Consider the following 1,010,590-nt stretch of genomic DNA (forward strand, 5'->3'; position numbering starts at 1 on the left):
GGACATCACATTATAGCTGCACAAGACATTGATAAGGCCACATATGGAATGTTGCGTACAGTTCTGGTCGCCCTGCTTTCAGAAGGATGTCAAAAAGAAGGGTGCTAATACAAATCACAAGGTTTTTGACTGGGTTCAGCAATAAGGAGAGGCTTGGTAGACTAAAACTTTTGTCCCTGGAGCTTAGAACAAAATCAGGAGCGGGCAGATAAGGTGTACAGCCACTGTCTTTATCACGGTGTAGGGTGTCAAAAACTGGAGGTTTACGCTGAGAGGGAGAGATTTTCAAGAGACCCGAGGGGGAACATTTTCACACAAATAATGGTGCGTACATGGAACAAGCATCCTGAGGAAGTGGTAGAAGCAACATTTAGAAGACATTTACATAGGTACACAGATAGGAAATATTTGAAAGGGTATGGGCCAGGTGTAGGTATCTGGGACTGGTTCAGATGAGCAACCTGATCAGCATGGCAAGTTGGACCGATGTGTCTGTCCCTGTGCTGTGTAGCCCTATCTTGCCCTCCGTGCCCATTGCCACCAGAGATGTGTTGTGTGGATAAACAGTCTAATCAAAGTGCAGAGCAGGTTGAAATGCATTAGTCCTCGGATAATACCCTCTTGTTCGGTTCTGAGGAACTCATACAGCCTTAAGAAATCCCCAGGATGTTTTATTTTGCATTATGTACATTTTGTATGTTCAGTCAGTGATCAATCAATCAATCACATTCTCTGGCTGCTTGGAAGCCTGGCAGCTACACACCAGCGAGTGAGCGAATGAAAATTAATCTATTCCCCTTTGGAGAAAACCATGTATATATACATGAAAATATAAATAGGATTGCATCTAGTCCTAATAATTAACAAATTAACTTCATCCCCAATATTTAAAACATTTTGTATTCGCCCCAGCCTACACATGCGTTACAGATCATAATGATTTAAATGTTACTTATATTTCAAAGATTGAAGTATATTAACAAAAATATCTGTCAGCTTTTGTGAAGGGGTTGTATAGTGTATAGTCAACCAGATGTGTAGTGTAAGGGTTAAACCTACCAATGTGAACATATATAATATCCATAACATTTAGCTGGCGGGGAAATAAAAACTCATCATTAATGTACAGTCAATTCCTGTTATTTGAATAGTCATTATATGTCAATATTGTATTTAGTTATCAGAGGATGACAGAAACAAACGAGTAAGACTATTCTCTTGGTCAAGTCCCATGCACATTTTAATCGCAATGAAATGTTTTCTGAAATCTGAATTGTTTTATATTCTTTGAAAATTACTGTAGTTTAAATAGTATCAAGCAATGTTTCATTAAAATTGAACTGTAAAATTACAGAATTGAAGTATTCGTATTCACTTAACAGGAATTTACAAGTTTCATTAATAAAAATGAAAATAGAAAAAAAAATCTGCTTTTTACTGACTTCACAAAAATGTTTACTTGGCAGATATTTACTTGATTGGAATTGGATATTTGCTAATAAATATCACCTGAATTAGTTGAGTTCAATAATATTTTGAACAGAATGCACTTAATGCAGTTTTGGACACAAAATCCATTTTAATTGGGGATGTACTTGTTCTACATATAGATATTTTATTTAGCCTTGATGTTTTCGACAAAGGCCATTGCTTACATCCAAAATCTCCTGAAGGTAGTGATCGTGAGGTATTCCTGGTGAAAGCTTAATGATTTTGATAATGTGATGATCAGAGTGGACGGTTTTGACAATTTACTGGATAACTGTAGAAACTATATTTGGAGGTGAGTGTAACTTAAAGTTACTAATAGTAGTCAATGGATAGAAAATGGCTGTATGCAACGTGCAAAAGTAATTAATAGTGGAAGGGTAACTTGTATTTTTTTGTGTGTAAGACCTAATAAAGTAGGATAAGTGAAAAACACATATGGTTTACTAGGCCTTCTAAATAAATTATTTTGTATCTAAAATAATTTATGATTAATGTAACCTCTTTTTTGATAATGTCTCCTAACTAAGGCTTGTTATATAGCCTGGCAAACTGTGGTACCAATACTTCAGAGGCTCTGTTTATTTAGTCGGATAAAGGTTTAATGTGTCCATCTGTATTAAAATAATGTGTGTAAAAAATTAGTGCAGCGCCCTTCAAGGTATATCCGGCATGATTTTCTGTTTAACATTGATAGATTTTCGAATGGTAGTGCTATCAGGGCTTGTGGTTAGTGCAAGGAAGTGGGTCCAAAGTTTAAAAACTCAGCCATGATCTTATGGAATGGTGGAGTGGGCAGGAGCATCCAAATGCCTGCCACAACTTTTACTTCACATTCACTAGGATGTTTCCACTAGTGGGAGAGTATAGGACTAGAGGTCATAACCTCAGAATTAAAGACGTTCGTTTAGGAAGGAGATGAGGAGAAATTTCTTTATTCAGGGGATGGTGAATCTGTACAATTCTTTGCCGCAGAAGGCTGCAGAGGCCAAGTCAGTGGATATTTTTAAGGCAGAGATAGATAGATTCTTGATTAGGACAGGTGTCAGAGGTTATGGGGAGAGGGTAGAAGAATGGCGTTAGGAGGGAGAGATAGATCAGCCATGATTGAATGGTGGAGTAGACTTGACGGGCCGAATGGCCTAATTTTACTCCTATCACATGACCTTTTGACCTTATATATTAATCATCCTCCTCGCTGGTCTCTCTGTGTGTACATCAAAATTGGGATGACCTTAATGAATGCTTATTTATAGGTGATCACTCACATTTTACTATCTTTAATTTACATTTTTCAACTTGAAGGCATAAAATAATGATATAATATGCTTAAATGAGTAAAACTAAATGCCTATTATAGGCTTCCTGTTAATTTTTGTTGATGTCTTGACCAAAAAAAGGCAGGAAATGTCTAACGTAATGAATAAATGCGAAATACCAAGTTAACGTTGAGGGAAATGGTACATGAGGTTTTGTTTTGAAAGTGTCAGAATGATAAATTGCGGTTAACTTTTTAACCATGCTGTCATCTGTTATTACAGTCAGGAGGTCTGTTTTAGATGAGTGTATTTGCTGTTTGTAATAATTCTGAAATGAATAGTGTGGTTGTCACTTTTTGTACAGTGTGTTTATATGTTTTCCAATAGAAATTATTACTGCCATTTGCTCTACAGTAATAATAATATTAATTGCAATATCCAAAGGTTTACAGCTATTTTCAGGGAGATACTCTTGTATTCTTTCCTCTCTGGTTTTAAGTGGTACAGTTTCTGCCTTTGACTGATCTTCATTCTTCATAACAAATCTAAATAAAAGCCCAGTACTGCTGTAATTATTATTTTTTTAATAACATTTTTACTAAAACAGGTTCATTGGATTGAAAGAAAGAAGTAATACATCTTTATTGCGTAAATGTGAAATGCTCTGACCAAATACAGTTTAAAAAACATTATTTTAGAATTTTCTGAACCTGATTTTGGGTAGAAATCTCTGTTTTATTTTGTTAAAGTATTTTAATATCCTCCAGTGTTTTCTTTTCGAGAAAAAAAAACAGTACTTTGATATTTGACGACTAAGAGTCAGCATTTAATAACTTAATGTCCTGTGGACCAGCAGAGCAGTTTGGATTGTCTGCTCAAGAATGTTGGAAGTTGAGGGTAGACCAGATAAGAGCGCATGGAATTATGAGGGGCATAAATTGGGTAATCAGAATCTATATTCCAGAGAGGAAATGTCAAAAACTCTAGTTTATATACTGGAATATATCTTTAATGTAGAAACAAGGCACTGCAGATGCTCGTTTACAAAAAAAGACACAAAATACTGGAGTAACTCAGTGGGTCAGGCAGCATCCCTGGAGAATCTTAGATAGGTGCCCTTTCGGGTCAGGGGCCTTCTTCAGACTGGCATTGCTTTCAGGTGAGATGGGCAAAGTTTGAAGGAGATTTGTGAGCAAACTTTTTTTGTACAGAAGATGGGTGGGTGTCTAGCACACGCTGCTAGGGATAGTGGTGGAGGCAGATACGATAGCGGCGTTTAGTAGGCTTTTGGATAGGCACATAGTTTGCAGGGAATGGAGGGATATGGATCACACGCTGACAGAGGAGATTCATTTATTTTGGCATCATGTTCAGTGCAGACATTACGGGCCGAAGGGCCTGTTCCCGTGCCGTACCTTTTTTAATGAAAAAAATGACGCAGTGCTGGAGTAACTGCGCTGGTCAGGCAGCATCTGTAGAAAACATTGATAGGTGATGTTTCAGGTCTTCAGACTGGATAGTCTGAGTTCCTTGTCTCAACGCTGCATTTCCTTGTTTCGACTGTACTTTTCTTTGTTCTATGATTAAATATATCCTTTGTACTAGCTGAATAGGTAATAGGGTTCTTATCTAGTTAGCTAGTGCAAAGGATATTTTGTTGTCGCTTATGTTGTCGACAAACAATTGTTGGCTTAAATATGCGAATGTTATAAGCTGCCAGGTTTTTTGTCATATGCACAGGCCAGAGGTACAGATGAAATGAAAGTCTTGTTTGCAGCAGCATCGCAGGCAAATAGACTCGGACAACACAAAACCATAATTTATACATAAATTGCTCAAATTCTGAAGGATAGTGGAAAAATAAATGACTGCAAAAAAACAAGACAATAGTGCAAAACACAATAGTGGTCGGCCCAGTGGCGTAGCAGTAGGGTTGCAGCCTTACAGCGCCAAACGCCCGTGTTTGATTTTGATTACGGCTGCTTGCCTGTACATTCTCCCCGTGACCTGTGCGAGTTTTCTCCGGGATCTCCGGTTTCCGCTCACACTCCAAAGACGTAGAGGTTTGTCGGTTAATTGGCTTCGGGGGGGAAAAAAAGGTAAAATGTCCCTAGTGTGTGTAGGATAGCGTTAGCATGCGGTGATCGCTGGTCGGCGCGGACTCGGTGGGGCGAAGAGTCTGTTTCCGCTAATCTAATCTAATCTAATCTAATCTTTAATTAAGCCACCAGTATTGGTTCTGCAGAATCCTCTACATTCTCTGGAAAGATAAGTGAACCTACATTAGTGTGCTCCTTTAGGATAACATCCCCAGCATTGAGCCCCTCCTGCCAACTACATTAGCCAAGCCATATCATTTGCATGCTCAGCATTGGGCTCCCAAAACAGGTTTGTGCAGGTATTCCAATTTCTGTCGTTCAAAGAGATAACCAGGCAGATAAACAAAAAGATTCATGAGTGGGGTCAAAGCCTGTGTGAAAAAGCACAACAGCGTTATTGATTGTTTAGAAGCCCTGAGTCTGGTCATTCGAATTGGAGAAGAGCCATTCAGGATGGGAATGAAAACATCCAGTACATGCATACGGAGAACACAGAAGCCTTGGATAAACAGCGGACGTAGTCACCACCTCAGAAATGACCTATTCATCCACCCTGTCAGGCACCTCCTGCCACATCTTTGGACGAACCTCTGGTTCCCATGTCAGCCTCATCAGCCACCACAGAACTCAAGGAAACAGTGTGGAAGTAAGTCATCCTCAATGCCAAGTGACGGCATTGGAAGAAAAGGTGGACAATGGTAAACCATGTGTGTATTAGTTAGACCATTTCCCAACTGAACAGCTAAGGTACTTAACTGAGACATTTGATCAAAGGCAGCGCCCCACTCATGCCCGATTAAATATGTCAACCTTTTAAAATATCACTGAGTCCCACAGTATTGAAAAGAGTGCTACAGACCCAGTCCGAGGTGGAATGCAAGAGTTAAATAATCGGGCACATGAAATGATCAATATCATCAATACAGATTGGTATGGAATAACTTCATACCAGCAGCATCCACATTCTTGTGCATTGGCTTTACTTAGAACTTAACATATCACCATTACCAAAACATTACCAATATTACCAACTTTTGTCACACAAATCACATTACTTCAAAGAACGGAGTAATACAGCATGGAAACAAGCCCTTTGGCCCAACTTTCCCACGCCAACCAACATGCCCCATCTACACTGGTCCCATCCGCCTGCTTTTGGCCCATATCCCTCTAAACCTACCCTATCCATGTACAGAGCCTAAATGTTTCTTAAACGTTGCGATATTACCTGCCTCAACTACCTCCTCCAGCAGCTTGTTCCACACACCCACCACACTGTGTTTAAAAAAAATTAGCCCTCAGATTCCCATTAAATCTTTCCCTCCTCACCTTAAACCTATGTCCTCTGGTTTTCGATTCCCCTACTCTGGGCAAGAGAATCTGTGTGTTCACCCAATCTATTCCTCATGCGTGATTGAAAATGTTTTAGACAATAGGTGCGGGAGGAGGCCACTCGGCCCTTCGACCCAGCACCGCCATTCACCGTGATCATGGCTGATCATCCACAATCAGTACCCCGTTTTAATTACATCTTTAGCATTTATCGCAAATGCTCGTATTTTTATGTTCCTTGGAGCACATTTTAATCTGCCAGGAGAAGAGTGGATTTAATATATGTGCTCAGTGGAGCGTAATAATGACATAATCAATATATCAGTAGATCTAACGCACACTTTGACACTGAAATTGTATGGAGATGCAACAATATTATATTAACAGCCAATGTGTTGGAAATATGAATGAAATAGTGCAAAATCAGCCCCTTTTATATTATGTAGTTTTGAAGGAACAAATATGAATAGATTCTTTGTTTTAATCTCATCATTGAATATGTACTAAAATATTGCTGGGTGTTTGCTCACACTTACTAAAATTGGGCAAACATTTTTTATTGAATGAAAAGGTATTGCAAAAGTTTGGTTTTTGCTGTTTTGCTAGGATGTATTTTTTTTAAAAGAATGAACAGCTGCCAGGCAGACAACTACATCTTAATTCAGGATTCCTCTTTGCTGAAAAATTTAGTTAATGAGCCTGGCTAGAATAAATCTGGCTAAAGGATTTCTGCTACTTCGAGTCAAACACCTTCTTGTATTCAGTTCAATAAAGATGGTCTGTGTGTCTCTTGTTACTGAAGTCCCCGCATGCATATTTATTGCAAGTTGATTGCATAAGAAATGTTTGAAGGCCATCAACTACAGTATAACTATACAACAATGAAGCCAAGCAAAGGTTAAATATTGTGAACATCCAGATTCACACAGAAGACTGACGATCTTTTGTATAAAATAAGTACAGGTCCAGCATCTGCATCTCATGTGTACTGAACATCCACAATGAGGAAGGGCAGACAATTGAGCTGCATACATTAAATAGAATTAGAGGTTTAGGAAATAGGAGAGTAAGCAAAAAATATTTGCATCTCAAATATTCTAAAACAATTTTTTTTAAATTAGGATTGCAAATGTTTTAGCATCATGTTCGACATGGGATGAAGAGTCTGTCCTAATCTAAACACGTGTCCTATACTGTTCTATGTTTTCACCAAGTACATCAACTTTCTGCATCAGCAACTGGATCATAAGAAGTAGGACCGGAGTAGACCATTTGGCCCATTAAGCCTGATATTCCAACACAATGCCATTTTCCTGGCCCATCCCCATATCCCTTAATTCCTTTTGTATCTAGAAGTCTACTGATCTGTTTTGAATTAACCCAATGAATGACACAGCCTTTTGTGCTAACAAATTCTGAAAAAAACACCATTTGAAGGAATTCCACTTCAATTCAGTCCTCGTGTCAAAGTAATTTTGTACAGAGGATATCCTGTTTCCCAAATCTGGTTGAGATTTTGATGAGGTAACTAAGAAAGTAAATGAAGGCAGGTGAGGTGCTTCACATGCACTTTAGCAAAGATTTTGTCAACGTTCCACATGGTAGGCTGGTCTAGAAAGTTGGGCTTCTGAGGTGCATTAGCAAACTGGATCCCAAATTAGTTTTGTATAGAGTTATACAGTGTGGAACCAGGCCTTCCGCCCAACACATCCATCTCAATTAGGTTGCCTAGCTTTCCTGGTCCCATTTGTCTGCAAATGGAATTGACCCAGACCCCTCTAAATCTTTCCTATCCACATACCTGTCTAAATCACTTTTAAACATTGTAAGTATTTCCACCTCTACCATGTGCACTGTGTGCAAAAATTGCTCCCCCAATCCCCTTTAAATATTTCCCCTGTCACCTTCTAGTTTTAGACATCCCTCCCCAGGGAAAAAGACAGTGAGCATTCACTTGATTCATGCCCTCATGATTTTATGCATCTTTTTGGAGTCACCCCTTGGCCCCCTAGAATCCAGGGAAAACAACCCCCACCCTATCCATTTCTCCTGAGAACTCAAGCCCTCTTGTCCCAGTAACATCCTTGAGAATTGTTTTGTGCACCCTTTCCAGCTTCATGGCATCCTTCCTATAGCTGGACAATCAGAACTGCCCAGAGTTGAGTGAACCTTTGCTATGCTCTATGACAGGGTTATAATTTTTTTTATTTAGGAGACCAAAACATTACCCAGTAATATTCTTAGTACTGTAAAAACATAGAATACAATAAAGTCTGAAGAAGGGTCTAAACATGAAATGTCACCTATTCCTTTTCTCCATAAATGCTGCCTGACCCGCAGAGTTACTCCAGCTTTTTGTGTCTATCAAAGTTGTATCACAACCTTCGAATGCCCAGGAACAAAGGGGTGTATTCCGCCTGGACCATCATGGGTACTGACCTCCCCATCATCGAAGGGACCTTATAGGAAGCGCTGCCCCCAAAAAAACAGCCATCATCATCAAGGACCCACAACACCCTGCCCACACTCTCAGTTCCCTTCTGTATTCGGGAACAAGGCAAAGGGGTCTGAAAACTGTGACCTCCAGGTTCAGGAACAGCTTCTTCCCAACAACCATCAGGCTCTTGAACATTAGAAAAATTAACTAAACTACAAACTCTCTTGGTTGCCAAAGGTATTATGGGCTTTTAAAGACTGATATTGTTTTGTTTTTTAAATTGTGTTATCTATGAATACTGTTTTCACAGATCTGATATACTGCTGCAAGTAAGAATTTCATTGTTACGTTTTCGGTAAAAGGCCTGGATAGAGTGTACGTGGAGAGGATGTTTTCATTGGTGGGAGAGTCTAGGAACAGAGGCCATCGCCTCAGAATAAAAGGACGTACCTTCGGAAAGGAGTTGAGGAATTTCTTTAGTCAGAGGGTGGTGAATCTGTGGTATTCTTTACCACAGAAGGCTGTGCAGTCCAAGTCAAGATATATTTAAGGTGGAGATTGACAGATTCTTGATTAGTACAGGTGTCAGGGGTTATGGGAAGACAGCAGGAGAAAGGGGTTGAGAGGGAAAGACAAATCAGCCATGTTTGAATGGCAGAGTGGACTTGATGGGTCGAATGGCCTAATTCTGCTCCTATAACCTATGAACATAACTTCCCTCTCCTAGGGTCGACACCTTTAACGTGACCAATATTACAGATCCTACAGTCTGTATCTTTAAAACAGCCTACAGAGCTATACGAGGACAAATAAGCAACATGATTTTAGTGTCAAATACTTCCACCTTTTCAAAAGGCTAATATTCAGAGCAAATCAGAAAAATATGTCCGGTATGTTGGGAGCTGTGTGTGCATAGGTCAAGAGATTGTCACATTCTTCTAACTTTACCAAAATACAATCACAATATATATCTCTGGGTAGCCAACCTGATTTGAAACACATGGTTCATTGGTTCATGTGTCAGAGATGATTTCATCTCTTCAATATTTCTGATGGAGTAAGTTCTAAAATGTGAGATTTACCATTTTTACAATTACAGTCGTGGTTTCTTGAAATCGTGTATCTGTATTCTGAGCTTCCCAGCTGTACTGCGGTGGAATGACAATGCAGTGCAACAGGTTGTAGAGCATTAAAACACATAGTTACAGAAGGACAGTAAGCTCACAGTGACATGAACATTTACATATATTTGATGGGATCCTGAAAGAAAATGTGCCCTTAGTTTGAATCAAAGCTGAGATAGAAACCTACCTGGTGAACATCTCAGAGACATCTTTTTACACGGTATACTTGGGGCCTCCGTCACAATATTTGTGAGGGAGGATTCAGAAGGTAATAACTCAGGGAAGCATGAGGGTGGTGGGCTGAGGGATTGTGGCCTTAGGGGTTGGGACAAAGACCCTCACAGCCATGACAGAGTGTGGGGGTTTGGAGAGAAATCACAAGTGAGACAGAGACCGGAACTGTCGTTTAAAGAAAGGACACCATAACGCAGCAGTAGAGTTGTGTAGGAAAGAACTGCAGATGCTGGTTTAAATCGAAGGTAGACTCAAAATTCTGGAATAACTCAGCAGGACAGGCAGCGCCTCTGGAGAGAAGGAATTAGTAGAGTTGCTGCCTCACAGCGCCAGAGACCCGTGTTCAATCCTGACCACGGGGGCTCTCTGTATGGAGTTTGTATGTTCTCCCTGTGACAATGTGGGTTTCCTCCAGGTGCTCCGATTTCCTCCCACATCCCAAAGACATGCAGGTTTGTAGGTTAATTGGCTTCTGTAAATTGTCCCTGCTCTGTAGGACAGTACTAGTGAACGGGTGATCGCTGGTCGACGTGGCCTCGGTAGGCCAAAGGGCTTGTTTCCACGCTGTATCTCTAAACTAAACTAACCTACAGGAGATATGCTGGAGGAGGTAGTTGATGCAGGTACTAACGCAACATTTAAGCAACATTCAGACAGGTACACGGCTAGGATAGGTTTAGAGGACTATGGGCCAAACGCAGGCAGGTGGGACTAGTGTAGATGGGACATGTTGGTCGGTGTGGGCATGTTGGGCTGAAGGGCCTGTTTCTGTGTTGCAGGAGTCTATAACTCCAAGAGTTGACGCTACTCTTCCAAACACAGCATAAAGAATACGGCCCATAATTTGTTTGCAAAGGCTGAAGAAGGGTCTCGACCCAAAACATCACCTATCCATATTCTCCAGAGATGCTGCCTTACTCGCTGGATTACTCCAGCACTTTGTGTCTCATTGCTGTAAACCAGCATCTGCAGTTCCTTGTTTCTACAGTTACTCCAGCACTTTTGTGTTCTTTTGGAGCTTCACCTTGCTCTGTATTAGACCTGCTGATTTCCTTGAATTATGCCTTTAAAAGGGTTTTAGCGCAAAAAAAACACTAATAAGCCATCTTTGAGAAAGGTGGCGTCTGATATGGCCATTTGATTAAATAGTTCTAATCACATCTCGTAGTTGTCCTCGCTAAGGGTAGAAGGAGAGTGCAAATTCAGCTTAATTACTTCTGCAGGATTCAGTAACACAGTCACATTAAAGTCTTTGGTGGTGCAAAGATAATTAACTGTGTCACCCAAACATATTAGTCTAATGTGGAAGAGTAAAACATGTTACAGAGTGGGTGTGTTACTTTCACCATTTTATTGCGTAATGGTATTTGTTATTTAAATTGCATAATAGTTTAGTCAAGGTCTACATTGCTCCAGTTTAACAATGGTACTGATGGCATTGCTGAGAAAGCAAATGAATGCATTCATTTTGAGAAAGCTGGCCTTACAGAAAAAAAACTGACTTTTCAGGTAAATAAAATAATCCCATTGGAGCTGGTGGTAATTTTACACCCCCTCAAACTGTGCAAGAAATCACAGCTGAATGCCAGGACCATTTTGCACAGTAATTGCTTCAATTTCCACGCATAAGTCTAAATGCAAGACAGTGCCAAGTAATTTACCCAAGTGGACTTAAAAACACAATTGAGCCCTGTTGTGAGACTGTTCCAAAGCACTGAAGTCATTATTCAGTGAAGACTGGGAGTGACAGCAATTGTAAATATGTTGCTGTGTGACAGAATTGGACAACATCTATATTCATGAGTCAAGTAACAAATGTTTGGTGAGTTAGTAAATTGAACAGATTAACAGATAGTGTACATTGATGTATACGTTCTGGATGGGTAGGGATGAGAAAACAAACTAGGCCATCTGACAAGCACGTCAGTCACAATGATTGCTCTTCGTTGAAAATTCAGGCAGTTTTCAGATGCCATGGAAACGCTCCACACTAATGCATAATTCCCAGTGATACCAAATACTATGCTTAACTGCCAAAGACTGTTGCAGAAAAGGTGCTTTAGCCACACCTTTTGACGTGGCTTCTGCCCTCAATGAAATGTCTAGAGTTAAAGTCAGGAGTCTTCCCCATAAGGATGAAGCAGCAGGCTCTTGTAATAAAGCAACCGCCATGAAGTCATAAGCAGGAGCGATAATAACTACACACCATTAACACACATTTTAATACTTTATTTGCTATTGTCTTCACTGGCCATGATAGTTCTTGCCAGAATACATTCTTTGACTAGAGCTGTAATTCTAACTAGCACAAAAGCATAACCTTCTGGCCTATGAGAGTCAATGCAGATGTTTGGCTAGTGGGCATGGTATGTATTAATCCCCAAGTGTCCACTCTGGGATTTGTCCTTGGGGTTACTTGGTCAGAATTATTAAACAATCTGCTATTTTGAAGGAATTCTTTATGTCTGTCAAAACATGGACATCTGTCAAAACACAAGATTTTACTGTTACTGCAGCAGTACATTGGCAACATAAGTGTTTATGATTGTCACTGGGCTGAGGGATTTGTTTCCCTGGTGTGTAGTGAGAGTGCAGGAGGATGGAGATGGTGAAGTGCGATAGTTTGCAGTTCTAACCTTCTCACAATGTAGAATAGATTATTTTGGTCTTTGTCATATTTTCTAATGGGTTCGTTTTTTAACTTCTTACAGTATCCTGCAAACTCTTTTTAGGGTACGATGAACAATCCCTGTTTCAGGCGTACGCTGGCCCTATTCCTGAACTCTATCTCCGTTACATTGGTGACTGCATCGGTGCTACCTCCTGCACCCATGCAGAACTCTTGAACTTCATCGACTTTACCGCTAATTTTCATCCTGCACTCAAATTTACTTGGACCATCCCCGACACCTCCCTCCCCTTTCTTGATCTTACAGTCCCCCTAGTCCTTACCTTCCACCCCATCAGCCGTCACATATAACACATTATCCTCCGAAATTTCTGCCATCTCCAACGGGATCCCACCACTTGCCACATTTTCCCATCTCCTCCCCTTTCTGCCTTCCGCAGAGACCGTTCCCTCCGCAACTCCCTGGTTAACTCAACTCTTCCCACCCAAACCACTGCTCCCCAGGTACCTTCCCTTCAACCGCAGAAGATGCAACACCTGTCTCTACACCTCCTCCCTCGACTCTGTCCATGGACCCCAACAGTCCGTTCAGGTTAGGCAGAGGTTCACTTGCACCTCCTCCAACCTCATCTACTGCATCCGTTGTTCAAGATGTGGACTCTTATACATTGGCAAGACCAAACGCAAACTGGGCGATTGTTTTGCAGAACACCCTCGCTCAGCCCACATGAACCAGCCTGATTTCCCGGTTGCTGGACACTTTAAGTCTCCTTCCCATTCCTACACAGACCTTTCTGTCTTAGGTCTCCTCCATTGTCAGAGTGAGGATAAATGCAAATTAGAGGAACAGTATCTCATATTTTGCTTGGGCATCTTGCGACCCACCGGTGTAAATATTGATTTCTCTCACTTCAGGTAGCCCCTCTCTCTCTATCCCTCCCCCACCCAAGTCGCACTAGCTTCTCATTTTCACCCTGCAAACAGCTTACAATGGCCTGTTTCCTTTAGCAACGTTACTTTTTTGCATATCTTTCATTCATTGTTCTTTATCTCTCCACATCACCGTCTATATCTCTCGTTTCCCATATCCCTAACCAGTCTGAAGAAGGGTTCGACCCAAAACGTCACCCATACCTTCTCTCCAGAGATGCTGCCTGTCCCACTGAGTTCCTCCAGCTTTTTGTGTCTATCTCCTGCAAACTAAAGTTGGCTTGGCAACCAAAAGCTTCAGATAATCACCACGACACCCTTGGCATAAAACATTATTTAACCCTGCTGTCATCAGTAGAAAGTGCCAACACTACATTTACAATTACCCTTCTCCTTTTCCTTGATCACATGTTATTATTAATGGTTCTTGTAGTGTATATAACGGAAACTGTGCCTTTAAGAACTGTACCAGATGGTGTGATTTGAGTTGTATATATTCATATCTTACCATGATCAGTCTCGTGAATATGAATGTGAATGTAATTGTAAAATAAAGACCCACACTGGCAACTGCTAGACTGACACCTGTGTTTGTTTCTGTCCACATACCACTACCACAATAAGGAGCTGGCAGTTGAATCTTACAGTGCATTCAGTATTGTTGCCAATAATGTGTCCTCCTGACCCATTCGACACAAAGCAGAGTTTTCTGTAAATTCGCTTCTCTCAGGTATCATCCATACTCTCATTCAGAACTTCTGTTATCTCAAATATTTGTCCACAATATTGTTGCAATCTACTGTGCTACCCTAGGCTCCCTCCCTCCTCTCTATAAAATCCTTGAATATGTTTTAGCTTTTCAAATGCATAGAGTCATAGAACACAGTCCCATTGGCTCACAACGCCCAGGCTGTCCATCAATTACCCATTTACAACACATGGTCCGTGGCTTTCTAAGTCTTAGCAATTCAAATGTTCATCTACATACTTCTTAAATACTGTGAGAGTGCCAGTTTTCACCATCCACTTGGGCAGTTTATTCCAGGTTCCAACCACCCACTAGGTGAAAAAAGTCTTCCTCAGATCCCATTACCTGTTACCCTCTACCTTAAACATCTCCTCCAGATTTTGACATCTTTGTTTATGGGGGAAATGTTTCCTACTGTACGCACTATCTATGGCCCTCATAATTTTGTATGCCTTCATAATATCCTCCCTCAGCCTCTGTCACTCCAAAGAAAACAAACCTGGCCTATTCAGTCTCTCCTCATAAGCGAAACACTCCATCCCAGGCAGTGCACTGGTAAATCTGCTCTGAACTCTCTCCTGTGTGTGACCAGAACTGCATACAGCACTCCAATCATGACCTAAGCAACAATTTTTTAAAGCTGTACCATAATTTCCTGCCTGCCACATTTTATACCCCAGTTGCTGAAGGTATGTTTCCCCAAAACCTTCTTTGCCAACCTTTGGTGCCTTCTTCAAGGATCCTGAATGTGCAGATCGAGGTCCCTCAATTCCATGCTACTCCCAAATGCCTTCCCATCCATTGGGTAAGTCTTGTCTGTTTTATTCCTCCCACATTGCACTAACTCATACTTATCAGGACTAGATTCAATCTGTCATTCCCCTGCCCATTTTACCAACTCATCAAGATCATCCTGAATGGTCCAGGTATGGACAGGTGGAACTAGTATAGATGAGGCATCTTGGTCAGCATGGGCAAATTGGGCTGAAGGGCCTGTTTCTACGTGGTATGGCTCTATGACTATAAATAACCCTTAAGATGGAGAGAAAAGGAGGAAGAGGGGAGAAACCAAAATCGAGGATCTATGCGTGATATAGTGAAAGGCCATAGGTTAAATGAGAAAGAGAATGATAAAGCTAGATCAAGAGTGGTAATGATGAGAAAGGAAACAATAAGTGGTGTAAGAAAATAACTGCAGATGCTGGTACAAATCGAAGGTATTTATCACAAAATGCTGGAGTAACTCAGCAGGTCAGGCAGCATCTCAGGAGGGAAGGAATGGGTGACGTTTCGGGTCGGGCAGAAACGTCACTCATTTTGTGATAAATACCTTCGAAGGGAACAATAAAGCATATTGGAAATGGGTGGTAATGATATAAGCAAAGAAAGAGAAGAAAGAGAAGATGTAAATCAAAATCAAAGGAAATGTGGATGCTGGATATCTAAAACAAAAATTCAGTTGGAGGAGAATGCTCTTTCTGCTTCTCTTTCCACTGATGCAGTTTGACCTGTAGAGTATTTCCAGTACTTTCCATTTTTGTGAAAGAATTGTGGATGGGAATCGTACCTTGAACTTGAGTAACTTTTGGTCTCAGTTTTGGTCTCCTAATCTGAGGAAAGACATTCTTGCCATAGAGGGAGTACAGAGAAGGTTCACCAGATTGATTCCTGGGATGGCAGGACTTTCATATGAAGAAAGACTGGATAGACTCGGCTTGTACTCGCTGGAATTTAGAAGATTGAGGGGGGATCTTATAGAAATTTACAAAATTCTTAAGGGGTTGGACAGGCTAGATGCAGGAAGATTGTTCCCAATGTTGGGGAAGTCCAGAACAAGGGGTCACAGTTTAAGGATAAGGGGGAAGTCTTTTAGGACCGAGATGAGAACGTTTTTTTTCACACAGAGTGGTGAATCTGTGGAATTCTCTGCCACAGAAGGTAGTTGAGGCCAGTTCATTGGCTATATTTAAGAGGGAGTTAGATGTGGCCCTTGTGGCTAAAGGGATCAGGGGGTTGGAGAGAAGGCAGGTACGGGATACTGAGTTGGATGATCAGCCATGATCATATTGAATGGCGGTGCAGGCTCGAAGGGCCGAATGGCCTACTCCTGCACCTATTTTCTATGTTTCTATGTTTCTAACTTCAATAATAATGTAAATACTTCAAGTCCAATAATAATGTAAATACTGGAAAATCAATGACTGCGGAATTACAGTTGCTTATATTCTTTGAAGTTAGCCAATTGAAAGTGTTAGGAGGAGACTCCTTATGGCTCTGACAGGTTTCTAAATAATAATCAAACACTTTTTGGACAGTCCACTCGTATTCGGGTGTGTGAGGTAATGCACAAATCTATTGTGGTGGGTTAACAAGAACTTCACATGCCAAGATCTTTAAGCAGATATTTTATATAATGGTGTAAAGTTGCATTTCATTCTGTCAAATTTGTGAATGGAAAATACATTTGAGGTATTTTTGCCTTGGCGTGACTCCATTTCATCAGAGAGAAGGCAGGTTGCTGTAAAATGCCATTAAAATAAAAAGTTCTAGCTTTCGTGGGGCGATGCAACCTTCGTTCAAAGTATCAGGGCGAATATTTGATCTTGTTTCCCTTGTTTTTTTTGAGGGGGTGGGGAGTGGGTGAGGTCCCGCTTGAAAGACATTTGACTGGAAGTGAAGGGTCAGATCACTTACCATGTGTCCATGTAGGTCACTTAGAATGAGGATAGGCACAAAATGCTGGAGTAACTCAGCGGGACCGGCAGCATCTCTGGAGAGAAGGAATGGTCTTGGTTTGATCGTGGGTGGAGAGGCCGCTGGGGAACTGATGGCAAGTGGTCGGAGGAAACTAGCTCAGCAGCATTGCCCACCTTTCTTCCCTGGCTGTTACCTGAAGCCTGGTGCTAACAAAGCATTGACTAACGCTCAGTACATTGACTGCATGAGCTGCCTGTGGAAACACAACACAAGGCAACAAGTCAGCACAGTATAGGCAAGAACTGCAGATGCTGGTTTAAATCGAAGGTAGACACAAAATGCTGGAGTAACGCAGCATCTCTGGAGAGACGGAATGGGTGACTTTTCGGGTCGAGACCCTTCTTCAGACAGAGTGGCATGGCGCCAGAGATCCATGTTCAATCCCGACCTTGAGCAGTGTCCCTGTGGATTTTCTCTGGATGCTCCAGTTTCCTCCCACGTTCCAGCGATGTGTAGAATGGTAGGACAATTGATCATTGCAAATTACCCCTCGTATCAGAATCAGAATCAGAATAACCTTTATTGTCGTCCAAAAAAACAAGTATTTTGGACGAAATTCTGCTACCCACAGTCCAACAATAAAAGCAATAAAAAGAAGCAATAACACACACAATCACAAACCAACACAAGACAAAAAAAAGAAACATCCATCACAGTGAGTCTCCTCCAGTCACCTCCTCACTGTGATGGAAGGCCAGAATGTCTTTTCTCTTCCCCTGCCATCTTCACCCACGGTCAGGCTGTTGCCACGTTCCAGGCCGCGCCGGACGGTGAAAGGTCCGCAGCGGGCCGACCCAAGCCTCGCGATCCGGGGCGGGCGAAGACGCTGCCGCTGCACGTCGGGGCAGTCTGGGCTCCCAACATTGAAGCCCCCGCCGGGCAGAGAAAAATCCCTCGGCCTATTTCAGGCCGCAGCGAACGGTGAAAGGTCTGCAGTGGGCCGACCCAAGCCCCGCGATTCAAGGCGGGCGAAGACGCTGCCGCTGCCGGACCTTATGTAGGTGAATGGCAAAATCTGGGGACAGTTCAGGAGATTGAGGGGAGAATAGAAAATGGGAAGAAGGGTCTCGACCCAAACCGTCACTTATCCATGTTCTCTAGAGATGCTGCCAGAGCCATTTAGTTATCTTGTGCTTTGTGTCCATTATCTAAATAAAGGTATACTTTCCATTAAGGGAGTGTGGTGAATATTCAGAGGTCTTGTTCCTGGATGGTGGGTTGGTTGTAAAATTGGGTGAAATTGAGTGTTCAGGCCTCTGTGGTCTTTAGAACAATGAGTGGAAATCTCATCGACACTTACAAAATCCTCCCAGGGTTCAACAGGGCGGAGGCAGGGATGACGCTTCACCTGGCTGAAGAGCTTAGAATTAGACAATAGACAATAGACAATAGACAATAGGTGCAGGAGGAGGCCATTCAGCCCTTCGAGCCAGCACCGCCATTCAATGCGATCATGGCTGATCACTCTCAATCAGTACCCCGTTCCTGCCTTCTCCCCATACCCCTCACTCCGCTATCCCTAAGAGCTCTATCCAGCTCTCTCTTGAAAGCATCCAACGAACTGGCCTCCACTGCCTTCTGAGGCAGAGAATTCCATACCTTCACCACTCTCTGACTGAAAAAGTTCTTCCTCATCTCCGTTCTAAATTAGGGGGAGAGAATCAGAATAACTGGTAGACCATTAAGATGAGAAATGTCCTCACTGAGGGGGCAGCGAGTCTTTGGAATTCTCTAACCCAAAGGGCCGTAGATGCTCAGTCGCTGAGCATTTAAAGCAGAGCTCCAGAGATTACTGGGTATTAAGGGGATAGAGGGGTAGTGCAGGACTGGGATAGAGATCCGCCATGAACTCCATGAATGGTGGGTTGGACTTGAAGGGCCAGGCAGTTTACCCCTCTCCTGCTCCTTCCCTTCTCACATTCTAACCGTCTCAGCACATTGCAGTCACTAACCATGACCCATTCTGCTAAAACAAACAGCTCGTGTAACCCAAGACATCGGAACTAAAATATATCTCCGAGCCTGTCTGCAATAGCCGTTCAGTCCCGTCTGACCTTTGTTACTCATTCGCTGCGCCTGTTCATAACGTTTCCCAGCCAAGCCGAATTTTCCCAGCAGGTTGTTTGTTAGCCTCTGTGCTTGGTTCCACTGTTCATCAAAGTCGCCCACGTTGAAGCTAAATGCTGCAGTCTGGCATTGACCTCTGCTACTATAAATCACTCGACTCCAGCTTGCTAATCAACTTTCCAACTATTGTTGAATCCAAACCAATTTGCACCCTGAGTCATATGGAGTCATTCATGGGCCATAGACAGATGCAGCGTGGAAACAGGCCTTTTGGTTCTTTGAGTCATTTACATTAATCCCACAAAAATCCTATTTTTTATTCTCTCCTCTTTCTCATCCAACCCCCCCCTTTCCAGCTTCTACCCACTCACCTACACACCAGGGTACACTACCTACAGTAGACAATTAACCTACCAATCCATATGTCTTTGGGATGTAGGAGACACACAATTCCAGACTTTCGGATCTAGACATTCAGTTCTAGACATTCAGTACAGTGGTGCAGCTGGCAGAGCCACTGCCCTGTCGAGCTGGAGATCTGTGTTCAATCCTGACCTCTGGTGCTGTGTGTGTGGAACTTGCAAATTCTCCCCACAGATCATTAACTAATCACTTTAATCCACCTTCCTCACTTTGTTTATTCAAAACAAGTTACCCAAACCATATTTTTAACATCGCTCGCAATTAGCATTTTATGAAAATGTTCTTTTAAAAATTACCATTTTATGAGTCACATTGAAAAACATATGCAGTTTCTTTCTGCGCTCATAATTTAGTTTAGTTGTTTAGGTTAGTTTTGTTTTGTTTACTTTGTTGCCATGTGTACCAAGGTACTGTGAAAGGCTTTTTTGTTGCAATAGACAATAGACAATAGACAATAGGTGCAGGAGTAGGCCATTCAGCCCTTCGAGCCAGCACCGCCATTCAATGCGATCATGGCTGATCACTCTCAATCAGTACCCCGTTCCTGCCTTCTCCCCATACCCCCTCATTCCGCTATCCTTAAGAGCTCTATCCAGCTCTCTCTTGAAAGCATCCAACGAACTGGCCTCCACTGCCTTCTGAGGCAGAGAATTCCACACCTTCACCACTCTGACTGAAAAAGTTCTTCCTCATCTCCGTTCTAAATGGCCTACCCCTTATTCTTAAACTGTGGCCCCTTGTTCTGGACTCCCCCAACATTGGGAACATGTTTGCTGCCTCTAATGTGTCCAATCCCCTAATTATCTTATATGTTTCAATAAGATCCCCCCTCATCCTTCTATATTCCAGTGTATACAAGCGTGCTATCCAGTCGGCGGAAAGACTATACATGATTACAATCAAACCGCCGACAGTACAGATACAGGGTAGAGGGTATAACATTTAATGCAAGATAAAGTCCATAAAGGACCAATTAAAGATAGTCCAAGGGTCTCCAATAAGGTAAATGGGAGGTCAGGACTGCTCTCTTGTTGGTGAGAGAATGGTTCAGTTGCCTGATGACAGCTGGGAAAAAACTGTTGCTGAATCTGGAGGTGTGTGTTTTCACACTTCTGTACCTCTAGCCTGATGGGAGAGGGGAGAAGAGGGAGTGACCGTGGTGAGGCTGGTCATTGATTATGATGGTGGCCTTGCCAAGGCAGCGTGAAGTGCAGATGGAGTCAATGGTTGGTTGGTTTGCATGATAATTTTCTGCAATTTTTTGTGCAGTCTTAAATGGAGCTGTTCCCAAACCATGCATCCCAATAAAAGGCATTCCACGGTGAATCTGTAGAAGTTGGCTAGAGTTGTTGAGGACATACCAAACTTCCTAAGCCTTCTAAGGAAGTAGAGGAGTCAGTGTGCTTTCTTGGCTATTGCCTCGATGTGGCTAGTCCAGGACAAGTTGCTGGTGATATTTACTCCTAGGAACTTGAAGATTTCAACCATCTCTACGGAGTGCCACGCTGCATGATCTTATTAAGGATCATCTTCTCCAAGCCTCTCCCTTGCTTCCACTTCAGCTCTTGGGAGTGTGGGAGTCTGATGTTAGGGATATTCCTAATGGGGACTGGAAGGATGTTGGGGATGCTGGGGATGTTGGCCTGGGGCAGAATGCTGACAATAATTCACTTGTACCGCCAATGGATTGGGAAAACCTTGCAGAGACGGAAACGTTTCTACCTTCCCTGTGCTTCAAGGTGCCTGTGGTGTGTAATTCATGTATCTGGTGTAAGGGAAGGGTGGCCATCAACATTGCTCATTGTACTTAGAGCAAGATGCTACATTTTAGGCCTTACTTTTCAAACCCATTTTTCATTGGGTTTCAAGGATATGTTGGTAGACAGGAGAAGGTGGTGAATTTCATTACTGCTGTCCTGCCTTCACTGAGAGGCATCGTCTACCTCTGGAAAGTGATTCATTGAATCATTGAAGCATCTCAGGCCAGAAAGGCAGGGCATTGCTCAGCTCCTCATCTTTATGACGAGGGGATTGACAGGCAACAGCCAGGGTGTGTCGCTTGGCAGGATCACAAATACTGACACACTGAGAAAAGATTGTACAGACTTTGTCAAAGTTTCAACGCCTCCAGACAGACCTACAATGGATGGACGTTCGCTGCCTTGATTAGAGACCAGCAATACTTTCGTTTCTGATACCAGGCTTTGAAATTCAGTTGGGTGAGCGTCTAAAATATCTGGAATCTAGGGAGAGCTCAGAGTACTGAAGACGCTCCCTCAGACTGTCAGAGTTGGTTACGGGTCTCCAGCATTCTGCTGAAGAAGTATTCTTTTTTTAAATCATGTTCTTTAACACTTGTTAAAGGTGACATGAATTCAAGGTGAGAGGGGCAAGATTTAATACAAACCTGAGGGGCAACCTTTCACCTGAAAACGTTGGTGGCTATAAGGAACGAGCTGCCAGAGGAGGTAGTTGATGCAGATAATATAACAGCACTTATAAGACACTTGGACAGGTACATAGATAAGCAAGGCTTAGAGCAGCGTTGCTCCCAGGAACACTAGGGTTCCGCTAGAGGTCGCTAGGGGTTCTGAGAGAAATAGTGATAAATAGGCTAATCATATGTAAATGCATTTTTGAGTCACTTTTGTGTTTAATTTCATATTCGTAATTTTATTATACACGTACGGCATATTCTTGGAAAATTCTTGGGTATTATAGTAAAGTCTGCAACCTGTTATTTTATTTTAAAGTATAATAATCATAGGGAATATATTTAGCAATATATAATAATTTTTATGTAGGGGTTCCCTGAGACATGAAAATTATTTCAAGGGTTCCGCAAGGGTAAAAAAGGTTGAGAAACGCAGGCGTAGAGGGATGTGGACCAAATGTGGGCAAATGGGAACAGCTTAGATGGGCCATCTTGGTTGGCATGGGTGAGTTAGGCTAAAGAGCCTGTTACCATGTTGTATGGCTCTATGACTCTATGGCTCCATTTAGGGGAATCATCGGTTCAAAGGTGCTCATTTGCTGGGCTGAGAGGCTTGGACGATTTGCACACTCCCTCATTTCAGTTTCAGAATGTTGAGATTAAATTCCTTCATTCTGCTTCTTCTTCTTGCGTTTGAGGCAGCAGAAGTTATGTAACGCCCTCCAGGCGCTGTAGCCAGTGCAATGTGCTGTTGTCGAGGGCCGTGAGGTCTACCCCTCCACCAGGGGGACGGAGGACAGTGCAGTCGAAAATGACGTGCTGCGCTGTTTGCTGGTCTGCTCCACACACGCAGGCTGCTGAAGGACACAACCCCCAACGATGCATGTTGGCGTTGAACCGGCCGACCCCTGTGCGGAGCCGGTTCAGGGCGACCCACTCTTTGCGGGGCATGTCCGAGCCGGGTGGGGCTGTGGTGTTCAGTGCGACAGTGAATTGAGGAGGTCTGTTCCCAGCTGGTTCCCCATGCTCCTAGTATGTTGAAACCGGAGCCACAGAGGGTCGCTGAGTGACGGGAGAAAGGGTGACGAGATGACAGGCATTGAGGTCCCAGTTGCTGTGAATCCTGGGCGAGGTGGTGCAAAGGATGTTTGGCATCCGATAGGGCCTTGCACACCAGTCTATGCAGGTATCGCACCCGCCAAGCTACGCAGAGAGTTCTTCACGCATAGGCTGGTGTGCAAGGTCCCATTGAGGCAGTTTGTCAGTTCCGCAGCCTTGGAGGCAGCCTCTTCTCCAGGTTCAGTGTACAGGAATGCATCGTAGCATGCGTCACACTCTTCGTCCCACGTGGGGATGTACCGACGATGATAGCCACGAGGAATGGAACTCTTTGCTGCCCTGATGAGGAGTTTGCAGAGGGCTGAGTAGGCATTGCCCAGGTTGGTGGGGGTGGGGGTGGGAAGGCTGTCGATCCAGAGGTCCACCAGACTTATGAACTGGTCCCACCTGGCCTTGCGGAAATTCCACCTCTTCGCAAGTTTGGTTGGGACCGGCTCGATGGGGTTGTCCGGAATAATCAGGGATGGACAATGTTGTGATTTCTTCAATAAGAAACACAATACTGTGTGTTTACTGCTAGCTTTGTCATTCTGTTAATTGGATGTGCTTTGATGGGATGATCCCAGATCATTAGTTCACGCTTAGCTTTAAGTTTAGTTTTAGGTTTATTATTGTCGTGTGTACCGAGGTAGAGTGAAAAGCTTTGTTTTGCATGCAATCCAAACAGATCAGATATACCATACCTGAATACAATCATGTCAAACACAAGCACAATAGATGGAGCAAAGGGGAAGGTCATAAGGTCAGGTGATAGGAGTGGAATTAGGCCATTCAGCCCATCAAATCGACTCCGCCATTCAATCGTGACTGATCTATCTCTCCCTCCTACCCCATTCTCCTGCCTTCTCCCCATAACCTCTGACACCTGTACTAATCAAAAATCTATCTATCTCTGCCTTTAAGGTACAGAGTGTGAGAATATAGGTCTCAGCATTGCAGTACTCTACTTACAGATAGAAAAGAGATTTAAAAGTGCAGAGGGATTGTATTGGGCGAGAGTAGATCCCTCTCTGGGAAGAACATGCAAAGAGTCGCCTCCTCCACCATCTTGTCTAAAACTTACTAAATGTAACCATGTTACACTATCCACTATTATGGAAGCTACACACAGAATTCATCCACTTGTTATGTAGCAATTATCCTATACTGTAATCACCCCTTTGGGTGTCACTATTTTGCAAAGATAATAGAGCAGAGCAAGATAGGCCACTTAACACTAAAAACCGTAGTATGTCATGGCGCCATTTTAGTAGGCAGAAACTTGCAGAAACATTTTAAAAGAAAAATAACAAAAATCTGTGAATTGATAGATGAGATATATTCTGCATTTTTATGGTATCATCACACATACTGTTCCCCCAAAACACATTACACTACGAGAGGCATAACGGACGGCGGGTTTTGCCTACTAAAATGGCAGACGTTACGCTCCTTTGCGTACTACACTTCAGTATAGGCGATTTCGATGGAGTGGTTCATCTTGCTCCTCTGGTATCTTTGCTATTTTGATATTCGTGCTTGCTGTTGCAAACATCCACCACCAGATGGGGTCTGATGAACCTCCAGCAACTGCTTCCACCATCATTCAATGAATGCATTTTCAACTTTAATTTCTATACTTCTGGCTACTGAAGGGCCAAATAGATTCTGAAAATGGAGGTTCTTTATCATTTTGATTGAAAGGCTGACTTTGCTATTTTATATGAACAGAATTATTACGCAATGAAAAAACAAAACTTCAGGACTGAGAAGATTACAATTAATTATATTTGTATATTATGTCGTGAAAGTCACTTGGTTGAGCAGAGGGTTCTGTGATGAGGGCTCAAAGTAGCATTCCACAAAGAGCGGCACAGTGACGTTGCTACCTCATGGGGCTTCAACCTGACCACAGGTGCAGTCTGTACAGGATTTGTACGTTCTCCCTGTGATCACATGCCTCTTCTCCGGGTGTTCCAGTTTCCTCCCACATTCCAAAGACGTGGAGGTTTGTAAGATAATTGGCTTCCATAAATTGCCAAATTGAAATAGTGTGCAGGATGCAAAAGTGAGATAACATTGAAATAGTGCGAAGGGGTAATCAATGGTCAGCATTGAATCAGTGGGCCGAAGGGCCTGTTTCCACACGGTATTTCTAAACTAAAACTAAACCACTTCTGCACCTCATTCACTCAGGAAGCAGTAACAATGCCATGAACATTTGTGCTTCAATTGGAAAATCTATTCCATAAATCAGAATGTCACTGAATGGTTTGAAATTCAATACTTATGGGATGAGAATGCTGCAGTTTATTGCCCTTCTCTAATTACCCCTGAACAGAATCATAGATTATTCCTGCAAATGTAAATAAGTATAATTATTTTTTAAGTATTTCAGAACCTGAGTGATGTTCAGTAACACAAATGTACAGAATATGTTATGTATTACATTTTGTAGTACAGAGTACTATGTTTACATATCTGCTACTGCAAGTAGGAATTTCATTGTTTTGGCACGGATGGCATTAAAACACTCTTGACCCTTGCCTCGGTGAACATTCCCTTCAGTGGTATGATTGCTCTAAAAGCAAAAAATCCCCATGCAAACAAAAATCTATCTTCCCCCCCAATTATCCATTAATTATCCCTTCTGGCAGGAAGTCACTGGGCAACCAGGGTGGTGTCACTGAACACCGCCTCAGAATGACACAGTGGCACAGCCGGTAGCCGGGTCCAATCCAGACCTCGGGTGCTGTCTGTGTGGAGTTTGCACATTCTCTCTATAACTGCGTGAGTTTCCTCCGGGTGCTCCGGTTTCTTCCTACATCCCGAAGACATGCAGGTTTGCAGGTTAGTGGCCTCAGTAAGTTGCCCCTAGTGTGCAGGGAGTTGATGAGAAAGTGAGATAACATAGACCTAGTGTGAATGGGTGATCGATTGTCAGTGTGAACTCGGTGGGCCGAAGGATTATTTCCATGCTGCATCTCTAAACTAAGCTAATCTAAACAGATGAGATATTATCACATAACATAAGACCCTCTTTGACATAGACTATGAATTACTTTTTAACCTCAGTCTTTAAATTCCCTGACTTAAAGTCTGAGATAGAAAATCATCTCTGCTAAAGGGTGATGGATCCTTGATATCCTGCAGTAACATCTGCCTCATACCAAGTTTCCACAATGGCAGTAACAAGTATTCCACCACTTATTTGGATAGCAGCAAAACAAAGCTTTTCACTGTACCTCGGTTCACATGACAATTATAAACCTAATCCTAAACATAAAGCTGAACCTAAGGCCAACGGTGAATTCCTATGAAATTTATTTCAGCTTTAGATAAATCCATCTGATATCATTTTTTGTAGTTGTTTAGTTTAGTTTAGTTTAGAGATACAGCACTGAAACAGACCCTTCGGTCCACTGAGTCCGCACCAACTAGTAATCCCCGCACATTAACATTATCCTACACACATTAGGGACAATTTTACATTTATACCAAGCTAATTAACCTACAGACCTGTACGTCTATGGAGTGTGGGAGGAAACCGAAGATCTCGGAGAAAACCTATGTGGTCACAGGGAGAACGTACAAACTCCATACAGACAACACCTGTAGTCGGGACCAAACCCAGGTCTCTGGCGCAGTAAGTGCTGTAAGACAGCAGCTCTACCATTGTCCACTGTGCTGCCCCAGTTGTATACCGTTTCCTCCAACGTCCTGATTAACATGATTCATAACAAAATAAAAGCTTTTAAAACGCATTAATCTAACAATCAGAAGCAGATAAGCATTGAAAATCACTTCATCAAAACGGAATCGGGTTATTCAGCACAATGATGAAGATCTTTTTGACTAGCTTCATAAGTAAACAAGTAAAATCAGAATAAAATCAAGAAAGTATCAATGAAGGATTCTTGCCCGGGTGCTGAGATGAGACAAATATTCTAATGATAATCCTCCAGTAAAGTCTCACCCATTTCCTCTCAGCAGATTTTGAATCTTTCAACTTAGTTTGGTTTTTATGCAATATCTTAGACCACATTACATACCGGAATGGTGTGCTGGTCTTCTCTGGGACACACTTGTACATGAAAACAAAGCATTTGACAAACAAAATGTTAATTTTGTCCACCAACGCTTCTGACATCCTAGGGCACATAGGAAGTGCAAATGTTAGACTGAGTAATGCATGTCCTTTGTGTGATTGCTCATCCCATTGGTCTGAAGGTGGCGTTCAATGTATAATGCAGCCCTGCTATCTCCTTCCATGCTTCAATAAACATCGTGGGATAAACCTCTTCCAGCCACCCTTATGCTTTCCAAAACATCTAACATCTCCACCTTAATGCTGGCATGTTCCAAGCTAACCAGTGCAGTACTGTTCTATATTCTATGTTTTATACTAACACTCTGCCCTATATAGTGTCTAGTGTGACAACGAATCTAGTGTGAACAGGTGATCGATGGTTGGCATTGACTCGGTGGGCCGAAGGTCTTGTTTTCATGCGGTATCGCTACCCCATCTCCATACCATCCTACCCTGAACTCATTATCTTCCAAGTTCTTCTCCGAGGCGAAAACATTTACGATCTCACCAAAATGCCCTAACCTTTCTCTCCTCCCTCCACCCCCCTCCTTCCTGCAACTCATACGCAGTGCCTCATTACCGAAGCCAGGGCCAGCTCAAGAACACAAGTGAAGTGCAGACTTTAGTTGTTGGTCACTGGTGATTGCAAGCAAAATCAGCAAGGTCCAATTCAAAGATAGACACAAAATGCTGGAGTAACTCAGCGGGACAGGCAGCATTTCTGGAGGGAAGATCCAATCCACCTTTGCTTCATGAGTTGTAGTCAATAAATGGCCTGGATCACACTTGTTCACAGATTGTCCAACCGATAGGAATCAAGTGGGTGAGGCAGCAGCTGGAGTGGAAGTGCTCAAATCCATTTTACAGCATGGTGATATGTTCCAACTAGTCCACCTTGTATTTAATCTCCATAGTGGTAAATTGTTCGAAACGCATGTGTACATAATATTCACATTTCCTATATTTTCACAGTTCCCTTTATAAAAGTGATTCCCCATTTCAAATTCTCAGTTTGTTGATTCCATTTTTATATGGTTAATTAATTAATCCAGCAGTTATTATAGGTCCTCTGGGAGGCTCTCATACGAACTGGTTAACACAAAACAGTTTGATGAGCATCATTATTTCCTGATGCATAAACAACAAGCCACAGAGAATTCCTAGTCGTGGTGTTCAGATTAAGGCAGAGTCTATTTTAGAAGGCAGTGAATTTGTCAGACTTGAAATGAGATGAGAGGAGAACGTAAATTATGCTGCTAAATAGCATCGTCAGAAATTATTTGACCATGAGGTACCAAAGGAAACAGTTCAGTAACTGCAGGCTCAAAATCTCACTGGATTGTGGTTAGACATGGGTAGCAAAAAGACTCCAGCGATTCAAGAGGGTAGGTTCACTGATAACTTCTCAAGAGAAATTATGGGAGGGCAATAAATATTGGCCAGGCAGCAACATAGATCCAAACAATGAATATTGTTTTAAAATACTTGAAAAGAGAACCTTTTACATTTGAGTCTTGATCTGCTACCTAACTCAAACCCAAATATTTATCTATATTTTACTAAAACTCTTATCTTGTATATTTGTGGGTTTGTGCTTATATTCGTTTTCCAAATACAGCCAAAAAGGCACACGATAGCACAACAATTTTAGGCTCAGACTACTCACCATTCCCCCACAGTCTCAATAAATCACGTTTTGTTATTTTTTAAAAACAATTAACTTAATAAACTTTAATAAAGGAATGTGGAGGAGTCACTGTGGCGGATGTTCATGTTAAAATGTATTTTGTGTGTCCTGTTGCTTTTTACTGTTATGACTGTATGGCAAATGAAGTTCCTCGTATGTTGCAAAACATACTTGGCAAATAAAGTTTTATTGTGATTGTGATTGTGATAAATGCGCTCTCCCCCCCCCCCCCCCCCCCCCCCACCGGAAGGACTGGTGCACGTCCCGGTGTGCCCCACGCCTGACCTTCCTCCCATGGTGCAGCGCGGCGGCAGAGGGTCAAACAAGATGGCCGTCACCGCCGTTCGCCGCCGAACTGCAGGAGAGGTTTCCACCCAACAGGTCCACGGTTTACTCTGGCCAACGCATTGGATGCCCAGGGCCGATTTCTCAGCATTATAGTGCATCAGTTCTATACACAAAGTCCAATGTCCTCAATTGGGTAAAGGGTAATCTGACAATACCCTGGTAATGGAAGGCCCGCCTAGAAGCCTGATAACAGAGGGGAAGAACTTGTTCCTGAGTCTGATGGTGCTCATTTTCAGGTTTCTGTATCTTCTGCAGGATGAGAGGAGGAAAAGGAATGCCTGGGGTGGAACAAATCTTTGATTATGTTGGCTACAGTTCTGAGGCAGCAGGAAGTGTAGATGGGATCAATGGTGTGAAGTCTGGCCTGTGGTATTAAAGACTGAGTTACGGTCGATAAATAGGGATCTAACGTAGGAGTCCTTGTGTCTCGGTGTTCCAGAGATGAGTTTAGGGACATGGAGATAGTATCTATGTGGACCATTTAAATGGCAAACAAACAGCTGTGGATCAAAAGCTGGCTGGGAGGCTGGAGTTCATGTAGCCGTTACAGTCTATGGAAGCACTTCATGATAGTGGATGTCAGAGCCACTGGACAGTGGTCATTAAGGCACGCTACCTTACTTTTCTTTGGCACCAGGATGATAGTGGTCTTTTTGAAGCAGGTGGGTACTTCAGAATGGAGTAGTGAGATTTTAAAGTTGTCCGTGAATAGTGTTATTACTATTGATATTATTTACAAAAAATATTATTACTTTGGATTTACCTTTGCTAGATATTTACAACAGTAAACTGGCATTGTTGAGTTGCAGGGGTATGCAACCAAAAGGCTGTCTTCCCCTTCGTCAGTCTTATTCAATTTGAAACTGCAAGGAAAAACCTACACATAGTGTTAAACCACAAACATTCCTTTCTGCTGTTAAAATAGTTCTCCTTTGTCAGATGTGTAGGTTTCTTGCACAACCAATAGCTATGCATTATGTTTTGTTTTAGTTCAATTGTAAAACCAAAACTGGCAAAAGCAAATTGTGCTTATGTGTACAGTTCAACAACTCTTTGGTGGTCTATGTCCCCCTCTCCCCTGACTCTGGGTCCCGACCCGAAACGTCACCCATTCCTTCTCTCCAGAGGTGCTGCCTGTCCCGCTGAGTTGCTCCAGCATTTTGTGTCTATCATTGGTGAGATTCTACCTTTAGTTGGAGGTTGGACAACAAGAGAAAGTCTTAGTGGATTGCAGGATGCAAGGGGGTAAGAATATTGTGCTCCACTACCATCCCAGGCAGCACATCTGCACCAGACTCTGAGATCTTTCAACCTAATGCAAAAAGATGGGCCAAGATAAGGACATTAGTGAACTGTGCCATCTCTTGGTACAAGACTTGGAAACAGCGGGCAGGTGGATAGAAGTGAAGAAAGCACTAAACGTTTTTAAATTCAATTTTGGGATTGAGCATCGTTAGCAAGACCATTTATTCCCTGCCCTAAATGTCCTTGAGAAGGTGACGATGAGCTGCTTTCTTGAAGAGTTGTAGTCCTTCTAAAGAAGAAACTCTCATATTGCTTTTATGGAGGAAGTTCCAAGATATAAGCACAATGGTGCAGCAGTAGAGTTGCTACCTTACAGCGCCAGAGACCCAGGTTCAATCCTGACTACGGGTGTTGTCTGTGTGGAGTTTGTACGTTCTCGCTGTGATCACTTGGGTTTTCTCCGTGTGCTCCGGTTTCTTCCACTACTCCAATCGCATACAGGTTTGTAGATTGATTGGCTTCTGTGAATTTTTTCATTGTCCCTAATGTGTAGGATAGTGCTCGTGTATGGGTTGATTGCTAGTCGGTGCTGACTCGATGGGCTGAAGGGCCTGTTTCCACGCTGGATCTCTAAAGTCTAAAGACAACGAAGTAGTGGTGATATATTTCTAGGTCAAGTTGGCGCCCACATTCTCAGGTAGATGCCAATAATACAACTGTACAGGAACAGTTTGCTTAGAAGTACACCAAGATCTTCAGTGCTACAAGTGAGATGTTGTCTGGTCCCCTGTCCTTTGCTGTGTCCAACTCTTGTCTCTTTCGTAAGATTAGGTGGTATGAATTAAATGAGCTTTTATTGATGATGGGGATCTCAGGAGGAAGTCGAGATGGATCGTCACGCGACACTTCTAGATCAATCTGCTTGCAAATTCTTCAGCGTGTCTTTACCACTAATGTAATGGATCCTGCGTCACTGGGGACGTGGATGCTCTTTGTAGATCCACAATCAAGCACAACCATACCTGTGAATTGCAAGGGTTAAACAGACAACTTCAGCTAAAATGTAAAATGGAATTATCAGCCAAATTAGTAGCACAGCATTCCGTATCCATTTGAAAACAAGATTCAAACACGCAGTTTTCCCGGACAGGTGGGAGATGTTTCCTGCACTTGTTCATGCCTGGGAACTTGCAATGCCTGGGAGCTTAGCTTTTAGAGATACTTATTTAGATTTAGAGATACAGATGCAGCGCGGAAACAGGCCCTTCGGCCCACCGGGTCCACGCCGCCCAGCGATCCTCGCACATTAACACTATCCTACACGCACTCGGGACATTTTGTTTCACATTTGCCCAGCCAATTAACCTACATACCTGTACGTCTTTGGAGTGTGGGAGGAAACCGAAGATCTCGGAGAAAACCCACGCAGGTCACGGGGAGAACATACAAACTCCGTGCAGACAGCGCCCATAGTCAGGATCGAACCTGAGTTTCCGGCGCTGCATTCGCTGTAAGGCAGCAACTATACCGCTGCGCCATCGTGCCGGTTCTCAGGCCATTCTATGGGAAAGCGAAGCGTTGGTGAGCAAAACGCAGCAGCAATAGTTGGGTCGACCACCAGCGCCCCCTGCCGCTAGTAGCACAGAAATGTTGCAGACAAGGGGGGCTTATGATTTGCTCGGGGAGGGGGCAGTGGCGCGCGGTCTGCTCTGATAACAAATGTCATAAAGGATGGTGTCGGGCGCCCTTTCAGGGAGAGAGCCCCAGCCTTGCACCGTCGCAAATGGTGCTCGATGATCAAGAACAGGAACATCCTGCGGCGTGCTCTGCTGTGTACTCGGAGTGTATATGGGGATACGTGAGGCTCTGTGCCTTATTAGCAGTGTAATAAAATATCTGGTGAATCAAACTCTGTTGTCTGAATCCAGTGATTTATCAAACGCAGCAATGTGTTAGGACATACACAACTTCAATCTGATCCATTGGTTGTGAGATCCTCTTGCTCCATCGCTTGCTGTCTTTACCGCCTAACATTCTTGAAATCCAGTGTTGCCACCTCACGTAAACTCAAGAAATGGATGACAGCTGAACACTAGCAACTGAAAGTTTAAAAACACAACCCAGGGTCGGGTGAGATGATTAACCACTGTTTAGTTGCTGTGAAAGAATTGTCGTGGTTTTGAATTTGGTGTATTTCTGGATCTTGCACTCTGAGATGCAATGTGTGTGGGCTAATGAATGGGCCAGACCAGTACAAGTTGTTCAACACTTGAGATATAAAACTTGAATGGGCTTACAAGATCTTTGGAAATGTCCTGCAAAAACGCAAAGTAATTTCAGCCAGTACACTGTTAGTGTGAACACAGTGTGCAGTCCATTAGCAGTATCAATGGTGTGGCTCCCACAAAGTCTGGAGTCACATGTGTATGAATAGAATACATGAGGAGGTAGCGGTACGGTTGCAATGGGAATCATTCAGCATGAGTGTGAGGGTTTAGAGTGTTTCAATGCAGGGTTAAACAAACAATGGCCAGCCTGAGCAGTGGCGGCAAAATAGTCTCCCAACAGATTGGATATGATTGCAGTAAAAAATGCACAGAAAGGGGAATTGCATCGCACTGAAGAGTATGTTTTAAACAGAATATTGCAGAGACCATTAGTGACGATGAAAGGGAAAGCAGCAATCCCAAGATGGAAGATTTATAACAAGGATATGAATATAAATATTGACACAGCTGCAGACCGCCGCAGAAAGTTAGGAAGGTGTCTGTAGGCATTTTGTGGCCTGAGTTGAGAATGTGTTCTGCGGAGACATTAGGAATATCTGGACACATGGAATGTTCAGTGCTTTATAATATAGAAATAACTCGTGATCATTGAAGGCTGCGTATTATGTCAGCAAACTGACTTCGCTAGGAAGAGAGTTATGAATGGATTAGTTGAGGGGGTTGCGAATGAATTGAGAAATGGCAACACTATGAAGAGATGTTAGTGGAGCCATCCAAGACCATCACAAAGTCACAAAGGCTCATAAACGTGGAACGCAAGCAGATCTACACTGAGCCCGTTCCTCAAGTGCTGGAAGTGCAGATGGAAGCAGACGGTGTTGAAGGATCAGAGTAGGGACCCAAGATGTTCATTAACTCTGCCAAAGATTTGAATGAGGGAACCGTGTGCATTCTATCCAAGTTTGTTTATAATACAGAGCTGGGTTGTTAGGAGGATACAAAGAGTTTTTAAGGAAATGTAAATACATAGACAAGCTATATGAATGTGGCAGGTGGGATGTGGCAGCTGGAAAATAATGTGAAATCATCCATTTTGGTAGCAAAAATAGGGAAGTAGATTTTTTTTAAATGCTCACTGTTTGAAAAGTGATGCTGTTCAAGGGATCTGTGTGCCCATTCTAGACATCATGGAAGATTAACATGTAAGCACAGTAAATAATTAAGAAGGGAAACCATGCATTTGATAAAGCTCATGGATGTGGAGGTAGTGAGTGAACATGGACTGAAGATTCGTTATCACGTAAGAGAGAGAGAGTTGGAATAATTGGGTCTTTTTCATGCTGGAAAGATGTAACTAGTGGAAGGAAAAATACAAAATGCATCAGTAACTCAGCAGGTCAGGCAGCATCCCTGGAGAACATGGATAGGTGATGTTCCAGGTCAGACTGAAGAGGGTCCCGATTCAAAGCGTCGCCTATCCATGTTCTCCAGGGATGCTGCCTGACCCACTGAGTTACTCCGGCATTTTGTGTCTTTCCTTGGGAAACCAGCAACTACAGTTCCTTGTTTATACATAACTAGTGGAAGGCATACTTCAGGAAACAAATCTAGTTGAAGTCTCTGGTGTTATGTAATGGCATGAAATATTTCTAAATTCTGAATTCAGTAAATCTGGATTGAAGTTTTTAAAAAGACTAAAGCTGTGGCATTGTATGGTCACAATTGGTGTCTTGTGACAATGGTGAAGGAACTTCAGTATTGACAGGGTTAATTTGGGTTTAGCATTCAGGCTCATATTATCTCAGTATTCCATAGAGCTTGTTATAGTTATAATCTCTTACCCTTACAGCTCTGGACAAAAATGCAACTTAACTACTCGTCAGCACATGTCGGCCAGCTACAAGAATGGTTTATTTTACAGATCATTCCTCAATGTGCAGCAACATGTTTAACAGGTATGTGGAAATCCCAAAGCACCAGCTTGTTTTTGAGGTTCTTGCACAAAACCTCTGCTGATAAAATTAACTATATTTACTAAATGATTTTTTTTTGTTTGGAAAATGGAGGTTATGTGTTTATTGCCTGAATTTGCGAAGATTACCCTCATCAGGTACATGTCAAACTCCGAAAAACAAATGAAGCATCTTCATTAAATTCATTCCTGAGCTACGAGAGTTTGGCATGGTCAATAGACACGGTCATGTTTAGTTCCCCTGGCAACGAGCCACCTCCCTAACTCATGTGGTGTAGGGGTTGGAGAGAACAGAATACTTCAGATGGCAACAAAGAATGAGGAAATAGAGTCACTTGGAGGCCAAACAAGCTAAGGGTAGCTGCAACCCTTCCTCAGCCAGAGAGCAATAAGTTTCTCAGAACTTGTTTGTTTTAGTTTATAGATACAATGAGGAAACAGAATGACAGAAGGTCAGCAGAAAGACATCACCGACCCCGACAGCCCATAGTCACTCTCAGATATCAGTTCAGCCATCCTGAGAGTGAACTCATCAAAAGTATTTGGCCCAGATGGAGCCCCTGAAAGTAGACAGATAAGTGGCGCAGCGGTAGAGTTGCTGCCTTACAACGCGAGAGTCCCGTGTTCCATCCTGACTACAGGTGCTGACTGTATGGAGTTTGTACGTTCTCCCTGTGACCGTGTGGGCTTTCTCCAGGTGCACCTGTTTCCTACCACATTCCAAAGATGTGCAAGTTTGTAAGTTAATTGCCTCTGAAAATTGTCCCCAATGTGTAGGATGTAGACAATAGACAATAGACAATAGGTGCAGGAGGAGGCCATTCGGCCCTTCGAGCCAGCACCGCCATTCAATGTGATCATGGCTGATCATTCTCAATCAGTACCCCGTTCCTGCCTTCTCCCCATACCCCCTGACTCCGCTATCCTTAAGAGCTCTATCTAGCTCTCTCTTGAATGTATTCAGAGAATTGGCCTCCACTGCCTTCTGAGGCAGAGAATTCCACAGATTCACAACTCTCTGACTGAAAACGTTTTTCCTCATCTCAGTTCTAAATGGCCTACCCCTTATTCTTAAACTGTGGCCCCTTGTCCTGGACTCCCCCAACATTGGGAACATGTTTCCTGCCTCTAACGTGTCCAACCCCTTAATAATCTTATACGTTTCGATAAGATCTCCTCTCATCCTTCTAAATTCCAGTGTATACAAGCCTAGTCGCTCCAGTCTTTCAACATATGATAGTCCCGCCATTCCGGGAATTAACCTAGTAAACCTACGCTGCACGCCCTCAATAGCAAGAATGGAAAACTGGGATAACATAGAACTAGGGTGATCATTGTTCGGCGCAGACACAGTGGACTGAAGGGCCTGTTTCCACGCTGCATCTCTCTAAACTATTAACAATTTCTACAGATGCTCTACAGAAAGTGTCCTATCTGAAGACATTGCAGCTTGGTATGGCAACTATTTGGCCCAAACCCGCAAGAAATTGCAGACTTGTGCATGCAGCACAGTCCATCAAGCAAATCCATCCCACACCAACTGCAACCACTCCACTTATACTTCACGCTGCCTCGGGAAAGCAGCCAACTTAATCGTGGACCATTCACACCCCAGTCATTCTCTCTTCTCCCCTCTCTTATCAGACAAAGAACATGCAAAAGCTTGAAAGCGCATTCCACCAGATAAAAGAAAAGCTCCTTATCATAATCTCGAATGGACCTCTTGAAAGGATGTATTCCCAATCATCCTATCTAACTCATTGAAGCCAGTCCACATTTTATTCCCTGCACTTTCTCTGTGGCTGCAACACCATCATCTGTACTGTTCACTTTTCTCTTTTGCACCCCCTGATGTACTCGTGAAAAGTATGATTTGGTTTGATAGTACGCAAAACAATGTTTTTCACTTTATATCCCTGCACATGACAATAATGAACTAACACCAATAATGGAGTAAGAATAGATTCTTCAGTCTGAAGAAGGGTCTCGACCCGAAACGTCACCCATTCCTTCTCTCCTGAGATGCTGCCTGACCTGCTGAGTTACTCCAGCATTTTGTGAGATAAATACTATAGATTTGATACATATGCATAAAATTATGAGATTTCCAGACAGTAAATAGGAACACTATTTCCTTGAGCACAAAGAACAATAACCAGGGAATATGGATTTAAGTGAGCAAGGCTTATAGAGTATAAGAAATATTTTCTACACTCAATGAGTAGTGGGAGTCTCAGAGTCACTGCCTATAAGTCTAATGGGAAGAAAACCCTCACTGCATGTAAAAGGTTCCTGTGTTATTACATAAAGCCTCATTACCTATAAGAAATGGCTTCCTCAACACCATAATTTTCTAAAAACATAGCACAAAAAGTAAGGAAATTTGTGTTTGGTAGATTATTTCTTTGTTGTAACAATGCTTCTTGGCAATAAATCTTATACCGTTGGAAAGCCTGTTTATTTCCCTTTTAAATGGTGCCACATTTGTAAGGAACATGCATTTGTGGGATGAGCAGCAGAGCTGAGTATATGGGTTGCGCCCATGAAAAATTTGCCAAATCTTCTCTGCCAATGCCAAACAGCTTATTCTGCTGTTGCTATTGACTCTTGTTTTGAGCTTCTGGTACCCCCAGGTGCTGACAATCAGGTGCCTGATTGGCAGCATCTGTGAGCATGGGCCCTGCTACAGTGGTCAGTAGGTGTCTGCTCCAAGAATCGGCATGCCACGTTTGACTGATCTGGATAGGGCCCGTGCGATAGGGCAACTTCAAGCTGGTGTTCCGCAAAACCAAGTTGCGGCATTATTTGGAGTGAGCCCTAGTACCATCTCCAAAGTGAAGGCCAAGTTCCATATAACGGGGGATGTCAGAGACAGGCCGCGAAGTGGGCGTCCCAAGAAGACGACACCCGAAGAAGACCGTTTCCTCACCCTGTCAGCACTTAGGAACCGTAGGCTGTCTTCTACAGATTTGCAGTCAAGGTTTGCAGGACGATATGGCCGACGGCTCTCTGCCCAGACAATTCGGAACAGACTGCACGCAGCCGATCTCCGGTCTCATAGGGCTGCCAGGAGGCCTGCCATGACTGCCCTTCACCGTCAGGCCCGTTTGCGCTGGTGTCGGCAACACGTGCACTGGAACCTGAACATGTGGAGGAACGTTATGTTCAGCGATGAGTCCAGATTCTGCCTACGGCAGTTGGATCATAGGGTCAAAGTGTGGAGAAGACGCGGAGAACGCTATGCTGATTGCTGCACCGATAGAGTAACATCTTTTGGTGGAGGCAGTGTGATGGTGTGGGGCGGCATCTCCCTCACTGGAAAAATGAGGCTTGTCATCATTGGAGGCAATCTCAATGCAGAGAGATATCGAGATGAGATTCTGCAACCAGTGGCAATCCCATATCTCCACAGTCTGGGACCGAACTCTATCCTCCAAGATGACAATGCTCGCCCCCACAGAGCAGGGTTTCTCAGTGACTACCTCCAGAATTTGGGAGTGGAGAGGATGGAATGGCCTGCCAGCAGTCCTGACCTCAACCCCATTGAACACTTGTGGGATCAGCTTGGGCGTGCTGTTCGTGCCAGAGTGACCAACACAACCACGTTGGCTGACTTGCGACAAATGCTGGTTGAAGAATGGGATGCCATCCCACAACAGTGTGTGACCAGGCTGGTGACCAGCATGAGGAGGAGGTGCCAGGCTGTTGTGGCTGTGTATGGTTCTTCCACACGCTACTGAGGCTCCTGTTTATTAAATGAATAAATTGTTAAATTGCCAATATGTCTTGTTTCTTCAGACTTCAATCATCCAATCCACCAAACAACACCGAACAAGAGTCAATGGCAGAATAAGCTGTTTGGCATTGGCAGAGATTTGGCATATTTTTCATGGGCGCAACCCACATACTCAGCTCTGCTGCTCATCCCACAAATGCATGTTCCTTACAAATGTGGCACCATTTAAAAGGGAAATAAACAGGCTTTCCAACGGTATAAGATTTATTGCCAAGAAGCATTATTACAACAAAGAAATAATCTACCAAACACAAATTTCCTTACTTTTTGTGCTATGTTTTATATTTTTATGAAAGATATAATGTTTTTTTAAAGATAACTGAATGCTTTTTTGTTAACAATCTCATTATATCGTGATTTATCTTGGAGTCCTATTGAAATAAAAAAATATCTTTCTGGGACAGCATGCCTCATTGAAATATATTTTTTAACTATCCTAATCCAATGTCCCATGAGCTACTTTAGCCTTAGCTCTATTTGCATGTGGGGATATTCAGTGTTTTAATCCACCTCGAAAAACAGAGCAGTAGTCATGTTTCAGAATGCCCGAGCAGGCCAAGATGAAGCCACATCATAGACTGATCTGGTGCAATAGGACATGAACATTGTACTTGACTGAGCATGAACCTCAAGCCATTTTAGTGCGGCAGGATATGAATGTACTTTTGGATTATGCTACCAAACCATGAGCTGTGTTTTAGCTTGTATCTGTGCATATCCCTCAACATCTGTAAATGAATACTTGCAAAACAGATTTCTTTAATAACCAGTACCAAAGATGTGGTGCTACATGGAATGCAGGTGAGTTCAAGAAGGTTAGAATAAAAGATTGTTTAAAATATCACTGTAAAAACAGGAACATTAACGATGGCCAATTTGATAGATATATCATTAAAGTGCTTGTAACATATGGATATTATTGGCTGAATATCCTTAAGATCCTCTGTATGACAATATATTTGGATTTGTGAAGAATAGTTTGCCCAAGTTTTGTCATCTTTCAATCACTATTAAAGTTTTTTTTGATCCTCTTCATCTTAATTTGTCACCTGTACGGTAGGAATTCATAAAATTATCTCAGAGCAGAACTAATAAATGTGTGCAAACAGACATGATTTATAGTGCCCTGGTAGTAAGAAATTGAAGGTAGCATGTAATGATAGTGTGTAATTCAGCCTTAATGAGACCAAATGGCTTTATAAGTGGTGGAGTGAATAGGAGAGTTGAAGTTGGACAAAAAGAATGATCCAGAATGTGGTCTTACATTTGTGTGTGTACAACAGGGAGTATCTGGTTTTGGTTTATTATTGTTATGTGAAAGCCTTTGTTTTGCTTTTTCATACTGAATTTTCATACTCCAATTTATCTTGCCCTCGAATCCAATGGGCTTTCAGTTTCCAATGGGCTTTCAGTTTGGTGATCATTTCATGGCACTGGGCCTATACTCGCTGGAGTTTAGAAGGATGAGGGGGGACCTCATTGAATAGTAAAGTTTCAATGAAGTCCCCCCTCATCCTTCTAAGGGGGATAGAGTGGATGTGGAGAGGATGTTTCCACCAGTGAGAGAGTCTAGTCTCAGAATTAAAGGACATTCCTTTAGGAAGGAGATGAGGAGAAATTTCTTCAGTCAGAGGGTAGTGAATCTGTGGAATTCTTTCCAAAGAAGGCTGTGGAGGCCAAGTCAATAGAACATTTTAAAACAGAGATAGATCCTTTATTAGTACGGGTGACAGGGGTTATGGGGAGAAGGCAGGAGAATGGGTTAAGAGGGAAAGATAGATCAACCATGATTGATGGTGGATAGACGATGGGCCGAATGGCCTAATTCTGCTCCTATCATTTATGAAACTATGACCACCAGGTGGCGCCAGCAATGGCTGCCTCACCAACAGTCTGTCTTGTCCATTCCTTCTTTGTTGTTTTATAGTTTGTGTTAAATGTATGTTTTAGTGTACTTTAGCTTGTTTTATGTGGGGATGAGGGGTTGGAGGAAACATTTTTTTAATCTCTTACCTCGACGGAGATGCGATTTGTTCCGTATTGTGGCCTAACATCGAGGAGTTGGCGGCCTCTGCTGGAGACTGACTTCGGGAGCTCCAACCCCAGGAACCTGCGGACTTAACATTGTGGAGTTTGCGATCTCTGTCGGGGATCGACTTTGGAGCTCCAACTATGGGAGCCTGCGGACTTTAACATCGTGGAGCTCATGGTCCCTGGTTAGAAACCGACTTCAGGAGCTCCAAGCCGACACGGGAGCTTCGATCGCCCTGAGGGATGGTTCGACTGCCCCAACCGCGGGAGAATAAAGAGGGACCCGAAATGTCACCCATTCCTTATCTCCCAAGATGCTGCCTGACCTGCTGAGTTACTCCAGCATTTTGTGTCTACCTTCAGAATCAATAGGCCCAACCATTAATGATGGACATTGAGGATTTCATGGCACCATTCATGAGATACAGGTGCCCTGTCTGGCAATAGTCCTTCAGAATTGTAGTTTTAATATGGTGTAGTGTTTGTATGTTTATGTTTGGGGGGGGGGCGAACGGGAACTGTAAAATTCTCTCTCCCGAACGGAGACGCGACCTTTGTTTCTGTGTCGTGTCTCCGTTCCCGCTGCGGCCTACCACCGGCCATGCACCTGGGACCACCTGGGGCTCTGGTTCACAGAGCCCGCGGCCCGGACTCACCACCTGCGGCGCTGGCTGCCTGCGGATGCTGCGGGAGCGGCTGCGACTCGTCTCCGGAGGCTCCGGCGCGGGCCGCGTGGACGTCGGAAGCCCGCAGGCTCCTGGATGGGGGCCGACATCGGGAGCACCGGCAGCGGCAGAGGCAGCGTGTTCGCACGCCCCGAATCGCGGGGCTTGGGTCGGCCCACCATGGACCTTTCACCGTCCGGCGCGGCCTGGAATAGGCCGCGGGATTTTCACCGCCCAGCGGGGGCTTCAATGTCGGGAGCCCCGACCGCCCCGACGTGGCAACTCCAACAGCCTGACCGCGGGACAAGACGGCAGGGGAAGAGAAAAGACATTCTGGCCTTCCATCACAGTGAGGAGGGACTGGAGGAGACTCACTGTGATGGATGTTTCTTTTTGTTTGGTGTTAGTTTGTGATTGTATGTGTTATTGCATTTTTATTGATTAATCTTATTGGTCTTATTGTTCAACTGCGGGTAATGTTTCATTTCACTACACATTTATGTGTATGTGACAAATAAACGACTATTGACTATTGACTATTGACTATTGACTATTGAGGTATGAACACTGAACTGGATTAATTGGTCAAAGGGAAACCCAAGTAAAAATTCATCTGCATTTGCTGTTCATGGGATCTTGTTGCATGGAAGATTATATATTTTTTAGCTTAGAGATACAGCATAGAAACAGGCCCTTCGTCCCACCAAGTCCCCGCCGACCAATGATCACCTGTACACTGGTTCTGTGTTATCTGAGTTCCGCATCCTACACACTAGGGACAATTAACAGAAGCCAATTAACCTACAAACCTGCACATGTGGAATGTGGGAGGAAACCGGTGCTCCCGGAGAAAACCCACACAGTCACAGGGAGAACGCACAAGCTTCATACGGACAGCACCCAGAATCATGATCGTGCCCGGGCTCTGGCGCTGTAAGGCAACAACTCTACTGCTGCGCCACTATGCAGATGACTGCTGTATTTGCCAAAACGAAATCACTATTGTATCTGAAAGTAATTAATTGCCTGTTAAGACATATGGAGGTTATATTATAAAAGCCTCTATAAACGCAAATCTTTTTTTAGCATTCGTTTGACTGCAGATAACCATACGTGAGAATATCCCTATAATATCACTTTACTTAATCAGGATTGTCATTCACTGTATAATCAGTTACAATTACTACATTTTACAACCAGATTGCACCGACCTAATTTACTTATTAATGAGCAGGGTTCATTGTTTCTTTTCATGGAGCAGTTGGCGAGCTGGCAACATTCCCAAAGTGTTGGTTTAAAATTCCCTACAAGCTGTGATGAATAAAATATTCAATTCTACCAAATGGGGGAAGAAATAAGAAAGAGCAAAATTGCTGTCTAAATTTTTTAACGATGTCCATTAATAATGTCTTGTGCATGAATCAGCAACGTCAGTAAAAATTAAAATTAGAACGTATTTCAGCAAAATAGTTTCATCTTCAGATGTAAGTTTAGCAGGACTGTGCAAGCACACACAGTGGGCACAAGTAGTCTATTCTGTTCAACGTCCCCAATGAAAGACAGACTGGCTTGGACTCAAAACCTCCTTCCACCGCTACATAGTTGGAAAGTTCTCCCCAGTGCTTGACAAAGACCCAAACAAGAATACTGAAAACAACAGTGTCTACAGACTTGTAGTTAAGAAGGGGAGATTTTAATCAATCATGTAAAGCCTTAACTGCGATGATTTACACTGAAGCAATTGGAGAAATATTTCAAATAACATAAAGATTTGTGAAGAATAAGACAAAAAGTATTAGGAACATCTCAGTATTTTGATAGGCACCTAGATTCTAAAGGTAAAAATAAATTATTTGGAAAGACACATGTTGGAGTAACTCAGTGGTCAGGAAGCATGCCTGGAGAATATGGATAGGTGACATTTTAACCCTTTATCAGACTACTTTGAAGAAATAATTTTCACTGTTAAAGATATCGCTCTAAACTATATTACTCTGCAGCCTAATCCTCTTGAACAATCTTGCAAAAGTCCACGGGGGTTATCTTCGATAATTTGTCAAGAAGCATAAAGATCTAGATGCACAATCAACCTATCCCACTGCAGGGAGCATGGTAGATTTTACCCTGCCTCCCATTTCATATGACTATTATGTGCAACCACTTAAAGCTAGAATCTACTTTTTAAGACAATCACTCTTCCTTTTTACTATTTAATCTTTTCGGATATTCAAGAATCTCAACACACAGATCTGTTGGAAACAAATGTAAGAAAAGAGAGACCGAGGAAACAGGGTGTAGAACATTTAGTGACACAAAGGGGTGCAAGTCGGTCTAATCAAAACCGATAAATAAATTGTTTGGAGGAACTGTGCAGGTCCGGCAACTTCTGCAAAGGACCCAAAGTGCTGGAGCAACTCAACAGATCAGTCTGGAGAACATGGGCAGGTGACGTTTCAAGTTGGGACACTTCCTATTGAATCGTCATCTGTCCATGTTCTCCAGAAATGCTGCCTAGCCTGCAGACTTGGCGCTTAGTGTCCTCTTGTATAAATTAACATCTGCGGTTCCTTGTAACTTCGGTGAACTGCACTCTAAAGATGTGCAGGTTTGTAGGTTAATTGGCCTTGGTAAAAATGTCCCTAGTGTGTAGGATAATGTTAATGTATGGGATGATTACTGGTTGGTGCAGACTCAGTGGGCTGAAGGGCCTGTTTCCGCGCTATATCTCTAAAGTCTAAAGTCTAAAGTCAGAAAGGGAAATTATTATCAAAGTTTTAGGCATCATGACTGAAATGGTAGAGGGGGGGAAAGACATTGTAAAGAGGTATGACAGAGTGGTGAGTATGGATCAACAGATGACAGGTGTAACATGTGATGATGGGCAGATGGAGCCAAAGACAGAGAGCAAAATGAAAAACAAATGGGAGATTGAGGCATTGAAAGTGACTGAGATAAAGGATCAGATAAATGATAAACTGAACGTTTGTCTCCAGCTTCAACCAAGGGCCTGCATATAAATGTTAATTATCACAGGGAGTATGACAGTCACTGGCAACGTAGTCCGTAACCTTCTCGAATGTGTGCTGGGGCTGAGAACATGGCAGATTTCAATGAGAGTATCCTTCCTGAAGGGGACACGTTTCATACACAAGTCCTGCTTCAGGATCTGTTGGGAAATTGTTTCCTGAATAGCTTGTGAATAGGGCCTCGTGCTGAGAGCTTTACCCTCTCTTCCCGGTCCCAGTGGACTATTCTCCATCTCAGGCTTTAGCCTTTCCTCAAGAGTGATCCCTAACAACGCAACCAGCATTCAGGGCAACTGGTTTGATCAGAAGCAGTTAAATAAAGTCAGAATTCTATGGCATCTTACACATCAGTCTCTGCAATTTATTTTTTATTTTTTAGAAATACAGCGCAGAAACAGGCCCTTCGGCCCATCGAGTCCGCACCAACGAGCGATCCCAGCACACTAACACTATCCTACACACACTGGGGACAATTTTACATTTTATATAATCTTCAGCAATGTAATACAAGTTTAGAATGTTTGATGAGATTCAGGACCACAAACTGTTATGTCTTGAATGGTGTTGAGTCTTTCTTGGTGTTGTTGAAATGTGCTAGCCCACTCATTGAGGAAAGTAATCGATCACTCCTCACTTACAGCTTGTAAATTGTGGAAAGACTTTGTGATGTGAGAAAATAAGTCACCCACTTCAGAGTAAAGAGTCTCTGACTCGCCTTAGCAGCTACAGCATGACTATGGTTAGACAAGATGCATTTCTAGTCGATGGTTAGTCCCAGGATGTGGGTGGCAGGGAACACAGAGAGTGATGCTGTTGAATGTTGGGGGTAAGTAACTGGATCTCTCATTGGAGATGACTAGTGTTATTCTTTTGACGGTTCACGCCAATATGGTATGCTGACACATCCAAAAAGTTAAATGTCAATGTTTTATTTTCTGGCCACGTGACATTAATTGTGCATGATGGCACCTTTTCGTCTACAAAAAGAAGCACTGGAGATGTATTAATAATATTTGCCCATGCTTAAATGTTGCCTAGCACTTGTTGCATGCAAACAAGCAATGCTTAACTTCATGTAAATTTGCAAATAGAATTAATCTTTTGAAACAAGCCAAACTTTGAAGGTTGGAGGGATCTTAATGAAGCAATGAAAAACTGGTTGAGTTTAGGACAAAATGAACTTCCAACAACCAAATCCGATCTTCCTTTGAGGTATAAAAGATTCCACACATGGATCCCTTTCCTCCAAATGCACACAGTTTCATCACAGTTCCTTGATGCAGCTATCTGCCACGTGCTACTTTCATGTAAAGGGCAGTCACTCTCACCTGGAATTCAGCTCTGCGGCCAGAATGAGTTTGGCAAAATTTAAACAGGGTGCTGGTGAGCAGGTCTCTTGATAATACTGACAACATCTTTCCTCCCTTTACTGATGATTGAGAGTGCTGTAATTGGCAGGCAAATAGCCACATTGGATTTGTCCTGTTTTTTTGCAGTCGAGGAAGATCTTAACAATTTTTTATATGACTGGATTGATGCCAGTGCTGTAACTGAATTGCCTAGAGATATGACAAATATTGAAACACACTTCTGCCATCTCCGATCATCACTTGCAGTATATCTAATTAGCTGATAATCTGTGATGAAGAAGGTCTCGAGGGGAAGCAAAGATGTCCACTCAGCACATCTGACTGAACACGGATGTGAAAGCTTCTGCCTTGCCTTTAACACTCATTCTCTGATCTCTGCCCTGGTAGATTATGGGGACTTTCTATGAGCCTTCTCCTCTGGTTGGTCACCACAAGATGTGGTAGATTTTGATTTGATGCTTTGGTTACGGCACTAGTTAACTCTGTCTATTGCTTTGCAAGGAAGTACTTATCACCACACTAATCCATAGTTTTATTACCTCACTAGACCAAGTGAACCCGTTGGGCCCAAACCTCTCCTGCATTGGTACAGCACCCTCTCCTCCCCCCTCCCCCTCCCCTTCTCCCCCTCCCCTTCTCCCCCTCCCTCCCTCCTCTCCTCTCCCTCTTCCCCTCCCCCTTTCCCCTCTCCCCCCCTTCCCCCTTCCCCTCCCCTTCCCCTCCCCCACTCCATCCCCCTCAACCCCCCTTATTCTCCCTCCTCCCCCTCCCTCCTTCCCTCCCTCCCTCCCTCCCTCCCCAAGGAGATAGATTTAAACTTTAAAACATGAATAACTTAAAAAATATAACACCGATTTCAATGAAACTTCTTCCATTAGCACCAAAGGGAAGACAGTAAGATGGGCTTAAAATTGTTGCGCTATCGTGGACCGTTTTGGCTGTAGTTCAGGAACAAATAAACAAATAAATGAGATTTGTAGTATATAGATTCAATGTGGCAAAGCAAGAAAGAAGACTGCAAAACTAAGGTGCCTACACTGCAGAACAGTGCAGTTCCTTTAAACCAAATAGATGACATATTGCATATCTGGACTATTAATATCTTCAAAATAGAATACATTTGGAAGTTTTCTTCCCAAGCATTTGTCATAAGGCACTTACATATATCAAAATGCAGCCAAAATCCACATCAGCAGGGCAACATTAAATTTAATACCGAAATATAACAAATACAGATACAAAATTAGTTAAAACAATTGGCAGATATTGATGTAAATACAGTATCAAAACACATGTACAATTTATCAAAAAAATATTTTTAAGGTACTCCTGAATTCAGTTTTTGCAAATCTTATGCTAATATCAAGCTAAATGCAAGAGTTGACACAAGCCTTTTATATACTGAACTATTCTCTGCACTAGAGTTACATTGTGGTTTGAAGCAGGCAAAATATATCATATATATCATAAAGTATATCTGTATATATAGTATACAGACATACTGGAACGATATCTGTGCAGTAGCATAATTAAGTTACCATCACATAGAATGCCAATTAATGCATGTAGGCGTATTGTTACACTTCTCCACACAGTGAATTTTTTAAATTTCAGCCAAGAATATCAAGTGCAAAAAGGCACTTCTTAATGGAGAAGGGGAAAAGAAAATCAATGGATGAAGGTATCAACCTGTGTACCACCCAACAGTTCATTAGAAAGTGACATTGATTGATGCCCATGAACACTTCACTACCTACTCTGGTTCTGGTTCTGGTTGATTACTGCACAAACACCTCTCTCAGTGGGGGATTGGTCATGAAGACCCATTTTGTAGAATAGATTTTCAGCTTTTTTATTAACTCTGTCCAACTCTGTCTAACTCTGAATGCAACATTAGCAAAAGTAGATTTCACCGTAATGACATCTAAAACAAATTAGTAACATATGCACATCTTAACCTCCATTTAATATTGGCAGTCGGATTTTCACAGAATGGGCTTTTATTCCATATATTCCTGTTTGTCTGCATCAATATCAAAGACAACTTTAATGTTAGATTTTACAGAGTGTGAAAAAATGTTTCCATTTCTGCCACATTCCATTTACCACATTCCATTTACCACATTCCATTTACCACACCATGGATCTGTCTTTCTGGAACGGTTAAATGTAAATCTGCTGCAATTGTTCTATTCGTCATAATTGGGGATTCTTGAAAGCTCTTCAAGGTAGCCATCTATGCCTCATCTCACAGTTGTGGATTTGTTACAGAAATAATTTCAAAGTATTCACTAGACAACACGAACAGTTTCTCTGCAGCTTGTGAATATTGAATGCCAAAACAAGGTACTCTGCACCCAGGTTCCGGCAGAGGCAAATATAACTAGTATTGAAGCAATGCCGACGACGATTTAAATCAGACTGAATTCACCATGTAATGTAAACATCTGAGGACAGTTCCCACGATAAATACTTCTACCTCCTTGCACTCACCAGAAAAGAACAAGATGAAATTAATAGTTCAGAGATAAGCTAAAGCAAATTGTGATAACTGGCATGTCAGTGAATGACATTACCACTGGTTGTTTAAGTTGACTTGCACAAAGGATTAACATTTTTAGAAGTGCTGTACTTGACAGCAATGCAGCAAAAAATCAACAATAAAGGCTCATGTGAAAACTTAACCTAACACTGATGATTATCAATGATGCAAGTGCAATGATTTTGCAAAGAACACTTGGCCTTGCGTAAATCATTATTGGAAAACGCAAGTGTAAATGGGACCTGAGAATGTAATTGTTTTTCCACTGAGACTAATGAAAAATGGCCATTGTATCAGTAGATAACTTTTTTTTTTTTCGGCATGTGATTTAAATATTCAAACTCATGATTATGAATTATTTTACTTCTGAAATAAGTGAAACAAGGGACTGCAGATGTTGGTTTACAAAAGAAGACGCAATGTGCCTGAGTAACTCAGAGGGTCTGGTAACATCTCTGGAGGACATGGATAGGCGACGTTTCGGGTCGGGACCCTTCTTCAGATTGATTGTAGTAGGGGGGGAGAAACAGCTCCACATCATTTCAATGGTTCTGCACTGAAGGAGGACATTGAGACCATGAAGCCATGTCATCGCCTCATACTCAATAGTGCTTTTGTTAGTTTTACTAGCATTTGCAAAGACTACTTCATTCAAGCATCAACATCAAAGGTAGATATAAAACGGGTGATGGAAACAGATCTCTCAAAACTTTCATCCAAATATAAAATGTTGTCATTGTTGAATGTATCTTTAGTTTATACATCAATTCACCTTGTTGCAGATTTGAAGATTTGAGTGCCCAGCATTCCTCATTTTTAGTAGCACACTACGGGGCAATAAAATATAGTGTTGCAGGGGCTTAATGAAGGCACAATCACGCACCACAAGCAGATGCAAATTTACAACCATATGACTTTTCATTGATCTTTGATGTAGCTACTGCTCTGAGAAAATCTTATTATTTATGAAACAACTTCAAATTGAAAATAGCCATGAGCAAAATACCTTGCAGTTGATCGAGTTCACTGGGTCACTGGTACACTTTATTTGCTTACAGATGACTGAATAAACCATTCTCTCTCTCCTGTTCTCATTCATGAGAATTATTAAAAATGTGGGAAAAAGTTGCAAAGTAACTATGTGAATGTGGACACCCAGGATTCACGTTAAATTGCTTGGTCTGTTTCTTCAGTGAAGTTTTAACATATTTCTCCAAGAAACTTCAGTTCTTCACAACATTGTCCTTCACAACAACTTGGTTTGACATGTCCGGATACTAAATATAATCTTTACATTGATTGAAGTGAAATATCGCCTGCACTCATTGGAAAGCTCAACTCTCACGTAAATCTTTCAATCATAAACCTACTCCAGTCCCATTGTTTTAAGGCTATGCTTTTTTTTATAGAAACTGAAAACAGCATACATCTTGTTATAACGCATACATATAACAGGTATTGTCATAAAGGTATGGCATGTTTCCATTTGAAGTGCTAAACATCATTAGACAGAAAGATACCAGTAGTGTTTGCATTTATATTTTACATCATGTGCTTGGCTGACAGTCTACTGTGCGGCCCATTGATGAAAACGAGCAAACTGCAAACAGTACAGTTGTGAAGTTCCACTTGTTCTTTGATAATTTTTAACAAAGCAATTCACAATTCAATATCATGTAGTGGACTAAAGCAATACTGAAACCATTGCCTTCATTTGTAAAACTCAAGCTTAAATGGATTACAGCAATAGATTAGAATAGCAGTGTAAGACAGGTGGCAATCATAACCTAGTAGCCAGCATATTAAAACCACAATAGTTCGATTTTGACTTCAGAGGGGTTGAGGGAAATATCTGCTCATCCATCCTGATGCTGAACTGTGAATGTCATTGTTAACCGCACCAGTTCTGCAGTTGACATGCATTCTGGCTAAGAATACTCAGCACCATCAAAAACAGAGCAAACACACCCTTTTCTTCAGCACAGTCATCTTTAAGCCAAATGGCCATCGTTACGATCCATTAGCAAATAAAGCAAAGAAAGCACACAGTTGCCATCAAGCTACTGATTTCCCGCTATCGATTATAGATCCTGGATGCCCTTTTTGGGACAGATTCGTCTGCCTCTGGAGAGTTCTTTTCTCTTTCTTCCCGCTGCTTAATTAGTTGGCATACATCAGATTTCAGAAAACGATTGTAGCTGTCATACTTCATGAGAATAAATATCTAAAGGATAAAACATACAGTCCATCAAACAATGTGATCACAAACAGGACATCTCTCTCTCACCTATGGAGTTTTTGTCTCACTAAATTGAAAGCTATATAAACTAGAAATTAATAATGTAATAAAAATGAGCTGTGGATGGGGTAACACAGCAGCTCAGGAATCATCTCTGGAGAAAATGGATGGATGATGTCTCTTACCCATTCTCTCCAGAGATGCTGCCTGACCGACTGAGTTAAATTAGAAATTATATTGTTAAGGACAGAGCTGTTTATAAACTAAATCTAAATTAGAAAGCAACAGTTGTTGCTTTGTAATCCTTCTGATAATAACACTTCAAACATTGGTTACTTCCAAATCAACTGCTAAAATTTCACATCATATGTGCTTCTAAGATCCTCAGCACTGGCGAATCAAAGGCGAAAATCTAGGATTAAAATATAATCATTTTCTTTTTAATGTAATGATACACAGTACAGGTGCTCCTCAACTTACGATGGGGTTATGATCCGAGAAACCCATCGGAAACCGAAAATATCGTAAGTCGAAAATACATTTAATACACCTGATCACGTGGCCGATTGCACCATCGCAAAGTCGAAATATCGTACGTCGAAGCATCGTAAGCCGGGAAGCATCTGTAATGGGCTTTTGTTCCACTTCCACTCATGGTGGTACTCTTACAGTTTTATTTCTCGCTTCACACCCACCAAACCACATTTATAGCAAAAGTCAGCGGCTAAACAGACATTTTCAAAATCATGTGCTGCATTCTAAATGCTAAATTTTGCACGGTTGCGAAGTTCTGTCAGAATTTAAATCGATACGTAAAAACTATTTTGCCAAGTAGGCCCTTGGGTTGTTTACTTGGTGTTCAGATTAATTTTAAAAAACCAAGGAACCCTAATAATTCCAGGGTCTGACCATCCTGCAGCAACGGTGAAGCTGACTGAAAATCATAATTCGGGTATTTGCAAAGTAACAATTAATATGTTTTAAGTTCCAAAACACATCTGCCCATGGCTTTGTCTCCAGTTACATTGCCATGTTATTATTCAGCAGTTTTGGATGCATAACATATAAAAATAGTGTATGGCGTAAAAAAGCAGCTTAGATATAATGTATATACTGTGTTTAATGAGTACCTCAAGGCTATCTCAAACTAACTTGTAGCAAAATAAGTTTTAATGTTTGTATTGAAACTGATAAATGCTCGGAATACAAGAATCGATTTATGTACAGTGGGGTCCTGCTGATAACAACGCAAGGGGGCCGGGTGATCTGTTGCCTCAAAAGGTTAAGAGAGGAATAAATATTAGCCAGCACATCAGGAGAACAATTCGGTTATGGTGGTAAAACTGTAATCCATCTGAGAGAGCAGAGGTTTCAGATTAATATCTCATCGAAAAGGCAGCACAACCAGTTTAGTGATCTCGGTTTAGTGATTGGGGATGAACTTAATATATGCTCACACCTCCAGTGGGAATGTGAACTTACAATCTTCTGACAGGGGTAAGAGTAATATTAACGACAAGCAATCAAGAAATTATTATTAATTAGGAAATTCAAAAAGATTCATGTAGAATGGACTCTGCTTCAGAAGGACATCAACCATGGGTTTGTGTTTACACAATGCTGTATAACTCCATTGAGTGCTATTGGCTTCACATGGACACGAGTTAATAGGAACAGGCAGAGGCCACCAGAATCCTAAAGTCTGCTCTGCCATTCTCAGCAGACCTAGGCTGGCCTCAGCTCTGTGTTGGTTCCACGACCCTTATTTCCGCAATCTTTAAACCAATTTATCAACTTTCTCTTTAAATACTTCGAATGATCTGGATTCCACTACTCTCTGATGTGGAGAATTCCAAAAATTCTCCACCCTTTGTAAAAATGAAATCTCTATATCTTTGATGCACTATCATAGTTATAATTGATGAGCCCCCTATCTTGTCACTATGACCCCTGGTTCGAGACTCTCCCACCAATGAAAACATTTCAATATCACCCTTACGAAGTCCCTTCAGGATCTTATGTGCATCAATAAGGTCTCCTCGCTCTCAAACCAGGAATTTGTGTGGTGAATTCAGTTTGGCTGCCTCCAATGTTATCAAGTTGTTTTCAACTCTCAAGAGAGAGTTAGAATTAGCTCTTCGGGCTAAAGGAATCAAGGGATATGGGGGAAAAGCAGGAACAGGGTACTGATTTTAGATGATCAGCCATGATCATATTGAATGGCGGTGCTGGCTTGAAGGGCTGAAAAACCTACTCCTACACCTATTTTTCTGTTTCCATGTTTCTACGTTTTATCAGTCAGGGAATCAAAACTAGCTTTGGAACTCAAAAATGACCATAGAACTCATCAGCACTCTGTAGCATTGCAACAAAGCATCCCTATTTTTAAACTCCAATCCACTTGCAATGGAAGACGTATTTTCAAAGAAGAATCTATGCAGTGAGTTTTCTATCTTTAATATCTTTTTATTTAAGTTTAATAATAATAATAATAATATATTCCTTTATTCGTCCCACACCGGAGAAATGTACAGTGTTACAGCAGCAAAGTGGATAGCAGGAGATCATTCATTATAAATGGCTGATGCAACCACCGTGTTGTAGAAGGTCCTTAGGATTGCCCCCTGCACTCCAAAGGACCTGAGTCTCCTCAGCACATAAAGTCTGCTCTGGCCCTTTTTGTATAGCGCAATGGTGTTTTCGGTCCAGTCCAATTTATTATTGAGGTAAACACCCAGGTACTTATAAGAGTCCACCCTCCCGATGTCCATTCCCTGGATGTTCACCGGTGTCGGGGGGGACCTGGCTGCGCCTGCGGAAATCTACCACCATCTCCCTGGTTTTTCCCGCGTTGATCCGGAGGCGGTTCCGCTGGCACCAGTCCACAAACTCCTTGCAAACTCTGTATGCCCTGTCATCGTCGCCTGTGATGAGGCCGATGATGGCAGAGTCATCAGAGAACTCCTGTAGATAGGAGTTTGCAGAGCTGTGCCTGAAGTTCGCAGTGTACAGGGTGAACAAGAATGGAGCTAGCACTGTTCCCTGTGGAAACCCTGTGCTGCAGACCACCATATCCGAGACATAGTCCTTTGTCCTCACATACTGTGGTCGGTTGGTGAGGTTTAAATTTATTTCAGAGGAGAGCCTTACCATCCAAAATACAACAATCTAAAACTGGCTCTGTTGTTCTCAATATGTTTTAATCTTTTAAAATAAGAAATTTCAATAATATTTCAACAGTTGTCTTATATCTGTGCTGATTGAAAAGATGGTGTTAAAAGGACGAAGAACCATTGAAAGAATTTATATACTGAATAAATGTATTTTAAGGAAGCTATAACTTGATTTTATGGTTTAAATTATTTCACTTCTGATGTCTAAATAATCTATATAGATTCTTCTTCAAAAAGACCATATTGTATAGAGAGAAACTTTCAACACTAAACACAGGATAATGAATTAAATAGAGGCTAGTTTACTTCCTCGAAAAAATAGCAATTAAAAAATAGGTTCCATGAATTTAAGACTAGACCTGATCTTGTGAATGCACGTGGAATATTGCAAGTCAATGAGTTCAATTTTATTGGTGCCCTCAGGACGCTATTTTGATTCATAATAACTTTGAGGGTTTTTTGCCATAGTTAAATAATGATTTTGTCTCATCACGATGGCTCCTCATGTGCTTTCATGAGCCGCCGCTGCTCATCCCCTGAAGACCCAGAGACTGGGAGGATGGAGCCGGCAACGATGATGGGCGCAACTGGAGAAGGGAGAGGCCAGTGGTAGAGGAGAGGGAACCGGGGTATGGCAGTCAAGGACAGCTGCAGGAGGCTCGCTTTGGGGAACAAAGGTGGACAGGCAAGGAGAGGACATCAGTTGACCAAAGGAAGGTGATAGTCGGAGGCACGCAGTAGTCTCGGGCTTTCCTGAATCTTTACAACTGGGGCATGGACTGGACTTAGAAAATGGCGCCAAACATGGCTATCTCTGTACAACTGCTACTCGGGGGTGGTATGGTGATACTCCACTGGACTGTTTGTAAGAAAATAATTTCACTGTGCGTTTGTACTTTGCACAAGTGACAATAAAGCACCATTGAACCACCGAATCATTGAACCATGACTGAAGAAACAGTCAAGTCTGTTCAGACTGCTACTAAGTGAACAGGTTGCCAATAAATGCACATTAATGTTCTTGATTGTTATCAGCAAAATTGAGATGGGACATCAATTGAATTTCCCACGTTGGTCTCTTAAACGGAATGTCCCTAAACCAGACTGTGAATGAAGGATGCCATCTCTTAGAGAGCTCAGGAGGAAAGCAGACAAACAAACCTGCATCCTACTGAAGTATTTGATGAGATCCAGTGGAGATTTGGAAACCTATTAAATAAGCACTTTAATAATGCTTTTAGTAGATTAATATATTTAGGAGATTAAAAAGCACAAAAAAATTGCAAATGCTGGAAATCAAATAAAAAACAGAAAAATGCAAGAAAATACTCAACCGGTCAATCAGCATCTGTGGGAAGAGGGGAAAAAACAAGAAATAGAGTGAATCGGTTGATCCCTATTGACCTAAAATGTTATTTCTGGTTTATTTTCTCTTTCTCTCTCTCTCTCTCTCTCTCTCTCTCTCTCTCTCTCTCTCTCTCTCTCTCTCTCTCTCTCTCTCTCTCTCACTCTCTCTCTCTCTCTCTCTCTCTCTCTCTCTCTCTCTCTCTCTCTCTCTCTCTCTCTCTCTCTCTCTCTCTCTCTCTCTCTCCTCTCTCTCTCTCTCTCTCTCTCCCTTTCTTCTTTGCTTGTTTTGTAGCCTCCTACAATCCCATAGCAAGGAAAATGTTTGCAGTCACAAAATCATAAAGTGAAATGGAATTACAAGAATATTTGTATCCATTTTTTACCTCAATTTGGAGCTGCTCACTGAGAAATATAAAACTTTACAGAATCAAAGCTACAAGAGCAAGCGTGGACATTCAACAATGTTATTGCACTGTTTGCATGGAAACAAGATATATGTATTTGTCAGCAGTACGCAAAGCAAAAGAGAAGTGAATGTAAAATGTGCATAATTCTACAAATCAACAAATCATAAATTTAGACGTATATTTATAAAGCATGGGAACAAAATTTAGACGCATATATAAAAATCACATCATATACTTGCTGTAAATTTAGATCTAAACTGCGAACATTGAAATCCATTTTATGTTTAAAAAGCTGACAAACAAAAATGATCAAAACCAATACAGACAGAACTACAGATAGCAAGGAAAATAAATTAGATTTCAGAAGAACAAATTTAAATCTTAAAATTTAAATTCACACAGAGAATGGTGCATATATGGAATCAGCTGCCAGAGGAAGTGATAGAGGCAGATAAAATTATGATTTTTCAAAGACCGTCCAGACAGGTATATGTATTGGACAAGTTTGGAGCGGGTATGGGCCAGGCAAGTTGTGACTATCTCTGAAAAGCAACTTGGTCAGTATGAATGAGTTGGGCCAAAAGGCCATTTCCATGTAATATAAACTCTATGACTCTATATGGATGTCAATCAGTCGTATGATGTAATGTAAAAAAAGATAAAAGTGCTGGAGTAACTCAGTGGGTCAGGCAACAAACCTGAGAACACGGATAGTTATAAATGGATAGATAACAGATAGATAATCTTCGGGGGCAGTTTCTTCCCAGCTATTATCAGGCAACTGAACCATCCTACCAACAACAATGGAGCAGTCCTGAACTACAATCCACCTCATTGGGGACCCTCGGACTATCTTTGATCGGACCTTGCTGCCGTTATCTTGCATAAACTTTATTCACATTATACCCTTTATCGTGTATCTGTAAACTGTGGATGGCTCGACTGTAATCATGTGTTGTCTTTCCGCTGACTGGTTGTCAGCACATGACAAAAGCTTTTCACTGTACACATGACAATAAAGTAAACTCAGGTGACTTTTTGGGTCAAGACCCTTTTTCAGACTGACCGATGTAATGTTGGACACTTAGATAAGTAATTGGCTTGCAGGATCTATTGATTTTCTTTCATTCCCACAATTCTTCCAAAGTTATTTTGGAAAAAGCTCAGACCATCTATTTGATATAACAGACCTGTGTCTAGATTAGTTTCCAAATCCCAAAGATAAACTTTAAAATGGGGCTCGCAAATAATTTGCTGAGAATCCAGCACATTCAAAAAGATTCACCACTGTACACCGAGTAAAGGGTTACTAGCAGGAACTAATGCAATCCCTAACATTTGCCGAATAGGAGCAACTGATTAAAATGGAACATTTGGATGAAACAGTTTGATGCCAAAGTGCTGTCCTTGTAACTAAACAAGATTTCTACTCTTTCAAAGTATCATTCGGCAGAGCCCACAAACAAGAGGAAATAAGATTTATTCGGAATTATTAGATCATGGGGCAATAAAAAAAGAATTCCACAAAAAACGCGATAAAACGAGGTTTGAGAATAAGACTTACTTGTGTGATGGAAAGCGTTATGGTTGGAATCGTGCATGACTTACAACTGACATTCAGTGAGACATGGAACTGACAAATTACCTTTGCGGTAATTCTAACCGCTAATTATTGGCATTTATCAAATTTACAAAGTGTTTACTTTGCTGCTTGAGTGATCCACTTCAAGTGACAAATTGACCTGAATGGCTCAATTCTGATCTGCAAATTATTTGCAAAATTAGATATCCAAGGGAGCAAGCATTCAAATCTTTATTTCTAACGCATCTCTGAAACGAAATGTTTGAGTACATTGCACTCCAAATATATATCTTTTATGCAACATAATGGGTTTACCTGCTCTTGCAATCTCTGAAACATGAAGGGATGGGGATGGGCAAGCATGCTCTCAGTCAGACGAGACTGCCCCTCCACATTCACCTGCGTTGCTGCCTTACTGCACAGAAAGGTCTTGTATATCTGCTGTGCCTTGCCATGAAGCTTCAATCAAAAGAAGAGAATTTGAACAATTCACTAATAAATATCACACATGAACTAAATTATAAATATTATATCAGGTTGGAATTAAATTAATTGTTTTAAATTTAAATTATATTGAAATCTAATCATTTTAAATATTAGCTGTGTTAATGCTTGTTAAGATTTTTATGACAATTGTAACATAGCACGCATCCTTTTGTTTTAATTGTGTATGTTTATCAAATAAATGTCAGTACATCAAACACATTAATCCAATCATAAACCATGAATTTTCTTAGAAAGTGCCAGAATAACTCAGCAGGTTAGGCAGCATCTCTGGAGAATATGGATAGGTGACGTTTTGGGTTGGGACACTTCTTCAGACTGACTGATGATAGCAAGCCTGCCATATGCTTTATGATCAGTCCAATGAAGGATCCCGACCTGAAAGGTCACCTATTCATGTTCTCCAGTGATGCTGCCTGACCTGTTGAGTTACTCCAGCACTTTGTGGCCTTATGAGATTCCCTAGTTCTTGAACCAATGGTACCCAAAAATTATTTTAGAATTACTAGGTGAATTTTGTGGAAGGAAACTCCCTGAGAAAAAAATTGTGTGAATATCTAGAAATATGAGCAGTTTTTAATCTGCTGATTGCACTTGAAAGACTTTGTCTTACATTAGCCAATGCTAATGATCGCTCCCTCGTTGATGAGTAACCATTGGGAAAGTGGGCTGGGTGCTTCTGGATAGGATTCCCTTAGCACACTAATATTTGCCCAGCCACAGCCGCAGAGCTGATGGTCCCACGGGAATCAGGGCAACATATCCTTCACTGTCAGCAGAAATTAGCGTTTTCATGGAAAGTTAACACGTTATATATTTTAAAAAACAAGAGTTTACAGTGCAGAATTTGAGAATGAAATAACAGTTAAAGTTCTGACACATCACATGAATGTCCCGCATCAAGCATGACCCAGTGACCAATTAATTCACTGGGGCTCTCTTCCCCAATTGCAGTACCTTTTTAACACTAAACCCGTGACTTGCATGGAGCATAATTCATAGTTACAGTGCTGATGGCATGAAAATTGGTGGCTTTGTGGATAGCAAGGATTTTTATCTAAGACCACAGTACGATGTAAATCAGATAAAAAGATGGGTGGAGGAGTTGCAAATGGAATTTAATCCAAAGAAGTGCAAAGTTATCCATTTTTGGAAGTCAAAAGGGGGTAGAACACATGCAGTAAATGGTAAGGCACAAAGGAATGCTGATGAACGGAGGGACCTTGAAGTTCATTTCCATAGTTGCCTGAAAGTGTCAGCACATTCAGATAATGTAATGAAGAAAGCACATGCCATGCTTGCCTTCACAGGTCAGGATGTAGAAATGTAAAGGTTGAGAGGTTACATTGCAACTTGGTTAGACCACACCTGGATTTTTGTGTGAAATTGTGGTCACCACACCGTTTGCAAGGTTGTGATTGTTCTGGAGAGAGTACAGAGGAAATTCACCAAGATGCTGCTTGGACAAGAGGATTTCAGTTGTGGTGAGAGCCTGGATAAACTGAGCTTGTTTTCTCTGGCGTGAAGGAGGCTAAGCAGTGATCTGATAGAGGTACATAAAATTATGAAAGGCGCGAACAGGGCAGATAGTCAAAAACGTTGGTTTGAGGTTAGAGGAAATAATTTGAAAGGAGATCTGGGGGACACAGAGAGTAGTTGACAACTAGAATGTGCTGTTAGATGGAATAAAATACAATCACTATGTTCAAGAGGCATTGCGGCAAGCACGAACAGGCACGGTATAGAAGGACATACACCTAATGCAGACAAATAGGATTAGTATAGATGAGCAAAAAGGTCTGCTTGGGCCAAAGGACCTGTTTCTGTGCTGTGACTATTCACAGCACACACAACGGGATGCAAAGGCCTGACACATTGAACATGTGTCCTCTCTCCTGCATCACTATGCTCTCTGTGACTGTTCAATTTCTTACCAGAAGATAATTTGTTAAGCACTTCCCAGTGTAGGAAAAGACTCAGAGACAGGCAGCATCTCTGGAGAGAAGGAATGGGTGATGTTTTGGGTCGAGACCCTTCTTGTCCTGCTGAGTTACTCCGGCATTTTGTGTCTATCTTTAAGTTGCAGACATGCAGGTTGATTCAGGAATAGCGCACAAGGATGAGAATAGGACCGGTAAAATGCAAATGAATGTCACAAAGTTTGTTATTATTAACTCTTAACCTGGGCTTCTGGGGGGGAGAGTAAAAGTGCATATTGGAATTATTTCAGAGATAATTTCAAATCGTGATGCCTACGTCCAGAAATAAATGGTACAATAAAACAAATCACCTTCCATTCCCAATCTTAACTTGTATTATTTGAAACAATAGAATCTTAGAACCATCTGTCTGGCCTTATAAAACCGTTTGATTTTGTAATTACATGTTCATTTTTGTACATATAAAGTGTAAGCTGTCAGTGTGAAGAAGTGGCTTGCTTCAACGTTTGTCAGCATCAACATTAAATATTCTCAAATTTGGCAATGTGTAGCCATACACACACTGAGGACCATTGTTATTCTCCTTCTATAATGGTTCTCAATCCTACCTTAAGCACAATATGGCCAAGAAGGGAACGTAAATTTTACGAGCTTTCATCCAAGCATTTCTGTGGAGTCAGTGATTGAATCAATAAATATTATATTATGTTACCAGTGTTGGATTCCCCAGCAGCTTTATATCATCAGTGTTGTCAAGCAGCTTTAAGTTACATCTACTGAAATTTAAAAATCAGCAACCTTTTATCCTTAATCAAGGCATGTCACATCTCATACAGATGATCGCAGGAAAGGTTCCTGGGATTAAATGGATATGCATTGCCTTGCAAACCATATTCAAGAGCAATTTTTGATGGAAAAGAGATTTATTGCATTACAATTCCTATTAACAGATTTTGTTAATGATCACTTTTATTCTGGAAATACAAATTACACAGGTCATGTCCATGTATTTGCCATTCACTTGTTCCATTTTCAATTTCATACTTCCCTTCAGTCAAAGGTGATGTTGAATAACATTGTTGTAACTGAACTATACTTCAGAAATTGTACTGAATTGCAGATCAATAAAACATCAAAAAATAATCTACTAATTTGAAAATAAAGTATTCAATTCAATTCAATTCAATTCAATTCAATACTACAACCAAGGACAAAATACCTACCAGCTTTTCATCTTGAATTTTCTTGAATTCTTCACATTCTAACCAGAACAAAACATTTTCTTCACTAAATTCACGTTTTAGGAAATCCTATAGAAAGAAGAAGAAAAATAACTCTCACGTTAATCACAGATAATTCAGTTTTAAGATTAAGAGCCTGCTCACTTAGGCTATTGCTGAATCTGTTTCCAACTCCCATCAGAAGGGTAATCCCAACCACATATTGCATAAAGAAAAGATAGTTCCTCATATCGTCTCTGTTTTTTTTAAGCTGTGCCCTCTGACATTGTCATCAGAAACATGTTTTACGAACTATATCTAAAGCTTTAATGTTTCTAAACATTGCTATCAATAAGATTATAAGATCATGAGATATAGGAGCAGAATTAGGCCATTTGGCCCATCGAGTCTGCCCCACTATTGATCATGGCTGATCTATTTTTCCCTCTCCTCCCCAGTCCCCTGCCTTCTCCCCCTAAATTTTGAGGCCCTTTGATGAGGTCAAACCTCTTCTCAGCCTTCGCTGCTAAAAGGAGAAAACACCATTTTCTACAAGAAGCTGTAATCTTTCATTCCTCAAACATTCTGTGTCTTTTCCAAAGCCTCTATGTCCTTTCTTAAGTGCAGTGTCTACAATTGGACAGTATGGGCCAGATTTCCTTGGTTTGTCCCCAGTTTCATGCTCGCCCCTGGGTGATCTCTCGAGTCTCATTATTTTTCCATCGCCTTGTGGGAAATATTATACAGGAGGCCTCCACCCCACAGCCTGTCCATGACGTGGCTGACGTTCCTTCATCAGTCACCTCAGAGCCTGTCGGATAGAGTGGAAGCAATCCCAAGGGGGTTTTCATTGGAAGAAGACTACATTTTCAAGTTATGTCTGAAGAAAGGGTCCCAATCCAAAATATTGCATGTCCATTCCATGCACAGATGCTGCTTAACTCACTGAGTTCCTCCAGTACTTTGTGGTTTTTTTCCAAGTTATGTGTAGCCTGTAAGTTTTAAAAAGTGCCCTTTAGCCCTCAAATCTAAGTACTTGATCAAATGTAAACCGAATCTTAGCTTGACTGAACATTCTCTAAAAAACAGAACTTTTGCAATGTTTTCTATCACTCAGCCTCTTTTATATTTATGTTCATGCTTCCCTTTTTATTCCACGGTCTCCAATTTTGCTAACATGGCAATAATGCAACACTGTTGCATAGAGACACTCAATATCCATGAACTGACATTAAACTGAGTCGTCTGGAATTAGCAGGTTTATCTTATTTGTACAAGCATACAATATTGAGAGCCCTCCGATCCTTTGGCACCACTTCTACCAAGCTGGATAATTGAAAGATTATGGCCAGAATTTCTACAATCTCCTGTTTTATAAGCCTCAGCAAATGAGGTCACATTGCATCTGTGCCAAGAAAATTATTCACTTTAACTACCACCAGCCTTTCTAGTACTTTTCTTTTTGAAATTTCATTCAGTATCCTGGCAAACTCCTTATTCACCTATGCAAAGTTCCATTCATCTGCAGTATAATTGTAATGTTTGTTCGATTGCTTTAAGATCATAAGATCATAAATGATAGGAGCAGGATTAGGCCCATCATGTCTACTCCACCATTCAATCATGGCTGATCCATCTCTCCCTGCTAACCTCATTCTCCTGCCTTCTCCCCATAACCTCTGACACCCGTACTAATCAAGAATCTATCTATCTCTGCCTTAAAAATATCCACTGACGGCCTCCACAGTCTTCTGTGGCAAAGAATTCCATTGATTCACCACCCCCTGACTAATGAAATTCCTCCTCATCTCCTTCCTAAAAGAACGACCTTTAATTCTGAGGCTATGACCTCTAGTCCTAGACTCTCCGACTAGTGGAAACATCCTCTTCACATCCATGAAGAAGGGTCTCGACCCAAAACGTCACCCATTCCTTCTCTCCTGAGATGCTGTCTGATCCGCTGAGTTACCCCAGCATTTTGTGTCTACTCTCCACATCCACGCTATCCAAGCATTTCACTATTCTGTACATTTCAATGAGGTCCCCCCTCATTCTTCTAAACTCTAGCGCGTACAGGCCCAGTGCTAAAAAGTGCTAAAAGAAACAATTTTCAAATGTGCCTTACTTCAATAATAATCTAAACTGGTTGTAATTTTGGTTTGGAAAGTTCTTTACAGAACCAAGTCTCATTTTGTCCTCTTCTTTCATTTCACCTTCACAGATAAAAATCAACCTATGATTGGAGCAATTGATTTCATCAGTTGTACTCTATCCATATTGAAAAAGAGGAATGATTTTAAGTATTTGCCTGATAAAGTCTAATTTCTCTGGGATTCTGTATGGAGCTTCAGCAATCTAGCTGAGAACTAATCAGAGAAACCAGAGAGAATGAGGGAAGTTTAGCTCTAATATGTATGGCAAGGATAAAATGGCTGAATGAACTTGCAGTCTACAGAACTTCATTTTTGGATTAATTTCCAATGCAGGTCGCAGAGCCTGTGGAATAAGGCCACAGCCCCAAGGTGGAAAAAGTCTGACCATGATTGATAGGGTGGATTCGAGACTGCAAATGTTTATGTGAAAAGTCTGAGTGAAAACGTTTACCCCTCCTGACTCACAGAGTGCTGAAAAAGGAATTGCCTTGTGGAGCTGTCAGCTCCAGCCAGGCTTTTCATTGTCGGGCTTCTTGCCTATTGTGATGAGAACTCACTGATCCTACATGAGTTTTACATTATGTTGCCAAGATATCGGACGCTATGAAAACCACAACAAGGACTTGTACAATAGGTTAGGATCTCACTTCATGCACTTTGTAATTTGATCTCCAAACCTCCCCAGCTCCAAATGGTAAATATCAAGACTCAACAGACTAAAGCTAACAGTCAGTCTGAATAAAGGTCCCAAACCAAAACATCACATATTTATGTTCTCCAATGATGCTGCCTGACCCGCTGAGTTACTCTAGCATTGAAAGCATAACTTTCAATGGCCTCTTATGATTTGTCAGTAAGAATTTCATTGTTCCATTTTGGGACATGTGACAGTAAAACACTATTGACTCACTTAAACCAAAGGCACAGATAACTACAAATGAAGAAAACCACACATCACACCCGCACAGAATTATATACCATTTTATAGCTAACAGAGGAACAAACAAGAGATGAAGTAAAATGGGTGCATTTACACCTTGGGAATTAAAAAAAAACATGAAAATATAACAATACCTCAAGAATTGATAACATCTAGTTGTTTTCTAAATAACTACAGAAAACGTGCAGTTACAGCTAGACCCAATGAAGAACTAAAAAGGCGAAGCTGCTTTTGGTACTGTCATTGTCCCATGGATTTAGTACATTCAGCTTCTGTTCTTATATTTGCTTCGCTGGAGCTGAGCGTGCGTTTTCCTTTGTATGACTTGCAGAGTTTATTTTTGTGCACTCGCTGTCTCATCAACAGGATATAAAAAGAAGTGAGTGTAGGGAGAGGTTGACTTGAGGAAAGTTTGGTCATGCCACCTCACTCACCACAAGCTTCCGTGGTGTTTCAAACTTGCCCAGTTCACAGTCAATGTGGAGGCTGCTGAATCCACGTGAAAAGAAATACTCCTTATAGAATTAAAATCCATTAATCAAAATCCCCATTTATCAGATCAACCCATAACAATTGAGAGGATTATCCATATATAACCAGACACTAATTAAATGTTCAACATTAATCCACAACGCTTTGAAGGCGGATATTTTAGAATCTGAGAAAATGTGTTTTCCACCAGCAGCTTTCAAAATCACTGCCCTCAGGATTTGCGCACTATTGTAAAGAACAGCCACAATAAGGGCTCTATTTATAGCATAGCTTGAAAAATAAAAGGAAATTACATGTTCTAGGGAAAATTCTGGACCTAATGTTAAAGAGAAATGCACCCGTATTGATTAACTGGGCAAGCAATTAATAAAGCAAAAAGATAATAATAAAAGACTTGCATGTGCATAATATCTCTGATACCTCAGGTCATTGAACCAAATTCGGTATTCTAGATATGTCGTCATGAATGCTATGTAGGAAATGCAACAGCCACTGCACCAGCCCAGCAAACTCTTGTGAACAACAATGTGATAATGATCAGTTACTTATGATCTTAAATGAAGGACAAATGTGAAGTAAAACACTGAATTCCTACTTGCTTCTTTGAAATGTGCAGGGAAGTAGAACATAGAATAGTGCAGCACAAGAACTCTACCCTTTAAAGTTTAACAAATACTTCGGGGCTAGAGGGGATTTTCAATAAAGGCTTGCTTAATCCACCTAAAAATAAAATTGTTTTTGTTTCTCAGTTCGGATATGTCAATTATGCATGTGACTACTAACATAATACCATTTGCAACTATGTTAGTGCTGTTATTTTGTACAGTTAAAAAAAAAACAGATCTCCATTAATAATGGATCACCAGAACATTCCATGTTCTTGTCATAAGTCCACTTGAAAGAACCGAAATGCGTCTATGGTCACATCAAGCTTAATCCTCCAGTGCAAGTGTTTGGTCCTTCAGAAATACCAGCAAACCATGAAATGAAAAGAAAGAAAGTAAAACAAGGGAAAGGAAGACACTGCAAAACAGGAGAATAAAGGAAAAAAGGTGAGACAGAAAGCATAAGAACATAAGAAAAATATTTTTTGTATTGAATTTAATCCTCTCAAGACTACTCGTCGGTTAAGATTCATCTAAAAAACTTCACTACAAATATTAAAAGTGCTAACAAATCAATTTAGTACATTTAAGACAGACCCTGAAAAGCTTTACTCCTTCTGGATCTTCAAGGAGATTTTCTAGTGAAATGGCCCACTTTGAGAATCCTGATATATTCGGCTGGCTAGAACTGGCACGCACATCATTATCATGTATTTCTGTAAAACAAAAAGACACAAAGCTTAACAAGGAATATAACCATGGCATAAATGCCTGGAAATTTGACTTCACCTTTTTTTTAGATATGCTAAACCTGTGCTGCATTTAGTGGCAACACCCGGTTAGATCCCCTGCAAAAAATTATGAAACGGGATGAAAATATATTGGAAACATAGTTGTAAGAGTAAACCATCCTAAAACGGTAGGTTGCACCCCAAATCTCCTGATGGATGCGGGCCCAATTAAATGCAGCTTATAACTTTTAACTGTGCAGTCTGAGAAGTACATCAGGCCTTAGAACCACAATCCACATCAGGAAGTGCGAAGGATGTTTTGTGTGTTGGTACAAAGGGTGGGGGGAGTGAGGGAGGGGGGGGAGGGGTGTAGTAGATGATCTGCTGGGGCATAGGACTTGGCAGGAGGTGATGCTAGCTTCCAGATCTGAGAATCCCCACCCGGGAAATCAGCAACATAATCACTCACTGTCCGACTGAAGGGAGAAGAATCTAAATGAGAGAAATAATAGAGAATGCAAACCAGTATATGGTAAGCAGTATCTGATCAATACAGTTGGAGCTCCCGGTGGGACAATTGTAACCAAGTTTATTGCGTTCAAGGCACTGACCGACAAACCAGCGAGATTTCATTTCAGTCACTCATCTGTATAGAGCTGACAGATCAGTGTGTGAAACTACAATTGGCCTTAACAATCCTGTGCTTGGCACTGTTCACTCTGGTAGTCTGAACAACTACTATTGCCAGAGTTGTGGCCTGTCCCCCTGAATTACTCCAGCATCTTCAGTGTAAGCCGGTATGTGCAGTTCCTTCCTAAACTACTATGCCTGTTCATTATCCAACCCACAACACCCTACTATCCAGTGGCAGTCCAATGACTAGAATCTTTACAAAAAAGTGAGTTTGGCAAATCATGTCTGCGACGTCATACAGTTCCTGAAAGATCACAAAGGCAGATCAGAATATCTTTCAACTGTTCAGAAGCATAGAATTGGAAGAGCAAATATATTTAATTGCGAATAATTGTGCCATGCCCGTAGAAAGGTCAAATTTAATTAAGTCCATTATATGTGGGTTGGGACAGATTTCCTACTTTAGAGTTGGCATTTATTTAACATTTTCAAGGCTATTTCACATAAAGAAAATATATGCAATTTGAACTTGTGGTTGCATGTCTCCAGCCTCCTCAGGATGTTGTAGAATGATTCACAGCCGCTGAAATACATTTAAGTGTTAGCAAATGTGGAAGCTAACACATGCACAACACTGTCCAACAATTATTGAAATAGTGAAATAGCTCTTGTTTTGGTGTTGGTAAAAGGATATGCTGGTCAGAACACAAATAGAAATCTCATGCCCTTTTTTCGAATAGCTCAGGGCTTCAATCTCACATGCTGCCAAAAGAACAGCAGTGAAGGGCACTCCGAATACAGCTTTTTCTCTCAAACACAAAAGCTTTGGCTGAAACTACGCACTGCCTTTCCCAATGAGCATATCAACACTTTGTCACTAAGAATTATACCTGGTTCAGCTGCCTCATTCATTTCCTTCTTCTTCACTAGTCCTAGGAAGGAACTGCAGATGCTGGTTTAGGGTCTCGACCAGAAACGTCACCCATTCCTTCTCTCCAGAGATACTATCTGTCTCGTTGAGCTACTCCAGCATTTTGTGTCTGTCTCCTTCGCTAGTCCATCAGGCCATACACCCCTCAAAGGTTCTTTCCCATACGCCCAGCACTGAGCTCACATCTTTTCATGTTCCTCTATCTAGCTTTGTCGCCTTTCTGAACCCATACTATTTATAAAATCCACTTCCTGTCCCTTTTGACCTTAGTCCGACCAAACTACTCTATTACCCTTCTTATCCCTGCTCAGCTACCTGCCCTCCTTCAAATGTGCATCCTTCCTCAAAAATGCAATCCTCTCAATTCTTATGAATAAAACCTACTTGTCAAAGTCCTTTCCTCCCCGATTTTTTTCCACATGTGGCCAATTGCAAATCGTTTATGAAAGTCAATGTTCAGAGGTCAGATTTCCAACTCTGCCTCAACATTGTCTCAACGTTGTAGTGGCTATTATTAAATTTACAGGAAACTCTTCTTCCCCAAACTTTTGAATCCATCTGTAGGCATCATCACTCTTCATCCTCTGTAATTATCCACCTGAGTGCCATTGTCTGGGTCTATTCACATCCATCCAGTCACAACCAGATCACCTGCTATCACTTCACTATCCCTGGCTCCTGGTTCAGTAACACTTGGAATTTAAAAGCTCACTTCCTTGCTTTCAAATATCTTTATGGTCTCACACTTCCTTATCAGTATTTCTCCTCCATCCCAATTATTGTCGTAGGTGTTTATACTGCTCCAATTCTGGTTTTGGCACATTTCTGAGTTTCATTTTCTAGCAATTCTACACATATCTACAGTTGCCTAGTTTCCAAGCTTCCTGCCTCCACCCAAAACCTCACGGCCTCTCCCTCCTCGTTTAAGGAACTCCTCAAAACCTATCTTCCTAATTAGATTTAGTTGTCTGTCCTAATATTTAATATTTGTTCTCAAATTTTGCTTAATGGCAGGTCTTCAAAGTGCCTTGGGTTGTCTTATGACAAAACATGTTATATAAATACAAACTGCATAAGTAAGGGACAATGCAAAAACACTAAGGCTTCAGATTTCTTTCCAACCGAGAATATGGCTTGATAGCACCTGATGTCTCGACGCAGCCTATCAATCTACACAACGAGTCAGCATTCTCAAAAGAGGGAGGCCACTTTTTAACCATAAAAAACAATCCACAAAACTGCCACCTTCTATCCGAGTGCAACCTCGCTAAACTATCCTTCCTCGTGCTTGTCAAAGCTAATGTACTGCCACTTCAAAGGAGGACTTTGTGAGCACAAAATCTTTGACGGCTCTTATATTTAACTGCTCATACTGCGGCCACCACTTTTATGTCATTTCTATTTAATCTGCAAATTGATTGGCATTTTCCTTTCCGCATCTTGGCTGTGTTGAAATCAAGGCTCAAAGCACCATCTCAAATCTAACACTGTTTTCTTTTTACCCTGGGCATTAACGCAACACCCCTTTTGCTTAAACATTTCCTAGTGACAATACATTGTGACTTCTTGATCTATTTTGACCCCATATCTTTGCAACTCCTTCCATATCAGTGCAAATAAAACAAAACTTATACATTGTGTCTTTTGCTGCTTCTTTTTGTTGTTCCTGGCTGAAAGTGCATGCCTCAGGGAAGAATAAAGCGGATGTGAGGGATAAACTTCAAAATAATATTAAAATCACATTTCAGAAAATTAATTTTAGAAAAAGATGGTCAAATGCTATCTATTTTCAGTTATAAACTGTAAACATATTAATAGTCACACGTAAATATGTCAAATATGTGGCGTTAAATTCACCCTGATTTTTTGGTTGCTTTTACATCAAGTGCAGACCAATGACAGGCATATTTCCTCATGGTACCTAGATCAACAAATGTATAATATAGTGTCTTGTCTGTTTTAACTTAATCTACCAATTGAGTTGTCTAAAAATTATCATTCTGTTTTGCTGAAATGATTTCAGAGTTCCATTATGCTCGCTTGAGAATTATAACTTTACCACCCCACATTCAAACACACAAACATAGTCATGGGTTTATACGAAGTAAATGAACCAATGGGCTGCTTAAGAAATGAACAGCTGATTATTACTGTCCGGCTCGTAGTAAACAGTTAATGGTGTACTAGACAATCACTCCTTGAATATTGACAGATGGAGAACTTCAGTGAATGTTCTGCCCTCAATCGATCAGCCAAATAATACATCAGCCAAATATTTATAAAGCAATTCTTATAAATTTCAGTCTGAAGTAGGGTCCCAACCAGAAATGTCAACTGTTCACGTTCTGCATGAGGGATCTCATGGAAATGTACTGTATTAAGAAAGGCTTGGATAGAGTGGATGTGGAAAGGATGTTTCTAATTGTGTGGGAGACTCTAGGACCATAGGCCATAACTGCAAAATAAAGGATGAACCTTTAGAAAGTTGAGGAGTAGTTTCAGAGGGTGGTGAATCGGTGGAATTCATTGCCACAGACGGCTGTGATGGCCAAGTCAATTAATATTTTTAAGGTGGAGATTGACAGATTCTTAATTATTAAGAATGTCAGGAGTTATGGGGAGAAGACAGGTGGGGTTGAGAGGGAAAGATAGTTCAGCCATAATTGAATGGCAGAGTAGACTTGAAGGGCTGAACAGCCTAATTCTGCTCCTATAACTTATGCAGAGATGGTGCCTGACCCGCTGAGTTAATTGGTGTCACTTGGTGTCTTGTGTAAAGCAGCATCTGCAGTTCCTTGCCTATACTTATACATTTTCCATCTGTCTTTGTTAAATATTCAGTATCGTTTCAAAATCTGGTACATTCAGGTGGGTTAAGTAAAAATTAAAAATCACTGCAGATTCTGGAAATCTAAAAATAAATCAGACAATGCTGGGGATACTGAGAAACAGAGTTAATGTTTCAGATCAGAGGCCAATCATCAGAGCCCGATCATCAGTCCTGATGAAGGGTCTTTGACCTTTAATTCTGTTTCTCATCCCACGGATGCTGCCTGAGCTGCTGAGTATCTCCAGCATTTCCTGTTTTTAGTAAGGCAAGCTATTTGCTTCAAAACTGAAACACCACCTGCATTCCAATAACTAACAGCACATTGAAAATTATCTGATAATACTGTATTATACAAGGATTCTTATTTTACAAAGTGCTTTCTTCAAGAAATCTCACCAGACAAAAGCTGATTCACATGAATATGTCAAAATATTTTCTGTAAATAATGTACATTAGAGTATGTGCAAGGTTTAAATAAGGCTCCAGCTAAACTGCAAGATTAATATTAAAAAACTGTGGTGTACTCAGGCAAAATTACAGAAAATGGATGATGATTTTCTGTTAATTGAAGCAATTTGTAGAAGGCAGTAGGCAGATGTGCTTCTTGGAGGTTAATCAGCTACATAAACATTTTATGCCTGCTAATACTTCTGACAACTAAATTTTTTTTTTGCTGAATGGTTGTTGGGTGCATAAGACTCTTTGTGAGGCAGGACAGGGTAACAACATTTTAGAAGGCCTCAATTGCATGGAATGTGTAACGGGGAGTCAAGCCAAGAGTGCATTGGAATACTCTAGTCCGGAAAAAACCCATTACGTGACTGAGGTATATTGGCAGCTCATGCATAAAGGCAAGGACTGAACTTGGTGATTTCATAGAGGTTAGAGAACTATACAGTTGTAGAAACAACACAGCTACAATGTCCAAGACGGAACCAGGGTCAAACGTGTCCACAAGTCTGTGAAGAGTCTGTTTAAGTTTCATACTGTGCCAGAGAGACGGATGACATCAGTCATTGGCAAATAGAGTGGGGAACTAAGATAACAGCCTCCGTCTTCCCAATATCTAACTGGAGGAAATTTCTGCTCATATAGTTCTGAATGTCAGACAAAGATTACCCCATTAAAAGATAGAACGAGATAGAATGAATGCACAGGGTATTTTCAAGTACCAGAGGTATAAATTGAGAGGGAAAAGATTTAATAGGAATAGTTTAATAACAACTTTGTCACACAGAGGGTGCTGGGTATATGGAATAAGCTGCCAGAGGAGGTAGTTGAGGCAACATTTAAAAGACAATTGGACAGGTAAATAGATAGGAAAGGTTTAGAGGAATAATGCCAAACACGGGCAAATGGAACTAGCTTAGATGGGGCATCTTGGTCAGCATTGGGGTGAAAAGAAGTGGTGGTAAGGTAGAACTAAATCCCATTGCTGCACATGCAAAAATGTTTTTGTATGGGACATGAAGGGCAGCATGTAGATTAGCAATAGGAAGGGATCAAATTTAGATCCCTGTGGAACACCAGGTGGAACACTGAGGATACTTGAAGTAGTGTCTGCTGACAATACTCTTGCTACAACAATAAGATTGAATACAATCATGTCAATGCAGTCCCATCCAGATGAACAATAAGTGCGAAATATTGGAGCACGATGGTGTGGTCAATCTTGTCAAAGGCTGCAAAGTAATTAAGAATGACAGGGAAGAACACATAACCTTTGTCACAATCACATTGGACATAATTTGTGATTTAGGTTTGCATTGCTTGTGTATTAAGACAGAATTCTTCCAAGTAAGAATGCAACTAAATTGGAGGATGGAACAACATTTAAGAACTTCGGAGAGAAAACACAGTCTGGAGACAGAAGGTAGCTTGGATGGAAGGAAGAGGCAAAAATTAATTATTTGAGCCAAGTTATGCAGCAGACGTAGAAAAAAGGAATCAGTGTCTGAGGAGAGATCTCTCTTCCCTTCTGCTGCTTCCTACTCCATTAGTTTCCTCTTACTTGCACCATCTCCACCATCTCTAGACATACTTAGAATAATCTAATAATGGCGATTATCTCAAGACGTACTGAGATCACAATCGTTAGCCACACCACCGCCACCCCTTGAGCCTGTCATTCTCTCCGTGTCTGCCTCCAATTTGCTCTGCCTCCTTCATTATCTCTCCACTTGCATGTACCCCTTTTTCTGCACTGCACAACCTGCTCTCCGTGGCATAATTGCTACCCCTGTGTACACAATTCTTAGATGTCATGTAGCTGTGCTTATTTGATAATTCAATACAAGGCCCTTAAAAAGTGAATAGATGTAACAAAAGGGCAGAAGAAACTGGAGCTCATCAACATATTGTCACGTTTTGCAATTGCATATGTGTAATACTCTCCCTAATTTCAGAATGTAAAAAACTTTATGCAGCCTTTTAAATACCTTTAATAAATAAACTTCAGGGATGCTGCCTGTCCCGCAGAGTTGCTCCAGCATTTTGTGCCTATCTTTGATATAAACCAACATCTGCAGTTCCTTGTTATTACATTTTGACTGTTCCACTGCAAAGTTTCTTCAAGGTACGCCTATTTTGAAGAAGTTCTCCTCTTTCTGAAGGGAGCTATTTGAGACCCTCCCTCACTGCTTCGCCTCTGTGAATCCTACTGCTCTCTGGCTCCGTGACATTTTAGGGATGCTGTCTGACTCACTGAGTTACTCCAGAATTTTGTGTCTATCTTTGAAATACTTTTAATATGTAGTCGCCATTGTAACATGCGAAATCCAACTACTAACTTGTACACATAAACTTCCAAAAACAGATTTATGATATACTTGAGTGATGTTGGTTAAGGGATAACTTGCTTTCAAAATATGTTACAGATTTGTTAGCATATGCACGAGAAAGCAAACAAGGCTTCAGTGTAATAACTGATGTGAAAGATAAAATACTGACAATGCAGCACTCCTTCAGAAACACATTGGATTGTTAATCTAGAATTTTATCCTAAAGTCGCCAGAGTTGGACCTGGACTTCATCTACTACATACTTGAGGCAGAAATAATTTAAAAAGTCCTGGGCTATTTAAAAAACTTGAAGAATATTTCAATTCGCAAGTAAGAGAATCAAGGATTCTACAGAATCAAGGGATATGGGGAGAAAGCAGGAACGAGGTACTGATTTTGGATGATCAGCCATGATCACATTGAATGGTGGTTCTGGCTCAAAGGGTCAAATGGTCTACGCCTGCATCTATTTTCTATGTTTCTAAGATTTTTTCAAATATGTTATTTTTATGTCAATTTTGTAAAACTGTAAACACACCATACACTGCGAGACATTTTGGCAGTAGAAACAATATACAGCAATTTTGCATCAGTTGAGTGAATGAATCTGTGGTCTATAGTGGTAACTGGGACATGAATCATAGGAACTAATAAATTATATCCTAACCAAGTTGTCTTTATTTAGGCCTAGCAGCAGAGTCTGTGCAACTTCACTGCAGTGCAAATGCAAGCAGCAACCTTATTATTTCCTTGTAACTCAATGAAAATGTATACTCATATTGGTAGTTTAAAGCACAAATAAAGAATGAATACCTGCCTCTGGTTGCTGGTGGATTTGTTTAAAGGATACTAATATATAACTTTTGTGTGCTTCTCAATTATGAAGCATCTCGATATGTTCTAATATGTTGCTAATACAAATTGACACTCCTAACCTGAACAATGGTTTGGGGTCGAAAAAGAATTGATGAGCTACAGGCTAAGGAATGGCATTGGTTTAAACTGGTCTTGCAGAGAACTGGCACTAGCTACAGAAGCCAAATATCCGGCTTCTGAGTTACACCGATACACTGAGTTATACTAATGGTTTATGCTGTATGACCATTTCACAACCAGATGCCCAAACCCCCACCAATTCAGCTAATCTACAAAAGCATAGGGGCATCACAGGTAAGTAATATCAAAGCTATATCGCCCCTCTACAATTCAACATCTCTGTGCAAAAGATAATGATCCAGATTAGAAAGAGACCGAACCTTCCGTTTGCTATATGAAAAATTTAAGCTGATTTTAGTATTCCAATTTCTATCAACTAATTTATAAAAATGGCAAAACACTACTGGTCAATGTAACACCTGCTGTCAGAGGTGCAGATCCCATGCAATGAGCGATGGTGATACCCTTTAAAATGACAATGCAATGAGAGACTTAAATCAAATGTTGCAAAATGGCACCACTTTTTAGCTGCTAGCTATCTCAACAATGAATCTTTTAATACATTCTAAGTTGTTATTCTATTTATAGCATTTTGATACAGATGTGGATTTTTTTTTGCTTTTGAAATGGTACCACAGAAGTCTAAAGTAATATTATGCTTTTCTTATTTTAATAGCCTTCTCTGTTTTGAATAGGCAATTAAATGTAAAGGCCTCATTTGTGTTGCTTAAATTAATTTAAAGGAAAGATGTTCTTAAGTATTTATTACTATTTCCCTCGATCGATACATCCAATTTACAGAAGGCCACTCCAAATGATTAATTACAATGGATAAAGATACATTTCCCCCGCTGTGAAATAGGAAAGAAAAAAAGCATCCTGATAATTAACATCTTAGAAACATAGAAACATAGAAAATAGGTGCAGGAGTAGGCCATTCGGCCCTTCGAGCCTGCACCGCCATTCAATATGATCATGGCTGATCATCCAACTCAGTATCCTGTACCTGCCTTCTCTCCATTCCCCCTGATCCCTTTAGCCACAAGGGCCACATCTAACTCCCTCTTAAATATAGCCAATGAACTGGCCTCAACTACCTTCTGTGGCAGAGAATTCCACAGATTCACCACTCTCTGTGTGAAAAAAAACTTTCTCATCTCGGTCCTAAAAGACTTCCCCCTTATCCTTAAACTGTGACCCCTTGTTCTGGACTTCCCCAACATCGGGAACAATCTTCCTGCATCTAGCCTGTCCAACCCCTTTAGAATTTTGTAAGTTTCTATAAGATCCCCCCTCAATCTTCTAAATTCCAGCGAGTACAAGCCGAGTCTATCCAGTCTTTCTTCATATGAAAGTCCTGCCATCCCAGGAATCAATCTGGTGAACCTTCTCTGTACTCCCTCTATGGCAAGAATGTCTTTCCTCAGATTAGGAGACCAAAACTGTACGCAATACTCCAGGTGTGGTCTCACCAATGCCCTGTACAACTGCAGCAGAACCTCCCTGCTCCTATCCTCAAATCCCCTCGCTATGAATGCCAACATACCATTCACTTTCTTCACTGCCTGCTGCTCAACATATCTTCTCAACATATAAGTGATTTGTTTGTATCTGGATCTGGATATCAATGGAAAGACCTGCATTTATACCCCATACCATCTTGCTCATAATAAGGTAATGATGTGTCATATTTTGAAATTGCTGCAGTCTTTCTGAAGAAGACACTCCCATACTGCTATTAAGTAAGGGATTCCAGGATTTAGAGCACTTTCAAACTGATTGCTTTGTCCTGGATATGCAGAACTTATCGAGAGTTGTTGGAGCTGCACTCACCACCTCTGTACAGCTGTTGATGCTTTTGTATTTACATAGCTGGTCCAGAGAAGCTTCATCTGTGATGACACCCAGGATGTTGATCTCACTGAATGTCAAGCCATTGAATGTCAGGGTAGGTACCTAAAAACTTTCCTGTTGGAACTAATCATTGCCTGGCACTTTTGTGGTATAAATGCATTCCCATATTTTTTAACAACATAACAACATTTATCCTAGTTAGTCTATGCCAGCTCTCACATTTCAAACAGTCCCAATTCCCCACTTATTTCTCCGGAATCTATTCCTCTTATCAATTCTCTTGGTACCCACCCACACTAGGGTTAATTTACAGTAGCCAATTAACCTTGTGGGACATTTTGGGGATTTGGAGAAAACCAGAGTACCCAAAGGAAACCTACACAGTGTAAGCTCTACACATACTGGACAACAGGTCACAGGAATGTGCAGCAGCTTCAGAAACCCCTGCATTGCCTTTGGTACTTGCCACTCATCACCCCATACTTCAATGTCGTCTAGGTCTTGCTGCGTGTAAAGATGGGCTGCTTTGTTCGCTGTTGGGAATGGAATTAAACATTCTGCAGCTGACAGCAAACATGCCACATCTGAACCTGTGATCTCAGTTTAGAGATATAGCATGGAAACAGGCCCTTTGGCCCACAGATTCCATGCCAACCATTGATCACCCAGTCACACTGTGTCACTATGTTATCCCACTTTCCATCCATTCCCTACACACTGGGGGCAATTTTCAGATGGCCAATTCACCTACATTCATCCGCCCATCTTTGGGAGGTGGGAGGAAACCGGAACACCTGGAGGAAACCCATGCGGTCACAGGGAGAACGTGCAAACTCCACATTGACAGCACCCAAGCTCAAGATTGAACACGGGTGAGGCAGCAACTCTACCAGCTGTGCCACTGTGTCATCCTACGTCACAATGGATGAAAGGTCATTACAAAAACAGGCAGAGATGGTCAGGCCCAGGACACTACCCTAAATAACTCCTGCAGTGGTATCCTGGAGCTGGAATAATTAACCTCCAATAACTTCTCTCTTTGTGCAAGGTATGACTCTAACCACTGGGGTCTTTTCTGATGCCTGATAACTTCATTTTAATTGTGCTCCTTGATGCAACTCTCAATCAATGACTGACTTGATGTCAAGAGCATTCACTGTCACTTCATCTTTGGAAACAGCTCTTTGGTTCAACACCAGGACTGTGATAAAATCTGGAGCCGAATAGATGTTGCTAAACTGGGTATGGCTGAACAAATTATCGATGGGTTCTGTGTAACAGCACTGTCAATTATACCTTCCATCGCTTGCTGATGACTGAGAATTGATTGATTGGGCAATAATTCATCGGCTGCCTGGCTATTTAATCTCTGATAAAGACCCTGATTAAATTGTGAACCCTACAATATCAAGCCTCTATAAGAATGGGTTAATTGTTAAATTCGAGTCAGGGTTGACCAAGAGAACTCTGAACGACCAGGAAGGTTCTAAATTTGGTCAAAAAGGAAATGTAAGATGAGGAAGATGAAATTCGACAGGCCTTTTGAGCAATATAAAGAACGCCCATGAAGGGTCAGTGGCAAGATGGATTTCTCAACTTCCTCATCAACACAACACAATTTGTACGAATTGGCAGCAACACTTCCTGCTCGGTAACCATCAGCACAGGAGCATCTCAAGGCTATGTGGTCAGCCCTCTGCTCCATCCACTATGCACAAGACTGGGTAGCACGACACAGTTCCAACTCAATCTTCAAATTCGCCGACAACATCACTTTTGTTGGACAAATTACGCATGATAACAAGTCAGAGTATTGGGGGGCGGGGGGGGGGGGTTCAATTGACTGACTGAATGGTGCCAGAGCAACAATGTTGCTCTCAACGTCAGTAAATCCAAGGAACTGATTGTTGACTTTAGAAGAGGAAGGCCGAAGATCCACCAAACTGCCTTCATCGATGGGACAGTGGTGGAGAGAGTCAAAAACTTCAAATTCATGCGTGTGCATATCTCTGAAGATCTGTCCTAGACCCAGAACATTGATGCAATCATAAAGAACGCCCATCAATGTCTCTACTTCCTTAGAAAATGGAGGAAATTTGCATGTCTTCAACTTCTACAGGTGTACAGGAGAGACCACATTGACTGATTGCATCACGGCCTGATTCGGCAACTCAAACGCCCAGGAATGGAGAAAATTCCAAAAAGTGGTGAACACTGCCTGGACAATCACGGGTACTGACCTCCCCACCATTGAAGGGATCTACAGGAGTTGCTGCCTCAAATGGGGAGCCAGCATGATCAGGGACCCACACCATCCTGCAATGCACTCATTTCACTCCTGCCAATGGGAAGAAGGTACAGGAACCTGAAAACTGTAACGCCTTCCTAACAACCATCGGGACTATTAAACAGTACAGGCGACAACTAAGCTACATAGACTTGGGGGGCATTGCTTTTGTCTTTGCACTATTTTTGTTTGTTAGCTTTTTATATACGGAACTTCTTTTTGTTGTTTATTATAGTGTTTACAGAGTATTATATTCACATATCTGTTGTGCTGCCACAAGGAAGAATTATATTGCTCTGTTTCAGTGCATACAACAATAAGGAGGGCCGAATGGCCTCCTCCTGCACCTATTGTCTATTGTCTAAAACACTCTTGATTAAAGAAAATCCCAAGGCTTTTGTTACGTAGTTTAAAAACAAGAGAGTAACGAGGAAGGAAGTTGAACCATTCAAGGATAAAGGAGGGAATCAATGCCTGGAGATAGAAGATGTACGCGAGGTACTAAATGAGTATTTGCATATGTATTCAACACGGAGAAGGACATAGAAGATAGTGAGATCAGTGTGTGGTACACTAATATATCATGGCAGTTTGACATCAAGGATGAGGTGGTGATGGGTCTCTTAAAGCATTAAGGTAGATAAATTCCTAGGATAAAATGGGATCGAACCCAGGTTACTGAGAAGTTTACCAGTATGCTGTCTGTCTTAGAGGATATAAGCTATAAGGAGGTTGAACAAACTTGGATTGTTTTCTCTGGAACGTCAGAAATTGTGGGAAGACCTGATAGAAGTATATGAAATTATGAGAGGCATTGATAGAGTTGACAGTCAGAACACCTTCACCAGTATGGAAATGTCGAAGACTAGTTTAAAGTTTAAAGGAACAAAGTTTAAAGGAAATGTGTAGGGCAACATTTTTTTCAGAGTGGAGGGCACCAGGAACGCGCTGTCAGGGGTGGAAGCACATTTGTCGTAGCATTTAAGAAGCTTTTAGATAAACATGTGGATATGCAAGGATCTTGGGATATGGATCACGTGCAGGCAGAGGAAATTTGTTAAACTTGGCATCCTGTTCAGCATAGACATTGTGGGTTGAAGGGCCTGTTTTGCACTCCACTGTTCTATGTTCTTCATCCACTAGTTCTCCCATTATTTTCTATTAGTAACATCCTCAAAAGAAAACTCCAATAGATTTTGCTAGGCATATTTAGAGGGTTAATAGAAAGGTCAAGAGCATTTCTTCTCCTGGGGTCTCTGGGCATTACTAAGCTCTGGCTTCACTTTCTATTGATTTAAGTAATCTAATACAATTATTAAAACAAAAACAAATATTACTTTACTGCAATTGTATCTGACTTGTTGGCAATTCAGCAATTTTTGGAGTGCATCCTGAAATTTAAGTAGGGCTTTAGCTTTAACAACAGAAGGCTAATGGTTTTGGATTTTCTCTTTTTATAGTTTGTGTTAATTTACAAAAAACAAATTGCATCAAAAGAGGGAACTTCAATTCATCTTTCCTGAATGTACAATGATGTAGTAATATGATGAAATAACACTATCCCAAAGAAACTTATAATTTAGTATTTGAAACAGAATTTAGGTTTCAATAAAACGTTCGATATTTTTCTTTTGCACTATCTTGAGTTCTAACATTTGATCTCAATCTCAACTGGTTTGTTGAATGGAGAGCAAAACGAAACAGCATGTTCTCGTTAATAAAGCTCTAACAAACAACCCACATCCCCTCCGCTGTGCCCCATCCAGACTTGCCCCTATTTCCCCCCCCCCCACTTCCACCCACATTCCTTCCCAATTAGTAACTCCAATCCTTTTGTCTAACACCTTCTGTCATTAAGCCCCTTCCTACAGCCTTTATCCACCATCTGCCTGTCAAAAATCCCCCTCGCCTGTATCAACCTTGGGACTTTCATATGAGGAAAGACTGGATAGACTGGGCTTGTACTCGTTGGAATTTAGAAGACTGAGGGGGGATCAGTTTGAAAAGTCCGGGAGCAGAGCAAGGACGCCCGTTGGCTGAGAAGAAAAGTAAGTGTTAATTACAGTGGAAAAGGCAGTTTAAAAAGAGCGCCAAGAGGACGCTAGTAGTCAGTTTGAAAAGTCCGGGAGCAGAGCAAGGACGCCCGTTGGCTGAGAAGAAAAGTAAGTGTTAATTTAAGTGAGAAGTCAGGTAAATTGGACAATCAGGCAATTTAATTTGTGATATAAGCAAGACTTGCAAAAGGGTGCAGCCCTGTTCGGGAGCAGCCCAGTGAGAAAAGTGCCCAGTGAGAAAAGTGCCCAGTGAGAAAAGTGCCCAGTGAGAAAAGTGCCCAGTGAGAAAAGTGCCCAGTGAGAAAAGTGCCCAGTGAGAAAAGTGCCCAGTGAGAAAAGTGCCCAGTGAGAAAAGTGCCCAGTGAGAAAAGTGCCCAGTGAGAAAAGTGCCCAGTGAGAAAAGTGCCCAGTGAGAAAAGTGCCCAGTGAGAAAAGTGCGAGTCTTTGGCTGCCAGTGAGAAAAGTGCGAGTCTTTGGCTGCGAGTCTTCGGCGAGGAAGCTGAGGTGAGGAGGTTACAATTGTTTTAAGCCAGAACTGTTTATAGGCACAAGGTAATGGCGGAAAAGTTGGTGCAGTGTGTTTCCTGCAGGATGTGGGAAGACAGGGACGTCGCTGGAGCTTCTGGGAGCTACACCTGCAAGAACTGTGTCCAGGTGCAGCTCCTGAAGGGACGTGTGGTGGAGTTGGAGAGGCAGTTGGATGACCTCAGGGCCATCCGGGAATGCGAGAGTTTCCTCGACAGGACCTATTGTGAGGCTGTCACGCCAAGGGTCCAGGTCGAGCGAAGGTGGGAGACTGTTTCAGGGGGGAGTGGACGAGGACTACAGGAGACCCCAGTGGCTGTGCCTATTGCAAATAGGTATACCCTCTTGGGAACTGTCGGGGCAGAAGACGTTTCCAGTCCGAGTGGCGGACCTGTTGGCAAGGATACTCGACAGGGGAGACCGAAGTCAGGAAGAGCCGTAGTGGTCGGTGACTCCATCGTCCGAGGGACAGACAGAAGATTCTGTGGGAGCAGGAGGGACTTGAGGATGGTCTGTTGCCTCCCTGGTGCCAGGGTTCAGCACATCATGGACCGGCTTCAGAAAATCCTAGTGAGGGAAGGCGATCAACCTGAAGTCGTTGTGCATGTGGGCACGAATGACGTCGGGCGGAAGAGGAAGGAGGTGCTACAGCGGGAGTTTAGAGAGTTGGGAAAAACACTGAGAAGTAGGACGTCGAAGGTGGTTATCTCTGGACTGCTACCGGTACCTCGTGCTGGTGAGGCCAGGAACAGAGAGATAGAGGGTATGAATTTATGGCTGAGGGCTGGTGCAGAGAGCAGGGATTTAGATTTCTGGACCACTGGGATCTCTTCTGGGCTAGGGGTGACTTGTACAAAAGGGACGGGTTACATCTTAACAGCAGGGGGACAAACATTCTGGCAGGCAGGTTTGCTAGTGTGACACCTGTGGCTTTAAACTAAGTAGTGGGGGGGAGGGGTTAACAAATTGTGAATATGAAGATGAGGTAAAAAAAGGGAATACAGGAGATATTGCAAAAGACTCTCGGAAGAATGGGAACAGAAGTTCTAGAGGGGAAAAGAAATTAAGGGCAGGGCCAATTGTGACCGATGTGAGAGGGGAGGTAAATACAGAAGTTAAAGTGTTGTACTTAAATGTGCGTAGTATAAAAAATAAAGTGGATGAGCTCGAGGCTCAGTTAGTCATGGGCAAGTATGATGTTGTAGGGATCACTGAGACATGGCTACAAGAGGACCAGGGCTGGGAACTGAATATTCAGGGGTACACAACGTATAGAAAAGACAGACAGGTGGGCAGAGGGGGTGGGGTTGCCCACCTGTCCCATTGCAAGGGGTGACATAGAATCAGGAGATGTTGAATCAGTATGGATAGAAATGAGACATTGTAAGGGTAAAAAGACCCTAATGGGAGTTATTTATAGGCCCCCAAACAGTAGCCTCGACATAGGGTGCAAGTTGAATCAGGAGATAAAATTGGCGTGTCAAAAATGTAATGCTACGGTGGTTATGGGAGATTTCAACATGCAGGTAGACTGGGAAAATCAGGTTGGAAATGGACCCCAGGAAAGAGAGTTTGTAGAGTGCCTTCGAGATGGATTCTTAGAACAGCTTGTACTGGAGCCTACCAGGGAGAAGGCAATTCTGGATTTAGTGTTGTGTAATGATCCTGATCTGATAAGGGGACTAGAGGTAAAATAGCCATTAGGAGGCAGTGATCACAACATGATAAGTTTTACTCTGCAAATGGAAAGGCAGAAGGGAAAATCGGAAGTGTCAGTATTACAGTATAGCAAAGGGGATTACATAGGCATGAGGCAGGAGCTGGCCAAAATTGACTGGAGGCCCTAGCAGGGAAGACGGTAGAACAGCAATGGCAGGTATTCCTGGGAATAATGCAGAGGTTGCAGGATCAATTTATTCCAAAGAGGTGGAAAGACTCTAAGGGGAGTAAGAGACACCTGTGGCTGACAAGGGAAGTCAGGGACAGCATAAAAATTAAGGAGAGGAAGTATAACATAGCAAAGAAGAGTGGGAAGACAGAGGATTGGGACTCTTTTAAAGAGCAACAAAAGTTAACTAAAAAGGCAATACGGGGAGAAAAGATGACGTATGAGGGTAAACTAGCCAATAATATAAAGGAGGATAGCAAAAGTTTTTTTAGGTATGTGAAGAGGAAAAAAATAGTCAAGGCAAATGTGGGTCCCTTGAAGACAGAAGCAGGGGAATTTATTATGGGGAACAAAGAAATGGCAGACGAGTTAAACCGTTACTTTGGATCTGTCTTTACTGAGGAAGATACACACAATCTCCCAAATGTTCTAGGGGCCGGAGAACCTAGGGTGATGGAGGAACTGAAGGAAATCCACATTAGGCAGGAAATGGTTTTGGGTAGACTGATGGGACTGAAGGCTGATAAATCCCCAGGGCCTGATGGTCTGCATCCCAGGGTACTTAAGGAGGTGGCTCTAGAAATAGTGGAAGCATTGGAGATCATTTTTCAATGTTCTATAGATTCAGGATCAGTTCCTGTGGATTGGAGGATAGCAAATGTTATCCCACTTTTTAAGAAAGGAAGGAGAGAGAAAACGGGTAATTATAGACCAGTTAGTCTGACATCAGTGGTGGGGAAGATGCTGGAGTCAATTATAAAAGACTAAATTGCTGAGCATTTGGATAGCAGTAACAGGATCATTCCGAGTCAGCATGGATTTACGAAGGGGAAATCATGCTTGACAAATCTACTGGAATTTTTTGAGGATGTAACTAGGAAAATTGACAGGGGAGAGTCAGTGGATGTGGTGTACCTCGACTTTCAGAAAGCCTTCGACAAGGTCCCACATAGGAGATTAGTGGGCAAAATTAGGGCACATGGTATTGGGGGTAGGGTACTGACATGGATAGAAAATTGGTTGACAGACAGAAAGCAAAGAGTGGGGATAAATGGGTCCCTTTCGGAATGGCAGGCAGTGACCAGTGGGGTACCGCAAGGTTCGGTGCTGGGACCCCAGCTATTTACGATATACATTAATGACTTAGACGAAAGGATTAAAAGTACCATTAGCAAATTTGCAGATGATACTAAGCTGGTGTGTAGTATGAATTGTGAGGAAGATGCAATAAGGCTGCAGGGTGACTTGGACAGGTTGTGTGAGTGGGCGGATACATGGCAGATGCAGTTTAATGTAGATAAGTGTGAGGTTATTCACTTTAGAAGTAAGAATAGAAAGGCAGATTATTATCTGAATGGTGTCAAGTTAGGAGGAGGGGGAGTTCAACGAGATCTGGGTGTCCTAGTGCATCAGTCAATGAAAGGAAGCATGCAGGTACAGCAGGCAGTGAAGAAAGCCAATGGAATGTTGGCCTTCATAACAAGAGGAGTTGAGTATAGGAGCAAAGAGGTCCTTCTACAGTTGTACCGGGCCCTGGTGAGACCGCACCTGGAGTACTGTGTGCAGTTTTGGTCTCCAAATTTGAGGAAGGATATTCTTGCTATGGAGGGCGTGCAGCGTAGGTTCACTAGGTTAATTCCCGGAATGGCGGGACTGTCGTATGTTGAAAGGCTGGAGCGATTGGGCTTGTATACACTGGAATTTAGAAGGATGAGGGGGGATCTTTTTGAAACATATAAGATAATTAGGGGATTGGACACATTAGAGGCAGGAAACATGTTCCCAATGTTGGGGGAGTCCAGAACAAGGGGCCACAGTTTAAGAATAAGGGGTAGGCCATTTAGAACGGAGATGAGGAAGAACTTTTTCAGTCAGAGAGTGGTGAAGGTGTGGAATTCTCTGCCTCAGAAGGCAGTGGAGGCCAGTTCGTTGGATGCTTTCAAGAGAGAGCTGGGTAGAGCTCTTAAGGATAGCGGAGTGAGGGGGTATGGGGAGAAGGCAGGAACGGGGTACTGATTGAGAGTGATCAGCCATGATCGCATTGAATGGCGGTGCTGGCTCAAAGGGCTGAATGGCCTACTCCTGCACCTATTGTCTATTGTCTATTGTCTATCTTATAGAAACATATAAAATTCTTAAGGGGTTGGAGAGGCTAGATGCGGGAAGATTGTTCCCGATGTTGGGGGAGTCCAGAACCAGGGGTCACAGCTTAAGGATAAGGGGGAAGTCTTTTAGGACCGAGATGAGAAAACATTTCTTAACACAGAGAGTGGTGAGTCTGTGGAATTCTCTGCCACAGAAGGTAGTTGAGGCCAGTTCATTGGCTATAGTTAAGAGGGATTTAGATGTGGCCCTTTTTGCTAAAGGGATCAGGGGGTATGGAGAGAAGGCAGGTACAGGCTACTGAGCTGGATGATCAGCCATGATCATATTGAATGGCGGTGCAGGCTCGAAGGGCCGAATGGCCTACTCCTGCACCTATTTTCTATGTTTCTAACCTCTTACCTTTGCAGATAGACACAAAATGCTGGAGTAACTCAGCGGGACGGGCAGCATCTCTGGGCAGAAGGGATGGTGACGTTTTGGGTCGAAACCCTTCTTCAAAAGAAGGTCTTCAGAAGAAGCATCTGAAGAAGGGTCTCGACCCAAAACGTCACCCATCCCTTCTCTCCAGAGATGCTGCCTGCCCCGCTGAGTTACTCCAGTATTTTCTGTCTATCTTCGGTGTAAACCAGCCTCTGCAGTTCCTTCCTACAGGCTTTGTCCTGCCCCTTCGCTCTTCCAAACTTCTCCCCCCCCACCTCCCCCTTCTTACAATCAATCTGAAGGGTTCCAACCGAAAACATCACCTGTCCACGTTCTCCAGAGATTCTACCAGACATGCTGAGTTACCCCAGCACTTTGTGTCTTTTTTTTGTAAACCAGCAACTGCAGTTCCTTGTATGTACGCTTTCTTTTGTCACATTTATTAATTGTATCATCACAGAGCTACATACAGGAGTGTCCTTATTGATTCCTCAAGCTTAAATGCTGAGCAACGTTACTTTATAATTTTACATAAACTGGATGCAAATGATCACACCCAACTAAATCTATATATTTTATTATTCAATAAAATGTAACACCCAAAAACCTATAAATTCGAGAGACATGTTTTATGCTATAACTGGTGAAAACAGGCATGAAATTTGGAAATACATGGTTACTCTTTCCATTCATGAGTGATGGCAGCACATTCACTCAATCCAGTCTATAGTGCTTAAGCAATTTGGGATGAAGCGATGTATTAATCAAATAATCTTCATCAGTAAAAAGTATAATTGTTGATGGCTGGTGGTTCGTGTACTCATTAAGGACCCTGCTAATGCAAAACAGACTGATTGCCTTTTTCACTCTACGTCTATGATGCGGCAGCTGCACATTTGGTTCCCAAAGAACGAGTTGCCCAGAGCCCAAGTTTTTTTTTGAAGCAACCACTTTCATCACAGTTGCTGTGCGTGAGTCAATCAGCCAAGTCAGCTTAAAATGGCTGTTCGCTCAGTGTGCCTGTCCACATGGTGAGACAGGTCTAGCTGTGATCTCACAAAAAAAAGCAACACAAAACTGCTGAAGAATAATGCATTTTGTCTCCCCAAACTGTATTGTTTTGGGGAAAAAAGTATTTGTTACAAAGATTACTTTTAAAGCAATTGGTAGCAAACTCTTCCCATGCTGACAGTTCATTTTTTTGAAAGCTGCCCCTCAATGTTTAAGTAAATCCTTTCCCTATCAGGAGTCAGTCAGTCAGCAAGCTAGCCCGCTCCGTGCACATGAGCAGGCGGGGGAGTCAGTACATAAAGTTAAACGGCTGGAGCCCGTTAAGTGTTGGGAGGGAGTTGGCAGCGGCTGCTCTGCAGACTGGAGCTGCTCCTCTCGCTGCTGGCGTGCTTTGGTGTCCAGTCCAGCTGCCCGGAGGGAGGAGAGACTCTGGCTGCAGGGCAGCCCCAGCCCGGGCTCTGCACCCCGGCTCAACTCAGCGAGCCCCGCGGGGAGAGGGAGGGGGTTGCAGGGAAGAGGTGAGGGAGCGCGCGTGTCCCGGAGTGGGGGGAGGGAGGAGGGGGTTGCAGGGAAGAGGTGAGGGAGCGCGCGTGTCCCGGGGATTGAGGGGGGGGAGGGAAGAGGTGAGGGAGCGCGCGTGTCCCGGGGTGTGAAGTTGCGCGCGTGTCCCGGGCAGGGGTGAGAGGAGCGCGCGTGTCCTGGGGAGTGGGGGAGGGAGGCGCGCTCCCGCGTGTGTCCCGGACAGGGGGAGACGCGCTCCCGCGTGTGTCCCGGGGATTGAGGGGGGAGGCGCGCTCCCGCGTGTGTCCCGGGCAGGGGGAGGGAGTGCGCGTGTGTCCCGGGCAGGGGTGAGAGGAGCGGGGGTGCATCAGCCGGCCGCCCGCTGACAGGAGCTCCGGAGCCGGCAGCAGAGGCGGTGCAGCAACAACAGCAGCAGAGGCGGCTGCAGCCCCCCGCCCGGAGCGGAGGCTGACACCTACCTGAAGGCGGCCGCTTGCGGCTGAGCCGGCTGACAGCCTTGGACATGAACATGATGCCGGCCCCGGGACTGTGTCTGTGCTCCTTCCCTCCGGCAAACCCTTCCCTCTCTTGATCTGCGACTCGAGTCACTGAAGCGCTAAAGTGTGCATCTTCCTCCTCCCCTCAGCCGGCAAGTGACAGGGGCTTCCTGTATTTGCACTTAACTCCCAACGCATCGCAGGTTCAGCCCTCGCAATTCATTGACACCCCGGCTGCTACTGAAAGAACAGGAAGAGAGAGAGAGAGAGGGGCAGATCAAAGAAAGGAAATGCGAAACTATGTGTCATGAGATCAAGTGCCTGAAAGCATGTCTATACTTCTTCCTCTTGCTGTGCACAAGACCTGGCATCTGGGAGGATACGCTTTCTCTTAAATAAAAACCACTTGAAATATACTCGGATGAGTGATCCTGAGGTAGGTTGTGCAAAGAAACCAGCCTCTGTCCAAGATGGGAGTTGGCAAAGTTTAATTGCAATAATTCATTCTTTGGTAGTTCCGCATAGATGCCCATTCGCCCCGAGTCCATCGATGAGCTGGTGTTTATGCTTTCCTCCGCATCTACCTTCACCAGATTGCAGTGGTTCCATGGGGCTTACTATCGAGGGCAATCAAATGCCAGCGAAGTCCAAGTCCTGAAAAGTGAAAAAAATACCAGCCTTAACTTTCTTTTCAAAGGAAAATACCAAGTGTTGGAGAAACTCAGCGGGTCAGACCGCATCTGGATAGGCGATGTTTTTGGTCAGGACGCTTTTTCAGACTTCTATTCAATTTTCCATTATTTATCTATCCATTTTCCCCTTAAATGTATCTCTGCTGATCCTGTTATAAATGCTTTCATTTCCTCACTACCCAGTGAGGAAGGAAGTTTCTCCTGAATTCCCTGTTAGCTTTGTAGAAACAAGGAACTGCAGATGCTGGTTAATACACAAAATGACGCAAAGGTCAGACAACATCTCTGGTGAACATGGATATGAAACCCTTCTTCAGACTGGGTCTGAATATAATGTTAACCTTTATTACCCAAAAGGTAGAATTCAAAAGTGGGGAATTTATCATATGATTCTTTCTGTGGCTGAGCTCAATTCCATGGTCACAGCCAGGATTCGGCATACAACATTTGTCCACTTATTTTACAGATCAATATATCTGTCTTGGAGCAGACAATTGTATGAAGGTGTTAGCTTTTGAGGAATATTTTAAATTAGCTATATTTTCTGGAGTTTAAAAAAAGAGATGATCTCATCGAAACAAAATCCTAGGAAGGGTTAACAGGGTAGATATCAAGAGGTTGTATCTTCTGATGAGGGTCTCAAAATAAAGGACAAACCATTTAAGGAATTTAATCTTTCAAAAGCTTATGAATCTTCATAATTTTCTACCATTGAAAGCTGTAAGTCGGTGAGGATGTTCAAAGATGAAATAAATTTTTATACTTTTAGTGAATTAACAGTAAAGGGAACTAGTCAGAAAAGTGGAAATGAAACCAGTGATCAGATCAGCCATGTTCTCATTGAATGGTGGAAGCTTAAGGTGCTGTAGAAGACTACTTCCACTGTACTCTGAGCCTAATCAAGTAAAACCCATCAAAATTCTAAAGATCTCCATTAAGTCACCCTCAATCTTCACTTTTTAAGGGAAAAGAGACAAAGCTTTGTTCACATTTTTCTGATAGGCAAGAAAATCTGGTATTATTTTTGTAAATTATATTTATAACATTCTCCACTGTCTCAATTTCCTTTTACAACGTAGCACTCAAAGTGAGCAAACTAAAGCTTAATAAAAGTTTACCATAACATTTTACTTTTCAATTTTCTCCCTGTAGGAATAAGCCCCATGCTTGATTACATACTGTGCATGTGGTGTGAGATGTTCCAGTGATAACCTCCTGGCCTACTGTTATAGCCTGCTTCCATTATAACACTAATTACATTTAAAAATAGATTTTTGATAGCTCAATGCAATTATCAGATGTTCCATTCCATTCTGAATTTGTCAGTCATTTGTTTGGTATCTGTGTGCTAAATATTAGTGGCTATTGTGGTAAAGGTCCTGTTTCTGATCTCTGTTTGCAGATAATACAACCCTTCCCAACATGTGTTAACAAGAAGAAAAAATAACTTGTTTCTATATGGTGGTTTTCATATCCTCTTTGGAATGTGTTTTACAGGCATTTAATAACTTACAAGCTACTCATGTCTCAGTAATGTTTAAGCACCATGAAGAAATAGATGCCAGAAAGGAACTTGTTTAGGTACAGACAGGGAATTAAGATTGCCCGTCTTATTGTGACAATACTCTGATCAATGGTAAAAAGTGGAATCAAGTGAGGAGTGTGGCCTCGTCGTAACTGTATGTTTCTTTTAAACAGTTATCACTTAGCATTGCCTGCTCATGGTAGAAGGAAACTAAGAATTGATGGCTGGCCACTTAATATCAAGGGCATTAATTGTCATCATAATAGAAGATTAAAAGTACTAAAACAGTTGTCAGGAGTTGAACATTTTGAGTTATTGGCACTAAGACTGATAATGAAAACAAAAACAAATGATTAGAGTAAACTAGAGTAAATCTTTTATGTTATTTTACATCTCGTACATGTTCTTTTAGGAGTTTCAAAATCTATTGGTAGTATCATTTAGATCATTATATCGATGAAAATTGCACTCATTGGTTACAGGTTACATAGTTAAACTATGTATAACATGGATGTTTACTAGAGACACTGCTTGACCTGCTGAGCTACTTCAGCACTCTGTGTCCTCCCATGGGTAACATAGTACCAATAATATGAGCTTCGTAGAAATCTTTAATCTGCTGTTCAACAAGATACGTGTGGGATGGAACCAAAGATGGACTCAAAATGCTAGTGTAACACAATGGGACAGGCAGCATCTCTGGAGAAAAGGAATGGGTGATGTTTCGGGTCAAAGCCCTTCTTCAGGCTGAGAGCCAGGGAAGAGGGAGTCTAGAGATTTGGAAGGGTAAGGTCTTGACCCTAAACGTCACCCATTCCTTCTGTCCAGAGATGCTGCCTGTCCCGCTGAGTTACTCCAGCTTTTTGTGTCCATCTGGCTTAAGAGAAAGAATATACATTTCCTTGGAGAGATGCAGATTGAGACTTAATCTCTTAAATCAATTATCTTGAACGTTCCATGTAGCACACACACTGACACCAAAACTTACCATATGTCCCTGAGCACTCAGACCAGTTCTGGAGAAGTCGGCTTTGATTATGGAGCATAGACGGAGAGGGAGAAAAGCAGAGCAAGAAATGGAAAGCAGAAAATTAGTGAGAGAATTTGGAAGGCAGAAAATATAACGGTTGCACAATTAAGTTATCTTGAGGTTTGGACCATTGCTCCAAAACATGAGTCTGAATCTTTCCACAGCATCTGCAATTTTTAAATTAAATATGAACTATTGAATCACTCTGTATCTTTTTTTTAAAGTCTCACCAATGGTAAGAATGTAAATCAAATCTAGTTTACCAGCGTTCTTCCAGGAAAGACGTCATTAATATGGTTGACCCCTAAAGTCATGAGAAATTAGGGATGGACTGCAAGAAATAGCAGAATAAGAATTTCTTGTTAGAGCAGATTTAAATTCTTTAATTTCAGTACTCACACGATTCTATGCTACATTTTTAAATTTTGATAATATTTAAAAGATCTAGAACAACGTAAAAGTCAAGTGAAACATTTTCTTCAGAACTGTCGTTTTGGTTCACCTGAGGAACACATCTTTCTTTCTGACTTGTGTCAGGACCCACTTTATATCCACTTTGTAGTTATCATGAAGCTAAACTTATAGCCCTAAAAATACCAGTCATAAAAAAAGAACATACTCAACTCAAAATGTTGACTGTCCATTTCCCTCCACATATGCTGTTTGACCCACCGAGTTCTTCCTGCTGCTCTTTTTTGCTTTGGTATAAATTCCAGCATCTACAGTTTCTTGTGCCTCCAACTTATCATTTAAGAATAAGGGGTAGGCCATTTAAAACGGAGATGAGGAAAAACTTTTTCACTCAGAGTTGTGAAGCTGTGGAAGTCTCTGCCTCAGAAGGCAATGGAGGCCAATTCCCTGGAAGCTTTCAAGAGAGAGTTAGATAGAGCTCTTAATGATAGCGGAGTCAAGGGATATGGGGAGAAGGCAGGAACGGGGTACTGATTGTGGATGATCAGCCATGATCACGGTGAATGGCGGTGCTGGCTCGAAGGGCCGAATGGCCTACTCCTGCACCTATTGTCTATTGTATCTCCTTTGGTCACATTTTAATAAACCTGCTGTAATCTTGCTTTATTTCTGGTTAAATGAAGAAATTTATTTAAATTTATAAATAAATTTAATACATTTATTAATTATATGAGATATTCAGATAATCAGATCTAATTTCTTTGAATTCCTGTGACAAGTAAATCGATTAACTTCATACATATTTTAGATTTTGTTTTGGCTATGTGCGACTTTGATTATTTTATCAACGGAAATTACCTTTAAACGCCATTTTTGTGATGAATATTTCTAAATCAAAGCAGAGTTCTGGAGTAACACAAAATTAGAAGAATGATTCATTTGCTGGAGTTCACTTCCTCTTTCAAGCAGAAACTTGCTTCAGAACTCAGAGCACTTGGTAGTTTCTGTAAAATTTCCTTTGTGGTTTCACAGTGCCATGGTTTAATATAGCTGTGTTGATTGCCTTGCAATTAAACAAATTTCAAGAGATGATATTTCCATCACCACACTGTGCAGTTAAAACAAACTACTCGTCCCCTAGATATATCTTGTAATGTTTAATTCAACTTGTCTTTTTAAATAGTTGTAAATGTGTCATTGTGCAAAATACTGATGATCTGGTGGCTTAAAACACTTCAAGGCATTTTGTACTTTTGATGGACTAGTTCAGGCTTGCTCAGCTCACGGAACAATGGTACAAGTCAGAACATTAAACAGCTGTTAAGTCATTTCAAAAATCTTTTTTCACGGGCCTTTTAAAGATCTATTCTTAGCTTATGTAACAACATATCAGCACGTTGCTAATAACATTATTTTCATTTTTCTTTAACACTAACTTTGCTTCCAAAATATCTATTCTCTCATAAATCATCCTGTGGTGAGAATAATTGATAATATTCAAAATCTGAAACTAGGGCAAATAATAAGCTTGTATCCTCTGTAAGTCATAAGATTCATAGTTCTTACATGTTTTTACAATTAAATATCAATGCACAGAAAATATGAATTGTATCACAATAGAGGCAGTCCACATTTTTATTCTATTCTATTAAAAGTTTAATTGGAGTTCTCAGACAATATTACCAAGAGAGATAGATTGAGGATCAACCAGCATCTTTCTGTTACTGATGGTTATTCGTAATAATTCATGGTGTAAACACATGCATTGACAATTATCTTAGACTAAAACACAACTCCCAAAAGAAAATAACAAACGTGACAGTTTTCTGAAAATCAACAAAAGTGGATTTAAACCAACATTTTCTTTCATACCAGATCAAAACAATTGAATAAAACCTACAACCGTTAAAAAATATGCTACAGATACCCCACAATCTTGATTAAAACAATATGATCATAGGTGCGTTATGTTTCCATGGTTGCAATATCACATATGGTCTCAAATAAAGGAAACTGGATTTTAAATGTAAATCAGGACAGTAAATAGAAACTGCTTTGTTGGTGTACTTGTGCACTCAATGTGTAGAAAATTTGCAGCACCATAATCATTCTAGTGTACAAAATTATAAAATCCAAATTATGCACGCAAAATTTCAAACATAAATTATTACAGTGGGATAAGTGACACATCGATAGAAACCTGACATGTGGCCACACATTTTCCATGGGTAGGGAGGTCTATACTCTTACTTCCCCTTGTTACCTTGTGCTGCTGCCATACACAAAACAGTTAATTGCAGAAATAATAAAGTTTCTATCAATAATTCTCAGTCCACCCCCAGGGTGCGCTATTTTACAGTCTTTTCCAGCATTTTGATGCATAATCAGTGTTCTAATATTTAATTTTGTTGCATGAGATGCATGCACATTTTTAATGCTGTGCTGTCCCTTAATTACAGTTTAATGAAGCTACTGATCTCTAAAAAGATAATTTTGTATATGTGAATTATAAAACCATCAGAAAAATATTTCAAAATACAAAGTATTTTAATATAGTTTAATGGTTTTGAAGATTTGTGGATATTTCTGTGTGCTTTAGTTTCATGTGCATGAATTATTTTTATATTCATCTTTAAAACATTTTTTAGCATTTGTTAACAATTTGTCCTTTTTACTTTGTGGTTTAGGTTAGTTTTGTTTAGTTTAGTGGTACTGCATGGAAACGGGCCCTTTGGTGCACCAAATTCATTCTGACCATCTATTCACACTAATTTCGATGTTATCTCACTTTCGCCTCTATTCCCTACACACCAGGAGTGATTTACAGAGGTCAATGAACCTACAAACCAGCATGTTGTTGGGCTGTGGGAGGAAACCGGAGCACCCGGATGAAACCCACGCAGTCACAGGGAAAACGTGCAAACTCCACACTGACAGCACCCAAAGTCAGGATCAAACCCAGGTCTCTAGCTCTGTGAGGCAGCAGCTCTACCAGCTGCGTCACTGTGCCGCCCTACCATTTTGCTGTCTGCGGGAATGTCCCTGTGTGATTGGCTTCTCAGTCAACTTGATGACATTTCTGTTGCCAGATGTCTGAAATTTCTTCGAGCAGCTGCCTGACAGGAATTAATGTTGTATGTCAGTAGGCTTTTATTGGCAGCTTTTTCCAGACAAGGGTGAAATAGATACTTTATTTTAACAATGTCATGAACAATCTTTCCTGGTGACCCAAACTTGGTACATTGGAATCCATTGCTTGTGCATTCACTCCCTCAGTGGATAGAACAATAACAGAAGCATGGACATCAAACATGCCTGCAATTAAGAAGTAATGGCCCTCTAAAAGAAAAAAGATTTTTTGGCTGCAGCATTTTCATTTTTAAGGTGAAAAAATGATATCCAGAGCGATTAGGATTGTAAGCACACAGAATCCATCTACTGTCCTGAGCAACTTTTCAAACAGGCACCAAACAGATTAACTAGTGTTATCTTATACATATGGGACCATGCTCTATGCAAATAAGTTGATCTACTTGTCTATGATTGTAGTAGCTACATTTCAAAACAGATTCACTGGCTATGGAGCAATCCTGGAGCTTGTGGTGATATAATCAGTGCAAAATAAAGATGTCAATTCTTTTCTTTCGCTGACCAGCAGCGAATATGAAGGAACCATATTCCTGATATGAAGCTGTGGAAAATCTATTGGGACTACAGCAAGGTAGAGAGCTGTAAATTAGGATGGCTAAGATTACTGATACATTTGAATTTTTTCTTGTATTTTAGGATTGATTTTTTGTTTATTATTGCACACTGGGTGAGCATTCCAATATAGATTAACAGTCCACAACTTCATTCAGCCTCAAAAAGAATGTTAGAATCTCGATTAGGTGCATGTTTAATGAAAATAATCTAAAGTAGAATGCAATTTTACTTAATTGACTCTGAACATTTAAGCATTGTTTATACATTTTTTCCCATTCACTGCATCTATAGTGACCCACGGCGGGTATGGCAAGGCATCCAGCACATCACCAACTACAAGACCAGCAACCGCACGACTGCCGACGGCGACGCCTCGCTGGCAGAGGAACTTAACTGTTTCTTTGCTCGTTTCGAGGTGAAAGCTACAGTGGCAGACATAACACCCTCTCCAGCACCTGACAGCAACACCTTCACTGTGCAGGAGTATGATGTTAAGCGCGTGCTCAGAGCAGTGAATCCCAGGAAAGCTGCAGGCCCCGATGGTGTGACGGGCAGAGTGCTGAGGGAATGTGCAGACCAATTATCTGAGGTCTTCACAAAAATCTTCAACCTGTCCCTTTTAAAATCCACCATCCCTCCCTGCCTGAAGTCCGCCACAATCATCCCACTGCCGAAAAAGTCTGTCATCAGCGGTCTTAACGACTACCGTCCGGTAGCACTCACACCGGTCATCACAAAGTGCTTCGAGAGACTGGTCCTGCAGCACATCAAAGCCAGCCTCCCACCCACCTTCGACCCACACCAGTTTGCCTACAGAGCAAATAGGTCTACAGGGGATGCCATCGACACTGCTCTTCACACTGCACTGACCCACCTTGAACACCAGGGGAGCTATGTGAGGATGCTCTTCCTCGACTTCAGCTCTGCCTTTAACACGGTCATCCCGAGCAGACTGGTCACCAAACTTTCCGACCTTGGATTTTCCCAAACCATCTGCCAATGGATCAAGGACTTCCTGACCAACCGCCCCCAGACCGTCAAAATAGGCCCTCACCTCTCCTCCACCATTACACTGAGCACCGGCTCACCACAGGGCTGTGTGTTGAGCCCCATCCTTTACTCCCTCTACACTCACGACTGCGCCCCCACCCATCCCACCAACACCATCATCAAGTTCGCGGATGACACGACTGTGGTTGGACTCATCTCAGAAGGAGATGAGACAGCCTATAGGGATGAAATCCAAAGGCTGGCAGCATGGTGTTCAGTGAACAATCTGGTCCTGAACTCCTCCAAAACAAAGGAACTTATAATTGACTTTAGAAAAACCAGTGGAGATTACGACCCACTCTACATCAATGGGGTCTGTGTGGAAAGGGTACCAGCTTTCAGGTTCCTGGGTACGCACATCGCAGAGGATCTTACCTGGTCTACCAACACCATCACCACAGTAAAGAAGGCACAGCAGAGACTCCACTTCCTGAGGATCCTCAGGAAAACCAACCTGCAGGAGAAGCTCATGTTGTCCTTCTATCGCTGCTCCATCGAGAGTGTGCTGGCATACTGTATAACCACATGGTATGCCAGCTGCTCAGAAAAGGACAGGAAGGCCCTTCAGAGGGTCATCACGACGGCCCAGAAGATCATCGGCTGCTCACTGCCCTCCCTGGAGCACCTGTTCAGACTACGCTGCCTCAGTAGAGCAGGCAAAATAATAAAAGATCCATCCCACCCCGGCCACCGTCTGTTTGTTCATCTGCCCTCTGGTCGACGTTTCAGGTCGATCAAATCCCGAACAAACAGACTTAAGAACAGTTTTTACCCCAGGGCCATACGAGAACTGAACACTACCTTTGCACTAGGCAACACCGTTAAAAAATCTTGTACTTAATATAATTGTATTTAATTGTATTTATTTGTTTTTGCATTTATTGCATATATGTTTGTACGCACCGTCAGGATTGGCTATTTTTTAATTTTGTTGTACTCGTTGCAATGACAATAAATGAATATAATTATCTATAGTGCTAACATATGGATATATGGATATATGGAAAGACGTACAGGGTAAATGGTAGGGAATTGAGGAATGCAGTAGAACAGAGGGATCTGGGAATAACTGTGCATTGCTCCCTGAAGGTGGAATCTCATGTGGATAGGGTGGTGAAGAAGGCGTTTGGTATGCTTGCCTTTATAAATCAGAGCATCGAGTATAGAAGTTGGGATGTAATGTTAAAATTGTACAGGGCATTGGTGAGGCCGAATCTGGAGTATGGTGTGCAGTTCTGGTCGCCAAATTATAGGAAGGATATCGACAAAATGGAGAGGGTACAGAGGAGATTTACTAGAATGTTGCCTGGGTTTCAGCACTTAAGCTACAGAGAGAGGTTGAACAGGTTGGGTCTTTATTCTTTGGAGCGTAGAAGGTTGAGGGGGGACTTGATAGAGGTTTTTAAAATTTTGAGAGGGACGGACAGAGTTGACGTGGGTAGGCTTTTCCCTTTGAGAGTGGGGAAGATTCCAACAAGGGGACATAGCTTCAGAATTGAGGGACAAAAGTTTAGGGGTAACATGAGAGGTAACTTCTTTACTCAGAGGGTGGTGGCTGTATGGAATGGGCTTCTGGTGGAAGTGGTGGAGGCAGGCTCGATTTTATTATTTAAGAGTAAATTGGATAGGTATATGGATAAGAGGGGATTAGAGGGTTATGGTCTGAGTGCAGGTAGATGGGACTAGGTCAGGGAGAGTGGTCGGCGTGGACTGGTAGGGCCGAACGGGCCTATTTCCGTGCTGTAGTTGTTATATGGTTATATCACAAAATATAGGTATAAAAAACAAAATTACAAAACACAATTTGTCATAAACTGAAGAAATTGCATTTTGTTCAATTTTGTTCCCTGGTAGTGCTTTTTATTCTTTCTGCCGTGGAATGAGGGGAATTGAGAAAAAAATTAGATCGATTAAAATATGCAGGTAGTGAAGTGATATATTTGTACTTTATAACTAATCTAAATGTGCTGGTTTCAGTGGTCGAAGACTGCACAGGCATCTTTTACTCTAGTTTCAATATGTTGCCTTTATTGTCGATGTTGCCTTGACAACATGAGCTGGTATTGTATCCCAGTAATCATATGCACGGATGTGTCCTTTTCTGCAACACAAGAACCAGGGAACTACTGTGTTGCAGAAATGCTAACCTAAAACTATTTCTGAAGGAATTCTCATCTAAAAACCGAGTTTCATTTCACATTTCCTTCTTTATGAGTTCAAATCAGGAGCCACCAAGATCTTAATTGAGTTTTGTTTTGTGGTATCTTGCTTAATTCTTTCCTCCAACATTGCTGCATATACTTCTGATGTTATGGATCACTTCCTTCTATTTATTATATTCAAACCCATTTGTACCAAGTAGTTTGCAGATTTGCTCGGAGCAAATAAAATTGGCAGTCTTAAAAAGAAAAACTTAAAAACGAAGAAGCATCTTCAATTCTTCAAACTTTGTGTTAATGCATAAATTCTTTTAAAAAAAGAGCAATTTAAGCCAGAAATATGTAAACTTAATAATAAATTAGGAAAACTACTTTACAAAAAGGCAGGGCAAAATGAGAGGAAGATGGCATTATTGTTTTGTTTTGGATGGCAACGATATATGAGAGACGCACAATGAAGGAAATACTACAAATCTAACATTTTGCATGAAACTATAATAATAATAATAATAATGCATTACATTTATATAGCGCTTTTCAAACACTCAAAGACGCTTTACAGGGATTACTAGAACATAGAGAAGAAAATAAATAGATAAATAAGTAAACGAACAGAAAAAGGAGACAGAAGGTGAGGTGACGGTCAGTGGTTGAAGGCAGTGCTGAACAGGTGAGACTTCAGTGATGTTTTGAATGTGGTGAGTGAGGAGGAGTCTCTGGCAGTTTGGGGTAGTGAGTTCCAGAGGGTGGGAGCAGCGATGGAGAAAGCCCTGTCCCCCCAGGATCTGAGTTTGGTCCGGATGGGGGGACAGGAGGTTGGCAGCAGCAGAGCGGAGGGTGCAGGTGGGAGTGTGTCTGTGGAGGAGGTCAGTCAGGTAGGATGGGGCCAGGTTATGGAGGGCTTTGTAGGTCATGAGGAGGTCATAATAGGATCACATAATAGATACTTGCATTCTGTACACATTTATATTTTCAGCAGATAATCTATTCCATCTCAATTGGTTGTTTGTTGAAGATTATATTGTGCAAATATCTGATGAGCTTCCTACTTTACAACCCAGTCTAATCAGAAATGACGAGCTCTGCTTGTAAAAGGAATTGTACAACTGAAAGTTTTATTAACAGCTATTTCTCTTCCCACCGATGTGGCCTAAACTACTGAATATTTCTGGCATTTCATATTTTTATTTCACTTCTATTCCAGTTCTGTGGGTTTCAAATTGCCTAATAAGTCTGAAGAAGCATCCTGACCCAAAACATCATTTGTCCATTACTGCTACAAATGCCACATGGCCCATCATCGTTCCTCCAGCAGTTTAGTATTTGCTCAAGATTCCAGCATCTGTAGTTTCCGGTGTTTTGTGATGGACGTGCCCCAACTGAAATATGGTCTGCCTTTTCCCTCCACAGATTCTGTCAGATACACACACTCTAGAAGGATGGACCAAGAAAATGGATCACATCACTCCAGTTCCGAGGTCTTTACACTGGCTTCCAGTCTTCCAAAGAATTGATTTCAAGATACTATTTATTGTTGGTTTATAAAGCACTGAATGGTTTAGGGCCAAAATACATTTCTGATCTTCTGCTACATTATGAACCATCCAGACCTTCAAGTTGTCTGGGACAAGTCTGCTATCGGTCCCCAGAGTTAGAACTAAACATGGAGAAGCAGCGTTTGGTTTTTATGCACCACATATATGGAACAAACTACCAGAAAACTGCAGGTCCGCTGCAACTCTGTTCCTTTGAATCGAGGCTGGACTTTTCTGTTTGATACTGCCTTTTATTAAATCAAATAACTATTCATTTCTTACACTGCACTGTAAATTTTATTCTTGTATTTTATACCTGCCTTATTCTATTTTAGCTTGTTTTTATTTTCTATTCTCATTAATGACTGTTTTTAATTGCTCTTTAATATTTTGTGTAAAGCACTTTGAATTGCCTTGTTGTTGAAACGTCCTATATAAATAAACTTGCCTTGCCTTTGGTAGATGTTGCACTCTTTCCAGTTTATTTAAGGCTTTTGTGTCCCTGATTGACTCTTGGTGGTCAATGCCATTGTGAATGGTCCTTCATTTTGAAGGCAAAGGCCAGGAATTCTCATGAGTTGATACATTTTTTTTTACCAATGAGCCATTAATTTGTCTCACCCATCAGGATTAAGGCCAGTGCATTAACCTGGGAGAGAACTTGGGAACAGTTGTTGACATATGCTGCTAGTGTATAGGATTTTGCTATTGTAGTGGCTTGACATATGGAAGGTTGTCATATTTTTCCAGTCGTCCTGTTGTTTTATTGGCAGGCGATTGGAAGTAGGGACCAATGGAGGAGCTTTGTTTTTCAGAAGTGAAAGGCTCATTCTCAATTCTGCAAATTAGAGCTGTGTTCCCAAACAAGCGTACTCCTTAGCAATATCTATAAACTGTCTCCCACACGGCCAAATTTAGGATGACTTTGGTTCTGGAGAAGAGGCATCACAGGTAATCACTCAATTAATTTTCATTACTCCATTATCCTTCTTTTACCCAAGCTCCTAAACCCGTTGCACAATTATTTAGAATTCTTTTGCCGCTGCTCTTCAATACATTCTTGTTTCTGTACTTTCTCCTCTAATACCACTTTGGAGTTTGGTTTATCACAACTTGCAGTGTAGTTAAACACCCATCATGATTGGAACAAAACATTATGTTCAATCCCTCTGTACTAGCTGGAGGAAAACCGCATGCTTATCTTAAACTTCAGACAACTACATACCAAGTCTATGTAGTGTCATTTTACAGATCATAGATTAGACTGAAATAATGCAATTAATCAGATTATCTTGCAGAATAACACTGGCTGAAAAATAAAATCGCGAACAGCAGTTTGCTGCATTTAGTCTTTGGACAGCATCAAGCACCACCTATGTCACTTTTCTTATAAGCAACTTGGCCCGCTTTCATCTGAACGTTGTGACGATAACTATTATCGTCTAAAAAGCAAACCAAAATGTTTGTGATTTTCATTCGGTTTTATTTTAAATATTAATCATCGTAACTGAAATTTGTATGGAAGTTGTGATTCATGAACCCAGACGGATCACTGGCATTTTCTCTGATTATCCCCACTTTAAAACGGTATACATTACCTTAAAGTAAATCCCCAATTCATCTGATCACCTAGGCTTATGAGCAATATTCCCCAAAATATTGGAAATTGAATAACTTAATCAAGATATTAGAAATGATATTCTGTTAGAGTATATTCGATGGAAAATTCAGAAAAGTTGTGCCAAATAATTAGTGGCAAACTATTCAACGGTAAAATTGGGAAACGTTTATCCTCAAAGAACAGCACAAATATTAAACTCTTCTATAATCCACCCCCAAAATACAAGGATGATGTAATTTTCATCTTCATTAGAGAAAACAGAACAATTTGACAGAAAGTAAATAGGTGAAATGTGCCTGTATATATACAAAAATAGGTTCAATAGCTTGAGTTTGTAAGCCACAGTTGTAACCACAAATCCAAGAAATAAACATTCCCACTGCACACAGATGTTGAGGTATTCATCATCCTACCATTAACTAGCCAAAGAGTAAATTAGAAATGTCCAAGCAAATGCATCTTTGAACAATGAATGATAAAAGAATGAATAATGAGACAAGATGAGTCATATTCCTTATAGGCAAAAGCTAACTGGGAAAAATAGGTGTGATTATGAAATCTAAAGCAGATAATATAGAAAGTTCTGCATAATTAGCACAGTCTCACAGATATAAAACTAGCTAAGTTATCCAGTTGTAAACAATAATAGCAATTGAACGATGCCTTTAACAATTGACAGCTATAAAGTTGTGCTTGTTACCTTACACAACAATTAATGTAGTATCTACAAGTATCATAGACTATCAGTGACATAGAAATTTTTATTGATATGAAAAATAAAAGATGAAGTGAAACCGCCACAATTAAGGTTGAGGACTACAGAATTGATACAAATCAGCACAATCTAATTGAAAGACTTTAGGGTTGAATATTACTATTTTTAGAAATGTTGTTTAAATTCCTAACTACTGCAAAACAATGGTTTTCTATAGAAAGGGAATACTTTCTACAGCAGTGCTAAAACTGCTATCCTTCTTGTGTCTTTGAAGGTATTCAAAGCAGGTATTAGACAAGAATTATGTTAAGTGTCTTAGGGTATTTTAAATTCTGTGTTAATACGCCAAAAAGCTAGACTTTGTGATTACTATCACCCCTTTTCCTTAAAAAACCCTGCAGTAATGCATTTGACAATACTTATGTACAATGTGCTTATGTACATTATGGGGGAACAGTATTAAAGGGAAAAAAATGAGTGCCTCTTTTAAATAAACGGAACTGCTGCAGTTTCAAATAGTTTAAAAAAGCCGTTTTTTAAATATTCTTTTTAATGTTTGATCTTGTATTTGTTTTATGACTGTTGGCAGACCAATTTCTCTCCTGGGGATAAATAAAGTTCTATTGTATTGTATGCACTGTAGTTCTTGATAAATCTCAACCATGTAGTTATAGTAGTAGAGCTGCTGCTTCCGAGCTCCAGTGACCCAGGTTCAATCCAGACCTCTGGCGCAGTCAGTATGGACTTTATATGCTCTCTGTAGTCTTATCGGTTTCACCCAGGTACGGTGCTTTCCTCCAACATCTTGATGACCGTTTGATTGGTTTCTACAAATAACCCCAAGTGCGTGGGTGAGTGGTAGATTTAGGATAGCAGTTGGGGGGGGGGGGGACACGACGACACATGAATTGGGCGGCAAGAACAGATGGGAATGTGGTGATAACAAAAACAGGACGAATGTAAATGTGCACTTGATGGTTGGTGTAGTTTCACTGAAGGGCTTATTTCTGTGCTGTACGTCTAAAAATCCAAACATAAATTACTCAACAAAATTAATAGTTCCTAAATCTGTATATTATACTAAATTTACCATTTCCATTCATTCATCTTGCCTTCTCCAGTATCAAAGAGTGTTTTAATATTTCGCAATGCAAAAGAAATTGACAACCAAACTGCCATAATACTGCAGCATCGCCATCAGCATGAATTGGGTGCTGTAATAGGTGGTCTCTTTTAAAGATACCTCAACCTAAGAGCACCAAGAATATGCATTTCTCATTTCTGATGCCAGATGATCCAATGTGCTTTGATGGGACAATTCCATGCTGACAGTCACTTTTTGAAAAAGGTGGCAACATCTATTCAAATGAAATAGTTTAATGATCAGATGAAATAGAAATTAAGCCCATAAAGTTTCCAATGATTTTTAAAGCAACTTTCATGATTAATGCAGGTTATACCATGCAATCATTAAAAGTGGCTAACCCCATATAAGCAAGACAATCTAACTGGACATGATAAAATTGTTTTAAAATCATTTTATTTTTAAATACAGAACAAAGTAATCTAGACACAACAATGTAATTTTCTGCATGTATTCATAATCCACCCATTCCACACCTAACACTCAAATGAACAAGCCTTTTTTACAAAGTGAATCGCACCAACATGCAACCACTCAAAAATATCCTTAAAATGAAGTTTTATAAATGGTACAGATTTTTACACTGCACCAGCAATTAACAAATGGCACATCTTACTGTTAAAATTAAACAGTTGGTTTTGACATGATTTTACATTTTACATTGTTAAGTTTAGACTTAAAACACTCCAGTGCAGACAGCCTGAAGAAAATATTCAACCTTGCGTTAATTTTATATGGTTCAAAAATCTTAAGCAACAGAATTAAAACTAAAAAAAGCACTGAAACTAATCTATATGTCACTAAGTTGCATGAAGAAATAAAATTTAAGGCTTCAGTTTGAAGTTTACTTTGTATAATTTTACATACCACGTTACGGTAGTAGGGAAGATATATTAACATACTCTTATGAAACAGCCATACACTGCATATTCAGGGGAACTGGCTACATGGGTTCTGTACAAATGAATTACTTTTATCTTTTAATCGCTAATCGAAACAAAGTAGTTAATTGTGAGATCTATACAGGACATGCTTTGAAAATTATCAGTATTAAATGTTCTTTATATAGATATTTACACATGTAACCTACACTCTAAACCCCTTTCCGCAGATGTATGCACGAATGTAGAGTACACATCTAATATAACCAAAACAGTGCAGTCCAAATATTGCTCGTGCTCCCTTTTATAGTTTCCTGATGATGTTTAGAGTGTAGTACAACCCACTATTTTTAAAATGTTGCTTCAACCAGTGGCTGCTTCTTCCTTCCGTTAGATGCTGAAGCTACAGAACCAATTCAAAGCTGAAAGGAGAAAGTTAAACTTGAGGCACCTTGATCTTTGTCAGTGCACTGGCTCTTCCGGATTTAGATCTTTTCCGATAAAACAACAGCTAGTCGGTCTGTGGCAATGAGAAATTCGCCTTTCTTGTGGTCACTGAATATTAAGCCAGGTTTAAGGATACAAGGCATTAAAAATCCCTTTATAACAGTATGTAATTAATATTGAGGAATGTTCAAATTAAAAAAGATTGTCAAAAGTCTGGTTGACATTTTCCCACTAACACTGCATTTATTTTTAAATTCAGACAGAAAAGCACTTCATTTTCAAAATAAATTCATCATTCTCGATTACCGCTCTTCAAAACCAATTAACAGATTATATATTCCCACCTCCCCAGGCCCTCCCCATCCCAGAGCAAAAAGGAACTGGGAAATACTTCACATCCTCCACCATGAGCTCAGCTGCGATATATTTTTTTTTAAATATTCAGCTCTAAAATAAATAGTCTATATTTTGTTCATGGTGTCAGTGAACTTTGATGTAATTAGAAAAATCTGGGCTCCTCTTTGCTTGAGGTAAACAGAATGAGTCCCTGCTCATTGTGTCTGGTAACCTGCCATTCCAAAGCCAGCCTGGTTAGGTATAACAGCAGTACCCTGTCCTTGGGGTGGCTGAGCACCAAATCCACCTACCCAGGCAGTTGTAGATTGAGGCTGGCTGCAAAAAAAGAAAATAAATGTAATTATATTTGCAACTTAAAATGAAAACATCTGAGAAAGTGCACCAATTGTAGAATGATTAAAATACCTCAAGATGATCGGGTAGGGTGTTGGATAAACATACCAAACTAATTTTCTCACAAAACCCACAAGATAACACATACAGCTCTTACTGAGAAGAGATCAGTTGGGCTGGCGACAAGAGCCTCTAGGTCGAGTCGGGCCATGGATGGGCCAGGACAGAGCCTCAAGGTCATCTTGGGCCGGGTCAGAGCCTCAAGTAGAGCAGGGCTGAGTACAGCGTCGAGCTAAGGTGGACAGGCTGCGCCGCCGAGTACGGGGAACCGGGGGACTAAGGGGGACCCAGAAGGGATGAGTACTTTTTCTAACTTTGTCGGCGCCTTTGTGCCGATTCTTGTGTACTTGTATGCAAAAAATAATAATTTCACGGTACCCAACGAGGTACACATGATCTAGTGTCATCATCATCTATTTTATATGCCCAGCTCGCCACAAATGCGAGAACGTTGATTGACCGTAAACGTTGTTCAGTACATTACTTACTCTACTCCAAATCCTTGTTGGTTCCATGTTTGGCCATACATTCCGTAAGGGGGCACCTGCCAACCATTGGCTACATACTGGCCATATTGCTGGGCATTGCCATACCACTGGCCCCACTGACCCCAGGGCTGAGCAAATTCCATCTGAATAAAAACAATAATTTTACTAGATATTAGAGCTTATGCTCACCATTAAAAGTCAGAGGTTCTCCTTGGTTGCAAAAGATATCCCACACATCACATTACCTGTTGATACTTGTTGGTAGTATCGGTTGTTTCTTTACCCCAATAGCATTTGACTACATGGCCTTCAATAGTAGTTCCATTGACCGACACAATAGCATGAGCAGCACTATCATGTGTGCCAAACCTACAATAACAAAAAATATTAGTTATATATGTGCCTGAATAAACATGTATATATGCACAAACCTCTGACAATCTAAGACTTACAAAATCGGCAAGATTTAGCTGGCAGGAATGTAGAACTCGTGTTGGAAAATGGCCATTTTGGCAGTTGCCTCAGGAGTTCTACATAAGCATAAAACTGTTAATTCAATGATATGTAAGGTAATGGGAATGTTCAACCAAACCAAACTTGATACATGGCTCCTACCAAGTCTCATGGCACATAAGCCTCAGGTGTTCAACGCCAAAAAGCTTGCACACCCCTAACATATACCAAAACACAAATTTTAATCTCACAAATTATTTCCTGGAAGATTACATTTTCTCGAGATGCATTGTTCAAGAAAACATTCTCCATCAGCGAGCCTAAAAAGGTGCAAGTAATGTTTCAACAGGCATACTTTTAACTGATAGCCATGACCATTATTGATCCGTTACTGGAGTGAATGGTCTGAAGGCGAAAATCCTAAAATTATGTGGTCTGAATTGGAAACTTTTTAAAAAAAAGCAAGATTGCAAACTAACATTTTTCCAAAATGGATAGTCAATCAAGATATAACTGGAGATAATGGTGTGACTTATTGACAAGAATTGAAAAGGAAAAAAATATTAACTAGCGGCAATGCAAAATTAACAACTTCTGCTTAAATGCATTAAACAATTTTTTAGCTTGTTGTACATTACAACTATAATTTAGATAAAACAAACAGCCTACCTGATAAAAGAATATCCTTTCTCAGGAAAAACTCTGATTTCCATAATTTGTCCAAATGGAGAAAAAGTCTGACGCATAAGTTGTTCTAAAAGTTGAAAGATTGTAAAAAGCAGAGCAATATTAATATCTACATATTTTAGAAGACTGGTCTGGTTGACAAATATTTATTCAACATTGCCCATACCTGTTGGACCTGATGATATACCTCCACAGTAAACCGTACAATTTGAAGGACTGGACTGACCAACTACTTCTTCAAATCTTAGTTGCTTAGAACCATCTAAAAAGAAACAAAAACATTAGTTGCCCGTATATTAGAAGCAAGAATATGGAATAATCAATGTGGCTCATTTACAAATTGTTCTGACCACAATCAGAAATTCAATTTAACTAGCTACACTAATACTGTGACCACAAGATCAAACCACAGGTTGAACATCTTGTATCAAGTGATTCTACATAATACCCAAAGCCCTCCCAACATCTACAATGAGTGTGCTGTGCAGTTTAACTATAAAACACCAGGCCAGAGCAAAGCCAATACACAATGAAAAGGAAAATTCAAATCATACAATAGTCTACAATATGCCCATCTGGTGCCCAAGTAATTGTGGTGATTCTTTCCACCAATGTGTTCAATGTGCTATCTCTCAGTCACTTAAAAGTGGCGATATTATCTTGACATCATTGAAAAATAGCCCTGCAACTTTCTCTTGCTTCGCTCCAAATTCTTGCAATCAATTTGTCTGTTGATGTCCAGAGGCTGTTTTCTTACACCCATGAGAAACCAACTTACAATAACAAGCACTGCTTTAATAATTTAAATAAACACCCAATCTGTTTGTTTCATGATAATAGACAGCATCGTTGCGAATCAGCATTGCATCTTCCTTAAATATGGAGCCAAAATTCCAAGTAATAGTCTGTGCATTCAAGGTTTGATATAGGTTCACCTAACTATAAAATCCACTGTTCCATCAAAATTAAACCTGGTAGTCTGCTTTTAAGCACCAGAATACTTTGACTGCCTTGAAAATCACACTAACCACATACTTTGTACTCTGACTACTTTGTTAGTCCACCCATATTTTAGATGAAATTCAAAACGTATGCAAGAATTTCACCTGACAACAGCTTTTGCCCCGATTTGCCACATCTCTCTATAAACCTGCTACCTAATTTATTAATGTAGTGTTTCAAAATGGTTGCAGATCCAGATGCCACATTTTTTGCTCATGAATATTAATTGTAAACTTATTTTTCCACTCTCACCACACATAACAGTTTGACCATGTCCTTAAAAAAATGCCAGCCTTCTCTGACCATTCCTTTACTGTCTTAAATCCACGCTGCTTGCTGCTCATCTCTTAACATTTTATAATTTCTTCTAAAGATTTTAAGATGTCCTTTACCTTCACACAGGACAGTAATGTGAAAGGTGATGAGTGAAAGGCCTGGATAGAGTGGATGTGGAGAGGACGTTTCCACTAGCGAGTCTAGGACCTGAGGTCATAGCCTCAGAATTAAAGGACATTCCTTGATGAGGAGGAATTTCTTTAGTCAGAGGGTGGTGAATCTGTGGAATTCATTGCCACAGAAGGCTGTGGAAACCGTCAATGGCTATTTTTATGGCAGAGATAAGTAGGTTCTTGATTAGTATGGGCGTCAGGGGTTACGGGGAGAAGGCAGGAGAATGGGGTTAAGAGGTAAAGATAGATCATCCATGATTGAATGGCAGAGTAGACTTGATAGGCTGAATGGCCTAATTCTGCTCCTATCACTTATGAATTTATGTATAATTATATAACCATTTCTCAGAAGATAGGTATTCAAATGACCACTCCATACATCAGGCATTCACTTAAAAGAATCTGAACTTCTGGATATTTCATAACTACACTAAATGTGAGAGTTTTGTGAAAATGTTTGCAAATAGTTCACAAATGGTAAAATAAAATAATTTACATTAATTGCCTGCAAATTCATTATATATACTGTTTTGAGAGTCTATTTTAAGGAAAAATACCCGTTTAATATTAAATTCTGCTTAATTTAAAAGCTATTCACATAATATAGATTGAGAAACCTACTCTCTGGTGCACTTTTTGGAGCTGGTGGTTTACGTGTTGCCCAGTTTGTTCGAATTTGCCGGCCTCCCAGCCACTGTCCTCCCATGTGCACAATTGCATTTTCTGCATCCTGTGAAGGTTAAAAAAATGTAATAAATTAAATAAAATAATTATTTAAGTCACTAAGCTCAATAATGTAGGAGATAATACATGTGTGCAAAATGTCGTCAAAATCTTAAAGTGATGGTGGCACGGGTGATTAGATTAACATGTGGCACTGCCCCAGTTGCTGAAGTCAGGTAGGACAGTTGCTGTCACTACCCTCAATCATATAAAGCCTTTCACAAACATCAGGGGATTAGTGACCAAATCACATATCAGTCCAAGCTTGTTCTGAATGACAGGTGCCACATTGGCTTTGCAGTGACCACAATTAAGCAAGTTAAGATGTGGGGTAACCAGTCATCTCCGACATTTCACTTTCTGGATTTTCATTTCAATGGCAGGTTATCAAGGCTACATTAAAAGTGTAAGAACTCCATATTGGCTATATTTGCTTCCACGCTATGCAATGCAAAAAATAGCCAGTTTCTCAGTTCTCCATCTCTTGTGCTACAAGATTTTTCACACATTTGCCTCTGATATCTTCTTTCTTGCCTCAGATATATTTTATCTTCCCAGATCCATTGCTTTCCATCTATTGACAGAGCCCCTGACCACATCTCCTATTCTGCCACACCTATCTACCATTTGGACAGATCTTCTCTGATCCTCACCATCCACCCCAACAGTCTCCACAGCCAATTTCACAATTTCCATATCTTTAACAGGAATCCACACCAGCTACATTTTCACCTTTGCTGTCAACCCTTTCAAGAAACCATTCCCTTTGCAGCTTCCAGGTCTGTTCTTCTGTGCCCAACACTTACTTTTGGCGGGCCCTTCTACATTCATCCCTGAATGTGGTTATTTTTCTGATTTGGTAGACTGAGCATTTGCCAGGCTGCATGGTTACAAATTCAGGCTGATATTTCTGCTGCTGTTCAATAATGTTCAATGTATGCCTTGTTCTGAAGTGCTATGTTAGTTTTTAGCTTGTTGCACTCATCACTACATTGGTGTAAAGGACCACAATTCGGCTCTTTGATTTCACATCACAATTAGTCAAGTATATTTTGTAACATATGAGGAACTCCATTTGCCATACAGTCATAACAATAAAAAGCAACAGGACACACAAAATACATTTTTACATGAACATCCGCCACAGTGACTCCTCCACATTCCTCACTGTGATGGAAGGCGAAACAAAGTTCAATCTCTCCGTTCTTTGTCCATTGACGGGACGATCTTGACTCCCGTAACTGGCGGCGGGCCTTCCTCGTCAGAGCGATCAAGCTCCTGCATGGGGGTGGGTAGAATCTCAGCTCTCCGCGCCAAGCGATCTACCACGGGTCGGGGCTAGTCGATCCTCGTGCAGCTTTGGAGCTCCCAACCCGAGACTGCGAGCTCATGATGTTAAAGTCCGCAGGCGGAGCGTCGACCCCATAGCAGAAGCGTCCACATCGCGGGACTGGAAACTGGAAGTGCCCTGAGCTAATTCTGCTACCACCATCTATTGTACAAGTGATGGCTCCCACTGATTGTCGCCGGAAGCTTATGTCCTTTTCAGGACGGACGAAGACAGTAATGTAACATTTGAAACATAGATGGTGGACACAAAAGAAGTTGGAGCGCCGATCCAGGCAAGGAATCGCATGCTCGGATGGTGAGTCCACTGCCGGCACGGGGTCTCAAAGTCAGTCCCAGGCAAGGCCCCCAACTCCATGATGTTAGGCTGCAGAGTGACCGGAGATACGACCCGGAAAACAATCGCATCACCAGCAAGGTAAGAGATTGAAAGAGAGTTTCCCCCTCCCCCTCATAAAACAAACCAGAGAACATTTAAACAAACTTTTAAAACTTACCAAAAACAAAAAAAGTTTGAAAGGGACAGTGTAGGCGAGGCAGCCGTCGTGCGGTGCCCCCTGGTGGAATTTACAAGGACAGTCTTTCCATCCTCATGGTTTGGCATGACAATCAAGCTAAAAACGAATATACCACTTCAGAACGAGGCATACATTAAGCATTGAACAGCTACAGAAATGCTAGCCTGAATTTGTAACCATGTAGCCTGGCATATGCTCAGTCTACCATACAATTAAATCAGAAAAATAACCACGTTCAGTGATGAGTGTCGAAGGGCCTGCCAGACGCAGCATTAAGCATACCGTGAAAGATGTGGTGCCAATATAGTGATGCTTCAACACAACTACATCATGCACTACAAGTCAACAATCCCACAACCAACAGATCTGATAAAAGCTTTGCAGTCCTGCCATTTTGTCATAAATCACTGCAGACAATAATGAAGAGGAAACATCTCCAACTTCAGCAATGCAAGCAACCATTATTTGAGTGCTAAAGAGTCTCTTACTTAACTAAACAGGGTTCTTGGGATCCTACAATCAAGACGACACCCTTGTGACAGTCTTGCAACTGGTGAGGATATTGATGCTGACTGCATAATGCTCAATTATATTTGCAATTTCCCACTACATAGAATCAAGTTAACAGGTTAGCATGGCCTAATCAGCAGCAATTAATATTTGCATAACAAAAATGCCAGTCAAAGACCATAACAAATACAAGAACTTAACCAGTTTTGCTCGATATTTAGTGGCATAATCATAAGGAGCATCAGCATGTACATCCTGGAGAGAATACCGGATCAGAATGGAACTCAATGAAAACAGCCACATAAATATTATGGCTCCTACAAGTAAATCACCAGCTGACCCAAAAACTCTTTCTACCATTACAGGTAGTTCTTACAGGCACAAATGCAATTCCGGCAGGTGCAACACAAGAAGGTTGACACCATTGAGGCCAAAATATTCCACTTGATCAGCATCCGATTCGTCACCCTAAACATTCATGCCCTTCATCACTTCAGCTGCAAAGTATAACATCTGTAAAATCCATTCTAGTTACTCATTGACTTGTTTGTCATTTACATTAATGATCTGGATGATGGTGTGGCAAATTGGATTAGTAAATATGCAGATGATACTAAGATAGGTGGTGTAGTTAATAATGAAGTAGAGTTTCAAAGTCTACAGAGAGACTTGGGCCTTTTGGAAGGGTGGGCTGAAAGATGGCAGATGGAGTTTAATGCTGATAAGTGTGAGGTGCTGCATTTTGGTAGGACAAATCAAAATAGGACGTACAGGGTAAATGGTAGGGAATTGAGGAATGCAGTGGAACAGAGGGATCTGGGAATAACTGCATTGTTCCCTGAAGGTGGAATCTCATGTGGATAGGGTGGTGAAGAAGGCGTTTGGTATGCTTGCTTTTATAAATCAGAGCATCGAATATAGAAGTTGGGATGTAATGTTAAAATTGTACAGGGCATTGGTGAGGCCGAATCTGGAGTATGGTGTGCAGTTCTGGTCGCCAAATTATAGGAAGGATGTCGACAAAATGGAGAGGGTACAGAGGAGATTTACTAGAATGTTGCCTGGGTTTCAGCACTTAAGCTACAGAGAGAGGTTGAACAGGTTGGGTCTTTATTCTTTAGAGCGTAGAAGGTTGAGGAGGGACTTGATAGAGGTTTTTAAAATTTTAAGAGGGACGGACAGAGTTGACGTGGGTAGGCTTTTCCCTTTGAGAGTGGGGAAGATTCCAACAAGGGGACATAGCTTCAGAATTGAGGGACAAAAGTTTTGGGGTAACATGAGGGGTAACTTCTTTACTCAGAGGGTGGTGGCTGTATGGAATGGGCTTCCGGTGGAAGTGGTGGAGGCAGGCTCGATTTTATTATTTAAGAGTAAATTGGATAGGTATATGGATAAGAGGGGATTAGAGGGTTATGGTCTGAGAGCAGGTAGATGAGACTAGGTCAGAGAGAGTGGTCGGCGTGGACTGGTAGGGCCGAACGGGCCTGTTTCCGTGCTGTAGTTGTTATATGGTTATATGGTCATGTATCCAAGTCCAATGAGACCACCTGTGATGCATTTGGATAGAAAGTATTCTAACCTGATGCATTACAACTTCATACAGTAATTGCTCTTTTCAAGACTGCAAGAAATTGCAGAGTTGTGAACAGCCGAGTTCATCACAAAATTACCCCCCCCCCACCCATTATACCACTGTAGCAGGAAAAGCAGTCAACATAAGGAACATCAACTCCATTCATCTCCTCCCCTATCCCATCAGGCAGAAGATATAAAAGCATTAAAGCACATAGCAGATTCAAGAACAACTTCTTTGCTCCTGTTATCAGGCTGCTGAGTGTGCCGCATAGGCCTGGGATTAATTCATGTTCTTTCAAGCTACTTTGTTGTGGCCCTTGCACATTTTTTTTATCGCGCTCTCTCTAGCTGTAAAACTATATTCTGCACTCTAATTATTTTCTCTTTTGCACTAATGTACTTGTGTGGTATGATTTGCATGGATAACACACAAATCATTTTTTCACTTTATCTCAATACACGTGATGAACCAAGATGTTCGACACTTGCAACCTTGAGCACTAGAGCTGCAGATACATGGAAATACCACCTGCATGCACCCCAAATAAAACATCAGACTGCTTTGGAAATATTGTTGTTACAAGTGCTGCATTAAACCCTGTATCCAATAACAGCGTGACAGTACCTTCAGCAGAGGGAGCAGACCATAGCGGTGGCCAACTACCATCTTAAAAGTTTGGAGTGGGTAATATAGGCCTTGTCAAAAGTGTCGCCATTTTGAAAAATAAAAAAATAAAAAATCGATGGATACAAGAGACTGCAGATACTGGAATCTGGAGGATAAACATTATTTTGGATAAACTCAGCAAATAGACAGCTTCTGTGGAGGGAAATGGCTGAGTCAAGTATCAAGCACCTTTATCTGGACTGGAAGAGAAGAGGGGAGGCAGCCAGTATTAAAAAGCTGAAGGGTGGGGCAAGAGCTGGCAAGTAATTGGTGGATCCAGGCAAGGAAGGATTGATTGAAAGATGGAGTCAGGTTGCAGTGGGAAGGATGGAAACAGCAAGAGGCTAGGAGGTGACAGATGGAATCAGATAGGAAAGCAAGATATAGCATGGATCCAAATAAATGAGGGCAAGGTGGGCAGATGGAACAATGGGAGTTGGGAACCCAGTAGGTGGATGTGTAATGGACAGATGGACTGGGTGGGGGAAAGAGGTCAAAAAGAAGAGCATCTTTGAAGGGCCTGGGACAGATGGGAGAGTAGACAATAGGTGCAGGAGGAGGCCATTCGGCCCGTCGAGCCAGCACCGCCATTCAATGTGATATCATCATCATATCATATATATACAGCCGGAAACAGGCCTTTTCGGCCCTCCAAGTCCGTGCCGCCCAGCGATCCCCGTACATTAACACTATCCTACACCCACTAGGGACAATTTTTACATTTACCCAGCCAATTAACCTACATACCTGTACGTCTTTGGAGTGTGGGAGGAAACCGAAGATCTCGGAGAAAACCCACGCAGGTCACGGGGAGAACGTACAAACTCCTTAGTGCAGCACCCGTAGTCAGGATCGAACCTGAGTCTCCGGCGCTGCATTCGCTGTAAAGCAGCAACTCTACCGCTGCGCTACCGTGCCGCCGTTCCTGCCTTCTCCCCATACCCCCTGAATCCGCTATCCTTAAGAGCTCTATCTAGCTCTCTCTTGAATGCATTCAGAGAATTGGCCTCCACTGCCTTCTGAGGCAGAGAATTCCACAGATTCACAACTCTCTGACTGAAAAAGTTTTTCCTCATCTCAGTTCTAAATGGCCTACCCCTTATTCTTAAACTGTGGCTCCTTGTTCTGGACTCCCCCAGCATTGGGAACATGTTTCCTGCCTCTAACGTGTCCAACCCCTTAATAATCTTATACGTTTCGTTACGATCCCCGCTCATCCTTCTAAATTCCAATGTATACAAGCCTAGTCGCTCCAGTCTTTCAACATATGGCAGTCCCGCCATTCCGGGAATTAACCTAGTAAACCTACGCTGCACGCCCTCAATAGCAAGAACATCCTTCCTCAAATTTGGAGACCAAAACTGCACACAGTACTCCAGGTGCGGTCTCACTAGGAACCTGTACAACTGCAGAAGGACCTCTTTGCTCCTATACTCAACTCCCCTTGTTATGAAGGCCAACATTCCATTGGCTTTCTTCACTGCCTGCTGTACCTGCATGCTTCCTTTCAGTGACTGATGCACTAGGACACACAGATCTCGTTGTACATCCCCTTTTCCTAACTTGACACCATTCAGATAATACTCTGCCTTCCTATTCTTACCACCAAAGTGGATAACCTCACACTTATCCACATTAAACTGTATCTGCCATGCATCCGCCCACTCACACAACCTGTCCAAGTCACCCTGCAACCTCATAGCATCTTCCTCACAGTTCACACTACCACCCAGCTTTGTATCATCTGCAAATTTGCTAATGGTACTTTTAATCCCTTTCATCCTAGTCATTAATGTAGGTTACTGAAATTGGGAGAATTCAATATTGATGCTGTCAGGCTGTAGACTACTGGGTGGAATACAAGGAACCATTCCTCTAGTTTGCTATTCACCTCACCCTGGCAGTGGAGAAGGCAGGATTGACAGCTCAATATGGGAATGGAAAATAAATAAAAATGGGTTGCAAAAGGGAGCTCCAAAAGCCCATGGCAAACAAAGTGCCAGTATCAGCAAAGTGGTCACTAAGTTTACACTTGGTCTCACCAGTCCATAGATAGCACTCCATGGAATAGCAAGGTTGGAGAAGGTATGAGTGAATATTTATCTCGCCAGCCAAAGGCTGTTTGGGCTCCTAGATGGTGGTGAGGGAGGCAATGTCGGGACTGGTTTTACACCTCCTATAATAAAAAAAATCATTCCATAAATTAAAATATTACAAACCAATGTATGAAGTAAGGATTGGCTGTGATGAATTACTCCATACAGTCAAATCTATGCTTTTTAGGATGGACATAAAATTCAATAGCTTGATTTCGTAATTATCTGCTTTGGATATGGAACCATTTTTCCCCTAAATGCTGCAACACAAAATATAATGATGGACAAGGAACCTTAAAGAGCAAGAAGGAATAGAAGTAATACTAAGTTAGCAAATTTGTAAAATAATTTTGTAAAATGAATCTAAACTTCATACGAGACAGGTTGTCAAAACCAGCTGCTGCAATCAAGAACGTCAATCTGTAAATGACTGTCAATCTATACAAGAGAAAGGCTTTGACTACACAAATGGTTTTGTTGGAAACAGTAAAGAAGGGACATTACTTTTAACAGGTTTCTTTGTACGTAGTCCAAACACACAAAGTTTTGTCTGATGTAACATAAAATTCCACAAAACCTTGAAGATTCTGCTTTCCCCCGGTTTGAATGCTGTGAAAGAATGTATTTGATACTCTACAATGAGTCAGGCCTATGAAATTAATGATTCAGACTAAATCCTATTTACTGCAAAGTAGTAAGGAGACATTCATTCAGAATACAAAGAAACATCAGAAAGGATAGCCAGCTATTAGCGGGTTATGAAGGGAAGGTGTAGAAACAAATAGGTTTACGGTGAAGGGGAAAAGATTTAATACACAAAGGGTGGTGGGTGTATGGAACAAGCTGTCACATGAGGTAGTTGGGGGCTGTGACTATCCCAACATTATAACAGTTAGGCAGGTACATGGATATGACAGGTTTAGAGGGATATGGACCAAACGCAGGCAGGTGGGACTAGTAGCTGGATATGTTAGCCGGGGTGCGCAAATTGGGCCAAAGGGCCTGTTTCCACACTGTATCACTATGACTCTGACTAAATAGCTTAGTCTAGACAATGCACCACCTTAAACTGGACAATTTCTGCTTGAAACAAAGGTTGGGACAGAATGGGTTTAATCCAGGTATGTGATGAAATCATTGAATGCATAACATAATTGCCTGTAATTTTGATCTATTGCCAGTGAATACTGCATGCTTAAAACTTGAGTGAACCTGTATCAAAATGTGGTTTGAATTGCATTCAAGTTATTTCTTGCAAGAACTTACCAGTTTACTGTAGAATGACACAAATCCATAGCCTTTGGATTTACCCGTTGCCAGATCTTTTACAACGCGAGCATCCCTGTGTGAATAGATACAAGTTAATGAGTAAGATAGGTAAAACACCCTTGAACAAAATAAAAAGGAACCACACACTGTATTGTCAGCACAAGTCATTTTTGAAACAAAAAGGGATTATTATAATCCCACCATAACATATTTAATTGTTCTATCCTTGTTATAACTTAACCTTCCATGTAGCAATAAATAGCAAACATGCAAACTCTGGTATCCTGAGCTTGGTTTCACTGATTATATTGAACTGGAAACCATGAACTCAATAGTTTTTAAAAACACAGACCTTCACTGCCACTAAACTGAGAAAGTCTTCAGTACAAATACAAATTTCCAATTCCAATTTTCCTTAACCATGCATTTCTACATAGACCCTTTAAAATGCGTGTTCTACCTAACCACACAGATAATTGAAATATAAAAATTCAGAAAAGAGAAAAAAAAATAGGAATTAAAAGGCATACATCGCCTGTTAACTGAATTCTTTATTTTTCGTGGTATGGTCAATTCTCTACCCTCTTTTTGGACTGTGGGCAGCTGTAAATTTTGAAAAATTGAGACTTTCAGAAATTTAGAAAATGAATATGAAACTAAAACAATACTAAGCACACCAGTACGAACAACATTTACATAGGATTCGTAAGCACGTCAATAGGATTGGGAATACGAAATTCGCACTATATAGAGCACATTAAAATGTTAACAATCAAGTCTAATAAATTTATAAAAAAGAGAATAAATAGAAATGAGAAAAAAACTACAACTGATTTAATGAACTTCCAGTGTGCACAGTTCCTTGCAGTTAGCCATGGGGATCCTGTCCATTCTTAACAGCAATTCTGTAAAATAACCAGAATGCTATTACTTTTAATTATGACTTGGAACTACAAAAAAGCTGCACATTACTCCAGTATTTTCTGTAGCCGGTGTACAAGCAGTCTTACAAGTGTTCTTCTGTTGAAATTTAAACAAACTTATTTACTAGTATTTAGATAAATGAGGTAGATGAGAAGTACAAAAGCAATACATGCTGGACCGAAGCCATTGCAATGCAAATAGCCAACAGTGACGTAAAGGGTACTCAGAAAGAGTGCAGGCTTAAGTGCAAACAAGCAGAGTATTTCAAGAAAAGTATTAATCGATGGCTTTAAATACATTTTACAATGTAACAGGTACTGAGCCTCATTTTAATAATTAAAGAGTCAGGAAACAGCAAGCATAAAAGGATGATGCAATGGCCCTGGCATGTGCTTGGAAATATTTCTGAAGTCTGCCAGCAGCATCTATTGGTAAGAAACTGACACTACATGCTAACATATTGCCCAATTACAAATGCCTGCTGATTTAGCTATTGGTGCATGATGGGAAAAATGGCGTTCACATCATAAACAGTCAGTTTTTTTTAATAGCCATTTGTTGTGAAGAAAAGATACAATTTGTTGCCAAATCAGCACAAATTGCTGGATAACCTACAACGTACAATTAGCATCAAAGGTGAGATCTCGCCGTCAACCTCCCCATGCATATAAAGTAAGTTGTTGGACTTGTTCCCTAGAAGTTAGGCTGCATTTTAAACAGCAAGGACTTCGTTAAAGGGGCAACTAGTGCTACTCAACTACAGAGGAATAGAAAGGGATCAAAACCAATGACCCATCTTATTAGTTTTCATTCTACAATCTTTTCCCTCTACCACTTTCATATCAAATCTAGTTCTTAAATTTGATCCCTTTTCTTCATTACCTATTCCCCAGATTTTCTGTTTTGATCTCTACTTGCCTGCTTTCACCAAGTTCCCATGTACTTCATTACCAACTAGCACTTTACCAATTTACACTGCATAAAAACTGTGGAGCTGAAACTAATCTATTTATGCACTTAAGACATGACTTGCAACAGCAAATTCTGGGCCACTTTCACTATCCCAGAATACAAGTTAAATTACACCATTCGTTTTAAAAAATGCAGAAATGAAAGATGACCCAATTAACCTGCTCACTGCCAAATGTTTTTTCCCCACTATCGACCATAACCCAAGTATACTCAAGGATGGTACTGAACAGGTTAAAGGAAATGTTGGAAGTTTAATTTGGTATTGAAAGGCAGAATTCATGTTAAAATGTTTTGAAAAATTAAATATTGAACCATATCATGAAAACCTCACTTAAGGCCGCTAGACTTTGCTGGACAGCAGTTTGGCTGCAAAACCAGATTTTATGACTAGTATGGAAACCATCAGCAAGGTATGGCAACCATGATCAGCAGTCAGAACGGATGAACAAACCTCGAGAAAATCCAAACTTACCAACACTGGCCAGTGAATAATGATTTCTAGTGAACTGGACAAGCTGTATTTTATCCCTAGCCAAATTTCTTCATTCATTATCAATTGAATCCAGATCATCCTTGCATAAATGTCAGCATAACCAAGACTGCTCTCTATCACCCGGTCCTTCTAAATGGTCAATTTTTCATATTTTAGGAGACAATGCATTTAACACAAGTAAATTGTTTTAAGGACAAGATTCTATCATTTTAAATTGCAAACATATTACAAAAGTGTCCAACAACTGAAAGCAAAGAATGTTATAGAAAATAGGAAATAAAATAACGCAAACTGTTCACAGTGAATAAAAGTCAGTTAATAAGGTACGAGTTAAAAAAATTAAAATAGCCGCCATCTTAGGCCTGAATATCGAGCCCTTTCAATTTGCTGCACCATGTATCATTGAACCAGTATCGTTTTGTGATACTGAGGTGTAAATTGTGGCTATTAGGGCAAATAATGGCTAACTGAACACCTTAGTCAGACACCTCAATTTCCACCCAGTCAATGAAAATGTATCCAAAACTATGTTCATCAACAATCAACCACTGAAATAACTACTAAAAGAGCCAATGTTACTTCCATTACAAAACAGGAACCACAAAAAAAAGCTTGGAATTTACAATTATTTTGCTTTCCAATATTCCAACACCAATTGCTGGTACTGTAAATTTGCATTCAGATCCCAGTACTGTGCCTTAAACCAAACATATTCTGTACACCAGCAGCTCACCAAAGTGAGATAAACTATAAACCAAAATTTGTAATCTTTAATTATTATTTGAGAACCTACAAAATGTCATTAGAAAATCTACACAGTATGTCAAATCAAATATTGTACAAATGATTTACTTACGACAATTGACACACTTGATTCAACAAAATTCAACAAAAAAATACACAGAAGCAAAACAAGCACTCTGCACTTTAGGACAGTCTTTATACTTATTAACTTATCCAATAAAATGTATAGAGCAATTTAACTGCATATCCTGAAATTATGCAGCAAACACCATTTCAAATCCTTGGCCATTACACACACATGCACACACTCACCAGAAACAATGTTATATGTAGGGTCTTGTACATAAGCCGAGACCCTGTTTTGGCTTCATGAATTCATCATGTAGTTATAACATTTTTGATTAGGAGTTCAGCTTGCACATACATATCTAAAACTGCAGCTGGGTGCAAAAATGTACCTTTCATGTATATTTCTAAAATGACCTGTAAATGAGTCAATCCTGAATGAGTCAACCCCTTTCTTTCTGGAATGGAAAGCCATCTTTTATGACAGAGGTGCACAATGCAAGTGATGGACATATGACATCAGATGAGGGATGAAAGAAAAAGTCCAAAGCGAATCTAATAGCTCCATCTAGTATTCTTATTCGTAAAATGACAAACACAATTCCGGAAACAGAAGGGCTTCGACCCGAAACGAGACCCATTCCTTCTCTCCAGAGATGCTGTCTGTTCCGCTGAGTTACTCCAGCTTTTTGTGTCTATCTCCGGAAACCATTATTCACAAATAACTAAATAGCTTCAAACTGATGGTCAAATAAAATGTTAAATTCAGTGATATGTTAATGCCTTCCTCACTAGGCAACTACATTTGATGTTATGTTATTCAGGATGACAGGGCCCCAAGTGGAAGCTGCAAGATAGGGAGAGGGAAGAAACCATGGGGAGCAGGTGAAGGGAAGGAGGCCACAGGGAGGGGGAAGGAAGGGAGCAAGGAAGTAGAACGGAGGGAGGAGGCTGCAGGGCGGGATTTAAACAACTTCTCAATAACCCTACCATCGCTCTCAGCCTGATTACTGTTTTAACTCTACTTCATGCTTTTGCTATATTCATTCTGAATTATTCCAAGCTCCATAGGCTGGACATCTTATGTCCTCCACGAATTTGATTCCAATAGATTATTCTGACTCGGTCTATGTCCTGTTGACTCAATACCCCCATTCTCACTGGTCTATCTACAGGCCTGTTTCAGCAAGTTTGCATATGCTGCAATTACTTGCTATACCTATAACTAATGCACCACAGATTTTCTTCACCTCATCAATGATCCTTCAACAGTCTTGACACTGCGAGGGAATCACGGGGAGCGAGATCTTATATTATATAATGATCCAATAATATTTTAATGGCCAAATTTTGCAATTAATTTCTCACCAACAATTCAAAATGGACACAGCCGTCACAAAAATAAAATTAATATCTACTGATTGTAACACAGTATTGTGAATTTATTGTCTAGTACACGACAGATCTTGTGCCTGTAAATCAGTTTAATTTTCTACTTTTGAGTAAAATGCATAAGCAATTAACAGGAAAACATTATTTTCCTTCAGCACAAGGTATATCCTCTTCAACTGTCTAGTGACAGAACATAAATCCAAGCATCCAACTTCGGTGTGGTTTGGAATACTTTTTTTTTTTTTTTACTTTGATGAGTGAAGGTGCTCAAAATACAATCTGTAAATTTTGAAGGAACTGGTAAAATACTTACGATATTCGACCAAAAGGGGCAAATGCAGATTTTAGATCCTCTGTGCTTATTTCTGGACTTAAGTCACCCACAAACACATGAAAATGATCTGAGAAGATAATTTTAAACAAAGAATTAATCTTTTATTAAATTTGACAATTTGTAATCTTACATCATGCATCTATTCAAATAAATCAGAATCTTTCTCCTTGGTATTTATTAGCTGTCCCTTAGAAGTTTGACTTTATGTTAATGATGCAATTGTTGGAGCAAGTTGCCACTTTAATAAAGCAATTATTACATACACCAAGAATTAGGACAAATATTACAACAAATCACCTTTAAAATACTTGTGCAGCCAGTTAACTCATTTCAGGGGCCTTTTTCTTTTCACTCTGCACAGTGCCAATAACATAGCAAGTGAGCCACAAGGCTTATTGAACACTTTCCAGACATTGTAAGCTGAAAGAACTGCTCCTATGCTGTTCTATGTTCTAAATCCACCAAACTACATTTATTTTTTTCCAGATGGATTTAGAACTAAAATGTTTACATAATACAACTCGAATTAAACATATGTGCAAGCATTCATAACTAATTTGAGCTTTCAGGAAACTGAACTCCAAAGAGCATTCAAATAAATAAGTTTTGGGTTACAGACATGTTGGCATCAAAATATCATACAACTTTAAAGGGAACAACAGCTTGTCTGCAAACATTTTCATCACCACTGCCTTCAGCTCCCAATTCCCAGAACAGAAAAGAAAATAATAGGAGTACATTTTAATTTGACCCAAAAAGTCAACTCAAATTGTGATAGCAAATTAACAACCAAGGAAAACAGACACACAAAATATATGGCCTTTAATGCATTTACCCAATTCTAGCCTTGTAGAAGTAATAACATATAGTGTCTCTCATTATCTCAATGTTACACAATTCTACAGGGACAATAATAACTTTTAATAATGTACTAGAGTGGACCAAATCAATACAATTATTCAAGTGGACAAATGGTTGAACGCCTTATTTCAAATGCAGAACTTCTACAGTCCAAGAGTGACAAGCTACTGACTGAAAGAGATTAACTATACCCATTAGTTTACAAAAAAACTTAAGAACTTACTAGTTGTGTCTTTCTTCTGGCTACTTGGTGTTGTTGCCCAATTTACTTTGACTTCCTAAAGTAATGTAAAAATTGTAATTCATTAAAATCAGCAATTTACACATTAAACAAATGTACAAGTGTTTGAAAACTTTTAACAATGTGTCTTTAATTCATGGTAAAAGATGGAACATTATAAAACATCTCATGTTAGTACATGGAGTTTACTCACAGGGGCTCTACAAAAGCAGCATATTTTTTATAGATTTATAGAATGTACTATTATGGAACAAATCAGTCCCCAAAACCCCCCATTTAGACTGTCCCTATATTCCTTTATGCACTTCATGTAGACATACACCTAGCCCCCCCCCCCCCCCCCCCCTTAAATGTTCTAATACTATTTAGTTCCAAGTTGAAAAAAATCTAATATTCCCTTCATCCTATCCATTCTTTCCTCACCTCAAACTTAAAACCAAGCTGTTTCCTCCCTTTGGTACCTCTAAACAAGGGCCTCTAAACAAGGGACATTTTAACTGTTTCTCTTTCCATAAGTTGCCTGCCCTGTTGAGTATTTCTAATATTTTTTTTAAAATTTAAGAATTAAGATTTACTGGATTTTTTCTTTAATTAGATTATTAGATATCATCAGGGAACTACTGACATCAGTGATGGGAAAGTTGTTTGAGGGGATTTTTAGGGACTGGATCTATCAGCAATAGGATAGGCACAGATTGATTTGGGATGATCAGCATGGCTTTGTGCATGGGAAACTGTATCTCGCAAATCTGATATCAATCCTCTTGGGAGGGGAGAGGCAGGGCATAGCAGTTGTTCTTTGCACTTCAGAAGACCTTTGACAAGACCTCGTATAGTAGGCTTGTCTGGAATGTTATATTATATGCAATCAAAGAAGGTGAGCTAGTGAAATGGAGTCAAAATTGGCTTGTAGCAAGGAGAGGGTAGTTGTGGAAGGTTATTAGAGGCCTCTGACCAGTGAAGTGCCCCAGGTATGATTGCTGGACCCGCTGTTGTTTGTTAAATATATGAACAATTTGGAGAACAATGTAGTTAACGTTAATGAATTTGCAGATGACACCGAAATAGATGGTATAGTGGACAGCGAGGGAGATTATCTTAGTTTACAACAAGATCCAGATAGTTGGGAAGGCAGGCCAAGGAATGGCAAATGGATTTGAACTCTAACAAGTGTGATGTGTTACATTTTGGTACATCTAACTGGGACATGACTTACACAGTCAATGGGCGAGGCTTCGAGAGTGTTACAGAAGAGAGAGATTTGAGTAGAGGTGCATGGTTCCTAAAATTGGCAACAAAGGTGGATAGTATGGTGAAGGCACACTTTTGCACACTTGCCTTAATTGGGGAATGTATTGAGTACAAAAGTTGGGACAGCATAATACATTCATTAGTGAGTCCACACTTAAAGTATGTAGAGTTCTAGTCACCGTGCGATAGGAAATATATCAGTATATCAGTAAGTTGGAAATGACACAGAAGAGATTCACCTGAAGTTGCAGGCTTACGTTATTGGGGAGGTTTGGATAGGCAGGGCCCTTTTTTTGGACAGTAGCAGGTCGAGGGGTGATCTAATTAAACTGTACGGGATCATGAGAGCAATGGATGACACGAATGCTCAATCTTTTTCCCCATGGCAGAAAATTCTGAAATAGAGGGCATAGGCTTAAGGTGAGAGAAGAGAGATTTAAGAGGGACTTCAGGAGAACGTGCCAGCTAGGTCGGCATGGACATGGTGGGCCAAACAGCCTGTTTCTGTGCTGTACAGCTCTATAACTCTGTTAATAGAACATTTCTGAAAGTGACATGCCAAATACAGCATCATATATTCCGTGTTGAATTAGAAGTTAAAAACTCAGCCAAAGAAAGTTAATCTTCTTAACCAACTAACCAAGGAAACCTATGTCAGGTACAGCATCATCAAGCTTTGAAAACTTTCACAGTGCATGGCTTTCACTCACCCGTTATGTATGATAGCTTACCTTACCCATTATTTTACGCCCATTCATTGCAGCCAATGCAGCTGCTGCATCTCTATGCTCAAAGAATTCCACAAAGCAATATGGATCATTGCTTGAATGCTGCAAAACAGAAAATCCAACAGAAGAGTTCACCCTTCTGCTTGCGGTTTGCTGAGAAGAAAAATTCATGAAAACTTAGTACAAAAGAAAACAAATGAAATACTTACAGATCTACATTAAAGCCGTTAACTTTTATAGCCAATCTGTCCATAAACAAAAACATTTTAAAATGAAATTACTAAACAACTTTTAAAAAATGTAACACTGGGCTTCCCCTAGCTTAAAGTATATGATTTTCCTTAAGCCCTCAAAATCTCTAAAATTTATTTTAATAACTAAACTCTAAAGCCTCTGCTACGTGCAGCAAACTAATGAGGATTTAACTTTTACAGATATCTGCTATAATTACTGAGGCACTGAACTCTTCTGCCTAAATCGGGAATAGCATGTCACCAATGACGGGTTTTTTTTCATTCTGGGGAAAAAGGATTTAAAAAAGGAAAAAATGTATTGAATTCTTAAGCAACAATCTTCATTATTGAATTTTCTCATCATTTATTAGTACATCGGGTTTAATTTAAATGAGTTGAAAGTGCCATTCATGTGGTTGTCATCATGACTAACGAATTCAAGAAATTAAGAATTCAAGAAATGTTTCTAAGCCCTTGCTAATAGAACTTAAAATTCATGACAGTAATGACTCCTGCCAAAGTGACCATTGATGATGAACCCCAAACTTTGATTTTAGTGTGTCTATTTATCAGTTTCAAAATAAAGTATGAAATTAAACTTTCTGTGTGCTATTTTTGAAAATTCTGTTACATTGACATAAGTGATGTAATTTTCAGAGATTTAAATGATTGGATACATTTTCCGTGATAATGTTGAATGCATCAACAAGATTCATTTGACTGGTTACTGGAAATTAGTTGGGCTCCAAGTTAAAAGACATGCATAAACTTGATCTTCAAATAATAAATCCTCTAACAGTCAATGGCAAATTTACAACAGAATGAAGGCAAAAGTCATGCATCAGCATTTGCCGAATTGGCCATATATAATCATATTTTTTTCACCTATTTGTAATCTCTACTCATTTTTCAAAATGGATGCTTATGAGGCACTTCAATATTTAAATTAAAAATACCCTGATATATTTATGGTGCACAACATTAAACTTGCAAATTCAAAATTGACTTCCGTGCCAATGGCCAATAGAAACACCACTGAAAGTGTCAATATCAGCAGAATATCACCAAAAAAATAAATTTTGGTTTACATGGTGCATAACATTATCTATTTAGTGCTTAAATTAATGACATTAATTGATGCCTGTGACTCTATCAGAGAATTATACTTTTTGGGGGGGGGGGGGGGGGGGGAATAGTAAACCTTATGTAAACTGTAACCACAGGAAATAAGAGAAGGTGGCAAGCTGCATCAGCAATTATCTCAGCAGCAGAGTTGATCCATATATCTTAACTTGACCAGGAGGGAGGGCACTCCATTTTTCCACCGAATCAAAAATATCAACTTGCATAGAATTTACAGAATAGCCTCAAACACTTTATGTAAAGTAGATGGGTGTTGAAAGAATTTATCAATAATTATTAATTTGGCCCAATACTCATTTTACAAGTTTTACATTTTTTTAGCTTCCAAACGAGTGTCCCTGGAGGTATTACAATACGCTAGCATATAATGTAACATTGCTTAAGTATCCGCTGTGCAGGAAGCAAAGATAGTGAACTACGATAGTTTCGCAAATCCTGTGAACTAAAAATTCTGGGGTATCACCAGAATAGATTTGAGAAATTACTTACTTTGGCAAATCACTTACATTTCCGACTTCATTCAGGCCATTTTTATTTGACAGTGCACTAAGTTGGTTCAGATAACGCAGGTCTTCACAAACCTTGCAACATTAATCTACGGTTGCTTTTTTAACAACACTTAAAATTATATGCTGACAAAGGGTATTTAGGATCTAAATCCGTATGGTAATAATCCTTTAACTCTTCTTTATTACTGTAGGCTGTGCAGTTCTCAATCTTTACTATGCCCCACTAGCAATTCTACACCAGTGAAGCAATTATAGAACAGTGAAAACAAAACAGGTTTGTGTCCCGGTTATGTCAGAGCAAGCCAGATAATCCTACTGCTTCTTCAACTTCAAATGCTGCCTTTGAAATACAAAGAAGCCTCTGGCTTAAATGTGGTCCATGACACAACAATGTGAACATGTAAAGAAATTTCTAACTTTTCCCTTAATGAAAATTTTAAAATTGATGAATTTTCATTGTCACTTCCTGACCAAAGGATACACTTCCCTATCAAGATGAATTAAAAATTGAAAAACTGCTGTTCAAGGTTCGTGCATTGATGGAAGCAATCCTAAAACCTCATCTCCCTTTATAATTCCCAGGGTTTTCATGAAAGCAAATTACAAAGTAAAATCCAGTGCCACTCGGGTTATATCCAGTGATAATTATTTCCCTGGGTTCTTGACTATTTTTTCAAAAGCATTAATTGGTGTAATCCTTCACAAATAACAACTGATTCTGCTCAACAAGTATATTGTCACACAAAGATTTTTAATACAGCAATGCATAAATGAATAACAAATAAATAAGCAAAAACAGTACAATTCTAAATCCTTTAATCAACATTGATTTAATGGAAAAACAGTAAAATCTTTAAAATTGTAGTCCAAGTCTGTTGTTTGTATGCTCATTGCCCAATCCAACAAATTGAGTATTTAACCCAGGCTGGTACTCATGTGATATTGTTCTACACTGGCTACAGTAATAATGGCATTACTCTGGCCAGGTTGACAATGTCCTCTCATAGGAACACACAAGATCCAATGTACTAATATAATTGCAGGAGAGCTCCCCATGGTACCTTGGGCATCTGTCCCTTAATAAACATCTGAAATAACTGATTTGATCATCTATCACATTTGGGATGTGTACAAGTCCCTTTGTTCTGTAACATATGGAAATAACTTAAGCAAAGAGTTATTTCTGTAAAATTGCACCATCTATTGCATAAAAAATGGATTGTGTCCAAAATTAAACAAATTCTATTTACACTACAAAAACACAACTCAACTCTGCAAGCATTCATCCCAAATTTCACCTCCAATCTCACAAAAGCTAAGCACTTTTGGGGGGAGCAGATGGGAATGCAGAAACAAAACTGTCACTAGATTGCCAATTTAAAGGGCCTAGAATAATCACCTAATTTGAAGACGATGAAGCAATTCTTGAACACTCGCGTCTGCCTTGGGTTCTCTTAGCTACATGCTTATATTATTACATTGAAGTTGATTAAAACACCAGGCAGACCTAATGGCTGCATAGCATTTATTTTTAAATGTACTGAAGTAGTATTGATTAAGTGCGCCATTCAAAAACTTCACTCTCACAAACATCTAACCTACAATGCAATTGAATATTAATGGTGGGTTCATGTCCGATTGCTACATGTACTTGGAGTAGTTTCACACATTATCCACATGCTCTGAACCATAGTGCTAGTGGTCTTTGGTACTGAAGTCTCTGTAAAAGCCAGATAACCAATTAAGGTTTTTTTGTGTTACTGATAGTAGTAATTAAGTGCCTGAGGTACTAACACTCTCATAGTCAAAATTGAGATAAGATCATATTCTATAAATTCATATTTTTTCCTTGTTGGAAGTGGCTCGCTATAATGGGTTAATGCATTCAGATTATTATTTGCAAACAAAAGTATCTAACTTTTGTATGTAAATTAAAGAGACGGTAACTCGTCTCTGACTCAAGGGCATTGTAATTATTGCTCTTAAACAGACAAATTAACTTGACTAGGTGTAGAAGGCAGAATGAAACTTACTACGTATTACAAAGTGCAATGGTGATAACTAGAGCAAAGTAAAAACAATCCAGCATGCTGCTGAAACAGACCCAAACTGTTGTGCTTCATTGAACAGCTACATTAACAAGAAAAAGCACAGGGAAATATTTATCCTTGAGGATCACAGGGAAAATATGCTCAGAGCTTGTATCCAGCCTTCCAACAAAAACTAAATAAAACAGATCATACTGGAAATGCTCAGTGGGTCAGGCAGCATCTGTGGAGAGAGAAGCAGAGTTAACATTCCAGACAATGACCTTTCATGAAATGTTCAGATGAAAGATCACTGACCTTAAGTAATGACAACTTCTTTACAGATGCTGCCTGACTCTCCTGAAATAGGGAAAATGCTGGAACTATTCATATTTCCAATATTTTTTTAGATCAGAGCACAAATTGATATGTTGTGTGTCCCAGAAGAGCAACATCACTTGTAAATATTATAGTATCAACTCCCCCCACCCCCAACTTTCTCAACCAGTGATGACACTTGTAACGTTACTACAATTATGCAGCTAACACGTTAAAATAATTCAATTTTGGCTGTGAGCTTCCCAAGAAATACAATTGTTCTTAATGCTATTATAAATCATGAAAATTTAAAATTGTGGCCAATTTAACACTATCTAATCTTCCATTAAGTTGGATTTGACAGTGATGTGTTTTTGACTTCGACATGGGAGAACCATGATTTCAGGATTGAAAATAAATATTTGCTGCAAAACAAATCATTGATGCCACAGGATTATATGGTACGTGAGTGGACGTGTAACAATGCTACGTTCTTACCTCTGTAATCATTTTGCAACTTTTGCATGGACCAATCTGGCTAAAAAGTTGAAGTATAAGGGCTTCTGTCACATCTCTAGAGAGGTTCCCCACATAGCTGGAAAACAATTCAATCTTAATGTTACCACAGCATGCAACTATCATGATCACATTTTTCTGCAGTTTCGGAACTCAATTAATCCGCAAGAATCATCCTGATAGGTTGTAAAGTTCCCAAACAAAACGTACAATTCTGTTGGTATACTTTCCTTCTGATGAGTGAATCATTCCCACATCATGTCAATGAATTTGCTGCATCTTAATGAAGTGCTATTTTTAAAAAACCTCTAAACAAAATGTAGAAATTTAGTGACTATTATAGAGCTTGCTATGGAGGTGGAGGTGGAGGGGGGGGGGGGGGGGGGAGAGAAGGAGGAAGAGAGAAGAGGTTGAAATATTTTGGTAGGGAAAAATGCACCCTGATGAATTTTCAAACAAAAGTAGTGTCACAAAGTTACAAAGGGAGACCAGATAGACAAGGACTTTTATTCCTGCAGCATGGGAGGTTAATGATTTTCCTTACAGAGGTATATAAAATAGTGAGGGGTGTAAAGTGGGTGGTCACAATCCTTCCCCCCACTCTCTCAATGTAGGGGTCTAGACTAGAGCACATGGATACAAGGCGAGAGGGGAAAGCTTTAATAGGGAATTTAGAGATACAGCATGAAAAAAGGCCTACCAAGTCCATACCAACAATCAACTTGAGGGGCAACATTTTCGACTGATTGTAGTGGTTACATTTCACCAGGTGAAGCTTTGGTACAAAATTCCAATGTTTATAAGGCTAGAAAAGGTTTATGTGCCAAAAGCAAACAGATTGACCAAGGCTCAAATAGATATATTGGTCAGCAGGAACAAGCTGGGCTGCAGGTCTCGTTTCCAAGCTACATAACTCCATAAATTATGTAACGTTTTACCAAATGTATTCTCACAATTAACGTGATAGAACATAAGTCAGCAGAATAAAACATGAGCAAAATCAACGTAACCTTTCCAAAATACTATGAAAACACACCCTCATATTTCCAGAGAAATCAAAGATTCATTATTAGTACATTTCTTTCACAATTTTCTTTTCCCTGAAAAGTATCTAGAGCTATACCCAATTACATTAGGTAAATATATATTTTTTTCTCTAAGCTAATCTAAAGGAAATGGAAACAAATTATCTTACACGGGGAGAAATAAATAAATATTTGTGCTCTGGAGCCACTTGTTTATTCGGCGTATCTTGGCATATAATAAAAAAGGTTAAAGGGGAACGTGGCAGTGTGCAACCATTGAGCGGGTAAATGGCCAACTTTGCCGAGGGTGACGACGTGCATGCAGCAACTTGTGACTGGTGTAAATTGTCACCGTTTGCTCTATTGTTCGCCTTTGGCAGAGAGGCCGCAAAGTTTTCCCTCCCCCCCCCCCCCCCCCCCCCGGGCCCGGCCTGGCCTCCGGGGAGCCGCCGCCACCGCTGTGATCCGGCGCCTTCCGCTCCCGGTCCGTCGGCCGCAGCCGCCGGTTCCCCGCACCAAACTAATCGCCAACCACTGTGTGAGTGAGGTGGTGGAAACCCGGCTCCCCAGGACTTTCCCTTCTCGGCGCTGAGCGGCCTCCTTCCCCGGAGGGGGGGGGGGGGGGGGGTCGGAGTCAGCGAGGAAACCCGACGCGACGCCTCGCCATCTTCGGCCTGCCGGCCGGCCGTCCGTGTCGACGAAGCCTCCACCAAATTTTATTATCCTTCCCCGATCAGACCCTCCCGCTCTCCCTTACACTCAGCACCCGGCGAAGGAGGCGAGTGCGGCCGCCGGGCTTTTCGTTTTAACTTACAGGGTCCGCGGGTACGAGTCGTCGTCCATGTCCCAGAGCGGGCGATCGCCGTTTCCCTCCGCGCCGATCGAGCGAGCGAGCTCAAAATGGCGGCGGGCGAGCAATGAGTCAGCCCAGGCCAGGCGCCGCGCATGCGCGCTCCTCGCCCCCGCCGCCTCCGCCACTGGCCAATGAGCCCAGTGGACCACAGCACAGCACTCATCTGCAGCCTGGTTCCCTCACTTCACCCAACACCAATCCACTACCCCCGCCTGGCCAATGAGCCCAGTGGACCACAGCACAGCTCTCATCTGCAGTCTGGTTCCCTCACTTCACCCAACACCAGCCCACTACCCCCGCCTGGCCAAGGACCCCACAGTGGACCACAGCACAGCTCTCATCTGTAGCCTGGTTCCCTCACTTCACCCAACACCAACCCACTACCCCCGCCAGGCCAATGAGCCCAGTGGACCACAGCACCACAGCACAGCATTCATCTGCAGCCTGGTTCCCTCACCAGAATAATCAAGGACCAGTCTCACTCTGGTCACTTCACAATAAATAGGAGCATCCTTGTGTTTTTGCCACATTTTGTAGTTGCATTTCTTTGCCTTTAATTTCAAAGAAACCATTATTGATCCGATAGATGTATCTGGTTAACATCCATTTTTACTATGCCAACCACAACTTCTTTAACAGTGAATAGCTGTCTTCTCATTTTGCACTCCCAGACAAATAACATAGGGCAAACTATGCCATGAGCACATTTTTATTGTGTCATTTATACAAATAGTATGAGGCTTCCTTTGCGAAAGACACGCTCAGCTCAAACCCATTGTCAGCAACATGACAAAATTAAGTTCATATGACTTCAAAATGAAGAATGTTTCCAGTTCTATCTTGTTCAATATAGAAATATCATCCCGTTCTCTCACGACAACTCTGATTGCCACAGCATTAAAACCAAAGTTGGGCAAATGGCAGGTTGAGAATTATACATGGCAAGCCTGTGCCAGAGTCATCAGCCACGGATGACACCCATTATCATACAAATGGATTGGAATGGCAGGATGTGACACCAGGCCCTGGTACATGCCTTCAAGCAGTTCATAGTGCTTCTGCAAGAGGCACACAATGCTTATGAGTCGCTGAGTAATTCTATCTATTGGCGAGATGCATCATAAAGTTGTTTTTATCCCGTTCCTGCTCAAATGATCCTTGCTGTCACCTGTGCCTGGCTATATTCAGTGTGATCATGTTATCACTGCTGTGTCTTTCTTTGGATATGCTTGTTACCCTTACAGCAATTTTCCTGCCTTGCCTTATCACTTCCCCCAATTAATTTTCCATGGCGCCATCCACTGCTTTTTCATTTTACCTCATCACTCCCAGCCGTATTCAGAAGCACTGTTGATGTATTGGTTTGATAGAATTGTAGCCATGGTACAACACGAGCAACTGAACATAAGTCAGGTTCTGAATTCCATGAAATGAAGATTTGAATTAGTCACAGATCATCATACAATTCAATAGTGTGTTCTCCAAAAGTTTGCATTCTGCATTAGGACTTTATAAAATACCTGACAGTCTAAAGGCATTCGGAATTTGTGCCTCATGCAGTGGCAGAATGCAGGTTCATTCACGATTTCCTAACAAGGTGCGTAGCTGATATTTGTTTGCTGATATACAGATACTTCTTGAACAGAGTGTCCATTGTCAATGCTGTGTCAACCATTCAGCTGGCCTGGTCTGGATACATATTGTACTGCTGAATAAGTTAATTTACTTAGAAACAAACCTATTTACAGGGCAGTGGAAACAAATAACAGCAATGTGTCCCAGGGTAATTCAGAATCATGCTGTGATAGAGAGATACAGCAAGGAAACAGTCCCATTGACCCACTGAGTATGTGCCAACCATCAACCATCTATTTACACTACTTCTACTTTAATCCCATTTTTTCCCCCCATGTTCTCGTCAACTCCCCTCCATCCCCCGATTCTATCAGTCACCTACACTCTCGAGACAATTTAGGAACAACCTGCACATCTCCACAGGCACACTCCCACCTGCACCCTCCGCTCTGCTGCTGCCAATCTCCTATCCCCCCCCATCCGGACCAAACTCAGATCCTGGGGGGACAGGGCTTTCTCCATCGCTGCTCCCACCCTATGGAACTCACTACCCCAAACCGTCAGAGACTCCTCCTCACTCACCACATTCAAAACATCACTGAAGTCTCACCTGTTCAGTACTGCCTTCAACCACTGAAGGTCACCTCACCCTCTGTCTCCTTTCTCTGTTCGTTTACTTATTTATCTATTTATTCACTTCCCTATGTTCTTTAAATCCCTGTAAAGCGTATTTGAGTGTATGAAAAGCGCTATATAAATGTAATGCATTATTATTATTATTATTATCTTTAGGATGTGGAAGTAAACAAGAAACCTATGCAGTCATAGAAAGATTGTACAAACTCAACAGACAGCACCCAAAGTCAGCATTGAACCCAGGTCTCGGGTGGTATGAGGCAGCAGTTCTATTTGTTGCACCACAGTGTTATAATTTTTTTTACAGATCGTTACTTTAAATTATGTGCATAGTTGTTAATGGATATGATACAGTAGGGATTACGGAGACATAGCTCCAGGGTGACCAAGGCTGCGAGCTCAATATGCAAGGGTATTCAATATTCAGGAAGGATAGACAGAAAGGAAGAGGACATGGGGCGATATTGCTGGTTAAAGAAGAGATTAACGCAATAGTAAGGAGAGACATTAGCCATAGAATCAGTATGGGTAGAACTGCGAAATAGCCAAGGGCAGAAAACGCTTGTTGGAGTTGTGTACAGACCATCAAACAGCAGTAGTGAGGTTGGGGATAACATCAAACAGGAAATTAGGGATGCGTGTAGCAAAGGTAAAGCAGTTATCATAGATTACTTTAATCTACATATAGATTGGGCTAACCACATTGGTAACAACACTGAGGACGAGGATTTTGTGGAGTATATATGGGATGATTTTCTAAGCCAATATGTAGAGGAACCAACTAGAGGGCAGGCCATCCTAGACTGGGTATCGTGTAATGAGGAAGGATTAGTTAGCAATCGTTGTGCAAAGCCCCTTGGGCAAGAGTGACCATAATATTGTGGAGAGTGACACAGTTAATTCAGAGACGAGGGTCCTGAACTTAAAGAAAGGTAATTTTAATGGTATGAGACGGGAATTAGCTGGGATAGACTGGCAAATGATACATAAAGGGTTGACGGTGGAGATGCAGTGGCAAAGATTTAAAGATCACATGGATGAATTACAACATTTGTTCATCCCTGTCTGGCGTAAAAATAAAATGGGGAAGTCGGCACAACCGTGGCTAACAAGGAAAATTCGGGTTATTAGTGTTAAATCCAAGGAAGAGGCATATAAATTGGCCAGAGGAAGCAGTGAACCGGAGGACTGGGAGAAATTTAGAATTCAACAGAGGATAAAGGGGTTAATTAAGAGAGGGGAAATAGAGCATGAAAGAAAGCTTGCGGAAATATAAAAACTGACTGTAAAAGCTTCTTTAGCAATCTGAAGAGGAAAAGATTAGTGAAGACAAATGTAGGTCCCTTACAGTCAGAAACAGGTGAATTTATAATTGGAAACAAGAAAATGACAGACCACTTAAACAAGTACCTTGGTTCTGTCTTCACGAACAATCTCCCAGAAATACTAGGGGATCGAGGATCTAGTGGGAGGGAAGAACTGAATGGAATCCACATTAGTCAGGAAATGATGTTCGGTAAACTGTTAGGACTGAAGGCAGATAAATCTCCAGGGCCTGATGGTCTGCATCGTAGAGTACTCAAGGAGGTGGCCCTAGAAATCGTGGATGCATTGGTGATCATTTTCCAATGTTCTATAGACTCTGGATCGGTTTCAGTGTAATGGAGGGTAGCTAATGTAACCCCACTTTTTAAGAAAGGAGGGAGAGAGAAAACGGGGAATTATAAACCAGTTAGCCTGACATCAGTAGTGGGGAAGATGCTTGTCCATTATTAAAGATGTAATAGTAGCGCATTTGGAAAGCAGTGACAGGATCGGTCAAAGTCATCATGGGTTTATGAAGGGGAAATCATGCTTGCCTAATCTTTTGGAATTTTTTGAGGATGTAACAAGTAGAATGGATAAGGGGGAGCCAGTAGATGTGGTGTATCTGGACTTCCAAAAGCCTTTGACAAGGTCCCACACAAGAGATTAGTGTGCAAAATTAGAGCACATGGTATTAAGGGTAGGGTATTGACATGGATCGAGAACTGGTTGGCAGACAAAATACAAAGAGTAGGAATTAACGGGTCCTTTTCAGAATGGCAGGCAGTGACTAGTGGGGTGCCACAAGGCTCAGTGCTGGGACCTCAATTATTTACAATATATATTAACGATTTAGAGGAAGGAATTAAATGTAACATCTCCAAGTTTGCGGATGAAACAAAGCTGGGTGGCAGTGTGAGCTGCGATAGGATGCAATGAGGTGACAGATAGGTTGGGTGAGTGGGCAGATGCATGGCAGATGTAGTATAATGTGAATAAATATGAGGATATCCACATTGGTGGCAAGAACAAGAAGGCAGATTAATATCTGAATGGTGTCAGATTAGGAAAAGGGGAAATGCAACGAGACCTGGGTGTCCTTGTACATCAGTCACTGAAAGTAAGCATGCAGGTACAGCAGGCAGTGAAGAAAGCAAATGGCATGTTGGCCTTCATAAGGAGAGGATTTGAGTATAGGAGCAATAAGGTCCTACTGTAGTTGTACAGGGCCCTGGTGAGACCGCACCTGGAGTATTGTGTGCAGTTTTGATCTCCTAATTTGAGGAAGGACATTCTTCTATTGAGGGAATGCAGCGTAGGTTCACCAGGTTAATTCCCGAGATGGCGGAACTGACATATGATGAAAGAATGGATCAACTGGACTGAAAATTCACTGGAATTTAGAAGGACGAGAGGGGAACTTATAGAAGCATATAAAATTCTTAAGGGATTGGACGGGCTAGATGCAGGAAAATTGTTCCCATTGTCGGAGGAGTCCAGAACCAGGGGCCACAGTTTAAGAATAAGGGGTAGGCCATTTAGGACTGATATGAGAAAAACCTTTTCACTCAAAGAGTTGTGAATCTGTGGAATTCTCTGCCACAGTAGGCAGTGGAGGCCAATTCCCTGGATGTTTTCAAGAGAGAGTTAGATATAGCTCTTAGGGTTAATGGAATCAAGGGATATGGGGAGAAAGCAGGGACGGGGTACTGATTTTGGATGATCAGCCATGATCATATTGAATAGCAGTGCTGGCTCGAAGGGCTGAATGGCGTACTCCTGCACTTATTTTCTATGTTTCTATAATGTCTGAAGAAGGGTCTCGACCCAAAACGTCACTCATTCCTTCTATACAGAGATGCTATCTGATCCGCTGAGTTACCCCAGCATTTTTTGTCTGTCTGAGGTTTGATGGGCAATGGAATTACCCAATCAATCTATCCGAAAATGGGGATTTCACTTTATGGAGGCAAGAAAAGAAGATTCACTTATAGGACAGCTGGGTCCTTCGCTCAACAGCACATGTGTAATGTATCAGATAGAGAAATTCTACCCAAGTGGGAGGGAAGCAACGGGGAATTCCTGTTTTCATTCTTTTCCATGGCATGCGATCTTTGCAGATATTGTAACTGCCAGGCAGAAATGATACAAAATCACATCACAAATCGAAATAATCCATGTCAACAAATCCATATTAAAAATATAGCAAAATAAAGTAATATTTTATCTTGGGACTGAAGATTTAGAGGAAGTAAATAAAATGAGTTACATTTTAACTATTTTTTTGTCGATTGATATTTAATTATAGAATGTAAAGAGCAATTATGGTGATTTAACCTTCCCCTGAAAAGACGGCATAAAGTGAATGCTCAAATTTTTCCCAGAGTAGGGGATTCTAAAACTAGATAGCATAGGCTTAAGGTGAGAGGGGAGAGATTTAACAGGGATCTCAGAGGCAACATTTTCACTCAGAGGGTGGTCCATATCTGGAACCAGTTGCCAAAGGAAGCTATAGAAGCAAATATAATTGAGACTTTCAAAAGATATCTGGGTAAATTTATGAATAGGAAAGGTTTAGAAGGACATTGCCAAATGCAGTCAGTGGGAATAACGCAGAATGCCAATAGCCCACAATGTCAGCAAGGACAAGTTGACCCAAAAATCCCTGTTTCTATGCTGCACAGCTCTATGACTAATATGTGGCTAGAAGGTTATACATTAATTCAGTAAATCTGATGCATGCTAACAAAGGCAAAACTAATGTCGCATCGAAGTACGATGCACACAAATCAGCATGAAATGCTTCATCTTGGTCTTCATCGTGAATAATGAAACCTATTGGTACTAAGAAATCATAATCATAATTGATTAATCGAATAATACAATGGAAACAGGCCCTTTTTGGCCCCTGCCAATCAAAATGCCTATCTATATTATTCCTATATGCCTACATTTGGTCCATATTCCCTTGAACCTTTCCAAACCATATGCCAGCCCAAATATATTCAAATGCTTTTCCTGCCTCTACCATCTCCTCTCATTCCATGTACTTCTGGAATTCTTTGAGGATGTAACTAGGAAATTTGACAGGGGAGAGCCGGTGGATGTGGTGTACTTTGATTTTCAGAAAGCCTTCGACAAGGTTCCACATAGGCGATTAGTGGGCAAAATTAGAGCACATGGTATTGGAGGTAGGGTACTGACATGGATAGAATATTGGTTGACAGACAGAAAGCAAAGAGTGGGGATAAATGGGTCCCTTTCAGAATGGCAGGCAGTAACTAGTGGGGTACTGCAAGGCTCGGTGCTGGGACCGCAGCTATTTACAATATACATTAATGACTTGGATGAAGGGATTAAAAGTACCATTAACAAATTTGCAGATAATACAAAGCTGGGTGGTAGTGTGAACTGTGAGGAAGATGCTATGAGGTTGCAGGGTGACTTGGACAGGTTGTGTGAGTGGGCGGATGCATGGCAGAGGCAGTTTAATGTGGATAAGTGTGATGTTATCCACTTTGGTGGTAAGAATAGGAAGGCAGAGTATTATCTGAACAGTGTCAAGTTAGGAAAAGGGGACTTACAACAAGATCTGTGTGTCCTAGTGCATCAGTCACTGAAAGGAAGCAAACAGGTGCAGCAGACAGTGAAGCAAGCCAATGGAATGTTGGCCTTCATACCAAGGGGAGTTGAGTATAGGAACAAAGAGATCCTTCTGCAGTTGTACAGGTCCCTAGTGAGACCGCACCTGGAGTACTGTGTGCAGTTTTGGTCTCCAAATTTGCGGAAGGATATTCTTGCTATTGAGGGCGTGCAGCGTAGGTTTACTAGGTTAATTCCCGGAATGGCGGGACTGTCATATGTTGAAAGACTGGAGCGACTAGGCTTGTATACACTGGAATTTAGAAGGAAGAGAGGGGATCTTATCGAAACGTATAAGATTATTAAGGGGTTGGACTTGTTAGAGGCAGGAAACATGTTCCCAATGTTGGGGGAGTCCAGAACAAGGGGCCACAGTTTAAGAATAAAGGGTAGGCCATTTAGAACTGGGATGAGGAAAAACTTTTTCAGTCAGAGAGTTGTGAATCTGTGGAATTCTCTGCATCAGAAGGCAGTGGAGGCCAATTCTCTGAATGCATTCAAGAGAGAGCTAGATCGAGCGGAGTCAGGGGGTATGGGGAGAAGGCAGGAACAGGGTACTGATTGAGAATGATCAGCCATGATCACATTGAATGGTGGTGCTGGCTCGAAGGGCCGAATGGCCTCCTTCTGTCTATTGTTTATTGTACCACCACTGCCAGTGTGAAAAACCTGCGCCTCACATCACCTTTAAATCTTTCCTCTCTCACAAACCCATGCCCTCTAATTTTAGATTATTCGAAAAGACGACAAATATCTATCCTATGGCGAGTCCGAAACTTGCTAATTGTAGACGAAGTTTATTGCAGCCGCAATACACGAATACAGAGTCAAAACAACAAGTTACAGGACAACCAATATAAACTTACTGTCTTCCTTGAAGACTTCGCCGAACTGACTAAAACGGGCGCCAAACGCGCACCTGACATCGCTGGCCAATCAGCGATGTCGTTTCCTGGACCAATCCCCATGGTCGCGTTCCCACGTGACCTCGCTGGCCAATCCGAGGGTTCGACGACCTGGACCATTCTCTATGGTCGCTACATGACCCCCCCCCAGAACCCGAGGTGCGGAACCTAGCAGGGAGCCGGATTTCGCGACCATAACGAGTACGGAGAGGGACAGCCTGAACCACAGGAGCCGGAGGTTCCGGACTTGGTGGGACAGCCGGGACGGGAGGTTCTGGAGGAACTACCGGAACGGGGGGTCCTGGAGGAACTGCCGGAACGGGGGGTCCTAGGGGGACTGCCGAAACTGGGGGTCCCGGAGGAACTGTCGGAATGGGGGTTTGTGGACTGGGCGGAACTAACGGAGGTCGGCCTCTTCTAGGGGTTTGACCGACCAGGACTGGTTGATCCGGGTCCAAATGGGCAGGTTTGAGCCGGGACACCGAGACGAGCTCACTCTTGCCGCCCATGTCTAAGGTGAAAGTAGCCGTTCCCTTACGTAAAACCCGAAACGGCCCTTGATAGACCCTCTGCAACGGGGCGCGATGGGCATCTTTACGCAAAAAAACGAACTCACAGTCCTTCAGGGAAGACGGTTCATGTACCATGGGACACCCATGACGTGAAGTCGGCACTGGAGCCAGGGAGCCCACCCGTTCCCGGAGAGCTGCTAACGCTGCTGGGACTGTAGGGAGCAGTGCTGAAGTGTCCGGAAACAGATCTCCAGGTACTCGAAGGGTCGAGCCATATACCAGCTCTGCGGACGACGCACCGAGATCTGGCTTTGGAGCCGTCCGGATGCCCAAAAGAACCCAAGGGAGTTGGTCTACCCAGTCCGGGCCTTCAAGCCTTGCACTGAGGGACGCCTTAAGTTGGCGGTGGAACCTCTCTACGAGACCATTTGCCTGGGGGTGATATGCAGTTGTGGGTTGTAATTTGGACCCGTACAGTTCCGCCAGCGCGGCCCAGAGGGACGAAGTGAACTGTGGTCCTCTGTCAGTTGTAATAACTGCCGGGACCCCGAAACGGGCTACCCAATGAAGGGCCAAAGTCCTAGCACAAGACGCTGACGAGATGTCAGACAATGGGAAAGCCTCTGGCCACCGGGTGAACCGATCCACCACCGTGAGGAGGTGGGTGTAGCCCTGGGAGGAAGGCAAAGGCCCGACCAAATCCACGTGGATGTGAAAAAAACGAAAAGCCGGGACTTCGAAATCCTGTACGGGGGGCTGGACATGGCGCTGGACTTTAGCGGTCTGACAGGGAACGCAGGAACGTGCCCAACCCGCTACCTGTTTCCGTAGGCCATGCCAGACAAACCGAGCTGCTACCAAAGCAGAGGTGGAGCGGATGGACGGGTGCGCCAGCCCATGAATGGCATCGAAAACCCGGCGCTGAAGGGAGGGCGGTACCACCGGCCTGGGGCGAGGAAGAGAAACATCGCACCAGACTTTCGTGCCCTCCGAACCACAAGCTACCTGGGCCAACTTCAATCCCGAAGTGGTGGACTGGTACGTCGAAACGGTATCCGCCAGGAGCTGTGCCTCCGCAAGCTCCTGGGGATCCACTTCGCAGTCCACCGCCGAAATAGGGGGAAAAGCAGGTCTAGACAGGGCGTCAGCAACGGCATTCAGCTTACCCGCGATATGACGGACATCTGTGGTAAATTCTGAGATAGCAGTGAGGTGCCGCTGCTGGCGGGCCGACCATGGGTCAGACAATTTCAAAAAAGCGAATGTTAATGGCTTGTGGTCCGTAAATGCCACAAATGGGCGGCCCTCGAGGAAATACCTGAAATGACGGACAGCTAAATGGAGAGCTAGAAGCTCTCGGTCAAATGCGCTATATTTCAGCTCGGCCGAATTTAGTTGCCGGCTGAAAAACGCTAAAGGCTGCCAACGGCCACCAACCTGCTGCTCCAGAACTCCACCCACCGCCACGTCAGAGGCGTCGACCGTCAGGGCCGTGGGGGCTGAGGGGCTCGGATGGACCAACATGGTGGCGTCTGCCAAGGCTGCCTTAGCTGCCGTAAAAGCCGACTCTGCGGCCGGGGACCACGACAATTCTACTGGATTACCTGCAAGGCATTGGAAAAGCGGGCGCAGGACTCGCGCCGCTGCCGGAACGAATCTATGGTAGAAATTAACCATGCCAACGAACTCCTGCAGCCCTTTTACTGTGGTGGGCCTGGGGAAAGCCCGAATAGCCTCCACCTTCTCTGGCAAAGGGGCAGCGCCGGCAGGGGTAATTCTGTGCCCTAGAAAATCGAGAGCAGGGAGGCCGAATTGACATTTGGAGGGTTGAATAATGAGCCCGTGGTCTTGGAGCCGCTGGAACACGGTCCGCAAATGGGCCTGGTGTTCTTGCACTGAGGGGCTAGCTACCAGGATGTCGTCTAAATAAATAAACACAAAGGGTAAACCCCTGCCCACGCGGTCCATCAGTCGCTGGAAAGCCTGTGCCGCGTTCTTTAAACCGAAAGGCATACGCAACCATTCAAACAACCCGAACGGAGTAATAGTTGCAGTTTTTTGTATGTCCTCCGGTCGCACCGGAATCTGGTGGTATCCTCGCACCAAATCGATTTTGGAAAACACTACCGCTCCTTCCAGTCCAGATGAAAAGTCCTGTAGGTGCGGTATGGGGTAGCGATCAGCCGTGGTGACAGCATTGAGACGCCGATAATCGCCACATGGCCTCCACCCCCCAGATGCCTTGGAGACCATGTGTAACGGCGAGGCCCACGGGCTGTCAGACTGACGAACAATTCCCATTTCCTCCATCTTCCTGAACTCCGCCCGTGCCACCACCAGTTTGTCTGGCGGTAGTCTCCTGGCCCGAGCGAAAACGGGAGGGCCTTCGGTGCGGATGTGATGGACCACACCGTGCTTAGCTGAAGGCGCGTCGAAACGTTGGACGAGCAGCTCTGGGAACTCTGCCAGAATCGCAGCATACGAGTCGGGGGCCGCGACGACGGCCTGGACAGTAGGGCTGGGCGAGGAGGCGATTGCCGGAGCGCCATGCTCGTCTTCAGCAGCGGGTCGGAGGTCGTTACCGCGGACATCAGGAACCAGTGAAAAAGCCCAGAGAAAATCTGCGCCCAGGATCGCTTGTTTGACGTCGGCTATGATGAATGGCCATTCGTACGTGCGTAGGCCTAACGCAAGGGACATCTTCCGTGTGCCGAAAGTGCGAATTGGGCTGCCATTAACCGCGATGAGGGTGGGACCTGTCTTACCCGATCTGGTTTCGAGGTCGGTCGGCGGCACTATGCTGACAATGGCTCCGGTGTCCACCAAAAATTCTGTGTCCGTGAATCGATCATGGACATAGAGGCGCCGGTTCTGGCCAATCGTAACTGCCCCTATGTACGATCGGCCGAGGCATTTCCCGCGAAGGTACAAGGCAAGCGGCAGTTGCGGGATTCGTTACCCCATCGTAGGTGATAATAGCACCAGCCGCGCTTGTGCGGATCTTTTTGGCGGGCTTTCGGAGAATTGGCGGGAGACCTGGCGCCATCTTGCCGTCGCTGTGGCGTGGTCACCGATGTCGAGACTTTGTTGATGGAATCCCCCGCCTTGTTTTTTTCCGCTATGAGCGCGTCCGCTTTCGCTGCATATGCTTCGGGGTCCTTAAAAGAACAATCCGTAAGCAGCAGTCGGACGTCCTCGGGGAGTTTCTCGCGGAATGCCTGTTCAAACATCGGGCAATCCGTGTGCTCACCGGCTAGCACCATCATTTCGGCCATGCGGACGGAAGGCAGTTGGTCTCCAAGCTCCGGTAGGTGCAGAAGTTTTGCCGCACCACCATGCTTATTTAACCCGAAGGTTCGCAGTAATGCCTTCTTCATGGTTTCATATTTGTCTTCCGCAGGTGAAGTTATGATAAACCGCATCATGCGCTTGGTTGTGTCCGGCGATAGAGCGCTGACGAGGTAGAAGTACTTCGTTGCATCGTCCGACACCTTCTTTATGTGGAATTGAGCCTCGGCGTGGATAAACCAAGCTTGCGGTGCGTAGGTCCAAAATAACGGGAGATGAACGCCTCCCGCGCTTGACTCCGGTGCGCCCTGCTCGGTCATCGTCAACGAGGCGTTGATTCCTGTTCAGTTGGTGATCTTCCAGATCACGTTCGGGGTCACCAATATGGCGAGTCCGAAACTTGCTAATTGTAGACGAAGTTTATTGCAGCCGCAATACACGAATACAGAGTCAAAACAACAAGTTACAGGACAACCAATATAAACTTACTGTCTTCCTTGAAGACTTCGCCGAACTGACTAAAACGGGCGCCAAACGCGCACCTGACATCGCTGGCCAATCAGTGATGTCGTTTCCTGGACCAATCCCCATGGTCGCGTTCCCACGTGACCTCGCTGGCCAATCCGAGGGTTCGACGACCTGGACCATTCTCTATGGTCGCTACAATCCAATCTATGTTCCTCATAATTTAACAAACCTCCATTTGGTCACCCCTCAGCATTCTTCACACCAAAGAAAACCGTCCTAGTCTATCCAGTCCCTCAAAACTTAAGTCTTTCAGTCCCAGCCACATCCCTGTGAATCTTTTCTGCACCCTCTTTGGCTTAATCACATCCTTCTGACATGAGAGCAAGCCGAACCGCGTCCAATATAATCTAATGCAGCCTAAACCAATGATTTGCTTAACCGTACCACACGTCGCATCTTTTAATATCTCATTGTTCAATAACACTCCCCAGGGACTCCATAATTCACTGTGTATGTCCTGGCCTGCTTTAACTTCCTGAAAATTGGTCACTTTGCACTTGTCCGAGTTACATTTTATGATCCATTCCTCTGCCCAATATCCCAGTTGATCATTATCCTGTTTTAACCTTCAACAGCCTTCTTCATTGTCCTGGAATGTATTTGTTATACCCAACAATTTCAATACCCTTTCTAAACTTTTCAATAGGTATTTTATTTCTGACCTTGTTTTTCAAAGACAAATTTATAAAAATAGACATTGACAGCTATGTTCTTGTGTGAGATTGTTATGAACGTCCTGGTGGCCTGAATAAATGGAATGATTCACCAAAAATGTTTTACAGTTCCCAACACCAATGATGAATCCATTGAATTTTGTATTCCTGTCACTAATAAACTCCCAAGCAACATCTGGCATGCAGGAGTCTATTGAATGAACTTATTAAGACCAATAGAAAAATAGTCAAATGGCATGGAAATAGACCCTTTGGCTCATTGAGTCAGCCCTGAACACCAAGTTCCCATTTACACTAAGCCTACCTTAATCTAATTGTTTTACCTCCCACATTCTTATCAATCTCCCCCAGATTCAACCATCATAGGGCGGCAAAGAAGGCTTTTGATACATTGTCATTCATCAGTCAGGGTACTGAGTATAGAAGTTGAAATGTTATGTTACAGTTGTGCAAGACGATGGCAAGGCCGCATTTTTAGTATTGTTCAATTTTGCTCATCCAGCTATATGAAGGATGTCATTAAAATGGAAAGAGTGCAGAGAAAATTAACGAGGATGATGCCAAGACTTGGCCTGAGCTATGAGGAGCGATTGGGCAAGCTAGGACTTTATTCCTTGGAGGGTAGGAAACTAAGGGGGTGACTTTTTAGAGGTATGTAACATCATATGGGGAATTGATAGGGTGGTTTTACCCAGGGTAGGGAAGTCAAGGACCAGAGGACATAGGTTTAAGATGAGAGACAAAAGATTTAATATGAAGCCAAGGGGCACCTTTATTACCCAGAAGGTGGTGGATATATGGATTGAGCAGCCTGGGGAGGTAATTGAGGCAGGTACAATTAACACCATTTAAAAGACAACTGGACTGATACATGGATATGAAATGTTGATAGGGATTTGAGCCAAATGCCATTAAATGGGACTAATTTATATGGGGCACCTGTTTCCATGTTGTACGACTGTGATTTATGATCTTAAAACCTACTGCCTGGCTGGTGGCTAATGTAAAGAATCACACTGCATTAATTTATTTGTCTTAGGATCATTTAAGTGTTTGCCAGACCTTGTAGTCACCGGCACACAAATATGTAAGGTGGGTAGCTGATGGCTTGGTTGGCCAAAGCACTGGGTTGATATCAATCCGAATGGGTGAGCCTGGGTTTATTTATTAAATTGGTTTCTGAATGTCATGAAAGGCATGCTTGTTGTGACCAAGGCTCTCTCAGATCACCAAGGATCTGAAGGTTAAATCCACAAGGGTGTCATTTCATCAACATGCAGAGGGTGAGCAAAATCAAAAGAAAAATCGTTATGCTTGAGTCTGCATGGTTTCCAAGCAGCAGATATCCCTTTAGTTATCTGCTTGGAAGTGAGGTATGGGAAAGACTTTAAAAAGATAGTTGATGATATCAGTGAGGAACTCAACTAAAGAGGCCTGGAAGCAGTAAAACCAAAGGCATCCAATAATTTAAAAAAAACTAACATACTGAGGATGTGCATGAAATGCCTTATCAAATGCTGAATGGCCTTTCAAGACTGACCAGCCAGCATACCAGGAAAGGTTCTTGGTGCCGCTCACTATCAAGCCTGCAAATCAGTGGCGTAGTAAATGGTTAAGGTTAAGGATACTCTTTATTCAAAGTTGTAATTCACAGTGTGTTGGACATTATCTGACTACGAGAAAGGAAAAATCCTTGCGGAAGGGCCCTATGATTCCTTGTGAACTTGTTTCAGTGATATGGGTCAACCTACAAGAAAAAAAGAGGGTCAGAAGCAGGATTGAGCCATTTGGCCCCTTATACTTGCTCTGCTCTTCAGTAATATCATGGTTGACTTTTTAACAGTGCCGCTTGCCCGCATGAGTTGCCCTCTTGATGTATCTATATGCATTTTATGCTGAGGATCTTTGAAGTGCCATAGCACAGAAAGAGGCTTTTGACACCTTGAGTTTATGATGGGTCACAAAATATAGGAAATAGTTAAAAAACATAAGATAAAAGGTCTTATGTGCAGGCATCAACCAACCATTTGGCTCCTCATGCCATTCAGTAAGATCACGGCTGATTTTTTAAATCTCAGTGCCACTTTCTGCACAAACCATATCTCCTGATTCCCTTTTTAACCAAAAATCTATCCATGTTTTGAATATTTTCAGTGACTAAGCCTCCTTAGCCCTGTTGGGTTAAGTATTCCTAGGATTCATCAACCTCTGGATCTCCTAGTGCTGGACTCTTCAACTAGGAGGAAACTTCATCCCTACATCTATCTTGTCACGCTCCATTTGTCCATTTCAATGAGATCATCCCTCATTCTTCTGAACCGATGGCAATTTTAACATGCTCACCAAATGGAAATAGAGGTGTGGGTGAGCAGTTACAGTCACATGGGAGTAAATTCCACCTATATCCAATCAGTTTAATTACACAACTTTTTTAAGTTCAGTGCGACAGAATAAAATACACGCTAATCTGCATGTGGTGATGTCCTTCAATGGTCCCATCCACATTTAATCCAATATCAAAGGTCTTGCCCAGTCCACCAAAAGGATTGTCCACCAAAGAGGATTGGCAGATTCAAACTTCCATATTCTAAACTTGTTTTTTTTCTTAATTACAGCCTCCTGCACCCAAACACACTGGTGTGATCTAACTGCTTTCAAATGGTATTTTTTACCAGTTTTGATGAATAGTCACTAGTTTCGTGTTCTAGTTCTATGCCTGTATGAAACTTTGCGAATCTTCAAGGTACAACAGAAGTCTTTATTACAGTAACTCAATGCTGGCAGCAAGACAACTAAAATGGCTGCCACCCCACAATCTGACTAGACACTCCACACTGTGTACAGCCAAGATGACTATGTACAAAACATCTCCCTTTGTCCTGTGCAGCACCACCTGCTGCACGGGAGGAGCAACGGGTCCTCCCACCCCACACAGTCCATCAAACATCACACTCCCCCTTTCCAGTTTGAATTGTGCGAATGAAGGCACTTGCCCACATGCATGTGTGATGGCCGAATATCGAGGCCGATATAGCCGACCACTGCAAGGACTGCACACCATGTGCCGAAACAGCACCGAATCCGCCGGAAAAGACCTCCCCATGGCCCGTCCCCAACCAACCATGGCAGCGAATCCACAAAGATTTTGCCGGACCGTTCCTGGAGGACATGTGGCTGGTCGTCATGGACGCCCATTCGAAATGGCCACATGTTATCCAAATGAATAAATATCCGACCACCGAAATAACCACTTCTGCGCTCGACGATTTGTTTGCCATTTGGGGATTGCCCTTAACAATCGTAAGCGACAATGGACCCCAATTTGCCTTGCAAATGTTCAGTGACTGGTGCAAACATCACTCAATCGTGCATCTGACATCAGCACCTTTTCATCCACCCACAAATGGTGAGGCGAAGCGGCTTGTCGGTGTTTTCAAGCAAGCCATGAAACGCGCTGTAGAAATTGAAACCAAATCAAAACAATTGCATGATTTCTTACAGCAGTATCGAACTGTTCCAAACTGCACTACCGGTCGAACGCCAGCAGAGATGATGCTTGGACGTCAAGTGCGCTCTCCCCTATCAGTTTTGAATCCGACCCGTAACTCTAACACGGCGCGCATTCAGCCAGCGAAGTCGAACAAGTCCAAATTCGACATTGGCGACTACGTATATTATCGCAATTATACGACCAAGCGAAACAAATGGTGCGCTGGCAGGATCATGGCTCACATTGGAACCAAAATGTACACCGTCCAAGGACAGGAAGGACATTGCCGACGGCACGATGACCAATTAAGAAGCTGCGTTTCTCCAGCGAAGACTGTGCAGACCCTGACCAGAACCAAGCAGTTGGACACCCCGGTGCTGAATCGTGTGGACACAGGAGTGCCTGATTTTCCCCTCCCCTGGCTTGACGAAGTTCCACCAGACGAACTCCCCGCCAATCTGCCTGTGGTACTCCCCCAAGGCCCTTGTGTGTCTTGTGCAACTTTTTCAGAATTGGCGATCGCAGTTCCGTCGGAATGATCACTCGACAGTCACGGAGCAGAATGCCATCCTTTGAGGAAATTTCCGTTTGCGCATTCTGGAATGAGCGGAATTCCTTGTCCAGCTTGGGATTGTCCATCCACCCCTGAGTGCCAAAATGTCGTACCTTCGACAAAATGGGGTCTGTGCTCGTATAGTTGGCGACCGTCCTTGCGGAGACGGGGAAATCAGCGATGCATCGCGTGTTGAGCAAGTTCATGTCCGGCTCAATTTCCATAATTGCCTCCCCTTTATCAAACGTCAGGTCAGGTCCAATCGGTAGACGAGATAGTGCATCGGCATTGGCATGCTCGGCAGACTGTCGGTAAATGATGCTGTAATCATATCCCATCATGACCAGGGCCCAACGTCATGACAGGCCTACTTTTCTCCGGACTGAAAATAGTCAGCAGTGGTTTGTGGTCGGTGATGAGCAGGAAATGTCGCTCACTCAAATATTGGTGGAACTTCCGGACACCAAACACGATGCCAGTGCTTCTTTCTCCACTTGGCTGCAGTTTTTCTCGGCGGTCGTCAGCGTTTTGGATGCGAACGCAATTGGTTCTTCCTTGCCGTTCTGCGCTGTTTGTGAGATTACAGCTCCAAGACCATTCGGCGATGCATCGGCGGCCAACGAGATCGGCTTCGATGGGTCATAGTGGACCAAATGCGTCTTCTGGGCGAGCATCTCCTTCAACCTGGTGAATGCATGGTCACACTCTTTGGACCAGTGCCATTCGACGTCCTGTTTTCGCAGGTTGTTCAATGGTGCGCACAAAGTCGAAAGTACCGGTATGAACTTGCCATAGTAGTTCACCTTTCCAATGAAGCTTTCAAGCTGCTTCACATTTTCGGGCCTCGGCAATTTCACAATGGCGTCCACTCTTTCTTCCGATGGCTTCAGACCACTTGCCGAGATCACATGTCCGAGATATGTGACCTGTTTTCGGAAGAATGCGCACTTGTCCATGCGCAACTTCATGCCATAGTTGTTCAGCGCCGTGAGGACCTGTTTTAGGTTCTGCAGGTGTTCTTCCTCTGTCCGGCCGGTGATAATTATGTCATCCAGTTAGGCGGCTACATACGGAATTCCGGCAACCAGATTGTCGACCAGTTTCTGGAAGATGGCCGGCGCTGGTGCCGGTCCAAATGACAACCGGTTGTATCTGAACAGTCCCTTGTGCGTTTTGATCACGAGCAGGTTTTTTGTCTCGTCGTCCTGTTCCACTTGGCGATATGCTTCGGACATGTCCAATTTCGAGAAGTACTGTCCTCCTTGCAGCTTGACGAACAGCTTGTCCACTCTTGGTATGGGGTGTTGATCAATGTGCAATTGAGGGTTTACAGTCACTTTGTAGTTGCCACAGATGCGCACCTTGCCGCAAGGTTTCTGAACGACAACTATGGGTGTGGCCCAATCTGAATGGTCCACATGGATGATAATTCCCATTTCGTCAAGACGGCTGAGTTCCTTGTCGACAGCGTCCGTCCGACTGAACGGAACTGGTCTTGGTTTGAAGAACTTAGGGACGGCATCGTCTTTGAGTATGAGCCGTGCCTTCATCTTTGTGCAGTGCCCGAGTCCAGGTGTGAAAATGGCCGGAAACTGCCTTCTGCAGGTTGTTCCCGCACTTGCTGACCATGTTACAGCCCGTGGTAGATGACAATGACATAGTTGATCCATCGTAGATCAAGGCGTTCATGTCAAGCTTGAAAGCACGGATCCAGTCGATGGCACACAGGGATGTACCTTCTTTGCCAATGACAATCAGCGGCAACATCTGTGTCAGACCATTACAGGAAACAGTGACAGTGCATTTGCCTTTCGTGGGAATGGCCTGTCATCCGTATCCGAAAAGGCGGATGTTGGCCGGTTTCAGTTTCAGCGATCCGATCCTCACCCAGATGTCCTGACCCACGAGCGAAAACAGCCGCACCAGTGTCCACCTGGAACTGTAAATCAACGTTCGAGACCCGCAGCGAAATCCTCGGCTTGTTGGTGATCGTGGACACACCGAGCACTTCAATAGAAATGGTCTCCGCAATTTGGTCGACTTTCTTGCTCTTTCTCCGCTTTCCTATGGATTGACACACTGCCTGGAGATGACCTTTTCGATTACAGGCGTAACAAACGGACTCGATATACAGGCACTCACGGTGATGATGAGCAGTCGAGCCGCACCGGTAGCAGGGTTTAGATCCTTCCTCCACAGGGGGGCAACATTCTTCAATGAGGCGTCCGATTCCTTGAGAATGGGCGTGCCTGCAGCCCATGACCAGTCTATCCCGCAATGCATTGTCTTGGCACTTTTTGCAGCATTGAGCTTTAAAATCACATGCCTTTGCCTTGGTGCGTGCGAACTTCGGCAAGAAATTCGGTGATAGATTGCCCTTCCTGTTGCACCGTCCGGTAGAAATCGAGGCGAGCTGCGAGGAAATTTCGACTTTCTTCGTAATGCAGCTGCAAAGCCGTTGTGATTTCAGCATATGAAACTTCAGTTACTTCTTCTGTAAGTAAATTTTGAAGTAGTGCAAAAGTTTCTGGAGACATTGATGAACACAAGAGAGCCTTCTTCCTCGTGATCAACACGCACAAGGTCAGTCGTAATTCCGATACTTTCAAAATAAAACAGCACACATTAAATACGACGATCACCTTTCTCGCTCGGGATCGAAATGACCGAATTGCCGAGACATGTTAAAAAAAAAATCGAAAAATAGGCTCTTATCTGGGTCTTTGGACACAATCCGTTGTATCCCGTTCCTGACACCACTTTCGTGTTCTTGTTCTATGCCTGTATGAAACTTTGCAAGTCTTCAAGGTACACAGAAGTCTTTATTACAGTAACTCAATGCTGGCAGCAAGACAACTAAAATGGCTGCAACCCCACACTCCACACTGTGTACAGCCAAGATAACTATGTTCAAAACATCTCCCTTTGTCCTGTGCAGCGCCACCTGCTGCATGGGAGGAGCAACGGGTCCTCCCACCCCACACAGTCCATCAAACATCACAACTAGCCTAAAATATTATCTCTGATTTTTCTCCCCAAAGAGTGTTTTGAGCATTTTTTCTTTTATTTCAGGTTTCCATTGAAAAGAGATACAAAACCAAAGTATTTTGATTTTGGATCATTGATAATAAGACCTACCAAGACTGTTTCTTCCCAGCTGTTATCAGACAATTGAATAGTCCTTTCATCAGCAGGAGTGCAGTCCTGACCTCCCATCTATCTCATTGGAGACCTTTAAACTATCTATCATCGGACTTTATCTTGCACTGAATGTTGTACCATTATCCTGTATCCGAACAGAGGATGGCTTCATTGTAATCATGTACAATCTTTTCTTTGTCTGGATGACATGCAAACAAAAGCTTCTCACTGTACCTCGGTACACGTGATAATAATAAACACCAATCATTTTCATCTCCCACAATGCCCAATAATGTCACCTTGTTTAAATTTTATACCAAGGCCTCATTCCATACTTCTCTTTTTTCCCCCCGTGTTTGCTTACTTCACACAATCCTCACTCACATTCTCTTTTCACATGCAAACACTCACTTTAAATTCCACAAACTTGGTTTCAAAATCTTTGTCCTGATTTCATCCCGTTTTTCTCTGCAGCAGTTGCACCATGTGGAGAAGTTTTACATACCTCTGCTTTCTTTTTCATTAGCCAGTCATTAATTCTCTCCTTTCTGCAATACAAGATAATTATAACTTGATAGATTGGTGGATTGGAAACAATAATAAATCAAAATGAAGGGAAATCCCTGGATATTGATAATCCAGCAAAGGTCCTGGACACTGCATGAGATGTGACTGGTGATTTATCAGAGCATGGCATCTGAATATTACTTGTCCCTCACCTCAAATTGACAGAGCAGAGGAGGCCAGGTCACCTAAGAAAGCGCCTTAACTCTGCAATGAACATTGTTCGGGATTAGGAATCTACTGAGAACACATGTCTCGCATTGCTGATGGTGAAGTGGTAGCGAAGAATCACGGCTCCTGAGCCTGATGTGTTAATCAAGGACTTTCAGTGGCCACACGACTGCAATGGTCAGATGATTATGGCATCAAATAGTGGCAAGTCTGAGGTGCGGGAACCCAGCACGAAGCGGGCAAACATAACCGAGTGGGGATAAAAATACACTGAACTCATTGTCAAAGTGGTAGACAACACAAATTGGCAATAGAAATAATAAAAACTGCAGATGATGGAAATCTGACATAAAACCAGAAAATACTGGAAATAGTCAACAGGTCAGGAAGCATCTGTGGAAAGAACATTTAATGGCCAAGAGTCTTTGTGAGAACTGGAAAGGAGAAATAAATGGGTAATTTAAGTTACAGGCTAGATAGGGGGATGAATCCAGCCCTGTCCACTCCTTGGGATGCTTGATCTGTCTAAGCCACAGCTCCAGGCATGGAATTGGCCATCAAAACCATTCAGAGAGTCCAGTGTGGAAACAGGCCCTTCGGCCCAACTCGTCCACACCGGCCAACAATGTCCCAGCTACCCTAGTCCCACTTGCCTGTGCTTGGTCCATAACCCTCCAAACCTGTCCTATTTACCTGTACCTGTGTACCTATGTATCTGTCCAACCGTTTTTTAAACGATGGGATAGTCCCAGCTTCAACTACCTCCTCTGGCAGCTTGTTCCATACACCCACCATCCTCTGTATGAAAAAGTTACCCCTCGGATTCCTATTAAATCTTTTCCCCTTCACCTTGAACCTATGTCCTCTGGTCCTCAATTCCTATTTGAGCTTCAATTGGGGAAGAGCTATAGAGTTTAATTTGCACAGCAGAGTTAATATACTGAGACCATCCAATAATCAGATGAGGAGTTATAATAATGGAAGTATATAGTTCTCGAAATTATCTTGTGAGCCACATGCTAAATACTGGAAAACTAAAAGCTAAAAAAGAGTTAACACAATTATTTCTGAAATGTGCAGAAATGGAATTCACCAGGTGCTGTTAGATGTCTTCCTTTTCTGGAAATTCTAGTTTAGTTTAGAGATTCAGCATGGAAACAGGTCCATTGGCCCACTGAATCCACACTGACCATCGATAACATAGTTCTAGTTATCCCATTTTCTCATCCACTCTCCAAAAACGAGGGCAATTTAAAGAAGCCAGTTAACCTATAAACCCAAAGATAGACACAAAATACTGGAGTAACTCAGCGGGTCAGGCAGCAAAGGTGAAGAAAAGAAGTAGCGAAGAAGGCGGGAGAATGGGGCTGAGAGGGAGAGATAGATCAGCCATGATGGGCCGAATTCTGCTCCTAGAACTCAAGGAATAGGTGACGTTTCGGGTCGAGACTCTTCTTCAGTCTGAAGAAGGGTCTCGACCCAAAACTTCACCTATTACTTTCCTCCAGAGATGCTGCCTGACCAACATTTTGTGTCTATCTTTGGTTTAAACCAGCATCTGCGGTTCCTTCCGACACAATCTACAAACCCGCATGTCTTTGGGATGTGGGTGGAAACCGGAGCACCCGGGTCAAACCCACAGGGAACCCGCTCGGCGAGGAAAGCTGCCAAGCTCATCCCCGGGGTCTGTAATACTGGAGAGGAGGGTGGATGGAGTCAGAGACGGTGGTGAATGCTAGAACAGTGGACTGGTAAAAGGAACCGGGGGGTGGGGGGGGGAGAGATTTACTGCAGGAGGGCGCCTCTGGTGCATGAAGGCTGAAGTTGTCCAGGCGAGGAGGGAGATGATGGTTCGCTGGCGATGGCTGCCGCTGGGACTATAAAATTGTGCCAAAACCTGGCGACTCTTTCATTTGGACTCATTGGGCTGTTTCTGAACATTCTGTACTCAAGCGGGGATTGTACTTATGTTTGATAATAATCTTTCTGATCTGTAGGCAAAAAAAACTTTTTCACTGTACCTTGGTACACGTGATCATAAAGAACCATTGAAGCATTGAGGTTAGGATCGACCCCGGGTCTCTGGCGCTGTGAGGCAGCAGCTCTTCCAGCATCACAGTACAATCACATATATATCACAATCCAAGTCCTTCAACACGTTGGAGTTATTCTGCTCAAAGATCAGTGTATAAACTGGTGACTTGATTAAACATATAAAATTTGCTAATGTCTTAAATCAGTTTTTGATTCTTTTAATGGGGAGATAATGTCTGCCATTTGGATTGTGATCGCTAACTTTTGCATGTGTTTAACGATTGTGCCAACAGACTACTCTCTGGGCTGCTTGTGAAGAACCCTTTCATAAATATTTTGCTTGAGCACTTTGTGTCTCCACTTGTGTAAGTCTGTACACTCTGCAATGGTCAGGTTTGGAGACAAATAATCTGCAATAAACACATGTTACAAAACCTGTAAAAAGTAGGGAGTGAATACAGGGAGCTGCATATGCTGGTTTACAAAAAAACAGATACAAAGTGCTGGAGGGTCAGGCAGCATCTCTGGAGAACATGGATTGGTGACGTTTTGGGCCAGGACCCTTCTTCAGGCAGATACATCAAACAGTTGTGCCTGAAATCCTGAACCAAAAACAAACTGCTGGAGGAAGTCTACGGTCAGGCAACATCTGTGGAAGGAAATGGACCGACGATGTTTTGAATTGGGACCCTTCTTCAGGACTGGAGTAGAGAAGAAATAGCTTGTATAAAGAGATAGGGGAAGGAATGGGGCAATACTTTGGATCCAAGTAAGAAGGGGTTGATTGACAGATGACTCAGGGTAGAGTGAAGGTTGAAAATAGCATCAAAGCCTCCTCACCTGCTCTTTCTGAAGTTTGTCGTTTGTTCAAGATTCCAGCATCTGCAGTCTCTAGCGTCCCAATGTTGGCCAGAAATCCTTCAAAATAAGTCCAGAGCTTTGACTGAAAATCTGGCTTTCCCTCTCATCTTCTGTGATGTTATCTCGAATTGCAGTCTACCTTGCAATCTGCCCTTGCAAATAGTTGATTTAAATTGATAAATGTACAAAACAGAACATTTCACCTCTCCTTACCAGGATTTTAAATAACACTGAATTATTTTGTGAACGTTTCAGACTATTCTCTACTTTTCCTGTCAGTCTGAAATGGAATATCTCAAACCTCACCAAAAGACATAGAGTCAGCGGCTGACTGACTCCTGGTGTATTTCCATATAAAATGTAAATAAGTCATAAGGTCATTAAAACAATGTCAATTTGTATGTTTACGATGTAAGCACTATATGTTGGAGTACACGTGCTGTACGATTAGAATAAAGTACACACCTTTGTACTGATGCTTCCCTTTTGTGAAGTTATTATCATTACCAGTATTACAACTTATCAGCACTCCCACTGTGGTGCACGGTCAACTGCTTTGCTGACCGTAAAAATGTCCACAAAAGTGTAGATTTCCCCTTTCCCAGCATCAGATAGTCCAACGCCTGCTAAATGAGATGTTAATGCCTCCAGCAACAGTGATGTCAGTAACTAAGCAGCCAATTCTGCCAAACAATTCTCACTGAAAGCAAACCAAATTTTAAAAAAAATCAGAAATAATCTTCCAAACATTCTAGATGAGGCCGAATAACTCTTTTTTTTGGTTTATCGCAGAAGTTGAAATATAGGAGATCAGAAGGGCAAAAAGGGGCCAGGAGATAGCTCTGCCATGTAACATTAAGGACAATCCCAAAAGATTTTATAAATATATAAGGGGGAAAAGGATAACTAGAGGCGGCACGGTAGCGCAGCGGTAGAGTTGCTGCTTTACAGCGAATGCAGCGCCGGAGACACAGGTTCGATCCTGACTACGGGTGCTGCACTGTAAGGAGTTTGTACGTTCTCCCCGTGACCTGCGTGGGTTTTCTCCGAGATCTTCGGTTTCCTCCCACACTCCAAAGACGTACAGGTATGTAGGTTAATTGGCTGGGTAAATGTGAAAATTGTCCCTAGTGGGTGTAGGATAGTGTTAATGTGCGGGGATCACTGGGCGGCACGGACTTGGAGGGCCGAAAAAGGCCTGTTTCCGGCTGTAGATATATGATATGATATGATAGAGAGAGAGTGGCACCTCAGAAATCAAAGCAGTCCCCTGTGGAGCCACAGGAGATGGGCAAGGTCCTCAATTAGTGTATTTACTGAGTAGAAAGACAGTAGGACAAAGGAACTTGGGGCAGTCAATGGAAGTGTCTTGAGGGCAGTAATTGTTACCGTCGAAGAAGTACTGAAGGTACTGTTGAGCATGAAGGTGGACAAATCTCCAGGGCCTGATCAGATATATCCGAGGACATTGCCGGAACCTAGAGAGGAAATTGCGGGAGCCTTGGCTGAAATTTACGAGTCATCGTTAAATACAGGAGAGGTGCTGGAAGACTGGAGGGTGGCAAATGTTCCTCTTTTCAAGAAAGGCTGCAGGGAAAATGCTGGAAACTATAGGCCGGTGAGCTTAACACCTGTAGTTGGAAAGTTACTAGAGAGTATTCTGAGGGATAGGTCTTCTTCTTTCGTGTCCATCATCCATGTTTCAAATGTTACATCACTGTCATTATCCGTCCTGAAAAAGACGCAAGTTTCCGACAACAATCAGTGGGAGCCATTACTTGTACAATAGATGGTGGTGGTAGCAAAATTAGCTCAGGCCACTTCCAGTTTCCAACTCCCGACGTGGACGCTTCTGCTATGGGGCCAGGGATAGGTTATACAGACATTTTGATGGGCAAAGTCTGATTAGGGATAGTCAGCATGGTTTTGTACGTGGGAAGTCGTGTCTCTTAAATCTGATTGATTTTTTTGAAGATGTGACCAAAAAGGTCGATGAGGGCAGAGCTGTAGATGTTGTGTACATGGATTTCAGTAAGGCATTCGACAAGGTTCCGCATGGTAGGCTGCTCTGGAAGGTTAGATCGCATGGGATCCAAGGAGAGATAGCTGAATGGATAGCAAATTGGCTCCATGGAAGGAAGCAGAGGGTGATGGTGGAAGGTTGCTTCTTGGACTGGAGGCCTGTGACTAGTGGTGTGCCTCAGGGTTCGGTGATGGCCCGGTTATTGTTTGTCATCTACATCAATGATGTAGGGCAAGATTAGCAAGTTTGCTGATGATACAAAAGTGAGTGGTTTTGCAGATAGTGAAGATGGTTGTGAAAGATTGCCGCAGGATCTGGATCGATTGGCCAGGTGGGCGGAGGAATGGTTGATGGTGAAGTGTGTGGTGTTGCATTTTGGGACATCGAACAAGGGCAGGACTGACACAATAAATGGTAGGCCTCTGGGCAGTGTTGTAGAGCAGAGGAATCTAGGAGTACAGGTGCATGGTTCCTTGAAGGTCGAGTCACAGGTGGATAAGGTGATCAAAAAGACTTTTGGCATTTTGGCCCTCATCAGTCAGAGTATTGGGCATAGAAGTTGGGAGGTCATGTTGCAGTTATATAAGACGCTGGCGAGACTGCGTTTAGAATACTGTGTTCAGTTCTGGGCACCATGTTATGGGAAAGATATTGTCAAGCTTGAAAGGGTTCAGAAAAGATTTACGAGGATGTTGCCAGGACTAGAGGATGTGAGCTATATTCAGTAGGCTGTATTCCATGGAGCGCAGGAGGATGAGGGGGAATCTTATCTCTATAAGATATTTAAAAATCTTGAGGGGAATAGATCTTGTCAATGCACAGAGTTTGCCCAGGGTAGGGGAATTGAGGACCAAAGGACCTTGGTTCAAGGTGAAGAGGAAAAGATTTAATATGAGTCCGAGGGGTAACTTCTTCACACCAAGGGTGGTGGGTGTATGGAACAAGCTGCCAGAGGAGGTTGATGAGGCTGGGACAATCCCATCGTTTAAGAGACAGTTAGACAGGTACATGGATAGTTCAGGTTTGGAGGGATATGGACCAAGCATAGGCAAGTGGGACCATTGCAGCTTGGACATTGTTGGCCCGTGTGGGCAAGTTGGGCCTAGGGCCTGTTTCCACACTATCACATAATGACTATCTCAAATAGACATCTTTTTAAACCCATGACATTTTCAATAATTATTTTTAATGAATTAGATCCACAGTAATCAATCTTTCAGGACCAGAAAGATTGTTGAATAGTTTAGAAGAACTTTAAAAACGCTCTTTTACGTATTCTGCATGGCCTAAATTGTTTCTTTTTTCAGTGAGTGTTGAAGACGGTGTTTAAAAAAACCAATTCCATGTTAATTACTTTAGCAAAGACTGGAACAGTAGCACCGAACAGAGGTAATACTGGGAGTAACTCTGAATCTCCATGGTTAACTATACTCCAGAAATTGCTATTGGACCCCTCTAGACTGTACCGGTGAATGCTGAGAATCACCAATCACAAATCTCATTGCAAATTCCAGATCATTGTTGTATCTTTTATGTTTCATTGCTCACCCGCTGGAATTTTAAATACACTTACAGCTCTGTTGTACTGTGAGTGTTACTACTGGCATTGGACCCAAGACGTGATTTTGGAAATCCACTTTATATGGATATACCATTAAAATAAAATGACACCGAGTCAAACCCTTTTATCATTGCCTGTCCTTATACCACTTGGTGAAACTTTTTACCATATTTGGCTAGAGTAGCATTTATAGATGCTTTCTTCACGATTATAATCAGAAATCCACTTCATAAATTTAAAGGGATGTACGATAATTGCTCAGGGCTGGGGGGGGGGGGGGGGGAAGACGCCCTCTGTCAACAGATTGTGACCGTAAAGCTCCTCCCTGTTTGTACCGAAAGCCAGTACAGTAAATACGATCCACTTTCTCAGCACCTATTCCAGGGTTACTGGCGGACGCACAGTAATAGTTTATATGTGTTGGTTAATCATCTAACCCAGTCATTTTCAGGAGAGCAGGGGAAACAGCCAGAATCTTCCAGCCCTTGAAGACTCTGATTGCTCACTGGTCTCAGATCGTGTTCCAGACACTTTCCAGTCCTGCCCCAGCCTCCCTCGTCAGTCTATATATTACACAAGAGGGGAGCGATGGCTCAGTTCACCGTCCCGAGCTTTGCGATGAAGGTTTCTCCCAACACCAAGGCCGACAGCGACTCTCTGCCGCCGGGCTGGGAGGTTAAGATTGACCCACAGACCGGCTGGCCTTTCTTTGTCGACCACAACAACAGGACGACAACGTGGAGCGACCCGAGGTTGGAGCCACAGAAGGTCAGTGCAATGCCCTAGTCCAGCTCAGCCGTCTGCACCTTGTCGGGCAGTCAAAGCCACCAAGAGTTTCTCCACGTCTGTAATCTGACCCAGTTCTATTTCCATATAAAATGCACAAAAGAGGTGCTTTGCTGGTTTTTGTAATTGCGCGTTCTGCTGCTCAGTATATATATATATATATATATATATATGAGTCAGATACAGCGGCCGTGCACCCAGTGCGCAGAGACTGCAGTGCGTGTGTCCTGTCCTCTCCCATTAACAGTAACCTCCCTCCCTCTGTGCTGCCTGCAAGCAGTGCATCGCAAAGGGGGAGGGAGGGAGGGAGGGAGGTTGGATGGGGTGTTGGTGCTGATATTTTACACATTTTTCCAGTCATTGTAACAATCATCCAGTTTCCACCCTTGAGTGGCGATTGCCAGTTACAAAATAACATATTTTTCTGACCGCCCTCCCCCCGAAGGTCCTGTAATTGTATGGAAATTAAATTTAAACACAATTAATAAGTCTTTTAAAGTTACCCAGAAACAAGATGGCATCGTTATAGTTTCAGAGATCAAGACTGTGCCTCGGATGACGCACTGCAGTCCAATCTGATGAAGTATCGGCCGGTTAACCTTTAACTTTCACCCTTTAGTAAGGTTTATTTAAAGCTATTACTGTTACGGTGTTAAATATGCAGCCTGCGTTTTGGGGAAAGTTGACCCCGTCAGTGTGTATAATGACAAAACAGAGAACCAATTGCAAGTGCAACCAACCAACTCCCCCGAATGAGATTGCGCTTGTACAATTTGAGATGAAGTCGAATTCGTAAAGAGTCTGATAGACTCAATGGAGTTGGGCAGCTGGCGCCTTGTTTAACTGACCGAGCCAGTTGTCAGGAGAAAGTTTGGAGACATTGGGGATCTGGTGGAGCTTCACAGCTGTCAGATGTTAAAAGTAGTGCTATGTCGGTCGTGACATCCAGCATAGCTCAGAGGCATGCAGTGAAGTGTCTACCATGTGAAGTAAGCGACCAAAAACTGATTGTTTTTTTCCAGCGATGCGCTCATAAATTTGAAGTGTCTTTCACACGTACAAGGCAAGCGCTCCAATCGTTGTACCAAACGTGGACAGTGGGAAAAAAAGTGTCCACAGAGTTGCAGTAGGAGATAAAGCTGAAATAATTAGAAAAATTAAAGGATCTACAGATTGTATATGGTTTCAAGGACGTGCTTTGTCATTCTTAAATAACCTGGTATTTGATCTTATTGCTTATTGACATTGTTATCTAAAAACAATTATATAACATTTATGTAACTTTTTTTTCGATTCTTATACTAAATTCTTAAAATAAAAACTGAATGGTTTCTAAATAAAGTTTATAGAAAAGTGGTTATTTATTTTATCTATAAACATTCATGACATTTAAAAATAACAAATTAGGAAAAAAACTTGTTATTAGCTGACTTTGCCTTGTATATTTTTTCTTGAAGACTTTACACTAAAACACAAGCCAGATTATAATGTTCTCTTGGCTTTTCAGAAAGCAGCCGTTGATCCCTAAAATGTGGAGGTTTGTGGGCAAACTGAAGAAACATGGACAGAGATAGACAATGATCGGCATAAAAAAGCTGGAGTGACTCAGTGAGGCAGGCAGCATTTCCGTCTGAACAAGATCTCGACCCGAAACGTCACCCATTCCTTCTCTCCAGAGACGCTGCCTGTCCTGCTGAGTTACTCCAGCATTTTGTGTCTATCTTCGGTTTAAACCAGCATCTGCAGTTCCTTTCAACACAGAGAAAGACAATGTCTGAAAAGAAATGGAAAAGAATAGGAGATTGGGAAGGACTGAAATTCCTTTGGGAAAAATTGGCAAAATCTTGATTCAAAGCTGAATGGCCCTCTCTTTTGCTGTATCATTCTACGATTCTCTACCCTGTGACCACTGGGAGAGTGGTCAATGATGGCCATAAATACTTTATTAAGTTCTACAAGCAGGAAATATAATTCATACACTTCTAGCCACCCAGCTATCCTCAAGGTGAAAGGGATTACTTCAAAGTAATATGCTGTTCAATGGCTCTGATGAGAGTGAACTGAACAACCAGATAAAGTGTACCTGAGATTTAAGCTTAGACATTCCTAGGAGTCATACACTAAGGCAATGAGGCTCTGGTTTGAGAAATTGGTCTGAAATTCTATGCTGGAAATTTTATATTGAACAAATTTCCTTTAACTTATTAGCGCTACTTTCAAACAATCAGCTTGAATCATACTTACTTTATAAGCCTACCTTAAATAATTGTGTTCAAAACTAGACCCACTTTAACACTTTAATTGACTTAGAAACATAGAAAAATAGGTGCAGGAGTAGGCCGTTCGGCCCTTTAAGCCAGCACCGCCATTCAATATGATCATGGCTGATCATCTAAAATCAGTACCCCGTTCTTGCTTTTTCCCCATATCCCTTGACTCATTTAACCCTAAGAGCTAAATCTAACTCTCTCGTGAAAACATCCAGTGAATTGGCCTCCACTGCTTTCTGTGGGAGAGAATTCCACAGATTCACAACTCTGGGTGAAAGTGTAACGTCTTCAAGAAAAAATATACACGGCAAAGTCACGACAAGTTTATTCCTAATCATGTTTATTCCTAATGCAATTGTCTCTTGTGGTAATGTCGGAAATTTGTACCCTGACAACCATTTGGGAGAAAAAAACAACTCATTTTTGTATGCTTCTAGTAAATGAATAGATTTGGAGATTCAAGGTTATAAAAACCTTTTAGGCAACTATGTGAACACCTGTGCAGGAACAGTAATCTGACTCTTTCAAAATGTTGGAGGAGGAAATCTCCCTATGTTCTAAAAGGTCTGAGCTGCTGTTCTTTATTCCAAGAGTAACTCAAAGTAAATCTTAATGAATCCATTAAAAATGCAAACCAAATCATCAGAGTTTGTTTCTTGGGGGAAATACATGATTTAAAACATAAAAGATTTCTGCTAAACTTGTTTTGAACAAAGTCAACCACCATGTGTAGGAAAGAACTGCAGATGCTGGTCTGAAGAAGGGTCTCTCCAAAGATGCTGCCTGTCCCACTGCGTTACTCCAGCATTTTATATCTACCTTCTAGGTCGACCACATTTGGTAGCTGCAATTCTGGATGCTATTATATAGAAAGGATATAGAGGTGCTGGAGGTTGTAAAAAGATTGGTAAGGATGATCCTGGAAATGAAAAGTCACATTATTTAGGAAATAATGAATAAAACAGGTCAGCCTTCTCTGGAAAAGAGAAGGCAATAATGTGACTTTATGGAGACATCTGAGATTGTAGGCACATGCCTTTGAGAAATAACAAAACTAGAGGCATCTGTAATATTTAGTCACCAAGTAAACGAAAAAGAGGAAATAGACACGAAATGCTGTAGTAATTCAGCGGGTCAGGCAACATCTCTGGAGAGAAGGAACAGGTGATGTTTTGGGTCGAAACCCTACATCTAATGGGTCTGAAATGTCACATTCCTTTTCTCCAGAGATGCTGACTGACCCGCTGAGTCAATCCAGCATTTTGGGTCTCTCTTTGGTGTAAACCAGCATCTGCAGTTCCTTCTCACACAAATGAAAATGGAAATACAGAAGAAACTATTTTACCGAGGAATTGGAATTTGCTAGAGAGGGGAGTGGTTCAGGTGCAAGATGCAGGCACATTTAAGGGCAGATTAGATACGCATATGAGGGAAGAGTGGGTGTGTATGCTACAACTAGGGCATAAATGTCACCAGAGACTGGTTGAGCTAAACGACTTGTGCTTGTGCTTTATGTTCCAATTAATTCTATGTGGCATTTCCTTAATGGAAATTAAATTGGAGCTGAGCACATTTGGACAGTCTAGTAAAATGAACAATGTTCAGATGTGAAACCTGGGAGCCAGTTTGCCCAGTTATTGTTTCAGTTGTGATTTGTACAGCAAGATATGACTCATAGGAATATGCAGATTTTAACAGCATTGAATCATATTTTAAACATAAAAATATTTCATAGAGTTTCTCAATTAAAGAGAATAAACATACAGTGAATTATGAAGCTCGGAGGGACGGAGCCAAAAACCTTTCCAGAAATAAGTTTTGAAGAAAGTTTTGGGACCGAGTGTATTGATGAAATATTTTGGAAAGGAAGATGGAGTAGCTAAGATCTACATCACTCTTTGTCATGTGGTGGTGATGACATCCAGGAGGTGTGTAGGTGGGGTATCGCATAGGTGATAAGGAGATGGTAGAAGCTGTAAAAAATAGATTGCATGAAGAGCACATGAATAGGAGGAAACCCCACCGACCGCTCAGTGTTGGCTAAACTGCATCTCATGTCTATTTACATGTTTTGTTTCTACCACTTGACTCTCTTCCATATTCCATCTGATATAAAAGTGAGCTTTCTTTGCTAGCACCAGTTCCAGATTTTCAATCCCCTTTGTGCCTACAGCCAGTGTGCTTCCTGATTCCTTTCCTAAACAATCTATACCATAACTTTTGGATTGTGTTTCTTGTTATGGGCTCTCCTATTAAAGAAATACCGTTCACATACATTATTGCGCTTGCAGATGAGATCATCCCTCATCCTTCGAAATTCAAGGAAATGTAGAACCAGTCTATCCTCATAACTTAATTCTCTAAACCCTGGTCTTTTAGTGGTGAGTCTGTGATCCATCCAAACAGGATGCACTACAAATGGGATCTAACCAAGATTTCTCCAGCTGTACTTCCCACCCATTGTGGAATTATTTGTACATTGGACCACACTTTGACATCCCTTCAGAGGAATGAGTGAATCTTAAAGAAAGAATTTCATTCAGGCCATCCGTGCTCTTGTCATTAATATTCAACATAGGAACAGCAGTGAAAATCCTTAGAGGCGCATGATGTGATGCTTCAGAAATGTTGACTTGTCTTGCCAGTTTCCAGCAGTATGCCTTCATGGTCCAGTGCAAAATCTTAGCTGATCTGTCTACCAGCATTTAGTTTGTTAATTTACAAGGAAAAGGCAATAAACTTCTTAATGGACATTACTTTTTTAATCTAATTAGTTTTGACAAGGAATTGTAACATTATTTATCTGTACATTTATAGTTTTGTTTTGCTAAATGATGAAAAGCTCATCATATTGAAAGATTATAAACCTAGAGATAAACTGTACAATTTGCCTGAAGAAGGGTCTCAACCTGAAAAGTCACCCATTCCTTCTCTCTTCAGATGCTACCTGTCCCGCTAAGTTACTCCAGCATTTTGGGTCTATCGTCTGTACAATTTAAAATACTGTTTCAACTCTTGAGAAATCATTAACTTTTCAAATAAATATCATGAACTGCAAAGCATCTCCTTAACCTGTTAATTTGGGACATGGTTATCACACAATTCCCACAATTAATTCTGACTTAGCTTCATTATTTCACTTAGAAACATAACCAGCTACGAGTATTCAGCAGGTCAAGCATTGTCTTTGGAGATACAGAATTAACATTTCACCAGCTATTCATTATGATGGAAGAATCAAGTATTTCCAGCATCTTCTGTTTTTATTTAAGATTTCTCGTATTTGAGCATTTTGCTATTTAAAATTATTATTAAATAGGCCTGTAGGTAAGGCATTAAAACAGGTAGGAATCATCAAATCATAATAATGGAAAATGAGAAGAATTTTTCAAAATGATTCTCAGATATTTTTGTTTCTATATTATTAAAATTTAAATGCTTAGACTATTCCAATTTTTGGGGTAGTTGGTTGTTTATTTGTACTTTCAAAATGTTAATGCTTTCATGTAAGCTCAACAAAATAATTAAATATTAATATTAATTCTGCTCTGTGCATTTTCTATTTTTAGGAAAGACAAAGTTTTTCCAATGGCCCTCATCCATCAGGTTATGTGCAACCATCGCAGGATCCCTCCAAATCGTGGCACGGCAAGGAATATGGGTCTTCTGGGGCTCAGCTTCGTCCAGGCTACATTCCCATCCCAGTGATTCACGAGGGAGTTCCCGAACATTATTTACAGAAAGTACATTACTCACCTCAGCAGCCTGACCTGCAGAGGCTTAAAAGTGAAGTGCGAGCACACTCCCCGTTGCGAGCACAGTCTCCATCCAGGCTGCCAGCGAGAGCTGACTCACCAGTTGGGTCTCCATTAGAAGCCACACAAGCAGATAAACAAAGTGGACAAGCATCAGCAGCTGCTGCTAATCAGCCTCAAGGGTCAGAGGTAATTTGTCTCTTTAGCTCAAGATTTTATTTTGTCGTCAGGATACTGTCAAATACTGGGCAAGGTCTATCAGAAACCCAAGATAAATTAAGTTGCCAGTCACTTCAAGCCACCGTTGGCAAAATGAACTTAAAACTGGCTAATCATTTACAGGAAGATTTATTTTAATTTAAACTCCTAGTGAAGATTCCCCTTAACAATATTACAAGGCAAATTATAAAGATGTCACCTGTTCCTTCCAGAAAGCTAATTGTGGATTTATTTTTAGACTGTCATGTTTGGGAGTCTAAAAATAGCCAACTCATGATAGGATATTCTTGTCCATCTTCTATTACTCTGGCACACTATTGCTCCATTAGAAGTTTTACATTTGCCTTTTGAACTTTGGAAATTGTATTCTGAGTTATAAGCATCAAAGTGTTTGTAATGAGATTGGTATGATTTTCCCAAATTCGCTTCTCAGTTGTATTTACATAATGACAATAATATGTAATGAACCAAAAAGTATCTTTAATAACATTGTCTATTATCTTTTCTTTCAGAATTCATTGTTCCAAACTAGCCCCCAAACATTTTCATCGCAGCCACACAGTCGATCAAAATTGGGAAATTCCCAAAGGTCTTCAGGTTATATTTCTATACCCGTAATTCATGAAGGGATTGGAGGAAAGCCAACTCAACAAGTGTATCCCCCTGCCCATCATGCACAGTACGCCAGCCAGCAAACCCAGCACCCAGTGCAACAGGCTCAGTACCCAACACAGCAAGCCCGTCACCCCATACACCAGGCAGACTACCCCCCTGTTCAGCAAGTGCATCACCCTGTGCACCAAGCGCAGTACCCAACCCAGCAGGTCTATCATCCTGCCCAGCAAGTGCAATATCCTTCCCAGCCAACAGAGTACACAGTCCAGCAGCAGCACCCGGCTGCCTACAGGGTTTCCCCTGATGACTGGGGAACAACCAGAGCTGGTGCACATTCACCACTAAGAAAGACTCAAAAGGAAGCATCAAGCCGTGAGAGTTCTCCAGCTCGGATGCCGACACAGGTCCGATCACAGTCACCCGTCTACACCAGCACAGGTGTGGACAGACCACAGGTATATCAGCTTGTTTCAGACACATTTCAAATTGTTTTTGACATAAGAAGCAATGATAACGTGTATCTTTTAAATGGGAAGATGTGCTAACTGGCTTGTACATGGTACTTGTACATCATAGACTTCAGAGCAAACTGGAAAGTGTCAGTTGACTGTGTTAAAGTTGTGGTCCAAAGCAGAAAGGGGTGACTATAGCTCACTGAGACATTAAAGGGAGCCAAAGATAGACACGCAATGCTGGAGTAACTCAGTGGGCCAGCATCTCTGAAGGAAATGGATAGGTGATGTTCCAGGTCAGGATCCTTCTTCAGACTGATTGTAGGGTGCGGGTAGGGGGACGAGGGGATGGGACTGAATGCAAGAAAAGACCAGGACAAACCAGGGTATGCAACAGATTACCTCATGTGTAGGAAAGAACTGCAGATGTTGGTTTAAATCGAAGATGGACACAATGCTGGAGTAACTCAGCGGGACAGGCAGCATCTCTGGAGAGAGGGAATGGGTGACGTTTCGGGTCGAGACTCTTCTTCAGTTTGAAGAAGCGTCTCGACCTGAAACGTCACCCATTCCTTCTCTCCAGAGATGCTGCCTGTTACTCCAGCATTTTGTGCCTAACAGATTACCCCAGGCAGGTAAGTTCCCTGATAGGCTGTCTGTTGGCTAGGGACAATGTGATCCCAGGAGGGATACATCGTCGCAAACTGTGGAGGAAGGGAGGAAATGGTGGGGGGTGGGGTGTTTGTAGAAGTTACCATTTTGTGTCAATCTTTGGTATAAACCAGTATTAGCAGTTCCTTTTAATTACATTAAATTGAGCCGTATTGAAGATGGTAACAGTATTTTAGACAATAGACAATAGGTGCAGGAATAGGCCATTCGGCCCTTCGAGCCAGCACCGCCATTCAATGTGATCATGGCTGATCATTCTCAATCAGTACCCCGTTCCTGCTTTCTCCCCATACCCCCGGACTCCGCTATCCTTAAGAGCTCTATCTAGCTCTCTCTTGAATGTATTCAGAGAATTGACCTCCACTGCCCTCTGAGGCAGAGAATTCCACATAAATTTTGGCTGCACCTTTATTCACACAGTCTCCAGCAGAGACTGCTGAATCTCAATAATATGGACTAGTGCAGATTTGAAATGATGCAAAGAAAACCAAGTTTACACCATTCTCCAAAAGCTGATATTTTATACCATTGACTGTAATTATTAAACTCGCATTGTAAAGTAAGAAGATTAATTTGTCCACTTACATATAAGTTCTAGGAGGAGAATTAGGCCATTCGGCTCATCAAATTTACTCCGCCATTCAATCAGGGCTGATCTATCTTTCTCTCTCAACCCCATTCTCCTGCCTTCGCCTCATAGTCCCTGACACCTACTAATCAAGAATCTGTCAATCTCTGCCTTAAAAATATCCATGAGTTGGTCTTCACAGCCGTCTGTGGCGATGAATTCCACAGATTCACCACCCTCTGACTGAATAAATTCGTTGACACATCATGGTGAAGCTTTTAAAGTATTTGGCACCTCAAATTTCTTTTAAAGCAAGATTGCAAATAAAGTCCTTATTTTCAAGTCGATCTATATTGCTTGGGGGCTCGTGTCAGAGATAGCTGTAAGTTAGAAACAAGAAAAAAAGAATAGTCCAAAATGCCTTAGGTCGGATGCAAAGGAATTGTAAAATTTAGCGGGATAGCCAATGAAGCAAATGGAAATTATTCCACAGGTAGACTGAGTCTGGATATTCAGCAGCCTTTTCTCATCTAGATGGTAAATGGGAAGGAGTGCACCAAAAGAACGAAAGATGTTGATGTATTTTGCCCACTGTATTTAAACAGTAATATTCTTGTAAATTTGAGGCACAGAAATTCAAAACTTAAGGTATAAATAATTAATTAATCGGTTGCATTCATTTGAGTCTAGCTCCACCTGAAGTAAAAACATAGAAATTGATGCATAAGAATGTAAAAGTGCTGCATGCGTTGAGCTAATTGCCTCTGTAATTTCTATTGCCCTCCTCCTGTCCTTACCCCCTCCATTATAGGTTGCTCAGCAACGGGTAGAGCATCAAGAGACACCCAAAATGCAACAGGAGAGCAAGGCTACTTCCTCAGCCCCCGAGCGTCCTGCAGCATATATCCCAATTCATGTCATCAGGCAACAACCCCATAAATCTCAGCCTAAGCCTGAGAAAGCTGAGAGGAGTACTCCATCACCCGCACCAGGCAGTGCCCAGCTGGAAGAGAGTGTGCCTGAAAAAAAGCCCGTAGCTCCCGATGCTGCTCAGAAACATCCTGGCCTGTTAAAGTTAGAGAAAATCCTTAAGAGAGTTCATAGGCTTGAGGAAGACATCAGTTTATTCGAAGGAAGAGGAACAGATAAACACTACTTGTTGTTGGAAGAAATGATGACTAAAGAGCTGCTGGCCCTTGACTCCGTGGATCCTGAGGGCCGGGTTGATGTGCGTCAAGCCAGAAGAGATGGTGTGAAGAAGGTTCAAAACCTTCTGGAAAGGTTGGAGCAAAAAGCCAGTATGGGCCCAGAAGACAAAAGCTTTTCTGAGCCTCAGCCAGCAAACACTGAAGGAACAACTCCGATGGATTCTATAGCAGAAAATAAAAGCCACACTACAACATCTACACAAGAAGCAGAAATGGAAACTGACCAAAGTAAAATCAGCCCAAGGAAACCAAGTGATACTTGCAACATTAAAGATATTTCTGATAAAAATGAACATTAATCCTTTAAGGTCAAAAGTGGACAGTGTTGTGATGCTTTAAGAATGCATGCCACCAGGAAACCTCATAGTTTGCTGCCCCAGTGTTATTTTCAGCCATCAATATGGGGAGGGAAAATATGATAACAGAACTTTATCTGTTGAGCCTTGAAGGGCATCACTTACTTGGAACTAACTTAAAAAAAATCATACATGGTTTGTTAACAAACTGTTAATCACATGTTAAGCACGCCTCTGATTTGCAATGTTTCCTATGTACTGTCTCCATTAAGATTAACATAGCCAAAATAACATATGTATGCCACATGGTGAGTGAGAAATCTTTATGAACTAGAGAGTACAACTAAGTTATATACATTATATTTGTGAAGTAAAGTGTCAGTTTGTCACTGTTGGACACTTTATGAAAAAATGTTTTAAGAGATTGATGAGAATTTGAGTAGAACAATACAGATAAAAGTTTCTATATTATGTAAAGGAAGCAATAAATTTGCATTGCATTTGTTTTGTGCAATAATTCTGTTTTATAAATAATCAGTAATCAATACCAGCTAATATATTTTGCTTCCAGAGAGTAATTTGCTTTCCAAATATAGTGGGTTTTAATCTACAAGAAATATGCTGCATTTCAATCTTTCCTTTGAACAGGTGATTAAACAAGCTCATTTGATAATCTATTTTGTTTTGAAATGCCATTGTGTGTCTGACATTTTTGGCACTGGCAGGGGTGCAGGTCAGGGAGATTTGTTTCATTAAAGACAAATATTGAGAGGACTTTAATGTCACTAACATGCTTGAAAGAGTTGTATGTTAAAAGGTTTTTTGGTAAGGGGACTTTAAAAGTGTTACTTGAAGCTCATAGGTTTCGGTAGTGGGAAGTAGGCCAATGATACAAGGAGAGAACACATATATTTTTAGATAATTGCACCATTTTAGTCATATTTAACGATAAAATATGTGACATTAATTCTTATACATTTATGCAGACTTAAAAGTAAGAACCGTTATAACATTGCATTCTATACCCAGTTTCATTATGCACATCTATACAGTTCACACTTAAGAAATATTTTATTGGCTAACAATTGCTGATTGGATTAATGTAACCAAAGATAGTGATCCAGAAATAAAATGTCTAATAAATTATGGTGATGATATTGAAGCCGAACGGTTTTGAAAGCATTTTGGTTAGCAGTTAAGATTGAGTCTGAGACAATTCTTCTCACATATCACTCCAGTGTTGTTGACTGTAATTTTAAATATGAGCCATGAAGAACTTCATTTGTCTGAAGAAGGGTCCCGATCAGAAACATTGCCTATGTGTGTCCTCCAGAGATACTGCCTGACCCGCTGAGTTCCTCCAGCACCTTTCTGATTCACCAAGCACACCAGTGAAAAGACTGTGGGGCCCTCTTCAAATGTTCAAACGAGGCTTTGATTATGTATTTGGGATCTAATCTGCAGTTTTAATTTGGGAATGCCAAGGGAACTGTGGTTGCTGGAGCTGAAGCCAAAGCCATTTCTTTGTGAGCTAGAACAGTATGAACAAAGTGAAAATGCTTCAAAAGAATTCAGAAGCTACAAGATGTAAAATTGAGGAAAATCGTGAACTGAAATAAAAAGTTTGGATTTCCACTACTCCTCACCAAACCTCCCCCCCCCCCCCCATCCATCCCCTTAGACGTTAGGTGGCTACCTCCGACAAGCATTATCTTAACAGGCGGGTAGCTATGTCCTGCTAAATTCCAGGCTGTTTTGTTCATACTGTTGGCAAGCAGCTAGCATGTGAGTTCCAGCCGTTAAAAATCACCTGATGATCAGCCAGCGGGAAGCTTTACTGCATTCTCAGTCAGAATGAGATGTCTTGTAGGTGGTAAGAACCCTTTTAATCTGGCCACTCCCAGCAGACCAGAGCAAATACATCTACTTGTTATAAGGAGGCGCTTAGTTCAGAAGTGTACAATCATTTAAAGTGTAGTATATATTATGTTGAATTAAAATGCTTTGGCAAGAATGGCTTATGTATACATTTTCAAACACATTTTATAAATCACATCAGCATACATGATCATGCTGTAAGCAGGTGACAACATTTTAATGCATTTGACACATGGCTTTTTCTCCCACTGCAGACAGAAATATCTTGCCAAAAAAGCTCTAAATGGAGACAAGGCCTATATTTTTTAAGAAAGCAGCTTTCTTGGAAAACACAGCACATTAATCTTCCTACTTACTCTTCGTACCCAATGACTGAACCTGTGCCAAGCGCATGACCATTTATACTGCACTGCAGAAAGTCCAAACCTTCCATATCTACTAGACTGACAAGACCATACTGGAAAAAGCTACTATTGGTCACAACGGATCTTTTCAGTCTGGTTTGATGCAATAGATACTAGTTTTCCTTAAGCACCAAAATAAACTGAACAGATAAATAGATGATCACATTTAAATCCACTCGTGAGTCATTTCACTTCTAAATAATGTATCACAACCTGAATGCTTTGAGATATTTGGCAGATGTGATAATGGATGGCATAAATGCATGTTTTTATGTAGATGAATGCCTGAAGGAAAAAGGAGCACAAGCCAACATTCAGCATGTTGCCCCATCTCCTAACTTTGGTTTCTTTTAACCACGATACATATTAATTATTATTTAATAAACTGATAATTAGGAAGATTGATTTTCATTCAAAGACAAAATCAAAGATCAATCAATGATGGCAAATACTTTGTAATTTTGAAGGATATCAGAACTAATAAAAATATATTTAGTTTATTATTGTCATGTGTACTGAGGTACAGTGAAAAGCTTTTGTTTGCATGCTATCAGTTAAAGAAATGACTGTACATAAATACATTCAAGCCATCCACAGTGCACAGATAAAGGATACAAGGTACAACATTTAATGCAAAATATATTAAAGTGCGATAACGATCAATTAAAGATAGTTCAAAGGTTTCCAATGAGGTAGATGGGAGGTTAGGATGCATTCTAGCTGATGAGAGGACCGTTCAGTTGCCTGATAACTGGGGAAAAAACTCCCTGAAACTGGAGGAACATAAGTCTTCAAACTTATGTACCTCTTGCCTGAAGGGTGAGGGGAGAAGAGGGAATGACCGGAGTGAGACTGGTTCTTGATTATGTTTACAGTTTACGTATTGTTGAACATGATGTGGCTCTTCAAGAAAAAATAAAATGATGCTTAATGTATGCCAAAAATATTTATACCTGCAATCCAAATCATTGAGAGTATGCTTATAATGTGAGCATTTTATTAGATCAAAAGAACAAATGATCAGACTTGCATTTAAACCGTACATTTCACATCATCAATATTATATGTTCCAAAATGTTCCTCAGTCAAAATGAAATACTTCTGAAGAGGAATCTCCCTTGTAACGAGCAAATTATCTTATTTTAGTTGTGTTGAAGAGTGAGTATTGGCAAGGACACAGGAAGAATTTCCTTGATTTGATCAAGATAACAGCATTCTTATGTCCACTTCTGGAGATAAGGCTGTGGTTTACAGCCTAAGCAGTAAGATGACAATTCCAAGCACACGGTACTCTTATTTGCCGGGGCTATTATTTACAAATATTTTTCAGTTGATTTAACATTTTGATGTTTGAATTTCCAGTATCTATGATGCTATTTATATTAGTTTAATAGTGTTGCAACCTCCAGGCCACATTCTGTTCTCAAAATCGAAGCGATTAAGTTGTTGCGGTAATATGAGATTGCAGATCTCACAGTTCCTCTTGCTGTAATGTTAAAAATAACCATGCACTAGCAAATCTTTTTTGTACTATGCTTGTCAAATGGTTTCACTCGCACATGACTATCTACTTTGCTGACTGAATGCAAAGATCAGCATGTTATTTCATTTCTGTGCAGAAACTGTCTCATTCGAAAATAAAGAATAATTCATAACACATTTATAAATGAGTGACCTGTTCTTTTGGAATGAGTTTCAAGTTACCCAAGCATAAATGCGCATTGGACAAGCTGACCTCAGTTTCCTATGTACAAGCAAAATGCAAAAATATAGCCATTGTCACCCAGTTGGAAGATTCATGCATAATTTGATTATTACTGTAAAGCTATGAAATGGGGAATTTGTCTATCTGCGAGGATGATCATGGTCATGACAACAGAACGTTGTGAGTGCAGTTCTGTGTTTTGAAAGATTAACATCTGAATGATGTGGATGGTATTATAAATAGGCTTACCCTTGGCGCTTGCCTTATTTATTTTCCATTAACATTGTTTACAGTAACTATAAGTTAGATGTGAAATTCATAAGTACTATGTTATTTTGGAACTGTGAGGCAAATTTATTCCCCAGTTTATAGGGATGTTCCCATCAGATATCTATGAGTGTGTATCATGTTTATCAAGGTTGATATTAATGCACTTTCTCTCAAATAACACCAAAGAATGGTTACCCCCCCCCCCCCTGTTGTGGTTTCCACGTGTAATACTGCAATATTACATGGTAACTGGTATGATGTACAAATGTAATAAAGCCATGTTGATTGGAATGCAGGGTGTGAGTTATTTTTGGACACACAGATCTAATGGAAAGTGCTGGAACATTCATGGAGTCTCTGTAACAAATGTCTCTCCTTCTCTAAATCAGTGCTTCACGAACTGGGAATGGTTTCTCAAATGGCGCGTAAATAATAAATGGTAAAATTAAATCTGGCGTATTCAAAACTTTAAACATTTATATGGCTTGCATTCTTGCAGTAGTAGTAGATGCAAAAATATAGCAGAAATTGTCTTATAGTACAATTATATAAAAGCTCAGGGGTTTCTATGGGTTATATCTAATGTTATTTGGCTTTAGGTTCAGGAATTATTGTCCTGTGATTTACAAAAAGTAATATGAGACAGAAATTAAAACAGCCGAGAAAAATATTATTTTGTAAAGATATTACTGTTCCATAAATAATTACAGGATTACAGTATTTTATAGATAGAATAATTTTGAGCAGATTTCACACACTGCCAGCTAGAAATTAATCAGTGGCCAGAAAAATGTTTCCCTGTCAGCATGGATTGACTCAGTGTCTCCTTTCATCCTTGGCAAACAGCAGCTTTGGTAAATGTCTGTCAGCAAGTCACTTACAGCCCTTAAAACTGGGGAATGGCACAAGATTGAAAAAAAAAGACCATAAGACATAAAAACAGAATTCAGACCATTCGATATTGGCTGATCCATTTTAGTTTAGTTTATTATTATTGTCACATGCACCATGAAAAGCTTTTTTGTTGCATGTTATTTAGTCAGCGAAAAGACTATACATGATTACAATCAAGCCGTCCACAACGTACAGATACAGGTTCAAGGGAATAACATTTAGTGCAAGATAAAGTCCAGTAAAAGTCCGATTAAACACAGACCGTGGGTTTCCAATGAAGTAGGTACTAGGTCAGGACCGCTGTTTTGTTGGGTCAGGGTCAGATCAGGGACCCTTCTCAGAACATGGAGAGAAAAAAACAAGTTAGTTTTAGGTAGTACAGGAAGTTGGAAAGGGGAAAACACAAAATACTAGAGGAACTCAATGGGTCAGACAGCATCTGAGGAGGGAACGGACAGGCAGCATTTCGGGTGGGGACCCTTCTTCAGACTGAGGTATGAAGTTGTGCTACTTGTCTTCTAGTTGCCCACTAAATACTTCAGAAAAAGTCAAAAAGTTCATTTGAAATGTGAGTTAGGTCTTGACCTTAAAAGTCGTCTGTCCATTCCCTGCACAGATGCTGCCTGACCTGCCGAGATTCTCCAACTCTTTGTGTTTTGCTCAAGATTACAGCTTTTAGTTTCCTGTGTCTCCAAATTGAGATGCATGATGGGTAGAACAAAGGGAATATCTCTGATCGGGTAAGACTGTGAGCGTAGAAAGGAACTGCAGATGCTGCCTGACCCGCTGAGTTAGTTACTCCAGCTCTGTGTCATTTTTATCTTAAATCTGTGCTGGAGGTGGTGGACACAAAGTGCTGGAGTAACTCAGTAGGTCAGGCACCATCACTGGTGAAAAAGGGATGCGTGACATTTCGGGTTGGGACCCTTCTTCAGACCCAGTCTGACGAAGGGTCCTGACCTGAAACGTCACCCATCCTTTTTCTCCTGGGTAAGACTGTGATGTGGTAGCTCAGCAGTTCAGGTCCAATAAGGCTTCTTCGTCTGCATAATGCATTGCTGATGGTCAGGCCGTGGGAACAAGCTGGTCGATACAAAAAAGAAAGAAGAGAAAGAGAAATAGAAAAAGAGAGCAAAAAATGATGATGACTGGCAGTAGTGGCCAGTTCTGATCCAAAAAGAAAGAGGGAGGACATGGATAGGCAATGCTTCAGGTCGGTGTCCTTCTTCGACCAGAAAGTGCCTGACCCGCTGAGTTACTAAAGCACTTTGACTTTTGTTTTGTAAATCAGCATCTGTAGTTCCTTGTGTCTGAGTTTTAAATAAGGTGTTGTTCCTCGTTTTGTGTTGGACCTTCTTGTGATAATGTAGGAGGCTACAAGCAGTTAGGTCAGAGTGGGAGTGGGATGGGAAATTCAAATGGCAGGTAGCTGGAAGCCAGGTGTTATTCCTGCAGAATGAGCACAGTTTCTCTGCAAAACAATCACCCAATGAACTGCAGAGTGTTTCCAGGATTTTCTGTTACCTGGAAAGAATTCTGGCCCGACGGTTTGTCCCTGAAGAGATAGCAGAGGGTTGAAAGCTGGAGGTGAGGGAGGTTTAAAATGGTCAAAGGATCAAATGGTCAAAGGATCAAAGTGCCAGAGTTGCTCAGCAGGTCAAGCAGATCTCTGGAGGACATTAATAGGTGACATTACAGGTTGGGACCCTTCAGAGCCTAAAGAAGAGTCCCAACCCAAAACATTTGCCAATCCTGTCCTCCAGTGATTCGGCCTGACCTGCTGAGTTACTCTTGTACTTTGTCTTTTACTCAAGATTCCTGCATTTGCAGTTCATTATGTCTTTAAGTGATCCAGTTCCATTGGTTTCTTGAGCGATTGGTTACATTACAATTGATCCTGGGTCATCTTTTGAATTTTTTTCCCAAAATAGTCTTGACTCAGTGGCGCCACACTCACTTTGAATTACAAGGCTGGGGGTTCAAATTGCACTCCAGGAACTCATGTACAAAATTGATCTATGTCTTCAGTACAAGCAGTGATGGACTGCTGCTTGACCAGTGGCACTGACATTCAGAGGAGGCAAATCAGTAAACAGAGGTCCAATCTGTTCTCTCCGGCTCTCTATGTGGAGTTTTGACCATATGAATTTTTTCCGGGTGCTCCTGTTTCCTACATTCCAAAGACGTGGAGGTTTGTAGGTTTATTGGGCTTTGAAAATTGGCACTTGTGTGGATGGAGGGGATGAGAAAGTGGGATAACATAGAACTAATGTGAACGGGTGAGTGAGTGATGGTTGGTGTGGGCTTGGCAGGGCCTGTTTCCATGCTTGTTTTCATTCTCTAAGGTAAAACGAATATTGGGAATGCGAGGGTATTATTTAAGAGCAAGGATTTCCCTGGGGTCTTTGTCAGCATTTATCACAGAATTAATAAAGATCATCTGGTCATCAACACATTGTTGTTAATAGGACCTTGATGTGTGACAATTGCCAGCTGTTTTCCCAACATTACAACAGCAACTATATTTCAAATGAGCTTCAATCGGCTTTGCAAAGTTTTTGGTATAAAAATGTATCTGTGCAACATAAATGCAGAACAATCCTCAATGACAGAGGCCCGTGGTTCAATGCTTTCTTCACCCCTTTATCCCAAACAAGAGGAAAGCATGAAGTGAGTAAAGAAGGGAATTAAATCAATTATAAATAAAAAGTAAATTAAATAGCTGTGCTAATATTAAAAATGGTTATGAATCTCTATGGCTTCAGCTATGTGCTTCACAAACATATTACAAAATGAAGAGTGCCCCCTGGCACTCTTTGAGGGTAGGTCCATTCCCATATTCACTAGGGCAATGACATTTTTATTTTATACCAGTAAAGAGTGCACCTGTTGGGCCCAAACCTCGTTGGGTTCCCATTATGATGTGGGAAAATTGTGTTTTTTCTTTGAAATAAATGGCATTTTTTTTAGAAATAAAATTAATCTAAATGAAAATCATTCTTTAAAATAAATGGTGTTTTTTTAAATAAAAGAAATCTCAATGAAAATTGTGATCTTTTAAAAAAAATAAAAGAAATCTTATCTTTAACGTTGTGGCTTTTTATCATGAAAATTCTCTCTTGCAAATCCTTGAGACTGTCCCCTCATTCAGCAGCAGCATCGGCAGCTCGACTGCGACGGCCGTTGCTTTGAGCGGGAAGAAGACCTGGCGGACAACCAGCACGCTTTGAGCGGGAAGTGGCAGCGACCAATCAGAGAGGCGGCTGCGCTCCTCCCACATGGGACCAGGACCAATTGGGCGTCAAGCGGGAGGTCGGAGCCAATCAATCGACCCCAAGTGGGAAAATCACATTTTAAAAAATAAATGGCGTTTTAAAAAAAAATCTCAATGAAAATTGCGTTTTTTCTTTAAAATAAATGGTGTTTTTTTTAAAGAAAATAAATCTCAATGAAAATCGTGTTTTTCCTTTAAAATAAATGGTGTTTTTTTTGCTTTGGTCTAGCACCCTCCCCTCCCCCACTCCTCCCTTCCCCTCCCCCCACTCACCCACTCCATCCCCCTTCAACCCCCCTACACCCCCCTCCCCTTCCCTACCTGCCCTGCCGTTTGCACCATCGCAAAGTCCAAATATCGTAAGTCGAAGCATCGTAAGCCAGGGAGCATCGGTATTAGATCACTTGGCCGGAAACGAGCTGCGGCTCGCTACAGGTCGCTGCCGTTTGCACCATCGCAAAATCGAAATATCGTAAGTCGAAGCATCATAAGTGGGGGAGCATTTGTATTAGATGAACAGGCCCCAACTGTGCAGGCACAGAGCCGTTGGGTTCCCATTGTAACGTCGAAAATGTGGACCCATTGGGTTCCCATTGTGACGTCGAACACGGCTGACAGGCAGAGCAGGTGGAAAAGGAATTTATTAAAGTCTAAAAAGGTGATTTTTAAAGTTTAAAACGTGAAAAACTTTTAAAATATAACAATCATTTGAACTGCAGGACGATGGTGAGTAAAGTTGTGCTAAAATTGTTGCGCTATCGTGTACCGTTTTGGCTGTATTTCGGGAACAGACAAATATGCAATGAATATATATACGTACAAACACACAAGATGAGACTTTTAGTAATATACTAGACCAAGTGGACCCATTGGGCCCAAACCTCTCCTGCATTGGTGCAGCACCCTCACCTCCCCCCCTCCCCCTCCCACCCACTCCATCCCCCTCAACCCCTCTTATCCTCCCCTCTCCCCCTCCCTCCCCCCCTCCCTCCACCCCACTCCCTCCATCCCTCCCCCTCCCTCCCTAGGAGATAGATTTAAACTTTAAAATGTGAATAACTTTAAAAATATAACACCGATTTCAGTGAAACTTCTTCCATTAGCACCAAAGGGACGACGGTGAGTAAGGTGGGCCTAAAACTATCGTGCGATCGTGTACCGTTTTGGCTGTAGTTCAGGAACAAACAAACAAATAAACAAGGGTTTTAGTATATAGATATATATAGATGTTCCTTGTTCTTTCATGGAATATGTATGCCCCTGGATTTAGTTGCCCCAGCACCAAGTGGCTTGGAGGGTACTCCACCATTTTGGAGGGTACTTCAGAGTCAACTACCATTAATGAATCCAGCTTTGAAATTCCAGATGTTTATTTAATTACTTAAATTGAAATCACTCAAATGCTTTGTTTGGATTAATTTTATACTTTCAAACCAGAAGAGCAGCCTCAGGGTATTGCTGCTGTAACTTAACCCCACAATACTCATCATTTCTCTGAGTGGGATTCTGAAAGACCTCTGTGAAAGATGGAGTGGTGCACCCATTTGTGTTTTTTTTCTACCAATTTAGTTTAGTTTAGAGATACAGCGTGCAAACATGCCCTTCGGCCACCGAGTCCACATCAATCACCCGTACACTAGTTCTTTGTCATTCCACTTTTGCATCGTGCGCACTTGGGGCAACTTAGAGAAGACAATTAACCTGGAAACCTGTACCTATTTGAAATGTGTGAGGAAACCGGAGCACCCGGAGAAAATCCATGCAGTCTCAGGAAGAATGTGCAAACTCTGTACAGACAGCACCTGCAGTCAGGATCAAACCTGGGTATCTGATGATGTGCGGCAGCAGCCCTACCACTACGCCATTGTGACGCCCCATTTTATTCACTTCATCCCTTTTTCTCAGGGAGAGAAGACTAAATTACTGACAACCTCCATGTTTTGGCCATTGGGGTAACAAAATTCAAAATTACTACCCAACAATTTGAGAAACAGATAAAATTCACATTCACAGAATTTACGTGAAATTAAAAGTAAATAAATCATACAAATTTTTAAACTCCTGGTTTCTCGTTGCATGTGCAGACAATATGGCTTTGTGTCGCAGAAAATTGTGGATGTAGAAGGTTTTCGAAGAATGCATTTCTTCCCCTCCCACACTTCCCCTAAACTGATAGTGGGAGATTCATGTTAATATCAACTTGCATTGAATGAAATTAAACCACATTCACCATTAGGTGAATTATTCCAGTCCTCCTTTTAGATGAACTGCAATAGTATTTCACTAATTACTACTACTATTATATATTTCCTTAGCAGATTATAACTGAATTAAGATCTCAGCAGGTCATCTATTAATCTTGTGCAGGATACAGAAGCAGCATTGCGGGTCTGATCAGGAATTGCCCAAAATTTTGAATGAATACTTTGCAAGAGTATTTAATAATAAACTAGAAAAGGGTGGACCCGTTGGGCCCAAACCTCTCCTGCATTGGTCTAGCACCCTCCCCTCCCCCACTACCCATCTCCCCCCCTTCCCCTCATATTGTCGCTTACAACCCAACGGTAAGAACAGTGAATTCTCCAATTTTAGGTAACCTCGTTTTCTCCCTCACATTTTTCTCCATCTTTCCCCCATCTTTCCCCCCCTGCGCCCCACCTGGACTCCCATCTTTTCTTCCTGACACACTCCCCCTCCTGCTACGTTCCTGCCCCTGGCTTCACAATCTGCAAATCTTCAAAATTGTCTCACACCTTCTGTTCTCATCTCAGGCCCTTGTTTTAACCATCTACCTGTTAAAAACCCTCTTTGCCTATGCTGACCTATTACCTGCCATGCAGGTTGATTTTAAGACCACCGCTGGGAATAAGTGGTGTTTACATCTTAATAACAAAAGTTCCCCTGTAAAACAAAATAGTCATTATATTTTAAATGACTTTTTCCTGTCACAGCACAGTGTAAGCTGACGGCTTTAAGGTAGACTGGCTTTGTACTATCAACTGTTTAGCCTATTAACTTAGGACCGTACCGATAGGATTTCTGCAGCAATCGTTAAATATCTGCTGTTACTATTTAAAGGAAGATTGCTTGGCGTTTAGACAAACAATAATGTATTGCTAATTTAATTGAGTTAAATAGAAAAACGGGAAAGAATGGTACTAATGGTGACATATAAATGGCAGTTGAACCCTTTGGGCTAAAGGCTCAAATTCACCACAGCATGCAGTTGCAATGGCCCAAGAAGAAAGTTCCATGTCTTTTGCAACTGTAAACAGATCGGCAAAAATTCACTTTCCTTTCCTATCAAATTCCTTCTTCCGCAGCCCTTTGTTGCCTCCACTGATCACCTTGTAGCTCTGTCGCTCTCCCCACCCCATCCCTCCCCCATCTTACACTTCCTGCCAATCAACCCCTCTTCACTTGGATTCACGTATTGCTTGCCGGATCTTACCCCCACATCATCCCCTCACCTCTTTAAACTGGCTGTCTCCCCTCTACTCCTTCAGTCCAAATCAAGAGTCCGATCCAAAATGTCGACTGTCCGTTTCCTTCCACAGATGCTGCCTGACCTGCTCAGTTCCTCCACCAGCTTGTTTGTTGGTTCAGATTCCAACATCTGCAGTCTCTTGTGTCTCCAGCTAAAAAATATTTGGTGCCTCTGTCTCAGGAAGACTTGCAATGAAAATCTATCCACAGTTGTTTTATAAATTATTTGTGTAATGTGCACTGAAAAGGATTCCATTCAACCTGACTCTACGCGCCGACTACTCTTTCTCAAACCTATTCTACATTATTGCAGAGCAATAGGACATATTCTGGTAAGTTGTGACCACATCGCAAACTTCCAGCTGAACATTTTCCACGATTCATGTTAATCAATTCAGGCACAAGTTGGAAAATAAATTGAGTGTCTGAGTGCCATGGCTCTCAGACTTCCAGCATCTGACTTATTTTTTAATCTGCTGGTTGGACAAGATGTCATAAAAGTTATATGATAGGAGTTTTGCTTATTTTAAGGCCCTTAAACAGATAATGTTCAGCGCAATGTGTAGGTCCAGATTCTCACACAGTTTCCAGCTGGATAACAGTACAATCGTACAAATACCATGTACCTTATTTGTAATGTGAACTCTGTTTAAATGATTTATTCACTTGACTTTCTTACATTATTGGCAGGCTTGGTAAAAGTGGCTTCTCAACACAGCCAATAGTCAGTCTGAAGAAGGGTCCCAACCCGAAACGTTGCCTGTCCATTCCCTCTACAGATGCTGCCTGGCCCACTGAGCTTGCCTAGCACGTGATGTTTTGCTCAAGATTCTAGTATCTGCAGTTCCTTGTGTGTGTTGCCAACATTATTGGTGGCACAAAACAAAAATGTACACACACTGTGCTGTTCTCACCAGCATTGGCTCTTGAGACAATATCATGGATTTGAGTACTGGAAGATAATTCCAGATGATTTTCAGTGTAGGGGTGAAGGGCGATGAGTGATAACGGCAAAGAAACACCCCGAAGCTGAACACCATCACAGAACGTTGGGGAGTGCCATTGATGCCAACGCTGCTATTCAGAGGAAAAGGAGATGTAACACTTGGCTGTGGAATCCAATCTATCAGCCTCTCATTGAGGTAGACAGGTGTTGGAATGGTCGTGGATTGCCTCAACTCTATTAAACTTGACTTCCTTATGGTTCAAAAATATGTACCAGCCTTGAATAGACTTAGTCACTCTGGGGGAGCCAAAGATTCACAACTCTCTGAGAGAAGAAATTTCTTCTCGTCTTAGTCTTAAATCTAAGTCATTAAGTCGTCACGTTAAATGCTTATCCCAAGTTTCAGACGGCCCCATGAGAGAGACCCTTCTCAGCATCTACATGGTCAAACTTCTTCAGAATCTTCCACTTTTCAATCTAATCACAGCACATTATTTTATATATCAGAGTGCAAAATGCATTGTTGCCCGTTTTCACTGAAGGCTTGTGTGGATCAATAAAAGGATTGCATGGATGTGATTATAGATCTGAATACCTGGACTTGTGCCCAAGTTCTCCGCCAAAGACTGTCATGTTGCCAGTCATGGCTTGGCAGGAAATATACCGATCCGTGCATTTCTTCAACTGCTTATTGCATTTCTGTGCATTAGAGATACATCATTTGCCCTGCTGTTGGAAATCAAATGTCTTGTGAGTCAATTTGTCACCATAAATATGCATCGTGAGGATGTTTTGAACACTCAGAATTCCTGTTTAAAGTGGGGAATTTCCATGCAGAGGATAATTGAAAACTTACTACACCTAGTTGCCTTTATAAACCCAGAACTAGCAGTAGTAAAATGGCATTTCTTGGTTTGTGAGTTACATTGCCAATCATCATACATTTTAGCGCCTCTGTGCAAATATGTTCTTGATTATCAGGAGTAAAGATAGACTCTGTGATATACTTCCTGCAATATTACATACATTTTCAATGAAAATATCATTCTTTTTGCATGACAGACAGGGGCTGAATTTGATTATCCCTGGTAAACGTTATGAGGGCTATAAATGGCAATTAACCTGCACCCATTGATTGCAGTTCAGGCAACATACTAGCATTATGCTACCTGTTCATTTCAACACTTGGCAGCAATTGGATTATTGGATGGACATGCTGGCAGAGAGCCCAGACCTGGACTATCTAACAGTGAAATGCCGTCCCAATTACTTGCCACAGGAATTCACTTCAGCTCTCCTGACAGCGGTAGACATCCCACCCCACGCTGATGCTAAGCTTGTGCTGGATGATCTCTACACTGCTACCAATAGCCTTCAAACAAAGTACCCCGAGGCCTTGTTTATAATAGCCAGGGACTTCTACTGGACCAACCTCAAGAGTCTACCAAAATACTATCATCACGTCTCCAGTCCCACCGGAGGCCCAAACATCCTAGACCATGAAAATAAATTTCCTCGATATGCCTTCTTCGAAAATGTTATCCACAAGAAATTGCAAGAGAGTTGTTGATGCAGCCCAGTCCATCAGCCACCCTTCCACTGAATCCATCTACAACCCGTGACCTTGGAAAAGCAGTAATCAAGGTCTACATACACTCCAATCATTCTCTCTTCTTCTCTCTCCAATCAGGCAGAAGATACAAAAGCTTAAAACCATCAACCAACTATTCCCCCCACTGGTGTCAGACTACTGAATGGACCTCTCATAAGCTATTGGCGTGGCCCCAATATCCTAATTCTACCTCATTGCGGCCCTTATGCTTTTTTAACTGCACTTTCTCTGGAGCTGTAACATAATAATGCTGTAGCAGTACGTTCTGCACTCTTGTTATTTTTCACTTTGCACGACCCGTTGTACTCGTTTATGGCTATATTGATTTCATGAACGTGTATTGATATGATTTGACTTAATAGCATGCAAAACAAAGTTTCTCACTGTATCTCAGTGCTGCACTGCCTCAACCCAAGTACAATGTAACTGGAAACTCAAGGTGAACACCATACTGAATGCAAGTTTGCGGTTGTACTGCAGGAGGATTTTAGAAAATGGGATAACTCCACTTGAGGTTCAGAGAGTCATGGATTTGCAGCATGGAAACAGACTCTTCAGCATACCAAGTCCATGTTGACCATCAACCACCTATCAACACTAATCCAACATTACTGGAATTGATAGGGTGAATGACGATTCAAATATTTTACCCAGAGTAGGGGAATCAAGCACAAGGGGACATAGGTTTAAGGTGAAAGGAGAAATATTTAATAGGAACCTGAGGGGAAACTATTTTACTTAAAGAGTGGTGGGTGTATGGAATGAGCTGCCAGAGGAGGTAGTTGAGGCAGGTACAATAAAAACATTTCAAAGATGCTTCGACAGGTACATGGATAGGAAAGGTTTAGAAGGATATGGACCAAATACGGACAAATGGGACTAGCTTAGGTGGGCATCTTGGTTGGCATGAACAGGTTGACTCAAAGGGCCTGTTTCTGTGGTATATGGCTCTATGACTCTAATTCAATTTTCTATTCTCCCCCCATCCCTCCCCTACGACCCCACCCCCCCTCCACCCATTTTCTCCCACTCACTTACACATTAGGATTAGTTTTAAATGGAAAATTAACCTACCAAACTGCAAATTGTTGGGACATGGAAGGACAACAAAGCACATGGAGGAAATTGCACACAGTTCTACGGAGAACATGCAAACTCCGCATAGACAGCACTGGAGGTCAGGATTGAACCTGGGTTTCGAGCATTGTGAGGCAGTGGTCATCAGTCACTCCTTCAAAGGGCAGTGAAAATGGACATTTCCAAAGGTCAATGCAAAGCGGCAAGTCCAGAGGACTTGGGTGCAGTCCTGATCGAGGTTCCATTGAAGATGGGATCAGTAACGTGACTCAGGCAGGCTTGGGCGGCTCATGTTCTGCTGTTGAGTTTAGTTTAGAGATACAGCGCGGAAACAGGGCCTTAGGCCTTACCGAGACTGCGCCGACCAACGGTCATCCCGTAGAGGAGCACTATCCTACAGACTAGGGAAATTTACAGTTTACAACAGCCAATTAACTGACAAACCTGTACATCCTTGGAATGTGGGAGGAAACCGGAGCTCTCGCAGTCACGGGGAGAACGTACAAACTCTGTGCAGACAGCACCCATAGTCAGGATCGAAACCGGTCACTCGTGCTGCAAGGCAGCAACTCTACCGCTATGCCACTGTATAACTGGAACTCAGCAAGTGCCTAAAATACAAAAAGCATCATCTTTGCTAACTTAGTCCTTCTTAGCCATGCTGAAACATAAGTGAATCACTCACATCATTGTAAGGGTATGTAGTCTTCTTTCTTTCGTATGTCAACTACAACAATCAAAAGTGGCAATTGGTGCTTCAGAGTACCGTAGTTGATGATTTGCTGCAAATTTTGCCAGTTCTGTAGAACTACCCAGGGTGGACGATGAGGACGTAAAGCAGCTCCCACCTCGGTATCATATCATATCATATCATATCATATATATACAGCCGGAAACAGGCCTTTTCGGCCCTCCAAGTCCGTGCCGCCCAGCGATCCCCGCACATTAACACTATCCTACACCCACTAGGGACAATTTTTACATTTACCCAGCCAATTAACCTACATACCTGTACGTCTTTGGAGTGTGGGAGGAAACCGAAGATCTCGGAGAAAACCCACGCAGGTCACGGGGAGAACGTACAAACTCCTTACAGTGCAGCACCCGTAGTCAGGATCGAACCTGAGTCTCCGGCGCTGCATTCGCTGTAAAGCAGCAACTCTACCGCTGCGCTACCGTGCGTATGTAGTGGGATCAAGTGCTTTGGTTGAAACAGGGAATATGGGAACATTCTGATGAAGGGCCATTGCCCTGAAATGTTTCTCACTCCACATATGCTGCCTGAGCTACTGAGTATTTCCAGTACTTTCTGTTTTTATCCCCTTCATAATGCATTGGTTTATATTGTTATATTAATTCTTACCATCAATATAATTCATTTGATATAGAAACAAGGAACTGCAGATGCTGAAATAGACACAAGGTGGTGGAGTCACTCAGCGGCGCAGGCAGCATCTCTGAAGAACATTGATCGGTGACATTTCTGGTCAGGAATCACTTCTTCACCTGTCTTTTTATTACACCACTTCATACTTCTTTTTATTAAGTTTCACCTGTCACGTGTTTACCTATTACGCCAGTTTGCCTAGAGTCTTCTGAATCTATGGTTAGCCTCGCAGTTTACTATAGTTTGAGGTTTTGTGTGATTTTCACATCTTGAAACTCTGCCCGTTTAGGTATGAATTTACACCAAAAACAAACAATGCCCCCAACAGTGACTCCTGGTGGAGATGACTGCACACTTCAGCCTGGCAATCGACCATTGCCATAACTGCTCCCTTTCTCTCCCTTGGCCATATCCTTATAGCTGTTGCCCCTTTGATCCCACAGGAATCAATTGTACTAATACATCTGTTAGGTGTTATTTTAATGTACACTTGTCCTTACACACGTACAGCAAATTACTTTCATCCATTACTTCAAGAATTCTAAGAAATTTGTCAAACACTTAATGGGTTTGACAATCTGCTATTTTTAACTCTTATTTTTCAAAGAGCTGCCGAGTTTAGTCGTAGATTATATTCCTAAAACTTCACCTGACACCAATCCTCAACTGCCTACTGTCGTCAAATATAATCCTTTCCTTGCTGGAGGAACACTGAGTTATCAGCTCTGCGAACAGTCAGATTCTGTCCAGAACGTCTGTACCATCTGCCTTTATTTTCTTCAGTAACTTAGGATGTATCCCATCTGAACTGTGTGACTTCCCCACTTTGATTGATAACCATCCTTAAAGTACTTCCCTGTTATCACTATCATATTCATTTCTGAACTCCTCCTGCCTTATTCAATGTCACAAAGGGCGCTGACCGATGGACGAGATGGACCATGTGGAGTGAGGACGCCGCTGCCGAGGGAAAGAACAATGGAGGACCTGATGTAGGGGACCGCCATGAGTGAGGGGGAAGAACAATGGACCCGGCGTGGGGGGTGGGGGCGGGGTGCGCCATGTGGGATGGGGGAGAACAAAGGGGGACCTTGCCCTTATGTGGCGACTAATTGCATACGGTTGGTTTGCAAGCAGAGAATTCCACTGTGCCTTGTCACGTGTGACAATAAAGTAGTCATTCAATTAGTGAAGACAGCTGGGAAATGCTCAATTGTTAGTTCCGATCTGTTTTCAGTCAAAATAGATTTTCTTTCATGGTCCCTGTTTGATTTCTCCTTTAAATTAACCATCCCTTACCTTCAGCCAGAAGGTGGCAAGTTTGTAGATTTCATTGCCACGGACGGCTGTGGGGGCCAAGACACTGGGTATTTTTAAAAGATTGATAGGTTCTTGATTAGTCAGGGTATCAAAGGCTATGGGGAGAAGGCAGAAGAATGGAGTTGAGAGGGAAAAATACATTGACCAAATGGCAGAGTAGACTCGATAGACCAAATGGCCTAATTCTGCTCCTATGTCTAATGATCTTATGATCTTTCCCTTATATGTTTAGTTTAGAGGCACAGGCCTACCAAGTCCATGTTGACCATCGATCACCCGTTCACACTAATTCTATGTTATCCCACTTTCTCATCCACTCCCGACACACTGGGGCTAATTTACAGAGGCCAATTAACCAACAAATCCGAATGTCTTTGGGATATGGGAGGAAACCAGAGCCCCTGGAAGAAACCAGTGGGGTCACAGGGAGAATGTGCAAATTCCACACAGACAGTACCCGAGGTCAGGATCGATGGTTATCCTCTGGCGCTGTGAGGCAGCAACTCTATCAATAGTGTCACCCTATGTACATGGAGATGTTTATTTACATCATTTTTTCTATTTTCTTTCATTCTTTTTAGCCTTTCATTTCATATAACATAGTGCGGTATTCTACAGGAACAGGCCCTTCAGCCCATAATGTCTGCCAAAGGGCTAATCAATATTCCCAGTAACTTCTGTATTTTATTGGATTATCCAGATTTATTAATTTAGAACATTTGTCTCTATCTATTTCACTGCTGAGGTACATGGGCAGGAAGGGGTTACTGAAATGGATAAGATTGTATAACCTGAGTTGGAGTGGGTAGAGTATGATCAGTCCAATCACTGCACATCTTGTATGTGTATGTGACAAATAAACTTGACTTGACAGCCATCAAAATCTGCATGCTATGTGGGATGTGTGTCTCGTTGCTGCCCCTGGCTTGGATGATGATATAATCCAACAAGTGTTGATCTCCGGACCATGGGCATTGCCCACCAGGGTCTTTAGAGCGTGCTCAGGGCCTATCAGGAAACCTCCTTGCCTGAGGTCATCTGTTGCTGGCCCCGATTTGTCCTGTTTTTTCTTTGCCTCCAGTTTCTTCCCCTATTCTCCCAACCACAATTAGTCTGAAGAAGGGTCCTAACCCCAAACGTCATCTTGCCATTTTCTCCAGAGATGCTGCCTGACCGTGTCAATCGTTGGTGGAAACAGATCACTGGCTCACTCTGAACTATAATTTATTCACTGTAGGTTACTCGCCAGTCGTTGTATTTTGTTGTTCAATAAATTACATTATTATTGTCTCCTTTATTCACCCCACCACACCTTTAATTTAAACACTTGTTCCACCCCACCCAGTCACAGTTTTCACCATTTATTTTCTACCTGCTACCAACTCCTGGCTCTGTTTTAACTGTGGCTCCATATCTAATCGTAGATACAAGAACTGTAGATACTGTTTGACAAAAAAATGACACAAAGTACTGGAGTAACTGAGGAAGTCAGGTAGCATCTCTGGAGAACATGGGTAGATGACATTTCGGGTCGGGATCCCTCTTCAGACTCTGAACATGGTCCCGATCCAAAACATCACCTAACCATGTCCTCTAGAGATGCTGCCTGACCCCGCTGAGTTACTCCTGTACTTTTTTGTCTTTTTCTTCCTTATTTCACTGTTTTTTCATATTTTGTCATGGAATGCAAGTAATGCTGGTAAGTCTGACATTTATTATCCATCCCTTTAATAGCCCTGAACGGAATGTTGGAATGTCATACACTCGTAGAACATAAAACACAGTGTATAAAGCAAAGTATCTACCTATTAATAAATACTATTCATACTACAGTAAAAACCTGCCAGTCTGCTATTCAATTATATGGAAATTGTGATAGATTGGCAGCAAGCTCAATATTTATGTTTCCCATGTTTCTTTTAAATAAACCATTGTTCTAGTTCCCATACTCATTTCAAACCCTCACTCACTTCCTTCACCATTATCCATTCGTGCTCATCAAAACTATTTTGAGACTCTGCATATCAAAGATACCAGAGGAGCAAGATGAACCACTCCATCAAAATCACCTATACTGAAGTGTAGTACACAAAGGAAGTACTAAGGATCTTCCTGATGACGCATTAAACTGATTGCTCTCTCGGGTGCATGTAAAATGTTGCATGTCAGTAATTTGAATTGGGGCAGTGGAACAACCCTGAGAGGCCTTGTCAATCACACAATTGGCATTACTGAAAATCTCATTATCTGGTCCTTATCACATTCCTGATTTTGGGGGAACTGACTATCACTTTTCCAATTAACAGCAGTAATGGCAAAACTTCAAAGGTATTTCATTGGGTGTAGAGTGTTTTGGAATGTCCTGAGGAAGGCATGAAAAACAATATGTAAAGTCCCAACAACAAAAGGTTTATTTATAAGTTGCCCCTGCACTCGATTACCATTTACTATTAGGGTTCCCACTCAGGCTTGGGAGGTATTCCGACAGACAAATCATTTTTTTTGTTTCTGTTTGGCTTAAGAACAATAAAAGACCCTGCACCTCAGGCACATACAGTAGAGTTCTACACTCTACAAGTAGAATGTACTTTCTACTACATTCAGAAAGTATTCAGACCCCTTCACTTTTTCCACATTATTTACGTTACAGCATTATTTTAAAATGGATTAAATTCTTTTTTTTTAATCATCAATCTACACACAATACCCCATAATAAAAAAGTGAAAAAGGCTGTTTAGAAATGTTTGCAAAGTAATTACAAAGAAATAACTTTAATATCATATTTACATAAGTATTCAAACCCTTTGCTATGATACACAAAATTGAGCTTTTGTTCATCCTGTTTCCATTGATTTTCTTTGAGATGTTTCTACAAATTGATTGGAGTCCACCAGTGGTAAATTAAATTGATTGGACATGATTTGGAAAGGCACACACCTGTCTATATAAGGTCCCACAGTTGACAGTGCATGTCAGAGCAAAAACCAAGCCATGAAGATGAATGAATTGTTCATAGACTGCCGAGACAGGATTGTGTCGAGACGCAGATCTGCGGAAGGGTATAAAACAATTTCTGCAGCATTGCAGGTCCCGAAGAGCACAGTGGCCTCCGTCATTCTTAAATGAAAGAACTTTGGAACCACCAGGACTCTTCATAGAGCTGGCTGCCTGGCCAAACTGAGCAATCTGGGGAGGGCATTGGTCAGGGAGGTGACCAAGAACCCAATGGTCACTCTGACAGAGTTCCAGAGTTCCTATGTGAAGATGGGAGAACCTTCCACAAAGGACAACTATATCTGCAGCACTTCACCAATCAGGCCTTTATGGTAGAGTGGCCAGACGGAAGCCACTCCTCAGTAAAAGGCACATGACAACCCACTTGGAGTTTGCCAAAAGGCGCCTAAAGGACTCTCAGCCCATGAGAAACAAGATTATCTGGTCTGATGAAACCAAGATTGAACTCTTTGGCCTGAATGCCAGGCGGCACCGCTCATCACCTGGCCAATACCATACCTACGGTGAAGCATGGTGGTGGCAGCATCATGCTGTGGGGATGTTTTTCAGCAGCAGGAACTGTGAGACAAGTCAGGATTGAAGGAATGATGAACAGAGCAAAGTACAGAGAGATCCTCGATGAAAACCTGCTCCAGAGCGTCCTGGACCTCAGACTTGCACGGAGGTTCACCTTCCAACAGGACAACGACCATAAACACACAGCCAACGCAGGAGTGGCTTCGTGACAAGTCTGTGAATGTCCTTGAGTGGCCCAGCCAGAGCCAGGAATTGAACCCGATTGAACATCTCTGGAGGGACCTGAAAATAGCTGTGCATCGACGCTCCCCATCCAACCCGACAGAGCTTGAGAGGATCTGCAGAGAAGAATGGGAGAAATTACCCAAATACAGGTGTGCCAAGCTTGTAGCGTCACACCCAAGAAGACTTGAGGCTGTAATCGCTGCCAAAGGCGCCTCAACAAAGTACTGAGTAAAGCTTCTGAATACTTATGTAAATGTGATATTTCAGTTATTTCTTTTTAATTACTTTGCAAAAATTTCTAAACACCTGTTTTCGCTTTTTTATTATGGGATATTGTGTGTAGATTGATGATAAAAAATGGATTTAATCCATTTTAAAATAAGGCTGTAACGTAGCAAAATGTGGACAAAGTGAAGGGGGTCTGAATACTTTCTGAATGCACTGTAGATCTTAATTTGATTTATGAATAAAAGTTTTGGGATTGCTAACATATGCCTGCAGAGATTTCCCCCGGTGTGGGACGAATAAAGGAATATATTATTATTAAGTAATATTAATATTAAGGAATATATTATTAAGTTAAACCATATTTCTGGTTATGAATATAGATATTGCTACATTCACAAAAATTCAGCTAAATGTTGCGACATTCAGGGTAGCACGGTGGCGCAGTGGTAGAGCCAGAGTCCCGTGTTCAATCCTGACTACAGGTTCTGTTTGGATGGAGTTTGTACATTCTCCCTGTAACCGTGTGGGGTTTCTCCAGGTACTCTGGTTTGCTCCCACACGCCAGGTTAGTAGGTTAATTGGCTTTGGCAAAAATTGTAAATTGTCCCTAGTGTGTAGGATAGTGCTACTGTATGGGAATCGCTGGTCGTCGTGAACTCGGTGGGCCGAAAGGACTGTTTCCGCGCTTCATCTCTAAACTGAACTAAATTTGAAAGACAGAAAAATATACATATTGACCTCTGCCTCTAATCTATATACTAAAACCTTGTTTGTTTGTTCGTTCCTGAACTACAGCCAAAATGGTACACGATAGCGCAACAATTTTAGGCCACCTTTACTCACCGTTGTCCCTTTGGTGCTAATGGAAGAAGTTTCATTGAAATCAGTTATATTTTTAAAGTTATTCACATTTTAACGTTTAAATCTATCTGGGAGGGAGGGGAGAGGGCGGGAGGTTAGGGGGGTTGGGAGGGAGGAGGGAGGAGTGGTCAAGGGGGAAAGTGGGAAGGGGAAGGGGGGAGAGGGAGGGAGGGAGGGCCCAACTGGTCCACTTGGTCTAGTTAACAATAAAAAAATACTTGAATTCGTAATACTACAGTGGAGGACATGAAAGTTTTTAACAGCCAAACTACAACCAACCCTTTTTCTCAGGTAGTCCCTTGTGATTGAGGGCGATTTCAGTTCTGTGGGTTGTGAGGTGACTGATGTGGTCAATGTGGGATTGGTAGATTTCTCTCTACCATCGATGGTCAGCATGAGCCGTAGAGTATATTTCCATGCTGCATCTGTGAACTGAACTAAGCACAGATGGAGCAGGAGATGCCCTGACAGGAAGGGTTAGGATTGCTTATGAGATGACCTCCCCACCATTGAAGGGATTTATTGGAGTTGTTGCCTCAAAAAGGCAGCCAGCATAATCAGAGACCCACACCACCCTGGCCACACAGTCATTTCACCCCTGCCACTGGGAAAAAGGTATAGGAGCCTGAAAACTGTAATGTCCAGGATTACAGCCATTTGGCTATTAAACACTACAACCTCAAACAAGCTCTGAACTACATAGACTATTATTGCACTATTATTGTTTGGGTTTTTTTGTGTACGTATGTGTGCGTGTGTATACAGTATATATTTATATATATGTGTGTGTATTTGTAAGTATGTGTATACCTACACACACTGAACTTTTTTTCTCATTTATTATATTGTTTACAGTGTACTATGTTTACATATTCTGTTGTGCTGCTGCAAGCAAGAATTTCATTGTTCTCTGACTCTTGACTCTCTCTTTTGACTCCTTCCACCTGTTATGCTGTTTCCATTTCTGGATGCATATTCAACAGTGGGTAGGCAGTACCAAAGATAATAGACCACTCGACCCTAAAAACCGTAGTATGTCATGGCGCCATTTTAGTAGGCAGAAACTTGCAGAAACATTTTAAAAGAAAAATGAACAAAAATCTGTGAGTTGATAGACGAGATATATTCTGCATTTTAATGGTATCATCACACATACTGTTCCCCCAAAACACTGATTACACTGCGAGAGGCATAGCGAAGGGCGGGTTTTGCCTACTAAAATGGCGGACGTTACACTCCTTTGCATACTACACTTCAGTATAGGCGATTTTGACAGAGTGGTTCATCTTGCTGCTATATTATCTTTGGGCAGTAATAAGTGGACAATATAATCCTTTGGGATACATACTTCATGAAATTTGCAACAAAATACAAGTTTATACTTCTGTAAAACTCGTCTGCAATAACAATCATGTATCTTTTGCTTTGCTTAAACACACCAAAATGCAGATACAGCACACAAAGTGCTGGAGGAGCTCAACGTGTCAAGCAGCATCTGTGGCAGGAATGGACAAGCAACATTTTGGGTCGGACGCTTCTTCAGAATTGCTGCCTAACACGCTGAGTTCCTCCAGCGTTTTGTGCCCTGCCCAGATGCAGCGTGACCCACTGAGTTTTTCCAACACTTTGTTTTCTGCTGAGGAAAGGGTTCTGACCTCGGTTTCCTCCCACACTCCAAAGACGTACAGGTATGTAGGTTAATTGGCTGGGTAAATGTAAAAATTGTCCCTAGTGGGTGTAGGATAGTGTTAATGTACGGGGATCGCTGGGCGGCACGGACTTGGAGGGCCGAAAAGGCCTGTTTCCGGCTGTATATATATGATATGATATATGATGATATATGACCTAAAACATTGCCTGTGCATTCCCTTCACAGGTGCTGCCTGACCCGCTAAGTTCCTCCAGCACTTTGTGATTTGCTCAACATTCCAGTGTCTGCAGTTCCTTGAATCTCTAAATTACTGATAGTTTTGTTATTTCACGTGTTTCCATAACATGAAGTAGATATAACAAGACTGGTGAATTAGGGAACAGTATTTGCATTATCTGGGTCGAATTGGCTATTTTGTTTCGGAACTAAAACACTAAACAAAGTATTACTAAACATAAACACATTTTAGATCCAGCAATCACCCCGTACACTAGCATTGTCCGACACACTAGGGAGAATTTACAATCTTTATTGAAGCCAATTAACCTACAAGCCTGTACGTCTTTGTAGTGTGGGAGGAAACCAGAGCACCTGCAGAAAACCCACACGATCACAGAGAGAACGTACAAACTGTTTGAAGACAGTACCCGTAGTCAGGATCAAATCCGCGTCTCTGGCGCTGTAAGGCAGCAACTCTACGGCTGCGCCACCGTGCCACCCCAGAAAAAAAGTTCAATAAATAAAAAATACAATATTGTATACGGCAAAAGTAAAATGTAGCCCAGAGTCCATAGTGCAATCAGGCAGTTAAGAGTTAAGTTGCAGACTGTGACTGAAAGTAGACTGGATGGTGAATGGCTGAATGTACAGTAAGTTTTTGGAGGTATTTATTCACAAAATGCTGGAGTAACTCAGCAGGTCAGGCAGCATCTCAGGAGAGAAGGAATGGGCGACGTTTCGGGTCGAGACCCTTCTTCAGACTGAAGTTTTTGGAAGGCATTGATGGATATACTTGTGCAGTTTTTCATGTTGCCTGGTAGATGGCAGTATTGCTGCTGTACTGAATCACTAGAGCAGCGTCTCTCAACCTTTTTACCTTGAAATAATTTTCATATCTCAGGGAACCCCTACATAAAAATTATTATATATCTTTATTAATCTCTTTCTTTCTCTTTCATAAACTTAAAGTTCATAAGCCAAACATAATATATTTTTCTTATAACTGGTTTAAGCAAAAAATACATTTCTGCAAATCAAAAAAGCAAAATATGTAAAAAAGAAGATAAATAATGATAAATAACTTAAACAAATAAAACTGAAGCAAATAAAGGCAAATAGAACACAGAGAGAGAGAGAGAGAGAGAGAGAGAGAGAGAGAGAGAGAGAGAGAGAGAGAGAGAGAGAGAGAGAGAGAGAGAGAGAGAGAGAGAGAGAGAGAGAGAGAGAGAGAGAAAGAAAACAACACACATAAACATTTCATAAACTAACAAAAACATACATAAACACGAACTTTTCATAAACTAACAAAAATTAACATAAACATACTTAAATTTTTAGAATTCATGTAACATCCCTTAATGATGGGCAAAAATGACTAAATAACGTGGGTGAATGAGGGACTGTACCTGCCCGACAGGAAGCACAGACAGGACTGATGGAAACCGTGCATGTGTCTGTACTCGAGTGAGTCACGTGTGATGATACACAAATCCGTCACGTACAGCTCCTGTCCATTGACCACTAAAGGCCGTTTCACACTGGCGCCGTATAGACGTCGCTAAATATATTCCCTATGATTATTATACTTTCAAATTAACAGGTTGAAGACTTTATTATAATACCCAAGAATTTTCCAAAAATATGCCGTATGTGTATAATAAAATTACGAATATGTAATTAAACACAAAAATGACTCCAAAATGCATTTACACATGATTAGCCTATTTATCACTATTTCTCTCTGAACCTATAGCGACCTCTAGCAGGACCCTAGGGTTCTGGGGAACCCCGGTTGAGAAAGAGAGAGAGAGAAAGAGAGAGAGAGAGTAAGAGAGAAAGAGAGAGAGAGAGAGAGTGTAATGGCATCTCACATTTATGTATCCTTGCTGTTGCCCTAACACATTTCACAATACACCAGCTGGTAGCCAGAGAGAGTCTGAAGAAAGGTCTCAACCCAAAACATCACCCGTCCCTTCTCTCCAGAGATGCTGCCTGTTCTGCTGAGTTACTCCAACATTTAGTGTCTCTCTTCGAGAATTATAAACCGTCATTCTGGGTTAGATTTGAACAAAACACCAAAGACATGAGCCCAAAAATCTAGGCTGATAATTTGGACCATACTGAGGGAATGTCTAGTGATGGTGCCATCTATCAGATGAAGAAGGGTCTCGACCCGAAACGTCACCCATTCCTTCTCTCCTGAGATGCTGCCTGACCTGCTGAATTACTCCAGCATTTTGTGAATAAATACCTTCGATTTGTACCAGCATCTGCAGTTATTTTCTTACACTAAGGGTTATATCAAGGCTCCATCAGCTTCTGGCCCATAAATGTAAGGGTACAGGAGAGACATTCCTTGCGGCTGAACCAATAATTATATGTTTGAATGACAGCACCTTGACATTGCTTCAAAAGGAGGAACATTAAAGGTACTTGACAAACAAAACCAATTCTTTAAAATCTCAATGTTTCCTTGACCGTAGCTAGTAGAGCTACCAGGTTTGCACATTCTCCCTGAGACTCTGTGGGTTTCCAGTTTCCTCCTATATTCCAAAGATGTCCAGGTTTGTAGGTTAATTACCTTCTGTAGATTGCTCCGAGTGTGTAGAGAGTGGATGAGAAAGTGGTACGACATAACTGTGTAGGAAGGAACTGCAGATGCTGGTTTACACCAAAGATAGACACAAAATGCTGGAGTAATTCAGTGGGACAGGCAGCACAGTTGACTATCCCCTGATTACATTGTATCTCTGTTTGCTTTGTTGTCACTTTCTCCTAGATAACAATGATCTATTCTACATTTTCCTTCATCTTTATGTCTTTTGATCTCTTACACTTCCTTATCCCTGTAACTCCCTCTCCCCTGAGGCTCAGTCTGAAGAAGGGTATCAACCCAAAACATCATCTATTCCCTTTCTCCAGAGATGTTGCCTGCCCCACTGATTTACTCCGGCATTTTGTGTCTATCTTTGGTATAACAGAATCAGTGTGAACAGGTGATCGATAGTCCAGGCTCAAAACCTACTTCTATTCCCTAGCGTTTGAGGCCCTCTGAGGGGGCGCTGTAAACTGTTTATGGATGTGTTGTTTGGTTTATGTGCTATTGTATGTTCTTTTTTAGTACCTGCACTGACGTTCAGCACTTTGGTCAATGTGATTTGTGTTTGAATGTGCTATACAAATAAAATTGACTTGACTTGACTTGACTTGATGTGGACTTGATGGACTGAAGGGCCTCTTTCCATGCTGTATCTCAAAATTAAGCTAAACTAAACTAAAGAGAAACAACTAGGCTGTGTCTCCAGTGAATCTCCCAAAATATTGCATTGAATTAAAACTCATTTTGTGCAATGTTGATTTAAAAATCCCAGCAAATAATAAAAAGCAGTCTCTCTGACTTTATTCTGCTGTGTGTTACAGGTTTCAGACTCCTCGTTGTTCATTTGCTTTGTTCATCCTGCAAATCTAACACAGGTGCAAGAAGGGTTGGAAAACCATTCATGAAAAAGAAAACTAAGATTTTGCGAGCACCAAGTATACTTAGTGAATTAAAACAGCAGGTGCTGGAGTACTTCAGTGAGTCAGGCTGCACTTCTGCAGGAAATGGATAGGTGACGTTTGCTGGCAGACCCATTGTTTCTGCCTCTGCCCACTGAAGAAGTCTCAAAATACCTCAATTTTATCTTGTCCTCCCTTGTGTTGCCCATAAGAACTAGAGTATGGACTTTGAACATGCCTCCTGAACGCAGCTCAGTAGATTATTCCTCTACACTTGCTAATCAAGTGATACTCTACTGGTCTGTTTGTAAGGAAAATAATTTAACTGTATTAATAATTAACACCTGACAATAAAAAGCACTATTGATTATTGAGTCTCTTCAAATCAACATCCAAGCCCAAAACGTTGCTTATTCTTTCCCTTCACAGATGCTGCCTGACCCACTGAGTACTTTCAGCACCTTGTATTTGCTCAAGATTCCAGTGTCTGAAGTTCCTAGTGTCTTCTACTTAACTGATTATTTCTTCTCCAATATTTATCATGTCCCCACCTCTCTCGTCTCATGTTGCTGTGTTCTGATAAAAACTTTAACATTGTCAAATGTCTGAAATTTGATACCAAGCAGTAAAAGAAAATATTAAGTGTGTAGGAAGGAACTGCAGGTGCTGGGTTACACTGAAAATAGGCACAAAATGCTGGAGTAACTCAGCGGGACATGCAGCATCTCTGGAGAGAAGGAATAGGTCGAGAAGGTCGAGACCCTTCTTAGACTAAGTGTCAGGGGAGAGGGAACCGAGAGATATGAAATGGTACATAGAATAGTACACAGCTATTGAATAAATGAAAATGTGAAACAAATGTTTCAAACATTTTGTTACAGTTTCATTTGGTTTTATATACAAATTCCCCTTTATTGATGAGGGAGGCTTGTCCAAAAATAACATTACCAAGAGCAACAAATAAAAGCAAACAGAAATCAAACTAAAAATGTCATCCTCCTTGTCCAGATGAACTTTTGTTATCTGAAAACGACGTCCTTTTACCTGCAGAGGCTGGTTCATACTGCAAAGACGCAAAATCCTCTTCGGATCGTTCACCTTGTCGTGGTGAAGAGGCTTGCATGCCCCCATGAATCTGAGAGCGATGCAATCGGAAGCACTAGCTTCTGGTAGGGCCACCCATGGCGGTAAGGTCGAGGATGAGGGTCCAGACCAAGAACGACCCAAACTACAAGACCTCAATGGCAGACCAGGCGGACGATATTAACTTGAACTCAATGGCTGTGAAGGCGGATGAAGGCTGCAACAGATCTATCAGCTCCAATCGTCTTGGTTCCCTTGCCATTGGAATTAATTGATTGATTTGTGAACGACCGTGTGCTTCTTGGAGTGCAACATCAAGTACACGTTAAACAAACACACGCACAGGGGTCTTCGTTCTGACATTGGAATGTAGACCATAATCCTGGACCTCGAGGGATAGCCAAGACGGCGAGATGCAAAATGCTGGAGTAACAGTGGGACAGGCAGCATCTCTGGAGAGATGGAATGGGTGACAATAGAGAATAGGTGCAGGAGGAGGCCATTCGGCCCTTTGAGCCAGCACTGCCATTCAATGTGATCATGGCTGATCATTCTCAATCAGTACCCCGTTCCTGCCTTCTCCCCATACCCCCTGACTCCGCTATCCTTAAGAGCTCTATCCAGCTCTCTCTTGAATGCATTCAGAGAATTGGCCTCCACTGCCTTCTGAGGCAGAGAATTCCACAGATTTACAACTCTCTGACTGAAAAAGTTTTTCCTCATCTCAGTTCTAAATGGCCTACCCCTTATTCTTAAACTGTGGCCCCTTGTTCTGGACTCCCCCAACATTGGGAACATGTTTCCTGCCTCTAACGTGTCCAACCCCTTAATAATCTTATACGTTTCGATAAGATTCCCTCTCATCCTTCTAAATTCCAGTGTATAGAAGCCTAGCCGCTCCAGTCTTTCAACATACGACAGTCCCGTTTCTGGTCGAGACCCTTCTTCAGACTTTTACCTTTAATTTGGCCAACAGAAAAACCCTTCCCCGGCAGGAGAGGCGGGGGCTGCAGCCTCTTTAAGGGTCGGGGGCGGGGCAGGGTGAGTGGTGACGCGAGGGGGTGGGGAGGGGCGGGGCAGGGCAGGGAGGGTGGGTGGTGACGCGGAAGGGGCGGGTGGTGAAGCGGAGGGGGCGGGGCGGCCGGGTGGGGGCGGGGCGGAGTGGGTGGGGACGTGGAGGGGGCGGGGCGGGATGGGTGGTGCCGTGAGGGGGCGGGGCGGGGCGGAGGGGGCGGGGCGGGGCGGAGGGGGCGGAGCGAGCGGTGACGTGAAGGGCGGGGCGAGTGGTGACGTAGAGGGGCGGGGCGGTGACGCGGGGGGCAGGGTCACGTGGGCCGTGGCTGCAGGAAGCCAGCGAGTGAGCGGCGGGAGGCGAGTGGGGCAGCGCCAACGGAACAGGGCGCTGCTGCTCCTCACTCCGTCCCAACATGTGCCACCACCGCTGATCGGCCATGGAGCTCTTCCAAGCCAAGGACCACTACATCGTGCAGAGCGGCGAGAAGGCGCTCTGGTGCAGCCGAAAGGATGGGTCGCTGCAAGTTCGCCCCGGTGAGATTCCACGCTCCTTCCTTGCACCCCCTCTCACCTTCCTTACCTCCTCTCACCTTCTGCCTTGCCTCCTCTCACCTTCCTTTCTTCCTCTCCTCACTCTCCTTTGTCTCCTCTCACCTTCCTTTCTTTGCTTCTCACCTTCCTTTGCTTCTTCTTACCTTCCTTTCTTCGTTGCCTCTCACCTTCCTTTCTTTCCTCACCTTTGCATTTCACCTTCCTTTCTTTGCTTCTCACCTTCCTTTCTTTGCTTCTCGCTTTCCTTTCTTCTTTGCTTCTCACCTTCCTTTCTTTCCTCACCCTTTGCACCTTTCTTCTTTGCCTCTCACCTTCCTTTCTTTGTTGCCTTTTCTCACCTTCCTTTCCCCGCTGCCTCTCCCCTCTCATCCACCTTTCTGTTGCTACACTGCATATGTGCTCCCTTCTCGTTGAGTGTTCTGGTCTGTTTCTCCACCTGTTCCAGGCTGTGACCAGCGTGAGATGTTAGTGTGCGGTGTAGGCATCTTGTTGACATTTATTTGCCAGTTTTCCATTTTTTTCCTCCTGTAATTATCGTGAAGGTAATTCATTCAGTCGTCCATCTGGAGCTGATGGATCGTGATGTGGTTACTGTATTGCTCTTATTGGTGTCTATTTTCTTAACGATATGATGTGAGTATGAACTCGTGTTACTGGCGAAACACTTGTTTATCCTTTTCCTGGGCGTTTGTTTGAACAAATGCAGTTCACGTTCTTAATACAATAATTCGATTCCCCGGAGTACACATTGTTTGCCAGTTTCAGCCTGTCTGCTTCATACATCTTGAATGGAGGGAAGTTTTTAAATAATGTTGAAACTTGATATTTCTTTACATTTTGGATATCTGAAGGGCATGCATAGATAGACTGGACATTCCAAATGCACTGGTAATTGAACAAAATCTGTCAATCTTTTGCTATGTTTGAGATAATTACATACAGTCCAAACTCACCTGAGCCATTTCCTTAGTATTGTTTAATAGATCAAAGCTGCTGTTCTTGTGATTATGTTGACGTAACTAGTTCTCAGTTTTACTTGCTGATCGGGTCAGCAGCGGATATTTCTCAGTTTGTTGTTTATGAAACTGGGTTGTGAAAGCAACAATTTCAGATCGCCTCAGTGTGGATGATAGAACATGTGAACAGGGCAATAACATGATTCGTGCTTAGTTGGTCAGCTGAGTGCTTAAATTCAAATGTTCAGATCGTTTTAAGGCTTAAAAGACATTGAAGACTTATTAAAGCTGATGTTTAGAAGTATGAACATTTTTGGAATGCAGTATGGGAGAAGTGGTTTTTTTTAATCCCAGAGGGAGCTCTAGGATCTTGGCAAAGGATTGATTCTTGGCTTGGCTGTTGGAAATAACTAGAATTGAACGTTTGTTTTCACGTGTTAACATTGTTTCATTAGCTGCGTGCGATTTAAAAAAAAAAAAAGTTGTTGCTTGAAGTTAGCTAAAAGAAAATTAGAACTTTTCCAGACTAACAATTTTATATGCTGATGTTTCTTTAAATTAAAAAATAAACTTGGTAGTACTGCGTTCCGCAGAGAAACGATTGCTAATGTAACTCCTGACTCGAATGGTGATTCCTCCACAGAGAGCACTGTAGTAAACACCGACGATGAAACCGCGCAGGGATTTGCAGTGGGGTGCTGAAGTCTTGGAAAGTGAGCGTGGGATCGGGTCGTTTCCCTTGCCTCCCCAAGGCATTGGGAGTGGTGAACAAGTCGCAGTCCGAATCTACTGTAACTTTAGAACTTTATCCGAAGTATTTATGGATAAATTTACTGATAATACTCAATCATTAAGAACGAAGAGTCCTTGATCTTTATTCCCAGAGACTCGAGGCTGCAGATAATGAAGGATCCTGACCCACAAAGCTGAATTTCCCTCAGCAAATGTTGCCTGACCTACTGAGCTCATTCAGCAGATGGTGTGTTGATCTTTATTCTCACGGTATTTTTTTTTACTGTCATTCTTTCCCCAACTATTCCTGTGGGTAATAATTCAGTGTTGAATGTTAAATTTTACTTGGGTTGGGAGGAAAGAATTTCCACTGTTTTTAATGGGGAGTAGTTTGTCATTTGTGAAACTTACCACTTTGAAACTAACTTCAAATATGACAAGATAGACATGAATTGCTGGAGTAACTCAGCGGGTCAGGCAGCATCTCTGGAGAGAAGGAATGTGTAACATTTTGGGTTGAGACCCTTCAGACGAGAGTTGGGGAGAGGGAGGCATAGAGATATGGAAGGGTAAGGTGTGAAAGCGACAGATCAAAGCAGATGATGATCAAGGAAATGTGGAATGGTTTATTGTTGGTTGAGGGGAAGGTGACAACGAGGCACACAAACAGTAAAATTAATCAGGACAGTGAAACTAGTAGGAGAGCTAGGGTGGGAGAGGTACAGCGAGAGAGGGAAAAAGAGAAAATGGCAGCTGTGTTACCCCTGATTTAAGTGGATGAAAGGTGACTCGGGAGTCGGGCAGTGGTTGGAGAATAGGGTGCATGGAAATATGTGAATGAATAGAAATGACAATGGTCTAGACTTGATGGTCCGAATGTCTTGTCTGTTGAAAGAAAATGAGATGTAAAATAGGTTTGGCAAGAGAGTGGTGGACATTTAGACTGCAAAAGATTATCTTTAAGAGATTGTATTCTTTGAACAAATAATTAAATAAACTGATGAATTAAACAAAAGCCAATCAATATCAACTTGCAACCGTCGCCATGACAGTTAATTCTCTTCACTGCCAATGCAAACAGGAATATAATTTACCTGTACTGTTTAAAATGCTTTACAAGTGTCCTTGGGTGATTGAGCATCCAATCTGAAATGCATGTTGACATGTATGGATTCTGCTCTGGACAACGCAGGCTGCATGCTCATCATGTAGTGCGACTGATGCCCTGAATGTAGTGCGGGCTGTGGCTTAACATCATTCTCAGCTGGATAATGAGTTCAAGGAATTGAGGTTATCCAATGAACTGTTCTTTATTTTAACTAGAGGAATACGTGGAGGAAAACTGTCTTACGTAATTTAGGTCGGTTGCATTTATTTAAAAGCAACAAAACTGCTATTGCACATAAATAATAACAATGCTTTTATTAACTTGCCAACTTGTGATGGATGTAAGATCATCCGGAGTGTGCAACGAGAGACGTGACTTTAGGATTGAAGGAGTGATGCGTTGTTGGAGGTGCAGTCGGGTGGGTGTAACATTGAGGCCCTGTTTGACCCCTGACAAGGTTTCATGTGGCCATTTTGTGGGGAACTATCTGTACAATTTAACATTTACTTCTCGCTTAACATTTACTAAATATACATTATTTGGATACGCTTTCCTTGACCTTGCCTTGTGCTAATTGCCACCCATATTTCTTGCATTACGCCAATGACTAAAATAATACTTTGTAGACCTCAGAGGCGCCGAAAGATGTGAAAGAAGCTGAATAACAACAAGGTAAAAGGTGACCAACCTTTCCTATTTGTGTGGGCACTGGATAGTACTATTGCAAGGTCATCCACTGTAATTTCAACTCTGACACGAGGAACTGCTGATGCTGGTTTACAAAAAAGACAGTGCTGGAGTAATTCAGTAGGTCAGGCAGCATCTCTGCAGAACATGAATAACTGACGTTTCGGGTCAACGCCGTTCCTAAGACTGGAGAAGAGTCTTGACCTGAAACGTTGCCTATCCATATTTTCCAGAGATTCTGCCTGGCCAGCTGAGTTACTCCAGCACTTTAACAGCTTTCTTTCAAGTTCACCTCAGTTATTTTCCTCCATGGATGCTACGAAATCTGTTGTATTTTTCCAGCATTTCTGCTTTCTGATCTCAGTTCTACATCTCAAAGTTCCAAGGTAGCTTATTTTCCCTCTCCTCTGCTCTCACTTACCCCCCCCCCCCTGTATTCTTGCAGACAGATCAGCTATACTTAAGCATTCATCTTGCATGGCATCAACTACATTCATGTCGCCTGGAGAACACTGGTTTGCACCCTATCAAGGACATTCCCTCTTCTCGCCACCCTTCCCCTCTTCTCGCCACCCTTCCCCTCTTCTCGCCACCCTTCCCCTCTTCTCGCCACCCTTCCCCTCTTCTCGCCATCCTTCCCCTCTTCTCGCCATCCTTCCCCTCACTGCAACCTAAAAAATGGTTGTTTTCTCACTTTACTGACGATCATCAACTTGAACTGTTATCTTTTTTTAAAATGCTGCTTGACCTGCTGGGTGTCTGCTCCACTTCATGGCTTTATTTGAAATCATGGCTCTGAACTGTGCAGATCAAAATTCCCCATTAGTTAATGATTTGAACCAGTGCCCAATGAACCAGCAAGTTCCATATTGTGGTTCTGGTGCATGGTGAGTTAAGCTTTGGTTGCAGTGTTGTGTTTTCTCTTGTTAGGTAGGAATATGGGAAGCTGCATGATGATGGGCTTTCCCTCTAGATTGAGCAGGTTTAGTTCCATTGTGGTTCTGAAGTGGCTGATGATGTAAATGTGGGAGCTGGAGGTTCTTCCCCAAGACGGGGCAAGGTGTGGGTGGTTGAGTAGATGAATTCCTGCCATTTATGCATGTCCTCAAGTTTCTCGAAACCATTCTGAATGCTGCTTTTCCACTCGGAGCAGTGATGGGCCAGATAGTCTCAGAATTCGGTGGGGTGTTGCATTTGTTCGAATAGGCTTTGAGTGCATCTTTATGTTTACACTTTGATTAGTGAATCCAGACCAGCAGAGGAACAGATCTTGGGGGAGAAGGGATCATAATGCAGCAGGTGAATAGGTGATACTTGCTGTCTGCAATTGCCTGTGTGAATATGCAGTGGGGGCTGCATTTGCCTGTGGAGAATATGAAGTGGGGGCTGCAATTGCCTGTGGAGAATATGCAGTGAGGGCGAGGTTACTGCCAGTTGCCACATTCTGTGGATCTGTAGGGCAGTGGAACGGAGAAAGAAAACATTTCTTTGCAGAACTCTTAGGGAAAATGCATCAGAGTAAGATTCGTAAACCAGCACAGCAAAGGCTTCAAGATTAAAAATAAATTTTGATTGATGCAATTAGCGTGCTGGGTTATAACAGAGACTTTGATAGTCTAATTGTGCCTAATAGTTGATTGTCTTTGAACCATAAGTTGGGCAGCCATAGTACTATGAGAGCCAGTACTGAGCTATGTACATTAATGGAGTTGTGAACTCTCCTCTTAATTGGGACTGAATTTAAATCCAAAATAAAATGATTTCACATTTTAGCTGAGCTTTTTCTTGATGTAAAATGTATCAAGATCTAACTATTGCTTCTGAGAGCTTTGGTCTGGTGTAAAAAATACATTTTGAACAGTAGTCTTGGGTTCTGCGGCAGAAGACTGAATAGCTCTTGTATTAGGACAGTAATTTTGTCTGATCTACTCTGACCACAGGTTTACCATGACCATTTCCTAATTCAGTCATAATGCACCTCCATGAATGTCATCTTGTCACATTTTCTAGTTTACCATGATTCTTAAAACGCTTCTTACTTGCAATGAGAATCCAAGCCTATCCAGGCACCAATAAGATGAGAATAAAGCATGATTGCTGAAGGAGAGAATAACTGCAAGATGGATGAGAATTATATAAGCCTGGAGGTTAGAGCTTCAGCTATTGATTTTCATGAGCAATAAGCTTGAAGCATGGAATATCTCTGGTTATGTGCACAACTGGTGACTTTGATGCCGAGACAAGTTGAAGCATTTCTCGGCTGCAATTCATTGTTTGAATATTGAGCCTAATGATTTTTGCTGTTACTTGTCTGTCTACATTGTGGCTGTGGCAGACGCATGTTGAACACGTGTTTACTGGTGCTGTCTTGGCCGTCCCGCCATGCTGTCTGCTTCCAAAAAATATGGCCTTGATAGATGTGTCTTGCCAGCGAAACAGATTGAGTGCTGCAAAGTTACTGAGCTTGTTCACCAGCCACTAACTAAACCTGCCACTGATCATATGTGATCTGTGTTATTTACTGCCAAATAGGCACTCTGCAATCGTCTCAACCCTTTAGGTTTTAATTTTAGCTTAAAAAATATATAAATGAAAAGAACTTGATAAAGATTCAAGTTGCTCCCCTGAATTTGTTTGCTTGCTGATCTTTCTATTATCTAATGTGAGTTGAAATCATCTGATCAAATTTGCACATCTGTGTTTGAATAGATTATTTGAGGAGATCTAAATTGCAGGTCCTGTTGGCATGGATCCGAGGTGCATTGTTTCCCTTCCGGCATTACCCGCTCTTATTTCACTTATCTGTGGTTGAAAGTACCATTCTGCTTAAAAAGAGAAGGACGAGTCCAAATTATTGTCATGTTCATTAAAAATGCAACCTATGTGTGTACAAGATACATCTTCTGGATGCGCTGGGACGCATCCTCAGTGATGTGACCTGGGGTCATGGGGTGTTTCGGGTTTCACAACATCAGACACCCTCGCCCAGGCGACCCAGCTGGGGTTGATCAGGCCCCGACTTGCATCCCAGCAGCAACCGCCCACAGATCAGCCCTCTTAATCTAAATATATGACGTGGTTAGACATAATGGAGTCATTTGTGGGAACGACTCATTAATAACCATGTGGAGCATTATGCTCTGCATCCCCACCCTACAATGAAAAGGCTTGCTTGACCTACTTTCCTATCTCACCCTATTAGGCCCTCAAGTTGTGGCAACATCCTCAAATCTTCACGCACTAGTTCAGTGGTTAAATGGCGAATCCTAATCAAGAACAGACATTGTGTATAGGCAATGATAGACTGGTGTCCTAGTACTGTAAAACACCAATAATCTGACACACCTCAGATTTTGGTGCCAGACCAGCAGGTATTTTGGGTTATGGGATATTATCTGTTACCTGGCACCTGAACCATCCTCTCATCCACTAGATTCAAGATTCAAGATAGCTTTATTTGTCATCCAATATTGGACGAAATTCAGTCACCCACAGTCCAACAATAAAAGCATTAAATAGGCATTAAAATTACACAACCCCAAAACCCCCAAAAACACAGTCCAACAATAAAAGCATTAAATAGGCATTAAAATTACACAACCCCAAAAACACACAAAAAAAGAAACATCCATCAAAGAAACATCCATCACAGTGAGTCTCCTCCAGTCCTCTCCTCACTGTGATGGAAGGCCACAATGTCTTTCCCTTCTCCTGCTGTCCTCGCCCGCAGTCAGGTTGTTGTGGTTGCAGGCCGCGCTGGACGGTCGGACGACTAGACTGCAGTCCTGACCTCTCTACCTCTTTAAAGATCTTTGAACTATCTTTAGTGTAGGAAGGAACTGCAGATGCTGATTTAAACCGAAGATAGGCACAGAAAGCTGGATTAACTGAGCGGGTCAGACAGCATCTCTGGAGAAAAGGAATAGGTGAAGCGTCTTGAACCGGAGATGCTACATTATCTTTATTTGAACTTTATTGGACTTCAATGTTAAATCTTGCACTAAATGTATCCTTTATCTGTGCACTGTGGACAGCCTAATTGTGTTTATGTATGTCGTCTTTGGATTGTATGTAAACAAATGCTTTACACTGTACCTCAGTACACGTGACAATAATAAACTAAACGGCTCCAATCTTTGCCCTAACATATTTATCATTCACCTTTTAAGGTAGTATATAATACTATGTTCCTGTGAATCTGGTATTTAAAAGGAGCATGGGAAACGGAACCAGATGTCAAACCATCTGGATTTCCGCGCAATCAGACACATTATTATTGGAGTTGTGCTATGTGCAGGGAAATGAATGAGGTGGAAGGGGAGAGGTACATGAACTGGGGATGGTTGATAGTTGGTCAGTTTTATTCTGTCATGAAAGTTCAATTTTGCTCCCACTTGGGTAGAGGCTAAGTTTCAAATGTATTTACCTGAGACCGTTTTGATGTGGAATCATCACAAGTTGTTGGAACATCTCAAGACATTTGGCTTTATTGTCAGAGTGACTGCAGCCTTGCATGCAGAAAATAAAGGGTTAGACCAACATGCCTTTTTTAAATAAAGATTTGCACCATTTGTGAATTGGGTGAACTAAAAGTGGGACTCCAGGAAGATGCCAGCTGTTTTCAAACTGGTCCATAAGTGCATGAATAGCTGCTTGAACCTCAAACCAGTTTATAAGAACTTGTGTAAATTTTTATGTGTAAAAATTCTAGTTGGGCAGCATCAATGTGTATGAAGAAACGGGGTTTGTATTGCAGGTCAATGACTTTCCATCAGACCCAAGTTCAATGTGTAGCCTCAACGCAAGTAATAAAATACAAAGGGATGATTCAATTTGGCCAAACTGATCTCCCGGTGGCCGAGCGCTTGAACTCCCCCTCCTATTCCCAGTCTGACCTTTCTGTCATGGGCCTCCTCCAGTGCCATAATGAGGCCCACCGGAAATTGTAGGAACAGCACCTCGTATTTCGCCTGGGCAGCTTGCAGCCCAGTGGTATGAACATCGACTTCTCCAACTTTAGATAGTTCCTCTGTCCCTCTCTTCCCCTCCCCCTTCCCAGATCTCCCTCTATCTTCCTGTCTCCACCTATATCCTTCCTTTGTCCCGCCCCCCTGACATCAGTCTGAAGAAGGGGCTCGACCCGAAACGTCACCCATTCCTTCTCTCCTGAGATGCTGCCTGACCTGAGTTACTCCAACATTTTGTGAATAAATACCTTCGATTTGTACCAGCATCTGCAGTTATTTTCTTATACTTCAATTTAAAGGGAGTCTGCGGACATTTTTATTTCCCCTGTTAAAATGTACTATTTTTGGTGTTAGCCATATGTTTAGTTTAGAGATGTAGCATAGAAACAGGCCCATCGACCCACTGAGTCTGCTGACCATCCATCAACCGTTCAAGCTAATTCTATGTTATCCCACTTTCGCATCTACTTCCTGCACACTCGGGGCAATTTACGGGGCCCAATTAACCAATGAACCTACATGTCTAGGGTGTTGGAAGAAGCCAGAGGAAACGGACAGCAGCCGAGATCAAGATCGAATCCTGATCTGTGGTGCTGTGAAACGGCAGGTCCACCACTTGCGCCACTGTGCCGACCTCTTGTTGAGACATTGTTAAACATTCTCTGGCAACACTGGTTGACTAATGCTAGTGTCCCACCATCACATGCCTCTGATCCTGTGCCCGTTCTTGTGTATAAACACCCTTGATAGTGGGCATCTCGGTTCTTAGTTGCTTTTGTTGGTTTTCACAGATCAATTTAAAAACCTTGTAAAAATCTTTTGATCAGCCAGTTAAGAATTATTTAAAACTGAATGGAAAACAGTACAGGAATTTTATTGCGTTAAAATTCATTAACAATTCTGACGTAAAACAATTGCAATTCCAGTTGCCTTGGTCTAGATTACCTTAATGGAGGAAAATAACAATTTGTCTCTGCCTGAATACTGACAGGTCACCTTGCCCTTGAATATATTCAGTATAATTTGACATTTTCTTCCAATAAGCAGGCAGCAACAAAACCTGATCAATCTAGTATTGTAGTGAACTTCTCTGGGGAGTTAGAAAACCATGTCGTATTTAAATGTTTTTCATGGCTGCTCTGTTAACATGGAGATGAAGTACAATTTATTTTGTCTTATCATTCTGCTAATTCACATCGCGGAATCGTAAAATGTACACTTTTAAAATTAAAGGTAGTATATCAGACAATTACTGGCAATGGTTAAAATTATGATCAAACTGAAAACAAACTTCAAAGTATTATTTAAAACAAAGGAAATTGGAGAATAGTGCTTCTGTCATTTGGCATGATTTTTTTATTTAATTAAAGTTGATTAATAGGTATGACTTTGGCAATTGCAGTTACAATTGCATTGGTCTGGGTTGACTTAATGGAAGACAGTCATATTGAGTAGTTACAGCCCAAAAGTCTGAACATAGAATTCTTCAATCTTAGATACGTCTCCCCCCCCCATCCCCACGTAATCCCCTCTCTTCCCTCAACCCCAACTATGTGCACACACACTTCTCTCCCCCCCCCCCCATATCCTTTCTCCTTCCACCTTTATCCTTTTCTCTGGCTTTGCATTTCACTTTCTTGTTATCTTGCAGCCCATTTGTCTCCTTTTCATCGCTGGCCTTTGCCCACACATCTGCCAATCCCCCTCCCGCCCCTCACTTGTGTAGGAACTGCAGATGCTGGTTTAAACCGAAGATAGGCACAAAATGCTGGAGTAACTCATCGGGACAGGCATCATCTTTGGAAAGAAGGAATGGGTGACGTTTCAGGTCGAGACGCTTCTTTAGACTGATGTCAGGGGAGAGGGAAATACATAGATAAGGAAGGGTTAGATGTGAAAATAGGACAAAGGGAATTTAGATCAAGGAAAATGTAAAATAGATCATTGTTAGCTCGGAGAAGATAACGAAAAAGCAAACAGATAAAATGTAGTTGGAGACAGTATGATTGGTCGGAGAACTGAGAAGAGGAGGGATGGAGAGAGAGGGAAAGCAAGAGTTACTTGAAGTTAGAGAAGTCAATGTTCATACCGTTGGGGTGTAAGCTACCCAAGCAAAATATGAGGTACTGTTCCTCCAATTTGCGCTGGGCCTCACTCTGACAATGGAGGAGGCCCAGGACAGAAAGGTCAGTGCAGGATGGGAGGGGGAGTTAGTGTTTAGCAACCGGGAGATTAGATAGGTTTAGGCGGACTGAGCGGAGGTGTTCAGCGAGATGATTGCCGAGCCTGCACTTGGTCTCGCCGATATATAGGAGTCCACCCCTGGAACAGTGGATATGGTAGATGAGGTTGGAGGAGGTGCAAGTGAACCTCTGCCTCACCTAAAAAGACTGTTGGGGTCCTTGGATGGAGTCGAGGGAGGAGGTATATGGACAGGTGTTGCATCTCCTGCATTTGCAGGGGAAAATACTGAGGGGGGTTTTGGATGGGAAGGGACGAGTTGACCAGGGAGTTGCGGAGGAAACGGTCTCTGCGGAAAGGGGTGGTGATGGGAAGATGTGGCTAGTTGTGGGATCCCGTTGGAGATGGTGAAAATGTTGGAGGATTATGTGCTGCAGATGACGGCTGATTGATGGGGTGGAAGGTGAGAACTAGGGGGATTCTGTCCCTGTTACAACTGGGGGTAGTGGGAGCAAGGGTAGAGCTGTGGTATATCTAACATTGTGCTCACCTATCACTTGCTAGGCTTTATCCCACCACCCAACTCTTTTATAGCTTTCCCTCTGCTACTACAATCATTCTGAAGAAGGGTCCTGACCTGAAATGTCCCCTGTGCATCCTCCAGAGATGCTGCCTGACCTGCTGTTTTTATTTTGTAAACCGCAACCTGCAGTTCCTTGTTTCTTCAAAATATTGTTGCTGAGTTGCGAACAAGGCAGACAAATTGGATTGAGTCGATTTTATGGTTAATCCTTTCTTGCTGGATATACTATTCTGGAGTTACATTTTTTGTAGTCCATGGCAGTCGAAATGTTCACTGACTCTTGAAATGTAATGTAGTGTAAAGTGTTGAAATGATTCTGGTGAGATTTCTTGATGTACTTGAACACTATTAATGCAACTAAACCAACCAAGTGTTCCTGATAACACTTCTTTGCAATGTACTCTAATTCAATATTACATGTCATCACTGAGTAAGGAATCACAAAGCCCTCCCAGGTCAAAAACAATAAAGGGTAAAGTGGGCAAACATTCTGATTTTGTTCATAAAGGAATTTGCTTTCAGAAGTAGTTTGCAGTGTGTGTATACAACTTTAAGAACAGTGTAGACACAAAGCTGGAGTAACTCAGCGGGACAGGCAGCATCTCTGGAGAGAAAGAATGGGTGACATTTTGGGTCGAGACCCTTCTTCAGACCAGTCAGGGGAAAGGGACAATGATGTAGAGAGATAATGAACAATGAATGAAAGATATGAAAAATGTAACGATGATCAAGGAAACAGGCCATTGTTAGGTGAAAATGAGAAGCTGGTGCGACTTGGGTGGGGGAGGGATGGAGAGAGAGAATGCAGTGGTTACTTGAAGTTCGAGAAATCAAAATTCATTTCACTGGTGTGTAAGCTGCCCAAGCAAAATGAGATGCTGTTCCTCCAATTTACATTTAGCCTCACTGTGACAATGGAGGAGACCTAGGACAGAAAGGTCAGTGTGGGAATGGTAAGGGGAATTAAAGTGTTTAGCAACTGGGAGATCAGGTTGGTTCAGGCAGACTGAGCGAAGGTGTTCAGCGAAACGATCATCCAGTCTCCATTTGCTCTCACCGATGTATAAGAACAGTGTGTTCAACTGGTGTGACCTTTTGATACATTGTTCCCGCTACTGCTGTTACAGGGTGAGTGCCTTCAATATAGGTGCACGTCCTCCCTGAGTCACAGAAACCCTGCATATACAAACAAACAGGCTTTCTGGAGACGTGGGATGAGTTTGCTGGTTGGTACATGGCTGCTGGCATCTTCGTTCAGGTGGGTAGGGGGAAATCTGAGGCCCTTCTCTCTCTTTCCTCCCTTTTCCTTCTCACCTTGGAGCCAGACTTGCTCGCTCATTCACTAAGTCAGTGTGGTTGATGGCAGCATTACATGCACCCTTCGCTCTCCTGTCACAGCTGTGCCTGCGATCCTCTGTCACGCACTGTCTATCTTCATCTCGTCTTGTGAACAGTGGGCTTACAAACGGTTCTCAGGAAGGGACCCCTGTGTTTGCAACCCTGTCATATCATATATATACAGCCGGAAACAGGCCTTTTCGGCCCACCAAGTCCATGCCGCCCAGCGATCCCCGTACATTAACACTATCCTACACCCACTAGGGACAATTTTTTTTACATTTACCCAGCCAATTAACCTACATACCTGTACGTCTTTGGAGTGTGGGAGGAAACCGAAGATCTCGGAGAAAACCCACGCAGGTCACGGGGAGAACGTACAAACTCCTTACAGTGCAGCACCCATAGTCAGGATCGAACCTGAGTCTCCGGCGCTGCATTCGCTGTAAAGCAGCAACTCTACCGCTGCGCTACCGTGCCGCCCACTGTCGTGGCAGCTTCACCTTTGTTACTTGAACATTAACTCTGAGAACCCACTGAGAACACAACCCAAAACCAAACTGAGCTCTACAAAGACATGCAGGTTGACGGATTGGCCAAGGTGATTCTCCCTGGTATGTAGGTGAATGGTTGAGTCTAGGATGGATGATGGCAATGGGGGAAAATAAAAGGTTGTGTAGAATTAGTGTAAATCAGTATTTGATGATCTGCATACATAGTAGGCTGAAATGCCTGCATCTTATTATGTCTTTAACACCTGGTGATGCCTTTTGGAAACTGCTTTTAAACACACTTTGCTGGCTTCGTTTTTTAATTAGTCTGGATAAAATGTCTGCCATATTTGTTGCCGACCAAATGCTCAACACAAACATACCGAAAGTGCAGAGAAAGTTGTAACTTCTGATACTTAGCAGATCTGATTACATGTTTATTTAGGTTTTATTTTTCTCCCATGAATGTAGAGAATGCAGAATGTCCTGATTTTTTTTATTTTTAGTTTTGTCACTCAAATTTGATACGGTTGGAATTAATGATTAGGATCCCCTCTCTTCCCCCCCCCCCCCCCCCCCCCCCCCACAGGTTTAATGTGTAAAGGGAAGTGACACCTTCCTCTCACTTGCCACTAGACATATGGTATACAGATGCTCCTCGACTTACGATGCTTCGACTTACGATATTTCAACTTTACGATGGTGCAAAAGCGATACACATTCATTAGAAACCGTATCTTTTCCCGGAAAAATTCTGACGGGACAGCACTGCCTGCCCCGACCCCCAGCTGTGAGGTCCGGTGCCGAACTCAGTCCGGGCAGCACCTTGACCACTTTAACAGACTTGACCAATCCCACTCTGTCAGTAGTATCGTCAGTGACCACAAACCTGGATGCGCACGAATCCGGGAGTCCTTCACAAACTACTAAGGTAGGTTCAGTAGCTATGATGCTTGGTAGGTTAGGTGGCTATGATGTTTTGTAGGTTAGGTGGCTATGATGTTTTGTAGGTTAGGTGGCTATGATGTTTTGTATGTTAGGTGGCTAAGATGTTTTGTAGGTTAGGTGGCTATGATGTTTTGTAGGTTAGGTGGCTATGATGTTTTGTAGGTTAGGTGTATTAAACACATTTTCGACACTATATTTTCGATTTACGATGGGTTTATCAGAATGTATCAGAGGAGCATCTGTCCTTGCCTTCATCGATACGGCATTGAGTACAAGAGTTGGGAACCTATGTTGCAGCTTTATAATACTTTGGTTTGGCACCATATGGAGTATAATGTGCAGTTCTGTTTGCCCCATTACAAGAAGGATGTGACAGGTGTGGAGAGGGTACAGAAGTTTAACAGAATCCTGCTTGGATTGGAGGACATTAGCTGCAAGGAGAGATGGGACAAACATGGATTGTTTTCTCTAGAACGTCGAAGGTGGAGGGGAGACCTTCTAAAATCTACAGCTTATAAAATGATGCGAGGCATATGGTTAGAACTACTTATCCAGGGTGGAAATATCAAATACTAGTGGACATACTTAGCTTTGAGGCTGAAGGTCAAAGTTTAAAGGAAACATGCAGGGCAAGTTTTTTTTTCTTCTCCCCACGGTGGTGTCATGGGGCCCATCGGCCCAACTTGCCCACACCGACCAACCTTTCCCATCTACACGAGTCCCACCTGCCTGCATTTGGCCCATATGCCTCTAAACCTATCCTCTCCGTGTCTCTGTCCGAATGTTTCTTAAACGCTGTGATAGGACCTGATAGTGGTGGTTGCCTGGGGTGGAAGCATATGCAATAATGGTATTTATGTGGCTTTGAAATCAGCACATGGGCATGCAGGAATATGGATCACATGCAAGTGGAAGAGATTAGTTTAACTTGGCATTATATACCAAAGGACATGTTACTGTTCTATATTTAAACTTTAGAGGCACAGAGTGGAAACGGGCCCTTCAGCCATCCGAGTCTGCACTGACCAGTGATCACCCCGCACACCAACATCATCCAACCTACCAGGGACAATTTACAATTTACAGAAGCCAATTAACCTACACTAGGGATCATTTTAATTAACCAACAAACCTGTATGTATTTGGAGTGTGGGAAGAAACTGGAACACCTGGAGAAAACCCATGTGATCAAAGAGAGAACGTACAAACCCCTTATGGCCAGCACCCGTAGTCGGGATCGAACTCTGGTCTCTGGCGCTGTAAGGCAGCAACCCTACTGCTGCGCCACCGTGCTGCCACTATCCTAGGGCCCGATCTGTTTCTATCCTAGAGACACAGACCATTCTGCAAGATCCACACCACAAACCTAGTGTGTTTTCTTCCCTTCCCTGTAGCGGAGTGATTTGTTGCCACTGGCACATCTTGGTTTTTGTGGCAAGCCTTTCCAGAAGGGCGGACCCATGACTTTAACTTTTGTGGTTTCAATAGTTTTAAGATCCTGTTGCTTTTTGGCAGCTCTTAATGTTTGTAGTAGCCACCCTTTTCAATACCACTCCTTATCTTTGTAATACAACAACTGGGCTCTCATATGGCACAGCAGGAATTGTCAATTGAGCGTGTTTGTCTTATTCTGCTTTGTCATTTGATCCATTTCGCTCTGTTCGAAGGCTTTGCAGATTTACTTTTCTTTTGTTTCCACTTATGCCCCACTTTCCTATCTGTTTAGGAAATGATGCAGAGTTCACTTGATCTATGTATGTTACTAATGTTTTGCACTTGGCAGAATCAGTACACTATAAATCAGAAGGGAGCACAACCCGAACACAAAGTTAGATCTTGAGTCGTCTGTGTTCTCCTTTCGGTAAAATATTTTTGACGGCTTTACATTCTTGTGCACTGCCAGACTCGTCAGCGGTGCCTTTTCTTGTTTAACTGGAAAATTAAAGGAGCTTTTTTTCTCCTTTTGTAAACTTGTTATTTTGGCTTAGCCAAACTTTATTTTTACCTAAAAGTTCTGAGGAAATTCAGCACTTAAAAGGGAAAGAAAGTGTGATCAGGTAACTGCCTAAATTTATAAAGAACAAAATGGATGGGAGCATAATCAAAATTTATTGTATCAGCTCGATACAAGTCTAAAAAATGTTATTTTGCTTGTGAAAATGAGGTTGTGTGCCCATTTTATTTTTAGACAGCATTTTGTTTTATTCCAACCACCCTCTCGTACCTTCATACCTTTTTAACTTTGACCTGCAGTAATCTGAAGGAAATTCTACACTTAATGCACTAACTGTAACTGTTGTTGCTGGGGGGAAGGGTGTGTGTGTGTGGCAAAGTGAATTATGTGAGCCTGCAGTAAATCTTGCATACAATTTTGAGGACAGTAGCAAACCCAAACAACTGGTTTGCCAATATAATATTTCCACTGGAAATGAATAAATGTACCCATGTTACCAGCTTCCACTATTCATTTGAATTGAAATGTCACAGAGCTTGATGAAGGTAGTGGAGCCGATGTTAATAATTTAACATTGCTCTCATTTCACTGTAATTCAGCAGCATGTGGCGCCCTTCATTTAATGCATGTAGAATAATGAACACCAAAGAGTGAATGATAGGGCTGGAACCTAATCCAGGGCTTTGGCTGCCTGTGCTTTCTCACACTTTACAAGTTCATTTGAACCTTGAGATTAGATTTAACATCTAATTTATTCCTTGGACTATCTGTTATCTGTGATAACCTTGGTGCAATAGGACCCTGACTGTGGTGAGTGTACAATTTTAACCGAAGCAGCAATGAGTTTTGTCGAAATGACAAGGAACTGTAGATGCTGATTTATACCAAAGATAAGACACAAAGTGCTGGAGTCACTCAGCGGGTCAGGCAGCATCTCCAGAGAACATGGATAGGTGATGTTTCGAGGTTGGGACCCTTCAGATCTTTTTTTGGTTGAATATTACATGCATCTTGCAATACAGGAGGATTTTTCATCCGTCAAGTTTGTGCTGGCTCTTGGGGCAATCCCATTCTGCAACTCATTTCCTGGTGTGTTGTTCTCTTTGATGCCCGATAAGTCCCCACTTGTTCTCCAACCTTCCACCTGTAAGTCCATACACGGGGAGCACCACAAAACCCAGCAATATCCGAATGAGTGCATGCCGTATAGTGGCCTCGAGTTCCATATTGACCACTTGGCACCACAAAACAAGAAGCCAAATATGTCATCTCTTTTTCCAAGGAACTGTCTAAAAAGGGACTGGTACTTCAGAGGTGGAATATGCGTGTGAAGAAAGGTGCTGTGATTATCTTGAGCTGAATAAGGGGTAGGCCATTTAGAACGGAGATGAGGAAGAACTTTTTCAGTCAGAGGGTGGTGAAGGTGTGGAATTCTCTGCCTCAGAAGGCAGTGGAGGCCAGTTCGTTGGATGCTTTCAAGAGAGAGCTGGATAGAGCTCTTAAGGATAGCGGAGTTAGGGGGTATGGGGAGAAGGCAGGAACGGGGTACTGATTGAGAGTGATCAGCCATGATCGCATTGAATGGCGGTGCTGGCTCGAAGGGCTGAATGGCCTACTCCTGCACCTATTGTCTATTGTCTATTGAATGGCTTTTTTTGTGACTACTTGGATACAAGGAACTGCAGATGCTGTTCTACAAAAAAATGCTGGACAGTTCAGCGGGTTGGGTGGCATCTCAGGCGACTCGGGGCCCGACCTGAAACGCCACCCATCCATGTTCTCCAGAGATGCTGCCTTACCCGCCGAGTTACTCCAGCACAGTTTTTTTTTTAGCTTGCTTGTGACATTTGTTTGGGTGTGGAGGGGGAAGGGTGAGGAAACTGCTTGTTGTTCAGTTTATTATTGTCACTGGTGCTTCAAGGTCTCCCCAGCGGAGCAGGTATTGAATACAATGGTGTGAGAAATGGAACACCTTGGAAGGTGTCTGTGCCCCAGCAAACAAGTTCAGAAGTCATTGGAACAGAAATTTGTCCCATCAAGTCAACTCTGCCATTGAATCATATCTGATCTATCTTTCCCTCTCAACCCCATTCTCCTGCCTTCCCCCCAGATCTCTCCACACCCTTACCAATCAAGAATGTGTCAATATCCACCTTAAAAACTAATGATTTGACCTCTTCGGCTGTCTGTGGCAATGAATTGCACAGATTTACCACCCTCTGACTAAAACAAATCCTCCATCTCGTTTCTATTGGTATGTTCTTTTATTTTAAGTTGAAACTGACCGATTAATTTAGAAAGGGATATTCTACGTTGGAGCTCTTGGATAACCAATAAAAACTGAAGTTTGGCTTTTTATTTGTAAGGGCAACTGCAATAATTTGAACTACTTCATGTTGAAAGAGGAAGTAAACAGTAATATCTGAGGGAAAATTAGTGTTTTTCACAGTTCAACACAATATGTTTTGAAGGACACTTCTAATTTTTATTTTCTCTTGTACTGCAGACTCCATTGTGTATTTTGGAACAGGTCGTGAAGGAAAAGGGGAAGGTGCGAAAGAAAACAATAAAATTGATTGACGTTTCGGGTCGAGACCCTTCTTCAGACTGATGACGGGGGCGGGACAAAGGAAGGATGTAGGTGGAGACAGGGAGATAGAGGGAGATCTGGGAAGGAGGAGGGGAAGAGGTCCAGATCTCCCTCTATCTTCCTGTCTCCACCTTTATCCTTCCTTTGTCCCGCTCCCCTGACATCAGTCTGAAGAAGGGTCTCGACCCGAAACGTCACCCATTCCTTCTCTCCTGAGATGCTGCCTGACCTGCCGAGTTACTCCAGCATTTTGTGAATAAATACCTTTGATTTGTACCAGCATCTGCAGTTATTTTGTTATAATAAAATTGGGTGGTCACTTAAACATTGCTTCGTTCCAGATTGTAAGGGATTTACAGATTTAAAACTAAATAAACACCAGTGCAGACTTTCCCCACTTGACGGCTGTAGCAAGTATGCCATTTTTCTGAAAAGCACTAATCTGCTGCTAAATTACAGCTTAAATCTAGTTTAAATTTTCGAGATGTCTAGCAAGCTGTATTCTTTCTCTCCCTTTGCTTTTGTTGTTTCACAGGAAGAAACAGGAAATGACAGATACAAAGTGCATCTGATGTTAATTGGGTCAGCTGGGAGGATACAGACCTGCAAGGAAATGCACAAAGCCTGCTTTCTCTCTGGAGCTTGTCATAGTTCAGTCCAGTAATTTGGCTGAGAGTTCAGTTCATAATATAGTCCCGTACTCATTTTGATCACTTGTAATTCAAGTAATAGTCATGCACAAATAAAGGCAGGTAGTGACATCAGTTCATTGGAATTAGCAGACACTTTCATTTGTTGTACTTGTGTAACCCGATTTTATTAAACGTTAAATCTGCCATTGCTGACTTGATGTGGATAAAATCATATGGTGCTCAGTTAATGGTGTATCTGAATGTTAATCCGTCCCAGATAGTTTTGTGGCATTTTGACTTTGTACAAATTCTCCCATATTTTTATTCTTAGTAATATTTCATATTCATCACTAGATACAGTATAAAGTTCACTAGATACAGTATGTAGTCTACTAGATTAATTATGGGAAATGTTAATGTGATTAGTTGACAAAATGAAAGGATTTTAGCAAGTGAAAGCAGACTGATGCAATTATGGGTTGCTTTCCGGGGAGCAATATGATGTGTTTCTGAATGAGCTTACAGGTCAGGAATCCTTGTGTAACCTAGGCACTGCCTGTAAATGGAGATGCAAAAGACTGCTGATGCGGGAATGTGGAGCAACAACAATCTGCTGGAGGAACTCTGTCGGCCTGGCAGTATCTGTGGAGGGAAATGGACAGTCGTCGTTTCAGGTCGAGACCCTTCATCAGGGCTGAAAGAATAGATGGGACATGGCTCCTCTCTCTTACTTGAAAGGACTATCCTGTCCATTGGTGCTGTCAACAAACTGACACCACTCGTTGGAACTGCAGGCTATAGTTTCAGGTATCCGTGATAAAGCAGTGTAGGTGAGATCCCAGCAGTCTGGAGTCGTAACACTGCAAGATGGAATGGCTCAGAAGGTGACTTCTGATAGAAGGGATGGGAAAGGACTTGGAATATAATTCATGGTCAAGAAATGTGAATTTCCAGCAAGTTGTTGGGAATGAGTTAATCCACTAATGCCAGTTGGCCTATGAAAAAGGCAAAGTAATTCTGCAGTAGTTGCAGGGGGATATCTGTTTTGGGAATGATGTGTCGCTGATCAAAGCTTTGCTGTGTTTGGACATTTTTTAAAGTGCTGCAGATTGTCGTGTGTAATAAAATAGGATTTCATTAAAATGTTTTTAGTACATTTAGCAATTTGCCTCACCATGCCTTGGACATCATTAAATGTTGACTGAACAAGTTGCTCGTTGCAATTATTTAAAGTCGTGCTGCTTTCTGAAGGCTAAGTTAACTGGGCTATGGATTTAAATAATTTTGTTTGTTCAGTAACTTTATTGCGAACGTTGATAGAGCAGTATTGGGCATTCAATACTGTAATTCTCTCTAAACTATGAACAGGTATCTGTTCATCCCAATGTAATTTGATCCTTGACTCCTTCATCAGCAGACCACAATACAGATTGGCAATATGTCCTTCTCAATCATCAACAAGGGTACTTCATGGTTGTGTGGTCAGTTTGCTGCTCTACTCAGCCTATCCTGTGACTGTGTGGCCAGAAGTGTCTCCAACACCATTCAATTTTCCCAACGCCACCACCATTGTTGGACGAATACCAGGTAACAATGAGTCGATGCGCAGGAGGGAAATTAAAATTCTGAATGGTGCTAGAACAACAATCTTTCTCTCAACGTTGGCAAGACCAATGAGCTGATTTTTGCCTTCAGTGGAAATGTTGAGGATTCATTAATCTATCTTCAATGAAGAGTGAGCTGTTTCAAATTCTTGGGCGTGCATATCCCTGAAGTTTTGTCCTGGGCCCAGCACGTTGACGCAATGAGAAAGAAAGTTCATCAATGCCTCTACTTAGAAGATTGAAGATTTCGATATGTCAATGAATACTCAACTGATCTTCTGCAGGTGTACGGTGGAGAGCAAACAGGGTTGGTCCGGTTCAACAACTTGAAAGTTCAGGAACAAAGGTGCTACCTCCAAAAGGCAACAATATCATCAAAGACCCACACCATGCTTGCCAAGCTCTCTTCTTGCTACCACCATCTAGAAGAATGGAATACGTTATAGTCACAAGTGGCAAGGCACAGTGAAATTCTTTGCTTGCATACCCAAGGTATGCAAATAGTCACCATATATGGCGCTGAAAAAGTTACAAAGTACCCCTACCAGCTCATCGTTTGTTCTCCCCTCCCCCACTCCGGGTCCATTGTTCTCCTCCTCCTTTATTCTTCCCCTCCCTCATGGTAGTCCCCCCCCCCCCCCCCCCCACACCGGGACCTCCATTGTTGGAGGAGACTGAAACCAGTCTCTGCCATGGTCATGAACAACTTCTTACCAGCAATCATCAGACTCTTGAACATTACAGGACACTAACCTCTGCAACTATAATCTCTGTGGACTATTGCCTTTGGTTGCACTATGGACTTTGTTTTGTTTTTTTTGCATTGCTGTAGCTACCTAGTGTTGTGGCTATTTATTATGCTTTGATCGTTATATAATCTGTTGTTGTATTTACAAACCTATTAAGCTGCAGCAAGTAAAAATTCCGCTGTCACTACATATGATAGTTAAACACTCATGGCTCTTGACTCTTTATTTTGGAATCTACGCTTATAACGGCAGTTAAGTTTAAAGGGTGCAAAGTTGTATCCTGTGCAAAATCTGGGAAGAAAAGCAGGAGGCTTGCCTTCCTTGCACTCAGTATTGCCATGTTTTGTGTAGGAATGCTTTGGGTTGGAGAGGAAATGTAAGGTTTTATCATTGAGACATCAGCACTGATTTGATCTGCGCATTTGTACAGGATTATGTTGCCCCCTAATGTGTGCCAACTTTCTGTCTTCTGCCGTGTCCTTTTACATCTTTTTGGAGAACTAAATACAGACTAGTGACTATGAAATAAAAAAAATGTTTTGGAATCTGGGTTTGTCAATCCTCAAGAACATTCAACAGCTTTGACTTGAATGTTGCTTTTAGCTTGACTACCGGTCTTGTGCATCAATCATTCCGTGCAACCAATGAACTCTCACCCATGTCAGGGTGTAGAACATTTCCTGTAATACTTTAGTGATACATGAATGGGATCTCTGGACCACTACTATTTGGGTAAGTATTTGCCGGCCATTTTCTTGTTGCTTGTCCACTTGACCTTCATTCATTTGCAGTGTATTGAGTGTTGATACAGTTTCTGCCTCAGTTAAAAATTTCCAATTGTATTATTTAAAGTTAGGTAGTGTCTTTTGCATTCATTTCAGAATGTCTCAACATTTTATATATATATATTTATTCATTTCCCTATGTTCTCTAAATCTCTGTAAAGCGTCTTTGAGTATATGAAAAGCGCTATATAAATAAAATGCATTATTATTATTATTATTATTATTATATATATATATATATACTATTTTATAGACAAACTATGACTGCAGCTAACTTTCAGTCAGCAAACAGAATAGAATAACAGAATAGAATTGTCCACTAATCAGACCAGTGGTACTGTTTTCTATGATTTTGAATAAGAGGTAGAGAGACACACAATGCTGGAATAACTCAGTAGGTCAGGCAGCATCTCTGGAGAACATGGATAGGTGACGTTTTGGTTCTGAGACAGACTTCAGTCTGAAGAATGGTCCTCACTGAAAACTTCACATATCCATGTTCTCCAGAGAAGCTGGCTTATCTGCTGAATTAATCCAGCATTTTGTCTTTGGTGTAAAGTGGCATCTGCAGTTCCTTGTTATTACAGTACAACTGAGGATGTTTGATATTCTTTGAAACAAATCATCCTACCACAACCAGAGAGCAGTGCTGAACTGTCTACCTCTTCGATGACCCTCGGACTATTCTTGATTGGACTTTGCTGGCTTTACCTTGCATTAAACGTTATTCCCTTTTCTTGTATCTATACACTGTAAATGGATTGATAGTAATCATGTATTGTCTTGCTGCTGACAGGTTAGCACGCAGCAAAAGCTTGTCATTGTACCTCGGTGCATGTGGCAATAAACTAAACTGAAACGTCATGGGATTTTTCTCCTCTTTCTAAGATCAAAAGGGATATTTGGATGAACATTTAGCTGATAGGCCACACCTCTAACCATGCGGCACGATCTCGTAACAATAATGGAGCATTAGTATGTGTCTGTACACACATCTGTGTTGGGAACTAAGCTATGGTTCACAAGCAAAAGGCTGATGTCCTTGGTCTCGGCAAATTCACTTTGCTGCTTCAAACCACGACATTCACGTACATGACAGCGTCTCTGTAACACTAGTAATGAGAAAACAATGGTATCGCATCAAATGTTTGACTTCAGCTATTGAAGGGCATTCTATACCACACAGGAGAGTTTAGTGGAATTTGATAAGCACTTGTTCCCTTGACCTTCTTTCCACCCTTTGGTAGCTTTTTACCCTGTCACTGTTGTTTTGTGTTTGCAAATTGCAGCAATGTTAGTTTCTGTTTTAACAAAAAAGGGCAACGTTGTATTTTAAACTTAATCATCCATCAGATTTGTAACTACCTCAGCTTCTGGAGGCAGAATTGAGTGAATTTTAGGGTAAGTCATGGACTTTGTTCTTGTTCCTCGCTGTGTGTCCTTGCTAAAATGCAAATCAAGGAAAATAGATAGAAACGTAGAAAATAGGTGCAGGAGTAGGCCATTCGGCCCTTCGAGCCAGCACCACCATTCAATAGATCATGGCTGATCATGCAAAATCAGTACCCTGTTCCTACTTTCTCCCCATATCCCTTGATTCCTTTAGCCCTAAGAGCTATATCTAACTCAAACATCCAAGGAATTGGCCTCCACTGCCTTCTGTGGCAGAGAATTCCACAGATTCACAACTCTCTGGGTAAAAAAGGTTTTCCTCATCTCAGTCCTAAATGGCCTTTTCATAAACTGTGACCCTTGGTTCTGGACTCTCGCAACATCTTTCCTGCATCTAGCCTGCCAATCCCTTAATGTTATGTTTCTATAAGAACCCCTCTCATCCTTCTAAATTCCAGGGAATATAAGCCTAGTTGATCCATTCTTTCATCATATGTCAGTCCTGCCATCCCAGGAATTAACCTGGTGAATCTACGCTGCAGTCTTTCAATAGCACGAATGTCCTTCCTCAAATTAGGAGACCAAAACTGTGCACAATACTTCAGGTGTCGTCTCACCAGGATCCTGTAAAACTGCAGCAGGACCTCCTTGCTCCAATACTCGTATCCTCTTGCTCTGAAGGCCAACATGCCATTTGCTTTCTTCACTGCCTGCTGTACCTGCATGCTTACTTTCAGTAACTGATGTACAAGCACGCCCAAGTCTCGTTACACCTCCCCTTTTCCCAATCCGACACCATTCGAATAATAATCTGCCTTGTCCTTGCCACCAAAGTGGATAACCTCACATTTATCCACATCTGCCATGCTTCTACCCACTCACCCAACCTATCCAAGTCACCCTGCAACCTCATAGCATCCTCCTCGCAGCTCACCCTGCCACCCAGCTTTGTGTCATCTGCAAACTTGGAGATGTTATATTTAATTCCTTTAACTAAATCGTTAATATGTATTGGAAATAGCTGGGGTCCTAGCACTGAGCCCACTAGTCACTGCCTACGATTCTGAAAAGGACCCGTTAATTCCTACTCTTGCTTCCTGTCTGCCAACCAGCTCTCTATCCATGTCAATACCCTATCCCCATTACAATGCACAATGTGCTCTAGTTTTGCACACAAATCTCTTGTGTGGGACCTTGTCAAAGGTTTTTGGAAAGTCGAGATACACCACATCCACTGGCTCTCCCTTATCCATTTTACTTGTTACATGCTCAACAAATACCTGAAGATTAGCCAAACGTGATTTCCCCTTCTTAAATCCATGCTGACTTTGTCCGATCCTGTCACTCCTTTCCAATTGTGCTGCTATTACATCTTTAATAATCGACTCCAGCATCTTCCCCACTAACTATGTCAGGCTAACTGATCTATAATTCCGTTTTCTCTCTCCCTCCTTTCTTAAAAAATGGGGTTACATTGGCTACCCTCCAGATCACAGGAACTGATCTAGAGTCTATAGAACTGTGGAAAATGATCACCAATGCATTCACGATTTCTAGGGCCACCACCATGAGTACTCTGGGATGCAGACCATCAGGCCCTGGGGATTCATCTGCCTTCAGTCCCAACTGTTTAGGCGGCACGGTGGGGCAGCGGTAGAGTTGCGGCCTTACAGTGAATGCAGGGCCGGAGACTCGGTTTTGATCCTGACTACGGGCGCCATCTGTACGGAGTTTGTATGTTCTCCCCGTGACCTGCGTGGGTTTTCTCTGAGCTCTTCAGTTTCCTCCCACACTCCAAAGACATACAGGTATGCAGGTTAATTGGCTGGGCAAATGTAAAAATTGTCCCTAGTGTGTGTAGGATAGTGTTAATGTGCGGGGATCGCTGGGCGGCACGAACCCAGTGGGCCGAACGGCCTGTTTCCGCGCTGTATCTCTAAAAAAAACAAAAAAACAAAAGAAAACACAATTTCCTGGCCAAAGTGGATTTTCTTCAGTTCCTCCATCCTCGGGGCCCCTAGTATTTCTGGGAGAGTGTGTCTTTCTTAGTGATGACAGAACCAAAGTACTTGTTTAATTGGTCTGCCAGATGATTTCAATAGAAAAAGATGCAAAGTGCTGGAGTAACTCAGTGGGTCAGACAGCATCTCTGGAGACAAAGGATAGGTGATGTTTCGGGTCTATGAAGAAGGGTCCTGATTTGAAACATCACCTATCCTTTTTCTTCAGAGATGCTGCCTGACCCGCTAAGTTACTCTAGCACTTTGTGTGTGTGTGTGTGTGTCTCTCTCTCTCAATTAAAATTTGATAATTTCCTTGTGTCCATCTTTGATATAACCCAGCACCTGCAGTTCCTTCTTTCTACAATTGAGATGTTCCTTTCAGTCGTTTGATGTGAGTGATGGAATAGTCTTGTTTTTGCCACGGGATGTGTCTTCGTTCTTGTGCACAGTAAATCCTGAGGTTTCTTTAATCACTTCAAAAAGACTGCTTTTCATGGGATTATTGGTGTTTGCTAATCTTTTTAAGACGCCACAAGATGTGAATGGGCAGGCAGAAGACAGTAAACTTTTAACGCCATATATGTTTCGTCAAAACTATTGAATGGGTAAGAACAGGTACCCTGGAGGAAGAAAGATAAAGGGTTTGATTGAAAATGGTTGGCTCCCCTAATTTCTTGGAACTAATAGCTGAAGGGCATCCCAGTAATCTGGGAATGCTGATATTTCCCACATTTATAGGTCTTCCTCTCGAAGGAGAATGGAAGTGTTTCAACTTAATTTTTTTCTTTTTGATAAGAGCTGAATGAACAACATAAAAACATATTATTCTTTATGTGCCTTGTTTGCTGTCTGATGGGAGGAGGTTTGGGAGATGTTAGCTTCTAGTTTGAAAACTGCTGCTCCTGAACTTTCTAAAGAAAGGAGCAGGGAATTTTAGTCCGGGTGCTGAGCTGGGCTCGGTGCTACAGGCTACAGCAGCGTGAAAGGGATGCACAACCAGGACACGCTGGCAAAATAATTACTTTAGTTGATACAGCAAAGGTAACACAAGCTAAAATGTGAAAGATGTCAGTGGGTAAAGGAAATGTCTTGCCCATTATCAGGAAGTGAGCAGAATTCTTGGTGCTAATTAGTTTGTGGAGTCCTATTGTTTTTAATTCAATGCAGTAATCCCAGTACTTTTTGTTTGTAATGGCATGCACGAGTACAGCGCACTGGCACCTTTAAACAGTTTAGTTTAGAGATACAGCGTGGAAGCAGGCCCTTCGGCCCAGAGTCCGCGTCGACCAGCGATCCCCGCATGCTGACACTATCCCACACACTCGAGGGACAATTTACACATACACCAAGCCAATTAACCTACATGCCTGTACGTCTAAACCTCTTCACTTCATTTTCTGGCCAAGGGACATGTATGTTTATTAATTGTGTGTCCTTTGTGTACTTTGCATTTTTTTTATACACAATGAGGAGTTCTTCAATAATCAGTCTGCCTTTGTAACGTCAGATTTTAGGAAAATCCACCTGATCTTTTGACTTTTACCTCAAGGTCTTTACAAAATGCTGTTGCTTTTTTTTTTAAAGAAAAAGCACTGGGATTTATATAGCAGCTTTTTTGCCCCTCTTAAGATATTATAAGCACTTGCATGATATTATAAGCACTAATGAGGAAAGGCAGTAGTCCATGTTCATTCAAGCTCCCAAAAACAGCAGTGTGATAATGGCCATAAATGGTCCCCTTGTACATGGAAGTGCCAGCAAGCAATATCTTTTATCCAGGTCAGTTTGTCTCTGATATCCATGCCTGCAAGTTGAAATGTGGAAGCTAGAATTGACCTGGACTAATTGTCTCCTCTCCCCCCTCCCCCCCCCCCCCCCCCTCCCCCTTTTCAGACCAGCCATTATAGTTAGGTATCCAGGCCAATTGGACCATAGGCCTACTAAAATTGTTGGGGAAAGTGTGGAGGGACAAGTTAGATCTGAGCTGGGGTATTAGACTGAATCCAGGACAATCCAGTCCATATGGTATTATTTATTCAGTGCTTTTTTAAATGAAAATGTTTGCATCACTGTGATAGTTTTTCTCCTGGTAATTATAATAATATTGTGGCATCTCTTGCATCCATGTGAGCAAGTGACATTTTTTGAATTTGTATCATTCACTTTGTACTGCACTAATTTACCAGTCAAGCATTTGGGCACTAGGTTATGGGCCGAGTCTTGCGCCGATTACAGAAATAAGAATGCTATTAACTGAAGCGCCAGTTACAATTATGCCTTCATAGCTGCTGTGTCTAGCCGCTGATTAAGAAGCTTCATGTGGTGAATGCAGATGGCTGAACAGAATGAAAACTCTACATTACCTCATTTTCCACAATTTTTTTTAACGTTCTGAAATCTAAGTGCAAAGATTCTGGATGAAAATGATTGAATGTATTGCCACTGTGATAGATACAAAATGCCGGAGTAACTGCGGGTCAGGCAGCATCTCTGGAGAGAAGGAATGGGTGAGGTTTCGGGTCGAGGCCCTTGGCTGTTATGCCTTGGTTTGAACGCCGACCTCCCTTCCCGCTTCACAGCTGTCCAACTCAAATAAGGAGTTGCAAACTAAATTTTAAGTCTGCAATTCGTCGAACCCACCCAGACTTGGCAATGTTACAATGCATTTTTGGAGGAAGAGAAGGGAGTCCTCGAAGGCCAGGTATGTTTTTGGAAAAAGTAGTTTCCTTAATGATTAGATGCACCTGATATTGCTCAAAAAAACATGAGCATTTTTTTTTAACCAAAGAGCAATAATGGCCATTGTCTCCTCTTGTGTATAGTCTGGCATTTAGTCATGGGCCTCTATGAATGCTGTTTTTGCTCTTCTGCTTTCCCAACCCCCTTGCGCTCACTCCTGGCGAACTCCAAGATAAAAGGTATACATTGAAAGTTCGTAAAGGAGGTGACTAAAACTGAGCAAACTGCATGTTTTACCGATTGCAAGGTCGACACTAATGTAGAAGTATGGACAAAAGCCAACCATGTATTGCTACCAGTTTTTATTCAAAATTCCATCCAGTTTTGTGTTCTGAGTGGATAAGATACTGGTGATCCTTGCATAAAATATAACATTAGATTTTGTTCATGCTTTAACTTGATTCCTTTTGCCTTCCAGTGTCACTGTTAATGTTTAACTATCATTTCACACTTGTATTTATTGATGAATTGTTTGGTAACTTTAAACATGGGATGGAAAGAAAGAGAACAAAAGATTAAGTGGAATGGAACCTCTATTTTCATCTTGGCTCCATCTTCTTTTGTCCTGCTGATTGATGCTGATCTCGGCCACAGGTTCCAATGCTCATTAATTTTAAGCTGTCTGTCAATCCAGTAGTCGTTTAAACCCACTCCCATCTGCCATTTCAATTTTAGTGGCAAACACTTCACTTTCACTATTCTTACTGAGCAAACAATTTTTTATATTTTGTTTGGATGACCTATCATTTCTCATCAAGCCAGAGATTTGGCCTTGACCTTAAGGCAAATTGCACGTCTCCTCGCAACAATAGATGCCACGATTTTAGCTGACATTCCTAACTGGCTTTCCTGAGCAATTAGTTGATGATGCTGCCTTTCTAACCCCAATTACATTTGTGGCTCTGGTCTCTGGAATCGGGCAGTAAGACTCTTTGTTTGTCAACGCCAACCCCATTGAGACTGTATCAGAGGAATCTTTCAATGTCAAAATGAACACTCGAGAAATGTCTTTTGGGTTTTTTAACATTGAGGAAATATCCCTTCTCTTTCCTCACCCACCTCTTTGCTTACAAGCATTACATTTGATGCATTCAAATCTTCTATATACTAAAACTCTCATTTGTTTGTTTGTTCCTGAACTACAGCCAAAACGGTACACAATAGCACAACAATTTTAGGCCCACCTTACTCACCGTCGTCCCTTTGGTGCTAATGGAAGATGTTTAATTGAAATCAGTGTTATATTTTTAAAGCTATTTACATTTTAAAGTTTAAATCTATCTCCTAGGTAGGAAGGGGGAGGGAGGGAGAATAAGGAGAGTTGAGGGGGATGAAGGGGAGGGTGGAGGGGGTGGGGGAGGGGGTGGTGGAGGGGGAGGGGAGGGGGGAGGGAGGGAGAAGAGGGTGCTGCACCAATGCAGGAGAGGTTTGGGCTCAATGGGTCCACTTGGTCTAGTTAGAACATAATTTTTTTTATTGCTTCAACCAGTGATAGTGATTGAAAGTCTTGGAATGTTTAAGCATCACTTCCCTTCCATGCTCCTTTTTTTTATCAGTTTCCAAATTAGAAAAAAAACCTGACTTGAATAAAAGCTTCAATATCCCACAGCACCACATCAAATGAAATACTTTTGATGTAATCACTTTTCTCACCGCAGTTAATTTGCACACAGCAAGAGTTCATGAACAGCCTTTGATCATATACTGTTTGTACAGTGAACTCAGTTGAGGCATTAAAAATGCTGCTTGCTCTTGCATAGGAAGTATGGGATCTTTACTCTCACCTGATCGTTCGAGACTCCATTTCAGAGGTTGTGCTGCAGTTGCCTAGGGAATGAAAAGGTGGTAGATTTATAATGGGTTGATTATTGTTGGAGGTTGACAGTAAGTTGGGTCTGATGTTAGATGTTAAAGATCTCTTCACTGTCTGGAGAGCACAGAGCAAAAGAGGTGAGGTCCTATTGACAGCTGGCTCTTGTGAGAGGAACCATTGGTTACCAGCCACTTGCCCTGATGGAAGTTTTAGGCTTTGGTTGATGCATGGTTGGGTTCATGTTATATCTGGCCCTCTGGTTTGCCTTGAGGGAAAGACTGGTGTAGGAATAAGCGTTTTCAATTTAAGGGGAAGGAGGAACTTGGGGAAAATGGTACTGAGCAAATTATTTGGAGCTGGTGGTTGAAAAATTACTGGGTCTTAATTGATTTTTGTCCCAGGATCTTAAAAAGAACTGGCTGTTGAGATGGTTAATTTTCCAAAATTGAATCTGTGGAATTCTCTGCCTCAGAAGGCAGTGGAGGCCAATTCTCTGAATGCATTCAAGAGAGAGCTAGATAGAGCTCTTAAGGATAGCGGAGTCAGTGGGTATGGGGAGAAGGCAGGAACGGGGTACTGATTGAGAATGATCAGCCATGATCACATTGAATGGCGGTGCTGGCTCGAAGGGCCGAATTGCCTACTCCTGCACCTATTGTCTATTGTCCAGATTCTGAAGGTTCCATTAAGTTGGAAATGGCACTTAAAACTTTGCTTTTCGAAGTGTGGGAAGAGACAAATAATAGAACCCTACAATCCAATGAACATCTGTCGTTAATAAAACTGGTAAAGTTGTTGTTAAAGACATCGTGGTAAGGCACTTAGAAAAACAATACAATTGGAAAAAGTTAACTTGGTTTTCTGATGGAGAAATGATATTTAGTCAAGTTAGATAGAGCTCTTGAGGATAGCGGAGTCAGGGGGTATGGGGAGAAGGCAGGAACGGGGTACTGATTGAGAATGATCAGCCATGATCACATTGAATGGCGGTGCTGGCTCGAAGGGCCGAATAGCCTCCTCCTGCACCTATTGTCTAAGTTATGTCATTCTTTGAAGAAATAATGTGCTGTGGTTGCAGGGGAATTTCCACATGGAATTTGAAGTGCTTCATCAAAGGTTTTTGCTAAAAATAAAAGTTTACTGGGGAGCTAGCATATTGCCAGTTTAGCACAGGCAATGTGCCTTTGTGGTTTCAGGTTAAGAGCTGATTGCTTGGTACTGGGATGAGAGATTTGAGAGATGACTAACTCTTTAGAATTCTCTGCTTGGTCACAGAATACATTCAAGGCAAAGTTTGGTGGCATTTCTGGATATCAAGTAAATCGATAGATATGAGGATTGCGCAGAAAGTAGAGTTGAGATTGGGGATCAGTATTACTGAATTGTGGGGCAGGCTTGGAATGGTTCTTGTGTATTTTATGTTCAATTATCTTTGTCAATACTCATCCCATTTATTAGGACATGGTCTATACTCTTATGCCTTGGCAATTCAAGTGCTCATCCAGATACTAACAAATATGAGATTAGCTGCCTGAGCCAAGCGTTCCAGATTGCCTTTCTCCACTGGGTGAAATTTCCTCCCTGCTGGTCCCCTCTCATCCTCTTTCTTCCCACCTTGAACCTATACCTTTTGGTGTTAGATATCTATTATGGGAAAGATCTCTCACTATCCATCCTAGCCACGCCTCGTAAATTTTATACCTCTGTCAGGGCTCCAGTTGTCACACTGTGCTCCAAGGAAAACAAATGCGACCTATCCTTGCTCCCCTCGTAAATGAAACATTCCATCCCAGGCAACATCTCCGTACATCTTCTCCACAATTTCTCTACTGCTTTTGCTTCCTTGTGTGGATTGTCAAGAAGGGAACTGACCCACTGTGGTTTGTTCATTTCCTGCCACAGAATCTGCCTGACCTGCTGTGTTCCCGCAGCAGATTAAATTATGCACTCATAGTTATGCGCCTCCAAGGTATATTGACCAATTAACTGATTTATGGATCTGTTGTCTTCTAGGATGGTGGGACAATGAAAGGGAAGCCACGTTCTGTGTAGTTGAATTCGAGGATAGAGCTTAAAATCTATCTTCTGGAAACTCAGTGGAATGATGAACTTGGTTTGGGAAGAGCTTGATAAACAGTTTACATCTTCATAATTTGGACTTTTGCTGAGCTGAAGGAGTTTTTTTGCACTGAGCCTGCATTAATTTCAATTTAAATTGCCTTATTAAGCTGTTATTTATTGATTTACGTGATTAAAGTGAAGGATAACCTAAAGTGCATCTCTAATGTGTGTTTGGCTGGGTAACAGCTGAAAGAAACCCACCAAATGTTGCTGTAAATTAAGAATCTCTCCAATCATTAGCTGTGATTTATGATGCACAAAATATTTAACGGTTCTAATCCTAATGGCAGTCAATGGCGTGAGGGGAAAGTTGTCCACGCCTAATCATCATTAGCATTGACCCAATCTTTCTTTTACTTGCCCACATTAAACAGGATCTGTTGGGAAAGCTGAAATTTGAGTTATAAAATGTTGTCTGGGAACGATTGTAGTGAATTGTGAATGTGCATACTCTGGGGAATGTCTGTGCATTTTGTTTTCAGATGATTTCAGCTCACTTAATGTCCAGCAGTGAAATTGCAACTCAGTTCTAAAATAAAACTAAGCACACAGATGAATCAAGCTAGGAGCAGCTGTGTGATGAGCTTGGCAGCATTTGGGCGCAATGCAGGGACACTAAAACTGCAGATTTCAACTGAGGAATGTTTGTTTTCTCCTCTTACAGACTGAGGATGTATCTGTGATGTATTTGCATCTGAGCTTTAAGTGTCTCTGATAGTTGGGTGTCAACCTGAAACCTCACCCATTCCTTCTATCCAGAGATGCTGCTTGTCCCGCTGAGTTACACCAGCATTTTGTGTCTCTCTTTGAGTGTCTCTGCACAAGTTTAAAAACACTCATCATACAACATGAAAGAGCCCTCCATGACTCTAGAGTGATACAGTGTGGAAATAAGCCCTTCGGCCCAACCTGCCCATACCGGCCAACAATGTTCCAGCTACACTAGTCCCACTGCCTGCGTTTGATCCATATCCCTCTAAACCTGTGCATCTACCCGATCTCTGTGCATCTACGCGATCTATTCTCATGATTTTGTATACCTCTATAAGATCACCACTCATCATCCTGCGCTCCATGGAATAGAGACCCAGCCTACTCAACCTCTCCCTATAGCTCACACCCTCTAGTCCTGGTAACATCCTCGTAAATCGTTTCTGAACCCTTTTTTCCTATAACGTGATGCCCAGAATTGAACACAATATTCTAAATACGGTTTCACCAACATCTTATACAACTGCAACATGACCTCCCAACTTCGATACTCAATACTCTGACTGATGAAGGCCAAAGTGCCAAAAGCCTTTTTGACCACCTTATCTACCTGCGACTCGACCTTCAAGGAACCCTGCACCTGTACTCCTAGATCCCTCTTCTCTACCATTTACTGTGTAGGTCCTGCCCTTGGTCGATGTCCCAAAATGCAACACATCACACTCCTCTGTATTTAATTCCAAGGTTTAAGGTTTGTTTATTGTACATGTACCAATTAAGGGACAGTGAAATTCAGATTGCCAAACAGTCATACCAATAAAGAGCCACAAGATGCCCAAATATTTTTTTTTTAACACAAACATCCACCACAGCGACTCCCACATTCCTTACTGTGATGGAAGGCAAAAAAAGTTAAAACTTCTTCCCTTCTTTGTTCTCCCGTGGTCGGGGCGCTCAAACTTTCCGTTGTCGGGACGAACTTGACTTCCGCAACCATCAACCATTCCTCTGCCCACCTGGCCAATCGATCCAGATCCTGCTGCAATCTTCACTCTCTGCAAAACCACTCACTTCAACCACTTTCTTCATTTACAGCAATATTTGGTGGGTGTCCTCACCAGTTACTCGGCTACCATTTCCGTGCCTGCCATCAATCACTGACTTTATTTTCCCCTCTTGCGTCCATGTCAACTTGCCTTGATTCCCCTGCCATCCATCTTCCACAGCAGCAATTTGCTGATTAACCGGCACATCTTTGGCATGCGCGAGAAAACTGGAGCACCCATGTGCTGCAGAGAAAAAATGCAAGCTCCGTGTGATCAGTATCCAAAGTCGGGGTCAAACATAGGTTTCAGGAGTTTAGAGAGCAATGCTAACCACTGTGCTGCCCTATGCTCTAACACAAGAACACAATTTGTTTTGACAAAAGTCACAAATTCCCTCCTGTGAAATCTAATTTCTTTTTGCTGAACACCTCCCTAGTATTAATTGTTACCTGCTTTTGAAAAGGAATGTCTAATTTTCATTTGTTCCTTCACTGAAGCATCTCTGGTGTTTTCTAATGTTTGTTTTGAGGCCTCGGAAACAAAGAAGTCATTGATGACATATAAAGGATGTGTACTTTCCCTTGTACCCTGGAGATTTGACCACATGATTGCCTTTGGGAGTGGTGGTATTTTACACTGGATTCTATGCATGGCATTTGAAAAGCTTGGCATGATCCTGAACACAGCAGTAGAAGTCGAAGCTGCCTATAGATTTTATACGGGAGGATGGGCAGGTAGACTAAAGGTGGGTAAGAAATGGCCGTTTTTATCTTTGCGAGTTTGTTATTTGAACCTTCTCGCCTTCAGCGATGTAAAGAGTAAAATAGGATGCAAAGAAAATGGCTCTTGATTTTGATTTAGAGATACAGCACGGAAACAGGCCCTTCGGCCCACCGAGTCCGCGCTGCCCAACGATCCCCGCACATTAACACTATCCTACACCCACTAGGGACAATTTTTACATTTACCCAGTCAATTAACCTACATACCTGTACGTCTTTGGAGTGTGGGAGGAAACCGAAGATCTCGGAGAAAACCCACGCAGGTCACGGGGAGAACGTACAAACTCCGTACAGACGGCGCCCGTAGTCAGGATCGAACCTGAATCTCCGGCGCTGCATTCGCTGTAAGGCAGCAACTCTACCGCTGCACCACCGTACCTCTTATAGAGCAAGGAAGAAAAAATCAAAATGGCCAACTATGAGCAATATGTTTGGTTGTGTGCAGTAAAGGTTTAGCAATGGGAAGAACCGAAATAGAAACTGTAAGGAGTAAAAATATAGTTGCACAATAAAAGCAAGTTGTACACACGTAAGAGGATTGATGCATATGGCAGATATAGCTTTAGTTTAAGACTCTCAGAGGTATAATGCAATGGGTGTTGAAATGACCAACGTTGTTGTGAATAGGTGATTCTGTCTATTTTGGGTTCCTCAGGTGGAGATTTTGCCTTTTCTATTCCTCGTAATGATTTGCCGGTTGTTTAATAGGGAGAAAATGATTCCCGCTTTCTAAAATGATGACTTAAATCCCGTCGGACTGTTTTCCCTGTTTAGGATGACCAAAGGGTTATTCGCATTCTTAGCAGGAATACTAAGCAAATATGTTTTGGAAGCAAGAGATTGATCTGAAACTTGACTGGCTTTATGCCCAATGTAACTTTTGTAAGAGGAGGCTTTACGGTTTTAATTTGGAAAGAAAAAATGTAAATGTGGACTTCTTCCTGTATCTTGGCACCACATATCAATGAAGGCTGACATTGATGATAATGCACTATTGCATCCATGTGTCCACATTTTCTTTGGCCATGTCAGGAAAAGTGATGGAAAGGTAGATTTCCTTCTGTTGTCACGCTCAAAACAACAAAAATATATTGATGCAGATATACTGCAAAAATCTTGTCCTTTATGTACACTTGACACATGGATCACTTGCGAAGGCATTTCAAAGTACCGGTGAGATGTTGTCCATGTTGAAGTTAAAATCCTCCAAGTCCACTGGCAGGACAAGCAAGCCAATATCTGTGTATCCTGAAGAAGAGCACTGACCCAAAATGTTGCTTGCAATTTTTTTTCCCCTCCACAGATGCTGCCTAACCCAGAGTACATCCAGCAGATTGGTTTTTGTTCATGATGACAGCATCTGCAGTCTTTGTTTCCAGAATTCTCACCGACTTCTACAGATGACCATAGAAAGCATTTTATCGGGATGCATCATAGCATGGTTTGGGGACAGCTCATTACAGCACTGCAAGAAATTGCAGAGAATTGTGGATGCAGCCCATGAATGTCACAAAACCAACCTCACTTCCAATGACTCCATCTACCCTTCACGCAAGGACGAGACGTACTCCAGACACTCCCTCTTCTCCCCTGTCCCATCAGGCAAGAGATACAGAAGTGTGAAAATGCATACTTCCAGATTCAGGGACAGTTTCTTCCCAGCTGTTATCAGAAAATGGAGTCATCTTATCAACTGGAACGAGCTCCCATCTACCTCTGGTGACTCTCTTAACTAAAGGTTATTCCCTTTATCCTGTACACTGTGGCTTCAATGTAATCGTGTATAGCCTTTCCGCTGACTGGTAGCACGCAACGGAAAAAAAATGTCACTGTATCTCGGTACACATGACAATAAATTAAAGTTGTTCCAAGAGGTTTCGTCAAAGTAAAGTTGGTGTTGAGTTGATTGGGTACAGAGCAGCCATCCACAGGCAGCCGCAACAACAACATTAACAATGATTAGGTTTAGCCTCGGGATAGGTTTAAGGGGAGATGAGTTGCAAAGAGAACAAGCACTAGAATTTGTCTCCCAGTTTAAAAAAGAACTCTTTTCTCTGAGAAACCTGCTTGTCGGTTGGTGTAAAAACAATCGAGTTTTCTGAAGTGTTAATAGCTTGGACAGTCTTGTTAATAGCTTGGACACTCTCATTGTAAAGTTGGTTACCATGTGGAAAAAACCGTTGCATGCTTCCCTATCTGAAAAGCCCCCATTTTGACTGCCTGTAAACTGGTGTACGGTTAGCCTATATTAAACGCTCAAAACAACAAAAATATATTGATGCAGATATACTGTTCAAACCCTTCAAGGTTAAACTTGGATTAAGGGATAGTAAAGTCAACAGTAAATCCTCCACTGCCTCCAGCTGTGTGGGTCGTTTGTTATTTAGCCAAAAGCTCGGCAATCTGCACGCAATATTATGGTGAGAGTGAAATAAAATTACAATGTCGCTGCTTTAATACAAGTTCCCGCAAACCTGAAGACCATTTTTGGTCGACTGTTGCTTTTAATAATTTAGAGCTGTTGTTTTGAAGCTCATGGAAAATTGCAAAGAATAAAATCAGTCAATGTGTGCCTTTAGCATTAAATGTAAAGATTAACCAGTATCAATGTACTGCTGGTACCGTTGGATTTACAGCTTAAATGCTTGTGTTGCGTTGCACCAATGCAAAAATAATTCAGGAATGCCTTAAACTGATGTTCCAGTAAGTAGATTTCTATTCTGATTACAACTAAATCTGAAAATCTGTTCTTTGCTTAACTTTAAAAGCCGTTATGGGGAGATTGCTTCAGGGCCAGTACTAGTAACTAATTAAAAAGCATGATGAATCCAGACACGTTTCATCTGGTAACATTTCATTGCTTCTCATCTTGCCATTCCAGGTAATATTTTTGGTTATTCCTAAATTTTTAATTTAGGGAAACAGCGTGGAAACGGGCACTTTGACCCTTGGAGTCCGCGCTGACCTGTGATCCCTGCAAACTAGTTCCATCCTACAGACAATGATGGACAATGTACAGAAGCCAATTAACCTAGAAACCGGCACGTCTTTGGAATATGGGAAGAAACCAGAGCAGAACCCTGTGCCAGTTATTTGTGGATTGGATTTAGATACCAATTAGCTATTCTATGGACGTGAATCGTAAGGTACATTTGTGTGCTAAAAGGGAATGCGAGGGTTCTCTGAATTGGCGTTTAAAGTTTATTTTAAAGTTATTTTCTGGCAATCGGTCCCTGTGTTAAATGTGATTTGCTGTGTGCAGCTTGTGCTTGGCACTCAAGCTGGTTTGGATTCCCGTTAAAAAAAATAACATTCCCAGTTTATCAGCAAAAATGTCCAGCCCTGGGTTTTGTGGCTGGTAATATTTAGTAGTATTCCACTCATGTATTTTGGAACAAGAATGATGGATTAAAAACCAAATATTTCAGTTTTAATTGTTTGCCAGAGGGGAAACCGAAGAGTTTACAGACCCATGTCTTTAAAGTTTGCAAGATAACTTGGAGCTGTCTTGTTTACGAGTAAGAACGGAATGGGTCCACAGCTTTATAAATGTAGACCACTTGATATAATGCTGAATCTTGATATATCACTGGTTAGTTCTCAGCTGCACTGTTTAATCTCATGTGTAGGAAAGAGCTGCAGATGCTGATGTATTTGAAGATAAACACAAAATGCTGGAGTAACTCAGCGGAACAGGCAGCATCTCTGGAGAGAAGGAATGGGTGATGTTTCGGGTCAAGACCCATCTTCAGACTGATGTCAGGGGAGTGGGCGGTGTGAGATAAAATGTAGTCGGAGACAGTAAGACTGGTAGGAGAATTGGGAAGGGGAGTGGATGGGGAGAGGGAAAGCAAGGGCTACTTGAAGTTAGAGAAGTCAATGTTCCTACCGCTGGGGTGTAAGCTGCCCAAGTGAAATATGAGGTGCTGTTCCTCCAATTTGCACTGGGCCTCAATCTGACAATGGAGGAAGCCCAGGCTAAAAAGGTCAGTGTGGGAATGGGAGGGGGAATTAAAGTGTTTTGAGCAACCGGGAAATCAGGTATATTTAGGCGGACTGAGCGGAGGTGTTCAGCGAAATGATCGCCGAGCCTGCCCTTGGTCTTGCCGATATACAAGAGTTCACACCTGGAACAGTGGATACAGTAGATGAAGTTGGAGGAGGTGCAAGTGACCTCTGCCTCACCTGAAAAGACTGTTGAGGTCCTTGGACGGAGTCAAGGGAGGAGGTAAAGGGACAGATGTTGCTTCTCTTGCGGTTGCAGGGGAAAGTACCTGGGGAGGGGGTGGTGTGTGTGGGGAGGAGTTGACCAAGGAGTTGCGGAGGGAACGGTCTCTGCGGAAAGTGGAAATACTGTCAGCATGTCTCCAATTGGCAATTTCTACAGATGTACCAAAGAAAGCATTCCATCCGGATGGCAATTACTTTGCCCAAGACAGTAAAGTTGTGAGCAGAGCCAAGTCTTGCCCAAACAGCCTCCTCCCACCACCACGTTCCTCATTGACTGCATCTACATTTCACACTGCCTTGGCAAAGCAGCCAAAATTATCCAGGACCTCTCATAAGCCTGGTCATTCTCTCTTCTCTCCATTTCCATCGGGCAGAAAATAAAAAAAGCTTAAAAGCACAAGTTACCATATTAAAGATCAGCTTCATTCCCTGCAATGATCAAACTCTTAGGATTTATTCACAAAATGCTGGAGTAACTCAGCAGGTCAGGCAGCATCTCAGGAGAAAAGGAATGGGTGATGTTTCGGGTCGAGACCCTTCTTCAGACTGATGTCAGGGGGGCGGGACAAAGTCAAGTCAAGTCAATTTATTTGTATAGCACATTTAAAAACAACCCACGTTGACCAAAGTGCTGCACATCTGACTAGGAAAAAAAGAAACATACAGTGGCAGGCAGCCAAACACAACGGCGCGGCCATCTTTAACAAAATGTTAATTCAATCACCCACAGTCCAACAATAAAAGCACTAAACAGGCACCCAAATTACCCAACCCCATGAAAGCTCTGAGCCACAGATTTCTCCCATCACTGCTGCCCTCGCATTCACTGGGTGTTTTTTGTGCTAACAATACGATTTAATTTTTAACATAGATCAGCTACAAACCTTAAATTTTCCAGGTGTTTAATTCCAGAGGAACCTTGCTAGCTAGAACCTTGCTAGCTGAGATGCTGAACGAGGGTTGAACACATTCAATTTGACCATTTGGAGAAATAAGAAGGGGGGGATGGAGGTACATAAATGTCCTTTTCAAGAAATAGGCACATGGGGACAACTCCATTTGGCGACAATATGTCGTCAAGATCACTCCTTGTATGGCATGCCAGTGGAATATTTCTTGAACGTGCGATTTCCTATGACATTGTTCATTGCATAGTATTGCTAGATCCAATTCTTGATATCTTCCCTTTCTTTCCGTGTCACATGGCATACTTTATTCCACTGTACCTTTTGCTTGTGCCTTTTCCCTACATTGATCCCTGTAATTTGCATTCGGTGCCCTTTGACCACTTGAGCACTACCATTTGAGCAAAAAATCACAAAATGTAGGAGTAACACAGTGGGTCAGTCAGCATTTCTGGAGAATGTGTATAGGCGAAGTTTTGGATTGAGATCCTTCACCCTTCAGCAGTCTCCTGTGTAAACCAGCATCTGTAGTTTCTCCGTACACGTTTCACAATTGTTGGGTGGTATTTGTAAAGGTGCAAAGATGCAGGGAAGCAGAGGATGGGACTTTGTCTTGCAATGAGCTTGTGGGCACAATGGATGAATGGCCTCCTTTTCTGTATGATTCTGATTCTATATATATTTATTGCATTCATGTGGGACGAGGCAAGGGTTTTTTGGGGATGTGATTAGGAAGTTTGGCTCAAATGAAGAGCAGCTATTGCTCTACTTGCTTCTTATCACTGAAAGGACTTCATTTGCACAACCATTGATTAAGTATATTACTGGGTTGACAGTCCAAATACTTCATTTTGTTGCAATTAACCTTGTCTCCTCCTGCCATGTTGAACCAGCAGAAACATTATTTTGTGAGCTGATAACAAATGGTTGGGCATAATGTTTGAGTTTCAATCCTAAAATTAGCAAGCAACACATCCTGTATCATTCTTAGTTGGTTCTTTTTTTAGTGTATTGATCTTTATTGGTGCTGCTTCATGCCCTTGAACAGAACTTTAGCCATCTTGCATCAGTGCATCAGATATGTGTATATTTTGCCCTCTGCCATAGTCGGTGGGGCTCACTGCCATGTCACTTCCATTTCCTTCATCTCTGCTTTCCCATTTTTTATCTCAGCCAGAACAAGGATAACATTCCCCCTTTGCTTTCTGTCCCAATAGCCTCTGCATGCAACAAAATCATCCTTTGTAATTTGTTGTAATAAATCCTCTCCCAGCTTCTTCCTCCCACAATTAGTCAGAAGGGTCCCGACCTGAAATGTCATCTATCCATGTTCTCCAGTGATGTTGCCTGACCAGCTGAGTTACTGCAGGACTTTATCCTTTTTTTGTAAACCAGTTTGCGGAAGCGGTTACGGACGTCATTGCAACAATAGCCAATAACATTGTCCCCACGGTAAGGGTTAGTAATTTTCCTAATCAAAAACCCTGGGTGGACAGGTCCATTCGCGCTGCTTTGAATGCTTGCACCGCTGCTTACAACTCCGGCCTGGCATCCGGCAATATCATATCATATCATATCATATCATATATATACAGCCGGAAACAGGCCTTTTCGGCCCACCAAGTCCGTGCCGCCCAGCGATCCCCGTACATTAACACTATCCTACACCCACTAGGGACAAATTTTTTTTTTACATTTACCCAGCCAATTAACCTACATACCTACATAATATGGTAACCTACATAATATGACCTACATAATATGGACGACTCTAAGGTAGAGTCTTAGGGTGCGAAGGGTGGTGAAGGGCGCAAAAAGGAGGTACAGGGACAGGATGGAGTCGCAGATGGAGCAGCAGGACACCAGGCGCCTCTGGCAGGGGCTACGGACTATAACTAACTACCGGTGCAGCCCTCCCTCAACCGGAAGTGCCGGCACCTCCCTAGCTGATGACCTGAACTCTTTTTATGCACGGTTCGAGACGGGTAACATCACCCCTAGCTCTCTGTCTAAAAACAACACCGACGGGGCGCTGGCTAGCGAGGCTGGAGGGGGATCCACCGCCGGGGATGTGCACACATTCTTGGTGTCCGGGCACGACGTGAGGAGGGCTCTGATGCGTGTGAACACGAGGAAAGCTGTAGGCCCAGATTGCATATCTGGGCGAGTACTAAAGTCTTGTGCTACTCAGCTTGCTCCAGTACTCACCACAATATTTAACCTCTCCTTGGCCAAGTCCGTGGTCCCTGCATGCTTCAAAAAATCCATTATTGTACCGGTGCCAAAGAATGCCTCTCCAGCTTGTTTGAATAACTACCGACCGGTGGCCCTCACCTCGGTTGTTATAAAATGCTTCGAGAAGCTGATCAAGGACCACATCTGTGCCCTCCTTCCTCGCAACATGGACCCACTACAGTTCGCATACCATCCGAACAGGTCCACGGATGATGCGGTCTCCCAGGATCTGCACACCGCTCTCTCTCATCTGGACAGCCAGAGGGGGGGCTATGTGAGGATGCTGTTCATTGACTTTAGTTCAGCTTTCAATACCATAGTCCCCACCAGACTTACTGAGAAGCTGCTGGAACTGGGGCTTAACACTCCTCTGTGTGCCTGGGTCCTGGACTTTCTCACCACCAGGCCCCAAGTGGTCAGGATGGGGAACACACATCTAACCCCCTCACCCTGAACACAGGATCCCCGCAGGGTTGCGTCCTTAGCCCCCTACTGTACTCCCTGTACACACATGACTGTGGCCAGGTTCAGCTCAAACTCCATCATTAAGTTTGCTGATGACACTGTGGTGGTGGGCCGGATCTCCGACAACGATGAGAAGGCCTACCGGGAGGAGGTGGCTGATCTGGCACTCTGGTGTCAGGACAATAGCCTCCTCTTGAATGTCAAAAAAACTAAGGAGCTGATTGTGGACTTTAGAAGGGCTCAACATTCAAGGACGTACACGCCACTGGAAATAAATGGGTCTACTGTGGATAGGGTGAGCAACTTTAAATACCTGGGAGTCCACATCAAAGAGGATCTGACATGGACAACACACATTGCTGCACTGGTGGGTAAGGCAAAGCAGCGCCTTTACCACCTTAGACAGCTGAGGAAATTGAGATTGTCTCTGAGGATCCTTCAATGCTTCTACTCTGGGGCTTTAGAGAGCATCCTGTCTGGCAACATTACAGTCTGGTTTGGGAACAGCTCTGCCCAGGACAGGATGGCCCTGCAGAGAGTAGTGCGTTCGGCAGAACGCACCATGGGAACTACACTCACCCCCCTGCAGGAACTATACATCAGGAGGTGCAGATCAAGAGCAAGCAAGATTATGAGGGACCCCTGCCACCCCAGCAACGGACTGTTCCAGCTGCTACGGTCAGGCAAACGCCTCCGCTGTCATGCTGGGAAAACGGAGAGGATGAGACGGAGTTTCTTCCCACAGGCCATCAGGACTGTTAACTATTATAACTCCAGGGACTAAATTTTATTTTCTGTATTAATTTTAATTTATATGCTGTAATTGTAACTTTTTTTTTTTGCACAATCCGCAGGCATTGCCACTTTCATTTCACTGCACATCGTGTATGTGTATGTGACAAATAAACTTGACTTGACTGCAGTTTGTCGTTTCCATATTCCATCCTTTGTAATTTGTCTTGTTGTTAATATGGTGGTGCCACAGGGCACATATTCCTAAAGCCCTCCCTTTCCAGCGCTGTGAAGCACTGTCCCTTTTGGTCCACCCTTCCATCTCCACAAGAATCTATTCTCTCCTCACTGCATGTTCCCTGTGGTTAACTCCCCTTGTCACTCCTCCCAGGGACCCAAACACACTTTCCAGGTGAAGCCGTGATGTATTTGTGCACTCAATTCAATGCTCAGGGTATTGTGTCCTCCATGGGGAACCTATTGCAAATCGGGTAATCACTTTGTCCAGTTCCGCAGTAACCCAAGAATGCCATTTAGCTGTCACTTCAATTTTCCATGCACTCGCTCCTCACTGACCTTCTAGAATGTTCCAACAAATATCTGAGCGGCATCTTCTGCGAATAGTACAGCCGTTTGCTCTCAACAGTCAGTTTCAGAAAATCAGATTTTGTTCAGCATTGCGTATATTTTTGGTCATATTATCCTCTCTAGCTTCAGATTTAATTTCTCCTTTTTGCATCGCCCCTCGCTACACCTGTCATTCAATGCCTTTCAATTGTACTTTTTTGTCACATCCACCTAGGTACAGTGAAATTCTTTGTTTTTGCATACAAATACATGATACACAAAGTACGCAGAGAGCCACCACATATCTGGTGGCAATAAAGTTACAAAGTACTCTTTGGAGTCCCGATGGTCCCTCGGCCCCACCGCCTCTCTGCGGCCTGCCCTCGGCCCCACCGCCTCTCTGCGGCCTATCCTCGGCCCCACTGCCTCTCTGCGGCCTATCTTCGGCCCAACCGCCTCTCTGCGGCCTGCCCTCAGCCCCACCACCTCTCTGCGGCCTGCCCTCGGCCCCACCGCCTCTCTGCGGTCTATCCTCCGCCCCACCGCCTCACTGCGGCCTGCCCTCGGCCCCACCGCCTCTCTGCGGTCTATCCTCGGCCCGACCGCCTCTCTGCGGCCTATCCTCCGCCCCACCGCCTCTCTGCGGCCTGCCCTCGGCCCCACCGCCTCTCTGCGGTCTATCCTCCGCCCCACCGCCTCTCTGCGGCCTGCCCTCGGCCCCACCGCCTCTCTGCGGTCTATCCTCGGCCCGACCGCCTCACTGCGGCCTGCCCTCGGCCCCACCGCCTCTCTGCGGTCTATCCTCGGCCCGACCGCCTCTCTGCGGCCTCGTACAGTTTGCTGGTGAGCCGTCCCTCTCCTCTCCTCCCCGCTCCTCCAGCCTTTGTGCCGTGGGCGGCGCCTCCCGCAGCCGACCTTGGATGGCTTGGAGGATACCTTCCCCTCGCTCCTCCTACCGGCCCTTTGCCCGGTATCTGCTGGTCTGACTTTCTTCCTCTTTCAGGTTCCCGGTCTTTGGGGACGATAAGCCTCAGGCCCACTCCAGTCCTGCCTGTTGGGGTCTGGCAGCCGCCCGCGCGGCCACCATGCGGGTTTCCAGTTCTACAACAGCGGCCCCTTGGGAAGGCTTACAGAACCTCACCTTGCCATTCTCAGATTTGGGTTAGGTTTATTATTGTCATGTGTACTGAGGTACAACGAAAGGCTTCCTTTTGTATGCTTTCCAAACAGATCGGATATATACCATAGGTTAGACACAAAGTAACTGAGCGGGACAGGCAGCATCTCTGGATAGAAGGAATGGGTGACGTTTCGGGTTGAGGCCTTTCTTCAGACTGAGCCGGGGAGAGGCAGAAACCGAGACCAAGGTTAAGGTGTGAAAGCAAGACTTCAAAGGGGATAAAGCTCAAGGAAAATGTAGATCATTGCTAGCTAGGGGAAGATGACAACGAAGCATACAAAAATAAAGTTTAATCAGGAAGACGGTCGGACTGGTCGGAGAACTGGGATGGGGATTGGGAAAGCAAGGGTTAGAGAAGTCGATATTCATAAACCGCTTGGATGTAAGCTGCCCAAACAATATATATTCCATACTTGGATACAATCAAGTCAACCAAAAACGATTGATGTAGCAAAGATAAAGAGTGCAGAACATAGTTCTCCGCCTTGTAGCACATTGCAGCACATCAGTTCCTTACAGCGGTGGGTGTCTACAGCACTGTTCTGTTGTTCAATCTATCCTGGCCTCTTAATGACGGGCCTTCCCTTTTTGTTCTGTGTCCTCCCCTTTCCCTACAATCGCCCCTTTCTCTCTGACCGAAAAATCGGACTTTTTAAACCCCATTATCATGAAGGGTCATTGCTCTGAATCATTTACTGTTGCTCTCTCCACAGACACTAATGCAGAGAGAAATGTTCCAATTTTTAAATAATTGCAGACAGCTTGAAATGAGTTACGAGTAGTGCATGTGTCATTTTCCCCATGGATTTCTGCAAGGTTTTTAAGTTTGCACATGGCAGCTTGGTTTTTTAAAAAAAACCCTCATAGAATCCAAGGGAGACTGACAGATTGGAACCAAATCTGGCTCAGTGTTAGAAAACAAAAGATAATGGTTGGTGACTGTCTTTGGGACTGGAAGGCTGCTACCAGTGGAGTCCACGTATGCACGGGGACATGGCAAGGAAATTTGTAGATTATTAAAGAATGGCCAAATGATTGAGAGTGGAGTACAGAGAAAAGCTTCTGAATGCAATGTCATGTAGATGGAATTTCATCCAACACTTTGCTGCCCATTGTCCAAACAATCAGTGGAGTGTAGGAGAATGAATATGGGGAGGTGTAACAAGGGAATGTACAATAAATGGAAATAAAGAAGGGTGTGGAGGAGCAGAATTATCTTGAGCATATCTGTAGATGCTTAGCAAGACTGGTTAATTATATGTTTAAAAGGCACATGGGATGCTTTTCTTTTCCTGCTATAAGAATAGAAGAACAGGGAACTTGTACAAGAAGAGTATACTGTGCTAATTGGATCACTGCTCGTGATGCATACAATTGTGGCCTTTTGATGTAATTTGTACTAGACGATCGCAGAAGGGATCTACAAACATGTCAGGACTCTTGGGCATGAGGAAAGATTACATAAGCTGGGGTGATTTTCTTTGGATGGAAGGGGCTGGTAGGTGTCAAATTGAGACCTAAACGATGTTTTCTGCTGAGTGGCAACTTGGGGGCAGTAGGAGGATGGGTATCCTACTGATGAAGGATCTCAACCTAAAATATATTCTCCTGAGATGCTGCCTTGCCCTGAGTTACGCCAGCACTTTGTATCCTTTAGTGGTATCAACCAGCATCTGCAGTTCTTTGTTTCTACAGGAAGATGAGGATAATTGAGAGATGAGGAAGAGAATTGTCTAACCATGTAGGAATAGGGGTATGAAATATACTGCCGTGAAAGGATGGGATTCTAATCATGTAGTTTGTTAACGTGTCCATGAAGAGCTGGGCCCTGAGGCTGCATATCAAATGTTAAGGGTGGGATTTGGTTGAGTAACTCTTTCTAAACTGGCACAATGTATTACTATGATTAAATGGGAAAAGGCTGGTTGTCTTTTGTTATCTTGTCCCCAGCAGAAAAATTCCTGTTGTGGAATAGGCAGTGCAAACGTTCATTACTGTTAACCATGGAACCATTCTGCTATTTGTCCTGTGGCACATAAAAATTCTGAAGGATCAAGACCAATGCATTTTGTGGCTTGTTTCTCAATGACTCCTTTTCAAATAGCTGAGGTGGAGCGTGCTGCTGTTTAAAGGGTAATGAATGACTTTTGCTGGCCGGTTTATCATCCTGTCCTTGGAGCTGATGGCAGGGCATGCAGCCAGCGCTCTCACTGACAGCCTACCTCTCTTGACAGGATAACTTACACCAGGATTTTTTTTCACCACTGTAACCCTGAGGCAAGCTTGACTAAGACACTTGTCTGGAAAAATAACCTGCCTATTTGATTTCTCTTTTAAATGCCTTTGTACGCTTCTTGTGAATATTCTTCCCTCAAATGTGCTATAAATTTGGTTTGAATTGAGTAGGGATGATTTTTGTTTGTGTATTTATTCAAATTATTGCTTGAAATCGCAGCACTTTTTCGACAGTCGATATTGTAAAGATTTATTGTATTATAATACATCACTTGGTCTGACTTTCACTGAAAGCATTAAGCACAGTTTAATTTAGAATTATTTCTTCAACCACTAAGTCATTTGAGTTCTTATCAATTCCGCTGTGTTAATGTACTTATTTTATTTCTGTGTCCTGCTTTTATTTGCATATAAACTAAAAAATATATATTTTTCTCAACAGCCACTGATTTGCTGCTGGCCTGGAACCCGATTTGCTTAGGTCTGGTGGAGGGAGTGATTGGGAAGATTCAGCTTCATACAGGTAAGGCTCTACTGAAGACAGCAGTAATACTTTTGCTAAATGCTTCCTTATTTTGAGGATCTTGCAAATATTATCGCGCACATAAACTGTTTTGTAGAATCTGGCATTAGAAGATTTTTGTTAGAATGCAGGGCTTGAGATACGAAATCTGCTCAATGCATCTATTGCATTACATTTTCATTTAGTTTGATTTGTAGCTAGCTTTTTAGAAATCTTGGAACCTTTGACCAATAGCAACTCAAACCATTTATTCTGGATTTGATTAAGTGCCTGTCAATGCTGCAAGAATGACAACCCATCCATTCATCACTCATTTCAATCAGCGAGCGATGTGCCGCCATTTATATTCAATCTGATCAGATTACTGGATAAGAACATAAGAAACAAAAGCATGTGCAGGCCACTCTGTACCTGTCTGCCGTGCGTTATGATTATGGCTGGTCTTTTACCTTGGCACTAAATCTTCTGACATTTACCTAGAATTGGTCTTTGCTATCTTAAATCTATGGGTCTGTCTTGAATGTGTTCAGTGACTGAGACTTCAGTCCTCTGGGGTAGCAAATTTATTCCCACTGGGCAAAACAAATTCCTTCTCGTCTGCCCTAAAATGATGATTTCATAATTTAGAAACAAACATTAAAATATGTGACTAGGTGTAGGTCATCCAGCTCTTTAAGTCTGCTCTGCCATTCAGGATGATTGTTGCTGATCCTCTAATTCCTACCACATTCTTACAGTCTTCCCATACTTGATCACGTTCTGTATCTGCCATGTCTTGGCTCTCATTTTGTCTAAAACGCCTTGAAGCCTCTGTGCAACCTCTTCCCAGTTCAAAATCGCACCCAGTTTAGTGTAATCAAATGTTGACAATATTTTGTGTCTCATCCAAATCAGTGATATATAGTACGTACAGCTGAGACCCGTGTACTGATGCCTGTTTTATCCTAATAGTTTGCAACTGCCTTCCTGAAAGAGCTTATTGCATGTTAATATACTCTTCCCTTTTTTACAATATGCTTTGAGTTAGCACAAACGATAGACTTTCTGGGAGACAGTGACTTTGCGTAAGTGCAGTGCTCACAAGCTAATTTGTTTTTAGCTGTTTATTGTTCTCCAGGGAGGAAGATGTAACTTGCCTCAATATTTCTAGTCTAAAGAGTGGGCCAAAGCTTTGCTCTTACAGGAAAGGGTTACAGGTGGGAGTTAACTCAGCTTTAATGCATGTTGAGGTAGGATCTGGATTCTCTTTCCACTAATGCTGCATGACCTCTTATGTAGTCTGTATTAGGTGCATACATGGAACAGCTATTTAGGGAAGATATCCAGGAAATATGACATTTCCCCAGGGATATTGGGAAAGGCAAAGTTGCAAAATCAATTGTGCAGAAGATTTTTGTTAGTTTGCGAAAAGATAATCTGGCTAAAGCTGTTTCTGATAAGATAGTTCCACTGCAATTGATTTCTGCTTGTCTTGATGACAGGTTGCCTATAGAAACAAAACATTGGAAGCTATTCTCTCAGTTGGCCCCCCATGGAATATTAGAAGCTCTGTAGGACACCCAACAGAGAAAGGATGCCCTTCAGTTCTTTAAATTGTACAACGTTTTAATAATTTATTCTCCTACTGTGCTCATGTTAAACACAAGTGACCTGCGTATCCCTGATTAATTTCAATAGAAAATATTGATTTGCTTTCTGCCTTCAAATACGCCTTCAAATACTCTTTTGCCTCCACTATCTTGGGTAGAATTTGTTATCATGACATTGTCATTTTAATAGACTGCACTTGTTTCATAGATTCATAGGTTTAATATGCTATTAATCTGTTGCATTAATTTGTGCCTGGAAAACGCTGCCACGGGAGATGGTGGAAGCAGATGGAATAGCAACATTTAAGAGGCACTTGGTTAGTTAGGCATGTGAGCAGACAGGGAATGAAGGGATATCTGCTATGTAAGGCAGATGGGATTCATCTAATTTACATTTGAAGGCAGCACAGACATCGGCTGGAGGTTAATTGTGATTAGTAAGGGCGTCGGGGGAGAAGGCTGGAGAATTGGGCTGAGAGGGAAAGATAGATCAGCCTTGATTGAATGGCAGAGCCGACTTGATGGGCCAAATGGCCTAATTCTGCTGTGGACTTATGAACTTCCGTGTCACGATTACATTTTCTACAGAACAAATTTCTTTTCCTTCATTTTAACCAATCTCCTACCTTGGAGATAAACAGACCATCCATCTTATTATGCTCATCATGATTTTATAAACCTCCAAGGTCGTCCCTCGGCCTCCTTGCTCTAGAGAAGTCCCAGCCTATGTAGTCTTTCATAACGCTAGCCTTGCAGTCCCAATAACATTCTTGTGATTTTGTTTCGGCATGCTCACTACCCTAATCACATCCTTGCAATGCGGTGACCAGAACTGCACACATTATTCCAGGTGCAGTCTCACCCCTGTCCTCTGCACCTATAACATGTCCTTACAATTGTTGTTGGTGCCGCCAACAAACTCAAGCAAGTATGCTGCCTTGACCACCGTCTCTACTTGTATTGCTACTTTCACGAGCTAGGTACTTGTACATCTAAGTCTCTGTTCTACAACACTTCTTGAGGCCCCCATCATTCACGTGTATCTCTTCCCCTAATTAAACTTTTCAATGTATCAATTTGTACTTGTCTGTATTGAATTCCATCTGTTATTTCTTTGCCCACTTTCCTAGTTGATCAAAATCCTTTTGTAACCTAGGACAAAAATTCTGTGCTGTGCACCACGCTATAGATTTTGATGCCATACACAAACTTAATAGTAATCCTGGATGAAGATTAATCCATAATAAATTTATGCGCCAGATCTAATACTTTCCAGTCTAAATTGGTCTGTATTTCTGGCCGCCAAGTTAATACAAGGATTGCAATTTAGTAATTCCACCGACTACACCTATTTGACATTTAATTTACATTGGTTTTCATGATGAAAGGACTATCATGGATATTGCTTTGAATAATTTTTGGTAAAGAATTTGCAAATTAATCTCAGCAAAATTAAATTGTTAACTTTCTTAAAATGCCATCACATTTTATTTAAACAAATAAAAGTAATGCATGCTTTCAGACTGAAGGGATTAAAATCTCTAAGGGAATGGATTATTGGATATAATTGGTATGAAAATCACCCACATTTGGTCCTTGGATTGCTTGTAAAAGTGGGAAGTAAGAGATGCTCTGAAAGAAATCTTCTCATGGAGGGGGTATACTCGATGAGTTTTTCCCTGTGGTAAAGACTACTTCTGGGGCCTCAGGCAAAGGAAGGTGTATTTTCTGAGCTTAGTCATAGAGTCACACAGTTTGGAAACAGACCCTACGACCCAACCTGCCCACACCGACCAACGTATACACCTGCCTGCTTTTGGCCCATATCCCTCTAAACCTATCCTATCCATGTACCTGTCTAAATGTTTCTTAAACGCTGCAATAGTACTTACCTCAACTACTTCCTGTGGCAGCTTGTTCCATACACCCACCGCCTTTTGTGTGTGTAAAAAAAACCCCAAAAAACTCCTCGGGATCCCATTTAATCTTTCCCCCTTCACCTTAATCCTATGTCCTATGGTTCTCAATTCCCCTACTTTGGGCAAGAGACTTTGTGCGTTTACCCGATCTATTCCTCTCATGATTTTGTACACATATATAAAAATCACCCCTCATCCTCCTGCTATTTGATCGGCTACACAATGCTAGAAGGAGGTTTAAAAGTGCTTGCACTGCTTCATGGTCTGGATGGGATGCATCCTTAGATTTTGTTCTTTGGGTGTTGTATCTTGGTTGCCATGTTAAAGGTGGAATTCAATGCAATTATTTAAAGTAGTGTGAAACTTTGCACTTTTGTCACTGTGCTGGAGTCACTCTGCGGGTCAGGCAACATCTCTAGAGAACATAGGAGACTTTTCATTTGGGACCCTTCAGATTAAATGTGTTGGGGTGTGGAGGAGAAAGAAAGTTAGGGGAGAGAGCTGTTTACTGTAACGTCACGTAGCATCTAAAGAACAGACAAATTTACCTTGCAAATTAAATGTCTGTGCTGCAATCTGAAGGGTCTCGACCCGAAAAGTCACCCATCCCATCTGTCCAGAGATGCTGCCTGTCCCGCTGAGTTACTCCAGCTTTTTATGTCTGTCTGCAGTTAAGCATTTGGATTTCATTTGTGAAAAGAAACGCAGTAATATTTATATACATTGGTAGATTTTAGTTTTGAATATTGACAAGCGTAAAATTTTCTCGCATGCCAGTGGTGAAAAGCAAGTTACTTGTACGCTGTGCAACAATGCAAAAGCACCATGGAGCTGGTTATTGATATATTCTTCAACGCCCAACGCAATGTAATTAGGTTTTCAGTATATTTCCCTTCCACCTACTCTGGGTGTAATTCTGTGTGATAGTGTCTCATTATAGTGACAACTCAATTTTAATAGAAGAGCTTGATTTGCTGTGTGCCCATTCTTGTTACATGTTGTAATTAAAGCCCTTTTAATTTATAGGTATTTTGTCTCCGTGTTGTCTTGTTTTATAATTACAACTTTTGCGCTCTGTTGTTAATTAGTTCCACCCCAAGTAGGAGAAGGATGGAAACAGTAGGCTGTAGATGAAATTAACATTATATTGTGCCTTTTCCACTTAAAGTCATTGGGAACCCTGCATACACTGACACAAGCATACTATAGTATTTGTTTCTGAACAGCTACTGAGATTAATTGTGGTATTGCCAACAGCATAATTTTGGTCTGTTTTTTTCCCGCCTGACAGAAAGTGTTTCATTCATGGTGATTAAGCTGTTAACTATTTTGGAGTTGACATTTGCATTGTGCCAGGAGATTCACTAAATCCTGGAGTCCAGGTTCGAATTGGGCAGTTCATGTTTGTTTTCTTATCATTTTTCTGATTCTTGGACTATCTCCAAATGGAAATTGGAGCTTGTGGCATCTTGATGGAGTGTCTGTCTGGCATTGTGTGAATTTTAAGATAAAAGCCAATGTATTTTTCTTTCCAGATGGAAGTGCCAAAATATGTTGAATTGTTATGGGTGGGTTGGAGGTAGAAAGACGTATTCCAATTTGGTTATGATACAAATCAACTCGTGTATCGAAAATTACCTGGGTCTGTTTCAATTTGCCTGTCACCACAACAGATAAACAGATGCTATCTTACTCTCCAGTGCTCTGGACCATCTGGATAGTGGAGATACGTGTCATTGACTGCAGCTCAGTGTTCAACAGTATCATCCCCTCCAAACTCATCACTGAACTCCAAGACCCGGGCCACTGTACTGACCTTCGTAATTGGATCTTTGACTTCCTCATCAGCTGACCGTGATTCGTGCCGATGAATAATTAAAGGTGGCGGTGGCGCAGCGGTAGAGTTGCTGCCTTACAGCAAATGCAGCGCCGCAGACTCGGGTTCGATCCTGACTACGGGCGCAGTCTGTACGGAGTTTGTACGTTCTCCCCGTGACCTGCGTGGGTTTTCTCCGAGATCTTCGGTTTCCTCCCACACTCCAAAGACGTACAGGTTTGTAGGTTAATTGACTGGGTAAATGTAAAAAAAATTGTCCCTAGTGTGGGTAGGATAGTGTTAATGTGCGGGGATCGCTGGGCGGCGTGGACTCGGTGGGCCGAAGGGCCTGTTTCCGCGCTGTATCTCTAAATCTAAAATCTAAATAACATCACACTGACCATCACAGATGTATCTCAGGGCTGCGTTCCTCAGGCCCCTGTTCGACCTTCCTGCAACTACGACTATGTTGCTAAGCACCACTCCAAATACGTCCATAAATTTGCCGGCGACAGTGCAGTTGGTTAAATCACGGGGTGGTGATGAATCTGCATAGAGGAGAGAGCGAGTGGGTCGGAGGTTGGCGGGATCAGCAGCTTCAAATTCCTGGATGACCTGTCCTATGCCCAGCATATTGATATCACAAAGAATGCACACCAGCGCCTCTACTTACGTTTAAAGCAATTCAGCAGGCCGCCCAATACTCAGACTTTTACTGGTGTACTGTAGAAAGTATCCTGACTGGTTTTATCATGGTCCAGTAATTCCCAAACATAAAACACACGTCCTGTTTTATGCGCACTTTCTTTGAGAAACTGTGTTTTGTGTGTAATTTGATTTGTGACTCTCTGCCTGTGATGGTCCTACATGCAAGATTTATCACTACCTGCCCTCACTTGTGCATGTTCCAATAGACTAGAGTTAACTTGATTTAGAGGCAGGACTTGATGCTAGTTACATTTTTCCTTTCAAAGGGGACGATCAAGATATAATGTCCACTGTTTAATTCCAAATGAAGGTTGTTAAAAAGCATATCGGGAAGGAACACTTGTCCTACATTATGGCATTTGGTGCAGATTAATATAGATACATGTAGATGAAGGTTTGTTTCTTATAATTTTATATTCTTCTATAGGGTCTCTTCTCAGTCTCCAGTGCTCAGAGAAAATAGTCCAAGTCTGTCCAACCTCTCCTTGTTGCTAATATCTTCTAAAACGAGACAGTATTCTGGTAAACATTTTCGGCACCCTCTCCACATCCTTCCTATAATTGGGTGACAGAACTGCACACTGCTCCAAATGCAGCCTAACCTAAGTACCATAACGCTGCAGCACGACTTCCTGACGCCGTATACTCAATGAGCAATGAAAACAAGCGTAGCATAGGCCTTTTTTATCACTTCGTCTTTTTGTGTTCCACTTTCAGAGAAATACAGAGGGTCTTGTACTCCAAAATCCCTAAGTATGTAGGGAAATTGGCTTGGTAAATGTAAAAATGGTCCCTAGTGCGTGTAGGATAGTGTTAATATGTGGGGATCGCTGGTTGATGCAGACCCAGTGGGCCGAAGGGCCTGTTTCCGTGCTGCATCACTAAACTAAACTAATCCCTCTGTACATCAATGATAAGGGTTCTGCCAATAACTGCATACTTCCCCCTTGCACTCGACCTCCCAAAGTGCAACACCTCACACTTGCACAGATTAAACTCCATCTACCATTTCTCCACTCAGATCTGCAACTGATATATATCCTGCTGTATCCTTTGACAGCAGCCTTATGCAAATTATCTAACCAACCCATCTATATTTACGTCCATAGACACAAAAAGCTGGAGTAACTCAGCGGGTCAGACATCATCTCTGGAGAAAAGGAATAGGTGACGTTTCGGGTCGAGACCCTTCAGACGTTTCAGGTTGAGACCCAGCATCTGCATTTCCTTCCAACACTATATATTTTCGTCCAAGTCATTTAGAAATATTACAAACAAGAGGTCCCAGTGCTGATCCATGCGGAACACCGCTGGTCACACACCCCCAGCCAGAATGACACAATTTCTCCCCTGGCCTGTCTTCTTACACTAACTATGATATCTTGCACTAAATGTTGTACCCAGTATCCTTTATCTGTATCCGTGGACAGCTTGATTAAAATCACATACAGTCTTTGATTGGATAGTATACAACAAAAAGCTTTCCCCTGTACTCTGTACACGTGACAGTAATGAACAAAGCTAAACCATGGATAAGTCATTTCTGAATTCAAGCTCCTGGAACATAGTAATTCACATGGATGGTTTAAAAGTTTCTAAGGACAGAACCCAGACATCCAAAGTTAGTGATGTGAGAGTTGACAAAAATGTCCCAATTAATGGACAGATTCAGGTTTGATGTGCCAAATGACGAAAACCTGGTCTGAAAGCATCCTTCGATCTCGGTCATATTTGTGCAAATTAAAGTAGTTGATATCGGATGCAAGCAATTAACATTGTACCATTATCTTGCGTGGCACACGAGACCGTCTCAAGGTCACGTGGGTTTGCAAATCCCTTGAGTAGCATCTACTCGGACAGCACTATTTGTTTACAAAGCTGACCTTTTAAATTTTAACTGAAAACTGTTTGCCATTTACATGAGAGTGGGTTTTTCCTGAAGACTAGTTCTCGCTTGAATTAATGCCTGCAATATCCATATAATTTTACATCTCTGATTAGTTTCCATTTTGTGTTTCAAGTGTAAAATTAATCCATGGTTATTGTATGTGTTTGGCCAGTCCAACTATTGCACAGCAGTTGAGCTTGAGGCATTCCAATCGTTACAGGCTGCAGTTGATGAGCGTTGCTTTAAAACCAATTTTTTAATCTACAGAAACTTGTGAAAGTAGGACTCATCATTTTTGTTGGACTAGATAAAACCACACCAATAATAATAATAATAATAAAAATAATAATAGGATTGATACACTCATTTCCAAATATACTCAAATCCAGGCTAGTGATCTTGACAACATTCTGTAGCTAATTGCTGTGTTGTGCAAACAGACATGATGACAAACCTAATGGATTTGCAGTTTACACTAAATGAACATTTGGTTTATTAATGAAACCGCGTGAAAAGTTGAAACTGTGTATATATATATTTTTAAAACAGCTTTTTTCCAGTGAATTTTGGTTCCATTGGATCATCCAAGGATCATTCTATTTTTAAGAAAATAAATCTGCATGATAATTTATGTTAGCTTGTGATTCATTCAACAAATTGCAAACAAAGAAATCAAACACCTTAGTGAATGGAGACACTGTAATAGCTGGTGATTACTTTAACAAATATTCTTTCAAAATATCTCATTTCGGCAGGAAAATGTTCTTTGCATCAGAGTTGCCCTTTATTCTGGATTTTGACTTTTTTTAATGCACTGGGTCAATGAAGGAAAACGACCCACTTGTGCTGCAAATAAAAATGGATTGTGCTGGAAATACACAGCAGGACCACCAGTACCTGTGGAGAGAAGAATGTTTTAGCCTTATGATAATAGTTCATTGAATTAAATCGCCACAGATGCTACCTGCCACTTTATTTCAAACTTCCAGCAACTCTTGGGTTTTTTTTTTTATTACCAACTTAAGTGGAAGATAGACACAATGTTGGAGTAACTCAGCGGCATCTCTGAAGAGAAGGAATGGGTGACGTTTCAGGTCAACCCCCTTCTTCAGACTTCGGTGTAAACCAGCATCTTCAGTTCCTTCCTAGCAACTTAGATGGAATGTTTTACCATTTCTAAGGAAATTCCATGTCATACATCATACTACTTGCATGGTCTTGCTGAACACTTGCCATCTTGCTATCTGATGTACATTTTTATTTCAAAAATAAATTTTATTCATAATATACATACAAAGCAAAAACTCTTCATAAATTCTTTGTGTTTATAAGTTCATTAGTCTAATGTTCAGTCATGACCCCATCTCTCTTTGCACAAAACACCCTTGCCTCTTGTGGCCCTCACTGAACTCATCTGGTCTACGTTTTTAAAAGGCTAAGGGTTCACTGATGACAAAAGTAGGTAATTTGTCCATCCACCTTAAGAAATATTGGCACTTTTGTGTCAGTGCAAATATAAGTTCAGTGACTACAGTTTAATTGGAAAATGGCTTGTCACACAGTCAGATTTTTCTGTGTTGTGCATGCCTTGAGGGCTGTGGTTCTGAGGAGGGGAGTCAGCGGACTGTAAACTTTAAATTCAAAATCCCACTACTAAAGGCAATCCAACCATTCATGTGAAATGGTTTGTGGAAAAACTAGCAGTTTATTATATTCAATTTAGACAAAATGCTGGAGCAGCTCAGCGGGACAGGCGAAATGATGCTGCCTGTGATAATGCCTGTGATAATGCCTGTGATAATGCCTGTGATAATTTGTCGTTCGGTACCGAAGTACCGAACGAAACTACATAGCAGTCATAGAAAAAAAAAGAAGAAAAAAAAAGAACACAAGACACATAACCCCAACACAAACGCCCATCACAGTGACTCCAAACACCCCCTCACTGTGGGTGAGAGTGGGAGAATCAAAGTTGAAAGGAAATTCCTTTTTTGTTGCCTTTGTTACTTATATCAGCCATCTGCCAATCACCTCCTCACCTGTCTACTTCAACCAATTGCCAGACTTGTTCCAACCTTGCCACTTTCTTTCAGCTTTTTCTTCCCTGCCATTCTGATAAAGGGTCCTGACCCAAAACAAAATTGTCTGACATTCCCCCTACAGGTGCTTCCTGACCTGCTGAGTTTCTCCAGCACTTGGTTTAGCTCAGGATTCCAGCATATGCATTTTCATGTGTCTCTAAGCATTATAATTAAATGTGTAGGTAGGAACTGCAGATGCTTGTTTAAACCAAAGATAGAAACAAAAAAACTGGAGTAACTCAGCGGGTCAGACAGCATCTCTGGAGAAAAGGAAAAGGCGACGTTATGGGTCGAGACCCTTCTTCGTGCGGCTAGAAGTCTGAAGTAGGGTATTGACCCGAAACGTCACTTATTATAATTAACTAGTTCTTTTCTCCAAGTGTGCCTCCTTAGTAGAGGAAGGGAGATGTTTTTGCTTACAGTATAACTGTGATTTGTAAAGATAATGCTGCAAAAGCGAGCAACCTTATGCGATGGACTAGTGGATGAAATGCATCTGTTTTTTGTCATTGAAATGTTTTTGAAGTTGATTCGTCATCAGCAAAATTGTAGGCTTTTTCTTTCAGATACCGTCAGAACTAATCGTTTTCTTTTTTATCATTAACTTTCTGATTCCTCTTTCAGGGCTTGTTGGGTCATAATAATGTTGCATGTTAAAAGAAATGTCCTTATTTTTGGTATGCAATGATTACAATTTATACCACAGGAAATATTTCTCTAACTTCTCAAAACCTTGAATTTTCAGCACTTCTGTTAAATTTTCTTTGAATAGGCCCACTTCCTGTTCTGCCTCCTTCCTCACAAAAGTAATCCTTTTTTGGTCTGAACTATTTTCCATATCATGTCTGTCTTCACATCTCTGCAAAATTGCAATGAGCTTGCTCATCTCAAACTTGTAAAGTGTTCAGGTGTTTAACAATAACACTAAGATTGGAAAGAAATTGTACCTTGGCCATTCCACATCACGTAAATCCCTGTATTGCAATCACTTAAATGTTTTTTTACTTTCAATTTTCAGTTTCATTCAGTTTCTTTTTATAACCATTGGGTATACAGCCTGGCTTGATCATTATTACATTATTGGGGTGAATCCTTGTCTCAAGTGAAGCATGGTGCATTTATATCTCTAATTATCCATATAAATATAGTGAGATTGAACAAGGAATCCTTGCTGCTGTTTTGATTTTTCTAAAAAATATTGGATTCCCCAATATTGGATAGGGATTTGAGCTGTAAATCCAACTCAATGTATTGAATCTCTATCCAGGTGGTATGGTCATCATTCAGAATAATCTTTGAAAGACAAAAAGTGACTGCTGTAAATGTCAAAGCATTGCTTCTCCTGTAGTCCTTTTCACTATTAAAACATTGTGTGAAGCACAGTGATTCAATTGTGTGTAAAAATGCAACGTGGAGCTACTGAAAAAGCTCTAATTCCCTCTGCTTCATTTGATGCAAGGCTCTTCAGCATACTATGTTAATTAACATGCTTTGAACTAGGTATAAAAATGATCTCTTAATTGGATTAACAACCATTCACAAATTTGACTCGCTTAATGCAGTAAGATGTTGTCTGAACATAAACAATGTCAAGTTGACTCGCTGGAATATCCGATGACTGCATTGATTTGTTGGTGTGTCTACAACGTTGCTACCATCGTGTTTGGGTAAAAACTGAACAGATTGTACTGAATCACCTTTTTAACTTCATTGAGCTGTGGTATGATGACTATCAGCTAAATCGTTTGGAGCTATGCTCCTGGCAGTATCTCCCCTGCTCAACGGTGAAATAGGCAGATAATGGTTGCTGGCCAGTGGGTGGAGCATCACCACGGCTGAAAAGGCGGAAGAGACTGCAGCCGGGAGAGACTCCCAACCTTCATGGAGTTCGTGCCATTGAGCCCGGGTCTGTCTCGGTCAAGGAGCACATGGTGGCTGTTCGTGCACTAGTCTTAATGTTAAAAGATATCATGTACAGGCATCCAAGTCTGAAGAAGGGTCTCGACCCGAAACGTCACACATTCCTTCTCTCCAGAGATGCTGCCTGTCTTGCTGAATTACTCCAGCATTTTGTATATCTTGGTGTAAACCAGCATCTGAAGACTACACAAGCCTGTGGCTGCAAGATCGCCTCTTCAGCCATCTGCAGACCCACAGAAAGAACCAATCAGGAGGACAATCATTCTCGACTTTGAGTGATCACCGATGATGATGGGTATTAGTTAATTATAATGGATATTCCATACCAGGCCTAGAAAGAAAAAAATACTGCTGAAGGCTGCATTTATAATGCAGTCAGCAATAACAACCAGTGAACAGACCAAGAAATACTTTTTTTCCCAGGAACTCAGTAGTGATGTTTGTGTGCATTTGCAGCAGAAGTCAGAGGAGCTAATGAGCAGATTCAAAATTTCCACGTTGTTATATATTTTGTCCATTTGGCCTGTACATCGGTTAACAGTGATTCCATGTGACTGTCATCCAATGCTGGAGTGACCAGGAATTCAACCGGGCGGCTTCTTGGATGAAGTGGCTTGACATTGCACCATAATTCCTTTGCCCACCAGGCTGTTGAGAAAGCTGTACAAATGGCTAATGCTTGGCTTTATCTTATTGGAAAAGGGCAGAGTTTGAAAGCTGGATGCAAATCTAACTAATGGGTAATGTCACAGGCAAGGAAGTGAAAGGCTGAAAAGCAAAGGCTTGTTTATATTATTACTTCCCCTTGATGACAAATCTAGTCAGTAGGACGTCGAGGGTGGTTGTTATCTCTGGACTGCTACCCGTGCCTCGTGCTGGTGAGGGCAGGAACAGAGAGATCCGGGATATGAATGTATGGCTGAGGGGCTGGTGCAGGGAGCAGGGATTTAGATTTCTAGACCACTGGGATCTCTTATGGGGTAGGGGTGACCTGTACAAAAGGGACGGGTTACACCTTAACAGCAGGGGGACCAACATTCTGGCAGGCAGGTTTGCTAGTGCTACACGTGTGGGTTTAAACTAAGTATCATATCATATCATATATATACAGCCGGAAACAGGCCTTTTCGGCCCACCAAGTCCGTGCCGCCCAGCGATCCCCGTACATTAACACTATCCTACACCCACTAGGGACAATTTTTACATTTACCCAGCCAATTAACCTACAGTGGGGGGGGGGGGTTGACAAATTGGGAATATGAAGCTGGGGTTAAAGGGGAAGCGAATACAGGAGGAAATGGAAAAGACTCGAATAAATGGGAAGGGAAGTTCTAGATGGGATAGGAGAGTAAGGTCAGGGCCAATTGTGACTGGTGTGAGAGGGGAGGTGAATACTGAAAATGTTGTATTTAAATGCGTGAAGTATAAAAAATAAAGTGGATGAGCTTGAGGCTCAGTTAGACACTGGCAAGTATGATGTTGTGGGAATCACAGAGACATGGCTACAAGAGGTCCAGGGCTGGGAACTGAATATTCAGGGGTACACAACGTATAGAAAAGACAGGTGGGCAGAGGGGGTGTGGTCGCTCTGTTGGTAAGTCAAGTCAAGTTTATTTGTCACATACACATACACGATGTGCAGTGAAATGAAAGTGGCAATGCCTGCGGATTGTGCACAAAAAAAGAATTAGTTACAGCATATAAATAAAGTAATAAAGTTACTATATTGTAGACAAAAAATTTAGTCTCTGGAGTTATAAAAGTTGACAGTCCTGATGGCCTGTGGGAAGAAACTCCGTCTCATCCTCTCCGTTTTCACAGCGTGACAGCGGAGGCGTTTGCCTGACCGTAGCAGCTGGAACAGTCCGTTATTAGGGTGGCAGGGGTCCCTCATAATCTTACTTGCTCTGGATCTGCACCTCCTGATGTATAGGTCCTGCAGGGGGACGAGTGTAGTTCCCATGGTGCGTTCTGCCGAACGCACTACTCTCTGCAGGGCCATCCTGTCCTGGGCAGAGCTGTTCCCAAACCTGACTGTAATGTTGACGGACAGGATGCTCTCTACAGCCCCAGAGTAGAAGCAATGAAGGATCCTCAGAGACACTCTGAATTTCCTCAGCTGTCTAAGGTGGTAAAGGCACTGCTTTGCCTTACCCACCAGTGCGGCAATGTGCGTTGCCCACGTCAGATCCTCTGTGATGCGGAATCCCAAGTATTTAAAACTGCTCACCCTATCCACAGTAGACCCATTTATCTCCAGTGGCGTGTACGTCCTTGGATGTTTAGCCCTTCTAAAGTCCACAATCAGCTCCTTAGTTTAAGTGACATTCAAGAGGAGGCTATTGTCCTGACACCAGAGTGCCAGATCAGCCACCTCCTCCCGGTAGGCCTTCTCATCGTTGTTGGAGATCCGGCCCACCACCACAGTGTCATCAGCAAACTTGATGATGGAGTTTGAGCTGAACCTGGCCCCACAGTCATGTGTGTACAGTGAGTACAGTAAGGGGCTAAGGACGCAACCCTGGGGGGATCCTATGTTCAGGGTGAGGGGGTTAGATGTGTGTTCCCCATCCTGACCACTTGGGGCCTGGCGGTGAGAAAGTCCAGGACCCAGGCACACAGAGGGGTGCTAAGCCCCAGTTCCAGCAGCTTCTCAGCCAGTCTGGTGGGGACTATTGTGTTGAATGCTGAACTAAAGTCAATGAACAGCATCCTCACATAGCCCCCTTGGCTGTCCAGATGAGAGAGAGCAGTGTGCAGAACCTGGGAGACCGCATCATCCGTGGACCTGTTCAGACGGTATGAGAACTGCAGTGGGTCCATGTTGCGAGGAAGGAGGGCACAGATGTGCTTCTTGATTAGCCTCTCGAAGCATTTCATGACAACCGAGGTGAGGGCCACACGCTGGAGAGGCATTCTTTGGCACCGGTCCAATGATGGATCTTTTGAATGGAATCTTGAAGGAATGATATTCACTCCCTTGCATGGGGTGACATAGAATCAGGAGATGTAGAATCAGTATGGATAGAAATGAAGAATTGTAAGGGTAAAAAGACCCTAATGGGAGTTATTTACAGGCCCCCAAACAGTAGCCTCGACATAGGGTGCAAGTTGAATCAAGAGCTAAAATTGGTATGTCACAAAAGTAATGCTACGGTGGTTATGGGAGATTTCAACGTGCAGGTAGACTGGGAAAATCAGGTTGGTAATGGACCCCAGGAAAGAGAGTTTGTGGAGTGCCTCCGAGATGGATTCTTAGAACAGCTTATACTGGAGCCTACCAGGGAGAAGGCAATTCTGGATTTAGTGTTGTGTAATGAGCCTGATCTGATAAGGGGACTCAAGGTAAAAGAGCCATTAGGAGGCAGTGATCACAATATGATCTACAAATTTACTCTACAAATTGAGAGGGTGAAGGGAAAATCAGAAGTGTCAGTATTACAGTATGACAAAGGGGATTACAGAGGCAGGAGCTGGCCAGATTTGACTGGAAGGAGGCCCTAGCAGGGAAGACGGTGGCACAACAATGGCAGGTATTCCTGGGAATAATGCAGAAGTTGCAGGATCAATTCATCCCAAAGAGGAGGAAAGATTCTAAGGGGAGTAAGAGACATCCGTGGCTGACAAGGGCAGTCAAGGACAGCATAAAAATAAAAGAGAAGAAGTATAACATAGCAAAAAAGAGTGGGAAGCCAGAGGATTGGGACTCTTTTAAAGACTTACAGAAGATAACTAAAAAGGCAATACGGGGAGAAAAGATGAGGTACGAGGGTAAGCTAGCCAATAATATAAAGGAGGATAGTAAAAGCTTTTTTAGGTATGTGAAGAGGAAAAAAATAGTCAAGGTAAATGTGGGTCCCTTGAAGTCAGAAGCAGGGGAATTTATTATGGGGAACAAGGAAATGGCAGACGAGTTGAACCAGTACTTTGGATCTGTCTTCACTAAGGAAGATACAAACAATCTCCCAGACGTTCTAGTGACCAGAGATCCTAGGGTGATGGAGGAACTGAAGGAAATCCACATTAGGCAGGAAATGGTGTTGGGTAGACTGATGGGACTGAAGGCTGATAAATCCCCAGGGCCTGATGGTCTGCATCCCAGGGTACTTAAGGAGGTGGCTCTAGAAATTGTGGACGCATTGGTGATCATTTTCCAATGTTCTATAGATTCAGGATCAGTTCCTGTGGATGTGGTGTACCTCGACTTTCAGAAAGCCTTCGACAAGGTCTCACATAGGAGATTAGTGTGCAAAATTAGAGCACATGGTATTGGGGGTAGGGTACTGACATGGATAAAAAATTGGTTGGCAGACAGAAAGCAAAGGGGATAAATTGGTCCCTTTCAGAATGGCAGGGGGGTACCGCAAGGCTCGGTGCTGGGACCGCAGCTGTTTACAATATAGTTCAGCATTCAACACAATAGTCCCCAGCAGACTGGTTGAGAAGCTGCTGGAACTGGGGCTTAGCACCCCTCTGTGTGCCCGGGTCCTGGACTTTCTCACTGCCAGGCCCCAAGTGGTCAGGATGGGGGAACACACATCTAGCTCCCTCACCCTGAACATAGGATCCCCCCAGGGCTGCGTCCTTAGCCCCCTACTGTACTCCCTGTACACACATGACTGTAGGGCCAGGTTCAGCTCAAACTCCATCATCAAGTTTGCTGATGACACTGTGGTGGTGGGCCGGATCTCCAACAACGATGAGAAGGCCTACCGGGAGGAGGTGGCTGATCTGGCACTCTGGTGTCAGGACAATAGCCTCCTCTTGAATGTCACTAAAACAAAGGAGCTGATTGTGGACTTCAGAAGGGCTAAACATCCAAGGACGTACACGCCACTGGAGATAAATGGGTCTATTGTGGATAGGGTGAGCAATTTCAAATACTTGGGAGTCCGCATCTCAGAGGATCTGACGTGGGCAACGCACATTGCCGCACTGGTGGGTAAGGCTAAGCAGCGCCTTTACCACCTTAGACAACTGAGGAAATTCAGAGTGTCGCTGAGGATCCTCCATTGCTTCTACTCTGGGGCTGTAGAGAGCATCCTGTCCGGCAACATTACAGTCTGGTTTGGGAACAGCTCTGCCCAGGACAGGATGGCCCTGCAGAGAATAGTGCGTTCGGCAGAACGCACCATGGGAACTACACTCGTCCCCCTGCAGGACCTATACATCAGGAGGTGCAGATCCAGAGCAAGCAAGATCATGAGGGACCCCTGCCACCCCAGTAACGGACTGTTCCAGATGCTACGGTCAGGCAAACGCCTCCGCTGTCACGCTGTGAAAACGGAGAGGATGAGACGGAGCTTCTTCCCACAGGCCATCAGGACTGTCAACTTTGATAACCCCAGAGACTAAATTTTTGTCGACACTTTTTGTGCTATGTTTAGTAACTTATTAACTTTATTTATATGCTGTAACTGTAATTATTTTTGTGCACAACCCGCAGGCATTGCCACTTTCATTTCACTGCACATCGAGTATGTGTATGTGACAAATAAATTTGACTTGACTTGACTTGACTTGACATTAATGACTTGGATGAAGGGATTAAAAGTACCATTAGCAAATTTGCAGATGATACAAAGCTGGGTGGTAGTGTGAGCTGTGAGGAAGATGCTGAGGCGGCAGGGTGACTTGGACAGGTTGTGTGAGTGGGCGGATGCATGGCAGATGCAGTTTAATGTGGATAAGTGTGAGGTTATCCACTTTGGTGGTAAGAATAGGAAAGCAGATTATTATCTGAATGGTGTCGTTAGGAAAAGGGGACGTATAACGAGATCTGGGTGTCTTAGTGCACCAGTCTCTGAAAGGAAGCATGCAGGTACAGCAGGCAGTGAAGAAAGCCAATGGAATGTTGGCCTTCATAACAAGAGGAGTTGAGTATAGGAGCAAAGAGATCCTTCTGCAGTTGTACGGGGGCCCAGTGAGACCGCACCTGGAGTACTGTGTGCAGTTTTGGGTCCCCAAATTTGAGGAAAGATATTCTTGCTATTGAGGACTTGCAGCGTAGGTTTACTAGGTTAATTCCCGGAATGGCGGGACTGTCCTATGTTGAAAGACTAGAGCGACTAGGCTTGTATACACTGGAATTTAGAAGGATGAGAGGGAATCTTATCGAAACAAATAAGATTATTAAGGGGTTGGACACGTTAGAGGCAGGAAACATGTTCCCAAGGTTGGGGGAGTCCAGAATCAGGGGCCACAGTTTAAGAATAAGGGGTAGGCCATTTAGAACGGAGATGAGCAAAAACCTTTTCAGTCAGAGTTGTAAATCTGTGGAATTCTCTCCCTCAGAAGGCAGTGGAGGCCAATTCTCTGAATGCATTCAAGAGAGAACTAGATAGGATAGCGGAGTCAGGGGGTATGGGGAGAAGCTAGGAACGGGGTACTGATTGAGAATGATCAGCCATGATCACATTGAATGGTGGTGCTGGTTCAAAGGGCCGAATGGCCTCCTCCTGCATCTATTGTCTATCTGTTTCCTTTGTCAAATGGTTCCAACATCACAATATTTTTATCGTCTGAATTTTTAAAGCTACTTGTTGATCTAAATTTCCTGCTGTGCAAATTCTCTGGTAGCAAAATAAATGGTGAAAGCATGCTGCACCCTGCATCACTGTCTAGAAAGTCATGCAGTCTAAATGTGGCAGTACAGTACAGGAACAGGTCCATCAGGCCACTATGTCTATGCTAAACAATGCCAGGTTGAACTACTCCCCATTGCCTGCCTGATCCGTATCTCTCCTTTGCCTGCATTTCGATTTGCCCTTTGAAAAGTTTTGAAAAAAAATCTGCTATTGTATCTGCCTCTGCCACCATCCCTGGCAGCATTTTCCAAGGTTTCATCTACCACTGCATAAAAACTAGCCCCAGCACATCTTTAAATCTTGCTCACTCCCCACCCCCTCCTCCTTAAAGGCATGCCCTCTAGTCTTTGACTTCCACACTGGGGAAAGGTTCTGGCTCTCAACCCTAGATATGCTTTTAATAATTGACATACTTCTATTGGGTCTCCCCTCAGCCATCAACACTCCAGAGAATATGTGAGTTTGTCCAACCCCTCCGTGAAACTAATATCCTCTAATCCAGGCAGCATGCTGGTAAGCCTCTTGTGTACTCTCTCCAAAGCCACCACATCCTGTAATAAGGTGACCAGAACTCCACACAGAATTCCAAATGTGGTCGAATCAGAGTCTTACGAAGCTGCAGCATGTCTTGTACTCAATGCTCCACACATCTCTATTAAACTTCCCCTCGTGTTATAGAGGGGGGGGGGGGAAGGAGAAGGAGAGAGAGGGGGAGAATGTTCTGACTGTCTACCTCATCTGTGCTTCATGATTTTATATATCTATCAAATCTCCCCTCAGCCTCTGTTCAAGAGAAAACAAAACCTCTCTAGCTGAAACCTTAATCCAGGCAGCATGGTGGCAAACCTCCTGCACCTCTCCAAAGCCATCCTCCTTGTAATGTGACCAGAACTACATGCAACACTCCGAATGCGGCCTAACTAAAGTCCGAAAGAGCTGCATCATGACTTCCTAGTTCAAACGATAGTTTTACAAGATTCACCAAGTGATTGTGGTCGATTTATTCACAAAATGCTGGAGTAACTCAGCAGGTCAGGCAGCATCTCGGGAGAGAAGGAATGGGTGACGTTTCGGGTCGAGACCCTTCTTCAAACTGATGTCAGGGGGGCGGGACAAAGGAAGGATATAGGTGGAGACAGGAAGATAGAGGGAGATCTGGGAAGGAGGAGGGGAAGGGAGGGACAGAGGAGCTATCTAAAGTTGGAGAAGTCGACGTTCATACCACCGGGCTCCTAGCTGCCTGACCTGCTGAATTACTCCAGCATTTTGTGAATAAATTGATTTGTACCAGCATCTGCAGTTATTTTCTTATACAAGTGATTGTGGTCTGTTGGTTGAAACTCTGTTGTGGCATCTGAGATGGGGAAAATGGCAAACTTTGTTTCAAAGGAAGCAAATAAAATAAAATATAAGGTGACAAAAGGCAGTATGTTGAAATCTGAGTTTCTATAATGTTGCTTTCATTGTGCAATCAAATTATGTGTAATCATCAAGGTAATGCCTTAGTGCCTCTACTTTCCTAGACGTTTAAGGAAACTTGGCATGTCTTTCAGTACTCTAACAAGCTCTTACAGATGTACTGTAGAAAATATCCTGACTTGTTGCATCATGGTCTGGAATGGCAATTCCAAAGCAGAGAACGCAAAAGGCTGCAGAGACTGGCAAACTCGCCTTGGTCCTCAAGAAGGCTGTATCTATCATCAAGGATCGCCACGTGCTTGAAGCTGCACACCACTCGGTTCAGGGGCAACTACTTTCCTACGATCAGGTTCTTTAACAGAACCCTATTCCTACCTTGACCACAAAACACAATGCACCACTTCTTGCATTAGCGTGGAGATTTCTTTCATGATTGAGTTTTGTCGGCACCAGAAAAGTGGCGACTCTGTGTACTGCCTAGGTGAGGTCTGCTGTCTGATTTTACCGGATTGTATGCAAAACAAAGAATTTCATTGTACATGTGACAATAAAGGATCATTGGATTTGCAATTTTTTATTCTGTCTTTCATAATTTGTGCATGCAATTTATATTTAATTCCTTTTAGTGTTTGTCATGCTCTGAAGCGCTTTAGGCAAGATTTTCATTGCACCTGCACCGTCCTACTTGTCCAGATGACAGTAGACTCTACTTGACATGATTAACTGCCTTGAAGCTCATGGTAAAATAACCATCCTCTTGTCCAAAGAAAATTTGTGAACCTTGGATTCATCAATATACAAACGAAGGTGATTTGCTTTATATGGTGGATTTCTAATTTGTATGTGGAAATTAGCAACTGCAAGAGAAAATTATGGAAGTCTACAATCTCATAATTATGAAACCAGTTTTGTCTTGTGCACACTTACACATTATCTGCAGTAAAGTACATTTTTGATTTTTGCCTCGTTGGCATCCCTAATTTGTACAGGCAGAGTATCACTAATTAAGGAATTCAAACTAGTTGTGGACTAAATGAGTGCAACAGAATGGAGCTCAAATGTGCTGAATGATTGAAGTGCCATTTATGACAATATTTGCAGAGTATTGAGTTACTTAGAAACTATTTGTTTACAATAAGTTCGATGAACTTGCCTGCCTCAAAGAATGAGCAATTGATGAGAAACAAACTACTCTGTAGTTGAGGGAATTGGCTTGTTGACGATCCATGGATCTGATAACACAAGTTGCAGGGTTTAATTCGTGGCTGCTTGTATGACACCACCTCATATTTCTCTTGGCCAGCTTGCACCCCAGCGACATGAATATTGACTTCTCTGACTTCAAGTTACCCTTGCTTTCCCTCGCTTGCCATCCCTTCCCAGTTCTCCGACCAGTCTGACTGTCTCGCTGATTACATTGTATCTCGGTTTGCATTGTTGTCATCTTCTCGTAACTAACAATGGTCTATTCTACATTTTCATTGATCATTATTTTGATCTCTTACACTTCCTTATCTCTGTGACTCCTCTCCCTGGACGCTCCGTCTGAAGGGCCTCGACCTGAAACGTCACCCATTCTTCCTATCCAGAGATGCTGACTATCACGCTGTTACCCCAGCATTTTGTGTCTATTTTAGGTGAAAAGGTAGATGGGCTGGTGAGTAGATGACAAATTGGGAGAGAAAGGTTACCAAAGGATACACCAGGGTAAAGATCAGTTACGGATATGGACCGAGAAATGGTAGATGAGTTTAATCTTGGCAAGCGTGAGGTATTGCACTTTGGTGGGTGGGTCTGAATGTAAGGAAAGAAAGAGTTAATGACAGTCCTTAACAATATTGATGTACAGAGTAATCTTGGAGTCCAAGTCCAAGAATAAATTCCCTGAAAGAAGCAACACAAGTAAATAGTGTGATTAAGAAAGCTTGCTTTCATTTGGTGGTGCATTATGTATAAGATTCAGGAGGTCGTGTTACAGCTTTGAAACTTTGGGCTTTATTTGGAGAATTGTGTGGTGTTCTGGAAACCCCACTGCAGGAAGGATGTGGAGGTTTTTGAGGGAGTGCAGCTGAGATTTATCAGGATGCTACCTGGATTGGAGGAAATTCGCCATAAAGAGAGGTTGGACAAACTTGGATTGTTTTTTCTGGAGTGTTGGGAGGCCAAGGGAGATTTAATTAAAATTTATAAAATTGAGGCTTAGATAGGGGAAACGGTCAGACTTTTTCCCCCCTGGATGGAAATGTAAAATACTGCAAGGCATAGCTGTAAGGTCAGAGGGAGAAAGTTTAAAGGAGATGTTGTTTTTTAGGGAAAATGGCGGGTGTCTGGAACATGCTGCCAGGATTGGTGAGGGAAGCAGATACAACAGAGATGTTTTAATAGGATTTTAGATTGCCACATGAATCTGCAGAGGATGGAGAGATATGGAGAATGTGCAGGGGGCAATTTGTTTAAATTGGTATCCTGTTCGGCACAGACGATGTGGTCCAAAGGAGCTGTTCCTTAGCTGTACTGTTCTACGTTAGCTTAATGACCACTGATGTTAGGCTCATTCACCTGTAGTTCTCATGCTTTTCTCTCCAGCCTTTCTTAAAGGCACATTAGCCACCCTCCTGTCTTCCAGCAGTTTACCAGTGTTTTTCTGTCAGGACCCCCCACAATGTCTTCCAACAATGTCCTAGGATCATCTGCAGTGGAAAGTTCTTGAAATGAAAAAGATCTTGCATTCTCAACAAAGCTTTCGTGCAGCAACATAATTTGCTCCACCCTATTAATCTGAGGCTTGCTTTGCGGAGGATGTCCTAACATCAGCATCAGTCAAATGTTCCCATGACTGAATAGATTCAGTTAAACTGGTACTGTAATAGTTTGCTTTGAGTCGCCAATTTGCAGTGTAACTGACGTTGCATGAAAATAAATGTTTTTTGAAGTGGGCTTAATTCTGTTTGAGTTGCACTAATTTCATGCTAAAGCTGGAAAGTGAAATGAGTCAATGCCTCGTTCATTGGATAGATGTATAAAATAGCACACATTCTGTAATTTGGACATGATTCATAGTCTTCGATTATAGAAAATTAGCAAATACATTTTTATTTAATCCAAAATATAGTTGTGGTTTTGTCTTGTCTTTCAAGGGTTTCTTTTTTGTGAATTCCAGGTAATTGAGTTCAATCTCCAACTTGCTAAGATGTTGATTTCTGCTTTAATGCTAACTGTTGAAAAAAATCTAGATCCTGATTTTCTCCAATAACAGCAACTATTTGTCTGAAGAAAGGTCCTGACCCGAAATGTCAACTGTCTACCCTCCAGAGATGTTGCCTGACCCATTGAGTTACTCCAGCAATTTGTGCCTTTTTTGTAAACCAGCATCTGCAGTTCCTTATGTCTACATGGACTGTTGTTTAGAAACAGATGGAGTGAAGTCAGATGCAAAAATAGATACTTTTTCTACAGGGTATAGTAGTGCATTTGATACTCTCAACTGACTATTCCTGTTTGGACTGGTGAGATTTCATTACAGTGATTATTTTAAGTGAGAGGAATGCAGATGCCAGCAGCAACTTGTAGCGTAATATACTTTTTCTACTTGAAGAATTTGTTAAAAAATTGAAGATTGCGGCAGTGGTGTGAGTAATGCAGGAGCCAGCCAACCAATTTTCCACTTGCATCTCTCGTGATCCTCGTCCATTTATCAATGTAACTGCCTATCATCCATCCTCCTTTTTATCTACTTAATATTAAATATTCCTAGACCTGCCTTGGCCACTATTTCAGGTAATAAGCTTCACTTCACAACGCTTCAGATGAATTATTTTTGGCTCAAATTGCAAGCTGATTGTTTCCTTCTACTGATGGCCTCCAGTTTTGCTCTTCGGAGAAGTGAAAAAAAAAGGTTTGCTGTAACCTTGCTATATTTTCAGGACATTGTCATTTTTAATTACTTCTGCAGTCTCTGTCCCCCTCCAAGAGAAGCAAAATATTCATCCTTTCACGTTGCATATAACCCTCTGTATAATTATTGCCAATCCAATGTCCCTGTTTAGAAAGTAGTATCCAAAATACTATTCCAAGTGTGATTTCTGTTTCTTTCTGTGTGAGGGGCAGCTGCAATTGGTTTCAGCCCAGCCTCTGGAATCAGCGATACGTTGCTGACAACCTGGCCATTAGTGATAGAAAAATGTTGAAATCATCCAGTCTCGAGTTTGTGTTTTGCATTAAGTCATTGTGGTATTAACTGACATGTTGAAATATTATGTGTTTTGGGAAGTCTCAACCAAACATTTACTTATAGGGGAGGGGGGCTTGGTCTTTTGGTATTGGGATGGGCTGATCCATTGAAAGGTTTATAAAATCAAGGAGCAGAAGTGATTGTTTGCCTTCTAGTTTTAAATTCCTACATGCTGGAGTAAAACCCACACGCTTGGCCCTTGGAGTAAAACCATGGTTTTAAAAGGGGTGTGTGTCAGTAGCCATTCATAATGTCCAATCAGGGTATTGTTCCCTCTCCAAAAAAGAAGGCAATCAGCATCATCAGAGACCCACGCCATCCTGGCCACACTCTCATTTTACATCTGCCATTGGAAAGAAGGTATAGGAGCCTGAAAATTATCATGTTCACATTCAGGAACAGCTTCTTCCCAACAACCATCAGGCTATTAAACACTAGTATATTATTAAAACTCTCGGTTGGTTTGTGTGTATATGTTTATGTGTGTACCATGCCCTTTACACAGCCAAAACGGTACAGGACAGCACGACAATTTTAGGCCCACCCTTCTCGCCATTCCCTTGTGGTGTGAATAAGCCCACTTTTGTTACTTTTTAAAACCAATTTACCTAATAAACTTTAATAAATGCGCTCCCCCCCCCCCCCAGGAGGACCAGCGGGTGGACTGGCGCCCGTCCAGGCGTGCCCCATGCCTGACTTTCCTCCCATGGTGCAGCGTGCAGCAGAGGCGGTGGTAGAGGGCCTAACAAGATGGCCGTCGCCCGCCGCTCTCCACCGATCGCAGCTGAGCTGCAGGAGAGGCTTCGGCTTCAAGCCTGGTCCGCAGGAGAAATGGGGCTGAGGTCAGTGTCTTCTCCCTGTCCACTCTCGCCCACCCATGGCCCCGGGAGACGCTCCCCGCCCTACAGCGGGTCCATGCCGTCGCCAATGTTCCCCGCCGCAGATTGCAGCCGAGCTGCAGGAGATGCTTCGGCTCTACGAAGGAGAGGCCCGCAGGAGAAACGGGGCTGAGGTCTGTGCCTTTTCCCTATCCCCCCTTGCCCGCACACGGCCACGGGGGCATTCCCCGCCAGGCAACGGCCCCATGGTTGGGCTGTGGGAGGAGGGGAGAGAGGGGAGGGATGAAGGGGATGGGGGAGAGATGAAGGGGATGGGGGAGGGGAGGAGGGGGTGCTGCAGCAATGCAGGAAAGGTTTGGACCCAATGGGTCCACTTGGTCCAGTATATATTACAATAAAACTCTCATGACTCTTGCGAATGAGTGCTGAACATGCTGTCAATTTGCTGATGCCCTCTTCGTTATATTAGAGGAGACTAATTTAAACCTGCATCTGCAGTAATTTGCAGATGTTGTTTATTGCCTGTGGGGTTGTCAACGGACTTGCATTTGGAGTGGCTTGTGACATTTTGGTAACCCAGAACCCTGGTAATTGCTATACTTGCTATGCTGGATGCATTCTTACTATATGTTCTGCCCCCCAGGAAAGCAAATTACGTTAGAATTTGCTGTCATGTTTCCATTGCTTCTGGCAGTTTACTGCAGCAGTCATTTTCATTTGGAGCAGAGTGATGTGAAGGAACATCCAATAAAGTAATTTCTGGTTGTTGCTTGGTTTGCTGGTGGGAGCACAAGGGTTCTGAATCCACTCTTGCAATTTTTGACAATGCAACTGTTGCTTTTAAGAGTGCACTCTGTCAAGAGGAGGAATTTAACCCCTGGAGAAAACGTGACCGTACAAGAGCATCGTACTTATACTATGCAAAACTAACCTCTAAATAAAGCTTTTGCTGATCTGCGACACCGTGGGGCAGCTGGTCGAGCTGCTGCCCGAGTCCTGGGTTCAATCCTGACTTCAGGTGTGTCTGTGTGGAGTTTGCATGTTTTATCTGTGACCACGTGGGTTTCCTCTAGGTGCTCCGGTTTCCATCCACATCTGAAAGATGTGCGGGTTTGTAGGTTAATTGGCCTCTGTAAAATTGCCCCAAGTGTGTTGGGAGTCGATGAGGAAGAGGAATAATATGGAACTAATATGAATGGGTGATCATTGGTCGGCAGAGACTCGATGGGCCGAAGGGTTTGTTGCCTTTTCTTGAAACCATGATGTAACTTGTACTAAAAGCTGTTAACTGTGCCTGTATTCTATTTTCCCAGAACCTGGCATAGGAAGTAGTAATCGGATATCACAGTTCTTGGAAATAACTAACGCTAACAAATTAACATGAAGCTGTACAAATTTTCCCTTGTATGTATTTGATTTTCTTTTAAAAGCTATAATTGTTCTCATTGCCTTTTAGGGCAGTGAGAGGATTACTGCTGCTAATTGTTTTTTAAAAAATCGCCGTGTTTAGTTTAGAGACACAGCGTGCAATCAGGCCATTTGGCCCTGTGAGTCCATGAGTCCAGTGATCTCTCATGTACTCATTCTGTCCTACACACTCCGAGTAATTTGCAGAAGCCAAATTAACCTACAGGTCTTTGGAATGTGGGAGGAAACCGCAGCATCTGGATAAAAGTCACAGGGAGAACATACAAACTCTGTACAGACAGCATGCGTAGTCAGGATTGAACCCGGGTCTCTGGCGCTGTAAGGCAGCAATCCACCAGGCACCCATGTGCTGCCCTGTATAGAAATAATCAAAACTGGAACTAATCGAAGGTATTTATTCACAAAATGCTGGAGTAACTCAGCAGGTCAGGCAGCATCCCAGGAGAGAAGGAATGGGCGACGTTTCGGGTCGAGACCAGTCTGAAGAGGGGTCTCAACCCGAAATGTCGCCCATTCCTTCTCTCCTGAGATGCTGCCTGACCTGCTGAGTTACTTCAGCATTTTGTGAATAAATACCTTCGATTTGTACTAGCATCTGCAGTTATTTTCTTACAAAACTGGAACTAAAGCGCTTTTGAAGTTTGGTAATTGAGTTAATTTGATCACTATGAGTAGATGCACAACATTCCCCTTTTCTGGCTTCAATACACATTTTTGGACTCGAGGGTAGTTGGGCTTACTAATGTTATGAAGAAATGCAAAAGCCTACAGAACATAAAAGAAAGCTAGTCAATGTTATTTGAATAGTCCAAAAGATGATCCCACGGCCTTGTCCAGTGTGGGACTGTAGAGAGTGCTGCTTGGGATCGACCGACCAGCTGTTGGTGTGTTTTCAGCAATGTCATATTTCCATTGATGCGAAATTATGAAGTTATTTACTTTGTTGCACAAAACAGAAAAGCAGGTTAGTTTTTAAATGGCGACAAACTGGGGAATGTTGATGTTCAAAGAGAGGGTTCTAGGTGTGCTACTGCACAAGCCACAGCCAGTATCTTGCAGCAGCATGCGATTAGGAAGCTTGTGATATGTGGAGTCAAATGTGTTTCATTGTCATATGTCCTGAAACGGAACAATTACTTTCTTACAGCAGCAGCAACACAACAAAATGCAAACACAGCACTTGATACTTATAGAATAAACAAACAGAAAGTTCAATAATTAAAAAACCCCAATATGGTGCAAAAACAAATCAAAATCCAAAGTCCCTCATGCATCCCAGACAGTTCGTAGTGATCGTTTCACTGAACACCTCCGCTCAGTCCGCCTGAACCTACCTGATATCCTGGTTGCTCAGCACTTTAACTCTCCCCTCCCATTCCATCATCTGACCTTTCTGTCGTGGGCCTCCTCCATTGTCAGAGTGAGGCCGAGCGCAAATTGGAGGAATGACACATCATATTTCGCTTGCGTAGCTTTTTTTGTTTATACAGTGTGCCTCATGGTGTTTGAAGGGTCTTATCCATGTTCTCCAGCGGTGTTGCCTGAACCACGGAGTTTCTCCTGCACTAATTCAGCCATGATTGGTGGTGGAACAGGCTCAAGAGCTAAATCCTTTGTTGCTGCTCATATTCTTATGTGAAGCAGGAAAGCTAATTCAAAAAGAGCATTATGGCTTTGAATTACCATCTCTGGCAATAATACTAATGAATAATTGTACCATATTATTTGGGACTTTTTTTTTATTAAAGGGAATTATTTTTGTATGCTTTGTGTTCTGCAGTAGCCAGATTTGTGAACAAGCAACAAAACTACTTTAGATTATTGCTAATCCTACCACTATACAGTTAGTATTTGCATAGCAACAACTAAATAATTGCATTTTCTGGCTCCATACATACAAACACATATTTTGAAACTAAGAATGGTTTGCTTCGAGTTTGTAGATGTTATGAAATCCAAAAGCCCAACCAGTTTAAAGAAATCAAAGGTAACTTTAGTTTAGTGGTTTGGTTAGGCTAGCAGCTAAAGCTTTAGCGGTATTGTCCAATAATTTGTGCTTGTGTTTTTGATTGAAAGATACAGCATGGAAACTCGCTCGTCAGCCCACCTAGTCCATGCTGACCATCCATGACCTGTTCATCAGTCTGAAGAAGGGTCTCGACCCGAAACGTCACCCATTCCTTCTCTCCCGAGATGCTGCCTGACCCGCTGAGTTACTCCAGCATTTTGTGATGCCTTCCATGACCTGTTCATGTTAGTTCCATGTTTCTCACTTCGCATCCACTCCCCACATACGCAGCAATTTACAGAGGCCATTTAACCTACAACCCATGCCTCTTTGAGAAGTGGGCGGGATCGGGAGCAATCGTACGTGGTCACGGAGTATGTATGAAATTCGCATAACAGCACCTGAGGTTCAGGATTGAACCTGGGTGTCTGGCAGTTTGAAGCCACGGCTCAACCAACTGTTGGAGGCAATGGTGGCTACCATTGAAGTTGTTGAAGACTGGATAAAAGAATAATTTCTGGACTCCACCTTTTCTGACGGATATCAATGCAGAAGGTTCCAGAGCATTCTGCATCTTTGCTGTGATCAAGCTGTTAGGGCAACTAGTTAGAATAAAGAATTCTCAAAGGTGGCAACCTAGATGGCAGAATGCTTAGCTCCAAGCATGGAAACAAGGCCTTCAGCCCAATTTTTGTAGATGCCCCTCCAAGCCACCTCCATTTGTCTATATTTGGCCCATATTCCTCGAAGCCTTTCATAAGCTAGAGGAACAAAATTAGGCCATTCGGCCCATCATGTCTACTCTGCCATTCAATCATGGCTGATCCATCTTTCCCTTTCAACCCCATTCTCCTGCCTTCTCGCCATAGCCCTTGATACCCTTACTAATCAAGAATGTCAATCTGCACCTTAAAAATACTCAATGACTTGGCCTCCACAGCAATCCCTACAAGTCTTTTGGGCTCGAGGTTGCTAAACAGTAGTTAATGATGCATCATTAACTGATTACATGGTGCTCTACAAAGGGAGATTACATTTTCAAGGTGAGGATGATTTACAAATACCCTACATTCTTGTTAGTTCATGTTCTAGATTATTAGGAGCATGACATGAAACAGCAAATTCAGAGGAGTAAGGATTTAAAAGAACTTTGTGATTTCTGTGTTTAACAATACCCATGTATGCCCAAAGTATCAGACATTTTTATGGAGTAACAAAATGTTAAAGCTTTGCCATAATTACCTTAACAAGTGCAAGCCATCACTTCAAGAGCTCATTTTATTTTTTTCAAGCAGTGGCTTCTTTAGATTTTAGACCTCAAAGCCACAGCATGGAAGCGGGCCCTTCGGCCCATCAAGTCCACAGTGACCAGCGATCACATTAGCACTATCCTTCACACTAGGGCCAATTAATAATTTTACTGAAGCCAATTAACCTACAAATCTGTACATCTTTGGAGTGTGGGAGAAAACCAGAGCAACTGGAGAAAACCCACTCTTTCATTGGGAGAATGTACAAATTCCGTACAGACAGCACCCGATGTCAGGTTTGTACCAGGGTCTCTGGCGCTCCAAGGCAGCAGCTCTACCGCTGCACCACTGGCCGCCACTTCTTGCAAGTTTATAGAAGAGAATGTTTTCATTTTGAGATATTTCATTTCTCCGCCACTAGCAAAGCAGCATTTTATTTTCAAATGGCCTTCTCAGTTGCAAGCATGTATACTGATATATTCCAGATGATACTATATTGTATATGCATCGAGCAAAACTGCAGTTTAGTTGTCGCGTGTTTTGACTAGCTATCAAACCCAAATACCAGCTGTGAATACAACTTTTCTTTATCATTGAATTATATCCTGATGTGACAATTTGCAGATAGCGCTCAGCTTAAAACAGTCTATCTAGCAGAGCATCATCTTGTCAGTCGAACAACAATCCAGCATGTGATATTTTATTTTTAAATGCATCTAAAGGCATCAATTGTACAATTGATGCCTTTAGATGCATTTAAAAATAAAACATTTACCTCAAAACTCGGCAAAACAATGTTTTGATTTTTATCTTAATTGGCTCCGCTGGCCTCGGTGCTTAAGATAAAATAGGATAAAGGTGTATAATGTTAGATTGTATTTCTTGGGAGTGAAGGGTGATCTAACTACAAGACAGCCATGGGTAGAGAGAGTGGGGGTAGGAGTTGGATGCATTGGGGATGGGTAACATTTATTGTGTTAAGTGAATCAAGGTATATAGATAGCAATGCATTGCAGATTGCAATCTAATAAAATGGTGAATTAAGGAGCAGAAATTGAAAGGCTGCCATCTTCCTGTTTCTGATCACCAAAGTTGTCAGCTCTGCACATGAACCTCAACACTATATTGCTGCAGATCAATGTTCAGGTATCAGTCTGGAACCAGCTTGGTGCACAATCTGCATCAGATTTTTACCATAATTATTAAATGAGCCCAGGGCTATATTAATGGACATCTTCAATTTCACAACTCAATGCCGCAACTTTGTCATTTTCACCTTACTGCACCCAGTCATATTTGAATCGACAAAAAGGAGACGAGTTGTACCTTTTCCCATCCAACTCTGGTGTCATTGATTTGTTCAAAAGTCAGTTCTGCTCACCTTAACTTTTGAGCCGTAGTCATCGAGGCACGGGAAATAATCAACTGATTTCTGATGGATCTTGGCTTGCTTTTCAGATTTTGCATGGCGGCTCCTTCTAATTCGCCAGAAAGCACTGGTTGGAAAGCTTCCAGAGGACCATGAAGTTTACAAAATAACCAAGATAGCAGTGATCCCACTTTCAGAAGCAGAACCTCAGGATTTGGAATTGGAGGTAAAAACATTCCAGTGTTCTTTTCACCTATAGATTGTAATTTTATTCCAATTAATTCTGTTACTTGGAAAAACAAGAAAAGGAAAATATTTGTTGCATCTTAAATACATCCTGGCTTACCTTGGAGAATATGTAGTCTTCATCCATCTGCATATGTTGAGAAAACTGATTGCAAAGCCCGTTAAATACTAGTTAAAACCTGAACAAAAGGGCAGCTTTAATGAACTTGTAATGCATCTCATAAGAGCTTTTGCATGCATTTTGAGTTGAGGCAGTCCTGGGTATTATTTCCTATTGCACTAATATCTTATGATCATCAGAAATTTTTGGCATTGAAATGCTCTTACGCTGGAAATGATTCTAAAATATGCTTCACTTCAAAAGAGTGAATTGGGCCAAATGCTTACGTGGGGCATCTTGTAGAACATGGACAGGTTGGGTTGAAGGGCCTGTTTCTGGCTCTAGAACTGTGTCCCCTTTTGGTGAATGATGGCCATAGTTGTGACTTTTTTAAGCGACAGGTGCATTTTATTGGCATCACTGGGGAGTGAAGGTTCAGATACTACTTTTAAAAACATATGAATAAATTCCCAACATATGGCATTCTCATGATGACATTCACAATACAATGCAGACCATACATTTACATTTACCAAGCGCAGGCTCGGCGATCGCTTCGCTCAACACCTAAGCTCGGTCCGCATTGACCAAACTGATCTCCCGGTGGCCGAGTACTTCAACTCCCACTCCCATTCCCAGTCTGACCTTTCTGTCATGGGCCTCCTCCAGTGCCATAGTGAGGCCCACTGGAAATTGGAGGAACAGCACCTCGTATTTCGCCTGGGCAGCTTGCAGCCCAGTGGTATGAACATTGACTTCTCCAACTTTAGATAGTTCCTCTGTCCCTCTCTTCCCCTCCTCCTTCCCAGATCTCCCTCTATCTTCCTGTCTCCACCTATGTCCTTCCTTTGTCCCGCCCCCCCCTGACATCAGTCTGAAGAAGGGTCTCAACCCGAAACGTCACCCATTCCTTCTCTCCCGAGATGCTGCCTGACCTGAGTTACTCCAACATTTTGTGAATAAATACATTTACATAAGATTACATATCAGTATTGCAACAATTTTCTTTAATTTTCATGAACCAGTAATCCAATGTGTTTTTTAAAATCCAGGCTCCAGTCACTGAGTCTGCAATTGCAGGAGGCTCATAAGACATGGGCTTTCCTCATTGATACTTTGCACCAAAGCTTGGTGCATCTGTCAACATTCTTCATCATACTGTGCTGAACCTTCTAATTTGCCCGTCTGTATGGAAGAGCCACAGTGGAAATGAGAGTCAAACATCAACCTCCTGTTGGAACATGTGCTTGCCAAGGTCTGGTTAAAAAAACAGCTCGGTCTTTCTCTGGAAGACCAGTACATTTCAGGCAAACCAAAGGACTGCACAGAGTGGCTGATCTTCCCAACAGCAGTTGGTTTGGGTCTGAGGTTAGAGCAGAGAGGTCTATGTTCTGCAGCTGGTCCTGATCCTTATGTACACTGTACTCTGAGCTTCATGTGAACAAGGAATTTTATTGTACCTTGGTGTACATGGTGGTACACTAATCTGATGGACCTCTACGAAGATAGCTCAATTTTTATTCCAAGATTTTGGCAAGCACACATTCCATCAGGAGTTTGATGCCTGACACTCATTCCCACTATGGCTCTTTCACAGGCAAGGTTTATTAGAGGCATACGGTATTGGAGACTAGTCTTCGCGCCTCCAAGTAATTGAGAGTATTTAACAATTACCTGACCTTGCATTCAAAATTGTTACATCAAGAACAGCTAGTCAAGGACATACCCTTTGAAACTTGTCCCCTGTATCTTGACATCACACCACCACATTGCATTGCATTTTGAACTGTAGTAGTGTTGACAGATCATTCCAAGCATTCAGTAGTCCCATTCCTTCTCTCCTGAGATAATAATAATAATATTCATTTATTGTCATTGCAACGAGTACAACGAAATTAAAAAAACAGCCAATCCTGACGGTGCGTACAAACATATATGCAATAAATGCAAAAACAAATAAATACATAAATACAATTAAATTAAGTACAAGATTTTTTAACGGTGTTGCCTAGTGCACAGGTAGTGTTCAGTTCTCGTATGGCCCTGGGGTAAAAACTGTTCTTAAGTCTGTTTGTTCGGGATTTGATCGACCTGAAACGTCGACCAGAGGGCAGATGAACAAACAGACGGTGGCCGGGGTGGGATGGATCTTTTATTATTTTGCCTGCTCTACTGAGGCAGCGCAGGCTGAACAGGTGCTCCAGGGAGGGCAGTGAGCAGCCGATGATTTTCTGGGCCGTCGTGATGACCCTCTGAAGGGCCTTCCTGTCCTTTTCTGAGCAGCTGGCATACCATGTGGTTATACAGTATGCCAGCACACTCTCGATGGAGCAGCGATAGAAGGACAACATGAGCTTCTCCTGCAGGTTGGTTTTTCTGAGGATCCTCAGGAAGTGGAGTCTCTGCTGTGCCTTCTTTACTGTGGTGATGGTGTTGGTAGACCAGGTGAGATCCTCTGCGATGTGCGTACCCAGGAACCTGAAAGCTGGTACCCTTTCCACGCAGACCCCATTGATGTAGAGTGGGTCGTAATCTCCACTGGTTTTTCTAAAGTCAATTATAAGTTCCTTTGTTTTGGAGGAGTTCAGGACCAGATTGTTCACTGAACACCATGCTGCCAGCCTTTGGATTTCATCCCTATAGGCTGTCTCATCTCCTTCTGAGATAAGTCCAACCACAGTCGTGTCATCCGCGAACTTGATGATGGTGTTGGTGGGATGGGTGACCCCGCTGTTACTCCAGCATTTTATGTCTACATTCAGTAGTTAGGTTCTCTTTAATTTCTAAATCCATATTCCTTCTCTTATAAATATTAGTATTATAAAAATTATCATTAAACAGAATCCAAATTTGCTTTTTCCACCCCCAAAAAAAACCTAATCCCTTTCTTGTGCCCCACTGCAACAGTCTGACTCCAATTTTAAGGTTATGGCCCCTTACTCTGGATTTCTCTACGAGGTAGTTTGCCATTCGGCCCTTCGAGCCAGCACCGCCATTCAATGGGATCATGGTTGATCATCCCGTATCAGTACCCCGTTCCTGCTTTTTCCCCCATGTCCCTTAATTCCTTTTGCCCTAAGAGTTAAACCAACTCTCCCTTGAAAACATACCGTGAATTGGCCTCCACTGCCTTCTGTGGCAGAGAATTCCACAGATTCACAACTCTCTGGGTGAAAAGGTTTTTCCTCATCTCAGTCCTAAATGGCTTTCCCCTTATTCTTAATCTGTGATCCTGGTTCTGGACTCCCCCAACATGGGAACATTTTTCCTGCATCTAGCCTGTCCAATCCCATAAGAATTTTAAGTTTCTATAAGATTCCCTCTCATCCCTCTAAATTTCAGTGAATACAAGCCCAGTCAACCCATTCTTCCATCATATGTCAGTCCCGCCATCCCGGTAATTAACCTTGTGAACCTACGCTGCAGCCCCTCAATAGCAAGAAAGTCCGTCCTCAAATTAGGAGACCAAAACTGCACACAATACACCATTTGCGGTCTCACCATGGTCCTGTACAACTGCAGTAGGACCTCCTTGCTCCTATACTCAAATCCTTTGGCTCTGAAGGCCAACATGCCATTTGCTTTCTTCACTGCCTGCTGTGCCTGCATGCTTACTTTCAGTGACTGGTGTACAAGGACACCTAGGTCTCGTTACACCTCCCCTTTTCCTAATCTGACACCATTGTATGTTATATATGAACTGTTTCGATAGATTGGATAACTGTTTGGAAGCTTTTCACTGTACCTTGGTACATGTGACAATAATAAACTTAAACCGTTGCAGGACTTTCAGGTGACTGGAAAAAAACAACTTTATGTTTGTCTGTGAATGAGGCCTTATTACAACTGAATTTCTGATTTAATTTGTGGAGTTTTGAAACCATGTGCTGTTCAGCCTGATCCTTGCTGATCAGTCTGATACAGTCTGAAGCTTGCAATGGTCTGCAACAGGTGCTGCGTGAGATCTGTGTAATGCACTGACTGTATTTATTTTCTTGAGGGCATGTGTAGGCCAGCAGTGAAATGGGCCACTTCGGTTATGACCCCTGATACTTGGGAGTTGGAAGTAGGTGATTTTGCAGCAGGACCTTTCAATTCTGCAGTGCCAGGGAACCAGGTTGACTGGCTTGTATCTGGATAACTGTAGGATGAGGAATGTTAGAACAAAGTGATTCTTTCATAGTGAGGCAAAGAGTGCACATATTTGATCTTTTGGTCCAACTCCCATGTGCACACTGGAAAGGTACAAATGGAAAGCCAAAATTAAACATTCCCTTTCAACATCCTTTCTTGTCTGGTAATCATATCCCATAGGTAAGGGTAGAGCTTGCTGCATAATAAAGGGTCTTCCTGCCTGGGTAGGTGGCAAACAGAAGTACAAGGATGGTAATATTTTTCCACAGTCACAAACTGCACCACATTAAAGTTAGAAAAAGGAACAGGTTTTTTTACCTTTAATCTCGTGCAGCTATCATCTCTTTTTAATCTTTTTGATGCAAAATGTAAATTAATTTGAAGGCTTTTTTGACCTAGTGGACAGCCAGTTGACTTGGGCTGTTATTGAAATGAGAAGCATTTGTCTGTCGTTAGATAGGAATATTTAATTTTCTTACAGCTGTTTTCCCTTGTTGGAGATACCTCGGTATTCTAGGCTTCAATGATGCAGAACATTTATAACAAGGTCCTGTGAACAGAAAATTCCTTTCTGTGGAACAGCACTATTCTTTGGCAGCTGAAGGATTTTAAGCATATGATTGACCTGGAACTCATACCAAAGTATTAGTCTTAGTTGTGAAGAATAAAAGTAATATTGATGTGAAGTTTTATTTCCTTAACCTAATACTCTTTATATTTTATAACCCTGGTTGACTGCAGTAATTTGTTTCTGCTTAAAAGTTATCTCAACATTGGAGCTTACACTTGAAGTGTTTTGATCGAGGAAAAAAAGAACCTTGTGGAACCCTTCGATTAGGCATGCTGAGAATCAAAGTACTGATGGTTAAAATGATTGATGTTCAACTCCAAAACTATATAACTTTAGCTTGCTTTTGCCTGTCAGCTCAGCATGTCTTTCTTCACAATTGTTAGACAAAATGGTTTTCATCTCCGTTCTTATTTAGATTGATATGAAGGCCTATTAGAGACAAGAATAGTTTTATTTTGTAACCTTTTCTATTTTGACAAAACGTATGTCTTTTTAAAGGAAATTCAATACATTGAGCTAGTGTCAGATTATGGTGCTTCTAGGAGCGATTTGTGTAAGACACTGTGGCTCTGAATCCACAGAAGTGAAGCAAAAGCAAGTTATCTTCAATCCCGAGAAGCTGCTTAAGAAGCAGAAGAAGATGAAGCAAAGTCTTGAGAATAGTGCCTTTATTTGACTTTGTTTAGCCTGTCTTGCTTGCAAGCTGCAATTTAAGTGACGAGTGGAAAATGCCAAGGCGTGGTTATTTCTGCAGTTCCACACTAGTGCACAGTTTCTCTACAGATGGAGCTCATGTTTCATGCACACTGACCCTGCCCACTCTTCTTCACTCATTCCCTCTGTTGACCTGATTGTCTCATTGCTTCACCTGACACACAGCACTGGTTGTACAGAACTTCAATCAAATTATGAATTGAGAAGACTAAAGCCATTGTCTTTGAAATCTGACCTCCATATGTAGAGAAGCCTATGGAGTTTCAGAAATCATCACCCATGAAATATGGGGCAGCACAGGAACAAGTCCTTTGGCCCGCAATGTTTGTGGCAAACATGATAGCAAAAGGAACTCTTATCTGCCTGCACATAATCCATAGCCCTCCGTTTCTTACATATCCATGTGCCTATCCAAAAGTCTCCTTAGCATTTACCACACTTCACTTAAATTGCAGCTTGCAAGCAGCACGGGCTGAACATTATTACTACACACGTTTACTTTGCCATGACTCCATCCTGCTCTCTAGTAGCTGCCCGAGCCAAGATTCATCTTGGTGTTTTAATTGACCTTGAATTTCAACCACGCTGTTCAGTCACTTTGACCATTCCTTGCTCCTCAGCATCAGCTGAGGTAATCTCATTTATGCCATAAATGTCTTGGCTTGATGTACTTTCATGACCTGACTATCTTCACACTGACAAACAGAATTCTTCAAACTGACATTAACCTGTAGCTGACCTCAGTCACTCATTCACCTCATGACCACTGCCTTAAATTGCTTTCTGGTGCACCAGTGCCTGAATTTGGATACTCCTCCATGTTTTCAGATCCCTTCTGCTGCTCCTGGCCTTCTCCATAACTTTTTCCATCCCTTCGTCTTTATATTCCTTGAATTCTGAGCTAATACAGACTTTGTTGCTTCGTCAACAGTAGCTGTGCTTTCAACTCAAGTGCCCAAATCTCTGGAAGTCACTACTTTAATCTCACTCCATTCCTACCTTGCTTTGCTCTTTTAGCTTTAAGACTTGCCCCTCTGCCCGTATTTAACTGTCCCCATTTCAATATGATACTAGACCAAGTTGGGCCCATTCCTCGTAGAGGGGGGACAGGGAAGGGGAGAGGGTGTGAGTGAGTGAGCCCTGGACCCAAAGCCTCTCCTGTATTGCAGCACCCGTAATCCCCCCTCATTCCCCCCCTCCTCACCCCACTGACCCTCCATTAACCCCTACCGACCCCCACTTGCCCCTCCCCTACCCCCACTCCCCCAGCCCTGCCCACCATTTCCCCCTCCCGACTCCCATTTCCCCTCCCCTCCCCCCCACTCTCCCTGCCCACACCCCAATCTCCCCCTCCCCAATCTTCCCTTCTCCCAACCCCCATCCTGCCCTCCTCCCCACCCCCACTCTTCCCCATCCCCACTCTTCCCCCCCACCCCAACTCTCTCCAACCCCCACCCCCACTCTCTCCTCCCCCACTCTAAAGATCCGGGGGGGGGGGGGAGCAAATTAGTTAAAGGTCGGGGGGTGGGGCGCGGGTCCCATTGTGATGTCACACAATCAAGATGGCCGCGCCGTTGTGTTTGGCTGCCTGTCATCGCTCACCTAGAGATCGTAGTGTTCTTCGAGCCACTTTGGTCTACGACCGCCGAACCCTCCTGTTGATCCGACCCTCCGTCGTCGACTTCTTCAGTCCAGGTCCCGGACAAAGTTTCTTCCAACGATCGCTCCTCGATCAACTCCCGGTAGATGTGCGGGCCCAGCCTCACATCCACCGCCGCACACACCGCGCTAGGAGGCGGGGTAAACGCGCGGGAACATTTGAAAATTAAAAAAACCTCGCCCGCGCTCATCCAACAGCGGCCTACCTCGCCCAGCACTGCGAAGTCGGACCTGGTCGACCTTACCGCTCCATCCACCGGCGCTCCCTCGAGCTCAGGTATGCCGCTCTTCGACCGATCATCCCGGTCCCTGGACTGCCGGCCCGCGGGCTCCCAGCAAGGCCATCTGTGAAGCGCAGCGGCGTGGTCTCTCTGAACCTCCGCCCGCTGGCGTGGGAGCCGCTATCAGTGGCCCTGATCAACGCAAGATCCCTACAGAACAAGACCTTCATCCTCAACGACTTCTTCACCACCCGTGGATTGGACTTCTTACTGCGCACAGAATCCTGGCTTAACCCTGGTGAGCTTGCTCCACTCGTGGAACTCTGTCCTGATGACTAACTTTTTCACCTCTCCTAGGCTCTCCAGACGCGGTGGGGGCTTAGCCACTGTGTTTAAGAAACATTTCAACTGCCGCCTCCTGAACGCTGATCATTTCTCCAGTTTCGAGGTGCAACTAATTAAAGTAGGCCTAGCCTATCCCCTCTTAATTGTTCTTGTGTCTCGCCAGCAAAAATGCATAAGGACTTCATCACCAAATTTGCTGATCTGATTTCTAGCATTTTGCTCAAATTTGACCGGATCATGATTCTTGGTGACTTTAATATTCATGTTTGCTGTCCCACTAAGCCTCTTGTGAGTGAATTTATGCACCTGGTTGAGTCCTTCAATCTGACTCTTCACACCACGGGACCCACTCACAAGTTAGGCCATACTCTCGACCTAGTGTTATCGTCCGGATTCCCAATCTACAACATTGAAACTACTGAAGCCTGTCTATCGGACCACAGCGCTATCATTTTTGACGCATCTCTGCCTTTATCTCCCGCAAAATCTCATCTCCCTGTTCGCTACTCCCGCGACATAAATTCATTGACTGCCAGTAAATTCTCCGAGGCTCTCACAGCTGCCCTCAACATCTGCACTATTGAGGCCTCTCCCCCCCATCTCAGCACTGAGGATCTCGCCTCTTTATTTAATATCACTTGCTCTTCCATCCTGGATTCTATCGCTCCCCTTAAAATGAAAAAGACTAAGCCCAAAGGTCGGCCTTGGCTCAATGACACCACCAAAGCCCTAAGAAGGGAGTGCAGAAAATCAGAAAGGAGGTGGAAATGTGACAAGCTTCAAATTTCCTTCGAAATTCTGAGAAACAATCTTCTCAAATACCAGGAAGCAGTAAAGTCTGCTAGAGCACAATACTTCTCCGACCTTATTTCCAAAAACTCTCATAACTCCAAGGTCCTATTTAGAACAATTACCTCTGTCATATGTCCCGCCCCCGGTACCAGCTTAGTTGGGTCCCCTGCTAAGTGCGAAGAATTCGCTAAATTTTTCACCATCAAAGTTGTGGACATTAGAATGAACATTTCCCCTCCCACCCGTGACCTAGCTGTCTCACTAGTCTGTTCATCTAAATTGGACTGTTTCCAACCCGTCACTCTATCCTCCCTTGCAAAGCTTGTCTCCGCTATGAAACCTGCAACCTGCCCCCTTGATCCTGCCCCCACTGCCCTTCTGAAGGATGTCATTGCAATAGCCGGTCCCAGCATCCTCTCTATTATCAACAGTTCTCTGGCCACTGGCACTGTTCCAACCTGTTTCAAGCACGCGGTGGTCCAGCCCCTACTGAAAAAACCTAACCTAGACCCCACCTTGCCTAGCAACTACAGACCCATTTCCAAACTGCCATTCCTGTCAAAAGTCCTTGAAAAGGCAATTCTAAACCAGTTAGTGCCCTACCTGCACCAAAACACCATCCTGGAAAGTTTCCAGTCAGGTTTCAGAGCCCACCACAGCAGAGTCTGCCTTGTTGAAGGTAAACAACGACCTGCTTCTCGCCATCGACACCGGCGACTGTGCAATCCTGCTCCTTCTTGACCTCAGCGCAGCGTTCGATACAGTGGACCACACCATCCTTATTGACCGTCTCCAGTACGCGTTTGGCATTGATGGCACTGCCCTGAGCTGGTTCGCTTCGTACCTCAAAGATAGGAGTTTTGCCATCAACATAGGCAGTTATTCCTCTGCTCCAGCTAGCCTCTCCTGCGGAGTTCCACAAGGCTCCATCCTAGGCCCCATTCTCTTCTCTCTATACATGCTCCCCCTTGGCCAAATCATTCAAAGGCACGGCATTTCTTTCCACTGCTATGCCGATGACACTCAGCTTTACCTCCCCCTGAAACCCAACAACCAGTCAAATTTAAACAGCCTCTTACACTGCCTTGAGGACATAAAATGTTGGATGGCACAGAACTTCCTCCAATTAAATGAGAGCAAGTCTGAGGTCATCCTATTCGGCCCCCCCCCGACTCCATCAAATCGATAACGGGCAGTCTTGGAAGCCTATCCTGCCTAGTCAAACCGCATGTCAAAAACCTCGGCATGATATTTGACTCTGCATTAAAATTTGATAAGCAAGTCAACGCTGTGGTAAAAGCCAGCTTCTTCCAACTTCGTACCATAGCTAAAATCAAACCTTTCCTCCAATTCGACGACACAGAAAAAATCATTCACGCTTTCATTTCCTCCCGCCTAGACTACTGCAACTCCCTATACACTGGGATCAGCCAATCTTCCCTGTCCCGCCTGCAACTGGTCCAAAACGCCGCAGCGAGACTCCTGATGGGTACCCGTAAAAGGGATCACATCACCCCGATTCTGGCCTCTCTCCACTGGCTCCCTGTACGGTACAGAATCAACTTCAAGCTCCTCCTATTCACGTACAAAGCCCTAAATGGACATCCCCCCCCCCCCCCCCCACATCAAAAATCTTCTAACCCACCTCTCTAACTCCAGGTCCCTCAGGTCGGCCGACTTGGGGCTACTCACTATCCCGCGGTCTAGGCTTAAGCTCAGGGATGACCGCGCTTTTGCAGTTGCAGCTCCTAGACTGTGGAACAGCATCCCTCTCCCCATCAGAACTGCCCCCTCCATCGACTCCTTTAAGTCCAGGCTCAAAACCTATTTCTACTCCCTAGCGTTTGAGGCTCATTGAGGAGGCGCTGTGAACTGTTTGCGTGCTACTGCATGTTTCATTTTTTCCCTTAGTACCTAATCAGATGTACAGCACTTTGGTCAACGTGGGTTGTTTTTAAATGTGCTATACAAATAAAATTGACTTGACTTGACTTGACACGCTGAAGACCTTCAAGAAATGGGTTAGAAAGGAAATTTTTAAACTTTAAAATCTCTCCAGCTTTAAAAATATAGCTTCAATTTGAATGAGAGTTGTTACATATTATGCCCAGGTGGATGGATAATGGATGGATGATGGGTGGGTTGGATGGATGGAGTAAACATTTTAAACCTTGTGATTTCTACAGTTCTTCATTGAACATGGTCTTTCCAAAGTTTTAAGTTTGACAAAAAAACCCCGTCAGTGAACAAGTTGCTTTACACTTGTACTTCACATGCGGATGGAGCATGAGCAATATTAAATTAACATTACTTTTGCACTAGGCGTTTAGTCAGTCAACAGTGTATTTCTTGCAATGGAATTGCATTGCAATAATTAGTATAAAAAGGCTTTTACAACAATATGTCTAACATAGAAAAATAGGTGCAGGCAATTCGGCCATTCGAGCCAGCACCGTCATTCAATATGATCATGGCTGATCATTTAAAATCAGTACCCCGTTCCTGCATTTTCCCCATATCCCTTGATGCCTTTAGCCCTAAGAGCTAAATCGAACTCCCTCTTGAAAACATCCAGTGAATTGGCCTCCACTGCCTTCTGTGGCAGAGAATTCCACAGATTCACAACTCTCTGGATGAAGAGGTTTTTCCTCATCTCAGTCCTAAATGGCCTACCCCTTATTCTTGGAGCAACTGCTGGAGGGTCCATGACACACTAATTAAGCTTGATTTGTGGGTGGGAACATGTGTTGTAACTACTACTTTCTACCAACATTTTAGTTTGTATTTTGGTGTTTTCTGTATTTTGACTAAAGAATAGGACCATAACGTAAAGATTGGTCATTGCCTAATCATAGCTGGCTGTCAGAAGTCAATCGCATCATCCAGCAGAGCTAGCCATGAAATTCTCCCATGCTACTTCAAAGCTCCCAAGTCTCTATCCACCAGATAATAGTGCCAACCAAGTTAGTTGGTGCATGGCAAATAAGCTTCATATACTCAAACTCTAGCACTAGCTATTCAAATCGCTCTGTAAATCTTCTGCTTCTGTTTTTTTTGTCCTTTTAAAGCAAATATATGTAAATCACTGATTTGCGTGGATTTTCGTATCATTCCACAACATTCATTCAAATTATGCTTCTAGTTTGAAAAGCGAAGAAATAGTCATGTACCTTATGCATTAGGATTGTTGCAATGTTTCGCCATCATTAAAACTAAATGCAGTAACATTAGCAAACAGTGATCATGTCACCGGAACAAAACTTAAGGAATGTGTCCAACCCGAAGTAGTCACCCTCATTTGAATTGTTACTGTAGTTCAATTGCATCACAAGTTAATGAGATATTATTTTCACATTAGTTCCACAGAATGATAACCTAGAACCTAGGGCAGTTGAATAGTTCAGGACTGCTTTTCATTTTGTTAAAGCAGACCAAATTCGTATGAAAGTGATTGTGCTCTTTTCAATGTGTTTTGGGGATTTTTTTTTCTCTTAGACAAAATATAGTTTGTTGTCATGATTAAGGGTTATATGTTTCTTGATGTCCAATTGCTTCCACGTTATGGATTAACTGTTGATTTTAGTATGGTTAACAATAAAACCAGTGGTCAAAACCAGACAGCCTGTGAATTGGTCAAGGGCACTGGCTGTTCTCTCAGGCAAATCTGTCTTGAAACTCGGCCATTGAGTTATGTAATGGTAAAAGCTAATGCTAATGGTGAAAACATGTAATTTAAATAATCTGACGAGCCTAAACATGGAATAGAAAAAGAGAAACTGCTGGAGTAACTCAGCAGGTCACGTGGGATAATTCTGTTGGACCAATCTCTGGCCTTAGCATCTGCGTTTGTGCATTGCTGAGGTGATAGAGTGCAGATTGGTGTTGTGGTGGAGGGAAAGGTCAACTATAAATAAAGTTAAACTAAGATTTTAACCAACTTCAGCTGTCTTCTGTGCATGGATCCGTAATGCCCCTGTGAATATTTGGGAGATGATGCACCTGCTGATGTCTCCAAGGATGGGAAACTTTCTTGGGGATTTCTAATTATGCACCCAATGGATGATTCTTCTGTAATTGGGACTGTCTAGATTGAATTAGCGCAGGAGAAATATGGGTGGCTGGTATGCAGAGATAGTGATTACTTAACAGGACTAGCCATTTAAAAGCTAGCTCCAATGATGTGGAATTTAATCGCAGCATCCATCCACTTTAAATTCAATTGATAACCTATTTCAAAGTGGTTGTTGGTTTCGCTAATGGCTGCCGTGAAACCGATAGAACATTGCCAAAGCTGTCTGCTGTTCATTCCCAATGTGGCTCATGTTAGACTGTATTGACTCAATTTCCCTCTCTGAAATGGCACAGTATTGAATCATTCAGTTCTGGAACAGTATGATAAAAAATAGCATGGGTCCACCCACTGCTGATTCAGACAGATGCACCAGTGATAGCAGCACAGTTGGAGTGGCATGTGAATTTATAACATTTGGAGTGGAGCATGTAAAGTCCGATCATATCAACGTAAATACAGGTATAAATAGAAGCACTTCCCTCATTCAGCTGCTGAATTGATGGCACTCCATAGTGAATTCCACAGAAGAAATTCAAAGGGCAGCCAGGATACAGTCTGTAGTCTACAGTATGGAATAAATGGGTCATTGCCCCCAAGACCGATTGAACTGGTTGAGCCCAGAAGGACATTGGTATAAGGTTAGGGCTGCTGGTGGGAGAGCTAATGCAACTGAGGAAAAGCAACCTTATCTTAATTTTACACATGCGGAACCATCTCAACAAAATTTGTTTACTGAAGGGTGTGTTAGAGTACACTAGAACAGCAATGTGCCTAAACATGATGAGCAATTGTGTAATAATCAGGAAAGCACCAAGTTATTTGCAGAACGACGTGATCTTACATCCATTGGATCAGATCCAGTTTGGTTTCCTGCTGTAGTTTGTTGTGAATGGTGATGACAAGGATGCTGGGAGAGGAAAAGGGGCGTGGCAACCATAGGAGTGTGTCGGCTCCTTGCAGGGTAAGGGGTTACAAGAATATTTCTGAACTTAACGAGTCTGCATTTTGTGGCTCCAAACCCTCTGCCTTACAACCAGTCACTTCAAGGGATAGGTAATATGTACTGACCTTGCTGCTGGTGCCCACGACCAATGAAAGAAACTAAACTAAATAGACTTTAGAGATACAGTGTGGAAACAGGCCCTTTGACCCACCCCGTCTGCACTGACAAGCGATCACCCCCTATGCTAGCACTATCCTATACATTAGGGACAATTTACAATTTTTACTAAAACTAATTAACCTACAAGCCTGTACATTTGGAGCGTGGGAGGAAACTGGAGCACCCACCCAGAGGAAACCCACGCGGATACAGGGAGAATGTACCAACTCCATACAGACAGCTCCCGTAATCAGGATCAAACCCTGGTTTCTGGCGCTGCAAATCAGCAACTCTACCGCTGCGCCATTGTTCTGCCCCTCGCCCCTCTGGGAGGACACTGGAAATGGTTTGTGCAGGATATTAGATTCAAATTCAGCGGAGAAAATGTGAAGAGGATAAATAACGGCACCAATACTAATGGGAAGAAGGAAGATAATTGGGTAACCTCCCCCATCAATCCTGCCTGGTTACTGCTACTGTAAGTAATGGCAGTAATTATACACTTTCTGCTACAGTTTGTGAAAAATATGTCCCTGTCTCTGACCCATTGACCGAATAATCTCTGTGGTGAGAGACTACTCATGTTTATAAATTGATTAATATAATCCGCAAAGGTGTCGTGTATTCCTACTTAATAGTAGGTGAGTGCTCAAGGGATTTTTTTGGCTTCAAGTTGTGTTCAATCGTTTTCTAGACAAGATGTTTTTAGTTCAACTCAAATAGTTAATTCTTTCATATAAGAATCAGTTTTTCAAACCACCTTCAGAATATTTTAATTTGCCACATCCCATGGCATCTGTGCTTTTTGTGTATCGGTTTCCTTGGTACTGAGGTATTACCAGTCAGAATACAAGACTAATTAATGCTGCAATTTCTCAAGGGAAAATTGTTTGTGCTGCGCACAGCAATGTATAGCTTTGCTTGAACAAAGAAGCATCTTCCTTTCCTCATCAAGCCTATTCCTCCTACTTGGTGAACAATGGAATCATTTTTGTTTTATGCTGTAACATGATAAAAGATTTATTACTAATCAACCAATCTTTCCATTTGAAAGAGCGGATTTTTGCTGCTTTAGTCAAGTTTATTTTGTATTACATGAAGGATTAAGCACATTGTAATTCCTTTGAATGAGTTATGATGTTTAAATGGGTTGTTTGAAAAAAGACACCTTCAATAAAACCACAAATAGTTGTGTATATTATTTTCACTACAAGGACATAAATAAAATGTAGCTCAAACTGGGAAGAACGATTGTATTTTCAGTTCATGCCCATTTTTGTTCATAGCATTGGATGCTATTCAGCAGAAGAACTGCAGTAGTTTAATGAAGCAGTTCACCGCCACCTTGAAATATCAGGCATTGGCAATAAATAGTAGCTTTGCTTGCCTGTATGTCAAAATGAACAAAAAGCTATTTTGCACACCCATTGTCACTGTGGTCAGATAGAAATTAAAATGAGCTAGAGTATTTATCCACTTGGGAAAAGTAACCATCATGAACATTCCAGCATCTACAAGTTAAAGTGGAAATCTCTGGTCTTGGGTTCATTGAGCTGTGTCAGCGTTGACCCTAGAAATGAGATGGCTTCGACCAGACACAAGATCCTAACTTGCTTAGAATTTAAGCATGCAACTAATCACCTTGGCTTCATTGTTCCATTACCCATCCATCAAATTCATCTTGTTTTCCAAGGCAGCGGAGAATCACACATCCGGTGCTTCCGCAGAAAGCAAACTGCATGCTCAGCCAAATTGTGCCGTGATGCATTGAACCCTAAAGAATCTTGGCATGAACAATCTAACTTTCAAGCTACAGTCCAAATCAACATAATTCAGAAAGCAGGAGAACATGAGATTAAGCATAATTGAAGGTAGACACAAAAAGCTGTAGTAACTCAGCGGGTCAGACAACATCTCTGGAGAAAAGGAATAGGTGACGTTTCGGGACTAGACCCTTCAGTTTTCTGTCCTGCCTGCAGTCCAACCCCGATATTTTGTTTGTTCCACAATTTAGATGTGGTCTTGCATAGCAACAAGAGTTAGAAATGTCATATTTCAAGTGTCCTTGTTTGTGCATTTTCCCCATACAAAGAGCACCTGGCTGAATCATCTTCGTACCTTTTGTGCATAGATTTCCTGTCATCGATTATGGTTAAAAATTCTGCACACAGCTCTCTAATAGACCTGATTTAGGGTTTTATTGGTTCATTATTGTTTTTCAACTCTTGGTTTCAGAATGGCAGGCAGTGACTAGTGGGGTGCCGCAAGGCTCGGACCGCAGCTATTTACAATATGCATTAATGATTTAGATGAGGGAATTAAATGTAACATTAGCATATTTGCAGAAGACACCAAGCTGGGTGGTAGTGTGAACTGTGAGGAGGATGCTATGAAGATGCAGGGTGATTTGGACAGGTTGTGTGAGTGGGCAAATGCATGGCTGATTCAGTATAATGTGAATAAATGTGAGGCTATCCACTTTGGTGGCAAGAACGGGTTTGGTCTCCTAATTTGAGGAAGGACATCCTTGCTATTGAGGGAGTGCAACATAGGTTCACGAGGTTAATTCACGGGATGGCGGGACTGTCATATGATGAAAGAATGGAGTGACTGGGCTTGTATTCACTGGAATTTAGAAGGATGAGAGGGGATAGAAACATATAAAATTATTTAGGGCTTGGACACGCTAGATGCAGGAAACATGTTCCCGATGTAAGGGGAGTCCAGAACCAGGGCCACAGTTTAAGAATAAGGGGCAGGCCATTTAGAACTGAGACGAGGAAAAACTTTTTTACACAGAGATGTGAATTTGTGGAATTCTCTGACTCGGAAGGCAATGGAGGCCAATTTACTTGATTCATTCAAAAGATAGATAGAGCTCTTAGTGCTAGTGGAATCAAGGGATATGGGGAGAAGGCAAGAACGGGGTACCAATTGTGGATGATCAGCCATGATTGGATAGCAGTAAAAGGATAAGTCCAAGTCAGCATGGATTTATGAAAAGGAAATCATACTTGACTAATCTTCTGAAATTTTTTGAGGATGACAAGTAAAATGGATGAAGGGGAGCCAGTGGATGTCGTGTATCTGGACTTTCAGAAAGCCTTTGATAAGGTCCCACACGGGAGATTGGTGAGCAAAATTAGAGCACATGGTGTTGGGGGTAGAGTGTTGACATGGATAGAGAATTGGTTGGCAGACAGGAAGCAAAGAGTAGGAGTAAACGGGTCCTTTTCAGAATGGCAGGCAGTGGCCAGTGGAGTGCCGCAAGGCACGGTGTTGGGGCCGCAACTATTTACCATATATATTAATGATTTGGATGAAGGAATTAGAAGTAACACTAGCAAGTTTGCAGATGACACAAAGATGACATAGGAGGAGCCAGCGCTGCCGTCGCAGCTGCGGCTTGCCTGCAGTCCGTCTGTCTTTTGTGTTTTTTGTTGTTTTTGTATGAGTTGTAGTTTTACTATGGTGTAGTGTTTGTATGTTATGTGGGGGGAGAGGGTGGGAGGGAACGGGAACTGTAAAAAATTATCTCTCCCGAACGGAGACACGACCTTTGTTTCTGTGTCGTGTCTCCGTTCCCGTTGCGGCCTACCACCGGCCATGCACCTGGGACCGGCGGGCTCCACCTACCACCGGCCATGCACCTGGGACCACCTGGGGCTCTGGTTCGCAGAGCCCGCGGCCCGGACTCACCACCTGCGGCGCTGGCCGCCTGCGGATGCTGCGGGTGCGGCTGCGACTCGTCTCCGGAGGCTCCGGCGCGGGCCTGTAGACGTCGGAAGCTCACAGGCCCCTGGGTGGGGGCCGACATCGGGAGCTCCGGCAGAGGCAGCGTGTTCGCCCGCCCCGAATCGCGGGGCTTGGGTCGGCCCGCCGCAGACCTTTCACCGTCCGGCGCGGCCTGGAATAGGCCGTGGACCTTTCACCGTCCGGCGCGGCGCTTCAATGTCGGGAGCCCCGACCGCCCCGACGTGGCAACGACAACAGCCTGACCTCGGGAGAAGACGGCAGGGGAAGAGAAAAGACATTGTGGCCTTCCATCACAGTGAGAAGGGACTGGAGGAGACTCACTGTGATGGATGTTTCTTTTGTTTGGTGTTAGTGTATGATTGTATGTGTTGTTGCATTTTTATTGATTATTCTTATTGGTCTTAATGTTTCAACTGCGGGTAATGTTTCATTTCACTACACATTTATGTGTATGTGACATATAAACGACTATTAACTATTGAAGATTGAAAAGACTAGGCTTGTATTCACTGGAGTTTAGACGGATGAGAGGGGATCTTATAGAGACATATAAAATTATAAAAGAACTGGACAAGCTAGATGCAGGAAAAATGTTCCCAATGTTGGGGGAGTCCAGAACCAGGGGCCACAGTCTTACAATAAAGGAGAGGCCATTTAAAACTGAGGTGAGAAGGAACTTTTTCACCTGGAGAGTTGTGAATTTGTGGAATTCTCTGCCACAGAGGGCAGTGGAGGTCAAATCACTGGATGAATTTAAGAGAGAGTTAGATAGAGTTCTAGGGGCTAGTCGAATCAAGGGCTATGGGGAGAAGGCAGGCTCAGGTTACTGATTGTGGATGATCAGCCATGATCACAATGAATGGCAGTGCTGGCTCGAATGGCCTCCACCTGCACCTATTTTCTATGTTTCTATCACATTGCCTGGTGGTGCTGGCTTGAAGGGTGGATTGTCCTACTTCTGCACGTGTTGCCTATGTATCTACCCCTAATGGATAACATTAGCAGGCCATTAATATTCTTGTTTCAAAAGTGGAATCATTGGCCTGTGATGCTTTTTGTTATGTTTTGTGAACCTACGTTAATGAGGCCTCAACAACATGTCACACTCCACTTGAAATAAAATGTCAGTTCTCGAACCTAAATGCAAGCCCACGCAGTTAATGTGTGGCTGATGGAAATTAACATTCCCCCTTTGTCAAACATAACTGCAAATGTTTGTTGGACTTTTAAAGTTATTCCTCAGTCTTATGTTATCTGCAGAATTTAGCACTGTTACTTCAAATGTGTATCCGAATTATTCATATCTAGAATGCATAATCAGAAAAATAGAATCAGGGCTAACCTGAAACTGTGGGAGCTGAGTCCATGATTCCGCTAACCATTTGTAAACACTCTGGAAAAATTGTTCTCCTTTCTGTTTTCTCCCCTTTTTAATTAATTTTCTCAAGATTCTAGACTTATCTGCATGGCTCCTTGTCAGAGGTCTACCTTGCAGACCACATCCACGACATCTTTCCCCACCCCCTATGCATGAACTCCTAAAATAATTAAATGGAATATTTTAAATGTAATCATCCCTGTTGAAGTTTGTCTGACCGTTTATTTCCTGTCTTTAATCGTAACATGAATTGTTGGGCGGGCAAGTACATAATTCTCCCGTAATGGAATTGACCCATTGAGTCCATACCAACTAGCAAGCACCAATGTACACTAATTCTTGCATTTCCATTAAATGCTCCCAAATTGTAATGCTGCCACTCCACTTGCACACAAGGGCAATTTACAGCGTCCAATTAATCCACCAACCCACACATCTTTGGAATGGGAGGAAACTGAAGGACCCAGGGGAAACCCACGTGTTCATGGAGAATATGCAAACTCTACACAAATAGCCACGGAGATCAGGATTGAACCGGTTGCTGGAGCGGTGATGCAGTAGGTCTACTGATGCAATCAATCTGCGCAATAAATGTAAAAATGAACTGAGCTCTAATTATCCAGATTGTGTAGGAAGGAACTGCAGAGGCTGGTTTTACACTGAAGACAGACACGAAATGCTGGAGTAACGGGTCAGGCAGCATCTCTGGAGAGAAGGAATAGGTGATGTTTTGGGTTGAGACCCCTCTTCAGACTCCATCCAGATTGTCTCCCTGGTCTTAATGATATTTTAGGCACAAATCCCATGTGAGTTGGTCACTTCAGGTTTTTGCCACCAATCTTTCCATTCTTGTCTTTCCTCCTCATTGGAACATGCTGGTCCTGAATTATGATCTCCTGGTCTTAAAATGATTCCTATATGTCTGAAGAAGGGTCTCGACCCAAAATGTCACCCATTCCTTCTCTCCTGAGATGCTGCTGTCTGAGTTACTCCAGCATTTTGTGATACCTACATGTTAGATGTGGGCTTGCCTAATAACAACTGTTCCCAATTTATTCTTCCTCGTTCCTGCCTAATAATGTAATTTGCCTTCCCCGGGATCCAGACTTATCTTTATCCAGGACTATCTGAGAAACATTGTAGTTTATTTTCTCTAATAGTGCAACAGATTGTGATGGTTTGCAATTCTGCTGTTTGCAGGGCTCCTGAACACGTTACCTAACATCAAGGACAATTCAAGCAATTCATTAGATGTGATGACTGTTCCCCAAATGCCCGCCCATTGAAATCCCAATCAACCTTGTTTCCCAATGTGAGGTGTAGTTTGGCATCTCCTCTGGTTGGGCTACCTGCATATTGTTACCCATTTTGTCACCTATCCATGTTCTCCAGGGATGCTGAGTTACTCCAGTACTTTGTGTCCTTTTGTGTAAACCAGCATCTGCAATTCCTTGTTTGCACATACTGTCCCTCTTGGATACACATACCAGGTTCTGTCCCGTTTAAGCCTTTATTGCATTTATGAATTAGCTGGGGTTTTACAACGATCTGGTTGTTTTTGTGATAATCGTCAGGGAAACTAGTATATTAATTCACTATTTATCTAAGTAAATTGAAAGTTAACAGCTGCCAAGTTTACGAGGTTGTTGTCAAGACTAAAGGGTCTGAGCTACAGGGAGAGGTTGATTAGGCTGGGACTCTATTCCTTGGAGCACAGGAGGATGAGGGGTGATCTTGTAGAGGTGTATAAAATCATGAGAGGAATAGATCGGGTAGATGCACAGAGTCTCTTGCCCAGAGTAGGTGAATTGAGGACCAGAGGACATAGGTTTAAGGTGAAGGGGAAAAGATTTAATTGGAATCTGAGGGGTAACTTTTTCACACAAAGGGTGGTGGGTATATGGAACAAGCTGCCAGAGAAGGTAGTTGTGGCAGGGACAATCCCAAAATTTAAGAAACAGGCAGGTACATGGATAGGAAGGGTCTGGAGGGATATGGACCAAATGCAGGCAGGTGGGATTAGTGTAGATGGGACATGTTGGCCGGTGTGGGAAAGTTGGGCCGAAGGGCCTGTTTCCACACTCTATGACTCTGAGTTGCCATGGTATATTTAACGTACCTAGAGGCCAATTGCCTAATCATCTGGATCATATGGCCAGTAGCACATATTCATCAGGTTGCTGTACTTCAAAAGTGTCATTTCAATATACAGTAATTTTATATTAATTTGTCTTGCAGTGAATTTGTTCCTCTGAAATAGCACCGTAGGTCACTTAAACACGTTAAATTTAGTGTGTCTCATCAGTTGCCATTTATTGTGAAGAAAGTCAGGGGAATATCGAAATTCTACAGTCAGAATACTTTCATTTTAGGACCTTTTGTGCCTTTTAAAGAATATCCCACTGAACTGCCCTTGAAGTATGGCAAGGTTTCACAAAATGCTGGAGTAACTCAGCAGGTCAGGCAGCATCTCAGGAGAGAAGGAATGGGTGATGTTTTGGGTCGAGACCCTTCTTCAGACTGATGTCAGGGGTGGGACAAAGGAAGGATATAGGTGGAGACAGGAAGACAGTGGGAGAACTGGGAAGGGGGAGGGGCAGAGAGGGACAGAGGAACTATAAAGTTGGAGAAGTCAATGTTCATACCGCTGGGCTGCAAGCTGCCCAAGCGAAATATGAGGTGCTGTTCCTCCAATTTCCGGTGGGCTTCACTATGGCACTGGAGGAGGCCCATGACAGAACTACACTACTTGAAGTATGGCAAGATATGAGGTGGCCAATTTGTGCACCGAAGCGCCTTCAAGCAGCAGCATTGTAATGACCAGATAATCTATAGTGAAGTTAGAGAAAGTAGATTGTAGAGTTTCTGCTTTACAGTGCCAGAGACCCAGGTTTGAACCTGACCTCGAGTGGAGTTTGTACATTCTCCCTGTGACTGAGGGTTTCCTCTGGGTGCGCCGGTTTCCTCCCACATCTCAAAGACGTGCGGGTTTGTAGATTAATTGGCCTCTGTAAATGACCCTTAATGTGTAGGGGATGAGAAGGTGGGATGATGTAGAACTAGTGTGATCGATGATCGGTTTCCATGCTGCATCTCTATTTTAAAAAAAAACTAAATTACATTTCTAAAAGATGTCTACAATGGATTGCTAATGATTCAGTTAAAAAAAACTATGCTGATTGATTTTTAAAAAATTGAACATAAGTGCACCTTTTAAATCCATGAGGCAAAAGTCATTAAATGAGTCACAATGAGTGACTCTTGACTCTCTTGGTAGAAATACTGAGCAAACCTGCTCCATTTTGTTTCCACTTGAAAATGCTTTGATAGAAGCAAATGAGGTTGCACCTTTTTCATGGGCAAGTGGGAACTTGTCTTGACAGGTATCCAATGTCAGTCACCAGGCTCCTGTGTCTTAAATCAAATGTGTTCTTTTATCTTTAAATCCAATATCAAGTTGAGAACTAAGATTCAATAGTCTTTATACCGTAACCGTAGACTTTTCTTGCCAATGGGATAGGCAATATAAGCTTTGTATTCTGCAGAAACAAGGAACTGCAGATGCTGGTTAACACAAAAGGACACAGTGCTGGAGTAACATGGATGGGTGACATTTTGGGTCGAGACCTTCAGCTTTGTATTCTGATGGCTGCATCAATGAATATCCATACTGCGCTTTACACTAAATCACAGTTAAGGTAATTTATTACAAAATTATACAAGTATGGGTCTTTGTGTGCAATTGCCACGTGTAGGACAGACTGCATTTTGGTTTTATGCCTGTAACAATCTCCAGAGAGATGCAGTAACATCATTATGTTACGAGGCTACACCAACAATTTAGATAGATTGTGAAAAAAGTGAAGAACAACTAATTCATTGAAAAATAACATTGAAACTATTCAATTGTCAAAACACCTAACTGGTTCACTAATATTCTTAAAGGAATGATATGTGTCATTCTTAGTCATTTTGGCTGTGTGGGATTCGAGGTGAAGACCAACATGGTCGCTTGACTCTTAGCTGACCAAACTAGTCATCCCATTGCCAAAGCAAATTATTCCCTTATCCCGAGGAAGAATTTTTTACAAAAAGGAGGTTTTTTGACGGCAAGTAAACTGTGTTGCTGAGCAGAGCAATCTGAAGTTTGCTAAGAATTGCAATTGGGGATATTTGGTTTATGGGAGTTTAAAAATTTGCTATACTGTAGTCAGGTTAACTTGGCATTTAAGTGCAAATAATTCAGAAAAGTCATTTAGTAAATCAAAGCATTTGATTTCTGTTTCCTACACAAGATCTTGTTGTATACTGTGCTACTATTTATTTAAACTAGCATCTCTGCAATCTAGCAAACAAGGGTTCCGATCCGAAACATCACCTATTCCTTTTCTCCAGAGATGCTGCCCGACCCACTGAGTTACTCCAGCACTCCATGTCTTTCTATGGAATTGGAACACCCTGCTAAACTTTTAAATCCTGATTTAATTTAATGAAATACTTTTTCAACCTAAAATCAGCCGGATTCACGAGTAATTCGTTATTGCCAATCTCGCACCCACCCCATCTCATCTCTTTACAATTCTTTCAAAAATGCGTCAGTATTTGGGGGAACCGCACAACTGTTTTGTTTAGTCAACGTAGTACTGCAGCCTGAAGAAACAAAGGTCTGCCTGGGGGGAGGGAGTGACTCGAATCTGTTGGTTACAGTCCATAATATGTACTGCTTGAGGTTTATCTTGTGCATTGTAGTGTTCTTAGCGCCAGTGGTCATGTTGTTCCACAACATGTTCTACCTTGATTGTGTGTTCTTTTATTCTTTTGGAAGTTACTGTTTTAACAGTGGTAACAATATATTTAATGGCCTTAAACTCTATTCCAAATCATTTGATCCACACTATCTTCCCTGGTACCTTTACTATAAAGCAAGTAAGGAGAGTGAAGTTTTAAATAGAAATGAAGAACTGCAGATGATGGAGTAGCTCAGCTAGTCAGGCAGCATTTCAGGAGAACATGGATAGGGCACATTTTGGGTCGGGCCTTTATTTTAGAAGCAGTCTGAAGAGGGATCCGGAACGTCTTCTCTCCACCTTCTCATGAGGTGCTACCTGACCCGCTGACCTTGTTCCAGCACTCTGTTCTCGTTTGAAATTTTAAGTCTTCCCAGATGATATTTCACTATCTAAATATGTTCCTCTCCTATACAATTCAAATTTACCTCTTAAATAGTTTTTTGTTCATTGTGGGCTGCACCCGGAGTTGCTTATTCCAGGTACTAATGCAGTTGAAAATGGATTGGAATGAATCTGAAGTATTTAGATTTTTGATTAGAGATATGGTGCAGAAACAGGCCCTTCGGCCCACCGGGTCCACGCCGACCAACGCCGCCCAAGCAGATATCTTTTTTATTAAAAGTCAAAGGGGGGTGTACATATCTGTGGTGAACAAAATGTGTTAAAACAAATTGGCTCTCTGCAACTCTGTCGGGGTATTGCAGGGCTGATTGCAGTTGCACACTAACACTATCCTACACCCACTAGGGACAATTTTTACGTTTACCAAGCCAATTAACCTACACAGACAAGTGGGTAGAAATAATTCAAATGAGGTATTAAATTGAGATCAAGTCCGCTGAAATAAAGGACATGTTGGTAATGAATAAATTGTGAGCTGATTGATATTGAAGACGGGAAATTGGAGTTCATTCTTTGGATTAGCTGCCTGATCATGAATCTCCGACAATCCATTTTACGGCTGTTCAGAAATCCCTGGGGATTGGCATCTTACAGGTGGCCACATTTCCTTCTGTGCCGCCAGGGCCAGGGATCCCCACAATCGCTTTTCTCCCTGGTGGGGTGCTGAGTTTGCAGTAATATTTATTATACTCTGTAATATAGAAAGGGTATCGGAAGTGAGATGGAGTAATAATTGGAATAACATTCAATCGTCGAGAAAACCTGCCAGTCCAGCACCACCAAATTCCTGCATTTATAGGATTAACGATTTTGCTATATGCCGTTATTAATCTATCAATCTTGGATGTATTGGATCTGGCATAGGAGAAATGCGAATGCCGTGAAGGATTGTCTTCATTTTCAGAGTTGTGCAAGGCACTGCAACTGGGAGGATTGATGTTGTGGAGTCATTAGAAAACGGTCAGATTTGACTGATTCACAGTTGCCTTAAAAAGAGTGCGTCAAGAAGATGAATTTTTATTCTTCATTTCATTTACAGCTCTGCAAGAAGCATCATTTCGGTATAAACAAAACTGAGAAGATTACCCAGTCTCCAGATGACTCCAAGTTTTTGCTCAAGACATTTAGTCAAATCAAGTGTAATGTGGCTGTTCCAATCAAGAAAAAGGTGAGTGAATGTTTCAATGAATCGTCCTGAAGTGTTGGCCTCGTGGTGGTTTGCACCTATAGTAATTGCATTCTTCTGTTTGCAGGCCCTGGTAGTTAAGGGCCACATTGTTTTACCTGAATAATGGTCAATTGTTAACCAGGGTTGAAATGTACAATAATTGGTAACTACTCGCTGTGGTAACTTGTAGGATTAGAACATAGAACGGTACTGCACAGGAACAGGCCCTTTGGCCCACAATGTCTGGGTTGAACATGATGCACCGTGACTAATTTTCTCGTTGGCCTCTGCAGTAATACAACATTTCTTTTTTGCTGAATATCACTTTGATCATCACTTATTCGTGGAGTAATTCCACTGTGTCTGTTATGTTCTTTTATGCTGTCTGTTGTGCTCTTTTAAAAAAAGAAGCTGTCCTAGTTATAAAAGAAGATATGAAAACAGAAAATGCTGGAACACTGTAGGAGCAGAAATAGTTCACGTTTCAAGTCAGAAACCTTTCATTTTGGTAAAGGGTTCAAACCCAAAATGTTCCCAATTTTAATTTCAGATGTTGACCTGCTGAATATTTCCAACATTTCAAGTTATATCCAGTATTTAAACTTTTTTGTTTAATTTGAAAATTGATGGCCTTTTTAAGCAGAGCAGGCTTATTTTCAATTTTCCATCACTTTTAATAGTGTAAAAGGTTAGACTTAATTCAATTTAGTTTGTTCATAGGTGATGGGAGTAGAATGAGGCTATTCAGCCAATCAACACTACTCCACCATTCAATCATGGTTGATCTATCTCTCTTTCCTAGCCCCATTCTCTTGCCTTCTCCCCATAACCCCTGACACCCATACTAATTAATTGTTGTCACGTGTATCGAGGCACTGAGTGACTGAACTTCTCGTATCGGCCTGCCTCATGCTAAATCTCACAAGGAGCCCCTCTAAACTAAGCCCTGGGTTGATCCACTTCTGGGAGGACTTACAGAAGGAAGGGGTTTGTATCAGGCTTTTCACGTAGAAGCAGAGAGTGTACAACACATCGCAGCCCAAGCAGATATCTTTTTATTAAAAGTCAAAGGGGGGTGTACATATCTGTGGTGAACAAAATGTGTTAAAACAAATTGGCTCTCTGCAACACTGTCAGGTTATTGCAGGGCTGATTGCAGTTGTAAGCAAGGGAATGCAATTGATATCAATCTTGGTCGATTTATTTTGAACCATTTTGGTGCTGTGTTCATCATGGCAATTGCTGAGCTTGTGGCTGTACTCTGAGCTAATGGCTTCCTGTAGGTGACAGGTGGAGAATGATCGTACAAGAACATTTTCATGAGACAGCAGCAACAATTGATCTCCCCGGAAGGTAATTTCAGCACATTGGCTGAGCATCTCTCCCTGTTGCTGGTTGTCCAGCAGCCACTGAATGTAATCCAGCTACTGCTTAGAAAACCGAACCCTGGCAGCATCTTTCATGAACCAGGCAAAAAGGGTCTTTCGATAATCACACTGAAGCCAGTGTTTGGCCATTAAGGCACATCTGTGCCAGAGTTTTTAAGTTAGATTGTAGATCCATTCTTTTTGTGGAGTTGACAAAGGAGCCGGCCACATACCAGCTCTTAGGATGGATGGAATGAAAATTAGCCCAGCCAGCAGATAAAACGAATTGCTAATTGCAATGAAATGAAGTTCAGCCAAACCTCAATCTATTGATACAAAAATTTGACTTTGGAATTGTTGACTTGGCATTTGGAAGTAATGCACGTGTTTTGATTGATGTAGCACTGGCTTCTTGTCAGTAAGTGGGTGAGTGCTTCTCTTGGTCACTGATAATCAAATCCAGATCTTCAGTCCAAATATCGTCCCTTGTCCCTTCTCATACAAGCTATTCCACTCACCACAATATCTCATAATTTCAAAATTTCAAAATCACTTAAACTCATAAGGTGGACAATATTTTTGTTTACTGATTAGTACATTTGTTAATCTGCCGTGTTATAATTGGCAGATAGAGCGAAGTTTGTGGACTTTAATGAATGTGTCTTCAGATATGGATAACTTTCATTATTGAAATACATAACAGTGACTCGCAAAATTTCATTAAGTGTCTTTCTCCTGGTTCTCATCTTTCACCATGTCACCTTTGAGTTTTTCTGCATTTAGGGAATGGTTCTAAAATTTGAGAACTATGCTTCAGTGATCCCTAGCAACTTTCTTTTATTTACTGATGCTTTATGTATTTGTTGATTATGGGCTAAAAGGGCACCTTTTCCCCCCATATTTGATGGCTCCAGTGACAATGACAGATTACAATGCCCGGAGCTCTTTGTCTGTTGTAAGAGAGATCACTGAGCACCCTCTTCCCCATTAGCTACGAATCGAAGCATATCATCAATAGACAATTAAGCCACTATTGGAATATAATTATTTGGATTTATGGTGTGTGAGAATGCCACTGAAACACCACTGCAGTTGCTGTTCTTGGGGGAACTTGAAACTGTTGACTGCAAATACGTACTGGAATGGGAGAAGTATTCTCTTCGGACTCCAGTGTTATGCCTTGCATTTAAACACGTTATTAAACTTTTTCTTAGAACTGAGATGAGGAAAAACTTTTTCAGTCAGAGAGTTGTGAATCTGTGGAATTCTCTGCCTCAGAAGATAGTGGAGGCCAATCCTCTGAATGCATTCAAGAGAGAGCTGGATAGAGCTCTTAAGGATAGCGGAGTCAGGGGGTATGGGGAGAAGGCAGGAACGGGGTACTGATTGAGAATGGTCAGCCATGATCACATTGAATGGCGGTGCTGGCTCGAAGGGCCGAATGGCCTCCTCCTGCACCTATTGTCTATTGTCTATTGTCTAAAAGTATTTTGTGTGGCAGACATGGCTGTTGAATATCGGGATATATATCCATGGTCACTGGGGAATTTTGTGTTGACCTTCGGATGGATTCCATCTTTGGCCATTCCGAGGAGATTTAATTGGGTTGGAGACAGGAGACTGCAAATGCTGGAATCTGCAGCAAAAGAGCTGCTGGAGTAACTCTGGATGAGGGATGTCGACTATCCAGTTCTACCCACGGATCCTCCAGCAGCTCTCCAGGTTTCATGTGGTGGTTTGTGCAGCGATATTGGGTATGAATGGAAGCCTTGTTGAAGTTAAGGCTTGACAACATGGAACATTCTTGATGGATCTCCTGTACTTTAGGCATCATTTTTTTGCTTACTTGCAGGCTAAAGAAAACAAAGAAAAGGAGCGCTTGGAACGAAGGTTATTGGATGAGCTTATCAAGATGTTCATGGATTCTGATTCATTTTATTACAGCCAGAGTTATGACCTTACAAATTCGACACGGAGACAGAGTTCTTCAGAGAAGGACGAAGCATCATTGTGGCGAAGGGTAAGGTTTTCCCAGAATTAACATCTCCATGTGTCAAGCAGGCCATCAAATGTGCTCAGATTGAACCCACTCATCTAAAATGACAGTACATCTTCTCCCTACTCTCCTATCAAATCTCTCATTTCGTACAAGGCAAGAGATGTCTACTGTTTTGGAGTAGAATAGCCTGCTGATTTAGTTGGCTTCGGCACCAGTTCCAGGTTTGATCATCACGATTGTGGTGCGTGGCGTTTGCCAGTATTCTCAGCGACCGGTCACCCGATCGATCACCCGCTCAAGTTCTGTTATCCCACTTTTACATCCACTCACTATGTACTAAGAACAATTTACAAAGTCCAATTAGCCTTCAAACCCGCACGTCTTTGGAATGAGGGAGGAAACCGGAGCACCTGGAGGAGACGCACGTGGTCGTGGACAATAGACAATAGACAATAGGTGCAGGAGTAGGCCATTCAGCCCTTCGAGCCAGCACCGCCATTCAATGCGATCATGGCTGATCACTCTCAATCAGTACCACGTTCCTGCCTTCTCCCCATACCCCCTCACTCCGCTATCCTTAAGAGCTCTATCCAGCTCTCTCTTGAAAGCATCCAACGAACTGGCCTCCACTGCCTTCTGAGGCAGAGAATTCCACACCTTCACCACTCTCTGACTGAAAAAGTTCTTCCTCATCTCCGTTCTAAATGGCCTACCCCTTATTCTTAAACTGTGGCCCCTTGTTCTGGACTCCCCCAACATTGGGAACATGTTTCCTGCCTCTAATGTGTCCAATCCCCTAATTATCTTATATGTTTCAATAAGATCCCCCCACATCCTTCTAAATTCCAGTGTATACAAGCCCAATCGCTCCAGCCTTTCAACATACGACAGTCCCGCCATTCCGGGAATTAACCTAGTGAACCTACGCTGCACGCCCTCCATAGCAAGAATATCCTTCCTCAAATTTGGAGACCAAAACTGCACACAGTACTCCAGGTGCGGTCTCACCAGGGCCCGGTACAACTGTAGAAGGACCTCTTTGCCTAGAATATGCAAACTCCACACAGACAGCACCCGAGGTCAGGATCAAACCTGGGTCCCTGGTTCTGTGAGACAACTGCACCTCTGTGCTGCCCTTGTGGTACCCAGGCAAAATATCTTGCTGTTTCTCTAGTTTGTGTTTGGCAACACAGTAGCGCAGTGGTCGAGTTGCTGCCTTACTGCGCGGGAGACCTGGGTTCAATCCTGATTATGGGTGTTGTCTGCACAGAGTTTGTATGCTCTGTGTGACCGCGTGGGTTTCCACCTGTGCTCCAGTTTCCTCCCACACTCCAAAGATGTACGGGTTTGTAGATTAATTGGCTTCAGTAAAATTGTCCCTCGTGTGTAGGATAGTGTTGGTATAAGCGGATCCCTGGTTGCCACGGATTTGGTTGGCCGAATGGCCTGTTGCTACGCTGTATCTCTACAGTCTAAAGAACAGACGGTGTGAGTATAAGAAGGAGAATGAAAATGACTGGCAACCGGGATATCCAGATGGCCGCAGCAGACTGAGCGGAGGTACTCGGCAAAGTAGTCACCTCGCACTAATATCCTGGCCACCTACTTTTCCTCCTCATTTTGGGATCCATTTAAGAACCTATCTGTCTGCATTTCCTTTCCTTGAGGTGTTGACTTTTTAAGATGCTTTTTAAGTCCTAGTTGTGCTAGATACAGGAACTCACTGCTCTTGTTCAGTCATTTACTAGTTAAAGTAACTCTCCCTGGATTAAATTATAACATAACAATCCATGTAGGATGCAAGAACAGTACGTTTTTTGTGCCAAACTGAGGTGCAGTGAACGGATAATTTGAATCACATGCTATTGTTAGCTAATATCTGCCATCTTTTTCAGGTTGACGATAGATTTTTCTGGAACAAATACATGATGAATGATCTGATCCAGTTAAATGTAAGTAACTGCTCTGGTTTTATTGAAACAAAACTGTTTATTACTTCATTGTCTCGTGATCTTGGGTGATGCCTTGGGATCAGAAATGTTTTGCTTACACTCCAGTTTTGTGAGTTTTGAGGTGACTGTCGAGGCTGTAAGTTTTGAGGAATCTACCAGAAGTAGGGAGCATTGGCAGTGGGGGGGGGGGCTTCCTGGGATTGAGTGGTTATGGAGGTGCCGTGCTGCCTCTGCCTTTACAGTGTGTTTCTCTGTCTTCATCTGTAGTGGTCACACGCCAGAGATTCCTATGGATTTATTCAACGATGCACATTTTCAAGGGGACTTCAACATTCCTCATCCATGCTCACTATCCACTTAATCATCTGTCTCTGTGAGAGTGCTCAGTGTGTCTGCTTTGTGAGTCTAGTTGTGGTGATGCAGAATGCTCATTGAAACTGAGGTCAGTACCTCTGTGCTGCGATGTGGGTCTTGGATGGGGCGTTTTGTGTCAACTCAACACTGGTGGTAACTCTTGTTGGTGCTTGAAGTGTTTGTTGTAGGTAATCCACAGCTATCACAGTTGCCTAGTCAATTGTTTAGTTTTGGGTTGAGTTTTGTATTTAGTTTATTGTCACGTGTAGTGAGGTGCAGTGTAAAGCTCTTTGTTGGTATCCAGTCAACAAAAAGACCATACATGATTACAATCAAACCATCCATTGTGTACAGATACAGGATGTAGGTTAATTGGCTGGGTAAAAATGTAAAAATTGTCCCTGGTGGGTGTAGGATAGTGTTAATGTACGGGGATCGCTGGGCGGCACGGACTTGGAGGGCCGAAAAGGCCTGTTTCCGGCTGTATATATATGATATGATATGATATGATAGGATAAAGGCTATATCATTTAGTGCAAAATAAAGGCCGATTAAAGATGGCTTTAATGAGGTGTATGGCAAGCCGGAACTGCACTCACGCTGGTGAGAGGATGGTTCAGTTGCCTGAAAAACAGCTGGGAAGAAACTGTCCTTAAATCTGGAGGCGTGCATTTTCAACCTTCTGTACCGCTAGCCTGATGGGAGAGGGGAGAAGAGGGAGTGGTCAGGGTGAGACTGGTGTTTGATTATGCTGGTGGTCTTGCCAAGGCAGCGTGAAGTGTAGATGGAGTCCATGGAAGGAAGGTTGGTTTATGTGATGGTCTGGGCGGTCGGTGTCCACAACTCTATGCAATTTCTTGTGGTCTTGGATGGAGCTGTTCCTATTCCATGCTGTGATGCATCCCAGTAAAATGCTTTCTATGGTGCAACTGAAGAAGTTGGGGAGGGTTGTTGGGGACATACCAAACTTTCTAAATGCTTCTAAGGAAGTAGCGGTGTTGATGTGCTTTCTTGGCCATTGCTTCGATGTGGCTGGTCATCAGTTTTTATGCTGGGTTTGAGGTCTTGATCTCCTTTCTCAAGGTACATCAAGGAAGGACATTGCATTCAGTCCGTCGGATCCCAATCGATCAATTTCATCAGCCCTGTTCCTCGTCCCACTTCCGAAGAAACATGACAAAACTTCTCACAATTTCTCTTTGGTTCTTGTGCCACATACCTACATTAGCAGTTAATTTACATCAACCAATCAACCTACCAGCATATCTGTGGGACAAAAATCCTCAGTCCTCAGTCATAAGGTGAACACGGAAACAGATAGCTCTCAAGGAATACTCTTGAACCAAAGTGTCAAGGGCTGAGGTAGTAGTACTAACTACAGTCCTACCTTATGGTCCTCCAAATGCTCTTCAGCAGATGGTCAAAGGCAGTGCTTTAAGTCTGAAGACTATCTGTCTTTGATGGCTTCTGAGAAATGTAAAATGGTTTCCTTTTTCCAAGGTGAAGTGGGTATATTTATTGCCATTTTACAGCAACAGCAGTTTGTGGATGTTAACTGTAACACCCAATCTTTTTTCTACTTCAGGAAATAGTCAAAGACGATTTGAAACTTAGTCACCAATCGTGCACATTTGCAAGAGTTGTTTGCATCACTGTAGCTGGGTGACTGAAGTTGGGATGAAGTTTGGTTTTGGAGTGGTGAAATTGAACCATTTCAGATTTTCCTGTAGACACAAAGTGCTGGAGTAACTTAGCAGGACAGGCAGCATCTTGGGAGAGAAGGAATGGGTGACATTTCGGGTTGAGACCCTTCTTCAGTCTGAAGAAGGGTCTCGACCCGAAACGCCACCCATTCATATTTCAGATACAGCGAGGAAACAGGCCTTTTCGGGCCACCAAGTCCGCGCCGCCCAGCGATCCCCGCACATTAACACTATCCTACACACACTAGGGACAATTTTTACATTTACCCAGTCAATTAACCTACATACCTGTACGTCTTTGGAGTGTGGGAGGAAACCGAAGATATCGGAGAAAACCCACGCAGGTCACGGGGAGAACGTACAAACTCCTTACAGTACAGCACCCGTAGTCAGGATCGAACCTGAGTCTCCGGCGCTGCATTCGCTGTAAAGCAACAATTCTACTGTTGCGCCACCGTGCCGCCACAGCATTCCTTCTCACCAGAGATGCTGCTTGTCCCGCTGAGTTACCCCAGCATTTTGTGTCTACCTTCGATTTAGACCAGCATCAGCAGTTCTTTCCTACACCTTCAGATTTTCCTGAATATTGGCTGTACTCCAGTGAGAAGCTTGAAGTTTGTGTACATCATTAGAGTTATAGACTTGCCCACGCCAACCAACATGTCCCACCTACACTTAGCCCCACCTGCCTGCGTTTTTCCCGTATCCCTCTAAACCTGTCATAGCCATGTATCTGTACAAATGTTTCTTAAACATTGTGATAATATCTACCTCTACTACCTTCTCCAGCAGCTCGTTCCATACACCCACCATCCTCTATGTGAAAAAAGTTACCTCTTGGGTTCCTGTTAAATCTTCCCCCCTCACATTAAACCTATGTCCTTTGGTTCTTGATTCCCCTACTCTGGGTGAGAGATTCTCTGCGTCTACCCGATCTATTCATGATTTTGTACATCATTGCGGCAAGAAAAATTGTGAATAGTGTTTGGGTGAAATAACAGCCTTCAGTACTATAACAATTTCCTTTGTGAAGATGTTTAGTAATGAATGCTTGATACTTAGTTTCAGGCACAGCCCCATACAAATTGAAGAAGCCTACCGCTGTATGCAGTGACACTCAATCAACATTCAGGCTTGGGCTGATGTGACAAGTAATATTGATGTCCAATCACTGTTGTTGAGTCCTGCATCAGTAACAGCCTCAGGTCAGCAATGATTAGAAACTAAATCTACCATGTAAATTCTGTGGCTTCAGACCAGGTCAGAACATGGGCATCCCACGGCAGGTAACTGCTCCTCCCCAAAGCCTTCCGTGACGAGGCACACAAGTCAGGAACGTCAGTGAATACCTGGATGTGCTGAATTCCAACAACCTTCAAAGCTGGTCATCATGAATGGCAAAGCAGTCCACTTGATTGGAAACCTCGCAATTTCCTGAATGAATGTAGTACCTCTAACATTGGCATCCTGTGGTTGCAGTGCATGTTACCTATAGAATTCACCCAGGACACGGGCATCAGCCCTCAAACCTGCAATTGATCCAGGCAGGAAAAAAGATAGCAGACATTACACTGCTCCCTGCAGGTTCCTCTCCATATAGTGAACCTGCTGACATGGAAATATATTCAGCTTTGCAGGATCTAAATCCGTGAGCTCCCTACCCAATGGCATCATTCACCAGAATGAGTGCGGGTGTTTAAGGCGGTGGCTTAACACTACATTTTCTTAGGAGCATTTAGGGAAGGGCAGTGTGGGTGGCAGCAACACAAACATCCTGTGTGTAATTTAAAAGCAAATTAAGTTCAGGCCTTGCCGATGCTCTAGCAGCGCATCTACCTTGCAATATTGGTATCAAAACAGCCCATCTTCCACGATGATTAGGCCAACAGAAAGAGACAGAAGTAATTAGAAACATTAACCACAATGTTCAGTTTTAGATTCCATAAAAGCAAGGTAGAAAAATGAATTTCACTTGTAAAAGGCAGAGAGCAATAGCAAATAAAAGAAAATGCTGGAAATATTCAATCGGTCAAGCCGCATTTGTGGAAAGAGTAATAGTTGACTTTTCGAGCTGTGGGCTGGTCATTTACTGAAGAAAGAGTTGGCTGAGGAAACATAAAAATGGGATGCTAAGTGTTTTATCTCTTTCATGGCAATGGTAAAATGGTTGGCTGCTTGGCTTGACTCAAGCACATTCAGATTAATGGTTGGCAAGAGCTGTTCAACATCCGAACACTTGATTGGCTTAATTGATGGCAGAAATGCCCCTTTGGTTTCCCAAGACCAAGCATTGCTGGTGTTCATACCTTGTCACCTGGTATTGTTCTCAGCCAGTAGAAGTCATATTTTTAGAAGTAGAGGAAAACAGGTGGTTAGGTTCACTGTTGTCATCTTCCCTCTCTTACCTGGGTTAGATGTTGAAGGCCATATTTGCTGTCGCTCTGCAGCTGGAGACATATACTGTGGTCCCAATCACATATACTGACTTAGCGCTGAGATCCTGACCTGGAACACAGTCTTTAACAGTGGGCAAGACGAGAGGATGGATCCTTGCTTTCTATTAAAACTGAGGCTTTATTGACACTGCATATCCCAGTTCAGATTTGGAAACTATTAAGATGTTTTATAAAATTCTAGAGCTGCGGCCCGACCCGCTGAGTTACTCCTGCTTTTTGTGTCTATCTTTGGTGTAAACCAGCATCTGCAGTTCCTTCCGACAGAAATAACGATTTATCGGTAGAAATAACCTTACTTTTGTTTTCTGACCTCAAATTGGTTAATTCAAGAAAGCACTAATTTCTCCCTCCTACATAATCCACCTGATGGCTTGGTTTGATAATTTGTTTGTAATACAAAGCAAATTAAAACACGGTTATTGTAAATATTGAGTAAAGGTTAGATCTGCATTTCAGATTTATCGCTCCAGCAATTTTATTTTTGGTCCGTGTTTTGTTCCTTAACTATTTTGACTCCGCTTAATGCTTTCGATTATTAGGTAGCAGATTTTTATAGTGTGAATATACTGTAGTTTTAATAGTTATTGTCTGTTAATGTTGGAGGTATTTAAAACCTGATTGTGCCTCAGTTGGACGTAAACTACTGGAGCAACTCAGCAGGTCAGGCAGCATCTCTAGAGAACATGGATAGGTGTTCCCTGGACGGGTCTTGACCCTAGTGTCACTTCTTCAAAGATGCTGTCTGACCTGCTGAGTTACTCCAGCACTCTGTCCTTTTGAGTATTAACCAGCATCTGCAGTTCCTTGTTTCTACTCTGGACCTGAGTTGATGGCCAGTGAAGATGACTGCAGGGCTTCACTGGGTGTTGAATTGGCTAGCTGTCGGAGCATATTGGGGTAGAGTTTCCGCAGTGTATTGCGGGGGACCATTCAGATAATGTCAATGATTTGGGCTGGCAAGATGGACACTGCATCTGAATGGCGTAAGTATTGACATGAGGAGACTGGGCAGCAATTCATGGCAGTGGGTTTGGTCCAGCAAGATTTGGCCACCAAGGTGGAAATTGAGCGGCATGGTGGCGCAGCGGTAGAGTTGCTACTGTGTAGCGGCAGAGACATGAGATTGATCCTGACTATAGGTGCTGTCTATGGAGTTTGTACGTTCTCCCTGTGACCACGTGGGTTTTCTCCGAGTGCTCCGGTTTCCTCCCACACTCCAATGACGTACAACTTTGTAGACTAATTGGCTTTGGTAAAAAATGTAAATTTTTACTCGTATGTAGGATCATGCCAATGTACAGGGATCGCTGGTTGGCATGAACTCGGTAGGCCAAAGGGCCTGTTTCTGCACTGTATATCTAAACTAAATAAAACTGGAGCATGTATTTGTCAAAATTTGAAAGTAGAATTCTCTGTTTCCCCTCGTTGCTGGCCCCATTGAAATGTGGGCTTGTTGGCAGCAAGCTTGTTATTTCCACATCTGGGAGAAGGGAGGACATGGAATCCCGTTCCACAACTCTGGAGAATGTTAGCACAGCAGACAGCCACGTTGGTGGTTTAAAGGAGGCATGATCAGGAATTTAAAAGACATTATATCACAGTGAAACACCGGAGGACTGATGCAGAGTCTTGACCCGAAACATTGACATTCTCTCTGCCTTCACAGATGCTGCCCGATCTGCTGAGTTTCTCTAGCTGTCTATTTTTTGCAACAATATAATAACATATTGTCGGCTTCTTTAGCCATTAACTGGGTGTCTCAGTAGCCTGAATCTCATGACACTATTCAGTCATGTGCGATACACCTTTCTGTTACCTCATCCTTCCAAAGTATGCCAGGAAGTTTGAAACTCTTGATGGCACATCAGCAAACATAGGTGTGTGAGTTTTCTGAATACTTAACAGAAATTTGGAGACACTTCAAGCAGTGGGTCTGAAATCCACTTTGCCTGCTTCACTTTCTCATGCACATCCAGCTTCACCGTCAAATTGATTTGCATTTTGAAAGAGCTACATATCTCCTTTTAATTATTAAGATCCTTTGAAATTAACCCCCGATGAATACTGTGTAGACTTTTGACATGGTGCATGTTAAGAATTGGTCTATGAAGTGTACCTTTCTTTAGAAGGAAATGAACACAAAAAAATTGGTTTAGATTGAAACTGATTGGTACTTGTTGCCTTCCCGAGCAAAGTAGGCTGCAGGAGAAAATGTGTTAATACTGAAGGTAGACATAAAGTGCTGGAGCAACTCATCGGGTCAAGCAGCATCTCTGGAGAGAAGGAGCAAGTGACGTTTCGGGTTGGAGGTCTGAGAGCAGGGGAATCGAGGACCAGAGGACATAAGTTCAAGGTGAAGGGGAAAAGATTTAATAGGAATCTGAGGGGTAACTTTTTCACACAAAGGGTGGTGGGTGTACGGAACAAGCTGCCAGAGGAGGATGGGACTGCTCCATTATTTAAGAAACAGTTGTACAGATACATGGATAGACAAGTTTGGAGGGATATAGACCAAGCGCAGGCAGTGGGGACTAGTGTAGCTGGGACATGTTGGCCGGTGTGGGCAAGTTGGGCTGAAGGGTCTTATTTCCACACTAATACTCTATGACTAAGGGTTTTGACCCAAAACGTAAAATGCAGGAGGATTTCAAAATGATGAAATAACCTTGCCTTGTTGAAGAATATTGTGCATTTGTCCTGTAATTAGTGTGGTACATAAAAAAATAGTAGCCAAGAAGATTCTGCAACATTATAGGGTAACCGCCCATGGGGGGATGTTTCATTTTTCAGATTATTGGCAATAATTCCGGCATCAGATTAAAGGTAAATATTGGTCTCTTACAGGATCCTAATGCAGATTTCTGGATTGTTCCAATAATCCAAGGGTTTGTGCAGATTGAAGAACTGGTTGTCAATTATAATGACTCCTCGGATGATGAAAAGAGCAGTCCCGAGACTCTGTCACAGGAGCAGTGTGTGGATGATATCCAGCCAAGGTTTTTAGTGGCAATCATTTCAAGGAGGAGTCGGCACAGAGCAGGTATGGAAACAATTACATTTGAGGGTCAAGACAGATGTTCAAATGCTTTATTTCACTGTGATCTCTCCATTCCATTTGTATGGAGGAAGTATTCTGAGATTCACCAGCGTCTTCGACCCAAGACATTGCCTCCATTCGCCTTCCCACAGGTGTGGCCTGACCTTGTGACTATTTTAAGCATCTTTTTTATTTTTATGACATGTAATGCTGCTTTGTCTACAGTTTCTATACCAGTAGTTTATGGCAGGTCCTAACCTTTAAGTATAGTTTGCGACTTAATGGTTTCCTCTTGCTCCATTTTAATTAGCTTCATCAAAGATTGAAACACAGAGTGCATATATTTCCAGTTAATTAATAATCCTGTTCAGCCATCCGAGTCCTTTCGAAGACACACCAGGTCATTTGGGATCATTAAATTGCCGGCACCCTGTGTATATATATAGCAAAACATAGCTCCCCAACTGAACTGTGCAAACAAATTCCGATCCTTGGGTTTTTAGTTCATTACGTTGACCTTAACTGACTACGTTTGTTCTGGATATGTATCTTTATGCTTTAAAAGACTGGTACTCACTTCTATTCTTAATGACAGCACATCCTGAAATGCCTTATATCCAGTGAGTTGCAGTTCTCCAATCAGGAAGATATTTTTTAGGAAATAAATGTGGATATTAATTAGTAGATCCTTCTAAAGGAACAGCCTCCCATTTTCTTATTTTGACCTTAAAAATCTGCATCCATGAATGAGTAAGCTTTGGCTCATGTTTTTTCTTAACCACGCTATGATGACAAATGTATCAATTTTTCTTGCTAAGTATTTTGGAATAGTCTTGTGCACTAATGTCTTGTTTTCCCCCCACAATCTTTTAGAATTTTTGTGTAACTCGTGTAACTTGTGTACAACTTCTATGTTTGTCTGATTCTATGCCTGTGAATCTACTGCAAACAAGATTTTCATTGTACCTCACCATACTTGTGCACGTGACAACAATTAACTGCAGATGCTGGCTGACAAAAGACGGGTCTCCTTTTGTGCTCGCTATGCATGTTCTGCAGGAATACATAAAAACATAGAAATAGGTGCAGGAGGAGGCCATTCGGCCCTTCGAGTCAGCACCGCCATTCATTGTGATCCTGGCTGATCATCCACAATCAATAACCCGTGCCTGCCTGCTCCCCATATCCCTTGATTCTCCTAGCCCCTAGAGCTCTATCTAACTATCTCTTAAATCCATCCAGTGATTTGGCCTCCACTGCCCTCTGTGGCAGAGAATTCCACAAATTCACAACTCTGGGTGAAAAAGTTCCTTCTTACCGTTTTAAATGGTCTCTCCTTTATTGTAAGACTGTGGCCCCTGGTTCTGGACTCGCCCAACATTGGGAACATTTTTCCTACATCTAGCTTGTCCAGTCCTTTTATAATTTTATATGTCTCTATAAGATCCCCTCTCATCCTTCTAAACTCCAGTGAATACAAGCCTAGTCTATTCAATCATTCCTCATATGACAGTCCCGCCATCCCAGGGATCAATCTCGTGAACCTACGCTGCACTGCCTCAATTACAAGGACGTCCTTCCTCAAATTAGGAGACCGAATACAGCCTGACCCGCTGAGTTACTCCAGCACTTTGCCTTTTTTTTGATAAACTCTACTTGATTTGAATTGTTAAAATTGCAGTATGACTGGAGGTTAATTAAAAAATAATATAATTCCAAATCTCTGGTAATGAGGACAGCTGTTGCCCTTTATATTTTATGTATCAAAAAATGAAAAATACACTATCACCATTACAAATTTAAATTACGATACGATACGATAGGACTTTATTTATGCCAGGAGGGAAATTGATCTGCAAACAATCGTAAAAACACAAAATACATGAAACATGAAATTAAAGTGACGAGTGGAAAGGGGATTGGAGATGTGCAAAGATTGGGGGGGGGGGGGGGGGTGGTCTCAGTCAGTCTACCCCTGACAGAAGGGGGAGGATTTGTACAGTTTGATAGCCAGAGGGAAGAAGGATCTCCTGTGGCTTTCCGTCCTGCATCTTGGAAAGCAGGCACTCTTATTCTTTGTAATCTTTCTGGTCGGATGGATTTTAGAGATACAGCACGGAAACTGGTCCATTGGCCCACCCTCCACACCGACCAGCGATCCCCGCACATTAACATAATCCTACGCACACACGCATATAAATTTACACTCGTATCAAGTCAATTTAACGACATACCTGCAAGTCTTTGGAGCGTGGGAGGAAACCGAAGATCTCGGAGAAAACCCACGCAGGTCACGGGGAGAAGTACAAACTCCGTAAAGACCAGTGGTGCCGGGGCTCACCGTAGCGCCGCTGTTAAAAAAAAGCCAAAATAAACAGCGGGGAATTTTAACTAGTGGGGAATTTAACAGTGGTCGCTCTGGCACCAGTGACAGCTCCGGCACCTAAAAAAATTAGCACTGCAACATTGGAAAAGACAGCTCCCATAGTCAGGAACGAACCCGGGTCTCCGGTGCTACAAGCGCTGTAGGCAGAAACTCTACCACTACGCCACTGTATAGTAGTGTACAGATAAATCTAAACTACAAAGTGGACTTTGATTCACATATGATGAGTTGCATTCAGCCGGGTTAGACAGCCCTTTCTTCCAATTCTGCAGGAATGCGCTACAAACGGCGGGGCGTGGATGAGAATGGAAATGTGGCAAACTATGTGGAGACTGAGCAGCTAATCCACGTCCATAGTCACACGCTGTCATTTGTCCTTGCTCGCGGATCAGTACCTGTGTTTTGGAGTCAGATTGGCTATCGGTACAATCCTCGTCCACGACTAGACAAACGTGAGTGAGAAACCTGAATCTCCCCCCTTCATTGGAAAGTTAGAACTGTTCAATGTATCAATTACTGTGGCTGCAGAAGTCTGTGGGTTTTCGGTCAAAGTGTGGTTAACATAACTTTTAAACTTGTCTGTAAAGGATGATTAAAATGACTGGGATGAAATGGTGTCTAGAAAAAATATACAGGTCCACCACCAATTTTCCGACAACTGATGATGCCTTTAATCCGGAAACAATTACGAGAGCGTACTTGAAATCTCCTCCCAACCCGGAAAATGCACACCAAGGCCAGGCGAGGCATCCGATCTCAGGCTCATCGGGACTTCCACAGCCTCTCAGCAGGCCGAATGTGTCACATTTGGCTGGGGCTCTGGAACTCCGGCCTGGCTGGGGCCGGCAGATCTGTTCCCATAGCCAACTTCCCAGGCCGACTTTGTGGGCCGCTGTCATCCCCCTCCCCGGAGGCCTAGGTACCGTTCAAGTCCTCTTGGAGGCCGTGACCTCTGTTGGTCCAGCAAAACGCATAACCTGGCAAGGCTCTGGAACCAAGGGTGCTAGAAAATCGATGGTGGACCTTTACGAGTAATTTTAATTGATTTCAACACTTCCTGAGCAAGTTTTGAATATTCGTTCAGCGTCAACTGCAGAGCTCTATATTACTCCAGAGCAGGATCTGGCTGCAAGCAGTCTGCCATGGGCTTTCTTAGCAATCGTCAATGAGTCCCTCGTTAGAAGCATATAATGCATTATAGATAATTCCTTCTTATCGATATCTGACTTTACCATAAACTAACAATCATAAATTCAGTATTAGGGGCACTCGGTGCCATGTGACCTTATATGGAAATGTTGACAGAGCCATACAGCGCAAAAACAGGCTCTTCGGACCAAGATGCCCCATCTATGTTAATCCTGCCTGGCCCATATTGCACTAAATGCTTCCCATTCATGTACCTGCCCAAATGTATTTTAAATGTTGTCATATAACCTGCTTCTATCTTCAACTATCTCCTCTGGCAGCTCATTCCATATACCCACCACTTGCTGGGTGGAAAAAGTTGCCCCTCAGTTTCCTATTAAATCTTCCCCTCTCACCTTATACCTATGTTTGATTCTTGATTTCTCCTTTACATTTACACAGTAAAAGATTGTGTTCACCCTATCTATTCCCCTCATGCTTTTATACACCCCTGTAAGATCGCCCCACAGCCTCTTGTGCTCCAAGGAATAAAGTCCAAGCCTGCCCAACCTCACCCTGTAGCTCAGGGCCTTGAGACTTGGTAACATTATTGAAAATCTCCAGCTTAACCACTTCTTTGTTCCAGCTTAACCACATCCTTCCTGCAGCATTATGATCAAAACTGAGCATTATTCCAAATGCAGCCTCAGCAACATGTTGTACAACTGTAACATAACATCCCAACATCGACACTCAATACCCTGACTGATGTACCAAAAGCTTTTTTGACCATCCTATTTACTTTTGAGTTCACTTTCAGGGAACTATGTATCTGCACTCCTAGATCCCTCTGCTTTGCGATGCTCCCCAGGGCCCTGCAATTGAAGGTCCTGCCTGGGTTTGACTTTCCAAAATGCAAAACCTCACATATATCTGCATTAAACTCCATTAGCCATTCCTCAGCTCACTTGACCAGCTGATCAACATCCTGCTGTAATTTGTTTGATAACCAAGTTATCTTCACTATCTACGAAACTACCTACTTTTGTGGCATCTGCAAACTTACTAACCATGCCGTACATTCTCATGAAGTACAAAAAATAAAGTGGATAAGCTTGAGGCTCAGTTTGACATTGGCAAGTATGATGTCGTGGGAATTACAGAGACATGGCTACAAGAGGACCAGGGCTGGGAACTGAATATTCAGGGGTACACAACATATAGAAAAGACAGACAGGTGGGCAGAGGGGGTGGGGTCGCTCTGTTGGTAAGGAATGATATTCACTCCCTTGCAAAGGGTGACATAGAATCAGGAGATGTAGAATCAGTATGGATAGAAATGAGGAATTGTAAGGGTAAAAAGACCCTAATGGGAGTTATCTACAGGCCCCAAACAGTAGCCTCGACATAGGGTGCAAGTTGAATCAAGAGCTAAAATTGGCATGTCGCAAATGTAATGCTACAGTGGTTATGGGAGATTTCAACATGCAGGTAGACTGGGAAAATCAGGTTGGTAATGGACCCCAGGAAAGAGAGTTTGTGGAGTGCCTCCGAGATGGATTCTTAGAACAGCTTGTACTGGAGCCTACCAGGGAGAAGGCAATTCTGGATTTAGTGTTGTGTAATGAACCTTTGATAAGGGAACTCAAGGTAAAAGCACCATTAGGAGGCAGTGATCATAATATGATAAGTTTAATCTACAAATTGAGAGGGAGAAGGGAAAATCGGAAGTGTCAGTATTACAGTATAGCAAAGGGGATTACAGAGGCATGAGGCAGGAGCTGGCCAGATTTGACTGGAAGGAGACCCTAGCAGGGATGACGGTGGAACAGCAATGGCAGGTATTCCTGGGAATAATGCAGAAGTTGCAGGATCAATTCATCCCAAAGAGGAGGAAAGATTCTAAAGGGAGTAAGAGGCACCCGTGGCTGACAAGGGAAGTCAAGGACAGCATAAAAATAAAAGAGAAGAAGTATAACATAGCATAGAAGAGCAGGAAGGCAGAGGATTGGGATTCTTTTAAAGAGCAATAGAAGATAACTAAAAAGGCAATACGGGGAGAAAAGATGAGGTACGAGGGTAAGCTAGCCAATAATATAAAGGAGGATAGTAAAAGCTTCTTTCGGTATGTGAAGAGGAAAAAAATAGTTAAAGCAAATGTTGGTCCCTTGAAGACAGAAGCTGGGGAATTTAGTATGGGGAACAAGGAAATGGCAGACGAGTTGAACCGGTACTTTGGATCTGTCTCCACTAAGGAAGATACAAACAAACTCCCAGATGTTCCAGTGGCCAGAGATCCTAGGGTGACGGAGGAACTGAAGGAAATTCACATTAGGCAGGAAATGGTGTTGGGTAGACTGATGGGACTGAAGGCTGATAAATCCCCAGGGCCTGATGGTCTGTATCCCAGGATACTTAAGGAGGTGGCTCTAGAAATCGTGGACACATTGGTGATCATTTTCCAATGTTCTATAGATTCAGGATCAGTTCCTGTGGATTGGACGGTAGCTAATGTTATCCCACTTTTTAAGAAAGAAGGGAGAGAGAAAACAGGAAATTGTAGACCATTTAGTCTGACATCAGTGGTGGGGAAGATGCTGGAGTCAATTATAAAAGACAAAATTGCGGAGCATTTGGATAGCAGTAACAGGATCGTTCCGAGTCAGCATAGATTTACAAAGGGGAAATCATGCTTAACTAATCTTCTGGAATTTTTTGAGGATGTAACTAGGAAAATTGACTGGGGAGAGCCGGTCGATGTAGTGTACCTTGACTTTCAGAAAGCCTTCGATAAGGTCCCACATAGGAGATTAGTGGGCAAAATTAGAGCACATGGTATTGGGGGTAGGGTACTGACATGGATAGAAAATTGGTTGGCAGACAGAAAGCAAAGAGTGGGGATAAATGGGTCCCTTTCAGAATGGCAGGCATTGATGATACTGCAAGGCTCGGTGCTGGGACCGCAGCTATTTACAATGTACATTAAAGGGATTAAAAGTAACATTAGCAAATTTGCAGATACAAAGCTGGGTGGCAGTGTGAACTGTGTGGAAGATGCTATGAGGTTGCAGGGTGACTTGGACAGGTTGTGTGAGTGGGCGGATGCATGGCAGATGCAGTTTAATGTGGATAAGTGTGAGGTTATCCACTTTGGTGGGAAAAATAGGAAGTCAGATTATTGTCTGAATGGTGCCAAGTTAGGAAAAGGGGTCGCACAACGAGATCTGGGTGTCCTAGAGCATCCTGAAAGGAAGCATGCAGGTACAGCAGGCAGTGAAGAAAGCCAATGGAATGTTGGCCTTCGTAACAAGAGGAGTTGAGTACAGGAGCAAAGAGGTCCTTCTGCAGTTGTACAGGGCCCTAGTGAGACCACACCTGGAGTACTGTGTGCAGTTTTGGTCTCCAAGTTTGAGGAAGGATTTTCTTGCTATTGAGGGCATGCAGCGTAGGTTTACTAGGTTAATTCCCGGAATGGCGGGACTGTCGTATGTTGAAAGACTGGAGCGACTAGGCTTGTATACACTGGAATTTAGAAGGATGAGAGGGGATCTTATTGAAACATATAAAATTATTAAGAGGTTGGACACGTTAGGGGCAGAAAACATGTTCCCAACGTTGGGGGAGTCCAGAACCAGAGGCCACAGTTTAAGAATAAGGGGTAGGCCATTTAATACGGAGATGAGGAAAAACTTTTTCAGTCAGAGAGTTGTAAATCTGTGGATTTCTCTGCCTCAGAAGGCAGTGGAGGCCAATTCTCTGAATGCTTTCAAGAGAGAGCTAGATAGAGCTCTTAAGGATAGCGGAGTCAGGGGGTATGGGGAGAAGGCAGAAACGGGGTACTGATTGAGAATGATCAGCCATGATCACATTGAATGGTGGTGCTGGCTCGAAGGGCCGAATGGCTTACTCGTGCACCTATTGTCTATTGTCATCCAAATCTTTGATACAAGCCACAAAGAACAATGGGCCCAGCATCAATCCCTGAGGCTAGTCACAGACCTTCAGTCTGAAAAACAACCTTTTCCCCTGAATCCCATGCAATCTAACCATCCAGAGTAACCTACCATGTGATACTTCATCAAACCTCAGCCCTTTTGGTTCCTCCTTCAAAAATCTCAATCAGTTTTATGTGGCACTATCTTGCAGGTACAAAACCATGCTGACTATCCCTATCAGCCCCTGTCTATCCAAATGCATATATCTTTTTCTTCAGAATACTCTCCAGTAACTTGTCTAGCACAGATTTTCGGCTTGCTGGTTGATAGTTCAGAGGTGTTTCTTTGCAACCTTTCTTAAATAGAGGCACAGCTTTAGCCATCCTGCAGTCTTCCAGCACCTCGTCTTACCTAATATATTTTCTTGCCTCTAATATTGAGCAGCTGTATCCATTAAGGTTTCTATGCTCTCTATATATGCTTCCCTCCAAGAAATATGTAATTACTAAAATAAGCCAGTTGATATTTATCCCACTTGATCTTTTTTTGTCTATCTTATCAGTATCTCTGCAGCTTCCTTTAGTCTTTTGACACCATTGGTCCTCGCTGGAAATGATAGTGTTTGCCCACTGTTTTTCCCCTTGTAAACAAGTTTTGTTACATTCTCTTCTCCTTCCATCAGTTGTATATATATCCCATGACTTTCTTTAATCTCCATTGCTGCCCTGACGAAGGCTTTTTGAAAAACCAACATATTTGTCCATTGCAGTTCCCCATCTGCTTTTCCCTGGAATGGAGGAGGTTGAGAGGAGAATGATTAAGGTACATAACATTAAGGACTATAGATAGGATAAAATGAATGATTCCCCTTATCAGAGGTAAATAAGAGTCAAGAGCGTTTTATTGTCATATGTCCCAGATAGAACAATGAAATTCTTACTTGCTGCAGCACCACAGAATATGTAAACATAGTGCACTATAAATAATATAATAAACGAGGGAGAAAAAATAGTCCAGTGTGTATATACTTAAGTACACACACGCACACATGCACACGCACGTACAAACATAAAACAAACAATAGTAGTGTAATAATAACACTAGTCTATTGTAGTTCAGAGCTTATTTGAGGCTGTGGTGTTTAATAACCTGATTGCTGTAGGGAAGAAGCTGTTCCTGAACCTGAACGTCACAGTTTTCAGGCTCCTGTACCTTTTCCCCGATGGCAGTGGTGAAATGAGTGTGTGGCCAGAGTGGTGTGGGTCTCTGATGATGCTGGCTGCCCTTTTGAGGCAGCGACTCTGGTAAACCCCTTCGATGGTGGGGGAGGTCAGAGCCGGTGATGGACTGGGCAGTGCTCACAACATTTTGCAGTCTTTTTCATTCCTGGACGTTCAAGTTGCCGAACCAGGCCATGATGCAACCAGTCAATATGCTCTCTACTGTACACCTGTAGAAGTTCAAGAGAATCCTCTCTGACATTCCCAATCTCCGTAATCTTCTCAGGAAGTACTGAGTTGATGTGCTGTATTTATAATTGCATGAGTGTGCTGGGTCCAGGAAAGATCATCGGAAATATGCACGCCCAGGAATTTGAAGTTTTTGACTCTAGTTGATATAAACAGGATTGTGGATCCTCATCCTTCCTCTTCCAAAGTCCACAATCAGTTCATTGGTTTTACTGATATTGAGAGCCAGGTTGTTGTGCTGGCACCATTTGGTCAATCAGTCGATCTCACTTCTATACTCTGACCCATCACCATCTGTAATTCGTCCAACACGGCGGTGTCGTCGGTGAACCTGAAGATGAAGTTCGCACTGTGTCCGGCTACACAGTCATGAGTATAGAGTGAGTAGAGCAGGGGGCTGAGCACACAGCCTTGAGGTGCTCCCGTACTGATTGTTAATAGGAAGGTTTCTGCCAATTTGAACAGACTGTGGTCTGTGGATGAGGAAGTCGAGGATCCAATTGCAGCGGGATGCGCAGAGACCCAGTTCCGTGAGCTTGGTAACCAGCTTGGAGGTGACGATGGTATTGAACGCCGAGCTGTAGTCTATGGCATAGATTTAGGGTAAGTGTAAGAGATCTAAGTGGGACCTTTTTTCAGAGAGTACTTGGAATGCATTGTTGGAGACAGTGGTGGATTTAAATGGAAGCAGTCATTAACAGCATTTAAGAGGTGTCGTGATGAATATTTGAATTGCTGCGTTCCTAAAGGCTATGGGTCAGGTGCTGGAAGATGGGATTACCTTGAATAGGTGGCGACTGATGGGAATGCAGTGGGTTGAATGGCCTGTTTCTGTGCTGTATGACTGCCAGGTTCCTCCCATTTGTAATTGAGTGAACAAGCACGGTAAAGGGAAAATCTTCAAACACAAACCAAACATCTCTCTTTTCCCTGATTTAACACACTGATTAAAAACACTTGCATCTGTGCATGATTTCCATCATACTTTGTTTTGTTTTTGTTTTAACCACTGCCAAACAGGGTTTTTGTAATTATTTTCACTGAATCTCGGTATTCTTTAAACTTGGCAACTCTGCAGTAGCTGGTTTGACATTGTCAATGCCATATGGATGTTCGTCCCGGCACACTTGTCAGAATTCTATCACTCCAGATTTGTATATTGGCAATTCAATAAAAAGCTCAATGCAGTAAGGTTACCCTTGGAATTTAAAGCTTTGCACCTGTTGTACATTGCTTTATAACATTGATTAAAATCTGTAGCTGTTCTGTTGTAAAAGGTTATCTATCGTCTGTGGAACCAATAAAATCTCAGCTATTGCTTGTCAAAGGATAATTTGGGAAATGTGATAGATGGAGATTTGTTCGAAAGGGAATTGAAAAAAATCAAGCTCTATAAAAATGACGGTATAATATGTGGGGAAGCACTGACACATATTGGTCTGCTTTTATAGTTTGGGCCCGTAAGCCACTGACTTCACTACTGCTATTGCTCACCTCATTTTGTTGAAGCAGTCCACTGGGTGTATGGAATATCAAGACAGATGGAGCTGCCCATCAGTGAAAAGCCCCATTGAGCAGCTCCTAACTGTGTACTGACAAAACTCTCCATGTGTAAACTTTAAAATATAATTTACCTGCAGGCTGGATGATCAGGATCCTTGACGAGGATGTTTCAACAGCAAATCTGTCATTCTGGTCTTTGCAATTTGTTTTGCTTCACTTAGTGTTGTTGCAGTTCCTGGCACTGTGTCTACTTAATTAGTTGTTCAATTTACCTCGAGGGATTATTTATCATTCTATTCTGCGTAGTCAGTATTCAACCATGAGTTTTAAAGACGTAGATTTTAGAGTCGTAGAATCACACAGCATGAAGCAGGCCGTTCGGCCCAACTCATCCATGCTAACCAAGATGACAAATTTAAGGTACTCCCACCTTCCCGAGTTTGGACCATATCCCACTAAACATTTCCCACCCATGTACCTATCCAAATGTCTTAAATCTTGTTGTTGCACCTGCCTCAACCACGTTCTCTCTCGGCTCTTTCCATGTACCCATCACCCTCTGTATACCTAGAACCCTCTGAAGAATCTTATACCTGGTTTGAAGGTAAAGTTCCCTCATGGTCCAATTTTTGTTTGTTCCATCAGATGAAAGGTCACAAGCTAAGATCCTTGCTGTTTTCTTGCCCCTTTGGTTTTGCACTCACTACACACAGAATGAGCACTAGGAACTTGAGCACAAGCATTTGCACTGAATTCTAATTATTTGGCACAAGTCTGCCTTGTGAACTCTTGGCGGAGAGTAATTCAGTGGGACAGGAACAAGCAGAAGCAGGGCAGTTCTGTTTATGGGTTTTGGGAAGAAGATAAAACTGGGCTGTGTGGGTACTGGGGAACGATACGGTTGGCAGCCTGAAGAAGGGTCGCGACCCAAACGTCACCCATTCCTTACTCCCCAGAGATGCTGCCTGTCCCGCTGAGTTACTCTAGCATTTTGTGTCTATCTTTGTGTACTCTTGGTGTACCTTTTGGTGCAACGTACCCAAATGATGGATGTCCAGTTATCCTATCAACATGAGATGTTTCCCCTTGAGCTAAAGAAAGCAGTTGGAAATGTTTGCTACCAAAGTTGACATGAGCTAATTAAAACTTTTTGGACTATTTCTCCTTCCCTGTGGATGGGAACGGTAGCTATCACTATTTCCAATTCTCTCTCTGAGTAATCTGCCTGCGCACTGTCTCAGTGTCTGTTTGGTAATTCAAATGTTTTGATCTGTGCAGCTGAGGAGGAGACGATCAGCAAGTTTGCAGCACACTTTGAGGAGCAACTGCAGATCTATAAGAAGCAGGTGAGATTGTCATGTTTACTCCATGGATACAGTGGAACTTGATATTGGAACCCTCATTCAGTAGTGCTCTGACCAATTATTTATCAGTGTGGCTGAATTGAGCAAGCAAGGAAAAGTTTCCATTCCGACTCTTTCAAAGCATGTCAAACATGACCTCCAAGCAGATCTTGCATCTTAGTTGTCGGGACATGCTCAGGAATGTGATTAGAAAAGTGCCAGCCAGCAGATTGCTGAAGCTTTGGTATTCCATTAACATTTGCATGTTTGAGTTCATCACAATTCATCCAACATGTGTGAACTAAAATGTTTGCAATTTGTGGATTGTAAATTTTGGCGTTTAGTATGAGAGCACTGGTTTTCAAATTTGACAGAATCCAAGTTCAATGGTTCTTTATTATCGCGTATGCAGAGCACAGTAAAATTGTTCTGCACAACCCACAAATGCACAGTCGCCATACTTTGACACCGTTTACAAAGGGAAAAGAAACAGTCCAACGTCCAGTCCACATGTTGGAAGCACTGGAGTGCTTTGGTGCTAATAGGACCATTAATGAGGAAAGGAGTGATTTTATTTAGCATTGTGCTCTAGACATGACGTGCCATCTTCATTGTGGGTGAACACCTTTCGATCAACAATTTTTGAATAATGCTGGATTTTTCATTCTTTGACCTGCTGTGATTGCTTATTATCCCTACCGCACTTTTTTGTAAAAACTTATTTGAACTTAATTATGAAATGTTACATCCTTCTGGAGCACTGCCCTCTCGCAGTGCTTCAGCCCACTGAGTTGTATAAACAACTGCCTGACGACACATCCGCTATCCTGTTTTGTAACCATGAGCAGACGTAATCATTTCTATGAAGTAGGTATAGGCCGTCACGTGTAACAATATTTATCCATGGTGTTGCTGGATTATTATTTGTTATAAATTGAAGTAGTGTTTTAGTTCTGGTGTTTCATCGATTTGTTTAGGGAAGGTGGTACCTGTCTAACCTTTTTTAAGGGTCGATGAGGATATTGAGTAAGTATAAATTAATTTTAGCAGGGTCCCATATAACAGACCAATTAGAAAGTTAAATCTCATGGGATTCATTTGAAATTGTTGGGTTGGATATTGGTTCCAACGCTAGCTCAGTGGCAGAATTACCAATTTAATGACTGGAAGGGTATTTGCAATGGTGTTCTGCAGGGCTCTGCCATGGTGTTTGCTTTTCATGGTGTTTGATGAGTGCTTCAGACAAAATGCAGGAGCCATGAATTAGAAGTTGGCAGGATGCACAGTTTGCCTGTGTGGTTGATGGTGAGGCAGGAAGCTGTTGTGTATAAGAAGATATTAATAGTCTAATCAGTGATGTAGAAAAATAATAAATGGGATTCATTCCAGAGAAGTGAAGATTAGAGCATTTGGAAACTAAGCGCAATGTGCAGCTGAGAATGGTGGAGGATTTGAATGCCTATGTTGTGCCTTCGGGGGGCTCAGAAGGCACATGAGACATTTGACCAAGGCAGAGAAAGCCCAGAGGTCACGTTGAGAGCAATTCCAAACACCAGGCTGTAGAGATGTGAAAGCCATACAGATCAGAATTCTATCTGAGAAAGGATGGCTGAGGCCAGGGTGAATATGTTTGCGTCTGGCGGCTGATGGGAGATGCAATTTTGATAGGCAGAGCTGAAAAGAAAGAAGACGAGGAGGGCTGATTTCGCTCAGGAGAGGTGGAAAATGTGGGAAAATATGCCCAGCTGTTCTGGCTAAACTGGTGTAGAGGACTGCATGGTGGTGGCCTCCTGTGTGTTATATTTTTGTGCCCTTTGAATTCTGGTGCCAGAGTTTTAGGCTGTAAAATGACTACAGCTTGTGCCAAAAGAGCATATTCAACAAAAACGATCCCCAAGTACCTCACTGCAATTATCAAATAAAAATAGATGTCAAGCTACATGTGAGGATATCTGGAAAGCAACCAAAAGCTTGGTGACAGAGACAAGTTTTAAGGAGAGTTTTAGGGTACTGGTGGGGGGATTGGGAAGGGAATTGCGGAGTTGTCCACTCAACATCGCCAATGAACTTCCTAACGTATTGATCGCTCCACTAATTGGTTATCTAACACTAAATGACATACCAGCCTTGGATAAAATGAACTTTGAATAATATACAAATACTGCATCCTATTCCATTGATTTTTTTTTCTTTCCCCCTCAATCTTGACAGGTTATTGTCAGCCTGGTAGATCAGACTGGAAGGGAGAAAATAATTGGAGATGCTTTTCTTCGACATGTTTTGCTCTACAACAACCCAAACCTCACCTATGTGACTTTTGATTTCCATGAACACTGGTAAGAACCTATGCTAGTTTTGTAAGTTGTGTCTGAAGATTATTCCCCAGCTGTTATCAGACTTTTAAGTTGTTTTTCAATGATGGTTTAAAGTGAACATTGGTGCAGCCATTTTGATTAATAGTTGATTCGACCTTGTTGCGCCAGGCACATTGATTTATATCTAATCGGTGTAAAGGGAATTGAGAAATCTGGGCCATTTTACTCCATCCTTGAACAGCATTGAAGGCAGGTGAACAGTTTTGTTCTCCTCTGCCTATCCAACTTTTCCATGCTGAAATTTCTATCCTGTTCTTTGCTTAGGTTTTGCAGATTCCAAAATAAAACTCTTTATTTGATTCCAAATTAAGTCTTGATTAGCAAGAGTGTCAAAGGTTATTGGGGGGAGACAAGAGAATGGTATTGAGAGAGAAAGATAGATCAGCCAAGATGGAATAGCGTAATTCTGCTCCTGTAACATGAAATTATGAAGTTAAGTTGAGTTTATTGTCATATGCGCAGGTACGGTGAGATACAGATACAATGAAAGCCCTGCTTGCAACAGCATCACAGGCACATGGACCTGGATAATGCACAAAACATAAATTATCCATGACTCATTTAAATTGAACTAGACAATAAAAAGAAAGACTGCTAAAACAAATTGTCAGTGCAAAATGTAATTGGAAAGCAAGTCGCAGTAGTCCAAGAAATGATCTGCAGTGTCCTTAGGTAATTTGGAATTTCATTAATTTTTCAGGCAACGTAAATTTTCAGACCCAAAATGAGATTATAGGATCTTGGTATTTTGCAGCAAAGGGGATTTGGAGCACTGTTATCCGTGTTTATATTGAGATGTGCATTTCTCTGGTAATTTAATTCAAGGGATTGTAGAGGCAGTTTGAAACCAACTTGCTGGTTGTAACTATTCGTTTTAACTCGGCAGGCAGAGTACAGAATTCCATACTTGTTCATGCCTAAGGTTGAACATCAACAACACTGGTTTCTAGGTTTCTCCTGTTGGTCATAATTGCCTAGTTCCCTGTGGTTTAATAAATTGCAAGTTGCTGCATGGTCACATAATCGTGATTGGGAGGGGTAGAGTTGAGTGTACTGGGTAGTGGAAAAGCAATTTGTCAAATGCCAGAGTAATCTGCAAAACATTACAGAAATGTTCCACCTTGGCTGCCAATACTCCGCTTTGGGTGGTGATATGTTTAAAATGTTTATCTTGGCTTTTAACGGAAATGCTGTAATCTTTTGATTAACAGTCACCAGGATATGGTGAAAATATTTATATATTAAATTCCATCTGTGGGGCAGTCAGGATTAAACAGGAGAGCAATTTGTGACACATTTCTGAGTAGGAATTGAACTATAAGAATCATTAACGCACCTTATTTAGAATTGTCCTGCAAATATCACGCTGGAGTATTAAATCCTTAATCCAAATCAAACTTATATTTTGTAAAGTCACGTCTGCTTTTGTCTCTTTAAAAAAATCTTCATTTTTCCAGATGCCATTCATTGTGTACAAGAGACGGTAAACTTGATTTATAAAAGATAAAGAAGTGGCTCTTTTGATCACTACACATTTTTGTGTTTGCCGACACTGTTTCCGCTGGCTGAGTTTCACCTTGTGCGAAAATTAAATCGAGCTGCTTCCTATTTTTGAGTCACACAGCTAGTTAAAGGATGGTGCATCAGTCATAATTAAGTTTCAATATATCTGGCTCCTATAAGAATCTTAAGGTTTTCCTTGAGTCTCTTGTACTGAAATGTAAAATGATAGGTCAAATGTTTTGAGTTCGTATTGGAGATTGAATTTGAGTCGGGCCAGCAGGCTTCTGTCACCTAAACTAATAAATCCAGTCACGGCACTGGAAGTGTATAATAAACAGGTTATTAAAAATTCTTTACACAGCAAGTCACTGGCTACAGTGCACTGTCGTTCTCCGTAGAAAGCGACTGCTCCATGCTTTGTGTATTTGCCTCAGCCTATTGATGCAATTGTTTGTGCAGCTGCTGCAGGTTCGTGCAACAATGAGGATTGCCTGAACTTAGGCAGTTTGTATTGGGGTCTGTGAGCATCTAAATCAGGTTAAGTAGATGTGGAGGAAGGAACTGCAGATGCTGGTTTAAACTGAAGAAAGACACAAAAAGCTGGAGTACCTCAGCAGGACAGACAGCATCTCTGGAGCGAAGGAATGGGTGACGTTTCGAGTCTAGACCCTTCAGACCTAAAACGTCACCCATTCCTTCTCTCCAGAGATGCAGCCTGTCCAGCTGAGTTACTCCAGCTTTTTGTGTGTATTTCAGGTTAAGTAGATTTTAGATTTCGTTTTTTTAAATTGGGATTCAAACTCCAAGTGGCCACATGTACTGCAATCCATACAGATTTTCTTGTTTCTGATATTTGCAATCCGACTGGGAAATTTTATTTTTGTCAAGATAGAATTCCTCTTTAGTTGACAATCTGGCAGGCTTGTTTAGTTTAATGCAATTCCTGTGTTATTGGTATTCCCGAAGACCAAGTGCAGCAATGCGGAATGCAGAAGATTAGAATTATTCACGACATCTGGCTGAAATTTAGAATAAGCCGCTGCATTTTCTCCCCAATCTGTCCAAGGCTTCCTTTACATCCAATATGCTTGGTGCTCCGTAGTAATTTCTGGATTGTTAAGTGTGGAAAATATAAATTTGATCAGTCGTGTGTGTGCTGCTGTTTTTAACAACACACAAAGCAACTCTTGCATCTTTACTTTGCTGTTTAAATTTAAGAATGATTTGCTTGGAACCAAAATTCAGAATGAATTAAACTGGCTGCATTTTCCTTCCCTAGTCGAGGAATGAAGTTTGAAAATTTGCAGACTCTCACAGATGCCATCTCTGACATCATCACAGACATGAAGTGGGACTGGTTAGTGTCTTTATTTACCACTTTATGAAAACTGCATGATATACTAGCATAACAAGTGTGTTTGTTGTCATAAACAGTTCATAAAACTAAAGATGTGCTGGATTGGCAAACGTTCGATCGCATCATAAGCATTCAATCTCGCCCATCCTTGGATGTAAACCTGTTTAAACTCAAGGATTGCCATTATAATTCTCCGTGTGTTTCTGTTGAGTTTCTTGCTTTTATATTCAAAATAAAACCAGAGATCCGGGTAAATACCAAATTTAAATATTTTAAGTGCATTGTACTTGCTTCCAGCTGAGACATCGACCCCTTTTATCAGTTTAATTGAGAGATATAGCGTGGAAACAGACCCTTTGACCCACCGAGTCCACATCGACCATTGATCAACCATACACTAGTTCTATGTTATTCCACTTTTTGGATTCTACCCACGAGGGATAATTTACAGAAACCAATTAGCCTACAAACCTGCACGTCTTTGGAATGTGGGGAGGAAGCTAGAGCACCTGGAGAAAACCCGTGCGGTAACAGGTAGAACGTGGCCAGAGTTGCACCCGGGTCTCTGGCGTTGTGAGGCAGCAACTCTATGGCTGCATCGTCTCTTATTGGGCTTGCCATCAAAAGCAGATTCCATAAAGATGGGCCACTTTAGCATAATTGGAATTAAATCATTGAAAATTAAGGATGACCAAGTTGGGGACACGCACACCATATTCGGTACGCAAAGCCCGACCCACTGAGTTACTCCAGTGCTTTGTGTCTCTTATTTTGTAAACCAGCATCTGTAGTTCCTTGTTTCTACATATCATATTTAGATTTTGACAACTATTTCCTTTTGAGCAGCAATGTGTTTTGAAGTGCTCAGTTCCTGCAGTTCTCAGTTCAGTTCTGATGAATATTCAGACGGTTTAGAACTAAGCGCTGTGGAAAATAGGCTGCCTTTCATGCACCAGGGGGTGTATGCCACTCTTTGCCTTGTAATCTGCTTCAGAGACAACACCATCCCTGTCAGTGGCCTTTGCCTTTTGAATTCCATGAAGCAGGATTCCCACACAGAATTTTGTTACCGAATAAAGAAGCTGTTTTTGAAAGTGGCAGTTCCTGAGCCTGGAAACAGAAAATGTTAGCATTTCCCACTGGTGAAAAGAAAGCTGCAACACAATCGTCACTTGGCAGAGAATTGATTCTCTGGTATTTTTGCTCATGGAACGAAGACTGTTTCTGTATAATGCAGAATTAAGCTAAACTAATTTGGGAGTGATTATAGCAAAGGAGAATCTTTGTCTTTTTGTGTCAACGCAGGGTTGACCAGGCTGGAGAGATTTGCAGGCAAGAAGGAATCTTCAGGGTGAACTGTATGGACTGTTTGGATCGGACGAATGTGGTTCAAGCTGCCATTGCTCGAGTGGTCATGGAACTGCAGGTATGATGTTGTCAGAAAGAGAGACTGCAAGTGAGCATCTCTCATCTCAAGTGCACTCACTAAATTACAGTTGTTTTCTTACTCATTCTTCTCTGTATCAACTCAGAAAATGTAAATGCTTTCTGTGCACAAGTGTATCATGATGTAGTTTTCATTTATGGTGACATTCTTTGTAATTTTATCAAGCTTACACTATTCATTTTGTGCATCTCTTTCTCTGTCATCACGTACCGAGCTTGCCATGATTCCATAATAGGCAATTCTGCAGAGAAGCCATGTGCATGGGAGCTGAATTCAGCATTTACCATATTGACATGAAGGGTAACTACACAAAATATAAAAACTACATTGCATTGTTCACAATTATTATAATTAGATTATAATTATAATTATTACTACTAATTGGCACCCAGGAATGACCACCAGATGGCCATGTCATCTGCAATAGGGAATGCAACTCAGGAAATCTGGTGATATGAGCCTCTCGTCAGCTGTTGTGTAGATCTGGATTTCTTCTTCTGTGTGCTGAACATCGGTGAAGATGATCGAAAACCAGCTTGTAAGGTGCCAGCCAATGTAACATTAAATACTCTTTGTCAGCCTTCTTCACACCCAACACAACACAAGGGGCAGCGCAGTGGCGAAGCGGTAGAGTTGCTGCCTTATACTGCCAGAGATCTAGGTTTGATCCCGACTACGGATGCAGTCTGCATGGAGTTTGTAGTTAATCCTGTGACTGCATGGGTTTTCTCTGGATGCTCTGGTTTCCTCCCAAATCCTCTGCATCTGCAGAAGTTGGTAAGACTTGATGGAAACATGCAGATTTTTCGTAGTCTTCTGAGGAAGCACTTTTTTGTTGATGTATGTTTTTGGCAATAGCATCAGTGGCTTGACTAGGGCAAATTGTTGGTGATATTTACACTGGGAACTGTCAGCCATCTCCACTTCAGCACCATTGATATAGACTGGAGCATGTGCTCCTCTCTGCTTCTTGGTCAATGACCAGCTTCTTCATTTTGCTGGCATTCAGGTTATTGCTAGGTATGTGGCATCTTCCAGGGACCTGTTGCGGCAGCAATGGAATTGTTGTGGATCATGGCTGTCTGGGAGGCGGGAGTTGATATGCACCATGACCAGCCGCTCAAAGCACTTTATGATGCTCTACCTTTGACTCACCAAGTCCAGCCAACGGTCGTTCCCACTGCTGCTTTGCCCGACCTGCACTCAAAGACTGCTAAAGTGCTGTTTGCATCCTTTTTATACCTGCTCTACCTGTGACTCACCAAGTCCAGCCAACGGTCGTTCCCACTGCTGCTTTGCCTGACCTGCACTAAAAAAAAATGGTAGTGAGATGATAGTAGTCTTAAAGCAGATGCGAACTTCAGATTGGAGAAGGGAGAGGTTACATATAATAATGTAAAACCTCTGAGCTGGGTATAGTCCCGTGGAAATTAAATTGATTGGATCTGAGATACTTCAGATATTTTAGATATTTCTAAAGTTGTGATATAAAATTCCTTCAAATGATACAAAATAGCATTTCCCATACATTTTAATAATTAGTCATTGTTTTGAACCTCTTTGGCTGCACAGGGTGAAAACGTGCATTTGTGCAACATTTGATGACCAGAATTTCTCAACGTTTTTTTAAAAGTATAGTCCTAATGCAGTGAAGGCAGTTTATGTAGAACGCAAAATGCAATGCCATAAAGGAACCGTGCGTGTTTAATGGCAAAGGACAATTAGTGTTTAGAACACTGAGAGATCTTCTTTACTGTTCAAATGGCACCAAGGAATCCTTGGGGTCAAAACTCGTCTACTCTTTCTGGTTTGTTTCAGCATTTTTGTCCAAAACATTGGAACTGAGTAGAGTACTGCCCTGTGCGAATCTGAAGAAACTGTCCGATTGGGCCAACTCTCAAGTGCAGCTTAGACTAGTGGGTTCCCACCTTGGAGATGACAGTGCTGAATGATTGGCTGTTGATGTGATGTGACTTAATGTTAGAATTCCCCAAAATAACAAGGATTTGAGGCTTCAATCTAAACTACATAAGGATACATAAACTTGCATTGATCCTCCAGCAGAGCAATAAGCCATTTAAGCCCAGTTGATTAGTGCAAGTATTTGGTGTGATAAGGTTGTGAAGAACATTAATGTACTTCAGTAGCAGTGCGAATAAGTCTTGCAGCTTCTTTTAAAATATTCATATCATATCATATCATATCATATCATATATATACAGCTGGAAACAGGCCTTTTCGGCCCACCAAGTCCGTGCCGCCCAGCGATCCCCGTACATTAACACCATCCTACACCCACTAGGGACAATTTTTACATTTACCCAGCCAATTAACCTACATACCTGTACGTCTGTACATCTGCAACATGGCGTATCACCAGCTCAATCCAACCTGGGTCTTGTGCTTCTTGACTTTGCTTTAGTTTTGGGTACCTTGTGTAACTTGTTCAGACCTGAATCAAGACTGAGTTTGATAAACTTACTGAGTTCCACAAGTATAAAAGTGGGTAATTATAGGCCTGTTAGCCTACTGACTCATGTTGGCAAGACGCTAGATTCATTAATTAAGAAATAAATAACTAGTCATTTATGGAAGGTAAATGCCATTTGACAAATTTTGTGACAAATTCTTTGAGAATGTAACTGTAGAATCTGTAGATGTCGTGAATTTGGATTTTCAGAAAGCATTTAAAAAGGACGTGGACAAGACAAGAGCTCGTAGTATTTGTAAGGAAAGTGTGTCAGCATGGATTGAAGATTGGTTGTTTCATGGAAAACAGTCAGAATAAACATATTTTTCAGCCTGGAAGCATGTAACTAGTGGAGTGTCTCAAGGATCAGTTCTTATCTCAATTATTTATAATTTATATAAATGTTCAGGAGCCAGGATATAAAACAACGAAGTTTGCAGAATGACTCTAACTGGATATTTATTGGTGGAGTAAGTGGGCGATAATTTGGCAAATGTCTGATGCAGGAAAATGAGACAATATCCCTTTGCGAGATGAATCTAAAGGCACATTATTACTTAAGTGGAGTTAGATTACAAAAGAGAAAAGTACTGAAGGATGAATCTCAACAAAAAAAATAGCAGGCAGGTGCAGCAAGTGGTTAGAAGATTAAATGGCATATTGGCATTTATTGCAAGGAGGTTGGAGTTTAGAAACAGAATGTTGTATTACAAAATACTGGTGAGGCCATATCTGAATACGGTTCAGTTTTGGTCCTTTATGTTAGAAAGTGTTTACTGGCATTGGAGACATTTCAAAAGCGAATCACCACTAATTCTAAGTGCAAGATTTGTCCCATCATAAGGAGCTAAATTTTTTTGATTACTATCGTTTGGAATTGAGAAGAATGCTGGGTGATCTTATTGAAACATGTAAGATCCTGGGGGGATATGACAGGGTAGACGTTGACATGTTTCTGCTCAAGGGAGAAATTTGAAGAAGGAGACATGGTTCTAAGATGAGGGATGGGTCATTTAACACTAAAGTGGCTTGGAACTTCTCACTGAGGATGGTGGATCTCTGGATTCCTCTACCGCATAGGGTTGTGGAGGCTAGGTCATTGGTGGTATTTAAAGGGGATATTTAAAGGGGATATTGTGCGCAATTGGGAACTTGCACAAAGGTAATGCAATGTATGGTGGATCTGCTAGGTCTGGTGTGGCAGGCTTGAGGGGCTCAGTGGCCTCACTGTTTCTATGTCATGTTCTTAGTCAATGTCCTGGGACTCTTTCCCCAGCTGCATTGTAGGAGCATCTTCACCAGAAGTACTGCAGTTATACAACAGGATGTCTGACCACCACCCATTTCTCAAAGACAATTGCAGATGGGCAATACACGCTGTTCTTGCCAGTGATGTCTAGATTGGTAACATTTTTAAAAATTGCTCATATAAACAATGGATCTTCCACCTGTTTTATACAGTATCAAATACGTAATAAAGACTTGCATCTCTTTTTTCTGTGTTATTGCATATCTTATGCATTCACTCCCAGATACATTTTAACCTGGTCAATACACAGTTCATAATAACATAGGATCGGAATTAGGCCGTTCACCACCTCGCGTCTACTCCGTCATTCACTCATGGCTGTCTACCTTTCCTTATCGAACCCATTCTCCTGCATTCTCCCCATAACCGTTGACACCCTTACTAGACAAATATCTGCCAATCTCTGTTTTAAAAGTACCCAGTGGCTTGACCTCCACAGCCATCTGTGGCAATGAATTCCACAGATTCGCCACCCTTTGACTAAAGAAATTCCTCCTCATCTTCTTTCTAAAGGTATGTCCTTTTATCCTGAGGCTGTGTCCTGTGGTCCTAGACTCTCACAATCTTGGAAACATCCTATCCATATCCACTCTATCTAGGCCTTTCACTATTCGGTAAGTTTCATTGAGGTCCCCCCCTCATCCTAAACTCTAGAGAGTACAGGTCTAGTGCCGGTAAATGCTCATCATGTGTTAATCCAAGGATCCCTGGGATCCTTCTCGTAAACCTCCTCTGGACCCTCTCCAATGCAGGCACATCTTTCCTCTGATTTTGGGCCCAAAACTGCTCACAAAACTCCAAATGCGGTCTGACCAGTGCCTTATGGAGCCTCGGTATTACATCCTTGTTCTTGATCAGAGGGTGTTGAACTGAGTCGGTGAAGTAAGGTTAGGTTTCAAGATATAGATTTGAAATTTCAAAGAGTCTGTTGTGTGATATGTCCTTGTAATGTGGTATGCTTGCACAGTTAATTTCATAGCTGTGACATATATTGAGGATTTTTCAGGGGGCAATGCCATTTATCAGAGTATAATTTGTATTAATCCTTGCTGATTACTTTTTATGGACAGGCTGGGAAAGTTATTGCAAGATTCAATTATTGCAAGACGGAGAACCAGGGCAAAACAAACTATTTACTCATGTAGCTGACTGCAATGTCATAAATTAGTGCATGCTGTCTGACAGCAGATCTTTAAAGCAGCACATTCACAGTTGGATAAGGTCATTACAGCTGAGGCTACCTGAACAATGTCGGCAAACGTCAAAGAAATCCTAGCCTTAAAGGAGTATAAATTGGGGAAAAAGTAAATGAGGAAGACCTGTTGCATTTAGGCCATCTGAGGCAGGGAATAGTGATTGCAGGGAAATTAGCAGAAGGTATTCAGTGATGCTATAAATACTTTTTAAACTCCACATTATGATCGTCATCAGGTCAAAATTGCTTTGCTAGCACAATCTCATTAAATTGTACATTTGATTACTTATACTTGTATAATTGCATAGCTTTTCTTTCAGATTTCTTTTCTCTTTTCGTTCCATCACTACATTGAATAATCTTTTGCGGAGGATTGTGGTCATATAAATAGCACATGGTCTTTTCCCCCTGGAGACGAGAATTCGCATTAATTTTAGACAGAAAATTGAGATTATCCTCCTTGCTAGTCTTTGGGGAGGGAGCCATTTTTTTAACCATTTGGAGTGAATATGGGCCTATTTCAACGAGCTGACTTAAATAAAGCATTAAATATTGATATCCAACCGATGCTTCAATTTGATTTAAAAACTGAGGGAAGGGTGGGATGAAGTGGGGAATAGAAAAGCCTGCTTGAAATTTCATATTGCTCTGGAGTCGGCAGAAGATCCATTCCTGATGCTGACATTGGACTCATTGGCCATCAGTCTGAAGAAGGGTTTTGACCCGAAACATCACCCATTCCTTCTCCCCAGAGATGCTGTCTGTCCCGGCTGAGTTACTCCAGCATTTTGTGTCTACTGCTGACATTGGACTCGCTGGCCTGTAATTACCTGGCTTATTCCTGTTGCCCTTCAATAAAGGGACCACATTTGTGATCCTCCAGCCATCTGGCACTTTGCCTGTGGACAGAGAAAGTTACAACATTTCTGTCAGAACCCCAGTAAATCCCTCCTGTGGCTTCCACAGACGCCTGTAATATGTCTCAAGACACTGGAAATTACCCATCTTTCAGGTCGACCAATATCACCACCTTTTTCTATTGTAATCCATTTTTAAGGCCAGCAAGTCCCCCACCTTTTCTAGAATTCCACTGACCCTCCCCTTAATCCCCATCGACAATATCCTCTTTCATAATGAACATATAGGAGGATATCTGTCCAGTATATCTTATTTCCCCAGTTTCTACTTATTTTCAAAATTACACCAAAAAATAATTTGTGTTCCTTAATAAAATAATTGCCGTGCGAGTAAATGCCATCTATTAGACACCCTGATGTCCTTTCCCAGCAGAGTCCAAGATCAATTGTGCTTTGCTTGGGGTGTGATAAAAACATAAGTTGCTGGGGGATCTCAGCGGGTCAGGCAGCACCCGTGGAGGGAGTGGACAGGCGACCTTTTTGGGTCAGGACTCTTCTTCAGACGGTGACCCCCAAACGTTGCCTGTCCGTTTCCTCCACAGGTGCTGCCTGGCCCAATGAGTTCCTCTAGCACTTTGTGCTTTACTGAAGAATCCAGCAACTGCAGTTGCTTGTACCTCCTCACTGATAATTAAACTTGTTTCCGACATTTTGTCTCAGCTGAAGAAACTGGGAGTGATGCCCCCTGAACAGCCGCTGCCTCAAAAGTGCTATCGGATTTATCAGATCATGTGGGCTAACAACGGAGATGCCATTAGCAGGCAGTACGCTGGGACAGCTGCCCTAAAGGTAACGTTCAATCCATCCAAATATTTGGTGGTAGTTTGCTCTCGACAGGCATCTCAGGCTCATTTCTGTTTTTGTTCAGTTTTATATTCTGAAATTGTGTGGAGAACTTGAGGGTTTGACTAGATTGTGAAGCCTTGTTAACAGTTTAACTGGCTAGTTCAGTTCTACAATATTACAATGTAGCTGTTGCCACACTCCTTCCAAAACCTCGGGCTACATGTCACTGTGGCCCAATTGAATTTACTGAACAGAACTAGATTATACCCATTTGTTAAAGACCATAAGACAGGACCAGAATTAGACCAATGGGCTTATCAAGTCTGCTCTGCCATTCGATCATGGCTGATTTATTTTTCCCTCTCAATCCTATTCTCTTGCCATCTCGCCTGTAACCTTTGATACCTTTGCTAATCATGAACTCATCAGTCGGGGCAATTTCTAAGGCGAAAGGCATTCTGGGTAAGCACCGCCGCCATTGCCGGCTTGTTTCCGATGTAAACTTGAGAGACAGGAGTGTTGTGGAAATTACATTCTGCCTTGTTTGCATGAAGGGCTGTACAGAATTGTTTACGTAAATGCGAGTTGTGTAAGTCGGGGGAGTGTCTGTCATAGCTCAGCTAGGCTTTTCTGACAGCACTCCTCGAGGTCATGACACCAAGAAGAGCCAGAGCAATAGTTTAGTGTCCCTCTCCCCTGACTGTCAGTCTGGAGAAGGGTCTTGACCCGAAACACCACACATTCCTCTCCAGAGATGCTGCCTGTCCAGCTAAGTTACTCCAGCACTTTCATAAGAGAAAGAGTAGAATTAGACCATTCGGCCCATCAAGTCTACTCCGCCATTCAGTCATGGCTGATCTATCTCTTCCTCCTAACCCCATTCTCCTGCCTTCTTCCCATAATCTTTGACAACCGTACTAATCAAGAATCGATCTACAGATGCTCCTCGGCTTACGATGCTTCAACTTCGATATTTCGGCTTTGCGATGCTGCTAACAACAGCGACCCTCAGTGGGCTGCAACTCGCTGCCGGCCACGTGATCAGGTGTATTAAATGCATTTCGACTTACGATATTTTCGGTTTCCGATGGTTTCTCAGAACGTAACCCCATCAGAAGTTGAGGAGCACCTGTATCTCTACCTTAAATATATCCACTGACTTTGCCTCCACAGCCTTCTGTGGCAAAGAATTCCACAGATTCATCACCCTCTGACTAAAGAAATTCCTCCTCATCTCTTTCCTAAAAGAACTATGTGTCTCTCTTTGTCATAAAGATCATCATCACCTGCAGGTATCACGTTGTCACGTTGCACAACATCTGTAGGGGGACGATCCTTCAGCTTTGCTGCTTTAAATCCAGAAACCCTTTACCCAACATCATTGTGGGAGAACCTTCACTAAGGGCATTAGTGGTTAAAGGGTGACCTGGCACAACCTTCTCCTGAACACTGAGGGATGGTCAATAAATGTCGGCTGTTGTGGCAAGACCCACCTCCCAGCTGTGACCAGGGAAAACACTGCAGTGTGAAAGTGAGAACAAATGTTATGGAGGGGAGGAGGGTGGAGCAGTGGGGGGAACAAAGGGGATGACTTGCAGACAGAAGACCAAGGTGGATCAAGTGACATTGCTTTTGTTGCTGTCTAAAAATAAATCCCTTGAGTCTTCACTTCTAACTTCCTGGGCAGTTTGGTACTAGATGGGTTTAGGGTAACTAGTGATTAGTAGCATGTCAGATCTAATGATTTCCATGAGGTTGACCTGTAGGTTGGGGACACGTCACGGGCCCTGACAAGGGGCTGGAGCCTTGTTTCTACTGAGGTAGAAACACCAGGTTGACGGCCTTTTAACTCAATGAAGCTGTATCTAGTGTTTTCTCAATGTCTCCAAGGAAGGAGATGAGCAGAGGTGGCAACAAGTGGATAGACACAAAATGCTGGAGTAACTCAGCGGATCTGGCAGCATCTCTGGAGAAAATGGATAGGTGACGATTTGGATTGGGACCCTTCTTCAGACTGATTGTAGTGAGGGGTGGGGACTGGAAGCAAGAAAAGTCCAAGGCAAATCGGAGCCAGCAACAGATGACCTCGGGCAGAGGTGTACGCTGAGAGGCCGATTGTTGGCTCGGGATGGCATGAACTATTTGATGTATATGATGGTGGAACTGGTTCCTGAGATAAGCTGGTTTCGGTCACTGTCATTCATTCAAATTGCCCTTTAATTTTCTTTGCAAAGAGGAGGAATTTAATACGAATCAAGAACAAATCTTGGTTGTTGTTCATAGACCAATTCCGAACAGATTATACTAACTTGTGAACTTGAACCAAGTGCTGACTGATTTGCTAACTTCAGGCTTGTTTGTATTGGTCTTGAGGTTTTAAACTCAAAACTTTGCTTGTTAAATCTGGATTTGTTAATTTTGAAACCTACCCAAGCATCAGAGTGAGTGTTATGTTCTTACTGCCCTCTTTAATGGTAGGGTGACTTCACAAGAACTGGAGAACGAAAGCTTGCAGGAATGATGAAAGATGGTTATAACTCTGCCAATCGGTATTACCTTAATCGCTTCCGTGATGCATACAGACAGGCGGTCATAGGTAAGAGACAACGCTGTAATGTAAAGGCATAAATCATGATGTGTAATGAAAAATGCAAGGGTAATTCTGTTTGTTTGTATTTCCTCTGGGTCTCTCAATTTTCTTCAGCATTTGAAAGTAAAGAAGTCTGATTCTAGAGCAGGGGACAATTTAAAGGTTCAGATTACCAGAAGTAAAATACATTTCTATTTTGTGCACACAATTAACCATAGGCATAATTCTTAACTTTCGATAATGTCCATGGGAGATATTTACCATAGAGTTATACAGTGTGGAAACAGGCCCTTTTTGCCCACACCGTCCAACATGTCCCAGCTACACTAGTCCCACCTGCCTGCACCTGGTCCATATCTCTCCAAACTTGTCCTACCCATGTACCTGTCCAACTGCTTAAACGATGGGATAGTCCCAGCCTCAACTACCTCCTCTGGCAGCTTGTTCCATACACCCACCACCCTGACATTATTGGAGTTTGGACATTAATTGCCACTTCCCTTGTTGCCATTACTTGTAAGAGGAAGCAGTACAGCACAGGAACAGGCCCTTCTTTATCGAACATAATACTAAGATAAACTAACCTTGTCTGCTTACATGTGATCCATACCCCTCCACTCCCTGCACATCCATCCCTCTGAGATGCTGCTATTGTTCTCAACCATCCATCACTTCCTTTGGCAGTGTATTCCGGGTGCCCACCACTGTCTATATAAAAATGAAATATGGCCTGCACATCTAGAAACTTTGCCCCTCTCATTTTATAGCTGTACCCTTATGTCTTTGACATGTCCCCCCGGGGTAAAAGGTTCTGACTGTCTACCCTATGTATGTCTGTCATTTTATTTACTTGTATCGGGTCTCTCCTTAACCTCTGGCATTCGAGTGAAAACAATCCAAATTGTCCAACCTCTTCTTGTAGGTAATACTCCCTGATCTAGGCAGCATTGAGGCGGCACACTGGCACAATGGTAGAGCTGCTGCCTTATAGTGCCAGAGACCCGGGTTTGATCCTGACTGCGGGTACTGCCTCGATGGAGTCTGTGGCTTCTCCGTGTAACTGCATGGGGTTTCTCTAGGTGCTCCGGGTTCCTCCCACACTCCAAAGATATTCAGGTTTGTAGGTTAATTGGCTTTGGTAAAGATGTAAATTGCCCCTAGTGTGTAGGATAGTGGTGATCGCTGGTCGGTGAGGTCTCGGTGGGCCAAAGGGCCTGTTTCCATGCTGTGTCGCTGCAGTCTAAAGTCGTTCTGGTAAACCTCCTTTGCGCCTCCTTCAAAGCTTCCACATCCATCCTGTGATGGGGTGACAAGATCTTCACGTATCATTGATTAAAACCACTTAATGGGCTATGATCTCATCTTCTGGAGTGAGTTTTATTCCTTTCTTGCTTCTTTCCTGTAACTTAGTCAATAATCTGAGCCATCAGTTCTCAGTCCTGCAGCACTGATCTAAAATTGGTCACCACTGTGAATCATGAATCTACCAGTCTGGTTGAATGTAAAACTGTCCAAACCCCTCTGATTCCAATATATTGATTTACTAGTTGGGACGTAAGTAGAAATTGAGAATCAAAATAAAAATAGAATATGCCTAGCAGGTAAGAAAACATTTAATAGAACAGAACGGAGAGGTCTTCGAGCTGAAACAGAAACTACCCCTATCCACAGATGCTGCATGACTTGCTGAATGTTTCCAGTACATTGTTTTCATGTCCCCCAAAGCCTAAAAGATCATGGCTGATCCTCTACTTTAAGACCACCTTTCTGCACAATTCCTTTACTGTGATTTCTCTTAAAGACAAACAAAATATCAGTCTGCGTCTTGAAGCAACCGTGCCCCCTTGAAATGGAGAGCTTCAATGATGTGCAATTGTAAAGAAAGGAATTTCCCACCTCCCCTCATAGTGGCTAATCCCTTAACCATTTCTTAAATTCTAGATTGATAGTTGTGAAACAGCCTGCTGGTTCATCCATCTTATTTTTGGAAATTCATTTTCTTACCGTCTATATATGAGAATGCATTTGTCACTTTTTTCCCCCCATTTTTCAGTATTCAACTATTTTTTGTTTAAGTTATTGTTACCTTAAACTGTATCTAGATTTTTAGATTTTTTTTAGATTTAGAGATACAGCGCGTAAACAGGCCCTTCGGCCCACCGAGTCCGTGCCGCCCAGCGATCCCTGCACATTAACACTATCCTACACACACTAGGGGCAATTTTTTTCCTACATACTTGTACGTCTTTTGAGTATGGGAGGAAACCGAAGATCTCTGAGAAAACCCACGCAGGGTCACGGGGAGAACGTACAAACTCCGTACAGACGGCGCCCATAGTGAGGATCGAACCTGAGTCTCCGGCGCTGCATTCGCTGTAAGGCAGCAACTCTACCGCTGCGCCACCGTGCCGCAGCCCTCTTCCCTCTGCCCTCTTCACACCTTCCCTTCGGCAGCCTAGAATATGTTTTCCCCTCACTTTTATACCTCGGGTAAATGGTTATCGACCTATCCCCACTGCTGCTGCCCGGCTGTATGTATGCTTCCAGCATTTTCTGTTGTTATTCCAAATTTCCAGCATCTGCAGATTTTGGCTTCAATTCCTTTTCGTTTTTGTATTCTTAAGCATTTTGTTAGTGTGCATCGAGTGCCGAACAGCAGAGGATAGAGATATAGATGAAACATCTAGCGCTAAATTATTTATAAGATGTACTAATATTTAATCTGCTGTGGCTTGATGCTCTGAGGAGAATAGATTGTCCGGATTCATAAGCCAGAATTAAGTTGGAGGACAGGGTGAGTGGGGCCAGTACAATCTCATTTTCTACATCGGATATTCTGTCAAATATTTTATTTCTACTATAGGCATTCACATATTCTCATTATTGGATCGATCTCATATTTAATTTTTTACTGTAAGCTTGGTGCACGATAATGACAATTTTCAAAGCAGGAGTGGTGCTGTAACATTGCTGCTGAACGTCATTGAGGCATAGCGTTCCTCGTTTCCTTTTATTGAAAAATTACTCTTAATTACTCTTTCCAAATTTCATGGGCAAAATTGGTAGGAACATGTCTAGATTGGATAATATAGATGACATTTTATAAGAGGTTCCTGTTTAAACTCTCAACCTCCTTTAAGCATTATTTGGTAGTGTTCTTATTATTTAACCCATGGACGATTTGATTTAGTTTAGAGATACTGTGTGGAAACAGGCCTTTCGGCTCACCGAGTCCGCGCTGACCAACAATCACCTGTACACTAGTCCTATCCTACTAGTCCTACCATTTGGGGCAATTTACAGAAGTCAAATTGACCTACAAACCTGCATGTTCTTGGAATGTGGGAAGAAATCTGAACACCCAGAGAAAACCAAGCAGTCACAGGGAGAACGTGCGAACTCCGAACCGACAGCGCCCCTAGTCAGAATCGAACCCGGGTCTCTGGTGCTGTCAGGCAGCAATTCTTCCGCAGTGTCACTATGCCACAAGGCAGGAAGCCTTGTACAGACAGAATCAGAGGACCACCAGGAACAGTTCTGCGTCCTCTTGATTATATTTGGCAATAATAATAATAATAAACATTTATTTTTTATAGTGCTTTTCCAGATGCTCAAAGACGCTTTACAAAAACAGTCAAAACATAAAAACAAACAAACGAACTGTCCTGACGGAGAAGCGGCGAACAAATAGCGCCAGCGTCCTCTCACGTCAGGGTCCGGCAATAGAATCAAGAATTCAGGATCTGTCTTGATCGTTGTTATTAGCTTTGTTAATGAATATTAATTTGTCTGTCCTGATGGATCATGCGTGACTTTGTAATATATATTCCGTGCTGGGTCTGTACTTTGTTAAACGGTATTTGTGGCTGTGCATAATGCTGTTGTTTAATCAGATCCAATGCAGGGCATCCCAGTGACTGAAGATCTCTACTCCATCTTCAACAAGGAGAAAGAGCATGAAGCCTTGCACAAACGCAATCGGAGGAGCCACCAGGAGCAGATCAGCTTCCTCTTGCAAAATTACATGAAACTATTATTACCAGAAAGTGAGAAATTCCATGGGGGCTGGTCTCTGATAGATTGTGATCCAAGGTGTGTAATCACAAAATACATCTGTCGGCAACTTTTCATTCCAGGGAATTAAATATTGATGAATTGTAAACTGCAATTTTTGATTGGATGTGGAAAATAGCAACACAGCAATCTAAAATGGTTTAATCTACACAGCACAGGAAAATTGATGGCTGAGTTAGTCACTGGAAGGCTGAATTGTTAATGAAAGTTAAAAGTGGCCTTTAGCTCTGTGGGGATGTGCTTGGAATAATACTGAGACTGAGTTATGTCCCGAAAGTGTGGGCTGCTAAAAGAAATTGAGAATGAAATTCATCATAAATTTGTTGAAATGAAGAGCTGAATTTTAGATTGAAAAAAAGAATCTTATTAAAAACAAATTTAATTGGAATTTCAGAAGAAAACACATTTTGACTGATATGTATGCTTTTGTTTTTCTACCACAACTTTGGTTTCTTATCCATGGAATTGAAGATGCAATTTTCTAGTCCTTTATGGTAATGTTGCACATCAAATGTATTGGAATGGATTTTTAGCTGTTTGAGAATTAACATTGCAACAAGATTTTTACCATTAGCAGCTAAATCTATCTTTTATTTCACCTGTAGTTGTGCATTGAGGCAGCATCAGTCTGAAGAAGGGTCTCGACCTGAAACGTCACCCATTCCTTCTCTCCTGAGATGCTGCCTGACCTGCTGAGTTACTCCAGCATTTTGTGATACAATACATTCATAGGGTCATAGTTAATTGTACAGCATGGAAACTGACCATTGGGCCCACCACACCCATGCCAACATTTTTGCCCACATACACTAATCCCTTTTTCCTACGTTACTTTCAAATCCTTCTCTGCCATGCCTATTTAAGTGCCTGTCTAAATGCCAGAATATAATAATTATATATGGTTCCACTAGCTCCTCTGGCAATGTCTTCCACTCTCTTTTAAAAACACAACTTTCCCCTCATATTCCCTTTACAACAATAAATATTCATATTTCCTCTCACTGAAAACCAATGCCCCTTTATTTTTTGTTCCCTCGCTGTGGGAAAAAGATTCTGATCATCTCCCCAATCTGTGCCTCTCATCATTCTCCACACTTCTCTTGAATCATCCCTCTGCCTCCTTTATTTCAGGGAAAATAAATCCAGCCTATCCAAACTCTTCCCATAACAAAAGTCATGCAATCCAGGCAGCATGCCGGTGAAATGCCCTTGCCCTCTCTTCAGAGCAATCATGTCCTTCCTGCAGCGTGGTGCTCGGAGTGGCGCACACCACTCCAGGGGTTATTGTTCATAGCACTTTAGCATTATAGTAATAATAGCAAATGTTACATTTACTTGGACATCTCCTGCATTGCCAATCTGAGCTTCTGTTGAAGCTGATATCCTGCTGAGGTTGGCATACTTTTGTGCTATGGGACATCGTTGGAAGCTTTGCACTAATGTAGCCAGAACGTGTTGATAAATCCATCTGGGCCGATGACTTACAATGGGCAGCTGAGCTCTGCTATCGACCAAGGCTATGCTTTGATTCCAAGTCCCCTGATTAGGACAGCCTGGCTCTTTGCAGCTATTTGGGTACTGGGGCTGTGTGCCAAAATGGATTTCACTTTGATTGGAACTAATAGAGGTAGAGCATGCCTATTTAAAATTAAATGCTGAACAACCTGCATAAAACGTTCTAATGTTTTTAAAATCGTGTAATGGTTATTTTTAATGAATAGCGTGCCTAGGTAAAAGTGCAGTTTTGGCACTGGTTTTCATTGTGTTTGGAGTGGAATGGATCTCAATGACTTAGAATGGAGAAGGATGGGCTGTGGCAGGCCCAAGGCCATTGTTCACACTCGGCTTGCATTTTTAAGTGACTATTAATGACCATGGCTGGCTGGCTGGCTGTCTGTCTGCCTATCCGTAAAGAGTCCTTCAGTGCGCCACTGAATTTGAAGCCAATCGTTGAAGTAAGGGAGGGCGCAGTGGTAGAGTTCTGCCTTACACTGCCAGAGACCTGGGTTGTTCAATCCTGACTATGGGTGCTGTCTGTACGTGGTTTGTGACCCTGTGGGTTTTCTCCGTGTGCTCCAGTTTCCTCCCACGCTCCAAAGACATACAGTTGTAGGTTAATTGGCTTCTGCAAATTGTCCCTTATGTGCAGGATAGTGCTAGTGCACAGGGTGATTGCTGGTCGGCATGGACTCGATGGGGCTAAAGGGTCTGTTCCCACACTGTATCTCAAGTGTAAAGTCTAGTTGAGAGGGATGGGGTTTCGTTGCTCTTTAGATCAATGGTGATATTCACAATTGGAATAAGTAGAGTTGATTTATTTAATTTATTTCTAACCAGTGAATGCAAATATCTAATTTGAAAACTTTCCAATTGAATATCCCAATGAGTGAGTTTTTTCCAGAGCTTTTACATTTGCTAAATTAGTCATTTGTGTTTGGAAAGGACTGTTAATTCACATTTAAATTTATATTGGTTGAAAAATTATTTTGCAGCCTTATTGATGCCACCCACAGAGATGTTGATGTTCTGCTTCTCCTCTCCAATTGTGCCTACTATGTTGCCTAGTGAGTAGATGCCGAACTTGCTGAAAATCATTCTCTGCTTCCATGGACGGTTAAACTAATAAATTGTACAACCATTCTGTTTGCTAAACTGCCAACAAGTGACATTGTTTTAGTCGGTTCACTTGTGTATTTGGTTGGCTTGTAATTGTGTTCTCTCTCTTGGCAGCTACGATGATGAAGTTGAAAAAGTGAACCAGTATCAGAGACTCAACTTGGAGGATTTGGAGAGGATTGAAATTGGTACGTTTGTCTTGATGTTGTTGATTGATTGTCATTGCTGCTTTCTGTGATGAATATACAGTTTTATTTATTCACAAAATGTTGGAGTAACTCAGCATGTCAGGCAGCATCTCAGGAGAGAAGGAATGGGCAGCTTCCAGTGCCTGAAATGAAAAGGACCCTTTCGGAATTAAGGAAGAAGGAAAGATGCATCTGGTGGTGGGATCTCATTGAAGTTGACGGAGGTTGTGTAGATTCATCTGTTGAATGTGGAGGCCAGTGAGATGAAAACTGGACACCAGGGAAACTTCACCCTTACCTCTGCAGGAGAAGTGCAGGAAATATGAGATGCTGTTATGGTTTCAGTCAACTTCTTCCATAACTGTAGATTACCCTCTTCCATTGTTGATAGAGCCTCTACTGCATCTCGTTGTTCAGTGTGTAGGGTGGAACTAGAGGCTGCTTTAAGCCGAAGACAGACACAAACAGCTGGATTAACTCAGCAGGTCAGGCAGCATCTATGAAGAAAAGGAATAGGTGAATTTTCTGGTCTGAAGAAGGATCTAGACCCAACACGCCACCTATTCCTTCTCTCTGGAGATGCTGCCTGACCCACTGAGTTACTCCAGCTTATTGGGTCTGTTCTCATTGTCCAGTGTACAGTTATTACAAAACCTGGTTTAACTTTAGAGGGGGCGGGGGGAATTATTAAGATAGTGAATTTATTATACAAAAAGCATTGATTTTGTAAATGATTGTAATTTGTAGCAATGAAGATACATTTTGTCATGGTTTATTTTACAAAAAGGACCAGAGCCCACTTTATTTGGGAAGCCCAAGTTTAATTGTATGAGACTCCATTACAAGCACAACGGAATTAGCGGGTACTTCCACACGTTGAGAGCTGTGACTCGAAACCCTGAGGAAGATGGAAAAGGTAAAGCACTTCTGTTTCAAAAAACAAAATCGCTGTTCTTGTTTAGTTGTTTCATTGTTGTCGTGGCAGCTGTATGAGAGATATTCCACAAGTGTATATAAATCAAAAATGTTTGTTCACCATTCCTAATTGCAAAAGATCATTAAACATTATCACAATTTTTCATTGCCATTTTTAATTTATAATCAGCACTGCTTAAAATACAAGTAAAGGCAGTTTTATTGTAACACACACCCAAATTCTATATACAGGAAAAATAAATCTGCACTTTTGAGATGCAGAGGAGTTGATTTCTATCTGGGTTTCAACTGATATTCAGTGGGATTTCCATCTTTCAGTTATCCTACATTAGAAATTGTTTAATGTTCAAATCAACCTGTGTATTTATAACAAGTTAGACACAAAATGCTGGAGTAACTCAGCGGGACAGGCAGCATCTCTGGAGAGAAGGAATGGGTGATGTTTCGGGTCGAGACCCTTCTTCAGACAGACTGAAGGATCTTGATCCAAAATGTCACCCATTCTTTCTCTCCAGAGGTGCTGGCTGTCCCTCTGAGGTACTCCAGCATTTTGTGTTTATCTTCAGTTCTTTCCTACACATATTTATAACAAGTGTTGGTTAACTAATGTTAAGAATGTTAGTATTTTAATATTTCTTGACACCCCAGCTGATATCCTCTGTTCTGGTGATGCACCAGAACTGGACTGGTAACATTCTTGCTACTTGAGTCTAAAATTCATGACCTGTCCTGCAAAAACTTAACTACAAGTCCACGCTTGCAGTTTTGGGGCCAGTGCTGAGTGGATATTGCTCTGTGAGGTGTTAGGAATGAGAGAATTCATGTAAATCTTTATCAGTACAGTTAATAGGGCCACATGGATTTCTTCCTTTGCTATGTTCATTTATAAATGTGATTTAAAAAATAAATTAAAAAAAAGATTTTTAATGCACTAATCTCAACTGGGGCCTTGCTGAGGAGGTGTGGAGGGCAGGGGAGAAATGAGAAAAACTGCTCTAAGTCCCTGGGCCTGAAGTTAACACAAACGATTCAGAATTCTTCGTCATTACTGCTCTTGTCCACATAGAGGTATAGGATGAGACCAAAGTCATTCTTGACCGCATTAAGTAGTTTATTGAGATGCCATCCCAAAAAATATCTGAGTTACCTATAATCTACAGATTCTGAGGAAAGGGTTTCACTCCAGTTTCTTACCTGCAATGGTTGCATGTTCCATGATTTCTGCTGCTTTCTCCAGAAACCTCAACCAGTTCATTCAGTGAGATAGATGCCAATGAGTATAGATCAAGAGAGTCTGGCTTTGATGTGAGGAGCCAAGATTTGTGATGTGCCCCATGAGAGTGTGCATGAATGGCGTTCACTTGGGGATAGGCATCAGTGGGCTTTGCAATCATGGTGAGCAAGAAATCAATGCCTTCGGAAATAAGATGGCGACGATAATTATCTTTTTAATTGGTTTGCAGACACCCTTCAGTGCATTGCAGAAATGTTGCAGCTGACAAAGCAGGGCCTTGGAATAGATGTGCCAATTCTGGAGAAGAAGTTGGAGAGGTGAGGTGTTACCATCTTGCTTAAGATGCCTGTGTGATTGGGTGGAAACACAACCGGGTTCATTTGAAATGCCTCTATATTCTTGGCTGAAACACGGAGAGACTGCTGAACTACTTTCATTTAAAAAAGTCTCGAATGCCACTTTAAGTTACTGTTCAGCACTTTATCCAGCAGTCATTGATCAAACCTAAACAAAGTGACATTCTAAAGTACCAAAAATAGATTTTAAATGATATCCATGTTGCAAAACTATTTTTAATTTGAAGTTCAGTCAGAATTGAAATATTGCTTTTTTTTTGTGCATAGTCTTGATTTAAAAACCAACTCAGTTTAGAAACTGTTTCTCATCTTTTTTTCATTAAAAACTTCTCATCCATTTTTTCATAGTCCGGCTCCTTGTTTCTGCTTTTTAAAAATAAAAACAAAGTGCTAGAGTAAGTGAGTGTGTCAGGCAGTATCCCTGAGGGCATGGATAGGGTTTGGTTCGGGACCATGCTTCAGGCTGTAACTGGGAGTGAAAGCTGGAGAAGAGGTTGGAGTGGGTCTGTCTGTGGGGAAATAGGTGGATACAGGTGAGAAGGGTTTGATTGGTGGAAGGGTGGATGAAGGCTAGAGATGAAAAGAAGGCAAAAGGGTGCACGGTGCGAATTGGAGTGAAATGTGAAGCCAGAGGAAGGGATATAAGGAGACAACGGGGGCGAGATACTGGGAGAAAATGAGTGCGTGTCTGGGCGTGGCACAGGGGAGAGGGTGGGCTGGGGAATGTGGTGAGTAAAGACGTACAGGTATGTAGGTTAATTGGCTGGGTAAATGTAAAAATTGTCCCTAGTGGGTGTAGGATAGTGTTAATGTACGGGAATCGCTGGGCGGCACGGACTTGGTGGGCCGAAAAGGCCTGTTTCCGGCTGTATATATATGATATGATATGATATGATGATAAACTAAAATTGGAGAATTCAATGTTCAGACCGTTGGGTTGTAACCTACCCCATCGGAATATCAGGTGCTAATCTCCATTTTTGTGTGTGTGGCCTCACTCTGGCAATGGAGAAGGCCCAGAACAGAGGCCAATATGGGAAGGGGAGTTAAGATGATGAGCAACTGGGAGATCCAGCAGGCCTAGGTAGACCGAGAGCATGTGTTTGGCAGAACGTGCACACTCGTGTTCTGACCTTGTTTCCACTCACAGCAATGCTTTCAGATCAACCTCAAATGTTATTTGATAATAGTCACACTAAATAGTGCCTGGTGTAAAATGTTAAGCTAAAGTAGCTTCTGAGCCAGTGCACTGTGAGGGTAACGTCTATTTTAGTTTTGTCATTGAAGTACTCATCAAAATAGCAAATAGATATCTACATCCTGAGTTGTACTTGTGTGGACATTAAGTCCAAGCTATTTTACACTGGCCTTGGTGATGGCATTTGATCATAAAATTTCTTGAATGTTATGCTGTCTTATCCTGGAATGAAAATGTAAGTGTTCAGAAAGTGGACTACATAATTGGAACCTTGGTCAAATTAACTTCATGTCCTCCTTCAGAATTTGTAATAACAAAGAAAAAGTTTAAACTTTGTAAACCATCATTTTTCCACTCTGAAGCAAATATTCTCACCATCCATGAAGGCAGGCAGTAGAGCTGAAACTGCGGTCTTATCCATGTTATTAACACAATACTAAACCTTGAACAGCAATTGAGTCCATGTTTAGTTTAGAGACAGCATAGAAACAGACCCTTCGGCCCATCGAGTCCGCACTGACCAGCGAGTCCCACACATCTACATTACCTTACACACACACGAGGGACAATTTTACATTTATACATTTATACCAAGCCAATTAACCTCCAAACCTTTACATCCTTGGAGTGTGGGAGGGAACCCAAAGATCTGGGGGAAAACCCACGCGGTCACGGGGAGAATGTACAAACTCCGTACAGACAGCACCCGTAGTTAGGATCAAACCCGGGTCTCTGGTGCTGTAAGGCAGCAACACTATCGCTGTGCCACCTTGCCACCCATGTTCTAGGATTCTTTTGATGTTTCAATATGTTAACTACTTTGGTGTGATTAAAAATCCCATGTCAGAGCAGAGGAGATTCCATTTAATAAATGTAATTATAATTTCATAGATTAGTTACCATTACAAGTATGAGTAATTACAAGTAGATGCTTATCTAGGTAAGTCATCTTGAGCTGTTTAACATGCTTCTCAGCACAGTGCCTACCTCTTGGAGATGCTATGACATGGATAGGCGGTGTTTTGGATCAGGTCCCTTCAGACTGAAGGGTCCCAACCTGGAACTTCACATATCCAGGTCGTCCAGAGATGCTATTTGACCCACTGAGTTACTCCAACACTTTGTTTAGTTTGGAGCTACAGGGTCTTCAGTCCATTGAGTCTACGTGCCCAGCGGTCCCCATACACTCGCCCTATCCTACACACTAAGGACAGTTTACAATCTTTACCAAGCCAATTAACCCACAAACCTGTACGTCTTTGGAATGTGGGAGGAAACCAGAGCACCCTGGGAAAACCCACGCGGTCACTTGGGAGATCGTACAAACTCTGTAGAGACAGCATTTGTAGTCAGAATCAGACCTAGGTTTCTGACGCTGTAAGGCAGCGACTCCCACTGTGCCATCGTCCTGCCCCTTTTGTGTTCTGTGGAACTCCAATATGAAGAGGATAAAATGTCCTCTAGAGATGCTGCTGGCGTGCTGAGTTACTCGAGCACTTCTGTGTTCTACACAAGATTCCAGCATCTGCAGTTCCTTATATTTATATTTTAGTTCTGCAACCTTTGAGCTATTTATCCAGGTATCTTTTACTTTGACGATTCACATGAATGCAGTTGTATTTTCAAATTGTATGATGCAGAGAGAGGACATCTGGCTACTGGTATCTGCTGGTTCCCAGAGCCATCCTGTCAATCCTATCCCCTCACTTACAACCTGGTCTCTGTTATCCATCAGTTCCACCCTGGTTCTCCTGCCACCCTTCCACACCAGAGGCTGTTTATAGCAGCGTACCAACCAGCACATCTTCAGGATGTTGCAGGTAGTTGGAGTATCTGCGGAAACCCACATAACCAAGAGAGAAAGTGCAAGCCCTGCAGACAGCACTGGAGGTTAACTGCAGCCATTGAGGCAGTAATGCTAACTATCCATCACTGATGATTTTTATAAAGACTGATGTGGCCTGGGCCTTTACCATAACCAACAACATTCATACCTCATATTAATGAGGTGCTTCAGGAGTGCGATCAAACACTGATTAAATGAAACTGATAATATTTGTGAACATAAAGCAGAGTCTTAAGGACTATCTGAAAAGGTGCAAGATATTGGGGAGAGAAATCAAGAGCTTAGAGGCTTGGCAACTGTAGTGCCACCGATTGAGTAAATAACATTAGGTAGACACAAGGAACTGCAGATAAGATCTACAGGTGCTGGTCCATGGAAAAAAAAGCCACAAAGTGCTGGTCAGGCAGCATCCCTGGAGAACTTGGATGGATGAAGTTTTGGGCCGGGATCTCTCTTCAGACTGATTGCGGGGAAATGAAAGAAAGCTGGAAGAGAGGAGGGGCAGTACAAAGCATGGCAGGTAATAGGTGAATACAGGTGAGGGGGGTTTGATAAGCAAATGGTTAGACAAAGGCCAAGCCTACCGACACCTAGTTATTTGGACCACACTTCCTTCTTCCTTGCCTTCTGCAAAGACACTATCCCACAGATACATAGACAATAGGTGCAGGAGGAGGCCAAACGGCCCTTAGAGCCAGCACCACCATTCAATGTGATCATGGCTGATCATCCACAATCAGTATCCCATTCCTGCCTTCTCCCCATACCCCTTGATTCCGCTACCCCTAAGAGCTCGCTGTAACTTTCTTTTGAATACATCCAGTGAATTGGCCTTCACTGAGAATTCCACAAATTCACAACTTTCTGTGTGAAAAAGTTTTTCTTCATCTCAGTTCTAAATGGCCTACCCCTTTTTCTTAAACTGTGGCCCTTGGTTCTGGACTCCCCCAACATCGGGAACATGTTTCCTGCATCTAGTGTGTCCAATCCCTTAATAGCTTTATGTTTCTATAAGATCCCCCCCTCTCATCCTAAATTCCAGTGTATACAAGCCCAGTCGCTCCATTCCTCATCATATACCAGTCCCGCCATCCAGGGAATTACCCTCGTGAACGTACGCTGCACTCCCTCAATAGCAAGAATGTCCTTCCTCAAATCCCCTATTGTCAATTCTTCCGTCTCTGTCGCATCTGATCCTACGATGAAGCTTTCTATTCTCCGACATCCAAGATGTCCTCTTTCATTCGTAAACGTGGCTTCCCTCACTGCTGTCATAGATGGATTCCTCACTCACGTCTCCTCTGCTCACAAGTTATCGGAGTAAAATTAGGCCATTCGGTCCATCGAGTCTACTCTGCCATTCAATCATGGCTGATCTCTGCCTCCTAATCCCATTCTCCTGCCTTCTCCCCATAACCCTTGACACCCGTTCTAATAATAGTTCTGCTCCCCCTCCCCCTCCCCCTTCTCCTTCTATCCTTATGTTGCACCTTTGTTCTCCCGGCCACCTACTTTTCAACACATTTTGGCCTGCAAAGTAGGTAGCATTGTGCTGGTGGGGATGTTTATTTTCTGTCACTCCCTGTTGCCAGGTTCAGTTGCTTCCTCAGCAAATACTGTTTGGTTTAAAATCGACCTCTTATTATTAAACCACTTCACAATACGCAGACTGAATTGCAGGTAGACCGAGTTGTTTAATTACAATCATGCCTCACTTGAAAGAAGCTCAATTAAGCAGCTGTCAAGTGGGTACAGTAATTTCTCCCAACCACAACTGCAAAAGATTGAACAGTACTGCTGTAAAAAAGCATTTAGACTAACATTTAGGCTCATTTACTCTTGCATTCAAGTAATGAAGCATTTAGTCTCTTTTGCAGTGTTACCCAAGTAAAATCTTTCCAAGGCAAATGACTGAATTGCGTGTTATTTTGCAGGAAGCGCAGTAAGCCACATGAAGACATCCTTGGTATCCATTCCAAGAGTCGGGTTACGAGCAGTACAAGCTTAACCCAAGGCAAGAACTTTCTTATCAACAAGTTTTCTTCCTTCAACCAGAAAGTCAAACAAACCAAATCCAATGTGACCATTGGAAATTTGCGGAAACTTGGCAACTTTTCGAAACCGGACGTCAAGGTTAATTTCTTAAAACCAAACCTACGGAACCTGTGGAAATCGGACAGTAGTCTGGGGAGCTCGGATTCCCCCGTGGCAGTCAAAGATGAGACCGATTCGGATCTTGAGATCTCTTCTGGTACGGACTCTTATGAATCTGATGGCTATATCTCCAATTCCAAATCGGATGAAGAATGCCAGCTGACGGACTCTGAAGATGTCGGACAGTGTGACTATGTGCTTCCCAGCTGCGGCATTGTTGCCACTGGACCCCGTTCACGGTTAGGCAGTCGATCACATTCGATCGGCAGCACAGATTTTAATATTCCGCACAATACTTCAGAAATCCACTTAATGCAGAATAATCCTGAACACCAGGGTGAAGTTCTGATTAATGTACTGCCTTCCGAGGCGCCAACTGCTGATGAGGATATCCTTGTTGATTTCAACACTCCCATTGATGCCTATTGTCACCAGTTTGTAGAAGATGCACAGAATAAATCTCCCGACGTTAGTGTTGCAGATCTGGTTTTCCATCAGAAGCAGCAAGAGCGAAGCATCTGTGGCTTTGGAGTGACGTCCAACGTTGAGCCAGAAGAAACTGAGATGCATTTACCAAGACCCTCCAAGCTGGACGTATCCTCGGCTAGCTCTAATTTACCCCTTCTTTCAGTGGAACCTCCAGACTCTGCTGTGTTGATAGAGGACAATCCAGCCGGTGTGTCCAATCAATTTGAACGGGAGGCTTCACCTTCCCAACTAGAAGATGCAGGCAGCAGTGCTGTTTCACCGTTTGCTAAGATCCGAAGTTCAATGGTCCAGGTAGCAAGCATGACCCAGGCAGGACTAATCCAGGGGGTAAACTTCGCTGTGGCAAAGGTCCAGCGAACCCCTGAAAATGTAACGGAGGGTCAGCACCCCCAGTTTAAGGAGATGTTTTCACAGTGCCAGACAAGGATAATCCAGATTTAGCCACTGGTGGTCTCTGAACTTTGTAACCTTGATTAAGGGGAATACTTTTAAGTTATGATCCAAGACCAAAAGTCCTTTAAAATGTATCTGCAGTTTTGTATAGAGTCTTTAACAAACAATGTTGGATTTGAGGTTTTCCAAATAATCTGGGTAATCCTGGATTTTTGCATTAAGCTACTGGAGCAGCGACTACTGAGCAGGCCAATGTGCAATATTAATTAAGGAAGTATGTATTAGGCTGGTGGCAATGTAATCTCAGTTGATGACAACTGTCTCTAACCTGCCCTGTTCCAGTTGTTTTTAATCCAAGTAGACAGGAGTTGTACACTCCACACAACTGAAGCACATGCCATACCACACACTTCAGGAGTTCCCGTCAGTATGCGTTGTAGTGAAGTGTCATGGTCAATGGGATAATAACTTGCATCTTGCCCTAAGATTGTCTTCACTGCCATCTGGGAAAACTGCCCCTGAATTAAGTTTTTTTTAAGAAAATAAGAAAATCCTAAAACTATATTTTCATTTTATGGAACAGCATCTTTATGCAGCAAAAGTCTATTGCAAGGGACTTGAATATCTCATGGTTATTTCACGATTACAAGTATTCTAGAAATCTGAACTATTGCAAAAGGTATTTTTTTTGTCTCGCACACAGAAGGGGCAAGATCCTCATGAATGTTAAAATACAAGTGGTGAAGGGGCCGGAGGGAATTTTGACTTGAACCTGATGTAGCATTAGTACAATCCTATAGACAGTGCCTGTGGTTTATCATAAATGTACTGTAGTTAGATTGTAAACATGTTATTTACAGTAGGTTCCCAATTGTCTTAACTGTGCCCTGATATCAGCCTTCGACACAGAATTTCTGGGTAAATAAAACTGTCCATTCCTATAATTAAAATACTTGTTATTGTAACTTAAATGTTTTAATGTGCTTATTTATTCATATTTTGTCACAGTAGTGTGGTTTCTTTGATGTGTTGAAAATAATGCACATGCTACAAGAGTAGATTTGCTCCAGTGTATTTTGACAGGAGGGATGAATATTATTTTAATTAAAAAAAAGTTGAAGCAAACCCATCTGTTTCCATATTTTTTTAAGTGCCAATCATCAAAATCATTTTATTTGGTTCAAGGCCATTACCCTCCCCACTGCATCTGCCAAAATATTGCTTGGTCATCATATAGAAACTGCTGTGTATTTGAATCATGGCAACAATAGTGTAGGCTCAGGCAGAAACCTTTTAAAGATACCATTTAGGTGGCTGATTAATGATTATAAAAAAATCCCTGTATGTGTGAACAGGTGAAGATCATTGCCTTATCTCCTCCTCCTCCTCCTCCTAAGTCAATTAGTGAAATGTTTACTCAAGATTCAAGATAGCTTTATTTGTCATCCAATATTGGACGAAATTCAGTCACCCACAGTCCAACAATAAAAGCATTAAATAGGCATTAAAATTACACAACCCCAAAAACACACAAAAAAAGAAACATCCATCAAAGAAACATCCATCACAGTGAGTCTCCTCCAGTCCTCTCCTCACTGTGATGGAAGGCCACAATGTCTTTCCCTTCTCCTGCTGTCTTCTCCCGCGGTCAGGTTGTTGTGGTTGGAGGCCGCGCCGGACGGTCCGCAGCGGGCCGAGCCCAAGGCGAGTCGCAGCCGCTCCCGCAGCCTCCGAAGACGGCCGGCTCCCCCGATGATAAGTCCGATCCGGGGCGGGCGAACACGCTGCCGCTGTTGCTGTTGCTGCACGTCGGGGCGGTCGTGGCTCCCGCCCAGCAGAGAAATATCCCGCGGCATATTTTAGGCCGCGCCGGACGGTGAAATGTCCGCGACCCAAGCCCCGCGATCCGTGGCGGGCGAACACGCTGCCGCTGCCGGAGCTCCCGATGTCGGCATCCACGCAGCCCGAGCCTAAGGCGAGTCGCAGCCACTCCCGCAGCCCCCGAAAACGGCCGGCTCCGCTGATGGTAAGTCCGGTCCGCGGGCTCTGCGAACCGGAGCCCTGGAGGCCGCCAGCTCCAGGAGTTGGGCCGATGGTAGGCCGCAGCAGGAACGAAGACAACACCCAGAAAACAAAGGTCGGGTCTCCGTTCGGAAGTGACACCTATTTACAATTTTACAGTTCCCTCCCTCCCCCCCACATACACACATAGTACACAAACACAAAAACACCACATCACAACTACAATTAAGACAAAAAAACCAACAAAAACACAAAGACAAATGGACCGCAGGTAAGCCGCAGCTGCTATGGCAGCGCCGCCATTTTGAAATTATTGGTTAATCCCCTTGAATAATTCTCCTTGCACAGGAGCCATGTAGTCTTGCTGAGTTTCACTGTTGTATTACTTGTTGTCACCTTCCCCACAGCCAACAATGGACCATTGTGGGCATTGGTCATCTTTGCTGTCTAGATCTGTCTTTTTTCATATCTTTCATTATTTTTTCCTATGTACTTTTTCCATCTCTTTTCCCTCTCCCAACTCTCTTTTCCCTCTCCCAACACTATCTGAAGAAGGGTCGTGACCTGAAACATCACCTATTCCTTTTCTCCAGAGATGCTGCTTCACCTGCTGTGTGTCTATCTTCTGTGGAATATAATGGCGGCCAAGGAAATTGTGCTGCAGATCAAGAAAAACTGACCCGCAACAGCTCCAATTTTGATGCAAGTTCCATCCAAATGCAAAACAATAATGAATCAATGTTATTTGCATTTTCCCACCTGGCAACGATACACATTACACAAGCATTTGTGAAGGGTTATGCTTGTTTATTTCTGGAGTGCAATGCAGTTCAGAAAGTAGCCTAAACGTTCCCCGAGATGTCATGTCAGTTCCACACGTTACCTCTGTCTGTAGCCAGCGGATTCATGCTGGTAATGTGATATCATTTGCAGGGTCCAATCCTGACCTCTGCCCCTATATTCACACTTTATTTCAAATGGCTGAATGTTAAACACAAAAGTAAATTAATTATTTCTGTCCCCTCCACTTGTCACTGCATTGAGCATGGATATCAAATAGAGATGAAGATTTGAAGTTGATATTGGGCAGTTCATTGGGTGATTTTGTATTTCCCTTAACTTGAGCAGCAGCCCATCAGTGCTGATTCGGTGAGCAGCTATGGCAGATATAATAATAATAATCATAATACATTTTATTTGTCATATGTAGGTTGGCACAGGGTCAACGGTACAATTAAATGTATTTGACAAGACAACGGGTCACCTCAGCAGTAATATTCCAAGGATAAATAAGATTTTAAAAATGACATTAGTAAGGTAAAAAGACAATATTAAATATAGTTAAAAAGACAATATTAAAAATAATCAACATATATGATTTGAAATGTTAGTTCAGAAGCCTGATGGTAGAAACTGTTCTTAAGTCTCGTGGTACACGCAGCCATACTGCTGTATCGTCTGCCTGACGGTAACAAGGAGAACAGCCTGCGTGCTGGGTGGCTGTGGTCCTTGATGATGCTGCGTGCCTTCTGCAGGCACCGCCGGTAGAAAATGTCCTGAATGGCCGGGAGACAGTTGCCAGTAATGTGCTGTGCCGCCTTCACCACTCTGTAGATTCCTACATCATACACCAAGGTAATGTCCTGTCATGCTGGTGGGAGATGTGCACACCAGGGTACACATGACAATGATTGATTCTGGCAGTCGCCAACATTGAGACCAGCTCCTCCATTGGAAAATAGCATCAAATGAAATATGGGCTAGGAAACCATTTCTTGACTACCACTAGTACTCCCCGTTGACGGTTGCTTGGAAGCATATAGCAAGGGGCCAGAATGTAATGCGCTGGAGGTTTTCCGTTTCTAATTGACAAAAGCACAGTGGAGGTGCTGGTAGAACCGCAGCCAGAGACGCAGGTTGTATCCTGACCTTGGGTGTTGTCTACCGAGTTTCCTCTGGGTGCCCTGGTTTCCACGATGTGGGTTTGCAGGTTAATTAGCTCTAAATTGTCCCTTGTGTGTAGGAAATGGATGAGAAAGTGGGATAAATGTAGAACTGGTGTGACGAGGTGATCAATGGTCAGCGTGGGTTGAAGGACCTGTTTCCATGGTGTCTCTAAATGTAAGACAATTTGATAATGTCCAAGTCCTGAAGGACATAGCTGCCAGCCTGGGTCTGAACAAGTTGGTAAGCTAACCAACATGAAGTATAAATCAACTTTCTCTTGTCTTTGCTAATGTACCTTGGGTAGAAATCACCTTTAGCAGAGACAAATTTGTTTCACAGCAAGAATATGCAATTGTGTTAGTTGTATTTTAATTGGACAATACATTAGTTTGTAATACTGCTTCAGCATTAACTTGCTCTTGCTGATTGTCCAGGTCTTCCCTATATACCAAAATTATGTTAATTAGCTACTGTCAATCACCCTACTGTAGGTGGGTAGAGGAGGATGGAATGTCACTGGGCAAAAAATGGCAATAACAGGATAAGTGCCTTTTATTGAGTCTAATACCACAACCTAAAACAAAACATGCATCACTTGGAGCCAAGAAATCCCATAGGCATCCAGTCAGATGAAAGCAGAGATCTTCCTACAACCAGTCATGAATGATGGTGGGAAAATTAAAAAGCTTAGGTAAGGAGGTAGCACTAAGAATATTCCATCCTAAAACATGTGGCTAAAGAAACATTTCCAACAAGATATAAAAGTATCCTCCTTGGTTCCCTCCTGTGATCTCCATCATCACAGAACTTAATTTTCAGCCAATTCAACACACTCAGTAAGACCTGGAACAGTGGATGGAGAAAATGCTATGGGGGCCAGTGATATCCTGGCTTCATACACAAGATTTCCACTCCAGAACTAGCCGTATAAGAACAGCTGTTCTATTAGAGCTCCAACACTGACATCTACCTGACATACAATTGTCCAGCTTTGTCCTGTTATCTGGAAAATGGCAGGTAAATGCCACCTGATTTAATGTCACCCTCCTCCCTCTCACCTGTATTGGTTGAGTGTCAGACATGGCATTTCTTTGCCAATAATCTGCTCATTAATGCTGTTTACATCGCACCAGGCCCTCTTCCCTCAAGGCCACCTTGATTACATCTCAAATTCCGGAGAGGAAGTGAGGTATTTGCTCAAAGTGCAGCATCTGGGTGTCCTGATAAACTGACGTTGAATGGTCAACAAGCAGAAAGTATTCCAATGATTAAAGTAAAACAGCGATGACTTGAGAGGTGAGTCCAGAAAGGACATCATTGGAAAAACTCCTCTGGGGCAAGTTTTCTTGCCTCACTCCTCACCTGCTGATTCATCAATGATCTTCCTTCCATCATAATCAATAGACAATTGGTATAAGAAAATAACTGCAGATGCTGGTACAAATCGATTTATTCACAAAATGCTGGAGTAACTCAGCAGGTCAGGCAGCATCTCGGGAGAGCAGGAATGGGTGACGTTTCGGGTCGAGACCCTTCTTCAGACAATTGGCGTTGTGCAAGTCTTTCATCCCAATGCCTTTCACTTGTACAAGGCAAAGGGTCGCATAATGAAATACTTTCTCCTCACCTGGATGAGTGCAACTTCACCACCATCCAACAACATCCAGGCCAAAGCAATGACACCCTTATCTACCACCTTAAATGTTCATTCCTCACGCCTGTGCAAAGTGACTGCAGTGCCATTGGCCCTGTCAGGATTTCACAAGTAATAAGTCAAATCACAGGCAAATAATTTCAATAAATCTTTAAAAACTAATTTTCAAAACAGATGCAAAAATATTGTTAGAATTTGAAGGCAGCTTGTATGCAATTTTAAATACCCAGTAAAGGCTGATCAAATAATTTAAAAAGGGTAAATAATGGACAGCCGTTAATGTTAGAAGTTAACCCATCGAGTAAATAGTTATCTTACCAAAAAGCTATTACGTGTGAAGTAACCTATTCACTAGCGACTCCAGCACGAGTTTACAGGTTAAATCTGGATGCGCAAATATCAATAGAGGTTCACCCAACCCATGATTAGACTAATTATAAAAAAAAGAAACAGAAGTAACAGTTGAGATCTTGTTTCATTTTTTTTTTTAAAAAGGCAATTTCTTTCAAACAAGTACAATGTTATGCAGTTTACAAAATTACAAAAATAGCCTGTATTTGAGAAATCGTGGCAATAGAGGAATGTAGAAATTTTCACAAATGAACGCACTCAACTAAATGGCAGAGATTTCAATACAAGCAACAAAAACATCTTGAATTAAAGCCGTCAGAATTCAGTTAAGAAACATTTGTAAGAAAATTTGATACAAATGTTCTACAAAAAAAAAAAAAGATTTTCCTCAATTTTAAAGGTTTGGCAGGTGGGCTGAGAAGGAATGTTAGCTCTGTGAATTTACATGAAGCCCACTGGCACGCAGGTTCTGTTGCGTTGTATTAACATTAAGGGTCTGGCATCAAGGTTCATTGCCGTTTACATGCACTTTTTGTTGTATTCTGCTTCTGCGAAGAACCTCCAACTGCTTTGCTTTTTGCCATCTCTCACGTGACAAGGTTCTGTGGCCAGCGCTCAGCGACACCAACCTGTTCATCAACAAATTCAAGAGTTATGTTTAAAATCAGAGGCACATTTGGCACACAGAAATACTTCGATGCCTCGCCAAACAATGCCCTGCAGTGCAGGGCGGCACAACGGTAGAGTTGCTGCCTTACAGCGCCAGATACCCGGGTTCGATCCCGACTACTGGCGCTGTCTGTGCGGAGTTTGTACTTTCTCCCCGTGACCTGCGTGGGTTTTCTCCGAGATCTTTGGTTTCCTCCCACACCAAAGACATACAGGTTTGTAGGTTAATTAGCTTGGTGAATGTAAAAATTGTCCATAGTGCTTGTAGGATAGTGTTAATATGCGGGGTTCGCTGGTCGGCATGGACCCAGTGGGCCGAAGGGCCTGTTTCTGCAGTGTGTGTCTAAACTAGACTGTTTGTGTTAACTCCCATCACAGCCTCTCCCTTCTTTATTGGAGCCCCAAGTCAAACAACACAGAAACAGGCCCCTCGTCCATGCTGACCAAGCAACTCCCATTTTCCTATCTTTGGCTCAGATGGGCATCACAGTGGTGCCGCGGTAGAGCTGCTGCCTCACAGCACGAGAGACATTCAATCCTGTCTATGTGGAGTTTGTGCGCTCTCCCAGTGACCACATGGGTTTTTTCCGGGTGCTCCTCAAAGACTTGCAGGTTTGTAGATTAATTGGCTTTTGTAAATTAACCCCATGTGTAGGATGCAAAATTGGGATAACATAGAACTAGTGTGTGTGGTTGATGGTAGGCGTTGACTTGGTGGGATGTTTCCATGATGTATCGCGAAAGATTTCCTAACCATGCATCTGTCCAAATGTCTTTAAAATCCTGCTTCATATCAAACAGTGTACTCTACAACCAAATTGGCATGAACATTTCTCCTTGCTCAGGTAACCACCACTCAGTGTTCCTTTCTCTCTCCTTCTGATCCACCCAGATTCTCCAACCGACCTTTCCCCAACTCAACCTAGCACTTCCGTCACCCACTTTCCTTCCCCCTCTGCATCTTGTTCCATCTGCTCATCATCTCCTCTTATTTCTGGTTCTACTTATCACCTTCCGGATTTATCAGATTTCAGAATCTGCAGCCCTTTGTTGTCTCCACCTCTTACATTGAGGGTTTGGTCCCCACCAACATCCCCCACTCCTCACCAGATACTGCCTACTCCTCCCTCTCACCACTGGCACTTTCCCCTCTGCACACTCAGACCTGATGCAAGGTCTCGACCCTGAAATGTCGACCGTTCTGCATCAACAGATGCTGCCTGACCCACTCCAGCAGTTTAAGAGTATTACCGTCAGGATGTTTGCCAGTAGATAGTTCTGCAATTTCTCTACCACCTGGACCAAGATGCCATTTTAATGATACCTGCTTAGAGATCCAAACACAAACTATATAGCCAAACTTCCATCCATGACTACACAGGCCAGAGGAAGTCTTCACTTACTTACTTATATGCTCATATATGGCCTGAGTCAGAAAGTGGAAACAGGAGCTGCTGGAGTAACTCAGCAGGTCAGGCAGCATCTCTGGAGGACAGGGAGAGGGAATTTCAGGCCGGGACCCTTTTTCAGACTCGGTCTGAAGAAGGGTCCTGACCCAAAACATCACCTATCCATGTTCTTGTGAGATGCTGCCTGACCCGCTGAATTACCCCAGCACCGTGTGTCTTGTTTTAGGCACAATGTTCAGTTTCAGGTCTCTCATAATGTTCACCACTGAGCTCATTTTCAATCCAGTTACATTAGTAACCTGCCACTACCTCAGACAGGTAGTCAGAAAAACAGTCAGCAACAGGTAGTGCAATTTGAACAGCTCAAGCCAAGGTGACAGACATTAGCTTCCTTGCATTCTGCAAACATCCTCGACTCCGCCCATCAATCTACTCTACATCTTAACTGCCGACCTGGCACTTTGCACCTTCCCTGAACTCCATCTTGCACAAATCACCCCATTCTTGAAGAAGAGAAAGCAGCATCAGTCCCATCCTCGAAGAGCCTGATTTTAATTGTCCGCTCCTTTGCACTGCAGCCCTCCATCCCCCAGACTAAACTTCAGAAAGGAACAGGTCGAGCTCTCGTGGCCATGATCAGAAACTCAGCTCTTTTAAAGAGGGGAAAAAGGTTTTTCCTAAATACAAAAAGTTTTAAAAATCAGCTCCACAGGACAATTAGTCCTTTATTCATGGTCTCTACAAGACATGCAATGCCGATAGATCCATTCGATCATTTACAGCAGCAATTCATAAAACAATATCTAAAAGAGTGAAAAGGTAGGTGAATTGAAATGTTAAAGAAAAAAAAGATTTAACCATGTGATAAATTTGACATAAAACATCTGCAATAATCCACAAACACCAAGCCACAGCAGCGGCCGTGCACATAGCCTACCTACCTCGCCACAACAAGCAACTGGTGGAGGTCCTCTGCCGTCATGCTCTGAGGATCACTCTTTCTCATCTCTACAAAGTCTTCCTCCACTGCCTGAAATTGAGATAATTAACATCCGAATCACAAATTATTCATTTCAGAGCCCGAGGAATAGCCCTTCAGAGAAAATAAAAAAACATTTTGGTGACCATACCTTGGTCACTTCATCAGAGATGCTGTAGTCCATGAACCTGAGCAAACTCAGGTAAATGCGGAATTTCCTCAGCATGGAAGGCAACACAGCCATCAGTAAATTCGTCATGTATTCTTCCACATTGGCAGGAATCATCTGTGCCTGGAGCTGGACTTGGCAGTCAGACTGCAAGAGAGATAAATAGCGCGCCTCAGCAGAGATCACAGGAGAGCCACAGAAAGGGACATCAAATAAAGAACGAGCTGGGATGTCACCCAAGAATGGGCTCACGGCAACTTCACAACTCAATGTGATCTAGCGATGTTGTTGCGCCAGTATATTAACAAATATAAGTGGACCTCAAGTCATTTATGATGGAACACCATATTTGTAATCTACACGTTAAGCCTCCGGGTCTAGTTGCTCAATTACAATAGCAATTCTAAATCTACTAAAAGTAACTACTCAACCATTTTCACAGAGCAGTTGGCAGAACAATTTGCATCATCATTTACATCTCATTATCGGGAGGCAGGTGCGTGTATGTATATACATTTGCGAGAATGACAACCAAAATCCAAGATCCCACCCACACCAAGCCCTTTTAACAGCACATTTGTTCCTTGGTGAATTAAAAGTCTGTCCACACACTTTTCAAATGTTGTCACAATACCTGCCATCACCACCCATAGGCCGTACGCTCAGAATGCAACCACCCTCTGAGTGAAGGTTTTCTTCCTCAGTTCCCTTCTAATTCACCAACTCCTCACTTCATATCCATGCCCCATGGTTTGGAATATTTATCATGGAAAGGTTTCTCAATAGCCACTCTACCTAAGCCCCGTATAATTTTGTACACTTCCTCTTGACCCTTCCCTACTTTGAAAAAACCTGAGCATTACTATTCTCTCCCGATAACAGAAGTGTTCCTTTCCCAGCAACATCCCAGTAAATCTTCTCTGCACTCTTTTCCAATGCAAACAAGTTTTTCTAATGTGTGCAGTCTGCGGTCACCATAGTACTCCAACTGCAGTCTAACCAGTTTTGTAAACTGGTACCGTGACCCTCCTGCTCTTATATTTGTTGCCCTGGTTTATCTGCCGGTGCTGCCACCATTGGGTATCTATACGGACCTCGAACACCAAAATCCCACTGTTCCTCAATACTCCCTGGTGCCTGACCATTCACAATGGTTGTCCTACCATTGTTGAATGCATCCCAAAATGCTTCCTCTCATTTTTCCTCAGGGTTACATTTTATTTGCCTTTGCTCTTGCGAATTTACCAACTGTTGAATATCATTATGTATGACAAACATGCTTATTGTATATTGACCACAGGCTTCCAATTACAAGAACATTTCTCCACCATCATCCAGGTCTCCCACTACCAAGCCAATTTTGGATCCAATTTGCTGACTTCTCTTTGAACCCATAGTCTTGGACCAGCTTTCCAGGTGAGACCTTGGCAAAGGCTTTACTGACTAGACTAGACTAGATTAATTGTATTGCATTCAAAAATATAGGGCAGTGTGGTTGATATGGTCTGGGCCACTGTTGTCCCCGTTCCCTCCCCCCTTGTATTAAGTGGTACAATCAATACAAAAACACCAACATTCCTCCATGCATTATCTTTTCAAAAATTAACATTTGACGCAAATAGAAGAGCAATGCTTCTTAACGATTTAAATCTTGCAAGAATTGACCCTAACATTTTACGTTAGTAATGAACCATTGTATTGTTCTGGCATTTGGCCATTCACTGGAAAGTGTTTAATAGCCACATTGCATACATTATTTAAGGCAAAGGCCGAAAGACTCGAATCACTCCGTACACATTGTAGTACGAGTGGATAAATCCAAACAGTGCACGCACCGGTAAGAGAGATCTTCCTTCAGAAGTGATGAGTACATTAATATTGCAAGGGAACTCCATCTGGTGGTAGTTGAAGTCATAGTCTACCTTCTGCCAAGTAATCAAATTACCCAGGGCCGTCACATTTCGAACTCCTGTGAAAGATTGATCATTAACAATGATTAAGGTTGATACAAATACATTTTGTTTAAAGAAAATGGCGAGACAGAAATTACAGGGGTTGAATGGTGGTGAAATAAAAAGAACACATGTTTTGCTTTGTAAGGCTACTGCAAGTCACAGATAAAACTCAATTCCATCAGTGTGGGTACAGGTCCACCACCAATTAACCAGCACCCTTGCATCCTTTCCGGATTATCCGTTTTGCTGGACCAACAGAGGTCACGGCTTCCGAGTGGAGTCCAACGCAGCGATCGTCCTAGGCCGCCGAGGGGCTGAGACACCAGCCCATAAAGTCGGCCTCTGAACGGTTATGAGGACAGATCTGCCGGCTCCAGCCGGGTCGGAGTTCCAGAATTCCGGCTACAGGGCACAAATTCAACCCGCCGCTTGGCGCAGAAGTCCCGATGAGGTCGAGTTCGACTGCCTCACCCAGCTCTAGGCCACAATTTCAGCAGGGGATTTCAAGCGCACTCTCATAATCTTGTCTGGATTATAGGAGGTGCCGGACCACCAAGTGGTGCACTTGTATCAATATTTGCAAGCTGCATCCACACTGCCTGACAGTTATCTACATGCCCACCATGTGCACCTACTCAAAAGCTGGACCCTAGAGGGAACGATTCGAAAGCTGGCTCGAATTAATTGACAATTGCAGAGTTGATTTGTCAGACAGCAAAGCTACCAACCCTGTTTAAGCAGTTTAGAGGTATCGCGGGGAAACGGGTCCCTTCGAGTCCATGTCGACCAACGATCACCAGTACACTAGGGACAATTTACCGAAGCCAATTAATCTACAAACCCGTATGTCTATGGAGCGTGGGAGGAAACCGAAGCACCCAGTGAAAACCCACCCGGTCACAGGGAGAACGTACAAACTCCGTAAAGACAACACCTGTTGTCAGGATCAAGCCCGGGTTTGGCGCTTCAGGGCAGCAACTCTACAGCTGCACTGCTGTGCAGCCCTTTATATACATGGGATCTGTATTTGAAAAAGACCACCCAATAAAGATGAAATAATATTGTTCAACAGCAGCCAAGGAGACATTTGCTTTATATGTGAAGTTCAGTTCTGACCTGTACTATCCAGTTGCCCTTGTTCCATTAAGGTCTCGTCTAACATGAGCGAAGTGTTGCTGGCCAGTTGCAGTACACCGGTGACAAGGCGATTGGCTGTGTAGTCTTTGTGTGGGATGAATCGGAGGGTGTTCATGTTGTGGAGTGTCATGGGCAGACAGTATGACTATTAAAAGCAACAAAAAAAAGAGTTAATTTTCAACATACTTTTAAGCCCCAGATTAGCAAACTAGTTTAGTTTATCGTTATGTGTACCGAGGTACAACGAAGAACTTGTCAGTCCAAAGTCAGTCCCTTAATGCGTTCCTTAAGGGGCATTAACTGAACACATTCACAGCAGGTGTAATCCTGCAGTGATCACATTCCCAATTTGCCACAATTTTAAACACTTACTGACGGAACGAGTTGTTGAATGGTTTTGTGCAGGTGTCTCGTGTAACCATTGTTCCTGGGGCAGCCACTCAGGTTTACTGTAAATTTACCCAATGGAAGAATGTCACGCCGGGAGTATCTGCAACACACATTAAAATGGGCCCATCAGCATCATAGCAACTTCAGTTTAGGCTAGAGACACAGCCTGGTATCAGGCCCTTTGGCAAGCCGCGTCCACGCCAACCATCGGTCACCTGTACACTGGTTCTATGCTATCCCATCCTACACGTTAGGGGCAATTTACAGAAGCCAATTAACCTACAATCTATATGTATTTAGTATGTGGGAGGAAACCAGAACACTCGGAGAAATCCCACGCGGTCACAGGGAGAACGTACAAACTCCGCACAGACAGCACCAGTAGTCAGGATCGAACCGATGTTTTGTTTAGTTTATTGTCACATGCACTGAGGTACAGTGAAAAGCTTTTGTTTTCTCTGGCGATGTGAAGCAGCAGCCTGACCAGCTCTCTTTTGAACAATAGCTGAATATTTTAAGAGTAAAAATGCTTGCATTCTTCACACAATTTATAATTCCCATGTGCATCTAGAAATACATCCCCAGATTTTCTTCTGCACTAATTTCCGGCATTAACATTTAAACATTCAATTTCACATGCAGTAAATACAGAATTTTGCACATGGGTGGTTTAGGAATCAAATCTTTCAGTTGCTGCTTGGCCCTCAATTACTTTTTAGTTTAGTTTTAAATAAATCTCCAAATTTCTACAGAGGTAGGTAATTGTTCTTAATTATTCAAGCAAAAATTAGAATTTTAAAAAATCTTGATAATCTATGAGAACAAATTGGAAGAACTAAAGATACACATAATGCTGGAGTAACTCAGCGCGACAGGCAGCATCTCTGGAGAGAAGGAATAGGTGATGTTTCAGGTCTAGATCCTTCTTCAGACTGGAAGAACTGCTTCATAACACACCAAGATGTGGTTCAGGTATTCCAAAGATCACGTCTGTACCCAAACTGATCTGCATTGCATGGCAAGGCAACACATTTCTTTGCAAATGGCAACCAGAACAGCTGCTATCTTTAATTTCTTAAACAAATCTAATGGTCATGAATACCGGATGTTGCTTTAACTATCTAAAGAAAATATCTTTTGATTACAGAATTTGATTTCCTCTGTTCTAAAAAGTTACAACTTCATCAAAATTTAAAGCCAAATTTATACTTTATGATTTATATAGAATGTTTGCTAGAGACCTTGTTTAATATCTTAAGTGCAAACTATTAGCTGTACTGTATTTTTTCTACATAAGCATGCACTACACCAGCCATATCGAGTAACCTCATCCACTGCATCCAGTGTTCCCGATGTGGCCTCCTGAACATCGAAGAGACAAAAACATAGTGACCGTTTCGCTGAACACTTGCCCTCGGTCCGCCAAGACCTACTGGATCGCCCTGCTGCTGAACATTTTAACTTCCCTTCCCGGTCCCGCACTGACTTTTCTGTCCTGGGGCTACACACAAACTCGAGGAACAGCACCTCATTGTCCGCTTGGGTAGCTTAACCCAACAGAATGAACTTGGATTCCCCCTCACTGCCACTCCCACCCCCCCCCATCACCCTTCCTTCCCTTGTGCCCCACCTGGTCTTCCTATTTCTCCACTCCAATCCCTCCTCCTGCTATTCTGATTTCACAATCTACAACTCTTGAAACCTGCTGCTCTTATCTCTGGTCTTTGTTCCAACCCTCTGCCTATCAAATCCACTCTCGCCTATGTCCACCTATTACCTGCCAAGCTTTGTCCTGCTTCTCCCCTTTTCTTCTCCCCCGCCCCCCCCCCCCCCCTCACAATCAGTCTGAAGGGTCGACATTGCAGTCGACTCGGAATGTCACATATCCATGTTCTCCAGAGATACTGCCTGACCCGCTGAGTTACTTCAGCACATTGTGTCCTTTTGTGTATTAACCACCATCTGCAGTTCTTCATTTCTATATCAAGTAACAGAGTGCAAAATAAAGGATTCGACACTTACACCGTTGATATGAAGTGTAACAGGAGATATTCAGCTGCCAGACTGTCCCCCAGTAACACGTGCGTAAGAAACCCAAGCAACTCCGCTCTGACTGTTGACAATTCAGGTAAGATGTTTGTGATAACTAGAATAAATTACCAGGCAAAAAGACTTAGTCACACCACGCAGAAACAGCCCCCAACCATTCCTCCCCCCATCGCCTCATGCTTGACAAGGAGATATTTGAACAACATTTTAAAATGTAAACAATTCAATACTACACAAGCAATTTCTAATTATTACCCTCCCAGAAGTTTACTCCAGCATTTTGAACTCCTGACCTCAGGTACTCCTGTCAATAATGCAGGAACAGAGACTAATTTAATTTAGTTCAGAGATAGTGTGGAAACCAGCCCAAGCTGAGCATTAATCACCCATACACTAGTTCTACGTACCCCACTTTCGTATCCTAAACACTAGGGGCAATTTGCAGATGCCAATTAACCTGCACGTCTTTGGAATGTGGGAGGAAACCGGAGCACCCGGAGAAAACCCACATGGAGAACGTACAAACTCCGCACTGACAGCACCCGAGGTCAGGATCGAACCCGAGTCCCTGGCGCTGTGCCACCGTGCTGCCCTTTGTACAAGGAGGAGTGAATTATCTATGGACTCGGACCAACAGTGCCCATTGCTGGAGTTTGTAGCACTGTGGTGCAAAAAGACTTTGTGAACAAAGAAATGAGGCTCCTACCATAATTTATACAAATTGTGTGCCATCAACATTGTTCTCATTACAAAGTGCCCAACATGTGGGATTCCTACTGCTGACTCACAGCAGTGCTGACCTGGCGTACCAATGTTTGCTTACTAATGTTTGCTATTTTTGCACTCAAAATGAAAACCATTGCAAAAGTATTTGTTCCCCTGACAAGATACACAGCAACATCAATGTCCGGGTGTTGTATCTTTATCATTAACTCAAAATTAACTTTAAATTTCACCATTTTTGGAAAGCAATTGCTCAGATTCTTCCAATAAACTAATTGTGTTTTTTTTAAGGCAGTGTGTTGTACTCGGTACGGATCCCCATGAGGAATGGTTTGAGAGTGTCCAGCATCTCCTTCTAACCCAGGGCCACTTTACAACCAATCATCAGGCTGTTGATTGCATCTTCAGCCGACGGCTGATTTGAGCTTGGGTCTCATATTGTGATAAACATCATTCATTATTGTTTCCAAAGTGAAAGGCCTGTCCGAGACATGTTCTGGAGGTGCGCCGTGACGATGAATAAAAAGCCAAGCTGAGAGATGAACTCACAGTCCTGGTTTTCTGTATCATTCAGGGTGAGAGGAAGGAGAGGGTTAACGTGCTGCAGTTTACGAGTTACAATGGCATGAAGCCTTGGAACCAAGGAAGGCGGTGGACTGTGAACACGCTGTTCTTCCACGGTGTCCATACACTCAGTCGGATCCAAGATCGACAAACCGCCCTTTGAACTAAAGAAAAAGGAGAGGGAACGTTACTGACACCAACTATCATCTTAAACAAAACTACTCTGTGTGCTTAAGATTTAGTTTTCATTTGTTTCCACAATAACTGCAACACATTTGAGTAAACGAGGCAAAACATAATTCTTCTTTCCTTTGACTTCACAGCGCTGTGGATTCGTGCAGATTATTCGGCAGGAAACTACCGTGTGAACACAATCGCTATTGAAAATGCAAAAAATCAGCAAACAATTACCTCCATCATTCCATAGCTAAACATAACATGCACTATTGATTAATTTAAAGATAAGCGCATGGAAACAGGCCCTGTGGCTCATGCTGTCCCATTCGCACTAGTTCTATGTTATCCCATTTTCTCATCCACTCCGTACACACTCGGGGCAATGTTTACAGAGGCCAATTCACCCTCAAACTGTCTCTGGGATGTGGGAGGATACGGGAGCACACGAAGGAAACCCACGTGGTCACAGGGAGAATGTGAAAACTACACACTGTCGGCACCAGAGGTCAAGGTTGAACCCCGGGCCTCTACCATCTGTCCACTGGCACCTCATGTAGCAATGAGCTGTCCATGACGGCTGCCTAATGACATCATATACCTGCAACTGAGAGCACTGCTGTTTTGGGAAACTGACCCTACCCCAGCAATGACACCTAATGGTTGGGTGCAGTCACAGCCCATGGGGACTGGCGTCATTGGGGGGGGGGGGGGGGGGGCAGGGCGAGCTGCGCGGCTGTTCAGCGCTGAGCCCGCTCCACGAGTCATACCAGCCGGATCCTAGTCTCCATCATTGTATTCAGCTGGACGCAATACGCGGTGGAAGCCGCTGCTAGCCCACACCCCTCTGTGTTCAGCTGCAATAGAGCACATGGTATTGGGGGTAGGGTACTGACATGGATAGAAAATTGGTTGACAGACAGAAAGCAAAGAGTGGGGATAAATGGGTCCTTTTCAGAATGGCAGGCAATGACTAGTGGGGTACCGCAAGGCTCGGTGCTGGGACCGCAGCTATTTACAATATACATTAATGACTTGGATGAAGGGATTAAAAGTAACATTAGCAAATTTGCAGATGATACAAAGCTGGGTGGTAGTGTGAACTGTGAGGCAGATGCTATGAGGTTGCAGGGTGACTTGGACAGGTTGTGTGAATGGGCAGATGCAGTTTAATGTGGATAAATGTGAGGTTATCCACTTTGGTGGTCAGAATAGGAAGGCAGATTATTATCTGAATGGTATCAAGTTAGGAAAAGGGGACATACAACGAGATCTGGGTGTCCTTGTTCATCAGTCACTGAAAGGAAGCATGCAGGTACAGCAGGCAGTGAAGAAACCCAATGGAATGTTGGCCTTCATAACAAGAGGAGTTGAGTATAGGAGCAAAGAGGTCCTTCTGCAGTTGTACAGGGCCCTAGTGAGTTCACTAGGTTAATTCCCGGAATGGCGGGACTGTCGTATATTGAAAGACTGGAGCGACTAGGCTTGTATACACTGGAATTTAGAAGGATGAGAGGGGATCTTATTGAAACATACAAGATTATTAAGGGATTGGGCACGTTAGAGGCAGGAACATGTTCCCAATGTTGGGGGAGTCCAGAACCAGTGGCCACAGTTTAAGAATAAGGGATAGGCCATTTAGAACGGAGATAAGGAAAAACTTTTTCAGTCAGAGAGTTGTAAATCTGTGGAATTCTCTGCCTCAGAAGGCAGTGGAGGCCAATTCTCTGGATGCATTCAAGAGAGAGCTAGATAGAGCACTTAAGGATAGCGGAGTCAGGGGATATGGGGAGAAGGCAGGAACGGGGTACTGATTGAGAATGATCAGCCATGATCACATTGAATGGCGGTGCTGGCTCGAAGGGCCGAATGGCCTACTGCACCTATTGTCTATTGCTCGACTCTTCCCAGCCCAGTGATCACCCAAAACAAGCCCCTGTAAACAGCCTCTCCGCATCTGGACATGGTGCGGTCAGTGGTGGGCAGCAGCAGGAGAGGACAATATTTCAGTAACGTTCCTAGTGCAGCAGCCTAAAGCAGGCGCCCTTTTTGAAGCATTGTGGTTAGAACATCCCAATGCGAGTTCAGGCTTCAGAACCAAGAGCTCTATTACAACTGATCACTCTGCCTCAGCACAGAGTTTGTACGTTCTCCCTGTGACCACGTGGGTTTTCTTTGGGTGCTCCGGTTTCCTCCCACATTCCAAAGGCGTGCAGGTTTGTAGGTTAATTGGGTTCTGTAAATTGTCCCCAGAGAGTGTAGGATAGAACTAGTGGACGGTGTGATTGTTGGTCAGCACGGACCCAGTGGACAGAAAGGCCTGTTTCCATGCTGTATCTCCAAACTAAACTGGGCAGTACACCAATGTGGTCATTGCAAAATTAGAGTTTTGTTTTCAGAAGGCAAATTCTCCATGATTGACATCAATCACAAACAATCAAATTACTTCTGTTGTTCGGCACTGGAGCTGATAAAATGCTATGGAGATAAAATATTGAAAGAGACTAACTTATGAGCAGCTCAGTGGCACAGCAGCAGAGTTGCTGCCTTACAGCGCCAGTTCAATGCTGATTACAGTTGCTGTCAATAGACAATAGACAATAGGTGCAGGAGTAGGCCATTCAGCCCTTCGAGCCAGCACCGCCATTCAATGCGATCATGGCTGATCACTCTCAATCAGTACCCCGTTCCTGCCTTCTCCCCATACCCCCTCACTCCGCTATCCTTAAGAGCTCTATCCAGCTCTCTCTTGAAAGCATCCAACGAAATGGCCTCCACTGCCTTCTGAGACAGAGAATTCCACACCTTCACCACTCTCAGACTGAAAAAGTTCTTCTTCATCTCCGTTCTAAATGGCCTACCCCTTATTCTTAAACTGTGGCCCCTTGTTCTGGACTCCCCCAACATTGGGAACATGTTTCCTGCCTCTAATGTGTCCAATCCCCTAATTATCTTATATGTTTCAATAAGATCCCCCCTCATCCTTCTAAATTCCAGTGTATACAAGCCCAATCGCTCCAGTCTGTACGGAGTTTGTACGTTCTCCCTGTGGGTGTGGGGGTTTTCTCCAAGTGCTCTGGTTTCCTCCCACATTCCAAAGATGTGTAGTTTTGTAGCTTCATTGGCTTTGTAAATTGTGTCTGGTATGTGGGATGGAACTAGTAGACGTGTGATCATCACAGCGCAGACTCGGTGGGCTGAAGGGCCAGTTTCCACGCTGTATCTCCAAATTAACCAACATTATAAAATCTCATCTTAACTTCAGTTTAGGTTGATTGATTAATAGGCTAAAAATGTGAGACAAAATTCAAAAGAGGCACGACATACCAAACTATACTTTGTTCATGATCACAAAAATTATTGATCTAATAACATCTTACCTCTCTTCATTTATTACACCTAGCGCTGGATCCACTGATAGAACCCCATAAACCTCCAGCATATCATTGACCTTGAAGCCATCCCAGCCCTCGTAGATCTGCCAAAATAAAACATTCATGGACAATCGTTCAGGACAGAATAATGCAAGACAGAACCAAGTATCCAATATCTTCAAGGGGTTTTAATTAAAATGTACTAACTAAATGAAGGGTCTTTAACACAAAGCATTAATTGGTTTCTCTTTCTACCAATGATGCTTAAGTGGCCGAGTTCTTCCAACATTTACTGTACGACAACAAACGTTTGCCCCAGAACAAGATTTATGGCTCCAAAACACAAAAGTTCCCACATGTATTCAGCAATAGTTGAAAAACCAATGCTCTATTTCCAGCTGATTTCAACCAAAGCATTCCTGGCACACGAGGCATTTCATCCTCCACAGGGATGTTCCTACCTTCACAAGGCATGCAGGCCCTTTCTCTCCTGGTAATGGGAAATTGAGATCGATTGACGTAGTGCAGTTTGACAGGTTCTGCTGCCCAGCTGGTGGCTCCTTTTCAAGCCGCTTGGCGTCTCCACATCCTTGCGATGCACTGCCGCCGGCTGATATCAGGCAAAGGAACAGCATTAACACCTTCTATTTGTCTGCCTTCTGAAGAATGTTTCAACGTCATCAATACAGGCGCTCCCCGGCTTACGATGTTTCGACTCTGCGATGATGCAAACGGCAGTGACCCGTAGTGAGCCGCCGCTCGCGGTGTTCCGGCCACGTGATCGCGTGTATTACAATGCATTTTGACTTACAATACAGGTGCTGCTCGGCTTCCGATGGGGTTCCGTTCCGAGAAACCCATCAGAAACCGAAAGTACTGCAAGTCGAAATGCATTGTAATACACGCGATCACGTGGCCGGAACACCGCGAGCGACATCTCGCTACCATTTACACCATCGCAAAGTCGCACCGTCACAAGTTGAAACGTCGTAAGCCAGGAGCACCTGTACTTTCGGTTTCCGATGGGCTTCTCGGAACGGAACCCCATCGGAAGCTGAGGATCACCTGTAACTGGCAGCGAACAAAATATACGAGTTGCCAAGCGACACAGTACGACATTTTGCAAGTTTGTAACAAATCACTCAAACCATTTTCGAGTTTAGTTTCAATTTTGAGATATAGCGTGGAAATAGGCCCTTCGGCCCACAAATTCACACTAACCAACTACCACCATTAATATAGAGCATGAAGTCATCCAGCGTGGATCAGGCCCTTCAGCCCAACTTGCCCACACCGACTAACATGCCCCATCTACACCACTCCCACCTACTTGAATTTGGCCCATATCTCTCTAAACCTGTCCTATTCATGTACCTGTCCAAATGTTTCTTAAACGTTGTAATAGTACTTGCCTCAATTACCTCCTCCGGCAACTCGTTCCATACACATCATCCTCTGTGACAAAAAGTGACCCCTCAGGTTCCTTTGAACCCCCCTCCCCCCCCCACCTTAGACCTATGTCTCAATTCCTCTACTCTGAGCAAAAGGCTGTGCATTTACCCGATCTATTTCTCTCATGATTTTGTACACCTCTATAAGATCACCCTTTATCCTCCAGCGCCCCAAGGAATAAAGTCCCAGCCGACTCAACCTCTCCCTATAGCTCAGGCCCTCAAGGCCTGGCAACATCCATGTAAATCTTTTCTGCAACCGTTTCAGCTTGACAACATCTTTCCTATAACATGGTGACCAAAACTGAACACAATACTCTAAAGGAGGCCTCACCAATGTCTTATATAACTGTAACATGACCTCCCAACCCGAGGTATGTACATTCAATACTCTAAACTTCACTTTTCTTGAAAAGATCAAAATCCTAGCTCTACAAAAGACATAATATGCTGGAGTAATTCAGCTGGTCAGGTAGCATCTCTGGAGAACATGGATAGGTGACATTTTGGGTCTTCTTCAGAAGGGTCCTAATCCGAAACGTCATCTATGTATGTTCTATGGAGATGCTGCCTGACCCGCTGAGGTACTTTAGCATTTTGTGTCTATCTATGGCATAAACCAACATCTGCAGTTTCATTTTATTACATTTTTAAAAATCCATCCCTATTATGACTAGTGTTTTGATCAGTGGCTTGGAAGAATCTAACAAAGATGACTTCACATTCAGCCGCAGGATGCTCATAAGTTAGCGGAGCAGAATTAGGCCATTCGGCCCATCAAGTCTACTCCGTCATTCAATCATGGCTGATCTATTGTTCCCTTCCAACCCCATTCTCCTGCCTTCTCCCCATAACCCCTGACACTTGTACTAATCAAGAATCTCTGACTTAAAAATACCCATTGACTTGGTCATCACAGCCTTCTGTGACAATGAATTCCAATTTCACCACCCTCTGATGAAAGAACTTCCTCCTCTCCTTTCTAAACGGTATGTCCTTTTCTTCTGAGGCTATGGCCTCTGGTCCTAGACTCTCCCTCTAGTGGAAACATTCTCTCCACGTCCACTCCATCCAGGCCTTCCACTATTCGACATGAGAACCTGGTCAGATTAGTGAGCTGTCTCCTCTCGGGCGGTTATGTATTAATTACACAGCGGGGTGGAGGGTGTTACCTTGTGGTAACTAGCTCATTATTTTTCCTGCAGCTCAACAGGCGAGGGTAGGATGGCGACACACAAGCCTGTACCTGCGCACTGCTCTTTTAGGGCAAGGGTAGGATGGCGACACACAAGCCTGTACCTGCGCACTGCTCTTTTAGTTTGGGCGGATGCATTTCCATGTCTTCGTCCTCCTCATAACTCCTCTTGTGTCGACTGGGAGTGTACGATGTGGAAGGATTGCCGCGAGCTTGACAGGCACTGGCATAGACGTGCGGCAACAGGTTAAGGAAAATAGCCCAATCGCAGATCCCTTTCATTCATAAAAATCAGACAAAATGCCTCGTGGATTCATGTCACTAGTCATAGGAGCAGCATTAGGCTCCTCGAGTCTGCTCCATCATTCCATCAATTTTCCCCTCTCAACCCCTTACTCCTGCCTTCTTTCAGTAACCTTTGACAACGCCCTTACTAATCAAGAACCTATCAATCTCTGCTTTAAAATTACCCAATGACTTTTCCTCTATGTCGATCTGTGACAAGGAAAGAATGGTTGAAAACATAGAAACAGCCATTAAAAGGATATTTCTTTGACCCACTCCGATTCTCCAGGCACGGGGATACAGTAAAACGTTTGCCTCTCCCGAGTGACATATTTGGGAGAGTCCAAGGCAATCTCTTGCTGGAGCTGAGAAGAAAATAAATTCTGTTACACATTCTCACAAAATTACAAAGACCAAGCCAATGCAATGCATGAACTGCAAACCATTTTAACTGAAGTTAAGATTCCTCAATCTGATAATGTAGCGATAGCAATTAAGAACGAATCGCATCCAGGGCACCTACAAGTGTGCTGTGGTTGACAACAAGCTTGCAATCAATATCCTGCTGGAAAAAGGATATACAGCCTCGTGATGCGAGCACCAGGCAACAAAACATTCAATCTACAGCGTGCTGAAACACACCAATTGCATCAGCAACTGAAAAACAGCGGCATGGGCACCTCTCACATCTCAGCAAAATATCTTCAAGGAACCAAAATAAAAAAGAACTCTGAAAACAAAATGTGATCCAACCCACTGATTGAAAAGATAGGTCTAAGATCAATGAAGCTGACATTTTGTCATCCAAAATTCTTTTTATTTGCAAATGTGTAGCAACATTAATGCACGCATGGCTATTTTTCAAACAAAAGTTGAAATGAACCAGTAAAATGAAGGATACAGAGAGGGGAGGGGGAAGACTATTCTATGCTGAACAAAAATGTCAGTAAGGATTTTAGTTTGTGTTAGCAAAGGTGCCTTTGAAAATGTACTTCTTCAGTGTTCGGCTGAGTGCTCAACCCGAAACGTCACCCATTCCTTCTCTCCTGAGATGCTGCCTGACCTGCTGAGTTACTCCAGCATTTTGTGAATAAATACCTTCGATTTGTACCAGCATCTGCAGTTACCTTCCTATCCTAACCCAGAGTGCTGGCTCCATCTGCTGTTAGAGAGTAAAGATGCAGCTAGCCAGCACATTGACATCCCTCAACCTGCCGTTCACTCATCCAATTTAAAAAGATAGTGATTCAGTATTTGACATACAATAAACAAACAAGCTGCACTGAAAAAATACCACAAGGTTACTTGCCCCACACTCAGCAACATCTTTGTATTTTCCAAAGCGTAGAATCTACCAAAAACAAGAGTTTTAAATATTCAAAATTGTGAAATATCAGTTTTTAAATTTTAAACATAGCTCTGAGAAAAATTAAAAGCTTGTAATGTAATTATAATTACAAGCATGGAAATAGATGTACAAATTTAGTCAAGAGAGCAGGAGGAACTTCAAGTAATCCTTGCTTTCCCTCTCTCTCCCTCCCCCCATCCCAGTTCTCAGACCAGTTTTACTGTCTCCATCTACATTTTACCTGTTTGCTGTGTTGTTGCCTTCTCCCAGCTAACAATGATCTATTCTACATTTTCCTTGATCTCCATTCCCTTGGTCCTGTTTTCACACCCTACACTTCCTTATCTGTGTACCTCCCCCTCTCCTGACATCAGTCTGAAGAAGGGTCTTGACCCGAAACGTCACCCATTCCTTCCCTCCAGAGATGCTGCCTGTCCCGCTGAGTTACTCCAGTATTGTGCGTCTACCTTCATAGTCAAGAGAGCATCAGTCCTGGTTAATTATAAGGGATAAAATTCTGCTTCAAGTGTAGTAATAGGAAACAAGGGTGAATGTGGGTGTTTCTCCGGGTGATCCGGATTCCTCCCACATTCCAAGATGTACGGATACAGATCTGTAGATTAATTGGTCTCTGTAAATTGCTCCTGGCGTGTAGGGAGTGGATGAGAAAGTGAGATAACTCTTGAACGAGTGTGAACGGATGATTGGTGAGAACTCGGCTGGTCGAAGGGCTTGTTCAGAAGCTGTATCTTTCAATTCAATCAATATCACTGGCGCTAATATTTACAAACCATTTCCTTCATCTGTAACCATGTCATTATACCAAACGATGTTTGTCATTTGAATTACAAATCTCGCCTGTCATAACAGCTCGCTCATTTTAATGTTCAACTCGCTACCGAAAACCGCAGACAGCTGCAAAAGAGGATCGTCTCCTTTGGTTAATTTACAGCAGAGAAAACTGGGCAACCCATCAGTCAAGAAACAATATGAAACCCTGATACCCATCATTTCCCATTTTGGCTTGGAACAGTCTTAAACATCTCATGACTTCTCCAAAAATACCCACCTTAGATTTGGTATTTAACTCCAGTGTCTCATAAATCCCCATATAAAACTCTGGATCAAACATGTCCTGGACCATGCAGCGGAATCTCACCAAGCTATTTGGCTTTAAGTAATGTAGTGGGACATCATTCAAGGAAGGCACCTGCCAGCAGGAAGGGAAAATGCATATCAGTCACATCGTCAATGTAGAACAACTGAGTACAGAAGCTGAGGTGTCATGTTACGGCTGCAAAAGATTTGTGAGGCCACATTTACAGTAAAGTATTGGGGCGGCACGATGGCGCAGTTTGGTAGAGTTGCGGCCATACAGCACCAGAGACTTGGGATTAATCCTGACCTCGAGTGCTGTCTGTACGGAGTTTGTACGTTCTCCCTGTGACCTTCGTATGTTTTCCCGGGTGCTCCGGTTTCCTCCCACGCTCGAAAGACGTACAGGTTTGTAGGTTAATTGGCTTAGGTAAAGATTGTAAATTGTCCATAGTGTGGGACAGCTAGTATACAGGGACAGCTGGTCGACACGGACTCAGTGGGCTGAAGAAGCTGTTTCCATGCTGTATCTCTAAATTAAACTACTGCGTTCAGTTCTGGGCACCGTGTTGGAGGAAAGATGTTGTCAACCTGGAAAGGTGCAGAAAAGATTTACGAGAATGTTACCAGGATGCGAGGGCTTAAGCTATGGGGAGAGGTTGAGCAGGCTAGGACTTTATTACAGGAGGATGAGGGGTGTACAAAATCATGAGAGGAATAGATTGGGTAAATGCAGACTTTTGCCCAGAGTTGGGGAAATGAGAACCAGGTTGAGGACATAGGTTTAAGATGATAAGGGAAAAGATTTAATATCAACCGGAGGGGTAACTTGTTTTCTTTAAAGACAAAGGGTGATGAGTGTATGGAACGAGTTGCTGGAGGATGCAGTTGAGGCAGATACCATTGCAATGTTTAAGAAATATTTAGACAGGTATATAGATAGGTTTAGTGGGACATGGACCAAATGCAGGCAAATGGAACTAGTGTAGATGGGGAATGATGGTTTGCATGGGCAAGTTGGGCTGAAGGGAGCATTTCCACACTGCGTGACTCCAGGCAGCCAGGGAACTAAGGGCCACAGAAGATCAGTGGATTACAAACACATGGATTAAAGTGGGTCACATCTCCAATCCTCAGAGACGCAAGGAGCAGCTGAGACTGAAGAAGGGTTCCAACCCCAAATGTCACCTATCCATGTTCTCCAGAGATGCTGCCTGACCCGCTGAGCAACTGCAGCACTTTGTCTTTCTCCCCAATCATCAGGTTGGATGTCACAAAGCTGCACATTAGTTCAACCCACCAACCAGAGATTTTATGAACTTGCGCTCAGGTCAAAGATTTTTTTTTAAAACCCGAAATCCTTAAAAATATTGGCCCATTCCTTTCTCACCCTTAACCCCCCCCCCCCCCCCCCCTCCTTTCCCTTCATCTTTTGCTTTCTGTAATAAATTTAGCATTGCATGAACCAAGGTAGGATATAGACGATTGTATAAATTAGGAGCAGAGTGTGCACTGTGAGACTCGCTGCCATTCACTAACTACTGCAACCTCAACCCTGTACACCTCATCGACCTCACAGCAACCTTTCACCTCCTTGTACATTTGAAACTTAACTTGCTCAGTTTTAAAAATATTCAAGGAATCTGCTTTACTGGTTTTCAGGAAGAGAGTTCTGAACATTTCGCAAACTGCAGAATTTATTTTACCTCAACACCATCTTAAATACCACTCCATTCCTGGAATCCCCCACAGGAAGAAACATTGTTGTCACATCCTTTCTGAGAAGGCCCATCAGGATCTTGCGTTTCAATTATACAAGCACTGCACTGAGGTTCATTACTTCTCTTTTATTTTTATACAGTCCTTGACTTCCCTTGTCAGCCACAGTCACCTCTTACTCCCCTTAGAATCTTTCTTCCTCTTTGGAATGAACTGATCCTGCACCTTCTGTATTATTCCCAGAAATACCTGCCATTGTTGTTCCAGTCATCCCTGCTAGGGTCTCTTTCCATTCAACTTTGGCCAGCTCCTCCCTCATGCTTCCATAGTCCCCTTTGCTCAACTGTAATACTGACACTTCTGATTTTCCCTTCCCCCTCTCAAATTGTCGATTAAAACTTATCATATTATGGGCACTACTTCCTAATGGCTCCTTTACCTTGATTTCCTTTATCAAATCCAGTTCATTACACAACACTAAATCCAGAATTGCCTTCTCCCTGCTAGGCTCTAGTACAAGCTGCTCTAAGAATCCATCTCGGAGGCACTCCACAAACTCCCTTGGCACTCTTTTAAAATCTTCTTTCCCTCTGACTCACCTACGTCCAGCCAATATTTGCTCTCGCTGCTTCTGGCTGCTGCATCTCTCCGACCTTCACGGAACACCTCACACCAGTTTTAACTCACACCATTCCAATGATTCTTGTGTTTTATTTCAGAAGGAGCGGTAGAATAAACAATGTTATAAAATAATCTCTCACCCAGTTGGCTGCAGTTGTCTCCTTCAGCTTCTCCTGGAAATATTCCACCACTTTCTTCTCCCAGTCGTTATCAGTGCTGTTTTGAGCTGCAAATTAAGACCCAACTTCAGAAATGTTTCCGTTATCCCGGGGTAACATTATCTGGAGATCCGTGTAGACGCCCAAACAAGATACCAGCTGAACAAATACACGCATTTTAAACACGGTATAAACACACAAGTGCCCAGGGTGTATCACTCAGATCAGACAAACAAAGACCTAGATGCAAGCTGGAGGCCAAACACAAGCTCAACGAGGTCTTAAGAATTATAAATTGAGGGCGGGCGATGGAAAGATGGGCAGAGAAATGGCAGTTGGAGTTTAATCTGGCCTATTCCTGCGCGATGTTCTATGTTGAAGAGCATGGGGTTTCGACAGCTAAAAGCATAACTACAAATTCATGAGACAGTGATAAGACAGATAACAAGAAACTGTTCTACATGGCAGAGAACACCAAGATCCAAAGATACAGCTTTAGGGTACAGCAAGGCATTTGATAAAGTCCCCCCATGGAAAGCTGAGCCAGAAGATTAAATTGCATGGGATTAACTGCAATTTAGTTGTTGAAGGACACAATTTCGGCTGGAGATAGAGTCATACAGTGTGGCCTTTGGCCCAACTTGCCCACACCTGCCTTTGTGTGGAAAAAGCTACCCCTCAGATTCCTACTAAATCTTTTCCCCTTCACCTTAAACCTATGCACCGTGGTTCTTGCTTCCCCTACTCTGGTCAAGACTCTGTGCGTCTACCTGATCTATTCCTCTCATGATTTTATACAACTCTCTAAGATCACCCCACATCCTCCTGCGCTCCAAGGAATAGAGTCCCAGCCTGCCCAATCTCTCCCTATAGCTCAGAGCCTCGAGTCCCGGCAACATCCTCGTAAATCTTCTCTGTACTCTTTCCATCTATGACCAGGGTAGTTGTGCAGGGATCTGTGCCTGGAATTCTGCTGTTTGTCATACATACATATACATTGGAGGTAAACGCTGATGAGTTGGTTAGTAAAGATGACACCAAGATTGCTGGGGTCACAGATTGCAAGAAAGGCTGTCAAAGTACACAGCTGGGACATAGATCAACTTCAGAAACGGGCAGAGCAAATGGCAGATGGACTTAATCTGAGCAGGTGTGAGGTATTGCACTTCGGGAGGTCAAATGTAAGAGGAAAACATAGCTAATGGCGTCATGTTAAGCACAACGTGGGCCGAGGAGCCTGGTCCTGCGCTCGATAGACCATTTTCCTACCTCCAGCTCCCTCCCCTCTACTTTCAGTCGCCTTTCCAATCTCCAGTTCCCTCCCCTCTACTTTCAATCTGATGAAGGATTCCGACCCAAATCGTCACCCATCGTTTTTCTCTAGAGATGCTGCCTGACCCGCTGAGTTACTCCAGCACTTTGTGGCTATCTTCGGTATAAACCAGCATCTGCAGTTCCTTTCTACGCACTGTTCCTGTGCTGTATTGTTCTACATTCTAAGGTGAGGAGCAAGAAATTTAGAGGCAATCTGAGGAAGAGATCTTTCACCCAGAGAGTAATTGAAATCTGGAACATGCTGTTCGAGAGACTGGTATTTCAGCAGTATTTCAACGAGTCTTTGAATGGCCAAGACACGATAGGTCCAAATGGGATTCGTTCAGATAGGTGCTGGATGGTTGGCATCAACATATGGAGGGCGTGCAGCGTAGGTTCACTAGGTTAATTCCCGGAATGGCGGGACTGTCGTATGTTGAAAGGCTGGAGCGATTGGGCTTGTATACACTGGAATTTAGAAGGATGAGGGGGGATCTTATTGAAACATATAAGATAATTAGGGGATTGGACACATTAGAGGCAGATAACATGTTCCCAATGTTAGGGGAGTCCAGAACAAGGGGCCACAGTTTGAGAATAAGGGGTAGGCCATTTAGAACGGAGATGAGGAAGAACTTTTTCAGTCAGAGGGTGGTGAAGGTGTGGAATTCTCTGCCTCAGAAGGCAGTGGAGGCCAGTTCGTTGGATGCTTTCAAGAGAGAGCTGGATAGAGCTCTTGAGGATAGCGGAGTGAGGGGGTATGGGGAGAAGGCAGGAACGGGGTACTGATTGAGTGATCAGCCATGATCGCATTGAATGGCGGTGCTGGCTCGAAGGGCTGAATGGCCTACTCCTGCACCTATTGTCTATTGTCTATTGTCTATTGTTCTGGGCTGCATGGTTCTCTCTCTGAATGAAGGGGCTCAGCTGAGAGCCGCATTGCAGAGATTAAGGGGAAATGCTGTAAAAACCAGGACAAGATAACAAGAGGTGAGAACACTGAAGGGAAGGCGAAGCAGATCAGGAAGCTAATTGAGGTATGTCAGTACACAGGAGGCAAGATAAGCCGAGTCTGATTCACATATAGATCTGGAGAAGACCGGAGACCAGGTGGGGGGAGCATTGAAATAATCAAATTAAACACAAAATGGGCATGGATCGCAGGAGCTTGAAGCAAAGACAGAGACAGAAAAACACTGCAAGGCCGGCTGGTATGGGGGCTTTCTGGTTGAGTGGACATGGAGCTACGAAAGCTACTGATTCAAAAAGGTTATTAGAGGTCAGATGGACTCCCGTTCAACCACAAAGGTGTCACAAATCTTTGAAATCACGCAGAAGTTTCCTCTCTTCTGTCCATCCCCTGGACTGCAGTGCATCGTCCAGAAGGCTCAAACTCTGGGAAGAGAGACGAGAAAAATCTCCGGAAGACATTCACATGGCAATCGATCCCTCCAGGTTCCGACCAACCGTGGATAAGCTATCGCAGTCTCAACAGACTGCGGACAGGCATGGGGAAGAGCAAATCGAACATGCTGAAGTGGGGATATACTGAAGACGCGGCGGACTGCGAGTGTGGACGTGGCCTCCAGACTATGGAACATCTCCTGAGCTGTGACATGCTGCATGACACATGCACTGTAAAGGATCTTGCCGAGGCCAACGACATGGCACTAAATTTGTTCGCTATTGACAAACAGCTGTGTGATGACACGAATAAATAAATAAACACAGATGGCAATGGCCATCTCCCTCAATCAGACCCTCATGAATTGACAATATCCTTGCAAACCTTCTCTGCACTCTTCCCAGCTTAATGACATCTTTTCTATGGCTAGGTGATCAAAACTAAACCATACTCCAAATGCCTCACCAACATCTTGTACAACTGTCACAGAACGTCCTAACTTCGATACCCAATCTCTGACTAATGAAGGTCAATGTACCAAAAGCCTTCCTTACCACCCTATCTACCTGCGATACCAACTTCAGGGATCTGTGCACCTGTACTCCTAAATTCCACTGCTCTACAATATTCCCTAGGGCCTTATCGTTCATTGTGAAGGTCATGCCTTGGCTTGACTTCACAAAATACCACACCTCGCACTTAACTAACTGCATTGAACTCTATTAGCTATTCTTCAGCCCACTTACCCAGCTGATAAAGTTCCTGCTGTAATCTTTGAAAACTCTCCTCACCGTCTATGATACCAACAACTTTAGTGTCATCTGTAAACGTACTAATTGTGCCTTCCATATTCTCATCAAAATCATTAATATAAATGGATTCAGTACCGATCCCAGAGGCATGCCAATAGTCACAGGCCTCTAGTCCGAAAATCAACCTTTCACCACCAGCCTTTGCAGCTTTCCATGAAGCTAATTCTGTATCCAGACAGCTAGCTCTCCCTGGAAACCATGTGATCCAACCTTCCACAACAGCCAGTCATACTGAACCTCAAAGGCCTGACTGAAGTCCATATAGACAACTTCACAAAGCTAAGATTCTCAACCACTCTGACCCTGCGGAACAAATACCCTCCTAACAACAAAGACCCTTGATGAGACCCTGGAAAACAAGAACTGCTTCCCCTACTTCAGGAACCACCTCAGTGAAGGCAGGGATTTATACACCACTGCCTTCTGTGTGTCTGCACAGCTTTTATGCCAGATAAGGGAGATAGTGTCTGATTAACAAGACTTTACACCTGGTACAAGCATCCACAAGCAGTGATCTTCCTGCCTCCCATGCACCTGTGGGACACAGAGAAACACAAACAACACCTCTGCAAAATCCATCCAAACCAGCATCAACCTTCTCTGTGGAAATAAGGAACTGCAGATGGTGGTTTACACAAAACAAGACACAAGGTGCTGGAGTAACTCAATGGGTCAGGCAGCATTCCTGCAGAAGATGGATAGTGATGTTTTGTGTTGTCACCCTTCTTCAGACTGATTGGGGGGGGGCTATAGAAAGCTGGGAGGGACAGGATGAAACGTGTCAGGTGAACACAGGCAAGGAGTTTTTTGTCACGGTCAATAACCTCAGCGCTGAAAGCCCAATTCCATCCAGATGGACAGCTGTTTTATCCACGTCCTCAACTCCAGCCCCCAAATTGCACTCTCTGCAGGGTTTACTTTAGTTTAGAGATACAGTGTGACAACAGGCCCCTCAGCCCACCGAGACCACACCGACCAGCGATCACCTGTACACTAGTTCTAAGTTATCCCGGTTTTGCATCCTACACACTAGGGGCAATTTACCTACAAAGCTGCATGTCTTTGGAATGTGGGAGGAAACCGGAGCTACCAGGGAAAACCCACGCGATCACAGGGAGAAAGAAGGTGCAAACTTCACACAGACAGCATCCGAGGTCAGGATCGAATCTGGGACTCTGGCGCTGTGAGGTAGCATCTCTACCACTACACCAAAGTGCCAGTTGGAGATCCTGCTGTTCGAAAAACACGAGATTACCAGTATCACAAATCCCCACTGAAGCGGCCCTTCATTACAATGGCATAGAGATCCTTGCTTCCCTATGCTGACAGCTCACAGCACTCCAATGCAAATGGAAAATGACCACCTCGCAACCTATCTCCCGCCTGTCTGTCCCTTCAGCATCTCCTGCCCAATCTGTCGCAGGGTCTGCAGGTCTCATATTGGCCTGAGAAGCCACTTCAGAACCTACAGACCCAGAGTGGGTCCCTCGACTGCAAGGCATGACCCAAAAAGCTGCAGTACCAGTATAGCATGCATGCATACCAAGCCCCACGTCGTGCCAGTTTAGAAAACAATCCAGCTTGGGGGGGGGGGGGGGGGGGGGGGTTGTAATGAAAGGCAAAAATGCAGCTTCCAAACCCAATCAACAAATGACTACAATATTTAACAGCCAAACTTTCATGGCTGAATATTTCACAAAGATAGTACTTGGGTTTCTCAATGCTATCTTTTATGCAATTGTTTATGCAATTGATCATGCATGCTCTCCAGAAGCTTCAGGGGCAAATTATAAGGAAATATAAAAAGGAAGACAATATTGAAATCTTTCTTCCTCAACTGCAATGGAGGTAGTTATTTCTCAATCACATCACAGGGAAGATTGGGGAGTCACCACACACGGTGAAAAAAATCCGAAGCTTTGTGATAAACTTGCCTACAAGTTGCTTTTGCAGCTTCACTCAAATCAAAAGAGCTTTTCAACTCCAAATGCTTGGCAAGTTTTGTGTGTACCAATAAACAAGGCACCCCCCACTTCCCTGTGCCCCACCTGGGTGCGCACCCCTCTCACCCACGGCCCTTCCCCTCTTCCCCCCCCAAACCCTTCAACCTATATCCCTCCCACTGACTTTATGTTGCATTCCTCTTCTCTCGTTATCTTACACCCTTTTGACCCCTTTTCATCTCGAGCCTTTGTCCACTCATCAGTGTATCAAGTCAGTCTCACCTGTATCAACCTATTACCTACCAGGCTTTGGTTGGCACCCACTCCTTTATCCCAGCTCTCTCTCCCACCCCAGACATGAAAATCGGCCTGAAGCAGGGACCCAGTCCAAAATGCCACCTATCCATGTCCGCCAGAGATGCTGCCCGACAAGCTAAAAATATTCACTAATCATGCAATTGGTTTCTGTAACAATTCAAAAGCAACCCATTAACAGATACAAAGTTGATGAGCTATTTTAAAGACAAAGCTTGATCGTAATCCAAAATGAGGCACTCCACTAAGTTAACCAGAGTTTAACAAAACAAGAATTACCATTGAACAATGGCTAAAATGTAATGAGCCGTTAAAAGCAACCTATATTGCAAGTGGCATGTCAGATAAAATTTCCAGCAACATGCTCTGTAGTATCAAGGGTGGATTTCATTACTTGTAAGCATTACACTTTACAAGAATTGTAGAGCATTTACAAACGCAAATACTGTAGATATTGGAAATGTGAAAATCTTTCAAATACCCAGATCAGATTGAATACCTGGAGGGAGAGAGAGACAGTACATTTTACAGATTATATTCCGATGAAGCTCAAGATGAATCCTGTTTCTTTCCCTCTACTGTCCGTTATGTTAAATACCTGCAACATTTCTGTTCTATTTATGCCCTTGCGAAGTCGCTCCCTATCCATCAAAGAACTGCCCTGGGCACCAAAAACACAAAACCTTGTCGATTTCAGATGTAAAACACAAAACGTTTTTGAAAATCAAATAATCTAATTTCATGTCTCCACAACCCTCTTCCACTTAATCCCCCCCAAAATTTGCATCAATCACAAAGTACACGGAAATATCGGTGCCCTATAATTCATATCTTGCACTTTAAATTATCTGTAGAGTTTACATAGATTAGCTCATATTTAAAGACATTGCATTTTGAGAAACTGCAGATGCCAGTGATTCCCAAAGAATGACACAAAATGTCATTCAGTAACTCAGCGGGTCAGGAAGCTAGTGGTCTGTCTGACCCGCTGAGTTACTCAGGCATTTTGATGAAAAACTGACACAACTTCAGTAACGTTCCCCAATTGAACGCTAAAGGATGGAGAGGAGAGGGGGGGCTGGAGGGGAAAGGGTCGGTGCTCTGAAGGCCTGGCAGTATGCATGCACCCGGCTCCGGGGCGGAGGCGATCCCGGGCGAGTTTGTTTTCTTTAGATAAGGAGATGAGAGGCTAGGCCACAAAACAAAGGCGTGCTGACCGAAGATGCGGTGCACGGCGCCCAGTGGATGGTTCACCCAGTCACCGCCGCCCGGCATCGCGCTGCACCACCGGCTCCCAGGCTCTACAACGCACGCGACGGAACTTCCGTGTCCCCGAGAGTTCCGCAGCTCGTGCCCCGGCCCGGAGCCGCCAGCGGTGAGTGTCAATGGCGGGAAACCCGGATCACTACTACGCCGTCTCCTTACGCCCGCCGACGTGACGTCAGGCGTAGGTCGCCCTGCTCGCCGACGCGACGCTAGACGTCGGGCGCTCTCCTCACGCCCTCCTGCGTGACGCCACACGTAGGGCGCCCTGCCGCCCCTCCCCCATGCCGAGCGTTGCTTCGCGGAAGCCAGTTGCTACGTGTAAATCAGAGAGTGGAAGGGGCCAAGATGGCTGAGAAGAAGCCCAACGCCAACCTGCTCTTCTCGTCCGACACCGACTTCAGCTTCCCCGTGCCCTTCATTCCCGTCAGCCAGGCCCAGGCGGCGGACTCGAGCCTTCTCGCAGCCGGTGGGTGACTGAGCTGGGCCGTGGGGAGGGAGGAGAGGGAAGTGGAGGGGAGCTGCCTATTGTGGGGTCTTGTCTTCTTGTGTTGGAGGGGTCGAGGGTAGAGAGGGCAGCTCATGGACTGACCCCAGGGTCCCCTGCTGGCCGGAGCCTGGCCCACTGGTACTTGCAACTGTCCTGGGAGATTGTGCCTCCAGTGAATGAGTGGAGGGGGGGGGGGGGGGGGAGGGAAAGAGGGATGGGGGAGGGAAAGAGGGATGGGGGAGGGAAAGAGGGATGGGGGAGTGTTTGTGGCCTCTGCCACTGAGCATCGACCGGTCTGACGTGTAAGTTCCAAGAGAGATTCAAGTGGTACCTTACCATAATGTGCAACTAACATCAGAAGTTCAACGTTGGTGCTCAACGAGTTTGTATCGCCTAGACCAACTTAGTTTCTTCAGTGTGTCAGTTGTGGTGCATATTGTTTGCACAAAGTGTTGGGCATTTTATCACAGGTATGTCGAGAAATTTACTTTTATTCTGAGGAGATTAATACAGATTCCCGGATGCTCCAATCGCAGCACTGTCAGCTGTCACGGTTGACCCCCCCCCCCCAAACCCTCACACACTCTTTAAATTGTTCAGTACTCGGAGATCTATCCAAATGTCCTTTAGAGTCGAATTGTAGGCATGGTATACTGATCAAGGTGTGTGTCACCTTGTTGAAACAATACTTTTTTAAAATTTCTAAGTAAGATCTAATTTATGAGAGAATGTATTTTGACAGTGTCATTTATTCTCAATACATTTTTATAGTTATTTCTGTTCAATTTTTTTGTGGATTTGAAGTTTCCTTGTCAGTTTCTGTGGTTAACTAGAAGACATAGTGCATCACCACACTACAGAATCTGGTTCAAAATCATGATCTCTGGTGCTGTCTATGTGGAGCTTGCATGTTCTTCCTGTGATCACGTACGTGGGTTTCCTCCGGGTGGTCTGGTTTCATCTCGTACCCCAAAGATGTGCACATTTGTAGATTAATTGGCCACTGTAAGTTGCTCCTTGTGTTGTGTGTTTGAATGGTGGAATCTGGGGAGAGTTAATGAAAATATGGTATTAAGATAGAATTAGTATAAATGAGTGGATAATACTCGATGCAGATTCATTGGGCTGTAGAACCTATTTCTGTGTTGTATCTCTCTTTGACTTTATATTTTTATTGAGGGTAAAGCATTCTATTTTTTTCTAGAATGTTTCATTTGTAAATGGAAAGAACAGTGTTAATTTACTCTTTAGTTTTAGTATTTTTTGTTCCAATGATACAGTTATAAAATGCTTTGCATTGTGGTAACTTAAAGGACAGATTTTTTTTGCTTAATATTGTATTTAGTATTTTGTGATTAGAGTGGTTATATTGGCAGACAAATCGCTTGTTTATGCTTGTTTATGGCACCCATTTACCGGTGAAAGAAATAAACAGTTAATGTATTCTGGATGAAAAATGTGAGCCAAGGCAACAGTTTATCTTGAATAATACTACAGGATTGTAAGATCTTCTGACAGGCCACATCCTGCTGTAATGGCACATCTACCATCATGGCATTATTGGTCGATTGTGCCAGAACTTCCCACCTGTCCAGTACAAGTTGTACTTGCACTTAACAATAACATGCAAAAGGTCAATTATCAATGAATTAATCACTTTAAAAACATGAATTATTAAGCAATTAAAATATTAACCAAAGTTAAATTTATAATATGAAAAATTAATTTGCATTTGCTTCTGATGCCTTACAATATTTAGTTGTCTCCTATTCAGATGACTGAGTTTGCTCTTCCTGCATCAGAAAACTTGGCATCGGTTGAGACAAGGGATTGCAGCAAGTTTGTGCTTCAATGCTAGACTCCATGAAAAATCTGTTAGTGAAGTGCAGCCAGCACATTTGTGACTCACTTATGGAAGGAAGTCCTGATCTTCCCGACACATTCACAACGGAGTCCTGAATTTAATTACATAGAAAACATAGACATAGAAAATAGGTGCAGGAGGAGGCCATTCGGTCCTTCGAGCCAGCACCGCCATTCATTGTGATCATGGCTGATCGTCCCCAATCAATAACCCGTGCCTGCCTTCTCCCCATATCCCTTGATTCCACTAGCCCCATGAGCTCTATCTAACTCTCTCTTAAATCCATCCAGTGATTTGGCTTCCACTGCCCTCTGTGGCAGAGAATTCCACAAATTCACAACTCTCTGGGTGAAAAAGTTTTTTCTCACCTCAATTTTAAATGGCCTCCCCTTTATTCTAAGACTGTGGGCCCTGGTTCTGGATTTGCCCAACATTGGGAACATTTTTCCTGCATCTAGCTTGTCCAGCCCTTTTATAATTTTATATGTTTCTATAAGATCCGCTCTCATCCTTCTAAACTCCAGTGAATACAAGCCCAGTCTTTTCAATCTTTCCTCATATGTCAGTCCCGCCATCCCAGGGATCAATCTCGTGAACCTGTGCTGCACTGCCTCAATTACAAGGATGTCCTTCCTCAAATTAGGAGACCAAAACTGTACACAATACTCCAGATGTGGTCTTACCAGGGCCCTATATAACTGCAGAAGAACCTCTTTACTCCTATACTGAAATCCTCTTGTTTTGAAGGCCAACATTCCATTAGCTTTCTTCACTGCCTGCTGTACCTGCACGACAACTTTCAGTGACTGGTGTACAAGGACACCCAGGTCTCGCTGCACCTCCCCCTTACTCCATTGAGATAATAATCTGCCTCCTTGTTTCTGCTGCCAAAGTGGATAACCTCGCATTTATCTATATTATACTGCATCTGCCACGCATCTGCCCACTCACTCAACCTGTCCAGGTTACCCTGCAACCTCCTAACATCCTCTTCACAGTTTACACTGCCACCCAGCTTTGTGTCATCCGCAAACTTGCTAGTGTTGCTTCTAATTCCCTCTTCCAAATCATTAATATATATGGTAAACAGTTGCAGCCCCAACACCGAGCCTTGCGGCACTCCACTGGCCACTGCCTGCCATTCTGAAAAGGACCCGTTTACTCCTACTCTTTGCTTCCTGTCTGCCAACCAATTTTCTATCCAAGTCAACACCCTACCCCCAATACCATGTGCTCTAATCTCCCATGCGGGACCTTATCAAAGGCTTTCTGAAAGTCTAGATACACTACATCCACTGGCTCCACTTCATCCATTTTACTTGTCACGTCCTCAAAAAATTCCAGAAGATTAGTCGAGCATGATTTCCCTTTCATAAATCCATTCTGACCTGGACTTATCCTTTCACTGCTATCCAAATGCACCGTTATTACCTCTTTAATAATTGACTCCAGCATCTTTCCCACCACCGAAGTCAGGCTAACAGGTCTGTAATTCCCTGTTTTCTCTCTCGGTCCTTTCTTGAAAAGTGGGATAACATTAGCTATCCTCCAATCCACAGGAACTGATCCTGAATCTATTGAACATTGGAAAATGATCACCAATGCGTCCACTATTTCTAGAGCCACCTCCCTGAGGACCCTGGGATGCAGACCATCAGGCCCAGGGGATTTATCATCCTTCAGTCCCATTAGTCTACCCAATACTATTTCTCGCCTAATGAAAATTTCTTTCAGTTCCTCTACCCCCCTAGATCCTCTGTCCTCCAGTACATCTGGGAGATTGTATGTGTCTTCCTTAGTGAAGACGGATCCGAAGTACCTGTTCAACTCTTCTGCCATTTCCTTGTTACCCATAATAATTTCACCCGTGTCTGCCTTCAAGGGACCCACATTTGACTTTGTGGGAGAGGGCTAAAGGCTAGTACCCTGGCGTGGCTGCTAACATTTTCAAGTGGTTCCCAACTTCTTGTAGGTCTTGATGTGCATTCATTTATGGGATCATTTTAATTTGCAGCTGAGGGCGCTGGAAATTCAAGCATAGGATTATAAATTACAGTGGACTCAGAAAAGCACATACAGATTATCATGTAATAAGGAGATTCGAAGTCCTTAATGTACTATATTGTGCTTTATATCTGCTTTATAGACTGCGTATATTGGAACCATCAGTATCATTACAGGTTTTTAGTATTTAAAGCCTATGTTGGAAGTTTACAGTGCTTATAGTGATGAAGAAGGTGATAACCATCTTCACTGTTAATCCTTTAAATTAACAGATGACAAAACTCTCCTGTGTAGATCACACGTCAGTTTCCAAATCATCATGGAGATACTGCGTTAATTTTCAAAATCCTAGCCTTGTTTCATGTGCCCCGCTAATTGGGATAGATCTGGGTAAAGAACATACTTTCACCATTCAACAACATGGGAACCTGAGGGGCAACTTTTTCCACACAGAGGGTGGTGGGTAAATGGAGCAAGCTGCCAGATCAAGTAGTTGAGACGGGTACAATGGTTACAATTAAAAGACATTCCGACAGGTACATGGATAGGAAAAGAAAGAGATAAGGGGAAAACGGGAAAGTGGGAGTAGCTTAGATGGGGCATCTTTGTCGGCATGAATAAATTGGGCCTAAGGGCATGTTTTTATGCTCTATGACTACATAACAGTGGAAGATCTCTGTTTTTCTTCTACATTGGAAGTTGGAGTAATAAGAAATCAAAAAGTAGTTTGATACTACCCAGGCTATCTGAGTGAAGAGAGATAAAACTGTCCATCTCCTTAACCCACAGGGTTGAAGAATCTGTACTGAGGGATGCTAAGGCGAAACCAGGAAAAGTGATGATGTGTAATTTAATTCTGGACAGCAGCATGGAAAGTGAAGGAAGGACTGGATTGAGAAAGTTGGGATGGGGGAAAAACAAGCAAAAGTATAAAAATCTGAAATTGTATGATAGCGTGAGATTCCATGCCTGCGAACATTATTTCCCAGTGTCAAGGGTGTTCTTTGTCTTTGGCCACTTAACCAACAGCTTTCTTACTTCTGTGTCTAACAATGCACAAAATGTTTATCTTGAAATCATGTATAAGGAGCGCTTCAGCTCACAAACTCCCCCGCCCCCTGTCTGACACCTCCAGCCCCATCTATAGAAATGAACATTGGCCTTATCAGCCATCTCAGAACCCATAAACCAAATTGGATGCATGCCACCTTCCAAGGGACCACTTAGGAACAAAAATATGATTAATAATGGGCTAATAAACAGATTTTTGCATTATTACTGGATTGTGCAGATAAATATTAATATGCGGTTATAATTTATCATGCATTCTCCAGGCATGACAAGATCAGGTTTTTATCTCGTACTGCCTCCCCTCTCCTTCCCTTGCAGAGTATGATTTCCACTTTATTATGGCTGTGCTATAGCTGGGATTTTTAAAAACATTATGTATTTCTGCAGGGATTGACATGTTTATCATTTAAACAGCCTCGTTATTCTATGCCATAGAATAATGTATTGTTTCTGGAATCATGTGACAATGTAAAGAGTGTGTGAATGCCGTTGTATGCTAAACAAAATGCTGATGGAGGCAACCCTTAAACCTGATGAAACAATCGCAAGCTTTTATATTTTCTGTGTGGAAAATACTCGCCGTGGAAGATTGATTATATTAAGTTAAGCAAAAAAAGTATGTTGTGTTGATAAGTCTGTTTCCAGTGCACCATCTTTTTAAAGAAAAATTCTATCTGTTGCATTTCCGACTTACAAAGTACTCAGCAAGATTGGTATTTGGCCACAGGTAATTAGTTGTAATGCTGCCAACAGATGTGAGGACTTTCATCCCAAGAATTTCATTCGGACTGTATTGTACAATGTTCTTATGATTTAACTATCAGAAGCAGTTCTTGGGCAAGTGCACTGTTCAGTGCAAGCAATTCCGATTGTGCTCTACAGTTGAGTTTTTCTTGAAGTCCAGTGATGGAAGGCCAACTTTCTGCGGTTACATTGAGAAAACTCCACTAAAGGGTAGACACAAAATGCTGGCGTAAACTCAGCGGGTCAGGCAGCATCTTGGGAGAGAAGGCATGGGGGACGTTTCAGGTCGAGACCCTTCTACAGACTGATGTCAGGGGAGGGGCGGGACAAAGATAGGATGTAGTCAGAGACAGGAAGAATAATGGGAGAACTGGGAAGGGGGAGGGGATAGAGAGGGGAAGCAAGGACTACCTGAAATGAAAGAAGTCAATGTTCATACCGCTGGGGTGTAAACTGCCCAAACGAAATATGAGGTGCTGTTCCTCCAATTTGCGCTGGGCTTCACTCTGACAATGGAGGAGGCCCAGGACAGAAAGGCCAGATTGGGAATGGGAGGGGGAGTTGAAGTGCTGAGCCACCCGGAGATCAGGTTGGTTGAGTCTGACTGAGCAGAGGTGTTCAGCGAAACGACCGCCGATCCTGCGCTTGGTCTCGCCGATGTAGAGAAGTTGACATGTGGAACAGCAGATACAACAGATGAGGTTGGAGGAGGCGCAGGTGAACTTCTGCCTCACCTGGAAAGACTGTTTGGGTCCTTGGACGGAGTCGAGGGGGGAGGTAAAGGGACAGGTGTTGCATCTCCTGCGGTTGCAGGGGAATACCTGGGGAGTGGGTGGTTTGGGTGGGAAGTGACGGGTGGACCAGGGAGTTTTGTAGCGAACGGTCTCTGCGGAAAGCAGAAAGGGGTGGAGATGGGAAGATATGGCCAGTAGTGGGATCCCGTTGGAGGTGGCGGAAATGTTGGAGGATGATTTGTTGTATGTGATGGCTGTTGGGGTGGAAGGTGAGGACAAGGGGGACTCTATCCTTGTTATGAATGGGGGGGGAGGGGGAGCAAGAGCGGAGCTGCAGGATATTGAGGAGAGGGAATGGAAGAGGGGAACCTCAGTTTCCTAAAGAATGAGGACATCTCCGATGCCCGAGTATGGAACACCTCATCCTGGGTGCAGATGTGGCGTAGACGGAGGAATTGGGAGTAGGGGATAGAGTTTTTACAGGAAACAGTGTGGGAAGAAGTGTAGTCAAGATAAATATGGGAGTCAGTGGGTTTGTCGGTCACTAGTCTGTCTCCTATGATGGAGATGGTGAGATCCAGAAACGGTAGGGAGATGTCGGAGATGGTCCAAGTATATTTAAGAGCAGGATGGAAATTAGTGGTGAAATTGATGAAGTCAGTGAGTTCTGCATGGGTACAAGAGGTAGCACCAATGTAGCGGAGGTAGAGTTTGGGGATAGGGCCAATGTACGCCTGGAACAGGGATTGTTCGACGTACCCTACAAAGAGGCAGGCATAGCTAGGGGCCATGCGAGTGCCCATAGCTACGCCTTGGATTTGAAGGAAGTGGGAGGAGTCAAAAGAGAAGTTGTTGAGGGTAAGGATCAGCTCTGCTTGGTGGAGGTGAGTATTGGTAGATGGAAATTGGCTGGTTCTACAGTCGAGGAAGAAACGGAGGGCTTTAAGACCCTCCCGGTGGGGGATGGAGGTGTAGAGTGACTGGACATCCATAGTAAAGATGAGGGAGTGGGGGCCTGGAAAACGGAAGTTATTGAGGAGACAGAGAGCATGTGAGGTGTCTTGGACATGGGTAGGTAGGGATCGGACTGGGGGTATAGGATGGAGTCGAGGTAGGTGGAAATTAATTCGGTGGGACATGAACAGGCAGAAACAATGGGTCTGCCAGGACTGTTCTGTTTGGGAATTTTGGGGAGAAGGTAAAAACGGGCCGTGCGTGGCTGGGGAACAATAAGGTTGGAGGCTTTAGGGGGCAGAGAGCTGGAAGAGATGAGATCAGTAATGGTGTTGGAGATTAATACAACCACTAAAATGGTACCAGGTTAGATCTTGTGTAGATTCAACTGCTATTTATTTCAATGTGCAGAATGGCTCTGTGAGAGAGAGGCATGTTTCAAGTTATTTACAATTCTAAATTGAGTTAACAAATTATTGAAATGCATTTGATTGCTTTTTATAATTTTGTAACTACATTTGGAGACTTGTGTTATGTTTTGTCACCCTATGTGGGAAAGATGTTGTTATGCTAGAAAGGGCGCAGAGAAGATTTATGAAGATGTTGCTAGGACTTGAGGAGACTTGAGCAATAGGGGGAAATTGAGCAGGCTAGTACTTTATTCCTTGGAGCACAGGAGGATGAGGGCTGAGCTTATTGAGGTGTAGGAGATCATGAGGGGAATGGATAGGATACATTCACAAGAGTCTTTTACACGAGGTAGGGGAATCAAGAACCAAAAGACATGGGTTTAAGGTGAGAGAGGAAAGATTTAATAGCAACCTGAGAGACAAACCGCGGTTGCCATAGCATTGGTGGGGGAGGGGAGAGTCCTGTCCCGGTGCGGTGATGTTCAAGTGTAGACGGCGGCGGCTCTCCCACTGCTGCTAGGCTACTGGACTGGGCGGCGTGGGGAAGGTGCTGAGCCATCCGGGGAGAGGAGGGGGGACGGGGGAGCCGAGGGCAGGCCCAGCGCCAGGCCTTGGCCTCCACCAACGCCCGGCCTCACCGCTGTTGCTGCCGCCTTTCCTCTTGGCCCACCTCATGCTCGCAGTTAACTGATCACTTCCAGGCTCGGGCCCAGGCTCCGGCTGCTTACCCTGGCACCAGGCCTGGCTCTCCTGCCGCTACGGAGCCAGCAAACCCGCTCCCAAGAGGCAGGCGGCCGTGCCCTGCTCAACGAGCCCCAACTGCGCAGGCGCGGGCGCGTTGTTCTGTGCATCGCGCGGATGCAGCGGCCATCTTACGTAAGTACCAGATCAACCGAGATTCAACTGCGCATGCACGGTTTTTTAAACTTTAAAATGTGAATAACTTTAAAAATATAACTGACTAGACTAAGTGGACCCGTTGGGCCCATTCCTCGTAGAGGGGGAACAGGGAAGGGGAGAGGGTATCACTGAGTGAGCCCTGGACCCAAAGCCTCTCCTGTATTGGTGTAGCACCCACAACCCTCCCCACTCAATCCCCCTTATCCCCCCCCTCCTCCCCCCACTGACCAACTTCATCCCCCCTACCCCACCCCCACTTGTCCCCTAGATAGACAGATGGATAGATTGATTGATTTCAATGAAACTTCTTCCATAGGACCACGGGATGACGGTGCGTAAGGTGGGGCTAAAATTGTCGTGTACCGTTTTGGCTGTAGTTCAGGAACAAGCGAACAAACGAGAGTTTTAGTATATAGATAAAGTTGAGAATGTTGACTGTTTTACGTTTTCCAGCAGATGAATCAACAGATGTTGGTGAGGAGGACAGTTTTGTGGGTCAGACATCTGCTCCCATGAGCCAGCCACCAGCCTTCAACTATTTTTCTCAGACGGCAACCAACAATGATCCTTTTGCAAATATTGGACACCATCCCTGTACAACGGCAACACCACCTGCAAGGACAGTCGCAAGCTCAAAGACTCCAGCTGATGTACCTGTAGCTTCTTCAGCACATTCTGTGCAGGATTCCTTTGCATTTCAGAGCCCATCGTCTCAGGCTGGCTTCATGACACCTCCAGTCTCTCAGCACGTCAGTACAACCTATCAGAATAATCAGCCCGGACGTTCCGCATCAACAGCTTTCACATCTGTCTCCCAACCTCAGACCCAGCAGAATTATAATCCTTATCGCCAAATTTCCCAGAGCAGTCGAGCCAGTCCTTACCTTGGTGCTCACCAGCCTCAACAAAGCCCATGCCAAGGTCATCAACACATGCCTCCATTTCAGTCTGCCACACCAACTGATCATCTTTACCAGACACCTCCAGTTTCTCCACCACAGGTAAGATGTGCCATGTTAACATATCTATATGGAGATATAGATATATCGGGAGAAAAAAATAAGTTGCACCATTGACTACCAATATAGTTTGTATCTCTCGTGTCAAGCCTAGAACATAGAATGCAGTGGTGTCTGACTGTTTTCTTTTGCAGCTTACAAATTCGACAACAATAATTAAATGTTCTAAATCCAATGCATTCTTTGCATAACATGAAGTCTAATCATGGTTATAATGTGCTAATTGCTTAATAACAATCCTCTTTTCGTGATGTAAAAGTCCAGATTACATAATAGTCAGATCTACAAATAAAATGTAGTATGGACTTGGTAGCAGCACAGTGTGGCTACCACAATGTAGGTCCACTGAATAGGAATTATCTCACAGCTAGTGTATAAAAGAAAAGTAATTATCTATTTTAAAAAGCTCCATGTCCATCTTCAAAATTAGATTAACAATATTAGTTCCACTGAAGAAACCTTCAACAGGATTTAATTAAGATAATTATTTTTTGTAGCTTATCCTTTGGGACTCATGCTAAGATAGTTTTAGCATTCAATTTAAATGCAAGTCTACAGGGCTGGTGTGCGTAAATACCTAATAAATTACAAGGATAATTATCCTCTACACAAATGAGAAAAAAAAATCAGTATAATTACCATTGTTGCTTTACTGACTTGTCCAGGTTTGAATGATTGAACATTTGATAATGAAGGTTAGTTTAATTTTACATCTCGCTCCTGTGACGTCTCTGCTCTGCCTCCTAACTATTTCAACAAGTCTCCATGATTAGCAAACTTTCAATTCACACATTGAGGTGGCTTTTGTGCATAGCTTAGTTCCTTTACTCGATCATTAAGAAAGGTAGCAAGGACAGGCCAGGGAACTGCAGGCCACTGAGCCTGATATCAGCCTGTTGGGAACATTGTTGGAGGGGGTTTCTTTGGGACAGGATTTACCAGCATTAAGAGGGGCACAAATTGATTAGGGACAATCAATATGGCTTTGTGCATGGGAAATTGTATCTCACAAATATGACAATTTTTTTGAAGAGGTCACCAAGAGGGTTGTTGAAGGCAGGGCATTGGAGTTGTCTATATTTATTCCAACAAGTCCTTTGACAAGGTCCCGCATGGTGGGATTGTGGAAGATTAGACTGCATGGAATGAAAGGTGAACTTGTCAATTGGATTCAAAATTGGCTTGGACGAAGGAGTCATAGGGTAGTTGTGCAAGGCGGTTTTTCTGATTGGAGGCCCGTGATCAGTGGAGTACTGCAGGGGCCATTGCTAGGTCTAGTGTTGTTTGTCATCTACACTAATGATTTGGATAACAACGTAGTTAACATTGTGAGTAAATTTACAGATGGCACCAAACTTAGTGGTATAGGTCGACTGTATCTTGCTCTCCATGTTCTCTGGGTGTTGCTGTTCAAACTGGAATTTTAAAAAACCCCAGCTTTACAGGAACATAAAGAGCATAAGTTGATAACAGATTTGTTTTTGATGCAATCTGCATTGCGAATGCAGTTTTGTCGCCTACCGTTATCTTGGATAAATTGCCCCAAACTTAGCACTGCCGCAAGTTAACGGAAGAGCAGGTGATGAGCAAAATTAGCCCCAGCTTTCATTCAAAGAAATTACGTGCGTGTCTGAAACTTACAGACTTTCACTGTCAAAAAATATTGTAATTTAAGTCTAATACTTTCAAAAATGACATATCTATGATTTTTTTTCAGGCACCTTTTGGGCAAACTGCATCAATGCTTCCTCCTCCTAAACCTATATCCTCAGCATTACAACCTTTGCTGAGTCCTCCACATAATTTCTATGAGCCGATACGACCCCACTGGTTCTACTGCAAGATGGTAGAGGGAAAACCAATCTGGATGCCATTTAGTTTTCTGGACACTGCGAACCTTGAGGAAGTTTATAACTCTGGTGAGTATGAAAAGAAGGTTGAATTCCTTCTTTCTATTCTGTCTGTCTAAATTTCAATTTGGAATCCTTAACAGGGATAATTATGTAATTGCCTTGTGTAAGAAGTAAATTTATTTTTGCTTTGCAGTTCATTTTTTATGTCAGTTATGTTTGCTGGCATTTAAAACACACTTAATGCAAGTGCAGTAAATCTTTTGATTCTGTTGGCAATGTTGACAAACTGGGATCTATTCATTGGCAGATCTGTCCATTTCATAAAGACTATTACTTCTGTGAATATTTTTCAAATTTTTTTTTTTTTCAATTTAATTTTTGTTCCATACACTACAATTTATTCATGCTTAACACAGGGTTGTGTCTAATTTGCGATATATTTTGTATTTTCATTGTATTTTGTTAGTCAATCATCTTTTGTTTTGTAGATTGCAGTATAGGAAATGGGAAACAAAAGATGATTGACTAACATCGGAGAAGATATAAACAAAAAGCTAAAATACCGGAGTGAACTTCCAAATGAGAAAGCCTGAATATCTATTTCAGTCTCACCAGTTGATAATTGGGCTTCCTTCAATCTTAAACAGTTGAGCCACTCTGTCTGTTTCTAAGAAGAAAAAATAAGTTAATGTGGCTGCCCTGCTTGTGCCAACATGACATTTCACAAAGTACACTACTAACTGAGCCAAATTATCCACATGCTGGGAGATTAAATGAGATCTCTACATAGAAAGTATTTTTACTTGTCATCCTAAGAACACCACACGTAAGCTTTTTACAACCTTTAGCAGGAGCTCCAGCCACCAACCTGTTGGATGCCTATTTTATCAGTGTTTTTATATGAATAAAACTTTTTGGAATTTATTTTGAATTTTAGTTTTGTTCATTTGAACGTATGTCCCTTTGTTCTGTCGTTGGGATTTTGTTTGAAACTTCTGACTTTATATTTTTCTGAAGTGTTTACTGTCCTTAAATATCTTTCAGCTATTTTGCATTACAATTTTAGTCATTTCTTTGTTATGAGGCTTTTTCAAAAAGTCTCTGGGATACCTGCTTTCTTTCATTACTTTTGACCAATAAGTGTGGAGATTGTTTTTATGCTATTTTTTGTTTCATTATTATTTTTAAAACTTATAGGACTTGCTCATTAATAAATTGTCAAGCAGTCTTTCCCTTATTTGTTGTATAAATATTTTTTTCATTCTATTGTAGATTATATTAATCATACTTTATTCCTTGATGCTATTGTTGATTGTTGGTACAAAATTTAAAGAGACCTAACCTGGTTTACACTTGCAGTACAACCAGACCCTGAAAATGTAGTTGTGTCAAGTGATGGTGGTCGTTATGACATTCATTTATATGACCGCCTGCGCAATGCTGTGTATTGGGATGAGGAGCCAACTGAAGTGAGACGGTGCACATGGTTTTACAAGGGGGATGTGGACAGCAGGTTTATTCCTTACTCTGAGGATTTCAGTGAGAAATTGGAGGTACAGTATCCAGTTGAATCATATATAGATGTACTCACTTTAATATAAAATTGCTGTTTAAAATCACATCATAGTAATAAATCAAGATTCCAAGATTATTGAAAGTCAATAATACACCAAGTAACCGGAACCAAAAGAAGAATAAAGAAAATTAGCATGGCTTTCTATTTGCAACGATGGTTGATTTAATGTAAATTATTCATGGGTAATGCTGCATGTAAGGTGTTAATGCTCCTGAGAAAAATCTTGGAATAACCAGGTACTGCTGATTCTGGTTTAGAAATAAAGGTACAAACTGTTGGAATACCTCAAAGGGAGAACATGGATAGGTGACGTTTTGAGTTGTGGCCCTTCTTCAGAATAGTCTGAAATGTCACCTATCCATGTTCTTCAGAGATGTTGCCTGATGCGCTGAGGTACTTAATACTAGCCTGGTAAAATTCCCTCGCTTCCTTTCAAATACGTTGACGTTCTTAATTTGTTGTTTGGAATTGGACAAAATTCTCATGACTTGTTTCCACGTGTCTACCAAAACAACTTTATGATCCCTCTACCAATTGGAACTTAATTATTGTGTGGCTCAATAATTTGTGTTAGGATGTACATTTTTCAAGTTCATAATTTGGGAAATTCATTTTCACATTTTGTTTTTATTATATTTATTATTTTATATCATACATTTGTCATGGTTTGAAACCAGTGATCCAAAGCCGTAACAGCAGAAGTGGCTTTTGCTACAGTAGTATGAAGAATTTAAGGTTCTGTATGCATGTCAAAGTCCCAAACTTAGTGGTTGAGCTCTGCTGGCTGTGCTCCACTGCTAGATTTTGCATGGAGGGGAACAGGAAATAAACTGATTCTGCAGTTAGACTTGAGTGTGTTTGGATGTTTCACAGTTCACTTTCTAGGCTCCCTGTTAAACCTGCACATGTGACTGGGTGAGGATCAGCGTTATAGACAATAGACAATAGGTGCAGGAGTAGGCCATTCAGCCCTTCGAGCCAGCACCGCCATTCAATGCGATCATGGCTGATCACTCTCAATCAGTACCCCGTTCCTGCCTTCTCCCCATACCCCCTCACTCCGCTATCCTTAAGTATGTATGGCTGTTTTAATGAGAGGAGTTTTAGTATTTGAGAAAAAGTTCAAGCAGCAGTAAACTAAATAATTTCACTTGTTGAATTCAATGAGTTCATATTTTCATTTGTTTTATTTATTCAAAACTTCAGAGTGGTTTTTAAATAGCCCATGATATTCACATAAAATTCATTTGCGGGGGTGCAATATGTCATTTGAAAATAATTTAAGAAATTATTTATTTCATAATTAACACTAAGCCATTTTTATATTTGTAGTTGAGTTAAAATTGATATTAAAAATCTGAGGTAAGTGAACATTTTAAAGTTTGCGCCTAAAATAGTTTTGAAATCTTGTAGAAAATAAATTGTGTGGTGAAAGCTTCTAACTTTCCTCTCATTTGTAGGGAGAATATAAAAAGGCTGTAACTACCAACCAGTGGCATAAGGGACTCGAATTTGCCAGTGGAGAAACCATTGTAATGCATAATCCAAAGGTACAGTCTGTTTTAAAGTAAGATATCATGAGGATAAAAATTCACCTGTGGCCATAGACCGTACATACTGTAATAGGAGCTGCTGCGTGTTGTGTTCAACCTACAAATATGTTTTCATTGGGTTCCTTGGAAACTGAATCTAAAAGTGCCATTACTATATTATGCTTTTAATGTGTGTGACCAAGGTTAAATTTCGACCCCAGGGTCTATAAAACTATATTGAAGAACATTCTTTAGGAAGACAGAAGCTTGTATCTGTTCAGTCAGAGAAAACAAATTCATTTTGCGGATGTTGCATTTTTATTTACTGCTGCTATTGTCTGGAAAGTTTATCTCCATTATCTGGCTTTCACATTTAAATTTATTACAACTGGCTCATTTAATCCAAAGATTTAATCTTAAACCCAGAATGGAAATGCAGAAAAACTGCAGATGTTGGAAATGTGAAATAAAAACTAAAAATCCTCTATGCATTTACAGATTGGGCAGCATTTATTCAGAGGACCAGAAATAACTTTGAGCTATCATCCTGCTGAACATCTTCAATTATTAAAAACAAATCTTAAATTCACAGTTTATCCATAATGATTTGCATACAGATTTCTGAGGGAGACATCTTACACTTGTAAAGAGGCACTGTTGAACCAATGTTAACCAATCTAGAGTGGAAGATGATGGAATCAGTAGATGTAGTCCATTTGGATTTGTAGCAGGCATTCAATAAAATACCGCAACAAAGGTTGTACATGATAAGAATGCATGGAATTGGGAGTATTGTATTAGTATGTGTAGGGAATTTGTTTGCTAAAGAAAGTTACAATTGGGATAAATGATCATTCTTGGAGTGACAATTGGTAACTCGAGGGGAGAAATATTTGTTGATTGAAATGGGACGGGATGGGATGGTAGGTGGTGAGTAAGTGTGGGACTAGGTTGCAGGGACACAAGAAGAGGGATGGGACTTCATGTGTGCTGAGAGCCAATATGGATTTGATGGGCCCAATGGTGTCCCATATTATAAGGATATATGTGAAATAAGGTTCTCTCTTTATTTTTGGAGGTAATTTGTAAGGGCTAGTCATATTGCCTTCTGACCAGAGAAAAATACAGTTTAATATCCAAGAATGCTTAATTAAAAATAAATGTTGTACTTTATCTTGCGGCTCTTGTTCAAAACCACGACCATTTGTTTTTCAGTGGAGACCAGGATGTGATAGGAAAGTTTGGCAGAACATTAAAACAGATGGAACACTTTCTATATATTGATCGAGAATGAATTCATTTGACACAATGGGACAGATTGTCCAGCATTAACAACCCCATGAGCCCCTTTTAGGGAAAAATATTGAACCACTATATTGAAAGGGACAACAATTTTTCATCTAACTAAATTGTTAATTTCATTATATTGATTACTATAACGTCCAGTCTCAACAATAATTATTTAAGAAATGATAATAAAGCAGTCATGATTGCTTCTAGGTAATAGTTCAGTTCCATGCTTCCGCACTGCCAGATGAATGGGGAACAACACAAGATGGACAGACCAGGCCCAGAGTGGTCAAGCGTGGGATAGATGATGACCATGATGTAATTCCTGAAGGTATGAACCCAATTAAACACTTCAAATACCTCAGAATGATCTTTCCAAGCTAAACTTACTAAACAAAATTGAGCTTTTCAGGTAGCTTGAGCTAAAGAAAACGTCCTTAATGTCCATGGCACTCTAAAGTTAATGATCAGTTCAGTTAACTACATCTCAGTGTTTTGAAGACTAAATACATGACATAATGCTAAGGCAGTCTCGCTTTTGTTTCCAGCAGATATTGCTGATTCTCCAAAAATGCCACAAATTTTTAACTGAAGTGTGGGATTTTGTGTGGCAGAATGAAACTGTAAATATATGCATTTCTGTATAGGGCATTTCTATTAAATGCTTTGACATTTTTCATGAAAGTAATAAGGTGCCAAATATGTACGAAGTTTATTTCCTTTGTCATAGTTAGATCTAAGTTGAGGCAGTGAGATTTTTGTTAGTTCGTGAAGGATGGAATGAATTTCTATGAATTACACTTTTGCGATCATTTCTCTAAAAACAATTGTAATGTCTTTTTCTTAACATAGGAGAGGTGCCACAAATTAATCATCTGGTTTTCATGGCACATGGTATTGGACCAGCCTGTGACTTGCGTTTCAGAAGCATTGTTGAATGTGGTAGGATTATTTTTCAATTATTCTTTCCCTGAATGTCTTTTAATTATTTGAAGCAAACCTATATTTAACGTGAGTATTAGAATGTCGAGGTTCAAATGAACCTGAATCCTTCAACAAGCTGATACAAGCAATAATCTGAGGTTTGATTAGATTTATTCTAATTAAATAATCTCTTAGCCGAATGAGGGCAGCAGTAGTTTGAGGATAGAGAAGAGTATTTTGTATTTGTTTTGTTATTATGAACATATAAACCCCTATTTTCTGTTTCAAATGAATGAAGGATACAAGAAAGCAGTGGTTTCAAAGGTTGAATTCACCACTAATTGTATATATCCCAGACTGAGCTTGATGGTTGTTTGCATGCAGGTGGGAATATAGGAAGAAAGTAGGGTTGAGATAATGATCCTGTTGAATGGCAGAACAGCTTTCAGGGGTTGTGTGGCTTCTGTTCCTTCTGTGTACTTTTTCTGTGCTCTGATTCTCATGTATGACTCTGCCAAACTGTGATAAAAGTCACAGTGAACTGATGTTTAGGCACATTTTTTTTCAAAAACATTGCGCACTCGTTAGTCATAACAAATTTTACATCATGTTCTTCAAATCACTGATTTCCAAGAAACAACAGAACTAGGAAGAGAATCTTGGAGTATGCAGACTCTCATTCAAAAGTAGGAAGAAGACCCGCTGAGTCGTTAGTTCATGTTAGCTGACTTTTCAACTTGTTTATAAATTACCTAATTATCAAATAAATAGTTGCTCCATGGGAATAGAATAGCAGCCAGCTTTACGAGTGTACTGCATTTGCCTATAATCCAAGTAGAACAAAATATTTCTTTGTTTACGTAATGTAATTCATGGTTTAACAAAACCTATTGAATTGGATGATGTGAACAGTTATTTAATATGAAACTATAATTTAGCACGTTACAACATCAGAGATACATTGCTTGCTCTGTATTGGAACTCTTTACTGTAATCATACTTAAATGTATCACCTGGATATCAAATCTGTAACAGTAGGTTTTCTCAATATTTTAGCGTGATAGCCTTATTTTGAAATACATTGGCTTGTTTGATTAGCTATGAATACCAATATAAATCTATATATCAAGTAATTCCCCTCACGCAAACATATATTTTAACTAGCGTAATGGTTTCGGTTTTATTACCATGTTGTTTCGTAAGTTCTATTTATTTAAATATTTAAAAAACATTATGTTTCTCAATGTGAAAATATTATCTATTCAATTAACCTTTTTTGCGCATGTTTACAAACTCTTGAAGCATCTGTTTAACAACTATATTATGTTTGGCCAGATGGTGGCAATGTAACAAAGATGATAACATGAGTAAAATACGAACTGCTGGGGAAACTCAGCAGGTCAGGCAGATTCTAGAGAGTGAAATGGGCAGACAATGTTACTTCATACTGAGAAGTCCTGGCCCAAAACGACCATGTGAGGCCACACACGTGACCAGTCATGTTTGACCTCTGACCCCAAACAAACATTGTCAGCATGACATATAAAAATTCCACTTGATAAACTTCGACATATATGTCATATATACAGTACAAAACAATATACCTGTAATGCTTTCAGAATTAGAAGAGATGTATTTCACAATTTTTCACATTTTTGGTCACACACGTGACTAAGAATGGCCCTGAAGTTCAGATGTTTCAGTGAAAATTCTCCTTTAAATTAAGCATCTTTGGCTTCTGACCACTTGGGTGTAGTACTATTTTCAAAGTCAACCAAAATGACACAATCTATATTCTTCCTGAAATGTCAACACCAGAAGCATATTCTTTAGACATGCATTCCAATTTTATACTGCTATCATTGAGTTCGTCCTCACCTTCTCCATCATGGTCTGGTTTGGCTCAGCCACCAAGCACGACATCTGGAGGTTGCAACGGATCGTTTGATCAGCTGAGAAGGTTGTTGGCTGCAACCTTCCCCCCTCCATTGACGAACTGTTCACTGCACGGCCCAGGAAGCGAGCGGGCAAGATCATCTCTGACCCCTCTCATCCTGGCCACAAAATCTTTGAAGCACTTCCCTCTGTAAGGCGACTCCGGACTGTCAAAGCCGCCACAGACAGACATAAAAACAGCTTTTCCACGAGTAGTAGTTCTACTCAATAACCAAAGTCTGTAATCTCTTTTTTGCTCTGGTTTATTTTCACCCACATGTTTAGACCGTAAAGTTGTATCCTTATTGTTTTGATGTGGTTATGCTTTATTCTTAATTGTTAACTGTATGTGTTGTCATTTGTGAGCAGAGCACCAAGGCACATTCCTTGCATATGCACATACTTGGCCAATAAACTTATTCATTATTCATTCATTCATTCATTAATTCATTCATTCATTCATTCATTCATTCATCTGATGTGGGAATCAATCACAGTAAATGCAGTTCATAAATGAATCCATTGACTATGAAATACTTTGGGCAATTTTGGAGATGGGGTTGGGCTGGGGAGACAATATTCTGAATGCAATGCATTCTGTAATCTTTGTACAGTTTTATGTTGAGCATTAATAAAATTAGTGTTCATATTTCAAATACATTTAAATTAGTGACATTAAACTGTATTCCTGTTTAATAAGGTACTTAGTAATTTTAGTACCTGGTTTATTTGCAGGTTTTGAATTATTTCTGGAGCTCATGTTTTAACAATTGAGCAAATAACTCAATGGCTCGCTTCTCTGGGGAAGTAATGATGTGAAAATATATCCGTGCTACTCCATGACATCCAGTATAGATTTTCAAGCTGTACTTTGCTTAGTGAAGTATTGCTGTGACTAAAAATCCTACTCTTCCAACCTTACTCTTAATGATATAACTTAATATTTTCCCAACTTAATGTTTTTTAAACTTTGTTGCCATCTAATTACACAGACTTTGCAGTATTCATTTACAGTTAACGACTCAGACAATTGCACATTATTTTTTCAGTTGACGACTTCAGAAATGTTTCTCTGAAACTACTACACTCGCATTTTAAAAAAGCAGTTGATGAAAATAAAATCACGAGAGTTGAATTTCTTCCAGTACATTGGCACAATGCTCTTCATGGAGATGCTATGGGAGTAGACAGGTATATTCTCCCACTTCTATTTTGGTGGAAAAAGTTGTACATGGATTGAATTTTAATGTTTTGTCAGAAAATAATTCAAAGCATAATATTATCCTTGTTTAAGAATACGTTTTATAATAATGTTAGTAAAACATGATGAACTTTATGGCCTGTTTCCTTTATCATCGTTACTTTTTTGCATATCTTTCATTCATTGTTCTTTATCTCTCCACATCACCATCTGTATCTCTCGTTTCCCTTATCCCTAACCAGTCTGAAGGAGGGTCTCTACCCGAAACGTCACCCATTCCTTCTCCCCAGAGGTGCTGCCTGTCTCACTGAGTTACTCCAGCTTTTTTGAGTCTATCTTTGGTTTAAACCAGCATCTGCAGTTCCTTACACATGATGAACTTTAAGTTTATCTGTTTTTAGCTCTGGGCATTTCAGATCAAAGACCATATCCAACACCAGCTTTGGACATAAATAGTTATTGGAGGAAAAATATTTATGTTTTAATACTTCAGAAATTTTTCTTTTAATATACTCAATTATCTAAATTTAAAATTGGATACATAACTCAATTTCCTGAAGGTACCATTTTATATTAAGAAAAAGTAACAACATTCTCATGCTAACCATCCTTTCATCTTTACTATTCAACATGTCTTCTGTAGAGGCTGGAATTTTTTATTGCATTTCTAGTTGGAGCAAAGTCCAAGGGCAATAAATGGCTGATGCTATTTGTAAGCCGCACACAAACCCTGGGCTACTGAGCCTTGCCTTGCTTTACTGTTAATAGACCAAATAATTCAATAGATTCTATCAAACATGACGTCTTGAAAATGTGTACTTATGTGCACATGTGTAACGATCCTAATTTGGACGTGTGTGAAACAACAGTTTGAAAGTGCTAAAAGAATAATAAAATTAAGATTATTTTTCTTGGCTAAAATAAATATGTTTTCACAAATATAAGAATTTAATATTATGGAGGTAGTTTGGCAGGATTAAGACTTGGCATCCCTTTTTTTAAATTATGAGTAATTATAACTATGCCCTTATGAGTTTAATACAGGTAGTTCTATTATAATGCAAGTTTTCACAACGCTAACTGGATATAATGTGGTTGATAAATTGGGGAACACTATTGGTATTTTGCAGGGTGAATTGGTTATAAATGTAATTTTGATTAAAAACTGGAGGACCATTGAGGTATCACAAAAAGCTGGAGTAACTCAGCGGGTCAGGCAGGATCTCAGGAGAGAAGGAATGGGTGACGTTTCGGGTCGAGACCCTTCAGACTGATGTCGGGGGGGGGGGGGGGTGGGACAAAGAAAGGATGTAGTTGGAGACAGGAAGACAGTGGGAGAACTGGGAATGGGGAGGGGAAAGAGAGGGACAGAGGAGCTATCTAAAGTTAGGGAAATCAATGTTCATACAGCTGGGGTGCAAGCTGCCCAAGCGAAATATGAGGTGCTGTTCCTCCAATTTGCGGTGGGCCGCACTATGACAATGGAGGAGGCCCATGGCAGAAAGGTCAGACTGGGAGTGGGAGGGAGAATTGAAGTGCTGAGCCACTGGGAGATCAGGTTGGTTAAGGCGGACTGAGCGAAGGTGTTGAGCGAAACGATCGCCGAGCCTGCGTTTAGTCTCGCCGATGTAGAGAAGTTGACATCTGGAGCAGCGGATACATAGATGAGGTTGGAAGAGGTGCAGGTGAACCTCTGCCTCACCTGGAAAGACTGTTTGGGTCCTTGGATGGAGTCAAGGGGGGAAGTAAAGGGACAGGTGTTGCAACCCCTGCAGTTGCAGGGGAAAGTACCTGGGGAGGGGGTGGTTTAGGTGGGAAGGGACGAGTGGACCAGGGAGTTACGGAGGGAATGGTCTCTGCGGAAAGCAGAAAGGGGAGGAGGTGGGAAGATGTAGCCAGTAGTGGGGTCCCTTGGGAGGTGATGGAAATGTTGGAGGATAATTTGTTGTATACGCTGGCTGATGGGGTGGAAGGTGAGGACAAGGGGGACTCTGTCCTTGTTATGAACTGGGAGCGGGGGAGTAAGAGCCTACTTTGAAAAATTGACGAGCAGAAAATAAAAGCTGTCTTGGGGGGAAAAAAATGTCTTGGGTATTTCCATGTAACCTCAATGCGGCAATTCGTCACATTGTCTCTTGAGAACATTAGTCTGTCCTGAAATTGACAAAAGTAGCTTCTGTTAACACTTGTGCAAAGATACTAAATTAAACTGTGTAACACAGAGCCTCTAGTATTTATAGCTTGCAATAACAAAAATAAACCTGTAGCTATTAAAAAAGGTCTTTATTCATGAAAATCCAATGGGAGAAATAACTTTGTTATTGTGAGTTGGAAACTCTACCCTCTAATGCCTTTTTTCCCCATTGATACTGTTTTCATAATACTATTTTATAACAAGGTTTTTAGGAATGCAACTATCACATTATAGAAGAACCACCTGCATGTATGTACCAATAAAACACAGTGCGTTTATATCCTTGTGTGTATTTGAATGTCCGTTCCTTAGCATGATGCCGTGGCAGTGATGGCAACTTCCTACTTTCCACTTTTAATAATGCAGGTGCTGGAAGCTATTGTTCACTTCTTAGGAATAAGTGCTGACAGCATTGCCATACAGGAAATTATGGTTCATAGCAGCCTCTGTGGGGAGAGACATAGATAACATATGAGGCAATAATCTTTCTTCAGAACAATTGATGAAAGGCTATCAAAAATATTGTCTCTTTCTCAGAACAGATAGTTTGACATGCTGAGTTGGGTCAAATGGCCTGTTTCTGCAGTATGATCATGACTGAGTATTTGTAGCATTTTAAACATTTTTATTTCTATCTTCCTGCACAGACAGTTTTTTTGCTTTTGTATCAAGGGATATGGGGAGAAAACTGGAATGGGGTACTGATTTTGGATGATCAGCCATGATCGTATTGAATGGTGGTGCTGGCTCGAATGGCCAACTCCTGCACCTATTTTCTATGTATAAAAGGCTTGTAAATGGCCTTGTCGCAAGCAGTATGAGATTATATTGATAGGATTAGAAGAAGTGAGAGGATATATGCACAGAATATAAGCAGTCTCTGGTGGCCTTTTAATTTTGGTATGTTGTAAATTTGGGTAATTTTAGGTAGAATAGTTTTGATAATTTTTGTTGAAATTTGATCTGGTTTCTGTTTTTATTGAATAATTTTTAATTGTTGTAAAGCTGATTTTGAAAAAGTAACCTTTCTCATTTGGGTTTATTTGCTTGCTTCTCTCTCTTTGCATCAGGCGTATCAAGAAAATCACATTACCAAGTATAGGCCGTTTGCGTCACTTTACCAATGAGACATTACTGGACATATTCTTCTACAATAGCCCTACCTACTGCCAGACCATTGTGGATAAAATGGTTGCTGAAATCAATCAACTTTATGCTCTCTTCTTGAGTCGAAATCCTAATTTCAAAGGAGGAATCTCCCTTGCAGGACACAGTCTGGGTAATAACTACTAATGTTTGAATAGTTTGTGGGACTTGTTGCATTTCCATTCATTATTGTGTTTATGGATGTGTTACTACTTTTGAGCTAATCTAATCAGGATTACTATGTTCTATGCAGTTTTCGTGTCCAGGCAGGTTTGGAATCAGGAAATACTTGGAATTGCCTTTGTACCTGAAAAGTTGAGGATGGATTGAATTTTGCTTTGTCGTTGCTTGCGGGTATATTCTCTTGGTAGAGTGTGAACATTTTAGAGAATCTTCAGTAATTTTTGGGTATTATAGAGCTGCTTTGTGGTTTACCCAACTATATTGCTCTTTCTTTGACTCTCATCCACTTGCTAATTTCTGTTTGCTTAACTCTCTCCCTTTCTCTGGACCCCCATTAAATTCATCTTGGTAGCTGACCTCTATCCATTAAATGGCAATAATATCCTTCCTGCTTTGAAACACAGGAAATGCTCTACACTCAATGTAGGATATGTGATTTAAACTAGCATAAGGAACTGCTACTCATTGCACATGGAATGTCCACTGGGTTCCCACTCGCCTGGAATGAATGTAGGATGTAATCTCTAGTTTTCAGCAGTCTCTGCTCATTGGTGAGGTCTGGAAGGTGACTGAACCCTGGGTAATGTACTACAAAGGCAATGACCCTGCAGAATATCCTAACAAAACGTCAGATGCCAAAGCAGGTTATCAGAATGTCCTCTTGTCAAAGCTGGTGTAAATGTTAGGTTTTCGAACATCACCTGATAATTAGATAGACTTAAAGGAGTGGCGCAGTGGTAGAATTACTACCTTCCAGCACCAGAGACCTAGGTTTTATTTTTAACTTGAGGTGCTGTGTGCAGAGTTTGTACGTTCTCTCTGTGACCGCATGGGTTTTCTCCGACATGCAGGTTTGTCGGTTATTGCTATTGTAGTTTGTTGGCTTCTGTAAATTGTCCCTATTGAGTAGGTTAGAACGGGTGTGCGGGTGATTGCTGGTCAGCGTAGACTTGGTGGCGCGAAGGGCCTGTTTCCACGCTGCATCTCTAAGCTAAATTAAACAAAACTATAATTTTGCAATTGAAATAAAATAATAAAATTGAGTAAAAACAATATTTGGAAATGATTAAAAACATTAAGTTGAAATAATTAAAATAATACTTGCTTAATTAAAATAATACTTTTCTTTGTCTCTTCATCTCTAGAGATAACATTTCCGTTGAAATTAATGGGGCTTTGTATATATCACCAGATTAATATGGTGCAGTTGAAGGTTTATTGATTGTAAGATAAAGCATGGAAATTAGCTCTTCAACCCACGGAGTGCAAGCTGACCATAGACCACCGATTCACATTAGTTGTTGATGGTTCGCCCATATCAATGGTTCCTTTATTGTCATGTGTAGCAGGTACAGTGAAATACATTTTTTGCATCCAGCTCAGCACAACTATCCCCGTGCATAAGCACAATCACCCCGGTCAGTACAGTATGCACAGAACAGCCCACTGAGTCCATATGCAAGAGGTGCTATTTTATAGTCCAGTTGTGGCCCCAGCAACATTAGTTCTCTGTTATCCCATTTTTTTTTCATTCCCGCACTACAGACTAGGGGCAATATACTGGGACTAATTAATCTACAAAATTGCACATCTCAGATGTGAAAGGAAACTGGAGTACCTGGAGGAAATCTACATGGTCACAGGGAGAGTGTGCAGACAACATCTGAGGTCAGGATTGAAATTGGGTATCTGGCACTGTGGCAGCAGCTCTACCTGCTGCAACTGTGCTGCCCTTTCTTACTGCCATCTGTACTGAGGTCCTGCGAAAAGCTTTGTTTTGCATCTATCCAATCAAATAAGATAATACTAAAGATAATTGCAATCAAGCCAAATTCAAGTATAATAGGTAGAGTGATGGAAAAGATAGAGTGCAAAATATAATTCTCAGCATCATAACGTAACAGTTGCAGGGACAAATTCTAATGTTTAAATGAGATAGAGGAGAATCGGACTGTACCCTAGCTGATCTTGAATCTGATGATTTGCACTTTTAATCTTCTATATTTTCTGCCTGACAGGAGTGATTTTTCACATGGAGTGCAGTGTAGTGAGTGATACTGATACTGACTGACAGGTGGTGCTGCAAGTCCAGGGCTTGCAGGTAATACCTGCAAGACAAGAACTTGCTTCGATTCTGAAAGCTGAGTGCCTTCAGTCTCCATCAGAACTGCCTACTGGAGCTAGCAACATTCAGCCATTAAAGAATTCTGGAGGGAAACTCTAGGAACAAATTGTAATACAGAATGCAAATTTTGAAGCAAAAGGAAATCATCCACTTTTAATGGTTGAAATATCGCCTTTTAAAACAAAATGTTCCAAGTCCCATATATTTTGAGAAATTATCATAAAATATAATCTGTATGCAGTTTTCAGAAAGTGGCCTGGTCTTGTTGCTAATTTTTAAATAAAGTTTGAAATTATCGTGAGCGATCCAGCTATCAGCGAGACCAAGTGCAGACTCTGTGATCGTTACTGACTATACTGAGATGTGCTCTTCCAATTCTTTCCATGTTGATGATCACTGAATTTGAACGCTCCATCATTAAGGCTTGCATTAAGCAAAGGCATTAGCCTCAGGAATTACTTTCCTGGCTCTTTCTGCATCCACCTCCACTACACCACCCTATTGATATTTCCTCTTGAAATGCTCCTTAATTACTGCATTTGGTCACCTCCCTTATCTTCTTGTGCAGCAATTTTGTTCAATGACATTCTTGTGAAGTGCCTTGGCAGTCTTATAGATGCCATGTACTTAAACCTTGTTGTCATGACAGTGACACCATTTCACAGCTTGGGATTTGAAGACTTTTTTTGCAATCTTTCTTCATACATTTTAATTGGTATTTGAAATTGAGGTGGAATGATTTCCCCTGAGCATTTACAGAATGGTTGAGCATTTCCAGTCATCCACAATGAAAAGCATTGGGAAGTGAGTACGGTAGATATTAGGTGTTTGGGAATGCATTGTGTCAGAAGGGAAAAGCATTTAAATAAGATAACAAAATAAGAGAATTTATATTTTTGGATGATAAATGAGGTGTTGGGTGCTTTTCCCATGAGGTTATTTGATCACTAATTGTTTTGCATTTACCATCAGAAATTTTCCTGTCACTGGGGGCTTAATATTTTATATTTATTACTGTTCTCACTGCAATATTTAAATATTAAATGACCTGAGTTTGCATATGACCACTATGGTAGAGAAGGAGACCATCCAGCCTCGGAGCATTCCCACTGATCCCAATCCCCACCATCAATTCCCTTGTAACCTAATATTTTTCCTATGAACTACTCCAGATTCCCCTTGTACACCATGGACAGTTCACAGTAGCCAGTTAACTTAACAAACCAATTGAATGGGTATTTCAACACATTCTAATAGTAAGTGCATAGCAAAGAGACAGTCAAGCCTACACTCCTTGAAGTTTGGGAAAATGAACTTTGCGACTTGATCTTTACCCACTGGTGGCATAAAATAATATTAGCTCTTGTTACTAACATAATGGGCATAATACCAATGACAAGAAATGCCTTAAAGATAAGCTTTTTTTTAATGGCCATGTCAGTGTAATTTGCTTTAAATGTTATATTGTATTGAGTAGGTTTCATGAGCTTGCTTTTGGCAAATGGTCTGGATGCTGAGGTACTTTCCAGCTTGATTTCCTTATCTGATAATTCTTCTTGGTCATTTGCAGATGTGTCCGACAAATTCTCAATAATTTCTTTGCTTTTTTTGTGTCAAGGAATTAAATGTGATTTCTGTACATATTTAATGCTTGAAAATCCTTCTGAATTAAAATAATTCTTTTTTCAGAGTGGAAAAAATGATTGTTAGTCAAATGCAGCTTTTGTCTCCTGATTCTGAGTGTCCAAGGCAGTCATAATCCATTAGGTTAGATTTCTGAATTAATTGGGTAACTGACTCCATCTTCTAGAGCTCAGGAATGTGTTTTGTTTGCACACTACTTAAATTATAGTATGAAATGCACTTTAACTTCTGTCACAATTCTAAAGTAACATTGGTGTATAAATGTTGCTGTTCAGTTTGTTTTGTGAATGTTGACTTTTTCATAGGTTAAATTGAAACTCAACCTCTAAGATTTTTTTTGGGGGAAATTTACGTCACTTCTAATTTTTTCTCAGGTTCTCTGATCCTTTTTGATTTGTTGGCCAATCAGACGGGTGGCTCTTTGGCTGGTGGTCCCACTCAATCAGCTCCTAATGGGAATGTGAAAGATTCTACAAGCCCAGAAGAACTCCAGGTACCTTCATGTACAAACAATTGATCACTTACTGAGCCAATTTTGTAAATCTGTGAGCACAAGTTTTTATATGGTCAGAATCACTAATGATCAGTTTGGTGTATAATATCTAATTTTGGGGATTTATTCTTCAAAGAGACATAACACCAAATGGTATTTTATTTATTTAATATCAAATTGCTATTAGAGGTTTATTGTTGTTTTGATAACTGGCCTAACCTTTGGCAATAGTCATCCTCAAACCTAAACATCACAATGTGTTTTTGTGCCATCTGTTTGAGAATTCGCATGCGCGAGAAAATCCTCTTGCATGCGAATTGAAATAGATTATTGTGGGATTCAACAAAATATCACTGAAGGATTAGTAGACACCTGTTTTTCCACACAGATAGTCTTCTGTTATTTTTTTTGGAACTGTTAACAGTAGTTAGTATAGAAACACAAGAGGCAATATTTGACACTGCCATTTAAAAACTGAGATTCTAAAAGTTTCTCAAGAAAATGTTGGCTTTGCTTTTGATTATAGGTCATGCTTTATGAATGCAATAGATTTTGTCAGAGACCAGTAGTTGTTTGTAAATGAGGCCTTTCAACCAAAACTATTTATAGCTATTTTATGTCACAAAGAAATACATTTTGGATTTGAAGACCATGACTTTTGTCACATCATATTTTAATTTTTTAAACATATGAAATGTTACGTTATATATTTAACTTTCAAAACATTGCTCTAACCGACTTAATTTGTAAATGTATTGTATATTTTGTGCATTTGTATGAAACCTCCATATCACAAATATCCAGGTGTAGATATTTTGATAGTAACTCACTTCTGCAATACTGCCAAAATATCAACAATTACAAATTTTTAGATGATTGATATGCGTGAACATATATAATCGAATTAAGATGTATCATACCTACCCCAGTCATGGGACTTGGTTGATAGTTAAAAAGGGTACTGAGAACACTTATGTTGGTCGAAAACTTTTGATCACATTTTGCATTCTATATTACTGTAAATAATTGCAATTAAATGGTTAATGGTTAGAAGTAAGGAATTGGGAAACTTCCCAGTGGTCTAATAAGCGAGTTCGGTATCTCGACCGCGCATGCACAGATCATAGGTCACGAGCGCTAAACATTCTCGCTAGCTGAGCTGCTGCGTGTATACAGACCTGGGTTTCATCCGTATTTTCCAGTTTTGCCTCTTCGAGGTAATAAAATGCTGCTTTCAAAACTATTATAACTTGTTAGATTTCATCGGTCATGCTTTCACCTTCTTCCTCAATTAATCAATCCACTGACATTTACTCAAGCGACTGCCCTTTGCAGCCTTCATCCACCTCGGTCTATTCCCTTCTAGTTTTGTGTAGTCAGTAAATCCACATGGATATTAGATAAATTCACCTCATCCAAGCCATTGATAGGAGATGTGATGTAGCTGATGCCCAAGAAATAAGCGAGTTAGGTATCTCGACCGCGCATGCACAGGTCATAGGTCACGAGTGCTAAAATATCTCGCCAGCTGAGCTGCTGAGTGTATGTTAACTTTATGATTAACTTTATGAACCTGCGTTTCATCCGTATTTTCTAGTTTTACTTCTTCGAGGTAAGAAAATATTGCTTTGAAAACTATTAATTAGGTGTATTTATGGTTCATTTGTAAAAAAATACGATGATTGTGTAGGTTTTATTGCTTTATGCTTCGGTGAGCGAGATTGGGATGATTTTCTTTTGCATTGTAACTTGTACCGGAGATGCTCTTCAAGCGGGAATATGTTGCACTTCCGAAACCGTGAATTATTCTTGGTTTTCTCAATCGTTCTTGGATTGTTGGAGATGCAAAAGAAAAACAAACGTTTGAGTGAATGAATTGCTGCTTTGTGCGGTTACTTCAGTCCGCAATGTCAATGGATGACCACTGTAAACTTGAAGCTGCTGTTCGTGCAGCGATTAGACAGCTGCAGAGATCAGCATCCAGCGGAGCGGTTTGTCTGATCAAACCCTCCCTATAATATTACCCAGAAACACATCACTCCGGCAGACACAAAATGCTGGAGTAACTTACTCCAGGCAGCATCTCTAGAGAGAAGGAATGGCTGACATTTCAGGTCGTGAGCAGCAATTCATTCACTCAAACGTTTGTTTTTCTTTTGCATCGCCGACAATCCAAGAACGATTGAGAAACCAAGAATAACTCGTGGTTTGGGAAGTCCGACATATTCCCGCTTCAGGAGCAGCTCCGGTACAAGTTACAGTGCAAAAGAAAATCGTCACGATCTCGCTCACTCACCGAATCATAAAGCAATAAAACCTACAAAATCATGGTATTTTTTACAAATTAACCATAAATATACCTAATTAATAGTTTTCAACGCAGTATTTTCTTACCTCGAAGAAGTAAAACTGGAAAATACGGATGAAACGCAGGTCTGTATACACGCAGCAGCTCAGCCGGCGAGAATGTTTAGCACTCGTGACCTATGACCTGTGCATGCGCGGTCGAGATACCTAACTCGCTTATTTCTTGGGCATCAGCTACGTCACATCTCCTTTCAACGGCTTGGATGAGGTGAATTTATCTAATATCCATGTGGATTTACTGACTACACAAAACTAGAAGGGAATAGAATGAGGTGGATGAAGGCTGCAAAGGGCAGTCGTTTGAGTAAATGGCAGTGGATTGATTAATTGAGAAAGAAGGTGAAAGCATGACTGATGAAATCTAACAGGGTGATTTATGTTATTGTTTTCCTTTGGAAGAAATAGAAATACAAAACATCTGTCAAATGGTAAGGGACTAGGCTGTATTAATGTTCTCACCTTCCACCCAACCAGCCAGCGGATCCAACATATCATCCACCAACATTTCCGTCACCTACAACGGGACCCCACCACTGGCCATATCTTCCCATCCCCTCCCCTCTCTGCGTTCCGCAGAGACCGTTCCCTCCGTAACTCCCTGGTCCACTCGTCCCTTCCTACCCAAACCACCCCAACCTCGGGCACTTTCCCCTGCAACCCCTCAACTCCATCCAAGGACCCAAACAGTCTTTCCAGGTGAGACAAAAGTTAACCTGCACCTCCTCCAACCTCATCTATTGCATCCGCTGCTCTAGATGTCAACTTATTTACATCGGCGAAACCAAGCGCAGGCTCGGCGATCGCTTCGCTGAACACCTGCGCTCGGTCCGCATTAACCAAACTGATCTCCCGGTGGCCGAGCACTTCAACTCCCCCTCCCATTCCCAGTCTGACCTTTCTGTCATGGGCCTCCTCCAGTGCCATAATGAGGCCCACCGGAAATTGGAGGAACAGCACCTCATTTTTCGCCTGGGCACTTTGCAGCCCAGTGGTATGAACATCGACTTCTCCAACTTTAGATAGTTCCTCTGTCCCTCCTCCTTCCCAGATCTCCCTCTATCTTCCTGTCTCCACCTATATCCTTCCTTTGTCCCGCCCCCCTGACATCAGTCTGAAGAAGGGTCTCGACCCGAAATGTCACCCATTCCTTCTCTCCCGAGATGCTGCCTGACCTGCTGAGTTACTCCAGCATTTTGTGAATAAATCGATTTGTACCAGCATCTGCAGTTATTTTCTCTTGCCTTATTGGAAGTGTAACAGGGGTTCAAAAGCTAGATTGTACAACACAGAGTTTGAGTAGACTGGACCTATACTCTCTGGAGTTTAGAAGGATGTGAAGTGCACCCGCTAAAACATAAAATACTGAAAACAAATACTGAAAACAGATTAACATGGTAGACTGTAATTGTAACAACGGGCACTTAAAGAAATAGTAAAAGCTCTTGGTGAAGAATGCAACATAATGGCAAAGAAAGGACATTTGTTTGCTACTCGGAAATGGTGAATAGATAAAAATGGGTGATTATTAATCTATAGTGTGCTGAGGATAAAGTCTCCAAGATACAATTTCCAAATTTGCGATAAACAAATATAGGTGAGAAAGCAAGTCCTGAAAGGAGATAAAGGTATATAAATAGAATAACTTAATTGGTAAAGATCTGGCACTGAAGTACATTGTGGGGAAAAATGTGAATTTATGTGAAGCATTCTCTGCGGGCAGTTAGTGGTGGGATCACATTGAGGTGTTGCACAATGATGTGTTGGATGCTGAGGCTTTTGGATTAAAAGGTGAGGACCAAGTTATTATCCTTGTTCCGTATGTGGGGAGGGGGAGCAAGAGCAGAACTGTGGAATACTGTGGTGAGGGATCCATCAGTAACAGCAGGGGGGAACTACGTTCACTAAAGAAAGTGGACATCTTTGATGTCATAGAATGGAATGCTCACGTTGGGAACAGATGAGGCAGAGAAATTGAGAGTAAGGGAGTGCGTCTTTACAAGAGGCGGGGTGGGAGGATGTGTAGTCCAGATAACTGGGAGTCAGTGGGTTTGTAGTAGACTTCAGTCAATTGTCTGTCCCTGTCATGGAGATCAAGAGATCAAGAAAGGGGAGAGAGGTGTCAGAGATAATCCAAGTGAAAGTCTTCTTTTTTACTTAATATTATAATTCTCTGCATTAAATATGGAAAAATGTTTTCCTGGTTGTCTCTGTTTAGCCTAGTTAAATTGGAATATTTATTTTGTATGTGAAAAAAACCATGTTTGACGTTCAATTGAAGGACCAGAATTGTCAAGATGTTGAAGATTTCGATGAACTGAAGGATGAACAAGAGGATGAATTCCTGTCCTTATCAGAAGCATTGGAATCACTCAGTCTCTCTGAGTACCTTGCCACTTTGGAAAAAGAAAAAATAGATATGGAATCATTAGTAAGTGTTTTTCAGTTCAATATATTATAAAGATTTTTTTTCCTGGACCAAAAATAATTTAGTACAGTTTCTAATCAAAACTTCTATAATATTTTTTGAGTCATGTAATTATATTCTGTTTAAATATTTTCTAGTGTAAGCTTCACCTTTGTAGATCCACTTTTAATGATATAGAGCAATTTAAAGATCTCTTCCCTCCTCATCTGGTGCCTGACCTGCTGAGTCCCTCCAGCAATTTGTGTTTTGCTGAAGATTCCAGCATCTGTAGTCTCTTGTGCCTCACAGTTGTTCCTCTTTTTGTTGCAATGTAAAGTTACTCTACTTCCCACCGAATCTCTGTCTAGTATTGCACTTTACACTGTTCTCCTTAAGGACAAGTATTGAAACGTAACCATGCTTATTAGTGGTGCTGCAGTAGTAAAATCAATCTCTGTAAAAAAGATGGATTAATGTTTTGCATGTCACTCTTCACCAGCTCAATACATCCTTTGCTTTATTTGTTTTTAGCTCATGTGTACGGTGGATGACTTGAAGGAAATGGGGATCCCCCTTGGACCAAGAAAGAAAATTATTAATTTTGTAAAAGAGAAAGCAAATGAACAGGTAGCTTCATTTCCATAAAGGTGCTTGAAATGCAATGTCTTAGCAATCAGCAATTAAAATTATTATTTTGTTCTTCTGAACGCCATGTCTGCCTCTGTGAAAGAGAATCAAAAACTGATATAAATAATATTTAAAAGAAACATAGGTGCTGCATTTTGCACTGCTATCTGCATTCAGCTTATTCTTTTGATTTAAGTTTATATAGGTAAGATGCAGCAAGGACTGCTCTCGTGGATAAAGTTTCTGATTCCCATTGTTAAACAATAATACTGATAAAAAGTGGCCATTGTCTGCCAAGGGTGAATAATCCACAGGCACTTGCTGTCTAATGTGTCACAAACATTGCTTGTGGTTGAGGAGGCTTCTGAAAATGGATCAGGCATTATCGTTACAAAGCCATCAGACCAAAAGATTAGGAGCAGAGTCAGTGCATTTGACCCATTAAGTGCTCTGCTCATGGCTGATTTATTTTACCCCCTCAAACCCATTCTCCTGCCTTCTCCCTGTGATCTTTGATACCCTTACTAATCAAGAATGTATCAATCTCCGCTTTAAAAATACCTTATGACTTGGCCTCCACAGCCGTATGTGACAATGAATTCCACAGATTCAACACCCTCTGGCTAAAGAAATTCCTCCTCATCTCCATTTGAAAGATCCGTTATTTTTTTCTGAGGCTGTGCCCTCTGGTCCTAGACTCTCCCACTACTGGAAACATCCTTTCCACATCCACCATATAGAGGCCTTTAATTATTCTATAGGTATTAATGAGATCTCCCCCCCGCCATCCTTCTAAACTCCAGTGAGCACAGGCCCAATGCCATCAAATGTTCCTCAGACATTAACTGTATCATCCCCAGGACCCAATCAAATGCCAACACATCCTTCCCAGTCATAGAAAATAGATGGTTAATTTTGCCACTCTTGCAAATCATTCCATTCATGATAGGGTTTGCAGTTTAGCAGAACAGGATCCCACTAGAGGGAGGTTATCTTCTGATGACATAGGTTTATTATGACTCAAGAAACTATGATATGTAGAAGCTTGCTTTGTGCAGAAGTTTGAAAGTGCCTTGTCATCAAATGTTTTTTCTTAATTTGAAACAAGTAGCACTAGTATGATGGAAACTAGGAAAAGTTGAGACCAATTAAACATACATAATTTAGTCCAAATTTTGTTGTGGAGGCAAATGTGTTCGTACGCACAGGCAAGCAATATATTCTGCATATGTGGACAACATTTTATCTTGGATTTGACTTTGTTTGAAACTAATATTTTGCATACTCTGTTCAATTTCCTATGTACTGTATGAGTGTTGCCAGTGTTTAGAAAACAGTTGGAGGGCTCAAATTTGTGACCTCTATGCCAACAGTTCTGCTGTAATTAGCAAATGAAACCAACAAGTAATTTTGTGTGCTTTAGAAGCAAAAGTGTGTGCTTTAGTTTTTTTGACTAAATGAGGCAGAAAAGCATGAATAAATAAATTGTGTCACTGGCTTTGTTGATATGGGGCAAAGGGCTAATTAACTCAATTTTTGCAGTTCCTGTCACTGATGCTCTTGTATTTCATCTCCTTGATGGATTTACTTTTTAATATAGCACTAAGCTGTTTGCATAACACATTCGACAATTATCTTGTATTATCACTCGAACTGCTGCTCTCCAGTTTTTGATTTATTAAGTTGAAGACCAAGTTTGAGATTTGAATGCCTGTTCAATAATTAGGTCTTTTTTTTTTCCCCCAGAAAATTCAATTAGATATTTTACAGAATCCATTCTTGTACCACTGTCCACCCAAACACTCTAAAAAAATTGACCAACGAAGTTTCGTTTATGTTGAAATCGTTTCCAGAAAACCGGCTGCATAAGACTAATGTTTACTGAGTTTACTAGTGAATCAATTTTAGTTTATGCTTTATTTCTACCTCAACTGTGTTCACTAGGATTGTTAGAAATTTAAAAAAAATGGTGTTGAGTTTTCTTTCCTTATTTCAAAAGGCAAAGAAAAAAGCTGCAATGGAGAAGGCAGCACTAGAAGCCCTGAAGAAAACACAGCAAGAGGCATTACAGAAGAGCAAGGAGGAAGCTGTTCACACAGGCTCATTAGCTGCAGAGAAGCAGGGCACGTTGAAGAGAGTACTATCATATGGTAGAACCGCCACTTCATCTGTCAAAGTGCATTACGAACATTTTGAAGCTGGTGCTGGCCAGGTAAAGGAAATTTAAAAGCTTGAGTTTGGCAGTTGGATTTTTTTTTGGACACTGAGTAAACACATGGAAGATGATTGTGTGGGTGTCCGTGAATGGGCATAATTTTATGTTTCCCTGGGGTCTGTTTTACAGCAGCACATCTCCCTCCCTCACTGCCTCTGTCCGCGGCGCTGATCGTGACTCAGCCCGTCAGTGAACTCCTCTCGTACATGACTACCTTATAGTTTACCGGCACCTGCCTTTATACAGGCAGAAATCAGCCGTTGAAATAACCGCCGGTGAGTCCTAGTCAATAGCACGGCTCCCAAATTCAAACTACAACCAATGGCAGTGGACTAAATCAGAGCGACCCCCCCCCCACTCCCCCTTTGGAAGCAAAGCGCTATCAGCCACAGACTTGGCGCGCAAAGCAATACACACAGTGCTACTGGCTGCAGACTTGGCGCGCAAATGTAATACACAGCGCTGCTGGCTTGGTACGCAAAGGTTTAAACAAAGCGCTGTCAGCTACAGCTCTATGGGCTTTAAATATAGCGCTACTGGTCACAGTGCTATGGGCTTTGAACATAGTGCTATGGCCATAGCACTGTGGGTCACGGACTGTTCGGGCAAAATTCTCATATTACAGCATCTTTTGAAATTATCTCACCAACCTAAACTTCAGTTAGATCACTCTTCAGCCACCTATTTTTTGAAGAGAAGGATAACCTTTTCCTACTCTTGAGAGCTGTGAATACACTTCCATGTTGTGGAACCAACGTTTGACATAAATTAAATGTCATAAATTTTACATCCTTAAAAACCACCCTGACGCTTTGCATTTTAGTTGCTTTGTTAACCTGCATATCAACTTCTTTGTTTCTTATCACCAATTAATCTCTTTGAAAGTTTAAATCATGTAGTGCAATGTAATGGTTAACCCTTTTATTCCTTTTAATATAGTGTGGACCTCACACTAACTAGTTTATGGAAATTGTTTTGCTTTTTATGAACTTATTCTGGAACTATCCACCCATTTACGCTTTAGTAAGGCAAATACGATCAAATCAGCTGACTCGCCAGTAGTTTCAAGCATGGATAGAAGTAAGTCTGGGGCTCCTGTACAGGTAGTGTGAAACAGGTTGGTGACAGATATAAAGGATTGATTGCATGGTCTCCATGGAGTATCTCAGACCTCCCTGGATACTTGTACACCAAATATTTAGCTGCCACTAACATGTTACATACTAAAAATGTTATTTGACATGTTTTTTTTGTTCTTGGCTTTAATTTCCATACATTTTTTATTAATTTTAATTATGTTGCTGTCTGAGACGTTTAAAATTGGTAACTACCTTCGCAGCTGACAAAGCTTCGGGCTGAGCATCATAAGATCATAAGGTGTAAGAGCAGAATTAGGCTATCTGGTCCATCACATCTACTCAGCCTTTGAATCTTGGCTGATCTATCTTTCCCTCTCAACTCTATTCTCCAGCCTTCCCTCCATAACCCCTGACACTGTTACTAATCAAGAACCAATCAATCTCTACCTCATAAATATCCACTGACTTGGCCTTCACAGCCTCTGTGGCAATGAATTCCACAGATTCACCACCCTCTGACTAATGAAGTTCCTCCTCATCTCCTTTCTAACGGTATGTCCTTATATTCTGAGACCATGGCCTTTGATCCCAGACTCTCCCACTAGTGGAAACATCCTCTCCACATCTAAGTTAGCATTGCTGGTTGTCAGAGGCATTTTGAGGCCAGGGGATCGCACTGAATTGCTGGAAATCCTCGTGCTATCAAGATCATGCCACTGAAGTTAACACTGCAGAAGACAGCACAACATGCCTGCCTATCTGGCCGATGTAAGTACAGGTGTGGAAGACCATGGGTGGAGATTCTGGCTGGTTGGAAACTGACCAGCATTATCTAACTTAATGAGGTTGTTGGAAACTGCAAAAGGCATATTTTCCACATTTAGGTAGACAGTAATGTTGTCTAGATACAGGGTCTTTCATATTTATTTGTATATATATTTTTTACCAGTTATAACAATAATTCAATGTTTGAGTTACTGAGGATTTTGCTGTTTCGATTTCATGCTGCTGTTCACTGGTGTGTTGCTTATTATTCTCAGGTTTCTGTGGCTTATCATGGCTTAGATTTTGAGCCAGACAACTTCTTTGCCTTGGGTTCTCCTGTTGGTATGTTTCTCACAGTGCGTGGGCTGGAGAAAATTGATGAAAACTACAGGCTACCAACCTGCAAGGGATTTTTCAATATTTATCATCCCGTAAGTAACTTACTGTGAACTGAGTTTTAAAGTCACTTTTTGTTACTTTGAACATATAAGAATATAGCATAGGAACAGGCCCTTCAGTTAACCACGTCTGTGCCAAACTTGCTGCCAAATTAAACTAATCCCTTCTGCCTACACAGGATCTGTGTCCTTACATTCAATGCATAGTACTGTGCCCGGCTAAAAGTCTTTTCAACACTAGTGTCGTATTTGCTTCCACCATAACCCCTGTTAGCCTGTCCCATTCTGTGTAAAAATAAACCTCCTACAGATAATCTTTAAAGGTTCTTCCTCTCATCTCAAAACTATGACCTCCATTATTTGACATTTCCACCCTGGGGGAAGAATATTCTGACTGTCTACCCTATCTTGCCTCTCATAATTTTAAGATCTTCTATCGGGTCTCCCCTCAACCTCCGATGGTCAAGAGAAAACAATCCAAACACTCCATCGTTTGTAAGATAGGACGTGTCCTGGGCAACCCCCCCATGCTGATAATCCCTAATTGGCTGTTTTTCTCCCAAATGTGAGTGGTTCCTCTCCAACAGCTTCCCTACAACGGATGTGAGGCTCTCTGTATAATTTCCTGGACCATCCCTCTTTCTCTTCTTAAACAAGGTCAAGGTTTCAAGGTCAGTTTATTGTCACATGTACAAATTTCACTGTACCAAGGTACAGTGACATTTGAAACAAAGGAACAGCATTGGCTAATCTCCAGTTTTACAAGACCTCACCAGTGGCGAGAGTGGAAACAAAGATTTATATCTTCAAGAGACATAACACCACCCCCTTCTTTATCGCAAAATGCCATAGCATATTATTAGATTAAATTGTTATTACTTTTATGTTCCTTTCATGCTGTGACCTCTGCTCCCTGACTGTAAAAGGTTTTCTACAAGTCTTTTCCAATACTTCCTTCTGTCAATTACTGTACTGCTTTTCCTCCTTGTCTTTAACCACTGTGATAAGAGAACTAAGGCCATCCTATTTTCTCTGTATAGTTAAGATCAGCTAAAGTAAGCTATACAACCATTAAGAAACCTATAAATTAATGTATCCAACTTCTTTACAACTTGAAATGTATTATTGGGAGCATTCATAGGTTTGAACAGTTTTAATTATCCTGAGGATTATGTATAACTAGACTTAGTGGACCCGTTGGGTCCAAATCTCTCCTGCATTGGTGCAGCACCCCCTCCTCCCCTTCACCCCTCTCCCATCCCCTTCACCCCTCTCCCATCCCCTTCACCCCTCTCCCATCCCCTTCACCCCTCTCCCATCCCCTTCACCCCTCCCTCCCTCCCCCATCCCCTTCACCCATCCCCATCCTTCCTCCCCCTCCACCCCTCCGCTAGGCCCAACCGTGGAGCTGTTGCCGGGTGGGGAGTGCCCCCGTGGCCGTGTGTGGGGAAGGGGGGACAGGGAAAAGGCACTGACCTCTGCCCCATTTCCCCTGCGGAGCCGAAGTGTCTCCTGCAGCTCGGCTGTAATCTGCGACGGGGAACGCTGGCGATGGCATGGACCTGTTGCGGGGCGGGGAGTGTCTCCCGGGGTCGTGGGTGGGCAAGAGTGTACAGGGAGAAGGCACTGACCTCGGCCCTATTTCTTGAGCGGCGGGCGACGGCCGATGGCCATCTTGTTGGACCCTCTACCGCCGCCTCTGCGGCGCATTGCACCATGGGAGGAAGGTCAGGCCGCGGGGCACGCCGGGACGGGCGCCGGTCCTCCCGCTGGTCCTTCCGGGAGGGGGGGGGGAAGCGCATTTATTAAAGTTTATTAGTTAAATTGCTTTTAAAAAGTAACAAAAGTGGGTTTATTCACACCACGAGGGAATGGTGAGTAGGGTGGGCCTAAAATTGTCGTGCTGCCCTGTACCGTTTTGGTTGTGTGGAGGGCATGGTACACACATAAACATATACACACAAACAAACTGCGAGTTTTAGTAATACATGGATGGATGGATGGATGGATGGATGGATCGATAATCAATCTAATCTGTACACAGATTTGGTCATCATTTTTTAAATGATTGGACCATTGTAAGGTGTCACACTCGATCAACTGATTTTTATTTTACTGAACTATCATAGATCTGTAGCTTGAAGGGTGAGCCCAAATCTTGATCTTCAACTTGATCTAAGACTTGATCTTTGTCTGCATTGAATCACGAAATACACCTGCTGTTCAGAGCATTGCTTTTTAGCCTCTTATATTTTACATGAAAAATAAAGTATTGAATTTGGATTCTGCTGTGAACTATCAGGTCGCTATAAAGTAGATATTTCCTTCCAAGTGCATGAAAAGAGAAATCCTGACGATTATTATATTAGAAATGGTATATATCTTTTTTTTTTAAAGCTAATGAAAGAACTCCTTCTCCCAGGATATCTATTTCAAATATATGAATCTAATGAAAGTTGTGAATTTTATTCCTGGTTTCCATGGATAACTGAATAATTGAATTGGACGTTACAATATATTCTCTTACATTTCCAATGAGAATAACTAAATGGGGCAATACAGAGAATATTTAAGATAATCTGAATCAAGAGTATAGACTATTTTGACAGGCTTGATCGCTGCCTTTCATTCTGCATTTTCATTTTGCTACTGGGAATGCACTTCAGAATGCCAAGAGTAGTCGTAGTTGAAATCATAGTAATTCCCAGCAGATTGCTCTGGAAGCCAATCACAAACCTGAGGAGTCTGTGTTTTCTTCCAACAAGTGTATACCCAGCAGTCTCCTTGCTCCGTTTGAACATCTTGTTGTTAATTTGAGACCAATTGATAGGAAATCTTTCGTTGGTTGCTGCTTATAGAAATACCTCCATAAAATTAAAGTCAGTAGGCAATGTCAGTCAGCTTTTTGTTATGTCTTTGATACATTTTAATAAAATGCATATGTTGTAATATTAAATGTGATAGAATGTCAAAACTTGACTTGCACTACATGTCAAATTTAATATCATTTTGTAATGTAAAACAGATGACGCATTGTATTGCTGAACAGAAGCAGTATTTAAGGTCTCATTTCCTTTTTAGGACATTGCAAATTTATATTATTTGATTTGAGGATACTGGGATTTCAAATATTGTCCAACTATTCAACAATTAAATATTGTCCAACAATTCAAAAATGCATCTTCCATTTGAAGAAAACAGGTAGACATCAGATCTTTGTGCATGTGTCTGACTTGCTGCCACCCAAAGACTGCCTTTTCAACGCTGCCCTAGCCAATTTCCCATTTTATATCTGTTAAAGTCTCAGTTCATCCAAACATCTGCTGTCCATCACCTATCACATTTCATGTTCCATTTGCCCACCATCCATTTTACCGCTATTTTACAGTGGCTTCCACAGTAAAGTCAATCTCATCTAAAATTCTCAATTGTGTTTTGAAGATTTCATGTTCACAGCCCATCCTTCCTCCCCTCCCATGGTTACTTCACTACACTCCCTGACCCTGTGCACCTTTGTCTTATACCTTCACTCCACCTGCTGTTAAGATTTATTTTAACATTACTATGTGGCCAAACTCAAAGCCTGTTTTGGCTTTGATTTCCCCATAGGGTTTATGATTTTTGTTTTAGGACGATTCAATATTAAAGGGGCGTACTGTTTAATGTCCTTTTCTATGATCTGTATAATGGGAGCAACAGCTCAATGGTGAATATAATGCAGTCATATTCATACAGCATGGAAACAGGCCCTTTGGCCAAACTTGCCCATGCAGACCAAAATGCCCCATTTTCACGTCCCACCTGCCTATGTTTGGCTTAGCCTTTAAAACCTTTCCTATCCATGTTCCATTAAATGTGCCAAAAGCCACCTTGACTACCCTATCTACCTGTGATGTCACTTTAAAGGAACTATGTACCTGCACTCCGAGATCCCTCTGCTCTACAACACTCTCCAGAGTCCTGCCATTCACCGAAAGTCCTGCCCTGGTTTGACTTCCCAAATTGCAGAACCTCCCACTTACCTATATTAAACTCCGTTAACCATTCCTCAGCCCTGTTGCCCAACTGATCAAGATGCTGTTACAACTTCTTAGTCCTCACAGAAGTAATTGTCTTCATAGATTTTGGGCAGCACTGTGACACATCGGTATAATTGCTGCCTTACAACGCCAGAGACCCAAGTTCAATCCTGACACCAGGTGCTGTCTGTAAGGAGTTGGTATGTTCTCCCTGTGACCGCATTGTTTTCTCCAGGTGGTCCAGTTTGCTCCCACATAAAAAAGACATGCAGGTTTGCAAGTGACCTGGCTTCTGTAAATTGTCCCTAGTGTGGAGGATAGAACTACAGTACGGGTGATCGCCAGTCAGCAAAGACTCGGTGGGCCAAAGGGCCCGTTTTGATGCTATATCTCTAAACTAAACTAAACCAGCTACATCTATATACTAAAACTCACACTTGTTTGTTCCTGAACTACAGCCAAAACGGTACACGATAGCACAACAATTTTAGACCCACCTTACTCACCGTCGTCCCTTTGGTGCTAATGGAAGAAGTTTCATTGAAATCGGTGTTATATTTTTAAAGCTATTCACATTTTAAAGTTTATATCAATCTCCTAGGGAGAGGGGGGAGGAGGGAGGATAAGGGGGGTTGAGGGGGATGGAGTGGGGGGGGGGGGGACAAGGAGGGAAGGGGGAGGGGGTGGAGAGGGTATTGCACCAATGCAGGAGAGTTTGGGCTCAACTTGGTCTAATTGATATTATTTGAAATTGGGTAAGAGATGTCAAGTATGTGAATTTTAAAAATAAATCTAGTTGGATAACTGGGAGTGAGGTTATAGATAATGTATAAATACTGATATATCTAAAGACCTAAATAGGACTGTTCAATTATAGAGGCGGGCACAGAAATGCAAGGATTGATTATGTTCTTCACCTTTTTAAGGTGATGCAGTAATAAAAATAAATTGGCTATCTTGAAGATATTTAAGTATAACCCTTCTCTCAGTTGACATCTGAGAGAAGTAATACTCAATTCTGAGAAAGAATAAGTTCTTGCAACTTGAATATTGCATATCTTTATCTTTGTGGTTCACATTGAGTATTGATTTGTTTTTGAAGGAATTAATGTGCAGTCACTTTTCCTAAAATAGGTGTACGTGCACTTCTCGGATAGCATAAGGTTTCTACTGACCTTGAGATTTGGTTTTTTTTTCCAACCTGAATCTTCTAATTCTATACTGAAGTCTGCAGATTAGGTTTTAAGCCTTGCCCAAGAGAGATGGAAGGAGAATAATAAATCAACAATGGTGTGAAATTGAATTATTGTCCTTCATTATTAAATTTGGCTTACCTTCTAAACAACAAAGACAGGTTTAAGTGGGGATTGTATTTTTTAAACCTGAAATAGCATCCCATCTCTCTCATTGAAATGTCCTTTTCATTGTTTATCCTCTGTCAGTGCACAATGACTTCAAAACCTTAATCTTAATTCGTAGATTTGCTCCCTCAATCGTTGCACTCTTCCTTATTTAAAAACCTGTCTTGTAGCCTACCTCTTTAATAATACAATAGTTTATCTATCTTTGATTATTTCTCTCAAGTGGCTTGACTGATTCTTCAAATTAAATGTGGTTGCAAGTGTAGGCTGTTGTTGATTTAATGCCTCAATGTCATTTTCCTGGCTTAATCCCTTGATTTTTTTGTTGTACCAGAAGTTGATTCAAAGCTCATAAGTACTTCATGAACTATTATGAGTGCATTCATTGTGGCTTTGTTCCAACTATAACTCAAAGTGGGAAATGTGGGCCTAACAAATGGGAACAAAATTGGGAAATGCTCGCTTGCTTGCCCCATTGTTTACAATTTAGCCCAGACATGACACGACCCAACATAAAAATGATTTTTGATTGAAGTATGAGTGACTTATGAGATTGCTGAGTTTTCTGAAAATGGTGTTTGGATTTGTATTGTCAATTCATTCCATATCACTTTGAAAGATTTCCGACCAATATATATTGCAGAATACTGAAATATTTATAACACAGAATAGCTCTTGTCCTCATAGGTCCATTGTGATCTTAGTGCTTCACACAAGACTTTTTATTCATCTAATTTTGCTAAGCAGTCGTTTTGAGGTCTTCATCTTCCAATACCCTTTTCCTAGATCAATCAATAGCTGTGATCAAGGATTGAAGGCGGTAGTAATTTTCATCTTTGAGGCCTGTCTTTGCCAAGAAGTGCAACTGAGATATGGGAAGTGGTCCACTCTTCCAAATTATTCTTTGAACTTTAACAGAAGGTAATGTAGTGCAGCAGGGATGGATTGATATTTTCAGTGGACATTTTCCATGCTGTGACGTGTAGGTCCAATACTCCAATACACTTCAGTGAAAGCATTGATGATAATTTGGAGCTTAGTCTTGATGCCTGTTTTTAAACCCAGTCAGTCTGTATACTGCAGCACAACCATTGAGGTTTGGATTTACTTGGTTTGCGAAGTGGTCACTGTTGATTGAACATCTTCCCAATAGTTCTGAACCGTAGCTTCGTTTTTGTGAGAAGTTTGTTGGGGATGAAATACAACATTGACACTTTCCTTTGTTAAATTCTCTACTTTATATCTTGGGATATGCCAGCAAACAATATCGATTTAAAGGTCCGCAGACTTCCTCAGCTATCCTGACCACACCTCTTCCCATTTTAGTTCCTCTAAAGATTCTATTCATCTGGCCTGTCGTATCTGTTCTGATGATAAAACCTTGCTCATCACTGTTTTTCTTGGTGTCTTCCCTCTGTATCCTAATGGGTGCACTCAGGTCTCAACCTCAACTGCTCTATTTCATGCATTTTGCTCTCACCTCGCTCTGATCCCGCAGAACAGTGATGGGGTTTCCTTTGTGTTCATCTGCCACCTCACACCAGTAATCGCATTCAACAGATTATCCTCTGCAGTATCTGTCGCCTTCAATGACATTTCAAAACCAGGCACATTGTTCCCTCTGCCCACTTTTCTGAATTCTGAAAAGATCGTTCCTTTCATAACATCCCCATTTGCTCTTGTATTTCCACTAACTACTCCCATAATACTTTCCCATGCAACCATGACCTTAAACCTTTTAACTTTGCCTCTCTACAGCAGTGGCTTGACCTGCTGAGCATTTCTAGTAGTTTGTTTTAGAGGTTTGTTTTATTAGGATCGTACTTAGATAAATTACAATTTGGGTGATAATTGCTGTAATTCAGTTATCGCATGTCAGCCTCAGCACGGAGTTTGTGTATGAAAGAACTGCAGATGCTGGTTTAAATCGAAGGTAGACACAAAATGCTGGAGTAACTCAGCAGGAAAGGCAGCATCTCTGGAGAGAAGGAATGGGTGACGTTTTGGATCGAGAAGGGTGTCGACCCGAAACGTCACCCATTCCTTCTCTCCAGAGATACTGCCAGTCCCACTGAGTTACTCCAGCATTTTGTGTCCACCTTCAGCACAGAGTTATTGTGTCATCAGTCTTTGAATACATTTTTGGAATTAAAGCAATAAGATAAATATAGACAATGCTTAAAAGTTGACGAAGAGTCAACTGTTCAGTTTTGCATTTGTTTTCCAATATGGAAATGACTCTGGGGAATGTTTCCTTTCACGTTATGGTGATCATTGACTTTGATTTGGGTTTGCTAATCCACAATGTTGCTCATTTCAAGTGTGTCTGTAAAATAAGATTGAATCCATTTATTTTTTATTCAATTAACCCTTGTGGGATAAATTTGTAATTTTTCACTGTTTTAATTGCGACTTGATAATCAAACCTTATTCATTTTCTCAGTTGGATCCTGTTGCATACAGGATAGAGCCCATGATTCTCACCGATTTAGATATAAAACCAGTCCTTGTACCACATCACAAAGGCAGAAAGAGACTACACCTTGGTAAGTCAGTTCATTTACATTTGTTCTTTTTGAATCTGTAAATGTAATTGTGTTCTTGTATTCAGAACTCTAGTAAAATTTTAATTTCTGTACAACATTATTATCAAACTATTACATGCCATTGTCATCTGAATGCATTGCTCTACCAAAAAAAAAGAATTTTGAACTTGAGCAGGTTAAATATTTTGAATATTCCTGCAGAATCATTTGTGGTTCCATTACAAACAGTAAACACTTAGTAAATATTTGCCGAGTTGATCGTTTTTATTCTGAATTGGATTATTTCTCTTTGAAATTTGGATGTGCTAAATCCTTATGATTGCTTTCAACATGAACAAATAAATATTGTGTCAGGTTAATAAATTACTTGAGCAAAAGTCAAATGTGAAATAATGCAAGTGTCAGCAATCTTTCAAAATAATCTAATTTCTTGCTTCCTTTCTGATATGAATTCATTTTGTTCTAAAAGTGAATTTGCTTGGTGGGGTTTGGCAAAGTGATATTAGTAAGAGTGAAATGGGTAAGCTGGGTGGTGAGAAGCCATTTATATTCACAACCAATAAAGCACATACACTTTCTGAATTATAAATTGCTTCTCATGTCCAGCACACCAAAATTGTGAGGCAAGCACACAATACTGCCTTCGTAGGATACAGAATTTTACATCTATTCTCACTCCAGGTCTGCCTGCAATATTCCTTGAATCACCAGATTTGTCCCTTAATCACTTTTTTCCTCCCAACTCTACATTTGGTTGGATACCCGGAGAAACGGACACACTCAGAAAGAGATGAGATAATACATGTCAGAATTTGTTGCTGGTATTATTTTGAGATGAGGAACAATTCAGTAAAAGGGGACTAGCAGGCAGAAATTGACAACGCTGGACCAAGGGGGAGAATGCAATTAGAGGATTAGCTTTTTGTCAGTGAATATCAAACCTCCAGCCCGTCCTTTCCACCAAAACAATTGGAGTGGAGGCGCACTGCACTTTGTCCGCTGAGCCTTGATGGCTTCTGCATTAGAAAGAGCACCGGAAGTCAGGATCAAACCATAGAACTTAGAACAGTAAACAGAACAGGCTCTTCAACCCACAATATCTGTGCTAAACATGTTGCCAAGACCAACTTTTATCTGCCTGCATGTAATTCGTATCCCTCCATTCCCTGCATATCTATTTGCCTATCTAAAAGTCTCTTAAATGTCACGATCATATCTACCTCAACCGCTATCCCTAGCAGTGCGTTCTGGACACTCACCAGCCTCTGTGTAAAACAAAAGATGCCCTGCACGTCTGCTATAAACTTTGCCCCTCTCACCTTAAAGCTATGCCCTTCCGTATTAGCTTTTTTTTGCATCCTGGGAAAACGGTTCTGACTATATATAGAGGGAGGCAGCAGCACTCTGCTGTGCCACCCAGTGGATTAGCAGTTGTCAAAGTATGTTTATGTAGTATTTTTTAAATTATAAAATGTCCTAATATTCTTCCCAGAAGCATTGCCAAATAAAATTTCACATTACATAAAGGAATGTTAAGGTCTGAAGCCTTTAGGCTTTTAACAAAAGTTAACAAATCTTTTTAACAAATCCTTCAAAAAGAGGAAGAGAGACTGAGATTTACCAAGTAAACTTTAGGAAGAGAATTCCAGAGCCTTAGGCCGTGGCAAATGTAAGCACAATTAACAATAGTAGATCACTTGAAATTGGTGCTACTCTGTGAGTAGAACTAGTAATTGCTAATATATGGATTGGTCGCCTGGGGTGCAGATTGCACAAGGAAGAAGGAAAGAGTAGACTTGGAATACAAGTTGTTCTTGAAAGGATTTCCCAGAATATGTGGGTAGCGGCATAGAGGGATTATTTTTGTTCATTACACTTAAGTATCCAGACAAGCACTTGAATCACCAAGTTTTAGAAGACTTTGGACCAAGTTCTAGTAAATGGGATTACTGTGGATAGGTGTTTGATGCTCATCGTGGAAGTGGTGGGCCAAAGGACCTGTTGTGCTGTGACTATGAAAGAAAGAGTAAGAATTTATAAATCGAGAGCTTCCTGGTGCTATTCTTTGATTTTTCACTTAGAAATGACAGATGGTAACAAACTAGTAATTTTAGAGTAATTGTTAACTGCGGGAGAGCCAACTGAAAAACACCCTCATAAATATGGTCGCATATGTATTTTATCTTGACTGTTGAACCCTCCACATCCAGGTTCTGTCTGGATGCCAAAAGAATGTCCAAAAGGAGTTTAAGAAAAAATGAAGCACTTTTAGGAACTCCCTTTGACGCACTCAATATTTATTACTTCCAAGCCAAAGGTTATCCATGTGGATAATAGCCTTTTTTTAGTTGCTCTCACTTTAGAAAAAGGAATGACCCACTGGCCACAGGCTCAGGAATATGATTTTCCTTATGTCCACAATTTAAAGGAAAAATTGGTTTCCACAGGTATTTTGTATTTCGACCAAAAATATGTTTCGAGTTTGCTTTGGTGCGTTTTGAAGGAAGAAATTATGACCATTTGTTGTTCTCTTTCCGCATGTTTCTTTTACTAAGGAACAGCATGGTTGCTACTGATGTAACATGTAAAAAAAAATTGAAGTTGAACTAATTTTGAAATTTGCCTTAGTTTACAAAAGTATAAAACTGCCAAAAGGAGATGCAATTCTGCTCATCAATTGCATTACCTTCACTGTTCATGTATTCTCACACAATGGTGTGCTTTTGAGAAAAGTTTCTGCAGTTTCTCCTGTCTCTCAGAAAGGCAAAACACCAAACTTAATTTAGGTTCTCCAACGGATGCCCATTTATTTAGGTGCCAGGAACTATTTTGCAGTGCAATACATATTAGCTACAGAAACATCAAGTAAACCTATTCTTCATTTGAATTGCCAGTCTGTATTATCCAGTAGAGTTGCATTGTTGAATGGTTTGGACATAGACATAGGGCCAGTGGTATAGGTCTCCCTCAGATTACTAAAGATTACCCAAGATTGCCATAGAAAATGCATAAACGGTACTTTATGGAAAACCATTCACAACGGAAGATCCTACTCTCATATGTTTGGAGACCATGCAGCCCAGTTTTCATTAGATGGTCGCTGGTGAAAAGAGATAGCAGCTTCAAATTCCTGTGCATTAACATCTCGGATTGCCTGTCCTAGGCCCAGCACATTGATGTAGTCATATAGAAGACGCACCAGCTTCTCAACTTTCTTAGAAGTTTAAAGATATTCAGCATGTCGCTGAATACTCTTAACAAATCTACAGATATTGTAGAAAGCGCCCTGTTTCGTTGCATCACGTTCCAGCAATTCCAACAGACTGGACCACAAGAGGATGTGATGAACTCAGCCCAGTCCATCATTGGCACAGCCCTTCTCTCCAACAAAAGCATCTGCATCCCCATCATCCAGGCCAGGCCCTCTTCTCACTGTTACCATTAGCAGAAGTTACAGAACCCAGAAGTCCCACATTATCAGGTTCAGGATCAGCTACTTTCTTACTATAAATCAGGTTCTTAAATCAACCTGCATAACTGTAATTCTACCTCTACAACAAAAGCTGTACAGATGTGGGATGAAACACCTAGTGCACTATCACAGACTTTTTTTTCTAATAATGTTTGCACAGTCTTCTCACTTTTAGAAATGTTGTGTAATTTATGTATCATTTATGGTTTTCATGTCGGAGTCTATGTGCCTGTGATGCTGCTGTAAGCAAGATTTTTCATTGTACCTGCTCCTTACCATACTTGTGTATATGACAATAAACCCAACTTGGCTTGACCTAATCAGTTTGAAATTTCTTTCTTGATATTTTAATCTGTGACCATGATGCAGTGTGATCAGGAATCAATGTTGAGGATTCTTTCCTATCCATATATTCCTGTACTAATGGTTCTGGTGGATCTTCTGAAATTGTGATGCAGAAGACACAGATATTGGCTGTAAAGTAAATTTTTGCAAATATGATTGTATTTGGTTGTTTCTTGACTAGTCCGTGAGACAGCTCTCTCATTAAAGACGCCAATCCGTATATGTTGGAGAGTTACGCCTTCAAGGTTGACAGAGCAGGAAATAACTGAGCTATTCTACAGAAGGCTGTGGGGGCCAATTCAATGGATATTTTTAAGGCAGAGATGGATAGATTCTTGATTAGTACGGATGTCAGGGGTTATGGGGAGAAGGCAGGAGAATGGGGTTATGAGGGAGAAATGGATCAGCCATTATTGAATGGTGTAGACTTGATGGGCCGAATGGCCTAATCCTGCTCCTATCACTCATGAACATGAACTTATCAACAAAGATACCAGATTTGGATATGTCAATATAACAATATGATACAGGTAAATTATTTGCTGGGCTGTTCCAGTAGGCACTTAAGAGTCAAATAGGTTGCTGCAACCTGAAGTTATATTTAAGTCAGACCAACTAAAGGCAGTAAATTTCCTTCCCTGATGAATATTTGTAACCCAGTTACAAATAATATTACAAATAATAACCCAGCTCAATAATATCTTTACCCTAAAGGTGCATTAATTTCAATTACAATGGTAAGTTCATAAATGCAAAATTGAAAGGTATTTATATGTTGCCCAGTGCAAAATTAATTCCATGATCACAGGTTGCCAGACAGCAAGCGTGCACTTTATTACATATCTTGACATTCTTATGGCATAAGACTGTGATAATGCTGATTTGCTGATAATGCTATTAATCAAAGTTTAATATTTTTATCATTAATTTTCCATTTATTAAAGTGCTATTTCCTAAAATCAAATGTGAGATTTATGTATTAGACTTCCCTGATTTTTTTAAAAATTTGCTCCATGGAGAGATCTTCATTAAAAAAATCCTGCCCAATCTCTTTATTTAAACCTGACCTAGAAAATCTGAAGTATCTATTGAAGCCCTGGGAGTGTTATGAAATGCATGCATATTTTCATGGGAGTTCTATTTGATACTGTATCATAATGCAATAGATAATAAAAATGTCAAACTCCTATTTTGATAATTAGAAATTCATGTTCTGTCAAATTCACTCTACTATTCTGATCACTCTCCCTGTTGCCTGAGATGTGCATTATTCTGTTAACATAGAGTTGATGCTGGGATGAGCTTGTCTGTTGCTCATAGTGAGTGTGTATCCAAATGGATATGAGACTGACAGCCACTAAAATCATCGTTCTTTTAAAATTAAAGTCATGTTTCCATGCAAATGCCCCATTTTTAAAGCCTTAACAAAGCTCTTTTTGGTCAAGTTTAGTTAAGTTGGATGTCAAACTATTTTTAATTACCTTTTCTGTCTAAAAGATGATCCCCAACATCATCCTTCCCCAGTCAATCACCAGCCTTTCAACTTCTGTTTTCAAGAACTCCATCATCTGTATTCACCTAATGCTTTCTGCTATATAAATACTCATTCAGACCATCTCTCATTTTTCCCTACATTACTGATTTCAATCAATGCACCATGTTTGAGAAGCATTTATTCCATGCTGAATTTCATTTGTAGGAAAAGAAGATTACGTGATTCTTCTCTTCCTCCACTGAAAGCTGGTTAATCAATTCCCCAGTACACAATGATGTATCGCTCTTGGGATCCCACTGTCCCAACAATCGGCATCTCGGGGAACCTCCCTGCCTAAAGTCATCTGTTGCCAGCCCTGATTTGTCGTGGTCTTTTCTTGTTTCCAGTACTCCACCCCACCCCCTCTCCCTACAATCAGTCTGAAGAAGGGTCCTGACCCAAAATGCCACCTATCCATTTTCTCCAGAGATGCTGCCTGACCCACTGAGTTACTCCAGCATTTTGTCTATCTCGCTTGATACTTTATTGAGGATCCTTGCAGATAAAACCTTGTCCATTTTGTTGTTCGCATCCCCTCCTCGCTATTCACTTTCTCTTTCCAATCTTTCTATTATAATCTTCCAACATTTTATCCTAACAAAAGTCTGAGGTGAAAGTAGTTTATTATTTTAATTTATTTCATGGATAAGATAACTTCATTATCTTGCCCTATTTTTAATCTAATTAATGATTTTTTAAAATATAACAGTGCCTCTGTCTTTTGTTTCATTTTCTCAACCAAACTTTTCATATTAAGGAAGCTTTTCTTGCATTCTTTTAAGTTTTAAAAGGTTGCATTCAGTATCATTTATTGACTATATTGTCTCAAGTGTTTTCCTTATATTTTGTATAAAAAAAGACTTATGCTGCAAAACATACCTGGCTAATAAAGTATGATTATGTAATCTGTGCCATGTCATGAAAAGAACACATTAAAAAGAATTGTAGAAATAAAATTGCGTTTCCATCGCCACTTAAATTAATGCGCCTGAAGTGGCGAACGCCTGGTCAGAATGAATTATATTGCTGTACCTAAAGTATTCTCCCATGGGTTGAAAGATGAGACGTGTTTTTGCTTCTTAACAAAAGGTCAGATTGCAGTTGCAGGACTAATAAAACCATGTGTATTTATCACAGTATGGTTGAATGCAGACTCCAGTTTCTCGCATTCATCCGTGGTGAATAAGCTTCACTCAAGATATAACATTACTCTTAAGAATAACAGCTATGTTTCAGATCTGTGATTTCTCAAAGGTTTTTGCAGCTTCTTTATACTGGATTGTCAGACACATTCATCAGCTTGTCTAACTAACAGGCAAAGAATTTAACATTTTCATATTTAAATAGCTAAAGTTATCAATGCCAATATTGGGTCATTTCTCTTGCAATTATTTATTAATTTACCAAAGCTAGATTGAAAAATATTTTAATGAGGTGACTTTTTCTTAAGCATAAACAAATAGAAAAGCTAGAAATCAGTTAAAAAAACCCCAGTATATTTTTGATGACATTTTTGATGTATCCCTGTGCAGCTGACATATCTAGATTCTAAAATGAAAACATGGTGCTGGAAATGCACAACAGATCGGATTACTAATGAAGTGAAAAGTTAATATGGGCTGCACGGGAGGTAATGCTGCTGCCTCACAGGACCAGCAAGCTGCATTTGAACCTACCTCCTGATGTTATCTGTGTGCAGTTTGCACCTTTTCCCTGTGACTGAATTTCTCTCATTCCCTTAAAACATTTTAGCTGGTAGGTTAATTAGCTTTCATAAATTGCCCTTAAAGTAAAAGTGTGGTGGAGTTCATGGGCATGTAAGAGACAATTGATACAGTGAAAGTAACTGGGGTAACGTGATTGCTGGGGTTAGTCTGAGAGCCAGCATAGAAACAATGGGCTGCATGGCTGGTTCATATGCCACAAGGAAATATGAAATAGTGCTTAAGAGAAATTGAATCAGTCATCCTTTATGGTGCAAGCAAAATTAGCGGCAATGATTATTGACATGATTCTCCATTCTCCAAAGATGCTGCATGCAATGTCACGGTAAAGTAATTGTTCTGCTCATAGCCGAGTTGCCAGAATTTCATTCAAGACTCGATGGAAATTGGTTTTACTTGTAAGAATTCTGAGTAGATAATGTCGTCATTTATTATCTTTTGCAGAGTTGAAAGAAAGTTTGTCCCGCATGGGTTCCGATTTAAAGCAAGGCTTCATTAGCTCTCTGAAGAATGCCTGGCAGACACTGAATGAATTTGCGCGTGCCCATACTTCTTCAACTCAGCTACAAGCTGAGCTAGAGAAGGTAGCCAACCAAATTAAAGAAGAGGAAGAAAAACATGTGGAGGAAGGTAAATTAGACTCTTTTCTATTAACTGTTGATATATGAACCAATTGTTTCTCTAATGTTTTTCCCCAAATAAGTAGTATTATTTATTGCATCTGCAGGTTTCCCCAAATAATTGTGTGCGAATACAGATGCACTGTATCGTTATTAAGAGAACGTTTAATCTTTTCCTATCATATACACTTACTACAGTGGGTTATTTTTCAGTTGATAAAGGCAGGTTTTGTCATGTTTTGCCAATTGCTATTATGCAGTTGACATGCGGAATTACATATTTTCATCAATTGCAATTTTATTCCAACTTGTGCTCAAGTGGCATGATAAAGTGTAATAATTTTAAGTGTAATAAAGTTTAATAATTAAAATAAAAGTTATTAACATTTTTTAAAAAAGTATTGCTTCTTGGTGGATTGGAATGTGGGGGTAGGGTTAAGAAATGTGGAAGCTGAACTTTTGCAGAAGGTATTGTGTTTTGTTTGACTAAGAGGGGACTGAAACATGTCAGAACCGGGGAAGAGTAAAGGTGTGATCAGGGTTATGGAATATCAAGAACAGATTGAGTTATATGAATAATCATTGAGGCATTTCTTTATTTCCTTATGAGGTAGAAAGAAACTATTCTGCACATTGATAATGGCGACTCATCGAGTTATCCTATCTTCCCCCCCCCCCACCAATTTTCTGCATAACCAGTTCTAACAATGCTATCATCCACCTACACTTGGGGAAATTTAGAGCTGCCAATTAACCTACCAACCTATGGGATATGAGAGGAAATGGGAGTACTTGGGGGAAACCAATGTGGATGAAAAGAAACCGTGCAAACACTGTACACAAACATTGAAGGTCAAGTCACACTCGGGTCAGTGGAGAGTGAGAGAGTAGATCTAGCTCTGTCAGTATCCTAGAATGATTACAGAATAGGAGGGGGACAATCATTTCACCGTGTTCGTGCAGCTCTCAATCAGAGCAACTCTGTTCTTCCCATCCTCTGATCCTTTCTTTGTAGTCATGCCAATTTGTCCATATTTATCCAGATCCCTTATGAAAGCCACAGTTGGACTATGTCAGCCTTTCAATTTCCAACCACATGCTGAATAAAAATGTTTTTCTCATGTCATATTTAGTACTATTCCATGGACTCGTGACCTCTAGTCCTTGGGTCATCAGCCAAAGGAAACTGCCTCCTACCATCACTCTGTCCATTTTTTTGTATTTATCTTTCAAATCTCCTGTCAGTCTCCTCTTAGCTGATGAATAATACTAATGCAATCTGTGAAGAAGGGCTATTAACTATGTACGGTAGCGGTTTGTCGAACGTGAAGAAAACCAAGTGAAACAAGGTAGTTCTCATGGTTGAGATGTCCTTGGACATGGAAGGATGGCAGAAAAGAAACCTGCATGGAATTAATATTTAGAGTGAGGGTGTTTGGGATACTGGTGTTATCTGGATTGTCTCAGCCGTATCTTGATGAATAATGTTTTGACATCTTTTGTTGGTGTTTCAAAAGATGTTGAAGGATGTCAATGGAATTTAGGTATAGCAGGTAGCAGTGAAGTAATGGTTAAACACAATCCAAGTCAGAAAAACCTAATGAAAAGGGGAAGGAAGGAGAGGACAAAGGAAGTATCTGTGGTGGGGCAGATAGTAAGAAACTGAAAAGCGCAAGCGATGGTGGTGATTCAGGTAGAGGCTTAAAAGCAGAAGGATAGAGATATAAAAAGGAGGTGGTATTATTTGCAGCCAATATTGACCTAGAGAAAGTTGACAATAGACAATAGGTGCAGGAGTAGGCCATTCAGCCCTTCGAGCCAGCACCGCCATTCAATGCGATCATGGCTGATCACTCTCAATCAGTACCCCGTTCCTGCCTTCTCCCCATACCCCCTCACTCCGCTATCCTTAAGAGCTCTATCCAGCTCTCTCTTGAAAGCATCCAACGAACTGGCCTCCACTGCCTTCTGAGGCAGAGAATTCCACACCTTCACCACTCTCTGACTGAAAAAGTTCTTCCTCATCTCCGTTCTAAATGGCCTACCCCTTATTCTTAAACTGTGGCCCCTTGTTCTGGACTCCCCCAACATTGGGAACATGTTTCCTGCCTCTAATGTGTCCAATCCCCTAATTATCTTAAATGTTTCAATAAGATCCCCCCTCATCCTTCTAAATTCCAGTGTATACAAGCCTAATTGCTCCAGCCTTTCAACATACGACAGTCCCGCCATTCCTGGAATTAACCTAGTGAACCTACGCTGCACGCCCTCAATAGCAAGAATATCCTTCCTCAAATTTGGAGACCAAAACTGCACACAGTACTCCAGGTGCTGTCTCACCAGGGCCCGGTACAACTGTAGAAGGACCTCTTTGCTCCTATACTCAACTCCTCTTGTTATGAAGGCCAACATTCCAAAGGCTTTCTTCACTGCCTGCTGTACCTGCATGCTTCCTTTCAGTGACTGATGCACTAGGACACCTAGATCTCGTTGAACATCCCCTCTTCCTAACTTGACACCATTCAGATAATAATCTGCCTTTCTATTCTTACTTCCAAAGTGAATAACCTCACACTTATCTACATTAAACTGCATCGGCCATGTATCCGCCCACTCACACAACCTGTCCAAGTCACCCTGCAGCCTTATTGCATCTTCCTCACAATTCACACTACCCCCCCAGCTTAGTATCATCTGCAAATTTGCTAATGGTACTTTTAATCCCTTCATCTAAGTCATTAATGTATATCGTAAATAGCTGGGGTCCCAGCACCGAACCTTGCGGTACCCCACTGGTCACTGCCTGCCATTCCGAAAGGGACCCATTTATCCCCACTCTTTGCTTTCTGTCTGTCAACCAATTTTCTATCCATGTCAGTACCCTACCCCCAATACCATGTGTTCTAATTTTGCCCACTAATCTCCTATGTGGGACCTTGTCGAAGGCTTTCTGAAAGTCGAGGTACACCACATCCACTGACTCTCCCCTGTCAATTTTCCTAGTTACATCCTCAAAAAATTCCAGTAGATTTGTCAAGCATGATTTCCCCTTCGTAAATTCATGCTGACTCGGAATGATCCTGTTACTGCTATCCAAATGCTCAGCAATTTTGTCTTTTATAATTGACGCCAGCATCTTCCCCACCACTGATGTCAGACTAACTGGTCTATAATTACCCGTTTTCTCTCCCTCCTTTCTTAAAAAGTGGGATAACATTTGCTACCCTGCAATCCACAGGAACTGATCCTGAATCTATAGAACATTGAAAAATGATCTCCAATGCTTCCACTATTTCTAGAGCCACCTCCTTAAGTACCCTGGGATGCAGACCATCAGGCCCTGGGGATTTATCAGCCTTCAGTCCCATCAGTCTACCCAAAACCATTTCCTGCCTAATGTGGATTTCCTTCAGTTCCTCCATCACCCTAGGTTCTCCGGCCCCTAGAACATTTGGGAGATTGTGTGTATCTTCCTCAGTGAAGACAGATCCAAAGTAACGGTTTAACTCGTCTGCCATTTCTTTGTTCCCCATAATAAATTCCCCTGCTTCTGTCTTCAAGGGACCCACATTTGCCTTGACTATTTTTTTCCTCTTCATGTACCTAAAAAAACTTTGCTATCCTCCTTTATATTATTGGCTAGTTTACCCTCGTACCTCATCTTTTCTCCCCGTATTGCCTTTTTAGTTAACTTTTGTTGCTCTTTAAAAGAGTCCCAATCCTCTGTCTTCCCACTCTTCTTTGCTATGTTATACTTCCTCTCCTTAATTTTTATGCTGTCCTTGACTTCCCTTGTCAGCCACAGGTGTCTCTTACTCCCCTTAGAGTCTTTCCGCCTCTTTGGGATAAATTGATCCTGCAACCTCTGCATTATTCCCAGGAATACTTGCCATTGCTGTTCTACCGTCTTCCCTGCTAGGGCCTCCTTCCAGTCAATTTTGGCCAGCTCCTGCCTCATGCCTCTGTAATCCCCTTTGCTATACTGTAATACTGTAAATTGAGCTGGACCATCCCCAACCTCTGGGTGCTAGCGCAACAACCACCTGGAAGCAGAGTAACATTTTGGGCAGAACAGTTTCATCATCAGAAACAAGAAACTGCAAAAACTGGTTAACAAAAAATGACACAAAATGCTGGAGTAACTCAGTGGTTCAGGCTCAGAAAAAGGGTCTCGACCTGAAAGGTGACCTGTCCATGTTCCCCAAGGATGCTGCCTGACCCGTTGAATTGTTCCAGCACTTTCTGCTTTTTTTAAATTGACTAATACTTTGATCAATGAGCAAATATTATCCACCAAATAATACCAACAAATTGTGATTAACATATATCAACAGGGTGCATATTAACTCCAAAGCTAACAATATTCTGCACTCTGCATCTTTCCCTTCACTGTACTTGAGTTTGGCTTGATTGTATTTATGTTTGGTATTATCTGATTTGATTGGCTAGCATGCAAAACAAAGTTTTTCGTTGCACCTTTGGTCTTGTGACAGTAATAAACCTAAACAGTTTAGTTTATAGATAAAGGGCGGAGACAGGCCTATCAGCCCAGTGAGTCCACACCGTCCAGCAATTCACTCACGTTAACACCATCTTACACCAGGGATGGTTTTTAGATTTACATCAAGCCAATTAACCTACAAACCTGTACGTCTTTGGCGTGTGGGAGGAACCCAAGTTCTCGGAGAAAACCCACGCAGGGCACGGGGAGAACGTACAAACTCCATACAGACAAGCACCCGTAATCAGGATTGAACCTGGGTCACTGGCGCTGTAAGGCAGCAACTCTACTGCTGCACCACTGTGCTGTCGAAAGTTCATAAAGATTATCTCCCTTCCATGAGATCAGTTATCAATAACAAGTGAAAGCAGTGGTGTTATTAGAACATACTTCGTAGTCATTAGCCATCTGGTCGCATGTAATGTTCCTAATGTCGTTTGAAAAGTATTGTGGATGTTTCTGGATATGGAATACATAATGGCAAAGTATGGACAGCATAATAACACTGGTAGTGGCTTTATCCAAGGACATAAGATTTGTTAGGCTGTCAGTTGCGTGTCGGCTTAATTAATATCAAACTACAGCTCTGCTCCACATCTCTCATAATCTTTCCTGTCTATTCATCTTTCCCTGTCCTATATAAGCTTTAAAATTAATTTAAATTTGGTGACAAAATGGAAATTTCCTATCAAAGTCAGATGTTGATAACATTTTTATCTTGTTACTCTAATTACTTGACTATGTTTACGATTAAGTGGGGAAAAAAGGAAAATAGACAATATAGTTGTTCACCTAACGTGACGTGAAAAAATAAAATAATAATACATGATCACTTTGTAGGATAGTAACAGTATTGCAATATGGGTTAGCTGGAGCCAGGTGAAATATGCAGCAAAATGTAACGTATTTCCAATTGGATTATTTGGTATTTTCATCGTATGCAATGAAGACACTTCGAGCTCTGTACTTCTAACCTTTACAAATGACAAGATTGTGCACAAAAAATTGGAGCAATCCTTAGTAAATGCAACCACGGCATATTGCACACCATACCAAACACCATACATTATTTATTTTTAATTTTATACTTCTAAGTAATCTCCACATTTCATGGGTAATAGAGCAGTCAAATAATGAAATACATCACTGATTACAGTTTTAAAGCTGCTTTCCCTGCTCTTTTATTATTTCCTATCATTCTTTTACTTGGTCATCATGCATTCCACACTAAAATTGACTGCTACTTTTTCACTACTCCAGACACCTTGTTATTACATTCATCAGTCAGAATGGAAAATTATGAGTTAAAGCTTAAAAACAGATCCATTTGAATGAGCTACAGACAGACTGTCAAGAGTTGAGAAAGCCACAGAGCTGTCTTTGTTAAAACAACAAAGAGTATTTCATGGCAGTGCACACTTTTAACCCAAATAATCACCAAATTAATGTTCAGAGATTGCCCCACTTTGTACTCAATTAGCAAGGCAGATTTGGGAGGGTAAGCTGGAGAGGTGCAAGGTAAAGCTTTTGGGGAAAAGGCAAATAAAGCAAGCAAACACACTATAATGGTAGACGATCAGCTTCGGAGTACATATCCATAGATCCCAGATGAAAACATAATTGTTACGAGCGTCAAGAAGACGTGCAGTATATTTAGCTGGAAAAAAGACACAAAATGCTGGAGTAACTCAACAGGTTAGGCAGCATCCGTGGAGAATTGGGCTGCATTCTTGGATGCTTGTTCTGCTCCAAGTAGATTTTCCTGGTTTAGGTTACGGAAATTGATGTGGGAACACTGGAGAGGATTTGGAGAAGATTTGCCAGGGCAAAAAAATAGTTATGTGAGCAGGTTGGTTAAGGTGGGACTATTTGGAAGAAAGGAGGTTGATGGGGATGCTTTTTCTTTTTTAAAAATTAGATGAAAAACTCGAGAGTAGAAAGGAACTTTTGCCCTGATAAGAGAGGTGGACAGCTAGTTAACTTTAATTTAAAGTAAAGCAAAAACCGAAATGCTGGAAGTCCATGGCCAGTCAAGCAACGTCTGTGGAAAGATGCTGCCTGACTGAGAGTTCTCCCAACATTTCTGCTTCTCCTTCAATTTCCGGCAACTGCAGTTTTATTTGTTTTCCATCCACCTAATGTAATTAGTAAAAGGATTAAAGGGAAGTTTGGAAATGTAAAATGCCAGCTGGCATCACGATTCTGGAACCTGGCAGAAAAAATGTTGGAGGCAGAAAGCCCTTTCAGATTAAGGTAAGTATATATATATATATATATATGCATGAGTATTTGAAATGCTGCAACCCACTGAAAAGAATCGAGGCCCTGGAAAATAAGATTAACTGGGTTAGCAGTTTCAAGAATTACATGATGAATGATTAGCTTGTGGATCTTTGTGATCATTTTTGTGTAGGTTATTCTGGGATTGATAGATAAAATCAGACGAAGAAATCTCGGCAAACCATCTTAGGCAATTATACCAAGATAACCTTGTGTTGTATTATGAAACAGAGCAAAAGCTGGTGGAAAGTCCCGAATCTTTGAAGGATGAGGATTCAGCTGTGAAGATTGGAATGCTGAATGGTGGCTACCGCATTGATTATGTTCTACAGGAGAAACCAATTGAGAGCTTCAATGAATATCTGTTTGCTCTACAGAGCCACTTATGTTACTGGTAAGAACACATTTTTATTTAATAAAATAGAGCCACTCTTCTATCAGTGATTGTTGTCAAATCCCCATTCCAGAAAACCGCTGGCACACTCCAGTGTGATGTCATTGAGCAGCCAATCACATTGAGCACTTTAATAATGAATCTATAAGAAAAAAGCATGACATACCTTAATTTTTTTAATATTTTAGACCACAACAGCTTTTAAATTATTTCATTATATTTTAGAGTACAGTCAGTTTTTAAAAATTATTGCCAGGTATAAAAGTCCTCTAAATCCCCAGCCAATAGCATTGTGGAAGGACTTGCACTAGAAGGACTGCAGGAGTTCACGAAGGCAGCTCTCCAACGCCACTTGAAGGACACTTAGGGGTGACAATAAATGCTGGCCTCTCTGGCAACCCCCTAATTCTGAAATTGAATAAATAAATGTAAAACATGAGAAGGATAAGCTCAAAGGTTGCAAAATGAGACAGCAAAGCATCACCAAAAGCAACCTCTCATTTCCGCAGTTACCTGTGAATACTCTGAAGAGTCTTCACCTGAAATATTATACACCTCTGTAAGATCTCACTGCAGCCTCTTGCGCTCCACTTTCTTGAGCAATTTACCCAAGCGCACCTGCCAGGTGTGAGTTGCACAGCTTATAACATCACAAGGCACGCATCACACGTGTCTCCCCTGGCTGCCATTAACTGGACCCTTCAGGTGCAACCCAGGACCATGTGTGAGCACAAGAGTACTTTATCCTGAGATTGGCAATGAACAATCAATTAATTGGGCTACAGTCTAAAGAAGGATCCTGACCCAAAACGTCATCGTCCATTTCCTCTATAATATTGCCTGACCCTCTGAGTTTAGACTTCGGAGATGCAATGTGAAAACAAGCCCTTCAGCCCACTGAGACGCGCTGACTAGTGATCATCCTGTACATTAACACTATCCTACACACTTGGGACAATCTTACAATTTTACTGATTAACCTATTAACCTACAACCTGTACATCTTTGGAGTTTGGGAGGAAATCGGAGCACCTGGAGAAAACCCATATGATCATAGAGAACAGGCAAACTCCATGTAATCTGCACCCATAGTCAGGATTGAACCCAGGTCTCTGGTGCTGTAAGGCAGCAACTCTACCGCTGCACCACTGTGCCGCCCTGGAGTTCATCCAGCACTTTGTATTTTGCAATTAATGGGGCCCCATTGAGAGCCTTCTTACATACAGCTTCTGGCAGCCTCATTTTTCAATGACAGTTTGTCCACCACTGATTATAGCCTTTTTATACAATTCACATCAGAGCCACCTTCTGTGACATACATCTTCCTGATGTGCTGACATTCACAGCTCAGGATTGAATTAGGCCGTATAATTGTATAAGGAGTTTCCCCACAAGCAGGCAACTGCCATGTCCCTCCTCCCTCATGTTTTCCCTTGCCTCTAAGCCTTATGCAGCTAGCTTGGGAGGCGGTATAATAACCAGTGATCAAGGCAAAGTCAAGTCAGTGCTCAAGGACCTAAGATACAGGAGAGGTTGGGCAGTGTAGTACTCAATTCCTTGGAGTGTAGGAGGCAGAGGGATGTAATTACGGAGATGTGTAACATCGTGATGGGAATAGATAGGATAAATGCTTAGTCCTTTTTCCTGAGTACGGGAATCAAGAACTAGAGATGTTTAAGGTGAGAGGGGAAAGATTTAATTGAAATATGAGGAGCGACCACAAAGAGGGTGGTGGAGATGTGGATCAAGCAGCCAGGGGAAGTAGTTAAGGTAGGTGTTATAACATTTAAAGGACACTGGGACAGATACATGGATAGGAAAGGTTTAGAGGGATATGGGCCAAACGCAGCTTAAATGGGGTCCCTTCGTCTGCATGTGTGAATTGGTCCTAAGGGCCTGTTTCTGTGCTTTATAACTCTTAATCCCCATTCTATGTGCATGGACATTGTTGAACAATGCCATTGCAGGATCTTGTCAAATGCCTTCTGAAAATCCACATCCCTTTGCTCCCCCTCAGCTATTTTAATAGTCATATTCTCAAAGAACTCCAGCTGATTCGTTAAGTATGAATTTCCATTCATAAATCCTTTACAAAATGTTTAAATTTGCTGTCAAGGTCTATTACCTTTTTCAAAACCTACTAATTAAAATGTAGCCTTATAATTACCTCCAGGTGTACAGAATTGTTGTCCGTCCAAGATTGTTAAACTATTTCTTGAGGGTTACCATCTTTATGAGTGGATTATCAAAATGAATTGATAATTTCCAGGGTTGCTGGGAGGGATTTTCTAAACAGATTTGAGGTGCATCCTTAAATGCAGGGTTATACACTAAAGAATGTTCACCCCTGGAGATTTGATTACAATTCATCTGCCAAATTATTATTACACAACAGCCCAAAGGGACGTGAGTTACTAAAGAGCCAATTGTCTGCATACTAATGTCAATACTTACACTGGAATAATTTGAGTCAGTTGAATGTTTGTATTGTTCTCTAAGGCAGTCAATTGTGAAGAGCCTCTTCATTAAATTTAAGGATAGCATAAATAAGCAATAACTTTTTAATCTGCCCACATTTTGCACTTCAATGCTTCAATATTTGTAAAGTCCAAAACATGCAGCATTACTATTCTTTCAAAATAATATGTCACATTACGCTATCAATATCTATTCATATTGTAGAATTGATCATAATGTGGAGCTCTCTAGGGAGGACATTGAAGATTTGAAATTGTACTTGAAGATATTATAAACCTTCATGCAAGAAACACTGTGGCAGGTTTGCTCCTCTTAATCTAAAATCTGAGTGTAGTGAATGACAATGATGCGCTGGTTCAATCAGTAGAATGCAGGTATTTGAGCAAAGGAAGTTTTCTCGCGATTAGGCAGCACAGTGACACAGCTGGTAGAGCTGCTGCCTCGTGTGGCGCCAGAGACCTGGATTCAATCGTGACCTTGGGTGCTCATTCTGTGCTGAATTTGCACATTCTCCCCTTTACCACACGTTTCCTCCAGGTCCTCTGGTTTCCTCCCACATCCCAAAGACGTGCGAATTTGTAGGTTAGTTGGGCTCTATAAATTACCCCTGGTGTGTAGGGAGTCAATGAGAAAGTAGGATAACTCAATGATCGGCGTTGGCTCAGTGGGCCGAAGACTGTAGCGGCACGGTGGCGCAGTGGTAGAGTTGCTGCCTTGCAGCACAGGAGTTTGATCCCGACTATGGCTGCTGCCTGTACGGAGTTTGTAGTTCTCCCTGTGACCGTGTGGGTTTTCTCTGAGATCTTCGGTTTCCTCCCACATTCCAAAGACGTACAGGTATGTAGGTTAAATGGCTTGGTATAAATAAATTGTCCCCAGTGTGTGTAGGGTAGTGTTAATGTGCGGGGATTGCTGGTCGGCACGGACTCGGTGGGCCGAAGGGCCTGTTTCCGTGCTATATCTCTAAACTAAATTAAACTTTTAAGGCACACGTGGAACTCCATTAACTACTTGTGGCAACAGACCTTGGAGCAACCATACTAAAATGTGGGTTTGATAACTGAGTTCCAATGGGAGTTTTAATTATGAAAAAACAATTTTAATTTTTGATTGTTGAAAAGGTACTTTACCATTGCAAGGCATTGTCACCAGTTTTGGACCAGAGAAAAGACCTAGAATGCTGCTGTCTGTTTTCAGTGCAGGAGCTTATTTCCTTAGTTTTTCATAAATATCATATTTGTTTTGAAGCACCTTGTGGACATGAGTAAATTTTGACCGACGAACAGAAGGTATTTTTAAATGATAATGAGTTCTCGTACCGTTGAAAAATAATATCTCATTTAGTTGAGATCTTAGGGGGAAAGCAATCTGTATCAGTGGACATGTTGCTTAGGATTATTGCCTGTCATGTTGAGAAACTGCATGGAAACGTGAAATTAGTTTATTTGAAGATGTCCCACTATGCATGTATTTTTTTTCAAGATCCTGCTGTAGTTTGCTCACCAATTCACTCCATGTAGTGGGGAGGTCTCCGTTTGTTCAATAATTAACGTTTCCTCGGCCCCTTAACCTGCATTGCCGATTAAAGTGAATACACGGGTTTAAGTTCCATACAATCAAAAATATGCAATGGTTTCATGTGGTGTGGAATTAATTTTTGATGAGAATTGTTGGCAGCTTAGTGCAAGGAACATGGAAGATGGGTTATGAAAACAGGTTGGATTCCCCAAGAGATAAAATATTAATGAAAATTAAAATGAGAGTAGAAGAAAAGAAGGTTCCCCAGATTGCAATCAGAAATGTGTGCGTGTGTGTAGATTAGATAATCAATTTAACAGCATGCAGAAGGATGAAGGCTGCCCTTCGACCAACCTTCAGTCCGTGCCAGTGTATTATCCCCATCCTCGGGATGTGCTTTCATTTCATATACTTTAATTGGGACTTTATCAAAGGTCCTCAAAAAAAACAAACTGATGTAGTTTTGCCAAACACTCTTTCCCTCTCATAAATCCACGTTGACCTTGAGCTGATCCACGTTGACTTCAACTAGTATGTGGGAAGCCATACTCACAGCTTTGTCACATTCCAAAAGCATTGAGAATTTGGAAATGTTTCTGAATATGACATTCAACAAGTTTAGGACTTGCTACCATTCAAATGGACCAGAACTACAACAATAGGGTCATAGTTTATTGGGATCTATATGCTTTTTCTTGATCATGCCAGTAAAGTCCACAGGGCAATATATTTCCTGATTGCAAAATCTTGCATGAAGTAGAAAAGCCGCAACAACAAAAAAGATTGCATGGAGGATTGTTTTTGGATATGATATTGGTGTCAGCAACTAAACAGCCCTTTAAGTAAGGAGTCTATAAGATGATGAGTGAAATATAGATTGTTTAAAGTTGCATATCAACTAATTATACCATTACTTTGGTTTGGGTTCCAAGAATAATTTTGCCAATGTGGGAATAGGTGGTTGCAGGTGATGTGCACGGCCATTCTGCTATCATTGGTGTAATTAATATGATTGATTACAAATGCCACCGTGTGGAGGAGCACTATTAAATAGTTTTAAATTGACTGGAAAAAAGATTTTACCTAGAAATATGCTATAATTGAACAGAACATGAGATATTTTAAAGAACAAAACTGAGCATGAAGAAACTACTCATCACCTCATTGAAACTTGAACAGGTGAAATAATATTAGCCATTTAACATCTAAAAGATAATTTCTGAAATACTTGGCTGACTTAATTGTGAGATTTGTGATGGCTGATAGGCTCTTTTCATGGTACAATGCCTGAATGCTTTCAATTGGCTTAGGTTTATGAATGCTGTTGAAGCATTCATTATGTCCACTGGTAAATCTACCGGGAAATTCAAATGTATTCCGAGCATATACAGCCTTTTCATGGCTTCATGTCTGCAAATTGGCTTTGAATCATCTGTCTGCTACATTAGACCATGTATAGGATTTGATTTATTTGTTCAGATACTTTGAAAATTAGAATCTTTGGAAGCAACACTGGAAATGATTAAATTCTTTCCGTGGACACTAAGGCTTTCCAGTGAGTACAACTGAGGAGATAACTGATTGACTGAGACACCATAAATAAATGGTGTTTCATTGATCATTAGAGAATTAGGTGAGTTTAGTTTTGAGATACAGCGAGGATACAGGCCCTTTGACCCGCAGAGTCAGCGCAAACCAGCGATCCCTGCACACTAACACGTTATCCTATGTGCACACACTAGGGACAATTTACAATTTTACCTAGCTATTTAGCCTATGAACCTGTACGTCTTTGGAGTGTGGGAGGAAACTGGAACACCCGGAGAAAATCTATGCAGGTCACGGGGAGAACAGAAAGAACCCTTGGGCAGGATCATACTCCGGTCTCTGGCGCTGCAAGGCAGCAACTCTACCGCTGCATGACCTTGCCGCCCTGTTCATACCATTTGGGTTGTAAGCTACCCAAGCGGAATATGAAGTGCTGTTCCTCCCGTATGCGTGTGGCCTCACTCTGGCAATGGAGGCGGTGCAGGACAGTAAGGCCGGTATTGGAATAGGAAGAGGAATTAAAATGGTGAGCAACCAAGAGATCCAATAGGCCTTGGTGGACTGAGTGCAAGGGTTTGGCAAAAAGGTTGCAAAGTCTATGCTTGATCTCTCCGATGTAACGGAGGACACGTCAGTGCAGTAGATGAGGTTAGAGGAGGTCCATCTGAACATCTGTCTCATCTGGAAGGACTCCTGGGGTACCTGGATGGAGGTGAGAGAGGAGGTATAGGGCCAGGTGTTATATTTCCTGCAGTTGCAGGGGAAGAAACCTGGGGAGTGAGTGGATTGGGTGGGAAAGGATGAGTGAATTGAGGAGTTGCAGGTGGAGCAGTCTCTGCAGAAGGCAGCAAGGGGTGGGGATGGAACGATGTGACTGGTAGTGGGATTATTGGAGGTGGCAGAAATGTCGGAAAATCATCTTTACTAAAGAGGACATCTCAGATGCCCTAGAAGGGAAGGTGAAAGAGTTGGGTGGTGGTGCCAGTGTACCTTTGGAACAAGAACTGTTCAATGTAACCAACAAAAAGGCATACCTGGGGTCCATGCAAGTGCGCATGGCTACACCTGTAAATGGAAAAAAGTGAGAGAAGTCAAAAGAGAAGGTGTTGAGGGTGAAGACAATTTCCGTTATGTGGAAAGTAGTGGAGGGAAACTGTTTGGGTGTCTGTTCAAGGAAGAAGCGGAGGGCCTTGAGACCTTCCTACTGCAGCATGGAGGTGTGAGGGAACTGGACATCCACGGTAAAGATGAGGCAATGGGGACCTAGGAATTGAAAGCTATTGAAGGGCTTTCTTCCCCCACCCCTCTCGCCCAACCCCACCACAAACAGTGTGAGGGAGTGTCCCGACCTGAAATATCATCCATGTTCTCTGGAGATGCTGCCTGTTCTGCTAAGGTAAGTTGAGAGGTGATCCTGAGTGACAGATTTTTCACTCGGAGGGTGGTGAGCATATGGAATGAGCTGTCAGAGGAAGCGGGTACAATTGTAATGTTTAAAAGCGATTTGGAGGGGTTCATGGATCAGAAAGGTGTAGAGGGATATGGGCCAAATTTATGCAAATGGAACTAGCTGGGGAAGGCACTTTGCATAGTATGGACAAGTTGGGCCAAAGGCCTGTTTCCATGCTGAATAACTAGGTCTCTATCATGGTGATCAAAGTATTAAGAAACCAAATGTACTTTCAATGCAATATTAAAAGTGGTTGGTTGATTCTGAAAACGATATTCAAATAGGTTTTCATATTATTTCATGGTTGATTAAGATATAATTCAGAAGCAATTGGTTAATTTCTGTTGCACATCCATCCATCCATCGTTTTATCTTGGTCATTGGTCATTGGTAACAAATAAATATTACTTTGCTTAAGAATTTGGCAGTGATTGAAGTCAATTTATTTTTGGGACACATTTCTGTTTCAAAGCAAAAATAAGCATAGTTTTCAAAGCCAGTTTTACTTTGCTAAGTAAGAGCCAGAATACTATTTGAATGCATTTCAGCCTTCATTAGGCAGCATTGATTAAATAACTCCATGCAATTTTCCACACTGCAAAAGATGCACATATTTAAATACCTTTTATTTTCTGAGATTAGCTAGATTTTTGAGGAATAAAGCATGTAAAGAGTCAGTGAAATGTGATTTCTGAAGCTAAGCTATTCATGCTCATTTTCTCTGCAAAATTGGGTTGATTGCCTAAATTTCCTTCTGAGTTATGCAACAGATATTTTCACTTCCAAATTGGAAATGAGCAGGATATTATTTCAGTGCCTCATGGTGCTCATTTCACGATAGCTTCACAGTTCAGAGCAGCCCAGTAAAGATAGCTCTTTAGTTTCTATTTATTGCCTAATATAAAGTTTGTATTACTTTCATTAGCATAATTTACTGAAATAAAACAGAAATTGCTGGAAATAGTCCACAGTTTAGCTCGCATTTATGGAAAACAATGCAGTTGATGCTTTGGATTGTAGACCTTTGATCATAAATGGGAGCATTTAGAGATGAGTAAGATTTAAGATGCAGAGAAAATGGGAAGGGCAGAAAAAACCCCGTATGTTTATGATCGGGTAGAAAAACAAATGTAGATTGGCTGCTGGGGAAGATGATTTATCTGAAATTGTTGAATTCATCGTGTCCAGAAGCCTTTAACCTGCCTACAAAGTATGTATAGTGCGGTTCCTCTATCTTACATTAAGCTCCATTGAAACAGTCAGGGAGGCAGAGGCATCAGAGGTGGTGACTTAAAAATTACAGGTGATTGTAAACTTGAGGTCTTGCAGTTGAATGGCTACCAGCCTTTCTCCTCGACTGACACATCCATCGTCGTCACTAAATAGTACAGTTACTCATTCTGTAGGATATTGCCATCATCCATTGAAGAAAAGGAGGGGTTTTGATGAGAGGAACAAAATGATTCATGGAAGAATTTTAAATATAATCCACAGTTTGCCCAACCCACACCCACCTTCCCCCACATATCCAGTCAAAGCATGAGCAATCTAAGAAAACTTGGACACAAAGTGCTGGAATAACTCAGCGGGTCAGGCAGCATCCCTGGAGACCATAGATATGTGACATTTCGGATCGGGACCTTCCAGTCTGAAGAAGGGTTCCAACCAAAAATGTCACCTATCTATGTTTCCCATGGATGCTGAATTACTCCAGGACTTAGTCTTTATTTACTGTCTTCATTTACCTTTCTGCTAAGGGAACAATTTCTGTTTATTTTTTCTTGAATTTTCAATTTGATGTAGCTCAAATGAATTGACCCTGAAGGCAAATAACCCCAGCCTAGATGGTATCATACCTACAGTTCTCTGGCCTTGCACCATCCTTTTAAATCTCCAATGCACTCGTATCATTCCATATCTACAGTGTGGAGATGAGAATTGTACACAGCACTTTAGCTGTGGCTTAACTATATAGCCATGGCGTAACCTTCCTGCTCTTGCTATCCGTTCTTCAAACATTAAAAGCAAGTGTCTTGTAATCCTTCTTAACATCGTCTACCCTAGACCCATGCAAGTGTCCTGATCTTTATTTTGCTTCCCTTAAAATGATTAAACATGGTCAATATAACAAATGCCTTTTAACTTCGATTTTCTATTTGTGGGCGGCACGGTGGCGCAGCGGTAGAGTTGCTGCCTTACTGTGCTTACAGCGTCGGAGACTCTGGTTTGATCCTGACTACAGATGCTGTCTGTATGGAGTTTGTACATTCTCCCCGTGACCGTGTGGGTTTTCTCGGAGATCTTCGGTTTCCTCTCGCACTCCAAAGACATACAGGTTTTTAGGTTAATTGGCATGGTATAATTGTAAATTGTCCCTAGGGTGTGTCGAATAGTGTTAGTCGGCGCAGACTCGGTGGGCCGAAGGGCCTGTTTCCTTGCTGTATCTCTAAACTAAACTAAAGAAATTTGAATCTGCAGAACACCTTCTTCATGATATCACTGCATAGTGAACTTCACTAGTCCACCGAAAGAGGGCGCCAGATTACAAGTCGAGAAAATCTTTTCCCAGTTCTGAAGCTAGCAGCAAGAACCATCCAATTCCCATTGATCACATAATCCAGTCTATTAACCTTTGGAAGGGAGCAGTGCATTTCTATGATTGAGAGAGTATTAAGAGAGTTGTGCAATGTGTTTCACTCTGCGCAAAATGATACTGAATTTAAACTGAAAATGGTGTGATATGGCATTTCATTGTGGTCCTGGTGAACCTGTTAACCCTAGGCTTTAACACCCTTTCTGGAAGAAAGAAACAAAATGAAATGCAGCAGGGTCACACTAAATTAAAGTTGAATATCCTGCAAAATGTGGTAATTAAATCTGTAAAACATGTGTATTACTTTGAAATTTGTTTTCCCAACAGTATTGCACATTGACTGCACTGGATTATTAAACAATGAGATTTCAAGTCCATATGTTATGCTAAAAAAAACGCATGGTATAAATGCCAGAAACTAAAAAAAACACGGGAACTTAAGACACGGCATCCCAAAACTGGACACATTAGAAAGTACTTTATTTCATATTAATAAAGATGATCACTGCCAGTCCAGTACCTTCCTCTACATTGTAATCTCTGCCCAACTCAGCAGTGTTTCATTTCATACTCGTGGGAATTTATAGGAATTTTCCAAATTATCATCCTACTTGCTGTCTGAAGAAGGGTCTCGACCCGAAACATCACCCATTCCTTCTCTCCTGAGATGCTGCCTGTCCCGCTGAGTTACACAAGCATTTCATGTCTATCCTACTTAGGATGTAGCATTCTTTTCTTCAGATCTATTAGTCTCTGGGTGAAGAACCATACTTATTATCAAACCTAGCTCTGAATTTATTCATTGATACACCAAAAACTGTAAATGCTGGAAATTGGAAATACAATTTTTTTTTAAATGTGGAAATAGTCAATTGATCAGTCAACTCTTGTGAAGAGAGAAACATATTCTTATACAGTACTTGTACACGAACAGTCACAACAGTCTTCATGCAAATTGGAGGAATGGCACCTCGTATTTAGATTGGGCAGCTTACAACCCAGCGGTACGAATATTGATTTCACTAATTTCAAGTGAGACTTGCATTCCCTCTCCCTCCATCTCTCCCCCACCTTAATCATTCTGCTAGTTTCAATCTTCATATTCCTTCGTTATTACCTCTTCCACAGCCAACAATGGACTGTTGTGGGCTCCACCTTTCCTTGGCCTTCGGTGCTGGCTCTGATTTGTTCTGTACCTTTTCATAGCTCCAGTTTCCTTCTCCCCTGACTCTGAGTGTGAAGATGGGTCTGGACCGGAAATGTGACCTATTTACAGACGCATGATTCCACGTGGCCAAGGAAGCCATTTTCAATTAGTTGATGTTCTGAATGTTTCGGGTTGATGTTCTGAAGATGTTCATTAACCTGAAAAATAGGTTATTTTTCTCCCTCCACAGATGCTACTGTGTTAGTGTATATACAGCATTTTCTATTTTTAATTCTGATTTTACTAATTTAGTATCATTTCCTCCACCACCCATTGACTACATCCCTTGCTATCCACTTTTATTATTGGAATATCAAAACTATTTAGCAGAAGGGAGCGAATACCTATTCAACAAAGACACCAACGCTCCGGTGAGCTGTATATTGTCAAGATTCGTCTCCTCGAGCCACAATATGTAACGGCTGGAGGAAGTTAAATCCATTGCCAAGAAATTCTTCCAATGGAATGAATAACATAAAACTCTGTTTATTGCCAAAGTTGGAATGTGGAATTAATATTTTTTTACCTATAGACGGCATCATAAATCACGTGAACAATGCTAGACGCTCCGTGTCAGCTGAGTTGAACAGGCTGAGTGAGGTTTGGACAATTGTAGGTCAAATATATGAAGGGACCAGAAGAAAATATTCTTGCAAGACAGATTCCACCAGCTCAGCGCACTTAAGTGAGCAGACCTGCGGTCATTAGCTCCACAACCACTGCATCTGGGCCACGCCCTCTCCCTGCCTGGCTCAGAAACACATCCCACCCTCCGATTCCTTGCATTGCTTACTGCTAGCCAAATATTGGAAATTCACCGCTGCCCAATAATGAAACTAAATGGCAGTGATTTTCTTAAAGATTTTTAAAGGTTATTGTGTAAATATATATTTACAAAGACCACGATCCACGCTGATAGCATAGATATTTTTTTTGTGGTCAACCGTATCTGTTTCTGGCATGTTAGGCTCAAGCCAGGTCACCAGACTTGAAGTACAATTATTTTTCTCTTTTAACTGTATGCAAATTTAGCAGAGAAAAGCAATCTTAGCTGCATTGTAGGAATTATGTAGATAATTTGTCAACTGGTGGTGAATCCAATTTATTTTTAAAATCTGATAATTTGTACCTTAAAAGAAAGGTGTGAATGTATCTTTTAATTCCCTGAATTCTGCCAATGTTCATTGTTAAGTTGCAGTATATAAGATTAGATAAATTATGTTTTTGACTAGAGTTCGGGCTTCGTTAGAGCACTTGCTCTTGAATCCACCTTTCTTGATATTATAAATAATGGTCATATTACTATGGAAATGCAACCATATCTTGTATTAAACTCCAACTTTGTTTGTTACATTGTTCGGTTTAAAAATATTGTTTACTTTTATCATATGTTCTTGCTCGCTGCTAATACCATGTCATTATTTTCTGTAGGGAATCAGAAGACACCGCTTTGTTGTTTCTTAAGGAGATTTACAAATCTATGGGCATCAGCCCTGAGCAGCCACAACATTGATGGCCTGAGGAAAAACTGTATTTATCTTGGTAATACTGGTAAGTTCGAAATTCTTTTCAATATTTTCTCAAGCTGAACTAAATCAATATTTGAACTAAATAATTCCTGACTGTCGACTAAAATTATGTGTGATATTGAAATTTGTTTAACGTGTAAAATGACACACCTTTTCAAAATATAACCCATACGAAATAACAGATGATCTATTAGCTGTTATTAATATAAATGGATATTTAGAGCATAGGAAGGTGGCTTGAACAAAACCATGTGGCATATGTTCCAGTCCACTGCTGGAACGTAATAATAGACTGGGGAGCAGAGAGATAGCTAATCAATTCATTCTGGAGAAGCATGTGGCATTGCATTTGGTTAGGGCAGAAACTAAAGGAAATACACAATTAGTGGCAAGATTTTAAGAAATGTTGAAGAGCTGAGGGACGAGGAATCTACATTTGCAGATGCGTAAAAATAGCAGAACGTAGTTAGGATGCTTAAGAAGATATGTGAGGATACAATCCTTTTTGGCTGAGCAAGACTATGTAAGAACAGATCTTGGTATTGGTTTATTGTCACGTAGTGAGATAGAGTGACAATTTTGTATGCATGCTGTCCAATCAAATTACACTACACATGGGTCCAATCAAGTCGCACACAAATACAGCAGAATGCAGAATATAATGTTATACTAGCATAGCGTTATTGTTATAAAGAAAGTGCAGATGAAAAAAAGTGCGACATCTGTACTGAGGTTGGTTGGAAGATTGGCTCTACACCCTAACTTATGGGGAGGGCTGTTCAGTACTCTGATAACTGCAATGAAGAAACTGTTCTTTTGAGTAGAATTCTGTGAATAGAATGGTCATGATAGACTTGAATAAGACAATAGAGCACAGCTAGAATGCTGTTTACAATCTCATCACTGGAAAGGATTCTGGAAAAAACAAAGTGCTGGAGGAACTCAGCAGGACAGACAGCTTCTGCGGAGCAAGATCGATCTTTTGAGGCATGGCCTTTCTTCAGACTGATTTATCAGGATTATGCCAGGACTGACTTTGTTTAGATATGTTGGATGTGTTGAATAGAATTGCTTTCTTTAGGAAGGAAGCAGAAAATAAATATAATTAAAAGGAATAAACCTACTAAAAACTTTGAATCAGTAAACTATAAGCAGCCTGCTCCCCTCAGCAGTAAGTTTGATTTTTAGTTGTCATTGATTATAAATGTCAGAGAATCAAATCCTAAAAAGTTGCCTCTTTTAAAAGCTGCCACTTGCTATATCGTTGCTATGGAGTGTTTGAGGGTGGGGCTTCCTGACTGCTCCAGTGGGGACTCTGTTACTTTACAGACTTCACCACCAGGCTCCAGACTGCAGAGAGTGCAAATTCCTCTCGCAATTTGTATTTTGGAAGTACTGTGTAGGCGCAAGAGTGCCTGGTAATTAAAGAGAGATGGAGGGACGAAGCAGGTCGACAATAATTGGCCCTTTGAGAAAAAACTGATAAAAAATCATTGGAAAGAGTTGGAGAGCTATACAACATGAAAGGACTCCTTTACCAAACTTTAGTGGCTGACCTGTCAGACATCTTTTCTCTGAAATTTGTTCTACATCCTTTTCTTTTCCTTTTCTTTTCTTAGATCTTTATAAAAATCACTGTTTGGACCACAGGTGGATCAATGCATGCAGTTCAGGGCACCACATAGCAAGATGGGTGGAATTGCACAGAGTGGGTTCAGCATAAATCCAGCTGCCATTTTTACCAACTAAACTGCTTGTCTTTTGCAGTAAAAAAGGAGAAAATGTGGGGACGAGGTGGGTGGGTGGTTGATGGAAGGTGTTGCGGGGCAGGGTATTTATATTCAAATTTGGAAATGTGTAAACAATACATCAGGATAAGAAAGAAGGATATGTCTGGTATAGGAAATTGGTTTCAAATGAATCCTTTGAGGTTTATCTGGGATGCAGATGTGTACATCTGAGGGCAAAAGGGGTCCATGAAATGATCTTGTCGAGTAGGATTTATCTTAAGGCTGTTACAATATATCTTTATTGTCATTGTACCCAGGGGTACAACGAGATTGGGAATGCGCCTCCCATACGATGCAATAATTTAAGTAATTTAGACAACAGCAACCCAACGAAACAAATGTAACAGTTTTAGACAGGGTAAAGTGCAAGTTGATCTATGCGTTGTGACCATCCGGCTCAGCAGGACCGGTTCATAGCAGCTATGGCCCTGGGGATGAAGCTGTTCCTGAGTCTGGAGGTGCGGGCGTAGAAGGCCCTGTATCGTCTGCCCGATGGAAGGAGTTCGAACAGACTGTTGCAGGGGTGTGAAGAGTCTTTGTGGATGCTGGTGGCTTTTCTGAGGCATCGTGTGTTGTAGATGCCCTCCAAGTCTGGTAGCTGTGTTCCGATGGCCCTCTGAGCTCTATGGACTACCCGCTGTAGAGCTTTCCTTTCTGCCTCCGTGCAGCTGAGGTACCACACAGGGATGCCATGTGTTAGGATGCTCTCTATGGTGCAGCGGTAGAAGGTCGTCAGCAGCTGTTGGGGTAGACCAGACTTTTTCAGTGTTCTTAAGTAGAACAGCCTTTGTTGTGCCTTCTTCACCAGCGCAGCAGTGTTATTGGACCTTGTTAGGTCCTCCGAAATGTGAGTGCCCAGAAACTTGAAGCTGGACACTCTCTTCACACTGTCCCCGTTGATAGAGATCGGGGCATATTCCCCGTTATGTGACCTACGGAAGTTGATGATCAGCTCCTTGGTCTTGGTGGTATTTAGGGATAGGTTGTTATCCGAGCACCAGTCCGCCAGGTTCTGCACCTCCGCTCTATAGTTTGTTTCATCCCCGTTGGTGATAAGCCCGATCACCGTTGTGTCGTCTGCAAACTTGACAATGGTGTTGGTGTCGAATGCAGGAACACAGTCGTGTGTGAAGAGGGAGTAGAGCATGGGGCTCAGAACACAGCCCTGTGGTGTGCCGGTACTCAAGGTGATAGTGGAGGACAGGTGCGGGCCCATTTTCACTGCCTGCGGTCGTTCCAGCAGGAAGTCCAGGATCCAGTCACATAATGATGAGCTGAGGCCTAGCTGGTGGAGTTTGGTGATGAGCTTGGTGGGGATGACCGTGTTGAAGGCGGAGCTATAGTCTATGAATAGCATCCTCACGTACGTGCCCTGTCTCTCTAGGTGAGTCAGGACAGTGTGAAGAGCCAGAGAGATGGCGTCCTCTGTGGATCTATTTGCCCTGTATGCAAATTGATGTGGGTCCAGTGAGTCAGGGATGCTGGATTTGATGTGTGAGAGGACCAGCCTCTCAAAGCACTTCATGACTATCGGCGTTAGGGCAACCGGGCGGTAGTCGTTCAGGTTGGAGATCTTTGCTTTTTTCGGCACCGGAACTATGATAGCCGACTTCAGGCACTTGGGGACCGTAGCTAGAGATAATGACAGGTTAAAGATCCTGGTGCATACCTCAGCCAGCTGTTCAGCACAGTCCTTCAGTACCCTTCCTTGAACTCCATCCGGTCCTGCAGCCTTGCGTGGGTTGACCCTTTGCAGAGCGCGTTGTACCTCCTGTGTGCTCAGTTGCAAGACCTGTCCCTCCGCCTCGGCTGAGGTTCTTCCACTCAAGGTGGTTTTGCCAGTTTCAAAGCGGGCAAAGAAGGTGTTAAGCTCGTTGGTCAGTGCCATATCGCTGAGGGGGCAGGCAGGGCTGCTCTTGTAGCCAGTGATGTCCCTGACACCCTGCCACATGCTTCTGGTGTCCGTGGTGTTGAAGTGGTCTTCCACCTGTTGCCTATGGGTGTCTTTGGCCCTTTAATACCTTTGTTCAGGTGTGATCTGGCAACACTGTATGCTGAAGTGTCACCAGATTTAAAGGCATTGTTGCGTGTCCTCAGCAGGTTCTGTACCTCCTTGTTCATCCAGGGTTTCCGGTTTGGGAACATCTTTATCTCCTTGTCCTCCGTGACATTCTCCACACAGCAGTTGATGTAGGAGAGCACAGTGGATGCGTATTCCTCCAAGTCTACCTCTGAACCGTAGGTGGCCTGTTGTGCAAACAGGTCCCAGTCGGTGCGATCAAAGCAGTCCTGGAGTTGTAGGGTGGCATCCTCGGGCCATATTTTGACCGTCTTTATTATGGGTTTGGTCTTGCGGATGAGGGGTTTGTATGCGGGCAGTAGAAACAGTGAGAGGTGATCGGATTGTCCCAGGGGTGGGCAGGGGAGAGCTCTGTAGGCGTCCTTTACATTGGTGTACACCTTATCAAGTGTGTTTGAGCCCCTGGTAGGGCACTGCACATGCTGATGGAATTTGTGGAGCGAGGCTCGTAGGTCGACCTGATTGAAGTCCCCGGCAACAGTGAAGGCACCGTTGGGGTGGGCATCCTGCTGCTTACTGATGGCCGAGTGCAGCTGTGCTAGTGCTAGGTTAGCATTAGCCTGTGGGGGAATGTATACGGCCATGATGATGACCACCGTAAACTCCCGCGGCAGATAGAATGGCCTACATTTGAGCAGTAGGTACTCCAGGTCTGGGGAACAGTAGCTCTCTATTGCGGAGTGGTTGGTGCACCAGTCATTGTTGATGTAGATGCAGAGCCCACCGCCCTTGCTATTACCGGAGTCCTTTGTTCTATCAGCACGATGTAGTGAGCGGTTTGTTAGCTCCACAGCCCCGTCGGGGACCAGCGCGTTGAGCCACGTCTCCGTGAAGATCAGCGCGCAGCAGTCTTTCAGGGATCGCTGGGTGTTGATCCACAGCCTTACCTCATCCAGCTTGTTGGAGAGTGACCGGACATTGGCGAGAAAGATGCTTGGTAAGGATGGTCTTTGTGGGGCCCTCCTTAGCCTGGCCTGCACCCCAGCTCTCCGACCACGTTTTTGCTTAGGCCAAGTCAATGGATATTTTTATAGCAGAGATAGATGGATTCTTGATTTCAGCTTCTAGTACTTATGCCATGACCCCAGGAAGAATGTTCATCCAGATGGTGGTTGGAATTTGGAACGTACTGCCAGAACAGAGGAAGGTACTCTCGCAATAGTTGAGAAGCATTTAGACGAGCACCTGAATCACCAAAGCTTAGAAGCTATGGACCATGTGCTGTCAAATGGGATAAGTATACAGAGGTACTTGATGATTGGTGTCAACATGATAGGCCTGTCACCTAAACCCAATGCCCTCTAGTTTTTGATTCCTCTACCCTGAGGGGAAAATACGCTGTCCATTCACCCCTTCTATTCCCCTACTAGGATCTAAGTAGTTCTACAACCCGTAAACCATTTCACCATTTCGCCATTTTGACCCGGGCATCAAAAGAAATCGCCTGCTTGGTTTTAAAAATTAACATCCATTCGTCAACATCAAGAAGGCTTGAAATAAACCATTTCTGATGTCCTCTATCAGCTCTGCTTTAAAGTGTTACCCTAATTTGCACTCAAGTTTCTGGAATGGAGTTCAGAGCCATGATTCTCTGATGACAAGGGAAACCTATTGCTGCTGAGCCACTGACACCCAAAGAGCTATTGACCTTCTCTGGCACAAGGAAAGTTCAGTTTGTTTTAATTAATGGTTTTACGTTCCCTGACTGGTCGTTGTTGTCAGAATAAATGAAACTCAAGTCAATCAAAATATATCAGTCTTGTCAGTGTTCCAGAATTCTAATCAATTGTGTCTGGTGTTTGGAATACAGATTGTTTTGTATAGATTTAGGAATAAAGAAACTCTTAGCCACAGGTCTTTCAAATGTTAGCTAGTCAATTCAAATATAATATGTTGAGGATGCAATTGGTGACAATATTCCTCCATTAATAATAGTCACACTTGAAATCTACTTTATTTGCTACAAAGTGAAATCAAACAGTTGTAAATGACACTATATAAACAAAGCGTTAAATATGCATAATTTTATATTTGAGCAACTTGAACCCTTTGTATTTGTTAAATCTGATATAGACACATTGTGTATATTAATAAGACCTCGGGTATGCAGCATGAAATGTCTAATTTTGGAGTATTTGTGGATTTTATTTATTCTTAATCACAAGCATGCAAAAGGTTATGATGTAAACTTAACAGATTGGTGACTCAGTGTAGCTGTAATATGATGAGGACACTGTGGAAAACTCTATTGAAAGAAATGGTGAGAAATACATGTAGCTGAGGAAGGTCCTGGCTTTGATCCCCCTATGCTGAATTGATCAAACTGCCTCAATTGTAGCAGTGAAGGGCTGTGAAGGTTTTGATTGAATTTTGCTTAGCTGCTTGCAATGAAAAGAGCCAAATCATCTCACAACTACCAGATCAGATCAGATCAAAACTCTGAAAATCTACCCGTGGAAAAAGTTTGTTCCTCGGGCAAATCCTATTAAATCTTTCCCCACTCACCTTAACCCTATGCCCTCTAGTTTTTGATTCCTCTACCCTGAGGGGAAAATACGCTGTTCATTCGCCCCTTCTATTCCCCTCATGATTTTATGCACCTATAAAATCATCCCTCCACCTCCTGTACTTCAAGGAAACTCTCCTGTAGCTTGGGTTCCTGAGTCTTGGCAACATCCTCTAAATCATTTATGCACTTTTTCCACCTTATCTCGAGCCCCAAACAGTTTGATTTGTGATATTGTGAAACAGCAGGATAAAGGCTTTGAGACTAAATAACATCCAAGTTGTAATACTGCCCTCCAGAACTTGCTTCCAGTAGCTAAGCATAATACGTACAATATTAGCATTCCCTGACAGTTTGGAAATAGCAGGATACCCAATTAGTTTACACCTAATGAGTTTATTCTGAATCATTAGAAAAGTCTTAAACTGTCGTTGACAGTCCTATCCAAATTTTCGTATTCACCAATTACCTACTCATTGATACCTAGTTTGAAATTTTTTAAAGATCACGACTCCAAGACCTCTTGGTCTAAAGAGCTGAATTCCACACTACAGGTTGGAGTGACTGCCCTTAACATCAGAGCAGCATTGACTAAGTGTGAGTTCAAGACTTGCTGTTCAAACTAAAGTCAATGATAATATTGGGGGAAAACACTGCACTGAGTGGTGTCCTACTTCACACAATGGAAGATATTGAATTTGTCAGAGGCCAGTTATCTCAACCTCAGAACATTACTGAAAGAGTTATTCGGGGCTCTGTCCTCGGCATAACCTTCTTCCGCTGCTTCAAATAACCTTCCTTGCATCATAAGTGGAGAGGTTTGCCAATATTTGAAAACTTTCAATTCTATGCGCAACTCTTTAGTGAATGAAGCAACCTGTAGATGGATAGGCTGGGTCTTTTTTCCTGCAGCCCGGGGACTAAGGGGTGATCTTATGGAGGCATATAAAATCGTGAAGACATGGATCAGGTGGGGATGGTCACTATATTTCCCAGGGTAGGAGTGTCTAAAGCTCGGGGGCATAGATTAAAGGTAAGAGGGGAAAGATTGAAAAGGGAGCTGAGGGCAACCTTTTCAACTTTTGTATGTATGGAACAAACTGCAGAGGAAGTGGGAGAGGTGGTACAATTACGGCATTTAAAAGGTACTTCGATGTGTACAGTGCCCTCCATAACGTTTGGGACAAAGCCCCATCATTTATTTATTTGCCTCTGTACTCTACAATTTGAGATTTGAAATAGAAAAAAATCACATGTGGTTAAAGTGCACATTGTCAGATTTTATTAAAAGACCATTTTTATACACTTTGGTTTCACCATGTAGAAATTACTGCTGTGTTTATACCTAGTGCCCCCATTTCAGGGCACCATAACGTTTGGGACACATGGCTTCACAGGCGTCTGTAATTGCTCAGGTGTGTTTAATTGCCTCTTTAATGTAGGTATAAGAGAGCCCTCAGCACCTAGTCTCCACTTACACTTGAATTATGGCTATATTCATTCAGGTATCACTGTCTAGGACAAAGTACGTAGCTTGATCGGTATTCAACAGTACCAAAATGTGCAAGCACCACCACGGTACTCAATACTCCACATTGGTGCAGGGTAATGCCTTATGAACCAAAATGCATTGCAGTCACTTGCCCAGACCTCTCTGCATACAACTCCCAAACAAATGGCTTCTATCATTAAAAAGGACAAGAGCATTAAAAGGCAGGTGCACGGGGGCAGCACCGCAACTACCTGAATCTTCCTCTCAGCCATCCTGTCATGGAAAAATATCTCCGTTGCTCCATCATGACTGGGTCTAAATCCAAGATAACCCGACCCAACGGCACTGGGAAACGTTCACCAAAGATCTGAGCAGTTCGTGAAGGTGCACCATCTTGAACTGAGACAGTCCTTTAGGGACTGCAATTAGGGATGACTGATATATCTGCCAGCAATGCTCAGATCCTGATCAACTCGATTTCTTTGACTTGTCTTAGGTGATTATTGATACGAGCAAAGAAATCCAGGATATTTGTGTTAGAAACATGGAAATATAGAAAAATAGGTACAGGAGTAGGCCATTCGGCCCTTCGAGCCAACACCACCATTCAATATGATTATGGCTGATCATCTAAAATCAGTACCCCGTTCCTGCTCTTTCCTCATATCCCTCGATTCCTTTAGCCCTAAGAGCTAAATCTAATTCTCTCTTGAAAACATCCAGTGAATAGATCTCCACTGCCTTCTGTGGCAGAGAATTCCACAGATTCATATCTCTTTGGGTAAAAAGGATTTTCCTCATCTCAGTCCTAAATGGCCTACCCCTTATTCTTAAGGTCTTTAAAGTCACTGGTTTTGCAATTCTTAAGACAAGGCGTACCAGAGACTTCCAGCATATTGCAAATGCTCTTATAGTGGCACCGGTTAAGTAAAAATTGGCAATATTTATACTTCTATAGATTTTAGAGATATGGCATGGAAACAGGCTCTTCAGCCCTCTAAGTCCACGCAGACTGTCGATTACCCATTCATACTAGTTTTATGTTATCCCACGTTTGCATCCACTCCCTCCACAGTTGCCAATTAACTTGCAATCCCGCACATCTTTGAGATGTAGGAGGAAATCGGAGCACCTAGAGAAAACCCACACACTCGCAGAGAGAACGTGCAATCTTCACACCGACAGCATCTGACATCAGGATGGATCCTGGGTCTTTGGCACTGTGAGACAGCAGCTCCACAGGCTGTGCTACTTGCTCTGCGCAAGGCTCCAATAACCACAGATCCACTCTTTCTTCATAAAGCAGGCTAATAAACCATTTCCAATATTACAACTCCCACACATTTTTTTATTTACAACCTTGCTGATGGTCTCAGCATAATTAGGGTGCGGATAGCTGGAGTAAGCCTGCTGATGGAATTGTTCAAAATGTTGTTTTGAGCCTGGAATGCTGATAGCAGTAATAGCAAAATTTTGGTTTAAATTAAAGTGATGTGTGTGTGTGTGTGCGTGATGTCACAAGATGCACAAAGGGCCATTGGTTTAAGAAAATTACATTCCGTGCATGATTAACCAAACATACAAGTTTCTATTTTTCTTAAATTATCCAATTTTGCTTGCCTTATTGCAAAACACTGCCACTCGGCTCACTATATCTTGTGAGTTTTGAACTAAAGCCACAACATAATGGTATCATGATTTGGTGCCTGCAATTCAGAGATGATGTCTCCGGATAATGAGATTTTAACTTTGGCAGCTTCGATTCAATCAGCTGTTTGATTTCTGGTCTCTTTCTCTTAAATCAACGAGCTGCGGGATTGGTTTGTGCATTTAAATGCACCCACTAACACTGTTTTACATTTGCTAATATATTAGCGATGTACACTTTCTTCATTGGCCATCAACAACTTCTTGCTCCCATTTGTTCACATTTCCTCATCTGAAAGTGCCGTAGCAGCAGTATTCAGAACACACAGCAATATTGGTATCTGCCTGAAATAAATAATATGTGTACAGGTTTGTTAAATGAGAAATTGCAGTGTGACTTTTTTTAAAAAGCATCCATCAATTTAAGGATTTAATTGGTACTTTCATGGTACATTAGCACTACTCTTGCCAGATATCGTAGAAAAATTATAGGTTAGAAATCATCCTCCCTTCTGCAGTTACACAGGATTTATGAAATGTAGCTTGTTTCATGTTAATATTGTTGTATGTTTACAATCAACTTAAAATTTAGTTAGATATGATTAAAATTATTGATGCAGGTATTCTTCATTTTATCTTTGCTATTGCACTTTCTGCTCTATTGCTCAGTGTGATATATTACCTGGAGCAGTGCTTTGTAATGAGTGTTAAATACTTTTAATTCTTTTCTTTGGCAGGTCATCCGAAGTGCCACCAGCTCTGTCGAACACAATGTGATTTTAGATCCTCGATTGAAATCTGTAGTCATATCTTTTATTCGGACAATAGTATTTATGCAGCCTGCATTTATTCTACAATACAAAGCAACGGACTATAAACAAACGTTTTCCTTTTAAAATATCATTTGATTTCATTCTCACCAGTTCAGAAGAATATTGTGTTAATGAGGGAATGCAACTATCTTTTGAGAAAGCTTCCATTCTGAGTTGTTGCTATTCGTTAGCCTCCTGGAATAACTTTAATGTTGTTTTCAGAATATTTGCCTATCTGGTGGAACTGATGAAACAAATGTTATCCCCTCTATTCCCTGATAACTCATTCCATCCATTGTAGAGGTTGGCTCATTCAATCTGCAGTGATTTGCTTCAGACAAATGAATGATTAGGATTTACAATGTGCACCTGCCAAATGTAGTGCATTTTTAAAACTATATTTGTGTTAACTTTGTGGAATATTTTAGTTTCTATTAAATATTTTCGAAATTCCAGAGTAAATATTATAAATGTCCAAATTGATTGCACCATATTAATTCACACAGCACACCTCCTGCATCACACTGCTTGCCTGCAAGAATGAGATTCTGCGCAATGAAATTAATTTGATTCTTGCCAAACTATAAACAATACATGCTGCTATCTCTTTACCCTCCCTCCCCACCACTCCCACTAAACATTCTCCTGATTTGCACCCTTTTCTATTGCACCCCAGGCTTTATTTGGAGAGTGCACTATATCACTGCAAAATTGTAGCGAAGTGTTAGTCTGACGAGTGTGAGTTCATCCTCACCATCGGACTGCTCGGGCAGCAATGAACTTCAGCTTGATGTTCAGCATCCATCACGTCCAAAAAAACACATCCCTCACATTGGTGCTGATGACGTTGGGCTCTTTTTTCCATTTCAGAAATGTTATATGAGACCAGTAACAAAACAGGCTTTTACTGGTGGTAGAAATGCATCTAGTTAACATTAAATAAAAGAGCATATTTTCTAATCAATGCTATGAAGATCATTGATGAAGTTTTGTTATTTATTGCACCCGGGCAGACAGAATATATTATTCTTTATTGTATGATTAAGCTTGTTTTACTTTATTGCATAGGGAATATAGACCAGCACCAAACAAAATAAATTCCAGAAGCATTGAGGAAATGGTCATAAACTTCCTCTTCCTCCAGACTGACCATCTAAAGTTTGTTGTTTTCTCTGCCTGTGCTGGTCACATGCTGCTAGTGTAACAAAGCCTTGCAGATAGATGTTCAGATTGAATGTAATTTTTCCATATTTATGGAGAAAATTTGGCTTTGGACAATCAGTCACACTGTTCTTCATGTCTTCTGTTAGATATAATTTCACTTTGTATAAAAGCAAAATACTGCAGATGCTAGAATTCTAAAATTGACGTAATTTCTGGATATAGTCGGGTCAGAAAGCATCAGTGCAGAGAAACACATGCAATCAATTACTTTTCTTGCTGAACTTTGCAGAAATTTCTATATTTTTTCACTTTATATTTATCTATTACACATTTGAAACTAGGAAACAAAGTGTGGTTCTGCATGAGGAGGCAGACAACAGCCAATTATTTTTGACATGCTCATATATTTTCCTGCACATTTACGTTTCTCTCCCCTTGGTTTAAGCCCAAAGGCAGGCATCTGGAAATTTGGCGTTGAGGTATTCTGAATACATCTCCATTTATCACCATTTGCAAATTCTGAGAAAATGGTGAATAATGGCTTATAATTGTAGATTTAAAAAAAAAGGAAAATGGGAGAAATCAGCAAAGCTTTGCAATCGGATAAATGGCCTTGTGGAGTTTCTTGCAACCTGCGCTGCTTGGCCACTTCTGGCTAATTGTTGTTGTAACATTCTTTAAAGCTATCAGTCTGATTTATCTTATACATGCATTATAAAGTTGAAATTTTAGCATGACGATTCACACTCTTAAAAGGTAGTGATTTGCTTAATAGGACTTCAGTTTTAATCAAATTGGATGTAAATCCCCTCAAAGATTTTCCAGTTTCAAATTGGCATTAAGTAACTAAATAAAATACCATCTGCTGTCATTGTAACTAAATATTTTCTTAGCGTTTACTAATAAATTGATTAATCTACAATATTTCAACTGATAATAATAGCTCAGGTTTCAATTTTAAAGTTTGTCATTCTATAGCATTGCTGAATTCCTTTACACATTTAGTATACAGGTTAATAATTTTGCTCAGAACTGCCAGCTCTGGAGCCAACTTCAACCATTATGCCATATTTCTACAGGTAAATTCCACTACGCTAGCGCTGCCATTATTTGCCATGAGGTTTTTGAAATATTAAAAGAGTACTCTTCGGCTTACACGGATAGTACTTTCTCTTTGTTGTGCTGTGTTGATGTATTTTCAGCCAACATATTGATATTACTGATATTGATTGTAACGTCGCCACTGCAATGCAAAATCCCATTGCTACTGCTTTGCCTTTGGGCTTAGTCTTCAATTTAATGACCCCAGTGAAGAGTCAGAGATTTACAAAATATAATCCCCTAGGTATGTTTTGCCCCAAAAAGTACTACATTTGGATGTAATCTTGAGTCCACTGTAATTATCTCAATTGTTACTTTCTGTATATATATATATTATATATACATATATATATATATTATATATATATATATATATTATATATATATATATATTTAGAATTATTCCCCACATATTTCTCTTTGATTTTTCTCGCTATTAAATACCAAATGGGCAATCTAATTGATTGTTTTTAGATTTGAGAATCTCATGCTCATTATTTCAATAAAATGGTTTTAGTTTATCTTGAAATGAAATTAACTTGATTACCTAATGTATTTTCTTTGAAAAACTATTCTGCACAACATGACTAACGAAGAAGTGAATTACATGCCATGAATATTGTGTTACAGGGGACTTCATAAGCATTTTCTTACCAACAACTTTGCACCAAAAAAAGTCAATTTTGAAGAAAAGGTTAGAACATGAATTGAAACCTGAAAAAGGGGGATGGATGTGTGTGGTCACCTTGGCTTTTTTTTTAAAACAATGTCTTGTATTTGGATGTGAGCGAGAGAAGATTTTAATGCCTATCCCTTTTTTGCTTTGTAAGACAGGAGTGAGCCACCTTGTAGTTAGAGTAGTTTCATAATGCTGCTGGAGTGGAGTTTAACAATCAACAACAAAAAGACAATTATAAATAAATTGGAGTATCATATAAACTGATGGATTATTCCTGGATTGTATTGCTTACTTATCCCTGTTATCAGATCATTTATAAATGTTCAGATTTTACTGCATTCAGGCATGAACTATTTAATCATCTTGAGAAGTTGGGAAAGGAACTAAATCATTTCCTCACTTATAAGCCTCCACTTGCTTCCATAGTTGATGCTGAGGTCTTCCAGGGTCAGCTGCCTTCTCTCTTATCAATATGCTGCCACCCTGGGATCTGTCAGTAGGAATTATGTTGGAGGAGTCAAGCCATCGGCTGAAAGATGTGATTTTATTACATGATAATTTATTGGTCTCTTGAGCAACTCTCCAATGGATCCATCTGATGTATCAAATTCATGTTCCTATGTGTGAAATCAATCGCATGTGACCAACTGGAGACCAGCTAAGGGTAGCAGATACCTTTCCTTAATGATGTCACTGATGCCAGACAATTTTTACAACAATCTGGTAGTTTAATGATCACCATTACCAAATTTATTGTTTAAACAAAAACATTGCGTAACTTCTGTTGGCAACCTCTGGTGTAATTTATTGCTGTTATACAATAAACATTATTTCTCTCATGCCTCCTTTTGTGCTTTGAATTGTTTTGATCGTTTGAAAAATGTCAAACATATTTGAAGTCATTTTAAATGTAAATTGTGTTAGTTTGTTTCACTATTCAGTTAATTGCTAAGCTTCAACTTTATTTTCAAGATTGCAAGGATAAGAAGGAAAAATGCAAATACTGCACAGTTCTGACTGATAATGATAGTCGAGATACATTTCGCTAAATCAAGTGTGCAGAGTTCTGGTTGGGGATCCTGTCAGAGGATCTTTCCCTTTCCACTTATATTCCTTCCTCTGGCTTCACAATTCGTAGATCTATTTTTATCTCACACTTTTTGTCTTTTGATCTCCAGCCTTTGTCTAACCATCTGCGTATCAAAAACCCTCCTCCCCTGTATCACTAGCCAGGCCTTGCCCTGCCCCTCCTCTCTTCCAGTGTTCTCCCCTAACTCCTCACCACAATCATTCTGAAGGATCCTGTCCCAAAACATCACCTATACATGTTTTCCAGAGATGCTTCCTGCCCTGCTGATTTGTATTAAGCTTGTTGTCTCTTTTTGTAAACTAACATCTACATTTCCTTGTATCTATTTTTTTAATGCCAAGGTAAAAATGTGATAAGATTAAAATTGTGACTGTAGAAATGTGAGAAGAAAAGAACACGAATATTGCAGTTTGATGAAAGGAGTGATACTTCAAAATTATCCTACACAACTTTGCTGTGGTGCTGAGATGGTCGAGAAAGCATTAGAAGTGCTTGAACAAATTTGACTAGTGATCATAATGTAATTAGATTTGATTTTTGATAGCAGCAAGAAACAATGAATCTGCCAGATTTGGGAATGCTGATGGCAAAGTAATAACCAATCAGAGAAGACAAATACACTGATGTGCACCAGTTCAAAGAATATTTTGCAAATTAAATATATTATCATATATTTGAAGGTCAATCTCAGAACCCAGAACCAACTAGTTGAAAAGTAGACTTTGCTGAGTTCAAAAGGTAAAAGTCTAAGTAATATCAATCTCAGTGGTGCAAGGCTATTAGGTAAAGTATGAATACATATTTAATATGGCTTACTAAGACATGCTCAATGCAAAAAAACGGATTTAAATAACATCAGTTTTAATGAATAATGCCACATAACGTGAGCATAGAAAAATGAAATTTCAATACATTTATTCAGATCATTCCTGAATGTCATTGCTTAACATTGGTAATTACATCTTCACTGCAACCTGTATAATTGTTTCACAATATTAATTTCACAGCATTCATCAAAGTTTTTAATTACTTATTAATCAAAGAATTATCCATGATCTCTTCATACTAGTCAATATTGTAATTATATAGAACTAATGCATTTTCTTTCAATATTGTGCAAACATCTTTGTTGCTTCAATCTTGCACTCATTGTATTAATTTTTTTGATGTCTTGTGCATTTAATGAACAATGCCATTTACACACGTTTAATATTTGATTACCATTTTAAAAATATTTTTTTTCTCATGGCATCAACGAATGCAATTATGTTGAAAGCAAAATTATTTGTTGATCAGTTTGCTTTCCTTTGGACACATGAAGGTCGGAAGTACATGAGATTGTTATGGAATGGATCTTAAGTAGATTTTGTTTTGATTTATGTGGAATGTAAGGAGAGATAATTGTCCATGTAAGAAGTTTGCTAGTCATACAGGACCTTCATTTACTCCCTCTAAAGCCAGGCTGGTAATTTTCTCTGGAATGGGCACTTCTTCCTGATCAGCCGATACCTGAACCACAAGGCAGACATGTGGCTTGTGGCATTCAATGTGACTCAGCGACGGATAATGTTGTCTGTAGGCAAGGTAGGCAAAGATGATGCCAATCAAGGCACCCACCAGTGCATCTGTGATATAAAAACATTTTCGAAAGGTAAGTTTGGAATAAGTAGAAAAAATACATTAAATGAAAATCAAAAGGATGTCCCACCATCTTACCTCACACTACATAAACAAAAATCAAATTTCTAGTTCAAAATGCTGCTTCAACTGTTACTGTAACTCATTTGTTCACACCTTAACAGAGATATTTCCTTTGTTTAACCCTTCTGTCTGCCCCTGAAAATTAATCTATTTTCTCTCATTCCCAGCTCTGACAGAGTCTCGGATCTAGAATATTAACTGTTTTGCTCTGAAATGCTGCTTGACCCGATTGTATCCAGCATTTTGTCTTTATTTCAGAAAATCATCAGGCCTGGCTCATTCAGGCAGGAACATGTTTTGTGATGTTCAAAACGTTCCAATTATGTTAAGATTTAAGCATGCTCTTTAACCAAGCTCTTAAAAAATAATTAAATGATAAAAAAATTAAAGCATCTCAAATCCAGATAAATGTAAATGACTTGTACCTCCGGTGGCTGGTATTTTATCTAACCACCTCTTCTCACAAGAAAACATTTAGGAGTGGATATACTGCTGCTGTTGACGCCTCTGTGTGTGCTGGTCCCAGAAACGGATTTGCAATCATTCATTCCAACGCTCCTCTCCTTTAAACTATTCCCAACAGCAACATTTCTTACTCTAACTATGCTCTTTAATTTAGTTTAGAGATTCTTCTTAACCTCCTCTATCTGTACACTGTGGACTCTTGATTGTAATAATGTATGTGATTGTGTGTGTTATTGCTTTATTTTTATTGCTTCTTATTGTTGGACTGTGGGTAATGGAATTTCGTCCAAAAGACTTGTTTTTTTTGGATGACAATAAAGGCTATTCTGATTCCGGTATAGTCTTTCTGCTGACTGAATAACTTACAACAAAAAGCTTTTCATTGTACCTTGGCACACTTGACATTAAACTAAACTAAAATTACAAAAGCTACTCAGATACCACTTAGAGGTTCTCGCCTGCTGTGGGCTTTGATCCAATGACTGAGGAGGATTTCTGAAACTCAAATTGTCAAGGGTGGATTGGCTGAAGGAAGGCTTTCTCAGAGGTGAATAAAGTTCGGGAGATTTAAAAAGGGGTCCAAGTGTCAGCCCGGGGCAATTACCTTGAAGGTCGCAGAGGAACAGCAGCCAGCCTAGCGAGTGAGTGGATTGGTTGAGACATCCTGATTAGTTGTGTGGATGTATTCACAAAATGCTGGAGTAACTCAGCAGGTCAGGCAGCATCTCGGGAGAGAAGGAATGGGTGACGTTTCGGGTCGAGACCCTTCTTCAGACTGATGTCAGGGGGGCGGGACAAAGGAAGGATATAGGTGGAGACAGGAAGATAGAGGGAGATCTGGGAAGGGGGAGGGGAAGGGAGGGACAGAGGGACTATCTAAAGTTGGAGAAGTCGACGTTCATACCGCTGGGCTGCAAACTGCCCAGGCGAAATATGAGGTGCTGTTCCTCCAATTTCGGGTGGGCCTCACTATGGCCCTGGAGGAGGCCCATGACAGAAAGGTCAGACTGGGAATGGGAGGGGGAGTTGAAGTGCTCGGCCACCGGGAGATCAGTTTTGTTAATGCGGACCGAGCGCAGGTGTTCAGCGAAGCGATCGCCGAGCCTGCGCTTGGTTTCACCGATGTAAATGAGTTGACATCTAGAGCAGCGGATGCAATATTGTGTGGATAGTTGACTTGATTAGATAAAATTACGTTCAGGTCTAGGGGAGTGGCCTGTTGGGGTGCCTTGGTGAGGTAAAGTGCGAGTCTTCAGTGAGGAGGCTGAGGCAAGGAGGCTACACTTGAATCAGTTGTGTGTTTAATTTAATTTAAATGTGTAAACTTGTGATGGCAGGAATGTTATTGCAGTGCATTTGTTGCAGGATTTGGGAAGTCGGGGGCACTGCTGGTGTTACTGACCACTACTCCTGTGGGAACTGTGTCCAGATGCAGCTCCTCAAGGACCGAGTTAGGAAACTGGAGCAGCAGTTGGATGACCTGCGATCCATCTGGGATGACGAAAGCTTCCTGGACAGGACCTACAGTCAGGTCGCCACTCCAAGAGTGCAGGAGGTGCGACGGGTAGAGAGGGAAAGAAAGGGGATGAAGCGAGTGCAGGAGACCTCGGTGGAAGTACCTCTTGCGAACAGGCACACCCTATTGGGAGCTGTCGGGGTAGACGACGCTTCCAGTCCGAGCAGTGGACAGGTCTGATTCAAATCCTAGTGCTGAGAATCGACCGGCGAGACCGACCTCAGGCAGAGCCATAGTGGTGGGTGACTCCATTGTCCGAAGTGTGGACAGGAGATTCTGAGGTGACAGGCGAGACTCAAGGATGGTGTGTTGCCTCGCTGGTGCCAGGGTCCAACACGCCTCAGACCGACTTCAGAACATCATCGAGAGGGAAGGGGAGCAGCTGGAAGTAGTTGTGCATGGTAGTGTGCATGTAGGCACAAATGACGTGGGTAAGAAGAGGAAGGAGGTTCTGCAGCGTGAGTAAAGAGAATAGGCAGGAGGCTGAAATGCACGACTTCCGGGGAGGCTATCTCTGGGTTGCTTCCTGTACCTCGTGCTAGTGAGGGTCGGAACAGGGAGATAGGGGATCTGAATGTGTGGCTGAGGAGTTGGTGCAGGGGGCAGGGATTTGGATTTCTAGATCACTGGAATCTCTTCTGGGGTAGGGGTGACCTGTACAAAAGGAACGGGTTGCACCCTAATTGGAAGGGACCCGACATTCGGGCAGGCAGGTTTGCTAGTGTTGCACGGGTAGGTTTAAACAAAACAGTGGGGGGGTGGGGGAGAGTCAACAACATGGAAGTGTATCCGTGCAGCTAACTGGAATAGAGAGTGTGGGAAAGGACACGTTTAAACTAACAGGACGGGGCGGAACCCAATGCAAGGAGACAAAGAGGGACATAAAAGGAGGACAGAAGCAAAAGGTAGAAGGGAGATTTTTTTTAAAGTAACCTGAAAGCTTTGTGTCTTAATGCAAGGAGCATGCAAAGTAAGGTGAATGAATTGAACGTGCAGTTAGTAGTTAAGGTAAATGATATAGTTGGAATTACAGAGACATGGCTCCAGGGTGACCAAGGTTGGGAGCTAAACATGCAGGGGTATTCGATATTCAGGAAGGATAGACTGAAAGGAAGAGGAAGTGGGGTGGCATTGCTGGTTAAAGAGGAGATTAATACAATAGCAAGGAGAGACATTAGCTTGGATGCTGTAGAATCGGTTTGGGTAGAACTGCGAAATAGCCATGGGCAGAAAACGCTTGTTGGAGTTGTATGCAGACCACCAAACAGCAGTAGGGAGGGTGGGGATAGCATCAAGCAGCAAATTAGGGATGAATGTAGCAAAGGTTCAGCAGTTATCATGGGTGACTTTAATCTACATATAGATTGGGCCAACAAAATTGGTAACAGTGCTGAGGAGGGTCAAGTCAAGTCAAGTCAACTTTATTTGTCACATACATATACAAGATGTGCAGTGAAATGAAATTGGCAATGCCTGCGGAATGTGCTAAAACTACAAAACAGAATAGAAAAAAAACGAAACCCTGGGGGGGGGGGATCCTGTGTTTAGGGTGAGGGGGTTAGATGTATGTCCCCATCTTGAATGGAGTTGTCCCCATCTCCCCATTTCCTGGAATGTATACGAGATGGGTATTTAAACCAATGTGTTGAGGAACTGACTAGAAGACAGGCTATCCTGGACTGGATATTGTGTAATGAGGAAGGATTAGTTAGCGATCTTCTTGTGCAAAGTGCCTTATGCAATAGTGAACATAGCATGGTGGAATTCTGCATTAGAATGGAGAGTGACACAGTTAATTCAGAGACTAGGGTCCTGAACTTGAATAAAGGAGACTTTGAACGTATGAGATGGGAATTGGCTAGGATAGACTGGCAAATTATACTTAAAGGGTTGACAGTGGAGATGCAATGGCAAAGATTTGAACTCCAGAAATTGTTCATCCCTGTCTGGCGAAAAAATAAAACTGGGTAGGCGGCCAACCGTGGCTGATGAGGGAAGTCAAGGATAGTGTTAAGACCAAGGAAGAGGCATATAAATTGGCCAGAAGAAACGGCAAACCAGAGGACTGGGAGAAATTGGGAACTCAACAGAGGAGGACAAAGGGGTTAATTAAGAGGGGGGAAAAGGGGCATGAATGAAAGCTTGCGGGGAATATAAAAACTGACTAAAAGTTTCTTTGGGAATGTAAAAAGGAAAAGATTAGTGAAGACGAATGTAGGTCCCTTACAGTCAGAGACAGGTGAATTTATAATGGGAAACAAGGAAATGGCAGAACAGTTAAACAAGTATTTTGGTTCCGTCTTCCTTAGTGAAGACAGAACCAATCTCCCGGAAATACTAGGGGAGCGAGGATCAAGTGGGAGGGAGGAACTGAAGGGAATCCACATTAGTCAGAAAATGGTGTTATGTAAACGGTTGGGACTGAAGGCAGATAAATCCCAGGGCCTGATGGTCTGCATCCCAGAGTACTCAAGGTGGTGGCCCTAGAAATCGTGAATGCATTGGTGATCATTTTCCAATGTTCTATATATAGACTCTGGCTACCCTCCAGTCCACAGGAACTGATCCAATGTAACTACACTTTTTGTGAAATGAGGGAGAGAGAAAACGGGGAATTATAGACCAGTTAGCCTTACATCGTTATTGGGAAAGATGCTGGAGTCGATTATTAAAGATGTTATAGCAGCGCATTTGGAAACCAGTGATGGGATCGGTCAAAGTCAGCATGGATTTATGAAAGGGAAATCATGCTTGACTAATCTTTTGGAATTTTTTGAGGATGTAACAAGTAGAATGGATAAGGGAGAACCAGTGGATGTGGTGTATCTGGACTTTCAAAAAGCCTTTGACAAGGTCCCACACATGAGATCAGTGTGCAAAATTAGAGCACATGGTATTGGGGGTAGGGTATTGACAGGGAATAGAGAACTGGTTGGCAGACAGGAAACAAAGAGTAGGAATTAGCGGGTCCTTTTCAGAATGGCAGGCAGTGACTAGTGGGGTGCCACAAGGCTCGGTGCTGGGACCCCACTTGTTTACAATATAAATTAACGATTTAGACGAGGGAATTAAATGTAACATCTCTAAATTTGCGGATGACACAAAGCTAGGTGGCAGTGTGAGCGGCTAGGAGGATGCGCTGAGCTGCTGGGTGACTTGGATAGGTTGGGTGAGTGGGCAGAAGCATGGCAGATGCAGTATAATGTGGATAAATGTGAGGTTATCCACTTTGGTGGCAAGAACAGGAAGGCAGATTATTATCTGAATAGTGCCAGATTAGGAGAAGGGGAGGTGCAACAAGACCTGGGTGTGCTTGTACACCATTCACCAGTAAGCATTCATGTGCTGGAAGATTGGATGAATAAAGATGGGATGAATAAAAATGTCTTAACACTGGTTGGCATGAACATGGTGGACCAAACGGCCTGCTTCTATGCTATATGGATCTAAACTGAAGCAGCACATTTTTAGCCTGGACATCTTCAGTGAACATTAAAAACGAGAATTTTTTGAAGAGAGAAACACCTTGCTATTAAGCTTGTTGTCATTTAACATTGCAATTCAGAGGAAATTTTAGAATTTAAGCAATCACTTCCAGGTGAACTTATGAAACGTTCTGTGCATGTGCAATTTTTAAAAATGTATGCACAAAAGGATTTTATTTAGATCATTGTGGCATAGTGTTTTTAAAATAATAATTGTCGCAACATCCAATTAATTCAGCAGACCTACACAAACTACATTTGTCATTAGTGATCCCCAGCTTCAGCAAAATGGTATTGATTGGTGTGACAGCTATAAAAGATTAAAAAGTCGTACATTCTTGTACAAGCATCAATGTGTCACTAATTAAAAAATAGATTTGGTTTATAGTAAAGGTCTGTACTTGCTGCTCTAGCCATGTGTCACACTGCCTATCAGCCCACAGCAATGTTGAGAGGTTGATCTTTATAATGAGTTAAGTCTTGTATGGAAGTGCTTGATTTTTTACAGGGATTATGTTCCAACAGTAAGCATTTTGATCAATATTCTCAGAACCTTTTAAAGAAATACTTTAATACTTGTTCCATTTTCCCCTCCTTCATTCATATGGAGTGAGTTTAGTTTAGAGATACAGCATGGAAATGTCTTTCGGCCCACCGGGTCCATGCCGACTCATTCACGCTAATCCTATGTTATCCCACTCTTGCATCTGCTCCCCCTACACTTTGGGCAATTTACAATTAACCTACAAATCCTCACTGTTTTGGGATGTGGGAGGAAACCACAGCACCCAGAGGAATCCCACGCAGATGCAGGGAGATCGTGCAAATTCCTCACAGAGGTCAGCATGGAACCTGGGTCTCTGGCGCTGTGAGGCAGCAGCTGTACCACTGTGCCTCCCTTGTGTTACTGTGTTGTCCTTGCACCACTGTGCTGCCCTTGGTGAGTACTAAAACTATTTTATTCAATGTGTGCCTGGAATGTTGCAAATCACCAGGGCTGATGATTGCAATCCTCAATCTGTTGCTACTCAGTCAGCCGTGTAGTATGCATCTGGCTTCTTTCTCAAGTACCTAGATTGGACTGAGGTTCCTATATTTGCATTGTGGATACTGAAAAGATTTTCTGAACAGTATGACTTGGTGTCAAAGGCTAATTTGTTAAGATGACTTATTTTAATTTGTGGTTCATTATTGTTGTAATCATAGCAATCAATCAGATTGAAGAAGGCTCCTGACCCAAAACATCCTCTGCCCATTCCTTCCCCAGATGCGGCCTGACCAGCCAAGTTCCTCCAACACTGTGTTTTAGGTTCCTGTAATTTGTCAACCTCCACACATGACACCTTTGCTGTCCCCCTTTCCCCTTTCCTATCCTCCACTTGAGAGATCAAGCAAAACCTTACTTTAACCTTTCATCTGTAAGACGATAAGACATGGGAGCAGGTTTAGGCCATTCAGCCCATCATATCTGCTCTGTTATTTGATCACGGCTGTTCTATTTTTCCCCGTCAACTCCATTCTCCTGCATTTACCTCGTTCTTTGATGCCCTTACTAATCAAGAACCTATCAATGTCCTCTTTAAAAATACGCAATGACGGCCTCCACAGCCCTCTGTAGCTACGAATTCCACATTCGCCACCCTCTTAAGGAATTCCTCCTCATCTCCATTCTAAAGGTATGCCCTTTTATTTAAGGCTGTGCCCTCTGGATCTCGACTCTTCCACTATTGGAAACATCCTCTCTACATCCACTCTATCTAGGCCTTTCATTATTTTCAATGAGATCCCCCCTCATTCTTCTAAACTCCAGCAAGTGCAGGCCCAGGTAAAACAACATCTCTGACAATGTTGCATCCTCCAGTTCAGCATCAGCTGGGGGCTTTGCTCTCGTGCATATTTTGGAGTGATTTTTTCTGCAAACTAACGGAAAATATCGGGTCATTAATTGATTTTAATGTACATGCTATTTGGATGCAATACTTTGTTTTCATTTTGGAGAAGCGAACACAAGACATACATCAAATGCTTAAAGATGACCTGATATAATTTACAAACACTTACACAGATGCTAAAACCAATACCTTTTAAGTAGGCTGTCAGTGATGATCTGGAACAATTTGACAATTGGAATTTTATATTTGAGTACCTCTATGTGGCAAAAATATTTTACCCCAATATGTAGATTTCCTGCAGATGAGATTACAGAAAAACTCCCCTGTTCAATGGTTATGTGTCTTCTGAATGCAAGTACATAATTAGAATTAAATGTCAATGTCGCTTCTAGTCTTAGATTTGTTAAAACTACTTAAACCTGGATACGAACCCAGTTCATCTTCACTATAAGTGCATATAATTCAAAAATCAAAGGTTTGGAGAAATCTCCAAGGCACAGTGGCATTGCAGTAAAGTTGCTGCCTTACAGCAAATGCAGTGCCGGGTGCTGTCTGTATGGAGTTTGTACGTTCTCCCCTGTGATCTGCGTGGGTTTCCTCCAAGATCTTCAGTTTCCTCCCACACTCCAAAGACATACAGGTTTGTAGGTTAATTGGCTTGGTAAATGTAATAATTGTCCCCAGTGGGTGTAGGATAGTGTTAATATGTGGGGATCGCTGGTCGGCGCGGGTCGAAGGGCATGTTTCTGCGCTGGTTCTCTAAAATAAACGAAACTAAACGAAATAATTTTATATCTAGAATTATTCAATCACAAGGAAATTAAAGACTAATGGTCAGGGGTGGAAGTCAACATAATGCAAACCTGAGGTTGGTGCTTTATTCTACTCTATTAAATGTTCTTGATGTAAGTATATGAAATATATTAATCATGTATCAGTAAGGTTAGTGGAATATCAATTGATTGAAAGATGCAGCATGGAAACAGGCCCTTTGGCTCACCATGTCCACACTGACCGTTGATTACCCGTTCACACTACTTCAGTTATCTCATTTTCACATCCATTCCCTATACACTAGAGTCAATTCACAGAGGCTAATTCACCTGCAACCCATATGTCTTGGGGGTGTGGGAGGAAAACAATGGTCACAGGGAGTCTCCACACTGACAGTACCCGAGGTCAAGATCAAATCCAGGTCGCTGCTGCTGTGAGGCAGGGGTTCCACTGGCTGTGCAACTGTGCTGCTCTCACTCCCAAGTTGATTGCTGACTAATCAGTTCTCATAAATGCCTGTCAGCTTTCAAAAATGCTCATTTAAAGCATAATTCTGCCTTCATCTCTTCTGACCTGCTTTGTCGTGCATCATACACATGGCAATACTGTGAGCAAGTCTGAAGAAGGGTCTCGACCTGACACATCACCTCCTCCTTTTCTCTAGAGATGCTGCCTAACCCGCTGAGTTACTCCAGCTTTTTGTGTCTATGTTCAGTTTAAACCAGCATCTGCATTCCCTTCCTACACCGTGAGTAGGGTGTTTGCATTCCATGCACAGCAGCCTGAACCAGAAGCATTGAACAAATATTTCCGATTAAGTCCATAGCAAATCCTTATCAGCTTGTAAACGCTGATAACCATGCCAAGCGACCAGGTACTATTGATCAATGAACTGGCTGCTTACAATGCAGTTTTTCGTACGATGCACCTACACGATATAAGATTGTAATCATTCTAAGTGGGACAATTGTACTTACCAGTTAGTTTTTTAAAGATACTGCATGGAAACAGACCCTTCGGCCCAGCAGGTCAATGTCGACCATCAATCGCTCATTCACAGTAGTTCTACGTTATTCTTTCTCATTCACTCCCAACATACTAGGAGTAATTTACAGGGGCCAATTAACCTACAAACCGGGGTGTGAGAGGAAATCCGCGCACTTAGAGGAAACTCACACAGTTACAAGGAGAATGTGCAAACTCCAAACTGATGTTTGTTCAGGGATTATGTCAATGTTAGTAAATAAACCTTATCAAATGCATGTAGATTCAAAAGAAAATTGGTAAATACCATCTGCAAATGCTTTACAATTGATTTCTCAAGGTATCACTGTGCTTTTCTGTTTCATTTGCTCTCTAGAAATAGAAGAACAGGACTAGACCATTTAACCCTTCAATATGAAATGGTTGATCATCATTCAGTACCATGTTCCAGTTTTATGACCATAATCCCTTTATACTTCTCAAAAACATCCAACACTTTCTTCAATATACTAAATGATTTGGCTTCAATATCATTCAACCACATGCACAAAGAAGAGATTAAGAGAATTGAAGGGAAATCAAATATTCATTAGTTTAATATTTTTCTTGGATTTAAAGCAAGTAAATAAGAAATTTGATGAAGTGAAAAGCAATTAATAAACATGATTAAAATGTCACACTGGATCAGAGAAGCTAGGAGAAATAGAAATGACCACAACCTTGATCAAAATGATGTTATTTTTAAGTCCATCCGGAAAGAAGTAGCTTAGTTTAGGGATTCAGCATGGAAACAGGCCTTTCAGCATGGAAACAGGCCTTTCAACCCACCAAGAGCACGTCGACCATCGATCACCAGTTCACAGTATTTCTGTTATTCCACTTCCTACACATTAGGAACAATTTTACAGAGGCCAATTAACCTACAAACCCAAATGTCTTTTGGATGTTGGAGAAGCCAGACCACCCGGAAAACCCCCCATGCGGTCGGTCACAGGGAGAACGTTCAAACTTCACACAGACAGCACCCAAAGTCGGGATTGAACCTGTCCTCTGGCGTCGTGAGGCAGCAGCCCTACCAGCTATACCACTGTGCCACAGGAAGTAGAGGGAGGTGGAAAGCTTAGAATGTAAACACCAGAGTGCAATGTATAACCTTCTGTAGAAAACATATCTGCTGTAACCAGCACAGTGAAAGGCAGGAGTGGGGTGGGGAGTGAGAGTGAACGCGGGAGTGCAGGGAAGAGTGCATGGTACTGGATGTATAAGAGGCCAGGGACAGAGGGAGATGTGTGGTGTTGGAAGAAACTGCAGATGCTGAAATCCGGAGTAACAAACCATTTGCTGGAATAACTCAGTGGGTCCGGCAGCTCCCATGGAGGGAACGGTTTTAGGTCCCAACCTTTCATCAGGATGCAGAGAACATCTGGAAAGGGGTGTTTGATGTGGAAGGTGATAGCAGGCAGAAGACTGGGCAAATATCGTGGAACAATTTAAAGAGGTTGAAAACGTGAGGTGCGTGAAGCTGAAAGCAAACTTCGGTCAGAAAGGAAAAGGTTGAGAGTCAAGTCTCCCTGGCGGTGAAGTAAGATATAGCAGCAAAGTTTAGGAACAACTGAGAAAGGAGAGTAGAGTGGTTTAATAAACATCAGAGTACAGGTACAATTGGATATAACCTGATCAATGAATTAGGGAACGGTATTTGAATTATACGGACCTAATTGCTTACAAAGTCAATTTGATCAGGATCTAGAGAACCATTTAAAAGTTAGTTTGGAAATTGACAAGTAGAAAAAAGTGTCTAGGGAAAAGAAACTGTTTCTATCTAACAGTTATAAAATTAATTTTGTAAATGATTCCCTTCATCCAAACTTTCTTCATCCTTTATCTGCACTGTGGATGGGTTGATTGTGTTCATGTATAATCTTTGCTTTGACTGCACAGCAAACAAAAGCTTCCTCTGTGCCTCTGCACACATGACAATAATAAACTAAACTAAACAAATCTTGCCAGTTTGCCCTCTTTTTTCTTCAGAAATCTCACCTCTCTTATAGTATTGAACTAGAGACTGAAGGATGGTGGTTGATCTCCTGATGTTGTTCCTTTGCTGCTCTGTTTATTCCTAACCATCCCAAACCATGCAAGTAGAAAGTTCTGTGAGTGCTACATATACTATTCCACAGTTACCCCTTATGGGCTCATCTGATCTCAGTGGAGTTTTTGACCTTTCATTTTCACTCTACGACAGAAAGCTGGAATGTTTAAAGCTTGAATGATTAGTGAATAGAGCTCCAATTTTGCAACTGGTCTATTAAACAGTCCTAGTAGTAATGACGGTAATGCATCATCAGTATACATAATAAATTTAATTCCAAGAGTCAGATGTAAAACCAGATAGGATAATGATTTCCTTGAAATTGGTATCACCATAGCTGGTACACCAGAGGCCAAAGGTTCTGAAATTAGCAGTCAATATAGGGAAGCTACAAATTTCAATTGTGTCGGAATTCTCAAATGACTGTTTCTGAAAGTGTAATATTAAAGATGTGTAATATCAAATTTGTGCAGAGGGCAGATAGAATAGCTCATTTCAAGTTTTCCAAAAGCATTTGGCACCATGCAGGGAGGCCACAGTACTTGGACCACATGCCTAGAGTTTGAGGTTTCATTTTCAGCTTGTTAAAGCTGATGACTTTGAAGTACAATTTAAGGATCCCGAGACATCAATTTGATAACTGAATGTGAAACTCATCAGTTTTTTTGCTGCACACATGGTCCACAGGGTGAATGATAGCAGTAACTCTTACTCTTCCACAATAAACCTTTACCATAAATTCATGCATTACAAAGTAAACCAATCTCCCAATGTCATAAAGTGCAATTTTGTAGATTTTCTTGCTACAGAGAACCACTGAGGCGGAGACAGTTCTAGATAAAAGACCATTGAGAATGAAATGGCAATAGGATAGTTTTTAGTTGCTTATGAAAATTGCTATCTAAAATGGATGGACTGAATGGCGGCCTCCTACACCGTGAACTCTCAGGTTCTCTGCGGCAAAGATGGTGACATTTAAAACAAAAGGGTAATGAATCTTTTTAAGTAGTGGGCAAAGAAAAATGATACAAAACATATGAATGATACAAAACAAAAAACGTTCCACAATGTAATTTTGAGGTTATTTTCAGTGACCCAGTAACCCTGATCACGAGGGTAGATCTACTGCCTAATGATCTATCTGAGCTGGAGGTCACCCATCCATCCTTTGCTCAGACCCATCCTTGCAGTAGATCCCCAAGCTTAAAAAGCAGGTCTGACTCCTACTATTTCCCTCCACCCCAACACTGTCTTGATAGTTGGGGGCTTCAGCAGCTGACAAAGATCTTATGTAAACTGATGCTTGTGAATGGCAAGAGCATTCAAAAACACCGGGACATAATAAAAAAAAAACAATTAAAAAATCTAAAAATGCAATAAAAGATCTGCGTGCAATTTGAAATAATTGAATACATTTAAGTCAATGAAATTAAATCGAACAGAAATCACATTAACGTGCCACGCTTCTTAGATCTCTTTCCACACAATGAAATAAATGGCATAGGAGGACTTGGTCACGGGAGCGTGGGCTCAGAAACTGACCAGGACTGAGAGATCTGAGGACGTTTTCACTCAGAGATTGAACTCATTGGAGGAATCACTACGGTTGGAATCATCAGAGTGGTAGGCTACGTCTCAGCAGGTTCCAGTTGGGCGGGACCCATCGGTTTTCAAACAGAAGATTTCCTTACCCTGCTTCCAATTTTTGATTTTGTTTCTTTATGTGCATAGAATATAGAACAGTACAGCACATGAATAGGCCCTTCAGCCCACAATGTCCAGCTGAACAAATTGCCAAGTTAAACTAATCTTCTCTGCCAGAATTCCTCCATATCCCTCCATTCCCTGCATATCCATGTGCCTATCCAGAATCTTCTTAAATGCTACTGTTGTATCTGCAAGTGTAATTGTACAATTTTTGCCTTATTTTCTCACTTCCAATGAGCTTCCTCCTTTACTCAATCATTGTGACTCATCATCGTGAGCTAAACCAAATCCCTCTAAATGCCTCTCATTTTCCTTCTCTCCTTTGTTCTCTCCTTTTCCCACTCCATGTTTTCAGCTCTTCAAATACCTGTTGGATTTTTAACGTAATTCATAGTGACGTGATTTTCTCCTAATGACACAACAAACTTCCATTTGGGAGATCAAGTACAGACTATCTTGTCAAGTACCTACACTCTGTTCATCTGCCCATGATGCCTCCCTTATTATGTTCCATGCTTCATCTTCCTTCCCTTTCAGATTCCATCATCTGCAGCCTTTCTTGCTTCCATCTATCATCTCCTAGCCTCTTGCTGTTTTTTCCCTTCCATCCCCCACCAGACTCCATCTGGATCTTCACCTGGATCCACCTAGTGTTAGCCAGCCTTGCCCCAACCCTTCACCCTCCTCTCTATTACTGGCTATCTCCCCTCTACCCTTAGTCTAAATAAAAGGTCTGAACCCAAAATCTCCACAGATGTTGCTCGATCTGCTGCCTCTATCTGTTTGTTTTTTGCTCCAGATTCCAGCAGCTGCTGTCTCCCATGATGCTAAGCATACATTGGTGCTTTCTAAAATTACCAGTATTAAATTATCAATCAGCTTGAAAATTCTGGTAATATCCATGAACATTGGTCAAGCAGGAACGCATGAAGATTTAATTCTAACAATATGTAGCCCTGGAACTCTTGCAAATGTTCCTATTTTATGTAAAGCTGGTCCCATCTCTGACGAGGCCATAACCGTCAAATTGATCAATGTTGAGGCAGGATTTCTGGATGAATCAGTAAGGGAACGTTTTGCTCTTTTTTTTCATTCAGAGGTGAATCTTCTGATAAATTCTTAAGTAACTGCTCATCCTGAGATTTCAGGGATTTCCTTGTGATTGCTCTGTTTTTTCAGTAACATAGACCACTGCTATTTCTCATTTATCCTTTGCCTGCACAAAGCAGAACTGAACAAACTGATTCCTCTCTGTAATGGAATTGTTAAAATGTGTGCTTCACTGGCCAGCTGTGGGTGATCAATGGGCTCTCCTCTGGAAAGGTCAGAACCAGTCTCTTTTAAAGCAAGTGCAATTTTTCACATGAATAATGAGGTTCAAGTTATATTGACCGCGTGTTCCTTCACCAGCTAATTTGCCAAACCAGGTTTGTTTTAGCCACGGGAGAAAAGGAAAAGATGAATGTGCCTATGGGGATCCCATAAAATCATTAAACCATCACAACGCAAAACATAATATTTACAAGTCACCAGATAGACCAGCTTAATAAAGCCGCTAGTCTAAACTGCTGGCGTCACCAAGATCAGCAGAAACCAAAGCAATATGACGGCAGAAGGTTGTTGTAAAGGGAGAACAGCTCACCTTGCCAGTGATGCTTGTAATCACAAGTCCTCGACAAGGCTATCATCACCGCGCAGTACAAGGGGAGGATAGCAGCACACAGCCTCCAGCACTTGCCTTGGCCGATATCCGTGAAACAGTGCAGCTTCCCAGCCAAGTAGAAGGTGGTGAAACCCAGACCTGAGAACGCAACTGGAAGAAGAGATTCTTGGTTGAAATGACTGCAGCTTTGACATAATTTGTTTCTATTTTTGGAACACGGTACTTCAATGCACAGAATAATTAGAGCCATACCGCGTGGAAACGAGCGCAGTTCAATTTGCCAACGCCGACCAACATGCCCCATCTTCACTAGTCCCACCTGCCTGTGTTTGGCCCACATCCTTCTAAACCTTCCCTATCAATGTATGTCCAAATGTTTCTTAAACATGATAGTACCTGCCTCAACTACCTTTTTTGGTAGCCTATTCCATAAACCTACCGCCCTTTGTGTAAAATGGTTGTCCCTCAGGTTCCTATTAAATCTTCCCACCCTCACCTTAAACCTCTCTCCTCTTGTTCTTGATTTCCCAATTCCAGGTATAAAAAAACTCACTCTAACCCTATCTATTTCTCTCATGATTTTATACACCTCTATAAGATCGCCCCTCATCCTCCTGTGCAATACAGTCACAGCCTGCTCAACCTCTCCCTACCGCTCAGGCCCTTGAGTCCTGGCAACATCCTCGTAAATCTTCTCTGCACTTTTTCCAGCTTTACAACATCTTTCCTATAAACAGGGTAACCAAAACTGAACACAGTATTCCAAATGTGGCCAAATTAAAATAAAAAATTATGTATCATGGCCTGGATGCCAGCATTATTTTGTTTTTGCTCAAGGCTGTGGTGGGAGAGAAAGTCTTTGTAACAGACTTTCCCCGTATCTACGCTACTCCACAGTCCACATGGAGGTAAATTGGCTGTCAAATATTCATCCTGCAGATTAACACCTAGTTTGTTTGCACAGTTCTTTATTGTGACAAAGGTCAAATCAACTAAACTTTCCTAGTTAAAGCCCATTTTAATTGCTAGCAGCAATTGAGTCTGACTGTCTCATTAGGCTGTGCTGTGGACATCTTCTCAGTGCACTTTGAGATTCAGATGCCATCAGCCACTGCTGATTCCGTGCAGCATTGTGCCAAATTATACCATTGGGTCCTATAGTATATTCCTTCCTTGACCGAGCCAAGGGAGGAAAATCGAACAATGCTCATTTAAATTTGCAACACCTCAGATAAAATAACTTATCCCTGCTTTACAGTTTAAGGAGTGTAGGAAGAAACTGCAGATGCTGGTTTAAATTGAAGATGGACACAAAATGCTGGGGTAACTCAGTGGGACAGGCAGCATCTCTGGAGAGAAGGAATGGGAGACGTTTCGGGTCGATACCCTTCTTCAGTCGGAAACCCTTCTTTCAGACCCAAAACGTCACCCATTCCTTCTCTCCAGAGATGCTGCCTGCCCCGCTGACTTACTCCAGCATTGTGTGTCTGTTTACAATTCGAGGAGTTGTGTGTATGCCAGCAGTGGCAACTACAGCCTCAACAAATGACACCTAGAATCGTTCAGTGGCTCAATGGTCTTATTGTCACATGTACCTCGTTACAAAGACTTTCCCTCCCACCACAGCCTTGAGCAAAAACAAAATAATGCTGGCATCCAGGCCATGATACATGAATTTTAATTTTAATTTGGCCACAGCTGGAGTACTGTGTTCAGTTTTGGTCACCCTGTTTATAGGAAAGATGTTGTTAAGCTGGAAAAAGTGCGGGACCTCCTTTAGCACTCAGGGAATCCAATCATCGAATAAAGTGGTGTGGGCAAGATGGCAGCTCACCGCCACCTTGAAATACAATTAAGGATGGACAATAAACGTTGGCTTTGCCAGCATTATATATGTTCTAGAACAAAGTTAAAAACAGACTTTATCACTGAGGCAACCGGTTAATATGTCTCGGGTACCTGCCGAAGCTGGCCCCATGCTGAATGCCCAGCAAACTCAGAGTTCAGACTGATCTCTCTCTAGAAATATATTTCCAATACTTTGCAAAAATATTTCACCAAATATCATTGCACGACATAACAAGTCAGGAATTCAATGCTGGGCTGATCATATCATCCCTTTGACGTTGATCTTGCATTACATTGGCAAATCATCCCAGTCTCCTTACACGTACACAATCCTGAATGGAAAACATAGCCCATGAACACTTTTCCCAGTCCGAATGGGATCATCCATAAAGGCTTTAGCTTCAGCCTTTGTTTGTAATCTCTAAGATTGTCCCACATAATGCGTCAGAAACTGCAAACTCATAGAGGGCTACTTTGATCTCTCCATTTTATTTTTCCTTCAGCAAGGATACATCTCTCACCTACTTATTTTAGCTGTAGTCGAGAAACATGCAGAGAATCAGCTGTATGAAACTCTTTCTCCCTGGTATACCCCAGCACATTTACAATGCAGACTTCCCTTAAAACAGAACAGGGTGGTCTAAAATACACAATTGCATAAAGTCATTGCACTCAAGTTACAAGTGGAAATATTTGTATTCAATTGGTTTAGAAGTTGAACCTCTGCAATTCGCTAAACAAAAGTACTGTACACAGCAACTGCCCTCTCAACACCTCAGGAATTGTAGCCAGCAGGGGTGGATAATCTAGACTATATTTACTCCTGTATTTTATGAAACAGGAGGAAAACCTCAATCTTGCAGTGTTTGTGTCATTATATAATGACAATAGAGTATTGGAGTGGCACAGTGGTGCAGCGATTGATTTGCAACCCCAAAGACCCAGATCCGAACCTGACCGTAGATGTTTGTACGTTTTCCCTGTGACTGTGTGGGTTTTCTCTAGGTGCTCTGGTTTCCTCTCACATTCCAAAGGCGTGCAGTTTTGTAGGTTAATTGGCTTTTGTAAATTGTCCCTAGCATGTAGGACAGAACTTGTGTGTGGATGATCGGCACGACCTCAGTGAGCCGAAGGGCTTGTTTCCACACTGTATCTCTAAACTAAACTAAACTTAACTAAACCAAATGGAGTTCTCCTCGAGATTTAAAGTCTCAAGACTTTGATGAGAACTCTATTTAGTTTAGTTTTTGTTTACAGATACGGCGTGGAAACAGGCCTTTTGGCCCACCGAGTTGTGAACTTAAAATTGGCCAAATGGACATTGATAACGTTTCCTGGGAATAAGAACCGAAAAAGCTGAAGATACCAAGCAGGATAGGTAGCACCTGAAGCCAGTGACACAGACAGCAAACAGAATTAACCATTTCAGTTGATGACATTTCATCAGAACTGAAAAGGGGAGCAAACAAATGAGTTTTAAGTTACAGAAAAGGGATAGTGTCAGAGGAAATGAAGAAATGTCACTGATACTTAGAGCTCAAGAGAAACCAGTTGACACAAGTACTACTGGTGTTATCTACGAGAGGGTGGTGAAAGCTTGGAAATCATTAGTTGATCTCTCTTGTATTTAAATCTTTCCTGTCGCCCTTGGGTCTAATAAATATTGGTAGTTATGCTATAGAATATGGTTTTTAAAGTCGCCCTTTACCATATCGTCGAGGGATAAAGCACAAATATCCTGAGATGTGGCATGCACTTAATATTTTGCCCCTGCCCTGTAGCTGATAAGCACAGTGCGCCCCACATGTGTTTTAAAGGTGTAATTAACCTTGATTTAAAAAAAGTAAGAACAGCTAAGTGGTATATTTTCTTTATTTTACTTAGCTTTTTAAATTGTTTATATTGTATTTTAAAATAGAGTGGCACGGTGTCGCAGAGGTAGAGTTTCTGCCTTACAGTGCTAGATACATGGGTTCGATCCTGACTACGGGTGCTGTCAGTATGAAGTTTGTACGTTCTCCCTGTGACTGTGTGGGTTTTCTCCGGGTGCTCTGGTTTCCTCCCACACTCCAAAGACGTACAGGTTTGTAGGTTAATTGGCTTTGGCAAGAATTGTATATTGTCCCTAGCATGTAGGATAGTGCTAGTGTACATGGATCACTGGTGGGCACGGTCTTGGTGGACCGAAGGGCCTATTTCCACACTGTACAGTATCTCTGAAGGAAACTAAAACTAAATATTCTCAAAAAGATTTAATATTATTGCATTAATTTATTAATATTATTTATTTATTTGCCTTAAATCCGTTTCAACGATATTTGAAAGCTTCTGATTATCAACACTTCAAATTTGTTCTCAGACTTTGGAGATCAGCAAGCCAGCAGACGGCCAATAGGGCAGCCTGGAGCTGGGCCTCAGGGACCACCAGCTGAAGCCTAGTTGACCTGCTGTGCTCTGCCGAGCTGCCATGACAACCAGACCTCGAGCTAGACTGGTTCCTGTGTGGCCACCACATGTAGATGTGGCCTTGAGGTAAGTTCAAGGACTCGATTGTGGACGGTAGGTCAGGTCAAGTCAAACACAATCATGTTGCCTTTGGAAAAATTGCTAACGTGTGCTTTTAATAGGTCTCTGGATATCTTTCCAAATTGATTTGCTACTTCAGTTACAAGAATAAAATAAATTGCTGCGGGTCTATCAGCGTGAATTAAACAATCGTATTGGCTACAAATTGACATCAGTTTTTGCAATGCAAAGGTGAATCTCAATCAAAGAGCCTCCTGGATGTAGGATATCATCTTGAGGTGATGTAACAACCATTAATCATAACACTAAAGTTCTGTGTGATAAAGCTAATCTTCCAGGATGGACAATAAACGTTGGCTTTGCCAGCACTATATACGTTCTAGAACGAAGTTAAAAACAGACTTTATCACTGAGGCAACCGGTTAATATGTCTCGGGTATCTGCCGAAGCTGGCCCCATGCTGAATGCCCAGCAAACTCGGAGTTCAGACCGATCTCTCTCTAGAAATACATTTCCAATACTTTGCAAAAATATTTCACCAAATATCATTGCGCGACATAACAAGTCAGGAATTCAATGCTGGGCTGATCATATCATCCCTTTGACGTTGATCTTGCATTACATTGGCAAATCATCCCAGTCTCCTTACACGTACACAATCCTGAATGGAAAACATAGCCCATGAACACTTTTCCCAGTCCGAATGGGATCATCCATAAAGGCCTTAGCTTCAGCCTTTGTTTGTAATCTCTAAGATTGTCCCACATAATGCGTCAGAAACTGCAAACTTTGATCTCTCCATTTTATTTTTCCTTCAGCAAGGATACATCTCTCACCTACTTATTTTAGCTGTAGTCGACAAACATGCAGAGAATCAGCTGTATGAAACTCTTTCTCCCTGGTATACCCCAGCACATTTACAATGCAGACTTCCCTTAAAACAGAACAGGGTGGTCTAAAATACACAATTGCATAAAGTCATTGCACTCAAGGTACAAGTGGAAATATTTGTATTCAATTGGTTTAGAAGTTGAACCCCTGCATTTCACTAAACAAAAGTACTGTACACAGCAACTGCCCTCTCTACACCTCAGGAACTTTAGCCAGCAGGGGTGGATAATCTAGACTATATTTACTCCTGTATTTTATGAAACAGGAGGAAAACCTCAATCTTGCCGTGTTTGTGTCATTATATAATGACAATAGAGTTATTGGAGTGGCACAGTGGTGCAGCGATAGAGTTGCTGATTTGCAACCCCACAGACCCAGATCCGAACCTGTACATAAATGTTTGTCTGTGACTGTGTGGGTTTTCTGTAGGTGCTCTGGTTTCCTCTTACATGCAGTTTTGTAGGTTAATTGGCTTTTGTAAATTGTCCCTAGCATGTAGGACAGAACTTGTGTGTGGATGATCGGTACGGCCTCAGCGAACCGAAGGGCCTGTTTCCACACTGTATCTCTAAACTAAACTAAACTTAACTGAACTAAATGGAGTTCTCCTCAAGAGATTTAAAGTCTCAAGACTTTGATGAGTTTAGTTTTTGTTTACAGATACAGCGTGGAAACAGGCCTTTTGGCCCACCGAGTTGTGAACTTAAAATTGGCCAAATGGACATTGATCACGTTTCTGGGAATAAGAACCGAAAAAGCTGAAGATACCAAGCAGGATAGGTAGCACCTGAAGCCAGTGACACAGACAGCAAACAGAATTAACCATTTCAGTTGAAGACATTTCATCAGAACTGAAAAGGGGAGCAAACAAATGAGTTTTAAGTTGCAGAAAAGGGATAGTGTCAGAGGAAATGAAGAAATGTCACTGATACTTAGAGCTCAAGAGAAACCAGTTGACACAAGTACTACTGGTGTTATCTACGAGAGGGTGGTGAAAGCTTGGAAATCATTAGTTGATCTCTCTTGTATTTAAATCTTTCCTGTCGCCCTTGGGTCTAATAAATATTGGTAGTTATGCTATAGAATATGGTTCTTAAAGTCGCCCTTTACCATATCGTCGAGGGATAAAGCACAAATATCCTGAGATGTGGCATGCACTTAATATTTTGCCCCTGCCCTGTAGCTGATAAGCACAGTGCGCCCCGCATGTGTTTTAAAGGTGTAATTAACCTTGATTTAAAAAAAGTAAGAACAGCTAAGTGGTATATTTTCTTTATTTTACTTAGCTTTTTAAATTGTTTATATTGTATTTTAAAATAGAGTGGCACGGTGTTGAAGCGGTAGAGTTTCTGCCTTACAGTGCTAGATACATGGGTTCGATCCTGACTACGGGTGCTGTCAGTATGAAGTTTGTACGTTCTCCCTGTGACTGTGGGTTTTCTCCGGGTGCTCTGGTTTCCTCCCACACTCCAAAGACGTACAGGTTTGTAGGTTAATTGGCTTTGGCAAGAATTGTATATTGTCCCTAGCATGTAGGATAGTGCTAGTGTACATGGATCACTGGCGGGCATGGTCTTGGTGGGCCGAAGGGCCTATTTCCACGCTGTATAGTATCTCTGAACGAAACTAAAACTAGATATTCTCAAAAAGATTTAATATTATTGCATTAATTTATTAATATTATTTATTTATTTGCCTTAAATCCGTTTCAATGATATTTGAAAGCTTCTGATTATCAACACTTCAAATTTGTTCTCAGACTTTGGAGATCAGCAAGCCAGCAGACGGCCAATAGGGCAGCCTGGAGCTGGGCCTCAGGGACCACCAGCTGAAGCCTAGTTGACCTGCTGTGCTCTGCCGAGCTGCCATGACAACCAGACCTCGAGCTAGACTGGTTCCTGTGTGGCCACCACATGTAGATGTGGCCTTGAGGTAAGTTCAAGGGCTCGATTGTGGACGGTAGGTCAGGTCAAGTCAAACACAATCATGTTGCCTTTGGAAAAATTGCTAACGTGTGCTTTTAATAGGTCTCTGGATATCTTTCCAAATTGATTTGCTACTTCAGTTACAAGAATAAAATAAATTGCTGCGGGTCTATCAGCGTGAATTAAACAATCGTATTGGCTACAAATTGACATCAGTTTTTACAATGCAAAGGTGAATCTCAATCAAAGAGCCTCCTGGATGTAGGATATCATCTTGAGGTGATGTAACAACCATTAATCATAACACTAAAGTTCTGTGTGATAAAGCTAATCTTCCAGTAGCTACTTGTCCTCTAAGGCTTCACAGAATCTGGAAAAGGTCTGTTATTGATGATAGACTTGCAGCATAAGCAGGACGAGGGGTGATTTACACTTTGCAAGTATAAGGGATTTCAGCTAGAATGTCAGAATGTACAAGCTGGAGTTGTTATCCATCAAGCATAGACATTAGAGAGGGGACTTGATAGAGATGTTCAAGGTCGTCAGGCTACATTTCCATTTGTGGCTAGAGATACAGATTTGAAGCTTTGGCAAAAGATACAGAGGATTGTTTTCAAAACCTCAGAGAGTAGTTAGGATTGAGAGTTTATAAACAGTTAGAAGCATCTGTAAGCAGTTCAACAGGTTGGCAGAAACAGAATCAATTAGTGGCCTCAAGAAGGGGTTGAATAGACGTTGGTTAGGACTATGGAGAGAGACAGTGGGAAAGTACCGAGACGATTGTCATACTTGGAGCTGGTGAATCGTGGCTGCTTTCTGTGCGGTAACGACTGTTTTCAAACAGTGGAATAATTAAAACCAACTTGAAATCCATATCAGCGTATACACATTTAAAGTACTATAATATTAACTTAGCTCATTAAATTAGCATTGTCTATTAGGTAATTAAGTTATCATTGTCAGGCCACTAACAAATGCATCTAACCACCAGATAGGAATGATCTGTTTATGTATTTTGAAAGGCAAATGTGGTAATCTGAAAGCACAATAAACGAACGCGTTAATTCTGAAATGTTATTTATTGCTGGCGGAAAAGAAAATTAGTTTCCCAAGTCAGGAGTGAGTTGTTGGTGGGATAAGGGAGAGAGAACCAGAGGATATGGGTCAGATTATAAAAGCAAAGTAAATAAGGGATTTACCTAGTCCCTGTTCAGCACTGGGTTACAAAAACATAGTTGTCCAGAGATGATTATTCCTCTGGACAACTTAGTTCAATTCGCCCTTAAGGTTAAGAAAGACACAAAATCCTGGAGTAACTCAGGGGGACAGGCTGCGTCTCTGAGGAGAATGAATGGGTGAGGTTTCGGGTCAAGACCCTTCTTCAATCTGAAGAGGGGTCTCGACCTGAAACGTCACCCATTCATAAGGTCATGGGCCAGAGTAAGGAATAGGAGTAGAGTTAGGTCGTTCGACCCATCAAGTCTAGTCTGCCATTCAATCATGGGTGATCGATCTCTCCCTCCTAACCCCATTCTCCTGCCTTCTCCCCATAACCTCTGACACCTGTACTAATCAAGAATTCCTTCTCTCCAGAGATGCTGCCTGTCCCGCTGAGTTACTCTAGCATTTTGTGTCTGTCATCGGTGTAAACCAGCATCTGCAGTTCCTTCTTACGCATTTCCCTTAAGACTCCAAAGGAGGTCTGCACAGGAAATGACATCAGCCTAAGCATGGCTGCTGTTGAAATCATGTCAATCGTACCAAGCTGGCTCACATCTAATCAAATTTCTGTGGCGGTGATTCCAATTGCACTTCATTGCAGGATGTCAATTTTTAATTGTGTAACACTGAAAGAAACAGCATTCTACAATTGAATTTCTGTGAAATAGATTTTAGTTAGTAAGGATAATTAGAGTTATTGGTCAAAAGCAAATGGAAACAATTCAGCTATTTATTTAAATAAATGTGGTGACTAACTCAATGGTCTGACATGGAAGGAAAGTACTGGTGAGACCACATCTGGAGTATTGTGTGCAGTTTTGGTCTCCTAATTTGAGGAAGGACTTCCTTGCTATTGAGGCAATGCAGTGTACATTCACAAGGTTAATCCCTGGGATGGAGGGACTGGCATATGAGGAAAGATTGAAAAGACTGGGCTTGTATTCACTGGAGTTCAGAAGGATGAGAGGGGATCGTATGGAGGCGTATACAATTATAAAAGGTCTGGACAAGCTAGATGCAGGAAAAATGTTCCCAATGTTGGGGGAGTTCAGAACCAGGGGCCACAGTCTAAGAATAAAGGGGAGGCCATTTAAAACTGAGGTGAGAAGAAACTTTTTCACCCAGAGAGTTGTGAATTGTGGAATTCTCTGCCACAGAGGCAGTGGAGGCCAATTCACTGGATGAATTTAAAAGAGAGTTAGATAGAGCTCTAGGGGCTAGTGGAATCAAGGAATATGGGGAGAAGGCAGGCACGGGTTACTGATTGTGAATGAGCAGCATGGTCACAATGAAAGGCGGTGCTGGCTCGAAGGGCCAAATGGCCTCCTCCTGCACCTATTTTCTATGTTTCTATGTTTACTTACTTTGATCTTGCATAGTCTTGATCCAGCAGGCTGCTGGTTTTTGCTGACACAAAAGGCTGCAGATGCTGGAATCTTGAGCAAAAAAACAAAGTGCTAGAGGAACTCATTGATTCAGGCAGCATTTGAGGAGGATAATGGGCAGATGGTATTTTGAGTCATCAGTGAGAAGAAGGTTCCCAATCTGAAACATAGTCCATCTATATCCCTCAGCAGTTGCTGCCGAACCCGCTGCGTTTCTCCAGCATTTTGTCTGTTTGTGGAAAACAGACACAAAAAGCTGGAGTAACTCAGTGGGTCAGACAGCATCTCTGGAGAATAGGAATAGGTGATGTTTCGGGTCGACACCCTTCTTCAGACCTGAAACGTCACCAAATCTTTTTCTTCAGACATGCTGTCTGATCCACTGAGTTACCTTAGCATTTTGCGTCATTCATCGGTTTAAACCACCATTTGCAGTTCTCCTACACACTTTCTTCTTTGTGTCATCTTTTGCAGCTAACTTCAGGAATATGCAAAATTAACTTGTCCCTCTCCCCTGTCTCTCAGTCTGGAGAAGGGTCTCGACTCGAAACATCACACATTCCTCTCCAGAGAAGCTGACTGTCCTGTTGAGTTTCTCCAGCACTTTCATAAGGTCATAAGAGATAGTAGAATTTGACCATTCGGCCCATCAAGTCTACTCCGCTATTCAATCATAACTGATCCATCTCTCCCTCCTAACCTCAATCCCCTGCCTTCACCCCATAATTTCTGACACCCGTACTAATCAAGAATCTACCTTAAATATATCCACTGACTTTGTCTCCACAGCCTTCTGTGGCAAAGAATTCCACAGATTCACCACCCTCTGACTAAAGAAATTCCTCCTCATCTCTTTCCTAAAAGAACTTTGTGTCTCTCTTTGTCATGAAGATCATCATCACCTGCAGGTATCACGTTGTCACGTTGCACAACATCTGTAGGGGGACGATCCTTCAGCTTTGCTGTTCTAAATCCAGAAACCCTTTACCCAACATCATTGTGGGAGAACCTTCACTAAGGGCATTAGTGGTTAAAGGATGACCTGGCACAACCTTCTCCTGAACATTGAGGGATGGTCAATAAATGTCGGCTGTTGTGGCAAGACCCACCTCCCAGCTGTGACCAGGGAAAACACTGCAGTGTGAAAGTGAGAACAAATGTTATGGAGGGGAGGAGGGTGGAGCAGTGGGGGGAACAAAGGGGATGACTTGCAGACAGAAGACCAAGGTGGATCAAGTGACATTGCTTTTGTTGCTGTCTAAAAATAAATCCCTTGAGTCTTCACTTCTAACTTCCTGGGCAGTTTGGTACTAGATGGGTTTAGGGTAACTAGTGATTAGTAGCATGTCAGATCTAATGATTTCCATGAGGTTGACCTGTAGGTTGGGGACACGTCACGGGCCCTGACAAGGGGCTGGAGCCTTGTTTCTACTGAGGTAGAAACACCCGTTTGACGGCCGTTAACTCAATGAAGCTGTATCTAGTGTTTTCTCAATGTCTCCAAGGAAGGAGATGAGCAGAGGTGGGAACAAGTGGATAGACACAAAATGCTGGACTAACGGGCGGCACGGTGGCGCAGCGGAAGAGTTGCTGCCTTACAGCGAATGCAGCGCCGGAGAATCAGGTTCGATCCTGACTACGGTGCTGTCTGTATGGAGTTTGTACGTTCTCCCCGTGACCTGCGTGGGTTTTCTCCGAGATCTTCGGTTTCCTCCCACACTCCAAAGACGTACAGGTTTGTAGGTTAATTGGCTGGGCAAATGTAAAAATTGTCCCTAGTGTGTGTATGATAGTGTTAATGTGCGGGGATCGCTGGGCGGCGCGAACCCGGTGGGCCGAAGGGCCCGTTTCCGCGCTGTATCTCTAAATCTAAAAAAAATCTAAACTCAGCGGGTCGGGCAGCATCTCTGGAGAAAAGAATAGGTGACATTTCGGGTCGAGACCCTTCTTCACACCCGAAACTCCACTAAATCTTTTTCTCCAGGCATGCTGTCTGACCCGCTGAGTTACTCCAGCTTTTTGTGTCTATCTTCGCTTTAAACCACCATCAGCAATTCCTTCCTACACACTTTCTTTCTTTGTGTCATCTTTTGCAGCTAACTTCAGGAATATGCAAAATTAATGCATCTCAGGGCTAAACTGACTTAGCAACGGAATTGAGCTGAGAGATATATTTATTTTTGTGGTTCCCGGTTACTTGGGGTGACTGATCTAAATGATGCCTAAGAGTTAAGCCTGCCTGCTGGGCTTGCCATCCTTAAATCAATGTCATCACACAGCGGAGTTAAAACCAAGGTTAGATTTGTCACTTGGTTTTGGCCAGACTACACTGCAGCAAAATTCCTCTGCCTTATCACTTTGAGCGCACATGTAAAACTGCAATGGTTCCAGGTATTTAAATTGGTGTGCAGACAAACCACAGCTGGAAGGGTAGAACAGTTTTGGGGTGTGCTTTTTTCATACTTGTATTTACATTTCTTGCTAAAATTTAGTGAATATCTTAACATTGAAAGACTAATTCTATACACCTGCATTTACCAAAGATATGCTGCCTGACCTGCTGAGTTACTCCAGCATTTTGTGAATAAATACCTTTGATTCGTACCAGCATCTGCAGTTATTTTCTTATATTAAAGATACAGGTGTAGCTTTATCTATACTCTTGCTCCCTTTTAGCATGACCTTATTGTCTTCTCGGCTCAAATATGTTGCATTGTAATATTGAAAGGAAAAGTAAATGAAGGCGAGGTATTTTCCCTTCTTGTGAATGATGACCAGGTACTATGTCTTGCCTCATAGAGTGATATTTCTTGCTGGCTGATCAGGCAGGGTTACTCAGTGGTGACTTTGGTGAGTGTTGAACTTCAGCGGTGGAATGCAAAAACAGAATGTGTGCGCAAATGGCCCATTTGGCAGTATTCTCGTTAACAAAGGCCAAAGATTTGATGGTTGTTTGTGTAGTGTGAGATATCTCAACTGCACATTTAAAGGTGAAAAATCTAATTAAAATATTGGGAGTGTATTCAATTGACAGAAAATATTTTCAATGCAGAAATTAATTTAAATATACATAGCAAGAATATACACCAATCAGCCAAAACATTATGACCTGATGAACCAAAACATTATGACCATCTGCCTAATATGCTGTTGGTCCTCCATGTGCAGCCCCATACGCAGCAGGGTGCGATGCACTGTGTATTGTGACACATTCCTCCCGTGACCACAATTAAAATTTTCTGTGACTTGTGCCACAGTAGACCTTCTGTCGGTTCGGACCAGACAGGATAGTCTTCGTTGCCCTTGCACATTGATGAGCCTTGGGCGCCCAACACCCTCTCTTCGGTTTGTGGTTTGTCCCTCCTCGGACCACTGTCGGTAGGTACTCACCACTGCTGACCGGGAACACCCCACAAGCCTTGCCATTTCAGAGATGCTCTGACCCAGTCGTCTGGCCATAACAATTTGGCCCTTGTCAAAGTCGCTCAGGTCTTTACTCCTGCCCATTTCTCCTGCATCCAACACATCAACTTCAAGAACTGACTGTTCACTTGCTGCCTAATATATCCCACCCCTCGACAGGTGCCATTGTAACAAGATAATCAATGTTATTCACTTCGCCTGTCAGTGGTCATAACGTTTTGGCTGATCGGTGTAAAGTAAAATGTACATCTTAATTTATAATACGTGTAGTGGGCCACAATACGGATCAATGTATCATTCAGTCAAATTTCTCATCCAAGGAGTTTACTGTGTGTCTTTCAAGTTTCTATCATTTGTGACTTACAAAAGAGAGTTTTGAATGTGAAGTAGAGAAGTTATTGAAAAACAAAGCGTGTCCACACATGCCAGTAATTTTTGACTAAAATGAAAATTTCAATTCATTTTGTTTGGGTGTTGACTTCAATATAAAAATGTGTTACATCATTGCTAACAGTGTGAAATGCAGACAGCTGTCACTGGCTGTAAATCTACAGTTCATTATGTATACAGATCCATAAAATAAACTGGAAGTAGAAAACAATCTGGTGAAAATGCAATAGAATGGAATTTGATAAATCAGTCTCTCGTAGCCTTGCAGACAGATGTGCTGAAAGCATTATTGATTGAGGAGAAAGTGTACTCTTAGTTTGTTCATTTTGGATTAGCCAACCCTGTAAACAAAGAATATCCAGCTAAATGATGAGGGCTAAATGATCCAGCTAAATGATGGACCCCTATCTTTACAGGGGTCCATAAACAGTAACATAACATTGAATGACCAATTTAGACAGTTGCCATATATGTCAACAAAATAATTCACCCTAATTTCAGGCACCCTCGTGTACTTTCGTAAAATGTATTTTATCTGTACATAAGCCTGTTCTACGCCCATCTCTCCGACAGGTCCAATTTCCAACCTGTTCAATGTATAGGAAAGATCAACACAAGATGCTGGAGTAACTCAGTGGGTCAGGCAGCATCTCAGGAGAAAATGGATAGGTGACGTTTCGGGTCGGGACCCCTCAGACTGATTGCAATAGGGGGGATGGGGGGAGAAATTGAAAGCGTGATAAATCGGAGACGGCAACAGATGACTTCAGGCAAGGAGGTGCTCCGATAGCTGACGGTTGGCTAGAGGCAGGGGTGTTTGCCCAAACATAGTGACAAACTTACATCTGATCTGAGAGTATCAGCTTTGTGCAGAAACCTGAAGATAGGACAAAATCCTTCAACATTCAGAGACTTCTGCAGTTGGCAATGACAGTGGAAAATACCAAGCATTTTATCAATTGACCAAAGGAAACCAACCAGTGAGGAAGAATTGATGAACCATTTTAATATTGATGATGAAGTGATGAAAGGGATGTCCTTCCTGCCACTGACTTTGTGCTCACTTTGAGCAAAGACATTAGTGGAGCATTGAGCTCTGAGGCGACATTGCTAGCATCGAATCAGCATTGTCAGTGGTTGGTGTCATGACCTGCCTACTTTAAGCAAGCAGAAGATAGACACAAAATGCTGGAGTAACTCAGCGGGACAGGCAGCATCTCTGGAAAGAATGGGTGACGTTTCAGGTCGAGACCTGTCAACATTTTGTGTCTATCTTCTGTTTAAACCAACATAGGCAGTTCCTTCCTACACATACTTTACGCAAGTCTTCATTTCGCACATGAGAGCATTCACCCGGTGAGCTTTGCTCCTGTTGTAACTTGGGGACTGCCTGTGGTTGGGTTTGCAGCTGCTGGATGTTTCTATGCCGCCAGGTGCACATCTCCGAGGCCAGAGGGTAATTCAGGCCTGCATACTGGTGTTGTGTAGTGGCAGGTAGGTATGTGGGAAATGGGAGGGTCTGTGGGCTCATGGAGGCTTGGCCATTGACAATACAGGCTGAGAGGATGTTGACCAGAGGCATTGATGGGAAGAAGGGCTGGGCTGGTCCAGTACATTGTAAGAGGGATGAGGAACTGACTACAGTAATGGAGAAGGGGAGGGGTCAGGGACGCAAGTATCATTGCTGAAGAGAGAAGGATCCGGTCGGGAACACTGGCTTGAGGGTGGTGGGATGAGGAGAGGGGTGAGGATGACAAGCCACATACAGATTCAGAGCAGCAGTAGCTACTCTGTCTCACAAGCCTGTCCCACCATCTGATCTAACTCAGCTTGGTTGGTGGAACGGACTTGAGAGGCGTGCTTAATCCTACGTTCCCATGGCAATGTTTTGCTGCCTTGCCCGTCTCTTAAAAGTATTCAACACCTCTGCTTCCACTGCCCTTTGAGGAAGAGAATTTCAAATGCTCAGGATCCTCTGAGAGACACAATTTTACCTCCTTTCAAATTTTTAACCGTGATCTTTAGTTTTATATTCTCCCACAAGAGGATCATCATATCCATATCCAACCTGTTAAGACTGCTGAAGATCTTATATGTTTCAGCCAATCCCCTCTCACGTTTCTAAACTCCAACAGATACAAACTGAGTCAGTACAACTTTTTTCCACATTAGGCAACCCACACCTTCCATGTATTAGTCCAGTAAACCATAAGAAGTAGAACAGTATAGCACAGGAACAGGCCCTTCGGCCCACAATGTCTGTGCCAAAAATGATGCCAAGATAAACTATGCCTGCAGATGATCCATATCCCTCCATTTCCTGCATATCCACTTACCTTTCTAAAAGACTATATTGTATCTGCCTCCACCACCACCCCTGATGGTGCGTTCCAGGTATGAACAATCCTCTATGTATAAAAAAACTTTGTCCCACAACTTTGTCTTCGTTAAATTTTGTCCCTCTCAACCTTCTCTGAACTGCTCCAACATTTACATTCATAAATGAGGAGACCAAAACTTCAGACCTACCCTTACCAATACACCAGCTAACTGAAACATAACTTATTGTGTATAGTCAGTTGTCCCAGTCATTACTGATAACATTCTCATATCAATGCATTCAAGAGAGAGCTAGATAGAGCTCTTAAGGATAGCGGAGTCAGGGGGTATGGGGAGAAGGCAGGAACGGGGTACTGATTGAGAATGATCAGCCATGATCACATTGAATGGTGGTGCTGGCTCGAAGGGCCGAATGGCCTACTCCTGCACCTATTGTCTATTGTCTATCTTTCCGAATGACTTACTCTTCCTGCAGACTAAGCTTCTGCAAATTGTCACATCCCTCTGTAATGCAGAGCTCTGTAATTTCTCACCATTTAGACAATATACTTCCTTTTTACGGATTATTAGTCATTGTTTGAAACGTGAGATGATAAAAAGAGAAGAATAGAGCTGACTGCAGATTCATGAGAATTCTGTGGTTGGGGATAAATTATGAGGAGCAGCAACACAACTCATTAGTTGAATTATATGAGAAGGCTCCTCTGCAACTTTGGAGCAGTGGAGAAATGATAAAATGTGTAAAGGCCAGTAGTTTGCAGGTAGTGATGGGTTTAATATTACTCCTCAGCACCTCCTGCATCCATTCCAAGAATGTAATGAGGTGTATTTAATGTGATGTGGAAATTCTCAGAATCCATCTTTGCTAATATGAAATATTGATCTCCTGTTCCATTTAATCTTTATAATTCTTAAGCAAAGTAAAAGCCATTTCAAGGTTATTGCACCCTAATACATTAAAGTGGAATTTTGCAGGACACTACAATGTACCTACAGTCCAAATAAGGAATAATGTCCATATTTCCAAGTCACAGGAACTCAGCAGGTTATCTTAACCTTCACAATTATGACCTGTTGGAAGCCCTTGCTGTTTGCCACACTGTACTTGCAAATATTCCCATTTAAAGAGTCAAGAACCCAAGAATATGAAAGCAGGAGAAGGTTACCAAACCCTTCAAACCTGTCCTTCCATTCAATATTATCATGGCTGAACTATGCTGGGTGCTGTGCGACTTCCCCTTAACTCTCGTTCCTTGATCTTGCAAGTATTTATCCTCCATTTTAACTACATCTGATGATCTAGCCTCAACTACCCCTCAGGGGCAGAGAATTCAAAGGATTCAATATTCTCAGTTCCCTCCTCCAGGTTATTAATATAAATGGCAAACAATTGAGAACCATGAACCGATCCCTGGGATGTAAAGTTCACAATGTTACATCCCTCTGGACTGTAAGACATTAATTCCAACTCTTTGTTTTCCATGTTACATCGAGATTTCGAACCATGCAAACACATTTCCTCCATCGGTTTAGTCTCTTAATTTATCCACCAGCCTCTTATGTGGCACTTTGTTCATTATCCTTTTGAAAATCTACATGTGTTACATGCACAGGCACCTTCTATCATCTCTCCCTGCTCTGTCCTGAAGGAATTTGAGAAAGAAAAACATACTTGATTTAACTTTAATAATACCACATTGACTGGGGTGGATTATATTTAACTTTCATAAATGATTAGTTATTTTGTCTGATTATTGACTGAAGCATCTTGTCAACAATAGATATTAAACTAGCTAAGTTATAGATCTCCACTTTCTGTCTTCCTCCCTTTTTGAAGTCAGCTTATCCACAACCACACCAGAATATGTTCAAAATAATGAACCAAGGTTGTGCTGAAAAATTAGTACCTATTATTAAAGCACTTAATATTTTATTACCATGATACTTTGTAAAGTTTACATTGTAATATCCATGTACAATGCTTAGTCACAAAATATATGTCCTAGTAGAAGTAGCTTTCATAGAGTCATAGAGTCATACAGTGTGGAACCAGGACCTTCAGCCCAATCTGCCCGCATCGACCAACATGTCCCATCTACACTAGTCCCACTTGCCTGCGTTTGGCCCCTGTCCCCCTAAACCTGTCCGATCCATGTACCTAATTGCTTCTTAAATGTTGTGATCGTCCCTGCCTCAACTACCTCGTCTGGCAGCTCTTCACATATACCCACCACCTTTGCGTGGGTAAAATGACCCCTCGGATTTCTATACAATCTTTTCCCCTTCATCTTAAACCTATGGCCTCTGATTTAGTGGCTTTCTTTCTGCGATTCTGCTTTGTAATCTCACATTTCGTATCATTGCATAATAAGTTCTGCCTGTGTAGCCATCTGTATGTTAAATGTCAAGCCGTTCCATGCTAATGACATTGACATCTTCAGTGTACAGCTGAGCCTTGTTAATTGCTACATTTCATGAAGGAGAACATGTGTTAGTTTACATCATTATCACTGCTCTCCTGTCCTATCTATCATCCGCATGCGCCCCACACCAACAAGGTTCAAACACTCTTGTATCAGTTTCCATACCCAGCTCAACATCACCACAGTTTATTTTCTTTCAGGCGATTCTGTTTGTCCAACATTTAGCATCGGATAAATAAAAACCATCAGCAGACAGTGAGGCAGAAATTTGATTGCATACAGTATTTTGTGAAAACCTATCCCCACACTTCCTCTCTCACTGCTTCTGGGGATCCCAGAAGCCCTTCCAGGTTTTAGTTTTAATTTTAGAGATACAGGGTGGAAACAAGGCCCTTCGGCCCATCGAGTCCACGCCGACCAACAATCATCCGTACGCAGGTTCTATCCTATTGCACTGGAGACAATTTACAGAAGCCAATTAACCTACAAATCTGAACGTCTTTGGAATGTGGGAGGAAACCGGAGCACCCGGAGAAAACCCATGCAGTAACAGGGAGAACGTACAAACTCCGTACAGACAGCACCAGTAATTTGGATTGTCATTGAACCTGGGTCTCTGGCACTGTAAGGCAGCAACTCTATTGCTGCGCCACTGTGCCACCCCAACTTCAGACAGAGGTTCAAGTGCACTTCTTCCAACTTCACTTACTACTTATGGTGCTCCCGATGTGGTAACAGAGGCTAATATTCGATGAAGAGGAAAACACCTCAAATTCCAATAACTTTCTTACACTTCTTGACAAGAAAGATAATGAGGCTTGGAAATAACCTTGATGTGTTATCTCTATGAATGGCTTAATAAACGGTACCAATCAAGCAAACCGTCATCGATGGTGTAGAGCATTTGATTTGAGTCCTACTGATGCTAAACAAATGAGCATTCATTACAGAATATCCATCCTGGGTCTGTCAGTATTCACCATAGCACTCACGTTGTCTCTGGTAAATGGCTCCTCCAAAATGGTGGTGAGCCAGACTGTCATGATGAGATCAAAGAGAGAAGGCTGGACGTTGTTTTGTTGGAACTAATCCTTGGGTTGCAAAAAATAAAGTGCTGGAGGAATTCAACGGGTCAGACAGAATTTGTGGAGGAAATGGGCAGATGACATTTTGGGTCGGAACCCTTCTTCAGATTATTGGAGCAGATGGGAGACAGCTAGAAAAGGGAGGTGGGGATGGAGGTGGGACAAAGCCTGGGAAGTGATAGGTAGATACAGGTGATGGAGGGGGGATAGTGGTGATTGGCAGATTAGTGTCAGTTAGAGGTGGGAAGGAAACAAAAAGGTGTCAGCTAAGGAAAGAAGAGAAGGAGTGACATTTAAAACTGGGGGCAGGATATGGGTGGAAGAGTTCAGGGGAGAAAAAAGAGAGGATAAATGGGAAACAGGGGGTTGGGGGTGGGAGATGAATGTACAGAGTAGGGGAAAGAAGCAGGATGACTGGATTGGTGGGAGATTGTGGGAGACATGTGTGAGCATTGGGATAGTACTGGACAGGGTGAAGAGAGGTGGGGTAAGAGGGGTATTACTACAAATTGGAGAATTCAATGTTCATACTGTTGGGGTGTAGGCTTCTCAAGCAGAATATGAGGTGCTGTTACTCCAGTTTGCATGAGGCCTCACTCTGGCAATGGAGGAGGCCAAGGAAGAAAAGGTCAGTATGGGAATGGGAAACAGGGTTAAAGTGTTTAGCAACCAGGTTACCCAATAGGTCTTGTAGAAACAAGGACATATAGAAACCAGGAATCTGAAGAAGTGTCCCCACCTTAAACGTCACCTATCCATGTTCCCCAGAGATGCTGGCTGACCCGCTGAGATACTCCAGCACTCTGTGTCTTCCCAGCACGTCTTGTCGGTCAGAGCACATGTATTTGGCAAACGGTCACCTAGTCTACGTTTGGTCTCTACCGACGCTGCCTGACCTGCTGTATTCCTCCAGCACTTTGTTTTTTTTACTTAAGATCCCAGCATCTGCGGTTTCTTGTGACTCCAACCATGTGGTGTCATCGAGCACTTGGTGCTTGCCAACCCAACTGTATGTTGCTGCTGCTATGGGTATGTTGGCAAGGTCGGTTCATTATCATAGAGGTTATGAATGGTCGTGAACTCTGGAACTACTGCGGAACAGACACACTTGGCCTGATCACAGTGGGTAGACTGCTGATGCTTACCTAAAATAATAGCAGATACTCTGGAAATATTCAGCAGGTTCAGAAGCGTTTTTCTAGGGAGATAAACTGAGTTAGTATTCCAGTTGAATTACCTTTCACTTCTTTGTGAAGCTCAATGACCTGAAACATTAACAGGGGCAGCAGCTTCATATGCTGAGTCTTCCCTCTGCATTGTTTTATATTGGATCAACAATGCTTACATTTTTTTTACATCATCATCATTTTTTTTACATCATCTCCTGGGACAAAGATATTTGTCCTCTGGCCCATACAACCATTCTGCAATGGATGGGGGTGGAGAGGGGGTGCAGGATGGGGGAAATTACCTACCCACCATTATTGACTTAAGATCTGCATGCACTTAGTCTAGTTTTAATGATTAATAAATTACTAGTTGGTCAGAAGTGTTATTACTCCTGGATAATTCGTGAAGGAATTACAGTGAGTAAATACTGTGCATTGCTCAATACCAGTAAAATAAATTTATGCTGCTCGCACAGCAGTTGCATGAATAAAAATAATCTGGATGGTTACTTATTGCATTTCCAATAACACACAAAGCCATTATTATTCATTCAATGCAAATCAAGGAATAAATGCATCTTTGTAACTCAGCTGCTGTTAACTCAATTGGTTCTGATGTTTATTATGCATTTCCAAGTACGAAAGATGACACCAAGAACCTGGGTGACACACACAACAAATAATAGCATGCGAATAGACATACTTCAAGGTCCAACCTTGTGATGCCATGAAGCACTCTGATCTCCCAATTGATGCAATAGACTGCATCAGCAGTCTACCCACTGTGATCAGGCCAAGTGTGTCTGTTCCGCAGTAGTTCCAGAGTTCACGAGCATTCATAACTTCTATGGTAATGAACCGACCTTGCCAACATACCCATAGCAGAAGAAACCCGCAACAAAAACAATATTTTGCAGCACCTTTAATATCTTTGAACATCCTGACGTGCTTCACTAGCATCCTATAAAACAAAACTGGAACCAAAGTACGCAAGGCAATAGGCTGTACTTAAAGCTTGGACAAAAGAACAGATGAAAGTAGGAGTGGGCAGAGGACTTCAGCCTTTCTACCTGCCTTGTCATTCAATATGATTATCGCTGATCTGCCAGACCTGCTCTTCTCCTCCAATCGACTTCCCAAATCCTCAATCTCCTGATCTTTAAAAAAAATGCAGCTTCCTCCTTATTAAATACCTCCACTGATCCAGCCTCCACTTTCTTGCAGGGGTCTAGATGTCCACCGGAGGTAGGTTTAAAGGAGCCTTTTAAGTGAGGGAAGATGGATGAGGAGATAGGGGAGGGAATTTCAGAGTGTAATAAAAAGGAACTGCAGGTCCTGGTAGATACACAATTCTGGAGTAACTCAGCAGGTCAGATGAGCATCTCTGGAGAAAATGGATGTGTGAGGTTTTGGGTCGGGACCCCTGTCTGAAGAAGGGTCCCAACCTAAAACGTTACCTATCCATTTTCTCCAGAGATGCTGCCTGACCTACTGAGTTACTCCAGCATCTTGTGTGTAGCTGAGGGAATTTCAGAGCATGGGACTTTGATAGCTGAAGGCGCAGTCAGACTTCAGCATTATCTGGAGGGCAGAAATTGAGGATTGTGAATATCTTAGCGGGCTCTAGGTCTAAGGAAGTAGGGAGAGGGAGGGGAAAGATTATGAAGGGATTTGTAAATAATGATGAAATGTTAAAACCAAAGTACCAGTCGATCTAGGTCCTGGAGCGCGAGGTGGGCAGCAGAATTTGTATTTCCCAGCAGTCATTCCTTTGTAATGGAAGCAGACCTGGTATGACCCGACTTTGTATAAGACCTTCAGGGTCTTGTGTGTGTTGATCTCTCTCAAGTCAAGTCAAGTCAAGTCAAGTCAAATTTATTTGTCACATACACATACTCGATGTGCAGTGAAATGAAAGTGGCAATGCCTGCGGGTTGTGCACAAAAATAATTACAGTTACAGCATATAAATAAAGTTAATAAGTTACTAAACATAGCACAAAAAGTGTCGACAAAAATTTAGTCTCTGGGGTTATCAAAGTTGACAGTCCTAATGGCCTGTGGGAAGAAGCTCCGTCTCATCCTCTCCGTTTTCACAGCGTGACAGCGGAGGCGTTTGCCTGACCGTAGCATCTGGAACAGTCCGTTACTGGGGTGGCAGGGGTCCCTCATGATCTTGCTTGCTCTGGATCTGCACCTCCTGATGTATAGGTCCTGCAGGGGGACGAGTGTAGTTCCCATGGTGCGTTCTGCCGAACGCACTACTCTCTGCAGGGCCATCCTGTCCTGGGCAGAGCTGTTCCCAAACCAGACTGTAATGTTGCCGGACAGGATGCTCTCTACAGCCCCAGAGTAGAAGCAATGAAGGATCCTCAGCGACACTCTGAATTTCCTCAGTTGTCTAAGGTGGTAAAGGCGCTGCTTAGCCTTACCCACCAGTGCGGCAATGTGCGTTGCCCACGTCAGATCCTCTGCGATGCGGACTCCCAAGTATTTGAAACTGCTCACCCTATCCACAATAGACCCATTTATCTCCAGTGGCGTGTACGTCCTTGGATGTTTAGCCCTTCTGAAGTCCACAATCAGCTCCTTTGTTTTAGTGACATTCAAGAGGAGGCTATTGTCCTGACACCAGAGTGCCAGATCAGCCACCTCCTCCCGGTAGGCCTTCTCATCGTTGTTGGAGATCCGGCCCACCACCACAGTGTCATCAGCAAACTTGATGATGGAGTTTGAGCTGAACCTGGCCCTACAGTCATGTGTGTACAGGGAGTACAGTAGGGGGCTAAGGACGCAGCCCTGGGGGGATCCTATGTTCAGGGTGAGGGAGCTAGATGTGTGTTCCCCCATCCTGACCACTTGGGGCCTTCCTGATCTTTCCAAAGAACTCAAGATCCTGCAGGCATTCTCATTTGCCGTCACGGCAATCAACTTGTTTCCTCAAAAGCATCTCGTAATCTTAGCACTTTTTAACTGTGGTAAATGAAAATAATGCCTGATGATTGACCATATCTCTATTGTTATTAATACTTCATTGCCTTATCATTTAAACAATAGTTGATGTGACTGCATAAAAATATGTTTCTACTTCATTCATCTGTTTTTAAAATGTTATGGTAAACCAGACTGAACCCATCCTACCGACAACTAGACAGCAGTCCTGAGCAACTATCTACATCATCGGAGTCCCTCAGACTATCTTTGATTGGACTTTACTGGATTTATCTTGCACTAAACGGTATTCATGTAATTCCCTTTATCGTGTACACTGTGGATGGCTCTGCCTACTGGTTAGCATGCTGCAAAAGCTTTTCACTGTACCTCGGTACACGTGACAATAAACTAAACTCAAAATGGATGTGGCTGCTTGAAGCAGTTTCTGCCTCCGTCGCAGTTCAAAGATATGACTTGAACTTAGTTTGTCCATGGAGGTTGAGGATGACTACCTTCTGCTCCCTAACTGTGCACTCTGAGGCAACTGATGAAGTCAGTGAGGCACTCCACAACTGTGACTTTATTTTTGATGTGAGTGTTCTTGACCATCCCACATCAATATACATGTTCCAGCTTTATTGCCACTTGTGATCACCAAGAAATTGGAAAGTCCAGAAGCCAAATGAAAAAAAAAACAAAGCCTCAGGAGCAGATTGCAACCTAGCTAATGTTTTAAAACTTAGCAGTGAGGAGTGTCAGTCACCAATTCACAACACCATCACCCACATCTGGAAAGAGAAAAAAATGGCATGGGTGCTGTAATGTTGACCATCTTCATGAAAGGGTCAGTTCCAACCATGGTAAGGACAGAGGGAACTCCTGCTACCTACCATGGAGAAAGTCATGACCGGGCTCTTTCTTAACTGCCTCCTAAGAGCTGCTGACGAGTTGCTTCCAAACTGCAGTGTTGATTTCATCCATCTATAGGCACAGTTGACATGATCTTCACAGCGTGACTAAATTTATTGTAGAATTTGAATTTATGTCCCTTTTAAGCTTGGGCTCATTGGGGTTTACCTGAAACTCTCTCTTGAATGGAAGTGCTTTGACTACACACACTGCTATGATTCAAGAAGGTGGCTCACATCACCTCCTCAGATTGTACGTGGATCGCTGGTCAGTGGGCTGTATTTCAGCACTGTATCTCTAACCTAAACTCGTGGGATGCAAGTTACTGAAACCAGCCTTCTGGAATTCAGTCTAAACAAGGAACTTTATAGCTGCCAATGAAAATGTCACTACAAGTTTGATTATAAACAATTAAAGCTAAAAATTCATCTGCCCACAGAATTAAACCTACAACCTCATCATTTTTACTCATATGCCTGTCTGCGGCTTTTTGCTCATTAGTCATATCTGGTATTTAGATCGTTGTTAGCATAAAGACATAAGAATTGGTGTATTGACTGCTTGAGGTGCAGTTCCACGTTTCACACTGAGGAGAGAAAGTTTCAGTGTGAGTGATATTTTAGCCGTGTGATATTGTCATGCTTATTTGAGACGACAGCTGCTGAAAACACTGGAAGTTTTAGCTGTGCGAGATAAATTCTCTGGTTACTCGACAAAGACATGAACCATCAAACTATTGCGTGGGAGATGGAAAATGATTTCCTTCATGTTATCACAACATTTAAAGACAACATTTTCTCTTTTTTCACTAAAGACCTTTTGAGTTTGTCAGAGCAGTTTTTGAAGGTTGGAGGAGTTTGAAAATGGAATGGCTGTCTCTTTCTGTAAATTATCGAACCCCTCTGCAACATCTAGAATGATATTATACTGTACTTTGTAGAAACTGCCTAATAGGCTCCTGTAAATCATTTCCATGCAAGTAAAAAAAAACAAGACTTGTAATTGGATCCTAAGCTTCATATTCACCACACTCACCACATTCAAAACATCGCTGAAGTCTCACCTGTTCAGTACTGCCTTCAACCACTGAAGGTCACCTCACCTTCTGTCTCCTTTCTCTGTTCATTTATTTATTTACTTATTTATCTATTTATTCATTTCCCCTATGTTCTCAAAATCTCTGTAAAGCGTCTTTGAGTATATGAAAAGCGCTATATAAATAAAATGTATTATTATTATTATTATTATATTTTATGGATTTAGGTAATATAATGAGAGCAGCTCATAAATTTCAATGTGTAATATACTGCAAAAATGGATAATTGGCAGGCCATGAATATTGGGTTTCTCTGTTACAAGTTAAAAGGAATTTAAAAGGCTGAAAGTAGAATAGTATCATTGTGGTTTATATCCATTAATCTCGAGCTACACTGCATAGTTTACTAGACTATGAACAAGGGCGTTCATTTTCTTTGGTTCCATATGTATAATGTATATAATGTTACATAGCTTCTGCTTAATGTCTATTGGAGATATAAAAAGAATCAAAGACAAACCAGAGCAGATAAATGGATGCTGCATAAAATATAAGTGACTCAAAATCATGCCATCAATTGTTATCTGCAGAAAAAATAAGCCTTTATATTTTCATCAGAACCAAATACCAAAAGGTAAGTATAGTGGCAACTTCGATCTTTACCATCGAGTCATTTCCTTTAGTCACCACTTCACGAAAGGAGTGGAGTGATCATTCTTGACGCCAATAAAAACAGAGAGATCTTCACGACGTTTCAGTTTAATTCGTCGTTTATTGAAGTAGTAATACAAACAGGTTCGTACTTCTCCTGTCATAGATTTGTTAAGAACTGTATCTAGCCATGGGTCCTTCGTGTCTGACGCATCACGTCTCTACGTACCCAACTATACTCATAATTCTGGCAACTCCCAGTCCATATATGCCCATATGCCCATATATGTATTCATCTCACGACAACCCCCAAGTGTCCAAAAATAATACAGCAAGATACAAAATGATATAATATGCGAAGACAGCTAACAAACACAAATGGCTCCTACAGTAAGCAAACATCATATTGCAGGCAACACGCACAGAAACACCAGACTCAGGAGCAGCTTCAACCCTCTGTTATCAGGCTTCTGAACGTCCTTCCATAAACTAGGATAATGTCCAATTCACTACTCTATTGTGGACACTGGATTTTGTCTATGGAACTGTTGTGCTACACTGCTGATTTTAGTTTAGTTTAGTTTAGTTTAGTTTAGTTTAGTCTATAATGCGGAAACAGGTCCTTTGGGCCACTGACTCCGCACCGACCCGCGATCCCCGCACATTAACACCATTCTACACTAGGGACAATTTTTACATTTACACCAAGCCAATTAACCTACAAACCTGTATGTACAGCTTTGGAGTGTGGGAGGAAACCGAAGTTCTCGGAGAAAACCCACGCAGGTCATGGGGAGAACGTACAAACTCCATACAGACAAGCACCCGTAGCCAGGATCGAACCCTGATGCTGTAAACGCTCTAAAGCAGCAACTCTACCACTGCGCCACTGCAAGAACTATATTCTGCACGCTATATCTTCCTCTTTGGTCTGCCTGGTGTATTTGAGTTTGCCGTGATTATATTTATGTATAGGATTATCTGATCTGATTGGATGCCATGCAAAACTAAGCTTTTCACTAAACCTCGGCACACCTGACAATATTACTAGTACCCCAGCGGGACAGGCAGCATCTCTGGAGAGAAGGAATGGGTGACGTTTCGGGTCGAGATCCGAAACATCACCCATTCCTACTCTCCAGAGATGCTGCCTGTCCCGCTGAGTTACTCCAGCTTTTTGTGTCCATCTTCGGTTTAAACCAGCATCTGCAGTTCCTTCTTACACAGTATTACTAGTACCCATGGTAATGTACACAAAGAGCACAGAGAAGCCATCAAGAATATAAAGGAAGTTAATGCATTCATAAAGCCATGAGTTAAATTCAGAAAAAACCCTTGAGGTAAATGGAGACGTAAAGAGGGCAATGTGGTTAGGAAATGGAAAAAGTAAAAGGCTGAGTTAAAGGGGGAATGAAGATTGCACTTTAAAAATAAAATATTAAAACAAATTGTCTTTTCACGTTAACTCTGCTTTGCCCAATAAACCAATTAGGTTCATCAGCTTCCTAAAGCAGAAATGGAAATGAGCCTCCTCTAATTTGTAGATTACTGGTGATTATTTTAACAGCAGAGTTCCTACCAACTGCTATTTAACTGTGGTTCAGTGCCTAAGGTGTTCACTGGAAACAAGTGAAGAATTCATAAATCAATGCAAAAAAAGGTCAGACGATGAGACCTACAGAGTAGGGAAGGAGATGGAGATGAGGGTTTATTGCTCACTGGCCAAGTCATTGGAGCACCTTACAATTGATGCAATGATCAATTATTGCTTTGCAATGAACATAGAACATGCAATAAGTACAGCATGGGAACAGGCCCTCAAGCCCACAATGTCTGTACTAATCTCCTCTGCTTGCATATGATCCATTTCCCTCCATTCCTGTATATCCATGTGCTTGAAATGTCTTAAATGCCACTGTTGTATCCGCTTCCACCACTACCCCTGGCAGTGCATTCCAGCCACCCACCACTCTGTGTGTAAAAGAACTGCCCAGCACATCCTCTTTAAACTTTCCCCCTCTGACCCTAAAACTATCCCCTCTAGTCTTTGACATTTCCAACTTAGGAAATAGGTTCTGATTATCTATCAATGCTTCTTATAATTTCATGTATTTCTATCAGGTCTCCCTTCATTCTACAATGCTCCAGAGAAAACAATCCAAGTTTGTCCATCCTCTCTAGATTGTACCCTCTAATCCAGATAGCATTCTGGTAAGAATTTCAGTCTGAAGAAGGGTTCCGACTTGTAAGGTCACCCATACATCTTTCTTGAGATATGCTGCCTGACCCGCTGAGTACCTCCAGCACTTTGGGTCTATCTTCAGCATTCTGGTAAACCTCTTCTGCAAAACCTCCACATTCTCCTGTAATGGGATGACCAGAACTGCACAGAATACTCCAAACGTGGCCTAATCAAAGTTTTATAAAGCTGCAAAATGACTTTCTGACTTTTATATTCAGTGCTCTGACCAATGAAGTCAAGCATATCATATATCCTCTTCACCACTCTACCTACTTGTGTTATCACTTTCAAGGTGCTATATACTTGGATCCCAAGATCCTGCATTTACACCTACATTTACGTCCAAGTCATTTATATATATCACAAGCAACAGAGGTCCCAGCACAGGCTCCATGAAACACCACTGGTAGACATCCTTGTAAAGAGTTGCCAATCTCAATTTTCTTTATCCTGGAGAATCTGGAAACGAAATAAGATTTCCCAGAAGCTGCAGAGTACAATCTGGGAGATAAATCTACCTGCGGGGACAGGGAGGATTGTGTGTGACCGAGCAGTAGATTGAATGCAGGATAAAGGTCTAGTTCAACACCAGTGTGACAAATTTTCTTTCTCCTTCCTCCCCCTGGAACCTCTGCTGCACTCCCAGGAGAGAGGGCCACTATCTCCAGGTAAGTGTGTGTGGACTGAGTGTGGACAAAGAGAGATGGCCTTTATTACGACAAGCATGTCATGAAATGGATGTCTGATACAAATTGTTGACTAGATTGGAAACCGCTCACTGCTCATTCCTGGTTGATTGGTTGTTGCTTGGAGGTCAGCCATTAATCCGATTTTATCACATATCGCGTCAGATGTAATTGCTCCCAAGGCATCTGGCCTTGTGATGAAACCTCAGAGTAGATCCACCCAGTCCTTGAACCACGGCAATGGTAGATGATGTCCATCGGATGTTCGCACAGTCTGCATGCTCCACAGGGACACTTGAGGGATGGGAAATTACTGTTTTTCTTGCCATTGATTATCCTCGCCTTTCTAGGTCTGTTGACCTTCCTCGATTTCCTGCCTCCATTGCAGCACGCCCATTTATGTCCATCATTTGGTGCAATCACCTTCAGTGGCAATTCCCTCCCTTAGTCTGAAATACTTCTGCCAGAATTCTCTATGAATTCATAAATTAAAAATGTACAAATCTAACGCTCAGATAGTGGATCTATTACCAGAGCGAATAATTTATCTGCTTGAATTTCATTAATCACGTACAAGTATTCGTCCTGATAATTAAGTCTATAATGAGAAGCGATTTTTAGGCAACGTTATAGGTTAGCCTACAGGGTATGCTGCCAGAATTGCTACCTTGGCTTCATTAATGTAGATATGTTGGCTGGTTGACATATAAAACTCATAAATGGAGAAGTAATCTAGGAGAGAAATGAGACTGGAGAAATGATCTTTCATTAGGTTTTCAATAAAATGCCACACCGGAATTTTGGCCGGAGATTAGAGAGTTGGAGCTAAAATACCGATAGGATCAGGAATGGTTATTGGAGAGGAAAATTATGAATGGGAATAAACGGAGCTTTGGTGGCCTGTTTCTCTTGGAGAGAAATAATATTTTTGAACGCTTTCAATAAGGTGACCCACAAGAGTATCTTTATAGAGAAATGGCTTGATTAAAGTCTTCACACATGCCACTGGACCCTTGAGCTATGGCAGCATTGCAAGAGCAATACTGTAGTGGCCTGACCAATGAAGGCAAGCATGCCAAGTACCTTCTTCACTACCCTGTCCACCTGTGTTTTTCCACTTTCAGAAAACTTTCTTACTGAGGGGACCAGCAAATTATAGAACTTTGCACAATTTCTTCACCTTAGTTGAACACTGCAACACTCGGGCAGTGGGCTGTGGAGTGACTGACCATACCAACTTCAGCACTTCAATGAAGATTGTAAGTCACTAATCACTGTCAAACAGTTTTGGTGCCAGAGGCAAGGTGGAAATGGCCTATGTCTGCACTATTCAACATGAAGGATCCAAGGATGACAGGAACCAAGGGCCCATTCCATTAAAACATTTTGCTCCCCCATTGAGGAATCAGATATAATAATTTTGCCCAAAGATGTCTGCTCAGCAGAATATGAGCATGCACTAATCCAATTACATTAGCTTTGGTAGCACCAGTCCACCAGTCAATACATTGATTCCCTTGAAGCAGAAAACAGTAGCACATACTTTGCCAGCAATGGTCAATGGAGAGTTCCCTTAAAGAACTCTCTATTAAGGACGGCACAGTATTGCTGCCTCACAATGCCAGAGACATGGCTTTGATCCTGCCAAGGCTGCTGTCTGTGTGGAGTTTGTACGTTATCCCTGAGACCACGTGGGTTTCTCTGGGTGCTCTGGTTTCCTTCCATATTCCAAAGATGTGCAGGTTTGTAGGTTAATTGACTTCTGTAGATTGTCCCTGGTGTGTAGGATAGAACTACTGTACAGGTGATCATGGCTGGCACAGCTCAGTGGGCCAAAGGGCTGTATCTCTAAAACTAAAACAATGCCAATCAGTGCTGAAATGAGTCAGCAAATGCCCAATATCGGGTTACTATGCATCATGGACTACACATTAACAAAAAAAGGGAAGTGTCGTAGAGCAGAGGAAGCTAGCAGTGCAGGTACATGGTTCCTTGAAAATGGCTTCACAGGTAGATAGGGTGGTCAAGAAGGCTTTTGGCACATTTGACCTTCATCAGTCAGAGTATTGAGTATAGAAGTTGGGAGGTCATGTTACAATTGTACAAGACATTAGTGAGGCCACATTTAAAATATTATGTTCAGTTTTGGTCAGCATGTTACAGGAAAGCTGCTGTCAAGCTGGAAAGGGGGCAGAGATTTATGAGGATGTTACCAGGTCTCGAGGGCCTGAGCTACAGGAGGAAGTTGAGCAAGCTAGCACTTTATTCATTGGAGTACAGGAGGATGAGAGGTGATCTTAGAGAGGTGTACAAGATCAAGTCTTCTGCCCAGAGTAGGGGTATCGAGAGTGGAAGTTTTGTTGCCTCCATCACAGTGAGGGTGTGTTTGGAGTCACTGTGATGGACGTTTGTGTTGGGGTTATGTGTCTTGTGTTCTTTTTTCTTTCTATGACTGCTATGTAGTTTCGTTCGGTACTTCGGTACCGAACGACAAATAAAGCTCTGTTATCTGTTATACTGTAGGTTTAAGATAAAGGGGAAAGATTTAATAGGAACCTGAGAGGTAACCCTTTTACCCAAAGGGTGGTGAATACATGGAACAAGCTGCTGGAGGAGGTAATATCATAATGCTTAAGACAAATTTGGACAGGTGCATAGATGGGATTGGTTTAGAGGGGTATTTTTCAAGCACGGGCAGGTGGGACTAATGTAGATGGGACATATTGGTCGGCGTGCGTAAGTTGGGCCAAAGGGCCTGTTTTCACACTGTACGACTGACACTATGATGCTATGTAACAAAAAATGCAGTGCCCAGGGACCTGGACAGGAAGAGTCATCAGGGAGTCAGTCCTGTTTATCCAGAACAATGATACATTCCAGAGGACAAAAATACTTATGCATTCAATGACATGGAACTTTAAAAATTCTTATGCAGCTATTTCTTGTTTGTTTTTTAAAAAACTGTACACATTAGAGCGCATTGTGCTGAAGCACTGACCTAGAATAAGGTGCACGTCGCCACAAAAATAATTATTAATTCAAGATTAATGTTATCTAAGTAAATTTTTGTCATCTCTTTCCTGTTCATGCACGGATTGTTTCGACATGTAAGGCACTTTGTAAATAAGTCACTACATAAAATACATATTCACACATCACCACATAGGACCAGTCAATGCTTCATCATTTATCATCAGTTCTGCGACAACTTGGTTGCCTGAAAATTGTCAAAAGAATCACAAGTATGTTGTGATTGACTGACCGATTTTCTGTTATTATTCCATCTAACATAATAACATCACATAAAGTAACCGTTACAAAAATGGCACACATTCATCACTTTGAGTGTGTTATTAAGATACAGGAGTGAAACCATCTAATCTCTTTACTGAAAAAGGGAGCAATATGGTCCACTGCGTTCCACAGCATCATTCCCTGTTGATAACGAGCTATATAATAATACTGCGTAAACTGCTGAAGCTTCCATTGGTAATTCATCCAGTACTTCCAGGCTTCATTCTTTTTTCTGTGACAGACACTGACACCTCTTTAAAATTCTCATAAGTTCTTAAGTTCCAGGAGCAGAATTAGACCATTCGACGCATCATGTCTACTCAGCCATTCAATCATAGCTGATCTATCTTTTCCCTCAACCCCACTCTCCTGCCTTCTCCCCGTAACCCCTAATATCTCTCCACAGATACTGCCTGATACACTGTATTCCTGCAACACTTTGTTCTTTGCTTTATCTTGATGAGATCTGCCATCTTTTAGAAATTTTATAAATTTCTCCCATGATCTCATGTCATAGTCAAATTTATTCCATCCCACTTTTTTTTCAATAATTAGTTCACACAGCTAGACCATTCGACGCTGTGTGAACTAATTATTGAAAAAAAAGTGGGATGGAATAAATTTGACTATGTCAAATTATTAAATGTAGTTCTGCAGAGATGTTGCCATTCCTTATCAAGAACTGTACAGTGCAATGCTGTATTTTCATGGAAATCAGATTTTTTTTCTTGCCCACTGGACCAAGTAAATTATTTTTTAAATGTCATGCAAATTGCTGAGGAAATATATGGTGAATTAATGCAATTCGTTTAAACAGCCCCTGGCCATTATCAGGATGTGTTCACCTGCCAAGATTTTGATTAATGATTTAGTTGAGCCTCTATTGGACCAAAATTCATCAGTGCCAGATCATATTTAATTCTAGCATTGCACGGTAGTCCCTTAGTTTTTTTTAATCAAAGTCCAGAAACTGACTACTGCCTTGTTCTGTTATGCTACTGCAATTAAACGTAACTTTGTTCCCTCTCTCCTCCAACACAGCTATAGCCAACAAATTGCAATACAAAATGTGTGTGACAAATGAGACAAGTGCCCTGCCAGTGGACGAGTGGCCTACAAGCTTCGTTGGGATGGGAGCAGCAAGCTGCGGTGATCAGTCTGAGTTCCAAGACTTGGCTTACCAGACAGGCAGCGGCTGCACATGGTTTGTAAGGACAAGGGGCCAGGTTGGAAGGCCAGGAGTTGGGTGTTGATGGATATCTGCCACCTAAGGTTTTAACATAGGATTTTATGAATAGCATAATACAAGTTAGCATTTACTTTCTCTCTGTGTTTAGAGTAAAGGTCAGCCACGAGTTGTCAAGTCTCTCTGCGGGTCATTTGGGATGCTAGTTAAAGTGTATTCTGCAGAATACAGACTATGGTTGTTGTACGGTCGGTTATTTAGCAGTAAGCAGTGCAGTGTGGATTGAAATGACTAATTCCAGGAATGAAGGGTTGTCCCATGAAAGCCTGAGAAAGATTGTCCTGTAATTACTGGAGTTTAGAATGAGGGGTGATCAAAGATCGTAAAATGAATCGGAAAAAGATACCTGGGGAGATTTTGAGAAAATGTTTCCATAGGCCAGTGAATCTCTAACTAGGAGGCGTAATCCCAAGATAGAGAGTTTAACCAATTAACACTGAAGTCAGGATTTGTTTATACTTACAGTGCTGTGAATCTTTGAGATTCTCTGCCTTAAAGGCTTTAGGTCTCTAGTCAATGAGCAGACCAAATGATGTGCCTTTTGGATACCAGTGGAATCAAGGAATATTAGGACTGAGCAGGAAAATGTTCATGAGGATTAGGATTGCCCATGACCTTACTTAATGGGAGGCTCCAGAGGTGTACCATGCCTATTTCTATTTATAATATTCTTCGATAACCCCCCCCCCCCCCCCTCCCATCAAAATCCATGTTTAATAGAAATCCGATGTTTGTAGCAAGTTACTTCTTTTTTTTGATGAACTTTTTTTTAACATCATTGGGTATTTTTAAAGCAGAGATTGACAGGTTCTTAATTAGTAAGAGCATCAAAGTGTATGGGGAGAATGCAGGAGAATGGGGTTGAGACGGAAAAATAGATCAGCCATGATTGAATGGCAGAGTGCACTCAATGGGCCAAATGACCTAATTCTTCTCCTATGATGGCTACAATAAAGATGTTAAAAGTTTGTTAAAAAAAAAAGATGCACGACATCAAATCCACTATACTGCAACAATTTAAAGATATTGACATTTCAGCAATAGGCTATAAGGTACTTGAACACTGAGATAGGCAGTAATTATTTCCTCTTTTTAATTTTGGATTTTAAAAGGTACTTGAGACAAATATTTGCAAGGTGGCATTTGTGTTGGGATAGTTGTTCAGTGATCACTTCTTGAAACTTCATTTTCAGCAGAGTTGATGATACATTTAATTTGTCTTCCTGCGTCATTGTTTTAGCACATTGCAGTTCCAATATTGGTAATTACTGCATTTACCTCCAAGAAGTGACAGGTCTGTGTAGAATAAAGAAAATAATTGTCCCACACTGAAACCGCAATTAAAATAAAGGATTTGGTGTGCACAGTTCACCTGTTATAAGTATTTTAAATTTACTTGCCTACATGGTTAATATTAAAGTAGTTTATTGAAAACACTCAGTGGATTTTGTTTGAGAAATTATACAATCAGAGTCATAGACATTACATACAGTGTAAATCATGCTTTGCTGAGTAAGATAACCTCACAACCACAACTTCACGTTCACAAGTTATAGGAGTAGAATTAGACCATTTGGCCCATCCATCATGGCTGATCTCTGCCTCCTAATCCCATTTTCCTGCCTTCTCGCCATAATCCTTGACAAAATATCCATTGACGGCCTCCACAGCAATGAGTTCCACAGATTAACTACCCTCTGACTAAAGAAGTTCCTCCTCACCTCCTTTCTAAAAGAGTGCCCTTTAATTCTGAGGCTGGGACCTCTGGTCCTAGACTCTCCCACCAGTGGAAACATCCTTTCCACATCCACTCTACCTATGCCTTTCATTATTCTGTAAGTTTCAACCAGGGCAGAGGTAGGTACTGTTAATTGGCCTTGCTATCTCTCTAATCACAAGTAGAAGGAAGACATATTTGCTAGGGGCTGTTGCTGCAGGAAAATGTAAAGCATAAATTGTAATGTTCCTCTGAGCTGACCAACCCTCACAGGGGAAGCACAGTTCATTGACAGCAAGTAGAGGTGTGAGTATTAAAGTAGACGTCAGGTTATCCTCTTCAGGCGATTGATGTAGATAACAAAAAGGGCAAACTAAACAGTTGATAATGTTCAGATTATTGGGGAATAAGATATAGCAATGAGTATTGTACAATAAAAAAGCGCAAAGGTTTCCATGCTCACTTATTGCCTTCATTTAATAAAGGTGCATGTTCAGGATTTGTAACACATTACTGTGAATAAGCTGGTTATTAATGTAAAGATCACATACACTTTAGGAAGGACATCAACCAATATCAGGGCAGTACAGAGAAACAAATCATCCATGATAACCGGGAAAACCTTAATTTACTACACAGCACAGTAGCACAGCGGTAGAGTTGTTGCCTTACAGCGCCAGACCCGGGTTCGATCCTGACTATGGGTGCTGTCTGTACAGAGTTTGTATGTTCTCCCCGTGACCTGCATGGGTTTCTCCGGGTGCTCCAGTTTCCTCCCACACTCTAAAGACGTTCAGGTTTGTAAGTTATTTTTGGCTTCGATAAAGATTGTAAATTGTTCCTAGTGTGCAGGATAGTGTCAGTGTACAGCAATCAATGGTCGTTGGTGGGCCGAAGTGCCTGTTTATATGCTGTATCTCTAAGATTAAAAACGAAAACTATTAGTTTCAAGGGAAAGATATGTGGTAAATCGTTACAGCAAAATTTTTTAATCTTTCCTTTGGTTTGCGGCTCATAGAATCAAAGAATTATTGCTGCTCGGAATGTGGCCATTCAGCCTAACAAACCCCTGCTGACTCTTGGTTGAACAAATAAATCAGTTTCATTCCCCTGCTGAGTGTGAAGTTATTCCACCACTGCACTGTTATTTTCTAATTTAATACAATGAGATGCTGAATTTTAAAGAACAATAGAGCACTTTCATGTTATGGATTTCTGTTCACAGGAGGCTGGATGATATTATGTCAAAACCCATTTTCTTTCCAGCACTCCGCTGAGGAAAGGAAAAGAAAAGTTATTTTAGACAACCTTCTCTGGGAGGCTTTGAATTAATATCTTGAGATGAAAATTCTCATCAAAGCCTTATTTATATGATATGTAAATCATAGAGAGGCCAGCAGGATTCTGATAAAATCCAAATTCTTCCACATTTCTATCTCCTACCAAGTTTGATTCTAGATCAAAGAACATTAAAGATGCTAAAACCTGTCAGTCACAAGTGCACTGAAATGACAAAGATTGGGGGAAGGAGATCAACTGGGGTGCTTTGTGCTGTTAGAAGTCAATATTGCTGAGAACCAGGTACAACTACACAATGGAAAAATCATGATCAATGTCAGGTTATCAACTCTTCTCAGTTGAAGGCTGTCTCATACTATATACCGCATACTATATACCGCATACTATATACCACATACTATATACCACATACTATATACCACATACCATACCCACATACAGTACTCTCATTATGTAGGAGCCATTTATGCTTAAATTAGTTACTATTATTATATTATGGCCATGTTTAATATTTCTGGTTTCTATTTGTCTGTACTTTGGAAGGTGGGATTTGATATGTAGAGGGGCGTGCCTACATCTGAGGCTAGCTTAGCCACAGAGATTGTTGGGCAGTTTAGTCTCAGAGGATGGCGAGAAAACAGTTTTTTAACCACACAGTAACGACCACATGGTCACGACCACACGGTAACGATCGCACAGAACCGGCCGCGCGGTAACGCCCACGCGGTTAAGACCACACAGAAACAGCTGCGCGGTAACGACACATGGGCACGACCACACAGTAACAACCACACGGTAACAACCGCACAGAAACGGCCGTGCAGTAACGCCCACGCGGTAAAGACCACACGGTAACGACAACACGGTAACGGCCGCGCGGTAACGCCCACGCGGTAAAGACCACACGGTAACGCCAACACGGTAACGACCACACGGTAACGACAACACGGTAACGACCACACGGTAACGACAACACGGTAACAACTGCACAGAAACGGCCGCGCGGTAACGCCCACGCGGTAAAGACCACACGGTAACGACAACACGGTAACGACCACACGGTAACGACAACACGGTAACGACAACACGGTAACGACAACACGGTAACGACCACACGGTAACGACAACACGGTAACGACAACACGGTAACAACCGCACAGAAACGGCCGCGCGGTAACGCCCACGCGGTAACGCCCACGCGGTAAAGACCACATGGTAACGACAACACGGTAACGACCACACGGTAACGACAACACGGTAACGACCACACGGTAACGACAACACGGTAACGACCACACGGTAACGACCACACGGTAACGACCACACGGTAACGACAACACGGTAACGACCACACGGTAACGACCACACGGTAACGACTCTGTTTGAAGAGGGAACAGTTGATAAGAACGATAAGCTATGCATTATTCTTTTGATTTGTGCTACTTTAATAAAGACCAATTAATCAGGAAACAGCGTTTGGAAGATTTGTTTGTGCTATCGCAGAGTGCGGTGTGTGCGTGAGCTATACCCCCACCACATCCCCGAGCAGTAATGGCTACCGAAGTTGGACTTTGAGAAGGTATAGAAACTGCCATTACACATTATATTTTATTTCTTACGTTGAAACTTCGTCCATTTCGATCTTTGCTGTTGGTGAAATATTCCCTCTTAGATGACAACATTCTCTAACCAGGTTTGAAATACAGTACCAATAGCATTTGCATAATGTGACTGGTAAAGGTTCTTAGGATTAACAGCGCCGGAAAAGAAGAAACGCTGGAGTTAAAGCATGAGGCTAGACATTTGTTTGCTCATTATATAGTTAGGCTGTAGTTATTAGGTAAGTAGAAGGCCTAAATTCCTTTCATGATGACATGTTCTCCCAGAGCACTTTACAACCTTCCAAATACCCCGCTGTGAGATGACCTACACTGCTGCTTGAAGGTATTTATTCACAAAATGCTGGAGTAACTCAGCAGGTCAGGCAGCATCTTGGGAGAGAAGGAATGGGTGACGTTTTGGGTCGAGTCTGAAGAAGGGTCTCGACCGAATCGTCACCCATTCCTTCTCTCCCGAGATGCTGCCTGACCTGCTGAGTTTCTCCAGCATTTTGTGAATAAATACCTTCGATTTGTACCAGCATCTGCAGTTATTTTCTTACACTACACTGCTGCTTGAATGCACCACCAAACAAAATGCCAGTGCCCGTGAAACAGGCGTCTTTTATTCAATAAGACAGGGGTCATTTCAGCCAAGGTCTCTCCACGTCATAAGATGAAGGTGTCTTTGTTCTTATTCCTAGGGCTTCCCACCTCTAACGTTGCTTCCTATTGCCTCTCCAGCCAATGCTCTCACTATGTAGGTTGGCACAAAGTTGAGGCACCCGGAGTCACATCTATCAAAGAAAAAATGATGTCCCAGTCAGAACCAGTGTTTGTGGATGTGGAAACCATCCCTTCGTTGTACCAATGATTCAGTTTCAGTTTCAGTTTAGTTTGGTGCGTGCTAACCAGTCAGCAGAAAAACAATACAATACATGCTAACAATCGAACCATTTACAGAATACTGGGTGGCACCGTAGAAAGGCAGCCTTGCCAACCGTCTGTCTCGGTCTTTTCTTTCTTTGTTGCTTTTAGTGTGTTGTTAAATGTATGTTTTAGTGTATCTTTAGCTTTGTATTATGTGTGGGGTGGGGTGGTGTTTGGGGGAAACTTTTTTAAATCTCTTCCCTCGACGGAGACGCAAATTTTTTCCGTATCGTATCTCCGTCCGCACTGCAGCCTAAAATCGAGGAGCTGGCGGCCTCTTGCTGGGGAGCTCCAACCACGGACTTAACATCGTGGAGCTGGCGGTCCCTTTGTCAGGGATCGACCTCGGAAGGTCCACCCGCGGGAGCATGCGGACTTAACATCGTGGAGCTTGCGTCATGGTCCCTTGGTTCGGGACCGACTTCGGGAGCTCCAAGTTGCAGGAGCTTCGACCGCTCCGATTGCGGGAGTTTCGATCGCCCCGATGCAGGAGCTTCAATCGCCGGCTTCAGGAGCTTCGATTGCCCCGACTGTGGATGTTTCGACTGCCCCGTCCACGGGAGAATAAAGAGGAAAGAAGATGACTTTATTGCCTTCCATCACAGTGAGGAATGTGGGGGAGCCGCTGTGGTGGATGTTTATGTTAACTTTTATGTAGTTGTGTGTCTTGTTGCTTTTTTCTGGTATGACTGTATGGTAAATCAAATTTCACTGTGCCATAAATGTTACATATGACAATAAAGGACCGTTGAACCATTGAGATACATGATAAGGGAAAAACATTTAATGCAAGATAAAGCCAGCAGAGTTCGGTCAAGGATAGTCCAAGAGTCACCAAAGAGGTAGAAAGTAGTTTGGCACTGCTCTCTGGTTGTGGTAGGATGATTCAGTTGCCTGATAACAGCTGGGAGGAAAACTGTCCCTAAATCTGGAGGTGTGCGTTTTCACACTTCTATACCTTTTGCCTGATGGGAGAGGGGAGAAGAGGGAGTGGCCAACGTGCAACTCATCCTTGACATTATCTCATTACATATTAAATGTAATATTTAATGACCAAATATAACAAAATGACCAAATCATTTCTTGCAAAAGGGGGATGTAAGTATACGGTTGAAATGCAAGTAGTTCTTGTAAAAATCACAATTACTTGAGCTCGTCCCTCATGTTCATCATTATCTGTCCTGCATAATGAAATGCTTTATTCCCTTGAAGATTCTATTCATGATGACAGTGATGTTTAAAATTCACTCTGTCATTTTAGAAAACCAAGATAATGAGGTTAATGTCGAAAGGTTTTTATGTTTGATCATATGTCTACTGTGTGCGAGGTTTCAATACATGAGGGCATTCCCTTCAGTTTTATTTCAAGAGTCATCATAACATCATTTAAAAAAATAATTTAACTGACAACAATACGTGGGTGAAAGATGGGGCTGAAGACTTCACATTCTTTTACGATCAAAAGATTAAATCCTGTTTTAAAGCAGTGGCAGATTAGTCTGCAGAATGTTAGTGCCTTTGTTAAAAACATAAAAAATATAATTTTACAAGATTATCATGCAGCACCATTTTTGGGATCAAATATAAGCATGTTAATCCCTGCAGATAAGGAATTTTAATCAGCTGGAATTCAGTTTAGTTTAGTTTCATGTAGAGATACAGATTGGAAACAGGCCCTTTGGCCCACTGAGTCCGCACCAACCAGCGATCCCCGTACACGAACATTATCCTACACATTGGGGACAATTTACGATCTTTTGCCGGAGTCAATTAACCTACAAACCTGTATGTCTTTGGAGTGTGTGGAGGACCGGAGTACCAGAGGAAAACCCACGCAGTCATGGGGAGAACATACAAACTCCATACAGAGAGCACCCTTGGTCAGGATCTTGGCGCTGTAAGGTAGCAACCATACCACAACGTCATCGTGCCGCCCACAATATCAACATTTCTTTCAGCTACAGTTCTTGTAACTAAATTTAATATCACTTTTATATAACAATGGGATAATTATCCACCTGGTGAAAATTTTGGTTCAATTTGGTCCTTGTTTATCTCAAAAGTAGCAAATGGAGGTTTAAATTTGAACAGTTACAATAGGTGCGAACAAAGCCAACATTCTTTCAACAGTTTGATTCCTACTTCAGGAGGTTGTGGTCAAACTGAGTGAGTGTTTAACAACATGATCGGTGGAATACTATATGGAAAAATGTGAAGTTAACCGCTTGAGTAGTTCTTAAATGCTGAAAGATGAGAATTGTTGATATTCAAAGTGACCTGAATGAATTTGTACAAAAGTTACAAGTGCAGCAGGCTGTTGGGAGGCATATGTAATGCAGGCCAGAATGCTGGAGGACTTGAGTACAAGAATAAAGAGGTCTCACTAAAATTAAATTGGGCCTTAGAACAGAACAGAACAGAACAGTACAGCACAGGAACAGGCTCCTTGGCTCACAATGTCTGTGCCGAACACAATGCCAAGTTAAATTAATCTCCTCTGCCTGCACGCTCCTCATCGCTCCATTCCGTGATGCCACTAGCACGTTGAACTCCACCACTACCCCTGGCAGTGCCTTCCAACTACCCACGACTCTAAAACAAAACTTGCCCTGCACGTCTTCTTTAAACTTTGCTACTCTCACCTTAAAACACTGCCTTCTAGTCTTTGATAATTCCACTCTGGGAAAAGATTCTGACAGGCTATCCTACACTTGTCTCTCATGATTTTATAAACTTCCATCAGGTCCCCCCCTCAACCTCTGACATTCCAGAGAAAACTATCCAAGTTTGTTTAACCTCTCCTTACATATAATACCCACTAATGCAGGCAGCATGTCTTTGGAATGTGGGAAGAAACAACAACACATAGAAGACACAGGTTTGACCAACGCCTGAAAAGAGGAAAAATAGGTTCACCTTTCCAATGCAATTGCTCCATCTCAATAGACAATAGACAATAGGTGCAGGAGGAGGCCATTCGGCCCTTCGAGCCAGCACCACCATTCAATGTGATCATGGCTGATCATTCTCAATCAGTACCCTGTTCCTGCCTTCTCCCCATACTCCCTGACTCCGCTATCCTTAAGAGCTCTATCTCGCACCATGTTCATATCGATTGATTGAAAGATACAGCATGGAAACTAATCCTTCAGGCCACTGAGGCCACACCGCCCATCGATCACCCATTCACATTAGTTCTACGATATCCCACTTTCACATCCAGACCTTACACAATGAGGACTATCTTTACATCGGTGAAACCAAATGCAGGCTCGGCGATCGTTTTTGCTCAACACCTTCGCTCAGTCCACCTTAACCAACCTGATCTCCCGGTGGCTGAGCACTTCAACTCCCCTCCCACTCCCAGTCTGACCTTTCTGTCATGGGCCTCCTCCAGTGCCATAATGAGGCCCACCGGAAATTGGAGGAACAGCACCTCATATTTCGCTTGGGCAGCTTGCAGCCCAGCGGTATGAACATTGACTCCTCTAACTTTAGATAGTTCCTCTGTCCCTCTCTTTCCTTCCCCCTTTCCAGTTCTCCCTCTATCTTCCTGTCTCCACCTATATCCTTCCTTTGTCCCGCCCCCCTGACATCAGTCTGAAGAAGGGTCTCGACCCGAAACGTCACCCATTCTTTCTCTCCTGAGATGCTGCCTGACCTGCTGAGTTACTCCAGCATTTTGTGAAATAAATACCTTCGATTTGTACCAGCATCTGCAGTTATTTTCTTACATTATCTTACAGGGGTCAATCAATCTACAAACCCGCACGTCTTTGGGATTTGGGAGGAAGCCGAAGCATTTGGAGGAAACCCAAGCAGTCACAGGGAGACAGGCAAACTCCACACAGACAGCACCCAAGGTCAGGATCGATTCCGGGTCTCTGGTGCAACTCCACTAGCTGCACCACTGCAATGACAAATGTTGCCACACAAGCTAGGTCCACATTATGCAACCACAAACGTTTGCGTGCACACATTTTTCTGGCGTAGAGAAGATGTAGATAAGACCTTTTTTCTCCTCTAAGCCATGTAATTCCGTACCAAGAGTTGCTGATGCTGTCAATGACTGCAATGCTTCAAAGATATTCTAATATTCAAAAGTGACATTTCCCTGCTTCCTGGGAGTATTTTCGAAACCAAAATTAAAATTTAAAGCCAAGAAAATCGTGAAAGTAGAAACAACCTGCCTCTGGCATTGACTGTATATTACCTGTTACTAAACAGAAACACATTTTTTGGCAGTCTATCGTCCTGCATTATTCCAGCAATCCAATTCGAAACCTAACTGAGGATCATGAACCATCAAAGCGCAAGAAGGAAATTACCAATTAAATCAACAATTAAAAGATGGCACAGACTGAATTAAGCCCAGTAATGATTCTGCACCAAAATACAAGCATCATAAACAAGTGCAATTAAGGATAAATTGAAGAACGCTTTGACACCTCTTGCATACAAAGCACACTCTAATCATTTCATACAGTCATAATGACTACTGTTGGCAGAATCAATGCTTAGGCAGCAGCTATCCAGCAATGTTAGAGGGGCTGCAGAAATAAAAATTAAAAATTCAATGCATGAGGGATTATCTATCTGAAAGAAAAAAAATCTGTTCTTAGGAAGCTTCATGGTAACCTCGTCTCACAAAATACGATTTTGGAAAATAATCCCGCCATTGATACAGAAGCAATTTTTTTGCATTTACAACTACTTTCACTACGGTTGTGAAAATCATTTTGACAATTAACAATGATGCTGTTTGCTGTTTCTGGGCTTCAGGGTTTTGCAGTGCAAGAAATTCTCGATCATTTACAACTTTGTACAGCAGAAACTTAGTTTATTGATAATGAAGTCTCCGGTTTAAAGCAGCATCTGCAGTTCCTTCCTACACGTTTCTTCATATTTGCTAAATCAGAGCAGCAGTTACTAACGGTCTAATTTAATTGTTTTTTTCCTCAACATTAGTACTGATACACACAGATAATAATGAATTAATTAAATCTAAATGTAAAGAGGTGGAAACTCTTGTGCTCCAGGAAAGGTGTGTTAAAGAGATGTCACCTGCCAGAACTGCTGCACTTTTGTGTGACTGAGGCTCTTTGACAGTGAGATTCCAAAGACCATGGTCCAAGATATTTTGCAGCAGAAGGGCACTATACAAAGATCTTTCCTCTGCTGGCCCCACCATTGTTGGTGTAAAGGTGTAAAGCAGTGATTAGAGAAAGGAAGACAGCAGGGTAGGAAGGATAAGCCTAGAGTCAAGGGGTTGGGGGGCGGGGGGTGGGGGAGCACAACAGATGGAGGGACATTATGGGCGGCACGGTGGCGCAGCGGTAGAGTTGCTGCCTTACAGCGAATGCAGCGTCGGAGACTCAGGTTCGATCCTGACAATGGGCGCCGTCTGTACAGAGTTTGTACGCTCTCCCCGTGACCTGCATGGGTTTTCTCCAAGATCTTCGGTTTCCTCCCACACTCCAAAGACGTACGGGTATGTAGGTTAATTGCCTGGGCAAATGTTAATTTTTTTTTATCCCTAGTGTGTGTAGGATAGTGTTAATGTGCGGGGATTGCTGGGCGGCGCGGACCCGGTGGGCCGAAGGGCCTGTTTCCGCGCTGTATCTCTAAATCTAAATCTAAAATTATTAGTCACAGATAGACACAAAAAGCTGGAGTAACTCAGCGGGACAGGCAGCATCTCTGGAGAGAAGGAATGTGTGACGTTTTGGGTTGAGACCCTTCTTCAGACTGACAGAAATGCCGCCTGTCCCGCTGAGTTACTCCAGCTTTTTGTGCCTATCTTCGGTTTAAACCAGCATCTGCAGTTCCTTCCTAGACATTATGAGTCAAACAGCGTGGAAACAGGGGGGCCCTTCAGCCCAACTTGCCCCATCTACACCAGACCCACTTGCCTGCATTTGGCTCACAGCCCTCTCAACCTATCCTATCCATCTACCTGTCCAAATGTTTTCAAGACAGTGTGATCGTTCCTGCTAAATGTTGCGATAGTACCAGCAAATGATTGGTGATTGGAGCCTGCATTTCCTATGGTTAGTGGGGTGAAGTTGGAGGGGGGAGGGGAGGGCTGGTTTTCAGGAGATGATCAAAATTTAGCACTCAACTGGGTAAGGAAGGGCTGAGGCGACAGGTTACACAATTGGAGATCCTAACAATATTGGCAGAAAGTGGCGAGGAAGGGGGTAGTGGGAACAAATACCAAGGACATCAGCTACAGGAACATCAACCTGCAAGGTAACCAATGTCTCAGACTTCATTGTAGCTGATGAGATAAGGTTGGGTCAGATGTGATACCAAGGTTGCAGGCAGGCTGGGTTGCCTTGGCTGGCAAAGAGAGTAACGCACTCAATAGCTGAAGAACAGAGTTTGTGATCCAGCTGTGCCCTGGATTCCATTAATGTATTAATTCCATTAATAAGTTGATGGAAATGTTGTTCATCGATGCAGGGTGGTGGGTTTTTTTTTGGTTCCATTGTGATAGTGGGGAGGGGGTGGTAAGGTTGATCTAGGGGTTGCCCGTGAATGAGGAATGGATGAGTAAACTACAGGGGACTGGAGTGACTTAGTCGGTCAGGCAGCATTTCTGGAGGACGTGGATAGGCGACGTTTTGGATTGGATCCTTCTTCAGACAGGAATGAATATTCTTGTCAAGGTGTAGCAGAAAATGGAAAATAGGAGCGGGCTGTGGATAGATCCTTGGGTCACATAGTGGTTGCACCAGAACTTAATCCCATTGATTTTTTCTTTCTTCACTAACTTAATTCCCTAGCCACAGAGTCTAACTCTATTTCCCACAATTGACTCAATTTTAACCAAAGTAGTTGAGACTTGAGGGTTATATCTGACCGTGAGATGAGCACTAACCCACAGACCTGCATCACTTTATTTTTACCACTTTAACATTGGATTAGCTCTTCTTACCTCAGCACATCAGCTACTGATGTTCATATCTTTGAACTAAACGAAACTAAACCTTCGAAAGTGTTTGAACATTTAGAGATGTATGGCCAGTTACAGGGGGCTCTCATTGTAAATGTCTAATTCCGCAAATTACCATTCCACACTCAATTATGGCCATTTAATTTATAGTTAATAGTTTATTGTTGGCTTTGTGTGTAAAATATATACAAACACGATATATTTTGAGTTTGGAGATTCCATTGAGAGGATATCCAAGAGAATCTACTGATGAATAAAGGCTTTCAAACCTACTACTTCAGTGGCGATGAGTGATTCAGTTCTTTGTCACAGCAATTGATCTCCAAAATTCTGTTGCTGCTGCCCCAACTCCCATCTGTTCACCTTTCACCCTTCACCCTGTGTTTCTGGCATACCCTGCTTTCTGTTAACCAACACTTAGACTTCACAATTCTCACTTTTGCTTTCAAATTCTTCAATGATCTCATTCCTCTTTAATTCTCTCCTAGTCCACAACCCCTTGAGATATTTGTGCATTCTGGTTTCTTGATTACTGGTCAATTGAATGGCTTCACCAACGTTGGCCAAACCTGAAGCAGCCAAGGTCTAAACTTTGGAATTCCACCCCTAAATCTTCTTGCTTGTCCACCTCTGTAGTATCTTTAAAAAAAACCTCCTTACCATCAAATTCTTTAATCAAGCTTCTGATAATATATTCTGATATGCACAGTCAAATTTTTGTTACAGTTTTCCATGAAGTACCTTAAGATCTTTAGTTTAATTTAGTTTAATTTAGAGATGCAGCATGGAACAGGCCTTTGGGCCTGCACGTCTTTGCATGCTCTCCTATGATCGCGTGGGTTTCCTCCAGGTGCCCCGGTTTTCTCGCACATTCCAAAGAGATGTAGTTTTGTAAGTTAATTGGTCTCCGTAATTTGCCCTGAGTGAGTAGGGAGTGAATGAGTAAGTGGGATAGCATAGAATTAATGTGTGTGACTGATCGATAATTGGGTGGGCCGAAGAGCTGGTTTCTTTCAATCAATTCAATCAATCCAAGTAGTTGCCATTGTGGTTACAGTGGCATATTACATAAAGCAGCAAATAATTTACATAATTGAGACTAGCAATTCAGAATAATAATAGTATGTCATTATTTATGTTCTACAGAAGATTCTTACTGGCACATTTTATCTCAACCCATCAGCATATGCTTTTATTCCTTCTGACTTTCACTTGGGTGCGTCAATGATAATCACCTCCAAGATTCCATGTAGTAGCACTGAAGGTGTAGACAGGTGAAAACAGGACTGGTTCTATTGTGTTGAATAGTTTACCTCTGACTATCACATGTTACATGTGAAAGAGACAGTGAAGGCTGTGCAATAACCTTCAGAAGATTAATACTATGAAGAAACTTACTTAGAAAAACAAAAGTAAGGAATAAAACTTTGTTGCTCATTGAAGAACTATCCTGGTGACAGATTCAATGTTCCAATCACAAAAAGAATGCACCTGTTAACCAATGTCACCCTAGAGTCTTTACTTGGGGTTATTGCAAGTTTTAGTGCTGAACACCATTTTTTCTCCTAGGTAGTTTGGAAGCACAACTGAAACATTTCTATAGACTCAGGAGAAACCATTGTACAACTAAGTGCACCCATACAAACTGTTCTTACATAATTGGGTTAGATGATCGGGCAGAAATGGCACCCTGCCCCTTTCGTAGTTCTGTTTAGTTTGCTGCTTTCTCTTCAGCTAATATTTTGCTTAATATCACGCCAAATAAAATGCACATTTGTTTGCCAGAGTCAGGAGATTGATTTCTGCATGTTGTGTTGATAAGATCACTTTTTGGAAAGGTCTATTCATTAAATGGCTTGCTGCCAATTACAGGTGGAAACATGCAAAGATGAATCATTCATTTAAACTGTGTCCACCTGTGGGCTTAATGTTGTTATAATGATCACCAAAGTAACCTTAACTAACATACAGGGTGATTCTGTTTTAAATCATTAATAATTACATTGTACCTTTGAGCGTTATGCTCTTGGAAAACGATTCAATCATTAAAATTCAGAATTGTTAAATTCAGAAGCAAACTGACAAAAAGCTGAGCTTAGTAAGCACTGATCTGTACTAACATGGGAATTAAACACCAAGGCATTATAAGACCCTTCTCTTTAGGTACACTCTTTGAAATTACTACATCATCCTTGAAACTCTGGGAGCAATTTCAGCAAGCTCTTTGAAAGGAAATGGTTAGGTTATGATCACCCTTCATTGAGATCATTGGTGAGCAAAATTGGTCATGGTTTTATATGGACACACAAGAGACTGCAGTTGCTGGAATCTTGAGCAAAACACAGAGTGCTGGAGGAACTCCAACGGGTCAGGCAGCATCTGGGCAGAGAATGAACAGGCGGCATTTCAGGTTAGGACCCTTCTGCAGTCTGAAGAAGGCTCCTGACCCAAAATGTCACCTGTTTAAAATGGATAGTTGGATTGTATTCGCTATTTTACTGTCTGGAAGTTTGGTTGCAAAGATCCACAATGCAAGGGATAATTCATATGTCCAATGGCAGGATTGAAGAGGTATCGTAGCCCGAAGTCTGAAGAAGGGTCTTGATGTGAGATGTTACCTATCCATGTTCTCCAGTAATGTTGCCTGACACTTTGTTTCTCCAACACTTTGTATCTTTTTTTATATCAGAGCCTTTATTGCTAAAACTCCAGTTCATGGAAATATCCAAAATCCTGTTTGGTAAAAGAGAACAAGAGTATATCTAAATCTCACATGTGTTTAGTTTAGTTTAATCGGGCTTAGTTTAGACATACAGTGTGAAAACAGGCCCTTCGGGGCATCGAGTCTGCGCTGACGAATTACCACTTGTGCACTAGTTTTATCCTACATGCTAGGAACAATTTTACCGAAACCAACTAACCTACAAACTTGCACGTCTTTAGAATGTGGGGGCACCCAAAGAAAACCCATGCAGTCACAGGAAGAACGTACAAACTCTGTGCAGATGGCACTTATGGTCAAGATTGAACTTGTTCTCCGGCGCTGTAAAACAGCAGCATTACTGCTGTGCCATAGTGCCGCCCGAAATGTACTTCAATGAGATTGCTTTGAGAATTGTGGTTGGTGAAAAACTTTCTAAAAATATCATACGTTCATAAAACATAGAAGCAGAATTAGGCCATTTGGCCCATCGACTTTGCTCCGCCATTTGATTATAGTTGATCTAATTTTCCCTCCCATCCCCATTCTCCTGCCATCTCCCCGTAAACTTTTGAAGCTCTTACTAATCAAGAATCTATCGATCTCCACTTTAAAAAAATTCAATGACTTGGCCTCCGCAGCTGTCCGTGGCAATGAATTCCATAGATTCACCATCTTTTGGCTAAAGAAATTCCTTCTCAGCAAAAAAGGGGGTGAACTGCAGCATAATAATTTAATGTATACATGTGTAATGATAAGCTGATTGATACTGGAATAAATAATAACACTCTGGTAGGCAAACTTCCTTTCCCTTGACAACTGCAAAACACTGCGATGTGAAGTCATGCCTCTGAAGTGAATGTGTTCTGCAGGAAATATAAAGACTGTGGTGTGGCCTTGGGCTTCAAGTAACTACAGGACATTTCAATCATCCATCATTCATAACGTATCACTGCTCAGTAAAGATCTGTTGGTAAATGGGCACACACAAGAAAAGACTGATTTCATTAAATCACATTCTTATATAGCACAAAGTCTGATAATTTTTTTCTTTGTTTACTTGGCGAAGCTTCAGATAAGATTTGGTTTATTGTCCAGTGTGTTTCTCATTGTGAAAATTGAAAGGGTTATTACATTCCTGAATGCCAATTTCTGATACAACAGTCTGGTTGCCTTATTACATTTTGGTCTTATGAATACTGATATAATGATGTGAGAGTTGCCAAGGCTTATAACATTCTGAATTTTCAATCAGTTTTTCTCATGTTAGTGGCAGCTTCAGCATTCTACCACAAGACACCCCGTCATTTACATTCGGCGAGTTTTTCATTTTTCTTAAGCAGTATGACTACAATGAAGCACAATAATTCTGAAAATTATGATCTCTTTCACATTTCAGTTTCCAATTTTCTCCATCTGGCTTTTAACAACTACATTTACATTCAAATACATTTGATGACATTTTGGAAGCACCGATTATTCAGAATGGTAAGGACCGAAGAGACCATTTCGAATGACTGAAGCCCCAGAGCAGTAAATAATGGTCTGAATTAATTTCATCTGTCCATTGCCCTCCACGGATGCTGCCTGACCCGCTGAGTTTCTCCAGCAGTTTGATTTTATTTGCTCGATTCCAGCATCTGCAGTCTTTTGTGTAATCTCACATAGCTTTATCAATTTTTACATTTATAACAGGAAATTTAAACCAACCAAAACTGTCACATAATCACCTCCTTATGCTCTCTTTACTGCCCTTGGATATGTTACAACCTATCTTCTCATCCAAGTCATTAATATAACGTGAATAGATGAGGCTTAGTATGTATATAAATGGCACCATGAAGTAACAACCTGCCAACTTGAAAAATATATTTATTTTTCTAAATCACTCTCAATTTTTTGACTTGGTTAGAAAGGTTTCAGACCAACATGAGGGGGGATCTGTGTGTGCATAATTCTTCTTTATATACTCCCAGGCTCCACTTTTTGGCTGCTGATATTTAATTAAGTGATGAAATTAATGGTAGCTCTCCTGGTCTCCTGACGTTCCTCCAGCAGAATTCCCAAATTTCCAGTCTAATGGCATCAATCAACTCGGAAATATAGACCAGTGAAATACTCTGCGTGTTGTGTTAGTTTGGAACCTAGAGAGAAACAAAGGTCTCCTGAAGCTCACTTCACCATTCAAAAATCATGTCTGCCCCATTTCTCTTGACTGTCTTCATGTGCAAAAATCTATTGTTTTCAGACTTTGGGGGCTAGATTTAAATACTTACAATTGACCATGTAATGAACCCCCCCCCCCCCTCTCATTTACTCTCAACACTCCGACTGAATGAAACAGCCTCTTGGAACTACTTCACAAATCCCTTCATGAATCTCGTATTATCTCAATGATCCCCTCCCTTTCATCTAAACTTCAGTAAGCAAAGGATAATCTAACTTGACTTTATTTATCATGTTATGTTTGGTTGTTTAAGCTTGTGAATTCAGCTAAAAATAACCTAGAATTTGGTTTTCAAAAGATGGTGGAAATAATCATTTAAATTATTATAATGTTCCGTGGTCTTGAGGAGGCTGTGGGAGGAAAGGAAGTCGTCTTCAGTAACTGATTAGTTGCTATGTTCTGCCATGATGTGAACAATGGTGACAGGGCCATATTTATTGCTGATCAATTTACCCTCTGAGACTTCTTTGACCAAGTAACAGTGTGTGTGATTAGCTCACTTGTTGGTCACACTATTAAGTTCCCTTCCCTGAAGCATTAGAAATAAAAAGGTTTGGAGGAATATGGCAAAATGTGGGCAGGTGCGACTAGTGTAGATGGGGCATCTTGGTGGGCATGGGCAAGTTAGGCCAAAGGGCCTGTTTCCCTGCTGCTTGACTCTATGACTCTATAACTGCACCCAGTACACTCTAACAATATGACCATTTATTTCTGATACCAACCCAGAAATTCCTGAAATTATTTAATCCGGTTTGAAATCATCATCTCTGGATTAGATCTTTAGTCCAACACCATAGTCATTATAAAAGCTATACCCTTTTGGGAGGAATGAGAGATTATCAATAACACTCATCCAAGTTTGGATGGGAGATGCCAGTATCCATCAGGTATTTTAACATTGAAAATATGTTGGGGGAAAGCCACATGAAGCTTGAAGTGATCACCTGATGAAGCACTGGACATTTTACTGTCACAATGTCTTCATGGACTGAATGTCATGGCCACCAGGAAAGTCTTGACACTTTGAAGAAAGTTGCCTAAGATGTGACAATCCCTGTCATGCAGATTCCCCTTTAGCTGACATGGGTCAACGTGATCCCTAACATCCTGCAATAGTGATGGGAGTAGGTTGTCCGCATAACCATTCCCAGCAAACATAGAAAAGTACAAGTTTTAATTAACGTTTTACAATGTGAGAGATTAAAGACTGGAAAATGCATTCGACATTAAGCTAGAAGCTGAAATATAAGTTTAGCAAAATTTAAAACATTTTTTATTAATTTAAAACCCGTGTTTTAAAATATTCATCAAAGGGAATTATAATCTGCATGTATAACATTTTTAGGGCCAGAGAGATTGCCAGGCAGGAATTATAGTTTAGCATGCCATTGAAAACTCATACAGCTCATAAAATAAAGTGGAACGTTTTTATGCTGTTTTACAGCTCATAAATATCTGAAGGTTTCATCACATCACTGATTTCTGGAGTTAATGCTGGAGAAGGCTGCAAAGCAGCAAATCCACTGAGGAACAGAATCATTGACAGCAACATGTGGATTTCTGCGTTTAACTGTTTTTGTGCTTGCTGCAGTTTCACAGAACAAGTATGGTGAACATAGATAGTTTCACTATTGCTGCAACTGCAAAGTTCCCCACCCTCTCCTCCGATCCCATCCCCACCCCACCCTACCCTACCCACCTATCCGTAGAGCTATATCTCTATGGCGCAGCGGTGGAGTTGCTGCCTTACAGCGAGTGCAGCGCCGGAGACTCAGGTTCGATCCTGACTATGGGTGCTGTACTTCCATCGCCCGGTGCGGCGCGGCCGCGAGACACCATTCTGCTTTAGTTAAACATTTTGTTCAAGATGGCCGCGCCGTTGTGTTTGGCTGCCTGCCACTGTATGTTGTTTCTTTTTTTTTTTTTCCTAATCAGATGTGCAGCACTTTGGTCAACGTGGGTTGTTTTTAAATGTGCTATACAAATAAAATTGACTTGACTTGACTTGACCTTTCAGCTGCTCTGCAGTAGGAGATGCATGCATTGTGTTATTTATACTGAGCTGAAGCCTGATTGACATGGTGGTGCTGGGAATTGTGAGGGCTTTGTTAACCCTTCCGTCTCGCTCTTGAGAGGCTATATCCCTGGTCCGGTGATACTGGAACTGGGATCAACAACTCAAGATTTAGAAATGAGATGAGAAAGCATTGAGAAACCTTCATTAAAAAAGCTGTGAATATTTGGAATTCTATCATCTGAAATCTTATTAAAACTCATTTGATGAGGATACTCAGGATTGAGGTTAATTGATTGTTGGTAGTTTATGGAGTAAAGAAATACGGGAATAAGATGGGAGAAAGTAAATGTTCAGCCAATCGTCTTATTGAAGAGCAAAACAGGCTTGAAGAATCTGTCCATGTTCTCCAGAGATGCTGCCTGACCCACTAAGTTACACCAGCACTTTGTGTCCTTCCTTGAAATACCCTCCTTCTGTTCTTATCTCTTATGTATTTAAGCTCGATCAGAGAGAGTGGGAAAAGATGACTCCTCACCAGGGCTAATCACCATGATTTCCACACAATCTCCCAATATATTTTTCCCATTTGTTGGATGGATCTTGTGCACAATGGACTTAATTTTTGCCCATGGTAACCTCTATTGTTTACAATCTTGCTCCAGACATTCTTAAGAAATTATGTCTTTAAACAATTGTTTGGTATTTTTGAAACATTCGAATAAATAATCCTCGGATCACTATGATGTCTGAGAAAAAAAACATCTCCTTCTATTGTTTCTCCAGAGGCAATTACGTAAATTGAGAATGCTTTCATTTTATGTGTTAATAAAATTCAGAATGAATGTTTCAGTAGTACTTCCAGCAGCTGTATTGCTGACTAATTGCGCATTATTTGTTTTTTGGGAGATTCAAGTCAAGAGTGTTTAAATGTCATATGTAATCTGTACTTACATATTAAAAAATAAACATACAGCTAATGGAGTGGGCCTGTTAACCAGGGTAATGCAAAGAGCACTCAGGGAAACCGGGTTAATGAGATATTCTATTGTGAAAGGTTCTACTGGCCAGGAATCTCACACAGGACCAAAGATCTTAGAATGGTGCAAGAATGGAGCTGTGAAATCCCCCTGTGAAATCACGTATACTGAAGTGTAGTACGCAACGGAGCGGAACGTCCCCCATTTTAGGAAGCAAAACCCGCCGTTCTTTATACCTCTCGCAGTGTAATCAGTGTTGTGGGGAAACAGTACGTCTGATGATACCATAAAAATGCAGAATACGTCTCATCAATCAATTCGCAGTTTTTGTTATTTCTCTTTTTAAATGTTTCCCCCCCCCCCTGCTTAATCTCTCTGATTTTATTATTTCTTACTGTTTCTGCCCATTTCCCTCCCATCCTTCCTCCCCAGCCGCCTCTTTTGTGCAGTTTCTGTTGTATTGCTCAAACACACACTTCACAAATTTAACTTATTATATATATAAACATAGCACAAAAAGTAAGGAAATTTGTGTTTGGTAGATTATTTCTTTGTTGTAACAGTGCTTCTTGGCAATAAATCTTATACCGTTGGAAAGCCTGTTTATTTCCCTTTTAAATGGTGCCACATTTGTAAGGAACATGCATTTGTGGGATGAGTAGCAGAGCTGAGTATATGGGATGCGCCCATGAAAAATTTGCCAAATCTTCTCTGCCAATGCCAAACAGCTTATTCTGCTGTTGCTATTGACTCTTGTTTTGAGCTTCTGGTACCCCCAGGTGCTGACAATCAGGTGCCTGATTGGCACCTGATTGGCAGCATCTGTGAGCATGGGCCCTGCTACAGTGGTCAGTAGGTGTCTGCTCCAAGAATCGGCATGCCACGTTTGACTGATCTGGATAGGGCCCGTGCGATAGGGCAACTTCAAGCTGGTGTTCCGCAAAACCAAGTTGCGGCATTATTTGGAGTGAGCCCTAGTACCATCTCCAAAGTGAAGGCCAAGTTCCATATAACGGGGGATGTCAGAGACAGGCCGTGAAGTGGGCATCCCAAGAAGACGACACCCGAAGAAGACCGTTTCCTCACCCTGTCAGCACTTAGGAATCGTAGGCTGTCTTCTACAGATTTGCAGTCAAGGTTTGCAGGACGATATGGCCGACGGCTCTCTGCCCAGACAATTCAGAACAGACTGCACGCAGCCGATCTCCGGTCTCATAGGGCTGCCAGGAGGCCTGCCATGACTGCCCTTCACCATCAGGCCCGTTTGCGCTGGTGTCGGCAACACGTGCACTGGAACCTGAACATGTGGAGGAACGTTATGTTCAGCGATGAGTCCAGAATCTTCCTACGGCAGTTGGATCATAGGGTCAAAGTGTGGAGAAGACGCGGAGAACGCTATGCTGATTGCTGCACCGATAGAGTAACATCTTTTGGTGGAGGCAGTGTGATGATGTGGGGCGGCATCTCCCTCACTGGAAAAACGAGGCTTATCATCATTGTAGGCAATCTCAATGCAGAGAGATATCGAGATGAGATTCTGCAACCAGTGGCAATCCCATATCTCCACAGTCTGGGACCGAACTCTATCCTCCAAGATGACAATGCTCGCCCCCACAGAGCAGGGTTTCCTCAGAGACTACCTCCAGAATTTGGGAGTGGAGAAGATGGAATGGCCTGCCAGCAGTCCTGACCTCAACCCCATTGAACACTTGTGGGATCAGCTTGGGCGTGCTGTTCGTGCCAGAGTGACCAACACAACCACGTTGGCTGACTTACGACAAATGCTGGTTGAAGAATGCGATGCCATCCCACAACAGTGTGTGACCAGGCTGGTGACCAGCATGAGGAGGAGGTGCCAGGCTGTTGTGGCTGTGTATGGTTCTTCCACACGCTACTGAGGCTCCTGTTTATTAAATGAATAAATTGTTAAATTGCCAATATGTCTTGTTTCTTCAGACTTCAATCATCCAATCCACCAAACAACACCGAACAAGAGTCAATGGCAGAATAAGCTGTTTGGCATTGGCAGAGAAGATTTGGCAGATTTTTCATGGGCACAACCCACATACTCAGCTCTGCTGCTCATCCCACAAATGCATGTTCCTTACAAATGTGGCACCATTTAAAAGGGAAATAAACAGGCTTTCCAACGGTATAAGATTTATTGCCAAGAAGCATTGTTACAACAAAGAAATAATCTACCAAACACAAATTTCCTTACTTTTTGTGCTATGTTTTATATATATATATATATATATATATATGAATGTGTGTTTGTGTATGTGTGTGTGCCTGTGTGTGAGAGGCAAGATAGAGATAAATAGATCTCAAAGTTCCTTCTCATGGATCAGAAGCAACTTTGATTTAAAGCAATGTTCTGTTTCTCTCTTTATCTTTTTTTTCATATGATGTACATAAACCATAAAGGCAATTCGACCGTTATGGTTTATGTTTATGGTTTAATTATATATATATACCGATAAGTTGGTCAAATAACATAGGCACCTTCTTGGTTTTTTTGCGATTTATGGATGTTTCAAATGTGAATATCTCATAAAGACACATTTGTGGGTTAGCAGTATATTGCACCAACCCCCTCAATTTTAAATCATTCAAAATTGAACTTCACAAACAAGGATAACACTATTTATTTCTGTCATTCATGGTAAGAGTTACATCATTTTGTGTGTGAGATACACAAGGTTGCACTGTTTTGCATATCAGCTAACCAATGAAAAGATCAGGTCCTGATTTATACCAGCTCTTCACCTTCCCCCCCCCCCCCTTGTCTGAAGAAGGGTCCCAACCTGAAACATCACCCATCCTTTTTCTCCAGCGATGCTGCCTGACCCGGTGATTTACTCCACCACTGTGTCTATTTGAATTGGATTCATGCTTCTGTACCACGTCAGGCAGCATTGGTCATTTTAGTGGTTGTCAAGGGTTTTTAACTAATCAATTCACCAATTCAAATTTTCTTGGCTCTTAGTATAAAGTTAAATGTCTGTTAAATTATATTGTGGATACAGTAGAGTTCTATTGTTTGCAAATGCCTAATCTCAGCTTCCATGTCTTTTTAAAATGTAGGACAAACAAAAAGAGATACAGCTCGTGGAGGAGAAATTAAAATTAAAGAAGAAAGAGAAAGCAAAGAAAGATGCAGAAGACAGGTAAAGCAAAAAAGAACAGTTCATTAAATATGATCAAAGAACCAATATTGCAAGTGTAGGTGCCATTTTGCATATTATTATATTACTTTGTATCCTGCTGTATTTTTGGACACTAAGAGGTTAATGCTCTGCTCACGTATGGGCTGGGTGGAGCCAGAGAGCGTCCCGCTTCGACGTTGGTTGGCAGTTCAAGCCAAGGAGCGGCTGATAGAAGTTCAGCTAAAAGAAGTAGCTGGTGTAAATCGGCTATAGAACCTACTGACAAGAGATCAGTAAGAAATCTGAGCTGGAGATAAGATCTGGCAGTTTGCATAAATTACGTAGATTACGGTAGGATAATAGATTTTTACCAAGCTAATCAATAACAAGTCGATGACAAGAGATATGCCAATATGTTATACTGCAACTACAAATAAATGACTAACTGATTTAAATGTCATGGAGATCCCTGTTGTTGTGTTGCTTGCGTCAAGAAAATATTGTTCCAACTAACCTACGTCAAAACGGCACCCACAAATGTTGTCGTTATAAGATAGACGAGAAGCTGGCCATAATAGCAAAGATGTAACACTTGCTTACGTAGTGGTGCAGCTTTGCATTTGCTTCTTGCAATTGGAGATGCAGGCATCGATAAATCAATTGGTCTGATACAGAGTGGATCTCTAGTGCAAATATTCAATCAGTAACATCCAAAGTTTAAAGATCACAAAGTAGCAATTCTTCAAGAAATAGCTATAAATGTCAACTGTCAACTTATCCAAGAAGTTGAACAAAAATAATTGTTTGCAAACATTCCATATACTAAGAAATCGCAAAGAGTTGTGAACACTGCCCAGTCTAGCACACAGAAACTGCTTACTAAAATGGCGCTGAAATTTACCCATGACCTACTAAGGTTTTTAGGGTCGATTGAACTATCTTGCTCCGCTCGATTTATTCACAAAATGCTGGAGTAACTCAGCAGATCAGGCAGCATCTCGGGAGAGAAGGAATGGGTGACGTTTCGGATCGAGACCCTCCGCTCTATTATCTTTGCACAGGAGTGTGAGGGGAGGCCACCTTGGATCAAGAAGCCTCACAGAATAGAAATAATATAATATTGAATTCCTGAAGCAAATGGAGACCCAACCTGATCAATGCTGCTCAAAACATTGTATATCAAAACAAATATTTTGCACTGTGTATTTTTAATGGCAGAAACATTTTATCAATGTACTTTATCTGTCACTTTTGCACTAATGTAGATCGTAAAACACCAAATGCTTTAATGTAATGCTTTTTAGTGAAGGAATCAATTTTATCAGAGCAAAAGGCATTCGAACATAATGAAACCATGAATTGCTTTTAACCAGTCACTTTATGATTTTGTTACTGCTGTGTTGAGGGGAATTGTAACTCATGCAACATATTGCACTTTACAAATATAATTTTACTATGTCTTTTTATTATTGAATATTTAACATTTTGATTTACACTCTGGAACTGCAGATATTACGTGTATTGGTGAATTCTCCGAGTTCTTTTTGTATTAAATTAAAATAGTGGCTATGGTAATGTCATACAAATGTGCTTATCCCACAGATATACTTTGACAATTAAAGTGTTTTATTTACTAACTTCTCAATGGTATTACAGGAATTTACTGTCTTTATTTGAAAGTTACAGGTAATTACATTAATTATCAGTTAATATCATGTGGGTTTTCAGTATGTGCCAAAGCTATCCATACAATGGAAGGAAGAAGCATTTGGACAGGTACATGGAAAGGAAAGGTTTGGGGGATAACGATACAATACAATAGAACTTTATTTATCCCAGGAGGGATACTGATCAGACAACAGACATAAAACACAAGTTACTTGAAACATGAAATTTAATTGACGAGTGAATAGGTGACCTTTCGGTTTGAGACCCTTCTTCCTGACGTTTTGGATCAAGACCCTTCTTCCCCGAAGAAGGGTTTCGATCTGAATCTCACCCATTCCTTCTCTCCAGAGATGCTGCCTGTCCCGCTGAGTTACCCCAGCTTTTTGTGTCTATCTTTTTATTGCCAGGACTCCTGAGGCTAGGGTTTAATTACATGCAGGGCAGGAGGTTGAGTGGTGATCTTACAGAGGTGTACAAGATCATGAGAGGAATAGATAGGGTGAATGCACAGTCCTTTACCTAGAGTAGGGGAATCAAAAACCAGAGGACATGGGTTTAAGCTGAGGGTGGAGAGATTTAATGGGAACCTGAGGGATAACCTTTTTATGGAAAGGGTGGTAGGTATATGGAACAAGCTGCTGGAGGAGGTAGTTGAGGCAGGTACTACCTCTACATTTAAGAAACTTTTCAACAGGTACATAGATAGGATAGGTTTAGAGGGATATGGGCCAAAAGCAGGCAGGTGGGACTCCTGGAGATGGGGCATTTTGGTTGGCGCGGGCAAGTTGGGCGGAAGAGCCTGTTTCCACGCTGTTTGACTCTGTAGCTCTGTATGTGGCACTGATGGTAGCAGCCTAATCGCACAGGGGTATCCACCAGGTTGCTCCATAACTCATGAGCCCTAAGACCCATCACTGCACCATTTAAGCCTTCCCTCATCCCCGTCCCACGCTATTTCACCCACACCTCTCTCCATTTCATTGTTATTATTAAGGTTTAATAATGACAGTACCATGAATAGAAAAATAAATGAACATTTTTTCCCCCCAATAATTTGGAAGAAATTAATTTCCGGAAATTAGATTGCTTTTTACTGTGAAATTGTGATTGTGATATTCATCTCTACGAGAGGGTTGCTTGCCTTTTATCTAACTTTCCTTCTCCTACCCTGTGGTTTAAAATAGGATGATCTGCAAGCAATTGTAACCGGACAGAGGTCTTATGAAGTTGAGCCTCATGAGAGCACAGAGAGATGAGATAATTTGTAGGAGGTGTCAAATGGCAATTGAGCACTTCCCCACAGCAGAAGTTTGTTCAAATAACCCTGGTTATGTAATTGATGTGTATCTTTACATTGGAACTTCTTGTATTTAAAGTACACAATTCCAGGTGTTTGCTGAATTTGGGAGAGGATCGCACAGGCAGGGGAAACAGAAAGCAAAGATTTGTTTAGTTTCGTTTAGAAATACAACGCAAAAACAATCCCTTCGGCCCACCGAGTCTGTGCCAACCAGCCATCCCCGCACACTAACATATCGTCCACACACTGGGGACAATTTACAATTATACCAAGCCATTTAGCCTACAAACCTGTAGGTCTTTACAGTGTGGGAGGAAACCGGAGCTCCCGGAGAAAACGGGGAGAACGCACAAACTCCATGTAGACAGGATTGAACCCAGGTCTCTGATGCTGTAAGGCAGCAACTCTACCGCTGCACCATCGTGCTGCCCTATGACAGTAAGATATTCTCAGCAGTCTTATAGTTTGGACTTTGTCCACATATTCAGCAGTTGCTGGTGTGGCTCTAGCAGAGAGATGAAATCAGGCTTCAGCTCTTGTACTTAACACTTATGCAGCAGTGCAAAACACTTTTACTTTTTGTGGTATTATCACATCACCTTTCAATTTTCACATGCTTATCTCCCACTGCACTGTGTCCACACTGGCCATCTTGAATTTCTGGTTCCATGCCTGTCAACTTCCCTTCTTCTTTCCACACCCACCTGTCCATCATAGACTCTTTCAACGAGGAAACAGGCCCCTCGTCCCAATTTGACCACACTGGCCAACATGTCCCACATGCCTATGTTTGGCCCATATCCCTCTAAACCTGTTCTATCCATGTACCTGTCTAAATGTTTATTAAATGTTGCGATAGTACCTGCCTCAACTACCTCCTCTGGCAGTTTGTTCCGTACAACAACCACACTTACCCTTCGTCTTAAACTTATGTCCTCTCATCCTCAATTCACCTGCTCTTGGCAAGAGACTACCCGATCTATTCCTCTCATGATTTTGTACACCTCTATAAGATCACCCCTCACCGTCTTGCATTCCAAGGAATAGAGCCCTTGAGTCCTGGCAACAACATCATAAATCTTCTCTGCACACTTTCCAGCTTAATAGCATCAATTCCAGCATGACAACATCAGCCTTCATTGCCAGAGTGAGGACCAAACGCAAGTTGTAGAACAGTATCCCTTGCTTCTGCATGAATAGTCAACAACAAAATGGCTCGAACATTGAATTATGTTTTGGGGCTCATATAACTGGCCCAATAAAAACAAATTTCCTTTCTGGTAGCTATGACTTGAGCCAGTGAAATGTGCTCTCTTTTACGTCTCATTAACTTCAATTTCACTGGTTTCCTCGATGTCTCACAGGGTTGGAATGCTGCTTTGCTGCCAAGAACAATCACTCTCACCTCACCTTTGGGATTCAGCTGTTTTATCCGTCCGTGTTCATGTTGAGAATCGGAGCCAAATGGTTTGGGTAGAAACCGAGCTGAACATCAGTCAGCAGGTTGTTTGTAAGTGCCGCTTGGTAGCGTTTCATATTGTTCGTTGCACAGTCACTCCACACACATACCGAGGCAATTTTCCACATTGTTGCATGGACGCCAGTTTTGCTGATGTACAGTAACTGCTTGGCCAGCGAGCAGAAAGCATAGGTCTTCAGGACAATAGCAGGGATGTTTACATAGCTCAAAGGTTTTGCCTTATCTTGTGGCTTCAGCTGCTACTTTACAGAGATGATGACTTGCCCACATGGATACTAGCTTGCAGCATCCTCTTCTCCACACCTGGTACTTTTTATCTATGTAAGTATCCGAAACCTATTAGTCTTAAGTACCTGCAGAAAAGTTGATTGCACTGTAGTAGATAATGCTTGGCTTAAGCAAATGTGGTCATCATTTATTATGGGGTATCTTGTGGTCATCACTTCCGAAGAGTCCACCAGGGACTATACTGGAAGTATCCTATACTCACTAGGGACAATTTTTACATTTACCAAGCCAATTAACCTACAAACCTGTACGTCTTTGGAGTGTGGGAGGAAACCGAAGATCTTGGAGAAAACCCATGCAGGTCACGGGGAGAACGTACAAACTCCGTACAGACAACACGTAGTCGGGATCGAACCCGGGTCTCCAGTGCTGCAAGCACTATAAGGCAGCAACTCTATCGCTGTGCCACCGTGACTGCCTTGGATCACGGATTTGTTACTGGGGAAGTAATGCCAGAAGTACGAAATAAGGCTCAGGGGGCGCTAGTGTGCATATGATGTAATAGACGTGTTTTGCTAGAGCTCCCCTCCGATAAATCGAGATTAAGGAATAAAAGACTATTTATAGTACAACTCCCACTTTAAGTTGTGTCTACTGCTGTAATAACAGACCGACATAAAATGACAACGCAGAAGTCGTCCAGAAAGCAGCCAGCCGTCAGGAAATTTAATGAAAACCTAGCATCGTCACTGGATGAGGAGCGGCCTAGTGGTGGAGAGCCGGAGCTAATCACACTATCGGCAGAAGGAACTCCTGAAACAGCCATCATTCTTACAGCTATAAATGAAATGAGCAAGAAGATGGATGACCGATTTAATACCCTGGAGGTGTCCCTCCAAGTTACCCAAGCCACTCTGACTGAACATGGAGCACGGATATCTATGGTAGAAGATGCGAGCAGTGACCATGACACTCGACTAATTCAGTTGGAGCAGCAGTGGCTACGGCTAGAATATGCTAACAAGGCCCTCCAGGATAAAGTTATTGATCTGGAGGCGCGCTCCAGACGCCAGAACATAAAAGTGGTCGGACTACCAGAAAAGATTGAAGGCGGCCGCCCCATGGAGTTCATTGGTAACTTTATTCGGGACTTGTTGGGGGCAGAACATTTCTCGATGCCCATAGAAGTTGATAGGGCGTATAGGCTGGGAGGACAACCGGCTAACGATCTCGCGCGCCCCAGAGTCATGATAGTTAAGATCCACAGCGGCCATCAGAAAGAGCGGATAATGCGACTGTCACAACAACAATACCCGCTGAACTACAATGGGAAGCAAATTCACATTTTTCCTGATCTCCCGGCAGAGATAATGAAACAACGTCGTCTTTTCGAGGTCACGAGGAAGAAGCTCAAAGAGGCAGGCCTGCGAACCGGATATATCTACCCTGCTCGCCTCTGGGTTACCCAGGGTATCGACACGTCGATATTTAGCACCCCGGAGGAGGCCAAACTATTCGCGGATAACCTGCCGCCCAGCCCGGTGACAACGGTGGGCTAATGTCGGCTAACAGACTAACACTGACTAGCTGGTCTCCAGACCAGCTGTTTCAGCCAATCTCAACGTGGGGGCATGGTCACCCTCTTGTCGAGTAAGCTTAAATCCTGAGGATACAAGCTTTTGTCCAAGTGCACTGACTCTCCCATGTCTATCCATGTTTAAGCCGCTGGCCCGGAGTGGACGGCGGGCATCGGCTAACATGCGAACGAGTTAACTCTGAGCCATGGACATGGTCATTCACACGAAAGGTAGACGTTGGACTCAATAGATTTAACTTTAACTTTGTTTAATGTGCTTAATTCGTTTCAGGAATAGGATGATTTTACAGGATGGGTTCCTGCTAATTTTTCAAAGGGAAACGTTTTTTTTGTTGAACAGATCCGTAATTTTGTTTGTTCATCGGAGGGGATGCCGACTGAATTTGTAGTTAACTAGCTAGCGGTTTCACAATTTAGCTTTTAGCTAGCCTTTGGGCTTAACAGGCTAGATAGTTGAAGTAACCCCCGTTTACAGTATGTTAGGATATTTTCTCTCACTTTGTTTGGGAGAGTGGGGATGGGGGGAGGGAAAGTCCGAGTTTTGTGTGTGTTTTTGTGTTGGTGGTCTTCCTGTTTTTTTGTTTGAGGCAAATTATTATGTCGCTGCTTATGTAATACAATTTACACCTTCTGATGGTACCTGGGGATGATGATGTGCGTGGGAGGGTTACCATGGTGAGCTGGAATGTCCGCGGCATGGGCCACCCAATTAAAAGAGCTAAGGTGTTTTCACATCTTAGGTCTTTATCTGCCGACCTTGTGTTCCTCCAAGAAACTCACATTAGAACATTGGGGCAGAGACAGTTGCGCTGCAGATGGGCAGATCAGATATTTTAATCCACATTTTCTAGCAAAGCCCGCGGGGTGGCAATTATGGTTAAGAAAAACATAGATTTCAGACATATTTCTACAGTAAGTGACCCGAATGGTCGATTTCTCATAGTAACTGGGTACCTTTACTCTGTTCATGTAACACTGCTTAACATTTATGGTCCGAATATTGATGATGCAGCTTTCTTTCGCAAAATCTTTGATAAGCTACCTGACCTTTCTAACACGAATGTGATTGTTGCAGGGGACCATAACACAATCCTTGACTGGCACCTGGATAGGTCATCAAATAAAATGTGTAGCCCTTCGAATGCATCCACGGTTTTGAAAAATCTCATCTCCTTCACCAATTTAGTTGACATTTGGAGGATACAGCATCCCACAGACAGAGAATACTCTTTTTTTTCTAAAATGCACAATTCATACTCTCGTATCGATTATTTTTTATTAGACTCGAAACTCATACCTAATGTAATAAATACCAAATATCATAACATTTTGATCTCAGATCACGCTCCAACCTCAATTATCTTTGACTTTAAGCTGTCTAAACGATGTGCTAAATGGCGATTACGCCTTTCCTTGCTTAATGATGGAACTTTCTGTAAATACATGTCTGAAAAAATTACAGAATATTTGGAGACCAATGACACTTCTGATGTCTCGGACTCCACCTTGTGGGAAGCTTTCAAGGCAGTTATGAGGGGTCATATTATTTTGTATGAAGCGTCTTTAAAGAAATCCAGAGAGAGACGTCTACAAGAAATTGATTCGGAGCTTTCTCCAATGGAGACGTTGTATCGGAGCACAAACAACCCCCAAACGCTGCAAAATATGCTCAGTCTTAAATATGAGTATAACACGATTCTAACAAATCAAGTCAGTGACCAGCTACTGCGACTGAAACAGCGATATTTTGAATTAGGGGACAAACCGCATACATTGTTAGCCCGTCAGCTTAGAGGGCAACAAGCAAGTAGGGCCATACATATAATAAAATCAGGCAAGGGTGTTGCTTTAACCGATCCAAAATTAATAAATGAACGCTTTGAGGAGTATTATCAAGAGCTGTATAAATCCAAAGCTAACGGTGATATCAATGCATGGTTAAAAAAGTTGGACATACCAAAATTAGATAGTGCCTCTTGTGAGGCCTTAAACTCAGAACCCTCCTCTGTAGAAATCAAGGATGCAATTAGGTCGTTGCAAAACGGCAAGAGCCCTGGGCCAGACGGTTTTGGAGTCGAATTTTATAAGAAGTTTGCTGACCAGGTAACTCCGATTCTGCACAGGATGCTCTCCCACTCAATCGAGTTGAAAAAGCTCCCACCGTCATTGTACAATGCTAATATTTCTCTCTTATTGAAACAAGACAGGGATGAAACCAATCCCTCCTCATACCGACCAATTTCTATGCTTAATTTGGATTTCAAGATTTTTACTAAAATAATGGCGACTAGACTAAATAAGTGTATAGAATCCATTATCCATACGGATCAGACCGGGTTCATCCCCAATAGGTTCTCTTTCTTTAATGTTAGAAGAGTAATGAACATTATGTATCACAAATTCGATAGTTCTTCCAAACAAGCCATTCTGTGTTTAGACGCAGAAAAAGCTTTCGATCAGGTTGAGTGGGGATATTTACTCAGAGTGCTGGAAGAGTTTGGTCTTGGAGCCTCTTTTATTTCCTGGGTACGTCTTATATATGCTCATCCCACTGCTTCCATACTCACAAACCAGGATAGGTCACCCCCTTTTGCCCTTCAGAGGGGTACGCGACAGGGCTGCCCCCTCTCGCCGCTCCTCTTTGCGTTAGCCATTGAGCCGCTGGCAATCGGCATAAGAGGGCATGCGCTTATAAAACCGATAATACTGGGTGGGGTGGAACATAAGATTTCGCTTTATGCGGATGATATTGCCATCTTTGTATCTGACCCTGAACATTCTGTTCCTTACCTATTCCAGCTTATTAATTCCTTTGGCGAGGTCTCAGGTTACACTATAAACTGGCAGAAGAGTGAACTTATATCGATGACAGCAGAATTAGACCCTGTATTCTTAGCCAACATGCAGTTTAAAACAAATCCGGATAGTATAAAATATCTGGGCATTAAAATATCTAAAAACCCCAAGACCCTTTTTAAAATTAACTTTACCGAAAGGTTGAACAAGCTAAAGGAGAACATAGAGAAATGGAGAACGTTGCCTATTTCCTTGATTGGCCGCGTGAATGCAGTAAAGATGGTCTCCCTGCCGAGATTTCTGTATTTATTTCAGAATGTTCCTGTTTTTATCCCCAAATCCTACTTTAAGTTAATCGATTCTATCATTATGCCATTTATTTGGGGATATAAAGCACACAGGATCTCAAAAGCTTATCTTCAAAAAACGAGGGAACATGGGGGACTGGGGTTACCGTGCTTTTTATATTACTATTGGGCGGCCAATGTTAGAGTCATGGTATACTGGCAGTATGCATATGAACGGGGAGTTGGATATGACCTGCCCCCTTGGCTGGCGATTGAAAAAAGCTTAACCCCAAAAACTTCTCTCCCTGCTCTCCTTTTTTCATTACCCAGATCTCTCACCTCTCTTAGAGAGGATCACTTCACTCTGTCCAATGCTCAGAGAATATGGCACCAAATTAGGAAAGCTTGTGAGCTTCCGAATACGTCAATGCACGCCCCAATCTGGCATAACCACGCTTTCCCCCCATCATTTACAGACACAGCATTCAAAGAATGGAGCTGTAAAGGGATAGTTACAATAAAAGATCTTTACATAAATAGACACTTTGCATCATTTGATCAGCTACAATCCAAGTTCTCATTGCCCAAAACTCAATTCTTCAGGTACTTACAGCTGAGAAATTATGTTCGACAAAACAATTCGCTTTTTGAGTCCCTGCCCGAAGACGACTTGTTGTCCAAAATTTTGCTGGGTCCCCCGGAAGCAAAGAACCTAATCTCATCGTTTGTAGGTATCTTTTTAAACAAACTAGATAAATCTACTTTAAAAATAAAACAAACCTGGGAAGAAGACCTTAACATTGAAATTGATGACGATGTCTGGAAGGAAGTACTGAAAAGTATAAAATCCTGTTCTATTAATTCTAGGCTACAACTGATTCAATTCAAGGTTATACACAGATTACACTACTCTAAGGTTAAGCTGCATAAGATCTTTCCTGATCTCTCACCTTTGTGTAATAGATGCAAGACCGCTGAGGGTACACTCGCTCACCACTTTTGGACTTGTCCAAAACTTCACAACTTTTGGTGTCTTTTATTTCAATGGTACTCCACTGTTTTAAACGTCATTTTAACTCCGGACCCTGAAACTGCTCTATTCGGGTATTCCACAACGCTTGAGAAGCTAGACCATAATGCTCGCACAATCTTGGTTTATGGTATGGTAATTGCCAACAGATGTATTTTGAAACTATGGAAATCAGACTCTGCTCCTCAGTTTGAGACTTGGTTAAGAGAATTAATGGGCATATTACACGTAGAGAGGTTGAGATATGAATTGTCTGGCAACCCTCAAAAGTTCTTCAACATATGGAACCCAGTGCTGCAGCATATTAAGGACAAGTAAAACTATCCCCTCAATGCCACATGTTTTTGTACCTTCTTTGAATCCAGCAGTGAAAATACTGAAATATTTGACTTGTGAAAATTACCTTGCCTCATGTTTTTGTGCTTTTGTCTTTTTTTGTTACATTGTAGTTATGTTTTTTTTAATGTATTTTTATTTATTTATTTGTTTGTTTTTGTTTGTTTGTTTTCATGATTATGTAGGGAAGGGGAGGGATGGGGTTTACTGTTGTTGTTATATGCATTGTAATCAATTATAAAATAAAAAAAATTAAGAAGTACGAAATAAGGAGTTTTGAGATCAATTCCTACCGCAGTAACTGGGGAGTTGAAATTCAGTTAATTAAATCTGTCCAGAAGTAAAACACATTGAGCATAGAAATTTATTTGCAAAATTCTGGAAAAAAAAGCAAATTCAGCTTGAACTGAAATACTGCAGACATTCTTGATTGTCAGTGTCCATCAGGAAATTTGACACCAGTCCTTTTGAGAAGATTTTTGTCTGCATTCATGCCTTTTCCCCGGTGTAAAACTCCTAAGTAGCATCAAAATTCTTCTCCAGCAATATTTTCAGCCTTATGGGTTTAAAAAAAAATCATAGTTTATTTTTAGTCTTGTTAAACTATACGGTGCTATTTAAAGGGCCAACACTCGAACTGAACTCTTCAGCCACACGCACACGAGCCTGAAGTGCCTTGCTGGTGGTGGTCAAGGCAATGATCACGGTCAGCTTGCTGGTATCGCAATCATTCCAGGTGTCTGCTGTTGATCTCTGTCACATATCATGGATGCATTAAGTACAGTGTCTGTACTCCAGAACCAAGGTCACCACAACCTCAGTTGGTCGAGCTGCAGTGTGCAGCTGAGATTTGTGCTAGCACACACCGGGCTTCTGAGCTCTGAGCTATCGTCCATTCATTCAATGAAGCCTACTTCATACTTCAAGATGGGCCTTGATCTCAACACCTGCAAGGCAAAGATCCTCGACCCACACCGCGCACTCTGATAAGAAAGGTTCATGGTGAGACTCGGGACCACTTCCCTCACTTCATGAATCACTGCCCAGCAAAGGGAGATAGCAATGATGAAATTCATGACTGGCTTCAATGTGCCAGCAGAGCCTTTGATCTATGGAGGAAAAGGGTATTAGAAAATCAGAACTGGCGCAAAACTCATGGTCGACCTGGAAACAGTGATTCCAGCTTTTGTATACTTCTGAAACCAGGAATTTCTAGGCACAGGAAAAGGTTGATGTTGTCTTTGCAAAATCTTCCAAGTTCATTGGACAGATAAGTAAATTAATATCAGTGTCAATTCCTAGGCAAACAACTCCAGCAATGTGGTCCTACCTACACTCGGTCAATCCCCTTGAGCTGCCTACATCGTGGTTGTGCTCAACACCAGACTCCCACTGGTCTATCCAACCTCTCCTTGTAGGTGAAACCCTCTAATCTAGGCAGCATTGTGGCAAACCTCCTCTGTGCCCCCTCCAAAGCCTCCTGGTCCTTCCTGTAATGAGGCGACCAGAACTGCACACAATACTCCAAAGGCGGCCTACCCAAAGTCTAGTAACAGCAACATTGTGGCTTTGGTATCATGAATGATGGAAAGAGATTATTGAACTGTTGAAAATATCCCACCTGTTCTTAAGGGAAATGACGTTTTGTTGTCACTCAGTCTGGACTATGTGTGACTCCAGACAGGTTTCACTACGGCTCAGTTGTGCCTATCAAGTGACAGAGCTGTAACTGGAAGCAGCAGAGCAGGTTTAAGAAGCGCGTGGAAACACAGCAGCAGATGTAACAATAGCAACAATGAGAAAACACATGTTTGACTGGCCCCACATGCTCACCAATCTGTCTGATTTATCTTGTTTGATTCCTGAAATGAAGCTTAGTTGGAAAATCAATTAAATGCCAAGCTGGTATATTAGCACAATTTCCAGCACTTTATGGAAGATCAGCTGAACGAATTATTGGTGAATGTTTTCATTGTTATTGCAGATCATTACCTTTTGCAGAGTAATTAATATAATTTCTGACAACAGCTCATTTGTAATTTGTAGTCTAATATTAGCATAATATGTTGTTAAGAGCTTATTTATCTGCCTGCAATGTCCTGCCTTCTCAATCACGGGCTTGTTTCATTACTATGACTTTCCAGGATCAGTCATTGTAATTATCAAACAATGGAAGTGTTTTAGTCTTAAACTCGGGGAGAAATTGTCTGCCGACAAAGGTGAAGGTCATGATTAATTCGCTCTGGGTCCAGTCTGTGGCAAATTTAGTGGCATAGGTAAAGCAACATGTGTTTCTGTTGATAGATGCTTATTCTAATTGTATTTGTGCAGCACGGATTATCTGTCAAAGTGTCTCTATGTAAACGTCAGGGTTATAGATACTTTAAGTCCAAATGCAGATGTGCTCTGCTGATCAGGTGAAGAACGCTGATTAGCTGCAGATTAGGACAGGACTCTCGAGCAAAGAGGCACAGTAGAGACAACAGAGGGGTAAAAGACATCAAAGGCATAAAGCTTGTCCAATTTGCTCGCACAGAATCTGGCTGCTTGGTGTTAAACTGCAAACTTGAACCTCGTACTTACTGACTTGATTTTGAGTCGATAGGTTCAAAGTCTAAGTCTCAGTTCATGGACTGAAGCATAAAAAATATCTCAGACCATACTTGGACAGTATCAACGGTGTGCAGGCCTACTTGAGATCCCATCTTTTAGATCATATATTAAACCGAGGACTCATCTGCTCTCCCATATCTAAGATCACTTTATTCCTTGGAGTTTATTACTTGGAGCGCTTAGGATTTTATTCCTTAGAGTGCAAGAGGAATCAGGGGTGATCTTATAGAGGTGTAAAAAATAATGAGAGGAATAGATCGAGTAAATGCACAGAAATTTTTAACCCAGAGCAGGGAAATCGAGAACCGGGGGACATAGATTTAAGGTGAGGGGGGGAAGATTTAATAGCAACCTGAGGGGTAACATTTTTACACAAAGGGTGGTGGGTGTATGGAACTAGCTGCTGGAGGAAGTAGTTGAAGCAGGTAGTTGAAGCAGGTACTACCACAACGTTTAAGAAACATTTGGAGAGGTACATGGATAGGATAGGTTTAGGGGGATATGGGCCAAACACATGCAGGTTGGACTAGTGTAGATGGGACATGTTGGTTAGCGTGGGCAAGCTGGGCCGAAAGTCCTGTCTCCATGCTGTAGGACACAAAGACTCCATCACTCTGCACAATGCTAAAGGAAAATGGTAGCTGTTAAACTTCACTCAACATTACTAAAGACAGATGATCTGTTTTCTACCACTTGCTGATTATGGGAACTCCCTGTATGAACATTACTAAACACAGGTTATCTATTTTATATCATCTGCTGTTTATGGGAGCTCCCTGTATGCAAATCGGCAGCCATATTTTCTACCTTACAGTGACTGCACATCTTTGGAGTGTGGGAGGAAACCAAAGATCTTGGAGAAATCGCACACAGGTCACAGGAAGAATGTACAAACTCCATACAGACAGCCCCCTTAGTCGGGATTGAACCAGGGTCTCCGGCGCTGCATTCGCTGTAAGGCAGCAACTCTACCGCTGCGCCACCGTGACTACCATTCTGCTGGTAAGGAGCAAAAATATGGTAATATGTTGGAGGGTCTTACGATCACAAATTCTTTCCCAATAAGAGGAGATATAAAATACCTTAATCATTGTTAACAATTTTTCTTCTATCTCAGCACAAATAGTTCATCATAAATAATGACAGCCATTCTGCTGAATCATGCTTTTTTATTACCTCAGTTTTTGATTTGTTCCCTCAGCCATCGAACAGTGTCACATATCTTTAATTTTTGCAATAGGGTGTTGTATGTCACCTTGCAAAGGGTGGATAAGGATGTAGTGTGTCCTTTTGGGATGGTTTAGGTTGACATTCGCACCCATTTGCAAACAGTATCAATTCAACTAATGGACACCTTATCAATAAATGAATAAATCATATCATAGTACACTCCAGGTAGAATTGAAATGACCGTTCCTGTATTATCATACAATTTATACTAAATTCATCTCAATTATTAAAATGATGTTAACCTGATTAGAATAAATACCTATCACTTCCGATCATCTCATTATTACAAAGTGTAGTTGACTTGGGAGAAGCACACATCAAATCCATGCATATGCAAGTATATTTTTCCAGTAAAATAAACTACTTCTTAATCTGATTGCTGAAAATTCATGATCCATGGATAATATTCTCCTCGTTTATATTTATTTCGGGTTCTTTACATGCTAACAACTCCATAAAGATATCTAATTAATTTCACTGTGTTAACTGAAGTAGAAATGCAAACTGTTTTGTTTTATTTTTTAAAATTGAGCAGCCTTTCGCTATATTCAAAGTTGTTTTGATCCAAGCACATTGCACAATATGTGAACATAGAACATAGCATAGAACTTGATGACAAACAGATCATATTTTGTATGTTAAAGCTGGTCATGGTGTGAGAAAATCTGCAGCAAGGAAACAGGCCCTTCGGCCCAACTAGCTCATGCCGACCAACATGCCCCATCTACACTAGTCACAACTGCCTGTGTATGGCCCATATCTCTCTGAACCTATCCTATCCATGTACCTGTCCAAATGTTTTTTAAAGATTGCGGATAGTACCTGCCTCAACTACCCCCTCCGACAGCTTGTTCCATATACCTACCACCCTTTATGTAAAAAAATTGTCCCTCAGGTTCCTATTAAATCTCTACCCCCCTCACCTTAAATAGATGTCCTCTGGTTTTTGATTCCCTTATTCTAGGTAAAAGTCTCAGTGCATTTACTTTATCTTTTCCTCATGATATATATCTTAATAAGATCACATCTCGTCCTCCAGTGATCCAAGAAATAAAGTCCTAGTCTGCTCAACCGCTCCCTATAGTTCAGGCCCTTGAGTCCTGGTAACATCCTCATAAATCTTCTCTGCACCGTTTCCAGCTTAACAACATATTTCCTATAACATGGTGATCAAAACTGAACACAATACTCCAAATGTGGCCTCACCAATGTCTTGTACAACTATAACATGACATCCCAACTTCTATACTCAACACTCAGACTGATGATGGCCAATGTGCCAAAAGCCTTCTTGACCACCCATCTACCTGACACGTCACTTTCAAGGGAAGTTTAATTTCATAATTAAATTATTTCTTCCAAGGTCCTTTTGGCATTGACAGGACACAAAAGATTTTCAATTGCAAAAATGAGCAGGTCAAACAAAAGTCAGAAATATAATTGCCCTTACCCTTCCCAATCGATCTCAACGCACATGTGAGCAAGAATGCCCCATCAACTGCTCCACCATTTAGTAAGATCATGCTTGAACTTCCATACTGTCCCACTTCCACCCAATATCTCTTATTCCCTTCATGCCCAAGCCTTAAATACTGATCCCAGCCTTAAACATACTCAACAACTAAATTTCCATTGACTCTGCAAAATTGTAAATACTCAAAACCCATTAATTTAAGTTCTTTCCCTTCATCTCAGTTCAAAAGTCTGACTTTTATCCCAAGATTATGACCACTATTCTTCAGGCTGCTGAGCCAAATTCTTGGCATCCATACTTCCAGTATGTTTAAGGAAATTTTCTCATTCCTCTAACTCCAGAAGACCTTATGGAGACAAGCTTGGATGGGACATCTTGGTCGGCATGGATGAGTTGGGCTGATATACCTATGTCCTGGTTGCATGACTATGTGACTTTATGACATCGTGCCATTCTGTTCGTTCTCTCCTCTTAGAAAACCCCCATGCAACGAATCAATCGAATGAGTTGCATCCACTCCTTCCTTCCAAAGAGAGGAAGATCACACAGCGATGTATGCAGTTTTCACCAAAGTTCCTTACCATTTAATGTAAGACTTCCTTACACTTGTAATAAAAGCTGACAGAAACAGGTTACGGCAGGGTTCAGTTCCTCTGAACTGTTTGCAACTCTAACGGCTGGAATGAAACCACAAACTAAGTTCCCACATGGCAGTTCTGCAGCAACCAGCAAATCCATTCCATATCTCCCAAATGCTGGCTCGTCTGTGCAAGCTGTAGATAAGTTAGCCATTCGGACGCTAGGGAGACCCTGTATGCTTTTCTAACCATTTGCTGCACCAGCATGTATACTTTCCATGAACTGTGTATACGAATTCTCATGTCAGCCTGAATGCTAATATTAATTAGTCTCTCTAATTTTAAAACATATCTTTTGTTATTCCATTCTTTCTACTAAAGTGGATAATATTACAGTTGTAAAATTGTATTCCACCTGCCATCTTATTCCTCAATCACGTTACTTATTGGCCCACATCTCTTTGCAGCCTGCCTCCATGCTCTTAACAGCTAATTTACTGACCTAGACTGATATCGTCTCTAAACTTTGAGCTGTAAATTGTATCCCATTAAATAGCTGGAGTATTCACCATACTTACACCACACAACTGATTACAATCAGCTATTCCAAGAATGATTCATTACTGTCTATTAATTTATCCTTTATCATTTACCTATTGCAGGCAAGTGGGACTAGTGTTGATTAGTATGTTGGTCGGCATTGGGCAAGTTGGACCGATCTGTTTCCACACTGTATGATTCTATGACTCACTTAATCTACCATCCCCATTCCTATGATCCCATAAATGTGAGTGGCACGGAAGATACAGAAGCTTGAAAACACATACCACCAGATTCCAGAACAGTTTCTTCCCCACCGTTGTCAGACTCTTGAATGGACTGATAAGGATGTATCCACGATCTTATAATCTACCTCGTTGTGGCATTTGCACTTTTATATCTGCACTTTCTCTGTAGCTGTCACATTATATTCTGTACTCTCTTTATTTTCTCTTTTGCACTACCTGATGTAATTATGTATGGTATGGTTTGTCTGGATAGTACGCAAAATAAAGTTTTTCACTGTATCTCGGTATACCTGACAATAATAAACCAATACCAGTACCTCTTCCTTCTGAGATCCCAATTTCACTAAGTCCTATGATTCCCCCTTTTCTACATAAAAAAAACTAATGGCTTTGATGAATGCAACTTCATTTATTTCTTCCTGGGAGATGGGTGAAGCTGCCAAGACTACCATTTATTATCCATCCCTAATTTTCGTAAATTGAGTGTCTTGCTGGACTATTTCAAAACTCTATTAAGAATCAACCTCATTACTGCTGGTCTAGATTCACATACAGGCCAGAGTGGGTAAGGATCGCTGATTTTCTTCCCTTGCGAGAACCAGATAAGCTTTCAAACAGACTGGTGTTTCAAGGTCATTATCATTGAAACCAGCTTCCTAATTCCCAGGATTTATTCAATCGACTGAATTGAAATTCCTTAGTTGCCATGATAGCGTTTAAGGTTATTCCACTGGGTCATCATCCATCACTTTGGATTATCAGTTCAGTAGCTCAGGCATTATGCTTCTTCCTGTATTGCTTTACACTTTTGGAAAATAACATTGACGTGGCTTATTGTGATTATTTTATTTTCGGTCATTCAGAATCAGCCTTGTGATTGCTCAACAATGAACCATCAAGGCTGGGGACAAAAACTTGCTTTAACTGATTGGGACGATACTGTATGGATTATGGAGTTTGCCAGTTGTACCATGACTGAGCTTTTACTTTCAATGACCTTCAAGGGCACTACTGCATCTGGATTTGCTGGGTGTTTTTCCTGACTGCCACTATCTTTGGTGTTGAAGCAGAGGAATTGAAGCAGATGCTCTCCATACTTGGCCTGCCCGGCGGCCACCTCCCTCCCCCCCCCAATACCAGTGTCCACAATGTGAGGGAAGTGGTTCCCTCACATCCACACCACTGGAAGTCTCGTTCTCCTGATCTCAGACACTCTCCCGTCTCCTCAGTAAGCCTGAATGTCTCCAATATGAACCACTGCGATATTAGTCCAATGATGATTAACACGTTGAGAAAATAACTGTATGAAGCAGGTACAAGGTCAGGAATTTAAACTTACCGGTTTTTGGAAGGGACCAAGCATGTATCCCCAATACAGAATTTCGGGTCGGGACCCTTCTCCGGACAAGTCTGAAAGTCTGAAGAAGGGTCACATTACAAGACATTGCCTATTTATACCCCCCCCTGAGATGCTGCTCAATCCGCTGAGTCACTCCAGCATTTCATGACTTTTTTTTGTATACTAGCATCTGCAGTTCTCTGTGTCGACGTGCATCCTCAGTGTGAGGTGTGAACATACGTTAAACACATTTCTTACAGTGCGTGTCCCTGCCTGACTACCTCCCCACCGACCCACTCCTTCCTCTTCCTAACAACCTTGTGCACTATCCCGGTCGGTATGAGTGGCTCATGGAAACCAAAAGCAATGAATAAATTACTTTTGAATTGAACACATTTCAGCCTGAATTCCACTTCAGCTGAAACTTATTTTTATCAATTACTTCATTGGTGCCATAAACCATATCCTTGTGTTCTTAAAATTCCTCATCCTCTTTTAAACAATGCTTCATTTCCATTCCTCGACACGACCGATGATCTTGTCAATGTTTATTATCACAGCTTTAAACTATACTTCTAATTCACACAGGGTTTCAGGTTGTCAATAGAAAATAGATATAGATGATCATGCTTTGCTGAGTGGGTGAATAGCTGAGGTTATTGGTTAAAAATTATAGGCTACAGATTCAGAGTAGAACTGAAGAGGATTATTTATTTTTCCCTCATCAGTTTTATTGAGACCCGAAACAGTTTGCTTGAAAAAGTGGTCAAAGATGATAAAATAAAAAACTTTGACAAGTTATTTAATTATTTATGAGATATTGGGGATTGGGCAAAATGGGAATGTAAATCTTTATCAACTCAGATGAAAATGCTAGGCTGTGGGATAAAACACATCTTTCACCACGAGCCAGCAGGTGTATGACTGGATGAGTGAATCCATTTGCTATTATAATTTTCTATGATTCCACTCGTAGAGGCAGCACCATTAGAAACATTCACACAAATAAGCAGCGAAATAAAGCTTTTGAATGGGAGATAGTAAAATTATAATTAAGAATATTTTGTATTCATTTCAGTGCGCCGCTGAGTAGTTCTGCTCAAACGGGCAGGTTATATTACAGAAGGCACCATTGTATGGACAGTCATTGTCAAGTTATTAATGAAAGATTACACAGAAAGTCTGCCATGTTCATTATGAGGCATAACCTGTCTCTGTGCTCCATTACCTCCTTACATTTTATATCCAACTAAATTCAGCTTGTACAGATACTGCCTGATCAGCCAAGTATTCACAATAATTTGTTTTAATTCTACACTCGCTATTCAGATTTCAGATTTCTCTTCTGTCCAAAGCTGCCAGTTCTATGATGCTTCCGATGTTGAATAAGATCCACTAATCATCAGAAAAGAAGCACCTCTGAGCCAGACTCAGGTACAGACATTTTAAAATTATATACAAACACCATTTTCATTCAGTAATGCTTTTGGGACGATCTTCAAAACAGAGACTTCAGTGCTTCAAGAGGTTTGCTCACCTCTACCTCCTCAAGTGGAATAAGGATCAGAAAGCAACTCCAAAATAGTGCACAAGAGAAAATAAAATACAATAGACAATAGACAATAGACAATAGGTGCAGGAGTAGGCCATTCAGCCCTTCGAGCCAGCACCGCCATTCAATGCGATCATGGCTGATCACTCTCAATCAGTATCCCGTTCCTGCCTTCTCCCCATACCCCCTCACTCCGCTATCCTTAAGAGCTCTATCCAGCTCTCTCTTGAAAGCATCCAACGAACTGGCCTCCACTGCCTTCTGAGGCAGAGAATTCCACACCTTCACCACCCTCTGACTGAAAAAGTTTTTCCTCATCTCCGTTCTAAATGGCCTACCCCTTATTCTTAAACTGTGGCCCCTTGTTCTGGACTCCCCCAACATTGGGAACATGTTATCTGCCTCTAATGTGTCCAATCCCCTAATTATCTTATATGTTTCAATAAGATCCCCCCTCATCCTTCTAAATTCCAGTGTATACAAGCCCAATCGCTCCAGCCTTTCAACATACGACAGTCCCGCCATTCCGGGAATTAACCTAGTGAACCTACGCTGCACGCCCTCCATAGCAAGAATATCCTTCCTCAAATTTGGAGACCAAAACTGCACACAGTACTCCAGGTGCGGTCTCACCAGGGCCCGGTACAACTGTAGAAGGACCTCTTTGCTCCTATACTCAACTCCTCTTGTTACGAAGGCCAACATTCCATTGGCTTTCTTCACTGCCTGCTGTACCTGCATGCTTCCTTTCATTGACTGATGCACTAGGACACCCAGATCTCGTTGAACTCCCCATCCTCCTAACTTGACACCATTCAGATAATAATCTGCCTTTCTATTCTTACTTCCAAAGTGAATAACCTCACACTTATCTACATTAAACTGCATCTGCCATGTATCCGCCCACTCACACAACCTGTCCAAGCCACCCTGCAGCCTTATTGCATCTTCCTCACAATTCACACTACCCCCCAACTTAGTATCATCTGCAAATTTGCTAATGGTACTTTTAATCCCTTCGTCTAAGTCATTAATGTATATCGTAAATAGCTGGGGTTCCAGCACCGAACCTTGCGGTACCCCACTGGTCACTGCCTGCCATTCCGAAAGGGACCCATTTATCCCCACTCTTTGCTTTCTGTCTGTCAACCAATTTTCTATCCATGTCCGTACCCTACCCCCAATACCATGTGCCCTAATTTTGCCCACTAATCTCCTATGTGGGACCTTGTCGAAGGCTTTCTGAAAGTCGAGGTACACCACATCCACTGACTCTCCCTTGTCAATTTTCCTAGTTACATCCTCAAAAAATTCCAGTAGATTTGCAGAGCAATAACAAACGCAGAGGAATTTGGTGAGGGAGGAACTGCGGAAGGACACAGTAAAATGGAATTGTCTCCCTGGTAGTTGAAGCTGGGAAGAGAATATTATTTTCAGTGAGTTGGGAACCTGAGTGGGAATGGTCTTAACGTCAATTATTTTTTAGGTATTATCTGTTATGCTCTGTGAAGATTTAAAAAAAAGTTTTCCATACTTTTGTTTGACCTGTATATAAATTTATTTTGTCCTTTAAAATAGAACATAGACCAGCACAGCACAGGATGGACATGTCTCCTTAAACTAATCACCTCTACCTGCAAGTGAGCCATAACCCTCCATTCCCTGTATATCTATGTGCCTATCTAAAAGTCTCTTGAATGCCGCTATCGTATTGGCCCTTGTGGCTAAAGGGATCAGGGGGTATGGAGAGAAGGCAGGTATGGGATACTGCGTTGGATGATCAGCCATGATGATATTGAATGGCGGTGCAGGCTTGAAGGGCCGAATGGCCTACTCCTGCACCTATTTTCTATGTTTCTATGTATCTGCCTCCATCACCACTTCTGGCAGTGCATTCTACGTGTATGCCACTCTCTGTATAAAAAGCTTGCCCTTCCTATCTCCTTTAAATATTGCCTCCTCTCACCATATATTTTCCCATATTTTCTGTGCATCCTGTTCATGGTTTTTTTAATGCGTTATCTAGTCTTCATAACTTCTTAAACACACTGGTGGTTCTACATTTTAACCGGCTGCTTTTCTGTGACGGGATTCAGCCGTTTACACCTTCCATTTCCTGTTATCACATCATGGGGCATGTTTTCCTTTCACTTTCCCCTCTTGAGGGGATGACAGATAAACTGGGATTTGTTTAGTGTTTTCACAGTGCCATTTCCACCATTATTTCTTGATGGATGCGTAAGCACAACTTAGAGATTTGGATCAAAGCACATTCGTTACAGTACCGTAGAAACACATCTTGGGCTAATTTTTGGGCTCAACTTGATATCGCTAGCAGAAACCAACAAAGAAGTGGAGAAAAGTGGAGAACAGGTTTGTAGGTTAATTGACTTGGTATAAATGTAAATTGTCCCGAGTGTGCATAGGATAGTGTTAATGTGTAGGGATTGCTGGTTGGTGCAGACTCGGTGGGCCGAAGGGCATGTTTCCACGCTGTATCTCTAAACTAAACTAAACTAAAAAATTGTGCAATTTCCCATCAATTAGTCACGTCAATGGTCAATAAAACAACCATTTAACCATTCTCTGCAGGTTCAACATTTACTGTAAGTCATAGATTAGTTCATTTTAATCATGTTATTGTTTGTGAAGTTTGCTGTATGCAAATTCACTGCTGCATTTCCTAGCTTATATTCTGTGCCTCAGAAGTAGTCAATTGGCTGCAAAGTGTGTGATCTGGTATAAAATGTGGTATGTGAAGGCAAGTCTTTCCGTCCCTTTTTTCAAAGTAGGCCAGGCACTGATGTAAATAAATGCTGAATATAATTTCAGTTAAGCAATAATTCACTCAGCCACTGGGATTCATTACTGAAGTCAAAAACGAGTGCTGAATTTTGAGTAACGAATGCTCAATTTCGAAGTAACTTCTGCCTGTGTTAACATAACTATACGGATCATATAATTTAAAAGCGTGACTTCAACAGGGATTAGACTTTAACTTTGTACTTTATCAGGAATTGGAGGCTAATATTAATTGAAGAGCAATTTTGTTAAAAAATTGCAACACTAATCCAGAGACTAAATTTTCAGCTGTAGATGCCTCATTTAAGCGCATTAGAGCCCAGGTTTCCATGCTGTAATAGTTGATCAAATCAATCCTGATGAAAGATCAACTTGAAATGGTCACTGTTCTCTCTCCTCAGCTACTGCTGAGAGTTTCCAACATTCTGTGTTTTTATTTAATAACTCTTGGAAAGATAGCAATGTGGTGTTTCAGACGGAGGAATGGGATGAGGATGACTTAATTACATCCCGAGTCAATTCTAGGATGAAGTGTGTGCGAAATGAAGGGTGATCAAGCCTTACTTGGTGGTAGGGTGGTGCACCTTGTAGAGCCAATGCCTCACAATGCCAAGGAACCAGGTTCAATCCCCCATCTCAGGTGCTATTTGTATGGAGTTTGCAAGGATCTGTGTTGGGTCCACTGTTGTTTGTCATTTACATTAATGATCTGGATGATGGTGTGGCAAATTGGATTAGTAAATATGCAGATGATACTAAGATAGGTGGTGTAGTTAATAATGAAGTAGAGTTTCAAAGTCTACAGAGAGACTTGGGCCTTTTGGAAGGGTGGGCTGAAAGATGGCAGATGGAGTTTAATGCTGATAAGTGTGAGGTGCTGCATTTTGGTAGGACAAATCAAAATAGGACATACAGGGTAAATGGTAGGGAATTGAGGAATGCAGTGGAACAGAGGGATCTGGGAATAACTGTGCATTGTTCCCTGAAGGTGGAATCTCATGTGGATAGGGTGGTGAAGAAGGCGTTTGGTATGCTTGCCTTTATAAATCAGAGCATCGAGTATAGAAGTTGGGATGTAATGTTAAAATTGTACAGGGCATTGGTGAGGCCGAATCTGGAGTATGGTGTGCAGTTCTGGTCGCCAAATTATAGGAAGGATGTCGACAAAATGGAGAGGGTACAGAGGAGATTTACTAGAATGTTGCCTGGGTTTCAGCACTTAGGCTACAGAGAGAGGTTGAACAGGTTGGGTCTTTATTCTTTGGAGCGTAGAAGGTTGAGGGGGGACTTGATAGAGGTTTTTAAAATTTTGAGAGGGACGGACAGAGTTGACGTGGGTAGGCTTTTCCCTTTGAGAGTGGGGAAGATTCCAACAAGGGGACATAGCTTCAGAATTGAGGGACAAAAGTTTAGGGGTAACATGAGGGATAACTTCTTTACTCAGGGGGTGGTGGCTGTATGGAATGGGCTTCCGGTGGAAGTGGTGGAGGCTGGCTCGATTTTATTATTTAAGAGTAAATTGGATAGGTATATGGATAGGAGGGGATTAGAGGGTTATGGTCTGAGTGCAGGTAGTTGAGACTATGTCAGGGAGAATGGTCGGCGTGGACTGGTAGGGCCGGACAGGCCTGTTTCCATGCTGTAGTTGTTATATGGTTATATGGTTATATGGTCTTCCTGTGACCACATGTTTACATATTCTGTTGTGCTGCTGCAAGTAAGAATGTTATTGTTCTTTCTGGGACATAGGACAATAACACAATCGTGACTTGACTCTTCCTCTGGGTGCTCCAGTTTCCCTTCACATCCCAAAGATGTGCAGGTTCATAGGTTAATTGGCTGCTGCAAAGTGTCCCTTGTGTAGACAAGTGGTAAGAAATGGCGAGAATTATGATAATATGGATAGAATAAATTGGATTAGTGTAAATGGGTGGTTAATGGTCAGCATGGACTTGATGGGCCGAAGGGCCTGTTTCTATGCTGTGGCGCAGCGGTAGAGTTGCTGCCTTACAGCACCGGAGACCCGGTTCGATCTCGACTACGGGAGCTGTCTGTACTGAGTTTGTACGTTCACCCCGTGACCGTCTGGGTTTTCTCCAAGATCTTCGGTTTCCTCCCACACTCCAAAGTACAAGTATGTAGGTAAATTGGCTTGGTATAAGTGTAAATTGTCCCTAGTGTGTGTAGGATAGTGTTAATGTGCGGGGATCGCTGGTCGGTGCGGACTTGGTGGACCAAAGGGCCAGTTTCCGCACTGTATCTCCACAACTAAAACCTAAATAAAACTAAAATCTCTCTATATGGAATGCCAGACAAAAGCAGCTGACTACAGGCTACGGATAACTATTCACCTGAGGGCACTTAAAAAACGGGGAAATGTAAAAACGGAGATAGTTAGCAAGACTGATTTCAATGTGTAGCAAAATACTATCATGAATGGCACGGGTTTGAAACATAATCACAGCTGTTTTTTTCATCCTGACCTAGACTGACAACTGCACTACAAAATTCAGTCAGCTTATGATAGCTTAGAGAATCATTTGCCTCCAGGTCTATTATTGACAATACATTGGTATTTAAAAAGGGACATATGGTACTTTCAGCATATTAATTAACATTTCCTTAAATCTGTGCAAAAGAACACTTGAACAGCCTAGTCTTTAGGAATTTCAGCATATCTCAAATGACCCCTAGCAATTTCGGTCCTGACTATGGGTGCTGTCTGTACGGAGTTTATACAGTTTCACCTTGACCTGCATGGGTTTTCTCCAGGTGCTCCGGTTTCTTCCCACACTCCAAAGACGTACATATTTATAGGTTAAAGGGCCTGTCCCACTTAGGTGATTTTAAGGCAACTGCCGGCGACTAGGCTGTCACCAAACGCTCGCCGGGGTGTCGCGGGCATGATCGTGAGGAGTCTTCAATGAATCGTAGCGGATCTCGGCGCGGCGCGTCGCGGAAAAAAATTCCAGATAGAAATTTCTCGGCGACAGCTGGCTTGTCGCCAGGTATCGTAGCTTATTGCGGGCGCTGTCGCATGCTGTCCCCAGGTTTGCTAGATTGTTGCAGATGCATTTAGAAGCACCTAATATTAAATTAAGAAAAGGCATTTGAAGATACCAGAAGATAGTTTTGTTTAACCAATTTATTTACCGTCAGGACATTTGACAGGTAGATTGGAGGTGACAGTTTGACGGTCAGGTAAGCGTGGGAATTTTGCGATGTTTCCGAAGACGGTGTAATCTCTTAGCCAGGTGCTAGTTTCACAAAAAAATAACTTGTATCGACCTGACTCGGCATTGTAGTGGTCAAGGCAGAGATAGACAAATTCTTGATTATCGCGTAACTGGGACAGGCCCCTAACTAACTTCCGTAAATTGTCCCGTAAAATTGTAAATTGTCCCTAGTGTGTGCGTGTGTAGGATAGTGATAGTGTGGCGTGGAACTCGGTGGGCCAAGGGACTTGTTTCCACGCCGTATCTCTAAAAACTAAAGCACAGCTTGGTTTGGCAACTGCTCAACCCAAGACTGTAAGAAATTGTAGTGAACTGATGACACAGCCTAGAACCAGCCACCCCCCCATTGACTCGAATCAACACTTCATGCTCTCTCAGGAAAGCAGCCTACATAATCAGCTCAAATCCCGGCCAGTCTGGCGTACAGTACCAAAGTGTGAAAGCACATGGCACCAGATCCAAGGAGAGCTTCTTCCCCGCTGTTATCCAGGGATAGTTTCTATCCCGCTGTTGAACATACCTCTGTAGGCGTATTCCCAATCCAATCCCATTTTCCTCCTTGCAGATTTTAACATTTTATTTTTTTGTTTGCACTTTTCTCTGCAGCTGAAACAGCAAAAAAGGGCACAAAGTGGTGGAGTAACTCAACAGGTCAGGCAGCATCTCTGGAGAACATGGATAGTTGACGTTTTGGGTCAGGACCCTTCTTTGGACTGATTTTGAGAGGATTTGGAGGGGGGGAGGGGGGGAGAAAGCTGTGGGAGAGGAGAGGCACGACAAAGGGTCCCAACCCGAAACATCACCCATCCATGCTCTCCAGCCACGCTGCCTGACCCGCTGAGTTACTCCAGAACTTTATGTCCTTTTTTGTAAACAAACATCTGCAGTTCTTCGTTTCCACTGTATTCTGCACCCTATTTCCTTTCTCTCTGTGTACTCATGTTTGGTTTTTGACTGTAATCAAGTATGGATGCTTTTTTGTAACCCAGTGAGCATTCAAAAACAATGTTTTCATTGCATCTCAGTACATGTGACAATAAATCAATAAACCAGAAATAAATGAGCTCTGTGCCATTTGTCGTTCCCCAATAAACATGAAATCACACAAGAAATGCAGAACGAACCTCCTAGTTCAGACAGTCCCATCAGACAGCAAAGAATCGTTATTACTCACATCCAGAATGTCAGTGACCCGAGACTTGGATTCATCTCTGCTGCGATAATATCCAAAGGGTGGATAAAAAAAAAAACTTCTGGAAAATGAAATCTAACTCCAGGAATGCAATGTTGACGTCTGAAGACATCAACATTTCATCTGTGAGGTAGAAGATGTAGTAAGATGTTTCCAACAGAGTATACGGATTGAAATCTTTCAGAACCACATTGCAATCTAAGCTGGCCTGGTGTAGTTAACATAGCTGGGCATTACTCCAATATTCCCTTGAGCATCTTATATGCACAGAGATGACAGGATGCGAGTCTTGGTTTGTGTACAGAATCAGCTTCAGTGTGCAATTATATTTGAGTAACAAGATGGGAGAGGAGGACAGCGGTGGTCAGGGTATAGAATGAGAATGTGTAACAATATCAACTTGTTCAACTGTTAATCACAATGCAAACCTGACAAACAATGATATACAATCTGAAGAGGTTTGCCTGCTAATGGCAGTCATTGCTTAGACGGAATAATTCCCAACCGCGAGGACAATGCCCTCCCATGCTTGTATTCAGGGATCTCATTTAGGGCTGCTCCTAGGAGCAATGGATTTGGTACAGAGCTCTTGATCCTTTGATTCAACGCTCACGGGTACTTTAAATATCACACGCACTCAGCCTGGGCCCTGCTGCGCCAGGAACACTACACGCTGCCAGCTAAGCATCACCCTGCTCCTCAAAAGGACATGAGGTGCTGAAATAACTCAGCAGGTCACGCAGCAACACTGGAGAACTTGTATACATGGCCTTTCAGGTCAAGGCACTTCTTCAGGCCTCTTGGGCATCTGCACGGATGCTGCCTGACCTGCTGAGTTACTCCAGCACTCTGTCCTTTGGTGTATTATCCAGCATCTGCACTTTCATGTTACTGTATCATGCTGCCCAACGTGGAGAGGAGGCTGCAGGGGAGGCAAGGCTTGAGGTGAGGCTGTTCAGCAGTGAAGTCTGGGGCTCTGGCTGGTATGGTGCCCTAACTCACAAGAGTGGACACGGGCCATTTGTTGAACTTGGTACTTCAGAGAGATCCTTGAGCCGAAGAGAGCCGTGCAAGCAAACAAAACAAAGCGGGAGAGGGAGAAGCCTCCATCATATCCAATGGGAAGCAATGAGTGAGTCCGAAGGATCTGGGTTTAATGTGAGGGTTAAACAGACTATGTTAGCTGAAATGGAGTTGTCAGCTAAATTAGCAGCACCACATTTCAAACCCTGTGTAGGAAAACAAGTAGATAGTTGCAAAGAATGCTTAGGCAAACTCAAAGGGACCAGTAAATCATGAGGCCACCTGCAAGGTCACCAAGTTAAGCTTTGCCATCCTAGAGACATCTGAGGCTAGCTCAACATCTGATAGGACACATAACACATCATTATGGTACCAAGGAGGATGGCGAGGGAGGGGAGGGTAGAGAGAGGGGGGTGAGAGAGAGGGGGGGACAGAGGGGGTGGAGAGAGGGGGGTGAGAGAGAGGGGGGAGAGGGGGGGTGGAGAGAGGGGGGGAGAGAGAGGGGGTGAGAGAGAGGGGGGGAGAGGGGGGGTGGAGAGAGGGGAGGGTAGAGAGAGGGGGGTGAGAGAGAGGGGGGGAGGGGGGGGTGGAGAGAGGGGGGGGAGAGAGGGGGGAAGAGAGGGGGGGGAGAGAGGGGGGGAGAGAGGGGGGGGAGAGAGGGGGGGGAGAGAGGGGGGGAGAGAGGGGGGGAGAGGGGGGGAGAGAGGGGGGGAGAGAGGGGGGGAGAGAGGGGGGGAGAGAGGGGGGGGAGAGAGGGGGGGGAGAGAGGGGGGGGAGAGAGGGGGGGGAGAGAGGGGGGGAGAGAGGGGGGGAGAGAGGGGGGGAGAGAGGGGGGGGAGAGAGGGGGGGGAGAGAGGGGGGGGAGAGAGGGGGGGGAGAGAGGGGGGGAGAGAGGGGGGGAGAGAGGGGGGGAGAGAGGGGGGGGGGAGAGAGGGGGGGGAGAGAGGGGGGGGAGAGAGGGGGGGAGAGAGGGGGGGGAGAGAGGGGGGGGAGAGAGGGGGGGGGAGAGAGGGGGGGAGAGAGGGGGGGGGAGAGAGGGGGGGGGAGAGAGGGGGGGGAGAGAGGGGGGGGGGAGAGAGGGGGGGGAGAGAGGGGGGGAGAGAGGGGGGGAGAGAGGGGGGGGAGAGAGGGGGGGAGAGAGGGGAGAGAGGGGGGAGAGAAGGGGCAGAGAGGGGGGAGAGGGAGGGGGAGAGGGAGGGGGAAGAGAGGGGGAGGGGGGAGAGAGGGGGAGAGAGGGGGGGAGAGGGAGGGGGAGGGGGAGAGAGAGAGGGAGGGGGAAGAGAGGGGGGAGAGAGAGGGGGGAGAGAGAGAGAGAGAGCGAGATGACACCTGTTATTTTGTATTGTTACGATACCGATATTTTTTTCTGTATTGTATTTTGCTTTAATAAATAGTTATTTGTGCTCAGCATGCGCTTTCTCCATTCATTGATCCGAATCCTTGAATCCTGCATATATTTTGTTACAAGTGGGCGACGCCAGTCCCCAGTGAAGTACCACATTCACAATGACAGCCAGGTCTCAGTGCTGAGTGACTGCATCAGCCACCCCAGCCCACACAGCACCAGGCCTCAGAGGAAGTCACTCTACCCCAGGCAGTGGCAGGGTCATTGTTGTATTGGTGCCTGGCTCCACGCACGGCAAGGAGGGAGGATAAATGCTCACATCACGTTCTTGGCAGAGCATGCTATCAGTTAACGTATCTGCATTTATAACGCTATGATTTTAGCACAGGATCCATTGGCACTCTCATTTATGGGAATACATCCTGGTCTCTGAGGAAATATAGCGTGTTTCGTAAAATCATAAGACGTAGGAGCAGAATTAGGCAACTCGGCCCATCGAGTCTGTTCTGTATTTTGTTCATGCTGATCTATTCTCCCCTCTCAACCCCATTCTCCGGCCTTCTCCCCATACAGAACCTTTGACACCCTTACTAATCAAGAACCTACCTGATTAGTAGCCCTACCTGAACCCACTCTGCTTTACAAGTATCCAATGACTTGGCCTCTCTCTGACGATAGTGAAGAGGCCTGAGTAAAGGCGTGAATGCCTCCTCTAACATTGAATTACAAACTTGGATTTGGACCACTGGGAACGTCAACCTAAAATTGATAAGCCCAAAATTTGCTAGAATTAAATTTAGCACTTGTGTTCCATCTCTCAACCTTGCCACAGTCTGCTGCTGTGAAATGATTGAACACCATACTAAAAGACGTGTGTTCACTGTAATTTATTGTGACATGCCATTAAACGTTGACAATAGACAATAGACAATAGGTGCAGGAGTAGGCCATTCAGCCCTTCGAGCCAGCACCGCCATTCAATGCGATCATGGCTGATCACTATCAATCAGTACCCCGTTCCTGCCTTCTCCCCATACCCCCTCACTCCGCTATCCTTAAGAGCTCTATCCAGCTCTCTCTTGAAAGCATCCAACGAACTGGCCTCCACTGCCTTCTGAGGCAGAGAATTCCACACCTTCACCACCCTCTGACTGAAAAAGTTCTTCCTCATCTCCGTTCTAAATGGCCTACCCCTTATTCTCAAACTGTGGCCCCTTGTTCTGGACTCCCCCAACATTGGGAACATGTTATCTGCCTCTAATGTGTCCAATCCCCTAATTATCTTATATGTTTCAATAAGATCCCCCCTCATCCTTCTAAATTCCAGTGTATACAAGCCCAATCGCTCCAGCCTTTCAACATACGACAGTCCCGCCATTCCGGGAATTAATCTAGTGAACCTACGCTGCACGCCCTCCATAGCAAGAATATCCTTCCTCAAATTTGGAGACCAAAACTGCACACAGTACTCCAGGTGCGGTCTCACCAGGGCCCGGTACAACTGTAGAAGGACCTCTTTGCTCCTATACTCAACTCCTCTTGTTACGAAGGCCAACATTCCATTGGCTTTCTTCACTGCCTGCTGAACCTGCATGCTTCCTTTCATTGACTGATGCACTAGGACACCCAGATCTCGTTGAACTCCCCCTCCTCCTAACTTGACACCATTCAGATAATAATCTGCCTTTCTATTCTTACTTCCAAAGTGAAGTTGATGTTGAATTGAGTCAGCAGAGGGCAGAAATAATCTATTTTTTTACCACACTGTCATTTTTTATGTATAATTTCACAAAACCATTATATTTACATACTATCAGTTTTTAAATTGAGTTGTTTCATGTAACTGGATTTCATCAGGTGCAACAAATTTAACGTGCCCAACTGAAACCTTAATCTTTTTAGTGCTAATATTGCATTTTGACACTAATTCAAGCAAGAAATTGTTAAGCCTGGCCAAGACTACACAGTGGCTATTTGCTTTTTAGAAGTATAGGGACCCACGTAACTTTTGCATACTTTTTAAAAGCTTTCATATACATTCACATGGTCATGCTGTGTTATTTATGGAAAACCAACAAAGGAAATCAAGGTGTGAAAATTCTGTGAGAATTTATTTTTTAAACCTTGTAGATGCCAGAAATCTGAAATAAAATCATAAAATGGTGGGAATTGTAATGTCTGGGTATTGCTCCTTTGTGACTTGCACAATAAAGAGGCGTCCAGTACCCGAGAGTTCTGCAAGTAGTCTCCCTTTATTTAATGAAAAGCCTGCCCTCTAGAGGGCGCTCGTATTTACATCTTGATGACGAATTATTCAAACGTTGCATACATTACATCTCCCCCTTCAACTTTGGGGTTTCTTTCTTGATTATTGCACAATTCCTGATATAGACACAAATGCTGGAGTAACTTAGTGGGTCTGGCCTCCCTCCTTGACGGGTCGGGCACGTTGGGCCTCTCTCATCGACGGGTCTGGCCTCTCTCATTGTCGAGTCGGGCCTCTCTCATTGATGGGTCTGGCCTCTCTCATTGATGGGTCTGGCCTCTCTCATTGACTAGTCTGGCCTCTCTCATTGACTAGTCTGGCCTCTCTCATTGATGGGTCTGGCCTCTCTCATTGATGGGTCTGGCCTCTCTCATTGATGGGTCTGGCCTCTCTCATTGACTAGTCTGGCCTCTCTCATTGACTAGTCTGGCCTCTCTCATTGATGGGTCTGGCCTCTCTCATTGATGGGTCTGGCCTCTCTCATTGACTAGTCTGGCCTCTCTCATTGATGGGTCTGGCCTCTCTCATTGATGGGTCTGGCCTCTCTCATTGATGGGTCTGGCCTCTCTCATTGATGGGTCTGGCCTCTCTCATTGATGGGTCTGGCCTCTCTCATTGATGGGTCTGGCCTCTCTCATTGATGGGTCTGGCCTCTCTCATTGACGGGTCTGGCCTCTCTCATTGATGGGTCTGGCCTCTCTCATTGATGGGTCTGGCCTCTCTCATTGATGGGTCTGGCCTCTCTCATTGATGGGTCTGGCCTCTCTCATTGATGGGTCTGGCCTCTCTCATTGATGGGTCTGGCCTATCTCATTGATGGGTCTGGCCTCCCTCCTTGACGGATCGAGCGCATCGGGCCTCTTTCATTGACGGGTCTGGCTCCCCCAGGTCGGTCATTGACTGGTCTGGCTCCCCCTCGGGTGGGGCCTCTTTCATTGACGGGTCTGGCTCCCCCAGGTCGGTCATTGACTGGTCTGGCTCCCCCTCGGGTGGGGCCTCTTTCATTGACGTTTTTATCTTGTCACGTTCCTCCGGGGCGAACTGAAAGGCCTCTTAAATCTGCTGAGCGGCCGGCCCCACTACGTGGAGTAACGTCGCACACTGAATCTTTTCTGGCCTACCGGTCAGCTCCGTCGTCGTCTCGCACAGCTGGAACGCCCTCATCCAGTTATTATTACTCTTGGCAAAGTTCCCTTGCTTGGAGAGTGGTCCCGGTGGCTTGAGTCCTGCCATTTATTCACTTCTGACACCATGTAATGTCTGGGTATTGCTCCATTGTGACTCGCACAATAAAGGGGCGTCCAGCCCTCAAGAGTTCTGTAAGTCGTCTCTCTTTATTTAATGAAAAGCCCGCCCGTATTTACATCCTGATGACAAATTATTCAAACGTTGCATACATTACAGGAACTGACAGAGGGTTTAAGACAGTATGTTTAATCCTGTTATAGACATAAAAAACTGGAGTAACTCAGTGGGACACGCAGCATCTCCGGAGAAAAGGAATAGGTGATGTTTTGAGTCGAGACCCTTCTTCAGTCCCCTTCTCTCCAGAGATGCTGCCTGACCCGCTGAGTTACTCCAGGTTTTTGCATCTATCTTCGTTTAAACCAGCATCTGCAGTTCCTTCCTACACATGTTTAATCCTTTCTCTTTCCACTGATGCTTCCTGACTTGCTGGCTGTTTCCAACACATTCTGTTTTAATTGAGTTAACTTCAACTGATTTCCTCTCAGCTTCTGTTCTCAGTTCAATGAACAAAACAACAGCATGACCAATGCTGATTGTAGATTGAAATACAGAGCAACGTTGCATAATGAAATGGTACCCAGTAAAAGACATTGATAGACGTATCTTGTTATGCGAGGATTTTTTTAATACTCTTATATTTTCCCCTACACATCTGTTACATCAGTTGTTCAGTGCAGCACATTAGAAAAATAAATTTCCTTTGGTGTTAAACATATATCATATTGTACAGTTATCATATTGCTCATTGATTCTTTTTCTTCATAAGTACTCAGTAAATGGAGACAGATTTCCAGCATCTGCAATTTTTTGATTTTCATTATCAAGTAAATCAATTGGAAATATTTCAAATCAGCCAAAGTTGTCCTTTTATAAAATCTATATACTAAAACTCTCGTTTGTTTGTTTGTTTGTTTGTTCCTGAACTACAGCCAAAACGGTACATGACAGCGCGACAATTTTAGGCCCACCTTACTCACCGTCATCCCTTTGGTGCCAATGGAAGAAATTTCATTGAAATCGGTTATATTTTTAAGGTTATTCACATTTTAAAGTTTAAATCTATCTCCTAGGGAGAGAGGGGGGGGGGCGGAGGGAGGAGGAGGAGGGAGGATAAGGGGGTTTGAGGGGGATGGAGTTGGGCGGGAGGGGAAGGGGGGGGAAGGGGGAGGGGGAGCTGAGGAAGGAGGAGGGGGACGGGGAAGGGGGGGAGGAAGGGGGAGGGGGGAGGGGATGGGGAGGAGGGGGAGGGGGGAGGAGAGTGTGCTGCACCAATGCAGGTGAGGTTTGGCCCCAACGGGTCAACTTGGTCTAGTAGCAAAAGGAAACATTTGCATGTATAGAGTCCTATCAATAAGTAATTCTTTGCCATGGGAAAGGAAAGGTGACTGAATTGTTTAAGGTGAAAAAAGTGGTCCAGTTTCAGAACCTAGGGAACATACAAAGCTCTGGGGACGGGCCAAGTCAGTAGGGGTTGTCTCGGTTTCCTCCAGCATGAGCTGACACATTGTATTTCTCTTCTTTTCCGTTTCTACCCACCAGCCACTGAGTTCCAACTTCACCCTTGCCCCCACCCCCACCTGGCTCCATCCACCCATCGTCCCCCTCCTCACCTGGTTCCACTTATCACCTGCCAGCCCCCCGTTTCATCCCTCCCTCTTACCACTTTACAGTGACTCCCTCCCTTCGCCACTCCCAGCCCTGATGCAGGGACGTGAGCCAAAAACATTGTCCACCCCTCTGCCTCCACAGGTACTGCCTGACCTGCTGAATTCCTCCAGCAGGGTTTTTGTTTTGCAGCTGACACATTTGATGAGTTAACTGGCCTTCTTCGAGTACCAAAGCATCTTTACTATTGCAGGGAGAGGAGGAAAAAATGGTGGCCATGTAACAGATGTAACAAGTCAAGGGTCAAGAACCTGAAGAAGGGTCTCGACCCGAAACCTCCACCATTCCTTCTCTCCAGAGATGCTGCCTGTCCCGCTGAGTTACTCCAGCTTTTAGTGTGTATCAAGGGTCATGACTGTTTAATTGTCACATGCACTGGGCCCACGACAATGAAACTCTTACTTGTGGCAGCTTTACAAGCGCTTGTGGCATTTGTGGCCGTGAACTCACAACGACTGAACTTTGGGAGAATTCCGCCACAGAGCGTTGCCAGAAACCTCAGCTGCACACTGGTGATGCCCTTTGAAGTGTTCCCCTTTTGCCTTTACTCACCTGCGCACAGAGGAACAATAGCAGAACAAGTGAAACCCCATCGATACATTTTACCATATTACCATGGATTCAATTCTACAAAGTGCATAACGATACCTTTGGTCTGACATTCCTTCTTCAGTTGACCTTTACGAAAGACAGTTTTTGATTTTGAGAGGTTTCTCTGGAGATGCTGCCTGGCCCGCAGGGTTACTTGACAAGGGGTGCCGAACTGAAACAACACCTATCCATGTGCTCCAGAGATGCTGCCGCCTGACCCGCTGAGCTGCTCCACCCGCTGAGCTGCTCCACCCGCTGAGCTGCTCCACCCGCTGAGCTGCTCTACTCGCTGAGTTGCTCCACCCGGTGAGCTACTCCACTCATTGAGCTACTCCACTCACTGAGTTACTCCACTCACTGAGTTACTGCACCCGCTGAGTTACTGCACCCGCTGAGTTACTCCACTCACTGAGTTACTCCACTCACTGAGTTACTGCACCCGCTGAGTTACTGCACCCGCTGAGTTACTCCACTCACTGAGTTACTCCACTCACTGAGTTACTCCACCCGTTGAGCTACTCCACTCACTGAGCTACTCCACTCACTGAGCTACTCCACTCACTGCGTTACTCCACCCGCTGAGCTACTCCAGTCACTGAGCTACTCCACTCACTGAGCTACTCCACCCGTTGAGCTACTCCACTCACTGAGCTACTCCACCCGGTGAGCTACTCCACTCGCTGAGCTACTCCACTCACTGAGCTACTCCACTCACTGAGCTACTCCACTCGCTGAGCTACTCCACTCACTGAGCTACTCCACTCACTGAGCTACCACACCCGCTGAGCTACTCCAGCGCTCCAGTCTCTTTTTTGCACCAATGTAGAGTTTTGCTTTAAGATGAAAAAGATGCTTTAACTGATCTCATCCAAAATGTTCCTTTTCAAATTTAAATCCGTTATCACAGGGAATCAGCAAATGCTTTATCAAAGTTACACCGTTACATCAATTGTGGAGCGGAATACATATCGGAGCTGGCCTGCCAGCCAGCAGGAGAAGGGCAGTGGATACCTGAGGATCCGTGCCAGTGAGGTGGAACATGGTGCAGGATGAATGCCAAGGAGCACAACTGAAACAGAGAGAATTATTTCCGACTTACAAGATGAGTGGCTGCTTGGGAAGCTCTTTCTTCCCTCTGAAACGACATCCGGGTCACCTGTGCAGTGCATCTCAGGGTTCATCACACCATCAGGGAAACAACGGTTGAAGAAATCAGGACGCGGTCTGTTAAAACAAAATGTCCAGTTAAGTTTAGAGATGCAGCACGGAGAATGGCCCTTCTGCCCACTGAGTGCGTGCCGACCAGCAATCATCCATGCACTAGTTCTATCCTACACTCTATGGACCACTAACAGAAGCCAATTAACCTACACAGCTGCACATCGTAGGCCCACCGCATCCCGGCGTCCAGGGATCCCCGTACACTCGCACTATCCTACACACTCAGGACAATTTGCAATCTTTACCGAAGCCAATTAACCTACAAACCTGAATGTCTTTGGAATGTGTGAGGAATCCAGTAGAGCACCCGGAGAAAACCCACATGGTCACAGGGAGAACGTACAAACTCTGTACAAACAGCACCCGTAGTCAGGATCGAACCTGGGTCTCTGGAGGTGTAAGGCAGCAACTCTACCGCTACACCACAGCATGAGATTTTACCATGGTTTTGTGATTTGGAAAACTAAAGTACCTTGACTGGCAAACACCACGATGGGTTAGCGATTACCTTGCAACGGACTTACAAATCTACCCAAAAAACATCATTTTAAGTGATGTTCTTCTGAAAGTTGTACTTATTCCAAGCGATGATGAAAAATGGAGTTCATTGGTGTGTTATCGTGAAGAAGGATGTGCAGATTAAGTGAAGATAGTCTCTCCTATGCTACAAAAAATGTCGACAGTGATGGAAGCATAAAAAGGTTTCTCTGCAACCAATTCTCTGCAACGGCACGGTAGCGCAGCGGTAGAGTTGCTGCTTTACAGCGAATGCAGCACCGGAGACTCAGGTTCGATCCTGACTACGGGTGCTGCACTGTAAGGAGTTTGTACGTTCTCCCCGTGACCTGCGTGGGTTTTCTCCGAGATCTTCGGTTTCCTCCCACACTCCAAAGACGTACAGGTATGTAGGTTAATTGGCTGGGTAAATGTAAAAATTGTCCCCAGTGGGTGTAGGATAGTGTTAATGTGCGGGGATCACTGGGCGGCACGGACTTGGAGGGCCGAAAAGGCCTTTTTCCGGCTGTATATATATGATATGATATGATATAATGTGCATGTTTGTGAATTAATTACCATATCCACTCACCACATTCCATATGTACAATTTTCAGGCGCACACACATACACGTAGGAAGGAACTGCAGATGCTGGTTTAAATCGAAGATAGACACAAAATGCTGGAGTAACTCAGCGGGACAGGCAGCATCTCTGGAGAGAACGAATGGGTGACGTTTCGGGTCGAGACCCTTCTTCAGACTGATGTTAGAGGACTATTTTTACTGAAGCCTGCTCTGACATCATTCTGAAGAAGGGTCTCGACCCGAAACGCCACCCATTCCTTCTCTCCAGATGTGCTGCCTGTGTCACTTCAGCATTTTGTGTTTATCTTCACACACATCACCCGCAGAAGCAAAACTTGAACTGTGGCTTTACATTGCTCAGCTAAAGAAGTGCACTTTGTTGGCCTTCAAATTGCAATGAAGGTTTGCATAATGCATGCAGAAGTGTCATCCTGCAGTCTTGTGCTCACATTTTTATGGTTGGATAGGAGCCTTCTGCCTCAAAGATAGTCAAACAAATGCTGACACAAGATGTTGGCTTCATCCAAAACAAGTGAAAAAATAAGGATGATCAAGCCTGTGGTTTGCAACTGTAAATTAGCCCATCATCGAAAGTCTGCTATTCTGTTCACCATTTCACTTTTGGGTTTTATACTTTAGTTTAGTTTAGTTTAAAGATACAGCGCAGAAACAGGCCCTTCGACCCACTGAGCCTGCACCGACCAGCGATCCCCATACACTAGCACTATCCGAGGGACAATTTTTACTGAAGCCAATTAACCTACAGACCTCTACGTCTGTGGAGCGTGGGAGGAAACTGGAGTGGCCCGGAGAAAACCCACGCAGTCATGGGAAGAACTTACATACGCCGTACAGACAGAACCCATAGTCAGGATCGAACATGGGTCTCTGGCGCTGCATGTTAGCAACTCCACCCCTGCGCCACCGTGCCGCCCATTTGCTTAATGTATTTGTAATGGAAACCACTCATGTTAATTTGTCACAGAGAAGTGATGTTAACTCATCAGCAGTAACACTAAATGGCTTTATTGAGTGTCAGTGGACTGTGATAAGTTTACCCATGGGAATGTATGCAAGCATAGACTAGGCGACCATTTCATTGAACACTTGTGCTCTATTCTCCAAGGCCTGCTGGCACTCCCAGATGTCTGGACACCAGACTTTAAACATATTACTTGGACACATGATTTATTGCTTTAAAAGTATATGTTTGCGTGGCAATTTGCCTCATTGAGACCATGTTGATTCATTTGTAAAGACATCTTGGTTTCAAATTGAAATTCTAATGAAGATGCAATTTATACCAATCTATTAGAAAAATATAGAGTTGAAACTCTGAAATCTTCAGGAATTAAAGTTGTAAACCAAGTAAATTATCTTAATGTTATGTATACGCCGCCAGATCGATCAGAGGGTTTTAAAAATTGTTTCTTCAGCTTCTGCCCATTCCAATTCCCTGTCGCTACAGAACCATGATTGTTGGTCAACTAGGCGCAGCACGGTGGCGCAGCACGGTGGCGCAGCACGGTGGCGCAGCAGATGAGTTGCTGCCTTGCAGCACCAGACCCCCGTGTATGAGCCTGACTGCAGGTGCTGTCTGTATGGAGTTTGTACGTTCTCCCCGTGAACGGGTGGGTTTCCCCCGGGTGCTCCGGTTTCCTCCCACATTCCAAGGATGTGCCGGTTTGTAGGGTAACTGACTTCTGTAAATTAACCCTAGGGTGTAAGATAAAACTAGTGTCCGGGTAATCGTTGGTCAGCGCAGACTCGTTGGGCTGAAGGGCCTGATTCCACGCTGAACGACTCTATGACTCGGTGGGCCGAAGGGCCTGTTTCCATGTTGTGTCTCTAAACAAAACAATACCCTTGCACAGCAAGGGTCAACAAGATGGAACAGAAGGTTGTTGCATTGATGCCCAGCGATCCTGCACTCAAAGTATTGAATTGGTGCAATTAAGCAGTACCATGCACTGCTAATGTACCTTTCAGGATTAAGGATTCATGTGACCGATTCGGACTCAAGTATGCTGAAACTAATAGAAAATTATAGCCGTTCACAAGAGGCCACTCAATGTAATGGGAGGTTGTACAATGAGTTTAGTAGGCCGATTAGAAGACTGATTATTCATATTAGTGCGATAATTTGCTATTGATTTTGGAATTCTATTTGCATTCAGAAACGGTCATAGAATGCACATGTGATTGTAAATTCTGTGTAAGGAATCAGTTTAGGAGCTGTGTTTAAGTGTACACATGAGGATGGGAATGCTGTTTTGGAAAATACAATAAGGAGGTGCATCAAGCATTCTGAAAACATGCAAACATTAGAAAAAATATCTCACGTACACAGCATTTAAACTAAGCAGAGACAGGGTAAACTGCAGATGCTGGAATTCAGAGAGGAAAGCAAAAGGCAGGAGGAACTCAGTGGGTCAGGCTGCATCCTGTGGTGGGAATTGACAGATGATATTTTGGATCAGGACTGTTGTATTCGAGCGGAGGGAGACTATTCGAGTGGGTGGGAGAATTGCTAAACTGAGATTTACGAGTCGTCATTAAACACAGGAGGTGATAAAGGAGGTGCTTTATCTAACGCGTACGAAGGTAGATAAATCTCCTGGGAGTGATTAGATATATCTGAGAATGATGTGGGAAGCTAAATTAAATTTGTGGAGCCCTTGCTGAGCTACATGGATCATCGTTCGACATGGGTAAGGTATCTCCCTGGTTGCTCTCTTTCCCTTCCTCTATATACTAAAACAAACTCACGTTTGTTTGTTTGTTTGTTCCTGAACTATAGCCAAAACGGTACACGATAGCATGACAATTTTAGGCCCACCTTGCTCACCGTCGTCCCTTTGGTGCTAATGGAAGAAGTTTCATTGAAATTATATTTTTTGTTATTCACATTTTAAAGTTTAAATCTATCTCCTAGGGAGGGAGGGGGAGGGAGGGAGGGAGGGGGTGGAGGGAGGGGGGAGGAGGATGGGGGTTGAAGGGGATGGAGTGGAGGGGAGGGGGGAGGGTAGGGAGAGGGGGGTGGAGGGAGGGGGGGAGGAGGGGAGGGAGGGAGGAGGAAGGGAGGGGGGAGGAGGGGGGGAGGGGAGAAGGGGGAGGGAGGAAGGGGAGGGCGAAGATGGGAGGGGGGTGAGGAGAGGGTGCTGTACCAATGCAGGAGAGGTTTGGGCCCAATGGGTCCACTCCTGCAACCTGCCCCCTTGATCCTGCCCCCACAGCCCTTCTGAAGGATGTCATTGCAATAGCCGGTCCCAGCATCCTCTCTATTATCAACAGTTCTCTGGCCACTGGCACTGTTCCAACCAGTTTCAAGCACGCGGTGGTCCAGCCCCTACTGAAAAAACCTAACCTAGACCCCACCTTGCCTAGCAACTACAGACCCATTTCCAAACTGCCATTCCTGTCAAAAGTCCTTGAAAAGACAATTCTAAACCAATTAGTGCCCTACCTGCACCAAAACACCATCCTGGAAAGTTTCCAGTCAGGTTTCAGAGCCCACCACAGCACAGAGTCTGCCTTGTTGAAGGTACATAACGACCTGCTTCTCGCCATCGACACCGGCGACTGTGCAATCCTGCTCCTTCTCGACCTCAGCGCAGCGTTCGATACAGTGGACCACACCATCCTTATTGACCGTCTCCGGTACGCGGTTGGCATTGATGGCACTGCCCTGAGCTGGTTCGCTTCGTACCTCAAAGATAGGAGTTTCGCCATCAACATAGGCAGTTATTCCTCTGCTCCAGCTAGCCTCTCCTGCGGAGTTCCACAAGGCTCCATCCTAGGCCCCATTCTCTTCTCTCTATACATGCTCCCCCTTGGCCAAATCATTCATAGGCACGGCATTTCTTTCCACTGCTATGCCGATGACACTCAGCTTTACCTCCCCCTGAAACCCAACAACCAGTCAAATTTAAACAGCCTCTTACACTGCCTTGAGGACATAAAATGTTGGATGGCACAGAACTTCCTCCAATTAAATGAGAGCAAGTCTGAGGTCATCCTATTCGGCCCCCCCGACTCCATCAAATCGATAACAGGCAGTCTTGGAAGTCTATCCTGCCTAGTCAAACCGCATGTCAAAAACCTCGGCATGATATTTGACTCTGCATTAAAATTTGATAAGCAAGTCAACGCTGTGGTAAAAGCCAGCTTCCTCCAACTTCGAACCATAGCTAAAATCAAACCTTTCCTCCAATTCGACGACACAGAAAAAATCATTCACGCTTTCATTTCCTCCCGCCTAGACTACTGCAACTCCCTATACACTGGGATCAGCCAATCTTCCCTGTCCCGCCTGCAACTGGTCCAAAACGCCGCAGCGAGACTCCTGACGGGTACCCGTAAAAGGGACCACATCACCCCGATTCTGGCCTCTCTCCACTGGCTCCCTGTACGGTACAGAATCAACTTCAAGCTCCTCCTATTCACGTATAAAGCCCTAAATGGACATTCCCCCCCCCCTACATCAAAAATCTTCTAACCCCCCTCTCTAACTCCAGGTCCCTCAGGTCGGTCGACTTGGGGCTACTCACTATCCTGCGGTCTAGGCTTAAGCTCAGGGGTGACCGCGCTTTTGCGGTTGCAGCTCCTAGACTGTGGAACAGCATCCCTCTCCCCATCAGAACTGCCCCATCCATCGACTCCTTTAAGTCCAGGCTCAAAACCTATTTCTACTCCCTAGCGTTTGAGGCTCATTGAGGAGGCGCTTTGAACTGTTTGCGTGCTACTGTATGTTTCATTTTTTTTCCTTAGTACCTAATCAGATGTACAGCACTTTGGTCAACGTGGGTTGTTTTAAAATGTGCTATACAAATAAAATTGACTTGACTTGACTTGACTTGACTTGGTCTAGTATACTTATAAAAGCTCTTTGGATTCTCCGTCATCTTATTTGCCAGAGTGGGGGGGAGGGGTTGACAAATTGGGAATATGAAGATGGAGTTAAAGAGGAAGCATATACATGAGAAATTGCAAAGGACTCGAATAAATGGGAAGGAAAGTTCTAGATGGGATAAGAGAGTAAAGTCAGGACCAATGGTGACCGGTTGAATACCGAAGTTAAAGCGTTGTATTTAAATGCGCGAAGTATAAAAAATAAAATGGATGAGCTTGAGGCTCAATTAAACATTGGCAAGTATGATGTTGTGGGAATCACAGAGACATGGCTACAAGAGGACCAGGGCTGGGAACTGAATATTCAAAGGTATACGACCCATCGAAAAGACAGACAGGTGGGCAGAGGGGGTGGGGTCGCTCTGTTGGTAAGGAATGATATTCACTCCCTTGCAAGGGGTGAAATAGAATCAGGAGATGTAGAATCAGTATGGATAGAAATGAGGAATTGTAAGGGTAAAAAACCCCTAATGGGAGTTATCTACAGGCCCCCAAACAGTAGCCTCGACAGGGTGCAAATTGAATCAAGAGCTAAAATTGGCATGTGGCAAATGTAATGCTACGGTGGTCATGGGAGATTTCAACATGCAGGTAGACTGGGAAAATCAGGTTGGCACTGGACACCAGGAAAGGGATTTTGTGGAGTGCCTCCGAGATGGATTCTTAGAACAGCTTGTACTGGAGCCTACCAGGAAGAAGGCAATTCTGGATTTAGTGTTGTGTAATGAACCTGATCTGATAAGGGAACTCAAGGTAAAAGAGCCATTATCTACAAAGAGTCATTAAAAGAGTCAAATCTACAAATTGAGTGGGAGAAGGGAAAATCGGAAGTGTCAGTATTACAGTATAGCAAAGGGGATTACAGAGGTATGAGGCAGGAGCTGGCCAGATTTGACTGGAAGGAGGCCCTAGCAGGGAAGACGGTGGAACAGCAATGGCAGGTATTCCTGGCAATAATGCAGAAGTTACAGGATCAATTCATCCCAAAGAGGAGGAAAGTTTCTAAGGGGAGTAAGAGGCACCCGTGGCTGACAAGGGAAGTCAAGGACAGCATAGAAATAAAAGAGAAGAAGTATAACATAGCAAAGAAGAGTGGGAAGCCAGAGGATAGGGACTCTTTTAAAGAGCAACAGAAGATAACTAAAAAGGCAATACAGGGAGAAAATATGAGGTACGAGGGTAAGCTAGCCAATAATATAAAGGAGGATAGTAAAAGCTTTTTTAGGTATGTGAAGAGGATAAAAATAGTTAAGGCAAATGTGGGTCCCTTGAAGTCAGAAGCAGGTGAATTTATTATGGGGAACAAGGAAATGGCAGACGGGTTGAACCGATACTTTGGATCAGTCTTCACTAAGGAAGATACAAACAAACTCCCAGATGTTCTAGTGGTCAGAGATCCTAGGGTGACGGAGGAACTGAAGGAAATTCACATTAGACAGGAAATGGTGTTGGGTAGACTGATGGGACTGAAGGCTGATAAATCCCCAGGGCCTGATGATCTACATCCCAGGGCACTTAAGGAGGTGGCTCTAGAAATTGTGGACGCAATGGTGATCATTTTCCAATGTTCTATAGATTCAAGATCAGTTCCTGTGGATTGGAGGGTAGCTAATGTTATCCCACTTTTAAAAAAAGGAGGGAGAGAGAAATCGGGAAATTATAGACCAGTTAGTCTGACATCAGTGGTGGCTCGAAGGGCCGAATGGCCTACTCCTGCATCTATTGTCTATTGTCTATTGCAACCTCCTGCCCAACTTTTTGCCCTACTTCTTTCCTTCTTAAGTATAGTCCTCAGTCCACTAAACTCCTCCAGTGATACACTTGATCCCGGCTGCCTATGCCAAGCCCATACCTCCTTCTTTTTCCTGATCAGAGCCAGTATTAAAATATAACTTGAAAAAGGCAAGAAAATCATTGACTTAAAACTCCCCAAAATATCGAAAGCGTGGTGAAATTACATTTGTTTGGGGAATCTCACCAGTTTCTTACAGATCAAAAGCTTTTCAATGTACCTTGGGCCACGTGACAATAAACTAAACTAAACTAGAATTGCAGGGGATCAATTTTCTTTCATTCAGAATGTAGCAACCTCACTGTTTCAGAAATGCACAGGAGACCAGTGCTTCGACACAGTGTCCTCACTGCTGCTCCAACCGATTCCTTAACAATTTCTAGACACTGCAGATGCTGGTTTACACAAAAGGACACAACGTGCTGGAGTAACAGCAGAGCAGGCGGCATCCCTGGAGAACATGGATAGGTGACGTTTCGGGTCGGGGCTCTTCTTCAGACACAGAATGGGTACATCATGGGCTGAGGCCGGGCTTGCGGAGGTGGTTCTGCTGTTTCTGGAGCTGTCAGCTAGATAACTGGACGGGGGGAAACCACGGAGGGAATAACCTATGGGACAAGTACAATCCTTGACCTGCAGATCAGAGCTGTGCCGAGACACAGCACCATAAGGTCAAGTCAAGTCAAGTCAATTTTATTTGTATAGCACATTTAAAAACAACCCACGTTGACCAAAGTGCTGTACATTTGATTAGGTTCCAATAGAAAAAAAAATGAAAACATACAGTAGCACGCAAACAGTTCACAGCGCCTCCTCAATGAGCCTCAAACGCTAGGGAGTAGAAATATGTTTTGAGCCTGGACTTAAAGGAGTCGATGGAGGGGGCAGTTCTGATGGGGAGATGGATGCTGTTCCACAGTCTAGGAGCTGCAACCGCAAAAGCGCGGTCACCCCTGAGTTTAAGCCTAGACCGCGGGATAGTGAATAGCCCCAAGTCGGCCGATCTGAGGGACCTGGAGTTAGAGAGGGGGGTTAGAAGATTTTTGATGTAGGGGGGGGAGTGTCCATTTAGGGCTTTATACGTGAATAGGAGGAGCTTGAAGTTGATTCTGTACCGTACAGGGAGCCAGTGGAGAGAGGCCAGAATCGGGGTGATGTGGTCCCTTTTACGGGTACCCGTCAGGAGTCTCGCTGCGGCGTTTTGGACCAGTTGCAGGCGGGACAGGGAAGATTGGCTGATCCCAGTTGCAGTAGTCTAGGCGGGAGGAAATGAAAGCGTGAATGATTTTTTCTGTGTCGTCGAATTGGAGGAAAGGTTTGATTTTAGCTATGGTTCGAAGTTGGAAGAAGCTGGCTTTTACCACAGCGTTGACTTGCTTATCAAATTTTAATGCAGAGTCAAATATCATGCCGAGGTTTTTGACATGCGGTTTGACTAGGCAGGATAGGCTTCCAAGACTGCCTGTTATCAATTTGATGGAGTCGGGGGGGCCAAATAGGATGACCTCAGACTTGCTCTCATTTAATTGGAGGAAGGTCTGTGCCATCCAACATTTTATGTCCTCAAGGCAGTGTGAGAGGCTGTTTAAATTTGACTGGTTGTTGGGTTTCAGGGGGAGGTAAAGCTGAGTGTCATCGGCATAGCAGTGGAAAGAAATGCCGTGCCTTTGAATGATTTGGCCAAGGGGGAGCATGTATAGAGAGAAGAGAATGGGGCCTAGGATGGAGCCTTGTGGAACTCCGCAGGAGAGGCTAGCTGGAGCAGAGGAATAACTGCCTATGTTGATGGCGAAACTCCTATCTTTGAGGTACGAAGCGAACCAGCGCAGGGCAGTGCCATCAATGCCAACCGCGTACCGGAGACGGTCAATAAGGATGGTGTGGTCCACTGTATCGAACGCTGCGCTGAGGTCGAGAAGGAGCAGGATTGCACAATCGCCGATGTCGATGGCGAGAAGCAGGTCGTTGTGTACCTTCAACAAGGCAGACTCTGTGCTGTGGTGGGCTCTGAAACCTGACTGGAAACTTTCCAGGATGGTGTTTTGGTGCAGGTAGGGCACTAATTGGTTTAGGATTGCCTTTTCAAGGTGAATGCAGGAATGCTCAGGAGATCAGGTAGTCTCAGAGACGGGAGAAAAACAAAGCTGATATTACAGATGAATGACTTAACAGCAGAACAGGCCAGTCCTGATAGGATCCATAAAGGCATGTTATCTGAGATTCTTGATTTGGTTCTGGTGTCTCGAAGGCTACATTGTACCCATACACAAGAGGAGTTGCTGATCCTCAGGCTTATGGTGGGTGTCCTTGGAGCAGTGCAAGGGACCACAGAGTGGGAATGAGTTGGAGGATTGGAGTGAAAGGCAACTGGCTTTTGACTGGAGGCTACCATCAAACGTGCGGTTGCAAAGGAATGGGATTCTTTGGTATTTCTGGCTGTCATCGGCAATGATACTGCAGTCTAGCCAGCCTGATGAGGTGAGAGGCATCTATGTCGAGCAACTCAGACTGGATCCTTTCATCATTCAAGCCACACACACACATCTGTCTCTCAGCGTACACAATCTAAAAACTCTGCAGAATTACTGTGCCTTGACCCTGCAAATATAATTGCCCAGTTTCTCCCATTTTCTGGATGTGGGTGGTATCTTAAACATTTGTGGGTTAAAGTTATTTTCCAGCCTTGGGACACCTTCCAGCAACTGGGCCACCTTTATCATGTTGCCGAGCTATTAGATTAGTTACTGTTCAAAATGCCTTGGGGATGATTTCAGTGAGTAAAATTGCTTCCAGTTGCTCTTTCACTACAGTATTCGAACCCTGTGGATCCTCCTCAGTCAGTTCTTCCACCTCTAGAATCTTGTCGGCCATGACCATCATTTCCGTCCATAACATGTGAATAACTAAACTCAGTTTTGTTTGGTTTAGTTTAGTTTAGAGATAAACCTGTGATCCCCGCACATTAACACTATCCTACACACACTAGGGACAATTTACATTTATACCAAGCCAATTTACCTTCATATCTGTACGTCTTTGGAGTGTGGAAGGAAACCGAAGATCTCGGAGGAAACCCACGCGGTCACGGGGAGAACGTAAAACTCCGCACAGACAGCACTCGTAGTCGGCATCGAACCCGGGTCTCTGGCGCTGCAAGCGCTGTAAGGCAGCAACTCTGCCGCTGCGCCACCGTGCCGCCAGCGTTGTAAACTCGTAGCTTGTCTGTAGTTGAGAGCCACCATTTTTTGCGTCATTTTCCTGGCTAATGTTGACAGTTCTATTCAAGCTCCCTTCTGCACTCACCTGACATGGTGGGGACCTGTTATCAAAGGTGTGGAAAAACCTATCAAATGTCAACTTCTGGTGCCAATTCATGTTAGAAATGCAAATCTTTCACATTGTCTGTTATAATTGTGGAGAGACTATGAACTGGGCTTGGAGCTCGGGTAGGCTCCTAACTATGTAAATAGTCTAGAAAGTGGCAGGAGTACCTGAATAAGGGTGTGTACTTTATGACAGATGAACAGCAACAATTGGAATTGGAATTGGTGCAGAAGAGGTTTACTATGACGCTGGCCGGACTGGAGGGTTTAAGATGTAGGGAGAGCTTATTCTTGCTTATTCTTGATTAGGGTGCCAAAGGTTACAGGGAGAAGGCAGGAGAATGGGGTTAAGAGGGAAAGATAGATCAGTGTTGAATGATTGGCAGAGTCGATTCGATGGGCCGAACGACCTAATTCTACTCCTATGACTTATGAACAACCAAAGGTTGATGATGTCGTCGTGTTACACACTCCCATAACTTATCTACGTGATTAGAACCAAATACACCACGTTACTCCCCCAGAAGCCCCCAAACATGGCCTTGTCCATGCTTGACGCCTCCATAATACTCTGTAATACTCCATGTTTGGAGTAATACTCCATGTTTGACCCCTCCATAATACTCTGTAATACTCCATGTTTGGAGTAATACTCCATGTTTGATGCTTCCATAATACTCTGTAATACTCCATGTATGGAGTAATACTCCATGTTTGACGCTTCCATAATACTCTGTAATACTCCATGTTTGGAGTAATACTCCATGTTTGACACCTCCATAATACTCTGTAATACTCCATGTATGGAGTAATACTCCATGTTTGACGCCTCCATAATACTCTGTAATACTCACCAGCTCCTTACATTTTCACTTATGAGGTACATGTTCCCATCTGCCTGCTATTATTATCATTTATATCATGAATCCTGACAGGTACTGCGTGTTGAAGCTGGAGTCTGCAGCTGCCAATTAGCAGGGCGCATTCCTGGTGTGGGAGAAGAGAGTGTCTGATAGGAGGGACTAGCAAGCCTTTGGCGAAGGAAACACAGGGCCCTGCACATTAACCCATCATGAAGAGGACGCACTGACAATCACTGGAACATACTCTGGCCAGGCAATTGGGACTGAAGATGCTTCCATCAAAGTGCCCAAGTTGCTTTGTGATCACAGAGACCATGCTTAACTATTTCCATCTATTCTTCAGTTGCTCATCAATCACTGTCTCCTTTAGCAGATGCAAAATATCTCTGAGTGAAGTAGAACACTAGTTAAAAAGACAGATTTTTAATCATCCTGAGAGTGCCAGTCGGGAAGCTAACATTTCAGGAGGGCAAGAAACAGTCATCCACATCTGACAGCACAGTCCCCTGTTGTGCAACTTCAGCCTTTCTTCATAAGTGATAGGAACAGCATTAGGCCATTCGGCCCATCAAGTCTCCCCTGTCATTCCATCATGGCTGATCTATCGCTCCCTCCTAACCCCATTCTCCTGCCTTCTCCCCATTCCCCTGTTGGGAACAATAGCGGTGCAGGTATGTGGAATGATGCAACCCCCTTTGCAGAGGATGCAGGATAATAACGACACAATGAGATGAACAGACCTTATGATTTGGGCTGAAGATAGACACACAAAGTTGGAGTAACTCAGCTGGACAGGCCGCAGCTCTGGATATTTAGGCTAGCCTTTGATTACAATACGAAGGGAATGCCATCCTATGCCAATCTCCAATAAAAGGGCATCTAACCGCCTACACTTGGCATTCATTGCCATTACAATCCCCAAGAATCCTGCTAGAGATTTCATGGATAGTCATTGACCAGTGGACCCGCCACGTAAATATTGAGGTTACCACAGCAGGTCAGATTTCTGATTATTCTGCGGCAACATTAGGATTCTTTGCCAGAAATAATTTGCCAAAACATGATACTAACTACTTAGAGGTTTCCTCTTATGATTGATTATCTGGTGCTATGTTTAATCATAATTTCCATTTACCAAACCACACAATGAAAATAATAATAAAAACACTAATTTGTATAAATTATTCTGTTTTCTGGCTGATGAATTCGAGAAGATTTTGCACATTCACTGTGATGTTAGTACACTGTATCAACCAGACAATTTCTTGGTGCGATACAAAAGCCGTGCAGGGTTTTTTCCATGTTACTTCCAGCTCCTGTGTACTGCGCAAGAGAGTGCAAACAGCAGTTCCATTCTGTGAAGGTCAGTTCCGCTGATAACCTTGTGGAATTTATTGGAGCGGTTACGCTAACATACAAGGATAGTGACTTTCGGGTAAGTTGGATGCAATGCACCAGTAAATCTCAAACTCAACTCCAACCATCTCCAAGTTGCTTACTACCAAGTTCAGGCATTAAAGGTCAGCGTGCTTTCATTCAACATTAATTTTATTTTTCTGTCATGTTCTGAAGAGCTGAAGAGCTGGTTCCACGACTATATATATTCTCCTACGACACTGCACATGGGCTAGGATGTTCTGCGGTCTTGAATGGCTGCCCTAAACTATTTACATATTTAGATTTAGAGATACAGCGCAGAAACAGGCCCTTCGGCCCACCGGGTCCGCGCCGCCCAGCGATCCCCGCACATTAACACTATCCTATACACACTAGGGACAATTTTTACATTTGCCCAGCCAATTAACCTACAAACCTGTACGTCTTTGGAGTGTGTGAGGAAACCGAAGATCTCGGAGAAAACCCACGCAGGTCACGGGGAGAACGTACAAACTCCGTACAGATGGCGCCCGTAGTCAGGATCGAACCTGAGTCTCCGGCGCTGCATTCGCCGTAATATGCACACTTCCCGACTTACGCAGAGGTTACCTTCCGTAAACCCATGAGCAAGTCAAATTTTACGCATGTCAGAATCACTTTAAAACCAGGCAGAAACAAAGAACCGCAGATGCTGGTTAATACACAAAATGACCGAATCAGTCTGAAGAAGGGTCCTGACCCGAAATGTCACCTATCCATGTTCTCCAGAGATTCTGCCTGACTCGCTGAGTTACTCCAGCACTATGAGTCGTTTCACCTTAGAACTAGGCACCAGTGAGCCTTCTTTCACCAGCTGCTGTTGTTGCGGCTCACGTTGTAGCCCCATGGCCGACTGCGCTTTCTTCAGGCCGTCATCATCGGCAGGACGTGCTCGATCACTGTGGGGCTTCCTCCCCTCTCACCGGCTGCCACTGCCACCTGTCATCCAATGCTTTGCCCGCTCCCCCCTCCATCGCCAGGGCCTCCTCCTTCTCCCGTCGCTTTGTCCACTCCGCCGCTCCCCCCTCCACCGCCACCTCCTCCATCTCCCCAAGGAGTGTGAGGTGGAAGATGTCGGTGACTGCAGGAAGCAGGAGGAGGGGGCAGATGGTGAAGAAGGGCTCGCTGGTGCACCTTGTAGACGGTGTAGGCGACTCGACCGAGAGTTGCTCTCCGCCGTCTGCCTCCTTCTTGTTGGTCTTCCCACCGAGCCCAGGTGACGCTTTTATATCCATGAAGTGGACAGGAAGCTCTCACCATCCTCCCATTGCCATAACACAGTTTATTCAGGAAACAGGGTGACCTGGGAAGGCACGGTGGCGCAGCGGTAGAGTCGCTGCCTTACAGCGCCAGAGAACTGGGTGTGATCCCGACGACAAGCGCTGTCTGTATGGAGTTTTATCTGGGTTTTCTCCGGGTCCTCCAGTTTCCTCCCACATTCCAAAGACGTATAGGATTGTAGGTAACTTGGCTTCGGTAAAAATTGTGATTTGTCCCTAGTGTAATGCGAGTGTGCGGGGATTACAGGTTGGTGCGGACTCAGTGGGACGAAGGGCCTGTTTCAGCGCTGTTTCTCTAACCTAAAAAAAACTAAACTATTGTGAATTGTTTACATAAGTGCGAGTTTATGTAAGTCACCTCTTATGTAAGTTGGGAAGTGCAGTGCTCCAATTCACACAAACCAAACCCCAGCCCACATGTATTTTACCAATCTCCCATTGTCTTCTTGACTGCTGTCGCCCCTGATCAACCCGTCTATCGGCGCATCAGGGAGGGAACCAGCTGAAAATAAGACTACATGCTACGAATTGTAATAGGACTCCTGTACAGTCTCCACTTACAAGATTCCAGTTCATTTGTTCTCATCTTTAGTTCACACAAAATTAATTTTCTTTGACTGCAATATTACTTCTGATTAGAAATAAATCTCTAAAAAACTACCAATTAAGTTCTAATCAATCTTCCCACCTCATTCACACATTTAAAAATTTGTTCTGGTGTGTTAATGAGGTGAATTGAATTATTAAAGAATGCAGACATTGACTTTTCCCTTCTTATTCCAGAAGTGAAATATTATTGGCCTCAAAACCATGGTGAGCGAAGATGATGAAAGCTTCAAGGTCTGAAAAAAGTATTTACTTTTACCTGCTACGCACAGATAATGTGGCAATGAACACCACAACAAAATGGGTTAGTGTGTGACTTGCATGCGATGTCACGGAGAGCAATATTACACATTACTCAATGCTCCTGTTGCTCTTCTACTTATCAAGATGATAAAAATGTCTCTTGTGTGGAACAATTATTAAATTATCAGCACACAGGTGGAAGATGGCCCTCGACATCAAGACAGCATTTGACCCGCTGTGGCATCAAGGAAACCTGGTAAAACTGAACTGAATGAGCAGCAAGTGGTCGAGGCAAGGATCTAGCCCTGTATCACACTGGCATACCCCACTGCTAGGGTCAGTTCAGATCTGTATAAGACTGGGCTATTCGTAGCACAACATAAAATTGGTGCGAATGGGCGATCAATGGTCAGTGTGGACTGGGTGGGCCAAAGAGCTTGTTTCTATCCTATACCTCAACTCTAAATTAAACTACTGCATATGGAAGGTTTTGTCTGTAACCTAACCATTTTGTTAATCAGGGGAGATCTGATGGGTGAAGAGGAGCAAGTGATGGCAATGAAAGAATTATGGGGCCTCTGACTGGTGAAGGAGTCAGTTGGCCCTCTAACCTATTGCAGTGCCACCGTCAACTGGTTATTTCTGGGTTTGTGAATATGGCAGGCTGTATATGCAAAACGAGTTTAGTTCATCCATGGTTTACACTCTAATTTGCTCCCTTTGGTGTCCCACTGTTAAGATATAGATGCTTCAGGGACAATAAAACCAACTTCCTTTCCTCTACGCCATCTTCCAGCACAACGTCCAGCCTTGACCAGTGGGGGGCGCTGCTGGGTCTACTGATGTTTGTTATCGACGATTTGTTATCGACATTAATTGATAATGTAGATGAACATTGTTAGTAAATGTACAGATTACACCAAATTTGCTGGTATAGTGGACAGTAAGGAAGGATATTTATGTTTACACCAGGAGTTTGATCAGCTGGGAAGTTGGGACAAGTAATTCTGACAAGTGTGAGGTGTTGCACTGTGATATGTTAAACCAAGGCAGGACTAACACAGTAAATGGAAGAGCTCTAGAAAGTGATGTGGAACAGAAAGATCTGGGAGTACAGGTGCATGGTTCCCTAAAAGTGCCAAGTCAGGTGGACAGAGAGGTAAAGGAGGCATTTGGTACACTGGCTGCCATTAAGAAGGGTATTGAATAGAGAAGTTGAAATATTATGATGCAGCTGTACAAGTCACAGGTGAGACCACACTTGGATTACTGTGTGGAGTTCTGGTCACCCCTGTATAGGAAGGATGTCATTACGTTGGAAAGGGTGTGGACGATATTCACCGGATGTTAACTGGGCTAGCGGGCTTGAATTATAGGGAGGGGTTGGATAGGCAGGAACCTTTTCTTTGGAGCGTAGGAGGCTGAGGGGTGACTTTATTGAGGTGTACAAGTCATGAGGTGCATAGATAAAATAAACACTTACAGACTTTTACCCAGAGTAGAGGATTCTGAAACTCCATGGCAAAGGATTAAGGGGAGAGGGAAGAATATAAGAGGAACCACAGGGACAATTTTTCCACTCAGAAGGGTTGTCTGTAATGAGCTGCCAGGGGAAGCTAGAAAAAAAGATATAATTATGAATTTTAAAAGACATTTGGACAAATATGTGGACAGGAAAGATTTAGAGGACTATGGGCCAAATGCAGGCAAGTAGGATTATTCAAGTATGTCAATGTGCTCAGCATTCCCATGCTGTATAAGTCTATGATTCTAATTAAACCTAATTATTACTGTGAAGTCTTCCTTTTGGGGAGGTAAGGACGTGACTGGTTTCTACCATCCATTTGAAATGGTTTGGTTAAGCACATTGCAAATGTGACGCGCAGAAGCTGTGATTGCCATCAAAATGTTGTTTACAGATGCAGTACGTTGGGTGTGATCTGTACCCAGAAACACAACCCTCAATGACACACTGGGCAGTGGCTGATGAGAAACTGCTTCAAACTGCTGCTCCCGGCCTGTCAATTCCTCCCAAAGCAAAATGCTGCTGTCAGTTTCTAGGCTACATGCAGTGACATGACACCTCTGTTCAGGAATCGGGACAGAGGAACCAGTTAATTAGAAACCTCAATCTCTTTCAGTCACCATTCAATGCAGGAATTAAATAAAATGGAATTATAGCAGGCTGAACACAATTTCACCATCCATGGTGCTGGGCTCTTTGTTCTTGATTTTTTAAACATTACTGCTTTGTGCTTGTTATTTTGTTTATTTTGCTTGCCACCCAATGTACACTTGGCCTGAACATGGACAAGGGAAAGTGTTGTTATATTTTTTATTCACTGCCAAGTATAATCTGGTTCTATTTTTGCATGGCAGGCTGTGTCATTGATTTTCCCAGACCCAATGCGAACTAGTTTGATAGAATTCACGGTATTGACATTAACACGACGCACAAACCTTACCTTCCCACTATTAGCTTAATCGTGTTGGTAAAGATTCCGTTCAGAGCAAGCGCCAGAGAGACAGCTAAATGTGAAAGAATACAGGTATTATCAGATGGATTCAAATTGATAGCACATAGAACAATGTACAGAACAATATGAGAAATTAAAACATAATTTGACCACATACAGAATGTGAATACTCTACCTAAACAGGCCTCTTTAATCTCCGTTTTATCTGTCCTTCGGATTATTTTGACCACAAAGATCACCGCCAGAGGTGTGAGGAATGAAATGGCCTGTGGGGACAATAAACATAAGAGGTAGAAGCACAACCAAGATTGCAGGTACAAGGTTAATACCGAATACAGCAAACTCATAAAGTACCTAATTGGTTCAGCAATGTGAAGTTCAGTTGCTAACATAATCTAAATCTGTAGGTAATTAGATAGATGCATGGTAGATGCATAGTGTAAGAAAATAACTGCAGATGCTGGTACAAATCGAAGGTATTTGTTCACAAAATGCTGGAGTAACTCAGCAGGTCAGGCAGCATCTCAGGAGAGAAGGAATGGGTGACGTTTCGGGTCGAGACCCTTCTTCAGACTGAATACCAAATATGGTAGATGCATGATTTTAAAAAAAAATCCTTTACACCCCACACATAGTGGCATTTTACATAAGCACCTATCCTGCTAATGTTGACTGATTTTACAGTTGGCATAAATGTTCCCTTCAAGAAAAGGTTGTTGATGTTGGAACATCAATTACCATGGTTTGTCCTTATTCAGAGTTAATTACGTGCAAATCACTAGGAACCTCTGGATTAGCATTTTATTCTACTGATGCGAACAATATGTGTAAGAAGGAACGGCAGATGCTGGTTTAAACCGAAGATAGACACAACTCTGAAGAAGGGTCTTGACCCGAAACGTCACCCATTCCTCTCTCCAGAGATGCTGAGTTACTCGAGCTTTTTGTGTCTATCTTTGATGTGAACAATATGTTGTGTGCATTTGAAATGCACTACCAGCACTGAGGAACACTTTGTCCGTTACAAAAATTCAATATGAAAGATTAATGCCAAGACCAATGGACATAAAATCAGTGAAACCTGAAAAGTACAATGAGCCTGTAATCCCATTACTAATTACAGACAAATGTGCGAAAGAAAGTGCACATTTATTGTACCAAGAGTACAAAAAGATCTGCCTTAAGATGATTGAGTTTCATATTGATCCTACATTGTATCTGGCAATCCTCTGTCTGGTCTCCTCTGTCTGTCTGTCTGTCTGCCCTTGTGTTTGCTGCTGTCTGTGGTGGTATGATTGAATGTCTGCAAAGCCAGTCAGCAAAAAAGCAGTCCCCAGTGTTTAGTTTAGTTTAGAGATACACAATGTCTACATTTCGTTGAATTTAGCAAAAAAATGGTGGAAATTCTAGTCACCTCCATGTGTCAAACACTGGGCCAACCATAACATAGCAAATTGACTATGTAAGCTGCTTCAATGAACTTGATTATAAATCTGTGCCACAAGAAGATGTCAGCCCCAGGCTTGAATGAGGGATTAAACTTGTCGTATTGTTGCACTAAGACACACTTGGTGGTTCAGCATGCTACGAACTGACTTGCTCTGGGGTGTGAGAGGGACGATACAGAGCTGGTATCTTGTGCTGTTGTGGAACATGGCTACATAGAGGGCGCAATTCTGCTGTGCAATAGCTTGCAGAAACAGCCATTAACAGGTATGTTGGTGTATTTCTCAGCAAATATTCCCTATTGGTTTTATTAAACAAATGACCAGATGGTACACCGCAGGGCTCCTGGATACACTGGTTAATTGATCTCAATGAAAAGCAAACCTAAAAACCACTACAGTCTGTATTAACATTTTGTGATCCTGGCTTCCAGTGCATACCTGGTATTTAGCGCTGCTGAACAAAGGTCACAAATGTAAGGTTATGATAAATGCTTATTTGTCAACTTTGTTTAAAAGCTGCAGAGTGTGTCCTGGGGAGATTGCACTTAAGAGCACAATTGTATGTTTTCATTAGTACTCTGCGGGTGTCATGAGCAGGTCATTATCAGACAGATGTACTCTCTCTCTCTCTCTCTCTCTCTCTCTCTCTCTCTCTCTCCTGATTATACTGAGCAGCTAATTCTCCACCAGAAAGGCAAGCAGCAATTGACCCTCTGCAGACAAACCATGGCAGATTTGGACAGTAGCTACTGAGGCCAAATGATCTTTCACTTTGTGAAGGCTCTGACTCCATGACAAAAGGTTAGGTATATGCTGAGGAATCTGAAGAAGGGTCTCGACCCTTTTCTCCAGAGAGGCTGTCTGACCCGCTGTTACTCCAGCTTTTTGTGTCTATCTTCTGGATGTTTGCTGAGGCTCACTCACCATAGCACCCTGAGAGTGATAGCTCATTGTCATTGCAGATATGCAGCTCCTCCTCCTGCTAAACACGTCCAGCTTGTCCTGGAGTAGCGAAGTGGGGCAGGCTGATAAATGGCAAAAAATAATACGATACCAAGCTCAAATAGCCCAGAAAAGAAGTGGAATCCTCATCTCTGTGATCTTGCCCTTTCTAAAATGTATTACTTCTCTGTAATAAAACCCTGTATCGGTATGGCACTCTTCGAAATAAATCAATCGTTTGCTCTTGGACTTGGGTGTAATATAAAACAAACCGTGCTCTCTGCTCAGCTATGATCGGACTGAATGGAGAAATGGACTTGATGAGCAGATTGCACCACTCCTGCTGCAGTGTTTGACAAAATCTCAATGCGTTGAGGTTGTTTGTTAATAGGATAATAACGAGAATAACTTGGCATGAGCCTGTTGATTCTAAAGGCCAACTTTAAGGATAGGATCCAATCCAGCAGTCCCTCAAAATACAGTATCAATAGGTGGATACTCCCGACTCTCATATAGGCAGCATTATCCTTTTCATTTCCACTCTGAACTGGCAAGGTTGAATTAACAGAAGGACAAAATAGATCGCAGGTGGCTTATGTCCCCTCACCTCACCTCACCACAGCAATTCACCTGTGCAGATCTGAGGCCTATTCCACTTTTGTTCAACAACCCCTTTTGCAACAGATGTTCACCATTGTCAAGGCCTTGGAGAGAACTCGCACATCACAAGTTTGAGTGCTTTGGAAGAAAAGATGCCACGGGCCCAGACTTGGGGAAACAACAGGGAATCTCCGTCTGTGCACGGCATTGCAATCTCGGAGACATTGTAAATGACGCAGACCCTGGCACATTTCTGGAACCACTTCCTTTTGCACATTCAGAAGGTTTGTGAATGATCATTGAATTGCTAAAAGCATCTCAAAATCATTCTCTGCTCTTTTCTAAATTAACCTTAGCAATACCTTCTGTTGTTTACCTGCTAATATGTTACCTCAAGTACAAAATTACTTTTCCCTGACCATAAAATGAACCTTAGATTATTCAAATCAGAATCTGGAAATTACATAAAATGCAAGTGCAAAGGTATTTTTATTGGATTTCAACTAAACTGAAATCATTTCAATTTCCACATCCCACTCACAATATTAATATATAATCGGCTCCTGTCCCTTCTCATGTATGTACTATTCTTGCTGGGGCATTTTGTTGATTTGTGAGAGAATAAGGTTGAAATACAATGTTGAGTGCCGTATCACTGAGGAAGCTGTCCATTAATGGATGTGTTGAGAATGAGATTGCTGACTTCAACCAGGGCAGTCTAAAAGTACACAGATGGGCACAAAGTGCTGGAGTAACTCAGCAGGTCAGGCAGCATCTTAGGAGAACATCGAGAGTTAGCGAGACCCTTCTCCAGTCTGATGAAGGGACTTGACCCAAAACAGCACCTATCCATGTTCTCCAGAGATGCTGCCTGACCGCTGAGTTACTCCAGCACTTTTGTGTATTAACCAGCGTCTGCAGTTCTTTGTTTCTACATGTATAAAAGTATCCTTTTCCTAGTTGAAGTATTAAACTATAGACTGCTGTCACTAGGAAGATTTGAGATGCTTCCAAGCCTGGTGCCTTTCTTGCTGTTAAAATGTTGGACATTTAATGTGTGGCTCTTTCTCTTTGTCATCTGAATTCCTGGCACAGTACCAGGCATCTGATACTTAATATGTTGGCAGTCACACACACTAATCTTGCAGCGGGGCATCAAAGGCAGGTTTTGACAGTGATCACAATATTGATGTTCTTATGTGCAAACTTTGGCTGATTCAACAATACACGCCTATATTCTACACTCTTGATTTAATGAGATCAATCTTTTATGCTGTTCAAGGAGCAACAAGGTGAGATTCTCTTCTCCATTGCAATTAAAATCTCTCTCCTTTGCCTGAGCATTTACAAACCAAATTGAAATATCTCCCATTTGCTGCATGGATAGCAAAAAATTAGCTCAAATCGCATTGACTTTGAGATAAATGACAAGAGCTTGGAGATAAGAGAGTAATGGGTCCCTGCTATTGAGGCAGTGCAGCGTAGCTTCACGAGGTTAATCCCTGGGATGGCAGGATTGTCATACGAGGAAAGATTGGAAAGACCGGGCTTGTTTTCACTGGAGTTTAGAAGAATAAGAGGGGATCTTATAGAGACGTATAAAATTATAAAAGGACTGGACAAGCTAGATGCAGGAAAAATGTTCCCAAATGTTGGGGAAGCTCAGAACCAGGGGCCACACAGTCTAAGAATAAAGGGGAGGCCATGTTAAACTGAGGTGAGAAGAAACCTTTTCACCCAGACAGTTGTGAATTTGTGGAATTCTCTGCCACAGAAGGCAGTGGAGGCCAATTCACTGGATGGATTTAATAGATAGAGCTCAAGGGGCTAGTGGAATCATGGGATATGGGGAGAAGGCAGGCACAGGTTACTGATTGTGGATCATCAGACATGATCACAATGAATGGCGGTGCTGGCTCGAAGGGCCAAATGGCCTCATCCTGCACCTATTTTGTATGTTTCTATGATAGAATAGGTTTAAAGGGTTTTGTGCCAAGTGCTGGCAGGTGGGACTAGTGTGGATGGGGTATGTTGGGCAGTGTGGGAAAGGTGGGCCAAAGGGCCTGTTTGTATACTGTGTGAGTCGATGGCTCTCTATACTCTATGACCTGCCTCAGAAAGCAAACGTCTGCTAAATTCCTCTCCTTTGCTATAGTGATCTTGTGCTTTATCCTTCACCTGCAGCCTGAATGATCATGACTTCTAACACTCCTGGCGAGTTTCATTGAGTAAGAAAGAAATATCTATAACATAACCACTCCAGGTAATGGCTGAGCTAAAACTGCCACCCCCCCCTCCACTCCCCAACCCCCCCCACCGTTTCTTCTTGCTGACAACCTTTTCTGCTTGTACTTCATCTGTTTATTGAAGAATTCATTTTTTTAAAAATCTATTAATTGTGATACTTATTTTAAAAAACAATTATTTGGAAGATTTCTTTATTTAATAGATGGAGTTGTTTCCTTTAACACCAGCTCTTGGACAAGTGACATCTCTAAAAGTTTAATATTTTCTATTGAACATCAAGTCTTAAAATTTAGTCACTCTCTGGCAAACTATTGAGATCAAACAAGTACAGGGAATTAGCAAAGACTTTTGGGGTGGGGTGGTTGGTAAACAGAGGGATTGTTCGAGTACTTTGTGCTTTCCTAGTTACTTTTCTGTCATCACATTCACCCAAATAATGTCAAAACTTCATTGGCCATGAGATTTTTAATCAAGTTGGTCCTAAAAACGACAGATGTTCATTCAGGGAAGAATCAGCATTTACTTAAACTGAAGCGTCAAAAACAATGTTACATCTCAGAATCAAAGGACGTTCATTTAGGAAGGAGATGAGAATTTTTTTTAGTCAGAGGGCGGTGAATCTGTGGGATTCTTTGCCACAGAAGTCTGTGGAGGCAAAGTCTGGATATCTTTAAGGCAGAGATAGATAGATTCTTGACTAGTACAGGTGTCAGGGGTTATGGGGAGAAGGCAGGAGAATGGAGTTAGGAGGGAGAGATAGATCAGCCATGACTGAATCTGAATGGACTTGATGGGCCGAATGGCCTAATTCTACTCCTATCACTTATGACCTTATGACATTTAACCAGTCAATGAAACCTGCTCCTGTGGGCAGACATCATGCTCTGCTCCTCATGCACCTTGCTCACACCTAATGCTGGGCCTTCCTTGCACCTTGTACTCTTCATTGTTAATTAGCTAAAATCGCATTGACTTTGAGATAAATGACAAGAGCTTGGAGATAAGAGAGTAATGGGTCCCTGCTATTGAGGCAGTGCAGCGTAGCTTCACGAGGTTAATCCCTGGGATGGCAGGATTGTCATACGAGGAAAGATTGGAAAGACCGGGCTTGTTTTCACTGGAGTTTAGAAGAATAAGAGGGGATCTTATAGAGACGTATAAAATTATAAAAGGACTGGACAAGCTAGATGTAGGAAAAATGTTCCCAAATGTTGGGGAAGCTCAGAACCAGGGGCCACACAGTCTAAGAATAAAGGGGAGGCCATGTTAAACTGAGGTGAGAAGAAACCTTTTCACCCAGACAGTTGTGAATTTGTGGAATTCTGCCACAGAAGGCAGTGGAGGCCAATTCACTGGATGGATTTAATAGATAGAGCTCAAGGGGCTAGTGGAATCATGGGATATGGGGAGAAGGCAGGCACAGGTTACTGATTGTGGATCATCAGACATGATCACAATGAATGGCGGTGCTGGCTCGAAGGGCCAAATGGCCTCATCCTGCACCTATTTTGTATGTTTCTATGATAGAATAGGTTTAAAGGGTTTTGTGCCAAGTGCTGGCAGGTGGGACTAGTGTGGATGGGGTATGTTGGGCAGTGTGGGAAAGGTGGGCCAAAGGGCCTGTTTGTATACTGTGTGAGTCGATGGCTCTCTATACTCTATGACCTGCCTCAGAAAGCAAACGTCTGCTAAATTCCTCTCCTTTGCTATAGTGATCTTGTGCTTTATCCTTCACCTGCAGCCTGAATGATCATGACTTCTAACACTCCTGGCGAGTTTCATTGAGTAAGAAAGAAATATCTATAACATAACCACTCCAGGTAATGGCTGAGCTAAAACTGCCACCCCCCCTCCACTCCCCAACCCCCCCCACCGTTTCTTCTTGCTGACAACCTTTTCTGCTTGTACTTCATCTGTTTATTGAAGAATTCATTTTTTTAAAAATCTATTAATTGTGATACTTATTTTAAAAAACAATTATTTGGAAGATTTCTTTATTTAATAGATGGAGTTGTTTCCTTTAACACCAGCTCTTGGACAAGTGACATCTCTAAACGTTTAATATTTTCTATTGAACATCAAGTCTTAAAATTTAGTCACTCTCTGGCAAACTATTGAGATCAAACAAGTACAGGGAATTAGCAAAGACTTTTGGGGTGGGGTGGTTGGTAAACAGAGGGATTGTTCGAGTACTTTGTGCTTTCCTAGTTACTTTTCTGTCATCACATTCACCCAAATAATGTCAAAACTTCATTGGCCATGAGATTTTTAATCAAGTTGGTCCTAAAAACGACAGATGTTCATTCAGGGAAGAATCAGCATTTACTTAAACTGAAGCGTCAAAAACAATGTTACAGCGGTAGAGTTGCTGCTTTACAGCAAATGCAGCGCCGGAGACTCAGGTTCGATCCTGACTACGGGTGCTGCACTGTAAGGAGTTTGTACGTTCTCCCCGTGACCTGCGTGGGTTTTCTCCGAGATCTTCGGTTTCCTCCCACACTCCAAAGACGTACAGGTATGTAGGTAAATTGGCTGGGTAAAATGTAAAAATTGTCCCTAGTGGGTGTAGGATAGTGTTAATGTACGGGGATCACTGGGCGGCACGGACTTGGTGGGCCGAAAAGGCCTGTTTCCGGCTGTATATATATGATATGATGATGAATCAAAGGACGTTCATTTAGGAAGGAGATGAGAATTTTTTTTAGTCAGAGGGCGGTGAATCTGTGGGATTCTTTGCCACAGAAGTCTGTGGAGGCAAAGTCTGGATATCTTTAAGGCAGAGATAGATAGATTCTTGACTAGTACAGGTGTCAGGGGTTATGGGGAGAAGGCAGGAGAATGGAGTTAGGAGGGAGAGATAGATCAGCCATGACTGAATCTGAATGGACTTGATGGGCCGAATGGCCTAATTCTACTCCTATCACTTATGACCTTATGACATTTAACCAGTCAATGAAACCTGCTCCTGTGGGCAGACATCATGCTCTGCTCCTCATGCACCTTGCTCACACCTAATGCTGGGCCTTCCTTGCACCTTGTACTCTTCATTGGAATCAAAACAGCCTTCCAAAAGTCATTTAGATCCTGTTCATGAATGAGATGGGAGGGCAAAAGATATCTCTCGTTATAGGAGGCCTATAAATGCTCAGATCCCTTATAGAAACATAGAAAATAGGTGCAGGAGTAGGCCATTCGGCCCTTCGAGCCTGCACCGCCATTCAATATGATCATGGCTGATCATCCAACTCAGTATCCTGTACCTGCCTTCTCTCCATACCCCCTGATCCCTTTAGCGACAAGGGCCACATCTAACTCCCTCTTAAATATAGCCAATGAACTGGCCTCAACTACCTTCTGTGGCAGAGAATTCCACAGATTCACCACTCTCTGTTATCTATCCAGACTTCAGACAGACCCACACTTATCTATACTCCCCGGAAGATCAATGTACACTCAGTTCTTCCAGCATGAACGGCAGCCAAAGCTCGCAGTCAGTTCTTCGTTTCAGCTGGACCTTGCGATAAGTGCTTACTCAGAAACAAAGACCCAATTGTCATCAAGTCTTGGAAAAAAAGAATGTTATTTCTCATTGTCTACCTTCACTTTTCATCCCAAAGCCCACTGCGTCTTGAATTAATCTCAGAGGCTAAGTCCCTTCATGGCAAAATAGCTCTTGCTATCTCCAGACATTACCAAAGCTTATCAAATGGCCCACTTAAGGTCACCTTCAGTTGTACACTAAAGGGGATTTAGGATCAAAACTACACAAAAGAATGGGCTACTCAGAAGATCACTTATTAATTTTCTCGATTAAATAGAATACAGTCAGCAGCTACAAATGGCCATCATTGCACTAGATCAGGAAATGTATTCAGTTGTATTTCGCTGATTAACCTTGTTTTTAAGTTAGGATTAGGACCTGGGCAATGTAAAGCATGAGCAGAGTGTACAGTTGGCTAAGTTAAATGGTTTCATTCAGTATGAGATCAAACAGATGAACAAGAACTTTTTAATGGATAAAAGTACTTATTGGCAAAGACGTTTACTGAAATATGGAACCAAAATCCACTCACCACGAGTCTCTCTCGATTTTATTGATTTTTGTTACTATGAAGCAGTGGAAACAATTCCACTAAACGGTAACGTTTCCCTTGCACTGCAACTTGTTTGCAGGAATGCGGGTTCACTTGGCTCTGAGATATGGAGGGTTTCTCCAAATGCCATAATGAGCTTGTGTCCTTGATGGGCCATCTCCAGACTGCGAGCTACCAAATGTTGAGCCTGAAGGCTGGGAAGCAAGTTTTGATGAAGACAATACCCATGGACCAGTGACTCTAAGAGAGATCCTCACACCCAGAGTGAGAGGAGACCATTCCCACACTGCCCAATGCAGTCTCATGGCAACAGGTAGGCAACAGTGTGTGCAACTGTCATCATAGGCTCTTGGACGCTGCTAAAGCTTGCAAACAGACTTTGGACTACAGCACCAGTGTCCTGCAGAATTGCAACCTGATGTCACTGGAAATCAGTTTGCTGCTGTGTCAAGATTACAAGAACTCTGCAAGACTGTCTCTGTGTCTCAGTAGAGGTAGAAATCTTCGTCAACCGCATGCCTCCTTGGCACTGCCACTACCCAGCACAGAATTAATGAATCACTCTCTCAAAATCTAGTAGCGAATAGAAAAAGCCCAATGGGATGTTGTTCTCAAGAAGGAGGAGATCTCGTGAAGAGCATTAAGGTGGATAAGTCCCTTGGGCCTGACGTGATCTAAGCCAGGTTATGGAGAGGAAAGAGAGGGGATTGCAGGGACCTTGGCAGAGAGAGGTCTTTGTATCCTTGTTAGCTGCAGACGAGGCCACAGAGGCTTGAAGAATAGCCAAGATTAACCCTTTTTTTAAGCAGAGTAGAGGAGACAAACCCGGATATTAAAGGCCAGTGAGCTTTACAGCAGTGGTAGTGATATTATTGGCGTTGATTCTTAGGCATACGATCTACACTGATCTGGAAAAGGAGAGACTTGTTAAAGACAGTCAGCAAGGCTTTGTGCAGGAACAGTCATCCCTACAAACTTGATTGAGAGTTTTGAGATGTTAAAGATGACTGATGAGGACAGGGCAGAGGATAGAGCAGTCTGGCTAGTATATAAAATTATGAGAGGCATAAATAGAATAGATAGTTGGATGGTTGGATTCCAAGGATGGAAAAAAATGAGACAGACATTGTGGGTCAAAAGGCCTGTTCTTGTGCCGTACTCTTCTTCTATGTTCTATGAAACTGGGGAGAGTTCCACAGCTGTGGAAAACATCCTGTGTGGTACCGGTACCAAAGACGCCGCACCCGAAGGAACTCAACAGCTACAGGCCGGTGGCACTGACATCACACCTGATGAAGACACTGGAGCGTCTGGTCCTCGCCCATCTCCGCCCCCTAGTGAGACCATCAATGGATCTGCTGCAGTTCGCCTACCAGACTCGCATCGGGGTGGAGGACGCCATCATCTACCTGCGGAACAGAGCTCTTTCACACCTGGAGAAGCCGGATAGCACTGTGAGAATCATGTTCTTTGATTTCTCCAGTGCATTCAACACCATCCAGCCGGGCTTCTGGGGGGCAAGCTGGAGCGCACAGGAGTGGATCACCACCTCACATCCTGGATTCTGGACCACCTCACCAACCGACCACAGTATGTGAGGACAAAGGACCTGGTCTCGGACATGGTGGTCTGCAGCACTGGGGTTCTGCAGGGAATTCCACAACTATAGCAGCTGGCATTGGCATCTCCTGTTACTCTGCAGCACAGGGCAGTTTCTTGGAGGAAAGCTGAGAAGGGAAAGGGATTCATGTTAGGTGGCCCAGCTGCAACACTGAGGCAAACATGCATGGTAACATCTGCAGTAGAGAATGGCAGCTTGCACCTCTTCTGCTGACATTGATTTCTGCATGTATGCAAGGGTCCAATTACTTTGTTAGGTTAGAAGGCTGAGCTCAAGTTTAAGGTGATTACCGATGACTGGCTGCCATTATAATTACAGGGCATGTTTGTGGCAGGCGTCATCTAAAATGATCAATGTCTACGTAAGGTTTGAGTATGTGTCTGGATTGCAAGCTTTGACTGCACATCCATGATGCAGCTATGATGAGAATTCTCGGAGTCTTCGGCTCCTGGGTCTGACCTTGTAAAAACTTCCCCTAGCTACAGGAACCTAATATTTGTATGGTAATGGTATCTGACTACATGTGCAGTAGCAGAGTTTGTACACATGTAAAGATATGTGTGGGTTCAAGATGCAGAAGTGTGATAGTATCCGATAGATGTAGTGTGCTGCATTGTGAGGAAAGTATTGAAGTAGACCTGGAGTCATACAGCGCAGAAACAGGCCCCTCAGCCCAACCCATCCATGATGTCCAAGACCCCATCTAAACTGTTCTTGTTTGGCCCATATCTTTTGAAACCTCTCTTGTCCATGTACCTTTCCAAGTATCCTTTAAATGCTGTTATAGTACCTGGCTCAACTACTTCCTCTGGCAGCTCATTCCATATACCCCCCCCCCCTCCCCCCCACCCCCCTCTGTGTGAAAAACTTGCCCCTCATGTTCCTATTAAATCTTTCCCCTCCCACCTTAACCTATGTCCTCAGGTTCTTGATTCCCCAACCTTGGGTAAAAGTCTCTGTGCTAAAGAATTCCCCTCATAATGTTATACGTCTCTATAAGGATATCCCTCAGCTTCTTGCGCTCCAAGAAATAAAGTCCAAGCTTGCCTAACCTCTCCCTATAACTCAGGCCCGTGAGTCCTGGCAACATCCTTATAATTAGAAATCCTTATATTATGAATCTTCCCTCTTTCCAACTTGCTGGAATGAATAAGCGCTTCACACACTGGCTGTCTGCTTGTCCATGTCCACCTGAGTGATATGTTTTTTACGCACTGATTGCTCCTGGCCCAGGCATCTGTTTGAACGGCTTGTTCCCGTGCTGTATCCTTCACTTCAATCCAATGCACCATCTTCTCAAGAGCAATAGGGGTTCGGAAATAATTGGCAGCTTCATCAACAACGTCCACATCCCACACATGGAGTAAGAATAAATTGATATTGTCAATTGTTAATTTTATGATATGCATTTGCTTTTGCCAAAGGCAGGTAGGTGAAGTTAGATCTTAGAACAGTCGTGATTATCTTCAATTATGACATTGAAAGGCTGGAAAGGTAAAATTTGTGATCCTCTCTAAAGGTTTAATTAGTGGGCAGCCTAACAGCTGGAGATTCCTTGGTCCTCTCTACTCTATGTGGGTTAAGGATTCCGAGGTTTGATTGGTGGCTACCTTTAAATAAAGTGGTTGTGTTGTTTGTTTATTGAACCCACACAATAAGTGGATTCAAGCGCAGTGGAAGACAAATTGATAAACGTGGCCGGAGGAAGGAAAGTAGCATTCAGTCCCTGCAATGAAAATAACTACTGGCAGCTCCTGAGCAGCAGCAGGCAAATCTCCTGCTCCGTTGTGACAGTGTAACAGATACACTTATATTTTGAAATTACATTCAGTGTTATGAAGAGTCCATGCCTGCATTCTTGCTCAATTATTTGTGAATGTCGAACGTTGGGCTTAGCTCCCAAGGGAGTTGTATTTCAATTTGGAACTTGTTTAAAGCCCTTTGGGTTAGACTTGGTTGATTTGGTCCGTGCAGCATTGCGTACAAATGTATCACTGACGTGCTTAGGGAATTGAATAAAAAATAAATTTCAGGCTGTGATCAACACGTATGAGGTTGCCATCACTGTGTCCAACTGCTTATGACTAAAAGAAAAGCAAAAACACTGCAGATATTGGAAATCTGGACAACAGGTTGAAAATGCTGGAAATACTCAGCAGGGATGGCAGCCTCTGTGAAGAGGGAAATCGCTCAAAGAGTGGGTGGCGCTGCGGTAGAGTCACTGCCTTGCCGTGCCAGTGACCTGGTTCGATCATGACTACGGGTGCTGTCTGTATAAAGTTTGTACATTCTCCCTGTGACCGCGTGGGTTTACTCCAGGTGCTCCGGTTTCCTCCACAAACTCAAAAGGTGTGCAGATTTGGAGGTTAATTGGCTTCTGTAAAATTGTAAATGGTCTCTTGTGTGTGTAGGATAGTGCTCATGTACAGGGTAATCGCTGGTCGGCGTGGACTAGGTGGGCCGAAGGGCCTGTTTCCACGCTGTATCTCTAATGTAAGTCTAATGTCTAAAGTGTAATGTTAACGTTTCAGTTTAGTGACGTTGTGTCAGAACGAAGCAAGTTAGAAACTGAGTTTGCTGTGAGTTTCTGAAATGAGGGAGGAGTGGAGAGAACAAAAAGATTGTCTGTGTTGGGTGCAGCCCAAATGAAACAGAATGGTAGAAATGCATTGCTGCCAGCAGAGTGGGGGAGGTGAAGGCTTGTGATTATAACGGTTCTGCATGGAGGAAGTGTTAACAGCAGGCGATGAATGAGAACAGAGGAGAGAAATAAAACAAAGACAAATACAACACTGGAACTGAAGTATATAACACTGCATTTTCTGGAGATCTGAAATAATAGCAAATGATGGAGATACCCAGCATATTGTATATTTAGTATACTTAGTATATTTAGTTTATAGCTGCTGCCTCACCATGCCAGTCTTGGGTTCGATCCTGTCCCCGAGTGCTGTCTGTGTGGAGCTTGCACGTTCTCCCTATGACCAAGTGGGTTTCCAACAGGTGCTCCGGTTGCCCCCCAATTCTCAAAGACCTGCAGGTTTGTGGGTTAATTGGCCTCTAGTATGCAGGGAGTGGATGAGAAAGTGGGATAACATAGAACTAGTATGAACGGGTGATCGATGGTCAGCATGGAGTCAGTGGGCCGAAGGGCCTATATCTCTTCCATGCTATATCTCTAAACAAAACTATCATCACCACCACCCATTCTTACATCATCTGCTAATTTACCAATCATCCCTCCTACATTCACATCCAAATCATTAATTTAGATCACAAACAAAAAGGATCCCAGTTCTCCTCACTTTGCTACAAGTTCACAAGTTATAGGAGTAGAATTAGGCCATTCGGCCCATTGAGTCTATTCCGCCATTCAATCATGGCTGATCTCTGCCTCCGAATCCCATTTTTCTGCCTTCTCCCCATAAACCTTGACACCCGTTCTAATCAAGAATTTGTCTATCTCTGCCTTATAAATATCCACTGACTTGGCCTCCCACAGGTTGCAGGCTTTTGATCAGAAAAGCAGTCCATCCTTTATTACCCTCTTGTCACTGATGACCAGGCTAATTGTGGTGAGAAACATTGTGTAGCAAGATATCTGAATGAAGGAGTGAATCCTGCATTTGGACGCATATTTAGTAGTCCTGGTTACAAAGCATTCTTATTTCTCTGGCACTCTGCTAGCAAAAAAAAAGTGCATTGATCAAACCCAATGGAAATGAGGCAGAGACTAATTTTCTCGAGAGATCTGCAGTGGTTGGGTAGTTGTGGGTGACTCAAGTATGAAAGGCCATCAAACAGTTTCCTCTAGGCCTGGAGCATCCTGGTGTCGGCTGCACAGTAGTGCTTCATATAATAATTGTGACAATTGGCATAGTAGTCTGTGATGCAACACCTCTTGTCTTTAAAGTACCCACGTTTAATTTGTGTGAAGGCAAACCACTCTTTAATGGGACTCCTAACGGTGGAATTAAAAGTAATTTTTCTGATTTGAATCATGGAGTCATGTAGCACTGAAACAGGCCCTTCGGCCCAACATGTCCATGCCAACCAAGATGCACCATATACGCTAGTCCCACCTGCCCATGTTTGGCCATATCTCTCTATAACTATCCTATCTTTGTACCTACTACCTGCAGTGGCACCAGATTGGTTAGACTTCCTAGCTCTGATGACCTGGTATTAACCTTGTCTCGACTTACTCTCCTATTTAAAGGATGCTGCTATACAATACAATACAATACAATACAATATATCTTTATTGTCATTGTACCCAGGGGTACAACGAGATTGGGAATGCGCCTCCCATACGATGCAATAATTTAAGTAATTTCGACAACAGCAACCCAACGAAACGAAACAATTGTAACAGTTTTAGACAGGGTAAAGTGCAAGTTGATCTATGCGTTGTGGCCATCCGGCTCAGCAGGACCGGTTCATGGCAGCTATGGCCCTGGGGATGAAGCTGTTCCTGAGTCTGGAGGTGCAGGCGTAGAAGGCCCTGTATCGTCTGCCCGATGGAAGGAGTTCGAACAGACAGTTGCAGGGGTGTGAAGAGTCTTTGTGGATGCTGGTGGCTTTCCTGAGGCATCGTGTGTTGTAGATGCCCTCCAAGTCTGGTAGCTGTGTTCCGATGGCCCTCTGAGCTCTATGGACTACCCGCTGTAGAGCTTTCCTTTCTGCCTCCGTGCAGCTGAGGTACCACACAGGGATGCCATGCGTAAGTATGCTCTCTATGGTGCAGCGGTAGAAGGTCGTCAGCAGCTGTTGGGGTAGACCAGACTTTTTCAGTGTTCTTAAGTAGAACAGTCTTTGTTGTGCCTTCTTGACCAGCGCAGCAGTGTTCTTGGACCATGTTAGGTCCTCCGAAATGTGATTGCCCAGAAACTTGAAGCTGGACACTCTCTCCACACTGTCCCCGTTGATAGAGATCGGGGCATATTCCCCATTATGTGACCTACGGAAGTTGATGATCAGCTCCTTGGTCTTGGTGGTATTTAGGGACAGGTTGTTGTCCGAGCACCAGTCCGCCAGGTTCTGCACCTCCGCTCTATAGTTTGTTTCATCCCCGTTGGTGATAAGCCCGATCACCGTTGTGTCGTCTGCAAACTTGACAATGGTGTTGGTGTCGAATGCAGGAACACAGTCGTGTGTGAAGAGGGAGTAGAGCATGGGGCTCAGAACACAGCCCTGTGGTGTGCCGGTACTATCCCTGTAATATCAGTTTAACTTGAAGTCTTAGACTTAATACAGTGTGGAAGGAAACCCATTTGTCTGCATATCACTGTTGGCACAAAATACTGCAGATTCTGGAATCTTGAGCAAGACACCATGTGCTGGAGTAACTCAGCGGGTCAGGCAGCAACTATGGAAGGAATGGGTTTGGGGCCCTTCTTCAGACTGATCATGTGCTTCAGTCCATGGTGGATCACTGTATGAGCTGCTAAGTGGCAGATATGTATCTGTAATTTGCAGTGTGCTGGTGAAGATGCAATAATTGGTCCTTTAGTGATGTGCCAACAATAACCATTTTGGTTGTGGGTCATCCAAAGCAGAACTATCAGTGAAAGACACAGTCTCTGAGATTGAGGCTAGGTCAGAGCTTGGCGATGGGTTGCAGTCCGAGATCTCGTCTAGTAGGGTGGAGGCCCAAGTGTTATTGGGAAAGATTTATATTCAATCGCAAAAAAACAAGCATAACTACACAATCAAATATCTAGCTCATGATCCTGTGAGTTAGGTCTCCACTTAACAATGCCACGGGACTACAAAGATTTCAGTAGTTTGGAGAAAAATCTTACCAGCAGCTTCTCAGAGTAATAAAAACAAATTTCCTCTTGTCAACCACATCCCTGGAGCAAATAAAACTGTACATGCAAGTCTTCTTAATTGGATCTGCACACATTACCCGTTTTTCTTTTGGTTGTTTGAACCTCCTCAAGGGTAGGGGGGAGTGATGATTCTTCTTTCTTTCTGTTACAGATCATTCGCGAGAGCACCAAACCATGCATCCTGGCTATGCTGGGAGATGAGTGATGATTACACAATTTGCAATGGGAATTAAAATGCAATTGCTTTCTTATTAGACCGTGTTCTTGCAGGAACCAAATGGCCCAGTGTGTGATACTGCTCCCTTGACCTATGTTCAATTCAAACTAAGACAGAATTAATTACCTTTTCTTATTTTTGACAGCTGTTAATAGTTACCATATGACATGAATTTACTTAATCTCAGTACGGATCCCAGTGAATTCAAGCCCATTGCCTGGAGCAACTGTAAAATTCAGACCAAACTGATGGGTACAACGTCAGATGAATGAGACGACAAGCACAGATAGCAGGCTAATGAAGGGAAATTAAATGGTTACAAAGTGTTGGAGTAACTCAGTGAGTCAAGCAGCATCTGTGGAGAACACAGATAGGTGACGTTTCAGGTCGGACCCTTCTCCAGACTGATTGGGATGGGTAGAGAAAGCTGCAAGAGAGGACGATGAGGACAAAGTCTGGTGAGTGATAGGAAGGAACTGCAGATGCTGGTTTACACCGTAGTCAGAAGAAGGGTCTCGACCTGAAACGTCACCCATTCCTTCTATCCAGAGATGCGCCTGCCCCGTTGAGTTACGCCAGCATTTTGTGTCTATCCTGGTGAGTGATAGGTAGACACAGGTGAAGTGGGGGTTTTGAAAGGCAGAGGATTGTGGTGGTGGGGGTGGGTGGGGGAGACCATGTGCCTTTCAACAGCCCCCCTTGCCTGTAGCCACCAATCACTCTCCAGGCTTTGTCCTGCTGCTACTTTCTTCCAGCTTTCTCCCCCACACTACCACAATCAGTCTCAAGAAGGGTCCTGAGCCGAAACATTGTCTATCCTTGCTCTCCAGCACTTTGTACTTTTTTTTGTAAATCAGCATCTGCAGTTCTTTGTGTCTACATCAGAAAATTAAATTTTAATGGTTAAATAGGATGATAATGAGAACGTCATTCTGGAAGACTAAAGATTGGCAAACTTGATTTTTATAAGTTAGCATGGTATCACTTCTGTGAATGGCAGCAGAAAGATTAATTTTAATTTAATATCTTAAAAAGTTTAATCAATCGTTATACTCCTATTCAAATTTCTGGGCAAAATTTGTTTGCATTGTGACGCATAAGTGTTGAATAAACAGAAAAAGAAAATTTACATTTCCACTCCTGAAATATATATTTTTTTTCAATCAGACAAACCAAATTTTAAACTGGTATTTATGAGAAATGAATACATTGCTACTTAAATAATGTTGGAATATCAAATCTCCATGCTGTTGTATTATTAAAGACCTTGCCAGGTAGGCTGCAGTACAATCTGTTTGACAAAGGCACCACAGGGAAACAATGAGTTCAGTGGACAGAGCTACGATGTGTAAAAATGCAGGATAATGCACCACAAGAAGGCTCTTATCAAGCTAACGGATTCTGTGTGTTAGCCATTGCTCAGTGGTAGTGCCCAGAGACCTGAGCACACAAATCTAGGCTATCACCTCAGTAGGTAGCTGAGAATATGATGCACTGCTATTTTATATGCAATGTTAAATCAAGGGCTCATTGTCTTCTGGGATAAACTTTAAAGATCTTGTCTCAGTATTTTGAAGAAGAGCAGGAGAGTTGTCCTCATGGGGTTGGGATAGCCTCGAGGATAACATTAAAACATTGATCTATCTGGTCATTTTTATATTGCTGTTTGTCAGAGCTTACCATGCTAAATTAGCTGGTGTTTTTTGCACAGTACAGTAGAGACTATAATTCAAAAATGTGTCCACTGTTTAGGGCTGTCTGTAACTGAACTTGCCCCACCCCCCCATATCAAAAATCTTCTAACCAACCACTCTATCTCCAGGTCCCTCAGGTCGGCCAGTTTGGGGCTACTCACTATCCCGCGGTCTAGGCTTAAGCTCAGGGGTGACCGCGCTTTTGCGGTTGCAGCTCCTAGACTGTGGAACAGCATCCCTCTCCCCATCAGAACTGCCCCCTCCATCGACTCCTTTAAGTCCAGGCTCAAAACCTATTTCTACTCCCTAGCGTTTGAGGCCCTCTGAGGGGACGCTGTGAACTGTCTATGTATGTGCTGTTATGTTTGTGTGCTGTTATGTTCGTTTCTTAGTACCTGAACTGATGTACAGCACTTTGGTCAACGTGGGTTGTTTTTAAATGTGCTATACAAATAAAATTGACTTGACTTGACTTGAACATATCTTTCTGAAGCCAGTCAGACCAATGGAAATTTGAGGATATCCCTATTCATTAAATGGTGATAACAACGTATCATTGCCATTTACCAGGGTTCATTTACTGTTTGTATCCTGCAAGAATGGTGTCCTTAGACTTTAGAGCTACAGCGTGGAAACTGGCCCTTTGGCCCACCGAATACACGCCGACCTGCGGTCACCCCGTACACTAGCACTACCCTACACACTGGGGACAGTTTACAATTTAACAGAAACCAATCAACCTACAAACCTGTACGTCTTTGGAGTGCGGGACGAAACTGGTGCACCCGGAGAAAGCCCACGCGGTCAGAGGGAAAACGTACAAACTCCGTACGGACAGCACTTGTAGTCAGGATCGAACACGGGTCTCTGGCACCGTGAGGCAGAAACTCTGCACGACCCATCAGGAAAAAATAGTGAACATTGGGAAGTAACATAGAAAAAAATCATCCAACTGGTTAAATTATCGACTGCAGAATTTCTTCTGGCACTCAATGAAATTTGATATACTGGATACCAGAGTATGAAGTTGGAAATTACCTCTGCAGTCTCTGAAGTCTGTGTTGAACTTTTTATTGCATTCAATTTTGGCTCCACTGCTGTCAAGTGGTATTGATTGGTGATACTGCAAATCTCAATGGAAAATATTTCCACAGAGGTGCAAAAACTAATTTATTATGATATTCGTAGGAGCCAAACTACTTTGACATCTCGCTGAACAATCATGCATGAATCACGCTAATTTGGTGTTAGTGTCCAGTTGTCTGTTGTGAAAAATCAAGTGTTATACTTACAAACATTATCCGAGTAGGTATGTGATCTGACTGCACAATGGGATTCTTGTAAAGCCAGATCTCTTCAGGCTGAATAACTCGCTGGAAAGGATCCAGAAATTCTGTGAAACTGTGGAGAAAAATGAAAAAGTTATATTTGGAAGGTTTTTACCAGCAGGAATTGAAAGCTGAAGTGCCAATCTATTATGTGAAGAGTTAAGATTCTATTTCACTCGAGACTGAATGTGAAGCAACAAGGTGTATCGAATGTCAGGATGGGATGCTTAGTTTAACTCTCTGTTTTTTTGTGTTCTGAAATGGATTTTTTCTCATATTCTCCTCTGCACAGAACGCTGTAACAATATAAAACCCAGCAAGACGTTTGAACGTAGCACTCCTTGAGCCCCATACAAATCCTTCGCTTCTGAAAAGCTCTGTAAATCAAGGTGGATCATTACCAGTCAAAGGGTTTGTTTCTGTTTGTCGATTTTGCTTGTAATTCTTTTCAGTGGAACAGGTTGTGGCAGCACTGCCCACTGTAGAATGACTTCCAAGGGCATGGTTACAATGCACGTTTGGCCCTGAGGCTGAGACCTGGTTAGTGTCACTGAAGTTTGGCTGTTAGCACACTCGTTCTTTGTAGTAGAACGATGTGGTCTGCATCCCATTCCAGAGACTCAAACAATGGAAAATTCCATGCGGATTGAAGAGATGTGAGAGAGTGAAATGTTAAACCAATGTTGAATCTACCATCTCCTGGTATCTGGTCAATATCCTTCTCTCAACCAATACCTTTAAACAGATTGTGCTGGAGTAACTCAGCGGGTCAGGCAGCATCTCTGGAGGATATAAAGAGGTGACGTTTCAGGTCAGGATCTTTCGTCAGACCGAATAAGGGTTCCGACCCTACATGTCACCTATCTACGTCCTCCAGAGATAATGCCTGACCTGATGTGTTACTCCAGCAACTGAGTTACTCCAACATTTTGTGGGGTTTGTTTTGTTGTAAATCAGCATCTGCAGTTCCTTGTGTCCTGACCTCTAACCTGGTCGCTGTCATGTTGCTGTTGATTAGAACCTGATGTGCTCAACCTGACCATTGTTTTTTGTACATTGCTAATTGTTACTGGGTTTCACAATTTGCTGTATAGTGCTTTTGGAAATCTTGCAATCACGAAAGGTGTTTTCAAAGTTGAAACAGAAATTGCTGGAAATATTCAACAGGTCAATCAGCAGCTGTGGCGTGAGAAACAAAGTTAATGATTCACTTTACGATAAAGGGGGAAAAGGAGATAAAATAGTTCAATGGTTTATTTATTGTCACTTGTACAAAAATACAGTGAAAAGCTTGTTTCGCATGCTACCAATCCAACCATCTTGTAACTTCCAAGTCTCTGAAAAGTCAGATCTTCGTCCAAGGAGAAATCCAATGTTTTATATTTCTCACGTTAAGCCCTGGTATGCAGGCAATACTGGATTGGTGAAGTTGGGGGTCTTGCAAAGAAATGGGAGTGGGGCAATGAACAAAAGAAACAGTCTGTGACTGGTTCAAGTGCGGGAGAGGTTTAATGATGAAAGATTGATGGAGCCAGAGAAAAGAGGATGTTTTATACAAGTGAATAACAAGAGGAATTGCAAATAAGAGCAGAAACATTGATTTCTGAGAGGGGGAATTAATGTGCCTTTTTTTTCTTCTTAGATTGTGAATTCCAATAAAATTAAGTCAGTGCTGGACTATTGTGAAACTATGTTGTATTACTTGGGGGCTTTTTACATTGGTGATATCCTGTAGTATGAATGTTCGTTGTAATGCTGAAATATTCAGTGTGAACTCAACTTTAATACGGTACTGTCAATCATTTAGATAATTTTTGTATATATTTAATTCCTCTCATCCTACATCCATTGATTTTCATCACCAACCTAGGTAATTTTTTTTCTATTGATTTTCCATATGCATGGTTAGTTTAGAGATACAAGGTGGAAGCAGGCATTCGGCCCATCAAGTCCACGCCGACCATCAATCACCCGTACACTAGTTCTGTTATCCCATTTTTGCATCCTACACACTGGGGGCAATTTACAGGAGCCAATTAACCTACACGTCTTTAGAATGTGGGAGGAAACTAGAGCACCTGGTGAAAATCCACGTGGTCACATGGAGAACATACAAACTCCACACGGACAGCACCCATACTCAGGATCGGACCAAGGTCTCTGGCGCTGTGAGGCAGCAGCTCTACAGCTACATCACTGTACCACCCGTTCAGTTAATGAAAACAGAGTAATATTCAGGATTATCTGTCTGCAGCAGAGTCAAGTTATTGTGTGAATGTCCCCTTAAATAATTTGCGGTATAGATTTAAACATAGTTTTCTTTAAGTTACATTTGCAATGTTCTTATTTTCCCCTGACTATATTGCATATTTTAGTCGGAAGGAACTGCAGATGCTGGTTTAAATCGAAGATAGACACAAAATGCTGGAGTAATTCAGCGGGACAGGCAGCATCTCTGAAGAGAAGGAATGGGTGACGTTTCAGGTCCGAGACCCTTCTTCATATTTTAGTCATTTTTGCCGTCATCTTCCAAGCAGAAGCATTTGCGGCTGACTACTTTGTACATATTAATGCCGCTCCAAGACTTTTACAGGTACTGTGAAAATGTATTTGACAGATCACTTTTAGTATATCGTTAAACATGCAAAACTTGACATGAATGAATTGGATTATAAAAAAAAACAGATGCTGGAAATCTAAACAAAAATGAAAAATGCTGGAAGCACTTAGCAGCACAAGCTGCATTCTTCCAGGTCAAGGGTTCTTCCACCAGAAGTGGAAAAGTGAGAAAACAACCACGCTCTAAATGGCAGAGGTCGGGAGCAGGCAGGGAGAATGAAAGAAAACATGTCTGTGTTAGGGCACAGAGCAAAACTGTCAAGATGACAATCTCTTTTAAAACCAGCAGTTGGAAACAAAAATGATAAATACAACAGATTAAAAGAAAAAGGTACAGCCATGTTTTTGGAGGGAGAGGACCAAAGACAGTTGTTCACTCTCAAGCTTCATTGGTTGCAGTGCTCCCAAATGAAAGATGAGGTGCTATCTCTCAAGCATTGGACATTGTTAGAACAATCCATGAGGCCGAAGGCAGAGTGAGAATTGGGCCAAGAATTAAAGTGACAGCTCACTGGATGTTTGTGGGCCTCTGGTACAGGGCCTTTGGCACACTGGCATTCTTCACTGACAGCTCACTGGATGTTTGTGGGCCTCTGGTACAGGGCCTTTGGCACACTGGCATTCTTCACTGACAGCTCACTGGATGTTTGTGGGCCTCTGGTACAGGGCCTTTGGCACACTGGCATTCTTCACTGACAGCTCACTGGATGTTTGTGGGCCTCTGGTACAGGGCCTTTGGCACACTGGCATTCTTCACTGACAGCTCACTGGATGTTTGTGGGCCTCTGGTAAAGGGCCTTTGGCACACTGGCATTCTTCACTGACAGCTCACTGGATGTTTGTGGACCTCTGGTACAGGGCCTTTGGCACACTGGCATTCTTCACTGACAGCTCACTGGATGTTTGTGGGCCTCTGGTACAGGGCCTTTGGCACACTGGCATTCTTCACTGACAGCTCACTGGATGTTTGTGGGCCTCTGGTACAGGGCCTTTGGCACACTGGCATTCTTCACTGACAGCTCACTGGAAGCTCACTGGAAGCTTGTGGGCCTCTGGTAAAGGGCCTTTGGCACACTGGCATTCTTCACTGACAGCTCACTGGATGTTTGTGGGCCTCTGGTAAAGGGCCTTTGGCACACTGGCATTCTTCACTGACAGCTCACTGGATGTTTGTGGGCCTCTGGTACAGGGCCTTTGGCACACTGGCATTCTTCACTGACAGCTCACTGGATGTTTGTGGGCCTCTGGTAAAGGGCCTTTGGCACACTGGCATTCTTCACTGACAGCTCACTGGATGTTTGTGGGCCTCTGGTACAGGGCCTTTGGCACACTGGCATTCTTCAGTGACAGCTCACTGGATGTTTGTGGGCCTCTGGTAAAGGGCCTTTGGCACACTGGCATTCTTCAGTAAGAGAATGAAGTATAGAAGTCAGGACATTATGTTACAGTTGTACAAGATGTTGGTAAAAGCTCCACAAAAGAATATTAAAGTGAACATTCGCAGAATAATTGAACTCTGCTGCAGGTGGAGGACCCTGATCCTGCCTATTTCACTAACTGAACATACATATGGAAAGCCAGTATTTCGCTTGGGCAGCTTGCAGCCCAGCGGTATGAACATTGACTTCTCCAACTTTAGATAGTTCCTCTGTCCCTCTCTTCCCCTCCCCCTTCCCAGTTCTCCCTCTATCTTCCTGTCTCCACCTATATCCTTCCTTTGTCCCGCCCCCCCTGACATCAGTCTGAAGGGTCTCGACCGGAAACGTCACCCATTCCTTCTCTCCTGAGATGCTGCCTGACCTGCTGAGTTACTCCAGCATTTTGTGAAATGAAAGCCAGTAGAACAACAATTCCACCAGTCTACCTGGGTTTGTGACCAATGTCAGTGGATGTAGGATGAGAGGAATGAAATATATACAAAAAATATCCAATCTTGTTTGCATCTATAAATCACCACTGTGATAAAAGATTGGGCAAGTTAATTAAACTATACAGCAGCATCTTTATGGAGTGTGGTGTTCAGTTTTGGTCACCCTCCAATAGGGGAGATGCCATTAAGCTGGAAAGAAGGCAGAGAAGGTTTATGAGGATGTTGCCTTAAGGGTCTGAGCTATAAAGATGGGTTGGGCTTCCTTGGAGAGCAGGGACACAGGAGGCTGAGGGATGATTTTATGGAGGTGTATAAAATCATGAGGAAGTAGATTGGGTAAATGCACAGATTGGTTTTTTTCCCAGGATAGGGGAATCAAAAACTAGAGGGCATATGTTTAAGTGGGAAAAGATTTAATAGTAACCTGATCAGTAACCTTCTTGCACTGAGGATAGTGGATGTATGGAACGAGCTGCCAGAGGAGGTAGTTGGGGTGAATACAATAACAACATTAAAATACATTTGGAGAGGTACATGGATAGAAAAGGTTTAGAGGGATATTGTTCCAAGGCAGGTAAATGGGACTAGCTTAGATAGGGCATTTACTGTAGTTCTGCATGGACATGTTGGGCAGAAGAGCCTCTTTCCGTGAATCTATGACTCTAAATGAAGGTGTTCAATGAAGCAACCACCTACTCTGCGTTCAGTGTCACCAATGTAATGGAGACAATATTGTGAGAATAAAATCTAATACATGAAATTGGATTTTTAAACATTTCTTTTTTATTCTTCTGTCTTTAACAGGTGCTTTCAATAAAAGTTTTAATTTGCACCATATCACAGACATTCCTGCTGTTCTCCCCACTCCAGTCCTCACTCCAACTTACAAAACATTTGTTTTCTCACTATTTTCAGTTCCACTGAAGGGTCTTTGACTTGAGACATTGACTCTGTTCTTCTTTCAATGATGCTGCTTGACCTACTGAGTGCTTTCCAGCATTATGATCAGTCAGGGAGTTAAAGGTTATGGGGAGAAAGCAAGAGAATGAGGTTGAGAAGGATAGAAAGATCAGCCACGATTGAATGACGGAGTAGACTCGATGGGCCAAATGGCCTAATTCTGCTCCTGTGGCTTATGAACGTATGATATTATCTGTTTGTATTAAAACAAGCAAGAATCACTTCCTAGTGCCATCACTGTGACACCACGCTTTGGGTATTCTTCCATAACTAAAGGCAAAATGTCGCTACATCTTTTTCCCTTAAACAGTGCCCCTGTAAAATAAGGTTCCGTTTAGAGATACGCTGCTCTCCCATCTGATGTCTAAGATATAATTTTGATGACTCATATCGGCCAGCACATCTTTCTGAGCCTTCATCCTCTTTGATTTGTACAATGATTTGAATAACTGGAATAATTATAGCAGTAAAAAGCATGCTTTTAAGACATTTGATAAAATTAAGGAATGTGAAGCTATATTTAACCTATCTATTTTTCAATTAAAACAAATTCCAAACCCGTGTGCATAAAGCTCTTCTCTCCTGGAAGACTTGAGGAGCTTCTCAAAGACAAATACCACAAAGGTATTGATTGCAAATACAGAAGTAAATGAGACTAGCACAGTAGATGGCACATTGGTGCATCTGGCAGAGCTGCTGCCACACATGCCAGAGACCCGGTTCAATCGACCTTAGGTGCCGTCTCGGTGGAGTTTGCACGTTTTCCCTGTGACTGCGTGGGTTTCCACCAGGTGCTCTGGTTTCCTCCGATTTCCCAAAGACGTGCGGGTTTGTATGTTAATTGGCCTCTGCTGTGCAGGGTGTGTATCGAACGAGTGTGTGAGCAAGTGTGAGGGGATGAGCCAAAGAGTCCATTTCCATGCTGCAACCCTAAACCAAAACCAAATGTTAGACAAGGCACATCTGTGGACAATAAAATTGATATTGCCTGTTCCTCATTTCCAACCAAATAGAAAATCACTATTTGGTATTGTTAATGAAGTTAAATAGGACTGAAAAGAAATCTTACATATCTCCGAATAAAGTTTCTGCACAACAGGGAAAAGGACAAGGAATCATTCCACTATTTTGTCAGAACCGAAGGTTGAGGAAGGTGCCCAGTTTTGTGCTGATCAAACAATGTGCCAGGCCTACGCTGTAGTTAATGTTGCAGCAAAAGTTGCAAAGTACTTGGAAAACTTGCAGAAGCGGAAGTGAAAAGATTCTCATGAGCCTTTCATGCTCAGTTCAAAGGAGAAAGTGTCCAGTTGAAATATTCAAGTTTGTAAATAACGTTGAAAAATGATAATCAGTGATTATTGCTGGCAATGAATGGATGAAAGATCAAGTTACCATATTTTGACAACTCTCAGTCAATCTCCTAAAAAATATATATTTCTGCAACCAACCACTCTCCATTATTACACAGGAGACACAGAGCAACCTCTATTGCCATTGAAAGGATTGCTAAACTCAATATTCTATCAGTTATTCATCAAATGCCACAGGAATAGAATACATTGAATTCCATATTTGTAATGGTTTGATGCCAGCATTTTACTGCCAACTCTGCTGGCATTTGATTGTGGGTAAACAGCATTGTTTTCCTTCTCCCAAATCCTCAACATAATTGACCAGTTTCAAACACTTGCTTAATAACTCAAATGAAAAATGATTGGTAAACAAATGGGTTTTTTTTGCCACAAGGCTTTTAATTGCTGTTGGCAGAAGAATCTTTACGCAGGATGTAACAGTCAGTTTTAAAAGGTTTGCAATAAAAATTGCAGATTCTTTCAATTAAAAACAAGAATTCAAAAAGGGCTTTGAAAGGGTCAAAATGACTGAATAAAAGACAGTAATAAAAACAGCAAATTCTAGAAATACAAAGCAGTTGGACTGAGATAGGTGGAGATAGAAGCAGAGCTGATATTTCAGGATCTTCCGACAGAAGTTGGAGAAGTTAAAAATTAAAGATATTTTCAACTTCAGAAATAAGGTAAAGTTGGCGAGAATAAAGGAAGTGTCATAATTGGATGGAGCTTGAGGGGCTGAATAATACATGTTTCATTGGTGTTAACTGGATGGGGTGATTGCTGCTAATTTGTCTGAGCAGATGTAACTAGAGGGAGATGACTGGAAGCTGGAGGGAAAAAATGCTGGAGTTATGAGTACGAAGCGAAATAACTCCTGGTAATCTGAAATAAAGCAGATTGGTGCAAATAACCAGCAGAGAGAGCAAAACATAAGTTAATGGTACGGGTTGGGTGATCTTTCATCAGGACTGGTATGTTCTGCCACTAACTGGAATGGCAGGTTATCTGATATTTTTGAAACGAGATGCTATCACTCAAGCTTGCGGTGGAATGAGGTGTGAGACCAAAGACTTTCAGAATAGGAGCGCGATGGAAAATTAAAGTAAAGGCAACTTGTAAATGGTGCTCTGCAAAATGGTCACATTTTTAAATGTGGAGCGAACTCCATTGTGATCACCATAAATAATATACTAGCATTGGAAGAAGTGCAAGTGGATTGATATCTGGATTGCAAGTGAATTGATACCTGGATTGCAAGTGAATTGATACCTGAGTTGATGTTCTGGAGGAATTCACTGCCTCAGAAGGCAGTGGAGGCCAATTCTCTGAATGCATTCAAGAGAGAGCTAGATAGAGCTCTTAAGGATAGTGGAGTCAGGGGGTATGGGGAGAAGGCAGGAACGGGATACTGATTGAGAATGATCAGCCATGATCACATTGAATGGTGGCGCTGGCTCAAAGGGCCAAATGGCCTCCTCCTGCACCTATTGTCTATTGTCTATTGATCCTGGATGTGGGAAGAGCAGATGTGGCATCTCCTGCAAGGGAGGTGCCCTGAGTAGGGGAGTGAGTGTTGGTGATGATGGAAGAGCAAACTAAAGTATCTCAGAGAGAATGACCCTTCAGAGTGGGCAGCAGAGGGGAATATGTGCTCCATAATGGCAGAAATTATGGTAGATAATTCATTGAATGAAGAGTCCAATTGAGTTGGAAGGTGAAAGCAAAAGGATCCCAAGCTTTGTTCTGGATGAGAGGAGAAGGGGTGTCATCAAAAGTGTGGGAAATGGAACAAATGCAGGTGAAAATCCTAACAATAATGGTGAATGGGAAGCCTTCACAATACCTGATCATGGATCTTTTTTTAAAGCAGTCATGGTTACTCTTATTCATGTCACGGCTGGTGTGACAAGGTGAATAGTCGTGATAAAAACTAAATTCTTCATTTTCTCATATTTTTGCACAGACATTTTATCTTTCTTTTCCATACGTTTGGGAATATAAATGTTATTGATTCTTTGAGGCATAACAACGCTAATTTTTTCACACCGTATTATTTACTTCAAGAGAATGAAAGCGAATTTTTCATCACAATTAAAAACTGTGGTGAGAATCACAATAACACAACACACATTTATCTAATGCTGTTAGCATTGTCAACACATCCCAAAGCATTTCACAGAAATACTATCAGAAATAAGCATAATTAGGTAACTTTTGAACTCCTGGTATTTTATAGCTAACATCACATTGAAGGAAGGAGGCAAGATATTTATATAATGCCTGCTATTTCCATCTTGTTAATTATCATCCTTCCCCTATTAATCTTGCATATTCCCTCCATGTCTTTATTATTGCTCCTTATCATGCTTGTTGTTTGTCTTTATATCCCTTGTCAGTTCCTTCTCATTGTATTTATTTGTTGTAATTCTTTTATAATTCCCTTGTGTTTATTCAAATGTTTTTTACAGCTCTATCAGCCCAGTGGATTTCCATGTTTTCCTTTTTTTGTGTAATCCTAGTGCTTTGGATTTGAAACCATCTTTTGCTTTATTGTCATTTAATCAAGAAATGCCTGAATCCTTCAGCATTAGGTGCTGGCTTTGTACCATATTAGATACTACTTAGAATACGGTTTTTCGTGAATGCTTCTTGTTCAGACAGCCTTCGGGTTCAGCCTATGCTGCAGATTTAATAGAACACTAGACCAAGTGGACCCATTGGGCCCATTCCTTGTAGAGAGGGAACAGGGAAGGGGAGAGGGTGTCACTGAGTGAGCCCTGGACCCAAAGCCTCTCCTGTATTGGTGTAGCACCCTCAATCCCCCCCCCTCCCCACAATCCCCCATATCCCCTCCTCCTCCCCCCACTGACCCACTTCATCCCCCCTACCCCACCCCCACTTGTCCCTCCCCTGCCCCCACCCCCACCCCCACTCCTGCCTCCACCCCCATTCCCCCCTCCGCACCCCTATTCCCCCCTCCCCCTCTCCTCACCCCACCTCACTCACCTCCCCCCACCCCCTCTCTCCTGCCCCCCACTGTCCCCCTCCCCCACACCCCCACTCTTCCCCCCAGCCCCACTGCCCCCCACCCCCTCCCTCCCCCCACCCCCCCTCCCCTCACCCCCACCTCGCCCCTCCCCCCACCCCCACTCTCCTCGACCCCCTGCCCCCATCCCCACTCTCCCCCTCCTCCCCCTACCCCCACTATCTCTTCCCCCCACCCCCACTCCCCCCCTACCCCCACCCTCCCCTCAACCCACTCGGCCACCACGCCCATTCCCCTCCGTGGAGCCATTGGCTGCGAAAGGCACTTACCAGTGCCCTTGCGTTCAACGCTGACTGCCGACGTGCGAGTCTCTGCCGGGGCTGGGCGAGAGGCGAGAGGAGAGAGGGGCGAGGGACGACGGAGAGGGGCGAGGTTCGAGAGGAGAGGGCGAGGGGCGACGGCGCTGCCGGTGGCCATCTTGTTTTGGTGAGTGAGGAGCAAATGAAGTTGAACGTGGCCCATTGTGACGTCATACGCTGAGGACTTTCAGGAAATGGGTTAGAAAGTGAATTTTTAAACTTTAAAATGTCTGGAGCTTTAAAAATGTAGCTTCAATTTGAATGAGAGTCCAGGATAATGTTGAGTAACATGGTGCAAAAATTGTGGTGCTATGGTGTACCGTTTTGGCTGTGCAAAGCACCAAAGTTATGGGACAGACAGACAGACAGACAGGCAGACGGACGGACGGACGGACGGACGGACAGACGGGCAGACGGACAGACAGACAGACAGACAGACAGACCGACCCTTACACACGGTAGCGCAGCGGTAGAGTTGCTGCTTTACAGCGAATGCAGCGCCGGAGACTCAGGTTCGATCCTGACTACGGGTGCTGCACTGTAAGGAGTTTGTACGTTCTCCCCGTGACCTGCGTGGGTTTTCTCCGAGATCTTCGGTTTCCTCCCACACTCCAAAGACGTACAGGTATGTAGGTTAATTGGCTGGGTAAATGTAAAAATTGTCCCTAGTGGGTGTAGGATAGTGTTAATGTGCGGGGATCACTGGGCGGCACGGACTTGGAGGGCCGAAAAGGCCTGTTTCCGGCTGTATATGATATGATATGATATGATATTATCTGCATGCGTTATCTGCACAAACTACCTGTACCTGCAGGGATTAAAAATTCCAGGGAATTCCAGGAACACCTCCTTGATGGATAGCAAACATTTAGAGGGATACTAGACCAACTGCACCCGTTGGGCCCAAACCTCTCCTGCATTGGTGCAGCACCCTCTCCTCCGCTCCTCCCCCTCCCCTCCCCCTCCCTCCCCCCTATCCTCCCCACCCCCTCCATCCCCATCTATCGCGTACCGTTTTGGTTGTAGTTCAGGAACAAATAAACAAACAAACGAGAGTTTTAGTACATAGATGGACCAAATGCAGGCTAGTGAGACAAGTGTAGTTGGGGCATCGTGGTCAGCGTGGGCAAGTTGAGCCGAAGAGCCTGTTTCTGTGTTGTACGATTCTATGATCTAGTCAATGGATGGAGGGGTTTAGACAGAATTCTGCTCAGAGGTCCTTGTTTAAAAGTAGTTGCAGGCAATGTTTCAGATGGCTGCCCCGAATAGATCTCCATGCTCCCCATTTGTTCGGGGTCAGAATTTCAGACCTTGAATTGATTGTCTTTTATCTTCACATTGTAAGAAAAGTCACTTTGAACAATAACCTTTGTGGGTCAGGCTATTACGTTGCAGCTGGGGATATTTATAACACTTTGCACTGTTCTGTGTGGGAAGTTACTGATTTTTTGGATCCAACATTTCAGACTCACTAGATGGTTTGGTTTAGTTTAGTTTACTTTAGCTTAGAAATACAGCACGGAAACAGACCCTTCAGCCCACCAAGTCCACACCGACCAATGATCCTACACACTAGGGACAAATTTTTATTGAGGGCAATTAACCTGCAAACCTGTACGTTTTTGGAGTGTGGGAGGAAACTGGAGTACTCGGGAAAAACCCACGTGGTCATAGAAACATGGAAAATAGGTGCAGGAGGAGGCCATTTGGCCCTTCGAGCCAGCACTGCCATTCATTGTGATCATGGCTGATCATCCACAATCAGTAACCCGTGCCTGCCTTCTCCCCATATCCCTTGATTCTGCTAGCCCCGAGAGCTCTATCTAACTCTCTTTTAAATTCATCCAGTGAATGGGTCTCCGCTGCCCTCTGTGGCAAAGAATTCCACAAATCCACTCTGGGTGAAAAAGTTCTTTCTCATCTCAGTTTTAAATGACCTCCCCTTTATTCTTAGACTGTGGCCCCTGGTTCTGGACTCACCCAACATTGGGAACATTTTTCCTGCATCTAGCTTGTCCAGTCCTTTTATAATTTTATACGTTTCTATAAGATCCCCTCTCATCCTTCTAAATTCCAGTGAAATCAAGCCCAGTCTTTCCAATCTTTCCTCATATGACAGTCCCACCATCCTGGGGATTAACCTCGTGAACCTACACTGCACTGCCTCAATAGCAAGGATGTCCTTCCTCAAATTAGGAGACCAAAACTGCACACAATATTCCAGATGTGTTCTCACCAGGGCCCTGTACAACTGCAGAAGGACCTCTTTATTCCTATACTCAAATCCTCTCGTTATGAAGGGCCAATGTGCCATTAGCTTTCTTCACTGCCTGCTGTACCTGCACGTTTACTTTCAGTGACAGTGGTCATAGGGAGAACGTACAAACTCCATACAAATAGCTCCCGTAGTCGGGATCGAACCCAGATCTCTGGTGCTGTAAGGCAGCACCTCTACTGCTGTGCCACCATGCCGCCCCTAAACGTTTAACTCACTTAAAATTGCAAACCAAGCCTCCCAGAGTGAGGGCAGACAGGGTGGACAATAAATACCAACTTGGCAGTGAATTCCAAATATGTTAATGTCCAGCTGATATGTAATAAAGGACAGCTAGCTGTGTAGGTTAGGGATGATATTCTGTTCTTCACTTGGGGACAGTCCTCTGTGCCATCTGCTTCTGCTGATCAATGGATTTTTTAAGGCAGAGATAGGTAGATTCTTGATTAGTACGGGTGTCAGGGGTTATGGATAGAAGGCAAGAGAAGAGGGTTAAGAGGGAAAGATAGATCAGCCATGATTGAATGGAGGAGTGGACTTGATGGGCTGAATGGCCTAATTCTGCTCCTATCACTTATGAACATGCATCACCACAGGAAAGGTAAGGCCAGCTGTTGGGAAACCAGGGGATTTTCCTAATGATAAGTTTGTATACAAACATATATGGGTAACATACATACAAAAGCCATGGAGCCAGACAAGGTTTATGACAGAGCGTCGGATGGCCACCATCTCTGTCTCCACCAAAGATACTAGAGGAGCAAGATGAACCACTCGTCGAAATCACTTATACTGAAGTGTAGTATAAGGAACGTAATAGGAACGTAACGTCCGCCATTTTAGTAGGCAAAACCCGCCGTTCGCTATGCTTCTCGCAGTGTAATCAGTGTTTTGGGGGAACAGTATGTGTGATGATGTGGCGGTACCCGGGGATTAGGCCACTCCCTGGATCATCCCCCTCGGCACGGGTTGGACAGGGCTGGGGAAGGAACTAGTGCAACGGGGGTTGCCTGAAGGTGCTAGAGAGATAACTCGTGCTTGAGACTGAAGAGAGTGGATGTTCTGTTGCTGCATTAAATTACTGTTAATACCTACCTGGCGTCTTGCCTGATTCCTACTGCGTCCAGGCCCACTTCAATGATACCATTAAAATGCAGAATATATCTCATCTATCAATTCACAGATTTTTGTTATTTTTCTTTTAAAATGTTTCTGCAAGTTTCTGCCTACTAAAATTGCGCCATGACATACTATGGCTTTTAGGGTCGAGTGGTCTATCTTGCTCTGCTCTATTATCTTTGGTTTCCACTCTGGTGCCCAGTCTCTGAGTGTGTTTTGCTGAGGCTGGAATGGGAACTGAGACACTGGCCACTGGATACTGCCTTATGATTCAGTCCATTAACGTGGTTATTGAACGCTGGTAAAGAGTTTTCCATCCTGGTAAAGACAGGCTGCAGGTTTTGTACACTCCCCTGTGCATAACTGGTGCCAGGCTCTGGCACATTCCTTGGCACTGGATGCAATCTTTCTGGCACCTTGTCAATGTTCCATCATTTTTTTTCGCTGAGCAAGCCTTTTGATTTAGATTGCCTCAACAAAAGCAGCAGAACTGGCATGTGACTGCACCCTCCACATAGCTGGAACACCAGCTATCCTTCTTCCTCCTACCCTCATCCCCAAAGTCTCAATGTGGAGCTGCACGCATCCGGGCAAATCCATCATGCTCCACGCTTGTGCCTTGAATGTGTCAGGAGGTCACTCAACAAAGTGAATCATCAAAGTAAACCCAGCCTCGAACCTGCTCCAGTATTAATTCGACTAGAGCAGCTGAGATTCCAGACATTGGGACTCCCCCTGGGATGTTACTCGTGCTGGACTTGGAATATAGACCATTCGCAGGAGGTCATTGAACTCTCTGTCCACAGTGTCTCGGCTCTTGGGGCTTGATGTGGCTCCCACTACAGCTGCTGCCAGCTCCCATTGTCTTCAGGAAGTTTGAGAGTTTCCAGGGCTTGTGTTTATAGGGCACATCTCTCGTCCTGTTTTGTTTCTTCCTCAAATCTCCGATGCACATGCAGAATATCTTGACCCTCTCCACCCACTTCCACATTGCAGTTGTTATATTTTTTTGTCCATGTCAGAAAGCATTCATAATAGTTTCTATAGCCTGCTGCAACCTGAAATGCTTCTTTCTTTGCTTGAAGAGGTGCGAGTTGGCTTTGAGCAGTGCGGTCTATCTCAAGTGGTGGCAGCAGCTCATCAAATTACTCTGGCTCTTGGGATATTTAGTTCCTCGACTGTATAGCCAGTTGGCTGCACGTTGAAATCATGATGATTGTTGAAAAGGCTTTGATGGGTCCAGATTAATCCCACATCATGCGTTTACATTTTATCTACTTTTGTGCTGTAATTTGAATGCAATATATTAATGTTGGGTCATTGTTATGATACTAGTTGGACTTTTTGTCTTGCAGTAGCTTTCAAGGTGCTGTGTAAACCCAATGACCCATGCTGTCACTGAGTGATACAATTCTGAAGGACATTACAATTTGGATATTAGTAATCCACTGGGGTCAAATAATGTCACGGTGCCTTATTGCTAACTGTCAAGCTTGGCTGGTGTAATGGCAATAACATTACAGTGATTATCCTGATCCGTATGTGAGAGCATTTGATGGCTTGGAAAGATTTCGCTGCAATTATGTCATGCATTGTTAATGCAGGAGATTTTCTTTTCTTATGTAGACATGTGTGGTGCAGCGATAGAGTTGTTGCCTCACAGCGCCAGAGACCCGGGTTTGATCCTAACCATGGGTGCTGTCTGTACGGAGTTTGTACATTCTCCCCGTGACCTGCGTGGGTTTCCCCCCGGAGCTCCGGTTTCCTCCCTCACTCCAAAGACGTAGAGGCTTACAGTTTTCAGTAAAATTGTTAATTGTCCCTAGTGTGTGTAGGATAGTGTTAATCTGCGGGGATCGCTGGTCAGTGGACCGAAGGGCCTGTTTCTGCGCTGTACCTCTAAACGAAAAAAACTAAGCAATGTGAGGGGATTATTAGATTGGATTATCATCAAGCGTGTGTAGTATAGAAGAAGGCAAAATAAAATGACTGATACACCTGCCAGAGAAATACCTAAAACCTCAATTAATAACCATCAATGTGTCAACAAGTAACTTGTGAAAATAGAACAGCTTATTCCAGCTTCCCATTTCTTCAGGTGCAAATAACCGGTGCAAATAGAAAATTGCATGTCTTAATAACGTAATGCATATAATGCGATATTTTTTGCCATATAACTTGCTTGTCCGTGAGTCATGCAAATCATCCCGTGCTGAATACTTTCAGGATGATGAGATTGATGTGGAATGTTCAGTGTGGATAACTGTAACGTTATCATGAGCCTCTATGGGATTGGGATAAGCTATATGAGTTCAAAAACTGCATTAGGCAGCTGAAATGATTTAAAATCTATGCCTTCTCCATTTTTGTTTCCTTTTTCTCCATGTGACGGTCAAATTCTTTACTTGTCACCCTCTCTCTGCAGTTATTTTACAAGCCAATATTGCCTGGATCATTTTTCATTTAGTTCAATAACTTTCAATACTAAATCGTTATCCGCTGTAATTTTATCAAATACTTCTTTTACACCAGTTCGTTCTTACCATCATCACACTCCTCGACAAAAACTGCAGCAAAGTTTAAAAGTTTTAAAGATATGGCATTGACTCAGGCCCTTCGGCCACCAAGTCCACGCCGACCAATACACTAGTTCTATGTTATCCCACTTTTGCATTATACACATGAGGGGCAATTTACAAATGCCAATTAACCTACAACCACATCCTTGGAATGTGGGAGGAAACTGAAGCATCCGGAGGAAACCCATGCAGTCATAGGGAGAATGTACACACTCCATACAGACAGCACCCATAGTCAGGATCAAACTCGGGTCTCTGGCACTGTAAGGCAAAATCTCTACTGCTACGCCACCGTGCTGCCAACGTACTCTTTGAGTCACTCTGCCAATGCAGTTGTGACAAACAATTACCTCAAGTTAATTTCAGTTGCTTTCTTTCTACTTTAAGATCTTTTGTAATACAACTTGGCAACTCACAAGTACACCTGAGAGCATTATTAGTTATATATAGAAATACATAATTATACAGATCAGAAAGAGGATGCTCAACTCAAAATTGTGCAAGTGTTGGCAATATTGTGCCAGAAGTAGGATTTGCGCCCACACCTCTAGGGAGGGATAAAGACAGGTCCTTAGAAAGTACATCATCCTGTCAACTCATTTTCTGTATTTGTAGAATAATTTTAATGTATCAGATCTTTCTTTATTTATGGAAGTTCATTTTTTGCTGCACTATCTTTTAATACAATTTGGCCAGGACCAATCATTTTCAGACTTTGTCACTAGCCTTTGTCTAAACATGGATGAAAAAGCTGAATTATAAAGGCAAGGTAGACACAAAGTGTTGGAGTAACTCAACGGGTCAGGCAACATCTCTGGAGAAAAAGGATGGGTGACGTTTCGGGTCAGGACCCTTCTTCAGACTGGTAGAGGCAAGGTGACTGGCTTTGAGGTGTCATAAGCAGAGAGAGGACATACCCTGATAAGTAAGCAATGTTCAATTGCATTAGCAACCCCTCAGAAGATGAGGCTGCCTATTCTAGTATGCAACACATGAGCTGCAGGTAGCACTCATGTTACTGGTGCTAGTCAACAATACATACAGAATCACTGCAGTTCAACAAGGCAGCTCACCACCAACTGCTGGTCCTGTCAGTGATATCTTCAATTCATAAATACAAAGGCTGTTCTTGTTGTGAGATTATGTATTCTAATCATACCTTCCTTGAACATTTCTTCCTCTTTGATGTACCAGCTGACCTTTCTGCCCAATTTACCCAGGTTACTGTTCTCTTCATCTACTTGAACATAGAACATGTTGAAAATAAATTGATCATTTTTTTAATCCAGTTGTGCACCTTTTATTTTTAACTGTTACCTTTCTTTCAAAAATTTTATGTCAAACATTATTATTTTACTGAAGATCAAAAAAAAAACTTCAGATACTGGAAATCAAGTAAAACCAGAAAGTGTTAGAAACACTCAGCAAGTGGAAAAAGAAACAGAGATAATAACATTAACTCTGTTTCATTTTCCGCAGATGATGTCTGACCTGCTAAGTTTTCTAACATTTTATATAATATTGTAACTATTCCCTTATATTAAAGTTCCTCTATCATAATTAGTCATGCCACTTCCATTTCTTACAATTGGATAAAGTATTGACATTTGTGTACAGTACATTCTAAATGTACTATGGAGACTGTAAATAGATCAATTGTAATCATATTTGCCTTTCTGTTGACTGATAAGCAGGCAACAACAGATTTTCACTGTACTGTATTTCACACTAAACTAAACTGATGAACGCTACTTTCATTGGGCCAGAATTTTCTGTAGTTTAGTTTAGTTTAGTTTCATGATACAGCACGGAAACTGGCTCCCAGCCCATCGAGTCAACGCCGACCAGTGATCAACAACCCCATCTTATACGCACTCGAGACAATTTACACTTTCACCATGCCAATCAGCCTACAAACCTGTAGGTCTTTGGAATGTGGGAGGAACCTGGAGAAAACCCACGCAGATCACGGGGAGAACGTACAAACTCCATACGGATGGCAACGTAGTCAGGATCGAACCCGGGTCCCTGGGGCTGTAAGGCAGCAACTCTACCGCTACGCCACCGTGCCGACCAAGCTGTGGCTGGTGAACAATCACCCCTGATGTTCATTTTACTTTTCTTTGTGCCTTTAATTCTATGACTGTTCGGACTTGTAAAATTCAATTAATTAGAGTTTCAGAAAGTGTCTTGCCCTTTGCACACCATCTGGGATTACTGTATATTTGCAAGGCAAACCTTGCCGTAACCTATCATTGGTAATGAGCAATGCCAAGCCTGAAACAAAAGGAATATTATAACTAATTTTAACGTCAAATCCGGTACAGAAAACAAAGTCGTGATGGAAAGAAAGATTAGATCAAAAGAGAAAAAAGAACTGATAAGTAAATGGTTTTTATGTATCTAACAATAATTAAAACTTGAAGGAATGAAATTCCACCCTAATACAAAATTAATTTTCAGTTCTAGTGAGGTTATTTGACTGTGATTAAATATTATCATGCGATTGAAAAATCTATTAAGTCAGGAATGGACTTTTCTCTGATGACTCTGGAACGTATCTGTGGTGCCAATGAACAAAGTCTTCAGAAGCATAATGGAGTACATGCTCCAGTCAATATCAATGGTGCTGAAGTGGAAATGATTGAGAGCTTCAGGTTCCTTCGCATTAATTATGCCTATCGTGGCCCAACCACATCAATGTGACAGCCAAGAAGGCTCTCCTGCCTGAGCAAACAGGGAATTCACTGAGAAAGCACTGTCGGGTTGCATCACAGCTTGGTTTGGGAACAGCTCTGCCCAAGACCACAAGAAACTACAGTGTTGGGGATGTAGCCCAGTCCATCACACAAACCGGACTCCCCACCATTGATCCCATCTACACTTCACACTTCCTCAGAAGAGCAGCTAACATAATCAAAGATTCGTCCCATCCCGGTCATTCCTTCTTCAGCCTGCTCCCGTTCGGCAAAAGGTACAGACGCTTGAACACATGTGGCACCAAACTCAGGAATAACTTTTGCCCCCCATTATCAGGGTTCTAAATGGTCTCTCCGTAAGTTAGGGTGCTATCCAATTAATCTCTACCGCATTGAGCACATTAGACTTTGTCGATGGAACTGACGTGATACAATGCTGAGAATTATATTCTGCAATCTGTATCTTGTAGCGACCATAGAGAGTGGTCCTAGTCGTCGAACCCTCAGATTGGCCAGCAAGGTCACGTGTGGGCGCGACCGTAGGGATTGGTCCAGAGAGCGACATCGCTGATTGGACAGCGTTGTCATGTGCGCTTTTGGCGCCCGAAAAGAGTTAGTCAGGAGACGTCTTCGAAGAGGACAGTGAGTTTTAATGGTTGTCTGATATCTTGTTAAGAAAACTTTGTAATCGAATATTGCTGTCGCAATAAACTTCTTCCACAAAGAACAAGTTTCCAGACTCGCCATATTGGTGACCCTGACGTGATCTGGGCGATCACCGACCATGAACGAACACGACGCCCCGTTGTTGACTGCTGCGCCTGGCACACCGGAGCTAAGCGCGGTCAGCGTTCACCTTCCGTCGTTTTGGACACATCAACCACAATCTTGGTTTGTCCACACCGAAGCCCAGTTTCATTTAAGAAACATCTTGGCAGATGCGACGAAATACTACTACCTCGTCAGCGCTCTATCGCCGGAGACGACCACACGCGTGATGCGGTTCATCGTCAACCCTCCCGCGGAAGACAAGTACGAGGCCATGAAGGCACTGTTACTACGAACCTTCGGGTTCCATAGGCATGACCGAGCTAAAAAACTTCTGCACCTACCGGATCTCGGAGATCGGCTGCCGTCCGTTCTCATGGCTGAGATGCTAATGCTAGCAGGTGAACATACGGATTGCCTCATGTTCGAGCAGGCATTCCGAGAGAAGCTTCCCGAAGATGTCAGACTTATGCTCACAGATTGTTCTTTTAAGGACCCCGAGGCATATGCAGAAAAAGCTGATGCGCTCATGGCGTCCAAATCGAAAGGAAGCGGTTCGATCAACAAGGTCTCGACATCAGTGACCACGCCACAGCGACATCAAGATGGCGCTGCGTCTCCCGCCATTTCTCCAAAAGCCCGCCAAAAGGATCCGCACAAGCGCGGCTGGTGCTATTACCATCTACGATGGGGTGGAGAATCCCGCAACTGCCGTTCACCTTGTACTTTCGCGGGAAATGCCTCGGCCGATCGTACATAGGGGCAGTTGCGATTGGCCAGAACCGACGCCTCTACGTCCGAGACCGATTCACGGACACAGAATTTTTGGTAGACACGGGAGCCATTGTCAGTATAGTGCCGCCGACCGACCTTGAGACCAGATCGGGTAAGACAGGTCCTACCCTCATCGCGGTTAATGGCAGCCCCATCCGCACGTTTGGTACGCGGAAGATGTCCCTTGTTTTAGGCCTCCGCACATACGAATGGCCATTCATTATAGCAGACGTCAGACAAGCAATCCTAGGCGCAGATTTTCTCTGGGCCTTTTCACTGGTCCCCGATGTCCGCGGTAACAACCTCCGACCCTCCGCCAGCGATGAGCCCGTCGCTCCGACAATCGCCTCCCCGCCCAGCCCTACTGTCCAGGCCATCGTCGCGGCCCCTGACTCATATGCTGAGGTCCTGGCGGAGTTTCCAGAGCTGCTCATCCAGCGTTTTGATACTCCTTCGGCCAAGCACGGCGTGGTCCACCACATCCGCACCGAGGGCCCTCCCGTTTTCGCTCGGGCCCGGAGGCTACCGCCCGACAAACTGGTGGTGGCACGGGCGGAATTTAGGAAGATGGAGGAAATGGGCATTGTCCGTCAGTCTGACAGCCCGTGGGCCTCGCGGTTGCGTATGGTCTCCAAGGCATCTGGGGGGTGGAGACCATGTGGCGATTATCGGCGTCTCAATGCTGTCACCACGGCTGATCGCTACCCCATACCGCACCTGCAGGACTTCTCGTCTGGGCTGGAAGGTGCGGTGGTGTTCTCCAAGATCGACTTGGTACGAGGATACCACCAGATTCCTGTGCGGCCGAAGGACATACCAAAAACTGCCACGATTACTCCGTTCGGGTTGTTCGAATGGTTGCGCATGCCTTTCGGTTTAAAGAACGAGGCACAGGCTTTCCAGCGACTGATGGACCGTGTGGGTCGGGGTTTACCCTTTGTGTTTATTTATTTAGATGACATCCTGGTCGCCAGCCCCTCAGTGCAGGAACACCAGGTCCACTTGCGGACTGTATTCCAGCGGCTCCAAGACCACGGGCTCATTATCCAACCCTCCAAGTGTCAATTCGGCCTCCCTTCTCTCGATTTTTTAGGGCACAGAATCACCCCTGCCGGCGCCACCCCTTTGCCCGGGAAGGTGGAGGCTATCCGGGCATTTCCCCGGCCCACCACAGTGAAAGGTCTGCAGGAGTTCGTAGGCATGGTTAACTTCTACCATAGGTTCGTCCCGGCAGCTGCGCAGGTCATGCGCCCGCTCTTCCAGTGCCTTGCGGGTAAACCTGTAGAGTTGATATGGTCCCCGGCCGCGGAGTCGGCTTTTGCAGCAGCTAAGGCAGCTTTGGCAGACGCCACCATGTTGGTCCACTCGAGCCCCTCCGCCCCCACGGCCCTGACGGTTGATGCGTCCGACGTGGCGGTGGGTGGGGTTTTGGAGCAGCAGGTCGGTGGCCTTTGGCAGCCCTTGGCGTTTTTCAGCCGGCAACTGAATTCGGCTGAGCTGAAGTATAGCGCATTTGACCGAGAGCTTCTGGCCCTCTATTTAGCTGTTCGTCATTTCAGGTATTTCCTTGAAGGCCGCCCATTTGTGGCCTTTACGGACCATAAACCATTAACTTTTGCATTTTTCAAATTGTCCGACCCATGGTCGGCCTGCCAGCAGCGACACCTGACTGCCATCTCCGAATTTACCACCGATGTCCGTCATGTCGCGGGTAAGCTTAATGTCGTTGCTGACGCCCTGTCTAGGCCTGCTTTTCCCCCCATTTCGGCGGTGGACTGCGAGGTGGATCCCCAGGAGCTTGCGGAAGCACAGCTTCTGGCGGATACCGCCTCGGCATACCAGTCCACCACTTCGGGGTTGAAGTTGGCTCAGGTAGCCTGCGGGTCGGAAGGCACAAAAGTCTGGTGTGATGTTTCCCTTCCCCGTCCCAGGCCGGTAGTGCCGCCCTCCCTTCAGCGCCGGGTTTTCGATGCCATTCACGGGCTGGCGCACCCGTCCATCCGCTCCACCTCTGCTTTAGTAGCCGCTCGGTTTGTCTGGCATGGCCTGCGTAAACAGGTAGCTGTTTGGGCCCGTTCCTGCGTTCCCTGCCAGACCGCTAAAGTCCAGCGCCATGTCCAGCCCCCCGTACAGGAGTTTGAGGTCCCAGCGGTCCGTTTTTTCCACATTCACGTGGATTTAGTCGGGCCCTTGCCTTCCTCCCGGGGCTACACCCATCTCCTCACGGTGGTGGATCGGTTCATCCGGTGGCCAGAGGCTTTCCCATTGTCCGATACCTCTGCAGCCTCTTGTGCCAGGACTTTGGCCCTCCATTGGGTAGCACGTTTCGGGGTTCCGGCGGTTATTACCACCGACAGGGGGCCGCAGTTCACTTCGTCCCTCTGGGCCACGCTAGCAGAGCTGTACGGTTCCCGGTTACAAAACACTACAGCATACCACCCCCAGGCAAATGGGCTTGTAGAGAGGTTCCACCGTCAACTCAAGGCGGCCCTCAGTGCGAGGCTAGAAGGCCCGGACTGGGTAGACCAACTCCCCTGGGTCCTTCTGGGCATCCGGACTGCTCCTAAGCAGGATCTCGGTGCTTCGTCCGCGGAGCTAGTATATGGCTCGCCACTTAGAGTACCCGGGGATTTGCTTCCGGACCCCTCCGGCCAGCTGCCTCCAGTCCCATCAGTCTTAGCATCGCTCCGGGCACGTGTCGGTTCCCTGGCCCCAGTTCCGACTTCACATCATGGCTGTCCCATGGTACACGAACCGCCTGCCCTGAAGGACTGTGAGTTTGTATTTTTGCGTAAGGATGCCCATCGTGCCCCGTTGCAGAGGGTCTATGAAGGGCCGTTCCGGGTTTTGCGTAAGGGGACGGTCACCTTCACTTTAGACGTGGGCGGCAGGAGTGAGCTCGTCTCGGTGTCCAGGCTTAAACCTGCGCACTTGGATCCGGACCGCCCTGTCCTGGTCGGCCAACCACCTAGGAGAGGCCGGCCTCCGGCAGTTCTGATCAGTCCAGGACCCCCCGCGCCGGCAGTTCCACCAAGTCCGGAGTCCCCTGCTCCTGTGGTTCAGGCTGCCCCTCTCCTTACTCGTTCTGGTCGCGAAATCCGGCTCCCTGCTAGGTTCCGTACCTCGGGTTCTGGGGGGGGGGTCATGTAGCGACCATAGAGAGTGGTCCTAGTCGTCGAACCCTCAGATTGGCCAGCAAGGTCACGTGTGGGCGCGACCGTAGGGATTGATCCAGAGAGCGACATCGCTGATTGGACAGCGTTGTCATGTGCGCTTTTGGCGCCCGAAAAGAGTTAGTCAGGAGACGTCTTCGAAGAGGACAGTGAGTTTTAATGGTTGTCTGATATCTTGTTAAGAAAACTTTGTAATCGAATATTGCTGTCGCAATAAACTTCTTCCACAAAGAACAAGTTTCCAGACTCGCCATAATCTTCCCTTTTGCTCTGTCTATTTACTGTACTTGAGTTTGACTTGATTGTATTTATTTATGGTATATCCGATCTGTTTGAATAGCAAACAAAACAAAGCTTTTCACAGTACCTCAGTACATGTGACAATAATAATGTTCCTGCACTGAACTGTTCTATGTTCTTATTGTGACGAAATGTCCTCCCTAAGGTCCACACTGATCTCTGTCACTGGCAGGCAGGCCAGAAGCTGCTAACAGTGGCTGGCTGCCGGAAAACACTCACACTCTGGACTGAGCTGTGGCCACAGTCAAATGAGCCACAGCTCAATACAGTTAGTGGATATTGGATCAACTCACCTGCACCTTGTCTGCACTACTCCGTATAAACCAAGGAGTTCCAGCGAAAGAAGAGAGGGGAAAGAGAGAGAGGAAGGAGGATTGGAAGAAAGGAGGACAGGAAGAAAAAGAGGAAGACCCCTTATTAATTGTGCCTCCTCAGTGACAACGAAGGGCTGCATCCCTGTACGGACGTGGAACTTCTTGTCACTGTTGTTCGATATTGGAAATAAAGCCTATTGCATGAATTCACCTTCCTAAGAGTGCCGATGTGGCCATTGCTGATCTGGCGTCATGACCGATGCCACATTATGTCCTATTAGTGCTTCTTCAACTTGGTTAAGGGCATACACAGTTGCTTACGCTGATCCCAGTGTCCTGTAGCTGTGATTTTCATTGCTAGGTTCCTGGGATATCTATATAGAGGTCCAACTTAACAAATGGACCAATCTCTCCCACCATTTATTTCTTGAAGTTAATATTTCATTCTTCATAGTCACAAGCCTTAATTCATCTAATTGCTCTCTCCAAAGAAATGCATTCTATGCTTTTGAACCAAACAGCAACAGAAAAGGGAACCGCTTTGAACAAATCGAAATGCACAGAACCCAGTATTAGTTAATCAATGTGGAAGTTATACCTTATATTCATCACAACAACATACATTGGGGATAACATTCGGACTACCAACACTAGGTCGCAAAAGAGAGCAAACATGTTTATATTAATAGAAAAAAAACACAAAGTGCTGGAGTAACTCAGCAGTCAGGCAGCATCTCTGGAGAATATGGAAAGGTGATGTTTCAGGATGTGACTCATCAGACTCAAGAAGGATCCTAACTCAAAATGTCACCGTCCATGTTCTCCAGAGATGCTGCCCAACCTGCTACGTTACTCCAGCACTGTGTGTCTTTTTTTTTATACCAGCATTTGCAGTTCCTTGTATCCCCGATTTATATAATAGGCTGAAACATGATAAGACATTCATTCAAGTGTCCAACAATTTGCCCCTTGTAAGCTTCATAACATTTAAACAGAATTAGCAAGAATATTAAAATTACATTATCATTGAAGTAGAGAAGAATAAAGCAATGTTAAGCCTCTGCGTCGAACATTGTGGCTAGTATTTGACTATCTCCATGAGCCATTTTTATCTATTGCAGATCACTGCTAGCCAGCTTGGCTGGGCCAATCTGTATAAATAACCTTAACAAATAAAAGCAGCCACAGCAAATAGAAGCCACTTCTGCATATTTATCTTGCTACTTTTCAAAGCTACTTCAGTCAAGGTTACCTTTCCACTGCGATGCAGCAACAGCGTAATTCAATTGCCAATGCAAATTTATAACTATTGAATCTATTTTCGTTAAATTAGTCAAGCTTTAACTTAACACAGGAAGGTGAGGTGAAAGACTTTTCAGTTCCCCTTCAACCAAGGTGAATGTTGCAATGTCCAATAGTCAATACTCTGCTATCAGTTTAAGGCTATTCTTTCTGTACCCCTGGACAGTGATAGGCATGTTTAGAAAGAAAATGATTGCAAGAAGGTCTGAAGAAGGGTCCCGACCTAGAACATCACCTATTCATGTTCTCCAGAGATGCTGCCTGACACAATACCCCATTTTAACATCCTCGCCAAGTTACTCCAGCACTTTGTGTCTTTTCTGTAAACGAATGTCAGCAGTTCCCTGTGTCTTTCTTTGTTCAAAATCATTGTGATGAGGTTGGAAGCAAGGGAAAGTATGATAATTGGAAATAACATAATCAATAATAATTATATACTTGTACTGCCAGAATCCTGTCACTTTCCATTCTTACCTTCTCCCTCATCCTCGTGTTCGGTTGAGATACTGTTTGGCTGAACCCTGCTTCCTTCCTCCCCTTGCCTGCCTCTGACTGGAGCTTTGATTCCCCCGCACAGTTATCTTGGTGTTCTCGCATCAGTCAAACTGCATATGAAAATAACTGCAGATTGAAGGTATCACAAAATGCTGGAGTAACTCAGCAGGTCAGGCAGCATCTCTGGAGAGAAGGAATGGGTGACGTTTCGGGTTGAGATCCTTCTTCAGACGGACATCAGTCTGACCCGAAACCCGGACATCGGTCTCGACCTGAAACGTCACCCACTCCTCTCCAGAGAAGCTGCCTGACCTGCTGAGTTACTCGGTCAAACTGCAAATCACTTTATGCTGCCAGATTCTGCGGTCTCTATTATTCTTTTAGAAGAAATAAGACTCTAAAAATAAATAACGCAATAGCAAAGCAGTGCTATGCAGGCTAGCGCTGAGCGAGGTATACTTGTAATAATATTGGGGCGGCACATAACATTATTATGTGGGGGCACAGTGACGCTGCCTTACAGCGCCAGAGACCCAGGTTTGATCCTAACTGCAGATGCCGTCTGTGCACAGTTTGTACGTTCTCCCTGTGGCTGCCAGGGTTTTCTCCGGGTGTTCCGGTTTCCTCCCACATTCCAAAGACATGCAGGTTTGTAAGTTAATTGACCTCTGTTAATTGTTCCTAGTGTGTAGTCAAGTCAAGTCAAGTCAAGTCAAGTTTATTTGTCACATACACATACAAGATGTGCAGTGAAATGAAAGGTCCAGCAATAAGAGCAATAAAAATAAGCAATTTCGCACACAATCACAACCCACACAAAACAAAAAAAAGAAACATCCATCACAGTGAGTCTCCTCCAGTCACTTCCTCACTGTGATGGAAGGCCAGAATGTCTTTTCTCTTCCCCTGCCGTCTTCTCCCGCGGTCAGGCTGTTGAAGTTGCCACGTTCCAGGCTGCGCCAGACGGTGAAAGATGCAAATCTGGGATAACATGAGAACGATCGTTGGTCGGTGCAGATTCAGTGGGCCAAAGGGCCTGTTGCCACACGATCTCTAAACTAAATTAATCTAAACTAACCTAAACTAAACTAATCAAGTATAATTAGATAGATAATTGGAGTCTGTATTCCAGGTTGGAAATATGACAAGGGCATAGGTTTTAAAGTGAGAGGGAAAATGTTTAAAGCAGAACCATGAGGTATATTTTATTTTACAAAGAGAGTGGTATGTATCTGGAATGACCTGCATAGGGAAATGGAGGAAGCAGATACGATAACAATGTTTACGAGATACAGTGCATTCAGAAGTATTCAGACCCCTTCACTTTTTCCACATTTTGTTACGTTACAGCCTTATTGTAAAATTGATTAAAACATTTTTTTTATCAACAATCTACACACAATATCCCAGAATGAAGAAGCGAAAACAGGTGTTTAGAATTTTTTGCAAAGTAATTAAAAAGAAATAACTGAAATATCACATTTACACAAGTATTCAGACCCTTTGCTATGACACTCAAAATTGAGCTTAGATTCATCCTGTTTCCATTGATTATCCTTGAGATGTTTCTACAACTTGATTGGAGTCCACCAGTGGTAAATTAAATTGATTGGACATGATTTGGAAAGGCACACACCTATCTATATAAGGTCCCACAGTTGACAGTGCATGTCAGAGCAAAAAGCAAGCCACGAAGACAAAGGAATTGTCTGTAGACCTTGGAGACAGAATTGTGTCGAGACATAGATCTGGGGAAGGATATAAAACAATTTCTGCAGCATTGCAGGTCCTGAAGAGCACAGTGGCCTCTGTCATTAAATGGAAGAACTTTGGAACCATCAGGACTCTTCATAGAGCTGGCCGCCCGGTCAAACTGAGTAATTGGGGGAGAAGGGCCTTGGACAGGGTGGTGACCAAGAACCCGATGGTCACTCTGACAGAGCTCCAGAGTTCCTCTGTGAAGATGGGAGAACCTTCCAGAAGGACAATTATTTCTGCAGATCTCCACCAATCAGGTCTTTATGCTAGAGTGGCCAGGCGGAAGCCACTCCTCAGTAAAAGGCACATGACAGCCCGCTTGGAGGACTCTCAGACCATGAGAAACAAGATTCTCTGGTCTGATGAAACCAAGATTGAAGTCTTTGGCCTGAATGCCAAGCATCGTGTCTGGAGGAAACCAGGCACTGCTCATCACCTGGCCAATACTATACCTACGGTGAAGCTTGGTGGTGGCAGCATCATGCTGTGGGGATGTTTTTCAGCGGCAGGAACTGGGAGACGAGTCAGGATTGAGGAAAGATGAACAGAGCAAAGTACAGAGGGATCCTTGATGAAAACCTGCTCCAGAGCATTATGGACCTCAGACTGGTTCAGAGGTTCACCTTCCAACAGGACAACGACCCTAAACACACAGCCAAGACAACGCAGGAGTGGCTTCGTGACAAGTCTGTGAATGTCCTTGAGTGGCCCAGCCAGAGCCTGGACTTGAACGTGATCGAACATCTCTGGGGGGACCTGAAAATAGCTGTGCATCGACGCTCCCCATCCAACCTGACAGAGCTTGGGAGGATCTGCAGAGAAGAATGGGAGAAATTACCCAAATGCAGGTGTGCCAAGCTTGTAGCGTCATACCCAAGAAGACTTGAGGCTCTAATTGCTGCCAAAGGTGCCTCAACAAAGTACTGAGTAAAGAGTCTGAATACTTATGGAAATGTGATATATCAGTTATTTCTTTTTAATAACTGCAAAAATTTCGAGAGGTATGTTTTTGCTTTTTTATTTGGGGTGTTGTGTGTAGATTGATGATTTAAAAAAAAAGAATTTAATCCATTTTAAAATAAGGCTGTAACAACATGTAGAAAAAGTGAAGGGGTCTGAATACTTTCTGAATACACTGTATTTAGACAGACGAATACACAGGCATGGAATAGAGGGATGTAGACCGCGTGCAAGCTGATTACAGTTTAAATTAGTATCATGGTCAGCACAGATATTGTGGGCCGAAGGGCCTGTTCCCGTGTTGTACTGTTCTATCTTTTATATTCTGGGAAGGGCCCATGGCGGTGGCCACCATTGTCATATTCATGGAGTCTGGCCAGTTTGGACAAAATGCTCTGTTTGTTCCAATTAATTTAATTTGTTTCATGGTTGAATGCAATCTTTCTGGCATCCCATGTACCTGGCATTTCCTGGCACACATCCACCCTCCTTCTGACAGACTGAGCTTTGGGCATCAAAAATTGAGATGGTGAACAAGCTAACCTCAGTGGCACTCTGTCATACTGCTCTGACACCTGCACACTGTCACATGAAAAGTCCTTCACCCGGCCTACCCAATTAATTATAGACGTTCCCAGTATTTCTCCTGATGTTTGCTGTACAGAACCCTCCCAATAAACAGATACGGAACTGTCCGCTCCTAAAAGGGAGGAACAACATCTAATATTAAAGAGAGTGGAGAGGGAGGAAGGTCATTGCTGTGCATCTTCTGCAGCACAAGATGGGGAGCTGATGGTGCATCTCAGTACATGGGTCTTTGGAGAAGGTGCGGGCACAGGAAGTGTAGGAGCTCGGGGCAAGTTGAGTTGGACAGAATGGTGAGTTTTGTGTACCTGATGCAGGGATAGTCAGGCGTTTCAGAGGCCACAGTGGGACTCCAGGATGGAGCTTTGCCTCCCTGGCGCCAGGGTCAAGGATGTCTCGGAGTAGGCGTGGGACATTCTGAGAGGGGAGGTGAGCAGACAGAAGTCCTGGTCCATATTGGTACTAATAACATAAGTAGGAAGGGAGATGAGGACACAGGGTTTAGGGAGTTAAGCAGAAGATAAAACACCAGGACGTACAGGGTGAAATCTCTGAATTACTATTCAAGCTTCAAGCTAGTGAGGCATGAAATGGAAAGATATATGGCTAAGGAGATGGAACAAATGGAGGGCTTCGGGTATATGGATCATTGGGCTCTCTTCCAGCACTGGTGAGTATTGCACGAGGGATGTGTTACACACAAATTGGGGGAGAATAAATATCCTTGTTCAGGAGAAGGGCATGTAGGACAGTGAGTTCAGTGTGGGTATACCAATATGTTAAGGCATTTTGAGATCTAGAAGGAGGTGATGTTAGGTTTGTAGAAGTGCATTAATGACAATGTCCCAGGGATCTGCCCCAGGTTCTTGAGAGAGGTAATGGAGGAGATTGCTGTGGCATTGATGAACATCTTTGTATCCTCTCTACCCACAGGCGTGGGCACAGAGGACTGGAGAGCAGCTTTTATTAAGAAGGAAATAGGGACAATCCAGCACATTTTAAAACTGTGATCCTCTCATTAGTGGTAGAGAAGCTATTTGAGAGGATTCTTGGGGATAGGATTTACACACGTTTGGAAGGGAATGGGATAAATAGGGACTGCCAGCGTGGCCTTTTGTAAGGCAGGTCATTTCTTACTGACTGGGATGTTTTCTGAGGAGAAAATGAAGGTGACTAATTAGGATATAGAAACAGAAGTTGGCTGCATGGACTTTGGTTAGGCACCTAACCAGGTCCCTCATGGTAGACAAATCCAGAAGATTATGATGCATGGGATCCACAGTGACTTGCGCGTTTCTATTCAGAACTAACTTATCCATTGAAGGCAGAGGGTAATGGTGGAAGAGTTTTACTTTGATTGGAGGTCTGAAACCAGAGGAGCTCGCCGGGAATCAGTGCCGGGACCTCTGTTGCTTGCGAATAAAAATATAGATTGATTTTATCTGCCCATTGATACAGTTGTTGTAGAGAGAAAATGTAGATATCTTTCCATTGGTAGAGATGTTGCCTGGCCGGCTTTCTTCCTCCAATGGGTGGAATGGCGTGTTGGGAATCAAGGTGGAAAGAAGAGCGAGGTGTATTTGCCTTCTCCTTTCCGGTGACTGCGTCAGGTCGCCAAGGTGAAAGCGGAAACCTTGTGAACTTCCCAACCCTTCCCACGGCCAGAATGCTCATCCCCTTCAAGGGATGTTGAGTGGCTTTAAGTAGTGATGGAGACAACCACTATCTGACCTTGCGGACCAGCAACGAGTGAATAGCTTGTATAACCGTGGCTTCACATCCTATTCAGGTAATAAGAAGGCATCATGAATATTGCATGCTTCCTGGGGCCCACCTTTAATAGACATGGACTGTGGGTTTGTATCTGAATTATTATTTTCCAGGCCTTGTGGATACCTGTCATAAGTTCATAAGGTACAGGAGCAGTATTAGGCCATTTTGCCCATCAAGTCTACTCCGCCATTCAATCATGGCTATTTTTCACTCTCAACTCCATTCTCCAGCCATCGCCCCATAACCCCTGACACCTGTATTAATCAAGAATCTGTCAAGCTCCACCTTAAAAATATCCATTGACTTTTGGCCTTCACAGCCATCTGTGGCAATGAATTGCACAAATTCACCACCCTTTGCCTAAAGAAATTCCTCCTCATCTCCATTCTAAAGGAATGTCCTTTTATTCTGAAGCTACGGCCTCTGATCCTAGTCTCTCCAACGAGTGGAAACATCCTCTATGAAGGTCCCCCCTCATCTTTCTATGCAAATATAAGACTAATGCTCAACCTAAAGTTTGCTGAATAAATTGGTTTTTTCATATATCAAATTCACTGAAAAATAATATTAAATTTATTTTTCATTATTTTTATATGGCAAGACTTAGTCATATAAAGCTACTTATCATCATGACACAATCTCTCTTTAAACTATTCCTACAGACAAATTACATTCCACTTTTTTAATGACTACTTTGTTATTGAGACAGATGTCTGACCAGTAAAGCTCTTAAATATTCAACAGTACAGTGGGCAAGGGTTACTGAGCGAAATCAAACTAGATGTCAAGTCAAGTCAAGTCAAGTCAAATTTATTTGTCACATACACATACTCGATGTGCAGTGAAATGAAAGTGGCAATGCCTGCGGGTTGTGCACAAAAATAATTACAGTTACAGCATATAAATAAAGTTAATAAGTTACTAAACATAGCACAAAAAGTGTCGACAAAAATTTAGTCTCTGGGGTTATCAAAGTTGACAGTCCTGATGGCCTGTGGGAAGAAGCTCCGTCTCATCCTCTCCGTTTTCACAGCGTGACAGCGGAGGCGTTTGCCTGACCGTAGCATCTGGTGTTGTGCTAAGACACTGGAAAATCAGTATCTCACAGTCCCGAGTCTTACATCAATTTCTGGTTATGTCAGATTTCCAACATAACTTCTGATTATTTCACATTTTAATTCTAAACCAGTGACTTCTATTATTTGACATAAAACGAAGTTTCAGTCAACCAGCAGTGAAAAGTAATGACTGGTATCAATTACATTACCGTCAAGGTAATAAACAGAGACAATGTGAAGGATTGTCACAGTGTGATTTTTCAGGCTTCAGCCACTATATAATAGGATAATAACTATGATGAAGGATGCCTATGTACTGAAAGCTCTAAACGGCCAAGTACTGTTATATGGGGTACCTGTCAACCACGTACAAAAAATATTACCTAAACAATGCCAAAGTACAGAGATGACTGAATACAGGTGATCGTGAGATCAGCTCAGAATTTAACCTGAAGATGTCCCTGGGAAAATGATATTGCAGTTTTTAAAGGGTTGAATTCAGGCAACAGGGTTCAAATGATTTGAAAATGAGGATGGTGCATCGGTTAGTTCTGCTGCCTCAAGGCTACAAATACCAGGGTGTGATGCCAATCTTGAGTCTGCAGATTTTGCACATTTTCCCTGTGATTAGGTTGGTTTCCTCTGGTGCTCCAGTTTTCTCCCATGTGCCAAAGTTGGCAGGTTAAATGGGCATCGTGAATGGTGTCGGTGGGTGGCAGGAGTATTGGGGAGTGTTGTTGGGAAAGCAAGGGGGAAAACACGGGATTGGTGTAATTGGGTCCTTATGCATGGCACAATCGTGGTGGGCCACAGGCCCATGATGGCTCCATGATGGCTCCATGATGACTCCATGATGCTGTGAAATGCTCGAATTGTAGATTATCAACAGCTGGCTCTGCTGGGGGGAAGGGATTTAAGTAGCTTCTGCAGCAAGACTGCCACCACAACATGTTTAATACTTGCATATATTGTTAACTAGACGCACGTGGACCTGTTGGGTCCAAACCTCTCCTGCGGACCTGGCAAGCCCCGTTGGATCCAAACATCTCCGGCAACCCTCCTCCTACTGACGATCCGTGGACCCGTTGCCGGCCAGGGAGTTACCCCCGGGGCCATGGCGGGCGAGGGGGGAGAGGGAGCCACTCACCCCGGCCCTGGGCGGCCATCGCTGTGGCCAGAGTGAGCCATGGACCCGTTGGGTGCAAACCTCTCCTGCAGCGGCAGCTCGACGGCGATGGCCATCTTCTTTGACCCTCTGCTGCCACGCTGCACCACAGAAGGAAGGTCAGGCGCGGGGCATGCCGGGACGGGCGCCCGTCCTCCCGGCGGGGGAGAAGCACATTTATTAAAGTTTATTAAGTTCATTGCTTTTAAAATGTAAGAAAACTTGATCAATCTAGACCACAGGCAATGGTGAGTAGGGTGGGCCTAAAATTGATGCGCTATCATGCACTGTTTTGGCTGTATTTCTGGAACAAATATATCTACAAACCCACAAACAAATATATCCACAAACCCACAAACAAATATATCCACAAACAGACAAGATGAGAGTTTTAGATTATTATACAGTTCAAAATGTTATAGATTCACTTGGCTTCTCTATGTTTATTCTTAAATTGATAGCGGAGTCAGGGGGTATGGGGAGAAGGCAGGAACGGGGTACTGATTGAGAATGATCAGCCATGATCACATTGAATGGTGGTGCTGGCTCGAAGGGCCTATTCCTGCACCTATTGTCTATTGTCTATTGATAAATTTACTGTGTGCGCAAGATCCGTAGCAATCAGACAATTTAAAAACGCTCATTAGAATATATATATATTACATTTGGTTTTCACTTGTCTAAAGATACTATCAAATACAAATCATGTGTCATAAATATAGGTTTAGTTGCTTGTTTATAAACCTATAGATCATCAGCCAATACCCAAAATACCCAATACTTGTTCCATATCAAAATGGCATGAATACACATAACGTGTTTTCATTTTTTGCCAAGATTGAAAACTTGAGGCTCAATACGGTAACCAAATGTGGTACAGGGGTAAAATGTTGATGACTTTGTTTTTGACGGACATTTTGATATTGGCATTGGTATATTATTGCCACATGCACCAACATACAGTGGAAAGCTTTGTTTGTGTGCTATCCAGTCAAATCATACCATTCTTGAGTACAATCAAACTATACTGCAGCATAGCAGGTAGTGGTAGCGAAAAATGATCAGAGCGCAGAATGTGAAAAGTAGTGTTACAGCTACGGAGAAAGTGCAAATAAAAAAGTGCTAGGGCCATTATATTGATTATTGGTCGAGGGAATTGTACTCTACAGAGCTACCAAAGTCCATGTGGTGAGAAAGTAGCGTGATAATGACAAGGCAACATTTTCATTACAACAGAGCATCCAAATTTGGAAGTAAGTGACTGAGTGCTGAAGGGGTTTGAGTATGTGCTTGTATTGATCGGATTGAGTTGGGGGAGAAGGGTGTCAATTAAAGCCAATTTCAACACAAAAAGTAGTGATTTTGGTCTTTGTTTTTACTGAACATTTTTATAAATGTTAATAAGCATTTTAATTTCACCTGTCAGATAATGTCATGTAATATCATTAGAAAATGTAACATTAAGAATTGATATTGTCCCATATTTGATGCCCCTCATTTTTATGAATGATTGCACGATGACTTTAAACTTTCATCTTCATACCCAAGAAGGATAAAGATGTTCTGTGCATCATTTAAGCTCATTTCCATCTATTTGCTCTAATTTCTTCATTGTAGCATTCAGTAAAACTGTTGGCAAGGAATTTTGATGCAAGGACTAGTTACCAAGATCAATGTACAAAGCAGCATGAGACTGATGCAGAAAATTGCATTTTCATAAGTATCTTACATGGTCCTTGTTTGCTGTTTCCGTAATTGCTTGCGTAGCTTCATTATTTAAGGCATTTGTAAATTATTTTCTAATATATTTTGAAATCGCATTGTGTTGGTCTATTATGAAACAGGACAGAAAATGTCTGTAATGATCTGCTAACACAATTACTCATATTGTGTGGGCCTGAACACTGTTGCCATGGTAACATCGAGAGGAATTGCTCTTTGTAACACGCTGGGATAGAGAAACTCACAGAGAAACATTGATGCATATTTAAACTATTCCTGTATTTGCTGGTACATGTATTGAACTTCAATCATACCAGCTAAAATAATATTAGGAGGGTGTCAATTAACAAGTTCATGGACAATGTGTGAATTACTACAAATTACATGTACAATTAACACATCAAGCTAATAGGATGTCATCCAATATTTTTGAGTCCAAACTGTTATTAAACCACTTTTGTCGTGACACTTCCTAAAACGAATACAATTAATTTTGCTTGACCCTAAATAAATTATCCACTATTGTGTTATTTGATGAAGCTAGCTTCATATAATTTGAACAGTGAAGAAAAACAAGCACATGCTTGAGAAAATCAGACTAAAAATGCACAGGTTAATCAAGGTATGGTAATGTAGATTTATTAACAATGAGTTATATTTGACAAAGTTAATGGGAGTGTTATTTTCTCTAAAATACTTATAGGAAGAAAGAGCATGAACTCATTTTTTTAGTACACTTTTCAAAGCTTCTATGGTATAATATTTACACCACTGGATGACATGGTGGCGTAACGCTAACATTTTCTACGCAATGGGTAGTGGGTATATGGGACCAGCTGTTGGAGGAAGTAGTTGAGGCAGGTACTATCACAACATTTAAGGAACATTTGGACAGGTATGTGGATGGAATAGGATTTAGAGGGATATGAGCCACACGCAGTTAGGTGGGACTAGTGTAGATGGGGCATGTGGTCGGCGTGGGCAAGTTGCGCCAAAGGGCCTGTTTCCACACTGTATAACTCTATGATTCTACACAAGATGTTACATATGATGATAGGACAATACTGTTGCTTCATCATCACTGTGATCTAAATCCTGGAACTCTTTATCCAACAATGACTGCAGTAATTCCCAACAATGACTGCAGTAATTCAAGGAGTTCCTAGCTATCTTCTCCTGGGCAATTGAGGATAAATATCAGTGTTACCAACGGTGTCAGCAAATCAAAGAAAGCATCTGTTTACCCACTGAACCTGCTCTCATCTTGAGAAGATCCCCTGCAGAGAACTTCCTCAAAGAAGCTGGTTCCAACCGAATCAGAAAGCCCCTGTGGACCAAGAGTAAAGGTTCACCAGCTGGAGAAACCAAACCTCCAGTGTGAACCGGCAGTCAAAGATGACAAACAACATGAATGTCTCATTCACAAACATTTAAACTAGATAAAAAACCTGAACATAGTTTTACATATTTGAAACTATTGCCCCATCCCTTCCTCCCACCCCACAACCAGAAAACATTTGGAATCAATGTTCATCCAATTACATTTAGATTAACCAAATTAGATCCCAAAATAAAAGGATTTAAAATTACTCATAACTTGCCTCTCTCCCTCACTCCCATCCCCCTCCATTTCTAAAGAATGGAATCACTGAACCTGCACCAGGCTCAGAGGGCCGGTTTCCCAGTGTAACTGTGGGAAAACTGGAGGAAATGTTTTCTCCACCTCAGAAAGCAATGGAATTGAGAAAGGTGATCAGTTGTGTGGTAGCTCAGGGAATCTTGATCATTCTCTCAATTATTGTGGTAGATGCTGGCAGACTTGCACTAAACTGCTGGACTTTTGTTGAAATCTTGGACCATCCATTTTGCTTTCAATAATATTCACGCAGTTTCTCTCGTCAGCGGCCAATCTACAAAGTGTAGGAAGGAATTGCAGATGCTGGTTTATACTGAAGATCGACACAAAATGCTTTCAGTCCGAAGAAGGGTTCCGACCCAAAACCTCACCTGGTCCTTTTCTCCAGAGATGCTGCCTGACCCACTAAGTTGCTCCAGCACTTTGTGTCTATAGCCCATCTACAGTGCCTGCTTTCAACTTGAATGGAAAATCAGAAATTAAGTATTGGGATTTTCTGAAAATATTCGAAGAGATACACAAAATGCAGGAGTAACTCAGCGGGACAGTCAGCATCTCTGGATAGAAGGAATGGGTGATGTTTTGGGTCGAGACCCTTCTTCAGACTGAAAGTATTCAATAAGTTCCATGTGAGGCTTGTTTAGAGGGAGATTCAAGTGGGTGATACGCAAAGTGGGTCAGCAAAGGTCGGAAGAGAATTGACAGACGTGAGAGCTAATTAGTAAATTGGTGTTAACCAGGATGAGAAGTCCCAGGAGAGTGAAAACTCCACCTCTGATCTTGGCAGTCAGAGGTACTTAGAATAGTGGTGCAAGGATCCATAGCCTTGACATTTGGTGCAGTATTAAAATAAAGGTTTGACAAATGGCAAGGACTTGAGGAAGGTCTGGATAGACTGAATGAGCAGGCAGTGCCAGAAACAATTTTATATATATTTTTGAGCTAATACATTGTGGAAGACAAAATGGCAAGGAATTGGTATCATTGTAATGGAATTCAAAAATATAATTATATAATTATATAATTCTCTGCAAGTGTGCATGCTGTCATTGTTAATACGTTCACCGATTTCATAATAGGTGTTTCAGTGCCAAGGTCTAAAAATTATCCTTGCATCAAAGGGTGCGGAGAGGGCCATTGTGTCTGCAGTGTAACATTCTATTTCACGAGGCCCAGATTGTGATTTCAGCAAGGACACTTGTATAAACGTCTCTCATTCTGGATTTTAGGACAGGGTGGCACAGTAGTGCAGCTGGTAGAGCAGTTCCTCTAGTGAAGCTACTTCCAATGTGTTGACCAGAAGGGCTTGTGATGTGACCTTGTGACATGAAAGGAACAAAGATTATATTTTCGAAATCAGGAAACTGTTTGACTTGGAAGGAACTTGCAAGTAGTCGTAGAGTCACAGAGTCATACTGTAAGGAAACTGACCATTTCATTACCCACCATGTCATTACCAACCTGTCAGCACCCATCTATTAATTCCATTTTCCAATGCTTGGTCCATATCTTTCAATGCCCTGGGCTATTCAAGTGTTTATCAAGACATCTTTTAAATGCTATTGGTAACTCTGCTTCCACCACTCTCTCCAGCAGTGCATACCATTCACCATTCCCTGGGTGATAAAGGCTCTTATCCCTTACCCTAAATCTGCACCATCTAGTTTTCATCAGTTCTGTTAAGGTATTCTACCCCATTTATACCGCTCATAATTCTACATACCTCGACCATGTGCCCTCATAATTCCCTTTGCAAACGAGAATACAAATCTCACCTCTCCAATCCTTCTCATAACTGAACACTCCATCCAAGAAACCATCCCGATGAATCTGTCTCTAAGTTTTTAACACATCCTTCTTCGAGCGTGGGGACTAGAAATACATGCACTAATCCAGTTGATTTCTGATTACTGTGTTATAAATTTGCAGCATAGTCTCTCTGCTCTTGTATTCGAAGCCCTGACTAATGAAGGGCAGTATCCCAAATGCTTTCTTGACCTCATTAATACCTCATTATCTAACTGTGCTGCCACCAAGGATCTTCAGACCTGCGCACCAAGCTCCCACTGTTTCTCAATACTCCCTCGGTCCTCATCATTTATGATGTGCGTCCTAGCTGCAAATGTGTTCCCCTTTCTCTGCCAACCTTCAGATGGTATGAGGTCGAAAGACTGAGGGATGCTGACAAATAGTCTTGTTGGCTGGTAATTGCAGAGCATGGTGCTCATTGTGCAAACTGGAGGAACAACATTTCTTTCAGGGTGAAGAATTTGAAGTATTAAATGACAAGGTCAAATTAATTCCAATTTATAAAATGAAAGAGACGTGAAAATGGAATACCATTCACGGAAATATAAAAACAGACAACTGTACTCATCTTGAGTATGTTATGACCGATGGATTCTAAAGATGCATACAGTGCAGTTAAAGAACACCACTATAACTCTGCTGGATTAATTTGATTAGATTTCCTGCAGAGAGGTTGTAGGATGCACTTTCCTCAGCCTAAGTGATGCACAATGAATCACTTTGTCCAGGTAATTGAAAGACGTGTAACACTTACTGTGTGGTGACGTCCTTTATTCTTATCAGGTTGGGAACAGTGAAGACAGAAAATCTGACACAGGACAAGAGGAGCCAAAAGCTGTTCTGCTACATCCTTTATTTGGTAGCGTTACACAATGATGTTACACTACCAAATTAAATGAGACTGGAAATAACGCTCCTTTCAGTGCTTGCCTTTCTATGAAATAAGGCAGCTGATAATTTGTATGAAATTTTCAATCACTCTGTTTGTTCATTCTGCCTTCAGAGATTGAACAAGTACACATGTGAAAGACATTCAGTTCAGGCCACAAGTAAATGCTTTTTCTACACCTCTGGGTTTCACAAATGTACAATAGATTTTGAGCAGCATCACTCAGAGCGCAAATGACCTCTTAAAGCAATTGCTGACATAACTGAAACCAAGAAGTCATCCATAGCAGGTTGGAAATTTGAGACTAATTTCGCTAGATGCATTTCACCAACTTGGTGAATCATCTGATAATGCAACTGAGAACTACTTGGCACAAATTATTTCCAACATTTAGAGAGCAGGTTGTGCCCTAATAGTTCGAGCTACTCTTTCTCAGTGATCTGTATCAATACAGTTCCTCTAACTACAATTGATGTGCAGACAGTAAAACACACAGTGGGCAAGAAAGAGATGCCATCCATATTTGACAGCAGTAAACTAGCTGAGACCTCCCAGAACTAGAATTAATGGGGCACAGTGGCGCAGAGGTACAGTTGGTGCAGTACACCGCCAAAGACCCAGGTTTGATCCTGACTACAGATGGAGTTTGTACGTTCTCCCTGTAACTGCTTGGGTTTTGGCAGGGTGCTCTGGTTTCCTCCCACATTACGAAGACATGCAGGTTTGTAGGTTAATTGGCTTCTGTAAATTGCCCCTAGTGTGTAGGATGCGAAACTGGGATAACATGGATCTAGTGTACGATTGGTCAGTGCAGACTCGATGGGTCGAAGGACCTGTTTCCATTCTCTAATCTAAATTAAATTAAACCGACGGGATGATTATGAAGTTGAGGACAAGATGCAAAAAGCACTTCTGTGGGAGGCAGGGATGGTTTTATGATTTCTATCTTGCAGCACAAATGTCCTATACATTGAAATAACTTGAATTAAAGTTTTGAGAAGAATAATATTGTGCTTTGTAAGCAGTGGCTGGAAATCCATCATTTAGGAAAAAATTGCAGATGCAGGAAGCATTAAAGCAGAATCAAGACTTTGAGACTATCAAGTGGCTGATATAACAGATAAACCTATTGTAACTATATGGCATTTTTCATGGTCAGTAAGCTTTAATGTGCTTTACAGCCAAAAATATATTCTGGAAGTGTTGTCGTGATTGTTAGTCTTGATGTTGGAAGATTGGATGAGTTAATTTATTGGCAGGCTCCGGGTTTTAATTATCCCCAATGGTTGAGTATTTTGAAGGGATTATTACATCAGGAATATAATTTTTTGGGCAACATGGCGAGGTGGATAGTGAGGACAGTGTGACATATCAAAGGCAGCAAAGTTCTTTTTAGGATTCTTCATTTATTTTTAGATTAAAATTAGATAAGCTGACCCATGCTTCATCATAGTAGATGACTATCATGCCTGGAATAAGTTGTATGACTGGTATTCTACATTTTACTCATAATAAATTATTTCAAAAGCATGCAATTGTTCTACTTTTACCTTTGTTTTCTCCAAATTGGAAACTCTACAAGGAGCCTCTTGACATGGGCAACTTTGAAAACCACATGAAGAATTTGCTTACCCCATCCCCATCCCCATCCATGTCCCACTCCAGTGAATCCAGCACAATCTAGGTGCAATTGGTTCCTGCATGGGGTTAGTTGGGCAAATGTTAAATGTGAGCTCCGCTTCAAACCAACTTCTTCCATGGGTTTTCCACTGACATTTTCATCTGAGGAGAGGTCATCAACCTGAAACATTAACTCTGTTTTTCATTTCACTGCTGCTGCCTGACATGCAGAACATCTCCAGCTTTTTCTGCTTTTATAGAAAAGAACAATGTAATATTGGCTGGAACATAATGTCTGGAGCCAGCAGCTTGAAGGCTCAGTAGGTGTATATGGGTTAAATGCTCATTACTGCTTTCCATCCATATATACACCGATCAGGCAAAACATTATGACTACTGACAGGCGAAGTAAATAACATTGACTATCTTGTTACAATGGCACCTGTCAAGGGGTGGGATATATTAGTCAGCAAGTAAACGGTCAGTTATTGAAGTTGATGTGTTGGAATGCAGGCAAAATGGGCAGGAGTAAAGACCTGAGCGACTTTGACAAGGGCCAGATGACTGGGTCAGAGCATATCTGAAGCGGCAAGGCTTGTGGGGTGCTCCCGGTCAGCAGTGATGAATACCTACTGACAGTGGTCCGAGGAGAGACAAACCACAAACTGGCGACAGGGTGTTGGGCGCCCAAGGCTCATTGATGCGCGAGGGCAACAAAGGCTATCCCGTCTGGTCCGAACTGACAGAAGGTCTACTGTGGCATAAGTAACAGAAAATTTTAATGGTGGTCACGGGAGGAATGTGTCACAAAACACAGTGCATCGCACCCTGCTGCGTATGGGGCTGCACACGGAGGACCAACAGCATATTAGGCAGGTGGTCAAAATGTTTTCGCTCATCAGGCCATAATGTTTTGGCTGGTCGGTGTATGCTATGCTTTAATGCATTCTTGAAGACGTTATAACTTGGCAAAGCAAATGGGATTTCAGGTAGATTTTCTTCAGGATTATTAAAGAGCAATAATAACTTTCATCTGGCAAACTTTATGTGAGATTATAGGAACAAACCTGAATTTATGTAATGTTTTCTTCCAACTACACACATGGAATATTATTTGTCTATGACCTCCAAGTGTACCTGCAGAACTGCAATGCATTCCAATCATAAGACATAGGAGCAGAATTAGGCCATTCAGCCCTTCGAGTCAGTTCTGCTATAAGATCATGGGTGATCTATTTTCCCCCTCTCTTCTCCCTATAACCTTTGACACCCTTACTAATCATCAGCCTATCAATCTCCAATTTAAAAATACCCAATGACTTGGCCTCCACCGCTGTCTGTGGCAATGAATTCCACAGATTCACCACCCACTGACTAACGAAATTCCCCCTCATCTCCATTCTAAAGATATGTCCTTTTAGTCTGAAGCTGTGTCCTCGGTTCCTAGACTCTCCTACTACTGGAAACATCCTCTCCACATCCCCTCCATCTGGACCTTTCATTATTTGCCGTGTATCATTATTTGTGGTAAATCATAGTAGCAAAAATATTTACTACTGGATTAGGGGATATACTAAGTTTAAATGTCTCAAATTTTAAAAGTTTAAAAGTTAAGTTCCAGACAGATATTGGAACAGAAGCACATGGTGTGTTGTTATGCTGACAAATCTGTTCACACCACAGAAGGTTTAAAGACATTATGCATGAAGATTAATCCAAACTGGGAAAGCTGAATATAAAAGTTTGGTTCAAGGAACCAAAGCAGGATGAAAGAATTAAAGAGTACATTGTTTCATTAAGGAACTTATCCTTGCATTACATTTTGTATTTTCAAGACTGTGGCTTGTATAATAGGCTGGAGTGTAAAACTGTTGATTAATGGGCTCAATCAAAGTTGTTAAGCATACAAGCCATGGCATTCAAACTCCCATGTAAAACAGCGGCGTTTATGGAAATTGCATCCAAGAATCCCAGAGAATTCTTCCCCTCACCAGGGATTGGTATAACTAGTGTTCATTGTCATAGAAAAATTCAAGGTTATGCAACCAAGTACAAAGAGTATGAGACGAGTTTAATATAGTCAGTTACTAATGACTGGGCGGCACAGTGGCACAACAGTAGAGTTGCCGTCTTACAGCGCCAGAGACCCAGGTTCGATCCTGACTATGGGTGCTGTTTGTATGGAGTTTATACGTTCTCCCGATGACCGCCTGCGTTTCCTCAGGGTGCTCTGGTTTCCTACCACACTCCAAATACATACAGGTTTGTAGGTTAATTGCTGAGGCCGCATGTGGAGTATTGTGTTCAGTTTTTGTCTTCCTCATATAGGAAAGACGCCAATAAGCTGGAAATGATGCAGAAATGACTTACAAGGGTGTTGGTAGGACTCAAGGGCCTTAGCTATAGGGAGAAGTTGGGCAGGCTAGGGCCTCATTCCTTGGTGCGCTAGAAACTGAGGGGTGATCTTATAGTGGAGTGTAAAATCATGAGGAGTATAGATAGGGTGAATGCACACTCTTTTTCCCACAGTGGGGGAATTCAAGAACTAGAGGACATGAGTTTAAAGTGAGAGGGGTGAGATTTAATTGGAACCTGGGGGGCAACGTTTCACACAGAGGGTGAGTGGTATATTGAATGGGTTACCAGCGGAAATAGTTGAGGCAGGTACAATTACATTTAAAATATGTTTGGACAGGCACATGGACAGGAAGGGCTTAGAGGGATATGGGCCAAACGCAGGCAAACGGAACAAGTGTGGATGGAGCATCTTGGCTGACATGGATGAGTTGGGCCAAAGGGCCTGTTTCCATGTTGTATGACTCTACAGTACGTAATGCAATGTGCAGAATATCATTTTAGCGTTACAGAGAAAGTGAAGATTTTAATATATCAAAAGATAATCTTGGGTGTTATATTTCAGAACATTATCAGTTCTTGGATTCCACTAACATATCATTAGCTGTGATCCCACCTCTTTCAATAGAGATTTTCACTGGCATTCATAGAAGATGATTGTGACAACTGGATATATACAATGATAGCTAGGCAGTGCTTTATTTCAAGTTATATTACTTTCAGAATTACAACCCAAGGCTGAGACACTATGGGATTGCAGCATTCAGATTTATCTCCACTATCAAACGCTATCAAAGAAAGTCATTGCAGAAAATATCACCCAGTAGAGGGGGAGAAAATTGCCTGAGGAGACTGTGCTAACGTGCTGGTCTTGTAAATGCACAGATTGCTCTCAAATGTTGTTACTTGCATAGAGATGACAAGAGGGCTGGTGATAATATGTGTGGCAATAGAGTTAAAGTTAATTCACAGGAAGTCCAAGGAATTACCAGTTGTCCTTTCAAAGCAGAGGAAGCATTAATAATGACAAAGGGCGAATAGAAAATCAAATGGGGAGCAGGAGAGGCAGCAGCATTATTTCATTGCAGTGGACGGAAGATTCTATGGAGACTGGAGATTCTGTGGCTGCAAAATGAATCCAGGGCGGTGTGGTGTGTTGCCTCCCTGGTGCCGGGGTCCAGGATGTCTCACAGCTGCTGCAGAACATTCTCAAGGGGGAGTGCGAGCAGCCAGAAGTCCTTGTGCTCAATGGTGTGAATGGCTTAGACAGGAAAAGGGATGAGGCGGAATGAATTCTGGGAGTTAGGCAAAAGGTTAAAAGGCAGGACCTTGTGTCGTTTTCTCCAAATATGGACCAAATATGGGGTGATAGAATTAGATTAGATCAGAAATCATGGTCAGTGTTGATGGGTTGGGCTAAAGGGCCTATTTCAGTGAGATCTAGTTTAGTTTAGTTTAGAGATACAGCGTGGAAACAGGCCATTCGGCCCACTGAGTCCCCTGCAACCAGCAATATCCATACACTAACACTATCCTATACACACTACGGACAATTTACAATTATACTAAGCCAAATCTATATACTAAAACTCTCGTTTGTTTGTTTGTTTGTTCCTGAACTACAACCAAAATGATACACGATAGCGTAACCATTTTAGGCCCACCTTACTCACCGTCGTCCATTTGGTGCTAATGGAAGAAGTTTCATTGAAATCGGTGTTATATTTTTAAAGTTATTCACATTTTAATGTTTAAATCTATCTCCTTGGGAGGGAGGGGGAGGGAGGGGGAGGGAGGATAAGGGGGGTTGAGGGGGATGGAGTGGGGAGGGGGAAGGGGAGAGGGAGGGGAGGAGGGGGAGGAGAGAGGGTGGAAAGGGGAAGGGGGGAGGGGAGGCAGCGGGGGAGAGGGGGGAGAGGGGAGGGAGGAGGGGAGGGAGGAGAGGGGAGGAGAGGGTGCTGCACCAATGCAGGAGAGGTTTCGGCCCAATAGGTCCACTTGGTCTAGAGGCCTATAAACCTGTACGTCTTTGGAGTGAAGGAAAAACCCACGCAGGTCATGGGGAGATTGTACAAACTCCGTACAAGCAAGCACCCGTAGGCAGGATCAAAACCAGGTCTCTGGAACTGTAAGGCAGCAACTCTCCCGCTGTGCCACTGTGCCGCCCTTGAACAGGGATCTCGAGTTTTGGGTTTAGAAATACAGCATGGAAATAAGCCTCAGGATCCACTCAGAGTGCAGTGAGTCTCTTATGCAGTGGAACTAAAAAAAATCACCAACAGTTCTGTAACACCATTTCTAATGAGGATGAAAAATCCTTTACCCGTGTTTAGTTTGCAGACAGACAACTGACATTGATCTTCATTGAAAACTAGATTCACGTTTCCAGAGTGAAGAGTATTTCTCCAAGATCTGTTGCTCTATAAATTCCCTCTCCCTTTGGCTCCAACCTGAGCATCATTCGATGCACCTCCAGCTCCCACATCTCCAGCTCTCCCACTTCCACTCCTGCACTCCAAGGACTATTACCTCCCCAGACACTGGCCCTTACACTTCCAAAGCTACAAGAAGCAGACCGCTTTTTATTACAGTTCTAAAATCTCCTTCCTCTCTACACCAGGGATGCATTCTCACCTCCCAGATGCACGGCCATTTCTGATGGCTGAATCGGTGTTGCTGATCACTTGTTCTCGAGTAAGACCCTGGCATTTAGTCGAGAGTGTTGCAATGTGTATGGAAATGTGTACAGTTGAACTGGTAGTTAGTGTCTGGACAGACCACCCATGCAGTAACATCAAATCATAAAAAGAAACTGGGGGGGGGGGGAGAACATTCATAGATTCAAAAAGCCATGGGGCATGGAAATAGCCCCCCCTCCCCCTCCCGCCCCACTCATCAATGGCAACCAAGATGCCCCATCTAATGTGCTTGCATTTGCCCATGTTTACCCCATACCCCTCTAACCTTTTCCTATCTATGTACTTGTCCAAGTTTATTTTAAATGCTGTTATGATATCTGTCTCAACTACCTCCTCTGGCAGTTCGATCCCTTTACTCATAACCCTCTGAATACAAAAGTTGGCATGCAGGTTCCTACCAAATCTAATCCCTCTCACCTTAAACATATGTCCTCTAGTTCTTGATTCCTCTACCCCGGGTAAGACATTGTGGATTCACTCTATCAATTCCTCTCATGATTTTATACACCTCTATAAGATGACCCCTCAGGCTCCTGTGCTCCAGGTCCCACCCTGCCCATCCTCTCCCTAGAGCTCAGCCACTTAAGTCCTGGAAGCATCCATGTAAATCTTCTTGCACTCTTTCCAGCTTAATGATATCCTTCCTATTACCAGGGTGTCCAAAACTGAAAATGACACTCCAACTGCAACCTCACCAAACATTGCCTTTTTTACCCTGTGTCAACAGACATTCCGAAACCCTAAAATGGTATATTTAATATGTGTGCATACCATAACCAAAAGTGTCGTGACTTGAACCTTCATCCTTGATCAGTTACCTGGCTGTGCACTATAGCAGAAGTATGCTAGCACACCACTTCCAAATCTGGTTCTATTGATTAAGTCCTGCACCCCATATCTGATGTAGAAACCCTTCTTGCATGCCTTTGCAAGTCTAAATCCAGTTATTAAAAAATATCGACTGCCAGTAAATTATCCCGTATGTGCAACACACCCAATGTCTTTATTCTCATCGTTCCAAAGTCCTCAACTTCTCAGATTTAATTTGTTCCATGGCCTCAACACCTCCTTCTCCTGAGAGCTGCAGCTCCCAAACTGTTTTCCTTATCCTGCCCACTTCCTTCACCTCGTCACTGATGGCAAAGTGCTTAGCCACCGCCCAGACCACTAAAGCCAAGCAGGACTGAGCTCGGGATGGAATGCCATCTACCAAAAGTGCCTGGGAAGACATTTATTCAACAGTCATCGGTCATCACATTCTTGGAAATGATATAAACACACATACAGAGCCACTACTGTTTGAGCGTTTGGGAAGGTCTATTGATCCAGAGCAAACAATGCAATATTAGTGTCCTTTCCTGCCTATATCCCCAGTACATATTTGGCTCCAATAGTCATTCACGTACACTCTATTCCAAAGTCCATCATGGCATCAGATTGCTAGCTGGGTAGAGAAAACAATTCAAGCTTATGAATTCAGTGAATTTATTGAAAGATGCAGCATGGAAGCAGGTCCTTCAACCCATCATGTCCATGCCAACCATCAAACACACTCAATCTAGGTTATCACACTTTCACATCCACTCCCTACACACTCAGGGCAATTTACAGAGGCCAGTTAACCTGCAAACCTGCAAACCTGCATGTCTTTGGGATGTGTGAGGATACCGGAGCATTCAGAGAAAACCCACGCGGTCACAGAAAGAATCTGCAAACACACGACAGAACGTATCCAAGATCAGAATATCTGGCACTTTGAGGCAGCAGCTCTACCAGCTGTGCCACTGTGCCTTCCCAATTCCCCAAATGTCTTTGATAAAGTGGAACATCTCCACCAGCTCATGAAAATCTCTAGTCTTTGGCCAATAAAATGGAAAACAACGATTTGAGATGGCACTGGGAAGATCAAGTCCATAGGTCGTTGGCATGTAGAAAGCTGGAGTAAATGACAGAAGTGCCCATTTCACAAGCAATGCATGAACGTGCCCAATAAGCAGCTCCTGTCTCAGTTATGGCTGAGGCAGCAGGTCTCATATTGGCCTCATTTGCCTCATCAGCACCAACAGAACTGGAGTTGATGCAAGTCACCCTCAGAAGATTGCTAAAGGAGAAAAAGTTTGATGCACAAATTTCTGCAGATAATTAATATGTGAACCCATTGCATGAAGAAAACATTTCATGTAATTGAAGGGTCAGACATTGCTTATTGATTTGGATTGTTCTATTTGACTATTGACCTCAAAATATTGAGGAGAATATATTATATCTCAGCACCCATTAAAAGAAAAATAGAAAAGTTGGTTATCTTTTAAGTGGTCGAGGACAGAAAGGTATTGGTCTTCAGAGGGACCAGGCTGTCGTGTATACATGTCATTGAATGATAATGTGGATGTTCAGCAAGTTATCAGTATGTTAGTCTCTATTGCAAAGCACAAGATTACAAGGAGAGCAGGGGTGTTTGCAACGTTACTTGGCTCTTCCATTGAGAGAGCACTGAAAAAGTTCCCAAATTCTATCTGGACCAAGTTTTGTCAGATCCCTCGGTGCAGTAGCATCATTCATTTGTATTCCATTGGCAACTCAAAGCAGCATAGCTGTTTCCCGTTGGCAACCAAGACCACTGCTGATACCCAGCTCCAGGAACAGCAACATCCTCAGTTGCACTAAGAGGGTGACTTGATGGGCCAAATGGCCTATTTCTGCTCCTATGACTTACGAACTTCTGAACGTATGTGTCTAGAACCAGGAATCACAGTTACGAAATAAGGGATTGGCTATTCAGGACAGAAATAAGAAGGAATTGCTTTGCAAAGTGGATAGTGAATCACAGGGACTCTCAAACAAAGGGAGTTATGCAGGCTCTTTCACAGAGTATTTTCAAGAATCATATCATATCATATATATATACAGCCGGAAACAGGCCTTTTCGGCCCACCAAATCCGTGCCGCCCAGCGATCCCCGTACATTAACACTATCCTACACCCACTAGGGACAAATTTTTTTTACATTTACCCAGCCAATTAACCTACATACCTGTACGTCTTTGGAGTGTGGGAGGAAACCGAAGATCTCGGAGAAAACCCACGCAGGTCACGGGGAGAACGTACAAACTCCTTACAGTGCAGCACCCGTAGTCAGGATCGAACCTGAGTCTCCGGCGCTGCATTCGCTGTAAAGCAGCAACTCTACCGCTGCGCTACCATGAGATGAACAGATTTTTTTCATCCGAATGGGAGCTGAAGGATAATGCATGAAAGTGGCACTGAGGTAAAAGAACAATTATTATCCTACTGAATGGCTAAGCAGGCAGGCATGGGCGACTTGCATATTCCTGTTGCTATTTCTTATGTTCAAATACCCAAACTACTGATGCGTAATGCCAAAGGGATGCATGTTAAAGGTGTGTATACAGGTCTCCTAGTCTTGATTAGACATTTTAGACATTAGACATACAGCATGGAAATGGGCCCTTCGGCCCACCGAGTCCGTGCCGACCAGCGACCACCCCTTACATTAGCACTATCCTACACACTAGGGACAATTTACAATTTCCAAAAGTCAATTAACCTACAAACCAGTACGTCTTTGGAGTGTGGGAGGAAACCGGAGCACCTGGAGAAAACCCATGCGGTCACTGGGAGAATGTACAAACTCTGTACGGAGAGCAGAGATCTCCGGTAGTCAGGATCAAACCCATGTCGCTGGCGCTGTAAGGCAGCAACTCGATCCGCAGCGCCACTGTGCTGCCCCACTTGACATTCCACTTCTGTACATCGAAGGTGCTAGGGTATATTAGTCCGCACTGAAAGTAGCAGCCTTGTTTCTCAAATACTTCCTATATCAGAAGCAAGTGTTTCTGCACTTCCGAACTGTCAGTCCAATACCAAAAGAACACAAGGTACAACGTACTTTTGGGGCAGCACAGTGGCACAGCAGTAGAGTTGCTGCCTCACAGCACCACAGACCCGGATTTGATCCTGACTACGGGCTCTGTCTGTATGGGGTTTGTACTTTCTCCCTGTGACTGCGTGGGTTTTCTCCGGGTGCTCCGGTTTCCTTTCCACACTTCAAAGAGGTGAAGCTTTGCAGTTTAATTGGCTTCTGTAAATTGTTCCTCGTGTGTGGGATACAACCACTGTATGGGTGATCGCTGGTCGGTGCAGACTCGGTGGGCCACAGAGCCTGTTTCCATGCCTTATCTCTAAACTAAATTAAACTAAAATAAATGAAATCAGATCAAAATCCCAGAAACCAAGTGGAAGAATAAACTAACATAATTTTAAACAAATAGACAAATTATGAATCTGAATCCCCCAAAAATGCCACTTGTATAGACTATAATTTCACTGAATAAAGATGTCACTGGAATGCCACCCTTGTTACAGATAATAATTTTTGGTGAACTATTTTGAATACATTTATAATAGACCAAACAGATCAAAAAATCACATTCTCAGGAATATCAGGCCGGTCGTTACAACAATCCAGCAGCTTTCCAGATTCATTTTGTTTCCCGCATTTTCTCATCTTATCCCGGGATTTGAACTTAGTCTCTGAATCTCTAGCCCAGTAAGTGGTATTACAGAACGTATTATCCATTTCACCTGGATGAATAGGTTCCTTAAACAATATTCATCCAGATGAGATGGTTCATGGGTTTTATTTATTTTGACTCTCCACTCCATAGTTTGGTTACACAATACTTATCCTGTAGAAATATTTCCAGTTAATAGATATTGAATGTCGCGCCCAGCACTATTTGCCCATATTCCCAATAGCCCATTCAATTGAAACAATTTCCATGCTTTTAATTCACTGCTCAGTAAAATGATGAAACTGCTTGTGGTCTCAAATCAATAGTCCCTTGGTGCTTTTATTTTCATGAAATCTCACCTTGTTTTCTTGACATCTGTGTTTAGAAGAAAATTAGCAACTATTTTCAACACGTCGTTAAAACCTGAGATTTATTAAACATTTGTCACATAAGCTTGTGACTGCAAAATAAAAATCCTGAACACATCAACCGTTTTCCTCTATAATTCAATCACAATTCAATCTGTGGCTAAGTAAGAGCTTCAGGGAGCCAGAGTCATACAGCATGGAAACAGGCCCTTCCGCCCACTTGTGTGAAATAGAAATGGACATTTTGTTCACATTTCATTCCAACCATGCATGTTGAGATTTGATATGAGTTTTCGGCTTTGAACATTTTAAGAGATCTTTCAACAAAATGAGCATATGCTGAGACTTCCATGGCTTACATCCTATTTCAGATTTGTTAAGCCAGAATTGATGCGGATGCAATCATCTTTCCCCGGACCAGATTTAAAGGTAAAGAAGTTCATGCAAAGGAAATTAACCATTTTATCTTGTGAAGAGAGTGTGAATACTACCACTGGTTAGTTTGATTCTATTGCTTTAATATAACATTAATTCTGAAATCAACTTCTTATTAAATCAGATCACGATTCACACAAAGAGAGGTTTTATGTTTCGTTGAAACTGTTTCAGTGGCTGGAAATGCTTTGGGAAATCACGTCATTACGAAAGTTGCTATTTCAATACAAATTTGAGTTGTAGAGTCACATTGAATAGAAACAGGCTGTTCGGCCCAACAACATCCATGCCATCCAAGATGTCGAACTAAGCTAGTCCCATTTGCCCATGTTTGTCCCGTATCGCTGTAAACTTTTCCTATCAAATGTCTTCAAATTTTGTTATTTTACCTGCCTCAACCACTTTCGCTAGTAGTAATACAGAGAAGTGTGAGGTGTTGCATTTTGGGAAATCTAACATGGGCAGGACCAACACAATGAATCGTAGAGCTCTGGGGAGTGTTGTAGAGCAGTGGGATCTAGAAGTGCAGGTACATAGTTCCTTGAAGGTAGAGTCGCAGGTATATAGGGTGGTCAAAAATGTTTTTGGCACATTGGCCTTCTTCAGTCAGAGTATTGAGTATACAAGTTGGGAGGTCATGTTGTGGTAATATAAGACATTGGTGAGGCCACATTTAGAGAATTGTGTTCAGTTCTGGGCACCATATAAAAGGACAGATATTGTCAAGCTGGAAAGGGTACGGAGAAGATTGATGAGGATGTTGCCAGGACTCGAGGGTCTAAGCTATAGGCAGAGGTTGAGTAGGCTGGAACTCTATTCCTTGGAGTGGGGGAGGATGAGGGGTTATGTTATAGAAGTGTATAAAATCATGAGAGGAATAGATCAAGTAGATGCACAAAATCTCTTGCCCAGAGTAAGGGAATCGAGGACCAGAGAGCATAGGTTTAAGGTGAAGGGGAAAAGATTTAATAGGCACATGAGGGCTAACTGTTTCCACACAAAGGGTAATGGGTGTATGGAATGAGCTGGCAGAAGAGGTAGTTTAGGCAGGGACTATTACAACATTTAAGAAACTGACAGGTACACATATAGGATAGGTTTGGAGGGATTCGGGCCAAACGCAGGCAGGTGGGACTAGTGTAGCTGGGGTATGTTGGCTGGTGTGGGCAAGTTGGGCTGAAGGGCCTATTTCCACCCTGTATGCCTCTGAGTTTATTCCTTGTATGTTCCAGGCTTTGTGTGGAAAAAGTTGCCCCTCAGCTTCCTATTTCATTTTGTTCGAGGATCCCTACTCCTGCAAGCCTTGCCCCACTCTGACTAGAATGTGCAATCCTTGAATTCTCACTGTCTCACTTTTATAAACCTCCCACTTGCCCACAAACACCCTACCCCAGTCAAGTCTTGCAATACTGTCAAAATTCACCTTCCCCAATTTGGAAGTTTAACTTGAGGATCTGTTCTATCCTTTCCCATAATTATTTTAAAACTATTTAGATTATGGTCACAGGTCCCATACTGAAACTTCCATCACTTGCCCTGTTCCATTTATCCAGGATAAGTCAAGCTCTGTGCTCTCCCAACTGGGCTGGGGCCCTCTATGTATTGACTGATGAGACTCTCCTGAACACACTTAACAAATTCCACCCCATCTAAGTCCACTATAGCAGTTCCAGTCTATATCTGTCCATTTACAACCTCCCACTATGACCACCCTATTATTCTTGCAACTCTGTAATGTCCCTGCATATTTGGACCTCTCGTTCCCATCTGGAAGCCTATAGTGCTATCCCAACAAGGTCAGCACTCTCTTTTCATTGCTCAGTAATTTCAGCGACTGCTGCGACATTTGTCTTAATCAAAACGCATCACGTCCACCTCTCTTTCCTCCACTTTTATACTGCCTGCAGCACAATCATTGGTTGTCATTTTATTTCTGGTGTAATTTTAGCTGTAAAGTGAACTGATAAAACTCATTTTTACGTGTAATTTTAACCAGTAGTCATGTTCCTCCGCACGTCAAAGTCTGAAATTACCCAACCACTGAAAATTACTTTCACACACGCACAAACACACGTAGACAACACTCACGCACAAACAAATTGTTATATGTTATCAATGTATTCAACAACAACAAAATGACAAGAATAAATATTCACTTCAGTCTATTTTCAAACCTTCAGTCAATATGCTCAGTTTAGTTCTCCAAATTAGATAAGGTTAGACAAATAAATGTTATTTTTGCCTTTTCTCATACTGGCATCTTTTTCTCTTTGTGTAGGATTGCCTAACCTACAGTAACTTATAGCCAAACCTCAGATTGTGCAGAGCACTTCATCAATGTTGCTGTGAAAATGTGTTTTTGGAGATTGCTTTAGAGTCAACGGCTGATATGATTCATGCCTTTCTGAGCAGTTTCTGAAGGTTAATGACTGGCAGTGGTCTTCCTAGCATTGACAGAACCACTCTGTGTCAATGATTCTGGGGAAGGCCACCAAAGCAGCATGTCATAAAGTAGACTCTGACTCTGTGTGATTGAGTAAACCAAGTGCTGCTGGTGAATCAGGAGCCCGTTTTACAATTCTGCTGATTAAAGTCAATGGTAGTTCAGCAGATATTTTAAAAAGCTGTTGCTTTTCCAAAACTATCTCCCACTAATTAGTGAAAACATGCTCCTACAAAATGCATCTTTATTAAAACAACATATTCATAATTGTTATTTAATTAAAACAGGTGTACTCCATTTTCATTTGGATCGAAGTAAAAAGTTTGAAAGTGACTCGAATCCTGGTGCTGAGGCTGGACTGGCGAGACCGACGTCAGGCAGAGCCATAGTGGTGGGTGACTCCATTATCAGAGGTGCGGACAGGAGATTCTGTGGTGACAGGCGAGACTCAAGGAAGGCGTGTTGCCTCCCTGGTGCCAGGGTCCAAGATGTCTCAGACCTACTTAAGAACATCCCCGAGAGGGAAGGTGAACAGCCAGAAGTAGTTGTGCATGTAGGCACAAATGACATGGGTAAGAAGAGGAAGCAGGTTCTGCAACATGAGTATAGAGAATTAGGCAGGAGGCTGAAAAGCATGACTTCTAGGGAGGCTATCTCTGGGTTGCTTCCAGTACGTCGTGCTAGTGAGGGTAGGAACTGGGAGTTAGGGGATCTGAAAGTGTGGCTGAGGAGTTGGTGCAGGGGGCAGGGATTTAGATTTCTAGATCGCTGGGATCTCCTCTGCGGCAGGGGTGAGCTGTACAAAAGGGACGGTTGCAATCAATTGGAGGGGTACCGACATTCTGGCAGGCAGGTTTGCTAGTGCTGCACGGGTGGGTTTAAACTAAACAGTGGGGGGTGGTGTCAACAATGTGGAAGCATATGCATGCAGCTAACTGGAGAGTGTAGGAAAGGTCATGTTTGAACTAACAGGGCAGGGGGATGGGACCCAATGCAAGGAGACAGAGAGACATGAGAGGAGGGCAGAAGCAAATGGTAGAAGGGAGATAAGAAAAACAAACCTGAAGCTTTGTGCTTTAATGCGAGCAGCATTCGTAATAAGGTGATGAATTTAACGTGCAGTTAGTAGTTAAGGTATATGATATAGTTGGAATTACAAAGACATGGCTCCAGGGTGACCAAGGCTGGGAGCTAAACATGCAGGGGTATTCGATATTCAGGAAGGATAGACCGAAAGGAAGAGGAGGTGGGGTGGCATTGCTGGTTAAAGAGGAGATTAATACAATAGCAAGGAGAGACATTAGCTTGGATATTGTAGAATCGGTTTGAGTAGAACTGCGAAATAGCCAAGGGCAGAAAACGCTTGTTGGAGTTGTATGCAGACCACCAAACAGCAGTAGGGAGGGTGGGGACAGCATCAAGCAGGAAATTAGGGATGAATGTAGCAACGGTACAGCGGTTATCATGGGTGACTTTAATCTACATAGAAATTAGGCCAACCAAATTGGTAGCAGCACTGAGGAGGAGGATTTCCTGGAATGTATACGGGATGGTTTTTTAAACCAATATGTAGAAGAACCGACTAGAGGACAGGCCATCCTAGACTGGGTATTGTGTGATGAGAAAGGATTAGTTAGAGATCTTGTTGTGCAAAGCCCCTTGGGCAACAGTGACCATAGTATGGTGGAATTCTGCATTAGGATGGAGAGTGACACAGTTAATTCAGAGACTAGGGTCCTGAATTTAAAGAAAGGAGACTTTGAAGGTATGAGACGGGAATTGGCTAGGATAAACTAGCAAATTATACTTCAAGGGTTGATGGTGGAGATGCAATGGCCAAGATTTAAAGACCCCATGGAAGAACTCCAAAAATTGTTCATCCCTGTCTGGTGAAAAAATAAAACGGGGAAGGCAGATCAACCGTGGCTAAGGAGGGAAATCAAGGATTGTGTTAAATCCAAGGAAAAGGCATATAAATTGGCCAGAGAAAGCAGCAAACCGGACTGGGAGAAATTTAGAACTCAACAGAGGAGGACAAAGGGGTAAATTAATAGGGGGGAGAAAGAGCATGAAAGAAAGCTTGTGGGGAATATAAAAACTGACTCTAAAAGCTTCTTTAGATATGTAAAAAGGAAAAGATTAGTGAAGACAAATGTCTTACAGTCAGAGACAGGTGAATTTATAATGGGAAATAAAGAAATGGCAGAACAGTTAAATGAGTAATTTGGTTCTGTCTTCACTAAGGAAGACGCAAACAATCTCCCAGAAATATGAGCTAGACACAAGATGCTGGAGTAGCTCAGCGGGTCAGGCAGCAACTCGGGAGAGAACGAATGGGTGATGTTTCGGATCAAGACTCTTCTTCAGACTGATGTCAGGGGAGGGGGCGGGACAAAGATAGGATGTAGTCGGAGACAGGAAGACGAGTGGGAGAACGGGGAAGGGGATAGAGAGGGAAAGTACCTGGGGAGGGGGTGCTAGCAGACTGATGGTCTAGTGGGAGGGAAGAACTGAAGGGAATTCACATTAATCAGGAAATGGTGTTAGGTAAACTGTTGGTACTGAAGGCAGATAAATCCCCTGGGCCTGATGGTCTGCATACCAGAGTACTCAAGGAGGTGGCTCTAGAAATTGTGGATGCATTGGAGATCATTTTCCAATGTTCTCTCGACTCTGGATCAGTTTCTGTGGACTGGAGGGTAGCCAATGTAACTCCACTTTTTACTTGTATTCACTGGAATTGTATTCACTGGAATTTAGGACAAGAGGGGATCTTATAGAAACATATAAAATTCTTAAAGGATTGGACAGGCCAGATGCAGGAAAAATGTTCCCGATCTTGGGGGAGTCAAGAACCAGGGCTCATAGTTTAAGAATAAGGGGTAGGCCATTTAGGACTGAGATGAGGAAACACTTTTTCACCCAGAGAGTTGTGAATCTGGGGAATTCTCTGCCACAGAAGGCAGTGGAGGCCAATTCACTGGATGTTTTCAAGAGAGAGTTAGATTTAGCTCTTAGGGCTAAAGGAACCAAGGGATATGGGGAAAAAGCAGGAACGGGGTACTGATTTTAGATAATCAGCCATGATCATATTGAATGGTGTTTCTGGCTCGAAGGACCGAATGGCCTACTCCTGTATCTATTTATCTATGAAAATAAAACTTGACAATATGCTGTAGAAAATTGCATTGGGACTATTTGCTGAATTCTTAATTCATCTTCTTTTGTTCTGAAACCCATAATTTTGCACAGTTCTGTTTATGGTGCTGAGATTCTAGTTCACTCTGACCTCTCTTCTGAGATTCTAGTTCACTTTGACCTCTCTTATGGTGCTGAGATTCTAGTTCACTCTGACCTCTCTTCTGAGATGCTAGTTCACTGACCTCTCTTATGGTGCTGAGATTCTAGTTCACTTTGACCTCTCTTATGGTGCTGAGATTCTAGTTCACTTTGACCTCTCTTAGGGTGCTGAGATGCTAGTTCACTCTGACCTCTCTTCTGAGATGCTAGTTCACTTTGACCTCTCTTTGAGTGGTGCACACAACACAATATCATTTCCTTGAACTGGTGAAACCTTTCTGCACAGGTACATGCTGGTTCTGACTTGAGTGAGACTCTAGTGCCTGTTATGTGATAGGTATTCCATTTAATTTTGCCTCTTGACTTGCTCTTGTTGCCAGGGTATTTTTGTAGCTGCTCTACATAAGTTTCTCGTCAATGGTTATGCCGGGGATATTAATGCTGAGGGACTTGGTAATGCCATTAAATGTTGAGGTTAGACTCTCTCATTTAAGATGGTCATTGCTTGGCACCACTTTGATACAAGCATTACTTGCCACTTATCCACTCATTCCCCTTTAAAATATTGTCTGAGTCAGGCACAAAAGATAGTCTCCACATTCACTGGTTGTATAACGGCTAGAAATCTTAAAGATGTTGTAGACACTACATTTAATTTTGCAAGTGGGACTGCCCAACATCAGTGATCATAACTTATATCTATTTGCTCCCCTTTCAGTAATTATAGAACAAAATGTACTGGAATTGTACGGGGAGAAATAATTTTGTCAGGAAAATAACATTATTTTAACACTGAACAAATATGGACAGCTAGTTCAGGATGAGGTCTGTGCTTTTGCTATTTGTTGCAAATATTTAAAAGCAGCTGGTAGATCAATACCATGCCAGTTTATGCTTTCCATGAATACCACCCTCCACCTCCCCTTGTCCGTTTGTACATTTTGTGCAGAGACCCAGGTTTTGCTGACAGTTCGGCACAGAACTATGGGGGCGAGTTCTGAACAGCTGAGCACAGACATCCTGAACAAAGTGCTGGAGGAACCTAGCAGGTCAGGCAGCATCTGTGGAGGGAAATGGATGAATGACATTATGGGTCAGGACTCTTCTTCACATTAAAGGATCAGGGTGAGATATTTTGTGATGAGATGTTTCCAGAGGAGTTTTGTGGACAAGGATTGCTTTGCTTTCACCATGTCTCTCCATTACACTGTTCAAATAGCAATCATCGCTACGAACCTCGCTGCTTGGCTCAAAATGCAATTTGGCTCAGCAACATCAGCATTCCCTGCATTGATACTGGAACAGGAATTGTGGAAATCTGTGTTGCAAAAAGAGGCCACTGTGTCCATACTGAATAGACCTGATACAAGATCTATGAATGGGTCTTAAAATATCATGCGGACAAAAGGGAAGATTATGATGTGTTAATTTTTTTTATTATTTGTGTTGTGTTTAATGTTTTTAATTATTTACGAGTCCAGTTCAATGTTTTGATTTGACTCATTAAAAATTAATCTTTTTAAATTTTAATTATTTATTCAATTTTTAATGTTTTTTTTAATTTGCCAATCTTTACAGCTGGCAAAACAGTGGAGGTGTTTTGCTAATTCCCAGTCAGAGGGGTTTTGTGGATGGCATTCATCCCAGGTCATTGACGTCATTCTGTTTCACTGTTCAAGGCCCTGGCACTGCTCAGGACCTTGTTTCTTAGCTCTTGGTCTGATCTGGGACACTGACATTAGCATTTGGGACCCATTGGATCCGAAGATCCCTGAATCTTCAGATCCATCGGGATACGGGAATGTGGAGCATGGATAGCGAGGGTACGAAACAGGTCTCAGGAAATCTGAGCAACCAACCCATCACAGAAAATTCAGTCTTGCAATTGCCAGACTAAGAATCATTTTAATGCACAGTTACTGTGACTGTAATACCCTAAACTAATTTTAGCTGAAGGAATTATTTCTTCCAATGGTAAAATGTAATTGGAGATTTTTAAATGAAAAATCTTTTTTCCTTTCCCATATCTCAATCCCGTTCCCTATATCAAATCATTTTATTCTTCTAATAATCTGTTGGAACCTAAGAAATGGGAGCATGAATAAACTGTTTGGCCCTTCAAGCCTGATCTGCCATCCACTATGGTCATATCTGAACTTTTAACACAATGCCAATTTGCTGCGCCAAATCCAGACCCTTGATTCCCTTGGTATCCAGAAATCTATTCATAATCATAATCGTAATTTATTAGCCAAGTATGTTTTGCAACATATGAGGAATTTGGTTTGTCCTACAGTCATGCCATATTGATATCTGTTTTGAATTATCTTAATGCCTGAACCTCTGTAATCACTGGAATTCTATAGTTCATTGTCTAGATGAACAATAATGAATATACAGCGTAGAATTCTAATGGTTCATTATCTCCCCTCAAAACAACTTACTCAGCCTTCTCACCCTGTGACTCCAGGTTCTGGCACCCTTCCTACAAACATCCTACTGAAACCTGTAAGAATGATGTTGGTATCAGTGAGATCTCTTCTCATTCTGTGAAACTCGAGGGAATACAGCCCTCCACCGTGTAATCACTCCTCATGCAGCAAACATGCCGTTGCTGGAACCAATCTACTGAATCTGTTCACCATATCATATATTCTATTTTTTTAGGTATCAATATGCCTGTCTGCCATGAATTCATTTTTCTCTTTCTCAACTGGGCCTCCCTCCACTGGTTTCTCAAATCTCATTCATTAAAAAGATAATACTGTTCATTTTGTCCATCGTTGAGATCTCTTGCTCTATTGCCCTTGCCACCTCATTGTCAGCTTGTGCTTCCAGCCAGTTACCATGCATAACGTTTTTGAATCGATAGAGGCAAGAACAAAATTCCATGCGACTTCCCATGCTTTGGAGATTTGTGCTGTAATATAAGCCTCAGTACAAGGACGTCATAATAAGACAGGCCACTCACACATCGCAAGAGTTTATGTTATGGACATCCCCCCTGACGGATAGAGTAAGAAAATAACTGCAGATGCTGGTACAAATTGAAGGTATTTATTCACAAAATGCTGGAGTAACTCAGCAGGACAGACAGCATTTCAGGAGAGAAGGAATGGGTGACGTTTCGGGTTGAGACCCTTCTTCCATCAGTCTGAAGAAGGGTCTTGACCCGAAACGTCACCCATTCCTTCTCTCCTGAGATGCTGCCTGACCTGCTGAGTTACTCCAGCATTTTGTGAATAAATCCCCCCTGACGGAATTCACAATTCACTTCCAAAATAATTTGGGGCAGGGAATAAAAATTCACTCTTATGAACCTTTTGTGAAAAAGGTAATTAAATACAAAATTTATTTTTATTTACATTGCGTTTCTTGATACCTGTGCAGATGTTACAACGTTACTTTATAACACAATAGTAACCGCTCTCCAGGAACACAATACCTTCAACCCATTTCCATAAAGCATGGATCACCCGCAGACAAATGTAAAAATAAAAACAAAATGCAAGAAACAATTCTCTGGGGCAGGCCGCATCTGTGAGAAGAGAAAGAAAGTTGATTTTATCGATCAAACCCCTTCCTTACTTCTGTTGTCAGTTCTGATGAAGGTTCTTTTCTGAAGCAATAATTGTTTCCCTTTCCACAAACGTACTCTGACCTGCTGGGTGTTTCCAGCATATTCTGTTTTTATTTCCGATTTCTTTTTTCATTTTGTTTTTTTAACATCTGTGTTTTTTTATTTTCCAAGTCCCCTGTTTCTCTGGCAGTAGTCTGAATATCAGATATGTTGCACAAATAATTTAGCATCCTATCATCTGAGTGCACCTTAATTTACCTCTCCGGGTGTAATAAAATAATCATTCACCCTTGGGCTATGCAATGTAACAGATATGGAGTTATTTGGTGAAAAATGTTTCGCTGGGGATTGCAAAAAAAAAAAAAGGATTGGAACATCCTTTCTGATAGTTGAGTTGAAAAATATTAACAGAAGAGTGTTTTTAAATTTAAAAATAAATAGGGACAATATTAGGAGTCAGTCAATATACATTGCTCATCCCCAGTTGCCTACAAAACGTTGGTGATAAAGCCTCTGCCCAGTCCCAGTGAAACTATTCATAAACTCAATGTCATGGAAACGGGCCCTTCAGACAAACACATCCTGCTGAGTTACTCCAGCATTTTGTGAATAAATGCCTTCGATTTGTACCAGCATCTGCAGTTATTTTCTTACACTCCATGCTGACTAATATGTCCATCCAAATTAGTCCCATTTGCCTATGTTTGGACCATATCTCTCTAAACCTTTCCCATCCATGTATCTGCACAAATGTATTTTAAACATTTTAATTATAACTGCCTCTATATAGCTTCCTCTAGAAGCTCATACCACATACCCCTCACCCTCTGTGTGAAAACGTTGTCCCTTTTAAATCCTTCTGCTCTCACCTTAAATCTATGGTCTCTTGATTTAGATCCCTTTTATCCTGAGAAAAAGATTGTGCCCTTTCACCTTATAATTGAATACATTTTTTGATAATAATTTTAAAAACACTGTACTCGTGGCATGGCCAATGAAGCCTTCTTTGCCATCCAGTCCACTGTGTGGCCACTTTCAAGGAATTATGTACCTGCCCCCTAGGTCTCTCAGACTTACAGCACTCTCCAGGCCCTTTCATTTACTGTGCAAGTCTTTCCCCAGTTTAACTTCCCAAAATTCAATACCTCACACACCTGAGTTAAGTTCCATCTGAATTCCTTGGTCCACTTTCCAGTTCATCTATACTCAGTTGCAAATCTCAGATAACTCTTTTCACTGTCCACTGCACCACTAATTTTGGTCTTATTTGCAAATTTACAAACCATGTTCACAACATTGTCATCCAAATTGTAAATTTAGATGATAAACATCACTGGATCCCGCACCAATCCCCGTGTCACACCACTGATCACAGGCCTCCAATCAATCTTCTACTATCACCCTCTGGCTCCTTCCATCAAGCTGAATTTGTGTCCATTTGACTGATTCACTCTAGATCCCATATGATCTAATTGTCCAGACTACTATGCAGGACCTTGTCAAAGACCTTGCTGAAGTCTAAGTAGATAACCTCTAATGCCCTGTCCTTATCTATCTTCATTATCGCCTCTTCCGATTGAGTTTTCTGAAGAGGTGATAAAGAAAATTGACAAGGACAGGACATTAGAGGTCATCTAATTGGAGATCGACATCTCTCAAATTTGTGAGAGATGCCTTCCCCTGCACAAATCTATGGTCACTATCCCTAATCAATCCGTGCCTTTTCAAACGCAATTAACTCTTTTAAAGACACAAAATATTGCTTTGTTCATCACTGTACCAAATTATAGTCAAAGTTATTGTGGGAGCATTCAGAAAGGCAAGAGTTAATTGTGTGTGATTTGAAGGGAAAGATTAGATAGACCCGAGGTGGTTGTGTTCCTACGTGTTTGAAGTCAATGTCCTCTTGGTAGCGGAGGCAGTGGATAAGGGAGATACTGTCAGAGCAGCCAAGTGCAGTGCACTTAGTAGATGGTACATACTGCAGCCACCCTGCACCAGTGTTGAAAGGAATGAAAATGTAGTGGTTTGGCTAGGGTTGAGCTTCTTGTGTGTTTTTGTGTGGTACGCCACTTATCCATAAAGTAGGCAATAGTCCATCACACTCCTGATTTGTCCCTTGCAGATTGTGCGATGTCATCCTGTGGGATGTCAGGAGGGGAATCACTTGCCACAAGAAACCCGACCTCTGGCCTGCTGTCGTACGGCAGTATTTAGGTGATTGGTTTGGCTGAAGTCTGTTTAATGGCCATCTCCACTGAAGTAGGCTAATTCTGGAGAACAGGTCTTCATTACTAAAGTTGTGATGTTGCCTGACCCATTGGTCTTTGGTGCATCCTGGTATCATCAGGAGTGACCAAGTAGGTTTATCCCTTATGATAGGTTCACTCGCTGCCTATTGCAGACAAAAGCTGGCAAGGCAGCTTTGTCCTTCAGAATGCAGAGACCTCAGTCACTGGTGGTGTTACCAAGCCATTCTTGATACTGGACAATGAAGTCCGTAATTCAGGGTATATTCATTGCCCAACCTGTTTTGTAATGATTCTTCCATGTGCTTTTCCACTTGAAGGAACACGATTCATCTGCTGAAGGAGGACAGTAGAAGGTAAACAGTTTTCCTTGCCCGTGTTTGATCTCATGCCATGGGACCTCATGGGATCTGGGCTGGATGTGGAGGATCACCATGGCTACTCCCTCCTTTCTGTCTCTACCTGTACTGACACTTTTGGTGGGTCTGCCTCATCAGTGGTCATGATATTCTCTGAGATTTTGATGGAGGTATCCAGCAGGTTGCCTGGAAGCCAAGTCGGGCTGTTGCTTTACTCACTTTACCAGTGTATGAAACAGCTTTCCAATTCAGACATGATCCCTAAACATTTGTGCGGAAAACCTTAAAAGGTTGACAGGGCTGGGGACAATTTTACAATGTCTGCATCTGCAACCCAGGTCAATACCAGGTGATATACTTTTGCTACTTTAGCTCAATGTCTGTGATTCTTGGATACTTTATTATCATTGTTCTCATTCTCTGCCACATCTGTAGAATAAATGTTATTGACCAAATGATAACATTACCCTTGAATATTTTATAACTCAATTATTCCTCCAAACATAATAAACCTGTTTTATAAATTGCAAGTCCTTTAATGGATCAATAAAGTAGAGAAAGGGTGGGAAAAATCCTCATAAAATAATATCAGCACACATCCTAACTGTAGTTATATTGGAGCAAAAATATTTCACTTGTAGCTGTCTGGATTAATTAAGAACTATCATTCTAAAACTTTATAGAAGCGGTATAATCTCCTGACTCTGTATGCTTTTAATACACAGTGATGTATCTGCTAATATAAAAGTATTTCATATTATGTTGCAAGGATAAACAGATCAAATTCAAAGTGTTGCAACCTTATTATGAAATTATTGCAGGGGGCAGCTAGAATGTTAAATATTTCCCCAATTAATCACTAGAAAGCTAGTTGAAGATTACCAAAACACACGCGCACGCACACGGAGTGGAAGGGAATTAGATCATAGTTCACAAATATTCTAATGCCCCCACTGGCTGTGGTTGCAGGTGTGTGCTTCAAGGAAACCACCATCATTCCCTCAGAAAAGTAAAGTGTCCCGTCTCAATTATTGCCCAGTAGCTCCAACATGAATCATGATGAAAGTGCTTTGAAAGGCTGTGCCAGTCTTCCAGGCAATCTATACCCCCTGCTATTAATGTATGGGAAAAATAGGTCTATGGTGGACTTCATCTCTCTTACATAACGTTCAGCCCTGGATCACCTTGACAATAAGAACATGCATGTCAGCATGCTATTCATTGTCTACAGCTCAGCCTTACCCACTGTTGTAGATGGGAAAGGTTCAGAGGGATATGGGCCAATGTAGGCAGGTGGGAATAGTGTAGATGGGGCACCTTGGTCAGCATGGGCAAGTTGGGATGAAGAGCCTGTTTCCGTGCTGTATGATTCTATGCTGTATGATTCATTTTATGGTCGATTCTCTACGACCATAAAACCAAATCTTACCTCTAAACATCTGGACCTTGGCCATCAGCCTTTTTTGCAACTGGTGTTTGGACTCTTGACCGACAGACTTTAGTCGGTTAAGATTGGTCATAACACTTCCTCCACCCTGACCCCCAACACTGGTGCACCTCACGGTTATGTGCTCAGTCCTTTGCTCTACTCCCTGTACACTGATGATTGTGTGGCCAGGTGCAACCCCAACTTGATCTTTATGTTTGCCGATGATACAACAGTTTTGGCTGGATCTACAACGACTTTGAGAAGTACTGGAAAGAGTTTGAAAACCTTGTGTCATGGTATCATATTTTATATTTTATTTATTTTTAAATTTCATATTTCAGATACAGCGCGGAAACAGGCCTTTTCGGCCCACCAAGTCCGCACCGCCCAGTGATCCCCGCACACTAACACTATCCTACACACACTAGGGACAATTTTTTACATATACCCAGTCAATTAACCTACATACCTGTATGTCTTTGGAGTGTGGGAGGAAACCGAAGATCTCGGAGAAAACCCACGCAGGTCACGGGGAGAACGTACAAACTCCTTACAGTACAGCACCCGTAGTCAGGATCGAACCAGAGTCTCCGGCGCTGCATTCGCTGTAAAGCAGCAACTCTACCGCTGCGCTACCGTGCCGCCCTAGTATCAGGTCGGTAACCACGCCCTTAATGCCTATTAGTTAAATGTGTTGGGTGTTAACATAAGGAAACAAAGGGGTGAACACAATCTTGTCCCCATCAACAGAACTGCTGCAAAGATGGTCAAACGGTTCAAGTTCCTAGACATCCATATCACCAGCAACCTAACCTGGTCCCTTCTAACTAATGCAATGATCAAGTAAGCACATCACAGTATTTATTTTCTTTGGTGTCTGAGAAGAATCAGTATGTCCAAGAAGATTCTCTCAAACTTCTGTAGATGTGCGGTGGTATTTTGACGGGACACATCTCAGCCTGGAATGGCCATTGCTTTGTTCTTGTGAGTTCAGAAATATGGAGAAGCAAAGGGAGTATTATATTACCAATTGCGATTTTAAAAAGTACTGCATATGTTGTGAACAAGTTTTGCTACTTGATCTCCCGGTGGCTCAGCACTTCAACTCCCCCTCCCATTCCCAATCTGACCTTTCTGTCCTGGGCCTCCTCCATTGTCAGAGTGAGGCCCGGCGCAAATTGGAGGAACAGCACCTAATATTTCACTTGGGTAGTTTACACCCCAGTGGTATGAGCATTGACTTCTCTAACTTCAGATAGCCCTTGCTTTCCCTCCCTATCCCCTCCCCATTCCCAGTTCTCCCACTAGTCTTACTGTCTCCGACTACATTCTATCTTTGTCCCGCCCCCTCCCCTGTCATCAGTCTGAAGAAGGGTCTCGACCCGAATCGTCACCCATTCCTTCTCTCCAGAGATGCTTCCTGACCCGCTGAGTTACTCCAGCATTTTGTGTCTACCTTTCATTTCAGTGAATTTGTGTATAAAGATAACAATCATGCCTGGCTCTGGAAAGATAGAAATTTGTGGGAGGGAATGTATTTAGGCTGTAGGCATTTATTCTCCACTGAAGTACATTTCAAAGTGGATGCATTATCAAGGCACCATGCGATCTGTGATTTCCCTGCATAAAGTGGAAGATGTGAAAAAAGAATTATTGCAATCACGCACAAAACTGTGACTGGTGCTACAAACTGTAAATTGAAAATCCATCATTGTAGTTGAAGTTTTTATTTTTATTTGCATCTGTTCGAGACTTGAAGAAGGTGCGTGACTATTTACCGCCAATCTTGTTCCATCCCAAGGCCCCTCTGTAAATCGATCAAGGTGGAATTGGCCTATTTGTAGACGAACTGAAAATCTTTGCTGACTTTTGCTGTGATGAGGTTATACATGTTGCATGGCGAGTCAGAACAAAAAAACCCCAACATTTTGGCTAAATTAGAAAACAAGTTGGAACAGAAATCAAACTCTCCGCTTTTAACTTAAGGAAACGGAAATAAGCAATGGGCATCTAAACCATTTGCAAGAAGCAGGTCGGTCACTTAAAGTCTTACAGATGCCTGCTTTCAGTTTCATAGTCGAACAATTTTTAACCGCAGGCAATGTATTACAGGACTTGGGAAAACCCAACAAGTTAAAGCAGACGTGAAAGGATTAATCATGAGGTCAATGCCTTTTTTGCTTGTGTACAATAACTGGTTGCAGAACCAAAGGAGGCCATTTGACCTGCCAATTTCCTACCACTTCAATGTAAGACAATGAGCAAGTCACGTTTTCCTGCCTTATCCCCAAGGATATGCAGATTATCTTGTTTCAGGTATTTATCCACTTCACTTTGAAAACTATATTTAAATCTTCCTCCACTACTTACCCTGGCAGTGAATTCCAGACCTTAACCATCGCTGTTAAAGATGATTTTCCTCATGTCATTTTCTATTCTTTTGTTAATCAGCTTCATTCTACACCTCCCTAGTTCTTGACCCTCACCACCAGACTGGGAAGAGTTTATTCCCACCAGCTCAGTCTACAGGCCTCAGATAGAGTAGGGCAGCTTCCCTGCATCCAACAACACAACCAGTGAAACCCACAAAATGCCAGTCGTTCTGATCACCATCCGTTTGCTCTGACCACCATCTCAAAACTGGGATTCTTCGATCAACAATTACACAACCTTCCCACCCGACCCAAAAAAATAAAATTTGGACATCCCTGACTAACATTGGGTCAATCCATCCACACCAACGCTCAACAAAATTCTTCATTAATGCACTCATGCGTTACAACACACTAATTTTACACAATTACTTTTACCAGTTTAGTGAACCTTCAACTCAACGAAGATGATTAATTGCCATGAATGTAGTTACTTCAATTATTCAATATCTCCATAGGACACATGGCAGGTGGGACTACTGTAGCTGGGACATGTTGACTGGTGTAGGCAAGTTGGGCCAAAGGGCCTGTTTCCATGCTGTACTACTCTATGACTCTAAGACAATAACACATAGGAGCAGAATTAGGTCATTCGGCCTATGGAGTCTGCGCCACCATTGAATCATAGCTGATCTATTTTTTCCATTTCAATCCCATTTCCCTGCCTTCTCCTGGCAACCTTTAAATGCCCTTACTAATCAAGAACCTGTCAATCTCCGCTTTAAAAATACCCAATGACTTGACCTCTTCAGCCATCTGTGGCAATGAATTCCACAGATTCACCACCCATGGACTAAACAAATTCCCTCTCATCTGCATTCTAAAGGTATGTCCTCTTATTTTGAGGCTGTGCCCTTTGGTCCTGGACTCTCCCACAACTGGAAACATCCTCTCCACATCTACTCTATCTAGGCCTTTCATTATTTGCTAGTTTTCAATGAGATCCCCCCTTCTCCTACTAAACGCCAGCGGGTACAGGCCCAGAGCCATCAAACGCTCCTCATACATCAACCCAATCATCCTTGCGATCATCCTAATAAACCTCCTCAGGACTATTTCCATCGCCACACATCCTTCCTCAGATATGGGGCCCAAAACTGCTAAAGTATTTCAAATGTGGTCTGATCAGTGCCTTCCAAAGCTACAAGTTGTTCGCTTTTATATTCTAGTCCTCTCAAAATGAATGCTAACATTGCATTTGCCTTCCTTACTACAGCTCAAGCTGCAAATTAATTGTTTGGGAATCCCACACCAACACTCCAATGTTCCTTTGCATCTCTGATTTCTGGATCCTCTCCCCATTTGGAAAATAGTCTACGCTTTTGTCCCTTCTACCAAAGTGCACACCGTACACTTTGCTACACTGTATGCCACTTCCATGCTCACTCTCTCAACCTGTCCAAGTCCTTCTGCAGAGTCCCTGCGTCCTCAACACAACCTGCCCCTCCACCAATCTTTGAATCATCTACAAACTTGGCCAGAAAGCCATCTCGGTTTGAAAGTATTTTTGGAGAGAATATTACAGTTAATATTTTAGGTCAATGACTTCTGTGTACTATAACTGGTCTCCAACTTTCACCTTCCCCATTTTGGGTTAAGTCTTCAGTCTGATGAAGGGTCCCAACCCAAAACATCACCTATTCATTGTCTCCAGAGATGCTGCCTGACCCGCTGAGTTACTCCAGCATTTTGTGTCCATCGTCCAGACTTAACCCGCAGTTTACTAATTACAGTTGATAACAATGGCTTTGGATCGTTATGAGACAGACGTCATTGTTTATCAGGTATTTTAGTGGATTAGTTCTGGTCTAACAGTTAAATGAGGTAAATTGAATTAAATTATTGTTGATGTTAAATTTAAATAAAATAATGTAACAATGTAAGGAGCCTACAAGATGTATTAGTTGCAAAACAGGTTTTACATTTATTGAATTTGAGAAGCTGTTCAGACAGGCAGGCTAAAGCCGAATTGTAATTGTATTTAGATATAATAATGATTCACTCATGGCTTTCCTTGCAGTTGTGACTTTCAGTGAGCAGATGCAGACATTGAAATGAAGAGGATGGAGAATGCGTGAACCATCCAAACAAGCGGACGGTGTAGGGAGGACATCGAAGGGATGCGGCAAGAGGGAGTGTTGCAGAACTCGCCCCAGAGGGTGATGTTACAGAAATCTCAACGGTCTGAACAAGGGTCTCGACCCGAAACATCACCCATTCCTTTTCTCAAGAGATGCTGCCTGACCCGCTGAGTTAGGTTAATTGGCTGGGTAAATGTAAAAATTGTCCCTAGTGGGTGTAGGATAGTGTTGATGTACGGGGATCACTGGGCGGCACGGACTTGGAGGGCCGAAAAGGCCTGTTTCCGGCTGTAGATATATGATATGATATGATATGATATGATTGTCCCCTCAGGGTGGAGTGAAGGCTGCAATGGCTTCAGTGGCAGGGAATGATCTAAGTCAAAGCTCTGTGTGGGCCTAATGATGCAGAAGGACAAGGGCAGGGCATTCACCCTCTAGGACAAGGAGCACTCGCCCAAGAACAGTACCCAGAGGAGAGAGTTGGCGAAGGATGGAACAAAGTTATGGAGTGCTATCAGGAAGTCCTAATCTAAACTGAACAACCTCTGGAATAGCTGATATCACTTGAACCAAAGCTTGGAGTGGCCCTGGTATTATACAGTTGGCATAGATCATTCAATAACTTTTGTGTATTACAGATTGAAAGCATGCGGCACAGTGGTCCAGAGGTGCCACCTTACAGCACCAAAAACCAGGTTTGATCCTGACAACAGATGCTGACTGTATTGAGTTTGTACGTTCTATCTGTGACTGCGTGGGTTTTCTCCGGGTGCTCCGGTTTCCTCCCACACTCCAAAGATGTACAGGTTTGTAGCTTAATTGGCTTCTGCAACTTGTAAATTGGCCCTAGCATTTATGATTTGATAAATTTGAAGAGGACTCATGCCAATAAGGCAGCTGCAGATCAGGGTTGAGACTGTCGATCCATCGCATTAGCTGATTTGATCTTGTCGGTGTTCAAGTCCGGGATCCAGTCCGGGTTTTCTATATATCATTCGGCTGGCATATAAGGACACCTTAGCCATCAGCCAGTTAGTTAGTCCTGGAGTCCAGAGATGAAAGCACGTAATGTGTTCCCTCTGTGCATATACTTAATAAAGAACTTGTATTTCTAGTTGACGGACTCTGTATTGCTACAACCAAGAACAGAGACCTGTGCTAAAACTGGTGCTTGATTCCAATGTTTCAGCCGTCTGTAGAGAGCATGATGGATGTTGTTGCATGATGAGCATGCAGGGGTCGGGGCAGTAGCTGCAGAATAAGGGAAGGGATAACTAAGTTGTGGCAGGGATGTCTGGAGGGGTAGGTGCAATGGGACAGAAAAGGCAGAGGTGGGACAGGTTAAAATGGCACGCAAGTGGAGGCTGAGTGATCCTTATGATTTTGGAAGGGAAGGAGGAATGCAGGGGTGAGACACGGGATTGTGTTCAGGCAGGGAATGGAGAATGTTGGAACTGCCATCTCCTGTCGCCACACTGGCTTTCTGCAACTGTTAGCTGCCTCCTCAGCATTGTCACTTCATTAGGATCAGTTGTCACTAAAACAGGAGTTTCATTTTGTACCAGAATATAATTTCAAGTAGGTGGCATTTAAAACAGGACCAGCTCTTTTACACTAAATATAATAGGACTGTATTGACTCTATTGCAGACACTAAATATAATAGGACTGTTTGACTGTATTGCAGACACCGTGACTGCAACACAGTCAAAATTCCTTTCGATTGGGGCTCATTTGAAGTAATGAGTATTTGGTGTTTGCACATTGAGCTGTTTACTAAGAATTATAGCTGCCAATACGTTCATTCGGATTCATAAACTGCAGTTAACTTATCATTAGATTTCCATGTAATCATTTTCATTTCAGCATTATGTTAATTGCAATTGATTGACAACAATCTCTTTACAAAAATGAACGTGACACGATTTATAGACACCAGCAGCCAGCAACACAAGCATTGAAGGTGGAGTTAACAAAGGTGCACTGAAGCACTGAAGACAATTACTTAGGCAAGATACTAAACAACGTAAAACTACACCAGGTTTAATGGGCACTTTGGGCTTAGATATTCCTCATCAAAATATCATTTGTCAAAATTCCAGCCGCAACCAAATAGTACGTCACCCAATTAAATTTATCTTTGAAGCTGCTGTATTGCAAGCAACAAAAGAAAGGTGTAGGAAGGAACAGCACCAAACACCCAGATCTAAGTCACCCATTCTCCAGGGATGCTGCCTGGAGTTACTCAAGCACAATGTCTCTTTTTTGTAAACCAATATCTGCTGTTCCATGTTTCTACCCATATTTATCTCCCAGTCAACTCAAATTATGCGAATATTATCTCACTACTCTCCATGGGAATTCATACCCAACAGGTCATACTGCATGAAAACAGGCCCTTCAGCCCAACTTGCCTTTGCCAAACAACATACCCCATCCTCACAAGTCCTACCTGCCTGCACTTGGCCCATAATCCTCTAAACCTATCCTCTCCATGTACCTGTTCAAATGTCTCTTAAATGTCATGATAGTACTTGCTTCAACTACCTCCAATAGCAGCTTTATCCATATAGCCATCACCCTTTGTGTAAAAAAAAGTTACCCCTCAGGTTCCTATTAAATCTGTCCCCCCTCACCTTAAACCCATGACCTCTGGTTCTCGATTCCCCAACGCTGAGCAAAGACTGTGCACTTACCCAATCTATTCTTCTCATGATTTTGTACACCTCTATAAGATCACCCCCCATCCTCCTGCGCTCCAAGGAATAAAGTCTGCCTGCTCATTCTCTCCCTATAGCTCAGGCCCTCGAGTCGCGGCAACATCCTTGTAAATCCTCTCTGGATTTTTGCCGAGATCCCTTTGGAAGGTAATTATTGGGCCAAATTGTGGTCAACCTGGTGGGCATGACTGCCTGAGGTCCATATGTCCAACCACTTGGCTGGTGCAGATGCGGAGGACCATTCTTGTCCCTCCATTCCCAGGAGTCAGGCAACCAGGTCCAGAGGTGTGTAGGAAGGAAGTGCAGATGCTGGTTTAAACCAAACATAGACACAAAAAGCTGGAGTAACTCAGCGGGACAGGCAGCATCTCCGGAGAGAAGGAACGGGTGACATTTTGGGTCGAGACCCTTCCGAAACGTCACCCATTCCTACTCTCCAGAGATGCTGCCTGTCTCACTGAGTTACTCCAGCTTTTTGTGTATGGCAAGTTGCAGAGATCTCTCCCTGGCTTTGGCTGGAAAGAAAGGCACAGGTTTGTTCCTTATGAATGAATGAATGTTTCGTTCATTAGGTCTCCCCGGTCCTACGCCCCCTTACAATTGCACGGTTTCATTCCTCTTATCACTGAGCATCATTTCATATTTTTCTGTGTTCATTTTGACTGCACATTGCACCGGCCTGCCCCCGTTTTCCAGGTCTATTACTGAGCTCCTCACTATTTCACTGTCATTTGCAAAGGATATCATTACTGTGCATTTCTCTCATCTACGCTATGCATATACATGAAAAAAGCAGCAATGGTTTTAATACCCTCCCTGAGGGACAGCTCTGCACACTCTCCAGTTTGAAGAGCAATCATACACCATTATCTTTGCTTTCTCATATCCAATTTCAAAACAAATCTGCCACCACACATTTATTGCAATGGCCTGCATTTTTTGTTAGCAACTATTATACAGTATTTCATTTTAGATGCTTTTGGAGGTCTGATCCATATCAGCTGGACATCCTCAGCAACCTTTCCTTACCTCATCTAAGGTATGTTTCTAGTTTTAGAGATGAACCGTGGAAACAGGGACTTCGGCCCACTGAGTCTGTGCCGAACATTGATCACCCTTTCACAATAGTTCCATGTTATTATGTGTTTAAACACATTGCACATGCGACTTTTAAGTAGCTTTCATTTTTTTCAAATGATAATCTTGGCTTATTCAAATTACTGGGGCAGATCCTCTGGTCCCATCACCACTCTGAATTTGGAGCGTACCCAGGTAGCAACATGAATATCCCAATTTCTGGACAAGAGTCGAAATCGATGCAGGCATCTTGCTCCCGACTCCCTCCTGCCCCTGTGCAAGTTCAGTGGAGTTGTCAATGCACCATGCAGTGAGAGCTGCTGCAAATCTCCCAGCTCGCAGGCTGCAGTGTCACCTCGGAATCAGTGCAAGGTTAATCAAACAAAGGCGTGCAGTCTCTTGTCCAGTGAACACAACCATTGGATACCAGGTGAGAGGTGAATTGTATTTTTATCATCTACTTAAGCTAGTTTTAATCATTTGGATTAACGTTCTACATGCAAGTGCGATTTTTAATTTAATTTTGAAATAAAAGATACTTTCCAGCAATATTTTTATACATTGATTAAGGTTCACCAGAATGCTGCCTGGATTAGGGGGTATTAGCTACAGGGAGAGGTTGGACAAACTCGGATTGTTTTCCCTGGATTACCAGAAGTAACGGGGAGACCTGATAGAAATATATAAAATTATGAGACACGTAGATAGTTTAGACAGTCAGAATCTTTTTCCCAGCGTGGAAATATCATATACTAGAAGGGCATGCTTTAATGTGGGAGGGGCAAGTTTCAAAGGAGATGTGCACAGGCAAGTTTTGTTTTACACAGAGGGTGGTGAGCACCTGGCATGCACAGCCAGAGGTGGTGGTTGAGGCAGATACGATAGGGACATTTAAGAGACTTTTGGTTAGGCACATGGACATGCAGGAAATGGAGAGATATGAAATTTATGCAGGCAGATAAGCATTGGGCTTGGCATCATGTTCACCACAGACGTTGTCGGGCCTGTTCCTGTGCTGTACCATTCCATGTGCTCTGGGTTTACTGAATCTTGGTCAAGGTCAAAGCGATTTACAATCATTCAGTGTCTTCTACCACAGCTTTGATGGCCTAGGTCAAAGGGTAGCGTTTCACCCTTATGTCGTTCTGGGCATTGACTAGCTGGGCTGAGGTCCCATAGGAAAGTTGCGCTGGGGACAACAGTTTGGGAAACAGCATCGTGCAGGGCCGGGCAGCCAGCATGCTTGCTGTAATTATCTCAGATATTCCACCCAACTGCCACCTACTGACCTGCATTTGCCATATTCACCCTTCTCCCTTGTCCTGGGAATGTATCCTTTTTCTCCAGAGATGATGCCTGACTCTTTGAGTTACTCCAGCACTGTGTCTATCTACTGATTAGGGATGGTCATCTTGGCTTTGTGTACGGGAAATTGTGTCTAACTTTGGTATAAACCAGCATCTTGCAATTCTTTGTTTCTACATTTAGCATTGGTATAAAGGGGTCAGGCTGAACTCAGTGGGGTTAAGTTCCTATATCTCTTTTGACTCTGACTCTAGGATCTCCCATACCTGAAATGGTTTGGAAAATTGTGCTCAGCATCTTCGTTAACTCCATCCCCAATGTAGGATATACCCCCATCAGGAAGGGGAAGCAATGGCTCTTTGTCTTTGAAGCTTCTCCTCTTTTATCCCAATGACAATGTCTTCCCCATTCCCCACTCACATTGACAGCATCCTGTTCATTGCCGAAGACAAATGCAAATGATGGTCCTAAGGTGCTAGTGTCCTTATAGCAGTGACCCAGATCTGTTTACATTCTTGATATTCCTGCCTATTTCCTGGAATTATAAAGATCTACCAGCTGCGTCTCTGTGCCGCCCATAACTGCTATTTTAACCACCTGTCTTTTTTTCACTTTATAATTCTTGTCAGAAACAGGTAGAAACTCAAGAACGTAAACACACACCTGGGTCACGATTATATGGACACTGGCACCTTCAGACCATGAATTACATGTCATATTGAATGCCCATCGCTGGCAGGTGACCAGAGCAAAATGTCTGGAAGTTTGTTCATTCATCCATGGAGGGAACAGCTGCAGCAGGGAAACTCGTCAAAGAAAATTCCAATTTACACGCAAGGTACTGTTTGTGCTCAGCCACTCACTGGCAATCCGCTCCCTCCCGAGAATGTATTTTAAGCTCAGCACAGAAAAGAATGTGGGGCTAGAAATTTCCAGACAAAATAACGGCAAAGTAATAGCACTCCACGAAATTAATCTGTAAATATCAACTACTCAGTGGTGAAGATGGATGCCATGGTTTCCAATTCTTCTCAAACTGCCATCCGGTTAGATTTTAAGCCTCGCCAAGATTCCAAAACTTGCCAAGAGTCCGCTCATTACGATTAAATGTGTGTCATAAAGTTGCTGGATTTTCATCATCAATGGAAATGAATCTCACTCCTGTCATCGTGACAAATGGGGTACTGTCGAGATTCATGATCCTAACTTGACCTTCGAGCACGAGGGGTCACAACGAAACTGTTCTGTCCGACTTCAGAATGCAGCAAATGGTTTCACTAGATTTTTAAACAACTTTCATCCACCTCTGCATTATTTTTTTGCCACCAACAATCCCATTAATGATGGAAGGCAATCAGTTGGATTAATGATGGAAGGCTCTCTTGACATACAAAAATACAAATGAATACATTTGGATTAACTAATAAGTAATTTGAGTAGCGACATGGTAAATTGTAAACGCTCGGATTAAAAGAGAGGACTTGGAATCCATAGTTTCCAGATCCTTACACTTTTGTTTATTGGTCATTTTTATGCCAGTTGTTGACAGATGGAAATCGATTTTCTCTGCCTCATCAGCAATTCCACTGATGCAGTTACATGCATTTTCGAAGATGGTAAAAGCTAATGAGATGACCTTTTGCCTTCAACAATCACTATTTTGTACGTTCGGGGCAGCCTGTACAAATCATGACAGCCCATAATGCTGCTTCAATCCTTCAAGTGTCAAGAATGTTTGTGCATTTCACACAGTCTCCCTGCTTTTCACTCGTTCATTCCCAAGTTGCACGTCCATCCAAAGTGCAAATAGATTATAATTTTATATCTTCTGCTCATTCTTTTTTACATGTTTCTCTTACCCTTTAGGATAAAAAGATACAAAGGGCAGTAGGAGCAGCCATTTGTTGTTTTCAATCTGCTTTTTAGTCATTAGTTTGCACTGATTTGCCTTCATCCCATCTCTTTTATCCAAGGCCCAACAATCTTCAAACATCTGAAAACCTGCTTCAGCCTTCATTACTTTTAATAACAACATTCATAACTCTGGAGTAGGGAATTTCAAAGTTCTGAAAACCTCAGATTATCTGTGTTAAGTGTTCAACTCTGCACTCTGAAGCCACGCTCTCTAGTTTTAGATTCTCCACAGCATTTAACCTGCCAAGCCCTCCCAGAAGCTTATAATGTTTCAATCCTGACTATGGGAGCTATCTGTACGGAGTTTGTACATTATCCCCTTGGCCGCGTGGATTTTCTCCGAGATCTTCAGTTTTCTCCCACACTCAAAGATGTCCAGGTTTATAGGCTAATTGGCTTTGGTTAAAGTGTAAATTGTCCCTAATGTGTGTAGGATAGTGGTAATGTGCAGGGATCGCTGGTCGGCGCGGACTCGGTGGGCCGAAGGGCCTGTTTCCACCCTGTAACCCTAAACTAAACTAAACTACTTCTTGCTTCTGCCTGCTAATCTTTCCTTTTTTATACATGACGGTGCACAGACCTCCCAAGTTAAACTCTACCCCTTTTCTTCCTTCCAAAGTGGATAACTTCACATTTCCCCTCGTTATACTCTACCATCTTTTTGTCAATTCACATAACCTGCCATCCGTCATGCTTTTTGTCCTTACAAGTTACTTAGATGAATCAGCAATTAGCTCGGCAACAACATGATGATGTCAGTTTACAGTTAAAAAGCCATGTGAGGTCACTCGTTGTAATATCATAGAACATGGAACGCAGGTAGAGGTCCTTTGGCCCACAATGTCTGCATCAACCCTGGTGCTAATCGAGACTAATCCCATCCAACTGCACATACGATACGATACAATAAAATTTTATTCATCCCTGGAGGGAAATTGGTCTGCCAACAGTCACAACACACAACAAGGTGCACGAAAACTTGAAATTAAAATGAAATTAAAAGTGAGAGAAAATAAGAAAAAGATAAGCGACTGTTGACTGGCTGCCGTGTGCACAGTGCCTTAACTGGAATCAACAGACAAACAAATGCAGTCTTGTCCCCTGGTCAGAGGATTCTAAAACAAGAGTGCCCCCCCTCCTCCCCCACATCGGGTCCCCCTTTGTTCTCTTCCCGTCCATCACGGTGGTCCCCCCTTTCCGGGTCCTCATTGTTATTCATGGCGGTCCCCCCGCCAGGTCCCCCATTGTCTTCCCCTCCCTCCCTCCCTCACGCTCATCGACCGCTGATCGCGGGTCAATCGCGAAGCACCACCGCTGCCGAGGCCCCCGCTGCTGCCGAGACCCCCATTGCCGCCAAGGCCCCCATTGCTGCCGAGACCTCCATTGTCGCCAAGGCCCCCATTGCTGCCGAGACCTCCATTGCCACCAAGACCCCCATTGCTGCCGAGACCCCCATTGCCGCCGAGGCCCCTGCTGCTGCCGAGACCCCCATTGCCGCCAAGGCCCCCATTGCTGCCGAGACCCCCATTGCCACCAAGGCCCCCGCTGCTGCCGAGACCCCCATTTCCGTCAAGGTCCCCGTTGCTACCGGTTCCCGTTCCCACCAAGGCTCCCATCGCCGCCCAGTTTGTCCGTAGTCCCCTGGGAGGCCTGTGGGGCCTACCGGGGCGCATTCCGGTGGTCCATATCCCTCTGTTCCTTGCCTGTTCATGTATCTGTATAAATGGCTCGTAAAGATTGCTATTGCACCGACTTCCACCAGTTCCCTGGCAGCTCGTTCCAAACACCTTCCTCTGTGTAATAAAACATGTCTCACATATCTCCTTTAAACTTCCCTCTCTGACCTATGCCCTCTATTATATAACATTTGCAATTAGTATTACGGCAATTCTTAACCCTGTAAATGATTTTTTTGACAATAGCAACAGTGTTACAATATAGCAATTCACTCAACATTTTTATATTTAATACTTTATTTTGATATTCATTTGCCAGTGGGAGTTGCTAATCATTGATGCACATTTTCTATGATATTCCACTGAGACGGTGTGACGCATATGCGCATTTAACGGAAAAACTGTTACCTTAAACAGTAAAGCTTGTTGTACCTCTATCCAAATTGTTGAGATCGTAGCTCAAATTGCTGAGATGGTTCATAAAATAATACATTGATGAGGATGTCAGACTTCAAATTATGCACTTTAAATTGTAAAGAATTATGTGACAACTGAATCATAAAAGAGAATGTCACAAGGTCGGGATAGTGGAGCACTGTGCTATGTCTGCTGTTTGCACATTCATGACATAACTTCTGAATTGAGCATTATCAATTGCGGATTGAGCTGTTTCACACATTTGTTTGCGTGGAACCTATGTTCTGCATGCCTGCACTCTCTGCACTGTGAGCAGCCTTTCCTTACATTCAATGCAATCTTCACCATTTAATTAAATGTTGCTTATTTCTAACAACCTGTTAATCTGAAATTAAAGTTCCACATCAAGCACCTTTTATTATTATTACCTCAATATGAACACTGCCAATTCACATATTTTCAAGCAAATAAGAGTAACAAGTATAGACTGCAGCTTTGGACAGTAAGACACTAACAAGTGCTGCTGCTGTTAGAGCTGCTGCCTTACAGCACCAGAGGCTCGGATTCAATTCTGACCCCAGGTGCTGTCTGTGTGGAGTTTGCACCTTCTTCCCGTGATCGTGTGGGCTTCCTCCGGGTGCTCCGGTTTCCTCCCATATCCAAAAGACATGTGGGTTTGTAGGTTAATTAGCCTCGGTAAAATTCTCTAATATTTAATGAGTGGACGGGAAAATGGGATAACATAGAACTCGTCTGAACGGGTGTTTAATGGTTGGTGTGGACTTGGTGGCCTGAATGACCCGTTTCCATGCTGTATCTCTGAACTAAAAAGTGCTCAGATATTTGGCAGAAGTATGAACTCATTCTGAGTTCTAGCTTCTGACAACAATTTTCCACTTCCTTTTGATGTGCTGTTATACCTGGTCATGTAAAATGCCAAAATAATGTATTTCTATTTGGATCTCAGAACACGGAAAAACATCTTATCCGGGCAAAGGCTTGAACAGGTGATAGCCCAAAAGCTATTTATCATTTATGAGAAAATAGTAATTGAAGCGCAGCTAAAATTCTTCCGAAGGGCCATATAACCATTCAGATTGAGGTAATGTGGTTACTGAATCTAACTCTTTGCTCTGTAATAGCTGTGCACTACCAGTATAACAGAAATATTGTAAATACTTAAATATTATCAACAATTATAGATTTCAAAACATTAAGGTATGTTCTTTTTTTTTTTTTTTTTTTAAATAAAATTTTATTGGGGATAGGTACATAACCTGTTTACATCTTTACAGTCATACATTTTTGAATTAATAATATTGTCAATTATTATTATATACCTTTTACCCCTTTTTTTAAATTTATTTTATATAAACTAAATAAAGCTAACGAAGTAGATGAAGTGAAGAAAGAAAAGAGAGAGAAGAAAACTAAAAACAAAAACCATTTTAAAAGAAAAAATAACTAAAAACAAAAAAAAAAATAAAAATAAGGAAAAAATTAGTTAAAGAAGAATGGAAAAATTTATTAAAATAACAAAAACTTCATTCGAGATATATTCGTACATTCCAAAGTATAGCATTTCATTCATTCTTTAGTCCGAGTGTTAGTCAGGTTCCTGTGCTGAACTATTCTGACCCTTTAAGTAATCAATAAAAGGAGACCATGTTTCAATGAATAATTCCTGTTTGTCCAACAGGGAAAATCTGATTCTTTCCACGTTTAAGGTCTCCGTCATTTCTATAATCCACATTTTAATTGTGGGGGCCGTAGGGCCTTTCCAAAATTTTAGAATTAATTTTTTTCCTGTTATTAAACTATAATCAATAAAGTTTTTTTGTGTTGTTCTGAATGTTTTATTTAATTCTAATTCTAATATTCCGAGTATAATTAATTTTGGATCTGGGTCCAATTGTGTGCTGGTTATTTTAGATATTATACTAAAAATATTTACCCAAAATTTTTTAATTTTTATACAGTTTGCAAACATATGAGATAATGTAGCTTCTAAATGTTGACATTTATCACATTTAGGTGAAATATGTTGGAAAATTTTATGTAGTTTTGTTTTGGAATAATGTAACCTATGTAATACTTTAAATTGTATTAGAGAATGTCTGGCGTTTAGTGAACACTGATCTATATGTTGCAAACTTTCTTCCCAAGTATCTTTCGTTATTACTTGATTTAATTCTTTTTCCCATTTTTGTCTATATAAATCCGTAGAAGGCATGTCACTGTCTAATAAAATATTATATATATAAGATATTAATTTTTCTGTATTAGGATGTTTGTTCCAACATTCGTCAAGAATTTCTGAATTTCTAATTTGAAAATTTTGGGAGTTCGACTTTACGTAATCTCTAAGTTGAAGATATCTGAAATAATCATTTCCACGAAGACCATAAATCTGTTGCAACTCCTGAAATGTCAGAAAGGTGCCTTCCTTATAAAGTTGTCCCATATTTTTAATTCCATAATTCTTCCACTGTGTAAAACCCCGGTCTAACCATGAAGGCTTAAACAAAGGATTATTCACAATTGGAAGAAAAAGCGATAAATTATCTAGTTTTAATGTCTTTTTTAATTGTTTCCAAATTCGTATAGCACTAAATATTATAGGGTTTTCCCTATAAATTTTTTTGTTTAATTTAGACGTGGCAAATAATATCGAACCAATATCAAAAGGCAAACAATCTTCCTTTTCCATTTTTAACCAGTCTGGTTGAAGATCTATTTCTTCCAACCAGAAATTCATATTTTTAATATTAACTGCCCAGAAATAAAACAAAAAATTGGGTAAAGCCAGGCCTCCATTTATTTTTGATTTACACAAGTGTCTTTTATTTATCCTATGATTCTTATAATCCCAGATGAAATCATTAACAATAGAGTCCAATTTTTAAAAAAAGTTTTTTGTCAAATATATCGGAATTGTCTGAAAAAGGTATAATATTTGCGGTAAAAAAATCATTTTTATGGCATTAATTTTGCCTACCATTGAGATGGGGAGTGTTTTCCAGTATTGAATATTCTTATGTAGTTTGTTCAGTAACGGGGGGAAGTTTGCTTTAAATAATGATGTATATATCTTAGTTACATAGATACCTAGATATTTAAATTTTTCATTTACTATTTTAAATGGAAATTGTTGTATTATCTGTTTGTTATGTTCCCTTATTGGCATAATTTCGCTTTTATTCCAATTTATTCTGTATCCTGAAAGTGATCCAAATTGGGTTATTAGCTTTAATAAGTTTGGAATACTAATTTCTGGTTTTGTGATGTAAATTAATACGTCATCTGCATATAGAGAAATTTTGTTCTCTGTGTCCTTTGTGTTATATCCATGTATTTCCGGATGCCCCCTAACTCTTTCTGCCAGTGGCTCAATAGCAAGCGCAAATAATAATGGGGATAACGGGCATCCTTGTCTACAACCTCTAGCTAGTCTAAATTTCGATGACAACCTTTGGTTTGTAAATATTCTAGCCGTGGGATTTGTATATAACAGTTTTATCCATGTACAGAATTTCTCCCCTAGCTGCATATTTTCCATCACCAAAAATAAATAAGACCATTCAACCTGATCAAATGCTTTTTCAGCATCTAGTGAGATTATTGCTAGATCTTCATTAATAATTCTCTTGGAATATATAATATTAAATAATCTTCTTAGATTATAGTATGAGTATCGTTTCTGAATGAAGCCTGTTTGGTCAGGGTGTATTAATTTATTCATCACCGTACTTAATCTATTCGCTAGTATTTTAGTTAAAATTTTTTGATCTGTATTTAAAAGTGCAATTGCTCTGTATGATCCCGGGTCTTCCGGATCTTTATCAGCTTTAGGAATCAGTATTATTATAGATTCATTTAAAGTATCTGGAAGTTTCTGTTGAGTATATATATACTCATACAGTCTATGTAAACGTGGGCTAAGCAAATCATAGAATTTTTTATAAAATTCGGAGCCTAAACCATCTGGTCCTACTGCTTTACCGTTTTTTAAAGAACCAATAGACTCCTCAATATCCTTTATCGTAATCTCCCTTTCTAATAATTCTCTATCGTTTGAATCTAAACCTTTTAAATTACATTTTTTTAAAAAGTCTGCTATTCCTTCTGATTGTGCTACGGTTTTAGTTGAATAAAGGTTCTGATAATATTGAAGAAATCTATCATTTATGTCCTTGGGCATTTTTAATAATTCTCCTGTCTCTGTTCTAATTTTATGAATTATTTTTTCCCCTTCCATTTTTCGTAATTGACGTGCTAATAGTTTTTGTGGTTTGTCTCCAAATTCAAAATGTAATTGTTTTGTTTTTTGATAAAGTTTTATTACTTGTTCTGAATACATTTTATTTAATTTATATTTCAATACAGCAATTTTATTATGTTTTAAAGTAGATGGCATTCTCGCATTTTCTATATCTAGTTGTTTAATTTCACTTTCCAATGTATGTTGCTTAATCCTGTTCTCTTTATTATAAAATGCTTGAGCAGAAATTAATGTACCTCGAACATACGCTTTAAACGTTTCCCACATAAGAGAAATAGGTGTGTCAGGGTTGTCATTTACCTCCAAAAATATTTGAATCTGTTTAATAATATATTCCTGGGATGACTTTTCGTTCAAAATTTGTGGGTTAAATCTCCAATATGCTTGTTTCTCGGACATTCCATTTAATTTAATCATGAATGTTACAGGTGCATGATCCGAAATTATAATGTTATGGTATTTTGAATTATAAATAAATGGAATAAACGTAGAGTCAACTAAAAAATAATCTATTCTTGAGTATGTTTTGTGTACTGGTGAGTAAAATGAATATTCCCGTCCAGTTGGGTTTTCTATTCTCCAGACATCCTTAATATTAGTGGTATTAATAAATGAATTTAAAAATACACTTGATTGAGATTTTATTTTTTTTTGCATTGATGATCTATCTAAGTATGGATCTAATGTACAATTGAAGTCTCCTCCAATTATTAATTTATATTGTGTGAATTCAGGAATTTTATTAAATGTTTTATTAAAGAACATAGGGTTATCAAAATTAGGCCCGTAAACATTAAGAAGAATCACTTTTTCTCCATTTAATTCTCCAACTAATATAATATATCTGCCATCAATATCCACTATTGTTGAGGAGTTCTTAAAAGGTATTCCTTTACGAATTAGTATTGCAACTCCTCTAGACTTGTGGGAAAAGGAGGAGTGATATGATTCAGCAATCCACTTAGCTTTAAGTCTATGTTGAGATTCCTTCTTGAGATGTGTTTCTTGAAGAAATATTATATCAGTTTTGATTAAATTTAGATGTGCCAAAACTTTACCTCTCTTAATTGGTTCATTGATTCCCTTGACATTCCAACTACAAAATGTTATTCCCTGACCCCCACTTGTCATATTAATGTCTTGCATATTGTTTCTAAGGTGGTCTATAACCGATCAGAAGGTACAACACACAGAACCTGACCCTGCTCCCGAACCTCAAATAGATGAATTTAAAATCATATACAACGCTATTCCGAACACATCTCCTTGTATTTGTCTTATTTTCCCATTCTAACATTAAGTTACAAAAATATTTAAAAAGAGAAAAGTGATAGAGTTGATTAATATAGGGTGAAAGAAAAGAAACTACCTCTACAATTAGTGTAGTTAGTGATAGCCACACTAACGTGGCTAGAATTCTAAAGACTTCCGTAGCCTTTGTAAAAAAAAAAAAATTCTAGCTCCGTGCGCAAAGAAAATAAAGGGTTATTTCTAACATTCATATATCTTCTTTGGGAGTAACAAACTTATTTACATACCCATACATACACACACACGATATACCCCTATATATATATATACATACCCGTATGTATGCATACATAAGCACATAACCTCTACATATCTCTACATATCATATTAATTTTTCCACTAAATCTATCATAAATTTAATTTTAAATTGAAAAGTAAAGAGAAAAACGGTCAAACTTTATTATGACTTAGGCTAATTTACCTCTTGCATATCTTCCTAAATAATATAATTGTGTAATTCATTTCTATGTTAATCGAAGACTATTGATTATTCATCATTGTTATCAATCATATACAGTATTAAATTTATATGATTTATGTTAATGTTAATAATTTTATTAATAATTTTTAGTGGTAATATAGATATTTAATAAATATTGGTTATTACATATATAGTTCTATATGAGTATACAGATAATAATAATGATTAGTAAACAGAAAAAACAGAAAAGATCACGGTTTTCTCCAATGTCCTCCATCCATTTCGGTTTCCGGATCTCCTCAAAGCTCTTGAAAAAACTTTAAAGGTCTTTTTAGATCTGGCGGGACTCCTAAAGGGTAATGTGAATTCTTCAGTCTGTCATGTTTCCGACTTCTTTAGCATATTCCATTGCTTTTTCATGGTCTGTAAAAAAGTGTACCTTGGACTTGTAGGAGACTCTTAGTCTTGCGGGATAAAGCAAGCTGTATCTCAGATCAGAAAAGCTAATGAGATGACCTTTTGCCTTCAACAATCACTATTTTGTACGTTCGGGGCAGCCTGTACAAATCATGACAGCCCATAATGCTGCTTCAATCCTTCAAGTGTCAAGAATGTTTGTGCATTTCACACAGTCTCCCTGCTTTTCACTCGTTCATTCCCAAGTTGCACGTCCATCCAAAGTGCAAATAGATTATAATTTTATATCTTCTGCTCATTCTTTTTTACATGTTTCTCTTACCCTTTAGGATAAAAAGATACAAAGGGCAGTAGGAGCAGCCATTTGTTGTTTTCAATCTGCTTTTTAGTCATTAGTTTGCACTGATTTGCCTTCATCCCATCTCTTTTATCCAAGGCCCAACAATCTTCAAACATCTGAAAACCTGCTTCAGCCTTCATTACTTTTAATAACAACATTCATAACTCTGGAGTAGGGAATTTCAAAGTTCTGAAAACCTCAGATTATCTGTGTTAAGTGTTCAACTCTGCACTCTGAAGCCACGCTCTCTAGTTTTAGATTCTCCACAGCATTTAACCTGCCAAGCCCTCCCAGAAGCTTATAATGTTTCAATCCTGACTATGGGAGCTATCTGTACGGAGTTTGTACATTATCCCCTTGGCCGCGTGGATTTTCTCCGAGATCTTCAGTTTTCTCCCACACTCAAAGATGTCCAGGTTTATAGGCTAATTGGCTTTGGTTAAAGTGTAAATTGTCCCTAATGTGTGTAGGATAGTGGTAATGTGCAGGGATCGCTGGTCGGCGCGGACTCGGTGGGCCGAAGGGCCTGTTTCCACCCTGTAACCCTAAACTAAACTAAACTACTTCTTGCTTCTGCCTGCTAATCTTTCCTTTTTTATACATGACGGTGCACAGACCTCCCAAGTTAAACTCTACCCCTTTTCTTCCTTCCAAAGTGGATAACTTCACATTTCCCCTCGTTATACTCTACCATCTTTTTGTCAATTCACATAACCTGCCATCCGTCATGCTTTTTGTCCTTACAAGTTACTTAGATGAATCAGCAATTAGCTCGGCAACAACATGATGATGTCAGTTTACAGTTAAAAAGCCATGTGAGGTCACTCGTTGTAATATCATAGAACATGGAACGCAGGTAGAGGTCCTTTGGCCCACAATGTCTGCATCAACCCTGGTGCTAATCGAGACTAATCCCATCCAACTGCACATACGATACGATACAATAAAATTTTATTCATCCCTGGAGGGAAATTGGTCTGCCAACAGTCACAACACACAACAAGGTGCACGAAAACTTGAAATTAAAATGAAATTAAAAGTGAGAGAAAATAAGAAAAAGATAAGCGACTGTTGACTGGCTGCCGTGTGCACAGTGCCTTAACTGGAATCAACAGACAAACAAATGCAGTCTTGTCCCCTGGTCAGAGGATTCTAAAACAAGAGTGCCCCCCCTCCTCCCCCACATCGGGTCCCCCTTTGTTCTCTTCCCGTCCATCACGGTGGTCCCCCCTTTCCGGGTCCTCATTGTTATTCATGGCGGTCCCCCCGCCAGGTCCCCCATTGTCTTCCCCTCCCTCCCTCCCTCACGCTCATCGACCGCTGATCGCGGGTCAATCGCGAAGCACCACCGCTGCCGAGGCCCCCGCTGCTGCCGAGACCCCCATTGCCGCCAAGGCCCCCATTGCTGCCGAGACCTCCATTGTCGCCAAGGCCCCCATTGCTGCCGAGACCTCCATTGCCACCAAGACCCCCATTGCTGCCGAGACCCCCATTGCCGCCGAGGCCCCTGCTGCTGCCGAGACCCCCATTGCCGCCAAGGCCCCCATTGCTGCCGAGACCCCCATTGCCACCAAGGCCCCCGCTGCTGCCGAGACCCCCATTTCCGTCAAGGTCCCCGTTGCTACCGGTTCCCGTTCCCACCAAGGCTCCCATCGCCGCCCAGTTTGTCCGTAGTCCCCTGGGAGGCCTGTGGGGCCTACCGGGGCGCATTCCGGTGGTCCATATCCCTCTGTTCCTTGCCTGTTCATGTATCTGTATAAATGGCTCGTAAAGATTGCTATTGCACCGACTTCCACCAGTTCCCTGGCAGCTCGTTCCAAACACCTTCCTCTGTGTAATAAAACATGTCTCACATATCTCCTTTAAACTTCCCTCTCTGACCTATGCCCTCTATTATATAACATTTGCAATTAGTATTACGGCAATTCTTAACCCTGTAAATGATTTTTTTGACAATAGCAACAGTGTTACAATATAGCAATTCACTCAACATTTTTATATTTAATACTTTATTTTGATATTCATTTGCCAGTGGGAGTTGCTAATCATTGATGCACATTTTCTATGATATTCCACTGAGACGGTGTGACGCATATGCGCATTTAACGGAAAAACTGTTACCTTAAACATTAAAGCTTGTTGTACCTCTATCCAAATTGTTGAGATCGTAGCTCAAATTGCTGAGATGGTTCATAAAATAATACATTGATGAGGATGTCAGACTTCAAATTATGCACTTTAAATTGTAAAGAATTATGTGACAACTGAATCATAAAAGAGAATGTCACAAGGTCGGGATAGTGGAGCACTGTGCTATGTCTGCTGTTTGCACATTCATGACATAACTTCTGAATTGAGCATTATCAATTGCGGATTGAGCTGTTTCACACATTTGTTTGCGTGGAACCTATGTTCTGCATGCCTGCACTCTCTGCACTGTGAGCAGCCTTTCCTTACATTCAATGCAATCTTCACCATTTAATTAAATGTTGCTTATTTCTAACAACCTGTTAATCTGAAATTAAAGTTCCACATCAAGCACCTTTTATTATTATTACCTCAATATGAACACTGCCAATTCACATATTTTCAAGCAAATAAGAGTAACAAGTATAGACTGCAGCTTTGGACAGTAAGACACTAACAAGTGCTGCTGCTGTTAGAGCTGCTGCCTTACAGCACCAGAGGCTCGGATTCAATTCTGACCCCAGGTGCTGTCTGTGTGGAGTTTGCACCTTCTCCCCGTGATCGTGTGGGCTTCCTCCGGGTGCTCCGGTTTCCTCCCATATCCAAAAGACATGTGGGTTTGTAGGTTAATTAGCCTCGGTAAAATTCTCTAATATTTAATGAGTGGACGGGAAAATGGGATAACATAGAACTCGTCTGAACGGGTGTTTAATGGTTGGTGTGGACTTGGTGGCCTGAATGACCCGTTTCCATGCTGTATCTCTGAACTAAAAAGTGCTCAGATATTTGGCAGAAGTATGAACTCATTCTGAGTTCTAGCTTCTGACAACAATTTTCCACTTCCTTTTGATGTGCTGTTATACCTGGTCATGTAAAATGCCAAAATAATGTATTTCTATTTGGATCTCAGAACACGGAAAAACATCTTATCCGGGCAAAGGCTTGAACAGGTGATAGCCCAAAAGCTATTTATCATTTATGAGAAAATAGTAATTGAAGCGCAGCTAAAATTCTTCCGAAGGGCCATATAACCATTCAGATTGAGGTAATGTGGTTACTGAATCTAACTCTTTGCTCTGTAATAGCTGTGCACTACCAGTATAACAGAAATATTGTAAATACTTAAATATTATCAACAATTATAGATTTCAAAACATTAAGGTATGTTCTTTGGAATCTTGGTCTTGGTCAGGCCAGATTTTACATTTTCTTTTCTTATCTTATTGTGTAATTTCCACAATTTGTGATGGCTCATTCATTAAACTGTCATCTTTTGCCGGCATTTTTAAGAAAGGACTTTGACAAAAAACACTGATTATGCAGAAGCCAACCTGATCCCGTGAAGAACGGACTACTTAAGACATACGATCCTATCCTATTGTGATACATTTAGAGTCAAAGTCTTGCAACATGGATACAGGCCCTTCAGCCTAAGTTGCCCATGATGACCAAGAAGCCTCATCTGCAGTAGTCCCACGCCTGCATTTGGTCCATATTGCTCCAAACCGTGCCTATCCATATACCTGTCTAAATATCTTTTAAACATTGTTTTTGTATCTGCCTCAACTACCTCCTCCGGCAGCTTGTTCAATATACCCATCACCGTCTGTGTGAAAAATTGCCCATGAGGTTCCTAATAAATCTTCCGCTCTCACCGTATACTGTAACAATTTACTCTGGTTCTTGACTCCCCTACTCTAGGTTAAAGACTCTGTGCATTCCTCTATCTATTCCCCTCATGGCTGTATGCACCTCTATAAGATCACCCCTCAGCCTCTTGCGCTCCAGGGCAAAAAGTCCTAGCCTGTCCAATCTCTCCCTGTAGCTCAGCCCTATAAGGTCTGGCACCATCCTTGTAAAATATCACAAAGTAAAATGTCATTTAGTGTAAATATTGACCAAATAATGTTGCAAATATTACATCTAATTTATAAACCAGATCTACAGATCAGTCATTTAATTTTTACACATTTCTGAATTGCTTTTGACAGTTTAATTAAAATAAACTTGCATAAAAACAAAAAGTACGAGACATACACCAAGGGTCAGGAAAGAGCAGGTCAACAACTTGTCAGATTTTTTTACCAGCAGCACCAAAAGACCAGATCTTTTGGGCTTGGTTTCCTCACCCACTATCATGTTTAGCAGCACCCCATTCTCACACTTACCTTGTCCAGAAATGAAGGGCCTACTTGTTGTCCCTTGTCCCTAGTGACAGGGTCTCAAGTCTAAGGGGAAGGAGTCCCACCCTTAAAGTACCCCTGATAGATGGCAAAGCTGAGGCTGGAAGTCACTGGCTACAAAAACTGTGATTGGTTTTAATGGCACTCAAATGAATCAAACATTCAGAGAAGTAATTAAACAAATAAATATTGATAACAACTAAAAATAATTTAAATCACGAAAGAAAAAGAATAAAATAAGTCACGTACCTTCGCTTTTGCTTCCCGAGCCTTTGCCCTACAATCCCCGTTGAAATCAATGAGATCTCACATCCGTATCAGATCTAATCTGGCACAAGATGTAACTGATAATTTCCTCAACATTTTGCTGGCTTTCCCGACAATGCTAGGCCCGGTCACTGATGTGGACAGATTTGATCTTCTGAAACTCAAAGTGAAAATCTTCTGTGTCAGACAATTCCTGTGCAGAATTCCGGAATTTACTGTACTTTGAATGATTGCATGCTGGCAGTTCCAATCGATAACACAGCAATAGCCATAGGATCAGCCTGTTAATTTGTCTCCACAGATGCTGCCTGAGCATTTACAAAATGTTCTGTTTTTATTCCAGCTTTCCAGCATCCAGAGAATATTGCTTTTACATTATATTAACTACTTTAATTTGGTCAAGGAAAAAACAGAATGGGACAAAATGGGCAATTAAATATATTAATATATTTTTAAGGCAGAGATAGATTCTTGGTTATTATGGGTGTTAGGGGTTGTGGGGAGAAGGCAGGAGAATTTGGTTAAGAGAGAAAGATATATCAGCCATGATTGGATGGCGGTGTGGACTTGATTCTAATTCTGCTCCTATCGCTTATGAACTTATGAACAATCGTTGTCAATGGAAATAAGAAACGGTTCTAATTTCATTATTGCATGAGAACCTTGCACATCTTTTTTCTACTGATATTAGCTGAGAAAACCAAAGCACTTCACTCAAGTTCAATTTTCTACCCTTCTTAATGCACCGGTGTCCTTGTTGAATTTTTTAAGCAAAAACCATGAAAGTAACTATAAATTAGTAATTAACATCAAACAAAATGGTAAACATTTTTGTCATTTTTCTTAGTTGGTTCTACAATCTTCACCCACCCCCTCAAACATTCTTTAATGTAAACACAAAAAGCTGGCGTAACCCAGCGGGTCAGGCTGAAGAAGGGTCAGAAGAAAGGTCTCGACCCAAAACTGTCACCCATTCCTCTTCTCCAGAGATGTGGCCTGACCTGCTGAGTTGATCCAACTTTTTGTGTCTATTTTCGGTGTAAACCAGCATCTGTTGTTCCCTCCTACACATTCTTCAATATAGCATCCGTTGTAATCTCTGGGAACTACACCAATACACTTCTTGGTTATTAAATTAACTTTGAAATTATATCACTTATTTTATGGAACAAGTGGCATTCAATTTGAACACAGGAAGTCGCTACAGTCAGCAATGAAGTATTGACCGGATGGTCTATTTAATAATATAAATTGAAGAATAGGTGTTGGACATGCTCTGTCTTATTCTAACGTAAGATGTCTTCCTCTTCTTCAAACACAATCATGGGGTCATTCATGTCTGCCAGAGAGAGATGTAGGTTTGGTTTAACGTGCATCTGGAAGTCAGCATCTCCAACAGTTCAGTGCTCCCACTGTGAGCCAATATCCCACTCTTAAATCTCCCTAGCGAGACGTAAACTGATTCAAGGGCAAGAATGCATAGACCAAACCATTGAACCTCAAGGATGGCGGCACCATAGATTGTTAGCACTACACAAATTTGCACATATTTTTATTTCATCTGTCATCACATTGAATTAATAAGTTCTCTGGATTTTTTTTTGTTGCATTTCTAGTTTGCAAATGCAATACCTATAAATGCAAATCTTTCTCCTATCGGCCAGAAATAAAATTAGATTTGAGTAATGGTTCATCTCATGTATGCAGATAAAATTGATGCACAGAGAAATTCAAGATGTATTAAATCGAAGGTAGACACAAAATGCTGGAGTAACTCAGTGGGACAGGCAGCATCTCTGGAGAGAATGTTGATCCAGAAGTTGTTGATCCAGAAGTGCTATAATTTTGGCAAAGCTTTTGTCTTAGACTATAAACTTAATGAAATGATCCAATGACCCTTGGGTCAAGATTATATCACTGATGTAAAATTTGACATTCTGCCCCTTTATTGTTGAGGCCACTTGGGTTTTGGGAAATACAAAATTCACCAGTATAAAAAATTAACTATTTGTTTGATGGCTGCATGATATAAATAGCTCACAAAATGTGTAGGAAGGAACTGCAGATGCTGAAGAAGGGTCACGACCCAAAACGTCACCCATTCCTTCTAGTCTGAAGAAGGGTCTCAACCCGAAATGTCACCCATTCCTTCTTTCAAAACATGAAGTTTTTCTCGCTGAGTTACTCCAGCATTTTGTATCTATCTTTGATATAAATAGCTCTTTATTTTCTCCTGTGGAACTAACTGGCAGAGTTACAGCTAAAATCTCAACTGAATGAATGTAAAAAAATATATTACAAATAAATCCATTATTAGTTCTCCATCGAACATTTGGGATGTTCCACAGATCAGAGATGATTAGTGACTACCAGTAGACCAAGTCATTCTAACTGTGACATGAGAAATGTTTTTAACATTGCCAGTCTGGTAAGAACTGCCAAAAATAAGAATGGTTTGCAATATACAAAGGGCTGTGATGATCCAAATGGTTAATAGTGTGAAGAAACATGTAAGAAATATATCAAGCACCAAAATCGGATGTAAAATAAGAGTGGTACGGTTACTGTATTCTGAAATATTCAGATGTAGTTGATGAAAATGTATGGTGAGATGGTAAATCCATTAAATGAAATTGTGTTATGGTACATTCAAGAATCTCAGCCGAATGTAGAAAGGTGGTACAATGTGCTGAAGCACTTAAATCTAACGTGAACGAGTAGTGTTGTAATTCCAAACTCGCAAACCCTTGAGGTTTCGAGCTCTGCTGGAAGCAAAACCACTCAGATTTAACATGAAGGGGAAGCGAGGTGTGCTGAAGGTCAGAAAAAGACATTATGGTACAGTGAAGTATTTAAATGTAATGTGAAAAGATATTACAGTACACTCTATATATGCTTCCTTCTATTGAGTATTGGCCACCAGTAATAGGAAACCTCCAATAGGAGGCGCCACCTGCATTAGGTTACATTTCCCATCTTTCTCACACTGTAATCAGAGCACTGTGTATTTATTTTCCTGTGGAATAGTTAAAGCAACCTCCAGCATCAGTAAACCGAAGCTGCACTAATTGCATTCCACTTTATACCTGATGAGGGAGTTCCACGGTAATGCATTAAACAGCCTTGAATGAATAATTTGCTGCAGTACCAAAGACCTGGAGTAAACATAATCCGAGTCAAACAATCCCCCTTTCTGTTTGAAATTAGTTTACATCCACAGCTCAGACAGAACTACAACGTGAATTGCAACATGTTTTACTTTGGAGCTAATTTGCATGAATAATGATACTAATTAGTGTTATTAAATAAGTATTTACTTTGACTGAAATTTGGCTGCTGATCAACAGATGGGTTGCCACACATTAAACTTCGCAGCTGATCTTTAATAAATTAAATCACACCTCCAGGATTGTCAATGGAGCGCATTAATCACACGAAGGGAGGCATTATCGTTGCCATTAGAATTCCTGCACATTGCAACTTGTTCAATGCCTATCTATGACAAACTGTGACAATGTATTTCTTCAGAAACAAACAAGTTAACGTTGCTGCAAGGTAGCCGAGAGCCCGAGCGAATGACATGGAAACGACAGTGGCTCAGGGTTTCAGTCAAGACCAGCGGGCACAAATATTAACCAGCACAGTTACCGAGTAAGTGATGCGCACCCTTGTCAGATAGCACCAGGTTTACAATAAAAGCATTATTACTTTAAAAAAAACCAATTACACTTTGCAGCTTCCGTGTCACAGCAACTAAGGTTTGCACAATGCGGTCACTATACAACTGCAGAGTGAAGGGGCTCGGAAGTCCCAGACACTAACTCTCTCTCTCTCTCCTCACTCGAACCCCTGGAGTCGCAAGCAGCCAGGGTTTGAGGCGAAAGTAGAGTTCAAATAAGGGGGCTGCATTGAAGTTAACGGTTCCAGGGATGGAGGGTGATGGAGAGGGGGTGCAATAAAAGCAGAAACAGCAACAATCATAAAAAGCAAAAGAGATAAAACAACAAACGTGGAATAAAAAGGACACAATGGTGTGGTTGGAGGGGATGCAATGCACAAAGCGATGCTCACACTCCCCGGAGTTGGTATGCCCAGTCCAGAAATAAACTAATCCAGTTAATAGAGTGACACTTACACAAAAACTCCGAAGAGGAAAGCTCTCATGCCGACCTCTATGGCCAAATCCCGCAATCTCTTCCTCTGTGGTTCCTGGGGAGGCAACTGCATGTCCGAGCTGGAGATTGTTATGATTTGTCTGCTTTAAAAGGATAACGGGTGGATGTCCCAGCCAGTGGAGGGGACGGGTGTCAGAGGATGGCAGCTTTCTCTGGACCTCACTCAGCTCGGGATGACTCCGTCAACCAAAAGCCGCCGCCGCCGCCTCACCAGGTCGCGCATCTCCAGCGCTGATCGCGTTGAATTTTAGCTCCCCCTGCCTTCGGCACAGGCATCCCGCAACGCGTATTGTGCGCGGCTGATCAGGTGAGTGAGCCGGCGGAGGGAGGGCGGTGTCGAGTGAGCCTCAGACCAGTCTAGGTGGTGCGGAGACGCAGAGCTCAGGTGGCACACGGGGCACCTCAGTGGAGTTTAGAAGCAACGCGACAAGCTCCAGCGACCTGTAAACACCGCGAAAGGCTGCGGCTCCGCTGACTCCTGACATTTGCAACTCAAGTGCATTCCGAGATGCAAATTAAATACAGGTCAAGTGCATTCCAAGATGCAACTCAAATGCATTCTATAATGCAAGTAAAATGCATTCTAAGATGCAACTCAAATGCATTCTAAGGTGCCACTCAAATGCATTCTAAGATGCAACTCAAATGCATTCTAAGATGTCACTCAAATGCATTCTAAGATGCAACTCATGCATTCTAAAATGCAACTCAAATGCATTTTAAGATGCCACTCAAATGCATTCTAAAATGCATTCTAAGATGCAACTCAAATGCATTCTAAGATGCAACTCAAATGCATTCTACGATGCAACTCAAATGCATTCTAAGAAGCAACTCAAATGCATTCTAAAGTGCAACTTAAATGCATTCTAAGATGCCGCTCAAATGCATTCTAAGATGCAACTCGAATGCATTCTAAAGTGCAACTCAAATGCATTCTAAGATGCAACTTAAGTGCATTCTAAGATGCCGCTCAAATGCATTCTAAGATGCAACTCAAATGCAACTCAAATGCATTGTCAGATGCAAATCAAGTGCATTCCAAGAATTTAACATCTTCCCTTTGGAAAACTTCACCCCTGACCATAGCACGAATACGAGCAGTCAACCAGAAACTGCCTTCTACACTCAATTCGGGCCTGGTTAAATTATTTTGAATAAAAGAGCAATTTCTGTTACATTCTTTCGTGGTGAGGGGTAATTATTGTTCACCGAAAAGCAGAGGGGAAATACAGGGAGGTTACCGGTCTGCGGTTCGCCGCGGACATCTCGACTGAAATCCTTGCACATCAGAACAGCGCTCAGTGCATGTTCGCGTTGCTTTTAAATATTTTACGCATTGTGGTGTTTGCTAGATAAATCCTTGCGTCCCGATCAGCTGTGTAATCAGACGTGGATGTACCAGGGGACAATTGTCTGCACTAGCTCATGTGAACAAAAACTTTATGCCTGATGAAGATGTCGATGTTCACAAAGGCACACAGCACCAGAGGCTGGCCCTCGCATCGGAAGTATTGCTATGGTATTAACCTTTGTTTTCATTGTACTGAAGGTGCCTGGCAATGTTTGTACTGACATGCTAAATGCAGTGAACAGAGGCATTTAAAACTATCTCGGTTAGCATTCATTACAGTTCACAAACGGGTTAATACAAAAAAAGATTAATTCTTCCAAGTTATGGCTGCAAATTCTGAAATTCTGTGTCATTACACATGTAGGACGACGTTTACAGTGCAATTGAAAAGCAAAAAATAAAATCGCGGATACTGGAAGCGCTCTGAGTATATGTTTCCCGTGAAAAGTAATCGATCACAAACATTAACAATGATTGTCTGATAACGTTGACTTTATTCTTCGTTTTTATTTGGCTTTTTTCCTCTTTTACAGTGTCTTGTGGCGATAAGTGACTTGGTTCCTCTGCATATCTGAGGGGACCAGATGAAACTGATGTCTTTATTCTGCAAAACTAGACCATGATATTTGCAATTAAAGTTTTTAAAAAAAACCAATTTTCTGCATGTTAAGTTTCCACGTAGTTCTGATGTACAGGGGCAGATGAGAAAACATTTCTTCACACAGAGAGTGGTGAGTCTGTGGAATTCTCTGCCACAGAAGGTAGTTGAGGCCAGTTCATTGGCTATATTTAGGAGGGAGTTAGATGTGGCCCTTGTGGCTAAAGGGATCAGGGGGTATGGAGAGAAGGCAGGTACAGGTTACTGAGCTGGATGATCAGCCATGATCATATTGAATGGCGGTGCAGGCTCGAAGGGCTGAATGGCCTACTCCTGCACCTATTTTCTATGTTTCTATGCCGCGTGAATATACTGAACATACCTGTAGTAAACGGGTAGAAACATGGAACCGCATATGCTGGTTTATGCAGGAAAGACACACTGCTGGGGTAACTCAGCGGATCAGACAGCATCCCGGGAGTACAGGATAGGCAATACTTCGGGTGGGGACACTAGGATGATCCTGATCCGCTGAGTTACTCCAGCATTTTGTGCATTTCCCTGGTAAACCAGCATCTGCAGTTCCTTGTTTCTACTTGTTTACAAAGGGATGTTTAATGTAAAACTAATGAACCAACTTCTCATTATTCTCAATTTATACATTAGCAATGGCGCATTACATTTTTATATTGTTGTGAACACGTTATTATTAATACAAATATATTTAAATTAAAGTTTTGCCCTTGAATTGTCAGTGGCCAGAATAAAGTCAATGTGCTCATCTACAGTAAATGTTCACACAAAGAGTGGTGGGTGTACGGAACAAGCTGCTAGAGAAGGTAGTTGAGGCTGGGATTATCATAATCCCGAATATCATAATTCAGACTGATGTTCCCATAGCATTCCATGAGGGCTTCACATAAAGCTAATGTTAAAGTGAATTAAATCCATAAACCAGGTCCACGATGCAAGTTTGATGAGTGCCAACCCAACACGTGTGGACATATATTAGTTGGTTGTGGTGATGTTTTCAACTTATTTCTGCTTTATTTGAAATTGCAACATTTCAGTCTGGCCAAGAAGCAGCCATTGCAAGTCAAAAAGCAATCTGTACTTCGTTATAATGTACTACCTATCTGTCAGCAAAGAAAACAAGCCGTTAAATTTCAATGCAGCTGACCACAGCAAACATTTTAATAACTAGGTCAATCTCAGATAAACATCATGCATTGAAACCGGATAGGCGCCAATGATTCTATTATCATTTGCAATAATACTGGTGTGATCAAAACTTTTATTGTGCGACAGACCTGTCTTTTCAACTAATTTTACTTAAGACTTTACTTTCGACTTTAGAGATACAGCAGGGAAACAGGCCCTTCGACCCACGGAGACTACGCAGACCAGCGATCCCCAAACATTAGCACTATGCTATTGACACCCGGGACAATTTATAAATTTACTTAAGCCAATTAACCTGCAAACCTGTACGTCTTTAGAGTGTGGGAGGAAACTGGTGCATCTGGAGAAAACCTACGCTGTAATAGGGAGAACGTACAAACTCCCTGCAGACAGCACCCGTAGTCATGATCGAACCCGGGTCTCTGGCGCTGTAAGGCAGCAACTCTACCGCTGCACCACCGTGCTACCCTTCTGCGAGGCTCTCCAGCCTCTGTGAGGTTCTGCACCTCCATATAAGTTGCCGCATTGTGAATAAAAGATAATTGTGTAATTGTGTTCAAGCCTGAAGGAAAACTAATTACAGCAGAGGATATTTTGGTGCAATAAAATGTTTTGCAAAATTAGTAATGCTCTGAATTACTCTGAGCCACAGCAATAGTAAAGGAAAAATATCAGCATGTGAGGTCTAAATTGCTCAATCATTCCTTATAAGAAAAGCTCCTCATACTGGGAGTTTAACCCTGTGAATCTCCTCTGAACTGCCAGGTGGCTTTTACATGGAGGACATTTGTCAATGGCCTATGCTCCCTAGAGGAGCCAAGGGCTTACGAAGAAGAGGCTTTTATGTATCATGACCTTTTATGTGGCACCATATCAAATACCTTCTGGAATTCTAAATACACTACACTTATCCCTGTATCATTTGTTGCTTTCTTAAAGATCTCTAATTGTCAAATGATCCTTTCATGAACAAAGTGCTGGACGATCTCCGTGGGTCAGGCAGCATCTGCGGAGGAAATGGCTAGATGATATTCTGGGTCGGGACCCTTCTGCAGACTCAAAAATGTCACCTATCCCTCCACAGATGCTACCTGACCCACTGAGTTCCTCCAGCACTTTGTATTTTACCTAAGATTCTCACATCTGTGGTTCCTTGTGACCTTTCCTAAAACCATGTTGATTCTGTTTACTGCATAATGATTTTCTAAATGTCTTGCCACCACTTCCTTCATGGTAAATTTTACCACGATCGAAGGTCAGCCATTTTGGCTTATAGTTTTCTGTATTTTGCCCTTCTTGAATAGGGGTATATCATTTGCTATTCTCCAATCCGCTGGAATATTTCCAATATACAGTAATTTTTTTGAAGATCCCATCTAATGCTTCCACATCTCTGCAGCCCTTTATTTTAAGAGTCTAAGATACAGGTCATTAAGTCCAGCGGATTTGTCAGCTCTATTCATTTGCCGACTATGCTTTATCTGGAGATAGTGATCATTTTAAGTTCCTCCATCCCTTTAGCTTTCAATTATTTTTGCCATAGGTTTAGTGTCTTCAATCATGAAGACAAATACAAAATATTTGTTCAAAGCGCCTGTCATTTCCTCACTCCCCTTATTAATTTTCAAGTGTCATTCTCAAAGGGAGTAACATTTACCTTAGCAACATTCTTGTTTTATATATATTTACAGAAGCTCTTTCTGGTTTCAGGCTTATATCTATTATCCATTTTCTATCCCTTTAGTATTTTTTCAGCCACCATTTACTAGTTTCTCAAATGTTCTTTATTTTCTGGCTGACCACAATTTTTTTTACAATTTTGTTGCTTTTCTTTCTTTTGATAATGTTACCGATTTATTAAATTAGCCACGGATAGATTCTCCCTCCCTTAGAGTCTTTATTTCTCAATGGAATATATATTTGAGAACTATGCAATATTGTTTCTAATATCTACCACAACTTATCCGTTATCTAACCTTTTAATTGTGTTTTCTGGAGCAGGTTAGCTAATTTTAACTAAATATTTTTATAATTGCCTTGATGAGTCTCAGGCCTTATTTCTTCATTCTCATACTGAATACAAAATATCATCATGTGATGATCACTTTTCCTCAAAGGATCTCCTACTATAAGGTCAGCAATGAGGAGGGATTTATATGTGTTTGGTTGAAAGGCTCTCACAAGGGTCTCCTCGATATCCCGCAGCTCCGCTCTTGCTTCCCCTTCCTCCCTTTCGCAACAAGGCCAGAGTCCCCCTTGTCCTCACCTTCCACTCCATCAGCCGTCGCATACAGCATATAATCTTTCAATACAATAGACAATAGACAATAGGTGCAGGAGTAGGCCATTCTGCCCTTCGAGCCAGCACCGCCATTCAATGTGATCATGGCTGATCATTTTCAATCAGTACCCTGTTCCTGCCTTCTCCCCATACCCCCTGACTCCGCTATCCTTAACAGCTCTATCCAGCTCTCTCTTGAATGCATTCAGAGAATTGGCCTCCACTGCCTTCTGAGGCAGAGAATTCCACAGATTTACAACTCTCTGACTGAAAAGGTTTTTCCTCATCTCCGTTCTAAATGGCTTACCCCTTATTCTTAAACTGTGGCCCCTGGTTCTGGACTCCCCCAACATTGGGAACATGTTTCCTGCCTCTAACGTGTCCAACCCCTTAATAATCTTATATGTTTCGATAAGATCTCCTCTCATCCTTCTAAATTCCAGTGTGTACAAGCCTAGTCGCTCCAGTCTTTCGACATATAACATTTCGCCACCTCCAATGGGATCCCACTACTGGCCACATCTTCCCATCTCCTCCCCTTTCTGCTTTCACAGAGACCGTTCCCTCCACAACTCCCTGGTCCACTCGTCCCTTCTCACCCAAACCACCCCTTCCCCAAGTACTTTCCCCTGCAAATGCAGGAGATGCAACACCTGTCCCTTTACCTCCCCCCTCAACTCCATCCAAGGACCCTTTTCAGGTGAGGCAGAGGTTCACATGTTCCCGATGTTGAGGGGAGTCCCAAACCAGGAGCCACAGTTTAAGAATAAGAGGTAGGCCATTTAGAACGGAGATGAGGAAAAACATTTTCACTCAGAGAGTTGTGAAGCTGTGGAATTCTCTGCCTCAGAAGGCAGTGGAGGCCAATTCTCTGGATGCTTTCAAGAGAGAGTTAGATAGAGCTCTCAATGATAGCAGAGGCAAGGGATATGGGGAGAAGGCACGAACGGGGTACTGATTGTGCATGATCAGCCATGACCCTTGCTTTCCCTCTCTCTCTCCATTGCATCCCCTTCCCAGTTCTCCCACGTCTTACTGTCTCCGACTACATTCTATCTCTGTCCTGCCCACTCCCCTTACATCAGTCTGCAGAAGGGTCTCGACCTGAAACATCACCCATTCCTTCTCTCCAGAGATGCTGCCTGACCTGCTGAGTTACTCCAGCATTTTGTGTCTACCTTCTATATATATATATATATATATATACAATATTGTTCATTCTTTGGCTGGTTCTAAACTGTATAGTTCTAACAAAGTTCTAAAGGCAGTTCAGAATATAGACAGTAATTACCAATCTCGTTCACCATGTAATGACATCTCTGTCATGGATCTCAGATCACAATCATCTATTTGTACTCTCTTCTAAGATACCACCCTGTCACTGTATCATTGGTTGTATCAGCATGATGATTTACACCATGTGGGCTACCAATGATAGATTCTATTCATCTGTCCCTTTCAGCCCGTCGGTTGATTGCTTTTACTACATTAATTGCCAGAAGATCTATTTTATTTAAATGGAAAGACTCTAATCCTCCCACCACACTCCATTGGTATTCTGAAACGATATCATGTTTAAATTTAGAAAAAATTAGGAGTGATATTGTTGAACCCTCGATTAAATTTGATAGGACTTGGGGACTTGGGGAAGCTTTATTCAATATTTTCACACAATATAAGTTGTTCCCTCTCCAGCCATTATAATAATTTTTTACCTTTATTTGGTGGAACAGATTTAACGACAAACAGGAGTCTAAACAGTAGACTTTTTTTTTTTTGCAGCCCAGATTCGGCTTTGTTTTGGGTTTTTTTGTTTGTTTGGCTTATTTTAGTTTAGGGGGTAATTTTTCTTTTTATCTTTTTATAAAAAATATATATATAAGTTCTCTTTTAACCTTTTATCTATAATTACATAGAGACTGGGAGGTCTATACCCTATATGTATTTTGAAACTTGATTTATATTAAGACTACATTTGTTGTTAATGTAATCCTGATCCCTATGTATCAATATCACTGTTATGCTCTTTTTTGTTGAAATTTAATAAAAAGATTTGAAAAGATTTACACCATGTCTGTGGCTTCTTTCATGGAGTCATACACCATGGAAGCAGGTCCTTTTCCTTCAAGTTGCCCTTGCCGACCAAGATGCCCTTCTGCACTAGCCCCACATGTCTGCATTTGGCCTCTATAGCTCTAAACCTATCCTATCCATGTCCCTGTCAAAATGTGATTTAAATATTTTTATGGTCCCTGCCTCAACTACCTCCTCTGGCAGCTTTTCCATATATTTAACACACTCTGAAAAGAAAATTTGCCCCTGAGACTCCTATTAAATCTCTCACCTTAAACCTATGGTTCTCTGATTCTTGATTCTCTTATGGGTAAAATACTCATTGTGTTCATTCACACTATCTTCCCCGTATAATTTTATGCACTTCCACAAGATCACCCCTTGGCCTCCTGTGCTCCAAGGAATAAAGTTCTAGTCTGCCCAACCTCTCCCTTTTGTTCAAGCCCTCAAGTTCTGGCAACATTCTCGTAAATATTCTGTGCACTCTTCCCAATTTAGCAACATCTTTCTTATAGCAGAATGACCAAAACTGAACCGAATACTTCAAGTGCAACCCCACCAACATCTCGTACAACTGCAACACAACATCCCATCTTCGATACTCAATACCCTGAAGAATGCCAATGTACCAAAAACCTCTGTGCCCACCCTATCCACCTGTGATGCCACTTGTAGAGAACTATGTACCTGCACTCATCGATCCGTCTGTTCTACAACACTCCCCAGGGGCCTGTCATTCACTGTGAAGTTCCTGCCCTGGTTTGACTTCCCAAAATGCAACACATCTGCAATAAACTCCATTACACATTCCTTAACCGACATGCAGAGTTAATCAAGATGCTGCTGTAATTCCATGTGAAAGATATGTTGGCTATGTTGCTATTTTGATTCAATAGAGGATTATTGTAATTTCCATCAATGTATTTTCTAAAGACCACATTTATTACAATCCAGCTCATGTTAACAAATATTTGTTTTTATGTATTAGGTGTCGCTAACTGCCTGTGAGAAAGCTAATTGAAAAGCTATTTTTTTATCTTGAGGTGGTTATTGATAGGCTTTAACTTGTTTGGAATTGATTGTAGATGTAGAATAATTGTACTTTTCAGTTTTGAACTACTAAATCAAATATTGGATAGTATTGCTAAAGCTATTTTGTGATTTATTTGAAAAGAAATGTACAGTGCATTTAGAAGGTATTCAGACTCCTTCATTTTTACCACATTTTGTAACGTTACAGCCTTATTTTAAAATGGATTAAATTATTTTTCTTTATCATCAATCTACACACAATACCCCGGAATGAAGAAGCGAAAACAGGTGTTTAGAATTTTTTGTAAAGTAATTACTCAGTACTTTTTTGAGGCACCTATGGCAGCGATTACAGCCTCAAGTTTTCTTGGGTATGATGCTACAAGCTTGGCACTCCTGTATTTGGATAACTTCTCCCATTCTTCTCTGCAGATCCTCTCAAGCTCTGTCAGCCTGGTTGGGGAGCGTCGATACACAGCTATTTTCAGGTCCCTACAGAAATGTTCGATCGGGTTCAAGTCCGGGCTCTGGCTGGGCCACTCAAGGACATTCACAGACTTGTCACGAAGCCACTCCTGCATTGTCTTGGCTGTGTGCTTAGGGTCGTTGTCCTGTTGGAAGGTGAACCTCCAAGGTCTGAGGTCCAGAACACTGGAGCAGGTTTTCATTAAGGATCTCTCTGTACTTTGCTCCGTTCATCTTTCCCTTGATCCTGACTAGTCTCCCAGTTCCTGCCACTGAAAAACATTCCCACAGCATGATGCTGCCACCAACATGCTTCACCGTAGGTATGGTATTGGCCAGGTGATGAGCACTGCCTGGTTTCCTCCAGACACGACGCTTGGCATTCAGGCCAAAGAGTTCAATCTTGGTTTCATCAGACCAGATAATCTTGTTTCTCATGGTCTGAAAGTCCTTTTAGGTGCCTCTTGGCAAACTCCAAGTGGGCTGTCATGTGCCTTTTATTGAGGAGTGGCTTCCATCTGGCCACTACCATAAAGACCTGATTGGTGGAGTGCTGCAAACATAGTTGCCCTTCTGGAAGGTTCTCCCATCTTCACAGAGGAACTCTGGAGCTCTGTCAGTGAGCAGCAGGTTCTTGGTCACCTCCCTGATTAAGGCCCTTCTCGCCCGATTGCTCAGTTTGGCCGGGTGGCCAGCTCCATGAAGTGTCCTGGTGGTTCCAAAGTTCTTCCATTTAATAATGACGGGGGCCACTGTGCTCTTCGGGACCTGCAATGCTGCAGAAATTGTTTTATACCCTTCCCCAGATCTGTGTCTCGATACAATCCAGTCTCGGAGGTCTACGGCAATTCCTTTGTCTTCATGGCTTGGTTTTTGCTCTGACATGCACTGTCAACTATGGGACCTTATAGACAATAGACAATAGACAATAGGTGCAGGAGTAGGCCATTAGGCCCTTCGAGCCAGCACCACCATTCAATGTGATCATGGCTGCTCATTCTCAATCAGTACCCCGTTCCTGCCTTCTCCCCATACCCCCTGACTCCGCTATCCTTAAGAGCTCTATCTAGCTCTCTCTTGAAAGCATCCAGAGACCTGGCCTCCACTGCCTTCTGAGGCAGAGAATCCCACTAGATATAGACAGGTGTGTGCCTTTCCAAATCATGCCCAATCAATTTAATTTACCACTGGTAGACTCCAATCAAGTTGTAGAAATATCTCAAGGATAATCAATGGAAACAGGATGAACCTAAGCTTAATTTTGAGTGTCATAGCAAACTGTCTGAATACTTATGTAAATGTGATATTTCAGTTATTTATTTTTAATTACCTTGCAAAAAATTCTAAACATCTGTTTTCGCTTCTTCATTCTGGGGTATTGTGTGTAGATTGATGATAAAGAAAAATAACTTAATGCATTTTAAAATAAGGCTGCATCGTAACAAAATGTGGAAAAAGTGAAAGGGTCTGATTACTTTCTGAATGCACTGTATAAAGCTGTCACAGGATACTATTCTATTGCTTTCCAAGGCACTAAAAAAAATGTTAGAACGTATGGTTCAGAAACAATACTGTCCTGTGGCCCAAGGAATTTCATTATACACTTAGGCAAGCACAAAATCTGCCGTCTGTCAATTGATGGACATTTTCCTTTTCATTTTAGAAAGATAGCTTTATTGGACTTTTGAAACTGGAAGATCTGACTATAAAATTATACCCAACATTGTCTTGTGGTACAAAGGGTAAAGTAAATGAGAATATGCCTTCTTTAATTGATGGAAGAAAGAGAGCAGAGATAGGAAAAAAATCTATCAACAAAGCAATTTAATCTCGGTTTAAGGGTGTTATTCTCTACTTATATCCATTTTATCAACTTCATCTCTCAAGCTTTTACAACTCCTGAATCTAAAAGGAATGATTTGCTACTTGCTGTCTTCGGATGAAACTCGTAAAGTGAATCAGCCATTTACTATAAAATGTTTCCAATTTTCATTTAAATTACTCAAGCAATTATGAAAGACTGGAGCGACTAGGTTTGTATACACTGGAATTTAGAAGGATGAGAGGGGATCTTATCGAAACGTATAAGATTATTAAGGGGTTGGACACGTTAGAGGCAGGAAACATGTTCCCAATGTTGGGGGAGTCCAGAACCAGGGGCCACAGTTTAAGAATAAGGGGTAGGCCATTTAGAACAGAGATGAGGAAAAACTTTTTTAGTCAGAGAGTTGTGAATCTGTGGAATTCTCTGCCTCAGAGGGCAGTGGAGGCCAATTCTCTGAATACATTCAAGAGAGAGCTAGATAGAGCTCTTAAGGATAGCGGAGTCAGGGGGTATGGGGAGAAAGCAGGAACAGGGTACTGATTGAGAATGATCAGCCATGATCACATAGAATGGCGGTGCTGGCTCGAAGGGCCGAATGGCCTCCTCCTGCACCTATTGTCTATTGTCTATTGTAACGGAGGCATATACTAATTCTTCAATCATTTTTTCTCAGGAAGCAACTTGTTTTTCCACTTGGCATCTCCGGATCATCTCCCCAAAGCCCTTGTGCATCATTGTTCCAAGTCGGTGGAAATGGAAGCCAAATCTGCCATTGGAAATGGCTTTGTTTAGTTACCTCCAGGGACTGAGCAACTCAGTTTCATATGCAGATCAGTGACTTTTGCTAGCCATGCACAGGTATGGTTACCAGATTACCACAGCCATACAATTACATTTACGTTACAATTTTTGCAACAGGACCATATCTTGGAACATTCGGGTGTTCCAAATAAATTGAGAACAGACATTTTTGTGGTGCTTTGGCATCCAGAAGTGGCATCGGCTGGTTTCAACTAAATGCTTGAATGGTCGGAGGGATGGTGGCCATCATTCTGAACTCCAAAATAAGGCAAGTCAGATGAATAAAGAATGTAGGTTGGGACTAAGACTTGAGAAAATGTGCAAGGAATGGCACAGAGCAATGACAAATTAACTGGTGGAAATATGGGATTATTGAGAAAACAAATGAGCTATGAGATAGTCATAGAGTCATAGAGTGATACAGTGTGGAAATAGGCCCCTCGGCCCAACTTGCCCACACCAGCTAACATGTCCCAGCTACAATAGTCCCACTTGACTGGGCTTGGTCTATATCCCTCCAAACCTGTCCTATCCATGTACCTGCGTAACTGTTTTTTAAGCGATGGGATAGTCCCAGCCTCAACTACCTCCTCTGGCAGCTTGTTCCCTACACCCACCACCCTTTGTGCGAAAAAGTTACCCCTCGGATTCCTATTAAATCTTTTCCGCTTCACCTTCAACCTATGTCCTCTGGTTCTTGATTCCCCTACTCTGGACAAGAGACTCTGTGCATCTATCCGATCTATTCCTCTCATGATTTTGTACACCTCTATAAGATCACCCCTCATCCTCCTGCACTACATGGAATAGAGACCCAGCCTACTCAACCACTCCCTATAGCTCACACCCTCTAGTCCTTGCAACATCCTCGTCAATCTTTTCTCAACCCTTTCAAGCTTGACAATACCTTTCCTATAACAAGGTGCCCAGAACTGATCCCAATATTCTAGATGCGGTCTCACCAACGTCCTATACAACTGCAACATGACCTCCCAACTTCTATACTCAATGCTTAATCATTTGACATTTCACAAGTAGGAGATGAAGATAACATTTGAGAAGTGTTTCCTGAAGTTAATAGGGTTTGATTGCATCTTTTAGCAGTGGAGGTGATGAAAAAACAAGGTAAGCAACAGCGAGAGGTGGGAACACATAGCCAGATATATTATAGGACATTTAATGTCAATCAGTCTGAGCAATTAGGACATACACCGCAGGTCGACCTGAGTAAGATGTCAAGGAGGCAAATTGAGTTTATGAAAAGGTTCATGAGTCTTGGATAGAAATGAAAATAATGGTTTCCGTTTTGTTCATCTTCAATTAGAGCAAATTATAATTTAACCAGAATACATGTTGAAACATGTCATCTGATGAGCCATGCATGATTGTTGGGCCAATAGTGATTGAACAAGTTACATCCACAGTTCCTTGTGTGTCAGCACATATCTTTAGTGGGTATTGCAGTGGAAGTGATATTACAAATATCAGAAAGAGATGATGAATAAAAGTGGATTATTGAAGAGACTCTGGGTATTACAGAGACAATCAGTGGTTGCAAGACGAAAAAGCATTATTGATGTACTATTGGGAGAATGAGTAATCGACTGGAGAAGTGGCAGTGGAGAAAGTGGAGCGGCAACGATATGACAAATGAAAGGAATTGTGAGTAATAGTAGCAGCCACAAATCCAGAATATCGATGAGTTTAGATAGATTAAAGGGGTTGCGGAATGAAGTGGATTAATATAATGAGCTGTCTGATGAGAGTACACTCCAACACTGGTTGGGCTGTATGGGCCATGTCTGAGTAAGTAATTCAGAGATTTTGATCAGACAACCTGAGGCTTTGGACTAATTGAATTGAATTGAATTGAATACTTTATTGTCAAATATGAAATTCTTTGCTTGCATACCCAAGGTATGCAAATAGTCGCCCATAAAGGGCGTTTACAAAGTTACAAACTAACCCCCCCTCCTCACTGTGCCAAGCCCCCCTTTCTTCTACCCCCCTCACTCATGACGGTCCCCCCACGCCAGGTCCTCCTTTGTTTCTCCCTCGGCAGCGGCGTCCTCACTTCCATGTGTCCGTCCTCGTCCGTCGGTCGGCGCCATCCATTGACCTCTCCACTGCCGCTGCCTGGTCCTCTCCGGACACCTCTGCGGCGCCGACCCAGGCCCCAGCCGCGGGCTCCAGGCACAGTCCCAGGCACCGATGGCCGCAGGCTTCGCCGACCCACGGGGCTCCACCGCCGGCCTGCGAGGTCCAGCCCGCGAGGCCCCACTGCCAATTCGCGAGGCTCCAGCCCGCGAGGCCCGGGTCATGAGGCTCCATCCTCGGCTTCTCAGCGGCACCTCCAGAAGGCATCTGCTGCCGAGGCAACTCCGGAAGGCATTGAAAACAGTTGATAGAGATCAAGAGGAGAAAGTGAGCCTGAGAGACAAGCACTAAGCATGATTATAATGAAAGTTGAATGGATGTCTGCAGGAATGCTCCAAGTCAAAGGCATGAATTGGTTGGTGACGGCTCAACAACACCATTTTAAAAAGAGTGAAATGCACAAAGATGTGGAAGTTCGGCAATACTAGTGAACATGTGTTAGTTTAATGGTTAATAATTGATTGGACGGAACAACAAGGAAATGGCCTAATGCTACTGAAGTGGAAATGACAGTAAAACTATAGTGTGAGGGATTGTTGTCGGTGTAGGAAGAGATGGCAAGGATGAGACTGCTAAACAAACTCTCTTAATATTATTGAAACAAAGAGGAGTTTTAACCTCTCCATTAAAAATCAGAAAGCAAAATCAACAAAACAAGGAGGGTGAATGGAGGTGACAATTTTTGCTGAAGTAGAGAACTATTAGCCGTTGTACCCTGAAGGTTGGCACAAAAATATTAGCAGAACTGGGCTGTTGAGAAGGTGAAACAAAATTGACAGGTATTTGAACTTTGTGCCTTTGGTATTCTGAAACTTCGGATGAGTTCACAAAGATGGCTTTTTCTCCAAAAGGAATCTCAATGGGGGAGGTGATGGAAATGAAGGCATCAAAAATGAAAGCGGGGTTGCTATTGTGACCACGCTGTCATTGATTTTGGAAGAAAGAAAATACTATTGAAGGAGTTACAGGGCATTATTTATGAGGAGTTAGACACAGGTGGAGTGTGTGTATGAATATAAAATGTAGCACTCATCAGAGGAACCCTCCAGGAGATTGCAGGCCCAAGAATAAGATCCTCTGGTTGAAAGCCTTTTGATGTGATCACAGATGTGGTTGGAAAAGTTTAAAGACAGCGAGAAGAAAGTAGGGACCTAAATAAGGAGATCATCGTATCATATCATCATATCATATCATATATATACAGCCGGAAACAGGCCTTTTCGGCCCTCCAAGTCCGTGCCGCCCAGCGATCCCCGTACATTAACACTATCCTACACCCACTAGGGACAATTTTTACATTTACCCAGCCAATTAACCTACATACCTGTACGTCTTTCGAGTGTGGGAGGAAACCGAAGATCTCGGAGAAAACCCACACAGGTCACGGGGAGATTTGAAGGTTCTCGTCCAGGATCCTGTAAATCAGCAAAAAGGATGAGACTTGGTATAGAAAAATATGTTATTAAATGGGATTAATGTAAATAGGAACAAAAAATGCTGGAAACTTTTAGCAAGTCAGACCCCATTGGTGGGAAGAAAAACATTTTTAGGTCGAATACTCTTCATCAGAATGATTCTGAAGAAGAATCTTTGACCTGAAGCGGCATCTCTGTTTCTCTTCCCAAAGATGTGACCAAAGCTGCTGAGCACATACAACACTTACTGTTTATATTTGTAGATTTCCAGCAAGCATCTACAATGTTTTTTGATTTTCACTGTGTAAATGGGTGCTTGATGATCATACGGACACATTGGGCCAAAGAGCCTGTTTGCCATACAGATGATTTTATGACTCTAATTGCCTGGATGTATTTATAAAATGAAGTAGATTGGCTGTCGGAGAGGAGAGGGGATGGCGTGTGGTTAATGCTAATTAAATAACAAAATGTCTGCAAGAAAAATGTTCCATACCAGTGATATAAAACAAAACTCCGACCACAGACCAGATATGGCTTGTTAAGGGGGACATAAAGCTAATTATCAAGACCTGTGCATGACCTGTTAGCAAATGTTTGAGAAGCTAAGGAGGGAATGAGCAACCAAGCGTGTCTAGGTCCCAGTGCTCATTAATCTGGATCTCGCCAAACATACCATCACTCGGTGAGGTGAATCTCAACAGATGGTCTGAATATTTCAAGCACATGTGCCACTCAAATTGGTCAATAAAACTGAGGCATAATCATTAACAGTATAGATTAGTAATAAATCATATGTTTGGCTTGGAAGCACTCTTTTTGCTTCGGTCTGCATTCCTTAGATCTTAGCTTAGTTTTAACTTTCAATGATTGTATAAGTAGTCAATGTTGTGAAAGGCATGGGAGTTCCGTATGTAAAATGTGTAGAATGATGTCTGTAAAATCAGAAGATATATTGTTGACAATTGAAGGAAAATATTACAGAGCCTAACACAGTACATTACCATCATAACATTACCAGCTAGTTACTTGTCCTCCCCAGGTTACAAACACTAGACTTATCTACAGCCTGTACATTTGAATGAGCGTTCGGGAGACTGGTGGGATGAATTTGCTGGCTATTGTGGGGCCACAGGCATCTTCTGCCACATGGCAATTCAGTTTGTGGCAGTGTCTGAAAGGTTGAGTTAAACACCCCGGCTTAACCACACATAGTTAGCCTGTGTTTTAAGTTGAATATGGACACAATGTGCTGGTGTAACTCAGTGGGTCTTACAGCAACTCTGGAGAAAAAGGATGGGAGACATTTTGGGTTGGGACCCTTCTTCAGACTGTTGAATATACACCAATTAATCAAAACATTATGACCACTGACAGGTGAAGTGAATAACATTTGTTATCTTGTTACAATGGCACCTGTCAGGGGGGTGGGATATATTCGGCAGCAAGTGAACAGTCAGTTTTTGAAGTTGATGTGTTGGATGCAGGAGAAATGGGCAGGAGTAAAGACCTGAGCAACTTTGACAAGGGCCAAATTGTTATGGCTAGATGACTGGGTCAGAGCATCTCTGAAACGGCAAGGCTTGTGGGGTGCTCCCGGTCAGCAGTGGTGAGCACCTAACGACAGTGGTCTGAGGAGGGACAAACCACAAACCGGCGACAGGGTGTTGGGTGCCCAAGGCTCATCGATGCGCGAGGGCAACGAAGGTAATCCCATCTGGTCCAATCCGACTGTGGGAAGACGACAAGCCGGTGGAGGGAGTGTGATGCTCTGGGCAATGTTCTGCTGGGAAACCCTGGGCCATTCGTGTGGACGTCAATATGACACGTCACCTACCTAAGCATCGTTGCAGACCAAGTACACCCCTTCATGGCAACGGTATACCCTGAAGGCAGTGGCCTCTTTCAGCAGGATAATGTGCCCTGCCACACTGCACACATTGTCCGGAAATGATTTGAGGAACATGATGAAGTGATCACGGTGTTGCTCTGACCTCCAAATTCTCCAGATCTTAATCCGATTGAGCATCTGTGGGATGTGCTGGATCGACAAGTCCGATCCACAGTGGCTCCACCTCGCAACTTACAGGACGTGAAGGATCTGCTGCTAATGTTTTGGTGCCAGATACCACAGGACACCTTCAGGGGTTTTGTAGAGTCTAGTCCATGCCTTGGCGGGTCGGCGCTGTTTTGGCGGCACACGGAAGACCAACAGCATATTAGGCAGGTGGTCATAATATTTTGCTGATCGGTATATGTTGGGTGGCCAAATTTCTGACGTGAACTGTTCAGGTTACGAACAGTTCTTAGGAATGGAACCCTGTTCTAACTGGGAAAGACCTGCACCCACAGACACAAGCATGTCACTTACTGTACATGGAATTAGTATAGAACATAGAATCAGATAATTCACTCCAATCAGTGTTTTACTCCCTCCCAATAACAATCTTACGAGCTCGAGAAAGTTTAAAAAAACTGCAGATACTGGAAATTGGAAGTAAAAACAGTAAATATATTGGAAACCAAGCTGGTCAAGCAGTCTCTCTGGAAAGAGAAATAAATTTAGCTTTTCAGATTGAGGACCCTCCATCAAATGTGGTCGAGATGGTGGTGCAGCAGTAGAGTTGCTGCCTCACAGCGCTTGCAGTGCCTGAGACCCCGGATCGATCCTGACCACTGCCTGGAGTTTGTACTTTCTCCCCATGACCGCTTGGGTTTTCTATGAGATTTTTGGTTTCCTCCAACACTCCAAACACTTACAGGTGTGTAGGTTAATTGGCTTGATGTGTAAATTGTCCCTAGTGTGTGCAGGATAGTGTTAATGTGTGGGGATCGCTGGTCGGTGTGGACTCGGTGAGCCAAAGGGCCTGTTTCCACACTATATCTCTAAACTAAACTATGCTAAACTAAATAGTCTTCAACCCGAAACAGTAACTTTGTTTCTCTTTCCACAGGTAATATCTCATTTGATATGTTTTCCCAGCACTTTGTGTTTTTATTTCTTATCAGCTTAACTCTGCTCCCCCATTTGATTGTTGAACTTCCTGTTAAAGCAATCTCTGCTATTTCCTTCAACTCATCCATTGATATCAAGCTCCATATTTCACCTGCTTTCTCCTTGGTAGAAGGGAGCAAGACCCAGCAGTGCATTTTGTAGTCCAGCCAGACCTGCCAGACCTGCCAGCAAATGGCCAAACCAATCATCTGTATTTATTTCATTCAAGTCTGTTCTCTTGGGTTTAAAATGACGATAATGATGATGATACATTATTGTCACATATACCAATGTACCTGTTTTGAATACAATCCAGTAATATCATACTGTAGATAAGCACAATCATGGATCAGTGCACAAGTGCAACGATTGTAGTGTATGAATAGTAGACTTCACCGAGACAGTAAACGAAGAGGCGCCATATTTTAGCTTCAATAGAGTTTTGAAGTTCTTAAGAGTGCAGTTTTCTCTTGGCCGTAAAGGCCCATTGTCCTGGCAGCAGCAATTCTCCTCCGGCCGCTGCCATCTTGAAAAAGGCCCTTTGTCCAGCGTCCACCATTGTCGTAGTCCTCCTTCTCATCGGTTCTCAGTTTTCGCGGATGAGTAGGGGCGGGCCCCGGACGACTCCAGGTGGGTTCCCGGGTTCCGCGGCGGGTGAGCCAGACCGGCTGCCGAGGTTTGGCGGAAGCTGGCCGCGAGTTTCTGCTGCCCTTCTGCTGCCTTAAGGGAACAATGATGAGAACCACACCATGATAACAACTGGGGCATGAGAAAGTAATGGGAGGTTAATGGAAACCCTGCATCAAAGGTAAAGTTGAGCAGATTGACAGTGTAATATTTGGTGAAGTGAAGGCTAAAGGTTAGAATTGCAGACTGCAATTGCAAATTAATTCTAAACAATGCCACAGAAAGAAATGGGGCTGGGAGTCAACACAGTAGACTGGGACAAATTTGGTTCCATCTTGGAAAGAGATGGTTTGATAAATGATAGCTAGTGTAGATTTGTTGAAGACAAATCTTAACGTACACACTTGATCGAATTCTTGGTGAAGTAGCAAAGTAGATAAGGGTAATGCAATTGATTTTCTGTATCTTGACTTAAAAGACCAGTGGCTACATGGCTACAAGATTGGTTGATGCACAGTCATTAGTTGTCATTCAGAAGGGAGAATGTAGAGAGCATTGTTCCTTCGTAATCTGTATAAGGATCACGCACTTTTATGTATATTTGTGACATAGACTTAAATGCATAGGTTGAATGTTTACACAAAAGTCATGAAAATAACAAATAGTGAGGAAGTAATTAGTTAACTTCAGGATGATACACACAAAATGTGGAATCTGAAATTGAGTTCATCTGCCACATTTTAAACCTAGAGTAAGAAGCAGCAATACCATTTGGATTTTTAGAGTTTTAAGGATGTGCAGGACCAAAGAGAACAGGGCCGTAACATATGCAAGATCAGCTAATAATGCTTATAAAGGATTTTTGATTTATATACACCAATCAGCCAAAACATTATGACCCGATGAGCCAAAACATTATGACCACCTGCCTAATATGCTGTTGGTCCTCCGTGTGCAGCCCCATACGCAGCAGGGTGCGATGCACTGTGTGTTGTGACACATTCCTCCCGTGACCACCATTAACATTTTATGTGACTTGTGCCACAGTAGACCTTCTGTCGGTTCGGACCAGACGGAATAGCCTTCGTTGTCCTCGCGCATCGATGAGCCTTGGGCGCCCAACACCCTGTCGTCGGTTTGTGGTTTGACCCTCCTCAGACCACTGTCAGTAGGTACTCAGCATTGCTAACTGGGTGCACCCCACAAGCCTTGCCGTTTCAGAGATGCTCTGACCCAGCCGTCTGGCCATAACAATTTGGCCCTTGTCAAAGTCGCTCAGGTCTTTACTCCTGCCCATTTCTCCTGCATCCAACACATCAACTTCAAGAACTGACTGTTCTCTTGCTACCTAATATGACCCACCCCTTGATAGATGCCATTGTAACAAGATAATCAATGTTATTCACTTCGCCTGTCAGTGGTCATAATGTTGTGGCTGATTGGTGTATAAACATAATTTTGATAAAAAGGTATGAAAGTTGTGTTCAATCTTGATTGACCTCCGGTGGAGTTTTGACCCTCCTAACCTGGAGTATTAACCTGATATTTATTGTCAGATACTGGTGGAAGCAGATACAATATGGCATTTAAGAGGCTTATAGATAGGCACATAGATATGCAGGGAATGGATGGATGTCGATCCTGTGCAGGCAGAGGAGATTAGTTTAATTTGATATCATGTTTGGCACAGATATTGTGGGCCAAAGGTCTTGTTCTTGTGCTCCACTGTTCCATGTTCTATGTCATCAAGTGGCGTATAGAGAAATTGGGATGAAGGACAGGTAACGTACATCGAGACACGAAAATCCAGGTTTTCCTCAACATCCCATTGACAATTTGAGTTCCCAACAATCAGCCAGATTCCTGGATTCACAGCCTTTTGAACAGGAAAGCCTTTAGTGTGAGCCACACTATAGTATGCGCCACAACATAAAAACAGAGATATGGACAGGAACATGGTGGTGGGAAGGATGGGATGGTGGGTCTGTTCCTGCGCTATACAGTTTCATGTGTGTTCCTTAGCGTATTCCCCTCAATACCCCATTGTACGATGGATAAGGCCATTGCAATTGTGATGGAATTTAGTGAGACCCATATAATTGGGAGGAGGGGGTGTTGGCAGTGGGTAGGTAGTGGTTGTTTTCCAGGATAAAGGGAAAGAAAGTGCAAATGATTGAGTTGAGAGGAAAATGGTGCTGGGTTTGGGAAAAGAGGTGGGGAGTTTTCAGGGAAAGTTAAGGTTGGATTTGGAAGCAGGCATGGCTTTTAGCAAGAGGATGCATTCCAGCTGCTCGATGTAACAGATGGTACCAGAGGACATTTACAAATTCATCTCTATCATATCCGTTTACCTATTACTTGTTTCCCAAGAAAGCTAGCTGAAAGAGGTTAAGAATAAAACCAATGCACACAACATTCTTAAAAGCTTTTGTGGCCAAGTCCCAAGGGCAAGGTTGTTTGGCTTTTGAATATAAATGATACGAAACAGAATCTAAATGTGACATGACAATATGCCCACTTGATACATCAGAGCAAACCAAACCCTCTCTTGTAACTGTGGTAATCCAGATCAAACAATGTTTGCAGATTTTGCCATGAGTGTAAATATTATGAAGACATATTTGAAATGAACTCCTTCACTGAAAAGGCTTGCAATGGTTCATGAACCTTGTTTTCAATTTTAAAATTGTACAAGAAAGAGAAAAGAAAGGCTACAGCACATGATCTGTGCTGCATCTGTACAAGAGCAATCTAACTATCCCTACTTGTCAGGCTTGTCCATAGCACAACATTTCATTTTTACCTTTCAAGCACTTATCCAATATCCCTTAACTCCTCCGGCAGTGAATTCTAGCTTCTTGCCACTGGTTGTCTAAAAAATATAATCCTTTGTCACTTCCCTTCTATGTAAGCTGGATTTTGACCCACCTGCCAATGAAACAAAATGCCTCTACCTGCACAGTACAAAGCATTCATTATCTAGAGTAAACTCTAAAGCATGCCAAAGCACTGCATCCCAGGAATCACTCTCGTAAATCTCTTGTTCTGTCATGAAAACTTTCTCATCTTTCCTAACATTTCTTAATTTTCTTCAATTCTGTGCACAATTATTTGGGAATTTTTTCCTTATCTCATTCTTAAATAAACCTTAGGCTAAACCTTTAGTTCTTGACGTCCCCACCATTTACTGGTTATAAGGAATGAGCTGACAGAGGAGATAATTGAGGCAGGTACCATAAGCATTTAAAAGACACATGGACAGGTGAATGGATAGGAAAGTTTTAGAGGGATATAGCCCAAACACAGGCAGATGGGACCAACTTAGTTGGGACATCTTGGTTTGTGTGGGTGAGTTGTGCCAAAGGGCCATTTTCATGCTCTATGACTCCATGAGAACATCTTTCTTGCTTCCAGTTTGTACAGACCCATCAGTATTTTCAAAGTTTCAATGACTCTTGTTCTTCCAAACTCTAGCGAATATAACCCGTCATCCTAACCCTCCGTCTGTTACTTCTGCCTCCCCGAAACCAGTCTGTTGAACATTCATTGCACTCTCTCCATGGCAGGAACATCCTTCATGATAAAGAGACCAAAATGGCATGCTCTGCTCAAGGTGTGGTCTTAACAAGGCCCTGTACAATTGCACCAAGATATCCATGCTCTTGTAGTCGAGTCCTCTCATTATCAAGGCCTTCTCATTATACCCTATGCCTTCTTAATTGCCCTGCCCTGCATGTTTACTTTCATTAGTTGGAGGACAAGAACACATATGTCTTGTTCCACCACCACCTTTTCTAATCTATCACTGATCAGATAATGATTGGCCTTCCTGTTTTTGCCACCAAACTGAACATTTTCACATGTCTCCACATTATACTGTGATATACATGTCCACTCATTCAACTTCCTGAATCACACTAGAGCCTGCACCCTCCCCACAGCTCACATTCACACCCCCACCCAGCTTACTGATGTCTGCAAACTTGGAGATATTACATTTAACTCTCATCTAAATCATTCATATATGTTGTAAATAGGTGAGGTTCAAAGCACTGAAGCCAGCAGAAACCTAAAAGTTACTCATAGCCCACAAACTTCAAAAATGACCTATTATTTCTTACTTTTTGCTTGGTCTGTCATCCAATTCTCTATCCCTGTTACTACCCCCAATCCCATACGATTTAATATTGCACACAAATTTCTCATATGGGATCTTATAGAAAGCCTTCTGAAATGCAACACAAACACTACTTTCTGCACTGTCTATTCTATTACGTGCATTCCCGTTAGTGTACCAAGAATCAAGTCCCTTTTGTAAATCCATGCTCTTACACCAATCTTGTCACTGTTTTCCACATATTCTGCTTTACATCTTTAAAATGGACTTCAGCAAGTCTCCACTATTCAGGCTAACTGATTTATAATTTTCTGTTTTCTCTGCCCTTTCTTTCTTAAATAGTGGGATTACATTCACTTCCTTCCAATCCTTCAGAACTGATCTAGGATCCAAAGGATGTGGGGAAATGGCTACTATGCATCTGTTATTTGGTGGGATGCAAAGTACTGGGCCTTCGTCCCATAAATTCCCCTCACATTATTTCTCTCGGAATACTGATTTCCTTGATTTTCTCCATCTCACTGGACCTTAAGTCCCGTAACATTTTTGGTAGGTTATTTGTGTGCTCCTTTAGAAAGATAGAACTGAAGTATTTGTTCAGTTCATCTGTTGTTTCGTTACTCCCCATCATAAATTCTTCTGTTCTGATTGTAAAGGGCTTGCGTTTGTCTTCACTAGTCTTTTTTTCTTTGTTTACCTGCAGACGATTTTACAGTCAGGTTTTATTTTTCTCCAAATGTACTCCCGTATTTTATTTTCCTCCTCGTAAATAATGCGCAAGTCCTCTGCTGCATTCTAAATTGTTCCTAGTACTGATGTTGGCTGCTTTTACAGACCAATTTATATTATTCAAGCTCTGATCTTATACTTCCCAAATTTCCTTTGTCAACCACAGATTAGCTACCCTTCCTGTTTCATTTTTGTCCCAGGCAGGAATAAACAATTGCGGTTCTTTCACACACTCATTAAATGTGTGTTTTTGCCATTTCTAATCCTCTATTGACCTGCTGTAATGATCTTCACCGTCTACGATACCATCTGTTTTACTTTCATTTGCAAACAAAGGATGTGCTGGCGTTGGAGAGGAGATTTACAAGAATGACCCCAGGAATGATTGTGTTATCCAAGTCATATTTTAAGGCGGAAATGGACAGATTCTTGATTAATACAGGTGTCAGGGGTTATGGGGAGAAGGCAGAAGAATAGGGTTAAGGATTGATCAGCCGTGAATTAATGGTAGAGTAGACGATGGGCCAAATGGCCTAATTCTGCTCCTATAACTTATGAACATACTAATTATGACTTGAATATTCTCATCCAAATTAGGGCGGTACAATGGTGCAGCGGTAGAGTTGCTGCCTTACAGGACGAGAGACCTTGGTTTGATCCTGGCCATGAGCTCTGTCTGTATGGACATTCTCCCTGTGACCACGTGGGTTTTCTCCGGGTGCTCCGTTTTTCTCCTACATTGCAAAGATGTGCAGGTTTGTAGCTTAATAGGCTTCTGTAAATTGTGTAGGATGCAAAATGTGTAGGATGCAAAAGTGGGATAACATACAGCTGGTGTATAGGTGATCTGTTCAGCGTGGTCTAGGTGGGCCAATGGGCCTGTATCCAGGCCATATCTCTCTAAAACAAGATTGCTAATTAATACGCAATACTCAGACGAGGATGGCTAGCTCTCCAGTTAGTTCCTTGATAGAAAACTAGATCTAAACTTAAGAATTCCTCTTTCATAACATTGTTAAAAAAAATGACTGTGGGGATGAATGCAATCAGCTATATTGAAATTATTCTCTGCACAACAGTGAATGTAGAGGACGGGTTGAACAGAGGTGTGTAGAATTTTGAGGAATTTAAATACCATTAAATAAAATTTCTCATAGATAGGAGTATCAATGCAATATTTATATTTATATTTGCTACTTAAGAACCTGAGGGAAGATTTTTGTTAACAGTGTGCATTTTCATGATTTGGTATGCACTCCAGAAAATAAGTGTGGAAACATATTCAAGACATGAGGAAAGGCAGAAAAGGATTATTGGTTTAATCTTTTCAGAAGTTGGCATAACCTGAACAGGTTGAATGATTTGCCTTTGTATTATTAAGTCCTGGTTATTTTTAGTGAATAGGCAACACATTAACTGATTAAGATGTGTAATTCTCTTAAGCAAGTTGCACAACATGATTTCAGTGACCAGTCTGAAGAAGGGTCCTGATCCATAACATCACCTATCCATGTACTCCAGAGATGCTGCCTGACTCGCTGAGTTACTCCAGCACTTTGTGTCCTTTGTGTAAATCGTCATCTGCAGTTTCTTGTTTCGTCTTAATCTTTGGCCGTTGTTATTTTCCACTGTTTGTATCTTGTTGTCTCATCTGTTTAAATCATGTCAAGTCGAGTTTATTGTCAGAGGTACAAGTATGGTGAGAAACATATACAATGAAAATCTGTCTTGCAGCAGTGTTGGTACAGCTAGATATGTTAGTGCTCGTATGGTAAATCAAGCAGATGGATAACTATTGCAGAACAATGCTGTACTGAGACAAATAAAGAAAGTGATAAAGTGGCACTACTGGTAGTACAGCTATCTCAAAGTTCCAGACACTCAGGTTCGATTCTGACTTCTGCTGCTGTCTGTGTGGAGTTTGTGTGTGTTCCTTGTTATGATGTGGGTTTCCTCTGGGTGTTCTGGTTTCCTCTGGGTGCTCTGGTTTCCACTGTGTGCTCCGGTTTCGTCTGGGTGCTCTGGGTGCTCTGGTTTCCTCTGGGTGCTCTGGTTTCCTCTGGGTGCTCTGGTTTCCTCTGGGTGCTCTGGTTTCCTCTGGGTGCTCTGGTTTCCTCTGGGTGCTCTGGTTTCCTCTGGGTGCTCTGGTTTCCTCTGGGTGCTCTGGTTTCCTCTGGGTGCTCTGGTTTTCTCCCACATCCCCAGAGATGTGCTGATGGTTGATTCATTGGCTGTTGTAAATTACTCCTTGTGTCAATGGCTGGTGGGAGAATCGGGCCTGTTAATGGAACATGTGGGAGATAATTGATTACAGGGAAATTAAGTGGGGAAATAGGATTGCTCAGGGAGATGGCATAGATTTGAATCCTCGAATGGCTTTGTATATCAGAAAGAACTCTGAAAAATGAATTACCCAAAATTGTTAAATCTGTTATTGAGTCTGGAAGGTTGAAATATGGGCAGACAGAAGATTGTCTTGCTTCTCAAGTTCATTTTGTGCCTTATCATAAGAGTGTAGGAAGCCATAGAGAGAAAAGTCAGAAAGGGAGTGGGAGTGGGAGTGGATGGTGAATTAAAGTGGCAGGCAACTGAAAGCTCTGGGTCATACCCCATGGACTGAGCGCAGATGCACCACAAATTGATCACCCAGTCTGCATTTGCTTTCTCTAGTGTGAGGCGGCACAGTGGCGCAGCGGTAGAGTTGCTGCCTTTCAGCGCCAGACGAGCAGGTTCAATCCAATAGACAATAGACAATAGGTACAGGAGTAGGCCATTCGGCCCCTCGAGCCAGCACCACCATTCAATGTGATCATGGCTGATCATTCTCAATCAGTACCATGTTCCTGCCATCTCCCCATACCCCCTGACTCCGCTATCCTTAAGAGCTCTATCTAGTTCTCTCTCTTGAATGCATTCAGAGAATTGGCCTCCACTGCCTTCTGAGGCAGTGAATTCCACAGATTTACAACTCTCTGACTGAAAAAGTTTTTCCTCATCTCCGTTCTGAATGGCCTACCCCTTATTCTTAAACTGTGGCCCCTGGTTCTGGACTCCCCCAACATTGGGAACATGTTTCCTGCCTCTAATGTGTCCAACCCCTTAATAATCTTACATGTTTCGATAAGATCCCCTCTCATCCTAAATTCCAGTGTATATAAGCCTAGCCGCTCCAGTCTTTCAACATAGGACAGACCTGCCATTCCGGGAATTAACCTAGTAAACCTACGCTGCACGTCCTCAATAGCAAGAATATCCTTCCTCAAATTTGGAGACCAAAACTGCACACAGTACTCCAGGTGCAGTCTCACTAGGGCCCTATACAACTGCAGAAGGACCTCTTTGCTCCTATACTCAACTCCTCTTGTTATGAAGGCCAACATTCCATTGGCTTTCTTCACTGCCTGCTGTACTTGCATGCTTACTTTCAGTGACTGATGCACTAGGACACCAAGATCTCGTTGTACGTCCCCTTTTCCTAACTTGACAACATTCAGATAATAATCTGCCTTCTTATACTTACCACCAAAGTGGATAACCTCACACTTATCCACATTAAACTGCATCTGCCATGTATCCGCCCACTCACACAACCCTGAGGTTCACAGTGGTAAGGACTAAAAAAAACTAAAAAAACAGCCTGGAACTAAGGGTAAAAAAATAATGACAATCCTGAAGTATATATAATGCGGACAATCTGAATTTATGTTTAATGTTCAAAGAATTGAAAAGGAGCTAGTTATGGGATTTAAGTAACACTTATACTGAATAATGTCAAAATTGGTTGAAGGAGCAAAGCTGGATCTCAATTTGAGCAAGGAGCAACTTAATTCTGAGAAGTTGCAGGTGCACATTGTGCTATTTCCCCAGAGAGATTGCCACACTCTCTGATGACGGGACTTTTGGGAGTCACATGTTATTTTTGTATAGTAGTTCAGAGGGAGATGTGTATTGTTTGTTTGTTTTTTCGCTGTGTATCGTTTTGCACAGTTGTTTTGATTTATAGGAGGAACCGAGTTTATGGCCTACATCTTAAAATGTCATGAATAAGTTGAACCTTGTTTCTTATAATGTGCACGGTCTAAATCACCCTATTAAGAGAAAGAAAATATTGAGTCAGTTGAAGAAACTACAATGTGCCATTGCACTAATCCAAGAAACTCACTTGAGTGAAAATGAACATAAAAAACTGAAAAGGGAATGGGTAAACCAAGTATTCCATGCTTCATATGGCAAGAAAAGGGGGGTGGCCATACTAATTAATAAATCCCTACCATTTTCTGTAGAGAAAGTGATTAAAGGTGATATGGGAAGATATATCATGGTGGTTGGCACAATAGGAGATATGAGTATTTCAATATTAAACATCTATGCCCCAAATGAAGAAAATGAAACATTCTTTAAAAACATAGCCAATATACTTACCAGTAACGGACGAGGGATGATAATTTTGGGAGGGGATTTTAATACCATACAGAATGGTAACTTAGACAGGTTGCCATCTGAGAGGGGACCAAAAACAAAAAAATCCAGAGTCCTAAATAATGTTATAAAAGAATTAGGTCTGGTTGATCCATGGAGACATAATAATCCTAAAGGAAGAGATTTTACCTTTTATTCTAACCCACATGGGAGTTATTTGAGAATAGACTTTTTTTGTGTGTCAAAACAACAGATACATACAGTCAGGGACTGCAGTATAGAATCCATAACTATAAGTGACCACGCCCCTGTCATACTATCCATTGAGCTGGGCAGGGAATCCTTCTTTAAGTACTGGAGACTTAATGTGTCAATCCTATCAGATGAAAAGGTTGTCAAAGAACTAAAACTAAACTTAAAGGAATATTTTCAAATAAATGACAATGGCGAGGTCTCACCATCGACATTATGGGAGGGAGGAAAAGCAGTCATGAGAGGGAAAATAATAGAGATAACTTCCAGATTGAAAAAAACCCGAATGGAAAGGCAAGGAAAGCTAGAAAGTAAAATCAGAGAGTTGGAGTTAGAACATAAAAGAACAAGAAACAACTCTATTCTCGTCGAATTAAAAAAAATGAGACAAGAGTTAGACGAACTTTTAACATATAAAGCAGAAGGAGCTCTTCGTTTTATAAATCAAAGATATTATGAGATGGGTAACAGAGCAAGCCGGTTACTGGCATTCCAACTGCGAAAAGCTCAAACAAATAGAATAGTTACAAAAATAAGACATCCCACTTCCAATTTTATTATGGCTAAGCCAAAAGAGATAGCAAAGGCCTTTGCAGAATATTATAAAAACTTATACAGTGACTCAGAATCTAATCTCACTGAGACCAAAACACAAGAATTTTTCAAAAAACTACATTTACCAGCATTAAAGGTAGAAGAAGCATCTGAAATGATAAAACCAATTTCGTCACAAGAAATAGCCGATACTATAAAAACCCTTAAAAGTAACAAATCCCCAGGTACAGATGGCTTCTCAGGGGAGTATTATAAATGTTTTGCAGAAGACATAACACCAGAATTATGTAAAGTTTTTAATTATGCGCTATCAACAGGAAACCGCCCAGATACTTGGTCAGAAGCCATAATTTCCGTATTACATAAGGAGGGCAAAGATCCGACTTCATGTGAGGGATATAGACCGGTCAGCTTGCTCTGTAATGATTTAAAAATATTAACAAGCATACTAGCACAGAGAATGCAACAACATATAACTAAATTAATCAAGCCAGATCAAACGGGGTTTATCCCGGGGAGACAGGGGGCTAACAATATCAGGAGAACACTAAATCTTATATCATGTGCTAAAAATAATCCCAGACCTACCATGCTGCTTAGCCTAGATGCACAAAAAGCGTTTGACCGTGTGAAATGGAACTTTTTATATCAAACATTGAAGGTTTTTGGGTTTCACTCAACGTTTATAGACTGGGTAAGAATTGTTTATAAAAATCCCAAATCACGGATCAGAATTAATGGCTGCTGCTCAGACTTCTTCTACCTCAAAAGAGGAGTCAGGCAAGGAGATTGCCTGAGCCCGCTACTGTTTGCTGCAAGTATTGAACCGTTAGCAGAGTCAATAAGACAAAATAAAAACATTAAAGGAATAAAAGATGAAGGGGGCATAGAACACAAGACGTCATTATTTGCGGACGATTTATTAACATACATAGTGGAGCCCTCCACGTCTATACCAGCTCTACTAGATAACCTAAAAGAATATGGTGAAATATCAGGATATTTGACAAATGAAGCCAAATCAATAGCAATGATGCTCTCAGGAGATTGTCCAGTGGAACTTAAAGAAAAAGTCCATTTTAAATGGACCAAAAAAGGGTTTAGATACCTTGGTATAATTATCACTTCGAATACAGCACAGCTATTTGAAGCTAATTATGGGAAACTGATATCTGAGATAAAGGATGATTTGGCTGGATGGGAGATTTTACCGTTGACTCTGGTGGGAAGAGTAGAAACAGTCAGAATGAATATATTGCCAAGACTGTTGTTTTTGTTCCAATCGTTGCCTATTATGATCTCGGGAGCTTTTCTAAAAAAACTGGATAAAATTATATCGAAATTCTTATGGCAAAGTAAAAAAGCAAGAATTAAATACAAGACGCTTCTTAGCAAAAAAGAAAAGGGAGGGTTGAACTTGCCTAATTTAAGAAATTATTATTGGGCAACGCAACTCAGAGCCTTAATCATGTGGACCACTAAAGAGAAAGATTCAATGTGGGTGGAGATGGAGCAAAACGTTTGTAAAAATTTGCCTTTAGAATCACTCCCATTTTTAAACGAGAAGGCCCTGAAGAGGCTCAGGATGGGCAACGAGTGGATTAGGGTAACAATGAAAATCTGGTCAGCAGTAAGAAAGAAGCTGAAGCTGTCAAATTCGGTAAGCAGGGCTACTAGAATAGCAAAAACCCCAGACTTTGTACCATCTACCATGGACTCAGGATTTGACAGATGGGCTGACAAAGGGCTAATATACATAGATCAAATGTTTCAGGGACAAACAATGAAAATATTCACACAACTTCAAAAAGAATTCAATTTACCTGCTCATGACTTTTACAAATTCTTACAGCTAAGAGATTACCTACAGAAACATCAGGAATGGGAGAACATCTGCAAGACTCCATCTAAATTAGAGGAAGTGTTGTGGGGGTTCTCGGAAGACAAGTCAAAAAAAGGGATTATATCAAAAATTTATGAAGCACTACAACATGAATCCAAAGAGAACAACTTACATATCAAAGAAAAATGGGAACTGGAAGCGAATATCATAATATCAGAAGAAGGGTGGGAGGAATCATTTAAAGAGGGACATAAACTAACTAAGAGCCCAACATGGAGGGAATTTGACTGGAAAGTTAAAATGCGTTACTTTTATACTCCATTCATTACATCGAAATATAGTAATACAACTGATTTATGTTGGAGGGAGTGTGGAGAAGTTGGGGACTCCACTCATATATTCTGGGATTGCCCAAAAATACAGGATTTCTGGAAGAATATTCAAAAGGAAATTAAACAGATTATGGGCATTAACTTCCCTCTGGAACCAGCACTTTACATTTTGGGTATAATTCCTGACAGTATGACAGATAAGAGTTCGAAACATTTACTGACAATCCTGCTGCTGATAGCAAAGAAGACGATAACAACTTCGTGGTTGAAACCACAGCCTCCAAGCATAATGCAATGGAGAGATAGGGTAAAAAATGTGTATATAATGGAAAAAATCACAGCAAGGTTACAGTTGACAACAGACATGTTTGATAAAAGATGGTCATTATTAATACAGGCAATGCCGGGACTCGAGTCTCTTCCGTTTTTGGGAACTTAAAGTAAGGGTATTTACATTCAATATGCATCTCCTATGTTTGTTTAGTTTGTGTTTGTATGTATGTAAAAAAAAAAATAATAAAAATAAAGTTAAAAAAAATAAATAAACTGCATCTGCCATGCATCCGCCCACTCACACAACCTGTCCAAGTCACCCTGCAACCTCATAGCATCTTCCTCACAGCACACACTACCACCCAGCTTTGTATCATCTGCAAAGTTGCTAATGTTACTTTTAATCCCTTCATCCAAGTCATTAATGTATATTGTAAAAAGCTACGGTCCCAGCACCGAGCCTTGCGGTACCCCACTAGTTACTGCCTGCCATTCTGAAAGGGAACCATTTATCCCCACTCTTTGCTTTCTGTCTGTAAACCAATTTTCTATCCATGTCAGTACCCTACCTCCAATACCATGTGCTCTAATTTTGCCCACTAATCACTTATGTGGAACCTTGTCGAAGGCTTTCTGAAAGTCGAGGTACACCACATCCACCGGCTCTCCCCTGTCAATTTTCCTAGTTACATCCTCAAAAAATTCCAGTAGATTAGTCAAGCATGATTTCCCCTTCGTAAATCCATTCTGGCTCGGAACGATCCTGTTACTGCTAACCAGATGCTCCGCAATTTCGTCTTTTATAATTGACTCCAGCATCTTCCCCACCACTGTTGTCAGACTAACTGGTCTATAATTTCCCGTTTTCTCTCTCCCTCCTTTCTTAAAAAGTGGGATAATCCTGACCAAAGGTGCTGTCTGTACGGAGTTTGTACATTCTCTCCGAGACCGCATAAGCTTTCCCCGGGTCCTCTGGTTTTCTCCCACATTCAAAGATGTACAAAGAGGTTCATTCTCTTTGGTTGCCATCTGTCCCTCGTGTGTAGGATTGTGCCTGTGTACGGGTATCGCTGGCCAGCGCGGGCTCGGTGGTCTGAAGGGCCTATTTCCATGCTATACATTCTCTCTTAAACTAAAAAACAGAGACCACATCATCAGTACTGAATGCTGTACATTTGTACTGTGAAAATTGCTGCTTCATCTGAAAGGACTATTCATGTCCCTGGATGGTGGGAAGGGAAGAAGTAAAAGAATGGAGTCAATTGTGTTCATTTCAAACACCATTTATTTATATTGTTCTTTTTCCATTTCTGGATAATTTCCATTATTTTGGTTCTCAACTTTTGTCTCATAGATCAATATGGCTTTTATATGTAATTCTGGCAAAAAAAATAGAAGGTCACGGTATGCAGTGAACTATTGCTCTTCTTCTGCTTCTGAACCGCATCAGATCAAACATTCTTTGAAACAAAGTATGCTGGATGAAAACTACAATAGCAAGATTTCATGCCTTCAGTAACTCTCTCAAGTATGGCTAACAAGAGATAAAATGCTCTCTGGAGAAAGTTGCTTCTTTCCTGGTCTAAACTGTCTTGAGAGACTCGCTGACATTTTTATTGACCCATTTCATTTACGTTGACAGCATTGGCTCTGAATTCAAAGACATCAAAAGAGCATGACAATAAAAGCAGGGGTAGGCTACTTGGCCCTTTATATCTATTGTGTCATGGCCAATCTGCCCTGGATCTTGTCTCTTCTTCTGTGCCTGTCTCTCGGAGTCCTCAGTTCCCTGATCTTTCAAAATTCTACCAATTTCATCCTTAAATATTCCACAATGATCCATATTCCCCAATATAAATATTCATCTATACCCCCCCCCCCCAATGATCTGGCTTCCACAAACCTTCTGAAGTAGAGAATTCCAGAGATTCAAGTCAACAAACACTCCCTCAATAACAGCACAACAAAGGTGTGCTTTGTTCACTTCAGAAGAGGTGGTGTACACACTCCAGTCAACATTTGTGCCAAAGTGGACATTGTCGAGACCAACATCCCAGGCATAAATATCACCAACAATTTATCCTGGACCAACTACATTGAAGCTATGACCATGTACGTTCACCTCTAATTCCTCAGAACGCTAAGGAAGTTTGGCATGCCTCCAACAACGCTTACCAATTTCTATAGGTGCGCTGGAGAAAGCATCCTATTGGAATGCATCACAGCTTGGTTTGTCAACAGCTCTGCCCAAGACTGCACAAAATTGCTGAGAACTCTGGATGTAGCCTACTCCATCACATAATCCAGTATCCCCACCATTGAATCCATTTACACTTCACGATGCCTCGGGAAAGCAGACAACATAAATCAAGGACCATGTTTACCCTGGTCATTGCCTCTTCTCCCCTCTCCTGTTGGGCAGAAGATACAAAAGCTTGAAAGCACTTACCACCAAATTCAGGACCAGCTTCTTCCCTGCTGTTATGGGATCACTGAATAGTCCTCCCATAAGGACGGCATCGTTGCTGCCTTACAGCGCCAGAGACCAGGGTTCAATCCTGACTACAAGTGCTTGTCCGTATTGAGTTTGTACATTCTCCCCATGACCCGCGTGGGCTTTCTCCGGGATCTACGGTTTCCTCCCACACTCCAAAGATTTACAAGTTTGTAGGTTAATTGACTTAGTATAATTGTAAATTTTCCCTCGTGTGTGTAGGATAGAGTTTATATGCGTGGATCGCTGGTCGACGCGGACTTGGTGGGCAGAAGGGCCTGTTTCCACACTGTATCTCTAAAATAAAACTAAAAACGAAAAGTTAGATGAAGTGCTGACCACATAATAATAATAAAGCAATGCCAAGACCAATTCCTGGATGATTGTGGGTAATTTTGGTAGGTTGGTATCAGAGAAATGAACAAAGCCGTATTAGGTTTTTGGAAGAAAAGCATGCACTGATGATAGTTATAGTGTTCTTCATGATGATAGTGATTGTGCTCTCCATGTTAACTTTCCAGTTAATAATTTTCCCACGTATAAATTAGTGAAGATTGGATTCTGTACCCTGTCAAAAGAAGCACTCCAGTGTGATGAGGACAGTGCAAAAGCTGAAATCACCATCACCACCATGGAATACTGCTGGGGTGGCACTAGGGACTTTGGATTTTGTTTTGTGTTTGCACTATGTAGCTTTTTAAAATTGTTGAACTTCTTTTCTTTTTGTTTGTTTATTATGTTATCGATTGAGTACTGGGTTTACAACCTGTTTTGCTGCTGCTGCTGCAAGTAAGAATGTTATTATTCTGTATCGGGACATATGGCTATAAAACACTCTTGACTCCTGACTCTTGATTATAGTTTAACTTTCAGTTCCAGATACTTAGCCTGATCCAATTTCATCTTGTTCTCCATAACCTTTAATTTTCCATTAATTCAAATTCTGACTGTGTCAGCCTTGAATTTATTCAATTACTGCCTGTACAGCTCTCTTGGGAAAGAGAACTCTGTAATGAGTCCAAACGAGTGATATTATCCAAAGACTTTATTGTCGATAAAACCCGTGACAAACGCAACGCACTTACTTTTGGACACACACTAACTTCGCTCGCTAATCTAATCTCTAACCCGAGTTTGGCGCCAGACACTCAAATACCTTGCGCTCCCGCACCACGTGATCCGTAAACCAATCCGAGGGTTCTAGACTACCTGGCCAATCCGTATGTCCCTACATGACCCCCCCCAGAACCCTCGAAACCATACCTCACAGGCGCCCAGACCTCCCTCCCGGAACGCGTACAGAGGCGGGGAGGGCGCCGCCGCTAGAGGCGATGGAGGGGCCACGGGAGCGGAGGATGTAGGTGACGGACAGCGCTTGATCGGCAACGGCGGCCCGGGCCCAACCATAGGCGGCGGGGGGCCGAGAGGTGGCAAACAGGGCGCCGCTGGCGGGACCAGTGGGGCGGCCACAGGCCGGCCCCGGCGCGGAGGCTGGGCCACCGACACGGGGAGGTCCTGGTCCAAATGGGCCTGCTTGAGCCGGGATACCGAAACAAGCTCCTGGCGAGTTCCCACCTGCAAGGTGAAGGTGACAGCCCCTCTTTTAAGCACCTGGAACGGGCCCTGGTAAACCGGCCGAAGAGGGGGGCGGTGGGAATCTTTCCGAAGGAACACGTAATCGCAGTCCCGCAAGTCCGACGGGACGTGGACTGCCGTGCTCCCACGCCCGGAGGGAACCCAAAACAGACGTGATGGACGGCGGCAAGGCGGGAGCGGAAGGGAGAATGTCACCCGGCACCCGCAGGGGCGAACCGTAGACGAACTCGGCTGAGGATATGCCTAGCTCAGCCTTTGGGGCCGTACGAATGCCGAGGAGGACCCAAGGCAGCTGGTCAGCCCAATCGTGGCCGGTCAGGCGAGCACAGAGGGACGCCTTCAGCTGCCAATGGAAGCGCTCAACCATCCCGTTGGCCTGGGGATGATAGGCGGTGGTCTGCTGTAAGCGAGACCCATAAAGCTGTGCCAGCGCAGCCCAGAGGGACGAGGTGAACTGGGCCCCCGATCCGTGGTGATGATAGCCGGGACGCCGATACGGGCCACCCAATGCAACGCCAGGGCCCATGCACAGGAGGCCGCCGAGGTGTCCGACAACAGGAGCGCCTCCGACCAACGTGTAAAACGATCGACCACCGTCAGCAGATGAGGATAACCCCTAGAATAGGGCAATGGACCCACCAAATCCACATGGATGTGGAAAAAACGGACGGGGGGAACCTCAAATCTCTGGTATGGGGGCTGGACATGGCGATGAACTTTGGAGGTCTGGCACGGAATGCAGGCACGTGCCCAGGCTGCCACCTGCTTCCGCAGGCCGTGCCAGACAAACCGGGCGGCCACCATGGCTGAAGTCGCCCTGATGGACGGATGTGCCAGGCCATGAATGGCCTCAAAAACCTTACGCCGCAGGGCGGCAGGCACCACCGGGCGAGGGCGTGGAAGGGAAACGCCACACCACAACTTGGTACCTGTGGGGCCACACGCCACCTGTTCCAAACGCAGTCCCGAGGCTGTGGAGGCGTACACCGCGGCAGTTCCTTCCAGGCGCTGAGCCTCCGCTAGCTCCTGGAAATCCACCTGTCCGCCTACCACGGCTACGGAGGGAATGGCCGGCCGGGACAGGGCATCAGCAACGGCATTAAGCCTACCCGCAATATGACGGACATCGGTGGTAAACTCCGAAATCAGGGTGAGATGCCGCTGCTGGCGAGCCGACCACGGATCAGAAACCTTAGCAAAAGCGAATGTCAGAGATTTGTGATCCGTGTAGGCCACAAAAGAGCGGCCTTCCAAAAAATAACGGAAGTGGCGGACTGCTAAATAGAGGGCCAGGAGCTCCCTATCAAACGCACAATATTTGAGCTCGGCTGGAGAGAGCTGCCGGCTGAAAAACGCCAGGGGCTGCCAGTGACCGTCGACCTGCTGCTCCAAAACCCCACCCACCGCCACGTCTGAGGCGTCCACCGTCAGAGCCGTGGGGGCGGAGGAGCGCGGGTGCACCAGCATGGTGGCGTTGGCGAGGGCCTGTTTGACCGCGACAAAAGCCGTCTCTGCAGCTGCGGACTATACCAACTCAGCGGGGTTACCCGCGAGGCATTGAAAAAGGGGGCGCATGACCCGAGCTGCTGCAGGCACGAACCGATGATAAAAGTTCACCATGCCCACGAATTCCTGCAAGCCCTTGATGGTAGTAGGGCGTGGGAAAGAGCGGACCGCGTCCACCTTAGCTGGCAAAGGAATGGCACCGGCCGGAGTAACCCGGTGACCCAAAAAATCCACCGCTGACAGGCCGAATTGGCATTTGGCCGGATGGAGAATCAGGCCGTGGTCTTGCAGCCTCTGGAACACCGTGCGGAGGTGGACCAAGTGCTCCTGGACCGAACGGCTGGCAATCAAAATATCATCGAGGTAAATGAACACAAACGGCAACCCTCGACCCACACGGTCCATCAGACGCTGGAATGCCTGAGCTGCATTTTTCAGGCCGAAATGCATACACAACCACTCAAACAACCCGAACGGAGTAATGGTAGCCGTCTTTGGAATGTCCGGCGGGTGGACCGGGATCTGATGATATCCCCGCACTAAATCGATTTTTGAAACAATTGTAGCCCCCTCCAGGCTAGCTGAGAAGTCCTGAATGTGCGGAATCGGGTAGCGGTCCGGCCGTGTTGCCGCGTTGAGTCGATGGAAATCCCCACATGGTCTCCACCCCCCAGTTGCTTTGGAAACCATATGCAAGGGGGAGGCCCACGGACTACTCGAAGGCCAAACAATTCCCAGCCTCTCTAAGTTTAGGAAATCCTCTCGAGCCATGGCCAGTTTGTCGGGTGGGAGGCGCCGTGCCCGGGCAAAAACCGGCGGCCCCTCGGTCGGGATGAAATGAACAACCCCATGCTTCTCGGAAGGTGCATCGAACCGCTGAACGAGGAGCTGCGGGAAGTCGGCTAGGACCGCATCGAACTGACCGGGAGCCGTGGTAATGGCCTGGGCTGGATGGGGCAGCGCTTGGAGGAGCCTCAGGCCCCGTACCTCGGGGCCGTACGCTAGCTGAGGGTTGGAGGCCCCTTCCGCGGACGTCTGCGACCAAAGAAAACGGCCATAGGAAATCTGCACCCAAGATGGCCTGGCCCACATCCGCAACGATGAAATCCCAACGGTAGGTCCTGGACTCGAAGGACAGGGACATGGCCCTTTTACCATAGGTATGGATGGGGCTACTGTTCACCGCAATGAGGGGCGGGCCCTTCCCCCCCGCTCGAACTTCGCAGTCATAGGGGGGCACAATACTCACGACCGCTCCCGTATCCACCAGAAAGACGATCCCGGTACTTTGGTCCGTAGCGTAGAGGCGGCAGTTACGGCCAATCGAGACTGCCTCTACATTCGATCGGCTCCCCGGAAATGAACACGGGGCTCTGCAGCTTCGGGCCTCACTGCCCCACCGCTGATGGAAGAAACACCAGCCGTGCCTATTCGGCCCTGTTGCTCGAGCCCACTGCCAATAAACAGGCGCCGCAGCCCCTTCTTTGCAGGCTGACTGCGAAATAGCGGCCGATGCGTCGCCCTTCCTAATCAGTCTGTAAAGGTCGGGAAGTTGGAGAGAGGACCACCATTGGCTGAAAGTAAGTGAGTGGCAATTACAGTGTGATAAGTCAGTTAGAAGAGAATACGTGGATTGGTTGATCATTTAAGTGAGAAGTCTGGTAAACTGGACAATCAGGCAATTTAATTGGTGATATAAGCAAGACTTGCAAAAGGGTGCAGCCCTGTTCGGGTGCAGCCCAGTGAGAAAAGTGCCCGGTGAGAAAAGTGCCCGGTGAGAAAAGTGCCCGGTGAGAAAAGTGCCCGGTGAGAAAAGTGCCCGGTGAGAAAAGTGCCCGGTGAGAAAAGTGCCCGGTGAGAAAAGTGCCCGGTGAGAAAAGTGCCCGGTGAGAAAAGTGCCCGGTGAGAAAAGTGCCCGGTGAGAAAAGTGCCCGGTGAGAAAAGTGCCCGGTGAGAAAAGTGCCCGGTGAGAAAAGTGCCCGGTGAGAAAAGTGCCCGGTGAGAAAAGTGCCCGGTGAGAAAAGTGCCCGGTGAGAAAAGTGCCCGGTGAGAAAAGTGCCCGGTGAGAAAAGTGCCCGGTGAGAAAAGTGCCCGGTGAGAAAAGTGCCCGGTGAGAAAAGTGCCCGGTGAGAAAAGTGCCCGGTGAGAAAAGTGCCCGGTGAGAAAAGTGCCCGGTGAGAAAAGTGCCCGGTGAGAAAAGTGCCCGGTGAGAAAAGTGCCCGGTGAGAAAAGTGCGAGTCTTTAGCTGCGAGTCTTCGGCGAGGAGGCTGAGGTGAGGTTACAATTGTTTTAAGCCTGAACTGTTTATAGACACAAAGTAATGGTGGAAAAGTTGGTGCAGTGTGTTTCCTGCAGGATGTGGGAAGATAGGGACGTCGCTGGAGCTTCTGGGAGCTACACCTGCAAGAACTGTGTCCAGGTGCAGCTCCTGAATGGACATGTGGTGGAGTTGGAGAGGCAGTTGGATGACCTCAGGGCCATCCGGGAATACGAGAGTTTCCTCGACAGGACCTATTGTGAGGCTGTCACGCCAAGGGTCCAGGTCGAGCGAAGGTGGGAGACTGTTTCAGGGGGGAGTGGACGAGGACTACAGGAGACCCCAGTGGCTGTGCCTATTGCAAATAGGTATACCCTCTTGGGAACTGTCGGGGCAGAAGACGTTTCCTGTCCGAGTGGCGGACCTGTTGGTAAGGATACTCGACAGGGGAGACCGAAGTCAGGAAGAGCCGTAGTGGTGGGTGACTCCATCGTCCGAGGGACGGACAGAAGATTCTGTGGCAGCAGGAGGGACTTGAGGATGGTCTGTTGCCTCCCTGGTGCCAGGGTTCAGCACATCACGGACCGGCTTCAGAAAATCCTAGTAAGGGAAGGCGATCAACCTAAAGTCGTTGTGCACGTGGGCACGAATGACGTCGGGCGGAAGAGGAAGGAGGTGCTACAGCGGGAGTTTAGAGAGTTAGGAAAAAGACTGAGAAGTAGGACGTCGAAGGTGGTTATCTCTGGACTGCTACCGGTACCTCGTGCTGGTGAGGCCAGGAACAGAGAGATAGAGGGTATGAATTTATGGCTGAGGGGCTGGTGCAGAGAGCAGGGATTTCGATTTCTGGACCACTGGGATCTCTTCTGGGCTAGGGGTGACTTGTACAAAAGGGACGGGTTACATCTTAACAGCAGGGGGACAAACATTCTGGCAGGCAGGTTTGCTAGTGCGACACCTGTGGCTTTAAACTAAGTAGTGTGGGGGAGGGGTTAACAAATTGTGAATATGAAGATGAGGTTAAAGGGAATACAGGAGATATTGCAGAAGACTCTCGGAAGAATGGGAACAGAAGTTCTAGAGGGGAAAAGAGATTAAGGGCAGGGCCATTTGTGACCGATGTGAGAGGGGAGGTAAATACAGAAGTTAAAGTGTTGTACTTAAATGCGCGTAGTATAAAAAATAAAGTGGATGAGCTTGAGGCTCAGTTAGTCATGGGCAAGTATGATGTTGTAGGGATCACTGAGACATGGCTACAAGAGGACCAGGGCTGGGAACTGAATATTCAGGGGTACACAACGTATAGAAAAGACAGACAGGTGGGCAGAGGGGGTGGGGTTGCTCTGCTGGTAAGGAATGATATTTATTCCCTTGCAAGGGGTGACATAGAATCAGGAGATGTTGAATCAGTATGGATAGAAATGAGGAATTGTAAGGGTAAAAAGACCCTAATGGGAGTTATCTATAGGCCCCCAAACAGTAGCCTCGACATAGGGTGCAAGTTGAATCAGGAGATAAAATTGGCGTGTCACAAATGTAATGCTACGGTGGTTATGGGAGATTTCAACATGCAGGTAGACTGGGAAAATCAGGTTGGAAATGGACCCCAGGAAAGAGAGTTTGTAGAGTGCCTTCGGGATGGATTCTTAGAACAGCTTGTACTGGAGCCTACCAGGGAGAAGGGAATTGTGGATTTAGTGTTGTGTAATGATCCTGATCTGATAAGGGGACTAGAGGTAAAAGAGCCATTAGGAGGCAGTGATCACAACATGATAAGTTTTACTCTGCAAATGGAAAGGCAGAAGGGAAAATCGGAAGTGTCAGTATTACAGTATAGCAAAGGGGATTACAGAGGCATGAGGCAGGAGCTGGCCAAAATTGACTGGAAGGAGGCCCTAGCAGGGAAGACAGTAAAACAGCAATGGCAGGTATTCCTGGGAATAATGCAGAGGTTGCAGGATCAATTTATCCCAAAGAGGCGGAAAGACTCTAAGGGGAGTAAGAGACACCTGTGGCTGACAAGGGAAGTCAAGGACAGCATAAAAATTAAGGAGAGGAAGTATAACATAGCAAAGAAGAGTGGGAAGACAGAGGATTGAGACTCTTTTAAAGAGCAACAAAAGTTAACTAAAAAGGCAATACGGGGAGAAAAGATGAGGTACGAGGGTAAACTAGCCAATAATATAAAGGAGGATAGCAAAAGTTTTTTTAGGTACGTGAAGAGGAAAAAAATAGTCAAGGCAAATGTGGGTCCCTTGAAGACAGAAGTAGGGGAATTTATTATGGGGAACAGAGAAATGGCAGACGAGTTAAACCGTTACTTTGGATCTGTCTTCACTGAGGAAGATACACACAATCTCCCAAATGTTCTAGGGGTCGGAGAACCTAGGGTGATGGAGGAACTGAAGGAAATCCACATTAGGCAGGAAATGGTTTTGGGTAGACTGATGGGACTGAAGGCTGATAAATCCCCAGGGCCTGATGGTCTGCATCCCAGGGTACTTAAGGAGGTGGCTCTAGAAATAGTGGAAGCATTGGAGATCATTTTTCAATGTTCTATAGATTCAGGATCAGTTCCTGTGGATTGGAGGATAGCAAATGTTATCCCACTTTTTAAGAAAGGAGGGAGAGAGAAAACGGGTAATTATAGACCAGTTAGTCTGACATCAGTGGTGGGGAAGATGCTGGAGTCAATTATAAAAGACGAAATTGCTGAGCATTTGGATAGCAGTAACAGGATCATTCCGAGTCAGCATGGATTTACGAAGGGGAAATCATGCTTGACAAATCTACTGGAATTTTTTGAGGATGTAACTAGGAAAATTGACAGGGGAGAGTCAGTGGATGTGGTGTACCTCGACTTTCAGAAAGCCTTCGACAAGGTCCCACATAGGCGATTAGTGGGCAAAATTAGAGCACATGGTATTGGGGGTAGGGTACTGACATGGATAGAAAATTGGTTGACAGACAGAAAACAAAGAGTGGGGATAAATGGGTCCCTTTCGGAATGGCAGGCAGTGACCAGTGGGGTACCGCAAGGTTCGGTGCTGGGACCCCAGCTATTTACGATATACATTAATGACTTGGATGAAGGGATTAAAAGTGCCATTAGCAAATTTGCAGATGATACTAAGCTGGGGGGTAGTGTGAATTGTGAGGAAGATGCAATAAGGCTGCAGGGTGACTTGGACAGGTTGTGTGAGTGGGCGGATACATGGCAGATGCAGTTTAATGTAGATAAGTGTGAGGTTATTCACTTTGGAAGTAAGAATAGAAAGGCAGATTATTATCTGAATGGTGTCAAGTTAGGAAGAGGGGATGTTCAACGAGATCTGGGTGTCCTAGTGCATCAGTCACTGAAAGGAAGCATGCAGGTACAGCAGGCAGTGAAGAAAGCCAATGGAATGTTGGCCTTCATAACAAGAGGAGTTGAGTATAGGAGCAAAGAGGTCCTTCTACAGTTGTACAGGGCCCTAGTGAGACCGCACCTGGAGTACTGTGTGCAGTTTTGGTCTCCAAATTTGAGGAAGGATATTCTTGCTATTGAGGGCGTGCAGCGTTGGTTCACTAGGTTAATTCCCGGAATGGCGGGACTGTCGTATGTTGAAAGGCTGGAGCGATTGGGCTTGTATACACTGGAATTTAGAAGGATGAGGGGGGATCTTATTGAAACATATAAGATAATTAGGGGATTGGACACATTAGAGGCAGGAAACATGTTCCCAATGTTGGGGGAGTCCAGAACAAGGGGCCACAGTTTAAGAATAAGGGGTAGGCCATTTAGAACGGAGATGAGGAAGAACTTTTTTAGTCAGAGAGTGGTGAAGGTGTGGAATTCTCTGCCTCAGAAGGCAGTGGAGGCCAGTTCGTTGGATGCTTTCAAGAGAGAGCTGGATAGAGCTCTTAAGGATAGCGGAGTGAGGGGTATGGGGAGAAGGCAGGAACGGGGTACTGATTGAGAGTGATCAGCCATGATCGCATTGAATGGCGGTGCTGGCTCGAAGGGCTGAATGGCCTACTCCTGCACCTATTGTCTATTGTCTATTGTCTATTGTCTTCCGGCCGCTCCCCCGACTGCCGCTGGGCCTCGAGACCCGGTGAACCGAGTCGTCTCGGGTGTGTCCCTCCCTGACGAGCGTGTCGGCTTTCTCGGCGAACGCTACCGGATCTTCAAAAGAGACGTCCGCCAACACCAACCTGACGTCCCTGGGTAGCTTCTCCCGAAAAGCCGCTTCGAACACCATGCACGGCTGATGGTCGCCCATCAAAGTCAGCATCTCGGACATCAACTCCGATGGCAGCCGCTGCCCCAGCTCTGGCAAATGGAGGAGCTTCAGAGCCCGCTGGTTCTGGCTCCAGCCGAAAGTCCTCAGCAGGAGCCTCTTGAGCCCCACGTACTGCCCCGTTTGGGGTGGACTGGTCAGGTACTGACCCACCCGCGCAGCCACCTCCGGCTGTAGGCAGCTCACCAGGTGGTGGAACTTCTCCTGGTCTTCCTCCACCCTTTTAAGATGGAACTGAGATTCTGCCTGCACAAACCACAGGTGCGGCTGATGGGCCCAGAACGGCGGTAGATGAATCTCGCCCGCGCTCACTCCCGCCTGCGACATGCTGCTGCTTCAATTCCTACGTTCGAGGTCACCAATGTAGTGAGTCCAAAAGAGTGATATTATCCAAAGACTTTATTGTTTATTATGTTATCGATTGAGTACTGGGTTTACAACCTGTTTTGCTGCTGCTGCTGCAAGTAAGAATGTTATTGTTCTGTATCGGGACATATGGCTATAAAACACTCTTGACTCCTGACTCTTGAGTATAGAGTTTAACTTTCAGTTCCAGATACTTAGCCTGATCCAATTTCATCTTGTTCTCCATAACCTTTAATTTTCCATTAATTCAATTTCTGACTGGGTCAGCCTTGAATTTATTCAATTACTGCCTGTACAGCTCTCTTGGGAAAGAGAACTCTGTAGTGAGTCCAAACGAGTGATATTATCCAAAGACTTTATTGTCGATAAAACCCGTGACAAACGCAACGCGCTTACTTTTGGACACACACTAACTTCGCTCGCTAATCTAATCTCTAACCCGAGTTTGGCGCCAGACACTCAAATACCTCGCGCTCCCGCACCACGTGATCCGTAAACCAATCCGAGGGTTCTAGATTACCTGGCCAATCCGTATGTCCCTACAACTCCATGGAATCACAACCCTCAGAGAAGTTCTACCTAATCTCCATCCTGAATGGATGATCCCTGATTCACAAATCATTCTCCCTAAGAATGCATTCTGCCCTGACAGAACACATCAGAGTGGCACAGCGGTAGGGCTGCTGCCTCACAGTGCCAGAGACCCGGGTTCGATCCTGACCATGAATGCTGTCTGTGCAGAGTTTGTACGTTCTCCCTGTGCCTGCTTGGATATTCACCGGGTTCACCGGTTTCCTCCCCTATTCCAAAGATGAGCAGGTTTGTAGGTTAATTGGCATCTGTAAATTACCCCAAGTATGTCAGATGTGAAAGTAGGATAACATAGAACTAGTGTATATGATCAATGATCTGTGCGGACTCGGTGGGCCGAAGAGCTTGTTTCCAAAGTCTAAACTGTAAATATCCAGCTGACTATTCACAATTACAGCAGTCAATCTATGATGCAATCTAAATCCTTTATTATCACATGCACAAGTATGGAGAGGTACAGGAGAAAGATTGTCATTGTACCTGTACCTCACTGTACTTGTATATATGACAATAAACTTGACTTGGCCTGATCTGTCTTCATGAAACACTATGGACTGGAATCTGTGACTATGAGTTACAGAGACCTTAAATTAGGTCCCCAAAGGCATCTGTTGCCCACAGTTCATGGCTACACACTTGGTACTTTAGCCTTGATCGGATTGGTTAGAGTGGAACTTGGTTAGTAAATTTCAAGAAGGATCGTTAATTACAAAAAAAAGCTATAACTTGTTTCTTTCTTCGTGGTTGAGCTCCTTCTAAGTTCATAGCTCAGTTTTCTACTGCTACCATTCAATTCCTTGCATTAGACTATAGGTATTCAATTTCTGAAACCCCTGTGCGCTATTTCTCTGGGTTTGCTGACATCTACACCTCCACTGTACAGAAAACCAGTATACATCGTTGAATGGTCTCCAGGCTGAAATGTTGACTCTGTTTCTCTTCCCACAGATACTGCCTGACTATCAATGCTGAGTATTTCCAACATTTTCTGTTGTCACTCCATTGTACAGAGTTGTAAATTTCACTTTATATTGTGGCTGACAACCAGGGAGGAGGAATTATTCTTGGGCTACTTCCTGAGAATTAATTGAAAAAGCTACTGGTTACTGGATGTTTTATCATCGCGACTTGCTGCTGCAGCTAAATCTGGTGCTGGAGAGAGTAAAGTGTGGCTGACAGCTGGGGGCGCATTGAATTAATGAGCTATCGAGGGACAACATTATGACAGAAAAATGCATGCGAAAGAGGGGTGCTTGCTTTTTATTTCATTAGATCCACTGCAATAGCAATCAATACCCTGATGTTTTACATGTGGGATGAATATCCCTGGATGTTTGCTGCAGTTCTGGAGGATGCGACTAGTTTTCAGTATTTCTGATTAAAATGTGTCAAATGCAATGTAAATCTAAGTCTTGCCAGGTGACGAACTACACTGTGTTTACGACTCTGGATTTTGGATGTAATAACAAGAGTTCCCCTTATACTGGTGAATCAGCACTCCAACCTCATTGCAATTTGTGCCATGTGGAAAATAATTATTTCAAATTATTTCACTTTGGTTTTTAATTTTTAATGACTTGTGAGTGTTTAATGTGTTTTAATGGAATTTGCTTTTACTATTTCTATTTTTAAATTACTGACATATATCTTAATGGTTTTTTACCTTTTTCTACACGTTGTCTCGGGAAGATGGTCAAGGAAAAAGATCAAAGACTCATCATAGAGTCAGAATCATTGAGTTATGCAGCATAAAAAATGAGCCATTCCACCTACCAGGCTGACTTTTTTTCCATATAAATTAATCCTATTTTCCCGCATTAGCTCCTTATCCTTTTATACCATGTCTGTTCAGGTTTCACTCAGAATGATTCATTAATATAATGATGGTATCGACTCCACCACCTCATGTTCTGTATATCAGCCACTCTCTATGTAGAAACCTTAAATCTTAAATCGTATTTGTACATTGTGGGCGGCTTGATTGTAATAATGTATAGTCTTTCCACTTACTGGATAACACGCAACAAGAAGGCTTTTCTTTGTACCTTGGAACACGTGACAATAAACTAAACTAAATTAAACTATAAAACTCCTTCTTAACTTAAACCTACGTCTTGTTTATGATACCCCTACCATGGGAAAAAGGTTCTGACTATCTTCACCATCCGTGCTTCTTATAATTTTATACACCTATATCAGGTCTGCCTTCTGTTTCCGACACTCCAGGAAAAGCAAGCCTCACCTATCTAATCTCTCCCCATGACTAAAGCCTTAAAATCCAGACAAAATCCCATGGGTGAACCTACGGAAAACAACTCACCCGGATGGAGTCGCTGGCCACATCCTTTGGACTGTGCGGACCAATGAGTGGGACTGTTCACGGACATCTTTAATTCCTCCCTACTCCATTCTGAGGTGCCCACCTGCTTCAAGAAGACCACTATCATTCCGGTGTCAGAGAAAAGCAATATCTCATGCCTTAATAATTACCATTCAGTGGCCTTGACATCCACCATCACAACATGCTTTGAGAGGCTAGTTATGGAATGCATTAAATCCAGCCTACCAAGCAATCTTGATCCACTATAGTTCGCCCACCACCGCAACAGATCTACGGCTGATGCCAACTCCCTGGCTCAACACTCATCCCTGGAGCACTTGGATAAGAAGGACATCTACATCAGACTCCTATTCATAGACTACAGTTCAGCTTTCAGTACCATTATCCCAAGCAATCTCATCTCCAAACTCATGGAACTTGGTGTCAGCACTCCCACTCTGCAACTTGATCATTGATTTCCTGACGAGCAGACCATACCTAGTGAGGATAGGTGACAGATCATCCTCCACGATAATCCTCAAGGATGTGTTCTCAACCCCCACTATACTCCTTGTACAATCTTGATTGTGCAGTTAAATACCAATCTAACTCAATTTACAAGTTCAAAGACAACAACACCATCGTGGGATGGATATCAAATAATGATGAGACGGAGTACAGGAAGGATATTGCGAACCTCGAAACCTAGTGCAAAAGCAACAACCTCCCCCTCAATGCCAACAAGACAAAGAAGATTGTGATTGACTTCAGGAAGCGAAGTAGTACACACACCCCAGTATACAATGGCACTGCCGAAGTAAAGGTGGTTGAAAGCTTTAAATCCTTAGGAGTATAATAAAGATGTATTGTATTGTATTGTAAGGCTTTAGTCATTTTTTATGCTGCATAACTCAATGATCCTTAGAACCTACAGATGTGCTGTAGAAAGCATTTTATTGGATGCATCTCAACATCGTTTGGCAACAGCTCCATCCAAGATTGTGAGAAACTGCAGATAGTTATGGATGTAGCCCAGACCATCACGCAAACCAACCTCCCTTCCATAAACTCCATCTACACTTCACCCTGCAGGGCCATCAGCATAATCAAGGATCGGTCTGACCCCACACATTCCCTCTTTTCCTCTCTCCCATCAGGCAAGAGCTACAGAAATTTGAAAACGCATACCTCCAGATTCAGGGACAGGTTCTTCTCAGCTATTTTTAAACAAATGAACCGTCCTCTCACCAGCTGAAGTGTGGTCCTGACCTCCCATCTACCTCATTGGAGACCTTTGAACTTTCTTTAATCGGACTATACTGGACTTTATCTTGCACTAAACGTTATACCCTTTATCCTGTATCTGTACACAATGGATGGCTTGATTGTAATCATGTATAATATATACCTTTATTCGTCCCACACCGGGGAAATGTACATATATTTTTTGTTGCCTGGATAGCACGCAAAAAAAAAGCTTTTTTGGACCTCTGTAGATGTGGTAATGATAAACTAAACTAAAAATCATGGTGAATCTTGGTGCACTCTGTCCAGTGTAGGAGGACCTTCCTATAGTGTGGTGACTAGAACCACACACAATACTCCAAGTACAGTCTAATCAGTGTTTATAAAGATGTAACATGACAGCCCGACATTTATATTCTGTGCCCTGACCTAAGAAGGAAAGTATGCCTGATACTTTCTTCATTACCTTATCTGCTTGAGCTACCATTTTCAGGGAACAATGGGTTTGAGTCCCAAGGTCCCCATGTTCATCAATATTCCTTAAACAGTCTACCATTTATTACATTTTTTTTGCATATCTTTCATTCATTTATTCTACAACTCTCTATATCACCGTTTATATCTCTTGTTTCCCTTTCCCTTGAAGAAATGTCTCGACCTGAAACATCTCGACCAGAAACGTTACATTCCTTTTCTACAGAGATGCTGCCTGTCCCGCTGAGTTACTCCAGCCTTTTGTGTCTATCTTCGGTTTAAACCAGCATCTGCAGTTCTTACCTACCATTTATTGCTTGTTTTATTGCTATTTGACTGCCCAAAATGCATCACCTGGGACTTGTTGGGATTAAATTCCATTTGTCAATGCTCTGGCCAACATTTGTCTGATCTATATCCTGCTGTAAACTCTGACAACCTTCCTCATTTTCAACTACATTATCAATTTTCATGTCATCCATAAAACATACTAATCATACCTCCTATGTTCAAGTCAAGTCACAAAAATATATCACAGACAACAAGGGTCTTGCACCGATCCTTACAAAAAAAATACCACTGGTCATAAACTTCAAATCAGAAAATCAACTTTCCACCATCACCCTCTGCTTCCCATCATCAAAGCCAATTTTAGATCCAATATGCAAACTCATCTTTGATCGTATGTGCCTTAAACTTTTGGACCAGTTTTCCCAGTGCTTAACATTCTTGTCAGAGTATAAACCCCAGTAGTTTTACATGGACTTGCAGAGTATGAGGCTCCAGAGAGTGAGTGAAGAGTAATTTCAGCAGGTGGAGGGATCAGGGAAGCGGGTTGAAATAGATAATTTGGGATGCAGAATAAGTGGAGGAAATATTTGTTGGGAAAATTTGAGGGAAAATTTGCCAAATAGACATATTTAGACATAAATAGCATGTTAATGGTCAAGCCAAGATGGATCTAGAAATGAACATTGTCATTATAGCTTTTATAGCAGATTATGGAAGGATTCAAAAGCTGTTTTTGTAAATGGTAAATAATGATAAACAGGGCTTTGGTTGGCCTCAAAATCCGATCATCAAGAATGTGGTTGCAAATTGGGAGGGTTTGAAAATGTGCAGTGATCTTTACGTTCCAGATGCTTTACAATCCATCCAATAATAAGCTTATAAATAGCACAGTTTCTATGGCACCCACTCTGAGTTTGTTGGTGCAGAATGGCTTCTTCAGTAGGAGTCCTATGATCTGAAGGCCTTCTCGATCAACCTGGTTGATATTGCAAGCTCAATATAAATCAACATATCAATATGTTTCTTTACAATAAACACTCATTAATGAGCCAGAACACATGTGTTTGTTCAAAAAGTTACTATTTTCAATTAATTACCACATGGTGAGTGTTACCATTTAAGTATGTGCATAAAAATGGTGCAACAGAGAATGATAAAGAAAAGATTCAGGCTCACAATTTACCTATAGTGTAGGTTTAATTGAACGATTGCATTCATGCAGTGTAATGAGTTGCCTTCTCAGAGATGATGAGATGCAAAAGCCACCACCAATACTTACTCATTCACCCATGGTCCATGGGTGAGGACCATGGGTGAATGAGTAAGTATTGGTGGTGGCTTTTGCATGCTTCGTTGATGATGAAAAAGTCAAAATGGCTCAGGGAACAGTCACCTTCGCCCACTCCTGGATAAAACATGATGTAGAACAGTGGGGAGGTATGGGTTGTTTGTGTAGGTGGTAAGGGGTGGGTTGGGTGGTGTGCAGAACAGGAAAACACTATAGGCAATGTTCCTGAGCTATCTACCTCATTCGATCTACCTCTACCTCGGACTATCTTTAATTTGACTTTACTGGATTTTATCTTGCACTAAATGTTATTCACATTATCCCCTTTATTATGTATTGACATATAATTTGATGCCTAACTGCAAATCCAATTGTCTCAGCCATTAAATATACGGTGCATTCAGAAAGTATTCAGACCCTTCAATTTCTCCACATTTTACTCAGTACTTTGTTGAGGCACCTTTGGCAGCGATTACAGCCTCACGTCTTCTTGGGTATGACGCTACAAGCTTGGCACACCTGTATTTGGCAAATTTCTCCCATTCTTCTCTGCAGATCCTCTCAAGCTCTGTCAGGTTAGATGGGAAGCATCGATGCACAGCTATTTTCAGGTCCCTCCAGAGATGTTCAATCGGGTTCAAGTCCGGGCTCTGGCTGGGCCACTCAGGGACATTCACAAACTTGTCACGAAGCCACTCCTGCGTTGTCTTGGCTGTATGCTTAGGGTCGTTGTCCTGTTGGAAGGTGAACCTCCGCCCCAGTCTGAGGTCTAAAATGCCCTGGAGCAGGTTTTCATCAAGGATCTCTCTGTACTTTGCTCCGTTCATCTTTCTCTCGATCCTGACTTGTCTCCCAGTTCCTGCCACTGAAAAACATCCCCACAGCATGATGCTGCCACCACCATGCTTCACCGAAGGTATGGTATTGGCCAGGTGATGAGCGGTGCCGCTTGGCATTCAGGACAAAGAGTTCAATCTTGGTTTCATCAGACCAGAGAATCTTGTTTCTCATGGTCTGAGAGTCCTTTAGGAGCCTTTTGGCAAACTCCAAGCGGGCTGTCATGTACCTTTTACTGAGGAGTGACTTCCGTCTGGCCACTCTACCATAAAGGTTTGATTGGTGCAGTGCTGCAGATATAGTTGTCCTTCTGGAAGGTTCTCCCATCTTCACAAAGGAACTCTGGAACTCTGTCAGAGTGACCATCGGGTTCTTGGTCACCTCCCTGACCAAGGCCCTTCTCCCCCGATTGCTCAGTTTGGCCTTGCGGCCAGCTCTATGAAGAATCCTGGTGGTTCCAAAGTTCTTCCATTTAAGAACGACGGAGGCCATTGTGCTCTTCGGGATCTGCAATACTGCAGAAATTGTTTTATACCCTTCCACAGATCCGTGCCTCGACACAATCCTGTCTCGGAGGTCGACGGACAATTCCTTCGTCTTCATGGCTTGGTTTTTGCTCTGACATGCACTGGGACCTTATATAGACAGGTGTAAGCCTTTCCAAATCATGTCCAGTCAATTTAATTTACCACTGGTGGACTCCAATCAAGTTGTAGAAACATCTTAAGGATAATCAATGGAAACAGGATGAACATAAGCTCAATTTTGAGTGTCATAGCAAAGGGTCTGAATACTTATGTAAATGTGATATTTCAGTTATATCTTTTTAATTACTTTGCAAAAATTTCTAAACACCTGTTTTTGCGTTTTTATTATGGGGTATTGTGTGTAGATTGATGATTAAAAAAAAAGAATTTAATCCATTTTAAAATAAGGCTGTAACGTAAAAAATGTGGAAAAAGTGAAGGGATCTGAATACTTTCTGAATGCACTGAACATGATTAAGCATTGATGGCGCTCAGAATTTGAGATTTCCAAACACCCCTCTTCTCCCCTCTCCCATCAGGCAAGAGGTACAAAAGTGTGAAAATGCACACCTCCAGATTCAGGGACAGTGTCTTCCCAGCTATTATCAGGCATTCCCAGCGTCTTCCCAGCTATTTATCGTGTATCTGCACACTGTGGATTGCTCAATTGTAATCATGTATGTTTTTCTGCTGACTAGTTAGCACGAAACAAAATCTTTTCACTGTACATGTGACAATAAATTAAATTAAAGTAAATATCTGTATAAAAAATTGATTTCTAGAAGCTGTTAGACGCTGAATCCTTGTGATCTATGAGAAGCCTGAAAAGTGGCCACACACTGTCCACCCATGAACTTGACATCTCCTTCTAAAGTAGGTTTTGAGAAAGGGCCTTGGACCCAAAACATTAACTCTATTTCTCTTTCCATGGATGCTGCCTGATCTGCTGAATGTTTCTAATATTTTCTCATTTTATACCATCCTTCAAAGTGTTTTTGCAGATTTATTTTTATAATGATTATCGATCATCAGATGAAAGGTCCTTTGAGATTGATCGTTTTTCTAATCGTGACACATTCCTTTCAAGGTGCCAATGCATTTGCTTTTCGAACAGATGCAGAACATTTTTGTTTAATAACTTTGTGCTTTGAGCCAAGGAATAATGACAACAAACTAAAAATCAAATAGCCCATGTTTAGTGTCAATTCCAATTTTTGAGGAGTGAAATACTAGATATTTAGGAACTTCTTAAAAACACCAATTAATTTGAGTTTCTAAAATATGGCTAGACATTTCAAAGTTAGGAAATAGATTTATGCACTTTGGGGACTTTCCTCTGATTACTTTTATTTTAGAAGTTTATAACTTCATAAGTTTGAGGAGCAGAATTAAGCCATTCTGCTCATCAGATCTACTCTGCCATGGCTGAGCTATCTTTCCCTCTCAACCCCATTCTCCTGCCTTCTTCCCATATCACCTGACACACTTACTGATCAGGAATTTGTCAATCTCTGCCTTAAAAATATCCATTGACTTGGCCACAGAAAGTTTCCAAAATGCATAAACATAAGCTTCTATGTACACACCAGCAGAGGCAGTTCCAGCACACTCGTGTGCAGCCTGGAGAATGTCAATATTGATTTGACTGTGGTACCACTAGAACAGCGGAGCATTATGATGGACATCATATGTAGCACGTGATAGGTAACACACCTGGAGCTGGCCAGACATTCATGGGAGTCAGGAAAAAAAAGGACACTGGGTTTATTTAGTATCATTTGTGTTCTTTAGAGTGTCCCCAAATGCTTCCCAAACTCTGGGAAGGATGTGAATGCATTAGAGAGAGTGCAGAGGAGATTCATCGCGATGTTGCCCAGATCATAGGGCATTAGTTATCAGGTAAGATTGGATTGGCCAGGCTAGTTTTCCCAGCAGAGAAGGAAGCTGAGAAATAATTAAGTCATAAAGAGAGTAAATCGTCAACATCTCCTCAAGGACCGTAACACCGCCTTCAGGTCTAGTGATAGAGCTCTATACAGTGCTGCTAGAACCAACCTGAAGAGAGGCATCAAGGATGCCAAAGCGTCCTACAAGAGGAAGATTGAGGACCACTTTTCCAACAATGACCCACGGCGGGTATGGCAAGGCATCCAGCACATCACCAACTACAAGACCAGCAACCACACGACTGCCGACGGCGACGCCTCGCTGGCTGAGGAACTTAACTGTTTCTTTGCTCGTTTCGAGGTGAAAGCTACAGTGGCAGACATTACACCCTCTCCAGCACCTGACAGCAACACCTTCACTGTGCAGGAGTATGATGTTAAGCGCGTGCTCAGAGCAGTGAATCCCAGGAAAGCTGCAGGCCCCGATGGTGTGACGGGCAGAGTGCTGAGGGAATGTGCAGACCAATTATCTGAGGTCTTCACAAAAATCTTCAACCTGTCCCTTTTAAAATCCACCATCCCTCCCTGCCTGAAGTCCGCCATAATCATCCCACTGCCGAAAAAGTCTGTCATCAGCGGTCTTAACGACTACCGTCCGGTAGCACTCACACCGGTCATCACAAAGTGCTTCGAGAGACTGGTCCTGCAGCACATCAAAGCCAGCCTCCCACCCACCTTCGACCCACACCAGTTTGCCTACAGAGCAAATAGGTCTACAGGGGATGCCATCGACACTGCTCTTCACACTGCACTGACCCACCTTGAACACCAGGGGAGCTATGTGAGGATGCTCTTCCTCGACTTCAGCTCTGCCTTTAACACGGTCATCCCGAGCAGACTGGTCACCAAACTTTCCGACCTTGGATTTTCCCAAACCTTCTGCCAATGGATCAAGGACTTCCTGACCAACCGCCCCCAGACAGTCAAAATAGGCCCTCACCTCTCCTCCACCATTACACTGAGCACCGGCTCACCACAGGGCTGTGTGTTGAGCCCCATCCTTTACTCCCTCTACACTCACGACTGCGCCCCCACCCATCCCACCAACACCATCATCAAGTTCGCGGATGACACGACTGTGGTTGGACTCATCTCAGAAGGAGATGAGACAGCCTATAGGGATGAAATCCAAAGGCTGGCAGCATGGTGTTCAGTGAACAATCTGGTCCTGAACTCCTCCAAAACAAAGGAACTTATAATTGACTTTAGAAAAACCAGTGGAGATTACGACCCACTCTACATCAATGGGGTCTGTGTGGAAAGGGTACCAGCTTTCAGGTTCCTGGGTACGCACATCGCAGAGGATCTCACCTGGTCTACCAACACCATCACCACAGTAAAGAAGGCACAGCAGAGACTCCACTTCCTGAGGATCCTCAGAAAAACCAACCTGCAGGAGAAGCTCATGTTGTCCTTCTATCGCTGCTCCATCGAGAGTGTGCTGGCATACTGTATAACCACATGGTATGCCAGCTGCTCAGAAAAGGACAGGAAGGCCCTTCAGAGGGTCATCACGACGGCCCAGAAAATCATCGGCTGCTCACTGCCCTCCCTGGAGCACCTGTTCAGCCTACGCTGCCTCAGTAGAGCAGGCAAAATAATAAAAGATCCATCCCACCCCGGCCACCGTCTGTTTGTTCATCTGCCCTCTGGTCGACGTTTCAGGTCGATCAAATCCCGAACAAACAGACTTAAGAACAGTTTTTACCCCAGGGCCATACGAGAACTGAACACTACCTTGCACTAGGCAACACCGTTAAAAAATCGGTCATATAATTGTATTTAATTGTATTTATGTATTTATTTGTTTTTGCATTTATTGCATATATGTTTGTACGCACCGTCAGGATTGGCTATTTTTTAATTTCGTTGTACTCGTTGCAATGACAATAAATGAATATTATTATTATTATTATTATTATTATTATTATTATTATTATTATTTTCTCCCATCAGAAACACGAGGGCACAGGCTTGAAGTGAAAGGAACGAGTCTTAAAGGGGATTTGAGGGGTAAGATATTTTTACACAGAGGATGGTTGATATGTGGAAGGTGCTGCCAGAGGAGGTTGTGAAATCTACAATTACTATGTTTAAGTGGCATTTACACAGACACTGAAATAGGCAAGTCATAGAAGGGTGCAGTCCTAATGTGGGCAAATGAGAAAAATAAATGGGAAAAAGAGTCAGAATGGACATGGCAAACCTAAGGGCCAATTGACTTTATGAATCCAAGTACTTTTGATTTGCAGCCAGTGAATTAAGAAATAGTGTAGTTCATGAGATTTCGCAAGTTCTCTTCAACAGAGAGAGATAAATGCAGATTATTAAACTATTTAGACAACCTCTACTGCACCTCTTCAAACTTGTAACATGGAATTGTTTACATCCAATAAAGAGATGATGAATCCCAGATTATTAAAAACATATCCCCTCAACTGCTCCACAGGCGTGTTCACTTAGATTTTTGTCCTCCATTTTCTGGAGTGGGGCTTGAATCCATAATCTCTGATTCAAGGTTGATGGTGTTACCTATTGACTCATTGCAGCAGCTGTTGTGACCTGCACTCACCCAGTAACCGATGGTCTGTTCCACTGAACTGAACAATTGATTCAAGTTGGTACGTCCATGGTGGAACAAAAGCAGAAGGGACTAATTTTCTACAAAATGTGCTGGATTCTCCAGAGGATGATCAATTTAATTGATTCCGTTGGTTTGCCTTTTCAATAACTGGTAGACTCTCCTGACAGATCATTAAATCACATTAAGGTAGCAACATCAATGTAGGAATATCGAGGATGTGAAAGCGTGAGGATGGATTTGACACAGTAAACGGAGCAGCTGTGGACAGCTCGGAGATGAGGCAACAGGTGAGTATGGAAAGGCAATGTGGTGTTACCTGGGATCAATAATTTCTAAATTGGTGAATGCAATTTTTTGTGTTTGTTTAGTTGTTGCCTTCAGCAGCAAAACTGCCATTTATTATCTGTCCTTAATTGCCCTTGAGAAGAGGGTAGTGAGCTGCCGTTCGGAATTGCAGCTGCCTGTGTGGAGAAGTACTCCCACAATGTGGCTATGTGGCCAGTCCAGCATTTAAAGCCAGCAATAAGAAGGAAATGGTGATTATATTTCCATTTCAGAATGGCATGCAACAGTTTGGAAAACTAAACTACCTTTAAAAACAAACTCATAAAGAGCTCAAAATCTGAACAGTTATTTAAAGCCTTAGCTATGATATCAAGACAATATCATGTGGCCCAAAATGTCTGAAAGAGTGAAAGTAATTCATTTGTCAAGCCATTGCTAATAAAATAAAATAAATTAACTTCTCTTTTCAGTCAACAGTGGAAACCGCAGTTTGCTCATACTGCCAAAAGAATGCTTGTTAATAATTTAACAGTGAATTTTTGAGAATTAATTTTCAGTCTTCTGCAATTTTCATTAATCTTTTTAGCAAAAAATAAACAGTCTATAATCTCGCAGGAAGAAGAGAAGAAGAAGAAGAAGAAGAAGAAGAAGAAGAAGAAGAAGAAGAAGAAGAAGAAGAAGAAGAAGAAGAAGAAGAAGAAGAAGAAGAAGAAGAAGAAGAAGAAGAAGAAGAAGAAGAGGAGGACGAGGAGGAAGGAGGAAGAAGAGGAGGAAGCAGAGAAGGAAAAGGAGGAAAAAGAGGAGGAAGAAGTGGAGCAAGAGGAGGAGGAAGAGGAGGAGGAAGGGGAGGAGGAAGGGGAGGAGGAAGGGGAGGAGGAAGAGCAGGAGGAAGGGGAGGAGGAAGGGGAGGAGGAAGAGCAGGAGGAAGGGGAGGAGGAAGGGGAGGAGGAAGAGGAGGAAGAAGAGGAGGAAGAAGAAGAAAAAAACCCAAAACATTATTAGCCAAGTATGTATACATACAAGGAACTTGCCTTGGTGCTTTGCTCGCAAGGATAAAAACACAATATACAGTAGACAATTAAAAATAAAACATTATAATTTAAACATGTGAAAATAAAGTACCAGAGTAAAAAGAGGCTACAGACTTTTGGCTGTTGAGTAGGGCTGCTGCTCATGAAAAAAAGCCGTTTTTATGTCTGGCTATGGCGGCTATGATAGTCCGGAGCTGCCTCCCAGAGTTTGTGGCCAGGGTGAGAGGGGATCTTGCCCGCTCGCTTCCTGGCCCTTGCAGTGTACAGTTCGTCAAGGTTGCAGCCAATAACTTTCTCGGCTGATCGATTGATTCGCAGCAGCCTCCGGATGTCGTGCTTGGTGGCTGAGCATGATGGAGAAGGTGAGGACAGACCCTATGATGGTAGTGTAAAACTGGACCATCATTGCCGTTGGCAGGTTGTGTTTCCTCAGCTGCCGCAGGAAGTACATCCTCCGTTGGGCCTTTTTGACTGTGGAGATGATGATGGCCCCCCCCCATTTAAGGTCCCTGGAGATGATGGTTCCGAGGAACTTAAATGACTCCACAGTTGTGACTGTAGAGTTGATGATAAGTGGGGGGTGGGAGCTCTCCTAAAGTCTACAATTAATTCCACTGTCTTAAGAGCATTGAGCTCCATGTTGTTGTTATGGCACCAGGACGCCAGCTGTGCCACTTCCTGTCTGTAGGCAGATTCCTCTCCATCCTGGATCAGTCCAATCAGGGTTGTGTCATCCGCAAACTTGAGAAGCTTGACAAAGGAGTCTGTGGAGGTGCAGTCGTTGGTGTAGAGAGAGTAAAGGAGAGGGGAGAGTACGCAGCCTTGCGGTGCTCCTATGCTGAGGGCCTGCGGGTCTGAGATGTACTTTCCCAGCCTCACAAGCTGCTTCCTGTCTGTCAGGAAGTTGATGAACCACTGACAGAGGGGTTCAGGCACAGTCAGCTGGGACAGCTTGGAGTGTAGTAGCTCTGGCACAATGGTGTTGAATGCAAAGCTAATGAATAGGTCCCCTGGTGGTCTAGGTGTCAGAGGATGAAGTAAGGGCCTCGGTTGACTGAGTCATCCACTGATCTATTGGCCCTGTATGCAAACTGCAGGAGTTCCAGCAGGGAGGTTGTGATACTAGAAGGAGCAAACATCTGATAGTGAATGAATGCTGGAAATTTCACAAGCTCTGCATGTTCAGATTCTAAACCTTGTGGTCAAAGACAATCTGTAAACATCACATACTCAGAACCCATTGATATGATTGGAAGCAACAGTGAAAACCCAGGTATTTGTCAATAAAATGAAGTAAAAATAATGAAAAATTCATAGATCATAGTTCATAAGTCACAGAAGCAGAATTAGGCTGTTCAGCCCATCGCGTCTACCCCACCATTCAATCATGGCTGATCTATCTTTCCCTCTCAACCTCATTCTCCTGCCTTCTCCCCATAACCTCTGACACCCTTACTAATCAAGAATCTGTCAATCTGTCAAATCCGCCTAGATTCTCCCACTAGTGAAACATCCTCTCCACATCCACTCTATCCAGGCCTTTCACTATTCGGTAAGTTTCAATGAGGTTCCCCCTCATCCTTCTAAACCCCAGCGAGTACAGGCCCAGTGATGTCAAACACTCATTATACACTAACCCAATCATCCTCGGGATCATTTTTGTAAACCTCCACAGGACTCTTTCCAATGCCAACACATCCTTATATTAAACAGTGTCTTCTCATCTTCCTCCTATTTCAGAATGCTAACCTCAGAATTTTTCAGCTATTTATTAGTGGTGTGACACAGTGGTGCAGGACCCTACAGTGCCAGCGACCTGGGTTTGACCCTGACTACAGTTGCTATCTGTACGGAGTTTGGACATTCTCCCTGGGACCACGTGGATTTTGTCCAGGTGCTACGGTTTCCTCCCACACTCTGAAGAAGTACAGGTTTGTGGGTTAATTGGTTACAGTAGAAAATGTAAATTGTAAATTGTTCCTCGAGTGTAAGATAGTGTTTTTTTACGGGGTGATTGCTGATCGTGAACTTGGTGGATCGAAAGGCCTGTTACCACGCTAAAAATCTAAAGTAAAGTCTAAAGGAGCTTGCTCTGAATCTCTTTTTCCCACAAGGACCACTGCCACTTCCCGCACTCCTCGCCAGCACCATCCCTACTGTATAATGACATTATTGCATGCAAGGCCCTTGGGAACCAGGACCTCACCTGTGAAGATCAGGATGAACCAAAGAGCGAGTTGCATTCGCGGCTGAGTTAAAAGTGAGCAGGAGGTAGGGCAGTGGTGAATGTGGACAGCTCACTGAAGTTAAGAAATTCTGGGTCAAAGTTACCATTAGATTTGACAGCTAACTAAACAGAGGGTGTAAAATAATTGGCTATCAACATTTTCATTCTCCTGTTTCATGGATTGATTGTTTCAAGTCATAAAGGTGTGGTTTATTTACATCTTTGGGTCCTTTATATTTTGGAATAAATCAGCTGTTCCAACTTGGTTAGTGAAGTTTCCTAACCAAGCAGTGACCGTACGATAAAACACTGGGCTTTCTGGGCAGTGATACCATTATTGTGGATCTGTTTGTTATTTGTCCAGCATGTTTGAGCTGTTGCAGATGAATTAGTGCATTGCTAATGTGCAAAATCCTAAATGGTTCCATGAAACACTCACTAATTCTAAAATTATTTTAGGAAGTTCTGCTGTACAGGGTGATTAATATTAACCAAACAATCATTGCATATCTTCCTCCAACCTGGCTTTGTTCAGACAATTTGGATTCTTAACACTTAGCTTTCTGATTTACCCCATGTAGGGAAATGCCAGACATTTGATTGTATATTAGTGACATCTACAACTTATTGGAATGAAATAATGAAATGGAAATGCAACATACTGATTTGAAAATTAATTTTGGAAATCTACCATTGGCAGGTGGTTTAATAATTTACCTGTAAGAAAACAGATAAAAGCTATTTGAATTTAAGTCAGTGGCAAAGGAGGTGCTGTGTTTATGATGATAATACATTCTTTATACTGGGGCTCCATTGCCTTATCTCATGGTTCAGAATGTCGCTTAAAAATCCATTACACGTTTTTGCTAGAAAGAGTGATTGTTTCAGTTTCTCAGTTTGCCTCACTGATAAAAATATGAAGGTCGTCTTTCATCTCATCACTTCTGCTGGAATCCTGCTGTCCCCCAGCATGGATGACCAATTGGTTTTGGGCAGTACCAAGAGACTTGAGACATGCAAGGCTCTTTATTAATTTTTTAAGACTACCGTACACTACTTTTTTTTGTGAAGTTTGTGAAGAGTGAAATAAAAAATTAAGATTAGTTTCCATTGCAGGAACCTCTGAGCGTCTGGTTTATTGTTAACCTATGTCTGCTGAAGATACATGTCACCTAACTGACAATTAATTTTACTTCCATTTCATCATTTTGTTCAAGTGCCATGGAGCGCCTTTTTCTATTTTAGAGCTGCTTTATAAATATGTTGTTGGTACGTAATTTCTTGAGTAGGTGCTTTATTCTCAAACGCCATGTGAACTGAGATTGTACCTTAACTGGGTGCAGTTTAATGTAAGTATAGCAGCTCTAGATCTTTTCGTTGTACCTGCTCAACTCAATAATCAGCAATGACTTTGACAACCTCTTGCCAGTCGGACTATCTCTAAAGTCAGTGTGTTCTCCTTGTCCTGTCCAATTTAGATGTGGATTAAGTTAAGATTCTTCTCAGGTTCAACCTTCGCACAATTACAATCTAATCATCCATATTGTCATTCATTTTATCTCAGCTCTTCTGTCTCTGGTAAGCAATCTTTTCTGTCTGTTTTCCTGACTTAACCTTTTGTGGGTTTACTTTCAATCACATCTATTCATGTCTTTGGTTAATGGCCTGTGGATCTGTTTCTTCTTTCAAGGATTCACTGTTCCATGTGTTTGGTTCATAAGAAAAATGACATTGAGTTTGTTACTTTAAATGTTTTTTTTTAAATACGTCTCTGATTTATTTTACCATCCACACCCTGCTCTGCTTTAGGATTATACAATGTACCTCTAGTTTACCAAAATAGCGTAATCAATTTCCATTTGTTTCCACTTGCCACCTGCATTTCCCAGTCTTCTTGCATTCAGTGGCAGTTAATCACCACTGACATAAAGCCAATAACTTGATGGGAGTAGAGGCTAGGCACATTGAGTTATCGTTTGATTCAAAACTGTCATTTTAGAGAAGCTTTGTTTAGTTGTGCAAGGGTCAAAACAAATAAAGCACTTTTAAGGAAACTTTGAAATTTTACAAAAACAGAAAATAAATGGCACAAGATTCATTTCTGCTTGTTTTGTGGATGCCACTAGTGCTATCAAAAGTATCCCGATGTTGAAACAGGTGGGGGCAAGTCATGTCAGAAGCTGTATTAGAATGAAGGCTTGTATACCAGATATATTCAGGGTGGACAGATCACAACATCTATCGGCTTGCCCTTGAATTTGATGCTGGTGCCACCACTTTGCTGCCTACCATTCCAACTAATGCCTGTTTGTAATCAAGAATAATTGGACATACGTTCGGTGGCAGGAAGGATCCCATCTTTCAATTTCACTTTGCCATCATTTAGTAACTCCTGCACCTTTCCATTTTTTTCAATGAAGTGATGACTCCACATTATTATCCATTTACCATATTCTTGCCCACTCATTTAAATTATCTATATCCCCCAATGCCTCCCTGCATCCTTTTCACAACTGTGCTGGCATCGAGTTATGTATCATCAGCAACCAGCACAGTAGTATAGGTAGTAAAGTTCAGAGGCCTGAGTTCAATCCTGATCTCAGATGCTTTTTGTGTGTGGAGTTTGCATGTTTTCCCTGTGACAGTGTCGGCTTTTTTTCCGCGTTTCCCACATCCCAAATATGTGCAGATTGCATTGTAAATTGCCTGAGGCGTGCAGACGAGTAATGTGTAGATGAGTAGTTGTGTCTGGGCAGAGATTTTTGAGAATGTGGGGAAAAAAATTACAAAGCGCCAAGTGCTGGGCAGACAGCATCTGTGGGGGGAATGGATAGCTGACGTTTTGGATTGGGACCCTTTTTCTGAAGACTGACGCATTCAAAACTAGAGTTGAATAGGAAAGGCATCATCCCATGGGCAGCTGACAATGAAATCACACCAGATGCACATGGAAGAATCCAAATCAAAGGTTCCTGGTTGCGTTTGTGGAAAAATAATTTTAATCATTTTCCACTCTGGGTGGAAAAGCATTAATTTGCAGACATGTAGCAATATGAGATTTCTCAGCCAGAATGTTCATATGGTAATTCTCCTTGCACTACCTCACCAGGAATGGATTGCAAGACATCATAGCTCAGGTTAAATCCTAACTTCCAGTCCTATCTGCGTGGAATTGACACATTGTTCCCCTGACAGCATGGGTTTCCTCTAGGTGCTCTGGTTTCCTCTCACATAAAAAGCTCTATAGGTTGGTAGGTTAATTGGTCACTGTAAATTTCCCCGAGTGTGTAGGTGAGTGGTATAATCTGGGGTGAGTGAATGGTCTTGTGAATAAAATAGGTTGAGTAAAAAATGGCGTAAATCTGGGCTTTGATTGGCAGCATGGACTCGATGGGTCAAATGGCCTGTTTTTGTGCTGTATCTCTATGGCTCTACCATGTGTGAGCATCTATGGGGCTACTGTTATTGAGTTATATTTATTGCCGTAGTCAAAATACAATACTTCTTGAGTTTGAAGATCAGTCTGAAAAAGGGTCTCGACCACGAAACGTCACCCATTCCTTCTCTCCTGAGATGCTGCCTGACCTGCTGAGTTACACCAGCATTTTATAGACAATAGACAATAGACAATAGGTGCAGGAGTAGGCCATTCAGCCCTTCGAGCCAGCACCGCCATTCAATGCGATCATGGCTGATCACTCTCAATCAGTACCCCGTTCCTGCCTTCTCCCCATACCCCCTCACTCCGCTATCCTTAAGAGCTCTATCCAGCTCTCTCTTGAAAGCATCCAACGAACTGGCCTCCACTGCCTTCTGAGGCAGAGAATTCCACACCTTCACCACTCTCTGACTGAAAAAGTTCTTCCTCATCTCCGTTCTAAATGGCCTACCCCTTATTCTTAAACTGTGGCCCCTTGTTCTGGACTCCCCCAACATTGGGAACATGTTATCTGCCTCTAATGTGTCCAATCCCCTAATTATCTTATATGTTTCAATAAGATCCCCCCTCATCCTTCTAAATTCCAGTGTATACAAGCCCAATCGCTCCAGCCTTTCAACATACGACAGTCCCGCCATTCCGGGAATTAACCTAGTGAACCTACGCTGCACGCCCTCCATAGCAAGAATATCCTTCCTCAAATTTGGAGACCAAAACTGCACACAGTACTCCAGGTGCGGTCTCACCAGGGCCCGGTACAACTGTAGAAGGACCTCTTTGCTCCTATACTCAACTCCTCTTGTTACGAAGGCCAACATTCCATTGGCTTTCTTCACTGCCTGCTGTACCTGCATGCTTCCTTTCATTGACTGATGCACTAGGACACCCAGATCTCGTTGAACTCCCCCTCCTCCTAACTTGACACCATTCAGATAATAATCTGCCTTTCTATTCTTACTTCCAAAGTGAATAACCTCACACTTATCTACATTAAACTGCATCTGCCATGTATCCGCCCACTCACACAACCTGTCCAAGTCACCCTGCAGCCTTATTGCATCTTCCTCACAATTCACACTTCCCCCCAACTTAGTATCATCTGCAAATTTGCTAATGGTACTTTTAATCCCTTCGTCTATTTATTTTGTGAATAAATACTTCTTGAGAAGGTCCCTGCAGGCTTTGAGGTACAGGCTGGATTTAAGAGGTGTAAGCTATTGTTAAGTGGTGTTAGTTCTCAAGTTTTTGCATGCCTGCTGTGCCTGCACACATTCAACAGTGAAATTAATAATAACTTACTGCAATCGTACTAATTTGAAGGCATTTTACAATGAATCACCCCTGCACCTGGTAATTGAGTTTTGAAAAGGTATATGCAAATGTACAAAAGTAGAAATAAACTTTCAGCAGAAATGGGATGGCAATTAGTTGTTAAGATTATGTACATTTTCACAACATATTCATTATGAATTAGGTACAGAGAACACATTGTATGGCATGTGGAGAATACTTATGCAGAAGTTACAATCTGAATTTTCTCACAAATGATGCTCCAAGTGAAGAAAGAATATGCAATTAAGAACAACCTGCATTTTCGATTTCCCTTTAAATTTCATTGTTTAGATGCTGGAGCATTATGCCCTATGGTTATCAGGAATCAAAGTTATTTTGGGTAGACACAAAATGCTGGAGTAACTCAGCGGGTCAGGCAGCATCTCAGGAGAGAAGGAATGGGTGACGTTTCGGGTCGAGACCCTTCTTCAGAAGGCTCGACCCGAAACGTCACCCATTCCTTCTCTCTTGAGATGCTGCCTGACCCGCTGAGTTACTCCAGCATTTTGTGTCTACCTTCGATTAAACCAGCATCTGCAGGGTTTTTTTCCTACACATCTAAGTTATTTGTACTGTTTCTTGAATCTTTGGGACACTAAATAAGTGTTAATCAGGGATTTAAATGGAGCTGGTGTTCCAGTTGTCTGCCTGATCATGGATCCACTTCTTCATTAAAACTACTTATTTCTGCCTTAATTTGGCAGCAACTAATTCCATGCCTACTTTACCTCCATATGTGACTCTGTTTTCTAGATGTTTTCATTGGCATTACCAGCTGTAAACTTAGGGTTTTATGGTGTTATATTATTAAAAAAACAGCTGTGAATTGGAAGAGAGGGTTTCTGGAAAATTACTATCACCTATTCTGAGCCAGTTGATGGAGCTGTGGGCTGATAGATCCTCACTTTACCAAGGTCCTAAAAGATGCTCACTTTACCCCAAGGTCCTAAAAGATGCAGCTAATGTGATAGTTGAATCATAGTTGGGGCAGCATGATGGCGCAGCGATAGAGTTGCTGCCTTACAGCTCTTGCAGCGCCAGGGACCTACGTTTGATCACGACTACGGGTGCTGTCTGTACAGAGTTTATACGTTTTCCTCGTGACCGCGTGGGTTTTCTCCGAGATCTTCGGTTTCCTCCCACAGTCCAAAGACGTACAGGTTTGTAGGTTAATTGACTGGGTATAAGTGTAAAAAAAAAATTGTCCCTAGTTTTGTATAGGGTATTAATGTGCGGGCATCGCTGGTCGGTGCGGACTCAGTGAGCCAAAGGGCCTGTTTCCGCACTGTATCTCTAAACTAAAATAAACTAAACATTGGCAAGCTAGATTAGAAGAAATGTAAGTTCACATTCACGGCCCAGCTCCAACATAATGTGCTGGGCACATTTTTTTTCACAGTGAGTGATGGGGGCCTGGAATGCACTGCCAGGGGGTGATAGTGGAGGCAGATACGATAGTGGCATTTAAGAGGCATTTAGATAGGCACATGGATATGCAGTGCATGGATGAATATGGATCATGTGCAGGCAGATGAGTTTGGTTTATATTGGCATCGTTCATCACAGATATTGTGGGCTGAAGGGCCTGTTTCTGTGCTGTATTTTCTATGTTTTTAAAAAAAAATGTTTTTAGAGGTACAGCGCGGAAACAGGCTCTTCGGCCCACCGGGTCCGCGCCGCCCAGCGATCCCCGCACATTAACACTATCCTACACACACTAGGGACAATTTTTTTTTTTTTACATTTACCCAGCCAATTAACCTACATACCTGTACATCTTTGGAGTGTGGGAGGAAACCGAAGATCTCGGAGAAAACCCACGCAGGTCACGGGGAGAACGTACAAACTCCATACAGGCAGCCCCCTTAGTCAGGATCGAACCTGAGTCTCAGGCGCTGCATTTGCTGTAAGGCAGCAACTCTACCGCTGCGCCACCGTGCCGCAATATCACCGTTCCATCATCCCACACCAGTCGTATCTTCCCCCATCATTCCCAATCTATTACTTCTCACGTCGCTTTGAAATTTATTTCCTCCTAAATTAAACCTATGCTCCCTAGTTTTTGACTCCCTTTCTTTGGGGATAAGACTGCTGTTCACCTTATTATGGCCCACACAATTTTATATACCTCTGAGATCACCCCTCAGCATCCTACACTGCAGTCTATCCAGCATCCCCTTATAGTTCAAAATTTCCAGTCCTAGTAACACCCTCATGGATTTTTTTTTTGCACCTTTTTCAGTGTAATGATAACTTTCTTTTAGCAAGCCAACTAGAACTGTACATAGTTCTCCAAGTATGTCCTCACCAACATTTTTGATAGTTCTAATATGATGTACACACTCCTCTGCTCAATATCCTGACCAATGAAGGCAAGTGTGCCAAATGCCTTCTTTACCACCATAATCATCTGTGTCACACCTTCGTGGAACTATATACTTGCACCCGTCGGTTTTCTTGTTCCGTATCACTCCATGGGGCCCTACCAATTACTGTTTCTGACCCGGTTTGTCCTTCCAAAGTGCAACACATTGCATTTATCTCATTAAACTCCATCTGTCGTTCCTCGGCCCATTGGCTCAGTTAGTCAAGTACAGTGAAAAGCTTTTGTTGCGTGCTAACCAGTCAGCGGAAAGACGATACATGATTACAATTGAGCCATCCACAGTGTACAGACACATGATAAAGGAAACAACGTTTACTGCAAGATAAAGTCCAGTATAATCCAATTAAAGGTAGTCCTAAATCGGACTTTACTAGTCAAACTAAACTAATTTGGATGTGAATTAGGTGGCATGGTTCATAGGTTTGTGGATGACACTCACAGTGGTGGCTTCGTGGATGTGAACCATGCATTCCAATTCACATCTAAATCGTTAATATAAATAATGACCAACAGTGGACCCAGCATATATCCCTGTGGTATACTGCTTGTTATAAGCCTCCAATCTGAAAAACAAATCCTTACCACCACCACCATCCTCTGTTTCCTATATTCAAGCCAATTCTGTATCCATTGGCTAGCTTTTTATTTAGTTTAGTTCATTGTCATGTTTAAACAAAGCCTTGACATTAAATTTCTCTTCCTTTTGCTTTGATTCAACTGTAGCCTCACCCCTATCTCTTTCTGTGATTATATCCAGTTCCTCAGGTCTCCAAAAATCTGCATTCCTCCAATTTTGGCTTGTTCATCATGCACAAATTTAATCACTCCACCCTTAAAAGCAATAGTTCCAGATTCCCCCCCTGAACCTTTGTCTCTCAACATCTCTTCCTTCCTTCAGGCTATCCTTAAAACCACGACTAAGCTTTTACTCACATTAACATATCATGAAACTTGATGTGAAAATGTGTGCAATAACTTGCCTGTGAAGTGCTTTGGGATGTATTGTTCAATGAAAAAGCTGACAGAAATGAAAATTGCATGTGTTTAGTGTTTAATCGCCTAATTTTGGGTAATGGGAAATGCATGTTGCATTAGAAATGCTGCACTCATTTTCATCTGCACTCATTAATTCACATATGTTTTGAAAAATAAATCTCTATTTGCCTCATGTAAATCCTTAATGCTCCCAAAAGGGTTTGTACATTGAGTTGGCTCGCATTATAATATGTGCCACCGTGGATTTACAGAGGCCATAACATCACTCAGATGATAACAGTCCAGTAACCTACTGCAATGCAATTAAATTGAATTAGGACCTTGAATGCAAATCAAGTTTACGACCACCGAACCCTCCTGTTGATCCGACCCTCCGTCGTCGACTTCTTCAGTCCAGGTCCCGGACAAAGTTTCTTCCAGCGATCGCTCCTCGATCAACTCCCGGTAGATGTGTAGGCCCAGCCTTACATCCACCGCCGCACGCACCGCGCTAGGAGGCGGGGTAAACGCGCGGGAACATTCGAAAATTTTAAAAACCTCGCCCGCGCTCATCCAACAGCGGCCTACCTCACCCAGCGCTGTGAAGTCGGACCTGGTCGACCTTACTGCTCCATCCACCGGCGCTCCCTCGAGCTCAGGTATGCCGCTCTTCGACCGATCGTCCCGGTCCCTGGACTGCCGGCCCGTGGGCTCCCAGCAAGGCCATCTGTGAAGCGCAGCGGCGTGGTTTCCCTGAACCTCCGCCCGCAGGCGGGGGAGCCGCTACCAGACCGAAGCTCACCTGCTGTCCCTGCTGTCCCTGCTAAAGTGGCCCTGATCAACGCAAGATCCCTACAGAACAAGACCTTCATCCTCAACGACTTCTTCACCACCCGTGGATTGGACTTCTTACTGCTCACAGAATCCTGGTTTAACCTTGGTGAGCTTGCTCCACTCGTGGAACTCTGTCCTGATGACTGTAACTTCTTCACCTCGCCTAGGCTCTCCGGACGCGGTGGGGGCTTAGCCACTGTGTTTAAGAAACATTTCAACTGCCGCCTCCTGAACGTTGATAATTTCTCCAGTTTCGAGGTGCAACTAATTAAAGTAGGCCTAGCCTATCCCCTCTTAATTGTTCTTGTGTATCGCCCACCAAAAATGCATAAGGACTTCATCACCCAATTTGCTGATCTGATTTCTAGCATTTTGCCCAAATTTGACCGGATCATGATTCTTGGTGACTTTAATATTCATGTTTGCTGTCCCACTAAGCCTCTTGTGAGTGAATTTATGCACCTGGTTGAGTCCTTCAATCTGACTCTTCACACCACGGGACCCACTCACAAGTTAGGCCATACTCTCGACCTAGTGTTATCGTCCGGATTCCCAATCAACAACATTGAAACTACTGAAGCCTGTCTATCGGACCACAGCGCTATCATTTTTGACGCATCTCTGCCTTTATCTCCCGCAAAATCTCATCTCCCTGTTCGCTACTCCCGCGACATAAATTCATTGACTGCCAGTAAATTCTCCGAGGCTCTCACAGCTGCCCCCAACATCTGCACTATTGAGGCCTCTCCCCCCCATCTCAGCACTGAAGATCTCGCCTCTTTATTTAATATCACTTGCTCTTCCATCCTGGATTCTATCGCTCCCCTTAAAATGAAAAAGCCTAAGCCCAAAGGTCGGCCGTGGCTCAATGACACCACCAAAGCCCTAAGAAGGGAGTGCAGAAAATCAGAAAGGAGGTGGAAATGTGACAAGCTTCAAATTTCCTTCGAAATTCTGAGAAACAATCTTCTCAAATACCAGGAAGCAGTAAAGTCTGCTAGAGCACAATACTTCTCCGACCTTATTTCCAAAAACTCTCATAACTCCAAGGTCCTATTTAGAACAATTACCTCTGTCATATGTCCCGCCCCCGGTACCAGCTTAGTTGGGTCCCCTGCTAAGTGCGAAGAATTCGCTAAATGTTTCACCAACAAAGTTGAGAACATTAGAATGAACATTTCCCCTCCCACCCGTGACCTAGCTGTCTCACTAGTCTGTTCATCTAAATTGGACTGCTTCCAACCCGTCACTCTATCCTCCCTTGCAAAGCTTGTCTCCGCTATGAAACCTGCAACCTGCCCCCTTGATCCTGCCCCCACTGCCCTTCTGAAGGATGTCATTGCAATAGCCGGTCCCTGCATCCTCTCTATTATCAACAGTTCTTTGGCCACTGGCACTGTTCCAACCAGTTTCAAGCATGCGGTGGTCCAGCCCCTACTGAAAAAACCTAACCTAGACCCCACCTTGCCTAACAACTACAGACCCATTTCCAAACTGCCATTCCTGTCAAAAGTCCTTGAAAAGGCAATTCTAAACCAATTAGTGCCCTACCTGCACCAATACACCATCCTGGAAAGTTTCCAGTCAGGTTTCAGAGCCCACCACAGCACAGAGTCTGCCTTGTTGAAGGTACACAACGACCTGTTTCTCGCCATCGACACCGGCGATTGTGCAATCCTGCTCCTTCTCGACCTCAGCGCAGCGTTCGATACAGTGGACCACACCATCCTTATTGACCGTCTCCGGTACGCGGTTGGCATTGATGGCACTGCCCTGAGCTGGTTCGCTTCGTACCTCAAAGATAGGAGTTTCGCCATCAACATAGGCAGTTATTCCTCTGCTCCAGCTAGCCTCTCCTGCGGAGTTCCACAAGGCTCCATCCTAGGCCCCATTCTCTTCTCTCTATACATGCTCCCCCTTGGCCAAATCATTCAAAGGCACGGCATTTCTTTCCACTGCTATGCCGATGACACTCAGCTTTACCTCCCCCTGAAACCCAACAACCAGTCAAATTTAAACAGCCCCTTACACTGCCTTGAGGACATAAAATGTTGGATGGCACAGAACTTCCTCCAATTAAATGAGAGCAAGTCTGAGGTCATCCTATTCGGCCCCGACTCCATCAAATCGATAACAGGCAGTCTTGGAAGTCTATCCTGCCTAGTCAAACCGCATGTCAAAAACCTCGGCATGATATTTGACTCTGCATTAAAATTTGATAAGCAAGTCAACGCTGTGGTAAAAGCCAGCTTCTTCCAACTTCGAACCATAGCTAAAATCAAACCTTTCCTCTAATTCGACGACACAAAAAAAATCATTCACGCTTTCATTTCCTCCCGCCTAGACTACTGCAACTCCCTATACACTGGGATCAGCCAATCTTCCCTGTCCCGCCTGCAACTGGTCCAAAACGCCGCAGCGAGACTCCTGAGGGGTACCCGTAAAAGGGATCACATCACCCCGATTCTGGCCTCTCTCCACTGGCTCCCTGTACGGTACAGAATCAATTTCAAGCTCCTCTTATTCATGTATAAAGCCCTAAATGGACATTCCCCCCCTACATCAAAAATCTTCTAACCCCCCTCTCTAACTGCAGGTCCCTCAGGTCGGCCGACTTGGGGCTACTCACTATCCCGCGGTCTAGGTTTAAGCTCAGGGGTGACCGCGCTTTTGCGGTTGCAGCTCCTAGACTGTGGAACAGCATCCCTCTCCCCATCAGAACTGCCCCCTCCATCGACTCCTTTAAGTCCAGGCTCAAAACCTATTTCTACTCCCTAGCGTTTGAGGCTCATTGAGGAGGCGCTGTGAACTGTTTGCGTGCTACTGTATGTTTCATTTTTTTCCTTAGTACCTAATCAGATGTACAGCACTTTGGTCAACGTGGGTTGTTTTTAAATGTGCTATACAAATAAAATTGACTTGACTTGACTTGAATGAATCTGTATCAATGTTTTGAAACTCCACGGTACATTCCTCACATCGCGTCCAAAGTGTGTCTGCATTAGGTTTATCATTTAAAATGTTTTCTAACTTTATTCAGCTTATGTCCTTATTATGTGTGGCAAAGAACTGCAGATGCTGGTTTAAATCGAAGATAGACACAAGATAGACCACACTCTGAAGAAGGGTCTCGACCTGAAACATCACCCATTCCTTCTCTCCAGAGATGCTGCCTGTCCTGCTGAGTTACTCCAGCATTTTGTGTTTATGTCCTTATTAGTCAGGTTGAAAATAGAAAATGTAAGCACTGCTTATGGAGCAGGATTAGGTTTCTAGCTTGGTTTGAGTGAGCACTGGGGAGAAGTGTTGATATGAAGTACTGTTCAATGTAAACCCATCATTCTTGATGGTCACAAAGCGCTGGAGTAACTCAGCGGGCCAGTAATTTTAGTAACTTCTATTTACACTCCCCTCCCTCCTCCTCCTCATCCCTTGTTCCCTTCCTCCATCCTAGTCGTTTTACCAATTCCACAGTTCTCCACATTGTTTTCCTCTTGAGATCACACCTTCCCGAGGCAACAATGGGCTTACCAGGCACTGCACTGCTTGAGTTAATTTGTGGCCGTCCCTGATTTTGGTCCTGGCCTTTTTTCGCCTCCGGATCTTCGCACTCCCACCCCCAACTTTCAGTTTGAAGGGTCCCAACCTGAAATGTTACCCATCCTTTTTCTCCAGAGGAGCTGCCTGACCCATTGAGTTACTCCAGCATTTTGTGTCTATCTTCGGTATAAACCTCCATCTGCAGTGCCTTGTTTCTCCATCAATCTTGATGCTCAGCCAACATCTACAGCTTCAGGTGTATGGAATAAAAGACCCACACCACAGTCCTAAACAGATTTTTTCCTCTATTACAATTTAACCTCCAGTTACCATTTCATTCAATTGAGATTAGGTGTTGTAAACTTGATGGTGAGTAAACATGTAATGTGGCAAATCTCTCTGGGCTGGAGTAAGTGGTTCTGATTTAAACTACAAGCTTTCAGCAAGAAATTGTGGTTAGACTTGTCAAATCCATTTTGAGTAAATTATGATTGACCTTGTTTCTCCATCAATCTTGATGCTCAGCCAACATCTACAGCTTCAGGTGTATGGAATAATGTAAAAATTAAATTTATGTGCAGATCATTCATATGAAATTGTACGGCACATCTTACACTTGATTTATATGAAAGCATTGCATGGGAGCTGAATTTAATTTCAGAACGCCTTTCAGTAAAGATTTTAGCATTCGGGAACAAAACAAACATACACAACAATATAACACTGTTTTCAAGGAGGAATGAGCAAACAAAAATACATTTCTTAACTGTATCCACCTTTCTTACATTTTTTGGAAATTGCTTTTACAGAGATCATCAGGTTAAATTGAAATGCAGATCAGATATGCAGGTTATGATTTGAAAACTCTTTTTAAACAACCTTTCAGTTGTGTTACGCCATAATTTGTACTTTGCAATGTGTTGGCCTTTATATATCGATGTAAATAAATTGCATAATGCAAAGTTACAATATTTGACTAATATGTAAATAAAACTATAATTTCTCTGCAGAAAGAAAACTGGAAGTCATTTGATAGTTTTATCAATGTGGTACTGAGTAAACAACAGCCTTTAAAATTTAAGTGAAAAGCTTTTGTTGTGTACCAACCAATCAGCGGAAAGACTATACATGATTACAATTGAACCATCCTCAGTGTACAGATACATGATAAAGGGAATAACGTTTACTGCAAGATAAAGTCCAGTAAAGTCCGATTAAAGGTAGTCCGAGGGCCTACATCTATCCTTAATTGGACTTTACCCTAGATCCCTAGATCCTATGTGCTCTCACCTTCAAGAGCAGCTTACCATGCAATGCCTTGTCCAAGGCATCGCTAAGGCCATATAGACAATGCCTATTGCACTCATCAATCTACTTAGTCACCTTTTCATAAAGCTAAATCAAATTGGTGCAACGGAATTCGAACACGAACCGTCGCCTTTCCATGTTCTCCAGGGATGCTGCCTGATCTACTGAGTTACTCCAGCATTTTGTGCCTTTCTTATCCCCAATCAGTCCTTGCCTTTCCAAATACATGGAGATCCTGTCTCTCAGAATTTCTTCCACTGATGTGAGGCTCACTGGTCTATAGTTCCCAGGTTTTTCGTTGCAGCCTTTTTTAAGTAGAGGCATGACTCTGTCAGTAAGCCATTTCCCTACAACTGCATTGGAGTGTTCGTCTAGATTTTGTGCTCAAGTTCCTGGTGTGGGAATTGAACTCACAGCTGACACTCTCATCAAGCACCATTCACCATCTTCCCCTCTACTCATTGACCTACACTGGCTCCAGTTTAAACAAAGCCTTGACATTAAATTTCTCTTCCTTTTGCTTTGATTCAGCTGTAGCCGCACCCCTATCTCTTTCTGTGATTATATCCAGTTCTTCAGGTCTCCAAAAATCTGCATTCCTCCAATTTTGGCTTGTTCATCATGCACAAATTTAATCACTCCACCCTTAAAAGCAATAGTTCCAGATTCCCTCCCTGAACCTTTGTCTCTCAACATCTCTTCCTTCCTTCAGGCTATCCTTAAAACCACGACTGAAATTTTACTCATATTAACATAGCATGAAACATGATGTGAAAATATGTGCAATAACTTGCCTGAGAAGTGCTTTGGGATGTATTGTTTAGTGAAAGAGCTGACAGAAATGAAAATTGCATGTGTTTAGTGTTTAATCGCCTAGTTCTGGGTAATGGGAAATGCATGTTGTATTATAAATGCTGCACTCATTTTCATCTGCACTCATTAATTCACATATGTTTTGAAAAATAAATCTCTATTTGCCTCATGTAAATCCTTAATGCTCTGTAAACTGAAAGTCATTTGATTGCTGGATAAACAACAGCCACCTTTAAAATTTAAAGGTAGAATTAATCTGCTAGATTAGTTTAACAAACACTAACTAATGCGGATTCCATTGGTAAACACTTTCTAATTCAATGCTGCATGCAAACAGTTATATTACCATAAAGTGCAAACAGCTCGTAATAGTAAAGATGACCTGTAGACTAAATGTTTCACACTTCTGATACTTTTCAGATCTGAATAATTGGATACTAATAAGGTATCACAAAATGCTGGAGTAACTCAGCAGGTCAGGCAGCATCTAGGGGAGAGGGAATGGGTGACGTTTCGGGTCGAGACCCTTCTTCAGACACCAATCAGGATACCAATAAGGCCTCATACAAAGTAAAAAAACATGGCGTTTACTTGCACATGAATTTGTCTGTTTCGATGAAGATCACACATATTCTGCAGTGACCACCTCCTTCAAATATGCTGAATAACTTCCCAAACATGTAATTTAAAAAATTCACAGTCAAGGTTTGAGAGCCAAGGGGCTGGGGAGGATGCGTGTATGTATGTGTGTGTTTGTATGTATGTGTGTTTGTATGTTTGTGCGCGCATGTATGTGCATATGTGCATGTGTGTGCATGTGTTTTTGGGGGAGTGGTGGTGATGGATGGGGTTAATTATTGAATGCATCGCTCATTCATCCATATATTAGATGTGATGAAATTTAAATTTCCTTGACAAATGGGTTTGGAATATATGAAAAATATGGATGAAGCCTCCTTACAAGAACATCTGTGCTGAACAAGATGCTAAATTAAACTAATCCCTCCTGCCTGCACATGATCTCCATCCTTCTATTCCCATCATATTCATGTGTCAACCTAAAAGCTTCTTAAACACCATCATCTTACCTGCTTCCATCACCACCCTTCCCGTCACTTACCTCTCTCTATGTTTAAATATTTTCTTCCATACATCAGTAGACTTTCCCCCTCTCACTTTCAAGCTATGTTCACTTGTAGTTGACATTTCCACTGACTGTCTATCCTATCTATACCTCGAATAATTTTAGAAATGTTTATCAAGTCTCCCTTCAACCTCTGATGCCCCAAAGTAAACAATCCAAATTTGTCCAACCTTTTCTTATAGCTAATATCTTCTAATCAGGCAGCATCCCGGTCGGTACACCACATCTTCACCTTTTCCATGGTCTCCACATCCTTCCTGTAATAGTGCAACCAAAACAGCACATAATACTCCAATAAGAGCTAACCAAATTTTTAGAAAGTTGCAACATGACTTCCTTCTCCTATACTTAATGCCCTGCCCGATGAAGGCAAGCATATCATGCATCTTCTTTACCACTCTATCTACCTGTGTTACTAGTTTCTGGAAGCTATGAACTTAGGCCCCAAGATCCCTCTTGTCATCAGTCCTGCATTCTGAATCTAAACTACCTGGGTGGTCACGGTGGCGCAGCAGTAGAGTTGCTGCTTTACAGTGAATGCAGCGCCGGAGACCCGGGTTCGATCCTGACTACAGATGCTGTCTGTACAGAGTTTGTACGTTATCCCTGTGATCTGCGTGGGTTTTCTCCGAGATCTTCGGTTTCCTCCCACACTCCAAAGACGTACAGGCTTGAATCTAATTGACTAGGTAAATGTAAAAATTGTCCCTAGTGGGTGTAGGATAGTGTTAATGTGGGGGGATCGCTGGTCGGCGCGGGCCTGGTGGGCTGAAGGGCCTGTTTCCGCGCTGTATCTCCAAACTAAACTAAACTACCAAGTCATCATGGATCCCATGCATCTTAATCATCTGGATCAGCCTATCCTGACGGACCTTATCAAATGCTTGCTAAAGTCCACGTGGACATCTCCTACCCTCATTAAACACCTTTGTCACCTCCTCAAAAAACTCAATCAAATTTGTAAGATATGACCTGCCCCACACAAAGCCATGCTGACTGCCCTTAACCCATTCTCTTCAAAACTCTCTTCAAACCCATTCAATGCAAATCCCTTCAATAGCTTCGATACCACTGAATTGAAGATCACCAGCTTTTAGTTTCCTAGACTATCTCTATTTTTCTTCATAAACAAAGGACCTTAGCGAGACCACACCTGGAGTATTGTGTGCAGTTTTGGTCTCCAAACTTGAGGACGGCCATTTTTACTATTGAGGGAGTGCAGCGTAGGTTCGCGAGGTTAATTCCCAGAATGGCGGGACTGTCGTACGTTGAAAGACTGGAGCGACTGGGATTGTATACTCTGGAATTTAGAAGGATGAGAGGGGATCTTATTGAACATATAAGATTATTAAGGGATTGGACACGCTAGAGGCAGGAAACATGTTCCCGATGTTGGGGGAGTCCCGAACCAGGGGCCACAGTTTAAGAATAAGGGGTAGGCCATTTAGAACGAAGATGAGGAAAAACCTTTTCACTCAGAGAGTTGTGAAGCTGTGGAATTTTCTGCCTCAGAAGGCAGTGGAGGCCAATTCTCTGGATGCTTTCAAGAGTGTTAGATAGAGCTCCTAATAATAGCGGAGTGAGGGGATATGGGGAGAAGGCAGGAACGGGGTACTGATTATGCATGATCAGCCATGATCACAGTGAATGGCGGTGCTGGCTCAAAGGGCCGAATGGCCTACTCCTGCACCTATTGTCTATTGTCTATTGGAACACCTTTGGTTAATCTCTAGTCCTGTCTAGCCTCAAACAAAACTACAAATTTTTGAGGCCCAAGAAATCTCCTCTCTTTCTCTCTCTAAAACCCAGGATAGATACGATACGATAGAACTTTATTCATCCCAGGAGGGATACCATTAGGCCCCGTGGACTTATCAACCTTAATGTTCTTCAGGAGACCCAACACCACCTCCTTCTTGATCTCAAAATATTATTATATCACAGTGATCTCACTACCGACTCTACCCCATGAAAAGAAAAATGACATTTAATTGAAAATGTAAAATCCATGTGACATGTATGGTTTTAAAATTAGTCCAATTTTCTGCTTCCCTTTAGTCTATGGGTGAAACAGAATTATAGTTGGCCATAATTCCCAACATTGCAATGCATTGGAAGTTCTGCTGGGGTAATATTGTTTGCTTGTTTGGCTGAGTTTCTGCTCTATTGATTTGACAAACTATTCCCACAAGTCAAGTCAAGTCAAGTTTATTTGTCACATACACATACAAGATGTGCAGTGAAATGAAAATGGCAATGCCTGCGGATTGTGCAAAAAATTACAATTACAACATAAAAATTAAAATTAATACAGAAAAAAATTTAGTCCCTGGAGATATAATAGTTAACAGTTCTGATAGCCTGTAGGAAGAAACTCCATCTCATCCTCTCCGTTTTCGCAGCATGACAGCGGAGGCGTTTGCCTGACCGTAGCAGCTGGAACAGTCCGTTGCTGGGGTGGTAGGGGCCCCCCATAATCTTGCTTGCTCTTGATCTGCACTTCCTGGTGTATAGGTCCTGCAGGGGGGCGAGTGTAGTTCCCATGGTGCGTTCAGCCGAACGCACTACTCTCTGAAGATGTCACTTCAAATTTATTGAAGTAACATCTGAAATATAGGGCTTATTGGGGTAGATGGGAAATTGGCTGGGGTATCCAGAACCAGGGATCACAGTCTCAAAATAAAGATTTGACTATTCAGAATGGAAATGAGAATCTCTTCAGAAGGTGGTGAATTCTCTCAAAGAATGATGAATATTTGGAACTCTCTACCCAAGAGGGCTATGCAGTCAGGTTACTGAGCAACTTCAAGGCAGCATTTGATAAATGTTGACATATGAAGGGAATCAAGGAAGATATAGTTATTACAGGAAAATGGTGCTTGATATATCAATTATAATATTTTTGATCAGCAGATTTGATGGTTTATTGTGAGTTTGTAAAGAAAAGTACTCGCACAGATTTACCCTCTTCACACAAAAGGTAGTGAGTATATGGAATGAACTGCCAGATAGAGCTCTGAAAGAAAGAGCTCTTAAAGAAAGCGGAATCAAGGGATATGGGGAGAAGGCAGGAACAGGGTACTGATTGTGGATGATCAGCCATGATCACAGTGAATGGTGGTGCTGGCTCGAAGGGCTGAATGGCCTACACCTGCACCTATTGTCTGTTGTCCATTGCCAGAGGAGATACTATAACATTTAAACGACATTTGGAGAGGTACATGGACAGGACTGGTTTAGAGGGAGATGGGCCAAGTGTTGGTAAGTGGGACTAGTGTCGGCATGGGTAAATTGGGAAAAAGGGCCTGTTTCTGGGCAGTATGACTCTATGACTCTAAAAGTAATGATCGATTGATGAAATGAGCAAACTGATCTCATTTAGTTGTGCAAAATGCAAAATTGGGTTGAAACGTTGGATAGCTAGGAGCTGATTTGTCCAACTGGAGAGTCTCGTATTAGGATCTCTGGAAAAGGCTTAGTACAGCGATGATTAGTTTAGTTTAGTTTAGTTTATTGTCATGGGTTACAAGGTGCAGTGAAAAGCTTTTGTTGCATGCTAACTAGTCAGTGGAAAGACAATACAATTGAGCCATCCGCAATGTACAGATACATGACAAAGGGAATAATGTTTAGTGCAAGATAAAGTCCAATAAAATCCGATTAAAGATAGTCCAAGGGTCTGCAATGAGATAAATAGTAGCTCAGGACCACTCTCTAGTTATTGATAGAATGGTTCAGTAGCCTGATAACAGCTGGGAAGAAACTGTCCCTGAATCTGGAGGCATGCCTTTTCACACTTCTATACCTCTTGCCTGATGGGAGGGGGGAGGAGGGGTCTTTGGAAATCTCAAATTCTTAGGATTGTGAAGGCTTAATCATGAGTATATTTAATGGCTTAGACTATTGGATTTGTGGCTAGGTATCAAATTATACATCAGTTAGGTGAGAAAATGAATGGTGGAAGATCAGCCATAAGCTTACTGGTTGTTGCAGCAAGCTTAAGGGACTATTTCCCTGCTTCTTGTTCTATTTATTATCTTCTGATAGAAGAAGCCATAAACAAAGAATATGTCATAAGTAGCAGTGGAAAAATGAAGTGTGAAAAGAGAGCATGATCATGGGGATCATTTTGGCAAGTGTTTCTCCAAGAAAGAAGATCTATAGTGAAAGCTAAATAAACAACTCATCACAGATTTCCACAGAGGCGGCAGAAATATCATGATATAGCAGTCGGGAAACATGAAGGGGAACGACGTGCAAAGATAAAGTGTGCTGATGACAGGGAAAAATATGCAAAGTCAATGCGAAATAAAGCCTTTGGGATCCAAATTTCCAGTATTCAGACGGAATGGTAAACGTTACTGCAATGAGCCAGATAACTGTGAGAGGTTCTGACAGGTTTCCAAAATAAATAAAAATTTTATTGAGATGACAGCTACATTGATATCTGTATTGAAAAATGCAAATACCAGAGGGAAGACATCAAATTTTCTTGAATTGTTTACCACCAGTGAAGGTTGAAATGAAATGTGCTTGAAAGAAGCAGGAGGGCATGCAATCAAAGTAGGAATACTAATGATATACCCTCCTGGTTATTTGGTCAGCAACAATAAAATTGTCTGTGTAAATATTGTGCCATAAGCTGGAGAGGTATAATTAAATATATCGCTGGCCTGACCTGCGTTTGATAATCCATAAAAGGCTCAGGAACATCATGGTCAGGCAGAGAGAGTGGCGTATACAGTCATCTTTTGAACAATATGTAAAAGGAAGGAACAAAGGTTCTTATGAATTTCTGCTGCAACCACAATGTAGAATGAAGCATGCATGACAAATATAATAAACCAGGCATTAGACAAAGGAGAGGCTTAACCAGTGATCAGTGAAAAATTGAGGAATGAAACTAGTGCTTAAATAATGAGAGGAATTAACTATTCATAGAGTACAGCTCTGCTTTCAATACCTTTAATACCATTATCTCATCCAAGCTCATCTCCAAACTCGAGGAATTTGGAATCAGCGCTCCCCGCTGCAACTGGATCCTCCATTTCCTGACCAACAGGCCACAATTAGGGAGGATTGGGGACAAATCATCCTCTACAATAATCCTCAACACTGATGCCCCACAAGGATGAGTTCTCAGCCCCTTCTCGAACCCTTATACACACAACTATGACGGTGCAGTCAAATACAAATCCAACTCAATTTACAAATTTTTCAGATGATGACACCGTGGTGGGCCAGGTATCAAGTAATGACGAGACGGAGAACAGGAAGGAGATTGAGTACCTCGTAACCTTGTGCCAAGACAACAACCTTTCCCTCAATGTCAGCAAGGGAAGGGAGAGGATGAAGCAGTACACATACCCATTGATGGCGTTGAAGTAGAGATGTTCAATAGCTTCAAGTTCTCAGGGATAAATATCACCAGTAACTTGTCCTGGACAAACCATATCGAAGCAATGTACATGAAAGCACACCAATGCCTCTAATTCCTGAGAAGGCTGAGGAAGTTCAGCATATCCCCGATAACTCTCACCAACTTCTATAGTTGCGCCGTAGAAAACAATTGATGAGGATGTATCACAGCATGTTTGGGAACAGCTCCATCCAAGACCGCTAGAAATTGCAGAGCGTTGTGTACGCAGCCCAGACCATCACACAAGCCAGCCTCCTTCCACTAACTCCATCTATACTTCAACCTGCTTTGGCAAGGCCACCAGCATAATCAAGGAGTCTCACCCTATCAGCAAGAGGTACAGAAGTGTGGAAACGCACACCTCCAGATTCAGGGACAGTTTCTTCCCAGCTGTTATCAGGCAACTGAACCATCCTACAACTAACTAGAGAGCGGTCCTGACCTATCATCTATCTCATTGAAGACCCTCGGACTTTCTTTAAATGGACTTTATCTTGCACTAAACATTATTCCCTTTATCCGTTATCTATACACTATGGATGGGTTGATTGTAATCATGTATAGTCTTTTCACTGACAGGATAGCATGCACCAATGTTTTTTTTACTGTACCTCGGTACACATGACAATAAATAAACTAAACTAAAATTGACAAATGGAAGAACTAGCATGTAGAATTAATCGTCCAGAACTGTATGACATACTGAAACTCAGCAACGCACACAATTTGAAAATGAATAAACTCTGATTGATTGCAATTAAAAAAACTTACTCAGTGATTCATTCAAACATTAATTGGACACAAAAGTAAACACTTTCGCCCAAAGTAACATCATCTGGGTAATCAAAGCTGGACTAATACACTTCAGTAAACAGGTGAAAAACACTGAGAGATTTTTATCATACTTAGTGATAGTGCCCTACATCATGGAAACAACCCGTTCGGCCCAACTTATCCATGCCCACCAAGATGTCCTATTTTTGCCAGTCCCAACAGCCCATGTTAGACTCATATCTCTAAACTTTTCCTATCCTTGTACCAGTCCAAATGTTTTTGTAATGTTATTATAGAACCAGCCTCGATTACCTCGTCTAGCTGCTCGTTCCATACACCCAACACTTCCTGTAATATTACGTTGAAAATTTATTTTGTTGGCCATGCTACATATCTTGAGTGCTTAATATGACTGAAATTAATACAAAACAATTTAATGTGCAACTTTGTTAACACGGAGTAGTCTAAAGCCAAAATATTCACAAGGTACACATTGGATATGTCCTGCTGTTAACCTTTAGATGACAATGGCGAGGTACGGCCAGGTGTCTGGAGAACATGATCATAGGGGCTACACTTAGTATGAGCTGCACATATTTGTTGTGGTAAGGCGAGCATGCAAAACATTTGTTAAAAATAATTTAAATGTTATTTTTTTCTGGAGCAACCTTCTCCATGGACCCTGCCCATCACAAGAAGACAACATTTGTTTCTATTCAGATGGCACGATTCCCCCCGGATGGACATTGTTGATGGTTTGTACATGGACTAATTTTGCCTTCATGAATTTCAAAAGCACAATGAGTTTAAAGAGCTTGTTGATAGTGTGGAAAAGAAACTGTGTTATATTCACAATCCAGGGTGGATGATTTTAGCAATGAAAAGTGAAATCCAATAGCACGGTCAGCCACATGTAATGATAGATATGTCAACCAGCCATTTTGGGCAAAACTGTACAATTTATCTGACAGCTTTCACTTCATTAATGCACTGTCTGTCTGCAGCACACTTTACAGCTGTCAATTTTCTCAAAACATCCTCTTATTTCGTGAAGATGTCTTTGTTCCCAGAAATATCTTTATCCTTTCCATTCCTGGTTCATTCTTAACTATGGACAGTATCCTCACTCACTAGTCTAATTGTGAGTACAGATCAGAATATTATACACTTAATGTTTCATCTTCTCATAATTTCTCAACTACATTGATACTTCATCCTGCATGCTAAACATTTACACCAACTTATCTCAACTGTGTACATGGTATCAGTAGATGAGTAGATCTCTGGACATAACAGAACACAGGAGCATGAGCAGGCTACCTCAAGCCTGCCCATCTCATCCAGTATGCTCTCCTTGATTCCCCTTCTGTGCCAATTCCCCATCACCCTTAACTTAATGACTTTTCAAATATTTATCTACCTGCATCTTAAATCTATCCAATGACCTGTCCTTCACCATCCTGGAGGTGCTGAAAATTCCAGGGATCACTACTCTGTGAAAATAAATTTATTTGCCCCTTACCTTATAACAACATCCCCATGTTCACGATTCTTTCACTAGTGCAAGTATCTCAACATCGACACTGTCGCGCTCTCTTAGGATTTTAAGTTGAGGAGATCTAGTTGCTCAATCCCCTTTTTAAATTACAACATCGGGAGCAACAAGTGTGTTGGGTGGTAATATATTCCATTCCCTTATTGTCCTTGGGTAAAGGGAATATTGGTAGCAAAGTTTATTGAAATTTAGCGAGTTGATGATTTAGCGAGTATGATTTAGCGAGTTGATGATTTAGCGAGTATTTTGTCTTGTTCCATGGCAGTTGGTGCTCTGGGATGACGGAAGATTTGGTGGCGTGATTTTGTGAATCTCCTTGTAAATTGTAAATTGCAATAAGTCTTAGCCTGATTCTGCGGAGCTCTAGGGTATCCCATCCGAGAGAAGTCAGCATAATATTCACGCTTGACTTGCGCTTGTAGTCATTACATACAAAGCGGGCTGCTCGGTGTTGTATTTTCTCCAAGGTGGGTTGCCTGAGGATTTCCTCAAGGTGGGTTGCCTGATCCAACAGCATTTTGTGTTTTAATTTCAAATCACCGGCTTTTTAACTTTTCAATTGTGGTTTAGAATGAGAACCAATTTGATGGCAAGTTTTAAAATGTATATGGACTGAGGTTAAAAGACAGTATTTATTCACAAAATGCTGGAGTAACTCAGCAGGTCAGGCAGCATCTCGGGAGAGAAAGAATGGGTGACGTTTCGGGTCGAGACTTTTCTTCAGACTGAACAGACAGTAATCACTTGCAATGAGAGCCGGGTGGGGTGGGAACAGCGCCCGGGCGCCTGGTGGCCGGTGCGGGGATTGCCGCCGCGGTGAAGCGGACCCGACAGAGGCGGCCTGTTCCGGGCCGCTCGCTTCCTGTTTACATGGCAGCCCGGAAGCCGTGAGTGAAGGGGAGGTGAGGTGGTTGTTCAGGGCGCCGAGATGCTGTTCTCCGTTAACATCAAGCTCTCCGCCAGGACCTTGACGGGAACGTTCAGCGGACAGAACAGGGGGGCAGCGGACTGGTGAGTGGCGGCAGCGGGAGGGATAAGGGACAGGAACCCACCCTGTGCACGTTACTGGCCAGAGCCAGAGAGGCCGACCCACGGCGGGGTGACTTTCAATGCAAGAGCCCGGAGGTGCACAGCATCCAACCATCTCCCCCTGAACTGTCGGCTCTGCAGCCCACCTCGGACCGCCACTCGAGAGACCCGCTTTATGTTGCAAAGACAAGTACACGACAGTTGTGTGCGCTGTCCTTCCATCCTAACCTTCCTCCTAACCCTTCAAACTCAATTCAGCGGCCTGCGTTGGTCGCTGCCCATGCCATGCCATGCTCCAGAAAATTATTTGTATACATTTGCTGCTCAAAGTGTAACTGAAATCTCCTTGCCCGAGAGGAAGGGAATTAGGTACAAATGGAGCTTTAAATGCACTTTATGGGTTTCTCTATATGCCATTGATACAATATAAATCCTCGGCCACTGCACAATGTTTAGCGTTAACAATCATGATTTGTGCAACATGAGTGGAATTTAAAAAAAAAAAATTGTCAAGTCGAAACGGCAAGTTGCTACCAGATTTTTGTTAAACTTGACTATTTAGACATAAATTAAATCATTGCAGTGGTATAAAACACACACCTGCTTCAGGATATATTTAAAGTAGACACAAGATGCTGGAGTAACTCAGCAGCATCTCTGGAGAGAAGGAATGGGTGACGTTTTGGGTCGAGACCCTTCAGGTATGCACTCTGGTGCCATGAAAGTGTTTGTAAATTCAATGGAAAACACTCTTATTTATTTGTTGTCAACAGCCTATAAACTTGCTAAAATCCTTTTTATTGCAATAACCACTCTGGGGATTAAAAAGAGACGATCACTTTCCTGGACATTCCCAAACATTTTGGGATAACAAGTGTAGACGAAGGATTGACCATTTTTAACTGATCAGATAATGTACTTCTTTCGTGTCCATCATCTATGTTTCAAATGTTCGGGCAGGCTCTTGCACAGTGGGCAGCCTTCTCGTTTGCTGCTGCTAGATCTTTCAGGCAACATTGTTCACCAAGAAGTGGGCATCTTCGTAGGATTGTACAGATGTTTCACATTCCGTGTCTGTTGCATCTGCATAGCCCCATTTGCTCATATTGGTCTTGCATCGGCCCATCCCTGTATGAAGCCTACTGAGGGACTTTCAGGTCTTCCAGTCACACCTGTGACCAGGTGGTAGCTGTTCCTTGGTTGGGATTGGCAACCAAGTTGGATAATGTACTAATCTGGCTTTATTGTGTTCAATTTTGCACACCATGTGTGAAGAAGTATGCTGTGGCTTCAGGGAGAGTACAGAAGATATTTACCAGATTGATACTGGACCAAGGCTTTGGTTGTGTGCTGATCCTGAGGTTTTCCCTGCGAAGAGATTTGATGGAGGCATTCAATATCATGAATACCTTTGATTGGGGAAAATAAGAACATTTTTCTTTCAGAGGCAGAAAATAAATAGGTGGAGAACACGAGTTTAAGGTTATGGGCAAAGAAAGCAAATGCGACAAGAAGAATTTGTTCTTAAATGCAGTGAACTGTTTTGACTCGAATACACTGCTTGAAAAGATGGCAGACACAGAATCAAAACTGGGCCAGACTGCTCTATTGACTATCTGATGGTTGCTTGTAGTGTTGCTGGCTAACAATAGTGAACATGAGTCTGGATTTCCTTCCCAACACACTGGGGCACATCTGGCTGTTCACTCGGATCTAGACTCACCATGGTACAATAGTGCTGGGACAAGACATGAGGAAGTGTTGTCCAGAGACCAGTGGATACTCACAGGATGGTCATGGAACTAATGTCACTGGTAACCATGCAAACTTTTAAATTTATCACACCCATGGGATGATTGTACATGACAAGTCGGAGCGAATACGATTAGGACCTATATCTTTAAAAAGGGAATTTTATAAATTCAAGACAAGAAATATGGGAGCACAATCAAGGGAATGGATTTAACTGATGTAATAAAAAAGAACCATGCATATTTTTCTTTAGTTTGTAAAACAGCCGTTTACTCTACTCTGCTTTCTGGCACTTCTATGCCTGCTGCCAGGGTCTCCTCAATTCATGCACTTTAATTTTGCCTACAAGACTATTGTGTGATAATTTGTCAAATACCATTAAAAAAATTAATTAGCACGGCTGCACTACCTTTATCGACCTTCCCTATGGTACCTTCCCTATTGTTCCATAGCGTATCTTGCAGATTGCAGCTGGCTGCTTTGCTTCTGAACATTTTAACTGTGATAACACTTCAAGAAAACATTTTCATTGTTGTGAATTGCTTTGATCATCCTTGGTGCACAGTATTTTGGCAACTATAATCTAAATAGCACCTTTTCATAATATGGCACAATATGTTAGGTATATTCAGTTTAAAAATGCATCTGGAATAAGGTGGTGTTATTTGTAAAAGTAATCAACACAATTTTGGAATGATGTATCAACCCACCTGGTTATTCATATCCTTTTGGGAAGAAAGATTGGCTCCTTATCCAATTTGCATTCTGAAGTCACTTAAAAAAATTCTACTTTGTTTTTGTGCGGTTTGGGTTTAATTGACAAAGATAACATTAGATTCATGTTCTTAATTATGTCTTAGAATTTAGCAGTGAACTGTAAATTTGAATGTTGTGGTGAATGTACTCCCCAAAGCACAAAATGACAGGATTTAAATCTTGTGATAATGAGGAAATGATTTAATTCAAATCCAGGATGGGAGGTGTTGGAAGAATAATAAGTGTGTGATGTTCATGGACATCTGTTTAGTTATGATGTTATCATTATGATTGTATCTATCTGATGAAGTATACAACTTTTGATACATATCCCTTTTCCTTGCATAGCTATGACCCTTTCTTACTACCTCTGTCTTGCTTCAGTGCACTATAGACAATAGGTGCAGGAGGAGGCCATTCGGCCCTTCGAGCCAGCACCGCCATTCAGTGTGATCATGGCTGATCATTCTCAATCAGTACCCCGTTCCTGCCTTCTCCCCATACCCCCTGACTCCGCTATCCTTAAGAGCTCTATCCAGCTCTCTCTTGAATGCATTCAGAGAATTGACCTCCACTGCCTTCACAGGCAGAGAATTCCACAGATTCACAACTCTCTGACTGAAAAAGTTTTTCCTCATCTCAGTTCTAAATGGCCTACCCCTTATTCTTAAACTGTGGCCGCTTGTTCTGGACTCCCCCAACATTGGGAACATGTTTCCTGCCTCTAACGTGTCCAACCCCTTAATAATCTTATATGTTTCGATAAGATCTCCTCTCATCCTTCTAAATTCCAGTGTATACAAGTCTAGTCGCTGCAGTCTTTCAACATATGATAGTCCCGCCATTCCGGGGTTTAACCTAGTAAACCCACGCTGCATGCCCTCAATAGGCCACTCTTGGCCTATCGCCCTTGTTCTATTCTCTACAAACTTGAGGCATCCAAAAGTCTGCAGTTCGCATCCTAACTTGGATTAATTACAATTCATTGCGATGTATATACCGCCCTCTGCTTATAACTGAATTTAAAATATTCTTATCCTCATTTTTGTTTCCTTTCATTGCCACATCCCATCCTTTCCTTGTACTTTTCAGCCTTTTCATGTTTTGTGCATTCGTCCTGTCATTCTGGAAATTAATCTTTAATGCCAGCCATGTCTTTGACTGTTAAAGCCTTAAACACTGGAGTTCTCAATCCAAATCCCTCGCCCTTTCCTGCTTCGTAATTCTGTTTGCAACCAGACTCTTTGAGTTAAAGTTTGGTCATTTGTTCTGTTCTGTTGCTTTTGTGTCAAATTTTGACGCTGCTCTTACAAAATACTTTGGGATGCTTAATTACATTAATGGTGTTAGAAAAGCTGCTGAATTTGCAACTAATGGTATGCCATTGTTTGCTTCCCCTGTCTTTCCAGTAAATGGAGAGCATGGGTTTGTGAAATCTTGTCAAAGAAGCCTTCGTGAGTTGGTGCAGTGCATTTATTGAAGGAGCAGACTGCAGCCATGGTTCAAATTAAGCAGGTTGGATGTTAAATGTGGTGGATAAAATGCTAATCAAGCCATTTGGTTGGCCTTATTTGTCGACCTATTTGCTCGTAGTACTACTGGTACTTCATCCTGGCTGGTGTCTGAATCTCTTTTGCTGTTTGAGTGCACTTAGTCAGACCAGTGAAAAATATTCCTTTCACTTGTATGTGCATTGCTAGTGCAAGGAATTTGTGATTTTTTGAGATGAGGGCTCTTATGAATAAGAAGGATCAATCTTGCTCTTGTCACAATGTTTGTGATGGTCTAGTTAGGTGTTTTGGCATTTGGTATTGACTCTCAAGGGTGGTGTTTGGGCGCTGCTTTTGACGATGGCAGTTGTTTGACATGTATGTAATTTGCTACTTATCAGCCCCAGCTAGGAATGTTGTCTGGGCTATGCTACATAAATGTGCAACCTGCTTCATACCTGGATGATATGAATGGTTCAATGGTTCTTTATTGTCATGTGCAAAAGTGCAGTGAAATTCTTTTCTTGCATCCAGTCTTGTAGAGTATCGCCATACCTAAGCACTAATCCTGATTGCAAAGTGTACAGAAATAGTTCACTGAGCTTGCATGCGAGAGGTGCCAGGGTTTTGGTGCCATTTTCAAAGTCCAGTCCGCAGTCTAGGTCTTGTGAGTGGGCTCCTGATCCAGGCAAGCCCCAGGCTGCTGCAGGGTCTCCAGTCATTGCCTTCCTTGGACTTGCGGATTGACTAGCGAACCAACATCCCTCTCCTCGCGCGTCCATCTTTGTGTCCCATGGGTGCCTTCCGCAGCCGACCTCGAGGACAGTAGGCAGACCCCAATCCCTCTCCTACCAGCCTTGCTCCTGGCTTCCCCCCTACTGATCACGGTCTGCTGGGTCTTTGTGCGTCCGGCTGTGGGGCCGAGCAGGGGCCCGCTCGTTGCCTCCCCCTGCAGGGAGCTACTGCTGCCATGCAGTCTGCTGTGAGCTCTGAAACCAAACATTGCAATCGTTAGCAGATATTTGCCCTTGTGCTGAAGACAAACTACTACAAAGAATAACGCAAATAAAACTAAACCACTGGGCTGCGAGCTATCAAAATCTTATTAATGGGAACACCAAAAACCTAGACTGTGGACTGGACTTTGAAAACGCCAATCCTGCAAAGATCTTCTCAGTAACATGTCAAAAGGTTGTTTCCAGTCATGTGCGAGCTGATTTCTTGACTTGCCAACATCATCTTGGTCAAAACCTTAATGCACAAACCTATTTAATTGCCAACTTGGCAAAGAACTTTCACATTGTTTGGATAGTTTGTCAGAGGTGCAGACAGTGGAATATAGTTGAGCGTGATAAAATTGGGATTTGAGAAAAATCTTCTTGATCCTATCTTCATTAATTTACCTGTTGCAGATGCATCCATCATAATTGTTTCCTTTGGCTCAACCACTATCTCGCATGTGAGGCAAAGAACTCTGTTGTCGCAAAATGAAATAGTACAGTGGTTAATTGAACTTTTCTGTTTAACTGCTTTGACTAGTTTACAGGTAGGTGCTCATGTCATCTTGTGCAGATTTCCTGTGCTTGGGAGCAAACAAATTAAGGCATTCTGCTCCCAGTGCAAATCTTATGTACAACTGACCAAGTTCCATGGGCATAAAGAGGATGTTTATCTTTTGACAGTTTTGATGTTTTGTGCATTTGAAATTCATTTTATTTTCAGAAACTCAGGCAAAAAACGTCAAATTTACAGTAAGAGAAATGAACGTTGCACCAAATTTAATTCAGAGAAACATAGCTTATTTGTTGCTGGGTAAATAGTACAGAAACTGTTAATCGCTCACTGTGACACTATTTTATTCCTTGTTTATTGATAGGGGCTTGCCTGGTGTTCCATCTCTCTATGATAAGTAAGGCTTGATATTTTGCACAAGATTAACTTGACACCATTACCTGGGAAAAACTTTCTTTCTCCACCATTTTTCCCCCCTGATATCAATACACCCCACCATCTAATGGTTATTTATAAGTGATAGGTCGAATGGCCCAATTCTTCTCCTATCAAGTCTACTCTGCCACTCAATCGTGGCTGATCTATCTAAACCCATTCTCCTGCCTTCTCCCCATAACCCCTGGCACCCGTACTAATCAAGAATCTATCTATGCTGTAAAAATATCCATTGACATTATCCATTTTTACACCAAGATAGATTGTAAACACAAACATGTTCTTGAAAATCTGAGGCTGGATCTGTACTTTGGCCTGCTGATAAACCACTAGACTGGTAATTTAGAAAAAAAAGCAAAGAAGCATGTTTTGTTTAATTTCTCGCTTCAGTTTCCTCTGACAGTCCACACAAATGAGAATATTGTTGGAAAAGCTTGCAATTTTTTCGTTCTTTATGGGATGTGTTTGCTTATGTTTATACATTGTATTAAAATTTTATATATTCCATTGCTTTGATGCTTCAAACTCAGAGTTGATGTTTATTAATTGTAATTAACCAGGCAAGTCACATTGATTAAGCTTGCCAGCATGCCAAATATCGGGAGGACATAATGATTCATAGCTTAGAGATAAAAATGTTTTTTAAGCATAGTGTGACAGTTTTTTGTTTGATATTAACCCCGAATCTGATCAGGAATGTGGAGCATGATTATTGAATTTTATAGTTCACACTTAATTTATGCATTGGAAGACAATCAAAGCAGGATTCTGCCTTAATTGGGATGACAGCCAACCTTAAATTCCCACCAGATGTTAGAGCTTTTTCAACTCGCTGCCTCGTATCATGATAGATGAAAGTGTAAGTTAACTTAGATTTGAGAATATTTTAATTTTTACTAAAAAGTGATCCCAGGATAATTTTAAAGACGATAGCTTGACTTTTTAACCTAATATTTGTGGTTCTTTGTTGAGATCTAATGGGTTGGTATTAAGGGGAATCTAGTTTGAACCTGGAAGCAATTTCTGACAGTTTATTATGTAAATGATAAATTATTTTTCCTTTGTTCTGTCAAAGTGTGTAAATCAAGTAATTATCCAACTGGCAAATCAGCAGCACTGATTTAAAGGAAAGAGGCAATGTTCCTTTCAAGCTAATGTGAACGATCAGGACCATTTTTTGTCGGCCTGTCATTTGAGATACTCTTTTCCAATGTGCCCAACTCAAAACAAAAGTCAATGTGCGAAGGTGTGTTAAAGAGGCCACATGACTTGAATATTCCAGTTTCTGAACAATTTAATTCTCAGACACTTGGAAAGATGCTGCATTTGCAAATAACCTATTAAACAATAAAATAGCATAAATCAACTTGTGTAAAGTTATGAATTACATTATGGTAACGATTAAAAGTTAAAGTAAAATGCCAAATAGAGAAGCAGTTATTGCATGACAAATTCAGACATTTGGTGTATATTGGTACTAAGGGTGATAGTGAAATGCGACCTTTGCAAAAGTTAACAAAACTGAGGCAGCAGTTTCGGCTATCCCCGATTTGAAAGTGTTGCCATAATTACCAGCTCATGCAGTGTTAGCTTCATCAATATTATGATTGCAGATCAGTTTATTAGGTAAAATGTGCATAAAATAGTTATTGCTTGCAAACACTAGTTGCCACGTTACTTATTTTATCGTAAACATTTAAAACTAAAATTAGTTTAGGTGTTTTGGATAAGGAAGATTCAACAAGCATAATAAGCTGAATAAAGTTGACGGATAGTTCCAGCTGTCAGCAAGTTGTGGACTTCAGTGCAGTTAGATGTGAATATCAGAGACAAGCTCGGAGATCAAAAGCTACCTCATTTCATCTCCCGCTCCATTGTTGGAGGCAGAGCATTGACTTGCTGAGGAGAAGGGCTGGGCACCTTTCATCTAGCCTATGTGAAGGATGATTGGTGTTTAAAAGGGGTGGCCAATATTATGAAAGTGAGTTGGTTTACTTTTTTAATGTTTTACTTCATTAGTAATTTTAAAAAAAACTCAGTTTCTAACTTTCATACAGTTTAATTAGTAAAATCTATGTTTATGTTGTCATCCTTGCAGTTTGTAATTTTATGAACAAAGAATTGGGAAATTTGTAAAGAATGTTTACAACTCTATGATTTTGCCTGATGCATATACCTTATTTAGATAGGTGGATCAAAATTTATTTGCGCAAGTGGCCAATTATGCACTAGTCATTAATTGTGGGTGGAACTTAGTTTTGTCGGCTTAAGTTGCAGATGCCAAGATATTTGACCAGCCATGATTGAATGGCGGAGTAGTCTCTGGGCCGAATGGCTTAATTCTGTTCCCATGATTTATGAACATAAACACCTAGCTGCAAAGAGAATTTCTATCTTGTTGATGCAAAAATAAAATCACATAACTGTGGTATTTATAATATAACTTGCACAATGGAAGATGGTTATAATTGTTGGTGAGCACTCCGCCATCAACATGATGAAGTCGCTATTCATTAAAAATTCAGCTGGATCAGCCACATGAATACCTTGGTTCCATGTGCGAACAGGTATTTGATATCTTGCAGCAAATCACCAGATTGATTCCTGGGATGGCAGGACTTCCATATGAAGAAAGACTGGATAGACTCGGCTTGTACTCGCTGGAATTTAGAAGATTGAGGGGGGATCTTACAGAAACGTACAAAATTCTTAAGGGGTTGGACAGGCTAAATGCAGGAAGATTGTTCCCGATGTTGGGGAAGTCCAGAACAAGGGGTCACAGTTTAAGGGGGGGAAGCCTTTTAGGACCAAGATGAGAAAGTTTTTTTTCACACAGAGTGGTGAATCTGTGGAATTCTCTGCCACAGAAGGTAGTTGAGGCCAGTTCATTGGCTATATTTAAGAGGGAGTTAGATGTGGCCCTTGTGGCTAAAGGGATCGGGGGTATGGAGAGAAGGCAGGTATGGGATACTGAGTTGGATGATCAGCCATGATCATATTGAATGGCGGTGCAGGCTCGAAGGGCCGAATGGCCTACTCCTGCACCTATTTTCTATGTTTCTAAATTCCTCAGAATTTTTATATCTACAAGGCACAACCTAGGAGTGCGATTAAAATACTTTTCATTTGCTTGGATGATTGCTAGAACAATTCTGATGAAGCTCAACATCACTCAGCATAATCCAGGCAAAATGACTGGCACCCAATTTGCTACCCTAAATGTTCACACCTGCCATTGGCACACTATGACCATCTATATAATGTTTAAACCAGCATCTGCAGTTCCTTCCTACATAATGTACTATACCTGCCTATCTATGCTTCACCAACGTCCATAACCTGCAGCATCAAGAAGAAAGAACTTAACTACTAACAGTGCAGTCTACCATCCTGGTTTGAAATTATATCATAGTTGCTTTATCATAGATGAATCTAAATCCTGGCACACCATTCCCTTATCAGAAGGACTCTAATGCTTTAGGAATGTGGTTCACCACGAGAATATTGAGACCAATTAAGATCTTCGTCAGTAAACTCAAGAATAAACTAAATGGCTTCTCAAGCCGACTCCACCATTCAGTACGATTATGCCTATTGTGATCTTGGCCTCAGCTCTGCTTTCCTGGCTGTTATCCAGAACTGTAGATTGTAGAACTTGGCCTGGAGTATATTCAGTGATTTAAGCGAATGGGAGAAAAAATTCCTCTCTGTCTCAACTTAACTTGGTAATGATTTATTCTGAAATGTGAACTCCAATTGTGGATTCTCCCACAAGGGGAAACAGAGTTTCTGTTCAATCTTAGCCCCATCAACATATGTTTCAAATGGGTAAAATGCTAATCTTTCTAGCAATGGCCCCACCTTGCCAATGGATAACAAAAATTAATCGTATTAAGTCATAACATTAAATTGATAGCTTGATTTGAAGCTGTAATTTTAAAAAACAAAACATTATGTTGCTGTTACCTGTTCGGAAACTGTATTGCTGTAATGTTCTGGGAAAGTGTAATATAACACGTTATTTTCTGACATTAAATACATAACTATTGTTTTCTTCCAGGGGTTGGCAAGGATTAATTGCCCTTGGCTGTCATTCACTTGTTTTGATAATTGATCCAAGGACTTCGCAAACCATTCAGGTGCTGGAACGGCATAGAGCAAATGTTGTGAAGGTAATCCTAATTAGTCACTTTGTGGCACATGTTAAATTGGCACATTCATAATACATTTTTAAAAAAGAAGCAGAAGTATGTGATTTTGCCCCTATTCTGCCATTTAATAAGCTCTCAGCTGATTTTTTTTTTTTTGGCTTGGCACTATTTTCTTATCGTAATTCTCTGATCCCTTTCAATATCTAAGGTTCAATTCACTTCCTCCTTGCGAATTCGAATGATTGCACTTCCACAACTGATTTGGATTCCAAACATTCTTCACCCTCTGGGTGGTTAACCGTATACTTTGAGATGGCGACCCCAGGTTTTACACACACCAGCCAGAGCAAACATCAGCTCTGCACTGATCCTATCTAGCCCTGTAAAAAATTAATTCTATTCTCAGCAGCATTGTCACTTTTCCATCTCAGATAAAACTTGATCCATCAGCAAGAGGATTAGCTAAATTGAAATGCTGCTTCTCAACTGTTAAGTGCACTCGTGGTACAATGCAATACACCACTTCAGCAGCAAACTGTTTGCTTTGCACAGATTGATCCTGCAAACTGAGCATAGCATTAGTAATTTCTTTAACATAGAAGGCTTGCTTCTCAACTGTCATATCATCCACCAACATTTCCGTCACCTACAACAGGACCCCACCACTGGCCATATCTTCCCATCCCCTCCCCTCTCTGCATTCCGCAGAGACCGTTCCCTCCGCAACTCCCTGGTCCACTCGTCCCTTCCTACCCAAACCACCCTAACCCCGGGCACTTTCCCTTGCAACCGCACGAGATGCAACACCTGTCCCTTTACCTCCCCCCTCAACTCCATCAAAGGACCCAAACATTCTTTCCAGGTGAGACAGAGGTTCACCTGCACCTCCTCCAACCTCATCTATTGCATCCGCTGCTCTAGATGTCAACTCATCTATATCGGCGAAACCAAGCGCAGGCTCGGCGATCGCTTCGCTGAACACCTGCGCTCGGTCCGCATTAATGCCACTGATCTCCCGGTGGCCCAGCACTTCAACTCCCCCTCCCATTCCCAGTCTGACCTCTCTGTCATGGGCCTCCTCCAGTGCCATAGTGAGGCCCGCCGGAAATTGGAGGAGCAGCACCTCATATTTCGCCTGGGCAGTTTGCGGCCCGGTGGTATGAACGTCGACTTCTCCAACTTCAGATAGCTCCTCTGTCCCTCCCTTCCCCTCCTCCTTCCCAGATCTCCCTCTATCTTCCTGTCTCCACCTATATCCTTCCTTTGTCCCACCCCCGACATCAGTCTGAAGAAGGGTCTCGACCCGAAACGTCACCCATTCCTTCTCTCCCGAGATGCTGCCTGACCTGCTGAGTTACTCCAGCATTTTGTGAATAAAAGGCTTGCTTCTTTAATATTTCCATTTATCTATTTTGATATTTCCAAAAAAAGTAATTATTTCACTTTTGCCAGTAATAAGAAGCTCCGATTGAAATTCATTTTTGGTTAAATGGAGCTTTTGGCAAAAACTAGGAGAGATTAAACAAAATAACATTTATTCCCTGAAAGTTTTTTGGGTTGTCCTGAGTATTGAGGTCAGAACATTTGAAGTCAAGAGAAAAGCACCAAAATGAATAACTCAGTAGCTCACCCACAATGCAGAATGTTTTGAACAAAGGTAAGCAGAATAGCTGTTCAGAGTGGCAGAAGGTGGTCCTACAAGGATCAATAGTTGGATCATTGTTTAGAATTATAATAATGTCTTAAAAATTGGAATCAAAACACACATTCTAAAATTATGGACAAGACCAAGCTGTTTCATGGGGCAGATAAGGATTGTTAATGCTGAGGAGGATTGCAACAAAGAACAAGAAATGATTAGTCCTTCTGCACAATGGGCATACAATGGACAGTTTGGAAGAAAGATACAGTAGATCTATGTTAGTTGAAAAATAGTTTAATTGGTGTGGCTAAGCAAAGCGTATAGTAGTTGATTTACTAATGTCAAAACCATATTTTTGCTATAATGCCAATGACTCTTGAGGGTACATCTTCAGACACAAGGAAATGCAAATGCTGGAATGTTGAGTAAAACACAAAGTGCTTGAATAACTCAACGGGTCAGGCAGCAAATCTGAGGACATGGATAGGTGGTGTTTTGGATCAGGGGAGAAAGCTAAAACAGGTGGGGGTGAGACGAGTGATTGGTGGAAACAGGTGAAGGGCGGTTTTGATAGACAGGTCGTGAACCAAGGGTAGAGCTAAAAAGGAAACAAAAGTCTGTCAGATAAGGAAAGAGGAGAGAGATATAGATCCAGCAGGAGGGATAAAGATGGAAAGGGATGGGAGTATGTAGGGAATGGGTGTGTAACAGGGTGAAGGGGGTATAGGCAAGAGAGGGGTGGGAAAGAGGGAGGGGGTGTTACCTAAAATTGGAGGTATTATTCCTCGTATCGGAGTATGAGGTGCCGTTCTTCTAGTTTGCTTGTGACCTCACTCTGGCAATGGAGGTGGCCCAGTTCAGAAAGGTTGATGGGGAAGGGGAGTTAACAGGTTAGCAACCAGGAGATCCAGCAGGACCTAGTAGACCAAGCGCAAGTGTTGGGCAAAACGGTCATCACGCTTGGCCTCGCCAATGTAAAGGACTAAAGACTATTTTGCAGAGCCCGTTTTCACTCTGCACATGGACATTTCAGTAGAATGTAATCATATAATGCATTTTACTTAGCCTTTTTGATTTACAAAGTTTTGCATAACAAAACATTTGCCAGGAACGTATCTCTTTTGTAAATTAATTGAATGCTTGTGCTCAAACACAAATGACTAAAAATAGGTTAATAATGCCATTTAAAAAAAAGAAAATAGCAAACCAAGCATTATTCTTCATTTCTAATGGGAATAAACTGAAAAGTAGGGGAACTAGGCCATTGTTGTATTGAATTATGTTTAGAGCAGTTTTAGAATAATCTGCATAGCATTATTCTAGCATTATAAATTAAAGGTACAGAGAAGCAGTCATAAAGATTATGTAAGAAAGACAATTACATCTGTCTGGAAACTGCAGAGGTTAGGTCACTTTAGAAAGAAAGTCTAATAATAATAATAATAATAATGCATTACATTTATATAGCGCTTTTCATACACTCAAAGACGCTTTACAGGGATTTAATGGGTGATTCATTTGTTTTTAGAGTCATACAGGCAATTTGGCCCAATTTGCCCACGCTGACCAACATGCCCCACCTATACGGCCTACCTTTGGCCCATATAGCTCTAAACCTAACCTATCCAATTACCTGTCCAAATGTTTTTCAAATGTTGCGGTAGTACTTACATCAACTGCCTCCTCTGACAGATTGTTCCACATAACCATCACCCTTTGTGTGTAAAAAAAAAAGTTGCCGCTGAGACTCCTATAAATCTTTTCCCCCCTCGCCTTAAATCTATACCCACTGGTTCTTGATTCATCTACTCTGGGTAAAATATTCTGTGCATTCACACTATCTTATTCCCCTTATAATTTTATATACCTCTATAAAATCACCCCTCATCCTCCTGCGCTCCTGGGAATAAATGAGATAATGTTCAGTAAGTTTTAATCACTTAACACATTCTCTGAAAAGGAACTTTGGCATTGCAGAGCCATTGATATTTTCATTGTAGGGTGGTGTTGATGTTCAACGTGGCCTAATGTGTGCTTGTGCCAACATGCAGATGTAACAAAATTCGAAAGACAAACAACATATTAGCCTTTATCACGAGTGTAGTTAATTACACAAGGACGTCTTATTGTAATTATACAAGGTCTTGATGAGGCCTCAACTGAAGTAACGTGTGCAGTTTTGATCTCCATATTCAAGGCTATTTAAGCAACACATGATATCAGAATAATGCTATTTCTGTTTGTGTTCTGGATTGAACAAAGAATGACTTGTTTTCCATAGACAAGACCACAAGGGCTCCTTTTTTATCCGCAATATGTGATGTGGATATGTAGCTGATAACTGAGCATTGTTTGTCTCTTGAAACTGAGGGAGAACAAAATGTGAAAAATGTAATAGGATCGCATATTTAGAAACAAAATTCCGGAAACATTCAGCAGGATGGGGAGGATCTCTAGAAAGTGAAGCAGATTTAATATTTTAGGTTAAAAGACCTTCATGAGACCTGACAAAAAGATCTGAAATCTTAAGTCAACGACCTTTTGTTTAGTTATCAGGAGGAGATTTTGACCTGAACCATTAATACTTGTTTCTCTTTCTACACATACTGCCTGATCTAGAAACATAGAACATAGAAAATAGGTGCAGGAGTAGGCCATTCGGCCCTTCGAGCCAGCACCGCCATTTAATATGATCATGGTTGATCACCCAAAATCAATAAAATCAGAAATTAGTTGAGTATTTCAAGGAGTTTGATTTTTCTTTTTTTGTTTAGGATTTAGAGCTCGGCATTTTTAAAAATTTGATTGCAAGTTATTGGTTTGCAGGTATAGATTCCTCCTATTTGCCTTCCCCGTGTCTTTATTTAATTCAATGTTGTGTTTCCTTGATTGTCTTTGGAAGCTGATGGTTATTTGCACTCGTAGGGTACACGTTAAATCTCCTAGATGTGTTATTTTTGGGTAGGATTTTACTTTACCTTATGTAATAGGTGTGTCAAGAGCTACTAGGCCACTTGCATGAACAATACATGTGAATTGTTTGTCATGTAAGAGAAATTGACTGATAAACTTGGAAGATAACCTTTCAAGTGGAAAGCAGCATTTTTTGTTTTAAAATGTTCCTGCTTGTGTTATCTGAGCTTTTATGTCTCTAACTAGTAGTCACATCTTGCAAAGGAACATAAAATATTGCTGATAATATTGCTTAAAAATAGCCTTTTTATAAAGTCCTACAGAAATGCCCATCTAGGTTTAATTTCATTCTTGGAACTGTGCATTATTTCAAGAATATTGTCGATTTAGCTGGAGGATGCTGATATCACCAGAGGCTAATTACATGCTTTCAAAATGAACATAAGCTCTAGCCTGCAAGTATTAAGCCCTATGGACCCTCACAGTATTTTTCTCCATGCATGTTGATAACCTGAATTTGTATGGCATGCTGTTAGTAAGGTTTGAAGATCTGGCATTAGTGAAAATACTTTTAAGTCCAATCGTGCTTCCGAATGGGGATTATAGTATATAGGTAGGTTGTTTCTTGTGGAATATTTTCTCTGTGATTTAAATGGACAATAGTTATGCGATGTTTGTGTTTTTGTCCTGCACTCTGGGGTGTTCATTATGGGCACCACTGACAGCTGATAAGTCTGGATTAAATTCTGGTGAATGATTGGACTTCCAAAAAAATCACACATTACTTCAATAACACCATTTTAACAGTACCTTGTTTCATCCAACTTTAAGGTCTATTTTAATTTCCACAGGTGAAATGGGCCAGAGAAAATTATCACCATAACATTGGTTCTCCCTATTCTCTGCGCTTGGCATCTGCGGATACCACAGGCAAGATCATTGTTTGGGATGTTGCTACAGGGGAAGCTCGATGCGAGATTCAGGAATACACCAAACCCATTCAAGGTAAAGGCTGTATTTTGGTACATGCTTCTGTGGCTGGTATGTTCTCTGACTCGGTGACATTCTTAACGTTTAAGTCCCATTCCAAAGGATTGAGCACAGAAAAGGATTGGTAGCACAGTGGTGCAGCTGGTAAAGCTATTGGCTCACAACGCCAGAGACCCAAGTTTGAGCCTGACCTCGGGTGCTGTCCACGTGGGATTTGCACATTCATTCTGTGACCATGTAGGTTTCCTCCCATGTCCCAAAGGCATACAGGTTTGTAAGTTAATTGGCCACTGTAAATTGCCTCTAATGTGTAGGGAGTGGATGAGAAAGTATGATAACAGAACTAGTGTAAATGGGTAGTCAATGGTCAGCATGGACTCGTTGGCACAGCGGTAGAGTTGCTGACCCACAGCGTCAGAGTCCTGACCACTACTGCTATCAGTAGGGAGTTTGTGCGTTCTCATCGTGACCGTGTGGATTTTCTCCATGTGCTCCAGTTTCCTCCCACATTCCAAAGACCTGCAGGGTTGTAGGTTAATTGGCTTCTGTAAATTGTCCCTTGTGTGTAGTATAGAACTAGTGTACGAGTCGAAGGTATTTATTCACAAAATGCTGGAGTAACTCATCAGGTCAGGCAGCATCTCAGGAGAGAAGGAATGGGTGACGTTTCAGTCTGAAGAAGGGTCTCGACCCGAAACGTCACCCATTCCTTCTCTCCTGAGATGCTGCCTGACCTGCTGAGTTACTCCAGCATTTTGTGAATAAATACCTTCGATTTGTACCAGCATCTGCAGTTATTTTGTTATACTAGTGTACGAGTGATCGGCGGTCGCCCTGGACTCGTTGGACAGAAGAACCTTTTGCCATGCTGTATCTCTTAAACTAAACTAAAAACTAACATGTTAAAGTAGAATGAAAGTGTGTTGGATATATATTGGGGTAACATCCAGTAGGTCAGAAAATCTGCTATTCTGGAACCACCTAAATTCCAAGGGCACTGGAGTATCAGTGTTTTACTGTATAAGGTTTAAAATCTCTCTCTCTCGCGCTCTCTCTCTCTCTCTCTCTCTCTCTCTCTCTCTCTCTCTCTCTCTCTCTCTGGCATACAGGTGTTTTAGTATTTTTAAATGTGTAATTCCAATGTAAGCAAAACAGTAAACTATTGCCAGAAAGAACTGTTCTAGTTCAGGGCTTTCCTGAGTAATGGCAGATTTGTTATTATGTTTGTGGTCTGAGTGGGAGTCCAGAGCAAATGTATCATTGCTATTCCCTTGAGATAACTTTAAGCATCTTGTGTTAGGTAAAATTCATTTCTAAACAATGTTGGAAAAGCTGTATTTCTTCTTCAGGCAGATGCTGTTTAATTTTAATTTACCATTTTTTAATTGCCAATTTTTTTCTTCCATAATGTTCTGTTCATTTTTTTTGTGGGTTGGCATTGAGAGGGAATTTATGTTTGGATCTATTATTAACCAATGAGCTCATATTTGCTTTAATTATTGGTTTACAAACTAATATTCAAAGCAAATCACCTTTTAAAATAATTCAAATATACAAATGCAATGCCATTAAATTTCTCCCTTGGAAAACTATTTGGTTTAAAACTGTTAGAATTAGTAAACAATGCTGTGTTTACCAAACAGCACACTACAAAATCTTGGGATGGTTGAAGAGAAAACCAAGGAACTGCAGATGCTGGAATTTTGAGCAACACACAAAGTGCTGGAGGATCTCAGTGGGTCAGGCAGCATCTATGGAGGGAATGGACAGGCGGTGTTTGAAGTCAGTACTCTTCTTCAGACTAAAGACCCTTCAGATTAATCCGAGACATCGCCTGTCCATTCCTTCCACAGATGCTGGCTGACCCACTGAGTTCCTCCAACATATTGTGTTTTGTGCAGGGCGATTGAACTTGCTCAGACTTGATTAACATTGTAATTTTATTATCAGCAGAAGGGAATGATCATTGATTGACCTGATCTGGAGTTTAAACCAGATCTTAACGTTTGGATGGTATATTAAATAATTTTTGCAACTGTAGCCCTGGAATATTAGACTTTTTCAGATGAAATTATTAAATTATGTATTACTGGAAAGCTTAAATTCCTGTGCTCAATGCAGAGAAATGTTGTTACTGATATTTGCACTTTCCTACTTTATTAATAGACATGGAATGGCTATGGAACCAGGATGCCTCTCGGGACCTGCTATTAGCTGTTCATCCACCGAACTATATTGTTCTTTGGAATGCAGATACTGGTACAAAATTATGGAAGAAAAGTTATGCAGAAAATATACTCTCTTTTTCATTTGATCCCTTTGAGATATCTAATCTGGCACGTAAGTTGATTTAACTTGATCCGTAATGTTGCGTGTGCAATGAGCACAGCTCATTTGTCAGGCCAAAATTAAAACTTAATGGGATGCTATAAATGGGTTAATCTTCTGTTACTGCTACAATGATTTCTGTAAAGCAACTACCATTGCATGTTATCTGCTGCAGTCTTGACATTTAGGGTAACTAAGACCCGGTGAAATACATTTTTAACTCTGGCTATAGGGGGAATCACTATCTTGGACCTCAGAAGAATTATGCTGTACATTTACATTAACATAAAACTTTAACACATTTTAACACTGTTTCCAAGATTTATTTTGAATACTTTAAGTATTTGGAGCATTAACTTTTTGGATTTAAAAAAAAAAACCTCGTGGGGTCAGCAATGATGGAACGTAAAACCTATAAATTCATGAGTTTAGAATATAAAAAACAGAATAAAAAGTCCAGCGTTTTGAAAAATGGAAGCTTGGAAATGTAACTTTGTCAGGTTAATTCTAGACAACATCAGCCAAACCCTTGTGCTTGGAGGCCCTAGCCATATTCTGAGCCAGGGCAATCTCTTCCCATCCTCCCCAGTCAAATTTCTAAAACTTTAGAAGCTGATGTTTATGATATAATGCTTTCATGTTGTCGTAAAGCAAGTGTGAGTGTTGTCATTTTCTTTGCAATTGCAGATTCAGATTATTGAACAGGTAATGTTGGCAAAAAAGGTGAAATTAGAGTAATTTATGTTCTTCTTCAAAGCACTTTCTCTGTTAAGAATGAAGTTGATAGAATATTTAATTCAGGATCTTAACACCCTCAAGTTAACTCTAGGTCGAAACTGCATATCATTGACAGTTCCCAATTCCACTTGCATTCTCCCTGTTGCATCCCTGTAACAATTCCCATTCCCATGACCAATCCCATATCTTTTCCTGGTGCTGCAACTGTACTAGCATTAGTGCTACATCAGCACTTGAAAGCTGATGAGTAGTGTACTTCAAGAGATCTCAGACTGAATCAGAACAGTATGTTTACTTTATACTTCCTTAGTCCCCATTCAATGGGTAGCAGAAGACAGTTAAATAATTTGTCCATGGACAGTGAAATCCACAATAGGCCTCTTTAGGTATTGCAAAGAGTAAGGCTACAAATGTTTGGCTATGAAATGGTATATTAGAGAATTAAAGCCTATAGCTAGTTTGGCTCACAGCCAATCCCATATTATTTATAAGGTTATAAGAACAAGTGTGCTCCTGAAGTTCCTAAAATAGCCCAAACTTCAAGATTGCACAGTAGAGATTTGTGCACTTGTATAAATACATGCAGGTGGATCTTTGTCTTGGCAGAGATCAATTACTGACATAGTCATGTGTAATCTTTGGAAAAGGTGCTTTTTATTTACAATGCAGATGGCAGTTTGCAAGTGTTTGAAGCCGTAGCTTTAAAATCTTATTGGGGAACCAAGTAACTATTTGCTATATTTTGCAGGAAACTAAGTAGGAAGAAAATATTGATATGAAAATGGTAAATAAATTACTGAGAAATGCAAGTTCTGTAGAACAGAGACTTGACCACAAGCATTGCTGAATCTCGTTCTGAGGAACACAAGACAAATGAACTGTCACATTTGGGAGATAATATGAGAATAATGATCAGGATATCATAAGGGTTAGATTAGTCACAGAGCAGTGTTAGAAAATATTAACTAACAGAGAGATAATTTAAGTGAAGAAATTAAGGAAAGCCAGCAAGGATTTGTTAGAACAAATTCGATTTGACCTGATTGATTTTTGTTTTGTTCCATTTACAGAGTAGATGAAAGCAGTGTAGTTGATTATATAATGTGAGTAAATCCAGGAACCAACTTGACACAACATGCTGCAATAAACAGAATGATAAATAGCCAGGAGATAAAGACGCTTTGTATATAAAGACGCTTTGATGGTATTTGATAAAGAACCATGCATGATAGGCTAGGACCATTGGTCTTTTTAAATGTTAATGACTTGCTCTTTTAGGATACAGGCCATAATGTAATAATATTTCAATGAAAAATACATGAATGTGGTACTAAACAGGCTGAAGGCTCAACATATGAGGATACCTATTTAAGGTCATTGGCAAAAGAAGCAGCAGTAACATAAGAATTTTTAATACAAATTTAACGGGGCATTGAGTACAGGAGTTGCAACTGCACAAGACGTTGGTGAGACCACACATGGGGTATTGTGTGTAGTTCTGGTCATCCAGTTGAAGGAAAGATGTAATTTAGGCTGGAAAAGTTGCAAATAGAATTCACAAGGATGTTACCAGGACTGGAGGACCTGAATTACAAGGGCATGCTGGATAGGCTGGGATGTTTATGCCTGGGGTTTAGGAAGTTGAGTGGCGATCTTAGACATGTATCAAATCATGAAAGCTATAGGTAAAGTGGGTGGTCAGTCTTTTTCTCAGACTAAGGGTCTAATACTGGAGGGCAAAATTTCAAGGTGAGAGGGAAAGATTTAAAAGGGACTGGAGGAGCAACCTTTTTACACAGAAGGTGGTGGGTGTTTGGAGCAAACTGCCAGAGGAAGCAATTAGATTGTTTAAAAGATATTTGTACAGGTTCATGAATAGAAAAGGCTCAGATGGTAGCAGGGTGGCACAGCAGTTAAGTTGCTGCCTTATAGTGCCAGAGACCTGGGTTTGATCCTGACTACAGGTGGTGTTTGCACTTTCTCCCTGCGATTGCGTGGGTTTTCCCCTGGGTGCTTCAGTTTCCTCTCATACTCCAAAGACGTAGTTTAATTGTCTTAAACATCATAAATTGTCCCTAGTGTGTGGGATGGTGCTAGTGTACGGGGTTTGCTGGACAGCAAACCCTTGGTGGACTGAAGGGCCCGTTTCCACACTGTATCTCTAAACTAAACTAGGGTTATGAGGCAAAAGCAAGTAAATAAAATAAGCTCAGATGGACTTCTTGGTATGAACAGGTTGGGCTGTAAGGGCAATTTTCTGTACGCCACCTTTGCATCATATATACCTGCTGATTCGATTATAAGCTATCAATAAGAAATACATATCCTTCAGCTCACAATGTCTATGCTGGCAATGATGTACTAATGTGACAGTAAATTATTTAGGTAGAGGACTCGAGTGGGGTAATAGCAAGTTCTTTTGAAGAGCTGAATGCTCTCTTGCTTTTGTTGTAAATTTTTCATGATTCTGTGGTGAACAAAAATTAACTTTGAGAATTGATGTGGGCATTTTTCTTATGCAGATCTCTTGGTAGGTTGCTGGTCATTTTTGGGGGGTAAAACATCTTGGGTTCAAGGGAGACAATAATTGTAAGATAACTTTTTTAGCTTTTTTTTTTTGTCATGTAAAGCTTTCAAGTTTTTTTAAAGCAGGAAAATGTTCTCTGTTATTTCCTATTTCAGTACTGACCAGTGAGGGCATAGTGTTTATCTCAGATTTTTCACCATCCAAACCTCCCAGCAGCTCGGGAAAGAAGGTTTATATATCAAGTCCCCATTCAAGTCCTGCCCACACAAAACCAGCAGCTACTGGTGCCAAGAAAGCTTTAAACAAAGTGAAAATCCTCATCACTAACGAAAAACCAAAGTAAGTTCAATTTTAAGGTAATCATTTTACATTTCACAAGCTCTGTCTTTTCATTTTGTATTTTGGGATTAATATTTAATTACTGAATATTCTCTTGATTAATGTTAACTTTTAGTTTCATTTACTATTGTCACACATACTGAGGTATAGTGAAAACTTTTTGTTTGCATGCTATCCAGTCAAAGAAAAGACTATACATGAGACAATCAAGCTGTCCACAGTACACAGATAATGGAAAAGAGTGGAACGATTGTAATGGCTGATAGCAGATCCTCAACTGGGACTAGCATGCAAAGGTGGCCTCGCTCTGGTGCTGCAAAGTGCATCTGCAATGTATTTATCCATTCCCCAACTTATCTAAATTATAATGGAGTCTATTTGCATCCTGCTTGCACTCCACCACCTCTTCCCCATGGCTTTGTGTCATTTGCAAATTTGAAGTATAATTTTGCTATTTATAGTTATGTATAATTTGTGGTATGAATATCACAAAATATAATAAGCATTACCAAACCTTTATTTATCTGACATTGCATTTAATGATCCTCGTGTTCCATCAATTAAAAAAACTTTCCCTAATTAATCCTCCAACTTTCCCCAGTCAGGAATGTTTAGCAATATAGACATTTCTACAACAACTGGTTTATTATTTGAAAATGTACATTTTGATTGTTCCATCAATCAGAAGCATGTCATTGAATTATTTTAACAATATGTCATAGCTGTATATTTGAAAGAATATTGTTTCCCCTTTGTTGAATTGTTGTTCATTTTGTAAAGGGTTCTTGATTTTGGCTGAAATATTTTATCAAGGCAGAAACATTTTAGTGACAGTAATCCAAAATTTTAAATTGCAGTATATTTTTTTAAATTATAACATTTCACAGATAACCAAGCTGTTTAGCTTGCCTATCAATATGGGTCCTTGGTGGTAAAAACATTTTTTCATATGGCCCATTGCTCAAATGAGCACTAAACATTTCATCTTAAGAATTATTTTAATTAGTTTGATAAATATTATAAAAGAAAATTAGGAAAAGTGTATAATTGCCATTGTTGTCAGTCCAGACAGTGAATTTGATTGATGTGTGAACTGATATTTTAAATTTCAATTGTGTGTGCTGGAAAATGGCATTAGTACAGATAGTACATCATTGCCAGCATAGACATTGTGAGCTGAAGGATATGTATCTCAGTATTATGTCTTGCTCATTATTATGAGTTGCTTAAAATGCTGGATTGTTAAATGACAAAGAATGTTTGACTTGTGTTCAACATTTTGTGTTAATGTTATATTGACAGCTGAATAGCTTGCATTTACTTTGGCCCTTTGATATTTATGGAGACAACCCATATTTATCAAAGGCAGGTATTTCTTTGACATGTCAGTTTGTGAGTTGTCTGAGCATAGGCAGACACCATTTGCATCATGGAGAGCAATGATATTGAGTAAATAATTTCCAAAAAATCTTCCTTTGTATTTGGTGTTTCTGTTACGCAAACAAAATTTCGATTTAGTATTTCAGCTAAAAGGCAACACTTCTGAAGGTACTGTTTTCTCTCAGTATTGCACAGAAGCCGTGTCTCAATTGATTGTTAATCCTGGGGTTGAATTTAGATGCTAGTGTTAAACACAAACCAGAGCACCACCTACCCACATCTACAGTATGTTCAGTTCCATTAACTTCAATGGAGCAAAACATTGGGAGAGTGTACAAGGAATAAATGATACCTCGGCTCCCATGCAGATCTAATGTCCAAACATGTACTACCCTCAGGATTGCTGGACATCTGAGGTTTCTGGCCTGAAATGGAATATTTTATTTCAGTGCCAGGCACCCACTTTCATTATCCTTTATTATTTGATAATTAAAAAAGCTTCTGGATTTATATATTTTAATGTTCATCTGGTTTTCAGCGCCGAGTCTGTAACTTTGAATGACTGCCTGCAGTTATCTTATTTGCCATCAAAGAGGAACCATATGCTGCTGTTGTACCCCAGAGAAATCCTGATTCTTGACCTGGAGGTAAACCAAACTGTGGGCATAGTGGCAATTGAAAGGACAGGAGCACCTTTTCTACAGGTAAACATTTTACAGAGGCACTGCCTTTCTCTGACACTGCCACATTCTGTATATAGTAGAGCATTTAAATGGTGCAATTGTGGCATTAGTTCATTCGTGACATTGTTATTGAAGTTGGAATTAGTGGTGTTTGGAAATCCGAGGAACGTTAGTTCCTGCATTTTCAATTCTGGTGTTAGAAATCAGAGCTGCATAAGAACGCAGAGAAGGATTGAAGAATTATTTAGTTTCAGTATTTCCACATGAGATTGGTTGAAATGTGTCCTCTTTGGGAATGTCTGAATTTATTCACTGCACTCTGGCCAGGTTATGGATTACCTTTCGCCTCCAGCTTGCTTGGAGCAGCGCTTTTGTAATCAGTGCCGAAACATCCGTGCAGTAATCTGTGATGTAACATTCATGTTGTAACCAGTGACATAGGAATGAGTTTTTTTCTGAGGAGATAAAGTAAATATTTCTAGTTTGTTATCCTAGCTTTGTGTAGTTTGGCATGAGAGTGAGACAGATGAGAAGGTTAAATGCATGGTTCAGAGAGTATAGTAAGATGAGAAATTTGTGGGGCACTGATACAGTTACTAATGAAAGTATTGCTTTACTGTTTCCATATAATCCAAAACTAATTTGAGGCGTTTCCACAAACACGTTGCAAGAAAATTTTACAACATTAATTGCTGAGTTGGGTGGTTGTCCTTCAAAAAGAATCTGTTGGATGAGCCTGCATTCTCTGGAGTTTAGAATACTGCAAAGCCATTGTGGTGGCGCAGTGGTACAGTTGGTTACAGCGCCAGAGACCTGGGTTCGATCCTGATCACGAGTGTTTGTTTCTATGGAGTTTGTACATTCTCCCCGTGGCCTGTGTGAGTTTTCTCTGAGATCTCTGGTTTCCTCCCACACTCCAACGATGTACAGGTTTGTAGGTTAAATGTTTTGGTATAATTGTAAATTGTCTCTAGTGTGTATAGGATAGTATAAGTGTGCGGGGCCGAGTCGGCGCGGACTGAATGGGCGTTCAATCGTTGCACGCATTCAATGCCTGTATCCTGAATCAAGAGAGATAGAGCATCGGTGGTGAAGTAGGTATGGATAGGGAAACAGTGCAGAAGACTCTAGTAGAGTAAGACTTCTGCTCAAATTTCTTGTATGCTTATTTTCATCATCACATCTCACTGGTTATAATCTGAGTGCCTGTAATAATTGTAAAATCTGGCTGTCTCCTGTTGACAGATACTACAATAAAGATAATGAGAAATACAAGACACAAGTGAGGTCACTATTTTTCATTTTGTTATTTACCATCCAGCAAGTTTATGCCAGTAATGTCTGTGAAAACGTACTTCAAGCATTTTCTTGTGTTTAAATGCACCATTCTTCAGAGAAGTAGAACGTTTTAAGTTGTTTAGCTTTGTGCCCTAGGTCATTCCTTGTCGTCAACGAGATGCTTTGTTCTGTCTACACGAAAACGGTTGTATAACATTAAGAATACGTCGATCGAATTCAAGTTCACTGACGCTCCCCACTGAAGAGCCGGGTGAGCATGTCTGCTAATCCTTGTTATTAGGCGACAAAATGCTAATTATTTACCGTTGAATGAAGTTACCAGCAAATCCGGGTGTAAAGCTGAAAATTATGAAAAATAAATATGTTTACATATTGTGGGGGTGACATAATTATTAGCACATTTTCCTTGGAGATTCCAGGTTCAAGTCCCACTCCAAAGATTTACTGAGCGAATGCTGCTCTGCTGGAGCTAAAGCTTCCAGCTGAATCACTAAATTAAAGTTGTCTCAAGTGTCCCTATATAATATAACCAATATAGTACAGTAATATTTTTCTGGAATCGGCGTTTATCTGCTCATCATCACAATGCTGTTTTGTGAGCTTGACATGAATAAACTGGCCTCCTATTTCTTACATTCGGACAATATGGGTACTGGTTTATTATTGTCACTTGTACCAAGACACAATATAAAACTTTGTGTTATTCAGTCAAGTCATACTAAGCACGAGTACAATCAAACTATACGCAAGTACAACAGGTAGTGCAAAGGGGGAAATACCAGAGTGTAGGATATAGTGTTACAATATGTCGTATAGCTCCAGAGTGCAATTTAAAAAAAGTCTGCATTGAGGCTGGTTGTGAGATTGGGACTACACCATAGATTATGGGAGGATCTTTCAGAGTCTGCTGACAGAAGAAGGTGTTCCTGAAACTGTCGGTATGTGCTTTCAAGCTTTTGTATTGAGGGGAGAAGAGGAAATGACCGGGATAAAAATGGTCCTTGACTATTTTGGCTGTTTTCCTGAGACAGCATAAAGTGTAGGAGGAGTTGTAAATGTCCTTAGTGGCTGTAAAGCAATTTGGGATGTTTTGGAAGCAACATGAAAGACATTGTGCTTTTTTTTTTGTGAACTTGTGCTCAATTTTTCAGCTAATGCCTCCGGGTAGAAAGTATGTTAACCATTCTTTCATTATAGAAGTTCATCAAAAATCACAAAATATGTATCCAATACAGTATTTTCATTTTCTATTCTAGGCAACTGATGACTGCAAATGTCACCAATCATTTTCCCTTGCCTCTTCTAAATTTTATGTCTTAACTAATTTGAGCCGACCCTCTCATCTTGCAACCGCTTTGTCATTAAGATTGTCAAAATGCAGTCATTAGCTCAATTACTGCACTAATAATCCCCCAATAGCGGTTTAGTTTTATAGTCTCAATAGATAATTTTGGAATACATTGTTGTACTATTATTAATGATTTGAAGAGATACTACTTTATTTTCTGAAAATCATTTCCTTTAGAAGAGTTTTTGCAAAAAGAAATTATGCTGCAATTTTCAACTTTATCTTTTGATTCAATGTTATTGCTGCATATTTTATGTATTTGAGTAAATATGCTAAAGTCAATTAGTGCATTATGACTTGAGGGGAATATAAAATATTGGTTAATGTAAACTAAAATTTTCTGCACAAGGAAAATTACTAATCAAAGAGGGGATTAACTTTAGAGAGGAAGACTTGGTCTTGCTATTGGTGGTGAACAAATGGGAGTGAACATTAAGTAGATGTTATGATTATCAGTATGGATCATTCTTGGGAATGCAGAAGGGTATGTACGTATTAAAGAAATGGATATCTGGGTGGTAGATACTCTTCAGTTTATGTAGCATATCTTGGGAGTTGGGATAAACTGCAGTGGGGAAAAAAAACATGCTTTATAGTAAAAATGAAGTAATTACCTAAATGCAAATTCATACATTTTTGAAAGTGATAGTGTTATTATGTTTCCTACATTAAAATGATTAAATAAATAGTGGCTGCCATAGTCTGATAACGTCACGAATAAAACAAACAGTATGCTGAGTTTTGTGTAGGAGCAGTGCATTCAAAAGAGAGAAAATAACTCTGGCTTTCCATGAAACGTTGGCTAAGCATTATTATTGTAATGTTTCTGTGGGAAAGATTTGGCACTGTGAAAGAGCAGCATGAAAATCTCTCTTGAAACAGATGTAATCATTATAAAGGTTTGATAAATTAGAGAGGCCTATAAAACTGTTAAAATCCCATGGCAGCTTTGATAGAAGGGAACACTCTGTCCTTAGTTTTGTTATCTGTCAAAGTGTCAGAATATTCCACAGCTTGCAGATCTAACTGTAAGATCAAGCCTAATAACTGTTTTCAGAGGCTGAACTATGAACAATTACTGCTGAAAATCTGATTGGGAATATTATAAATGGACAAATATTAGTAAAATGTAATTAACAATATAAAGACAGAAAGGGGCTGAGACATCATACCAGCTAATTCCGCCTTTATTTCCAATCATTCTAAAATTTGCATTTATCCATGTCCAAAATATTTTATGTTTTTGGAATACGGAGGCAAGATAGATAGATGCAAGTTGTACATTGTTTAAATAATCAGCTTCCAGACGATTCTTTCACAGAAATGAGCATTTTTGTAATGTCTTTAGATCCAGATCAACCTGCTCAGGAACTTGCTTATGATCTGCGTTGTCAATGTGATGCTATCAGGGTTACTAAGACAGTTCGTCCGTTCAATATGGTGTGCTGTGCTGTCAATGAAAATTCTGCTGCATTGATTGTTAGTGATGGCAGAGTGATGTTGTGGGAATTGAAATCCAGCCTATTGGGACCAAAACCTCATTACAGGTATCTTGTGTCTTCTATGCCCTTTAAAGTACATTTCTGATATATTCAGTATCGAGTAATTTATTAAATTCGAGAAAAATTTGTGGAAAGTGGTTTGGCTTCTTGTGAATCTGTTAATGTTTGAATCACATTCTATTTCCTTGCAATTTTCCCAAACCTTTGCCTAATTTTCATCTTCTTTGTCTAATTGTCTCTTAAATCTGATTGACTTTAGTTTAATAGCCACTCATGCTAACGTGCTCTGTGTTCAAAATGGTATCTTATGAGTCGAGCCAGGATTTTGCCATAAGTGCCATGAGCGCCTTTTCATGCCTTTTTTGATGATTTCAGCAAGATAATGTCCTTTTCACGATCGAGTGCTTAAATCTTCCTTTTTTTGCCGTGTTAATGTAACTTACAAGGAAATTTACGGGGCGAAACCAGAGGCTCCACTGTCGGTTGTTCATTTGTGGGTAGTGGACGAGGCCCCAGTATTTTGCAGTCAGGCTGTAAGTGGGTGTTAAGTGGTGATTGGAGAGGGATCGGTGGGGAAGGGTCCAGTCTTTTCAAACTGGAGTTGGGCTGCGAGTTGGTGTGAAGTGTTGGTTGGGGAGGGAGGGAAAGGGGTACCAGGGTTAAGTTTCTGTATCTCAAACCTGCAGTGGAACTCGTTCAGGTCGTTGGTCAGCTGAAGCCCTTACCAACTGAAGAAGAGTCATTAACTGAGAACTTGCTTCTCAACTTCTCAGAGTACCTTTTCTTGGCAGCTCTGATTCCTCTTCTCAGCTTGTACTTGGCCTGCCTGTAGAGGTCTGCATCCCTGCTCCTGTAGAATCTACCCCTGCAAGCGTCAAAATGCCTAAAGTCAAGTCAAGATTTTGTGTCACTCAAGTAAAAATGCAGGTTATTCCATTGCACTTCCCAGGTTCACCTCATATTTTCACAGTGAAATTAACGCTCATTGTAATTCATTTAGTCATTGCTTTGAACATATTTTGATTATCTCAATTCACATGTCAGTGGTATTTTTATTGATATTGATATTTTTGTTTTTGTTTTATAGCTGCATTATTAATTGCTATTTTCTATTTGTATCAGTTACTCAAGTTCCACAGCCTCTCCCTTGTACGGTCCAGCTTCATTTTGTGGAATTCCTTTGAGCACCCAACAAAAAAAGCTTGCAGACCTCTCCTTGGATAACATGATAGGTAACAGTGATATTCTGGACTCTTGCGATAGTAATGCACAATACAATAAACCTCTAATCTGCTACCTGACTGTTTGGAAATCCCATGGTTTGCTTCTGACTCATCAGTTGATGCTTCGCACTCTCCCCCTTGCTCATGGGGCCCCATTCTCCTGCACTCCCACTCAGCTTGCACTGTTTACTGGAAAATGTGTGGTATTGCTGTGTAACGCCTAAAATAATTGAGTTCAAAGTGAGTCTGGGTATAAATAGGAATAACATCTAATAATGCAGAAACTAGTGTTCAGCATATTGTCTTATTATGCAAAGAACATTTAATGGATGGAAGACATGATCATACTTGTTGCACTGCATGTTTGCACGCTGTGAAATAAGCTCTTCATATCTTTTAAACTGAAAATATGACAGAGGGTGAAATATGAAAAGGGTGGGGACGTTTTGGGTCGGGACCCTTCTTCAGACCTTTTTCTCCAGAGATGCTGCCTGACCTGCTGAGTTACTCCAGCACTTTGTGTCTACCCGCATCCGCAGTTCTTTGTTTCTACATGAAGCCTAGTTAAACTGATCTCATCTGCCTTTACATTATCCATATCCCTCTATTCCCTGCATTTCCATGTGTCTATTTAAAAGCCTCTTAAATGCCACCATCATGCCTCCACCACCAACCCTGGCAAATGTGGCCCAGGCCTCCACAATTTTCTGTGTTTAAACAAATACTTGCCATGCATATCTCCATTAAATGTTCCCCCTTTTACCTTGTAGCTATCTCATGTTGGACATTTCTACCCTGGGGAAAAAGGCTTTGACAATAGACAATAGATGCAGGAGTAGGCCATTCGGCCCTTCGAGCCAGCACCGCCATTCAATGTGATCATGGCTGATCATTCTCAATCAGTACCCTGTTCCTGCTTTCTCCCCATACCCCCTGACTCCGCTATCCTTAAGAGCTCTATCTAGCTCTCTCTTGAATGTATTCAGAGAATTGGCCTCCACTGCCTTCTGAGGCAGAGAATTCCACAGATTCACAACTCTGAGTGAAAAAGTTTTTCCTAATCTCTGTTCTAAATGGCCTACCCCTTATTCTTAAACTGTGGCCCCTGGTTCTGGACTCCCCAACATTGGGAACATGTTTCCTGCCTCTAATGTGTCCAACCCCTTAATAATCTTATACGTTTCGATAAGATCCCCTCCCATCGTTCTAAATTCCAGTGTATACAAGCCTAGTCGCTCCAGTCTTTCAACATATGACAGTCCCGCCATTCCGGGAATTAACCTAGTAAACCTACGCTGCACGCCCTCAATAGCAAGAATAGCAAGAAGTCAATAGCTTTGACTGTCTACCCTATCTACGGCCCTCATAATTTTATATGCTTCTATCAGGTCTCCCTCAACCTCCGATGTTCCAAAGGAAATAAATCAAGTCTGTCAAAATTCTCACTGTAGCTGAAACCCTCTAATCCAGGCAGCATTCTGGTAAACCTCCCCTGTACCCTCAATGGCCAAGCCCATGAGCCAACTCCGAGTCCATGTTTGTACCACTGGCATGAAGAAGTGGAAATAGTGATATATAATTCTGAGAGAAAGGTTACATTTCCTACAACCAATCTACTTAAAAATAGAAAGATAAAATGATGCAGTACTTCAGCATTTTGTGACTCCCTTTGGTAAACCAGCATCTGCGTTCCTCGTTGTTTAAAAATTTGGTCAATGGAATTAAATGATATAAATTTAAAGAATTAAAGGTAAATTTGAAATTGCCAGCTGATTTTCTATAGCATGGCTTGTAAACAGTTTGGTGCCTTGAACTGCGAGCTTGACTTTTTCCAGTGTGATGGTTAATGTAATCTGTGTAATATGTACCACATGATCTGTTCTCACAATGTGTAGGAAAGAACTGCAGATGCTGGTTTAAATCGAAGGTAGATACGAAATGCTGGAGTAACTCAGCGGGACAGGCAGCATCTCTGGAGAGAAGGAATGGGTGACCTTTCGGGTCGAGACCCTTCAGAAGGGAGTTACTCCAGCATTTTGTGTTCATACTCCATCTGTTCTCACAATTTATTTTTCTGACAGGACAAAGTCTAACAGTAGATGAAGAGTTGCCTAAGGTTCTGCACCAGCAGGAGGTTCAGCTGAAGTTCCTGCTGACTGGTTTGTTGTCAGGCCTTCCACTGCCACCATTTGTTGTACGAATGTGTCCACCACTTACTACCAAGAACATAAAGAGCTATCAGCCATTGTTGGCTGTTGGTGAGTACTTGATACAGGAAATTCTTTACGGGGTTGTACAATCAGAGACAAAGGCCTTTCTGCATTCAATAAAAAAGCTGAGATTAAGGCAATGTACATGTTCACCATTGTCCATGTGCTTGCTCCAAAACATGAAGGATATGCATACATTTGTGACGCATGTGGCTCTCAAAGTGATCAAGTTTGTCCATGCTCTTCACTATATTACAAGAGTAAACAACTAGATTTAGAGATATAGCGCAGAAACAGGCCCTTTGGCCCACCGGGTCTCCGCCGCCCAGCGACCCCCGCACACTAACACTATCCTACACCCGCTAGGGATAGTTTTTACATTTGCCCAGCCAATTAACCTACATACCTGTACGTCTTTGGAGTGTGGGAGGAGAAACTAGGGAAATAATTATTTCTAATATCTTAAATATTTTGTCTTAATTTTTAAGAACCAATGAAATTTTATTCAGAAACTACAAGACTTGAAATGTGATGATTAAGAATATTGATTAGATTTTTATTAGCTTCAGTTTTTTAACAAAGTTACAAGCTTAAATCCAGGATTGAGAGTTTTTTATACTTTTTACTCTGGTGTCCTATATAAATTACCAATTTTGAATTAGGATTCTTTTTTTTTCCCCTGTATCTTTTTACTTCCTCAGACTCGGTTTCCTTTCTTTTTTGTAAAGGCATCAGCTGCCTATTGGATGTAATTTATTTGCGCTAATCGTATTGTGGTAGCTTGCTCGAAATGATACTTGTCTCAATGTCCCCTAGTTGATGTGATGTAGCTCATTTGATGGATCCATACATTTGCCTTAGCCTCACGGAAATCCAATGACTGAGTATCTCTGAACTTGCAAGATCGATCTGGATCATAGTAAATTCTTGTCAATACAGTCATCTAAACTATCAACTTTCAATGCGTATATAAAATTATACAATGAGTCAATATGTTATATCTTTTTCCCTAGATCAATTGATTGACAATGGAATTAATGGTGTTATTATTTAATCTATGTGCATTCCAGGTACCAGCAACGGATCTGTGTTGGTTTATCATCTCACAAGTGGATTGTTATACAAGGAATTAAGTGTACATTCCTGCGAAGTCAAGTAAGATTTTTGGTATAAACATTCCACGTATCCAAAAGGAACGCAAAAAATACATTACTTTTCAGTCTTAATTATAAATGACCTGTGTTAGATAGAGATTTAACAACATTAGCGTGATGAATGCAAAATTAACTCCCTGTTTTGAAAGGTGACCTTTCTCCCCCAGAGCTTCATCATTGTTCCACATTATGAGTATTGCTCATAAACATCTGTCTACTCACATGCCATACTGCAAATTTTCAAAACATATTGAAATGGTATTGAAGGGAATGATGCAGCAGCTGCTTCCAAATTCTCCAATCCACTTTGTGTATGTAATTAACGTTAAAAGATGACCGATATTGATGTTGATATTTCATAATGGGGAAGATTCCTTTAGTTGTTAGTCACACTCAGGTGACTTTGCACTGATATTAAAATCCAAACTCCATTAAGCTTCATTCACTGGTTGTTTAATTAGATGAACTCTCATTTGTAACACAAAGTATGGCAATCTAAAATTGACCTCAGTAACCCAGGCTTCATTAAACAGTTGCACTGCTGTGGCGAGGCAACGGCTGGAAGAGTGGATTTCCCCAGAAAGGAAAGGGGAATGTAAAATGGATAATTATTTTGAGGAGTGCATGTACTCTTCTTTCTTGGCATTTTAAGGCCAACTATTTCTTGCCCTCACAATTAAAGGTATTGAAAATCAGTAAAGGAGAAGCTTTCTTCACTAGAATAAAGTCTACACTTTGAAAAGGAAATCCTAGGCAAGCATAATTAACTTGGTTGATGGAAGAATCTAATGGCAAATGATCAACTGTGATGGATGCCTCTAATGCTGATATGTCAGCTTGGTTACATTTGTGGAATACTGCAGGAAACACAGCAAGCTTTAATGAGAGTGACACTTTAAAATTACTTTTGCTTTATATCGTGAAACTTGAACTACCTACTTTCGAGACACATAAAAATGTGATAAGCAGTGACAATAGATTAAGGAACTACAATCTTAAATTGGTTTAGAGGAACCTCAGATTAGGTGAATTTGGGCTTTTCACTCATGTTATTTGGCCAATGAAACTAAAAATTATAAATTTAAAGAACTAAGTAAATTTGAAATGTCAGTTGATTTTCTGTGCATGCCTCATGAACAGTTTGAGGCGTCTCGCTGCTAACCTTGCCTGTGCCTTAAGGTCACCTGGTGAGGAAACCATCTTAATAAAGCAGTCTGAAGAAAGGTCCCGACCCGAAACGTCACCTAGCCATAATTCTCCAGAGAAGCTGCCTGACCCGCGGAGTTACACCTGCACTTTGTGTCCTTTTCTGTGGTTCCTTGTTTCTAAATACATTTAACGGAGGCAGAGGTTAATTACTGTTAGATGCATTTCTAGGTTAGCAGGTGTTTGATGTCTCCTGTTATCTCAACATTTTAAAATTAAATGTCTTTTTTTTCCATCTCTTGAATTTATCTTGTCACTGGCCATAACCTGTCAAAATAAGGTATATTTTAATAATGTGTAGAGAAATGCATGAAATATGGATATTTAAAAAAAAATTGTAATACTTTGTATGAATATTTGTGTGGATTGGAAGTGGCAGGGTAAGGGTTGGTGACAGGAAAATGTATCTTAGCATATTCTTTTATGTGAAAATATTTGGGGCTGGTCAATTAATTTGTTAATAAAGGCCCGTATCACTTTAGCATCTCCGCCAAAGATCCATCAGTCTGTGATGTTGATCTCCTTGTCCGACATTGTTTGCTGTCAAGTGTAAGTTCAAAAGATCGTCAACATTTGGCTGAATAGCCACTCTCATTAAATCCAAAAAGGAACGGCAGTAGTTCATTAAATATTTTGAACGCTTACACTGTGTGGAATTAAAATTAAGGTGCTTGCAGGATTTGGGTATTTCAAAATATTTTTTTTTTAAATTGAAGCCCATTGTTTTATCCTATTTCCGTGATGAAATTGTAATTTAACAAATGTTTTTGTGGGGACAAAGTTTGCAAAGCAGTAATTATAGCATTGAAAATTATGCTTTTGAAAATTTGTTTGTGTTGCATTATAATAATTTAAAGGTATTTCACAGCTGAACTACTTTAGGAGTTTTTAGCATCTTTATTAATTATCTTTATTTTCGTAGTTAAAATCAGTGACAGTTTTGTGTGGAGGGATAATGATATATCATTAAAAGTAACTTTGGGATTTTATGCATGAGATGCTAAAGATATGGGCAATTTTGTGGTTTAGTAACTGAAAGTTGACAGTTTTGACCGGCTTGCAACTTTTCTGTGTGTTGCTGACAGGCATGTTTCAATTCAGTGCACAGAATAATTGTGCTTCCAGTGTTGTTGAACTAGTTCAGTTTAAACTCGTAAATCATGAGAAATAAACATCCATCTCTTACCATAAGCACAGAAATACAATTTTAGGTAGTAATTACTTGTAATGGAGTTCATAGATTTGCAAGTTCTGCTCTGTGAGACCAAACACAGCAATGGGGATGTTACTCCTGAGGAAGTTGCAAAATATATGTGAAAACAACCTTTCTTTTTGCACAGTCCACAATGAAATGTTCCAATTGCTATTATTTTAATTATATAGCACTACCTCACGTAATAATATTCTTGTCAATCGCCTTGGAATGTTTCCTAACATTAAATAGCCATGTAGATTCAAGACATTGCCTCAAAAGTTAGAACTACCACTTAGAAGAAGGTTAATAGCCAACTTTAAAATATAGCCAACTTTGTTGCTTAGCATATTGCTGTGCGTCCAATCTAGCTCAATAATAAGAACTGGGAACAAGATTGTTGGCCTTTTTTACAGCTGAATCCTTCTTTGGGCTTTCTTTAGGGGCATTGAGTGGGCAAGCCTGGCCAGTTTTCTTTCTTTTGCTACCTCAACACCAAACAATCTGGGATTAGTGCGGAATGAACTGCAGCTGGTTGATCTACCAACAGGTCAGAAGAACAAAATATCTACTTCATGCTTTTAAGTGGAACATTGATGAAGAATAAATTTAGTTTTATTTGTAAGCATGGCAAGCTTATAAACAAAAAAATAATATTGAGAAATTTACAAAATTAAAGGATCTTGATATAGATGTGTCCACAAGTTTGTTTCATCTACAGGGAGTTTGTGCCCCATTCCTTGTGAATAATGTAGACAATGGAGAATTAATATTCATCTTATTACTCACTGAAGTTGATATTGCTCAACTAAATTCAAATCCAGTTGTATCAAGATGTATAGGAAAGAACTGCAGATGCTGGTTTAAATCGAAGGTAGATACAAAATGCTGGAGTAACTCAGCGGGACAAGCAGTATGTCTGGAGCAAAGGAATAGGTGACATTTCGGGTTGAGACCCTTCTTCAGACTGTGCAAGATGTAGCTGTTTCACCCAGAGAGTTGTGAATTTGTGGAATTCTCTGCCACAGAAGGTAGTGTAGGCCAATTCACTGGATGAAATTAAAAGATAATTAGGTAGAGGTTCAGGGGCTAGTGGAATCAAGGGATATGGGGAGAAGGCAGGCACAGGTTACTGATTATGGATGATCAGCCATGATCACAATGAATGGCGGTGCTGGCTCGAAGGGCCAAATAGCCGCCTCCTGCACCTATTTTCTATGTTTCTATGGGCCGTAGGGGCTGTTCCTGTGCTGTAATATTCTACGTTCCAAGATCTTTTTAAAGTCTTCAATTCCAACTATTTTTTACTATTACGTGTGTATATATATATATATATATGTGTGTATATATTCACATACCTATATACATATATTTACACACTTTTTATATATACACATACATACTTATACGTATGTTTATGTATGATGTATGTATGTGTGCACATATACATGGAATTTGAAAAAGGGTCCTGACCCAAAATGTCATCCATCCTTTTTCTCCAGAGATGCTGCTCAACCCGCTGAGTTACTCCAGCACTTTGTGTCTCTCTTTGGTATGGACCAGGACTTGCAGTTCTTTGTTCTATATATGTATACACATTATATTATGTCTATATAAATCTTTGTGATGCTATTTTTCATTGTATTACTGTTGATCAGAATACATGGTAGGCATGTAGAAATGTTACCAAGTCGACTATAATAGTACCAGTTATTCATTGGGGTTTGATTTTCTCATTCTCTGCAAATCATTTTTCTACCTAGGGAGAAGTATTGCATTTAGAGGTGAACGAGGGAATGATGAACCACCAATAGAAATGATTAAAATATCCCATTTGAAGTAAGTATGGCAGTCTTTCCAAATCCATTGTTATTCACTTAACCTTGAGGTTTTTGCTTATGTGGCATTGAAAATTGTGCCCTTGCACCATTGTTATTCTGCCTGTTTGATAGAAAGAGCATTGATATTTAACCCTGGAAATGTTGGGTGAGCCTATTGATAGTGGAGTCATTTAAAAGACACCAGGCAACTTATAGTATTTACATTGAGAAGATAATCCATGTTCATTTTTGAGCATGTGGTCTAGTAGTAAGGATGGTTCATTATTTTAATGATGATATAATTGTTGTCGATCTTTGGATGATGTGATTTCCAAAAGGGTAGAGCTCCAGAGATTTAAACTTCTCTTGGTTCGATAAGTGTTGAGAAAATTTGGGAACTTTTAACATTTTTAAATGAAGATTTTTCCTTTTGTGAATCAACTTATATCATGTATTCCTGAACATCATCATTACAACACAACATTCTAACCTAAAGGATGATGTATTTACTTTATTTAGGCAGTTCCTGGTTGTGGCGTTCAGAGACAAACCTTTGGAGCTGTGGGATATTAGAACTTGTACTCTACTTCGAGAAATGACAAAGAACTTTCCTGCAGTAACAGCATTGGTATGGACATCAATTTGCCACCTGCGATGTAGTGCTATGTTTATGTCAAGTGTTTATGTCTGCGTGTATGTGGTATATAAATGTATTATTTCCAATTCATGTAGAATTGCTAAACATGATATAGTTCCAGTTAGGTCATTATCATTAAACCCAGTGCATTTAATCAAGTTGATTTTAAAGCCACTCTGAGGATTAGCATCTAGATTTTGAAGCATTTCAAACATCAGGTTGCCAGGAAACAATCGGGAGTAGATGAGATGTGAAACATCTTGCATCAAGTCTGTCATCAAATCCAGGTTAACCATGTTCTCAATGTGGGAAAATCAGTGTGAATTCATGTCCTGACTCCAATCCAGCTCCTGATGAACATATTTGAATTCAGCACAGGACTCGCCTGTAATGTCTTCTACCACCTGTCTGATGATCTGTCAATATTCCCATGCAATGCTGTCATTTTGGTGGGATACTGGAATGCAAATGACACCCTGCTGAGCGGAACTCGGGAAGAAAGGTTTCATTTTTCAAGCAGTAGAAGACAAATAAATTGATTGGTGAAATTAGCAAGGAATAAGACTTTAAATTGGTTAGTTGTGCTTGTCTCAGTGCTTGGGAATTTGATTTGTAACTTAATGAGATGATATTTACTGCCATTGCTTGGAACCACCGTCATTGTTCTTGCAACCCAAATTCAGAATTCCAATGAAAATTGTCTTTACAAACATTGGGTGGTACAAAGGTGTGACTAGAGTTGCTGCCTTGCAGCGCCAGAGACTCTGGTTAGATCCTGACTATGCGTGCTGTCTGTACGTAGTTTGTATGTTCTCCCTGAGACCACGTGGGCTTTCTCTGGTTTCCTCCCACATTCCAAAGACGTGCAGGTTTGTAGGTTAATTGGCTTCTGTAAATTGCCCCTAGTGTGCAGGGTTCAAAACAGGAATAACAGAACTAGTGTACAGGTGATCATTGGTCGGCGTGTGCAGTTTATTGTTGAAATGTTATGGTTTCTTTACTGATTCAATCGTGATTTTATAGTCTGAACACTTTTGCATTCTCTATCAGAAATGAGAGAAATCGGTAGATTTGTTGGAAATAATCTTGAATGAAAATGGAAGTGGGCTTGTTAGTAATTTTGCAGCATCCAAGATGTCCTCATTCTTTAGGGAATGGGGGTTCCGCTCCTCCATCATAGATGAGGCTCACCTTTCACCCCATTAGCTGTCGCATACAACCCATAATCCTCTGACATTTTCGCCACCTCCAATGGAATCTCACCACTAGCCACATCTTTGCATCTCCACCCCTTTCCGCTTTCCAGGGTGACCGTGCCCTCCGTAACTCCCTGGTTAACTCATTCCTTCCCACCCAAACCATCACCTCCCCAGGTACCTTCCCCTGCAACTTCAGTAGATGCAACACCTGTCCCAATACCTCCTCCCTCGACACCATCCATGGACCACGACAGTCCTTTCAGATGAGGCAGAGGTTCACTTGCACCTCCTTCAACCTCATCTACTGTATCGGGTGTTCCTTATATATCGGTGAGACCAAGCGTAGGCTCGGCGATCGATTTGCTGAACACCTCCGCTCTGTCCGCCCAGCCAACACGATCAATGCAAAACACTAACTCCCCCTCCCATTCCCATACTGACCTTTCTGTCTTGGGCTGCCTCCACTGTCAACATGAGGCCCAACGCAAATTGGAGGAACAGCACCTCTTATTTCACTTGGGCAGCTTACAACCAGTGGTATGAATATTGATTTCTCTAACTTCAAGTAGCCCTTGCTTTCCCTCTTTCCCTCCCCCACCCTAGTTCTCGGACTAGTTTCACTGTCCTGGTTAATTTTGCTGATTTTTGCTTCGTTGTCACCTTCCCCTCAGCTAACAATGATCCAGTCTACATTTCCTTAATCATCGTCTGCTTTGATCTGTCATTTTTGCACCTTGCCCTTCTACATATCTCTAGTCTTCCTCTCCCCTGACGTTATCTCAAGAAGGGTCTCGACCCAAAATGCCACCCATTGCTTCTCTCCAGAGATGCTGTCTGTCCCGCTGAGTTGCTCCTGCATTTTGTGTCTATCTTTGTGGCAAACCAGGATCTGCAGTTCCTGTAAGTTTGCAAGAATTGGTGGCATTGCAGCAAGTGAAGATGACTGTCAAAGGATACGGCAGGATAGAGATTACTTACAGATAAAAGCCAAGAAATGACAGACAGAGTTCAATTTGGGCAAGTGTGAGGTGTTGCACTTTGCGAGGTCAAATGTAAAGGAAGAAGTATGTTGTTAATTCCACACAAACATCTAAGCAAGCCACATGTCATCATTTGACCATTTGCAATTGTTCTCTACTGGAAACAAACATTTTCAAGAATAGGCTGGTGGTATTTTGAAGCTTAGAGGGTCACCAAAGCACATTATAAAAGCTTATTTGGAGGAGAGAGTTCTGGACTTGATGGGTGCTGTGACAGGTAAGCCTCAAGCTCCAGGAGAAATAGCTGGTCTTAGACTTGCTGGCTGTAGTGGACAAGTGGGGCATGTTTCTGTAGAGGGACACCTGAACAAAATTCGGAAAATTGCAGATGTTTGACATTCTGTGCTCTTAAGAAAAGATTGGGTAAACTGAAAGAAGAGACGCACAATAAAGAACTGAAGCTGAGTTTATATTTTCCACTCTTGGTTCCCTTTTCACTGGAACTTAGATGTACAAATCTCATCAATGTATTTTATAGTTTTTCATTTGTATATGTGCTTAGAATGATTGGTCTAATTTGATATATTGAACAAAACAAAAGTGAAGAATATTCTTTTAGATAACTTGAAAGCGCAGAAGAATTCACTATGCTGCTTCATCTACAGGAGTGGTCCCCTTCCCACAACTTGAAGAGTTTGCGCAGAAAGCAGCTTGCAGTTCGAGAAGCCATGGCCAGACAAACTGTAGTCTCTGATACTGAAGCCAACAATGTTGAGTCGCCTATGATCAGGTAACTTAAGAAAGAGTGGCTGGGTACTGCAGATACTGATAGGATTGATTTTCCAAGACGCTAAGGGGAGGAGATGTAGTGGGTAGCAGATGAGGGTTAGAAAAGGTAGTTGCACAACTAAGATGCCTGCGTCCTCTCTATATTTATCTATGCATGAAGAAAGGCCCATTTCCATAATAATAAATATGATACAAAAATCAGCTGAGTAGTTCACAATGGAAGCTCTAGACTGCAGGATGAGGTAGATGTTTTGGTCAGTTGGTTCGAAAAAGGAGAAGACGATGCATTTTCAGAGGTGCAGTGAAGGGGCACACAGCAGGGTATTGAGTGGTGTGGAGGCACAAAGAGACTTAACAATGTGTATCCACAAATTGTTGAAGAATACAGGAAATGTCAATAAGGTGCCTAAAAGACATGCTGGATGCTTTGCATTATTGATCAGGGCATAGGATGCAAGAGCATGGTGGTTATGCATACAGTGCTAGTTAGAGGAGAACTTGAGTACTATGTACACCTCTTGTCACCATATGACAGGAAGCATAATTTTACTGCAGAGGATAAGGAGATTATGAGGATCTTGGGAAGGTTGGTAAAAATTTAGCTATGGGAAAAGATTGGGTGAAATAGGATGGTTTTCTTTGGAATAAGGCTTAATTGAGCTGTATTAAATTGTGAGGGACCTTGGTGTAGTAGAGGGTTGGAACTTGTTGCTTAACAGGATAGTCGAAGCAGAAGCCCTCATGTTTAAAGAATACTTGGAGACAAGTTTGGAAAAGTGTGGACTGCAGAACAAGTGCTGGAAAATGGTGTTAAGCTGAGAAGCTATTCATCACCCAGATAAAGACAACAGGCTATGTCTCAAATGTTCTATTTTTTAAATGTTGAATGCATGATGTACATTGACTGCAAAATGAGGGATAACTCTCACACTCTCCAAAATTGAGCTATCAGAGAAAGAGTGCTTCCAGTTGTGTAATGCTGTTGTAGAATGCCAACCTGTTTGTTTGTGCTTCAGTCTGTGGAATGGAACAGTACCATTGGTCCTATTACAGTATTTTTCTCTGTTCAATTAGTTCCTTCGCTATCAGTTCTTGTCCCATAGTGACATTTTGCTTTTGACTATGACTGACACTATAATTAAATGAATCAAAAACATTAGTTTTAATTCTGTTTCCAGTTCATCACTTTTACTTTATTTTGCTCAAGTGGTGGGGTCCCAAAGTGATTTGATTCGAGTCAATTGAAAATAGCCATTTATGAATTATTAGAAATGTCAAGGTTAAGATGTATTGACTGTAAATGCAATAAATCTGATCTGTTAATTCTCCAGTTTACTACAGGAGGCAGAAAGTAAAGCTGAATTTAGCCAGAACATCTCTGCGCGTGAGCACTTCATATTCACTGACAATGATGGACGAGCGTTCCATCTCACCGTGGAGGGAAACGTAATGAAGGATGGAGTCAGAATTCCACCAGATGTAAGTATAGTAAGGCCAATATTTATAGTGAAGTAATGGGGTTATTTTGCAGACTGATTGAAATAACATCAAATTGTACGATCCAGCAAATGACCATCAAATCAAAACTCCAATTAACCATCTGGTGTAATAAGAGCAGATGCAAAATTATGCGCTGCTATTAATAACAGTGTCTAGAAATATTGAACATTTCGATGTTGCAGTTTTAAAGATTTGATGGTGATTATTGGATTCCTTGTGATTGATTCCAGGTGAAGGTTGAAGCCTAATATTCTTGAAAAACAGTCACATGCAGGATAAGGGGTTGTTTATGCAGAACAATCGCCTGGAGATTATCAAGTAAAGTGTGCACAGTTGATGACAAAATTGGATTTTGATTGAACAAATTTCCTTACCTCCAGCTGTGCCCTTACTCTTTTGTAATAAATGTACTTGTGATGTACATTAATTTATCCAGTAATTTTGACAGACCGATCACCTCGGCAGCCAGAATTCAAATTCAGCACAGACTTTAAGGATGAGAATTGCTTTTGTTTCTGTAAAATATTGTCATACCCATAATATTGTAAAACGGGTCCAGCAGTTTGCATGGGTTCATGGCAAAAAAAACTGACTATGACTGACACTAAATTAGAAATTTCAAAGAATCAAAAGATTGATGTTTTATATCCATATAAATACATCATTGTGCACAGGTTTCTCCAGAATAGAGCTTCTGTTTGCAAGTTTTCTCCCTTGCTTACTCCAGAACCTTGCTTTGGGTTTGCGAGGATAAAGGTTAAGACGTCTCAAGAGTTGAATGCGTACTGCTGAATGTGTGATGGCAGTCCAAGGAACATTGACCCACGTAGGCTTCCTGAATCACTTAACTCATAGGGTCTTGTTGTCTTCTGCACTTGTATGAAGCTCGGTGGGATGAATTCTAATTTCTAGTAATCCATTATTTCCAACAAGTTCAATAGCAGCTGGAGTGCTGTTGACTGATCTTTGAGAATAGTACTGTGAATCGACAGGATAATTGAATTTGATAAAATAGCAAGAGGATATAATTAGGCGTATTTTTCTGAATATGGGGTTAAAACACATGCTGGGGTAGAGCCATTCTATTTCAGTGCACAATTAGCATCTTGCCCAGTAGAACAGATTTGAAGTAGGGACAAAGTGTTCTTTTAGGTGGAGTCTTAACCGAGTAATAATAGCTAAAATGCCTGTGCTAGGAGTAAGGTATTTGCTCTGATGAAATTGGTGCTTTCAAATTTGTTCTGAGTTTTGATTATTTTTTTTGCATACAACTGGGATCAAACATATGCTGTTCAGAAACTCTATTTACAACGTTGCTTTTTTTTCCTCGCTTAGATGAATAATAATGACTTTCTTCTCTAACAGGCAAGTTCAAATAAGCAAACCAGCTAGCATAAAAATATAATTAGAAATAGATGTGGAAAGAACTGCAGCTGGCCGAGTCACTTGGGCATTGAGGGGCCAGTGCTCACGGCACAGACTATATTATGAAAGAAATCCTTCAGATTCGTGATGATTCTGCATGCATGCACAGCAAATAATTTTTCCTTTTGTGGAGCAAGGCAACTTTATCGTATTAGTTTGCCTTATTCTAAAGTGAAATTCAGTCATCTTCCTGTAAATAGTTGTTTACAGGCTAAATATTGTGAAATGCTGGCCAACAGGATGTATTCTAAAGGTTTGTTGTGATGCTGCTGTGGTTACCAATTGTTTTTAAGGTTGAATCACTTCATTTAATATTTAGCTATTTGTTTTCACAGTAATTAATATAAAGTGTGTATATACTGTGTGTGTGTGTGTATATGTATATATGGGGAGAGAGAGTGTTTAATTCAGTCACCTGATCCCCAGACAATGCACAGGAGACTTCACAACATTACCAAATAAAAAATTCCCATCAAATAGCAGGAACAAGTGGCATAAGGAGTAAATTTTAGAAGCTTGGGATTTAAAAAGATGATTGTCAATAATGGAACTATTCATCAATCAAAGCTGCTTGAGCAGCCAGGATTAGAGAGCACAGATCTCTCAATGGACGGAAGGAAATGATGGTGTTGGAGGGTAGGTGTTAGTGGGGGTGGTCAATGAGACTATGGAGGGAATTAAAATAAGGATTTTATAACTGATATATTATTTAACGAGGAGAAGGTTCAATGGCAGTCAGGAAACAAAGAGTAGGGATTAACGGGTCCCTTTCAGAATGGCAGGCAGTGACTAGTGGGGTGCCGCAAGGCTCGGTGCTGGGACCACAGCTATTTACAATATACATTAATGATTTAGATGAAGAGATTAAAAGTAACATTAGCAGAATTGCAGAAGACACAAAGCTGGGTGGCAGTGTGAACTGTGAAGAGAATGCTGTGATGATGCAGGGTGACTTGGACAGGTTGGGTGAGTGGGCAGATGCATGGCAGATGCAGTTTAATGTGGATAAATGTGAGGTTTTCCACTTTGGTGGCAAGACCAGGAAAGCAGATTATTATCTAAATGGTGTCAAGAAGTACAACGAGATCTGTGTGTCCTTGTACATCAGTCATTGAAAGTAAGCATGCAGGTACAGCAGGCAGTGAAGAAAGCTAATGGCATGTTGGCCTTCATAACAAGAGGAGTTGAGTATAGGAGCAAAGAGGTTCTTCTGCAGTTGTACAGGGCCCCCGTGAGACCACACCTGGAGTACTGTGTGCAGTTTTGGTCTCCAAATTTGAGGAAGGACATTCTTGCCATTGAGGGAGTGCAGCGTAGGTTCACGAGGTTAATTCCCAGGATGGTGGGACTGTCATATATTGAAAGAATGGAGCAACTGGGCTTGTATACACTGGAATTTAGAAGGATGAGAGGGGATCTTATTGAAACATATAAGATTATTAAGGGATTGGACACGCTAGAGGCAGGAAACATGTTCCCGATGTTGGGGAAGTCTAGAACCAGGGGCCACAGTTTAAGGATAAGGTGTAGGCCATTTAGAGTGGAGATGAGGAAAAACTTTTTCACCCAGAGAGTTGTGAATCTGTGGAATTCTCTGTCTCAGAAGGCAGTTGAGGCCGATTCTCTGGATGCTTTCAAGAGAGATTTAGATAGAGCTCTTAAAGATAGCGGAGTCAAGGGATATGGGGAGAAGGCAGGAACGGGGTACTGATTGTGGATGATCAGCCATGGCGGTGCTGGCACAAGGGGCGAATGTCCTATTCCTGCACCTATTATCTATTGTAATTGCTGACTCAAAGGTAATCATGAGTCAATATATGGTCAGCATTGCTTTAGATCTAAACATCTAAAGCAATGTTTAGATATAAACTAAAACTTGATGATGTCAAAATCATAGCATGGAGGTGGAGGGAAACTAGCGACAGGCAATGATTGAAACAGGATGGGAAGAGGGTATGATCAGTGGATTACAAGAATTGAACAAAAATGTAATCATTAAGTAAGACGATGTGAGGGGTGATGATGTGTGGGATAGGAGTGATGAGTGGCAGAAGGTATAGCCAGGTGGTGGGGCTTCTTTGATAAATGTCCAGGATATTTTTAATGAACTGTGCAGATATAGACATCTCCATGCAGAAGCTCGGAAATACTTATGTGCCTGTTTTTGATGTATAATCCCTGTATGTGTGTTTCAGAAATGTTTCTTCAAAGTTGTTTTTTTAACTGCGTTGCATTCGCTGCATTTATTTTAATAGGTTTCTACGCTGTCAGAGCATTGTATAGAATTTGTGATGTTACAGGGACCCATGTGAATTTATGATCGTGTTTTCTTCAGTTTTAATTGCAGTTTGATTTGTAAATTTATCAATTAATCTATTTTTAAGAACATGAGAACGATATAGTTTTTAATGGAAATAGTACTTGATATTTATTCACATAATGCTGGAGTAACTCAGCAGGTCAGGCAGCATCTCGGGAGAGAAGGAATGGGTGATGTTTCGGGTCGAGACCCTTCTTCAGACTGATGTCGGGGGCGGGACAAAGGAAGGATATAGGTGGAGACAGGAAGACAGTGGGAGACAGTGAAATTCAAATTACCATACAGCCGTACTAAATAAAAGCAACAAGACACACAACTACATAAAAGTTAACATAAACATCCACTACAGCGGATTCCACATTCCTCACTGTGATGGAAAGCAACAAAGTACACCCTCTTTTATTCTCTTGCGGTCGGGGCAGTCGAACCATCCGCAGTCAGATCGACGAAGCTTCCGCAACCGGCGGTCGACGAAGCCGCATCGGTGCGATCGAAGCTCCCATATCAGGGCAGTCGAAGCTCCCGCGTTAGGGCGATCAAAGCTCCAGTGGCTTTGAGTTCCCGAAGTCGATCTCTAATCGGAGACCGCGAGCTCTGCGATGTTAAAGTCCGCAGGCACCCGCTGTTGGAGCTCCAAAGGCAATCCCCGTAGGGGATTGCGAGCTCCGTGATGTTAAGTCCGCAGGCTCCTGCAGTGGAGCCCTCGACGTTGGTCTCCAACAAAGACCGCCATCGCATCAATGCGGATGGCGATACGATGCAAAAAAATGTCCATCTCCGTCGAGGTAAGACATTAGAAAAGGTTTCCCCCAACTCCCTCCCACTCTGCACATAAAACTAAAGCTAAAGAACACTAAAAACATACATTTAACGCAAACAAACAACAAAGAAGGAAGGGACAGACAGACTGTTGGCGAGGCAGCCATTGCTGGCGCCACCCGGTGGTATTTTAATCTCGGAGAAGATTGGGAATCCAAGAATATAGCATTGTTGAAAGTCTAAGTGAACTTGTTGAAAAGTACAAAGTGCAGATTGTCAAAGGAAATAAATTAACTTTCAAATTGCTTAAGAGCAACGATGTACAGCTGAGGCAAGAAGATCCTCAGTAGAAGCATAAATCTAGAGGGAATAAAAATTCCTGTCAAGTATTGAGTGTACTATTGTGCCAGTGGAAAAAAATAGCCTTTCAATCTCAATGTTCTTAAAATATATTGATTAAATTTATTGCCATATGGCTGTGTTAAAGCTAAAATCATTCAGTACATAAGTGCTGCTGTAGGATAGCCTATTATCGGAATCCCAAGTGCATGAAGATCGATGGCTACTGAAATTCGATGCTTTGTAAATGGATAAGCTAAATGTACATCTGCAGTGTGTGTACTGAATGCTGTTTTCTTCTTACTCATTCGATCTGAAGAAATAATTCTGACCTACTTGCAGGGAGATATGGGCAGCATCACATGCATTGCGTGGAAGGGGGATGTCCTGGTGCTAGGTGATGTCGATGGAAACGTGAACTTTTGGGACTTAAAAGCAAGGCTTTCAAGGTAAGGGAAATTGGAACTTCTGAAACATTGTGTCTATTAATTGTGTGATTATGCTGAGGCAGTCTGATATTTGAGTGCTTTAGCTTCACCAGGGTCACAATATTGCAGAATCAGCTGGCTGGTTTGTGGTGAGGTTCACGTCCATCCACCCAGAATCTGTTGTTGGGCACAATGCAAAGCGCACAGGTTTCCCTTGAAGATCCCAAACTATGTATGTTCTCTTCTTCAGCGGTGGGCTGAGGGAAAGGGGATTGAATGGTCTGCCCTTTGCCCCCAGTCATACATCTAGGTATTTCATCACACCAAGTCTTGACCAGTCACATTGGCCATGAAGGCTCCCACAGAAATCAGCGGCGTTGATGCGGGCTCTTGTTGGCGCAGTCATGCCGCCTCAACTTCTTATGGATGCCAGCAGAAATAATGCTGTCTAGTTATGGTTGTCATGAGGAAATCCCTGCATGCGCTCAGTCATTTTTCTATAGCACTACATACAAATTAGGTGCAAATGTGGCCAATTGGTTGATCAGTAACCTCAGCTTCTTATTTCCAACTACCTGTAGTTGCTTTTCATTTCCTTCTTTATCAAATATCTATTTGCCACTGCCTAAAAAAATGTTTAAAACTCATTGCCCATTTATTCACCTCTTATATACCACTTTTAAGCCCCTTGCATCTCCTTTGCACCGTATCTATGTTTGTATCATTAGTAAATTTAGCAAGCATAGGTTTGGTGCCTTAATCCTTAATGCCAATTTTCAGTTCCCTGTTAGCCAACCAACCATTCATTCAGCCCAAAATGTTTCCTTCTAAACCTTGAACATTTATTTTTCTGAATAATGTTTCTGTGGCATTTTATCAAGTACATACCGGAAATCTTATCCACTGGTTTTCCCTTACCTACAGCATATGTGTGTCCAAGACCTCCAATAAAATGAACTGTACACGGCATGGACCATGTAGAGGACATCTAGAATCCTCTAATGGATACAAAATGCTGGAGTGACTCAGTGGGTCTAGAGAAAAGGAATAGGTGACATTTTGAGTCTAATTGTTGTTTCCTTTCTCCTTGGCTGACCACAGCTTTCCAAATATCTGGTAGCGCTATTCTAGTAAGGACATACAAAAACTGTAGAAACAAGGAACTGTGGATGCTGGTTTACACAAAAGGGCCCAAAGTGCTGGAGTAACTCAGCGGGTCGGGCAGCATCTCTAGAGAACATGGATAGGTGACGTTTCACAGAGTGCTGGAGTAACTCAGCGTGTCGGGCAGCATCATTGGAGAACGTGGATAGGTGATGTTTCACAGAGTGCTGGAGTAACTCAGTGAATCGGGCAACATCATTGGAAAACATGGACACGTTGGGGTGACTGGCATCTGAAGAAGGGTCCTGACCCAAAGCGTCACATAAATAGGACATATAAACTGTTGATTTTTGATTAACCAGATAAATGTCAATCTATTATTAATTGTTGATGTTGAGGTTCATTCATTAAAATATTTGTCTTGTTTTGATTGATTGCTGTTTAATAGAGGAATTCCTACACATCGTGGTTGGGTAAAGAAGATTCGTTTTGGTCCTGGGAAGGGAAACATGAAACTTCTAATGATGTTTAACGATGGAGTTGAAGTATGGGATACTAAGGAGGTAGTGTTTGAGTTGTTCAAATGTTTCCATGTTACACCTTTTTTCTTTGAATGTATTTCTAATGAACTACCACACAAGTTACATTCTAGTTCATTATGCCTCATGTGCTATTAATAAATGTCACATTTGTTATTTGAAATTTCTCAAATTTCATTTATTTCACATTGTGTGTTTGATCAAAAATGCATCTGTTGAAACAAATTTAAAAGAAAAGTTTCAACTGCTTGTAAAAACTAAAGGTGATTCTTTGCAATTTTGTTTTAAGATTCAGATGGTAAGCAGCTTGAGGACTGGTCGCAATGTCAGCTACAAGGTCCTTGACATAGACTGGTGCAGTTCTGACAAAGTCGTTCTGGCTTCAGATGATGGCTGTATCCGAGTTCTGGAAATAGCAATGAAATCAGCAAGTTACAGGATAGATGAGCAGGAATTAACAGGTGTGAATATGTCCCAAGTGTAAAATCCCATAATTGTTTGTGTGTGCCTTATCTTTTAGTTGTGTGTGCTATAAGCTATTTGTTCATGTTCCCAAGAACATTTTGCTTTTAAACCATTTAAGCTTTAATACATACTGAAAGTATGTTCCAAAGATGGTATTGTCATCATGTGGATGCAACTTTCTCCTCCTCTCTTCCACATCTGCTGCATTTCCTGGACTTTGTAGTTTTCCACTCATAAAGGGTGCTCCCGATGATGCCACTGTTCTTGTACTCAGCTGAGTTTGATTTCCATTTCTCCTCACTCTTCCATCACCAACCTCGTGTTCAACTCATTGTGTCACGCTCAGTTACCAGCTGCTCCTGCACTCTCCCTGGGCTCTGGTTTTGATTTTATTATCTTCCTCATTTCCATAGCTAGTACAGATTTATGATTGAATTATCTCTCTTTATGCATCTGTTATGTTTGTAATCTGAAGGTTGGTGGAATTACACTTTATAAGAAAGCATGAGTATAAATATAGTCTTAAGTAATGTGCCACAGAAATAGTCAAAAATTTATTTCCTTTAGCCGTCAAATTTAATAGGACTGGAAGTAGGTAATGGATTTGAGGGATTGCAGAATTCTCCTAGTAGCTGAAGGAACATTTTGCTTGTGCAGGTCGTTCCATCAGAGCATCGTTTATAAAATATCTTTCATGATAGATAACTGCTCAAAGTAATTCAAGCAGGCCAAATTAGTCAAATGGACTCTTTATAAGCAGATATGCTTCCATGCATTTGGAAATTATGTTAAAAAGTTTTGTTATGCTGTTAAAACAGTGCACATAACCATAAATGTTTTGTTATTCTGTCGATATAAAATAGTCATAACTTTTTGAGTGCTCCCGTTGTTCATAGCTTACTATGCTTTCAGTAAATTATTTAAAATTGGTCAACATTACAGATGACCAGCAATCCATTTATTGACACACATGAAGGGGCAATGAATGGGTGTTAATTCGCATGTACTTTTACCCTTGTTAATCCTGTACTCCACCTACTGATGGTGTCCCGACACTACAACAAATATTTTTTCTCATCTTTTTATTCACTTTTCTCAGATTAGGTTTGGCGATTACTAAGGTTCAAAGGAAGGTTAAATATGACTTGAAATCTTTTATATACCTTTCAACCAATCTTTCTAATTGTTCCCCTTTGAGAGGCACTGGTATGAAGATTTTGCAATCCGACGCAGATATCATATCATATCATATATCATATATATACAGCCGGAAACAGGCCTTTTCGGCCCTCCAAGTCCGTGCCGCCCAGTGATCCCCGTACATTAACACTATCCTACACCCACTAGGGACAATTTTTACATTTACCCAGCCAATTAACCTACATACCTGTACGTCTTTGGAGTGTGGGAGCAAACCGAAGATCTCGGAGAAAACCCACGCAGGTCACGGGGAGAACGTACAAACTCCTTACAGTGCAGCACCCGTAGTCAGGATCGAACCTGAGTCTCCGGCGCTGCATTCGCTGTAAAGCAGCAACTCTACCGCTGCGCTACCGTGCCGCCCTAGAAGATAGAAGGTCCTTCTATTCAGAGATGCTACCTGTCCCGCTGAGTTACTCCAGCATTTTGTGTCTCTTCGGTTTAAACCAGCATCTGCAGTTCCTTCCTACACATAAAGATTTGGCAGATTGGCTTTCAGTTAATTGACACTTTTATTTTAAAGTTCATTGAGATTATGGTGTTTCCTAGACTTTGAATACTTTGGAATAATATTATCATGTTCAAGCAAAGCATCATGTGATCTATGTAAGAAGGAACTGCAGATGCTGGTTTAAACCGAAGAAAGACACAAAAAGCTTGAGTAACTCAGCGGGACAGACAGCATCTCTGGAGAGAAGGAATGGGGACATTTCAGGTCGAGCCCCAAGAAGGGTCTCAACCTGAAACGTCATCATATGATCTACATTTAAATGTTTTCCCTTTTATTCATAATATCTTTAAAATTCTATCTTCACTGGTTTTTACTTGCATGTTGGTTGATCCTTTTTATGAAGTACAATCAGTTATTTTAAGGGTTGGTAAATGGTCTGAACATAGAACAGTACTGTGCAGGAACAAGCCCTTTGGCCACACTGTACCAAAAATGATGCCAAGATAAACCAAGCTCATCTGCCTGCACGTGATTCACTCCCTGCATATCCATATGCCTGTCTACCTGCTTTTTAAACACCACTATCTATTCTGTCTCCATCATCACCCGTGGCAGTGCGATCCAGGCACCCACCACCCTCTGTGTATGTATAAATAAAAATAATCTGCCCCACACATTTCCTTTAAACTTTGCCCCCATCATCTTAAAGCTATGCCTTATCCTCAACATTTCCACCCTGCGAGAAAGGTTCATAGTATTAAACCTTATCTATCATTGCATGGAATGGCACTCACCAGCAAAACAATGGTTCGTACTGTTGACCTCATAGGTTTAGGTGGGTTTTTGATTTCATTTGTTGTCCTCAAGTTTCTGTTCCATGGTTTGTTAGCATTGAGTTGTCAACATCAATGTCGTCATAATTAGTAATGTTGAAAAATTCTCAAAGTTGTCAAATTATGAAATAAAGATCTCAGCTTTCAACTAATTTAAAATATAGTTTGGATTCAACATAAGGTATTGGCATAGAGGCCACAATATGGCATGGGATAATGAAATACTGAACTGAAGGACTGACTGACTTCTTTTGATTATACTGCCAGCTGTGTTAGGGTAGCCTGTGGAAGAATACAAGATCTCTGACATCAGCCTCTGAATTTCTATGTTTAGCTATCCACGTTGTTCAGTTGCTGCCAGATGCTGAACCCTGGTAGTGTCTCCATTATCCAAATTGCAAATTATTTTCCATTATTAAAGAGACTTATTTACTTCCCAAAGCTCAGTTTCATCTTATTTTCTAACCCAGCCTGGTATTTTCACTATCAGGATACAAGATAACAAAATATTTTCAATATCTATGTTTTTCCATTTGTATTTATTGATCTGGACGATGTATTTTTCTAATTTATTTTTTCACTTCAAGACCAGTTCCCTATTAATGGAATGCGTTGTCTGCTTTCTTAGTTAATAGGTTGATTTCAGTAATTTTTTATGTTTCCCCCCCCCCACTCATTTTTTATTATGTACACGTTGCACCTTTCAACCATGACCGAATTCCTACTGCTTGATTTAACAACCTGCCAAATTAAACCCCATGCACATAAGAGAATTGCAGCTAATTGCAATCATACTGCTGATTATCAGTGAAAAGCTTGTTTTATGACTGGAGTATTTATATTTTTCTTGCATAGATCCAATTTGGTGTCCTTACCTCCTCCTTCCCAGATCTTGTCTTGTATTGAAAGCTTTCTTGTTGCATCAACCATGGAATGGGCAGTATTCACTCAGTATTATGCAAATGTAAGTACATGCTAACCCTAACCTATTATTTCAGATTTGATTATGGAGCTTGCAGATGTATAAACACAGATTAATGTGTGTTCGTATTGAAATTATACTTCCGGATAATTACGATAATCATTTGAATGTTTGCTGAGAATGCATTAACATATTGTTAACAGTTAAGTGTTGAAATTCTACTACATCTTAATTATATATTGACAAATTTTGTAGTTATTTGATGCTGTTTTTTTTCCTGAAATGGAACCAGCATGTACTACACGGAACAAATTCTCACCCTTATCACATTTTCCTGTTGTTTTCTGCAGTCAATATTCTGAAAATGAAGAAATAAAATGTCTTATGCAGGAACAATTGAACTCCATATCAAAGTGAGTATATTATTTTAGACATATTTCATGCCACGAACATTAAAATGCTGTATTTTGGATAAAAGCTTTACAGTACATGTTAGCACATAAAGATTTCATCAAATGTATGTGTAGCTATAATATGCATTAATGCTTTTTTTTCTTTGCAGTGACATCCAGAACCACCTTCTAGACCCCGAGTTCCAACTGCTGCAACGATGTTTGTTGGTGGCAAGGTACCTGGGATTATTCTTGGAATAGCTAGGCCATTGCATTCTTCAATCTTGCCCATATTTAAACAGTTATCAGAAGGGCATCACATGCAGTGTTCATGTTCAAAACCAAGTGCTGGCTCTATTGCATCTTTCCACAAATCTGTTCCCTTGTTCTTTCCCAGGACTCCTTGCACTTTATGTAATACTCATCTAATATTTATATTGCCCCAGAGATTACATTACATTTCTATTTCTTCTATTTCCTTTCCCATCGTCATTAAGCTTATTTTATCACAGAAACAACCTGCTCCATTGTCCCTTTCCTCTCATAACTCCCAACCACCTAATTCCCCTTTTTCAATCCTGTGATTATTGACTTTAAATCCCTATCTGCTGGTTTATTCACATACTCATTCAAAATTGCTTTTATCATATCCTCTGGAAAATTTCCTCTCGTTGTCCCATCATCTTCAGCTGTTACTCCAATACTAATCTTTCAATGATGCTACCACCTCTTCTGCCATCTGTATAACAGTTCTCTGAAGCCTTCACCTGGCCACTGCACCAAAACAGAATCGTATGTGATCGTGAATATACTATTCCTTCTAGTTAAGTTTATTAGTTTAGTTTATTATTGTCATGTGTACTGAGGTACAGTCAAAAGCTTTTGTTTGCATGCTATCCAGTCAAAGAAAAGACTGTACATGATTACAATCAAGCCACGCATGATGCTCAGATAAAGGATAAAGGGTACAACATTTAATGCAAGATAAAATCCAATAAAGTCTGATTAAAGATAGTTCGATGGTCTCGTGTTCCTATTAAATCTTTCTCCCCCATACCTTTAAAGCAGCGTTTCTCAACCGGGGTTCCCGGGAACCGTAGGGTTCCGCTAGAGGTCGCTAGGGGTTCCGAGAGAAATAGCCGCTAATCATTTCAGACCAGATCAAATGCACTTTTTAAAAGTTGAGTATTGCATGCAAATCTGAAAAGATTGGGTGAAAATTCTCGGTTATTTATTCAGTACAGGCCCGCCACTGATTTTCCAACAACTGGTGGTCCGGCGCCTCCTTAAATCCGGACAAAAATATGAGCCCACTTGAAATCTCCCCCCCCCCCCTGGTCCTGGAAGCCTCCCCGAAAATGTGGCACCTCGGCTGTGTAAGGCAGCCAGTCTCGACCTCATTGGGACTTCCACGGCTGATCGGTGGGTTGAATTTGCAATCTGCGGCTGGGGCTCTGGAACCCAGCCCAGCTGGAGCCAGCACATCTATCCCCATAGCCGACTTCCTTAGCTGGCTTTGCAGGCCGGTATCTCAGCCCCTCCCAGCAGCCTAGGTGGACCGTTCCGGTACCGTTGTACCCCTCTCTGAGGCCGTGACCTCCTTTGGATAATGGATAAACCAGCAAAGCTCTGAAACTAAGAGTGCCAGAAAATCAATGGTGGCACGAGTAAATATTAAATTTAAGTGCAAGATTATATAACATTTAGGGATGTTATATGCGTTTTAAAAATTTAAGTATGTTTATGTTTATTTTTGTTAGTTTATGAAAAGTTTGTGTTGTTTTCTCTCTCTCTTTCTCTCTCTTTCCCTCTCTCTCCTCCAAGGTGAGTTTTGTTTGTCTTTATTTGCTTCAATTTTATTTGTTTAAATGTTATCAAGTTATTTGTCTTCAGTTCGTCTTCAAGTTTGATTTCCGTTTTTTTTGTTGCATTGTCAATAAACTTGAGAAAAACGCAAGTTCGTTTTTGCTTAAACCAGTTATCAAAAATATATTATGTTCACCTTATGAAGTATCTGCTGAAACAACATTCATAAGACCCTAGAAATCAAAAACAAAGTAGCAGAACCTATTTCTGGAACAAACCATTGACATTCAGAAAGGTTATGCAATGGCCTTTTTACATTAGAGGCAGAGTTGTTCACAGATATGTGGCTTGATGTGGATTCTGTACAAGAGCTAGACTTTAAAAAGCTACCAAATACAAGCCAACTTGCTTTTCTGCTGGTTTATTAATTTAAGATAATTGCATAACCCATGTGTTAATCAAAACAAATCAAATCCAGTCAAACGCAGTTTAACAAACTTGTTGCAATAGCCAGCAGCGATGTATCTATGGATCTTCTGTGACTTTTATTTTGACCACCGTTAACCAGATTCTTCAAAACCAGATCATATAATGAATTCTTCCACTGTTTAGCAAATAATTAGTCTTGGCCATTATATTGTATCCTATAAAACTATATTTTAGTAAATTATGAATATTGAGCCCATTCCTCGTCATTCTTCCTGCTTTTACCACTTGCTTCCCTTGCATTCTAATTTGCACTGTCACACTTCTTGTAACTTTTCTTATGAAGAGAATTTTGTGAGGTTGTTCAGACCCTCATGTTTCTTACAGTCTATACTTTCAAAATATACTATTTGAACTGATGGTTCTATATTGGCCTGGCTTCCTGGTTCTTATTCATTTCCGTCCATTTATTTTCTGCTAGATCTTTTTACTCTTGTATCATGCATGCCTAATTACTTCATGGCTGAGAAAGGTTTGCATCTTTACATCTTCTAGGTCTTGCTATCTCTTGTGAACTTCAATGTTGTTCCTTTGGGTAGACAAAATATGCTGGAGTAACTCAGCGGATCAGGCGGCATCTCTGGAGAAAAGGAATAGATGACGTTTCAGGTTGAGACCCTTCTTCAGACTGAGAGACAGGGGAGAGGGAAAGTAGAGGTATGAAAAGGTACAGAACAAATCAGAGTCGGCACCAAGAGCCAGAGCCCACAATTGGTCCATTGTTGGCTGTGGAGAAGGTGGTAACGAGGGGATACAAACAGTAAAACTAGCCGGATGACTAAGATGGGGGAGAGACAGAGTGGGGGAATGCAAGGGTTAATTGAGATTAGAGAAATCAATGTTCACACCGCTGGGTTGTAAGCTGGGTGTTCTGGATCCTTTGGGTGTTATGTTCTTGGATTTATTTTTCCTCATCTCATTAAAGTATATCATTCAGCCCATCAAGTACATGATGGCCCACGATGTGCTGCCAACACACCCTCTCTTCCCCGCGGCCTTGCCATTTATTTTCCCCACAACTTATTCTCTTTCGTGTCCCTAACTCTTATTAAATCCACTTGCACTAGGGGTATTTTACAATGGTCAATAAACCTATCATACATCACATCTTTGGGATGTGAGAGGAAACTGAAGCATCTTTGGGGAAATCCATGGGACAATGTGCAAACTCCACACAAGTAATATTGGACATCAGGGTTCAACACTGGTCACCAGAGTTATATTATACAGATCTTTTACTTGGTTATTAATAACTTACATTTTGAAACTTCATGTTTCTTTGTTTTAAAAGCAAAATTTTCCATTGTTTACCTATTGTGCCTTTGAATTGGATTTTAACACTTTTTTTTTGCCTAAAATCATATTCCTACGTTAGTTTTTCTCTGCTTTTTCCCAGCAACATATAATGCTGACTGGTAATGGTAGAAACAAAATGCTGGAGTAACTCAGCGGGTCAGGCAGCATCTCTGGAGAGAAGGAATGGGTGACGCTTCAGGTCGAGACCCTTCTTACTATCGCTTCAACTTAAAAATAATTTCTAAATATCCAGTTCTGCTGTCATCAACAAAACAATTCAAGAAGAGGCATCTGACATGTTTGGCATGGCTTTTCTGCATTTCGAATGCCATGCTTGAAATGAAAGCTAATGCCCAGTGCTTCACTTTAATTTATGGCTTTAATAGTTTTGTGCCCAACAGGCAGCATTGAGATGAATGGCCGGTTTATGTTTGTGTGGACTTGGTTGACTGAAAATTACCCTGTCGTCTTGGAACCATGCTGTGGAGTCTGTTCAAATTGCCTCTGCTGGCAAGCAGAATCTTAGCTTAATGCTTTGTACTAATGTAGCACTCCTGCAGTTTTGGCTTGGATTGAGTGCTCGAGTTCTGGAATGGGGACTGAACCTGCTGACGCTGCAGGCAGCTCCCAAATGGAGCCGGGGAAGGCAAGAGATATATCACCCTGGTCTGCAGAAGTTTAGTTAGGTCACACACCCATCACTGAGGGTAGATAATTGCGCTTCAAACGGCCAAATTTTGATTTGTCTCATTGTTCAAAACTCTGCATCTGAGACAAAATGATCTCTCCCCAATAGGGAGCATCAGTATTTTGTAACATGCTAACCAAGAGTCCCTGGGATTTGTAACGTATTGTTGCCTACCTCGTATCACAATTCATATTTGCAGCCCATTTTATTGTCTGTGTACCTCAAGAGGAACCCAACCTCCCCCCCCCCCCCCCCCCCCCCCCCACACGCCAAGGCACACGTACGTCACCATCCAGTCTGCCCACGTCACCGTCCGGCCTGCCTTCACGCCACCGTCCAATCTGCCCACTTCACCGTCCAGCCTGCCTTCACGTCACCGTCCAGTCTGCCCACGTCACCGTCCAGTCTGCCCACGTCACGGTCCAGTCTGCCCACGTCACGGTCCAGTCTGCCCACGTCACGGTCCAGTCTGCCCACGTCACGGTCCAGCCTGCCCACGTCACCGTCCAGCCTGCCCACGTCACCGTCCAGCCTGCCTTCACGTCACCGTCCAGCCTGCCTTCACGTCACCGTCCAGTCTGCCCACGTCACCGTCCAGTCTGCCCACGTCACCGTCCAGTCTACCCACGTCACCGTCCAGCCTGCCTTCACATCATCACTCTGGGCGCACCAGTTACTCTCTAGCAGAATGCTGGTATGGGTTTCAAGTCTGAACTTAATGCCCAATATCTTTGTCTATTTTTCTTTTTCCCTATTTCCAAATGGAACTCAAGAACCTTGTGTTCCTCTCATCAACACACCTCTTTCCTAATCTTTCCTTTCTTTTGTCCCTGGTGAGGAGTGCCTTGCAACCTGCTGGTCTATGGTGCTCTGTGCGTTCTGACCTTTAAATAGAACATTGGTTAACTCTAAACCACTGTGAAAGGGAAATAAAATCACCACTACAATTACCTTCCTGAAATGGTGACTGTTGAAGGGTATTTTTATTATAGAGCATAGAACAGTACAGCACAGGAATGTTTAGCCCACGATGGTTGTGCCCAACATAATGTCAGGTTGAACAGATCTTAATATTCATGACAAATATGCACATAGTGAAAATATTAATTGTTTGTAAGGCTTTCATATTCTTGATGTTCTCCATATCACTCCACTGTATCTTTTCCTTTCGTAGGCTCTTTGGTGATGAGGCAGAACTCCTATTCTGGACAGTTGCTGCTCATTATTTGTACAGGTTCTCAAAAAGAAAAGACCTAGTTGTACCATCTGGCATACAAGAGAATTCGGCCAGTCCACTGGATATTTGCTATGATGTTCTGTGTGAGAATTCCTACTTCCAGGTAATACAAATTGCAGCTGGCAAGTTGTATGATGTTTGATCTCTTGAGATCCATTGCCCAGCATATTACCTGTCATCCACTTGATTATTGTCCTTGTATTCCTAAACTTTTGTTTTGTTCCCTCCTGGACTGCTGCTTGTGGACCGTTGTGTTGTCCAGTTTTCTGTTTGGCATCAATAGAGCTCATCTTCATGGTTGATTTTGTTTTTTTCATTAACTTTACCGTTAACTGCCGCCCTCCCTCACCCCCCCCCCCCCCCCCCCCCACTGACATCTGCTGCAAACCCACCAACTCCACATTTATCTGGACTATCGCACCTCCCACCTTGCCTCTTGCAAGGATGCTATGGCCTACTCTCAATTCCTCTATCTTTGCCACATCTGCTCCGAACATGAGACTTTCTGAGATGTCATCTTTCTTCAATAAATGTAGTTTACGCCCTGCTCTCATAGATGGATCCCTCATCTGCATCTCCAATGTGTCCCGCAGATCTGCTCTCATTCCCCCTCCCCAAAGAATGAACAAGGATAGAGTCCCCCTGGTACTTGCCTTTCAATCTACCAACCATTGCATCCAACACATCATTCTCCAACATTTTCGCCACCTTCAACGTGATGCCACCACCAGTCACGTTTTCCTATCCCCTACCTTTTCCACTTCTGTAGAGACCACTCCCTCTGTACCTCCTTGGTTCATTCTTCTCTTACCACCCAAAACACCCATTCCCCAGGTACTTTCCCCTTGCAACTACAGGAGATGTGGCACCTGACCCTACTCCTCCTTCCTCGCATTCAAAGACCCCAACAGGTTCAGGTTTACTTCTTCTGTCCTTATGTTTATTAAGTATTCAGGGTTCCTGATGTGGCTTCCTTTACATTGGCGAGACCAAATAGAGCCTAAGCGACCATTTCATCGAACACTTGCGCTCGGCGGCCAAGGCCTATTGCATCTCCAAGTTGCTAACCATTTAAACTTCCTTTCCCATTCCCATACTGGCCTTTCAGCTACATTGACAGAGTGAGGCCCTATTGAACTCGAGGAACAGCACCCCGTATTCTGCTCTGGTAGCTTACAACCCAACGGTATGAACATTGAATTCTCCAATTTTACAGAACCAACCCACAAACAAACCTCCCCCTACTCTTTTTATTTCCCCTTGCTTCCCTTTGCCCCACCTCGATTTTTATCCATTTAACATATAACATATAACATATAACAACTACAGCATGGAAACAGGCCTGTCCGGCCCTACCAGTCCACGCGGACCATTCTCCCTGACCTAGTCTCATCTACCTGCACTCAGACCATAACCCTCTAATCCCCTCTTATCCATATACCTATCCAATTTACTCTTAAATAATAAAATCGAGCCAGCCTCCACCACTTCCACCGGAAGCCCATTCCATACAGCCACAACCCTCTGAGTAAAGAAGTTCCCCCTCATGTTACCCCTAAACCTTTGTCCCTCAATTCTGAAGCTATGTCCCCTTGTTGGAATCTTCCCCACTCTCAAAGGGAAAAGCCTACCCACGTCAACTCTGTCCGTCCCTCTCAAAATTTTAAAAACCTCTATCAAGTCCCCCCTCAACCTTCTACGCTCCAAAGAATAAAGACCCAACCTGTTCAACCTCTCTCTGTAGCCTAAGTGCTGAAACCCAGGCAACGTTCTAGTAAATCTCCTCTGTACCCTCTCCATTTTGTCGACATCCTTCCTATAATTTGGCGACCAGAACTGCACACCATACTCCAGATTCGGCCTCACCAATGCCCTGTACAATTTCAACATTACATCCCAACTTCTATACTCGATGCTCTGATTTATAAAGGCAAGCATACCAAACGCCTTCTTCACCACCCTATCCACATGAGATTCCACCTTCAGGGAACAATGCACAGTTATTCCCAGATCCCTCTGTTCCACTGCATTCCTCAATTCCCTACCATTTACCCTGTACGTCCTATTTTGATTTGTCCTACCAAAATGTAGCACCTCACACTTATCAGCATTAAACTCCATCTGCCATCTTTCAGCCCACCCTTCCAAAAGGCCCAAGTCTCTCTGTAGACTTTGAAAATCTACCTCACTATCAACTACTCCACCTATCTTAGTATCATCTGCATATTTACTAATCCAATTTGCCACATCATCATCCAGATCATTAATGTAAATGACAAACAACAGTGGACCCAACACAGATCCTTGGGGCACTCCACTAGACACTGGCCTCCAACCTGACATACAATTGTCAACCGTTACCCTCTGGTATCTCCCATTCAGCCATTGTTGAATCCATCTTGCAACCTTACTATTAATACCCAATGATTTAACCTTCTTAATCAACCTTCCATGTGGAACCTTGTCAAATGCCTTACTGAAGTCCATATAGACAACATCCACAGCCTTGCCCTTATCAATTTCCCTGGTAACCTCTTCAAAAAATTCAAGAAGATTAGTCAAACATGACCTTCCAGGCACAAATCCATGTTGACTGTTTCTAATCAGGCCTTGATTATCCAAATAATTATATATATTGTCCCTAAGTATCTTTTCCATTAATTTTCCCACCACAGACGTCAAACTAATAGGTCTATAATTGCTAGGTTTACTTTTAGAACCTTTTTTAAACAAAGGCACAACATGCGCAATGCGCCAATCTTCCGGCACCATCTCTGTTTCTAATGACGTTTGAAATATTTCCGTCATAGCCCCTGCTATTTCTGCACTAACTTCCCTCAATGTCCTAGGGAATATCCTATCAGGACCTGGAGACTTATCCACTTTTATATTCTTCAAAAGTGTCCGTACCTCCTCTTCTTTAATCCTCCTAATTTCCATCACTACTCTACTTGTTTCGCTTACCTCACATAATTCAATATCCTTCTCCTCGGTAAATACCGAAGAAAAGAAATTGTTTAATATCTCCCCCATTTCTTCCGGCTCAGCACATAGCTGTCCACTCTGACTCTCTAATGGACCAATTTTATCCCTCACTATCCTTTTGCTATTGACATATCTATAGAACCCCTTGGGGTTTACTTTTACATTACTTGCCAAAGCAGCCTCATATCTTTTTTTCGCTTTTCTAATTTCCTTTTTAAGATTCCTTTTACATTCTTTATATTCCTCAAGAACCTCATTTACTCCCTGCCGCTTATATTTATTGTATATCTCCCTCTTTTTCCGAACCAAGTGTCCAATTTCCCTGGAAAACCACGGCTCTTTCAAATTATTATTCTTTCCTTTCCACCGAACAGGGACATAAAGACTCTGTACTCTCAAAATTTCACCTTTAAATATCCTCCATTTCTCTATTATATCCTTTTCATAAAACAACAATTTCCATTTCACTCCTTTTAAATCCTTTCTCATCTCCTCAAAATTAGCCTTTCTCCAATCCAAAATCTCAACCCTTGGTCCAGATTTGACCTTCTCCATAATGATATTGAAACTAATGGCATTATGATCACTAGACCCAAAGTGCTCCTCAACACATACCTCCGTCACCTGACCCATCTCATTTCCTAACAGGAGGTCCAACACTGCCCCTTCTCTGGTAGGCACCTCTACGTATTGCTGCAAAAAACTATCCTGCACACATTTTACAAACTCCAAACCATCCAGCCCTTTAACAGAATGTGATTCCCAGTCTATATACGGAAAATTGAAATCACCCACAATCACCACTCTGTGCTTACTACTAATATCTGCTATCTCCTTACATATTTGCTCTTCCAATTCTCGTTCCCTATTTGGCGGTCTATAATACACCCCTATAAGTGTTGCTAAACCTTTCTCATTTCTGAGTTCCACCCAAACAGCCTCCTTAATCGAGCCTTCTAGTCTGTCCTGCCAAAGCACTGCTGTGATATCCTCCCTGACAAGCAATGCAACACCCCCACCTCTTGCCCCTCCGATTCTATCACATCTGAAACAATGAAATCCTGGAATATTTAATTGCCAATCGCAACCCTCCTGCAACCATGTTTCACTGATCGCCACAACATCATACTTCCAGATGTCAATCCAGGCTCTAAGCTCATCCACCTTTCTTACAATGCTCCTAGCATTAAAATATACACATTTAAGGGACCCATCATTTCTTATTCTCAGTTTATTTCTTTTCCCTTCTTTCTCTCCTACATATTGGGTCTGAGTGTTTCCCTTTTCTGCCTCCTGCCTCACACACTGCCTATTAGCTATCTGTGTTTGAGTCCCTCCCCCCAACCGTACTAGTTTAAAGTCTCCGCAGTTATTTTAGCAAATCTCCCCGCCAGGATATTGGTTCCCCTCGGGTTCAGATGCAACCCGTCCTTTTTGTACAGGTCATACTTCCCCCAGAAGAGGTCCCAATGATCCAGAAACTTGAAACCCTGCTCCCTGCACCAGTTCCTCAGCCACGTATTTATCCTCCACCTCACTCCATTCCTATTCTCACTATCGCGTGGCACAGGCAGTAAGCCTGAGATTATTACTTTGGAAGTCCTTTTTTTTAACTCTCTTCCTAGCCCCCTGAATTCTCCTTTCAGGACCTCTTCCCTTATCCTACCTATATTGTTGGTACCTATATGTACCACGACCTCTGGCTCCTCTCCCTCCCCTTTCAGGATATCCTGGACACGCTCAGACACATCCCGGACACCAGCACCAGGGAGGCAAACCACCATCCGGGTCTCCCGACTGCGTCCACAGAAACGCCTATCTGACCCCCTCACTATAGAGTCCCCTATTACTACTGCTCTCCTCTTCCTTTCCCTACCCTTCTGAGCAACAGGGCCGGACTCCTTGCCAGAGGCCCGGGCACCGTCGTTGCCCCCAGGTAGGCTGTCCCCCCCCCCAACAGTACTTAAACAGGAGTACTTATTTCCAAGGGGTACAGCCACCGGGGTACTCCCTAGTCCCTGCCTCTGTTCCTTGCCCCCCCTAACAGTGACCCACTTGTCTACCTCCCGTGGTCTAGGAGTGACCACCTCCCTGTAACTCCTATCTATAACCTCCTCACTCTCCCTGATCAGACGGAGGTCATCAATCTGCCGCTCCAGGTTCCTAATACGGTCCCTTAGGAGCCCCATCTCGTCACACCTGGCGCAGATGTGGATGTCTGGAAGACTATCAGACTCCCAGATTCCCCACATCCGACACCCAGAACAAAAAACTGCCCTGGCAGTCATACTCTCCAAACAAAGCCCCGCGCTCGGTTACTCAACCTACCGCCCGGCCGCTACTCCAACCGCTCCAACCGCCCGCCCAAAAGAACTGAGTGATCTCCTGGGAGAGGCGAAAAACCGGATAAAAAACCCAGGCCAATTTGGGAACAAAATCCGGGAAATTCCTCTCCGACCCCAAGCTAGGCGATCGAAACTAGTCCGGGAGATCACACAGGTCTTACTACTTACTATCCCCACACAATCCCCACACACTACTTCCCAAGCAACACAGCTTGGTGCTGCTTGCTGCTGCTTGCTGCTGCTGCTACTGCTGATTGCTGGTGCTGCTACTGCTGATTGCTGGTGCTGCTACTGCTGATTGCTGCTGGTGCTACTGCTGATTGCTGCTGCTACTGCTGATTGCTGCTGCTACTGCTGATTGCTGCTGCTACTGCTGATTGTACATTCTGCTTTCCCCTCCCCTTCCACCTATATTCTTTCTGCTAGTTTCACAATTTGCCCCTCTTCTATCCTTACTGGTTTGACATACCAGAGTGTGGCACTTCACAGTTGTAAGCGTTAAATTCCGCTGAGCGCAAGTGTTCGATGAAATGGTCGCTTAGGCTCTGCTTGGTCTCGCCAATGTAAAGGAATTCCTTGGTCGGCCATCCCAATGGAACGAGATCCTGGTTGTAAACCTGGATGTTCTTCCTCACTGGCCATGCTTGGGTCCATAACAACGCCCACTGATCTTCCCTCTTCAATCCTCTTATTCAGATGTTTGCAACACTTGCCGTCAAATGTATTATGAAAGCATAAGGCGAGTGATTATGAAGGGTTTCCTCGATGCCTGGTTAAATGTTAAAACCATTTTAAAGCTACACAGTAGTGCAGACGTAGAGTTGCTGCCTTATAGCACCGGAGACCCAGATTGAATCTTGACTACGGGTGCTGACTCTATGGAGTTTGTACATTCTCTTTGTGACTGTGGGTTTTCTCCAGGATCTCTGGTTTCCTCCCGCATTCCAAAGACATGCAAGTTTTGTAGGGTTAATAACCTGTAAATTGTCCGAGTGTGTAGGAAAAAACTAGTGTATGAGTGATATAAGAAAATAACTGCAGATGCTGGTACAAATCGATTTATTCACAAAATGCTGGAGTAACTCAGCAGGTCGGGCAGCATCTCGGGAGAGAAGGAATGGGTGACGTTTCGGGTCGAGACCCTTCTTCAGACTGAATGGTGTATGGGTATGGGTGATCATTGGTTGGCACCAACGATCACCCATACAAAGGTTACTGGATAGTTAAGCCGAAATGCAGTAAAAGAAAATGAATCAACAACAGCCTCAGTTTGCGTAATGTAATGTTTTTAATTGATTGAAATGATAAACTCGGTTTTGAGGAATCTTTATATTTCACAGCAAAATAAGATATTATTGAAAAGTAGTTTCATTGTGATATGCCACGGCTGGGTCGCCAGGGCGAGGGTGTCTGATGTTGAAACGCCCAGTGACCCCAGGTTACATCACTGATGATGTGTTCAGGAGCATCAAGTGATGTATTATATCAATCTATCATTTTACAAGTTTAAAAAAACCCATTATTTCTAGAAATCTCAAATTGAGCGAGTTAACCTGCAAGAGGCAAAGAGAACAACGTATGATCACACAAGGAAATGTGCAGACCAGTTGCTTTTATTAGGTCAGGTAAGAAATCCAAATGCACTCCATTTAATAATGATGTAATATATTCTTTGTAGTAATCTGCCAAGTGCCTACCTTTTAAAAGTAGTTATTAATGTACAAGTTTTGAGAGTTAAATTTGTAAACCATTTCAGTGTAAAATGCGTGAGGCTTTGAATAGTGCCTTGTCATTGTGAACAATACTAGGAGAACCATTTGGACGTGTCAGCAGTCACTTAACGGAGTGGTGGCTTTCTTGCATAATATGGCAGGAAGATGCAATTTACAGAAGATGGTGAATTTTTACCGAATTTCTGATATGCTGATAAAAATGAATTTGATTACATCGGCACTCTACTTGGTGCTGAGTTGTTACAATGCTCTTGTCCTCTAGTTGGAATCTATTGCTGCCTGTACATTAGAAATGGAAAGTGCTCAGACAGTGCGGTGCTGTGCCAGCAACCTGTATGCAGTGGGCCTGGAGGGACACCCCCCTCACCCCTCCTCCCCCCACCCCCCACCACCCTGCAAACTGCTGGCACCTTCTCACCTTCTCCCATTAATGAATCACTACGTGGTTTGCTAGTGGTCTCTTGGCACTAAGTGGTGGAGCTCAGAGCTGCCCCCAGCCGGGCCAATAAGTGTGACCACTGTTGATAGACTGCTCAGTTCCTGCAGTATTTCCTAATCATGACCAGTTGGATGTGTTAAAAGCTGTTCTCTCCTCCACTCTTTGTTTCCCTGCCCATTTCTTCCTAGCCCAGAGGTTTCTTTATAGTAATAACCACACCAATGATCACTCGATATATAATGCTATAATAACCCAGTTTCGTTTATTCCTGGCAGTACACCTGGTACACTAAGTAGGGTACCAAAGAATGTTTAAAATAACCAAGTCCTTTACTCAGATTTTCATTATCAGTGGCCTGACTAGAAATTTACATTGGCAAGAAAGGGAGATAGATGTAAACAACAGTATTACTGTAGGAAATGGGTTGTGGGTTCAAGCTGTGCATCAAATAAATGTAAGTTTTGGAGATGCGCCAATCTACATTCATTCTTTTTGATTGTTCTGTTAAGGTCTAGTGTTAAATCAGTTATTTGAAATATTGGAAATAGCAACATTGATAACCAACACATCTGCTCTTCAGAAAATTGAAATATGCTGATTTTATTTGACAGACGGACAGGGCAGTGCAGCTGCTGCTAGAAACAAGCGCTGAAAATCCAAGCTATTACTGTGACTCCCTGAAAGCTTGTCTGGTTACCACCATCACTTCTTCAGGTCCGTCCCAGAGCACCATAAAACTGGTGGCTACTAACATGATAGCGAATGGAAAACTAGCAGGTAACAGTCTTTAAGTTCTGTAAGTGCATTTTCATATGTAGTAGTCTCTGGAGTAGCTTTAATATTATTGTTCTTACTAGAGTTGCATTTGAATGCCTGTCAGTCACAGAGAGATAGAGCAAGAAAACAGGCTCGCCGAGTCCACACAGACCATCAACCAACCATTTACACTAATCCTACACTAATCTCATCCAATTTTATTTTCTTCATATTGTAATCAATTCCTCCTAGATTCTAGCACTCACTTGCGCACAAGGGGCTTTTTACAATGGCCAATTAATTTACCAATCCACACATTAAACCCACACGATCACAGAGACGACTTGCAAACTCCACACAGATAGCATCTGAGGTCAGGGTTGAACCCCGGTCTCTGGCACTGCGAAGCAATGACTGTACAAGCTGCGCCACCGTGCTGTCCTGATTAAATTTTCAGTTTAGGATTTGGTTTTCAAGGTGATGGCTGCAATGTTAAGGTGTATCTTGGGGTGATACTTGAATAAAACGGGCTCCTTCAAGCAAGCAACCAGAGAGCTTGCCATTAGTATTAGGTCATGTGGGTGAGCCACTAATTTACAGTGGGCAATCTGGAAAAAAAAGTGTAAACCACTGCCCTAGACAATGAATTTACAAGTCAATTAACTTCCCACATTTGACGTTTTCTGCTCGAAAGTGTAATGCATTGCAGAAGTACAAAATTTAAGGGAAGTTAAAAATCCTTAAATTTATCTTCAAAAGCATTTGAAAAAAATTGGGAATCCTTAATATATGTGCTGGATATCCACATGAATATTAACAATATTTTCTCAGACAGCCATCAAATCTAACTGCCCGTTTCATTTGGTGGCCTATCAAAAAAAGTTTTGTTATCCTGAATTAAATATTAACACCACCGCCTCTAGATAATGTGAGAGAATCAGAACATTCTCCATTAGTTATTCCAATGCGATGTAAGAACACTGGAAATTCTTCCGCACTGAAAGTACCACTTACATTTGTATTTGATTTAATAAACTTAAATTTTATGTTTCTTACATTTTCAGCCAGGAACTTGTCTTCGGAAAAAGAATTGTCATTCTGTGTAATTGCATTTCCCCCCTGTGCCATTCTCCATTAAGCCTCAGACAGAAAGAGGTGTCAAATCCAGCAGCAATTCATGAAATCCATTTGCCATCTGTTTCAGTTTTGAAATTTGTTTTCTTTTTATCTGCCATAAAAAGTGCTTTTAAATCACTAGATTCCTCCATTAGTTTTTACTTAATTGGGATTCAATGCAAAAACATAAAAATGAGCCAAGTTGTGCACTGCAGTTATCTAGTGAAAGATAACTGTTCTTAAAAGATTCCTAGCCTAAAATATAACAGAAAATTATTAAACAAGTTGACAAAACAGTATTATAAAGTGTTCTAAATAAGAATGCACAACACATGTGTTTCCAGGAGAAAGCTGTGGACAAACAAACAGCTTAACTGGAAAGTCAAAAGAACATGTATGATAATGTTAGTACTAAAAGTAAAATCTTGAGGATTATGAAAATTCCGATGGAGATTTGAACAACAAAGGTCGAAAATGCTAACATTTTATTTTTGTAATTGAAGAAAAATCTTTTTTCATTTGTGATTTTTTTTTTCTGATTCAGTTGAACGCTTTTTCAATATTTTTTTTTGGCTCTCGCTTGTAGAAGGTGTCCAGCTGCTTTGTCTAATAGATAAAGCTGCAGACGCTTGTCGATACCTGCAGACCTATGGAGAATGGAATCGAGCTGCATGGCTTGCAAAAGTAAGTTGTTCATAAATTAATTGAGATGCAAGTTCAGTTCAGTTTAATTTATTGTCACGTGTACCGAGGTACAGTGAAAAGCTTTTTTGTTGCGTACTATGTGCGTTCCCGTAATTTTGTCTAGGTTATAGGAGGTGTCGCACCATCAGTTGCCGGAAAATTGGTGGTGGACCTGCACTTTCAATGGGTTTTCCTCCACAATGCTTGAATGTGCATCCAACATAATAGTGCTGATTATCTTCCGCAATAATAGGCTTAATATGTATCCTAAATTTATCGCCATCCCTTTATGAAATTATTGGAGGCAGATACTATAAACAACATTTAAGAGACATTTGGACAAATACATGGATAGTAGAGGTTTAGAGGGATTTGGGCCAAACACGGGCAGGTGGGATTACTGTAGATGAGGCATCATGGTTGGCATGGACAAGTTGGGCCCAAGGTCCTTTTTCCATGCTGCATGACTAAAGTTCTCACGCATGTTTCTTACACTCTCAAACATTTTCAAGTGATTACTACACCCTCCAGATACTTTGCTGAAATGTACAATGCGGATGAAGCAATAATTTCTTTGTATTTAACGGCAAATAAAATGACGTACATTTTTTGGTTCTCAGAGATCCCAAAGTAGCCGAGTCTGGACTTCATTAAACCCCCCCCATCACAAACCAAGTTTGAGAGCTCAACTACTCAAGCTTGGAATTAGCTTTCTTCCCCTGGTCTCTTTTATTAGATCTGATTTTTCTTTCATCTTCCACGGTGAAACGCCTCCAGCTCCTCCCCACTTCTCACCCAAACTCCAGTACCAATGACTGTCACCTCAAAATGTGATTTGGGCTTTAATTGTTTATCTAGTCATCTTACTTCAATCCAACTGGATCTTCAATTTATGCAACCCTCTGCATATGAAATCTTGTACTCCTAGCAGCCTCATTCTTTCCATATTCTACTGGTATCCTTTGGTCTTGGGTATACTGAAGCCTTGCCCCATTACTGTTTTTGTGATTTCCATTTGTCAGTCAATATTGGATTCTCCATTTGAACCAAAGATACTAGAGGAGCAAAATAGACCACTCGACCCTAAAAACCGTAGTATGTCATGGTGCCATTTTAGAAACATTTAAAAAGAAAAATAACAAATCTGTGAATTGATAGATGAGATGTATTCTGCATTTTAATGGTATCATCACACATCAAAACACTGATTACACTGCGAGAGGCATAGCGAACGGTGGGTTTTGCCTACTAAAATGGCGGACGTTACGCTCCTTTGCGTACTACACTTCAGTATAGGCGATTTCATCGGAGTGGTTCATCTTGTTCCTCTCGTATCTTTGATTTGAACTGCCTTTTATTTCCTCTGCTTCACCATTGGATGATCAGTCGATCATAACATCTGTTTTCTCCGGGTTTTCTCCTGGCTCTCCTTATGTCAAAATATTTCTCAACACCTTCATCTTTGTGTGTTTGCTATTAGTTCTCCACCTTTGCTTCTCGCTGTGACGGCATCCTTAGCATTCAATGCAGTTTGTCAGCTTTACTGTAAGGTGATTGGGAAATGTTTTATAATTGAGTACTGTAAAGAAAATATAAATATCTATTAAAATCTGTTTGAAACATCGTTGTTAAGAAAAATCATGGGCTACACTCTTTTTAAAAATCCTTTACCCAAGTCAGCATTGAGATCGAAGAAGGGTCTCGCGCAGAAACATCACCTATTCCTTTTCTCCAGAGATGTTGTCTGACCTGCTGAGTTACCCCAGCTTTTTGTGTCTATCTTGAGAGATAGAGTTCTTTTAAGAATATTTATATGAAATTTTACCTTGCATTTTATCTTCAGCATGCTGATAAAACTTTGTCCTTTGTAGTTCAGAAAAATTATGCAATATATTTATACATTGTTAATTTAAACAGAATAATTAACAGTTAATGACTTGTTGATTACCAATGTGTCGCTAACAGTCTAACTGTAAACTCGATTCTTCTCATTTATGTTTTTGGCCAGAAAGCTATTAAAAAGGCTAATCAATTTCCAGATATTAAATCATGGTCATTCATAATATTGTTTGCATTCTTAGATATTTCCTGGAAGTTTTTTACATGGTGGAATGGCTTGTATGGAAATGCATGTCACAGAAACTTGTTGCATGTTTGTGATTGTTAAAGACAATTGAGCCTAGTTAAGATAGAAAGCTTGTTTTTTCATTATTGGAATTGGCATTACAGCATTGGATGTATAATGTATAACAAAGTAAAGTGGGTGACTCCATTTAATCTCGTTATTGATCTGTTCATCAGAAGTACAGGCGACCAAGTTCTGGAGGGAGGGGAGTTAGTTTGTGATCCTAGAAAACAGGCCATAATCACACAAATCCTAGAAAACAGGCCATATCTGCAAGAAAGGAGAGTTGAAAAATGTTTTTTTTTTCCCCACATCAATTCTGCGAGTGAATTCTATTCTGAAGCTTATATTTTTGGGGAGTGATTTGATAATTTTGTATGGGCGAATTTGCCAACGCTGAATTTCACAATGAAGGGAGAACCTGACAAAGTTTAGAAATATCAACCTGAACGTGATGTGTGAAGCGAACTCAAAACTTTGCCTTCCCTAATTACTTAAGATCAACATATGAACTTGTTCGTGTTCTTTGTCCTCTCTCTGCTATTTTAACCCATTTTAAAATAGATTGGGTCGGTGTTTTCATGTTAAGACATTCAAATGAGAACATTAATATGAATGCTAATATTTAAGGAGTTAAATTTAAAAAACAAACATTTTGGTATTTGTGGCAGCTTTTTGGAAATTCACAATACTGATTGATGTGTGACAAGTAAAAACTTCCTTGGGTGTAAGAATAATTTTAATTTACTTTTTGTCTGCCATTGATATCTTGTTGGTGCTTAAAATGATGTAACTGGTTCATTTAATGTGCTGTGATGTCTTTTGATGTTATTTTGAGGCATTTTGCAGCAGAAAATATTCATTGTAATTTAAATATCTTTAATGAAGGTGCGTCTAAATACAGAGGAGTGTACTGAAGTGCTGAAACGGTGGGTGGACCATCTTTGTTCACCACAGGTGAATCAGAAGTCAAAGGCTATCCTAGTCCTTCTCTCAATGGGCTGTTTTAGAAAAGTCGCTGAAATGCTTCATAGGTAAGAAATGTGTTTTCCACAGAGACAGAATCTATTCATGTTTGTATTTGCATGCATTGCTAGATAATGTGATGACCTTTGCTCATGAACAAGATGTGCTGTTAATAACAGACTGAAGGCAAAAATTAACACATTCGTACCGAAACTTAGTTATTGGTGCTTTTTGAGTTCTTTGGATTTTCCCAAATTGTAATGAGGTGCATTCTTGGAACAGAGGATATATGATGGAGTTGTTCAGTCTTGAAGGGTTTTGAAAGGGTAAATAAGGAAAAGCTATTTCAAGTGAGTGATGGTTTGTAATCAGAAAATGGAGGTTTGAAGTAAAAGACTAGAGACATCTAACAGAAACGCATTGCAGTGAACTGTTCTGAGCTGCAATACACTGTCTGACAGGCTGATTGAAGAAGATGCTGAGATGATTTTCAATAGGAGTGAGATAAATACTTGAAAGGGAAAGCTTTTCTGGGGACCTGGGGAATAGAACGCTGTGTGGCACTTGTGGGAAAACATTTTGTTTGGAGAGCTACTACTGATGGACTGAATGGGTTCTATGCATTCTGATTCTGTTTTTAAATGCAATAACTTGTTAAATGAATGAAACATTATTATCACATTTGACATGTCACATTGAGGTTCTTTGTTTTGCATACACAAGTATGCAAAGATGGGGCAGCGGCAAAATCACAAAATATTCAATTTAGTCCCCAATGGTCCCCCTTTGTTCCCAGCTACTCCCCCACGCCAGATCCCCTTTGTTCAATGTAACTTGTTAAACATACCAAACAGTAGTAACTAATCATTAAATGTTAATAACTTATCAAGTGGTTCTGTGATCTGTGGAACAACTTTCTGAATGTTAAAATTTAAAATATTATGAGCCTAGGGACTCTTCAAAAAAAAAAAAAGTCAAAGCTGATGGTACTTACAGTAATGATTGGTGTTCTCTCGTAAGTGATTTATGTGGAAGGTGGTCTGTGGGCACCAAGAATCCCCCAGCTGTTCTTACACTTGACTGGCAAGGACTGAGCTGAGGATGGAAAGCAATGGCAGGGAGGCCATGTTTGTGAAAAAAACCCAGAACCAGAATGATGTGTAAATGAGCAGATGTTATAAAAATTCAAACAGGGAACAGAGAGCTTGTGCTTGAGCACGAAGTAACTGGGAACAGACTCTTCAAAATGATTATAAATGTAGCCCAAAGCTGTTGAGAGGCAAGCAAGGATGCAATAGGTAGACATTTGGAATTACTGGCTAATTATTATTTTCTAAGCTTTTCAAAAGTTTTTTGCACTCAATTATGATACTTGTATGTTATTTTTCATTGCCATGGTATGTTTTCTTTATAAATTTCAGCATGCGGTACTTTGACAGAGCTGCACTATTCTTGGAGGCTTGTCTCAAGTATGGAGTTATTGAAGTAAATGAAAATACAGATATCCTTTTGATTTGAATGAGAAAATGATGAGTATCTAATTCACAGTTTCATGTTTGATTGCAGGAATAAATCTTCACGTCCTTTGTTTATTGCAAAATCAGGACTTGAGGAAGGCTGGTTTATTCTCATTCATTTATCAACCGAGAGAATGTACATCACCTGTACATTCCTTGTTTTAGTCCACCAATATCTTTTCACATGTTCAGGTTTTTGTTTTTAAATTAAAACAGTGACCCAGGTCTTCTGCATAAATGTCTGTCCCATGCGGAACTGCCAGTTATTACCTTTGTGACAGACCATTAGGTCAGAGTCCAGAGCATAAGTGAGCCGGGCTTCTGCAACAAAACACATTGCTGGAGGGATTCAGTGGGTCAGGCAGCATCTGCGGAGGGAAATGGATAGACACTGATCCGAGCCTGAACCGTTTTTCTGATTGATGAGCTTACGCATTGGTTATCTTCACTCAGGATTTCTGTGCTATGATGTTGAACTCTCAGAATCCAACAGGGGAGCATAACTTTCTGCAATGTTTTCAATGCGTAGCTTTTTGGGTAGAGCTTGCAACCTGTGCTAAGTGTTTGTGTATGCCAAGCTTGCCCATTGATTTTATTTGACTGAAATGGCTGCAGAAGCACATTAATCTAATGGTGTTTGTAATTTTAATAATTCTGTATTCTTGTACATTTGTGAATATCAAAGCTTGTTCAAGGAGATGCCGTCTGACAGCGGTAAGCTTGGTGGAAGGGCTTATGACTTTCAAAGCTGTTAGGAATGCGGAGCCTTTCAAGGTACATTGGGAAAGACCCCGCACTTTGTTAGGCTCACTGGTCAGTTGTTTTCCTAAAAGGGCCCCACTCCATTTAAGACAATGCTTTGTGGTTAAGCAAGCACCGCGCTTGAGATGACTAAAGGGCCTGTCCCACTTAGGCGATTTTAAGGGACTGCCGGCGACTAGGCTGTCGCGAACGTTCGCCGGGGTGTCGCGGGCATGATCATGAGGAGTCTTCAATGAATCGTAGCGGATCTCGGCGCGTTGCGGAAATTTTTTTCAGATAGAAATTTCTCAGCGACAGCTGGCTTGTCGCGAGGTATCGAAGCTTATTGCGGGCGCTGTCGCATGCCGTCCCCAGGTTTGCTAGGTTGTTGCAGATGCATTTAGAAGCACGTGATATTAAATTAAGAAAAGGCATTTGAAGATACCAGAAGATAGTTTTGTTTAACCAATTTATTTACTGTCAGGACATTTGACAGGTAGATTGGAGGCAACAAGTAAGCGTGGGAATTTCACGATGTTTCCGAAGGTGGTATAATCTCTCAGCCAGGTGCTAGTTTCACAAAAAAAGTAACTTGTATCGACCTGACTCGGCATTGTTGTGGTCATTGTCATAGGGTAAAAGAAAATTTTGGCTATCTGCTATGACTTTGACAGTCGCTGGCAGTCGCCTTAAAAATCGCGTAACTGGGACAGGCCCTTAAAGCAGTAGTTGAGATTGTAAAAGCTTAATGCAACAGCTGATGCTGGGATCCCCTTTCTAACTCTTTACCCCTCCTTGTCGTGCGGTAATCTCAGCTTTATACTTTTGACCATTCCGGCAGTCAATCTGCAAATGATTCCCAGAAATGGCCAGTTTATTTTCAGACTGCAGCTCCTGACTTCTCTGGGGGAGAAAAAAATGTATTTTACCTGACTGCAGAGTTTGTTCTCGTGGTTCTTTGGAAAATGATCAATTTTCCTCCCTTCTAAATACAGGGCCTGTCATGACTACCACAGTTATGTCTGAATCATCCCCATTTTAAGGTGTAATCCATCTATACAATTTCCTTTGAATTTTGCTGAAAAACGAAACCAGTTCGTTTTTCCTTTGCTCTCTGATAACGTGTCAATTGATTGCAATTTTCATAATTATAATGGGAATTCATTTTAAGTGAGGAAAAATAAGCTATCAAACTCTTCAGCACAAGCTTTTTGCTTTGACCCAAGCCAAACCCATGGCCATATGTAGATAGAAGATTCCTACATGTCAGTATTTTGACTAAGCTTGGGACAAAATTAAGACATGCAAAACCTCTGTCTCACTGTATGTTGAAGTTCAGCACTTTCAATATACAAGCTTCTCCAAGTGGCCTGATTAAATGACTTGCCACTGTTGCATGGCTGTTATGCTTCTCACAGCCTGCAATCAGAACCTTCTAAACTTAGACACAAAGTGCTGGAGTAACAGTGGGCCAGGCAGGTTCTCTGGAGAAAACAGATGGGCGAAGTTTCAGGCTGGGACCCTTCTTCAGAAGAAACCATCTTCTGAAGAAGGGTCCTGACCCAAAACGTCACCGATCCTTTTTTCCCCAGAGATGCTGCCTGACCCGCTGAGTTATTCCAGCACTTTGAGTCTATCTTTGGTATAAACCAGCATCTGCAGTTCCTTGTAAAACTTGTTTTTTCCTCAACCATCGTGCGAATGGGAAGCAATCATCAGCCAATCCCTGGAATATGTCACATACTGCACAATGTCAGCTTGGTCTTCCAATGTCATTCATATAGGTTCAGTCAATTGCTCTTCGTGCCAGTATTGCTGAGGTATGTATGGTGCATGCAGGAATATGGCATTGAGATTGAAGATCTGCCACAATCATATGGAACTGTGCGGCAAGCTGAAAGGTATGAATGGCTTCCTGTTATTTTTCTGAACAGAATTTATTTTTGAAAAGGTTCACTTTTGTCTATAACTAGGCACAAAAGTGGTAGAAAAAATATAGCATTTTCTCTTCATCATGTTGTGTTTATTGAAGCATTAGTTTTGATCTGCACACCTAAAGTGTTTCCCATTTGTTTTGTGCTTATGTGCTGTCTGAACTTTAACAGTGAAACTGTGTCTCATATTTGAGGGTTGAACAGATTTTTTAACATTTTTATTAAACTCGTACTTGATTTGAGTTATTGTAAAAAAAATCTTCCATTTTTTAATGGCAAGTGGAATGTAACATGTTCAAGTTTTAATTAAGTTTATGCTGGTGAAATTCAGTTCGTCCCTTTCTATGGGATCCTGACATCAAACCTGTCACTCTGATTATGTTAGAGGCACATTTGCTGAATTAGTATCAAACCCTCGGCAAGTAAGTTGCAATCACAGCCACAGGAGGGAGAGATTCATCCATCTCAACTAATTTTGTTAACAGTGTCTTTCATGTCCTCTATCTAGACCAAGTTTCAAAATGATTTGAGTCTCCGTGTACTTTTATTTGTATTCCTACAAAATTAACTTTTAAAAGCTATGAATACAAGCATTTCCTAATACATAATATAAGAACAACTTCTTCCTTGTTGTAATCTGAATCTTGAATAGACCTCTCATATGCTAAGGTATTTATTCATAAAATGCTGGAGTAACTCAGCAGGTCAGGCAGCATCTCGGGAGAGAAGGAATGGGTGACGTTTCGGGTCGAGACCCTTCTTCATATGTATCCAACTGCCGTCGTGACATTAACCGCCTCAAATTCTCCACTCCCCTGATTAACTCTAACCTCTTCCCTCCTGAACGTGTAGCCCTCCACTCACTCCGCAACAACCTCCTCTCATATGCCAAGGATGATTTTCCAATCTACTTCCTTACAGCCCTTGTTTTTTTAAATATCTGCACTTTCTCTACAGCTGTTTACACTGTTCTACACGTCTTTTCTCTTTTGCACTATTTGATGTAGTATGTTTTGCCTGGATAGCCCAAATCATAATTTTCCAATGTATATCAGTACATGTGACAATAATATTAAACTAATACCAATAGAAGTCTATTGAAATATTTATTCAAAGAGAAAGGATATGCTGATGTTGACAAGGCTAAACAGTTTTGGCCTGACATGATTTTTGTTCTTACTCATGGGCATTCTTGCATTTCATCCTTTTCCTGTCACTGGGATTGAAAAAAAATCAGTGAAATCTAACTGATCTTGGGTTTACAATTTTCCTTTACAAAAGAGCTTATTCTCCAAGTCTGCAGATAATTAATTTCACAGAGTTGATGGGAAAGATGGATATTTATTCATTAATAATAGTTATCAGGCTGAAATGTAATGAGGGGGTGTGATTTAATTTGGCTCACTATCATTATCCATCTGGATTAATCAATATACAGAAAATGCCTTTGCTTGAAATTTGAGAACTCAATTACTTCAAAGATTTAAGACACAAAACATTGCTGATGCTGGAATCTTGAGCAAAAACCAAAGCGCTGGTGGAACTCGGTGGGTTAGGCAGCATCTGAGGAGGGATTGGACAGGGCAGTGTTTTGGCTCGGTGTCCCTCTCCGGAGAAAACCCACGCAGGTCATGGGGAGAACGTACAAACTGGTTGGGTATGGAGGGACGAACAGCCAATAAAGTTGTGGACAGAGTGATCTCTCTGAAAGCGGATGGGTTGAGAATCGGAAAGTGGTGTGATCATGTCGAAGGTGGCGGAAATGTTGGGGAATGCTGTGTTGGATGGGGTTAGTGGAGTAAAAGGTGGGGACCAGGGGAACTCTATCCTTGTTCCATCTGTGGGGAGGGGGAGGGGGAGGGAGAGGGAGAGTGAGAGCAGAACTACTCCCAGATGTTGGAGAAATTGAGTAAGGGATGGTGTCCTTGCAAGAGGCAGGGTGGGAGGGGTTATACTCAAGGTATATGTGGGAGTCAGAAGGGAATAAGGACAACATCCCTTACTCTCAATTTCTCCATCTCCATATCTGCTCCCATGATGAGGATTTGCACTGTTGGATATCAGAGATATGCTTTTTTTTCCGTAAATGTGGCATCCCCCTGCTGTTGTGGCCAGAGCTCTCACCCATATCACCAATGTGTTCTGCAGTTCTGCTTTGACTGCCCTTCCCTGCCTCCCAGATGGAATAAGGATAGAGTTTCCTTGGTCCTCACCTTTCATCCCACCCATACTTCATATTCTACTTGGGTAGATTCCAACCTAACAGTATGAACATTACATGTTCCAATTTGAAGTAATACCACCCCAAACCTTCTCCCCTCTCTTTCCCCCCTCCTCCCTCCACCTCCCCTATCCTCTCACATTGGTGCGCACCCATTTCTCCCATCTCCCACTGGATGCCGCCTGACCGGCTGAGTTCCTGCAGCACTTTTTTAATTTCAAAAATTACTCTGCGACTAACGTGAATGTTGGTCTGTGGAGGAATTGTTCGTTTCTCCTGGGAGAGTCGTTATAACAGTGTTCTATTCCATGTGTAACCTAACATTAGAAAAACGATTACAATGTTGATAAGGGAATAGAATGTTTTAAAACAATTTGAACAAATAATACCGATGTAGGAGAAGAAGCTGTGCTTAAATTATTCCAGTTGTGTATATATGTATAGTGCATGCATGCATGCCAGGCCTTTGTAAATACAGTTACCCCCCTCAACTTCCTCCTCCTCCACCCACACCAGGCGCTATCACGGCTGATCATTTACCTCGATGCCAATTTCTCTCTCTTTCCTTGATTTATTTTGCCTCCAAAAATCAATCTATCTTGGAAATGTTCAACAAATAATTGTTTTATTCATATGCAATTGTTTTATTTTATGCAGTTTACAATTATGTTGATTTAAGAATTGTATCAATTAGGAAATGTATTCAGTCCATAATGATTAATACATAATAACATTTTGAGTGCATGTCTGATGATCCATAATAAAAGTTTTACAATTTCTTCACAATTGAAATATGGCTGTGCTTTAAAAGTATTTTCCTTAATAAAGGTTCACAGAAATTTTACAATGCAGTTTATGCAGATTATGCAAGGTACTTAAAGATATTGAATCTGAAAGAAGGGGCAATTCTCTTTTCCACTAAAGCAGGAGATGTTGGAGCTGAACTACTCAAGGACCTGCATCAGAGCAGAGAGGAAAAAACTACTTCATGACTTGATCTTTGAGAAAACAGTGGCACTCTTCAGCTTCAAAGGTTACCATAATCAGTCGATGACTAGAAAGTAATGTTTTAAATGTCACGTTCCAGTTTCTAATTTTGATTTGATTAAGATACATTCCAGTTGTTGTTGCAGTGAAAAATCGGCAAAAATCATTTGTATAGGAGATTCTCCATGCAGTGCTGTCTGGTATATTTAGATTTTTTGATACAGTGGAAATTCATTTTTTGTTTATTGCTTCCACATTGATGAATAATCTGGTTAAAATTTCTCTATAGTACCTTTTAGCTATAAATTTGTTATGGATTCCTATATGGAATCTCACAAGCAACATTGTCTGTGCAGTTATCACTCTGACAACTGTAGGTTTTCTTTCATTAGGCAAGAAAGTGTGGACTAATTATAGTGTGAGGTCAGAAAATGTTTTCTGAGTGTCATTGCACTTCAAGCTTCCTTAAAACAATACAACAGCAATTAACTGTATTTGTTGCTTGAATAATCAGGTATATTGAAATGTGGATAAATGACTTGTAAAATGAAGTTATGTGGTATTGCTGTTCAACCTTGTTCTTAATTAAATGTTTAATTTGTATAAATTGCTACTCCCCCAAAAAAGAAAACCAACTGTGTTAGGGAAGTTGTGAGGTTGGGCCTGATATGCCAGGAGCTGATGATACCATTGGTATAAAGAAGAGGGTATGGTGAACAATGATAAAGTGGTCAGAAATGATGAGAACACTCAAACACAGGATGAAGTAGGCGACCTGACTCCCTCTCCGGTAAGGAGTTACTGTCATCTGAAGAGAAGGTAGGAAAAGTAAGAAGAGGAATAAGGTGAAAAATAAATTAAAAGTGCAAATGGTGGTTATTGGAACCAAATATTTCATTCAACGTATGCTTATAAAATTTTGTGATAACATGGTGGTAAATTATATTGCAAATTTGCTTGTGTTCGGTATACTTGTGCACAATTAACATGATTACAAACATCCATCACACAAAATTTATTTATTTCGCTATAGCAGTTTTTTCTATACAAACAGGAAAAATCTAAAGAGACTCATCCATTTGAATGGATCTACCTGATGTTTTTCTTTTCCAATACAATAAAAGTACGATGCAAGCATCATTTATCACTATCATAACCTAGAGCATTTTATAATCTGTAAATTTCTCTTTAAATACAGTCGGTGTTCTAATATTGGAATATGTCACAGCCAGATTCTGCATAATATCCTTAACACTGTTGTGAATGACATGCCAATTAATTATTTTTGTCAGTCAATTGTTGTCATGTCAGTCAATTATTTTTTGACTGAATGATTAGAGTTGCCCTGGAAAGTAGGGGAAACTCCTGGTTTTTGATGAAATGTCCTCTGGGATCTATAATATCCAGCATTTTCCTTTTAATTTAGACCTCTGTTTTGCCCTTTTTCACAATTTATTGTGCTATCAGGATATTGTTCACTGTCAAAGAATGTTGTTCACTATCAGGATATTGTTCACAATCAAATATTAGCATTTAAGTTACTATGCTAAGTGTCAATCCCACTAAAGTTCCATCGAAAGAATAACTTAAATAAAAAAAGTACTGCAGCTTTTCACATTTTCATATTTTACCCATTTTTCTTATTGGCAAAGTAAATCAGCTGTAGAGAAAAACACACTTTCTTAGTGGTCACATTGCAGTACCTTAAGTACTTCCATTATCATTCATGGGCTGGGGCAAGTAAGATAAAATGGTTATCTTTTATTTTGGTAGAGATATCTGCTAAATCTACATTGATCCGTCAGTCAGAAGACTCACGTGGAATAAGGTAGCCAAATTTCCATGCATCCTGCACGCAGCAAACTGGTTGAGTATGCAAGTTTTAGGTGCAGCACAACACTAAAGAAATTGACCCTGAGTGTTGACCCTGAGTGCTGTTGTTGCTGTTGTCCGTGAGTGGGGCTTCAGGGCATGCTTCTGAAACTAAGGATTGTGAGGGTGCACTTTTTAAAAAAAGTGTTGCACTTTACATCCAACTATCTTCCCACAGGAGTAGATAAATAGTCTACAAAACAAATGGGAGGCTTTTGCCTCTCCTCAAATTCCGATGTCACTCCGACCTCAGCTGCAGTATTCATTCATTGAAGCATGCAGGAGAATGGGCCTTGCACGTGAAACCTTAAAAACAAAGATTATTGTCCAATTTGTTTTCACTCTATAACACTACCCTCCAACAAAAAAGATCCTCCAATGAGCCTATAGTTAAGGTCAATAATTTATTGTATCTCAGGAGTTATCTGTCAATAAAGTCAAGTCGTGATGATAAAGCATAAGATCCAGAGGGTGCACATGAAAAGAATGTTTCTTGATGTAGGAGCATTTGAAGTAATGAAGGTACCATTTTAAAATAAGTGATCATCCATTTAAGATAGTTAAGGGAAATTCTCTCACAGGGTTGAGTGTCTTTGGAGCTCTCTCATGAGAGACAATGGAAGCAAGTTTGACTATTTTTAAGGCAGAAGTAGATAAGCAAAAGGTGAAAGATTGCTTACCATAATTAAGAATGCAGAATGAGATGTGATCAGATCAATGGGAGCTGGAAAGGTCTCTGGCCTTTGTCTCAAGTATCTGCCCGTCAAAGCCCCCCTCACTTATGTCCGCATATTTATTACCCGCCACACTTTGTCCTTCCTCTCCCCTCTTCCAGATTTATTCTTCCCCCTTCCCCCACCTCCCACAATCAGCCTGAAGAATCCACCAGTAGGTTTAAACAAACCTACGTAGTCACCCTCGGGCCAACACTGAGCATTGAGACCCTAATTACGTGCCGCCTGATCATCAAAACCAGGTGAGTTGTTCACCTCCCAACATCAGATTCCCAAAACACACACCATATGCAGCCCATCATTAGAAGCCCTTAGTATTCTGTGGACAAGGGAAAAGATTCAGAGATGTTCTCAGTGCCTTAAAGAAGTTCAGCAGCCCCATACCCTGGCCATCCAGGATGCCTTTGAGAACGTTCATTTCTCAGGAGTACACAAAAATCTAGCATAACTCAAAGGCTGGTAAATTATTGACCCACCTCGCCCATCAGCCAGCTTGTGATCCACGTGGCAGAGTCTGCAGGTTGCGCATTTGTTCTCCACAGCCACCTTGAAACCCATAGAGTTGAAGTTAAAACAAGTTCTGAAACCTAAAGGGCTGTCAAAGTTCCTGCCATTTGTAAGAATCAAATTTCAAGCACTAATTCTGCAAAGTAAACAATATTGCCTGGCTAGGTCTAACATTTTTGTTGTTTGATTTTTCTCATGGGTGTCTTTAATTTAGAGGGGAAAAAAGCCAGATTATGGCTCATTTGAAACTCAGTAGATGGTGCCCATCTGTGCTTTCATTTAGAAAGTCACGAATTAATCGAGAACAATCTGTCTGGCTTTGATAAGAGCAAGTTGTGTCTAACTGACTTGATTGAATTGCAACTGGAGAAACACTGGATAAGTTATGAATTATTTTCTTTGAAACAGAGGTGGTTGAGGGCAAACTTAATTGAAGGGTATGAAATTATAAGGGGCCCACTCAGAGTGAATAGGAAGTACCAATTTCCCTTGGTAGAGGGGTCAAAAACCAAGAGGCATAGATTTAAAATAATTTGTAGAAAGAAAAAGTGAAGTTGGAAGATTTATGTCACCAGGCAGTGGTAGGTAGTCAGGAACTCACTGCAAGGGTGGTGGAGGCAGAGCTGCTCACATTGAACTAACACTTGGATCTGCACGTAGACCCATGATCAGGGCAGCGAACCGTGTACTGAAAGGTGCGATTAAGTTAAAAATGAAGAGCTGAACGGTTTCCAGTGTCATACAATCTCTATGATTTAATGATTCTATCTGGCCGTGTGAAATTCTCACTGGGCAGCTTGTGAATGATTCTACGTTAACAACATACTTCTTCCAGAATTTTCTTCATTCCCTTATCTTCAAAAATGTGCCTCTAAGCCAGAAGTAATATGTCCATGAGCAGAATGTTCTGATCTCCATGGAAACAAGTTTAGGGCAACGCATGGACAATTTGTCAAAATGTCTGCAAGCGAATCTTGCTTTTCAACACAAATTGCTGTTAAACAGTTCACGGGTTCCTTGAAAACTCACAGTGCAACCTGCAATCTGTCATCATTTTTACCTATCTCATCTCAATGGCACCAACGCACCTATGAGCATGATGTGCCTAAACAAAAATATGTTCAGTGATCACCACATATTAACTAGTAACAGAATCCAATATATTTTAGGTATGCTCTGAATTAATTTAAAAATCTACTTGGCTATTCCAAAATTCAGCCACTACAGTTTATTCATAATTTAGAAGCTACTGTCAGGTCATGCTGTGGCCTGGCACTGTCATCATCATCATGTTATCAGAATTAATTTTCCTGGCTTCATTGAACTATGCATATTTAATGATATCTTGCTATCATTTATCTTAGCAAATTACAGAAATTATTCATTGGCTGCAACAGGCTGAAATGCTGTAAAGCAAAAGGATTTTGTTTTAGGTTAGAGATACAGCTCAGAAACGGGCCCTTTGGCCCACCGAGTCCATGCTGACCAGTGATCCCTGTACACTAACACTATTCTACACACTAGGGACAATTTACAATCTTTACTGACGCCAATCAACCTATAAACCTGCACGTCCTTTGGATTGTGGGAGGAAACGGAAGGACCCAGGTAAAACCCACGCAGTCACGGGAAGAACGTACAAGCACTGTACAGACAGCACCCGTAAGCAGGATCGAACCTGGGACTCTCGTGCTGTAAGGGAGCAACTCTACTGCTGTACCACCATGATGCCCTTTAAAAAACATTTAAAATATGATTTGTAAAAATTAAGGTTGCAGCGTTTTGTAAGATAGGATTGTTCTTTTGAATAATTCTATCATGTTATATACTGTGTAATTGATTGGTAAAATGGTAAATTAGTCATGAAGGAAATGATATCGTATTAAACTAGAAAACAAAATAATAAAAAATATGCTGGTGAAGTAATGATTTTAATTTGTTTTCTTGCAAATGGATAGGAAAGATTTAGAGGGATATATGGCCCAAATGTGGGCAAATGGCAGAGGCTGAGATGGGGCACCTTGGTTGGCATTGATGAGTTGGGCTGAAGGGCCAGTTTCCCAGCCGTATGACTCTGATTTTAAAGCACCAGCTTCTCCCACCCCACCCCCACATACACAATTAATATTCCATTAATTCATATTGGAATTCTACTGTGTGGGTTCAATGTCCGCAAATGAAATTACATTTATTGTTACATTTAATCAGAGCCCATTGAGTAGACAATAGACAATAGACAATAGGTGCAGGAGTAGGCCATTCAGCCCTTCGAGCCAGCACCGTCATTCAATGCGATCATGGCTGATCACTCTCAATCAGTACCCCGTTCCTGCCTTCTCCCCATACCCCCTCACTCCGCTATCCTTAAGAGCTCTATCCAGCTCTCTCTTGAAAGCATCCAACGAACTGGCCTCCACTGCTTTCTGAGGCAGAGAATTCCACACCTTCACCACTCTCTGACTGAAAAAGTTCTTCCTCATCTCCGTTCTAAATGGCCTACCCCTTATTCTTAAACTGTGGCCCCTTGTTCTGGACTCCCCCAACATTGGGAACATGTTTCCTGCCTCTAATGTGTCCAATCCCCTAATTATCTTATATGTTTCAATAAGATCCCCACTCATCCTTCTAGTGTGTGATAATATATAATTCTGTCATTTTTATTCTGGATGGGCTGCAGCAGCATCCCACTCACAATTTGCCATGAACGTGGAAAAATAAACATTGTGATGGACTCTTCTGAAAAACAATTTTTAGAAATGTATGGATGTTGGAAATTGAGGGAAAATGGAACACAATGCAACAGTTTGTTATGCAAGATCTCACATTATTAAAATACCCGCATTGGTCCTGTGGAAAAAGCTATTTTATAATATTTTTGTCAGCATGTTGATTTCCTCAAAGATACTTAGATACAAGTTGTTAGACTCCTCAATGAACAATTAGACTAGCTATCCCAAATAAAACCATTGTTATTAACTAACTTAATAATCTCACTGCTTTAATATATTTTGACTGTTTTATTATTAGTATTTTGGTTGATCACTGATTTTGACCTTTACAACACTCCTACTCAGCAGAGGCTACTATTGTTTAACCCAGCAAAACCAACAAAGGTTTAGACACAAAATGCTGGAGTAACTCAGCAGGTCAGGCAGCACCTCTGGAGAAAAGGAATAGGTGATGTTTTGGGTCGAGATCCTACTTCAGACTGAGAGTGAAGGGAGAGGGAAACTAGAGGTAAGAAAAGGCAAGTAAATGAAAGGCAGGAAAAGAACAAATCAAAGCCAGCAACGATGATCAAGGAAATGTGGAGCCCACAATGGTCCATTGTTGGCTGTGGAAATGGTCACCTAATTTAGCTTGGGCAGCTTACAACCTAACGGTATGGATATTGATTTATCTCTTGCATTCACCCTCTCTTCAACCCCCCAACCCTAATTGTCCTGCTAGTTTCATTGCCGTCTTGCTTAGTTTCATTTTGTTTCCATTCGTTATCACCTTTTCCGTGGCTTGCTGCTGCTTACAAGTTGTTATTCTCATTTAGGCATTAAAATATTCCTAGACACTTGGGAAATTAGGCCTAAGGTAGATAAATATCTGGTCATAGACTTATCCACCAAGCAACAATGAAATGAGATCCTGGCACAGCAGGCAGGCAGGCCTGTTGACCGGTCGGTACCTGTGTTTATACCCTATACTGGCCACCATCCACTTGCTACTTTATTGAAACCCGTTACTGCTTCCCTCATTCACTTTTATTCATGCCTGCCTCTGAAGTTGTTGGTATGATCCGCTTTCATCATTCCAGTGTAAGCCTGTTCCAAGTTCCCAACATACTTTATATTAGCCAACTATCAAACTATAAATAAAGTAGGAAAGAAAACTGCAGATGCTGGTTTAAATCGAAGGTAGACACAAAATGTTGGAGTAACTCAGTGGGTCAGGCAGCATCTCTGGAGAGCAGGAATGGGTGACATTTTGGGTCGAGACCCTTATTCAGACTGATGTCGGGGAAGGGGGCGGGACAAAGATATGATGTAGTAGACAGGAAGACTAGTGGGAGAACTGGGAAGAGGGAGGGGAAAGAGAGGGACAGAGGAACTATCTGAAGTTAAAAAGTCAATGTTCATACCGCTGGGGTGTAAGCTACCCAAGCGAAATATGAGATGCTGTTCCTCCAATTTGCGCTGGGCCTCACTAACAATGGAGGAGGCCCAGGACAGAAAGGTCAGATTGGGAATGGGAGGGGGAGTTGAAGTGCTGAGCCACCGTGAGATCAGGTTGGTTAAGGTAGACTGAGCGGAGGTGTTGAGCGAAATAATTGCCGAGCCTGCGCTTGGTCTCGCCGATGTAGAGAAGTTGACATCTGGAACAGCGGATACAATAGATGAGGATGGAGGAGGTGCAGGTGAACCTCTGCCTAACCTGGAAAGACTGTTTGGGTCCTTGGATGGAGTCGAGGAGGGGGGTAAAGGAACAGGTGGTGCATCTCCTGCGGTTGTAGGGGAAAGAACCTGGGGAGGGGGTGGTTTGGGTGGGAAGGGATGAGTGGACCAGAGAGTTACAGAGGGAACGATCTCTGCGGAAATCAGAAAAAGGTGGAGATGGGAAGATGTGACCAGTAGTGGGATCCCGTTGGAGGTGGCAGAAATGTTGGAGGATAATTTGTTGTATACGACCGCTGATGGGGTGGAGGGTGAGGACAAGGGGGACCATATCCTTGTTACGAATGTGGAGAGGGGGAAGCATGAGCGGAGCTGCGGGATATAGAGGAGACCCTAGGGAGAGCCTCATCTATAATGGAAGAGGGGAACCCCTGTTTCCTAAAGAATGAGGACATTTCTGATGCCCTGGTATGAAACACCACATCCTGGGTGCAGATGCGGCGTTGACAGAGGAATTTGGAGTAGGGGATAGAGTTTTTACAGGAAACAGGGTGGGAAGAAGTGTAGCTAAGATAGCTAAGGGGGTCAGTAGGTTTGTAGTAGATGTTGGTCACTAGTCTGTCTCCTGTGATGGAGATGGTGAGATCCAGAAGCAGTAGGGAGATGCCGGAGATGGTCCAAGAATATTTAAGAGCAGGATGGAAATTAGTGGTGAAATTTATGAAGTCAGTGAGTTCTGCATGGGTACAAGAGGTAGTACCTGTTTTCTTTAGTGTCTATAGCGTTTCCTTTGACTGTCACAATATCATTGATCTGCCTAAGATGAAAGTTTCTCACTTGGCTTTGGAGGGTGAGCTCGTGGCACACAGGGTGTGGTCTCATAATGTTGATGTCTGAATCAGAATCTATTTTTCCCCAACAACAAATATCAGATGAGATTGAAATTCAAGGTGAATTTACAGTTCTCCGCGTTGCCTAATGTGTGGTCACTAAATCAGCCAATTTTAACATGAGGAGGAATGGTAATCAAATTGATGACTGAAGAAGGGTTCCTATCCAAAATATAACCAATCCATGTTCTCTAGAGATTCTGCCTGACTGCTGAGTTACTCCAGCACACCGCATCATTTTAAAAAAATGGTTAGTGAAGATACACCAGAGGTTTCCCTAAAAAGACACCAGCAAGTTGCATTGTGTTCAGTCTCTTCTGATATTTGTTGTTGGGGGGGAAAAATATCTGACGTGATGGAGATGCTTGATTATCCCCAGTATCTGACTTTCACTGGTAAATTACTGAGATTGAATTAAAGTGCATTGTGTAAGTTGTTCAAGCAGCATGGTTGTCTTGACATTGAAGAAAGGATGAGTTTTGGTAAACATGATGGTCTAGCACATGGATGTATGTGCAGGCAAGACGAGATCATCGATGTATCTGAGGTATTTGGATGCTGAGAAAATTTTGGCCTATAAATGGTTATGTCCAAAATTGAAAAGTCAATTTTTCATTCTGTGTCCAGTTGATGTGGGGAACCCATAAAGAAATACAAATTGGGAAATAATATGTGGAGAATTCATTTGAAATAATTAAGTGATATAATTCAGAAACTAGAAGGATGAGGGGGGATCTTATTGAAACATATAAGATAATTAGGGGATTGGACACATTAGAGGCAGATAACATGTTCCCAATGTTGGGGGAGTCCAGAACAAGGGGCCACAGTTTGAGAATAAGGGGTAGGCCATTTAGAACGGAGATGAGGAAGAACTTTTTCAGTCAGAGGGTGGTGAAGGTGTGGAATTCTCTGCCTCAGAAGGCAGTGGAGGCCAGTTCGTTGGATGCTTTCAAGAGAGAGCTGGATAGAGCTCTTAAGGATAGCGGAGTGAGGGGGTATGGGGAGAAGGCAGGAACGGGGTACTGATTGATAGTGATCAGCCATGATCGCATTGAATGGCGGTGCTGGCTCGAAGGGCTGAATGGCCTACTCCTGCACCTATTGTCTATTGTCTATTGTCTATAGAGTTATGAAGAATATAATATAAACTAATAAATAAAGAGTGGATTGGAAAAGGTAAATTGATATTAAATTAAATTTTGACAGCAAGTTGACAATACCAAGACAAAAATACTTTGCATTTCTCAATGCATGCCACCTCATTGAAAGATACAAAAATGTGATTAATGATCCATCCATACCTAAGTACATTAATGTTGATATATCATTAAAACATATTCTAATCATCGGCAAGGGTTGTAAGCTTGAAAATTGGAAGACATTTAGGACGTGCCAACAGTTGATTAAAAATATTGATAGAAGACATCAACCATGAGAATAATTAGCAAGCAATATAAAAGAAAAATGTTAAGATTTCAAGTACAACATAAGGATAAATATGAATCCCTGTGAGAAAAATACTGAGAAATTACAAATGAAATAAAAATCTGATTGATATCCCAAGTACTTTGAAGAAGATGCAATGAATGTAATGGCTATTGTAAGTGGGTGAAACAGATTTATTCTGTGAAAGTACCAAAGGTTGCTGGAAAGCCAAAATAAAAATACTCAAAAGTGTCAATTAACTGAAATTGTTGAACACAAAAGTATTGACCAAAAGGCAACAATACACCTAGTTGGATCCAGTTCCTCAAGATTACGTCAAAGCCCATTGGAATAAAACAGGTACTAGGGGTGGGATGGAGATCTAAAGAATCAATTATTGGAAATTCAGAAACTAGCCTGAAAATGAACTGAGCAAACTGATGGAGTGGATTGTTACAAGAAGCAGAAAGAGAATAAGTGTCATTGTATAATTTTTTTTTAGTTTTAGGGAGATACCATTCAGCCCACCGACTCCACGTCAATCATTAATCGAGTGTTCACATTAGTTCTGCGTTATCTCACTTTTTCATCCGCAAATACATTAAGGTCAGTGTTACTGAGGCCAATTAACCTACAAACCTGCACGACTTTGGGATGTGGGAAGAAATCGGAACTCTGGGAGGAAACCCACTCGGTCACAGAGAACATGCAAGCTCCACACAGACAGCACTCTGGTTCAAGAACTGTGTCAGTGGTTCTGTGAAACAGTAGCTCAATTAGCTGTGCCACTATCCTGTCCTTAAATATATATTAGACAGTTAAATTCCTAGACACAGAAAGTAGGCTTGCTCTCTTCCTGTTCCTTGTGTACAAAAAATCCTAAATCCTTTATTCCATGTCATGGGCTATCCTTGGAGTGAAAAGTATTTCCGGATGTTTATCCAATGTTGTCCCTTTATAATGTTGGAGATCTGTATCAGGATTCCCCCTTTCCATCGTCTTAAACCAGTATTGGTAAATAGAGCATTGGCCAAAATTACAAATGGCAGAGGATTGGGGAAAGGTCAAGGAAAAATATGTGTCATGTGGCCAGATCTGGAAAAGGAGAAATAATGAATGGGTTACTTTTTCATTAAATCCTTTGGCTGTTTTAGAGAATTCTCTCGGTGCACTGAATATACCGATGCTTATGGTTCAATCATAATCTTACAAGATTCTGTGAAAGTTATTCATTTAAATCTGTGGTAAAACAGTTTACTGTGACTTGTTGGTGCTGTAGGTACTTCAAATATAGAAATAAGAACAACATATTTACAAGGTCCTTCCATGGCATTTTGAATGTTTTGCAGTACCTGTTGACAAATGAAGGTGCGCTGCTTTTTAATGAAGATTACATCCTATTAAATCAAAGTATGCCTTGTCAACATGTAATGATATTTTGTAACATTTAATGTACCATCGACTCCTTTTCAGAACTACATGTTTTGATTTGATAAAATGTTAATTTCCCAGCAATCTCAACTAGCTGCAACTTAAAGATCAAGATCCCAATTTCTTGACATTAGGGCATGTATTTTAGTTCTGGGTATTGTTATAATTTCTGCAATAATTCCAGTAAGACATCAATTTGTGATTTTTTTTTCTCCTGGTATCATGTGGCTCTTCATTTATTATACCTCGCATACTATGGTATTTAATATTTATTCTAGGGCTAGTCATTGCTTGATGTAATTTGAATGACATCTTCACATAGAAGTCGGGAGGTCATGTTACAGTTGTACCAGACATTGGTGAGGCCACATTTAGAGCATTGTTTTCAGTTTTGGTCAACCTGTTATAGGAAAGATGTTGTTAAGCTGCAAAGGATGCAGAAACGATTTAAGAGGATTTGCCAGGACTCCAGGGTATGGAGAGGTTGAGCAGGCTAGGACCTTATTTCTTGGAGTGCAGGAGGAGGAGGGGTGAACTTGTAAGAGGTGTATAAGATCATGGGAGGAATGGATAGGATAAATTCACAGTCTTTTACACAGAGTAGGGGAATTGAGAACCAGAGGACATAGATTTAAGATGCGAGGGAAAAGATTTAATAGGAACCCGAGGGGCATTTTATTTTTTAAGATAAAGATTGGTAGGTATAAGGAAGAAACTGCTGGAGGGGGTAGTTGAGGCAGATACTATCTATTTTAGAAAAAATCTATTTTATGTAACAATTAATGATCATGTGAGAAAACAGGAAAAAACAAGCAGTTACCAAATTCTGATGGGTTACTTGGGTCAGAGTTGAGAGATACAGCGCAGAAACAGGCCTTCAGCCAACCGTGCTGACCAGTGATCCCCTCACACTAGCACTATCCTACACGCTAGGGACCATTTACAATCTTTACCAAAGCCAATTAACCTACAATCCTGTGTGTCTTTGGAGTGTGGGAAGAAACTGGAGTACCCGGGGAAAACCCACGCGGTCACGGGGAGAACATACAAACTCTATACGGACAGCACCCGTAATCAGGATTGAATCTGGGTCTCTGGTGCTGTAAGGCAGCAACTCTACTGCTGTGCCATCATGCCCCCTGGGGTCCTGAGATTTGAGAACACAATAGATACATTTATGCGTTATTGGGCAATTACAAAATGCCTAATCTTTAAGAGCTTTCATGTTGGCATTGGCAAAATAAAGACATTCACAGTGTGAAGAAAATAACCAGCTGTCTTCTGTGGAAAAACAGGGTTGCTTCAGTGCAACCAGTATGGTTCGGAAATTATGGCATTGAAAACAGTTTCACTGGCAAACCACCATTAAAAGATTTTAAATTATGCTCAACTGAATGTAGATCCGGAGAGTGTTTTCCCTGGACTGAGAGGAGGCCTGCTGTTAGGCACAATTTCGTCCTCCAACTTCCTCCATCATCAGCAAAATCTTGATCACATTAAAGCCATTACCTTCCTTACTCTGACTACTGTCACCCTCTCTGTCAATCCTAGCCACTGATTCTTTTCTCCCGAATCCCTTTCTCAACCTACTGTTTTGTTGCGTAAGGGCAGCGCAGTGGTGCAGAGGTAGAGTTGCTTCCAAACAACGCCAGAAACGGCTTTGATCCTGACCACTGGTGCTGTCTGTATTAAGTTTGTATGTTCTCCCTATGACCGTGTGGGTTTTCTCCGGGTGCTCTGGTTTCCTCCCACACACCAAAGTCATACAGGTTTGTAGGTTAATTGGCTTCAGTAAAATTGGAAATTGTCCCTAGTATGTAGGATAGTACTAGTGTATGGGGTGATCGCTGGTTGGCGCGAACTCGGTGGGCCATGGGGCCTGTTTCCACACTGTACCTCTAAAGTCATACCTCAAACAGCAGCTGGTGAATCTACACGTAGGCTTCCTCCTGTCCCCAAAGCTGTACACATGCATGTTCATCAGGTGTCCAGAATGATGAGGACATAGAAGTTCTGCCATAGAAGGCTGTGGAGGCCGTCAATGGATATTTTTAAGATAGAGATAGATATATTCTTGATTAGTACGGGTGTCAGGAGTTATGGGGAGAAGGCAGGAGAATGATATTCGGAGAGATAGATCAGCCATGATTGAATGGCGGAGTAGGCATGATGGGCTGAATGGCCTAATTCTGCTCCTATCACTTATGAACATGGCCCAAATTATGTACACTTTGGACACACATTTGTGTGCAGTGATTATTCTATGTTTTGGCTGCTGGAATATCTGTACCAAATGAATTACTGAAATGTACAATTTTGACAGGGAGAGAATTAATGAATAGAGTAAATGTCTCTGTTAGATACCTTCAGACAAACATTAAAAGCTAATTCATGGCCCTGGAATAAGACTTTGGATGGAAATGAGATGAAACCCGGTTAGTGTTTTGTTGCCTGAAGCAACGTAGTAAAGTAATTGCAGAGTAGATTGAATTGCAGCGAAGATGTTTCAACATTCAGGAATATTTCAGAAGACAAAAAAGAGATGAAAATTGTTAGTTGATGAACAAAAGTCATCTGTTAGACTGAATGCTACTCATTTTCAACTAACAATTCTCATTCATCGAGGCAACTGCTTTGCTGTAATTTGTTTTCCTCCCACTCATTGAATTTTTGCAAAGATTTTGCTTGATAACTAAAAGCCTCTTCTGATTGTCTAATGGATCCATAACAATATTCGGTGTGTGGATCAACTTAATCTAAAATTGTTTTCCAGTAAAAGCAGATCTTTCTCACCAATGCATAATTTTGTTGACAATGCATCGTTAGGTGCGTGATTTCAGAACAATAGAGTCATACATCACGGAAACATACTCTTTGGCCCATCTCATTATTGCCGCTCAAGATGCCCCATCTAAGCTAGTTTACTCACGTTTCGGCCCTTATCCCTCTAAACCTTTCCTATCCATCTACGTGTCCAATATCTTTTAAATGCTGTTACAGTACCTTCTTCAGCTGCCTCCTCTGGCAGCTTGTTCCATATACCCACCAATCTCTGAGTGTGAAAAGTAGCCCCTCTAGTATGTATTAAATCTTGCCCTTCTCATCTTAAGCATATGTCCTCTTGCTTTTGATTCACCTACCCTGGATAAAAGACTGTGCATTCACCCTATCTCATCAGAGCTGACATCAGATCCTTCAGGAGGGTGAACTCTCGGAAAGTATTTGGACCTGATGCTACCTGTCACTTTCATAAAATCTGCGTGAAGCAACTGACTGGAGTTGCAGGCATCTTCAGCCCTCATTGCTGAGGTTTGAGGTTCCTACCATGCTTTAAAAAGGCATCAATAATACTGGTGCCCAAGAAGAGTAAGTTGACATGCCTCAATGAGTACCGACCCATGGCACTAACTTCCCATGGTGATGAAGTGCTTTGAGCAGTAATGCCTCATATCAACTCAGCCTCTCAAGTCCTGGCAACACCCTTGTAAATCTTCTCTGCAGTCTTTCCAGCCCTCTGTCGTGAGAAGAAAGAAGCATTAAAGCAATGGCCCTGATCTTCTGCTTAAATATTGGCAGATTCACTTTTGTATCACCTTTTTTTATTCACTTCACTGGACAGTAGCTGTTCAGGATTCCCAAGCATAAGCTGAAATCCAGCCCTGTGTTCCAGCTGAATGAAGGTTCTGGGACACCTGCCCTCCCCTCCAGTGGCACAGTTGACATTTCCTCCTCTAGCCCAGTAGGTAGGCTGAGTCATTTGGGGGCACAAGGAACTGCAGAAGCTGGAACCTTGAGCAAAACACTGTCCAGGGGACATTGAGAGCATCAAGTTTCGGAGGTCCACTAGTCAGCAGTGGAGTTGCACAGCACGGAAACAACCATCTTTAAGACCACTGAGTGCACATAGACTGTTAAGAACCCATTTACACTAATCCAAATCAATTCTCTCCATATTCCCATCAACTCCCATCAGATTCTATGATTCATCTACACAGTAGCGACAATTTACAGTAGTCAATTAAATTGCCAATTCCTGCAACTTTGGGATGTGAAGAAGCCAGAATAGGTCGAGCAAGTTCACACGTTTAGTTTGCAAACTTCACACAGACAGCACCCAAGGTCAGGATTGAACCTGAGCACTTGGATCTGTGAAATAGCAACTCGTGTTAAGCATGGAACTGTGTCACTTAGGTCTGGCTTTATATTTCTTCTGGAACCACAGGTGAAGTAGAAATAAAATGAAATCAGTTCTGATCTGGTGATATATGCACCTTTCCATTTCCACAGATTCTTCCACAACACATAATTTAATCCTTTAACTTCAATATTTTAAGAGTATCCTGAGCAATTTTTTTTGGAGTATATTTGATTATCAGGCCTAAATCAGTTGTGGTATTGCTCTCTTCTCTGTTAGTAACTGTGGGCTCAAGGTCCACACGGGGTACATGAACTCGCAAGGTACAATAGACAATAGGTGCAGGAGGAGGCCATTTGGCCCTTCGAGCCAGCACCGCCATTCAATGCGATCATGGCTGATCATTCTCAATCAGTACCCCGTTCCTGCCTTCTCCCCATACCCCCTGACTCCGCTATCCTTAAGAGCTCTATCTGTAGGTCCACTGTAGGTCACCACAAAGCAGACTATAGTACAAGTAACACAGTACAGTGGGAGCTGTTCATCATGTGAGGCATTAAATTGTTTTTTATCAGCAACACAGAAGTTCTTACCAATGTCTTGACTAAAAGTTCTGCCACAACGAACATTGCCAGAGTGGGATAGGCACAAAAACCTGGAGTAATTCATCGGGTCAGACAGCATCTCCAGAGAAAAGGAATAGGTGAGGTTTTGTGTCAAGACCCTTCTTCAGAGTGAAGAAGAGACTCGACCCAAAACGTCACCTATTTCTTTTCTCCAGAGATGCTTGTGATCTGCTGAGTTACTCCAGCTTTTTGTGTCTATCTTTGCTTTAAACCAGCATCTGCAGTTCCTTCCGACACATTACTAGAACCGCATTCCTTATAATCCTTGTTATAACGGACCATAGGGTGGGGAATGGGGACCTTTTATTGCCGAATGTCCTCTATAACCAGCCACCTAGTGGTCACTCCGTGCATCAACAAGTTGGTTTCAAGTACAGTACAAAATTCTTTTTAACAGCTAAAAATCCATTTTTGTTACTGCAAGATAAAAAAATACTAAAGGCTGTTTCCTTAATAGTTGTTTGATGAGTAACCATTGCACAAATGTCGATGAAAGCAATTGCTTGCCAATTTCACGGCCTCCTGCAGCAAGGTGCCTGTGTTCTTGAGGAGACAGTGTGGCTGATTACTGTGGGGGCGCTCCGTCCACTATAACCAAAATCCATTATAAAGTTGACCCTAATAAAGAGGGTAGACTGTATTTATCATAATCACTGTGATTTTTGTGGGATTATGCCATGAGCAATTCATTACTATGTTTCCTGCATTACACCAGTAACTGTTTCACAACAGTATTTAATTGGCTATAAAATGCTTTGGCATATTTTGAGGTAAGGGAAAGTTTTATATAAATTCCAGTCCTTCACATTTCTTTTAATGCAGTTCCATGCTTTATATCAGCTGGCAAAGTTCCAATGCAGAGGCGCCAGTTTTAATTGATCCAGGACCTTTGTCCAGTGTTTGTAAAAGCAGCAGCACTGTGATGTACCTGCTATCTCACATCTTCTGCAAACCCGAGTTCCATCCTGATGACCCGTGATGACTGTGTGAAGTTTTCAAGTCTCCTCTGTGTACTCTGATTTCTTCCCCCCCCCCATCCCAAACAGGTGGGTTGGGTAAATTACTTGGCCTTCGAAAATCGCCCCACAGTACATAAAGTCTGCAGTGATATAATCTGGGGAGAGCTGATTGCAATGTAGGATTTGTATAAGATTGGTGTTAGTGGGAGCTTGATGATTAATACGGACTGGGGGGAGGGGGGGGGGGGGGTCGAAGGATCTGTTTCAGAGCTGTTTGTAGCTGTAAGTTATTACTGCACAAGATTTTCATTGTAACTGTACCTCACTTGTGCAGATGACAATAAACTCGACTTGACCTGATTTGCTAACATATGGCACAGAAAGCTAATGGAAAATCCAGTCACCACTTTATTGCTGATAAGCATTGCTAATTTTTCCTTGGATAACCCATCTCCAACATAAGGGGCTAGTCAGACATCTTCCTTAAACAAAAATATCATAAATTCTATTCCCTGTCATTTCTTTCGTATTCCGAGGCACACGTGAAGGGTTTTACCATAAAGTCGTCTGAAAGAAACATGTGAACAGGCAGGCGGTGGGTGATACTCGGAAGGCAAGAATGAACTCTGGCATTCTTTAGTTGTAACAGAACAGATGTGCATGTATTAAACTGTATTAACTGGTGCCTTTGTCTGCTTTTCATTCTAAACTAGCTGGACCCAAAGGATAGGAATGGCATTGATAGAGCCAAGAGTAGCTTTATCATTTAAATGACAAAAAGGTGGAATGAAATACAGATAAAAAGGACTGAAGTCCAAAGAGAGTGTGGTAGACCTTCCCCTTCAATGGCACTGTGGTTGAGTGTAGAAGAGGGCGGGGGATAGAGGAGGCATGGAGAATGGGTATTCCTCCTGGAGGCAGCACAGCTAAAAGCAGCTCTACAAGCTCGTGTAACAATAGATCCACTTTTCCATGACTCCTTTATGCCTTTTTGTAAAGCGTAAGATGAAATCAGTAGCATTTCTTCAGATATCATCTGTATTTCATTATTGACTGTCTGATTTTGTCTTTCTGCAATTCCAGTTTATTTTCACAGGATTTGTTTTTCTAAATCCAGATCCACAACAGCTTTTAGAATAACTTGCAGGTGGTGAAATGCACAGTCTCAGCAGTTAATATTTGCAAGTTACTTCTCTTTTGCACCGGATTGAAAACAGCTGCATAAACATTAATTTTTTATTAATTGAAACCTTCTGGTGCATATCAAATACCCACATGCTAAATGCTAGCTAGTCCAGTAAATACACTGCATAGTGTTCCTTGTTTCAGAATCAGTTCAGAATTTTCTTTCCACATTTACCATTGCATATCAATGGACAATTGTCCTTTAATAGATTGAAAAAAAAATAACATGCGAGATTATTAACAGCAAAACTCAATTTTGCTTTTCAAGATGTTTTGTTGCAACATTTATAAGATTATCATCTGTTAATTTGTCAGATTTAAGAAAGGTGAATAGTGTGCTCATTTCTAAACCCTCACTCTTTTTGATCCTTGTATTTTAATTGCTTATCTTTTACTTTGGGTTTCTTATTTGTCCCTTCTTATTGTGTACTTGCAGACAAATGGATATGAAGGAAAATGTAGTTCTTTTTGGTAGTCTTACTGCAAAAGCAATCAGGTTTTATACTGTACATGAATTTGATTAATTATCAACCTCTTCCACATCTTACATGGATTGCTGCAGATTTTTTTTTACAACATAACAGCTGTGCTGACAACCTTTTAAATTTGTGTGGTCACCCCCCCCCCCCCCTCCCCCCCTGAGAAAAGGGAAATGACATCCATTTATGACTGAAATCTTTAAATTCATGTAGATGAATATTCATTACAAGAGCCGCGGTTTTACATGTGTTGTGCATATGTGAGTCCACGTGTTTGCTTGTGCACAATATGCACGCATGTGTATATGCATCCCGGCTCAATACAAGAGGTAGTCTCAGCTTTTGCTTTCTTTGGAAGTAGAATCAAAAAGTTGATGGAATGAAAGGAGGATCTGTCTGATTATGAATCAGGTATAGGGTGGACTTAAGAACTGTTGTTTGTTTCATTCCCATTAAAAATACAGTTTTGTTTCAAAGATCTGCCTTTTCCAATGACCTTGATGGTTTTTGGCCTAAACAGACGCAAGACTTCAGTGTTGCAAATTTGTAATCAGAGATCTTAAGAAAATATGGCTGGTATTTTAGTGAAAGAACATTCTTTATATTGTTGGCATGGCACAATATTTTCTGGAGATTAGCCTATTACAAGTCAAAGCCAATAATAACATTTCTAACAGAGTTAACAGGAAATGTATTAGAAAAAAGAGCTTATACAGGAAAAAAAATGTTTATGAGCCTATTTGATTAAATATTGCAAACTATAATCTAACAGAAGGAGGAGAAAAAAATATTGCACGCATCTTATGTTTTGGAATGTTTTATTTCAGTCAACTGAAACTAATTATTAAAAAGCAGCTGTTAGATTTATTAGAAGTGCCTGAAATGCAAAATAAAAGTACTATACACAGAAGACTAATGGGGCAAATGTCAAAATGCTGGTTCCTCGAGCTTACACTCAGGGGAAGGGTGATCCATTTAAGACGATGATGAGAAATTCGAAGTAGCAGAGGGCAGCTGATATTACATTCAGAAATAAATCATGTCGCAATAGGTTTGTGGACATTGGGAGGATGAATTAATAAGAGGATCTGGCAAAAAAAAAGTGGAACAGGACACTTATTCATACGATGACAACTGATAGGAGCAGATTTAGGCCATTCGGCCCATCAAGTCTACTCCACCATTCAATCATGGCTGATCTATTTCTCCCCATAACCTCTGACACCTTTTATTGAATTAAAGCAGAAAATGCTGTTAACACATGCAGAAGTCGGTCAGCATCATCACAAAATGAAACAATTATCATTTTAGGTCTAGAACTGGGGAAGAGAGAAAACAAGTTAATTTCAGTTACAGTGAAAGGGGAGCAAGGGAAGGGGAGAGCAAAGGAAATATCACTGACAGGGTGAGACTAAATGAATATATGTGGCAATCAGAAGATTATACTTTGCGTTCATTCTTGTTGCTTTAGATTTTCACTTTTATTGACATGGATGGATAGGAAAGGTTTGGAGAGATATGGATCAAATGGATCAGATTGTGGGACAAGCATAGATGTGGCATCTTGGTCAGCATGAGCAAGTTGTGCCAAAGGGCCTTTTTCATTGCTGTATAATTCTATGACTATGACTGGAGAGGGCATATGTCTAATCTTGCTCCTGTTTTTTTATATTTTAAGCTATCAGAAGGCATTAGATAGATTTCCACACAAAAGAGAGTACACGGTGGTGTTGCAGTTAGTCATGTGGAAGAAGGAACTGCAGATGCTGGTTTACACCAAAGATAGACGCAAAATGCTGGAGTAACAGTGGGTCAGGCAGCATCTCTGGTGAAAAGGAATAGATGACATTTCGGGTCGAGACCCTTCACCAGACTGACAGACAGGGAGAGAGACTGACTCTCAGTCTGAAGCAGGGTCTCGACCCGAAACGTCACCTATTCCATTTCTCCAGAGATGCTGCCTGACCCGCTGAGTTACTCCAGCATTTTGTGTCTATCACTTAGCAGTTATTAATGTTGCCTTGCAGCTCCAATGATCCGTCTTAGTTCATGATTTTGGATGCTGTGTGGAGTTTGTACATTTTCACTATGATTGTGTGCATTTACCTAGGCAGCTCTGGTTTCCACCGTATCCCAAAGACTTGCTGGTAGGTTCATGGGTTACTGTAAATTGCCGCTAATGTAGGCAAGGAGCAAACGAGTTAAAAGGGAATGGGTGGAGATACGAGAGATAATAGATTGCACAATCATGGGAATTAAGGGAAAAGTGCAACTGATTGGATTGCTCCACAGAGAGCTGGTATGGATGTGATGGTTCAAATAACCTCTTTCGGGAGTTGTGATCAGTACACTAAAACCTTTTTTTTTTATCGGAAGCAAAGCTGGGGTTGGTTTGTGAGGCTATGTGAGAGTTCTAAATTTCTCTGACATTGATGACAATTACAAATCAAGTGTATTAGAAATTTTAAAACGCACACAATTAACATATTAAAATAAATGAAAACAATAATTTGACACTACCTCTGTGTTTGCAACTATTTGAGAAGTAGCCTGCAAAGTAGCATGCGAACACACAGTGGTGCAGCTGGTAGAGCTGCTGCCTTACAGTTAGTTACAGTGACCCAGGTTCAATCCAGATACTGATGCAGTCTGAGTAAAATGTCCATGTTTTTCCTGTATGAGCCTCAGTTTCCCTCAGGTGCCCTGGTTTTCTCCCACCTCCCAACAACATGTGGTTCAGTAGGTTAATTGACCCCCTGTGAATTGCCTGTAATGTGTGGGCAGGTGAAAAAATGCTGGGAGGAATTGATGGGAATGTGGATTCCAGGGACACTAGTAAGGGGAATAGGTAGGATAACCTAGACTTGATGGGCTGAAGTATCTTCCTTCCCTGTCATATGTTGAATATTGAAAACTTCCAGAAAATCCACAGGAAAAGTATAGTTGTTCACACAAATCCTTTTACTATCACAAGCTCCAAGCAGCCATACTGATTTTTTCACCTATTTCCGAGAATCCCAACAGGAATTTTTGACCCATTTTCCACCCCTCTTCTCCAGCTCTCCAAGGACATATAGAGCCAACACTAAGGCCCCTTGTGTAAGAAAGAGCTGCAGATGCTGGTTTAAATCAAAAGTAGACACAAATGCTGGAGTAACTCAGCGGGACAGGCAGTATCTCTGGAGAGAAGGAATGGGTGACGTTTCAGGTCGAGTCCCTTCTTCAGACCCCTTGTCTGAATTCCTTTATTTCTCCTTCAATTTTTCCCACCTGGATTAATTTAGATTTGGTTGGCCAATTTCCCTGTGACTTTTAGCTTGAAAGTTGAATTGTGTAACTTGTGTCCTGTAATATATATTTCGACATGTACTTTTTAACCTTGCAAATTGCAAACACCTATTCTGACTCATTTTCCGTTCTGAAGGAATTTCATTGGTTCCGTTTTAAAGCATTTGTTGCATACATAGAGTTTTCGGAAAGATCGTGGATGTGAAATGATTGCAATACTCTACTCCTTTTAAACTGATCTGTTTAATAAATCAGATAGATAATTGTCTTGGGATTTTAATGATATGATTTTTGGATGGTTTCAACAATACACTGTGTTTTAAATCCCTGCCAACTATGTAGATCATATCGATTTGACACTATTGCTGTGACCATCGCAGTGGTCAGCATAACCAGTTGCTTCCTGATTCCTTGCAGATAGACACAGCCTATCTCCACAATTATTGTATTGCTGAATTCACTGATGCTTGGATCATTCTGCTTCTGAAGGTGATAAGTGGACGTGGCTGATTAATTTGGACTTGATTGAACTGACATTCAACTTTGGGGTCGTGTATTGTATTTTCCTAAAGATTTTCAATGTGTCACGTCGTACTTCAAAACTGTTGGGTGCAAAGAGAGAGGGACAGTACAGAAGCGTTTCAATCCGTTGTTAATTATGTCGCGATCCAGTTGATGTGCAAGGGTCAGTTAGAATCTCATTAGAAACCTATTAAGTAAAATAGTGTGAAAAACAAGTGAATAAAGCTGCATTCAATTAACTGGCACAGTTGTAATGAAAGGTAGATGGTGGTTTTCATGCATGGAAAATGGCAATAATATACGTGTTCCAGTGGGGGGCAGCAGATATCAATTGATAGCTCCATCATGCATTTTCAACAACCACTCTACTAGAAAATCCCATGGCATTACTTTGATCCATAAATGATCTCGGAGCAGCACACAGAGCTGTGTGTTTAAGGTGAATAACCGTATTGTATCTCAATTGTTTGTTTTTTACGAGTGCCAAAATGCACAAAGCCAGAATGTAAAGCTTGATTTTGCGACTTTGTGGTATTGGCAGGAAGCCTTGCTTGCGGCTAAAAGCATCCATTGGACTTTTAAATGGTTGGAAATGTCCATGCTGCACGCTCATTATAGTCTGATGCGTGATTCAGGCAGGCAAGGCTCCCCATGTGCAGGGTAGTCAGAAAGTTAGCCACTGAATTGAGAAGGCACAATTCAATATTTTATTCATTAAGGCCTATGGGCATCAATGGCATTGCTAGCATTTATAGGAAAGGAAATGTTCAGAGGGATTTGGGCCAAATGTGGGCAAATGGGACTAGTTTAGATGGGGCATCTTGGACAGCATGGATGAGTTGGGCAAAGTGCCCTTTTTCTGTGCTGTAAGACTCTGTGACTCCAACCACAGCCATTTTCCTTTCTGCTAAATATGACTCCAACCAATTCTTATTGACTTCAGTTTTGCCAGCGTTCCTTAATGCAGCATTTGATCAAATGTCGTTTTGATGTGAAAGGCAATCATTGCCACCGCCTCTTGAGAATTCACCTTGTTAAATTATGGAATGTCCCCATAATTCTTATTTGATCTCGAGTTGAATGGCCCCGATGAAGCCAAGCTGACCAATAGTGAGCAGCTGATTCACGAGCGAATGTAGTCTTCTAACACTGTTGACATCTGTTTAATTACTTTACTGATGATTGAGAGTTGACTGATTGCACAGTAATTAGCTGGATTAGATTAGTCCTCTCTTTAGTGGACAGGCGACACTATGGGTTGATTTTCATCTCCTTGGATCGATTCCAGTATATATCTATTCTTGACTAGCAGTGTAATTAGTTCTGGAACACAGACCTTCAGCACAATAGCTGGGATTCCAGCATCCAAAGCTCTCGGCTCATTCTTGATATCATCTGGAATGGATGAAATTGGCTGAAAATTTGTTTCCGTGCTATTGTAGCTCAAGAGGAAGCTGCAATGAATCATCTACTTGACATTCCTGGCTGGAAGTGTTTCAGCCTTTTCTTTGGCATTCACAAGCTGGACTCTTCCACAGCTCAGGTTGGGAATGTTCTTGGATTCTTTCCTTCCCTGAGACTATTTATTTATCTACCTCCATTCATGACTAGTTGTGGCAAGGCTGTCAAACCTTGATCTGATCCACTATTGGAGTGCTATTTTCTCCGCTCAGTATGCTTCTAATCATTTGACTTTACCTGGTTGGTAGCTCAGTTATAGGTATACCTGGTTCTTCTCCATCCACTTGCTGCCATTCTCCTCACTACAATGGCAGTTCCAGTCTTAATGATGATACCAGAGTGAGAGACATGTAGAGCCATGAGGTTTTGGCAAACAGTGGATACACACTTTTGGCATACACACTTTTACTGATGGTGGTTCACAGTGCCTCGTGGATGACTTTTAAGGTGATGATTCTCTTATTTTATTTTTTTTAGATTTAGAGATACAGCGCGGAAACAGGTCCTTCGGCCCACCGGGTCTGCGCCGCCCAGCGATCCCCGCATATTAACACTATCCAACACCCACTAGGAACAATTTTTACATTTGCCCAGCCAATTAACCTACACACCTGTACGTCTATGGAGTGTGGGAGGAAACCGAAGATCTCGGAGAAAACCCACGCAGGTCACGGGGAGAACGTACAAACTCCGTACAGACAGCACCCGTAGTCAGGATCGAACCTGAGTCTCAGGCGCTGCATTCGCTGTAAGGCAGCAAATCTACCGTTGCGCCACCGTGCCGCCCGTATGAATCCATTTAGCATGCTGGTAGTTCCACATAACACCTTGGACATTGCCCTTGAGGTTTAATTGGGATTTTGTTTCTCACGGACAGTGGTGCAGCAGTAGAGTGCTGCTTTATGACGCCAGAGACCCGGGTTCGATCCTGATTATGGGTGCTGTCTGTATGGAGTTTGTACCTTCTTCATGCAACCACATGGGCTTTCTCTGGGGGCTACAGTCACCTCTCACATTCCAGGCGCGTACAAGTTTGTAGGTGAATTGGCTTCTGTAAATTGTCTTTGGTGTGTGAAGATAGACAGTGCACAGGTGATCATTGGTCGGCAGGGGCTGAAGGGCCTATTTCCATGCTGTATCACTGAACCAAACTAAAGTGATGCTCAGTCCTCATGTCCTCATTGGAAAGATGTTTTGGCAATCGGTTGGTTGGTGAGGGAAAGGTTTGTCTCTTTTCAGGATCACAAAAGTCATGAACCTTGGTGGTAGCTGTGCGTCATAGCACAGTACACTACAGGCACAAGCCCTTTGGCCGACGATGTCTGTACCAAACATAATGCCTATTTAAACTAATCCCCTCTTCCTGCACATGTTCCATATCCTTGCATTCCCTGCATAGTTGTATGTCCATTAAAGGCATCTTCCATGGCACATGCATCACAATGCACGTGGGATACTAGGGATTGGGCTGGACAAACATAAGATCTTATAAATGTGACCATGTCAGGCTGTTTATAATATATGCAGGGGGACACAGGCACTGTCCTCCATCCCCCTGGTGGAGGGGTAGACCTCACGGCCCTCAACAACAGCACATTGCACCGGCTACAGCGCCTGAAAGGCGTTACATAACTTCTGCTGCCTCAAACGCAAGAAGAAGAAGATATATACCGAAAAAGCTGGATAGGTTAGGCTGCATCTGTGGGAGGAGAAACATGTTTCAGAGTTAATGATTCAACCTGAAATATGAACTTGCTTCTCTTCCCATCTTTCCAGCATGAACAGTTTTCTTGATTTACATTAGGTTTGTTACTTGGCTAGTCTGAAACGGCTCTCTCAATTTATGAAATAGCATATTATGGGGGTTGCATCACAGCTTGATTTGGGCACAATAGACAATAGGTGCAGGAATAGGCCATTCGGCCCTTTGAGCCAGCACCACTATTCAATGTGATCATGGCTGATCATTCTCAATCAGTACCCCGTTCCTGCCTTCTCCCCATACCCCCTGACTCCGCTATCCTTAAGAGCTCTATCTAGCTCTACAGTTCTGCCCCAAACTGTAAAACAAATGGAGATAATTGTTGAAAGTAGACACAAGATGCTGGAGTAACTCAACGGGTCAGGCAGCATCTCGGGAGAGAAGGAATGGGTGACGTTTCGGGTTGAGACCCTTCTTCAGACTGAAGAAGGGTCTCGACCGGAAACATCACCCATTCCTTCTCTCCCGAGATGCTGCCTGACCCTCTGAGTTACTCCAGCATTTTGTGTCTACCTTCGATTTAAACCAGCATCTGCAGTTTTTTTTCCTAAGATAATTGTTGATGTAGCCCAGTCCATCACACAAACCAGATTGCCCATCTTTGACTCCATCTAGACTTCATGCTGCCTCAGGGAAAGCAGCCAACATAATCAAAGACCTTTCCCACCTTGATAATTCCTTCTCCCTGCTCCCATCTAGGGCAGAAGATATGGAAGAATGAAAGGATGCACCATCAGAGTCAGAAACAGCTTCTTCCCCTCTGTTATCAGGGTTTCTGAATCCGATTCACCTCTACCCCATTGCAGACATCAGATTTTGTATCTGGAACTGTTAGGCTATACAGCTGAGAATTACATTCTGCACTCTGTATCTTCCCCTTCTCTCTACCTAATGTACTTGAGTGTGGCTTGATTGTATTTATATATTGTATTATCTGATTTGATTGGATAGTATGAAAAAATAAGCTTTTCTCTGTACCTCGGTACACATGGCAATAATAAACTCAAACCTAACCTAAAGGAGGACTCTGCCATGTTGACTGGGCTGAGTGTTACTAACCCCGAGTCTGAATTTGGTGCGTAGGCTGCAGGTGACCTGTCCTGTTTAATTCTTATTTTATCATGACGTTATGGTTTGAGTAAAACTGAAACTAGCTCACTGATTTTAAGATTCAATTATGGCACTGCAAAATATATATTCAGTGCAATGCAACATGTACCTACAGATACAGAAATACAATGTGGAACAGCCTCTTTTGCTCACTGGGTCCACGCTGACCATCGATCACCCGTTCACACTAGTTCCATGTTATCCCAGTTTTGCATTCACTCGCGACACATTCGGGGCAATTTGCAGCAACCAATTAACCTGCAAACCCATCTTTGGGATGTGGGGGAAAATTGGAGCACCCGGAGGAGGCAGCAACTCCATCAGCTGTGCCACTTAAAGTAATGTAAAGCTCTGGTACATAGCAATGAGGTCTTGAAGTTGAGTGCCAATAATCGCAGCAGTGTTACCTAAATAATCCTCAGCTGATTATTTCTCCCAGTACTGACCCTCTAAAATACTGTGTATGGGTAAGTTAAGCAATAATCATAATTTTCTCATCTGCGTATCTACAGAATCATTTGGGTTGAATGGTCTTTTCTATTCAATGGTTCTTTTCTCATCTAAGCTTGTTTAATAAATGGACAGCAACCACTCTCTCTACCCTTGCTTAATCCATTCAGTCTACTGCTTCAAGAAGCAGATCATTTATGTATAACATTAGCATTTTTGATTGATTATCGAGGTAATCTCATGAGGCTGGCAGATTCAATAGACAATAGGTGCAGGAGTAGGCCATTCAGCCCTTCGAGCCAGCACCGCCATTCAATGCGATCATGGCTGATCACTCTCAATCAGTACCCCGTTCCTGCCTTCTCCCCATACCCCCTCACTCCGCTATCCTTAAGAGCTCTATTCAGGTGGCATCACTAAGCAGAGATCAGTGCTTTCATTATTTATTACAACATATTATGGAATAAGCAAGGGTGGTAAATTCAATTTGGTTTTTTTCCCTTCATCAATATTGGATGTTCTGCAGTAAACCAGAGGCTGTTAATCCAGATAACTCATCAATTTTCTCACTAAAAGTCTAACAATTATAATTGCTTCCTGTTTATCAAGTTGAGATATTTGGACAAGTGATATATATTATTTTACGTTAAGCACATTAATGAATTAACAAACTCTGCAGTGGATGAAAAGAACATATAATGTATCCACGCCTGTACAAACTGATTGTATGAACCGAATCAGGAAGTGAGCTGTGAGCAAGACCAAAGAGTTTGAAAAGTGATATTGTCAGGTTAAAAAGTGCCGGCAGGAAGTGGCATAAGCTCACAAGTGATAGGAGCAGAATTAGGCCATTCGGCCCATCAAGTCTAATCCGTCATTCAATCATGGCTGATCTATCTCTTCCTCCTAACCCCATTCTCCTGCCTTCTCCCCATAACCCCTGACACCTGTGGCAGTTGGAATATAATGCGGGACAATGTGATGCTATTCACAGTTAGGAAGACCGGAAAATTTATACATTTTTTAAATGGAGAAACTAGTTAATCTTGCTGTACTGGCTAAACCAAATAAAAATATAAATATAAATAAGCATTGCAACATTGTTGAAACATAAAATAATTGTTATAAATTGTAAAGGCATTTGGTGAAAATGTAGTTGGACTTCAGTTTTTTTTATACCAAAAAAATGAAACCGATCTTGGAGGTGAGGAAGTGGAGATTCACTGGGTTATCCCTTGCATTAGTGTTTTTCTACAAAGAGAGATGAGCAAGATGGGCTGTGAGAGGAGTGATTGAAATATGTAAATGATTGAGAGATACAGCATGAAAAGAAGCTCATCGGCACAACCGAGCCCATGCTGACCATTGATCACCCATTCTCACTAGTTAGACACAAAACGCGGGAGTAACTCAACAGGTCAGACATCGTTTCTGGAGAAAAGGAATATGTGACGTTTCAGGTTGAGACCCTTCTTCAGTCTGGGAGTCTCACTAGTTCTTTGTTATCCCACTTTCTCATCCACTCCCTATCTACCAGATGCAATTTACAGAGGGCCAATTAACTGATTACAATGAACCATTTACATGGTGGCAGATCAATGGATGTGACACAGTGATCCAAGAAACCCCCACCATGAACTTCCCAACTTTATTACGATTATCAGTTGTCTTAAAAACACGGAACATAGAACATTCAGCAGTACTGCGTGAAACCAGCCCACAGCTACTGGGCCGAACATGATACTGTTAATCTCCTCCACCTGCACGTGATCCATATACCTCCATTCCTGTACCTATCTAAAAGCCTCCGAAATGCAATTATTGTATCTGCCTCCAAACCTACCCCTTGCAGTGTTTTCCAGGCACCCACCACTCTGTGTAAAAACAAAACACAACTTTTCCCACACCTCCTTTAAATTGACCTCTCTCACCTTAAAACTATGCCCTCTCATCTTCCTCATGATATAACTGAAAACGTTCAGGGAACAACAAAAAAACTTTTGAATGCTTTGCTGCTTTAAAGGCGCTACATAAATTATGCGGCACGGTGGCGCAGCGGTAGAGTTGCTGCCTTAGAACGAATGCAGCGCCGGAGACTCAGGTTCGATCCTGACTACGGGCGCCGTCTGTATGGAGTTTGTATGTTCTCCCCGTGACCTGTGTGGGTTTTCACCGAGATTCCTCCCACACACCAAAGACGTACAGATATGTAGGTTAATTGGCTGGGCAAATGTTAAAAAAAATTGTCCCTAGTGGGTGTAGGATAGTGTTAATGTGCGGGGATCGCTGGGCGGCGCAGACCTGGTGGGGCGAAGGGCCTGTTTCTGCGCTGTATCTCTAAATCTAAATCTAAATTTAAAATTCATACTGTGGCGCTTGAAAAGATTCACTGGCTGATTGAAAGTTGAGCACTGAAGTACCAATGATCACAATGATCACCAGTGACAATAAAAGCACCATTGAAAAGCACCATTACATGATGTACCAATTAGTGTAGAGATACAGTGCGGAAACAGCCCCTTTGGTCCATCGAGTCTGCACGGACCAGCGATCCCCACACATTAACACTATCCTGCACACACATTGGGGACAACTTTTAACACATACCAAACTAATTATCCTACAAACCTGTACGTCTTTGGAATGTGGGAGGAAACCGAAGATCTCGGGAAAAACCCCACGCGGTCACAGGGAGAACGTACAAACTCCGTACAGACAGCACCCATAGTCGGAATCGAACCCAGGTGTATGGCGCTGCAAGCACTGTAAAGCAGCAATTCTACCGCTGCTCCTGCACATCTGACAAGGCACAGATTAAAGCGCTGAACTCCAGAATAGCAATTAAATAGCCACGAGAAGAATGTGACAATTCTTGCAGCCGACTGTCAAAACCTTCTTTACCTTTCAACTTTTAGATGACAACTAGACTTGAATCCTGCATCTCCTGATTATTTTTTAACCTATATAAAATGCCCATTGTTCTTGTAAATTCTGTCTTCAATAGAATTGGTCTTTCATACAAACGATCCTAAATTTGTCACAAATTTGAAACAGGTTTGCAATTTCGCTTGGAGTATCAGCTGAATGGTATCCACACCTTGCTCTGCACAATACCTCTTCCTTGGAAGTACCTCATGTCATCACAGCATAAAGTAGGAATGGTTTGCATCCTGTACATATCTCTATTTTCATGACACCTCAAACAAAACAAGATTTTAAACCGATAGTTTATCATGGAATTTTGTTTTGGAAGTAGGATTTTATTTGCTTTAATAGAACATCAAGTACTTCTGCTCATCTTCATACGTTAACAAAGCAGAAAGAATGAGAAATTGGGGACTAAAGAGGTGTCCAGCAACACAACACTGTTATGAATGTTCCCACACTGAACCATTACTATTCCCTTGAATTATCCAAAAATATTCTGTTCCTGGCATTGTGCTCTTCGTTTTTCATTGTATTTTTCTGGTTCCAGGAGACACGTATTCTTATGGTGTGGAACTACTGTATTGGACGATATGTAAGAATAAAATGTGACTGTGCATTTGCGCATGTGACAATAAAAGCACCATTGAAAAGCACCATTCCATGATGTACCATGTGCAGAGTGGGCTGGGTCTGTAAGCAAGGCCAGTGCGTGGATCCAAACAGCAACACCGGAGAAGCTCAGCCCTTGACCTTGTTCTTCAGATACAAGGTTCTTGCAAAGTACGTGGAAGAGGGTATTGACTGCGGGATGGAGAGACTAAGCAGGTTTTTGCCTAGGTTCTTGCCTACAACACTATATTCAGAAAAATGACATTAAAAACCTAATTGAAAATTATAACATTTTTATGGGGGCTTGACATGAAAAATGTGAGAAACGTTTTTCTCTGGCTAGACATTGATAGAGTTTTGGATTTGAAAAGAATGCAGGAAAGTAATACTGAGGTAAAAGATCACCATGATCTTACCGAATGGCATAGCAGACACAAGGGACTGAGTAGCCTTCTCATGGTTCTGTTTCTTATGTTCTTGATTATTCAGTCATGGAACACTTTTACTCAGTTCTCGCAATGAGTGATTTTAGCTTAGTGTTAAACAGTAGTCCATTTCATATTTTCATAGACTTCAACAGAAATAAAAGTCAGAAAGGAAAGTAAAGCAGGCTGCCAATTCCCCTTCAGCCATTTTCTAACTTCAAAAGCACCATTACCCCCACAGTGTTCTTCTGAACAACTCATACAATTTGGAGCAGGGCCAGACATAGATTAAAACCTAACTAATTGGTGCTACGATTAACCGCAACACGGCACCCACTGAATTTTACATTTCATAAAACCATCAGCTTGATGGCTTCTGAACATGAGTGACAATTCACACAGAATCATCTGCAATTTTACGCTCATTAGTAACTGGATTGGCAATACCCTCTTGTTATTATTGTTACAGTAGAAACTTATTTAAATCTATTGTGTTTTACATGCGGAGAAAATGGATCACTGCCTGAATAACTATGACATAGTACAATTGCCATAGTTTGCAATTTGGAGAATATTGCATGCAAAATATTTCTCAATGTAATTGGTAGCTTTGAGATCAAACCAACACTATTGATCAATTTGCGAACCAGGCCAAAAACAAAGAAAATCTAATGCCCCCATTATTTGAATTCAAGTTAGTTGAATAATATTATTATTGGATTCCAATATTGCAAAATCATGTAAATATCACAAACCATTTTACGTTTCATACATCATGAGGGGCACGGGGCGGCACGGTGGCGCAGTGGTTGAATTGCTGATAGTGTTAGTGTACAGGGATCGCTGGTCAGCGCAGACTTGGTGGGCCAAAGGGCCCGTTTCTGCGCTGTGTCTCTAAACTAAACTAAAGAGTGAATGCACAAGAAAGAAGAAGTGTCCCAACCTGAAACATACAGTATTCTCTTCATGTTAGCCAGAGATACTGCCAGCATTCCCGCACTTTTTCAGAAATGAGTATCTTTTATTCTGGGTATATTAGATGAAGATTTCTGGTTATTGTTACTACTCGTGCCAGAATGAAACTATCCTACTCACTGGAGTTCGCCCACCCACTGTGCCATCCAATATTTTCCAGTTGGTTCTTTGAATTGAACCTTGATGTTTAGAGATGTTCATGTTATTTTCTAGCTCATAGATGCAAGGAACTGCAAATGCTTGAATGATGAGCTAAACACTTGAGGAATCAGCGTATCTAGCAGCATCCGGGGAGGGAATGGACGATCGATGCTTTGGATCAGGGCTCTTCTTCAGACTGATACTGCCTGTCCTGCTGAGTTTCTCCACCACTTTATGTTTCATTTTCCAGCTATTTTTTGCTGCTTTTCTTAGGTATTGTCCTCAAAGTTGGTGCACCAGAATCCTCGTGACTAATCCAACGATGTCTTCAGCAGAGTTGCTTGCTTTCCTATAGCCAATTATCTTTCAGTGTTTAGCAATGCTCTTCAGACTGATGCTGCCTGACCTGCTGAGATCCTCCAACAGCTTGTTGTTTATTTTCTAGCTATTTTGGAGGTATGTCCTCGACGTTTGTGTACCAGATCCTTAATCGCTATTCCAATAACATCTGTAACAGAGCTGCTTGCTTTCTTATAGTTATTTATATTTCAATGACTAGTGCCATTTACTGTGTCCTTTCACTAACATCTGTAGCCTGTAACAGCTGTATCCATACACATAATTTTTGACCTTCAGCTAAGAGTGAACCCATTCAGCAAACTACGATCCTCAGACAATGAATGTTATAAGATTTATATCCAGGAATGGTGTTAAGTCAGCCATTGCCAAATTGGAAATCTACCATGTACTCTGCACGCAGTGACTTATTCAGTACCTGCCATTAGTGCAAATTACAGTGTACACGATCAATTCTAAATCTTAAAGATTATGGATGTGTGCATTTTTGTAAGTACATTTTCGGGTGATGTGAACAAGGCGCACCAATTACTTCCGATAATTGTACCACAATGCTTCTCAATGGTTTTTCTCTTCTGTCGTTCACACACAACATTTCTTTTAATTTGTTTCTGGAATCTCAGTATTACTGGCAAGGCCACTGTTTGTTACCCATTGCACTTGAGAAGGTGCTGATTAGCTGCCTCCTGGAACTGCTACAGCCTTTCTGTTGAAGGTGCCAACAATGCTGGGGTTCTGGCAGCAACAAAGAACTGGCAATGTATTTCCTAGTCAGGATGGTGTACGATTTAGAGAGGAACTGGGGTGCTGGTGGTGGTGTTCCTATGTGCCTGCTGTTCTTGTCTTTCTACTTTCAAGGGTACTTACTTGTCAAATGCACCAGATGTGCGCAAGAGCACTGAAATTCTTCTTTGCAGCAGCTTTACAGGTACATTGGCAGCAACAACTAAAATAAATTATCAAATATTCTAAGTAAACTAGACCACCATGGTGTAAAAATCAAAGTACATAGAACAAATACAGTAGTGTAAATTCCACTTAAGGATGTGCAGGATGTGCAGGATGGCTGATGGGAGGAAGCTGTTGAAGACCCTTGGTAGCTGGCAAAACCCTGTGAACAGAGAAAGATGTGTGATTTTTAATAGATTTACATTTTCTTTGACATGGAAATGCTAGTGAATTTGAGATAAATAGCTAGAAACAGTGTTATGAATCATAGTAATCCTTGACTGATTCATTGCATTTATCTGTCATTCAAAAATAAAATTGAACGAGATGTCGTTGCCAAACAGTCATAACAATAAAAAGCAAACAAAACACACAATTACATAAATTTAACATAAACATCCATCACAGTGACTCTCCTCCAGGCACCTCCTCACTGTGATGGAAGGTAAAAAAAGTCTTATCTCTTCCTTGCTTCTTCTCCCGCGGTCAGGCAGTCAAACTGCTGCTTCGAGGCGATCGAGGCTCCCGATATTGAAGCCCCCGCCGGGCGATGGAGGATCCCGCGGCCGAGCCGCGCACGGCGATGAAAGGTCCTGCGAACGGGCTGATTCGAGCCTTGGAATTCAGGGCAGACGAAGCTGCTATGGCTGGAGCTCCCGAAAAGTCGTTCGCCAACCAGGGACCTGCGAGCTCCCGATGTTACAGTCCACAGGGCCCGCGGCCGAAGCCTCCGAAAGTCGCAGCCGCAGTCGAAGCGCCACCACAGCCTCCGAAAGCCAGCCAGCTCCGCGATGGTAAGTCCACAGGCTCTGCGATCGGAGCCCTCCTGGTCAATACCAGCTGGAGGCCGCCAACCCTTCGATGTTAGGCCGCAGCGCGAACGGAATAAAGTCGCATCGTCATTGAAGAAAGAAATTTAAAAAGTCCCCCCCCCCACATAATACACAGCTAAAAAATGACAGTTACATACACCTAACGCTAACACTAAGACGAAGAAAGACAGACAGACTGCAGGCGACCTGCTGCCACAGACGCAGTTATCAACAGCATCGTAGTGCCATGGACCGAGGTCAAACTTCTCTCACCAAGTGTTTCTATTTAGTTTTAAATTTCATACTAGCTGCCTCTTCATCCATTGAACTTTAATGAATTCATTTCCTCCCCTTGCTGGATAATACTTGATTTCTTCACTCTTGATCATCCAAAGTTTCTGTTCCAAGGCTGAGGAGCAATTTTGTAAACAATGTCGAGGATCTATTTGTCTCATAGCACCAGACTGGCCATCTATAATGGAATAGTTGGTTTTACATAAGCATAGTTTGAGTAGGCTAGTACTTTGAGGGATTAAAAACTCACTATAACAGGGGTAGTGGTGGAGGCAAATATGATAGTGGCATTTAAGAAGCTTCTTGATAGCGACATGTGCAGGCAGATGAGATTAGTGTATCTTGGCATCATGTTCGGTACAGACATTGTGGGTCACAGGGACTGTTCCTGTGCTATACTTTTCCATGTTCTACTAACATGGTCAAGCTGCCTACATTAATCTTCATTTAACAATACTTTGTAAAATGTCCATGCCTGCAGCACAGTGGATTGAATATATTTTAAGAACAGAAATCATGAAACCTTGCTTCATTGTGATGGCGTGGTTGTAACTCACTTATCATCGAGACTGTGCCTATCTAAATGATGAGTGTCTTCACTGCAGCCCAGCTCAATTTCAGGATTGGTGAGGAAATGACTCTCCAACCAGGCAGTGAGATTAGATGGAGCTCTCACGTACAGTGACAGATGAGAAAATAAACACATTTTGTAATGGGTTTTGTTTCACTTGGCATCTCTTTTAACAGAATCCATTTTTTTGAAGTTAGGTATAGATTTGTACTTATACCATAAATATGAATCTTTGTCATGCCTGCAGTAAGTCAACTTAGAAATAAGAGAGCAAAATACTCTATGCCTGTAGCAAGTGTATATAAAAGTCACAGTCCAGCTTTGAGTGAACATGCCTAATTCAGTCTGAAGAAGGGTCTCGACCCGAAACGTCATCCATTCCTTCTCTCCTGAGATGCTGCCTGACCTGCTGAGTTACTCCAGCATTTTGTGAAATAAATGCCTAATTCATAGATGATTAATTGATAGCTAAAAGGAATGACCTCAGCTTGAGCCAGATCACGTCAGTTTTGAATGAAGCCCTAACCAAGTTTCTTTGTTGTCATTAAACAAATTCTTGATAATAATGTAAGCCGAACACTGAGCTAAACCTTGTGTAACCCATGGACCAAGAAATGATGAGATCTCCCAAAGATTGTCGTGCTGTAATTTGTAGTCAATCTAGGTTGACTAAATAAAGTCAGTCTCACTTGCCACATACAGCAGAGGCAATCTCAATGAAGACCAACAACAAACAATGGTGTGGTGTGGTCCCCATGCCGAGAGTCTTACACTCAACGTCCACAGAACAAAGAGCTTCTACCAACCTAGCACTGCTGCACCACAAAGCCATCCGATTACAGCGAGACCCTGGAAAGCATTAACCACTTCACAAATGAATTTCACCTTCAATATGACGACACACACTTTAGTCAATCAAGAAAAGACTACGGACTGGGTGACCGGTCTAACTCATGGTCTAACAGCCAGCAGTGATCCCTGCTCTCCTATAGTACTCTTGACCTAAAGTAGATACCTTAAAGCATTGGAAAAGAACCACCAATGCAGCCTTCTACAAAATGCTCCAAATTCACCGGGAGAATTGATCCACTGTGGGTGTCTTCTACCATGGCAGCATCCCCAGTATTGAGGCACTAATTACTCTCAATTGGCTCTGTTGGACAAGCTTCATTGCTTTCACGTCTGATACCAGACCCACGAAGCAGACACTCTATTCTGAATTCTGTAATGATAAGAGATTCCCAGGTGCACCGTGCGAACATCTCACGGACATGCTCAAAGCCTTCTTAGGGAAATTTAAAATCTCCACTGTCTCCTACAAATCTCTGGTCCATGACCAATCAAAGAGGAGACGAAGCATTTAGGATGGCATCGAGGACCTTGGATACGAATCTAGAGCTTGCATAAGGCCTGTGGTAAACAGTGGTAAGAGCGAACAACCTCCTATCCTCTCCATCTAACACCTTTAGTCCCATCCGTGGAAGAGTTTGCAGTTCCCTCATGAGCCAACACCACTGCATGGAAGCTAATCATCCTCAATGCCTTGGGACTGTTTAAGAAGAAGACATGTTATCACCAACAGCAAAGACTAGTCAGTAATTACCTCAATGGTTATGTCACGAAGGCCTCTGGAAATTGTGTTTTATGGGAGCAGGGAGGAAGACAGGTATAAAACTGTTACAACGTTTAACAGTTAATAAACAGGCATCAGGAAAATAGGAAAGAAGTGTTATCAGATTTACATGGTATCACCGATTCTCGCAGTGTTGCATTGTGCAGCTGTTATCAGGGATCACGCATATCTCAGCAGTAGTTTTCATCTTGCAAATAAATATTAATAGCCACAAAGTAATGTCATAATAAACCGAAAAGAACATAACCATGTAATAAAACCAGCAGCAGCGCTCATCCATTATTACTTGATTGGACAAATACAATGCTTGTTGCTGAAATATTTACAGAGCTTGCATGGACTTTCATGTTCTCCCACGTCACCTCTCAGGTTACCCCTAAAGGCTATCTTTGCTGCATAAACTATATCAAATATCAATTTTCGCTCGTAATTCCTTGTTTACAGATGTTTACAATAACTCTAATTACAACAGCAGTTCACTGTGACATAGGTTGTTTCATTACCTCCACCTAATAAATGCTTATCTCTAATGCTTATCATACATCATAAAGTTAAACGTTATCTCAAACTCTGCTGCCTAATTTGAATCATCCATTTATTTGCTCATTGCCTTTGTACTCACTGGCTCCCGATCTGATATTTTCTTTAAAACTTAAACTTTGGCTTTTAAATCCCTTTGGTGTTTCACTCCTTCCCATCTTTGTAACCGCTTCCAACCTTACAATTTACTGTGATCACGACCTTCCTCCACTAGTGACCTCTTGTGCATGACAATGCCTGGTTTTATTCACTTCACCACAGGCGCCTGTAACTTCAGCTCCCAGGACCTGAAGGCCTGGAATTCTTTTCCTAAGCCTTTTGGACTCTCCATCTCTCTCTAAGATGTTCCTTAAAACCAAATTTAGCCAAATGTTTGATCACTTGTAGCAACATAAAATCATAATGAAGTACTGCACAGAAACAGGTATTTTAACCTAAAGAGTCTGCACTGAAAATCAAGCATCCCCTTTTATGTTGTTGGAATGGAATGGAATACTTTATTGTCACATGTGACAAGGCACAGTGAAATTCTTTGCTTGCATACCCAGGGTATGCAAAGACCAGCCACCAACGGCACTGACAAAGTTACAAAGTACGCCGGCTCCTCCTTTGTTCTCCCCCTCCCCCCGCCCCCCAACAGTTCCCCCCTCCCTCCCTCACTGTTCCTGCTATAAACCATTTTATTCTCTCCATTTTCATCAACCCCCCCCCCGTTACTCTACCACTCATCCACACTTTAAGAGCATTTACACATTTACACCAGCCAACTAAGTTACCAACCCACATGTTTTTGCGATGTGGGAGGATACCAGAACACCCGGGAGAAACCCACATGGACACATGGAGAAACATGCAAACTCCACACTGGCAAATCCTGAGTTTGTGATTGAACTGGAGTTGTGGGAATGTACATCTGCTAGCTTTGCCACTGTGCCTGCTTCCATTTATCTTGATGTGTAAACTTGTGCTCATGTGCTGTATTTCGCCCTAATTCTCTGAATTTATTAGTGATCAAACATTGTGCTCCTACTCTGAAGTAATTTGAGAATCTTTTATTGTCATTTTTAAGGCAAGATCTTTCATTTGTTCGTTTTGCAGGATCTGGGATTTGCTGGCAAGGCCGACATTTTCCCCCTTCTATAATTGTTCTATAAAGTGATGCTCAGCCATTTTATGCACCAATGCAGTAGTTCTGTCGAAAGATGCAACAGACTTCAATCATGTTCTCGTGATTTACCAAAACTCCCCCACGTCAGAGAGGCAGATGAGTTGGAAGCTACAGCAAGTGCTTGATATTGCAGGACCTACAGTTTCCACAACATTGCAATAAAAGTAGAACACTAATCATCATCAGTAAGTTGTTACTCAGGTGTAGGAATGTTTTAACCATAATTCCTTCCAGAATAATTTAGAGAGGAGTTAACCACTAATCATTGATAACCAATGTTGATATATGGTATGGTCACCTTCATTAATCAGTGCATTAAGTATAAGAGCCTGGTAGTCAAGTAAGACTTTGGTTAGGCTGCATTTGGTCACTTCATTACAGGAAGGATGTGGAAGGTTTGGAGAGGTTTACCAGAATACTGCCGGGATTAAGCGGTTGTTAATTACAAGGAGAGGTTGGATTGCTTTTTCTAGAATGCCGGAGTTGAGGGGAGACCTTGGTAGAAGTGTATACAATTATGACAGGTATAAATAGGGTAGACAGAAGATCCCAGGATGGAAATGTCAAAGACTAGGGGACCTAGCTTTAAGGCGAGGGGGGCAAATTTTAAAGGAGATGTCTGGTGCAAGTGTTTTATATGGAGGGTGGTGGATGTCTGGAATGCACAGCCAGAGATGCTGGGAGAGCAGATATGATGGTGGCATCGAAGAGGCTTTCACATTGGCACATGGGCACATGGGATTGGTGGGATAGGGGTCATGTGCAGGCAGATGAGATTAGTTTACCTTGGCATCATGTTTGGTACAGGCATTTTGGGAAGAATGGCCTGTTCCTGTGCTATATTATTGTATGTTCTACAACATTTGCTGTACAAACGTATAACGTCCAACATCTATTTTGTGATAATTGTTGCTACGGGTACTCTGTATTGCTGGTATTGATAAGACTACAATGTGACTCTGACCTGTCAATCATCTCTCCAACCATCTATCCATCTCTGGCATATGATCTACTCTTAATTAACCGTAATGAACCTTAATAAGGTTAATGAACCTCCCAAAATGTATCACCTCATATTCATCGGAATTAACTTCTGCCTCTATTGGTCCACCCTATTTACCTGGTGACCAAGTGATAAGTACTGCTTTGTAGCCTAAAACTACCCATCCTCCATAACTATAAGAACTGATATATCAGTACTGACTGCATTTTTATAATATGCCGTAAGATCTTGTGGAGGTATAGAATATTATTAGTGGCATAGATAAGGTGGATAGTCACAGTCTTTTTCTCCGTGTGGTGGAATCTACAACTAGAGTGGGTAGCTTGAAGGTGAGAGGAGCAAGATTTAGAAGAGGCTTGAGGCAAACCTTTGTACACAGAGGGTGATGGGTTTATGGAACTAACTGCCAGAGCGTGCCGTAGAGACAGGTACAATTACAATGTTTAAAATACATGGGGATGGGGGGGGGGGGGGGGATGGGTGGTCGCGGGTACATGGATAGGAAAGATTTAAAGGGACAAAGGCCAAACGCAGGAAAATGGGACCAGCTCATATCTTGGTGTCAGTAAGGAGAAATTTGTCCAACTGATCTATTTCCATGCTGTATAATTCTATGACTATAATATGTGTTGAATCCAATTATCGAGTAGATTATAATAATTGGAGCCAATTTAATTTTTACAAACTTAATTATTGCAAATCAAACTGCACAGAAAAGTTCAACAGCTGAACACGCAGAGCTTAATAAATTCAAGTCATAGCTGAATATTAATTTAAAGGGAGCACTGTTCTGTCTAGCATTATAAATATTCCAAACATGTTTTAACCTTACAAATTTGACTTGGTGATTGGTAGAAGAGTGACTTGCATCATCAAAATGTTTATAATTCTATCCAATTAAATTGAAAGAACTGCTAAACAGGAAGGACAAAGCAAGTGGCTTCAGTGGTTTGTGGTAAATAGTTGTGGTGACCAGTTTTCAGCTATTACTGTACGAGTCGCACATCATCATTCACTGCATTTGCACTTTCTCTGTATTCAGTGGTTTTATCAGGTGCTTCAGTAATATGACCCTAACTATTGGATGTAAAAAATTAAACCACTAAGATTAAAACAATAATTAGTTTTATTCTCACTAGGATGTATTTGATGAGTAAAACTTTTCAGATTATAAAACATACTAGACCAAGTGGACCCGTTGGGCCCAAACCTCCTGCATTGGTGCAGCACACCCCCTTCCCCCTCCCTCCCTCCCTCCCTCCCTCCCTCCCTCCCTCCCTCCCTCCCTCCCTCCCTCCCTCCCTCCCTCCCTCCCTCCCTCCCTCCCTCCCTCCCTCCCTCCCTCCCTCCCTCCCTCCCTCCCTCCCTCCCTCCCTCCCTCCCTCCCTCCCTCCCTCCCTCCCTCCCTCCCTCCCTCCCTCCCTCCCTCCCGCCCTCCCGCCCTCCTCCCCCTCCCTCCCCTCCCCCAATCTCCCCTCCACCTCCCCCCTCCACCTCCTCCCCTCTGACCACCCTCCACGCCCTCCCCTCCCCCTTCCCCTCCCCTCCCCTCCCCCTTCCCCTCCCCTCCCCTTCCCCTCCCCCACACTCCATCCCCCTCAACTCCCCTTATCCTCCTCCCCCTCCCTCCCCCCCTCCCTCCACCCCCCTCTCTTCCTTCCTCCCTCCACCCCCCTCCCTCCCTAGGAGATAGATTTAAACTTTAAAATGTGAATAACTTAAAAAATATATCACCGATTTCAATGAAACCTCTTCCGTTAGCACCAAAGGGATGGCGGTGAGTAAGGTGGGCCTAAAATTGTCACGTATCATGTACCGTTTTGGCTGTAGTTCAGGAACAAACAAACAAACAAACAAACAAGAGTTTTAGTATATAGATGACAATAACCTTCACTTATTACATTCTGCCAGGACATGAGTATCCACCCCTCAATGAAGATCATCAATAAGTTTGCAGAAGGCAGACATTTGGAAACTAACATTACTTATGATGGAGCATAGAATGAGGATCTATGAATATTCAGTACATTTTGAATAATTGCACCTCGAAGTTGCCATCATTGCTTCCGGCTGCTCTGCACAGCAGGGGGTTGATCTGCTTTCAGAAAATCACTTGCAATTGAGGAGAGATTTTACTGCAAATGAGTTTCATAAAAACCAAGAACACAACTATCAACTTAATCATTGGGATAGCTTTAGGGCTGTATGAGGATTAGGCCTGGAAATAAAATAGAACTGGCAGGGGCCATTCAGTGCTCATGCTTGTAGCAGTTAATAGACTTTAGAAATACAGCATGGTCTTCGGCGACCAGCGATCAGCCTGTTTACTAGTACTATCCTACACACGAGGGACTATTTACAATTTAACTAAAGCCAATTAACTTACAAACTTATTCATCTTTGGAGTGTGGGAGGTAATTGGAGCACCCGGAGAAAACCCATGTAGTCACAGCAAGAACATACAAACTCCATACAGACGGCACCCGTATCAGGATGGAACCCGGGTCTCTGGCGCTGTAAGGCAGCAACTCTACCGCTGCACCACTGTGCTGCCCTAAATACACAGAAATCTAAAATTATTCTTAACTTTCTGCACCTGGGTGGCACGGTGGCGTGGCGGGAGAGCTACTGTATTACAACGTCAGAGACCTAGGTTCGATCCTGACTACAGGTGTTTGGCTGTACGAAGTTTGTACGTTCTCCCCATGACTTGCATGGGTTTTCTCCGAGATCTTCGGTTTCCTTTCACACTCCAGAAATACAGGTTTGTAGGTTAATTGGCTTGGTATAAATGTAAATTGTCCCTAGTGTGTGTAGGATAGTGTTGGTGTGCGGGGATCGCTGGTTGGTGCAGACTCGGTGGGTCGAAGGGCCTGTTTCCGCTGTGCATCTCTGAACTAAACTAAACTAAATTAAACTATGCAGCTCATACAGAAGGCAAATACTAGCAAATAACATCCTCCATAATCCTAACACAGGCCATTACAGTACTGAAATACATTTTCACTTCTGCCCTTCCATGTCCATTCCTATCGCATTAATCAAGCAGCAATAGATTTTTTTCTTAGATCACAGCTGCTTTGTACATGTCGGCAGGCGTGCGGTTGCTGGTCTTGTAGTTGGTGATGTGCTGGATGCCTTGCCATACCCGCCGTGGGTCATTGTTGGTAAAGTGGTCCTCAATCTTCCTCTTGTAGGACACTTTGGCATCCTTGATGCCTCTCTTCAGGTTGGTTCTAGCAGCACTGTATAGAGCTCTATCACTAGACCTGAAGACGGTGTTACGGTCCTTGAGGAGAGACCTGACATCCTTTGTCATCCAGGGCTTCTGATTGGGATACAACCGGATACGTTTGTCGACGGTGACATTGTCAACACAGTTTTGGATGTAGCAGAGTACAGTTGATGTATACTCCTCCAAGTCCTGATCCTCAAAAATATCCCAGTTGGTCCTTTCGAAGCAATCCTGCAGCTGCGAGGAAGCTCCTTCAGGCCATGTCTTAACAGTCTTTATGGTGACTGGAGCTTTCCTCCTGAGTGGGGTGTATGCTGGAGTTAAGAATGTGGACAGGTGATCTGACTGCCCCAGGTGTGGTAGTGGTGCTGACCTGAAACCCTTCTTAATATTTGAATAAACCTTGTCTAGTGTGTTTTTCCCCCTGGTCGCACATCTTATGTGTTGTTCAAATTTCGGGAGAACTGACTTTAGGTCTGCATGGTTAAAGTCCCCGGCTATGATGTGGGCTGCTTCTGGATATGTGCTCTGTTGTGAGTTTATTGCACCGAGCAGGTAGCCTAAAGCTGTGCTAGCGTTAGCATTCGGTGGGATGTAGACTGCTGTTACTATAACCACTGTAAATTCACGAGGAAGGTAAAAAGGCCAGCATTTAACTGTTAGGAACTCCAGATCAGGAGAACAGTGGCTATTCATGATTTGGATGTTAGTGCACCAGTTGTTGTGCACGTAAATGCATAACCCCCCCCCCCCCCTTGCTCTTACCGGAGTCGATGTTTCTGTCCCAGCGAAACGCTGTAAGCCCGGCTAGCTCAATGGCTCCGTCTGGGATAAGTGGATGAAGCCATGTCTCTGTTACTAAGAGAATACAACAGTCCTCCACGAGTTTGTTTGCTGATATCTGTAGTTTTAATTCGTCCATTTTGTTGATGATGGATCTGGCGTTGGTGAGAAACATGCTGGGTAGCGGTGGTTTGTGTGGCTGTCTCTTTAGCTTGGCAAGTATACCGGACCGGCATCCTCGCTTTTGCTTCCTGTTTCTCCTCCGCCTGCGACGCCTGTTCACGCCGATAACTATCCACGGAGAGCCCGGTGTCCTGGCTATCTCCTCCGGTATATTTCGTGGGTGTAGCAATTCGCTCGTAAGGTCCCGATTGCACTGGAATCCTATGATCAGAAGATCCTTGCGGTTGTAAGTAGGATTTGCCTGATTTGCATGACTAAAATTGACTAACAGACATAACACAGATAACACACGTAAAAAGCACCGAAAGGGAGAGCTGTGAGCCGCTGCATCTGTGTGCGCCGCCATCTTGTCCTCAGGGGGACCACTTTACCAACAATGACCCACGGCGGGTATGGCAAGGCATCCAGCACATCACCAACTACAAGACCAGCAACCGCACGACTGCCGACGGCGACGCCTCACTGGCAGAGGAACTTAACTGTTTCTTTGCTCGTTTCGAGGTGAAAGCTGCAGTGGCAGACATAACACCCTCTCCAGCACCTGACAGCAACACCTTCACTGTGCAGGAGTATGATGTTAAGCGCGTGCTCAGAGCAGTGAATCCCAGGAAAGCTGCAGGCCCCGATGGTGTGATGGGAAGAGTGCTGAGGGAATGTGCAGACCAATTATCTGAGGTCTTCACAAAAATCTTCAACCTGTCCCTTTTAAAATCCACCATCCCTCCCTGCCTGAAGTCCGCCACAATCATCCCACTGCCGAAAAAGTCTGTCATCAGCGGCCTTAACGACTACCGTCCGGTAGCACTCACACCGGTCATCACAAAGTGCTTCGAGAGACTGGTCCTGCAGTACATCAAAGCCAGCCTCCCACCCACCTTCGACCCATACCAGTTTGCCTACAGAGCAAATAGGTCTACAGGGGATGCCATCGACACTGCTCTTCACACTGCACTGACCCACCTTGAACACCAGGGGAGCTATGTGAGGATGCTCTTCCTCGACTTCAGCTCTGCCTTTAACACGGTCATCCCGAGCAGACTGGTCACCAAACTTTCTGACCTTGGATTTTCCCAAACCATCTGCCAATGGATCAAGGACTTCCTGACCAACCGCCCCCAGACCATCAAAATAGGCCCTCACCTCTCCTCCACCATTACACTGAGCACCGGCTCACCACAGGGCTGTGTGTTGAGCCCCATCCTTTACTCCCTCTACACTCACGACTGCGCCCCCACCCATCCCACCAACACCATCATCAAGTTCGCGGATGACACGACTGTGGTTGGACTCATCTCAGGAGGAGATGAGACAGCCTACAGGGATGAAATCCAAAGGCTGGCAGCATGGTGTTCAGTGAACAATCTTGTCCTGAACTCCTCCAAAACAAACGAACTTATAATTGACTTCAGGAAAACCAGTGTAGAACACGACCCACTCTACATCAATGGGGTCTGTATGGAAAGGGTACCCGCTTTCAGGTTCCTGGGTACGCACATCGCAGAGGATCTTACCTGGTCTACCAACACCATCACCACAGTGAAGAAGGCACAGCAGAGACTCCACTTCCTGAGGATCCTCAGGAAAACCAACCTGCAGGAGAAGCTCATGATGTCCTTCTATCGCTGCTCCATCGAGAGTGTGCTGGCATACTGTATAACCACATGGTATGCCAGCTGCTCAGAAAAGGACAGGAAGGCCCTTCAGAGGGTAATCACGACGGCCCAGAAGATCATCGGCTGCTCACTGCCCTCCCTGGAGCACCTGTTCAGCCTACGCTGCCTCAGTAGAGCAGGCAAAATAATAAATGATTCATCCCACCCCGGCCACCGTCTGTTTGTTCATCTGCCCTCTGGTCGACGTTTCAGGTCGATCAAATCCCGAACAAACAGACTTAAGAACAGTTTTTACCCCAGGGCCATACGAGAACTGAACACTACTTTCTGCACTAGGCAACACTGTTAAAACTTTTGTACTTAATATAATTGTATTTATTTGTTTTTGCATTTATTGCATATATGTTTTTACGCACCGTCAGGATTGGCTATTTTTTTAAATTTCGTTGTACTCGTTGCAATGACAATAAATGAATATTATTATTATTATTGACATCAGTTTCTTTATTCAACATTTGAGCAGCGAATAAGAATTGATTTTATATTGTATTTTGGTATTGGTACTGGTTTATGGATAGAATGTGCACCAGGGTACAGTGAAAAACTATTGTCAGCATGCTATCCAATTAAATCAGATCATACTGTACAATTAACCTTTACACGTATTGCAGGGTGCAAATAGAAAAATACCAGAGTGCAGAATATAGTTTACAGCAATGTAGCATTACAGTACAAGACTGAAAGTCCAATGCTACTCTGAGATGGGTTTGAAGATCGGGATCACACCCGAGTTTTTGGGAGGACTGTTCAGTAATCTGATAACAGAAGGGAAGAAGCTATTCCTGAGTCTGGTGGCACTTGTTTTCAAGCTTTTGTATTTTCTTCCCGATCGAAGGGAGCAGAAGGGGGAATGCCACCTAAGTGTTTTGGTGTTTGGTAATGCATTCAATGTAATCACAAATGAGATGTGTAGAAATGTCTGTATCGCCAGCCACTGTGTATTTGTCATTGCCAGCTCTAGTCACGGATGATTGAAGATCTGCAGGATAGCTGATAAATAGCAGGTATGCATTTGCGATTCCTGAAAACAACAATTAATTTCTTTCATAGATGCTTCCCTTCTTTTTCCCCCTCTCTGAATCACTGATTGATGCATTATGTGGTTAAATCCCACACAGAGGTATAATATAATGAAGCACACTAAAGCATCTGGGTAGCAATTGAACAACCCTTAAGTTTATTGCAGAAGAGGTTCACTGCTTATATTTCATAAAGCAAGAATTTAGAATATCCTCAATCTTCTCCAGCGAAACTGAGACATGGTCCTCAAAACTGGCAGGTTATGATTAATATGGCAAGTAATAATCAAGTGCTCAATTGTGCTTCCGTCCATGTTTATAAAGCTGCTCCTTAGATATTGAGAAGGATAATAAGTCACAAGATAAACTTGTCAAAGAATATGGCGTAAATAGGCATGAAGCTGTTTTCCACAGCATTGGCACATCCACTGCTTACAGGCTTAACATTGCTGATTATTATTGAGACCAGTCTGAAGAAGGGTCTCGACCCGAAACGTCACCCATTCCTTCTCTCCAGAGATGCTGCCTGACCTACTGAGTTACTCCAGCATTTTGTGAATAAATACCTTTGATTTGTACCAGCATCTGCAGTTATTTTCTTATATTATTGAGATCAAAGTTGTAGTAGAGTGTGTAGCAAAATTATTTTGATTGAATAACATCATCATTATGGAGATGAGACTTTGCCAACAAGAGGACTTGGTGGTGGTTCCTCTTATCTCTTATGTCATTGGTGACCATTGGCAACGAGTGTATAGATAGGGTAGACGGTCAGAAACCTTTTACTAGGATGGAAAAATCAAGTATTAGATGGCATGGCTTTAAGGTGAGAGGTGAGAGGGACAAGGTTTAAAAGAGATGTGCTGGGCAAGTGTTTTACACAGAGGGTGATGAGTGTCTGGAACGCTCTGCTGGTGGTGATAGTAGTTCTGATAGATGTTAACATAATCTAACATATCTAAGATAACAACCGTGATATGGTAGAGGCAGATATGATGTTGGTATTTAAAAGACTTTTAGATAGGCATATAGATATAGTGGAAGGATATGGGTTATGTGCAGGTAGATAAGTTATGATCTTGGCATCATGTTTGACAGACATTGTGGGCCGAAAGGCCTGTTGTACTGTTCTATGTTCATCTATGAGTGCATCAGGTAAATCTAGGCTATGCAGGTTATACACTGAAATACATTCCTTCACCACCTAACACAGATTCATTCCATCAAGACCAAAGATACTAGTTCTTAATCAAGGGGCACAATTTCAATCACTCCAGGCACATTACTGACCAATTAAAAATAGACTTATCTTACCACGTTTTACATTTTTTTTAAATGTGCTTTAAAATAATTTTTTACAGTGCGTTCACATATTAGAGTTTAAACTGATTTTTCTGGTTGCCATCAGGTTTAGAGAAATTCACAGAGAAAATGTATTGCCGTAACAGTAAAACGTTTTAGTAAAAACTAGACCAAGTGGACCCGTTGGGCCCAAACCTCTCCTGCATTGGTGCAGCACCCTCTCTCCCTCCCCCACCCCTCCCCTCTCCCCCCTACCCCCTCCCCTCCCCCCTACCCCCCCCCTCCCCCTACTCCCCCTCCTCTCCTCCTTCCTCCTCCCCAATCCATCCCCCTCAACCCCTCCCTCAACCCCCCTTATCCTCCCTCCTCCCCCCAATCCATCCCCCTCAACCCCCCTTTTCCTCCATCCTCCCCCCTCCCTCCCTCCCTCCCCCCTCAGGAGATAGATTTAAACTTTAAAATGCGAATAACTTAAAAAATATAACACCGATTTCAATGAAACTTCTTCCATTAACACCAAAGAGACGACGGTGAGTAAGGTGGGCCTAAAATTGTCGTGCTATTTGTGTACCATTTTGGCTTTAGTTCAGGAACAAACAAACAAACAAACAAACAAGAGTTTTAGTATACAGATGTTAAGATAATATTTTCTATGAGGCCTGTTTAGTTCAGTGTGGAGATACAGCAGGGAAACAGGCCCTTCAACCCACCGAGTCCACATTGATCATCAATCACCCGTTCACACTATTTCTGTTATTCCACTATCTCATCCAGACCCTACACACTAGGGGCAATTTATATAGGCCAATTATCCTATAAACCCACAAGTGTTTGGGATAGGGGAGGAAACCAGTGCACCTGGAGGAAGCCCACACAGTCACAGGGAGAACATGCAAACTCCACACAGGATTGAATCCGGAACTCTGGCACTGTGAGGCAGCAGGTCTACTGCTGCGCCACTCTTCCACCTGTTTAAGACCTTTAAAAACATTATTTCATACAATAATTTAAGTGATTTAAAAATATTTTTTAATGAGGAGCATGTACGCACGAGAGGCCATGTCTGAGTTTGGGTATTAGTCACCATCCTACGGAGAAATAGACTTCATGTAGAAGTTTTTTGCCTATTCTTTGTTTTGTGAACGAGCATTGTAATTTACAGCACATGAGCTGCCAGTGTATACAGCAGGGGTCTGCTGGCAATAAATGAGACACTTGAGGCCAATTAAACCGTCCAGAAAATATGTCTAGGACCTATCATTTTAAAATTGATGAAGAAAATCATGAGAAAGCATTTATATCACTGGTTAGGTTTTCTCTTTTGGGAGGGGGGGATGATAGAAATATTGTTTCAATAATCGAATTGTGACAATGTGTAATGTGATTCATTTCCAGAATTTGAGTTCCTGCAATTGATCTGAAGCAGGCTGGATCCTTGAAACGCTCCCAAACAATTTACCCTGTACAAAGAATAACCTTCTCTGTGCATTGCAAACTTTTGTTAAGTACTAAATGACAAATTCAACTGCAAATGATTGTTCTGCAGACCTGGAGTGTAATACTACCTGGAACCATCAATCAGAACAACACTGGAATCGCAGATTGAGACTGAGCAGACTAGATTCTCTTCTCCATCCCTCCCCCCACCCAAGTCGCACCAGGTTCTTGTTCTCACCGAGCAAACAGCTAACAATCGCCTGTTTCCTTTATCATCATTACTTTTTTGCATATCTTTCAGTCATTTGTTCTACATCTCTCTGCATCACTGTCTATATCTCTCATTTCCCTTTCCCCTGACTGGTCTGAAGGGTCTCGACCCAAAACGTCACCCATTCCTTCTCTCCAGAGATGCTGCCTGTCCTGCTCAGTTAATCCAGCAAATTGTGTCCATCTTCGGTTAATCCTTCGGCAGATCCTTCCTGCATGCAAAGTCATTTATAAATGTTCAATAGTTTAGTGAGGGAATTACATACAAATCTGCCAATGGCAGCATATTGAAAAAAACAGAATATACATTGAAGAGTTCAATCTCGGGATTTGTACACTTACTGATGTGGTGAAAATACGATCAGATAAATGGAAGGTAACTTTAATTTGGGTTCCATTGTTTTGAATTCTTATCCATAAATTTAGTTTAGTTTAGTTTTGAGATACAGCTTGGAAAAAAGGCCTTCGACCTACCAAGTCCACGCCGACCAGTGATCCCCGTCATTGCCACACACTAGGGACAATTTACAATTTTTACGGAAGCCAATCAACCTACAAACCTATACGTCTTTGGAGTGTGAGAGGAAACCGGAGCACACAGGGAAATCCCACGCGGTCATGGGGAGAACATACAAACTCCGTACAGACAGCACCCGTAGTCAGGATTGAACGCGGGTTTCTGGCACTGTAAGGCAGCAACTCTATCGCTCCACCACCATGCTGACACTTTGAACTAAATCCTTATTTTCTGCCTATCATTCTATATTCTTTTAATATTCAAGACATAATTTTGACCTTATTGGTTGACATAATTAATAATGTAATTATTAATCATAATATCCTTGTGCCTTATTCCCAGGTATCTGCTCTTTGATGTGCACTCTGTACATCATTGACATGAGTATCACCTGCTGCGCATTATCATGATGAATCAGTATAGATGACATATGTTCACTGGCTTCCACTCTTACTATTCATATCAAGGCAAGAGCTGACGTTTTGGGAAAAAATAATATGATGTATATTGTACGTTGAAATATTGTTTTAATTATAAGATCTTGCATTATCAATGGCTGTCTTTGAAGAGGGCAAGTGGCAGTGAAATAAAAAGAATGTTTCCATTGTGAATCTCTTGGTGCAATCTGTTTTCAATTTAGTTGGAGGCACAAAAAGCATTCTGAAGATTTATCAATGCACACTTTTCCCCAAGTGTGCGGCAACCTGTTCAGGGCCGCTATCAAGTCATAGAAGGATTAATTCACCCACATGTTGGACCATTAATCTATCAGTTACTGCTAATGACCCGATCTGCTTTATCTGTGGAGCAAAAATAAGCAGTCAATGTCAGAACTTGAAAGAACCTCATCTTCTCAGTCACAGAACTTCAGAAAGAATTGGCAGCCTTTTGTGCTTTAATCAATGTTTAGTGGAAAAGCAATTTGAAAACCTAGGGATACTGTGCTTGATTCTCCATATAATTTAATGGTCGTATATTAATTATGTGGAGTGCAAACACATTTTCAGTGAGTGAGGCTTCCCAGTGGGAAGATCAAATGGGGCAATTATTCCTAGAGTTTCATTCTGTTAGGCTCGTGATGTGCTGTAAACATCAGAATAGTCTGGTCTTATCAGCATCTGCCAATAATCCATTTGTTAGTGATTTCTGCAGGTAAGATATTGAACAGAATTGAAAAAAAACTCTTCTACATCGGCAAAACCAAACCTAATGGCGATTGTTTCGTTGAACACCTTTGCTTAGACCGCCTGGACCTACCTGATATCCCGGTTGCTAAACACTTTAATTCTCCTTCCCATTCCCACACTGACATTTCTGCTCCAGGCCGCCTCCATTGTCAAAGTGAGGCCAAATGCAAATTGGAGGAACAGCACCTCATATTTTGCCTGGGCAGCTGACAGCCCAGTGGTATGACTATTGATTTCTCTAACTTCAAGTAACCCTGGCATTCCCCCCACCCCCCTCTCCATCCCTCCCCAATCCAAGTTGCACCAGTTTCTTGTTTTCACCTCGCAAACAGCTAACAATGGCCTGTTTCCTTTATCGTTGTTACTTTTTTGCATATCTTTCATTTATTGTTCTATATCTCTCTACATCACTGTCTATATCTCTTGTTTCCCTTTCCTGTGAATTTCAGTCTGAAGAAAGCTCTCGACCCGAAATGTCACCCATTCCTTCTCTCCGGAGATTCTACCTGTCCTGCTGGGTTACTCCAGCTTTTTGTGTTTATCTTCTGAAGAAAGGGGAAATGGATTTCTGGGCAACCCAAAACAATTTACATGGAATATATTTGATCGTAGCTACTGTTGTAATGTAGGAACAATTACAAATAATTTGCACACTGAAAGATTCCACAAGCAACAAAGTGATAATGTCCAGATAATCAGTTTTAGTAACATTGACTGATGGATAAATATTGGCCAATGCATCAGAGGTAATTTCTTGCTTATTTGTCAAACTGCACAGTGGAACCTTTCAGGCTCAACTTAGAGGGCAGACAGTATTTTGTGTTAATTTCTCACTTGGAGTCATAGTCATACAGTGTGGAAACAGACCTTTCGGCCCAGCATGCCGACACCGACCAACATATCCCATCTACTTTAGTCCCACCTGCATGCGTTTGGCCCATATCCCTCAAAACCTGTCTTATCCATGTACCTGTCTAAATGTTTCTTAAACATTGCGATAGTACCTGCCTCAATTACCTCCTCCAGCAGCTTGTTCCATACACCCACCACCCTTTGTGTAAAAAAGTTACCCGTCGGGTTCCTATTAAATCATTTCCTCCTCCTCGCCTTAAACCGATGCCCTCTGGTTCTCGATTCCCCTACCCTGGGCAAGAGACTCTGTGCATCTACCCATAAGACAGAACCAAGTGTAGCACCCTGTCCCCACTCACTCAGGTTTTTTTCCACTGGAGTGTTTGTCTAGATTATTAAGCCAAATTCCCTGGAGTAAACCTTATAATGGCTGTCTGCTGGTTCAGAGGTGAGAGTGCTATAAAAGGATTCTCAGCTAAAACACTTCCTTAGTCTGACATCCAGCAGTAAAACACTAGACCCCGACACAAAACATCTCTGCTCAGATTCTGAACTCGATGCCATGGAAACACATTATTCCTCATATTTGACATTTGATTTTACATATTACTGTTCAGGCCACACAATGTAGCAGTTTACAGATACATTCGAATGAACAAATGAAAGAAACTTTATTGTCACATGTACCTAGGTGCAGTGAAAAGCTTTGTTTTGCATACAACCTACGCAAGACACAAGTGTGGCCACGTGTTGGAGCTGACAACATTACATAAGTGCTGAACAGTCTCATCTACTGCCGGCTGCCGCACGTAGCAGCAGGTCCCCCTTTTTAAATGCCAGCCATTTTGCCTTCGAATGCCAACCAGCCATTTTGCCTTCGAATAGCCATTCCGTTTGCTTGTTCGTCTTTACTCCCCCCTTGTAAAAATATTTTAAGACTAAACTTTCTATCATTTCAAATATTCAACTCAGCTAAAATGATGAAAAGGAAATGCAGAGAGGATTAATTATTGGACAAGTTCTTCTTTGCCTTGAATGAACTGGGAAGAATGGACATCCTCGTCTGGTGACTGTAAACATATCTCAACATTTTGAGGGATGAATCAGTTTGGATATAAGAGATATAGCATGGAAACAGGCCCTTCAGCTCACTGAGTCCACACTGACCATCGATCACCTATTCACTCTACTTCTATGTTATCCCATTTTCTCATTCACTTCCTACACATTAGGAGCAATATACAGAGGCCAATTAACCTACAAACCCACATGTCTTTGTCTTGTGAGAGGAAATTGGAGCACACAGAGGAAACCCACATAGTCACAGGGGGGAACGTGCAAACTTCACACAGACAGCACCCGAGGTCAGGATCAAACCCCAGGTGTCTGGCACTATGAGGCAGCAGCTCGACCAGCTGTACCACTGTGCCATCCTGTCCCCAGTTTATCTCAGTTCCAATTGTGAAATGTTCATGGTCAGTATTCCCACTGGGTTGCAGGGCAGAAACAGTTAGCATTGCTTCTAGATTCAAATCAAGATAAAAATATAGAGTTAATTGCTTGTCAGCATTTCATCACACCACCTTATTTTAAGTGCTGACAAGAATTTACTCCTTGGACTCTTTTTTGGAAGGAAAACAAAGTTGCCTAGCATTGGCCTGAAAGCCATCACTTCACCCTGTAGGCAAGTCGATGACAAACACATCACAGTTGGAACCATGGCAGCGGCTGACTAGCAGTCTGTCCGTCTTTTTTTTTTCCTTTTTTTGTTGTGTGTCGGTGTTGGGATGGTTTTTATATATATTTTTTTGGTTGTGTATGTGTGGGAGGGGGTGGTGGTGTGGGTGGGTGTGGGGGGGGGGGAACTTTTCTCTTCCTCACGGCGCGGGGTGCGGCTCGGCTGCGGGGCCTAACATCCCCCGGTGCGGCTCGGCCGCTGGACTTTACATCCCCCGGTGCGGCTTGGCCGCTGGACTTTACATCCCGGTGCGGCTTGGCCGTTGGACTTAACAGTGCCCGGTGCAGCTCGGCTGCGGGGCTTAACACCGCCCGGTGCGGCTCGGCTGCGGGGCTTTACACCGCCCGGTGCAGCTCGGCTGCGGGGCTTAACATTGCCCGGTACGGCTCGGCCGCGGGGCTTAACACCGCCCGGTGCAGCTCGGCTGCGGGGCTTAACATCGCCCGGTGCAACTCGGCTGCGGGGCTTAACACCACCCGGTGCAGCTCGGCCACGGGACTTAGCTGCGCAAGGCTTGGTCGCGGGCCTTTCATCGCCCGGTTCGGCCGCGAGACGTTTCAGCGCCCGGTGCGGGGACTGTGCGGGTCGGTCGGGGACGAGCTGTCTGTCCGTGGGCGTGGGGAAGAGAGTGGAAGTTTTGTTGCCTCCATCACAGTGAGGGGGTGTTTGGAGTCACTGTGATGGACGTTTGTGTTGGGGTCATGTGTCTTGTGTTCTTTTTTTTCTTTCTTTTATGACTGCTATGTAGTTTCGTTCGGTACTTCGGTACCGAACGACAAATAAAGCTCTGTTATACTGTTATACCTGTTATGTCAAACCTGCATTGAACTCTAATGTGTTAATCCAAAGATGGTTCACAACTTATTAGTAACACAGCAGCAAGAGAACAAATTGACAAATTGCATTCATTTTTGTTATCTTACATCTCGAGTTCCAAAGGCACGATTCAATCTGTATTGATTTAACGTCCACATTTTTTTAATGAACTTGCTTTCTGGCATTCGGGCAGACGGATTTTCACAGCTTATCAGAAGTAAAAATGAGCCTGGGGCTTTTAATAAATGTAAATGTTTGTATTCCCTTTCTCACTTGATATCTAGCTTTAATGGTCAAAAGCAAATTTTCAATTTTTACTTCATTTCCTTCTTCTTATAGGAGACTGAGCGCTGTGGAAAATGGCATGAAAATAATAAATTTTGCAAATGTTCTGATCTAATCTTTTCCATTCTTGCCTTGTACATTATCCTGTTGCTATTCACTGTATCCTTTAGACCATGATCACGAACTAGGGCATCTCCAGTAGCTTGTATCCATTGGCGATACAAGGAACTACCGATGCTGGAACTTTGAGCAAAACAAGATGTGCTGGATGAACTCACTGCCTGACCTGCTGAATCACTCTAGCACTTTGTAATCTTATTGGTATCCACTCTTTGTTTCCACCTTCTCTCGTTCCTCCTTCAGAGGCATCTTTCTTACCGTCACTTATGACTGAATTTTCACATCTTTAACTACCTTTGGGTCCCTACATCTATAACTTTATCTTTGATACTCACCTTTACGTTCTTGTCCCAGCTAACACCTCCACAGCACTCCAATCAGGCACTCCATCAGTACAGATTTCCAGCTTCATTTTCGTGGACCTGTATCTGGTGCCCAGCTTATTCAGCCACCACACATGAGATTTGGCTGGAACACATTCAAGTTTGCCATATTTTACTTTCCTTTGGCAATACTAGTCTCAAACTGAAATTTTACTTTGCTGAACATAACTTCTGTTTCCATAACACTCTTTGCCTCTGCCTCTGTCAGTGTAATACCCATTGCATGAATTTGCCACCTACAGATTCAACCACGCGATGATCTCCTGTTGAGTTAATTTCTCCACATTCACAAATATATTCTATCGTGCACCAAGCTTCACTCACCCATTATGTTTGGATTAGCTGATCCACACAGTTCCTCATTCCGGCAACATGTTAGACATCATCACTTTTAACATAAATTTAATGTTGCCCCTTCCCTATTTCTGTTCACCCTCTCTAGTGTAACAAGTCTCATCCAACTCAGAGTTCTTCTTTTGGATTTCCATTTTGTTCCATTGTTGACAGCTGCATCACTGATCCAAATTTCCTTCCAATACAGCCCCTCTTCTCTCTTTCTTTGCTTTCTATTTTAGAATCCACATCCTTTGCCAACCTTTTCACCACCTCACCAAAACTGTCCGACAGTAAATAAGTAAACATGACCTCATTTCAAAAGTAGACACAAAAAGCTGGAGTAACTCAGTGGGGCAGGCAGCATCTCTGGAAAGAAGGAATGGGTGATGTTTCGGGTCGAGACACTTCTTCAGACCAAAAAGTCACCCATTCCTTCTCTCCAGAGATGCTGCATGTCCCGCTGAGTTACTCCAGTATTTTGTGTCTTTCTTCAGTTTAAACCAGCATTTGCAGTTCCTTCCTACTCATTTCAAAAGTATTCAATTAGCTGAAGTGTACCTTGTTTTACCCTGGGGCCTTACAAAGGCTTTGTGTAAATCCAAGGTCCTTATATATTTTAAATCTAGACTCTACCAGCATTGCATTTCTTTGTACCTTTGTGAAGAAGTAAGTATAATTTTTTTTGTAAGAGGTGCATCAATGGATTACTGTATTTATATGTATTTATAATTTGATTTTATCTTTTGCTTCATATCGCATGAAGGAGAGAAATGACACATGGCTTTCTGATTTGAAATTGCAGAATTATTCCGAAACTCCCAAGATTGATATAAATATACGTGTGGTAGAATAATATTGTCAAATTAAAAATAATATGAGTACATTCTATTGACGCATTCTCGGGCAACATTGTCTGTTTTCATTAATATTTGATATATTAAAAAATTATTGAGGTATCGTCAGGTGGAAATTTCAAGATAGCAACAAGATGCCCGTACTTGCTAAGAAAAAAAAAGAACTTACATTTGGCAGAGGTCTTATTGCCAACTATTACTGTGTGCCAGCCCAATCCTTAATCACAATATCCAGCAGCATTGCAGTGCATCATAAGTGATGCCTAGCCCATGAAATAGCTGAATAAACTACGACAGTCAGCTAAGCCATGCTCCCGGCTTTTGTAGCTGTCAAAACTTGGCAGGTTTCTGAAACTTCCAAATTGATTTTTAACTCAATTAAAAATCAAACAGTTATTATTGTTTTGCATGAACCAAAACACTTAACTATTTCTAATTATTTATATTGTGACAGTACCCTGTGCCATGGAGGTAACTCTGATCCCTTTAACTGGCTGACCAGCCTGGAGAGGCCAATCCCCAGCATCAATGGTAACAGCTGAGTCCTGCTGCTTGGTTGCCAGGAAGAGGCCAAAATCACCAGTGTCATTGCACATGTGCTCTGACGGTGAGGTACAGCACCCCCATGTGGTCCTGGACGTTCCTACCACTGTAAATAGAATAAACCTTGTGAGTTCACCAAATGGCGAGTGTCGGTGTGGTCACTGCCGAATCCGACACCACAATATTTTTGTAAACATTTTTTTTTAATGTTATGTAACAATATTTATCATCTTCCTTCTTTTTGCATCGTCTAGCCTGCTACAGATTGTGCAGGCAGACTCCACAGCTTGGCCTTGGAAAATGTTACAACTTTGTACTCCACTTCTAGTCTACACAGAGAGTCCCAACACCAGAAAACAATCAAGAAATGACCACTGAGGATCGGGCAGCAAATGCAATCTTTGGCACAAAAAGCATTCTTTGGAAAGACTATCTCTGGGTTCCAAGATTTAAGTGGAAAAGTTCAGTGTTTCAAATAGTGCTTCTCCATTATGAATCTGCTTGGCAGGTCTCATGCTTGGCACAACCACTTTCTTCAAATTCTTAGATGTCTTGATACTCGCTGTTCTTGACTGTACCAAACCTGGCCCACCGCCCAGAATTGCCATCTGCTCGCACTTATCTGGGCCGGATGTAGATGGCCGCTCATTGATAGCCTGTAACTGGGAGTTAGGCTGCAACGCTATTGCAGTGAATAGGCCTCAGACAATGAACTCTGGAGACCCTGCTCCAGAAATAGCTGCACAGTGAAATTATTTTTGCATAGCTGAAGCTTTCACAGGAAACTGGACTGAGAAGGTTTCTCCTTCTGTCAAAGCTGGGAGGCAATTATTTTACAGTCTTTAGATGTCTTTAATTTTAAGTGACACTTGAAAGCTAATATTGTTGTGGTTATAATTATTTTTTTTAAAGTTAATTGAAAATCTTGAGTGGGCAGTGGAGCAGTTACTCTCACAAGAGTCTAGACAAGGATGTAAATTGCCATGGCTTAGTAAGCTATGGACCAAGAGTTGGGCTTCGTGTAGCTATGTGCTTATAAAGTACTTGATGGCTGACATGAACATGGTGAGTTGAAGAGCCAGTTTCTGTGCTACGTGATTCTAGGATTCTACATTAAAATATTTACAGACTGGTACACACATTAAATACGAAGATAACGCAATTTAAAACTTATTCCTCAATCGTGATTCTAGGATTCTACATTAAAATATTTACAAACTGATACACACATTATATACTAAGATAACGTAATTTAAAACTTATTCCTCAATCCCCAGGTCAAGTAATCCCATCGAAGAGAATGGTGTCCTTATGGCCCTCCAGACGCTGGCTTGGAGAGGTGCTTCCCCTACAATAATACTGGGGAAACACAGCAAGATTTGGCTCTAATGTAGGACTCCACCGTGACATGCAATAGATCTGTGTAAGTCAGGAGTATAAGAAAATAACTGCAGATGCTGGTACAAATCGATTTATTCACAAAATGCTGGAGTAACTCAGCAGGTCAGGCAGCATCTCGGGAGAGAAGGAATGGGTGACGTTTCGGGTCTCGAGATGCTGCCTGACCTGCTGAGTTACTCCAGCATTTTGTGTGTAAGTCAGGAGTTTGCTTGCATGGGAATGCCAGAATGCCAGTTGCACTGCTCAGAACTGCCATCCACACCCAACACAACATAGTTCCTGATAGACATGAAGTGCTGGAGTATCTTAGCAGGTGAGGCTTCATCTCTGGAAAAAAAAGATGGGCGACATTTTGGGTTGGGACCCTTCTTCAGTCCCTGGTGATGTTCTGGGAGGGGGGTCTTCCCTGCTGATGTCCTAATGCAACTGCTGATGGTCAGTTGTTTAACTGTAAATGGAATGCAGACTGCTGTATGGGCTCTGCTGAATGCAGAAGACAGCAACTTATTGAGTGACAGATGGCACTGCACCCTGATGGTTCACTGTTTCTTTATTGTCACGTATGTATTGCACAGTGAAATTCTTTTTGCACAGCTTACGCATGCATAAGGCACCATATTTTGGCGCCATTTGCACAGAAAAAAAGTCCAAATTCTGGTCCACATGCTGTGTGTACTAGAGTGCCCCTGATCCAGATAAGCCCAGGTAAGCCCCAGGCTGCTGCAGAGCCTCCTCCATCACCCTCTACCAGCTCTCCCAACCACCTCTGTGTCCTGGGGCACCTCCTGCAGCTAACCATTCATCCAGGCGCTGGAAGCAATTCCCCAGTCCTTCTCCTATCAGCTTACTCCTCATGTCCATCGTCGTCAGCGACTTGCTCCTACTTGGCTCTCTGGTCTTTGGGGCCAAGGTCAGTGGCTTTTGAGCTTTTCCTGGAAGCTGGGTCTTTCTTGGCGGCGCGCGGCGAGCCAGGCCTGCCGCTGCGTACAGCTGCAGACAGCCCGTCGTGTGTCCGCCTTTGTGGCGCCGAAAACTCGCTTTGTCCTGATACTCCATGGCTGAGCTCCATGTCAAGAGTCAAGAGTGTTTAATTGTCATGTCCCAGATAGAACAATGAAATTCTTACTTGCAGCAGCACAACAGAATATGTAAACATAGTGCACTGTAAACAATATAATAAATGAGAGAGAAAAAAAAGGTTCAGTGTGTGTGTGTGTAAAAGTACACATACGCACAAATACACATATTCTGGACCATTATTCTGTATTTATCTCACACAATTTCCTCGGTATATTGTCATTCTGTGTAAATAATGTACATAAGTAACTAAGTGCACGCCATGGGTGCATAAATTGGCACGTCCTGCTGCCACAAATGGGCTGCAGCATTTAGAGGTGCACGAAAAACAAAAGCATAAGCAAATGATAGCGCCAGCGATTCAATTCACTCAGTTTTAACACCAAATAGATTTGCTATATTATATAAAATAAAAGTGGTTTATTTTAGTTTTTACCTAGATTTTACCATGGTAATGTTGTAGTTAGATCATTAAACAGATGAATTTTCAGGTTTTGCCTGTACGTGTGGATTAACATGATGGGTAGGACTTTGCTCTCAGTGCTCTTTCACTGCTCTTCCACAGACTGAGCTGTTTACAACCTTTTCCATCACAAAGAAAATCAATTGAATGAATGTAAATTTCAGCTGTTGATGGATTAATCCCTGGAAAATACCCTGAGAAACTTGCACTTTGCAAATGAGGTGTAAGCAAGATTTAATAGACTACTAATCTTTACAAACTGTATGACCTCAAATAAGTTTTTTGTATTTGTTGTGACTTTTTGACATAAATGATTAAAAATATGTGAATTTTAGTCAAATTTTGCTTTTTCAATAAGAGTATTCATAATATTTCAGACTCATAGATTCTGAGCACAGGAACGGACTTTGGCCCTCCACATCAATGTCATCTATCGTACTGATTGACACTAATCCTGTTTACCTGCATTTTGCCCTTGGCTTTCCATGCCTTAACTATTCTTAACTATTCTTTTAGTTGTCTAGATAGTTCAATCTTATGCGTATATTTAAATTCAAATCATTATTTAGCATTCCAATGATTAAAACATGATTTGATGTTAATTAAGAATTGTGCATATCACTACCTGCTTGCAAGATGTGAGAATTCTCTGATGTAATTGGTGGTTCAATCAGCTCAATGACATCATATCTAATGGGGAGATCCTTATGTCCTCCCATCCAGCAGAATCAGATGGATTGTAGATCGACTGATTCAAAGATGCAGCATGGAAATAGGTCTTTCGGCCCACCAAGTCCACGCTGACCATCGATCACCCTTTAACACTAATTGTTTGTTATCCCACATTCACATTAATTCCCTACACATTAGGGGCAATTTACAGAGGCAAATAACCTATAACCCACATGTCTTTTGGATGTGGGAGGAAACCGGAGCACCCGGAAGAAAAACAACAGAGTCCCAGGGAGAATGTGCAAACTCCACATAGAAAGGATCAAATCTGGTTTCTGTCCCAATGTTGGGAAGAAGGAAGCTCTAACCACTGAGGCCCTCAATGTTTTGTGGGGAGTTTTCTTCAAGGTGATAAACCTTCAATTTGCTAACCATAAATATGTGGGCATTTGGGTCAGTGCAGCATTTATTTTGCTTGAAGCTGGGATTTAGATCAGTACAGCAGACCATCAGAGGTTTGGTATTTATTCACAAAATGCTGGAGTAACTCAGCAGGTCAGGCAGCATCTCAGGAGAGAAGGAATGGGTGACGTTTCGGGTCGAGACCCTTCTTCAGACTGAAGATGGGCTGAGGTCTCGACCCAAAACGTCACCCATTCCTTCGCTCCTGAGATGCTGCCTGACCTGCTGAGTTACTCCAGCATTTTGTGAATAAATATCTTCGATTTGTACCAGCATCTGCAGTTATTTTCTTACACTATCAGAGGTTTGGTCATTTGTCTTTGCTTTACTGGCTTTACCCTGCACTAAACGTTATTCTTTACTGACTTTACCCTGCACTAAACATTATTCTTTACTGACTTTACCCTGCACAAAACATTATTCTTTACTGACTTTACCCTGCACTAAACGTTATTCTTTACTGACTTTACCCTGCACTAAACATTATTCTTTACTGACTTTACCCTGCACTAAACGTTATTCTTTACTGACTTTACCCTGCACTAAACATTATCCTTTACTGGCTTTACCCTGCACTAAATATTATCCTTTACTGGCTTTACCTTGCACTAAACGCTATCCTTTACTAGCTTTACCTTGCACTAAACGTCATTCTTTACTGGCTTTACCTTGCAAACGTTATTCCCTTATTATATATCTATGTACTGTAAATGGCTCGATTGTAGTTATGTATTGTCTTCCCGCTGACTGGTTAGCACGCAACAAAAGCTTTTTACTGCACCTCGGTACACGTGACAATAAACTAAACTGAGCTGAATAAACTAAACTGATCTCATTGGAAATCCCAATCACAAGAAGAGCAGTTGGAAGTAAAAAGACTTCCGAGCAGAATGAGCAGAGAAGCGATTAGCAAAAATCACAGTAACCCATTGCATGAGATGTAGAGATCAATGGAGAAGAGGTAGAATAATTTGTGGCAGATGAGTGAGAGGGCTTCAGGCCATATTCAGATGTGACTACAGTATTGGCGCCTGACTCAGATAATCACCATTATGAGTCCACACATTTGGAATGACAGGACACCAACAATTATCAATGACTTACTCCATTGTTGCAATTTAAAGCCTACCAAAAATATTTGAATATGCCAGCACAGAAAATGTGCCATAATTACTTACTGATGCCACCTTTCAAGTCTGTAAAATAAATTAATTGCTTTAAAATACTACTGACACCAAAGAAAAGGTGAATTGTGACAATGTTTCATCTGCTACACTCCACAAAAACACATGAAATATTAAATTGTCAAAACCTATCGTTTAAACTCCATTTAAATTACCACATATATGAATCCAGTGAGCATTTGAATCTGGAGCAAGTCTCCTACCAGTGAAATTAATATGAATATAGCTTTTAGCTCTGCCTTTCTGTAAATCCTCAACATGTAACTATGATGGAAGGGTAAAACATTCAAGCCTGTAGCTTTAGAGAGACTCTTTAATTTCTTTAGATTTCTCCAGGCAACAAAACTGTTTTGACATCGTGGTTCCTTGTTCTTCTTTTAGACTTCAGCTGCCAAATGCAATTGGATTACCTAAGTAAATGGAGTATGGCTGCAAGAATAGCTCCAGAGTTCTCCTCTAATTTAGTCTGCAGAAAATAAGATATATTTCACAGAATGACGAATTCAAGACACCAATTGCTCTCACGTTTCGTTCTACACCTAGATTTAAGTCATTTATTTATGTATTAGTAAAAAAAGTACAATTTCAGACAATGAATATCAAATGTGATATGTGTCATTAAAACACTACAATAGTTCCTAGAATATAAAATATAGTACAGCACGCACAGGAACAAGCTTTTCATCCCACAATGTCAATGCTAAACATGATGCCAAGTCTAACTAATCTCCTCTGCCTGCACATGATCCACACCCCTCCATTCCCTGCATGTTGAAGCTCCTATCTAAAAGCCTCTCATATGGCTTTATCTTTCCTGCCTCCACCACCACCCCTGGCACCGCATTCCAGAAAGCACAGTTAAAGGCATCAAATCCACATCATAGACATAGAACAATACACCATAGGAACAAGCCCTTCTGCCCACAATGTCCATACTGAACAAAATGGCAAGTTAATGTAGAAACAACGAGCGGCAGATGCTGGTTTACAAAACACAAATTTCTTGAGGAACTCAATGAGTCAGGCAGCATCTCTGGAGAACATGAATAGATTATAAACTCCTTTCCCTGCACATCCATGTGACGAGATGAATCATTTTATATTTGTGCTTTTTCTAACCTGTTATGTTCATCCAGGATTAGCAAAGATGCCAGTAGAACTGTGAAAGTAATTTCTATCCACCAGCCTACTCTAATTCATTATTTAATGTTTTTTATGACTTGGCAATTTTATTTCCCACCTGGGATAAATAAAGTTCTATCGTCTCATATCGTATCGTATCGTAACAACACGGAAACAAAATACAGCTGGTGCAGTTGTGCTGGGCAGAGAGTTAACGTAGTTTCTGCTGATTTACCAACCATAAAAGCCTCACCACATTCAACAATGTTTCAACATTCAGTCTGTTTTGCTAAAATGCTTATCCTTTGTGCAGATCTTTCTCCAGCACTCCACAAGCCCCTTCATGTTTTATTACTTTGTTTAAGGTTAGGATTAGGGACGATTTACTTTCTAAATGCAGCCGTCATTCCCAACTAACAATGATTCAACACAATAACTATTGCTGTACAAATAATGTCAGTAACTTTATTTTACATTATTTCTTTTCTAAAAGCTGAAGTATAAACTTTCAGCGTTCCCTGGTTTCCTGTTGGTTAGTGGTAAGTTAATAAATTATCAACTTTCTTTACTTTAAAGTCTGTAAATGTAAAACATCTGTTCTCTCCATTCTAAATGATATTGCAATTGATGGAACTGATCCTACCATTGCCTTTTTGTGCCAAACTTATTGCAAAATTAATTTTCCAGGTCGTTTTAACATGTTGGAAATTCGCAGCAGGCCAGGCTGCCGCTATGGGGAGGGAAACAGAATTAACATTTCAAGTCAAAGACCCTCTGTCAGAACTGGGAAGGAAGGAAGGAAAGCTCACTGAGGTGCAGGGAGGGTGATGTGGATGTCTCTGATAGACGCAAAACTGGGGTGACCATGGGGATAAACAAGGTGTTCTAATCAATGATTGAATGGGAACAATAAAAGTGAGAGCATTAAAAAGTAGAAACAAGGAACTGCAGGTGCTGATTTACAGAAAAGGACACAAAGTGCTGGAGTAACACAGCGGATCAGGCAGCATCTCTGGAGAACTCGGTGGGCCAAAGAGCCTGTTCCCGTGCCATATCTTTCAATCAATCGATCAATATACTCACTGATCTCAGTCTAAAAAATTACGTCAAGCATTTCCACCTTGTATTATTCGCAGTTGCTTGGGCTCAAATGTGTGCCTAAAGTTGCATCTTTTGGAGAAGTGTTTATTTGCTCAAGCTTCCATTCAAAGGTACCTACTTTTATAACTCAGTAACCTTCCCAAACCAGCTCAAATAAGCATTGAAATAACGTTGATGCGGAATTCCCTCTCACTTACCCACCGAACCCACTCTTAGTTTGATTAGATCCCTGACCACCCCCAAAGATTTGAAAACTATTACAAAAATATGAATTATAAAACTTTTTCTTCATTATTTAAAAAAAACACCAGGAAACATTTGTACAAGTACAAGTCTTTAAATTAACTGATTATATTATTTTTTTTAAAATCTGGAATTGACCTCTACATTTTACAGCTGTTCCCATCTGTTGAAATAAGTAGAGACACTGAAATGTGTCAGGTCCGAACTGGCACCGGTTGAGTGGACAGGGTTCCAGCAGTCACTGGAAGCTCTGGGAAGTTTGTGCTCCACTACTGGACTGCATGAGAAGTCCCACTTCGGAGTGCAGTCAGTATTGACAGGGGAAATCAGCTGTGACAGGCAGGAAATGCCAGCTGTTTTGCATGGTTTTTAAACAGGAATATAAGCATTTTTAATCAGCGTCAATTCACTGGCTTCGAGCAAAGAGATTTTAAATTAGCGAACAGATTTAATTTTTAATTGAACCGTTTGGTGGTTAAATTTGGGGCGTTTGTCTCCCAATACCAAAAACATCTCAAAAGTTCATAAGATATTAATTTCACCCAAAAAGACCAATGTAAGCATCACGGCATATTCGAGAGGCACTTGCAAAGAAGCAGAATTATTGGAAACTTACAGACACTTTTAATTAATCCTGAATTTGTAGCCAGCTTTGTCGGAGGGTGGGATTCTCATGTGATGATTTTGAGAAAATAACAGAACATTGTTTCCTCTGCATGTAATTTGATTAAAATGTCGCCATCTTTTAAGAGAAACATAGAAAATAGGTGCAGGAGTAGGCTACTCGGCCCTTCGAGCCAATGTGATCATGGCTGATCGGCCCTTTCAATGTAATCATGGCTGATCATCCAAAATCAGTATCCCGTTCCTGCTTTTTCCCCATATCCCTTGATTCCGTTAGCTCTAAGAGCTAAATCTCTCTCTTGAAAACATCCAGTGAATTGGCCTTTTGTGGTAGAATGCTGGAAATTCAACCCCTTTCTTGTGCATTAAAGCAGGACCATGTTCTGCCGTCAAGGGGATGTGTAAATAATCTGATACTTCCTTTTTAATACCTCTTAATCTAATTGCTTGAGCAGACAGGCCTTGAAATTAGATCAAGGATAAATGCCAGTGAAATTTATTTTTAGATTTGTATATCATGGGGTTCTCAGCAAAGTAAAAAAGAGGAATAAGAACTGAAGAAGGGTCTCGACCCAAAAAGTCATCCATTCCTTCTCTCTCGAGATGCTGCCTGACCCGCTGAGTTACTCCAGCATTTTGTGTCTACCTTCGATTTAAACCAGCATCTGCAGTTTTTTTCCGACACAAAGAAATAGGAACTGTCAGGCTTTCTTTTTCTGTACTTTTTACAGAACCATGAAAATGTGACATGTTACATTAAATATGGAGAGCTTATCTCAAAACTTTATATTATGAACATGTTTGTGTTTCCTAATTCCGTCCTTACAGTGGACACATTACAAGGTACAAAATTGTAGCCATTTCTGCATTATAACTGCTCTGGTAACAGTTCCTTACTGATGTCACAAGTCATTAACTAAATATTTGAGATACAGAATAAATGATTTGCTCTGATGGAATTTATGTGAGAAAATAGTAGCTAAATCAATGCATAATGCAAAACAAACAATAAATCTTGTCAAATTTTGTCACGCTACAGAAACTCGCAATGCAGACAGTTTCTTAATAACATATCCCCTCCATAACACAGAGGTGAACTGTACATGTGGGAAATCTGCCTTCTGAGTAGTGAGCCCATCCATTCCATGCATTGGAGACGAATGGATGTGGGGCCTCAGTAAACACCAGGTAATTTACTCTATCTTTGAGTTAAATGAGCTTTAAATCCTTTTTTGTTTAATTCCTTACGTGTTTTAATGTCATTGTGACTTTCATAAAATAAGATTTAGTGTAGAGATACAGCATGGATGCAGCCTCTGGCTCACCGAGTCCAAACAGACTGTCAGTGGTCCATACACTATGTCCATGTTATCCCAATTTCACATCCTAGACACCAGGGGCAATTTACAGAAGCCAGTTGACCTACAAACCTGCACGTCTTGGGAATGTGGGAGGAAACTAGGGCACCCGGAGAAAACGCGGGCGGTCACAGAAAGAACGTACAAACCACACAGACAGCACCCATAGTTAGGATCAAACCTGGGTCTCTGGTGCTGTGGGGAAGCAGCTCTACCACTAGGTCACTGTTATGTTATAATTTTTGGACGTTCCTTAATGTTGAGACTCCAAATTTCTGCTTGGCCCACACATCTAATAGGGTTCTGAAGAAGGGTCTCAACCCGAAATGTCACCCATTCCTTCTCTCCAGAGATGCTACCTGTCCCGCTGAGTTACTCCAGCATTTTGTGTCTATATTTGGTGTAAAGCAGCATCTGCAGTTCTTTCCTACACATCCAATGGGGTTTTCTTCTGCCAACTTGTGGGTGTGCCTCTAATTGTGAGTCTTTACCTGCCTCAGGATCTTTAACATTTTGCAGAGTTCCCCATCCTCTGTACAACAGCCATCCTGAAGTGACAAAGTCATTGCACCAGACCTGACTTGAAGTGAACAGGCAAGCAGTTTGCTGTCCTGCATTCAGGCCTGTGGAAAGACAGGATTCTGAGAGATCTTCTACTCAAAACACTGAAGTTATTTCCCTCCATTGCTGAACCAAAATTTACCAAAACAACCTAGTGGTAAGGACCCCACAGAACAAGCCATGCTGCCTGACTGGCTGAGTATTTTCAGTATGTTCTGGTTTTAGTTTAGATTTCCAGCATCTGCACTTTTCTTTGGACTTTTGTCCCGTTTCTTTTGTTTGCTTTGTCTCAAAACGCGATAACATTATTGTGGACAGACAAGCTGGTGCATTCTGAGCCTTGTTGTCAAAGTTATGGGCAGCACACTGGCACTGCTGTAGAGTTGCTGCCTGACAGCGCCAGTGCCCCGGGTTCGATCCTGACTACGGGTGCTGTCCGTACGTAGTTTGTACGTTCTCCCCGTGACCGCATGGGTTTTCTCCCACACTCTAAAGACATACAGGTTTATAGGTTGATTAGCCTCAGTAAAATATTGCAAATTGTCCCTAGTATGTAGGATAGTGTTAGTGTATGGGGTGATCTCTGGTTGGCGCAGACTAGGTGGGCCGAAGGGCCTGTTGCCACGCTGTACCTCTGTATCTATATCTCTATGAGCGCTATTTTGGGGATAATAAATACAGAAAATGCTGGAAATACTCAGCAGGTCAGGTGGTGTCTGTAGACGGGGAAACTAGGAAAAGATTTCCAGATTTTGTAATACTTTTGCTTTTTGATTGCTTAGAATAACTTTGGGAATGACTACATCTGAATCTTTTCCTGACTTTTTATTGCTTTTATTTATCAACAGTGATTTGTGATAAATAACATAATTTTAGCTGTTTTTTGGTTTGTTTTTATTTCTTTCTGTATTTATTTCTCCACCAATCAAAAATTAATTCACGGAAGCTTTGAAACAGATAAGATAAGCATTTCCTGGGTCATTCCTTTTACTTTAAATTGATCTTGTTTAGGTTGAAGCCAAAACCAACCAAAGCCACTTCGCTGTTCAATTCCTCAGTTTTGCTAAAGATTCCTCATTGGTAATTTTTTTCAGTTCCTCGATTCATTAACTTTAAGTCACCTGTATATGTGATTGCTTCAGATAAACATTTCCCTTTTGCATTATCAACTGCAATTCTTCAGCCTGATGGATGGCACTTCTGATTTGAAATATGCTTGCCTTCTCTGAAGCTACATTGGCAGGTATGACAGCTATGAAAGATGCAACTTGAAAATAATGCAGCAGATGCCAGATTTCTAATTAAATAGATATATGGATGGTGGTCAATGATTGACCGCGCCCACCCCTTTCAAATGTTCCATTAGATTTCTGCAGGTAGCGATTGTTTTTCAAAGTCAAATGCTGAGCTCACCGACAAATACTGCTGCTCAAAAGATATGTTCAGCTTTTATTCAAGCACACAGTTAGCAAGAAAATCAGATTAACATTGGCTTCACACTCAGTCTCATTTTGCATACTTTAAGGGTGTTTCTAACAAGTTTCAATTGAGTTTGACATTCGTCGCCATTACATTTGTTTGGGAAGAGCCAGCTGTCTTTTGTTGAATTTGTTGCGCATACAAACTCCGCGCAGACAGCACTCATAGTCAGGATTGACCCTGGGTCTCTGGTGCGGTGAGGAAGCAGCTCTACAGCTGCGCCACTGTTATGTTCCTTAACATTGGGGCTCAGATGCTTCAAAGACCTTGTTAGGTTTGACAGCAGGAGTGACCATACTATCAAAGAATGCATCAGCCCAAAACGCCACCAATCCTTTTTCTCCAGAGATCCTGACTGACTCACTGAGTTACTCCAGCACATTGTGTCTATCTTTAATGCTACCTGATTCACCTGGGAGCCGGAAATGTCCATGCTAGTGTCATGCATTTCACTGTATTCAAAATAAACCTGATTAATCAGTGGAAGCTGGGTGAAAGTAACAGGTTCATTATTGATGCTCCTCTGGGACTTTTGAGGTGAGGGCCATCGTCCGAAAAAATAAATATAAATTACCATTCATAAAATACTGTAGCAATGACTTTTCTTTCATTCCTGGGACAAAGCTCATGCAAAATAAGGCCTCAATTAAAGGCCAGCTGCAAGAGTTTGTTTTCTCCCACCCTTCCATTCTCTCACTAAACATCAGTGGGTGACTAACTAATAAGGCAAATTAAACAAAGAGGGTGGCACGGTGGCGCAGCAGTCGAGTTGCTGCCTTACAGCACCAGAGACCTGGAATCAATCCTGACTACGGGTGATGTCAGTACAGAGTTTGTACGTTCTCCGCATGACCTGTGTGGGTTTTCTCCTCGTGCTACGGTTTACTCCCACACTCCAAAAACGTACAGGTTTGTGGGTTAATTGGCTTTGGTAAAAATTGTAAATTGTCTCTAGTTTGTTGGATAGTGTTAGTGTACGGGCACCACTGGTTGGCGTGGACTTGGTGGGCCGAAGGGCCTGTTTCCGCGCTGTTTCTCTAAACTAAACTAAACAGAACTAAACTGAACTACTCCTACCCAATTGTCTCCACTATTATTTCACTTGATGCCAGTGGTTAAATTCTGGGCTTCAGTAACGCTAGTTAATGCTTCAGGATGTCAAGTGGCCCCATAGCAGAAGCATCCACGTCGTGGGGCTGGAAACTGGAAGTGTCCTGAGTTAATTCTAATACCACCATCATCTATTGTAACAAGTGATGGCTCCCACTGATTGTCGCCGGAAGCTTGCAATCTTTTCAGGACGGATGATGACAGCGATGTAACATTTGAAACATAGTCGATGGACATGAAAGAAGAAGAAGGATGCCAGGCGTGGGGAGAGGTAGGTGATGGGGCGTCTTTTCAGAGAAGAGCGGGGGAGCTAACTCTGGTGATAATCCTAATAATCCTAATAATGCTTAACAATCCACCAATCACACACATAAAAAATAACTGCCGTGCACAAACAGGCTGCTATATTTACAATGCCTACATTTTAAATGTTCATCTTTGGTTGTAAAGTTCTTTAAGGTGGTTAGCAAATCCATTGCTTTAACTAATCGGCCGGTAGGTTTGTTAGAAATTTATGAAGTTTTATATCTGGAGATAATGTTACAAAACTCAATAATAAGACTACTGCTTGACCATCATCACCTCCAAGCTGGTTACCAAGCTCACGGAACTGGGTCTCTGCGCATCCCTCTGCAATCGGATCCTCGACTTCCTCATCCACAGACCACAGTCTGTTCGAATTGGCAGAAACACTTCTTCCTCATTAACAATCAGTACGGGAGCACCTCAAGGCTGCGTGCTCAGCCCCCTGCTCTACTCACTCTACACTCATAACTGTGTAGCCGGACACTGTACAAACTTCATGTTCAGGTTCACCGACGACACCGCCGTGTTGGACGAATTACAGATAGTGATGAGTCAGAGAATAGAAGTGAGATCGACTGATTGACCAATTGGTGCCAGCACAACAACCTGGCTCTCAATATCAGTAAAACCAATGAACTGATTGTGGGCTTTGGAAGAGGAAGTATGAGGACCCACAATCCTGTTTATATCAATGGGACGATGGTGGAGAGAGTCAAAAACTTCAAATTCCTGGGCGTGCATATTTCCGATGATCTTTCCTGGACCCAGCATACTCATGCAATTATAAATAAACCACATCAACACCTCCGCTTCCTGAGAAGATTAAGGAGATTCGGTATGTCAAAGAGGATTCTCTTGAACTTCTACAGGTGTACAGTAGAGAGCATATTGACTGGTTGCATCATGGCCTGGTTCGGCAACTTGAACGTCCAGGAGCGGAAAAGACTGCAAAAAGTTGTGAACACTGCCCAGTCCATCACCGGCGCTGACCCCCCCCCCCACCATCGAAGGGGTTTACCAGAGTCGCTGCCTCAAAACGGCAGCCAGCATCATCAAAGACCCACACCATGCTGGGCACACACTCATTTCACCATTGCCATCGGGAAGAAGGTACAGGAGCCTGAAAACTGTAATGTCCTGGTTCAGGAACAGCTTCTTCCCTACAGCCATCAGGCTATTAAACACCACAACCTCAAATAAGCTCTGAACTACAATAGATTATTATTATTATTATTATTATTATTATTATTCTTCTTCTTCTTCTTCTTCTTCTTCTTCTTCTTATTATTATTATTATTATTAGTAGTAGTAGTAGTAGTAGTATTATTGTTGTTGTTGTTGTTATTATTGTTATTATTATTATTATACTACTATTGTTTGTTTTTTAAGTATGTGTCTATGTGTATATATATATATATATGTGTGTGTACTTGTGAGTATGTGTAAATACTGTATACACACTGAACCTTTTTGTTTTCTCTCGTTTATTATATTATTTACAGTGTACTATGTTTACTATTCTGTTGTGCTGCAGCAAGTAAGAATTTCATTGTTCTATCTGGGACATATGACAATAAAACACTCTTGACTTGATTCCTGACTTGATCTGCTCCCTTCACACCGATGCAGTGATCAAGAAAGCGTATCAGTGTATTTACTTTTTTATGTGTCTGAGAAAATTCAGTATGTTGACGAGGAATCTCATGAATTGCTATAGATACCATATGGAGGGTATTTTGACTGGGTACATCTCAGCCTGGTTTGACAACTGCTCTGCACTTGGCCACCTGAACCAGCACAGAGTGGAGAACACAGTCCATTTTATCACAGGCCCTTCCATCCAGTCCATCTTCACAGTTGCATTAGGAAGACCAGAAGTATCGCCAAGGATGTTACGGATACCTGCTGCACTGGCCACTCTCTTTTCTCCCATCTTCTTTCTGGGAAAAGATACAAGAGCTTGAACGGCTGGCATCCAGATTGAAGAACAGCACCTTTTCCACTGCTATCAGTGTCGTGAATCAATCACGTCTTTCACCCCCCCCCCCCCCCATTCCCTGCCACATCCATCGCCCGGTGGGGGCTTCAAGGGGTTGGGAGCCTCGATCGCCTCGTGGCGCCACGGGAGAAGAACGAGGAGGAGATAAGACTTTGCCTTCCATCACAGTGAGGGTATGCCTAGAGCAATCACTGTGATGGCTGTTTTGTGTAAAAAATTGTATCTGTGTGTCTTGTGTTCTTTAATGTCTACTGCCGGACCCTGACGTGAGAGGACGCTGGCGTTGATTATTCGCCGCTTTTCCGTCAGGATAGTTTGTCTGTTTGTCTGTTTGTTTCTATGTTAATTGTATTTGTAAAGCGCTTTGTGCATGCGTTAAGGCGCTATATAAAATAAATATATTATTATTATTATTATTATATTCTTACTCTTAACTCTGCCTCATTTGATTATTCCATTACCGTACCTTAGTTTTTTTTTGTACTACAGGTCCACCATCGACTTTCCGGCACCTCCTTTAATCCAGCCAAAATTACAAGAGCGCACTTGAAATCCCCCCCGGATGCCCATCCCAAAATGTGGTGCCTGGGCCAGGGGAAGAGCCCGATCTTGTCCTCATCGGGACCTCTGCACTGATTGGCAGGTTGAATTTGCTCCGTGTGGCCGGAGCTATGGAACTCCAGCCCAGCCAAAGCCGGCAGATCCGTTCCCATGGCCGACTTTAGAGGCCGACTTTGCAGCTTAGAATCTCGGCTCAAAGGCGGCCTAGGCCTACACTGTTGGACTCCTCTCGGAGGCCATGACCCTATTGGTCTGGCAAAACAGATAATCCAGAATGGCTCTGAAACCAAGGATGCTGTAAAATCTGTGGTGGACCTGTATTTTAGTTTGCACTACAATCTTTGCACCATTGTGCTATTCTTGCTTTTGTCATATTATGGTGCACTCATTTTACTTATAGGTTACTCTAGCTTCATGCGAACAAGGAATTTCATTGCACCCTGGTGCATACGACAATAAACTGATCTAAATCTGAACATCCTTTCTCTTTGTGAACAATTTCAATTTCCCGTGTCTTCTCCAAGAATCACATTCTCCTGCAAATAACCATTTGGAATGTCGACCAGACGCCTTTAATGTTTAGCAGCAGCATACAAGTAATAATAATCATCTGGCTGGCAACATATTCAGACAGTGCCAGAGAACCTGGGGTCTGTGGCCTCCTGAGACTACAGATCACACACTTTCTCACTGAATGCACAGCCACTGTGGTTGGTTAATGCAGGGTTCTGTTAGACAGTTAATTGTTCAGCTAAAAAAAAAAGCTGATAATTTTGAAGACTGCTTCAGTTGCTTACAGCATGTAAAAAATATCCAACAAATTCCCAATATTCTTGGATGAAAGGCATGCTCATGCATATACCACCATCAGCGACTCAGCACATGGGTCACTCAGAATTAATAGTCAATATTCTGTTTTTTGGTCAACCAGAAAAATGCTGTACATAACAGTAAACATTTTGATTTAATTAGTGATTGAGATTCAGTGGCTATATATTAATGCAAGAAATATGGCGGCATATTTCTGAATGTTATGATTCACAAATCCAAAATCAAAGCAGAGGTTTCAAGTAATTGCTTTAACTAATTGCCTGGTAGCTTTGTTAGAAATCTATGAAGTTTTATATCTGGTACTAATTACTCTCTAAAACCCTGATTTCATTTATGGTAAACATTATCATGTTTTAAATTGGAGTATCTTTGTTTTCTTTAATGCAAGTGAAGAACTGACATCTCGTTATCTTATAAAATACATTTTGAACCAAAAAGTACACACAGCAATTAAACAGCGCCGAGGCATTCTTGTTTCTGAACAATACTTTGAAAAGGGAGAGAGCTAAGGGAGGAGGGCCCACATTGGGGATGTGGGTCATCAGCTAATTGAAAAGCATTTGTATGAAATAATAATCAGGAAGCCCAGTGAAGAGCTATTCATTGGCTTCATTTAAGAACCACAACTTACTCCCAGTCCCTTAGCTTCAATCTCCGATGGGCAGCACTGGAATGCACAGCATGAGCTCTGATAGAATTGAGATAATTGAAAAGAAGGTTAAATGCTAAAAAACAGTGTACAACGCAAGGCAAAATCCGCTGCAGTTAAATTTGCTGGAAAATCTATCAAAATTAAGTCCATGGATATGTGTAAGCATGGCAGACTGTTCAGTTATACAGAAATAAAACTAGAAGAACAGTAAAGTTTAGTTTAGAGATACAGCATGGAAACAGGCCCTTCATCCCACCGAATCCACTCGGACCAACGATCTCCTGTACATTAGTTCTACCATACACACTGGGTAGTCAATTTACAGAAGACGATTAACCTGTAAAACCTGCACGTCTTTGGAGTGTGGGAGGAAACTAGAGCACGCAAGAAAACCCACACGGTCACAGGGAGAACGTGCAAACTCCATGCAGGCAGCACCCATAGTCAGGAACGAATCCGGATCTCTGGTGCTGTAAGGCAGCAGGCGGGGTCTGCTTTAGGACAGCATGGTGGCGCAGCGGTAGAGTTGCTGCCTTGCAGCGCCTTGGACCCGGGTTCGATCTGACTACGGGAGCTGTCCGTACGAAGTTTGTACATTCTCCCCGTGACCTGCATGGGTTTTCTCCGGGATCTCCGGTTTCCTCCCACACTTCAAAGATGTACAGGATTGTAGGTCAGTTGGCTTGCTGTAAATGTAAAATGGTCCCCAGAACGTAGGATGGTGCTAATGTGCGGGGATCGCTGGTCGGTGCGGACTCGGTGGGCCGAAGGGCGTTTCCATGCTGTATCTCTAAACTAAACTAAACTATCATTGCGCAACTGTACCACTATGTACAGGAAGCTGTTCAAATAGTATTAACAGAGGATCAACCTGCAAACAAATAACTACCACTGTGAAGTGTTCCTCCAGTGAACAGAATTTGAAATATTAGATAATATATTAAGTTTAGGTCTATATTCAGTTTACGTTTATTATTGTCACGTTTACCGAGGTACAGTGAAAAGCTTTGTTTCGCATGCTATCCAAAGAGATGAGAAATGCCTTACATACATACAATCAAGTCAAACTCAAACTAAATAAATAGAGCAAAGGGGAAGTTTTGGAGTGCAGAATATAGTTCTTCACATTGTAGCACATCAGTTTCATAGACAAAGTTCAAAGTCCTCAATGGGGTCGTTGTGGCTATCCCTCGAGGTCGAGGTGATAGTCTACGTCCTGTTGTTTTTATGAACTCCCAGGTGGCTTATGTCCAAACCTGGCTTTGAAAGTTCTCCGGCATTCAGGGCAGGTAATTCCACATGTCAGATCGGCCTTTGGTTGTTGCCAAGTTTCATAGTTTCGCTTCTTGATGGTTTTTGACCGCATGATGGTGATCCCTCTGGACGCGCCTTTCCAGACAGGACGAGGCGAAGCAGACTAATTTTAGGGCACTTTTTCTAGCCCCTTCCCAGTTCAGGGTGAGCAGAGTGGATCCTCAATAGGGCTGCTCAGACATGAATACTGCTACTGAACAACTTTCCTGCTTCTGTCCAAAGTTGAGCGATTGCATGCGGGTTCTTGACTCGGAGCTTCCAGCCATCGCGTAGCCTGCTCCCGTCGCCCTTCCCCCATCACCGAAAATCTTGAGTGAAGTTTTGTGCTGCTCACAGAACGAAGACCCCTGTGCGTGTGTTTGTTTAACGTGTACTTGATGTTGCACTCCAAGAAGCACACGGTCCTTCACAAATCTGTCAAGACGATTGGAGCTGATAGATCTGTTGCTGCCTTCATCCGCCTTCACAGCCGTTGAGTTCAAGATCACTTAGTTCGCCTGGTCCACCGTTGAGGTCTTGTACATCGGATCGTTCTTAGTCTGGACCCTCATCCTCGACCTTACCGCCATGGGTGGCCCTGCCAGAAGCTATTGCTTCCGACGGCATCGCTCTCAGAATCATGGGGGCACGCAAGCCTCTTCGCCACAACAAGGTGAACGATCCGAAGAGGAATGGAGTAGAGGTGAATTGGTCATTACCCTAACTTATGAAAGGACTGTTCAAAATCCTGATAACAGAGGGGAAGAAGCTGTTTCTGAGTCCAGTGGAGCATGCTTTTAGGACAGGAGCAGGGACAAGGGAGAAGAAGAAATGACCGGAGTGGGATGTCTTTGATTATGTTTGCTGCTTTTTTGAGACAACATTGTGTAGATGGAGTCAATGGTGGGAAATCTGGTCAGTGTGATGAACAGCTGGTCATGGGGAAATCCCAGAATTTTCAAACAGTCCTTACAGTCTCCACTCTTTGCATAAACTTATACTTGCTAGCGTTTGCAAAGCCTAAAGTAATGCCTCACACTTAAAGAGGTCATAAGGTCATAAGTGAATGGAGCAGAATAAAGCCATTCAGCCCATCAAATCTACTCTGCCATTCAATCATGGCTGATCTATCTCTCCCTCCAAACCCCATTCTCCTGCCTTCTCCCCATAACCTCTGACACCCATACCAATCAAGAATCTATCTATCTCTATCTAAAAAATATCCATTGATGGCTTGCACAGCCTTCTGTGGCAAAGATTTCCACAGATTCACCACCCTCTGACTAACAAAATCCTCTTCATCTCCTTATTAAAGATACGCCCGTTAATTCTGAGGCTATGACCGCGACTCTCCCACTAGTGGAAAAATCTTCTGTACATCCACTCTATCCAAGCCTTTCATATTCGATAAGTTTCAATGAGGTCCCCCTCATCCTTCTAATCTCCAGCGAGTACAGGCCCAGTGCAGGCAAACGCTCATCATATGTTAACCCACTCATTCCTGGAATAATTCCTGTAAACCTCCTCTGGACCCTCTCCAGAGCCAGCACATCCTTCTTCAGAGATGGTGCCCAAAATTGCTCACAAAGGGGCAAATACTTCCTATTTTCCCACTGATGGAGTTGTCAAAAATATGAAATCTTTCACTATAATTAGCAGAAAACAACACTCCAAGACACATCGACCTAAATGCAAATTTTAACACCAAGAGAAAAAATGGTAAACATTTTTAAAGAGCTTTCCACAACATCAGGCCTCAAAATACTTCCACAAAATACATCCACAAAATACTTCCTAAACATTGTTGTAATGTTGATAGCGTGGTAGCCAATTGCTTCAGTATTCCTTCACTGAATATGGGTATGGCTGCCATCTATTGCCTTTCCTTCATTGCCCTTGGAGTATCTTTTTGGGCCACCTCATGGACAAGACTTCATTAAAAAAATCAAGAATCAACACATTGCTGGATTCACTTGGTGAATAACAATAGACAATAGACAATAGACAATAGGTGCAGGAGTAGGCCATTCAGCCCTTCGAGCCAGCACCGCCATTCAATGCGATCATGGCTGATCACTATCAATCAGTACCCCGTTCCTGCCTTCTCCCCATACCCCCTCACTCCGCTATCCTTAAGAGCTCTATCCAGCTCTCTCTTGAAAGCATCCAACGAACTGGCCTCCACTGCCTTCTGAGGCAGAGAATTCCACACCTTCACCACCACGAGAGCAAATGCTTTTCCCCTGGGTATATTTGGACACCAGATAACTTGTTTATTGCATTTAAATTCCCCAGATGTCAAAAGGGATTTAAATTCCTATCTCTGGGGTTATTATTTCAGGATTTGAGATTATTATTCCAGTAACCATGCTCCTAACTTTCATTCATGTGTGCATACGAATTTCCCACAACTGCAATGTGATAAAGGGCAGATCATCTGTTTCAGCGATGTTGATGGAACGATAAACGTTACCTGGAAGACGACAGATAACTCTCTAGCTCTTCTTTCAGATGGTGCTGCAGAATCTTTTGCGTTCACCAGAGAGAACAATTTGACATCTTTTCTGAGGAGACGAACCCCAGTTATGTCCTCTCTCAATACCTCACCAGCTATTGTGTGATCACGTTTCTGGAGTGGGACAAAGGGCAAGCTGTTGAATGAATCATAAAACAAATCCAGCTGTACCGAGCGAGGACTGTTCACCAAAATGTTTGCAAACTGTCATTCTTGATCTTGCCTCCATAACCATTCACAGCCTTTTTTTAAAACTTGAACTCCTCACATACATCCAACCCGACTGCCATGTTCTGCCAAATACAATATGTAGTTATCTTTCCAGTCTAAATGTCCACTTTCATCACGGAGGAACGGTTTGAGGAACCGCTGGATAAAGTCCACAGACTGAAACCAAACCAGTCAGACAGATATGAATTACTGAGCAGCTTCCACTGTGTACAAAGCCAAAGGTACTCACAACGTTGTATGTTTCTACAATTAGTATCATGTAATCTTATAGCTGCATGCACCTGAGCTGCGGCCTTGGTGTTCCATCATTGTCGGAGCACAATACCAATTGTTTCATTCACAACACAACGGAGATTCCCCATGAGCCAGTTACATTATTTTCTTCAATGTTCAATTACAAATGTACGATTTCAAATCAATACATCTTTAGTTAAGCGTGGAATGTTTTTTTCAACCAATAAATGGCACATTTTCTGTCAGGCTTATATTATTTTAATTGCAGATGACACCAATAAAGTCTATGTTTGCCAAAATATATTGTTTCCAGGTTATACACAAATCAATTGTAAAATTGTCATTCTTGTTCCCAAATCCTAGCATGGTCTCACCTTCCCTTTTATCTCCCAAACAACATTCTGACATTCCTGTGCCTCCCAGTCCTTCTCTCTTGTGCTCCAAATTTGACTTCTGTGTTTTCAACCACGCAACTAATAAGCTGTGTGATTCCCTTCTGAGTGTTTTTACATATTTACTTTGTTCTCAAATTCACTTCTCAATGTTTACTTCTCTGACTAAACTTTCTGTAGCTTGTCCAAATGTCACCTCTTGTGATTCCGTTTCAAATTTTGTTTGATAACATCCTTACAAAAATGGTTTGTGCCATTTAAAAAATGAAAATATTGGTGCACATCAGTAAGTATACCCGTGGTGAACTCTTAATAATCATGTTTTAAAATTTGATCTATTGCTTGGAACCAAGTAAACCACACCTTAGCATTGATTCAGGAAAAGTGTAAGATCTGCAGAAAGTTAATATTTTTCGAGAGATTAATTTAAATTGCACTCCATATATTATACATATGCAAGCCATTTGGTCCAATTGGTTTGTCCATGTGTACATTTTGCACAGCAACTCATTCCATTTCATGTATCTCACTTTGATCTTCCAGCATCACTTCTGTCTTTTATCTCATATTCATCCAGTTTCCCTCTAAGCTATTTCTTCATCTTTTCTTGCGGCATTAAGGTCCACATTCCAACCACTCTCAGAGTAAAGAATTGTACAATTTCAGCTTTGGATCATTTAGTAACAAGCTTACATTAATGCTGCAAATCTGAAATGATAATAGGAAATGCTGAGGACATTCAGCAGGTCGGGCTGCATCTGTGGAGAAAGAAACAGAGTTAATGTTTTAAATGGTTAATTCTGTAAGACTGGCCTATTAAGTATCCCATACATTTTCTGTTGTTATTGGTGTTAATGGCATCCAGTTTTGTATTCTCTCCCTTTTATGCTTCATAATCTATTATTATATTACTAAAACTCTCATCTTATATGTATGTATAAATGTCCCTGAAATACAGCCAAAACGGTACACAATAGCACAACAATTTTAGGAGCACCTTAACATTGGCCTGCAGTGTGCAGTAGCGTTACGTTCAGATTGTTATAATATTTCTTTATTTATTCACTTTTCAAACATTAATAAATCGTTCCCACTTGCCATGCCTGGCAGCCGCGCTTGCGCAGTAATACTTCCGTGTTCGGCGTCGCAAAGGGAACCCAACGGGTCATATCTGACCGCCGTTTTAAGATCGGCATTTTGATCTAATATGGCGTCACAATGGGGGAGGGTTTCCGGGCGCCCATCCCGGCACCCGTCCCGGCGCCCATCCCGGCGTGCCCCGCGCCTGACCTTCGTCCCATGGTGCAGCATGGTGACAGAGAGAAGGTGAAAGAAGATGGCCGCCGGCAGGACGAACATGCGGCCGTGCCTTGCGCCCACTCTCCTGCTGTTAGCCACCGTGATGGCCGCTCGGACCGGGGATAGTGGCTCCCACTCCCCTTTCCTCTACCCCCTCGCCCGCCCCCGCCCCGGGCGATCATCGTGGTGGCCTGCAGCAGGAGAGCGGCTGCAAGGCGCTGCCCCATGTTCGTCCTGCCGGCGGCCATCTTCTCGCTGTCACAACGTGAACCCAACGGGTCAATACAATATAAGATAATACAATATAAGATATAACAATATAATAAAACTGAAATACAATGCAGTAATATTAAGATAATACAGTGGCTCATGTGGGTCCCAGTGCGTCCTGATTGGTTGGCGGTCTCCCACCCACACTGTAATTGGTTGCTCTCTGTGCCGGCGCCCCAACCTGGTTCCTGATTGGCTGTGGGTTTCCTTCGCTCGGCGCCCGATTGATCGCGGTGCTCCCGCTCGGAACAACGTCTCCGCGCTGATTGATTCTACCACCTCCCCCCCATGTGGGGTCAGTGCGTCATTGATTGGCTCCGACCTCCCACTCAACGCTGATTGCTTCCACCATCTCTCCCCCACATTGGGTCGACGACCGTCTCCGCTCTGATTGGCTCCTGCCACAACGACCACCAGCTCTACACTCTGATTGGTCGCCCCTATTCCCGCCTCCCCCGGCGTGTGGTCTCATTGCCGTCCTCATCGCCGTCCGCATCGTCTCATTGCCGTCCATTGGTCCTCCTGCTCGACTCCCGATTTGATCCCCAACACGCACCACCGCCACACACGTCGAATAGAGAGCTGAGTGGAGTCAGTGAAAAGAGGAGAGGATAGTGAGGGAGGGAGGGGGGTTGTCCTCCGACCTCTGGCTATGGGAGCAACGTCTCTGCTCTGATTGGCTCTGCCACCTCCCCCCACGTGGGGTCCGGCACATCCTGATTGGCTCCTGCCGCTCTCCCCCACGTGCTGTTGACGACCGTCCGCTCTGATTGGCCGTGGGTCTCTCCCCAACGTGGGGTCCAACGCGCTCTGATTGACTCCGACCTCCCACTCGATGCCCGATTGGTCGCTGTTCTGGGTCCCACGTGGGGAGAGCGCCGCCGCCGCTCTGATTGGTCGCCGGCTCTTCCCGCTCAAAGTGCACTGGTTGTCCGCCGGGGCTTCTTCCCGCTCAAAGCAACGGCCGTCGCCATCGAGCCGCCGCTGCTGCTGAATGAGGGAACAGTCGCCGTCGAGCCGCCGCCGCCTCATACCACCGCCTCCTCCTCCTCCTCCTCCTCCTCCTCCTCCTCCTCCTCCTCCTCCTCCTCCCCCTCCTCCTCGCCGCCGCTGCTGCTGAATGAGGGGACAGTCGCCGTTGATCCGCCGCCGCCTCCTCCCCATCGCCTCCTCCCCACCGCCTCCTCCTCGCTGCCTCCTCCTCCTCCTCCTCCTCCTCCTCCTCCTCGCCACCGCTGCTGCTGCCGAATGAAGGGACAGTAACCGTCGAGCCTCCACCACTGAATGAGGGGAGAGAGAGTGAGGGAGAGGTGAGAGAGGGGACATGAGGGGAGGGAGTGAGGGAAATGAGGTGAGCCTCCGCCTCCTCCTCGTTTCCGCTGCTGCTGCTGAATGAGGGGAGGGAGTGAGAGGGAAAGAGGTGAGGGAGGGAAATGAGGGGAGGGAGAGGGAGGGAGGGAAATGAAGGGAATGAGGGAGGGAGAGGAGGTGATGGAGGGAAACGCCAGGGTTAGTTACGTTTAAACTGGGATCTATATACCCTGGGATCTTGCTGTGTGCTTTCGGAGTGGGGGAGGGGAGGGTGCTAGACCAATGCAGGAGAGGTTTGGACCCAACGGGTCCACCGGTCGTCTAGTGCATTGTAAATGTTTAAAACATCTATCGTGCCTTTCTTTTTCAAAGAAAAGAGACCTGTTCAATTTTTCTCCAATGAATCAAGGCTTGTGTTACTCTACTTTTGACTGAAGCTGCCTTTAAGACCTCAGTACATCCACGCACACATTTCCAACTGACCGTGTTGTGGGTCTCAACCATGGATGTCCATGCTCTTTATGAATGCGCTGTAATTAGGAAAGTCTGGTTATGATGCAGTTAGGCAACATCAGACTTTTGTGTCCACATCCACCCAAAGCCTAGTTTTACCTGACCCAGAGTTCTGATTGACACAAATACAACCAAACAAACTCCAAAGCCTCGGGTCAGGAAGTAATTATCGAAACTAAATAAACACTGCATCACTTTTTTATTAATTGGTTTCTCCAACAGAAGGAATATTTAGGAAATTAAACCACAATTGATGTCTACAACAAATGGTCCCATTGATATCCCCCTGTGTATAGGTTAAGCCCTTTCGCCTTACCTGGCTAATTTAAAATTAGTGGTTTGGGTACGAGTAACTGGAGATTCAAAGGGAAAGAACACATAACCTTTGTAGTCGTGCATGAATTAAAATACCAGCACACAAAATCCCTATGGTTATTACATCAAGTATTGAGACTGACATTTGCACATTTAGGTGTCAATGATTGATCATATAAAATTAAAATACATTGTGTACTTTAAACTTTAGGCTTTAGAGATACAGTGTGGAAACAGGCCCTTCGGCCTACCGAGTCTGCACCAACCACCACACTAGTTTTATCCCACACAGACTAGGGACAATTTACAATTTTATAGAAGCCAATTAATCTACAAAACCTAACATCTTTGGAGTGTGGGAGGAAGTTGGAGCACCTGGAGAAAACCCATGTGGTCACAAGGAGAACGTACAAACAGCACCCATGGGCAGGATCGATAAGAACTTCCTGACCCGAGGCTTTGGAGTTTGTTTGGTTGTATTTGTGTCAATCAGATCCCTGGGTCATGTGGGTAAATATGACGTTATCCACTTTGGTGGCAAGAACGGGAGGGCAGATTATTATCTGAATGGTGTCAGGTTAGGAAAAAGGGAAGTACAACGAGGCCTGGGTGTCCTTGTACATCAGTCACTGAAAGTAAGCATGCAGGTACAGCAGGCAGTGAAGGAAGCTTATGGCATGTTGGCCTTCATAACGAGAGGAGTTGAGTATAGGAGCAAAGAGGTCCTTCTGCAGTTGTACAGGGCCCTGATGAGACCACACCTAGAGTATTGTGTGCAGTTTTGGTCTAATTTGTGGAAGGACATTCTTGCCATTGAGGGAGTGCAGCGTAGGTTCACAAAGTTAATTCCCGGGATGGCGGGACTGTCATATGATGAAAGACTGGGCTTGTATTCACTGGAATTTAGAAGGATGAGAGGGGATCTTATAGAAACATATAAAATTATTAAGGGATTGGACACGCTAGAGGCAGGAAACACGTTCCCGATGTTGGGGGCACCCAGAACCAGGGGCCACATTTTAAGAATAAGAGGTGGGCCATTTGGAACTGAGATGAGGAAAAACTTTTTCACACAGTAAGTAGTGAATTTGTGGAATTCTCTGCCTCAGAAGGCAGTGGAGGCCGATTCACTGGATGCATTCAAAAGAGAGTTAGTTAGAGCTCTTAGGGCTAGCGGAATCAAGGGGTATGGGGAGAAGGCAGGAACGGGGTACTGATTTTGGATGATCGGCCGTGATCACATTGAATGGCAGTGCTGGCTCGAAGGGCCGAATATCCTACTCCTGCACCTATTGTCTATGTATCTATGAACCTGGGTGTCAGGAGTTGTAAGGCAGCAACTCTACCGCTGCACCACCATGCCTTAAGAAGTCACACAGTCATTTTCTTCAGTAGGGCGGCACGGTGGCGCAGTGGTAGAGTTGCTGCCTTACAGCGTCAGAGACTCGGGTTAGATCCAGACTATGGGTGCTGTCTGGGAGCTCTGCTTACCTCCTATACTCAGAAGGCAAACAAGTTTGTAGGCTAATTGGCTTTGGTAAAATTATAAATTGTCCCTATTGTGTGTAGGATAGTGTTAGAGTTCGGAGATCGTTATTTGGCGAGGACTCGGTGGGCCGAAGGGCCTATTTCCATCCTGTATCTCTAAACTAAACTAAACTAAACTAAACTAAACTAAACTAAACTAAACTAAACTAAAACATTTGCTTCCAGGAAAATGTATTCCTTTGGCAATGAATTTCTCAAGAAGGCTATAGGCTTTTTGCACAGCAAATGCAAAGGCTCCTATGAAACAAAACAGTCCAATCTGGGCCCCTCGAGGGGGGGGGGGGGGGGTGTATTGGGGTGCGAGTGAGGGGTGCTGATTAATGAAGGGGAATGAGAGGCCATTTTAATAATATTGATGGAAGTTAGTTACAAAATTCACTGTAAATGAATCCAGCATGCTGCTGCCTTGACCGCAGTGTTGCGAGCAGTAGCTGGGAATCCCTGGGCCAGCCCCAACTCCTTAAAAGGAACAGCTTGTGATGTCACCAGATGGTATGGAGGGGTGCGTATTTTGCTGCGTGTGAACATGTAGGAAGGTGGGGGGGATGACTGCTGCAGGCAGTCCAATTTTATTCCTCAGTGCGTCATTCCTGCTTAGGTTAAAATCGTAGCTTTGTGGTTTGCTTGTTTCACTTTGGACTTCACACAAGACAACAAAGAGAAAGAAGAGGGAATAAGAGCTGGATTGTTACAACGCGACCACTTTCCGATCAGTATCTTCTGCAAACTGAGCCAAAGAGACTCTTTCGCAAATGCACGGTCGTTGTGAGCAATAACAGTGGAGTAACACAACTTGAACTGTGAAGTAACAGAACTTGAAATGTGGAGTAACAAAACTTTAATTGTGGAGCAACAGAACTTCAATTGTGGAGTAACAGAACTTTCATTGTGGAGTGACAGAACTTGAAATGTGGAGTAACAGAACTTTAATTGTGGAGTATCACAACTTTAATTGTGGACCAACAGAACTTCAATTGTGGAGTAACAGAACTTTAATTGTGGAGTAACAGAACTTTAATTGCTGAAGAAAAGTTTTAATACTGATCAATGACAACTATGACTTACATATCAAAAGATATGGAATTCTGCCTTTTGCATTTCTAACATCAACTTGATTATCACAAGTGCAATATGTTCTGCTGGTGTGTTGGGGAATAGATCAAGATCTCACCTTCTATTAGAAAACTGGGTGATCAGAGTCCACGTTTGTCAAATTTGGGAGAAGTTACCGCTTCCACCATCGATTGCTAGGTGGCACAGTGGTGCAGCATATGGAACACCTCCATTGTATGTAATCATATCATATCATATATCTACAGCCGGAAACAGGCCTTTTCGGCCCTCCAAGTCCGTGCCGTCCAGTGATCCCCGTACATTAACACTATCCTACACCCACTAGGGACAATTTTTTTACTGCTCACTGCTATGACGTGAGCAACAGGAAACTTCCTGCATACCAAGGGGTTGAGGGAATGGAGAGAGAGAGAAGATTAAAGAGGTCTGGAAATAGGTCACTCGCCCAGTCCTGCAGCTGTGAAGCAGTGTGAGTAGGTGAATGATGTAATATTTACAAAAACCTCTTTCAGAACTGTTGCAAATGGCAGGTTGTGATTTATTGATAGCAGACATACCTACAACAGAGTGCAGCAGATGTCACTCTTTCCTAACTGCCCGGTGATGGAAAGTAATATTATGATTGCTGCTCTTTTCCACAAACAGCTTAAAATTATCTCACATGTGGCCTGCAGATTGTATTGACAAGTAGCCCAGGGTTCTTATTAGGAGCTTAAATGTTCCAAAAGACTTTAGATCTGAATTGCCGGCACTGAAGACATCTGTGTCCTCTCACTGAGAAGGAAGGTGATATGAAGCCTTTTCTTGGATATTTTTGGTAACAAATCAGCCACACTGCATAACAACAAACTATTAAGGAAAATAACTGCCATGAGTTTCAACATGTTTGTTTTCAGAGCCACATGTCTGAAAGCCATCTTTATGTTTTAGTTTAGTTTAGTTTAGAGATACAGTGCAGAAACAGGCCCTTCGGCCCACCGAGTCCACACCGACCAGCGATCTTACAATTTTACCAAAGCCAATTAACCTACAACCTGGGAGGAAAGCGTAACACCCAGAGAAGCTCTACACGTGGTCACAGGAAGAACGTACAAACTCCGTACAGACAGCATCCGTAGTCAGGATTGAACCCGGGTCTCTGGTGCTGTAAGGCAGCAACTCTACCGCTGCGCCACCATGCTTTTTATGGAGTAGAGTATAATTGTGCCAAATTTCAGGTCAAATTGCACTGTTCCACACTGGCATGTCCAGTCATGAATCACTCTCACACATCTCCTGGTTTCTCCTGCAATCACCCAGGATGATGAAGTTCCCTATTCTGCACTCCTCCTCCAGCACTGCCCATGAAATTAGATCAAGTTGTTCTGGAAACAACCTCACTGGAAAAACACAGTTTTCATGGTGCAACAAAGGTGGACAACTCGAAAGAACACAAAGTGCTGGAATAACTCAGTGGGTCAGGCAGTATTTGTGGAGAACATGGATAGGGTAGCATAGAAAATAGGTGTAGGAGTAGGCCATTCGCCCCTTCGAGCCAGCACTTTGGGGTGGGGTGGGGTGGGGTGGGGATGGGGGGGGGGGGGGGTAGGGGGGGGAGGGTGCCTGAAGAGAGCTGTAAAAGAGGTGAGGGTGAGACAAAGCCCCCGTCACAGTGGTACAGTGGTAGAGTAGCTGTCTTACAGTGCTAGAGATCCAGGTTTGATCCTGACTACGGGTGCTGACTGTACAGAGTTTGTACGTTCTCCCTGTGACTGTGCGTTTTCCCTGGGTGTACGGGTGATCAATGTTGACATGGGCTCCGTGGGCCAAAGGGCACTGTATCTCCAAGCAAATACAAAGTGCTGGAGTAACACAGCTGGCCAGGCAGCATCTCTCTGCTTCTCTTGCTCATTGCTTCCCATCTCCTTTCAAACAAAAGACTCCTCAAGAGTCTTTTCCCTGATTATACCTCTGCCAAATACCAAACGTCCTATATTTTTCTTCTGATACCTGTTATACATTTCAGCATATACAATTTAACAAAATTGTTATTTCTTCCCCATTGGTAAAAAATTGTACGCCTTTTATTGTATCCCTTTTTTAACACAGTGTAGTCACTGCAGGCTCTTTTCTCTTCCTGTTTACAAAAGCGATTGACAAAAGTAATACTATCAACAAGAACATCCTTTGTAAACACTTTGTAAACAGTAAACACTCGTCGAAGAACATTGTAGGGAGGAATTGCAGATGTTGGGTTAAACCAAAGACAGACACAAAAAGCTGGAGTAACTCAGAGGGCCAAGTAGCATAAGGTCATAAGGATTAGGAGTAGAGTTAGGCCATTTGGCCCATCAAGTCTACTCTGCCATTCAATCATGGCTGATCTATCTCTCCCTCCTAACCCCATTCTCCTGCCTTCTCCCCATAACTTCTGACACGTGCACAAATCAAGAAGCAGCATCTCTGGAGAAAAGGAATACATGATGTTTCGGGTCGAGACCCTTCTTCAGACTCTCAGTTATAGTAGCCTGTAAACACCATAATAAACAACAACAAAGTTCAGTATGTATGTATAAAATAAATAGTGTAAGACAAAAACAACGCCCCCGAGTCTACGTGGTTCGGAGCTTATTTGTTGGAAGTGTAGTGTTTAATAGCTGGATGGTTGTCAGGAAGCAGCTGCTCCTGAACCTGAACAGTATTTTCAGGCTCCTATACCTTCTTCCTAACGATAGCAGTGAAATGAGAACGTGACCAGGGTGGTGTGGATCCCTGATGACGCTGGCTGCCTTTGTTTTTTTTTGTTTTTTTTTAATCAAAAATATATATTCAAATATCAAAATAATATATACAATACAATAAAACCAAAACAGAACTCACCACCAGAATACTATACAAACAAATATACCAATTGGAACTATTATACAATTATATTACAATCCCTATCCAGGATACATCCAATCCCCTGCGGTGCCCAGCGGTCCCGGAAATCCTCCAGGGTGCCCGTGGACAGCGCATAGTCCCTCTCCAACACCACCCGGGCGCGGATGTAAACCCGGAAAAGGGGTAGGCAGCTGGCTCGGGCAGAGCCCTCTTCCACCTGGCGCCGCGAGTCGCGGATGGCCAGTTTGGCCAGGCCCAGGAGCAACCCAACCAACCCAATCCTCGGCCCCACCCTCTCCCCTACGCACGGTGTCCAGAGATGAGGATGGTGGGTGAAAAGTGCAGCCAAAAAGCAAGGAGCAGCCCCTTTAGATATTGGAACAGGGGCTGCAACCTCGCACACTCCATGTACACGTGGTACACAGACTCTTCCAACCCGCACAATTGGCAGGCGGCTGGCGAGTCTGTGAACCGCGCGAGGAACAGGTTGCAGGGGACTCCTCGGTGCAATACCTTCCACCCCAGGCCCCCGATGGAGAGGGGTAGCTGGCTGCCTTTGTGAGACAGTGTCTCCTGCAGATACCTTGGAGAGTGGGGTGGTCAGTACCCGTGATGGACTGGGCAATATTCACTTATTTTTGCAATTTGTAATCTACTATATCCTACATCAAAACATGTTTTGTTGCCTTGCAAAATGTAGTAAGTAGACGTTTACTTTATCCTGCAAAATGTCTGTAAACTTTGAATGCTGTTCCTGTTTTATTGCATTTCATTGGTGATGAATTATCTCTCATTTTCCCAATCAGATGAATGCACCACAAAAGCCAGACATCCTATTCAAATATCATAAGTGCAGAGTGACCCTGTTGGAGTGGAGACCAGAAAGGCATAATTAATATTCAGTCAGTGATTCTCTTTGTTGGCTATGCCAACACTCCAAACGTAGCTAACATGCTCTTTCTAGAGATGGAGATAGGGAAATCTACTATAAGATGATTCAATATTACAGATTGTTATCTGCTAAAACGCTTTAATGTTTGTTTACCAGTTCCAAATGGAAAGATACAATCTGATCATGCAGACCAGTCATTTTACGAACATGGCTCTGTGTGGAAATATACAACTGAAATCATGCACATGAAACGCCTCGTTTGTGTCTGATAATGGGATTGAACAAATCACTTTCTCCATACAATCATCCCTCCTAGGAAGTTATAAAGCGGGCCAACTGTTTTAAAGTGGCTGACATGCACCAGGTCCCAGAAAACAGACAATCTGATGTATGAAAATAGGGGGATCACTGGGCGCCTTCTTGAACTTCTGCAAGTGTACGATAGATTGGATGCATCATGGCCTGTTTTGGCAACTCAAACACGCAGGCACAAAGGAGAGCGCAGAAAGTGGAGGACCCCACCCGGCCCATCACGGATTCTGACCTCTCCACCATTGGAGGCATCGTTAGGAGGAGCTGCCTCAAAAACGCAGCCAGCATCGTCAAGGACCCACACTGCACTGGCCACCCTCTCATTTCACTCCAACCATCAGGAAGAAGGGATAGGAGTAGTAAACAGTGACCTCCCAGTTCAGGAACATCTTCCTCCCAACAACCATAGGCTCTTGAACATTACAAGCACTAACTGAACCCTCTCGCCTGGCTTTTGTTTTTTTTTCGTGGCTTCAGGTTGTGGTGGAGTAGATACCCATATGACCCTCACTGGTAAAAAACCATGTGAACTGTCATCTGGCTTTTAGGGTTTTATTGAGATTTTTAGTTTATTACATTTTTGGTTTTGTTTATATGAGTATAGTGTTTACAGGCTTGTTATGCAAGTAAATTTTCACTGTTCCGTTGTTGGTACGCATGACAATTAAACTCTCTTGACTCTTGATTTAATACTATCTTCACTTTCCACTGTTAGCCAGTTTCTTGAGCAATCGGTCTCCATGACATTTTGTTCAGAGCACTGGTCAAATAAAACATTCATGAAAACCTGAAGGAGAAATCACAACAGCAATGGACATGGATGGAGTATTCCTGGAGAACCTCTCCTACACACAATGGGGATTTTCTCTATTAAAAAAATATGCATTCTGATTAAGTTCAATCATGTTAGATTTCTTGATTGTTAAATTTAAAAAGTTGAAATTTAAAATAACATTTGGTTTTCTCCATAGATCACACTTATTTTTTACCATGGAATATGATGGGGAGCAACATAGAATGGAACCAAGGAGAATCGCTTTGTAGCAGAAGCCAACACGTTCTTCTAATAACTCCTAAGTGGAATGTAAAGGCAGTGCATGTTTTGTGAGAACTCGGGCAGCTCTCAGTCCAGAGATAGACACAAAATGCTGGAGTAACTCAGCGGTCAGGCAGCATCTCTGGAGAGAAGGAATGGGTGACGTTTCGGGTCGAGACCCTTCTTCAGATGTGATGCCAGGGGGGAGGGAGATAGATAGATAAGGAAGTGTGAAGGTGTGAAAACAGGGCAACGGAAATGCAGATTAAGGAACATGTAGAATAGATCATTGTTAGTGGGAGAAGGAAACAACAAAACAAACAGAGATAAAATGTAGTCAGACGAGTCGGAGAACTGGGAAGGGGGAGGGATGGAGAAAGAGGGAAAGCAAGGTATACTTGAAGCTAGAGAGGTCAACGTTCATACCGCTGGGGTGTAAACTGCCCAAGCGAAATATGAGGTGCTGTTCCTCCAATTTGTGCTGGCCTCACTCTGACAATGGAGGAGGCCCAGGACAGAAAGATCAGTGTGGGAATGGGAAGGGGAGTTAAAGTTTCCAGCAACTAGACCATCACTCAGTCCATCACTCAGGGCGGCACGGTAGCACAGCGGTAGAGTTGCTGCTTTACAGCGAATGCAGCGCCGGAGACTCTGGTTCGATCCTGACTACGGGTGCTGCACTGTAAGGAGTTTGTACGTTCTCCCCGTGACCTGCGTGGGTTTTCTCCGAGATCTTCGGTTTCCTCCCACACTCCAAAAGACGTACAGGTATGTAGGTTAATTGGCTGGGTAAATGTAAAAATTGTCCCTAGCGGGTGTAGGATAGTATTAATGTACGGAGATCGCTGGGCAGCACGGACTTGGAGGGCCGAAAAGGCCTGTTTCCGGCTGTATATATATGATGATATGATGATGGTCTAGGCCCAACCATATTCATGTACTTCATCAGCACCTTCCACCAGTAGGACAAAAGAGGGAATGTTTGTCGATGAATATGTTATGAGCAGTTTCATTTTCAATTCCTCAGGTAATGGAACAGTAGCTGTTAATACCCAGTAAGAAACTTAATATTAAAGCTTTGGAAGACAAATTTAGTTTAGTTCAGTTTAGTTTATTTTGGGATATAGCGTAGAATATAGCTGACCCACCGAGTCAACGCCGACCAACGATCACCTGTACACTAGTTCTATTCCACACACTCGGGCCAATTTACTGAAGCCAATTAATCTACAAACCTGCACCCGGAGAAACCCCACGTGGTCACAAGGAAACCGTAAAAACTCCATACAGACGGCACCCGTAGTCAGGGTCAAACCTGAATCTCTGGCGCTGTAAAGCAACAACTTTACCGCTGCGCCACCATGCCACAATAGCAGGCAACATTTGCGCCACTGAAGTACCAAGAATAACCATCTCAAACCTGAGCACAATTAGCCTCCTCTCTGTGATTCTCAAAAGCATTGTTATTGCTGAGTCCCCACCATTTACATCCTGTGAATTGGTGTTGACCAGAAACTCCAATGACCATCTACAGAATTACCACATCCAACAATGAGCTCACAGGCTGGACATTCTGTATTAAGCAACCCCTGACATCGTAGAACCTTTGTACCATCTACAAGTTTAATGTCAGGATTGCTATTGGGTGCTATCAGTTGCCTGAGTGAAACACAAACCTAAGCTAAGGGTACACCGTCCATCAGCTTCATCCACCAATTTAATGACTCACTCCCTGCACCATCATTGCACAGTGGCTGCTCTCTGTACAAAATACACAGTAGCATCTCTACAAGGCTTCTCTACGGGCAACTCATGATCTGCATCTAAAAGTACAAGTACCTTAGGGCATTCACTGGCCAGACTTGGAACTACCCACCTGGAACTGCCCACCTCACACAATGTGGGAGTATCTCCATCACTTAGGACTGCTGTGATTCAAAGAAATGACCCACCTGTACCTATTCCAAGGTATTGTGAAGTATAAAGTGGAGCAGTATAAATGCTGACCTCTTTCAAAGACACCCATATTCCATGAATGTATTAAAGAAAACCCTTGTGCAGGAGTTGTTCATAGGGAGATTGTTTTTTACCAATGAGGATCGTACGGGTATATGCTCCACGACCACCTGAAGCTACGATCAGCTGTACTCAGCACCTTGGTGAGGATCTCAAACTTTTATGGCAAAGGATTATCTCAGGCAGCAAAGGGTCATGTACTCAACAGATCTTTTAAAGACAGATGAGGATGTCACCTTTATCATGACAAAAAGAAAGCATCCAGCTTGAAGAGGCCCCAAGGTATTCAGATTACAAACCAATGGATGGTTATTAAGGGGCAGATCACAAAACATTTCCCATTGACTACACCAAGAGGTAGGCCTTCCACTCACTCAATGTGCAGCCTTTATGGCAATGTGCTGAAGACTCCTTATCTTGATATGCTGCCTGTTCCCACTTTAAATTCAACAAATTACAGTCGAAGGGTGGTCTCTGGAGACAAAGCTTGCATGAACATTGAATGGTGAACATTTTCAAACATGAAGACAGAAGAGATACCAATTTGGAAACATGATGATCTGCAGATGCTGGAATTCTGAACAAAACTCAAAGTTCTGGAGTAGACTGTCAAGTCTGAAGAAGTGTCCCAAATCAAAATGTCACGTATCTATTCCATCCACTATTTCCAGTCCCGCCGAGTTCCTCCAGCACTTTGTGTTTTGCTCTAGGAGACAAATTATGTTGTGCAATAAACCTTTGGATCTGTTAAAGAATATCATCTGAGTTTATCTCAATGGAGACTGTGTCTGCAATTGTTGTAAATCATTGTGAAATGTAAACAGCTGAGCCATTCTCATTGCCTTTTTATAAGCTTTATTTCTGTATTTCCTCAACCCATCGAAAATGCTACAACATCAACCAAAGGGAGGAAGTTGCTCAAGGAGTTGGCAACCCCTGCCAGAGCATTTGTCAGCTTGTTCGTGGACAGCCTTCTTTTGCACTGGCTTGATGCAGACTGCCATGCAGAGAGATAGATGGCATCACTAAAGTGCAAGGAAGTTCAGGAGAAACAATCTTCTTATGAGCATCTCCTCAGTAAGTAATTTAATGACGAAAGATCATTGAAAAGGCTTTTTGTGAATGTTCCTGCTGAAACCATTGTCCCATCTTCTTTCTACAGGACTAAAGCATTGAAAAAGACAGGGAGATACATTCTCTATTTGTTTCTACATATAAAGCAAAAGCTTGCTGCCATGTGAATAACCACACTGAGCATTTCCGATAAATGTATAGTTTTATTAGAAACAGATTATTCAGTCATCAGTAGTGAAGCATATTACTCAAGTTACAAAAATGTCCTAGCATCTATTAAACTGTAGCGGTTACTCCAAATGAAAATTTAATAGTCATCTTTTACCATTACTGACCTATTTAAGTTTTCCAAGGGAGTTAGGTTTACCATTCCATTGGTCGACTGGACCAACAAAAGTGGTTTAGTCAGTACCTTCTTTACCATTAACACATCCCTTACAAATGCAAAGCATTCATGAATGCTTCAGTTCACAAATTGCTGCAACCGAATGATTGCAAATCCCCCCAAAAAACTGGCAGTATTCAGCAACATTCATTCTAATCAATTCAGAACAGTACAGGCTGCTAGGATCCCTTGCTGCACCAAACTCAGTATTAAGTAATAAAGAGTGAATTCAGACATCTGTGTAATCAAATGCCTGTTTGTTCACTCACTCATGTCTGACTTAGTTAAACTTCTTAGTGGTCTTTAAATATACGGAGCAGAAATAGGCTCTTCGGCCCAGCAAATCTGCGCTGACCAGCAATCACCCTATAAGCTAGCACTATCCTCCACACTAAGGACTATTTACAATTTTACTGAAGCCAATTAACCTACAAACCTGTATGGCTTTGGAGTGTGGGAAGAAACTGGAGAGCCGGGAGAAAACCAATGTGGTCACAGGGAGAACGTACAAACTGTACAGACCGCACCCGTAGTCAGGATGCACCCAGGTGTCTGCCGCTGTAAGGCAGCAGGTCTAGCACTGCGCCACCATGCTGCCCCAGCAGCTGTGTCATCTTCCGTTCATTATCGGTTTGTAGTGTTCCTCCCTCAGTCAATCTTGGGATTCAGACTTCAGCCGAAAATATTTAGATGCAATGTAAATGAAAGCAAAATGATTTAGTGGATTGGAATTATATGAATGGATCAAAATGAGGCCTGGATCTGTTCTCCCTTTATTTGTACTCAGCTGTGGTAAACTGTTAATGCTACAGTATTAGAGTTTTGGCCCCAGTTATAAATCTAGCAAATTCCTTTATTCATGGCATGTGAGTAACGAGTGGTTCATTAAAAAAGTTCACAGTGACAAATAATGAATCATGTTTTTAAAATGGATTTATTAAATTTGGACTCACATCTGTTTATAGAAACAAATCTTTATCTAAACATGTTGCTCCCATGGTAACAGTGTGTCTAAAATGAACATAGCAAATTTGATTTATTCACTGTTGCCTTTAAGTTATTCACATGCCACTGAATCAGCAATAAGGACCATACACAGGAAGTGTTTGTTAACAAATATTCCTTGTTTCAAAGGGCCACATCAAGGCCATTTTCCCTTCGGCTTTACTCTAAATCCTCTTACACAACCCTTTGCTTCCTTTAATCCCCAGGTTTGCAAAGATGAAGTCTTGATGGGAGCTGAGTGTTGGAGGGGGATAGAGGAGGGACTTGGAAGATGACCAATTTTGAAGGTAAAATGCAAAGTTAAATCTGCCGCTTGGGCTTTATGGAATTATCTCTGATGATTTTATTCAGAGAATGAATGGTGAGAAATTTGGCAATCCAGACTTCAATGTAAAACTAAAACACAGAGATCTCTGATTCTAACCAGTAAAAGTTAACTTTGTGACTGATAGTTTAGTTTAGTTTAATTTAATTTAGAGACAGAGCGTGGAAACAGGCCCTTCAGCCCACCGAGTCCATGCCGACCAGCGATCCTTTTTATACTAGCACACTAGGGATTTACAATTTTTTAGCAGAACCAATTAACCTACAAACCTGTACGGGAGGAAACTGGAGCACCCCGGGGAAAACCCACGCGGTCATAGGGAAGATATACAAACTCCGTTCAGAGAGCACCCATAGTCAGGATCAAACCCGGGTCTCTGGCGCTGTGAGGCAGCAACTCTACTGCTGTGAAACTGTGACGCCCTTCTCTAACTTTGGCCTTCTCTTGGATAGAGAGTCATTGCCACTTGGAATCTACATCCTGATAGACTATTGGAGACAAACTCCCCCAAATCATTTTTTTGGTTTTTGGATCTTCAAAATATTCCAAATGCAATTTAAACTGGAGGTGGTGGAGTACGGACTTAAGCAAGAAGGGCTTCTTGGAGAAGAAGAAACAATTAGATAGAGCAACATTGAGGTGGGCTGAATGACAGTTTACTCGTATGTTATCACTCCACTGAACTGGCCTCCAAAGGTAGGGTGTAGTACCAATCTGTCAACCTACTGCATTGCGGATCTTGCATTTTTCTCTGTTATTGTAATACTATACTGCTACAAGACCATATTCTGCACTTGGTTATATTTCCCTTTGCACTAGTTATTGCACATGTATATGGCTGTATTGTTTGATTGTACTCATGATATGATAGCAGAGCAAACAAAGCTTTTCACTGTATCTCAGTGCAGATGTATCAATACAAATATATCATGTGATGTAGTAATACGTCAGAAACATAGAAAAATAGGTGCAGGGATATGTCATTCAGCCCTTTGAGCCAGCACCGCCATTCAATATGATAATGTCTGATCATCTAAAATCAGTATCCTGTTCCTGCTATTTCCCCATATCCCTTGAGTCTTTTAGCCCTGGAATCTCTTGAGAGCTAAATCTAACTCTCTCTTGAAAACATCCAGTGAATTGGCCTCCACTGCCTTCTGTGGCAGAGAATTCCACAGATTCACAACTCTCTGGGTGAAAAAGCTTTTCTTCATCTTAATCTTAAATGGCCTCCCCCTTACTCTTAAACTGTGACCACTGGTTCTGGACTCCCCCAACATCGGGAACATTTTTCCTACATCTAGCCTGTCCAACCCTTTAAGAATTTTATATGTTTCTATAAGATCCCCTCTCATCCTTCTAAATTCCAGTGAATACAAGCCCAATCAACCCATTCTTTCATCATATGTCAGTCCCGCCATCCTGGGAATTAACCTGGTGAACCTACACTGCACTACCTCAATAGCAATAATGTCCTTCCTCAAATTAGGAGACCAAAACTGCACATAATACTCCAGGTGCGGTCTCATCAGGGCCCTGTACAACTACTGTAGGACTTCCTTGCTCCTAAACTCAAATCCTCTCGCAATGAAGGCTAGCATGTCATTAGCGTTCTTCACTGCCTGCTGTACCTGCATTCTTACTTTCAGTGACTGATGTGCAAGCACACCGTGGTCTCGTTGCACTTCCCCTTTTCCTAATCTGACACCATTCAAATAATAATCTGCCTTCCTGTTCTTGCCACCAAAGTGGATAACCTCACATTTATCCACATTATACTGCATCTGCCATGTATCTGCCCACTCACCCGACCTATCCAAGTCACCCTGCAGCCTCATAGCATCCTCATCGCAGCTCACACTGCCACCCAGCTTTGTGTCACCCGCAAACTTGGAGATGTCACATTTAATTCCCTCGTCTAGATCGTTAATATAGGTCAGGTTCGAGTTTGGGAAACTTATATAGCTGATTGGGCAAGGATGCAGCACTTATCTGAGTTCTCGCAATGGCCTTTAGATATTCAGCCCAAATTATTTTGCCATAATCCTATCTATACATTGCTTGAAGCTTTAATGAGTTGTCAAAGGTTCAATGCTGAAAAATAGCAGGTCGTTTATAAGAGAATAACGGGCACCCGGCCTCAATGGCTTACTTCCACCTAATATAGACCTTCACTATGGGCCACAAATCATTTCACAATTTTCCCATCATGACCAAGATATTAAAGCAAAAGTTAAAAAAAGAACACTGGCCAATGTAAATATTGTATTTTCGAGCAGCAGAAAGAAAAATACATTACTGTGTAAAAAGGTAAGAAGATTTCAAGGCTTCCACACAGATATTGCAATTTGCTCCAACCCATTTAGCTGTATTGCTAAAAGTGATTCATATTTCTGTGATTCATTGCAAATGATATTTTCATGTTTTTGAATGCACAAGCTCCTCACGATACACAGTTTTTCAGAAAGCTTTTTATTGAAAGGTGCAAGAATTAAATTGAGGGAAAATTGAGTTGGAGTTCCATATAATAAAGAAAACGGAAGGCAGAGAGACAATCTGGATATGCTTTATGATCCCTACATTAAACTAAAGTTGAGAGAAATGTATCCTCAGCTACACTTTCTGAATAGATGATAGAGCAGCTCATGCAGGATTAACTGCTTCCCGACCTGAACTCCACAGAAGTCAGGGCAAGCGATTTTCAGTAGTGATGTACAATAGGCAATGTTACTATCGCCTATGTTTTAAGACCAAGAATAAAACTCTACACTGTGTATCTGGAAGTACTTCAATTGAATTGTGGATTGCAATTTTACTTTTTATTTAATAAGTAATGGTACTGGTATATTTGAGTGTCCTCAAGAGCAGCGATAGATTCACATATGATGAAACATAGAGCCATTTAGACCTTCAAGCCTACTCTACTACTCATCGGTGGCACAGTGGCGCAGCGGTCGAGTTGCTGCCTTACAGCGCCAAAGACCTGGGTTCAATCCTGACTACCAGCGCTAGCTGTATGGAGTTTGTATGTTCTCCCTGTGACCACGTAGGTTTTCTCCGCAAGCACCGGTTTCCTCCCACATTCCAAAGAAGTGCAGGTCTGCAGGTTAATTGGGTTTCTGTAAATTGTCTGTGGGAAATAGGATAGTTCTAGTGTATGGGTGGTTGTTGGTCGGCGTGAACTTGGTGGGCTGTAGGGCATGTTTCCACGCTGAATCGCTCAACACCATGGCTGATCTATCACCCGAGAGCCATTCTCAAGCATTATCCCTCAATTCACTTAACAGCCAGAAAACTATCAATTTCTGTTTTGAATGAAGTTCCTCACCTCTCCAGGGTAGAGAACTCCAGAGGTTCACCACACTCTGAGTTAAGAATTTGCTATTTGTTTCTATCTTAAATGGCCATTTTGACAATACCCAGCACCCTGCCCTCACCAATTCTCTGGGTGATCTCTTCAAAACATAAATTTGTGTGGCATGATTTCTCAGGCACAAAGCTGTGCTGACTATTCCCGATCAGTCCTTGCTTATCCAAATGCCGGTAGATCCTATCCTTCAGTTTAACCATTAGTAACGTACCCACCACTAATGTCAGACTCACCACCCTATAGTTCTCCATTGGTCTACCTCCAGAAGACCAATGGTTTTCACTGTACCTCAGTACACGTGATAATAAACTAAACTCAAACTCAAACTTAAACTCCCCTGTAACTAATGATAAAGGGCCCGAGCAATTTCTTTCCTAGCTTTCCACAATATCCAAGGATACACCAAGTCAGGCCTGGGGATTTATCCACCTTAATATTCTTTAAGACTGCAAGCTCCTCCTCATTTGTAATTCAGATATAGTCCAACACATCACTACTCATGGCCCTCCGTTCCTTTGATTCCATGTTATCTTTAGTGACGTGTAGAGGTTCACCTAAATTTCTTCCAACAAAAACATAATCCAAGGTCTCCCCATTTAATAACTAGTCGTCTTTCTGTGCACTTTAGAAAATTATCTCATTTATACATCTGCCATGTTCACATTCACTCAGCCTGTCAATGTCCCTCTAGTCCCTGTGCATTCCACATAGTTTAAGGCAAATTACATTATTTCCTTTTGCACCAAGGCAGCCATTTTCACCAACAAATGGAGCTTCTTGAATGATTACCATGTTATTTTATTTGTGAACCATATACTATCTCTCACTATCTGTAACATTAACTTTACTATTTAAAAAATTAAAACAACTATGTACAGAAATGGCTAAAAGTCCGTGTTGCTACTCATTTGAATGAACCCATTCACTTCTTTTTAGGAGCCATTTTCGTTGCGCTCGTTTTGGTGCGATGCTTGGAGCTTTTGGCTTTCTTGAGGCTCCACCGGTTCAATCTTGTATAAATGCAAGCATGTGCGCATCAACCCCATTTAATGAAGTGTGTAGAAAGGAACTGCAGATGCTGGTATATACTGAAGATTGACACAAAGTTCTGGAGTAACTCAGTGGGTCAGACAGCGTCTTTGGAGAAAAAGGATGGGTAACATTTTGGGTTGGGACCCTTCCTCAGCATCTGAAGAAGGTTCCAGACCCGAAACGTCACCCATCTTTTTTCTCCAGGGACATTGCCTGACCCATTGAGTTACTCCAGAACTTTGTGTTTATCGTCCACTTAATGAAGCATTGGCCGACTAATTCTAAATTAATACCGCAGTTCATGCAGCGAGAATGGAATTCGATGCTTTATTTCTGATGTGCTAATGTTGACTTTCAAAATACCCTTGAATCTGGAGCAGTCCTAATAAACTAAAGGTGGTACATGTAATAACAGTATTTTTAACCAAAAGGGAGTCAATACCTATACTGGTTAGCCTGATGTGTTGTCCGCAAAATACTGGAATTTTACATTGTGGATGCAGTATTAGTGCACTTGAAGAATCATAATATGATTAGGCACAGTCAATGCAGGTGGTTCTGCTATAACATGTATTTCCATAACACAAATTGGATCGGTATAGGTTTATTATTGTCATGTGTACGAGATACAGTGGAAAATTTTGGTTTGCGTGCTAACCTGTCAAAACAGATCGTACATCAGTACAATCAAGCTATATACAAGTCAACAGCCACTGTAAAGGGAAAAATAACTAGAGTGCAGACTAGAGTGCTACAGTACTATTATGTTACAGCTCCAGAGAAAGTATAGGTTAAAACAAAAAGTGCAGGGGTGGCAATAATGTAGTTTGGGTGATCAGGCTAACCCCTGAGCTTATGGGAGATCTGTTCAATAGTTTGGTAACAGTAGGGAAAAATCTGTTCCTGAGCCTGGTGGTATACGCTTTAAAGCTTTTGTATTTTCTGCCTGACTGGAGAGAGGAGAAGAGGACATTGATTATGTTGTCTGCTTTCCTGAGGTATCATGGTGCAGATGAAGTCAACGGTGGGGGTGGGGGGCTGGTATGTTGCATGATCTGGGCTACATCCACAACTCTCTGCAATTTATTTTGCAACTCTGCAGGTGCCATTCCAAGTTGTGATGTAACCGTTACTGTCATTTAATAGTTTTCGAATCCACCTGTTAATTCACTGCAGGACTCATAATAAGGGATTAAATATTTAGCGTTGAGATGCAGAAATTCTTTCTTTATGCAACAGGCTGCAAAATTTGAATATCTCTGCCCTTGAGTGCTATGATTGAAGTACATTGATAGAATTTGGACCGAAAGAGCATTGGAATACATGGGATTGGGTAGTACAATGGATTTAATTTACAGGATCAGTCATAATCTTGATGAATGAGTGAACAGGTTCAAGGGGTTAGCATGTCCAATTCATGATCTTTCTATCATATCAACCGTCTTAAAAGAAAAGCAGACAAACACAAATCCATCATGAAAATCATCTACAAGAGATTATGAACTCAAGACTGACAGGCAAATGATGCAGAAACTGGAAATCTCAATCGGAAACAGAAAATGTTGGAAATACTCTTCAGGTCTGGCAGCTTATGTGGAGACTGTAAAAGCGGAAAACATTTCAGATTAATGACTTCACATCAGAACAGTTTGAGTTTTGATTCATAAACAGATGATTAGGCTTTTCCCTTTGAGAGTGGGGAAGATTCCAACAAGGGGACATAGCTTCAGAATTGAGGGACAAAGGTTTAGGGGTAACATGAGGGGGAACTTCTTTACTCAGAGGGTGGTGGCTGTATGGAATGGGCTTCCGGTGGAAGTGGTGGAGGCTGGCTTGATTTTATTATTTAAGAGTAAATTGGATAGGTATATGGATAGGAGGGGATTAGAGGGTTATGGTCTGAGTGCAGGTAGATGAGACTAGGTCAGGGAGAATGGTCGGCGTGGACTGGTAGGGCCGGACAGGCCTGTTTCCATGCTGTAGTTGTTATATATTATATGTTATATATTATATTATAACTTTCAATTGGGATATTACCAGAGGAAAGAAAATGAAATAACGCCAAAGTAGGAAAAGTGACGTGCTTTCATAGAACTAAACAATACACTTTTTAAAACTTATCTGGGAGAATTTTCTCATTTGTTGCAGTCACTTTAAAACCTTATCGCTGCATTGAACGCGTTTGACAACTATCAAAAATTGTATCTGGAGCATATACTTCTGCACTTGTACCTTCTCTACAATCTCAGACATCCTATAAAGTTTAATTAAAACAGATTGCAAGGAGTAATGTGGTGATCATCCACCTCCCTTTATTTACATGTCTGTTAAAAATTTCTTCAGATCACTTGGAAAAAGGCATTTTTCAAGAAACCACATCAATATGCTTTGTGAGATAAAGTTCTCTCCAGCTTTGATGATGACGTTTGAAAGGAAACAGGCAGGCCTGCCAAATATAGGGGAAATGAAGAACAAAAAACAGCCTTTAATAAAAAAAAATTATCAGTGAAATGGGATTGAAAATAAGGTGGCAGTCGACAATTTAGTTCATTTTGCTAGCTGCATCATTCTTCATTGAAAAAAAACAGAACTCTAGTTGTAAAAATGCACTTGATAGAAGTCATGTGTACATTTGAAAGTTAAAAAGGTTAGCAATGTGCTTAAAGGATTAGAAAGTATGATTTGCAGGCCTCTCTCCATAAAGTTCAGGTAATAATGCTGCAATATCTGGAGATTTTGACCATCTGTGGCAATGTGTTACTGATGTACCTGACAAGGGATGATATCTGGCACCCCAATGAAAATAATAAGGATGATAGTGAAAGTAATAAAGCCAAAAAAACAACTTTTGGTAATAAATTAACATTTTATGGGCTGCTGATAAATGCTCTTGGTTAATCTGCACTCAGCAAATTTAGACTTTAAAGATACAATGCAGAAACAGGCCGTTCGACTCACCAAGTCTACGCCAGCCAGCGATCACCCCATAGACTGGCACCAGTAATCATGACTGGGTTTCTATGTAGCCATGCAAGGAAGAGCGGTGGCAGGGTTCAGAGATACCCAGCCACGATAGCTATCATGTGGTCAATGTTGGAAAGCCTTATTTGGAAAGAGCTCATTTGGCCAAAATTCATTCAAGTTTTTGTGGTCTTCACATGAGGTTTTGAAGAATTGCACTTGACCCTTTCCCTGACAGGCACGACTGACGTTGTTCCTGTTCAGTGCTCAGTCTATATTAGAACACAACGTCCCAGAGTATCTCAGCGGGTCAGGAACATCTTTGGAGATCATTGTGTCTCCAAAAGTTCTGTATTATTTGAAATCTATTTCCTTTATTATATTCATTTATTATATTTATTTTATTAATTTACCATAGCCTAAAAAGTGAAAATTAATAAAATGAAACAAACAACGAGCCATGACTTATGACATGTTTTAAAAAAGCCATGAAATGGATCAGAACAGTTGGATTTGTATTTAGGTAAAATTTAGCAGCATCTACCCTGTCATCTTTGCTTTGCTGTACTTGCAACTTCTCTCTTATCAATCGCGACAACAGCAATAAGAGAGAGCATGTAGGTTCTGCATGCAGAACCAAAATAGTGAACCCTAATGGATGGGAATTAAAACCATGATACTAGTTAAAGCAACATTGCCTCTATAAAATAAGTATTTATAAACATTTTGGTGGCATGGTGGCGCAGCGGTAGAGTTGCTGCCTTACAGCGCCAGAGTCCTGGGTTCGATCCTGACTACAGGTGCTGTCTGTACGGAGTTTGTACGTTCTCTCTGTGACTGCATGTTTTCTTCGGGTGCTACCGCATCTACCTCCTCTGCCAGCTCATTGTACATACCCACAACCCTCTGTGTGGAAAACATTGCTCCTCAGATTCCCATTACATTTTTCCCCTTTCACCTTAAACCTATGTCCTCTGTAGTTGATTCCCCTACTCTGGGTAAAAGCCTGTACATTTACATTATCTATTACCCTCATGATCTTATACACCTCTGTAAGATCTCCTCTCATCCTCCTGCGCTCCAAGGAATAAAGTCCTAGTCAACCCAACCTCTTCTTTTAATTCTGGCCCTCAAGTCATGGCAACATCCTCGTAAAGCTTCTCTGCACTTTTTCCAGCTTAACAACATCTTTCCTCTAGGAGGGTGACCAAAACTGAACACAATACTCCAAATGTGACTCACCAATCTCTTGTATAACTGTAACATAACATCTCAACTTCTATACTCAATACCCTGACTGATGAAGAACAATGTGCTCAAAGCCTTCTTGACCACCCTATCTATCTTGTGACGCCACTTTCATGGAACAATGTATGTGCATTCCTGGATCCCTCTGTTCTACAGAACTGCTGAGAGCCCTGCCATGTTTAGAGATTTTACATATCGGTCCATACGCAAGGTATTGAAGAAATGGTCACAAAGTGCAGGAGCAACTCAGCGGACCAGGAAGCATCCCTGGAGAACATGGATAGGTGACGTTTCGGGTTGAGACCTTCAGAATTGTATCAATAGCAAGAATTGTGTCATCCAGCTTCACTGAGTAGCATCTATAGAAAGAGAAACAGAGCTAATGTTTTGTGTCTGGGACTTGAAACATTAACTCTGTTTCTCTCCACAGGTGTGGCCTGACCTGATAGGAGTTGCATTTTATTTCAGATTTCTGCAGTATTTTTAATGTTCATCCATTTTTATTGCTTGGTCTTCCATCCATGATGGCCTAATTTACTGATAAGAAAATGATTTTTCTCTGAGTTCCTGCAGGAGGACATAGAGGGTGGAAAATTCAAGGTGGCAAGGTTTATCACCAGGTATATCACCTGATCCCACACTTTCTCCCATCACTGGCTATTTGCTCCTCACACTTTGCATGCACAGGTAGGACTACAGCCTCTGACGATGCAGCGCCATCCATTTTCCTTGAAGGCAGTGGCTTGCCTCTGACTGGTTACTGCAATTCTATTGGGAGTCATTGATCCCTCTCCAGTCCAACAGTCCCCAACTCCATTTTGAATTCAAAGAAAGCTGAAGTGGAAGGGAGAAGTCAAGAAGAAAATCTAGACCCAGCCATTGAAATAACGCGTTATATTATTTACTTGACTCATTACAACATTCAATATTATGGCCCATTTGACAAAGAATTGGGAAAGTAGTTTTGATAACGATATATTTGTAGGAGATACGGATTTCTGAGTTTTCTAGCAGGAAGTCTAAATTAAAAGGCCAATAGGTGAAATTTTAATAAAAGATCATTGATTCAACTGTCAATGCTCGCTAGAGTTGTGACGTAAGATCCCTCAGTGATGGGTGTCCCAGCATAAAGAGCAGCATATTCACAAGTGTGGATTTGTTTTTGCTTTGCTCTTTTCTAAATAGAGTTAGTTCTGTATTGCAGATACAAGATAAGATCTCCTTCATTGTATGCTTTGGAAAGGGACTGTCTGAACCCTCACGAGTGCACGTATTCAGTTTACATAAAATAGGGGTGGTGCCACATCTTACCAAGATTTATTATCTGCCCATGTTGCAGCAACATAAATATCAGTTATAAAATCTTGCATCAACACAGGTTGGTTTCTTATTCAAGCAAGGTGTGCTGCAACAGCACATCCCATCCCTGGCCCATTGCATGATTTCCTATAAAGATAGACACTAAGTGCTGGAGTAACACAGCGGGTCAGGCAGCATCTTTGGAGGAAAAGGACAGGTGACATTTCGCGTTGGGTCCCTTCAGTCTGAAGAAGGGTCCTGACCTGAAACCCCACCTGTCCTTTTTGTCCATAGATGCTGCCTGACCCGCTGAGTTGCTCCAGCGCTTTGTGTCTATCTTTGGTATGACCCAGCATCTAGAGTTCCTTATTTCCATATTTTGTGTAAACGTCTGCTCAAGGACACTTTACCCATTTTGCTGACTGGCCCATTGTCCTCTCTCTGTACTGTAATGGCTCTGCGACAATGAATCTATAATTCTAACGTTGTTGGCCATGTCATCTGATAGCTGATGTGGAGGAAAGAACTGCAGATGCTGCTCAGTCTGAAGAAGGGTCTCAACCCAAAATGTCACCTATTCCTTTTCACCAGTGATGCTGCCTGACTCGCTGAGTTACCCCAGCATTTTGTGTCTATGATCTGATAGCTGGTCAGTGAGGAATTGAAAAGCTTGAGGAACTGAGAAATAAAGCAAAGTGTGGGTGAAGGTATGTGGATGAGTTCAAGGCAAATCAGGAACAGAAAGTGAAATAAATAGAGGAAGGAAAGGAAGGATTAAGTCAAGAAAAAGGAGCGAAAGCTAGTAAAAAATTAAAAATCTAGTTCATTAAATCTTCAACTGTTGTTTAGTGTATGCAGAGATGGCAGTCCCACTGGTAGGAATAACAATAATAGTCATCTATATACTAAAACTTTCGTTTGGAGGGAGGAGGGGAAGGGGAGGGGGAGGGTGGAGGGGGAGGGGAGGGGGAGGGAGGGGGGGGTAGGGGGGGAGGGAGGAAGGGGGCATGGGGGAGGAGAGGGTGCTGCACCAATGCGGGAGAGGTTTGGGCCAATGGGTCCACTTGGTCTAGTTAATTTTTAATATTCTGCTTGAGTTTACTGGAACATTGGTGTTCAAATGCAGCCCCTAAGAGGTTAGTGGAAGATACCATTTTCACAAAGCTTATGGTGGGGCAGTGCGAATCAGACAGCAACCACAGCAGTTTACAATTCACTGTGTATCCCTTCCTCAGCACTCGTTTCTGTCTACTTGGCAGGTTTATGGCATTGTGTGTTATTCTCTTGCAAATACCTCATGAAACTCTGAGTCATTACACTGAGGCAACAAGCAGAATATAATTAATGTTCCTTCATTATGTACATTAGAACAGCCTGCCATGGGAAGACTGCAGATCATCAAACTTGATGTGGGGGTTCACCAATAGTATATAGTTTGCCAAGGCAAGTTATTAGGTGCCAGTGCAGGAGACCAAAAGTTTTGACACCTTGTTTCTTCACCTTTTTTTTGTCTTCTGCTCAAGTGAACAGCATGGAACAAACGAAGAACAACTGAAAATTGCTTTGATTAATACATCACGTGATTACATAATAGTAACAGGAGGAAATGTTCTTACAAAATGGGAGTAAACATTTGTCCCACTGTACAAGGAATTCAAGCCCTATCTGTATCCTTGCTCTATTGACTTGCGTTGACACAATATCCTTCGATACTCATGGGTGGCAGGTACCTAACAGGCTCAAATTTAATATCAACAATGGCCTGCCTTTGACTTTAAGGTTATCTTCCCTTTTCCATAAATGGAAAACGATATCTAAATAAATCAACTTTCAAAACCTTCAATGGAATCTCTTTATAACCTACTATATTTCATGAACTATTAACTTGATTTATATAACCTCATTATTCAATCCTTGGAAGCATTCAAGTGAATCCGTGCCACACACTTTCCAAAGCCAGAACTTCTTTGCCTTTATGGCCATCTTTTAGGCATAAAGATTTGACTCTACTTGCCTCATGGAATAGTTGAGAAACAATAACATTTGTATTCTCTATTTCAGATTCATGTTCCTAAGACAAAGGAGCAGAATTAGGCCATTTGGCTCATCATGCCTGCTCCACCATTCGATCACGGCTGATCTATTTTTCCATCTCAACCCCGTTCTGCATTCTACCTGTAACCTTTGATGCCTTTATTAAACAATAACCTATCAATCTCTGCTTTAAAAATACCCAATGACGGCCTCTACAGCCGTCTGTGGCAATGAATTCCACAGATTCACCACCATCTGGCTACAGAAATTTCTCCTCATCTCCATTCTAAAGGTACGCCCTTTTATTCTGAGGCTGTGCCCTCTGGTCCTAACTCTCCTATCACTGGAAACATGCTCTCCATATCTACTCTATATAGGCCTTCCATTATTTAGTAGGTTTCAATGTGATCTCCCCTCATCCTTCTAAACTCCAGTGAGTACAGGCCAGAGCCTTCAAACACGCCTCATATATTAACCCACTCATCTCCAGGATCATTCGTGTAAACCTCCTCTGGACCCTCTGCAATGTCAGCACATCTTTCCTCAGATATGAGGGCCCAAACTGCTCAAAATATTCTAAATCTGGTCTGACCACTGCCTTATAAAGCCTCAGCATTACATCCTTGCTTTTGCACTGTAAGGCAGCAAATCTACTGCTGCGCCACTGTGCGCACCTTATCAAAGATCTTCTGAAAATCCAGGTAAATAACATCCACTGACTCCTTCGTGTATCCGACTTGTTACCTCCTCAAAGATTGATTCCAGGATACCAGATAAGTTTTCAAACAACAGCAGATGCCAGATTATTTCAGTGCGAGAGATATTATAACGATCCTCTGTCCACAGGGAAGGAAGAAATTAAATGACTTCACCAGGTTTTCCAAGAATTCAAAGAACATACTCTTACTCTCTGCACATTCATACACCCTTCCTATTTTATGCTTGGCCCTTACTTCCACCCTCCATTCCCAACAAATTATTTCACATGCTTTCACTGAACCTTCTCATTGCAAATGCAGGAACAGGTCTATCTGCTGCCCTCAGTCTACATTCCTCCAATGTTGTTTCTCCCACTCATCGGGTACAATATTCAATGCCACTTTTGTGCATGCTCAAGATCATTCAGCATACACTAGTGAACTAATTCCACACTTCAGCAAAGAATGCTTCCACAAACTATAATGTTAATGAGCAGACAATCTGTTTCTGTGATATTGTTCGCTCAATAATTACCATCCAGGTTGCCAGGGATAACTTTGCTTCCTTTCTACAGAGTACATTTTAATTGTATCCACTCGAGAGAGAAAACGGGGCTTCAGATTTACATCTCATCCAATAGATTACTCTTCAACGCTACTCGGGAGCACTAGTTTAGCATTTGGTGCTCAAAGTTTTAGTATTGAAACTTGAAATCAAAATCCATCAGTTCATTAAGCCATAGCAGACATTTTTGTACCCAACTTTAAGAGGTTATTTCAAAGAGTTAGGTTTGTTAATGAAAAGCATTCTGAAGCATGCTGAATTTGATTGGTCTGATATTGAAAGTGCATCAGTGGACTTACTCAGAGTGCTGCTTCATAATTTTTTAATTACCAATTTCTGTGTGGGATTACTTGGTTTATTGGCTACTGTAAATGACACCTATTGTAGTTGGGTGGTAGATGAATAATCATGGTGAACTGGTTGTGAGGAAAAAGTTGGGGAAATGGAACTGATAGAATTGCTCTGAAAACTGGCATTGACTCATTGCACCATTGCCTCATTTTATGGTGCAAGTAGATATGATATATGGAAATATATGCCGGACATTTTCAGAATTATAACTTCTATTTTAGGGCGAAAGAGCAAGAATGAAAGAAAGAAAGGTTGAGAGAAAGAGCAAAAGAAAGTGAAGGATCAAACAAGAAGAAGAGTGAAAGGAACAGAGAAAAAGTGAGCAAGTGAGCAAGGTGAAAAGAGGAAATTGGCAAAAGAAGGTGAAAAAGAGCGAAGGAGCAAATCAAAGAACGAAGAGGAGTAAAGAAAAAGTGAATAAAAACAGGAGAAAGAAAAAAAGAGGAAAAGAGCAAAAGAAGATGACAGTGAAGGAACAAATCAAAGAATAAAAACGGGAATGAAAGAAAAGAAAGCAAAAGAGTAAAAAAGAGGAATTGAGTGGAAGAGCAAGAAAAAGGTAGAGAGAAAAGGAAAAAAGAAAGAGAAAGAGAAATAAGCAATTATATAACACTGTTCTGAATGGAGTTGATGTAGATTAAAGTGGAATGCCATTCATTTCTCCATCTCTTGGGCAGTCAGTCACATGTTTGGTCCATGTTTGATATGCACTTATTTTAGACGCCCTCCCACTTGATCCAATAATCTAAGACCCTAGAACCCGTGATAAAAACCACAGGCATGATGTTTTGGTCCTAATTCTCCCTAAAATTTCCCAGGAAGAACTTCAGCAGACCATTTAGTTTTAATCCTTTGATTATATCTTTCTAACATATCTAGTATTGGTCATTCTGTCTACATCTGTTTAACTCCATATAAAGAATGTGTGGACTTAAGCCTGTCTTGGAAAATATTGTGACTGTATTTCACTCTCCAAATATTACTCTGTCCACAGGTTAATCAATACAAGTTTACCCTGTGCACAAACATTGAAATATTGATATTGCCACAACTTTCTGTAACATAAATTTGCTTGACTGTAACTTACACTATGCCATATAGTAATTTGCTCCAGTCAGCGTATCTGAGTGCAGCTTGAATCTGATAACAGGAACCTTTGAAACTGGGTGCAAGAAACCATCTGTTGGAAGTGGATTTACTTAATGCTCAACAACCCACGCCTCACACCCTTCCATCTCAGTCGGGTACAAATAAATCTTGATAAAGGCTTGACCAATTTGACCATGAAATGGTTCCCTCGCCTCAAGACTGTGATTAGATCACGATTTCCTGAGGAGCACATATGAAAAAGATAACCAATTTGAAAAAAGCAATAACATCGGATGAGTTAATCAAACATGTTATTGAATGAGTCTAAATAAACAATGTAATTATGCTAACTTTGACCTATTCTGGGAAGGGATATATATAAGCAATAAATGACAGATGGTAGTTGAACAGCTCTTTAGCAGGTTGAACAATGAAATGTAAATCATTTTACGAGAAGCATAACCTGAAACAGCACAATCAACAATGCTATTTTGCAAAAACAAATGAGAGGAAGGTATTGCACTGAAATTCTATGGCCAGATGAGAATTATACTTGGATCATATAACCAGATGTCCCAAAATCTAATGGTTCTTAAAATCTGAGTTTATTTGTCTTTATTGACTGTTTTAGCTCATTTTTCTTCAATGATTATGTGGGTATCCTATTTGGTGGGGCTTTATTCCTTCACTACAATACTTGCTGTGTTCTTCAATTCCACTTCAATATGTAGCTATTAAATTGTTAAGTAGCAAGCTATCTCTGTTGGGCTCCAGTGCCTTACAATAGATTTAGGCAAGTACCATAACTTAAAAAACATTTAAATTATATTATAAATCAAAACTCGAACTGTGCATTTTAATTCAATGCCCAAACTGTTGTACATTAAGTCTTACACAAAGCCACGTAAATCAGAACAAGCCAAAAGGCAATTTATCTTCAGCAAACCACTCGGCTTGTGTCAGGTATCCGATTATAACCCTTGTTTGCCTTTTTACAAGATTTTTTAAAGAAAAGACCATTAATTTGAACTCCATTACCATTGTAACATAAGAAGGCAATGTTGCTGGCTGTAATAATAGCAGGAGCAAAAAAGGAAATAAAAATGCCATACATCCACACAAAGCCACTTATAAAGTCTGGGGGTTTGCTTGGATGTGCTACACATTTATAGGAGTCAGATGATGTGAGTACAGATGCACGTATTGTGATGTCACTGAGATCCAATTGACCGTAAACCTTTTCGGCAATCCGCCGCTCTCCAATTGCTCACTGAATTTAAAATGACACATTTTCATAATTTTACATTCGGCCTCAAAACTTTCTCCAAGTGTTTGGAAGCGGATTGTGCTCAATTAAGGTACACATGGTGCTGCTTTCTCAGCTTTCTCAGCTTTCTTGTCCCTCTTGTATATTTCATATCCAGTCAGGCACAGCGCCTACTGAGAAGCAAAGGACGGCTTGCTCACTCTATATGGTTTTCATTCAGTCTGACATGCTTCCTGCCTTCACTTAATAAACGCTATGGTTCATTTATTCATGCTTCAGGCCTGACTGCTCCATATTGTGAATGAAATAGTTTTCATTATTTTGTTTTCCACATGAAATTTGACCTGCCTAACAGACACATCTAGTATATCATTTTGACAAGATTCACAGACTGTGGTCCTGAAAAAGGACTAAACTTGAAGCTTTATTAAGATCCTACAACCTTTTTTTTGGCCCTGGGGCAGAGAGAGTATTTTTCCTGCTGGGTTTTCTTAAATTTGAGAAGCCAATCTGGGTAATAGGAAAAAGACCTACTGAAGGTATGGATGGTATCAAATGTGAGAACACTGTCAGTCTCTGCAGGGTTTTGCTTATAATAAGCATACGATAAATGTCACAACTAACTCAGAAAGCTGAGAAGGCTGATGGAAAATAATGGACTTTTGGAATGTATATAAATAGTAAACTCTCAAACAAATAAAAATATGGTTAAACATTTCTGACAGATGGTTAGTATGAACAGATATTTGAAATAGGTTCATCCTAGTTTGCGATTGTGGAAAATAAACATCTGTTTTATATTTCTGAACTGAGGCCACATCTTTTAATAATGAAAGAATCAGGAGTCTGATCAAAAAAACAGCAGACAACTAATTATTTGCACAAATTACGGTGTTGTTTCACTCCCTTTTACCTTCATTGGTAAAAACTACAAAGAATTGTTTTACGTGTGTAGGTTATAATCATATAGAGGAGATTTTGCAGCTGACTGTTTGAAACACAAAAATAAAACAGTCACCATTACAGATTAGCCCTTAACCATGCTTAGTTTAGAGATACAACATGGAAGCAGGACCTTCGGCCCATTGAATCCACATCGACCTGTTCACATTTGTTCTATGCTATCCCACTTTCCCTCTCACTCCCTACACATAAAACTGAAGGCAGTTAACTTACAAACCCGCATGCCTTTGGGAAGTGGGAGGAAATCGGAGCAACTGGAAGAAACCCACGCAGGGAGTTACAGGGAGAACCTGCAAACTCCACACCGTCAGGATCCAAGTTCAGGATCGAACCTGGGTCTCTGGTGCTATGAGGTAGCAGCTCTACTATCTGCGCCACTGTGCCACACTCACAAGAACAAACTCTGGACAGTAAAATATCTATTTGTGCTGTGATACATTGCATCCTCTTCTACCCTGGGATTTTCTAGGTAACATGCCCACATAAACATCAACTTAATCTCTTCATGGCACCAGCAAACATTTAAAGTAAAATTACATGATTGTATTGCAAACTAAAGCCATGCTATGTATCAGCAGACAGATTGACAAGCTTCCCACTTTGAGCAATCAAGAACATTGTACATTTTAGGGCATTGGATTGTTGAGGTATCAGGAGATAGAAAAGAGCATCATACATCCTCTGGTGAAAGGTATTTACCTCAAGGCCAGCTTGTTAATCATCTACAGTCCTCTGGAGTATTGAGGTTCTTCCCAGTTTAAATGTCAGGTTATTGAGTCTGTTACAGACTCAAGAGGAACTGTTCCTCCCCAAAACTATGCCTATTCCAAGCTTACTCCTCATTCTGTTGAAAATTAAAACAGCTGATAGGTAATATCAGCTTTAGAGCAAGTGTGAGGGAGCTCAAATAAAGCTTTGCTACAGTGCTACAGGGATACGATAATATATTCAGGTAGAGGCCAGTTGAAGCACTCCATATTTCGCTGCAGTACGTCTGATAAAATACTAATAAATTTTAACTGATCAACTCATGCCCTGCTTCATGCTGATTAAATGGGATAAGGCTTAAATGAAATTGCAGACATGGGAATGTTATACAGATGTTATAAAAAGTTATCTATTGATATCGCAGGCTGCAATTCCTACGTCTTATTTCTTCTTAATATAGTGCAGCTTCACTACAATCCAAAATGTTACATTTTATTCTCTGCCAATGGATCAACACCCCTTACCGCTGTTCTGTGCTTTCATTCCCTTAGGGCACTGATTTATACAAAGTAATCTGCATTGAAACATTGCCTTTTGCCAGTAATAAGTATTGCTGAAATAATCGGAAAGTATTTCCAGCACATTGAAGCAAAGCTTTGCCAGAATGTTATATGGGCAACATCCTGGAAATAGCTCAACTAGTTGTAGAGGTCAGCTTTGCTGCAGATTTATGGAGAACATTTACCTTGTTTTTGAGGCCAAGGCTATCAAATCCATTCAGAATATCTGAAGGCCTCCTTGTAAATGTGTGTTATTATGATATGGACTAGTGCATGGTTTCGAGATCATTGTGCAGCTCAGAGGTTCAGTTGAATGACCTGCTGAATATAGATTACAACTGACTAAACACATTAAACTGAAAAAAAATGTTCCAAACACTGTTCAACCACCCTCTGAAAATCAAATGGTCTGTTGGCAATGAAGCCACAAGCTCCAAACTTAACTTCCAGGGTACAAGAACTGTGCGCGCTGGTTCTAAACTTACTTCCTCGATTATCCTCAACTCAAGACATTGTTAATGTCTATTTTGCTCAATTAATAATGTGTTGTGTTATCTTCTGTGAAATGCTTGGCATAGTGTCACATACAGCCCTAAAAACCTTTTTACAAAGACACATCCTGCTCTTAAGAATGTCACAACTTTTGCAATTCCCAGATATAATCCTGTGGCCCAAACATTCCTATATGTTTGGGTAGGTAAGGCAGTAAAAACCTTTTTTTTTGCCAACAAATAAAAGAAAACGTTTTGATCATTGTAAATATCACCTTAACATAACATCAGTTGTGGCATTGCTTAAATCAAACATATTTGAAATGTTAACCCCATTTCAAACCTTTCAATGCTAATGCAACCCTGCTCAACTTTCTCCTGTAAGGCTCCCTGTTTCCATGAAATTTATTTTGCTGTAGATGTCAAAGGTTTTGGAAATTCATAACCTTCATAGCTGCTGCATATGTAAAAGGTCATCCGTGATATTTATTTCCTGCAAAATCCAGATAAAATAATCAGCCGTCACAAATCACTTCTGACTATTGTGCTAAAATTGATAATGTACAAAGCAAACTTTGGCTCCAACTATCTCATTGAGGACCAACATGCCAGTCACTCACTCGGCTGGTGGGAATATTTGAAATTTGAATGATTGATCAATATCTTTTGTTGAATCCACTGCGATGGTCCTGTCATGAAGTGATTTATTCAGGGATAGTCTATGAATACCCAGGAGTCAGAACTGTCTTTAGTCGCTGGAACCAAAAAGGTATTGTATTATCGACTGCCCTTTGTCCTCCCCTCTCAATGATCAGTTCATTGAAGTCAGTGGAATCAAGTGGAGGGACTACAACAGGCAGCTGAAACTAAAGCACTTACTGCCAGTGATCTGAGATGAATTTCAACCCCTAGTTTCCAATTTACTTTTACTATTAATTTAAATTAAATTAATGAATGAAAAATGTCATTTTGCCAAGTACTAAATAAAGACTTCATATTAACAAATGATTCCTGGAAAATGGGAAATGACAAAAGAGAGGCTGACTACACTGCATAGTGTTCCATTAACTGAAGAAAGAAGAGCAGCTTTTGTGCAAAGCTCAGTGAACAACCTTTCAGCAATACCTAAATATATCAAGTTGGCATGCATGCCAATGAATAATGTGTTATTTTCAGCTTATCGGGCGCAAGCTTGTATAATACCCTGTTTGAAGCTCAGAAAACCCAGTCAATCGCACAACATTGCAACTCCAGAAAGCTCTTTTGACATCCTACAGTAAAACAATTCAACCAAAATAAAAAGATATGTGATTTGTGAAGAGCAAACTCCAACAAATGCAATCATGCGGCCTTGCAAAATAAACCTCACAAGATATGAAGACTAATGCTTTTGTTTGGCAGCAAGGCATAATTCAGACAAGGTAAATGCTTAACAATAATAAACTTCTCAACTAAAAGACATATTGTTAACTGCAAAACATGAGTCACTTCATTTGACAGACTGAACAATGATTTCTCTAAATTTGGATTGATTGATGCTTGAGAAAAAAAGCATGACCTTTCATCTTATCTGAACCTGCACTATGTGATTGGTAAAGTAACTACACCCAATTTAACTTAGTGTGGCAGACAGCTTGACTCATTGCCCTGGAATTCTATTAAAAAAGAGTGCAACACTTGATTAAGTCCAACAATGACATACAGAGCTTTTCATCGTATATTTTTTCTCCTCGCCATTTTGTGCTTGCAGCATTTTAGTCTGAATTTGATTTTTTTTGTACTGTACTTATTTTGTTATTTGAAAGAGCAAATAAACATTTTATATAGAAACGTTAATGTGCATTTATTCTCTCTACTGGAACTTGTCTCATCAACTTTTTCTTAGTTTTCATTTGGCGTAAAACCACATTGTCAATTCACTTTACAACCAGGCTTAAAGCACACTGACCCAAGGAGGTTAGAAGACACAATTTCAGCAAAGATTGCCCAAGGTCAATTATGTTGTGCTTATTTTTATGTTATTGATTTAGATTGTGAAGAGTTGGGGCCCATGCTTCAGTTTGTACAGTTCCTCACTGGTTACAACCTACCAGCATGAGGACCACCCTTTTACATATTGATCTTTTTGTCTTATCGCTAATTCTCAATCTATATCAATACATTATCATCCAATTCCGTGTGGTCCATTTGTGTTAACCAAACCTCTGTATGGAATTGACTGAAAGCCTGAACTTTACTGAAACCTATATCCATTGCATCCATTAGTTCTCCATATCTAATCTATTTGTCACAAATTCCAGAACTCCAGAAGTGCAGTCAAATAAAACTATCCTTTCATTAACCCATGCTGACTCTGCTCAATTCTATTGTTCTTTTCTAGGTGTAGAATACATCCTTCATTGCAGAATCCAGCATTTTCCCTGCTACTGATGTTATGCTGCAGGTCAGTAGTATCCTATTTTCTCTCTCCTTAAGCAGTTGAGACACATTAGCAATCCTCCAATTTGCAGAGTGATTCCATGAACTATAGAAATTAGAACGTTGATAACCAATGCATTCACCAGCTCTATATCGCCTCTTTCAAAACTCTGGGATGTAGACCATTGAGTCCTTGGGATTCTTCGGTTCTCCATTTCAATAGTATGAAGTTCTATTTTACACTCTATACTGAACATATTACTTTTATTTTATACTATATATTACTTTTACTTTACACTATTCTATTTGATACTGATTACTGTCTGCTGCTCAATCTCACTGGACAATTGGTTCTCTAATATTTCTGGCAAGATTTTATTGTGCCTGGTTCTCTGAAGACAAATGCAAAGTATTTGATTAATTTGTCTGCCACTTACTTATTTCTCAATTTTAAGTCTTCCCATCTCTTTTCTGTAGGGGACTCCTCATTTACTCCCTCTTCCTTTCCATTACACATGTTCTTAAATTCCTCACCTGAACCAATAATAGCCAATTTCCCTTGCACCTTCTCAAACGCCATATCCACCTGGCCTCCTAGCTTTGGGGATCTGTTTCCATGCTCTCCACAATGCCTCCGTTTTTCCACACCTCTTTGCATCGTACCTGCCATCCTGCTTCCCCATTGTATTCTTCAAATTTCTCCAGAATGAAGATCATTTGCCTCTTTTCTGCCATCCAACTATCATTCTGCATTGATAGTTTCCTGAAACTTAGAACTCACCATTAGCCATACTGCAGATTTTGGCATCACTTGCAAAGTTCTTGTTATGGTTTCTAATTTTAATTCAATGTCCTTGATATGTACCATAATCATTCATCTGTTTGCATGATGCATCTTTCCTGTTCTATTGATTTCACTGAGTTCAGGAAGAAGGGCTAGTGGAAGTGCACTCCAATCAAAGAAGCAGATAGCTGCTGGAACCCATGCTCACTCCAAGCTCCACTCCTGCAACAAGTACCCACGCCTATTACACATGGCCTTGGCTTACATTTCAGGACATAAGCCTAAGAAAACTTGGGTCCCCCTACATTGCTCAGCAGTGAACAGTGAAGTTCTACTTGAAAAGAAGTTTGTTGCCTGCAGCTTTCTTTGAAACCTCCTCTTGAGCTCACAGCTACCTTTAATAACCAGCATTGTTGTGACTCTCGTGGTCTTCACGAAGATCTTCAACCTGTCCCTGTCCAAAGCCATCATCCCATCCTGCTTGAAATCCGCAACAATAATCCCACTGCCAAAGAAACCAGTCATCCGTGATCTCAACGACTACCGTCCTGTTGCACTAACCCCAGTCATTATGAAGTGCTTTGAGAAGCTGGTCCAGCAGCACATCAAAGCCAGCCTCTCAGCCACTATCGACCCACACCAATTCGCTTACAGATCAAACAGGTCTGCAGAGGACGCCATTACTACTGCCCTACACACCGCACTGACCCATCTTGAGCGGCAGGGCAGTTACGTGAGGATGCTCTTCATAGATTATAGTTCAGCATTTAACACGGTCATCACGGACAGACTGGTTTCTAAACTAACTGATTTAGGACTCTCCCAATCTATCTGTAACTGGATTAAGGACTCCCTGACCAATCGGCCGCAGATGGTCAGATTAGGCCCTCACACATCCTCCACTCTCACAATCAGCACCGGCTGCCCACAAGGATGCGTGTTGAGCCCCCTTCTCTACGCCCTTTACACCCATGACTGCACCCCCACTCATCCTACCAACACCATCATCAAGTTGGCGGATGACACGACTGTGGTTGGACTCGTCTCAGGAGATGACGAGACAGCCTACAGAGGTGAAGTCCAAAAACTGATAGGATGGTGTGCGGAAAACAATCTGGCTCTGAATCCTTCCAAGACAAAATAACTCACAATAGACTTCCGAAGACACAATACGGGCTACACACCACTGCATATCAGCGGGGTTTGAACCTGCCTTCAAGTTCCTGGGCATGCATATTGCTGAGGATCTCTCCTGGACCACAAACACCATAGCGGCAGTCAAAAAGGCACAGCAGCGGCTCTACTTTCTGAGGATCCTCAGGAAGAACAACCTGCAAGAGCAGCTGCTAGTGACTTTCTACCGTTGCACCATCGAGTGTGCTGACGTGCTGTATTTCTATGTGGTACACCAGCAGCTCAGAGGCAGACAAGAAAGCCCTTCAGAGGGTCATCAACTCTGCAAAGAAAATCATTGGTTGCCCACTGCCCTCTCTAGAGGAACTTTACTCCGTCCGCTGCCTCAGCAGAGCAGCCAACATCCTGAGGGATCCTTCCCACCCTGGTCATCAGCTGCTCGAACTGCTGCCCTCTGGTAGATGGTTCAGGTCCATTACATCACGGACTAATAGACTCAAGAACAGCTTCTACCCCAGCGCCATATGTGAGCTGAACACTGCCAGACACTCACATAAAACTGAATGGAAGGAACGGAACTGATCGGAACACTGTCAGAAAACATAAGCCTCAATTTAATACATGTTTACATCCTACTGCACTTATATTGCTTAACATTTGCTAAACTTATTACATGTTACAACCGACTGCACCTTATATTTAATTACATTATTTCTTTTATTTTTTTTTAAAACGGCACTTGCAATATGTTAGCTCTCATTGCTGTGCAATAACTTGCTGTCTTGATTGCACTGTACACTGCCTTGACCGTATTGTAATTGTTTTGTCTATATTGTATTAGAGGTCAGTTTGTTTAATTCAGTAGATTAAGTTTAGCTTGTTATGGATAAAGGTTTATCCTTTGTACTGTCTGCTGTGTGTGATTGCATCATCTGGACTGCTTTAATTTCGCTGTACTTTGTGTAGTGACAATAAAGGTTTTTTACATTTACATTTTACATTTACATTTACTTTGAATAAGTTATAGAAGAAACTGGAGCTGGTGAATTTAAAGGTCTTTATTCAACAAGGTAAGCACACATTCTGGAAGAGTATGTCTTGCAGAATCTCTGGAGAACACAAAGTATATTGAGGTTTATTCTTGTTAAGCACAAAAATGATGGCAGGTAGATGCAAAGTACTGGAGTAACTCAACGTGTCAGGCAGCATCTCTGGAAAAAAAGGATGGGTGACATTTTGGGTCGCGACCCTTCTTCAGATGTGACCTGAAATATCACGCATCCTTTTTCTCCAGAGATGTTGTCTGACACGATGAGTTACTCCAGTACTTTGTGTCTATTTTTGGTATATACCAGCATCTGCAGTTCCTTTCTACACAATAACAGTAGGTGTTCAAACAGTTTCAACCAACACTGGGGGCAAATGACTCCAAAGAATTACATATTTACAATGGGAGTAACCTCAACCAACACAAAAAACCTCTGCATATTTCATCACCTTTGTTGAGAATGCCAACACCAGAAATATCACCTGTCCATGTGCTCCAGAGATACTGCCTGGCTCATTGAGTTACTCCAGCACTTTGTGTTCTATTTTTGTAAACCAGCATCTGCAGTTCCTTGTGTACCCACAACAGCATTCCGTTGGGAGATGGTTCTTTGCAGATGGCCACTGAATTGAGAGATGGCTCTTTGCAGATAGTGGTGTGTGTTCATGCATCTCCCGCTGTCCTAGACTGAACGACTGGTTCTCATTCACTTTAAAGATTGCTGCCTATGTAACGCCTGATTTAATTTGACATTAAATCTTGAACAAGCACCTCATTGGTTATAGTAAAATGACCTGGATTCAGATCCAGATTTTGATTCGGATCAGTTTATTATCGTATGCACCAGGATGCAATTGAATTTCTGGTTCACATTATGCTCACAGAATCCCAAGCTGCAGGAGTGTGAAACCTAGACATTTTGCATTGGAAAATATACTAAACTACTTACAGTGAATACTGCAAGAGTATTGGATTAACGGCCTCCAAGGAGAAAGTAATAATTGGTCATGTAAAGGGGAAGACCAAATGAACACCATTTTTGGGTGATGGCTAATTAAAGAAGGTACGAGTAACTAAAGATAGACATGAAATACTGGAGTAACTCAGCAGGTCAAGTAGCATCTCTGGAGAAAATGGACAGGTGTTGTTTTGGGTTGGGGTCTGAAGAAGGGTCCTGACCTGAAATGGCGCCTATCCATCTTCTCCAGAGACGCTGCTTGACCTGCTGAGTTATTCCAGCATTTTGTGTCTATCTTTGGTATAAAAAGCATCTGCAGTTCCTTTTTATAATAAGGAACTAAAATGGAGAGACTGTTTTCTCCAAACGAAACAGAATCATATCAGCATCCATTTAGAAGGCAAGAGAAACTGGCAAGAGGCCATTCAAAGTAGTTCAACAAGGCCACCTTCCTGCCCATCCCTCCTCTGACTAAAACCAACTCAATCCTCCTGACAATGGAGATAAAGGGAGGGTGACTACTTACATTGTGTAAAAATTGATAGGCTGTTTACATCAATATAACAATTATGTTTTTGTTCCTGAATACAATTGTGCTCGGGCAAATCTACTTTTATAACTTATTAACATTGTTACGATTAAGATTTGTTAACCACTAAAGCAGCAGCAACGAAAAGGGATCTCAAGAAATAAATTCAAACATCGGCAAAAAAGATGAAGCATGTCTCAAACACTTTGAATCAAACACTGCCCCAAAGATAAATTTGCAATCCTATTGCCTTGCGATGACTGGCAAAGCTAGCAAGCTGCTGCCAATGGGTGTGTAAACCTGTCTGGAATGGCATTCCAGAGAGCAACTATGTACCTTGTCTACCAGAACCTGCTGAAAATGACCCACCTTGCCTTAATAACAGGGAACAGAAGCAGAAGTCTTGAATTCTAGGCATGGGGTAATTTCATTCAATGACCCCTAATTAGACCATCACCTTCTCAAGCAACAGTCAGCCAACAGTAACGTTTCAGTCAGGACCCTTCTTTAGGTCCCGACCCGAAACATCACTGATTCATGTCTTCCAGAGATGCTGCTTGACATGCTGAGTTACTCCAGCACTTTATGGGTTGTTTTGTAAACCAGCATCTGCAGTTCCTTGTGTCTCAATGTCTTCCAACAGTGCCAACATCTAGAAGCTGCCATTTTCTGCTCTTGACTTGCACTCCTGCAAAATAGGACAGCAAATTGTTCAAACAGATCTAAAAGAGTTACAGTTAATAATATTTATATGTTCCAGATGAAATTCTTTTCTTCTGGGAGATTAGTTTCAACTGACAACAGGAAGATGGGTTAAGAAGATATCACTGTAGCCTGGCAACATTATGATAAGCAAATGGAATCGCCTTTGATCCAGTTTGCTCACTTTAAGTGATGAGAATCAAAGGGAGTGTATAGACACGGACAGATAAAGCATTCTGTTCAAGTACATATTACATAGTCTGGGGAACATCATGAGCATGATGAGCAAATCCAATTAGGGAACCATCTCTGTGGCAGCAACCTATATTTAAACATGTTTGTAAAAATATATATTTCCAAAAATAATTAAAACCAAACAAGATCATCTTTGTAAATGTACTCTTTAATAATTCTCATGGTTCTTTATTTCCACCGAAGCAGTTTGAGTTATGGCCATTATCTTTCCTGTTTCAAATATTAAAAGAGATTTAAGACAGTTCATGTCAAGGCTTAAATCATTAACTGTTTGAGAATGTCCCACCCACCCCACCAAAATATTGGCATTGGAAAAAAGAATTAACCGACTGACAACTTCCAGATTTGCCGCAGTAATTTCCGGAAACAAAATCTCCTGACTGGTTGTATTATTGAACAGCATGCTGGAAACTAGAGACAAAGGAGACTACAGATACTGGGATCTAGAACAAAAATATAACGCTGGAAGAACTTAGTCGATCAAACAGCACCTGTGAAGGCAAATACTTCCGACATACAGCAGTACCTAGAGCAGTGGGATACCGATTAATCAATGATAGATAGAACAATATGGGGAAGGGATGATGACAGGTGGAACTAGGTGGGTCTGGAGCGGGTGGGACAGAAGCTGGTAGCCGAAGGGAAACCATATGGATAAAGGATGATGTATAGATGGAACCGGGTGGGGAAGGAGGGCTGTGAAACTCCCTTGACTGAAAAACAGGTCAACAACCAGGAACAGTCATCTTTGTCACACATGTATGTGTAGTGCACAAGTTATGGTAAATAATTTAGCTTTACAGTCAATGATCTGCATTGCTCTTTATGTTAAACTTATAT

The 1,010,590-nt window shown here is 42.2% G+C and overlaps 8 protein-coding genes and 1 long non-coding RNA gene across 13 annotated transcripts; 5 read left to right on the plus strand and 4 right to left on the minus strand.

The window, feature by feature from the left end:
* Positions 1-46,738: 46,738 nt before the first annotated feature.
* Positions 46,739-86,881, minus strand: LOC144601414 (regulator of G-protein signaling 10-like). Its single transcript, XM_078413512.1, has 5 exons — positions 86,628-86,881; positions 65,259-65,377; positions 60,475-60,561; positions 57,123-57,266; positions 46,739-50,283 (listed from the first exon to the last, which is right to left on the minus strand). Exons 1-5 carry the CDS (start codon positions 86,677-86,679, stop codon positions 50,134-50,136), a joined length of 552 nt encoding a protein of 183 aa, XP_078269638.1. The 5' UTR covers positions 86,680-86,881; the 3' UTR covers positions 46,739-50,133.
* LOC144601415 (uncharacterized) lies at positions 86,026-99,249 on the plus strand. Its single transcript, XR_013548312.1, has 3 exons — positions 86,026-86,165; positions 86,795-87,081; positions 98,628-99,249. It is a non-coding gene; the product is annotated as an uncharacterized LOC144601415 (long non-coding RNA).
* A 1,056-nt stretch (positions 99,250-100,305) lies between these two features.
* tial1 (TIA1 cytotoxic granule-associated RNA binding protein-like 1) lies at positions 100,306-130,822 on the minus strand. 2 transcript variants are annotated; one of them, XM_078413514.1, is made up of 12 exons: positions 130,686-130,822; positions 128,829-128,925; positions 124,104-124,253; positions 122,104-122,158; positions 120,999-121,086; positions 116,092-116,167; positions 108,011-108,119; positions 106,105-106,200; positions 105,921-106,005; positions 105,044-105,167; positions 104,799-104,941; positions 100,307-104,232 (listed from the first exon to the last, which is right to left on the minus strand). In XM_078413514.1, exons 1-12 carry the CDS (start codon positions 130,712-130,714, stop codon positions 104,112-104,114), a joined length of 1,173 nt encoding a protein of 390 aa, XP_078269640.1. In that variant the 5' UTR covers positions 130,715-130,822; the 3' UTR covers positions 100,307-104,111. The 2 variants fall into 2 exon arrangements, with proteins under 2 accessions (XP_078269641.1, XP_078269640.1); XM_078413515.1 differs by lacking the exons at positions 120,999-121,086; positions 122,104-122,158; positions 124,104-124,253; positions 128,829-128,925; positions 130,686-130,822 and adding an exon at positions 116,625-116,966 and having other exon boundaries at positions 100,306-104,232.
* Positions 130,823-158,534: 27,712 nt separating this feature from the next.
* On the plus strand, positions 158,535-173,459 carry bag3 (BCL2 associated athanogene 3). The gene is made up of 4 exons (XM_078413516.1): positions 158,535-158,955; positions 164,813-165,187; positions 165,730-166,287; positions 168,336-173,459. Exons 1-4 carry the CDS (start codon positions 158,776-158,778, stop codon positions 169,029-169,031), a joined length of 1,809 nt encoding a protein of 602 aa, XP_078269642.1. The 5' UTR covers positions 158,535-158,775; the 3' UTR covers positions 169,032-173,459.
* Positions 173,460-199,934: 26,475 nt separating this feature from the next.
* On the plus strand, positions 199,935-361,813 carry inpp5f (inositol polyphosphate-5-phosphatase F). Its single transcript, XM_078413517.1, has 20 exons — positions 199,935-200,126; positions 248,048-248,128; positions 279,270-279,406; positions 304,502-304,630; positions 307,850-308,017; positions 309,892-309,948; positions 317,306-317,501; positions 320,157-320,336; positions 329,198-329,265; positions 331,474-331,598; positions 334,420-334,497; positions 335,803-335,923; positions 342,496-342,624; positions 345,100-345,217; positions 349,105-349,303; positions 351,778-351,849; positions 352,016-352,089; positions 352,877-353,005; positions 354,489-354,576; positions 359,594-361,813. Exons 1-20 carry the CDS (start codon positions 200,030-200,032, stop codon positions 360,741-360,743), a joined length of 3,396 nt encoding a protein of 1,131 aa, XP_078269643.1. The 5' UTR covers positions 199,935-200,029; the 3' UTR covers positions 360,744-361,813.
* A 4,324-nt stretch (positions 361,814-366,137) lies between these two features.
* On the minus strand, positions 366,138-395,703 carry mcmbp (minichromosome maintenance complex binding protein). Of its 3 annotated transcripts, none has more exons than XM_078413522.1 (16): positions 395,561-395,703; positions 388,116-388,201; positions 385,610-385,750; positions 384,502-384,543; positions 383,456-383,557; positions 383,012-383,141; positions 380,723-380,871; positions 380,268-380,365; positions 376,699-376,877; positions 375,400-375,523; positions 373,360-373,477; positions 372,967-373,132; positions 371,731-371,864; positions 369,878-370,042; positions 369,689-369,777; positions 366,138-367,298 (listed from the first exon to the last, which is right to left on the minus strand). In XM_078413522.1, exons 3-16 carry the CDS (start codon positions 385,682-385,684, stop codon positions 367,172-367,174), a joined length of 1,698 nt encoding a protein of 565 aa, XP_078269648.1. In that variant the 5' UTR covers positions 385,685-385,750; positions 388,116-388,201; positions 395,561-395,703; the 3' UTR covers positions 366,138-367,171. The 3 variants fall into 3 exon arrangements, with proteins under 3 accessions (XP_078269648.1, XP_078269646.1, XP_078269647.1); XM_078413520.1 differs by lacking the exon at positions 395,561-395,703 and adding an exon at positions 395,140-395,337; XM_078413521.1 differs by lacking the exon at positions 395,561-395,703 and adding an exon at positions 395,177-395,322.
* On the plus strand, positions 395,453-482,539 carry sec23ip (SEC23 interacting protein). Of its 2 annotated transcripts, none has more exons than XM_078413518.1 (19): positions 395,453-395,654; positions 404,810-405,357; positions 407,093-407,294; positions 408,588-408,781; positions 410,265-410,354; positions 411,837-411,957; positions 412,479-412,568; positions 415,535-415,676; positions 418,951-419,159; positions 423,353-423,471; positions 428,117-428,266; positions 428,774-428,869; positions 430,869-431,081; positions 433,204-433,359; positions 441,150-441,252; positions 448,772-448,957; positions 455,960-456,122; positions 468,348-468,467; positions 478,698-482,539. In XM_078413518.1, exons 1-18 carry the CDS (start codon positions 395,534-395,536, stop codon positions 468,427-468,429), a joined length of 2,985 nt encoding a protein of 994 aa, XP_078269644.1. In that variant the 5' UTR covers positions 395,453-395,533; the 3' UTR covers positions 468,430-468,467; positions 478,698-482,539. The 2 variants fall into 2 exon arrangements, with proteins under 2 accessions (XP_078269644.1, XP_078269645.1); XM_078413519.1 differs by having other exon boundaries at positions 404,813-405,357.
* A 640-nt stretch (positions 482,540-483,179) lies between these two features.
* Positions 483,180-725,348, minus strand: plpp4 (phospholipid phosphatase 4). The gene is made up of 7 exons (XM_078412844.1): positions 725,023-725,348; positions 631,149-631,257; positions 611,335-611,425; positions 611,148-611,211; positions 593,045-593,169; positions 499,065-499,235; positions 483,180-484,431 (listed from the first exon to the last, which is right to left on the minus strand). Exons 1-7 carry the CDS (start codon positions 725,112-725,114, stop codon positions 484,232-484,234), a joined length of 852 nt encoding a protein of 283 aa, XP_078268970.1. The 5' UTR covers positions 725,115-725,348; the 3' UTR covers positions 483,180-484,231.
* An 83,527-nt stretch (positions 725,349-808,875) lies between these two features.
* Positions 808,876-893,042, plus strand: wdr11 (WD repeat domain 11). The gene is made up of 29 exons (XM_078413524.1): positions 808,876-809,065; positions 819,089-819,200; positions 824,586-824,739; positions 826,891-827,064; positions 830,473-830,656; positions 832,575-832,740; positions 834,154-834,268; positions 836,715-836,913; positions 837,991-838,100; positions 840,173-840,349; positions 841,372-841,456; positions 844,297-844,403; positions 845,617-845,692; positions 846,193-846,301; positions 849,155-849,279; positions 850,610-850,757; positions 855,964-856,070; positions 857,602-857,716; positions 857,982-858,153; positions 861,497-861,605; positions 861,914-861,976; positions 862,126-862,191; positions 867,406-867,571; positions 874,328-874,423; positions 875,582-875,747; positions 877,429-877,526; positions 880,540-880,685; positions 882,039-882,118; positions 887,865-893,042. The coding sequence occupies exons 1-29, from the start codon at positions 808,983-808,985 to the stop codon at positions 888,020-888,022; spliced, it is 3,666 nt and encodes a 1,221-aa protein (XP_078269650.1). The 5' UTR covers positions 808,876-808,982; the 3' UTR covers positions 888,023-893,042.
* Positions 893,043-1,010,590: the final 117,548 nt, after the last annotated feature.

The sequence above is a fragment of the Rhinoraja longicauda genome, chromosome 16, assembly GCF_053455715.1.
Source record: "Rhinoraja longicauda isolate Sanriku21f chromosome 16, sRhiLon1.1, whole genome shotgun sequence".
Taxonomy (NCBI): domain Eukaryota; kingdom Metazoa; phylum Chordata; class Chondrichthyes; order Rajiformes; family Arhynchobatidae; genus Rhinoraja; species Rhinoraja longicauda.

What these genes read in the sequence shown, in the direction of transcription:
- LOC144601414 (XM_078413512.1), bottom strand. Translation starts at nt 86,679, where the DNA reads ATGTTCATGTCCAAGGCTGTCAGCCGGCTCAGCCGCAAGCGGCCGCCT. An exon ending in AAGGAGTAAAGCTTTTCAGG is followed by an intron (nt 60,562 to 65,258) that starts GTCTGTCTTAAA and finishes TTCTTTCTATAG; the next exon opens with GATTTCCTAAAACGTGAATT. An exon ending in AAATTCAAGATGAAAAGCTG is followed by an intron (nt 57,267 to 60,474) that starts GTAGGTATTTTG and finishes TTTTGATTGAAG; the next exon opens with CTTCATGGCAAGGCACAGCA.
- tial1 (XM_078413514.1), bottom strand. Translation starts at nt 130,714, where the DNA reads ATGGACGACGACTCGTACCCGCGGACCCT. An exon ending in CCAGAAGAAAGACACAACTA is followed by an intron (nt 121,087 to 122,103) that starts GTAAGTTCTTAA and finishes TTATCTTCTCAG; the next exon opens with ATCATTTTCATGTGTTTGTG. An exon ending in TCCAAAAAGTGCACCAGAGA is followed by an intron (nt 106,201 to 108,010) that starts GTAGGTTTCTCA and finishes GTTTCTTTTTAG; the next exon opens with ATGGTTCTAAGCAACTAAGA.
- bag3 (XM_078413516.1), top strand. Translation starts at nt 158,776, where the DNA reads ATGGCTCAGTTCACCGTCCCGAGCTTTGCGATGAAGGTTTCTCCCAAC. An exon ending in ATCAGCCTCAAGGGTCAGAG is followed by an intron (nt 165,188 to 165,729) that starts GTAATTTGTCTC and finishes CTTTTCTTTCAG; the next exon opens with AATTCATTGTTCCAAACTAG. An exon ending in CAGGTGTGGACAGACCACAG is followed by an intron (nt 166,288 to 168,335) that starts GTATATCAGCTT and finishes CCTCCATTATAG; the next exon opens with GTTGCTCAGCAACGGGTAGA.
- inpp5f (XM_078413517.1), top strand. Translation starts at nt 200,030, where the DNA reads ATGGAGCTCTTCCAAGCCAAGGACCACTACATCGTGCAGAGCGGCGAG. An exon ending in TGCAGATCTATAAGAAGCAG is followed by an intron (nt 329,266 to 331,473) that starts GTGAGATTGTCA and finishes CAATCTTGACAG; the next exon opens with GTTATTGTCAGCCTGGTAGA. An exon ending in CTGATAGATTGTGATCCAAG is followed by an intron (nt 349,304 to 351,777) that starts GTGTGTAATCAC and finishes ATTATTTTGCAG; the next exon opens with CCTTATTGATGCCACCCACA.
- mcmbp (XM_078413520.1), bottom strand. Translation starts at nt 395,197, where the DNA reads ATGCCGGGCGGCGGTGACTGGGTGAACCATCCACTGGGCGCCGTGCAC. An exon ending in AGACAACTGCAGCCAACTGG is followed by an intron (nt 385,751 to 388,115) that starts GTGAGAGATTAT and finishes TCCTGCTGGCAG; the next exon opens with GTGCCTTCCTTGAATGATGT. An exon ending in CAGTTGCTTGTTGTGGCGAG is followed by an intron (nt 367,299 to 369,688) that starts GTAGGTAGGCTA and finishes GTTGATGAACAG; the next exon opens with GTTGGTGTCGCTGAGCGCTG.
- sec23ip (XM_078413518.1), top strand. Translation starts at nt 395,534, where the DNA reads ATGGCTGAGAAGAAGCCCAACGCCAACCTGCTCTTCTCGTCCGACACC. An exon ending in TTGTAATGCATAATCCAAAG is followed by an intron (nt 410,355 to 411,836) that starts GTACAGTCTGTT and finishes GATTGCTTCTAG; the next exon opens with GTAATAGTTCAGTTCCATGC. An exon ending in TTTTCAATATTTATCATCCC is followed by an intron (nt 433,360 to 441,149) that starts GTAAGTAACTTA and finishes TCATTTTCTCAG; the next exon opens with TTGGATCCTGTTGCATACAG.
- plpp4 (XM_078412844.1), bottom strand. Translation starts at nt 725,114, where the DNA reads ATGCAGTTGCCTCCCCAGGAACCACAGAGGAAGAGATTGCGGGATTTG. An exon ending in TTCCTCTTCGGAGTTTTTGT is followed by an intron (nt 631,258 to 725,022) that starts GTAAGTGTCACT and finishes TTTTCTCCACAG; the next exon opens with TTTCACAGAATTTCTGGATC. An exon ending in GATTAAAGAGGCCTGTTTAG is followed by an intron (nt 611,212 to 611,334) that starts GTAGAGTATTCA and finishes TTTCACATTTAG; the next exon opens with CTGTCTCTCTGGCGCTTGCT.
- wdr11 (XM_078413524.1), top strand. Translation starts at nt 808,983, where the DNA reads ATGCTGTTCTCCGTTAACATCAAGCTCTCCGCCAGGACCTTGACGGGA. An exon ending in TCACTCAGTATTATGCAAAT is followed by an intron (nt 861,606 to 861,913) that starts GTAAGTACATGC and finishes TGTTTTCTGCAG; the next exon opens with TCAATATTCTGAAAATGAAG. An exon ending in AGTTGCTTTTATTAGGTCAG is followed by an intron (nt 874,424 to 875,581) that starts GTAAGAAATCCA and finishes TTTATTTGACAG; the next exon opens with ACGGACAGGGCAGTGCAGCT.